The sequence below is a fragment of the Lissotriton vulgaris genome, chromosome 8 (genome assembly GCF_964263255.1).
Source record: "Lissotriton vulgaris chromosome 8, aLisVul1.2, whole genome shotgun sequence".
NCBI classification, from domain to species: Eukaryota; Metazoa; Chordata; class Amphibia; order Caudata; family Salamandridae; genus Lissotriton; species Lissotriton vulgaris.
The window spans coordinates 222603527-223756959 of record NC_141696.1 but is presented as its reverse complement, the minus strand read 5'-3'; the positions used below and the strand labels follow the sequence as shown (position 1 = coordinate 223756959).

Below are 1153433 nucleotides of genomic sequence, written 5' to 3'. Positions count from 1 at the left end.
ACGACTGATCAAAGCCCCCACCCCATGAGATCCGATCAAAGCCGCATGCATTCCGGGAATCGGCGGAATGCCCAGCTGCGCGACAATCATCACCTGTTGTGACCGGGGTGGGGACTTCTACTGTAAATGTGTGTGGGAATGGGCTTGAAGCGGGGATTCTGAGGATGTCTTTCCGTACATCAAAGTGTTGACAAAGATGTGTTTCTTGCAATAAAGCCATAAAACTGTGTATAAGAGGCCATGCCTCAGAGATGCGGTTAGAGCACCTCGAGAAGATACCCTGTTGTCTGATTTGATGTGTTCTGCTCCGTCGGAATAAACTCCTGTTTCCTGCCTTCCAGTCTCCAGCCCCTGCCTCTTTGTTTGATAGATTCGAGTGGTATGGGAGGCGGTTAGCGCCGGGCAATACTTAAAAGGTTCTTGGTCGACATCGGCCCTACCCTTTTTCTACAGACACCCCGGGTGATGGGGGGCCGAGGACCTTCTTAATGCTCCTGAAGAGGGAGCACGCACCTCCTCCCTTTATTTAATTACTCTGCTCCCAGCATTTTTACGCTCAGGGAGGGGGGCCTCACAATTGCCCTTCCCTTTTTAATACATTTTAGCCCCAAGGGATGGAATCCGTTGGCCTAATTAGGATCCAAGAGGATGGCTGCATGGCCCCCTCTCTTTTTTAACCTCAGTCCCTCGGGATGGGGGTCCCTGGGGCCTCAGCGAGGGAAGCCATATACCACCCTCCCCAAACAAATAACCTACCTTTGCCCCCTGGTCCCTCCTTTGTTACCTCCCCTACCGGGGGGGGGGGTTAAAAAGAAACACAATAGCCTGTGCTTATTTTTGTTTTTGCAAATTTTGCTGAGAATTTGCAGATCCTCAGCTAATTTGTGGCAAAACTGTTAAAAGAAAAACGTTTATGGCCCATGGCAAGGTCCCTCTGGGACCCCACCAGCAGGCCTAGTGGGTCTGCGTATCACTCCTGCCCCCTCCCATGTCTGTTTTTGCATTTTTTCCTAGGACTTGGGCTGAGTCCTGAGTCCTAAGATGGCTCTCACCACATTCGGGTTGATGTGATGACAGTCATTCAGATCTTAGCTTAGGATCTGTTGACTAGAGGGAGCCTCTGCGTCCCTGCATATACAATTTTTGGAGCATTAATTGTTCAAAAACTACTGAACGGATTTGAACCAAAACAGAAATAGTGCTATTTTTCCGACCAAGATCTAGCTTTCTGCCAAATTTGCTGTAAATCCGTTCAGCACTTTGGGCAGTAGCTGTGTCTGAATTTCATATGAAAAAATGAACACGTTTTGGGACCCACATCCCCTTTTTCTTGGCCTCTGCTCGCGGATCACCCCAAAACTTTCCATGTTCAAACAAGTAGTCGTACTTTTTGTGAAAGTTTCGTGGAGATTCGTCAAATGGCACCAACAACATTAAAAAAACAGTACCTGTCCTGGGTCAATAAATCCATGACCCCAGGAGAGTTTACTGTCTTTTTTAAGCAGTTTTAGTTGGAGCTTTATGCTCTTCATCTGGAGTGCAGAGTCGACTTGTGATGGGTTTCATGGCTGCATTTTGTAGTTAGGAAAATGGTAAAAAAGCCTCAATCACATGTTGATGATTTTTTTAAATAAAACTTTATTATGCTATTTAATGACAAGCATTGCACTGTATGCATTAATGAAAATAATATTTCCATGTAAATATTGGTCCTTTTTTGACCAAGAAAATAAATATGATTTAAATATGTTGATATCCTGAACCCAGGGGCAGAGACAGCACAAGACGCGGAACCTCCCCACGTGTTACTCGGGACCAGTGAGTCCCATTGCCACCTGTTGAAGCCTCAGCTTTCCGAATTGAGAAATCATGTACAAGCATAAAACGTAAAAACAAACATGTTTTTTTTAATTACTACACAAGTTGTGTAAGTAAATTATTTGTTGTGTGTGATGTTTGTCCTGACGAATGCTCCGTAGACCCGGCTGGGCAGTATGGAGCAGAAACATGTTGACTTTGTTAAATCTAAGGTATAAGGAGATCCAATAACTTGCCCTCAAGCGATACCGACAATATTTTAATTAAATATAACCTCACCTTTTCTATTAAATTCTATCACTGGTGAAGTTATTGTTTTTTATCTTTTACTCTGGGGTGCCTCTCTATATTGTTTATCTCTGGACACTACTACCATAACCAGGGGTTACCTCTGGATGAGGCTGGCATATAGCACGTTTTTGGAGCATCCAATGATAATGCCGTAACGCGAGTGTGGGGCGGATGAAAGATGTATACCGCACTATAGACACTGCGTTTATGAGGGTGTTCCATCTTAACCTAAGGTTAAGTAGTTACAAGTGTCCATTCTCCTCTTCGATGATTGTTAGATATCCTGAACCCTTCATAAACCCAATAGGCGCACTTGTTTTTATTTTGACCACTTGACAAAGTCAGTAGGTCCGCCTTACTTAAAATGACATACAGGTTCTGTGCCCAACCCCGCTATGCATGGCTAATGTTCAGGGTGGGGTTGGCCACAGGGCCTGCCCGGCATAACCCCGTGACAGGCAGGGGCTGAAGGCCAAAGGCCAAAGGCTGTGCACAGCATGGGGTTGGCGTTACATTTAGTAATAACTTACTAGTAAAAAACTAGAAAGTCACTGAAAAAACAATGTTTTTTTGGGAGAGGATGTAACCTTATGGCTAGAGCGGTCAACCCCGAAGCTGGGGAACCTGGTTTGAGTTTCGGCAACGACACTTAACATCCTGTGATTCTGAGCAAATCACTCAATTTCTCTGTGCCTAACAAAAAAAATAAAAAATTAATGTGTCCTCGTGTAACAAAACTGGGGCTCATGTAAAGCGCTCTGATAGCCGATGTCTCTGGCCTAGTTTGCACTATATAAATCCCTAAAAAAAAAACAGTTGGAATTATGTTCTAGCTAGGAATGATAATGATATCTTACTTTGCATTAAAAAAAAATCGAAATTCAGTGGAAACACCAACGGTTAAAAAGGGCATTATAGTTAGATAAAAATGTCAGTAAAGGCATACCCTTTTAACCAAACAAAACCACTGAAATTCACCAACTATAGTTATCTCAAGTAACTATAACTCGTGCCCTAAGATAACGATAACTAGCGCACTTTGCCATGCACAGCTAATTACTCCACATATGACATCACACGTAACATGTTCTATGCCATCGTTGATAATATCACTGCAACATTATCAGTGACATCATTGGTGACAACATTGTGCGTGGGGGCGAGTTATAGTTTACTCGGGGCTTTTAACTGGTACATTTCAATAGTTTTAGTTGTTGAAAACGGTATGTGTTAACTGACATTTTCGCCTGACTATAATGTCCCATTAACTTTGTTTTTTCCAGTTAAATAAATATGCTTATGTCCAGAAAGTAAATAGGACAGATGAACCAGCCTGAGACTTGTAGTGCTTCAACTACCCCCTGTCCTAGTTTCTTGGTAGTCCTGACAGCAAGGCCGAACAGCTCTATTAGTTTGAGCCTATGTGGATTGGTTTAATTCCAAAGAATTTTCACAGATAATATTAAAATACTACAGTTCTACATGCATGTCTCAATATGTGATGAATTGCATGATATTCCTAATCTTGGTGAACAAATTACAGAGCTGCTGGTACTCTAGCAGTGAGGAGTTCTTTTGCACTGGACACAGATACTGTAAAAGTAGGGTCCCAACTGGCCCACAGTCGATTGGGGGAGTGTCTTTCTAGTAAATGTATGGCACTGACCAGGGGTCACAGGTTTTGGTGAGCTGAATCACGGGAACTGTCAGGTTGCAGTCAAAAATTTGGTGGGTGACACATCCAGCGGACCGGGGGCGCTCGCACTCTCTGAATGCACATAATCTACTAATAGGAACTGAAATTTGGTGTCAGTGGCTGACTCCGGGGCTTCGGATCACTGACAGAATATCGACGGACAAAATATCGAGTTGGCAAAATATCTACTTCCTATCTACAACATTGTAAGAACAAAAATATTGTTGTAAAAAATATTGATGTAAAAAATATTGTTATAAAAGATATTGTTATTTTAAAATGTTTAAAAGTTAATTAAAACATATATATAATTAAAGTAAACATAGTTAAAAATATTAAAAAGTATTTAAAAATATTAATTAACACATAAACAGTAAAAATAAATTAAACATATATATTTAAAATATAATGTATATAGTTAGTCCATAAAAAGCAACAACAGGGAAAGCGTTGGATAGCCTAGGGGTAAAAATTACTATTGCCACTCCAGTGAGTGCAACAGTAGGGAAAGCGTTTGATAGCTTAGGGGTAAAAAATACTATTCCCACTCCAGTGAGTGCAACAGTAGGGAAAGCGTTGGATAGGGTAGGGGTAAAAAATAATATTCCCACTTCAGTGAGTGCAACAGTAGGGAAAGCATTTAATTGCGTAACTTTTAAAATGACTATTCCCACTCCAAAGAGTTCAACAGTAGGGAAAGCGTTGGATAGCGTAGGGGTTAAAATTACTATTCCCACTCCAGAGAGTGCAACAGTAGGGAAAACGTTGGATAGCGTAGGGATTAAAAATAACATATTTATAAATTAAATATTTTTTTAATTTAATAATAATTGATTAATTAACTAGCAATAAATTAATTAAAAATACCAATAAATTAAAAATATAAATTACCTTAACAACATTAAATTACTTCCCACCCTATGTCCAAATAAAAACACAACTCACTCCGCATACAATTTTAAACAATTACAATATTTATCAACTAATAATTTACTGAAAATGAATTACCAATTAATAATTAATAAACAATACATGCATTACCTACACCAATAAATTATAATTAATAATTACAAATAAATTACTTCCACCCTATTCCCCTATAAACCGACATCCCCTCCAAAAACTAAATGCAATTAACATAATTACCAATTAATTAAAATTAATAACCAATCATTAATTCATAATCAATTAATTATTAATATCAATAAACTAAAAATAATAATTAATTAATGACTTAATTACAATTACATTACTTCCTACCCTATTCCCCTATAAACCCACACCACCCCCCAAAAATGAAATAATACAACTAACATATGTATCAATTAATAGAAATTAATAACCAATTATTAATTAATTAACAATAAATTAATTATCAATACCAATCAACAAAAAATTATTAATTACTTAATTACAAATAAATTACTTCCCACCATATTCCCCTATAAACCCACAACCCGCTACATAACTAAAATGCCAAATTTCATTTAAAATAATTAATAATCCACAAAAAATATTATTTCATTAACTATAATTAAATCACTTCTCACCATAGTCCCCTATAAACCCACAACCAGCCACGGTACTAAATCACATAATTTACTTTAAAAAAAGTATTATCTTCCAAAAAATGTATACATATATGTAGAAAAATACAATACTTAACAAAAAACATATAATACATACATATAAAATACATAGTAATACACACAGCAATATTATTACCATCGATATTTTTGTATCGATATTAATAACTTCGATATTATGTACTTCCATATTTCTTACCTTGCATTCGATATTCCAATCGATATTCTGTCCCCACGATATTAAAAACTCGATATATTTGTATATCAATAAAAAACTCGATATTATGTTTGTACACTATGTTCATATAGTCAAATAGGGGCGTGTAACCAGTTATGGAGTGTGCTCTTTCTGGGAAGAAGTACATCTCAGTAATGATAACTTATACAGCAGAGCATTCCCTGCATCAAGACGAGACAGGACCAGTCTGTGGGCAACAGTCCTGAAGTCTGCTTAATTTAGGTTGAGCTTGTTGTTTCAGTCACAGGTAATAAGCAAAAATTCAGGTCTGCAGCATGGATGAGTGTGTGTGTGTGTGGATGTGTGTGTGTGTGTGTGTGGATGTATGCACTGTACTTGTTCTGTATGCCAGAAAAGCCTGCATTGCTGTGTTCGAGTTTCATGTTAAATAAATATACAAGGTACTTTCCTCCTATAAAATTTTAAGTGATTTGTTTAATCAATGTGTTTTTTAACCAGTAAGAGAAGACCACTTGATGATATTTCCCATTTTTATTTATTGCACGACTCTATGGTAAGTCACAGAGGCCTGATACACCTTCGTACAATACTATAATAAAGCAGATAAAAAGACCCCGCCTAGGGAATATTGGGACTATTCAGAGGAAAACTGTGAAGGAGGTGATTGGGAACATGGGATGTGCGTGTGTGAATGTGGCCTGAAAGACTCATCAAGGGTCTGATGGACAAGGAAAGCTAAGCAGAGCTCCTGCCAGTAAATGTGAGATGCAAAGATGGCAAGTCAAATGTATCCAAGGATGCTTTTGTGTGAGAGGTGGCTGTTCTCCTAAGGATCTGGTGACTGCCTGAGGGGGCATCATGGACCCCTGCCACACAGGTGAGACTTCAGCCAACAAGCAGTGACCTGCTAAGGAGAAACCTAACCTGTGCTATGTGTTCACAGGTTTTGTGCGGAGAAACATCCTGGGAAGAATCTTCTTGGAAAATAGAGCGAAATTACAATTTGCGTGCCACCGAATATGCAAAGGTATTCCAAATTACGCAAATCAGAATTTTGTAGTATTTGCCAACAAGATTTTTACCATGTTTTAATTTTCAAAAATATTTTGGTAAATAGCAAGGGGTAGGCAAATTGGACATGTGCAAATAGCACATGTGCAGTGCTATATAATTATGAACATCAGCAATATATTATTGCAGTCTGGTGGCAGCTCATTCATCCAATCATTTATCGCTTAAGGAACATGTCAACAATAATAATGTTACTACCGTGATTGATACGCTGCTTGGAATATCATGTAATGAAATAAACTAAAAAATCACTGTTGTGGACTGACCAGTTTTCGTGCTATTGTTTCTGCTACTCCAAATTAATATTTCTTGTGGCTACCCTCCATGCAGAAATTACTAGTTGAGGGTGACAGTTTTAGCTCAAAAAGAGAGGCAACAGAACACATATTTGTGATTCTTGGAAATTAATTGACAAGAATTCCTTTAATAGAGTGAGGAAGGACAGCTTTTGGCTCACAAGATAATTTTCTCATGATGCCAGTTTCATCAACAGATTGCTGTGTATTCTGATTTCCTGAAATTATCTATTCATGTCTAGAAATATATCTGAGCCACCCAAATCTTCGCACCATGAAGTTCTTCCATAACCCTGGAGTGGTACAACTGAACCTTTCATGCACTTGTGCATCACATTTACACGTTTTTGATATCATTAATCTGTGTGCATCGTATTAATCAATTAAAGGATGGGAGTTGGCCTAACAGCTAGGGCGTTCGACCTAGAATCTGTGGAACTGGGTTCGAGTCGCGGCAACAATGTTGAACATCATGTGATTCTGGGCAAATCACTTAATCTCCCGCACCTAACAATAAATAATGTTTCCGCATGTAACGCAACTGGTGCTATGTATAGCGCTCTGATACCTGATACCTTCGTGTCAAGTTTGCGCTATATAAAACTCGGTAAAATAAAAAAAAATAAAGTTAGGTGGCTGCATTTACACGTGTTAAGAGCCACATATATCACTGTATTATAATCATTGAATGCCCGCAGGTAACTGCAATCATGGGTTGCCATCTTTTCTCCCGTGGATGACATGACTTGGGTCTAGGCAGCAGCCACTCAAGTTATTTCTTTAATAAATGCCTTTCAAGTTTCATGTTTTCTCTCCTCTGTAGGTGCCTTATCGAGGATTGCTCGTTAGCAAGAATATAGTCATAGTTTATTGTAGAGAACTGTGAGATTCAGCTTGCCTAATTAAATTTTGGCCCTGGCTATCTAGCAAGTAGGGATGGAAAGGAGCACCCTGTATCAGGCAGACTGAACTGTTGCTAACTTCAAGGGCGCACGCACAGCTGTACATTCTTGGCCGCACAACTGTGCATTCTTTGTTCAACGCTGGGAACGTGTGGAGCCTACCTGCTCCCAGAGAGCCTCTCCATCTCATTGGACAATCCACAACTTCCAGAACTTTCTACATTATTTGGGTTTCTTAGAATAATATAGCAGTTTTTGTCATGACTTTGCTAAGAAAAAGCCTTTTTTATAACTCTGCAAATTCCCCTTGCTGAGGGTGTTGAGTTTCATGCTTGAAGGCCTGTTTCACCCCTGAGAACTTTAATTTCATACTTCAAATGCTGACACTTTCCTCTTTTAACTTTCCCATTTCACTTTCGGAGCTTTATTTAGATTAAAGAAGTTCCTTTTATACACTTTATAGCCTGTGCTTTGTATCCCTTAATATTTTGCATCTTCATCTTTATAATGTACACATTCAGACTGCACAATTATATGGATATATACTGCTTTTGGATACATAGGAATTTTACTAAATGATAGTTGTTGATTGTGGAGCCAAGTTAGTTTCACTTGTATTGAAGGGTATTGCTGATGCTAGCTCCTTTCGTACGCTTTCATTTGACAACCAAAGGTCCATATGACCAGTGAAGGACCATGTACGATGACCATATGACCATATGAGGATATTTAGGTGTAGGAAAATCTGCCCCATCAAGTGGTAGCAGAACAAGCATGGTTTGTCACTGAGATGCAGCAAGCTAGAAAGTCCAGAGAGCTATAGAACTTACACCAGTTCAGCCCATGTCCCTGAAATCCATGGCCCAGTCTGTTTCAGCAGTTTTGAAGGCAGTTACGCTGCCCTAAAGGTGAGTATTAATAGGGTTGTACTTCGCAGATTATGTAAGTCAAGTTTGCAGTGTTGTATTAAAGTTGTACATTTTGTGTTGTAGTGTCTGTTAGACATCTGAGAAGGCTGCAAAGCTAGACAGAAAGCTAATCTGATTTTTTTTATGTAAATTGCTTTCTCACGTAAACTGCTCATGCGTTTGGTGTGGAGTAGTTGAAGTTGTTATCAGACTCACCATAGTCTAAGATCCTGGGATAGATAAAGTATATTGTGGTCTAACTTGTGCACTAAGGTTTGTAGTGCCAGTCTGTAAGGTACCATTAGCTACACAATTAAGATGGGGAATTGTAATTTCTTCTTGTGAATGCACTAATACTGGTTGATGTTGGTTGATCCTATTGCACACAGGAGAAGCTGCACTAGTCAGGGTGAATTCCTGCTGTTCGAGATTTCACTTCAGGAAAGCATTGTTCCCCATATAACCCTCTCAAATGAGTGATAACTATGAATTTCTTTATTGGAGCAGACAAGAGTTATTTGTTATATGTGCTTGCCTGGGGATTTTATAAACGATTCCTTGCACGAAAGGAATTGCGTAGGATGGAGAGCTGCTGCAAGGTACTGAGACTTACATCATCAGCGGTTTCGCTGGTATTGGTCAGTTGGAGTGAATGCTGCATTGGAATTGGTCGCTACATTATCAAGTATTTTGCTGTGACAGGCTCAAGTAGAAGGTGCCGCTCTGAGAGATTGGACATTGAGATTGGTTAAAAATTACAAGTTGATTCAAGTAACAATTGTCTTTCTTGATTGTTATAAGCACTACAATATTGAAATGTTTTAGAACACTGTGAGATTTGATGAGGTGAGATGTGAGGGATTCGGACGAGGAGATGAGGAAGTGCCTCCAGAAGAAAAGCCAGGTCATTACACGGTCATCAATGTTGGACTCTATACATTTGGCTTACACAATGGAATAAGATCACTGAGAAAGAAAGAGCATTACAATTTTCTCAATCCTGTATCTTTAATTTGAATATGATGAAAATTGAAGACAAATATTACATGACAGAAAAACCTCCACCTAGAACAGCACAGAATGAAGCTTTGACTGCTTGGGAATGGACTGCACATGCAAAGAATAAAGACAAATATCAGAGTAAAGCTATGAGAACAGTTCATAGTTGGATAGATGTAGAACAGCAAATGTGGAGAAGAGACATGATTGAGGAAGCTAAAGTACTCCCCGCTAGATTCTCTCCAAAAGAGGTGCCTTAATGAACATTTCATTTGCTCCAGTGGGGTCCGCCAAGGCTGCAATTTAGCCCCTTTTTTATTCACTATCTATATCAATGGAATAGAAGATGCCCTCTTGCCTCTACAGTCTGATTGCCCCAAATCTCTGCCAGTTTAATTATATGCCTATGATGCGGTACTTATGGCTCGCACAACACTGGGTCTCCAGGTCTTAATTGATGGGTTTGTAGCATTTATGGCTAGCCTGGACCTGACTGTCAACTTTTCAAAGTCCTACATTTGGAAGTTGGCTCTTGGGCGCTCTGGTCTAGAACTTATAAAGCGGGAACCCATACCCTTGTGACGGTCCCAGCCTTCTCCTACCTGGGAACCCTTTTTGATGAAAAATTAAACTGGAAAACATTGATGAAGGGAAAGCTGAGCGACTTGAATAAATCTATAGGAGCTATTGCCAGCTACACCCACAGATTGGGATCCTGGCCATCAGTTGTAATTTTAAAGTTGTATCAGTCTATATGCACATCCAAGGCACCTCCAGACTTCACTACCACATATGGTAGTGAAGTCTGGGGGTACACTTATGGTATATGGTAGTGACGTCTGGGGGTACACTTCAGCACACTATATTCAGGTGGCCCAAAATAAGTTTTTGAAAAGAATTGTGAAGGTCCCACAAAGCACTTCCTCCTTCTCCGTGCACAAAGAACTTGGAGTTAACTATTTAGCTGACCAGGTGGTAGTTAAGCCCCTGTGTGTTGGGTGAAGACATGGTCCAGGGAGGATACGAATCTAAACTGCCTGATCATATCAGATGGCCTGTCATTAGATCATGCTCTCAAAATCCCCTGGTTACTGAACGTTAAGGAGTCCATCTTTGCTCTAGGTAGGGCAGACATTTAACTTACAGGTGACCCATTCAGGTCTTAGGACGATAACACAGTAAAAGAATTGTTCTTCAGACACGCTATTGCCCACCATGAAAACATTGAGCTTTGGAAACCAGCAGTGAGGGGGCACACCTTGCTAAAGTCTGTCCAGGGCCTGGAAAATGATCTCTCTATCCTTACAAGTGACAGGTTTTTCGTAACATGTCTTAGGTTCAACCAGCTGCGCCATTTCCTGGCATTCCCATCTGGTTTTGTTCCCCCAAATGTGAGAGGACCCTGTGGCTGATACTTTAGGTCCCAACAGGATACGCTACAGTTCATCCTTTTATATACATATTTTAGATATCCTATGAGGCAGTTTCTTCAGCTCCTTTTAAAATCGATGAAGTTTAGGCAAGCCCGAGTGGCGCTTATGTACCCTCGCTTTTGCCTAATGTTCACATACTTTTTATAATGACAAACTTTTTGCGGGCCGCTTTTTGATCAAGATTCTCTAGACTCATTGGTTATTGAATTACTTTTAGCTCCCTTTGCACTGTTTTTCTTTTTTTTTTTTCTTTTTAACTACTCATGACCATAATTTGGGTTTTATCTCAACCTTTAACTGGACTTGTAATGATGTTTTTTATTATGTGATTGCATCTTTATGGTTGCGACGGCACCCGAATAAAGATGTATTTATTTTTACTCCTCGTATAGACAAATGAGAGGCTCAAGGAAAGAAAAGCACAGGCAGAGGATGATACTGATGCCCAGAAGAAATCCTACACTAATAGTCATTCTAGTGAAAATTTTGGGGAGGATTTACTGTCCACCTGGCCACTTCCCTACAATGCAGTGCAGTCCAATAATGGAAACACCCCAGGTAACAATAACAGTGCCACTGCACTTGTCGATCCCGTCTTAACACAAACAGAAACACCTACCCTGACAGCCCCATTAGTGACTGTCCAGACCCAGACAACACCCTAGTGATAATTCCTATTACTACCCCCCCCAGGTCTGCCGAGTCCAGGCTTGACTACCTGTTATAATGATTCAGACTGTGACTGTCCCTGTAGTGTTGACTCTGATGCCACATCCCAGATCCCTGTGCTCTGAGATGCGGTTGCAGAAGCTGCTAAAGCTCCCACAACTCACAAGTAGCTATTTGGAATTCCAATCCGCTTACGGGAGATGTTGCTCCGAACTGACTTTAGTTTTCACGATACCGCTTGCTCAGGGTGCACTGGATTTTTCGACCTAGGAGCATGGCCCAGAGGCGGGGAGTAACTGTGGGAACTGGTGAAGCAGAAGAGGTGGATGACAGTTCCTTAGCGAGATTGACTTTAAGACCTTTAGATGTTTCCAGATTGATTGTAGAGTTGGACGAGCTTATTAAAGTAAATGTAGATGTGTCCAACCTAGATAACTCTCAAGAAGATGAGCTTCAATATTTTGTTGTGTGTCGATTTAGATACCGTTTGTAGGTTTCCCGATTTATGCCCTTATATAGGCACAATTCTCATTGCCCTTATTTAGGCATAGAAATCCAACCCTTATTTAGGCATTTCTTTATTTATTTATTTATTTATTTATTTTTTAAACTTGTAAGGCGCAAACAGCTACCCAATAAGAATTTCCCGGCGCCAAGACACAGCACAGTAAGGTGGAACGGGTTCACTGGGGTCGTTCAAGATTATTGATCGAACAACCAAGGCATTAACCATGCTAACCAAATACAGGCATGGTCACCTAAATCCGTCCATCCACGTCACAACGAGTTCTTGGAAAACCAGACTCTTAAGCCTTTAGGACTTCCCCTGCTTTGATTATTAATTTCTCCAAGACCTCATTTATTATGCATGAACATCTATTCCTTAGGGGTTCATTCATGACGTTCCTCTGCCTGACTTTTACGTCAATACTGGCATTCCTAAATACCTTCAAGGTATAAATATATCTTCGCTTGCCATGGCAAGGCACTGCTCCGCTGCATACTTGCACGGCTCAGCTACGCAGCTCGCCACAGCAAGTTCGGAAGGAATTCGAGTCCACCGACTGACGCACTGACCAGACACTGTCATCCTCTTTGCAGAGAATCCAGCTCCAGTGTTTCTGACTCCCCTTGCGGGTTATTAGAGATCGAGACCCGGAAAGAGATTCCAAACGCTCTCATTCTAAGGTATGGAGCAAACTAGAACCTAGAGGGACTCTTGGCACTCTTGGCAAAACTCAACTATAGCTAGCTATACTTTAGAAAGCAGTACCTACCTCTTACCTCGTACTACACTTAGGTTAGGTACACTGGGGTAGAACTATTTAGAAGCACCAGATGAGTATTTACATTTTAGCCTGTGTTATTTATGTATGTATTTTTATGAATATATGTCATAGCTACAAACCATGCTATTGCAGTATTATTTTATCTTACTGCTAACACTGTATGTATTATATTTCGCATTCTGTCTTACGATTGTAGCAGCTCATATCTCTTGCACGAGAAATAGGACTGTTCAATAAACCCTTTTTATTGAAACGCCGGTCTAGCTATTTCTGTGTAACTCAGTAGAAATGAAGCATGCACGATTGACTGAGTGAAACTGTTATCTATTGTTTCCACAATTCTGAGAAGTACTGTTCCAATTCTAAGGGAAACAAAGTTGTCATGTTTATGCGGTTGTCAGAGACTAATCCCTTCTTGTTCATTCGAGAAGTTTCTAGTGATCTTTGAGCTAGCTGGCACACACAAGTAAATAAGTTTAATGTACTCGATAGAGACATACTGACCTCAGTCCTATGTCAAAACTATAGTGTATATTATTCCAATGCGCAGAGCCTGTAAGGGATATAGGAACTACACTACAATTTGAGCAAGGAAATTACATGATGTGAGGTTGGCACAATTGACGAATTCACATAATATTGATATATCCAAGAGTCCTGATTTAAAAAGGAGCTTTAGGATTTAATTTGATGAGGAAATAATCACCACTATGAGGACTTCTGGGCTAAAGGTACACATTAGGGAACAGATTGTATACAGAAATGGAGCACTTTGGACGAAATAAGGCGCAGGTGGATCAGACAGGAACATTGGAGAAAGCAAAAGGAGGATACTAGGGGGGCTAAGAAAGTCACTCCCTAAGGGAGTAATGAGACAGGTATGTTTCATCTTAGAGAGGTACCTGGAGGAGGATATGTACATGTGCCCTGGAGTCGAGGTGATCTTACTCTTTTAACAGATCAATTCCCAAAGTTGAAAGAGAATCCCGACTTGCGATTCACACAGGTTGATCATTTTGTAAAAATTTCAAAAGGATCAGTGGGCAGATTATAACATATTTGTTGACATTGTGGCTCTCAGAGATTTGTAGGCTGAATGTAAGGTGTCTATACAGTGGCCAAATGCTGAGCCCCCAAGGATGGCTCCAATGAACGCACCCTCTCCTGAGGTAATGCACAAGTATGAACAGGTGATTTCCTTCTTGAAAAAGAAAGGTTTCACAGAAAGAGATTGACTGGCTGTAGATAAATCTTACAGCCCAGGAAGGTAAAGAATCAGTGCAAGCTTACTGTGAGTGGTTGTTGAAGTTGTTTAGGCAACATAGCAGTGTCAAAAACTCTGAAAAGGGAGATATAAGCAGTTTTGTGTTTCAGTTTATTCTTATGTTGCATCCAGAGATCAGTTTGCACATTCAGCAGAATTTGATTTGTTGGCAATGTAAGCCGCTGTTTGAGATAATTTAAGTGATGTGCAGGAGGTGAAACAGAAAGGGCTGAAGGAGAAATGTATGCTGGAGCAGGATAAGCTTGCCCAGAAAGGATTTCAAAAGGCCCTTATGCGGGAAATGGCATTGGTGGTGGAATGCAAGTAGTTGGATTTCAAGCAGATGACAGATTATAAAGGGTGGAAATGGTGTTCCACAAGGTAGAGGTCATAGTGTTCCTATTGATCCAAATAACAGAATATATGTGGTGACTTTGAAACAGTCTAATCCATTTGATTATTGTAACAAGCTGGGCCACTGGAAGAGAGAGTGCCGACTTAACCCAAATTGAATGTATGGTGACAGGGATTCTAAAATATGATGGCTGTGCTGTTCTATCCCATTTTTAAGATATTTTGGCTGGCATATTTGTATGGGTCTGTATGGGACAGATGAGTTTGTAGTAGCGGAGATCTTTAGATGCTCTAAGAGGCTAACTAATCTGTATATTTTACATCTTTTTACCTGGTAATGTGATCTTTTCGTAGTTCTATTATTAACTTGTTTTTGTGCTTCTAGGATCAATGTCTTAATTGGATTGAATAAAGTGAATTGATGATGATGAATGTCTGGTGATGGTCAAATGTAAAGTGTAAATTCAATGCAGATGCAAAATGTACAGATGCAGAGACAACATAATTCCAATATGTCACAATTCTCTATGATGCAAGTTCCCAAAGCCCAGATAGTCCCACAGCGAACATGAAACCCAACTGTTAGACTTAAAAGCCTTAGGATGGTCTTCCGTCTATTTTTTTACCTACCTCCTTAACTTTTCTCATCTCATTTTTGTTGGTATTAGGACTCTGTGCACTTTACCACTGCTAACCAGTGCTAAAGAGCTTTTGCTCTCTCCCCTAACATGGTAACACAGGTTCACGCGTAATTGGCCTATTTAATTTACATAAAAGTCTGTAGTAAAGAAGTTCCCCCAAGTACCTAGAGCCTGTACAATAAACTCCACAAGGGGGTCTGCAGCGCTGATCGTGCCACCCACTTAAGTTGCCTCTTTTACCATGTCACAGGCCTAACACTGCACAGCCTGTGTGTGCAGTTTACACTGACATTTCAATCTGGCAAAAAGAAACTTTTGCAAGCCCCAAACCTGTGCATACAAGTCACCCCTAAAGTAGACTCTGGACAACCCAGAGGGTAGGGTGCACTGTATTTAAAAGGCAGGACATGTACTTTCAGTTTTACATGTCCTGGTAGTCAAAAACTCCCAAAGTTGCTTTTTACTACTGCAAGGACTATATCTCACAAATGGATAACATTGCGATTACCTTATTACATTTTATAAGCATGATTTCCAAATGGGTAGATATAACTGGATCAAGTTTGGTGTCTCTGAAACCCTAGTTTAAAATCCTAACTTATAGGGAAGTCAGATTTTAAATGACCATTCTGAAAATGCAACTTTTAGAAAGTTGACATTTTCTTATTATAGCCATTTTGTGCTTGCTGTCCGTCTCTGATCACATCTCTGGGGTGGGTGACAGTTAGGCTTTGTGTATTCCTCCTAGACAGCCATACACAATGGGAGTTTAGGTGTGACTTGAAAGGCCATCTGCCAGCATGGGAGGGAGTAGGCAGACCCAGATGCACTTAAACCTGAAAAGGCTGTGCCCTTTTCACACTAAATAGGCTGCATAATCCCATGTAGTGAGTCTAGAACCAAGGCAGGAAGGGCAGGACCTCTGTGCACTTCAAAGGTCTGTCTTTGAAGTATACCCAACTTCATAGGCCCAACTGGGTACAAGTACTGGACCTCTGCTCTGACACCACCATTTCAGAACACTTCTGGAGAAGGCCCAGACTCGGCCAGGAAGAAGGATTGCTGTTCTGCTGAAAGGACTGCTACTCTGCTGGACTACTGATTTGTTGAACTCCTGCCTTGCTGTGCTGACCTGCTGCCCTCTTGCCTAGGTGAGGGGACTAACCTGCATCACTTGAACCCAGAGAGATTGGTTTTAGTCATTTTGCATTATTTTTTAAATTAAGTTTAGGTTTCCTAACCTGGTGTGAAATCCTTGTGTGTGGTGTTTTTGCTGTTATACTGTTCAAAGTGTTACACAAATACTTTACACATTGCCTCTAAAGTTAAGCCTGACTTCTATTTGCCAATCTACCAGGGGTGAGCAAAGGTTAATTTAGGGTTGGCCCCTGAATAGGATTGTGGTTATTGCTTGACCAGGGCTTGACCCACTTCAACCAGTAATCCAATATCTAACACCAACGTTCAGTGCGAACCAGGCACCCAGAGTTAATCCGTATCCTTTTCTGAATCTAGCCAGTTTCCAACGGTTCACAGTTTTGATGCTTCTAGTGAGGATGGGTCAGATGAATCACAATGACGGTGCTTGAGGGGGAGGAAGATTGCATACTTGGCTCAGCCTTGGAGTTAGATCAAAGTGGTCCATTTGTGGAAGGAGAGGTGCATGGCTACCAAGTGTCCTTTTTGATCAACACTGGTGCTACCCATTCCACTGTTAGAACAGTGGAAGTCACAAACCTACCCCTCTCGGAAAAACAGACCCAAGTTGTAGGTGTTGCAAATAAACAGATTATAAATCCTGTGTCAGAGAAAGGTCCAGTTAAAATAGGTTCTTTTGAAGAAGACCATCAATTTATGTTATGTGACTATAGGGCTGTGTCTTGTTGTGTGAGTTAAATTACACCGGAGGGTGTCGAGTTTCAGACACATGATGCAGTTGTCAATTTTTTGGGCTGTTTCCCTTGATAACTATGGATGATTTACCCCTGAATTTGAAAGACACAGTACAACCTGAAGTCTGGGATTTGTCAGGCAAAGATATTGGACTCATTTAAAAGTGTCAAGCCAATCTGAATTACTGTTAAACATAATGCTGAATATACCAGAGTGCCACAATACAATCATTCACCAGAAAAAATTACTGGAATCGCCCAAATGATTGAGTCCATGGTGCAGCAAGGGTTTTTGAAGGAGATTTTGAGAAGGTAATGCAACTCCACTATTATGTGCCTCTAAAGACCTAGCAGCAAGAAACGCATAGTGTAAGATATTAGAAAGATTAATAACCTAGTTGTCCTGAGAGGCCCTGTGGTACCAAATCCGGCTGTGATATTGTTTCACATTCCCTGTGAAGCAGAGTGGTTCAGTTGTCGATTTGTGTCAAGCATTCTTTCCCATCCCGTGGCATGGAGAGGGATTCCAAAATAGAATTTTGACATGGTGCCAAGTTCCACACAATTCCATAAGAATCTGGACACCCTGAAGTTACCATGTAATTCAGTTCTAGTCCAGTACATTGACAATCTGTTGGTGGCATCAATGTCCCAGAAGGCGTGTAGACAAGACACTGCTGCCCTATTGAACCATATAAACCAAATTAAGTCCTGTATCTGGGACATCACATTTAGAAAGAGCAAGGTGTCACAAGAGAGAATCTCTGCCCTTCTTAAAATTAATTCTCTCACCATACAGAGAGAAGTCAGGATGTTTCTGGTAATGGTGGGCTACTGTTGACAGTGGGTACCCAACTTTTCCCTAGTGGCGAAGCTCAATAGGGGCTAACATACATGATGTGTCAGATCCAATAGCATGGGGAAAAAAACATAAATGCCTTCCTAGAATTGAGAAAAAGTCTATGCCAAGCACCTGGCTCTAGGAATGCAAGATTACATTAAAGAGTTTGTACTGTTTTGGAACGAGAGGAAGGGCTGCCTTCTCTCAGTGCTCAGCCAAACCCCTGGTGATTCCCAAAAGACCTGAAGTATATCTTTCAGCCACACTTGACTCTGTAGCCTTAGGACAGCCTGACTGTCTTAAAGTCACTGCTGCAGTCGATGTCAGTATCAAGCAGAGTGAGATATATAGTCACATGATATCCTCTTGCAGTTATGGTTTCTCGCTCTGTGAAGATACTTCTTACTCACACTAAGACTCATCGTCTGACCAGCAGTAGACTGACAAAATATGAACAGCATATACTGGCAGCTGATTGAGGTGTTTGTTGCGCCCTAAAACCCACCATGTTGTTGCCACTGCATGTATTGGAAGCTGATGGGAGAGAGGTTGAGCATGACTGTCTCAATGTCACTGAACTAAACACAAAGCCAAGACCTGATATTAAAATTTAACCACTAGCAGAGGCTGATCATGTTCTGTTTGTAGATGGCTCCTGCTTGCGAGATGATGGGAATAAATGTAAAGGCTGCATATGCTGTTTGCACCTTTGTGGGTTATAGTTGGCGCCTGCTGGCTCCCCAATGTAAGTTCTGCTTAGGAGCTTGATGTTTCTCAGACCAATTGAAGGTTACCATTGTTACTGATAGTCAGTATGGCTTTGGTGTTGTTCATGACTTTGGACAGTTGGGGTCACAGAGGTGGTTTATGACATCCTCTGAGTTCCCTAGTCTGTGATGCAATCATGTTATGCCACTGCAGATGCATCGAGAAATTGCAGGACTTAAATTTGCAGCACACAAGGTGGCAATGACTAAATTACAGCTGGAAATCGGTAAGCTGACGAAGTTGCTCGAAATTGTGCTCATAGGTCCTGTGCATTTAAAGGGTTGCCTAACTGGGTACATACCTCCCCTACCCAGTGAGTGGGATGCCTAGAGGAGCAAATGGTTACATCAAGCACTGAGTCATCGAACCAAACTCCTTAGTGCTCAAAAGGATCAGAGGGGGTAAGGAGAGTACCCAGTCACTCTAGAGTCAACCAGTGATCCAAAATTGTCAGGTGACACTGAGTTGAATTGGTACAAAAGGGGGTGGTAATGGACAGAGCATCTGAACCAATCAAGCACTCACACCCAGTCAAAAGATCTGGGTTTAATCCATCACCGTTCTTTAGCCCACTCTGCCACCCCAGTTCAGACATGGCAATATGCAAATCAGTCTGACCCTGTGCCTCATGGGAACAGTCCAGCCCGAACTGCCAAGCCATGCCTTCCCTGGACCGGAAACAAGCTTCTGAGGACCGGTTTCTGGCATTCCAGCCATCTTCAGCCCGGCTTGCTTGAATCCAGTGGCAAAGTGAGCAAGGGGAATTGAGGCAGGTCCTGAGGTGAGTAAGACAAGAGTAACCACAGTGAACCAGTCTAATGTGAAAGTAAACACCATCTTTGATCCTGTGGAAGGACCGAGCAATGTGTGGGTTAGTCACAGAAGACAAGAGTTGCAAAGAAGTCATGAGAGACAGTGACCGAGCTTATCTGTGGAACACATTACCCAAATTGTCATAGAGGAGACTGAGTTGAGTGGACTGAGCGACAGTGACGATGACCGACCAGTAGTTCAAAAATCTAAGAGAGCTAGAGTACGGAGTTGGAGATATTCGCACCTGAGTGGATATATTACACAGAAAGTGAACCTGATCTAATCTTTTATGATATGAGTGAACAGAGAACAGTGCCTACAAAATCACTGTGAATAAGGGCTACCACAATGAAGGGTTGGACTTTTCTTTCTGTGGCTAATTTCAACCTTAGTAGTTGAGTGGTATCGGACTGTACTTATGAACTGAATTCTGATGAACTCTGAACTTTGTTAAATTCTGAAGATTTCCTAGAGCCAAGGTTATTGTGGAAAATGTAGGGTCGTATTTCTAGAAGAAGTGAGTAGGACTAAGCAGAACTCACAAAGATAACTATATATAATTACCCATATTACCCGTATGAAAACAGCACAGTTTTGCACAAGTAGCCTGAGAAGCCGTAATCATTATTTTGCTTTCGACTATTCTTTTTTTACTGTCTGATTCTAGGTAAACAATGGTTATCCTTTTACAAAATCAGGGTAGAGTAATCATATCTGTATTACTTATGATCATTGTCATTTCGATGTTTGCTTTACTGATAGCATTGAGTTCCCCAACAGATGATAGTCCTATAAAGGCAACCTCCTCCCCCACTGCTATTGAGACTACATCACATCCTGTGGCACTGTATGAATCTAACTTTAAGGTTCAACCTAAAGATGTTTCAGATTGAGATTTCTCTTCAAATGTGTATTTCCAACAGTGGCATGAGTGTTTAAGTTTAATGCAGGTTGAAGACTGCTATGTCTGCACTCATTTACCCACATTGGGAGAAGCAGGAATGACGTACCATCATATTCACCTTACTTGTGGTATCTCGTGAAGTATAATTCTTAGCTTGCTATATCACCAAGAGCATTTTGAGTATTACTTTTCAAATTATGATCTGGACCTGTCAGAAGTGCCCATGTACAAACATTGGAATCTCCATGTAAATGCTAAAGAGATAAACATGGTGTGGCACATCCATCTTTAGTTCCCAATAGAAATTTGACACTGCCTATGACCATTGACAGAACCTGACCTGTTGATAAGCCTGAATGGAAAGAAGTTTATTAATGATTTGGAGGACACGAGAGCAGTTATTGAGGAAAAGACTGTGATGGAAAGAGATATTGGGAAAGATAAATGGGAAAGGAAGAGGACCAATATAGAGATTTGGGAACTCAGCCCAAGCTGACATTAGATTGAAAACAGAAAGGAAAGTTATGCTTCATGAAGAAAGAGGGAAATGTCCCAAATTTCCAAAGAGTTGGATGGAGTGATTGCATCATAGGTTTGAAGTTCTTGGTTACATGGACCACATATTTGCAGGGAACGGTCTAATTATTCCTGGAGTTTATTATGTATGTGGGTGGAATGCTTATTTTAAACTTCCTGCCAACTGGGCGGGAAGCAGTTACTTAGCTTTAGTGTTTTCTAAAACCTATCAAGTAGATAAGTTGGATAGTCAAGCTGTTGGATTTCCCATTAGGTCTATGCGTAGAAGAAGTGCTTCACAAAATCGGGGGAGATACTTTTGGTGTTATGATTCCCTCTGTGGGTGTAGCTTTAAATGTTGTGAAGATTAAAAAACTTTCAACAATAGTGGATAAACATGCTACCAGTACTGCTGGAGCATTGCTAGCAATTGATGCTGAGCTGATAGCCATTAGATCTATGGTCTTGCAGAAGCATCTTGCATCAACATTTTACTCGCAACGGAGGGTGAAGTCTATCAGGTGCTAAAAGTTCAGCAATGCTGCATTTAAATCCCAGACAAGAGCAAAGAGATTAGGTAGAATTTTAAGAATCTTACAGAAGTGTCAACAGAATTGAAGGAGTTAGAAGCTGCAGGTGGTTGGGAAGCGCTTTGGAAGGGATTTTCCGCAGTAGGTTGTTGGCTTAGCAATATTGGTGGTGGACAAAAAGGCTGAAAGGGGGTAAAGAAGTAGGAAGAGAAAGATAGTAACATATTGAACATATTGACAAAGGGAGAATACAGAGATAAAAAAAGAAATTGCAAGAATGAGGTAAAGAGACAGGAAGTGTAGGGTGGTGGAAGAACAAGACATGAAGTGGAATCAAAACTAGTTCACCTTGGTATTTAGCAAACCTGGCACTCTACTGTGCCGGTGATGGTCTCCTAAGAAAATCCTTCAGCCACTGCACTTTTTTATTTTTTATGAAGAAAGAACTCTTGAGACGCCCTTTGGTTTGCCTCTTCCATGTCTACTTAAGAATGCTTGAAGTTCAGAACAGTGTTGATTAACCCACCTGTTCCATGGTATTAGTATATATTTTCCGCAGGTGCAAAGTAAGAAAACATGGCAAATCAATGTAAATCTTTTTTGTTGCTTGTTTGATAGGCAACTAAACAAACAGTATTTGCTCCACAACATAGTTCCACGATCTAAATTGTTCATTTTGCCCTTGTGCAGAAATCTATTTGTAATATGTGAAGAAACGGCCAGTGGGCACACAAGTAGGTATTTTTACAAAGTTCATTCTTATAAAGGAGCAGCCCAAAAAAACTACAGCTTGCAAGTGAGACAACCAGCTTCCAAACTACAACAATTTGAAAGATAACCAGCACCCTGGGCCACATTGTGTTTGCTGTTTCAAAATTTCTTATGGCCATATGGTTGATCAGAAAGAAAAGACTCACTGAAGCACCATGAACTTTGTTCTATGTAATTTTAAATTACCCTTGCTGGGAGAGTGGATTTTATGTAAATGTATTTTATTAATAATATATTTTAATGTCTGTATGTTGCACTGCATCTTTTATGGTCTATATGACCGAAATAAAGAATTTTTGGAATTGGAATTGAAAGATAATATTCTGTGCAAGAACATGTACCAATTGTAGAAAACAGATTTGACTAAAACTGAGAATAGTCCCAAACTTTAAATACAACAAACCTTTGCCCTCTGCAAAAAACAAGAAAAAAACACAAACACGTACAAGCCAACAAATAAATATCACAGTAAAGCAAGAAAACAAAAACAAAACTCAGAATAATGAATACTTTCCTTCCCAAGAAAGTTTCAAAATTGAATAAATTCCCCAAACTTTTCTGGAATACATCTCACATGGGCACCGTGATGATAATTTGATGATGCTAAGTCTGACCTTCCTGAGCCACATCACCAGGCATAGGAGAATTAACAACGGCCCCAGAAACAAACTCCATACATGCTTCTTATACATCACTCCTAGTAACATCTGGCGGAATTTTAATAAAAACATTATCCCAAGAACATCCCAAAACAGGCTCAACCTTCTCCTTATCTGGCTTACCACACACAAACCCTACTCTGGTGCCAAAGTTTACCACCCACGACTCTCACTGTCTTACTGAACACCTCTATGATCCTTACAGGTTCAGATCACTTAGGCAACTCGCTTTACCCCACAAGGCGCAATGTAATTCTGACCCATTCTCCTGGTGAACTAAAGCAAACTTTTCCCTCCTTGGAAGCACACTGAAGAGGCACAAAACACTGATACCTAACCTCCTCCATAGTCCAAGAATACACTCCAGTGGGGAACATTCTGTACATCTTTGCTTGGCAGACTTATCACTCCCTGCTCACAGAAAACACGTATGCACCCATCCATCCACACTCTTGCCTATGCCAGCCACCAATAACATTTTCAAATACGACTCTTCGTATCAGACATTATTATATGACAATGATTCCACAAGTTAGAAATTGTCTTTCTCAAACCAATAGGAGGGACCACTTTATCTCCACACATCAAAATTCCTTGGCACTCCATCAACTTATTCTTAACCTTAACAACACACTCAACTCACCACTTAACTTTCATTTTTCTGGCCCCCCTTTACTCAAGTAGTCCAACACCACATGACAACAGCATCATCTTTCACCATTGTCTTCCAAAAGTCCTTAAATATAGACACACCAAACACTGACAAACTCTATTGTAAATGCAATTTCACACTCTTCATCATTTTCCTCACTAAGATAGCCCAACCAAGTGGCAAATATGACACGCACTCTGTGTGAACATTAGTTTTGCCAGGTACATACGCTACAGAAAATTGCTAAAACTTGCGTTTAGCAGCCAAATTTGCCAACTGACTGTCAAGGATCTGCCACGCCCGGATATAACATGCTAACAAGTGGTCTTTTATCTGTCCTACAAAGAAATCTTGTGCCACACAAGAGCTCCCTGAAATGATCTACCTCCCATGAACATTTGGTTTGAGCCTGGGAAGCTTATATAGGGATCAGGGTCAGTCACATAAAATGTTATAAAAGCTGAATTTCATTTTAGCCTCCCGTATGCATCTGTCATGACCATGGATCAACTCGTGTTAGTCGTCCTCCATATATAGCTTTTCCAGGTGAGGCTGTAAGATCTTTTGAAGACATGTCAAGGTTGTCTATCTTTGTGGTTTCAATTAGAGTTTCCTACAGCCCTAACACCAGTTATTTTTTTTATATGTGGCCCACCTGATCAGGTAGTCATGGTGGGTGGAGCTACCAAGAATGTAGGATTGGTTGCTCAGTTTGCTCGAAAGGCTAGTTTTTAATTGTAGATATTGTAAAAATTAGAAGGATTCCAAATGGAATTCAGCATGTAAATCCTCAAAGGATCATACATTTCCTTCTGAGAGAACATGATCCACCTTGTAGATCCCTCTGTGTACCCACTTCAGCCAATGTAAAAACTTTCAAAAGAGTTGGATGTAGGAGTTGTTCAAGAGTGGACTACTCAGGTGCAAAAAGGGGTGTTGCTCAAGGATTTATGGCTAGCCATCCATTAGAGTCTGAAAAGGTAGCCATTGGATTGCTATACCGAACTGAGGGTCCTGTTTTGATGCCCTGTAGCTGACACCCCAGTGGCACTGAGGTAGGTGTTTCCAGATTAGAGTGAAAGTGATATGTAAGCTGAGAAAGTTGTTGCACCATATGATACACCTCGATGTTCGGGAGTCGTAAACCTCCACTAGTGGTGCAGGCATGCAGTTTATCACTTGACAGCTGGAGGTAGTTCTTGCCAGATATGCTGATCAATAAGGCTATGTGTACTGACAGGGACCTGGGGAGGCAGTATACTGAAAACATAATTATATTGTGAGGCCACCACCATCCTAATGGTCTGGACCCGTCCCCACATCGAAAGCCCCAAATCAGAAAATCCTGATGCATTTGATCAAAAACAGCATCCATATTGGCTCTGACCATTGTGTGTTGATAATTATTCACCAGAACACCAAGGTGCTTCAAGTTAGCTTGCACCCAGAGGAATAGAAGGCCATGTAAGAAGCTAGCAGCCGTGGATGATATCATGGTAAGAGCCACACTCTTTAGCAAGTTGATTAGATATCCTGAAAACACAGAAAAATGGGAGATGGTGTTCATTAGAGCAGGGCTGGAGGAAGTCAGTGTTCTTAAGGTGAGTAAAATATTGTCTGCATGATTTTAAGAATATGAGCCTGGATATCTATGCCAATGACATCTCTTGATTGACATATTCCAACGGGCCATGGTTCTAGGTCAAGCACAAAGAGCAGAGGGGACAAGGGACATTCCTGTCAAACTCCTCTGCAAACTGTATCTGACAAGAAGCTATTGCAGTTGAAGAGGACAGAGGGGCTCCTATATAGATATTGCACCATAGCCATAAATGTTGGGTCCAGCCCCATCCTATCTAGTGTTCAGCATCAAGGGATATGGCCACTTGGTCTTCCTGCACATGGAGGAGCACCACAGCAAGTGTGTTAGGGTGCGTATATGATTGCATGATGAGCAGCTTAGGATAAACTCAACCAGGGTCTGGTGTTTCAATACAGTAATAACCACCTACATCCTTGTTGGCAGGATTTTGGCAAGATTTTAATATCAATATTAATAAGGGATATAGCCTGTAGTTTTCACAGTGGAACGTATCTCTGCCTGCTTGTGGAATTAAAGCAATGTAGACTTTATTAAATTCGGCTTCCAGTACACCATCTTGCAAGACTGATCTGAATAGGTCCCCAGCAGAGGGACTACAAAATGTGCTATGATTTTAGAAAACTCTGCCGGGAGTCCATCTTCAAGGGTATCTTCCCTGTGGGTAGTACTTTGATGGCAGCAGCCACTTCACGATCTGTGATTTCTTGATCCAGCTCCTTTCTATATTCTTGTGTCAGTTTGGGAATTTGTAACCCCTCAAAGAATCAGAGTTCATCCTCTTGGAAAGAGGGTGCTTCTGAGTGGTACAAGTTTTCATAAAAGGAGACATAGGTGACGGTGATATCCATGGGGTTGGTGAGCAAGGTATAATTTTGGCCATAGATAGCTAGAATGCTGGACTTAGTAGCTCTTTGCTTCAATTGGAAGACCAGAAGCCTGCCCGTCTGTCACCATCTTCATAGTGTCGGCTTTTAAGGCATTTTAGAGATTTTCTGCAAAACTGTATGTAGAGTGTTGAATTTGTATTTCTCTAATGTTAAGAATCTCAGAAGCGCGCTTATTGGGGTTAATCTGTATTGTTAAGTGAGGCAGCGATATTTTTATCTATGGCCTTTTTGGTGCTCTTGCTGCCTTTTTAGCAGTAGCAGACTCATGGAAAAGGAGACTCTTCAAGTAGGATTTTCCAGCTTCCCGTATATGGTGAGAGCACCATTTTGTCGCTGTTTTCAACATTAACCCCCTTAGTTCATGCACATCTAGCCAAAGACAAGAATATTATCCAGGAAAACAACTCCACCAGTCACACATTTCAACATTTCTTTCATCAAACGTTAAAAACTGATGCAGCGCTCACCAAACGAAAGGGCATCCTACAAAAATGGAACATTTCCTCTGGGATAACAAAAACTGTCAAGTGTAAAGATTCTCTTTCCAGCTCCACCTGATTATAGGTATTTCACAAAGCAATAGTGGAAAGCACAGTGGCTACTGTAAGTGTGGACAGCAACTCATGTTAATTTGGCAAAGGACGCCTATCTTTCAATATTTCCCTATTGAGACTCTCCTTAAGTTCACACACAATTTTCCTTCCCCTTAGTCTTCAATGAAATCGCCACTGGGGAAACCCATGAAGACTATAATATTGGTTCAATGATCCAATACGAACACATATCTCCCAGCAACTTTTCTCGAGAAGTCATTAGAACATTATGAACTCTACGATGACCGGCAACGCATTATCCTTTAATATGATTTTATGTTTGAAGCCATCAAATTACTCCTTGAAAACACTGGGAAATTTGCATTTAAGTTAGGACACAAATTGGCCACCCTCTGCTTCAATTATGTACACAGGAATTGTGACATTGGGAATTAACTAGAAGCCTATCTTTTACTGGTGAGGCAATCAGATTACAAGGTCACCATCCCATGCCACATATATCTTCTTCCTGGTTCAGTTGACTTTATTTTCCATACAGGCCTTACACATCCTTACAGATGGTGTTGGAACATATTCTTATATGGTTTCATTTTCCCTTTGCACAGTGGAATAGAACTTGTATCTTTCCAACACAGTATTACCTTTTTTGCCAAACCTCAAATTCATTTGTAGCACTGCATACTCAAACACATGAATGTCCAGGGTTCTACAACTGTAGTAGGTTCTTAATTTGTTTAAACCTTCACCACCTAGACAATGTTTTAATGATGACACTTTTCTTTGGGCTGAACAATCCTGCCCCTCAAGTACTTGCACATAAGCCTAGAATATGGGATATCAACGCATCCCTTGCATTGGACGTTTACTTATTCCCTGAAGGAAACATTATGGTGCAGCAATGTTAGCCAAACAATCCGTTAAACCCCAAAATTAATGAAGGTGCAAAAATAACTCTAACAAAATCCAGGAAATATAATCCCAAAGAAGAATACAAGAGACACAAATAATGGTAAAAATTCACCTAAATTGAGGAAGCTTACTTAGGATTTCAAATCAACGAACAACACTAGCGGTTGGTTAAATTTAGAAAGTGTGCCTGGGTTATTTCCTCACAACAACATTACCTTTAATGTCTTTTTTTCCCCTGAAATTTTTAGAAATCACAAATATGCCGCAACCTTAATGGATCATGATGTGTATTCCTAGCTTCACATCAAATCCTAAACTTACTACCATTTTGGTATTCACAGAAGGCACTTACTCATTTTGGTATTAACAGAAGGCACTTACTCATCAATGAGTAAGTGCCTTCTGTGAATAGCAAAATGAGTAAGTGCCTTCTGTGAATACCAAAATGAGTAAGTGCCTTCTGTGAATACCAAAATGGTAGTAGTTTAGGATTTTGTCTTAAGTTAGTTCTGTGAATCGGGACCCATGAGCTCTCTGGATAAAACTGGGTAAAATTGTATCTTCAAAATGGCGGCTATACGCATGCATTGATGACATCACACTATCTCACAGGCTCTCTTATCTTACATTGAATGGCAATACGTATTCCTGAGATGATAAAAAGTTTCTTATGGTTGCCGTTTCCAAGGCTGTCTTTTGTCAGGTTGTCCACCAATCCTCCTCCTCTTAGTATGGATCTTACCTCGGCTGATTAGCTTAGAAGAGCAGGAAGATTAAAAGAGCATCTTAATCCGCTATTGTGCTCCGATCCTTGTTGCCAATGCGAAGAAAAAAACAGCGAACACACAAGTGGGTACATTTCCAAAGTGCATTCTTTTGAATTGTTTTCTTATTTTTACAACAGATTGCATTTAATATGACATAACAGTTAGCTCTGATGAGTTACATCACTAGCAGTGACATCGCAAGATTACAGTAACTACAACACTATTATATAAGCTGCCTCCTCGTACATACCGGGAAACCTTCCTCCGTTATTCCACCATGCCATAAGACATATAACCTTATATGTTGTCCTTCTTCTCTGCACCTTCTCACATAAGTAAGCCTTCCATTTTTCATGGTTGCCGCCACCCCGGTTCGCCTCATATACTGACTGTTTCGTCTTCACTCATCTGGTTGGTGTTAGCTAGCAGGAGAATCTGGTGTGAGTCGCCTCCTGGTATCTCAAGTCAGTCATCGGTTGGGTTGCCTTTACGTAACAGATATTCATAAAGCTGCTCTCAAATGTTTTTGGGTCTCACTGACTAGGGATCAGTATAGTCCACATTGGTCATTGCAACACATCATTGCAATATATAACTTCCTTTATCCATCATTCGGTACGGGGAATAGGTCCTCAGCCCCAGTGCTTTATGACTGATTTTTTAGCCAAGACTAAGGTCAACACTGAAAATGTCCTCGTCTTTTTGGGTTTGTAGTGATGTTGCTTAGTATTGTTACCACAGGGGAGAGTATCAGCTTCAGTATCATCATTTCAGATAGCTCTGTAACTGTATCTCACCAGAATTCCCCCACCCCCAGGGCAATACCAGGCAAGAAGAGGTGTGTTCAATCCTTCCAGCCCAGCACACTGGCTAAGTATACCCCATGCCTTGGCAGTACACCTAACCGGGTAGATATCCACAGTTCTTGAAGTGCAGGTTGTTTAGTATAGCTGTCAATTATCATATCTTGGCGATGTCTGTTTCGACCACCACATGTCATGAAGAGGTTGTTGGGTGGTACCAATAGTGGGCAAAGTGTGCTTACGTCCATACAGAGTATAATTTAAAGTCTTGGAGATCAAGTCCGCCCTCTGCCTACTATTTCACAAGAGTTGCTAATTAGATCCTAGGTTGTTCTCCCACCACAATGGCCTACTCAGCATGGATTGCAATGTTGAAAACAGTTGCCACATTACGTAAATGGGTTTAATATGGAATTGGTAGAGGGATTTTAGGAGCACTACCATTTTTATCAAGGCAGTTTTGAATATCAATGTCAAATGGATCCTAATCTAGCAGTTCACCTTCTCTGCAAGATTTGCCATGGCTTCTCCATAATTGTACTTTAGTATCATTCCGATGACTCGATGAATCCTAACCCCCAAAAATGTTATGGATTCTCATTGCCAGATCAGTGGTGTTCCAGCTGACACCACGGTGCTTCAGGCATTAGATTTCTAAATAAATTGATAAGTGATAGTGCGGTTCTTTTCCCATTGTGGAAAACACCACTACCAATCCTTGTTTTATTCTTAGAGGAAAAAGTAGCGAATTATCCCAGTTGATATGAAGACTACAGCTCCTGCCAAATTGCAGGAGCACCCTGATCAGAGGCAAGATATTAGTTATGTGATCTCTAGTGAAATGCAGGACAATGTCTGCACATAGTTGCATCAGCATCTGATGGAATGTAAAGTTTAGCCCTCTCTGGGAATGTTGCTGACATAGCCTACACGTCAGCAAATCTATTTCAATTGCAACAATTAGTGGTGAAAGAGGTTACTCCTGCCTGATTCCCTAAGATATATCCACCGGACTGGAGGGCACAATATTTACAAGTACTCGGATTGTGGGCTGCGTATACAGCGACCTCAACCAGGAAACAAATTAAGCCCTCAGATCTATTCTTCAAAAACCTTAACATTTAATTCTACTCAAGGAAATTGAATGCTTTAACAATGCCTAGGAATGCCACCACTGTCTACAAATCCAGATCTAACTGATGCAGCATAGCGAACAACGTCCGTAGATTGTATGATGTCTAGAACCTGGGAACAAACCCCAGCTTGCTCCAGAAGCACTATCTGCGGCATCGGTGGCTTTAGGCATTCCACCAATATTTTAGCTAGAATTTTGATGTCCAGGTCTAACAAGGACAGCAGGCATTAGGAAGATCCCACTGAGTCCTTGTCTGGTTTAATGAGTGTTATTAAAAGGGTCTTAAGTATCGTGGTTGACAGGGTTGCTATGGTTTTTGCCTCCTCACAGGTCCACAGGAGGTGCGTCACAAGTATATCACTGTACTTCTAATAGAAATCAGCTGTGAGCTCATTACTTCCAGGTGCCTTACTCCCAGATAGTTCACTTAACATTTGTTTAACATCTCGTTCCACAATCAGTTGTGGCAGGTACTCTCTGCGCAAGCTCTCTAGCTAGCCAAGGGTAACATCTTTTAAACAGTAATTTTTCTCGCTACCAGTGCACGAAGAGTATGAGTTATGTAGGTCAGTATAGACATGTGTTAATTCTTTTAGTATTTCCAGTTTCATATATTTCCCCCCACTTCCATTACAAAGTTCAGCCACCCCCCTTAACGTGGTGCCTTTTCGAACCATCCCTCCCAAGGTGCTACTCTCTCGCTCTCCCTCTCTGTATGTGTGCGCAGTGACATCTATGTGACACCTATGCCCAGGTATCGTATAGCCCTGTCTGCTGTATATTCATATTCGCTTGTAGGATCTGCTATTTGTTTTTGTGGGAGGGCAGCAGGGGTGGCTAGAAATAACGTGTCTTTCTCTTGGGCGGAGGATTCAAATTTGGCTAGGGTAGTTCTGAGTTACTGAAGTATTCCTGCATAATTTGCAATACAGATACCCCTGATATATGCCTTAAAGGCTTCCCACACCAACCCTGGCCCTAGTCCTGATGCAGTGTTTAACCAAAAATATTCCATGATGCCCTCACACACTTCGTCCTCATGTACACGGTCTAGCAGTGCCAATGATGGAAATTGCGGAGGCCTGCACTGCAAGCACATATCTAACAACTGCTGTGTAAAACAAATAGTAACATGATCTGACAATGTGCCGGCTGGATTAAAGCAGCCTGAAATGCACCAATGTAAAATAGCTCCTTTATAAAGTTTACACATATTTAACCTTTGTGTGCACAAATGACTAGCTTTTCTTGAGGAAACATTGACAATATACATTTAAGAATATTTCATGAGAAGGCATCATTGAAAGACACATTTGAAAAAAATGTTTGGGACGGCTAATCTACCTTTTCCCTCTGCAAACACGTGCTGTAACAGTCATCCCACCACCGCCCCAGGAAAGTTTGATTTTCTTCAGGCACTAGCCAGGTTTCTGGATCTGAGGTGCTTGGAGGCCAACAGGCCTAAAGTAGAGCAGTTCAGAAGCTCAGCTCCCGTCCCCTTGATGTACAATAAATGAGAGCTAGAGAGAAAGCCCCTGTCTTCTAGACAGCATTTACACTTCACTTCCAAGCAGGAGAGCTAGCAGTGACAGTCAGTCACCAGGAAAGACTGAGTTCTTATGGGTGAGGCGCTCTGCTTAATTAATTAAATTAATTAATTGTGGGTTTCTAACGCGCTAGAATCGACTCCCGAAGGAGTATCTCTGCACAATAGACCGATGGGGAACCCGTCCTGGCTTTCCCTGTGAGATGGTCCCTACTGGGTATCTCCAAGGTGAAACCAGGCATCCCCGGCGTATGTGGGGCCGTTGTGGAGATGAGGCAAGCTAATGCCCAGAGTTGCCGAGTGTGATCCCTGGTTAGAGTAGGCACCGAGGTGAGAATTATCAAGTCCACTGACCCTGGTCCACAACCCTTCCGCGTCGGGAATTGAACCCTGGTCCCGGGCCGTCCTCTGCTCCCGGGTCTGCCGCCTCTAACCAGTGAGCCACACCACTCCAGTGAGCTTGATCCTAGTGATGGCAGAATGTCACATGACATGAGGGGATAGCCATGGCTGATTATCCCAGACCCTTTTCTCTGTCTATCAATTTCCTTGACGGTCTGTCGGCTCAATCTGGGCCTCACCCAGACCATGCTGTCCAGTAATCTACTGTCCATCAAAGTAGGAGTAGTTCCTCATAGGGCAAGTGATCACAAGTGGCTAGTGATACTGTCTCAGGGAGACAAGAAGGTCAGATCTTAATGCCCTCACACACCTGTTAGGGTGTAATGTTTCATCATTGGGCCCTCCTCGTCTGGCCAGCACTACAAAGCCTGACGGGCCTGGTGGCTTTTTGTCAGAGATCTTTTGATCCAAATACGCTGTTTAGGTGAATGCATGAGAGGGGGCTGTGTGGAAATGTGTCTAGTGAAAAGTGAAGTGTGTCTGACATATACTCTGGTGCCCTAAAAGCAAATTTTTATGGGGTAAGGGTGTCAGGACTAAATAAAAACTGTATTGCTAACTTTGGGTCGCTAGGTACGTAGACAGCGAACAGCAAAATGAGGTAAAAATGTTTAAGCCTTGATTGCCCAATGGGTCAGTCGGCATTTCATCAGGACAAAAATATAGTGATTCACGCTCCCTTAGGGGCATGAGACCACCTTTCTAATAAAGGATGGCCACTCAATATATACAATACTGCACCTGTATGGTTACATTGCAATGATTCCACCCAAAGGTGAGCAGGAGAATACCCTTTAGGCAATTTGGAGGATCCTGGAAAAAGTGTGGGACACTTTGTGTGGTCCGGGACGTTGCCGCTAGACCTACCCTCCTCCAAGATGCCGAGAAAACGTGATCTACTGTGGCAGGCTACTTGGGCTTAGCCACTAAAACTGGACTGATTCATAGTCTTTCCCTCTCTAAATGCATAAGTGGACCTCTGGAATGCCTCTTTTCTTGCCTATTCTAGGGAGGGCTAGTGATCTGGTTGGTGAGATAGGCTCAAGCCCATTTGACTTGCCCATGTCCAATAAGTATGCTGCATGGTGAACATGGGGCAGTTAAAGCCATATGGGCAGTGGGAAAGGTGTAAGTGTGTGGACCTAGCATTTGGTGCATGCTTCGATCTCAAAAAAAACATATCCCCAAATGATCTCATGGCCTTTTGTAGTTTTACTTAGAGAAATATAGAATATTGATACATTATAAAATCGTTGTCATGCTTTAAACAATAAACCTCTTCAAAACAGGCACCACCACATTGTACAGTTTTACAACCATATTGCAAACAGAATTTGCATCCCCATAGGTAAAGAAACCTATAAACAGTATCATCATAGTACTTAAATTCCCCTAAATGTCATCATGTGTGGATCTGACAGGGCACCATTTTTCTTTATATTAAAAAAAGCTTGCAAAGACTTCCAACCTGTGTTATGTTTATTACTGGCGAGCCCTGCTTAGAATATCAGGAAATGAAATTAGACTTAGGAGGATTCGCCATCCTGCTGTTAAAACCACTCATATTTGTTGTGGGTGACTGACAGACCCAGGGACAATGTCTTCTGATACTCAAAGGCGGGAAGCAGTATAGTGTTTAAGCCAATAGGGAGTAATAACGCCAATAGGGAGTAAGAACGCACGGACAGAGAGTTTTAAATGAGTAGGAGGGAACAGGTAGAAGATTACTGGTCGAGGACGATGGCGAGAAAGAAGGGTTTTTAACAACGAGCACAGCAGGTACGCAGGGAAGTGGGTTGCTGAATATGTTCTGCTTCAAAATGAAAAGTACGGGGGAGAGGCAGTGGGATGCCGAGGTTTTAGTGGCATAAGAACAGAGTAAACAGAACGTAGGAAACACGTCAGTATAAACTTTAGCACTTGTGTGGAATAGCCATTTATTTCGAATCAAGATGTTTTTTACCTTTGGACCTTTGAATGTTTAATGAAGTATTTAAGGACGTTGGCGGTGAAGAGAGGGAGGGAGACTGGGACCATCTGGAAAGTGTCTATAATTGAATCAGGACAGAGGGACAAGGCTGTAAAAAAGGAAGAAATAGGAGGGACAAGCATGCATTTTATTAAGCACATAGTGAGAGGGGAAAGATGAGGCGCAATGTGCAGACATGCAATGTCGAAAAACATGAAATGTTAAGAAATTTTGTCGCAATCAGATATGCATTTAATTAGAGTGGTGTTAATAATTATTCTGTTATTATTTATTGTAGTGACCCCCGAAGAAGGGCACCAAGATGCCCGAAATGCATTGGGTTTTTTACATGAAATAAAAACTGCTTGCGATGAATTTTGCATCTTTCGTATTCTTACAAGAGGCCTGGATTGGCACAGTTTGAATGGATGAAAATTGAAAATTGGCATTTGATCCGGTTTGTGGATTTGGACAACAAAGAGAATAAAATGATTCAAGATAAGTTTAAATGTTAGACAAAAGTTGGTATAATTTAAAAAGGGAAGAGAAAAAGTTTTGGTGAAAACATGCACGCCAGGGGCGGCATGAAGCTGTGCGACTGGTTCTTTGGGGCTAAATGTAGTCCCATTTCATACAAGTTCATTTTTGACTGATGGCAGTGGGGTACGCCTAAAAACCGATCTGCACGCAATTGTTACAAAGGAGAGATAAAATTGGAGATATAAAAAGAAATGGCAAAAGGAGGTGTGCATCCCTTCATCAACGTGAAATTCATAACTATAGCCCTACCCAGGGATTGCACCCGTTGGATAAACTAACACACAGAAAGCAAATGAAAGGAGATTTAGGAATTCACAAAAGTCGACAGAAAACCGGAGTTCATCGCAAGTGACAGAGAAGTTGCACAGAGAAATTCACAGATGGACATATTTAAGATAGCGGCATTTTTAATAAACACACACAGTAATGTATTGATGGATTACAGACCTGCATGTTGGGAAATGTAGTTTCGCAAAAAGAAGGCACGCAAGGGCGGGAAGCAGTATAGTGTTTAAGCCAATAGGGAGTAAGAACGCACGGACAGAGAGTTTTAAATGAGTAGGAGGGAACAGGTAGAAGATTACTGGTCGAGGACGATGGCGAGAAAGAAGGGTTTTTAACAACGAGCACAGCAGGTACGCAGGGAAGTGGGTTGCTGAATATGTTCTGCTTCAAAATGAAAAGTACGGGGGAGAGGCAGTGGGATGCCGAGGTTTTAGTGGCATAAGAACAGAGTAAACAGAACGTAGGAAACACGTCAGTATAAACTTTAGCACTTGTGTGGAATAGCCATTTATTTCGAATCAAGATGTTTTTTACCTTTGGACCTTTGAATGTTTAATGAAGTATTTAAGGACGTTGGCGGTGAAGAGAGGGAGGGAGACTGGGACCATCTGGAAAGTGTCTATAATTGAATCAGGACAGAGGGACAAGGCTGTAAAAAAGGAAGAAATAGGAGGGACAAGCGTGCATTTTATTAAGCACATAGTGAGAGGGGAAAGATGAGGCGCAATGTGCAGACATGCAATGTCGAAAAACATGAAATGTTAAGAAATTTTGTCGCAATCAGATATGCATTTAATTAGAGTGGTGTTAATAATTATTCTGTTATTATTTATTGTAGTGACCCCCGAAGAAGGGCACCAAGATGCCCGAAATGCATTGGGTTTTTTACATGAAATAAAAACTGCTTGCGATGAATTTTGCATCTTTCGTATTCTTACAAGAGGCCTGGATTGGCACAGTTTGAATGGATGAAAATTGAAAATTGGCATTTGATCCGGTTTGTGGATTTGGACAACAAAGAGAATAAAATGATTCAAGATAAGTTTAAATGTTAGACAAAAGTTGGTATAATTTAAAAAGGGAAGAGAAAAAGTTTTGGTGAAAACATGCACGCCAGGGGCGGCATGAAGCTGTGCGACTGGTTCTTTGGGGCTAAATGTAGTCCCATTTCATACAAGTTCTGATACTCAAAAGCAGGCTGCCAATTATTCCTTCAATAGTACTGCAAATGGACAGCTATTGGCTCTCAGACGGTTTTTTACACGATGCTGGTTTTACAAAAAAATTGACGTGCATTCTCATTTCCTGAGAATAATTGTCTCACGTCTGGAAATTGAAACGAGCTGGCGTTCTGGGTCATTGAGAACAGCAGGCTCGGCGGAATCAAACTGATGCAGCTATCAAATGCAGTCACGACAGCCTCATTTGCCTTGCGTTGATGAATGGGCCATCAAAATACAACTACAAGGGAGTGAAATACCTGCATGGTCCCACTGCCTCCCAGTCTGTCTAGCATCATTTTATTTATTGAATGGTACACTTAGAAATTGGGCTTCCTGGCACTGTTTTTGCATTAAAACTAAAAATAAAGTTAAAGCAGATCTGAAAAAGGGGCAGCTGGTATTTTTTGAAAATGGGGAGGCGAGCCCCACAGCTTCCCAAAATACAGGTATTAAAAAAAATGCACAAGAAATAAACAATAAATCACGGCATGCATTACAGTAACATTATAAACAAAATAAATGTTACTTAACCGGGCTGCGTCCTCTGCAGTCTCTAGCTCCCTCCAAGTAGGAGTAGATGACCAAATTTCACTAAGCAATCCAGACACTGCTCTCATGCTGCTAATAAGCATGAGAGCAGCCCCAGGATTGGCTGCAGTGGACTAGCTAGACGCTCCTTCAGACCTTGTAGGCCTATGCCTTGGTCTTCACCCAGTTGTTGAATAGAGCTGGGTGGATAGTTACAAAGTGTTCATGTCACTTTGGCCAGCTCAAGGCAGCCGGCCAAAGAGACATTGGCACTTTGGAGTGTCCAGTAAAGTCACTGCTCTAGTCCTCTGCAGAAAATCGACAGCAGAGGACACCGCCCAATTCTCCTAGCTCGGGTCAGGCTGACAGCAGCAGCGCTCCATAGTGAAAATAAAACTGAAATTAAGCCATTATATTGGCATTTTATTTTTCACGTTTAGCGCAGCTCGAAGCGGGCAGGGGGGTGACGCTCCCCCGTCCTCACTAAGATACTGCAGCTGAAATAAGAGAGACATACCTAATGCATCAAACTTAAATGCCAGGCGTATGAACAGTAGGCTAGACAGTCATTGCACTAATTCCTAGTTGCACAGTGCACAGCGGTAAAATCCAATCTGAATTCAAAGTAAGACCCCATGTAATGTGGAATTCGTATGCGCCACCAATTTTCTGGTCACAAACACACAAGGACTCACCTATTCCATATGGATTTACCGACTATATGTACAAAATATCATCTCCGAGCAGGTGGTAAATTATATGTGAGCGCCCTGTGGGTAGAGAGGAGGGTGCGGGAGGGGTTTGGGGAGGTAGGGACCTGTTGTCCCTATTTGTTGTTCACTGAGGGTCCTGTTTTTTGGGGCCAAAGGGGAATAACAATGGTTAAGCTCAAGCAAGTCCTGAACTTGGAAGGGCAAGTTGCCAAGAAATAGGCACCCTAGATGGATATAGTGAAAAGGTGGTGGTTGCAATTGGCAAAGAAATCCTCCTAGCAGAGAAGAGTCTCACAACAGTTCTTTTGCAACCCACCCAGATGCTCATGTCAGCCCTTCGGGCCGGATTGTGAGGACAGAATCCACTGCTCCAAACCTGTCTCCCAGCCTTGGTCCATTTAGACGCCCAATCATCTCCCCCATCGGTAAAGCGGAAAAAGGTCCTGTCCACAAAAAATCCTTCAATACCTGTAAGGGCTCTAAAGTCCCTGCCTCTTTGGACCTGATAACTTCTAGTGTCCTTCTTTGTAAAGAGACTATTGAGGACTTGCTCAGGCAACTGGGAAAATAAATCATGGATGTTATTGATTGTAAAATGCCGGGGTGCTTGATCGTTTGGGGCGAATTGAAGCCAAACTAACTGATATGGACTCCAGGAGGGACAGGAGTAGGGATGAAGGGAACAGAAGGGCTGGATGTGTAAATGTTACTGTTCAGCAGCCACCTGGCTCCACCCATTCTAGTTCTGTCTGAGATTTGCGGACATGGCGATCCTTGTTTGAGGAGAGTGTGTCTAGCAAGGCACCCCAGTCTGTTTCAACTAATTCTCCCCATTTGAGCTCAAGGGAGGACATTTTCTTGAATGCACCAGCACAGAATATACCTGTTCCTGGTGCTTGTGCAGCTGGAAACTCTCCCAACCCAGTCGAGGCAGTATGGTCACTTCATGATAGCACTTCCAGATGTGATCTTCCCACAGCTGCCTGTCCCTTCGTGGCCATATTAGTTGACGTTCCTAAACTGCACCCTGAAGCAAACAAATCCACGCTAGAACTAATAATAATGCAGCCCACTAGATTAAGGGGAACTCTAGGGTCCAAGGTTGTTTACTGCTGGAAATATTCATGACTAGAAGAGTGGGATGGATTGGGAAAATGCAGAAGGAGTTTGAGGGCGACTGAATTATCAATACCTTTTTTCATTTTAAGAAATTTTTATTTTGTTTTAAGAACATACAAGATAATGATAACAAGTCATATATATCAGTCGAAGAAAGTAACAAAGAAGATATAGAATGACTATGAATATTAAATCAATTAGGAGTAAGAGGGGGGAGGGGAGAAAGGAAGTTAGAAAAGAAAGCTAGAATAGAAAGATAGAAGTAGGAAGAGAGGAGAAGGGAAAGAGAGAAAGAAAGAGAAGAAGAGAAGAGGGTATAATAATTAGACGGAGGAAAGAGAAGATAAATAGTTAGATAGGGGAAGCCAGAGAAGATCAGATTTAATTTTCAAGGGTACAGAAGAAGAAGAGGAGGAGGCAATAGCAATTCGATGTTCATCACATATGAAATTCCACCCAAATGCAGTCCCTCATTAATATTCTGAATTAATAAACCTACCTGAGTACTGCCCGCTGAGTCTCCCGTCGTTTCTGTTCTAGAGGCGACTTTCCTGGATATATTCGCGGAGCCACAACGCAATTAAGGAGACCCGCCCTAACGAACCAAGCACCTCTGTGGCAATTTTGGAGGAGAATCGTGGAAGCGGTAGTGTGCTTGGCGAGCTGCGGCCACGGGAGGGCGAAATTCTGGCCTAGATGGGACCGTGACTTCACAGAGAGACACGGAGCACTGGCACGGCATTTCCCAGATACGCCCAAAATGTAGGCTGCAGAAGGCGTAGGGCAGCACAGAACGGTTATTCATCCCCACGAAACTATTTTCAGGACTCTGACAGCCCTTTCCATCATCCGTCACGAAGGATGCTGGAACTTGCAGTTCCTGGGTCACCACCAATGGGGAGGATGCACTTTGAATATTAATGAGGGACTGCATTTGGCGCCAGTTTGGGGGAATGAAGGCATCTGATGAGGAAGACACTACTCCGAAACGCGTCATGCCAACACCATTCTGAATTAATAAACCTACCTGAGTACTGCCCGCTGAGTCTCCCGTCGTTTCTGTTCTAGAGGCGACTTTCCTGGATATATTCGCGGAGCCACAACGCAATTAAGGAGACTCGCCCTAACGAACCAAGCACCTCTGTGGCAATTTTGGAGGAGAATCGTGGAAGCGGTAGTGTGCTTGGCGAGCTGCGGCCACGGGAGGGCGAAATTCTGGCCTAGATCAGTGATGTCATGAGTGATGTCACTGACCATGTCATGAGTGATGTAATATGTGATGTCATCAGCAGTACATTGCAGGCGCGCAAGTTATAGTGAGTCCAACTAACTATAACGTGGGAATTTCAATGGTTTTATGTCAGTAAAATTTCCAGCTAACTATCACTGGTGTGAAACCTATGGTTTTTTCAGTGAATTTAATAGGTTTTTTAAATGCTAATTCCTAACTATAATGGATGTGAAACCTATGGTTTTTTCAGTGAATTTCATAGGTTTTTTAAATGCTAATTCCTAACTATAACTGGTGTGAGACCTATGTTTTTTTCAGTGAATTTCATAGGTTTTTTAAATGCTAATTCCTAACTATATATAAGGCCCCAAACCTATGTTTTTTTCTTTGAATTTCAAAATTTTGTTAATAGCAAATGTCTATAGCTATGAAGTGTAATATTTTTGAAAATGAATGAATCCTATATTTTATTTCTATTTAAAACAATTTTTTATCAATCCGGCTTCATACCGCACAGAAACACGGCCCTTAATCTGCGTCGGCTTCATGGTGTTCTCGCGAGAGCTGCAACTCTCACGGAGCCTGCGGTGGTGGCCTCCCTAGACGCTACGATGGCTTTCGACACCATTGAATGGCCTTATCTTTGGGCGGCCCTCTCCAAGTTTGGCTTTGGCCCTAACTTCATGGCCTGGGTCAGGCTCCTTTATGAACAACCACTGGCTCAGGTCGTGGTAAATGGCAGAAGCTCTGACCCCTTCCCGTTGGGCCGCGGCACCCGTCAGGGATGTCCGCTTTCCCCGCTTCTATTCGTGTTGGCGCTTGAACCCCTTGCGGCGTGGCTCCGGTGGGAACCCTCGATTAAAGGGATCCGGTGGATGCCAGATCTAGAGGATCGCGTCTCACTGTATGCCGACGATATCCTTCTCTATTTCACTTCCCCTCAAAAGTCCTTGAACGTACTCTTCGACGTTCTTACATCCTTCGGTAAGAACTCTGGACTGGTCATCAACTGGACCAAATCCTGTGTTTATGTCATAGCCGGGGCTCTGCCGCCATTGCCTCGCCGGTTTCCAATTTTGGTGGCGGATGACGGTTTCAAATATTTGGGGATTTATGTCTCTACGGTTTCTGCGGTGCGTTATGAGCGAAATCTGTATGCCCCGCTCCACCGACTTAAACAAGATGTAAGACGATGGCGTGAATTGCCCTTGTCTCCATTGGGCCAAGCGGCGCTTTTTAAAATGATGTCGCTCCCCCGATTTCTCTATGCCTTGCAGAATTTCTTTGACCCTGTCCCCGCTCGCTACTTTCGCGAGATCTAGAGTTTACAGCGGCAATTGATCTGGGATGGCCTCGCCCTTATAGCGCTGTCTAAACTCACCCTTTCCTGGTATGATGGTGGTAATGCTTTGCCAGATATCAGACGCTATTACTGGGCTTCGCACTTGAGTGCCATTAATCATGCAACGTACTCATCGGAACCCGCTCCCGCCTTTGCCTTGGATACATTTTTACTGCCCGGTGGCAACTTTAATAGGGCTTTGTACTCGAAGTCGCCAATCCGTCTCCTTACGGGTCCTACGAAGTGTGCAGTGCGGGCCTGGAGGGATGCAACTGTGGCTACGGGCTGGAGTGGCAAGCTGACGCGCATGACCCCATTGTATGATTCTGATCGACTGGGCAACCTTTGGAAGACGAAAGGGTTTGACAGGTGGGACATGATTGGGATCAGTAAGGTGGGTGATCTTTGGGCCAGGGGCGCTGTGAAGTCCTTTTCAGCCCTGAAACTGGAATACCAGCTTGATGACAGGGAGCACTTTCGGTATATGCAGGTTCGACATGCCTTGTCCTCCGTCTTTCCCCCCGGTACTGATATCCCACAATCCTCCCCCATGGAGGATCGTGTCCTAGACGGCCATGTCCCCGATAGCACGATTTCCTTAATATATAAGAAGCTCATTAACAACAGGGCTGACCAGCTGGGGAAACTTCGGGCTTCCTGGACAGCTGACGGGCTTGAACTAGACGATGAGGACTGGCAGTCGGCTGTTTCCTCCCCTAAGGAGGTGGCTATTCCGGCTCGGCTTCGTTTTGTCCAGCTAAAGATCCTCCACCGTGTGCATGTGACTGGTATGCGACTGGTGCGAATGGGGTTTGTGACGGATGGACGGTGTAGGCGTGGGTGTGGTATGGATGGTACTTTTCTCCATGTTCTGTGGGAATGTCCGATTGTCTCGGCCTTCTGGTCTAGGGTGCACGATGTGATGGGACGTGTCACTGGAGTCCCCCTCCTTCCTGAGGCACGACGTTGCTTGCTTAATGTGTGGGAGCCTACGGATTGTACTGCTGCTCAGACGTTCTGGGTCACTCTGGGCAACATGGTTGCAAAAAGGGATATAGCTCAGCTCTGGGGCTCCGCCAGACCACCGCAGCTCAGCGCCTGGAAGGATAACATGGACTGGTGCATGTTTCGAGAAAAGACGGTGTATGAGGCACGGGGGCGTCCCAAGAAATGGTCCAGGCTTTGGGCTCAGTGGAATTTGTACCGTGGTGATATTTGTTCCCCTCCACTTGACTACGAGGTTCCTCTCCCCTCCTCCCCATGATTGACGTTCCGTTTTCTGTTTTTCATATCATATGTGTCCTTTCTTCCTTCATGCTCGCTCCCCCTTGCCAGATGCGTTCCTTTCTATATTTACTCCTTTTTCTATTCCTCCCCCTCCTATGACCCTTGCCAGTATGATACCATGTGTTTGTGTGTTGTTGTTTTTCTTCGACAAAATCATAAAATTAAACCTTCAATATCCTTTTACTACAGTTCCATGCTCCACACTATAATGTACGCTCAGTGATCGTTTTAACAGTGTACTGTCCTTCTTGATTCGTTCAATATATGTCATAGCGGCCGGCCCTGAGGGGTTGTAGGCAGACGCTGTGTAATGTGCATTACGTAAATAAAGGTTTTAAAAAAAAAAAAAAAAAAAAATGTTATGTATATTTTTTTTCTTTTTTTTTTACCCTGGAGCGCTCCCGGCCCGGAAAGCGTAGTCTTTTGAAGCGCCCCAGGGAGCGCTCCTGAGAGCGTCTCGTTAGCGCTATTGCCGCGAACGAAAACATCATCGTGACCTATCGCGTAGCCGCGTCCACGTGATACGCACGGCGTAAGCGCACCCGGAAGCACTCGAGCGAATACGATCGCGCAACATAAACATCTGACGCGCTTACGCGACGCGCCCGGGGGCGCGCCGCGTAAGCGCGGCGGTCATGTGACCTGAAAATAACACTTTTTATTGGTGCAGAACAGTTTTGGTTTCATAATGATGAAATCCCTGGTCTTGTGACCTGAAAATAACACTTATCATTGGTTCAGGCCTTTTTTTCCAAATGATGAAAGACCCCACCTTTTTTCCTTATTCTGACTTTGTCCTTTGACTTAGGAAGACCTGTTTTGAAGTCTTTGAGGTATATTTTGTACTTTGAAATGGCTTCAGTAGCAGCAGCAGCTGGAGCATCTGCACCACCACCACAACCACCAAGAGGACCACCACAAGATTACATTGGTGATCAACAAGAGGAGGAGGAAGAGGAGGAGGAGGAGGAGGAGGGGAGGAGAAGGTGGCTGCAAGAACACAATACCCCATACCAGCCAAGACCACACATTGTATGGGAGTTTTTTTTCGATCCCAGAGGGCAAGAAAAAAGTCAATGCGGCCAAGGTGACTTGCCTAATCTGTGGCATGGAACTTTCAAGGGGAACCCTAATAAAAAATACTCTTTTGGAAACAACACCATGATTCGCCACATGCAGTGCAGGCATCCGATCAACTACTCTGCTGCAGAGATGAGGGAACTGGCCAGTAACCCTCCCCAATCTTCAAGCACCACCTCCAAAAGAAAGCAACCCACTCCATCGGGACCAGAGGCAAGGGAGACGATCCCTTGCATTCAGCCACAGTTTGCGGATTTCCGAATAACATGTATTCATTGTGGTAAGACCATCTCCTATGGTGAACTGAGCATAAAGCTCATCGTTCTTGCTGGGGACAACCACAAATGCCCCACAAAACCCTAATTTTTTCTTTTTTTTTTTTTGCTCCAGTTGAGCCATTTTCAATTCCCTGTTTTTGCGTTTCTCCCCATAAAAATAACAAAAAATATATAAAATAGTTCATAAAAGCCAAAAAAAGTATAAAATGTTCCAAAAACACTAAAAAAATATAAAACAACAAAAAGAAGAAAAAAAACAGTTCTTTTTAGAACTACCTCCAATTTATAAAAAAAGGCTACATTTTTTTCAAACTCTGTCATTCTTCTTTCCCCATGGGCCGCTCCCAGGTCCGCTCCCCGGTGCGCCTACCGGGCGCTCCCCCGCGCAAATCAAATTTTTTTATTTTTATTTTGCACTGCGGGGCCCTTTTATAGCCCCCACATCAAACCTAGTGGGTCAGGGGGGCCTACCCCGCCCCCTTATGGTCATTTCCCCCTTTTTTTTTCCACCTCTTGTGTCTCTATCCTACCGAGACACAAGATGGCGGCTGGTCCAGACTGTTTTGAATGTTTACAGACACCCGAGAGCCAATCAGCTTTCTGTGCGCACCTCGCGTGTCGCGCCCGCTGCTCTCCCCGGTGCGCGTACTGGGGCGCGGCCATAGATATATATATTTTTTTGAACCTAAATTACTCAAAATCCACTGGAGCACTTATCTTGAGACATAGCAAAGGCACATCGGGCTACCAGTCCCTACAATTTTGCCAAGTTTGGTGGAAATCCATTCAGCTGTTCGGGCTAAAAGTGAGTTCGACCGCCTTATGGAAATTAACATGGAGATAACACGTTTTGGGACCCCCCTTTTATCTCGGCCCCCACTTGACGAATCCCCCCCAAACTTTCAAGGAAGGATCGGAGCTCCGCGAGGCAAATTTGAGGAAATTTTCAGGCAGATTCGTCAACCGGTGCCAAAGTTATTCACAATAGAATTTTGAGATTTTGCATTGAAAAAAATCCTAACTATAATTACCTACTGGCGACTGCCAGTAGGTAATATATATATATATATATATATATATTGCGTAGATCGTCACCTATCAAACAGAAGACATCTGCTGGATCCAGAAATGACGAGGAGTCGACCCAAAAAGTGCTGGTGCAACGGTGTTTTATTTAGATAGAGCCAGCGCTGCCGCCATGACGCGTTTCGCCTTCGAGAAGGCTTGATCACATGACAAACTGCTCGTCAAGGAGCAAGGCTTTTAAAGTGACAGTGCATAGCAATTTATGAAGGACATAGAAAACATACTGATATACAATTAAGCAGCGTTATATACGTACAGATGGCAAAATACCAAATGTTATTTTTGAACCAACAAAAAACAAAGCTGCCTTAAAACATGTGACTATGTTTGAAGGATCACAAATTTTTGTTTAAAATGTTACCGGTAACTTGTCATTTCAAACAATATCAACGTATTTCATTATCTGATAGTACACGACAAATAAATGTGTCTATGTAACATCTCAAAGAAAACATTTTAAACTGATATTGAGTCACCGCGTTATTGTGCTTTGTAGAATGGTTCAATATTTAACCCTACTAACGTTACACGCTGCAAGTTGGATTATTACTGAATATAAAATATTATATCCATCCTTGTCCTTAGTCAAACACAATGACAATTATTCAAAATAGAGCCCAAGTGGGCCTGCCACAATGCCTGCTGAATCATATTTAGTGCAAGATAGGTAGTGAAAAATATATTACAATATAAAGTGCAAGTGAAAAACAGCCAATTATATGTGCAAAGGTTTCTTGTTTAAAAACAATTTTTTCTTCTCTTTTTCATAAGTTGTTAAAAAGATCTAATCAGATAGAACACCACATTTCACAAACATGATATCAAAATTCATCTAACTCAAGATTGAAGTTATAAGTAACTAACCGGGCAGGAGTACAGGGGCATACTCGGAAAATCCTTCAAATACAAGTGTAAAGATCTTCCCTATCATTCAACCCGTTGGGATTCTTTGTATTGAGCTCCAGTATATATCTAGTTTCAAGAAGACGGAGTTTGGCCTCACGGTCACCTCCTCTTCTTGAAACCTCTACTGCATCAATTAGAAAATACCGGAGCTGGTCAGGTATGCCTTGGTGTTTATCCTGGAAATGCAAAACAGAGGTCAGGAGTCTAGGAGTGTGGCTGGAGACAGACCTCACCTTCCGGACTCAGGCGAGGAAAACTGCAGGCATCTGCTATGGGCTGTTGAGATCATGTAGGAAGGTACTCCCCCTACTTCCATTCCAGTCTCGTCTCTTGCTAATCCAAGGTCTAGTGCTAGCAAGACTAGACTATAGCAACGCTATCTACCTCGGCGCGCCGGAAACCACCTACCAGATCCTACAAAAAACCCAAAATGCCGCAGCCCGCTTGCTCACAAACACCCCTTCAAGAACATCGGCCAAACCAGCATTGAGAAAACTGCATTGGCTCCCAGTGAGGGAAAGAGTTGCGTTCAAGGCCCTCTGCCTAGCCCACAAAACCCTACACAACGCTGGCCCCCCCATTTTGAGCTCGTGGATCACCCCTTACAGACCATCGAGAGCGCTCCGGTCTGAACAGGGCAACCTCATCGCGGTTCCCAGGGTGAAGAAAGCCCGCTTCGGCGGTCGCAGATTCTCTGTAAACACGGCCAAAAAATGGAACGCTCTTCCCCCGAACCTTAGAGCGGAACCTAACCTCCTAAAATTTAGGAAGTCCCTCAAAACCCTCCTTTTTCCCTGATCTACTTGAAGTCTCCTTCGCCCCTCCCCTGTAGGAGCACAAGGTTCAGCGCTGGGATACTCGAGGGTGACTACGCGCTTTACAAAAATCTAAAAATAAATAAAAATAAATAAATAAACCGGATAGTTTTGGTCGTGGCCCGAGATTGCACGTATGTGTTGGAGTATCCGTTTGTGGGCAGGCAGTTTAGTACTGCCTACATACTGTAGGCCACATGGGCACTCCAACACATAAATGACAAATTCAGATTTGCAGGTCAACCACTTGGAGATAGCTGTGGGGCGTTCACGGAAGGGACTTTTAAAATGGGTCCTGTTGCTGCCAAAGCGGCAGGCTTTGCATTGTGGGCAGGTCTTAAAGCCCTTCCTGAGTGCCCCCCACGTGGTGGAGGTTGTGGGCTCCAGGGTATAGCTGACTAATGCCCTTGCCATGGACGGAGATCTGCGGAAGGTAAGTTCTGGTTTACTGTTGAGTTTGTGTCCAATTACTGGATCACTTTGAACCAGATTCCAGTTCTTATACAGTATTTTCCTCAATGCCCCATGCTGACGGTTAAAAGTTAAAATAACTCGTGGGCAAGAGGTTGCATGCTCTCCTCCTGGCTGGCTATCTGTAATGATGTTTCTCACCCTGGGGACAAGGGCCTCCTGCCTGCTTATAGAATTTGATCGTTGGATGGCTTTGACTAGACTAGCATTGGAATAGCCTCTATCAAGGAAACGTAACCTGCAGGCTTCCTGTGCAGTCGCACATTCGACATCTGTAATGCAGATCCTCTTGATTCGGAGCATTTCCCCGAAGGGAATACTCCGAATCAGGTGTGCAGGGTGCTGGCTATTAGAATGTAGTATTGTATTGCCCGCACTTGGTTTCCTGTATAGTCTAGTGCCTAAGATGTTATTGGCTACAAAAACTTCTACATCCAGAAAACAAATGGAAACAGAACTTATACTCAAAGTAAAGTTAAGGTTAACAGAATTTACATTGATTAACTCAACAAAAGCCCTGGCACTTTCAATGTCCCCCCTCCAAATCAAAAAAATACCATCAATGTAACGCAGGTAAAGAACAATATTGTTGGAAACAATGTTTTGGTGCTGGCCGACAAGGAGCTGTTCCTCCCATAGCCCAACGTGTAAACACGCGTAGCTTGGTGAGAAACAGGCCCCCATCGCCACACCCCTTACTTGATGATAAATAGCGCCATTGAAGATGAAAAAGTTTTGTTCAAGGCACATTCTGGTCATGTCCACCAGCATCTTATTATGTGCCACTGAATGAGGAGGGCATCTGTTCAGGTAGTATTCCAGGGCTTTCAATCCGTCATGATGTTTTATAGAAGTATAAAGGGAAGAGACATCCAAAGTCATTAAAAGCATATCCTCCTCCCAAGCAAAACGCTCAATCTTGCTGAGGAAATCAAAAGAGTCTTTGACATACGAGTTAAGAGCCTTCACGTGTCCTTGAAGAAAAAAGTCAATGTACTTAGAAACATGTTCCAAGGAACTGTCGATTGCCGAAATAATGGGTCGGCCCGGGGGTTGTACAGGGTCCTTGTGAATCTTAGGGAGTAAATAAAATGAGGGAATAACTGGATGGTCTTTCTTTAGATATCTGAACTCCTCATGTGAAAGGAGTCCTGTGCTTCTCCAGGCTTGTAGCTTTGTTTGTTGGTCCACCCATGTGGATTTAACAGTTTGTATGTTACTTCTTCGGTAACATGCAGTGTCATTTAACTGTGATTCCGCCTCCCTGATGTACATATCCTTGGGCCACAGGACCACATTGCCGCCTTTATCGGCCTGTTTCACGATTATATTGTGATCCCTTTGTAGTTTCGCGATAAGTTGTTTGTAGCACCAGTTCTGTTTGGATATGTAAAATTTCTTCCTATTAGTAGTAGTATACAGTTCTTTGATGTCTTGAACTACTATTTCTTGGAAGGTATCCAAGTTATCATGGGTCATGAGGGGCTGAAAGGTGGATTTCGCCTTAAATGGAGTGGTCAATTGTCTGTTAGAAGCAAGAGGAATATCCAATCCATTGTCTGACATAGCCTCATTTTGCAACTCCCAAATGTTCTCAAAAGTAGTCTGTATATATATAAATATATATATATATATATATATATATCCAGTGGACAATCAGGGACAATCAGGGATAAAAGGACACACAGCCCTGGGTTCAGGGCTCCGCTAGCCGGTTCATCTCGCATTCCTTATGTGTGCAAGGAACTCACTCCTCATTCACTTGCAGCGGTGTTATGTAAACCAAGCCACTCCTGTGATAGATAAATCACATTATTTCGCCGACCATGGAATTTCTTTTGTCCTAGATATACTGACTTGGTGGGAGCTCAACTCTGTAAAGATTGGAGGTCAAGCCTGGAAAAAAACAACTGAACTTGGCAACCTAAAAAAGAAACTGAAAACAGTCTTCTACAAAGACCTCTATCCCAAGCACCCAAGAAAGGACAGGGTCCCCTCAACATGCAGTTTGGAAACAGACAATCCTTTATTAGATAATTCATTAAAAGCATCAAAATTAGAATAGAAACACATAATAGATAAATTGCTTTAAAAAAAGAACTGTATAGCTAATTGAACAAAATATTGCAATGAATATTCATGGCACCAAATAATACAAAAGCCTTCAGACAATGCTAGATCTAAAAAAATGGAGACAGACGCACAAGTTAGTCACAACTATGAGTGATCTTTGGATATACGTGACCGGACCTTTAAGTATACTGGTAACATGAGCTAATCTAATGTATACTTTTAAGCTAGTCAAGTTACTTCAAGAGATCTGCTCCTAATGCAGTCAACAGTGACACATATCTGGGTTCTGTGACTGTATTGTGGCATACTTGTGGCATACTTGTATAGCGCGACCTGTCACCACCAAGGGCATCCTGGCGCTTTGACCCATAATCCAGCGAAAACAGTAGCTCAGCCTATCCTGGGAAAAAGGTGAGTTTTCAGAGCCTTTCTAAAAGCTAGGAGATCTTCAAGGCTTCTCAAGGAAATTGGCAGAGAGTTCCAGAGTTTGGCTGCCGCTACTCTGAACGAGCGGCCACCCATCCTCACTCTCTGGAATCGCGGGACTACCAGTAGCCTGGACGACGAGGAGCGTAGAGCTCGAGATGGACGATACCAGGCAAACATTCGCCGCAAAGGGATGGGGCCCGGGCCATGAATAGCCCTGAACACAATACATGCTGCTTTGTAGCGCACCCGCAGATGGACCGGCAGCCAATTAAGTTCTCGCAGCGCTGCCGTAGAAGAGCTATGGTAGGGGCGAGAGAGGGCAAGTTTGGCAGCAATATTTTGCACCCTTTGCAACTTGCCCAGAAGTGTTACCGGGGCCTCCAGAAGTAGTGCGTTACAATAGTCAAGTCGACTTAGGATGGTACAACGCACTACTTCTGGTCTGGCTTGCTCAGGGAGGAGAGGTAGAACCTTACGCAGCATACGGATCAGCATCATACATGTGGAGGTGGTCTTGTTTACATGTAGATCCAGCTGCAAGTTGGGCCCAAAAGTAACGCCTAGATTGCGCGCTGATTGTGCAGCTGACACCGTCTCTGAGAAGGACGGAGGCCAGAAATCAGCTGGGAGATCTCGAGGAACTCGGTCGGTAGAGCAGTGCAAGACCTCTGTCTTTGTTCCGTTGAACTGTAACGAGTTCAGACGGAGCCATTCCGCTGTCGCCTGCATGCACCGGTGAAAAGTCTCCAATGTGACTGCATCCTGTCCCTCCAGGGAGAAGACCAGCTGGGTATCATCCGCATAATTAAATGCGGAGATACCAAAGGATTTAATGAGCTGGACTAGAGGGCGGAGGTAGATATTAAAGAGTATAGGGCTGATGGCTGAGCCCTGAGGTACTCCTTGTCCCACTCTCTGCTCCTCTGAACTGAAGGGGGGTAACGAAACCCGTTGTTGACGGCAGTCCAAATAGGAGATTAACCAATCCCTGGCCTTGTCTTTGACCCCGCATTCTTCCAGCCTAGAGATCAAGGTGGGATGGCTGACCGTGTCGAACGCGGCCGACATGTCGAGCAGCACCAAGAATGCTGCCCGACCACTGTCGACTCGCGCCCGTAGATTGTCTAGCACGGTCACCAGCGCGGATTCCGTCCCATGCGCTGGGCGAAAGCCGAATTGCGTCTCATCCAACCAGGTGTTCCCTTCTAAGAAGCCGGACAGAGCGCGGGTGACCAATTTTTCCATGGTTTTAACCGGAAAAGGAAGCAGGGAGATTGGCCGGTAATTAGAAAGACATGCAGGGTCGAGCGTAGGTTTTTTTAAAAGCGGAGATACCACTGCCTTCTTCCAGCAACTTGGTACAATAGCTGTCTCAAATGACTGGCAGCAGATGGCATGCAGAGGCTGGAAGAGATCCTCTTGAAACACCTTCCATAGTTTTGGAGGAAGAGGATCCAGAGGCGAACCAGATGAAATCGTAAGGGCTAAATCGCCGAACTCCTTCAGAGAGGGAAGGGGAAAACTACTCAGCTGGGGTCGACTGGCCTCACTCGCCGGAGCTCCCAAACTGAGAGCCGGCTCCAGAGAAGAAGGAAGAGGACTGCTCTGTTGGGGTCGACTGGCTGCAATCGCCGGAGCTCCCAAGCAGAGAGCCTGATCCAGAATGGGAGAGGGGGAGCTACTCAGCTGGGGTCGAATGGCCTCACTCGCCGGAGCTCCCAAGCTGAGAGCTGGCTCCACAGAAGAAGGAAGAGGACTACTCTGCTGGGGTCGACTGGCCACAATCGCCGGAGCTCCAAGGCAAAAAGCCGGATCCACAGAGGGAGAAGAAGAGCTACTCAGCTGGGGTCGACTGGCTACAATCGCCGGAGCTCCCAAGCAGAGAGCTGAATCCAGGGCTGAAAGAGAAGAGCTACTCAGCTGGGGTCGACTGGCCACAGTCGCCGGAGCTCCCAAGCTGAGGGCCTGATCTAAAAGAAGAGAAGGAGAGCTACTCAGCTGGGGTCGACTGGCTTCCGCTGCCAGGGCTCCCAAGCTGGGGGGCTGCTCATCTGGTCTGGGTCGACTAGAGGGCGTAGCCGGAGCTTCCTGACAGAGGTGAGTGACCCTCTGCAGGGGTCGACTGGCCGCCTCCTCCGGAGCTCCCTCCTCAGTGGTGGAATTCCGTGGGTCCTGCAGACCTGTTAAGATTTTACGGATTTTTTCCTCAAAGGCGTCCGCAAGAGAATCACAAAGAGCTTGCGATGAGGGGACTTCACTAGCCACACACGTGGGGTGAGCAAGGTCCTTAACAATTTTAAAGAGGGCCTGTGCCTTGTTTGGGGCCTGATTCAAAGTGAGTTCAAGAAAGGTCGCTTTCGCTATCTTAATTTGAGCTTTGTATTTATGCATAGCAGACCTAAATGCAATTTTCTCAGAGTCTAGGTACTGTTTCCTCCAGACCCTTTCTGCGCGTTTACAGTCAAGTTTAAGCTGGCGTAGTTCGCTCGTGTACCAAGGACTGGCTCGGTTCACCCTCCCTCGTGACTTCCGAAGGGGTGCCAACTTATCCAACGAGCTCGATATGGACTGGCAGAAGAGAGTGTAACTTTCTTCGACTGTGTTGCCAAGCTTAAAGTCCTCACCTAAAATGTTCGGCAAAGGAGCGATTTTAAGGATTCGGGACCAAGGTCTCTCTAGCTTAGCTAGAGGTAGTACAGCCTTTCGCGAAGTAGGGTCCTCTAAACAAAGGAAAAACCTAATCAGGGAGTGGTCCGTCCAGTATTGGCACTTGATGTCAACTAATGATACCCATTGAGGGTCCGCAAACACCAGGTCCAGAGTATGGCCTTTCCGATGCGTGGAAGCGTTCACCAGCTGTACTAAGTTGATATCTATACAAGCTTGGCTGAGAGAGAAAAATGCATTGTCCAGCGAGCTGCCTGGCCACAGATTAAAATCTCCAAGAACCAATAGCTTGGAGTGGGAGCTAGCAAGTTCATAAATCAGGTCAATGAGAAGAGGTATGGATGGTGCCGGTCCCGGGGGTCGGTAGCAGAGGACACCCGAACAGCAGATCGACTCCTGCTGTTTGACTGTAAAACCCATCAGTTCAAATCCCGGTACCTCTCGAATCTTTAACTGGGAGAGGGTAAGCGACTCTCTATAAATGTATCCGATTCCCCCTCCTCGATTAAGTGGGCGCGGTGAGTGGCTGATTTTGTAACCTGAGGGGCAGGCTAGGCCCAGCTCGACCTCACAGTCCTCCCGAGTCCACGTTTCTGTAAGAAAGAGGACATCGAGCTGTTCAGAATCAATGAGGAAGGCTATTTCCATGTGGTGCTTGCAGAGGGATCTGACATTAAGCAAACCACAGGAAATTGGCCTAGAGGTTGGAGGCCTGACCGGGTCCTGACCAGGTCTGAGTCTGAGTAGCTCAGCCCGAGTATAAGCTATACGGTTTGGACCGGAGGGGCCAGAGGTAGCGGTTCTAAGCGCGTCCGTTGCGCGAATGGGCGCAAACGGGCTTACCTCTGGCGCACCTCCGGCGCCCCTACGGCGCCCCCGCTGCGCACCGTCGCTGCGCACTTGTCTAGCGGCCATCTTAAATGGCCGGCAGGGTGTCGCGTGGGTCCTGGCAGGGCGAGTGTCTCTCCCTCACCCAAGATGGCGCTCAGAGTGTAAGGACTTCTCCCCACTCCAAAATGGCGCTCGAAACCGGCGCGATGATGCTGCAATGCCCCCGAGTCCCTTCTGTCCCACAAATGTGGGTATGTGGCGTTTATAGTGCAGGTATGAACTCCCTTATTTCCCCCTAAGCGGTACAAATGATGGTTAAAAGCGCGAAGCGCTCAGCGCAAATTACATAAAAACAAAGCAAGTAGTATTTAAAATTTTACAGGCAATGAGGAGCGATATGCACGCAGCGCTAGAGCAGCGTTAGCAACTAAATCAAGGTCAGACTGAACGAGGTAGGAGGTCCTACTAATATTACCTCCTCCTCCAATGCGTGGGTCCTGGCAGGGCGAGTGTCTCTCCCTGACCCAAGATGGCGCTCAGAGTGGAAGGACTTCTCCCCACTCCAAAATGGCGCTCGAAACCGGCGCGATGATGCTGCAATGCCCCCGAGTCCCTTCTGTCCCACAAATGTGGGTATGTGGCGTTTATAGTGCAGGTATGAACTCCCTTATTTCCCCCTAAGCGGTACAAATGATGGTTAAAAGCGCGAAGCGCTCGGCGCAAATTACATAAAAACGAAGCAAGTAGTATTTAAAATTTTACAGGCAATGAGGAGCGATATGCACGCAGCGCTAGAGCAGCGTTAGCAACTAAATCAAGGTCAGACTGAACGAGGTAGGAGGTCCTACTAATATTACCTCCTCCTCCAATGCGTGGGTCCTGGCAGGGCGAGTGTCTCTCCCTCACCCAAGATGGCGCTCAGAGTGGAAGGACTTCTCCCCACTCCAAAATGGCGCTCGAAACCGGCGCGATGATGCTGCAATGCCCCCGAGTCCCTTCTGTCCCACAAATGTGGGTATGTGGCGTTTATAGTGCAGGTATGAACTCCCTTATTTCCCCCTAAGCGGTACAAATGATGGTTAAAAGCGCGAAGCGCTCGGGCAAATTACATAAAAACGAAGCAAGTAGTATTTAAAATTTTACAGGCAATGAGGAGCGATATGCACGCAGCGCTAGAGCAGCGTTAGCAACTAAATCAAGGTCTGATGTCATGAACATCACAGAAGCAGCCAATAGCTACTCAATCTTTAAAATTGACACAGTTTTCAATAACCTCCATGCATGTTCTCACAGCAACTACTTGAAAGGATGGCTTTAAAAGTAGTCCTTGTTTACTGCACAATGCCGGGCAGAGACAGAGAAAGTGAAACAGTTTATTTGACTTTGAGTTCCACAATGTGCATTTTGCCAAGATGGCCTCATTTTTTCCAGCTCTAGACAGTTTCATTATCAATCAATCAATCAATCAATCAAAGCATTTGTATAGCGCGCTACTCACCCGGAGGGTCTTAAGGCGCTCTCCGCTACTGCTCGAACAGCCAGGTCTTGAGTTGCTTCCTGAAGGAGAGGTGGTCTTGGGTCAGGCGGAGGTGGATGGGGAGGGAGTTCCACGTCTTGGCCACCAGGTAGGAGAAGGATCTTCCTCCCGCTGTGGCTCTTCGGATGCGGGGAACGGCGGCGAGGGCGTGGCTGGTCGATCGTAGCTGGCGGGTGGCAGTGTAGAAGGTTAGGCGGTCGTTGAGGTATCTGGGGCCTTGGTTGTGGCGGCTTTGTGTGCGTGGGTGAGGAGTCAGAACGTGATTCTCTTGCTGATGGGGAGCCAGTGCAGGTCTCTCAGGTGTCCGGAGATGTGGCTGTGTCGGGGGAAGTCCAGGATGAGTCGTGCTGAGGCGTTCTGAATGCGCTGGAGTCTTTTCTGAAGTTTGGCTGTGGTTCCTGCGTAGAGGGAGTTACCGTAGTCCAGTCGGCTGGTGACGAGCGCCTGGGTGACCGTCTTCCTGGTTTCGGTGGGGATCCACCGGAAGATCTTCCGTACATGCGTAGGATGTTGAATCATGACGAGGAGACGGCGTTGACTTGTCTGGTCTTCGAGAGGGAGGAGTCCAGGATGAAGCCCAGGGTGCGTGCGTGGTCCGTTGGTTTGGGTGCGCTGCCCAGGGCAGGGGGCCACCAGGAGTCGTCCCAGGCGGAGGGTGATGATCCCAGGATGAGGACGTCCGTCTTATCTGAGTTCAGTTTCAGGCGGCTGTTCATCATCCACTCGGCTACGTCTTTCATCCCTTCGTGTAGGTTGGTTCTGGCGGTTGCGGGGTCGTTGGTGAGGGAGAGGATCAGCTGGGTGTTGTCGGCGTAGGTGATGATGTTGAGGTTGCGTTGGCGTGCGATGGCCGCGAGGGGGCTCATGTAGATGTTGAACAGCGTGGGGCTGAGCGATGATCCTTGTGGTACGCCGCAGATGACTTCGGTGGCCTCTGATCTGAACGGGGGGAGGGGGACTCTCTGGGTTCTTCCGGCGAGGAAGGAGATCATCCACTCCAGTGCCTTCTCCTGGATTCCGATGTTGCTGAGGCGCTGCACTAGGGTGCGGTGGGAGACCGTGTTGAACGCTGCGGAGAGGTCCAGGAGGATGAGTGCCGCTGTTTCACCGTTGTCAAGCAGGGCTCGAATGTCGTCGGTGGCTGCGATGAGGGCGGTCTCGGTGATGTGGTTGGCTCTGAAACCGGACTGCGAGTGGTCGAGGGATCCATTTGTCTCGAGGAAGGCGGCCAGCTGTCTGTTGACGGTCTTCTCGATGACTTTGGCAGGAAAAGGAAGGAGCGAGATGGGGCGGTAGTTCTTGAGGTCGGTGGGGTCCGCTGATGGTTTCTTCAGTAGGGCACTGAGTTTGGCGTGCTTCCAGCTCTCTGGGAAGGTGGCGATGTTGAAGGAGGTGTTGATGATGTGCCGGAGATAGGGTGCGATGATGGAGTCGGCCTTGTTGAAGACATGGTGAGGGCAGGGGTCGGTTGGTGATCCGGAGTGGATGGAGTTCATCGTGCGGATGGTGTCTTCAGTGTTGATCGGGGTCCAGGCGCGGAGGGTGGTGGTGGGGGGCATTGGTGCGGTCATAGGGTGCGTTGGCTGTGTGCTGAAACTGTTGTGTATATCTGGGATCTTGCTGTGGAAGAACGAGGCGAGCAAGTTGCAGAGATCTTGCGATGGGATGATGTTGTTGTTTCCGGCACTAGGGTTCGAGAGCTCTTTGACGACGTTGAAGAGTTCCTTGCTGTTGTGGGCGTTGTTGTCTAGTCGTTCCTTGAATGCGGTTTTCTTGGTGGTGTGGATCAGCTGGTGGTGTTTTCGGGTGGCATGTTTGAGGGTGGTCATGATGTCTGTTGTCGGGTCTCTGTGCCAGGCTTTCTCGAGGGCTCGGCTGTTCTTCTTAGAGCTCTTGAGTTTGTCGGTGAACCAGGATGCTTTCTTGTTGCCGGGTCTGACGGGGGGGGTCTTCAGTGGAGCGAGGTCATCTGCGCAGTTGCTGATCCACCTTGTGAAGTTGTTGGTGGCTTGGTTGGGGTTCGCTGAGCTGGCAGGAGGGTTCTGGCTCAGGGATGGGGCGAGCTGGTCGGTGGTGATCTTGTTCCAGCTTCTGCGGGGAACCTGTTGCGGGTGATGGTGAAGCGTGGTCCTACTGAAGCTGAAGTGGACGCAGCTGTGGTCTGGCCAGTGGAGTCCGGTGGCGTGGCTGAAGGAGAAGTCCTTGCTGGAGGAGAAGACGGGGTCAAGCTTGTGGCCGGCGTAGTGGGTGGGGGTGGTCACCAGTTGCTTGAGTCCGAGGTTGGCGAGGTTGTCCAGCAGGGTGGTGGTGTTGCGGTCGTTGTTGTTCTCCAGTTGGAAGTTAAGGTCCCCTAGGAGGATGTAGTCAGCGGAGGGGAGGGCGTGCGGGCTGATGAAGTCGGCGATGTCTTCACTGAATTGTGTGCATGGTCCCGGGGGTCTGTAGATGAGGGTGCCTCTGAGAGTGGTCTTGGGGTCGGTGTGTATCTGGAAGTGCATGTGTTCGTCGTTTGTGAGGGTGTCGTCGGAGTTGTTCGTGATGCGGATGGTGTTCTTGTGGACGATGGCGATGCCTCCTCCTGTCTGGTTGACGTAGTCCCTCCGGGTGATCTTGTATCCGTCCGGGATGGCGATGGCGATGTCGGGCGCTGAGGAGGCGTTCATCCAGGTTTCCGTGAGGAAGGCGACGTCTGCAGATGAGGAGGTTCCAGAGTTCGACGGCGTGTCTGTGGACGGAGCGGGTGTTGAGCAGGGTGCACTTCAGGTGGTTGCTGCTGGTGCTCGGCTTGGCAGGTGCGGTGCAAGTTCGGATGCAGGAGAACTTGCAGGATTGGCAGGTGAAGGGTCCGTGGGTGCATCCTGGGGTGGCTCGGTGGCAGCCGGGGATCCGGCCGGTGTTGAGTGCGTTGAGGGTGGCTGTGTCGTAGGTCCGGCGGGTGGGCTGGCATCTGCGGGGGCCAGGGGGTCTGGCGCTGGGCGCGGTCCAGGCGCGGATGGGCGCAGACGGGCTTACCTTCGGCGCACAATCGGCACGCCCGCTGCGCTTCAACGCTGCGTGTACGCATGCATAAATGGAGAGTGGGGGGGTGGGGCGAGGGAGGAGCAGCTGGGAGGCTGGAGCGGGGTGGCGAGTGGGGGGGAGCGTGCGGAGATGCTGGAGGGAGCGGGGGTGGGGCCGCCAGGAGCAGCGGCAGGGAGTGGAGTGGGGCAGGCAACAACTGGAGCAATGGACAATGGAACAAACACTTACAGAGCCAAATACGAGAAAACGGCAGCGATACCAAAACTGCTTAACAACGAGAGAAACAAGCAGGCACAGAGGGACAGTCAGGGACAGGGGCCAAACCAAGACAGGGGCAGAGGTCTTAACTCGGCAGTGGCGGCGGCAGCGAGAGGAGATCGGGCACACTTGGGGTGGGTCACGCGGCAGGAGGAGCGTCCGGACGGACCAGGTCAGGTCAGGTCTCCATTGAAGCTGAACAATTCAAATCCGATTGGTAGAAAGTCAATTTTTTGGATACTTTTATTGCATATACAACATATGATTTCATACCTGGACTCTACCAGGCTAAACATGTTTCTACACCTTCACATAGGATCTATATCTCACCTCTTTTTTTTATTCTTTTAAAAAGGACATAGGATTAACCCACAGTCCAGGATAGCACCTTTCCAAGCTCCTTTGTAGGATTTTCAAAGCCAGGCACCTGATACTGCATTTGTCTCTATGACTGTTCAGCTCTTCCCACAGAATAGTATTAGAATTCCTGGGCTGGTGATTTTGTTCCTGTTCCAGGATCTTATTTGTGAGGCTTTCCCACACAATCGCTGCTTTAGCAGGCCAGACTTCAGCCTTGTCTGGGTCTGTTGAGTAGGGAAGGCTAAATAATCGGCATTGCATTGAGCCGGATTTAGCTGGGTGGAAAACCTGCCTAGAAACGTCTCTTTTCCCTAGCTAACAGCTGGAAAGTATTTAGCTTGTATAATTTTAAAAATGGGCTCCAGAGAGGTCAAATCTCTGACCGGATATGATTGCATAGAAAAAAGTAATACCACTTATTGGGCCCGATGTAGGTAATTTTATTTGACCACTTCTTAAATACCGAATGATACCGAATCGGTATTTAAGAAGTGGTAAAATAGAGGGGGGGGGCGGATGTAGGTAATACAGAATCGGTAAATACCGAATCGTTAAGATTCGGTATTAACCGATTCTGTTAATAACGATTCGGTAATGCCCATTGATTCCAATGGGCATTGAAACCCACAGGAATCAATGGGCATTACCGAATCGGTATTTACCGATTCGGTAAATACCGATTCCAGCAAGGGTTCAGGGGGTGTCACTTTGACACCCTCTAGCACCCCAAATACAGGCATGTGTGCCATGTGGCACACAGACAGGGCATGTCTGTCTGTCACGTGGCATAGGTGTGCATGCACACATGTGCATGCACACCTGGATTCGGTATTTTACCACCCAATTGGATTGGGTGGTAAAATACCGAATCTGAAAGGCCTGTAGCACTGGAAACAGTGCTACCTACATCAGGAATTTTCAGAATCGGTAAAATTACCGATTCGGTATTTTACAGAATCGGTAAATTTACCTAATCGGTAAATTTACCGATTCTGTAAAATATAGCCCCCTACATCTCAATCACCAAATACCGGTTGGTAACGGCCGAATTCGGCCGTTACTGACCGGTATTTGGTGACCTACATCGGGCCCATTGTATTGTATTGTATTGTAATTGCATTTATATAGCACTTACTGCCCCTGACGAGGCGTCGAAGCGCTTTTTCGGCGAGTAGCACGCTACTCCGGGACCCATAGACGATTAGTGTTGAATTAGTATAGTGAAACATGCAAGTACATTTTAAGTGGTGGATAGGTTAGTCAGTTATTTGGATTTGGAATGATAGCAGAAGGATAGAGGAGGACAAAGGTTTGTATTCATATAGCGCTTGTTGACGCACGCTATTCAGGAAGCCTACAAAGGATTAGTGGTGAATTAATATGGTGAATTATGAAGTAATTTCAGTGGTGGATATTAGTTAGTTACTTGGAGTGAGAAGGATAGCGGAGGGATAATAGGGGAAGAAAGATTTGCATTCACATAGCACTTGTTACCCCTGATGGGTGTTGAATCGCTTTTCTTGTGAGTAGCACGCCACTCCGGAACCCATAAAGGATTACTGTTGAAAATTAGTATAGTGAAAGAAATATGAAGTAATTTGAGTAGTGGATATGTTATTCAGTTATTTGGGTAGTATATTAGAATAGTTTAATATGGAATTTGAGAAGTGAACATTTCAGTCTGTTAATTTCGATTGAAAAGGATAGTGGAGGGATAAAAGAGTGAAAGTTTTTTTAGAAAAATTTTTTTTTAGGTCTTAGCAATCGGAGGAGGCTTTTGGATGAGTAAAAAGGAGTTTGGGAGGGGAGGACTCAGAGGAAAGAGTTTAGAAAGGTTTGTTTTAGGGGATCGGTATAGTAAAAGAGGTGTCAGATGATGCAAGGAGGGGTAGGGGGTAGAGTAGGAAAGAGACTAGAAAGTGTTATTTTGGCATCATAGTAGTGGAATGGGGGTTGGGATAAATGAGAGAGTGGATGTAGAGGATATATTGGTAGATGTATAGGATGAGAGATAGGGTAGTGCATTGGAAGGAGTAGTAGAAGAAGTTTGAGATGAGTCAGAAGGTTGGGCTAAAAGATATATTGAGCGAAGTATAGGCTGAGAAATAGGGTCATGTATTGGAAATGCTAAATTAGAAGAAAGTGATAAATATATAGATCCATAATAACATTAAAAGTATATAGATACATAAAGGAGGTAAGTATATGTAGATTAAAGATATTGATAGAGGCACAGGATGAGAAATAGGGTAGTGCATTGGATATGCTTTTTCAGGAGAAAAGTAACAGACACACAGATCCAAGTACATGAAAGGTACACATAGATGCACAATGGAAGTATGTACATGTAGACCAAAGATGATTTTTATTTATTTATTAATATTATTTTTTCTCTCAACAACATATTTATTTTACATGTTTATACAAAGTGATACACAAAGATAGGTACATATCTATAGTGGAAAAAAAATGCTTGGAAACCGGGGGGTATGCTGTACATTTCTGTTTGCCAATGGTGCTTATGTGGGGAAGAGCAAAAACTTTAGTAGTTTTCTGAAGATAAGGTGGTTGTTGGTGGACCTTATGTTGGGGTGTAAAGAGTTCCATAGTTTGGCTGCTTGAACAGAGAAGGATGTGCCACCCATGGTTTTTTCTTGTATGGTGGGATTTTGAGGCAAGATGATTCTTTAGAGCGGAGGTTCCTTTGTTGAATGTGTTTGGTGATTTTATTCATGATGAAGAGTGGTCCCATTCCATGTATTGCTTCGTGGTTGATACAAAGCAGCTTGAACGTGGATCTTCTGGCAACCGGCAACCAATGCAGGGCTTTCAAGGCAGGGGAGATGTGGTCTCGCGGTTTGATATGCAAGAGTAGTCTGGCAGCCGAGTTCTGAATCCGTTGTAGTCTTTTCATGGTCGTTAAAGGTGATCCGAGGTAGAGGCTATTGGCATAATCGAGTTTGGACAGAACAAGGGAGATGGTAGCTTGGACCTTGTGTGGAAATCCCAAATGAGGGAAAATTCGTTGCAGCGTTTTTATAGTAGAAAAACTTGATCTGGCTAGTTTATCCACTTGGGCACTCATCGAAAGCTTGGAGTCGCAGTTCATCAGGCCATGCAGCAAGCGGGTTGTAATGTTTCCAATCGCCACACGTGAGTATTTCAGTTTGTGAAGCATTCAATTTGAGATGGCTCCAGGTCATCCACTGATCCACGGCTCTGAGACAGCTGAAAACTGGTGATTTTCCAATGTCTTTGGGGCATTCCAGTTGAAGCAGTTTTTGCGTGTCATCTGCATAGTTATAGCACGTGAGGGGAAATGTATTGATCAGTACTGGTAGTGACTTCATGTAGATGTTGAAAAGCATGGGCGAGATGATAGAACCTTGAGAGACCCCTGCTTTTGTGGAGTATAGTTTGGACGAGAAAGGTGGGGTATGGATGACATTAGTTTTGTTTCGAAGGTAGGACGCTATCCATTCTAAAACAGTGTCATGGTCAACCATGTCAAAGGCAGCTGAGAGGTCCAAGACGAGTAGTGCAGCAACTCATTGCGGTCAACTGTATTCTTCAGTTCATCCTAGATGGCAAGGAGGGCAGATTCAGTGCCTCTTCCTGGACGGAATCCTGTTTGAAAGTCTGAAAGTATTTATTTATTTATTTATTTATTTATTGCATTTGTATGGCGCTCAGCTACCCAACAAGGGTTTCCCGGCGCCTATGACATTCAGATGGTTAAAGGAAAATGCTGATTAGGTAGTTTAGCACAATTGTTTCTGAAACAGCCAGGTTTTTACGTATTTTCGGAATTTAGTGTAGCTGTCCTCCTTCCGGATGTGAAAGGGGAGTGAATTCCATAAAATTGGTCCTCTGACAGAAAAGGATTTCCCTCCAGTTCTTTGTAGTTTAAATCTGGGGACGGCGAAGTTCGAGGCCGTTTGAGAGCGAAGGCTTCTTGTTGGCAGGTAGGGAAAGGCTAAGGATTGTAGGTAGGAGGGAGCTGTTTTGTTTTTTATCTTAAACATGTAGCTCAGTGTTTTAAAGCTGATCCGATGTTCAACCCTGAGCCAATGTAATTCGTTCAGGTGTTTTGATACTCTTTCGGACTTTTGAATTCTACACAAGAGTCTTGCCAAAGTATGTCATTCTCTTCAATGAATAGTGACATCTGGGCAAACGCTGCTCTTTCTATCAGTTTGCCCAAGAACGGTCCATTTGTAATGGGTCTGTAGTTGTCAGGGTTCAGCGGGTCCAAGTTTGTTTTTTTTCAGTAAAGGGCGTATGTATGACTTTTTGAGTTCTTCTGGAAATATTCCAGTAGTTAAGGAATCGTTGATGATTCTTCTTACTGGAGTGGCAGCAGAGGTGTGAGATGTGTTGGAAGGAACGGAGAGGCTTGATTAGAGCATTCTTAGATTGTTGTTTTGTACAAGGGTTAGTGCTTTGTTTCTGTTTTCAGTACGATTCCAATGTGTCTGCTTTGTCCGTGTAATGATTTGCCACTTTGTCTGTGAAATCTTGAGTAACAGGATGAGTTCATTCTAGGCAATGTGGTTTGCGAAATTCATTGAGTATTTTATAGAATTCTTTATTTGCACATTTAGCGTTTTGAATTTTGTCTGAATAACACCTTTTTTTTAGCTTTTTTGATAGCCGACTTGTATAATCTGTTAATTTTCTGTAGGTGAAGTTTGTCTTGTTTGGCGTTTGTTTTGAGCCAGGTACGTTGCAGACTTCTAATTTGTTGTTTTATGTCTTTTATTTCTCTGTTTCTCCAAGGCACTTTTTTTCGTTTGTTCTGTTGTGTGGTTTTGAGTGGTATCAGGATGTCAAAAGCTTCCTGTAGCCACTCATATAGATTTTGAACAGAATTTATGCTTTTCAAAAAAAAAAATCTTTTACTAGGTCCTATTAATTTCCTTACATTCCTCCATTTCTTGCCATCTCGTGACAAAACCCTGCCTACAGCCTCCATTTCTGCTGACGCAAAAAAAAACTATCACATACCCAAGCCCCCTGTTCTTTGAAGTTAACCAATTCATCAACAGAGAGCCATGAGACACCTACGCCCTGTGTAAACAAGCTTGTTTTTTCATCTTCTGCTCCCTGCTTGGTAAACATCCTTGACGCCGTGATCAGGTCATCGGGACAATGGTCTGACTGACCGAGCCTTGATCAAGCTGATTGAACAATGGTCTGAATGCCGGGTCTTGATAGAGTCATCAACTACAAACACCGCCTTGATCAGGTCATCAACTAAAAACACCGCCCTGATTGAACAATGGGCTGAATGCCAAAAGAGTGGAATAAAATGCATATAAGGCTTGTTCGCTGTGGAGTAAAGCAGCAGCCTCCTGGGTTTTGTCTCTGACTAGCTTGGGACTCTGTTCCATAGCCCGGACTATTGTAATAAAGGTGGTTCCAGGGGTGGGGGAATCGTATCGCCCAACACCCGAACCAAGTTGTTTTTATCGGTGGGCAAGAAGATTTAATGTCTATTTCGTCCGACGGACAAGTAGACATTAAATCACATAAATAAGACAGGCTGGGGGCACTCTGGGGCTCACAGCCAATCAGATAAGCGTGCCAGAAGCCTTTGGAGGCTTCTGATTGGCTAGCAGCCCATAACTGGGCTCTAGACAGTGATTGGATTAGAGTGAAAACGTCACTCAGTCTCAGCAAGCAGGAGTTTGTGACCACCGCGAGGCAATACATTAAGGTAAAATAAGCACTGCCGTAATGCCCGCCATAGCACTTGCAGAGTGTTCAAAAGGGTTATATTGTGCTCAGCTTGCAGATTGCTCTGTAATTAGAATAGAACTGGTGCGCAGTCCTGCTGTGAGAGACCGTGTATAATGCGTGTCCTTATGGTTCCAGAAAGCGCGGGCTCTCATCGCTGCTATTGGAGGGTGAGACAGCATAAAACGTGGGGGTGCTGAAGCAGAGGGCCCAGTAAAGCGGCGCCGCAGTACGGGGGATCCGAAATAAGAGGTAACTTGACCCGGACTGATTATAAGGACCTGTCTGTGGGCCTCGGAGAGACTGCCGATCGATAGGGCCGGAGACAACAGAGTATTGAAGACAAGCTGCAGACCGAATTAGCTGGGAGCCGTATCGCCCTGTCCAAGAGAGCAGTCACTGTCCCTTTACCACAGCCACGCTAACTTCAACTTACTCCACACACGGTGGCACTATCAAGCGTCCCTAACCATCCAAGGGATCCGAAAATCAGAAGACATTCTGCCCACCTCCCACTCTTCTTTACACGAGGCCCCGTTATGACGCAAGACCCTGCCGCCGCCACTACCTAGTCCTGCTGTCCCATGGGCACCGAGAGATCAGTGCTGCCGGCTTCCTATCCTCGTTGCTTCGGGGTGAGTGAGCGAGAGCAGACTGCGGGGTTTTGAAGGGGCGGTGGGCGAGGCGCTAGCAGAACACTAGAAACATGATCACTGGTTTCCACTTCCAGAGAAGCCCGCCAAAGGATCCGGGTACTGCTGCATTTGCATCAAACACAGTAAGGTGGGGGAGTCTGATCGGCCTTACGAGCCATCAGCTCTTCACGCTGCTGCCTCTGTTTTGGTTCGGGTAGGACGGTTCCAATTGTCCGCCTCCCACCATTCAAGTCAGAGGCCACTGAAGTCATTTGCGGCGTGCCACAAGGATCTTCACTCAGCCCCAACCTCTTCAACGTATACATGAGCCCCCTTGCGGCCATCGCACGCCAACACAACCTCAACATCATCTCCTACGCTGATGACACTCAACTGATCCTCTCACTCACCAAAGACCCTAACACCGCCAAAACCAACCTTCATGAAGGAATGAAAGAAGTAGACGAGTGGATGAAGCACAGCCGTCTGAAACTGAACTCAGACAAAACAGAAGTCCTTATCTTAGGTACCTCCCCCTCCGCCTGGGACGACTCTTGGTGGCCAGAGGCCCTTGGAAAAGCACCCATCCCGACGGACCACACACGGAACCTGGGCGTCATCCTGGACTCCTCACTCTCGATGACCAGACAAGTCAACGCCGTCTCATCATCTTGTTTCAACATTCTTCGCATGCTCAAAAAAACATTTCGCTGGATCCCCACCGAAACCAGAAAAACGGTCACCCACGCACTGGTTACAAGCCGCCTGGACTACGGAAACACCCTATACGCCGGCACCACCGCAAAACTTCAGAAAAAACTGCAACGCATCCAGAACGCATCAGCCAGACTCATACTAGACATCCCGCGTAAAGACCACATTTCTGGTCACCTGAAAAACCTCCACTGGCTCCTTGTTAATAAGAGGATAACATTCCGCCTCCTAACCCACGCACACAAAGCACTTTACGAACTTGGACCCGAATGCCTCAACACACGACTTTCCTTCTACACCCCCTCCCGCCAACTACGCTCTTCCAACCAAGCCCTTGCTGCTGTACCTCGCATCAACAAAACCACCATGGGAGGAAGATCCTTCTCCTACCTGGCAGCTAAAACCTGGAACTCACTTCCCACTCACCTTCGCCTCACTCAGAACCACCTAGCATTCAGAAAGCAACTTAAAACCTGGATATTCGACAAGTAATCCCCCACCCTTCTTCAAGCGCCTTGAGACCCTCTGGGTATGTAGCGCGCTATATAAATTAATTGACTTGACTTGACTTTGAGGCAGCAGCCCTACCCCCTGTCCCAATTCCACCTACCTTACCGCCACTGCCGACCTGTAAGATGATGATGATGGGGTGCACGAGCATGTCCAAAAGCTACATGTAGACTGCAGCTAGCTAACGCCTCCATGGTTGTATGCACGCCAGGGGTGAAGTGGGGCCGTCACCTACATTCTAAAGAGCAATTCACTGAAATAGAGCAACAACTATAAGCAAGCGGGGAGGGGGGGAGCGGGATTGTGTATACCCTAAAGCTAAATGAACCTGATGCGTTTGGTTAATGTAAGGGAGGGGGCGAGGTAGCAGGGTGGATATTGCTCTTCAAAGATTAAAAGATTACCGGGTTTCAAGCCTGGCCTGATCAAGAACCCACTGAGTCCTTATTATCGGGGCCCAGTCACTGCCCATTTACTACGGCTTGTGACCTTTTACCAAATCCTCCCAGCACAACGCTGCCTCTTTGTGGGGTTTTGAATATTCATATATATCACTTTGGGCCTTGCATTTCAAATTCACTGTGCCCCCCTCCACCCCCCCCCCCCCCCCCGTTTTGTTCTGTTGACAACATATCAGGAACGAGTGTCTTTGTTGCCCATGATGTTCGGTGTAAGTGCTCTAGCTCCGGGTGCCCCAGAATTCAGTTAACTTCACACCTTAAGTACCAACAGATGTTACCAACCGCTGCTATTGGAGCCGTGCTTTAAGTCGTGCCAACTGCGCACGTTTCCATTGCTGTGCAGAGAGCAGATTAGAACTCCCTTTCACACTAGATGTGTGACACAGAATTGGTATATTGGGCAATTCCCTTCACAAATGGGCGATATCTTTCCCATTCGTGTGAGAAAATGCTCAATTGGCCAGTGCCTTGTATTTTAGTGGGTATAATTCAGCCCGTTGTGAGCATTTCTTTTAAGCTGCCACAGCGCTACAGTTTCTTTCTTGAGCTGCCAGGCTTGCTTAATTGCTAACTAAAGGACACTGGATAATTAGGTAAAGAGGTTGTCCAGATTACACCACGTTGGTAAAGTGAGGACATGAGCTTGGATTAGAAGGTGCATTTTGGGACTCTACAACCTAAATGTCCCCTCTGCATAACACATTTGATTTCCTGTGCAACTGTGCCAATGTATTAATGCAGCGAAAAAAATGAATGTGTCCTTCGGTAAATGTAACTGGCGCTCCTGTAAAGCGCTCCAATACCTTCAGGTCGAGTTCGCGGTATATAAAACCGCAAAAAAAAAATGCCATTCTTTTATTAGCACTGAAAGTCAAATGCTAGCATATTCATGCCACATTAAAATTCACATCGATCCATACCGTGTAGAAAAAGAATGTCCAGCTTTTTTTTTTAAAGCACCAAACGCCACTTTAAAGTGCGTGCGCACTACCTACAGGGCAAGTGGCTGTGGGCACAGGCCATCTGCTCGGAGCCTGGATCCCCCTTGAGAAGCAAGACATTCTTTCCCTCCTTTATTGTGCCCCAAGGTGAGACAACCGCACTGGGGGTCTGCATGAGGGACATTTCTGCAAGCCTCACCGCCCACGGGTATTTCCTCAATATCCTGCACACAGCAGCAGAAAAGGCAAAGCTTGACCCGGGCGAGAACAGGCAGCGCAATGGCTCTATTTCCATTTCAAAAGGTTGAAGCTGTTTTTTCCCCACCTTCTCATCTGTTACTCAGTGGTGTGGTGAACCTCCCACCTCCGCCTCCCCCTCGCTCTGTCAGCTGGAAGAGGGAGTGAGGGCTGCTACTGGGCCCCACCCAGCCTGTCATCCTCAAAATAAAGAGCAATGAATTCTACAGTGTGTGAAGTGTAGCACTGTAATAAGTGTTGCTTGTGTGCCCCAAATAATTGATATGTATGGGGGGCCCAAGTTAGCTTCTAAGGGTAGACCAGAACTACATAGTGGAGCAGGAACTCAGTGCTACCTGTTTGCTACTTCTCACTCTAGCCGAGACCTGACTTGCTGCCTGAGGCATTCTCATTGTTCAGACATCTTTGACTTGTGTTTGATTAAAAATAATCATTAAAACTGCTCTATTCATCAGAATAAACTATCCCCGTCCAGTATACTAGTTAAGTCTTAAAATGACTTGACTAGTGAAATGGTGGTGAGGTATGAAGGGTGCCATTAAAGAAGAGAACATGATGATTTCACTTGGCAGCAGTACAAAAATCTGGTGGTTTGTTCAGTTGGTATGTGCTAGTTTATACATATGCAGAGCTCTGCCAATGAAAACAACTAGAACACTCGGACAGTGCTTGTGTGAAACCAGGGGGCCTCCATTTAAATACTCATAGTTTGTGAAAGAGAACCTGGCTAGTTGAAAATTGGCTTCCATGCTTAAATGGTGTGATCTTCGGCAAATATTTTAATTCACCAAAACTAACTTTTACTAAATAATCAAGGGAAGCACTTTCAAATGCATACGTTCAGAATATGAGCTGTACAAAAACCCGTTTTTGAATTAATATGGACTACAATGTTGCTGTATGTTCTGGTCACATACAGTGTTCACTTCTGCCGTGCCTCTTGGTTCACTAATGGCACTGTCATCAGTGTGGTACATCGTCCATTCTTCAAGAATGTCAAGACTGATGGCGCGGGCAAACCGATCATGACGGTTCCGTTTTCTCCTTGGCAGGGCATGAAACATGCTTCTGTCTGTCTGTCTGTAGGCAAGCCAACGGGTGTTCATTTTTAATCAGTAAATAAATATTTTCAAAACATTTAGCCCCTCATTCCATAGGTGAATGCATTTATGGTGATGCATACACTTGTTTCTCCGTCAGCCCTTATGTTTGATGTATGGACGGGAGAAGGTGGGACAAGTGGATTTTACGGGACATGTAGATCTCAGTGGCATTTTGTCCCTTGGACAAGTAGATTATTTTGAAAATTCCACACCCCTGTGGTTCTCTGTGCAGATGAAGGTTTCCAGGTCCACTTTAATATATAAGGAGGGTAAGAGTAGACTCTGGTAATTCCCGCACCGCCAAACCCCCACTCCTCCTAGAGGTGGGCTTTATTTGGTTCTACACTTTCCAGATTTGTACTGGGTGTTAGTTGTGTTTCCAAGTGTTCCAAATTGAGTTTGTTCCACGGCCGATAGGTGGATGGATGTAAGGTAGTTGTAGGTGAGTCGCTTAGCGTTGGTTTATGTTGGAAGGCAAGCAAGTGGTGGTCTGACCATGTGACTGGAGTTATAGTTTGAAAGGTAACTAGTTCAGTATTAGCAAAAATGACTTCTAGGATATGTCCAGCGGTTGTGTCGGGTTGTGGACAATCTGATGCAGGTTCAATGCATCTAGGCCGGTTGGTGGCAGTCTCACTGCCATCGTGTGCAGGTTTTCCGCCCGTCATATATTAATGGCGGGTGGAAGGATGGCGGTCGGAAAGCACATCGGACAGGCACAAGGAGCCCGTCAGTGGCAGCCACAATCCCTACAATAGTGGAAGTGCCTGTCAGGTACCGTTGTAGGAATTATGATGTCCCTCCCGGCCAGCCGTTTCATGGTGGTTTACCCGCCATTAAAAGGCTGGTGGAAAGGGACATTGGGGGCCCGTAGCTGTCTCCCCCTTCCCCTGGCCCTTGGATGTTGATGTGCCCCCTACATATCCCTGCACCATGTGACAGTCACCGCATGATGCCTTCCACTTTGCAAGGATATGTTTCCTGTCTATTTTTTGTACTGCGGCGTGTGCTGCAGCACGCAGCACCCACCGCAAATCAGAAGATAGACAGTGCGACCACCTTGGAGTTGGTCGCATTGTAATTACACTGATGGGACCGCCGACAACAAGTTGGGCGGTCCTGTTCTCTGATAGAGTGGCGGGCGGACCTAAGTCAGTTGCTAAATTTCACAATTTGACTTTGGGCTTGTGTGTAAGCTTGGCAAGCCGACAATTGCCTTGCTTAACATCACAGTGACATCCATATATATAAGTATAGGTCCTGCACAACCACCAAATCTAAGAGGAAATGACCTATCATTCATAAGGGAAGCCCCCAAATTTGCTACGTACACATTAAAAGGAGGGTGGTCTAAAATACAACCCTGCTTCAGACCCATGTTCGTTTTATTTTGCCTGAGATGAAATTGCTTTTCCCTATTTCGTTTCGGCACAAGCCCAGGCATTATGACACAATCGCTGAACAGTGCGAAGCAATATGGAAGGGACTCCCCTAGCGAGGAAACTGACAGCAAAGCACATTTCTGTTTATGCAGTCAAATGCTGTTTGGAAGCCTACAAATCAGGCATTTGAAAGCGAGCTGCCAGGAGTGGTGTGAGTTTCAATCAGAACTGACAAGGCTAAGATATTATCAATCATTTCCCTTTTTTCATCAAAACCTGTCTCATCCTCAGAACAAGAGTTGATTTTCATTAACCCAGCTCCTTAAAGACAACCATAAAATGTCATATCTCCATCAATCAAAGCTATTGCTCTATAGCTCTGAGAGTCAGCACAGAAACCCATCTTAAATAGTGCAACACAGAACCACAACAGGAATCGGGTATGTCTGCAGTTCTGTAACAGCAGTAAAACAGAGAGCTTAGGGAAAGTCAGCAAAAAGAAGCCTTTTCTTTCACAAGTGCAGACAGTAGGCTATTTGGACAATGATAGCTACTTGGCCTCCTGTTTTTTTTACAATCCTTAAGACCCTATCACTGTGAGATTCTTAATATGAATGGCAGAAAAACAATGGTACAAAATATCGAAGTAAGGATATCATAGGTAACAGTATACTAACGAGTGGAATATCTTTGATCAGTATTTTGTTTATTTTATTTGTAACATTAATATTGAAGCTGGAAATATCTAAAACATTAATATTGTTGTGTATAATATCATTTGTGATGCTTTTTCATGTATTGTGCAAATTTAGTTTTTATCATTTTTTTAAAACGTGTTTTAATATTAGGTCAAATGTTCTTTTTATATTGTTTTTGATATGCTCGTTTTTATTTTAGTGTTGTTTATGTTTTTAATTGATTATGTATTGCTTTTTAGAAAAATTTGAATTGTATAATATTTTACTTGGGATATTTGGTACTATATGGGAATATGGTGAGTAGTGTGTGAACATTTTATGATGTTATTTAATTATATGTTTTTCAATGTTTTGGAAATTTTCAGTGATTATAATTTTTATTGGGGAGTGGGTTGTGTATAAATGAATATATGTTAAAAAAATGGCACAAATTATAACATCCATACTTCTTTTTAAATTTATAATTTTAGTGTGGCTTGTTAGGGATTAAGAGGTTTTGAGTGGGTAATGTTTTCAGATGGGTACTGTGTTTGAATTACTTTATTTGAAATAGTATTTAAATGTGTAAATATATAATTGTTAATTCATCATAAAATATATTTTAATTCTTAAAGTATTAAATGTAATAAAAAACGTTTGTAATTTCAATGTATCAACAATAGAATTATTTAAATGAAAAAATTAAGTCCACTTAAATATTTAAAAAATGTTTAATTTTATATTTCATGATTTTTTGTACTTCTTTCTTTTAGGTGTTTGTTTAATTAAAATGTTTTAAAATATTCATATTTTAAATGCTGATTAAATATTCACAACATGCTTAAATGAACAAATATTAGATAGGTATTTTTTACTTTTCCAACTTTTTAAATATAAAGGTAGATAAAATAAGTTTTGAAAATGTTTCTTTTTGTTATAATTGTACTCTCATAAAACGTAAATAAATGTTTTAAACTAAATAAATAGATTTAGAAATATACAATTACTTTATCATAAGAATGCTATGATAAATTAAAATATTTAAATATATTTGTCTTTGATAAAAAATGTATCTAATTGAATAACGTAATGAGTATTATTATTTAATGTTGTATAATCTATATTTACATAATTTATAATTTGTCTTTCTTTAAAAAATAATACCTTTTTTTTTAAAGATCATAAGATAAAAGATTTGTAGTGTGAGTGTTTTAATTGAATGCTCTAGAGTGTCACCCTTTCCCTTTGTGGAGGGAATAGTAAAGTTGAACCCATCCAGAGTCCAACACTGTCCCCACTATGGCTAAGTTTGGAGCAGAAATAGAAAATCTGAACTCTTCCTCCCCCTCAGCCCACACAGTGCAACACTTTCTCTAATGTAGCTAGAGTTGAATTGGGAACAGTAAATCTACACCCCACCCAGAGTACAACACTTTCCCCGTTCTGACGTACATGTAGTTTTTTACCGTTAATATGCATGTAAATGTTTAATATTATGTTTTTTGGTTATCATATTAAGTGCTACAGATATCAGCTCTCATCACCAGGGGATGCTGGTGCTGGTCTCCCAAGAAGAAATACAAACGTGGCACTCCATAGCAGCAAAACTGTGTTTTTTCATGGTGTGGTCATGCACAACGCATTTTGGCTATAACAGTCTTTGTCAAGTGTGAGCCCAATGCCTGTGGGAAACAATATATGGCCCAATTACGATGTCCATCAGAAAGCATTCTGATCGGATTGGTTTCAAATGGTTTACAACCGGCTCATGTTCGGGGAGTCTGACCAACCGATTACGATGGTTCCGAACACGGTTCGGTCGGACTCCCATTGACTTCAATGGGAGCCTGTGTGCCGACCAAATACACAGATTGCCATTGAAAAAACGGGTGGTTGCAGAAAGCCTTGCACCCTGTGGCGGGTACCCCATGGTGCCTACCACACAGTGCATGGTTGGAAAGGGGGGTCCCACGTGCCCCAACCGGAAGCCTCAGGGTAAAGGCCCCCCAAGTCAGATTCCGACAGCCGATCTGTGTTGGACAGATTGATTCGGAAACGCTGTCCGAATCCGACATCATAACCGCTCGGTCGGAAGGGCGGCATGTAGAGATGTACGAGTCGGCTGCGACCGACTCGGTGTCTTTGAATGCCGTTCAGAAGCGAGTTGGAACTGAGTCAGACAATCCAAACGGTTGCCGACCATCATAATGGGTTGGTCGGACATGTTCCTGTGTCAGTCGGAAACAAGGCTTCGAACGAACCGAATGCCATTAGGATTCTTTCCGACCACCATCGTAATCAGCCCCATAATGTCAGAATGTGAAACTGTTAAACAGACCACAGGCAACCACAAATTTTATACACAGCTCGCTGTCACAATGTATCAACAATTCCTATATTACCATCAATATTGAGAATATGTACATTACTACTCTCTGAATCGGTATTGATTCAAGTCCAAAAATATAGAGCATTTCATCTTGCTACGTGTGGAACACCTGGTTTTAATGAATAGGATTTACCGATTCGGTAAATACCGAATCGGTAAATTCAAATTCGGTATCTTCCGATTCGGTAAATTACAGACTCGTATTTACCAAATCGGTCTGTTATGGGCTCCTCCATCTCAATAGCCCTATACCGGTCGGTAACGGCCGAAATTCGGTATTTTTGGCCGTTACCGACCGGTATTTGGCTACCTACATCTGGCCCCAATCATGTAAACGAGTGCACTCCAATCACTTGGAATTTGCATTTCCTACTACAATCCCCAGTTTTCTTTTATAGTACGATTTATTCTATAGTGTCTAGGTAGCCTATGGCTGTAAGTCCTGTGCATAGATTAACTTTTTTGCATAGTATTTCCTGCATATCTTGTATTTGTTTGGCTACATTAAGGGGCTCATTAGGATTGCGGTTTTTCCGCATCCTCGGGGCCGGCGGAAGCCACCGCCGGCCCAGAGGATGCGGAAAAACCACAGCGGACTGACCAAAGACCCACCGCCACATTAGGATGGCTGGTGGGTCCTGGTTTCCGTCCGCAGCTTTTTCCTCCGTGGTTGGCTTACAACCGCGGCGGAAAAGCTCTAATCTGGTGACGGTGTCTCTCAGACACCGTCAGGCAGATTAGGATGGGATGTAAAACATGCTTTTCCGCGGCGGCTTTTCCGCCGTGGAAAAGCATGTGTAACTTCACTGCGGGGGCCCGTTGCGGGCCCCCTAGGTGAATGGGGAGTGCACATGGGGGGGTACCTATGGTACCCCCCTGCATTTGTATGCAGAAAGCGGCAGGCACTGCGAGGTGCCTGCCTCTTTCTGCATGCAAATGCAATGACTGCATTTTTAACATTGCCGCGGGTGCAGCTTGAAGCCGCACCCGCCGCAATGTTAAAAATAGAGGATGTGAACGTCCGGGTTGGTGATGGCATCATAATCGCACTGGAGGGGACTCCACAGCCCATGCGGACGTCCCCTCCTCCTAAGTGATTGCGGACGGACGCAAGTCCGTCCGCGATCATAATCGGCCCCTAAGTGTTAGGGTTTGGGATAGGGATTGTTGGATTAATTTTTCTTGGTAACTGTGCAATGTTTGGATGCGTTTAATAAATTGGTAGTGTTGAATGCTATCTGCATACTGTGCTACAAATGATTTGTGTCAGCTTTCTGCTACATTGTTGGTTTTGAATTGTTTGTTTAGGTCACTTTCACATACCTTCCACACTCAGGGCCTAAGTACGATGGCCACGTCCAACCTCCATCGTTTCGGAGCAGGAACCCGCCCGCCAATGAGTCAGCGGTTCCACACTCCCTATTAGGTTACAATCGCTGTGCGATAAAATGCATTTTTCTAGGGCGGCTTGTGCTACAGCCAGGAAAAGGGCTGCAGCACAAGTCACACTTGAAAAATGCATTTTGTGCACATCCCTGCACCGTGTGTCAGACATTATGTGGTGCCAGTCACATGGTGCATTGATGTGTGGGGAGGGCACTACATGTGCCACCTTGGCCCCATAGCAGAGGCCCACAAGGAGTCCCTTTTCACCTGCCTTTACATGGCAGTCGGATTGCCATGTAAAAGCAGAGGAAAAGGGGCATCGTAATACCTATGGCAGTACCTCCACAGGCACCACCCCCATTGTAAGGATTACAGATGGACCGGCATTCTGACAAGCTCCTTGAGCCTGTCAGAGGCTTTGGTTTATCCCTCCACCCACTGCGCTCTGACCGACTGCATCATTATGCGGTAGTCGGACCGCAGGCTCAGATGTCGGACAGATCGCCACCGATCCACCCAATATCATATTTGGGCCCTCAGTGTGAAACACTGCTTGGCATATATGTCCTAAGCAGTGCAGACCACCATCCCTGGCATTCTAAAAGTAGTTTTGGGGTGGCCCTAATTTTCCTTTATTTTCTTTGCAAAATATAGAGTCAATTAATAGGTCATAATATCTTGTTACTTTCTTGGGTGGCACAAAATATAGTGAGAATATTTGTTATTATGAACTGGAGTGTGATGTTTCTAGAATATTCTATGCTTACGGTGGATTTTTAGAGGTAGTGTCATATATATCTGTTGTAGAAGAAATAACATACTTGCATTTGGCTGTTTATAGTTGGTTCTGCTAACTATACCTCGCGCACCCGCAATCCACTGCTGATGATGTCACATATTACATCATTCATGACATGGTCAGTGACATCACTGATTACATCACTGATGACATCTCACATGACATCACTGTTGACATCACTGATGACATCATTCATGTGACAATCTGATACACCTCATCATACACTAGTATAACCTTTCATCACTCACTGTAAAATAAAGAGTACCATATTTGCTCAAGCTTGCTATGCCACAGCAGGAACCTCGACTCCCGCCCTGCCATAGCAAACAGCAGTGTCCTGGGGTAGACACCCCGAGACACAGCAGGAGCCAGTCCTGGGGGGTGTTGTTCCCCAAGGCTTTCGACTGCTCTAGAATGGAGTCCACAATGCCCCCCTCCCAAAATATAAAAATCCCCGGAGGGTGGTAATCCCTGGGACTTAGATGGACCTTTGAGCTCCCTCACCCAGTTATTTTGTAGCACCAAAGAATGGCAGTCCCCTGGCTACAGGGCGCCCCTCTAGACCCCCATCAAATGTAATATTTTAGACCCCGAGATTTGACCATCCCAGGCAGCTAATTTTTTAACAACCACAGGAGCCCACGCTTAATTTTTTTTTTAACGGCACATGCATGAACCCAGCGCACATTTCTTCATTTAAAAAAAAAATACTATTTTTTGGGCCCTAGCGGTCCTTGTGGGACCCCCTAAGCAGTTCTAGAGGGTCAAAATATTTCTTACCTGCCCCCTTTATACGTTTTAAACACTTGTACCACTAATGTCTAGATCATCGCTTCTACCGAGGCACAAAATGGCTGCCATCACTTCCTGGTTTCGAATGTTGACAACCACTTGACAGCCAATCAGCATTCAGTGCATGATCGGGACAGTGCGCTTATAATCCGTGCATCTACCAAGGCCATAGATATATATGTACTTTTAATTGTAATTTTCTCAGGAACTACTGAACAGATTTACACCATATAAGCAAAAGGCACAAGTCTGAACCAAGGACTACAACTTTGCCAAATTTGGTGTAATTCCGTTCAGCCGTTCGGGCTGTAGCTGCGATGAACTGTACCTATGGAAAATTGCATGGGAAAAACACGTTTTGGGACCCACCTTTTTTCTCAGCCCCCACTTTATGAATCACCCTAAGACTTTCAGGATAGGAGCGGACTAGAGCGCCCCACCAGTTTTGAAAAATTCGCGAAGATTCGTCAACCGGCGCCAAAGTTATTCCAAATAGAATGTTGCAGATTTCCTATGGATAATAGGTCCTAACTATAACTACCTACTAGCGACCGCCAGTAGGTAATGTTCTGGGATGTCTATCTCTTCAAAGGCTTTTGGTGCAGGTTTTACTACACTTTTTAGTCTTCTATTTCTTGATATTGTTCTTTTTAAGTTATTACAGAGGGTAACTAGGGTATACAGTCTATAGGTATTCTGTAGGCATAGGGGCCCATTAGGATGTTGGGCGGATCGCCACCACCATGCGGGCGGTGGCGATCCGCCCGACATCCTTGCCCGCCCGTCAGCCGCCCGCCACCCTTCCCCCCGCCATATTACTATGGCGGTGGGGGACCGCGGCGGACGGAAAGACCGTCCGCCGATTTCCCCCCCAACAAAGGCGACCGGGCGGAAAAGGTTTAATATGGTGGCGGTGTTTATCCATATTAGTATGGGCTTTGGGAGATGCCTTACCGTGGCTGCAATGCCGCCACGGAAAGGCAGGCTGTCTTCACTTTGGGGCCCCCCTTTCGGGACCCCATGGTGAAGGTGAGGTGGGGGTGCACATGGGGGGTACCTGTGGTACCCCCCTTCATTTGCATGCACAATGCGGCAGGCACCGTGTGGTGCCTGACGCTTTGTGTATGCAAATGCATTACATGCATTTTTAGCATTGTGGCGGGCGGTGCTGAGAGCACCGCCCGCCACAATGTTAAAAATGCAGGATGCGCCCGCCACTGTGGGGGGTGCATCCTAAAACCCCCCACGGGACCCCCGCCCTTATGACGGGCGGTACCGTAATCCGATAGGATGGCGGGTGGACTAAATCCGCCCGTCTTGAGGCTTATTTTAAGTTCCGATTTATGTTTCTGACTATGATTTCAGCCACATGTGGCAGGTTGAAATGCTTAATTGTGTTTTCAACTTTGCCATTCACAATTAAGGCTCTTCGAGCAACCCTTTGAATAATATTTTGTTCCCTTCCAGTGGCAAGTTTCTTTGGTGCTACATTCTTTACTGTAGATGTTACATATATTTGTGAGGAGGGCTTTTCCCTTCTGTGACTCTGTGAAACTGGCTTCATTGGACATGTTGATATCTGTGTTTAATTCAAACTATAAAAGAGACATTACATTTTTGGTTCTACGTCAGTATTAATTCACTACTATTTAATATTTAGCATTTTCATTAGTAATTGGTTACTTACATCTTACAGTTGCAGTCTTTTTTGTGTTTGGTAGCTTTGTAATTTGAGTCATTTGTTTTTAGTTTAGCTTTGTTTAAACTTATTTTCCTACTTTTCCTTTTACATATTTAACTACTGACTTACTTTTTGTATGAGTTTTCTGTATTTATTTGGACAGCATGGCAGACATGTGCTTTATTGGGTGAGTATAGGCACCAAAAGGGAGAGTTTTTTCAGTTTGTCTATAGTGGTTTTTGAAATATGATTTGTTCTGATGGATTTAAGGTTTTTGGTTAGATTTTCAATGGTCATTTTGTTTGTCGTGTCCCTTATTTGGAAAATGGTAATTGAGTTGCATGTATGGATTTGGTAGTGTTTATTTTATTTTGTAAGAATTGTGTCAATAATTACTAATTATTTTATATTTTTGCTAAAAATTTGTCAATATAGTCATTTTACAATATTTGTGTGCGTATTAATTTTGGAGCTAAGATTATCAGTATTGTGTATTTCTATATTTTACCTATCAATACTGTGTTATTTGTGATATTATAATACCCAATATTATGTCTTTCGAAATGTTAATATTTTAGATAGGGTTAGTAGAAATTGCATAATGTATTATATGATATTTATGACTCAATATCGTTATACCACAATATTTTTATAGACAATATTGTTCTTAATTTTGAGTGGTTTGAGTTCCTCCTCTCTTGTGACATAAATTTTTTTTGTAATTTTACCATTGGTCCACAGAGACATTATTAGTTCAAGCTTCTGACTGATCTGGCTAATTGTCATACTACCAATTTCTTTTGTCACTTTCAGTTACTATTAAATGTAGGTCTATTAATGTTTTTCATTTGCCTGTTTCTTGCATGCAGTGTGATTCTAGTCAAGGTCCTAAACTAAGCTACCAGATTTTTTGGACTTGAAAGAAAGTGGACGATTATTATCCTTTCCCTTTACTTGCAGCTTTATCGAAATGTCTCACAAGCCAGCACTAACCAAAACTCATAAATAAATCTATACTACTATAATAAAGGAAGAACTTTCAGCCTTTGAGGCGGGTAAACTCGGGAACCACAGTGCCAATCCACACACCCGATACACCGTTGGAATCGTCAAGGTGTGTAGATGGTTATAGGCTATATACATTTTTTTTAAAAACGTTATTTAAAAAATTTACAGTAAATCAAAAAAGTAGTCCCTCCGAAGTAGCGCCGGCCTCGACGTGCATGCTCACGTCAGGAGCGCGGGGAGGAGCGGCGTCCAGGAGCGCGACGAGGAGCGGTGGACATGGCGCGAGGGAGGAGCGGTGACGTGAGGAGCAGCGGACAGGCCAGCGGCGGTCCGAGCTGCGGACAGGCTGGAGGAGCGGCGGCTGAGGTAAGGGAGTGGTGGACATGGCGCGGGGGAAGAGCGGTGATGTGAGGAGCAGCGGACAGGCCAGTGGCGGTGCGAGCAGCGGACAGGCTGGAGGAGCGGCGGCTGAGGTAAGGGGACCCATGTCGGGGCAGGCGGGGGTTGGGGCAGGCGGGGGTCGGGGCAGGCAGGGGTCGGGGCAGGCAGGGGACGGGGGCCCGGGCTGCTGGACAATGTCGGGGCGGGTGGGGGTTGGGGAAGCCTGTTGCTCCCGGACAAGGTCAGGACGGGCTGCTAATATATATATATGTAGCTATCGAGCAGGCTGCTGCATAATAAACGCCTGTCTTCCTTTACCCCCGCGAGTGTGGCGTGTTTTGTCAAACACAGGAGCTTCAATATTTTAACGGTCCGCCACCGTTTCTGCACCCGCCTCAAGAGTGCATGGACATTTATGGCGGAAAAAGGAGCGTTGTAGAGACCCTGCATATGTCGAGCACCGCCAAAGTACCAGCCGGAGTTGGAGCCTAAATTGGGAATCATACAGATTAAAGGAGACCGGCTATCCACCACTCCTTCTCCATGCTCAGCTGTTATCGTGGCAGGCGAGGGGGCACGGAGCGGGCGATTATTAACAGCAGTACAGGATCACACAGAGGACTGCGAAATAAGCACAAATAATCAAGACAGCCTACCTGTTCCAGCAGACACCGCGGCATCAGCCCAGCCCGCCAATAGGGGCGCGTCATATATTTAACTGGACTCGTACCTGAAACACCACACGTGATGTTCGTCATTTCCCTGAGGAAGAAGGAAACAGAACCTTCGAAACGCGTCGGAATTTGCAAGACGAACCCTCGGCTTCTGAATCTTCAGAGGCTTTCCATGGACCCTGTAGCTATCGAGCAGGCTGCTGCATAATAAACGCCTGTCTTCCTTTACCCCCGCGAGTGTGGCGTGTTTTGTCAAACACAGGAGCTTCAATATTTTAACGGTCCGCCACCGTTTCTGCACCCGCCTCAAGAGTGCATGGACATTTATGGCGGAAAAAGGAGCGTTGTAGAGACCCTGCATATGTCGAGCACCGCCAAAGTACCAGCCGGAGTTGGAGCCTAAATTGGGAATCATACAGATTAAAGGAGACCGGCTATCCACCACTCCTTCTCCATGCTCAGCTGTTATCGTGGCAGGCGAGGGGGCACGGAGCGGGCGATTATTAACAGCAGTACAGGATCACACAGAGGACTGCGAAATAAGCACAAATAATCAAGACAGCCTACCTGTTCCAGCAGACACCGCGGCATCAGCCCAGCCCGCCAATAGGGGCGCGTCATATATTTAACTGGACTCGTACCTGAAACACCACACGTGATGTTCGTCATTTCCCTGAGGAAGAAGGAAACAGAACCTTCGAAACGCGTCGGAATTTGCAAGACGAACCCTCGGCTTCTGAATCTTCAGAGGCTTTCCATGGACCCTGTAGCTATCGAGCAGGCTGCTGCATAATAAACGCCTGTCTTCCTTTACCCCCGCGAGTGTGGCGTGTTTTGTCAAACACAGGAGCTTCAATATATATATATATATATATATATATATATATATATATATATATATATATATATATATATATATATATATATATAAAGAAAGCAGTCCTTGTTCCGTCTGTAAACGGCGGAACTTAGTAGGTCTGGACCTCCAAAGCCTCACGCAGTGCAGCAAAATGTAGCCAGGAAACAATCACTCCTCAAATGAGTTAGCAGGAAGACGGTTTATTAAATAAGAGATGACGCGTTTCACTCCACTAGGGAGCTTGTTCACATAGCGCGCCCAAAACACTGAGAAACTTATATAGTAGCAATAAAGGTGGGACAATACAAAAAAGTGTAAACGCCTTCTCTGCATTTCATCATGAAAATAGTGAAAAGACTAACTAACATGCAAGTGCACAAAATCATAGAGGTCAGACTAGTATTTACAAAGTCGATTGGCATTTCATATGCAGATGATGTGATCACAAAAATCTATGACATATCAAACATAGAATATAAAGTGCATTTGAGAAGAATATTAAATATAATAATGAGCAGGTATGACTTATTTACATAAATGTTATTAATCCTCCCAATTCATTATGAAAAAACAAAGATAACCTTCCAAAAGAATAACGACATCGTGCCATAGAATGAAAAGAATCATGAATATTCACAGTGATTAGATGGAAAAACACAACCCATGTTGTGACAACATGTCAATAGTCAAATATCACGAGTGATCACATTATGATAGTAACAGTGATAAGTACTGTCTGCACAGCAAAAATAATGACGTAAGAAAAGAGAAGGAACTGTGGTGTCAAAATATAGAAAAAGAAAAGTGCACAAATAAACAATAAAAATTGTTAAATATGTACCAAAAGGCCACAGCCGAAAATATGACAGAATGAATCAGTTTAGTCTCACACTATAAATCAGCAGTCTGGGAATGACAGTACCTAACACAATAATGCCTATTAGTATATACTGTAGGTAATCACCAGACAGGACTAGATCAAGAAAATGTTACAGCCAAGCGGCCAACCAAGAGGTGAAAACAATATAATAGAAAACAAACATGAAGAAAATCTAAAGGATTAGCAAGGACTAGAGAACATCATGGGAATTGATAAGGACCAAGTATATTGAAATGAGTAGAACAATTCATAAAAAGTTGCTCAGGTCTTCTGTTAAATTCAGCCCATTCGGGGCCTTAGTATCTAAGGACAGTATGAGATGTGATTCCTTCTGCCTTAGTAGCTTCATGCGGTCCCCACCCCGGCCGGGTTGAGGTACCGAACACAGAACAGTGTATTCGAAGTCTTTGAGATTTTTGTCATGTACTGAGATGAAATGTCTTGCAACAGGGTAACTGTTGTCACTATTCACAATCGCACGAATGTGCTGCAGAATACGTTGGTGTACAGGAAGCTTAGTACTTCCAATGTACTCAAGATTACAAGTACATTTCAATTTATATACAACGAACTCGGACCTGCAAGTGAGATATTCACGAATGGGAATCGGTGTTGTACTGAATGCTGTGACATAATATGTGCTGTTCTTGGCAAAAGTGCAAGCACGACAGGAGGTGCATTTAATATATATATATATATTTTAAAGCACAGTCCACTGAAATCGTGTCAACTGACAAACAGGAGCACACCGTGTGTTTGGACCATCTACCAAAAAGTGAAATAGGGGGAGACTGAGTTAGGAAATTACGTGCCCTAGAACCTCGTTACAATATTGAATTAGGCACTATGTCACTACACGGTCTAATTAATGATGAAGAACTTTGGTCCCATCTTGAATAACTATAAGAAAGATAAAAATGTGCAGGATGTTTTAACTTATCCTTTTTCTTTGCTATTCTCCTTTATGACTTTGCACATATGGATATGTGTACATTTTGGGAAGCATTTAGATACCTTTATGAACTCGGAACCGTTCTCTGATACTGATCTTCTTTCATTCATTCATTTTTGATTTATTTTTTTAATATGTCCTATAGAATTAAATGTTTCTTCTTGAGAATAGGATATTATCAAATTGGATGTATCTATTTATTTGTAATATGATCCTTTTTGTTAGCTATGTGCCTCTTTTCTTGGATGCTAAATGCGACATTAGGAATAATATGCCTCCACATGACATATAGGTAACTCAAGCCCATTCAGGGCATGATGATTCTCGCATTCAACCTGCGTTCTCTTATTCTTATTTCAAAATGAAAATGATGAGGATTCACTATTGTTTGACATATCACTTCTGTCATTATATTTATCATGGCAGTAGACTGAGGGATGATTCATAGGGAGGTTGCTTGGTACAATGTTATTCGAGCTATGTGACTAAATATAATTCACATGCTTTCTGTTATAAATATAACTTTTGGTTTGTGTTCCATATGTTGTTTGACGGAGGATTAAATGCACTGGACATGGCTCTTATACTGAAATTGTGCTACATGTTAAGATGGCCGACTTAGTAACAATGAATTGTAACATTCATAAGCCTTCTTTCATGTTTACTATGGTTTTAAACTTTCACGTGGACTTTACTTTATATTGGTGGAACTTTATCAAAGTCATTGACCTTGACAAAGCCAGAGTGGCGAAATGCGCCTGTCAAACGCTTGGAGGGGAATTTCATTTATGGAATAAACACATTTTTGTATGGACTTGCGGTTTGCTTTTGTTTGTCAGCTGACACGATTTCAGTGGTCTGTGCTTTAAAGTTTACATGGCTCACCAACGCGTTTTGGAGGCACCCGAGGTGTGCGGAGCGACGGCGGTGAAGTAAATTCTTGGAGATAGATATATATACATATATATATACATATATATATCCCAACACCTCGTCACACATCCAACTCTTCGGAAAAAACTAGCGTGGACCCAGATGAGTGCTGCAATTATTTTACAATTGTCTGCCATTACGTGTTTCAGCCGAACAAGCGGCCTTGATCACATGACAATGCTCAGATTTTTCTCCCGCTATTTAAAGTGCTAGTGCTCACAAAAATCATGGACATAAAAAGTGGACAATTACCTCACTGAAATTCGTGCATGAATGCTCATTAGACACCAGAAAACATGAAATTGTCAAAACAATACTTAGAGTAAAATGCTGTGATTTTAGTAAAATACTCATATATGTATATATATATATATATATTCCAAAAACTTTCTCCGTTTTACTGGGGGCCACCAACTCTGCAGGGTGGGCTCTGTGAGGCAGGAGCGGAGAATCCTGTTTGAATTGAACAACAAAGAATCAGAGCCCCACTCCGGCTTCCATGCAAGAAAAGACTTTATTCGTCTGAAGCGGCAGCATCAAAAACCACTCATTTAACCTTACGCGTTTCAGCGTCATCACGCCTTGTTCACAGGTGAGTGTAATAATATCCATTGTGGTTACGAGGCCAGAGGGTTCAACTACAGGCCCCAGAATGCACCAAATTTAAACAGTCCAAAGTTGGCCTCACAGAGCCCACCCTGCAGAGTTGGTGGCCCCCAGTAAAACGGAGAACGTTTTTGGTGTACTTTTGATAAATATACAAATATATTTTTAAAAACGTTAAGGAAGCTAACAAGAATGCGTTCTTAAATTTTAATATTAAAAGTACCTTACCTTATATTTACGTACTAAATATAGCAAGGCTTTCAGCTTTCCAATTCACCGAAGTGTCTCCGTTGGAGCAAATGTTTGCAAATGCTTGCTTGTGTGTGCTTAAGTAGAGGAGCGGGAAAGGGAGGCAGACAGAGGGAGAGCGAGGGAGGGAGGGAGGGAAAGGGAGGGAGAGGGATGGAGGGAAATGGAGGCAACAGAGGGAGAGCGAGGGAGGGAGGGAAAGGGAGGGAGAGGGAGGGAGAGAAAGGGAGGCAGACAGAGGGAGAGCGAGGGAGGAAGGGAAAGGAAGGAGGGAAAGGAAGGCAGACAGAGGGAGAGCGAGGGAGAGAAGGAAAGGAGGGAGGGAATGGGAGGCAGACAGAGTGAGAGCGAGGGAGGTAGGAAAGGGGGGAGGGAGAGGGGGGCAGACAGAGGGAGAGCGAGGGAGGGAGGGAAAGGGAGACAGAGAAAGGGAGACAGAAAGAGGGAGACAAAGAGAGGGGGAGGGAGGGAGACAGAGGGAGACAAAGAGAGGGAGAGGGAGGGAAAGAGAGGGAGGGAAACAGGGAAACAGACAGAGGGAGACAAAGAGAGGGAGAGGGAGGGAGACAGAAAAAGGGAGACAGACAGAAGGAGACAAGGAGAGGGAGGGAGACAGAGAAAGGGAGAGGGAGACAGAGAAAGAGAGAGAGAGGGAGACGGAGGGTGACAGAGGGAGGGAGGGGGAGGGCGACGGAGTGAGGAGGGCGACAGAGTGAGGAGGGTAGGAGAGAGAGCGAGACAGAGAGGGATAGGGAAGGAGAGAGAGGGAGACAGAGAGAGAGAGAGGGAGACAGAGAGAGAGGGAGACACAGACAGAGAGAGAGATGGAGTGAGACAGTCAGAGTGAGTGAGACAGGGAGGGAGAGAGAGGGAGTGAGAGGGAGTGAGACATTCTGAGTGAGACAGAGGGAGAGAGGGAGAGAGATGGAGAGAGAGAGAGAGAGTGAGAGAGAGAGAGTGAGAGAGAGATGTGTGTATGCCTGGCCTGGTGGCTCAGTGAACGAAGGCTTCTGCTGCAGGGACCTCTGTTCAACCTCAGTTTTTTTGTTTTCTCTAGCCCCGTCCCCTCCCCCACTTACCCTGCCCCCACCGGTGCGGCCCTCGGACACAAACCACACTGTAAATTTGGCCCCCAAGAGAAAGTTTGTGACTGCCTATGGTTTAACACGTTTGAAACCCTACTCTGCCCTCAATAACATTCTGAGTTACTTCAAGTGTCTTGGAATGCACCTTGCATTCAGACAACTCGCTTCTCATTCTCAAAAATCCATCCACAGATTGAGCGTCTGTGACGAAAAACGGGCACACCCGTAACATTTATGTTGGTGGTGTTATCAATCAATGTCATGTGTAAAACAAAGCATCCTAGTAAAAACAATTTGCGCACATTTTATCTAGGCAAATGGTGGTTTGAGCTATGTAATAATCTGTCATTTCAGCACCCCCACTCACAAACCTGCACTTAACTAAACACTCTTATTATGTTGGACATTATATGCTGGAGATGGCCCGGGTTTGGCGCGGCGGTAAATTATGTAGTGTACCAGATTCCAGAAATTTCTGTCAGGTTTTGGGGGGGGGGGGGGGGCCCAACAGCTGAAAAAAGTGAGCTGGGGGGGCTCAACCTACAAAAGTTTGAAGACCTCTGCGTTAGATTGAGAAAGGCTGTTGATCAGCCGAAACACGTCTCTTTGCAGAGTTGCCTGAGGCATTAAACAAGTGGATCTTTTCTGTGTTGCATGATGCAATAAACAAGTGGACTGCTTCCCGTCTCTGAGTGCAAGTATCTTTTATTTTGAGAGGTTTTTGTGGCAGTTACAAGGCGCTAGTAAGTAAATAAAGTGACAAAATAAAGTTAGAGATATTATTGATGAGATCCTGAGTTATCCCTATCATTAGGTAGGATCATTTGTTTAATAATTTGAGATTCATGTTTTATGTATTAATTGCGAGACATTCTGGATGCGGCTGATGGTGCTGTATGTTTGACAACTAGTATTATTTTTAAGTAAATACGGTCTAATTTATAGTTTGGCGAAGCATATTCCCATTGTGAATATGTGGGGTTCCAACTCGACCATACTTGTGGCTCTATCATCTCCTTTATAGTTGTGAGAAATGCCTGGATCCCAGCACCTGAGCCTTAGCCAGCATCTCCATCCCACACCTCAAATTGACAGCACATGCACCAAATTACCATAGTTCAGGGGTTCCCAACCTGCGGTGTGAGATGGCATTTCAGGGGGTTCGACAAAGAGGGAAAGTATGCACTGTATCCGGGGAGACTTTTGTAGGGGGTGCGAACATTAAGCAAACATTTCCTAGGGATGCAGTGCATAGAAAAAGGTTGGGAACCCCTGCCACAGTTCAACATATGTCAAAAGGTCCGTCATTTTTAGGGAAGTATTTCAGCGCTCATTTTTCCTTTTCAAGATGGTTCCAAACAGGAAATAATACAAATATGCCCCACACACTTTGAGAAAACTTCCAGGTGTAGAGAAGCCTTTTTTTTATTTTTATTAAAACAACCCCTGCTTCAAGGAATTGTTTCTGAAAAACAAGTTTGTCGATCTGGGCAAATCAACATGGCATCAGCTCAGCTTATGTCTCTGACTTCTTCACAGCCACAGTGCTGGCGGATGCATAAAAAGCAGTGATATCTTCATCAGGAATGTAAGGATCTCATAATAGGGTGGCCAACCTTCCACCTGAGGAGCAGAGGCCAGGGAATCCGCTGAGATATGAGGTCAATGGTCTAACAAAAAATAGGTACTTAATATGAACTGTAATAAGGGAATTACAGTCAGTTCATAGTTACGGATAGCCACAGAAAGATAAAGTATTTTTTTAATCTCCCCTATTCCTTTAACATATTCCTACATTCATAAGAACTATTTTAATCTATATATTGAGCCTGTTGCTAAGGAAAGTGATGAATTCGGAAGATGTTTCATCCATCAGAATGAATCCCAGTGTTGGCACATTGCGATTGCTAGGTTAGCACTCTATTCATTTTTAGAACTTATGATTTTTACAGACAGCTGTTATGTAAATGAGGCACAGCATTATGTGGGTTTTGCCTGCAAAACTTGTCTCCGCTTTTCCCTGCAGTGGTCCTTGGCAAATATTACCTGGCCTGGAGAAAATCAAAACACAGCTTTCCAATGTAATAATCTTTTTTTTTTTTTAAACTTTATTTTTGTCGCGGACAATGATAGCATATAACAGTTGCGCCGACAGCTTCAATACAGTGACGACTTTACGTCAAATAACATACTTCTGTGCACACGGCCCATCAGCCCACAACCCGAAGGCCGGGCGGCGGTAGGTGGTAGCATGTAAACCAGGCCATGAACCTAGCAATGTAACTGTGCGGCAGGAGATTCTGATCCGCTTTTATTTTTCTTTTATACAGGTTACCCCCCAAATCCCCAACGGAACCCCCCCCCAAAACTTCGGCATTAATGACTAAGACATGTGTATACAGTTTGTTCACCTCATTATGGCACTCCTAGCGGCAGAGAAGACAGCAATCGTTACTTAGATTAGGAATGAAACCTTCAGATACCAAAAACACAATTCCTCCCAATTGGATCCCACACGTGCGTGTACGGTCAGGCACTCCCCCAACTCACTGCCCTCCCTCTCCCTCCCCTCCACCCTCATCCTCAGACCCTGTATCCCCAGGGGTGAACAACTCCGCCCTCGTGCCATCCGAATCCTCGGCTGCCTCTCCCACTACTCGCATCATTCTCCACGCAAGCAGGTCGTCTTGTAGCTTTACATCCCTACGCACGGTTTGCATGAAGGTTTCCTCCGCCAGGGACCATTCCCCCACATCCCTAAGCCACTGCACCATCTCTGGGGCCCTCTGTCCCATCCATGTGATTGCTACCCTCCTCCTTGCCAGTAGTAAAAGTAGTTGTAACATTTTGTAGGACAAATTACACTTCCTGGGCCTGGGGACCAAAGCTAATAAACAATGAAGGGGGTCAGCTCCATCCGGAGTTCAGTAACCGTGCGAATGTGTTCCAATGTAATAATTAAGATGAAGGTTTATCCCTTGTTGGAATAGATAATATTTGTGCAAAAATGGCTGTTGTGTTTAAGGCTAACAAAATCAGAAGGATGGAAGCAGCAGCATCTGTCACGGTTGCAGAGCAAATTCAGGTATATTAGAACGAGGGTCCCTTATGAGATAGCCCAATAGACAGATGATTTATTTACCTCTGACGTAGACAACAAGACCATGTACACTCATGACAGTATGAGGTTTAAGGCGAAGTGTATGAAAGGAAATTCATGGAGGAACTCCAGGAAAAGTTAACTACAGGAATTGAATAAATGACTGAGTTGGCCATCCGACTGGTCTTATTTTAACACAAATAAGGCATAACTGATTGTGCGAATAGTTCTTTCAACATCCTCGGCTGGTGGCCATTATGGCTGGTTTTAGTACACATCAAACCCCAACTTAGGGCATATTACACACGCACAAGAATGAAGCTAATGTGGAAATTAGACATAGACACCTGCTTACAGGACTGGGATGGTATTTTCTTTCACACCATAACGCTATGTCCTCAATTAAGTAGATTCTAGAACAGTGTAAAAAGTTGTCTCAAATCAATAAAGGTTTAATATATACTCCTGCAGAGTTATTCATATAAGTGATGTTTACTTGTGAATACATTTACATGTGCAATTTACTCTTACACTTTTGAGCAACTTTACTGCTTCCGGATATTCACAAAATCTGAGTGCAAAGGTACTCAAAAAGTGAAGCTTACATGTCTCCACCCTCTGAAAAAAGGGAGTGGGAAGCCTAATTTACTACTACTATTTTTTTAAACAAACTTTATTGGGTTTTTTAGTCTTTCACCAGATATGAAACATAGTGTATGCATACATTGTATGACAATATACATTTCCTTCCTGCAGGATCTTCATACAAGGAGCATTATATCCATCAATGTAAGTGATAAGAGAAAAAAGGAAAAGGAAAAGTTTTGCATAGCCTACTTTACCATGTGAGAGAGTACAGATCAGTTACACATACAATAATGTTCACCTATTACCCATGAACACCCCCCTCCTCTCTGTCTATATCCCACCCTCCACCCCGGAATCTGGCTACAGATTGCAAAATCCTGCATAAACGTCTCACTCCAAACAAATTTCTTTGGTTACATTAGCTTGTCATATTGCTTCGTCCATAACCGTCACTGAGTGGCTATAGAAAAAAACACAATGCTCCCTTGTTGTGCATGCAGAACGTCAGAGGTGTCTTCGGCATCGGCACTCTTATGTGCTTCTACCATTATGTCCCAATCCAGGGATATTGGAGTCTTCCTTAGACCACAGGTCTCCTCCCTACGCAGTGCCGCGCTTTCAGCCCCCGCCCATCTGGACAGTTCGCTGTGCCACATGTGAAACAAGGGAGCTTTGGCTGACTTCCAACGCATAGTGATAGTCCTCTTAGCAACTATGAGCGCCAAGTCCAAAAAGCGTAGCTGAACCTTATGTGTTTTTTTCGTCTACGGATGCCTAATAAGCACTCCAGTGCTGCGCCCCATAAGGAGAGGTGAGTAGTCCCCTCTATCAATCTCGTAACCCCTCCCCAAAAATCCGCAAGGCAAGGGCACGCTCATAGCATGTGAAGTAGATCTGCAGGTAATTTGCACCAGGGGCATTGATGGGCAGTGGCCGGGTACATTCCCTGCAGCCTTTGTTGGGTCAAATAAGCTCTACGTAATATCATGCATTGAATAAACTTGAACTTGGCGTTGCGAGGTATTTTCTGTGGGTACTCGAATACATCTTTCCATTCCCTGTCTGTAGCTCTCCTCCCATATCTATTGCCCACTGCGCTCGAATGCGTTCGGATGCGAATGTATAACCACTTAATAAGATGACTACCGTGTACCATATAGTAAAGAGACTTTACTAACTTGTTCGCTTGGGGTTCCCCCATTGTGGAGACCACTGTCTTAATATAGTGCAGTAGCCTAAGTTACTACTTAAGAAAACAGTAGTAAGTCAAGCACCATACACGGTCTAAACCTGGTAGTGAAAACCCCCTCATTGAAAATAAAGGGTTAGGGACTTAAAATAAAGCCACATAGGAAATAATTGTAAATTAAAAAACTAATATATTAATAAGTATAATTTAATTTTAAAAATAATTAATAAAAATAGTATATATTTTTTATCATAATTATAACATATATTAATACTTTTTTGTATTAAAATTAATATAACAATACATTTGGTTAAAATATAGTTACATTACATTTAATAAATTCTACATATCACTTTCATAATTAATAATACATAATAAAACATTATTTTTTTCCTTCAGTGGAAATGTATTTTTTACTTTAAACATCAGAAATGTTTTTCATATTTACATTAGTTGAAAGGTTTAGTTAAAACATGCTAGTGTTGTAGCATTATTTCCCTTCTATATTTAAATGAAATATATACAATAAATTTACATTAATATTTATCATTAAATATTTTTTTATATTTGTTTCCAGTTTATTGAACATGTTTAATTTTTCTATTCTTTACCATGCAGCGATCTCCAGGACTGGCTATCCATTGTGCTATTACCAGAAGTAATATTGATATTACTATTATTAATATGATATTATATTAAAGGGTAATGTAGATATCACTCAGACGGTCAGCAGACCGTCTTGGCATACCCATCGATGGCACGACTCACCTAATTTCCATTTATGCAGACAACATCCTCTTATATTTATGTGATGTGACGGCGGATAATACTCCCCTTCTCGATATTTTTGCCACTTTTGAACATATCTAGGGCCTGGCTATAAACCAGAGAAAGTCTACTTTTTTCCGAAAACACCATATCCAAACGATCTACGGTTCGGCGAGTATGCCTTGCCAGTGGCCCCCACAACCTTTAAATACATTAGGCATCCAAGTTTACAGAACGCAGGTCAATCAAATTGAAGGTAACATAGTGAGGACCATAACAGCCCTCCGACCAAGTGTGGCCTTTTGGTCCTCTCTGCCGTTATCGGTAATGGGGTGTATCGCCATCTCGAAGATGGTGATGCTCCCTCGTCTACTGTACTATTTTGTGAACTCACCTGTCGTAGTTCCATAGTCTATTTTCAATACCCTGAATGCTATGTTAGTGGATCTCATCTGGGGAACGGGCCGCAGAACAGTGAGCCTATGGAAACTCCAACTGGAGTGCGGGAAGAAATTTACAGGAAACTGGCTATACGCCTAGGGACCTGGACCGGGGCACACTGCACTCCCTGCTATTGCCTAAGGCTAAAATCTCCGTGAACAGCCCGCCCCCCCTATTGAGGACTGCTCTGCAGTGCTGGAGGAAGGCGTTGTTTTATACCTCCTCAGCAACTCCCTACACGATGAACATTCCCCTATTGGGTATGCCTACACCGCAGGGCAGGTTTACGAAGGCCAGAACACATGACTGGGTGGAGGCGGGAGTGAAGGATGTCGGGGCATTCTTCGGAGATGGTAGTTTGTTTGATCACGATTCCTTTCTTCAGCGTACAGGTGCACCAACACGTTTATATCTATTACAGGCTGCAGTCTCCCATTACATTAAGAACACATGGGCCCCACAAGGTAGTGAACCCCCACAGCATAATTCGGTCCATCTCTTATACTATATGGGGAATGGGGGACACCTGGTCAGATGGCTGTACACGGGTATACGAGCACACGCCGCAACAACACTTACATCACTTAGAACACAATGGTCCGCTGATTCTACTACAGAAATCACAGATAAGGCCTGGAAATGCATGCTTGAACACCCTAAAAGAGTGTCCTGTAACGCAAAACTAAAATTCTTTCAGACGATGGTCTTTCATAGGTCATATCTCTCCTCACAGAGGATTCATCATATGTTCCCAGACGCTCAACATTGCTGCCCCCGCTGTAAAAGGGACGAGGCAGGCATCCTTCATATGCCGTGGTCCTGCCCCCGCCTCCAGGATTACTGGAGAGGAGTTTGTCAGTCCCTAGCGAAGTCACACACATTCCTTTCTCGAACGACGCCCTAGGCTGCCTCATGGGCCTTCGTAGACGTACAAGTGTACAGAAGGTACAACTGAGATTTTTAGATTTGGCCCTCATACTGGCAATAAGAGCCCTTACCATGAGGTGGAAATCCCCCAGGTGAGCAACGTTATCCAGCTGGTAAGACAACATGATACAGTGGGGAAAAGCTGAGGGCACAGCTCTTCGGAGGGAAGAAGAGAAGGGACTACGAAAGCAACCCATCTCAGTGGAGTGGGATATCATGCTACATGAATTCGAAACACTTCACTTGCTACCCCCACAAGGTACCCCACCCCCATGACTTACGGTGCCGCTCTGTGACTAACTAGCTTAAGGTTCCAAATCTCTGATCCACACATTATAATCTATGGGCACTGTAGACCCCTTAGAGATACCCTGTTAGGCCCCCTTGTGGTTACTATTGGCATTAACATTGACAGACCAGGAGTTTGGGTTGGGAGGGTTAGTGAGGGAGGGGACATGGTTGAGATTGTTATTTTCATTGATGGGAAATTATATACTTTTTGCTATAACTTTATATGACACAGCTGCAATGATCTTGAAGCTTTCTCTTTGGTATCAGGAAGCATTTGCTGTTCATTTTCTGTCAAACTGTACGAAGACTGTGTGGTAGATTCATGCAATGTATATCTTGTACCTAACCTAAGAACAAAAGACTGTCTTTCTGAATTAATCTTTGCATTGGATGCGATGTCAAGGTCCTCAATAAAGTATGTTAAAAAAAAATAGGTAATGTTGATATTATACTACTGTCCACTTTGCAGTTTCAGTGCTGATGCATTTGAGAGAGAAGCAGAGAAAGGCATGGAACATTGAACGGGTATAGAGTGCACATAGAGTCTGTGTCACAGAGATCTTTACATTGTTTTATAACGCCCCACCAATGTTATTTGGATGTAAGCAGTGCCACCAGTACCAATCGGTCTGTGTTGTAAAATGGTGAAACCTGAGGAATGGGCCATCAGACCCACCCACCATGCAAGCAGCACTTTATACCTCGTACATATGTTGCCTACATATGTCAAATTATCCAGTGGCGTAACGAAACTTGGGGGCCCCCCTTCTAGAGATCAATCAAGCCAGGGTACTGTGCTGAGGGGGGGCATGCATTAATAAAGAAAGGCAAACTGATAAGTGCCTTAGCTGTTCATATATACCGATGGAATTCGGCCCAATATTAGGAATGTAAGTAATATATGCTTGTTTACTTTCAAGTTTTGCCCCGAGTGTCTAGTAAACGAACTTGTTTCAATAAAGTATGTTGATTAAATAAAAAAGAGGGTAAAAGGAATGCGGCCAATAGACTATGAACGAAAACAGACTATCGATGCGTCTGCATCATTTTCTCGCGGGATTTCAAGCTTGAGGAAATACGGAAAAGACGTTGTCAGGTAACGATATGGTTGATCCACTAATGCAGTAGAGGTGCAAGCGGAGCAGGGAGGCCGGTCTCTGTTCAGCAGGTAAGAAACGATGGGGAATATATACGCCATGTGGTTAAATACTCTTTAATAAAATAGACCCCTAGGAAGTTCTATAACTTTAGATTTAATCTTAAGAATGTATATAATATGCTGTAGGTCGCTAGTAAATTGAATACGCCACTAAAATATTTTATTGTTAATAAATTACGTAGTAGGTCTTTAGTAAAAGTAGTGCGCCGCAAATAGAGAGTCAAAAACACGCGCCTAATAACGTTCAACTGAATAAGTCTCGCGTTCGGTAGCAATAACTATTGCACTGCAAAAAAGAGAGTTAGAAACAGGCGCTTAACAACATGCAACTAAAGCAGCTTGGCGTTTGATTATCTCTTAACACAATATGATCCCAGTGAAACTGCCAGCTAACCGTTTAGGTAAAATGATGGCATTTAAAGTATTAATATACCCAATACAGAGGGCCGCTAGCAAAAATAATGTGTCACCTAGAGAGAGTTATAGATATCTAACGGAACTCACAATATGTTTAAAAATAGCAGCATAAAGACACGACAAGGCAACTCGATTTGTTAATATTCGCCGAAGTAAGTCCTTTTTTTATAAAAAAAACAGCATGGCCCCTAAATAGGTTTAAAGCCAGCGTTCTAGACAGTGCCGGGCAAGGAAACCAACAGTGGTTTAATTTCCTCCAGCTGTTAATGGAACCATTAAATATAGAACTAATAATATCTTTTATCTTAGATGATAAAAATAAAGAATAGACACGGTAAATAGAACATGAGAAATATCCAAATTAGGACCTCTTGAGTAACATGATCAAGCAGGCTCGAGACAGGAAAAAGTACAGACTTAGATAAATTTGACATATAAAATAAAACAGGAAATGAGATGATATTCTTGCTCTTTGTAGATGGTTAAATGAAAAACCAAAAAAGGAGGACACCCCCTGAGAAGAGCGCTGTCATATCAACAAACAATCGTATGCGCAACCAAGGCCTTGTAAAATTTATACTAGGTAAGTTGACTTAAGTAAACCTTGGGTATAATCAAGAAACTAGAGACATTAGGTCATCACTAATTAAAATGATTGTATATTCACTTTTTTCAGTATCCTTTGAAACAAACACAGACCTCGGTGGCTCCCTTGTACATACATACATCGAGCAAACCGGAAAGCCTTAAGGTAATATGTTTGGCTTAATTTGGGGTAGATACCAAACAAGATAAAACCATTATAGTAAGTGGGTTTCCTTATTTATCCCTAAAGGTTTTTTAATCAAGAGGACATTAATTCCATTTAATTGATGAAACAAAGTTCATGGAACGAGAGAAGAGAGCTTCAAATTAACGTGGAGCCTTGAATAATAAAAAATCAATTGATGCGAGGTACGCAATTAGTTTCCCCTTGGAGACATGTATAGGCCTTTTTTTAAAATAAATTTTCGAGAACCTGTCATTATCGATATGAGTTGCAATGCTATTTGATTATTTATATTAGAAATGTTGCTCCACAAACCTGTAACCAGGATCCACTAGTTTGTCTTTGATCAGTGTCCTAAAGTACCAATACTTTGTTTTGATCAATTGAAAATGGTTGTATCTAGAGCATAGATAAAGTGATTATTATATAAATGCTTTTAGTTTATAAAAGAGTGATGAAGAAGTACGCTAACTGTATGTTTCTTTTATTAAATAGAAAATTGTCCTGATGAAGGTGTAAAACAAAATACCGAAACGCTGAGTCGACAACTTGTTTTTTCCTGTTTTTATATGTCTATGTGAATTGACACGTTTTTAATTATCGTCTTATGGTACTTCTGTACAGAACAATGTATTGTATTAAAACCATTTTGCATTTTTTAATGATCTTTCTCTACTGATCAATATATTATTGTATTCATTGGCTATGACTATGTAATATTATTTGTGGCACTAGTGGTTACTTGTGTGGTCAGTGGATGCTAAATTTTCGCTCTTGTGTTTGAAACCATAATTGGTTGGTAAAACTGTTGGGACTCCTTTGTTTACAATATCTTTCTCCTTGTCCCTTATTGGATCTCATAGGAGACCTCCCTTTTTTTCTCTTATTTTGATACAAGTACAATAAACATAAACATTCTAACTAGATGCATTCTCTACAAAGTAAGAGGCACTGCTCAGAAAAACAAATAAGAATGACAGGTGTCAGGAGGAGCTACGAGAGCGTCCAAAATGGTCACTTGAGTCCCGGGCTCCCGAGAACCCCGCCGCCAGGGGTGTATCCTGTACTAAATCCTGGGAGCGGACCGTCAAAATCGGTCGCGGAAGGGAAGCGATGCCGGGAACTGCAACCGGCGTCCCAATCGGCCCTTGAGAACCGGAGAAACAGAAAGTCGAAAATCGAGGCATGTAGGCCCTGAAGCCGGGGCCTCAGGTTGGAGGCAGACCACAATCTAAGTGCATCAACATCGGGGCCGAAACCGGAAGTCCTCGGCTCGGCCCCGTGAAACCCTGTCCGCGCTTCCAGCATATACCGGACTGCTCCCTTCCCCCCCTCCCCACCCCCCCCCCCCCGCCGCCACCAGCAGTGCTTTATGAACGGGCTCACAGGCGAAGACGTGAGTGCCGTGGGGGGGTGTGGATCATTGTGGCCCACCTCGGAGGCCCGGGCGGTATGGCAGCTGCAAAGCAGGTTCCCAAAAATCACGCTGCATTGGGCTATGGAGTTGCTGGGTGAGCCAGGAGACCAAGACTGTAAGTTGGTGAGCCTGTGACAATCTGGAGGGCCCCAACATGATGTGTGTTGACAAGGTGTGGTAGCTGCGGCGCAGAAGACGGAGGGAAGAAAACGGCTGTGGTCGGTATTGGAAGTGTGGCGAATGTCCCACTATGAGGACCATGAACACTCAGTGAAAGGCCGTCACGACGAAAAGGCACCCTGCTGAGTGGCCAGTACGTTGGATATTGCAGGTCGATGAGTTGTACTGGGTGATTGGTGCGTCTTGGTTGGTTACCACCCCTCCCCCCTCCCCCCCCCCCCCCCCCACTGGAGAACAGGCTCACGCGGCGGATGAAGGACTGCGCTGACTGAGCAGGAGTGCATACAGTGTGGTTAGTGTAGCTGTGCACAGTATCTAGAGACTCATCGTGGGCTCCCCATCGCTCCTTGCTTTGCTCACCTCTGTTTCTCAAAATGGCGATAAAACCTGAAACCGAAAAATAACAATCCAAGACGGCTAGAGGAGCTAGATACACCCAAGTTAACAAATTGGATCGTTACACGCAACCCAGAGGGTCGCCAACTGGGTTCGGGGGATCACAAAAGGGGAGTGCGGGAGATTCGGCGGCTACAGCAGAGCCTACGCTACAGGATGTGATGGCCACGATCGAATGGGGTGAAAACCTCCCTTGGCAAGAAGATGGAGTCCCTAGATCATAAGCTTGATGCGGTCACAATAGAGGTTAATCTAATCCGAGCGGATCTCACAAAGACTAGTTAAAAGGTAAAATCACTAGACATCAAAACATCCAGTCTTACAGACAATGTGGCTCTGTTACAACAGGAATTTTAAGATTTCAAAACCTCAAGTGAAGTCGCGAGTCGCAAGTTGGATGAATATGAAGGGAGGGCCCGTAGAAATAATGTGCGTATTATTGGAGTGCCTTAAAAGGCGGAGGGACAGGCCGCTGACCTTTTTGTTAAAGACATAATTCTCAATCACTTGAAACCCAGGGGTCTGGGAACATTTTTTACAATTGAAAGAGTGCACAGGATACCGGGAGGTGACCGCGACCTAGAGCGCCGCCCCGACCGATGATTGCGAGGGTGCTTAATTTCAGGGACAGAGACGCTATCCTGCAAGCATCCAGGACCGGGGGCCCTCTGCAGTACAAGAACTCCACCCTAGGTTTTTTCCCAGACTTTACGCAGGCGGTACAGAAACAACAGCAAACCTTCATGGGTGTTAAAAGGAAACTTTGAGATAAAGGGCTGAAGTATGGCATGATGTACCCCGCTAAGTTGAGAGTTGAACATGCGGGCAGGGCGATATTCTTTGACAATCCCGAAATTGCTTTGGACTGGTTGGAGACTCAGAATGGCCAGCGGCGAAGGAGTGGAGATGAAGAAGACGGCGCGCAAGAGCAAGAATAAGGACTAACATTATTGCGGGTGGTGTCGGATCAAGTAGGGGGGTGGAATCTGACTGAAAAGAATTCGTAGACAAGTCAGATGTAGAAATTGTTTGAACGGGTCTGATGGAACGTATAGGGTTTGGCGGGGTATCGGGGTCGTACTCCTCCTCAGAGTTACTTTTTGATAGTTTAGTAGTTAGAGTATGGGGCGACAGGCACACTGCGAGTAGGGGGCGGATGAACACCCTGAGCAGGGGTCCAGGGAGGGGGGTGGTGAACAGGGTTTGTTTGGGGGTGGTATTTTTTGTTACTTTTTTGTATTGTTTGTTATAGGCATTGCATTTCAAGGCTTCGTACAGAATAATAGCATGTTCAAGGTGCAGGAGTTGGAGGGGAGACTGACCCATTTCATGTTTTATGATGGGGGTAGGGGGCTGAATGTGTTAAGTTGGAATGTAAATGGGTTGGGGGACAAAATTAAACGTAGTGTGGTTCTTCAGTTTCTTAAACGCTACGCCCCTGATGTGGTCCTGCTTCAAGAGACGCATTTAGTGGGGAACTCATGCAAGGCGATGCACAGAATGGGGTACCGATTGGTGGCGCATGCGGGATTCACTTCAGGGTCCATGGGGGTGGGGGTTCTGATTAGAAAGACGCTCCCGATTGTGATTGACTCCATTATTGAGGATGATAGGGGCAGATATATTGGGGTGTCTGGTCGTTGGGAGTGGCACACCCTCTCCTTGTTGTCGGTTTACATCCCCCCAGGTTTGCAGGCAACCACTTTCGTAGATTTGGGGAAAGTCCTCCTGGACCTCCCGAGAGGTCTACTGATCTTGAGAGGCGACTTTAATGCTGTGGTCTCCGGCACTATAGATAGGCATCCACCTAGAGATACGGGGCGGGCGCAAAGATGGCTTCCTGAGTTTATGGATGCATTAGTTTGGTCGATGGTTGCTGACTGCTTCATCCGGACCAACGACAGTACACCTTCCACTCTGGTGCTCATGGTAGTCTTTCACGTATTGATCACTGTTTGGTGCCGGCGACCCAAGCATATTCCATCACAGAGGCTTCACATCTGGCAAGGGGCATATCGGATCATTCGCCACTCTGGTTCCAATTCGATACAACTTCGGGGTCAGGTGGTAGGATAGCCCCCATTAATCCCTGGTACATGCGCAATCTTAAAATCCGTAAAGACCTGCTGAGGACATTGGAGCATTATTTTCAAGTTCAAGTTCAGTAATTTGTATAGCGCACTACTCACCCAGAGGGTCTCAAGGCGCTTGGGGAGGGTGGGTGGATTACTTATCGAGTAGCCAGGTTTTTAGCTGCTTTCTAAAGGAGAGGTGGTTCTGTGTAAGGCGGAGGTGAGTGGGGATGGAATTCCAGGTCTTGGCCGCTAAGTAGGAGAAAGATCTTCCTCCCATGGTGGATCTATTAATGCATGGAATTGCGGCGAGGGCTTGATTAGATGAGCGTAGTTGGCGGGTGGGTGTGTAGAAGGACAGTCGTTTGTTGAGGCATTCTGGTCCTAGGTCGTAGAGGGCCTTGTGTGCGTGGGTGAGGAGACGGAACATTACTCTCTTGTTGACAGGAAGCCAGTGGAGGTCTTTTAGGAGGTGACTGGAAATGTGGGCTTGTCGGGGGATGTCCAGTATGAGTCTGGCTGAGGCGTTTTGGATGCGTTGGAGTTTTTTCTGTAGTTTGGCTGTGGTTCCGGCATAAAGGGTGTTTCCATAATCTAGTCGGCTAGTGACTAGTGCGTGGGTGACAGTTTTTCTTGTTTCGGTGGGGATCCAGCGGAAGATTTTTTTGAGCATGCGTAGGATGTTGAAGCATGATGATGAGACGGCGTTGACTTGTCTGGTCATCGAGAGGGAGGAGTCTAGGATGAAGCCCAGGTTACGTGCGTGGTCCGTTGGTATGGGTGCTGTGCCCAGGGCCGATGGCCACCATGAGTCATCCCATGCAGAGGGGGACTGTCCTAAGATGAGGACTTCCGTTTTGTCAGAATTTAGTTTTAAACGGCTGTTCTTCATCCATTCGGCTACTTCTTTCATTCCTTCGTGTAGATTGTTTTTTGCGGTGTTGGGGTCTTTGGTGAGGGAGAGGATTAGTTGGGTGTCGTCTGGGTAGGAGATGATGTTGAGGTCGTGTTGTCGCGCGATGGTTGCGAGGGGACTCATGTACACGTTGAAGAGGGTGGGACTGAGTGATGATCCTTGTGGTACACCGCAGATGACTTCGTGGCTCTGATTTGAATGGGGGGAGGCGGACTCTCTGAGTTCTTCCGGCGAGGAACGAGATGATCCAGTCCAATGCTTTTCCTTGTATTCCGACGTTGCTAAGGCGTTGTATGAGGGTGTTATGACAGACTGTGTCGAAGGCGGCGGAGAGGTCAAGTAGGATGAGGGCAACTGATTCTCCACAGTCCAGTAGCGTTCGGATGTCATCCGTAGCAGCGATGAGTGCGGTCTTGTTGCTGTGTTTGGCTCAGAAGCCGGACTGTGAGGGGTCGAGTGAATTGTTGGATTCAAGGAAGGCGGCGAGCTGGCTATTGACGGCTTTCTCAATGACTTTGGCCGGGAAGGGGAGGAGAGAGATGGGGCGGTAGTTCTTAAGCTCAGAGGGGTCCGCTGTGGGTTTCTTCAGAAGGGCGCTGAGTTCGGCATGTTTCCAGCTGTCTGGGAAGGTAGCGGAATTGAGGGAACAGTTGATGACATCGCGGAGATGGGGTGCGATGATGGAGTTTGCTTTGTTGAAGATGTGGTGGGGGCATGGGTCAGTTGGTGATCCTCTGTGGATGGAGTTCACCAGTCGGATGGTGTCTTCAGTGGTGATTGGGTTCCAGGCGCAAAGGTTGTGAGAGTGCTGTTTTAGTTCTGAGGAGGGTGGAGTGGGTTGTTCTTCTGACTGGTTTTTAAAGCTGTTATGGATGTCGGCGATTTTGTTGTGGAAGAAAGAGGATAGAGAGTCGCAGAGGTCTTGGGAGGGAGTGATGTCGTTGGTGCCGGCGGTGGGGTTGGTGAATTCTTTGACGATGTTGAATAGTTCCTTGCTGTTTTGGGCGTTGTTGTCGAGACGATCTTTGAATGCTGATTTCTTGGTGCATCGGATCGATTGGTGGTGTTTGCGGATTGCGTCTTTGAAGGTGGTCAGGTTGTCAGTGGTTGGGTTTTTTCTCCAGGTATTCTCGAGGGTGCGACATAACTTCTTGGATTTTTTTAAGGTCATCGTTGAACCAGGGGGCCTTTTTGTTACCTTGTTTGATCAGGTGTTTTTTCAAGGGTGCTAATTCGTCAGCGCTCTGGGTGATCCATTGTGTGAATTTAATGGCAGCTTGGTTTGGGTCCGATGATAAGGTGGGGGTGTTTTGGTTAGGCGAGGTGAGGAGCTGCTCGGTGGTGATTTTGTTCCAGTTTCTTCGAGGAATAGGTTGTGGTGGGATGTGGGTCGTGGTCTTTTTGTAGCTGAAGTGAATGCAGCTGTGGTCAGTCCAATGGAGAGCTGTGGTGTGATCAAAGGAGATGAATTTGCTGGATGTGAAGATAGGGTCGAGCGTGTGTCCGGCTAAGTGGGTAGGGGTGTCGACAAGTTGTTTGAGTCCGAGATTGGCAATGTTGTCCAGAAGGGTGGTGGTGTTGCTGTCGTTATTCTTTTCCAGGTGGAAGTTGAGGTCTATAATAATAATAATAATAATAAGCATTTATTAAGCGCCTGGCTGCACAAAACTGTGTGTCCCCGCGCTGACTGCAAATGCTAACCATCAAGAAGACCAAGGGTCAGGCGAACGGAATTAAGTTTTAGGAAATAAATGAGTTTTAAGTCTAGCTCTGAACCTTGTTTCGGATGGCTCCATCCGCAACTGGATTGGCAAGGCATTCCAGAGCTTGGTGGCTAAATAGCGGAAGGATTTTCCTCCCATTTTAGCTTTAGAGATGCGGGGGATTTTAAATAGCATTGTGCCTGCTGATCTAAGATCTTTAATCGGCCTATGGATGGTGATGAGGCTTCTCAGATAGCTAGGGCCTTTATTTTGGGCAATGCGATGTGCGTAGCAGAGAGTTTTAAATATAATTCTCTCTTTTACAGGGAGCCAGTGAAGCTTGGCAAGCGCATTTTTCGTGGATGCTCTCCGAGGGAGACCGAGCACCAGTCTTGCTGCAGAGTTCTGTATGCATTGTAACTGATGCAGACTCTTTTGATTAAGGCCAAGTAGGAGAGCATTACCATAGTCCAGGTGGGGAGATATTAGGGCATGGACTATGGTCTTTCTTGCTTCTGTCGGAAGAAGGTCTAAAACTTTACGCAGTATTTTTAGGGTGCTGTAGCATTTGCTTGTCACTTTGTTTACCTGGGCTCTACCTGAGAGATCGGCGTCAAGCATGACTCCGAGGTTCTTCACCTTCTCTACAGGCACAGGTAGTTCACCCAACTCACTAGGCCACCATGCATGTGACCAGACAGAAGTATTCTTCCCCACTATCAGAACCTCTGTTTTATCTCCGTTTAGACGGAGGCAGTTGGCATTCATCCACGTCGCTATGCTTAGCATACAGTTGGAGAAGTTGGAGGCTAGGTCTCTACTGTCTGGCGTTATTTTGAACACCAACTGGGTGTCGTCAGCATAGCTGACAATGCCCACCCCAAATTCCTCCACAATGTGTGCCAGGGGTTCCATGTAGATGTTGAATAAAGTAGGGCTCAGACTAGAGCCCTGTGGAACCCCATGGCTAACACTGCGAGGAGATGACTTGAAGGGTGGGCAATGAAGTTGGAAAGTTCTGTCAGTGAGGTATGACTGAAACCAGGTGAGAGCAGAGTCTTTTACTCCCATGTCTGAGAGTCGAGACAGCAGCGTAGAGTGCAGCACGGTATCAAATGCTGCACTTAGGTCCAATAGGACCAGTGCTGCTGTCTCTCCTTCATCCACCATTTTCCGTATCTGTTCGGTGGAATACAGAACGGCTGATTCTGTAGAATGGCCTGATCTAAACCCTGATTGGGAAGGGTGGAGGAGTGATTCTTTCTCCAGAAACTCCATGAGTTGGAGATTGGCCACCTTTTCTATGATCTTAGCACAGAAAGGGAGAAGAGAGATTGGCCGCAGATTTTGGAGCTGAGTAATTGGAATGTTCGGTTTCTTTTTTAGTGGTATTACCTGGGCAGATTTCCAGTTTCTCAGGACATTGCCTTCCCGGAAAGAAGTTGTGATCATGTTGCTTATGTGATCCAATAATAAGCTTTCCATGACCGCTTTGTACTGTTCCGGTGGGCAGGCATCCATAGGGGAGCCTGAAGAAATACTGTTTATAATTTTAGCTAGTTCCTGTTTATTGGGGGTCCTAAGGTTGGTTAACTGGGGTTTATTGGGACAGGAGGCTAGGCTCTCTACCTTATTATTATCTGGCCTGGAACCGCTGGAAAACGTAGCATGAATTTTTTCTACCTTCTCCACAAAGAAGTCGGCTATCTGGTCGCATATCTCTGTGGAGTAGGTATCTTTAGTATCCAGGCGAGATAGTGTGGTAATTTCTCTATAGATACCGAAAAGTTCTTTGGTAGGGTTTTTGGCTTCCACAATTCTGCTTTTGTAGTATAGACTCTTCTCTAATCGTACCAATTTTTGGTAGTTTTTCAGCTCTGTTTTATAGTTTTCTTTGAGTTCTGGAGTATAATTTTTCCTCCACTTTCGTTCGATGGATTTACATATGGCTTTAGCCTTTTTCAGTTTTTCAGAGAACCAGGGGGCGTTTTTAGTTAGTCGGGCTGGGGGTTTGGTCGTCCAAGGAGCAATCTTGTCTAACGCTTTAATTAGCCATGATTCAAAATTATCCCATACCTCCTGTAGAGAATCGCCTGTAGCCATGGGATGTGCGGTAAGTTCTTGCAGCAGCAATTCAGGGGTGCACTTTTTAAAATTACGACGTCTGTAGGGAAGAGTTCTTGGATGTGACTTGGTGATACTGTTTTTGGCTATTCTAAATAACACCATACTATGGTCAGACCATATTAGTGGAACAGGAGGTAAGGTTCTCACGCCTTCCCAGTTCGTAAATATGGGATCTAATAGATGCCCATGTTGATGCGTGGGCAGGGTGGATAGAAGTTTGAGATCGATCGCATTGAGAGCATTTAGAAGGAGTTGCGCTTCCTTGGAGTGGCTATCCTCTAGATGGATGTTAAGGTCGCCAAGTATGATCATATTTTTGTGTCTAATTGCTAGCTGAGTAGCCAGTTCAATGAGTTGGCTACAGAAGGGTAGGGCTGCTCCAGGAGGTCTGTATATTAGTAATCCCGTGATTGTATTGGTGGTATCTAATTTGATGGTAAATCTACCGCACTCACTATCCGTAATTTTTTGTTCGATTAAAGTGCACTCAAGATCATTTTTGAAGATCATTGCCAGTCCTCCCCCCCGTTGTTTCTGACGGTCTATTCTCAGGATGCAATAATTGCTCGGTATCGCCTCTAAGATCTCCGGGGAGGAGGCTTCATCTAACCATGTTTCGGTTAGAAACATGATGTCCAGATCTCCATTGATCAGCAGGTCGTGAATTTCAATTTTATGCTTAGGCATAGACCTACAGTTAAGTAATGTCATGTTAAAGTTTAGCGTTTTATCCGAAATTGAATTACTGTTGGGGAGTAATTGATGGCATATATTACACTGTGCAGGTAAAGATAACGGGTCTGTAACATGCAGACAGTGAGATGAAAGTGGCTTACCAAGTTTCATCAGATTAGCTTTGTTGTAATAATAGCGAGGACTCTGATTGATATGTGGCTTCGAAGGTGATGGGGAACCGGATCTGTGGAGTCCTGCCCCGAGCCCCGTCCGGTCGCGGACGGGCGCAGACGGGCAGGACTCTGGCTTGACTCCGGCGCGCGATCGGCGCGCCCGCAATGCGCGTCCGCTGCGCGGAGCCATGGACGTATGTATTTATGACGTCGTCCGCGCGTCTCCCAGTAAAATGTAGTTCTCGGAGGTGAGGGCATGTGGGCTGATGAAGTCAGTGATGTCTTCGTTGAATTGTGTGCGGGTACCTGGTGGTCTGTAGATGAGGGTGCCTCTAAGTGTGGTCCTGGGGTCGGTGTGGATCTGGAAGTGAAGGTGTTCGGCGGTCGCGAGGTCATCGTCGGAGTTGGTCGAGATTCGGATGGTGTTCTTGTGGACGATGGCAATGCCTCCTCCTGTTTGGTTGATGCGGTCTTTTCGGATGATCTTGTAGGTGTCCGGGATGGCTATGGCGATGTCGGGCGCTGATGAGGTGTTCATCCAGGTTTCTGTAAGGAAGGCGACGTCCGGAGATGTAGTGTTGAGTAGGTCCCAGAGTTCAGTGGCATGTTTGTGGATCGATCTGGTGTTCAGCAGGATACACTTCAGGTGGTTGGAGTCGGAGTTGTGTTTGGAGGGGGAGGATTTGGCATGGGTCCTGATGCAGGCGAACTTGCAGGAGTGGCAGGCGAATGGTCCGTGGGTGTGTCCTGGGGTAGCTACGCAGCATTGTGAGGTGCGTCCGGGGTTAAGGGCAAGGAGAGTAGCGGCGTCATATGCTATGCTGGTGGAGTGGGATTTGTGAGGACCAGGGGGTCTGGCGCTGGGCGTGGTCCAGGCGCGGACGGGCGTAGACGGGCTTACCTTTGGCGCACCTTCGGCGCGCATGGGGCGCGTCCCCAGCGTGTGGAACGCGGCACGTAAAGGCATCTGTCATATGTGGCTAGTGGAAGGGGAGGGGCGTGGGAGGGGCAGATGGGAGGCAGGAGTGGGGTGGGGAGGACGGGCTCCGAAGGCACAACAAACAAAATGGAAGCAAAGCAAAGGCGAGTGAGGCTGGGGCACAGAGTGAGGTAACGCACCGGCAACAATCAGGCACAGAGAATATTAGGTAACAGGCAATGCGAGCGCCACGGGACCAGCAGAGCAAAAGAGCAATTGCACAATTTCCCCACACAGCGCAAATAAGTCAAGGCAGCATAAGAGGCACTAAAGTGCTTTGAAATCAGGCGGCGCTAATGGGCAAATAGAGCGCTATGAGCGCTAGGAGATCCTAGCAGGCACCGAGTTTAAAGGGCACAGAGCAATGCAAACGAAGTCAGTAACGATACCACAAGGAGGCTAGGGAGCGTGGGAGCGACCGCTTCTGAAGGAGTCAGGACGGTCAGGAGAATGAGGGATCAGTGTCATCTCCGCTTTCGCTTTGGGAGGCTTTTAAGGCAGTCATAAGAGGCCAGGCATTATCACTGATCGCGGGATCGGAACAAAGAAATTGTAAAAGTAGAATCTGAGATAACTCGTATTGAGGCGGCATTGGAGCAGGAGGTGACCCGTGCGAAACTGCATGTCCTGAGTCTCAAGCAGTTTGAGTACAGAGCGTTAGTCACTAATAGCGCCAGAGCCCTAAGTAGAGAACAGCAGGGCCGGTTATATGATGTCGGGAAGCTTATCGCCTCGTTAGAAATGAAAGATAGAGCAGATCGTGTGGTACCGGAACTAGAGACGGCTGAGGGAGTGCGAATAACAGACCCCCAGGGTATCGTGGATAGTTTTGCGGAATATTTTCAAATAGTGTACACCTCGGTCGCGGGGCGGCCGAAGGAGGATTCTCACTTGCTTTTGGGAGATATCCGACTCCCATGCCTGACTAAGGAAGACCGTGATTTTATGGACAGTGCCCTAACTGCGGATGAAGTGGCCCTGGCAGTGCGCTCTTTAAACTCTGGTAAGGCACTGGGCCATAACGGACTCCCGATCGAGTTGTATAAGCTTAGGCCTGATAAGATTGCCCCCTATCTTAGGGGTATGTTTGTTGCAGCACGAGAACAGGGAGTATTACCGTATGATCAGAGAGTGGCGTCGATCGTAGTTATCCATAAGGAGGGGAAATCAAAAACCAACTGTGCCTCGTATAGGCCTATTTCTTTACTGAATGCGGAGCCTAAGATTCTTGCCAAACTATTGTCTAACAGGCTTGTTAAGGTGATTAGCGGACTGAAATATGCGGATCAATCGGGCTTCATTCCCCATAGAAATACGGCTTTAAATCTTTGCAGGTTACACGGCGTGTTGGCCGGAGCTCATACCCTGAAGGAACAGGCTATAATAGCATCGTTCGACGCAACAATGCCTTTGACACGGTAGAGTGGACGTATTTGTGGGCAGTCTTAGCTAAGTTTGGTTTTGGACCGGAGTTTATTCGTTGGGTACATCTGTTGTATTCTGAACGTCTTGCGCAGGTGGTAGTAAATAACTGAGTTTCTGAAACATTTTGTCTTGGGCAAGGCACCAGACAGGGATGTCCGCTCTCTCCCCTTCTATTTTCACTGGCACTTGAGCCTTTGGCAGCCTGGATCCGCTGGGAGCCCTCAATTCGGAGTATTCGATGGTCCCCTCATTTAGAGGACCTGATCTCTTTATATGCGGACGACATCCTGCTCTATTTGACCTCACCCAGAAAGTCCGTAATTGTCGTCTGTGATGTTTTGGCTTCCTACGGTAGGCTTGTTAAGGTGAATAGCGGACTGAGATATGCGGATCAATCTGGCTTCATTCTCCATAGAAATACGGCTTTAAATCTTTGCAGGTTACACGGAGTGTTGGCCGGGGCTCATATCCTGAAGGAACAGGCTATAATAGCATCGCTCAACGCAACAATTGCCTTTGACACAGTAGAGTGGCCGTATTTGTGGGCAGTCTTAGCTAAGTTTGGTTTTGGACCGGAGTTTATTCGTTGGGTGCGTCTGTTGTATTCTGAACATCTTGTGCAGGTGATAGTAAATAACCGAGTTTCGGAAACATTTTGCCTTGGGCGAGGCACCAGACAGGGATGTCCGCTCTCTCCCCTTCTATTTTCACTGGCACTTGAGCCTTTGGAGTCCTGGATTCGCTGAGAGCCCTCCATTCGGAGTATTCAATGGTCCCCTCAGTTAGAGGACCAGATCTCTTTATATGCGGACAACATCCTGCTCTATTTGACCTCACCCAGAAAGTCCCTAATTGTCATCTGCAATGTTTTGGCTTCCTACTGATGGGTTTAAATATCTGGGGATCTTTATTTCAATGGATCCCACAGTCCGATACGAGGGAAACCTCCTTCCCCCTTTGGTTAGATTAAGAAGCGACGCAAACAGCTGGATGAAGCTGCCTCTCTCCCTTTTGGGGCGGGCGGCCCTCTTTAAGATGATGTCCCTGCCTCGTTTTCTCTACGCCCTCCAGAATACATTAGATATAGTCCCGGCTAGTTATTTCCGAGAGGTGGAGAGGGTGCAGCGTAGCCTGTTATCAGAGGGTAGACCGCATATTGCCTTGGCTAGATTGACGTTGCCGTGGTATGACAGTGGTATTGCCCTCCCTGACATCAGAAGATACTATTGAGCTTCTCAATTGGCTGCCATAAACCAGGGTACTTATGGGCCGGGTTCAGACCCCGGATATACGATGGATAGGTGGCTGCGCCCTGGTGGAAATTATAATCGAGCTTTATATGCCAAGTCGGCGGGGAAAAATTTGACAGGACCAACGAAAGTAGCGGTGCGGATATGGCACAACGCCACTAGCTCTTTGGGATGGAAAGGCCGACTTACGCTGGCCACCCCACTGTTTGGCTAGGAGAGACTGCGCAAGCTTTGGAACACGAAGGGCTTCGATAAGTGGGACTTGATAGGGATTGCTACTATTGGTGATATCTAGGTCAAGGGCAGGATTAAGACATTTGCTGAATTACAAACCGAATTTGAGTTCAATGGAACGGAGTATTTCCGCTATGCGCAAGTTCAGCATGCGCTAAAATCGGCGGTAACGGCGGAAGAAGAGATACCCGAAGCCTCGCCACTGGAGGATAGAATATTGGATGGGTATTTGCCTGATAGAACTATTTCCCTGATTTATAGGAAATTGATCAACCACAGAGCAGACCTCCTTGTAGAGTTGAGGGATAAATGGACGAGGGACGGTATTGAACTAGATGATGAGGACTGGCAATCGGCCGTGTCCTCCCCGAGGGAGGTAGCAATCCCAGCGCGATTGAGGCTAGTTCAGTTGAAAATACTGCATAGGGTTTACTTCACAGGTCCACGTTTGGTCCGGATGGGACTATCTGAAGAAGGTTTGTGCAGGCGAAGATGTGGTCGGGTGGGCATGTTCTCCATATCCTCTGGGAATGTCAATATATAGTGGAGTATTGGAGTGCGATACATGATGTTATGCGAGAGGTACTGGGGGTGACGGTGCTACCAGAGGCGAGGAGATGTCTCCTTAACCCCTTCGCTGCTGATGACGAGCTGAGCTCGTCATCAGCCACAGTGGTCGTGTGCGGATGACGAGCTGAGCTCGTCATGTAACGCGGCTGGGGGTGACGGTGCTACCAGAGGCGAGGAGATGTCTCCTTAACCCCTTCGCTGCTGATGACGAGCTCAGCTCGTCATCAGCCACGGTGGTCGTGTGCGGATGACGAGCTGAGCTCGTCATGTAACGCGGCTTTTTAAAAATTGCCGCACACAGCGGGAAAAGCCTCCGCAGCGATGCGGTTAATATCTGGGAACCTACAGATTTAAACACAGCACAGACCAGGTGGGCCACTCTAGGGGCAATGATAGCTAAACGAAATATAGCACAACAGTGGGGATCCCGGAGACCGCCCACGCTTGAGGAATGGAAATAGAGCATGGACTGGTGTATGTTCCGGGAGAAGACTGTCTATCTGCCAAGAGACCGACCACATAAATGGGTAACTGTTTGGGGGTCGTGGAATCGATACAGGGGGGAGATTTGTGTACCACCAGTTGACTCTAGTTTGGATATACCTGTATCCCCGTGACCCTTGCATGTAAAAGTATTTTGCCCCCCCTTTCTTTTCCCATCCCCCCAAATATTATTGATATGATGTAATGCTATGGGGGAATGTTTACCCTCTGTACTATGCACTCAGTTTGATGCCTTGGTTTAATAAAAAGAAATATTAAAAAAAAAAAAAAGAATGAGAGGTGTCCCTGGCGACCGCCCATATTGCAGACTGGTTCCATTGTAGATCTTGTGGTCTCATAGCCTAAGGCATTGATTTTTGACACTATACATTATGTATTATTTCAAATCATTAAAATATGTGTGCGCCAGGGCCAATCAGAGTCTGCATTACCTTCTTAAAAAGGTAGGGAGCCATTAGGGCATACCCAGATGTGTCAAGCTACCTAGCAGCACAGACGAGAGGTACATTCTAGAAATCCCATGATCTAGTAGTAAGTATTGCTATGCAAATGTATTAAATCATTAAATTGACTGTTTGTTCCCTGCCATATCGTGTAAAGATGCCCCTCTGGGAAGTACTGGTACTGTCTCCTTAAACGGCCTTAATAAATAGTGCTGCAATGCTGCGTTAAAAGTGCTGTTAAAAAATTGAGGCATACTTCATCTAAATGAAACTATCTTGCTGAGAAGAGCCAGTACTGACACAATAGAAGTACAGCAGGCCTGATGAAACTGTCGCATTAAATGTAAAGCAGACAAGCTTGGAAGTGCTAGTACTATTTATTAAAAGCATTATTACCTTGTTGAAAAGTAACCATACAGTCACCTTAAAAGTATATCAGACATCCTAAAAAGTCATTAGAACTGATAAGCTACTTCTCCTTCTCTCACTCGATGCATATAAGGCTTTTGACCGCGTGGACTAGTCGTTTCTAAACAAACCACTGGACAAAGCCTGGCTTTTTGGGCCCCGAATGAAATCATTCACATTAGCAAATTGTGTCAGACTTTTTGCAAAACAGCAAATACACTGCCGTCTCTTCGAGACCATTCGCTTGAGTAGAGCACGCGGTAGGGGTGCCCTCTCTCTTTCCCTCACTATGGTACCTTTGTTCCACCAGGTGATGGCTGGCCTGTTTGTCACAGGCTTTGAAACCAAAGAAGAGGTGAAATTGGAATGTTTACGTATGACGTTCCCTTTTAGCACTCCAGACAGAACATGAATACTTTTGCCTGGTGGCCAGATTCAAGGTTAACGGCCAGGTAGCCACAGCAATGGTGGTAGGGTAGGATCTTAAGACCAGTGAGTCAGTGGCAGCGAGGCATGGACTACAGTTAGCCTCAGAGGGATCAAGTTCTTGGGACTCACATGACCTTTATGTTTCCAAGCAATATCTAACTCCTCCTATACATTCTATTCCAAGATCCTTACCAATGGGTAAGGCTTGAAATTTCCTGGGTTGGTAGGATAAACTGCATGAAGGTGAACTTCTAGCCCAGATTGCTATACCTATTTTGCTCCCTCCGGTTTGAGCCAACCAAGACACCCTAACAAATCTAACCAAGAAGATGTGAACTTTTAGAGGGGATGGCAGGTCACCACGGATACCAATAATCAAAAAAAGTGAACCACAATATCTGTGTACCAAAGGTTCATAGAGGACTATCTTGGAAAACTTCTTCCAAGTATTCTCAACCAACAGTTTATGTTCTCTCCATTGGATGATGTCGTGGATAGCACCATCATGGGGTCTAGTTCACTTGAGTGTCCCATTCTCCAAGTAAAAACGGCCCTCCTTCCAAGACAAGAACTGTCCAAGTGCTGGCACGTGGTTATTAAAATTATATCCTATACTGAAGATGGTAGTCATTAGAAAACTTGTTTAAAATGATAGGGATAAGGTTAAAGGAAAAGGCGATGTGAGGATAAATTACTGGTCCTACACATCTGGTGACAAAGTCTTTCGGTCCTGACAAAAGCCTTAGACCCACAGGGGCAGTATGCAGCTGTAACATGTCGACTTAGTCACCAGATGTGTGTTTACCTCTACCCACCCTTGAAGTTGCTTCCTCACCTCCCTTTCCCTCTACCCACCCATGGACCACAAGTCACCCTCACCTCCCTTATGTCTACCCACCCATGACTCCTCAAGTCTTCCTTACCTCCCTTTCTCTCTACCCACCCATGAACCCTCAAACCTACAAGTCACCCTCACTTCCCTTCACCTCTACCAACCCTTGAACCCACAAGTCACCCTCATCTCCCTTATGTCTACCCACCCATGACTCCTCAAGTCTTCCTTACCTCGCTTTCTCTCTACCCACCCATGAACCCTCAAACCTACAAGTCACCCTCACTTCCCTTTACCTCTAACCACCCCTCAAGTCACTCTCACCTCTCTTATGTCTACCCACCCATGACTCCTCAAGTCACCCTCACCTCCCTTATGTATACCCGCCCATGACTCCTCAAGTCACCCTCCCCTACCTTAAGTATACCCACCCATGACTCCTCAAGTAACCCTCACCAACCGTATGTATACCCACCCATGACTCCTCAAGTCACCCTCACCTACCTTATCTAAACCCGCCCATGACTCCTCAAGTCACCCTCACCTACCTTATGTATACCCGCCCATGACTCCTCAAGTCACCCTCACCTACCTTATGTATACCCGCCCATGACTCCTCAAGTCACCCTCACCTACCTCATGTATACCCGCCCATGACTCCTAATGTCACTCTCACCTCCCTTTATCTATACAAACTCCTCAACCTTTATGTCACTCTCACCAGTCATCTTCATTTCCCTATACCTCTGCTCACCGCAAAACCCTCAAGTTACACTCACATCCCTTACCTCTACCCACCCCCGAAACCCTCAAGTTACCCTCACCTCCCTTTACTTCTATCCATTCCTGAACCCTCAAGTCACCCTCACCTCCTGTTTCCTCGGCTCACTCTGAGCCCTCAAGTCAACCACCCCTCCCTTTTGCTTTACCCTTCCCTCAACCCTCAAGTCACCCCTACCTCCCTTTACATCTACCCACATCTCAAAACTCAAGTCATCCTCACCTCCCCCTTCCCCCTTCCCTCTACCCACAACATAACCTTCATGTCTACCTCACCTCCCTTTCTCTCTACACACCCCTAAACCGGCTAACCCTCAAACCTTCAAGTCACTTTGACCTCCCTTTATCTCTACCATCCGAACACTCAAGTCTCCCTCACCTCCCTTTACCTCTACCCACCCGAACCCACGTCACAGCACTTGATTTTCTAGCTTTCATCCATGCTGTACAGCAGCTACGCTAAGACTATGCACCTGATGGTATGGAAGGTTCATGGTATATATACCGAACACCGTAAGTAAGTAGAAAAAGATAACAATCTATCTCTGTAGTGATATCTCAACCATAGTCCACCACTGCTTTAAAAGCTAATTGACCTAATGACCTAATTTACATAATGATCCATAAATAATAATGTTATTAGGTTAAGCAGGGGCGTCATGAACCCCAGCTTTACCAGCTACAGCAGAGTTGAGTTCATTAGGTGCCTCTTCTGCCTGCAACTCCGCAGGCAAAAGCTCACAATTAAACGTAAAGAAAGACGGGTCGACAGAAAAGGGAAAGAGGGATGCAGTGTTAAAAGGGAGGATGAGGTAAAGGATGGATGGGTGAAAGGCCGCTAGGATGGGTGAAAGGGTGGATAGGTGAAGGAATTTGTGGGTGGGGAAAGCACGGATGGGTGTATGGGTGGAAGGGTGAAAGGATGCATGTGGGGGTGAAAGGGCAGATAGTTGAAAAGATGCATTGGTGGGTGAAAGGATCTGTGAATGTGAAAGGATGTGTAGATGGGTAAAATAATAAAAGGGTGGATGGGTAAAATAATGTATGGGTGATTAAAAGGATAAGTGAATGGTGCATGAGTGAGTGAAAGGATGGGTGAGTGGGTGAAAGGATGGATGAGTGGGTGATAAAATGTGGGGTGAGTGAAAGGGTCGATGGGTGTAAGGATGAATCAGTGTGTAAAAAATGCATGAGTGTTGAATGAGGTGAAAGGATGCATGGGCAGGTGAATGGGTGGATGGTGAAAGGATGAGTGGGCGTTTGAAAGAAGGATGCGTGGGTGTTTGAAAGAATGGATCGGTGAAAGGAGAGGTGAAAAGGTGGATGGGAAGACTAAATGATGGATGAAAGAAAGAATGGATGAGAGAATGTAAAAGTGAAACAGTGGATATCAGTAAGTGGCTATATGAGTGAAACGGTGAAAGGATAGATGCTATCATGTTATGGTAGATGCTAGGATAGAAGAGACCAGGAAGCTCTTCTGAGGCAGGTCGAGCTCACTTGCTTCGCTTGCTTGGTGCCATCAAAGCTTTGGCTCAAAGTGAGGGGTATTTTAATGTTATGGTCACTTCCTTGGGTCCAAATCTAGGCAGTTCAGAGTGTACACTATTTCCAAAAGCTTCTAGCTCATAAAAATGTAAATGAGGGAGTCTGTCATCATCAGATTGTCTTAGTACATAGATAATTACATTCTGCTTCTTATTCCTTCAAATGTTACTTGAATTCCCGCTGGTAAAATAGTGGTGATTATATTAATAGTTCAATGTTTCATTGTTAACTTTTTAAGGCTTAACAAGGATTCCTGCAAAGATGATGGTGGATGGAGGTGTTTATTCTGAAATAGGTAGGAATAATTTAGATGTACTCTTAAAACAAGCTGAGTTATTCCATTTAGTTCTCTATTAAATAAACAATTGACTTCACTTCTTCTGAGAGTGGAGGGGAATTTGAATTCTCAAAATTACGTTTGTATGCAGGACGTGGTCAGGAAATTCTTACTGTGCTTTTAACTTCAATTGCAGCAAACAGCAAAGTGCTGTAAAGAGTGGCTGAATTATTCACAAATACTGGCAATCACTTGTGCCGCATTCCAGTCCATTGTTTTTCACCCACTATGCCACTCCAGACAGAGACCAGCCAAATGCAAGGCAGTCATTATCTTGCTCTATTAGAAACTGCTCGAAATGAAAGGTAAAGTGCCCTCCGGGTGGGAACACAAGCAGCTCCAGGCTGGTTTTGGATGATATAAGACTCATCAGCGAGGTGTAGATTGAGTCCTATGAGACAACAAAATGGGATCCACGTCTAGGAAAACTTGTGGCACTTAAATCCTATACATTTACAAACCAAAAAGGTAATGCGAAAACATGTTTTAAGTAAACTCAGCCACTGCCGATCACTCAGGGCTGTGTTCCAATGCATCACTTTTTACCCACTGTGCCACGCTAGACAGAAACCAGCCATATGCAAATGATTCATGGTCCGGCACCGATTGAAACAGTTCAGCACAATTTGTAAGACCAGTTCCCCTTCAGAGAGGAACACAAGCAACTCCTGATCAGTTTTACCCTGCTTAGGCCTCGTCGGTGAGGTGTAGCTTCAGTCCTGTGGCACAGGGACCACGGGACCCATATCTGCATAACCCTTGCACTTTGGGCCTCTACTATCACAAGAAACAAAGTAATAGAACAAATGATTAAATGAACCTCAGCCACTGGCAATTGTTTGGGCAGTGGCTCAGTCCATTGTCTTTCCAGCACTGTGCCTCTCTGGACGAAGCCATATGGAAATCAACCGTGGTCCAACATCTATATGGCATGTCCAGTCCAAACTGCCGGGACAGTTACGCTCCAACAGAAACACAAGCAACCCCACACAGCTCTGGGGCCGTATTATATAATGTGGTGGGTTTTCCTTGTTAGCACCAGGCACACCTTTTAATAGGTGAGCTCGGCGCTTACAAAAAGAGGGCACGTATTGATTTATTGAATTGATTGATTGAAGGCTTTATTCGATAAAAACATATCTTATAGCAATTTACAACACAATTAAAAATACGTTTTTTTACAATAGCCTATTAAAACATTAATGCTCAGTAAAAACAGACGTTAAAATTCGATTTAAAAACAGCCATTTAAATAGATGAAAAAAGAGGGCACGTATTAGATTGAATGCGCTGCCCCAGGGGCAGCAGCAGACTCATGCTGCCCTGGGGGCAGTGCATTCAAGTGAAATACAGAGCGGCTTTGAAACAGACACTCCATGTTTCCCTGTGCAGACGGCAATCCACCTGCAATTTTAAGAGGGGGGGGGGGGGGGGATCCCCTTGCAGGCAGGCACAGTGTTTTACTGTACCCGCCTGCAAGTGGGTGTCTGGGAGGCCATAGGGCCCCCTAAGTCCCCTCCTGATTGCTGCATTTGGGAGGCGTCTCCTGATGGGTTCTTTGCCTTTGCGCCCACGTCTATAATACGGCGGGCTGCAGCGGCAAAGAGATTCCATCATTGGCATGGGCCATGCTCCATGAAAATGAGAACAGCCTTAGATGTTAGCAATGGTGCTACATGTGCGCCAGCGCTCTCTGTATTACAGACGGGGCAGCACAAGTGTCTGTAGCCCCTTCTGTAATACCAAAGTGCCCCGGTGGCGCTCAAAGTGGGAGGGAACACCCATTGCGCCCACCCGGGGCACTTTGTGTAATATGGCCCCATGTCTACTAATTGTGACCAAACTTCACTTATTTACTTGTAGAAGTAAAGTGAATATTCACAGCACACTGGGTAGGTTGCATACTAAAACAATGTGCAAGTGTATAAGCGATAGCAACTTCAAGCTGTAAAATGTACTAACTACAGAAGGATATGAATTTTTCAATGCAGAATTCGGATGCAGAGGCACAAATATCAAAATTATATGTGCTGAGATAACATAGTATGCTCGATATTTATGGGGTTTTACGGGGTCTCTTAGTTCCCTGCAAATCTATCTCAATCTTTGGCTTCTAGGCTAACGTGTCTCCAGTGGCAGCCGACACAGAAAAATACCAGCAGGACGAGTGGAAGGGGCACTGGTGGGAAAGAGGCGGCCAGCAGGAAGCACGTCGGGGGGCGCACGAGAGGGGGGTAAATGATAAAAATAAGAATAAACCACTTACCTGGTGCTGCCAGCAGCCTTGCACTCCTCTGCTGCTGTTCCTGTCCCAGGATTTTCTGGGACAGCATCACAACTCCCATCTAATCCCCGCCCTGCTCTCAAGCATGAGAGCTGCACGGGGATTGGCCTGTGCGAGCTGGTTTGATGCTCCGCTCAGGACTGGGAGTCTGTGCTGATTCTCCAACCAAACTGTTCAATACAGAAGCCTAATTGTGCATGTGTGCACTTAGAAGTGCACATACCAGTCATCCTCCCCCCTCCCGGACCCACTCGTCCCTACACACGCTGGCTCAGAGCCAGCAGCTAAAAAAATAAAACAATAGTAAGATAGCATTTTATTTTTCAGCTGCTGGCTCTGATCCAGTGGGGTGAAGGTCCTCCGCCATTGTGTAGGAGCCGCCACTGCGTGTCTCTTCTTTTTGGGAGGTCGGCGATCCTGGACTTTCGTCCAGGGGTGTAACACAGACCCCAGCTGCCTCCATCTCCGCCTAAGACCTTTGACTATCTGTGAGATACAGGAGTCTCAGGGGCCCTTATAGCATTCTGAAGTGGGGCCCATCATTTTAGGTTCTGCCACTGCCTTCACCTGCATCATTCTGGGGGAGCAAACACTTGAGCTGCCTCTTGGTTTCCCGCAGCATGTGCAGACTACTCGTGTTTCCTTCCAAATAACACTGATGGCTCACCTGGCCCCTATGATAGACTGGAGCAAGAATCCTCTAATCACAGCTACCGACTGAGAACTGATTCAATTGGTCTTTGTATTGGTCTGATCTATTAAACACATTGAGTAACAGCACACTGGCGATTACTTCCTACCCACCCATGGCACAATACTGACCTGTGAAACATTGTGGTGGAGAACAGCAAGCATGGCCGGCCTCTAGGTGCACACCTGTCCTAACAGGAGAGGCAGGTTGTTTCTTCGTCATTATCTGTGTTAAGGCCACTGCGGAGGTAACCGAGCACTTCATACACAGAACACAATGCAGCCTCCCATTTACCATTCTATTCTAGGTACATGCATGAGTAACAGGCCTGCACGGCTGCAAGCATAGGCTGCTGTTACAGGAACTGCTAGCACCTACTCCTGGAAAGCAGTGTCAAAGGGAACAACACACTGGCTAAAACTCTCCCTTCTGCTGCAATCCAGCTGGAATTCATCAGAAACGCTCTCTTCCTTTGCAACACAGACTCACAAAGGACTGAATGTACCTTCTCGACTTATTCCTGTTCCAAAACCATGGCAACTAATCAGAAGGATGTGCCCTGCAATGCTCTGCTGCACACTGAGCTCTTCCCACGTCATTTTGTTACAGGCAATGTTATACTCTTTCTACATGTTATGCTGTTAAATATTACGTTATGCTATGCTATTCGTTTTATGTTGTGCATTATGTTATGCAATATATTTTATGAGCCATTGAGTTGTGCTGTGATGAGCTGAGCTACGCTATTTGTAATGTCATGCTGTGTTATATGTTATGTTTGTTTTATCTTATCTCTTGCGGAAGGATATGCTAGGATAAGTCATGTTATGTTATCTGTTGTGTATTTTGTTCTGCTATGCTCTGTTATTGGATTTATGTTGTGCTTTGCATGTTATGGTAGGTAAGGGATGATATTGTATGCTGCATTAGATTTTATTGTATTGTGTTGAGCTGAGCTCTGCTATGAAAAGATTAAGTTAGACAATGTCAAGTTTTTATGATATGCTATGCAATGTTATTGTGGACTTTGTTATGTTATGTTGTGTGTGTTATCTAATAAGCTATCCTTTATGCTATCTGTTAAGTTATGTTATGTTATTTTAGTCTGTGTCATCTAATATATTATCCGTTATGTTATGTAATATGTTATGCTATCTGTTATGTTAAGTTATGTTATCGAATATGTTTTCCGTTATGCTATCTGTTATGTTATGGTATGCTATCTAATATGTTATCAGTTATGCTATCTGATATGTTATGTTATGTTATTTTATCTAATAAGTTATCCATTATGCTATCTTTTATGTTATGTTATCAAATGTGTTATCAATTATGCTATCTGTTATGTTATCTAATATTTTATCTGTTATGCTATCTATTATGTTCTGCTATCTAATATGTTATCCGTTATCCTATATGTTATATTATGTCATCAAATAAATTATCTATTATGCTATCTGTTATGTTATGTTAGATAATATATTATCTGTTATGCGATCTGTTATGTTATTTAATATGTTATCTGTTTGCTATCCATTATGTTATCTGTTATGCTATCCGTTATGTTATCCGTTATGCTATCTGTTATACTATGCTATTCGTTATTCTATCTGCTATGTTATCTGTTATGTTATCCGGTTTGCTATCTGTTATGTTATGTTATCTAATATGTTATCTGTTATGCTATCTATTATGATATGTTATCAGATATGTTATCTGTTTTGTTATGTTATCTAATATGTTATATATTGTCCGTTATCCTCTTTTTTATCTTATCCGTTATGGTATCCATTATGCCATCTGTTATGTTATGCGTTATGTTATCCGTTATGCTATCTGTTATGTTGTGCTATTCGTTATGTTATCCATTATGTTATCTGTTATATTATGTTATCTAATATGTTATCCATTATTCTATGTGTTTTCCCATCTGCTATGTTATGTTCTCTAATGTGCTATCAGTTATGCTATCAGTTATGCTATCTATTATGTTATGGTATGTTATCTAATATGTTATCCATTATGCTATCTGTTATGTTAAGCTGTCTGTTATGTTATGTTTTCTGTTATGTTATGTTAACTAATATGTTATCCCATATGTTATCTGTTATGTTATGTTATCTAATTTGTTATCCGTTATGCTGTTATGTCATGTTATCCGTTATGCTATCTGTTATGTTATCTAATATGTTATCCGTTATGCCATCCATTATCTTATCTGTTATGCCATCCGTAATTCTATCCGTTATGTTATCCGTTATGTTATCCGTTGTGCTATCCGTTATGCTATCTGATATGTTATGCTATCTGTTATGTTGTGTTAGCTAATATGTTATCCGTTATGCTATCTGTTATGTTATCTAATATGTTATTCATTATGCTGTTATGTTATGCTATCTGTTATGTTAGCGGTTATGCTATCCGTTATGCTATCTAATATTTTATCCGTTATGCTATCTGTTATGTTATCCGTTATGCTATATAATATGTTATCCGTTATGCTATAAGTTATGTTATCCGGTATGTTATCCATTATAGTATCCGTTATGTTATATGTTATATGTTATGTTATATGTTATGGCATGGCATGGTATTGTTTGGTATGTATTATCCAGTACGGTGATATTGCTATATACTATGTTTGGTTATCAATCAATCAACACCATTTGTAAAGCGAGACACTGTCTCCGTCAAAGAGCAAGGTCTTGAGCCTCTGTTTGAAGTCTGATAGCAAGAGAGCTGTACGGAGCTGGAGTGTAAGGTCATTCCAGGATTTGGCAGCGATGTGTGGATGTGTACGAGGGCAAATGAGGAGGAGCACAGGTGTCTAGAGGATTGACGAAAGTTCAGTCGATGGTTGATGTAGGCCAGTCCTAGGCCGTGAAGGGATATGAAGGCCTGTGTGAGGAACTTGAACTCCCATCTCTTCTGGATAGGGAGCCAGTGGTGGTCTCTCAAGTGGGAGGCGATGTAGATTTATTTGGGGAGGTCCCGGATAAGTCTGGCTGCGGTGTTCTGTATGGTCTGGAGTTTTCTGAGTGGGCTGGGTGGAGATGCTGGTGTGGAGGGTGTTGCTTAGTCAAGGCGGCTGGTGACGAGGGCCTGAGTGACGGTCTTTCTGGTGGTGGTTGGGATCCATCTGAAGATCGGGCGGAGCATGCGGAGTGTGTGGAAGGAGGAAGAGGCGACTGCGTTGACCTGCCGTTTCATAGACAGTTGGCTGTCGAGGATGATGCTGAGGTTGCACTTATGGTCAGTCCGTGAGCGTGTAGGTCTGAGTTCTGCAGGTCACCAGCTGTGGTCCCATGCTGGGATGTTCTTCCATGTTCATGGTATGATATGCTATGTTATGTAATCTAATATATATCCAGTTATGCTATCTATTATGGTATGCCGTGATGTACTGTATTATGATATATTATGTTATGTTAGCATCCCTGAATTAGGCTTCTTAGATGAAATGTGTCCTAAACGTATGTATCCTCCCCTGTGATATTTGAACACTGAACATTTCAATTACGGGTATGTGACACAGAATTTGGGGGGAGCTCCTTCTGCAGTTGTCAGTATGTGCCATATGTTTTCACTAGCATATGATATTCGGAGTGGCAGAGGCAGTAACAGGCATATTTAGACAACCATTTTGGCTTTGCAGGCGCTGTACATGAATGAATGGCCATGGTTAAGCATCACCCTCTGTTTTGGATTGGTAGTTATCAGTCAGTTTTGTGCTTCCGCCAGATTCTGTAGACATCAGTACAAACAAGGATTTGACAGTGACATTTGAAGCAAGCAGCGCACAGAAGTGTGAGGGCAGGCTGAGGTGACTCAACTGTGGGAAGATGTCGTTTTCTTACAACTCTGTCAGGAGCTCTGCTAAGGCGGAGGAGCGTCGACCCACTGCGAATTCAGCAGTGCACAAAAGGAAAAATAAACTGATAATAACATAATGTTATTATCATTTAATTTTCCATGCGGAGCTCGGAGCCAGCTGAGGGCGGGGCTAGGTTCTGTGACGCCAAGCAGAGGGAGGAGTGGTCTGCAAGCCTCTAAGTGCAAATGACGGTTTGGCCAGCCCTTTAGGGCCCAAAAACTATTATGCTCACTTGGCATGTTCTATATTGGACTGTGTTGCACAGCCCCGTGGAGAACATGCTCACCCTCCCCAGGCACTGCCTGAGCATTCAAACAGGACGCTCAGACCAATAACGGCGCGGCTCCTGAAGCGTCGTGATTGGCTTGGAGAATCCGGAAGCCTGGGTGCTTCCGGTGCTTCTTGCAGATGGAGGAAGATGATGGAGGAGAGACGTGTAGCGGCGAAGAAAAAGGTAAGTTCATTCATTTATTATTTTTTTGTAAACCATTCCCCCCTGAGCGCCCCCACCACCCCTGTTCTGAGGCAGCCACCACTGGAGCTCTGTCAATGAACGTTAGTTTAGACAGGCAATGGTACAGATGCAAAACAACTCTAAAAAAATACCATTATGGGACTCATAAAGCGAAAGCTGTTTTTTTTCTTTTAACAAATGTTTTCAAATTCTAATGCCCCTCGAGAGGTATTCAAAATCATCCAATCCTTTCTCGCCCCTGGTGGCCTGCAATCATATGATTACTCAACAGCCGATTTGAGTGAGAACCTGTCTCTATTCTTTCAAAATAAATCTGACAAATCTATGCAGAATTTAAGTCCACAGCAGTCAGTAAAGGACACACATAATTTACCCAGCTCACTACCTCCATAGCAGGTCCCTCCCTGGCAAACTTTACTGATATCCCTCTGGATGAACCTGCACAGGCAATTGTTAATTTAGTTTAACACTAGACTCGAAGACAAACTAGATCTCATCTTGAAGGAAGTGCGCGACTCCAGGAAGGCGATTAAACAACAGATCGGAACCCTGACCACGGGACTGAACCTGCTGAGGGCAGATCACGCGAAGACGGCATACAAGGTGAGAGACTAAGAGAAGACCGTAGCAGAGGTACTACCACAACAAAAACTGACTGAAACAGATGTAAAACTACTACAAACACAGGTGGCTACCTTAATGGATCGCATGGAGGATGCGGAAGGGAGAGCGAGACGAAACAACATAAGGGTGATCGGCCTGCCGGAGAAAAGTGAAGGGCAAGATGCGCCTAGCTACATGGAACAGTGGTTCAGGGACCACGTCACGATGGAGGGACTTTCGTCTAAATTCTGTATCGAGCGCGCACACAGGATACCCACTGGTAGACCAAAGCCGGGTGCCCCGCCGAGGCCCCTTATAGTGAAACTACTAAACTTCTGAGACAGGGACACTCTATTACAAAAAGCTAGAGAGGCAGCGCCAATAACATTTGAAAACGCAAGGGTATCCCTATATCCAGACTATACGATGCTGGTCCAGCGACAGCGATCCTCCTTTGTGATGGTGAAGAGACGCCTGAGAGACCTGAACATAAAATATGCGCTATTGTTCCCGGCACGTCTTAAAATACTGCATGAACAGAAAACTTATTTCTTCGAGAGCCCCGGTGATGTTGAAGACTGGCTTGAGGTGATGGAATTGACTAGTGCTACAGAAAACGCCACATGTATGAACAGAAGGCGAGGGTCCCAGGAGAATACATCCATGATCCGCAGAGGAGACAGAACACGGAGACCTACTGCGACTGGGAGAGTCAAATCACAACAAATGAAACAATCTAAGAAACAGGCGATCATCGCAACAGCAACTTTCACGAATACCCCACGACTAGAGGCTAAATCCTCTACTGAGGATGAGACGTCACAAGGATCGGACTCAGAGGGTAGCGTGGCCCTATTCCCCTCTGCCACACCACAGCTGATTACAGACCTGTTTGGCTGATGACATTGTGCAAGTAGATCAAGTGATTATTTGTATTTTAACTGTAAGTTGTAGTGTGCCTGATTACACCCTAGATACCGTTAAATACGCAACGTAAGGCAAACAATGTTTGGGCCCGGGTACCGTAGTCTAGAAGACTGTAATAACGAATATCCACATGCAAAGTGCAGGCGCCGCCCCCCACATGGCGAAGGCCCTTGGTATGTTCTTTATGTTACATTGTACTCAATGTTATGTTATGGTCTGGGATGGTTTTGTTTCCAGACCGAGTATTGGGGAAGTTGAGGGGTGGGATGGTCATTCTTTCAATGTCCCTTTAGTCACATTGTTTTTCTTGCGAATCATGTTAGCACCGGTAAGACCTCAGAACCTAGACCGATGCATGTGTTGGATAAATACACCGTAATTACCTGGAATATACGAGGTATCGGCACGATACATAAAAGACATAGGATTCACGCACACCTGTTACGCCGCAATGCACAAATAGCCTTTCTACAGGAATCACACATGGTGGAAAGCGAGTTGATAAAACTTAAAAAGAAATGGAGGGATCAGATTTACTCTACCTCTTACTCGAACTACGCAAGGGGTTCCACGATTTGGGTGCGACATGGGTTCCATTTGTAACACAGGAGCAGAAAATTGATAAATGTGGCAGATATGACTTTGTGAGGGGGACCTTAGATGGGCAATTGGTGGTCCTGGGATCCATATATGCCCCTAATGTTTACCAGGACAAATACTGGGACACAATAAGTGGAGCACCAGCGGGATGGGATACATGCCCGTGGATCAATGGAGGGGACTGCTATGCGGTTATGGATGTGTCTTTGGACAGGTCACATCCGCCAATACGAGGTGCGGGGGTGTTCAAACAAACTGAGGCATTGATAAGATGGACTACAGGGTGGAAATTGTGTGATGTGTGGAGGATGCAACACCCCGGACACCGAGAATACTCATTCTACTCGGCAGTCCACGACCTGCACACTAGAATAGACAGAATCCTCTGCTCCGATAGCATAGCAATGCAGGTCCTCCAGTCTACATATCTACCCAAAACTTTTTCAGATCACAATCCACAAGAGATAAGCATTACATGGGGTAAAATACTCACCCCAGTCCCGACATGACGACTGTGGCCACTATTATTAGAAGACTCCGTTCTACGTACTGACCTCTCACTCACCATAGATTGCTATTTTGCGGAAAACAGTAACACAGCAACAAGTAGGTTAGTCAAATGGAACGCCTTCAAGGCAGTGATTAGGGGGAAGGCAATAAGTGTAACGGTGGGTGCCAGACAGGAACTCCATAGATCACTATCGGACACTGAAACTCAAATGGGCAGGCTAGAACAATTGGCTGCGACTGATGACACCCACAAAGGTCCTCTTCAGGAGATAAGGATTAAGCACGCTGAACTCCTGGAATCCCTTAGGGTGATAGATTACCAGGAATACACACGGGGTACGCATGTGGAAGCGGACAAGGCTGGGACTCTACTAGCTAGATTACTCCGCGATACCCCTCCCACAATAGTGATTAATGAAATCAGGTCAGAAGGAGGTACAAGGGTCTCCACACAGGGTGATATTAATGAGGCATTCAGGACATATTACGCTTCGCTATATAGCGCACCCATGGGAGTACCCACAGAGCAGACGGAAGCCTTCCTGTCTGCCTTGACATTCCCAGTGTTGGCGCCTTCGGCTCAAAAGGACCTGTCAGGACCCATAACACCACAAGAAATAAAGAGTGCTATGAAGGGACTCTCCCGGAATAAGACCCCCGGTATGGATGGTCTTTCCATCGAATTTTACGCTACTTACGCAGACACATTAGTGCCCAGATTAACGGACCTGTATAAGGCAATATGGGAGGAGGGTTCTCTACCTCTTACCACTGCTCAGGCGATGGTAATATCACTGCCTAAGCCTGGCAGAGACCATACGGATATGGCTAATTATCGTCCACTATCGCTGCTGCCCACTGAGTACAAAATACTAAGTAAAGTATTGGCCAGCAGACTGCTGCCATACTTGTCGCGCTTGGTACATATGGACCAGACCGGATTCCTACCTGCGCGTAGTACTTCCCTAAACATCAGGAAGTTACACTATTTAATGACGGAAGCACCCAAGCGGTTCCCCCATGCGGGCTGTCTCTCTTTAGACCTCAGGCAAGCGTTTGACTCGATCAATTGGGAGTATATGTTCCAGGCGCTACCGCACTTTGGGATACCGGAAGGTTACATGGCATGGCTACGGCTGTTGTACAAAACCCCAACTGCGCGCACGAGAACAGGCAGACACATATTGGGTGAATATCAGATCCATAGAGTGACACGACAGGGATGTCCACTATCGCCCCTGATCTTTATTCTGGCACTAGAACCACTGGCGATAGCAATGAGACAGAACCTCTTGGATCTAGGTATACCGATAGGATACGCCACCCATCTCTTCTCGGCATATGCGGATGATATCATTATATATCTGCTGGAGCTTCGCCAACCCTTAAGACCACTCCATGATTTGTATGAGCGATTTGAAATTATATCAGGCCTCGCTGTCAACACCGCAAAATCGCATGCCTTTTTCTTTAGGGACCAGGCTGAGGACGAAAACGTAAGTTTCGGGGACACACTACTCCAGGTGGCACCAACTACGTTTAAATACCTGGGTATCCAGATTTATAAAGCACACACAGACATGTTGGAGGGTAACGTGATAGAACAATACAGTCTTTACGATCCAGTGTTGCTTTTTGGACCTCTTTGCCTCTGTCAGTTATGGGGAGAGTTGCAATAGCCAAAATGGTGGTCTTGCCACGCCTGTTATATTATTTCACTAACCTGCCATTAATAGTGCCATTATCCACCTTCAAAACACTGAATACCCTACTAATAGATCTTATCTGGGGTGCGGGACGAAGACGCATCAGTTTGAAAAAGCTTCAAGTGGGCACTCATGCCGGGGGACTGCGAGTCCCAGATTTTCGTGCGTATTATTACGCCTGCCAGTTGCAATGGTTATCATACTGGACGACAGGTCGTAATCTCCAGGAAATAGGATACACTGGTGTAGACATTAGCAATGGCGCCCTACACGCCTTATTGTTGCCAGGACAAAAAACCCCGAGAGATCTGCCCCCATTACTGAGTACCGTGATCGCGTGCTGGAAGGCGGCGCTACGTTATGCAGGCGCGACCACCACATATGCTGGCTACATACCATTGCTGGGTATCCCACTGACTGTTGGCACACTCACCAAACGCACACTAACGCCCTGGACCGAGGTCGGTGTCAGCACGGTAGCCGACCTTTTCGGTCATGAGACGCTATTGGACCATGACACCTTTATCAACGAGACGGGTGCCCCGGCACACCTATATATTACGCATGCTGCATTGTTACACTATATTAAAAAACACTGGGCACCACAAAGGCGAGAACCTGAACAAAATGAATTGGTCAAGATGGTACACTATATAGGGAGGGGAAGACACTTGGTCCTCTGGATATATACTGGGATCAGTACACACACTCGTGATCCCCTAGACATGCTGAAAGCTATTTGAATCGAAGAGATAGGCAGAGACCTGACGGATAAGGAATGGGCAATAATATTGGAACATCCCAGGAAGGTGTCGAGGAACTCGAAATTTAAGTTCATCCAAACTATGATACTGCACCGGGCCTACTTGACTTCAGGTAGGCTGGACAAAATGTTCCCGCAAACACAACACTCATGCCCTAGATGCAAAGTGGAGGGTGCGGGTCTTTTACATATGCTGTGGTCATGCCCATTAATAATAGCATATTGGACTGCGGTTCGAGAGGTTATCGGCGAGGCAGCACAACACATGGACCCTACGGGTAAGTAGGGCGCTATATAAATTCCTATACATACTATACTATACATACAGACACAGTGGAAGAATGTTTGCTAGGTCTACATAAAAATAGGTCTAAACACAAGGTACAATTTCGGTTCATAGATCTGCCCATAATACTGGCAATCAGGAATATTACTATGCGATGGAAATCACACAAACCTCCTAGGGTGTACAGCAGGCACGCGGAAAAGTTGAGATGGGGCAGCGCAGAGGGCGCAGCACTGCGCAGAGAGGAGGCGAGAGGCCTGCGCAAGACACCGATAGCAATGGAGTTGGAAGTTATGCTGGAGGGGTTGAAATCAACGGAATTTAATCTGGATGTTTAAGTATGCCTAATATGTGATAGTGATATATGCTGCCTATGCCCTTGCATTCACTGAACTGTTAAGATACGGTGTACTCCGACGTGAATACTTTGAATGGAGTTAAGGTGCACGTGGTTCGGTATTATTGATATGCAAGAAAAGATGACCAAGTGAGACGGGGAGGGGGGATATAGTTAAAGGGAGTTGTTTAGTTAACTGTTCTTTAAGATGAATAATGTGCAACACACTATACATGTGATACCTGCAACTGACGACTCTATGCATGGCATGACGATGGCTCGGATGGTAGCTTTGGACTCATATTTAAGGATGTCAGACACAAACCAACCAGTATGGGTACATGCTGGCTTATGATCAAACATGCATGATGTATTAATGGCACCACGATATGTAACTGACAATGTGCGAATGCGAATGTATATGAACCTTTGAAAGTTGAAAATCAATAAAAATATGTTTTTTAAAAAAACACTAGACTCTTGTCCTCCTCATATTTTAGTTAAATCTCTGCCAGTAGTTAACACATTTTTGAATAAATTGTTCACTCAATCTCTTAGCTCAGCCATGGTACCAAAAATCTGGAAACATGCTCGGGTATATCCTTTATTAAAAATGCTGTCTGCGGATCCAATGATAATGGAAAATTGTAAGGCAATCTCCTTACTGCCTGCTGCTTCCTAAATGCTGGAGAAAATGACTAGTGTTGAATGCGCCCACAATCTGGAAACCCATGATTTCCTTGATTGTACCCAATCGGGTTTTAGACCTAGCAATAGGACAGAAACAGCACTTCTTAAGGTGTCTGAATTTATTAGAATGAGTCTAGATCAAGGCCATTCTGCTGAAATAGTTGTGTTAGATCTTTCTGCAGCCTTTGAAACTGTGTCTCCAGTACTTAATCTTTCAAAAGTATAAATGCCAGGGCCCGCCCTTGTTAGCAGGCCACTGCAGCTTGTACCCCCGATTGTCACTGCTGCTAATGACAGTACCAATAAAACTACCAACATCACACGACTCCAAGAGTGACAATTCAGACTATTCCAAGCCCCCAAATTTATAAGAATGGCTCAGGAGGAACACATTCATAATTTTTAAGGTCTAGTGAATTAGCAAACAACTGTTGTTGTTGTACTCATCTCTAAATTAGACAAACAGCGCCACCATGTGGCGGACTATCATAAATGTCAGTGTTGACAATTAAGTCAGGTGCCGAGCACTGGAAACCACCGGCTCAAATTAAGCACTGCTTCTATTGGAACGCTTAGCCAATAGTTCAAGTTCAAGTTTAACCCCTTCGCTGCTCATGACGAGCTCAGCTCCTCATGCAGTACACTGGTCGTGTGCTCATGACGAGCTGAGCTCGTCATGAACAATGGGAATGCTGGAGTAACAGCACTGCAGGGGAATTCCCTTAGCACTGATGTGGTTAACATTTGTATAGCGCACTACTCACCCAGAGGGTCTCAAGGCGCTTGAGGGAGGGGGGTACTTTACTTATCGAATATCCAAGTTTTTAGTTGTTTTCTGAAGGAGAGGTGGTTCTGTGTAAGGCGGAGGTGAGTGGGGAGAGAATTCCAGGTTTTGGCCGCTAAGTAGGAGAAGGATCTTCCCCCCATGGTGGATCTATGGATGCGTGGAATTGCGGCGAGGGCTTGATTGGATGATCGTAGTTGGCGGGTGGGGGTGTAAAAGGACAGGCGCGTGTTGAGGCATTCGGGTCCAAGGTCGTAGAGGGCTTTGTGTGCGTGGGTGAGGAGACGGAACGTTATTCTCTTGTTGACGGGGAGCCAGTGGAGGCCTTTCAGGTGACCGGAAATGTGAGCTTGGCAGGGGATGTCTAGTATGAGTCTGGCTGAGGCGTTTTGTATGCGTTGGAGTTTTTTCTGAAGTTTGGCTGTGGTTCCAGCGTAAAGGGTGTTTCCGTAGTCCAGTCAGCTTGTGACCAGTGCGTGGGTGACCGTCTTTCTTGTTTCGGTGGGGATCCAACGGAAGATTTTTTTGACCATACGTAGGATGTTGAAGCAAGATGATGAGACAGAGTTGACTTGTCTGGTCATCGAGAGGGAAGAGTCCAGGATGAATCCCAGGTTACGTGCGTGGTCCGTAGGTATGGGTGCATTTCCCAGGGCCGGTGGCCATCATGAGTCGTCCCAGGCGGAGGGGGATGATCCTAAGATGAGGACTTCCGTTTTGTCCGAGTTCAGTTTTAAACGGCTGTTCTTCATCCACTCGGCTACTTCTTTCATCCCTTCGTGTAGGTTGGTTTTGGCGGTGTTTGGGTCTTTGGTGAGGGAGAGGATCAGCTGGGTGTCGTCTGCGTAGGATATGATGTTGGATGCGAGGGGACTCATGTATACGTTGAAGAGGGTGGGACTGAGTGATGATCCTTGTGGTACACCGCAGATGACTTCGGTGGCCTCTGATCTAAAAGGGGGGAGGCGGACTCTCTGGGTTCTTCCGGCGAGGAACGAGATGATCCAGTCCAATGCTTTTCCTTGTATTCCGGCGTTGCTGAGGGGTTGTATAAGGGTGCTATGACAGACTGTGTCGAAGGCTGCGGAGAGGTCAAGTAGGATGAGGGCAGCTGTTTCTCCGTTGTCCAGTAGAGTACGAATGTCGTCTGTTGCTGCGATGAGGGCGGTCTCTGTGCTGTGTTTGGCTCGGAAGCCGGACTGTGAAGAGTCGAGGGATTTGTTGGATTCGAGGAAGGCGGCGAGCTGATTGTTGACGGCTTTCTCAATGACTTTGGCAGGGAATGGGAGGAGCAAGATGGGGCGATAGTTCTTAAGTTCAGTGGGGTCTGCTGTAGGTTTCTTCAGGAGGGCTCTGAGTTCGGCATGTTTCCAGCTTTCCGGGAAGGTAGCGGAGTTGAGGGAGCAGTTGATGACGTCTCGGAGATGGAGTGCGATAATGGAGTCTGCTTTATTGAAAATGTGGTGGGGACATGGGTTGGTTGGCGATCCTGAGTGGATGGAGTTCATCAGGCGGATGGTGTCTTCAGTGGTGATTGGGTTCCAAGCGCAAAGGTTGTTGGAGGGGGGTTTTAGTTCGGAGGTGGGTGGGGTGGACTGGTCTCCGGACTGGTTTTCAAAGCTGTTTTGTATGTCAGCGATTTTGTTGTGGAAGAATGAGGCTAAGGAGTCGCAGAGGTCTTGGGAGGGAGTGATGTCGTCGGTGCCGGCGGTGGGGTTGGTAAATTCTTTGACGATGTTGAATAGTTCCTTGCTGTTGTGGGCGTTGTTGTCGAGTCGATCCTTGAATGCTGATTTCTTGGTGATTTCTTGGTGGATCTGATCAGTTGGTGGTGTTTGCGGGTGGCGTTCTTGAAGGTGGCCAGGTTGTCAGTGGTTGGGTTTTTTCTCCAGGCTTTCTCGAGGGAGCGACAGATCTTCTTGGATTTCTTAAGGTCATCGTTGAACCAGGGGGCTTTTTTGCTGCCTTGCTTGATTTGATGTTTTTTCAAGGGTGCTAATTCGTCAGCGCTGTGGGTGATCCATTGTGTGAGGTTGGTGGCTGCAAGGTTTGGGTCCGATGATTTTGCAGGAGGGTTTTGGTGAAGCGATGTGAAGAGCTGGTCGGTGGTAATTTTGTTCCAGTTTCTGCGGGGAATTGGTTGTGGGTGGTTGTGGGTCGTAGTGTTTTTGTAGTTGAAGTGAACGCAGCTGTGGTCTGTCCAATGGAGAGCTGTGGTGTGATTGAAGGAGATGTGCTTGCTGGAGGTGAAGATTAGGTCGAGCGTGTGCCCGGCATAGTGGGTGGGGGTGTTAACAAGTTGTTTGAGTCCGAGATTGGCGAGGTTGTCCAGAAGGGTGGTGGTGTTGCTGTCGTTGTTCTTTTCCAGGTGGAAGTTGAGGTCTCCCAGAAGAATGTAGTCCTCGGAGGGGAGGGCATGTGGGTTGATGAAGTCAGTGATGTCTTCGCTGAATTGTGTGCGGGGTCCTGGTGGCCTGTAGATGAGGGTGCCTCTGAGTGTGGTCTTGGGCTCGGTGTGGATCTGGAAGTGAAGGTGTTCGACGGCTGCGAGGTGATCGTCGGAATTGGTCGTGATGCGGATGGTGTTCTTATGAACAATGGCGATGCCTCCTCCTGTTTGGTTGATGCGGTCTTAACGGATAATTTTATGGCCGTCAGGGATGGCTATGGCGATGTGGGGTGTTGATGAGGCGTTCATCCAGGTTTCTGTAAGAAAGGCGACGTCCGGCGATGTGGTGTCGAGTAGGTTCCAGAGTTCAATGGCGTGACTGTGGACCGAGCGGGTGTTGAGCAGGATGCACTTCAGGTGATTAGTGTTGGAGCTCTTTTTGGAGTTTGTGGATTTGGTGTGGGTCTTGATGCAGTCGAACTTGCAGGAGTGGCAGGTGAAGGGTCCATGGGTGTTTCCTGGGACGGCTTGGTAGCAGTTTGGTGGTCGCCGGGGTTAAGGGCTAAGAGGGTTGCGGCGGCGTACGTTATGCGGGTGGAGAGGGTTTTGCGGGGACCAGGGGGGCTGAGCGCGGTCCAGGCGCGGACGGGCGTAGACGGGCTTACCTTTGGCGCACCTTCGGCGCGCATGGGGCGCGTCCGCTGCGCGTGGATGCTGCGCGTCAGCTGTTCTGACATATGTAGATAGTGGAGGGGGCCGGAGCGAGGGAGGGTCAGCTGGGAGGCGGGAGCGGGGTGGAGACGCGGTCTGGGACGGCACAACAACAAGATGGCAGTGAAAACGAAAGCAAACAGGACGAAATTGGGGTCGGCAGAGGCGCAGGCACAATCAGGCACAGAATAAATGATTAAACAATGCGACCTGCAAGCGCTACGATGACCAATATGCACACAATCCAATATGCGCGATGAGGGCTATATAAAATAGCGTTACGCTAAAATCAGGCAAAGCTGCAATTTTAAATATTCAAAATGGAGCACACTGAGTAATGGGAGCAAATGGCCAAGCAGAGCACAAGCAATTGCGGTGAAGCGCTACGATACCAGCTGGAGCCAGGGAGCGTCATTACTATCTGACAGCTGCCAGACAGTCCACCTTCTGCATTTTTCATCCTCTATTGAGACACGGTGTCCCTTAGGGACTTGCGCTAAGTCAGATGTTCCTCACTGTGTATATGGACCCCCTTTCTGATATCATCCAGCCATTTGTCATCAAGGTACGGTCCTATGCAGATGATATGCGACTTATGGTCTTTTTTCAAGAATGCAATGTTGAGCTTCAGGAAGCCTTGAAGCCCTGCCGCACTAGAGTAGCAGAGTGGATGAAGGATAGTTCTCTGAAGCTAAATTCGGATCACCCAAAATGTTGTTCTTCAGTAGCTTGCTGTCCATACAGTCTAGTACCTAGTGGTTAATTGAGTTAGGAGCCCCCGCAGATTCAGAAAAGTACCTAGGAGCAAAATATAATAAGGATCTTTACTTTCATCCTCAGGTGATGATGGTGACCAGCGCTTGTTTTCTACTTCCTAGGTCTCTAACGAAAATCCATCAAATGGTGCCTGATAACACCCATAAGACCATTGTCCATTCACTGATTACCTTGCGCTTGGAATACGTGAATGCCCTGTACCCTGGTTTGCCTGCCTACCTGGGCCGTCAGCTCCAAGTGGTGCAAAATGCTGCTTCTAGGCTACTCCTGAATCTTCTCCTGCAGCAACCTATCATCCTTCATTTAAGAAAGGCTACACTGGCTGCCCGGTCACACGCGGGTTTGTTTCAAATGTTTGATGCTGACGTTCAGAGCCTTTCATAATAAAAGACCTTAAGTAGCTGATGGATAGGCTCAGTCTTCACCTTCCTCCAAGACCCCTTAGATCTTCTCATTTGCTCCTACCAAAAATTCCAAAAGCCCAACCCTACAGGTAAGGAGCATTTTCATTTTCTTCTCTTGCTTTTAAATTGTGGAATGAACTTCCTCTCGCTCCGTGCCATTCCTTCTGAACATTGTTTCAAAAAACAGGCTATTGTGTGCCATCTAACTGCTGCAGCTTCTCTTTGCTCAATGTTCACAGCGCCAGGACCCCCTGCTGAGCAGCTTTCTCACTATACACATTTTTCATTCATTCATTTATGGTGATTTATGGACTAGTAGTCAGTTTACCAGAGTGAAGGAGGTGCTTCTCCTGGTCAGAGCTGACGGAGGTGACTAGTGTCAGTTCATCCATCGCTGGCTCTGGCTGACCAGCGCTCAAACCTGTGGAAACCAGAACTTCAGGCTTCTGCGGAAAAAGAGCGGCTGAGTGTTGGACTGTCGGTGTGCGTGTCACAGTCACAACACAACACAATAAAATAGGGTTTATAAAGCGAACTGCTACTTCCGAAGAAGCGTCCCGGCGCTAGCAGCAATGGAGCCGGAGACATTAACAAGCACCCAGGCCCATGGACAACAGACCAATGCATTAAAAAGATATGTCTTCAGGCTTCTCCTAAAAACTGATTCAGAAAGGGCAAAACAGAGTCCCATCGGTAGCAAGTTCCAAAGTTTTGCTGTTAAAAACACAAAAGATCTTCCTCCTCTTCATGCTACACACACTCGCCCTTTGCATCTCCGACCCCCCATACTGCTGCGATGCCTCTGATGAGCATGCACTCCTCAATCCTGCATCGGGTGTGTCCTCCTGCAGAGGCTCACCAAATACTCCCTCAACCATTCCACCTTATGCCACTCATTACCTCCGCCCCAGGAGGATGTGCAGCAGTGGTCAGAGCTGCCTACTCTGGCGCTGCGGGTCCAAGGTTGCGTCTCGGCGCGGGCTCATCATTCTGTGATTCTGGGCAAATCACTTAATCTCCCTGTGCCCATGGTACGCGTGTGAGTACACTTACAGGTGATAAGCCACGCTATATAAATCTGCAAATTTAAAGTATATTTAATTTTAATGTGGCCCCCTCAACCTGACCAGCATTCCACCGCTAAGCGGGTAGGTTTGTGGTAAGGAATCCCCACATTCATGCAGCACTGCCCACGCCTGCCATGCTCCTGGCTCTGTGCCATACCAAGAGTTCCAGGGACCATAATACAAGTAAAGAAAATGGCTGCTCCTGCACTCTGCTAGGATAGCACAGGAGCTGTATATTTTGGGGCAGTGAGCCAGTTTCATCCACAGTGGAATGGGGACATGTTGTTTTCCTAAGGTGGGAAGGGAAATGGGAACAAAAGGAAACTCACAAGTACTGAAGAAGGCGAGGGTGTGGAAATGAGTAGTTCACATCACACATTTTGGGGATCTCTCTGAGTTCCCCTGGTTCATTCCAAACGCATTTAAAGTGTAGGCACTAATATTAAACAGCCCACATATAATTAGACCAGTTCCATTTACGCAGTTTGAGATGCAACTACTTCTGAGCTACTTGTGAGCACTTTTTGAAGCGGCAGATCCTCTGCTATGGCGGATGAGCATTGACCCCCATGCCAGCAGCCCAAAAAATGAAAAATTAAACGACAATAAACCTATGTTTATTATCATTTCATTTTTCTCCAATGCGTCATGTCTAAGGGGCGGGCCATTGGGATGACAGGCAGAGGAGGAGTCATAGGTGCACTGTTGTCAGTGCCCATGATGGTTTGGCCGGCCGTCTCAGGAGGGTCAATCCATTATGCTCCCTGAAGCTCTCTCCAACCCAAGCTCCGTCACCGGGTTGGAGACAGCAGGCACAGGCTCCCAAATTCAGAGCACTCCAGCCAATCCTGACACTGCTCTCAGGGTGAGACCTGCTTAAGGATTGGCAGAAGGGGATTCTGGGAGCCTGTATCTGCAGTGCATGGAGCCTGAGAGGAGCATCGGAGGGACAAGTAAGTTCTTTTTTAGTATTTTTATGTTTGGTTGTCTGACGTCCCGGGGTCCCTCCTCACCCATCCCGCCATTTTACAAGGACACCCGCCGCTTCTGACTTTGTGTGCTCATCCTTATCCACTTCAGGGTGGCTGTTACAATTCTCTGTACCAGATACGATTTGCCCTTGTTTGTAATCTAGCACCCGCCAGGATCTGAGTGTCGATGGCTCTTCGTCCTGTTTTTGCTGGTGGTAGTTGCATATACAAACCACAGCATCAGGATACAAATAGACTCAAATAGACACAAATAGACTCAAATGCCTTTTATGCACAGCATTCCTCATAATGTTTTTACACAGATGTTAATTGGGCACAAAACCACCTACACCTGGTGCAAATTTTAGTCCAGTTCACAAAAAAGGGACAAATTACCAACTGTAGAATAAGAGATTTTTAAGCTGCAATAAGAGAGAGAGAGAGGTGCAGATGAGAAACATTATAACAGACACACCCAGATTATGTTCTAAAATTGGGTACTGAAACAGGGAGGGAGAGAGAAGGTAATTTGAGAATGATAGTGAGTGGCTCCACATTCTTAAAGTGAGAACAAGCACTGGAGTCTTGAAGAAAGGCGGCATCTGTCTTAGAAGAATAAAAAATAAGGTTCAATGATGGCTAAACTTCTTTTCCAATATTTCCAAAATGGCTTCCACTTTGCATCTGCCTGCAATGTGATAACCAACTTGAAAGCATAGAAAACACCATTCCAACACCATAGTATTGGAGAAACCGAGAGCATAGAGCAGCGGGCGGCAGCCAGAAAGAGAAAGGCAGGGGAAGGAAGAAAGAGACATTCGAACCAGAGCAGTGTTCATCGTCTAAGGGAGAGTGAGAAAGGAATAAGAAGGTAGGGGGGCAGAAGCGGGGTAACGGAGGATGACTGGAATTTGGACAGATAGACACAGGCGAGCCAAGGAAAGGGCATGAGAACATGAGCAAAACAGAAATAACACAAGAGATAGTGTGAAGAAGAGGACACTCCTATAAAATGCTAAATCACAAAGCTAAAAACAAAAATAAAACTAGTTCCCTGATGTCAGCAGTGGAAGAATACACTGAACCAGTCAAAAATCAGGGTGGAACCTTAATGGTCCAGAGGCGCAATAAACACAAGAATAAGGAGCCATTCAATCATGTGTGCGGTGTTAAAACAGACAAGAAAGCTATCTGATGATATGCAAGGGACAGATGATAAGCTAACTCGAAGTATATCATAAATATTGATTGAAGTGCTATCTGGACAGACAGCTAAAGCTGCCTGTAGCAAGACTGAACAAGCATTTACAATGCAATGGTTTCGCCTTTGGAAAAGTTTGAGCTATTGGCATTGTAAATGACAAAATTTGTATTTATGTGTTGGTTTTGAAACAGATAAATAAATGGCATTGTCATTTACATTGCCATTAGCTTAATCTCTCGCAAATGTGAGACCTATTGTACCCTACAGACGAGCTCAGCAGACAGCAATTACTACCACACATACACACCCAGAGCCAGCCACACACACACACCCAGAGCCACACACACACACCCCCAGAGCCACACACACACACACCCAGAGCCACACACACACACACACACCCAGAGCCACACACACACACAGAGCCACACACACACAAAGAGCCACACACACACCCAGAGCCACACACACACACCCAGAGCCACACACACACATTCAGAGCCACACACACACACACACACACACCCCCATAGCCACACACACCCCCACAGCCACACACACACCCAGAGCCAAACACACACCCAGAGCCACACACGCACACACCCAGAGCCACACACACACACACCCAGAGCCACACACACCCAGAGCCACCCAGAGCCACACACACACACTCCGGGGGCAGGGAAAAAAGCACGGCGAGGGGGCAGGGAAGCGAGCACAGCGAGGGGTTTTAGGCTATGTATGATACACTATAAGGTAGCTTTTCCTCAACACAGTATCTAGAAACATGACTTGCCCCTGTGTCACTGTGATGAAGTTTCCACACAAAGCACAAGTCACTTTATACTGTTTTGCCCCTTATAGACTGATTAGAGGCAAGATTATTTAATTTCTGTTTCAAAGAATTCTAATTCAAGAATGCATAAAGAGGACTTGACCTTCTTTATAGAAACTTTCTACCCATAAGATATACTAAATTTGATAAGAAACGTCCCTGAACTAAGGAAATATATGAAATGCTGGGATTATGAGTAACATTGGTAATTAAGAATTTTTAACCTTGGTATAGTGCTGGTGATGTAATCGGTTTGAGTTTGAGTTTTAGAAAATAACAAAATATTGTCGAATTGGTGCATTATGAGACCCAGTCCATTTTTTAGTAAAATGTGAACGAATTTATGTGCTTAATAAACAAGCAGCAGGCAACAGAGGCAGACGCAAATCCGGAGCACAAGCAGCAGGCAACAGAAGCAGACGCAAAACCGGAGCACAAGCAGCAGGCAACAGAGGCAGACGCAAAACCGGAGCAAAAGCAGCAGGCAACAGAGGCACACCGAAAACGGGATATAGTTTCCGTGATGACCTGGAGTGAGGTGGTCACCCTATATAGGACTGTGGGGGTGACCAGTAAGATCACGAGGCCTAACGGAAGGTTGCAGCTGCATGCGAGAGAGAAACCGAGGAGAAACAGTGAAAGACAGAAGAGAGCTATTTAAAAAACATGCAGACTAAGCTACACAAAGAGAAGAAATAAGAAAGACGAGATGGGTAGAGAGAGGAGAGATAAGGAGACAGGGAGAGAGAAAAAGAGACAGTTTAGTATAGTGTGAGAGAGAGGATCTATGGAAAGAGAGAAGGATAGGGGAGATAGATCGAGAGAGAGATGGGCTCTAGCACAAATATGCCCCCACGAGTTCCGTGGCTCTGAAGACGAGTGCCTCCTGTCGTGGGAGTCCCTTGTGGGGGACTCGAAAGAAATGCCCCCACTTTGGAAGAGCCTTGTGGGCTCTGAAAACAAAATGCCCCTGAAGCTGCTAAGACGCCTGCACTCACCGGGAGCTTCTTGCGGACACAGCGCTCTTCTGCCTGTATGCTCCGTGGCTCTTCCTTGCTCCAGGCGGGACGGGCTCACTGACAGCGGGAGGGGGGGCAGGCTCACGGACAGCGGGAGGGGGGACGGGCACATGGACAGCGGGAGGGGGGACGGGCACACGGACAGCCTATGCTGGTCTAGACGCAGAGCCGCTGTCAGTGCGCCACACTGCTCGGAGTGCACAGTATTAATGTGCTGTGTTGCGATAGACATGCAGTGCCAAAGTTGATGAAAAATGCTGCACTGCGTGTACATTGCTCGAGTCATGTCCGGCGAAACAGCCAGTACTTCTTCCTGAAATCCGTGCAACAGGTGGGTCACTGGCAAGGACTCGGGGCAGTCCAAGGACACCTCCAGAAATCCACCTCGGATTAACTGTTTCAAGTAGAGAGAGTTACACAATTGAAAAAAATCTTCGTTAGTAGCAAGTCGATCTACTGACTAACTTTAATATAAAATAAGTATCCAGACTTTTTAGCACAGTGTTTTAAATACTATTAGCTATTGCGTCGATTTTCGGAGCTCCAGGCATATTATATATTGCTGTTTGTGTGCTTCCTTTCTTCTAGCAGCGAGGGCATTGTTTGCCCATCTCTTGGAATACAGCGCTCTTTCGTAGCAGTGCTACAGGGCATATCTAATTCTACCACCATCTTTGCATTTAACTTTGAAATAAAGTTGACTTTATGCAAATGACCATCATATGATCACATATCTAGAAGTTGGGTTAGGTTATAGGCATTTGTATAGCGTAGTGTGTCTGGTGTGAAGTATTCTTATGTACTTTGGCAAGGTTTGAGCTGTGTAAACCGGCCAAAAATGTTATGGGGATTCTGCCTGTCACCCAAAATGAAATGTGGATTCTGCCGGTCTCCCATGCTCTAATCTCATCCTTAAAGAATTAAAGGCAAAGCATTAATCTTTCATGTGAGATAGATATCCCTATATAGAGGCTGAATCCAGGCTACATGACAACTGACTTGCTTCTGAGCTCACTGATAACATTGCCATCAGGTTGGGGGCTGGAATATTGATTAATGTTTACAAACTCTGACTTTTAATAAATGCTTTTAGATGTACAGACATAATCTGGTGTACTAAGGCGAAACTCTTCTGATGGTTAAACAAATACACGTTTTGAATTCTAAAGACATCTTATCATATTCTAACATGATGTTTGTGGAATGATTTGCGTGCCACCTATTTTCAAACCTCGGCTCGTTCCAGGGCTCTTCGAGACAGAGCCGAGCCTGGGCTCGACTCTCCCTAATAATTTGTTGCCCCGTAGACCCCAATCTGTACGAATATATAAAAGATGAGCATGTTCCACATTGACTCCAAGTCGCGTTGTTGGAATCGACGACCCCCTATAGAGATTCTGTAATGTCACGCTGTCCCTTTACCCCAGTCTCCGTCCTATGCGCATGCCTCCGTGCTCCCCGCAGGGCCTCTCCCTGCCCTTGACTCTGCCCGGCTCTTACCTGCCTCGGGCCGGGCGCAGCAGCACTGCCCGGCGGCGGCGCCCCGGAGCTGTATCCTGCCCATCGGCTCTCCCGCAGCAGGACTGGAGCTGGTGTCGGCTTCCATCCTGGAGTGAGGGCGGGATCAGGGGCTCAGACAGTGCCCCCTTCCTCCACACTCCGGCCATCCCAACTCCTCAGCGCTGCCTGGGAATCAGCATTGCAGTGGACCCGCCGACGGGAGCGCCCTGGAGAGGGGGGTCTGGAGAGGGGCAGAGACTGGCGCGGGGGGCAGAGAAAGGGGGGAGTGGGTCGAAGAGGAGAAGCACAGGCTCTTGAACAATTGGGGCACAGTGATCGCACCGTGCGAGCAGGAGGGTATAAAGAGAGGAGGCGCGGCATGCAGAGGTAAAGGAGCGCCATAGAGGGGTGACAGCAGCGCCACTTGAGGTGAAAGCAGAGGTCAATGTGGGGGGCTATTATAGAAAAGCAGGAAGGGGGAGGACGGGGTGTTGGGTATAGAGCAGGAAAAGGCAGGTAGGGTAAGAGAAAGGTAAGCGGAGGAGGGAACTGCTCGAGGTAGTGGCAAGGTCAAAGTTCATGGAGAGTTGGGAGAAAAGGAGGGAAGGCAGAAAGTGTGGAAGGGAATGGGGAGTTTGGGGGGGTATTTTTATTTAGGGAAAGGACATGAAGAGGAAAGTAAAACGAGATTGTAATTCAAGGTGTGTCACAGAAAAGCAGCATTTCGAGAGGTGGAGGTGAGCAGGGAGGTATGGGGGGCGTGAAAGACACCTTGAAAGAGGAGAGGTACAGTACAGGAAGGAGGTGAGGAAACGGGGAGCGTAAATCAGTGGGAAGAAATCGCGGCAGAAGAGGAGGGAATGTAACAGAAAATACTGGAGAGTAGAGGCAAGGAGGGAGGTGGAGGGGACACAGTACGCAGCAGAAATTGAGAGAAACGGAGCGGAGAAGGAGGCAGGAGCAGGAAAATACATGGATGGAATAAAATAGGACAAGACGAGAGGGCAGTGTAGGGACATTGGCACACTCACGAAAGATAAAAGATAACGCAAAGGTAGTAGGCCAAAGGCGGTGTGTTTTATGCGTTTCTATGGAAACGAGAACCGCGGAGTGACTGTGGCCCACTGGAGGGCGCTGGCACGCGAGCTCCTTCGCGCCGGCCGCTCTGGTCCCCCCTTGTCTCTTGGCATCATCCTGTGGCATCGATGCAGCTTTGCTTCACTGGTACAGTCTGTTCCCAGCGCCGCTGCAGAGCCCGCAGGCGCCCCGCACAGTAACTCGAGTGGTGGCTGCAGTTCTGGGGACGCTCCTCAAGGTGACTGACTGCCAGGGATGGAGAGGGGGGTTCTTACCAACTCTTCACCGCTTTCCTTAGCGGGAGGGGGGGCAGATGAACAGGCTCACAGACAGCGGGAGGGGGGCGGACAGTGGGAGGGTTAACCGGGCTCACGGACAGCGGGAGGAGGGGCGGGCGGGCACACAGACAGCGGGAGGGGGGACGGAGGTTTTGCCTTTAGAATTTGGCCGTTCGGGCTATTGCAGGGTCTTAAAACTCAAACAGATGGTCGGTCACGGACAGCGGGAGGGGGGGGCGGAGCACTGACAGCGGGAGGGGGGCGGCGGGAACGGCCAGCACTCACCTGGACCTGGACTTCCTCCGGCGGCGGTCGCCCGCGGAATGGGAAAAACAAACAAATTTTTAAAAAAACGAAACTAAGCCCACCGCCGTGATGACGACATCGCAGAGGAGGAGGGGGAAAAAATGGCGGGAACGCCCACAAATCTGGTCCGACCATGACGGACAGATCTCTGTTCCAATGGCTAGCCTCCATTTATGGAGCTAGCCAATGGAACAGAGGGCGTAATCCCAAGCCCACTCTGTTGTAACATAAGATTTCGCCTGCGCCGAAAAGCTGCGCAGAGCGCAGCCTTCGGCCAGTCGAATCCTAAAAAGGGCAGCATGGCGGTTGGTCCTTTAGTGACAGAGGCCATTGATATCTAAACTATAATCGAAAGGGACAGTGCATTATGGAGTTCCAGAAAAGTCTCCCTACAGATGAAAAGGGACAGTTCTGAATGTAAATATGAAAAAGAGACAGAAGTAATTCCTGACCAGAGGGAAAGACCCAAATATGCTTAAAATCAGAGAGTCTGGTAATAATGGCAGCGACTTCCTTCTGACATTGACATTGGCTCAATTTGAACAACAAAAATAGGGCAAAGAAAAGGCCAGAACCATTAAGATAACTCAGCTGGTTGAGTTTCCTTTTCGGAGACCCATATTCCAAGAGCTGTACTCAGTCTGTTAACCCCTTAAATGAAGTGGCGTACGTTAAGTTGGGTGATAATAACAGCTGTTTAATGTGCTAGGGACAAATCAGTTTGCGGTATGCCCTGTACAGACCATCAATATTTTCAAAAAGAGAGAATATAAAATTAAACAAGCATTGGCATAGTCAATAGGTCTCGCCTTTGGGACATTATAAGTGTTTAGCCATGCAACAGTTGATGTTGTACCAAGGATATTGTGCTGCATAATTAAATACTTATAAGGTCCCAAAGGCGAGACCTATTGGCTATGCCTATGCTTGTTAGGATTGTTAGAGGCTTTAAGGCCGAAGAGAAAAGAGCATGTGAAAACAGGGCAATACTGTGTCCCATGTGATAGCTGGGTGAAGAATCAGTATTTTATACACCACCCTTGCCACAATTTTAGCATTAAGGCGCTTTACAGAGAACAATGATGCACTTACAGGTATAATAATGCACAGAACATATGCCGCTTGACCAGAAGCAATGAAGAAAAATCACGCACATAACAGCATAGTGGTGTAACTGGGAATGAAGGGAGGAAAGAGGAGAAATTGGGGCGTGTGGAGGCAAGAGGAAGAGGGCGCAGTAAGAAGGGGAAACATACTGTTAAATACCATGACTTTAGTCGAAAATCTGCATTGCTTTGGCCCAACGTTACTTGCGGGGGGTAGGTTGAGTGACACCAGCAATACTTGCGGGGGCGTTAATTGGATGTTGAGTGACACCAGCGATACTTGCTGGGAGGGGGGGTGTTGGAGTTTGAGTGGCACCAGCAGTACTGGTGTGTGTGGGGGGGGGGTTGTTGGAGATTGAGTGACGCAGGCGGTAGTTGGTGTGTGTGTGTGTGTGCAGGGGTTGGAGGTTGAGTGATGCCAGCCGTACTTTCGGGGTGGGGGATTAAAGGAAAGGTTGGAGGTTTAGTGGCATTCGGGGTACTTGCTGGGTGGGGGGGTTGTTAGTTGAGTGACGCCAGGGGTACTTGCATGAACGGCAGGCACGCAGCAGATTCTCATTGTTCCCTGCATGATGTACCTGGTGGGTGGCCTGCGTCCCTCCAGCCTGCACAGTCGCCAGCCTGTCCTAGAAGCGAGAGATGGGGTTGTCGTGCTTGATGCCCTTCTTGGCGCAGCACTGCTTGTAGATCTCCACCAGGGACAGCGATGAGGGGTTGTCCTTAACCAGGCGCATTTGTAGGGAGACAGCCACTACTGGGGCAATGCAGTTTAGAGAGAGGGATATGAGTTAACTCCTGCAGGCTGAAAGTGCTAAACATAAGTATACTTGTTGAAGGGATTGAGGCGGTACTTCAGTATTTACCATCACAATTAACATTCGGAAACACTCAGTACATGGGGAGCTTCCACACTGGCGTCCGTTCTCCTAATCATGTTTATGAACCATCACAGAATAAACAGCCAGTTTCTAAAGCACACCTTTACCACTGGCGGAGCATCTTTGCACTCATCTCATATATTTATTGCACTCAATGCAAAGAAGCTCATATTATCACCTTCGAATGATAAAATACTAAGAGAACCTGCAATTAAACACTGGCCCAAGAAGTGGACAGAACATATGTCGCTTGACCAGAAGCGATGCAGACAAGCACAAGCGTGCGCACCTCGTGAGGCAGCGAGGGGAGAGGGCAGGGGGCCTGCGCGATTCCCTTGCAGGAGCGAGCAGCAAGGCGTGATAATTGATAACACATGGTGCAACTGCTCGCTCCCGCAAGGGAATCCCCAAATGTGCACGCGTTGCCATTGAAAGCAATGCAACGCGTGCACGTTTTTGGGCAAAAAAGGGAACCAACGGTCTTTTTCCTACGCAGCACATGCGCGTTGCGGACGCGAGACCTAAAAAGGGATAACAATGCACTCTACCAGTAAACGGTAGTCGAAAGATAGTGAGATGTTAGAACACTACTGCGTCAGTGCATAGGAGCATATTACATTGATCTGGAAAAAATGTCAAATTAAGCTTCTGCAACTGAAACTGTGTGCAAAACGTATAAATAGTCAAGTAAAAAACCTGCATCAACAGGATTGGTGATATGAACTATGCTATCACTTCAGCACCCCTCCCCCACTCACTGAACACGCACACATATACCTAGAAATTACATTTAAGCAAAAGAAACTAAATAAGGCACTGCATTTCAGGCTAGCACCAAGGATCGTTTTACTGCCTTACAATAAGAAATCCTTAAGAGGCCCTGCATTCTCAGTACAAGCTGCCCAGCTCTGGAACTCATTGCCGGTACCAATTCAAAACATTCAGGGGCATTTAGAGTTCAAAAGAGAGGTCAGGATGTTTGTTACTGAGGTACTTACATCAACTGTTGATCAAGAGAAAATACCCGGAATCATTATTCTGCCAATCAGTATATATATGGTTGAGCTATGGAGCTGTGCCAATCAGCACACCACAATAAAAATACAGATGCAGGCACCCTACCCAAACTGGAGGCATCCACCGTACACAGCCTCACAATGACCTTGACATAAGAATGGAATATAATATCTATCCCAATGCCAAGTTATGCGTTTCCATTCAATATTGGAAGAACCCGCTGTCATTCAGCACATTAAGACCTGCATCCTGACTAATGAAATAGAGGATTCTAACCATAACAACAATGGCGGCTCCTCCGTAATCGCGAAGGAGCATCGCCACCGTGCAGATAAAAAATAAAATGATAATAAAATTTTTGTATTAACGTTTAATTTTTCTCTGACAGCGGATGCTGCCGAGTCTAGGGAGGGGCGGGTCTGGGCTGTCCTCTATGGACAGACAGCAGAACCATAAGAGCGCATGCCGGTTTGGCCGGTTGTCTGAGGACGGTCAAACTGACATGCGCACTTAGATTCTCCGACCCAGCTGCATTGCACAGCCGGGTAAAGAAACGGCACAGGCTCTAAGTCCCTTAGTGAGCGCCTAACCACGCAGCTCAGACCAATCTTGACACTGATCTCATAGCATGAGAGCAGCGTCTGGATTGGCTGGGGAGTCTGGGAGCCTGTGCTGCCCCTTGGACGCCATCTGGGGAGAGAGGAGCACTGAGGTGGCTGGCAGCGGGAGTGGCAGGTAAGTGCTTTTTAAAATTGTTATTTGCCCCCCCGCCCCACCACTTTATTTGGCAGTAGTCGCCCCTGCATAAACCCCGCACACACACAACACACACATGGCAGACAAAAGCTTCCCTATCTCCTACCTCTAACCACAAGAAGATAGTAATGCAAGTCTTTATAAACGTCCTCCCGGACCATGTCTCAATCTGATATAATCTGGGAGTCCATTAGATATCATTTAGCAATTCACTACCTGATCCCTCATCGTCAACAGCAGGAAATGTCCAGGTGACCCTCGCTGATAACTGGAGGGCATAGACACAGGCTGAACTAGCCTGTTAAACTAACCATTCGGGAATAACTAGCGAAGAACAGCGAGGTCTGCCCACGCTGCTGGTCACCGGAGGAGTCCAGCATTGTCCATCCTGCAAGTCCTGAATAGTCACACGCTCTGAGCACTGACATCCTGGGATGACAACAGAATGAGTATAATGCGGATGTATGATGGTACAACGCGGTAGAAAACACTGCAGTACCATCACAACGCAGGTTTTACAACGCAAGTCGTTACCACGACTTGCGCTGTAGGGTGCTGGACTTAGGAATAGTAAAATTTACTATTCCAACATCAGCTTACGTACAGTAAGGAAGGTGTTTGAATAGTAAATCTTCTATTCCTTAGTCTAGAGCGCCCTCCAGCGCAAGTCGTGGTTACGACCTGCGTTTTAAAACCCGCGTTGTAATGGCACTGCGGTGTCATTACCGCGTCGTAATGGGTGTTTACCGTATAATGCAGCACATCTTGGCAAATCCTCTTACTTGAGGTCTGAGATTGGCAATCCTATGAAGGAGGACTGCTAGGCTCATCTCTGATCCCCCCTCACTCTTTCTCCACACTTGTACCTTCCACAGAAAATAAAATACAAAAATAGAAAAGCTCATCAGAGCTGCCAGCATACCACAAACTATAAAAATGCACATCTTTCTGTAACAACTTTCTCACTCATTACAAAGACAAGCACTGCAACTATAACACAATATCCACACCCCACTAGTCAGCACACACAAAATGGGAAAGTTTCCCATTTAGGCTAAAATCAAATACCACTAGCTTCCAACCACACCCCCACAGGACACAGTGTACTATCCATAGGGGTAAGTGCTTCAGCGCACCGCACTGGGGCAGTAAGTGATGTGCTAAGTCTATAATACACCACATGGACGCACACACTGTCACTCTTACTCTCCCTTGTAGAAAGCAATTCCTGTTTCTGAATCACAGCTACAAGCAGGGAATACTTTCATCTCCGCCCATCAACTACTCCCTATCCACGAAGGCATACTCTTCCTACTCCAATAGTTTGTCTGTTCATGCGGAAGATTTATTCCAGTTACCCAGATCTAAAAAAAAAAAATATCTAAAAAGAGCATAATGTAGCATCGGATGTCAAACGTGTTAAGACTGCCACCTGGTGGTTGTTTTATGTATTTTATATCAGGTACAGAATTTGCGACCTTATTTTATTTTTTAAATGTATAGCTTTTATGGGGTGTACATCCGTGATTTACCTACCAAACCAGAGGCCGGGCTTGGACGTCATTTAAGGGTCGCCCCTGCCTTGACCCTTCCTACCCTGGCACTATTCTTAGACCCCTGGCCTCAGATTTGGCAAAATCAGTGCCTGAAACACAGGTGCAGCTCTTCCTAATGGACGCTGGTTGGAGTCCACTTGCCTAGTTTCTGTTATTTTTTTAAATTATACAAATAGTACATTGGCTCGAATATCATCCCATCTGGAAACTAGGGTAGGTAAAATAAATGCTGTTAAATGTATGTTGTATGCATGCTTGCGGGTGAGAGTGTTTATGTGCACAAGAGTGAATGTGTTAGTAAGTTTAAGCCTGTGTGTGTGTGTGAGAGTCAAAGTAAAGGTCAAATGACATGCAATGTCACTTCCGCTACCTCAGGCATTTTGGTGAATTGGTGTCCATGAGGGCGGGGTCTGATTACAGGGAGTGGATGACGCTAGTGCAAGATAATGGGTCATTTTAACTCCCTGTACTCTAAGTTTAGGGAGACACCCAGTGCTTGAAATGGAAATACAAAATCGGAGTTACCCTCTTTCTCAGAGTACCTCTTTGTTACTGAGAAGTGCAGACATTCTCCCACTAAAAGTATTGTATCACTGCTGAGAAGTGCAGGCACTTTCCTGTGGAGTAACCCAAATTGATGGGGCCCCTTGCAGAATGCGATAAAGAGTCCTAGATACTCCCAAATCTCTGAGTTCTCAATAAGCTTTAGACTGATGGGGACCTCTGAAGGCGGCCCTATCTATCACGTTTCTCTGGTCCATTCGTCTTGGTTTATTAAAGTTCTGTGGCCAAAGAAGCTTAACTAGAAATCCTTTCCAAGAGGCGTAGCTTAAGTAAATAAAAGTGTGATTAAGGAAATGTGAGCTGGAATACAATGCTCGACAGAGGCCTGCTGCCAGACCAGCATCTGGGTGACTCTATGTGAGCTTGCTATTATTGCATCAATACATACCACACAATAAACATATGCCTAAAGCAAGCTAGACAGCTAGACATATTGTCTCTGCGTTAGCTTATTCCCATTCCGTGCTCGCGTTGCCCAACAGCCGACGCGAGCACTACTTTCTGGGTGCTGCGCACGACCGTTGGCCAAAGCAGCCCCGCCCACTCTGTAGAACGCCCGCACCACGGTGAAATGTCCGCCGCGGTAAACGGGTTAAATGATTGTTGGACAGGCCCCAGAAACGGGCTCGCTCCCTCCCCGCATGACAGAGCCAGGGCACCGACCCTCCAGAAGCTACCCACAGAAGTCACCCGTGACCCGTCCCGCACGGGACACCTACCCCCGAACATCTCTGTATCACTGGCCCGGGCCACCGCCAGCACCCTTGCCCGGGCCCAGCCACCATCTTGGACACTGCACCACGAGGCCGCGTGGCCTCAGCTCGACCCTAACCCTGGGCCTGGCCAGGCCCCGACATCCCGGCATCACCATCCACCCAGGAGGTGAACGGACCACTTGGCAGGTCAATGGGAGAGAGGAGCGTTGATGGCTCTCCCCCGCCAGGTGCCGATCGCCCCCAGCCTCCCCGGGCGCTGGCTCCACCCCCCTGCTGGGTGTCTGGACTCCCTCATCCCGGACCTCCCGACCTCCAAGTGCGAGGGTCCGGACATCAAAGGGCGCCAGACCTATAACTGGGGCAGCTCCAGAGCAGGAAGGCAGTTGTATCCTGGAGTCGAGAGACACTGTGAAGAACTCATCCTTGACGGACTGCTGGCGCTGCCGCAGCCCTGCTTTGTGAACTGTCGTCCTGCCTGCTGGCGCTGCCGCGGCCTTCTGCAACCTCCATCCTCGTTCGGGACCTGCTGGCGCTGCCGCGGCCCGTTGCAACCACCATCTTCGTCGGGACCTGCTGGCGCTGCCGCGGCCCGGTACCATCTACGATCTCCTCGGGACCTGCTGGCGCTGCCGCGGCCCGACCTCCTAGAACGCCGAGCTCGAGGATTGTGAGCTACCATCATTTCATCCACTACCAGTTGGTAACAAGACTGTCCCGCTACCCCCTTTTCCTTCCAAGAGACTAGAACCGAGGGGACCCCTGTGTCCAGACCTCCTTGTACCATACTACCGTACTTCAAGATTTGCTTATAAAGAACGTGAAACCTTATCTTTGTGTGGTGTCCATCTGTGGGGGGGAAGTTACTTGTCTGTACGATCGCTGGAGACGGCTGTCCCCGGAGACCTCTCCCCCTGTCCTCGGCCGACCCTCCAGGTCCCGTCTAACATTGGTGGCCAGCGGCGCGATCCGAACCAACGCGTACCGTACAGAGAGTAACTCACCCCACGACTAAACCACAATGTCAACCAAAGAGAGCGGATCCACAGAGAAATTCCAGATGGAGAAATTAGAAGAGTACAGCCATCGAGAGCTAAAACAATTTTGCATGGAACTAGGCATCGCTACCACCGGTCTGAGCACGAAAGACGATTTCAAACACGCCCTAGAATCTTGGGCAGAAACCGGTGCCGTCAGACCCCAGGACCAAGACGTCGAAGCGCCAGAGACAAACACCACTTCTCCCGAAGAAAGGAGAGTGGGTCTCTCCCGGGAAGAGATCCAAGAACGAGAAAAAAACAGACTCCACGAATTAGAGTTGGCACGGCTCAAGTTGGACGGAGAGCTGAGACTAGCAGAACAAAAACTGAACTTAGAACACTTACGGCTCCGAGAAGAGCGGGAAGAAAAGCAAAGACAAAGAGAACTCGAAGAGAAAAGACTGGCATACGAACACGAGCGCAAGCTAGCTGAAATCGAACTGCGAAAACAAAACAAAGAACTAGGGGTGCCCGAGCAACCGCGCACCCCGGGCGCTACAGAACCTAAAGTCCACATCCCTAAAGATGTCGTCCGAGAATATTATAGGAACGACGACATACAACAGTGGTTCAAGGCCTATGAGATCGCCATGACCTCCCACCGAATCGATCGAAGTGACTGGGGAGCCGGCCTGTGGGGGAGGTTCGTCAATGAAGGCCGCGATGCCCTTCTACAGCTCCCGGACCATCAGATGACGTCCTGTGATCACATGAAGGCCGCCCTCCTCACTCGTTATGGGCTCACGCCCGAGATGTACCGCCAGAGGTTCCGCGACTGCACCCGGATCCCGGGTACAACTTGGGTGGAATATGTGAACTATTTCAGCCGAGCCTTCGAGGGATGGATCAAGGGTAGCCGCGTAACCACATACGAGCAACTCTTCAACCTCATTGTATGGGAGCACCTCTCCAACAACTGCTTCGTCGAGCTCAGGCAGCACCTCCTCGCCAGTAAATTGACTGACCCTCGGCAGCTCGCCGCTGAGGCTGACCGTTGGGAGAGCACCCGAGTGGCCCGGAGTGGGCCACACGAGCAGAACCGAAACAAGCAAGGTCACCATCGTCCCCGAGGAGGAGGAGGCCAGGGCCGGGGCAGAGATGCCATCCCGGCAGCTCCCGCCAACAACACCCCGCCCCTGGCTGGGCGGGGGAACCCTCCGATGCGCCCAGGGTTCCGAGCCAATGTCACTTGCCATCGGTGCCAGCGGGTCGGCCACTATGCCAGCGACCCGAACTGCCCAAAGAACCAGACTCCCGGGCCCCGCCAGGTCGCGGCCACATCCCTAGGAGAAGAACAAACGTCCGAAGAGCATGAAGAATACGAGCAAGAGCAGCCCGAGTGGGAACCTGCCGCCATGGTCCTGGCTTGCCTAGAGGGAAGAGACATGATCCCGCGGGTCCCCCTACCCGCGAACACCAGAAAATACAGCCAGTGGGTGAACATAAATGGACGCAAGGCCGAAGCCCTGCGTGACACCGGGGCCAGCGTGACGGCCGTCCGCTGTCACCTGGTGACCCCAGAACAAATCCTGCCAAACGTCCTTTGCCCCGTCCGATCGGCCGACAACTCTGAGAGCCTGTGTCGGATGGCCTGTGTCCCCTTAGAATGGGGAGGAGTGTCCGGCATGCTAAAAGTGACTGTCCGCGACGATGCCCCCGTGGACTGCCTTTTGGGAAACGACCTCGAGAGTTCCCCGTGTGCGGCCGTTGAGAGAAGAGAACACCTGGGGATGTTGGGCCTCCCGGACTGGGCATGCGTAACAACCCGGTCCATGGCCGCCCGTGCCATCCCCAGACCCGAAGAACCCGAATGGCCAGCACCTCCTCCCCCGATCACTCCAGAGGGAGACACCGTCCATACTGACCCCCCAGAACAAACCCAGGAGGAGCCCGCTCAGCCCCAGGACCTTCCAGACCTGGCTCAGTGGCGTCAAGAGGGGGGGCCCGGGGGGGCCCACCCAAGAACAATTCCAGCAGGAACAAAAGACCTGTCCCTCCCTCGAGGGACTCCGACAGCAAGCCCTCGCCCAGAGCGCGGGAGACACCGCAGGGGCGCACTGGATCTACTGGGACAATGACTTACTGTACAGCGAGCAGAGAATCGCAGAATTGGGGGCCAGTCGGGTGCTGGTGGTGCCCCTCCGCTTCAGAGACTTCCTTTTGAACTTGGCACATGATGTCCCCCTGGCTGGGCACCTGGGGCAAGACAAAACATACAACCGTCTGGTGACCCACTTTTACTGGCCCAAGATGCGAAATGACGTTTCCAACCACTGCCGGGCCTGCCCCACCTGCCAGGCCAGCGGAAAGAGCGGCCGAAAACTCAAGGCACCCCTGCAGCCATTCCCCGTCGTCACCACCCCGTTCGAACGGGTGGGAATAGACATTGTGGGGCCCCTGGACCCCCGAACAGCACAAGGACACCGATTCATCTTGGTCCTGGTGAACCACGCCACCCGCTATCCCGAGGCCATTCCCCTTCGAACAGTGACAGCACCAGTGGTAGGCCGAGCCTTGATGGGAATCTTCTCGCGAGTGGGCTTCCCCCGGGAGGTCGTCAGTGACCGGGGAACGAACTTTATTTCGAAATATATGAAATCCCTCTGGCAGCAGTGCGGAGTCACCTACCGATTCACAACCCCCTATCACCCCCAAGGAAACGGACTGGTCGAGCGGTTCAACCGCACCCTCAAGGGGATGATTATGGGGCTAGAGGAACCCCTACGCCGCCAGTGGGACGTGCTCCTCCCGTGCCTCCTCTTCGCCTACCGAGAAGTCCCCCAGAAGTCCCTCGGTTTCAGCCCCTTCGAGCTCCTGTACGGGCACCCTGTCCGAGGGCCTCTCAGCCTAGTTAAAGAAGAATGGGAGATGGCCCCCCTGAAAACCCCTCCAGACGTCTATAAGTACCTCCTGACCCTCCGCAACCAGACCAGGCGATTCAGGGAGATCGCTAAAGCCAATCTTGAGGCCAATCAGGAGGACATGAAGAAATGGTACGATCAACATGCCTCCTCCATTGAGTTCGAACCTGGTCAGCAGGTGTGGGTGATGTCCCCCACCGAACCTTGTGCCTTGCAAGATAAATGGACAGGACCCTTCAAGGTGGTCGAACGCAAGGGCCCTGTCACCTATCTCATCGACATGGAGTCCCCCCGAAACCCCCTCCGGGTCCTCCACGCCAACAGACTCAAACCGCACTTCGTGCGCTCGGAGCTCAGCCTACTGATGGCTACAGACAGTGGGGCAGAAGAAGACTCCGAGCCCCTCCCTGACCTACTGAGGACCCGGGAAAAAGATGGTTCCGTGGACGGGGTCCGACTCTCCGATGCCCTAACCCCGGAACAGCAGCGGGACTGTCGGACCCTCCTGCTGCGATTTGCGAACTTGTTTTCCCTCACCCCCGGGGTCACCCCCTGGTGCCTTCACGACGTGGACACTGGAGACAGTCCTCCTATCCGACACCGGGCATACCGAGTCCCAGACCGGGTGCGCACCTGCATCCAAGAAGAGGTCGCCAGAATGCTCACACTCGGAGTCATCGAGCCCTCAGACAGCCCCTGGGCCAGCCCAGTCGTACTGGTACCCAAAGCGGCTGCCCCGGGCACCACCCCGAGCTCCGGTTCTGCGTCGACTATCGGGGTGGGTCTGAACGCTGTCACCCGAACCGACGCCCATCCTATCCCCCGAGCAGATGAACTAGTCGACCGCATGGGGGCTGCCCGCTACCTGAGCATCTTCGATCTGACAGCGGGCTACTGGCAGATCGGCCTCACCCCCAGGGCCCAAGAACGATCCGCTTTCTCCACCTCGGATGGGCACTACCAGTTCACAGTAATGCCCTTCGGTATGAAAAACGCTCCAGCCACTTTTCAACGACTTGTGAACCAGGTATTGGCGGGCCTCGAAGACTTCAGCGCCGCCTACCTGGACGATATCGCAGTCTACAGCCGCCACTGGTCAGACCACCTCTGCCACCTCCAAGAGGTCCTGCAGGCCCTTCAACGAGCCGGCCTCACCATCAAGGCCAGCAAATGCCAAATCGGCCAAGGGTCCGTGACCTACCTCGGACACCAAGTGGGGAGCGGTCTGGTGGCCCCTCTCCAACTCAAGATCGCTGCCATCCAGTCCTGGCAGCCCCCCGTCACCCAAACCGAGGTACGAGCCTTCTTGGGGCTCACCGGATACTACCGGCGGTTTGTGAAAGACTATGGCAGCATTGTGGGGCCCCTCACGGAACTCACATCCAAGAAGCATCCCAAAACGGTCAATTGGACCCCAGACTGTCAAGCGGCCTTCGAGAAGCTGAAGGCCGCCATGTGCACCGCCCCGGTGCTCCAGGCCCCCGACTACAGCCGTGAGTTCATCGTCCAGACTGATGCCTCAGACCATGGCATTGGGGCCGTCCTCTCCCAACTGAACCCCGAGGGAGTCGACCAACCAGTGGCCTTCATCAGCCGCCGCCTACTGGCCAGAGAACAGCGCTGGAGTACTATCGAGCGGGAGGCCTTCGCAGTGGTGTGGGCCCTCAAGAAGCTCCGATCCTACCTCTTCGGTACCCACTTTCGGGTACAAACAGATCATCGCCCCCTGCAATGGTTAATGCAGATGCGGGGGGAGAATCCCAAGCTGTTGCGATGGTCCATCTCCCTGCAGGGGATGCACTTCACTGTGGAGCATCGCCCTGGCCAAGACCACGCCAATGCGGATGGCCTGTCACGCTTTTTCCGCCTCGACGAGGAAAGTCCCCAAGACGATGGGTGACTCTCCCCGCCTTCAGCTGGGGGGGACGCATGTTGGACAGGCCCCAGAAACGGGCTCGCTCCCTCCCCGCATGACAGAGCCAGGGCACCGACCTTCCAGAAGCTACCCACAGAAGTCACCCGTGACCCGTCCCGCACGGGACACCTACCCCCAAACATCTCTGTATCACTGGCCCGGGCCACCGCCAGCACCCTTGCCCGGGCCCAGCCGCCATCTTGGACACTGCACCACGAGGCCGCGTGGCCTCAGCTCGACCCTAACCCTGGGCCTGGCCAGCCCCGACATCCCGGCACCACCATCCACCCAGGAGGTGAACGGACCACTTGGCAGGTCAATGGGAGAGAGGAGCGTTGATGGCTCTCCCCCGCCAGGTGCCGATCGCCCCCAGCCTCCCCGGGCGCTGGCTCCACCCCCCTGCTGGGTGTCTGGACTCCCTCATCCCGGACCTCCCGACCTCCAAGTGCGAGGGTCCGGACATCAAAGGGCGCCAGACCTATAACTGGGGCAGCTCCAGAGCAGGAAGGCAGTTGTATCCTGGAGTCGAGAGACACTGTGAAGAACTCATCCTTGACGGACTGCTGGCGCTGCCGCAGCCCTGCTTTGTGAACTGTCGTCCTGCCTGCTGGCGCTGCCGCGGCCTTCTGCAACCTTCATCCTCGTTCGGGACCTGCTGGCGCTGCCGCGGCCCGTTGCAACCACCATCTTCGTCGGGACCTGCTGGCGCTGCCGCGGCCCGTTACCATCTACGATCTTCGTCGGGACCTGCTGGCGCTGCCGCGGCCCGGTACCATCTACGATCTCCTCGGGACCTGCTGGCGCTGCCGCGGCCCGACCTCCTAGAACGCCGAGCTCGAGGATTGTGAGCTACCATCATTTCATCCACTACCAGTTGGTAACAAGACTGTCCCGCTACCCCCTTTTCCTTCCAAGAGACAAGAACCGAGGGGACCCCTGTGTCCAGACCTCCTTGTACCATACTACCGTACTTCAAGATTTGCTTATAAAGAACGTGAAACCTTATCTTTGTGTGGTGTCCATCTGTGGGGGGGAAGTTACTTGTCTGTACGATCGCTGGAGACGGCTCTCCCCGGAGACCTCTCTCCCTGTCCTCGGCCGACCCTCCAGGGCCCGTCTAACAATGATTAAATATCAACTATATTGTTGTGAATATTTAGAATTGAAAATGTTTCAATTCTGAAAATGTGAGACTGTGAATTAAACATTACTAAGGTCTGAGGAAGGAGGAGTGGTCTTTGAAGTGTCTCAATTACTCCCGTTCTCCCTTTCACACTATTTTTCTCTGGAACGTCTTACTCTGTTTAAAAAAAAAAAAACCTTACTCTGTTAGATACTTACACCCTTTTTCTCCCCACTTCTGAAAACCATCATCTCCTTCCTCTTTCTCTCTGCTGTCTTTTCACTCTGTTCTGCCTCTACTTCCTTCGTACCCCTACCTTTTCCATCCTTTTCCTTATTTACACTCTCTCTCTTCTCCTGTAAAGACAGTATTTTCTTTTGCTTTAGCACTGTCAACAGCTGTGTAAATCTCCTTCACATAAAATGGCAATTGAAATTGGTATATATTAGACCACCGCTCTGTGCAACTTGGCTCCCTTCCTACACTTTACTTTACTTTAGACTCATTTATATGGCGCACGAATCATCCCCGTAAGGGTGCAGTTTTTGCTAGTAAACTTAAAGTTGAGGGCCACGTTAACAACATCACTTCCACCTCTTTCTTCACGCTAAAACATTTTAGAAAGATCTTCCCCTTTATTCCTCATAATCCACAAAAAATATGACCTCAGCCCTCATACTCTCCAAAGCTGACCATTGTAATGCCTTTTTCCTGAATATGAGGAAAACGTGTATGACCAAAGTCCAGATTGTACAGAATGCAGCTGAGTGCTTGCTTCTGGGCATTCCTGAGCACCAATCTGCCTTCTCAGCGCTCAGTCGCCTGCACTGGCTGCCAGTCAGGAAGCGCATTGATTTCAGAGTTTTGTGCATGGCCTTCAAGGCACTCCATGGCACAGGCCCGGAGTACCTTAAGCACAGATTTCAGTGGTATACCCCACCTAGACTGCTGCAGTCTGCTTCAGCGTGCAATCTTGTAGCGCCCAAATACAAAAAATCTGGCTGGGGCAGTAGAAGCTTTATTGTGGCCACAACCAGACTCTGGAATTACCATCCACGGGAACTGAAAAGGAAAAATGACTGTTAGCCTTTAGGAAAGCACTTGAAACGTGGCTTTTTAACTAATAAGGCTATCCTCTCACTGCAGTTGCCTCTCTGAGTTAGCGCCTAGACACCCTTGGGTATTAGATACGCTTTACACATTTTATTTTCATTTCACCCCACAAAGAGGCCAAGGACTGAGGCACCTCGCAGTCCAAACATTTTTATGACTCATGGACAGACACGGTGAGAAATTCCCACTGCCTCCAGCATCAACTCCAGGCGCCATCTTGGGCGCCCACCCACAACTTCCACCCACCCAGACACTTGTCCAGTATTTATCAGACCTGAGAAAACTCCTGCTCCACTGGATTTGGATGTATCGGGTGTAATAAACAAAACACAAATAAGAGCTGATCCTACAAAAAAAATGGGAAAGACATGGGGGGAGGAGGGGTTGATCTTAACACACCCAAATCCGCATGTCCTGATAATTATCAGACATTTTTCACCAGATACATTTTGACAGGCTGCACCTGTCTAAATGTATCAGGCAAAAACTGTGGGAATGCGGAGTTAGCCGCCAAACTCCAAACCGCGACACGTGTGATGAAAGGAGTTACTGCACATGAGTTCCACAATAATGCAATTAACTCAGTCACTCGTAGGGAGGGATCTAAAGGCGACTGAGTCCATCAAGAGCCATATGTTTCATGAAAGAAAACAACAGAAAAATCAACATCCAGAAAAATAAAATACCCTTAAGAAATGCAAGATGAAATAAAACATGTGAGTTGAAGACAAGGACTGCATCACTGACATGGAATACCTTCAGGGTTTTTACTGTGGTTGTTGTGAAATCGACCAGTGTTTTGGTAGTACAGTTAAGAACATGAGTATAGGGCCTGGGAGTAACCCGTTTCTTTTTTTTTTATTATTATTTTTTATTTTTTTTGGTATTTGCGTATATACATACAGTTAACAGGGTGGCTTCATTGTGGTAAACCAAAGGCAGTTTCTAATCGGTCAGGGTGTGCATTGGCACCACCAAGCTCTAAATGATTGAATGTTTTTATTAGGCGTTAATTGTCACCTTTCGGTTTCTTCAGAGCACTGAAGAAAATGTCGAGGAGTTTAGGTTGAAATAGAGAAGAGGACATTAAATCCCAATTTACAAGAATTAAACGGAGAGCGCTCATTCCTTTACTGTCTTCCTTCCAGAAACACATAGTCACACCTTACCCCAATAGTGTGTCTGTCCACAGGACAGTTTTATGTCTCCTTCCTCTGGTGTGAAACAAAATACTATGAACACAAACACCCATAAACTTGTAAAGACTGCCATGTGGGATGCCACAGTGTTATCTTATGCTATACTGATAACAAGGGGAGTTGGGCCCGGTGGGCCAGGTTCTGACTGGGCCGTATATAACTGTTGGACAGGCCTCGTGGAAGGCCCGCTCCCTCCCCGCATGGCGGGGACCAAACCCCTGCTCTCCCTGTATCCCCGACAAGAACCGTCCCGGCAACCCGATGGGGCAACCCACGACCCGTCTACTACAGAGCTCCAGCCCCCAACACCCCAGTACCGGCTGGCCCGGGCACCCCGTCAACACCACTGCCCTGGTCCAGCCGCCATCTTTGGACACTACCTGGCAAGGCCGCGTGGCCTCGACTCGACCCCAACCCTGGGCCTGGCCAGGCCCCGACATTGAGGCACCACCATCCACCCAGGGGGTGAAGAGACCACTTGGCGGGTCAATGGGAGAAGGAGTGTCAATGGCTCCCCTCCGCCAGGTGTCGATCGCCCCCGGCCTCCCCGGGCGCTGGCTCCACCCCCCTGCTGGGTGTCTGGACTCCCTCATCCCGGACCTCCCGACCTCCAAGCGCGAGGGTCCGGACATCAAAGGGCACCAGACCTATAACCGGGGCAGCTCCAGAACAGGAAGGCAGTTGTATCTTGGAGTCGAGAGACACCGTGAGGAACTCATCCTTGAAGGCCTGCTGGCGCTGCCGCGGCCCTTTCCTGTGAACCATCATCGTAGCCTGCTGGCGCTGCCACGGCCCTTTCCTGTGAACCAACGACCTAGCCTGCTGGCGCTGCCGCGGCCCTTCTTGCTGTGAACCATCGACCTAGCCTGCTGGCGCTGCCGCGGCCCTCCTTGCTGTGAACCATCATCGTAGCCTGCTGGCGCTGCCGCGGCCCTTTACTGTGAACCAACGACCTAGCCTGCTGGCACTGCCGCGGCCCTTCTTGCTGTGAAACGTCGACCTAGCCTGCTGGCGCTGCCGCGGCCCTTCTTGCTGTGAACCATCGACCTAGCCTGCTGGCGCTGCCGCGGCCCTCCTTGCTGTGAACCATCAACGTAGCCTGCTGGCGCTGCCGCGGCCCTCCTCGCTGTGAACATTCGACCTAGCCTGCTGGCACTGCCGCGGCCCATCTCGACGGATCCCCAAGGTCGAGGATTGTGAGCTTCCCTCTTGCCGCCCCTGTACCGGACCGGTACTAAGACTGTCCCGCTACCCCTTTCCCCGGTAGAGACTAGAATTGAGAGGACCCTCATGTCCTGACCCCACTGTACCGTACCACCTTGCTTCAAGATTCGTATATAAAGTGTGTTGAACTCATCCTGGTGTGGTGTCCATCTGTGGGGGGGAAGTTACTAGTCTGTACGATTGCTGGGGACGGTCCTCACCGGAGGCCTCTCCCCCCGTGCTCGGCTGACCCTCCGGGTCTCCTTCTAACAATAACTGTGAAGCAGGGGAGAAGGCCAGAACCTGTATTTTTTGTGCATCTTTAAATTAGCACTAGACCAAACTTTTTTAGTTCATTTGATCTGGTACTTTATTTATATACCTTTTAATGCAACCGTATCTACACTTATTTTTGAATTCACACGTAGCCTCCGCCTCCGACCGCAGTTGACTCCACGATATCGTGGAGTCAACTGCGGTCGGAGTCAACTGCGGTCGGAGGCTTATCAATAAATGTGGCGTCCCCTCCACATGACATATGAAGAGTAAGCCCAATCTAGAGATTTGGAAAAAGTCGTCCTCGGCCTCTCAACCTGGTTTTGTATAATTGATTTTGTTTTTAGAATACATGAATTTGAGTAACCAATGATATATATTGATGGCTCCAGTGTGTTGAAAGAATCTCTACTGGAGTTTCCTTGAATAATGCATATCTTATAACTGTTGTATTTAAAAAAAAATGATATAAAGAAATGAAAAAAGTTTTTTACAGAAAAATGAAATAAAATGAGTAAAATTCAAAAATAAGTGTAGATAGAGTTTGTGTATGCCTTGTGGTTGAGAGGTAACTCCGGTGATAAAAGTATCTATAGGTCAAGAAGGAGTTTTTCAGTTGTTTTGGTATCTCTTTTCCCCTCTACTCCCTGACCTGAAATTATCTTGGGAGGGGGTCCCCATTCTATTCTATTTAAGCTCCTCAGTACTGCCTTTAGCAGCTGCCTCTCCCTGACCGCGACCCCAGCAGTTGTCGGTGTGCAGGCGGTGTCAACGGTTCAGCCGCAGTCTTTGGAAACGCAATCCACCCATCTCATAATACTATGGTCAGACCGCCACCACCGGTATGGGAGTTCACGGACTGCCAAAGTCTTAATAAGGCCCGAAGACTTAATACTACTGAGAAAAATCAAAAAGCAAATTAAAAGGGCAGAAATTTCAGTTTCGGACAGTCAGTACATAAGCTATGAATACCAAGATCCCAGGAACAACTGTCCCTAACAAAAACATAAGGCTTCAAGTCATTTCCTAAACAATACAAATTCAGTAGTATTTTTTGAGATAGTATGGGATAGAGTTCCAACATTTAGGACCCACCATTCACAATGCTTCACCTCCAGTTCTAGGTTTATGGAGTCTGGATATTTTGAAATATTTAGAGTTCTCAGATCTTAAAGTTCTACTCAGAGTGTTCTTTAAAAAACACCTGATGTAGCGATGGACAGTGTAAATGTACTGCATAAACCATGTAACGCTGAGTGTGACGTTTGATGATGCAATGTATGAAAGTGGTGCATTAGTTTTTGTGCCATTTTGTGGCAGGGTGTAGTATGCAGAGAGGTGGTGGTGTACGATCGTAAAAAAGGCTTAAGGCTGTGTCATGGGTGTACCTGAGACTACTGCTGTGCAGTCTGTGTTTTTTGGACTACATGTTAGGAATAATTTACCCACTGTAGGTAAACCCTGGAGTCTCGGTGCTCATCAGCAGTTGCTCTTGGCTAGAATCAGTACTTTAGAGAGGTACAAGGCACGGTTGCCCGACAGCAGGGGAATATACAATTTGGCCTACCCATTGCTATTTTAATTTAAGCAATTCAACATCATTACAATGTGTTTCCTGCAAAAAAGTAACATTTAAGCAAATCTAGAGAAATGCGAAAGTACCTTCTGTCTTTTAACAGGATGACCCAGACCAAGAGCAGTCCACAAGACAATATTAAACATATGGGGGAGTGGACGGAAGGACACAGGAACACAGGTGACTAGCCGCAAAGATACTGTGGGAAACAGAACAATACCAGTGGTTAATGAATATATCAAATGAACCCAATTTAAATATAAAGACAGAAAACATGAAGATGCTCATCAAATGAAATGAATAAAGAAAAGAAAAAAAAGAAGAAAAGAGAAAGTGATATTTGGGGAAAGAGATAGATCAAGGAGAAAAATCCTGATCTACAAGGAAAAGCAGAGGAAATTAGCAGGGGACGTACCAGCACCTAGAGTAAGACAAGCAGTAGGGAGATAAATATGAATAAAGACGAGATAACAGCCCGATATAAAAGTTATTGAGTGAGAAAGAGGGAAATAAAGGATATGCAAAAGTACAGAGAGTTAGTTAGGAGCGCAGGGCAGAGGTTACCATGGCATTAGGTGGAGTGCTTTGGAGAAAAGATTTGAGCTTGACGGGATCATTAGAAGAACTTTCACAAGTAATTTTACATATGTAAGGATGCAAAATGCCATAACAAATGTGTAATCGTCTAATTTGTGAGCGCAAATGAAGAAATTATTTTCTTCTGGCATTGGTTGCGTTGGAGAGATCTTGAGATATAAAATATTACGACTAGACCACATAAGACGAAGTTTTTCTTTTGCCACCTTTAACACGCAAAGCAAGTCCGTAAATTCCAAGAACAACATTATAATTCATCTAGGTCTGGGAGAGTGAGGTTGAAAGCGGCTAAGGGGTTGTGCGCGTTGAATGTTCATGGTTGGTTCTTGTTGAAAGCCCAAAAGCTCCGGCAGAAACTTTTTCAAGAAACCAAGGAGGTTAGGGCCCTCCAAATTTTCTGGAAGGCCGTATAAATGTAGGTTATTACATCTTTTTCTATTTTCATGGTCCTCTGTATAGAGTTTGAGCTTTTGGATTTCCTGTTCCAGAAGAGGAATCCTGGTACTGGTATCATGTAGATCACTGATGTGATGGTCCATGTCAAACATCTTATCTTCCATAGCCATCTATCCTAAATTTGTTGGAGCTTTTCATTACTGGCAGTTGTGACGGGCTTTAGATTCCTCACCTCATCAAGTATAGTGTCAAGCACAGGATTGTAAGATGATAAAATGGGTGAGAGGGATAGTTTTGCCCGTTTAGGTTCGGTGCCAGATGAAGAAGGCTTGACAGTAGCTAGAATATCACTGGCCATTTTGGCGTAATGAAGAGGACGGTGTGTTGACTTTTGTAGAGACTTACGTCTGCCCATATAATACTAAAACAGCATGCAAAAGTATCATGTAGCTTTCAGAAATAATTTTTTTTTAATGCAAAGGAAAAGCAACAATACCGTAAATGGGCAAAAATACGGTGTTGGGAAGCTAAAAGGCATAATAGTTCACTAAAAAATGCAGTAAAAGTCAAACAACATGAAGACACCTGAGGCCATATGTGTTGAAGTCGAGGAGAAAACAGAATGCCAGAAGAATTATATAAATATATAGTTACATGTCATTGTAAAATGTCCATTTAGAGATTGAGGAGAAAAAGAAAAAAGAAATAAAGCACGAAGAAATGTTGCTAAGTATTTTGTTGATTACAACGCCGGTTACATCAGCAGGGACCCATGAAATGTATGCGAGTGTGCATGCACACTAAATGGCGGCCGCTCGCAGCTGAAGAGGGAATCACTGCAACAGCTCCAGGTAAGCAAGGGCACGTCAGCAGCTGTAAACTCAGTCAACAGATAATACCAGTTAAAGAAGGCATTACAGATCAAGAGCAAGCGCTCCAAATGTGCAGAAAACGGCTGAAGAAAAGCGAACAGCACCGCACTCGAAGCAGAGCTCAGGGAAATGCCCCCATCTTGCTTGGAGCTCGAACCACGCTGCCCCACCTCCACTATTTTTTTCCCCAAACAATAATACTAGATAATTGGTGTGCTTGGGTCCGACTGGACATTTTGTAACCCCACAGTCGAAGCACAGAAGCACTTTTAAGGGCACATTTGAGACATTTCCACCTCGTTAGCAGTAAAGGGGTAAGTGGTAGGCAGACCCCCACCTCCGGGGCTTTTCCCAGAGGTAAAGAGGATGCTGTGGGGGAGGGAGGGATAGGGTGAATAAAAAACACAGTGAGGCCACGTTGCAAGAACAAGCGAGTCTGCGCGTGCCTTGGTGCTCGGTCACAATAAACCGCAAGGTATCCAACCCACCCCACCCCACCCTCTAGGGAAACAGTCTGAGGGACTATGTCTTCTCTCTATAAATAGTGAGGGGACGCCATCTACTTGCACCTACCCTCACCTCTTGCCATATTTGAATAATCTCTCGAATATGCTTTTTCAAAATCTTTTTTTTAAGTTCTTGTCAAGGGAAATGGTCACACATTTTCAATGGCTGATTAAAAACTGACTGACAAATGATTATTTTATGCTCCACAAAGTCTACATCAATGGTTTGGGAACTAACTAAAGGCTACTTTTCTTTGATGATACAGGAATAAAGAATTAACAAACCAGGTGTAGCTTAATTTCCCCCAGAACTCCTTGGCTAACCTGTTGAAGCCACAAGATGGAGAGTTTCTGGATGCTGGACCCTTTAGTAAACCTGGCGAGGAAGGCAAGGGGTTATTTGATGCAGGGAAAGGGACTTTGTTATTGGGAACAGAAAGAAATCAAAAGGCTGCTCATGATGTTTTATTGCTAGGTTTTGAGCAGATCTATAACTTTTTGGAGATTCATAGAGGTTTTCGTGAGTACAACAAACATTTGTGACAGTCAATGCTTTAAATGGGATGGTACTCACAGAAAGGCTTACGATCACACAGTGTTGAGTCAAGGACACACATTAATGGCCAAAGATTACACACTGTGAGTCAAGGTCACACAGTAGTGAACCAGATGGGAGAGTGCGGTGAGTAGTGCGGAGAGGAGTTGGCCAAACGGCTAGGGCGGCTGACCTCGAATCTGGGGAACCGGGTTTGAGTCTCGGCAATGACGCTGAAGATCCTGTGATTTGGGGCAAATTACGTAATCTCCCGTGCCTAACAAAAATGAATGAGTCCTCATGTAACGTAACTGGTGTGTAAAGCGCCCTGATACCCGATACCGGGTCAAGTTTGGGCTATATAAAACTCTGTTAAAAAAACAATATCAGACACTGCTTGGACAAAATCAGCTAGTCGCTGGCTGAAGATCAGGCAATGCTGGATCAACATCAGATAGAGCTTAGCCAAGATCACCCTCTGCTGGTCAAAAGAACAGTCAGCATCATGCATGACTGAGTCAAGGTCTCTGAGCACTGAATCAAGGCAACATCACGCTGGCTCAGTTTTGCCTGTTTCTGACCCATTCTTACTCAACACAAACACAAGATTATACATCTCTAGCTTAACAACTCACAAAACTGTCGCAGAATAAAACAGTGCGGATCCCTGATCAGACAGCCAGGGCTCCAGATCAAACAGTACTTAGCCACAGTCACGGCAGCCTTAAGATCACACTGTGCAGATCATTATACCTGATAAATTTATACTGAAAATCCTGTGGCGTAGAAAGCATAGTTCAAACATAACATTACAATGACTTGCGCTGGATGGCGCTCTAAGCTAAGGAACAATATGATTTACTATTCCAACACCTTCCCTACAGTAACGTAGGCTGGAGTTGGAATAGTAAATCATACTATTCCTAAGTCCAGCGCCCACCAGCGCAAGTCGTTTTAATGACTTGCGTTGTAATGCCTGCATTGTAAAGGTATCGTGGTGTGAACACTGCGATCTAATGTCGTACAGTCGTTTGAATGCAATGCGCTGCTTACACATTTGAGAGGGTCATAGTAAGAGGCACGCAATTAATTGTCTAGATATGCCTTGTGCCACATTTGCAGAGGGAATTTGTACATACATCAAATTTGAGCCAATTAAGACGGGTGACGCAAGGGCAAAATGAATACTTGGCAGATGGCAGAAGTGTCTTTATATAAACATGCCCCCAGCCCCCAGCCCTGATCCATGCCTAGCTCCTGTGCTCAATCCCATTTAAAGCATTGATGACACTCCAAGCTTTCCTGGAGTAATACAGTGCGTGATCTTTTGTCGATGAGAATGTCCACCAGGTGGAATACTTTGCATGTGTAAATTTGATGCAAATATGTATTTGCACAGGTATCCATCGGGCTGTTTTCCCTACTGTATATAGACGTTTGTTTGAAGAATTTGCAGCAGGTGTGTTACAAGCCTCGGAGTAGCTGTTGGAATGCAGCTCAGGAGGAGCCTAAGCAATCAATCACTGTGCAGCAGGAACACTTCGGGACATATTACCACCAAGTAGCGATATTTATCGCTAAATAGGCTTAGAGACAATTTTTTTATCGCTGCCTTTCGCTGGATATGTTAGCGGAGAAAACATGCTATTAGCAACGTTTTTCTCCATTGTGCTAAAATATCCAGCGATAGCGGCGAAATGCGTGAACATCGCTGAAAATACAGCGATATTCATGCATTAGCGACAAAATGCTCTTAGCCATGTTATCCACCTCCCATTGGATAACATGGCTAAGAACTGGTCTGGCAGGTGTTATTATTTGGAGATATTCGCGCTTAGCGCAAATATCTCCAACGCTATGCCTGCCTTGCTAATAGGCGATAGCAACGTTAGCGACTGCTTTCAGTTGCTAACTGGTTGGGTACGCCCACTTTGCATGTCATTAGTGATAAACATCGCTGACATGCAAAACGGGCCACAAACCGCTCGCTATCGCCTAAAAGCTGTTGCTAACATCAGTTAGCGACAGCTTGCTAATAGGGCGATCGAATTATCGCCGCTTAGCGGCCGAAAACGACCGCTAAATCAGAGATAATTGACTATCGCCCCCCTTGGTAATATGCCCCTTGGTATCCACATTTGGCTGTAAAGATATTGACTGTGCCTGCAGGAGGCTGATTGGCTGTGTCCCTCAGTTCTGAAGCATCTGTGTGTGAGTGATCTGATAGATTCCAGAGAGCAGCGTGTGGTCTTTGAAGATCAAGGAACCTGCAGATTAGAGGTCACATTACAAAACATTTTTACTGTGTTATTTCATGCCATTGGTGTTAATTTAAGCAATGCTTGTTTCAAACACCGCATACCACCATATTATGTAAGGAGGATTGTGGTGGTGATAATGTGTGACAAAAATATGTATGCATATTTGTTGTGTTGCATGTTAATGTGCTTGTGATGTGGTCAGTTGGCTTTTGTACTGTGCCTCTGTGTTTTTATGATGCATTTGTGCAATGTGTGACGTTGTTGTGTTGTACTGTGGTTGTTGTGTTGCGTTCTGATTTGAAAGTTTTGTTGTGTTATGTCCTGTTGTTTTGCATACGCAATTGCCTTTGTTCCGTTCTGTTTACTGCAGATATATCAACAAATACTGCCACATTTCAAGCCATACAGAGCACATGCCTTCCAGCAACACGAAACCATTTAGAACTGTTGAAGGTGGTTAAAAAGTCCTGCTCTTTTAACAATTTAAGACACCTGTCAACACAAAACTGTGGCAGAGACTGTATCATGAAGTAGCAATTGTTGTGCTCACTCATAAGATGCAACTTATGAAGTCTGAAGGACAGCACTGTGGGACATTGGCTCTCCTCCCCTAGCATGACGGCGAAGGGAAAGAAGATCTACTTTGCAGGTGAATGATCCTGAATGGGGCCTTTGTAGAGTGAAGAACGACCCAAGGTGTGGACAAAGTAACTCAAGCTCTGCTCCAACACACTGGCAGGCAAATTCATCAGTCCTCGGCACATCTATAGAGGCACGAGGCCCAAGAAATGTGGGCCCAAGAGATGGAAACAGTAACCCAGGTCTGATGGCTTCTTTGAAACCAATAAGTGTTTTGGTATGTTATGTTATGTTTTGTTAAAGGTTTTTGTAAAGCTTGCATACACCAGTCGGTTTCATGGTGCTAAGTGGATGATGCATTGTGAACCAACCCTATTCTGTTAAATGGGTGGCTAGGGTATCAGCACTGCAAGTTTGGGGGTGGTCCATCCCTGAGCCTTATGGGCCTATTTATACAGCAGAGAATGATCCTTACTCAGTTAGGGCGACAGAGTAAACTACTCCATCATCCTGCAGGTGAACCATCATCTGACTCTAGAGATGCTTACCAGCCCAGTGGTCATCTCTTACATAGGCAGGAACCACAGTCATTGTGGGTCCTGTCAATGTATTAAAACGTTGACTGACAGATCTGGCAACGTGATCATACCGTCCTTCAAACTTTTAACAGTTTTTTTTATTTTCAAAAACCCAAAACAGTATTTTGTTTACAAAAGTAAAAAAACGAATGACCCCCCTACACCATAGAAGTAATCTTTCATGATACTGGGGTTATTTTGCAGTTTTCAATGTCCCTTTCTGCCAGGTTTTACCTAGTGGTGACGGCAAGTGAAAAATGGCTGTTTGACCGGTCAGTTAAATTGCCACACCTCAGCCGGGCCATCATAGGTTTACGTCAGCCGCAGAGGCAGAGTCTCCATCACTGACATACTGAAGTTCCGCCCGACTCTAAGTAAGGCAGGCCGGGGTTCAGTTTGGCGGGTAGAGTGCTCTATCACGTTTACGGTGGAGTACCCATCTCACCAAACTCTAAACTGGGGCCTCGGCTAGTTAAATGGTAGTCTAGACTGATGGGACCACATTTGCAACCCAACACAGGTTGGACCCTTAAAAGACTAAGCTCAATGTGCCCTCACATTGATTCACAGAGCCTGTGCTGGCTCCCTGCTGACTATCTACAACCCCCAGGGCAGGTGATGGACACATCTAGGTTTGACCATTAGGAAGGTTGGAGGGGCCTCAGGTCTAGTGATGAAGAGTAGGATAAAGTGAGATAACTAATTAGCTGGTGAGGGTGAGTGTACCGCTAGGGCCAGCTTGAGTGTAAGCTCATACCTAATACATTCCCAGGGTAAGATCCGTGTTTACATATGAAGGTGCTATTTCAGATGGCTGCTGGAAGGTACTTTATAGGTGTACATTATAAATACACTTCAGGGTTGGCTAAGGACACAGATGAGTCGGTTTTGTTTTGCTCAAAACTATTAGTGGAACGGTTTCCAGGACCTTAAGGCAAGAGGCTCTCAGAAATATGAAATGACAATAGGCCTGATTTTTTACATACATGTACATACATACATACATTGGCGGATGTTTTACATACATGCCAACAAATCTGATTCCCGATTTTTAAAGCCAAATATAGATTTACTTTAGCTGTCTCCCAACTAAAATTGCCTTGGTTTCAATGTAAGTCAATGGGGAAAATAAGGTTCCCGGATTTTTTACAAAATCTCCCTGTTTCAGCATGTTGGCATGTACGGGGCACTCCACCACAAATGTGTGTATCCTGTCCGAGGCACTTGTAAACGGCAGGTGGGATGTCCATTTCGTTTGTGAGGGAGTAGCTTGTCTACCTACCTCTAAATCACGCCAAATGTCTGGGAATGGGCATGACCATCACATACTTCGCACATCAGATCACAAGGCGAACCCACTCTCGAACAGGTCAGAACGACAGGCCAAAAACGAGGGAACTTGTGTCACAGATACACGAAACCGGGGCGAATCCACTTGTTTTTATCCACAGGCATGTTTCACAGTGAAGAAACCTGCTCCGCACACCTTCATTAAATAAGCCCGCTCCTTTAATGGGAGAAAATATGCACGTGTTTCCAGCGTGAAAATGTGCCTGCAACAGGTATACAAATGTGTAGTGTCCGGAGACACGTGGGGCAAGGGATACCTAGGCCGCAGAGTGGGGCCTAACTATGACACTTAAATAATCACGCACACACTGTCTGGTAGTTAGGGCCAAAGACCACGAGCGGTCTTCCGGCCGTTTATTTATACCCAGGGGCTACCCCGCCCCTGAGGCATATGCGTGCGTGTGTGCGTACGTGTGCGGGCCGGGTGGCTCCGTTACTACATCCCTCCAAACTTACAGATCAATAGTCCCGGCCATGAGTTGTCTTTAATCAGTTCATGGTCCATGCATAGTCCTTTAGCCTTTGGCTGGGGGTTGGATTGGGTCGCAGGTGGTATCTTTGGCTTCGGCGACATTCCAAACCTTCCAACTCCACTCCGCTCCGGACGATGTTGGATGTCACTCGAGGTACCTTCGGGACTGATGGTGTGGCCCGGCTCGAGTCTCGGTGGAGTCGGTCCTTCCTCTTCTCGTGGGGCTGTGGGTGACTCCTCATGCACCGGCTCCTGGTCTCCGTCCTCGGCACCCTCAGATGCAGAGTCGGCGTTTCCACTTTCACGAGAGACACGCTTGAACCATGACACATTCCTAGTCACGGCTCGTGTGCCCCTGGCTGCGGATACCATGGTGCCGTGTACATTCACGACCTCCCACACTTCCGATTCAAAGGCTGGGTCGTATTTTGAATGTCTGTGTCTATTCTTGAGGACCACTTTGTCGCCGACTACCAATGATCTGGTCTGGGCTCTTCTGGCCCGGCTGGCTTTGTCGTTCGTGCGCTTCCGTCGTTCTTGAGTGGCTTCCTGGTCCATCTCTGGAGGACACCAGGTAGGTGTAGCTGGCACGCAGTCTCTTGGTACCTTCTTGAACACCAGGTGTGCCGGAGCGCAGCGTGTGGTCGAGTGTGGCGTTTGTCGGTATGCGCTGAGGAATTGTGACAGGCATTCTTCTGCGTCTTCCCTTCTTTCCACTCCAATTTGCAGCGCGCGGTTCAGGGTCCTCATGAACCTCTCGACTTCCCCGTTTGCCTGGGGCCATTGCGGAGTGATATTTCTGTGGTGGATGCCCCGGGCGGCTAGGTATGCCTGGAAATCTCGTCCCTGAAAGGGAGGACCATTGTCTGATCTCATCTCTTCTGGCAAGCCCACCATGGCGAATACTTTCTCCAGGGCTTTCTTCACGTGAGGGAACGCAGTGGATGGCACGATTTCCACGATAGGAAAACGGGAGTAAGAGTCAATCAAGACGAGGGTATGCCGCCCATCCGGGAAAGATCCGAAGTCCACACTAACTTTTGACCATGGCTCTTGACAGGGGTCTTCGGTGATCACCGGGTGGGGAGCGGGTTCTCGGCCCGTGATGGTGCACGAGTGACAGTTGCCAACTTCTTTCTCCACTGCTGCATCCATGCCGGGGAACCATACCTTGCTGCGCAGGCGTCCTTTGGTCTTTGACACACCTTGGTGTCCTTGGTGTGCGAGACGCACGACCTCCTCCTGTAGCCTTGCAGGTATCACGATCGCTGTCCCACGTAGGATCACGCCATGGGGTCCGACACTCAGTTCACTCTGCGCCCTCCAAAGTTGTTGTCTTGCCAGCTGCTCCTGTGGTGTAAGGGCACTGACCCCATCCAGGAAGTGCTTCCAGCTCCTATTTGACAGTGTGGCTTTCACTTTGAGGAGACACTCGTCTTCATCTGTGGCTTTTCCGATATCTTCCAGCGTCAAGGCAACTGGGCAGGCATCCCGAGAGATCATCTGCACGTATTCCTCGACGTCTTCTACGTCGCCCGTCGCTTGGGCTGCGTTGGCGGTGCCGGGGTGTCTTGACAGGAAGTCCGCGGGATTGTCGGCTCCAGGCCGGTAGATGACTTCGAAGCGGTATGTTTGGAGTTGGACGGCCCATCTCTCGATCCTGGGTGGAGCAAGCCTGGCTGTTCCGGCAAAAAGAGGCACAAGGGGTTTGTGGTCGGATACTACTTTGAACTCGTGTCCATATAGGTAGAGGTGAAAATGCTGGCAAGCCCATTTGATGGCCAGTGCTTCGCGTTCAATTTGGGCATACCGCATTTCCGTCGCAGTCAGTGCTCTGCTGGCGTAGGCTGTCGGTACCCATTCGTGCGCTTCAGTCTCTTGCATAAGGACAGCCCCCAGACCAACAGGGCTTGCGTCCACAACCACTTCCGTGCGCCGGTGAGGTCTGAAGTAGGCCATGACCTTGTCGTCGATTAGAGCAGCTTTGATTGCCAAGAAGGCTTCGTCTTCCTTGGCGGACCACGTCCACGGTTGGCCCGATTTGGTGAGGGTACGTAGAGGCTCGGATAGGGATGCCAATCCAGGGATGAAAAGGCCGCAATAAGTGGCCATCCCCAGGAAGCTTCTGACTTCGGTGGCTGACGTGGGTTTGGGGGCAGTTCGGATGGCTTCCGCTTTCTTCGGGTCGACCTGAAGTCCCTCCCTGGAAAAGATATAGCCGAAGAAATCCACGGATTCCTTGTAGAAGGAACACTTTTCCCTATGGAGGGTGAGCCCGTGGTCGGCGAGGCGTTGCAATGTGGCTCGGAGGTGGACGTGGTGTTCTTCCAAGGTTTTGGAGAAGACAAGGATGTCATCGCTTAGGTTTATGACTCCTGTTAGACCTGAGAGTGTCTCCCTGATGGCGTTTTGGAAGACTTCGGCAGCCGATGACACCCCGAAGCTCAGCCGTTTATACCTCCGGAGCCCGACATGGGTGGAGAACGTCGTGATGTTGCGACTATCCGGGTGAAGCTCAAGCTGGTGATATCCGGCGTTGAGGTCCAGTTTGGAGAACCAGCGAGCGCCGTTGAGGTCTGCTACGATGTCGTCCATGGTTGGCGTCAGGTGCCTTTCCCTTTTCACTGCTTTGTTCGGAAGACGCATGTCCACACACAGGCGTATAGCGCCCGGTTGCTTCGGTTTTGGGGCGATCACCAGCGGCGACACCCATGGTGTCGGGCCCGACACCTTTTCGATTACTCCCAGTTCCTCGAGTTTGCGCAGCTCTTCCTCCACTTGCGGCCGCAGGTGAAATGGCACTCGTCTGTGTCTGAGGGCAGTGGGTCGGATCGTTGGGTCCACATGTAGCTTGAACGTTTTTCCTTTTAGGCATCCGAGTCCTTTGAACAGGGTCGGGAAGTCCCGCAAAATGGCTTCCGCGTGCAGTTCATGCACTTGTCGCGCGAAGAAGACTAGTTGCAAATCCTCCGCCGTGTGGCAGCTCAGAAGCGTGCCACGCTTGCCTCCGGTAACATGGAACTTGGTCTTGACTTGTTGGTCATTGCAAGCGGCTGTCACCTCGATCACCCCTCTCAGGGGAAGCGGGTCGTCGCTGTCGTAGGTGTAGATCCTGGCGTTTGAAGGTGACAGTGGTGGGCGGAGTGACAGTAGTTCGTATTGTGCGCTGTCCATCACATTCACTGAAGCCCCGGTGTCGATGAGTGCTTGCACGGGAGAGCCGGCGATAGAGATTTCGCACATCGGGGGTGGTCTTCTTCTGGAGCCTTCTCTCCCCACGAAGGAGACGAAGAAAACGTCATCGTCATCGTCATCAATGCGGAATGCTGATCTGGAGGCATCGCTGCACGGGCCCGGATCGTCCAAAGAGAGTTGCCGTACAGCCTGTGCAGGGCTTTTCCCGCTCGAACTGAGGCGGCGGTTACCGCTGCTGCGGCACACTTTCGCGAAGTGGTTCATTTTTCCGCAGTTGGAGCAGACCTTCCCTCTCGCAAAACATCTTCCTCCAGCAGGATGTTCCATGCCGCAGTTCCCACAGGAGTTCCGGGAAGAAACTTGAGATGCCCCCCTCTGGGTTTGAGGCCGGCGCCTAATGGCGTCCACGTGCTCCTCCTTGATATGAGGGATCTTTACGGGTGTGCCGGGTCGGTCGAGAGCAGCCTGCATTTCATCAGCTCTGGCGTTAAGAGAGCTCATGCGAGCGTGCAAGGACGAGGATTTCATCCAGAGAGATCCGTGGCTGTCGAAGGATAAGGCGTCTGAGTTGCACCGACCGGCACCCCTGGATGAGTTGCGCTCGAATCTCTAGGCGCTGGTCCGGGAGTTCGCAGGCGATAGCTAGCTTCCGCAGTCGGGCATAGAAAGAGTCAATGGGCTCCGTCTCGCCTTGCCTGGCCTGGCGCAGCTTAAACCACTCGTAGTCAGGGTTCACCCTGGGGTCGAAGTATAGGTTCAATGCTCTTACCGCGGCGTCGTAGTCCTGATCGCCACCCCGATCTGGCAGCGTCTCGAAGAGTTCATACAGCTCATCGCCGCCATAACACATGAGCAAGGAGCGTTTGACCTTGCCATCAGTCTCACGGACGCCGACAAAGTAGTGCTCCAACCTTCCGATCCACAGGCGCCACCTTGCCGCAGCCGTAGGGGGATCCGCAAGTTCGCTGAACGGAGGGAGCGGTGCCGCAAGGCCATGCCCGGGGGGGGTCGGTGCGGCAGCCGCTGCAGCGCCAGGAGCGGGACCAGCACCTGGGGGCGGCACCGTGGCCGGAGGACCAGTCGGAGCAGGTGGCTGGATCTGAGCAGTAGGCGCAGCTGTGGCATCACCATCGGCCTGCTGCAGGCTCATGGTTGCAGAAGCAGGGGCAGCACGTAGAGCGAGGCCAGGACAGGCTGAGATGTGCTGGTATGGTGTAAGGCCAGGACAGGCTGAGGTGTGCAGGTACGGTGGGGAGCGGGTCCCACGTGGCAGAAGAGGCAGCGCTGAGGGCCCAGTCCGTGTGAAGCGAGCAGGAGCAGGCCCCAAAGGATCAAGAAGGCCAGGGCCGGGTCCGGTGATTGAGGCAGCAGATGTGGCCTTAGGTGCGCAGGGATCGCAGCCGAAGTGAGGGCCGATCACACCCCCCGAGAGGAGAACGCCGTCCGCCCAATGCGTGAGGAGACGCAGGGCTCTTCACACCGGTCGGCAGCCTGATGCGTGAGCTGAGTCAGGGCTTACGCGAACCGGTGCGGTGTGCGCATGCGCGAGCTTGAAGCTACCAGCGCGGCCGCCGAGGACTGGGCGCGAGGGCCGAGGATTGCCCCCCGAAGCGCCGGCGACAAACGGAGGAGCGCACACCGGGGTAGCAGGCGATTGCACGCCGAGCAGGCGGGTGAGTGCAGGCGTGAGCGCTGGCGGGCCGCTGGAGAGCGGGCAGGGTAGCGGGCCGTAGGCCGCGGCCTCGGAGAGGCGCGAGCTCACCTGGTGCACCACGGCCTGGTGCAGTATACACGTGGCGGTGCCGATGCCGGGGCTCGTCTGAGCAGGGCCCGGGTGTACACGGGGGTACAGGATGACCGGCACCGCTGTGTGGCGAGGCGCGGGTGACAGATCCCACCCTCGTCGCCAGTGTAGTGTCCGGAGACACGTGGGGCAAGGGATACCTAGGCCGCAGAGTGGGGCCTAACTATGACACTTAAATAATCACGCACACACTGTCTGGTAGTTAGGGCCAAAGACCACGAGCGGTCTTCCGGCCGTTTATTTATACCCAGGGGCTACCCCGCCCCTGAGGCGTATGCGTGCGTGTGTGCGTACGTGTGCGGGCCGGGTGGCTCCGTTACTACAAAATGCACACAAAATGATGAGTTTGTAAGTGTTCATTTACGTTTGGCGATGGCCTACACAGGACCGTCCAAAATCCTGTCAAAAATAAGCTAAAGCTACACATCTAGCAGCCGGTGGAAATTAATTATGTATTAATGCATTGAGGCATTAATAAAGGAGTTTGTAAATATCTTACTACCACCGAGAGGCATACATACCCTTTTTCAGCAATTACATTTGTTTTTTTCCTGCGTGTTGTTTAATTTTCATCGGTGGGCTCTTCTTGGATGCTTCCCGGAAAACATATTAGGGGAAAACCGTACATTGAACGCCTGCGCTAGCCTATTTTTGCCGGCAGGTGGAGCCAAACACCAAGAATTCCACCACGAGGCCTTTTGAAGTGGGGAGAGACATTTATTGTTCACGTTTTAAAATTACTAGTTACATTTGACTTTTTACCTTGTAGTGAATTATAGATGGAGTGGCGATTTATCAAGTGAAACTATTTTAAGTTGTGGAAATTTCTTGAAAAATACTTCTGCAGGAATGAGATAAGGGGGCAGGGAGTGGCAGGTGGTAGAAGAGAGATGCGTGAGGTGGAATCAAGACTGCGCTGTCTAGCTGTTCGGCAATGTTGACATTCATCAGAGTCGACCGTGGGCCTTTGAGAAAAATGTGGGCACTGGCATGTATTATTTTACAAATTAAGCAGAAAAAATCTGTTCGCGCTGAAGATGTGAGTGTAGAGCGAGGCTTTGTTGTCAGGAAGTATTCCCCAAATCAGTGCTAAATTTGTAAAAAAAAAACAAACGTGCCAGGGCTCTCATCAGGAGACCACTGCAGCTTGCAAGACACATTCCCCCTGCCAAGCTACCAATGATACCACAACACTAGTACTAACCTTCAGGCTCCTACAGTGTGACAATTCGGACTATTTCTGGCCCCCTAAGCTATAAGAATGGCTTGAGCGACAGTTATAGTAATTTTTAATGTATATATTACATTAATAACTACAATTTGGTGTGGTCAACTCTAAATTGTCCAGATAGTGCCACCTTGTGGCAGACTGTCACAAGCACCGGTGTGGACAATTAAGTGCTTGGAGCCGAGCACCTGAAACCACAGGCAAAAATTAAGTACTGCACCAAATGCACCCTTCTTTGTTAGAAGAGACTGCTGTCCTCACCCTGGACTGGCAAATACTGGTATCATTGGAAGAAGATAACAGTAGTGGGTGCAGGACTGTTTCTTACACAAAGTGAGCGCCATAACCTTCTCTCAGACTGGAAGAAGGGCTCTGTCAGTCCTTTCGTACAGGTTCTTCACTTCAAGAATGAAAGGTATAAATCGGATAGGCACGTATGTCTGGCCGTGATTGTGTGTCAGAGCTAGCATGGAGAGCGGGTGTATGCATGTGACAGCAGGTACAAAGGAATCCATCTTGAATCTCCTGTGTAAGAGTGATACACAGGTTGGAGGCGGGTCAGAGCATGCTAGGCAGGGATGCAGATTGTAGGTAACAATTGGAACATTTTTGAAGGCCTCTGAAGAGCATCAAGCAGAGAGAGATGACCTGATCATTTACTGCCTTTTGTCTTGCAAACCCCTGTCAGGGAACACCTGGTTCTACGCAAGACGGCGACTGAGTTGATGGGTGTGAGGTGAAACCCTGACAGATCAGGCTGGGGAACACATCATTTTAATCTCATATCCCAATATAAACAGGGAGGGGAGGGAATCCCAAGATCAGTGTTCCTGGATTAGCTCACCGACCTTGCCAGGCGGTCCACAGCAGTAGACTGTGGAAGATTTCTGAGACACAGGGTATGTGCCTCAGGCAGCATCAACCCTCCAAGATAAGGAATAAACTTGAAGTTCTGCTCAGCCCTGTTTGAAAAGCTGATTTGGAAGATGCTTGTAGGAAGGAGGTATCACTGAGTACAAAGGAGATACTGGACGTACATCCACCGCGAGGATCTGCCTGGAAGAGCAAACCCCCAGGCAAGTTTACAAACTAGGGAACAGTGCAGGAAGCACTGGAAGCCCCACAGCACGCACTGAGCAAGTAGCCAGGGGGGGAACAGTCAGCCTGGAGCTGTGGTGAGGGACTGTCACCTTTGCCCTCCTGCTAGTGCCCCGGCTTGGCCCATGCCATCTCACTAGGCTGGTAGCTTACCTTGGGGAGACCAGAATCCAGGAGGAGAATCACTTTTTTCTGAGAACCCGGTGGTGGTGCACTCCACCCACCAGGCTGCACACAGTGTGCGGCCATATTGTATACGTCAGCTATCACCACGAGCGACTGAGTCACGCTCTCCGCTCTGATCCCTTCAGACCTGCTTGTCCAGTTAACAGGCTGCCCGGGTCACGTGTGCGCTATATGTTAGTCTTCCATTGGACTCTAGTAAATTAAACCCCAAATGATCCATGGCTGAGACACAAATCGACACAACCTCAGTGGGCTCTTCTGCCCCTTTGGGTGGGGGTTGTGATGGGCCTGAGAGCTTTAACTGAGGAGGTGCACAAGACATTGGCACAGCTCCCTAGTCAAGAGACTGCAACTGGCATTCTCCAAACTCCAATGCAGGATCTGCTCCATCCACCACTGCCGGCCAGCGCGGGCTACTACTAAAAGGGAACCGCAACCTGTGCGCATGCGCCTGAATGCAGGGGTGGAGCTAGCCCAAATGAGCGCCAAGGAGGAAACTGAACGGTGAGATTAAAACACTATACCACAAACTGCCACTGGATCTGAATACATTGAACATGCTCTGCAATGATTACTGACCTTCTACGGGAGGTAGGTCGCAACTTACAAGAAGTAAGAATGCCTGGACTAAAAGTCCCAGAATGCACCAGAGGTCTGTTACACGGAGGAAGGGGCATTGGTAAAACACCACAGCCACAACCTTCTGATTACCCCCATTAAATCGTGACGGTACCTGATAGGTAGCATTCGATGCATTGTATTGAGCTATTAGTAGAAAATATGTCTATCTGTATATGGCATCAGTATAGCAGCAACCTGGCCAGAAGGCAATAGAGCAATAAACAGCATGCAAGGCAAAGATACAGATAATGAGTGACTGGAGGGGAAGCTAGATTCTGAAAGCAGAAGTGGACTCTACTTCATTGTGATGATGTGCTCTTTAACTCCTTGGCTGCGGCAGTAATTCCGCCATGGCGCTGGGGGGAGGGGGCCGCGCGGCGCTCCCATGCTCGTGACGGAACCGCTCCGTCACGAGCCTCGGGCGCGCTGTGCTTGTGACGGAGCGGTTCCATCACGGCCCGCCCTCTCAATGGAACTCCTAGCGCAGGCGTGAAATCAGCGCCACGCAGGCGCACCGAGCGGGCCGTGACGGAACCGCTCCGTCACCAGCACAGCGCGACCGAGGCTGGTGATGGAGCGGTTCCGTCACCAGCATGGAAGGGGTGAAGAGGTTAAAATTCAGCTCTTTCTTGAACTGGAGCATGGTTGGCATGGGCCTGATGGATAAAGTAATGCTGATCCATATCATGGGCTTATAAATGGGAAAGGCCTGTAGACTTCATTTTTTTCACTTCTTTATCTCCAGTCTGATGGTGTCCTGCCTGCGAGTGTGCAGGGAGCCACCAGAAGGACTGAGTTAGTGAGCCAGACAGGCAGGGGTGGCGGTTGTGATGTTTTTTGTACAAAATTGAGCACTATTGGCCATTTATTTAATGTGTTAAATGTAAGTAAGTCACATAGCAAAGGCAACCTTCATCTATAGTTTTCACTGAAGAGGGGGTCAGCATAAATAAATACAGGCAGTTGTCCACAAAAACAAAGAGCTTCAGATGCGTCCTAAACATCTTCTCTCTCTCCTATCCACTCTGCTCTCCTGCAGGATGCTCAATATAAACATGCACAGTCCACAAGAGAGCAAGCAGCACGAGCCAGAGAACACTGAGCCAGGACCAACATTCCAAGTTTCAACACACCTCTCTTCTTTTCCGGCCAGCAACCACATAGTAAGAAAAATCTAAGGACAAATATGAAATAAAAAAAACATACAAAATAATAATAAAACAAGCATAAATATTCTACCTGGAAATAACAATGATGATACCTATGTAAAAATCATACTTCTGTTACAAAAAGCTCACCACCCAAAAGCATAGCCAAACATTAGAAAAAGACCATGCTCAAGAGAGACCAACATTTCTCAATCTTTAAAGAACTTAAAACCTGGCTATTCGACAGATAACAAACTCCTTCCCCAAGCGCCTTGAGACCCTCTGGGTGAGTAGTGCGCTATACAAATTCCCGAACTTGAACTTGAACTTGAACATTTACTTTTCCTTCGTGAACAGGTTACATTTGTTTGACTAGTTAGCCTTACTTTGTTCACCCTCAGGCCTCCTCACTTTGCCTCCAAATCATAAACTGCTAATACCCAAAGCTGACTGTCTTTCCCGTTTGCCGATATCTGGACAGGAGAATAAAGAGGTAGTTAACGAACATAAGATGTGGAGTGTTAGGTCGCAAATGTACTTTGGTTGGACACCAAATGTGTCAGTGAGGAACAATGGAGGTGTGCCCTTAATCAGGACTTGTTGTTGAATACAGTTTTGGAGTAGGTCAGGAAGGGTTGGCCAAAAGAAGGCAACCTTCCTGTGGGACTTCAAACGTATGGTTAAGTGCAATCAGAGTTTTCAGTTGAATCTGGATTGTTATTCCTCTGATATCACTAGAGAAAGACTGCTGAATATAAGTCATTTGGGCATTACTATGACAAAAAGAAGATTGAGACGAACTTATTGGTGGCCTGGGAGGGACAGAGAAGTGGAGAAATGGATTGAATAATGATAAAGGTCTGACATGTGTCACTACACCCATGATTGTTCCGGAGAGTCTTCAAAGGTTGGAGGTAATTTTGAGTATAGATTTTTTTAGGCCATTTCATGTTTTACCCAGTATTCAATTTTTTGCTATTGTTTTGAGTGATCACTTTTCTAAATTGCTAGAAGGGAAGTTTATTCGGGAGCCTAATACTAAAAGTGTGGTTACTTATCTCAATGTCTTTTCCAGGGAAAATGTTCCCTCTGAATTGATTTGACACTGGTGTGCAGAGGTGAAAGAATTTTTGAGTGGAGCAAAGATTAAACACAAGAGGGGAGAGGATGTAGCCTTATGGCTAGAGCGGTTGACCTCGAAGCTGGGGAACCGGGTTTGAGTTTCTGCAGCTACCCTCAACATCCTGTGATTTTGGGCAAATCCCTTAATCTCCCTGTACCTAACAAACATTATTGTGTCCATTTGTAACAAAACTGATGCTCATGTAAAGCGCTCTGATACCCGATTTCTCGGGTCTAGTTTGCGCTACATAAAACTCTAAAAAAAAGAGATGTAGTATTTATTCGGCTCAAGTCTCGCAAATCAGGAACTGGAAAAAACTTGATATCACCATTTGGAATACTTATCTAAATTCTCACCTTCCCTGTTCCAAACAATTAGTTCACTTTTGGTCTACCTCACTGCATAAATGGCTTCTTACATTGATAGACCCTTGTCTACTACTCTAAAAAAATAGAGTAAACAACCACTGGCCCCCAGCACCTTGGTTCACTGAACCGTTGAAAGCAGAAAATGCGGACTGCAAAGCTTTGGAATGCAGGAGGAGAAAAAACGATACACCCGAATCTAAAACTGCCTACAAACCACGTTAAAAAAATATCTTAATCTTTGCAGAAAAGCCAGAGAGGATTATGTCTCCTCCACCATCTCCGATGCCCTTAACTGCTCCAAAACGCTATTTAATATGGTCAAGGAGCTTGTGGGCTCAAAAACTCTAGCAATGCCCCCTGCACTAAATAAACAGAAATGTGAGACACTGGCCACCTTTTTTATACAAAAAGCTGAACAAATCTACCAAGACATCATGCTTGCGCAAGATAAGGATCTCCTTTCCTCGTCCAAATCACCTGTTCCACTCTTCTCTGACAATACCTGTTGCAACCATATGGAGTCTCCAGGCACTTCTGATTACCTTCTTGACTCCTGGCCCCGGCTAAATGCAGACACTCTAATAAAATTCCTTAATAACATTAAATCTGGATCTCCCGAAGATCCTTTGCCTATCTCTGTACTTAAGCAACTGGACCCTTCTTCAATGCTTGTTATCACAGATCTCCTAAATGCTTCCCTTCAGGAAGCTACTGTCCCACCTGATTAGAAACATGCCATGATACACCCAACCCTGACAAAAGCAGGCACTGACCCTGACCAACCCGCAAACCATCGGCCCATTTCTCTGTTGCCGGTTTTCTGTAAAATTTTAGAGAAGTATGTTCATTCGCATCTCGCTCAGTTCGTGACCACCCAAAACCTTTTGCATCCCACCCAGTCTGGCTTTAGAACAGGTTTCTCCACAGAAAACACTTTGTTAGGAGTTACAGAAAACATACGCTGCCACCTGGATACTGGAGACACCGTGGCTCTTATCCTATTGGATTTAAGCGCTGCATTTGATACGGTGTCTCATACTGTTTTAATCAACACTCTTAGTTCTTTGGACATCCGTGGCTCAGCTCTAAACTGGCTCACCTCATTCCTGACTAATCGCACCTTTCAAGTTTTTTCCCGTACAGCCTGATCAGAAACCCATTCTTTCGCCCTTGGGGTGCCACAGGGCTCCATACTTAGTCCCCTACTTTTTAATTTGTATGTAAGACCCTAGCTGAAGTGGTAGAGGAATCTGGGCTGTCCTTACATTCATATGCCGATGAGTCCCAAATTATTTTTTCTCTCTCCTCAAAGAACACTAAGGACTCTTCCCCCCTACAAATGGGTCTAGTCAAAATAGCATCATGGATGCAACAAAACTATCTCAAATTAAATGGAGAAAAATCCGAGGTGCTCATATTTGGGAAATCAAAGATCTGTGGGGTCCTCAACTCTGGCCGGGTGAAATGGGCGCTCTTCCCACACCTTCACCCCAAGTTCGTAACAGAGCCATCATCATTGATGACTCGCTTAGCATGCACTACTAAGCGGTAAAAGTAACAGCTACATGTTTGGCCATTCTCAATTGGCTAAAAAAAATCTGCTGTATGTTACCAGAGTCCACTCAGAAAACCGTGGTCAATGCTCTGATTACGTCAAGGCTGGACTACGGAAATGTGCTCTACTTGGGCTCAAACAAAGTCCTAACACGCAGGCAGCAGATGGTACAGAATTCTGCAGCCAGGCTACTGTGCAGAGTCCCAAGAGCCACATCCATTTCTCCACATCTACGAAACTTGCATTGGCTCAGAGTAGAAATCCGAGTCAAATTCAAAGCCCTGATCTTCATGCATAAAATCAAAGCAGGTAATATCAAACCACAATATCTTCAATCCTTGGTCTGTCCCTATTTCCCCTCTCGTAAATTCCGTTCCGCCACGCAAGGAAAATTCATCTTTCCTAAAATCAAACTCTCCTGGATGGGCGGAAGGTCGTTTTCCTATCTGGGCCCCTCACTGTGGAATGCATTGCCTACAGCACTACTCAACAAGACTGACTATATTCAAATTCGCAAATCCTTGAAGACATGGCTTTTCAACAATTAACCGGCTACTAAGGTTCCATCCACACCTCGGATCTGCGGTTGCGCCGGGAAACCCTTTTTGTGCAGCTGCTGCACATTATAAATTTAAATAATAAATAAAAATAAATAAATATCATCCCCAGAGCAACGGTAAGTAAGTGTATAAGAGGAGCTGTAATTGATGGTGAGGATGTGGGGGATGTTCTTCGTGCCATGCTGTGGTCCTACTGCAACACGCCTCACAGTGCGACTGGTAATTCACCATTTATGGCTTTAAGAGGAAGGGCTACACAGGTGATGCTATGAGTTATCTTTCGGAAATGCTATCTGATGATACTGTGTTATTAAAGTTGCCACATCGTTGTTCCTTAGAGCAGACTTGGGCCCACCACTGATGTATAGGCTGTCTCTGTCCCTCCACTGCAATCTCTCTTGCTATCTATGCCACTGCAATTTCTGGCAGTCCTACCCTGAGAGATGCATGTGCAGTCAGCTGTTCCACCACACCCATGCATTTATTGTCTTCTGGATGTGTTTTACTCTACTGACTTGCATTCAAAATCACTAAACTATGGTTCTTCTCTTGCAGCTCCCTCACTACTCTTTCATTGAAAGTTCCCATTGAGCTCACTGGTTGGGGACTCTGAATTTGACATCTCAACAGAATCCTGAACTATGAATAGGCAATGGCTTGCTGGAATGAGTATGTGGTAACACATTAGAATTCTAAAAGAGACTCCACTGGGCAGCAGGAGGATTTCATTCTTGCCATTACACCCAAAGCTGAGACCATGGCCTATTGAGCTGGAGACCCTCCTGAAACTACTGTGCTGGCTTTTCTTATTGCCATGATGGTTGCTATGGTTGTTGCTGTGGCCCCTTGTGTGTTTGGTTTTCTTTTGGCCATGATGGTAGCAATGATTGTTGCTATGGTCTCCCCTGTGGTTGCAGGTATGGCCACAGCCATGGATGCAGGAAGAGTAAGATTATAAAAGCATGGAGTATAATTGAGGCTATGTTTTGCATAACACTGTAGTGTACTGTAGTGTACTCTATTGATTTTCCTGAACATACTTCTCACGGCCTAATAGGGTTGCTGTTATCATTTGTTGATCCACTATGTTATTTGACTGCTACCACACTTTCCTGTCATTGTAATGTGTATTGTCTCTGCGGTGATAAAAATGCAAATAAAGATTATTGGGAAAAATGGGGTATGCTGGAGAGAATGACGCAAAACACATGCAGCCGGCCCGGTAAGTCAGAACATGTATTCCTCCCACCAGCCAAAGGCAGAAGCTTGGGAGTGTCTTCACTGTGCAACTGCCACACACTGAAAGTAAAATATTCTTTAGAACCAAAAGCATGAAGCATGTGTTCTTAGACACAGATGACCATGTAGCTAGGTCAGAACATGCCTTCTCCTGTTTACCTGAAATGTTCTACCTAAACAGAAGAAACACACTAGGTTGCAGAAATCTAAACACACATGACCAAAATACATCTAGTAATCGCAAGACATTAACACACCCGGGAAGTTAAACAGGCAAACAAAGCCAACATGAAACACAGACAATTCGTATTCCCTTATATGAAGTTCTTGCAATAGACTAGATTTGACATCTCGCAAACACGCCCACTTCTGTAAATTATAGATCCTCACTGCATCCCTGAATGGTCAGAAACTTGCTTGCACTACATCTCTAGTGGTTGCAACCATCAAAACAAAAAAACAAAAAAGTGCACTGATCCTTCTAATTAAAACAAAGCATGCAACACACAGTAAGCTGACATCACCTAATCTCTTGGGCCATCATTCCATATAATGATGACATAGAAGAGATATGCAAGGATAGATAAAATTCACAAACAGCATCAGCATCATCTTACCACACACATTGCACACACTTGCTCTACTGCTCTTTCGGTTCTGATGCATCTTCTTGTGCTCTTACTCTGTCAGCTTTAGTCTTGACAGCCCTAACGCAATGATGCTTTCGGGTGGCAGTTTGTGCCTCACTAATAAATACATAAATACTTGCTCAAACACAGGGCTCTGTAAGGTATGGTGCATGTACAGGGACACATTGCTGAACAAAATGCCTGCTCTTCATCATAAAGCCGGGTCAGGCCTTTCATGAAATAAACTTTCCTCCCCCACAGTGCAGAAATCAACCTTCATCAAAATGGTGACAGCCCAGATGGAGTCTAGAACATCCAGCTGATGTGATCCAGTAAGCATCAATAGTCTGAAAACTCCTTGGAGGACCAGAAGAGACTGGCTTAAGAATGGTTGCAGTGACCTTGGGTGATGTCACATAGGCAGTCTTGACATATTTCCTTTGATGTATAAGGAGCAGATCCTAAGCTAGTCACCAACATTGACTGAAGCATGCCAGAATGAAGTGGGATCTAGGCAGGAGGTTAGTCTAAAGCGTCATTCATGATTGACCCATTCCAGCAGGAAGCAGTAGATATCCTGATTCTCCACCAAGCAAATGTCAATCAAACCCAACATTCCTTGTAGCAGGATGTGTAAGCTGTATGCAAGAGGGGTTTGTCATTAGGCAGCCAGGTCACTGCAAGTAGCTGGTCTGATGCAAGCAGAGCTGTCCTTGGCCTGAAGTCTGCAGTCAAGTCTAGCTGAGACAGAGCACCAACTCAAGGATACACCAGACCAGCAGCCAGGAACTCCTTGCAAAATATAAACTGGCCTCCTGGAGTGCAACCCTAACTCTTAAGACAAGCAATTTATAACTGGCTCCCCGTCGAAAAAAGAATAACCTTCAAACTGCTCACACATGCCTGCAAAGCCCTCCATAACAGCGGACCCCAATACCTCAATGAACAAATCTCCTTCCACGCTCCCAAGAGAATCCTCTGCTCTGCTGACCTAGCCATAGCCACCGTCCCCTGATCCACAGGGCCAGAGCGGGTGGCATATCCTTCTCCTATGTCACAGCCAAGACCTGGAACGAACTCCCCCTCCACAGCAAACGAAGCCTGACAGTGCACCTATTCAGAAAGAATCTCAAGACCTGGCACTTCGGATGACCACAGAGCTGCTCGAACCCCCGCCGGAAGGCCTTGAGACCCTCACGGGTGAGTAGTGTGCTTCAAATATCCCTGATTGATTGATCAAACTTTTAGCAGCAATTTGCACACCACAATAGAAGGCATGCTAAGTCTTCTACATCAGCTTGCCTTATGGAAGTGTCGGCTTTTACAGGGTTGGGAAATTACCATCCTGCAGCAAAATCCAATGCACCCCTAGGTGATCAGTGATTCCACCTCACAAGTTTGCTCAGCCTGTTAACTTTTGACTACTAGAAAGTGGTAGGTTCCTGAGGCAGTTTGCTTATTGTGTTTGGCCTGAGGGACGCAATCCCTCAACTCTACCTCATCCTCCTTACATTAAGTGAAAACCCCTTGCTGATGTCCTTAGTGCTTCATTCGAGACGGTGTATGATGGTGGGGACCACCAGCACTCATTTTTGGGGACTGGCACTTATTTTTCCTCATCAGACAATTCCCAGAATAAAAGAGGGATAAACAAAGGGGAAAGAAGGAGGACGAGAAAGATGGAAAAACAGTCACAAAGGGAGAAAGCAGTAACCTCCAGGAATGAGATAAAGCGCCAGGGAGTGTGTGTGGTAGTGGATGAAAGAGGCATGGGATAGATTCAAGACTACACAGCCTTGGTATTCTGTGTGTGACATTTAATTGCACTGGCCATGGGCCTCTGAGCAGAGCTTTGGGCACTGGCACTCTTTCTCTCACAAATCAGGCACTGGGCATCCAAGTGTAAGTATATCAGTCATATTCTTGCACAAAATCTGCGCTTTTGCCCACGACGTCTGCTGTGCCACCAAGTGCATAGCTTTGCTTGAGTCCAACTCTGAACTATTTTTAACCAAATGCCCAGAAGTTAATGTTCCAGAGTTAACTGGAATAAAATTTGGCCCTATTCTGACACTGAGCTAAGATTACCTGTATCCCTGGTTGGTGCACCCTCTGTGAACTAGTGCCTCTAGAAATGGAAATCGTGATCAGAAATTGTGATACAAGTGCCTGTAATTTACCCACACTCTATAAAATCCATATCCTATTATCGCTTAGTGCCTAACCTAAAACCCATTGTGCAACCTGCTTTACTCCCTGCCCTCCTTATGCGTGCCCCTAACTTGCGCTTTGATACCTGCCTATGTGTGTCAGTGAACAGAGAAACTATTTCACTATGTAAAAGTTAAAAAAGCAAGTATTGTCTTTGCCAATGTTTAGTTCTTGTCTCTTAGTTCCAATATTTTTTAAACCCCATGTCCCCATTCCCCCTAAGTGGTCTCCTTGAAAGGAACAGCTATACTTTGCCTAAGCCCTGTGTAATGCAAGGCAATTATTGCAAACCACAATGCCAATATTTATTCACTGGGTTTAATAAAGTGTGGGACTCCAAGAAGGCACTCTAGTTAATAAAATATCTTTATATACATATTTTGTAAATTGCTGGAGAAAGAAATTGGGTTATTAGTTGAGAGGGGTGGAAGTCCCACTCAAATAATAAGCCTAATCCTTGTGAGGGTGAAACTCAAAAGTCACTACATTTTTTTTTATATTTCTTTTTATTGAAAAAGAAAAACAAATCAAGGCATCTTTAAAATACAAAAGTGCATAGACTGTACGAGGGCAGTGCGTCATTTCAGTAGACATTACAATAAGATGCACACTTATAGGGGAAGGGGGAGGAGAAGAGGGCGCAGCAGTAACATGAAAGCAATCAAGAACAATAAGGGTTCAGGGGAAAAGCGGGGCATCAAGGACTGCAGTCGCTGTTGGTACACATATGTCGCCTCTATATCGATTCCAGGGACCCCAAACCTTATGACATTTTCGGGGGCGACCCCGAGCCAGGTATACAGTTTTTTCCCTGAACATGCACCAATCCATGTTTTCCATCCACACCTCAAGAGTAGGAGGCCTCTGGGACCCCCACAACTGTGCAATGTTCCGTTTGGCAATCATGGCCTCTAGGGTCACCCACTGGGTCTGTGCCACATTATGATCCCTGGGCTCCCAAACATTTAACAGGCAGCGCCTGGCCTCTGGCAAGAGAGCCACACCTGTGACCTCCTGCATCACCTCATGTATCCTACTCCAGTAGTGAGTGACTTCCCGACACTCCCAGATGATGTGGAGGAACGTCCCCAGCTGTCCACAACCCCGTTGACACAGACCCTCCTCGGAAAAACCCATCCGGACCAAACGGGGACCCGTGACATAGACCCTATGCAATATCTTGAGCTGAACTAATCTAAGTCGTGCCGGAACCGCGACCTCCTTCGGTGAGGAGATCGCCGATTGTCAGTCCTCATCATCAAGCTCGAGGCCGTCACGGGTCCACTGATCTCGTAATTGCGACAGAAGGTCTGCCCTGTGGTTAATCAGTTTTTTATACACCAGGGAGATGGTACTAACTGGCATATGGCCATCCAACACACGGTCCTCCAACGGGGTAGATTCCGGTATTTCCTCCCCTTCCGGGAAGACTGACATCAGTGCATGACAGACCTGTGCATAACGGAATTACTCCGTCCCTCCCAGTTCAAACTCAGTCTGCAAGGCCGCTAACGTTTTCACTTGTCCCTTAACCCAGAGGTCTTCCACCTTGGAGATGCCAATGAGATCACACTTGTCGAACCCCTTAGTGTTCCACAATTTACCAAACCTATCAGAGCCGAAAAGCGGGGTCGCCAAGGTCAAACGATCCTTCCACTCTAACGAACTAGTAGCATCCTGCCAGATCCGTACGGCCGTTCTCCTCGGCCCCGTCAGAGACTTTACCACAGATTTAGAATATAACGCTCTGTAATAATTGCCGCCGTGAAGTAGCCACCTATCCATGGCGAAACCAGGATTTAACTCAGGGCCATACACACCGTGGTTGATGGCACCTAACTGCGACGCCCAATAATATCTTTTAATGTCGGGGAGAGCAATGCCCCCATCATACCACGGGAGCGTTAACTTAGCAAGCGCAATACGAGGTCTGCCATCCCACAACAATTTCCTTTGCAGACACTCAACTACACAAATGTAACTAGCTGGAACAATATCAAGTGTGTTCTGAAGGGCATATAGAAAACGAGGGAGAGACATCATCTTGAAAAGAGTCGCTCGCCCGAGCAGTGACAGTGGGAGCTTCCGCCAGCCCGCAACATCTCGCTTCAACCGACTCAAAGGAGGGAGAAGGTTCTTTTCATATCGAACCACGGGGTCCATCGAAACATAGATGCCGAGATATTTGAACCCCTCTTGCGCTATCTGGATGGGGCAGTTAGGCGGTACGATCGGAGCATCACCACAAAGAACATAAAGATAGGATTTCGCCCAGTTGATAACCAAGCCACAGTTTCTACCGAAGGAAGCCAAAACATCACATAGTACTATCAAAGGTTTCCTGGGAGAAGTCAAGTAAAGCAAGATGTTGTCCGCATATAATGAGATGCGATCTTCGAACTGCGGAGACCAATGAATACCCCTCATTGAGGGCTCCCAACGGATCCAAGCTGCGAGAGGCTCTAGGGCCAATGCGAAAAAAAGAGGAGACAGCGGGCAACCCGGATGTATGACGTTACAACGCAGGCTATTACAATGCCTGCCTTTACAACGCGGTTTTTACATCCCATACCTTTACAACGCATAGCGCTTAGAGGTGCTGGATAGTGAAAATTTTAATTTTCTATTCCAACTCCAGTCCCCGTGGACACTAGGGAAGGTGTTGGATAGAAAATTAAACTTATTCCCTATCCTAGAGCGCCCCCCAGCGCAATGCGTTGTAATGGTTTGCGTTGTAATGACCGCGTTGTAACGGTAGTGCGTTGTAAAAGTTTCGTTGTAAAGGGTGTTTACCGGGCAACCCTAGCGAGTACCCCGCCTGAGACAAAATGTCGCCAAGATGCGTCCATTAACCACTATCTGAGCGAGAGGGTCCGCATAGAGAAGCCACACCCAGCCAATGAAATCCGACCCGAAGCCAAATTTAGCCAACACCGCCCACAAATACGGCCATTCCACCGTATTGAACGCCATAGTGGCATATAACGACGCCAAAATGGCCAGCTCCCACAGCGTCGCAGCCCTCGCGAGAGCCCTGTGCAAACGCCTAAGGTTCAACACCGTGTTCCTGTGCGGGATAAAACCAGACTGATCCGGATGAACTAGCTCACTAATAACCTTGATCAGTCTATTAGCCAGCAGCTTGGCCAGAATTTTAGGTTCGGCATTTAACAGTGAAATCAGTCGATACGAAGCACACTTATTCCTTGGTTTCCCTTCCTTATGTATTACCACTATCGATGCCAACCACTAATCGCGGGGGAGGAGACCACGATCACGGGACTCCAGGAACATGTCTCTTAAATATGGAGCAATCTTGTCAGGACGAAGTTTGGAAAGCTCAATCGGGAGACCGTTGGGACCCATCGCTTTACCCGAGTGTAGGGAAAGCATAGCTAAAGCTACCTCATCCGCAGTGATTTTACAGTCCATGAGGTCTCGGTCCGCCTCAGAAAGGCTCGGGAGTGCAATATCTCGCAACAGCAAGCAAGAGTTCTCCTCTGGCCTATCCGACACGGAAGAGTACACAGTGTGAAAATGATCGGCGAAACATGCCGGGGTCAGTGATCAGAACCCCACTCTCCAGTTCAATTTCAGGCACCACGCGACTAGCTCTATCTTTTCTATCCAGCCATGCAATTAATTTGCCCGCCTTGTCCCCAACATCATAGAGACGCCCCTGCTGTTCCCGACTAAGGGCCTTCACACCATCCGTTACCAACGTTCTATATTCCAGCTGCTTCAATTGCAGGACATGTAGTCTAGAGAGGGTCACCTCTTGTTCTAATTCCAGTTCCAAGTAATTTATCTCCATCTCTACCCTTACAACATCCTCCTCCTTCTGCTTCTTAACTCCAGTAATTAACGAGAGAGCTTGACCCCTAAGGACAGTCTTGAAGGCCTCCACAGCGATATCGAGAAAGAAACCGAACCCTCATTCTCCCGGAAATAATGATCAAAAGCCTTTACAAGCTCACTGCGAGTCTTAGTATTTCGAAGATACCAAGGGTTGATAAGGGCTATCCTTCCCCCAGAGCCCGGCGCCAATTCAAACCGAAGCCACAGCGGGGAGTGATCAGAGATACCCCGAGCCATATGTCTGACCTCCGCAACATAGGACGCTTTTGCAGCCGGCACCAAAACATAATCAATTCTGGAGAGACTATCATGGGTGCCCGAATGAAACGTATACTGCCGCTGAGTAGAGTGAAGCAGCCTCCAGCAGTCCACTAGGCCTATTGTGTCAATGAAGTCAGGCAGTCAGCCATGTGCCCCCCTGAGATCCCTAGGTGGATGTCTATCCAGCATTCCGGAAACCACCTCATTAAAATCACCACCTAGAATCAAAAACTCCCCAGGGAGATCGAGTAGAACCCGTCCCAGGTCAGCGAAGGTTGTAGACTGCAGGCCAGGAGGAACATAAATAGACACCAGGGAAAGTGCACGGCCCTCCCACCGTCCCAACACAGCCACAAAGCGCCCCCTTTCATCAAGGACCGTAGAGTCCACCTCAAGCGAGAGAGAGTTCTTAATAAGGATTCCAACCCCCGGGACCCGGAAGAGAACCCGGCGTGTACCACAAGACGATATCACTTCCTGTTCATGGCATGACATGTATTTCCTACCAAGTGGATTTCCTGAAGTAGAACAACATCAGGGGAATGTCGTTTTAAAAGTTGCAATACCACCCCGCGTTTAATCTTGTCCCCCAACCCGTTAACATTCCAGCTCATCAACCTCAACCCCCTACCCCCATCATGAAAGAGAAAGAAGACCCAACCCCTGTCTGAGTCCAGCATGTCAATAAAAATGTCTTGCAATAGAGCGCCTTGCGAAAACAGTAACCTGAAAACCAACACCCCCCCAACCCTCCCAAACAACCCGTTGCAATACCCCCACCCTGCACCCCTGCTTACGACTATAGAGCCACTCCAACTCGCAGTGTGCCTGTCGCCACCACATCTAAACTAAGCTACAAGAAGTAAAGCTGAGGAGGAGAGAGACCCTCTGATAGCCCCGCAACCCCCAATTCCATCTGCAATTAACCGTACATCAAAACTCGAATCACCACAATAGTAAACCCCCCAGTGTCCCCAGAAACCAGACAGTTGGTGTTCATTCCTGCTCCATAGTTCCTCCCTCCGCTCCACCAGATTGACTCTCTGGCTCTTGTCGAACCGGCAGAGTGTCCAACCAGTCGGCCACCACCTCGGGCTTATCAAAGAAGTAGACCCGTTCGTCATACTCGATCCTCAACTTGGCCGGGAAAAGCATAGCGTATTTGAGATCCATATCACCAAGTCTCGTCTTCACCCCCAGAAAACTCAGCCTCTGTTTTTGGACCGTCTGTGTAAAATCCGGGTAGAAACTGATTGATGAGTTCTCGAATTTCAAGGGCTCACTCGCTCGAGAGGCCTGGAGGATAGCGTCCCTGTCCCGAAAGTTGAATATCCGCGCTATCATAGGCCTCGGCTGGGCACCCACCTTCGGTCTGCCGCCCGGGATCCTGTGCGCTCGCTCCACGGTAAAGAACTTGCTCAGTCCCTTGGGCACTAGGCGGTTGACGATAAGGTCCTCAACAAAGAGGTCAGCCTCTTGATCTTCCGCCTTTTCTGGAACTCCAATGATACGGACATTATTCCGCCGGGCCCTCCCTTCGAAATCCTCCAGGCGATGGACAACAATGTCATTCGAGGCCTTCAGGTTACGGACCTCGGTCTGTAGGTCAACGACATCATCCGTTAAACTCGATGTCTTTATATCCAACGATTTGACTTTTTCATTAGTCTATGTAAGGTCCGTGCGAATCAAATTCACATTGATCGCCACTGTATCCTGTTTATGGGCAAGGGTCTCCATTTGCTTCCCGAGGGAAGACCTGAAACCATTGATGGCGGCCATCATGTCCTGTAAAGTTGGTTCAGTAACCGGAGCCGATGAGTCCCTCGCCTCCTCCAGTGACCTACCCGGTCCACTGGGCGGCCCCTTAACTTGGGCATAACGGTCCATGACATTGGTTTGAGTATATCCACTCCGTCTGGTGGTTTTCGACTTCTGCTTGTCCCCCTCCGGTTTGCTCGCCATTTCAAGAAAATCCCTAGTTGCTGTCCAAATCAAGAGCGGGGGGGGAAACAAGTGTCCAGTCCAGCAAGTAGTAGACCTAACTGCTAGGGAAGTCGACCAATGTGACTTATCCACTCAGAGTCCAGAAAGCGAAAGTACAAAATGGCTCTCGGGCAAGGCACGGGAATTAGCTAAAAAAGACGGCTCACACTCTAGGCCAAATTCCGACACCTCGTGTGTTGGTTAGTACGCTCAAGCACCAACAGGGGTACGAGCTCCTCTTCAATGAGGTGTCCCCAGGCCCGGGATCCGAACCCAGTGCCAAAAACGAAAGTACAAGTGAATCCGGACCGGCCGCCTCCGCGATCTTAGGCCGTTGTTTTTCGATTACACCCCGAGGACCATGCCAACCCAAGCGCCGGGCATCCAAGAGACGAAGGCCGCAAACTTTCCCGCACCACAACTCCGGCATCCGGGGTCCGATCGGGATACAAATTTCAGCTGTCACTTCTCCCGTGGTTCCTCTGCACGAAGATGTCGCCAGCAAACAGGATAAATGACAGGATATATTCGGGAGGTTACAAGGGTCTCGGGAGCCCTGTGCTCACGTGGCTATATTGGTTGCGCGCGAAGCTCCTCCCAAAAGTCACTACATTAACGTGCTCAACATTTGGTAACTCGGCACAAAATCAGTCAGGCTTAGCTTAGAGGCAATGTGCAAATTATTTATGCAGCACTCAGACAGTAATGAAGTGAACACAACACAAGAAAAATTCCAAACCAATTTTATAAAATAGAGTACATTTTAATAAATATAATGACATCAAGACAACAAAAAATCCAGTTATTAGAACCTGGGATTTGAGTTTTCAAAGTTTTCTGTGAACTTAGCAGCAAGAAGCACAAAATGCAACTCACAGTTATCTGGTTGCACTAGACTGGGGGAAAGTCACAATTGTAGGCTACATGGGTCAGATACAGGAGTAAGGTTAGTCCTGCTGAAGAGTTATCTTCTCAAGTCTGACCCAAAGGGTGACGTTGTAGTTGGCGGTGGGAGCGAAGAGGAGGCAGTCGGCGTGAGGAGCAGGTCTAGCCTTGTGGATGGTTGTTGTTGTAACATAAAGAGCCAGTTGTCGATGGAACTTCATATTGGCAAACATTGTGTGTTGTTTCTTTTGGGGCGAATTGCAGACCGTGCTTTGCCAGTCGACACGTGCTGTCACTGTAAGCACGAAGAGCAGGTCCTGCTGGAGCTTTGCGCTGGCAGCCATCGCGGGCGGGCGATTCTCAGCTTGAAGAGGTCACTATACGAACACAGGAGCCCAAGCTTCTGTATCTTCACCGTTTTTCCAGAAGTTCACACTGATGCAACCAAGGGAGAGGCATCCTTTGGGGAGCAGAACTCACTCCAGCAGAGACCAGGAGCAGGGCTCAGGCAGGTCCTGGCTGGTCAGCTTTGGAGTGGCAGGGACGTCTCAGGAAGCTGGTTGTGTCCCTGGAGCTCACACTGGAGGTCACCCAACTCAACCTTGGAATCAGTGAGCCTGAGTTCAAGGCAAGAGGCCCAGTTGTCCTTCTTCAATCAGCAGGGCAGTCCCTCTTCTAAATCTTCTACTGGTCTGGCAGTGCTCTGATGAGAGGTTTTGAAGGTCTCACTTTTTTACCTGGTGCCAACCTTTGTGTGGAGGGAACTCCCTGATCTACCCCAAAGCTGGCTCTGGTAAGTTCTTCCACTGGTCCTGGCTCCAAACCATCTAAAAGGAAGTTCATAGGAAACCCTCCCCTAGCACTGAGGGAACTAGTGGCCAGCGGTACTAAGCATTTTAACTGTAGCAAATGCTCCAATTTGGTGTTTGTTACCAGTAATATACAAATGGATAGTGAGTGATGCCAATTCAGTATCTGCAAGAGGGGTGTTGTAGGAGATTATTGGTGCCACCTTGTGAATGTCGATCAGCCTTATCCGGCAGCCAGACATTTCAATGACACGCATGAAAAAACCCAAACATGCTGTCTTTCTTAGGAACTGATAGGATCACAGAATGCAGATGAAGAGGGGACAGAGTTACCTTGCTATGGAACGTTGAGTCGCATTACATTATACTAGGATGAAGAGTTGAGATCACATTTGGAGGATTAAGCAAAGTGAAGCACACCTGGTGTCTAGTTACCATGTTCAATGTTTCTTAGGGACATGTTCCGTTATGCACATGAATAATCTCTGGAATGACAGACAGACGCACTTAGCATTTAATGGTTGCAAATGTTTTAATTCGCCATTTGAGACCATTAATATGATTTTTCAAGTACTAATGCCTCTTTATGAGTCGGAAAAGTTTCCTAAGTACAGAAGAGTGTTAGTTACATAGCTGTAAACATATTTGGTCGTTTGCTGCATGCAAGCACCACCATGAGAACCCTTGCTCAGGTCAGACACACACCTTCCAACTTCTTTAGAAGGGGTTTGACAGCCCATGCACCTGGCAGTCCCTGGCAGGATGTTACACCTGTTTATCTTGCCGAAACCACCACTCACTATTAACTCATAGCAACCAAGATCCAAACTTACTTTAAAAAAGTGCAAGTCATGTGTGATAAACGAGCTTCCTCATTTCTCCATACTAAAGGTCGCAGTTCTGAGCTTCTTCCTGTCTGTGGTTACAGTCAGGACTCTGGCCACACACCAGCCAAATGTTCAGACACAAATGTGCAAACCGGTTACTACACCTGACCTCTGCCCATAAGGCAGAGAGGTTTTAGTGAGAAGTAATTAAGCAAAGTAGACCAAGGAGGTGTCTACTGCAGCTCAAACTGCACACATTCACATGGACTATAATCATAATATGGCCCTTCTGTTGTCTAATAAGGAGCTTTGTTGCTTTAAGAGGGTTTACATTTTAGATGCAGATGAGACTACCAAAAAATGTTCTGTCAGTTGTGTACAACAGTCATTAGTCCAAGGTGGATCTTTCAGGAGCAGATAGAAATAAAGAGAAAAAAATAATTTCAAACGGATTTAGTATTAAGTGACCAGAGCTATCACTGTTGTCCACAATTCAAATATTTTTATAATTTGTGTTCCATTAATACTGATTTTAGGTGTTTTCTTTCTCCCTTTATTTATATTTAATCGACTACTCTTGGGTAAAATAAACTCACCTCTTGCAACCAGAAGCATCTGCATCAACAATAAACATTTTTAGGTTCAGGTCTATAGCCTAAAATAAACATCCACATTCTACAAATGGGTCTCTTTAACAAGCAGAACCTATGATCACCCACATTATGGCTCACCATTGTACTCAGTTCCTCTCAGAGCCAAAAAAAAAGATGAAAAAACTTTTATGCAACACATAGTGAAAAATAATTAGAGGAAACATTGGTTACACCACGTTTTAAGCTTCGTATAAACATTTTGAATGGCTTCTGAAGGCCCCTTATGTGATCTGATAGCCAAGGATTTATAATGGATCGGATGGAAATTTTGAGTTTATAAGACTAGTTACCTTGAATAGTGAGGAACTTAAATTTCACTTAAATTACACTAGTACGGGTTTGGTTGCAACTCTTTATATCAGTTGAAGAAAAGCGTGAAAGTAGGTGTTGGGTTTCAGAGCTTCCAGGGTCACCTGATGTATTGCACGAGGTTTAAACTTTTGCAACTCATTTGCCGGACTGACACTCAATTTTTTTCCCAGTTCTCCATTTCCACAGTGTTATCTGTTGGCCAATTTAGAGGCAACCAACCTTATGTAAGAACACATTTTACCGTAGACACAGAATGGGCAAAACGCTTTGATACACCCGGCCCTACGTTTTAGGCATTTTACTTCAATTTGAAATCAGCCTGCCTTCCACAGGAATCTGGATGAGCTGGGGAGTGGCGTACCATGGGCCCCAATAGAATAACGGAAAATGAGCCCCTTACTCCTGATTTGGTAGTGAAAAACATCTACAATTGAGGTGCAAAAGGTTCCTTGATCCCATGGGTACTGGTGCCACTGCACCTGCTGCTCGATTTATAGCTCCGATCCTGGAGCTAGGAGACAAGGGATAAATAGTGACCCCTTTCAAAAAAAGGGGGGCTGGACCTACCCCATCCTTTAACTATAAATATATATATGTATGGCCTTTCTTTATCCTGCTCTACCTGTCCGTTTGTTAGCGCATGTTTCGATTTTTAATACGTTTTTAGGTTTCGCCTGGCGTCCACTGCGCAGCAGTGTTCACGCAGGCGAAATCTTTTGAGCTTCAGTAGGGGGCTTTAACCCGCCTCTTTAACCCGCCTCTCTCTTCCATTGGCTAGCTCCATAAATGGAGGCTAGCCATTGGAAGAGATGGTTGTCAATCACTCTTTCCCCGTCACGACGCGATTCGTGGGCGTTTCTGGGTCTTTTTTTAAGTCCCGCCCCTTTTAACTCCGTCATTGGAGGTAGGCGTTTACTCATTTCCCCCGACCGCCGCCTGCCGGAAGAAATCGTCCAGAAATCGTCCTCGGGAGAGTGCTTGTTTAGAGGTTGATCTCACTCGGTTGCACTCGTGTCTATTGTCTCTTTGGCAGATCTGCCTCTGCCTCTGCTGCGTTTTTCCTGGGACGTGTTTTTTCAATTATTCCTTGTTTATTTTCTGCACTGTTTCTCTGTTAGCAGTAAGCTCCGGCACATAACTTAATAGATTTGAATATATTTTCAGGTCCACACCTTGAACTCCAAATATGCTCGAAACAGAAAGATTTTAATACCACTGTTGCATTTGTCTTTCTCATCGTAACACGTAAACGTAGCAGCCATCTTGATTAGGGAAACCTGTTGTGTATTGGGAAAGATTTATACCATGAAGGTGGCCCGCCCCATTTAAAATGACGTCAGTATGCTCTTTTTATGTCTAATACAAAGTTTATATCGGGACTCTGGCTTCGCCCCATCTATGATCACAATTAGGACCGGTAGAAACATTAAATGGTTATCAATATGTGCGTGTGTTCTGCTGTCCAAGTCAGCTTAACGCGAAGGATGAGGACAGGAGGCAGTAGCTGTTTATCTATATTTACTCGGAAGCGGAAGATATGCTGTTTTGCTAGCCGAAGCAACTTCCGGTGTCTGAGTGACGGTTAGCTGAAGGAAGATGGCTGCACCGGAGGAGCTGGATCTGACCCAGGAACAGACCGAGCGGCTGTTGCAGTTCCAGGTAAGGGGACCGGTGTTTACAGGCGGGAGAGTTTGAGAAGAAGGGAAGATTGTAAAATGGTTTCGTGTTGAAGAAGAGTCTTACAGTGACGGGTTAAAGATGGACTGTCAATGACAGGCTAAAGATTGGGCTCCCGCAGTCCCAGGCTTCTTCCTTTTGAACCAAGGGTTGTCCTCAAAGTCTGCTTTCAAGAGTGTGGTGGCTTTTGTGTCCTATTCTATGGTCTCTTTCGCTTAGGAGGTGTCGTTTTCTGGTGTCGTTTTCTGATGGTGCTGCTCTTTCTCTTCGACTGGCACATATGCCAATGGAAATGGGTTGGCAAAACTGCCTAAGGAAATACAACCTACACTCTGTACCCCTGCTTTGAGGCACGGACCTCTTCCGTTTGGATGACGGGGAAGAGGGCCCTGTTTTGAAATGGATCGACTTTGACAATGTGTCAGGATCTGTCTCCATAAATAGCTGGTCTCTCTCTATCTCTGAGGATAAGGCGAGCAAGGGGGTACTCTGAGAATACGGCGAGTCTGACCTTTCCCTGAGGGGAAAGGGTTCTACTCCGAGGATAAATAGCAAGTTCCCACATACCTCTGAGGATAGGGAATCGCAAATCTTCCTTGAGGAAGGATACTGGAGCCTGTCTGGGGACGCTGTAGCTTAAATATTTAAGGAGGGAAGGATGGCGGTTTTGCTCTTATGCTTGTTCTCTATGCTAGCCTCCTTTATGTAAACTGTCTAGCATGTCCCAGGATAGAGACATGGCGCAGGCACTTTTCGGTTTTCTTTGTCACAATGAGTCTTAAGTACATGTAACTCATTAACAACTTGTTCTTTATATATAACTTTACCTTCATTTTGTCATTTCAAAGGCTATACATAACGGGGACACAATTGCTTGGCTTATGTAGTACTTGCTTTACCCACACCAGAAGGTGTAAGGATTATTCGGAATTCGAATTCGTGACCTACATATAATGTTATGCTTCAGCGACGCACATTCTACTATCTGAGCCAACAAGAGAACTTTGGGTACCTTTTTACACTCTATTCCAATTTCTAACTCATCTACTTTGCAGTGTATTTAACAGTTGCACAAGCAGTTGAGAATAGGTTGCACAGGAATCCCAGCACCCCAAAATGTGCAATTTGAAATGAATATTGGTGGAACAGGACTCTGTGCTATGTTGCACTCAACAATAGGGTCCAGAATCTACTGCCTCTGTATCTTTGATTTCTTCTTACTCTCTCCCGTTTTCCCTCACACTCCTCCTGCCTCTTACCCTCAAACACATCCCCGTTTTTTCTGCCTTTCCCAGACTCTTTGTTCTCTTTTGTGCCGTACTGCAATCTTATCCGCATTCTTTACTGCTGCGTTAATTCTCCTTTCTATCCTATAAACACTCTCCAATTTGTCGTGTTTTTATTTTCGGCACTGTTTCTCTGTTAGCAGTATGCTCAGGCACATAACTTAATAGATTTGAATATATTTTCAGGTCCACACCTTGAAGTCCAAATATGCTTGAAACAGAAAGATTTTAATACCACTGTTGCATTTGTCTTTGTCATCGTAACACGTAAACGTAGCAGCCATCTTGATTAGGAAAACCTGTTGTGTATCAGGAAAGATTTATACCATGAAGGTGACCCGCCCCATTTAAAATGACGTCAGTAAGCTCTTTTTATGTCTAATGCAAAGTTTATGATCACAATTAGGACCGGTGGAAACATTAAATGGTTATCGATATGTGTGTGTGTTCTGCTGTCCAAGTCAGTTTACCGCGAAGGATGAGTACAGAGGCAGTAGCTGTTAATCTATATTGTGTGGCTCTGTGTTTGGCTCTGTGTGTGTGTGTGGCTCTGTGTGTGTGGCTCTCTGTGTGTGGGTGTGGTGCAAATGCAATAGGTCTCGTATTTGCGATAGATTAAGCTATTGGGATTGTAAATGACAATGCCATTTATTTATCTGTTTTCAAAACCAACACATAAATAAAAAGTTTGTCATTTACAATGCCAATAGCTCTAACTTTTCAGAAGGCAAGACCGTTGCATTGTAAATGCTTGTTTAAGTCTATAATTACATGGGGTAGTTGGGTATCATTGTCCATTTTTATTCTTCGTGCCACCTGACCTCTGTGTAAGTATAGGTTTGATTTAACATATGTTCATCTGTTTTCATAAACAGTGTTTTGATGATGATGATGATGATGATGTTGTGATCAGACTTCTTTAGGCTGAGGAGGAGTCTGGCTGCTTTGCTTTGTAGACTTCTATTTGCAAACTCTTTTCTCGGAACAATGCAACAGGTCCGTGGTCAGCTTTGTTGCTTGGAAGATTGAACGGAAGTTGGTGTTTTTAACCACTATGGTGATTTAGTGACTATAGTGTGGCAGAACGAAAGAAGATAAGCCTTATTTACGAAGTCAGTAATTAAACAATTGTTCACACCTCTGTGGTGCACTATTGGGCACCTGTTTGACTCACCAAACGGATCTATGCGGAATCTAAAGACCTCGTTCGAGGAAGATATGCTTGTGCCGGTATCAACCTATCCGGGCCCATATTACAGATAGGGATCACCTTCCATGTTTGCGCCACAGCGCACGTTAGAGCAGGTGCGCCAGGTGCGACCATTGAAAGTGCGCCCTATCAGGATGAATGCACTGGCCTCGGGGAGCCGAAATCTTGTACTGCCCCCAGGACAGCTCATTGAAGAGAAATATGGAGCAGTTGTTTTAAAGCTTCTCCATGTTTCTTTGCACTTTTAAAAGCGATTAGATATCCCCTTGCAGGAGGTTGCAGTGAGTGATTGCACCCGCCTGCAAGGGGATGTCTGAGGGGGTCCATGGGACCCCCTTTCATTCCTTTAGAATGCTGCATTTAGAAGATGCACTGAAAGTGCGCCACCTTTGTGTGTCGCACTGAAAATGCGCCTTCTGAATGCATGTTTACCTCTGCACCCTGGTCGGTAATAAGATGCGGGCGCAGAGGCAAAGTGATTCCCCACATTTGCATGGGGCCACACCCCATGTTTGTTTAAAAGCTGCTCTGTGTTTCTCTGTGCAGGCAGCAACCCGCCTGCACTTTTAAAAGGAATTAGAGATCCCCATGCAGGCAGGTGCGTGAGTGACTACACCCACATGCAAAGGGATGTCCCCATCATCGCTTTAGAGGGCTGCATTTAGAAGGCGCACTGAAAGTGCACCACCTTTTTTGCATCACACTTTCAGCGTACCTTTTAAAGGCATGTTTCCCTCTGCGCCTACATCGGTAATACGGCGCGGTCGCAGAGGCAAAGTGATTCCCTCATTTTCAGGGGGACACGCCCCCAAGCAAATGAGGGAACGCTCTTCAATGATAGCACTGACGCCCTATGTGCGCCAACACTATCTGTAATACCAAAGTGCCTAGGGCGCATAAAGTAGGTGCAAATACCCGTTGCGCCCCCAGAGCACTTATGTAATACGGCCCCTGGTGTGTTCTTCCCAACCCGAAATTTAACAATACTACCTCCGAGGTCTTTTACTCCGTCATTTACGGCCAGTATTTCACGTTTATGACCTGACAACAGTGTTAATATCACACGCAGAAAAACTCAACCCATCAAACTCTCTACTCAAGAACTCAGAGCCTATTTTAATCTGCCCACTGGCACGTTCATGGGCAGAGATGATATCTAGTTTCTCCCTTCCAGCAGCACACCGTGCAGCATCGGCAGGCAGAGAGAATGTTTTCTGAGCCAGGCCCTGCCAGGATTAGAAATGTTTACAGTGACTGGGGATGACTCACACAATCACAGCTCTGGGTGAGTCACACCGGGCTGGGCAATATTAAATAAACAATGTCTTTACATTATAATCAGTGCTGATCGAAGGATGAACCGCTCAAGGCGCCAGATGGAAATATGTTTGGCTTTGTGATTTCCAAATAGTGAATTTTTGCGATTTACTAATCGCAAACATTCATGTACTAATGTGTTTTTGACACATTTTGCGATTGCCTGCAGGTTGCAAATAGACCTACCTCATTAATATTCATGAGCTAGGACTCGGTTTGCGACCCATAGGAATCACCAGAATCACAGGGATGGTGGCCTGCTGGGGTCAGCAGACCACCAGTTATGTGATTGCTTTTAAATAAAGATTTTTTTTTTAAATGCAGTCGGTTTTCTTTAAAGGAAAACGGGATGCGTTTCAAAAAGAAAAATGAAACGTTTTCTTTTTATTTTTTAAAGAGTAGGCAATGATCCGTGGGACCACTGCCTGCTCTTGAAAAACATTATTACAAACACTCACAAAGAGGAAGGGGTCCCTAGGGTAACTTTGCCATTTGCGAATGGGTTACCACCTACTTGAAGTAGGCGGTAAAATGTGAATATTTTGCAACCGCATTTCGCTTGCAAAACATTCACACATACCATTACGATTCGATATTAGGAAGAGACGCCCTTAACCCACCCCTTCCTAATACTGAATCGCAAACCCATTTTACAATTCGATAATAGGTTACCGAATAGTAAAATAAGGCTTTGTACCTAGAAAAAATAGTTTTTTTACGGTCGCAAACGGCCCAAATCACCAATTCTGTGAATCGGGCCGTTAGCGACCTCAAAAATGCTACGTATATCTGGCCCAAGGTTACAGGGAAGTCCAGATATACTACAGCCCTACTTCATGACATTGACAAATACCTGGCTGCAGGGCCCTGCTAGGAACTATACATATGGGGAGGGAAGAGAACTGCCACTGCCAGGGCCACATTGCCTGCATTTAAACAAACATTGCAGATCTAATAGTTGTCACCTTTGGTAAATACTGGTGTTTCTAATTGCTTTTAGCTGTGCTTTAAATCATTGAGATGCTGTGCAGCATCATCAAAATTAAAAACGGTGCGGTGGTAGTCATGTCATTTCACCAGCGCGTGCACGCATCTAGTGGATGTGCACGTCAGCACAATGACACGGTTCCCATTTGCATTCACCTTTTATCTACTGATTTAAGATGGTGGATGTCATTTGTAACAGTAAATAAGAAAATTAAGAATGTTTTGCACAAAAGTACCAATTACAAAAAAAGGGTCCGGTCTGGCAATCTCTCCCTTCACCCCTATTCCAATAACTTGGCCCAGTCCATCATCCAATTGAACAGCATTCTTGCATCCAAATTCTCTTTCACTACCACCATCTTCCATAGAAACTAAAACCTTTCTCCACTGCCTTCTGCAAAACTCAAGAGAAAAAAAAAACTACATGCCATCACCACTCAAGATGCTCCTGATGACTTCCTGCCTTGTTTTCTGAAAACGTCACCTGAGGGGTGGAGACATGACACATAACCCCTACCTACGGTGTGCTTTAGAAGTGAAAATAAGTTGGACAGCATATCTATTCCCACTCCTTAAGGGTCTGCATGTCTCTGGAGATTCATCTGCCAGACCCACTGTCCTGATCCATTTTACAATAGAAATACCTTAGTGAGGCTCCACATTTACCAAACCCTGCATTGAAGATGGCTGAGGGCCCTTGGCCAGAAGAGAAACACAAACATGTCAGTGGGAGATAACATGGATTTTACATAATGACTGCTGTGAAATCCTCCAATCATTTACTTTAGTTTTAGCTAATCATGTTCTGCCTAAACCTGTTAGGTGTAGCCATCAAATATAGCTATGAATATTATGCATGGGCTCCAAGTAGATACCAGCATCAATTGTAAAGTGCTCTGCACTGTCCACAAAGGCTGAAGGGGCCTCAAACGTTCCAAAACACAGACTTCAATCATTATTTATGTCCATGTGGACTCTCCACTGAAATGCCCTAGCAGTAGAATGTTTCTGATCACCTAAATTCTGAATAGTATAGATAGATTTACTGAAACAAAACATATCTATTCTTGAACGCACTGAGGCCCGCTCAAGAACTTGCCATTGCCAGAAGCTTGGGTTATCCTCAAATATAACTCAAGTGCGGCCAGTTGAGGCTCACTCAGCTAACGTATAGAGGACTATCTAAAACAGAATAATTTATTTAGGGGGGGTGTAGCACCCAAAACACCCCCCTTGAAGCTACACCCCTGACAGAGGAGTGAGTCATGGGTAGGGAAACATGAATGAACAGCAATCACACCTTTAAGGCTCATGCTAGTCTCTTCATAGTGAATACAACCAGTGAAAGCTTTGGCTCTCTCTCAGGAGTGCTGGAAGGTTGATTTGACCGCATCCAATTAGAATGGTGCCCATTTATGGATCCAAGTCAGGAATTGAGATTCTGCAGACAAACTTTACGTCATAGGCCCACACAAGTCTTGGACCTCATTTGGGTTTCTGCCAATGCAGGGCTTTGTTTGCAAGACCATGTGTCGGTGCTCTCCTGGAGATCCTGGCACTTCTGTAATGCGTGCATTGGTGAATTGTGCATTAGTCTTGCATCACTAATGTTTGAAGTCCTGAGTTATCAATCCAGGTCTCAGAGACTTTTCCCTTCAGGATACAGGCTTTGACTATTCATACATTCCCCCCTTTCTGTCTACTGGAGACACACCCCTTGCCTCCAGGTAACTCTCCGAACAGGACTCTATTGCGCAAAAAGAGTTTAAAAGGCCTGACGACACATTCAGTGTGGGGTAGCAGAGTCACAAGCAGTCACTGGCTGTAGCTGTCCACAATAAACCATAGGTGGCTAGTACAAGGCCAATTTTAATAGCATTTGTGCTGGAATCAAAACCTTGGTGTTGGAATCGGGTGCAGAAGTTTTGAGTATGTGCTTGTCTCAGTGGTGTATGAGTTGGCTACTTGGCACTAAGGTTGTTTTAATCCTGTTTTCAAAAGCCAAGTTAGCACCGAGAATTCTTTGTCTGTGATCTCCATCAGTCTGCAGTTTTGCTGTCTGCCGTGGGTGGACTCAGTGCATTTAGTGCAGTGGCACCAGAACTCAGTGTGTGAGGGGCCCGCTTCATTTGAATTACAGATGCATTTTGCTATCACTTAAGGGGCCCCTATTTTTGTCTTGCTTGCATTAGGGATCATAGTGACTTTGCTATGCCACTGAGTGGCATCTGAAGGAGTTGCCAAATGCAGCTTTGCTTCAAAGGGGCACTGTATCTTCTGTGTAATATGCTCTGGTCTGTAATGTTTCAAAGAGCCAGCCCCAGACATTTCCAACAGACATGCTATCATTTTAATGCAGGAGTAACAGAAATGCTCAGCAAGACTACAATAATTTCAGCGGGGCAGTATTGGAAATTCTCAGCACGGCTGCTGTAGTTTTAATTGGCAGACCCAGACGCTCTCAGCAGGGTGCAATAAATTCAATGATGCTGCTAGGAAATCTCCAGCAGGATTGCTACATTTGTGATAGTGCATTACCGGAAATTCTCAGCATGTAGCTCCAATTTTAATAAAATGTCACAGGCATGGCTCTACATCACTGCTATGTTTTAATAAGAAAAGAGCTGTTCTTGCTCACAGACCATTTGCCAAACAAATTGACAGGGCTCCGCCTGTGACCCTCTGAAATAAATGCTACTTGGTACGATTATGATTTGACCCTCATTTCGATGAGGATCACAGTTTTGAAAATTCAGCATTACATTTCGAGAATGATGCTTTGCGGGGTGTGCAGCCAATGCCTGCAGTTCATGTCCCTTTATTGTAAAATAAACACTGTTGCAAGACTCCCGGATAACTGAAAGGAATGTCGGTAAAACGGATATAAAGTTGCTTTTTTGTTTTGAAAACCTATTTTCAAAGACTTATCTAGGAAAGTTAGTTGTCAAACACAAACTACCTATAGATGCAGAACAACCTTTTCCAATTAGCTACTGATCTCTTTACTAGTCTGACTGTCTGACAGCAAAATAGGGCTTTGGGAGGGGCAGCTGACCAGCGGGAGGCTTGCGCCTCCCGGGGGCTTTTGGGCCGGGGGGGGGGAGGGGGGGGGGGGCAGGGGGGAGGGCAGCCAGCACCTCAGTTGGGCTAGTTGGGCTCCTTTTGGACTGGGTGGGCTGGTCTTGGGCTAGTTTTGGGCTAGGGGCATATTTAACCGGACATTTTGAGAAACTACCCACCATTTTGGTGGTAGTGACCCAGCAGCCGGTTGGGGACAGGGGGGAAAGGTGCTCGGTGCAGCAGGAGCTAGAGTTGCTGGTGTGGAGCGAAAGGGAAGAGGAGGGGGGAGCGCGGGGGTCGGGGCGGGGATGGCAGGGAATTGGCGGGGCGGGGGTGTGGCAAGACACCCCAGCGTGACGGGGGGCCATTTAGCGGGGAGGGGTGCCAGGGCTGTGGAGTAACGAAAAGTGAGGGGGCCTCCCTGCACAATACTTAGGAGGGCCCCCTCCGGCTCAAATAGGAGCTCTCCCGGCCAGAGTTTAGTGCCGAGGGTGCCCCTTGGAGCTAGGGGCCCCCCGCACCGGGTGGGCTGTGGGGGCCTGTGCTACGCCTCTGTGCCAGGGGGTGTGGGCGGACGCGGGTGGCTCTGGGGGGATGTGGTGGCCGTTTAACCCCGGCATGCTGGACTCCACCTATTTTTCTCAACAGGAACGCGTTGCGAGGTGCTCGGGAGAGCAGCATGCGGCTTCAACCCGCCGAGAGGATGGGCCGGCTCTGCTTTATGTGGGCGGTCGTGCTCCCATGAGGGGCCTGATGGTAGAGTCCTACGGGAGGTTGGGGCGGTAGGTCCCCACCAGCCCCACCCCGAAGGGTTGAAACGGCGGCCAGGAGACGGGGCTGAGGTCTGTCAGTACTGATCGGGACCCTGTGATGGAGCTGGATGAGCGGAGAAGGGAGAGTGTGGATTTGGGTGAACTGTTGCGCAACTGCAGGGAAAAGGCAGGGCTTAGTAGGCTGGAGCCCATGGAGGGCGGCCGGTGGCACAACATGGATATGGAAGGGCATCAGCTGGATTATGATGAGGACAGTACGGAGGAAGGAGAGATTCGGGAGGGGCGGGGGAAGGAGTAATATTGTCTCTAGTGTTTTGCAGGCCCCAGGGAGAAGCGGATCAGAGAGAGTGGCGGCACCCACTGCTCCACTGGTTAGGCGGCGGGATCCGGTGCGGATGCCGACCTTGACGCCAGGTAAGGAAAGTGGGGGAGCGGGTCGGGCGGGGCTCACCGGGGTACGGTGTCCGTGGCACTGATGCAAAGGGAGGAGAAGAAGGGGTGCGGCTTAGTAAAGGGATGTATGTGAGGGACACGGGGTGGGCCCGGACGCGGCGAGCGGCGGTGGGGCAGGGGAGGCTAAGACGGACGGGGGTGAAAAGGGGGGTGACGGTGGGAAGGAGAGCCACAATTTACCGGTGTCAAAGCTGCCATATATGGGCGTCACTAAACCCCTGGGGGCGCACTTGTCCTTGGCCACCAAGGAGAAGATTTGGAAAGGGGATTATGTGGACATCTTGAAGGTCTTACATCGTGAGCTGATGGCGAAGGAGGGCTCGAAAGAAGAAGAGCAGGAACTGGCAAAGCGGCCGAAGCTGCCTCTGACCATAGAAAACTGGTCGGCAGGGTTTTTTTTTATTTACGCTAGCGTGTACTGTGAGAAGTACCCGGAGCGGGCGGTCGCGCTTTTCAAATACATGGATGTGATCCAAAGGGCACAGGTCATGTATGGAGGTTACGCGTGGTCACACTATGACGAGGATAAGCATGGGCGAATTTTGCGGATCTCGCGTTCGCGAATTTTGCGGATTTGCGGATTCGCAATCCGCAAAATCCGCGAATTCCCGCGAATTTGCGGATTTTTTTTTTTTTTGTGTTTCTGCCAGTTCGCGAGGGTTTTTACAATTTCGCAATTTGCGAACTTACCTGTCGGGTCGCAAGTTTTGCGAACTTGTTGTTTCTACATGTCCAGCCTGTTTGGGACACTCTTCTTCATCACTGCCACTCTCTGTCAACACTGCCACTCTCTGACTACTCATGCCACCCTCTGGCCCACCCATGCCACCCTCTGTTTCATCACCACACCCTCTGGTTGTCCAGTGTACATTATTTTCGGCAAAGCAAAGCACACCTTCCCTGCCTCAAGTGACCTGAATTAATTTGGGGCTGATTAATGTGTCACAGAATATTTTTTTAGCTGGCACCTGCTTCCTTAGTGCGCCCTGATTAGTGATCTTTTGCACTTGCTAAGTGCTTTCATTGTTGCAAAATTAGTTACAACACCTGCCCTGCCCCAACTGACAATAATGAATTAGGGGCTAATTAATGTGTCACTGAAAGAATTTAAAGTTCCAGCCTGGCACCTGCTTGTCTGCTCCTTTAGCTGTAAATCAGGACCTTTGTGGCATACAGTTAAGGTCAGAGCAGGGTCACACAATAGTTGCAAGCAGGCAACCGAATTCTGGAGGGCCCCCTCAGGAAGCAATACAAAGAATCGTTACAAATCATGAGGTTGACCTTTTGCACCTGCTCATTGCTTTTGCTTTTGCTGAAATCGTTTTGCGGTTTTTTTCGCGCTATTCGCGGGGCGGGCGTCGTGCGAAACCGACCGCGGAAGCCGCCAATTCGTGCGAATGAGCATTTTATTTTTTTGCGGCTTGTTGTTTCGCGAGTTTTTTTGCAGTATTCGCGAGCCGCTTGCAGCGCAACACGCGAATTTACCCCAAGGTCGAGTACGGGCGCGGCCATTTTGTTTGCGTGACGTATTTCCGTTTCCGCCCGCTATGTATAATCTCGCGCAGTAAGCGCATTGCGAGTAGAGGTTCGCACGAGATCGCGCGGGAAATCTAGAGGTTCGCACGAGATCGCGAGGAAAATCTCGCGCGAACTGACTTTCGCGCTCGGAAACGGGCGCCGGCCATCTTGTTTTTCATTCATTTCCTGTGTCTGGGCATGGTGTTTAATCCTCTTGATATCTTTCCCATCCTTTGCTTGTTTTCAGTTTTTTTTTTACGATTTTGCTTCTTATCTATCCCTCTCTTTTCCTAGCTGTATATTTTTGTCTTTTCTGCTATTTTTCTTTACTTTTAAACTACTTTTGTAAACTCTTTTCTTTTCTTCTTCCCTATCCTATTCTTTCTTAATTTTCTACTTCTTCCTACCTTACCTGCCCAGACCATGGTCAAGCCAGGCGCCGTGAAGCTGCCCAGGCACTTGAGGGCCGCAGCGGCGGCGGGGAGTAGTGCTGGACCCAGTGGCAGGACAGCAGGCGTGAGATCGAGGGGGGAGCAGGTGACGCGCCGGGAGATATTCAGCCCGGAGGAAGTGGGCGCGCTGGTCTACTTCGTCCAGCGCCGCCTGCCCAGGACCATCGCGGGAGGCGGCAGGATCGCGGCCGGCGGCTACAACATGCGGGAGCGCCGGAAGCGGTGGGAGAAGGTGTGCTGGGCCATATCCCACCTCTACGGGGTCCAGCGCACCTACAGCCAGGTCACCCATCGCTGGACGGACCTCCTGGACCGCGAGCGCGACCTGCTGGACCAGCTCGGCTTGGAGATCCCCGGGCTTGGTGAGTAGTAGTAGCCATTGGCATTTAATCACTCACTACTATGATGTTTTCTCCTGCTCTGTGTTGTTGTATTGCAAATATTTGTTTTTTACATGGAGCAAGCCAATAATGCCGCTGATGACGATTACATTGTAGTTAAATTATATTTCAAAATCTTCTGTGCATTTCAGGTGCACTGCTCTCCTTCTCAGTGGGGTTGCTACTATGCTTATTTGTTTTCTATTTCGTGGTCTCATTGGCCTGAGTAACTATTATGTATGAGTGTACTTAACAGAACTGCGTAATGCTAGACACTAGGGGGCAGATTACATTTACAAGCCCCTTGCGCCACGTTTACGTTGCCTTGCGTGACGCAACAGCGGCGTAAACGTGCCGCATCCCTGCAAGTCATTTACAGCATGACGCATCTAGGGAGATGCGTCACGTTATAAAGCCATGGGCCTGCACCACAATGGGTGCGTTCCTAGTACGCAGGGTGGGCGGTCCAGCGGCTGTGCGCCTCGCAAAATTGCCTGCGTGAAATCTACAAGATTTAACGCAGGCACTTCTGCGACGCTGCTACGTCAATTCAATTCCTTATGTCTGCTCGAAGCAGGCGAAAGGACTGACACAGCATGTAAAGTATTGGGTGGCCCTGAGCATTACTGGAGTTGCATTGCGTTGGCGACGTGACTCCAGCGATGCGCCGCTCTTACGTGACGAGATGCGTCACGCAAGTGCCTACCCTTGCGCCAGGGTGCGCCGCATTGTAAATGAGGCACATCTGCCGTGTCGCAAGGGTAGTTTTGCGTGACGCATTTGATCTGGCGCATCTCTGGAGATGCGCCAGAACGCGTAAGTAAGTATGCCCCTAAGGGGCAGAATTGCAATTACCGTCGCATCCCTGCAAAGTAGCAGGGATGCGCCATTAATTGTGCGGCCCGCTACCACCACCAAACATGGTGCGCCGTATTTGCAATGCGGCGCCCCATGGGCCCAAAACGTCACCGAAGCTTTACTGCTGGAGTTGCGTCGCAACGATGGCGCAGCTCCATCAATGCTCTGGGGTACCCTATCTCCCCAATGCTGGGTCAAGCCGTACGTCTGCTTCAAGCAGGTGCAGGGTTTGTGTGACGCATCATTGTCCTAAAGGTGACTGATTGATATTTTGTAGATTTCCCTCAGCCACTATTAGGATGTGTTCCAGCGCAGGAATGCCCTCCCTTGCGCCGGAACGCCCCCTGATGGCGCAGGGCTTTATAACGGGATGCATCTCCCAAATGCGTCACGTTGTTATAATATTATACGCCGCACCATGGCGCCCTTTTTTGTTTAGCTGCTGCGTCACAAAAGTCACGCAAGAACGGCGCAAAAGAGCCGCAAGGGCTTAAATCTGCCCCTTCCTTTGTAACCCTGACAATAAGAAAAATAGTGGCGGTGGATTGATAGTTTGACTATTTAAATGACTGGTAATGTAGCAGGCAACTGTTAGTGTTGTCACTGATCTGACTGAAATCACAATGGAGTTTGTCTGTCACTTTGCGTCTTGCCTGCGGACTGCTGCCTGCCAGTCCTAGGTGAACGTTTCAGTACTTTGTTTAGTGAGTTACGTGACTTTCGAAGTCACAGGTCCGCAAATAAATAAAAAGTAACCATAATCAATATAATTTCGCAGAAATATTTTGTTATTGTTCTTTTGAAATGTTTGATTTGGTTGACATTGACAAGCAACAATCATCCATGTTTTCTGTTCTTTCTTTCATGTTGTACGTCAGCTCCCCCCAGGGGCGAGAGGAGGACACAGGAGCAGCAGGCGGCGGATGCTGTTCAACAGGGCCAGGATCGGGCAGGCGAGGGCTCCTCTGCTGGCCCCAGTAAGTTTTCATTTTAGACTAGTACCTATTTTTCCTAGCGTTCCTCATTTGAATTTTTTCAAAATTGTCTTTGCTCTTCTTGTAGACTGTATCTAAATTCTTATCCTGCCTCTACTATGACTCCCTGTGGTATTACTAGATTATTCTTATTAGTCTGTCTGTGTAGCTAACTAAGATTGCACGGTTGGCGAAACTCCCATGATTCTAGTCAGCAATAGCTCTATCAACTTAGTGCAGTCCTCTGGGATTGTCCATAATGTCTTTTGAAGTGTTCTATCTGGACTCATGCTTGCAAAAATTGCAAAACCTTTCGCTCAGTCACTCTAGTCTGGAGGACCAAAAAACACAGATTGTATTTAAATTTAAAAGCTTTATTAAAAGTAAACACATTTATTAAAATGAAGTCATAATAAAACTAAACGTTTAACTGATAATGGAAAAGTGGTTAGTGCTGACGATTAATTGAAGACATTTCTTGTGGTCGAGCCGAGCTCTCACCTGGTTTCAACTTGATCTTGTTGTTAGAAGTCCATCTTCTGTCTGTGTGGAGAAAAATGGTGCGTGTTAAAAAATCAGCCTTCATCAGTTGTGCCAAAAAGTGCAGCAAGACAACCTTCCCTGGAAAAAGGGACATTTTTTTTAACTTTAACGTAGACAGTCACAAATTACATTGTTTTCACATGTCTTCATTCCTAGACCAAATACTAGTGACTAGTGAGTGCTTTATTCTAAGATTCTTAAATGTACTTTGTAGGTGGAACATCTGGTGGCGGGGCCAGTGTGGTGGTGGTGCTCGACACGGAGGCGGAGGGCAATTCATCAGGGGAGGAGGCGGCGGCGGCGGCTGTGAGAGTTGAGACGGTGGTGGCGGCCAGAGGTAAGCTCTTATATATTCCTTACTTATTGAGATTGAAGACTAGCTGGGAAGGCAAGAATATGAGATGCATGGCTGGGTGAATGATGAAGCAATGATGGGTGGAAGGACAACAGCCTGGGTGGGTGACACAGAAACTGTATGTGTCCATATACCTGGATCATGCTACTATCTGACTCTTAGATAGCATATGTGTATCTAGAGCAGGGGTACTCATAGTACGGCCCGCGGGCCGGTGGTGGCCCGGCAAGCCTTCCTTGGCGGTGCGCAGACCTTGCAGACAATCACTGCTCCCCCGGCCCCCACAGAGCAGAGGCTTTTTTGTATTTCACCTGTTAGCGCCCCTGCATCTCCACTCTGACAATCACTGCTCCCCCGGCCCCCACAGAGCAGAGTGGAGATGCAAGGCCACAAAGAGGTGAAATAGAACAAAGCCTCTGCTCTGTGGGGCCGGGCAAGCAGTGATTGTCAGGGTGGAGAAGCAGGGGCGCTAAAACAAACAAAGCCTCAATAATATGTTAATGGTCTTTTAAAGACCTGTTAAGTACTTTGGTGTTGTTGTCTGTGTGTGCGCGTTGAGGAAGCGGTCTCAACCCGGGCTGAAGGCTGACACAGATAGACACACACACAGTGAGATGACAGAGGGAGAGGGAGGGCAGGAGGGAGAGAGAGATGGAGGGAGGGCAGGAGGGACAGCAGGAGGGAGAGAGATGTATGTAAATGCTGGGTCTGGTGGCTCAGTGGATGAGGGCATCTGCTGCAGGGACCTGTGTGCAACCTCATGGTCACAAGTTATCGTTTTGCTTTAGCCCCGCCCCCTCTGACTCCGCCCCCACCAGTGCGGCCCTCGGCCACAAACTACACTGTAAATGTAGCCCCTGAGAGAAAGTTTGTGAGTACCCATGATCTAGAGAGAGTAGATGGTCAGTGGATGAACTAAGTGTAACTTTGAAGAGCATGTAACACTGCACCCGCACGTCCGTTCCAGTGTAGGAAAGGCAAGGAAAAGAACTTTTAATTTTGTCCAAATACTACCATAAGTAGTAGCAGTAGTTTGTATTGCAAGCACTGCATAGATCCGGTTATTATGGTGGCCACTCCCTACCTCTCTTAATAAGTTTAGTAGTACTCAGTCATTCATGTGTGGATGTATCACTGCCTGTCACTCAATAAAAAGCAAAGCACCTAAAGTCATCCCATATATAAGCAAAAACATCCCATGTGAAGTGATAGATAATCAGATTATTTATCTTCTTCAATTTTCCATTTCTAGTACTCATTTCCACTGTAGGGTGAAAGTTAAATTAATTAAGCAGTAGCCCTTGAGTTGTAACAGAGTATTCTCAGTGCCACCCGTAATAGAAAAGTAAGAGATTCACCACCTGCATGTACTGGACGGGTACAGTAACGCAACGGCAACGCAAGTCTAGGTCACTCCTCATGGCGTGCGTCTCTTTTTCTCGGGTGCAAGTTTACCGCGCTGGCATTATGCCGGCTTGCAGAAAATAACGTACCAATTTTCCAAAACAAGAGACAAGAAGAAGAATAAGACTGGTGTACTTTCATAGTCGACTCCAATGGAAGTCCACAGTGCTCATAGAATTTGTTCCTTAAACTCCCACTAATGTTAGAGCAAGGATGAAGAAGTGTGAGGTTAGATAGATACTGGCCTCAATAGTTATGTAATGCGCTTGCAAGTTGCTAGTTGTACTGCAGCACACATTTCTGCTGAATGATTGAGTTAATCTTAAAGAGCATTGGTTACAGACTATGTCTTTCTTTCTTCATATAGGTTCTCCTTCCAAACGAACAAGGAGGAAGGAGCTGGCTAGAGCGGCCCGGCAACGGAGAATCGAGGCCACTGTTGCGGAATATCGGCGGCTGGTGGCCCTGGAGGACGAGGAAAGTGTGCGGTCGACAACAACGACAACGTCGTCTGCATCGGCCTCCGTGGCCTCACCGGCTGCCACCCAGCACAGTGGTCCACCGAGACTGAGCCGGGCTGCCAAAGGCAAACGCCACCGCCGAGCAGCAAGGCCAACAGCTGCTTCTCACAGGCCTTGCACCTGCAAGGCAGTGAAGGCACGCCTGCGCCGCACTACCCTGATGGTGTCCCGCCTTCAGCAGGAGCTCGCCTTGCTCCGCGAGGAGCATGATGCCCTGGCCCAAAAAGTTAACAGCATCCACCCATAGTGTCCCTTGCCCCTTTTTTAGAGACTTTTGGGGGGTGGGAATTGGGAGTTGGGTTTTTGGGGACTTTTGAAGGACAATCGTTGGGGTTAGGGAGGGTCTTGCGGGAGATTATTTTGTTAGGGATATAAATATACTTTTTCAAACTTTATCTGAGCATACCTGTTTTTTACTGCTTGCCTGGTGGGTGGGGGTTTAACGTTGACTGTTTTCCTGAAAGTTTAGTTCCATTTTCTTCCTTTAAGTGTAAATGCCCAAATGTTTTCAACACTAAGTGCCTCTCACAGACTAAGTGAAGTGAATCCAAGAGTCCTAGGACTTTAGTAGTACTACCTTCAGTCTCTCGTCTCTCGTACTAATACTCCATTATACCCCCAAACCACCAAACGCTTATCTTACCTGTAATTTGTGTTTGAAAGTAGGGCTAGGCCCAGGGCTGGCTCCACGGGAAACACCGAATAACGTTGGCAATCTTGGTCGGATAAAATTTCCTCATAGCGGTGGTACTAGTGGTGTGACACAGTGGCAGTTGCATGCCTATGAAAAAAAAGAAAATGAAATCTGGTTTGTCCTCCTGAGCAATTCAACGGTACAACTGAGAATATAGCAGGTGACAGAAGTACAGTAGAGCAGTGCCACATTGTAGCCTAACAAATGGTAAAGTATAACTACTAATTCGGTTGAAGTTCTTTCACATTAGCAATGGTTCTTTGTCAAGCAGAGTAAGAATATATCATCGACAACTGTGGAAAGAAAGAATGCGACAGTACAGGGCCTGTGTGGAATTATTGATAACTATATTCAACATAAGGTCTCTGTAGCCAGATACCCGAGAGCCTTGCTGGTCACTATAAATCCATTCACAACAACACTCAATGGGGTTGGTCTGGAAGGTGTCACGTTTACTCCCCGTGATCCAGTCGATGCAAATATGGTTCCACCTCCAAATGTCACCAACACCCAGAAGTGTAAACACAGGGTGTTCGAGGCATTAGGCGAGGGAGAAAAATAACAAACTAAAATAAAAAATGTGGGATGGGTAAAGGTAGGGTCAGCAGGGAAAGGATACCTGTAAGAGAAGACAAGACAGGCATCAGTGAAGTGATGTCCTAACATACAAGGGTACTCTCATATAGTCTCACTAAATAGTCTGCAAGTCTCCCGCCTACTCATGGGAAATGTAGTTTCATAGTACGGTAGGCGCTTAGGGGCTGCGTAACCTGACAGAAGGTATAGTAGATAGAAAAGGAGAAATTGCTTTTTTTCTAGGTGTCCCCTCACTCACCAGGGTTGCCCCTTGGTGACATGCTTCATCATTGGGGCCATCCCAGTCCTCTACGGCCTGGGGCGTGCTGCGACTTGCGAATTACGTAGGAGCACTTACAAATGACTATGTGTGGTGCAGATAGTGGAGTGGACTAAGTGATGTGTTAAGGGATCAATGTAGAAGCCGAGAGAGAGCAAAGAAATGCAGTCACAGTCAGAGAAAAAGGCAAGGGATACTGTATCTATGTGGTTGTAGTGGTCCTGTTGGAAGTGGTAAGTAAGTTGCCCGCAGAAAAAAAATCCTCCTATTAGCGGCACTCCTCCATTGCAGCCGACGCTTCGTCCACCGATGTTGGTCACCAGAAGACACCCTGTCCACTGCCTGCCTGATGCTGAATTGTGGCTCGCTACTGTGAAGCCTGACTCCATCCTTTTTTCCCCATTGCAGAGACTGAAACCCGGCCTGTAATTATTCAACGAAAAACAGGAAGTGATATAATATTACAACACCACTGATAAATAAATATAAGGTATGTAGGCTGTGGAGTGCAAAAAGTCACAATTTGTTTTTCCTAGTAGACAGACAGTACAATGTTTTTGAAAGTGCGTACTCTGAGTCACCTTTTGAAGGATAAATAAGTATGGGCAAATTAATGTAGCGGATCTTGCCCCTCAAGCTAGGTGTACTGTAAACTGTGTTTTAGAACAAAAATAGATCTTCCTAGCAGTGCTCCCACCCAAAAAACGAGGCCTAGCAGAAAACTGGAGACAAAACTTACTTTGAAAGTAAAAGTAGGCCGAAGTACCCTAATTACCCATTACCCCCCGTGGATTGTATTCAAACCACTTGCAAGCAACCAAGCAAAAGTAGCCATAGCCAGCATCGCTCCAAGACTCGAAATCCCCCCCACTCAAACACATGCAATAGAAATACTGCTAACCCTAACGAACCCTAAGTTAAGAATAGTGGCAAAGGCTTTCTTTAACTATGCCAAATCCCCCCTTTCCCACCATGGATTTTCTTCAAATGACTTGCAACCAAAATTACACATTCTCACGAGTGCTCTAAGACCCCAGAACTCAGTTTGAAAAATCTAGAACACCCCGATACACATGCAATCCTGCTGCTAGGGCTAACCCTAACGAACCCTAAGTTACAAAAAGTGCCAAAACTAAAGGCTTTTCCGCGCGGATTTTGTCCCAACCACTTCTACCCGGTATTAGACCTTCCCAGGAATGCCCCAAGACCCGGCAACCCACCCGCCAAGAAGCATAACACCCCCAAACAGGCCAAAAGCAAAATCTCATACTTGCAATATTTCTGGGCCTTCGGTCCAAACGCGCTGCGTAGCTAGGCCATAAGTCGGGGTTGGCACGACGGATTTCCTGAAAAGCAAATGCAATCAAGATTAGAGTGTCCCAGCAGTGCTCCCAGACCACGAAACTCACCCACAAACACCAGGAAGCCCCCCAAACAGGCCCCCGAAAACGCTACATAGAGCAAAATGTCAGAAATAGCCCAAAAAAAAAATCGGCCTGGATTTTGTCCCAACCACTTCTACCCGGTATTAGACCTTCCCAGGAATGCCCCAAGACCCGGCAACCCACCCGCCAAGAAGCATAACACCCCCAAACAGGCCAAAAGCAAAATCTCATACTTGCAATATTTCTGGGCCTTCGGTCCAAACGCGCTGCGTAGCTAGGCCATAAGTCGGGGTTGGCACGGCGGATTTCCTGAAAAGCAAATGCAATCAAGATTAGAGTGTCCCAGCAGTGCTCCCAGACCACGAAACTCACCCACAAACACCAGGAAGCCCCCCAAACAGGCCCCCGAAAACGCTACATAGAGCAAAATGTCAGAAATAGCCCAAAAAAAAAATCGGCCTGGATTTTGTCCCAACCACTTCTACCCGGTATTAGACCTTCCCAGGAATGCCCCAAGACCCGGCAACCCACCCGCCAAGAAGCATAACACCCCCAAACAGGCCAAAAGCAAAATCTCATACTTGCAATATTTCTGGGCCTTCGGTCCAAACGCGCTGCGTAGCTAGGCCATAAGTCGGGGTTGGCACGACGGATTTCCTGAAAAGCAAATGCAATCAAGATTAGAGTGTCCCAGCAGTGCTCCCAGACCACGAAACTCACCCACAAACACCAGGAAGCCCCCCAAACAGGCCCCCGAAAACGCTACATAGAGCAAAATGTCAGAAATAGCCCAAAAAAAAAATCGGCCTGGATTTTGTCCCAACCACTTCTACCCGGTATTAGACCTTCCCAGGAATGCCCCAAGACCCGGCAACCCACCCGCCAAGAAGCATAACACCCCCAAACAGGCCAAAAGCAAAATCTCATACTTGCAATATTTCTGGGCCTTCGGTCCAAACGCGCTGCGTAGCTAGGCCATAAGTCGGGGTTGGCACGACGGATTTCCTGAAAAGCAAATGCAATCAAGATTAGAGTGTCCCAGCAGTGCTCCCAGACCACGAAACTCACCCACAAACACCAGGAAGCCCCCCAAACAGGCCCCCGAAAACGCTACATAGAGCAAAATGTCAGAAATAGCCCAAAAAAAAAATCGGCCTGGATTTTGTCCCAACCACTTCTACCCGGTATTAGACCTTCCCAGGAATGCCCCAAGACCCGGCAACCCACCCGCCAAGAAGCATAACACCCCCAAACAGGCCAAAAGCAAAATCTCATACTTGCAATATTTCTGGGCCTTCGGTCCAAACGCGCTGCGTAGCTAGGCCATAAGTCGGGGTTGACACGACGGATTTCCTGAAAAGCAAATGCAATCAAGATTAGAGTGTCCCAGCAGTGCTCCCAGACCACGAAACTCACCCACAAACACCAGGAAGCCCCCCAAACAGGCCCCCGAAAACGCTACATAGAGCAAAATGTCAGAAATAGCCCAAAAAAAAAATCGGCCTGGATTTTGTCCCAACCACTTCTACCCGGTATTAGACCTTCCCAGGAATGCCCCAAGACCCGGCAACCCACCCGCCAAGAAGCATAACACCCCCAAACAGGCCAAAAGCAAAATCTCATACTTGCAATATTTCTGGGCCTTCGGTCCAAACGCGCTGCGTAGCTAGGCCATAAGTCGGGGTTGGCACGACGGATTTCCTGAAAAGCAAATGCAATCAAGATTAGAGTGTCCCAGCAGTGCTCCCAGACCACGAAACTCACCCACAAACACCAGGAAGCCCCCCAAACAGGCCCCCGAAAACGCTACATAGAGCAAAATGTCAGAAATAGCCCAAAAAAAAAATCGGCCTGGATTTTGTCCCAACCACTTCTACCCGGTATTAGACCTTCCCAGGAATGCCCCAAGACCCGGCAACCCACCCGCCAAGAAGCATAACACCCCCAAACAGGCCAAAAGCAAAATCTCATACTTGCAATATTTCTGGGCCTTCGGTCCAAACGCGCTGCGTAGCTAGGCCATAAGTCGGGGTTGGCACGACGGATTTCCTGAAAAGCAAATGCAATCAAGATTAGAGTGTCCCAGCAGTGCTCCCAGACCACGAAACTCACCCACAAACACCAGGAAGCCCCCCTAAGAGCACCTCAAAGGCAAGCAAGTCATCAAAAACACAAAAAATGTTCCGCCTCGGATTTGGCACAAACCACTTTTAGTGCTTCCCAGCAATGGCCCCAGACCCGTCAACTCACCTGCAAAGAGGTAGAACAACACCCCCACAAGTGCTGAGTCTTTCTTCATTGGGCGTAAACCAGCCCTCTGCTTTGATGGAAATAGGAGTCTGGAGGAGGAGGATAGAGGAGCATGTTCTTCTGAACTTGTGAACCTGAGGAATGCAGACTGCGGCACCTTCAAATAAATTAGCAAACAAGTGAAGACAGTTCTGCTGATGGGCTTGTCTTTGTGATTATCTGATTAAAGTTTGAATTATATTAACTGTGCACAACAAAGAAAGACAGACACACAGGAATAAAAGTGAATAAGGATGAAAAAGAAAGTTATTGATTCGTTGTCTCATTTTCAGGGCTCGAAGTCGGTATCACGGTCCAGGAATAAGAATAAGGCTTCGTCATCATACTCTGCGAATTCAGCCCGGGTGAGGTCAGTGCCACCTGACAGAGTAGAAATTCCCTCATCTATGGTGCTGGCCACCTCCTCTTCATCCGGCACGCTCTCTCGTACTCTTATATCTGGTGGTATGAGGTGCTGATTCATCTTGATCATTGTTAACCTCTCCACATTTTTGGGCGAGAGGCGGCTCCGTTTGGGAGTTACAATCCCACCAGCCGCACTGAAAACCCGTTCAGAAGACACACTTGCGAGTGGGCAAGACAAGTAGTTTAAAGCCAGGTTGGTGAGCTGTGGCCACAATTCTTTTTTCCCATGCCAATACGCCAATGGGTCAGAATTAACATAGACCTCTGTGGAGTCATTCAGATAGTCCTTCACCATCGACTCAAGGTCCTCCTCCAAGGTTCCTCCACTTTGCGTAGCTCTTGCTGTGCCTCTGACCTTTTGAGAAGCAAACCCACGCAGAGCTAGCCAATCCTCTTCAGCCTCCAATGTTTCTGTTGTCTTTCGTGCAGATGATCCGGTTGCCGGTGTCTTTAACGGCTGAGAGGTCACTTGTGCCACAGCCACAGGTGCAGAAGTGGATTGTTTTGACTGGGGATGGCCTGCTGATGTACTGCCATTTCCTTCAATTTCCAGCCGTTCTGTTTCAAACTTCTTGGCTGACAAGGCTAGCCAACGTTTGTACTTTGTAACATCTTCATCAGCAAAAGGAAAGAATGCTCTGCCTGCCAGCGCCTTTTTGTAGCGTGGATCCAGAATAGTAGCACAAATGTAATGCTGTTCTGAGTGGATCTTTTGAAGACGTTCATCACCTTGTAGGAGGTCTAATAATTGCTCAGCCAGAAGCAAAGAGTCTTTCTTTTTGTCATCTTTTCGAAACACAGAACACACCTCCTTCAGTTGGTCCTCCAGCATGTACAACAATGGGATAGCTTTTCCCAAATTAGAGTCCTCCTTGCTGACTGCACGTGTGAAGACCTCAAAAGGACGAAGCATGCGTGTTAGGCTTTCAACTATGTTCCATTGCGGCCCACCCATCCTCAGCTCCTCTATACCCTCTTTCAAGAAATATTGATCGAGTTGCGTATACTGCTCATACAGACGCTCAAGCATGTAGAAGGTTGAGTTCCAACGTGTTACCACCTCCTGGATGAGTGCTTTCACTGGCATTTGACATTGATATAGCATGCTCCTCAGCTGCTTGCGGGCCTTAAAAGAATGCCTGAAATGCTTGCAAATTTTTCGGCAGTTCTCCAATACACTGTACGCTGCACTGCGTTTATTACCCAAGAATTTTTGGACAACCAGGTTTATACAGTGCGCCAAACACGGCACTCTGAAATAGTAACCGTCCCTCATGGCCTTAACTATATTGGAGCCATTGTCCGTGGAAACATAACCAACCTTGCGTTTTAGTGGGGACAGACAGTTAAGGACCTTTGTGTTAAAGACATCCAAAATGTTTTCTGCTGTGTGACGTTTCTCCAAACCAAACATGGCTAGTGTTGCATGTTTCCGAGCACCTTTAAAAACAATGTTAGTGTCAACACCTGAGTTTAGCTTTGCTTTAGCCCCTGAAAAAGAGACCCAGTGTGCAGTGATGCACATGTAATCAGCGCCTGCGCCACTGGTCCACATGTCTGTTGTCAGATGTATAGTGTGAACAGCACTCTTCTGCAAAGCTGCCCCAATCACCTTCAGAACATCTTCATGTAGTGCTGGAACCGCAACTCGGGCAAAATAGAACCGGCTAGGAACCTTCCATTTAGGGCAGAGCGCTGTCACTAATTCTAGAAAACCAACCCCTTCTACAAAAGAAAAAGGGAGAAGGTCCAGAGCTAGCATTTTAGCCAGCTTAGTGTTATACAGACGGGTCATTGGGTGGTTGCGTTCATATTGCGCTTCTGTAAACAACATCTTTTTAATGTTGCCCTGGACCAATGATTTACGGGATGATGATGATCTCTTCGACCCAGTTACGCTCGCTGATGAACTTTTCCGCATTGATGTCTCACTCTCTCCCACACTCTTAGTGTGGCTCCCATGGGGTGTGCTGCTGACATGGGAACTGGGTGTAAGTGAAGTGTTTGAATCGTCTTCTTCTACCTCCTCGTCATCAGCAGATGACAAATCAACGTTTTCATTACGTGCAATTCCGGCTTTCTTGATCGCCTCTAGGTGCGGAAACCATTGGACAGGGTGCCTTCTCTCAAGATGACCTCTCTGGCCTCCGGTACCATAGTTAGAACCAAGCTTACCACGACTAAATCGAAGCTTACAAAGGCTACAAATGGCTACGTTTTCCTTTTTTGGGCAAACACTAAAGAAGTCCCAAACTGGAGACTTGAAATGCCTTCGGGGGCCGGAGGAGGCGGCGATACTGGTGGTGGTGGTCCTGCTGCTAATGACAGATGAAGTGGAGGATGTGGATTGCCGAACTTCAGTACGTTTTGCACTTTCACCACCACGAATTGAGGTCGAGGACGAGGTGGGTACCTTCTTGCGAAGAAATATGGAAGCGGTAGGTTTTGGTGTACTACTTAACTCCAAATCTAATGATTCCATTTCCATTGCCTCCTCGCCGACATCATCATCACGCTCAGCAGCTTCTCGGGATAGGGTCAAAATGTCTCTTTGCTGCATGCCCGGTGGGGCTGCAGTGACCTTTGTGATGACTGGCTCGTCGTCATCGTGAGAGGCTTCATCACCAGCAGTATCTGTCACTTCTTGTTGAGCCTCATCACACTCCATAGGTTTGAGTTTTTGGACGACCTTCCTTTTACGCTTAGGTGCCGGTGTCAGATCATGGTGTGCCTCTGCCTCACTGTCAGACCGCAGTTGTGGTTCCCAAGACAGATCACTTGCACCAGAACGAGGTGGGCTTGAAGAAGATGTAGACACCCCCCTTGATCTTTTCCTTGCTAGGGATGTGGAAGACAATGAATGATCATCAGGAGGAGTGGCTTCCAATGATACCTCAGCTTCAATGTCGATTTCCAAATGTGCCCCTACTTCGGGAGGAACAACTATTGTGGGCACTTGTGAACCTCCATGCACCTTTGCTTGCGCATCTCCTTTTGCTGCCTCTCCTTCCACATGTACTTGGGCGTGTACTTGCACATGGTGTTGTTGCGGCTGTGGTTGTTCAACACTTGTCAGATGAGTTACAACAACCTGTGTTGATTCAGGGACATTGCTGCTACTTTCTTGCGATGAGCCAACATCACTGGTCGATGGTGATTGGAGAAGTACACTGACTGCCTCTGAAGCACTCAAGGGCTTTGACTTAAGTTGGCGTGGTGGTGGAGGCACTGAACCCAATGGAGCAGGGGTGCTGCTCTCAGCTTGGTCCCCAGCAGATCCTGCTGCTGCAGGCGTACTTTTTTTTTTGCTCCCAAAAAAAGTGGCGGGTGGCACACCAGCCTCCTTGGTAACTTGCTTCTTCTGCTCCTTACTAGCAACTTTCTTGCTAGAGGAGCTACGGAGAACTTTCTTTGGGGCCATCTTCTTCAGAGCAGGTCAGACAGCAGGCCGCAGTTGCACGAATTGTAGAGTTGTCTGAGGCCAGACGTGACGTCGCGTGACGTTATGCTGCACACACACACCGCTGCAGGACTTCTTCCTGGCACTGGTTGTTCTCTTGAGTCTTGTGCACCTAAAAAAAATGGAAGACAGAGGAACATCAGTTCAGTTATAGAGCACAAAAAAATCGAAAAACACTGCAAAATCAGCACAATCCCAATCCATCCATGCCCTCCATAATGTTTAAATTCAAGACAACCCACAGAAAGACTAGGCCCATGCAAGACTCACTACCCCTGGGCATAAATAAAGGTTGAAAAGTAGGCAAAATGGTTGGAGGCCTAACAACAAAGCCTGCATTTAAAATGGCCACTTGCCTGCCAGCACATGGCCAGTGCCTGTAGCTGCACTCAAAATGGCCACCGGCCACATGGCATGTCCCTCCCCATGAACAACCCCAAAAATCGAAAAACACTGCAAAATCAGCACAATCCCATTCCATCCATGGCCTCCATGATGTTTAGATTCAAGACAGCCCACAGAAAGACTAGGCCCATGCTAGACTCAAATACCCCTGGTGAAAAGGCCACAAGTACAGGCCCAAAAATCGAAAAACACTGCAAAATCAGCACAATGCCATTCCATCCATGGCCTCCATGATGTTTAAATTCAAGACAGCCCACAGAAAGACTAGGCCCATGCTAGACTCAAATACCCCTGGTGAAAAGGCCACAAGTACAGGCCCAAAAATCGAAAAACACTGCAAAATCAGCACAATCCCATTCCATCCATGGCCTCTCCATGATGTTTAAATTCAAGACAGCCCACAGAAAGACTAGGCCCATGCTAGACTCAAATACCCCTGGTGAAAAGGCCACAAGTACAGGCCCAAAAATCGAAAAACACTGCAAAATCATCACAATCCCATTCAATCCATGGCCTCCATGATGTTTAAATTCAAGACAACCCACAGAAATACTAGGCCCATGCAAGACTCACTACCCCTGGCATAAATAAAGGTTGAAAAGTAGGCAAAATGGTTGGAGGCCTAACAACAAAGCCTGCATTCAAAATGGCCACTTGCCTGCCAGCACATGGCCAGTGCCTGTAGCTGCACTCAAAATGGCCACCAGCCACATGGCATGTCCCTCCCCATGAACACCCCCAAAAATCGAAAAACACTGCAAAATCAGCACAATCCCATTCCATCCATGGCCTCCATGATGTTTAAATTCAAGACAGCCCACAGAAAGACTAGGCCCATGCTAGACTCAAATACCCCTGGTGAAAAGGCCACAAGTACAGGCCCAAAAATCGAAAAACACTGCAAAATCAGCACAATCCCATTCCATCCATGGCCTCTCCATGATGTTTAAATTCAAGACAGCCCACAGAAAGACTAGGCCCATGCTAGACTCAAATACCCCTGGTGAAAAGGCCACAAGTACAGGCCCAAAAATCGAAAAACACTGCAAAATCAGCACAATCCCATTCCATCCATGGCCTCCATGATGTTTAAATTCAAGACAGCCCACAGAAAGACTAGGCCCATGCTAGACTCAAATACCCCTGGTGAAAAGGCCACAAGTACAGGCCCAAAAATCGAAAAACACTGCAAAATCAGCACAATCCCATTCCATCCATGGCCTCTCCATGATGTTTAAATTCAAGACAGCCCACAGAAAGACTAGGCCCATGCTAGACTCAAATACCCCTGGTGAAAAGGCCACAAGTACAGGCCCAAAAATCGAAAAACACTGCAAAATCATCACAATCCCATTCAATCCATGGCCTCCATGATGTTTAAATTCAAGACAACCCACAGAAATACTAGGCCCATGCAAGACTCACTACCCCTGGCATAAATAAAGGTTGAAAAGTAGGCAAAATGGTTGGAGGCCTAACAACAAAGCCTGCATTCAAAATGGCCACTTGCCTGCCAGCACATGGCCAGTGCCTGTAGCTGCACTCAAAATGGCCACCAGCCACATGGCATGTCCCTCCCCATGAACACCCCCAAAAATCGAAAAACACTGCAAAATCAGCACAATCCCATTCCATCCATGGCCTCCATGATGTTTAAATTCAAGACAGCCCACAGAAAGACTAGGCCCATGCTAGACTCAAATACCCCTGGTGAAAAGGCCACAAGTACAGGCCCAAAAATCGAAAAACACTGCAAAATCAGCACAATCCCATTCCATCCATGGCCTCTCCATGATGTTTAAATTCAAGACAGCCCACAGAAAGACTAGGCCCATGCTAGACTCAAATACCCCTGGTGAAAAGGCCACAAGTACAGGCCCAAAAATCGAAAAACACTGCAAAATCAGCACAATCCCATTCCATCCATGGCCTCCATGATGTTTAAATTCAAGACAGCCCACAGAAAGACTAGGCCCATGCTAGACTCAAATACCCCTGGTGAAAAGGCCACAAGTACAGGCCCAAAAATCGAAAAACACTGCAAAATCAGCACAATCCCATTCCATCCATGGCCTCTCCATGATGTTTAAATTCAAGACAGCCCACAGAAAGACTAGGCCCATGCTAGACTCAAATACCCCTGGTGAAAAGGCCACAAGTACAGGCCCAAAAATCGAAAAACACTGCAAAATCAGCAAATCCCATTCCATCCATGGCCTCCATGATGTTTAAATTCAAGACAGCCCACAGAAAGACTAGGCCCATGCTAGACTCAAATACCCCTGGTGAAAAGGCCACAAGTACAGGCCCAAAAATCGAAAAACACTGCAAAATCAGCACAATCCCATTCCATCCATGGCCTCTCCATGATGTTTAAATTCAAGACAGCCCACAGAAAGACTAGGCCCATGCTAGACTCAAATACCCCTGGTGAAAAGGCCACAAGTACAGGCCCAAAAATCGAAAAACACTGCAAAATCATCACAATCCCATTCAATCCATGGCCTCCATGATGTTTAAATTCAAGACAACCCACAGAAATACTAGGCCCATGCAAGACTCACTACCCCTGGCATAAATAAAGGTTGAAAAGTAGGCAAAATGGTTGGAGGCCTAACAACAAAGCCTGCATTCAAAATGGCCACTTGCCTGCCAGCACATGGCCAGTGCCTGTAGCTGCACTCAAAATGGCCACCAGCCACATGGCATGTCCCTCCCCATGAACACCCCCAAAAATCGAAAAACACTGCAAAATCAGCACAATCCCATTCCATCCATGGCCTCCATGATGTTTAAATTCAAGACAGCCCACAGAAAGACTAGGCCCATGCTAGACTCAAATACCCCTGGTGAAAAGGCCACAAGTACAGGCCCAAAAATCGAAAAACACTGCAAAATCAGCACAATCCCATTCCATCCATGGCCTCTCCATGATGTTTAAATTCAAGACAGCCCACAGAAAGACTAGGCCCATGCTAGACTCAAATACCCCTGGTGAAAAGGCCACAAGTACAGGCCCAAAAATCGAAAAACACTGCAAAATCAGCACAATCCCATTCCATCCATGGCCTCCATGATGTTTAAATTCAAGACAGCCCACAGAAAGACTAGGCCCATGCTAGACTCAAATACCCCTGGTGAAAAGGCCACAAGTACAGGCCCAAAAATCGAAAAACACTGCAAAATCAGCACAATCCCATTCCATCCATGGCCTCTCCATGATGTTTAAATTCAAGACAGCCCACAGAAAGACTAGGCCCATGCTAGACTCAAATACCCCTGGTGAAAAGGCCACAAGTACAGGCCCAAAAATCGAAAAACACTGCAAAATCAGCACAATCCCATTCCATCCATGGCCTCCATGATGTTTAAATTCAAGACAGCCCACAGAAAGACTAGGCCCATGCTAGACTCAAATACCCCTGGTGAAAAGGCCACAAGTACAGGCCCAAAAATCGAAAAACACTGCAAAATCAGCACAATCCCATTCCATCCATGGCCTCTCCATGATGTTTAAATTCAAGACAGCCCACAGAAAGACTAGGCCCATGCTAGACTCAAATACCCCTGGTGAAAAGGCCACAAGTACAGGCCCAAAAATCGAAAAACACTGCAAAATCATCACAATCCCATTCAATCCATGGCCTCCATGATGTTTAAATTCAAGACAACCCACAGAAATACTAGGCCCATGCAAGACTCACTACCCCTGGCATAAATAAAGGTTGAAAAGTAGGCAAAATGGTTGGAGGCCTAACAACAAAGCCTGCATTCAAAATGGCCACTTGCCTGCCAGCACATGGCCAGTGCCTGTAGCTGCACTCAAAATGGCCACCAGCCACATGGCATGTCCCTCCCCATGAACACCCCCAAAAATCGAAAAACACTGCAAAATCAGCACAATCCCATTCCATCCATGGCCTCCATGATGTTTAAATTCAAGACAGCCCACAGAAAGACTAGGCCCATGCTAGACTCAAATACCCCTGGTGAAAAGGCCACAAGTACAGGCCCAAAAATCGAAAAACACTGCAAAATCAGCACAATCCCATTCCATCCATGGCCTCTCCATGATGTTTAAATTCAAGACAGCCCACAGAAAGACTAGGCCCATGCTAGACTCAAATACCCCTGGTGAAAAGGCCACAAGTACAGGCCCAAAAAATGAAAAACACTGCAAAATCAGCACAATCCCATTCCATCCATGGCCTCCATGATGTTTAAATTCAAGACAGCCCACAGAAAGACTAGGCCCATGCTAGACTCAAATACCCCTGGTGAAAAGGCCACAAGTACAGGCCCAAAAATCGAAAAACACTGCAAAATCAGCACAATCCCATTCCATCCATGGCCTCTCCATGATGTTTAAATTCAAGACAGCCCACAGAAAGACTAGGCCCATGCTAGACTCAAATACCCCTGGTGAAAAGGCCACAAGTACAGGCCCAAAAATCGAAAAACACTGCAAAATCAGCACAATCCCATTCCATCCATGGCCTCCATGATGTTTAAATTCAAGACAGCCCACAGAAAGACTAGGCCCATGCTAGACTCAAATACCCCTGGTGAAAAGGCCACAAGTACAGGCCCAAAAATCGAAAAACACTGCAAAATCAGCACAATCCCATTCCATCCATGGCCTCTCCATGATGTTTAAATTCAAGACAGCCCACAGAAAGACTAGGCCCATGCTAGACTCAAATACCCCTGGTGAAAAGGCCACAAGTACAGGCCCAAAAATCGAAAAACACTGCAAAATCATCACAATCCCATTCAATCCATGGCCTCCATGATGTTTAAATTCAAGACAACCCACAGAAATACTAGGCCCATGCAAGACTCACTACCCCTGGCATAAATAAAGGTTGAAAAGTAGGCAAAATGGTTGGAGGCCTAACAACAAAGCCTGCATTCAAAATGGCCACTTGCCTGCCAGCACATGGCCAGTGCCTGTAGCTGCACTCAAAATGGCCACCAGCCACATGGCATGTCCCTCCCCATGAACACCCCCAAAAATCGAAAAACACTGCAAAATCAGCACAATCCCATTCCATCCATGGCCTCCATGATGTTTAAATTCAAGACAGCCCACAGAAAGACTAGGCCCATGCTAGACTCAAATACCCCTGGTGAAAAGGCCACAAGTACAGGCCCAAAAATCGAAAAACACTGCAAAATCAGCACAATCCCATTCCATCCATGGCCTCTCCATGATGTTTAAATTCAAGACAGCCCACAGAAAGACTAGGCCCATGCTAGACTCAAATACCCCTGGTGAAAAGGCCACAAGTACAGGCCCAAAAATCGAAAAACACTGCAAAATCAGCACAATCCCATTCCATCCATGGCCTCCATGATGTTTAAATTCAAGACAGCCCACAGAAAGACTAGGCCCATGCTAGACTCAAATACCCCTGGTGAAAAGGCCACAAGTACAGGCCCAAAAATCGAAAAACACTGCAAAATCAGCACAATCCCATTCCATCCATGGCCTCTCCATGATGTTTAAATTCAAGACAGCCCACAGAAAGACTAGGCCCATGCTAGACTCAAATACCCCTGGTGAAAAGGCCACAAGTACAGGCCCAAAAATCGAAAAACACTGCAAAATCATCACAATCCCATTCAATCCATGGCCTCCATGATGTTTAAATTCAAGACAACCCACAGAAATACTAGGCCCATGCAAGACTCACTACCCCTGGCATAAATAAAGGTTGAAAAGTAGGCAAAATGGTTGGAGGCCTAACAACAAAGCCTGCATTCAAAATGGCCACTTGCCTGCCAGCACATGGCCAGTGCCTGTAGCTGCACTCAAAATGGCCACCAGCCACATGGCATGTCCCTCCCCATGAACACCCCCAAAAATCGAAAAACACTGCAAAATCAGCACAATCCCATTCCATCCATGGCCTCCATGATGTTTAAATTCAAGACAGCCCACAGAAAGACTAGGCCCATGCTAGACTCAAATACCCCTGGTGAAAAGGCCACAAGTACAGGCCCAAAAATCGAAAAACACTGCAAAATCAGCACAATCCCATTCCATCCATGGCCTCTCCATGATGTTTAAATTCAAGACAGCCCACAGAAAGACTAGGCCCATGCTAGACTCAAATACCCCTGGTGAAAAGGCCACAAGTACAGGCCCAAAAATCGAAAAACACTGCAAAATCAGCACAATCCCATTCCATCCATGGCCTCCATGATGTTTAAATTCAAGACAGCCCACAGAAAGACTAGGCCCATGCTAGACTCAAATACCCCTGGTGAAAAGGCCACAAGTACAGGCCCAAAAATCGAAAAACACTGCAAAATCAGCACAATCCCATTCCATCCATGGCCTCTCCATGATGTTTAAATTCAAGACAGCCCACAGAAAGACTAGGCCCATGCTAGACTCAAATACCCCTGGTGAAAAGGCCACAAGTACAGGCCCAAAAATCGAAAAACACTGCAAAATCAGCACAATCCCATTCCATCCATGGCCTCCATGATGTTTAAATTCAAGACAGCCCACAGAAAGACTAGGCCCATGCTAGACTCAAATACCCCTGGTGAAAAGGCCACAAGTACAGGCCCAAAAATCGAAAAACACTGCAAAATCAGCACAATCCCATTCCATCCATGGCCTCTCCATGATGTTTAAATTCAAGACAGCCCACAGAAAGACTAGGCCCATGCTAGACTCAAATACCCCTGGTGAAAAGGCCACAAGTACAGGCCCAAAAATCGAAAAACACTGCAAAATCATCACAATCCCATTCAATCCATGGCCTCCATGATGTTTAAATTCAAGACAACCCACAGAAATACTAGGCCCATGCAAGACTCACTACCCCTGGCATAAATAAAGGTTGAAAAGTAGGCAAAATGGTTGGAGGCCTAACAACAAAGCCTGCATTCAAAATGGCCACTTGCCTGCCAGCACATGGCCAGTGCCTGTAGCTGCACTCAAAATGGCCACCAGCCACATGGCATGTCCCTCCCCATGAACACCCCCAAAAATCGAAAAACACTGCAAAATCAGCACAATCCCATTCCATCCATGGCCTCCATGATGTTTAAATTCAAGACAGCCCACACCTCCATGATGTTTAAATTCAAGACAGCCCACAGAAAGACTAGGCCCATGCTAGACTCAAATACCCCTGGTGAAAAGGCCACAAGTACAGGCCCAAAAATCGAAAAACACTGCAAAATCAGCACAATCCCATTCCATCCATGGCCTCTCCATGATGTTTAAATTCAAGACAGCCCACAGAAAGACTAGGCCCATGCTAGACTCAAATACCCCTGGTGAAAAGGCCACAAGTACAGGCCCAAAAATCGAAAAACACTGCAAAATCAGCACAATCCCATTCCATCCATGGCCTCCATGATGTTTAAATTCAAGACAGCCCACAGAAAGACTAGGCCCATGCTAGACTCAAATACCCCTGGTGAAAAGGCCACAAGTACAGGCCCAAAAATCGAAAAACACTGCAAAATCAGCACAATCCCATTCCATCCATGGCCTCTCCATGATGTTTAAATTCAAGACAGCCCACAGAAAGACTAGGCCCATGCTAGACTCAAATACCCCTGGTGAAAAGGCCACAAGTACAGGCCCAAAAATCGAAAAACACTGCAAAATCAGCACAATCCCATTCCATCCATGGCCTCCATGATGTTTAAATTCAAGACAGCCCACAGAAAGACTAGGCCCATGCTAGACTCAAATACCCCTGGTGAAAAGGCCACAAGTACAGGCCCAAAAATCGAAAAACACTGCAAAATCAGCACAATCCCATTCCATCCATGGCCTCTCCATGATGTTTAAATTCAAGACAGCCCACAGAAAGACTAGGCCCATGCTAGACTCAAATACCCCTGGTGAAAAGGCCACAAGTACAGGCCCAAAAATCGAAAAACACTGCAAAATCATCACAATCCCATTCAATCCATGGCCTCCATGATGTTTAAATTCAAGACAACCCACAGAAATACTAGGCCCATGCAAGACTCACTACCCCTGGCATAAATAAAGGTTGAAAAGTAGGCAAAATGGTTGGAGGCCTAACAACAAAGCCTGCATTCAAAATGGCCACTTGCCTGCCAGCACATGGCCAGTGCCTGTAGCTGCACTCAAAATGGCCACCAGCCACATGGCATGTCCCTCCCCATGAACACCCCCAAAAATCGAAAAACACTGCAAAATCAGCACAATCCCATTCCATCCATGGCCTCCATGATGTTTAAATTCAAGACAGCCCACAGAAAGACTAGGCCCATGCTAGACTCAAATACCCCTGGTCAAGGCCCCAACAACAGGTCAAAAATCGAAAAACACAAAATTTTACAAAAAAAAAAAATCGAAAAACACAGAAAAATCAGCACAATCCCAATTCATCTATGGCCTCCATGATGTTTAAGTTCAAGACAACCCACAGAAAGAATCAGTCCACCCACCACTGAGTACCCCTGGGAAAAGGCCCCAAAACAGCCCAAAAATCGAAAATCCCAAAATTTTAGTTGCAGCAACTGTAATGCCCCAAACAAACTTACTTGTAAAATTTCTAATCCAACAGTGATCCAAAGAAAGTCAAAAAGGCCTCAAATCCAAAGATCCAGCAGCATCCACAAAAGGTAATCCTTCCAGGTCCACATCCGAATGAAAAGTGACCAGGAGATGGACAAAGCACTGGGAGGAGCCTGCTGAACAGGAACAGGAAGTTGAAGACTATGGGGCACTTCCTTCCTCCCACCCCCCTGCCCCCCTCCCCAAAATGGACTCCTCGCTAAAAAAGTGCAGGCAAATGTCAAACTAAGGAGTTATTCACATAAAAATCATCATTTCTAGAAGGTTTATGCTGCTTGCTGGTGGATTTCTTGTGCAGAATTGCAAATTTATATTTTCGCGCGCCGCATCTCAAATCTCGCAATTGCGAAGTACCGCGAGACGTGATCTCGTCGTACTCGCGTTGACAAACTATCGCTGGCAAGCCGCGATGACGTAATCGCGCTCGCCAATTCCCGCGGGATCACACAGCAAGATCCAAAATGGCGCAGCACTCGCAAACTATCGAAAAAAACAACTCGGCAAACGATGATAAACGCCGCGCGCCGCAAAAATTGTATCACCAACGCCGCGCGCCGCCAAAAAAATCCGCTGCATGCGAATTTGCGGATTTTGCGGGAAATCCGCAAATCTCGCGGATTGCGGATTTCCCGAAAATCCGCAAAATCCGCGAGCGGAACGGATTTTCCGCCCACGCTTAGACGAGGAGTTCCGGGCATGATTGGCAGGGGACCCGGACGCGAAGTGGGGTGAAATCGATACAGACCTGTAACACCAGACAATGGGGGGAGCGAAGTTTGGTAAGACAATTTACACAGCCAGCAGCTTGCCGCTGGTGCCTCGTACCTTTCAGGCTCGCCCCACCCATGGGGGGGGCAAGGAGGGGCTGCCACAAACGCCGCGGTCAGGGTGTGTTGGGATTACAACAAGGGCGCGTATAACAGACAGTATTGTCACTTTCGGCACGAATGCTCCAAGTGCGGGAAGCGCCACCCGGTGGTACAGTGCTGGGGGGTTGGGGGCAGTCCGCAGGGTCAGCAGCCCACGACAGCAGGGACACAGCCTGGGGGTAGGGGAGGAACAGGGGGTCAGGGGCACTGGCGAAAGTCTCATACGCTGGTTAGGCTGAAGCAGCTGGAGACCCTCCTCGCGTCTTATCCATGGACTGAAGACGCAGGCGTGTTGCACCGGGGGTTCTGGGAGGGTTTTCGTTTGGGGTATGAGGGGTCTCGGATTGCTCGGTGGGCAGAGAATTTGAAATCGGTCAGCGCACACAAGGCGGTGGTGCAGGACAAGTTGTTCAAGGAGGTGCAGGCGGATGGCGGGCCCCTTTTGGGAAGAGCCCATCCAGGATTTGATTATTTCCCCTATCGGCGTGGTGCCGAAGAAGGACCCGGGGCAATTTCGCCTGATTCAGTATCTGTCGTGGCCGGAAGGGAGGTCGGTGAACGGTTACATATCGACGGAGCTGTCCTCGGTGTCATACTCGTCCATGGATGTGGCACGGCGGCTGATGGTATCGGTGGGAAGGGGAGCCCTCATGGCGAAATGCGACATTAAGTCGGCATTTAGGCTGCTGCGGGTGCATCCGGAAGATCACCAGCTGTTGGGGATCCAGTTCGAAGAGGACATATTTGTGGATAAGGCATTGCCCGTGGGGAGTTCGATCTTGTGCGCCTTGTTTGAGCACTTCAGTACCTTCTTGCAGTGGGCATTTTCCTGGCACACTGGTAAGGACTTGGTGGTACGGCCTGGTTCGGCGGACTGCCAACAGCAGCTGAACGGTTTTACGGAACTCATGGGTTAAATGGGTGTGCCCCTGGCGCCAGAGAAGATGCAGGGTCCCCGGACAGTCCTGTCATTTCTGGATATAGAGCTCGACTCTGTGGCCATGGATGCACGCCTGCCAGAGGACAAGAAGGTGCGGTATGCAGCGTTTAGAACGCAAGCATTACCACGGAATACCTTTACAACGCGGGCGTAACAACGAAAGTTGTTACCACGCATTGCACTGGGGGGCGCTCAAGGATAGTAAATGATTTAATTTACTATCCCAACACCTTCCCTACTATCCACGGGGACTGGTGTTGGAATAGTAAATTAAATTAATCCATTTTGCGCCCCCCAGCGCAATGCGTGGTACCAACTTTCGTTGTTACGAACGCGTTGTAAAGGTACGCGTTGTCAATGTATGCGTTCTAACGTCATACATCCGAAGGTGCATATGGTGGCATTGGTGGACGGCATGTTGAGGAAACAGAAGGTGACGGTGCGGGAGGTCCAGGTTCTGCTGAGGCATTTGAATTTTGCGTGACGCGTCGTGTGGGCGGGCCGTATATTTTGCAGGCGGCTGGGTCTGGCTTTGTCCGGTCTCATGTTGCCGCATCACCACCTCCGATTGTCAGCAGGGACGAAAGAAGACCTGCGCATGTGGCGGGCTTTTCTGGAGCGCTTCAATAGTATGCCTATGGTGCTCCCTGAAGGATTGGAAATGGGATGTAACCATCTCGTCGGATGCGGCGGGAGTGGGCGGTTTCGGTTTGTACTGGCAGGGGTGGTGGTGTGCGGAGGAATGGCCACCACATTGGCAAAGTGGGGGACGGAGCATTGCTTTCTTGGAGCTCTTCCTGCTGATCGTGGCAGTGACGATGTGGGTGCAAGCGTTGGCGCACAAGCAGGTGATTTTTAAAGTAGACAACATGGCGTGCTGCAGGTCTTTAACAGACAGTCCGCCAGGGACCCGCAGGTGCTCAAGTTGATGAGGGTGTTTATTTTGAGGTGTTTGGAGCATGATAGTTTGTTTCAAGCTTGGCATGTTTCCGCAGTGGACAATGACATTGTGGATGCTTTGTCTCGTTCGCAGTGGCAGAGTTTCCATGGGCTAGCCACGGAGGCGGACAAACACAAGACGCCGCTGCCGCTGGGGATGTGGTCCGTGGGAGAGACCGGGTCGTACAGCTGGTAGGAGCGTCGGTGGCGGTTTCCACCTGGAGAGCGTATGAACAAGCATGGCGGGAAGTTCGGGAACGTGGGGCGGTGCTGCAGGACGATCGCTGGCTGCGGTGCAAGCAGGTGGTGCAGTTTATGCTGCGAATGATGGACAAAGAGATGTCGAAGGTGACGATTGCCAGCAAATTGGCGGCTATTGCCTTCATGGGGAAGTTGTTGTGGGGGTATGCGCCGTCGGCAGGGGAACCGGGTGCGCGTTTGTTGGAAGGTTGGGCATGGAACAAGGATGCCAGAGTGAATTGGCGCCGGCCCATCACTGCGGGTATGCTCGTCAATTTGATTCGGCTTTTGCCGTCAATTTGTCACAACCGGGAGCTCATGTCGTGGCTGTATTTTGGGGCGTTTCGAGTCTCGGAGCTGGTGGGGATCAGGGGGGGACCTGGAGTCTTATGGGGGACGTAGACCTGAGGACCCGGGAAGTGGCGGTGAGGTTACAACGTTCTAAGATCAATCAACGGGGTGTGGGGAAGTGGGTCGTGATGGGTCCAGTGGAGTCCGATGCAGTATGCCCGGCGGGTTGGGGTAGGCTGTTGGCATCCGCACGGCAAGGGGGTACGGGGGAAGTCTTCTGTCGGGACGACCATAGCAGGGTGACAGCAGCTCAGTTGTTGGGGGTTCTGCGGCACGCCCTACGCTCCATTTGTGAGGACCCAAGGGTTTTTGGGACACACTCGTTCTGCATTGGGGCGACGACGGACGCGGCAAGACAGGGTTGGGGAGGGAGTAACGCTTAGGGTGTTGGAAGTCGAACTGCTACAAGATATATATTAGGCTGAGGGGAGTGGGGTTGGAGAACCGCGCGTGATGGCGTTTTTTCCTGTGGCTCACATATGTGTATTTACAGGTGCAGTGGCAGGACCGGTGGCGGCTGTCCTGGCTATCTTCATTGTGGGTCATTCCTTCGTGAAACAGGCGGACCGTGCAGAGTGGGGAAAGAACCAGAGTTTGAATCTAGGATTGGATCCAGGGTTGTTTGTTTGTCAATGGCAGGGGAAAGGGGGTATGCAGTGGCATGAGCTGTTGCCAGCATTAGATGGTCAGGAGGGGAGTGTGTCGGGAAGTGCTTATTATCCACCTAGGTGAGAATGATTTAGTGCAGTGCAAGGGTTTGGCTTTAGTCAAGCAGATGAAGAGGGATTTGTTGGAAATACGGCGCCAGTGGTCAGGCTGCCATGTTCTATGGTCATAATTTATACCGAGTCAGATATGGAGAGGAGCGGAATGGCCGGCGGTGATAGCTAGGGCGCGCAGGAAGATTAACAGGGAGATGAGATGTTTTGCAAGAAGGAAGGTTTGGGTAGGATGGAATTACGCTACGAGGCAGTGTACTTTTTTCGGGAAGATGGAGTACGCCTATCCCGGTATGGGATGGAGTTGTACATTGTGCAATTAAAGGAGGCGCTAGATAAGGCCGTAGGAGTTTGCCAATATCCTAGGAGAATGGAGGCCTAGGGGGGGGTCGAAAGCCGTCAGGACGAATTTCGAGTGGCGTTTTTTCCTAAAAGTGCAGGGGGGAGTTTATGAGGTCTGTGTTTACAGTTGGGTAGATATAAGAAGTTATATAGTTAGGTAGGTAGGAAAGTTGGAAATTGCAATTTGGTTTATAATTGTTGCAGGGGGGATCCAATTTTAGGGGTGGGGGAGCGGGGTATGTTAGGAAGTATATATTTAGTGAGGTTTAGTTTTGTTCGGCACAGGCCAAGGTTATTGTATTTGTAAGGTGCACCTGTTTCCAATAAAGCGGCCTTTTACACACCAACAAGCTGGTCTCTGATTTGTGCTGCCCCCCCACCCCATTATGGGCCGAATAGGGCTTTGAGAGGGGCGGCCGACCAGCGGGAGGCTTGCCCCTCCTGGGGGGTTTTGGCCTATGCAGCCAGCACCTCAGTTGGGCTGGTTGGGCTTGTCCGGCCCCTTTTGGGCTGGGTGGGCTGGTGTTAGGGCTAGCAAGACTTATAAAGGTCGGAAGTACCAAATTAATGTCATAAACTACAAAAGAACAAGGCAAGAAGGAAAGATACTAGGCAAACTGAAGGTAAAACAGAAATCCAAGATGGCCGCCGAGTGCGCCAAGAAAAGATTGCAAATGGACGCACTAGTGTTTAGAGGCAATCGAGGAGAACCAGGTGTTGAGTGCGCGCTGCTGCGCACTTCACCTGGGTTTTGAGGAGAAACGGTTGCAGCAGAATTACGTCGCAAACTTAGTTAGGGAAAAGCGTCGTGAATTTTGGCAGAATTTGAATTTTACGGACAGGTACAATTAGTGCTGTATTCAAGTAAGAACTTTCCAATTTGTTATTTTCCGGAAATAAAGACTTGGAGCATGCGCAGTACTTAAAACTGTATAGCGGCAATAATCAGACATGCGCAAGGAGTAGTGTGCTCGTGTGAGGCAAACTCTAGCTATCTCAAGTGCAGAGCTAGGAGTAAGTCTGAGTCAGAACAAGGCAAGAAATAATAGCGAGTGAGGCATATCAAGTTGTACATTACCTGAGCTGAAGAGTTGAAAGACAACGATAATAATTCTCATACAAATAATACAAAAGGTGAGTGGGGTAACTCTAGCATAACAGGTCAGCAAGAGAAGGAAATGAGAAAGAGGGTTACAGAAGAAACCAGAGAGAGAGAGAAAGAGCGAAATTGTAAATAGTTTCTTACCATACAGAACCCAGTTAAGGGCAGCAACAGTGCAGATAACAGCTGAGAAGGGAGTCTGTAAAACAAGAAAACAAGAATTTGAGATTAAGGCATACTAAAGATTACTAAATCATATATTTAGTTTTCAGCACTGAAGGCAACTATACATTAGAAGAGAAACAAAGGTCACAACTGCATTGGGTAGGTGAATATAAGGTGCACTAGTGAACAGTAATAAGAGTGTGGTGAGATATATGCTAATAGTAAATTCCTTTACAGCTGACTACAAGCCAAGTCCTAGAAGGTAGAAAAACACACGAAGACTGAAGCTGAAGAAAGAGTCAGACGAGGTGTGACGCAGTGGGGCAGTCTCTTCTCTGTCCCATTCCCTTTTCCCCTCTCAGGTCTTGTTAGCATTCAAGCAAAGTTGTTTGTTGCTGGAAGGCTTAGAAGGGGCACTGGGAACTTGCGACATTCTGCTCCTGTGCGTTGGAAGAAGAGCATCAACTCTGACTAACCTTGACAGCTGGTATTGGGCTAGTTTTGGGCTAGGGGCATAGTTAACCGGACATTTTGGGAAACTACCCACCATTTTGGTGGTAGTGACCCAGCAGCCGGTTGTAGGTGACCTGGTGTTCTCTGTTTTTCCTTCCGCCCGCCTCTGTTTTATTTTCGCTGGGGGGGATGCTACTGGATTGTAGGGTTGGTGCGGGATGCGGTCGTTCGAGGTGGCTTGTTGGGACCGGGTGCATCGGGGGGTTATATTGTATGGGGTTTTCGTCGCTGGAGCAGGTGCTGGTGTGTTTCTGTAGGCCTTGTGGTGGCATTTTTTCCTAAAAGTGCAGGGGGTAGTTTATGAGGTCTGGGTTTACAGTTGGGTAGATATAAGAAGTTATATAGTTAGATAGGTAGGAAAGTTGGAAATTGCAATTTGGTTTATAATTGTTGCAGGGGGGATCCAATTTTAGGGGTGGGGGAGCGGGTATATTAGGAAGTATATATTTAGTGAGGTTTAGTTTTGTTTGGCACAGGCCAAGGTTATTGTATTTGTAAGATGCACCTGTTTCCAATAAAGCGGCCTTTTACACACTAACAAGCTGGTTTGTGCTGCCCCCCCCACCCCATTATGGGCCCAATGTGAGCATGATTTATTTTCTTCTATGAAGCTGATAGCACTCTGGCTGGGGCATAGGGGAAGACAAGGGAGAAAGTTATGGCAAAGGCTTCTTAAAACACAAAGAGGTGAAAACCATCAGCTTCTTCTTTTATAACTCTAAGCTCATTCAGGAAAGAACTCAAATAATTCCTCTTCACTAAATCCCTACATCCTTCCACCACAAACTTCGATTACCCTCTTTAGTAAATCAGATCACCAAATCACCTCCGAAAAGTACTATATGATTTGTATATTTATAGTTTTGTACTTTATATTCTACATTCTATAAACTTCGATCACCCTCTTGGATGAAGGAGACCTCTGAATATCCTAAGAAAAGAACTATCTGATTTCTATATTTATCATTTTGTATTTAAAATGTTATATTCTATATTTTGCGCTCAATGATTTACCAACTAAGCTTTGTAGGATGCAGCTGGACTAGCTGGACTTCGGGCAAACGCTCCTGCGTCTCTCCTGACCTTATCTTCCCCCTCTCTCTTCCCCCAACCCTCTCCCCTCTCCGCTCCTACTCTTTCCAGCTTCTGTCCTCTGCCAACACCTGCCCCTGCCCCTTGACCCCACCCTGTTTCTCTGTGAACCTCTTCCCTCGACACTTGAAACCGAACTATTTTGTCTGATGCCGATGGAGCTACCTGGTTTAGCTATAGGGGAGATGGGCCATGGCTCCTTGGTCGTCACCTACCCAGTCGGTCTTCAAACAGACTTCCTTTCATCTCTACGGTTGTCTCTTCCCTTATCCTCACTTTCTTACCTCCCCTATACCCCACTACGTTTCTCTCTCCTTTCTCTCCTCTCCTAATGTATTGCTGATTGTCTGATGTAATTTGTAATTGTAGATCTTTTTCTGTTATATTGTTGAACCACATTGTTGCACTTCCCTTCATCTCTCCTGTTGTCTCCTCCCGCATCCTCCCTCTAGTTATGTCTCTCCTTCTCTCCTCTCTCAATGTATTGAGACTGATCTATTTTTTCTGATGCCCGATGGAGCTACCTGGTTCAGCTATAGGGGAGATGGGCCGTGGATTCCCTCCTTGGTCGTCACCTACCCAGTAGGTCATCAGACAGACTTCTATTCGTCTCTCCTTATTGTCTCTTCCCTTATCCTCACTTTCTCACCTCCCCTAGCCCCCCCCTACTTTTCTCTCTCCTTTCTCTCCTCTCCTAATGTATTGCTGATTGTTTGATGTAATGTGTAATTGTTGATCTTTTTCTGTTATATTGTTGAACCACATTGTTCCACTTCCTTTCGCCTCTCCTGTCCTCTCCTCCCGCCTCCTCCCTCTATTTTATGTCTCGCCTTCTCTCCTCTCTCAATGTATTGAGACTGAACTATTTTGTCTGATCCCCGATGGAGCTACCTGGTTTAGCTATAGGGGAGATGGGCAGTGGATCCCCACCTTGGTCGTCACCTACCCAGTCGGTCTTTAGACAGACTTCTTTTCGTCTCTCCTTATTGTCTCTTCCCTTATCATCACTTTCTCACCTCCCCTACCCCCCCACTACCTTTCTCTCTCCTTTCTCTCCTCTCCCAATGTATTGCTGACTGTTACATTCTTCCACTTCCTTTCGTCTCTCCTGTCCTCTCCTCCCGTATCCTCCCTCTATTTTATGTCTCTCCTTCTCTCCTCTCTCAATGTATTGAGACTGAACTATTTTGTCTGACGCCTAATGGAGCTACCTGGTTTAGCTATAGAGGAGATGGGCCGTGGATTCCCTCCTTGGTCGTCACCTACCCAGTCGATCTTTAGACAGACTTCTTTTCGTCTCTCCTTATTGTCTCTTCCCTTATCCTCCCTTTCTCACCTCCCCTGTCCCCTCCTCTACTTCTCTCTCTCCTTTCTCTCCCCTCCTAATTGTATTGCTTATTTTTTGATGTATTGTGTAATTTGTTGAACTGGTTCTGTTACATTGTTGATTCTCATGTAAAGCGCTCTGATACCTTCGGGTCTAGCCAGCGCTATATAAAACTCTTTAAATAAAATAAATAAATAAATTGTCTTTTTCAGTAGACGTTGGCACAATTGCATATCAACACAGCGGTGCATTTCGTGGCATCCCATCATGTGTCCTCATAGCAAGTCAAGCACATGAATAATTTGCTTTATGTAATCTGTGATATATATAACCCTACTTTCTTTATTTAAATATTTTTTAAGCACCAGATTGTGACTGACGCCACTTCTTTGTTTGCATATTCATGATATTAAATCAGGCATTAAGAGATTTTGAAGTCTGCACAACATGCACATGGTCACCATGCATCACCCTAACACTTAAATTATGAATTGGTGTAACAGAACACTCCTTGGCCTTCCATTGCAATGAGAGTACTGTGCTATGCATAGGGTACCTGAAACAAAGTGCCGAAGCAACTCAATACCGATTTAGGTATACCTTATTTGAACAATATCTGTCTCCAAGCTTACAATTAGGAGAAATTCAGGGAACTACTTGTACAACTATACTATTGAATAGGAATATCAATCCCACAAATATTACGTAATTACAGGTTCCCAATCGTCTTGCATATAAATGATTGGTATTGCAACCAACTAGCACATATTTGTGACTTGTAGGTGACAATGCTTCTACGCAAGTTTTGCAGATGTCAATTACATTTCTGTGATCAGCAGATCACTGATTGGATCCCTGCCAGGCCTATTCAGCCTTTTATCCCTCTGACGTCAATAACCTGAGAAGTAATGCATTCAGTAATAGTTGCTCTTGGTATTTGTCATGCTTAGAATTGGGAAAAATGCAATATTACGAGCTATATTAAACAGTTCGTTTTATTAAATGCTAAGTTTTTAACTTGTAGGCTGACTGGGGCACAGAGGAAGTTTGTATGCATTGGTAAGGGACCGGCTCAGTTCAGTCCTTCTTTCCAGTGTAGCGGGTCTTCCATTGTCCAATATAATTCCCCCGGCATATCCAAACATGAAATCTGGTCAGGGTGCAATGATGCAGGATTGGTGAGGTTCCTCTACTTAAACACTTATTGTGGTTGTGATTAATCAGCATAACTTATCATGGGTTTCTGCCTTTAATAAGTCTCTTTGTAGTCAATAGTAGTTCTTGCATCTATTATTTCATTTTTTAATTTGTACTTTGCCGCAAAAAAAGAATCACTTTTCAATACGGTAATCTCATTTAATTTAAACTGATAGTACAGTTCAATCTTACTATGGTCTTTACAAAACAAATATAATGAGAATCATCTGGCCCATTAGTCCAGCCAATCCCACAATGAACCAGGCCACAAACTAAAAACAAGCATTGGAAATGCAATAGGTCTCGCATTAGAAAAGTTGGAGCTATTGGTCTTGTAAATGACAAATATTTTATTTATTTGTTGGTTTTTAAAATAGCTAAATTGATAGCTTTGTCATTTACAATGCCAATAGTTATAACTTTTGCGAATGTGACACCTATAGCATTTGGAATGCAACATTGCTAGCCATAAGTGAAGGACTCTAAAGGAGTGCAAGAGTAAGGGACCGTGAGAGAGGCTTACCGGTGGAATGAAGCTGAGAGGAGTTCAGCGCTGTATGCAAAGTATAAGAAGTGTCTAAGGGGAAAGGAATTACAACTTTACAAAAGGCCCCTACCCAGCAAACAAACAAGGAAAGAGACGGACCGCATTCTACTAGCCAGACCCAGGCCAGACGAGTGACTCACGTGGCAGCGTGCAGAACAGCAGAGAAGTCGCATAAGGACACGTTAGTCAGCGGCCAGCCCCCGGAATGCATGCAGCGTGGCCTACAGGCGCCAAGGACACAATGTCACTAGAGCTTCCAGTGACACACACGCATGCAAAGGAAACGCGTCGCTTTGTTGTTTGAAAGACTTCTTCCTCTTTCACGCAAGAGCCAGTGTGCAGGGGGTGGAGCGGGGAGAGGTGCGACACGGCAGGCAGAGTAGGAGGAGGGGGGAGGAGAGTAGGGGAGGCACGGCCTAGCGGCCGTGCAATCAAGAAGTGAGGGGGCGGAGCTGGGGAGGGGAGCTGGGGATGAGAAATGCGACGTCTACCTCGTAGCAATAAACACTTTCAGCAGGAGACAGCTAATCTGCAGGAATTCTTGCCTTAAATGACGTTCCAAAATTACCCGTCATTACTGTCGGGTTTTGATTGATCGTGTCTTCGAGGGGCCTACCTGCGCTTTCAAGTCAGCCAGACTGTGTCGGACAGAATGTTATTGTTTTTTACGTTGGCAATGCAAAAAAAATCCACAGAAAAGAACGCGAAATTGCGCAAAAATTCATGTAAGCCAACTTTACAAAAGGCCCCTACCCAGCAAACAAACAAGGAAAGAGACAGACCGCATTCTACTAGCCAGACCCAGGCCAGACGAGTGACTCACGTGGCAGCGTGCAGAACAGCAGAGAAGTCGCATAAGGACACGCTAGTCAGCGGCCAGCCCCCGGAATGCATGCAGCGTGGCCTACAGGCGCCAAGGACACAATGTCACTAGAGCTTCCAGTGACACACACGCATGCAAAGGAAACGCGTCGCTTTGTTGTATGAAAGACTTCTTCCTCTTTCACGCAAGAGCCAGTGTGCAGGGGGTGGAGCGGGGAGAGGTGCGACACGGCAGGCAGAGTAGGAGGAGGGGGGAGGAGAGTAGGGGAGGCACGGCCTAGCGGCCGTGCAATCAAAAAGTGAGGGGGCGGAGCTGGGGATGAGAAATGCGACGTGCGGATAAGGGAACTGATGTGCACGCGCTTTTAAGCTCAATGCGCATGCGCATTGAGCTTAAAAGTCACGGGCACTGCAAGGAATCGCCACGATTCCTTGCAAGTTGGATAAAGAGTGGATAAGCCCCCATAGTCTCGCTTGCTCGATGCGCATGCGCATCGACAGGCGAGACCTAATAACCTCTGAAAATCTGCACAGAACAGGAATTTAATTTCTAGTGTACGGTTTTGCCAAATAAATCTAAATCTGAGAAGGTCTAGATATTCTCAAAAACAGAACCTGTAGCTCTGGGAGAATGCAACATTGCTAGCCATAAGTGAAGGACTCTAAAGGAGTGCAAGAGTAAGGGACCGTGAGAGAGGCTTACCGGTGGAATGAAGCTGAGAGGAGTTCAGCGCTGTATGCAAAGTATAAGAAGTGTCTAAGGGGAAAGGAATTACAACTTTACAAAAGGCCCCTACCCAGCAAACAAACAAGGAAAGAGACGGACCGCATTCTACTAGCCAGACCCAGGCCAGACGAGTGACTCACGTGGCAGCGTGCAGAACAGCAGAGAAGTCGCATAAGGACACGTTAGTCAGCGGCCAGCCCCCGGAATGCATGCAGCGTGGCCTACAGGCGCCAAGGACACAATGTCACTAGAGCTTCCAGTGACACACACGCATGCAAAGGAAACGCGTCGCTTTGTTGTTTGAAAGACTTCTTCCTCTTTCACGCAAGAGCCAGTGTGCAGGGGGTGGAGCGGGGAGAGGTGCGACACGGCAGGCAGAGTAGGAGGAGGGGGGAGGAGAGTAGGGGAGGCACGGCCTAGCGGCCGTGCAATCAAAAAGTGAGGGGGCGGAGCTGGGGATGAGAAATGCGACGTGCGGATAAGGGAACTGATGTGCACGCGCTTTTAAGCTCAATGCGCATGCGCATTGAGCTTAAAAGTCACGGGCACTGCAAGGAATCGCCACGATTCCTTGCAAGTTGGATAAAGAGTGGATAAGCCCCCATAGTCTCGCTTGCTCGATGCGCATGCGCATCGACAGGCGAGACCTAATAACCTCTGAAAATCTGCACAGAACAGGAATTTAATTTCTAGTGTACGGTTTTGCCAAATAAATCTAAATCTGAGAAGGTCTAGATATTCTCAAAAACAAAACCTGTAGCTCTGGGAGATGACACTATAGAGCTGTGCACTGTCAAGAGCTATTCTGGGTATTATCAAAAACAGGGTTCCAACTTAGTTCATCTGCATGGTATCATAAGCAAAGCTGAGATCTGTAGGAGGTTTAGTAATCAAGAGTAGAGCTTAGAATGAGTTGGGATATCATAAAGAATGGAGCTCCGAGTGAAAATGTCATTTTTAGGAAACGTCTAAGAGGCTCTACGTTTCAGGTTTGTGATTTGTGGAGCAAGAGTATGCAATGGTATTAAAATAATAGCTGAAAAGATTGTTAAGGAGAGGTAGTTATCTGAAGTAAGTGGGGATGTTACGTTGCAAGAATTTTGGAAAGTGCAGTAAGAGTTTACAGTAGAATCTTATGTGCGTTTGAAGGAGTACACTTCGTTGCCCTAGTGATTGTTAGGAAAGTCTGGGCTTGACGTGTTGATAGGAGGCATTCTGGGTAGAAATATTCCAAAAAAGACATTGAGAGAAGAGTGGAGTGAGACTTATAGTAGTAGGTGGTCATATAGAATGTGGATATTATGAAAATATGGTTAGTTGCATGCACTGCCACAATGACCAGCATTGTTGAGGTTAAACTAATGTGTCAGGAAAACCAGGTCAAGACCTTATTGGCCTATGTATGAGTTGCCAAGTGACAGAAGGATTGCAGTGTTCAAAGCCGATTATCTTGGATGGTATGGCTAAGGTATTAAGGAGACATCCCTGCAACAAGCAGCATTCCGTTTTTGATTGAGGTTTTCAGTCTCAGTTTCCAGCAGAAACAATAGCAGGTAATTCTGTCCATTTCTTAACTGAGGAGATGAAGGATTCTATCAAAGTACATGGGCAGCACATTGGATACGGCAAAGCAAGACATCACCATATCAACAAAAGTCAAATGGCTAAGTAAAATGAATGACTGTATCCAAACACATAGGTATCACACAGGATACGGCAATGCAAGACACCACTATATGAACATCAGTTAAATGACTATGGTGAAACTAAGAGTTGTATTAAAACACATTATATAGCACAGGGTATATGGCAAAGCAAGACACCACCATATCAACAGCAGTCAAATGGATAAGGGGGAACCAAGAGGTGTATCAGAGTACAAGAGAAGCACATGAGATACAGCACAGTCAGGCACCATCACATTATCATCATGTCAATTGTTTAAGTAGAAATTAAATCTTTCATGACAGCACATCAGATATGGCCAGCAAGAAAACACCATACATCTCAACAAATGACTGAGTAGAACAAACGAGCAGGCTGATAAAAGGGCAGTACACAGGGAGGATAAAGTGTGCTTGTAAGAGTTCAATGCATGAGTCAATGTGCTGCTTTCCATTTGCACCGAGAGGATGGGAACGTATACAAAATATGAATCTGTGCTTGCTGGATGTGGATTGTAGAGGAAAGAGGTACACGAGGAAGGACCGTGAATGAATCATGGATTAAAATGAGAAACATTGAGAGTTACAATGTAAGGAAAACGGTGAAAACTTTTTTTCGTAACATTGATTCAGAGAGAGTTGTTATGATATGTTATGTTAAATGAGTTTTGTAGAGCGCTCAGCTACTCAAAAGAGTGTCCCGGCGCTATAGACCCAAAGGAAGCACAATGCAGAAGAAGATGGCAAGTTTACTGAACAAAAAGCCATGTCTTAAGATCTTTCCTGAAGGCTAGAAAATTATCATTCTTCCGCAAAGACAAAGGCAGGGAATTCCACAGTTGAGGTGCCAAACCTTTGAAGGAGCGACCTCCAATACGGGCTCGTCTGATTGCCGGGACAGTGCCCAAGGCCAGAGAGGAGGACCTTAGTGATCGAGAAGGTAAATAGAAGTTCAATCTTTTCCTGATAGTTGTCAAGGATTTATTACAAATGGTTGACACAGTCGGTCTATTTGAACTAGACCCTACTTGTTAGTTATTGGTCATTGTATTCTTTTTCAGAATAGACATAGAAGGAATATCAATAAAGCGTTCCATCAAAAGAAGAATGGCAGACAGCAAAGTCAACAAGTATTTGTTCAGAATGATGGCTGCTGGTAATTCCAGTAGGAGAACTGGATGTCGATAGGGCAGCAAAACAAGAGTGATGGAGGCAGTGGGGTTGAGCACAATATCATTACTGAGTCAAGAGCAGAGCTGCATGTAAGGGGCATTGAAAGAAGCAGGCCACTGGTGTATTGGAAAGCTCAGGTATACTATCAATACCTGGGCTGTGCACAATGACATTCTTTCATTGGGGATCGTTGGGGTTCATGTGGGGTCTGATTCATTTATATTAGTGTTTGTCAAGTTTGTCTCTGGTTCATGTCTGTTGGTGTGTGCCAAGTATATTTTGCTATAAGTGGAGGTGTATGCTGCCATGGTTTAATGTAAAATAGCATCATTGTAATGTGTTTGTGAGAAGAGAGCATAAGGGGATATATAATGTTAGGGTTGTCATCGTGGCATGTGGAGAGTGGGATTTCCTGTAGAGCAGTGGGTCTTTTCGGTTGGTGGAGTTAATTGCTTTGTTATGTGTGTTGAACCTCAATAATGACTCCCCCCTGCCACTTGAGAGGAGTATCTTTATAATATACACTTCTCTATTAATACTGCTATCCAATGGGACTAATCACCAGGAGACCTACTGGCGTATAGGACCATAAAGAAGCAGGCAAAAGTTTCCGCCTTGTAACAAATATACTAGTGAAACAACTACCAATAGAAAACACTTTGTCCAAATCTAATATTTTTGCCAGAAGCAAATCATCATTAACAAAACAGCACCACTTCTGCTTGTGATGTGTTCTGAACAACCACATGATAATTCTACGAACCAGTTAGCAACATTGATGTCTACCACGCTAGTACATTGCACGTAGGCTCACAGACATTCCTTTAACACAAAGGAGTCAGTCATTGCCATGTAGAAGATGGGTGGAGGTTCAGTCTACATTTATTCTTGAGTTTCCGCCTTTCTTGCTTGGTTTATTGCCAAAGCCATCACTTTAGCTAACTAAGAACAAGTACAACTTTGTAGTCTTGATGTACATAGTGTATTTGCTATGAAAAATGCCTTTCCATTGTAATGTGAATTACTTTGTACGTCTTACAAACAGTTAAGACAATATGTTGCTTGTTTAATATTGTACCCGTATTTCAACAAACTATCCTTCCAGTGGTCTTGGTTGTACTTAAGGAAAACAATAAGTTTTCTTAAAATACCCCTCACCCACCAAAAGGTCCCTTGGTGGCATGCTTCATAATCGGGTTCTTACCGCCCTGCTGAGGGATGGGGCATGCTACAACTGACGGATACGTGGGAGCACTGTGTAAGGCTTGGGCTGTAAAGTGATGTGAGAGTGGAAGGGTCAAAAACTTGTGAATTAAAAAATACCTGGCTACGTGGAACCTAAACTTTATTGAATCCAGTAACTGGTATTGTTAAAAAGGGGGACTGGGAGAAACACACTGTGATAGATGTGTGTCTCCAAGTCTACATGTTTCAAGCCTATTCCCTTGGCTTTTCTTCAGGACCAACCTAAATGATCCCTTGTACCACTCCTAAAAAACCTTATTGGTCTTCTTAATTAATATTAAGGTGAAATAAAGATATTTTCATGCAAATACAATACCTAGTAGGTATATTTCTTGAATAAGATCCGGAAAGATAGGATATTATGACATTGTTAACTTGTTAATAAAGTTACATTGAGTTACATCACCAACTTGTGGAACAAAAGGGATATATTTTTCACTCATGCACGACAAATTCTTGTCATCAAACTGTTAGTGTTGTGTTGCCCTTTTAGAAAAACAAACAGAACAATACAAGACATGAAACATAGATCACACACTATATGAGGTAGTCTTCTATATGCTAATGGAGAAGCTAGAGTAGCAGTTCCTTGTATATGTGTATCAGTATATCTGACTGGTAGTGAGTAGATTGTCGATTTACATAAATAGCGAGCCTGTGAAAAAAATACTTTATGTATCTGTTTAAGATACATGTTTTATGCCTAATTTTGGCACCAGGAGCTCTGCACGGGAGGGGAGGGGCGCTTGTAGTCACACAATCATCAAAGCTGCACCCTCGCCCTGCATACTCTGCCTGCCTGCGTCTCCGAAAATGAATAAACCAAGCAGAGTCTGTCCAGTTAAATGTCAGGCAGTCTCTTTCTTGCATCCTCGTGTCAGAGGTGACTAGACCGCTAACTCAACAAAATGGCCAGCAATTAGTGGCACAACTTCCTGTTTTCTGGGTGGGAACACAACCCAATGAAAAACAGCATCACTATGTTTAGAGGTACTGTCGATGAATGGAGGGAATATGGCTTTTAGGAAAGGATATTGGAATCATCATGAGCAGGATCCTCCTCTCTTAAGTGTAACTGCTGAAATAATAATTGTTTATGTTTGTGTAATAATTCACCCACTTTTACTATTTGCACTATTGTATTTCCAGGTACCCTCTTTGGTCTCTTCCTCTCTCTCTCTGCCCCCTTTCCTCATTCTACCCGTTGGAATGTTTCTACAGTTGAGCCAGAGGCTGCCTTGGAAAATTGACAAGTGCAGCCTCACTGGCAGAGTTCGTGGGCTGTGCCTTGACAGCGACGTGTGAGAGGTTCCAGAGTGGATGGAGGCCGTAATAAAGAGTTACTTGAACTTCACCTGCCTGTTCCAGTGGTCTTTATAACACTGGCGACGAGGATGGAATTACATTTCTCTTCTTCCACTTGATTATTCGCCTACCAGCCACATTCACACTGACAGGCACAGCTTTCACCAAGGGGGTTTCATCTTCCTTGCTCTTCCAGTGCTGGATGTGTAGTCTACATGAGTTTCTTCGCCAGTTTGCTGACTGGCACAGCTCTCATCTTGGCTCTTTACTTCTTTTATTTTGCTCAGCTGCCATCCTGTTATTCACTTCACCTGTGACGCGCACACCATTTTGCGTGTCTAAAGTTCTTCAGTGACACACTCAATTTATCTCCTTATCTCTTACTACAGACTGCCTTTTCACCTGTGTGCCACTTCTTCCACAGTGATTCACACATTCTTGCTCCTCCCTTATGCTAACCTTACTCCAGTGATACGCACACTTAATTATATTTTTTGCGTGTCATCTCCTGGGTCGCTCCCCTACATATCTGGTACAACCATTTCAGGTGATACGCACACCTACCCTTTATGTACAAATTATTTTACATTGCATCGTACATCGTCTCTTTCAGCTTCTTTAATTAGAACCTTCCAGTTTACCCCAGCTGTCATATTTTTACCTCCCCGGGGGTTCCCTCTCGGTGTTTGATTTCCCAAAAATGGCGGCTGCTAACATGACCCAGCCCCCACCTTTTCTAATTGAATGTGGGTAACCCAACCTTCCTTGGAAATAATGGGTCAATCAATCAATCAATTAATTTGTAAAGCGCACTACATACCCGCAAGGGTTTCAAGGCACTGAAGGGAGGGGACGAAGGGGGCGCTGTTGCTACTGGTCGAACAGCCAGGTCTTGAGTTGTCTCCTGAAGGTTAGAAGGTCTTCGGTTTTTCGTAGGATGAGGGGGAGGGTGTTCCAGGTCTTGGCGGGCGGTGGGAGAAGGATTTGCCTCCGGCTGTGGTTTTACAGATGCGTGGGATGGTAGCCAAGGAGAGGTCTGCGGAGCAGAGTTTCCTGTTGGGTACGTAGAAGGAGAGCCGGCTGTTGAGATAGGCTGGGCCGGTCTTGTGGAGTGCCTTGTGTGCGTGGATCAGGAGCTTGAAGGAGATTCTTTTGTCGACAGGGAGCCAGTGCAGGTTCCTCTGGTGGGGCGTGATGTGGTCGCGGAGCGGGACATCGAGGATCAGGCGTGCAGAGGTATTCTGGATTCTTTGCAGTCTGTTGAGGAGCTTGGTCGGGGCTCCGGCGTAGAGGGCGTTTCCATAGTCGAGTCTGCTGCTGACTAGGGCCTGGGTGACTGTTTTCCTTTTGTCTGTCGGGATCCATCTGTAGATCTTGCAGAGCATACGGAGGGTGTTGAAGCAGGTGGAGGAGACAGCGTTGACTTGTTTGGTCATAGTGAGTTTCGAGTCGAGGATGACTCCCAGGTTGTGTGCATGTGTGGTGGGTGCGGGGGGTGTCCCCAGTGATGCGGGCCACCAGGAGTCGTCCCATGCTGAGGTGTTGGCCCGAGGAAGAGGATCTCCGTTTTGTCTGTGTTCAGTTTGAAGCGGCTATGCTCCATCCATTCGGCGACAGCCTTAATTCCCTGGTGGAGGTTGGATTTGGCGGTGAGGGGGTCCTTGGTGAGGGAGAGGATCAGTTGCGTGTCGTCGGCATAAAAGATTATGTTGAGGTCGTGCTGTTGGGCAATGCGTGCGAGAGGCGTCATGTAGACGTTGAACAGCGTCTGGCTGAGGGAGGATCCCTGCAGGACGCCACAAATGATCTCGGAGGCTTCGGATCGGAACGGGGGAGGCGGACTCTCTGGGTTCTGCCAGAGAGGAAGGAGGAGGTCCAGTCCAGGGCCTTGTCTCGGATCCCTGCGTCATGGAGTCGTGTGCGTAGTGTGCGGTGGCAGACGGTGTCGAAGGCAGCGGAGAGGTCCAGAAGGATGAGGGCCGCCGCCTCGCCGTTGTCCAACAGGATCCTGATGTCGTCTGTGGCGGCGATGAGGGCGGTCTCGGTGCTGTGGTTGCGGCGGAAACCTGACTGGGAGGGGTCCAAGATAATGTTGTCTTCAAGTTAGCGGGTGAGCTGGATGTTGACTATCTTCTCGATTACCTTACCTGGGAACGGAAGCAGGGAGATGGGCCGGTAGTTTTTTTCAGTTCGCTCGGGTCCGCCTTGGGTTTCTTCAGTAGGGCGTTGATCTTGGCGTGTTTCCAGCTCTCAGGGAAGTTCGCGGTCTCGAAGGAGAGGTTGATGATGTTGCGTAGGTGGGGTGCGATGGAGCTGCTGACTTTGTTGAAGATGTGGTGTGGAAAAGGGTCAGACGGTGAGCCGGAGTGGATTGTGCCCATGGTCTTGATTGTGTCTTCGATGCTCACGTTGGCCCAGATTGTCAGGGGCTCATAGTCAGTGGGGTGCGGTGGTTCCTGCATGTTGGGGCCTGTAGAGGTCGTCCAGGGGTTGAAGCTATTGTGGATGTTGGCGATCCTGCGGTGGAAGAAGGTGGCGAGGGAGTCGCACAGGGCTTGCGACGGCGGGATGTCGTTGGCGTTGGAGCTGGGGTTGGAGAGTTCCTTCACGACGTTGAAGAGCTCCTTGCTGTTGTGTGCATTTTTGTTGAGGCGGTCTTTGAAGGAGGTCCTCTTGGCAGTCCTGATGAGGTGGTGGTGGTTGCGGATGGCGCCTTTGCGGGCTGCGCAGCTGCCAAGCGACTTCTCGCTGTGCCATATGTTCTCCAACTTCCGGCAGGTGCGCTTTGGCGCTAGAAGTTCCGGGGTGAACCAGTTGGCTCTTGCTGGTGTCTTAAAGGGTTTGTTTTTTCAGCGGGGCTAAGATGTTGGTGCAGTCGTCCATCCATCGTCTGAGGGTGCGCTCGCCATCGTCAGGGTTGGAGGGGTTGGTCGGTGGGTTGAGTGCGAGGTTTGTCTGTAGTTCTACTTCGGTGATTTTGCCCCAGCAGCAACGGGGGATCTGTAGGGTGCGGTGATGTGCAACTGGTTTCCGGAAGGTGAAGTGGATGCAGTGGTGGTCAGTCCAGGTGGGTTCGGAGACGTGGCTGAAGGAGACGTGTGGGTTTGAGGAAAACCCGCGTGTGTCCGGCGATGTGGTTCAGCGTCGTGACGAGCTGTTTCAGTCCGAGGTTGGCAAGGTTGTCTATCAGGGTGGAAGAGTTGCTGTCGTTGTTGTTCTCCAGATGGAAGTTCAGGTCTCCGAGGAGGATGTAGTTGGTGGAGGTCAGTGCATGCGTGCTGATGAAGTCGGCAATGGTATCGCAGAATTGTGTTCGGGGTCCGGGTGGTCTGTAGACGAGGGTGCCTCTTAGGGTGGTCTTGGGGTCCTTGTGGATCTGGAAGTGCATATGTTTGGCGGTGCTGAGAGTGTCGTCGGTGTTTGTTGAGACCCTGATGGTCTTCTTGTGGACGATGGCGATTCCTCCTCCGACTCCGTTGGTGCGGTCTCTGTGGGCGATCTTGTATCTGTTGAGGATGGCTATTGCGATATCTGGGGAGGAGGCTTCGTTCATCCAGGTCTCGGTCAGGAAAGGCGACGTCTGGAGATGCGGTGTCGAGTAGGTCCCAAAGCTCAACGGCGTGTTTGCGTGCGGAGCGGGTGTTAATCAGAATGCATCAGAGCTGGTTGTGTTTTGTCGTGGCGGGTACTCTGCGTCTTCGATGCAGGAGAAGCTGCAGTTCTGGCAGGCGAAGGGACTGTGGGTGCGCATCGGGGTGGCCCTGCAGCAGGTGGGGGTTCGTCCTGGGTTGAGAGCGATGAGGGTGCTGGTGTCGTATCGGAGGCGGTCTTCATGGCTGGTTCGGGGCCCAGGGGTTCTGGTGCTTTTTTAAGGGGAGGTGGGAGGGAGGAGTAGCTGGGAGGCGGGAGGCGGGTGACAGGGGTCAGCGAATGGGGGCAGGTGGCTGGGCCGCAGGGGCAGCAGCGGCGGGAACTGCGAGCGAGATGGGCACGGAGGAGCGAGGAACAGAAGGAAAAATGGGCACACAAGGAACAAGCTAAATGGGCACACAATGAGACAGAGGGAAAAGAATGGGCACACAGGAAACAGAAGCAAAACTGGGCACAGCATATACCGGGCACAGGGGCACTCAAGCACTGGTGGAGCTGGAGCGGGGGGGAGCGACCTACCTGGAAAGGTCAAGATCTTTGAGTCATACTTGATTGTCATTGAGGTAGGGAAATTCAGTGTTTAAGAAGCCACATATACTCCTTCACAATCTGGGTACCCATGGGAGGAAAGTCTTTGATACTCTACCAGAACCTGACCTAGAAGAAGATGAAAATGCTTACGAATCATCTTTAATAAAATTGGAAATTCACTTTGGAGACAAAGTCAACATTGTGCTGGAACGCCACAAGTTCTTCTGCAGGGTCCAAGGAAAACTTAAAAGCATCTCCAGCTACGTAGCTGTGCTGAGAGGCCTAAGTGAGCTATGCCAATTTGAAGACCTCAACGACTCCCTTATTAGGGATCAGATGGTGAGGTGCACAAATAACAGTAGAATCCAAGAAAAACTGCTGCAAAAACAACCTAATTTACAAGAAGCAATCGAGTTGGCTAAATCTATTGAACATACCACCCTATGCATGAAAGAGATTAGACCTAATCCTGTGCTACCCGAACACTCCCACTCAGTCCAGAGCCAGGATGTCAGAAATGGCTGAATCAGAGAATGCTGACGCTATCAATGAAAACAATATTGGCAAAATTAAAAATGCTAAAACCCCCAGTTCTACTCGTGACAACAACCCTAACAAACTTAAATGTTACCGGTGCGGTTGTAGCAACCACCTTGCCAACAATTCACCAATTGCCAAGCCATATCAGCTATCTACAAGAAATGCAATGAGAAAGGCCATCTAGCTAGAGTTGCCACAGTAAACAGGTCAGTGTGGCAGTCACTCCTGAGGATAAAATTCAGTCAGTGAAGAAGATTGTCTTCCAAGTTCACGACTCCAGCACTGTCAATCAAATAAACTACCCACAATGCGAAGTAGAGTTGGATGGCAAGAAAATCAACATGTTTGCGGATTCTTGTTCCCCCTTCACCTTTGTGAACATTACTGACTTAAAAAATATGAATCTCTGTAAAGAAAGTGAATTAACTAAACCTGGCATTTCTCCAAATAGCTACACTAGAGAATCTATCCCATTGAAGGGCATGGTTAAAACCCTCATTTCATTCAAAGACCATGTCACCCTTGGTAAAGTCTACATAGTTGAGGAGGGGTCAAATCTCCTGGGTTGGCAACACCAAAAAGAGTTAGGCAAAAAACTGGACCCTAACAACCCATAGCAAGTTTTGACCATTGATTTTTCCACCCAGGGTAAAACCTTTGTCATAGAGTTCCCTGAGGTTTTCACTTCTGATCTAGGACTCCTTAAGAATTTACAACATAAAATAAAATTGAAACCCAATGACAAACCTATTGCACACAAAACGAGGCACATACCTCACCTTATAAGGGAACCCCTAAACAACTGAACTGGCCAGACTACAGTCCCTTGTTGTTATACAACCAGTGGACTGCACCGCATGGGTTGCATCTTTGGTCATCGACAAGAAAGCTCACGGGAATGACATTAAATTATGCATTGACCTCAGAGACCTTAATGATAACATGATCAGTGAAAGACACCCACTTCCACGTATCCACGAGGTTTTAAGTACCATGGGGGAGGTCACCTGCTTCAATGTACTAGACCTTTCAAGTGTCTACCACCAGGTAGAATTGCATCCCGACTACAGAGAATTAACGGCTTTTACCACTCCACTGGGGTCATACATGTTCTCAGAATGCCGTTTGGACTCGCTTCAGCGGCAGCAATGTTTCAAAAAATAATGCAGCACATACTTGACGGGGTTCCCAAAACCATGTGCTTCCAAGACGACGTCTTGATCTACAGAGCAACCCCTGATGAACATGACTTCTCTCTCAGGACAGTCCTCGAGAGATTCAAGGAGGCGGGTCTTACCCTTAAAGCGGAAAAATGTCAAATCAGGATGGAAGCTGTTGATTACCTTGGGCACACCATATCTAGGGATAGATTTAAACCTAAATTAAGCCTCCTTGATGCTGGCTAAAAAGCTAATGCACCCATCTCCAATCAAGAACTATTATCCTTCCTGGGTCTTGCAGAATACATGGCCAAATATGTCAAGAACTTTTCTGATATTTCAAACGATCTTAGGGAGCTCACCAAAATTATACTCCTTTCAAATGGCTAGAGGTGCAATAGGCAGCCTTTAACAAAATTAAAAGAAACATTTTAAATGCCCCTCACTTGTGCACTTTTGACCCTTCCAGGAAAACCATTCTAAGCACCGACACCAGCAATAAAGGCTTAGGAGCAACCCTCTCTCAAGTCATCGGTGGGAGAGAACGCATTGTCGCTTTCTCTTCCCGCACCCTTAACAACTCAGAAAGGAACTATTCCGTCGTAGAGAAGGAAGCGCTGGCCTGCTTTTGGGCGATTAAACATTTTAAATTCTACCTGTGGGGAATGACGTTTACTGTAAAGTTCTAAAGGCACAGCCAACAGTACACCCGGGGTAGCTAGAGGGGTATTAGGCCTTGAGAGTTTCCTTTTTAAACTTGAATATGTTGCGGGCGACCTCAACACCACAGCTGACTTCCTTTCGAGGGCACCATTAGATCTTTCAGAAAACTTTAAAACATCTCAATTTCCCATTTTACTGGTCCGCTCCTCCACAATAAAGTAAGAGGAATGGTTCTCGTGCATGACCCAAGATGATACAATTTTCTGTCTTGAAAAGTATACAATTCAAGGTTGGCCAGCTTCGTGTAAAAGTGTCCGCCAAGACCATGACAAATTCTGGGAAGACATGAAATCAACATGAATAATGGTTGCATATGGAAAAACAACAAAATCATCCCCACAGAAGGTTTGAAAGACAAAATAATAGTCTTGAGGACCACCCAGGGAGAAGCCTTACAAAAAAATAGACTCAGAGAGCACTATTGGTTCCCCAACAGGGATTCTATGATTGAGACTAAAGTCAAGAACTGCACCATATGCGCCAACAGTGACAAAACTAAACACACCCAGGTGGCACCTCTTTCCCCAGTTTCCATTCCAGACAAACCATGGGAAAAACTGGAACTGGACATTATCGGCCCTATCAATAAGAAAGGTGTCACCAAAAGATTTGCGTTTGCTCTGATGGATTTTCACTCAGTGTTTGTAAGGCCTGTTCAGCATCTGGAGGCCAATGAAATAGTACTCTTTTTTCCAATAAATGTGTAATGGGTGTTATGACTTGGAAAAGTGATCAATGAATCTTCTATAGAAATAGTTGAGTCACAAAAAACACTATGCGTCTCGTATATTCGTTGTAGTTGGCCAATCCTTAACTGCCATACTCATGCCAGAAGGAGAAAAACTGACCACCAGGAATTTAAGCTCTGTAACATGGAACTAACATTGTATTAACTTACTATACAGATTTTGTTTTCTCAAGACACTGCTAAATGGTGTACGTGTGTGTTAATTTGGAGAATATATCAGTATGTCATCGATGTAAACTACAGCAAAATTATCTAAGTAGTCCCTGAGCGCATCACTGATAAAATATTGGAAAGCTGCTGGGGCATTACATAACCTGAACAGCATTTCAAGATACTCAAATAAACCAAATTGGGTTCTTGCAGCAGTATTCAATTTATCCCCTCTGCGGACCCTTGCCAAATGATAAGTCCCTCTCCTGTGGGAGCCTTTTACTTGATCTAGTTAAACTGGGATAAGTGGCAGGGGAAATGTATTATTTACAGTGATCTTCTTCAAGGTACAGTAGTCAATACAAGTTCTTGTTTCGCCACTAGTCTTGGGTACAAACACAAATGGGTCGGCTGCAGGAGATCTAGATGGTTGAATGAAACCATTGGCCAGCTATTTGTCAAGGTAGTCTCTGAGATGTTGGGTTTCAGTCTCAGTAAGAGCATGTATTCTACAGTTGGGGACTTCAATTTCTGGCACTGTCTATTTGACATTAAGATTGCCCATGAGGGAGCAATTGTTCTGCTCATTTCTTATTGAAGACATCAGAAAAAATGTATACCAGTTGGGAACTTTAGTATCTTTTTCTGCGAATGTGGCAACCACAAGGGAAGGTATAAGAGATTGTAATGGAGAATCAAAATGAATCCTCTTAGTAGTTCAATGGCTGTAGACACTGGTCACGACAATAAACAGATGGAAACTCTACCATGCAGGAGTGCCAGTATATCAGAGGATTGTGGAGAACCAGCCATGGCATTCTGAAAATTAATCCATATTGTGGTGCATCAATAACATTGAAACTAATGAGTTCCTCATGTATACCATTAGCACCAACATATCTTAACTGTGCTTGTTCTGTGTAGTCATGATAGGACCCAATGTCAAAGGTTTTTCCGTCTGCAGCAAACACAAACTTTGGATCGTTCTTTTTATGTAGTTTAACCTGAAGAACTTGGACCCTAGTGGAATCAATAACGTTCCCGGTGGTGCCAGAGTCAATCATGACAATCACGGGCAGGGAATTTACGAAACATTAACGACATGGATAGTATGAGGTGTTTTGCAGGTCCTTTTAAAAATTCGGAAGTTAATATAGGGATTCTCCATATTGCCCTCAAAAGGTCCCCTTCTGTACCCTTTGAGCATTGTAGTTTTCCTTAGGCTATTCTTGAATTGAGTTTACTGATTTGGTCTTAAATTCCCTTCTAGGTTTATTCGGGCATTATGTCACAAAGAGCCCTTTTTTGCCATGAAAGACCAATTCAAACTCTTTCCTCTTCACATAACGGAGCCCAAATGGTTCCAATATCCGTAAACTCAAGTAAGCATTGGGTATAGGGTCCAGTTGAGGATTTAAACACCCAATGGACTTTACCAATATTCCTACACCGATCACCTTTTTGCTAATTGATTCGATGATCAAGTCTGAGGGAAAGATTAATAAGAGCAATGTAATCCTTGGGTTCGTTTCCACCTGTGCTAACACATCCTTAAGATCATCTTTTAAGCTCTGGTAAAATATTGCTGCCCTTTTTTCTTCTGGCCAGACTGTCTCTGTGATTAAAATGGGTGAGATATGCATTGAGGTCTGAACTCCCTTGTTTTAATTCTAAGAGTTCCCTGTCAGCTCTTCTATCAATTCTGCCTTGAAACTAGACTAGTTATATAAGATCTGGCCATTTTAATTTACTAAAGGAACTTCACACAGAGCTGCGCCCCCACCTAGATAAGAAAGGCGATTCAACATTGAGCATCAGGAAAAGATAATGGCCAACACATACAATGCAACTGGTTTTGAGTCAGGAATATCTATATTTTGTTCGGATCACCCACAAACCTCTCAGGTGTTGCAAAGGGAATTGATGGAGGCATCATCACAGAAAAGTTTTGGGGAGATGAGGGTTCTAGGGAACCAGTGTCTCCACCGGTAGGAAGAAGGATGATAGTGGATTGAACCCTAGCTATTTTATTTGTAAAAATTGTCTCAGTTAGCTATGATAATGTCTCATGATTGTTTTCTCACAAAAGGATAAGCTCTCCTCAGCGTTATAAAAATAGTTATAACTTAAATTCTTTTCACAACCACTTAAATTCATAGTCTCTTTGAAAACTCAGAACAACTGCGCTATTCCTCAGTGCTTTGACACTTCATTTATAGTTCACTTGGTTTGCGCTTGATAACTAATTAATATTTTTAACTTTGTTTGTATTTGCCCTTGAAACTAAATAACTTTCTGAGATTGCCTTAGTTAAAAAATTAAACCTTGCACTTTTTAGAAGCCACTGAACAAGCAAGTCTGAGATTTCTCAAAAGAGTTAATGGTTGTTGCAAAGTCTTTTACACATTTGAAACAGAAAGCAGTTAATAGGATTCGCTGTCGAACATGACAAATCCACATTCTTCAAGCTCTTTGGTAAACAAGAGGAAAATTATTTATTTTCGAACTAGTTAATTTGAAAGAAAAAGTATTTTAACTTTTGAAGTACAATGCAGTTAACAGAGTTCACTATCAAACATGCGGAATGCACTTTCCTCAAGCTTCTTGATAACAAAGTGAGTCTTTGTTTTCTCTAAATAGGTGTTTGCAGAAAGTCTTTTAACTTTTGTAACGGAATGCAGTTAACAACCATTACTGCCAAGGAAGACAAATGCAATCCTGACGTACTCAAACAGAAACTGAAAAGCAGATATTTCTAAGTTAAAACTTTGGTTTTTCCAAAACAAACGCGCTTCCACAGCAGTGCTTACGGCACGTAACAAAGGGTCACAGAAGCTGCATACACTCTGCAGATTTATGAGCGACCACAAGGATTCTAAATGCTGCACACTTACAACTCTTCTTCCAAGATTCCACAACATACAACAACTGCAAGCCAAAGAGAGCCTTGCTCCTCCCTGTCCTGCAAAGGTGAATTTTAATCATAAGTGTGGTAACTGAGTGTGGCTACCTTAGATACAGGAGATGCCCAGCCAAGTCAAGGCAAAGGATCATGGTACTCAAAGTCCAGTAAACTCAAGATTTTCACTTCATTGTTTATTTGCCTTCTCCATGGGAATATACATGAAACGGTCATCTCATTTCCTAATTATGACAATATATATCTAGAGTCGATGAAATGTAGGTCACCAGACCCCTTTGGGTCTGCCTTTTGATTTTGATTTTTGTGTCATGGTGATGAATTCTATGTACCCAATCAGTGGAATTGAGATCAAGCCCCAGGTTTTCTACAGGTTGATTACATTAAATAATTGCCAGTATGCTATCATTTGGGCGTCACTTGCTATGTACTCAGACCCCCCACATTCCAAGAGCACACCTTTTGGTCAGTAAAGGTATTAGATGACAATCTGATAGATAGTCAGTTTCCACATTGGTTAATTAGAACAGTTGGCAGTCAAGACCAAGCCGCCTCTTTATTGCTACAGTGGTCGAATATAGTTCGCTTGCCTGAGAAACCTTGATGCTTTGCAAGGACGGCCTGTTTACAACAGGCATGATCTGAATGCAGCTACCTGTTCCATTTTTCAAGATTAAAAACAACTTTTTGGTGGGTCTATTGGAGTAATTATCCTTTTGTTAATGACATAGCTGCACTGGGTATGTGCCAGTTAGGAATATTGTGATGTTTATGCCCCAGTTTCTAAAGGATACTTTTTCCAACTACACTAAATGTGCTTGGTCTGCTGGGAACCATGTTAACAACGTTGGCTAATTTAGCTGTGTGCCTCGGGGGAGGAGGAACTTTATGCCTTTTATGTCAACACTGGATAGGTGCGCCAGAGGTGTGTGACTCTTTAATAGCTACAATTATGTTTCCATTATTTAGATATTCATGGGGCCCTCTCGAAACATAGTTCGGGTAACAGCGTAGCTTACTATCTTTTACAGCTCTGACATGAGTGTTTTGATCAGTGTTAATGTTCTGATTTGAGTCAGTGTTTGCAGAGCATTGGGCCAATTGTGTGGTCTGCTTGCTTTACTACAGTAACTGAGCTCTCCCAATGATGAGGCGGTTTTGTCTGTTGGATTTTCGAGTAACAGCGTAGCTTACTATCTTTTACAGCTCTGCCATGAGTGTTTTGATCAGTGTTAATGTTCTGATTTGAGTCAGTGTTTGCAGAGCATTGGGCCAATTGCGTGGCTGCTTGCCTTACTACAGTAACTGAGCTCTCCCAATGATGAGGCGGAATGGTCTGTTGGATTTTCGACTATGCGAGTAGATTATTCATTACTGTGAACCTCATGCCTCCAAAACCTTTAGAAGTGTGTTACCCCGATGCTTGGGTGGTTTGACACATCAGATTTTCAGCTGTATGGATGGCTAGTTATTTTGTGGGCTTCATGGCTTCATGAACTGCTCGTTCAACTCTGCCACCTTTCCAGATAGCTGGAAACACGCCGAACTCAGCGCCCTTCTGAAGAAACCCACAGCAGACCCTTCGGAACTTAAAAACTACCGACCCATATCCCTACTCCCATTCCCGGCCAAAGTCATTGAGAAAGCTGTCAATTGCCAACTCGCCGCCTTCCTTGAATCCAACAACTCCCTCGATCCATCTCAATCCGGGTTTCGAGCCAAACACAGCACCGAAACCGCCCTCATCGCAGCGACTAACGACATCCGAACACTACTAGACAACGGAGAAACTGTGGCCTTCATTCTACTCGACCTCTCCGTCGCTTTCGGTACAGTCTGCCACATCACCCTTATACAACGCCTCAGCAACATTGGCATACAAGGAAAAGCCTTGGACTGGATCATCTCATTCCTCGCTGGGAGAACTCAAAGAGTTCGACTTCCCCCATTCAACTCAGAGGCCACTGAAGTCATCTGTGGCGTACCACAAGGATCTTCACTCAGTCCCACCCTCTTCAACGTTTACATGAGCCCTCTCGCCTCCATCACGCGTCAACACAACCTCAACATCATCTCGTACGCCGACGACACCCAGTTAATCCTTTCCCTCACCAAAGACCCCAACATCGCCAAAACCAATCTTCACGAAGGCATGAAAGAAGTAGCCGAATGGATGAAACATAGCCGCCTAAAACTCAACTCAGACAAAACCGAGGTGCTCATCCTAGGATCTTCCCCCTCTGCCTGGGACGACTCTTGGTGGCCCTCCGCTCTGGGCACAGCACCCACTCCCACAGACCATGCACGTAACCTTGGCTTCATCCTAGACTCCTGTCTCTCGATGTCCAGACAAGTCAACGCAGTCTCATCCTCCTGCTTCAACGTACTTCGCATTCTCAAAAAGATCTTCCGCTGGATCCCCCTCGAGACAAGAAAGACTGTCACCCACGCACTGGTCACGAGTCGACTGGATTATGGAAACACCCTCAACGCCGGAATCACAGCAAAATTACAGAAAAAACTCCAACGCATCCAAAACGCATCAGCGAGACTCATATTAGACATCCCTCGCCAAGATCACATCACCGGCCACCTAAAAGACCTCCACTGGCTTCCCGTCAACAAAAGAATTACTTTCTGCCTTCTCACCCACGCACACAAAGCCCTCTACAATCTAGGACCCGATTGCCTCAACACTCGACTGTCCTTCTACAAACCCACCCACCAACTAAGATCGTCCAATCAAGCCCTCGCCGCAGTCCCGCGCATCCGAAAATCCACCATGGGTGGCAGATCATTCTCCTTCCTTGCTGCCAAGACCTGGAACTCACTCCCCACTCACCACCGCCTTACTCAAAACCACATCTCCTTCAGAAAAGAACTTAAAACCTGGCTATTCGACAAATAATGAACCCTTCCCCAAGCGCCTTGAGACCCTCTGGGTGAGTAGTGCGCTATACAAATGCCCGAACTTGAACTTGAACTTGGACGCAACAGGACAATAATTTTTTATCAATGATGATTCTGCTATCTCCTTTTCATTTAATCTTTCCTTTTAACTCGAAATACGAGTTGTCACTTCGTTTTCTGTCTCATGTTCTGTGTTCTCTCTTTTCCTGCAATGATACCAGAGGGTACATTTCAACTTGTCAGAGCTCTAGTGTTCGCATCACTTGTCCTTCCAAATGGTGGGAGGACACCATGATTTTTGCTTATACTGGCAGCTGCAGATGAGGGAATTTCAGTGTGCTCTCCCTTCTTTTTTTCATAGATTGGGTACATTTTCTTTCTCGAGGCACACGTCAGGGATGTCCATTATCGCCCCTTTTATTTATTCTTGCCATGGACCCTTTAATTAGATATTTCCAGGAGAGGCACCTGCAAAGGGGTTTACAATTTAACACCGGACACCTCCTGGTTTCCCTGTATGCTGATGACACTATTTTATATATCAGTGTGCCACAGCTCAACCTAGAGCTGCTCATCCGTGAAATTCTTTGTTTTGGTCAACATTCAGGTCTAGGTATTAATTGGCACAAATCTGTTATCTTTCCCTTAACTCCCAGCACGCTTCCCTGGCCCTGCGACTTCCCTCTTGAATGGTGCTCAGACTCGGTGAAGTATCTGGGCATTCTCATCCACATTGACACGGAACAGATTATCCGTTTTAATTATGGGCAAACTGTGGGGGCCCGTGAACTGCAGGTAGAGAAATGGCTGTGCCTCCCATTGTCTCTTGCGAGAAGAGTTGCCATTATTAAAATGATTGTCCTTCCCAAATTGTTGTACTTGTTTAATAATATCCCCATCCCTCTCCCAAACAGTTTCTTTCTAAAAATTCGGTCGCATCTCATTAAGTTGGTCTGGGGTGGCACGCAGGCACGCGTTCGCTGGCAGGTTCTCACTTTACCATATGACAGGGGCGGATTTGGGGTTCCAGACTTCCACTTATATTATCCCGTAGCTCAATGTAGCTACGCTTTTGCGTGGCACCATCCCGATGCCAGGATCCCGTTTCTGCGCCCAGAGGCGGATTGTGTTTTCCCTGACCGACTAGACACTGCTCTGTCCAGAGGAGTGCCTTGGGACCCTACTGATATACAAACTGTATCGACTACTAGCTGGGCCTGGGATAAACCTACACAATATATAGGCGCACAGATGCTATTCTATTCCGCTCTCCCTCTCTCGAACGCCCGCTGGCTTCCTATTACAGGCGAAAAACTTGTGCAAAGCACAATGGCTAAATTCTCTAGTGCTACATTGGGCGACTTATACCCCGGCGGTCACATTTTCTTGGCAACGGAAGAAGCGCGCTTCCATGATGCTACATTCATGGATGGCTGCATTAGAGACTGGGAAACTAATGACCAATGGGCCAAATGCTGTAAAGTAATGAAAGATATCTCATTAAATAGCCGGAATAAATTGCTACATTTTACATTTTTGTGCAGAATATACATCACTCCTGTTAAAATTCATAGGCTGGATCCTAGTAGACCACACACTTGCCGGAAATGTTGTGCCCCACATGCTGACTTTGCCCATCTCACATGGACCTGCCCCATTATTCATTCCTTCTGGGAGACGGTTCACAAAATGCTAGATGACATGATTAAACTCTCCCTCATCCCCACACCCAAAGTGGCGCTCTTGGGAGATACAATACATTTTCCAAAGACTACCTGCAAGTTTGCATCCCTCGGCCTGCTCTTGGCCAAGCGAGAAATTGCAAACCACTGGGGTCGGGCAACTGTTCCTACTTTGCAGGGCTGGTTAAACAGTCTTGCCTATTGCAACACAAATAGCAAAGTTTACTCCAGCACCATGCCTAGCTCCTCTAGTCCCAAACACATCTGGGGCCCCTATAAGTCATATATGATTTCCCTCCAAAACTCTTCTGACTCCCAGGTGGGCTCAGGTATAGTCCCTTCAGGAATAGGGTAGACATTTTAGGCCACACATTAACAATGCCATATTCCCAATGTTATACCCTGTGGTGATGTGATCAGCCTCCCTTGTACACTGTGCATGCTGTGGATAAGATGGGGTGGATGAAGTCCTCTACTGTTAAGAGACAGCTCAGGGGGCATGGAGTGTCAAGGACACCTTGGACATTGTACAAATCATCACAATATTATTTATTTGGCCCTATCTTTTCTACTTTTAATGTCGAGCTGGGACAGATTGTTTATTGTACTTCAAAGATATGTTCCTATTTTGAAAATTGCAATATCTAGATGTGAGCATGTACAACTGTATCACATACATTGTCTTGATTGGGTACATTTTTATTGGTTCTTAGATTTACAGTGGTTGGTTGCCTGATGATGATTTTTCTTACCTTTCTCAGTCTGTTACGCTTTGAAGGGTACTTCCTCGACGGTTGGCGGGGCGCACAATGGCAGACTTGAGTTGCTCTCCACTGGGCAGGCTGTATTGTAAATCTGACTGGGGCCTCTCCACATCATGCATTTATTTTTGTATCCTTACCAAGGGATTTAAAATATTTGTATAAAGGTCTTTCAAACACCCTTGGGCTGGTTTCATGTGAGTTTCAGCTACGCACACTGTTGACGCAGTTGGAAGGACATTGTATGGGGCCTGTTTTCAAAGGGTCCTTTTGAGTGTTTGAGCTGATTAGGTCCTTGCAAAACCCATGTCAGCTTCGTGTGACCTTCAGGTATACACGTTGACTGTAGACCAGACGTAGTTGGTGAGTCATTGCATGGGCCCATTTTCGAGGGCTCCTCGGTTTTTGTCAGCATATTGCCAGAATAGATCTGTGGTGCTCCTTCATTAGAGCTTCCAATCAGGGGAGATGCCATTACTTGTTTTTTTAGGTCTGTGATGATGGGTGATAGGACATGCGGCAGTGTAGAGTTTGTCTATTATTGGAGAACAGGCACAAGGGCCAGGCCTGACACTGTCTGTAATGGCACTGATTGTGAGGGTTTCTTGAACCCGCAGAATCAAGTTGTTAAATGCTTTAAGCCTGGCATCAATTCCAAAAACATACACAGCTAAGGTATTTAATAGATCAACTTGGACCTCTAACTTTTCACAGTGAAATTTAAGAGATTGAACAATGCTGTGTAATGTACACAACAACATCCGCCAACATTCAACTGTTTTAGAATTTGAAGACTACTATATCTTGTTCTCCGTACTTATGCTACATAATTTCCTCTTTGTTAGTTCCATAAGGGGAAATGGATCTGTGTCTGGTTCTGCATGGCCGTACTCTGCCTGGACCTGGTTCAGCAGTTGCGGGGCTGGTTCGAGGCCTGTGCTCTGGGTTGCATCCAGGTATCTCCGATTCCATGCTTACACTTGAAGTTTGTAGTTGGCGTACAGCTGTGCCACTTGTCTGGTGATTTCTTGGGGTTCGAACTGACATTCGCTGCTCATGGTAAGTTGATTCACTTAAATACCTATCTATTGAACCGCTCCTCTTGGAGGCTGTATGATCTCTCAGCCCTGCTTGCGCCACCTGATCGACCTTGGATTTTTGTCTGATTCCATTCATGCCTTTACTGAGGGTAAGCACCTGCTAATTTTCGTTAGGCTTCTCTTTCCTGTTTTAAGGCAAGTGGGCTATTTGCTCAACACTATGTTTGGACTAGTACTCTCTACTGATATCCCTTATGGCAGTACCTGAGGTGTACTATAGATCATCGCTATCCAACTAGAGCCCCCTGAGGAACTCATCACAATAAATAAAAGGGATATCCGTTGGCCATAATCATTTGGCTGATTTATTGATATGATCATCCAGCCATAATATTATCCTGATGTAAATAACAGAGGTCTTCTGGCCTCCATGTTTGCTCACATTGATACGGACGGACGTTTATCTGTGTGACTTTCTGCCCAGATACACTATTAGCGATGCCTTACAACAGTCAATAACTTATTTTTAATAAAATTATCGCAATCGCTAATCACCATAGTATCATTGAACAGTTGGGGTCAGTCTTCTAAATCACCGTCCTGCCATATCATTTTATTCATTGTCTGCTGTGCAAGCTGCTATATCGCGCTACCTGCTGAGCAAGTTGCTATATACTGAATTTCAGTGCAATAGACAGTCTCCTGATAAAGGCAGTAATGCCGAAACGCATGTAGCTTCCATCTACCGCATTGCGTCCATCAACTCCATATCTATTGAAAAGTTACTGTCAATCTTGGAAATGTGTTCTCAACAGGATGAATCATTTTATTTAAAAATCTATTTTTGTACACTGATGTGTTAAAGTTACTTTATAAGAATTGATTTGAACTAAACTATAAAAAAGGAGAAAATATGAAATTTATATAATAAACAAAAATATATATTTTTATGATAATATCTGTGTATTATTTGATCACAGGATAGATCACAATGAGTGGTTACGAGTAGTGCATTATACCTAGATCACATTGTCATTTGTTAATTTAACTTGCTATAGTCCTTTACCTATTGTGTTCTTTTCCCCTGCGTATAGCTAGTTCATTAGATATGTAGGGGTCCCCTTCATTCCAAAGAATCACACCAACCCTGTGCATTGCCATTTTGCATAACTCTATTTGAATATCCCTTATTACTCCACAGGAGCCATTGTTCCCTCACTAAGGTCCTATAGAATGGCAGCCACAAGATGGCATAAATTCTCAGTACTCCACATAATGCCCGCCCAGAAGAGACACCTGCAACCTCAGAAAACCACTCTAACATGCACCATAACCTCCTGAGGCTAGAACACACCTTTTGACAGCTGGCAGAAATACACTGAGGTCGAGGATTGAAACAACAGTCTTTCACTTGTCCAATGCTCATGTGTTTAGCTGAGGTAATTTCGTTTCGACTTCATTTTGTATTCCGTCACCATTTTGTGTTGCCCTCACTCAGGCAGCTTGGCAAACCAAGTGTTTTTGCCCTTTGTACTGCTACGTGTCAAATAACCCCCCCCCCCCCTTCCTTGTTGTGAAGCCAATTCCAGGAACTAGCCAAATTAACTAATCATTGTCTAGACTGACTAATCCTTGTCCCAACTATCTGTTGGCTTCAGTATTCTTTCCCTGCCTTATCTTATTTGTTGGCCTTTGGTATTCTTTCCCTGCCTTATCTTATCTGTTGGCCTCGGTATTCTTACTCTGCATTATCCTATTTCTCAAGTTGTCCTTTGAAGCACACAAACACGTCCTACCATTACTGATTGACCTATAGGTGCTGTCATTGATTGACTTATGGGGTTGGGCAAGAACATGACTCAAGGGGGACGTTCTGGTTACATAGTGCCTTGTTTTGAATGTTTTCCTATTGGCTAATATTTGGTGCATGGGGAGTGTTTTTCTGTAGGTGTATATGGTTATAAAAGACTGTGAGCCGCGGAGTGAAGGGGCAGTCTCCTGAGAACCTACTATTGGTGTACTTCTGGGACAACTTTGCATAACAGCAGCTAATAAATTCGTTTTTCTCCGTGTCTCTGTACAACAAGGCAGGTGAACTCGGAGATTTCAGGCGTGCCCTGCGCTGCCAGGCCCTTCTAGGCCGGGTTCTTCCACTGGCGCCCAACGTGGGGCGGCTATAGAGGTAGCGGTCGAGCCCGAGTGTCGTGAGGAGCTCCACAGAGAAATTCTGGAGGAAGCGCACCACATGATTGACCCCTGCATGTCGAAAGTGGACCGAAGGTCTTTGCAGCGCGGCTTCTCCTTTCCAACGGCTGCTGGTGACTGCTGGCCTGACTGCCGCCCTACCTTGGTCCCTTTGGTGATGACTGGTATTGCGAGACGTTAGACGGACCTCTGTTGGCGTGAGAGAACATTTGGTTAAGTAGTAGTGGGTAGCTCCCACTTCTTTGTTTTTGATTTTTGATTCGGCTCTTGCAAAAGCCGAAGCCGAGGGGTGAGTACATTTGTGCTGTGTTGATTGATTAACCCCTTGATGTTTGTAAAGAGGCCAGTGAAATAACGATGCTTAGTTTCAGTAAGTTCAGAAGATGGTGTTGTTGTTGTTGTGATAGGGATTCCCGACTGGAGGACTCTTGTCCCATTCCTCCGGCTGGAACTCCCACCTATGAGCTCTATTCTAAACATGGTGTAGGCCCCATCACCTTTAATGAAGTGTGGGTCCGCTATACGAAAAAAGATGGTGTTTTCCAGTGGCCACAGAATGATAGTTTTGAGCCTGATATATTAGATAATTTGTAAGCTACATTGTTTAAGAGAAAAGCCCGGCCGGCTATGTTTGACTCTTTTCGTCTTTGGCGCAAGGAAGCCAAAAAGAAAGAAATTAAACAAGCAAAAAGAGATAGGAAGGAAAAGGGCATGACTGTTATACAGGCTGCCCAGCAGTTTAAAGACAATGAGACTGATTATGCGATTGAGGTTTCAGATAGACAACATCGTATGGCAGTAGATAAGTGTTATCCGTTGTTGCCGACTTCCCCTCCAGACAAGGATGTTGACCCCGAAAAGGATCCTTTAATGTCCCACCTGTTGAGATTGCCCCCGCCTTATGCACAGGGTGCCAATGCACCCCTACTATTGCTACCCGCTCAGCCACCTGTTGTTCCCCAACCGGTCCCTGCAACTCTGCCACTGCCCCTTCCGGTAATGCAAATACCGCCACCTCCTTTGCCTCAGACTCCTTTGCCTCAGACTCCCTTTATACCTGTCACCCCCTCTTCTACCCCCTCTCCTGCCCCGCCTAATACCTTGTCCCCTGTCCTTATGTCAAATTCCCCCTCAGCTCGTAAGCGGAAGGTTGACACAGTTTCTGGCCTTTTGTCCCCTTTCTTTGGGTCGTTAAACATGACTCCTGTTCTTCCTCGTAGGCAGACCTGTAGTCAGCTCCCAGGTCCCGAAGAGCGAGATGCGTTAGATCTCCTTGCCCGCAAGTGGATCATGAATGGTCCCCAGTATGGTATACAAGATATCATGGACACTTTCCAGCAGTGGGATGCGCCAACGTAAAGACATGTTTTTGATACCATGTGTGTCATTCTTGGACAAGAGAGGGAGGACATGGGATTAGGATTAGCTCCCCAGGGTCTGCTAGATGTTCAGGCTGACTTTAACAAAGGGATAATTGTGGGTGCTGAGGTTGAGGATGCTGTAAGGACACTTGTCACCTTTAGAACAATGTTCACCTACCGGTCTCTGCCTGAACCCGATCCTTCTGTTAAAAGGAAACTGAAACACTATCCTATGAGAGAGGTTCCCCCAGTGTGGAGAGAAGCGGTTGCACCCCAGGGCGCTAATCTTGGTATACCTGCTCACTTTCAACGTGTATGGGTACATGTTCCTTGGAAAAGGTCTGAGGTTCTGGCCCTTAAACAATCCTTACCAGACCCCCGTAAAAATCCTGCTGGTTATTATAAAGAGCTGTCCCAGACTGTTGATGCATGCATTATGAATTTAGCCGATATAGACATGCTGATGGGAAATGTGGTCCCACAACCATTATGGGCTAGGATTCGGAAAGAGGACCATGTCCAAGAATTGGGAGGTGATTGGGCTGCTATACTTGCCGCAGATGGACTCCAAGTGGGTGGTGCTAAACCTGATGCTTTAATTGCAGACCTTCCCGCTAGGATCATTGCCTTGATGAAAACTATGATGCCCGCTTTGCGAGTTAATTGGGATAAGCAAGCTGCCTGTAAGCAAAAGAAAGATGAAAGCGTTTCCGACTTTTTTACTCGATTTGAGGAGACGTTTCTTGATCACAATGGTCAGGATATGAGCACGGAAGGTGGCCAAAGATTATTTGTAGATACATTTGTGTTAATTTGCTCCCCTAACTTTCTAATAAACTGAAGGATTCCGAAAGTTCATGGTCTGTTTCTTCTTCTGCTCAGATATTGGCTACTGCTCAGTATTATGAAAATAGGGATAAAGAGGAAAAGGACAACCTTGATAAGAAGACTAAGGAATTAAAAACGAAAGTTCTTTTGCAACAGGCTTATCCCCCTCGCCCTGCTCAGCTCCAGTTTCAGCCACCTCCCCAATTCCAGAAGCTGTTGCACAAACCTGAGCCCTTTGTTCCCCGGCCCCCACTGGGTCCAAATCAATGCGCTTATTGTAAGGAGGAAGGTCACTTCAAGAATAGTTGCCCGGTTTTATTGCAGAGTGCTGGTGGTATGCCTGGGCTGCGAGGCCGAGGTGGCTACCAGCCAACACCCAGGGGTAGGGGGCGAGGTACATCATCTCAAAACCAGCGTTCCTTTCCCCCTCAAAACTCCATGAATTATTTTGATCAGCAGAACGCTCAGTCTGCTCATTATTACAATGATGAATATTATACCGAGGATGAGAGTCAAGGTTTTCATACTAGCTAGGACAGCCATAGACAAAGTGAGGGAGTCATATCAGTTCCAGTGGACCACAATGGGCCTTATGTTGAAGTCGTTGCACTAGGTGTTTCAGAGCCTTTTCTATTGGACACTGGTGCAACGAAGAGTTCTATCATCCACTCTAAACTCCCTAGAGCACCTTTGTCTGGCTTAACAAATGTTTCTGTAGGATTTTCTGGCGCCCCAGTTCATAACCCAGTTTCTTGTCCTCTTCCCATCTCAATAGGTCCTTATGATTTGGAGGCTCCGCTTATTTTAACAACTGGTTGTGGTGAAAATGTGTTAGGTTTGGACTTATTAAAAAGACTGTACGCAACGTTGCATTACTCCCCTTCTGGTGTACACCTCACTTTAGGTAAGAAATTGATTTCCCCGGAGTATTTGTCTAAAGACCAACTTCCCCCTGAATTGCGCTCTCTTCCTGCCACCCTCTGGGCTACAGGTCCCAATGATGTTGGTCTTCTGCGGATTCCGCCCTACATCGTCACCCTCAAATCCAATGTTAAGTTACCCCGCATTCCCCAGTACAAGATTTCCAGTGATGGTGAAAGAGCTCTCTTGGCTATTATTTATGATTTGATTCAGAAAGGTGTGGTTGAAGAGACTAGGGGAAATGTATGCAATAGTCCTGTTTTACCTGTTCTTAAACGTACTGACTCTTCCCAGCCACCCGTTTAACGTTTTGTGATCGACCTCCGGGAAGTCAACAAGATTGTTGTACCCCAATTCCCTGTCGTCCCAGATATCACTGCCCTATTGACAATGATACCTGCTTCAGCTGCTTGGTTTTCTGTCATCGATCTTAAGAATGCTTTCTTCAGCATTCCCATTGCTGAGGAAAGTAGGGATATTTTCGGCTTCTTTTTAGGAGGCCAAAGCTTCCGGTTCAAGCGTGCACCTCAAGGCTATTGTGAGAGTCCCTCCATTTATAGTCAAGCTTTGAAAACTTAGCTTGATGCTTTCTCTTTGCCCCCAGGTGCCACCCTTATTCAATACGTAGAGGACCTGTTGGTTGCAGCTGATTCTGAGGACATTTGTAAATAGGTTACTATTTCACCGTTACGTCACTTGTCTGACCTTCATCACAAGGTTTCACCCTCTAAATTGCAATATTGTCGCCAAGAGGTTACCTATCTAGGTCATCTCTTGTCAAAGGAGGGACGGCGATTGACCCCAGAACGTATCCAAGCAATTGCTCAATTGTCTGTACCATGTGCACAAAGGGAGGTGCGTGCCTTTTTGGGCATTACCTCTTATTGTAGGCAGTGGATTTCAAATTTTTCTTTGCAAGTGAAACCTCTGTTGGCACTCACTCTCAAAGATACACCCCAACCTCTTCCTTGGACTGCGGAATGTCAGAAAAGTTTTACTGATTTACGTACTTCCTTGTGCTCTGCTCCTATGTTAGGTACTCCTGATTACAGTAAGCCTTTCACACTCTACGTTCATGAGAGAGAAGGTTGCGCATTGTCAGTTTTAACACAACAATTTGGGGACAAGCAACGCCCATGTGCCTATTTTTCGGCCACACTAGACCCAGTGGCCAAGGCGTTGCCCAGTTGTCTGAAAGCCACAGCAGCAGCAGCAGTTTCCATTCGCCAGTCTGCTGGATTGGTACTGGACAATACTCTTATTGTCATGGTGCCGCATGCAATAGATACCCTCCTAAATAGAACAAAGACTCAGCACCTTACGAGCGCCCGCTTGTCAGGGTACGAGCTGACGCTCTTGGCCAGCCATGTACACATTAAACTATGCAATACCCTAAACCCAGCCGCACTGTTACCGATCCCAGTAGAAAAAGGTACTCAGGAGCAGCATGATTGTTTCCTCCGCACAGAGGAGGAGACAAAAGGTAGGGTGGATCTAAAGGACACTCCACTCCTGGACCCGGATGGGATCCTATGGGTGGATGGTTCTTGTTTCAAGCTCCCCAATGGTGAGACGACTTCGGCCTATGCAGTCACTACTTTGTACACAATTGTGGAAACAGCACGCATTAGGCACAATTCAGCACAGGCAGCTGAATTGATAGCCCTGACTAGAGCTTGTGTATTGGCTGAAGGGAAAAGAGTGAATATGCCAGTATGCGTTTGGAGTGGCACACAGTTTTGGCCGTCTGTGGAGGGAAAGAGGGTTTTTCACCTCCCACGGCACTAAGATACAGCACGGCCAGTTGGTAAATGACCTTCTAGAATCACTTACCTTGCCCACTCAGATAGCAATTGTTAAATGTAGTGCGCTTAGAGGATCACTGATGATGTGGGTCGAGGAAAGGCTTTTGCGGATCAGATAGCGAAAGAGACAGCCAGAGATGTTACAAGCTGCATGTATGTTGCGGGTCCTGCTAGATGGGTCAGACAAGGAGGGATGTGTGAGGACACAATAGAAAGTGTAAAAATGATCCATGTAGAGGCTACAGAGAAAGAACTGTGTAAGTGGAGAGAGGGTACAGGGATGTTGGACGCGACAGGGTGTTGGACAGAATTGTCGGAACATCAGCGCTGGCTGTTACCAGATGCCTATATGCTTCCAGTAGTTACTATAGCACATGGTCCAGCCCAAATTAGCACGAAGGGGATATGCAAACTTCTGGCCCCTGTATGGCAGAATGTGGGGATCCCTAAATGCGCAGATAATCTGGTTAAGCACTGTATTGTTTGCTTGATGCACAATCCTGGGAAGGGAACACCAACCCCAACAGGTCATTTTGCTCCTCCAAAGTATCCTTTTGAGGTGTTGCAAATAGACTACATTCACATGGAGCGATGTAATAATCTGAAGTATGTCATTGTGGTGGTGTGTGCCTTTTCTAGATGGATAGAGGCCTACCCCCTAAAGGATAATACTGCTCTGTCTACGGCTAAAGTCCTTTTGAAGGAGTTTTTGCCGAGGTTTGGTTTACCTCGAATTGTTTGGAGTGACAACGGAAGGGAATTTGTAGGTCAGATAATGCAGAAAGTGTGTGCAGGTCTTGGTATCAGACAGAAATTCCATGCGGCAAACCACCCTCAATCAGCAGGTTTGGTGGAATGCTATAATGGTAATCTTAATCTCAAGCTCGCGAAGATACAGGCCAGCACGAGTCTTGCCTGGCCCGATGCTTTACCCATGGCCCTTTTGTCTATTCCAACAACTGTCCATTCCCGTATGGGACTCAGTCCCTACGAGGTTGTGTTTGGACGCCCAGCAAATGTCTGGGGAGTCCCAAGGCTAAAGAAGTATTCCGAGATAGAGCATCCATTGTTGATTGATTATTTGCATGACCTCACCACTAAATTGCGTGTCCTTCATCAACAGGTACAAGACGCCTTGCCTCAGGCTTCCACTGATCCTGGCCATACCATACAACCAGGTGATTGGTTTTGCATTAAGAATTTCCAGAGATCAAAGAATTTGGAACCTCGCTGGAGAGAGCCTCGTCAAGTATTGTTGACAACACGCACAGCTGTGAAGGTGGTCGGAAAGAAAAATTGGATCCACGGTGTGCATTGTAAGAAGGTACCTTTGCCTTTGCCTTACGACCAGTGGGTCCGTGAAGGTATTGGCGATTTTGAAGGTGAAAGGGTCCCCCGATTCGTACCTTTTAGCAATGCACACCTAGATTGGATTCGATCTGAGAAAGAGGATGAAGACGTTTTACAGGAAGCTGTACCACCACATCTCAGGTTGAACACGACCAATCCAGAGACACTTTTTCAGGACCAGACTGTGCCAAATAAGACGAGATATAATTTGAGGCCTAGAGTGGCTAGAGACAATTGAGACTTTTTCTTTTGATTGCACTTTTCAGTGACACTAACCATCCAATTAGGTTGCAGGGTCGTGGTAAGAGTCTTAGTTTGTGACCTGAGTAGTGGCAATAGGCCTGCGGGACTTGCAGTGTCATAGGACGGCTGATAATCATAGCTGAGTGAAGAAGGAAGACTGCCACGAGCAACATTTAGAGGATGGATTCTGCTATACTAAAGAGAAATGATAAGAAGGATAAAATGAAGAAGAAATATTGCAAATTTCGTTTGCCATGACAGGGCCTATACATGGTTACCAACTAATTTCTCAGGGTCATGTTACGTGGCTTTTCTCCTTCTTCCGACATATACCGCCCCTTCAGGACATCACAGAAATAGGTACAGTAGAGGCGTCATTGTGTCAGAAGATACAGCAGGACAGGAGGGAGGCGACTTTTTCAAAGGATCCTCCCATTTTGGGGCCCTATGGCCAATAGCAGAAAGATAAGGCACCTCATTCGAGTTGTTGAGGCAACGATAGATGAAACTGTAGGGGCACTGAGCAACCTCACAGCCGAGCTTCAGGTGGACCGCCTTATGACATTACAAAACAGGATGGTTTTAGATATCATTCTTGCGGACTGTGGTGGAGTATGTAAATTGATTGGATCCAGCTGTTGCATTTACATACCTGACAACGCCCCTACAGTATACCAGGCCATCTCTAAATTGCACCTGATCGCTGAGTCCATCCAGCAGGACGAATGAAACTGGTCTTTGACAGGATGGTTCTGGGGATTACTGTCCACATGGGGATGGAAGGTACTGACTTTCATTGGAGTATCTTTTCATGTTGCCTCTGTCTACAATGTGGTCCCAAGGCCTGTCTCACAGAAAGCAGAAAATATGAAAATTATGTTGCAGCAACAGCTTGACGACCTCATGGCTATTGACATTGACTCAGATTAATGTGAGTCTGTGTTTTGCCTGCGTAATGGCAAAAGGAGGGTCTGAGGTAATTCAGTTTCGACTCCATTTTGTATTCCGTCGCCATTTTGTGTTGCCCTCACTCAGGCAGCGTGGCAAACCAAGTGTTTTTGCCCTTTGTACTGCTATGTGTCAAATAACCCCCCTTCCTTGTTGTGAAGCCAATTCCAGGAACTAGCCAAATGAACTAATCCTTGTCTAGACTGACTAATCCTTGTCCCAACTATCTGTTGGCCTTCAGTATTCTTTCCCTGCCTTACCTTATCTGTTGGCCTTCGGTATACTTTCCTTGCCTTAACTTATCTGTTGGCCTTCGGTATTCTTTCCCTGCATTATCCTATTTCTCAAGTTGTCCTTTGAAGCACACAAACACGTCCTACCATTACTGATTAACCTATAGGTGATGTCATTGATTGACTTATGGGGTTGGGCAAGAACACGACTCAAGGGGGACGTTCTGGTTACATGGTGCCTTGTTTTGAATGTTTTCCTATTGGCTCATATACCTTGTGCATGGGGAGTGATTTTCTGTGGGTGTATATGGTTATAAAAGACTGTGAGCCACATAGTGAAGGGGCAGTCTCCTGAGAACCTACTATTGGTGTACTTCTGGGACAACTGTGCATAGCTGCAGCTAATAAATTCGGTTTTCTACGCTAACAGAGTATTCCGTGTCTCTGTACAACAAGGCAGGTGAACTCGGAGATTTCAGGCCTGCCCTGCACCGCCGGGCCCTTCTAGGCCCGGTTCTTCATAGCCCACAAAACTATGGCTATGTGGCATTCTGCTGTGCCTAGGGTCCCTTGTGAAGCTATGGAATGCGATTTTCTCTGTCGTTCTGTGGCTCTGTGGTCGTAGTGTTTGAGGCATAAGACCTGGGCTGAACATTTACTAAAACCTTCTCCTAGTCAGACCCCCCCCAGGATATTGCAGCATAGATATGAACATTTAGCGGCAAAAAATGGAAATTTTGCAGCACAAAAATGGAAATTTTGCTGCATTATTGCGGCACTTTATTTTACTTGTAATCATTCCTTTTCAGCCTTAAATCATGCAAACTGTTTTAGCAGAGTATTCCAATTTGAAATAGACATGTTTAACATGTCTGAGAGTGTTTTTTGCCTTATTCTCCTTTGTGGTAACATTCTGGATCATAGGTTAAGCCAAGCACAATACCCCAGGGTTGCTAGTCATCCTGTTTTCGGTGGCATTGTGCTGACGTGGGGCTAGCGGTTCCAAGCCCCAGAGGGAAAGAGGTGTCCTGTGGACGCTTGTTGCATGTAGAGCACGTCTACAGACTCCTTGGAGGGAAGCCTGGCATCAGGCGTAGGTGACAGAGGGTGGAAGTGTTCACACACAAGTAACACACAAGTAACTTTTATTGTTTAGGTTAATTAAAACCATTTAAAAAAATACATTAAAACAATCTCCACAAGTAGAATTGAAAAGGAAAATGTAAAAGCAAGAAATTTTTGTTTAAAAGTAACATTACTAAAATCAATAAACGTGAGTGGCAAATTGTTCATAGCAGCTGGTCACAGCCCGAAATGTCCTCTTTAGCCGACTGCCTGGCATTGTAATTTTCGTTCTGCTAGTATCAGAAATTTCACCAGCTTCCCATTTAGGGGTGGAAGACCAGGATCAAAACAAGCAAGAACTGCTTGTCTGCGTGAGCGGATACTTAGTTTGTTAAAGGCTGTTTTTAACAGGGCTGCTCTCTCCTCGTTCAGCCCCGAGCAAGTGCATAGCAAATGTTCTAAGTCTTCGACTCCTATTGTGCACAGCCGGCATCTAGTCCCATAGTTCGTTCTCAGCCACGGTGGTAGATATGGTGGGAGTGGGGAATATGGAAGGGGCCCTGGACTTGGAAATGAAGGGCCGGCCTATGGACGACTGCTGCATGCAGAACACATGTAAATGCTCCTCAGAAGGCTGCCTGGCGTCGGGCATGGGTGATTGAGGGTGGACGTGCATGATTATCAAGTCTCATTTAAAAATGGGATGCCCAAAAACAAATACAATAGAACTGTTTAAATCTTTTTATTAGGGTTTTACATTTCAGATTCCCATGTGGTGCATCATATCGATCATACGTCAGTCATTACACACGAAAAAGGTTAAATAATATCTACAAACATAATTCATCTTCAACATTTGGGTTCCGTTCCGTCAGATGGGATTATACATCATCGCTTATGGATTTGCTGGTAGATTAGCTTATTGTACGATGTTACGTCTCGCTGTAGCTTGTCCCTTTGGCTATGTGATGGTGGATAATTAACAAGGTAAGAGAGTTAAGGGATTATATCCACTGCTGTGGATGGAAGGGTACTCCCAGTCCCCTAGGCAAGTAGCTATACAACAATATGAAGGAGTACTCCTTCATATTGTTGTATAGCTATGTGATGGTGGAGGCAGGTGTGAGTACCTCCCCCGTATTTGCATATATGACCCCTTAATATGTAGTCAATTATTAATATTCGATATGTGAGTCAGTATCTAAACCGTCAACTGAAACTGAACAACAAATACAATAGAACGTCCAACAAAGATTGGCAGCCACCTTTGGAAAAAGTCTAATAACCCTATTGAACAGGATTAATATTACAATTTAAGTAAATGTTACCCTTCAAACAGCTATTTACAAACTGCTAATTTATCACACACAACCCTACACATCAACAGAATATATAGGACAATAGCAAGCAAAATAATATAACCACCATAGTCAATCTTGAATTGTGGCAAAATTACAATTACTGTGCTGGTCTGTACACAATTGAAGAAGCCATGCACTCGCTCAAATTTGAAATGCAAATACTGCCCTGGGAAACGCAAACTCTTAAAATTCCAAAATAGAAAGATGGACTTCTACGCCGATGAGAGATAAACCACTTAAACTGGAAAGGTGATATTTTGATTAAAGCCTTGCTTGCTCCTTTCTAAAATCACGGAACACAATTTTCCCACTTCTGCCCCAAAATCTCCCTCCTAAAAGTGTACCCATCCATCCTTCAGTCCCACAGCTTCATCTCTAGTCGACCTAAAGCTCTCAGCTAAAATGACTTAAAGTCTGCCCATGAACCAATTGAAACTCAGTTGTATTATCGCCCTTGGAAGAATGAAAGATTGAGTTGGAACAGCTCTTAGTAAAATCTGGCCACAGACAGACCTGTTTCTCCTGTACTGGCCGAACCTGCGACCTGCTCAGCCCCAGTATACACATCAGAAGGCGAGAGCAAGGTCAGGCTGCCTCGATCCAAGAAGAAGCAGTTCCGATTATACTCCGTTTTACACGTTTTGCAAAGGTGTTTGTGCAGACTTTGAAAACATGATTGCGTGCAGAAGAGAAGCTTCATTGGATGCCGGTCGGATTGTTGGTGTGATGCACTTGTTTCAGCTAAGCTAGCTGTGAGTTTTTTTACAACCATCATAGTATGTCAGGAGAGTGATGGACGCCCCTAAGTGCAGAAATACTTACATAATTCTGGAGCACGAGGACCTCATTGAAATCGAAATGAGTGGATTTACAAGGGAGTCACACTTTGCACCAAAGGTAGATTCACCTTCCACAGAGATGTGTGCAGGCTGCTGCAATCGATCTTTGTGTCTGACTCGCCTTTTTTCTTTTCTAATGGGTGTGTTAAATACAGCGCCTCATTGCTGTAAAACTGACGTGAGTGGTAATCTGATAGCACATTGTTGGTTGTGATTGCTGTAATGCAGCAATACAAAAGTGCGTGCTATGAGCCCTGGGCCTCAACTCGCAAGATTGGTGTTTAGTCCTGCCCGCAACGGACGAACTGGATGGAACGTGTTTGCGCTCTCAGACATGGTGTCAGGAGCCCCCTTCATCAATGCGCCCACTCACAGGTGACAGTCTTGCTGGAGCCATGAGCTGTCCTGGCCTCTCTAATCCACAAGTTGTGTACAATTACTCCCCACATCTAAATTAGCTAGTACGGCACGACGTAGTGACGTGTGCCCGTACAGCCAATCAGAGGTCACCATGCAGTTTGCTGTCTGCCAAGTGCTTTTTATGCGGCCAAAAACATAAATATCGCAGTCATTGTGCTATTTAGCTGATTTCACGATTATATTGCGAATCACGAAATACTGGAAGGTCTGCCCAGTGAAGTCTAAGACACAAGTTATACCTCATAACGCATACATAATAGACCTACAACTCTACCAGGATTTTAACGGTTTATGTCACTTCAGTTCAGACTTATTAACTTGTTACCTTCACTTAAACCTCCCCGCAAGTTACATCCTACTACAGGGGCCGCTGACCCTACAATGACACAGTTATCTTCCATTCCAATTTTCGCTCTCTGTATGAATGTCAAACCCACAGACTCCCTGCTGAACCACATGAAACCTATCAGAGCACAAGTCCTAAAAAAAGAAGTGTGGGGACTAACCAGGTTATGCAGTATACAAGTGAAATCTTGATGCGTGCCATCACAGCGCATGATGTCATGACGCGTGGCTTTGCACGTGACATAAAGAAAAGTGACCTCACAAGAAGTGACATCAGACATTAAGACCTCACACATATGTTTATCAGGAATATCATGAGAACATTTAAGCATATTATGAGATTTAACAAATGTTATGTTATCAGGGCTCTACAAATGTACTCGCCCGCTCGCAAATGCGAGTGAATTTCTTGAAGGTCGAGTCAGTTTCAAGGCCTACTTGACCGGCCTGGCGAGTGCTATCTGGCACTGCAGTATCAGGCAAAGGCTCTAGGGGGCAGCATTACAATGGCAGCAACGACGTCATTAAAGAATCAAGTGCACGCGGTGCGCAGTGAAGGCTCTAGGGGGCAGCATGCACGCACCACCTAACTTAGTGGTGGTGGTGTGGTGCGCTGCCTATTGTTTCTGTGGGTCCCAGGGCCGTCAATCTGGTAGCGCGCGAAAGCTCTACCAATGATGGCCCTGGCCTACCTCCGCGCGCTGTGCTGCTTAAAGTGTAACAGTGACGCAGCATGCCACCACGCGCTTTCTTCGGCGGAGTCGGGACGGACTGCAGGGCGATTTGGAGGTGAGTGTTTTTTTTATACATGGTTTAATGTAGGCCTGCTCGGTGTCGTCTAAAATCACACATCCGTGTTAGGCCTAATGTACAAGGTGTATAAGGAGTAAAAAGGAGATACCTGACGTTCTGCCCTCACCAAATGTTTGCATTCTGCATGGAAACATTAAGGATTGCAATACTTATTATGTTGCGCTAGATTCGAGTTTTAATTCGAGGGAGTTGAGTCATATCAAAAAGTGGGTCACACAACACAGCTTACCGAGTCCTCCGACCTGAGCAGACGAGGAAATTAATGAAAAGAGATGCAGGAAAAAAGAAACGTAAGAGAATTCAAACAACTGAAAACACATTGTTGTGAGAAAGTGGCGATGTAAATGTCGAAAGGAACAACCACAAACACTGCGGATGTTTGTAGTGTCAGGTGCTCTCGAGTTAATCATGCACTTGCTTGGTGTTCAGCTGTGTTAAGATTAAAGGAGGTAAATGAGTAACATACTTGTTCGGAGTGTTATAATTGCTTGGGTTTGCTATACATCATTTGGAGGAAGTTGGTTTCTGTGATTTTGAAGATGTTGTGATTCAATTGTGATTTTAGAAAACATGAGTTACATTTCCTGTGATTGTCCAAAGTGTAGAATAGTTTGTCCATTTTCGCAGTGATCCCTTTGGAGGTAATCTCGTGGAAGCGTTTCTTCCATTTCATTGCATGTGATCAACTTTTGCCCCCCCTTCACTGATGTTTTTATTGAACCCGCTCTATGACAAGTATCAGACGAATTATGTCTATATCTGGTTCTTAGATACTTTGCACGGCATCTTGAGGAAGGCTTTGTGAACGAGTATAAAGAGATACTGAGACAGCTTTACTGTTCATAAAATATAATTGTCGAACCTTTCATGTAAGTGGGTGCACCAATTGCACCAGAAAATAGGATGTCAAAATAGGATGTCATGCATGCCACGTGAGTGGGTGAGGGAGAGGGACTGTCATTTTATTTTGTCTTTATTTCCACAATAATACTGGGTAGATTATATTTTGCTATGGGATCTTGTGCTGAAATGAGGTTTTGGTTGGGGTAACTAAATGTATTTTATCTGATGCACATCATTTCTGAATCGTTCACAGGGCATGCTTAATAATGATTGTTGCATTAGTCTGTGCAATTTGTTTACAGTGCGTGCTGCGCCCATATAAACTGTTTAAAAAAGGTTTGCTTGCCTTTTCCCGGATGAAGCGTCAGCATAGTTTGATTTGGCCGTTTGTGTTGCAGCGTAGGGTTTCTATACTTGCACTTTAAACGTCCTGACTTTGTCATTGCGAGCCTTCAAATAAAGTTGAGGACCATAAAAGGTTTGCCATGAGTCCCTGCCTGATCATGGCTTTGGCAGCACTGTCGATTGATGGGTATGGAGTTATTATATTGGACCAGTGCATGCAGTCAGTATGTTAAATTTGTCAGGGCTCAACCGTCCTAAGATGTCCAGGTTGCATTCTGTGTTGAAAACGTAAATGCAGGGTCAGGGACTGTGAGTTAGCCGAAACGAAACTGAAGTGGGCTGTTCAAGTCATTTGAATTCAAGCCTTTCAAGAGTGTTTTTTTTCTTTTTATAAGTGTGGTTCAAGGGAGGCGATAAAAAGTTGAAAGAACAAATCAGCTGCTATGTAAATGTATTTATGTAATATGTAAATGTATTTAGCGCAAACGTTGCCTGAAGAGGTTGGAGCACTTCACAAAAAAATGCATTTGAAAATCTGTCAGCATTAGCGTGATGTATCCTTTCATGTGCCACCATAACACAGAATAACATTCATTCTGCGCCTATAACCTCCGTCGTGCAATTTTGAAGCGGCCTAATTACTGGAGTCGTACTTTTTGGCAACTTCAAGTGACAGCAATGTAATACTACCACTCACTGGCCGTAGCTAATTCTGGGACCTTAATGAGAGCCCCTTTCACTTGAATCTGTCAGGAGAATCGGTTATCTGAAGGTACAAAGGAAATAAATTAAATGTCTTCCCAGAGCTTAATACTGCTTATGCAAGTTGCAGTAGAACATTGTGCGGTGAATGTACTATGCTGTAATTTGTGAATAATTGTATGTTTCCCTCACCTTAATTGCTTGATTTTGCTTGCAAGAAAGTGTCACTCATAAGGTGCGGATTGTGCCGATTGTGTGACCGCTAATTACCACACCCACAGTTTCCCCCCAAAAATGAAGTTTAGGCCCAGAGAGTTAGGCTTTGGGAGGGGGGAGTGAGCTTCAGAGACCTGATCGTAGATGTTTCCGTAAAAAGATGGTGCAATTAATTGCAGGGAACACAGCCTCAGCTGTGCTGCTAGAATCCACAGGGTAGACCCCGAATGTCACATTAAGAGTATTGGTTTTGCCAGTGCCTATTTCTGAATGGCAGGAGTACGTTTTGGGCATGATTAAGGTTGTGTCCAGATCAGAGAGATCTGGAAGCTTTTATTTTTGCTGCATGCTGGTTATAAGCAGGATTTTCCATTATGTGACAGTACTGTGCCTGACCGGAGACTTTTTAACTGCTATGTGCGTGCCTGCCTGGCTTGGCAGTGTTGCAGCTGGCCCGCTGGTGGTTGTTGGCGCTGCAAATGCTTTGAAATAAAATTCATATGCGATCAGTTTGTGGGTCGAGTGCATTGCTGTTAGGTCGAGTAGAAAAGTCTACTCACTCGACCCGCAGGTCTAGTAAGATTTTTTAGATTTGTCGAGCCCTGGTTATGTTATTTTGGTTTTTTATATAGCGCACGGCTACTCCATGGAGTGTCCCGGCGCTTTTATTAACGAACCAGTAACAAAAGAAAAAGACACAACACAGTAAAATAACAGACCAGGCAGAAAGAGGAAAGAGCGACCTAAAGGGCGAAAAGCCAAGTTTTAAGGCCCTTCCTGAAGTTCAACAGATTGGAGGTACAACGTAATGCTCTGGGGCAGAGTATTCCAAAGCTGTGGCGCCAACAGCTTGAAAGAGCGACCTCCAATCCGGGCCCTTTTTACTCGTGGCACCACAGCGAGGAACAATGCTTCAGACCTCAAAGATCTGGCCGGATGGTAAAAGGCAAGCCTCTTCTGGAGATATTTGGCTCCCGAGGCATAAAGCGCCTTATGGCCAGGGTCAAAGCCTTGAAAGCTATCCGCTTACGGATAGGCAGCCAATGCAGCGACTGCAGAAGACCAGAAGCTTTGGCTCGCCTGTGCAGACCAAAAATGGCCCTTGCGGCCGAGTTCTGGACCACCTGCAGCCGCTGTAAGAGATATTCCGGCAGGCCAAGATACAGGACGTTGGAATAATCCAGTCTTGAGCCTATTAAGGCCTGCACTGTCATCTTCCTGTGCTCCTCAGAGAGCAGCGGAAGGAACTTACGGAGCATCCTGAGGAGGCCAAAGCATGTTCCCGTAAGACCAAGGATCTGAGATCTTAACGCCAGACCATTGTCAATCTTAAACCCCAAGTTCTTTGCCAGCTGGGACGAGCCCGCTGGAGGGAACATGTTGACCAGCCACCATTCCTGGCAATCTGGATCAGATATACAACCGAAGAAGAGTACCTCAGATTCATCTGAGTTGCACTTGAGGCAGTTAAGCTGGAACCATTCAAAAACAGCCCCAAGGCACTCACGGATACTCTCTCCATCAAAATCTTCTCCTTTGCTGCACGTAAAGAGGAGCTGGGTATCGTCGGCGTAGGAAACGATCCGGACCCCGAAAGACTCAGCCAGTGCCGCCAGAGGGGTCATAAAGATGTTAAAAAGAGTCGGGCTCAACACAGAGCCCTGCGGAACTCCGACTCCCAAAGGCGGCATTATGGCAGAGCTAGGTGGGACCCAGACCGTTTGTCGACGGTCAGCCAAAAAAGATTTAAACCAGCTGAGCACCGTCCCCCTCAGACCGATCTCATGAAGTCTGGCGAGGAGACCCTCATGGGGGACGGTGTCAAACGCCGCCGATAGGTCTAGCATTACAAGCATAACCTTGCCTCCCGAGTCCAGTGCCTCTTTAATGGCTTCAGACACCTCCAAGAGCGCCGTCTCGGTGCTTAAATTGGGGCGGAAGCCAGATTGAGTGGGGTGCAGCAGATTGTACGATTCCAGAAAATTGGAGAACACGGTGAATGAGATTTTACATTGGGGTTGTGCCAAAAAAGCGGGGAGATCCAGGCGCAAAATCTCGGTCTCAACTAATATATTTATTTTTGTAAACCCTGTCACAAAGAAATTGGCAAGGTGAAGCATGGCAGTAGATCTGTTCTGCTTAATTGGTTGCAAAGTCTGCATTTTAAAATATTTTATGGGTTATGGCATCTGCTGTAAGAGGTTCTCAGGGAATAATAATAATGGTGGGATAACTCTGGATGTGAACGCATTTGTTGGAGGGATCTGTATTTTTTAAGTCCCAGATTTCAAATTCAAATTTGAATAAGTCCCAGATTTGAATCAAAGTAGTATAGTGGGTTAATGTGTCTCCTGCAAAGTGCATCAAGTAACATGAAAATTACTGCTTTAAACACAGAGATCCTTTTCTTACCTTCAGGTCATAAATTGTAATCCCTGTAATATATCACAGTGAACTATGAAGGATGTGTGACTACTACACATTGTAACCCTGTTTCATGTAACTCATCTTGTACATTGCTTTCCACATGTACATGATTTGTCAATGTCTAATGTGCATGGTACGTAAAGAGCTCCGACACCATCGCTTTGGGCTGCTTAGCGCTAAAAAAAGAAATAAAATAGTATTATTGAAATTGTTGTTTAAATACTGGGACAGACCAACACACTTGACATTCTTACAGTGCATGCATCTCTTATATTCAAGGACTGAACAAAGGCAAGAGCATGCCTCTTTTAGTACCTGTGAAGAGATAACAAGCATTGTGCCTTTGTATCCCGTACGTGGCATTTACATTAAAGTGTGAGGTTCCAGACCACCTTCAGTCAGGATATTAAAACAAAAGGAAGCCCCTTAACTTTGGCCCAGCTGGAGGTGAACATAAAAAAGCTCCCTCACTGCCTGCACGTTGCTCCTGGGAATGGAAAGCAGACAACGTACAGGTGCTGCTGAACGTGTCTCAGTGTCTGAAAATTACACCAGGTTAAGTTCAGCATATTTCTGAGAGGCCCAACTTCTTATCAGGGGGACAGCGTCCACCCTGTTTAAATAGTGGTTGGGCGCCCTGTACCTGCGTGTACCCCCGACTTGTGCCCTGAAACCTATAAGCTTACCCCGGCCCCAACAATGTAATTTGGCCCCTCATTGCAACTCAAAGACTAGTGCACGGGTCACACACGCCTCTGCCACTCCTTCTGCAACTCGAAGTCTGGCTCAGGTTCCTTGAACTCCACATGCCACAAGCTAATTGAACTGACATCAACAAAATGCTGTCTCTTGAGCCCTAGTGTGAACTCAGAGCTAAGCCCGTCCCATTCTACCGACCAACAATCCCGCATTCGGTTTCCGCTAATTGTGCTCTTGTCTTTCCTCCAACTCCCTAAGAGCTCGAAGGGCGCCCATGTCCGACTACACGCATTTTACCCAATAGAAAGCAATGACCGCAAATAATCATAACTTCCAGCCTGCAATGGCGGCTCGCGCACAGCTGAGCATTGCTGGATAAGTCTCTTCCGGGTCGGACCGGCCTAGAGAGCGTTTTTTCCGGGGTGGGTGGGCCGTCTTTTCCGGGGGCGGGTAATTGTTTTTCTCCCAGCCAATCATAGGAGCTGTGGGTCTGGAGGGCCGACCGGGCCCTTGTAGTACTGCCCCTTATGCTGTCAATCAAAATAAACCAGCTTTCCTATTGCCTCCCGTGCCTTCTCTTATTGAAATCTGACAGAGCCCTTCAGGTATTGAAGGCGGCTCAAAACCATAAGCGAAAAACGTCGGAATTCGGGTCCTGTTTCGGGAAGCAGGAGGTAAGGCCTGGGATATCCCCCTCCTTTTTATCTGGATAGTTGTTGGGAAGGGCGGTCGAGTGATGCGGACCCTGGGGTGGCAGTGCTGCACAGGTAACCCCGGCCAGCCGGCTTCCACCTTTGAGGTCTGAGCAGAGATGTAGGAGCCCCACTGTGTGTGTGACAGGTGCTGTCAGCTGCCCTGGAGTGTGAGGCAGAGGCAGCGGCACTCCCGAGGAGATGAAACCAAAGCCATATCCTACATTGAGATGAAGAGCCGGTTGCAGCGGAGACAGTAGCTGCAGCCTTGAGAACAGAGCCGCAAGCAGAGCCAACAGTCATCTCCGCTGATAATGCCTTAAGTAGTAACCGCAGAGTTCCTTGTCCTTGCGTAACGTACCCGCTAGGAACAAATAACCACAAGCAGGGAGTGTCCTCTTTCCAAGAGATATGCCTGCAAGGGACAAATATTAGCTGCACTGAATCCATCCCTAATGCCCCTTCTTCTTGAGCCAAATGGCAGAGCCTTTTCCACATGCCTTCTTCACAGACACAGGTGTAAGTAATTACCTGCCGAAAGAGAGGGCTAACCTCAAAGAAATATGAGCTACAAGGGGCTCGTGACTGCTGAAAGAGGCCCCAACAAATGCTCTACAGGGACAGAATAGATAAAGAGGGTGACGCCTTTCCCACAGAAAATAGACTACTTAGGTGGCTCATCTAGTCTGAGGAAATAAGCCCTGTCCATATTGATGTGTTGAATGTGTTTTGAATGCGTATTCAGCCAAACAGCTATAAAGCCAGTCTGTCACAGTCGGTTAGCCTTTGCCCATAGTTGTTCAATACTCGAGGTGGTATGTGCCTGAAACTCACCCACCCACGTACTTCATCTGCGGTTAGTCTTGGAACCTCATGTTATTTTCGGATTTAGATATTTTGGGCCCGTCTTGGGATGTGTTTGTTTATTGGAAGACTTGTGATAAGTGTTTTATGCTTGCAACCAAATTCCTATTAGATAAAAAATATAACCATATAATTTGTTAGTGCATTGAAGCTATGCTCATATACTACATTCTCAGTCAGTTCCATTTTGAACATGATGAAGGGTCAGTCTCCCTTTGATCATGAGTTTCTTCGATTCTTGTTTTGGTGCATTGGCAATATCTTTGTTTTAGCCAACAAAGAACACACTTTACTTTGTAGCAATGATTAATCTTGATGTACATGGTTCATTTGCTTTGAGCAGTGGCTGTTGTATAGTGGTGTGAATGACCTTGTCAAATTTCTTGCAACCTGCTTAGCCCTTGCTGTGTTACTAAATTGATATTTTAAATATTGCACTAAAGTCTTGCCAGGGCGTTTGTGCCTTTTCATTAAAAACAACTTCTCTCAGGAATTCCCTTCCACTTGAGATATAAATCTTTACCTGCTATACCATGTTCAGGAAGACATTTAAAACCTACAGCTTCTTGCTCTAAATGTCTTCTCACAATCTCCTGACTTTGAGTCGAGCGTCCAGACACCCTAAGGCACCTGCATGCTTAATGAAAGCAGAAATATGTTGCAGTAATTTGTTCAAAACATCACCACACACTACCCAATGCAAATGAATACACCTACGTCTAGAGGTGGTTAAAGAATAAGCACATATGTTAAGAACTAGACTTTGTCTCTGACTGGACTTTTGTATTGATTGTCCTGTTGTATATATTTTCACTGTTATTGAAACTGCTATTTTCAGTGCACCTCTCTATGTTAATAATATGATGGTCTCTTTCAGAGTGACTTTTGACAGGAGCCACCATGGCTTTCAGTAAAGGATATCGGATTTACCACAAGCTTGACCCTCCTCCCTTCAGCGTAATTGTGGAAACAAGAAACCGCGAAGAATGCCTCTTGTTTGAGTCTGGAGCTGTAGCAGTTTTGTGTGAGTTGATGCAGCCCTGTCATTATTTTTATCCTTAAAACACTATAATGTGGCATTTTGAGTAGAATTGTATTTCTCTTGACAAGCCAGTATGACAGATTTTGTTAGATTTGTTCTTTTGAGCACTGTATTCTATTGCAAAAGTACACCAGGCCTTTATTTAGGCTTTCGTATGAAGGTAGTGTTTAAATAATGGTGAGGGATATGGTAGCCTTTCTGTTTAGTATCCACACCAAACATTATAATTCCAAACAAAGAGTTATAGCTAGATCACTAGTAGGCAACATGGGTTATTTCCTAAGTTGTATACTGTTCAGCCAAGAGCTTCGAATTTTGTCCCCAAGTATAGGTCAATATCTTAATTTCTCAGAGATATATTGTCCTTATGTTCTAAAATTGTCAATAAAAAGAATCATGTCTGCCCTGGTATTAATTGCTGTATGAAAATGGGAAAAACTCAACTTGTGTGTGCTATTGCTAGAACTTTGAGTAGCAAAATATTCTGGATTTTGAGATCAGGCTTCCAAAGTTGTATTTTTTTCAGTGGTATGTCACTTAGATGCTAAGCTCCACTGCCAGTGCCGCTTGAGCCCTAGATCATTGCAGTCTTATTATGTGCTCAAATACAGCTGTGCACCTTTTTCACTAGCTTCCGTTCTTGTTTGTGGAAGTCTTTCCCCTTAAAGTCCTACGCTCTAACTCGTGGATCTCACCAAAGTGTTTTTATTTCCCTCTCCGCTCCCCCACCCCACCCCACCTTTCTTGTGGGCTTTGTTTCCACAAATCTTTTTCTCTTGTCTAGTTTGTCTCTTCCTGATGCATAACCCCCTCCAAGTGGATCTCCTCTCATTCTTTCTCAGCTATGTCCACTGTTTTTGCAGGCGTATTCTCGCTCTGTGTGGTGCTAGCTATTGCAGTTCTTCATGAGGGTCTTGTCTCTCTCCTTTTGCAGATTCAGCACAGACAGTCCCCTCAAATTTGAACATTCACTGCCATTCTAAACTACTAAACATATAACTGGCCTAGTTTTCCCTTCCTTGGCTGCAACCCTTTTCAAGGGTTTTGCCAGCTGCGGCCTGTGCAGGTAAGAGCAGTGAGGCAGGGTGGAGGGGGATTCCGCCAGATGACGACAAGGGAAAATTAATTATTGTTTTACATTTCCCTCGTCGTCGTCTGTCGAAATCCCCCCCCCCCCCCCCCCACCCAGCACTACCTCTTTTCCTGTCTCCCTGTTTTTTTCAACAAGCGAAAAGAACGCACCAGCCTCTACGGAGATAGTTTCAGTTGTCCTAAACATGTTTATTTATTAAAGAAGTAGCACATTTTAAATTGCACTTTTCAAATATTTTGTCTAAAACAATATGTTTAGCGGGTTGTTCTTAAACATATCTTAAAATTTCATTGAGTACTTCAGGGTTTTCAGCCAAATTCCAGAGGCATATTTTCCCACAGATACAGCAACGTTCATACGTAATAGCAAAGGTGTCAGCCAAAATAACTGGCATAAGAAAAATACCACCTTTATTAAATAACATCCTAAACATCTTTTAGATGTCATTATCAGTGGATTAGCTAGACCTAATGAAACCTATTCAAAGAGCTCATCAGGAGCTTGATGCTTACCAAAGAAATATTTGGCTTAAAGCATCCTGTTTCATATTTCACAATATACAGTTTAGGAAAAGAAATGCAAAGCCTGAAAAAGCTGAAGCTTGGATTACTTTTAAAGGTAATTTCCTGATACCTTTGTATATCCACAGCGCCACTGGTAGGTCCTGCAGTCATAGATATGTCACTTTCAGAAGATTTGCATTACAGCATATTTACAATATATTGTGTATCAAAATTGTAAGAAACTATGAAGAAGGGAATTGGAGGAAGATATGGTGACATTTTCATGTTAAAACTCCGTAAGAACAGTTTGATTCTCAGTCAGACAGGAATGCTGCTTCAGTATGGAAGAGACAATAAAAATGAAAAAACATGCTGCGTTAGTCGTTCAACGTAGCATTTATTGCTCACATGTCTTCTGTATTTCTTAAGTGCTATTTACCTCTTAAGGATAAAAGAAAGTAAATTCCACCTTATTTGTTAGTGTGCAATCTTCTCCTTTTCAGTATTGAGTAATGGTTTGAGGGATATTGCATGGGTTAGCATGATAATACAAAGGTATGTTGTCGATTGAATCTTTTGCAGGAGAACATTTTTAAAGAGGTTTCTCTGTGAATATGTAGCATCGTCCCACATAGCTAAAAAAAAAAATACTCATTTGGGCAAAAGAGTAACATATTAGCAGAAGGTCCAGTTGCACTCTGGTTCTAGCAAGAGGACGTATTGCATAGGCCAGCTTTCTATATAGTCTTTCAGAGTGCCACTTTGTCCTATGAGCAACAAAGAACTGGGATTAAGTGTAATTAGCTGATCTGAATGCTTTGAGTAGTTTCAAGGAACCTTTCTCCCATAGTTCATTTCGCAGAGAAATCTCAAGTATTTTTGTAGGTTAGATTTGGTAATGGCTTTATTGTTAAAGCATGCTGTTAAATCCATACAATAATACAGGGTTTCGGCTATCCTTGAAGTTAATTTCATTTAAAAATCAAAACCGCGGATACTTTCTTGTTTTATCAGAATTGTAGAGGTCGTATTTATTTAACACTAAGTTTTATTTCAGGTCTCCGATATTATAGTCTGACAAGAATTTTTGGTTGTTGAGTTTGGGAAATTATTTCCCTTGGCGTTGCTGTTTAGATGTACAGTATTTCAGATACTATGCATTTGCCAACTAGGCCAAGTGTGTGTTACTTTATTTTTACATTATCATTACATAGACAGGTGAAGTTGAAAAGTCAGTTGTTGAAAGTCACTAGACATTTCCTAAAGTTGTGTTCATATATTGTTTTTGTGTCTCTGATAGTTAAAATATTGAGTGAGAAGTAATCCATTCTTTTTGTGGAAGTGAGATTATGTGGATGTATGTAATGCTATATTAACAATACCGTATATAATAGCTCAAGTTCTTGTTGGAGCTAGGAATGTTATGGAAAGTGAATGTGCTGAATTTAAGGCCACCAGGTATCATTAGGTTGAGCGCTGTGAGCGCCCATGCGCTGTCTGCAAGAACTGCTGTAATCGATAAAACCACTCTATTCCTGCCTCCTGCTTACAATTGGTTCATCTATACGTCGCTCTTGTTGCCTCCTGTCTCGTTCAGGCAGCCCATAGCTTCCTTCTTTTGAAAGCTCAGGAGCACCGGTAAAGTACAGTGTACTTACGCTTGCCTTCGTTATCTCCTGTGTGTTGGAACTTTTTTTAATCTTTATTGATGCTTTTGGCCGGTCGCTGATTCTGGCTGTTTTGCTTCCCCTTCTGCTTCACGTTATAAGCCCTCCCTCCGAGCGCACATAGCCCCTGCACCAGTCGTCTTTTAGCCGTTAACCCCTTCCGTGCTGATGACGAGCCTAGGCTCGTCATGCAGCACGGTGCTCGTGTGCTGGTGACGAGCCTAGGCTCGTCATGAGCCGTGGAACGCTCACACGCAGGGCTAATTTCCCCGCTGTGCTGAGCGTTCCATTGCGCGGGCGTGGTCATGACGAGCCCAGGCTCGTCACCAGCACACGAGCACCGTGCTGCATGACAAGCCTGGGCTCGTCATGAGCACAGCGGCGCCGTGCGCGGCCCCCCTCCCCCCCGCGCTGTGGGGAAATTAGCCCCGCAGCGAAGGGGTTAAAGCTTGTTGTTTTTGTTTTTTGCCCGCATCGCAACGCCACACCTATTGTTTGGACGGCATTTGCCAACAAGTGTGTTAACAAACTTTGTAAGTAATGCAGCTGCAGCGCAGACACCGCCTCCTTCTTTCCGACCCCCTCCTTTTTTAGGTCTCGCCTAAGCAGCATGCATGCGTTGCATTGGAGAAAGACCTTTAGCCATCAATGCGCCTTTTCATGCAAAAACATGCACGTGTTCTATAGCCTTCAATGGCAATGCATGCACGTGTGGCGATTCCCTTGCAGGAGCGAGCTTTGGACACCGTATGTTTGTAATTAACTTGCAAACATATGGGGCCCCTGCTCGTTCCCACAAGAGAAACAGGCGCACGTCCCCTCCTGTCTTCCCTCCCTCTGCTGCCTCCTTCTTTAGCACGACTCGCGCGCATGTTTTTTCTTTTTTCTTCTTTAATGGCGGTGAAAAAAAGCTGAAATGTCTTCAGCTTTTACAGTTCTTTGCGCGCCTGTTTGTGAAATAAACCTGAAGTGTCTTCAGCTTCTACAGTTCTTTGCGCGCGTGTTTGTTTTCTTTAACCCCTTCGATGCTGATGACGGCTGGGAGCCGTCATGGCACACAGTGCTTGTGTGCTGATGACGGCTCCCAGCCGTCATGACCACGCCCGCGATCGGAATGTGCCGCAGAGGAGCGGAATTCCGGCCGCGGGCAAGGGGTTAATGGGCACAGTTATTCCGGGGCTTGTTGCTCCTTGTCACCGCCGGATGGACAGGTCTGAGCCGCCTGTTCTGTAGATGCATCCTGGTTTCAAAGAGCTACAGGGCCTGTTTTATTTGAGCTTCAAGGAGCTGCAGCGAGCGCCTGGTGTTCTGTAGGCAGGCAGTGCTGGCTTCCAGCAGCTGCAGCAAGCGCCTTGCATACTGCTTAAGGAGCTGCAGCCAGCGCCTTGTGTTCTGCAGGCAGTGCTGGCTTCAAGGAGCTGCAGCGAGTGCCTTGTGTTCTGTAGGCAGGCAGTGCCGGCTTCAAGCAGCTGCAGCTCTTTCCAATATATTTTTCGTTTGTGTGGCGCACTCTTTTTTTGCATAACATTTTTTACACCTTATTTCTTACAGCTGCTTGGTTGGGCAGCAAACAGCAGTCATTGGAGGCGTGTGGGGAGAACAGGGCAGCTTTGTCAGCACACACCGGCCGAGCTCGGGAGTGCTGCTGTCTTCAGCGAATGTTTGGCCCATCTCCCCTTACACGCCGGCCTCCTCCCTCTGTTCTGCTGTGATTCCTCGCAGCAGCTACCCTTGCCATGGCCAGTAAAGGACACCAGTGGCAGCAGCAAAGCTCCACCTTATTAAAGGGGCATTTGCAGTAAGTCCTGTGGAGGCGCTGTCTTTCCTTTTTTTTGTGTTTCGAGTCACGCTGGGGAAACTTAAGCCTTCCAGCTGGAGGTGGGAAGGAGGTTGTCTGCACATCAGTCTGTTTCACAACATAACTCACTGTTTGTTGCATGTCTCATGCTATATAAGGGGCGGGCGGTGAGAGGTTTCCAAGCCTTCTCTGCAGAGGGAACATTACTTGTTCAGGTTCGCCACCCGCCCATGACCCACAGAAGGAACCAGGGCAGTGGTGTCAGATTTCTGGCAGCAGACTAATTTGGGTCTCCAGAGCCCTCGTGTGACCCACTTTCCAAGCGCCAGTAAATCTCAGGTGCCAATAGTATGCTTTGGGTGCTTTATACTCCCGACCCCGGCCCCTTCCCCTATCACCACCACCATTACTCATGTTTCCAAACTCCCCAGATGTGCATTGATATGTGAGGATGATAATCTTCTGCCTTTCATGTAGATTATATTGATTCCGATCATACAATGCTTACGTCCTAGTTTAATGTGTGGCAGGCTGCACCGTTTTTTACTCTAGGAAGTTGATATAAAGAAAGACTATCTGTTGTCTATATCATGTACTTTAAAACGTAATAAACTTTTGCAACATACCTCTCTCGGTTCCCAAGTTTAGGCTCAAATGAATGGTTCTTCGTAAGCGCTACATGCACCGAGGACATGGCTCCTTCGAGGCGAATGACTTTTGCTTTTTAAAAAGCCCTTGGGTTCTTAAAATCGGTCCGGTTTAGTTTTCAAGGCTTCCTCCCTGAGAGCAAAGTGCACTTGAAGGGTCGGGTATAGAGCTTCTCTGGGGGGCACATTATACCTGAAAAGCACGGCCTGCTGGTGTGTGTGCCCTCGGTTTCAGTCTTCGCATCAGCGCCCCAGCTCCACCAGGGGTGTCTGCACAGCTGCTCCCTAAGTGATTAACACCTTGGCTGCTAAGGGATTTTCCCCTCCTGTCCTGCAAATGTTTGAATACTATAGAATCATGACAAGGTCAACTCGTCATAAGCACAGCGCGGGTAACACCCATGATGAGTTGACCTTGTCATGAGCATGGAAGGGGTTAATTGACTGGGACTGGGAAGCTGCGCCCTGCTCCCGCCACAGGCCCAGATTTTTGTTCTACGCCTTTTACCTGCTCGCTTTACTTTGCAGGCAGAAAGCTAATCCCTAGGGGTAACCTGGACAGCGGTGTTCGAAGTCCAGAACAAGAAAATCAATGCCGTATTTTTTATTTTTAAGCATTTCGGCAATTATACTATTTACCCTTGCCTCGTGAGTTCTTTTTGGATCACAATATTTTACCTGATTGTAGGAAGCAATGAGTTGGGCATAAGCATTTGTAAAGTTACCCCCTCCCGCTGCAAACGCCACCTCCGAGGGTTATTTTTCTTAGCTCGAAGCCCAGCTGTGAAGAAGGTTTTCTTAGGGGTTAGGTTCCAGGAATAAGTTGACACATCTGCAAAAGCTGTTTAAAAGGCGCTTCTTGTGTACAGAGTAGGGGCTGGTAAAAACCAATTGGTAACAGTATTAATGTTTAAATACTGTGCAGGAACCATATGTTTTAATTTTTTTCCCACCAAAAAAGTGTTGTAAGCCTGCAAATGTGTCATGGCACAAATATTAAGCATTCACTATCATCTAAAGAGAGTGTTTTAAGTCCTTGCATTCTCTTTCACTTGAATGAAAAATTAATTGAACCGGACATACAAGGTTTATCTCCACTTGTCAACTGGAGTTTCCACCAGATAGAATTTAGAACGACTGAACCCTAGCACACGACGGTGAAGCTGAGGGTGAAAAATCTCAGACTTGCTTTTTAAGTCACAATGTTTGCTTTGATACTGGAAAAATAATGCAAGCTTAAACCCTGTGCCCGTTTCCACTAAAACTTCTGCTTGGTGGTCCTATGAGTGGGGTTCTGCCAGCAGGCGATTTATTATCCCAGCTCACCAGTTGTCCACTGCCTGCTTTTTAGCAAGCAGTTTACGTTGCATACAGGGTCTCAGTTTTGGAAACTTCGCAATCTTAGGTTAATAAAGGGAGGGGTGTGCGTGGCTGCCAACTTTTGAAGTGGGACAAGTGTCCTGACGTAGATGTAACATCATGTGATTATGCGCAAATCACTTAATCTTCCAGTTTATGTATATAATGAAAACAACTGTACCAGATCATGCGCATGTATTCCGGCGCTCATGTAGCACTGTAATGCCGGTGGTTGGAAACAAACAACTAGCACAGTACTTGAAAGCACACTACAGTTTTTGGTCAATGTGCAAGCTTGAAGTTGAGGTGTGCCTGTTTTCAGACAAGAGATCCTCCGCATTTACAACATTGCGTTGTTACTCTCCAGCCCATTCTGGTACTTGCACGTCTTTCAAATCACAACCTGTCAAATTTATCTTTCAATTTTAAGTCACGTTACAACAAGTGCCAAAGCTTGAACCAGAAGCCCGGACTCTCGGTCCAGGGTCACGCAGTAGTCACCAGGCACGCCAACATACCATTAGAGAAACATCCTACATATGTATGGGAATGCCCACTCCTTCTCCACTACAAATAGGACCTCTAGTCAGGACACAATTGCAACGCTACATGGACCTACATTTTTATTGGCTTTTTTACATTGCCCAAACTTGACCCAACGACACACCTTGGTTCTGTAACCAGGTTTTTGCCGGGACATCCACATTTCAAGTGCATCTGTGGTTTCTACAGGGAACTCAGACTAGCGTGATTATCCCCCACCTACCCTTTACTCCTCCCAAACCTCCTCCTTCTACTGCTATGAACTCCCCAAAAACACTTTCTAGACCCTTCTCTCGCTCCACTATCCTTTTCTATCAAAATAAAAGACCCACATGCCCACCGCTCAAATTAATTTCATATTTCTTTGTACTATTTCCCCACTAATCCTGCTTGGGTTCCGGAGTAGTGTGCTACCTACCAAAAAGCACTTCATCACCTCATCGGGGGTAGCAAGTTCCATATAAATAAAAAAAGCTTTCCTCTTCTATTCCTCCAATATCCTTTTTCAATCCTAATATTTAACTCACATATCCACCACTCAAATTTATTTCATATTTCCCTATTCTAATTCACCACTAATCCTTTTTCGGTTCCAGAGTACCGTCCTACTCGCCGAAAAGCTGTTTCACGCCTCGTCAAACGTAGTAAGCGCTATTTAAATGCAATTACAACAACGCTACACGGTCCAGTGAAAGCGGCTCCATGCAGGGGTTTTTTGGGCAACTGGAATTATGAGGCCAGAAAGGGCCAAATTACGCAGCAGGATTGAGTACATTATACATTAAGAAAGGCAAATTATGCAGCATAAGGCAGCACATTTTGTAATAGCATTACTTCATTATTTATTCAGGTCTAAAACTAAGGACTCTATCTTAAATGTGTTAACGTTTAAATAACACCTTTAGGAACAGGCAAGGACATCTCCTTAATAATCTTTTATAAATTCCCAAAGGCGAGACCTATTGGCTATGCCAATGCTTGTCCTCCAGAGCAGCGACTGCTGTGTACTGTGAAGTCGCCATAGAGCCTGCCTCGCCTACCTTGGCTTCTGGGAGAGCCTAGCCGCATCCAGAGACCATGCCATTCGCATACACACATCAGCCAAACATAATGAGTGCAGCCATTAAGATGCATGTTTCAGGTGTTGCAGAGGAAAGACAGTGTACCCTTAAGTACGTTGATGGTTCGCTTTTAAAATGATGTGTTTTAAGTGCTCCAAATAATTTCCTCCTCTCTGTTTCCACTGCCCCTACAGCCCCCCTCATGTTGTGCTTCTCACAGAATATCCCAGCGTCCGCTTTTTAGTTCGAAACCGCATTAAATGGTTTAGTTTTATTTAGTTTTAGTAAAGGAGAAAATGTCATGTCCATATTAATACATGTCCTAACTCCTTACTGATTTATTTCTCGGAAACGTAACTTGGGTAAAAATATCTACCTGGAGAATTAAGGCTTTTTATTAATGTTTTGGATACAAATGCTGACATCTAAATCGCTTCCAAAGGTGCTTCCTAGCAACTTCGGAGCTCTGGCATTAGATACAATGAATTCCTGGAACTTCAGTACTGTCAATTTATATCAAACTGTGATGGGGAAACAACAGGGCGTTGTTGGCTGTAGTTCTGGCAGACGTGCCTAAAGAGTCTCTTGGAAGTGCATGCTGGGTGGCTTTGCTTAATTGCATGTGGTATGGGTAAAAGGGGGAGTTCACTGCAGTTGTCTTTAAGGGCACATTGCATGTTGCAAAAGGCAATGATTCCATGCATCTAGGTTAAGTCGTTCTGACGTCCCTGTTCAAGAAGCAGCCATATGAACCGGTCCCTAAGAGGCCTCTTTTCGGTACTGCTAACATCTGTAGATTTTCTGGACTGCAATCAACATCCATTAACAGAAATTCACATTGCTTTTGAATGCCCCTACAGTACGACCTCGTGTTGTGCTTCTCCTAAATTGTGCTTTAACAAAATATCCCAGCGTCACTGTTGGGAAATCTGAAGCCCTCCACCCTCCCACCCCCAATACTTGTTGACTAAGCTACGTCCGTGATTCTATCTTGTCTCTTAAGGCAATATATCACTCATATATAAATCACTTGAAGGCATGGGACTGTAAAATAGGGTGCACCAGGCAAGGCTTTACTTCCCTCACAACTGCTCCTCACTGAGGAAACAGGCTAAACAGGCTTTGGAGACTGAACGCATCGCAGGGATGTCAATGAAAGTGCCATACAACCACCTTCAGTAATGCGAGGAAACCCTTGTTTCTAGTTCTACCTGAGCATTTCAGACCACTTTGCCTGAGCAAGCAGCTTAAAACATTGAGGCCACCCAACAGGAAAGCTGCAGAGTAAAGTATTTTTAACAATAAATTAAAGTGCATAATAGTTTGTAGTTCTATGTCCGCATGGTAAAACATAATCACACTACACGTAATTGCACTCTACTCTATACAACATAAATACACCCCACATAAATGCACTCTATGCCAAATACCAGCAATCCACATAAATGCACACCATAACTCATAATTTCAATAAGCACAATTTTGGTCAGCGCCACACAGTTCCACGTCACAAAATTAAACTCCACACATTTCCAAAACACACCACATAATTTCTCACCAAACCACTTATTTCAAATACACAAAACAATTCCACAACACACCACATACCTCCAATACACACCACAGATTTACCCATCATACCACAACTAACAATTCCAATCCAACCCACATAATTCCACACACATCTTCTACACTCCAAACCAAAACACATAAGTAAAACACATTATCATTTACAATGCGAGACCTATTGCATTGCAAATGCTTGTTTTTTTAGTAGTTACTATAACCAAGCGGTACAGGAGGAACAACACAGGTGTAATTAGACAACCTTGAGCCACTAAATACACTGCAAACCCCACATAGGGAGAGGGTCCCCACACCAGCCTGGTGCACAATCAGTCCTTGCTCCGTGCAGAGGCAAATTGCAAGGAGATGTAGGGATGGGGCGCCAGGCCCGACTGGCATTCCACCAGTCACCTACAAGTAGGATCTACTATTCTGGGCAGTTGAACTTGCCCCGGTTTTTAATGCAGCTATTCAGCTCCATAGTATTCCTTCCTCTTGGATGGGCTCTATTCTTATCCAAATACATTATGGAGTGGATAAGGGCGACCCTGGAAATTACAGTTTAATAGCTTTAATTGATAGTGATGCATAGTATTATGCTTGAGTTCTATTGGAGGATTACAACTTTGGGCCAAGGCACACTCCATTATTACCGCAAATCTAACCGGCTTTTCCTAAACGAGCAGGAACCATAGCAAACATTATGGCTCTTTGGTTGCTGACCGAACCTGCAAAAATTAATAAACAGCCAGTCCACCTGGATTTCATTGGTTTTAAATCAGCTTTTGATATGCTGGATAGGAGGAAAGCTCTGGAAGAAATTGGCAAACTCAAACATCCCAAATTGGTTGCTAAAAACCCTGGAACTACTGTACACAGACACCTGGGTTATGATCAAGGTAAGGGACGGTTCCCATTTAGCAAGGAAAATTAAAACTACACAAGGGCTGAAACAGGGATATGTCTTGGCCCCAACTTTGTTTAACCTGTTCCTTGCAGAAGTGAATTCTCATTTGCCCAAACTGTTTTTTTTTCCAGCTATCTAACCTATTTTATTTGGACGATTTAGTCCTTTTAAGTAGAACCAAGGTCGGTTGACAGTGCTTGTTTAACGCAACCCCCTCCTACTCTAGAAAAAAACGGACTGACCATAATAGGAAAAAAGCAAAATATTAGTGCAAACAAAAACAGCACAGAAGCTTACTTGGCTCCTGGGGGATTAAAGAATTGATTCAGTAAAAAGCTTCAAGTATCTTGGAGTGTACCTCAACAGGAATGGAAGTTATGGTGACCATCTGGAGAAAATTGGAAGAAGGGCAACGTGTTGAGTTTCGGTTTGAGGTCCCTAAATACCAAACATAAAGGCCCCACACTCACACCCATCTTACAGGTAGGACAAGATAAGATCCTTCCAACTCTGACATACGGGAAGCGAGGCTCCCAGGTGAAGGGACTGTGCCATTCTCGACAGAATTGTTCTCAAAATGTACAGGCCAGAATACATCGCCTGCACAAATAAGGCTGGAATTTGGTATTCCCAAACAGTCTTTGTCTTGGATGGTGGCCTTTGGGTCCTGCTGTCATAGACTTAGGTCGTCTTCAGAGGTTTCCTGGGTTGGCCACTTTTGGCAGGAACTGAAACTCAGGCCGAGCTCCATGGCATGTGTCTTTCTAAACCAGACTTTGAACTCACTCGCCTTAACAAACCCTTGGGACTTATCGGTTGGCCACCGGGAACTCAAAAAACGAACCAAATCCAGTGCACAGTTACTATCAATGCTTAAGGATAAAGACACACTGCCCAAACGTAGTCATGGGTGGATGACACTTCAAAATTATACCAGGCTAAAACCACAGAGCTACCTAAGCGAAACCTATGGCAATCGGGCCATGGTGCTCTTCCTGAAGTATTGGTTGGGACTTTTACCTTTATTAAAGCACTTCACCCCCATGGAGGAGACGGCCAGGGCAAGACATTTGTCAGTTATGCATGCAGGAACCTGAGAACATTGTCCTCGTCTGATGCCTGTTTTGCTCCGGTATGGGGTCCGACTTGAGCTTCTATGCAGGAAGTGGAGAATCCGGAGTATAAGGTCATGCAGGGAGGCTTTGCTGGCCTGTTTTGATCTTACGGACATCATTCTGAACTGTGCCATAATTAAATACCTACATAGATTTGAAAAGAAGACAGCAAATAAGAATTCAGCGCAGGGGGAGAGGCGGGATTTGCTTCAGAAGTTACTACATGAGTATTTATTTCCTTAAACTCTCGCAACTGCCCGCAATTGTGCCCAAACCATTTGCCTAATCCCCGATGGAGGGATGAATTGCACCTTTACTCTGAACTGTACCACCTTGACTGCATTGATGACCACGCTTCTGGCTTGGCAAGGCTTCTAAGCCCAGTAATTAATATTTGTCCCAGCAGATAGTAAAATGGATCTTCTAAATAAACACCAAGCACTTTAATGCTCTTATTGTTTATTAATGCCTGCAACGTTCTCAGATATTACATTTTATTCTTTAAAAGTAACAGAAATGCATTTTAAATGGATTTTAATTGACCTTATTGTGATGAAATGGGTCATTTTATGTGTTTTATCATGTACTATATTGCAGAGGTTTTTATTAATTATGCAATTAAGACTTAGTCAAGTTGTAGCAGCTGTGCAGTATTTATGTTAGAAGATGAACATACTGATATTATAGTGTGGTAGCAAACTCTTAATCCTTATGTCTGCATGTGGTATTTGTATTGTGCGACCCTAGCCAAAACAGAGCAGAGCTCTGCACAAGGTCAAAGGCAAGTATGCAGTCAACAAATGATTCGATAAGTAACACATTCTGGTAGCAGAAGTATACTATTACTGCATTTTGATGCACTGTTCTTAAGAGGTGCTTCTTCAACTCTTTTCTAAATTGGAACAATGTTGGGGCGGTGCTGATGTACATGAGATGTTGTTAAAAGGCCTTCTACCATGTTTTTACATGTTTACATACAATCTCCAGGAGGATGGTGTCCTCACTCTGGGTGTGCTAAGAGCCACCAGAGATGCTGAGCTTGTCTGCAAAATAGGCAAGGGTGATGGCTTTGTAAATGATGTAGCTAGTTTTGAAGATGGCGAGGGCTGCTAAGGAGAGCCAGTGGAGTTCCATCATGCTGAAAGTGATGTTATCATATTTATTTAGGCCTTGGATGTTTTATGCTGTGGTGTGTAGTATGCCCTTAAGAGGTGCCCATGTGGAATCGGAGAGGCATGGAGCAGGGGGTTACCACTATCCAAATGTAAGAGAATAAGGGTTTGAATAACAGTTCAGAAGTCCCTTACTGGAAGAAACAGTTTCACTTCCTTAAGAAGTGAGAACTGGTACCAGGCTGACCTTATGTTTTTAGGCAGTGTGTTACTTGAGTATGAGGTTGATGCCAAGGGTGAATCCAAGTGACTTGGCATTTAGTGAAAATTGTTTTTTGCAGCCCTCAAGTTTCTTGTCATTGTGCCAAGTTTGTACTATGGCAGATAACAGAGATTCTATCTTGGGCTGTTGAGCTTCAGATAGGTGATGGACATCCAAGTCTGGATGAAGTCAATCAATCGATCAAAGCATTTGTAAATCGCACTACTCATCCATGAGGGTCTCAAGGTGCTGGGGGTAGGAGGTGCTGCTACTGCTTGAAAAGCCAGGTCTTGAGGAGTCTTTTGAAGGACAGCAGGTCTTGGGTCTGCCGTAGGTGGATGGGAAGGGTGTTCCAGGTCTTGGCGGCGAGGTGGGAGAACAATCTGCCGTCGGAGGTCGCTCTTCATATGAGGGGTACTGCGCCAAGGGCGAGGTCGGCAGAGCGGAGCTGGTGGGTGGGGTGTAGAAGCGGAGTCGTCTGTTGAGGTACACTGGTCCGGTGTTGTGGAGTGCCTTGTGTGTGTGGGTGAGGAGCTTGAAGGTGTTGCTCTTGTTGACGGGGAGCCAGTGCAGGTCTCTCAGGTGGGGTGTGATGTGGCTGCGGCTAGGGATGTTGAGGATCAGGCGGGCAGAGGCGTTCTGGATGCGTTGAAGCCGTTTCAGGAGTTTGGCCGAGGCTCCTGCGTAGAGGGCGTTTCCATAGTCCAACCTGCTGCTGACGAGGGCCTGGGTGACTGTTCTTCTTGTTTCGGTGGGGATCCACTTGTAGATCTTGCGGAGCATGTGGAGGGTGTTGAAGCAGGAGGAGGAGACGGCGTTGACCTGCTTAGTCATGGATAGGGTGGAGTCAAGGATGACTCCTAGGTTGCGTGCGTGGTCGGTGGGTGTTGAAGCTGTTCACAGTGTAGTTGGCCACCAGGAGTCATCCCAGGCCGAAAGGGTGGGTCCGAAGATGAGGACCTCCGTCTTGTCCAAGTTCAGTTTCAGTCGGCTGTTTCTCATCCATTCGGCGACTGCCTTCATTCCTTTGTGGAGGTTGGTTTTGGTGGTGTGGGGGTCCTTGGTGAGGGAAAGGATCAGCTGGGTGTCATCGGCGTAAGAGATCATGTTGAGGTCGTGCAGTCGAGCGACGTGGGCGACTGGTGCCATGTAAATGTTGAACAGCGTTGGGCTGAGGGATGAGCCCTGGGGTACGCTGCAGATGATCTCGGTGGCTTCGAAGCGGAAGGGGGAGGCGGATGCTCTGTGTTCTGTCGGAGAGGAAGGAAGTGGTCCAGTCCAGGGCCTGCTCTTGGATCCCGGCGTTGTGGAGGCGTGTGCAGTGGCAGACCGTGTCGAAGGCAGCTTACAGGTCCAGGAGGATGAGGGCCGCAGTTTCTCTGTTGTCTAGCAGGGTCCTGATGTCATCGGCAGCGGCGATTAGGGCAGTTTTGGTGCTGTTGTTGCTGCGGAACCCAGACTGGGACGGGTCCAGGATGCTGTTCTTCTCAAGGTAACGGGTCAGTTGTTTGTTGACAGTCTTATCAATGACCTTCACCGGGAACTGGAGCAGGGAGATGGGCCGGAAGTTCTTGAGGTCCTTGGGGTCCACCTTAAGTTTCTTGAGTAAGGCGTTGATCTCGGCATGCTTCCAGCTCTCCGGGAAGGTAGCTGTCTCGAAGGAAATGTTGATGGCTTTCCGGAGATGGGGTACGATGGTGGTGCTGGCTTTGTTGAAGACTTGGTGAGGGCATGGATCCGACGGAGATGCGGAGTGGATGGTGTTCATGATCTTGATGGTGTCGCCGTCGTTAATGTTGGTCCAGGAGAGCAGGCGGTTGGTGCGGATGGTGGTCGTGGGGGTGGAGGTCTAAGTGGTTGTCGGGGAAGGTCGTGGTGTTCAAGCTGTCGTGGATGTCTGCGACCTTGCGATGGAAGAAGGTGGCCAGTGAGTCAAACAGGTCCTGCGAAGGTGGGATGTCGTTGGTGTTGGAGCTGGGGTTGGAGAGTTCCTTCATGATGTTGAAGAGCTCTTTGCTGTTGTGTGCGTTGTTGTCTAGGCGGGCTTTGAAGGAGGCTCTTTTGGCGCCTCTGATGAAGTGATGGTTTCTGCGGGTGGCGTTCTTGTGGGCTGCGTAGCTGTCCGGTGTTCGTTCCCAGAGCCAGTTCTTCTCTAGCTTCCGGCAGGTTAGCTTAGAGGCCTGGAGGTCTTCGGTGAACCAGCTGGCTTTCTTGCTGGTTTGGCTGTTGGAGGGTTTCTTGAACGGGGCAAGGGTGTTGGCACAGTCATCGATCCACTGTCTGAAGTTGCGGGCGGCAGTGTCGGGGTTGGTGGGTCTGCTCTGGACGAGGGTGGTGGTGAGCTGGTCTTCGGTGACTTTGCTCCAGCAGCGGCGAGGCATCTGTTGGGTGCGGTGGTGTGTGGTGGGTTTCCGGAAGGTGAAGTGCTTGCAACGATGATCAGTCCAGTGGAGTTCAGTGGTGTGGTTGAAGGAGACGTGGGGACTTGCGGAGAAGATTGGGTCGAGCGTGTGGCTGGCGGAGTGGGTGGGTGCTGTGACGAGTTGTCTGAGTCCAAGGGTGGCTAGGTTGTCGATTAGAATAGTGGCGTTGGTGTCGTTGTTGTGCTCGAGATGGAAGTTCAGGTCCCCGAGTGGGATGTAGTCTGTGGAGTTGAGGGCGTGTGTGCTGACTAAGTCGGCGATGGGGTCGCTGAACTGTAGTCTGGGTCCGGGGGGTGTGTAGAGGAGGGTTCCTCTGAGGGTGGTGGTGGGGTCGGTAGGGATCTGAAAGTGCAGGTGTTCGGCGGTGCTGAGTGTGTCGTCGGTGTTTGTCAAGACTCTGAAGGTATTCCTGTGGCGATTCCTCCTCCTACTCCGTTGGTGCGATCCCTGCGAGTGATCTTGTAGCTTTCCGGGTTGGCTATGGCGATGTCTGGTGCCGAGGAGGGGCTCAGCCAGGTCTCCATCAGCAAGGCGACGTCTGGTGTGGTTGAGTTGAGTAAGTCCCAGAGTTCAACGGCGTGTTTGTGGGCGGAGCGGGTGTTGAGAAGAATGCACCTGAGGTAGTTTGGTTCCTCTTTCCTGCTCGGTGGGTTGGCGGGCCGGAGGCTGGCAGGAAAAGGGTCCTTAGGTGCGCTTTGGGCTGCCAGGAAGCAGGTGTGTGATTGTCCGGCGTTGAGTGCATGGAGGGTGCTGGCTTCCTAGCGGATGTTGTGTTGTTTGTGGGGGCCAGGGGGTCTGGCACTGGGCACGGTCCAGGCGAGGACGGGCGCACACGGGCTTGCCTTAGGCGCGCCAGCAGCGCGGCTTCCATATGAGGGGATGTGGGTGGGGGTAGCAGCTGGGAGGCTGGAGCGGGATGGCGAATGGGAAAGCAGGGGGTGGGCCGCAGTGACGCAGCGGCGGGAAAGAAGCAGGTGAGGGATGGCGGGGGAAGCTAAGGGAAAACGGGCACAAGAGATGCAGAAGGAAAACACGAATTAGGCAACAGGGCACAAGAAATGCAGAAGGGAAACACGAATTAGGCAACAGGGCACAAGAAATGCAGAAGGGAAACACGAATTAGGCAACAGGGCACAAGAAATGCGGAAGAAAAACACGAATTAAGCAACAGGGCACAAGAAATGCGGAAGAAAAACACGAATTAGGCAACAGGACTCAAGAAATGCAGAAAGGAAACACAAATTTGGCGACAGGGCACAGTAAATGCGGACGGAAAACACGAATTACGCAGCCGGGCACAAGAAATGCAGAATGGAAACACGAATTGGGCAACAGTGCACAAGAAATGTGGAAGGAAAACAAAAATAGGCAAAGAAGGAAAAGTCTGGCTAAAGCAACTCAGCAGCGTGGGGAGCGACCTGCCTGCGAGCAGGGTCCGAGGTCGCTCCTTTTACCGCTGCGCGGCCTCCATATGAGGGGATGCGGGAGGGAGGAGCAGCTGGGAGGCGGGAGCGGGGTGGCGAATGGGAGAGCAGTGGGTCAAACTGTTTTTGAGGCATTAGAAGTCTAGAGCAGATTAGAGTTGTGTATTGTTGTCCTTTTGGTGACTTTCTATGTTTTTATATGTAGATATATCCCTAAAAGGCTTCATCTAGAGGTTGAAGATGACAGGATGCAATATGGAGCCTCCCTAGGGGACTCTAATAGGGATCTTTTGAAATCTGGTGGTGCCAATGTGATCGAAACAGGTTTGGTTGCAAAGGTTAGAGGAGAACCAGGGAAGGACACTACCAGTGAATCCCATTTAAAATTGCAGATATTAAACCATTTCTCGTTATTAGAACATTGAAATGTTGGGAGCTCCATTGAAAACCATGGCGGGCCACTGGCTTCTAACCCCGGAGCTCCAACATCCCAATTTTTGTTCACTGCTGTTGCTGTGAAAAAAGGCCTCACGGAGCCCGGGGGGATTCCAATCTCTTCTGGCTCTGTGAGGGCTTTGTTTTTGCAAATGAGAACATTTTGACCTTTAGGGATGGAATGTTCTAATAGCCTTAGAGCCCTCCATAGTGGGTTCTACCAGCCATTAAAGACCCGCTCCCTTGTTAAAGGCCCACACCTTCGGCTCGGACCTTTATAGTTGGAGGGGGCCTTTAATGGCCTATAGAGCCAGCTATATCGGCCTCTTAGGCTATATTAGAGACTCTTTTACTTCACAGCGCTCATTCTTTAAGTTTGTTTAAATTTCATATATTTTTTTAAAAATATTTTTATTAAAGAAAGTGACAGACAACTCACTGTTGTGCAAATAATCCCATAGTGCAGGGTACAGTTAGTATCATATTAGCAATTAAATTCAATCAGACATACAGATTACATAGTTTGCTCCCTATCCCTATTTCTCAGCAATTCTAACTCCACCACAGGTGACACATATCACTCCTCTGTACAAATTCCATTTGGACCACTTCCTGTCTCATTTCTTTGGGCACCCTCTTGCGATAAACACTTCTTTCTCAGCTATCATACACTTATCGAGCTCTCTCTTCCATACCTCTACTTCAGGTGGCCTGACATCACCCCACCCCCTAGCAATTTCTCTTTTAAATAGCGTGAAGCCCAGCCTTGCAAAGTGTTGTTCCGTCTCTGTAAGATCTGTCGCCTCCCATAATTTAGCCGGCCCTGTTGTGGCGTCAAGGTAAGTGTCTTTCCCAGGGCAGAATGCATATGTGTTGTAATTCTATCCCATCGGCTTTGCACCATTGGGCACTCCCATATCATATGTTAAAAGTTGGCTGACTGTCTGCAGCCCTTAAGGCAGAGATCGTCTGGCATAGACCCAATCCTTGCTAGAGTAATCCCAGTCAGATATGAACGGTGGAAGATACGGAGTTGAATAAGGCGGAATCTAAGTGTGATGGCAGCCCCTCTGGGAGACATTAGCGCTTGCCTCCAATCCTCATCCTCAATTACCCCTAGGTCCCTTTCCCATTTCTCCTTGAGCTGTCCGAAAGAGTCTGGCATATTGTTGCTAAGTTTCCTATAGGTGAGGGAGACTGCCTTGGTGTACAGCTGTCCATCTAACAAAACGGTCCTCCAAAGGAGAGGACTCCGGTATGTCTACACAGCTAGGAAACGCCGCCATCAAAGCATGTCTTATTTGCTGATAGCGAAAGACCTCACTGGGCGCCAATCAGTAAGTCTTCTGTAGCTCTTCAAACTGAAGAATCCTACCCTTCTTTATCAGATCGCCCACCGTCGAAATACCAATCATGTCCCATTTATCGAATCCCGGATGGTGGCAGTGCGTACCCAGCTTTTGTGAATACCACAACGGCGTCATTTTAGTGAGCCTGTCTGTCCAACCCAGACGGGGTTGGCCAGTCTCCATATCAGCAGCGTGTGTTGAGTGGGGCCTACAAACCGCTATCTCCGTGGACCAGAATAAAGTGCCCCAAGATAGCCAGCTCTATCCATCTGATATCTATCTAAAGCACATGCTGGATCATCCGGTGGGGTGTATCTCCACCTATTTACAGTCACCAATTGCGAGGCCCAGTAGTACAACCGTATATCAGGTAACGTGATGCCTCCATCATACCATCCCTTCATCAGTTTTTGAAGTGCTATCCTCGGGGCCTTTCCATCCCATAGCAGAGTTCGCACCACCCCCTCTACCCCATTAAAGTAGGCATCTGGAACTCTGTGTTAAATTTCATATTTGCTGGTCCTTGTATGATAATAAGCAAGTTCAGGCCCTCTTTCTCCCTGGAATTAGTCTTTCCTCAAGCTGATATGTCAGTTTGATGTAAAAAGTACTGATGGTAGCTCTAATGTAACGTTTTTTTTTTTCATTACGGATAGCATTCACTCATTCTTTTTGTGTCAAACTGTAAGAAAAAACGTAGAACTACAGAATCTTTATTTGTATAGTTTTAATGAAATCTGATTCCTGACTTATAGATGAGACCTGTTTCGCTCACAAAAGAAATATCCCATGAACTGTTTGAAGGATGTAATACTTTCTCTTGGTTATGTCTATTTTTTTCTTTGCATCATTTCATTCTGCAACATTGTCCTATTTGTTTCTCATTTACAGCTGAGTGTGCCCAGAGCAGAGTGGTACCTGTTTGATTGAAGTGTTCTTGTTAGCTCTACACTCTGATGCTAGTGATTTCCCTATTTGGATCCCATTCTTGCCAGTGATTTGCTTCGCTTATGAAGTGCTAGTCTTAGCCTTATGGATGGGCCCCTGGTGGGGGATGCTAGGTCTTTAGCATTTGTGTAGCACAGTCAACCAATGATCATAATTTTGACATTTGTCTTTGGTGCGGTCCATGCATTCCAGCGTTGCCATCCCAGAGCAGATTGTGACAGACTAGGGTTTTCTGGTCCATCTATAACGGTGGCTATTTTTGCACACGCACTTCTGAACAGAAAATACTCACTTTACAGATGGTTCGGCACATTTTCATATATTGTACTGCACATTATCTTGGCAGGAAATTGCGTTAGCGTTGACCATGTGCTGACGGCATGTCCTACCTAGTAAGCAAGAGAGATGGATGTATCGTACGAGCATCTTGCCTTTTTTTTAAAAGACCGTAGCAGTCTCATAGGAGTACCAACAAACCCATCAAATCTGGTTGTTGTACTGTAGATAGGACTTATATCGTAAAGTTACTAATCATGGCTGGCTGTTGGGTCTGAATCTGTGCACTCTGAAATATTTCTCTTTGCACATAAGATAGCTGAACCCGTTTTGCAATGCCAATAACTCGACCTTTTCTGATTTAATCTACTCAAGGAATGTCTCTTACTCCAAACAAGAACGACACGCTGTATGAAATGTATTGCCTCTTTGCACAAACAACTGCAGAATTGTTATAGTTTGCGCCAATAAACCTACTAAGTCTGTTTCTTTGCATTGAGAGTTGCTCTCACCTCCTCAGCAAGACTGACCTGTGGCTAGGCCCTCCTGCATACAGGATGGTTGAAACATTGTTTGTCAGGGCTAACCTCTGGGACTGACATTGAGTGTTTTTAGAAATGTTTTAATATTTGTATTCTTGAAAGTAGAACGCTCCTTGCTCCTACAACAAAAATGCTTTTTGGGGATTTTTTGGTACTGTGGAAATAGTTCTAGGCTAACAGAATTTTATAGTGTGGTTTTAATGTTGCAAAGGGTTTAATTAACCTTGAAAATAAATAAAGTTGGTCCATCTGTAAGTCTGCTGCGCACTGTGGTTTATTCAGAGGTACATCTTGGATCATCTGTGATCGTTTGGAGGTGATTGGGAAGGAATGGACTGTGGATCTATATAAATTAGCATCCAAGAAAGTATTGTCGAAGAGGCTTACTAGTTTGACTTTGGGGAAATTTGGCAGGTGAGTAACATAGCCTTTACCGGGTAGTTAGAGATTATAAGAGCTAAATATTTCAACATTCATTGTGTGAGAAAACAAGTATTGTTGATTACACCGTCTATGTCCTTCCTGAGATGTTGGATATATGTGAGCTGTTGTGCTAATGTGTTCTGTTGGATGTTTTTGTGTGACATGCATTATTGTAGTATGCTCAATCTTGGCATGTTTTGCTTCCAGTTCATGTTGGGTGCTTTGACAGGCAACTGTATGGAAGATCTGTACTGTGATTGATGTATTTGTAGCAATGCGTGTAATGTGTTTTGTTGGATATTTCTGTTGCGTATCTTGGTGGCAATTACTGTTGAGAGCTATGTGATAGCCATATATAAATAACTGTTGGGTGTTTGTGGATTATTCTCTCTAATGTGCTCTGCTGCATATTGGTATTTTCCGTGGGAGCAGTGCAAACCGTTGCCGGGTGATTTGCAATATGATACTTCTCATTACCTCCTCGTTAGTCTTCCTCGCCACATGACTTAACATAGTGAGCTTCAGCTCCACGACAGAACCCTCCAAAGTAAAAAAAGCCTCCCATCCCCTCCCAACATGGCCGACCAGTCACCCCTGACCTCTATAAGAGGCGGGCCGGCCCAACCAACAGTCTGTTTTTTTTGTTCTGCGCGATTCTCTCCAGAGGCGCTGTACAGGTAGGTTGTGCCTGCTCTAGCTGGTACATGGGTTTTGGGTTGGAGGTCCTGCCTTAGCGGACCCTGGGACCTGGGACTCCAATTCCTCCCCCCTCTTCCTTCCCCCGGTCCTGTGGGGCCGGTTAAGTGCTGCTTTAGCACACCTTGGGTGTACAGGGGGTGGGGGGGGGGGGGGGCGGCCGGGGATGTGGTGTGTATTTTCCTTGGTTCCCGGTCGTTTTTTTCATATGGGCCCTCGCCCTTTTCGGGCTCTGGTGTCCTGCGCTGGTGCCCCTGATGTTACAGGGCTCCAGTGTCCTTGCATGGGGCGGCCGCCTTTTCAGTATATTTATTGAAGCGGGTCCGCCCTCCTCGTTTTACCCGTCTTTGCGCCGGGATGCCTTGAATGAACAGACGCGTGTCCCTGCCGGCCGCGTCTGTTTGTTTATATTGCGCATTCGGTGTGCAGCCCTCGGTGCTGCGAGGAAGTTATGCTAAGTGAACTTTCTCCCGGGCGGGAGCCGTTGTTGGGTCGGGTCTGGCTCTACTACTTCTCGGCTTTCCTGATATGTGCGCGTGGGCAGCTGTTCTGCCCGGTCTCAAACCGGGTTCCTTCTCGTGCACGGCGGACATGGTTTTCCCTTACATGGGGCTTACCGTCTGCCGTCTGCCGTCTGCCGTCTGCCGGTCCTGTGTTTGTTTCACGGCGCTGGACGCTGCCGTCTGCTCCGGGGTTTTCTGTGCTTCCTCCAGCGATGACGCGCTGGGATTGGCCCCGGGCGCCTCCCGCCCCTTGTGGGCGGGGTTTCGCGCCAGGTGCTGCTGGTTCAGTGCTTTTCTTCATGGGCTATTTATTCGCCGGCGTCCTGGGTGTCCCTGTGTTTCCCATTGCCCCCGTGGGGTGGTGTTTTACAACTGTGAATTGGTAGTCTGAGATGGATCAGGATGCTGTCTCTGTGGACTCGGTGGCTGACCCCTTGTCTGCGATGCCTTTTTCTGCTCAGTCCCTGCAGTTGATGATTCAGTCTGCTGTGGCTGATGCCCTTGCGCAGCGTGATGCCCGAGGCCCTTCCTCGCCAAAACGTCCTCGCAGGGACCCCTCTCCTGTGTCTGATGCGGAGGGGGAGGAGGAGGACCTCCATGGCCGTTACATCCAGGGTCAGGACCTTCATGACATTCTTTCCCACATTAAGGATAACTTGGCTTTCCCTCCTCCTGCGGCGGAGGATGTTTCGGAGGATTTCTTTGTACAGTATCAGCGAAGGGCTCTGGATTCCCTTCCTCTTCATGCGTCCATCAAGAAGGTCATTGAGGGGGAGTGGTTGGATGTGGATAAGCAGTCCTTCCCGCGTTATCTGTCTAAACGTTACGCTATTGACGAGTTCACTAAGGACTTTCCTCCGGCGGTGAAAGTGGACTCTCTGGTGGTGGGGCTGTCTTCCCAGGGGTCGATCATTTCGGAGGACGCCTCCCCCTCTGACCCTGTGGACAAGCGCGTGGAAGCTGCTGCTAAACGTTCCTATGCTGCGGCTAATTTTTCCATCAGGGCATCGGCGTATTTGTCTTGCACGGTGCAGTCTTTGTTGAAAGACTTCCAGTCCCTGGGTGAGCTCCTGGATCAGGGGGCTGATATCGTCCCAACCCTTGCCTTGATGGAACAGCAGACTCGCCTTTTGTCGGACATCTCCTTTGACACTCTGGGTGCGGCGGCTGCCGCTGGGGGTGCTGCGATACAGGCTCGGCGTCAGATCTGGCTGCGCAATTGGTAGTCTGAGGCTGCCCAGAAGGCTTTGCTCATGAAGATACCGTTTTCTGGGGCTAAGTTGTTTGGTCCTCCTCTGGAGGTTATGATTAAGAAATCTGCTGAAGACCGCAAGTTGCTGGCTCCCATCAAGTCATCTGGGGCCCGCTTCCCTGGTCGCGGCCGTGTTTTTTCCTCATCTTCCAGGGGTAAGGGCAGCGCGCCCTTTCGAGGGAGGGGTCGCGGCCGGGGCGCCCCATTCTTCCACAAATCCCGGTCTCAGCCTGCAGCTGCCGCTTCCTCTTCCACCCCTAAATCCTGACTTTCGGCCGTCTCCCTCCGGGGTGTTCCCTGTGGGGGGCCGTCTCCGCCACTTCGTCCCAGCCTGGGAGGAGTCTGTCACGGATCTTTGGGCTCTTCGGATTGTGAGGGAGGGATTTTCCATCACCTTCTCATCCCCTCCTCCGGACTTTTTCCTCACTACACCCCTGCCTTCCTCCCTGGTCAAGAGACAGGCCTTGCTGGCCGGAGTTCAGGACTTGCTTGCCAAACGGGCCATCCGCCCGGTCCCGCCCTCTCAGAGGGGTTCGGGCGTCTACTCCATCCTTTTTCTGGTAAGGAAGGTTTCTGGGGATTTTCGGCCAGTTTTGGATTTGAAGTGGTTGAATTCTTATATTCCGCATACTAAATTCAAGATGATCTCTCTGCAGGAAATTCTGCCTCTTCTGGTTCAAGGCGAGGTGGTGGCTTCTCTGGATCTCCTCGATGCCTACCTCCATGTTCCGGTCCATCCGGCTTCACAGTCCTTCCTCCGATTCTGCGTTGGGGGTTCCCATTATCAATTCCAGGTACTTCCGTTTGGCTTGTCATCTGCCCCGAGGGTGTTTACTAAAGTCCTGGCTCCCCTGGTGGGTATTCTTCACCGGGAGGGGATCAGGGTTTTTCCCTACCTGGACGATTGGTTAATCTCTGCCTCTTCTTTTTCCAAGGGGATTCTGCACGTCGGACAGGTCTGCGAGGTTCTCTCCTCCCACGGCTTCCTGATCAACGAACGGAAGTCCCATCTGTTGCCCACTCAGGACTTGGCCTTCATTGGGGGTCGGCTGGACATGGTGCTGGGGAAGGTGTTCTTGCCTCTGGGTCGCCGGGACACTTTGTGGCGGGATCTGGGGTCCCTTCTGGCTCGGGGATCCGCTCCTGTTCGCCTCTGGCTAAGGGTTCAGGGCCTGATGTTGGCGACCATCAATGTTCTCCCCTGGGCTCGCCTCCACCTTTATCCCTTGGTCAACCATCTGCTTTCCTTCTGGGATCCCCGCTCAGAGGATTACGAGTTCCTGGTCCCGGTCTCCCCTCAGCTTCGTTCGGAGTTGGGTTGGTGGTTGGTGGTTGGTGGGGTCTCACCTCTCCGAGGGTCTTCCCTTCTTGGTTTCCCCTTCCCGGGTGGTCACGACCGATGCCAGTCTCCTCGGCTGGGGGGCGACCTTGGGCTCAGGGTCGGTCCAGGGTCGTTGGGATCTCCTCCAGTCACGCTGCTCCTCGAACTATCGGGAGTTGAAGGCGGTCCTCCTGGCCTGCCTTCATTTTGCTCCCTCTCTCCGGGGTCACCATGTCTTGATCAGGACGGACAACCAGGTTGTGAGGAGCTATGTCAACCATCAGGGGGGGTGCAGGGTTCGCTCCCTTTGGTTGCTGACTCAGGAGTTGTTGTCTTGGGCGGAGTCGTCGGTCCTGTCCCTTCGGGCTGTCTATCTCCCGGGGTCCGACAATGTGGAGGCAGATCGGCTGAGTCGGATCTTTCCGTCTTTGTCCTCTCTCTCCCTGTCTCCGGTGGTGTTTCGCCGCCTGGTGTCTCGCTTCGGTCTGCCTCTGGTGGATCTGTTCGCGGACGAGGAGTCGACCCTCCTGCCCAGGTTCTGCTCTCTCCTCCCGGTTCCGGGGGTATGGCGTGTGGATGCCCTGTCGTTCCCTTGGCCCTCCGGTCTCCTGTACGCCTTTCCCCCCATCCCCCTGATCCCTCGGGTCCTCTGCAAAATTCGCTTGGACAGGGCCAGGGTGCTTCTGGTGGTTCCCGGCTGGGTTCGCCGCCCCTGGTACCCTCTCCTTTGCGAACTGGCGGTTCAGGCCTGCTGGCCGATCCCGGATCTTCCTTTTCCTTTGAGGGGCCCCCCGCTCCCGGGGTCGGTGTTGCGCCGGCTCCATCTGCAGGCCTGGCTCTTGAGCGGGTGACGTTGCTTTCCCGTGGTTGCTCTTCAGGGGTGGTGGATTTGCTGCAGGGCTCCCGCAGGTCTTCCACCTTGTCCTCCTATGCCCGGCACTGGTCTTCCTTCTCACGTTGGTGCGGTCTGCAGGGTGTTGAGCCCGCCTCCGTGGATCCCTTGCGGGTCTTGGATTTTCTTGCTGAGGGGTTTTCCTTGGGTTTGGCGCCTTCGTCCCTGAGGGCCCAGTGGGCGGCCTTGCGGGCCTTCCGCAGTCCGGATTTTGACGGGCTGGATTCCCTGGTGGCTCGTTTGCTCCGGAGTTGTTTTCTCCGTCGCCCTCGGACGCTCTGCCTGTCTCCCCCTTGGGATCTCCCCCTAGTTCTGCGGGCCCTTCAGGGTCCCCCTTTTGAGCCCCTGGCCTCGGTGGCTCTGAGGTTTCTCACTTTTAAAGTGGTTTTCCTGGTGGCCATTGTGTCTGCAGGTCGGATGGGCGAGCTGGGTTCGTTCCTTCGCTCTCCTCCCTTCTTGCGGGTTTTGCCTGACAGACTGGTTCTCCGTCATGACCCCCGTTTTCTTCCCAAGGTTCCTTCCTTGGTGAACCGGTCTCGGGAGGTGTCATTGCCTTCTTTCCCTCCCGACTCGGAGCTTTCCCTGTCCTTGCTGGATGTTCGGCGTGCTGTTTTGATTTACCTTGAGCGCACGTCTTCCCTTTCCCAGTGTGATAGCCTGTTCGTTACATTTGGTCCCGTTCACTCTGGCCACAAGCCCTCTCTTTCCACCTTGAGTCGCTGGCTTAAGCAGGCTATCCTCCTTTCCTATGCTTCACTGGGTTCGGTTGTGCCGGTGGGGGTCCAGGGTCGTTCCACTAGGAGTGTGTCTGTCTCCTGGGCCTCCTTCAAGGGTGTCTCCACTGAGGAGATTTGTCGGGCGGCGACGTGGTCGTCCCCCCATATGTTCATGGAACATTATTGTATTGTCTTGGGTGGTTCTGTTCCTGAGTGCTTCGCTGGGGCCGTTCTGAGTGCTGGAGCTGTGGCTCCTTGATGGCCTTTTGTTTTTTGTCTTGATTCAGGTTTCCTGTTATTCCTGTTTTCTTTTCTTTTGTACTGAATAAACCTTGTGTTGGTTTTCTACTTCACCGTGTGGTGTTGTTTTTTCTTGTGGTCAATGAATCCTTTTGGCTTGGGTATTTGCTCACTATGTTAAGTCATGTGGCGAGGAAGACTAACGAGGAGGTAATGCCCCGGTTACTTGCCGGTAATCTTCATTACTCCGAGTATAGTCTTCCTCGCCACATGAGTTCCCTCCCCCCCTCCCTGTCTGGCTATCGGCTTCATTTTTTGCTTGGTGGTTCAGACTGTTGGTTGGGCCGGCCCGCCTCTTATAGAGGTCAGGGGTGACTGGTCGGCCATGTTGGGAGGGGATGGGAGGCTTTTTTTTACTTTGGAGGGTTCTGTCGTGGAGCTGAAGCTCACTATGTTAAGTCATGTGGCGAGGAAGACTATACTCGGAGTAATGAAGATTACCGGTAAGTAACCGGGGCATTACTTTTTGTTGTTGTATTTATTTTTTATTAAATTGTCATCAAATTAAGCAAGCAGTGAAGCCAGGTAGAGCAGAGAATAAATATAATATGTTTTTGCAATTAAAAAGTAGTTTGGGGCAGGGGAGTGTTAAATATCTACGTAAGGCTAGGAGTATAGAATTGGCCAGAAGTGCGTGGAAGTGGATTATGAAGAAAAAAAAGGATATGTGCTAAATCGCTTAATATCTATGAAAGGATATTGGAAGCTGGGTGTGAAATGCCATAATAACCATAGCAAAGTAATAGCATTTAGCTGGGTTTATTCGTGCAGTTTGAGGTCTTCCTTGTCGAGAAGGCGGCACTCTTATTTCATTTGTATTCTCTTGTTTACATTTTTTTCTTGGCCAAGTGTCTTTTGAAGCAGTAATGAGATGAGATCAGGCCAGCTTTGTGGAGTTAATAGATCTCATTACTGGTTTAAAATGCAGAGTGTCTTTAAAGGAAAGAAAAATGGTAAACTTTTAGTGGCATTCATACTCTACTGGATATGGACACGAGATTATTTAGATTGGACAATTATAATTGTATTACGACATTTAGTTGTGAGTAGCATTGATTAAAGCTAGTTAATATGCTATCAACAATTTCACTTGAAAAAAGAGCACATTGATTGGGGACTGGCATCAGGTCAGTCCCATGGTTGTGGGTATGCTGTCATGGAATCTGACGTTTGACTGATATTGGTCCAGATGCACTTGGGGTCAAAAATACAATAACTGTCTATGATGTAGTAGGTGTGGAAAGGTAAATAAATTGCGCCCTGTGTAACATTCCTAGGAAGAATACACCTCTGTAGTGCACATTTCTCAGCCCAGTTACGTTTCTTGGGCAAATCTTTAAAATTGTTGAAGCACCCATCAACCTTAACAGAAATTGCACGGTCGCACCTGCCTCTCGGAAACAGGCAATGAGTTGTCTGATTTCTTTTCAGCAACGTTCTAAATTTCAGAGCTGGTCACGTCGACGTGATGGGTCTACAGTAGAACTAACTTCTTCCATTCTCCCTTCCCAGTTGCTTGATTCTTTCACTCCACTTATCAACCCCTCTGTACTGGCGAAGCTAAGCTCAATTATATCAGGTTACCACTTGACCCATACTCTATGGAAAGTTCCAGATGTCTGTCATTTCATTGCCCAAGTACTCACAGAACTCTATAACTGATCATAAAAGATCACTTGGCTGTGCCACAGTCCCTTCGTCCTGGAAAAAGTCTGTTGTCACCCTTTCCTTAAGAAGGTGATCTATTGCCATACTAAATATTCAAACTACTGCCCAGTCTCCATCATTCCATTCTTACCTAGAGTTATTTAATTTGTGATTATGCAGGAATCTTTTCTACATCTTGAACTGTACTTCTGTCTCTGCATCTAATAAGCATGTTTGCTCCTATCCCACCCCATTGAGTCCATCTTGTTGACTGCTATGGATGACTGTCAAACGACCGACAGTCGTCCTTGTGTTTTTAACATCTCTGGTGTCTTTGCTACTGTTTCTCACTCCTTATTGATAATGGGAAGCTGGGTGGATGGGGGACTGCTATTGACTGGATACAGTCTTTCTTCCTCTGAAAGTTTCATGCAGTGACTATCTCTCCTTTGCAGTTCACATTTAGAGTTTCCCCCTGCAGAGTTGCACAGGCTACCTCCTTATGCCCAACATTGATTGCAATGTGTAGCCCAAAAGGCTTCCATTTCTTAACAGGATGCTCATTTAGTATAGCAAAGGCTGTTGTGCCATTTCTGTCACCTGCTTCTTACCCACGTGTCTCCATGTAGAACTCTCTTCTGCCTTTAATGTTTCTACAAACATGGCCTGGTAGCCGATCTCCTGGATATCAGGTTCCATGAATCCTGGTATTAGTGGCATATTGCTATTTTGTGTGAAATTCTAACCAATTTCTTTATAGCTGTAGATAACAGTGGAATATTTCACAACCCGACTTAGTTGTCCTGTGAACAAAGAAAGTAGCACATATTGAAGTATTTCAGGCTGCATAGGTCATCATCAGCAGAAGAGAGAAAGTTACATGTTCACAAAAAGTTTTTCAGGGTGTAGGAGGGACCGAGATTGGAAAACGTTTCCCTCTGTGCCAAATAATGAGACCTATCATGAACACTCTTAGGACGGAGATCAGGGTTCTAAGTCTAGTGACTTAATTATTTATTGTCGTTGTAGAGCTCATCTTCGTGTGTCTCAAGCGCCGTATGTTTTCTCAAATATCACCCACAGCCTGGGCTTTGATTAGTGATTCAGGAAAGAGGGTTATCTGCACCGCAAATAGGTGGTCTATGTCAAGCATGTCCATTGTCCAAGGCGGCTGTACACATGACAGATTTTCAGATAAACAGCTTCTGGCTGTTCCTTGTTTCTGTTTTTAGCTTATGCAGAGAGTTCAGTGCAGCTCTCTTTAGAAAAGTTTACCTTCTAGAAGGCCTTCTTGGTTGGCTTAATTTCCCTTTCAGGGCTTAAAACTGCCTCAATTCTGGTACTTGAGGCACCTCCCACAGTTGTTTAGTTCTTTTGCCAATGGCCATTCCCTCCTTGTGGGAATCAATCAATCAGCATTTGTAAAGCACACGCTGTCACCCCTAGGGGTATCTGGGTGCAGTGTCTTTCGAAGAGCCAGGTCTTGAGTCTCTCTCTGCAGTCTGCCAGCGAGGGGGGTGTATGGAGCTGGAGGGCGAGGTTGTTCCAGGTCTTGGCTACGATGGAAGAGGAGCAGCCTCTGCTGCTGGTGCGGCGGATGCGGGGGATTTGTAGGTGTGCATGAGCGTCTTGAACTGGCATCTTTCCTGGATGGAGAGCCAGTGGATGTCTGCATACGTTGAATTTGTTTGATCTACTCAAAGGTAATTAAACTCATGATTTATAAGCATTTTCTCTAGTAGGGAGGCGTGGCGGCAAGATGGCTGACCCGCAGCCCTAGTGAGAGGCTCCTGGCTTGCAAAAGACATTCACAATCCTACTGCTCCGCGGTGACGGCAAAACCTGTAGTGAACGCCACTGTGGGCAGACTCCAACATGGCATGGACTGCCTGCTCCGGGGGTCAATTTGACAGCCAGGGCGCTGTGATCGCGAAGCCTCTGTGCACGGTGCATTAGGAGACCTTGTGGCCTGCGCATTAGACGCTCGAGGCTTGTTCTCCGGGGCTCATGTGAGTTGGGTGCCTGAACCCGGAGAGCTAAGGAGAAGAGCTGGAAGTGAGGGAGCCCCCTCACCCCCCCTGTGCCTGAGTACTGCTGTCGATGGCAGTGGAAGACGGAGTGAGGCAATGGGAGCCCCTTCGCTAAGTCGGGCACGCATGTGGCCTGGATTTGCTCCGCTGAAGAAGCCAGAGACGCAAATGTGCTGTGACGGGGAGTTGAGCCTCGAGAGAATCTGCACTGAGGAGAGCTTGCAGCGGGGCTCCCACAAGATGGCTTGGACCCCTCCTCCTGCTTCTAAGGCTCAGGTGGCCTGACACTTGCGACGCTGCCCAGGGGATGCCCGAAGCCGGCGGGGGTGGTGGGGGGGGCTGGCGTGCACCGAGCTTGGGGTCTTAACAGTTGGTGGCCTAAGAGTTGCGGCATAGTTAGAGTTTTACCCAGGCAGTCAAAGTAGGTGGACTGTGATGCTCTGGACCCCTGGGGGAGGTACTGTTACATGCCCTAGAGGGGATAGTTGCCCCTGAGGTAATCTTGCACCTGAACACCCAAACTGATAGCACTACCTGAATACTGGATGCCCTTATGATACCTGACCCTGCGTGTTCGCAGTGATACCCCTGACATTTCCCCCTGATCGGGGCAGTTTAAGGTGGCGATGGGGCCAGGTTAGAGGGCCTGAGGAGAGCTTCTGGGATGGTAGAAACTGTCTCTCTAGATGTAAACTAAGGGTGGACCTACACAAGGTTGCTCAGAGGACCTTGGCAACAGAGCAGCAAGTTAATAAGCTGCAGGAAAATATGACTTCCCTTAAGACTACTGTTGCCACCTTCATGACGCAGATGCAGAAATTGTAAATGCCACAGAAGATGCGGAAGGTCACTTCTGGAGATGTAATTTGCCCTTTGTGAGATTCCCAGAGGGCGTAGAAGGTACTGTACCAGTACTCTTCCTGGAACGGTGGCTTAGGTCAAAGATACCAGAGGCTGGTTTGTCACCTGTCTTTGTGGTGGAACGCGCTGCCGAAGTGGATGAGGGGTTGGGAGGAACCTGCCGTGGGCCATAATTGCGAAGATCCTTCATTACAAGGAAAGAGACTGTCTTGCAGGTGGTCCAGAGAATGGGGGATCCTTCTGTTGAAGACTGCGTTATTCGTATTTTCCGTGATTATACAAAGCAAGTCCAACAAATGTGGCAAACATTTGGGGGCTTCAAACAGAAACTGAAAGCCATGGGCCTAAAATGCATGTTACTATACCCTGCAAAACTGAGGGTGGTGCATGCGGTAGATCTAATTTTTTTCTATAAAGCTGACTGAGGTATGGGATTGGCTGGAGATTTGAGGGGATAGAGGTCACCAGCCGGTGGAGACCATGTCTGGTCTCCGTGAACACATTGGAATGGTTCGGCGGGGAGGCGAAGAGGCAGAAACAGGAGGAGGTTGGCGTTGGACATTCGTGGGGTGGTGGTGCAACGAGATGGAACGCTATGTGAAATGTAAGATGCAGGAAATGGATGAGGCAGGAGCCCTGGTGGAGACTGTCACGTCTTCAACCTCCACTGAGAGAGTGGCTCAGACATGGTGGAGGATACGCCAGACCTTGCTACCATGTAGGCCTCACAATTGGCGCCTAGAGGTGGTTAGAGGCGCTTGACTGTCGATTTGGTATGAGCCTGAGGGACAATGTGTGTACGGACCTTGAAAAATCTACTCACCCTCTCGCTATGGCGAGTCAGATTTTATCCTGCAAGCTATTTTTAGTATCTACTCATCCGTCCATTCTGGCCAGTGAACTTAAGCTGGAAAGAACAGGTATTCTGTTCGGTGGCAGCCCATGCAGGTAAGCGCAGTGGCGGGTGAAAGTGACAAACATTGGAATAGAGATAATAAATAATTAAATAAAACTCAATGCAGCGAATGCAAGACAAGTGGTTCTCTTTATTTTATATTTTATATTCTGTCATTTGTCAAATGAGCCCACCCCGCCCCACCACGCTTACCTGCACGGGCAGCGCCTGAATCTGTTCATCCAGAAAGTGATACCTTTAAATCTTGGTTTTATCTTGACACATTTTGCGGTCTGTTCAAGGACAGAGGTCAAATGTTAGTTTGCCTTTTTACTTAATTGTTTCTTATCTTATCCTGGAAAATGGTGTTTACTTTTCGTACACTTGTTACAGTTAGAGATTGTTGCTAAGTGCGCTGTATGACAATTGTGAAACTGTAAGATGTCAGTTCATTTAAACAGCTTGTAAATGAATAGTAAAAGTATTCCGATATATAACTGGAATTACGATTTTTTTTTTTTGTAGTAGCAATTCAAAAGTGTGATGCAAACAAAGATTTAAATACGAGCAAATCAAATCAGAACACTTTACTTAGTCTAAGGTAGGTGTAGGACATTGCCCTCTACGCCGGCATCTCCCCCGGCTCCTTGGAAGCCTTCAGACCATTCAGTACGCTGCAGCCAGACTCATTCTTGTCCTCCCCAAACGAACCCACATCGCTACCCACCGAGGGACATCCACTGGCTTCCCAGGGAGGGAGTTTAGCGCGAGTGGTGCAAAGTGACTTCCTGTTGAGGGGTATGTGTGGCGGCTGTGGAGGAGGGAAGTCAGGGGTCAGAGTGTATCTTGGGCTGATCATTTGTGATCACTCCTGAGGTATTACTCGCCCCCCCAAGATACATTTTAGTTAGGAGCGGGGGACAGGCTTTGGGTTCCGCCACACGCTGTAGGTGTCTCGCTTCTATAGAGATTCAGTTGGGAGAGTGTGGCTAGTGAGTGTTTACATGGGAGTGGGGGAAAGGCGTGGTTGTTTGATGGGTTTTTCATTTCGCAGTACAAAGTATTCCTACTTCCCCACAATGGGGGTGCAAGGGTGATGCAGTGGACAGTGGGCCTGGGGACTGGGGCGTGTCTGGGCCGGCAGGCCCAACCACGACTGAAAGAACATACTGTTGGGAACTATATGCATGGTCACCTGTAATCTTAGGGGACTGAATTTGTTTGTCACATGTTACAGAGTGAATGCCTACCTCAGATGACTGGGAGTACATATTGTAATCATTCAGGAAACACATTTGATGGAGGTGAGGTGCATAAGTTGCAGAGAAATAGAGGGGACAGCTTTACTCCCCTACTTATTCCAGTTTTGCTGGAGGTAGGGTGGGAGGGATCTCCATCTGGATGGCACCTAATGTCCCATTCCAATTGCGCAGTTGCATGACGGATATAGAGGGGAGATATGTTTTGGTGTACCTTGTATTGGGTGCGGTGGAAATGTACTTTCTTAATGTCTATGCACCGAATGGGGATGATATGGAGACCTTCAGTACACTGGAGGAGAAGATGCTACCGTATGTAGATATGCCCATTATTTGGGCAGGTAATTTTAATTGTGTGCTTGACAGCCTGGTAAACACACACCCCTCCCCAGACTTGGAACAAAATGAAACATGACTGCTAAATTGTGCTAAACAATCGGCTGCTTGCACTGTGAGGACATATGGAGGGAGCTCCATCCGAATGCTGGGGAGTTCTCCTGTTTTATGCACCCCCATGGGGTGCACAGTGGATTGGACCGTTTTTTTGTATCAGACGGTGGAGTGCTTGATATACAGGGGGCTAGGTATTAAGTAAGTTTTTATTGAAGTATGACTTGGGGGACAGCGCCCTAGTATCCCTTTGCGGCACCTCAGGCCGGAGGCACTGGGGGACCCCCCTTTACAAAGAAGATATCAGGTCGGTCCTACAGGGGTACTTTGATACTATTTGGAATTCTGCAAAGATCAGGGTTACGAAATGGGGGGCATTGAAGGTGGTGTTGAGGGGTGAGAGCCTCAGGCAGGTCTAGGGTACTAGATGGAGCATGGAACAGGACTTGGTTGATGAGAAGATTTTGACCCGACTTCAAAGACGGGGGAGACCGGAGGGCAGCTGAAGAAACACTCCTCGCGGCATAACGTAGGGTAGCGAATCTGTGAGAGAGACTGGACTGCTACTTCCAACGCGATTATAGACTGCAGCTCCATAGAGAAGGAGACAAGTCAGGGCTATTATTGGCGTGGCTGCTCAAAAGAGAGAGGCCTCCCCAATGATACTATCTCTGGTCCGTGCAGATTGCACTCCCATAGCGGACTAGCTAGCAATAAACCTGTTGTTGTGCGACCATTGTGTATGGGAAGTCTACTGAGGACGAAGGAGATGGAATGAAAACCTTGCTGGAGCGAGTGGAGATGCCCCGAATTACACAAGCACAGAGGGAAGCTCTGGGGTAGGAGATCCGGACGGAAGACCTACATGCGGCCCTCCGGGAAATGGCTCATGGCAAGTGCCTGGCTCCTGATGGCCTTCTAGTGAAGTATTATCAAATGTACTCCGATGTACTGGTCCCCAAGCTCCTGGAGACTCTCTTGGAGGCTATGCGCCAAGGCGTTCTGCCCTTGGCCATGCAAGAGGCCCTTATCATGATGCTCCCTAAGCCGGACCAGGACCATGAAAAGGAAACCAATGTGGGATCACACTGCTTCACCCCCAGCAGGTTCGCCCCTAAGCATTATGGTGAATGCAGTTCGCCAAGCGTGTGTACTTGCAAAAGTTTATCGAGTATTTCACCAGGTTGGTGCAGATTAGTACTTGCCGTCTCTATACACGTGTTTCTAGATTCTTATCCGTCGTCAGTGGAGATTAGGCATTTGAAATATTTGGGGTTGATGAGCAGGCTGCCAAAGTATTCTCGGGTCATAGTACCTCTCAAGGCGTGCAGGTGCCTCTCCTCAAGCTCGTCAGCTCAAGCGGCTCGAGGGAGCCTTTTAAACAGGAAACCAATGTGGGATCCCACTGCTTCAGGACCATGAAGAGATTCTGGATCATACAGGTCGCTGTCCATGCTGAATATGGACACTGAGATACTTGTAGAAGTGCTCGCAATGAGATTGTGTTGCTTGGTCACGAGCCTTGTGGGTGATGACCAGTGCAACTTTATGCTGGGTCGGGGTACACATATGAATCTCCGGCACACATCACATGTGCTGCTCGCGACTCAAGGGTCACACATGGAGGCAGCACTGGTGGCTTTAGATATCGAGAAGACCTTTGACAACCTGGGATGGGAATACCTGTGGGAGGTGTTGCGGCGTATGGGAATAGGGTCGGCTTCTTGTTCTGGGTGCAATTGCTATACACAGCGCCAATGGCAAGGGTACGAATGGGAAACATAGTGTTGGGTGTTCTTTCTATAGAACTGGGTATGAGGCAGGGCAACCCCTTGTCCCCGCTCCTTTCCGCACTGACCATGGAGCTGTTGGCCTTATGGCTGAGACAAGATCTGAAGGAGTGGGGAGGTGAGGGTGAGGGTCAGGGTCACCATATTATTGTTTTAATGTATGCAGACAATACCTTCATATGCCTGAATAGGCTAGAGGGTTTGCTACCATTACTAATGAGGATAGTGGAGGATTTTGGACTTTACGTCTGGGCTACATGTCAATTAGCATAAGACAGTCCTCTTTTCCTTGGAGGCCATGGAGACCCAACGGAAGACTGACCTCCTGAGGTGGGGCTACCGTGGGAAACAGAGAAGTTCTGATATTTGGGTTTACAAGTGGCGCATGCATGGCAGTATGATCTTAATTTCAGCCGAGTAGTCAACAGTCTGGGCGCTTCCATATGGTTTTGGAACACTCTGCCGCTCTACGTCATGAGTAGGGCTACTTTGAGTAAAATGGTGATGCTACCTCGGTGTCTGTATGTAATGCAGAACTCCCTCGGTGTCCTGCTGAAACTCTGTTTTCAGGAAACTCAACAGCCTCCTAGTGTCCTTGGTGTGGGCGGGTAAGAGGATCAGACTCCGACTCTATGTTCTCAAATTAGACCCTGAAGATGGCGGGTTGCGCTCCTGGACAGTTGTATCATATGGCAGGGTTTTTGCAAGTGTGCGGCACTGTGGTGTGCACACTGTACCAACTGCGAGAAGAGGCTCCTGGCCTGTCTGGTGCAGAAGGGTGCACTTCCCAAAATATTGATGTACTGCCTTGAGGTACCGACCGACATGTCTTATATAGTACAACAAGTAGCAACAGTCTGGGAACAGGCGGTAACGCGCGTTTTGGCTAGAGCACTGTATACTATGCTTCTTCCTCTCTGGTAGCAATGGTATTTTCTGTACATTCAGTCACTGATAGATGTGTCACAACTGACGGCGGGTGTGTAAAATAGTTGATTATTATGGTAAATAAAGATTGATGTCAAGACGTAGGTTCCGGAGCAATTTAATAGCCTCATCCACGAACAGCCAAAGTATAACTGACAAAACATATCATTCTCCATTCTAAGAATGATCAAACAAGAGGAATCTACATTCTATGAGGAAGCAAGTGTTAGTGAGCAAAGTAAGACATTACACATCTCCCTCTTGTACAATAACAATAAAAATAATAAAAGAAATAAGAAGAAAAGAGAAGAATGGCAAGAAAAAACAAGTCACGCTTAACAGTGGAAACAAAAGAATCTACATTCTATGAGGAAGCAAGTGTTAGTGAGCAAAGTAAGACATTACAGGGTGGTTGCCAGAGGGCGGGGGACCTTAACCTGAACAGCACTTTTGTGACACTGGAAGAGGTTGGGCCCCTGTTTGAGTTGGTCCGGGACGGCTTCTACAATACGAAAAAATCTCAAGTACAACTCGAGAGATCTGGGCAACGTCTCCGGTGGAGCCGGACGAATCACCTGTCTTGAATGTCATGCTGGACCCGGGCTCGAGTAGGGGTCTCATATACCGGCAGTAGCGGCTCTGAAAGGCGACAGGTGCATATGGCATTTGTTTCTGATAGCTGGACTGTGAATCCGGATAACCCGATTACGGATGGAAAGTGGAAACGGGCTCGAGCCCAAGTGATGGACAGCACTAGCAAGGTGCGTTGTAAGCTCACACAATTTTATTATCTGCACTGGGCTTACCTATTGCTGCAGCATTTTCACAGAATATGCCTGGACATTCTGAAGGTTGCACCAGGTGCATGAGGACCCCTGCAGTCTTCTTTCATGTAACATGGCAATGCTACAGACTTAGGACCTATTGGGGTGGAGTAGCGCAAGCACTACGGGGGGAGTCACTGGTGCTTGGCTGGAACTGACAGCTCGCCATTGCCTCCTAGGCTTACTGCCGCTCCCCAACACTGGGAGAAAGATGGGGCACCGATTGCTCAATTGGAACTGGTATTGGCCAAGCGATGTATTGCAATACCCTGGGTCAATGCATGCAGCCCCAAAGATTGCCCCTGGCACAAGTGGTTAACAGACATGCAGGAGTGAGCAATGGATGAGTAATGCAGGTTGAGAAGGTTACGGACGAATGAAAATGCAGAACGTGATTTAGCCTGGGGAATGTGGAGTGGGAGGATGGTGATTCTCCCATTTGGTATTCCCTGGAATGCTGGGAGTTATTGGTAGATAGCTGCACCCCCCCACACCCTCACACCCCAACACCCCACAAGGTGGGTGTTGAAATGCCCCATATAAGCCACGTGTGAGGCCTAGATCTGTCCCTGTATGCTCTATTCATTTATAAAGAGATTTGGAGATCGGTACCCAGCGGTACGACCCAGGCTGAATTAATCTTGCATTGTGTATCGCCGACTTGCGTATATTGGGAGACGGACAGTGCTGCAAGGTAGATATGGCGCCATGTTGTTTGGTTTTGTTCTGTTTTTCTTTTTATGTAAAGATTGTAATAAAGACAAAAAACAACAACATTTTCTCTAGTGTCACAAATGAAGAAAATAACTCGTCTACTGTAATTATACTTAGTTTCTTGTCGAGCAGTGTGAGCGCCATGTGAAGTTATCTTGAGCTGTGGGAGAAGTAAATAGAAACATTGTAAACCCAGTTTATTTTGTACTTTAATACACATTATCAATGCTTGTGTTAGTGGCAAAACGAGGACAAGTCAGAATACAGTGCACTCAATTAAAGACGAACTTTTCAGAGGCAGGCTACAAGCAGAGAGGGTTGGGGCTGTCATTCATTGTCACGTCAGGAAGAATCCGATCTCTTGCTGTCTCCCCCCAGCCCTACCTGTCGTTCAGACACTTTCGATTGTTTCTGCTCTGAAATGTCTCGACAGTCCTGAAAATACGAAAGAAAGTGTCTAATGCATTCTTCAGAAAGTGCTCTGAAGTAGCTAGCTAGACGAAACACGGAGCTATACAAATATCACAAAACCGATCTCTCTGGAAAGCTGCCCAAGAACAATTGTTGTAATAATAATTTCACTCATCCTGCAACAAACCCATCCCCATCCTTCAACCTCTGTTATTGAACCCACTGCCATATACCCTCTATTCATCTATACAAACAGCCATCAACCCATCCATGCATCTGCATGTGTATGTATATGTCTTGTCTTGCTGCACGTATGCTGCCTAATTACATAGGACAAATTCTGTATTGCTTCCATGTTTTTCCAGTTTTAGCACCTAAACACACCACACAACGACAATCAACCATTCCAACGAAATACAGCCACACCTAAAATGATCCAAACTTGTTGGCTTTGCCAGTGCTTAATGGCCGATTCTGTTTCTTTGTCGAACTGTTTTTGGAGCTTTGTCTTTAGCTCCTTAACTTTGCTTTCAAGTCAGCCTGTATCTCCACCGTTTTATGCTGCATAGATTATTGAGAAGATGTTGTAAACAGCCCTTGTTGTAGTTGTTCCACTGGAGAGGACTCCATTTGTCAATGGAGCTAGACATTCTAATACTTGTGTGGAGCTTCATCTGTATTTAAGGATCATCTGAGCTGTGCTTCGCTCACTATATATTGAATACACTCCGCTTGACTGCGGCCCTCGTCTGCTGATAGAGGTTCTGCAGTTTGCAACTTATTTCCCTCATGAGCATGTGGTCTGCGTCACCAAGACATGGCATGGGTAATGGAAGGACCTGCTACCAAAGATTCGCATTACAGTGACGTGTGAAACCTTGTAACTTGAGAAATCTATTGTGTAGATGTACGGTTGAAACTGAAGACGTGTCCCCTGTAGAGGTAGTCACATGGCCAGCCTGGAGAGTGGTGTACAAATAGATCTTGGTTTATGTTCCCTTTGTGCTGCAGATCCCACTGTGGGATTTGGACACGCAGAGTCTGGCATTGCAGACTTTGATATGTGGCTTTGGAAAGCCAGAGGATGCAGCTAAATAGGTGGAAGCAGCAGATTCCTGACATTTGCAGAAGCCTAAGTACGCCTGTGCTTGGCAAGCCACCAATTCTTGCAAATTTGGATAGTCTCGAAGGCAGATACGGTCGCGCGTGGGCTGTGGTTCTTGGTCTGCTCAAATAACAAAAGGCATATCACACAAAAGTCGTGGTTTTATAGTAGTACTGGGACTAACTCTAGGGGGTTGGCCAATCATGCTTGTACTGGCTAACTCTGCCTGGCCACACTAAAGGGCACTTTCATGCCCATGTCTCAAAGACTCCATCACACACCGGAGACTGCTTTTCTATTTGAGTAGGATCATTGGTAGTATGGCTGTGGTTACTATTACATATGTGTTTGATTGTAGTGTGTTTTGTTGTGTGTAGTCGGAGACCATTACCAATTCAAGTATGTGTAATCTGAAGGGCTGGCGTGTGCATTGCTGGACTTGATTAATGTGATGATGTTAAGTAATTGAGACTGATGTCATGTTCGGTCCACAATACCCCTTTAAATCTACACATAGAACACCTGAGCACACCAGTATCATTATTTCCAAAGTCAGTTATGTGACTAGTTTACGAGGCAATCAATAATGTCTCAGCGCCTTTTAAGTTTTTGATCCAGAGGTTTTCAGAGAAAAAAAGTAAATAGTCCAAACAAATCTTCTTGGATTGAGGTCTGGTTTTAATTTCCACAGTTTCACATGAAGAAAACAGCAGCCGACGCGCGTTTTGCCCTCAGGGCTTTCTCAAGGCTCATTATTTGTTTATCCAACCATCTGTAATACTGAAAATTCCCTTGGATTTATAACTTTTACTCGGATGGAAAGTGTCCCGGATATTTCAGAAGAATTTTATGCAAATTGTTGTTGCAAGTTTGCGCTCCTATTTTTCACTCATCAATATGATAGTTGTGGCCCCAATATGTGAATATTTGTCCTCATTCGAGTTTCATATTAAATCCTAGGGTCCAGTTCCATCCATTAAATAGTTTTAGGTTCCATAAGCATCTTGATAAATCCAAAAATTCGCTATTTGATTCTTCCGGGCACTCAGCGTAGCGCTCACTCGTGCTCCATTTAATATGAAACTCGAATGAGGACAAATATTCACATATTGGGGCCACAACTATCATATTGATGAGTGAAAAATAGGAGCTCAAACTTGCAACAACAATTTGCATAAAATTCTTCTGAAATATCCGGGACACTTTCCATCCGAGTAAAAGTTATAAATCCAAGGGAATTTTCAGTATTACAGATGGTTGGATAAACAAATAGCGAGTCTTGAGAAAGCCCTGAGGGCGAAACGCGCTTTGGCTGCTGTTTTCTTCATGTGAAACTGTGAAAATTAAAACCAGACCTCAATCCAAGAAGATTTGTTTGGACTATTTACTTTTTTTCTCTGAAAACCTCTGGATCAAAAACTTAAAAGGCGCTGAGACCTTATTGATTGCCTCGTAAACTAGTCACATAACTGACTTTGGAAATAATGATACTGGTGTGCTCAGGTGTTCTATGTGTATATGTATGACCTGGACTCATCTGAATCCTGGTACTTATTGACACTTTGGTGGGTAGGTGTCATACACCTTATGAGCACCCTAGCCATAGTTGCTTTCTGATCTAATACTTGATGTTTTTTATAAAATTGGCCTAACTTTGTGATGTGCGGCTCAAGATAAGCAAACCCATTCAATCTATTTGCACCCCTTTAAATCTGTCGAGCTGTGGGGTGTTTGGTCGGTTATGGTTTAGTGTTGTCTTGACAGGGGAATATTGTTTTATGACAGATCGGGGAAAGTCCAACTACAGTAGTGCCTTTCAGTTGTAAGGGACTTATGAGTGTTGGTTTGACTATGCGTCCTGTAGTACTTTGTGATTGTTAACTTTTATTGCTGGTACTGTTGTGAGCTTGAAGATAACCAATTGTGGGAAATATGTGAGCTGTGTTGTTTGTGAGCTTGGGGGTTTGTCTGTGTTCTGTTGAACGTTGGCCGTTATCATGTAGAAAGCATAATTGGGTGCACTGGCACTCCCAAAGAACAAACGCATCCTCCTGTCTCTGGGCTCCCAAATGCAGCTGCTGAAAGTAGGCACAGTTGTGTTTTTTATGTTTCTTATTGTATGTGCTGATGTGAATTCTGATGCACAACTCTATAAAAGTCCGCTTCTTAAAGCACTGACTGGCTGATCAGTCACTTTGTGTACTATGCACTGTCTCATGCTGTATCTGAGTCTCTAACCCTTCAAGAGAACCTTGAATTAGTTGCCTTACAGCGAAAGCTGCGAGGAGTCCAGTGAGCTGGGCTGTGGATGAACTCTATTACTTGCGACCGAGCACATTTTCTGATGGTAACGTTGATCGTGAAATCCAGAATCACCATATGAAACAATGGATAGAAAACTCCCTCTCTTAACATTGGGTGTGATAGAAGTTATCAAAACGGTTATACTGCCAAAACCTCTAAATGTATTTGCCAATTAATTCTACTTGGTCCAAAACGGGGGCCCTTGACTCTACGTTCCGGAGTCATATTTGGTGAGGCAGCACACCATGAGTTAAGTGCCCTGTGATGCGGATGGCATATAAACAGCACTGTCTCTTGATCAGCAATATGGTGCACTATATATGGCCAGCCCAGCTGCAGCAAAGGGCAGGATGATTTAAATGGCTCTTGGAGTGCCTATCAGTAACAAATGGAGAGCAGAGGCATGGATAAGACCATACTGACAGATACGCCATTTAAAGAGTATAAGCAGGAAGTGCTAAGGTTAATGACCAACATAAGCAACTGTAAATCTGTAGACGATGTTAAGGGTTTAACAGATGCTAAATTCCCCTTTGCAATATTTGATGTTGCTAGACTGTTTCCACTATCTGTCAGCACATTTCAGGGGAAGAGTGATGCCCTTGTTCTGTGTGTAGATGGGGTAAACAAGATAAGAAACATCTCTGATTTAAGGTACGCACTGGTGGCTGAACACTCCATTGAGAAGGGACTGCCCTACAAATTTATAACAGTTGACCCTCCTTATGACTCCCAGTCTTGAGGGGTTCCCAAACCTACCCCCTGAGAACATGCTATGACACACCCTTGTTATTATTGTTCCAAAGCTGTGCAGTTGTGCATAAAACAAAGAGGGACATTCTTTCCAAGCTAGACACAGGTGCATGTAACTATTGGACTTCAGATTCATGTTTCACCCTGTCCGTTGGACGGTGGAGTAAATGCTGTGAGCTTGCAACGGTGGTATACCTCAATGCAAAAAACAAACCAGTCCTCATCAAATATTTGTATGCGGTGTATACCACCCGGTTCATCAAACTATATTTTACCTGAGCTGCTAAGTGACTTCCTTTGATGTCTGTGGCAGGCGTACTTGGGACACTGGTCTATATGTCATATGGACGTGCCGTCTGGTGGCGAACACGTGTTGACACGTTTGCAGGAAAATTACTGTGAAACAGATTATTGAATCCTTACTGACTCCTGGGATTGCTCCCAAAGAATGATAAGACAGATTAATCTTGAACATTTTATACACACTGAGCACAGGGGTTTGGGGCTATAGAAAATTGCACTTATCCACTAGTGTCAAGTTTATATCTGAAAATTTTAGGTGCTAGGGACTGGAGATCCAAAACCCCTCGATCTCCCTAAGACTAACAAGTCTCAAACAATCATAATTTAAAAAATGTCCAGCACTCTTTAACAAAGTGAAAGTGATCTATTACTATACAACACAATCATAACAATTTATAATGAACAATGTTATATCACAGTATTCCATTCAGTGAGTCTCGGTAAATGATGAGTCTTCAGTGGACGAGTAATAAATTCTTTATTTGATTAAAAAAAAAAAAAAAAAAGGAATTCTTTCTTCATAAAAACAAAACTGTAGCCAGTGCCTACGCGTTTCGTCCAACAAGGACTTCTTCAGGGCTACAAACGACATATATATACATTATTCACACACTATACATATATACATATTTTATAATCAACACATAGCATCAATTTTTAAAAAAGAAACATACACAATATTTACAAACTTTGTACATAATTTGCGATTATTTTATAATTATTTTGAACCATTGACAATTCCACTGAAGCCTTTTCTTTCTGAACCTTGTCTTTATATATATGCATTGAATATTGGACTATATATATTTTTTGACAGAACAGGACTAGCTATAATATACTTTCAAGGTCTGGTGGGTTAGCATTCTTTCTCTAAGGCAAGATAGAAGAAGTTGGTAAGAATGAGCAGTTTAAAAGATTTTTTCAAATTTTCTTTCAAAAAGTGGCGCACTCTAAGGGAAAGGGATCAGAGCCCTATTATTATTTCTATAGATCCTATATTCTATTTTTTTGCTAAGAGCTATTGAAATTTTCATCTATATCCGAACTATTGTGGAAAAAGGGCATATATATATGATGTTTCTTACCGGATAAATCGCTGTCTGGATTTCTCGGTATATTTGAACGAGGATTTTACTGGTTCTTCTTATGATAACTATTTACATAAGTCACTTCCTTGGTGCATTTGGTGTAATTCTGTGTCACTACTGTGCTATAAGAAAGGGGAAGTTTGTTCAGTTTATATAGATATCTCCCCTCTGCAAGATCTCAAATGCCAAAAACGAAAAAAGTATCACTTATATTATTTATTAAAAACATAAATGGCCATTTGATAGTACACAGCTTTTTGCCTACCTTGTAAATTTTGGAATAGAGTCTCTCCTGATATATATCTCATAATCTTTCGATGGTGAGTACTCTGTAGTGCGCTGGATTTTTATAAGTCCAACATACTGCAAGGGTAAATGAATTGGTGTTTTATTCATAATATATATTGAGTTAATATTTATTTAAAAAAAAGAATTCCTTTTTTTGAATCAAATAAAGAATTTATTACTTGTCCACTGAAGACTCATCATTTACCGGGACTCACTGAATGGAATACTGTGATATAACATTGTTCATTATAAATTGTTATGATTGTGTTGTATAGTAATAGATCACTTTCACTTTGTTAAAGAGTGCTGGACATTTTTTTAATTATATAATCTTGAACATTTGTACAAATGGCCCTTTTATTACCTAAGAGCTGATTTGTATTAGAGGGGATACTTAACCCTTTCCATGCTCATGACGAGCTCAGCTCGTCATGATGCACGGTTGAGCTGTGCTGATGACGAGCTGAGCTCGTCATGAAACACTGACATCCTGCATTCTTCAGCACAGGAGGGGAAAACACCTAGCAGCGAAGGTGTTAAGGAGGCACTGTTGATCCCACTTTGTCTCAGAGACTTGGTTGAGGTATCGAGCTATTGAGAGCCATATCCAGTTGAATACTGTAGTTGATGGCTGAAGAGATGTAGGCTATCTGGCATAAATATTTGCCTGACTTTGCTTGCGGCAACCATCTGATCGTTCTTATTGAGCATACTGCTAAAACTGAAGCTTACCGTTTGATTAATGCTATCAGTTTGGCCTGTGTGGCTTTTGGTTGTAGGGAGCAAAAGAGTACCCTGAAATTGAGAGTCCCCAACATTTACCTCAATCAGATTTCCCACGTCCACTGGATTGGAGACAATGTTAACCTCAATTTCATGAGTAAATGTGTTCCCTCTTAAGGCACCTCCCAAAACTCCAAAGATCAATGGAAAGAAGGACAATACATTGGAATGGAATGAGCCCAATCAACACCTGGGTTCTAAGTCAATGAAAAGTTAAAGGGGTTTATTACAAAATTCAAAATAAGTGGTACAGAGTCAATGCAAGGAAGTATTTGAAATGCAGAGTTACACACAATATGTAAAAAACTGAAAATATTTTAAGTCTCAATGGGCAGTAAAATCAGGAAAGAATCGGGCATCATCCCTAGTGGAGTAGGAAAAGCTTCTGGCTCGATCCCAGAATCGACGATTTCTACATAGACTTCTTGCATAGAAAAGAAGAGTTTTTGTAGAATCATAGAGGTGTGCGTTAATGTTACCTTTCTTCAGCAAAACAGAGCACAATAAAAATAGATACCGCAACAGCACGTACCCACTACAAGAATAATTATTCAGCACCCTCTATGCTGATGTCATCTGGAGATGTGCGAACAGAACAAGATACAATGAGCCATTATGTGAATGAATAGGTCTCAGTGAAAGATGGAAAACATGGTGACATAAAGCTTCATCCAAACTAGGGAATTTCATCATGAACAGAACAAGAATAACAGTGGAAATCCTAATATATTTCCACGTAACTGTGTACCAGGGAGCCTGTGGGGGGTAGAGGATGGGGGCAGAGGGGATGCATACAGTGTGAGTGACAGATTACTTCCTTCTTGGTTAAGATGGTGTTTTGCACTGAAATGTGGCCTAATTAATATACATTAAAAATCTCACGTCTACTCATTACAGAAAACTCGTTTCAAAGACAATCATATTAAATCAGTCTGTACATGTGAAATCAAGTGTGAAATTGCCATCTGCTCATGGTGAATATTGCGCAAAAATATAAATACATAAAATTGTCTCACAGTTGTGTTCATCAAAATAAAATTAAAAAGTGCCATCAATGTATATTTTTTTAATGATTTTTTCGCAGTGGCATAGTGCAGAGAGGAAAAAACTATTGGTTTGATATTACAGGCATTTGGATAAAAGGCAGCAAGTAGCCTGGGGCCATAGCCTGCTGTCTGAAAACGGCTCCTATTATTTTAAGCTTGGGACACTAAGCATCCTTAAATGCAGATTGATGCCTCCCTGTAAGAAGGGTGTTCAAGTCACTTTATTCCTCCCGCCATCACACGCACTTGTTTCACAGCTCTGACCTATAACCTATGCCTGTCTGCAGACACCTGTTGTGTGTTAGGAAAACTTGCTGTTCTGCTGCCCCTGTTGAACGTCTTCTGGGTATGAGGAAGTTTAGCCTTCTGTTGATTATTCAATACCTGTTTTATGTATGAGGGAGTTTGCACATCTGCTTTCTGTGCTACTGCAAGAGTGTGTATGTGTGTTTGTGGCTGCAGTGCAGCTGCTTGTGTTGCACCCTTCCTTTTGTAATTATGTGATCTCTGCAGTACTACCACTGCATGTGAAGTACCTGCTCTGCATATGAGTGATCTTTCTACTACTGTTGCAAGGAGTGTCTGTTCTATGTACGAGTGGAGCTTGACCTGCACAACCTGTGCCCTACCTGTTCTCTTTTAAGGAAATATGCACTGCTGCTCTCCTTGCTCTGCCTGTTCTGTGATGGAGTGAAGCTTCTGCTGCTGCTTACGTTGTATTTGTTAACTTTGTGAACCTAATCGTCTTTGGGGGATGCTGACATTACTGCTTCTTACTGCCCACTTACTCTTCCGAAGGACCATAGACTGCTGTCGCTTGTGCTGTATTTGTTAACTGTGTGTAAACATGACCGTCTTTGGGGAATGCTGACATTAATGCTTCTTACTGCCCACGTACTCTTTCAAAGGACCATAGACTGCTGCTGCTTGTGCTGTATTTGTTAACTGTGTGTAAACATGACCGTCTTTGGGGGATGCTGACATTACTGCTTCTTACTGCCCATGTACTCTTTCGAAGGAGCATAGACTGGGGGATGCTGACATTACTGCTTCCTACTGCCCACGTACTCTTTCGAAGGACCATAGACTGCTGCTGCTTGTGCTGTATTTGTTAACTGTGTGTAAACCTGACCGTCTTTGGGGAATGCTGACATTAATGCTTCTTACTGCCCACGTACTCTTTCGAAGGAGCATAGACTGGGGGATGCTGACATTACTGCTTCTTACTGCCCACTTACTCTTCCGAAGGACCATAGACTGCTGTCGCTTGTGCTGTATTTGTTAACTGTGTGTAAACCTGACCGTCTTTGGGGGATGCTGACATTACTGCTTCTTACTGCCCATGTACTCTTTCGAAGGACCATAGACTGGGGGATGCTGAAATTACTGCTTCCTACTGCCCACGTACTCTTTCGAAGGACCATAGACTGGTGCTGCTTGTGCTGTATTTGTTAACTGTGTGTAAACCTGACCGTCTTTGGGGATGCTGACATTACTGCTTCTTACTGCCCATGTACTCCTTCGAAGGAGAATAGACTCCTTTCGCTTAGGCTGTGCTTTGTGAATGTGTGTAACTTACGCGGCGGCTGCCTAGGCAATACCTCTTTTGCGGGAAAATTGTAGTGCTGCTGGCCATGCTGTACCTTCCATATGTGGCATGGCAGCTTGCAATGCATTGCTGCACCCCGTGCTGTACTAGTTGTGTTTATTCATGGAGTTTAAGCTGTTGCTAGCCATGCTCTGTTCTGTCTGTCTTCAAAATCATGTTCACTATGCAAAATCTCTCACTGATTGGTTTAGGTTTCTAGTGTGATACAGCTCTTGCTGATCAATCTAGCTGTCGCGGATAAAACCTCAGTTTTTGTAACACACAATATCTCAGATTGTGCTTTGAATGTACTGTGCCCTCATGTTTTGGGTACCATAATGGCAGCACCTTGGTTTAAGCCCTGACTGCTCACTGAGCTATACTGAAGATCAGGAGTACAAGGAAGGTGGTGTACTAGATTATCCAAATGGAGAGCAGTAGTAACCAAGGCCAATTAGCCAACCGTGGTGCAGAAGAGGACTCTAATAACCCCAGACTGTCCCAGAACTTGGAGGAAGGGTCTCGCCATCCTCTGACTTGAATATGGTCAAAATCCTGCTTTTTGAATACTTTATACTTTCAGTTTATTTCTTTTATCAACAAAAAAAAGAAAGTGATTAAACATTGATGTTCAGGATTTTATTTGCAAATTTACCCAGTTGTTAAAAAATTAGATTTTCCGTCCAAACTGCTCCAAGACATATTTATTCTTTTAGCCCTGGCATGCAGTTCTAGGAGAGTTAACAAGTTAGCACCTACTGTACTGGGCAAGCTAAACGAAAGAGGGTTTTTATGTAAACTTGACTGCACACGTAATTTACATTTTTGTGGCTCTCCCTGATCCTTTGGCTGGGCATACCCACAACACGCTCTTACTTCCAAATCCATTTAGTGTGTGGCTTTTCCAAAGAGCGGCTACAGGCAGCAGTAAGACACGGTGAATAATTACCAGCGCAAGTGAAAATCAGATTAGTGTGTTAAACCTTTTAGCTGCAGGATGCATTGATTTGTTTGGGGCTGTGCATGTACTGACAGTGCATTGTTGTGAAAGGGATTGAGCGGTGTCAGGGTATTACAATAGTCAGTTGTCTTAGGAATGTGTCCATTGTGTCTCACTGCGCAAAAACATTTTCAGAATGGTACTTTATGCTGAAGTCAAGCTTATGTTGGTTAACTCCACAACTCACTAACCGCATCAGCGATTGGTCTGCAACAGAATCCTCAAAACCAGGATGAGAAGGTACCAAACGCTCTTGGCGCTGGAAAGCCAAACCAACATGCCCTATGGAACATTGTGTGTTGAGTTACAATGCACGTGTTTATATGGTGAGCATTCTACAGCGTCAATACAATTCGATACATTATCGCCCTTGGTGTGAGAACTCCATCACAGACCGGCTTTTCTTGGGGTTTTCTGGTACTAAACGCAGCTGGTGTCTTACCTTTATCACTGTGTCTTTTGACTTTGTGGTGCCACTTCGTTAGTTATAAAAGGAAAGTAATGAGGTACTTTACCAAGGGGACAGACAGTAATTTCAGGGAGGTTGTATGCAGTTGGCAATGTCTACTTGAGTAATTAGGAGTCACTTTAGTATTAAAATATAACCATTTAGAAGCAAAAAGAAGGCAAAGAAAGAGAACGAGTGATTCCATGTCTACGGATGTGTTGCCGTCTTATTGCAGTGCTTGTAAATCTGGAGAGTGCGCTAAACATTGCACGACAAAAGGCATCAACATCCTAGTGATGGAACGGAGCATTCCATTGCAGTTATATTTATTTACAAAGTTTTATCTGATAATATTTAAGGCTATTAACGGAGTGCATCTATTTCTCCTTTTTCTCAAAATCTTTTGTTCGGCACTTGAGCCGTTGGGCTATTTGATCATTGGAATCCTTTCCCAATTTCCGGTTTTTTTTTTGTTTAAAAAAAAAAAAAATCTTTTATTGTTTCAAAACACAAACAGGACATAAAAAGGGACCATCACAATTACAAAGGGCCCCACATTCCGCATTGATATCCGGCTCGACAAACATTCAGCAATGTATAAGCATATAATCCCAGTTCCAAATTGGCGCTGTACTGTCCAGCCCTTCCAAACAGCATAATGTCGCGTTTGAGCTCAAGGCTCAAAATCCTCGATCAATGCCCTATGTGTGGCCCCCCTCAATGTCAATCAACTCCCAGCCCCCCCACCTGTGCCGCTGGTACTGTTATTTAAAGAAGAAATATTGTCAATGTACTACCCTCGTGTGTGACGTATTCATAGGTCATCGTATCCACTCTACGAAGAGTCATCATAACTTCCCATGCTTCAGGGACCTCCCTCTGTGCAAGTCTCCCCAAGTCCATAAGGAGCCGCCTGTGCCTGTTCCTTCCCCACCGATGATCCGGATTCCGAGTCATTATCCACTTCCAGCATCCGGAGCTCCGCCGCCAGGGCCTCCCACGCCCGCGTCGCCTCAAGCGCCCAATCACTATGGGATATATGGGCTTGTTGCATTCTAATCAAACGTTTGCTGCCCACCCACATAAGTAGCGCTGCCTTCCATCTAACGAAGCTAGGGCCAGCTGTTGTTTTCCAGTGTGACGTTATTTCTCTTTTAGCCTGGATGAGACCCAAGTCCATAAACTTGCTAGTTATCTTGTTTTTATTAGTGTGCGGGAACCAGTGCAATAGGCACGCCCCTTTATCCATATCAACTTGCTCCGCAGTTACCCCACAGAGTAACCTGGCTACCTTCTCCCAGTATGTGCCCAACAGACGGTAGTCCCACAACATATGGTTCAGGGAAACCGGCATCGGGGGCAGGTTGCAGTATCGATTCGAAAGTATTGATTGATTTTAGCTGGCGTGAGATATGCCCTATGCAACACGAAGAATTGGATTAATTGGAACCTGGCGTTCCTGGTACTCTTGCATGCCCGTATAAGTATCTGCGACCAGGCCGCATCCGGGATAGCTTTGTCTAAGTCCGTCGCCCATTGCTCCGGCAACTTCTGTAACGGGTTAAGCCCGTCCCCTAACGTTCGTTTATAGAGACAGGTAATCGCCTTATACATTCCCACTGCCATCGCCATGTATTGACATGCTCCACTTATGGGTGGTTCAGACAGGCCAGCACCACAATGTTTTTGTAGAGCCACAATCAAGGCCGCGTGCATCAGGAAGTGACCTCGTGGAAGACCTAAGGTCTCCTGCAACGCGCTATAGGGCAGTAGTACGCCGTCGGCATATAGGTCACCCACCATCTGTAGGCCCAGCTCCTACCATTCCACTAGGCCGGACCAATCGCCACCATGTGGCAATGCCGTGCACATGCCCAAGGGTATCTCGAGTGCATAAGGACGCTGCACCCCAATTCTGCAGTGGAATTGTTTCCAACAGTGTCTTAGGGTGCCCTCCACCATCGAGAAACCCGCAGTCCTCAATCGCTGCTACAGAATCACAAACAGCACATGTCTCGGCACATCCGACACAGTCCCCCTCTCTGGGCCCCTGAACTCCAGCGCCACTGCCTGGGTGAGAACCTGAAATTGCGTAGCCTGATGGTATAATTCAAAATCTGGAGCAGCAAGGCCTCCCTCAGCCCGTGGTCGCATCAGTGTATCCAACGCTACTCTGCGCCGTCCCACACCCCATATGAAACTACCCACCGCTGAGCGGAGTTGTCTGAAAAATGCAACTGGTATTCGTATCGGTAAGGTCCGGAAGAAATATAGAAGGCGAGGAAGCGCCACCATCTTCAGGAGCGCGACGCGGCCCGCCACTGACAATGGCAGTCTCGCCCAAAACCGCATGCTACCCCTCAGGCCCCTCATCGCTCTCCCAATGTTACCCTCGAGGAGATCCTCCTGTGTATGATATACCTGCGTCCCTAAGTAAGGAAGGCATCTCGGCTCCCACGCCAGATCGGACGGCAACACTGGCGGATCGCATGTACCAGACACTGGGAATACACAGGTCTTAGCCCAGTTAACCCGCAAGCCAGAGATGTCCCCGAAATGGTCAAGGAGAGCGCGCGCCCCATCCAAGGCATCCCCCGCATTTGCCATAAACATTAGGAGGTCGTCCGCGTAGAGCGAGATATAATGCTCGCGACCCCTGAGTTGGAGGCCTCGGTACGCCCCTCCCGTTCTAGCGCGCGCCGCCAGTGGCTCCATCGCAAGGGCAAATAGCAGCGGAGACAGTGGGCAGCCCTGCCTAGTCCCCCGTCCCACTTGGTAAGAAGAGGAAACAGCCCTTCCTACGCGGACTCTAGCCATTGCCGATGAGTACAAGTTCTCAGTCCAACGGACATATCCGGCGCCAAGCCCAAATGCCGTCATTCCAGGCTGTCAACCGCCTTAGCGATGTCGACTGAAAGTACCATTGCTTGTCCCGACTGTCCACAGCCTCCACCCAAGACGCCTATCAATCTGCGTAGCGGTATTGCGCGTTGGAATAAAGCCAGCTTGGTCAGGATGCACCAGCCGCGTCATGAAAGGAAGGAGCCTGGTGGCAAGCACCAGGCTCAATATTTTATAGTCCGTAGTAAGCATAGAGAGAGGCCTATATGCAGCTGGGTCAGTCGGCGGCTTCCCCGGCTTGAGGAGCGGCACAATGATGGCCTCCCTAGTGGAAGCCGGCAATATTCCCGTTTTCCGAGCCTCCTGGTACATAACCAACAATCTGGGAGCCAGGAGGTCAATATACGTCAGATAGAATTCGATTGGCAAACCATCGCTGCCATGCGTTTTGTTACGCGCCAATTGCTTGATGGCGCAGCGAATCTCGGCCAACGTAATATCGTGTCCTAGAGCCTCTGCCTCCTCCTCCTCAAGTGCTGGTAAGTCCAAGCCCTCCAAAAATGCTTGAGTATCCACCTCGCCAGCCTGCAGCTTGGCTGGTGTAGAGACGCGCGTAAAAGGATCGAAAGTGCTCATTGATGCGGTGCTGCTCATAGTCCAGCCTTCCCGAGGGGGAGGCCAGCGCCAGGGTAGGCACGCACCTAGGGGCAGGATCAGCAAGCCAGGCCAATAATGTGCCCACCTTGTCCTGCTCCGCATGCGCGCAACCCATGAAAGCCTTGTATTCGAAGCACCGTAACCACTACACCACCGCCTCTTTCCGGGACAGGACCTAGTCACGCGTCCCAGCACCATCCGCGTGAGCCCTTTCAGCCTCGCGTAAGGCCAGCTCAGCCGTCTCGATTTCCCGGAGAAGCAGCTTCCTGACTCCCACCCACTTGGCGATACAGATCCCGCGGACCACCACTTTGAAGGCGTCCCATTCTATGGCCACCGTCGTAGCACTACCCGCATTCTCCGCAAAGTAGTGTTCCACCCCATCGCTCAGCTCCGCACGAAAGACCTGGTCCTCCAGCATCTCGGGCGCAACCTCCAGTTAGGGATTCTGGGGTGCTCTACCGCCCAACAGAAGTTCACCAACAGCGGATTGTGGTCCGAAATGGTGCGTGTTAAATACTCACTATTAACCACCAGGGAAGCCAGACCGGAGCTACACAAAATGACGTCTAATCAAACATGGAGGTCATGCAAGGCCTAATATTAGGAATAATCCCTATCAGTCGGGTGCCGCGCACGCCAGATGTCGAAGTCCCCAATTTTCCAGCCAGTGGGCCCGGACCCCTGCCAACTTATTAATCAGGGCCATCAGTAGTGGAGGATGGGACCTGTCCATGACTACATCAGCAACTGCGTTAAAGTCTCCCCCCCCCCCCCCCCCCCATCAATACCGGTATTGTGAAATAATCAGCGAGGGCAGATGACAGTCTCCAAGAAGGACGCCTGCTCTACATTAGGAGCATAGACACTACAGAGGGTCACCTCACGTCCATAAAGGCGGCCCCGAATCGCAACATAACGGCCCTCAGGAACTATCAGTTGAGCTATCAGTTGAAATGGGACCCCCGCTCTAATCCAGATCAGTGCCTCCCGCGCAAATGCTGAGTAAGTGGTGTAATAAAGCTGTCCGCGCCACCTACGCTGCAAAGTAAGCCACTCAGATTTAGTCAAATGTGTCTCCTGTAGGAAAGCCACCTGCGCGCACCTTCGGACCAGATAGGAATGTACCTTATACCTACGCTGCATGGAGTGCATTTCCCGAACATTCCAGGTTATACATTTCACATCTGGTGACGAACCCATGACAGTGATGCAAAAACCGCCTGAGGCAAACCCCCCCCCCCCCCGCCCCCCTCCTGCTGCCAGGCAGTGTCACCAGTCAACAAAGACACAACACTCAGTAGTACCGTTTCAGCAATTAAGCACATCATCAGGCAATTCCCCCCCAACCAAACCAGATCCAACCCCAAACTTCCCCGTCCCTCCCAATGCAACACCCAACCCCCCAAGAACAGGCACCAACATAGTGAATCCCATCAAAACTACCCCAAATACACACCCTATGCAAAGTTAAGGCAAACTGAATAATACCATCCGGTGGGGGTTGGATAGAGCCTAGGACGCGATCTGCAGCAAATTCGATAACACCACCCCTGACCGCTCCCCAGATCCCCCAAGATGCAATGCCTCCCAGGTCCCCGCGGATCCCCTCGCAAACCCCGCAGCCACTCCAACCCCAGTCACTCTCAATGCAGGCTCCCAGCACCCCTCATCGCCAAGTCACCACTACAACCCCCAGTCAAACCAAGACAATCGTCACAGCTCTACATTCCAGGGCAGAACCCCATCCCCTCAGACAGCCCAACATCTACTCATCCAACAGCCCATCTGCCGTTCCAGGGGTGACCGTAGGCAGTTTCTGATCGTCAGACACCAGGGACTCCCCCTCCGATTGGCCCTTATCACGGCCAATTTCAGATGCTTCCGGAGTAGTCTGCAGCAGCTCGCCGGAGATCGCTGACGCCGCTTCCAGTGCTCCCTTGCGCTCCATGGCCGTCTGCGAGGTCAATGGTTTCCGCAGGCCTCGCCTGTGGCGCCGCAGACGCTGCGCCCTGCGAGGCTGAGAGTCCCCGGACCGCTCCCGTGCCTCTGTTTCCAGGCCATCCTTTCCCGTTCTATAAGTCTCCAGCCAAGCCTCCGGCGTATCGTGAAAATGGGTCTTTCCGTCTAGTACTATGCGCAACTTGGCTGGGAAGAATAGGGAATACTGGATCCCTTCTGCTCGCAATTCTTTCTTCACAGTTTGGAAGGACGTTCAGCGCCGCTACATGTCAAACGAATAGTCCGGAAAGAGAGTGACATTACTGTTGTCCACTTGATAGGGACCATCGCTACGAGCCCGCCTCAGAAGCAAGTCGCGGTCCTGAAAGTGCAGCCACCGCCGGTCGTGGAGGGCGCCCCTGCAACGCCGGCCCAGCCGGGACCCGATGTGCCCGCTCCAGGGTTTAAAAGTTTGATAGCCCTTCAGGGGCCACAACGGTTCGAAGCCAAGTCTCTAAATAGGCCACCATGTCCGTTCCCTCAATTTTCTCTTGCAGACCCACGCGGATGTTATTGCGTCTATTCCTGCCTTCCGCATCTTCAGCTCGCCGCTCTAGTACCGCAAGACGATCCAGGACACCCGCCATTGACGCAGTTAGCGCGGTCTGTGCTGAGCCAATTTCTTGAATCGTAGTTTCAGTCTGTTTCACCCGGTCAGCGAGTTTCGAGTGGTCTGCTCGCAGCAGACCCAATCCCGTTGCAACCTGCGCAATGTCCTGCTAGAGGGCAGCTCGAGTGTCCGCTATGGCCGTCAGTATCTTGTCTAGTTGTAGTTTAATTCCCGAGTCCTGTGGTAGTCCCTGCTCACCCCTATTCTACGGCGGGGACTCAGCATCCGATGGCACCGGGTCACCTTCCTTTCGTGCCTTAGGCTTGCCCATGACTGCGACTGGCGGTGCGCTCCAACCCCACGCGGCGGTTCCCCCTCGCCCTCCGCTCAGCGGTACCGGGCCGCACCACTCGCTCTGCCAGCTCGGCCCCTGGGTACAACGGCACGCCTCTGTGGCTCGTCAGCTCGCACTCACTCCCCTGACGCCTGCCATCCAATACTCCTGCTTCCAGATGTCTCTCAATGGCAAGGCCCAGGCGTTCACTCTGCTTCCTCCTGGGGCATATGCCAGTATTCCAATACCACCAGGGGGCTCCACTTCCTCCAGTGGGTCACCGCACTGCCCCCCGAGGTCACTACACTTGTTGCTCCCACTGCGCTCTCCCTGTCCGCTTTAGCCCCCCAGCTCACCCACCGCACAGCGGGGCGGGTGTTGGCTCAGGTTGCCTTCCGTTCTCCCCCCCCCCCCCCCCTCACCCGCGGCAGCCTCACTCCGCTCCTGTGCCACTCAATGTGGGGGTGGATCGCAGGGGACCGTTACCGGACATACCACGCGGCCATTCACTTGTACGGCAGATGCGGGGCGGACTCCCGCTGGGGCACCTATCAGTCGGGCGGGTAGCACAGCCCAGCAAAGTACACTCACCCTGCCGCCTCAGCAGCCACAAACACACACTGCGCGGCAGGGGTCGCCGGCATTAGGCCGTGGGTGGGCCCCGCGGGCCTTGTCTCGCTCCTCCGCAGGGGGGGGGCAGCACCCAGCTCCAGCACAAGTGAAGAGCCGGTGGGACAAACTTTATAAGCCTCAGCGAGTGGGCTCCGCTGTAGGCACGTCCGCAATCCCCTCAGCCACCTCGCCACCACTGCTCAGAGTCCCAAGGCGTTCTCGCTCTCAGCCCCTGGTGCAGAGCGGGGACCAGGAGGGTCCCCCAGGGGAAGCGAGCAACAGCCTCCATCGGTCCGACGTCCAGGGCGTCCAGGGCGGGGGCCTCTCAATAAAAGTCCCGCAGCGGTGCGTGGGCAGTCGGCGGTCACCCTCAATAAGTGTCAGAGGGCTCCGCTCGATTTCAGGCCCAGGCCCCCCTTCCTCCAGCTCCGATCTCTCCCCGGTGCCTTCCTGGTCTCGGAGGTCCGAGGTGCAGGTCCCGGTACTCCCGCAGCCGCAGTGTCCTCCCGGGCCTCTCGTCGCGGTCCAAGGCGCTGCTCCACCCGGTAACAGCACTGGAGCCTCCCCCAGGGCGTCGCGCTGTTGGTCAAAGCGACCGCCACTCCGCAGCCGCTACCTCCGCTCACTGCCGTCTGCGCTCATTCCAGCTCCTGGGAAGACCAAGGGGCTTGGCGCCATATTGGAGCCTCCAGAGGTCGGCCTCGCTCCAACAATCTGCTGCTGTCCTATGCGCCCCAAGCCCGGTCGCGGGCCAATTCCAGCGGCGACGGCCACTAGATCGCCCCCCTCTCAAGTGGCTCTGCTTGGGGGCCCGGGAGACGCCTAAATCAGGAGAATATAGGGTGATCGGGCACGGAGCTCAGTGCTCACGCAGCCTGCCCCATCGGCTCCCAAGCCACGCCCCCAATTTCGGTTTGTCATGTAATTGGGCACAGTTTACACATTGAGGACCACAGGGCAGGGAGTTATGCAAGACTGTTGACTAATAGTAAGGTACATTAGAATAGCCTTTTCAGTTTCTTTTGTATAGTGTCCACTGGAGGTGGTGCCACAATCAGTAACGCACCCATGTGTTCTAAATTTCCACCACATACTCGGTACCTTGAGGTGTGAAGCCAGGAAAGATTAAGTAATCCAAGTATTGCTTGTGTCGCCGGTAAGCATGTGAGCTACAGATCTAGATATGAAAGCTCAGCAGCAGACATTCAAAAGTTCCAAGTTATAGAGTGGGCACAGATAATAATGATTCAAGGAACTGAAGTCAAGCCATGCATAATAATGTCTACTAGGTGGGGAAAGATGATGGTGGAGTTATGAATGCATTATTTGTGTTTTTTAAGATGGAATCCATATTACCTGGCGGCCCTGGAAACCACAAGTACATTAAGACACAGTTTGCACTAGTCCTGAATGAAACATTGTTGAGGCTGTAATTGTGCTATCCTCCACTTGCAGACCACGGCGATTCCTTTATTGTTTTTAAAAAAAAAATGTTTTATTGAGTTTATTGGCATTTTTTAACCTAAAACACAAACCACCAAGAAAATAGAATGCGCAACCAAGACTCACATTCCAAAAAGGGTGAATTTTGAATTTGTTACTGTATTTCTTAACCCGCTTTATCACATTGACAGTAAGTATCCACCCATCTGTACAGATCTATTTGACAGTGTCCCATTTGTATACACTCTGGGAAACCTTTTGTTGGGGGAGGAGGGCTTCCATAATTTTTGCAAACATCTCTTCACAGACAGCTAGATCTCCTGTAACTCTCTCATCCCTGTGGGCTATTTTCATGTGTTGCTCATCTGCAACCGCCCCACCAGCAAATCTTTTTCCACACCATGACCTGAGGAGCTCATGAAGCCACCCAATGTATGACTATCCTGTGCTTTACCTGCACTATATACAGTGCTACTATGAAAGTTTGCATTTTATCGCGCTTTTGCTTCCTGAGTATACCAAGTAAGAACAGTTTCAAGGACCCTTCTGGTATAAGTGTTGTGGTGTGCAACAGTATTTCTACCGCTTCTCCCCCAAAAACCCACTATCTGTGGAAAAGCCTACGTCATATGCAGGAAGTCAGCTGAAGGCATTTCACATCTCCCACACACCCGGGCCTAACCGGGTAAATCATCGTAAACTTTCGAGGTATGTTCTATTTCTAATAGGGGTTCCCAAACTTTTTAGAACCATGACCCACTTTTTAGAACAACAAACCTTAGTGACCCACCTACCTTTAATGGACATGGGGAAAGGCGATTTTTGAATGTAATTAAAGCATTGTGTGGGAGCGCATTGTCATTACAGACAGCACATTTCACATTGAAATGGCCAAAAACGTTGCACAGACACACAGGTTAACTGATAAAACTATATAGCACACAAATGATTGTGTGGAAATATTGTTTCTGTGAATATTTATAATTTGCGCATCACCAAGTGTCTTGATTTGTTTCGATCCTATTCAAATCTTTAGAATTACAAAGAAATATGTTTCTGTTTCTTTGCTTTTCCTAACTGCTGAATGCATACAGTTAATTTACAGGTACTTACATTTTGCTGTGTTGCAAAAAAAACGACAGCCTTTACTTTCACACTCCCTGCACTCCAGCATGATTGTCACATAATTCACTTTAAAAACTCCTCATTTTTTTTTTCTCCACTGCAAACACCTCTCACAGGCAAATGGATTTCAACTCTCGAGACGCCCACTTCTCCACAAAAGCCCCCTCATTGGCCCCCTCAGCCTGTTTTGGAAATCCAAGAAAGCTTAGGTTTTTCCACCATGATTGATTTTTAGCGTCTTCAACCCTTTCCTACAGGATGGTGGTCACCGTTGCTAGTTTTGTCATCTGCGCTTTCAGTACTTTCACTTCACCTTGCAACTCACACTATACCCTTGACTGTGTGGGCCGTCTTGTGATCCATACACAGGTCAGCTCACTGCAAGTTGACATCCACCAATACTATCTCTTTTTCTCTCCAGGGCCGTGGGAGCCCTGTATGGCCACTAATAGTTCTGGGTTACTCTTGTTGTGCCTCCTTCTTCTGTGTTCTCTGCAATTCTGCCAATTGCGTATTTCTCGGTAGCAGGGCCTGGTGCGTTGTGTGTTGCATGATGGTGTTGCACTGTTGCGCCTTAGACACCTTGTTGTTCACCATTGTACCAAGCATGCTCCAGTATCTTCTGGGTAGATTTGGGTAGAGCCAATGGCCAAGAAACAGGGTAATTGCATCTGCCATGTAGGCAGACGCCACTAGGACACCGCAGCCACTACTCAGCTCCCAGGACAATCAAAGGGTCAATGCTGGCACTGCCTCTCCCAAGTAGAGTGCACCGCAACCACCAATTCCAGGGGTCTTCCCACTCGCACAACAAGGTCTCCCTTCCAATACCGCCATAGTGCTCGGGCGAGATATCTCCAGGTGCTCCCCACTGTCACTATTCACATTCCAGGGTACTTTCTCTGTCTACAAGAAAGGAAGACTGTATCAGGACTGTCACTCACCTCGCCCCACACTACATCAGTACTGTCCGTGCACCGTTACCAGCCTTGTCTTGCAGTTAAACATTACCACACTCCTCCCCAGGGGCTAGCATCAAATCTGGGAACTCAATAACAGGGTCCGTGTCCCAGCCGATGAACAGTAAGAATGTCACAGCATGGACTTTTTGTTGGCCTATAAAGGAGGCGCTGCAAACATTTGATGTCCAAAGTTTTCCCCCTGTCAAGAACACCATTAACGACCGCTCTCAGGATTATCTGTCTGAGAGAGAATCAGATGGTGGTGTCCTATATTTTGCTTTATATGTATTTTAAGAGTCTCCTGTATTCTGCATTTGTTCATTTGGTTAGCCATGTAAGTCAGTATTAATTTGCATAAGCGGATACATTTAGTTTATAATATGCATTGTATGCAAACCATTTATAGTGTGTTTGGATAGTACACTTTTAAATCATTATAGTAATGGGATAGTTGAGGACGATGCGTGGCTCGGGTAGTCACATAAACCTCAACACAGACAATAAGTTTGCTGACTGTAAATGTGATGTATATATCAATAAGTGAAGACACCTTAGGTACTCGTCCTTCTGAACTGCAGCTTTAATCTAAGGCTGAGACTTAAGGAAGCACAAAATCGATGCCTTTTGCTGGGAAAAGAAGCAAAAAGCTAAACAGAAATACGACTGGATCTCTGCTAAGGTAGAAGTTCGGAGGGAGCAGTTATTATTCGAGACACGTGATAAAATAGGAAAGTCCTATCTGAATACTGATAGACATTTTTCACTTTCTACGCAGGACTCTAGAGAGTAGGCATTTAACGAAATAGTCTTCTGACGAAAAGAGTGGCCAAACACAGTATTTTAGAATACGTGAGAAAGCTGAGAAGAGCCCCAGTCTCTGGATACAGAGAACAGCGTGAAGAAGGAGGAGTACGTTTTAGATTCAATAGAGCATTATAGAAAGGCTTGACCATTAAAAAGAAGAAACAAATCAAGGGAGGGACGAGGAGTGGTTTAGATAGGGTCCAGCACCAATTCTCCTAAACAGAAAGTAAAGCATAAAGATGGATGCAGTTCCTCGTCACTCGCAGGTGGATCAGATGAAATGACCAGAGGGGTCCTGAAGGGAATCTGAGCGATCAGATCTGAATGCCCTCACACACCCAAAGTTTTCCTGCTTCATCATAGCCCGTTCCTTGTTGGGCCGCTTGTACAATGCCAGACAAGCCCCTCAGTGGGGGTTCTTTAGAAGAAATCTTTTATCTTTGCAATATGATGAGTACAGGTGAGAGAGTGTATGGGTAGTGTGGTGGACAAGTGATTACAAGAGTCTAAAGGGTAACAAAAAAGGGATTAATTGAACAGTGGTCCCCTTGACATAGTAAAACAAGCATTGGCATAGCCAATAGGTCTCGCTAAGTGTTTAGCCATGCAACAGTTGATGTTTGGATGCAAGGCGGAGGGGGAGAAGGGTGCAAGGCGGAGGGGGAGAAGGGTGCAAGGCGGAGGGGGAGAAGGGTGCAAGGCGGAGGGGGAGAAGGGTGCAAGGCGGAGTGGGAGAAGGGTGCAAGGCGGAGTGGGAGAAGGGTGCAAGGCGGAGGGGTAGAAGGGTGCAAGGCGGAGGGGTAGAAGGGTGCAAGGCGGAGGGGGAGAAGGGTGCCTGGCGGAGGGGGAGAAGGGTAGAAGGCGGAGAGGGAGAAGTGTGTAAGGGGGAGGGCGAGGTAGGGGAGAAGGGTGCAAGGCAGAGAGGGAGATGGGTTCAAGGTGGAGAAGGGTGCAAGGCGGAAGGGGAGAAGGGTGCAAGGCGGAAGGGGAGAAGGGTGCAAGGCGGAAGGGGAGAAGGGTGCAAGGCGGAAGGGGAGAAGGGTGCAAGGCGGAAGGGGAGAAGGGTGCAAGGCGGAAAGAGAGAAGGGTGCAAGGCGGAAAGGGAGAAGGGTACAAAGCGGAGGAGAAGGGTGCAAGGTAGAGTAGTGTGCAGGTTGGAGGCAGAGAAGGGTGCAAGGCGGAGGGGAGAAGGGTGCAAGGCGGAGAAGGGTGCAAGGCGGAGAAGGGTGCAAGGCGGAGAAGGGTGCAAGGCAGATGTGGAGAAGGGTGCAAGGCAGATGTGGAGAAGGGTGCAAGGCAGATGTGGAGAAGGGTGCAAGGTGGAGAAGGTTGCAAGGCGGAGGGGGAGAAGGGTGCAAGGTGGAGAAGGGTGCAAGGCGGAGGTGGAGAAGGGTGCAAGGCGGAGGTGGAGATGGGTGCAAGGCGGAGGTGGAGATGGGTGCAAGGCGGAGGTGGAGATGGGTGCAAGGCGGAGGTGGAGAAGGGTGCAAGACGGAGGGGTAGAAGGGTGCATGGCAGAGGGGTAGAAGGGTGCAAAGCAGAGCATGAGGAGCGTCTAGTACAGGGGTCTCCAACCTTTTGTGTAGTGAGAGCTACTTCTGGTCAGTGAAAATCGTCGTGAACTACTAAACCCCAAGCTACTCGCGCATTTTTCCGAGCGACCCCCCCCACCCAGTTTAATTGACGTTAAGTCTATTTCTTCAGAGCCCATGGGCCCCATACTGTAGTTTCAACACAATAACACTCAAAGAAATGACTTTTTTCCCTTTTCACATGTGCACTGCCTTCTGCAGCACAGTGAGACAAAAAGCTAAAGCACAAGCCGCAACAGTGACACAACAAAAGCACAAGCCGTGCAAGCAGAGGCCAATGCTTGTCGGAATGGGAAAGAAAAGAGGCTATGGCACCAAATTAAAAGCAGCCCCATAAGCCGGGTCTGGTGGCTCACTGCACTAAATCAGCCACTGGTCACAGATTTAAATCCCAGCAGGTCCACTCATCCTTTCATCCATTTGAGGTCGATATAATGAATAGCATTGAGTTGGGTAACAATAAACATCTGTTATTCAGCCCCAGGACACCTTTGGGTAATCGTGCGCTTTGCAACTAGACCTGTTATGTTATTAAATATAGGGCAGGCAAATCAAAGAGCTAAACAAAGTGGGCCACATTTGCAAAATAAGTAAAACTTATTAAAACTAATTAAAACTTAGACATGTTGTAGGACGGTGTTTTTCAAGGTATGGAAGACTACTTGGATATTTGTGCTACTATTAGAAAAATTAACAATAAAAATCAGCCCACCAGCCAATAAAATCGGCACACAAATAGCCAAAAACCCACAGACAAGCATTGGCACAGACCACCAACCAATAAAATCGTCACACAAACAGACCACAAAACAACCATACATAACATCCTGAGTGGCCACACGACACCATGGAACAATCAAGGCCTCACCGTGGAGAGGCCAGAGGTGGGAAGCCAGAGCTGCCTGTGTCCCTGAAGAGCGCACAGAGGCCAGTGAAAAGGCACATTGTGGTCCAGCCCACCTCTGGTTCAGTCAGCACATGCTCAGAATGGACCAGCTTGAGAGGTAGAAGCTTAAATGGGGCATGGCAGGGGAGGTTGGTGACAACTATTGGAAGTTATATTGAAGTGAAGGCAGAAGTCAGAAAGCTAGCATCAGTGTAACAACAACCTTTTTTTGTCAAAGGCCTCCTGCACCTCTATCTGACTTGTTCCCACACACAGCTGTGTTGCACAGGTCCATCAATCGAGCCTCTTTGCTAAGGGCGAACAGGGAGTCTTCAGTCAGAGGGGTCTCGACATTCAGAGCAGTCTTTCATATCCTCAGAGTAGTTCTCAATGTGGAATCTGGATTGTCGTGGTGTGGAAGTTAAATTTGCTGTGTAACTGGGTGCTGGCTTCTTTGAGCAATACCTGGGCATCAGCATCTTCATACAACTTGCACATTATTCCCCAAGTCCCCCCAAGCCCTACTTCATTGACCAGGGATAAAGAGATACCCATTTAGTGTCTGCATGCATAATGCAAAACCAGAGAGCCTGGTATTAGTACTGGCTTCCCTCTTCAACAAATTGCGTGCTCTTGACCTCTGTAGTTACCAGCTAAGAAGACTACTATCATAACAAATCATACCGACCTGCAGTGCTGTTCAAACTGGTCAGCATACTAAAAACCATAAACCGCACATCTGTGTCTCACAGCTTTTTATTTTATGCGCCACACTACTATGTTCCATAACTCTTTAATTGCACGTTGGTGGTGATCATGCACACCATGGAAAGACTTCCCACATAGAAACTCAAAATAAAAAAAAACACAGTTCCAGCCAATCAGGATTAGCTTGCTGACCATGTAAGTGCTTCAGTGCACCACATAAGGGTTGTAAGCACTATAAGTGATATGTTAAGCCATATGTTCATTGTACCATAAAATGAACACTTCATTTGAAATTTCTCCCATGATATCAGAAAATGAAAAGCATAGTTTTACAGATATTTATTTTTCAAATAAAGCACCTTTTGGAAGTTTTCTCTGGGCACCATCCGGAGCCAGGAACTTAATTTTACAATTCTCACATTATTTCATTAAACAGTAATGAAAAAAGATGCAAAATTATGTTCTTTTGTGGCCAGGAACAACGTGCAAGGTACATTATTTAAAAGTAAAAGATGCCTGTGCAGCTCTGCTTTAATTTATTGAATAAATTAAAACAGTGTTTCAATGGATTTAAAAAAAAAAAAAAACACTATTCTCGTTTTAGATGCCTTGAATAACGCCATGCACAGACATCTTATAAAAAATATCCTCTTGACCACAATTCTGATGCTTGTATGGTTGTGCCTAAGGTGGCAAGCGCTGCATCTCCTGTGCTGTGGGATGTAGAGCCAATTGTGCATTCAAGGCTGTGGCTCCAGCGTGCCAAATCACGCATTCTCATAGCCATAGCTGCCAAGGTTCCAGTTTGTTTATGGGTGATATTTATAGGTTTTATGTGTGACATTTCAAAGTATTATTTCTGACACTGAGTTTGGAATGTCAGAAATTATCCATTTTTCCAAAAAATATTCGTGTTCTTTTAATTGTGGGAAGAAATGAAACACAAACAATTACAAAAAGGTTTGCACTTTTAAACTCAAGATTATCAGGATTATTCTGTTCACTGCTCCCTTACTCTTCATATCCCTTACTCTTTAAAATGTATATTCTTCACATAATGTTTACCAACATATGTGGTGTCTTATTTTAATGTAAAGCGATATCGGCAAGAGAAATGAATGAAGGAAAAATATGTTGTTTACAGAATATTTGACTTTTAAATATGTTAATGAAGAAACACCATTGTGAAAGGGAAATATGTGTCTTTCCAAATAATGTCTGTGCACCTCGTAACAAAGCTCGCAGTTTTATAAAAGTTTATTATTAAAGCTCTGTATTTGAGCACGTGTTTTATAAGCACATTGACAACAGGAGGAGTAAAGTGACGAGCGAACTTCCTACCTGTAGGGCTTTATGATTACTTCAGCGGCTGCTCCTATATAGTTCTGTGCCGAGACTTTCAGCTTCAGGGGATTTGCCCTGGAGCTTTAAATCACCAAAAATTAGTATTTAGCCGCCCAGGACAGGACTTCAGCATTCCTGTCTAGATAAAAGCCAGAGGTCAGGTTCCTTCAGTCTGTTGTTTGGGGCAGTCTTGTGGAGCTTGTTCCATGCCTCTCCTCGGTGCTTTCTTGCTTCAGGACGATCAGAGCCACTTCTGGGGAAGGCAACATAGAGTTTGCACAGCGCACGTGGGTGACAACAAATGACTTTTTTGCAAGCAAAGGGGGGTTGCTGGCCCAGTGCTCTCCAGTGGTCAGAGAGTCTGTCGGATTCATCCCAGCCGTAAGAAAAAGACCTCAGCCTGCCACTTGCAGGCGGCAGAAGAATAAAGGACTTTACCGGGAGAGTTTTATTTACTCAGGTTAGCCCTGCCAAGTGCCGCACACATGCTTGATATTGTCCAGTGACTCAGTCCTTGCAGGGATGTGCATATATCACTAATATGCGTGAGACGGTTAGAGGTTACACTAACAAGTTGTTTGGCATGTGGCATGGCTGTCATAGCGCGATTCCGGGCAGCAGAAGGCAGGCTTCGTGGTTCTCCGCGGGCAGGTTCAGGTGTCTCATGCTGGCCCAACGTCTGCCTCTTGGCCCCGCCCCGGATAGGCTCATATAGACAGTGGGAGCGGCTGGTTCGTTTGGCGGCAGAGAAGCATAGACAAGAGGCCTCAAAATCAAACAAAACGAGGACGATAGGGTACAAAAGTTAAACTTGGACCGCGAGCTACTAACAGGGTGTGAGAGAGCTACCGGTAGCTCGCGATCGACCGGTTGGCGACCCCTGGTCTAGTAGAACCAGGCCTGTCAGCAGTTTTTATGGACCCCTATACAAAGAAATAAGCAGGGCCCCAAGTCGCATGCACCTGTTTCGAAGTTTAAAAATAAAGTGTTACTGGAAAGAGAAAACACAGTAGCTCCAGTCTCCGCCACCAACTAATGATTTCAAATGCATCAGCTGAAATGAAAAAACACAAAATGCTAGCTTCCAAACCTATGCATAGATTTTATAGCACAAGCACCGGTGCTGTCAAAGCGCAAGGTCTGAGGAAAAGAGTCCCTTTGGCAGTCCTTTAGTGTCTTTATCAAGGTGTGACTGCATCAGTGCTCCCTTTACATGCGGTATCTCAATCAGCGGCTGTCTACTCCCGCGTGTGGCGGTGTCTGGGGCCTCAGAATATATTATGATGGTGCCAAGGCCTCTAAACAGCAGCATGCTCGGTATTAACGAGAACATGCTCTGCTTACAGCATGGACCCGTTCTCATCAGAGCCGCGCGGGCCAGACACGGCTGGGGCTGGAAGCTTCTCATCACAGCCAGCGTGTTTACCAAGGAGACGTGTCCTTGGCAACCACTGGCCCCACATTTATTCTCTGCAGGTCTCACCAGGGAAGTAGCAGACGCCGAGCTGGCGGGGGCCCGAGGGGCGGCCGCACAGGGCTAAAGTCAGAGGGGTCCTTATGAGGGCAGCAACTTCTGCTGATAGCGAGAGGAGGGGGGGTGTACAGCGAGGGATACACGTGAGAGGGGGAGTGTGTGGAGGGATAGAAGGGACAGAAGGTGAGAAGGGGGTGAGAGTGGGCGCAAAAGGAGCGCGGGCGCAGTGAGATTCAAAAGGGGGCTCTGATAAAAAGGGGCAAGCAGAAGGGTTTCAAGGTGGGGAGGGGTGAATGTAGCAGAGCGAGGAAGAGAAACAGGAGACAGGTGTGACAGGGGGAAGGCGGCACAGGGAGGGATACAGGTGAGAAGGGTGTAAAGGAGTGGGGATGGGAGGTAGCAAAACTAAGTATAGAGAGGAGCCAGGTGAGTAAGAGAGATGTAAATATATTAGAAAAAGAAGGCATTAGGGAGCGAGAGAGGGAGAGACAGGGAACCGATGCAGACAGGGAGTGAGACAGTGAGCAGGTGGGTAAATGAGGTATGGGGAAGGAGAAAGTGGTTGAGCGAAAGGCCTTGGAGAGATATCGAGGAACGAGGAAAAAGAGAGGCCAGAGGTAGCATATGTGACTGGAATGAAGAGGTCCTGGTTTGCAGAGAGGCCGCGAGAAGCGGGTGCAGGGCGAGATGAAAGTGCATCAGCAGCAGGGAAAGAGGTAGGGGCGAAGGAGAACAGGAATATATAGAGGCGGACAAGGGGAGGCCGACAAGCAGGAGAGAAGGGGGGAGATCAGAGGGGTGAAGAGGTAAAGTGAGTGGGTGAAGTGGGGAGAAGGTGGAAGCAGTGAAAAGGAGAATAGGTGGGAAAAAAAGGAGCTCAAGGAAATCTGATGCTGGAGGGGAAAGAACATATGCAGAGAAGCGCGGGTGAGATGGGGTTGAAAGGAAGACAGGGATCAATAGGAAAGAGGTGTGTGGCAAGAGGAGGTGGACAAAAATGAGGGAAGAAGGGATCACAACGGAGCCATGAAAGAAAAGTGAGATAAGTGTAAAAAAGAGGTAAAGGGGAAGAGGGGAAGGTTCACAAAGCACCGGAGAGACACTAAAATGTTATGAAAGACGGTGTGCAGTAAGAACGTGCAATGGGGTGGGATAAAGGTGAGAGAGATGGAAGATCGCAGGTTAGGAGAGATACAGAGAACCAAAGAGGACGGAGAATAGAAAGACCAGAAGAAACGGGGTGGCGCTCGAGCCAGGGATAACAGGAGGAGAAGGACAGATAACACGAGGAGAAGGAGCACAGCCGTAAAAGTAACGGAGCCACAAAAATACTGGCTCACTGAGAACATCAAAGCAGCCGCAAAAGTGAAAGTGATCATGATCAAGCGCGGCCTGTGATGCGCTTAATGAGCATGACTGGAAAAGCCATATGGCGCCTCTGCTCGTAAGCACGCAAGCTGTAGGCCGGCCATGGTCGCATTTTTTGAAGCCCTTACTAAAAGTCTCGCCAGCCCAGCGCATGCGCTGGGTCAGGCGAGACCTAAACAGCGGAGCTATCTTTAGTAATAATTTACAATGACAGCCTCAGCGAGAGTTCAATAATCAGTGCCTGGAGGGTCAGTGGCATTTCGTCCGTACCATGCTTATATTGCCTACCCTACAGAGGAGTGAACCCTGGGTGGTAGTGAAGGGTTTCCAATTTGAATTAATTATACTGCACCTGCTGTGGTGCAAGAAGGGAGATCCAACCTGTAAGGAAAAATTAGGGAGACTGCCATAAGGGAGTTGCTGCCAGAAGCGTGCCTGGCAGGCTCTCGGAACATGTTGTAGGGAGAACAACATAATATGCAGTACTGGCAACTAGCTGCCCACTGGTACAGCAAAAGCCAGGAATAGCTGGTTTGCACTCAATGCTAGAGTATAAAGTCAAAACACACACATTGAAAACATATTGGACTGTTAATCAGTGACCAGAAATACGTGTAAAGGTTAAAAAGACAGCAGCAGCAGTAGTGAAAAGTGCCCATGCCACTCATACCGCTAATGTGAAAAATCACCAACTAAGTTCACAGGTATAAGACTGGGTAATAATAAAATAGAGGTTAGACTCACCCTAAAGTTGAGTTAGTGGTGCCCCTAAGGTAATGCAGAGGACCGTGCTTAGCTGCGGGAACAGAACTGATACAAAAGGCATGTACTCATAAATGATGTGCACAGGCCTCATAGAAATCAAAAGTTCTGCCCAAAGCACAGGTAAATTAAAGTCAAATTCCCAATTGAACGTTGAGGTTATTAACTGGGACCTACCCTCCTCCACCGACCTGTAGGTCTAGAGTGGAGAGCTGGTTGCACTTCTAAGGAGGCGTGTAATGGAGTTAATTGGACTCTGGTGCAATTAACCAGGAGCCAGTGTGTAGGGAATAATTGTGGTCAGCTGAGAAGTTCAGTTCTGATTTTGATGGGTATGGTGGTCATGCCTATATAGCAGAGCCTGCAAGGGCAATGAATGAGGTATACACAGTTTTTAATATGACAGTTTGTCTGACTTTTCTGGGTCCAGGTATGTGTATCGTCCAATGCAATTTCTTTGGATATTTCCATGAGGTGGCAAATTCCATATGAGCCACAGGGAAAGTGACCCGCGACTGGTGGAAGATTCCATAGCGTTTGTTGTTCGGATCTATGAGTGACCCACTATAGCGCAATAAATTGATGCATTGGCTTTCTGTTTTTATTGTGTGGTGGTTGGGGTGACATGTGCTGGTACCTGTGTGGGGGTGGGTTGGTTAGAATGAAGTGCTCTCTTCAGTTGCTTTCATGGTCCCTGCACGTCAGGCCACACAGCACTGTATCCAAGTTTGACCGGTCTGTTCTTAAGGAAGAGATTCTGATGTACCTAAATAGTGCAGCATTTGTCGGTGTGGTGGCACTCGCAACAGGCTCACTCGCCGGGGCGTATGTGTTTTGCATTGGCGTTTCCATCCGTACCCTTAACACTTTCTTTTACACACTCCTATGTTTCATCCACTCACAATGATGATGTCTGCATCTGTGCGCATTTCCACTTTCTCTGCCATGATTGTGCCATTTCACCCAAATGTTACGAATGTGATCCTAGTGGTCCGCATCACAACCAATTGGGATGTCTAACTAGATCCATTACGTTTCTACAAATACACGTTTGTCACCAGATGTTTTCAATTTTTGAGCATGTGTTTGTGCTCGGAGGTTGGAAGCCCTTCAAAATTCTTCAGGTAGTCACAGACGTTTTTTCAAGTTTATACGCTAAGCTTCTTTAACTGTAGCCAATTGTAAATAAAGTGTGTAATAGCTGTTCATATGCTGTACCACTGTAATACCCGCATATTATATGTGTAGCTTCTTTGTGAATACCTGCCAGCTAGTATCTTATTACCCCTGCATTACTGTGCCTTTACGCAATGCAGAAGTTTCATGTTTCAGTTCTTTGTGAAGCTGGGCGAAGGTAGGGGGAAGGGAAGTGTAGGGTGACCTAGCAGAGATGAGATGTGCAATGGTTTCTGCCTGCCTCTTCTAAGAGTATTAGCTTGTGATTAATTGAGGAGTTTGCATACATACTATATAATTAAATATGCTCATATCTTTGTTAAATTCTCCAGGATGAGGGCATGTATTGTTGAAACATATTGTTTTCCGTCATTGTATTTTTATTGTATGTACTGGAGTATACACTTATGATAGGGATTGAGTTCATGTGAATTCCATATATAAACACTGTTAGAAATACTAACGGACATCTTATTGCTTCTAAAGCACTTATCTGTATGTTTTATGAAATAAAAACATTAAAATGTTAACAAACCGTTCTCCTGCTTTAAAAATATCTAACAAAATTCCACTTACTGAATTAATTTCCTTTTTTTGTAGCATCCGCAGAAAAAGAAGCCATCAAGAACATGTATACAAAGGTGGTGGATGCTTATGGACTGTTAGGAGTTTTACGCCTGAACCTTGGTGAGCAAGAAATGTGCATATTGAAAGCAAGTGCTATGATAATGTTTTTTTAATGTACTTGTAGATGTTGCTTGTGGAGACTCGTGAATCGACCACGGGCATTCACAACAGGTGAGGTTTCTCATGGGGGAACTTGCGCTCCAAAACCTGCAAAAATGGAGCATGAAAGCCCTTAAGATCTTAAAAAAGAATAACTTGATATCACTTAATATGCAAATCACTCTGTTTATGATGGTAGTGAAACTGAACACGTCTACCATGCTGAATTTGTTTAATTTCTATATCCATATAATATGTGAATGTTCATACCTTGAACATGTACTTGGGCAACTTTGACCTTTTTCTTTTTTTATATATCTGATTTTTCTTTTTAAGTATATGGATTGCAGAAGTCTGAAGGTAGCGTACCTTAAAGGCCTGAATTAAACCTTCCAACCACCTTTCCCACTAGTGCTTTTTTATGATGAGCAGCTTTCCGAATTAAGCCGCTCTGCAGCATTGATTGTCATAAAGATGGTCCTAAATTGAAGGATTTTCCAATGGTGTTTCTCAAATATACATCATGCACATAGAAACATTAAGATTACTGATTTCCTAATTGCGATTCTGTCTGAATCGCAATTAGGAAAACGGTATTACTTTTGTATGAAAGTCTTTTGACTTTCATTATCGATTCCTAGTGGGTCGCAAATAAACCTACCGCATGCATATTAATGAGGTAGGTCGCAATTTACGACCCATTAGGAATCGCAGCCACCGCAGGGATGTGGACTGCTGAGGTCAGCAGACCACCATGTCTGCAATTGCTTTTTAATAAGGCAATCTTTTTTCTTTTTAAATGCATCCCGTTTTCCGTAAAATAAAAGGGGATACATTTAAAAAGAAAAAAAACGTTTAAGTTTCATTTTTCTAGAGTAGAAAGTGGTCCATGGGACCACTACCTGCTCTTAAAAAAGACTATTTTTTACATTCTCAAAGGTGAAGGGATCCCTTGGGCACTCCAGCGTGTTTGTCAGTGGGTTACCACCAGTTTTAAATTGGTGGTAAAATATTACTGTTTTGCAACCGAAATTCGGTCGCAAAATAGTATTACATATCATACTAATTTGGTATTTGGAAGAGACTCTTTAAACATTCCCCTTTCAAATCCCAATTCTCAAATGCAAAGCGCGATTCAGTAATTCTTTACTGAATCGAATTTTGCACTTTGAACATCAGGAAAAGCATTTCTCTGGTCGCAAACGGCCCGATTCTATGAATCGTGCCCTTTCCTACCAGAAAAATGCTTTGCACATCTGGCCCTTGGTTCGTTTTCCTTTGTAAGGTAATATCTGTAGTGCTGAAAATTGTTATGCACTCATCTGATTAAATAATCCCCTTGGTGGAAACGACATCAGTTTTACTTTTCTGGTCTGATGGAATAGCATACGTTTTTCTGCTTGTTTAAAGTAATATGTGTAGTGCAGAAAATATGTTTGGGATGAAGCCCATCTAGTCTACACATTTCATTACCAAATTCATTGAATTCTTTTTTTGAGCACCAAAATATTTCCTAGGAAGCATTTGTATGCATTTTGCACGTTTCTCGAAATATTGTGTGTATTTCTTAATAGTAGTAGGAGGTGCTTGCCCTAATCGGGTCTGGAGCCCTTGATGAAAAATGGCTCTAACCACAAGTTGAGAAGCTAAAAATATTCTTGCTCTTAGACTGTACCATTTTAGAAATCCTCTTTACACAACTCACTCTGTAAATGAATCCTCTTGTGCTGAGCTTTCATTGCGCTTGCTTGCACACTATCAATTGAGGGTGGCTACCTTGCAATAAGGGGACTATGTGTAGCGGTAGCATGATGCAGTCCAGCGGTAGAAGCCTTTCTGCCTATACCTCTGTGGTGAAACTGCACTTTGTCTCTCTCTGCTAAAGAGAAGATCAGTCAGCCATAATTGGGGTCACTTTTTTGTGAAACATGTGAGTAGTGAGTAAGCTGCGCGCACAGGTGTTTAACAACAACAGTGTTCATGGGGACACTGTGCACAAGACAGTGATGTCCATGCAGGCTATACTTCGAGTTCACGTATATCCACAATGTCCTGGCTCTTAACAGTCAAAGTCTAACATAGCATGACATTCTGCCCAATTACTGCAAGAAAAGCATTTCATAGAACAGGCTTCAAGAGAGAAAAAGATGGAAGCAAAGGATTTCAGCATCACAGTATGAGAGTATTGAACTATAGCCGATCGGTTGCAATGGAAGGGAGCCAGAGTACTTCAAGTACAATGCTTGTTGGGTGTGTCTGGCTTTTCTGGCATGAATCTGGTGCCAAAACAACTGCCTGACAGTAGGAGATGCCTAACATGCTCTGTATCCTAACTTCTGAATTATGTAAGATTGTAAGGTGGTTGTGTTGGAACACAGGGCACCAAAGTAAAGAGCTTTGCAGAAGTTGATGATGGGAACAACTAGGGTGGATATCACTAATAGACGGCTTGACTTAAACCTCAGATTTTGAGGTGCCTAAAACAGGGGTCTCCAAACTTTTGTGTACTAAAAGATACTTATGTTCATTGAAAATCATTGCAAGCTGCTAATATTAGTGGTTTAGTAGTGCCCACATTGGAAAGGATTACATTAATGAGCACCATATGCAAGATTACCAGTAGTGAGCGGCTCAGTGCATTAGGCAGGGTTGCTAGCAGTAATGTAAAAAATTATTTGGCAATCTGGAATGCCTCTCGTTAGTTAGTACATGCCAGCCACAGCTGCAGTGGCCCTTGCACAAAAGTAATTATATTAGTAATACATTTCCCCTCATGATTTATCACTCACAAATACGCTTTAAATATATTTTGGAAATTGTTCTCCAAATATCAACTACAGAGTTCTGGAAATACACACATTTTTTGTCTTGAATAGACAACTTGGCATACATATATTAGTTCAACCAAGCAAAAGGTTCTACTTTAGTAGGCTGGAATGCACACAGGAGAGCTACTTCTAGGTAGCTGGAGAGCTACCAGTAGCTCATAAGCTACTCCTTGGAGAATCCAGCCTTAAAGGGAGTAACTCCATTTGCTGTGCAGTAGTATCGGTGGGCGTTGGACATCAGTAAAAGCACAGAATGCATACCCACTGAACACATAGGCCATAGTGCGAAGTAAAGGCCTCCTAAAATATGCTCTTTTTTGGTATTTTCCATTGGCAACTAAACAACTCCTGGCAATCTGTCTTTTCTGTGTGGTCATCCTGACTTTTTCACCTTTTGCTGGGTCGTATATTTTTGCTAGCTTTAGAAATCTGTGCACTTTACCCTGCTAACCAGTAGTAACAAGCCGGTGCTTCCCCTTTTAACATGGCTGAATGGGCATACTATTAATTGGTCTATTTAATTTACCTATAAGTTCTTAGTATATGGTACTTAATCTACCCATAGCCTGGAAGTTAAATGCCACTTGTATACTACATGCTTATTGTGCCACCTATTAAAGCGATAGTGCAACCATGGCTTCAGACCTGCCATTGTAGTCTGACTGTAGTAGTGAAGAAAACTACAATTCAACCTGTCTGATTAAAACCATATGACAGGTGAAAAACTACATTTTAACTATCAATAAGTATTTCCTACGTAGTCCTTTTAGTCCACAAGACAGGGTGCATAGTATTTAAAAGTAGGACAAGTAAACATTTAATATGAACATGTCCTTACAGGGACTAGCACTTACATTTCCATTGTGGCAGACCTAGCTAGCTAATAATACTGTTTCTCTGGAATGGGACAAGCTAGAAAAATAATAAGCTATCATTGTAAATAGTTTTTTATAAACATTTTTATTGGTTTTCGCTAGATTAAAGAACATCACACCATGACAGTGCATACACAATTTCTGAATATTATCTTGCTGAAGAACTAGTCCCCAGCTCCCCCTCACCGTCTTGTGCTACTCATATAACCCTGGTTCCATATTGTCCGACTGGGCAATCATCATAGTCAAGAGTGACAAACAAAGCATTTGTTGTATCCCTTAAATTGGCAGTAGTTCTGCAATCTGTTCTTGTAGTGAAATATCCTGGGCATCCCCTCCCCTTACAGCTTCTTTTACCTTCGATTAGTCTGGGAGAAGTTGGACTGGGGTTCAGGACAATCACTTCCTCTCTCCATTTGCCCTGCTGCCTACTGTTACGTCCTCTGCTGCCACCCCCGCCCACCGCTACTATATTCGCATTCATATGTGTCAGTGCATGCAGTTCAGTCCGTATCAGCGCCCCTGCTGCCAGGTCAACTTCCAATTTCTCATCCTTCTGTAACTTCTTCTGCCACTGCCCTCTCTAACATATTGCAGAGCCAGTCTGCATAACCGGGGGTCAAAGCATTCATCCATTTCATGGCAATACATCTCTCAGCAAGCAGTAGGCCTATTAAAAGAAATTTGTGACTACATTCCTATTTTTCGGCATTGGGATCAAGCTCAGTATATTAGCACGTGGTGTAACCGTATCTCGCTGCTAGTAGATTTGTTCAAGTTGTCTGTCCCCTCCTTCCAGAAGTGTGTTATTGCCGAGCATTACCAAACCACTTGTATAAAATCTTCTCCAGCAGTGCCGCTTCGGGCACATTGATCTGGCCAGGTGGGGTAGATGTGTGTAAGGTTTTGGATGAGAAATCACCCGGTGAGAGTAATTGTATCAGTTTGAAGCGTGCATTGGAACTCACTGTCCGCACCCCTGCATGGTTCCTGTACCAGTCTCGGGTGGATAGGATTTCCCCATAGGGAGCCTCCCATGTTGTGTGTGCTCTAGGGTTTATTTCCGGGGGATCTTCTGCACGGTATAGGTGCAAGATAAGCTTACGGCCCCCTTCCATTGCAAGGAGTGTCGTCCAAGTCTGTGAAGGCAATGACACCTCTGGGAAGCAGGACAATTGCCTTCGCAGATTTTTTACGACACTCTTTGCAATGGAGGGGGCAATAAGCTAATCTTACCTCTGGGAAGCGGGGCTTGTGCTTTTGCGGACATCTTTGCATATTACAGGTATTGTCCACTGCCCAGTACGAAGGAGTCTATTACATCCTCCAGTGTGATAAATTGGTCTTCGAATTACAAGTCCCCCAAAAATTCTCAACCCCCATCTTTCCCTTTCTGTACAGACATTACCGCAGCAATTTTGATAAATGGTCCTAGTTCCCACAGTGGCATGTCACGTGTGTATGGGGCGGTCTCAACACTTTCATGGCTGCGCAGTCCCATATCAGGCATTCCTGTCTTATGAGGAAAGGCATGTCTGATGGCACACGCCCCACACATGAGCATGGCTGGAAGCATTCAGCTGCCGTAGGATCCCTTCAAGAGACTTTTCTCCCAGTTATCCACTGTGTCTAGCCAGTGGAACTGTGTGTTGGAGGTATGCCACCATATAGCAGAGTTCTATGTTGGAAATCTCAATTCTGCCCCTTTCTCAGGTCTTTTTAAGCATATGTAATCCTATCCATTTCCTTTTGTTGCCCTAAAGTAAGTCCATGATCAAGCTATCGAGCTCAACGAAGTAAAGGTAGGGGATTTTGTAAAGTGTGCCTTGCAGCGCATAAAGACAAAGGAGGAGCACCACCATTTTGACTACTGCCCCTCTGCTCGTCAAAGACAGTGGGAAATCTCTCAAGAAGTGGACCCTCCAACACCCTACCCATGTTGAGGTGTAGGAATTACTGTTCGGTATAGGCCATCCTGATGCCCAGATATCAGACTTCTTCGGATCCCCATGGGAACCCCTCCAGTGGGAGTGCCTCTACCTTGACCCCAGCCAGAGTATCCATCTAAAACAGTTGGGATTTAATAATGTTCACGAAGAGACCCAACACTTCTCTGAAGGCCCTCAGGGTGTTCCGAAGCATGGGGATAAAGTGTTCCAGGCTCAGTAAATACACCAGAGTATCTTCGGCATACAATGACACCAAGTGGGTTGTCTCGCCTACCCGAACTCCAACCCCCCTCCCTCCTACTCCACCCACCCCCACCCTGGGTTCCAGTGCCTGAGGGAGCAGGACCGCCATGGGCCCCATGGCCAGTGCGACAGAAGAGGTAAAAGTGGACACCCTTGTCAAGTGCCCACCTGTAGTTGAAACATGTCTGATATTAACCGTACACACTCACGCTCCTAGGTCTGTATATAATGATTTCACCAAGGCTATATATTTTGGGCTGAGGCCTAATCTCTGTAGCACTCGTCAGAGGTATTACCATTTAACATAGCATCATGTTTATTTGTAAAGCACACTTTCAAGGGTATCTTAACCCCGAATAACAGATGTTTATTGTTACCCAACTCAATGGTGCTCATTTTATCGACCTCCGCTAAAAAGCTGTGTGGACCTGACTGGATTTGAACCTGTAACCATGAGGTCGAACACAGCCCCCTACAGTGGACGCATTGGTCTACTAAACCACCAAACCCAGCTTGTGTCGAACGTCTGTTCGATAACCAGTAACACAAGAGCATATGCTGGTACCTGGTAGGCATGGGATAAGCATCAAAGATTATACATGGTGCTCCTATGTGGTATAAATCCACACTGGTCAGCGTGTATCAGTGTCCATAAGTGTAGGAGCAATCTCACTGCCCGGATACCACTAAGTATCTTCACGAAAACATTTAAAAGTGAAATCCGCCTATAGTAAGAGGGTTCAACTGGGTCTTAATCGTTTTTAATAGTTTAATAAAAATCCAATTCAAAAGTGAAGTTGTATTTTTAATAAACGTTAAGGAAAAGTAAAGTTTATAATGTTACCTTTTCTCTGCCTGAGGTTCCTGGAGGCTTATTTGTATTGGCTCTCCAACTTCTTTCAGCCAGTAATTAGCCTTGAATAGATGTAAAATGCTTCCCAGGAGCAAACAGTCGACTTACCTGACGAGGCAGTGATGAAGTCAGGAAAATGGAGACCTATAATAGATCGAGGCATCTGAACAAAATCCTCAGTCATTTCTCATGGTACCTTTCAAGAAATACTTCTACTGCTTCAGGGGGAGATGATATGATATTGCTGTATCTTAAGGATGCATATTTTCACTACCACAGCACAGAAAGTACCTACAGTTTCGGGTAGCCAGTTGCCACTACCAATTCAGTGTCCTTCTCATTGGCCTGAAATCCCCACCATGCATTTTTAGGAAGTGCTAAGTACCAGTGTCAGCACAGATCAGAAGATGGGGTTAACATGATGTGGACCTGTGTGAATGCCCATATCTCGATGAATGGTTTATCAAATGCTGCAATAAAAAAACAAGCAACAGTGTCTACTTTTGTGGGCCTATGCCTTTTCAACTGTCTAGGTTTTACCATCAATGCATGAACATCTTCCATAACACCGAACCCAGGATTCAATTTTTAGAAGCTCCCTCAGTGAGCAAACGGGGAAAGCTTATCCTTTGGAAGAATGTGCAATCTACAAATACCTGGAAAGCATTTCCAGCATTTTCAGAATGACACTCAGCAAGTACAAGCCCATGCTTGAGAAGCTATTATCCTGCATTCCTCTAATATCCAATTGTTATCTATTTTTGAGACCAAATCAATGGAAAATGGACTCGCAGTGGATCCAGTCTCAGTCATTTACTGAGTAAAGTAGATTTGTTGTTGGACAAACAAAAGGAACACATATCTAGGCCTTGGCTACCTTCCACTTCCATTCATCTTCATGACAACCATGGACTTGACGCCTTTGTGAAAGGATGTTTAGTGCATCTGCAGCATGTGACCCCTGTGCCAAGAATAGGAACTCAACCAGATGGCACTGTCCGTAGCTGATGGAGACATCCAGCTGCAGATTCCTTACCTTTGAACTTCCAGGCATCAGGCTGAAACCAGATGATTTTTGATAGCAGTACCCCTGCGTGCCGATCGACTCCCTGCGATGTCGTAGGCATCTGCTTTGTCATAGTCATGACCTCCACATCATCTATATAGGCGCCACCCTGGCACGCGGACATCAGTTCTTTTCTTTCTGTGCCAGCCAGCACAGAGCCATCAAAGAGAGCTACGCTACCCCTGTCACTTTTTGACAGACTTTTTTCTACATTTTTTTTGGAGTCCTTATGGTGTGTAGGTATGTCCAGCTAAAAGACTTTCGGGTTCAATCCGTGCGGCCCCTGTCACTGCGCCATGCCAGTCATGGACTCCCATCTAGTGTGTCTATAGTGCCTGGAGCGCGACCATGACCCGAAGTCGTGCTCTGACAGCCGGGCCAGGGTACCAAAGGCTTTGAGGGCTTGGTCCCTAAAGCTAATTGCGGCTCTGCGTACGGCACCATGGAGGTCGCCTCGCCGATTCCATTCCCGGTCGAGAGGAAAGTCCGAGCACCGCTCCGTAGGGTCATTGCTGTCCTGTAAGAAGCGCCATGAGAAGCACAAGAACTTGAAGCGTGCCTCAACTTCACCCCGTCGGTCACGAGACAAGACTGAGGAGTCTCAACGTTCGAGGCCCCGCTATGCGGAGCGGGTGCCTTTGTTGGCTCCGCATTGCCGGGAGCGGCCCCCGCCCAACTAAAAGAATTCAATGCTGCCATTTGTGCCATATTTGGGTGGCCTGACCCTGCCGGCGCTCCTTGCTGCCTTTTTAACGAGGCCTTGACCAAGGCTCTACTGGGCAACTTGTCCAGGAGCAGCACAGGGGCTCCTATGAATAGAACTATTGCCGGCCGCCACCGTCCTGCACCAGTCAACCCGGCATTCCTCCCCACCCATCCCACCCCACAGAGCTTGGTGGTCGCAGCCTCCACTTCCTGTGGTATGTTCCCTTCTACACCCCTGGACAGGCAATCCAAAAGGCTGGACCACTTTGGTAAGAAAATCTTTTCTTCCACCAGCCTAGCATTGAGGTCGTAAACACCGCATGCCTCTTGGGCTGCTACTCCCATTCGCTATTGTATATGGTTGCGCAAATGCTGCCAAGAGTCTCTGTGGAGGATCAGGCTCTTCTCTCCCAAGCAGTTGCACATGGGAGAGATGTAGCGAAGTTTGCCATACGATGTGGCTTAGACCCAACAGACACACCAGGCAGAGCTATTTCCTGGACCGGACGGTGGCCATTAGGTGCCATGCCTGGCTGAGGAAGTCTGGCTTTTCGGGGATGTCCAAGCTAACCTCATGGTCATGCCCTTTGACAGCTTTCATCTCTTCGGAGACCAGGCAGATGCAGCGCTTGAGCATTTCAAGGACTTGAGAGCTGCGGCCAATTCCCTGAGCCTCACCACTTCATCTCGGCCTGTGTCTGCCTTTCGCCCCCCACATGGGCATCTCTGCCTGGATAGCTAGGTCCACAGGGAGGGCTTTTTTTGGCCATTCTGTTCTGCTGAACTTTTTTATTTGAAGCTTCGCCGTAGTCCCTCCTCTGGGGATGGTGTTGCTTGGGCATCTGGTCAAAGGCAAGGAATCTGCGGCTAGATGCCTCTATCACATGGATAAGTTATTTACCTTCAGTAATGCCTTATCTGGTAGAGACATGATCTAGCTGCAGATTCATTACCGACCAAACCTTCCTCCCCGCACTGTGGATTAATTTTCGTGTCAGGGCTGTTTCCCCTTCAGGGCCCCAGTTATTTTTAACTCGCCATGGTCAGTCACTTCATGGCTCTGCCCTTCTGGCATCAAAAGTTGTGAAAAGTACTGACGTCAGTGCACTGGGGTGGGACCTACATAGACTATGGGATGTCATGACAATAACTAACGAGATGCCTACGACGTCACGTTGAGTTGATGCTTTGTCTCGCTGCCAAAGCCTGGATCACCCTCTCCCTCCACCTCTCCACTTTTCCCTTGCTGACCAATGAAGGAAGGGGTTCGAGCTGGCTCTTCGAATAAGACCTGCATCAAGATACCTTCGCGGGTAACCAGCCATGCTCTACAAATAATGTTTGATTGAATCGAGGCAGAATCTGAGCAATTGGTGTCAAGTTAAGGGGAGGGGCAGGTATGATGGTTGTTATAAGACACATTTCAGTTTGACTTCACATAATACAGCAGCACTTTGTTCATCCACCAATTAATAGAATAGATAATCTTGTTAAATCAATTTGGTGGACAGCAGTGCCAATTGCTTTTAATAAGTACAGCGGTGTGAGCGCTGTAAAGAGTTTCGAATTTCAGATTTAGCAAGATGTCATATGTGAGAAGATTACATTACGTACTTTGGTGGAGGTGGAAGCTAGTTTTTGATAAGCTAGATAGCAATGATAATGTAGTTCACAAAAGTTTTGTTTCACTTGGGAGTGCAGAAACAAAAATTTGCATGCCTAATTCCAACATCCTGGTACACGGAATGAAGACTAAAGGAATTTTGAGATAAAGTGCATTTACACATGCACAAATTCTGTCTGTATGATGGTTGTTCCGAATTTGTACTCGAACGGTTAGGAGAGGTGTGTACTGCAAAATCAAGTGAAACCAAGCAAAAACTCACATTTTTGTGGGTATTCACCAACATTTAGTAGGTAGTTTCCCATCTGGGAAACACAAATATATCTAATCTTGTCAAATGCACAAGTACGTGCCTTCACAGGGGAAGGGCAATGAACACCTCTAAGATCCCATTTACAAGAGAAAATGTTAATCCCGTTCCGGAATATACTGCAGTTTTGTGTTAAATGTATACTGCACATTTTTCTTCCCAGTTGACCTTTTTCACTCTGTTTGTCATCCTTATTGTGCCATCTCACACCTTTAAACTCTTTTTTAAATGTATATATTACTTTTATTTCAGTGTTGCTGATCTGTAACTCAGTGAGGCCTTCAGGTCGCCACTGTTAATGTTTGCATATGTGATGTCTTTAAATAGATCAGATTTGGCTTTGTCAGCTGCCCTTTTAACATTCAGTATTTTATTAGGTGCCTTGAGAAACCGCCCTGTTCAACAGATCCTCTGATACATGTTTTATAAATCTGGCCTTTATGGAACTTTGATGAAGCATTTTTTTGAGTCTAATTATGTTTGTTTTTTAAATTACTTACCTTTTAATACTGTTTAGGTCTTGTCTGCAACTGACCCTGCGCTGTCGCTTCTGACATCTTTGGTTTACATTTTTTGTAAAAAAAATTAAAAGGGCTTTGAGCCCGCCTTTTTTTTACCATTGGTTGGCGTCCTCGTAACTCACAATTCCTTACCTTCCCATTGGTAAACATGTGTCGGTTTCACTTTCTTCTTTGGTGTTTGCCCCTTTGGTGGAGAATGGACTAAGTACAGCTTCCTGTTAGCAGCCGGCGTCCTTCTACTGGTTCGCCATCGTTGCATGCCCTGTACTTCCCCTAACCCAGTTGTGCTTGTTTTTAGAATCGCAAGTGTTTGAAAGAATTGAAATAAGCCTCAATCCATACAATCAAGAACAAGTCCACCCCTTCACACGCAACTATTTTCTAAAGCTTCTGCTACATTCCTGAAGGGGAGAGTAAAATGCATATCTTCAAATATAAAAGCACAGTTGGAAAGTTTCTTAGGAGTGACATGTTGGTACCAAAACAATATTGAAGATCATAAACCACATCCAGATATCTAAACATTCATTATACATAACTGGTTGCTGGAAAACTCAGATGTTCTTCTACTAGACCCTTTGGGTTTATTGTGGGTTCAGTGGCTGCTTCACATTGGATTTTAGTGTTGTATGTGAGAGGACACTAGGATTACCATGGTACATTCCCCCCCTTCCCTTCCATTCCCTCCCCTCCCCTCCCCACACACACAAACACACACCCAGTCCTTAGAGCCCAAGTGTAGTGTGGCCGAAGACTTTTGCCATCTTGAAAATGACCAAACTGGGTTGCCTTGACCCTGGAAACGTTTACCTCCTTGTTTAAGGTGTGCACAGGAGTTATTCCCACCCACTATCTGGTGCCAGGCTTAAATACAGCACCTCCAGGTGCCCACTTTGGAACAGTACTGGACCTGAGGAAAAACAGAAGAGGACTGGATCTGCTGTCTGTGATCTGAGAGGAACCCAGAAGGACTGGACAATCTTAAACCCAGGACAAAGAATTTGATTCCAAGGGTATCTGTGAAAGCTACAAGGAGCAACAAGCCACAGGAGGCCTTTCCCCGCACCTGCCCAGCTGAGCAGTGGCAACTGGACCTAGGCTAAAGCCTGCTTTCAGTCTCGACCTGACACAATGTGAGTCTCCAAGGGCCTCTCCTGGATTCTTGTGGTGTATCCGACCAGAGCTCAATCATGGTCAGCGTCCAGTTGCGCCTAGGTCCTGGTCTACCATGACGATTGACTATTATTGGCACTTTGTGCTTCTAATTCTATTCCTACTTAAAAGTTTAAAAAATCATATCTTCAATTCCCGTTATTAGATTTTGGTCATGTTGGTATCGTATTTATTTCATTTTACTCTGTTTTTGTAATTCAGTTTGGGATTTTTATTATGTTGCAATTCAACTTTATTACAGTTTTGGTACTGCATAAAGAGTTTCCACATTTTTCCAAGTTAAGCCGGTCTGCTCCGTGCCGCAGTTACCAGGAACTTGAGCTCAGGTTAATTTATTGATTTTAAGATTTAATTCTCACAAGGGTTGTGATTATTCCTTCAGCTGGGTAGTCTCATACCTCGAATAATCAGTTGCTCACAAGCAGTTATTGAAACTGCCTTTGCCGACTGGAGAGGAGCCTTGCTGTCCGCTGTTTACTGAGAGTAACTTGTTAAAAAACCCACATCTCGCCGTTTGAACCCCGATGGAGTGTTTCCCACCTGTGCATCGGTTGCTGTGTGTGCCGCGGGGGCGAGTGGGACAGAAAGAAGATCGCGCTGAACGCCAGCAGGGACTCTATCTACCAGGAGTCCCTGCTTGACCTGCAACACCTGGTCCCGCGTTCGCCTGCCAGCCCTGCCCACAGGACACCGCACGTGACATATATTTGACTCGGGCGCCCGCTGCGCGGGAGCGCCCCGGGACAAGCCCGGGACAAGAGTGGGGCCGTCTGCGGCCGTCCTAGGCTGGAAGAGGCCGGGCTGGGCTACCCCCCTAACATCTGGACCCTTCCCCTGGCCTGTGAAGTAATACAAAAGGTACTTTAAAAAAGAAAAGGAAAAAAGGGGGCGTTGTGACATGTAATTGACTGTAGAACTGTTCCTTTTTTTTGTTCTACTTTGCTTACAATTCTCTGTTGGGGTGGCTAGGGAACATTGTTTATCGTGAGATTTGTTCTTCGAGATTAACCAACTAACGATATTGGCTGAAATGGGTAAAAATAATAAATCTTATCCGATGACTAGGCACCATGCTGCCACGACTCAACCTCTTCAGAGTCTAACAGCCATCGATAAGATGCTCCAGAAAACAATAGGGGTAGTGGCAACAGCAATAGAAAATACGGAGAGGCGTTTATCAATCACCCCAGCTGGCCCCCCACCACAGCCAGTGGGGGATTTTTCTGTAGCTACAGTAAATATTCCCGACTGTAGTTTTTTCCTCACGTCTTCTTTTGCTGATTTACCCTGTGCCCAGACTGCTATTGGTATCATCGATAGCCCGCCTCCTGCTTAATCCCCTCCACAAGTTCCAGTGAAAAAAGTACCTAAACCCCGCCCGAGAAGTAAGAAATGTAAATCCCCCAAAAAACCAACTAAAAAATCCATGTCCCCTCTTGAACCTTTACCGGTTGCTGCTGGTCCTTCACCAGCTCCTGCAGGAACCCCTGTTTGGGTTACTCACCTATTTCTTGATTTCCAGACCCATATTGAACAGACCATTGGCTCACTTATTAAACCATTGGCATCTAAGTTGGACAGATTAGTTGCCACAATTAACAACATAGGTTTAGGGAAGGTTCATCCTGCGAGTCTAACGATAAAAGAAGCTAACAGACTGAATCTTAGTATTGCCAACCCTACCACCCGAGCTGATAATGGTGTAGATGGGAATCTTGCCATCGGGCCGACTCCTGACATCAATAATCTTATTCTTGGTGCCAGGGTCTCGTCTGACAGTAATAACATTGTAGCTGTAACCTCTCAGGCAATATTTAACCCAATCCCTGGTTTGGCTTTGCCTCCGCCTAGTGAGAGGAAAGCGGTGGGCGGTGCAAACATAGTGCCGAGGGGGGGGGGGTCTAAACTGGGGACAAGCAATACGGACCGACAAGCCCTAGTTAATAGAAATAGCCCAGCAAAGGGTTTTTCAATAAAGCTGCCCACCATTGACTTATCCCCAGAGTCCTTGCCATATGTAGTGGTGCTTACTGGGGTTCCTCCTTTGGCACATGGGAAAAGTGAGGATCATAGTGATCTTAAAAATAAATGCATACAATGGCTTAATACCAACAGGCCTTCTCCCCCTAGCTCCTCAGGTGAAATATTATCTGTCAGAAGAGTAGACTGTATTGGGTCTGGACCTAAAACTATGGCAGGAAATTGTGTGATTATAAACTTTAGGCATACATGTGCTGTAGAACATATTTGTAATGGGTTGCCATTCTGGTCAAATACTCAAATTCTTCCCCTCCATCTATCATATTTCTATCCCATTCCCCAGAGGAGAACTGGCCGGGGCGTAAATCCCCAGCACCAGGGGGCCTATAATAAATTCCCGTATAGAACCTATCAGGGGATTACATCTTGGGAGGGCACCTATCCACACACTCCCCTACTCTCCCTATTCCCTCAAAAAAATAGGTTTAGTTCCCTGGAGTTGGTGGACTGACGCCTTGTGGGCCAGAACTCTACACCATCTATGGTTAGTGGTATAGGTAAGCCAGATGATAAATTGGAGGGTAATGGCGTTTGCATTGTCCTAATGAATATAAGCGCAGATTACCATCAAATCCCTGAGGATAGGACTCAATGGGGGGAAATCGAACAACACCTGGAGCCCAGTGACCCTAATGATGCATTATCTTGTGGTGTGTTAAGGGAAAGGACACTTGAGTCTAGAATCCCAATTGTTGACACTGGGACTAATATAGGCATGGACAGAGCATTAATCTGCCTTGGGAGAACTGATGGATGCATACAAATTTTGTCCTGGAATGTTGCTGGGCTGAAAAATAAACTGCCCTTGCCTGAGTGGTGTTCCTTCATGGCACTGCACGATATTTGTTTGATGCAGGAAACCTGGGCACTAGAGGAGAGTGCAATGCCTTTGATATCCTGGCAACAACAGGGGTAGGGGGAGACCATCGGGCGGGCTCACAATATGGGTGGGCCCGCACTTGGGTGTCGGGGCTGTACAAATGTCAACTAACTCCCCAGACGTTCAGTGTGTACTCCTAACCCCTCAAAATATGCCACAGGTGGCTATATTAAATATTTATTCAAGACCAACCAAGAGTGGGCGGGAGTCTGATGCAATAGATGCACTAAAAAAATATGTACAGTCACTTGATACGTCAACTGTCTTGGTCATTGGAGGAGATTTTAATTGCCTGTTTGAGCCCCTTGTGAGTCCAGAGCAGGGTGAACAGGACGATGAAAACCAGCTCTGGCATATTCCCGATCCACAGATGCCCTCTGTCAGGGCGTGGTCTCCATTGGTCCTGCAAATACAATCATTTTCACTCACAGTGTCTATGCGGGCGTGCAATGGGCGGGTGGAGCTCGACAGACCTGGGTCCGTTACGTTTAACAGGTTATACCAAACTTCCATCATTAATTATATAATGATGGAAGTTAAATACTGGGACAGGCTGTTGGAATTTAGGGTTCACCCAAGACAAGATAGGGACCACAACGACCTTGTACTAACATTGAAACCTGGAAGTTTTGCGCTGACTAACCCGGCGCCCGAAGCAACCACTGTAATCTTGCCTCTTACAATAGCTAACAATAGGCGAAGGGTAAAATGGCCTCACTTACAGGATTCCCCCACTAAACTGGCCGAAATATATAAGATAGCTATTCCACTGATCTCTGAAATGGGGGACGTTGCCTCCCAGGGTAGAGCTGTGAAAATTCACAAGCAGTTGGCAGTCGAGCTAGCGGGTGTGTTTTGCCCTGCGAGTGTGGTAAACCCACCGCGGGCCAAGACACACCCCTGGTATGATGCCCCTTGTCGGAAGGCAAAAAAAGATCTGCTGGCTGCCATTAAAGCCCAAGATAGAGTAGGTATAAAGAAATCCCAACTGCTTTATAAAAAGGCAATTATGGGGGGTAAGAAGGATTGGGAGGAAAAGACGTGGGAGGAGCTTGGATCCGCACTTTAACGCAGGGACCCTAAGTCATTTTGGGTCATTCTTGCAACGGTAATGAACGGGGGCGGCCTGGCATGTGCCTCAAAAATAGCATCATCAGTGTGGGAGACTCATTTTGAAGCACTATACGCTAGTGTCGAGCCAGAGACCATAACCTATCCAAGTTGCAAACTATTCCAGGAGCCGGAATTGCTGGGGTTGGTTGACCTGGTTCAGGGGGAATTTGGGGTGCCTCCCCTGCCGGCTTCCCTGGGCTCCCACCATGAGCATCGACTGGTGGGGACCCTGGGCGACCGGCAGAGCCAGGATTCCACTGATGCTGGGGATGTGTGCCATCTAAGGAAAACCAAAGGTGATGATGGACGGAGCGTTGACAATACAAACACTCACCCCCAGTCAACTGATCTGGGTTTAATCCATCACCGTTCTTTAGCTCACTCCGCCACCCCAGTTCAGACATGGCCATATGCAAATCAGTCTGACCCTGTGCCTCATGGGAACAGTCCAGCCCTAACTGCCAAGCCATGTTTTCCCTGGCCCGGAATCAAGCTTCCCAGGACCGGTTTCTGGCATTACAGCCGCCTTCAGCCGGGCTTGCTTGAATCCAGTGGCAAAGTGAGCAAGGGACTCACGTCTGAGCATACCCTGCCAACTTAGGGCGAACAAAGAAAAACCAAAGGTGATGATGGACGGAGCGTTGACAATACAAACACTCACCCCCAGTCAACTGATCTGGGTTTAATCCATCACCGTTCTTTAGCTCACTCCGCCACCCCAGTTCAGACATGGCCATATGCAAATCAGTCTGACCTTGTGCCTCATGGGAACAGTCCAGCCCGAACTGCCAAGCCATGTCTTCCCTGGACCGGAATCAAGCTTCCCAGGACCGGTTTCTGACATTACAGCCGTCTTCAGCCGGGCTTGCTTGAATCCTTTGGTTTTTCGATGTGTGCCATCTAGCATAGCACGAGGTTATCACGCTAAAGGAGGTAGCGTCAGCAATAGGAAGGTTACCCCCTAATAAGGCCCCTGGTCTGGACAAATTGCCTGGGGATTTATTTCGCTCCCAGCCCAAAATATGGGCTCCATATTTTGTTGTCCCATTTAATGAGATCCTATCGGGGACTAATCTGCCAGGGACTTGGCTCGGAGCCGAGATCATTCCCATTTATAAGAAAGTTTGCCCGTTAACCCCATCCAACTATAGGCCCATTAGTCTTATAGATACAACGCAAAAACGAATGGGCTGGATCATTCTGGATAGGATCCTGGGGTGGATGGACAAAAATGAAGAACTGACCACACTCCAGGCTGGATTTAGGTCGGGCATTTCTACTCTGGACCAAATATTCCGCCTGCAGATTTTATTTTGGAAAACGGCAAGTGTGGAGGGTGGCAGCCTCTACCTTGTCTTTGTCGACCTGCGGGCTGCCTTCGACCTTGTGCCTAGGGATAAACTGTGGAAGGTCCTGGAAGATTTGTGTCTCCCGTCCTACCTATTGGCCATACTAACCAGATTACACACTGGCAATTATGCCCAGGTTAGGTGCGGGAGGCACGGGACCTATCAAAACGCTGTCCCGTTCTGAAGGGAGTACGCCAGTGGTGCATTTTGGCCCCAACGTTATTTAGTCTTTACATCAACGGACTTGTAGACAATTTATCTGGTGTAATAGACAATGACGCCCCTAGATTAGTGACTGGGAGAGTACCCGCTCTGATGTTTGCGGATGACACTCTGTTGTTATCCAAAACATCATCGGGCATTCAGCGTATTGTGGACGGCTTTGCAGCGTTTTATGCTTCGCGGGGATTGGAGATAAACTTGGATAAAACCAAGTTTATGATCTTCAATCCCCCGAAGCAGACACGCCCAAACCCTATCCTTAATGGTATTCCCCTGGAGAGGGTCAAGACCTTTGTTTATCTTGGCATTACCATAACGGAGAACTTTGATTGGGGCTTCCAAATTTCCAAATCTGCTCTTAAGCTATCCCAAGTAACAGGGGGTATTAGCAAAGTCCATAGAATATCTGACCTCAAACCGGCAGCTCCGGCTCTTGAAATTTATCGACTCCAAGCCAGAACGGCCACAATTTATGGTGCTGAACTTTGGGGCCACAAAAATAGATTAACCTCTTGAGGGTGGAGCAAATTTTTATGAGGAATCTTGTAGGTTTACCACCAAGTACACCACTTATTCCTCTGCGATATGATTTGGGGTTGGAGTCAATAAAGGAGCTTGTAGCTGCACGGCCCTTGCTTTATTGGAAGAGGCTGTGGTCAGTTCTCGAACTGGCCTCCTATAGAGCAGAGTTCTTGGAGGTTTGGCCTTTTCTAAAAAGTAAAAATATCCCATGGTTGCTTCATATTAGGGCTCTTAGCACACGGATAGGCTTGCCACAGCTCTGGGAGACACCTGAGCTGTGTTGCCCGGGGATGTCTAAGCTGAGCTCGGTAACCCTGGGTAGGCTGTCTGCTGAGTTCCTCTAGTAAAAACGGAATCTCGATTCGATAATTCTTAGACGCAATACAACCACCCCTAGCGAGGAAATTGTATCTCCAGCTAAGGCATGGCTGCCTAACACTCAGGACATTTACCTGCAAAGGGACAAAATCAGATAGGGAAGCCTGTCCTGAATGTAATTTATAAAAGAGAAGACATCCCCCATGTTATGTTTTTCTGTCCTGCGTACGCAATAATAAGGAAATGTTGGTTAACCCCGTTATGTAGGAACCTTGGATTTCGACATTTTGCGCAGGCCTGTCAGGTTTTAATTTTTGATACCCATCCCCCTATTGTTTTCGCTGTATCCCTCTTTCTATTTGGTATGTGGCGTAGAAGGCAAATCTTTATATAATATGTGTGATTGACTATGAATTTTATATTGTTGTTTCATGATAACCCTTGAGTTTAATTCATTTTTATCAATCTGCTGCTAGGTATTGTCTTAAACCACTTGTGCCTTGTATGTATTTTATCTGCACTTCTATGGTCTTTGACCGAAATAAAGTTATCAAATGAATGTTATTGAAACATCAAAGCACAGACACATGTGGCAAACCTGCACACAGACTAGCAATCACAGAGAAGCCTATGCACACAGTGATGTGTTCTTTAGTGCTGTAGAGGGGGATGTGCAGCAGAGACTACTCCGGCATGATGTACAATGAGGACACTGGTAGATGCGCAGTAGATAAGCAGTGGATTATATATAGTGAATGTCTGGATTATGGCTCAGTAGACTAATCACCCACTGCAGAGATCTCTGCTTCATTTAATGAGCATGTGTTGGAATACCTGTGGGTTATTCTTCCAAGGTTGATAAAGTAAGTTGGGAAACAGTAAACATGTTACCTGTCAGTAGCACCAAGAGTTCCTGTCATATGTTATGTTGAGGCTAGGTGAAGTAGATAAGAGCAGGATGATATGCTGTAATTGGGAACAGCGCTTGGTTTTTCCTATTGTTAGTTCATTCAGTCATATTTTTTGCTACTTGTAGTATTCTTCCTGTTAAAAGTGTGGACTAAAGATCCCACAGTGGTTCAAGTCTGTATGCTTTAGTTGCACAACACAATGATATTAAATCAAATAAAGCCCAGCAAAAGGACGACACTCACTTGTGACTGTACAATTGGTTTTGTCCTTTTTATTTGTTGTGCTACAATAAAATCATAAACTCCAATAAAATAAAAAAGCACATAGTGTGAATAAACTACTCATGCCTAGCACGGGAGATGATGAGAACAGTAGGAACATTATCAAAGACAAATGAACACATTATCATTGGCATTGGAGTGTGTAGAAACCTATTTGCTTATGGATATCTTGTTTAAAGTGACTTTCCTCCAGATGCATCAACAACCCAATTTGCGATTCCTTAGTAGCGAAAAATACCGATTCGTTATTAGGGAATTGCAAAATGGAATGCATCAAGAAATCACTTAAAAAATAGTGATTTCTTAGAATTCCTTAATTGCGACTCTCAAATTGTGAGTCGCAATTAAGGAATACCTCCCCATTCATTCCTATGGGCCTAGAGGCCCATAGGAATGAATGGGAAGACCATCTCAATTTGCGAATCGCAATTAGCGATTCGCAAATTGAGATTGCGATTTCAAGAGTGCAGGGGTGTCCATAGGACACCCTGTTGCACCCCTGAAATTGATGTGTGCACATATGTTGCGCACACACATGCCCTTAGGGCATGTGTGTTCGCAACATGACACTTTGAAAAATGCACTTTAGTGCATTGTTCAAAGTTCTTGCAAATTACCATGAAGTTGTACTTCATGGTAATTTGCGTGCCCTATCAGCGAATTCGCTATTTTAAAAACGTTCATGCATTGCATTTAAGGAATCTCAAATTGAGATTCCTTAAATGCAAATAATCGCAATTTAGCGATTTCTAAAATTGTGATTTTTGCATTTGGGATGATGCATCCCAAATGCAAAAATACCGCTCGCAAAGGGCCAGATTCTCAGAATCTGGCCCTTTGCGAGCGGATTTTTGTTTGATTAATCTGGCCCTTTGTGTCTAAATTCTCTGGCAGATACACTAACAGCAGGGGTGTGGAATTTATTAAAATATCTACTTGTCCATGGGGCAGGATGCTTCGTGAATCTACTTGTCCTGTAACAAAATCCACTTGTCCCTTTGGTACCATCTTGTGCGGCGACAAATTATGGCAGCAATCTCATTATATAAGAGCTCTTATATAGCCTCTCTGATTATGCCAGGGCTCATACCATAGCAGTGTTCGAATACTAGCAATCCCTTTATGTTGCTATGTTTCCGTAGATCTACATACTGGGACTGAAGGTAGAGGTAAACAATAGTTCCAGGGTTGGAATGTCCTTTTGAGTCTGTGCAAACCTACTAACTTGCATGTTTTAAGAGTTTTCAACAACTCTTTTCTAATCTTTTCCAATACTGAGAAATGTTGGAAATTTACTCCTGACAATGGCAGATGTAAACCTTCTTCCAGAGTTGGGAAAAAAGTGGTTGGAGGGAAAATAAACTTGCAAACACTCAGGTGTTCGCATGAGCAAACCTACACATGCATATTTGCTCATGCTAAAATGCAGTTCACAAATATTTTCTAGGAGTACTATTTCTTGCCCTACTACTGTAAATTCTTGTGAATTCACGAAAGCCATATAGCTGCCCTTAATGCAAGGACATATATCAAGGGTGCGTGCACTTTTGAGACTTTCTTTAATAATTGGGCCCCTCATTTGGTCTGGAGTTAATTTGGTCTGGAGTTAACCATGACCTTTTGTGTTTATTAAAATTCTCTCTCTGTATCGGCTGGCTTCCCTGTGAGTGAAGCATTCTGCTCTTTCACAAGGAGCATATCAGCATACAAAGTAGTTTTGTTCAGTGCCAGTAACTAATGTGGCAGTGTGTGCTTTTTTGAGACCAAAAACAATTTTTGCTTTTGCCAATGTTTGTTATATTGGTGAGGGTCCGGCAGCTCTCACATCAATAAGGTTTTACAAAAACCATGTCAAAACAAGTCACGCATTGCCAAAACTAAAAAGAGGACTACCATTTCAGACCTACTGGCTTTGCCAATGGTTGTTTATTTTTGTTTCCCAAAATCTTATTGAAACTGGTTACACTGATTTTCTAATATGAATGTTTTGGGGAAATACTAGCATGCATCAACACATTTTATAAAATGATGCTGAAAAGAAATGGTAACTGAAATTTTACAGTAGCTTAGCACAAAAAAAATGTCCTACTTTCATTTTTTGGGAACATTTTATATTGAAAGTAAAGAATCATTAATCTTGCTTTCAAGCTTCTGGGAATATTTGCATTTAAACAGAGAGCATTCTGGGAGCATTATGCATAGACTCATATTGCTCAACTTTGAAACCGTGTGTCCACATTTTTATACTAGAACCACTGTCAGTAGTGCAGTCCGAACTTACATTTACTGAGACCGCTCAGCCTAATAATAAATGCTCTCAATGAATGAACCATAATTACAAGTTTGAACAGCATTAACATATGCACACAAATATTAACTCAACTGCAGGCAGTGCCCTTCCCTGATCCTTAATGTGGTACTGCAAACTGGCAACCAAATGGTTTGCGCTGCAGGGGGTTGGGCCTGCTTGTCCCAAGGACAAAATGCATATTAAAACTTGTTGCCCTTGACCCCAAACAATATGTCCTGGGCGTCGGGCTATAGGAATTCCACATCCCTGTAACAGTGTTGTCAAACTAGTTTGTAGCAGAATTTCTTGTCTTTTTTACTTGGCATATACCCCCAACTACATTTTATTATTGGTTTAGGAAGGGCTAAGTAATTTTACTGCTGCCTATTAAAAACTCGCCCAACCCCAGGAAAAAAAACTACGGTTTCAAAATTGCCTGACTCTTCCTTCAGTTTTACTTTTTCTCTCCCTTAAATATGCCCTCTTTCCTATATTACCAGTATAATCTAACTCCTATATGATGAAGAACCTACTTGGATTGACAGGAATGGGACAATGAAAATTAAAAAGGATCTCAGTCTCTGGCTTCACATATCGGATGTCTCCTTCAAGTTAGACTGGACTTTGATCTTAAACGCTTAGCTAACAGAGATACTACTCTTAAGGGACAGGGACATTAAACATTCAGACACCACTAGTCTTTCGTGCTCAGGCCTCAGACAGCAGTTGCAATGATAATGTCACAAGAGCTAATAATATAGGTGCTCTGCTGCCATCAGGTGAGTCATGATGCATCCAGGCATAGCAGCAAATGCTGCCGTCCACAAAGCAAATAGCAAGTCAGTACAATGTTCCTAAACCGGGAACTCATGAAAAGTGATTTGTGTTGAAAAAATGTACACTATTGCACAATACACAAATCCCCAAACTTAATTTAAAATATTTAGAGTAATTTATTTTAGGAAGTGTTTGTATATAGAGGGGAAACGTATCTATTACAATAATTACATTTAATGAGGCAGTGAAGTCGAGGTGAATAAGAGAGTGAAAGGTTCCCTCCAATAAAAGTTATTCAAAACAACAAGATTCCAAACATTTTATTATTATAAAATAAATACAAGGTATAGCCAGGCTTTTTTGTAGTAAATACAAATAATCATGCTTACTTACTATAAGGCTTATTGAGCTTACAATGATTACTAAAACCATAATAATGTTTACTTATTTTATCTAAAATATTGTATGTAATACCACTTTTGAAATCTACTGATTCTAATCCATGCCGCACAGATGTAGGCAGACACTGAAGTGCCAATAGCCATTCTTACTACATTGTAACTTGCACATTCTACACAAGAGGTACTCCTTTATTAGGTCTCGCTACGACGAACGCGCTAAGCGCGTTCTCGCAGCGAGAACTATAGTTGGCGTCTCAGCCGAAAAACGACGAGGGGATACAAGAGCTGGCCGCTCGTCCAGCATTCCCCATGGCGGCGTCGGATTCCGAAGCGCGCCTTCGGATCGGGTCGCGCGCGTGAGCTTCTACCGTAGACAGCTCACGTGGCGTCGCGCGGCCCAATCCGAAGGCGTGCGTCGGAATCGGCTCTCGCAGTCCCGCCCCTTCTCGCCGGACCGGCACTCGCCCTGCACGTCTTGTTCTTGGTACATGGGCAAAAACATGAGTAATTCATTGTATATGCATGCTGTATAAAAAGTCTGCAAAAGCCTTCAGTGTGCATCATAGTGGCTGGTTTAACCTGAGATATTCCTATCCCGCATTTGTCCGAGACAAGCCTGAAATAAATTCTCTTTCCGGCTCAAATGAAACTGTACATTAGGTCTGGCTTCTCCCATGCCCTATAAACATGTCAGCTGTGCAATGAAAACAATGTTATCCTGCAGGAAGCCGCTTCGTATAGGCAATTTCTCATCAGCTCGCCGCCCACAGTTAACCAATAATCCCTTTTATTGTTTGCGTTATTGCAGACATCCCTCTGGCTCGAAATCCCAGCAGTGATCACGTCTGCCGCTTTCATTGTTGGCCTCGGGGAAGCCAGGCTGTGCAGTCCAGGTCCCCAGGGCTCTGTGAAATGTGTTTTACACGTGAACTGCATCCAGTAATAAATTGACACAGTAATGTGATCGTTCTTTCAATGTAGTAGCTGATGCTTATTTGACTCGTGTTGAATGTTGCATGTCTGAGCAGCCCCTGTATGCTTGGATGCTCCAAGAACAGCCTTTCTTTCCCCAGCTACTTTTGGAGAAATAGTGTATGGATATAAAATCCGAACTCTTTGCTGCTGTCTATTGTTACCTTAGTCAGTGGTACTCTTGCCATATGAACAGTCTGCCAGATTTTGTTGGAATGTGATAATGATTTGGTATTAATTGTTCCTTTGACTCGAATGTGTATGTAATGCAAGTGAGATTTATAGAGCAACTAATGCTCAAAAGAGCTTCTAGGAGCTATGCCATCCAAGGTAGATGAGAATAAAAGCCTCTTCCTTCATTGCGGTCCATACATTTATTCCCCAGAGGTAAGTAACACTTACCTAGGGATTGTGTACTCACTTTACATTATTTTAAATGAACTGGGGTTGCATTTATGTGCATGTATTTGACCATTCTACTTCCCTCAAATGTAGCCTGGAAGCAACAGAGTGCTTTATTAAGTAATGGGGAAGGGAATGTGTCAGGTTTTCACTCATAGTTGGACGGGATAGAGCTCCGTTCATGATGCCTCCTAAGAAGGGCAGGTTGAGATGATGAATCACATTGAAGACAGATGAGCTACTTCCGGCGCCTTTTCGAAAATACAGGCAAGACGAAGCAAGTTTAATCTGTGATAAAATGTTAATATTGTGATAAATTGTTAAAATTGTTATAAATTGATAAATTGTTAATATTGTGGTATTTTCCTTTTTGCACCTCTAGATTCCTATGTGCTGGCTTTTTGTGGCACCGCTTCCCGAGGGGGTGATGGTATTTGTTGCCACTACCTCGTATGACCATTTAGCAGACGTTGAAGATGCAAGCCACTGTAATTCTGCTAGGGTTAGGGTGGGGTGATATAGTCTAACTTCTGTAGGTGTTTGAGGTAGCAGCATACAGTGTGTTTTTCAGTGGAGCTAGGTTGCTGGTCAGGATTGCCGACGAGCAGTCATCTGCTACATCCTCCAATTGGCAAAGGATTCAGACTTGCGCAGTGGTTCTAAGGGCCGACTACAGCAGTGTTTTTTATTATTTTTAGGTCTCGTGGTGTTTACCGCGCGAAGCGCGGTCTCGCCAGAACCTATAGTCACCAGCTCAGCTGGTACAGGTAGACTTTTTTTTATTTATTTATTAATTTTCACTTTTATATAGCGCAAACTTTACCCGCACGTATCGGAGCGCTTTAAATCAGCATGCTTATAACAAGCAATACTAGCACTCTACATTACTGCCAACTTTGCTTCGCATAAGCAACAGCTAACCATTCACAAACAATGTTTATATACCAATTGCAAATTATAAAAAAAATTAATGCAAAGCATTGTCATTTACAATGCCAGTAACTCAAACTTTAATGCTGCGAGACCTATTGCATTGTAAATGCTTGTTAATAAAGGGTGTGTGTTAATAAATGGCACCAAAACTAAAAAAAATGAAATTTTAGAATTGTTCTTCTGCAGGACAAATTTTCAAATATCCTTGCAAGTGCTGAAATACAGACTCTGTTACAAATCCATCAATGCATAACATTGAATATCATATTCATCCAGTTGAAGCTTTGAATTTTGTTAACACTGATCTTGAGAAAAGTGTTATCATTTGTCCCTGGTCGGAGCTAATGAGTTACCTCAGCTACACTGAAGGCTTCGGCGTTGACCAAGCACCGTTGATGACGCAAACAATCCTTAAGTTGAGTCCTCTGCTTTCCTAACTCAGTTTACTTTGACTCAGGCAAGTGAGCTGACCCGAGCCTCATTTGCAAAGGATTCTATGTGCAAGGCCCTCTCCACATTTGCAGTTGAAGGCTATTTTCAGCTTCGATCTCAAGCCTAGTAGATGCCCTCTATGCTGCCTTATGTTGAAAATGATGATAGAGCGGTTGCTAAGCTTCCTGTCCTCCTCATTCTGCGTTTTCCTCAAGCGAGGTGGCATTTCATCTGCTCGGGGAAAGCTATTCAAATCCTCACTGACAACACCACTATCATGTGTATGCCAGCTAGCATGTTGGCATAGGGTCTTGTGCTTTCTTTATAGTGGTGCCGGAGTGTAACTCGTATTGTTTTAGTCTCTGAGAGTCATCTGTTGGGCTCTGTCAAGGTAAAGTAAGGTTAGATGAGCTGAACAGATGTTATCTTACCAATCACAGTTGGTGCAGCCAATCTTTGCTATTGGGGTGTGCTATATTTGTATGTGTTTACCATGTTGGAGAATGCTCAATGTCCATTTTTCTGTGCCCTGTGGTTTCTACTGCAAGGGCCTTGGGTATGCGTCTTCATACATTGGGATTTTGATCTGCCTTACACATCCCCAATTATTCTGTGCATTTACATTTCTCAACTTCTGAGGAAGGCAAAAAATGACAGAAAACAGGTTATCATGATTGCTCTGGATTGAACAAGGAGGGTAGGGCACTAAGAGTTGCTGTGTCTCATTACCATCTCTCCCCTTCAGCTCTGGGAGGACCTATTGTTTCAACAGGGTGGTACGGCCCTCTATTAGACTCTTCCTAGGCTGTTCCTTCATGCATGGAGCTTGAGAGGCTCAATTTTAGCACTACTGAGAGGCTTTCGACATCATTCTTGCTGCACGCCACTTCTTCCAGATCTATTTGAGTCAGGCGCGGGTCAAATTTTTTACCTTCGTGTGCCTAGGATACAGTCGATGTGCGGTATCTGATTCTTTTTTTGTGGATTGTGCTTTTTGGTAAGGCTTTGCTCTGAGCCTGGTTAAAGGCTGTTAGTTTTTTTGTGTTTGCCTGGTCAGCCATTGTCATAGAAATTATTTTGGTGATGAGGTTTTTGTAAGGGATGTATCATATCTTTAATCCTTAGTAATTTCTTTTGAATTTCATCCATACTTTTTTGATCTGGTCACCTTTTAAGCATAGTTGTTCTCTGAGACTCCTTACTTTGCAGACTGTCTTCACTATCACCTTCACCTCTGCTCAGTGGGTGAGCAAACTGATGCTTTTTCTGTCATCTATTCACCCGTTTCTATCCAGGCAGGTTTGTGCTTGCGCCACAGGCCTCTTTCCTGATAAAAGTGGTCTTGCTGCTTCATGTGGGTCACTTCACCCCCCTACTGGCATTCTTCTCTCCTCCACATCTTCTCTGGAGGAGGGACTACATTTCCTGAAACCACAAAGGCAATGAAAGATCTTTCAGCCACATGGTGGTCCCTTGTCCTGTCATTGTAAAAGCTGAAAGAACCTGGGAAGACAATGTGGCTGACCAACTGTTTGTTGGTGTTGTGGTACACATGAATAACAATTCAGTCCAGAAGAAGACAATTTCATGTTTGATTGTTCTCTGCATAATATGTTGCTATGTCCAGGCCTAGAGGAACTGCATGAATGTCCAGAGCACACTCAATCAGAGCGAACGCCACATCTTCCGTGTTGTCCAGGAGTCTTCCTGTTTTTGGCATCTGTCAGCTCCTCTATGGGTTTGAGTCCACATCTTTACAAAGCTCTGCTACCTTGACTTCCAAGTCCACAGGGAAGATCATTTTGCAAGTCTGTGCTGCAAGACTTTTTAGTTTAATTCTCTCTCTGTGACCCATCGCTGTGTGGCACTATTTCAGTATTGATTCATAAGTTGTAGATTTTGTAGGGAAAAGTATGCATCAGAAGAACAAATTGCTGATGTTCAATAACAATCTTTTTGGTGGAAAGTCCATCTGCCCATAAATTCCTCGCTGCACAGACGATTCCCTTTCTGAAAAAGGGGTGTTGCTGTGTGTTTTAATAAGGTTCCAAGGTAGTTCTTCTACTGGGTGCATTGCTATTTGGCCATCATTAAGTCGGTCTCATCTTCACCTGCAAGGGTGAGGTACAGAGGATGGAGAACTGTCATCAGCCTGTATGGTGACATTTTATATGTATCCAGGGGAGGGATGAAATCTGCCACCAGAGTCATGTGGTGCCACCTCACAGTACCTGGAAGCTTTCTTTTGAAGCAGCTCCAGATTCAGACTGTCACTTGGGGAGATTCTAAATGAGCCGAATCTGATCGTAGAGTATCCACTAGAAAAATTGTTACGAAAGTTAAGGTGATCGTTCCATTTGGACATGCATCTGTTGTCCATCCGTGCCATCTAGTGAACATCCCTAGCATCTGGAGTCCAACTCTGGCATGTGGTGTGTGTCGATGTCTAGAATAGTGACACAGGGCATGTGAGGCAATATCTGCCCATGTTGAAAAGTAGTAATGGAGAGTATTGGATGAAAAGTTGATATTTGGGGGCCAAGTACTGTGTTTATCAAAATGATATGCAATATGCTTAGTTTATTTAGCAAGAATGATAATCTGGTGTTTGCATTTTTTAGACCACAACAAGTTAATATTTGTGGAAAATTTTTTAATTTATCAAAAACGAGCTTATCCGTCGCGCGTTGCTGTGATCTCAGAAGAAAGGAAATTCAAGGAAACTCGTTATGATAACATTACATTTACATTGTGTCATTCTTATTGAAACTTATTCATTTTATTTTTTTAAACATTTCTAAGTGTGGCTTGAGTAGTGGGTACTCGATCGGCTTCCAATCTTGATTCTCGTTGCTCGTTCATTTGAGAATTACGGGCTTGAGCAGTTTGTATTCAAACAGCTTCTAATCTTGCTTCCCGTTGCTCGTCTGTTTATGAAGCTCGTAATGCCTTTTTCTTTCGTGCTTCTGATGAAGATTGACCAATCAATTTACGTTTGGGGGTCATAACTGTTGACGATGCTCGCAAATTCACTATCTATTTCAGTATTCGAAAGATTGGGGGCCCTTGGGGGCCGATTTAAAAAAAAAAAAAAAAAAAAAAAAAAAAAAAAAGAATTGGGGGACAGAAACTTTCGCGGGAGTGTACTCAACAACTTCCCAAAGTTTCATGGCGATCGGATGAATGGTGTAGTAATGCATAAAGGACAAACAGACAGACAGACATAGTTTCGTTTTTATATATATATATAGACTAGCTTACGCGTTGCAGCGATCTCCGAAGAAAGGAAATTTAAGGAAACTTGTTATAATAACATTCAATTTACATAGTGTCATTTTTATTGAAACTTATTCATTTTAATATATAAAACATTTTAAAGTGTTGTTTTAATTCTGTTTATTTATTCGAGTGCTTGTGGATACACGGTATTTTTAGTTTTTCCGTCTGGTGCGTACACGAATAAATCAGAAGGTTTTCCGACGCGTAAGCTGGCCACATACAGTTGTCCATGTGAGAAGCACGATTCTCCAAATCTAGTCCAAGCACTTGAAGCGATTGTCCTGGTGCTGTTTTGATGGTCATTGCAAAAGCGAGTCGCACCCTAAACTGTAAACGTTCAGTATTGGAAAGATTATGAGGGCCCTGGGGGGGCCGGAGGGCCGATATTTAACAATTGTTTTTTTTTTTTTGCCAGAAACCTTCGCTGGAGTGTACTCAATAACTTTTAACAATTTTTTTTACATTTATTTAAAAAAACATTTTTTTTTTTGCCAGAAACCTTCGCGGGACTGTACTTAACAACTTCCCAAAGTTTCATGGTGATCGGATGAATGGTTTAGTAATGTATAAAGGACAAACAGACATATTTTCGTTTTTATATATATAGATAGATAAAAAAAAACTGCTGAAAGTGTGTGTGGTGCAAATTGCATACCAAGATTATTTCAGCTAGCTGTAAAAGAAGTGGCTCCTTTGTTAATAGTTTGATGAGACCAGTGCTAAAAAATGCTCTGCTTGACAAAATGTTTATCTTTTTGGGAGAGGCAAACCACCTAAGCACTCCTCGGACTTACCTCGCACATCATGAACATCTTGGACTATTTCATAGGTGCCTATGAAATCTATCATTTTCTGTCTAATTCCTTTAAATTTGGTTCAGTAAAATGAACCTTTGATCTCATGCTTTTAAAATGTTCTTGTTAAGGCAATGGAGAACAATGGGAGACCCCCTCCATGAAACAACCTTTTATTGCGTTTAGTTTAGTTGTGTAGAGCAGATCAGGGCAGTGAGTTGGACCAAACGATTTGTCCATTGGCTACCACCTTATTAGGTCAGCTACCACAAAGGATACTTTTTTGTTTCTGAGACTGCTCGAAGATGTCTCTGCATTTTAAACCTTCATGATTATTGGTTAAGAGTACTGCAAATGTTTCAAAGCATTATTTTATCATGGCCAAATTTAAGCTGTAGCAGATCAGGGATTTATACTGGCTTAGCGCTTCAGAAATTGTTACAGCTTTCTAGAGGTACATGTATATTATTCATATCCATCAAACATATACTTTTTTGAAAAACAAGAAATCTCAGTGTTGTCCTTCTGTCTAGTTTTGAACCAGTATACATAGTTAGTAGTTTTAAGAAGAGACTGAAATGTTAATTTTCATGGCAATGTAATTGATAAACCTTCTTAATTTTATATTTGATAGTGTATTGGTATTCTTTTTTAACTGTACCTTTGCTTTTGCAGGAGATACAATGTTGTACTATCTGGTGCTAGTCACAGGATGCATGTCTGTGGGGAAGATTCAAGAGTCGGAAGTTTTTCGAGTTACATCAACTGATTTTATTTCATTGAGAATTGATCCTTCAGATGAGGATCGTATATCAGATGTCCGCAAGGTTTTGAATTCCGGCAATTTTTATTTTGCATGGTCAGCCTCTGGGATCAGTTTAGACCTCAGTCTTAACGCTCATCGCAATATGGAAGAACAAACAACAGATAACAGATTTTTCTGGTAAGTTGGTAGTTTTGATCATGTCTTAAACGAGTATAGTGTATTTTAGTTTGTCTTGTTATGTGACTTGTTTTCCATTGTCTATGTTTTTATGTGTACTTCAGCAATTGCATGTTGTTTAAGCAAGAGTGTTCTAGCATGCCACGTCTGGTGGGAAAGGCCCTTTTATCAAAAAAAGAACCGATTCATAATCTTGATTGATGTACCTACTCAGAAGGAACTTTTTATTATTGATCTTCAGGAACGCATGATTTTCATAAAACCTCCTTTGTTTTTTATCTTCATAGTTACATAATATTCTTTAAAAAAGTCAGCATATTTTGTTTCTCCTTAGGGCTAAGAAGAACAGTGTCTCTTAATCAACTCCACCTCGAGCGTCATAAATGCAACGGGGATTCAGACTTGATCTCCCATTTGACTTATGAAGTACTAAAATCTCAGAAAAACAATTCCAGTATGTGCTAACTTTCTTTTAAAGTACATGGTCATTTGGAGTGCATAGTCTTTGTGGATATTCTTCGTAACTAGCAATTAGACCAAACTGAATTTGTCTGATTATTATTATTTTAATTTGGTGACTGGTTCCTTAGGCCGAGGCAACGGCCAGGGTCATGGCTTCAAAAGTGAGAGGGGCATTGAGAAATTTGAAAGAGTGCTTTTGGACTCCAGTATAAAATATATCCAAGGGTGTGGTTCTACCCGTTAAATCTTCTCTATCGTGTAGTAGCTTTATTTTCACTTCAATTTTGCCAACTAATTTTTCCGGGACAAGTTCTTTAAAACTTTGGGAGATTTCAAGTTGCTTGCTTCTTTATTTTGGAATGCCATCCACAGATAGGTACTCACTCACATAATGTACTCAAATGGGCACTGACTGTGCTTATTATCAATTTAATGCTCCTTCACTTTACTACCCCAACTCTCCGTTTATCCCGCAAAAACGAATCTCACCACCCCAAATCCTGCATACAGAAATATATGAATGTAATAATTGTTGGGAAATATCAATGATAACTAGCTGTAGGGTGGAAGCTAGGTGTCCAAGTCTGAGAGAAAAACACATTTGTTTGTTATGAAGATCCTCACCCACCAAGCTAGCTGGTGGCATGCTTCATCATCGGTTCCCACCCAAGGCGCCGAGTGCACCTCAGGTGTGCTTCGACGCCTGACTACAGCGGAGCAGGTTTTGTGCAGTGAAGTGAAAGGAAAGAGTGTAAGTTAAAAACTGTCCAATATGTCTCAACAATTGGAGGAATTTAATAATCGGCCCTTGGCAGTATTAAAAAACAGAAAGGCAGGAATGTGTGGAAGTAAGGTATGTCTCCTATATCCTGTGAGGTCTACATGTTTCAGCCAGACTACAAAGTGTGCTGGCTTTCGTCAGGACCTATGTGCATAGAAAAATAGTGATGGTCAAATGTTGTTTATTAGACCAGTATGTGTCACACACGTGAAGGTGGGTTAATTGAGAGAGGAGGTATTCATCTGATTGCTCAATACAATGACACTTTCAGAGTGAGCATCCTGAATCCCGCAGGGGGCTTGGGGGGACACACATTAGTCAAGATCGCCATACCTACTCCGGTCTGCTTCCGGGATTCAGATGGAAGCAGACCGCAATAGGTATGGAGTGTGTGCCAGAGATCTTGATGAATGTGCAACTACAGGTCGCCCCCCCCAACGGGATTCATGGTACGCACTCTGAAAGTTTACTGCACACTTAATTTACATTATGTGAGACAGCAGTGTTTATATTACGTACAGATGCTTGAGACACAACTGACTGTTCATGGACAATTTGCCATAGTGGCAGTAGACCTGTAGGCTACAGGCTAAGGGGCTGCCTTCAAAGGAGGTTGAGTATGTATGTTTGTGTATTGTTTCGCGGTTCAAATTATCGAAATGCCTGGGCCGGGGTCCCAAGCTTCCAGTAATGACTCTGTGGTCCCTGGATTCCCGTTCTGATTAAATAGGGGCCCATGGAAGTTAAAAGTTTAAGGATCACTGTTCTAGCTAGTGCTTTCAGGTTACCTAGTCATAGTGTTTGATGGACAGAGTGATAATGTTGGTCCTATCAGCTTCATTATTGCAAAGAACTAATGCGCTTTTTAAACACAGGTGGCAGCTGGGTTGACATTGGTTGAGGGCTGGCTGTAACAAGGCTTCTAAAACCAAATAGGTAATATTTCTTGCCCCTATTTGTACTGATCCCTTCCTGCGAGGCGTTTAAGTAAATTATGCTGTTATTGAAAGACCCTGGATTTTGAGGCAGAGGACCTGTTATTCTGATTTTCCATTTTAAGAATTCCATTCTACACGTTTACGCAGTGGCGGCTGCTACAGCATGCCACCAGAGTCAAGCTAGCCTGGTCGATGAGGGGTGATACGGTCCCAGGATGCTTGTTTCTGGTCCAGGGAGAACCTGGCCTGGCAGTTTGGGCTGGACTGTTCCCATGAGGCGCAGGGTCAAGACTGATTTGCATTTGGCTGGGTCCAAACAGGGGTGGGATAGTGAGCAAAAGAATAATGGATTAAACCCAGATCTCTTGACTGAGGTGAGCGGTTGAAAAAGCAAGATAAAGTTGTTTGGTTTGGAAACTGTAGTACAGTTGTTCCATAGGCGCTTGAATAATGTTAATATGTTCTATGACGGATGGCTGTGAAGTGGTCTGTGGTTATGGATAGTGAGTATGGGAACTTGATTTATGCTGGGTTAAGAGCAGAGCTAGAAAACCATACTGGAAGAGATACGATTATGTGGTGAAGGACAGGTTTTTCCTAGGTAATCAGACTCAGATTATTATCTGAGATTCTTATTGATAGTTCTTAGTTTAACTGTTTAACTGATGTATGACAGTTGTTGCATTTGTCAATTGAACAAGATATATCTAAACTAATTGTGTAAACATATATGTTATCTGGTCAGATTGAGACAGAGTGGTTGTGGGCACTGAGATGGCTGTAGAGCAGGCTTCTCCAACAAGTAGCTCGTGAGCTACTGGTAGCTCTCCACCTACCTGTGAGTAGCTCTCCTACGTGCAGCTTAGCCTACTAAATTAAATGCTTTTGCTTGATTGCATTATTATATGTATACCAAAATTGTGTGTATGCATTTGAGATGAAAATGGTTGCAGTTTCAGAACTTACTAGCTGATGTTTCGAGAAAAATGTCTCAATTTTCAAAACATATTTAAAGCTTATATTTAAGTCATAAATCATGTGGCTTTGGAAAGGCTTATTACTAATGTCACAAACCTTGATGCCAGGGGCATTTCTGCTATCTCTGCTATGTAACACCCATATTGAAACATTTTAAATTGATAAACATCTTACGTTACGATACGTTACGTTACGTTACGTTACGAGGGGTTTGACCTCCTGGCTCAACAGGTTAAATCAGGGTCCCCCGCTGATCCGCTCAGACCGGCTGTTTTCAGAGATCAGGCGTTCGTGGGCCGGACTGCGGTACATTCCTTGATTAATATCTCGCTGGAGTCAGGCATGGTACCTGCTAGTTGGAAGCGGGCGGGGGTTTCTCCCATCTTAAAGAAACCCTCCCTGGATCCTGAGAAACCCGAAAATTATCGGCCCATCTCCCTGCTCCCGTGGCTGACCAAGGTGTTGGAGGCCCACGTTAACAAAGTTCTTTCAGCCCACCTCATCCATGCTAACATCTTGGATCCCACCCAGAACGGGTTCGGAGACCGCCCTTCTCTCCATGGCCGAACACCTTCGCATGGTGATGGATGCGGGGCAGACAGCGGCGCTTGTTTTATTAGATCTGAGCGCCGCGTTTGATACTGTCTCGCATCCCATCCTATTGCATCGCCTGGAGGAGATTGGTCTGAGTGGTTTGGCTCTCCAATGGTTCCGGTCCTTCTTAGACGATCGTTTCTTTAGCGTTGCCATCCCACCGTTCCAGTCCCAATTCCATCCTTTGAAACAGGGGGTGCCGCAAGGCTCCTCGCTGAGTCCCACGTTGTTTAATCTTTACGTGAGACCGCTGGCTGAGGTCGTCAAGCAATGGGGCATGACTATGGTCTCATATGCCGACGACACTCAGCTAGCGGTTACGATCAGCGGGGATGCGGACCGGGATGCCCCCAGGTTTCAGAGCGGACTCAGGGCGGTGGCGAGCTGGATGAAGAACAACTGTCTCCAGCTCAACGCAAAGAAAACGGAGATCATGATCGTCGGTAGGAGGCCGGAACTCTGGGGGGACAGATGGTGGCCAGTGGAGCTGGGCCCAGCCCCCATTCCGGTTACAGAACTGAAGAACCTTGGAGTATGGATGGATCCCTCCCTTAGCTTTGTGGGCCATACAAAGAAAACCGCTGCCTGTTGCTTTGGCATACTACGGTCGCTGCGCCCTGTTTTGAAATTTTTTGACCATCACCCTAGGCAGCTGATAGTCCAGGCTACAGTGCTATCTCGCCTGGACTATGCCAGCTCGCTCCTGGTAGGGGCTAACGTGGCGGAGGTCACTCGCCTCCAACGCGTTCAGAATGCCGCGGCGAGAGCCATTGTTGGCCTACCTCGAGCCTGTTCCGTCTCCAGCACATTGAGATCCCTGCACTGGTTGCCCATCAGGGCAAGAATCCAGTTCAAAGTGCTGTGTCTGGCGTTCAAGATTCTGAGGGGTGGGAGCCCTCAAATTCTTGTGAATCTTCTGACTTGGTATGTGCCTACCCGGTCCTTGAGATCCCTGGGCCAAGCTCTTACGGTGATTCCCCGATACAGGCTGTGTCGGGTTGGCGGCCGCTCTTTCAGGGTTAGAGCGGCCGAGCTTTGGAATTCTCTTCCTGTTGAGATGCGGTTGCTCGTTGATCTTTTAGCCTTCCGCAAAGCTTTAAAAACTTTTCTGTTTAAATAATTTTGCCTCCGTTCCTTTCCCTGTTATGTTCCCTGTAGGTGTTGCTTTTTTCTTGCCATGCGCCAGGACGCCCCTTAGCTGGGGCAGCTGTGCGCAATACAAAAGCCTATAACATAACATAACATAACGTTACTGTTGGCAATACTGCCTGAGATACTGAGGTGATCGCTACTAGTAATCTTGCATGTGGTAGTCACTAATGTAATTGTGTCTGGTTTCGTCACTATAATAACACTAATATTATTAGTTCTCTGGATGATTTACAATGAGCATAAGTAGCGTTTGTTAGAGAAAAGGCTGCTATAGAGCTTGTCTTAGTGTGAGATTAATTGGTCAGTCTGTCCGGTTTGCAGTTCAAGTCTGACTAGCGAGCTGGTTGGGATGAAGGGAGTGACTTCTTTCGTGAGGGTGGGCAGAATAATAGTCTAAGTTATAATTTAAGTTCAAGATATATCACTCCTGCTGAAGATGGGCTTAGTAATGAACATGTTCACTTAAGGTCATGTTCAGGTTGCATTGAATTATTAAATTAAGAAGGTAAAGAGGAGCTAAAAGGAGGAGCAGAGAAGAGCATGGAAAATAAAGTAGGGGAAGGTTTTATGGTCTGGACAGAATATATTTAGGGGTTGGGAAGTGAAGAAATGAGGATTGCGTGTGGGTATTCAGGAGTGAGTTAATGTCTGGTTGGAGAGAAACTGAGGGAGGTGACTGTCAAGTCTAGTCAGGTGGATAGGGCAAGAGGGACTTTCACGAGAGATTGAAGAATGAAGGTGGTTTTCAAAACTGAGGGAAGAGAGAGTGATGATTTTGTTAACCGCATGCAGTCTTCTTATGGGTAGGTATGATGAGGCCACCAACAACCAAGAGGTGAGTGAGGAGGTGAAAAAAAGTGCAAGAGTGGCAATCACGGGAGATAAGAACCAGCAGTGAGGAATGTTCTAGGTTGGGGTGGAATTGGAGCAGGCAAGGTATTAAAACAATATGGACTCCGATGTAAATGGAGGCGGTCAAACAAAGGTAGCTTTTTGTCCTACAGCTGGATGGATAATTTTCCAACCATTGTTAAAGATGGAAAGACTGTCATTCCGACTTGTACCGAGAGATACTGTCAGCTTTGACCCATTTGGTATATTAGCAATAGAAGAGATGTTCAAAATCTTGCAAAGTGTATCCACCCACCGGGCTGTGTTCAACATGAAGAGTAGTAGGTCTGTTTTTAGGTTTCCTTTGCAGGCATGATGATATTGATCAAAATCATAGTTTCAGGGAATTCTCTTCAGATCTTGGGTTTAATGTTTTTTGTTGCATATTTAGAAAGTTTTAGAGTATTATAGATTTTAAAGGTATTCGGTCCCGATTTTGGTCAAGTTTTAGGAAAGCGAGGTAACAGAGTGGGACATCTTTGAAATGGAGTACAAAAGTTGTGTAAATGAGAGAGTTGCAATTGTTAGGAAATAATGAATGAATTAATTTTAAAAAGCAGCATCAGAGAATGTAATGGATGTTAGAGAATCATATTAGAATGGTGATCGGTATAAAAAACTCATTTGCAAGTCTTGGGGCATACAACAATTAAGTTAGGCTCTTGGTAAATCCCTTTTGCCACTTCTCTCCCCGCAAACTCATAGAATATCCCTTACTCCACTTCAGAACCATCACTCCCTACAACTGCTCTTCAAACCTTACTTACTGCACAACTTCTCCTTCCTAACTACTCACCCATTCTGTTGCACTTGTATCTCTTGGCTCTCTGAGCCTTTGTTTTTCACTGGACACATAATCTTTCCCACCCTAATGGGTTCAGTTTCCCCTACCTATTTTCCCATTACGTTTCCCTTGTTTCTCATTGCTCCACCTACTCACTGCCTTCAGACTGGTAGTGCTGGATGCCTCGCATAGGAGTTCAGTTCATAGGTTCACTGGGTGCAGACCATCGTATGATAAATTTATTGTAGGGCACCACATTGTTTTTCCATATTAAATATGTACTTACATGTCAGCCATTCTGACGTAGTGACTGTTTCACTTTATTGCCATACGTGGGATGTTGGTCCCAAAGCATCTTCTAAGTTCCATGACCAATGAAGTACTTGAAAAGGTCCCAATATTAAAAGCTGGTTTCCAGTTGTAAATCAAGTTAGGACTCTAGTCTAAGGAGTTTAGTCTTTATATGAAGAGTATGATGTCAACTGGCAGAGAAGGAGTGACCAAGAAACGGAGTAATTGAAGTAAAACCTTGTAGAGCCTGGAGGATGATCCGTACTGTCCTATCTGTAGACGTGTGTAAGTGCAGGATGAGTGGTGTTCATGTGTGACTGCATGGAGCGGAATGTACCTGTGTGAGTGTAGGGTGCACCTGTAAGTGTGCAAGGTGAAGTGAGGCTCTGTGTGAGTGCAGGATGATGGATGTAATCTCAGTGGTGGCTTCTTCTCTAAGAGTAGCGTTGCCCCACTGCTATTTGAGCAGTGAAAAGTTGCAGAGCCCGATGGAGAACATGTCCAGACTCCCACGCACTGCCTGAACGGCTAAACAGGCCGCTCATACCAACCAGGCGCTGCTCATACAGTGTTGTGATTGGCTGGGAGAGTCCAGGAGCCTGGGTGCTTCTGGCACTGTCCACAGAGTGAGGACGGAGCAGATGCTTGCGGCAGTGAAAGCAAGTTTATTTATTTATGATTTTTTGTATCCATTCCCCACCCCCATTCTGAAGCAGCCGCCGCTCTGTGATCTGTGTGCATGCAGGATGACCGCTGCAACACAGAGAGTTGGGTGCCTGAGTGAATGCAGGATGAACCTGGTATATTTTCGGTGCAGGGTGACTGGTTTGCCTGTACAGAGTGCTTGTGTGAGTAAAAGGGTAAGCAGAGTGCCTCTGTGAGTGCAAGGTCAACATTGTGTCTGTGTGAGAGCAAGGCGAGAGGAGTACTGGACCTGAATCCAGGACGACTTGTGTGTCTTGAGTACAGAACCTGTCCAATTACAAGGTAAGTGGAGTGCTTGGGTGAGTACAAAGTAAATATTGGGTATAGAGTGTGTGGGGTGATTGATTGCCTGTGAGGGGTGCATGTGTGAGTAGGGTGAGTGATGTGCCTTTATGAGTGAAGGGTGAGGAGAGTGCCTGCAATTGCAATAGGAATGCTGTGACCGAATGCTGTGCCCGTGAAAGTGCAATGTGAAGGGGTACCTGTAGGAGTGCCGGGTGTGCATGGAGGGTGAGCAGTTTGAATGCACGGCGAGAAGTACCAGTGTCAGTGCAATATGTGCGGTGTGCTATAAGAAAGGTTATTTACTGAGAAATATCATTTGGTAAATAAACCTGCATGAACAATTTTGTTTTCGAAAATATATATATATATTTAACGGGCGACAGATTGTTTTGTTACATCCCAATTTTTCTTCAGGTGTGCCAAACCTGTTGAAAAGGCTTTGCTAGTTTGGCTGATTCATTTAAATTTGAAACATGCTGTTATGCTTTTCTGCTCTCGTGACTTGTTGCAAATGAAAATTCTCAAAAATAGAACAAGGTGTCAAAAATGTTATTGGTCTATTGTAAAATGCCAGCTGGCCTGGTGTTCGGATGATGCAAGTTAGTATTTGCACGTCGTGGTTGAGAAATGGGTGGAACACCAGTAATACTTATAACCACATTGATTGTCAGATATATGTTATCGTTTTTAGCAGAATAAGCTTTACTTGCTTTTGATGGCCTTTTATAGACTGCATGGCCGATCGACTAGTGTGATTAGATTTGTTACCCTAAAAGGTTTCCAAATGAGGCTTTATCTGTGGTCGCTAAACATTTCTGAGAAGCACAGTGGCATTACCATCTGCATGTTATTTCTAAGTTACTAGAAAGGTGCATGTACCCCGTGTTCTTTCAATAGTTCTCTATTCTCTGATCTCAATTAAGTGTTATTTGAATGCTGCATGTAGTCTTAGTGAACACCTCCTTTACAGACCATACTACGACTCAATCCCTCTTCAGCCAAGCAGACTGAACCAATGACCAGATACTTGATGCAGGTTGAAACGCTTTGCATCCTTGTCGGGGGTATCAAGCGCTGTGGAAATGCTGCCATACAATACATTTTCTTATTTTTTTTATTGTGTTAGAAATAACAAAAGTACTTGATTTCTGGAAGTTTTTCTTAAATTAGCTGCACCTACTTAGTGCTTTGGGTGAAGTATTTAATGTTAATCCCTTAGTGATATTGAAGACCTAAACTAATTGTCAGCTAGTTCCTAAGCCACTGCATATCATTCTTAACAATACCATGGACAGTGGGTCGGTTCCCTCCTGCTGAAAGGCGGCCTTTGTACTACCTCTTTTGAAGAACCCTTGAGATGTGACTGACCCGGCCACCATTAGACTCATTTTGAAACTTTTATACCTTCTGAAGGTACTGAAGATACTCTTGACTATGAAGCTAAAACTATTTATTGACCATAATAAGATCCTGCATTCCATTTAACTACGGACGGAATCTGTCACTGTCCCATTATCTAATAATATGTGGTAGATTTGATAAATTCAAATACTCTGATGCTGTGTAAACATAATGTGGCCTTAAGCACAGATGACCATGCCATCCTAATCTGTAGTGTTACAGGGATTGTGATTGGAGCATTTTACTCCAACTGATGCAGGCTGTTTGTCATATCACCTTCAGCAGCAGTACCATCTATCTCTTCCAATCAATTTGCCCCAATTACTTCTGAAGTAACCTATCTCTCTGGTGCTGTATCGGACTCAAGATCCCATTAAAAACTTAGAAACATAGGCGTGGGGGGTATAGCCTTAGAGTGGATGACCAACTTTCTAGCGGAAAGGACACACACAGTCAACCTAGGCCATTTCAGATCACAAACTACCATGGTCACCAAGGGGTCCCCCAGGACTCCTGCCTGAGCCCCACCCTGTTTAATATATATGTCACTCCACTCACCAACTTAATAAGAAACCTAGGGTTTATCCCAATTTCCTACGCCGATGACACACAACTGCTACTCTCATTTGACCAAAAACTGCACCAACGTTCAGAACACTTTCTCTGAGGGAATGAGGTCCATCAACGAATGGATGAGCGATAATTTTCTCCAGCTGAATGCTGAGAAAACGGAAATAATGCTCTTCAGAGATGCAGTAACAAGTTGGTCTCCAAACTGGTGGCCGGGAGACTTGGGCCCAACTCCCTCCCCCCAAACGGTGGTAAAAAACCTAGGGGTGAAAATTGACCAGAAACTTACCCTCGAGGAACACGCCACCAGAACCGCCAAGTCCTGCTTTCACGTGCTCAGTCTGCTTCGCAGAGTTTTCCCCCTACTCCCTATATCCACCAGGAAAACTTTGACTCAAGCACTGGTCAGTAGTCCTCTGGACTACTGCAATGCTCTGTTAATTTCCGCCGAAGAATCATCCCTTAACAGACTGCAAGTGGTCTAGAACACAGCGGCTTGACTAGTGACTAATGGTCCCCCCAGAACCCCCTCACTCACTCTACTCCGAAAACTCCACTGGTTACCAATTCGGAAACGGTTCAAGTTCAAGATCTGCTGTATGGTATACAAAGCCTTAAATAAACTAGGACCCAACTACATCGCAGACAAACTGTTATGGTACAACCCCTCGAGGACCCTTCGCTCTGGGGCTAAAGAGCTCCTCTGAGTACCTCGTATATAACAAACCCGACAGGGGGGAGCAGCATTTTCCTATGTTTCAACTTCTCTCTGGAATCCGCTTCCCAGACACATTCCTCTCTCCCCCTGCTACATGTCCTTCAGAAAGCAACTAAAAACCTTGCTGTTCTAAATTACTGGGCTGCAGTGGCCTACAGCCGCCCTAGCGTGGAGATACCCCGTCTGGGGTGATTCATGCGCTCTAGAAATGACATAAATAAATAAACAAATAAACAAATAAATTAAACGAATTACCTCCTTGGATTCACCCTTTGGAAATACATGGGTGAAAAAACATGACTCCTTGTTTGTCTCTCTCCTTTTCCACAATCAGATTCAGGTCAACTTTGTTTTTTTATATGTATTATCAATTCCTGGATGCCAACCAAAAGACAACATGTTAACCTGGCCTTGGCAGAACATCTGGCCCGGACTAAAGCCTTAGATCCTACGCAGAACGGCTTTCGTGCTGGGCACAGCACGGAAACGGCCCTTCTTGCCATGGTAGAGCACCTGCGTAGGGTGCTGGATGCTGGTCAAACGGCGGCGCTGATACTATTAGATCTCAGCGCCGCCTTCGACACTGTCTCCCATAGCATCCTGTTACATCGGCTAGAGGAGATTGGTGTCGGGGGACAGGCCTTACGGTGGTTCCGCTCCTTCCTTGACAATCGCTCATTCTGTGTGGCTATCCCTCCCTTCAAGTCCAAATCTCATCCTCTGGCAATGGGGGTTCCGCAGGGATCCTCGCTGAGCCCCACGTTATTCAATCTGTACGTGAGGCCGCTGGCTGAGGTCGCCAGGCAGTGGGGCCTGACTTTGGTCTCATATGCCGATGACACTCAGCTGGCGGTTACTCTCAGCGGGGATGCGGAGCAAGACGCCCCCAGGTTTCAGAATGGACTGAAGGCGGTGGCCAACTGGCTGACGGCGAATTGCCTTCAACTTAATGCCACTAAGACAGAGATCATGATTGTCGGGAAGAAAGTGGAGCTTTGGGGTGACAGGTGGTGGCCCTCAGAACTGGGTCCAGTCCCGACTCCGGTTTCGGAATTAAGAAACCTGGGAGTCTGGCTGGATGCTGGCCTTACTTTTGTCGGCCATACTAAGAAAACAGCAGCTTGTTGTTTTGGCGTGCTTCGAGGTTTAAGACCTGTGCTTAGATTTTTTGATGCCCCAACTAGGCAGCTGGTAATTCAGGCTACGGTTATCTCTCGCCTGGATTATGCCAGCTCTCTTCTGGTGGGAGCCAATCAGGCAGAGATTACCCGCTTACAGCGGGTACAAAACGCCGCAGCCAGAGCGATAGTCGGTCTGCCTAGATTCTGTCCTGTCTCCAATGTCCTTCGTTCCTTGCATTGGCTTCCTGTGAGGAAGAGAATTGATTTTAAGGTCCTTTATTTGACTTTTAAAATTCTGAAGGGCATAGGGCCCCAGATCTTGTCCAATTTTTTGTCCTTCTATGTTCCGACACGCGCTCTGCGTTCCTCTGGCCAGGCTCTTGCCGTGGTCCCACGTTTCAGGCTCTGTCGTGCAGATGGACGTTCCTTCTGTGTCAAAGCTGCAACTACGTGGAACTCCCTCCGGTGGAAATTCGTCTGCTGGAGGATCTCATGCTTTTTCGGAAAGCTATTAAGACATTTCTGTTTTAGTATCTCCTTTTAGCTCCTTTTCTGTTTCCAGCTGCTTGTTGTGTTGTGTTTTACCTTGTTGGTGGCGCCAGGACGCTCCTTTGCTGGAGCAGCTGCGCGCAAAATAAATACCTATAACATAACATAACATAACATAACTGTACTTGAAACCTTCATAAATGTGGGTTCTCCTCCACCTCACCTACTACAGTCCCTTCCCAAAGGATATAGTAGAGTTTCTAAGTTGCAGAAAATAGAGTAAATCTGCTATGAGGTGGTGTTGCCTTCACAATCTTCAATTTAGTGGCTCGTTTAGATTGAGGAATCTGATACATTCCTAGGAGATTGTCCTAGTATCTTGGTGCTGCCTCTGGTTACTCGTTGACAAGGAATACATTTCTATGTAGTATTTAAGAGGCTACAAGGCCTAAAACGAAAAAGCTACAAGTAGTGCAAACAATTTCTGGTGCTAAGGTCTAAGTGTTCTGATGTTCACTCTGTCAAATGGTCGTTTCTTAATGATAATCTACCTCTTTCAGAGTGACAAAAGCCATGTTTTGGAAGGTTTGGGGCTTACCCTGGTCCGGGGTGAGCATGGGCAAATGCCATTGACCAGTTCATAGTGACTCTTGAATATGATGTGGTCTGCAATGTTTCCTGTGCACACCTGAGAAGATGAGTGGGTTAGAGAGCACCTCGGGCTCTTGTCTGTGAAGGAAGTACAGATGATTTAATGATAGACTTAGCCCATCAGGTTGTTATGATCCACAAGATCATAGCTCAACAAGCATTTCAACCTAGCCTTAAACTAAGAATCTGAGCCGTAGCCATTGAAGAGACACTTCTTCAACCTGTAGACCTTTCTGCTCCCAGACTCTTTGTACTTATGGCTGCTGAGGTACTTTAACAAAATGTTGTGTTTCCACTGCCGTAAATGGCTTGGTATCGTAGTAAGCCTTACTTTGTTGTTGTTAGACTTTTGATAATTCCGCTGTTAAACTGCCTCTTTTCATCTCTGCTGCAGTACTCGTCATGACCGCTCTTGGAAAACCATCTTACATAGAATATGATACATTTCTAGATTCCAACTGACATCAGTTTGTTCACATGGGCACCTCCAGGACCCAGAAGGACCTAGAGTCCCCCAGAGTTCAGCGCTGTCCCTTTTTATCTTATACATTTACATGAAGCCCATTGGCACTCTAGTCGCAGAAAGCGGCAATAAAATCCCCTAGCATGCAATGATCCATATCTCTGCATTAAAGTCTCTTCTACTGCAGATATTCAATGCCCCAAACACTGCTGCACCTCTTCCAGATCTGGAAATGAACCCCACCAAAATAGAATTCCTTTTTTGTGCCAAGAACAACAAGCACAAGATAGATCAAAGCTAGCTAAGTTCCATCAACCTTGAAAGCATCTAACTCCAACTTTCTCTCAATGTCAAGTTACTTGGAGTCACCCTGGAAACCAATCCTGCCCTCAGTGGATAAGTTGCCAATAAAGCAAAGATGGCCTTGTACCAGCTCTCTCTTCTGAAGAAAGGGAAACTGTTCTTTCAGAAAATGTTTTCAAACTGCTGTTAAAGCCCTTTTACTCTTGCTGATCTCTGTAGAAGATGGAAATGCCCTTCCCTAAGGCCTTAATGATCCACACTGGTCCTCATTGAGAGGATCCTACATACCTCAGCACTCCTCCTTCAGAGCCTGAAGAAATATGATCACTTTACTCTTATCCTATTGCCACTCCATTGGTTCCTCTTGGAAGCCCGCACAAGTTTCAAAACCAATTCCATCATTTACAAAGCAATCACTCGTCACACTCACAGAACGGAAATCAAGAAGTGTTTTTAAAAAATACGTGGGGGCAAGACAACAGATCTTTCCGAACAAAGCGTCCAGGGTCTAGAATAACACCTTCTTAGCCCTCAACCTCCCAGCCATTCTCCAGTTCAGGAAAGTGTTGCAGATTCTCCTGTTTAAAGAATGCTACATCACTATGCAGTAATATTCCACAAATCTGCTACCTCCCAAAACAATTGTTGACTGGATACTTGCCTTTTACTGTATACAGCACTCTGTTGTGTAAGGGTAGGTTCATGCTATACGAATAGCACATATACATATACATATCTTTTTCTTCATCACTTCACTGGCATATCTTTCCCTGAATGCTGGATCACAGTTATTGGTAGGTGTTTAGTGGCTACACTTTTTTCTTAGGTGGGGTTTACTCATTCTATTTCTGAGTTTAACACACACTTCTACAGGTTTATTTGGAGTAGTTTGGTAGGATGAAATCTTTCTCTGATCATGTACCCCATTTGACTAACATCAACAAATTATTAAACTACTAGACCCTTTTCTTGTATTGCTACCTTGGTGCTTCTAGTGTCAAACCCAGCTCTCCTCCTATTCACATAATCTTGCCTAATTGACATTCACAGTTCAGCTCACTCCAGCCCAGGGTGCTCATCCCTGTGTACAAAAGTGCCCAGGATCAACCCTCAATGCTTGGTAGGCAGTTCATCTGTTAGTGTCTGAAATAAAGATAACACTTGTCTACTTCGTATTTCTCAATTCTGATATAGAAATGGATGAAAATACACTGTACCTCCCTTGCTATGTTATTCAGAGCCATGAATACTGGCTCTTCTCTCTTTGGTCCAGAGTCTACTTCCTTAAGTCACCTATTGCGATTTCAAAAGATCACAAAGTTAATATACCCCACTTGGCCACTGCAGCCAGAGAAGTGAGATGGAAACTGTTATTGCAGAAAGGACTCCTAACATGACACCAAAATAAGAAGTATAACTCAGGACGAAATTAGAACAGCCCTTAAGAATAGTGCTAGTGGCAAGGCGTCTGGCCCCGACGGGGTCCCAATTGATGTATTTAAATATGATATGGATCTTTGGGTACCCGTCTTGCACAATTTTTTAATGCAACGGATACCGGCCACCTGGGCGGAGAATCTGATAGTCCCAGTTTTCAAAAAAGGGAATAGGGGAAGTGCTAGTTGCTATCGCCCAATATCTTTGCTTAACTCAACCTCTAAAGTTATGGGTAGAATGTTGTTGGCCAGGCTGGAGCAATGTGTAGTAGAAAATAATATTTTATCTGTAGCTCAGTACGGCTTTAGACGAGGCGTTGGAACAATTGAAGAATGTTTGAATTTAGAAGTAAGTATAGGAAAATATACTTTTGCAAGGGAGGGCTGCCTTCACCTCTGCTTTGTTGATTTGTCAAGCACTTTTGACTTGGTAAATCATTCAAAGCTTTGGGAGACGTTGAGAGGAATGGGCGCCACCGAGGACATTATTAGTTTCTTATCTCAAATCTACGCTTGTCTGTCTGCAAAGATACGTTATGGGAAATATGGTGAATGTACGAAGAATTTTAATATTACACGTGGGATAAGACCGGGTTGTACTCTTGCACCTCTCTTGTTTTCACTGTATATAAATGTTTGTCGATGGTGTTGATGTTTTATTACAGAATTTGGGGGTAGATGTGCCAAAGGTCTGCAATCGACCGACGCCCCTCTTATTGTATGCCTATGATGCTGTCCTAATCTCGAGGATAGCAAACGGCCTACAAACCTTGAAGGATAATTTTACAAGTTTTATGACAGAAAAATCCTTAAAAATTAATTTGACCAAGACTTTGGTTATGTCCTGTGGTAAAAGTGATATTAAAACAAAAACACATTATATTAACGGGACATTAATAGAGAGAACAGCCACATTCTCATATCTAGGGATTCTTTTTAACAGTAAGGGTACCTGGAATAAACAGATAACTCTATGCAAGTTGAAATTTGTGAAAGTAGTAGAGGTTATTTTCAGATTCTCCCATAGAATTGGTAAAAAAAAACCTGTACGGGAGATTCTGAAGTTATACGGAACGAAGTGCATTACAGAGACTTGTTATGGGGGAGCCCTAGGGGGCCAGACTGATACCACCCAGATACAAACCCGTGGAAATAATTTTTTAAGACGCTTACTAGCCGTACCTACCTCAACCCCTTCTATTATCTTGCATAGAGAAACCAGCTCTTCTCACATACATGATTTGATTAGTATGGCCGCTTTAAATTTGTGGCACCGCGTCTGGGATACGGAAGAACCCCATTTTACGAGGGACATCATTTTAGACTGTCTGTCCCAAGACTGTTGTAAGAAAATACCTTGGTTAAGTTATATCAGTGGTCTTTTAGACAAATGCAATTTGGCCCTGAACTGGATTCAAACGGAGGATATACAAAAAATTAGCAAGGTTGAATTAAAAAAGAGCCTCTTGAATGTTAGGATTGCATCAAGAGAAGAGGTCCAGAGTAGCAAGATGACTGTTGTATCATATCTTGAAGGGCCAGTTGCTATGGGCATACAGCCATACCTCGTTTTTATAACTAACGTTCAGTATAGATTCTACCTAACCAGACTGCGGATGAACACATTACATTTTCTCTTTGCCTTCCCTAGGAGGGGCAAGTGGTGTGCTAATCTTCCAAATTGTCCATGTGATAGAAGGTCCAAAAAAAGTACCCTTCATTTTTTACTTTTTTGTAATTTCTATAAGGAAATTAGAAAACATTTCCTTTGTCCTGTTTTTAAAACTGAGTGCCTGTACTCCCATAAAGGTGGTTTTAACTATTTAAGAAACTTGGACACAATATCAGTCTGTAATGCAGTACTTGGTTATATAACGTCAGCAATTAAACTAAGGAATGAACTCGTTAACTTAGAAAATTTGAATTATGAAATATTATAAAGTGTATTTTCCTTATGATCTTTTTAATTGTATAATGACTTTGTGTATTTAATTATGTCGAGATGTCTTTTCTGTTTCATTTTCTTTTTTTGTTTACATATGGATTTTATTGTATTTTATAGTATGCTTTTATGGACATTCTAGAATCTATATGATCCGAATAAAGCTTGATTTGACTTGACTCCTAACACTTCAATATAAGTGCTATGGTTGTATGGTGGAAGGTGCACCGTGTAAATTTTTGCTGTTTAGGTTTAAATGCGTTTATTTCAAACAAGATACAATACAAGAACTGCCTACCTACATCCGCATTTCAAACACACAAGAGCAACCCACATGTCCATGTGAACTGGGTAATGGCTATGAAACAAACAATTGTTCACAAGGAACTCATTTTAAGAAAATGTTTATCATTGTTGCAAGTATCTTGACTTTTTTACAAGGACTCTCTCATGAGCTTGAAAAGAATAATAATATAATCTAATGTCTAACATTTAAAGTGTTTACCTAATACACTTAAAGAAGTAGCCCAAAATGTTATGCAATTAATAACTTCAGCCGAAATGAGTGATATATTTATTTATAAATGCAAAATCCTTATTAAAAACACATATTCGTAATGCATATGAAGAATAGAAACAAGTGACATTTGTGACCTCTGAGAAGTGACCATAACCAACTTAAATTTAAAACATGAAGGGACTATATTGAGTTATAGGACAGGTTATTCGAATACAAAGGATGTCTTCTGATTCAGTGTTTTCAGATCGAGGACCAGGGTCTTTTCTAGTGCTCTCAAAACTATCCTAATATTATCATAATGGTTACCAACAACGTTTCGGCCCTATTATGGATATGGGGGTCTCTTCAGGACAGAGAATTCTGGGGACTGTAAAGATAAATATTGCGTTAATGAGATGTGAATAGTGTGAGGGCTACTTGACGAATATAAAAAGGGTAGGTGCTTACCTCTGGGCACTCAAGCACCTGTCATAAGCGCCAATTTCTAGATGCATTAGTCTTCCAATTCACAATAAATAGACACCTTGTATCAAATGAATCCGCAGGCAGGTGGGACAATGAAATAAAAGTCTAAAACAGCCAGCTTTGACAGGGAAAAGAAAGGAGGGGGAGAAATAAGAGAGGGGACATGTACTTGACAGGACCTAACAGATACCATAAAAGTGCTGTTGTGTATGTGGAAGAGGTCATAAGACAGAGTTTGACATGTCAATCGGCAATGTGGGTCAGTTGTTAGGTGGCGTTGGCGGAGATAAACTGGTCAAGTCAGCTCCCTAAATTCGCCAGCTAGAAGATCCCCATGTCTTATCAAACCGTGGTAGCATGTGGGTTACTGTTGCTGCCTGTTTTTCCATTCCAAGAGTTCTCATAGTTTGTGGAGCCAATCCAGTTTTGTCGGTACAGCATCGGTGTCCCAACGGGACGACAGCACCTGCTTATCTGCACCAAGCGTTAATCTGATGGTTCGCCCAATATGCGATTTCAGGGGGTAACTCAACACAGTCTTTTTTTTTAAGTGTAATATTTTATTGCCATTTTCAAGATACAATCCCAACATCTGTTAAACGTTTCATACCATATTTCTGTTGCGTAGTTATGCCCAAATATCAACCTCTACCCCCTACCCCATAAAGGCTCAGCCGCAGTGTATGCACGGTCCATATCAATATTAAAATTTACCAGTATTCAATAACAGCGGAGCAAAGAAAATTAAGATAATAGAAAGAAAAAATAAATCTTGAGTGTAAACATTTTCAAGATATGCACATTATGACACAGGTGACCCTCCTCCAATGGCCCCCTGCCGGTTTGCTTCCTTCTCTATAGCTGGGTCTGGCGGAGATAGTAGCTTTGACAACATTGCTGCCAATGACCTCTTGTCATCATCTAATGTGTTATCTTTACTTGTCTTTCTAATGTGGCAACCCTCCGCATTTATCCATTCAGCCATATCTTTCAGCCAGTCTTCAACTTTTAACTCATCACATTCTTGAGGCCCAGTGATATATAACTAGGGAACCAAGGTAACTCTGTGTCATGAATTTCATCAAGATCAGTTAAGACCTCTGTCCAGAAGTGTTGTATTTTAGGGCAATGCCAAAGTAAACGTGTGAGGGTGCCTATTTGGTCACATTGTCTCCAGAAATGAGGATTCCCACCCGGTTTCCACTGACCTGTTCCAACTGGAATTGGATTGCTGTTTAAATCACTGACATAGACTGAGTTCTACCGCAGCAGGGGGTCAGTGTGATGGGAGTGGGAACCATACATTTTGTATTCTTCTTGTCCCAAATACCTGAAGTTCTGTCTTTGTATTAGGACGTTTTCTCCCATCCAATCTGGACTTTTGGAATCACACGCGCAATATGCAAGAATCCCAAATATGCTAATATATTAGAGGGTGTGATGCGCAAATTGTGATACTAGCTACCTTTAATATCATTCCTCTAGTCTAAGGTGATCGGAATGACAACTGAAATGTATTGCTGTAGGTAGACGTTTTAGTGTTGCTTGTCCAAGGCCCATTTGGACAAGTACAAATCATAGGAGACTGCCCATTAGAGCAGAAGTGGTTCAATAGTTTGGTGCTGGAAACCACGTGCTAAGAGTGGCACAAAGGACAGTGGCAGTGCCTTGATCTTAGTTCCAGTACCTTTTTCTCTCTTCCTTACAGAGAAGCCAAAGGATCTGAGCAGAGCTTATTAGTCTATAGGGTGTCTCCTCCATTGGAGGGGAGGAGCGTTGTCTCCTTTAAAACCTCCTCTCCCCCCTCCCAAAAAACCCCAGAGATGAAAAATAAAATGGTAATTTTTTTAACCATTTTATTTTTCATGTCTCGTCTCGAACAGAGCGTCAGGACAGGCCTCTGCTGAGTAACAGCAGCATGTCTCTCAGCAGGGAGGTGGGTGGACTGGCAAAGCACTGTTTAAAGCGTGCCTGTCTTTTTGGCCTGCTGTCTTTCGACGGCCAGCCACATATGCGCATTTTAAACAGCTCTAACCCAGCTGTTTTATGAAAGCTGGATTACAGTAAGCCAAAGCCTCCAGAGCGCGGTGGAACGCCGAGTGAGTCTGCTCCCACCAGTCCTAGGGCTGCTCTCATGCTGGTGAGAGCAGCCCTAGGATTGGTCAAGGGAGTTGTTGCTTCTGGTTCCAGTTCCAAAGAAGGGTTCCGTACTGGAGGATGTCGTGTTCATGTACGGTAAGTTTATTTCTTATGTTATTTGCGCGCGTGTGTGTGTGTGTGTGTAGTCTAGGGAGCCATACGCTTAAATCTTGGCTGATTTTAATCACTTTTCACTTTTGCTAGTGTTCTACTGTCTGCCTGCATCGTTTTTGAGAAACTGCAAGCTCATGACCCATACCTGCCAGTTGCTGTAGGTGGTGGCCCCGGACCTTCATTTTGGGGACCAGTACATATTTTTTATCATTAGCCTTTGACCCAGACAGAAAAGTCAGAAAAATGAGATACGAAGAGAAAGAGAAAGATAGGAAACTTTGACAAATATCGAAAGCTGGTATTACCAGGAACCTGCAAGAGGGAGGGGAAGTGTAGATCGGTGAAAGGAAGAGGCCTGCGGGGGGTGGAAGGCAGACTGGGTGGAATCAGCAACCACGCCCTCATGAAGCACCCGCTGCGAGCTCCTAAGAAGTGTCTGTCCCTGCACTTCGCATTTGTGTAAAAGCACTGACGATTTACAAGTCTCTTAGTTTAATATATACGTTGTCAATTCCCTCACGATTACATTACACTTTGAGCATTGTGTGGTATTAAGACAAACTTGTTACCAGTCTGTTTCAGATCTGCAAGCTGCAATACAAAATGGATCATGTTCCTAATATTCTTATCCTATTTAATAAGTCTCTACATATTATGTAGCACTGGAGATGTTTGTGGCATTGTTAGGTTTTATAGAGTTTGTTTAAATAGTGTTCGAATAGCCTTCTCCATTTATTCCACACTGAATTGTACCACGACCACAAGCGTACATTTGTTTACTGATTTGTTGATGAATGAAGTTAGTCTAATATACACATGTGGTTGAAACAAATATTTGCTATTAATGTTTAATATACCACATCGGGCTTTATTTGTGCTACTGAGTATTGTGCTTTGAGCTGTCTGTGTTAAATAAGGTATCGAGAAGTTGTCCTGGAAAAATTACTGTTCTGAAGCACTAATTAATCTCTGCCACTCCTTCTTCCACAGGAATCAATCACTGCACTTGCATTTGAAGCACTACGGTGTGAACTGTGATGATTGGTTGCTGCGCCTCATGTGTGGTGGAGTGGAGATCCGGACTATTTATGCTGGTCACCAACAGGCCAAGGCCTGCATTATATCCCGCCTCAGCTGCGAAAGGGCAGGCACCAGGTTTAATGTGCGGGGAACCAACGATGATGGTCAAGCTGCCAACTTTGTGGAGACCGAGCAGGTACTGAAACACTTCTATTTCAAATGCATATTATATGTCGAACCTCCTCATACACAAAATAGCTGGATTAGAACTGTATCCTCCTTAAAGGTATTTTTTCATTTTTTTATTGCTTGACCATTGTTACTGGTTATCTCCCTCCCATTCTGTTTTTGTGCGATCCTCTTCCCTCGACACTTGAGACCGAACTACTTTGTCTGAGGCCATATGGAGCTACCTGGTTTAGCTATAGGGGAGATGGACCGTGGATTCCCTCCTTGGTCGTCACCTACCCAGTCTGTCTTTAGACAGACTTCCTCTCGTCTCTACGGTTGTCTCTTCCCTTATCCTCACGTTCTCAGCTCACCTACCCCCCACTTCCTTTCTCTCGCCTTTCTCTCCTCTCCTAATGTATTGCTGATTGTCTGATGTAATGTTGTAATTGTTTATCTTTTTCTGTTACACTGTTAAACCAAATTGTTGCACTTCCTTTCGTCCCTCCTGTCGTCTCCTCCTGCATCCTCCCTCTATTTATGTATCTCCTTCTCCCCTCTCTCAAAGTATTGAGACAGAACTTTTTTGTCTGATGATCCTGGTTTAGCTATAGGTGAGATGGGCTGTGAATTCCCTCCAGGGTCCTCACCTACCCAGTCGGACTTTAGTCGATCTTTAGACAGACTTTCTTTTTGTCTCTCCTTATTGTCTCTTCCCTTATCCTCCCTTTCTCACCTCCCCTGCCCCCTCTACTACTTTTCTCTCTCCTCTCCTAATTGTATTGTCTATTTTTCTGGGATTTAATGTTGAATTGTTGAACTTTTTCTGTTACATTGTTGATTCTCATGTAAAGCGCTCTGATACCTCCGGGTCTAGCCAGCGCTATATAAAACTCTTTAAATAACTAAATAACTAAATAAGAAAACGCTTTTTATTTGAGCCTGCATTCTGTAGATTGTCTTAGTTTAGTTGTATGGTGCACTTCGGCTTTTGAAGTACTGTTAGATCCACTTGTTGCATATGGGGGTGTACTTTTTTCTCGTGCTTGTCCTGAAGATAGTTCTTTTGAATGGCATTGTTAGCTTGATGTATGGCTAGGAGGTGAGTGTAGGAGTGAGCTTCAAATAGTTGCCTTCATCCATCTGACTGACTTGCTCATCGGTTGGGGTAGTATGTGCCTTTCTTTTGTCTGATGTCAGTGTAGTGCCTTCCACATAAGATGTTTTTTACACCCACACACCTGATTTTGGTCACTTGTGCTCTCTGTCAGTTTGAGCATCTACTCCATAGCTTCTAGTCTCATCCGAATACTGTGCAGCTTGGTGCTCTAATGTAAGATGTAATCTATTTTAACATTTCATGTACACTGCTGTCATTTTATTGGCCCAAACTCTTTAGCTTTAGCTGATGCTACACATATTATTATTTCTCGATTTTAAATTTTTTATTGTAGCTCTAATGATGCTGCAGTGCAATCACTTCAGATTACTTAATAATTATAGCAGCATCTTAGGTGAGTTTACAAGGAACTGTGTGCCTGGCTGTGGGGCACTGATCTTGTAGGCTTGCCTTCAGCTCCTTGAAAGTGACCAGTGATGGATTAGGGGAAACTTGTATTATAAGAGCGAATAATAAGTACCACATGCTAAGTGCAGTCAAAGACCGGTCTAGATATTATGTGTGACTTCTATCTGGTGTTACTTTATCATCTCTGCACAACCAGACAGCAATCAGATACTTTTTTGAACAGTTATTTTTTCCTCCTCGGCCTCGGCTGCTGCAGTCTGTGTTTCTGAATATAAGTTCTTTGTTGGTGACAGTAGGTGACCTCTTTCAGCGTGTACCCTTGAGGTTCTGCTACAGCAGCTTTGTTTGTTGAATGTAAGCCTTATCTCCACCTGATGCCAATGGACTGATTTTAAGACGGACTTTGCATGCTCTATCTTTTTCATGTTAAAAGTCAAGCTATTTGATTTTGTAATTGTTCCAGACTAGCTTCGGTTTTTGAAAAGGCCATTGTTAATAACATTGTAGCAGCCAAGATAAGCACCACTTGCAGATACGTTTGTAGGAATGGACAGTTATTTTGGAGCATGTTCATTTAGAAGTTGTTGATCTTTCCCATTTTGTAGATTAAGCTAAAGTTCTTTCCTTTCTTTGTGAGAGTAATAGCAGTTCCTGCAGTTGTGAGCTTCAGTACAAAAAAATGCATTTCCCACTTCCAGAATCTTTGTTGTGGTGTGTATGTCAGGCAAAGATACATTTCCTTCATCCAGTAGTAAACATATCTCAGGCAATTTGCATTGTTGAGCCTTCCCAATTAAATTCCCAGGGAGAGGTGGATCTGATTGTTATTGCATATCTAGCAAAGGAAGCAGTATTATTCAATTAAGTGGTATTGGGTACTTACAAACTAGGACGAAAAGGACGAACCTGGGTCATGTTGCATGAAATTTAATTATGAGAGGCCTGGTCTGTATGAATCTCGTCTGTTTTGCAAACACTTCTATCCAACTTATGTACTTTCTTGAGATTCTTTTCAATCGGTCAGTCCTTTGAACATAAAGGGTTCCACTACAGTGTTGTAAACTCCTCAGAGATGAAGTTCTAATGTATACTAATTACTATACATTCCTTCTTGGCACCTTTACCTAGGTCCAGACTGAACTGTGAATTTTTCCCCCCTATAGTAGTACTAATAGCTGACATCAGGAGTCACTGTGCGGTTTCGGCTGCATATGCACAAGACTCCACCATTAGTGACGTTGTAGGGCCATTATTAAGACTACTTGAGCACCTGTGATTTTGACTCCTTTTTCCTCAGGCCTTAGAGACGCTAGACACTCTAAAAATGCTCTGTGTCCCATACTAATATGGTCAATAATCAATAAAGAAATGTTATGGGGGGAGGGGCAGTGTACTTTTACAAATTTCCTGCTTTTAACGCATGGACTGAATGTTGCAAACAGTTGTCGGTCGGTGTTAGACTCATTCTGACCTTATTTGATGTTTTTGAAAATAACAAGATTCAAGTGCATGTGAACTCTGTTCTCTCATAAAGCCATCGGAAAAAGGGAAGGGAAGCGTGTTCTTAACTTTAGGTAAGGTGACACAAAATTCAGGTCTTTGACTTCTACCTGGCGCAAGTCTTTATGGAGAAGAAAATATCACAAAAGGTGTTCCTTTTCCCTGAAGCCTCATTAGCAGAAAGACATTCCGAGTTAACTCTTACTCCTTGTTAGAGCCCATTCCAATGCTGGGGAAATTTGAGCCAAAACGTCTGAATTTTTCATTGTGTGGTGTATCATCTAACCACATGCAAGCTTCATAATAAGCCATGTTAAAATATTTGCAACTCTTGAACTTTCTTGTGGGCCATCTCTGGGAGTTATGTTTCACGTAGTGTCTTCAGCATCAGCCACCTTATTGTGATGCCGGCAGCTTAGATCCCAGTCTTCCTGGCCAGAGTCTCTGCTGACTTCATTGGCACCGATCTTTAGGAAAAGTAACCTGTACCTTTGTGAGAGATCAACAGATTAACTTGCATTGCAGGTGATTCAACAGGCACAGAAAATCACGGTTACCAAGGCATCACTTTTTTGGCACCCGTTCAGATCCAACTCAAAGCCTTATTCTGTTAATGATGACAGTGATGTAATTGAGTCTCAAAATCTGTTACTTCGTCAGAGTGGAGAAGTGTGGCTCAATGGTTAGAGCGGCAGACCCTGATGCAGAGGTCTAGCCCGGGACCAGGGTTCAATTCCCCGCCTCGGCAGGTCTTGGGCTCAAAAAATTCCACTGACCTGATAATTCTCGCTTCGGTGCCTATTCTAATCATAGAGTGCAACTCTGGGAAATAGCTTGCTTAATCTCCACAACGGCCCCCACAACGCTAAGGATGCCTGGCCTCCACCCTGGGGGTGCCCAGGAGTGGACGCCTCACAGGGAAAGCCAGGACGGGTTCCACAGCGGTATTCGTACAAGCGCCTTGAGACCCTTGCGGGTGAGTAGTGCGCTATACAAGTATCAATTTACATTTTACTTGGAAAGCCATGTAGATGCGGAATGTATTTACCTTAGTGACACTTGGTAGCTAAGCCAGTGACATTTTGAGCAATGGTTAAGGAAGCTTGATAGAGCACTTTTTTTCGGAGCAATCACTCAAACCGCTTAACAGAAATTTTAACAGAGAAGCAATTTTTTAAACCAGTGTTATCGTTCAGTGAAGCACCGAGTGACATCATAAAGCTGATTTAGGGAGAAATACAGACTTTATCAGCGATAGCTCGAAATGCTGCTATAAAATGTAGAGCATCTGCAAGTCGCCCATTATATTTGCACCTTCTGCCAGAAAGCTCAGGGGCACAGGCATCTTCTGCCAAGTTGTCAAAATGCTATCCAGGCTGTTACATTGGATAGGGAGTGCGAACATATGGACTCATCAGTAAGAAACATTGTTGCATCAGGAAGTCTGCCTTTTAGGGCATGTAATTCTAATTGTGTCATCGCCTGGTATTGGTATGCATTGTGGGTGATCGTTTCTTCAGCACCATGAGTTCTATTGACAGAACTGAAATCCCCCCCTCTCAAATCTATAGAAGGGCTGCCTGGATGCAGCAAAGCGGCATGCTGAAAGGACTACATATTATAATCAGAATGGCAAGGTTAGAATCTGGAGTGGTTTTGCACAAAAATTCAAGGATGGGGCCCAAATGCTTTTCTAGAGAGGTTAAAGCACAGCTGTTAGATTTTCCCTTTACTGGGCAGAGGTGAAGTATTCCATTGAAAAATGTAATCAAATGAAGGTCAGTGCTCATGCTTTTGGTCTGGTCTCGCTGGCATTTAAGTCTCATCAGCAGTACTGGAAACAGACGCCATCCCTGCAATTCATTGGCTTTTCAAAGGTATAGGCTCCTAATGAGATAGACCATGAACTCCCCCATCTTCCTCCACTAGTCCCATAAACTCTTTAGGTTGTTGAACCAGAACTCACACCACTCTTCAGTTTTGTGTTGACTATTGCTGTTTCACCTGAAATTTAATTATTAGAGAGAATAGTTTTAGTCTCCCTTTTTATAATGAAAACTTCACCTGTTATTCCTTTCTCTCCCATTACAAACACATTGAAGATAGAGGTAGTGCTTCTTTTACATTAACCCCTTCCGTGCTCATGACAAGCTCAGCTCATCATGAGGCACGGTGCTCGTGTGCTCACCCATTTCTATTGACCCTCAGCACAGCAGAAGTGGATCCCAAGCAGCGATGGCGTTAAAATGTGTTAGTAAAAGTGTCATTGAAAGAAACGGACAAAGGACTCTATTTGAGATACTTTCTTATCACCAAAAAGGAGGGGGCTTGAGACCAATTTTAGACTGGAAATTTCTCAACAAGCTCTTCAAGAAATAAGTTGAAGATGCTGAAATTGCAGACGGCACTCCAAGTTCATCAAGATCCGCAGAATGCGTATTTACCCTCTTTGGTTAGAGAATGTCGCAGAAAGTGTCAGAGTTTTGTGGTAAACTGGAAACATCATCAACTTGAAGAGATTCAGGTTGGCGTTTCTGCAGCTGCAAAGTCTTTATGAAAAGATGTTGTGGCGGTCCAGCCGCCCTTGAAGTTGGGTTATTACTTACTTTCTGTGAATTTACTGAAATACCACAGATTAGAGACAGGCTATTAGCTCCTCGGCATTAGGATTGGTACTGAAATTCTGCGAGAGGCGTGAATGATCGTTCTTCTTGTAGCAAACAAGAAGGTGTGTTGGTGAAAAAGGAATTGTTGACAAACTCTATGGTGTCACGCCAAACATTAGAAGTAACCCCACATGCATGATTCTCAGCCCAACTTTGCCTGCATGTGGGTGGCTTTGATCTTTTGCTGGATTTACCCCTTAATCCACCCAGATGGGTTTGGCAGAAGCTGATGTTGACTGGAAGTTGAGTCTGGGTGTAGGCTGGGAGGTGTTTGGAGGCAATCATGGACATTCAGTATAGGGCTTTGGTTTTCACAGTGCTGGGGATGAAGGTTGCCAGTAGGTTGGCATGTTTTGAGAACTGTACAAAGCATTGTTTTAAGGGCTCGTATGTTAATAGAAAATGTTCACTGTTTTTAAATGGTTGGTTGCTTTATTGAGAATCGTATGGCCTGTGTCCTGTTTTACTACTTTGAAATATTGCATTGCTTACTGTGTATTTTGGACACCATTTTATAGAATGTTTAATCTGGTACAATGTGTATGCTGGAAATTGTAAAGCATCCTGAATGTAAACAAAATAAATCCTGTGATATACATAACATAATAGAAAAATGTCGGCACATAGGTGATCATTTTTGCAAGCATTGGTAAAGCCAATAGGTATGCTCTTTAGTATATGCTTTGGTGTAGGTGTTATCGTAAGAGAGTGTAATGTGTGTGAACGTCTGTGGGGAAAAGCAGGCAGGAGTTCTCTTTAGTGTGGTCTTTTACTGTAACGGGAACTAAAAACAGTCTGAAATGGATCTACGGTTTGCGAAGCAATAGAATAGGCATGAGAAAGAATAAAATGAGAAGTTGTTAGGATAAATTCTGTTAACAGAAGCACCATACTGCGAAAATTTTGCAATTCAAACATCTAGAGAGCCAACGAACGTTCATGGTTTAGGAGAAATACCTCACAAAGGCCTCTTAGTCTCTTCCTTTCACTCCCCCAGTATTGTTCCAGGGTGCAGTGAATGAGCGCAGTGTGTCAGTGCAGCAGCAGCCCTAGGTCTGAGGCTAGGGATCCCCTTCTGGATCTGAAAATCACCATTGCAAAAACACTTGTCAGTTCTCAGGCAGCACCTGTTTTCCTAAAGCAGATTTCACAGATAACCTTTCTCTGCCATCTTAGTCACAAGTATGTTAGTTTTTAGGATGCTCTTTTACCTCTGAGCTGCTGAGTTTGAAACTTTAAAGAACCAAGTTTGAATCCTGGTGATTCTGGGCAAATCAGTTAATCTGCCTAAAAGGAAATAAACCTGACTTGTGTACTATAACTGGTGTTAATAAAAAGTGCTTCTGTGCCCTTGGGCCGAGTTCAAGCTATATAAAACTAAAAAAAAAACAACAACAAAAAATGACGTTGTTTATCAAGAGCCTTATGTGGGCGTAGTGGAATATAGCATGCCAGTAGTGTAAACATTGCTTCGAAAATGAAAATCTTCAAATTAAGGGAACCTTGGTTTCACTGTCGAATGTTATTAAAGAAGATCCCTTTAAAGCAAAAAACACTCCTTCGTGCCAATGCACAATCGTTTTATTGCCGCATGTGTTGAAAATGAAACGTTAAGATGGTGTGCATATTAACTGTGTCTGCATATCTTGTACATACGTAAAGGGGAAGGCGTTTTTAGCACCATCCAAACAAATAAAAATCTATTGCAGGAAGCGCTGCATTTTATGCAGTAGTCAAAGTGCATTAATAAAAAGTATGGCAACTGTGATGCTGTGCGCAACGGGATCAGGCGAGTGAGCATGGGCACGGGGTTAAAGGTGCGACTCAAAAAATAAATATGTATTTCGTAACTGTTTTTGGTCTTTCACCTTACATGTAAAAATAAAGCACAGCTGAAATGAAAGAAAAAGCAAGTAAAGTTAATCAGTTGGAAATGCACTATTGTGCATTATGAAACTTCTATTAGTTAAAGCTGCATAAGTGCATGTCTGTAACCAGAGAGTCCCAGAATTGAATCCTGGTTGAGGCAGGGAAGAATAGAGACTTGTTTTTATCATGTACCGCTAGGACATATTTAATATTCATTGTATTTGTTACATATTTTCTTTTATTGTACTTTTATGATCTATTTATTGAGATCGAGTAAAGTTTATTCTGTTTCTAGTGACTTGTGTATGTTTAGTGCTACGAAATCCCAGTCTGTGACTGAAAGCACATATGACATTATTTTAAACTTGCTTTACACACAGTATTAAATAAGCTGCTTCAAAGTGCACAGAAAGTTTTTAGATAAAGTGCTTCCTAAATATAGATTTTTGTAACTGTACATAGTGCATTTTTTTATTTAACTGTCCATTAAAAGCACACACTTCACAGCTCAGCTGGTAACTCCCGTGCACTGCCACACAAAAAGAATAAAACTGCGTCATCAAGAAGCTTCAGGTAAATTAATCAATTAAACCCAATACTGGCTTCCAAGCACCCTTTACATGTGAAGATTAACCAAATGTGCGCATTTATTATTCTTTGAGGCAAGCAGGCACCCTGGCAGGAAGGTTTGTTTAGCTCTCTGCCTCTTCCTCATGTTCACAGCACAGGAGACTCCCTGCCTTACATTTAAACTCTCGAAATTAACCGTCCCAGGACAGTTCTTCTTTCACTAAAAGTAGGGAACAGTTTTTCTTAATTTAGAGAAGTATGGGCACGTCGTGCACTTCAGATCCTGACCACTGATTTTATGCGAACTAGCTTTTAGAAACCTCTAAAAAGACATTAGCAACATTTAAGTAACAGGAACGTCTGGATTTTCATAGTATGTAGTGCAGCTGATACAAGCACTGGTGCACGCATCGTTTTTCTAAGCTATATTTAGTTGTATTGTTTTATTATTGTGCACCAAACATGCTTGCATTCAATTAAATGCAAATAAACACCACTGGGTATGGGCTCCCAAGCAGCAAGGGCAAGCCACAGCCTTATGTATTATACAATAGAAAGATGGCAATGCTGCCTATCTTGATTCGCTATCTATTTAACATCTCACCTCGGACTAAAACATGAAGTGAGGGGACCTTAGTTTCTTGAATCAATCTTGAGTTTTATTTTGTTTCACTTCATTAGGATCTTTTGATCATTTTTTTATCAAATTTTAAATAAAAAAAAACACATAATATACAATAAATGCAAAACACTCTGTACAATAAAACATTCCCCTCAAAACAATCACACCCACTGTCACTTTTTAAATCTCACTCAAGCACTCTCATACACACTTTCACTCATCCCTTTGCTATTTACAATCATTGATACATCATTTTTTAGACAAAGCAAACTTTTTTTGATATATATTGCCATAGTTTGTGATTGGAACCTAATTTTATATTTCACAAAATCCCATTCATTAATTGATGTTCTTATGGCATTGATAAACACAAAGTCTACGCGTTTCGAACTCTTCTTGATGTCGAGTTCTCATCAGAACCACACACTGTAAATGAAAAAGGGGGGAAACCTATATTAGGTATATATCTCCAACCATATTTGAAATCACTAGGTGGCTCAACATCCACCTCTACGCCTCTTACCTCTAACTTTTGAAACAAATTAATTGTAGAGATCCTCAAGCCCACGGCGCAGGACAACCTAAACAACATTGAGACATAAAACTCAGCCAAGCTGTCCCAGAAACGTATGACTTAACACTTATATTCTCTGAGGACAAATGTTACTCACCGGTGTGTCTTGGTGTTCAAACACACTCTACCCTGTAATATGACATAAGGGACTGAATTAAGGGAAATCTCTTTCTAAGATCCACTATTTTTTGAGTAATTTAAAGTTACATCAGCCATTTAACCGCATTGTATCTCGGTTCTTACCTACTAGCTTTATTTGGTCAGTGGGTGTAGGTAGAGAGGATTGTGTTTTTCGATAGTGTCCCTGTAATAAACAGACGTTTGTGTCACTCGGGTCGGATTGTCGGATAGTTTGTACATTTCCGAAATTTCATTTAGTCCTTCTATTGCTGAATTAAATTTCACAATCATCATAGCCTCATATCGTGACAGTTTTGCCTCCAGATCTCCTCCTCTCTTGTCCTGCTCCACTTTGGCTATCACCGTCCATCTTAATTCAGTTTCTGTGTGATTTTTGAGTTGCCAATGGTGGACCAAGGGTGCATTGGGAACCTTCAGTTTTATTCGTGATTTGTGCTGTTGGATTCTTGTTTTTATTTCCTGGTTGGTTTTGCCAATATACAGCAAATTGCACGGGCATGTCACTCCATAAATCACATAGCGTGACTTAGTTAGTGAACGCTTCGTGTTTCCATGAGATTGCCTTGTGTTTAAAGTATGAGAGTGCTTGAGTGAGATTTAAAAAGTAACAGTGAGTGTGATTGTTTGGAGGGGAATGTTTTATTGTACAGAATGTTTTGCATTATTGTATATTATGTGTTTTTTTGAAATGTAAAATTTAATAAAAAATGATCAAAAAATCCTAATGAAGTGAAACTAAATAAAACTCAAGATTGATTCAAGAAACTAAGGTCCCCTCACTTCATGTTTCAGTCCGAGGTGAGATGATAAATAGATAGCGAATCAAGATAGGCAGCATTGGCATCTTTCTATTGTATAATGCATTCAATTAAGGCCTGCTTTTACCAACAAAATAAGCATTATTAAACACAGCCATTCAATTGTGTCCACACATCAATCCTACAATAGCAGCGTCGGATAAATCAAACATTATATAGAGCCCCACCACCCCCCTCCCGCAATGCCTTTTAACCTACCATCCATGAGCTGCTTTGCAAAGTGTCTGCTATGGTGACTCGGTGAATTAAGCGCCTGGTGCACAACTCAGTATGCAACATGAACTAAACTGGAAACAAGGAACAGATGTTCTACGAAAAGTATGTTCACTATTGTGGCTCAGTGGGTGGATCGACTGATGCACAAGAAAGTGAGCAAACGTTAAAATACAGAACAAGGATCCAGTAGGGCTTCCTCCTTCGTTACAATAGTTAAAATTAAAAAAGAAATAACACAGCCAAATATTTCTGCAAAAACGAATAAACAAAGAAACGCGCATACCACAAAATTTAGACAAGCGCACGCATGACTCGGTACATTTTTAAAATAATTTGCACGAGAGTCTGCTACAACAGATTGGTGAGCTGACAGCCTGCTACGCAGCTCTCTGTGCAATGTCAACCAAACTAAAAGTAAATACAAGGTGCTTCACTAAGAGAGTGTCTGCTACAATAGGTTGATGAGTTGAGCGTCTGCTTCGCAGCTCGCAGCTCTGTGTGCAATGTGAACAAAATTGGAAGTAAAGCAAGGTGCTATAAGATGATTGAGTCTGCTACTTCCAGTTGGTGGGTTGAGCGCCTGCTTGGCAGCTCTGTTTGCAGTGTGAACCAAAGTGGAAACAAATACAAGGCGCTTTACGAAAAGTGTGTCTGCTACAGTGAGTTGGTGGGTTGAGCGTCTGTTGCGAGCTCAGTGCACAATATGATTCAATGGACCAGCACAGGCTTTCTTATCAGTTCGGAAGCAGCACTGATTTGCCTAAAGTGGATTTCACAGTTAACCTATGACTGGAAGCAACTCATTACTGAAGGCACAATTTCCATCATAAACGCCATCCACTCCAGATCCCCCTCAAACCCCCCTCACCCTCCTCACCCTCCCAACAAGGGCCCCTGCCTGCACCACATCTACAACCTAGGAAGGGAAGTTATCGGCCAACCTCCTCACTGTAATCCTCAACCCATCCATCACCACAGCCACTGTTTCCGTTGCCTGGAAGCAAGTGGAAGTCAAGCCCCTCTTGAAGAAACCCTCCCCCAACAGCCACATACTAAAAAATTACAGCCTCATCTCGCTACTCCCCTACTCTGCCAAGGTCTTGGAAAAACCCATCAACCTCCCTGCTTACAGACTACCTCAAAGAAAAAAACCTGCTGGACCCTTCCTAATTTGGCTTCCGGCCCAACCACACCACTGAGACTTCCCTGATTGAAGCAATGGACAACGTCAGACATCTCCTTGACATAGGTGAACCAGCAGCCCTTATCCTCCTTGACCTCTTGGCAGCCTTCCACACCGTCTCCCATCACATCCTCTTCCCCGGACTCCACCACATTGGAATCCAAGGTAATGCACTAAACTGGATCGATCTCCTCCTTCCTCTTTGGCCTTAGACAAAGGATCCATCTACCTTCCTTCTGGTCCACACACAAAGATGACATGTGGGCGCACCCCAGGGCTCCTCCCTCAGCCCCACCCTCTTCAAAACCTACATGACACCTCTTGCTGATAGCACCTGCACCCACGGTCTCAACATAATCTCGTACGCTGACAAAACTCAGCTCGTCCTCTCCCTCACAGAAGAAGCTGAGACCACCAAGACCAACTTCCGTAACACCATGACCGACATCACCACCTGGACGAAGGCCAACTGCCTAAAGCTCAACTCTGACGAAACAGAGATCCTCATCTTCAGAAACTAGCTCTCCCCTTCGGGTGACACTTTGTGGCCCACAGCACTCTGCCCCTCACCCACCCCCACTGGCCACGCACGCAACCTCGAAATTGTCCCGGACAGCCAATTGAGCATGAAGCAGCAGATCAATGTCGTCTCCTCTGCCTGCTTCTACACCCTTTGCATGCTCTGCAAGATCTTCAGATGGATCCCTTTCTCAATCAAGAAGACAGTCACCCAGGTCCTCATCTCCAGCTGACTCGACTGCGGCAAAGCACTCTGTCGGAACTACCAAACTGCTCCTGAGCCTTTAGACCATTCAGACCTCAGTACCTAGACTTATCCTCGACCTCCCCAGGAGAACAAGCACCTCCCCTCACCTCAGAGCCCTCCACTGGCTGCCTGTCCGGAAAAGAAGCCTCTTCAAATTCCTCACTCACACCTACAAAGCCCTTCACAATTCCAGACCTGTCTACATCAACAACCGCCTGACGTTCCACCAGCCGTCCAGGGAGTTCCACTCCTCCACTCTTGCACTGCATCCATCAAAGCTGCTGCGGAGGTCATTCCTTCTTCTATGTCGCCGCCGAGTCTTGGAATGATCTCCACCTACGCACCTCCCCTACACTGGAAGCCTTCAGGAAGAAGCACACTACCTGGTTGTTTAACCACCACAGCCATCCGACCGAGGGTGGCTGTGGTGGAACCCCAGCACCTTGAGAACCCCTGGGATGACACGTTGAGCTATACAAGACCTTATGATTGATTGGAGTTACCTTTGTCATGTTAACCACAAATACGTTCATTTTGAGCATGTGGATTTACAGCCTGGGATGCTGACTTTTGAACTGCAAGCACCAGGATCGAATACCAGCATCAGCTCAACATCCTGTGATTCTGGGCAAATCAATTAATCTTCCTTTGCCTACAAGAAAATAAATCTGACCGAACTACACACACTATTAATAAATGCTGCACACACAAACAAAATTATAATGTGCCAGCTTGATGTGATAGTGAGTGTGAGCGGGTCATAGGGACGCCATGAGAAAAGTGCCAGAGAGGAGAAAGCCTGCAGATGCTCTATTATGTGGTGCTAGAACCTAAATGAAATAAGAAGTACCTTCAGAACTGCGTAGCCAGTGGAAGGATACTGGCCATTGAATGGAAACTATACTTTGGCCCTGCTCCAAGGCATGGACCGAGAAGCGAAAACAGATTAAAGCACAGGAAATCAATACATGCTGGCCAATTGGAAGCAAGGAAATTAGAGCGATGTTAATGCCAATGGATGGTAAGTAGTGGTGGGCTAAAAGCCCCTTTTTAGATTCTTTTTCAAGGACAATAGATTGTCGCAAGGGACAGCCTACATGCACTACCTGCAGGTTCTACCAAATGACATTCAGCTGTGCCAGTGGGCTAGAGTTCAGTACATTGTGCCGGCGGAGCAGACCCTCGATCAACCCCCCACATTGGCCATTCCCACATCACGATCTGTTAACTGTCTCAACTACTTTGTATAAATGGTTCCTTCATAGTAATCAACACATAAGCCCTGTACAGCTCAGTACCCCACTTTCAACACTTCGGTAGAACAGTACAACGAATGATGAAGCTGCTGAGAACAGCCAAGAGGGGTAGAGGAGTGAATGACACTGATATTTGGTACAGGAGTTAAAAAAGGAACACCGTGCCTTGAATTGTATCCAGTGCTATGCAAAAAAAATGATGGACGGAATGCTGAATGAACTATACATTCACCCCCAGTCAGGAGAATTGGATTAAATCCAACGTTCTTTTGCTCACCAAGACACCCCAGTTTAGACCCAGCCATATGCAAATCAGTCTTGAGTCTGTGCTTCATGGGAACAGTCCAGACCGAACTGCCAAGCCAGGTCCTTCCTGGACCGGAAACAAACATCCTAGGACCGGTTTCAGGGTATGTCCTTCTTCAGCCAGGCTAGCTTGAATCCAGTGGCACAGTGAGCAAGGGACCCACGTCGGGGCATACCCATCCCACATAGAGCAAAAAGTGCTACGCAACCAAATGATGGGCGGAATGCTGAATGAATCATACATTCCAGTCCGAACTGCCAGACCAAGTCCTCCCTGGACTGGAAACCAGCATCCTAGGACCGGTTTCGGGCTTTCAGCCCTCCTCAGCCAGGATAGCTTGACTCCAGTGCTCACTACACCACTGGATTCAAGCTAGCCTGGCTGATGAAGGGTGATAACCTGAAACTGGTCCCAGGATGCTTGTTTCAGGTCCAGGGAGGAAATGGCTTGGCAGGTTGGGCTGGACTATTCCCACAAGGAACTGGGCCAAGACTGATTTGCATATGGCTAGGTCAAAACTGGGGTGGTGTAGTGAGCAAAAGAATGATGGATTAAACCCAGATCTTTGTGACTGGAGGTGACTGGGGGTGAAGGTTTGCCTTGTCCAGCATTCCGTCCATCAATTGTTTCTTTTGCATATGTTGACCTAAGTGGGAAGGGTATGCCCAGACGTGGGCCCTGTGCTCACTACACCACTGGATTTAAGCCAGCTTGGTTGATGAAGGGTTATGCCCTGAAACCGGTCACAGGATGCTTGTTTCGGGTCCAGTGAGGACCTGGCCTGGCAGTTTGGTCTGGACTATTGCCATGGGGCACATGGTAAAGACTGATTTGCATATGGCTGGGTCCAAACTGGGGTGGCGTAGTGGGCAGGGCCGGACTGAGAACCAAAACCGGCCCTGGCAAAGTGCTCGACCGGCCCCCTGGGGGTGCGACGAGCTCTTTGTTGGGCCGGTTTTCGGCCGATTTTGTTACAGGGCCGCTTTTGCAGCTATACTGCAAAAACGGCCCTGTAACAAAAACGGCCCCCTGGGCCCAAAACCGGCCCCCACCCTTGTGGCGCACCGGGGTATTGCCCGGTGCCCGCAACGGCCAGTCCGGGCCTGGTAGTGGGCAAAAGAACGATGGATTTAACCCAGATCTTTTGAATGGGGGAGAATGTTTCCATTGTCAGCCTTCCGTCCATCATTTGTTTGCTGTAACACTTGTATTGTATCCAATCATAGATAGGCTAATTCAAATATATCCGTTTCTGACTTGTGAACTCATTCAGACAACCTGGAGCATGGTTTAAAGTCTGTATTCCCGCAGGGCACACCTTGCTAGCAGCACATCAAGGGAGGTCTCACGAAGAAAGAAGAGGCCAGTCCCCCTTTCTAGGTCACGACAGCAGATAATCTGCTATGAATGCAAGTACAGTCAAACATTTCTCGGGAGTAAAGGCCGCCTAAAACTTGTAAGCCAGCTGCTTTCGTTTTTTTTTTTCTAAAAGATAATTTTTTTAAGAGTAGTACAGTATTTTGATTTAAATACTAAAGGGTTGGGGGGCGTGGCCAAGATGGCGGGGTAGAAGGACGTAGTCGACTAGAGCTCCCGACCCCATCGGAGGCCCGAGCCCTTAATTCGGCAGCGTGTTCCCCCCGGAGCTGCGCAGACCTGCTCCGCTGAGAGAGGAACGAGCGACGGCCGGATTGCCGCTTCCAGCGCACGATTTGGTGCTCAATCTACCGTGTTCCCGGTGCCGTGCCCGGGATCGGCAAGAACCGAGGTTCCATCAGTGCCCGGCCCGGACGGAACAGCAAGGCGTCGGACAACCCAGAGGCGCGGTGCGGACTTGCCGCCGACGCGGGGGAGGCTCCCTGGCTCCGACAGGCTGCATAGCTGGGCGTCGGGGAGCGGAGCGGTGAGGTGTCCGGGAAGAGTCCGCTGCCCCCCGGCGCCCTGAGATGGCGGCGAGCGACAACGACGGACCCCTGCCCAGGCTCGCTGGTGAGCCTCAAACTGCACAGTGAGCCGGCTGCCCGGGGCGGGCCACCCACGCTGTCCGGCGGACACCACCGTCAGTCCGGTAAGCGGAACGCCTGACCCAGCCACTTTCCCAGTCGGGACCTGGAGGTCTCTGTGCCCCGAGGTGCTGAGGGGACCGGGGAAGGAACTACGCGAGCGCCCGGCTTGGAGGCCTAGCTGGGCAGCGGGAGAATCCGTGCACGGCACTTAGCGGCGCAGCCCCCTAGTGGAAGCGGGCTGCAGCGGAAGATCCATAATCACCCCCCAGGCACGCAGCGCCCCAGGACCACCGGCAACCCTCCGCCCGGGCGTTATAGCACCCTCGAGGCTCATGGTGCTTGGCCTGCGGGCCGGGAAGCACGCTGTTGGCGGTGGAGCGGCCCAGAGGAGTGGTGGATCGCGTAGAGCGCCTGACGCGGTTGCATCGCCGGCTGGATCCTGGAGTACACCGCACGCCGTGGTACTGGCTGGACAGTGAAGGGGGCCTCAGATAGGTCCTAAGGCAGTGCCCGACGGGGTTGCTCCCTAGCTGAGGTGGTCTGCCACCGACTGGACACGGTCACCCCCCCAGATGAGCGGCACCCCCGTTACCTCAGCTAACTCTCACACGAACTACGGAGCACCCAACGGGCACGGGGGGCTCGGGCTGGGTTGCCCCTGGAGGATCCATGGGCTGCACGGACACCTAGAACAGCCAGAGGTGGATTGGAGTGGGCGACCGGAACCCACAGTATCAACGGACGTAACGACTGGGGTCGAGAACGGCTACTCCTGGGCCGGAGCGGCAGCTACGGGACCTCCGTGGGGAAGACCACGGCACCCCCCCTCTTCAGCCTGAGGAGGAGCTTCTGACCGGGACCGGTGGGGTCCTTTTGAGCGGACGCGCATCGCCGCCGGCACCGAGCAGGGACCAGGCTCCCTGAGGCCCGGAACCCACGTGCAGGACGGCACAGACGGGAGAGGAGGCCTGATCATGGCGGGCCAGAGAGGAGGGAAACGCAATGATCGCACCGACCGCACACTCCCTGAGATGCTCAACAGACAGCAGACCAAGGGGGACAAAGCTTCTTCCTCGCCTGGAGCGGCTGGGAGCTCGCAGTCTGGTGCAGCGGCAGAACCCCCGGTAACTAGATCCTTTTTGGAATCTCTCTTTGGAACGCTGAGGGAAGACTTCCAAGCCCTCAAACAAGAAGTAGCGGGTGAGGTGCGTGAGGTCCGAAGGGAGGTGGAGGGCCTAGGCGAGAGAGTGGAAACTGTGGAGACCTCCACGCACAGGCAAGCCGAAGAGATCACTCTTCTCCAGCAGGAAGTTCTGACCCTTCGAGAACAACACCTAGACCTACAATTGCACAACGAAGACCTAGAAAACAGGTCACGAAGAAATAACATTAGAGTCCGGGGTGTGCCATCCTCGGAAGAGAACCCAGACATTGTTCGATACCTGCAGGAACTCTTCCGCATGGTCTTGGGAGAGGGGGATGACTTCCCCATTAGAATTGACAGAGCGCACAGGGTGGGTCCCACCAGACGAGCTAATGGCCCCCCTCCAGACATCCTAGCGTTCCTCCCGGATTTCCCGCTGAAAGAGAAGATCATGGCGGAGGCTCGAAAGGTACGCTCTCTCACTTTCCGGGATCACCCAGTCGCCTTATACCAAGACCTGTCCACGATCACGCTGCAGAAGCGCAAGTCGTTCAAGATCGTGACAGACTTTCTTAAACAGCATGAGACTCCCTACTCATGGGGGCACCCCTTTCGTATTATCTTTAAGTGGCAGGGAGAGACGCACCATGTACGGAACCTCCAGGACGCCTGCGAAATCTTGAGCATCACCACAGAGGAGGAGGACTCCCAGACGCCTAGACGGAGGCGCTCGACTGACGATGGCTGGCGTCGAGCCACGAGCAGGAGAAGGAGGACGGCGGAACCAGCACGGAGGCCAGGGTCTCCTACGATTAGGGCGGGACAAGAAGCTGCGGTCCGGACGGCGTCCACGGTGCTAGAAGGTCCATCAGAGGTGGCACTGACCGCTTAACTACGTTCCGGGGGGAACTCACAGTAGCAGTATTTCCATAGCGGGCTTTGATTGATGGGGGGGGAGTGGAGGTTTGACTACGTGTGGCTGGACGTCCACTAAGGTAACATTCCACGGACTGGTCCGTTTGGGCTTGTCTGGGACTATTTCAAGTGGTTTTGGGTGCACTGGTGCGGGGGGCAGCATGACCCGGGGGATGCTGCTGAGGGTGGTGAGAAGGGATCTGGGGGAGTTATGGTGGGTGTTGAGAGTAATGGGAGGGAAGGTTTGTTTAAAGTTGGGGATGGGGAAAGTTGGGGAGGGAGAGTTAGAAGTTACCTTGTCCAGTGCTTTTACGGTATTTGTGAATGCTAGTGTAGATATTCGTATGTGCTTAGAGGTCGTCCTGTTCTCACACACTCTGGTTCGCACACATAAGCAGATTAATCCACTCCTTCCATGGCAGAACTGAAGATACTGACCCTGAATGTCAAGGGGTTAAACAACCCCACGAAAAGAAGGGCCATCCTATCTTTATTAGAAAACTCTCGGGCGGACATCTGTCTGCTCCAGGAGACCCACTTGTTAGCTAATGATTGTCACAGAATGAGGTCCCTTCATTTCCCTACACAGTTCTTTTCCTCCAATACGACTAAAACTGCAGGGGTGGCTATTCTTCTGTCCAAATCGTTTAAAGGTGAGGTGCTGCACAAATTTGTAGAACAAAAAGGTAGACTTCTTGCCTACAGACTTAAAGTGGGTACTCTCACGTTCACTGTAGGCACCGTTTACGCCCCGAATGAACAGCAAGATAGATTTCTACGCGGGGCTCTAGAGGAGGTCACGGCTTCACCGGACACGCACATAATGCTAGGGGGGGACATTAATTTGGTTTTTGACTCCGCGAAAGATAGATCGGCGCAGCGATCCCCACAGGCTGGGGAACTCTCACAAGCACTCAAGGCCCAGTTAGTTGAATCCGATCTGCATGATCTCTGGCGCGAACTCCACCCTACTGACACTGATTTCTCCTACTACTCGCATGCACACAAAACTTATGCCAGACTTGATTATCTACTGGTCTCTGGCCCTGTTCGTGGCCTTGCCACGGCCTCAGAAATGGGTGTTATATCTCTGTCGGATCATGCACCGGTCTCGGGGACCCTACATCTCCACCCGTGCTCAGCCCGGAGGGGGGTTTGGAGGCTTCGGGACACCCTCCTACATAGGAGAGATGTGGTGCAAAGCATTACGGATTCGATCAAGGACTATCAGCTGCACAACTCCAACGCTGATACATCCCTGTCGACTCAGTGGGGGGCTCTCAAGGCAGTACTACGGGGAGAATTTATTGCGATCTCAGCGGCAGATAACCGGGAGAGGAAACGGAAACGGGACGAACTCACCCAGAAAGTCAAGGAATTAGAGACCGTGCACCGCCGCACTGGGGCTCCCAGAGTCTGGAAACAGCTGAAAGCAACGAGGAAACTCTTGTCCTCATTGGATCTTGATAGGGCGGAATATGCAGCATTGCGCCTCAAACACGCATATTATACTGGGGGGGACCGATGCGGCCGCCTGCTGGCAGCCAAACTGAGAGTGGCCCATCAGAGTCGCCAGGTGAAGGAACTGGCAGGGATGGCGGGACAGGGGATCACGGGTGACGCCGAAATTGCCGAGACCTTTCGCCGCTTCTATGCTGAGCTATATAGAGCGGACGCCACCAATATGGAGGACGCGGAGGATTACCTAGACTCGGTGACCCTACCGTCACTGACCCAAGAGCAGGCAGCTTATCTAGAGAGAGAGATTAAGATCGAGGAGGTGATTGCGGCGATCTCTAGGCTCAAACTAGGGAAGGCCCCTGGCCCGGATGGCTATACAGCCCTCTTTTATAGAACGTTCTGCGGGACGCTAAGCCCTATCTTGACCACACTATTCAACTCCTTCTCTGACCCTGGAACTATCGCTCCAGATCTGCTACGGGCGACAGTGTCTGTCATTCCCAAACCAGGGAAGGACAGGAAGCAGTGCGGCTCGTACAGGCCAATCTCCTTGCTAAATTTAGACCTGAAACTCTACACCGGAATTCTTGCGGCGAGACTGGCGCAGCACCTCCCTGGCCTCATTGAACCGGATCAGGCCGGTTTCGTGCCTGGACGGCAGACTGTGGACAACACTAAACGTATTGTTCACGTCTTGGAAAAGGCCTCACGTATCCCAGGGGAACGTATGCTCCTCTCAGTCGATGCGGAAAAGGCATTCGACCGGGTGCACTGGCCCTACCTCGAACGAGTCATGGCGAAGCTGGGGATGGGGGAAAAATTCCGAACCATGGTCTTTAATTGCTACAAATCCCCCTCTGCTGCAGTGCGCGTGAATGGCTGTGGCTCGCGATGGTTTGATATCGAACGCGGCACGAGACAGGGTTGTCCCCTCTCCCCCCTTCTCTTTGCGCTCTACATGGAGCCCTTTGCCCAGCGAGTGCGGCAAAACGTGGCCGTGACCGGAGTACGAATGGGGGGTTTCACCCATGTAATAAGCCTTTACGCAGACGACGTTATTTTCGCGCTGGAAAGCCCGAGGCAGGCCCTACCCGCCTGTATGGCGGAACTCAAAGCTTTTGAGAAGGTAGCCGGCTTTCGGATGAATGTGGAGAAATCCACGGCCCTGGACCTCTCCCTGACTCTGTCAACGAGGAACGACCTACAAAGGCTCTTTCCATTGCGGTGGTCGAAGGATCAGGTGCAATATCTAGGGATTACGTTAGCTCCCACGTTGCAGACCATGGTTTCCCTTAACTATGAGGCGGTTGGCAAAAAGGTGAGAGATGAACTAGGGAGATGGAACAAAGGCACGCTTTCCTGGCTTGGTAGAGTGGCGGCGATCAAAATGACCGTCTTACCCCAAATTCTGTATCTATTCCGGGCACTGCCCCTGCAACCACCTAAGGGCTGGATTCCACAAATGCAAACTGACGTGTCCCGATTTGTGTGGCAAGGCCGGAAACCCCGAATGCGCCGCACTCTCACGACATTGACACCGGAAACTGGAGGACTGGGAGTTCCCGACCTCCGCAAATATTTCCAGGCGGCCCAATTAAGATATCTGGTGGAATGGAGCAGGTGGGAGTCCGATAAACACTGGCTCTTCCAGGATCAGGCGGTGGCCGGACGCCCTTTACAAGAAATACCCTTTCTCCGCCGCCCACACCGCCCCCGAATCTCTATGCTTCTTACATAACACGGGTCCCGTTGAAAGTATGGGACGCCACGAATCGCACATTTGACCTCACCACGTTTCCCTCGCCTTTCACACCGATTGTAGACAATCCCGACTTCACACCGGGGATGGAACAAGGGGCCTTCTCACATTGGAGGGACAGGGGCTGTAGGGCACTCTTCCACATGTACGCGGCGGATGGAGTTATCCCCTTTCACAGCTTCAAAGATTCCCATCAGTTAACCGAATCTGACCGCATGAGATACTGGCAGGTACGACACTGGGCCTTGCAGCCGAGTGTGAGGGAATCTGCAGACAGGAGGCTCCTCCCATATGAACGATGGCTAATTACCCGCACCTCGGACTCCAAACTTATCACTGACCTATACAAACTGCTTCAGCTCCCGTCATCCCACTTCTACATTCCCGGTAGAGAGCGATGGAATAGAGAACTGGGGAGAACGCTTAGCCTTAAAGAATGGGAACGTATTTCATACAGAGCACGACACTCGGCCTACCACGTAGGCCTCACAGAAACCTTCACAAAAATATCCACCTACTGGTATCACACCCCAGAAAGACTACACGAAATGAACAGGCTTCTTAGCGACAGGTGCTGGCGAGAGTGCGGGCAGGTTGGCACACTGACACACATCCTCTGGGACTGCCCAGTGCTGCAGGCCTACTGGTCGACAGTGATAGATGAGATTGATAAATGCTTCGAGATTGAACTGCCCCGTTTTCCAGCGTATACCCTACTGGGTCTACCAAATGACTTAATGTATCCACTGAAATCTAAGAGGGGGAGGCAGATTGCCATTATGCTGGGTTCTGCGGTACAAAACATACTGATTCATTGGCGCACAACTAACATTCCCTCACGCACGGGTTGGCTGCACAGGTTGTGGCATGTTCTGGGGATGGAAAAAATGTCTCTCACGCTAGCAGGAGATGTGACTGGTTTTGAAGAACTGTGGCAACCCTTTCACTCACTGCTGGCTTCAGAATTCACCGAAATCACATGCCCGAGGTACCTCAGGTTACTGAGGCTTACACCCCCTTTGTGAAGCATGGTTTCATTTGGGAAGAGACTGCCAGGGACTCACGGGCGTATGCGGGGTGGGTGAGAAGACGGATGATTGATTGCTTTCATGCTACACGGCACTGGACGGGGTGGGTGGGGAGGGGGAAGTTGGTTGGGGCATGTTGTTCTATTAATAGAGGTACAAGCCCATAGGGCAATGCTTTTTTCTTGTTTTCCTTTTTCTTATCTTGCCTTGTATAAACCTCTGTGCGAAGAGCAGGACATTGAAACGGCCCTGAGGCTGGGTCATTAGCATTTCTGATCTTGAGCTGCCTCTTTCGGCACCCATTGCATGTTTGTAAACTGCTTTCTATATGAGCTGTACCTTTCTAATAAAATGCTTTAAACATAAATACTAAAGGGTTTACCTTGGATGTTGGCGAAGTTTAGAAATAATAGTAAGTGTAGGCTGTCCCGTCTGGCAGCAGATGATAAGGAAGTACGGGCCTGGCTACCCATGGGCGGGTCAGGCAGACCTTCCACGTTCTGAAACTTGAAGCAAGAACGCTTGATTTACAGGCCTGCGGGCAGTTCTACGTGCTAAAACGTTACTGTTAACATTTTGGAGGAGTTTGGATCGTGGCAAGGCAAACACTTTCCGTCTGAAGTTGGCCAAGTAAATGAATACATTTCATTAGATTGGGTGGTAGAATCACCTGTTTTATAAAGAGCTTAGAAACAGTGGCAATGGCATTTAAAAAAGAATTAGTAATAACTAAAAGGGAGTTGGTTTTGGACTAATTCTCCTGAGGTCAGACCGGAGCATAGTCTCATATTTATTTGGAAAGTTGAATTATTCTGTGGAGATGTTTAGACATTGTCTATTTTGCATCTTGTTACCAGTGTGTTAAGGTAAGTTTGATGCACAGTGTGCCTTTTATTTTTTAATTTTAGTTATCACTACGCCAAAGTGATGTGCCGTATGAGTGTAATGGGTGGTCCCAAAGCTCTGAGCTGTAGGGCGGAGGCGCAGCGAAGTGACGCAGTGATAAAGGCGGCTATAGAAGGCCAGATGAGCAGGAGAGATTAGGCGGGAAGAGCCAACGGCAGCCTCAAGACATGACCGAGCTATCATGACCAAACTCAAGGTCCCCAGCATAGAATGCATCTCTTCCCCCTTTCCCCCCGCCCCCTCCGCCAGAGCAACAGGCATTCCAATGCACTGGCCTACAGCGTGTATGCTATGTTTTTGCCTATTTGTGGACTGTGTTATTGTCAGGTAGGCCTTGTTTTTACAGCTGAATTCCCTGATATCAATACAAACATTGCTTGGAGGAAGCTCAAACGCATGCAGTGTCCCATACCTTGCAAAAAAACTTAAACGTGTCTTTTTACCAGTTCAAAACTGCCTCAATTTACAAACATGGGCCACCTTTTTAAGCCATCTAATTCACCAAGTGCTACTTTTATTTTGGTGTATGACCTATTTTCTGTCCTGGTAAGTTTCTGTATGCATTGAATACCACTGCACCAGAAATACAAAGTTTTTTTTGTTCGGTGCATGTGTGAAGAGAAACGCAACTTTTAACATTTTCTTTCACTGTGACAGTCTCCTAAAAAGTAAAGAAAAAGCAAGTTTAATTTTGATATGCATTGGAAAAGCAACTGCATTAACTGGAACTTTATTAAACTGGAACACATTAAGCAAACAAATATAAACGGAAATATTTTTAAAAAAGTATCACTATTTTCAACGTTTACTTTATGAACAACATTTAGTTAGCTATTGTAAGAAATTGGGTTACTATTTCGGGTGGGTGGCTTCCCTCCTCAAAGTACAGTCCCAACCCTTATCAGGGTGAACCCTCAAAGTCACTAAATTAACCTGAGCTCACCCCTTGGTAGCCATGGCAAAGAGCAGACTGGCTTAACTTAGGGCAATGTGATAATTAATTATTGGTTACCAAAACCGTAATAAAATCGAAATGCAAAACAATAAAAAACCCTTCTCCTATGAGAAAAATAGAGTAAACTAATAAATGAGAAAAAATTATATAAAAATTACAACTGTCCAATAAGGGGAACCAGAGATATTAATTTTTACATAGGAATAGGGCCAAGAAGCATAAAGTGTCAATGATCGTCAGTGGTCATGGGAATACCTAGGTTGACGCTGACCACGAAGGAGCGCGAGTCAGATACAACATCCAGGGTCATCCTGTTCAAACATTTTACCTTCTGACGTTAGTCCTTTAAAGCCCAATCCAACACAGGAGTTAATATCTAAAGCACCCTAGGACATCAGGGGGGCACTTAAAACTCACAGGGTGTCAGGTAGGGTCCAGTTACCCCAGATCAGCTGGGAAGTTGCAGGAAAGGCCTCTTGCAGCTTGTAGTATTCCTGTACCATGAACAGGATGTCAGCCTTATGACCCCCTACTTCTTTGCCCTGGGTACAAAAGGGCGCAGGTCCGGCCCGTTAGGGCTCCTTTCGTGTCACAGACCACAGGTTCAGGCCTCTTCTGATCTTCCTCAGGTCCAGGAGTGATCTGAAGTGGGTACCACGTTCATGGCTGGCATGTGCTAGTGGGTGGGAAATAACTCCTGGGCTCTCCCTAACCAACAGGGTAAAAGTTCCCAGGGTCAACCCTACCCAGTTTGGGCATTTTCAAGATGTTCAAAGTCCTTGTGTTGGGGTGAGCCTCAGCAAGGCCTACCAGTGCTAGGGGTTCGACCTTCTCTGCACAGAGTCCTCAGACCAATAGGATAGAAGTTGGCACAGAAACTGCAATAGGAAATACAGAGTTTATTAAACCTCATAAGGTGGAACTACATTCACACAGCACCCTTCGGTAATGTATGAAGTAGCACACTGAATGGAAGGAGCTTGGTCGTTTTATACCCACACAGGGGCTCACATGAAGGCGGTACAAGTACAAAATGCTGGTTTTAGGTACATAAAAGGTCATACAGAAAATGCACAGTCAACAAGTGGGAGGAGAAACAGTTGCTAATTCTGGTGAACACATCTGACAGTTACAGACTAACAGCAGCTTCATGGTCAGCTGTCAGCTCAACTGAACATGTGCGAAGGTGGAAGATGCAAAATATAGTTCGTCTCTAGGCAGATTTCAAGAGCAGTTAAGAGAAAGGTAGGACAGAGCACATGGCGAGCACATGGCAAACAAAATGGCTGACAGAAATACAAAATGGATTCCACAAAACGGACAAGATAGTCTCTAAATGCAGCATGGCTTCTGCTAATGGCCATACTAAACCTGGACTCTGAGGGCCTGGGATGTGTGTGAGGAGTATAATATGGTAATCCTAGTACCCTCCTACATCTAACAGTAAACTCCAGTTTGGGGCAATCACTGTACCCCCAATAAACCCAGAGACAGATGTCTGGTAGAACAAAACCGGGTTCATCAGCAACCATATAGTGATACACAAGAATTACAGTTGAACTCCTGAAAGGGAGTTCACAGCGGGTGGTGGCTGATAACATAGTGTTTGAAATCAAAGGCAACAGTCCTAGGCTTATATGGAAAAATGGAAACACACTCAGCATATTTTATCCTTACACTATCCGTCTTTGTTTATTGACTGTTTATCCATTGATGCAACCTCCAAGTCTATGATCAGGAGTTTTGTGAAGTATAATAATTTTATTAGGGCCCACCTTTCAAAGACTAAAGAATACTTGATTACATATTGCTTTGCAAGAGAACTTCACAAATAGATCCTTCACCGTCAATTGCATAAGAGAGCTTAGACTTGGCTAGAGGAAGAAGATATTGGACTTGCAGAAAGTTATCTGGGATAAGTTGGTTAGCTCCTGTAATGCCAAAAATAGCAGGTTGTTCTGGGACATAGTTAATAACAACAAGCCCCCCACTGCCCTACCAATAGGCAGGCCACGAATATAGCGCCTTAACACTGGGTGGCTCACTTTCTGCAAATAGCGGACACTGCACAGGTAACCTATGAGCAGGTCTTGCTAAGTTTCCCCTTGACATTGTGTTTTCTCTGGAAGAAGTGATTGGGGCCATTCAAGATAGCCTGTCGGGTAAGGCGCCTGGGCCTCATGGGGTACCAATAGATCTATATAAACCTAATCAGGAACTGTGGATCCCACTATTGACACATTGTATCAATCACACTTCTAGACCTGCTTTTTCTTCGTCTTGGAGGACCGCAGTCATTGTCCCTGTGTTTCAGGAGGGAAGTTGCCATGACCCTGGGTGTTATCACCCAATCTCCCTTCTAGATAATACAGTGAAGATTCTATGCAGGGTCATCTTAGATCATTCTGACTTTGGGTTCTGGATACTGGAATTTTTTCAGGCTTACTGTATGGATTCAGGGTCATGCTGGGGACGATTGAACAATGCCTGAATTTCCATCTTCTGGTAGGCAAATATACTGTGGCTCCATCTACCTAGCCTTTATGGACCTGCCATGTGCCTTTGACAGTGTGATTAATTCGAACCTCTTGTCCTTGCTGGAGACCATGGGGGTGGAGAAGGGCCTTGTAAATTTTCTCTGGGCTCTTCAATATGATCTTGCTGCCTCAGTCAGATATGGTACCAATGGAGAAAGTACAAAGTCATTTGGTCTAGGTCGAAGGGATCAGCAGGGATGCGTTCTTTCCCCAATTCTATTTTTATTATACATTGCCCCTTGCATACTGCCGCAATTCCGCTCCTGTGCGGCAAAATCTCGAGTGGGCGGGTTTATGACGGCCCCCAGCTGTCATCAGCACACGAGCGCCGTAGTGCATGACGGATGGGGGCCGTCATCAGCATGCAAAGGGTTAATGGGCTTGATGCTGTTCTAGTCACCAAAGGTCCTGATATGCCTGTTGTCAAAAATAGACCTGTCTATGTACTGTTGGGCACAGATGATGCCTTTCTACTAAAACTTGTTGGATACTTTCAGTGAATTTATTGGTTTGCTGAAGCTTGTTACTAGTGTCACTAAAACATTTATCACTGCCTGCACAACCCTAGAATTTAAAACCTTGTTTGCACTTAAGGGCATAATTATTGGTAGAACTAAGGAGGACCCGTATATTGGAGTAATTTTTGACTCACAGGGAATGTGAACTCCTTGTTTCATGAGAAATAGACAATGTTTCTCAAACATTGTTGGTTTTATTTTTAATTTGGCATCCTCAGTAGGCAAGAGACACATAGGCCTCTTCTAGAAATTTATAAAAGGAAATGTTTGCTGGTTTCAACATACGGTTCTGTCCTGTGGGGTTATAAAAAGGCTGTTGTCCTACGAGTAGAGTTAAACAGATTGGATGCTTGGCCTTCCACCGAGCAGCCCTACATAAATGGTACATCAGGATTTGGGCCTGGAGTATGTGGAAGACCTAATTAACCTGGCTCCTGTGCAGCTGAAGTGTTCAGTATGAGTATATCTGAACGCCTCATTCAATAATTTTTTTATCAATGATTGGCTAGTTTGTGACCTGGGCTTGCAGATCTTGTGTCTCAGTTATGTTAATGACGTGTAAAATTCTTAATTCTTTATTTTCTAAGCCACAAGCACCAACTAAATCTGATAGATTCTGGTTGATGAAGCCTTTTTTTAGACCACAATCAGAGTGAAAGGGAGGTGATTGAGTTAACCAGACCTCAAGTTAATGAATGTTTTGATTCAGACCACAGGTGGCCTGGAGCCAAACCTTAACTGGTTGTGGAATACATGAGACCGAATGCTTTTGACTAGGTTCAGAATGGGCTTTGTTAGATCATGTTTGTTTCCCCCTGGGTCAATATGACTCTAGTTCCTTTCTTCTCTGCCCCTATGATAAGGTGTCCCCACAGAATTTCATAAATGTTATGTTTTTTCAAATGTTATTCTCAATTTACTAGCAAACTTTTAATTCCAATCCTTAGGGGAAGCAGTATTAGAAGATGTAGAACATCACCAGTGTTGATATTTTAAATTATTACTTAATTCCCAGGAGGTCTGTTATAGGGTCAAACTAAGTTGTAGAAAATGTCAGTTTTTTTTGTTTTGGAGGGTTAGCCAGGTCATTTAATCGTATGTGTATTTTAATGTGTTTTGTGACTTTTAAATATTGAACTGGAATTTATTTATTGCTATTTGATTTTAGCGGTTTGTTGCAGCACATGATGACCTGGTATGTGAATAATTGGTATATGTTTTTTGTAATTGGGTTTTTAAGCATATATACTTTTATGATTATTTTTAAAGATCAAATAAAGTCCTATATCTATCGATCTATTGATCTATTGCTCTATCGATCTATATATCTCAAGAATTGTCTGGCAATCCTGTTCTGTCCTTTTGACATGTAAACCCAGTAGACTTGTCAATCAAACAGCATGTGTAAAGCGCAGCACTGTCATCCCTACGGGTATCTGGGTGCTATGTCTGTTGAAGAGCCAGGTGTTAAGTCTCTTTCTGAAGTTTGCCAGCGAGAGGGCTGTACAGAGATGAAGGGGAAGGTCGTTCCACGTCGTGTCAACAATGTGAGAGAAGGACCGGCTGCAATTGGTGCAGGGTGTGTGAAGAGGAACGCAGGTGTCTAGAGGGTTGGTGAAGGTTCAGTCAAGGACTGATTTAAGCAGGTCCTAGGTTGTGGAGGGCTTTGTATGTGTACGTGAGGATCTTGATGGGGAGCCAGTTGAGGTCCCTCAGGTGGGGGGTAATGTCTGTTCGTTTTGGGAGTTCCAGGATGAGTCTGGCTGCAGCGTTCTTATGGTTTGGAGTCTTCTGTGGAGTTAGGTGGAGATGACTGCTTAGAGGGCGTTGCCATAGTCGAGGCAGATGGTGACAAGGGCCTGAGTGATGGTCTTTCCTGGTGTTGGTTGGGATCCATCTGAAGATTCTTTGAAGCATGCAAAGTGTTTGGAAGCAGGAGGAGGCGACTGCATTGACTTGATCAGTTGGTTGTCGAGGATGAAGCAGAGGTTCCATGCATGGTTTGTTGGTGTAGGTCCGAGTTCTGCAGGCCACCAGCTTTGGTTCAATGCGGAGGTGTTCTTCCTGAAGATCAGTACTTCGGTTTTGTTGGAATAGAGTTGACGGTACTAGTCTCTCATCCATTTGGCTGCGTTGGGCATAGTGTCGCAGAAATTGGATTTGGCACTGGAGGGGTCCTCTGTGAGCGAGTTGAGTATTGTCTGCATAGGAGATTATGTTAAGTCTGCGGGATCTGACGACATCTGCGAGGGGGTGTCATGTAGATGTTGAACACGGTGGGGCTGAGGAATGGTCCTTGTGGTACACCGCACATGATGTCTTTGGGTGTCAAGGTGAAGGGAGGCAGTCTGATGCTCTGGGTGCATCCTGTAAGGAAGTAGGCAATCCACTTGAGGGTGTATTGCTGTATGCCTGTGTTGTAGAGTCTGTTGAGGCGGGTTTTGTGGGAGACAGTGTTGAACTCCTCCGAGAGGTCGAGGAGGATCAGGGCCTCAGTTTCTCCATGGTCGAGGACTGTTCTGATGTGGTCTGTGGTTGTGATCAGTGCCGTTTTAGTGCTGTGGTTGCCATGGAATCATGATTGTGAGGCGTCTAATAGGGGGTTTTAATCCAAGAATTCGGTGAGCTGCTGGTTGATTGCTTTCTCAAGTACTTTGGCCGGTTAAGGGAGCAGGGAGATGGGACGATTATTTTTTTAATCGCTGGAGGCGGCAGAGGCTTTCTTGAGGAGGGGTCTGTATGTTTCCATCTGACTTGTCAAGCAGGAATTGACACTGTAATGTCAAAAAGGATGCTCACAGCCCCCACCCTTCATGTTCTGTGAGGTTAAGAGGAGTCACCTACTGTTGGCTATTGGGAGGCTTTTCACACCCTTTTCATGCATAGCCAAATGGCAGTCCCTGGAAGTTTGAGAGTAAATGCAAATTAGAATCCAGGAATTTCAGGCAGGGAGAAGGTAACTTTCAAAAAGTTAAGTTTCCTTAATAATGATTTTTAAAAATCTATTTAGTCGCATTCCCCAGATGAAGTATTAGGGTTTTCATCTGTTCTCTGGTTTTCTTCATAGGACAGCTAGGCCTGCCATAGTGAAAAGCAGCTTTTGGGTGCTATTCTCTATAAGGATGTGAAGAAATGTAATGTTAACATGTCTTAGTTCTAAATATCATGCACCCTGCCTTGTGGACTACAAGGCCTGCATATGGGTGACTTATTTATATTTTAAAAAGGAGGTTCGGAGCGTTCAAAAGGGTTTATTTTGACAAATTTTAATTGCAGTTTTTACACTGCTACAGTCCGGCTTCACTGGCAGGCCTGAAGCTACTGTGGTAAGTAGAGTCTTCAGATCATGGGGTTAAGCATTAACATCTTTAATGCAGAGTACAGCAAAACACAGACTCAACGCCTGCTGACCAGTTCTCCAACTGACACAAGAGAACCTCTGGATCAGCAAACAGGCATAACAGTTCTAGAATGAAAGCAGGCCATAGAGTGAGAACAGATATCATAGAGAAGACAGAAAGCAGATGCAAACAGATAATAACGATGCAATAAGTTTACAACCGCTACGTATGCACGGACACTATAGTAGATAGCACAATAGGTAATGCAGTCCAGAAGGGAAATTTTTTTTAAATTTCTTTTTATTGACTTTTTAGATACAAATACAGACAGAGAGAAGCAAAGGCATTGCATTACATTGTAAATAAATTGTTCAGTAGAGTTGAGATATGACGATATTGCTGAAGCCAATTGCAGCACCATGCCAAAGTTCACTCCCAACAAGAACAGGGGATTCACAACAAGAGAAGGGAGGAGGTAAGGGGCGGGGGAACAAGGCCACTCCTCCAGCGTGGCCAACCTGGATCCCACAAGTGTGATTCCAGCAGTGCCCCCAGAAGTGTCCTAGCAATGTGCAACACGTAGTAGCCCTGAGCGACAACCAATCGAGGGAGCGCAGACCTCAGACCCAACTCTGTTTATCAGTTGCCTGTGCAGCAGAAGCAACGTCATATCTGTCCCTTCCAGTCCATGCACCCAGGTATGACTCCAGGGGATACCAAATGTCCCTGGGTGGTGGAATCTCACTGGCATAATCTCCCAGAATGCAGTTAGATTGTCTTGACAGTGCGCTGCATCATTGACGAGGTATCTTTTTGCTGAAAAAGACAGCATCCCCCAATTCATCGCCTCTTGGTTAGCAATAGCAGGAACGCAGTCAGTTTTCACCACTTTAAGTGTATCTCCTGTACATAGCCCAGCAGTGCAACTCTGGTGTCTGCTTTAGCTGCAGGTCTATAATCTCGTTCATAGTATCGAAAAAAGTGTGCCAGAACCTCCCCACACCAAGACAGTCCAAGGCTGAATGTAGAAAATCGGCACATAGTGCTGAGCATCGACTGCAGTTTACGTCATCCAGTAGGCCCATCTTGTGTAGTCTTTCTGGGGTGCAATACAGCATATGTAAATATTAAAAGTGGACTAGGCGCTATTGGTAGTTGGGTGAAAGTACTTTAGCTTGAGCTCAACAGAAGCACCACTGCTCATCTGAGTTGGGGGTGGCAATGGCATCCGACCATGCCTGTTGAGCTCCAGGTGTACGCACTGGCGATGTTAATTGCATATCCGCTTATATTCTAGTGATAAGCCTGCACAGGGAAGGATTCACCCAGGAAGGCCTCAAGGGCTCAGAAAGTGGAGGGTACCGCAAGGAATGAGCTATTAAGCCCACAAAACGCAGCTCTCAACTGGAAGTATTTGAACGAGTCTAACATAGAGGTGGCTTTACCCTGTAGAACCTGCTGTGGTGTATTATAAGAGCCCTCTGTCTAAATGTCGCCCATGGTTGTGAGGTTCAGCTTGCGCAGTCTATTGTCTGTGCCAGCACCATGTGTGATGGGTAATGCGGGGTGAGCTATCAGCGGAATGGAAGGGTAAAAAAGGACATCCATTCGGGCTCTCTTCCTCAACTCTTCCCACGCCCATACCGTGCATCTCAGTGTCAAGCTTGACCTTGGGGCGTCTTGGGGTCTAGTACAATGCCAATGTTAAAGGGACATGGAGTTGCATGGTCCTGTTCGGGCACTGTATGAGCATGGAATTAGATAGGGTACAGCCAGTAGTGCACAAATTGCGCTTGCACACTGTAGTAGCACAGGTCCATATCTGGCACTGCCAGCCCACCCTCAAAAGGAAGTGCAACAACCTCTCAAGCAACTCTGAATTGCTTCCTGGCCCACGCAAGCGCTACCAGGAGTGAGCGGAGATGGGGCCTAAAGCATAGTGGCAGCGGGAGCGTAAGATTAATGAACATGCAGAGGAATTTAAGTAATACCACTATCTTTTTCAGTGACAGTCTGCTGGCCACAGAGAATGGAAGTTTCCTTCAGACATCTTAATGCTCCTCCAGCCAGTCAATCACGTGGCCATAGTTAGAGCACCATAGAGTGTCCAAATCTTGACTCCGACAAACACAGATACTTAACCGGCTCAGTCACCCACCATAGCTGAAACTCAGAGGTCCCCTCCTGGGTTGCCGTTATGAAGGGGAAATCACTGGCTGTGCCCAACTTATGGAAATTCCGGATAGCCCACCAAATCAGGTAAATTCCTTAATCAGGGTGTCCGAGTTATCATGGGAATGTTTGACGTACTGGGTGACGTCATCTGCGTACATGGAGACCAGTATGACTCTGGGCTTAAATGCTAGTTCATGGGGGAGTGGTGCTGTCGAAGTCGAGCCGCAAGTCGTTTCATCCCAATGGCAAAAAAGATTGTGACAAGGGACATTCCTTCTGTCTGCCGTGGGAGACTGGATAATCAGGGGTAATTAGGCCATTAATTTGAATGTGGGCCATAGGTTGTGCGTAGAGGAGACAAATACGTTTAATAAAAAAGGACTGACCCCGAGTTGAGCCAGCAAAGCGAAGTGAATTGAAGGCCTTAGGCCTCGAAGAAAATCGCAGTGTCACCAAGGTTGGGCTAAATAGTGTGGAGTAGTGCTAAAAAGTTCCAAAGATTATGTGACGTGGATTGCCCAGGGACGAATCCGGACTGATCAGGTCTGCTGGCCAGAAGCGGTAGCAGTGGGAGTAACCAGCAGGGGGATCAGCTTGGCGAGGATATTATTATCCATGTTAATCATGGACAACGGTCTGTAGGACTCAGATTATTGTGGCTCCTTTTCAGTTTTTAAAATGGTAACAATGAGCGTCTCACGTAGGGAGGGTGGCAGTACACCCCTTGTCAGGGACTCCTTGTACATGGTGAGAAGGTGCAGAGCCAGAAGCGGGGCAAACTCTATAAAACGTGGCAGTAAGTCCGTCCAGGCCCAGGGCTCTGTCGTCTGGCAGTGCACTTATAACCTGCACAACTTCCTCTACCGTAAATGGCTCATCCAGGAACCTGCGGTGTCCATCATCCAGTCATAGCAGTTGTAGCGAATCAAAAATGGAGGCTTGATCTGGGGGAGCAGCCTCCTGAGTGGTCTGATACAGAGAGCAGTAAAAATTGGTAATTTTTTTTCTGCACTCCTTCCATCCCTGCAATCATTTAATTTCCTTGTGGTCTCAGCTCCACAATATAATCATTAGCCTACATGGCATGTTCTCAATAGTCTTGCCTGCCTGGTCGCCTTCACTGTAGAGCTAGGCATGGGCCTCCCTGCTAAGTAATGCGTTACCCTCTGCGCAGCTTCCTCAAAGTCGTTACCTTTGCTTTGGATAGCAGCGAGCGTGGAATCACTTATTTCTGGAAAGAACTGGAGCTCTACAGCGCCTAGCTTTGTCTCATGGCATGATCGGTCTCCCCGCAGTGCACGCAGCACCCTAGCCTGCTTAGCCATGCACACCCCACAAATTACAGTCTTGAACACCTCCAATAGAATGGAGCTAAAGTCAGCTATGCCCAGGCATTGTGTGAAATTTTCCAAGATCGCTGCCCGGACCTCTTCCCGTAATGCCTGATCCCGCAGTGTCCTAGATGGAACGTGCCATGTAAAGGTGTAAGACTTTAAGTCTTGAGGGGAGAACCCAAGCAACACTGGGGCATGGTTTTACAAAGTGTTTGGCATGTGGAGGACCTCGTTGGTCCACGCAGCAATATATGGCGAAGCCAGCCAGAAATCAATACGCGAACAAGCGAGCTGAGCAGCCGTTCTACACGTACCCTCTTTACTGTCTTAATGACGGACCCTCCACAGGTCAGTGAGGTCATGATCTGCCATAAGCGATTGCAGCAGGGCGGCCACATTCGGATAGGGCTATCTAGAAGCACTAGATCTATCTGCCAAAAGGTCATGAACTACATTAAAATCCTCTCCCAACAGTGTTGCCCAGGGTCCAACAGTGCTCACCAGCTGCCAGACTTTGGCAAAAAAGCCAAGGTTGTTCACATTGGGGCTGTATATAGAGATAAGTTTAAGCGGGTGACCCTGCATCATTCCTAAATTTATCACGTGTCAACCGTGCTCATCACAAAGGGTGTGACGTGTGTGCCAAGCAAATCCATTCGGATAAGCAGGGCAACCCCTCCCGCATAGTTGGAGTAGTTTATAATGCATTTCTCCCTAATCTATCCCACTCGCAGGTGCCCCCGTGTGTTTTCTGTTAGGAGTTCTTGTAAGAAGCAGATATCTGTGCCATGCTGCTGCAGATGCGCCAGCACAATGCGAGCCTTGTGCCTATCATTCAATCTACAGACATTCCTTGTCAGTGGTGCGCTAGCAGAATTGTTTTGCTCATTGCTAGCAGGATCAGTGTTCCAATACCAGGGGGGTAGGAGGGAGGGGGAATACTGTGCCACTGGAGTAGTAGTTGTTCACTGAGTGGGGGGGAAGGGAGTAGGGAGGGAAAAAGGAGTTAAAAGAAGAGTGCAAAGCAGTCAAACAATAACCCAAAATTTGTCCCACCCACCTCCCATTTCCTCCCCCTAACCGGTACCAATGCACCCTACCCAACCAAAGCCACTAGTGCAAGAAGGAGTAAACAACCAGGTAGTCATCACAGACAGGCAGGCCAGAGTCCCGGCACACTCCCAACTTCGAAGAAGCTTGGTGTCTGGAGGGTAATTAGAGTGACAATCTATGCTCGCTAGCCCTCAGGCTAACTGTAAATGATCAAACCACAGCCCCAACAGCCCCAGAGCTGCTAACTGTATGAGATATTTCAAGGTATTATCAGCGGGCCAGGCCAGTGCATCGGTAGCATACGATCAGGCAATGAACAGCGTGCATCGATTGTGGTGAAAGTAATCATTCTATAATTCATGTCACGTAATTCATGTCCTATCTCAGCATTATTAGATTCTGCCTGTGTCCTGGTCGCCGTCAGTGGGATACCTTTAACAAACTTAGCAGCCGCCTTAGGGTCAGTGAAGTATGTGGTCTTTCCAGCGTGAAAGATGCATAGTTTGGCTGGGTACAGCAGGGAGTATTTGGTGTCTGTCTTTGGAAGGGAGCGTTTAATGGGCATGAAGTCTCTCCTGGCACAGCCACCGTAAAGTCCGGGTAGAAGGAGAGAGTTGAACCTTGATTAGTGAGAGTTTGTTGATCTCTTCGAAGTCTCAGTACTGTGGTGGGGGCACGGGCCTAGCGATCTGTGTGCCCTTTCTACTGTCAACATGGCAGAGAATAAATCCCAAAAGAGTGTGTGCTGCATGGATTAGATGTTATCTTACATGCTTCCCATCACAAGGGATTCAGGTACTCCAGGTACTCCAATGATCCTCAGATTATTCTGTTGTGAGCACGCTTCGAAATCTTCACTTTTACTATGGATGACCTCTTCAGTCCTTTTCAATCTGCAGTATTTTCTCTGCAGTATTTTCTCGCTCACAGTTGATCCATCGTCTGCTGTTGTTGATGTGTGTCTTTCAAGTGGAGTATTGCGCTCTCCGTGGCCATCGACTCACTACCTTAAGCCGGTCAAACCGGTCAGTCAGTAGATCGGTCTTGGTGTTGATGGCAGTTAGGTTATGTTTGAGGTCTAAGAACATTGCCTGAATGTCTGACTCCTGATTGGTGCCATCTCTGCTTCCCAGGCATGATTGACAATCCTCCATTGACTATTCCGTCATGCTTGTCAGCCAGCTCTGGTCAAAGGTGAGCTTTGACTGCTTTGCGTCTGTTTTCCCTATCATCTAGACAGTGAGGGTCTGCTGAGGAGTTATGGCTACAGGAATGTTGATTATGAGCTGAGGGGCGCTCTGTATTCTGTAGCACGGGCAGGTGCCGCCACACCCCTAAGAGGCCGATCCACGGGGGCATGAGCAGACCACACAGCTCTGAAATGATCCACGCTGCAAATGTGCACCCAGTCTGCCAGGAGATGGCACTTTGTTATTCACTTTGCAGGGGTCGATCCCTCAGAGCAACATGAAGCAGGCCCACCACTCCCCGTTAGCCCTGTTAGTGGGACACAAGCAGGCCAGCAGTCAGACACTCAGAGGGTGATAGCATTCAGTGTTGTAGGCGCTGTGAGTGCTTGGGGGAGCAAGTTAGTGCACCTACTTCTTGGTGGGTACCTGACACTATCTCATCAAGGAACAAGATCAAGTATTGCCTCAGCTATTGGGTTTGGCATTAGATGAGAGCAACAATTGGGGCAAGCGTTGCATACATATAGTCTCAATTTAGGCTTCAATTTTGGCCCCAATGCATGTGCAGTGCAGCTCCTCTGCATGTCATCAGGTTGCGATCCCTGCCACCAACAAAGTGTTTAAGAACATGGAAGATGTGAGGATGGGCGCTCCCATTACGCCCGGGTTCGTGCGGGTCTCCACGACACACACAAGATGCAGGCTTAAACTCCAGCTCCCGGTTCCCAAAAAGCCCTCGTACTACCTGCTGGTTGGGGTGGGTTTGCCACGCCGCGGCCATCAGCATATGTGGGTGCAGTGGCTGTCTTAAACCGACTCTGCCTTAGACACCCACACTGTGGGTTAGGCAGCTGCCTAGCCGCAAAAGCCCTCAGCGCTCCAGCGCTCTTCTCAGGAGGCACGCACGTATCCCGCTCAGTCTCAACGATTATCTCGCAAGCCGGCTGCTAAGAATGGCTGGTCAGCATGCCGGTGGAAAATATTTGCGGGGTCTCTTGCGTTCCTCGTCTCCTTACCACTGTTCACAGGGCTTTGCACATAGCCAGGCGCAGTCAGCGGCGTAGAGGGTCTTATCCTCAAATCTCACTAAGCTTCCAGGCCCCACACCGCCAGTTCCTCATTAGGTTGCACAGAACAACTTGGCTGTCGCCATCAATTCTCTCTGCCTGCTCATTCAAAAAGCAGCTCCCATAAGGCAGCAGGATTGAATACACATATTCAGCACTCTAGTGCCGCCCCATCCAGTAGGGGCATTTAACTTCCTGGCCCTGGGTGCATTTTGTTCCGTATAGTAGGGTTTAAAGGTCAGGCAAATATACCAATTAAGAATAGTTCTGTTTAAAGAGTGAGTGAGCACAAACACTCACTACTGGTTATCAGGGGTAAAGTTCATAGGGTTCTAAACCCTGCAAACATATTGAGGTCCAGCCATAGATGAAAAATCCAGCGTGATCATGCAAAAAAAGGTGGATTTCCAAACAGGTGCTATTGCGGTGTACAGTGCAAATGTGCAGTTCACAATACAGTTTTTTTATCTCCATTGTAAAGTAGATGAAAACTCAATATACCATTAAGATATGATCAGAAAAAGAGTTGAAGAATAGTAATAGCTTGCTCCTATAAAACACCAGTAGTTCGAGCAGTAGATTCGCAGTCCAGTTAGTCTCCGATCTTGCACCACAATAGTGGAGAACAAAACTTCATTTGGACTATTGTAACATCACAAAGAAGCATTCTCCCCCTTAGCCCCCCCCACCCCCCAATCTTGGTCTTGTTTTTTCAGTTACTAGTGTCACTGAGGGGAAGAGTGGATTACAGTCCACCATTTCATTGACACTCTTCCTCCTCTCTACCACCTTTGCACACCTGGGGATAGACAGAGAAGGCATGTGGCACTGCAAACCACCATCACCCTTTCAGCCCAGGGCTGCAGCTTCAGTTTGCACTGACGAGCGCTTATGGAGAACTGCTAGTAGCATGATACAGTTTCTCCTCAGAGCACAACTGTTTAGTTATTCACAAATTATGAGTGTCATTTTACTAGTAAATTCACATCCTGCCAGGGATGGCCAAATGCCCTTCACAAATGCCCTTCATATCAAGAGATTGTCTCAATCTTTCTGCCACATACGTGGCAACCTTGTCTGCAGGGGATGCAAGAGGTCCTCCGGGTCAAGCATGCCTGAGTCTAACCATGGCAAGATCTTGTCCCATCGGACAGCTTTGGTTCAGAAGAGGAATGCCAAGGCATGTCTGTCTCTGTCTCCATCCGAGGCAGGGGAGTAATCGCCATCCTGAGTGAGGGAGGCAGGTGATTTTGCCGGGCTTAAGGTGGGTTTTTGAGGAACAGTTAGGGAGGGAATGACCACTGGTTTGGGGAGGGTACTGAGACCCCAAAAGACTTGCTTCAGCTTGTCGAAGGCATCCAAGTCAAACCCTGTGTCATGGGTGTGTTTCTTTTTTTGGGTCTGGGGGTGGGGGGGGTCTCAAGCTGGCCCGTTGGCGCAAGGGTGGATGACCCTCTGAGTTCTTCCCTTGGATTGAGGGGTGGTAGGCACTGCACTGCTAAGGTGAGTTTTTGCTCCAGGGGTGCCATAGCTTCCGAAACCGCCCTCTGCGTGGAGGCACCCAGGACCTCACAAAAATCGTCATTTGGGAGGTAAGTAATCGATTCTCCCTTCATGTAGGAATCATGCATGTTCTATTTGTTAAGGCCACTTGTAAGCTGGGTGAACCAAGTAATCAAAGGAGCCCTTGAAGGCAAAATCAGGTAATAATGGACATCAACGCCCTTATATTTACTGGGCTAAAGACAGGGATTTAAGTGCGATTGCACTCGTTTTTCTTGCGTTCTGCTCCCCTGATTGTACTCGTTTTTCTTGCCTCTACGACACTCGTTTCCCCCTGTTTTGTGTGACCTTTCTGTCCTTTCTTGGGACCTATGTGCCTCTGTGCCACTCGTTTCCCCCCGTTTTTTGTGACTTTTTCTGCCCCTTCTTGTGACCTTTATGCCTCTGTGCCACTCATTTCCCCCCGTTTTTTGTGAGCTTTCTGTCCTTACTTGTGACCTTTCTGCCACTGTGCCACCCGTTTCCCCCCGTTTTCTGTGACCTTTTCTGCCCTTTCTTGTGACCTTTCTGCCTCTGTGCCACTGGTTTTCCCCCGTTTTTTGTGACCTTTCTGCCCTTTCTTGTGACCTTTCTGCCTCTGTGCCACTCGTTTCCCCCCGTTTTTTGTGACCTTTCTGCAGTTTTTTGTGACCCTTGACCCTGCTTGCAGGCAGGTCGCCCCCACGCCGCTGCTCGTCTCCTGACTGCCTGGGTCCTGCCTCCTTGCTGCCTCCTTGTTTCCTGGGTTTTTCCCTCCCCTCTGCCCTGTGCACCAGTTCTCCCCGCCACCCCCCTGCCGCTCCCGATGCGACCCTTTCCCGCCGCTGCATCCCTGCGGCCCGCCCCCCCGCACACCCCTTCGCCTCCCCACTCCCGCCTCGCAGCTGCTTCTCCCTCCCAAGCCACCTCATATGCATGCCGAGAAGCAGCCGTGCACCGGATGCGCCGCGCAGCGCGCCACGCCCATCCGGGCCTGGACCACGCTCAGCGCCAGAACCCTTGGACCCCGCGAACGCCACGACACCAGAATCCACTACGACGCCAGCACCTTCCACGCACTCAACGCCGGCCGAAACCACACCTGCTTCCAGGCCGCCCCGAAATGGACCCACGGACCCTTCTCCTTCCACACCTGCAGCTTCACCTGCGACAGAACCACCAAACCTCCAAGGACTAGACCCAACCACCTCTGCTGCATACTCCTCAACACCCGCTCCACACGCCAACACGCCGTCGAGCTCTGGGATCTGCTCGACACCTTCGCCCCAGACGTGGCCTTCCTGACGAGACCTGGTGGAACGACTCCTCGGCGCCCGACATCGTCATAGCCATCCAGGACGGCTACAAGATCACCCGCAGGGATTGCGCCAACGGAAACGGAGGAGGAATAGCCATCGTCCACAAGTCCACCCTCAAGGTCGCCACCCAGGCAGACAACACCCTCGACACCGCCGAACACCTGCACTTCTGGATCCACACCGACCCCAACACCACCCCCAGAGGAACACTCATCTACAGACACCTCCGGACCCCGGGCTCAGTTCAGAGACTCCATCGCCGACCTCGCCAGCACCCACGCACTCGCCTCCACGGACTACATCCTCCTCGGCGACATGAACTTCCACCTCGAGAACAACAACAACGCCAACTCCGCCACCCTGATTGACAACCTCGCCAACCTGGGCCTCAGACAACTAGTCACCGCACCCACCCATGCCGCCGGCCACACGCTGGATCCCGTCTTCTCCACAGGCTCCCACGTCGCCTTCGACCACACCACCGAAATCCACTGGACCGACCACTGCTGCATCCATTTCACCTTCAAAAAACCAACCACCCACCACCGCACCCAACAGCTGCCGTGCCGCTGCTGGAGCAAAGTCACCAAAGACCAGCTGATCACCTCCCTCGCCAAGAACCCACCCACCGACCCCCACCAACCCAGACGCTGCAGCCCGAAACCTCAGACAGTGAATCGACAACTGTGCCAACACCCTCGCCCTGCTCAAGAAACCCTCCAACAGCCACGCCAACAAGAGAGCCACCTGGTTCACCGACTAGCTCCAGACCTCTAAACACGTATGCCGGAAACTAGAGAAGACATGGCTCCACGAACGCACACCGGACAACCATGCAGCCCACAAGGACGCCACCCGCAGACACCACCACCTCATCAGATTAGCCAAGAGATCCTCCTTCAAAGGTCGCTTGGATAACAACGCACACTACAGCAAAGAGCTCTTCAGCTTCGTAAAGGAACTCTCCAATCCCAGCACCAACACCAACGACATCCCGCCCTCACAAGAACTGTGTGACTCACTAGCCATCTTCTTCCACCGCAAGATGGCTGACATCCACGACGGCTTCAACACTGCGACCGCCCCGACTACGCCAGACTCCACCTCCCCTTTGAACACCACCAGCGCCAACCGCCTGACCTCCTGGTCCAACGTCAACGACGACGAAACAAGCAAGGTCATGAACTCCATTCACTCAGGATCTCCGTCTGACCCGTGCCCATACCACGTATTCAACAAAGCAGACGCAGCCATCGCCCCCCTACTACGGAAGGTCATCAACATCTCCTTCGAAACAGCAACATTCCCAGGAAGCTGGAAGCACGCCGAAATCAACGCCCTCCTCAAGAAGCCCAAAGCGGACCCCAAGGACCTCAAGAACATCCGACCTGCTCCCGTTCCTGGCAAAGGTCATTGAGAAAATTGTAAACATGCAACTGGCCTGCCACCTTGAAGACAACATCTTGGACCCGTCCCAGTCCAGATTCAGACGAAACCACAGCACTGAGACAGCTCTCATCGCCGCCACAGATGACATCAGGCGCCAACTAGACAATGGCGAAACATCAGCCCTCATCCTCCTGGACCTGTCAACCGCCTTCGACGCCGTCTGCCATCGCACTAAAAAAAGACACGCCTCCTAGAAGCCGGAATCCAAGAGAAGGCTCTTGACTGGACCACCTCCTTCCTCTCCGGCAGACCGCAGAGGCTCCGCCTCCCACCCTTCTGATCCGAAGCCACCATCATCATCTGCGGCGTCCCCCAGGGCTCATCACTCAGCCCAATGCTGTTCAACGTCTACATGGCCCCCCTCGCACAAGTGGCCCGCCATCACGACCTCAACATCATCTCCCACGCTGACGACACCCAGCTCATCCTCTCCCTCACCAAGGACCCACACACCGCCAAAACCAACCTCCACAAGGGAAAGAAGGCCGTCGCCGATTGGATGAGGAGCATCCGTCTGAAGCTGAACTCGGACAAGACGGAGGTCCTCATCCTCGGGCCCACCCCCTCAGCCTGGGACAAATCCTGGTGGCCGACCACACTGGGAACAGCACCAACACCCACGACCATGCACACAATATAGGATTCATCCTCGACTCCTCCCTCTCCATGTCTAAGCAGGTCAATGCCGTCTCCTCCTCCTGCTACAACACCCTCCGCATGCTCCGCACGATCTACAAGTGGATCCCAGCCGAAAGAAGAACGGTGACACAGGCCCTCGTCAGCAGCAGACTGGACTACTGCAACGCACTCTACGCAGGAATCCCAGCCAAACACCTACGACGACTACAACTCATCCAAACCGCCTCCACCCGACTGATCATCAACATCCCCCGCCGCAGCCACATCACCCCTCACCTGAGAGACCTACACTGGCTCCCCGTTGGCAAGAGGATCACCATCAAGCTCCTCACCCACGCATACAAAGCACTCCACAGCGCTGGACCAGCCTACATGAACAGCAGACAGCAGACTCCGCTTCCACACCCCCACCCGCCAGCTCCACCCCGCCAGCCTTGCCCTCGCTGCTGTCCCCCGCATCCAACGAACGACCTCCGGCGGCAGAACCTTCTCCTACCTCGCTCCAAGACCTGGAGCACCCTCCCTAACCACATACGGCAGACCCAAGACCTACTCGCCTTTAGAAGACTCCTCAAGACCTGGATCTTCGAGCAGTAGCAGCACCCCCCCTCCCCTCAGAGCATTGGGACCCTCACGGGTAAGTACTGTGCTTTACAAGTACTCTGATTGATTGATTGGGATGAAAAAACTGGTGAGGTCTCTCAAAGGGGTGTGGCCAATGTAATTAAGGGCTTGGCTTAAAAACACCTACGTTTAAAATCTGTTCTTCGAATAGTGTGTCGCCCGACTTTTATTTTGCTGTTCCTGTCATTGCATTCAGATATGACACAATAAGTAACATCATACCTACAAAAAGTCAGGACTATTGCCTTTGTCAACGGCTGGTTGTATATAATCTTGAAAACGCTTCCACTTAAAGCCCTGGTTACACCACTACAATGTTGCTTTTCCTAAGTTTTCAAAAATAGAAGGGAAATCCAGAGAAAAAATGACTCTCTTTAAAGCGTCTCCCTTCCCCTACAATGCTCCCCTGGCATGACGTCATGCTGTACCTTCTCCACTAGTGAGAAGTGAGCAGTGTGAGCACGCGCACATCGGTGTGCCTGCTGTTGCTGCAGGCCGGGAATAAACGGACCGCCTGTGCCAGGGCACAAAACAGAGCCCGATAGAGACCCGTTTCGAGGCCCCCTTTAAAAACTGCTGGTGCTCAGACCCAGTGAGACCCAGCCCCCTTAAAGCCCGGGCTAAAGATTAAACCGTTATTGTGCAGTGTGAAGTTAGTTATAACCTTCACGGAATGAGGAGGCAGGCTCGGGAGGTAGAGGAAAGGGTTTCTTTTATTAATTATCATGAATCGAGGGAGAGCGCTGAGCGTCTTCTTTTCTCGGCGCTCGCGGTCATTCTGCGCATGCCCCCTCGCTCGGGACAGGGCGTCTTTGCGCGTTGCGTCATCACGCAACGTGCAAAGATTGGAGCGCAACTCTACATATCTCCCCTTTTTATACATACACAAAAGAGTCCTCTGAGTCCACAGGGGTTTAACATCCCCTCAGTTCAAAGTCTCTGAAGTGATTAGATCTGACCACCACTCTACCTGCGCGTGTGCGTCTTACCGGTGTGGAGACTTCTCGAGTGCAGTTCTCAGCATGGCTCACCCTACTATCTCTCTGAGGGCTCTGCTCTGCTTTTTTCGGAGTCACCATCTTCTCTCTCTGCGTTTCCTCTACCGCAGGCCTCTCTAGATCTCTCCCATCCTTACAAGATCCCTCTTTTCCTCGGCTTTCTTCACCTGCTGCAGTGACTCCTTCACTTCCTTCAGCTCCTTGATCTTGTAGGGCTCTCCCTTCCTCCATAGGCCACTGTAGGATCTTGTTGATTTGGGACCACACATTCCCGTCGCTGAGTAACGCCGCTCTGTCGTATACTTCTTCCACTTGCAGAGGCGAGCTATACTTGCTCTCTCCTTTCTTTTTCAGCTCTGCCAGTTTGACTCTCACCCACTCCCCTCTTTCAAGGGCTGCCTCTTTCACATTTCTTCTCCGATTGTAATGTTCAGTATATACTTTCTGAGCCTTCTCCAGGTTGTGTTGAACCACTGCCGGAATGCCCAGATCATACTCGTGATCTCCTTTTCCCAGTCCATGCCCTTCATCATGGCCGCTTGGATGGACCCCATGATGACCTTGTTGAATCTTTCTACCTGTCCGTTGCTCGAAGGGTGGTATATGGAAGTGTGCTTGGTTTTGATTCCATTCCTTTCCGTATACTTGTACCACTTCTCAGAGGTGAATTGCGGGCCGTTGTCACTCAGGATTGTTCTCGGGATCCCTTCTCTCAGAAAAACCGTGGTGAGAAACTTTCACCGTTTCAGAGTCCATTTCTTCTTGGATGTGAACCTCAGGCCACTTGGAATATTTGTCCACCAAGACACATACATATTTCGGCATTCCTTGGTTGTCCAAAACAGGTCCCAAAATGTCGACCGAGACATCCTCCCAAGGATTGCGAGGTTGGTCGAATTTGCCCTAAGCTGGCCTTAGGGGTTTCAGAATTTTGTCAGCTCCTTGGCACTGATCGCAGTCTCTCACGTGCCTCTCCACTTGTATATCCAGCCGTGGCCACCAGTACATTTGCTTCACTCTCATTTTGGTTTTCACTATGCCGAGGTGTCCCTCGTGTAGCTGGGCCAACAGGTGTTGGATCAATCTCTTAGGAGGCACCACTTTGTCTCCTCGGTACAGGAAGATTCCAGAGTCACTCACTGACAGCTCCTCTCGGACTTCATAAAACTTCCGTAGTACCTCCTGTAACCTTTTCTTTTCGGGCCAACCTCTGATTACGTACTCCTTGACCTCACAGATTTCAGCGTCTCCGTCATACGCTTGGGCCCATTCTTGCTTGCTAATCGCCCTTTCTGAGTCTTCAATTACCGCTATCATTTCTTCATTCTCTACTGCGGGGCTAGGAGCTTCTTCCATGGCTGAGGCCCTGCTTAGGTAATCAGCTACTTTGTTGCGTCTCCCCGGAATATATTCCACATCATATCGGTACTCCAGTAGCTTCAATGTCATTTTGGCTATGCATGGTCGCATGTCCACTTGAGGTAAGAACTTTGACAAGGGGTTTGTGGTCTGTCTGCAGTCGAAATCTCTTGCCCCACAGGAATTGCCTGAATTTCCCCATGGCCCATACCGCCACCAGCATTTCCTTCTCAATAACGCAAAATTTCTGTTCTGTGGGAGATCAAGCTCTGGATGCAAAACTGAGGGTCTCTACTGTTCCATCTGCTCTCTCCTGCGCTAGGACTGCTCCCAGTCCTTTCTCACTAGCGTCCGTCGTCAGTATGGTCTGTCCCAGGGGATCATACCCTCGTAGTGGTACCGTCTGACTTATGTCAATTGCTTGATGTTTCCCTCTGAGGCGGAAGCCGGAGATCTGTTTTGCTCCCTTGCACTATTTGCCACAGAAAACGATTGAAAAACGAATTGTTTTTAAAAACTTGTAATATATTTTATTAGGTGCGCTTTTACATTCCTGCCATACCCTAAGGCGAGATTAATTCGCCGTGGCTCGAACACTTCCCTTCCCACAGCGCCGCTGTATTCAGGCGCAGGGAAGCTTTCTGCATCACTTTGGCCGCCATCTTCAATTGGGAAGGCTGGCCGGATAGCTCTGCGCCCCTCCCGCCCTCCCAGGGTATTTAATGGGCGTTACTTGTCATCGCCAGTAATTGCTTGATGTTTCCCTCTGAGGCGGAAGCCGGAGGTCTGTTTTGCTCCCTTGCTTTATTTGCCACAGAAAACGATTGAAAACCGAATTGTTTTTAAAAACTTGTAATATATTTTATTAGGTGCGCTTTTACATTCCTGCCATACCCTAAGGCGAGATTACTTCGCCGTGGCTCGAACACTTCCCTTCCCACAGCGCCGCTGTATTCAGGCGCAGGGAAGCTTTCTGCATCACTTTGGCCGCCATCTTCAATTGGGAAGGCTGGCCGGATAGCTCTGCGCCCCTCCCGCCCTCCCATGGTATTTAATGGGCGTTACTTGTCATCGCCAGTAATTGCTTGATGTTTCCCTCTGAGGCGGAAGCCGGAGGTCTGTTTTGCTCCCTTGCACTATTTGCCACAGAAAACGATTGAAAAACGAATTGTTTTTAAAAACTTGTAATATATTTTATTAGGTGCGCTTTTACATTCCTGCCATACCCTAAGGCGAGATTACTTCGCCGTGGCTCGAACACTTCCCTTCCCACAGCGCCGCTGTATTCAGGCGCAGGGAAGCTTTCTGCATCACTTTGGCCGCCATCTTCAATTGGGAAGGCTGGCCGGATAGCTCTGCGCCCCTCCCGCCCTCCCATGGTATTTAATGGGCGTTACTTGTCATCGCCAGTAATTGCTTGATGTTTCCCTCTGAGGCGGAAGCCGGAGGTCTGTTTTGCTCCCTTGCACTATTTGCCACAGAAAACGATTGAAAAACGAATTGTTTTTAAAAACTTGTAATATATTTTATTAGGTGCGCTTTTACATTCCTGCCATACCCTAAGGCGAGATTACTTCGCCGTGGCTCGAACACTTCCCTTCCCACAGCGCCGCTGTATTCAGGCGCAGGGAAGCTTTCTGCATCACTTTGGCCGCCATCTTCAATTGGGAAGGCTGGCCGGATAGCTCTGCGCCCCTCCCACCCTCCTCCCGTCCCGCCCAAATCATGTACATTAACAACAGTATCGCCCGTCCGCGCAGCGGGCGGGCACAGCGGGCGCGCCGGTGGCGCGCCAAAGGCAAGCCAGTCTGCGCCCGTCCGCGCCGGGACCGGGCCTAGGGCCACAACCCCTGTCCCTCCTCTTTCGTACAATCGCAGTACGCTTCTGGAGATCTGTCCCTCCTACGCCCCTCTCTGCACCAAATACGATCTATCACTTATGCCTTCGGAGAAACAAACACAATGCCCACATTGCAACATCGCGCCCACGTTTGTTAACCCTACTATCGTTGCTAAAACTTCAGTTTCAGAGAAAGATACGCACGTGACCATGGCACTCATTAATGCGCGCTCCCTGAGCAAACATTGCCAGGAAATAGCCGATCTCATCAGCGACCTTAACTTAGATGTTCTCTACATCAGAGACATGGACCGATGAGGCATCTGCCCCTGACTATGTAACGCCAGTTCCTCCAGGCTATAATGCCTATCGGCAGGATAGGCCCAAAGGGAAAGGAGGTGGGCTAGCCATCATAGCAAGAGACCAATTTGAGGTCCGCTTCTCGCCTATTCCCATCACTTCATGCGAAGCTATGCATTTTAATATAAAATTTTCTTCTACTTATAACTTCAAGGGAGTACTCCTTTACAGACCCCCTGGGACCAGATCTGCGTTCCTTGCTAATCTAAGTAATATCACTGAGTCCATAGTTACAGAAGAGTCCACCACAATTATGGGCGACTTCAATTTCTATCTGGAGCAAATCAGTGATAGGGATACTACTGCCCTTATATCAGACTTAGAAATAATGGGCCTCAGACAATTGGTCATGACTCCTACCCATCAGGCAGGCCACACGCTGGATGGAATTTTTACAAATGTGGAAGGTCTGTGCATAACCTCAGTTCTCCCCATGACATGGACAGACCACTCAGTCATTCTTAGCAGCCTCACTATTAAAGGCTCGCTGAGGAAAAAGGCTGTTCACTCGAAAACTGGTACGTTCAAAGCATGGAAGGACATTAACCCTAATGACCTAACGTTGCTTTTAAACAACACCAGCCCGGAACTATCCACTGATCCCAATATTGCAACCAACCAATTCCAGAAATGGCTGGGTGATGCCACGACTCAGTTGGCACCTATTAAACCCCTCTCAAGAAATAGAAGTTTGCCAAAAGCCCAGTGGTATACAGAAGAATTAAAAATCCAAAAACAATTAACTAGGAACAGGGAAAGGCATTGGCGAAGAACCTACGACAGCGAAAATAAGGAAAAATATAAAAAAGCTCTTGCTTCTTATAAAGCAATGATAATAGCAGCAAAAAACATTTTTTCACACTTCATATAGAGACTGCGAAAAACTCTAGTAAACAGCTATATAACATCGCCAAAACTCTTTCTGGAAATACCCCGGACCTTAATCCGCCCCCATCACAAGCATTATGTGATGCTTTATCTAAGTTTTTCTTCGCGAAGGTAAATGACATTTACCAAGCCTTTAACTCAGACCCTGGCAGCAGTAGTGCTACCACCCCCATGATCACTCTAAAAAATACCATGACCAGTTTTAAACCCCTTACCACTGACCAAATCAAGGGCATAGTTAAATCGATTAAAGCTGGGTCAGCCCTGGATCCATGTCCAACTTCTGTGATCGCGACGGTGCCAGACACAGTCATCCCTATCATCACTCATGTCTGTAACACAATACTGACATCTGGAACTTATCCTGACTCTTTAAAAAATACGCTGATCAAACCCCTGCTCAAAAAGCCCGGTCTAGATAAAGGTGAACTAAAAAACTATCGCCCCATAGCGAGCCTCCCTTTTCTAGCTAAAGTTACCGAAAAGGCTATGAATCAGCAGTTGTCGGAATACATAGAAAGTCACAACTCGCTGGATGACACTCAGTTCGGTTTCCGTAAACACCATGGTACGGAAACCGCTCTCATCAAAGCAGCTGATGACATATGAGTCATCCGGGATCAAGGAGGAACAGCTTTGCTTGTCCTTCTTGATCTCTCAGCAGCCTTCGACACGGTTGACCACAAGATCTTAGTCGACCGTGTCGAAAGGATGGGTATTCAGCTCACTGCTAGGGACCTACTTGCTTCCTTCCTAGCCAACAGAACCCAGGCGGTTACACTGGGCCCTTTTCAATCAGCTGATCTATCGTTACCATGTGGGGTTCCCCAAGGCTCATCCCTAAGTCCGACACTATTTAACATATATGTGTCGGACCTTGCTAGTGTCATCAAAGCATATGGGATGAGCCTAACCTCATACGCCGACGACACTCAACTGGTGCTGGCCATAAAAGGTGATGGGCAGGAGGTGGCAGAGAGATTCCAAAGCGGGATGATTGCTATCGGTGAGTGGATGGCAAAAAATTGCCTGAAGCTCAATTCCGATAAAACGGAGGTGGTTATCTTTGGTAACCTTTTGCCAGTCTGGTCTGTAGCATGGTGGCCATCGGCTCTAGGTACTCCTCCCTGCCCCACCGTTAAGATCAGAAACCTAGGAGTAACATTCGATGACCAGCTTAACTTCATGGCTCACGCAAATAAGGTGGCAGCTAACGCCCATTTTAAGCTCAGAATGATAAGGAAAATTATACCTTATCTACCAGACTCGGCAGCCAAGACGTTAGTCACCTCCCTGGTCCTGACATCTTTAGACTACTGTAACGGTCTTTTGCTTAATGCACAAAACAGAGTCACCAAAAAACTACAGACCGTGCAGAACGCAGCGGCATGCGTGCTGTCCAAAAAACCTAAATTTGCACCCATCTCGGACACTCTGAAAAGCTACCACTGGTTAACCATCCAAAACAGGGTAAAATTCAAATCATTGTGCACAGTCTATAAAACACTGCAGGACCAAGGACCGCGTTTCCTCAAAGAGCAACTAATTCCCTATAATCCGCCCAGAAAACTTCGATCCACCTCACTTAACCAACTAGTGGTTCAACGCAGCAGAACAGTTTCTTGGGGTGACCGCTGCTTTTCAATTGCGGCCCCTAAAATCTGGAATACCCTACCAAACCATATAAAAACAAGCCCCTCACTCCTTCAGTTTAGGAAAAAACTGAAAACATGGTTATTTAATCAGTAAATCAAGCTTCTGAGTCAACTGATCAGGGAGAGACATTATCGCATATTAGCGCCGAGACGCCCACGGGTAATTGTACGCGCTCTATAAATGTCATCAAATAAATAAATAAATAAATAAATGTCCCTTTTTAACTCTTCAAATTCCTTCTGTGCTACTTCATTCCACTTGACCGCTGTCTTGTCTCTTATTAGCTGCCTCAGTTGATGTGTTTTGGCGGCAAAGTGCTGGACGAACTTACTGTAATACTCGGCCATCCCCAGGAAGGATCTCACTTCTTCTTTGCTATTGGGAGCCCTGGCAACGCAGATCGCCTTCACGTTCTCTCTTTTTGGCGTGATTCCGCATCCTCCTATCTCGTGCCCAAGGTATGTGGCTGATGTCATTCCCAGCCGACATTTCTCCCATTCTGCTGTCAAGCCATTCTTTTGTAGTACACTCAGCACCTTATTTAATTTCTTGTCATGGTCTTCCTGGTCCATCCTCATCACCAAAATGTCATGCTGAAAGTACTGGATGCCCTAATGTCCTTGAACAGGCGGTGCATTGGCTTTTGGAACACTGCTGCGGCCGAGGCGAGACCAAAGGGCATCCTGCGAAATTGATAGCATCCAAACGGCGTTATGAAGGATGTTAGCTTCCGACTCGTTGGGTGCAGGTCAATTTAGTGATGGGCGGATGTGAGGTCAATGGTGGAGAACCACTTCACTCCTCTTGTTTTTGCCAGGCAGTGGGAATTTCTCCACAATCAGGCACTTATTCAGTTCTCCAAGGTCCACACACAGACGCACCCTGCCATTGGGTTTTCTTGCCACGACTAGTGGCGCTAGCCACTCCGAACTGTCTATGGGTTCGATTATTCCTTGATCTTCCAGCCTGCGCAGTTCCTGTGGCACCGCTTCCTTTACTGCTAGGGGAACATTCCTCACCTTGTGAGACACTGGATTGGAGTTTTCCTTGAGCAGGATTTTGTGTGTGAACTTCTCCAGTTTGCCGACCTTCCCTCCGAACACCTTCGGGAAGTCCTTTTTCCTCTTCTCCAGGTCCGGCCAGCACTCCTGGTCTGCCATCAACACTTGTATGTCTCCTCCCGGGTCCAGTTTTATTCCCAGGTCACATTGATCCATCCATCCTAACACTGACGGACCCTTCTCCGCTACGTACAGCTTGCACTCCGCTGTTCTTCCTCTGAATTCGAACTTTAGAGTCCTATACCACACCATGGGGATGGGCGTGCTTGTGTACGACACCGGCCTTATGTACGGAGGTTCTAGTCTGGGTCCTAGGCTAGGCTCAAACTCTTCCTCCCACACAGATCTTTGGACTATAGTGTACGGGAATCCTGAGTCAATTACAATCTTGATCTTCACTCCTCCTATTAGCATGTCGCATTGTGGTTTACGGGAACGCTTGCTGTCTATTCCCAACACTTGCTCTTCTATGCACAACACTAGGTCATCTTCCTCCAGTTCATCCTCTTCTCCTTCTGGTTGGTCTTGTGCTACATACTTCACCACAGGTCTCTTTACCTTCCTGCGACACACCTTTTCATAGTGACCTATTAGGCCACAGAACATGCATTTCGCCCTGAACGCAGGGCAGCGTTTATCTTGAGCTGAGTGCATCGGGCTTCCGCACCTGTAGCACGCGATCTTGCTTTCTGTTGCCTTTTTTCCTGTCTGTCCAGGTTTTCCTGCCCATCTGTTCGCTCCTTTGCTTTCTCCGGGCGCCGTTCTGTTTCTTCCTGAGGGTTCCGAGTCCTCTACTCTGTTCACCATGGTCCTCTGGGCGGTCTCTCTTTTTGCTGCTTCGGTACATCGTTTCGACAACTCTGCTTTCTTTACCATCGCTATGACCTCCTCCAGCGTCGCTTCCCCGTGTGCCCACAATTTATCTTGTACCGTCTTATTGGTCGTGTGCATAACAATTTGATCTTTTATGAAGTCGTCCTGGAGGGCCCCGTACTTGCACGTGATCGCCAACCTTCTCAAAGTTGCGACGTAGTCGTCTATGGACTCACCCGCTTCTTGCTTCCTTTGCTGGAAGTTGTATCGATCAATGGAGACACACACCGCTGGACGGTAGTGATTGTCCAGGTCTTCTATGGCATGCTTAAAGACGTCCACGTCCGCTTGTAGTCTGGCCGTGGGCACTAAGTTGGTGAATACTCCTATCCCTTCTGGGCCTAGGTTGTGCAAGAGTATCCTCTTCCTCCTCGCACTGGGGAAGGGCTCCCCATTTTCATCTTCCAGGGCCTCGAGGTAGTTTTTGAAATATTCCCTCCAGTCTTCCCGTTTCATCTGAGGTTCACCTGGTTTGGGCAAGAACGGGATCGGCACTGTGAGTGATGACGCCTGTGTGCTCATTCTGGCCTGCTCTTCCGGTTCCGCTCCCTGGCCTCTTGGGCTTCCTGGCGCACTAGCGCTCCCGCTTGCTGCCGGATTCGGTCGGGGTTCTCCTGCTCCCCCTTCCCTGTGGTCATCTAGTTCCGCCAGGGCCTCTGTCGGGCAATATCAACCCCCTTCTGTGCTTCTCTGCCTGGTCGCCGCAGCTTCCAGCCCCGGTGCACGTGGTGGGTGCTCTTGCTTGTTCGCGCTTCTGCCGCGCTCTCCCTGCGACTTTCCAGCCTTCCTGGACGTACTTTTTTTTTCCCAGAGCTGTCCCCCTTCCAATAGGGCCTATGTGGAGTTGTTCCCCTTGGCTTGTGCTGCTCCTCCGTTTTCTTCCGTTTTTTTTTTTGATGTAGTGCCTGTGGTTAATCCCACACCTCGTCGCCATTGTGATGTTAGTTATAACCTTCACGGAATGAGGAGGCAGACTCAGGAGGTAGAGGAAAGGGTTTCTTTTATTAATTATCATGAATCGCGGGAGAGCGCCAAACGTCTTCTTTTCTCGGCGCTCGCGGTCATTCTGCGCATGCGCGCTCGCTCGGGACAGGGCGTCTTTGCGCGTTGCGTCATCACGCAATGTGCAAAGACTGGAGCGCAACTCTACATACAGTAACAGTTGGTAAACTTTAAAAACTGTAGATTCGGTATATAGTTGCCTGGACGAATGGTCCTAGCTCCCTCTGTGGGAGCTGGTGTGTATCCAAGCGTGGAGCGCTCGATGCGCAATGTAATTAGAAAGGCTCGCTGACCTGGACTACAGACCCCAGTTAGGGGCGTGAACAGGCACACTGTTGCGGGGTAGAGAAAATCCGCTTGAAGGTGAAATACAGACCAGTCTTAGGGGCGCCTCACTCCAAGAACACGGGGCTTTGTGAAGAGGCGGTCGGCCAGCCTTGCTGAGCCAATCTCTGCCTTTTGAACGCGATCAGAGCAGCTTGATTAGCTCGTGCGCGCCAAGAGAGAAGCCTCAGAAGAGGCATGTGAGTGCCTCTAGCTGTCGTAAGACTGCGGCACTCAGCCCGGCATACGTTTGACAGGAGAGTGCCCCTGCGGGGCCTCACACCGCGTAGAAATGAGGGAGCGCTTCCACAGTGACCTGGAGATTACCTTAAGGCAACATTAGCAGTAAAGATGCATAACAACATAAATAAATACAATAAACAACACTAAATAACAGAAAAGTACGGCACACTGGCCCTTCACTTCATTGACAACTGCGAGGAGCAGCGAAGAAAGAGGAGGAGGCATCATGTACAGAGGACTATAAAAGGGATGAATGCACCCTGATTGAATGAACTGTGATAAACTTTTCTCCCAAAGTGTTCATGGGATTGGTACCCTGATAATGTTTCACATAGCTTCTGTTAAAATAAAGCCAAGAAAGAAAAGCATAATCCTCGCCTCTGGTCCTGACGTAGAATTAAAAAAAATAGTAAAGTTACCACAACAAGTTACCCAGAAGTCTAAGTTTACCCTTTGTGGATTAGGCCCTACATCTTAGAATCCATTTTCTTGTTTCAGATTTGATTTGACTAACTTTATGCACTTTTTTAAAGATTTCTACATTATTGTGGTGCCTGTGATTACAAAATAGGATGTCATTCACTAATTTTCATATTTGTGTATACAATATGTTTATAGACCTATAAAATGCATGGTTTCAGGGCAAGCTTGTTGGATACATATTGATGTAAAATATTGTATCCAATACCACACGAAGAAGATCTGACCCACTGTAATGATCATCTAGGTCCACTATGTTGATTTCCGTTTAGAACGGAAATTAAGGTGATATCTTGACCTCTTACTCGCTGGAATTTTCATTTCTCCAAGACTGAGCCTTCCTCTTCACCATTCTCCTTTTGTAATTTCCCATCGTCACTCCCCTCAGCAGCCATGGGGACATCCATCGTTCCATTTGATTTGAGGCCAGGCATCATATAGAAGTCTAGGTGATACACAGTCAAGAGGGTTGGACTAATTTTTTTTTTAAGAAATAGTATGTGCTTGGTAGATGAGCGAATAATTAATTTGATAGGTGTTTCCTGTCTTGGGTGAGAATGCACCTGATTGTGTAAGAACAGTGATGAGAACCAATGTAGTGGTAATAAAAGTATTTTAGATTCATCTCTTTAGGTTTTCCTTACTTGTGCATCTTTTCATGTAACAGCACATGCGCATCATGACAAGCAAAATGTGCATCTAACAAACACCCTATGTTTCAGTATTTCTGCTTTATAAGTAACTGTTTCTTTTTCTTTCTAGGTGATTTATTTGGAAGACGCTGTGTCTTCATTCATACAAATTCGTGGCTCTATCCCTTTGTTTTGGGAGCAGCCAGGCTTGCAAGTAAGTAAACGATTACTTTGCCTTTTGTTAGAAGTGAAATTGGTGTGTGTTTATTTGATCAATAATGTGAAAGACGGTCACCCTCACTGCACGTGGCCCAAATCCCATTTTTCTCAATCTCTTTCCTTGGTTGAAAGCTTGGTCTATATTAACGCATGTGTGAATCGTGTTGTGCTTTATAAGCTGCACACAGTAGAGCAATTTCACAAGATACCCAAACATATTAATGTCACAAGCTCTGCCTCTACACACTTACCTAGATCAGAAAGCATAAAGCAAATGTTGATAGGAGTATATATGGGTCATTTTGAACAGTCTATTAGTGAGAACCAATGACGCACACTAATCTTTCCCTACTGATTCTTCTTCTTCCCGTGAAAATCATCCAATGGACACTTCAAACCTGATTTAGAGTTTGGCTTATGTGGACATCAGCCAAAAGTAAGCTGATTTGTGTTCCATCCTTTTTAGAGCAAATAGATATCAAAGCACTCTAAATATGGGGGACAGGAAGGACATCAGCTGATTTTCAGCGAGTCAACGAAGCCTTTAATTTGCTGCCAAGTCCCTCGTACCCATCACTCTTACCTGTCATGGTCGGATTTGCCACACAGTCCAACAACTTTGAATGTACTCTCCCTTACTTAAATGTGACCTTGTACATTCATTGGAGATAATTACATTTTAATAATTTAAATCTGATGTTCCTAGACATTTAAATGATGATTTAATTTTCTTCAGTGTCCATTAGGGGCATTGCAGCTGAGGAGGAAAAATAACCAGTCCTGTACTCCTGGACCAGTAAAAAAATAGAATTTTAGACTCTTGCACCATTTGTAGTATTTACTTCTGATATTCATGACCATTATTATTCAAAGTATGAGAGGTACAGTAGAGCAACATATGATCTCTTGAATTTGCACACTAAAAACGACGAACCTTCCAAAAATTAGCAGATTTAGAGTGCTGGTTCAGAAATAGAACATGCTGATTAAACTGTGGAAAAAATGCTGAAAGAATGCTGCCCCTTGTTGCAAGATTATGGAAAAATGCATAGGCACGTAAACTGTTTTCATTTAGGAACCAGGAGCGAATGTAGCTTGACTAGAATATGCAATACCAAATTGTGGCGTTTTAGATCTAAAATTAGTTGTGCAGCTGCATTCTGTCTGCTTTGCGGCCTACTGAAAACATATTGAGGAAAACCAATGGTGTGAATTTCCAGATTACAGGCGGGAAGTAATTGCAGCCTAGACAATGATTTTATGATAGTCTTGCAATGAAAAAAGTTGTATTTTCTTGCATGCTTACAGAACAATGAAACGTGATTAAGTAAGCTTATTTTTTGAGTTTTCATTGAAAGATTATTAACAGAAATAAACTTGTGTCCTGACTATTCTCGGGAATTGATTTCTCACGTGTTTTAAATGTGCAATCAGCAGCTGAGCAATATAAAGTTAGAAGCTCCTACAACAAAAACGTTGGTCTTATGTTTATTTTCTTCATTGAAGCACGTATCCATTCCCAAATATTATAGATCCCCTCCATACACAGTACCTGGACCCATTATCCCTGAACCTATGACGTTTCCGCGTTCTCGTAAGCCGTAAGGCCCTCTCTAGGATATACATACTTTCTCCACTACATGAGATATTCACTCTTCTGAATGGCTGATAGAGCTTTCGCTGATGGTGGGCTACAACATTCTTTCACAGTCTGTATAAGTCTTCTATATTGCAGGAACTGAGTCCCGGTGATTGGCCGGTCTCTAAACAAGTTTCCCACTCTAATGAACTCTTCTCTTTTGTATTGTGAGGTGCCCGTTTCCTTCAAGGCCGTAAGGAAGTGGCAATGCACCTACGGTGATGCGTTATCTATGTATGTGCAGCCATCTTCCAACATCTATTGTGCACTTTTCCAGGCATGGGTGATGGTTATTTCCTTGGCCAATTTTGGGTCTCTTTGTGGCCCCTTACCCATCCAATGATTAATAGAGATAGGTGCCATTCTGTCAGCTGCTAAGACCTTCTAAAAGTACCCTGAGATGGGCCCCATTGTTCAACATATTGTAGGCACTTAGCCTAGTAATAATATTTATAATCCAACATTATCCCCTTGTTACAGTGATTTTCCAGCCCATTAAGAGGTGATAACAGTTTTCATTCAGAACAAGATGTTCTTCTGGCACCAGGCTTCACTTTTTCAATTTACTCCCCATGCATCCCTGCTGCCCACACTGTATGTCCCTTTTATTCTCATCTTGTGGATAGTAATAATTTACCAACGGGTGTAAGTAATGCCCACTCTACAGCCAGCATTTGTTGAATACAGTGCTTCATATTTGATTAGAAGACTAAACACCTCATGGTAGACTAGAGTTACGCATAGTGGACTAGAGTTATCTACTGAAGGTTAATTTAGGACTAAATGATGCTAGCTTATTTATGAATCACTCATGCCCCTAGCATTTGCCCCTCCATTTTCTCCTACCATTTATTGCATTGCTCAAGATTGCTGCAGCCCATATTAACTGATCGGCTATAAGTTGGACAACAACTCTTGGAGCTGCTGCATCTCCTCAATAATTAGGACATTTTCTTTCCATGGTACTCTTATCTTGCAAATTGCAATAATTTATACCTCGGACCCAGATAATTTTAGCTCCAGAATGAGCTTCCACATATTCCTTAGTTGCCGAGGAGACTTAAACCATAAATGCTGAAAAATCCTAGTTACAGAATGACTGGTGGTGTAGTATAACTGATTTTCTCATTGCATGCTCTTGTATTCTGTAGTCCTAAAAGAAGGACAAAATAGGATGACGGTGAGACACCAGCATGTGGTTTCTGGAATGGGTTGCAGCAAGATTAGGCAAGAGTAGTTAATCTTCTTTAATAAGATTGTGTCTTATTCACAGGATTTTATGTATTTTATAACCATATGCCTTTTTAGACTATTTATGTAAGTTTTTTTTCTTTTTATGTATAATTCCAAACCTCAACTGTGGTGTTCTAAGTGTGTTCTATATATTTTCCTTGTCCATGGATTGTATGCATGTTTTATGTATATTTTATGGCTCGATTGAGCCGAAATAAAGATTAATTGAATTGAATAAGGTTGTGTAAGTTACTTCATTCAGGAACATAACCAGTTATAGTTACTGCCTCTGATAGACTTGGAAAATGTTTCAAGGTCAGCCACAACTGTAGAAACTAGAACAAGTTGGAATTACATTCAGCAAATAATTTGGTATTGGTTCTAGGTCACAAGCTCACTTGCCCATTTTCCATCATTTAGATGTCCTATTTAATGAGGGACTGTCAGAGGAACCACTATTCCAGCAATGCTAAAGACTGGCTTTATCTGTTGTCAGTATGGTCAGTGGAACATCTCCATATTTGATGTGTTCACTGTGAGTGGGAGCTGTGGTTTATTTGATGCTCTTCCTATTGTATTGTGCCAGAGGGCTCCATCTAGGCTTTCAGCAGCTTCCTGTCAGCCATTTTCTAAATTTACAAGATGGTGCTGCTCAACTGCATCATGTGTAGGGCTTTTTAGGATCATTGTACATTTGACTTTGAAATATGCTGATTCTTTACTATCCATATGTTGGTACATTCTCCTAGAACATCCCTATTGACTGTTCGAAGATTTTAAAATATGTGCTGGAAGATGATCTTTTTTCTGTTTTCTCGATAAAAAGTCATGGAGCACTCTTCCTCATATTGAGGCTTATGGAGGATAATCTCCCATTCAAAAGGGAACTTAAGTATTTCCTATCTCCAACATTCCTATACTGTCCACAGCATGTAAAGTAAGATAACCACCTTCTAGTGCTATGGGACCCGATGAATAGCTGATGAGTAGAAGCTATGCTTTTTAAATGTAATTAACATAACCCGAGGGGGATTATCTGTACCAACAAAGATTGGTCGATTGGCAAAAATTGTTTGCCTCTATGGGCGTCTGTGCCAGTGTAACAAACTCAATGCTCTTTCTTTATCATCCACACATTGTATCATATAAATGTGACATCCAGTTAATCCATTTTCTTATTCATATTCTGTATTGTTGCTGTCTGGGTAGCCTAGGCTACCTAAAATGTGCTGTACAAAGCCCACATCTCTTTTGAATGACTGTTCGGCCTTTTCACTAACCTCTAACTCTCCTTCAAAGGATAAATACATTTCATTATTATACCTGTCGTAGTCACAATTTGAATCCTCATTAGAAACCAGAGAAGATTTCTTTATCAAGGGTAAAATCTATATTGCGCACTTCCTGCTAGAACTGGTAAAAGGTAATCAGTCCAATTGTCTGTCTTTATTTAATCTTTCTGACGGATACTTCTAACTGCTGATTCCTCATCTCATGAATATCCCAAGGTACCAGAAAGGACTGAGAGAATTTTCTCAGGAATGCTCCTCTGCGGCAGCATTTGGGGCCATGTGGCTTCCAGTGACTCCATAACACCCAGGAAATGTAGAGCAGGGCCACATGTAAGCCCCGCCCCTATGCACTGACGTCAGTTTCTTTTTTCCTTGGCCCTCCGAAGCGGATCCAGAGTTCTGCTCCCAAAATTGTCAGTTTTCTGCAGATATAAAAAATGTAACGCTCAGATGGTGTGCCAGGGATGATGTCTCACCGTAAAATGACCGAATTCAAGCTGCTTCGAGACTGCAGATAGCAGGTGCCTGTTACGGATCAACATAATATGTACCTTTGGTACTCGTGCTTCTGTCACAACTTGAAGTCTTTTGATAAATCACCCTCAAGCTCCCGAAGGTGATCTAGAAGCAAACCTATGTCATAAAATGTAAGAAGAGATCACAGTCGTAAATAGATTCATCTCCTGCTCCAAATCTCTAGGACGTTTTTAATCATTTTCATGAAGTCCTGACCTTGTGTGAAGTCCTGTTCCCTCTCAAAGTCTTCCTATAAGTTGGAGTCGAATATGTACCATAAGTGCAAGAAGGCCAAGCATGACTGCACTCCCATCCTGCCACTCAAAATTAGGTGAAACGGTGTGTGGGTGTCAATCAAAGCATCATACTCCACAACAGTCTTCTGACTCCAGTACTGCAGTTGATCCTGGTGCACTCTTAATTCCTTGGGCCGTTGTTGACTCCACAGCAACCTGCAGCCTTCAAGGAGACCATGCTGCAGATTTGTCATTCCCTTTCAGCTCCCTTTTTTAGTGTCTTTAATCTCCACAGAGCTCTGAGGTACTCCTGTTGGATTTTCAGGCCCTCTCAGTGCCAACTGACACCATGGGACACTTGCATTCCAATGCCAGTTCATGCTTTTATTTCAGCTTTAAGGTCCACGCTAGACCCTTCTATCCTGGAATGCTGCCAATGGCCCAGTACCTGATTGTGCCATTGATATCTGCCCCTGTGCCATCATCGGCTCACTCCAGGCCTAGGTCACGCTATGAGATCACAAAGACTTAACTTGCTATCATACTCTAATCCTCAATTTCTGCCTTAGCGACAGTACTATCTGAGGCTGTAGGCCTTATTTGGATTTGACTGACATAGTACGAGTTATGCAAAATGTTTCCTATGACATTTGAAATGACGTAGAGGTCGGCAATCTACTCACTCCTCGCTGTACTGATGATGGACACTACCTTGATGAACTATATGTCAGTGGCTAGATATATCCCCAGATACTAGGCTAGACAGTCCATCTGAACAACAAATGGAAGAAAGGACCTCTTTTGTAGTATTTGTTCAAGGGGCAGCTGAAGTGCTTGTTTTATAGTTGCAACTGTGAAAACTAAGGCAAACTTGTAAACTGACCCTTCCACCAGGCCGAACTTCTGAGCCTCAAATGCCTTTCGACAAAGCTCTTAATGGCAAACTCATAGCTACTTCATTCAAGTTGTGCACAAGTACTCTGGTCAGTTGGCCTGTTGCCAGGCAACGTAGGTCTGCCCCCGGTGACTCTGACTGTCTGACAAGGCAGCCTATGCCTGAAAAGCCTGATGGTACAAGCGTTTGAGTAAAGTCACTCCTAATGTCTTTCCTACCATTCCTCCGGATTGAGCGTCGAAACGTATTGATGCCTTCTAAAAGAGATTGTTCTCCTCAGTCCGTTTGGCCTCATGATCCTTTAATACTGTGTGCCTTCTGAGCAGGTGCACGTATGCTTTATTGGACATGGCCTCTAGACTACTCTACTAGCAGAAGTGTCTGGATGGTAAAATTTTTCTTAAGCATGTACCACAAAAGCAAATTGGATTTTATCTTTGTTTTAGAGCTGTCGTCCTTTCCTACCTATACAAATGAATCGGCCCTTTTTAGGCAGCTTTGCTTTGACTGTGACTTTTAGTCCATCATTTCTTCCAGAAGTGGTTTAAACTCTGCATCTGTTGCTGATGTAAAACTGTTATTTTTCAGGGAGCCACTAGTTGCAAAGTAATTTTAAAGCATTTTGTTCAGTTGTCTAAGGTGGGGAAGAGTTATTCTCCATAAGCATGATCCTCCTGTATCAATAAAATTTTTGTTAGCATCCAGGAAGTCCAGTGGTGCCATGTGATACCTCCACTTATGCGGATCATATGCCTTTCTGCCATTCAGGAGATCTTTCCTTGATAAATATACGGATAGCTCAGGCATCTGCTTTCCCTGTTGCAAGCCTTCCAACAATTTTAATCTTGTCTTCAAAAATGTGTCATTTTATCACAAATCCTGGATTGAAACACTATGAAGTCAATTGAAGGTGGACAAGTTCAGCATTGACTTCTGGTACTATTTATCGTCATTGTGCTACTTTTGTGGCTTGGTCTGGGGGCCTGTTATAGAGGAGACAATCTAAAAGGTAAGAGATGAACCACGGAGATGGAGAAGGACCTCATGAAGTCCTGTACAAAAAAGTAAAAGGAGTTTATGGCAGGAAGACCTGCGCAGCTCCAGGATATCTTCGCAGTACAGTGCAATTTACAAATTAACCTAACATGTAGCACATATAGCGCACAACATAACCTAAAACAACATGACGTAATGTAACATCTGTGCCAAATATCCATTGACGGGACATTCAGGCGAGGACAAGCTATTAACATTGGACATGTTAACAGAAGGTAATTTAAAGTCAGTATTACACAGGATGTGACACTTGTACCCTTGGATCCAGCAACTCTGAAGGTGATAACAGTCAAAGGCGATAGCCACAATACACAAAGAACACGAACATAGTCTACAGCAGAAGTTAAGGGAACACTTTGTCAAACACAAGCATGCAAACAATGCACACAATGGTTGGAGCTAAGGGCATAGGCACCAGTTAACCACTGTGAATAGAGAATCCACTGCAAGCAATGAAAGCTCGAGAAGCAGTGTTCACCCTTGTAACCAGTAAAGGATCGGGAAAGTTAAATGGACAACAGTGCTGGGTTCTGAAGCAGTGGTTCCACATCTATACAGTGCTCCCTAAAAGAAGAATATTTGGAGCAAAGACACGCTTTCTATTGTAAATTCCACGATTAGTTCTGTAATGAAAGGCAAGTCGTTACTATTGTGCACTAGGCAAGAGATCGGTCTGTGGATGTGCCAAGAATTCAGGGAGCAAAGTGAAACCTTGAAAAGATCCCAAGTTATGCCAAGCTCGCAGAAGGTAAATCCTGGCCAGGGTTGCCTCTGCTGCTGAAGGTGTAAATAGTAAGCATTGTTTAGCTAAATGGTCAACATTTCTTTCCTCAATAGCCCTTCTTTGTTGAAGTCCGCTCTGCAGCGGGATTTGAAAGAGTCTAGTTCTTGAGGCCCATACGGTGTTCGGAAACCAGAGGTTGGGAAGATGTGCTGTCTAATTGCAATTGCTGTCACTCGAACATATTTGTTGTATACATTACATGTCTTGTTGACTTCATCTTTAACTGTTACATCATTTTGAACGGCTACATTTTTTTTTCTTGCATCAGAAACTTTGTGCAAGAAAAAACACTCTTAATGTATTTAAAAGAGCACATATCAATATTTATTTGATTGAATGATGTGTAGGATGCCTGGAGCATTCATGTACATAACAGACGTTGCTGACTAAGTCACTACTCAGCTCAGTTTTCCCATTTGAAGGTTTTCTTATCACTAATGGCCATTGTCTTCTTTGACACCTTAGATCTTCGCACACATATTAAAGCAGAATATTCAAATGACTTCCATCTCTACTCTTTGATTTTTGAGGCGTCCTGTTCTCATAGCACAGTGCTTGTGATGTTGATAATCGGTCTCCTTGCAAAGGCCTTCATTGATTCCTGAAATGTTTCCCCAATATATTGCTCAACATGCATATCTGTGGTCGTCCGAGTGTCGAATTGTTGCACAGTGAACGCTCTGCTCTATAATATCGTAATGACACCATGAAGAAGCAAATATGAGACCAGACTAAATGAGCACCCGCGCATCATGTGCATTGGTTTTGACAAGGTGCGTACTTCTGTATGGTATTGGGGTAACATCCACACTTAATATATGCTAGTTGTGATATAGATTACTGTTTTCTGGTTAACTGCTAACGCATCAAACCCTGTACAAATGTACACTATATTAAATTATTAACCAGTTTATACAATTAAATCCAGTGACCTCAATTTGCCTTTTATCTATACGTGCGATGGGGCAGGTTTTTTATTTTTTATTTATTTTTTTAAGCTGACTAGATACTGGAACAGGACCGTGTCCACAGGATCTGATGAGACTTTAAAAATATATATTTTCTTTTTATTATTTTGCGGGGCAGATAGTTATTCATAGGAATGTTTTAGTAGTGCACAGCAATGTTTGTTTCTAACGCGTAGTAAGTAGTCCGGGCTGCTGCATAGCTTATCTGTCTCAAGGGGGAAACAACCTTTACAACGCAGTCATTACTTTGCACTACCTTTACAACACAGTCATTACAACGCAACACACTTTACATCGCATGCCATTACAACGCAGCCATTGCATCGCATGTCACTACAATGCATTTCATTACAACGCATGTCTGTACAACTCAATATAAGGGGGGATAGTAATTTTTACCCCTCCCTTATCCAACACCTACCCTACTGTTGCACTCACTGGAGTGGGAATAGTAATTTTTTCCCCTACACTATCCAACACCTACCCTACTGTTGCACTCATTGGAGTGGGAATAGTTATTTTTATCCTTACACTATCCAACACTTACCCTACTGTCGCTCTAAAAGTATTATGCGTTGAAATGGTACGCGTTGTAATGGAATACGTTGTGAGTGTAGTTTCTAAAAATGCGTTGTGATGGCATTATATATTAACCAATTCTTTCCTTATGGTCGCTGATCCCACTTGCCCGCTGATGTGGTCAGACCACTTTATGATTCCTATTTGGATGAACAGATGCCTCAAACACTTAGTGATGGGACGTCCCCTGAATACTCTTCAAAGGCGCTGGCGTAAAGTCACGCTTGATTCTTGTAGCAAAATATACGTCCCTCCACACTTTAATGAATGTGTGGATGTCGCTATGAAACTTAGTGCCTTTAATGGTACCTTAAGTGAGGTTGTAGATAGGTTGGCTCCTGTGACATACCAGCTTAATAACTCGCGGAAAAAAAGTGAAGACTGGTACACTGTTGACTTACGCAGTAAAAATTCTCGTTGCAAACGCCTAGAATAATATTGGCGTAAATCTCAATCGGAAAGTGAAAGAGTTAAATTTAAACTGACCCTCTCCACCTATCAGAAGAATTTAAAAAAGGCAACCAAAGTTCATTGTATAACTAAACCTAATCATGGCAGGAAATTCATCAAAGGATCTTTATAAAGTTCTGGACTCCTTCACCAACCCTATTGCATGCGCCAAACAGACCATCCCCTCGCAGGAACTGTACGATAATATAGCTGGGTACTTCGATGACAAAATCAATCTAATTTACAAGCAACTTCCCCAAAATATTGATCATGCGCTGCCTTTTCATCCTGGATCTGTACCAATTGAAAGCTTAGGTGAACGGCTGAATCAATTTAATCTTATTCAGGTCTTGCAGGTGGAAGCCATGCTAAAAACTGCTAAATCCGGATCTCCTCTGGATATTCTGCCCGCTCATAAATATGCTCTCCTTGCCCCTCTCCTGGCTGTCCCTATTGCTGAGATCTTGAATATCTCTTTAAGTGAAGGGAACTTGCCTCTGGATTGGAAGGTTGCCCAAGTGCTTCCTATTAAAAAGAAAGATCAGATGCCGGCCGAAGTACTCCCCAATTATCAACCCATCTCGCTCCTTCCACTCATGAGCAAGGTGGCGGAGAGTTATGTTCATACCCAATTAATGAACTATCTTGATGGCAACAGCATTCTTGATCCCTCGCAGTCTGAGTTCAGATCCAGCCATTCCACAGAGACAACTCATCGGGGTCACTGATTTCATCAAATTGGCCTTAGATGATAATAAAGCAGTGCTGTTGGTCTTGTTGGATCTGAGAGCAGCCTTTGACACGATCTCATCAGAAACTGATATTGCGACTGAGAGAGGCCAGTCTGCAGGGACAAGTTCTTGAGTGGTTTTGTAAGCTTCTTAGATCAGTGCTCTCAGACCATCGATCTGGACCCTTTCAGATCCCAAACAAGTTAACCAGTGCTTCGCTAGGGGACTGTTAGCCATATCAGAGTAAATGACGGGACATATCTTACAGCTAAATAAGACAAAACTGAAATTTTGCTGTTTGGTGCTGCACAAACCGCCTGGTCCCCTGAGTGGTGGCCAACAGTAATGGGCCTTGCCCCCTCTCCAACCTCTGTGGCAAAAAACGTACCTATAGATTCATCAAGCATCCATTCTGCGATTCCTTATTAGCGAAAAATAAGGATTCGCTAATAAGGAATAGCAAAAGGCTATGCATGAAGAACTCGCAAAAAAAATTGCGATTTCCTAAAATTCCTTAATTGCGACTCGCAAATTGCGACTCACAATTAAGGAATGCCTCCCCATTCATTCCTATGGGCCTACAGGCCCATAGGAATGAATGGGAAGACGTTCTCAATTTGCGATTCTCAATTAGAGAATCGCAAATTGAGATTGCACACACTGTTGCACCCCTGAAATCTGCATATGGGTACATCTTGCACAAGTTTGTGTGTAAAATGGAACTTTGAAAAATGCACTTTAGTGCATTTTTCAAAGTTTTTTGCAAATTACCATGAAGTTCAACTTAATGGTAATTTGCTCCCCTATTAGCAAAATCGCTATTTTTTTTACTTTAATGCATTGCATTTAAGAAATCTCAATTTGAGATTCCTTAGATGCAATCACAATTTAAGTAATCGCAATTTTGCGATTTCCTAAATTGCGATTTTTGCATTCGGGATGATGCATCCTAAATGCAAAAATACAGGTCGCAAAGGGGCAGATTCTGAGAATCTGCCCGTTTGCGACCGGTTTTTAGCTTCATGCATCTATGCCTTAGGGGTCCGGCTGGATGCACAGTTATCTATGAAGGACCAAATTCTGACCACCGTAGGGACCTGCTACCATAGGCTGAGCCTTCTGCGTAGAGTGTTCCCATGGCTGCCCCTTTTTGGTTGCAGAACCTTAATTCAGGTTCTGATTATTGGTCGCCTGGACTATTGCAATGCCTTATTTGCAGCCGCAAATGAATCACTTCATAGCAGATTACAAATTGTCCACAATGTGGCCGCACGCCTGGCCCTTAAGAAACCACCTCGTACTTCCCCCGAACCACTGTTGAAACTTCTCCATTGGCTTCCCATACGCCAGATAATTAAATTTAAGCTATGTTGTCTCGCCCATAAAGCTTTATATAGTGTGAGCCCAAGCTATCTGGCAGACAAGTTTAAATTTTACTGCCCAAATCGGCAACTCAAGTCAGAAGGCAAGGGGCTGTTAGTGGTCCCTCGCTTTAGGAAAATTTGATCAGGATGTAGAACTGTGCCTTATCTGGCTCCGAAGTACTGGAATACTCTGCCGGAGGACCTACGTAAATGCCCAAGCCACATCCGCTTCAGAAAACTCCTCAAGACTAAATTATTCAAAGTTTAAGCTGTGGTAGTTTCTGCCTGTTTGACTCTTGCTCTCCGGCAGCGTGGAGATACCCCTTCGGGATTGATTCCTGCTCTTTATAAATCAGCTACATACATACATACATGCGATGTAAAAACATGCGTTGTAAAGGATGTTACGGTGTAAAAACTGCGTTGTAAAAGCATGTGTTGTAAATGTTTGTGTTGTATCGTCATACATTCGTCTCAAAGGTGTTCCCTCCTGCGTCACACAATCATCACGGTGCACAAAAGAATGGATGGATACAACCAAAAATATAAAACGGGCCTGGCTCGTTTTTCCCCAGTCACCCAACAGTGCCAGAAACTATATTGTACTAACAGCACTTCTCCCCCGCCAGCTAGAGTCTATGTTCTCCCCAACCATTGAGGATAGTGATGCCAGTGCTCGCCTTTCCCCCTACATGATGCCTTCTAGGCCTATAGGGTAGTCCTGTTCAGAGAGAACAATTAGACAAGTTCTTCTCATTGGTCTTCAATAGGGTGTGCAGTGTCTCAATCTTTCTTCCATGCTGAGGGCGATACTCTCCGCCACAGGACTTTCCTTGCCTCCTCTTCCCACTGACACCTGACAGGCCTTCAGGAGATCTCCAATGCACAGCTGTGACTCGTCTAGCAAGCACTAAGGACAATGCCACAAACATTGAGCCAACCCTGCCAGGTTTCAGCGGGGCATGCAGTCCCAGGAGGCATATCTCCATACGCAGAGGCTCACTCAAATCACACAGTTTCCAGCATCGAGGAGACCACCTGCCAAAAGACTGCAGTCACTGGGCATGCCCCTGTCATGTGTAGGAAATCTGAATCCCTTAGGTTGCATCTAGGGCAGTTCTTGTCATCAGTGCTGCCGATAACATTCAGTCTGTGAGGTGTTGAATATGTGGTATGTAGGTAGTTGAAGTGCATGTATTTGAACTCAGTATTTCTGGAGACTAGTCTGGAGAGCTCAGGGCTGGGGCCATTCGGTACCCCTGAGGTCCCCCTCACCGCCCCTCCTCATTGCAGTCCCCCAAAATGCCCTCAGCCTCGTACGTGCGGGGTAGCATCATAGCCAGTCGGGTCCTATATAACCAGGAGACCAGGCTATGACCCCACCCCCTAAACGTGGTTAGCATCTGCAAGGTTTTATGGTATGGTGGTTCAGTGTGCTCGTCCTCCCACATTGTCCCCATTAGGTGTCTCAGAGCCAGAGTATACCAGGAACTGCGAATTCAGAAGCCTGTCGTAACTTACCATGTAGTCAAACTCCTAAAATGCCCTATCATGATGGCAGTCACTCGTCATCTGCCGTCCCACTTCTGTCTATGCCGACAGCCTCTGTGAAGAACCCCTCCTGTACTTTTGGCATACCCACTAGTGGGAGTTCAGATGCATATAGTGGGCGATGAGTGGTTTTGTATATGGCCCTCTTTCAATTGCCTAGCACGATTTTAAGCAGTCATGAGTGTCTGTGAGCCTGGAGGTTGACGCCCAGCAGCCAAGCTACCAAGGTCCCCTTCTGGTCACTGTCCTCTGCAGCTCCCAGTTCTGACAGTCCCTGGCCATCCAACTACTTGGCCACCCACTGGAGGTTAGCCTCTGCAGCTCCCAGTTCTGACAGTCCCTGGCCATCCAACCACTTGGCCACCCACTGGAGGTTAGCCGCCAGGTAGTACGCTTGTAAGTTGGGAACGCGCTTTCCCATATAGGCCTTCTCACTACCTCCATTGAGACCCTACAGCACCCACTGTCCAATACTAGCTCCCTCAGTAATGTGTATAGCACCATGCACTAGGAGCAGAGGATCCAGACTGGCAGGTTCTTGAAGTGGTATAGAATGCACAGTAGCATCATTATCTTAGACAATGTCTACTGAGCTATCATGAGCAACTTCAAAGAGTGCCGGAAGTCTATATATTTTTTGGGCACCCAGAGGATTTCCCTTAGGTTCTGTTTTCAGAGATCTGTCACTATGAAGTACTTTAACCACAAGGTATCGGAACGTTTTGTGTTCCCATTTAAAGCCCAGCTACTGCACTGCTCCAAGAGCCCGCTGCCGGACAGGGGATGCAGGAAATACACATGTTTGAGACCAGTTTGTGCATAGGCAAACAGTCTATTTAGGTTGTCAAGGAGGTGCATATTCAAGGCAAAGCCCATTCCCGCATCCCGTAAGTACAACAGCATGTCATCAGCATACAGAGAGATGATATGCAGTCCGTCATGTAGTTTTATGCTGGGCCCTCGGCCCTCCAACTGCACAACACTAGCATGAACAACATAGGAGATCGTGAGCACCCCTGCCTCAGCCCCCTGGAGATTGATGGGGCACCCGATATACAGACCTCATTTGAACTCCCGGCTGAGCATAGGAGCATGACCCATCTGAGCCAGCCCTCTCCCAGAGCCACCTGCCTCATCACCGCCTGCAAAACTTTCCATTGGACCGTATCTCCTCGCGAACGCGCAATAGGTGTCTGATGTTTAGGGACATTTCATTGTGGTATGAAACTGCTTTGGCCTCCACGCACTAACATCAACATATGTAGACGTAAGCAGTCCACCAAAATCTTGCTAAGTATCTTGTAGTCGAGAGTAAGCATAGAGAGGGGCTGCCAGCTGATACCTCTGGTGGAGCCTTCCACTCCTTCTGAGTTGAGACAGCAAGCTCTTCTCTGGTGGTTGGCGGGACAATTCCCTTGTACAACGTCTCTTTATTCTGCTATTCCAGATGTAATGTGAGGGTCTCTGCATATTTCTGGTAACATTAAGTGTTTTATTTCTCACCAGGTCTTTGATACGTAGTTTGATCCCTCTCATGGTTATCGCCCCACTCAGCTCCTCTCTCTTAGCCTGGGAAAGGCCCTGGAGCGTTGCCACTGCCAAAAATGCCTCAATTTCCCCTTCTGTTGCCTGATCCCGCGACCTGTTTAGTGTTTTGCAATTTTGTGGGAATTCTGCTTGAATGTCTACCTGCGTGTGCAATTCTGCCCCAGATTGGTTAAGCAATTGTGTTGTGGTTGTGTCCCTACCCTCTGAGTGCACTAACAAGACAAGCAGCCTGCCTGCTCTGGCCCCCTCAGTGTGGTCCTGCTGTAGTTATTCGCGGTGCATGAGTGTACGGAAGCATGCTACAACCTCGGCTTGTCTGTCTCGGGCCTCTTGAAGTGACTCCTCATCTGCTCCGCCGGTGTGCATTCTGCGCTCATGCCTACAAATAGTACTTTCCAGAGAGGTGAGCTCAGACTCTAGTCCACCGATCCCACACAACTTGGGCAAGACACTGTCCCCTTTACCACCACATTGAAACTCTCGCTCTTGGTGCTCACCTATTCCTTAGTGTGATGATTAACCTGAAAGTATTTTCATATATTTTCCCCCAGTGGGTCTGTGAATGTGGGCTCTTGCAAAAACTGCACTATGTGTATCCACTTGAGGATCGGGGACACCTGCTCGCCCAACTGTATCTTTAGCTGAGGGTTATAATCCGCAAGGGTGCAGCTTAGATACTCTGCGTTAGTGACCGCACCAGCAAGTCTATGAGAGCAGAATATCATGTCCATCGACTTGTCAGACAATATAGAGGACGGGCAAGAGGTCAGGGCTGCTGATCCTCGTATCAAGCCTCTTCCCCCTCCCCTACCTTACCTACACCACCAAGGAATGAAAATCTAGTTCACTCCCCTAAACGCACAAGGATCCTTTGGGAGGGTGTATGTCATCCTTTCTACTGATCTGGAAGACCATTACTTCAGACCAGCGAGTCCTTCAAATTGTGGAAAGAGGTACACCCTTCCCTTTCTTCAGGCTCCACCCCATCTCACCCTAGTATTTCTCTGCTTCCCCTCCGGATCTATCCTGCAACAAGAAGTGACAAGACTCCTACGTACAGAACAGGAAATAGGACATGGATGGCACTCCTGATAATCCTTGTTTGCAAGAAGGACTGTGGTCTGTGTCAGATCCTGGACCCAAAGGAATTGAAATTCTTCCTCAGAAAGGAGAAGTTCAAGATGCTGACTAGCTCAGATTTTACTGGTGCTGCAAGTGGGAGATTGGATGGTGTCACTCGACCTGCAGGATGCGTATTTTCACATCCCAGTCCTGCAGTCTCTTCTGAAGTATTTGCACTGTGTGATGGTTCTGCGCCCTACCAATTTGCAGTACTCCCATTTGACTTGACTTCAGCACCACAAAGGTGATTGCAGTGGACGTAGCCCATCTTAGAAAATCGAGGCATACCAGTCTTCCCGTACTTGGACAACTGGCTGGCTCACCGAAGGTCATACCGTACAATCTTGAGTCAATGGTCTCGCTGTTGTTCAACCTAGGCTTTTCAGTCATCAAGCCCAAATTTCACCTGAAGCCATCCCAATGACTCCTGTTCATATCGTCAGTTTTTGACACCACCCTTCTCTGTGCCTTTCCTCCTCCTCGGAGGAATGCAGACATCCAGGAAATGGCCCCTTTCTTTCAACAGAGTGCGAGAGTCCCAGTCCTGAAAGTCCTCTGACTGCTAGGTCTGCTGGCGTCCTGCATTCTCATAATCATGTATGCATGTTGGCACTTGGGGGTTCTGCAGTGGTGTCTCCACAAGTAGTGGATCTAATATGGAGGGGGGGGGGATCTGTCTTACTTCAATGTAATCTCTCAAAGTGCTGCAGCAGAAGTGGATGACCTTCACTCTCCCGACCATGGCTACTTGAATGATGGATGCCTCCACTTTTTGGTGGGCAGCTCATCTGGGTATCAGATCTCTGGTCTCCAGAAGAGCAGGTTTTTCACATCAACCTTCAAGGGATCTGGTTGATCACGAACCACCTAGTGGGGTCTCTAAATGTCAAAGCAGAGCACCTGAATTGGCGTTGTTCTGCCTACCATGATTGTCAACTTCCACTGACACTGCTCAGGTGGGCTTGTTTGCCTCCTCAGAATATGCTCGATGCCAGAAATTCTATGCTCTCCAATATACTTTGATGGGAGCCTTGGGGGGCGTATTTCAGTTGAAGTGGAACTTTCAGTTGACCTAAAAATTTCCCCAATAACCTTGATTGTCTGGTTCAGAAGATTTTCTAAGACTGTGCCCTAGTCTTTCTAAGACTGTGCCCTAGTCTTTCTAAGACTGTGCCCTAGTCTTTCTAAGACTGTGCCCTAGTCTTTCTAAGACTGTGGCCTAGTCTTTCTAAGACTGTGGCCTAGTCTTTCTCATTGCATGAGATTAGCCAGTGAGGGTGTGGTATGCAGACCTTTTGAGTTTCTCCCAAAGTCCCCCGCTCAGGCTGCCATTCAGACCAGACATTCTCTCCCAGTTGAAGGAATGGATCTGCATCCCAATCTCTGATGCCTCCACCTTAATGTTTGAAGATTGACCGGGGAAATCATACCTCCTTCCAGCTGCAGCCTCTTGTCAGCTCATTGTCCCTCCACTAAATCAGCTTGTTCTAAGAAAAGGAACAAGTTCGTTTCATTGTGCACTGACACTGTAGATCCCTTGTAGGCTAAGTTGTCCCAGGTCTTGCAGTTCGCACTTTCACTGGCACCAAGGATGTATGCGATTGGCACTATAAAAGGGTATTTGGCTCCAGTTTCGGCATTCCTCTGTCGTCCAGACCAGCCTTCTTTATTCAAATCTCCTATTGTGATGTGTTTTTTGAAGGGGTGGACTAATCTCTATTCACCAACTCCTTTTGTTGTGCTCCAGGGGATCTTAACTTCTTGTCAGTTATAAATGTTGATTCTAAAAACTGTATTTTTAGTAACTATCACTTTGGTTAGACCAGTCACTGAGTTGCAAATCTTGAGCTCTTGTCCGCTGTTAACCTCTTTTTGTCATCTGACAAAGTAGTGTTGACTCCCCGTTTGATATGTGTGTTATAGGAAAAGTTTAATTAGATTACAAGTAGGTTTTAAAAAAAGTTTTTTTTTAAAGCGCACAATCACCCGTAAGGGTCTCTAGGCGCTGGGGGGCTGTCGGTAGGATTAAGCAAGCTTTTGCCCACAGTCACATGGTGCTGGGCTAATCTGCCACCGGTGATCGAACTTTTTAGTACTAAACTACTCTATATAGTTTTAGTTCATATGTTCACTTCAAAGGCCTTGAAAACATAGATGACATTGACAACGTTGCGCAGGGGTAGGCACTATATGCCCATGGTGACATCACCGGACGCCAATTCCGGCGTTCTGCAGGCAGAGTGCCCTACTGGCGACGTGACAGCTTTGAAGTTGGTGGATCCAGTCTGGTGCCCAGGATTAACCTGCAGGTGAGGAATCTGCAGGTAGACAGAGTAACCACCAGGAGGATCTTTTACCACTGGTAACCTTTTATTTCCACACAGTAAATGCCGGAGTTTTATATAGTGTAATATAATCACACATATTAAATCATGGCCTAATGGAGGAGTGCAGATTGTTAAACATTAAACCAAAATTTCAAGATTTTCTATGTATTTTGTGTTTGATGCTCTCATTAAAGGAATAACTTTAAGTATGGTTCTCTTGGGGCAGGTTGGATCCCATCGAGTAAGGATGTCTAGGGGATTTGAAGCCAATGCACCAGCATTTGACAGGTACAATTGTTTTAATTCATTTTTACATATTTTAAATACTTTAACGGTGTGATACATTATACTCTAGTTGTATACACAAGTAATTTGCTTTGTTAATTGAGTAAATATTCACTTTTCATGAGGTAATCAGCCCAGAAACTTTGAGAAACTCCCCTTGTGCAATACTGCAGTATTTTGAAAACTTGCTTTAAAGCTTCAAATTAAATTTCATAGAACATAATTACAACTCTAAAGCCATCACCTTACATTCTAGCTTTCCCTCATTATTAGCTCCTTAATTTTCTACATTCAAATCAGTGGAAGAAGAAGGTGAGGAAAAAAAAGAAAAGATCCAAGCATCAAAACTACTAGGGAAGTGAATTCTTCATAACATATATCCTTATATCTTGAAACCTTTCAATGTGTCCGTGCACAGGAGGGACACTGCAAAATGGTTTAAAGAATGTGATTGGCAATTCAGCATTAAAGTGAACAGCTGGCACAACTATAACCTCAATGTCAAATCTCTACCGTCGCTAGAATCCTCAAAAAAGGATTTAACTAGAACAACTGCAGAAACTTGTGGAACATCACATCTATTTTTTGACTACTAAAAACGATTCAAATTAATGAAGCTGACAAAAAACAAAGTAACTGGTATCAGAGTCCGCATTATAATGGGCCTTGATAAAGTCTACCAGACAGTATTCATTTGTCTAGACATTTATTTTGCATTCATCATGGTAGACCACGGTACCTTACTTCAAAGACTGTGTATGGATGTGAATCATAGCCACAGCTTTGGATATGGATTTTAATTGATTGATTCTCTGCATGCACAGGCAGCAAATAAAGATATGGTTTGTCGAACAAAGTTTTTTTATATATATGTGTGTGTGTGACTTTAGTTGCACTTTTGCAGATCGCCCATTGTGCCCATTATGAGGCATTCTGAGTTTGTAGTTTATCTACCATTGCTTAAAAACGCCACTTCATTGAAATTATGTGCATACAATATACTAATGATAATGTGAGCCTTATATGTGTAGTTGATCATGTATATATGTACACTGCCATTGAGAATGAATGTTTATGTACACATAATTCGATTGGCAGTTTGCCAGCAGTTTCTATCAGTGATGGCTTTGTGTCATTATTTCCTACTGACTTAATTGATATATATACATACAATTCACTTGCAAACCGGCTGAGTGCCATAGACAATATATCAAGCGAGTCCATTTGTACATCCAAATCATAATTTTCAACCCTATAATAGTTCCATTCCTGCAAACAGGACTCATTATATTCTCATTAGAATGCAGTGTCCATACAACCAGCAAGTATGACTCTATAACCCACTTATAGTTATCAACCCATATCTTTCGTAAACTGGCTCAGTGCCATGAGTCATGGAAAATTTCCTTAGAGGTACGATATGAAATAGAAAAATTCCTACATTTGATTATACCTGCCATCATTTCTAATCATTTGGCGCAGAAGGCACCCACTATTTTAATTCTAGTCCCAATGGATGCCTGGATGAACTTATGTCTGTGTGGTTGCCAGTCCATGGAAGTTTTTTAAGAGCTGCCTTTTCATTTTTGTGGCCTTCTAATGACTTTAAAGATGAGCAAATAGCTCCTCGTCGGCGCTTAGACCTTGTGGATGCTTGGTTCTGAAGTATATTATCATATGAGACTCCAGCCGTCTTAGTTTCTGTGTCCTGTCTCCACCTCTTTTTTTTGGCGGGGAACATGTGCAATCCCAAAATATCTCATGTTTTACATGTATATCCAGGGTGGATGTCTAGGTGTTTAGCTGTAGCATAGTTGGTGTCCTTATTTTGTACAACTCAGACATGCTTTAGTATCCTCTTCTTTAAGGGACAGATGGTGCTGCCTATGTATCTTAGACCACAATCGCATTTGATCATGTATATGACATAGCTGGTTTCACGTGTGTTTTTGTGGCTGATAATAAAGGATTTTCCTCTAAAGTCCATCAATTGTTTCATATTTCTTCCGATGGCTGATATTGAATGTCAAAAAGGCTTTCAGTTGGTGACCATCAATGTGATCTCACTATACACTTGTATAAGCCATGAGATGGGTCTGAAAGCAACAAGATATTTCCTGTCACAAAGAAATATTGAATTCCTAAAGCATTCGGAATTACTGCTAGAAATGATGGAATTATGCCTAAGAAATAAACTTGTAGACATTTTCATTCTTAAGGCTGCGAGCTGGTGCAGGAGTAAAGGCTTGTGTGAAGAGCAGAGCATGTGCAGGGCTAGTGGTAGAGTGAAATGCTTTTGTAAGGAGGAGGACTTATGCTGAGTACTGTAATGATACACAGTTGAAAGTGATTTCTTTGCTGTCATGCTATACTTGTGGGTTCCCTGGTGCCAAGCCCAGTGGTTTAGGCAGTGGGAATGGGTAGCTAGATAGGGCATCAGCCGGCCCTTGGGAGGGGCAGGTGTTTGGGACTGGTAGTTTCTTATTATTTCTTTTTTTTAAAATTGTTTTTATCACAATACAAAAAACATACAACACAAAAGAAAAGTGGGACTGGCAGTTTTGTATTGGATGAGAAGGTAACCCCCCTTAAAGCCTTGTCAACTCCCTGGAGATATTTTACTGTTTGAGAGATTGCTTGTGGGTCTCCGGAGTTTAGGCAGGCTAGTATGGCTTGTTTACAGAAATACACCCTAGTCTGAATCCAAAAAGGCTGCAGCCAACAACCGCGAAGGCTTACCATGGACCTGCAAAGGCAGATTATATGGGATTTGTCCTCAGTGTAGTAACCGCACAGCCTACAGGCGACCTTTTCTTTTTTCCTTAACCATTGGGCCACATTGGTGTGTGAAGGAGGTGTTTCAAAAAGTTGCCTTTTTTTCTACAGCTGAATGCCTCGACCAGGTATTGCTGCGGCTTTAACGTGGTCTAGCTGTTTAGCAGCATCCAAGCATGAGCATGCTTCTCAAGTGATGCCCAGTCTTCTAGGGATGATGCCCTTTGTTGACAACATTTTTGAAGACTTCAAGGCTGGGTAAGGAGGAAGACAGCTGTGCTAGTACAAGTGAGTCCATTGATCTTTAGAAGTAGTCTCTGGCTCTGGAGTGAGATTTGTTGGTTATTTCTAGCCAGACATGATAGTTTATGGTGTTTTCATTGGCGGAGCTGAGCCTATAGCATATATTGATGAAGACAGTTTAACTAGTCCAAATTTCAGCCTGATTTGAGAAGGTGAAGTGTGTCTGGCCAGTTGAGAATTTCCCTGTAGATTCTTACAGTGGTACTGTCTGGGATTTTTGAGTCCCTGCCCCAAAGGGCTCCCCTTCCGTATGACTGGGTGGGCCTCACCTATGCCCTTGCTGTTTCTAAGATGGGGCTGTATGACAGTCCATTCAGATTTCTGAATAAAACCCTTAACCCTGCTGCCTGTGCAAGCCCTTTTCTTTTTGTCTCCTCTTTTTGTGGCTTGAAGCTCCGCTTGTTGTCAAATGTAAGCCAGAGGTGCTTGTAGTCGCTGACTTCGTCAACCTTGGTGGAGACTAGAAACCACCTTAGTTTTTCTTGAGCAGTTCATGATTATAGTTTACTTTGACAACTGAACTCAACAGACTCCTCAACATCACCGACTCCAACAAAATGTCACTAACCACATAGAGGCCACTCACGGCGCAGACAACTTTCACCATAATGAGCTCCATCCACTCGGGAGCACCAACGGATCCGTGCTACCACCGCATGTTTAACCTGGGGAACAGTACCATCAGCAAGGTACAAGGTCCGCAAAGGGAGGAGGCAAAGGAGGTCCTGTAGGCCCCCTTTGTTTACTCTCCTCAAAGGTTTACATGGAGGACGAACCGCCATGTAAACCCGGGAGGAGAGGAAACTTGTAATATGCTGGGCGGGACCAAGGCGGTAACGCCAAGCATATTGCGGCCTCTGACTACCATGCCACCTCCAGGCAACAGAGGTTTCCCGACGGCAGTGGCGGTCCCAGGGCGGTCCGACCACCCAACTCGTAATGGGGTGGTTGGATTACCGGTGCTTCGGTGGCTGGACTGCCACCACCGTGCTACCACGAGTCTGGCGGTCCTCTGAGTTCCAGATTCGTAATCAGGCTCAAAGTGCCCTCCTCCCAACTTACACCTTGTACCCCCCAAAACGTCATCTGCAGCATCACACAAGGATCCTCACTAAGTCCAACCCTAGTCAACACATACCTGGCCCACCTGTCCACCCTGGTCAGATCCTACTGCATCAACTCATCTCCTATATGGACGACACTCCGCTCATCCTCTCCATATCCGCAGACCCCACTAACACCAAATCTAACTTCCACAGGTGCATGACGAGGGTCATACGCTTAAAGCAGAACAGAGTCCTCAAACTAAACAAGGACCAAACAGAAGTACTCCTCTTCAGGCGCAGCAACTCCCAATGAGATGACTCCTGGTGACCAAACGAAACTCAGCTTCTTACCCACACCCACAGAGCACTCAAACCTTGAGATCATATTCAATAGCAGGTTCACGATGAGGAAGTAGATAAATGCTGGTTTGTCCTCCTGCTTTCCCACCTTGCGCATTCTCAGGAAAATGTTCAAGTGGCTCCCCACCAGCATCCGATGCACTGTCATCCATGCCCTCATCACCAGCCGTTTGGACTATGGCAACTCGCTATATGTAAGAATCCCCTCACAACTACTAAACAGACTTCAGACCATCCAGAACACTGCAGTCAGGCTCATCCGCGACCTCCCGAGATGGAAACACATTATACCCCACCTCTTGGTGAACTTCCACCAACCCACCCAAAAACTATGCTCTGCATCCCTCTGCTTGGCCCATATGCTCTGCATTCACAGGAGCAGCGGCTGTGCCTTCTTGCACCTGGCAGTCAAGTCCTGGAATGACTTCCTCCTCCAACTGGGAATAGCCCCCACCCTACAGGAATTCAGGAAAGGCCTAAAAACCTGGCTTTTTCACTAAACCATCTGAGCAGATATGCAGTGCGACTGTTATGAGTTACAACACAAGCGAGTTCTAGCTCCTGAGGGTGCTGTTCTCTCTGGTCTTTCACCTGTTTCGAAGGATCGGAATAGCTGTAGTAGAGGTAAATGTGTACTCCATCAAGGAGTTTTTTTGGAAATACTGAAAGAACATAGCTGGAGGAATGTTGCCTTGGTAGCGACCATTGAGGGCCCTAAAGCCCAGATGTTCCATTTAACTTAGCTAATTGAGACCCTCCTCCCTGCCTCGATTGTTGCTTATGTTGGGATGTCCCACTAGCGCTCCTGTGCCTCAGTGATTTTGTTCTTTGGTGAGTGGCCTTGCAAGTTCGTGTTGAAGTCGCCTGTTACTATTATGGTCCTGAACTTCGGGTGGGACACCTCTACTTTGATGAGATTTTCATACAGATTTTTTAGAATCTGTGTGGTGATTATGACTGGGTGGCACATAAATGTCTATTAAAGTCAGTGTGGTGGCTGTGCCCCCACTTCCATTCTTAAGTGCAGTATTTGGAGGTTGTCCGAGTTCGTTTACTGCACCTTGCTTTGATTGTAGTTGAACGGCAGATTGCAGGACCCCCCTGCTGTGACAAAATGTTGCCTTCTTAGTTGCCGGGACGACGTTGTGTGAAAAGACCGGGATTGCAACTGGATCCTGTGCCCATGTCTCCTAATAGGCAGGCACTGCGAAGGATTCGAACATGCTTAGAAGATCCTGGTCATCAATCTTGCTTGCCAGGCCTAGTTCCAGGAGCAGAGTGGTGGGGGTGGATGGTCAGGATTTTTGGTGTCTGCTTGTGCTTCTATGGGTCCCATTACAGACTTAGGCATGTTTAGTGACCTTCGCCTATGATGAATCATGTAGTGGAGTAGGGGGACTGGTTCAGTTGCGTTTTCATTGTTCGATGGGGTTTCCCCTTTTGCATTTTTTGAGATTAAGTGGGGCTGCGGTGGTGGCCTCAATTTCCTTTTCTGAGAGCCTGGAGCCCTCCTCAGTGCGTACAGGTGCCTGGGTTCTTAATATTTTTCTACAATTATGCACCAGGCCACAAAGTATTTGCTTTTGCTCTGTACCGTGTCGGCCATATCCAATGAGCCCCATGTGGCCTTTGTTAAATTTCTCTGGTACCCTTGATCCGTGTTTAGCAATTGGATGAATTTGATGTCATAGGAGGTTGCCCCGTCAAGCGCTGGAATCTTATTCAGCAATATTATGATGTTGCCTCCGTTGAGGATGTCGTCCGCTCCTGTTGAGTGGTAAAGCGGATGAAACAGAGGAACACTTTGTCCCCATTTTAGGGAGCGCTCAAATAGAGCCGGTGTTCGATGTTCTCATGTCTGGTGCCAGGAGCCGTTCTGATCTGTTTTGAATAGTTCTTTTTAACACTAGGTCCCTGTTGCAGGGCTGGTCCCCGGAAGGGTTACTGCACATCTTCAGTAATGGGATTAACATGCCACTGGTCTCCCCATCCAGGCTCTCTTCAGCCATGATGACTAATGGGTGGCTGTGGGTATTAGGTGACCCTTTCCTTAGATTCTGGGCCTACAAGGCGGGGGGAGGTTGGGGGGAGGTACCAGTCTCAGGGTGCATTGTATGGAATATGATCTGCACGTGGCGGCGTGGCTTCTTGAACCTCTAGATCAGGCCCACTTTGTGAGGGGATGGTTTATCCTTAATGGTGTTATCTGTTGTTGCCTTGTTCCTCAGGGAGTGTCTTCCCTTTGCCGTTTTGGTGTCAAAGCTGTGTTTCCAAAGATGACCGTTTCCTTAGCCAGTTTGTTTTAGGGAAGTTCTTGTCTGTTGATTTCCTTTTCTGGCACCGTTTTGGTCTTGCTCCCACTCCGGATGTGGTTGTGGCAGCTGGTAGAATGTTTTGGGGAGGTTCATTTAAGTTGTGTTGGCATGACCTAGTTAGTAGTGCCAATATTTTCTTTTTTTTCTGTATTGTTCAGCTACCTCTGGCCCAATTGCTGTGGTCACTTATGGAGCGCCGGGGGTTGATTGCGAGCAGAGTGAAGTGGGGCCATTCGCGGGGAGCTGGGTGGAACGGTGTTGGCCTTTAACTCTGGCTGTTTTAGTGCTTGTCCGACTCCGTTTTGCAGGGAATGGCCCGGTGGGAGAGGATTCTCGTTGGTTGTTTGAGGCTTGAGGACATCCTTCAGGTCGTTGCAGAGGGTACCTAAGGTGCAGAGTAATGTTCTAAGTTTCTCCAGAGTGGAGGAGCAAGTGCACCTGAGGGTTAGCTCCCTTGAGTCCTTTTGAGCCCTTTTAATGAGGCTGTTTAGGTCGGCGATGTTGCCATCCATCAGTCCCTGCCACATGCTTTGACAGGGTATTCAGTATCTCTGTTTGGATATCCTTGTTTGCTGAATGGTAAGCCATGGCGTCGGCCATGACTTGAATAGTCTTGACCATGGAGGGCTGGTCTCCTTTGTCTGGGGAATTGTGACTTTCTGCAGCCGACCCTGATTCAGGGGTTTTGGCCAGGGGTTAGGTTTTCACTGGTGTAGCTTCATGGTCGTCTTCTGTGGCGTTTGAGGCCAACATCTCATCCCACTCTTCCTGAGTTAAGTAGGAGAGTTCCATATGCTCCATGGCCTACAGAAGCATTGCCTAGATTCTACCTTTTAACCCCGTCGTTTTTCTGCTTGGTAAGTTGTTCGCTTACTCAACTTGAGAGAAGTAGTCCTCTGTGTCTGGGCCGTTGGTTCATTTAATGCTGCTGATGCTGCTTATCTAGGTTGGTATTGACTTGGCGTGAGGCTTGGAGTAGAACATTGTTCTCCTCCACTAGTTTTCTAGCATCCTTGGGGTCTCTGCTAGATTCATTCCAACCCGAGCTGTTTGGATTGGAGGTTTAGTCGATGATCTCCTCCTGTACCAAGTGCCTGCTAGCTAGACTTGTTGGGCTCACTGAGCATCTCCTGTCTGCCTTGTCCATGTCGCAGTGACAGTCCAAGCATGGGATGTGGAGGTTAGAGGTTAGGTCGATGATCTCTTCCATCACGAATGCCCTAATATCAGGAATTGCTGGACTTACTCGGTGTCTGTGTTGCTGTGATGGTCTTAGTGTGGAATATTGTAGTTGGAGGACTCATCATGAGTGTGAATGGATGTGGAGACCATGTCCATGGCTAACATTTGGGGGGGGGGGCCTGGTGCGAGTGACTATGGCTGGTGTTAGGGGGGCTGGTAGACCCATGCAGTAAGTTGTATTAGAGAAAACAGCTAAGTTTGCTTCCTTCTGGACCTGACCTTTTTAGGACATTTTTGGCTGGTTGATTTATCCCTAGGAAGCAGAAGTCCTGGGTGTGAGCTTTCTCTGTTTGACCCCCTGCAGGATAAAGCGTCTGGCCTTCCCTGACCTCATAGTACAGGTGGAGTTGGTTGTATGTGTGGTGTTGGAGCTACTCCCACTAGGTCAAGGCGCATTAGAACGGATGTTTGGCAGACCAGGTGCTAGTAAGAGGAAGGACTTTTCTTCTGGTTGCTATCCTTTTCAGCTGGTCCAGTTTTGGCCTCTGGGCCTGCCCCCTGCAGGTCTGCTGCTTCCAAGCGCATTTCTAGGCTTTGTTTGGGCCACCCGCTCCAGTCCAGCCCCTGTCTCCACATTTGAGCAATGCCTCACCTCCCCTTAGTGATGGGCACCTGCAGGTTGTAAGGGAGAGGGGCGAACACGCTCTATCTAAATTCCCAGTGTCTTTTGGATTGTGGCAGGGTGTATTGTCGTCATAGGGTCTTAAGGGGATCTTTAAGTTGTCTTAGGGGTGTAGTGGTTCTCCTTAAGGTTTTAGTTGTTACTGTAGTTGTGGTTAGTTACTTTGGCAGCTTTAGTTAGTTCAGTTAGGTTGTTATATCAAGCTGCACTGTGCAGGGTAGGGCAGCAGGAGGCACTGAATGGTGCTGGGAGGCACTGGGTGCTGAAGAGCACGAGGCAGAGTGCAGAGGCATGGGGGGGGGCACGCCTAGGACGCAAACTCCCCCGACCTAGGCGGGCCTGGCCCAGTGTGCCCACTGCAGATGGTTCTGCATGGTTGCCATTTTGTCTTTATTGGCTATGGTTTTGTTGTTGTTTTCCCACCTTGCCAGCTCCCTTCTTTGGTGTAGGTTAGAGGGGGGCACGAGGGGAGTGAGCGAGCTTGCCAAAGCATATACCCCTACCTTCGCGATTGTGTCCGTTGGAGCACTCAGATCTGCTCCCTCTGTCTTCACAACATCACCCCCCAGTCTCCCGTCTTCACAGGGCAGCCATGGTGTGGGTTTAGTGTGCAAGGTGCCGGCATCGGAGTGCGTGATTTCCCACAGCTGAGGCTCCCGTTCACTAACGGCTCCTCCGGGTTGCGCTAGTTGTGGCTGCCGGCTACTTGTTTCTTTCTCCTCTTCCCAAGTGGAAACTTCCCAGTCAGCCGGGAACTCCAGCATCCTATCTACAGTAAGACTTCTTCATACAGTAACAAGTGTGCATAGCAGAGTGTATTCAAACATCAACTACCCCTTCCTACTTATCAAGGTCTTGCAAGATTGTAATATTTTAAAAACAAAAACTTTAACCTTCTGATCATCACAGTACTTCTCTCTTGCAGACGTCCTAAAAAAAAAAAGGCCACAATATGCATTCCTACTAGTACTGTACTGAGAACTCATCTACTCCTTTTTAATATTCACGATCCCGCGAGAGTCCAGCGAGATCGTAAAAATTAGTCAAAAACAATATACATTTATTATTGTCATGATAGTTATGCCTTAGACACCTCCTCTCTAAATCTAGCGGGACAGAATGACTTTCTGCTGACCCCTTGTATAGCTTTTTTACTTAATTTCCATCACACCTCCAATTTTTCACAGTAAACAATAATGGCAGCCATTTAATTTCTAACATTCCAACAGCTAGCCAATCAGTGTGCTTGTGAGAATCGGAGGCACCTCTCTCCCGTGAGAGTATGAAGGCTCAATGGAAAATTGGCCTCTCGACCAATCACAGGGCAACATGTATGATGTCATGCTCTCACGGGACTCCCGCGAGCCCAAATATGCAATTATTTTTGATACTTAATACCTCGGACAGGTAGTTTTTTTTTCTTCTGTGAGGTCCACCCGTTTACCTAATCATTTGTATCATATTAATATCCATCAACCATACTCTGTACATGAATATACGTGGTGGATCATGCCTATGGGCAATTGCTAAAAACCCACACAGCGGGTAATCACCAAACAACCTCATTCCCTGTGAAAGGTACAAAAACAATAGTATGTTTGTTTTACAAGCAGACCTGCCGATTATACTTTTGATGAAAAGGGGGACTCTTCAACAATGCTACCGTACTTATGTGCTAAATGCCACACCTCTAATAATCTCTTCTGGACATTTGGGTCTGGTGGCTTAGTGCACTGAAGTGTCCACTGTAAGGGCCTGTGTTTGACCTCATGGTCACAGGTTCAAGTCCTGGCGGGTTCACTCAGCTTTTCATCCTTCTGAGGTGGATAAAATGAGTGCCATTGAGTTGGGTAACCATAAACATCTGTTATTCAGCACCAAGATGCCGACGGGTGAACATGCACCTTTACAAATACACGTTATTTTGTGTTTTTTTGTTGAGAATCTGCACATTACAGCTGCAAAACTATAAAATTCACAAGCAGTCTCAAAATGAGGTCTAGTTGAATTGGGGGAGCGGGAGGGAGGCACAAAGAAAACGCCAGCTTAATCATATGCAAAGACGCCATTATTGACTCCTGAGAAAGACTTGCATCAGTCAGTCACCACTAGTTCGTGAAGCTAATCAGCAGTACGTTAGACTATTAACCACATTGTCTCTCAGTGGCTTGCTAGTTTCACTAGCAGTAGAGAAATATTAGAGTCTGCTCACAGTGTCTGGCATATAAGCAGCGGCAGTCTTCTTAACCAGTTAAGCAGCCGGGTCAGACTTTTCATAGCTTAGCTTTAGAGGGCACGGTGCTTGCCCGGGCCTAAGGCACCACCAAGTCAAAAAACCCCAAAGGGCCTTGACTCTTAACTCAGCAGGCTGAGTCCAACCAAAACTATGTAACAAAACAAACACCAATGCTGAGAGGTTCAATTTACCCACCGATAATTTACGAGAATCGTTGTTTTGAATAGAGCAAAAACAACCTGCTTGAAGTATAGCAATATACGAGATTTATTCTCTTTTAGTTTTTTTAATTTTTCACTTATTATAACACTTTTTTAGTGCATGGAAATACAAACAGATTTATATACAATATGTACATGAAAAAAACGTAAATCACAGTAAAACATTAACACGCTTCATACATGTTTGGCCATTCAGTCATACAAAACACATTCACACAAAATGACCTAAATGAAACAAAACAAACACAATGGGTCCACGTATTGGTTATAAATCAATGGAAGCAATCCTTTCGTGATTTCCAATTTTTAGAGTCTCAACAGATCAAAAGTTCAAAGAGAGTATCCACATCTCTTGTATATAGTTGAAGAGTCTATGTGAAACACCAGTTGTAAACCAGATACGGGACTGGGTCGGTCGACGCGTTTCGAACCCCTATTTAATGGTGGGGTTCTCCTCAGGACCAAAGGGTTCTAAAAGAATAACAGAAAAACTACTTAAGAATAGTGCAATCAAGAGACTGACTCCAGTGTGAAACAACTGCAGCTCCCTACCTTAAACCACCTGGCTACTCAACAAAACGTGAAAAGTAGATTGCAGGCACCAAGTCACCAAGTATTTCCAAAGAATGGAGTGCTCACGGGGGCTGCTAATGGAACAGACAAAAAAGCAAAAACGCGCGTTACATAAATACGTACATACTTGCAATCATTCACTCAGGCTGCCCTAGTTTGCGGGGTGAGGCTTACCCGCTAAACTGTTAGCTTCTGGTTCGCTGACAATTTCGATTCTCTCCTTGTTGTAAGAGAGGGGCTGTTCCGCCGCTGAAATGTGAACGGAAGAAAGTCGTGAGTATATCGGTGTAGCAGAGCCAACGATGAAAGCTGTGGCGCAAGTAGAACTAATAAGAGAACGCACCGGCAAAGGGAAGGCATCCGTCCTTCTCTCGGGTGTGTAGAATGATTCGCCTTAGCTAGCTGTGAAAGCGTAGCTGGTACTTCCTGGGTACAGAGTGTCCCGGGTGGTTATGGGACTTGTAGTTTGGTGTACAGGCGGGCTTAGTAAAACAGCAACAGTAAACGATAGAATGGATCTCTGGATGGGCGTGAACTGTAAAAGACGATTGCGTGAAGGTTCAAACAATGGGCTTATAAATCTCAGAGATTTCATTTAAGCCCCTTATTGCTGTATTAAATTTCATAATCAACAGCGCCTCACGCTGAGATAATTTGGCTTCCAGATCACCACCTCGTGGATCTCTTTCGATTTTCGACAGAACTGTCCATTTTAAGTCAGTTAGCTCATGTTTTAAGTTGGTCCAATGACTGACTAATGGGGCATTTTCAACCCTCCTCCGGATTTGCGATTTATGTTGCGTTATCCGATTTCTGATTTCTTGCGTAGTCTTTCCGATATAAGCCAAAGGACATGGGCAGATAATGGCGTACACCACGTTTTTGGTTTTACAATTCGTGAAAGTGTGATGCTTCCAATGAATGTTGTCAAAAGTGAATACAGATTCTTCCATGGTTTCATTACAGCAGGTACACGTCCCGCATTTATGATGTCCTTTGGTTGGGGGTAGTCCAAATAAACTTTGCAGTGTTGGAGCTTTTACAATCGGAAGGGCAGCTCTTACGATGTGGTTGGCCCCGCTCTTCTCTTTTCTATACGCAAATAGTGGGGGTACGGAAAAGTCTTCATGGAGATTTTTCAGTAAATGCCAATTGGACATTATAGGTTTTTTGTGTTGGTTTACTGCTGGACAGAAAGTGGTGACACATACCATCCTTTTAAGATCCTGTTTGGTTTTCTTTTCAAGTAAAGTCTCTCGTGGGGTCCACCAAGCTCGTTTGAGGGAGTTTTTTAGTAGTTTTTTAGGATAACCTCTTTGGATGAGACGGTTTTTTAGAAGGTCTGCATGTTTGAAATACTCTTGCTTTCCTGAACAATTCCGGCGGATCCTGAGAAATTGTCCGTACGGTTGATTTTGTCTTAAACTGCGTGGGTGATTGCTGGTGAAGTGCAGCGCTTTGTTCCTATCTGAAGGCTTACGGAATAAGGTTGTGCTTAGGCCCTCTTCATGGGGTTCCACTTTGACGTCCAAGAACGTGATAGATTCATTGGATGCTGTGACAGAGAACTTAATGTCACCTGTTCTTGAATTCAGCCAACAGACAAATTGGTTCAAGTCTTCTTGTCCTCCTGTCCAGATGAGGAACACGTCATCAATGTAACGCATGTAGTTGGAAATGCAGTTACTATAAGGGTTGTCATTGTATATAAATTTCTCTTCGAATAGTCCCATGAACATTATGGCTAGCTCTGGGGCAAAGGGGCACCCCATCGCTACTCCCTTGATCTGGTAAAAGAACTCTGCATCAAAGGTGAAAAAGTTTTTCTGTAGTGCAAAGCGGGCCAAGTCCAGGATGAAATCAGTCGGGACCCTCATCGGTTTTTCCCTCTTTTCCAGAAACACCGTCAGTGTTTCCAGAGCTTGTTCCTGCGGAATTTGGGTGTACAGAGACACCACGTCTAATGTGACAAGAAGCTGTCTCTTGTTGTCAAAGTTGATGGTAGCTATTCGGTTCAGAAAGGCAGTCGTGTCTTGTAGATGGGCTGGGATGGTATGGATAAAAGGTTTCAGAAAGAAGTCGATATATTTAGCTACTGGCTCAAAAAGTGACTCACACCCAGAAATTATGGGGCGGCCTGGTGGATTGATTTCATCTTTGTGCATTTTCGGGAGCACATAAAATACTGGGGTTCTAGGATTTTTATTTTGTAAGAACACTAGTTCTTTGGGTCCTACAAACCCTAGATCGAAGCCCTTTTGAATCATTCCAAACATTTGATTTTTTATTTCTGAAGTGGTGTCTTTTCCAATGCGTCTGTAACAATTTTGGTCATTTAGCTGGCGGTGGACTTCCTGTTTATACTTAGCAATATCCCAGATCACAATCGCTCCGCCCTTATCGGCCTAAATCACTACAATGGTGTTGTCATTTTTTACAGTTAATAGGGCATCCTTCTCAGCTTTTGATAAATTATATTTAACAAAGGTTCTCTTTTTTTCGATTGAGGATATTCCAGATAGAACAGTCCGTTCAAACGTGGTCACTTCCTTAGGAATTTTGGGTCCTTACACCAGCAGAAACATCTATTTTGACTAAAGGACTTAACTTCGTTCCGTCTAGACCAACGGATTTTGTAAAGATGAAACTGGAGACATTAGAATTTTGTCGGAAGATCCGGTTAAAAACATTCTTTCAGGAATCAAACGAAGACCAACAAGAGGAAGTGACAGAAAGTCGTCCTTTTGTCCTAAAGGACCCAAAATTCCTAAGGATATTGCTAAGTATAAACAGGAAGTCCACCGCCAGCTAAATGACCAAAATTGTTACAGACGCATTGGAAAAGACCCCTCTTCAGAAATAAAAAATCAAATGTTTGGAGTGATTCAAAAGGGCTTCGATCTAGGGTTTGTAGGACCCAAAGAACTAGTGTTCTTACAAAATAAAAATCCTAGAACCCTAGTATTCTATGTGCTCCCGAAAATGCACAAAGATGAAATCAATCCACCAGGCCGCCCCATAATTTCTGGGTGTGAGTCACTTTTTGAGCCAGTAGCTAAATATATCGACTTCTTTCTGAAACCTTGTATCCATACCATCCCAGCCCATCTACAAGACACGACTGCCTTTCTGAACCGAATAGCTACCATCAACTTTGACAACAAGAGACAACATCTTGTCACATTAGACGTGGTGTCTCTGTACACCCAAATTCTGCAGGAACAAGCTCTGGAAACACTGACGGTGTTTCTGGAAAAGAGGGAAAAACCGATTAGGGTCCCGACTGATTTCATCCTGGACTTGGCCCGCTTTGCACTACAGAAAAACTTTTTCACCTTTGATGCAGAGTTCTTTTACCAGATCAAGGGAGTAGCGATGGGGTGCCCCTTTGCCCCAGAGCTAGCCATAATGTTCATGGGACTATTCGAAGAGAAATTTATATACAATGACAACCCTTATAGTAACTGCATTTCCAACTACATACGTTACATTGATGACGTGTTCCTCATCTGGACAGGAGGACATGAAGACTTGAACCAATTTGTCTGTTGGCTGAATTCAAGAACAGGTGACATTAAGTTCTCTGTCACAGCATCCAATGAATCTATCACTTTCTTGGACGTCAAAGTGGAACCCCAAGAAGAGGGCCTAAGCACAACCTTATTCCGTAAGCCTTCAGATAGGAACAAAGCGCTGCACTTCACCAGTATTCACCCACGCAGTTTAAGACAAAATCTACCGTACGGACAATTTCTCAGGATCCGCCGGAATTGTTCAGGAAAGGAAGAGTATTTCAAACATGCAGACCTTCTAAAAAACCGTCTCATCCAAAGAGGTTATCCTAAAAAACTACTAAAAAACTCCCTCAAACGAGCTTGGTGGACCCCACGAGAGACTTTACTTGAAAAGAAAACCAAACAGGATCTTAAAAGGATGGTATGTGTCACCACTTTCTGTCCAGCAGTAAACCAACACAAAAAACTTATAATGTCCAATTGGCATTTACTGAAAAATCTCCATGAAGACTTTTCCGTACCCCCACTATTTGCGTATAGAAAAGAGAAGAGCGTGGCCAACCACATCGTAAGAGCTGCCCTTCCGATTGTAAAAGCTCCAACACTGCAAAGTTTATTTGGACTACCCCCAACCAAAGGACATCATAAATGCGGGACGTGTACCTGCTGTAATGAAACCATGGAAGAATCTGTATTCACTTTTGACAACATTCATTGGAAGCATGACACTTTCACGAATTGTAAAACCAAAAACGTGGTGTACGCCATTATCTGCCCATGTCCTTTGGCTTATATCGGAAAGACTACGCAAGAAATCAGAAATCGGATAACGCAACATAAATCGCGAATCCGGAGGAGGGTTGAAAATGCCCCATTAGTCAGTCATTGGACCAACTTAAAACATGAGCTAACTGACTTAAAATGGACAGTTCTGTCGAAAATCGAAAGAGATCCACGAGGTGGTGATCTGGAAGCCAAATTATCTCAGCGTGAGGCGCTGTTGATTATGAAATGTAATACAGCAATAAGGGGCTTAAATGAAATCTCTAAGATTTATAAGCCCATTGTTTGAACCTTCACGCAATCGTCTTTTACAGTTCACGCCCATCCAGAGATCCATTCTATCGTTTACTGTTGCCGTTTTACTAAGCCCGCCTGTACACCAAACTACAAGTCCCATAACCACCCGGGACACTCTGTAACCAGGAAGTACCAGCTACGCTTTCACAGCTAGCTAAGGCGAATCATTCTACACATCCGAGAGAAGGACGGATGCCTTCCCTTTGCCGGTGCGTTCTCTTATTAGTTCTACTTGCGCCACAGCTTTCATCGTTGGCTCTGCTACACCGATATACTCACGACTTTCTTCCGTTCACATTTCAGCGGCGGAACAGCCCCTCTCTTACAACAAGGAGAGAATCGAAATTGTCAGCGAACCAGAAGCTAACAGTTTAGCGGGTAAGCCTCACCCCGCAAACTAGGGCAGCCTGAGTGAATGATTGCAAGTATGTACGTATTTATGTAACGCGCGTTTTTGCTTTTTTGTCTGTTCCATCTGCAGCCCCCGTGAGCACTCCATTCTTTGGAAATACTTGGTGACTTGGTGCCTGCAATCTACTTTTCACGTTTTGTTGAGTAGCCAGGTGGTTTAAGGTAGGGAGCTGCAGTTTTCACACTGGAGTCAGTCTCTTGATTGCACTATTCTTAAGTAGTTTTTCTGTTATTCTTTTAGAACCCTTTGGTCCTGAGGAGAACCCCACCATTAAATAGGGGTTCGAAACGCGTCAACCGACCCAGTCCCGTATCTGGTTTACAACTGGTGTTTCACATAGACTCTTCAACTATATACAAGAGATGTGGATACTCTCTTTGAACTTTTGATCTGTTGAGACTCTAAAAATTGGAAATCACGAAAGGATTGCTTCCATTGATTTATAACCAATACGTGGACCCATTGTGTTTGTTTTGTTTCATTTAGGTCATTTTGTGTGAATGTGTTTTGTATGACTGAATGGCCAAACATGTATGAAGCGTGTTAATGTTTTACTGTGATTTACGTTTTTTTCATGTACATATTGTATATAAATCTGTTTGTATTTCCATGCACTAAAAAAGTGTTATAATAAGTGAAAAATTCAAAAAACTAAAAGAGAATAAATCTCGTATATTGCTATACTTCAAGCAGGTTGTTTTTGCTCTATTCAAAACAACGATTCTCGTAAATTATCGGTGAGTAAATTGAACCTCTCAGCATTGGTGTAAGGCACCACCAAGGGCAGCAGTCTAACACTTCCTCCTCTCCCACTGAAATTAATTCCAAGCTGTGTTTTTCCTCTTGCAGGAAAAAGTACAGCCGATAGAAGGCAGGATTTAATGTTTCTTACCTGGCTGAAAATCCAATACTTTGCATCATTGGGTGTTGCAAATTGTTCAAAAACGATATTCCCCACCATTCATTTCATCCCCACTTGTATACTGTCCGTTCCTTCTCAATTGCTGGCAGATCATGCCACCATCCTTTTTCAAGAAGTAAAGTCACTTTTGGCCAAAGGAGCCATCAAGAGGGTACCTGACTCGGTAATTCGCAAGGATTGTTAATCCTGCTACTTCCTGGCGCCCAAAAAGGATGGAGGGCTCAGGCTGATTTTGGATCATTGGAATCTGGATACCTTCCTACAGACTTGTAGGATATGTTCTATCCTTTGCCAGTCCTTTAGTCTCATGTACACTAAAGTCTGTTCATGGTGGATTTAGAGACTATTCAGTTACGCATTTTACCCTTCTGTCTCTACCCTGCTCCTCATGTTTCACAAAGTTGATAGCCGTGGTCACGGCCCTTCTTTGCAGTTGGGGTATACCTGTATTCCCATGTCTCGATGACTGGCTGCTCCAGGTGGGTTTGCTGGAGTCAGGTGTAGACTAGCCTCGAATGATGATTGCCCTCTTTCATCTATGGGGTTTTCCGTAGGCAAACCGAAGTCCAATCTGACTGGACAATCAAGTCAGCTAGCCTCATTTATCCTCCTGGTGTGTTGTGCTCATTAGCACTTGTGGGACTTGTAGGTTAGGTTAAACAAAAGTTTATTGGGACACTTGTACATTAAACATACTAAATCAATGGCGTAAATATACAATATGAAAACATCTATCACCCCAAATCCCCCATAACAGCATATCCTATTCAGACCCATTCTTAAAATTCAGTTTGATAGCTAATATAAAACGTGAAATTCGAACTTCCACATCGAAGTAACATTTGTCATACAACAGCCTCAACGCTTCCATCCTTTGAAATGTTTGGTATTTTTAAAAAAAAGTGTCTTAAAACTTTAATACGAGCAGAAATCTCAAAATATCAGTCCAAGTATGTAGACAAAGAGTATTTTACATCCATGGAGCATTAACAGAACCCATTACAGTCCCAACATCACTACCCCTTTTCTTCGACGAGAAAACTGGGCTACACCCTACTATCACTTTTAAAATGTAGTTCCGTAATCTGAAGTTGGGCGTCTGGGCCCAATGGGTGAAAAGTCAAGACCACTGCTTGCTGGAATTCCCAGCAGAAGAATGCCTTGTTATACATTCCATCTGCAGTGGAGCACAGGGCCCCTGCACACGTTTCTTCACGTTCTGAGGAATGTCGGGATAGACCTGGCCCATGTTTTGATGATGTGTTTTATCTAGGAACCCGATCAATATTGTGACCTTATGCCCCTATACGGCTATAATGAATAAATATCCCTATAATGGCATAATAATCAGAGCCATATTTCAGTAACTCGCCTCTGCAGTCCATGACACAGCAGAAGCTACTTCCTTAGATTCCTAGAGAGCACACGAGTTCTTTCGACAAACCAAACCCCCAGCAACCTGGGAAAGCCCTGCTTGCTTTGTTTTGATTAGTAATAGAACTCCCGCGAGCACTGTAAGAACGACCAGTTCTTAGTGACATCTTTATTGACGTCTTATGTCCAAAACTTACGTCAAACTCGGCACCTTTCAGGTATAAATATACCAACGTTGCCTTAAGCAAACACACGGTGGTGAATACTGGAGCAGAACAGCTGTCCCCTTGCAGAGAGCCCAGCAGATGCGAGAAGCCCACTGACGCTGCCCCTCCTCTTTGACGCGCTGAGAAAGACGCTGTCTTTTCTCCTGCAGAGAAAATCCAGCTCTGGCGTTTCCAGCCTACCCTTGCGGGTGACTGGGATATTGGGTCCTGAGAGGGAGATACCAGACCTCCTACATTCTATTCCAGAGGTACGGTGCTGACTAAACCCTTAGAGAGAATTCTTGAATCCTACTCTTGGCAAAACCAACTTAACTTAAACTGCTACTTACTTACTCCCTCCCATGTATTAGGCTTAGGTCAGGTACACCGGGATAGGCGTAGTTAGAAGCACCAGTTGAGGTCGTTAGCCAATGTATATTTGAATGTATATATTGTATATATTATATTCATTTTAACTATCTTATGGCTAAGAAACCATATCAATGCTTTTACAGTATTATTTCGTAATACTCCGTTTACTGTACGCACTTTTCGTTATAACAAGTCTTGCAATTGTGGCAATTCATTTCTCTTGCATGAGAAGGAAAACTGCTCAATAAATATCTTTTATTGAAAACGCCCGTCTCTCTATTCTCTGCACCCTGGTGAAATTAAATCTGCACAACCGACTGAGTGAAATAGCTGTCTATTGTTTCACACGACTCTAGAGATTGACTCTTATTCTGGGGAGCAAAGTTGTCATGTTTATGCGGTTGTCGGAAGCTGAATCCCTTCTTGTCTGAGCCAGGGAAGCTGATCACTTCCTATTCAGTCAAGAAAGTTTCCAGTGACCTCTGAGCTAGCTGGCGCAAACCTAAATTAAGTCTAACATAGTCAGTAGAGACCTTGAAGACCATAGTCCTACGTCTACACTGCTGTTTATGTTATTCCAATGCGCAGGGCCTATAGGGAAAATAGGAACTACACTACATGGCGCCCAACGTTTGGTAAGGCGATAAAACTAACGCAAGACGTTAGAGTAACTCAGTCGTGCTTTTTCACACAGACCCTTTCTCCCGTAAATACTCCAATAGACGTCTGGAGTGGGTGAAAGGTTAAAATCCGCCGGAACTTAGTATTTATTTATTTATTTATTTATTTATTTTATTCGATTTATATAGCGCGTTATAACCCAGGGGTCTCTAAGCGCTTTGTCAGGTACGCACAGCAGAAATTCCTAAAAAGCCCTAGGGCAGTCCTAAATAAAGCGTATTGCCATAGTCCAACCTTGATAATATCATTGCGGATATCGCCCGTCTCAAGGTGGAGATGGACAATAATGGCGCAATTTTCCTAAGTTGTCGGAGAAGACCGACACAGGTTCCTACCACCGTGGTGACTTGCTTCCGCATAGATAGTTTATCATCCACATGGATGCCTAGGCTTTTTACCACCGCTGCAGGTTCTGGGGGTGGCCCAAGTTCTCTTGGCCAAAACCCGTCGTGCCATGGGTTACCAGCAATGGTGATTGGTAAAACCTCCGTCTTGTCAGGGTTGATTTTTAAGGAGTTCAAAGACATCCAGTTGGCTGTATGCTTGAGGATATTTTGCAGCCTTGCAAACGCCCCAGGAGCATCATCCATTTGGATGATGATTTGGGTGTCGTCAGCGTAATTATACACCTGACAATCCATTTGATTGAGGAGTGAAATCAACGTTTGTAGATATATATTAAATAAAAGGGGCGACAGAGCAGACCCCTGCGGCACTCCACATGAAATTGGTGTTGCAGTGGAGAGCAATTCTCCCAGCTGTACTCTTTGCATCCTCCCTTGTAGGAAAGAGGCAAACCAGGCATGAGCTGTGCCCTGAATGCCGAAATCCCTCAACCGCGACAGAAGTTGTTTATGACACATGGTGTCAAACTCCGCGGAGAGGTCTAACAACACCAGGGCACCAGGTATCTTCCTATCTGCCCTATTCCTGAGCTTATCTAAGATAGACAGCATGACCAGCTCCGTGCTGTGATTCGCACGGAACCACGATTGATTTGGTTCCAACAAACCATTCCTTTCCAGATGATCGGAGAGGTCGGACAAAACATGCTGTTCTAGCACTTTGGCCAGGAAAGGAATCTGGGAGATAGGCCTGAAATTTTTCAGGCATTTCACGTCTGCCTCTGTTTTTTTTTGCAAAGGGATCAGTCGTGCTTCCTTGAAGGCTAACGGAACCTTGCCTAATACTAAGGATAAATTCAGGAGAGCCAAGACCTCTTCCTCTATTCCTGGCATAGCCAGTTTGAATACTTCAGGAGGGCAAGGATCGGCCTGAAAGCCAGACTTAACTCGCCCCATAAGCAATGACAGTCCATCCTTTGCAATCAAGGGTAGAGTGTCCAAAGGACTGTCCACCAGCTTCTTAGCCGGGGTGGTCTGTAGGGGGCAGGCATGCATGGGAGTACGAGCAATTTCAGAAATGAGGTCTGTAATTTTGCTGGTGAAAAAGTCCTGAAATCTCTGACAGTCCTCTAGAGTGAACTCCGGCCTCTGTTCTTTTGTTTTCCTGAGTTCATTTAGGACTCTAAAGATTTCTTTTTGTGGATCTATAGCTGTAGTGATCCTTTCCTCATAGAACTCGGCCTTCCTGGCTGTTATTGCCCGTTTATAGGTCGCTAGTTCTAGCATATAGAGACTTCGCGCATTAGTGTCATAGGCTCTGCGCCAAGCTCTCTCCGCCTTGCGTAAAGCCCTCTTCTTCTCCCTAGGAGAGTCGTTATACCAAGGGGATCCCGAGCCTCTATTTACTAAGTTGACCCTTCGTGCTGGCGCCACGTAATCGGTCGCCCTTCGAAGTCTATCATCCAAATTACTGCAAAGAGCATCTGGATTCTCATCCAGAAAATTCTGGGGTGGATTCGCTAGGAGATGTGCTACCATTTTGTCTCCATTAATATTTTTCCATTGCCTCACCACCCTCTGCCCTTCTACAGGTTTCATTTTTTGTATGTTCATCAGGAGATCTCCGTTCACCAGATGGTGATCCGACCAGACACAAGGCAACGTAATCGTCAATCCCTGTACCGGAAGTGACGTCCACACCAGATCAAGCGTGTGACCTTTCACATGTGTCGGCCCCTTCACTTGTTGGACTAGCCCTAGTGATGATAGAGCCTCATCAATCTGGCTAGCCTGCCCTTCTTTCGGGGTAGTTTCCCAGTGGTAGTTAAAGTCTCCCAATATAACCATATTATCATACCTCGAGCGCAAATCCTGCACTAGCTTCAAAAACAGGTCTGGAAACTCCGGCATGGCCCATGGAGGACGATACACCACCAGGACTGTCAGGCAGTCTATCCCCAACCTCAGTTTAACACCAAGCACCTCCGTCCCTCCCACATTTTCTGCCAAGATTGTTTCTCCTCGCATACAATCTGCAAAGAAAAGTGCCACCCCTCCGCTTCTCTTCTCACCCGCTCTATTACAATATAGAACCGAAAAATTTGCCGGTAGAGCAGCCACAAGATCCGGCAGCGAGGAGTCCTCCAGCCACGTCTCTGTGACTCCTAACACGTCGAGCTCCCCGTCCTCCAGCAATGAAAACACCCCTCCATTGTGTTTTTGAAGGGAACGGGTGTAGTAGGAAGAGATTCCTATGTAGAGTTTCTGGTTTAGTCAACGTTGAAGGATACAGTGTTCCAAAATATTGTGCACCTAATCTTTTGTCTCCTTGAAAACTGCTCTGCAAACTTTCCTTAAAACAATGTCAGAAAATGTCGATAACAGGGAAACCAATGAAACCGCAGTAGATGCGAATCAAAGGGGTTTCGATGTTACAGGGATTAATGAACCGGGTGCAATTATCATTCCGGCAAACATAAGAAAAACTATAACTTTAAAACTTATAGACAACGGACTGTCATCACGAGGCGGTATAGTCATTTTCGTTCTAGAGGCACACGAATATCGGCAGACAGAGGTATTCTATTCATGGATAAACTTTCCAGCGGCAAACGCTACGACACACAAGTTCCATTATTACAAAATAGAGGAACCTCCGGAAGAATACGCTCCTTTCTAGGAGATTGAAATTCCATTAAAATACCAAAAGCACCTGCTCTGGTTTAAAGGCGCCCTAAAACATAATGATCACATTACCAGGCTCGGTCCACTAGGTAGACCAGGAGCAACGTGGCCGGTTCTAGCCAGCTACACACCACATCCAGACATTGATAAAATGTCGAGAGAAGAACTTTTAGCACAGCTAAAATTATTAATTAAAATACACAGACAGTTAGTCCAATATGTAATGCGGACTGCAACAGTCCAAACAGCTGTTAATATTCCACAGCTGACCCCTCATCAGGGGAACACAAATAAAATTACACCACAGAACATACAATCATGTCTTGGAAAAACACCAGCAAAACGGGAACAAATTCCATTCTGGCTAGCACAGAAAATAACTCAAGTAGAGGCAGTATTCCCGAATACTACCCCTATTGAGAAACACAGAATTCTGACTATCTGCCTTCCAATGGGGGTCGCACCACATGTGGAGGACTGTGACACTTGGGGCACAGTCTTTGCTTCCATTTACACAAAAACACATGGTGTTCCGTCCATGGTGGTAATACCAGATGTGCTGAAACAAATTCAGAATTAATACGGTCCAGAACCTGCTTTAACTCTTGGTATGAAATTACTGAAAGACTTCAAGCAGGTCTCGGCTATATTATTAGCCAATATAAAGGGAGAAGCAGCATCTGTGGCGATCCGCCAGAAATTGAAAGAAACAGATATAACAGATCAACCAATTGAACTTGCCAGAATCATAGAAAAATGCTATGAAGAATTAGGTAGAGATAGTTTGGGTGGGAAACCGGTAAAACCCCAACTACTTGAAAATCCTGAAAAATTATTTATTAAAAATAATCTAAACACTCCTAAAAAGAGCTGGGATGGAAATAAACAATCCACTCCCAAAGAAAAAGTTTTCCAGTCCAGAGGAAGGTCTCCTCGGCGGAGGGAAAGAACTCCGAACCGAGAACACCAGTCTCCCCAGAGGGAGCCCTCTGAGAAAAGATATAACCTTAGAAATAGGGATAACTTGAAAAAGCCTGATAGATATCAAAGTAATGATACACGTCCCTCTTGATCTTTTTCGCAGAAATCGGAAAGAAGAGGACGGTCAGAACCAAGGGAAGAGCACACCAAGTCCAAAGACAAGGAACCTGCTCAAAGTAAAAAATTACAATTTCCAAGAAAGAAGGTAGCCAGTATTAGAGTAATCGAACATGCAGAGAATATTGAGGACACAGCTGAAAAACGGAGAGTGGGCACAGACAATGCTAGACAGCGCAGCAGAAATCAGTGTAGATCGCAAGATCCTGATGAATCATCTGGAGACAGTGGACACAAATGAATACATTCAAGTAGAAACTGCAGATACCAGAGTTAGCGAACCTCATAAGATATACGAAATAACACTGCGTATAGAGGGAGATAAGACTAGGAAAATAAGGGGTCTGTTTTGGGATAACCTCTCAAAAGGCTATGACATCCTGTTAGCCGAGAAAGATTGGCCCCCAGAGTTTGTCAGGGAGTGCCCTCATGGCGAAGAAATGATTATGCCTGCCTTCTCAAATCATATTCCAATTCACACTAAATATATATATGCAAGGAAATGGGCAGTAGCCCAAGCACCTGCACTATATAAGAATCATGTAGGATGGGATGAGGACTCTCCTCCTCACAAAATCCAGTTAAAATGTCACCCAACTGCACAAAGGCAGTACCCAATTAGGCAAGAAGCTAAAAAACAGGTCAGGGAGATTTTAGATCAACTTGAATATCAAGGGGTGATTGAAACATGCACCTCTCAAATGAACAATCCTTTGTTTCCTGTCTCCAAACCAGACGATTCGTATCGTCTAGTCTTGGACTACAGACACCTTAACTCATGTTGCAAAACATTTGCTGTACAAAATTCGCACAGTGCGGCACTAATGAATAACATAGTTCGCAAAAAATACAAAACAACATTAGACATATCTAATGGGTTCTTTTGTCAAAATATTGCACCAGAAATCAGGTACTTGACCGCTTTCTCAATAATGGGGTCAAAGAAAAATTTCTGCAGACTCCCACAGGGATTCAAGAACAGCCCAGGACTATTCTCAGCCAGAGTAACAGAGTTACTACAAATGTATGATGATGAGGCATTATCTTATGTCGATGACATCTATCTCACAGACGACGACTTGGATACTCACTTGAAAAGAGTGAACACCATAATACTTGGGTTCGCAGCAGAGGGTTACAAATTCAACTTTAAAAAGTCACGAATTGCCCATCTAACTGTCCTATTTTTAGGTTACGAATTATCAAGTGAAGGCAAAAGCCTAGCAGACAACTTCTTAGAGAAGTGCGCTGTACTCCAAGCACCGAAAATGCTGAAGAACTTACAATCGATTCTAGGCTTCCTGAATTTCGGAAGAACTTACATTCTAAACTATGCAGATAGGGTTAAACCTCTCTACGAATTAATAAAACCTGGTTTTAAACCAATCAACTGGACTCAAAAACACACAGAAATTTTGAGATCACTGCAAACAGACATGTTAGCTAATACAAAACTAGAAAAACGTGACAATACACTCAATCTTGTAATCCGGGTCATCCCAGGAAGATGCGGATTCACGTACCTGACCTCTAATGCGGGAGAAACTGTACCAATAGCATACAAATCACATTTGTACACACAAGCAGAAAAAACATTCAGTCTTGCAGAAAACACTGTAAAGGCAGTTCAAACTGCTGTAGCAAGAGAACGAGCCCTAGCCCAAGGCAAAAGAATAACTGTTTTCACAGCAGAATCAGCCTTCGAGGCGCTATTCAGCCCAGTAAATCTAAAAACAGTGGCACTAGATCCGAAATGGATAGAGTGGGAGAATTCTATTGCTGCAGAAGACGTGACATACTATTTTGTCCCGAACATGAAAAAACGGAATGATTTAAAATATGAAAAAGAATATCCTCTGCCAATCGAAATTCTGCCTCTAGAACAGTACTCTTGTATAATCTATACAGACAGATTTGTACAGCATTACAATGTAGATGATAAATCCTACAATGCAGCCTGCGCGATTGTTAAAGGTCGCTGGCCCTGCGGTAAATTCAGACCGAAAATAACAAAAACTGAATCACTGAGAAAATGTTCGGCTCAGTGAGCTGAAATCAGATCTTTAAAGATAGCGCTTGAAAATGCCGAACGTGAATTCCCGACACTAATCGTGTGCGATTCGCATTTTTGCGTCAAATCTTACAATAATGATTTGCAGAACTGGGTTCAAAATGATTACAAAGATGACACCGGTGCCACAAACAAGCATAAAATGCTTTGGAAACAAGTACTTCTTTTACAGAAGGAACTACAAAAGAGTCACGTGATACACACTCTGAGTCATCAATGTGATGGCGTTCACGTTGCAGGGAATTCATTGGCTAATACAGGCACAGCGGAAGCAACTAAACCGGCTTCCGTAGCCACAAAAAAGCGTTCAGAAAAATACAAAGACGGGGAAACCATGCTGGTGGTAAAAACGTCTTCAAAAGGCAACTGTGCAGCACTACCCGTGAACTATTCACTCAATATACATACATATTTGATGCAAACTCCGTTCCTTTTGCTCGAATCCCTGGAGTGGGGAATAGGGTAATTCCAAACACGAATCGGAGATTCTTATTAATAGCAGACGCACACATGGGTGAGGGTCCAAGGCACAAACAGATGAAGGAATCCCTTACAGAATTACAGTCAGAATACTGGTGGCCGGGGATGAGCCTGCAACATTATAAATTTGCCAAGAGCTGTCCAGACTGCAACAGAGACCGCAGTAACGAGTCAACCGGAGTAATGCCATGGCCATGAAATCCAGCGTTCTATTAATTTCTTTTTTAAGACTATATTCACTTAAAAATGTGGCCCCAGCGCTTGGCTGATGCCAGAACGGTTATAAAAGATTTGCGAGTCTTTATCGGCACATACGCAATTGTCATGCTTCATTCTGACTAGGGTCCTGCTTTTAGCTCTCGAGCTTATAAGGAGGCCATGACCAGCATGGGCATTGGGTTGCGGTTCTCTTGTCCCTTCCATCCTGAGGGAAACGGGGTTGTGGAAAGAATAAACCGAGACATAAAGCAATCTATAACGGCAAAGGTATTAGGTTCGGGTGATGGGTGGGTCCAGCATTTAACAAGTGTCCAACGTAGTCTTAACAACTTGCCAAGAAATTCTCTAAAAGGTTTCAGCCCATACGAACTATTGTTCGGAACTAGAATGTATGTTCAGGACTTAGATAGTCATGCTTCAGTGGTAGAAGATAAGAAAAAATGCTTTGACATCAAAGATCGTTTGGCTGTTTTACAGGACTTAAATGAAACAAGAAAAGCCCTGAGCAACATAAAGTTAAAACAACAGCCAACAACCACTGAAGATACACCACCTGTCCCAGCAAGACCTGTCTGGATTACAAAGATTGGGGATCTGGTCAGAGAGAAAATAGCGGTGAAGAAGGAATTTGGGCCTTCTTACAGAAAAGCAGTACCTGTCTTAGCAATCAACGGAACAAGATCAGTAGTACTACCGCCCCTTGCTGGTAAAAAGGAGAACCGAGTTGTATCCATCGACCTGGTAAAACCACAATCATGTGGCCTATAATAAATAGTAGGCCCAGTGGACTCCCAAGAAATAACAGAATACCCAAATTTGCTAGTATCCAAGAGGTTTAAACTGAAAGACTAATCACATTTGATAAACCTGCAGTGAATAAAAAAGGACTATGCAGAAATGCCATGGAACTTGTGCCTCTTGAAACCCAAATTGAAACAGTTCGTCATGAAACACCAGTCTACAATGATGTAGCATCAGAATGTGCTAATGAAAGGCAAATTGAAAAAACAATTCCAACAATTGACAGAACTGCATCTGGCTACTTCATCAATTTCGACAACTTTTCTGAAGATCAAAGCGAGCCTGAAGTGACGCCAGCAACAAAGACTTTTAAAGACAAAGCAACAGAACTCTTTCATCAACTCAAAGAAACCTATCTTATTTCTCCATGGTTAGAATTTTGGATTGTGCTAGGTGTATTTTTCCTCCTGCTTTGGCTCATCATGGTACCTTGTTTGGGAAAATTCATTGAGGGAAAATACAGTACAATGGACACAGCAAGTCAGAACATCAACTTAGTTCTGAAGCCTCGCAAGTCATCTCACATCGAGAAAAGAGAACTATCATCAGTGAATGTCACAGCCATTCCAATACCCGGTGGGGTAGTTTGGGACAAAACAGATTACGAAATATATGGACCGGTCGAACTCTTGAAATATCCTCATCAGTTTAAGGTTTCATTAAGTGACTTCATAAATCCAAGTACATTCTCTGATGATTGGGACTTTGAAAGTATAAATAATATGATGTCGGATTTAGTTTTATCTTTTTAAGAAAACAACGGTCCTTAGGATAAACACAATGAACCATGCAATGACAAATATAGACTAGAATCAGTACTATATCAAGTAGTTTCAGTACCCAGCCGGGCCTGAAGGACTTTATTCAAGTATATATATGAGTAAGGAAGACCACCGGAGGGGTCCAATTCACTATCTGATAGGGTACAAGCCTGTATCTATCCAAAAGTCACTCAAAAGAGATTCAAGAGTGAAAGATAGAAAAATAGAAAAAGAAAGAGACAAGAAATATCAGGCAAGAAAGACGTGGGAGCCAACTGTCCCTTGCATTTACATCAATCATAAGCAAGTTCGGACAAACAATTACTGTAATAGGATAAACACAATGGAAAACATTACAGAATTGCTAAAAATGTCGACGGCGTTTCGATCCCTGGCCCCTAGTGAACTGGGATCATCATCAGGACTTTGTGTTAAGTTGCCTGTTTTGCTATTGAAGCGCCTGACAGTTTCTATTCCAAATCGATAGTCACGGGTGGTGGTGGTGCGGGCGCTATCCGAGTTAAAGGTGATTTCCTCAAAACTGCAGTGGACAAGGAGTAGGGACCTCAGGCAATTGGCTGTAGGGTACTCGACTTGGTTTGGGAGGAATTAATGTTCCAGTTAGTGGCGTGGGCTGAAATTAATCCGCACGCTCTGTTTCACAATCGTGTCAATAATGCTCCTGGATCGAGCAGTGAGAAGTCGGCAGGCTCAATGGCAGTGTCTCGACTAAACCGAGAGTCCGGAAGTGGATTCAGTTTTATCAGCAAAATATACAGAACATGATTATTTGCAAGGTTCATCGAATTATGAACAGATGTACTGTTTTACCCGTTATGCAGACCACTATTTGCATAAATCTGCTCAACCGAGAAATATTTTTAAATATAACCAATGGGAACATTGTGCTACTCCACCTAAAAGCAGTTCAAAAACATTCTATGAGAAATTCCAATACTTCTCAGGGTTTAACACAAGTGATGCAGAAACATTTTATTATAAACTGTTAGATAAAACAGGGACAAAAACCATGCTGATAAATACTAAATTGATATATTCAGAAGCATTTTATGAAAAAATGATTACATTTGGTTTTGATTTCTGGAAAAACAACATTGAAACAAAAACCATCTGGGGTACAAAAGATTGGCAGGTACAAGGCCTAGAAGCATTATTTCGAGCCTGCATGATCCCAGAACAAATAATGTTCTTGAATGACACAATTCAACAAACGACCTGTCTTGGCCTAGCCAAGATTAAAGACCTTAACAAACCGTCTATTCCAAAGCCAATACCTGATAATGCAACTACAGATATTGAGGTAGACGTATTCCAAGTTTTACATGAAAACAGAACACATCCTGATTGGAAAAAGTGGTTAATCTGGCCTACAGACACAAATAACTGTCAAGACAGATTCCTGAACAAAACACAGGGGTTAACAATGACCAGACCAGACCCTAGATACTCCCAGAGACAACATCCAGGGATAGTAACAACATACAGTGTAGGGAAACTATGCCTTGAATGGCTACAAACATCCACACTGGCAGAAATTAAGCAACACTTATCTTTACTTAAAGATGGTGCTGACTTGCGCGATTTCATAATGAAACCACGCAAACAGCGTCAAAAATGTTTCATAGCGGCCAGTATATACGCTGCTTACAACGAGGCATGGAAAGTGACTCAAATTGAGACAGCAGAGAAAATACGAGAAATTGATCGTATTAATTTGGAAAAATCACTTTCTGTTGTGGACAATGGGTTAATGACTCTGTCCTCCAGAATATATTCACTGGACAGTATTGTATCATCTGCTATCGATATAATAGACCAGGACTTGCTAATGCTACAACATGGCCAGCCCCAATTACGTTCTATTGTACAGCTAGTCTGGACATTGCAAAACCTGCGTTCAGGCTATGTGCCATGGCGTTTAATCAACACAACGTCATTGTTCTCTATCTTTAACCTTACTGATCAACAAATCAGTTTGGCACAGAAAGGAGCAGACTATACAATCCTGAGCATTGAAAAACTTGAGAGATTACCATTGACAATGTCAGAAAGACCTGTCATTGAATGGATAATACACGGAATAATCACAATTCCGATAACAACTTTCCAATTTAAAAATTGCCAAGAGTATATACACCAGCAGACCAGTATGAAAGGTTGGGTAAAGGATACATTAATTCAACATGGAAATTACCTTATGCACACACATGTCATAGTGACAAAACCCAGAATGTATTTCTTAGTGGTAATAATTGTAAACATTCACTAAGCGGTATACTTCTGTGTCAGGGTATTAATTTACATGGGGTCTGTGAGGGGACTTCAAATAACCTTTCATGCCACCAGCACGGCACACCTGCAACACAGATAGAGCCATTCTTTAGACAACTTTCTAACGGGAGTTACGTTCTAATAACGGACCACAGCTGTTGTGGCTTGGTGCCAGGGAAAGCATATCTCTTAAGCGTCAGTACCATGGTCACTTGCTGTATGCAAGCATTGTATCCGAATGGCCCTGGAGGCTCAGTGGGTCCGATTTGGCCTCTGTTGAATATCTCTTCTATACGAATTGATACTTTAAGCCGAATGAAGTCTGTGCTTTTACAGACAACAGTGCCCATCGCGTCATCAAAAGAGACGTATGATCTCCAAGTTGCAAGGACAACTGCAGAGATGCATACACTTTTATCAACAAATTGCCCCGTGCATTTCGTAGAAATGTTGAGCCAAATCCTAAATATGTCAGATTCCAGTGGTATCTCGTATGTATTTAAGACAATTTTTTCGGGACTGTTAACACCCTTTGAAGCAATCCTGGGCATCTTTCCCAATTTTGTCCATTCGGTCTTTGGCGGCCTACCACTACTTTTGGGACTCGTAGCAGGGATTTTATTTTTGACCCTTCTGCTCCGATATGGCAAACCAAAACGCAGACATGTCTCTGGCAAGGATGGAAGAAACGATCCTAGCAATACGCTACCGGGACCGCATAACTAAAGTCCTTGGACTAGCCCGGCTAAGAGATCTGAATATGACCTGGTTTCTTTCATTCAGACCTATATGGCAGACCTGCATCTTACCTGTGCTTCAATGTATGCTATGCGGAGAGGAATGCGTGTTAGACACCTGTCTTGCACTACAATCAGCAGTACCAATGGATATCGATACTTTGCTAAGTCCAGTAACGGCTCATGCATCGTGTTGTCCCCAGCGGTTACCAATCCTGATAACGACATTTGTTGAGACTCATGCGCTACGATTAGGTGGTGGCAGTGAAGCAAGAAATGAAAGCAACATCACCCAGGTACGACCCTCTGTGAGCATTGCTGATCCTGAAATCGATGATAGCAATCATTCTCACAACTGCCAAGTTACCGCATTATCAAACTTGGTCGAACTGTCACCTGAATATGTAGACCAATTTTTTGCGAGTCTGTCTGAAATGATGTTCTCCCCTGAACAGAAACAATAACTTTTTGGAAAACGATCCGGCACACAGCGTTCCCATGAACTCTGAATTCGGCCTTCGGCTTTGATAAACAAGAGCTACTGAAAAACGTTTGGAACTATTTTTTCCCTCGCTCATCATGAAATTATTTTTTCCAAAATGCCAAAATATTTACCTTTTTTCTGGCACACGTACTTTGCTTAAAGTAGAACTATTCATAAAGAACAGAGCTTCTATTTTTAGTAAATCTAGAGACAAAATATTACCTCAGCCTCTAGCACATTTTACAGCAATTATATTCATATGTGATGAAATAGTCTCGCCCTTCTTTTCTGTATTAAGAGACATTTCATGTGTAATTTTTCGCAAATCGTTCAGTTGATATACATAAGCAATTTTTCTGAATGACTATACTGCTTAAAGCGTACAGTACCTATTATCATTTTCATGTATTTCGTATACACCATTTCAAATGCAAAATGTATTTTGGGGTGGGTTGGAATACACATGCATCTTTATTGCTTACGTTTTTAGTAATTGATGGACATAAAACCGTGGAGTTGGTGATGTGTTTTATCTAGGAACCCGATCAATATTGTGAACTTATGCCCCTATACGTCTATAATCAATAAATATCCCTATAATGGCATAATAATCAAAACCATATTTCAGTAACTCGCCTCTGCAGTCCATGACACAGCAGAAGCTACTTCCTTAGATTCCTAGAGAGCACACCGAGTTCTTTCGACACACCAAACCCCCAGCAACCTGGGAAAGCCCTACTTGCTTTGTTTTGATTAGTAATAGAACTCCTGCGAGCACTGTAAGAACGACCAGTTCTTAGTGACCTCTTTATTGACGTCTTATGTCCAAAACTTACGTCAAACTCGGCACCTTTCAGGTATAAATATACCAACGTTGCCTTAAGCAAACACATGGTGGTGAATACTGGAGCAGAACAGCTGTCCCCTTGCAGAGAGCCTAGCAGATGCGAGAAGCCCACGGACGCTGCCCCTCCTCTTTGACGCGCTGAGAAAGACGCTGTCTTTTCTCCTGCCGAGAAAATCCAGCTCTGGCGTTTCCAGCCTACCCTTGCGGGTGACTGGGATATCGGGTCCTGAGAGGGAGATACCAGACCTCCTACATTCTATTCCAGAGGTACGGTGCTGACTAAACCCTCAGAGAGAATTCTTGAATCATACTCTTGGCAAAACCAACTTAACTTTAACTGCTACTTACTTACTCCCTCCCATGTATTAGGCTTAGGTCAGGTACACCGGGGTAGGCGTAGTTAGAAGCACCAGTTGAGGTTGTTAGCCAATGTATATTTGAATGTATATATTGTATATATTTTATTCATTTTAATTATCTTATGGCTAAGAAACCATATCAATGCTTTTACAGTATTATTTCGTAATACTCCTTTTACTGTACGTTCTTTTCGTTATAACAAGTCTTGCAATTGTGGCAATTCATTTCTCTTGCATGAGAAGGAAGACTGCTCAATAAATATCTTTTATTGAAAACGCCTGTCTCTCTATTCACTGTACCCTGGTGAAATTAAATCTGCACAACTGACTGAGTGAAATAGCTGTTTCACACGACTCTAGAGATTGACTCTTATTCTGGGGAGCAAAGTTGTCATGTTTATGCGGTTGTCGGAAGCTGAATCCCTTCTTGTCTGAGCCAGGGAAGCTGATCACTTCCTATTCAGTCAAGAAAGTTTCCAGTGACCTCTGAGCTAGCTGGCGCAAACCTAAATTAAGTCTAACATAGTCAGTAGAGACCTAGAAGACCACAGTCCTACGTCTACACTGCTGTTTAAGTTATTCCAATGCGCAGGGCCTATATGGAAAATAGGAACTACACTACCGAATCGGGCCAGACGATGTGTGACACTGACCTGTTCAGACTTACTATTTTCTCTGCAGTCCGTCTACCTCTTCAGGAGGACCTCCTGTTTCCGCAACAGGACTGGTCAGTCCATCACCCTCCTTGCCTTTTTCTCTCCAAGACGTCCATCGAAAGAGGAGGAGAGGCTCTACTGCTTTGACCGGAAGAGAGCCCTCAGTTCAATAGAGCACATGAAGGAGTGTCATCTAGATGATCAGCTGTTTGTTGGCTTTGCCAGTGCCAAGAAAGGGAAGACTGTCCATATGAATCACCCTGTTTATCAAGCCATGGCCAAGAGGGAACCCCCTGAGGTCCTTCAGGCTCCCTCCACTCAAGGTAACGATGCCTTGACGACTTTGGTGAGTGCCGTCCCCACCCTGGACATCTGTCTGTCTGCAACATTGGTGTCCTCGCACACATTCACCAAGCAGTTCTGTTTCGACATTCAAATCTGTAGAGAGTGACATTTTGCCCGCTCAGTTCTGATGGATTTTTTGGTTTGGGTCCACTCCTCAGACACTCCACCTTTCCAGTGGTACTCTTTGCGTATCCATTCTAAAGGTGAACAATCTGCAGTTTGAAGTGTCCATCAGAAGAACAGGTTACTTACGTTCGGTAAGACTCTTTCTGGTGGATACTCTAATCGCAGATTTCTCACCGTACTCCTTACTTTCATGTTGGTTTTTTTCCATTTTTTTTTCAAATAGCGTGAACTTGTCCCGAAGGAATTGAAGCACTCCGCATGAGCACCCGTTACATGACACAAGGGCACATTCATTTTTTTTTGTAGCTATGGGGATATTACGTGATTTGCCCACAATTACTGGATGTTGAGCCAACTCCAAGACTCGAACCTGGTTCTCAGTTCCAAAGTGGGCAGCTCTGGTTGTTACACAACCTCCTCTATGGAGTAGACTCATGGGTTTGTTGAAAATGTCCCAAGTTGCCTTTATATCAAGTCCACAAAGTCACTTTTGGGGCGCCAGGATGCCGTTGCAGAGTCCACCGGCACCACCTTCTAGTACAGGGGAACAGTTCCTCTATAAAAATTCGGATCCAATCTGGTTCCCGAGATAACTCTAGAGGTGAGGAACCTGCGGTAGGGGGTGTTAGTGAAGGTAAGTAACTTGTTCTTCAAATTCTGTTTTGCAAATAAAACCTCTTTCTGAGGGGGAGGAGCTTAGCGCGCATCCAAGATGGTCGCGTGAGCAAAGGGCTCCCGAGACCCTCGCCACCTCCCGCATCTATCCTGTCACTGATCCTGATATAGACGACGGGTTCTTATGGATATGACCCTGCTGACATAGAAGCTCTTTTCAGAAATCGATTTGGATGCCGGGAACCGGACTTACTCCACTCCGAAAGTTTGCGGCCTACACCGAGGAGCGGCCCGGGACTCGAGTCCCCGAGATACCCAGGTGGCAATTGAACAACAACGGCCAGTGGCAGTCGACTGGTGCCCCTGAAGTACTTTCGGTTTCGTTTTTGGTCCTCTTCTGTTGCAACCTGCCGCCATTAGACTCTGTTGGCCCATGGCTTAACTTTGGGTGAGCGCTTGCCCGCTGCATCTCGTCTCTAGACTTTACAAGTCAGATCTTTGAGGAGCCATTCAAACCAGGTCCCAAAGGCCCCTCCGGGGCGCGTCGCTCAATATGGCGAGCAAGCCGGAAAGCGAGAAACGGACCACCAAAGTCACGCACCGAGGGGGTGCCATCCAATCCAATATCATGGATCGCTACACTCGTCCAAAAGAATCCCCCAGTGGTGTTGGTAAAGCTTTGGAAGAGACCGGAGATGGCTCCTTAGCGACAGAAGACTTGACCCTACGAGACGTCATGGGCGCCATTGCAAGCATAAAGACATCCATGGGCCAGCAAAACGAAACATTGGCTTTAAAGATTGACACGGTGGCTATCGAGGTCACCTTGATCAGGACTGATCTGGCAAAGACCAATGAACGGGTCAAGTCTTTGGATATAAAGACCGCTAGTCTTACGACCGACATGTCCAATCTCCAAACAGAAGTTTGCAATTTGCGGTCCTCTAATGATTTGTTTGCCCGTCGGCTGGATGACTTTGAAAGTCGAGCTAGGCGCAACAATGTGCTTATCGGGCTTCCGGAGAAGTCCACTGAATTAACGACGGATATCCTTGTAGAGGACCTGATATTGAACCATCTGGCCCCTAAGGGCCTCAGTAACTTTTTTGCGGTTGAGCGTGCCCACAGAGTCCCGGGTGGGAAACATAAACCGGGCGCCTCTCCACGGCCCATAATAGCCAGAATATTCAACTTCAGGGACAGGGACGCTATCCTTCAGGCGTCGTGGGCCAACGGCCCCACGAAATTTGAGAATGTGACTTGGTTTCTACCCGGACTTCACACAGTCTGTACAAAAGCAGAGGATGGGATTCATAGTGGTGAGACGGAGACTTAGAGAGATGGGCTTGAAATACGCTATGCTCTTCCCTGCTCGACTACGCATCGAACACAATGAACAGGCGCTCTTTTTTGATCGGCCCGAGGTCGTTAGCGACTGGCTTGACACTTTACCAACGCATCGAGACCGCCCGGAGCACTCGGGGGCGCTGATGGTGGCCCATTGGAACAGGAGGAGTGACGACCGGCATGCGCGCTATATGAACTTCGCAGCAGTGGTTTGATGACTTTTTGAGTTTGTATATATATTCGTAAATACCCTGAGGCGGTAGGGGAACCAGGACTCTTCCTCCTCCAGGGGTTTTGTTCTCTTTTTGTAGATTAGTTTCATGTTAGGGCGACAGGCACACTGCAAGTTGGAATGGCTTTTTGGTCTAACGCAGGGTGGGGGGGGGGGGTGTTCAGAGAATTTCTTTGGGGTGGTGGGGGGAACTTTGTTTTGTAGTGGTTTGTTTTGAGGCTACGTATTATTGCATATTTTGACTTCGGTGTCCGTTTCGTTGTGGGAGGGAGTCTGTCTTCGTCTCTGGGATGGGGTGTAGGGGGCTGAGGGTACTAAGTTGGAATGTTAACGGTCTGGGGGACAGGATAAAACGGGGGATAGTATTGCAGTTTTTGAAACGTCTTTCCCCTGATGTAGTGTTGCTACAGGAAACACATCTGATAGGGAACACATGCCATGCAATGAATAGGCGGGGTTATCGTCTGGTTGCGCACTCAGGCTTCACTACTGGGTCGGTCGAGGGGGGCTGGTGTTCTTGTCAGAAACTCCCTCCCCCTGGAAATAGATGATACTATACTAGACGATAGGGGACGATATGCTGCTATTATCGGCAGAAGGGAGGGGAAGACGATCTCCATACTCTCGGTGTATGTCCCGCCAGGGTTACAAACTACTATATTTTCTGATTTGGGAAGGGTGGCGTTGGGGTTCCCCGAAGGTATCTTTGTTGTGGGTGGAGACTTTAATTCTGTTGTCTGTGGTAGAGATGATCGCAGCCCCCCCAGGGATCTTGCGAGATCACAATCTTGGCTGGGTAACTTCCTGGAGACACTGGGTCTGGTGGATTGTTGGAGGCTGATGCACCCCGGACAGGCACAATACACCTTTCACTCATGAGCACACGGGAGCCTTGCTAGGCTTGATTACGTTCTTGTGCCGGCGGCGCAGGCCGTCTCGGTGAGAGAAGTTAGACACCTAGCCAGGGGTATTTCGGACCACTCCCCACTGTGGCTCTGTATTGATATACAGCTGGGAGCGGAGGGTCGAGTGGCTCCGATTAATCCCTTGCATCTTCGTAATCCCAGAACCAGGGCGGGTGTGGTTAAGTCTATTGATCATTATTTCGCTGAAAATGTGGGATCGGTGTCTTCCTTCATTTCATTATGGGAGGCCTTTAAGACGGTAATCTGTAGCCAAACTCTGTCGTGGATTGCTTGTGCGAAGAAAAGTAAGAATGAGGAGGTTGTACGACTGGAAACTGAAATTACAGACTTGGAAGAAGAGCTGCAGTCTGGTGCCACACAGGATAAACTACATGCTTTGTCCCTCAAACAGTTTGACTACAGAGCTTTGGTGACTGATGCGGCCAAGGCTATGAGTCGTGAGCAACAGGGGCGACTGTATGATGTTGGAGATAAAGCGGGGAAACTGATTGCCTGATTGGATAAATAGGAAAGATTGAATCGTGTTGTGCCTGTTATAGAGAGTGCTGATGGAGTGCGAGTTGTGGATCCTGTTGAGATAGTGGAGGGTTTCGCACATCATTTCCAAAAGGTGTATGCGTCAGTCTCAGACAGACCGGAGAAGGACTCGCACTTGTTGCTTAGAGATATCGCATTGCCTTGCTTGTCTGATTCTGACAAAGAGCTTATGGAGGCGGAATTTTCTACTGACGAAATAGCGCTCGCTATCCGCTCCATCCGCTCGGGAAAAGCTACGGGCCCAAATGGCATCCCCATCGAATTGTATAAGTTGTGTCCTGACAAAATGGCGTCGTACCTCCGTCAAATGTTTCTAGAATCGCGAAATGTCGGGTCCCTTCCCCGAGACCAGAGACTGGCGTCCATTGTTATTCATAAAGAAGGGAAACCCTGGGACCTATGTGCGTCTTACAGACCGATATCACTCTTGAATGCCGAACCTAAGATCTTGGCAAAACTTCTGCAAACCGTCTGATAAAGGTGATCGGCGACCTGATACACCCGGATCAATCCGGGTTTATTCCTCACCGCAACACCGCGCTTAACCTGCGTCGTCTCCATGGCGTACTGGCGAGAGCGGAGTCGTTGCGTGAGCCGGCCATTTTGGTCTCCTTGGATGCCACGATGGCCTTCGATACTGTGGAATGGCCATATTTGTGGGCGGCCCTCGTGAAATGTAGTTTTGGCCCTGGGTTTATCGGTTGGGTTAAACTCCTGTACGAGGAACCGCTGGCCCAGGTGGTGGTTAACGGCAGAGTCTCGGAATCCTTTGTTCTTGGGAGGGGTACGCGACAGGGGTGCCCTTTATCTCCATTGCTCTTTGCGCTTGCTTTAGAACCCCTTGCTGCTTGGCTTCGGTGGGAACCGTCGCTTAAAGGCATTAGGTGATCCCCTTCCTTTGAAGACCGCATATCGCTATACGCAGACGACATTCTGTTATATCTTACTTCCCCCTCGGAAGTCACTGGGGGTACTGTTTGATGCACTTAGTTTGTTCGGGAAGAACTCTGGTCTAGTCATCAATTGGGCTAAATCTTGTATTTATTCACTCACCGGAGTGATATCCCCCTTGCCACGTATCTGCCCGATACCGATCTCACAGGCCGGTTTTAAATATCTGGGGATCTTTATATCACTAGACCCCGCGGTTCGGTACGAACGGAACCTGCTTCCTCCGCTTATTCAGCTTAAATCCGACGTGACGGCTTGGTGCGGCCTGCCGCTGTCCCCGGTCGGGAGGGCAGCTCTGTTCAAGATGATGTCCCTACCCCGATTTCTATATGCCCTCCAGAATACGCTTGATCTGGTACCGGCCAGTTGCTTTCGCGAGATAGAGAGCCTACAGAGGAAGTTTATCTTGGGCGGGCGTTCCCGCATTGCTCTAGCGAAGTTGACTTTGCCCTGGTACGATGGGGGCATCGCGCTGCCAGACATTAAACGTTATTACTGGGCATCCCAATTGAGTGCAATTAATCATGCCATGTACGGCCCTGTTCCAAATCCTGCATTCGAAATGGACAAATGGCAGCTGCCGGGAGGGAACTAGAACAGGGTGTTGTATTCTAAACCGACCAGTAGGAAATTGACTGGACCCACCGGGGTCACGGTGCGGGTGTGGTGTTGCGCAAACGCAGCTACGGGGTGGTCGGGCAGATTGACTAGAGCGACCCCGCTTTACGCTGCGGAAAGATTGGGTAGTCTTTGGACTACGAAGGGCTTCGAGAAGTGGGACCTCATCGGTATTAGTAGGGTCGGAGATCTCTGGGTCAAGAATAGAGTCAAGACTTTTGATGAGCTTAAATCGGAATATGCGCTTAGTGATACGGAACATTTCCGTTATATGCAGATCTGCCACGCGCTTGGTTCGGTTTTCCCAGCCGGGACCGTTATCCCGGAATCTTCTCCTCTCGAGGACAGAGTGCTTGACGGGCACGTCCCGGATAGCACTATTTCCCTAATATACAAGAAACGTATTAACTATCGATCGGATTTGCTTTTGCAGCTTCGGGGTGCTTGGACCGGCGATGGACTGGAGTTGGATGACGAAGATTGGCAAGCTGCGATATAGTCTCCGAAAGAGGTCGCGATTCCGGCCCGTCTCTGGCTGGTGCAATTAAAAATCCTACATCGTATCTATATAACAGGTCCCCGGCTGCTGCGTATGGGTTATTCTGTGGATGGGTTGTGCAAGCGTGGGTGTGGTTCGATTGCTACCTTCCTCCATATCATATGGGAGTGCCCTGATGTGGTGGTTTTTTGGAATCGTGTGCATGCTGTCATGGAGGAGGTTACGGGAGTTTCGTTGTTGCCGGAGGCCCGGCGCTTTTTACTGAATGTGTGGGAACCAAACGATTATAATGTGGCACAGCTGCAATGACATAGCTCAACTATGGGGGTCCCCAAGAGCGCCTACGATTTCAGCTTGGTCAGAAAACATGGACTGGTGCATGTTTCGGGAGAAAACCGTATATGTTGCACGGGGTAGACCTAAGAAGTGGGGAGAATATGGAATCAATGGAACCTATACCGCGGGGAGGTCTGTACTCCTCCTCTTGTAGAGGTCCCGGAAATACCGCTGTCCCCGTAGCCGAGCATTCATTGTTTAGTGTATATTCTTGCTGATGCTGTGATCACTCGCTCCCAGTCCCCCCCTTCCCAAGATCTCATCTACCTACATTGCAAATATCATTTTCTGATACAGCTTTCCCCCCCCTGGGACGGACACTCACTGTATAGTCTCTTTGCCTCCTTTGTTTTTTCAGTTTAATTTTCATTGTTATTTATACATATTAAAATGTGAAACCTTCAATTTATCCTGCTTACCACCACAGGACTCATAAGAATAATATGTTGAATCGCTGCCGGGCCCCCGGGCTGTCTGCTGAAGAGCTGTGTAACAATGCAATTTTGAGTTTCCGTTTTGTTTTAGCGATGGCCGGCCCCTGTGGTTGTAGGCCTGCAAATGTTTTTCTTTTATTGAAATAAAGGTTTTCAAAAAAAAAAATTCTTTTTGCTGTCTCCATCTGTTGTCTGAAATCAAGGCATTTTAGATTATATACCATCACCATAAATATGCAAATGAAGTGGTTTGACCTTCATTGCTTCTTAGCTGATGCTGTAAATTATATCTATCTTACTTGGTTCTGAATCCTTCTTCTGCAAGATGCCCCTCTGTACATTCGTAAGCATGAAGCACTCTTTTTGTTTGCTTGTATGAATTATTGATGTAGTTCCTCCTTTCTCTTTTAGGAAAGCTATGCACACTTTTAAAACTATAGTCAGCTAAGCACCGTTACACTTTTTGGAAATCGGTGCAGCCTCCTTTCCTTTTTTGTGTAATATATAGTGTGATTGTGACACGAAATTCAAGCATCCGAGGAATTACAAAAAGTGAGCTGTTAGCTTGTAACCCAGTTCAACCACTTCCTGGGTCCTTTGATATTGTCCCAATGTGAAGATTTATCATTGGTCCTTTATCTCTTTATGCATAAATGAGCAATGGGCTCCAGGTCCCAGAGCAGCTAGCAAACGCTGCCTCTCCAATTTATTAATTGCCCTCTAAGGATCAGGATCAAATCTTCCTCCAGACCGCAGCCCCTCTTTCGGATCTCCTGTACCATTGTGAGTTACTTGTTCCACTAACCCCCACAAGCCAGGTATGAATCTCTGCAAGCATGTTTGCCTCACCCCATCAATCTGCCTCACTCCTACTGTCCTCTCCCCAGACTGAGTCTCTGGCTTTAGTAACACCATGCTTTCACCCGGTGGCCTGATGTCACTTACACCACTTTCAGTAGAAATATGACACAGAGGCCTGTTGTGTATTAATTCTCCTGCACTACCTCTAATGCCACAGCAGGGCATTACAGACCCACGGACTTGCAAAATGCTGTATTGAAAATTGAAACATCTCAGCATAGACTGTACTGTGGTCCCAATACGCGTAGCCCAAATAATCAGCCAGGTCATCCGATTGTACAAACATATATTAATCCTTCATTAAATATTTTATAACATCGCATTTAGAAATGCACAGTGTATTAGCAGGCCTAGAAACATATTTGCTGATGGTTTAACCTAGATGCAAACGTAAATATTCAAGGTACTACCTGTTTGGCTCTGTAGACTTAATGGTGCTATACAGACTACACCACCTCTGACATGTCACCCATATCTAGACATAAACAGACCCCCCAGGATATAGCGGCATTGATTAGCAAATTTAGCGGCACAAAAATGGAAATTTAGCGGCACAAATATGGAAATTTAGCGGCAATTTAGCGGCATTTTATTTAGCGGTTTTTCCTACAACAAACACAGATATCTTCATTTTTTTAGTTGTTTAACAACATGAAACCACGTATATTTGGTTTATTTACAATGTAGACGCTTTGTTTGGCTTCAAGGCTGCATATAGGACACAAAAATGTTAATGAATAATAATGCACACGATTTCAGTTTTTTGTCTTCACTTGTGCCATTGTGGAGGCGCCTTCATGATTGGTTCACATACAGCAGGCCCTGAACCTCGTCACCACTTCATTCCCCCCCCCCCCCAAATTTAAAATTGTTTAATGTAGCATCATACTCATCTGGCTCCTTATCTCCATTATCATCATCTTCGTGAATAGATGGAAGTTATTTCAGTGGAGTTAACTGTCTAAACCCAAGCCACGGGAAAGCCGCTCTCCTCTAACATTAGTAACCAAGAGGCCATTGTTTAGCCCTCCTGACAGGTTCCACACCCACCTGTGTTTTACGGCATATTTCAAACAAGCATTACAAAACAGCTGAGCAAAACATCCTCACATGCACGCAATAAAAACACAGGCTGAAAAAAGTCTAATAGCGTTTGGGAAATATGTGTCAAAAAAATATGAACGTTCTCCATATTGCGAAACAAAAATCCGACAATTGCTCTTTAACTCGTCATATTCTTAGTTTTCTCTTGATTTAAACATCTAAATTTCATGAACATATTTCATACTTGACACTGTATGCTTTCTTCACATTCCTTTTAGATGAAATCATAAGAGTACTGGAGAGAGGTGGGCGAGGGAGAGATGGGCTGCTGTTAGACGAGGGTAGAGAAGTTTCTGAGAAATGAAAAGGGACGAGGTGGAGGGTGAGGTTTGGAGGGGTAGGTGGGCGAGGGTGGGGAGACGTTGGTGTCTGGTGAAAATAGAGGATGCTGCCAAAGCACGGGGAGGCCTCGGCTGTCGCCGGTCTCCTCTGGGGCACACGTGTTGCTAGGTGCGCGGGCTTTGTCTTCTGCCTCAGTCCTGAGCCCTGAAGTTGGTCCGTGGTGAGCAGGGGGTTCAGTTCCCGATAGCGCTGTTTTCTCTCAGCGCGCTGCACCAGATTGAAAGCGCACCAGCCGATCGCGATTCCCGGCTGCCTCCGAGCAGGGAAGCTCCAGCAGCAGGCTCTGTCCTCAGCAGCACCGCGGCCGAGAAGACAGGGCAGAGAAAGGGACGAGCAGAGCCCCTCCCCCGCCGCCCAGCAGAGGCGGCGAGACTCAGCCCCGAGAGCCCACGAGAGAGAGAAAGAGGGGTGAATAACAAAGCCTCATTAACAGGTGAATGGGTCTTTCAAAGACCTGTGAAGAGCTCCGTGTGGCTCTGTGTGTGCTCGGAAGCTGCCTCGGGCCCCGGCTGACACACCTGAAGGGAGGGGCGCACAGCCAATTAAAGGGCATTGTTTGTTATGCTGTCTCCAAGTAGAGAAACTTTATTGTAAATATCGCGGCCAATATTGTTATTATCGCGGCCATCGCGGTAGTCTGCCGATTTCGCGATTTTTTCGTGAATCGCGAACTCGCGAAATGCTGGAGGGTCTGCGTAATGGTTCCATCCATGTGAACAGTAGGTAATGTCTGCCCTTCAACGGACAATTGGCGTATAAGGGCCCCATTAAAGTCTCTGAAAGCATGTTGCCTGTGGTATCGACAATAAACCTGTCCGTGAACACAGATAACTTACATTTAGTATGACAAAATATATAAATTATTGGAGAGCAATATGACACGCACAGCTGTGTTCTAGACTTAATTAGAAAGGCAGACGTCATCCAGTAATAAGAGTAGTGTAAATATGGTATCCATGCTGTTAATGGATATATTTCTTTCTAGTACATAAAGATTGATAATCACTATTATCTCTCCTCCAAGGAGAGAAATAACTCTGAGCAGTTCAAATAACTCTAAATTGCAACAGAAAAAACACATTAGTAACAGGGTTGACAGGATAAGCCATGCAGAAATATATATGAACAGAAAACCCAACATATCTTTTCTATTTGAAATACCCATTTTTTCCACGCTATTTCCTTTGCATGAATACTCAAACTATGCAAGGATTGATTTTGAAAAGTGAACAGCATCGAAATATTCTGGTTTCCTAGTAACTCTTTTCAATCTCCAACAATCCGTACGCTTGCCTTTACTTTCCATAGCGACGTATTTGTCATCATACAGCTTGTTGTGTAGGGATCCTTGTTTCTTACACATATATGTGAGTTTACTCTGCAGCACGACAGCGTTTTGTTTGGATAAGAGAAACATGAGGAACCTTTACGGTTGAAGTGACCCCTCCTAACGGTTACTACATCCCCTACTCTGTACTTTAGATTACAAGTTCCAATATTTGACCGATATCTATGTTGAACTGCTTGACTAACTTCCACCACCTTACTTAAGTTTTTCTAAATCAATCTTGTTTCTGTTCATCCATACTTCATTCAACCCAATATCAGGCACTCTACTTTCTACAAAACAAAAGGAGAAACGCCTGTGCTGATATGGGGAGTAGTACACAATACAAAAAGGGATTTCTATGAAGTTCCTCGCTTAAAAAACTGTAGCGGTTTGGAGAAGCCAAGTGGTAGGATCTAACTATTCCCTAGAGAGGGTAGTAGTGGAGATCCATTTGTTGGATCATAATGCCCTCACACACCCTTTCAGGTGTCATGCTTCATCAAATGGGCTGCTCCTCATTGGGGCGGCGGTGCAATCCCCAACGGGCTCCCTAAAAAGGGGCTCTTTGTCGGAGATCTTCTATCCAACTGCCGTATGGTGAAGTGCGGGTGTGGGGTCTAGTGTTGTAGAAGCTATGATGTGAGATGAAATAAGGCTGGGAGTACCTAGAACGGACAAACTTTATTCTGGGGGTCTCCTGTCCTAATTAAAAGCAATGTAACAAGGCGTTGTCATGTCCACTGTGCGCGTCTACATGCTCTTGTTAATGTGTGTTGGTCAACATGTTTCTCGCTAATGGTGTACTAACCCTGTGATTCTTCATGCTATTTAAATTCTGGTGTGTTCGCTCACTGGTGGACGAGGGAACAAATAAGGTTAAAAAACATTAAAAACAGGTGACCTTCCACTGTGAACTAGGGTGGATCATGTCCCTGTGGAAAGATAAGAACAGAAAAAACAATTCGTTGCACAGAAGACTCACCCACTCTTTGTGGTCCCCAGGCTTCAATAGTGCCTGGTGGCGTCTAACACATGGCTCTAGCTCCTATGTAAGTGAGATGGCAGTGTGGGGAAGAACATTTTTAATGTTTGTTAACTTTATTTGTTCCTTTGTTCGCCAGTGAGCGAACACACCAGAATTTAAATAGCATGCTTTAGAGTCACCATTGGACAAATGTTGGCGTTGGTAAACAAATTGTTTTCTCCCTTAAATGCCTTTTTCTCTCCCACAGGTAGATCCAGGCAGGTCGAGAAGACTTAGGGTATAAGTACTATCCTTGACTTACCAAAACCCTTTTTTCGTTTTTGTTTACTAGTTATAATTTATTGTAGATAGCTCACATTTCTAGGTCCTGAAGAATCGCAGGGTTAGTACACCTTTAGCGAGAAACATGTTGACCAACACACGTTAACAAGAGCATGTAGACACGCCCAATGGACGTGACAACGCCTTGTTACATTGCTTTTAATTAGGGCAGGAGACCCCCAGAATAAAGTTTGTCCGTTCTAGGTACTCCCAGCCCTATTTTATCTCACATCATAGCTTCTACACCACTAGACCCCACACCCGCACTTCATCATACGGCAGTTGGATACAAGATCTCCGACAAAGAGCCCCTTTTTAGGGAGCCCATTGGGGATTGCACCGCTGCCCCAACGAGGAGCAGCCCATATGATGAAGCATGACACCTGAAAAGGTGTGTGAGGGCATTATGATCCAACAAATGGATCTCCACTACTACCCTCTCTAGGGAATAGTGAGATCCTACCACTTGGCTTCTCCAAACCGCTACAGTTTTTTAAGCGAGAAACTTCATAGAAATCCCTTTTTGTATTGCTCACTGAGGCAACCTCTATGTTGGACCTCCCCACTCCACGTGTAGTGGGAAAACGCCTCTAGTCCCTTCCTTTTGTCGTGAGTAGTACACAATGCCACAGTAAATCCCTTCTCTCCATCTTCCACTCCAACCGATTGACAAGAGCCAACTTAATTCTCTCTTTGACCACTCTATTCAGACGTTCCACCAAACCATCACTCCTTTGTCAATGTAATAAAAATCTTACATATTTTATTCCGCTTTTCCGTAAAAAGTTGTCATACTCCTATGAGACAAACTGGGAACCATTGTCGGGTATTAACTCTCAGCGATAGATACCCTTTCTATTGAATTCATCTACCATAAACTCAATCACTTTCTTAGAATTTAGCTTTTCAACAAACTTCAGGCAACTTTGTAGCATAATCTAACATGACCAGGGTTTATTTAGCTGTGCAATTTAACACCACAAATGAACCTGAAATATCCAATGCTAATTTGGGCCATGGTAACATTGGCACGCATGTAGCCCTAATGGAATATTTGGGGAAGATATTGATTCTTGACACAATGCACACAAACTAAAATCCCTGACTAAGTAATCTGTCTCTGTCCATCCCCGGCCACCAAAAATCCTCTTGTACACCACCTTTCATGCCCTGATGCAGTGTGACCGGTGTGCCAATTGAGCAATGTTTTCATGAAATCCTGCCGGCACAAATAACAAAACAATTATCCTCATCAAACTGTTTTCAAATGATAACTCATTAGCTATATCTCAGCAAATAGATTCTTGGGAGCTGGCCAACCTTTCCAAACATAATCCATAATCAATTTCAAATTATTATCCATATTCAATTGTTCCATTTATACAGCTTCCTTCAACGCTCCCTCAAATAAATCACTCACCGGTCTGGTCTTCAGTGTCTATACATATCTCTTCTGTATCATCTTCTTCCACATGTTCATCATTCATTAGGGGGCAAACAAGATGACCCATATGCTGCAAAGTTGTTTGCACCGCGTCCATTCTCCTAGCCACTGTAAAGATGGTATCCATGTTGTAGATGGATATTTGTATCTTTATTTCTTGGGTATAAAAACAATGATAATTATTTCTGCAACTTCTTTTCCAAGACTCCCCAGAGAAATTTAGACAGTAAAATAAATCTAAATTTCAACAAATGGTACCCATATTAGGTTTTCAAAATCCAACCATTCCTAATTTTGTGAGTTAGGAATGGAGTTTTGTGCATTTGAATTTAGATGATCGAAAGGCTATGTGAGGCGGTCCCAGTATTACCAAAACTGATTCAGTTCAGGTATGGGACTGAGTTAAATTAGTTATATGTTTCTTCTAAACTTGTGTTTGTCCTGACCATAATATTGTTCAGACCTCTTGGTGAACTGTCCTTTCTCTAATATAGCCAATCACAAACTTTTTCAAGAATGGTATATTTTTCAAGATGCACCCAAGGTTTTATTTCGAAGGTACATGTTCTCCCGATTTTTAAACACCATGTACCAGGGGTGGCTTCCTATTTACATATTCTTGTTGCAAAACAATTTCTATTCGTCTTCGACTGAGCATGTGTTCATGCATCAGTTGTGATTTTGCCTATAAAGCTAGGGAACTTCTTAAAATTGCTATGTCAGTTTCATATCCGTGCCTAGATGTGCTGTGATTTCACAGCTGGAAAAGTAGTTATTCAATCAAGATACAGTACATGGAAATGTAGGTTGGGCATTTATAAGTAGGCCATGAACTTCCTGCCTTGTTTGTGGATTGCAGGTGTAATGGTAGAACTCAAACCACTACTAGAGGAGAGTTTTTGTGACACAAAACTTGACAGACACTTCTTTTGGACTTTTTACTTCACATTTTGGTGTTACATTTTGACTTTGGTGTTTTATTGTCTTTGGAAAGGATCATTTTGTTGTGATTTGTTTATCTAATGTCTGATTCTCTGATCTGCTCTCTGTAATACACAAGGGAACAGGAGCATCCACTGTATCGAAGATGTCGCAGAGCATAGATGTGAAGCTATTGTCAAACAGAGCAGATCTTTGGAGTACATGGACCTGAAGAATTACAGTCAGTTGCCCCTTTGGCTTCTCCTACAAAATCATTCTGGGCATTTATTGGTGGATTGTAAGGGGTACTCAAGTTGAATAATAGTAGACCTTTTCTTCGTCTGTATATAACCAATCATATTGTATCCGTTGTCACTCTGTCACTCTATGGAAGAACTTGCAGGCTTATACAACACGTGGGTCCTGTATTTTCATTTTCCAGTTTTCTGACCTCTTAATTTACGTAACAGCTGATGAAAATGTGCTTGGTATGTTTGCTGTACAGTTGTTTCAATTAAGTCTAGTGTGTGAAAAAATTGTTTGCCTCCTAAAAGATAGTAATATTACTGCAGCAGTAATGTTATGTTACAGTGATTTGTACAGGGCACAGCTACTCAGTGTGTCCCAGCGCTCAGACTAAGAGCAACCAACCTCACTACCTAGACTGACGGCATAAAAAGCCACGTTTTCAGTTTCTTCTTGAAAGAAGTGAGCTCGCTGACTAGATGGAGGTACCTCTAGAGTTTGTTCGAAGTGAGTGGCCTTAGATAAGAGAAGGCTCTACCGCCCACTCTGAGATAGTGGATCCGAGGCACTCTTGCCAAGTGAGTAGAGGAAGATGGCAAAGTCTGCGCTGGGGTATATTCCTACATCCTCTCTCTGAGGTAGTTGGGGTCCGAGTCGTGCAAGGTCTTATACCTTAAAACCATGGCATGAAATGGCACCATCTTTTAAACAGGGAGCCATTGAAGAGCCTTCAGATGGGTAGACATGTGACTCCTAGGTGGGAGTTTAAGTAGAAGTCTAGCTGCCAAATTCTGCACCTTCTGGAGTCTATTGAGAAGGTACTCGGGAGTCAGAGATAGAGGGCATTACCATAATCCAGTCTCATCATAATCAGAGCCTGGATAACCTTTTTGTGGCCGACTTAAACAGGAGTGGTAAAAAACAAAAATGAGCATACATAGAGTGCCAAAGCAGGAGCCAGTTAAAGCATGTATCTGTGATTGGAAGGAAAGGTGCTATCAATTATAATGCCTAGATTATTGACTTAGTTTTTAAGGGCGCCTGGCTGCGACACATAGTTTTGCCAGCAAGCTCTCAGTAGATTAGGGGGGGCGCCTCCGAAGATCACAGTCTGCTTCTTGTCCGGGTTGTATTTCCGTTGGTGCAGGGCCAACCACTGACAAACACTGGCGAGACATTTTGAGATAAGCGATCCACCCAGCTCCTCTCCCTTACCACAAAAGAAGAGGAGCTGCGTGTCATCAGCATACAAGATAACTTGACCCACAAATGACTCTGCCAGTATAGCCAGATGTGTAAGGTAAATGTTAAACAGGTTGGGGCTTAGGGTCAATCCCTAGGGTACACTCACAGTTAGAGTTCTGGCTTGTGAGGGATAAGGGTGCAGCCATATTTCTTGAGTTCAATTGCTCAAGAATGAGGTCAGCCATTTCAAGGCAGTGTTCTGAACCCTATTGCTTGAAGGTGCTCAAGTAGTTTAGAGTGGGGCAAAGTGTCAAAGGCTGCAGTCTGATCCAACAGGATCAGAATGGCCTTGCCTCCCTTTTAAAGAGTGCATCTAAAATACCCCACTACTTCCAGAAGCGCGCCTCCATGCTAAAGAGGGGTCGAAAACTTGATTGGCTGGGGTGTAATAGTTTGTTGTCCTCCAAGTAATGGGACAATTGATGGTTAACTTCCTTATCCAAAATTTTGGAGAAAGCAGGGAGGAGAGAAATAGGCATATGGTTTGCCACTTGCATAGGGTCATCTGAAGGTTTTTTCAACAGAGGAATCACTTTCACCCTTTTTCAGCTTGCTGGGTGCAGGCCCGGGTGTTAAATATATTATTTACTAAAGGATTGATGGTCTGGGCAGCGGTCGTTAGCAAGAAGCTAGGACGGGGGTCTAACAGGAAGCCAGACTTCTAGCATTTGAGGGCAGATAGTGACATTTCATGAGGGGGGCAAAGTCATCTAGGGAGGAGGACGTGGTAGGGGGTTGTGGATACCCAGGGAATGTACATACGTCGGGTCAAGTTGCGCATTGTTAAGAAGATTAGCCTGGATAGTCTTGATCTTTTCATAAAAGAATGAATCTAACTTCTTACACTACTCATCAGTTGATTTACGATCTCTAGATATTACTTTGGGGTCTGGAAAAGAATTGACAATTTAAAAAATCTCCTTAGACTTGTCTGCCTCCTCGATCCTTGTTTCAAAGAAGGTCTTTTTAGCTTTAAACAGCTTCCCATGGTAACTTTTTATTGCAAGCTTATAAGTAACTTTATCTTCTGACTTAAAGTTACGTCTTCATACCCTTTCGACATGTTATCACTGTTTTTTGCTTGCTCTGAGCTCAACATTAAACGAGGGAGCCAATGGTTTTATCTTCGATTGGATACGTTTCATAATAGGGGTTAATCCATTGACGGTCTTAATGTGTGCTTGCAAGAATACCGAGAAAGAGCTCTCTGATCTCAAAAGGAGGGTTTTAGGTTGAGGGCCCAGTGGCTTAGGTAAGCCTAGTGTTCAGGCACTCGCCATGGCTAGACCCCAATCGGCCCTGCCACCCACTTCTGCTGCAGCCTGATAACCAAGTTCTCCTAATCCTACTGGCCCTCTCCGCTGCCTTCGACACAGTCCCACATCATACCCTATGCCACAGACTCCACGACGCAGGAATCCGGAACAAGGCCCTCGACTGGATCCGCTCATTCATCTCCGGCAGAACGCAGTGGGTCAGACTCCCCCATTATCCAGTATTGGGGTATCTTTCATAGATTCACATGCCTGAATCATTCCCCGTCGTCGAGGCGGGAGTCCCACGGTAAATAAAAAAGCAGTGCCAAAAGCACTTTGTAGTAGTAGGCCCTAGAAAAGGCCTGAGGCCTATATTATAGTAGCCTATCTACATCATTATGCTAAAAGGACCAAAGTCTTTGCTCCAACCAATCAGCTCACAGCACCCTCTAGAACCTTCCCTGCAGAGCCAGCTCTCCTCAGATTTTCACCGCACGTCGTGTGGAAGGGAGTCTCCCTGAGTCTTGACTCAGTTTTTTCTTCAGAGCTTCAAGATGTCTGACAAGAAGGCCTTGTTTAGACCTTGCAGAACCTGCGAGAAGAAGAGGGTCCATGTGGATGACCAGCATAAGGACTGCATTTATTGCCTGTATCCCAAGCATGAGGCAAAAAGCTGTAAGATCTGCCTTACCTTCCCTTCCAAGACCTTAAGGGATAGGGAGGCCAGAGTCCTTTTGTGGCTTAAATCCTCTTCCACGGATGATGACGACAGAGCCTCTACCTCTAGCAAGAGGGCGAGGTCTCAAGAGGATAAGACAAGTGAGGGGAGAAAGCATGCTAAGACCTCCCACTCTACTTCAGGCTCTTCACAGAGATCCAAACATTCTGTCTCTGGAGCCTCAGCCACCAACGATCCGGCAAAGAAAACTGTGAGTAAGACTTCTACTGTCTCTTCTCCAGTGACCACTGTCTCTACTTCAACCTCTTCTTCTATGGATATGATATCCACTACATCTGTTACTGCTCCGATTGTGTCTACAAAGATTTGTATTGTGACAAAAAGAACTCTCGTGGACGACTCGTCGACGAAGACGCCATCATCATCGAAAAATTCGTCATCCAAGAAGAGCCCGTCGACGAAGTCGTCGAGGCCGCCGTCGACGACTGTCTCGTCGACGAAGAAAGCATCGACGTCTATCCCGTCGACGACGAGCCCGTCTTCGGTTACCCCGTCGACGACCGTCCCGTCGACGGTGGCTCCATCGACGTCGAGTCCATCGACGACTGTCCCGTCTACGTCGAGCCCATCGACGACTGTCCCGTCGACGATGCCCTCGTCGTCAATCTCGTCGACGATAAACCCGTCGATGACTGCATCTTTTCAGCAGGTGGATGCACCTTGGTCACTGGGGCCATCAAGATCGATGGGATCAGCTTTACTAAGACCTACCATTGGGAATCAGGCCTTTTGTACGCCAATAGCGACAAAAAACTTTCAACTCGTGTCTTATAAGAGACAACAAGGTTCATATATATCACCACTTATGCCTTCTCATCTTCTAGAATCTTATGCTGATGATGAAGAAGATGACTTTGAAGACGATGATGATGAGGGTGCTTTTGGTGTGGCACGTCACCCATCCGAGCTTGTTATCAAGTGCCAAGATGATGATGAAGACGATTCCTACGCTGAACACTACTACCAGGAGGATATCATAGTGCCTCATACATTGGAACATCAGAGACGGCCTAGGGTCCCGGAAGTCACTCAGTTGCCGCCTAATTTGATACAAGACTTACAGGCTATGCTGGCGGATTACAAGCAGCGTTTTCCACCGCAAGTACCTCAATCTGATACTGCAGTTCCTCCTCAGCAACATCCACCGGTTTCTCCAGTTGTGGCAACTCCGCAACCGGTCTTGCCTCCACAAACTCCGGATACGTCATCGGAAGAGGAGGTAGAAGATGGAGAGTTGCCTAACGTACCTTCATCAGACCCATGGGATGAATACGTTATACCCATGCCATCCCCTCCAACTCCACAACCTTCAGATTCACCGCCTGAAGATGTAGGTGGTTTTCACAACCTGATGCAGAGAGCATCAACCAGGTTTAAGCTCCCGGTTACAGTGGAGCAAACGGAGTGTTTTCTCCATGACTTTAAAGAGGAAACAAGAAAGATATCTAGAGCCATTCCCATTATTGAGTATATTTGGAAGGAAGGCATAAAAATAATGAAAAACCCTGCATCCGTGCCTGCTGTGTTGCCAAGAATAGAAAAGAAATATTGTGTTCCGTTCTCTAGTCCGGCGTGCCTTATTGGTCATCCACGCCCGGATTCGGTAATCTCTCAGGCGGCACAACAAAGGTCAAAGAACCCAGCTACCCCTATTTCTACTCCACCAGATAAAGAGGGGCGACGATTAGACCTTATTGGGAAGAAGTTTTCCACTATGGCTGCAGCATCCATCAGGATAGCAAATTCAATGGCGATTATTGGGCGCTACGATCGCCAAATGTGGTCAGAGATGGCTAGCTTCATAGAGCTGTTGCCAGAGGACAAAAGACAAGAAGCCAGGAAAATTCTAATGGAAGGAGAGCGGGCAGCGGAAGAATCCATCGACTGAGCTCTAGATATGGCAAATACGAATTTCAGACAGTTGGCTGGGGCAGCTGTCCTGAGACGTCAAGGGTGGTTAAAAGCCACTACATTTCGTCCGGAAGTTCAATTGAAAATACTGGACATGGCATATGACGGAGAGTCCCTCTTTGGGAAGCATGTCGATGAGGCTCTCCAAACGATTAAAACTGACACAGATACTGCAAAGTCACTAGGATCATTGCAATATAAAAGAGGATCATTCAGAGGAGCTAGAGGACGAGGTTATTCGTCCAGAGGAAGTTATTACCAGCAAGGCAGGCAATATCAACAACAATACCTCCAAAACTATCAGTCCTCTTATAGACAATCTGGATCGGCTGGTTTCTCTCGCCAAGGAGGAAGAAGGCGCGCAAACAACCAAGGACGAGACAGTCACAAGAAACAGTGAGAGCAATTGGGCGCCACCTCCAATCCCTTACCTTCCAGTGGGCGCGAAGATATCTGCATTCCAACAGCAATGGCAGAATATAACAACGGATCGGTGGGTGTTAGACTTGATCCAACATGGTCACACCCTAGAGTTCATCACCAAACCTCCAACAACTCCGCCCAGGGGTCCCCCTCCCCCTCGTCTTCACTTATTGTTCAAGGAAGTGCAAGCTATGCTTCTCAAAAACGCAATAGAGAAAGTTCCAAATCATCAGAGAGGGGATGGTTTTTAGTCCCGTTTTTTCCTCATAAAAAAGAAAACAGGGGAATGGCGACCGATCCTAGACCTACGCAATCTGAACAAATATCTCAAGAAGCAGGGATTTCGAATGGTCACCCTCTCGGACATTCTCAGTTGCCTCAACGAGGGAGATTACATGGCTTCCTTGGACATGGAAGATGCATACTTCCACATCCCAATCCACCCAAACCATCGGAAGTACCTCCGTTTCACGGTGGCCGGCGCCCATTATCAATTCAAAGTTCTCCCATTTGGCCTCAAGTCGGCCCCAAGGATTTTCACGAAGTGCCTGGCCCCTGTGGCAGCAGCTCTTCGGGCAGCAAAAGTGCAGGTCTTCCCGTATTTGGACGACTGGCTAGTCAAAGGTCCATCAGAGGCCAAAGTAAGATCCGACATTACAGTATGGCGCAATCTCTTCGCATCGCTAGGCCTCACAATCAACAAAACCAAATCTCAAATGGATCCAAAACAAAACCTGTTGTTCCTAGGAGCTTGCTTGGACACAGTGGAATGCAAGGCATTCTAATCTCGAGAGAGACAGCTCTGACTGCAGGCGTTGGCCAAAAAACTGGCAAGAAGGTCACTTTCAGTTCGCCTATTTGCATCACTTCTGGGGATGTGTTCTTCAGCCATCAACCTCATTCCATTGGCGCGTCTAAAGATGCGGCCACTGCAAGAGGAGCTAAACTGTCAATGGCATCAAGCGACAGGTTCATTCGAGGACACCATCACAATCACCAACAGGATGGTGCATGCACTCCAATGGTGGCCCCAGATCAGCAATCTGGAACAGGGGCTCTCATTCTTGCAGAATCCTCCGGATTTTATTCTGACGACGGATGCGTCCATGGAGGGCTGGGGTGGTCATCTCCAGGACCTGCAAGTGCAAGGAAAATGGTCTCCGCAACACAAGAAATGCCACATCAACAGTCTAGAGTTGAAAGCCATTTGCCTGTCTCTTCAAGCATTCCTCCCCAGGATAGTAGGATCCTCGGTTCTGGTCAGAACGGACAACACCACAAGCATGTTTTATATCAACAAGCAGGGAGGAACGAGATCAGCAACATTATCCAAACAAGCCCAAGAGTTATGGAAATGGTTAACAGTTCACAACATAACTCTCAAGGTGGAGCACGTCAGAGGCCTCTACAACACCTTGGCAGACAAACTGAGCAGAACCGTGTCAGATTGCCACGAGTGGGAACTGGACAACGACCAGTTGAACTATGTGTTTCAGAGATGGGGCAAGCCCAAGTTGGACCTATTTGCAACCCAACAGAACAAGAAATGCCGGTACTACGCCAGCAGATACCCTCAACAGGGGTCAAGGGGGAATGCCCTTTCGATGCAATGGTCAGGGACCTATGCATACGCTTTTCCTCCGATCCCTCTGATTCCACGAGTGGTGCGCAAAATGAAAATGGAGAGTTGTCGCCTTCTCCTCATTGCTCCCAAGTGGCCTCGCCAGTATTGGTTTCAGGAACTCATGCTACTTTCTCGGGAACCACCGATCAAACTGCGTGTAACTCCGAAGTTACTGTCACGCAACGAGGGTCAGGTACTACACCCAGATCCTCAATCGCTGAAATTGCACGCATGGCTCCTAACTTCCTAGAATTCGAACATCTCCAAATTCCTCAGGACTGCCAAGACATTTTAGAGAAAGCAAGAGCCAAGAGTACATTAAAAACGTATCGTCTCAAGTGGAAGCGTTTTTGCGCATGGTGCATCTCTAGTGCTTTACACCCTATAGAGACGCCGGCAGAAAAGATATTACCCTATTTATTGCATTTAGCGCAATCTGGTCTTTCTTTTTCGTCAATAAAGGTCCACTTAGCGGCCTTATCCAGGTACAGAAAGATGACTAACACTCAATCACTCTGCTCTTCATCGCTAATCAAGCAATTTATGAGGGGTCTGTTCCGGGCTTATCCCCCAGTGAAGCCCTCACCACCGGAATGGGAGCTCAACACGGTTCTATCACAGCTGATGAAGCATCCGTTCGAGCCTATCCATAGAGCCGACCTAAAGTTCTTGACGTGGAAGATTGCTTTATTACTGGCGCTAACTTCCGCAAGAAGAGTGGGAGAAATTCAAGCTTTCACCATAAAGGAGCCCTTTTTACATTTCTCCCAGGACTATGTCACTTTGCGAACGAATCCAACGTTCATACCGAAAGTGCCTTCCCAGTTTCATCTAAATGAACCTGTCAAGCTGAAAGTTTTCTTTCCAAACCCGTCAACCCCAGCGGAAAAAACATTGCATTCTTTGGACATCAAACGATGCTTAAAATTCTATCTTCAGAGTACCAAGGCTTTGAGAAAGTCAGATCAACTGTTTGTAGCTTATGGCCAGACTACATTGGGGAAAGCGGTTACTAAAGCCACGATTTCAAGATGGATCGCATCCGCTATTCAATTCTGCCACGTCAAGGCTAATAGACCATTGACAAGATCTGTTCGATCTCACTCCACAAGAGCTGTGGCAGCGTCTGCGGCTTTGTTTGCAGGAGTGACGCTTGCGAACATTTGCCGTGCTGCGACATGGAAGAATGTCCACACGTTTACAAGACATTACTGCCTGCAATCAGCAAATCAGGATCATGCGGCAGTGGGCCAAGCTGTTTTACGTCACCTGTTTCCATAAGGAGTATGTTCAGGTACTGATGTTCACTTATTTCATATAAAGTACATGCAATTCAATAGATTGTTTTAAATATGCAGACATATGCTAACATGTTGTGTATTTTTGTATGATGCTTAAGATTTCTTTCCAGAAGGAAAATGCACAATTTCAATGTTGAACTTGAACATGATTTATTAATAGATCAATCTCTAGGCGTTTGTTGGTTGTTGACGATGCATTCATGGGGGTGCACTGCAATAAGTCTCCCACCATCCGCAACCGACTTTGCCTGGCTTACTGCTTGCTATTCTGATTCAGGCATGTGAATCTATGAAAGATACCCCAATACTGGATAAGAAAACAAGTTACTTACCTGTAACTTCAGTTATCCAGTATTGGTATCTTTCATAGATTCACATGCACCCACCCTCCTCCCCGGCGAGTCAGTTCTCTGAGTTGGGGATACTTGTTCCCACTTGTGCTACGAAAATCTGAGGAGAGCTGGCTCTGCAGGGAAGGTTCTAGAGGGTGCTGTGAGCTGATTGGTTGGAGCAAAGACTTTGGTCCTTTTAGCATAATGATGTAGATAGGCTACTATAATATAGGCCTCAGGCCTTTTCTAGGGCCTACTACTACAAAGTGCTTTTGGCACTGCTTTTTTATTTACCGTGGGACTCCCGCCTCGACAACGGGGAATGATTCAGGCATGTGAATCTATGAAAGATACCAATACTGGATAACTGAAGTTACAGGTAAGTAACTTGTTTTCTTCCCTCTCAGAACCCGCACCGGCCACCTGCGAAGTCCCTCAAGGCTCCTCCATCAGCCCCACCCTGTTCAACGTCTACATGGCCCCGCTCACATCCATCGACGGATCACACGGACTCAACATCATAGCGTACGAAGACGACATCCAACTCATCTTCTTCCTACCCAACGAACCGAACAGCTCCAAACACAACTTTCAAGAAGGAATGGAAGCAGTTGCTAGGTGGATGAAGAAGAGCTGGCTTCATCTCAACAGGGACAAAACTGAAGTACTCATCATGGGTCCACACCCCGATGCCCGGAACGATACCTGGTGGCCCCCCGCCCTCGGGAACCCTCCTTTCCCCCACGAACCACACATCAACCTCAGAATCATCCTGGACTCCAAACTCAAAATGGACCGCCAGATCAACGATGTCACCTTTTCCTGCTACCACGCCCTCTGCCTCCTCTGAAACTCCCTCAACTGGATCCCCGTCTAACATAGGAAAACCATCACCCACGCCCTCATCAGCAGCAGATTGTACTACGGCAGCGTACTCTATGCCAGGATCAACAAGAACCTCACCCGCAAACTCCAGCATGACGCCGCCAGACTAGTCCTCAACCTACTGCCCCATGCCACATCAGTCAATACCTACAGACACTACACTGGTTCCCCCTTGGAAAGAGAATCACCTTCAAGCTACTCACCCATGCCCACAAGGCCCTTCACAACACTGGACCCTCCTACATGAACCACCGCCTCTCATTCAATGCACCCCAAGGATCCCTCAGCTCAACTCAGCTCTCCCTTGTGATGGTGCAGCGCATCAAGAAGACCAGAACAGGAGGATGCACCTTCTTCCTCCTAGCGGCCAAAGCAAGGAACTTCCTCCCTCGGTCTCCGAACAGACCCCAACACTCTCCAAGTTCTTGAAGGAACTCAAGACCTGGCTCTTCGATGAATCACCTTAAGCATCCAGGAGTTGCGCCCCCTCCCTCCCCCCTGTACCTTGAGACCCTTTCGGGCGAGTAGCTGCGCTTCACAAACCCCTGATTGAATGATTGAAGTTCTCCTTTGCCAAAGTGCATCTTTTCTGGCTAAAGGCTACCAGTGCATCCTTGATTCATCTTAAATGACAGTACTAAAAAGTCCTGGCTCAATAAAGTGAATTATTTGTCCATGTGACAAAGTGGGAGTGGATGACTGCATACTTGTAGCATGCATTCTGGAGCCAAAGTGTGAAATGCTCCCTAAAATGCCAAGTGGCTTTGCATCACACGTGTGCACACTGCTTTTGAGTTCGCCTTTGTGGTTATGGAGGCATTTGTAGCACAGCCACGCCAGTTCATGCACATTCCTCATAAATTTAGAAATGTTTTGAGTATATTTTTTTTTTAGAGATTTGGAGCTGAAAATTTTAAAATCCTTAGAAAAGTCCTATCTTCAAAACTCTTGTCAGCCTAAGGATGTGGTGTACTTTTTCTCATCAATTGTCCGTATGTAGCAAGAGTTGTATGAACGTGATACAGACAAGATTGTACGTAGTTTTATTACCAGGTAATTTTTAAATGGAGATTAAACTGAATACTATAAATGCTTATTTTTGCCTACTTACATTCAAATCGTAGTAAATGTTTGTGGGTTTTGTTTTTAACCAAAAGATTTTTTCTCTTTCTGTATGATGTTAACAGACACTTTCGAACGCTGAAAAGATTATATGGCAGGCAAGTAATAATAAATCTACTTGGGGGAAAAGAAGGAGAAACCATGCTGAGCAAAGCTTTCCAGGTATGTATGTAGTAATACAATTGAATAATATTGGTGTTTTGCATTAATTTCAGTGTAATAATAAATAGTTCTAAAAAAAAAAGTGAAGTTATTCCACAAGCACTTTCACATTTGAGCTGCATTTATTTTGGATATAACTTGGACTCATTTCAGAGAAGTACATTTGTTTTACTTCCTATCCCAGATTCAGCCTTCTCTCCCATCCAATGTGTTTCTAATACAATTTGCCCTAAATCTGCCTACAAATATATTTACATCACCCTAAACACAGACCAGCAGCAGGAAATACTTCAATGTGCCACCACACACGGCAGAGAGGGAGGCGACACTTTAACCTCTTTGACATTACACCCCACAATGACTAGCTCATATGAAGTGGGCAAGAAGTGCGGGTACTGGAGAGTCTGCGGTGAGGAGGCAACACTTACTCACATCAAGGGGTCCTACTCAAATCTTGGTCTATTCTGCGGGGCAGTCCTTTCAAAGATCCTCCAGAATCACTGGCTCGGAGCGGACACAGTGCCTGGAGGTCATACTATTTGAGCCGACCAGATGACGATAGCTACCTGATGGGAGGCAGGAAAGGGCGCCTTATAACCCTTCTGTTACTGGCTGCCAAGCAGACAATACTATCGGTGTGGGGTCAAGCCATTATACCCTCTGTGAATAAATGGATAGAACGTTTGTGGTGGAGTGGGGATGGATAAACTTGCTAAAGGGGCAAGTGGGGAATGGAAGCACCTGAGCAAACAATGGGGGCCCATATTAAACTCCTTTCATTCAGACTTTAGAGAACTTAGATGCGTAAAACGATTGTGGGCCTTACTAATTCTGGATCACACAAAGACAACTAAGGATCACTGAGAATCCCAAAAGACCAACACAGCTCGCGAGACATTGCGGACTAGTGCCACCCCATCCGCTGTTGACATATCTTGTACAACGTAGAGCAGAGATCGGAGGAGCGGGGCAGAGGAGGCAGGGGGTTCAGAGACTGCAGGGGTGGCTGGGGGGAGATTTGGGGGATGGTTCACGGCTAGTTGGAAAACAAAAAGAAATATTCAACCTAAAAATATATTTAGGGGATGATTTATATGTTGGCTGTATGCAGTAGTGAGTATACATTCCGCCAACATGAAGGTCCACCCGCCTGATTTAACTGTAAGCGGACCTTCAGTTTGATCATGGCGGAGACTACTCTGTTTGCGCCATGACCAAACTTGTCCGACGGCCCAGGGGAGTAATGGCCATTAGAGAAATGCCTACATGTCCGCCTGCCCAATTTAAATGGGCGGACACGTAGTCATTTTTTACGGTTTCTTATCGCCAGGTAAAGCCTGGTGGTAAGGAACAGTAAAAATATTCTAAATCTCCCCAAGCCATGGGTGAGGGAGCGTTAGATTTTTTCTGTACAAAAACAAAATCCCATTTCAGGATTTCCTTTGTGTAAAGAAAAAAATTGACACTGTGCTACAGGGCCGCGTCCTGGTGATGCAGCCCCATAGCACAGAGTAATCCATTGCCAGGAACTGCCGTGGTGGCGGTTTCTGGCAATGTTTTTTATAAATGACCACCTGCTCAGCGTTCATTTACAAATTAGGCCGGCAGCCGCTCCACCATAGGGATGGAGTAATTTACTTTGCTCCCCATGGCTGAACGATGGAACGTCCTCCAAGAAATAAAACACCCCCTTAGGTCTTAATGGTAGTTACTCGTGATCTACCTTTGTTCTTGACAAACAAATGAATGATTGCCTAAACCATTGTTGTACCATCAGATATGGCAAATGTACATTAATAATGGAGAACAACTTATCTTATATTGACTAAATTAGTGTCTGTCAAACAGAGACTACATCCCTAAAATGAAAATTGAGAACCATCGTCAGTCTGGCTGGGGGCAAGGGGCTTGGTTACATTTAAAAGCTAAGCAGGGGATATATATGCCTCGTACACATGGCAAACAATATTTATGCATTGACTTCTATTTCTGAAACCAAATGTGTAAGGTTTGGAATAATAAAAGAACTGTCCGTTTCTGTGAGCTCATACTGATAGTTTACTGCTTGTTGGAGTTCGTTGAAGAGAAAATAAAACTATTTGCAAAAGGTAGAAGAATGATTGTGACTCTTCTGCAACCACATGCCTCCCCCCTCACCCCCCAGCCCTGCCAATCCCTACCATACTTTCCATCCTGTCCTTCTCTAGCTCTTCTTATTTTGTTCCCACTATACCTGAAGAGGTGTCTAAGTTAATATTTTTTTGTGAATTCCTTATAAAGCCCATCAGTGTAACCCTCTTGATTTAAGCAGCGTTTAAATCTATTATTCCCTCTATTTCTCTATTTTGTATTTGATATTTGTAGAGTGCAACATTATCTTATGACTGCTTGGCGCTATTTGACTTTTAGTAGAGGTGTAGAAATGGAATGACTGGGTTTTAAGGGTTAATCAGGTGTTAAGAAATTTCCTAAACTGGGACTGAGATAATTGGCTTCAGATATTCAAGGGAAGAAGGACTTGATGGCCTAGTGTCCTCTAATGCAGATGACGTATTGTGCAACTAATACCTTAACAATGAGTTCTATATTACTTTGTGTTTTTGATGCATTTTAAATGAATCATTGACAGCTGGAAGGTAAGCCTTAAAAATTACATTTTTAAAAACCACCATATGGAAATTATTGAAAGGTTAAATTATAATTCTCTAAGTCCATACAACTACTTGAAGAATCGGTATTTTAACTGAGATGTGTTATACACAAAAAAGGTCCCAATATTTTAATCACACAAATGCTTTAGATGCCTTACATGCCATACAAATAACATTTTGATTAATCTGCTGGCAGCATGTTATGAAATTGAACAGTTTTGGTTAATTTTTTTTGACTGTCGGCAGTTGCACAAATGTTTACGGAAATGTGTGGTGGAAAGTACTATTGTGGGGTAGTTAAAAGATATTCCACAATTCTCTCCCTTGTGTATTATTGGTAGTGGAGCTATTAGCTGTGTGGAAATTGATAAATATACCTAATTTTAGTGAATGGCAGATTGAACCATAATGGACCCTGCCTTTTGAGATATGTAAACAAAGCATACAATGGGCTGACTATTGGAGTTATACCACATCACTAAGGTGTCATACGACTATAAAAGAAGAAACCCCAAAGGAGGGGCAATGCAACACTATTATTTTTCTTTCTATGGAACACACATCTACTCAATACCATACCTTTTTTCCTTTTGATGCATCGCATGGGTTTTATCTTTCTCTTACTTTGGGAGAGAAAGGAACTCTTTTCCTATGATTTTATAATCACCCTTTAAATTTCTATCTTGACTGCTTTTTTGTTGATGCTGCTGCTTTTATGCAGTTGACCTGGAATCGTTCTATGCCAAACACATTGATTTTTGCTTTATTTCCTCTTATTGCCGATGCTCATGGACTCGCCCTGAATGGACTTTAAAATTGATTCCTTTACTCCTTTGCTTTAAATCTGTAGATGATTTTAAATAGAATCAAACAATCTTTCTGCCTTTAGTGATGGTAGGAATCTGTAACCTAGTTTCTCATGTTTGTTTAAAACCATCCTCTTTGGATTCGAACCTCTGATATACATGCTTTAATATTCTGTTTTTAAATGTATTTTTATTGTTTTTATGCGGAAAGCATACAAAAAGAACACTTGCCATTCATTGAGAGTAGTGTATTTGAACCTTATTTCAAACTTGTGAGTTAGTCACCAATTAATGGTCCTCATTGGGTGACTAACCTTGTGTTTTTGAACCTCCTAATTCCCACCCCTCTTACCGGCAGAGAAGGATCCATCAAATGACCATTCACTTCTGTGGTAATGGTAATGCTGTGATCGGTCTAGCTGTAGGGGGCCCGAACAGTTAGAGAGATAAATGAGTAAGTAGTGATTTGAAAATTAAACCTAAAATTATTTATACCTCTTCTGCTGGATCACAAGCAATGCACTGTACAAATCATTGCTCCACGATGATCGATGATGGCATTTTATTCTCTGCACACTTGGACGTCGAAGCTCACTTTCAATCCCTGCTATAATATTAAACACTATTAACCAGGGAAGATGGGCAATAGTGGGGCTATAATGAGGTACCAAAAGTCGAGCAGCATTATTGCTGATGTAGTTAAACATGGATATGTCAGCTGCCAGTATGTTGCAAAATTAAATCAGCCAGTGCTACAAGGAAAAATTGTGCAACATTTCTAAAACTGGTGCCATAATGAGGTTGTGAACCTCGTATCATCTTATCGTACTCCTGACCCGCCCCCTTTTACCTCCCAATCTTCACTCTCCAGTATATTTTTTGTATGTTTATCTATGTCCATCAGCCTAAGCAAGTGTAAGAAAGTAGGCTTCGGAGCCTTCATTGTTCGCTTTGCCAATAATAAAACACAACCTCTCGCACATCAGTACATTAGTATCATTTTAGTAGGAGGTATGGTGCAGAGCTCTGAGGTGGATTTAGAACTCTTTTGCTCTGCAGTAAAAGATTTTTTAAACTCCTTTTTATTGGCATTTACTAAAGCATAGATATAAATTCAATCTTTTCTATCTCCTGCTGTTGCAAGTTGCTTTCTACATATACATTATTAATTGCTTGTTCTGTTGCACCATACCGTTTATAATGTATGAGAAATTAGGTGGGTGTCACATACACGAACCACAAGTCTGTAACCGAAAACAATACATCTAAACCACATTCAAAACAACATTTGCTGAAAAGGGGACCACTGCTTAATTTATCCATTTAATCAGACCAATATGTTCTTCTGTTGGGGAGTGGTGGGGTTTGGAACAAGCTATAATATCATGTAAGGTACAGAGTTTGGCGGGTGCAGGGAGATGTAATTGAAGGTAGGTCTTCGTTGGGAGACCTGGAGCCTATGAGGTTGGAGAAGCCTTTCTTAAGGCACGTGTGTTCCCTCCCCTAATTCCTAACCCTTAATCTGTTATGGGGGTGTTATGTCGGGGGTCCTGCCTTGCTCTACTGTGTATTCAGTTTCATTGAATGGTGTATCCTGCATGTATGTGCTGTTCGCCAGTGCTCATAGTTGGAGCCTTTAAAGCTGAATGGCATTCTATCCCTTGCTCACCCTGATCCAAATGAGGTGAGCAGTTCATGCCATTCGGCTACGATGGGTTTTTCCTAATTTTCCAACCGTCCTGTCAGTAAGGACAGGCTCTCAGCTTCTGCCCATTTTTTCACCCAGCTCATCCAGTGACGTAAAGGCGAGATGCATCAGTGGACTTGCATGACATGGACACATCTCTTTTAGCTAACAGTAGAGCCAGATCTAAAAAGCTAGACTTAGCCCTCCCCTCTTTGGGGCTCAAAGATGCCCCAGTATGCGACCTTCAGGAGTGTCTAGTCCTGTTCTGTCAGCTGTTATCTTAATTTAGTTGTCAACATCTACCCCGTACTGTTTTAATGATAGGCCTCCCCATACCATGTGGAAAAAGCCAGAATCCTCTTGCCAAGCACCTTTGCCTTTTGGAAGAGTATACACTTTCAGATATGTTATGTAGTTTATGTATTATGTAGGTGTAAGGTATGTTCTTTGTAGGTTATTATATGGGTTTGTGATGGGTACATACGGCCCATATTTCTCGCCTTGGAATACTCCCTAGGTGCTAGACTGGATCCGGAAAGCTTTCACTAGCAATGCTACTGCTCGCTGCTAGGTGGTGCAGTGCCACTCTTTATTGACACCGCATTGACCACCCCAGAAGTGGCTGACCGGAGGCACATGTACTGACCACCTAAGCAGGCTATTGTCATTCAATTTTTTCCATGCCTTAGGACGTGAAACTTGAGCTCTGCTCCAAGTTTTGTCGGCCTTTCAGAGACTTGCAAAAAAACAAAAATCCAGTGTGCCAGGAAGGGATATCCCCTCCTAGGGCTGCAGATTTTAAACCATGTAGTAACTGTATAAAAAACTAATGTTGGTCATGAACCTGCAGGAGATGTGCCTCTAGGGTTTAGGCTGGGGGTATGACTGGAAGTTGTGCAACAAGTATGCCCTCATGCTGTCAAAGGTGATCTCAAGACCGAGACATGAAGCTGTATGTCTCTGAACACAAGAAGTTGTGGGCCTCATGCAAAGCCCGCTTTAGGTCGAGAGCGTGGACTCGCTCCTGAGGTCGCTCTTAAAAAAGGTTAACTTTGTGGTCTAATTCCAATTCCTCTGGCAAGCTTAGGTCCTACCATAAACACAACAAAGGGAAGCAGAACTCAACCCCATCCCTCCACTCTCTATCTATATAGAAGGTAAAAGGGCATCACAATGTCAGTCAGCCTCCCTGAACATCGTGCTCTCAACCCCGGCCGCTGATGCTACACCTCACCACACAACATGTAAGAAGCGTTCACATGTGCCTCTTGCAAGTTCTCATGCAATTTCCACTCCCTCAACACACATCTCACCCACCAACAGTACATCCATTAGCCCATTTGCTCACACATCCCAGCCACCCATTCACGCTCACATAGACCAAACACCACAATAACAAGATTCCATACTTGCGTACATGCTCTTCAACACCCACTCGCTCACCAAACATGCCACTGAGATATGGGGCCTACTGCACAGCCACGTCCTGTTGGCTCATATACTATACAAAGAAAATTTTGGATACAATTCCTGCTCCCCATGTAATACTAGTGGGAGATTTTAATTGTCATGTCTCAAACCTAAGTTTGGAACTTTTTCGAAACAAATTGAAAGAGGAATCCCTCCATATCCCCCGGGCCGTTTTTCCGGATAAGATTAAAACAAATAAAAGAGGGAAACAGTTTTTAAATGAACTTGTTGAGATGGAAGGGATCATAGTAAACGGCAGATTTTCCTCTGATTTTCCAGCTAATTGTACCCACAGATCCATTCATGGTGGGTCTATCTTAGATTATGTGGCTATAGATATGAATAGTTTTTATATTCTAAACAACCTATCAATTTCGCAGACTACACTGAGTGATCATAATGTGTTATCGGTATCAGTGTTGATAAACCCGCCTATCACTGACTCCTGGACTCTTAGCGGTGACTTTGTCAATTTTGCTAATAATACTGGACGTTGTTTTTGGAATTCCACGGCAATTATGGGCCTAGAACCTATTATAGAGAATAAATTAAATGTTTTACAAAGGGAGGACAGCTCGTCTATACCCCTCTTTGAAGATTTTTTGAAGGTGGTAACGTCTGTTGCTAGAAAACCCTCTCGACAAAAAAGGAAGAAAATGATTCCTGGTTCTATATTGTGTCTCAATAGGGAAATAAATAAACTAGTTAGGGAACAATATCTTTGCAGATCCCCCGATAGAAACAATAAAATAACCCTTCTGAGAAGGAGGCATAGGGTTAAAATGAAAATAAAAAAGGATAAAGAGGACACAATATGGGTTAACTTGCGTGAGGCCGCAGTGCGCGGGCAAGCAAGGTTGTTCTGGTCCTTAATTAGTGAGGGCTGCGGAACAAGGTCTTTTCCTTCTCCAATTCCCATTGCTGAAGCCATTTGGACTAGTTTTATTTCTAACCTTTACGCGAGCAACGGCTGTTTAAATGTCTATGAGGATTGTAAAGAAGATAGCTCCCTTATAGATCCTCCCTCTGACAGGGTTATCGAACGGGCTATAATAGAATTGCGCTTCTCTGGTGCAATGGGCCCAGATGAGCTACCTGTTTTGGTTCTAAAGCAGGATCCCAGCTCTTGGAGCAAGATTTTGTTTCCAATATTTAGGTACTGCTTTATGAGCAAAACAGTTCTGCCATCTTGGAAGGGTAGCATTTGGTGCCGCTGTTCAAGAAGGGCGATAGGAATGTTCCTCAAAACTATCGCCTAATCGCCCTTCTTGATGCAATTGGTAAGGTCTTTTCCAAATGCCTACTATACTCAATAAATGAGTGGGTAGCTAATAGTAATATATTGCCCCTCGAACAGACAGGCTTTCGTAAGAGTCATGGTACTCTTGATAATCTTACGGCGTTACAGATAATTACAGACAAATATGTGAGGGTCCGCGGCGGTAAAGTGTACGCAGCGTTCATTGATTTCTCAACAGCGTTTGACAAGGTAGATCGTCCGCTGTTATGGAGGAAGCTGTCTGCGCTGGGTATGCCTCTTATTTTGTTAGAGCTGGTGCGCGCACTTCACACAGATACTTGGTGTAAGGTCCTTTTGGGGGGAGAAAGAGGGCTATCTAAGGTCATTTACTCTGTTAATGGCCTCAAGCAGGGTTGTTTGTTAGCCCCTATTCTTTTTTCTTTATATATCTCGAATCTCCCTATGACTCTGGCTGCCTGTGAAGGAATAGCGCCCATGCTGGGAGGTGTCGGGATTTCTAGTTTACTCTACGCCGATGATATTTTATTGTTGGATTTAACGCCTAAAGGCTTAAACAACCGCCTGCATGCCCTTTATTTATTTGCTGAAACTCACTTTCTCAAAATAAATATTTCCAAAAGCAAAATAATGTGTATCGCTGGCAATAAAAAATCTAAATCTGTGAAATTTGGATGGACAGTTGGGGGACTTGGGGGACTTAAGTTGGAAGTTGTGAATAGCTATGTTTTCTTGGGGAAAGTAATAACTAATAACTCCAGTGAGAAACCCCATATCGATAATAACATGCGGAAAGCAGCGGCCCAAGGGAAAAGTTTACAAGCCCTTTATTCAGCCACAGGGAGGCGCCATTTCTCCTTCCTGTTAGAAGTATTTCGTGCCAAGATTCCGTCCACTTTGCTATATGGACTTGAAATAGTGGATTTGGGGCAATGGGGTTTTTTGCAGTTGGCAGAGGGGAAGATTTTTCGGAATCTAACCTCTACTAATAATTCATGTACAGCTGCAGCTTTTAGACTGGAGTTTGGAGCCCGTAGTAGTTGGGCCCAGGGCCTAGCGGGGTTGGTGCGCTGGGTTGCCTGTTTGGCGAAGGGGGAAGTGGGGACACTAAGACGCTTAATGGAAGACAAATTATTGGGGTCTTTCAATGAATTCTCCCTTCTTGTAAAAAATTTCAGAAGGGCAGTGACACTTCTGAAATTAGATGAGACCTCCCTTTTCTCCCTCTCCCAGGGCCAATTAAAACTAGTTTTGAAACGGGCCTCATGGGCGCTTAGTAGATAGGGAGTATATTGTAACTAGGAAGGGAGTCACTCCATTTATCTCATCTTGTGTAATCAAATATAGGCAACCTTACATATCCTGGAATTTATCCCATGGTGTCCGACGATTTTGGTTTCTGTTAAGACAAGATCTCCTGCCCTTAAATATACTTCTGTCCAAGTGGTATGGTACTCCCGCAGCTTGCAACTTTTGCAACTGCCCCAAACAAGATCTGAGTCACGTTATATTTATATGTCCTCCCCTGCTCCCTTTCCGTCGCAAATGGCTACGCCACATTTGCTTGAAATTGAGTATTCTTACTGCTAATGCTTTTGTACATGCTTTAAATAACCCTCCTAATGAGATGTTTTGTTTTAATGTTTTCAACTTTTTTAAATGCTTTTTAGATATTTATTGAGGGGCTTCTTCTCTTAGAATAGTATGCATTATTGATTCTTGTAACCCGTATTGGCCTTTTGTACAGAAATTGTAACTTTGTAATATGCTTTGTTCTTTTTTCTGTAAAAATTGGTTTTGTATGTTGCATTCATTGTTTTATTTTTGTGGATCTCTTCGGAGTTCCGAATCAAATAAAATAAACTTGGTGTTGGCTCATATCTCCTACCCATTGTTACTGGCTTACCCTTTTCAGACTAAGCACTTTGCACTTTAAATGTGCCTCTCCCGCATCGGGTGCCTGGATTCAAGACCTACCCTGTTGCAGGTGTGACAATAGCTCAATTCAAAGCATTAGCCACTTATTTTTGTTCTGCCACTTGTACCAGGAGCCAAGACGCTGCTTCCTGGCACCTCATCTACGCAGGGCCAATATTAGACAGTACAAGGAAAGGCTATTGTTTTGCTGTACTCCATTTTATAGAATCAGCATTTCACATTAAGTAGGCTTATAAAACTTAAAAGCTGTTTTTTGGTCGTTCTGTCTGAATTTGTAACTGGCAATGCATTTTAATCTCATGAAATGTTATGAATTGATCCTTCTTGATTTTATTTGGATAAGCGATAGGCGTTTTATATGTTTTTATTTTAAAAATCTGTGGACTGGTTTTGTGTGCTTTTATGTGGCCTCGGTGGGTGGGGTGAGAGAGGGAGAGACTCAAAGTCTCCTTGTTATCCAATCATTTGGACGTGTGTCAACCTTTCATGTTTGCAGTGTACAGAATGTAAAGAAATCAATAAAAAAAATCTGTGCTTTGCGACCTTTGACATCCTTCTCTAAAACAGTACTCAATAACCAGTGAGTCGGTCACTATTTTGTGACCTGCATTAGTGTCAGTGTAGACCCCAAGTGGGTAACTTTTCAGGAAGTTAAACTAAATATTGAGCAATTTTTGTTAAAAAGGAATAAAAAACACCTTTTGATCTATGTAGCTCCAGTAGTTCTATAAACAAATGATTCTACCAAAATGTTTGCCACTTATACTTTACATCTTGTTTATTTCTTTCTCCTTCTCAGAATCACTTAAAAGCCTCTGAGCATGTTAATGATGTTCAAATGGTGAACTTTGACTACCATCAAATGGTTAGAGGAGGCAAAGCAGAAAAATTACAAACTGTGCTAAAACCCAAAGTTCAGAAATTCCTGGAAGAGTGTGGATTTTATTTTTTTGACAAGGATGGAGTTCAGAGGTTAGTTTGATTTACAGTTTCTTTATTATGTCTTACTAGATCTACTACTAATAACGTTTTAATGTTTACAGAGTCGTCATACATTGAAACATTCTTGCACTTTTCAAATGTTTGCTAGAAAAGTCAAATCATTCACTTCTCATTCTTTCTATTTTCTTTACCCTCCCACTTCGTTTTTTTTTGTTCCTATCCTTTACGTATGCTTTCTTTGTGTTCCTTTTCATTCTTTTTTTCTGGTTTTTACTTGTGTTTCCTCATCTACTGTGTTTTCTGTTTCTCAATATTTTTAGATCTAGTTTAACAGGGCAGCTGGGTGTAAACCGTATAGGTTACGATAGCCAAAGTGCAGGCTTGTTTGGATCAGCCCTCCTTCATTGGTTTGAGACTTTTCAATGTATTGTATTTCGTTTATTCATTGTGTCAGCAATGTGTTCTGTTATGGTATGCATGTTTTAGGTGTTTTGCCACACTGTTTTTGTACACTCAATTTGCCAAATACCTTTAAGCGGTCATGTAGGCCATTGCTAACCATTCTATCACCTTCTGTCTGGCCTGTGTTAATGCATTCAGTCAGTTTGTGTCAAAGGTACAAGTGGACAGTGAGTACCACTGGATGATGCTCTGGAAAATGAGATGGAGGAAGAGGCTAATGAAAGGGATACACTGGTGGTTCCTTTTGCTTTGTCTTCTATTCATGTGCAGAGATGATTTGATAACCATCGTAGGACACATTTGTCTGCATGACATGGTGGTCCTAATAGGAAGTTCCTTGAATGGGGTCTTGCTGTCTTCTACCAAGTCATAGTGCAATGCATGGGTAATATGGTTGTACACAGTTCACCTATGTTCTGACCCATGTATGCTTGTTTATATCCTGTTCATGATGGAGGCAGCTTCACTGGTAGCTAATCATGCCCTACATGTGGTGACCTGATCATGCTTTTTAGATTTAACAGAGCTTGTGCTGCAGGATTTTGAATACTTTGCCAATGCTGTGTAATCTTTTTCTAAAGTCTAAGTAAATAGCATTACCAAAATCCAGCTTGGATTGTTTAAAATAATAGAGGAGTCCTGTGAGAGAAGGACAAAATAGGAAACCTTTAGAGTAATCACAACAGGGGCTAGCAGCAACATTTGGATACTGCTAGAAATTTCTGATTGAAAGCAAGGTACCTATGTTCCTGATCCCTTTCTACAATGGTGGGGCAGGTCCTAGAGACCTGGACCAGAGGTGCTTGCTTCAGTTGGATTTATATTCTAACCTGATGCAACCCTGTAATGTCAAGAACCTGGGTTTAATATGCAGTAAAGACAACGATGGTTCCTTCGGAGTAACTTGTAAAAATTCCACATTACTGATCTGGAGATCAAGCACTGATGCTGCAGCCTAGAGCTTCAAATTATTACTGACTGCACTACGAGTGCTAGAGCCATGGAGATTCTTTAACCCCATGTTAATTTACTACAAATTTGAGTTGCTTCTCAATCCTGCTTCTTCTGTCCAGGTGGCATTTATTGTATAAAGAAAGAGGGTTCATCCGCTATGTCCTGATGAAGATCCTGTGTTAAAGTATGTGTGGGGTCAGAACATCACCAAATCTTAGTTTTGGACTGGATTTTAAATGTTCGTTACAGATGGGCAATTATGATTAATAATAAACTTGCCCTGCCTATCAATGAACATCCTGGCCAAGAACTGTTATATTCAGCGTTTTGTTTGGAGTTTGTGTTTGATGCATTATTTTTTTTACAAATACTGAATAATACTACTGAAACTCTTGACCGTGAGTTGTCCTTATTTTGTGAGTAATTGTTCCTTTAGGAATATCTTTGATTGCCTTCAAAATATTGAATTTGTATTGAATTACTCCAAAGGAACCATTTGTGTTGTTGCTACTCTAGTTGTATTGCTCTTTTTTACAAATAGTGTTTTTGTTATTCATACATTAAGATTAAAACTAAAAAAAAATCTGCCAGCCTACAACAAGGGGTAGCTCTAACGTCCGCAGGCAGAACAGAGGATTTAGTTGAAGAGTGTCCATGCAGCATGAAAGCTTCCTTGTTTGGTAAACCTACATACAAATGTGAATTACACAGGAAGGGAGAGAGTGACCGAGCCCCGTGGGTAAGCCCCGTCTTAAACTTCTGTCTTCAGACTTTATAAAAAGACTTGTACTGTGTTGTGTCACTGAGGAAAGAAATCAGACAATCCTGATCTGTTCCTGAGATTCCAGGGTTTTTCAGCCTGGGGATGAGCACCAAATGGTTGATGGCGTTGAACACTGTGGAGGGATCTAATGGAATGACCATACTAGTCCGTCCTCCATCAGCAATAATACAGAGATCATCCCTCCACAACACATTCTGGGCCCACTCCTAGTCAGAAGTCATCCTGTCAGTCATTAATAAAGAGTTGGCCTCAACAAACTTTTGTAAATGGACAGTAGCCATGCATGTTTTTCATCAATATTGCAAAGATTTGGCAGCAGTAAAATGGGTCTAGAAGTTGAAATGTTTTCAGCACTCAGCGTAGCATTTTGTAACTGTAAAGTCTGAGCTAAAAGGGAGCCATCCCGAACATAGAAACCTGCTTGTTACATCGATTGTAGTAAGTTTCATAATCCCCCGCCCCCCAAGTGATTTCTCGTTAGTTCCATGGAGAAAGTGTAAAAGTAAGCCAGTAGCTTTACATGCACACAAGTTTAGAACATCCATGAATAGTCAGTAGCTCAAACCTATTAAAACTCTTGATCACTGGAATAGGGGTTGAACTAAGAACATTTATACTATTTGGGTCATTTGAATTTGAATAGGCATTTATAGACGCTACTGTTAGGTGGACATTCTTTGAACCAACACACTTCTTTCTGATTTTGCTAACTTTATCTTCAAAATATAATAACATACACTCGTTTTACGCAAAGACAGTTTCAAGTTTCCTCAAGATGTTTATTTCTTAAGTTTAGATGTAAACCATTTACAACTTAAAAACTTGATTTCCATGAACTTATTTTTCTGCCGTGCTGTCAACTAGCACTGATTTTCATTAATTATTACATTTATTCAGTTTAACAGTCTTTTTTGTTGCCTCTACCATCGAGTCATACACATTTGTGGCTATCCTCGGTTCATTAGTTATGTTTGTAGAATTGATTTTCAGTTATGGATCTTACAAGATACATTGTTATTCAAAGATGTTGAGCTGATTGATTGGTCAAATTTGCATACTGATCATAACACAAATTTGATCAGGCAAGCATCCAATATAGAGCGGGACCTGCACAATATGTGGGTAGTTGACCAGTTGGACTAGCCCCCCCTCCCCCCCACTTCCGCAAATGTATTGTTGATAGCACATTATTTACTAGGTTAATATCTTTGGTTTCTGACAAAATGTTAAACTCACCCAGTACTAAAATGCCCTTGTATAATGCAAGGATACATACTTCCAGCTCATCCAGCTAGGTAAAGTCATAATTAGAGGAGACTGGCGGTTAGTGCGATAAGGAATAGATTTTGTTAGTGTTATTTCTACTAATTTATCGTAATACAGTTTCTGCCACATTGCGCACAACATAATTTTCAAAGAATATAGCAAAGATTAGCCGCACCTCTTTTAGCGGGACAGGCACAACATAATTATATAAGCACTGTGGAAATGGTCTCCAAATATAGTTTCAATGCTTCCATGTTTCAGTCAAAACCTTGAATTTCTACTAGCACTGTACTTTGAATCTGATTGCATACTACAGATCAGCGTTAATCAAAAATGTGGAATTCACCTTATGCAGCGGAATAGAGAGTAGTAAATTATCTGTTTAAAGAGAAATCTTTGGGGTGTGGCCAAGATGAGACGTGCCAGCCGAGCATCTGCAGCGGATAGCGCCTTCCCTTGAGTTCCTAGCACAAGGGAGATACACCAGACCCCTGGGTGAGTCTGCCCTCCCCCCTGCAAACATGAGCCCACTGATGCTGAGAGTGCCGTCCCTGGGGCCAGAGACAGGCTTGTGGACCATGTGGCTAGCCGGCGTCTGCGGCGGAAGTGTGCGACCACCAAAAGTGTGGAATCGCCCGGCTGACTGCTGGGATAGTGGTGAGGTGCTGCACTGCAGAGGAAGAGGAGAGGAGCCCTGTACCGGGGCCCTCCAGAGCGCAGGTAGCGGCAGAGCTGAGGGACCTGCCGACCACCCGCGACCAGTCCGGCATTTGCATTGGAGGTGCAGATCGTGGACGGAGGTATGCCACTCATCAGCAGTACCTGCACAGCCATGGGTCGGTGAGTTTGGGTCGAGAGGTGGAGAGGCCTTCCCCTCCCTTGTTTCTGGATTGTCCGAAGCTGACCACTGAAGTGTGGGACTCCGAGCAACTGCCCCCTATCTTACCCGCAAGGAGAGTGAAGAGGCAGACTCTGCGGTGCTCGCTGGCCTGGGTGGCTCCCGCCAGGGGCATCCCAACAGGAGCCCCGGAGCAGAGGCTGCGGCCCACATGGTCGACCAACGGTGGCTGGCAGTGGAGCTGAGAGGGGCCGCCGGCCGCCTGCGAACGGGGCTGGCTGACGCGTTGAAGGTACCCAATGTGGATGGAGGTAGGCCGCCCATCACCAGTACATGCACACACAGCTGTGGGGGGTGTGAGTGAGGGTCGGGAGGTGGAGAGCCCTGCCCCCTCCCTTGTTTCTGGAGGTACCAAAGTCGAACCACTGAAGTGAGGGACTCAGAGCAGCTGTCCCCTACCTTGCCTGCAAGGAGAACGGAGAGGCGGACTCTGCAGGGCCAGCTGGCGTAGGCCACTCACGCCGGAGACATCCTGACAGGAGACCTGGAGCAGAGGCCACGTGGCTGACCGGCAGTGATGGCTGGGAGAGTGAGGCCTCAAGGAGCATACTAGAGCACAGTTGAGCCGGAGAGCGACGCGACCGTGTGTGGCACTGCGGGTTGCGGAGGCGGCCCTGAACGGTTGTGGATGCGCAGTGCTGCGAGGCAGAAGAGTCCGGTTCCAGGACCCAACGTGTCTAAGTCACAGCTACACAGTGAGTAGTCATCAGATGCCGGAGGACAGAAGAGCGGCATCCAGGGCAGGGTGAAATGCTGGGTGTGCTGACCATGGTTCCAGGAGTGCCAGAGAAAAGCTGAGTGACAGGGACACCGTCACCGCCTAAGGGAGGCCCCCTTGTTTCTGAAGGATTTGCAGCCGGCCAGAGGTGCATAGGACCTTGGGTGGGACCGGGCGGTACCTCGCCTGAGTTGGCTGGATTCCAATGGAGAATAGCTGGACAACCAGAGGGAGGCCCTACTTAGGGTGCTCGTCTGTGGCGGAGTGCCTCTGTAAGGGTCCACGCAGCACTGCCCTGCTCCCTCCTGGGGTCCACAAGAGGACCTAAGTCATGCCTGCCGTGCGTTCCCAAAATGATCGGTCTCTGAAAGACGGCCGTGGGGACACCGTCTCGACCCCCGCCAAGCGACGCTGTGCACCAGGAGAGTACAGAGGACACGGATGGTCCAGCCATGAAGGTATTCATGGCTTTGCTTTTCTCCTCCCTCCGAGAGGACCAACAAGCTATACACACACGCAGCTCTCAGTGGATTTGAAAGCAGTACGAAGGGACCCGCAGGAGGTAGGAGACCGGGTCGCTGTACTGGTGGATTGCAAATCCAGACGGGAGGAAGAGATAAAGCAGATGCAGCAGGACATTTTTCGGCTTTGGAAGCAACATATAGAGCTACAAGCACATGCAAATCTGTCCTGGCTAAATAACGTACGAATCAGAGGAATACCGGCTCAGGTGGAGGGAGAGGATTTGTGGGGTTATGTCTTAGCATTGTTTTATCACATCCTGCGCCTGTGTACATGATTTTCAAATCAAAGAACCACTTATCCGCCGGGGGAGGGAGACTCACCCGGTTCAGTTTAGAGATCATACTCCAATGGTGTACCAGGATTTGTCAGTGACTACTCTCCACAAGCGTAGGGAATTCCACCCTATCACGACACATCTCAGGGAGAAAGGAATAGTGTACTGCTGGGGACACCCCTTTTGCATCATCTTCCACTATCTGGTCATGCTGCGACAACTGAGTTTCCTAAATGAGGCCCTAGAGGTCATGGGCCTTCAGGAGGATACGGCAGGAGAGATGAGGCCTGATTCCCCAGAGGATCAATGTCACCAGCAACACTGCTGACGTAAAGCGGGGAAATCCTCCGAGAGACACAAACCAGACACAGCTACGGCAGCTAAGGAATGGTAGGCGGTACTCACTACGTTATCTGGCTCACTGGGGTCGCAGGATCCCACCTGAATTGTAACGATGGGCCTGGTGGGAAGCTCAGGATGGCGGACTCTGGGAGATTAACTTCTTCTGCAATCGTTCCTTCGCTTCATCTGCTTCTGGGAGACAGTTCCCAAGGTGGAGGAGTTAGTGACACAACTTCCTCACAGGATCTCCCCCTTGAACGGAGTGAGGTCATGGTTTGTTTCAAGGATTGTTGTCATTAGTTGTTTATCCTGGGGTTCAGGGTTTTTTTTTCTGTTTCTCTTCTTTTCACTCCTCCACACCAGTTTCGTATAGAGGACTACAGCAGAGGTGGGTATGTCTGCCCCACGGTTCAGACAGCTTTCCTCCCCTCCCCGTCGCTTACAGCTAGAGTTGGTGATGTGTACAATGCAGATATTCACCACGCCAGACGAACCGCTCACCACATGAGCCAGGCAATGGGCCCTGAAAGTCTTCAGCCTCAATGTTCTGGTCCTCAATCACCCAGTGAAGCTCACAGTAGTTCTGTCTCTTTTAGAGCAACTGGGTTGGGATTTATGCTTACTGCAAGTCTCACCTGGTCCCCAAGACACTGCCCGCATGTCCCTCACTGGTTCCCCCGTCAGCTATTGTCTTTTGGACCCGCAAAAAAGAATGGGGTAGCTAGTCTGTTGGCCCAGAAGTTTAATGGCAAAATAATTTCTACAATAGCTGAAACAAAGTGGCATCTTTTGGCAGTGAGGATACAGTGGGGCTTAGTTTCCTTTACCCTGGCAAAAATGTATGCCCCAAACGAACAACAGGAACCCTTTATTCTTAATGCACTAGCAGCGGTTCTTACAATCCCAGACTCAGCAGTGCTAGTAGGGAGGGACTTTAACTGGGTCATGGATCCCGCCTTCAACCCCTCCTGTCAGCGCTCCACGCAAGTGGGGGCCTTTACCCCCAACAGACTACGCTGGCTGGCGGAGTGATGCCTATGCGACATCTGGTGCCATTGGCATCTCGTAACGCGGGACTACACCTTTTATTCGGCAGCACATAAATCAGATACGCATATTGACCATTTCCTCACCTCCCCGTCGCTTACAGCTAGAGTTGGTGATGTAAGCATCAAACCTAGTACCTCTTGGACCATGCCATGATTGCGCTGACGCTCAGAGTGGGCAACATTTGGCCTAGGGCCTTCCGATGGCGATTGCATGATGGACTGCTGCAGTCCTCTGCTACGCTGTCAGCAGTTCATGCGGTGCTGGCAGAGTATCTCCACACCAACGACTTGGGGGGCACCCCACTTGCATCTGTGTGGGAAGCACTGAAGCTAGTGGTAAGTGGTGAATGTATTGCAATATCTGCAGCCGAGAGCCAAGTGCGACAAGAAAAGCGTCTGCAGCTAGAGCAAGCGGTCTCGGAGATAGAAGCCATCCATAATCGTACCTGGGCTCCCAGAGTCTGGTGAGAGCTGGAACGAAAGAGACTTTTGTTAAAGCGTCTGGACCTGAACAGTGCGGAATAAGGTGACCTTCGGCTCCGACATAAATTCTACCTGTGGTACAAAAGGGGGTGGTGATGGACGGAGCATCTGAATCAATCAAACACTCACACTCAGTCAAAAGATCTGGGTTTAATCCATCACCGTTCTTTAGCCCACTCTGCCACCCCATATAGCCATGTCTGAACTGGGGTGGCAGAGTGGGCTAAAGAACGGTGATGGATTAAACCCAGATCTTTTGACTGGGTGTGAGTGTTGTATTCAGATGCTCCGTCCATCACCACCCCCTTTTATAAATTCTACCTGAGCAGTAACCGCTCCGTGCCACAACCGTGTCTGCCTCCATTGGCTCTATCAGGCAGGCTTCGAGGCAGGAATTACACTCAAGTGAGGACATCGTAGCAGTTTTTAAGGAGTTCTATCAGACCCTGTACTCCAATTTGGACGGCTCCCCCAGTGACCCGAGTTCTTACCTGCAAGGGATCCCTGTGACTCGCTTACCGGCTGCACTCACATCCCAACTAGATCAGTCAATAAAGGTTGAGGAAGTGGTTGCGGCTAAAGCGCCTGGTCCGGACGGCTTCACAGCTCAATTTGATAAATCCTTTTGTCAGGACCTATTCCCCCCTCCTTGCCTGACTCTTTAATTGCTTTCTTGAGACGGGTTCGCTGACTAACTCTATTGGTGATCCTCAAACCATCGTAGGACCCCAGGGACTGTGGGTCATATAGACCCATCTCCCTACTAAATATCGACGCCAAGCTCTTTGCTAAAATCCTGGCTTCCTGCCTGAACCCGCTCATGCCTGCCTAGTCGACCCTGACAAGGCCGACTTTATCCCGACGAGACAGGGGGGACAATACCAACAGGCACTTGCATCTAATGGATATCACTCAGAGGTCCCACAAAGAGGTGCTCTTCCTTTTCATTGCAGCCAAAAAGGCATTTGATCACGTTTACTGGGCCTACCTGTTTGAAACGCTATGCCACTTTAGTTTTGGGGAAACATTCATCACAGGGATAGGCTGTATCTATACCACCCCTATAAGCTCTGTCCGGGTCAATGGAACATCATAGGCTACGTTCCCAATAACTCTGGGCACTCGCCAGGGCTGACCGCTCTCCCCACTTCTCTTTGCACTTCTTTTGGAGCCAATGGCGCAGCTTATTCAGGACAATCCGCAGATCTCGGGCCTCCAGTTTGGTGCTAATGCTCCTACTATTAGCTTAAATATGGATGATGTCATCCTTTCTCTTGCGAACCCGATGACTTCCTTGCCGGCCCTACTGTATGAAATGCGTATATTCAGATAGGTCTCAGGATTCAAGGTTAATCTCACTAAATCTCAGATCCAGAAAGCTGTTGGAGGCCCGGCAATCAGCTCCGCGCCATTCCCGGTGCTGCTCGAGACCGGTCCCAGAGCCATCACACCTAATCGCACTCCAAGTCTTCGGGTAACTCGAAGCACAAGAAGAAGGCGAAGAAGCACTGCCGCTCTTCACCTTCACCCCATCGGTCGCCTGACTCAGCATGAGACCAGAACTGTCATCGCTCTAAGGCACCATCTTCGGTGCCTGCTACTGGGATGACTCTGCGCCGCCCTCACTTTCCGGGAGCCGGTGCGTCCCCTGCCCAGCTTCATGCATTTTACGAAGCTCTCCACTCCATCTTTGGGCAGTCCGACTCCGCCGGCGTGCCTTTGGGCACCGTAGAGCTGATTGGGGGCCCTGGGCCTTTGATGCCAGCGGCTCTGGCCCCAGCCCCTTGGGACCCCCATGGATCCAGGTTGACGCCTGTCTACCTTATTTGACCTTCTCCGGCACCTGTTCTTGTGACGACGCCCCTGGCCGTCCCTCCAGACGACGTCGTCCCCATCTTAACCCCTGAGAGGGACCAGAACTTTTGTTCCCCTGTTCAACCCTGGTGTTCCCTATCCCCTAGAAGGTGGTGATGAGGATTGGGAGGGGTCTTCTGACCCTTAAGCAGACTAGCTGGATAAGCCAGACTGGAGAGAGGACCTGGGTGACACCAGTGGTCTGGACACCTCTCCTGACTTTGGCATGCTTTCTTCCCCTCCCGTGGCTATGTAGGAGGGAGCGACTTATGCTTTGGTGGTGAGGAGGGCAGCTGAGGCCTTGGGCCTGCAGCTCCCTTCGGTGGCAGACAGCACTAATCTCCTGACAGAGGTGCTTCAATCGGCTGCAACTTCATCTGAACCCCTTTGGCCGTTCAACAAGGCCCTGACTGATGTCCTGGGCACCTGGTCCAAGCCCAGCACAGGGGCTCCTGTGGAACGGACGATCGTCTGCTGCCACTGCCTGGCTCTGGGCGACCCAGTTTTCCTCGCCAACACCCTTCCCGAGACAGCATGGACATCCAAGCCTCTTCCTCTAAGGGCGCATTCACTTCTGCTCCCCCAGATAGGGAACCCAAGAAGCTGGATCACCTTGGGAAGAGCATGTTCTCTTCCTCCAGCTTGGCATTGCGGTCCGTAAATACTGCATGCATCTTGGGCTGATACTCCCATTCCATCTGTGCAGGTGCTGCCTCAGTGCCCAGAGGAGGCCCGGGCCGTTCTCTCCCAGGCAGTGGTGGATTGGAGAGATGCAGCCAAATTCACGATTCGATGTGGACTGGATACAACTGACTCGATAGGCAGAATGACTGCCAAGCCAGTAGCCCTTCCACACTATGACTGGTTGCGGACGTTTGGCTTTTCGGAGGATGTCCAGGCAACCTTGCAGGACATTGCCTTTGATGGCCGTTGCCTTTTTGGTGACAAGGCAGGCTGGTGGATCATGCCAGATGGCATATGCAGGACCTGAACTACCAGTGGGCGCAGCATCAGGGCAATCTTTCCGACTACATCCAGATCTCGGGGGGTCTGCACAAAAACTGCAGTGGTGGCTGACAAAACAAGCTTGGGTCAGAGGTAGATCCCTCTCCCTTCCCAAACTGACCTCACAGTGGTGACAGATGTGTCACCCCTGGGATGCGGCAGCTGAGGCTGAGATCAGAGGCTTCTGGTCTCCTGCGGAATCTGGGCTCCATGTTAACCTGCTGGAGCTCCGGGCGATTCGTCTGGCACTGAAAGGATTCCTTTCCTCTCTCAAAGGGAAAGTGGTGCAGGTGTTCACAGACAACACCACCGCCATGTGGTACTTCAACAAATGGGGCGGGCTGGGGTCGTGGACCCTAGGTCAAGAGGCTCTTCGTCTCTGGACATAGCTGGAACATCAGGGCATGACCCTGGTAGTTCAACACCTGGCCGGTTCTCTGAACGCCAGGGCGGACAAACTCAGACGCTGGTGCCTGGTGGATCACGAATGGCATCTTCACTCTGTGGTGGTGCAAGGTCTCTTTCAGCGGTAGGGAGATCCTTGGTTAGATCTGTTTGCCACCGAAGAGAACGCGCAATGTCACCAATTCTGCGCGTTTCGAGTTTCCAAGACGGCACTCGCTCGGCGATGCTTTTCGTCATGCGTGGAACTGCGACCTCCTGTGCGTCTTTCCGCCTGTACCACTTCTGCCCAGAGTGCTGAAGATCAAGCGCGACCGGGCCCGAGTCATTTTGTGTCTCTGGACTGGGCACAAAGAGTCTGGTGCCCACAGCTCCTGAGCATTGCCATCAATCCTGTACTCAGACTGCCCCTTCCAGAGGATCTTCTGTCGCAGCAGCAGGGGATGGTTTGTCACCCGAACCTGTCCAGCCTCCACCTCCTTGCATGGAGGTTGAGCGGCGACAGTTGACAGCTTTTGACCTTCCTCCTGAAGCCTGTAATGTTATCTTGGCAGCCATGCGTCCCTCCACTAAGTCTGTATACACCTGTCGAGGGAACAAGTTTGCAGCATGGTGCACAGCACAGGCTTTGGATCCCCTTTCTTCCCCTCTTTCAGAGGTCCTGCTGTATATACTTTCTTTGGCCCAGCAGGGCTCTGCCCTGGGCGCTCCTAAAGGCTATCTTTTAGCAATCTCTGCTTTCCTTCAGCTTTCAGATCAGCCATCTTTGTTCAAGTCTCCTTTTGTACAGAGATTCTTCAAGGGCATCATTCATCTCTTTCCTCCTTCTCCCTTCGTAATGCCCCAGTGGGACTTGAACCTGGTCTCAATCTACCTTTTGTGCGCTCCCTTTGAGCCTCTTCACAACTGTCCTCTCAGGCTCCTCACTCTGAAGACCGCTTTCCTTGTTGCCATCACCTCTGCTCGTAGTGAGTGAGCTCCAAGCTCTTTCTTCTAAGCCCCCTTTCTTCTCTGTGCATCCGGACAAAGTTGTGCTTGGGACAAGATCTTTGTTTCTTCCCAAAGTGGTAATGCCCTTTCACATTGGACAGACCATTACTTTGCCCACCTTTTTCTCACCTCTGCACCCTTCCAAGGAGGAGGAGAGACTACACTATCTGGACTCCAAGCATGCACGGTCTTTCTACTTTGACCAAACTAAAGATTTCCGGGTGGATGATCAACTCTTTGTTGGCTATGTAGGTGCCAAGAAAGTTAAGGCTGTTCAAAAGCGTACCATTTCTGGATGGGTTGTCCTTTGTATCAAAATCTGTTACGCTTTTGTGAAAAAGGAATCTCCAGTGGGGCTCCATGCTCATTCGACCAGAGCTACGGCGGCCACCTCTGATCTTGCTTGCGGAGTTCCCCTCCTTGACATCTGTCGGGCAGCCATGTGGGCATCCTTGCACACATTTACCAGACATTATTGCCTGGACAGCCAAGCCCAGTGGGACAACTATTTTGCCCGTTTTGTCCTCCAGGACTTTCTGGTGTAAACTTAGTTTGCAGACCCTCCTCTGGGATTGGTATTGTTGGGGTATCTATTCTAAGGTAAGGAATCTATAACTAACAGTCTCTTTCAGGTGAACAAGTTCCTTACCTGATGTAAAAATGTATCTGTAAGAGACCCATGTTAGTTATAGATTCCTTATCGCCCCACCCATCCTCCCTGCTCTGCGAACTAACTTCTAGATACAGGGACACCCCAGTAGGGCCCTAGGTCAGCGCACCAGTGGTCAGTGTATTGCATGGCTCTGGGCTTCAGGCGTGGAAAGTCATGTCGGAACTGATGTCAGCATGCATGGGTGGCGTCTATATAATCACTGTGACAGCATCCCGGCGAACCCGATGATGGACGTGGAGTCGACCAACGCCACCTACCGACGTGCAGGGGTACTGCTAAAGAAAGATCTCTGGATCCAGTCTGATGCCTGGGGGTGATTCTAAAGGTAAGAAAACTATAACTACATATGTCTCCTACAGTTACATCGTTACCGTAGGTAAGTAACTTGTTCTTCAGTACCATGGATTGCATGGCCAAGTGTTGTTTGTGAGGCCAAAAATATTTTAGCTTTTAGCTGTTTGCCTTTTATATTGACGAGGGTCTGATAGGAACTTAAAAATTGTTTTACAAAAACTATGACAAAACAAGCATTGACAAGGCCAAAAAACTGACAAACAGCCACTGCCAAACCTGTAGGCTTTTCTAATGCTTGTTTAAAGTGTCAGCCATGCATTTTCAGTGACTCCAGTCACCTTCAGCGGAAGTGTATTTACACGTTGGTGCTTTTATTCATATTTAAGCAATCAATCAATCACTGCATTTCTAAAGCGCGCTACATACCCGTGAGGGTCTCAAGGTGCTGGGAGTGGGGGGGGGGGGGCTGCTACTGATCGAAGAGCCAGGTCTTGAGAAGTCTTCTGAAGGCCAGCAGGTCCTGGGTCTGTCGTAGGCTGGTAGGGAGAGCGTTCCAGGTCTTGGCGGCGAGGCAGGAGAAGGATCTGCCGCCGGCGGTGGTCTTCCGGATACGTGGAACTGAGGCGAGGGCGAGGCTGGCCGAGCGGAGGCTGCGGGTGGGGGTGTGGAAGCTGAGTCTGTCGTTGAGGTATGCGGGTCCGGTGTTGTGTAGCACTTTGTGTGCGTGGATGAGGAGTTTGAAGGTGATCCTCTTGTTAACGGGGAGCCAGTGTAGGCCTCTCAGGTGGGGTGTGATGTGGCTGCGTCAGGGGACGTCGAGGATCAGTCGTGCCGAGGCGTTCTGGATTTGTTGTAGTCGTCTCAGTAGCTTGGTTGTTGTTCCTGAGTAAAGGACGTTCCCGTAGTCGAGTCTGCTGGTGACGAGGGCCTGGGTGACGGTTTTTCTCGTGTCGGGGGGGGGGGGGGGATCCATTTGAAGATCCTGCAGAGCATTCGGAGGGTGTTGAAGCAGGACGCGGAGACGGCGTTGACTTGCTTGGTCATGGAGAGAGCGTAGTCGAGGATGACCACCAGGTTGCTTGCGTGGTCGGTGGGTTAAGGGCAGTGCCTAGCGATGTGGGCCACTAGGAGTCGTCCCAGGCTGATGGGGTGGGTCCGAGGATGAGGACCTCCGTCTTGAGTTCAGCTTCAGTCTGCTGTCCTTCATCCAGTCGGCAACGGCCTTCATTCCTCTGTGGAGGTTGGCTTTGGCTGTGTGGGGGTCTTCGGTGAGGGAGATGATCAGCTGGGTGTCATCGGCGTAGGAGATGATGTTGAGGCTATGTTGTCGTGCGACGTGGGTGAGTGGTGCCATGTAGACATTGAACAGCGTCGGGCTGCGGGAGGATCCCCGAGGGACGCCGCATATGATCTCGGTGGTTTTTGAGCGGAAGGGTGGGAGGCGGACGCTCTGGCTTCTGCCGGAGAGGAAGGATGTGGTCCAGGCCAGGGCCTTCTCTTGGATGCCGGCGTCATGGAGGCGTGCTGATAAGGTGCGGTGGCAGACTGTGTCGAAGGCTGCTGATAGGTCTAGGAGGATGAGGGCGGCTGTTTCTCCCTTGTCCATCAGGATCCTGATGTCGTCCGTGGCGGCGATGAGGGTGGTCTCGGTGTTGTGGTTGCTGCGAAAACCGGATTGGGAAGGATCCAGGATGTTGTTGTCTTTGAGGTATCTGGTTAGCTGTTTGTTGACAATCTTCTCTGTCACTTTGCCGGGAAAGGGAGCAGGGAGATGGGCCGGAAGTTCTTGAGGTACTTGGGGTCCTCCTTGGGTTTTTTCAGTAAGGCGTTGATCTCGGCGTGCTTCCAGCTTTCCTGGAAGGTTGCTGTCTCAAAGGAAATGTTGATTGTTTTCCGGAGGTGGGGTGCAATGGTTGTGCTGGCTTTGTTGAACACGTGGTGAGGGCAGGGGTCGGATGGGGATCTGGAGTGGATGGAGTTCATGGTTTTGATGGTGTATACGTCGCTGACAGAGGTCCAGGCGGCTGGTGCGGGTGGGGGTCGTGGGGGTGATAGTCTCGGTGGTGGGTGCGGGGGTGTCGCAGTTGAAGCTGTTGTGGATGTCGGTGATCTTGCGGTGAAAGAAGGTGGCCAGGGAGTCGCACAGGACCTGAGATAGAGGAATGTCGTTGGTGTTGGAATTGGGGTTGGAGAGTTCTTTCACGATGCTGAAGAGCTCTTTGGTGTTGTGTGCGTTGTTGTCTAGGCGGTCCTTGAAGGCGGTCCTCTTGGTGGTCCTGATGAGTTGGTGGTGTCTGCGGGTGGCGTTCTTGTAGGCTGTGTGGCTGTCTGGAGTTCGGTCGTGGAGCCATTTCTTCTCCTGCTTCTGGCAGGTGTGCTTGGATGTCCGGAGGTCTTCGGTGAACCAGGCGGCTTTCTTGTTGGTGTGTTTGGATGTGGAAGCCTTGAGAGGGGCGAGGGCATTGGCGCAGTCGTTGATCCACTGTTTGAGGTTTGTCGCAGCGGTGTCGGGGTCGATGGGGTCGGCGGGTGGTTTTTGGGCGAGGGTGGCTGTCAGTTGGTCCTTGGTGACCTTGCCCCAGCCGCGGCGTGGCAACTGTTGGGTGCGGTGGTGTGTGGTGGGTTTCCTGAAGGTGAAGTGGACGCATCTGTGGTCAGTCCAATGGGGTTCGGTGGTGTGGTTGAAGGAGATGTAGGGGCTTGTGGAGAAGATGGGGTCCAGCGTTTGTCCGGCGGCGTTGTTGGGGGTAGTCACAAGCTGTTTAAGTTCGAGGTTGGCGAGACTGTCGATCAGGGCGGAGGAGTTGGCGTTGTCGTTGTTCTCGAGGTGGAAGTGAAGGTCCCCGAGGAGGATGAAGTCCGTGGAGGCGAGGGTGTGCGTGCTGATGAGGTCGGCGATGGTGTCGTTGAACTATGGTTGTGGTCTGGGTGGTCTGTAGACGAGTGTTCCTCTGAGGGTCGTGTTGGGGTTGGTGTGGATCTGGAAGTCTATGTGTTCGGCAGTGGTGAGGGTGTCGTCGGTGTTGGTCGAGACTCTTAGGGTGTCCTTGTGGACGATGGCGATTCCCCCTCCAATTCCGTTGGCGCGGTCTCTACGGGAGATCTTGTAGCCGTGTCTGGTGCTGAGGTGGCGTTCAGCCCGGTATACATCAGGAAGGTGGCGTCGGGGCGGTAGAGTCTAGGAGGTCCCAAAGTTCGATGGCGTGCTTGTTAGCGGAGCGGGTGTTGAGGAGGATGCATCTGAGGTGGTTGGGTTCTCTGATTGGTGGTTTGGCGGGATGGATGCTGGTGTATCTGCAGTTCCGGCAGGTGAAAGGCCCTTGGGTGTGCTTCGGGATGGCCTGGTAGCAGAGATGGTGTCATCCGGTTTTGAGTGCGTGTAAGGTGCTTGAGTCGTAGTGCAGTCTGGCGTTGTGGCGTGTGCGGGGTCCAGGGGTTCTGGCGTTGAATGCGGTCCAGGCGCGGACGGGCGCAGACGGGCTTGCCTTTGGCGCGCCCGCTGCGCGTGTCTGCCGCGCTTCCGCGCGGCGCCCTCCATAAGAGGCAAAGTGGGAGGGAGGAGCAGCTGGGGAGTGGGGCGGCCAATGGGGACGGGACACTGGAGAAGGGGCGGGCCGCAGGGGGGCAGCGGCGGGGAGCGAGGAGGGCACAGAGGGCAAGGGACACAGAAGGGAAAAGGCAAAAGGGATAGAAATGAGTGAAAAAGAATAAAGACCCCGAAATACAGGAGAGAAATGCAGGTAATACAGGTGCAAGGAAGGAAGCTACGACGTCACCTAGATCGCGAGAGCGCACCAGCGGCGAGCTCCTGGTAGCGGCAGCGGTGGGGGAGAGTCGGAGGTGCACTGGAGGAGCCGTGTGGCGTGGGGAGCGACCTGACCCGAGATCAGGGTCAAGGGTCGCCTTGAATCAAGTTCCAAATGTGACTTGAGACTGTGGTCACCTCTTTTGACAGTGGTTAGTTATGTTATGTTAGGGTGAGTTTTATATAGCGCTCATCTACTCCGAGGAGTGTCCCGGCGCTTCAGACCTAAGAACGGAAAAGGGGAGGCAATGGGTGACAGGACTACTGAACAAACAGCCAGGATTTAAGGTCCTTCCTGAAGGCTAACAGATTAACATTCTTTCTCAAAGACACTGGTAAGGTGTTCCACAACTGTGGCGCCAGGCGTCTGAAAGAACGGGCTCCAATGCGTGCTTTCCTGATACCAGGGACAGATGCCAAGGCCAGCAAAGCTGACCTAAGTGATCTGGAAGGCTGGTTAAAAAGCCAGCCGCCTTCTGATATATTTAGCGCCAGTGTCATGCAGGGCTTTGAAGGTAAGTGTGAGCACCTTGAAAATAATTTGTTTCTGAATTGGGAGCCAGTGAAGAGTTTTCAAAAGATCTGAGGCTCTAGCTCTTCGATGGAGGCCAAAGATGGCTCGGGCGGCCGTTTTTTGGACTATTTGCAAGCGTGTTAAAAGATATTCCGGAAGTCCGAGGTAAAGCACGTTGGCATAGTCCAAGCGAGAGCCTGTAAGTGCCTACACAGTAATTTTTCTATGGACCTGAGAGAGAAAAGGAAGAAATTTCCTGAGCAATTTGAGGAGGCCAAAGCATTTACCTGCTAGGCCGAGAATCTGGGGCTTCAGAGAGAGACCGTTGTCGATCTTTACTCCGAGGTTCTTGGCCATGGATGATGCAGCCGAGGGAGGGAACATGGCCGATGTCCACCAGGACTGCCACCTAGGGTCAGAAGGGCAGCCAAAGAAGAGTACCTCTGATTTATCAGTGGTTGTAATTTAATAACATTTAAAGTGAGAATTCATATTACAGTTCGGTGCCTGGTGGTTACTAAGAGATAATAGGCCTCTCCTAATTGCTTTCCTGATGTTTCATCGTGTTGTTTTCTTACAGATCTCAAAGCGGCACAATCCGGTCAAACTGCTTGGACTGCCTGGACAGAACCAACAGTGTACAGGCTTTCTTTGGCCTTGAGGTAGGAACTGCGATGAAAACTTGCCTTTAGTTCTGTGGTTGAAGTAGTGAGTGCTGTGCCCTGTTCGGAAGCTATAACACCTTCATGCCCAAGGGCGTTCTATAGATTTAGGTAACCTGTTGAAAGCAAAGCATTATTAGCCGCACCAGATATTACAGATTATATCTCTATTATTGAATATGCACCTCCTGCGCAAAGGACAGTGAGAGGATTTTGTCCTGCAGGTGGTGCAGCTTCATATACCATAATGGACTGCAAGGTCAATTCTGAAGTAATGAATGCACAGTTTCCTAACCAGTGTTCAAAGGGAGCGCTGCCTCCATTTTGAATCTCCCTATGTTTATATTCCAGGAGCTTGCACAGAGGTACGTCGTTCCTCAGTAGGCACCTTAAATGACTGCCAGCAGTGAGGAGCTGGACATTTAGAAAGCTCTGCTGGACCTTCCCAGGTCATTTAGCTCCATGGGGGTGGATGCTCTCACAGACTGCTTAGAGATGTCCTTTGCCTTCTTCCGTATTATGCAGGGCCAAATGGATTTGTACATGTGCAGCACTGACTGTGATTTAAGACTTGAAGGAAAATGCACAGGTGAGGTACACTATGACTAAGGCATACCATCACAGAAAGGCAGATAAGCTCACCACTATAAGTTAGTGCGATGCACCAACTATCAGTTTGCGTTTTCATGGGAGACAGTGCTGCGCAATGGTTCATGCCAGTGCAATCTGATTTACTTGAGCATAAACTCGATATGTGCATACAGCATAACTTATCAATCTATACACCATGCTCTTCTAAATAGTGCTTCTAGTGTCCTTTGGTAATATCCTGTAGATTAGTGATGCACAGAGGAATGGGTGTCCAACATGTATAATGAATACAAAAAGGTGAAGGCACAGTTTTAATATGTATCAGATGTTTTTACTAACAGATGAGTGGGTAGAAACTATGCGTTTTGGCTAATAGAAATGTTTCTGTTTATTTGTTTAGATTTTAATAAAACAACTCGAGCTTCTGGGTTTAGCTGAGAAGCCACAGTTGGCCACTCGCTTCCAAGAAGTGTTCCGAACAATGTGGTCTCTGAACGGTGATTCTATCAGTAAGATATATGCTGGAACAGGAGCACTAGAGGGTAAAGCTAAGGTATTGCTTTTTTAAATTAATGTTTACTGATTGTCTCTAACCTGCTTACCACATTCTCCTGGTACCAGCATTTTAGTCCTGCACACAATACTTCAAACACAATTCCTCAGATTATGTGCGCTCCACTGTGTGGTTTGAGTCTTTTCCCCCTACCCACAATCTCTTTTCTCTGCTGCAGATTGTGGAGGGATCATCATCATCTTTGTACTTATGTGAACTACTGTTTCTTAAGCACTTCAACAAAGCGAAATTTTTTGACACCAATTGTTCGCCAGCATTGGGTTTCTCATACTTTCAGATGTTGTTGTTGAAATGGAAGTCCCTTTGTAACTTTAATATAGCAGTACAAGGCACTGACAGCTTAGCAAGGTCATAGACACTTCCCTCTTTGTCAGCACTTCACCTCATTTTTAATGGAACCAAACTTCAGCCATTGAGATGAAAGTGCTCTATGCCTTACCTCTCCTATAGGTCTTCACACCTCCGATTTCCTCCGCACATTGTGTAGAAGAGAGTCCCAGAGCTCTGCTTCAAGTCAGATAAACTTAGAAGCCTTTTTCTTGGGCTTTAGATGCACATTTGAACACTACTGTTTCTGGAAAGGGCAACAGGGAAACATTCAAGAGAAGTTTTCAAGTGAAGTCTTGTTAAAGCAAGTGATTCTTGTGGTAAAATTAAGGTTTTCTCTAATGACCCTCACAAGAGATGTATTTGTTTGCTATACCCAGCCAGATCACGAAGTCAAGACTGGAACATCTGCAGACCTTTCCCTGTCAAGACCCTCGATATGTTTTAACAGCAATTGTATTTTGATTTGTTGATTTCTTTCTATTACATCACATGGTTTGCCATCATAAACAGTAGATCTAAGTTTAATTCACTGATACAGTTGGCATTTGTGTCATTAGGCTTGCTTGCAGGACTTAAATAAAAATGTCTTCTAATAAGAAATGACTGTTGAGGTTTCAATGCCATGTGGTGGTCAACGTGTATGCAACATTGTAAATGAACATCACTCAATGAGTAAAGTCAATATTTGATCAAACGTCGAGCCGACTTCTAGTGCTGTTAACACCATCTAAGATGCTGAGGGGAGACTTCTGCAATGGATTCAGCAAAATAATCCTGCTGAACACCCCTCTTCAGGAAATAAATCTGAAGCCAGATCCTATAAATCTGTTGAGAGAAAAGGAGAAAATAGAAAGCTTCATACAGCTGAATCCTCAAAAAAAAAGGCAGACAGAATCTTTCTCTGGTGAACCTGCAGAAAAGAGAAACAAACCAGGTTGAACCAAGTCAGCAGGCACACATTCTCCAGAGAAGGAGGGTGAAAAAAGAAATTCTTGTTCATCTATGCCACCACGATCCTCTCTGCTGACTAAAGAATTTAAGATTAACCTTCCATCGATGGTAAGCCCATCGACTGCAGCAATAGCTGCCTAAAAGCCTGCTTCAATGCCAGTAAAGGTGAGGAAACAACTAACAGGCACATGTAGGTCTCAGTCTGAAAAACTTCACCAACACTACAATCGACAACAGAAATATTGATGCCAAAAAATATTGACTGAAGAAAACACCAACAAGTCGATGTCCGACCCATCTACATCAAATCCATCGAACTCTATACCGTGAACAATTCTATTGTGAGCGGTTTCTTTCCTCTGCGACTGGAACATACTCCTACATGTAATATTACACCTCTGCCATCAAGTAAGCTACTGGACAGTGAAGCGAAAGATGACTGATCCAGATGACCACTTTGGCACTGCCCTATAGTCCGAGGCAGGTGAAGATTAAATATCAAGGCGCTGAAGAACAGTTGACATGTTTGCCTGAGTGATAGCCTTGAGCCTTCCATCCAAATTTCCCACAACAACACCGGAAGTAAGAGAGTTCTATGATCTGTTCTATATTCCAATGAGTCAGTGTATTAAAACTATTAACGGCTTCTTATGATGGAGATACAGGTAGATCTTATAAAAAACTTATGACGCATGATCTTGATGGAGCCGGGTTTCTTGAATTTTAATCTGCGGGAATAATGGTCATATAAACCCCACCACTAAATGTCTGGACCTTTGTTTGTTGACGTGAAGAGGTAACTAGGACCTAGCATTCGCATTTATTATCATAAACATTTAAACCATTAGGCTCCACAAGAAATGGAAAGGAGAATTTAAAAATATATTCAAAAGGGTTTTATTAACAAAATTTTGATTAAAGCAATTGCATTAATCCATTAAGAATTCTAGTTCAAGCATCATTAGTTACAAATTTAAATAGTCCAAAAGTCATATTTCAGGACACAGAAAAATAGAACGTTAGCCAGAATTACATAAAGAATCCACAAAAATGGGTTTCTTCAATGGAAATTCCTAATCTAAAATAAGAGCAAGTCGAATGCATTTGGTTAGGCAAATAAGGCAAGGTGTCCGCTTCAGAAAACAAAATAAAGGTTCTGAATGAGAGGGCCTTTCCACTCAATTGAGGAGATCTGCAGAGGTGAAAAGGGTCTTCTTAGTCGAAGTCAGCAAGCATCTCTCCTTAGCACACAAGAGTATGAGAGAGTAAAGGAATATGGGAGTCGAGGAATGTAGCTGGTCTAAAGAACTTGCACTAATATATTTTGACAAAGTCACTAATTGTAACGTTCCGGCTTCCTCCCATTCTCAATAATCAATGTATTCTCCCAGACGGGTATGCTCCCAGTTTTCTCCTGTCTAAACAGTGATCCACGCATGACTATGTCCTTGAATTGTTACACCAGACAAACTGTTGGCTAACAGTCAGTTCTTCCGATCAGTCTAATATCATGCATATTCTTCTCTTCCCAATGGGAACCTCACTATCAGTCGTCTAATACATAACAAAACAACTATTCACTACTAATAGAAGGCTTCTGAAAAAACACAACATCTGCAGTGGAAAGAAAAAAACATAACAAGCAGCCACAAAGTATATGTGTGCAGGCCTCTTTGCCTAAAACGTGTAAAAGTTCACATTCAAAATGGTATTTGTATTAGGCTGACTTAAACTATATAAACATGTTAATTCTGGTGCTCCTTATAATGGCTGAATGCGGTCACCTACTAAAAAATTATGTGATTAATATGCACACATTTAGCAATGTAAATTGCATTTTACTTAGAAATGCATCAATTATGCAAATGAAAAGTTTCGCTCTCTCAGTGGTATTCTAAATGATTACCTTCAGGCTCTCAACAGGTTCCGGCTTTACCTGCACAAACGGTATCAACATGACTTTGCTAAAAAAATCCCCCTTCAACTTCATGCCAACCTGTACAACCTTTCATAGATGTGCTTCAAGCTCTGATGCAAACTGACACATCAGATGACTAATGTGGCAATGTAGAAGGTGACGCAATACCACCAAAAGATAAACCAAGGAAGGAAGAGTGGGATTAATACATTAGCCTTCACGAGCCCGCCAACACCTCTACATATAGATTCACCACCAGGTGATATCAGCAAGTTCCATACTCTAGTGAATAAGGCAGCAGAGACTCTACTTGTCCATTGCCATCAAAGATACTGGCTGTTTCCTTTATGATTTTAAGGAACGAGCTAGGAAATCAGTTAAGGTGATTTCTTTAGTGGGTCTCATTTTGCAAGAAAGAATAAAGCTGATGCAAACACCAGCTACAGTAGCAACGGTGGTACCCTGAATAGATGGTAAATACAGGATTCCTGAGTATTCTCAGATTTGTCTCCCGGGTTATGCCAAGGCAGACTCCGTGATAATGCTGGTGGCACAGTGGCATTCTAGGAATGGTGGCCTCAGAATGGACATGGCAGACAAAATGTGGTGGCTGTGCCTATCAGAGCTACTAATGCCATGCCAATAATAGACAGCTATAACTGGCAGATGTGGTCGGATATAGTCCCAGATCAGGACCTGTAGCCAGAGGGCAAAAAAACACGAGGTGAAAGCTATTCTTCATAAAGGAGAAAAGGCATCGACTGCACTCATAGACTCAGCATTGTTGGCAATTTGCTTTAAGCAGTTGGTTGTCGCTTCTTTCTTATGCAGACAAGGATGGCTAAGAAATACTTTCTTTAGGCCAGAAGTCCAGAGTAAAATCATGAGCTTGGCATTTGATGGAGAACGACTTTTTGGAAAACATATGGATGGCACTTTCAGAGAATTAATGCATGCACAGCTGGATTCTTGGGAACTCTGCAGCAAAGAAAGCCTCACTCCTTTAGAGGATTACAGCTTCTCAAAGGTCTATACAAGCATATAGGTAACCAGTGCCTTAACTGTATCACCAAGAATATGGACCCCCATCAGCAGTAGCAATATTCTTACAGACCAGCACAGCTTCAGTCCGATGCAAGGTAACTACAAAATCACAAGGGCCGACAAATAGGGACCGGACTCTAGATATCACTAACAATTTCAAGACACTGCATATCAATATAGAGATGCCAACGGAGCCTGTGGCGAGCAGAATTTCTACCTGCTACAACAAACCATCACTGCAGACAAATGGGTATTAGACATGATGCATTATGGTCATACACTGGAGTTTATACATGATCAACCAACAACTCTGTCAAGAATAAAACAAATACACCCACACCTGTTGAAGGCAGACATTTTCAACTTGCTATAAAAAGGAACAATAGAAGTGGTTCCACACAATCATCAATATGTCCGTTTTTATTTCCTCATAAAGAAGAAAACATTGAGTGTGAGGTTATTTTTAGATCGATGCCAACACAAGCTTTCTAAGAAAAATTCATTCTGAATTTGGTGTGAAATCCAGGAGATTTTAGTGCTTCTAATGAAGAACGAATACATAGCATCTGTACATCTCTAAGATGCATATTTCCACATTCCAATTCACAGAAAACATAACAAATTTTGCAGATTGGAGGTGGCAGTTTGCAATTACCATATTCAAATGCTTTCCTTTGGCCTTCAGTCTACAGCTAGATCTTCACCAAATGCATAGCTCTATTTGCTGCCCACCTTTGGTGTTAAGGACATAAAGCTTACCCTTACCAAGATGAGCAGATGCTCAGAGGCTTGTTAATACACTCTACAAACAACTCACTAGCAGCCTGAATTAAACACTTGAAGTCACTAGGATTCCATCTCAACAGAAGCAAATCTTTAATAACACCTTCAGGAAAGATTCTCATCTTAGGACTAATAACAGACACAGTGAAATCAAACGTTTATCCATTGATAGAAAGATAAATGGCTGAAGCTCCACCAGCTGCTCACAAACAAATATTGAAACAGGAAGAAGTAATAGTACCACTACTGAAATGACTTGTGGTGTTATGCATAGGGCGTATACCATTTTTTTCAGATTACTCAAGATTTACCCAGGAGGAATTTGACAAGTAGTGGACTCAAATTTCCAGCTCCTTCATAGACAGGGTTGCTGCAACTACAAAAACGAAGCAAGCGCTAGCCTGGTGAACATCATGAGACAGTGCAAGATCAGGACTTGCATTTTGTGTGCCACAGTTTCACTTTGTCATCACCTCAGATTCCTCCATGGAGGGAGGGATAGCTCACCTACACGAGTTTTCTGTTAGAGGACTTTATCTCCACATGAAAAACATTTACACATAAATGTGCTCGAGCTCAGTGTTCAGAAGAGCTCTACAATCCGTTCTCCCTTGAAATCACAGATCTGAGGTGTTAGTCCGAATGAACACCACCACCACCACGATGTTCGATAGAGACAAGCAAGGTGGAACACACTCTTGAATCCTGTCAAAAGATTAGGAAAATGTGGCACTGGGCAATTTACAGTAGAAACAATGAACAGGAGCAAAAAACGATTGGGCAGATTACCTCAGCATGACCCCAGAAGACTGTCATTAGTGGAAGTTGAAGAACAGCGACTTGTAGGGAATATTCCAAGTCTGGGGGAAACGAAAAATAGTTATTTGCGATGAGCAACATCAAGAAATGCTACTAGTATACAAGCACAACCAAAATCTTGGGGGAATCCTTTTTTTTTTTTTGTGTCCTCATACACCATGATGGGCATTCTTGACGGGAAGTAACAGCCTCTCTCCGCCAGCCCGCCTATTCCAACCCTAGTATTCAAGCCCGTGCAGAGAGAGGAATGTCACCCATACCGCCACCACCAATACCACCACCACCGCCACCACCAATACCACCACCACCAATGCCGTCACCACCACCATTAATACTACCAACACCACCACCAATACCACCACCTCGGCGCCTCTTGCTCACTAGAAATAGCAGGGGCACCGTACGAGTCCGGAGCTGCAGCAGAGACCATCCTTTTTCATCACCTCAAGTGCTGCATAATGTTATGACACTCTTTCCTAATCCAAACCTGATCATTGCCCATTATAAATCAACAGGCTGATACCCCCTCATCTAGTCCTGATGAAGACCCGCCTTGACCCTCTAGTGGTGCAGACCAAGGGTTGAAACGTCGACAGCATGAACAATTAGACCAGCTATTAAGATTTCTGCGACAAGGCTTATTCATTCAGTCCGCAGATTTACTGGATAAACTTCTTGCTTCCCTCTCCATAATCATCCTCCCCAATTTCCCTAGTATATATTACACCTTCACATTATCACTGAGCACAAAAGGTCACCTTTCTCACTTATTCTGTGTCACTATATACCTTTGTTAACAGCCTTACAAATATTGAAATGAGGGTATCCATAAATTATGCAAATTAATAAAAGTTCTTTGAAATACCCCATATGGTTTGTGTTTGGATTTCTTGCGAATAATGTCACTGTGTGTAAATAACTGTTTTTGAATAATCAAAAAAACCTAAAGAAATAGTAAGCACCTGATAGAACCAATTGTTAATTTTTTCATTACTGCCTGTAATCCTGGGTTACCCCATTGTATAAGATTGTGTGTTTGGGGGTTGGCCTGCAGTGGTTGCTTCATTGCCAAAGAAAGGAGAAAAGGACAGACTGTGTTTTTTATCAACTTGAAGAAGAATCTCTCCAAGGGCTTGAACTAGAGCTTGCCTGCTGCCTGAAGTCTCAGGGATACAAGACTTCACCAACCAGCTCCCCCCTGAATTCCCTTGCTGGGAATTGAAGTGCCTGCTGTTCTGCTGGGCCTTCTGAGAGACTGTGTGTCGCTAGGAGCTGGAAGCGCGATGCAATGACGAGATGCGTATCGCTGCCGTCTCAGCAGCTGTCGTTGCATCGCCAAAGAAGCGAGCCGCCGCTGTCATCATCGCATCGCCGAAGCGCGATGCATCAACGGAGAAGCGTGCCGCCGCCGCAGAGGTCGCCGTTACATTACCGGAGAAGCGCGCTGCAGGGCCTGTCGCGGCTCCAAAGATCGAGTCCCCGCAGAGCCGTTGGGCGTGCATGCATCGCATCAACTTTGTGGCATCGTAATCAAGACGCCATTTTGTTGCATCATTCTAGAGAGCAGTAAGAAACCGACACATCACCTCTCCACACAGTAAGGAAGCGAGCATCAACTCCCCTGCGCAGCAGTAAGGAACTAACGCATCCACTCCCCTGAGTGTAAGGAACCTATGCATCACCTTCTCTGCGACCCTTTTGTTTTCTTTGTGTTACGCATTCAAGGTACATTGAGAGTAAAGTGTTGCATTTACAACTTAAGAGAACTGAGCTACTTTATAACATTTTAAAGTCTATTTTTAAGTACAGTATTGTGGATTTTTGTCGTTTAGTCTTGTGTTAAGTGTATATAAAAATACTTATTTTTATAATACAACCTGTGTGGTGTCCATCTGTAGTGTTGTCACTGCATTACTGTATGTGCTCACAAATGCTTTACACACTGCCTCTGAGATAAGCCTGCCTGCTCCTGCCAAACTACCAAGAGGGTGAGCAGGGGTTATTTTAGGAGTGTAGCCCCTTACCCTGACTAGCGGCAAGGGTCCCTATTTGGTCAAAGGTACATACCTCTGCCAACTAGACACCCCCAAATCTCTCAAGGCCATAGATAGCAATGACTTTACGCAATGCCACACTGCACACTCAAATCACAGAGAGGGCAGGAAATAGCCTCCCTCTTCCACTCTTCCTCTTGATCCACAACCGTGTAGTCACAGAGCGAAAGATGTAGGAGCGCTTTGTTAGTGTTTATAGCTCGGATCATATGTAACTTTCACTTCACACTTTGTGTCTGTGTAATATACAACACTTGCAAATCTTCTTCACTGCACTATTTATCACTACTTTGAAGACGTTGAAGGTCGGTCTCTTCCTCTAATATTTACAATCTAACAAGTGGTCGAGAAGGCCCTGTATTGCAATGCATTACGTTTAAGCTATTAGTATTTTAAATGACAATGCCTTTTATTTATGTTTTAAAACCTAAAACATAAAAAAATGGCAATGTCATTTACAATGCCAATAGCTCAAACTTGCGTGAATGAGATACGTATTGCATTGCAAATGCTTGTTTGTTTCGGCTTTCCCTTAAAGACTCTTGGAAAAGGTAGTTTGTTAATAAGGCTACTGTTTAATTGAACGTGAAGAAAGAAGATCATAATGTGAGCATCCAGTCCTGACATAGAATCACAGTTGCATGTAAGTAACTCATTTCTTCATAAACCAAGCAAAATACCGTCTAGTTCACTCACGTAGCCTCAAAGTAGACTGAGGCATTAAGCCTATGTGTTTACCATAGCATAGCAGAATGAATATTGACCATAACAAAAATTGGAAAAATTGTAATTTCTTTTAGCAGGAAAACAAAGTTACTGCCTGGTGGTTTCAAATGTTGAGACTTTTTGATAGTTCGACACATTCAATTGACAGGATTGAAAATTAGTGCAATTTAGTTTCACCTTTTGTGCCAATGTAATTCATCAGCAGAGTCTCAGTCAATGTTTCCAATCCATCTCTTCTGTTTTCCGCTTTGACTTGTTGAACCGAAGAGCATAATCTTCTTTCATCTTGTCTTTTCTAGCAACTGACACTTGAAACTCTGGCCCTGGACTCTTCAGAGATTCAGTAGGCTGCTCATTTTCTTCTTGTGCTAGCACACAATCCTAATCTGTGACACAGCAAAAATGTAAATGTATTCTAGTGCTTAAAGCTATTGTCCATTCGCACCCTCTGATGACGTTGTTTGATATTGCATAGACAATCATTCTAAAGTTTTACCTAAAGAAACAAAAAAAAAACAGGGTGGTTCTTGCTCTCCTGCTCTCTTTTAGCTGTTCATCACTGCACTTCCATTGCAGCATTCTGCCTTCGAGGGCAATGCAATGTACATGTAGACCAACTTAGCCCTTTGTTTTGCCTCTGTAAGTGGATAAATCCCACCCACTTTCCCAAATGGTTTAGCCGGCTATGTATGATTCCACAGATTGACTCCTTTGCAGTTCGAGGCAGACATAGCTAAATGCAATTTTGTCTATGGCTGGGAAAGGATGCAAAACTCACTGTGGTATAATCATGTGTTGACCTTCAATACCTACACAAATGTGATATATATATATATTCACTAAAAAAACCATAGGTTTGACACCAGTTATAGTTAGGAATTAGCATTTAAAAAACCTATTAAATTCACTAAAAAAACCATAGCTTTGACACCAGTTATAGTTAGCTGGAAATTTTACTGACATAAAACCATTGAAATTCCCACGTTATAGTTAGTTGGACTCACTATAACTTGCGCGCCTGCAATACACTGCTGATGACGTCACATATTACATCACTCATGACATGGTCAGTGACATCACTCATGACATCACTGATGACACCATCCAGTGAATGTGTGTCTTTCTGAAAAATAAATATGCTTTATATATGTATATGTAAAGGTTGATGGAAGAAAAAATGTTTAAATAAGTGTCTTAATGGATGTTTTTAAAAAATTGATTGGTTAACTGGCTTATTAAGTGTATCTTAGTGAATACATATATTAGCGAGTATTGTTTAAATATTTAAATGTTTGTATCAGTGTTTCACTTTGTGTATAAGTGGCTGCATGGGTTGGTGAGTAGCTACATGTGTGTGTATATGGGTTATTAGATGTTTTTTTAGTATCAGTATGAGTGTCTGTATGGTTTGGTGGGGTGTTACTTAGCACATAGATGCATCATTGACTGACTCACTGTATGTGTTTTGAAGACCGCATATGTGCAGGACTGTATGGGTGGATGAGTGTTTATATGTGTGTGTTAGTGAGTGAATGACTGTCTCACTAGTGTCTTTATCAGTAACTACATATGTTTTAATCTAGTATATGTGAGTATTGATGTATCTAAGTGAGTATATGTGAGAGTGAGAGATTGAAAGAGTTCTTGTTTAAATAAGTATGTGTTTCTATAAGTGATTGTTTAAGAGAGTAAGTATGTGTACGTTTCCTTAGAAGTAAGGTGGTAGTGTGTGTATAGCTGTATATGCAAATAAATGGATGTTCAATAGTTTATTTGCATGTGTGAGTATGTGTGTGAGTAACTTTTGGATGACTGTCGGTGTGTAACAGGATGTATAGGTGTATCACTACATAAGATGAGTGAGTATATGTATGAGTGACTATTTAGAACTGTTGGTGAATGAGTGGATGTGTATATAGATGGTGGAATTACTGAATTGGTTGTTGAAATTGGTATGGGTATCTCCATTTTTTTGAAAATGTTAGTTTCTGTTTTTGAATATGTGTTTCAAGGGTTACATTACACTGAAAGGAGGTCTGTCACTCTGTCACAAGGATGGTGTCATCAGTGATGTCATGAGTGATGTCGCTGACCATGTCATGAGTGATTTAATATGTGACGTCATCAGCAGTGCATTGCAGGCACGCAAGTTCTAGTGAGTCCAACTAACTATAACGTGGGAATTTCAATGGTTTTATGTCAGTAAAATTTCCAGCTAACTATAACTGGTGTCAAACCTATGGTTTTTTCAGTGAATTTAATAGGTTTTTTAAATGCTAATTCCTAACTATAACTGGTGTGAAACCTGTGTTTTTTTCAGTGAATTTCATAGGTTTTTTAAATGCTAATTCCTAACTATATATAGGGCCTCAAACCTATGTTTTTTTCAGTGAATTTCAAAGGTTTTTTAATAGCAAATTTCTATTGCTATCAAATATATTTTTTATAATGAATCCTTTATTGTATATTTATGTAATACTATTTTTTATATGTATATATACATATATTTTTTTTGCCCTGGAGCGCTCCCAGTGCGCGTACCGGTGTGCGCACCGGAAAGCGCAGTATTGCGGCGCGCCCCGGTGCGCGTACCGGTGAGCGTCCCGTTTGCGCTCTTGCCGCGAACGAAAACATCATCGTGACGTATTGCGTAGCCGCGTCCACGTGATACGCACGGCGTAAGCGAACCCGGAAGCACCCGAGCGCATACGATCGCGCTACGTAAGCGACCCGGGGCGCGTAGCGTAAGCGCGTCGGGTCATTTGACATGAAAATAACACATTTCATAGGTTCAGGACAGTTTTGTTTTCCAAATGATGAAAGCCCCCACCTTTGTACTTTGACTGACGAAGACCTGTTTGCAGACCTATTTGTACCTATTTGTACTGAGAAATGGCTACAGTAGCAGCAGCAGCAGGAGCATCTCAACCACCACCACCACAAGGACCACCACAACACCACAGTGGTGGAGAAGAAGAAGAAGAAGAGGAGGAGGAGGAGGAGGAGGAGAGGCGGTTCCTGCCTGAAGATACTACCCCCTATAAGCCAAAGGAGCACATTGTCTGGGAGTTTTTTAAAATCCCAAAGGACCTCAAGAAAGTTAATGCGCCAAAGGTTACTTGTCTGATCTGTGGCACTGTACTTTCCAGGGGGAACCCTGCCAAAAAGTATTCTTTTGGCAACAACACTATGATTCGCCACATGCAACGCCGGCACCCAAACAACTATGCTACGGCAGAGGTCAGAGAACTGACCAGAAACCCTCCCCAATCTTCTCCCAGCACCTCCCAAAGTAAACAACCCACTCCATCGGGTCCAGAGACAAGAGAGATGGTCCCAAACATCCAACCCCAGTTTGGAGATTTTAAAATAGTTTGTAAATTTTGCGGGACTACAATTTGCTATGGAGAGCAAAGTATTAAACTCATCAACCGTGCCGGAGACAACCACAACGGTAAAAAGAAACCTTAATTTTTTCCTGGGTTTTTTTGCTCCAGTTGAGCCGTTTACAATTCCCTGTTTTTTGTTTGTCCCCATAAAAATTACAAAAAAATATAAAATTGTTCATAAAAGTAAAAAAAAATCCAAAAAAAATAAAAAAAAGTAAAACAACAAAAAGAATACAAAAAACAGTTCTTTTTAGAACTACCTCCAATTTATAAAAAAATGCTACATTTTTAAAAAACTCTGTCATTCCTTTTTCCCCATGGTACGCTCCCCGGTACGCTCCGCGGTGCGCGTACCGGGCGCTCCCCTTGCGCAAATTGAGATTTATTTTTTTTTGCCCCGCGGGGCCCTTTTATGGCCCCCACATCAAACCTAGGGAGTCAGGGGGGGTCTACCCTGCCCCCTTTTGGTCATTTCCCCCTTTGTTTTTGCCACCTCTTGTGTCTCGATCCTACCGAGACACAAGATGGCGGCCGCTCCGGACTGTTTGGAATGTTGACAGACACCCGAGAGCCAATCAGCTTTCCGCTCGCGAACTCGCGTAGCGCGCTGGAGCGCGCCCTGGTGCACGTACCGGGGCGCACTTATAGATATATATAGTTTTTTTTAACCTAAATTACTCAAAAATCCACTGGAGCACATATATTGAGACATAGCAAAGGCACATCGGGCTACCAGTCCCTACAACTTTGCCAAGTTTGGTGGAAATCCATTCAGCCGTTCGGGCTAAAAGTGAGTCCAACTGCCCTATGGAAATTAACATGGGGAAAACACGTTTTGGGACCCCCCTTTTATCTCGGCTCCCGCTTGACGAATCCCCCCCAAACTTTCAGGGAAGGAGCGGAGCGCAGCGAGGCAAATTTAAGGAAAAGTACAGGCAGATCCCTCAATCGACGCCAAAGTTATTCCCAATAGAATGTTGCGGATTTCCTATAGAAAACAATCCTAACTATAACTACCTACTGGCGACCGCCAATAGGTAATATATATATATATATATATATATATATATATATATATATATATATATATATATATATATATATATATACACATATATACATTACAATCCCAAGGATTAGTCCTTAATCTTTTCCTCCATAACAATGCTAAACATTGTGGTTTGGATCCTGAATCCTAGCCTATATATTTGTGTATTCCTTACAATGTTTTTTTACTTGCGACAGCATAAAAGTAAATGGCTTAGCATCTACTGTTTTGAAAACAGGAATATATTTTTGTTTAACATCTGTTGATGGGATTTCCTTTGTTTTTACCTTTTGAGTACCAACTATGAGGTAATTCAATTTTGCAGGCTCTCTCTGTTCACTTCAGTCTGTTTTGTCAGGCAGAATCACATGTTCTCATTTGAAAGGAGGCTTTCCAACCGGCAATGTCAGTTTCAATTCCGACCATCTAATTAGAATCTAGGATTCGGGATTTGAAACCGGCCGGTCATTCCGCTGGCTTCCAACGGGTTCAAGGAGCCCATCGGCCAGTCGGAGACTGGCCCGTAATCCCAATAGGATGGCGTTTCCGCCGTCGGTATTATAATGTCTGTTTCTGACAGCCTTTCCAAGCCAGACTACAAACTTTCCGAGCCGGCCTTTCCGACATGGAAAGGATGTCAGAAAGCAACTTTGTGGGCCTCTAGCAGGGCCCCCTTGCATCTGCGGCTATGGTTGTGGCCCTCCCCCTTGTAAATCCCTGCACCGTGTGTCAGGCACCTTGAGGTGTCTGCCACAGGTTGCAGGAATTTACACAAACTCTCATTTCTCTATGGGAGCTTGTGCTCAGGCCGGTTTACGGCCAAAGCACAAGTTCCCATAGAGCAATGGGAGTATGCGACTGCACAGTGCGTGGTCGCCTCTTAATCATGTGTTCGGTACCACCGTCCGGAGGTGTCGGTCGGAGGCAACTCCGACCAACATCGTAATCGGCCCCTAAGTTGGTAAAAGACTCCTTAACAGAACTTCATTTGGATTTTTGATGTGCAAGTTTAAACCTTGAATTCCTGTGTTCTGGGTCTATGATCCTGAGCACAGTGATTAGTGAATAGCAATCTCTTTTCATGTACCCATGTATTTTTCCATATCTGAAACTCATCTTTAAAACATTGCTTGAAGATGTGAGTTGGTGACTCAGAAACCTAGCGGACATATTCAAGTAGAGCAGAGAAGTTTATCTGAAGAGATCAATTAGGAACCAATATATTTGTTTTTATTTGCCTAGTATTTTAGGAAGTTTATGCTCAAGTTCTCAATAAATAGTTCCGCCTGAAGATAACCTCACAAGTGAGCTTCTTGGAACCTTGACTAGTTGCTCTTCTAGCGGACCCCTATGCAGATTTTGTCACATATGACAGTGCATAGTAGCATCTGATCTGCTCAATGCAGTTTTAACTAAACATTTCAACAGAATTAACTCTGATTGTATGGTGTATGGTTTTCTGTCCCGATGGTACCAATCCATTTATTAAAGTATACACTGGGCTTATTCTCTGTAAAGATGATAGTAGAGGGTCTTAGTTAGACTGGGCTAAACATCATCTGGAGAGCCTGCATCTTAGTACTTGCCATCTAACTGCCTTATGTCAAGAATTTGTTGGTGCAGGCAGTTTGCCCTCCAGCCATGTCCTTTTAGGGATATGCATGCCTTAAAAGGCGTCCTTGTGCAGGTATTGACCCCCATTAGCCTCCACAAAGAAGTACTGGATTTCTTGCTGTCTGTGGTAAAATAGAAATTCCTGCTCTGATAGTTGATTCTGCATTTTAAGAAACCGCCTCAAAAGAATGCGTATCTTAGATTGCAGGTGGCTAAAAGTTTTATCAAACAAAATTCAAATTACATTTGGTTTTGAAAAAGACCTTACCGTAAACTTTTTAGGAGACTACACAAGCTTTCTGATTTGGACTGCATTCTGAAGCATACCCTGCAACTAGCCAGAACATTTTTTCTTCTTCTTAGATTTTAACACAAACAATGCTAATTGCACTATTTTCACACAACACTTTTTTCTTCTGATTAATTGAGTGTAAGTTACACCCCACCAGCATCCGTGTGCTTAAAACCGAAAAACAAATTACCTCTGAAGATCACAAACCAACCTAAAGCAGTTGGGTTATACTGTTTGTGCAGTATAACCCAGCTCCTATTATGCTTCAGAAACTGTACAATCAAGTATCTGTAAGTGTAAACTTTCCACACTGTTAAAGTGGTGCTTTTCCTGTTTATATTGTTTTTCACATCTGTAGTCTCTTTTGCTTGTTCAGAAATCATCTTGTTTAGTGTGTTAGAAGTGCATTGTTGAGTGAGGGGTGAAATGGGACTATCTGGTCCCACCAGAATCTACCTTAAACTACATCTTTTTAATTCACTCTTTTTAATTAACTTTCCTATTAATCCCAACACTGTGTGGTAATGTTTTTAATGCACTCTTTAATTGGTACTGCCTTTAAAACGGTGTCGTTTGCTTTTTGTTGGACATGTTAGGTTTACAGGAGGAGGTTTCTCTTCATCATTTAAACGTTTGAAGATAATAACCCCATATTTGTTTAGGAAGTAAGCATTTTATTTACTTCCGATTGTGTATCGTAAGATCTTCATTGGTAATCATAAACATTAGAATTTGTACCTGAACACTTCTGGGATCTGCTGAGATCGGACCTCTTCTTTAACCAAATATACGTATACCTTAAAGGAATACATGTTAAAAATAATTGCCCTCCAAGTGACAAAAGGAGATAGAACTGTCACATACAATCAAGCCATTTTGCAAACTTTCAAATGTTTTACCATTTCATTAAAAAATATATATAATTATTCAAAACAAAAAATGGAGAAAATTAATGTTTGCAGCATATTCCAACTTGCTGCCTCTAAATAACACTGGAAACATATCTGAAGTGAAAATGTATCCAGATTGGCAGTGGTCTTGTAGAATTATAAATACAGAAGGGCTCTTTAAGATCCCAGCAGTTTTACTAATCCCATCGTGCTGTGTGCTGCTGGAAAGCTTTGGTTCTTTCTTGCTCATACGGAGAGGATCTTAGAACTCATATGGATTTTTTAAATCCTTTTTTTCACAGAAATCTATTTCAGGACTTAATTTGCAATACCTTAATGTCTTATAAAGAGTTTCCTGACAGGAATTTTGCTTTTTTGACAATATTTCTCTTCTCCCTTTTGACAAGCAAGCAATTTGTCAAATATCCTAGCTATGGAATAAAAAACAACTAGTGACCCACATGCATTTTGTCACTCTATCCAGTTCCCACACAGTTGCCCATTTTGTCAAAAAATGTCCCAGAAACCCCTACACAACTGGGAGGACATTCACCTCAGAAGTAGGTTGTAGGATGACTTTAATGTGCAGAAGATGAGTGGAATATCAACAAATAGCAACTCAAGGGGCTCATTCAATAGAAACTCACTACTTTACCCCCAAGGATTTCACCAAGGTGTGATGCAGGGAGAAGAGTGGGGATAAGAACATTGCCACTTGCAAACACAGGCATCTGGCCCATGTGGCATCGAGGATTGGTTTAGTTACTGATTCCTTGCCATCAAATACTGACTCAATGCCTATCTCAAATCGAAAGAGCCGCAAGATTATGCCTATAGACTGCTTTGGCATCACTGAATGGGTCATTCCCCCGCACGCCATCCAAGCATTTGCAATCCAGTCATTTCAGCTTCGAACACACTTTGCATTCAAGGCACTCTACGTCATCTCATAGGTCTTTGACGTCGAGGGCCGGAGACTACAGGAGAATTTGAATTTACACTTCTTCTAAGTCTCCCCAGAGGGATCCTCCCTTTCTCCAGCATTAGATCTTTCTTAGATTCCCATGCTTGAATTGTTTCTGACAGTACATAATGTTGGCTTCCAAAAAATAATCCATCCCTCTTGCTGCTGCTGCCGACCATCAGACTTCTTCTGTGCCAAGGAAAATAGTGAAAAAATGATCAGCGTCAACCGCCTCATCGTCTACGGACCCATTGTCATCGATGAGCCCTTCCATCATCGATGGCTGAATTCTCGTTGACATCACCTTATTGCTTGTTCCAACTTCTTCAGCAGACATCATGACTTCTGTCTTTGCAATGATGCTACAGAAGGTACTGTCAAACCTATGTACATCTTGCAGACTGTGGATTTTGCTGAATTTTTACATAAATTTTACTCTGCACCTGTTGTCACTTAAGGTACCGGAACACATGATGGAACGTGTGGAGGAATATGATGTAGAGGAAATCATTTCAGATATTGGATAATTCCGGACAGCCTAAAATCTGCATTAGTTGAATGTCCATTATATGCCAGTTTATGACGCAGACCCAGCATCATCTTTATCTCCACCTCAACCAACAACAGCTCTACAGCTGCCCGCGCTTTCTCAGTAACCTCAAGCTACGGCTCCTCAGCACTGCAGCTTGTTGTCAGTCCAGTTTACGCCAGATGATGTAGGCTAACAAACTAATGATCCAAGAGAGGATAAAAAATGTGAAAATAAGGAGGGACAGGTGGAAGACCATATTGATTGAGCAGGTAGTGAAGATGATGTTGATTCACTGTGAATTTTGTGGAAATGTACTAAGAATACTAAACACCAGTGTATGCCTTTGAAGTTAAGGTCTGTGCTGCGCAGGTAGGCTGAGATACTGGCCTGGTTACATGTGAACATGTAAGCACACGTGTGTGTAGGTAGGCACGCTTAGCGTTTGAGACTGCGTCTAGTTCAGCCCAAAAAAATGCAACTGGGGCTGTTCCCTGATGATACAAAACCTGGCAAGATGGCTTTCAGTCTGAAATTGTGTTCACCCACAGAAAGGCTAACAGACCCCTAGAAAGAACACTTACAGCACACTTCACCTTCAGTGGTTCTTTAACTCCTGCTTTATATGCTGGTGTAGCTCTTCATGCCCTTCGTCGAACTGTCAGAACAGGCACACATTCACCAAACACTACGGCCTGGATATGGGTGCAGCAGCAGATTCTGCAGTGAATCAAGCAGTTTTACGCAATTCTTTCAATAGTCTGAGCCTGTTTCCAGCTTTATTTCTGTTCTGCAACTGCCTTCTAGTCTAAATAAATCTATGAAAGATTCAATGAGGGAGAAGAAAGTAGTTGTAGCTACAGTTCTCCAGTGTCAGTATGTTTCTTAGATTCAACCATGATCAACCCGTCTCCCTGGTCAGAGGTAGGGAAGAAAATGGTCCCAGTGGAACATAATTGAAGGAAATAATTCTTTATATAGCATCATGCATTAAAATTACTTGCAATAAGAGATTCTGCTCAATATTGTTTAATCCTATTGAACACACATAAAAATGTTCAAAATCCAGCCAACATCTGGAAAGTATATGCAAAAGTGCCCCAAACAGGAACAAATGGAAGGTGAAAATTGTGTGCAAAAGTGAAGGTTCTGTGGGAAAAGAAAGGTAGTGACAATATATACATTCACAAAATTATATACAGAAAATCCTGTCCAGCCTGACATATGGCTAAAAAAAACTAATATTCAGCCATTGTGTTAAATTTGGCGTAGTGAAAAAGCACTGCTGTCCACACGGGCAATCGAAAAGAAAAAGTCGACGTTTTGACCCCAGGGAAATTGTAGGTTAACCTTGATCCTTACAGAGGGGTCTTCCTCAGGACTGAAGCGAGGCACCGTGAAAACACCAATGACTTTGGTGGTCAAAATGATCATAGTGGGCCCGTGGGCTCCGGTAGCAGGGAGTGGACGGATGGAAATTTCTATTTTGCTTAATTAGATATGTCAAATTCATCCAAAAAACGGGCCAAGATTAATCAAAAGGTTCTGTGTTTCCTGAGATGTCTGCATCCGTTCGCCGCATCGTTAGTATCTTTTTATGGTTTGCGTTAGAAAGAGACCTGATACTCCGGGCAGAATAATGTGTAGCACCGCGGATAGGACATTGAAAATAGTCAGGGCAACAGCACTCCTTGGCCGGTATGAAAGATCCTTATGGGAATCTTTTAAAATGTTTTCTACTGTCTTCCCTGAGGAAAGAAAGGTTTTTTAAAAATGTATTTATGTCAATTCCTTTTTTTTTTAATTGTCAGTGAGGGCATTCTAGTCAATACCAGACCAAAAGTCAATACTTGGATTTGGCAGGCCTAGCTTTCTCTGAATACTTCGATAGTGTTGCAGGTCTTCCTGGTGGATTTTCTTTGGTTCTCACACAAATGCAAAGAACGAAGACAGAAACAGAAACTGTGATGGCTGTGAGCCTGAAAGAGCAGAAAAGAGAGTTCAAGTCACAATACAAACAAACTCCGTTCCTCCGTTCCCATCAGCCTCAGAGAGTTCATTGGCAGCATCAGAGCCAACAACAGTACCACCCTCAATAACCTCTGCTAAAGAGGAGATGAAGAGGCAGCGGTGTATAACCGCAAAAGTATTCAGGTTCAAAATCTCATAATAATCAGCAGTGACTGGCCCATTCCCATTCAGTGTACATCATTATGGTGCTGGGGAAGAATTGCAAACCATCTGAAAGAGTGGTGAGCAAAGCAGAGTGGGTGCCGAATATTCTGTAAAGTAGTTGTGCTTTTGCTTTCAAGGCATATCTTTTGTCTATACCTCTGAGAAAAATGTTTCGGTTAAAGAGAGATACAGGCAGGCAGGTATTATGGGTAAAATAGCCATAGAAACAGCCCCACCAGCACAGAAAGTGAGAGACGTCTACTTGAGATACTTCCTCATTCAAAGAAAAGGTCCCAAGAAAGGGTGCATACTAATCTTGGAGCTAAAGAAAACCAAGAAGTGGATGAAAATGGAGAAATTAAGCATGCTGACCATTCATCAGGTTTACCCATAACTAGAGGTATAAAACTGGATGTGTTCAGTGGATACACAAATTGCATATTTCCAGATTTCAGCCTTCTAGGGGGAGAGGACCTTTCTGAGGGAAAACTTGCATTATAATTTCTTCCATGTGGCTGAAAACCTGCCCACAGGACATTTTCCAAGTGCATGACTATGGTACTAGAGTACTTCAGACAACAACAACAAAATCTACCCTTATCTGGGCAATTGAGAAATCAACGTCAGCAGCCTGCACACTGTTCTGAAAGACATTTACTCTCGAATCATTTGGTCTTCATGTGATTTTTCAAACATTAATCTCTAGTGCAGATTCTGAATTTACCTACAAGTCTCAATAAATACCAACATAAAGGACAGAGTGGTGTCATTGTTAACAAATGTCTGATCCTTCTGAAAAATTGGAGTCCTACGGCGAGGCAGATATTGTCCCATCTGGGTTCTATTGCTTTTGTATATTTATTGTACCAAATACTAGGCTATGCATGAGGCCTCTTCAATTGTGCTTAGAGGGTCAGAGTCATGGGAGATGGAAGGACAAGCTTCCTCTGTCACAGGAAGCAGTTCAGGCTCTTTAATGTTGGCATAATCCGTCCAGTCTCTTAGTGTATACCTTTCAGTCTACATAGTCCAACTCACTGCCATAAGGGATGCATCCCTTATGGGCTAATGAGCACACCCAGAGAATCTAAGCATTCTGGAAACATGGACGGAAAAGGAAAGATTTTTCCATATCACCATGCTGGAACTCTGGGAAGTTCGCCTAGGCCAACAGCTTTCCTTTTATCTCTGATGACTGAGAGGATAGTGACCAAAGTAGACTGTAGTAAGGCTTTGTGTTATCTTAACACACAGTGAAGCACCAGTTTCAGTGGGTGAAACCAGTTCCAAGTGGATTATTGTGAGGGGCATGGTAATCACTGCAGAACATCTGACGGTGGTACATAACTACCATGCAGATGCACACAGTAGTAGCTGCAAAGAAACTCAAATAGGTTTGGGATAGCAAGGTAGTAAAAAACATTTTCAAAGAATCAGGGCATCCCTGAATAGATTTGTTTGCTATAAAAGGAAACATGAAGTATACAAACTATGTCTCCAGTTACCCTGATCGAAAATCTATGGGGATGCCCTTTTGATGAACTGGTTCAATAATCTTCTATATTTTTATTCTGATTCCTCTGATCCCATAGGTGCTAATCAAACTAAAACAGTTAAAAAAAACAGAATTAGTCTCGTTCCCCTGGACAGGCAAAGACAGTGGTAGTATTCATATCTTTTTCATCTGTGCTTCACAGGTGGCTTCCATGCAAGCCAAATCTTTTCAACCAGTTCCAGGGCCAGGTGTTCCATCCAGGTTCAACATTGTTGATCTTAAGTTTACGGAATGTGTGTGTTTGAGCTTGCCAACGGATTGCATTGACATTATTAAAAGAGGCAAAGAAGCAGAGTATGAGAGCAGCATATTCCTTCAAATAGAAGAGTTTATTATCATGATAACAGAAGGATGTGGACCCATATCGGTCATTAAGGTTAAGGTCTAAAAAGGATTTCTACTCTTGTTTGTAAATAATCTCCCCATTACCTTAAAATGTGGTTCTTGTGAAGGTAACTGACCCACCTTAACTACACACAAAACCTCTTTGCAGCATATTTTGTGTAAGATTGCTTTTCTTATTGGGATACGTTTATTTATAGGGTTAGCAAGATTCAAGCATTACACATTCAGGAACCTTACAGGGTCTTTCATTCAAACAGGATAGTTTTGAGAATCCATTCATCATTGCTTCCAAAAGTGGTTTCACAGTTTCATGTAAACTTTTCTATTTCCCTACGAAAATGTTTTTAATACCCTCGTTCTGCAGTAGATAATGTGCTTCATACTTCAAGTATTTGTAGAATTTTAAAGTTTTATTTAGACAAAACCAAAGTCTTCAAAAAATCTTTGCACTTTTTTTGTTAACAACGGTTCATTGAGGCTATCCAGCTTCTAGGCGGTTCATTTCCTGGTAGATTGTTTCATTACCTGCTTATGTACTAGTAGATAACAAATTGCGTCCGGGGAGGTGCAAGGTCCACTCAGCCAGAGGTAAAGTGGCTACATGGTTGAGAAATGTGCCATTGCTTGTCATTGTCATGTGCTGCAACGTGTGTGTGTCTCCATAATTTAAAAAACAAATACCGTTTGGACTCAGACGCCAAGACAGATGCAGTAGTGGGCAAAACTACTTTAAAAATCTGTTTGTGTAGGATATCCTTATTTCATTTCATGGATTCCTTTGCTGTCCGGTTTTATGTCATTCAAGATACACTTTTAGGGGATGAGCTTGCTCTTTTAGAATAATGTTTGTGAGTTTCACTGAATATGCTATGATGCAGAGGAGGAAGTTGCTTACTTGTAATGCTAGTTCTGCATCACAAACATTTTCTTTGAAGTCTTAAACAACACTCTGGCTACCTCTCTTGAAATACAGGTACAATGGTTTAAATGTACTTGAAGTTCTATCTTGTAGTATTTCCAGAAGAATTGTTGGTCTTCATCTACTGACAGTACAATGTATGATGAGATTTGCAAAGTTGCTGGATTCTTAAAGGGAACATCACTTTTGACTTCTGCAAGACAGTGGCCTATCTGGCTACATTTTCACTTTATTTTAGAACTATTGAGCAATGTGATTTAGAGGCAGGGACTTTGAATATGATATAGTTTGTTGTCCTTTGTATTATAATTTGTAGTATTCTTTTACTTTTTTAAAATGGAGTCATTATTTTTACCATGTATTTCTATCTGGTATACGTAGCTATGGTAAAAGTGTTCTGGGATCTTGTGCATTTGGGGCAGAGTATTCTAATGTTTGACTTCAGTGAAGATGCATACAGGGCAAATCTAGGATGACAAGTAAGTAACTTTAATCTCTTTAAATTGCTTTTGATTTTTTGAGGTTTATTGTCAGTGCTGTGTTTCAAGAATGCCTCCTGGCAGATTCTTCTCTTTCACTAACTTTCATGTGCCTCTTCTTCGTAGTCTGTGCCTGGATGGCCAAATAAGTCTTCTTTAGTTTAGTGTTTTAATGCAGAATCCTCAAAAACATTGTGTAGCACTTAACAAGGTGAAACATCAGAATGCTGTGCTTTTTTAAGTTGTTATGAAGTTGCTTTTATAGCCTAGGTGGACCACCAATTTGTGAATCAATTATTATTTTCACCAGTTTCTGCAGTATCTGTGGTATTAATATTGCTCATAAATAGGTTGATAAAACAACTTAATTAAAACGCCTTCCATTCTGATGACGGCCCCCGGCCGTCATGCATCACGGTTGGCGTTTGCTGATGGCTGGGGGCCGTCATGACCACGCCCGCGATCAGAATGTGCCGCACAGGCGCAGAATTCCAGCAGCAGTGGAGGGGTTAAGTTGCTGTTAGATTAAAACAGTAAACAGCAATTGTTCTGCTTCTCCTTTGGCATAAAGGATCTAACCTCTACTAGTTTGCATAACCAATATTATTCCTACCGCGCCACATGCCACAAATTTCATTTCATTTGATGGCCGTGCATGTTATAGTTTCATTGGATTACCTTCTATGTGCTTGATAGTTTCATATAATCACCTTCTATTTCTGATTTTCGTTTGATCATCTTCCAAGTTTGTGATAGTTTAATTTAATCACATCTGGGTGTGTGTTAATTTCGTTTGATCTCCTGTGCATGCTAGTTTCATTTGATCACTTTTCGTGCTAGTGGTGGTTTTACTCAATTGCCTTCCATGTTAAAGTTTTGTTTAATCAACTTGTGTGTTGGTTTGATCTGATCATCTCCCACGTGTATAACAGTTTAATTTAATAACCTTCCAACTGTGTGATAGTTTTATTGTATCACCTTCTGTGTGATGGTTTGTTTTGATCACCTTCCATGTCACAGTTTCATTTGACCACCTTTGCCTGCAGAATACTTTAATTTGATCCCTATCAGAGTATAATTAAATCACTTTCCATATGCATGCTAGTTTCATTTGAAAACCTTCAGTTTGTGACCGTTTCATTTAATCACTCCACATGTATTAGATTTCCTTTGACTTGCACTCAACTTGTTTTTGTTTAACCTTATGTTTAAACTGCATGGTGGTGCACTCAGCATTTTAACATTTCTTGAATTTTCGTATAATACTCATTTATTGAAGTTTGCAAATTGACTTACTATTTTGTGTTTAAAGTTTGAGTTAAACGACTGAACGCATTTAACCCAGAGTAATAGGCAGGGATGTTAGAATTGAACATAGAAACAAGCCATCCTTACTTCACAGGCGAATGTTTACAAGTTTACATTTCGATACTAACAGTATTTTCACTAATTCCTTGACTAATTCTTTTTCGCTTTCACTGGATTCATTCGATGCATTGCCTCATATGTTTATGGTGAGTCGGTCTTTTAATCCCTTGCGTTAATATATACCCTGAGAACATTTTGGTGTTTGTTTTAGACTTGGCTGCTAGCACATGAAACTCTGGAAATCATTTGGAATCACTAACCCCAGAATAGAAATATGAAACGAATAGTGATATTCTGCTTTCCTGCCCTATATTGACTGCTTTGGTCTGTTGCATGCTGAGATACAGCTTTACAGATTAGGTCAGAATTAACGCTTTTTCTTAAAATAATAACAGCTCATGAATTATCTCTATTGTGAAAATGTTTTTTTAAAGCGACCTGGCTATATTGACGGACTTAAAACAGTTTATTTTACAAAGTTAATAATATTAAAAATATATTTTCGAAACATATTTTTGTATATTTCAAGGTCAATCCAAAATGCACTCGTATCTGTTTTTATCAATTATGGCAAAATAAAAAATCAAACTAGACATTTTAAAGCATTTTTTTAACATTGTTATTATTTTCCAATGCAATTAATACAATGGAGCGAGTTTCAACACCTGGTACTTTAAGTATCACAAATCAGATTTTGCATTTCTTTATTTGCCCAGCACAACAGTACATCCACAAAATCTCCTGCCATGTGCCCTACCCATTTGAATCGTTTTCAGTACAAACTCCCTGTCCCTCTACCTGCATTACAACCAGTCTCTCCTACATATCCCTCCAGTCTGAAATCTTCCTTCACTTTCTTATCTGTACAAACACTTTTCATACGCATTTCCTCAGCCAGTATCCATTAGTTCGACTTTTGTACCACCCATAAAACGATGGGGCACTGCTTTGCCTCAACTGTATATATGTGCCTCTTTGCAAGGAACATGGTAAAGGAAACAATTGTATATCTCATTTTCCTTTTTTAGGTCTTGACTACAGATTGCTTTTGCTGTCTATTGTCCAGACCTATTTTTTTCCAGTAAATATAGGGAGATCTTGCGGACGGCCCATGCTCATGGCTTGTTGCATACCCCACTTCCCTGCTTCTGACTCAATGGCTTTTCTCCGTATTCTTCTGTTTGTCTCGCCCCGGAGAATTTTGCTCTTGGGATATTCTAACTGGATTCGTTTTATCTTTCCAGAGCTGACGTCAGGAAACAGTTTTCCCTTTTTAATGGTCGGGTGGCTTTTGATGTTTAGCGCTCCAAAGGAGTACATAGGCTTGTTTTCCTCTTGTGTGTCCAGTTGCTCCCTCCCCCTCGCCCATTTTCACAATGTGTGTCAGTTCCACGTTGCTCCACTGGGCTCAGCCCAATTTCCTTTTCTGTCTCATGACTTCCCTCTCTCCCTCTCTCCCTCTCCCTCTCCCTCCCCCTCTCCCTCTCCCCCTCTCTCTCTCTCTCGTTCTCGCTCTCTCTTTCTGCTTTTTTCTTCATTACTCACCACCCATTGCCCCCTTCCTCCTCTTCTTGCCACCCTGCCTCCCAGCTTACCTCTCCCCCGTCATCCCCATCCAGCTCAATAGGCTATCATATAAATATAAGTACCAGTTGCTGGGTACTCCTGTAATTAAAGTGCCAGCGCATGGTGTTTTACATTCTGCTTTTACCCATGACATTTTATGGCCATGTGATGTTTTCTTGGAGTGTGGTCAAGCACTGGCCAGCCCCTGCGTGGGATGGGAAACCAGGGGCAACTGGGATATTGCATACTAAATTTATAGAAAGAGAATTGCTCAGCTCATTTACAATGCAGTAGCCTTGCAGGTAGCCTCTGCTCTTCCCAAGTCCACCAGCTTTTTCTGCGGATATTTGCAGGGTAAGTGAGGTAGCAGCACAGGGCCATGAAAAGCCATACATGAAAGCAGAGCTTTGGGCACCTAGCAGTACAGCTGGCTCTTAAGTCACCGTATCTCAGTGCCACAGCTTTAGGACGTTGAGCAGGGGGTTTACAATGAACAAATAAAGAAATAAAGCAAGCTAGGCCTTACTTTGTTTTTGTGCACTAAAGGCCATACTCTACGTAAGGCGCACAGTCACTGTTAGTGTTCCAAAGCACTTTTAATGAGCTGCGCCCAGTGCAGACTGGGTAAGTGCACCCTATTACATGAAATGCCCGCCATCATAGGACAGTAGCAGTGCATTATACTTTGTTTACCAAGAATCTCAGTCTAACTGGTATAAGTTTCAAATTAGTCACATTGCATTACAGTCAATAGAAGTTACTGTAGGGTTCATCTAAAATATTTTGGAATTCATATTCATTACTATTTTTTATTTCACAGCAATAACTATCTCATGCCTATAGCCGCAATATAATCTTATTGAGTCAAATGTATGATAGTTTTCATAACATGGATTGAAAAAGGCAGTTTGCATTAAAATGACTGTTTTGCCTCGATTGATACGGTCCTGCTCTATTAATTCAAATGTTGAGTATAGGTCAGAATCTTCAAATTGTGCAATTGTGTCTTGTTAGAGAGTGTTCTTCGAGTATGAGTGTGTCGATGAGCTAATAGCTGCAAATTTTCCTGACACTGAAAACTATTTTGTAATCTTCCAAATTTAAATTCCCAGATGCACGGAATACGGAACCATGGATGACCAGTGGTATCGTAAAGAAATTGTATAGCAGGCAAGCCTTTACAATGCATCCCAAGCATTCCTAGAAAAGCACCAATGTAAAACCTTTTGTTAATCCTATTATAATGCTCACTTACCATTATGCAACAAACAAGCCTATAATTGTAGACTTACTGGCCCCTCTGCTTAATATTTTAAATGTATTGTCTGAGGCGGCAGATCAGATGTAATACATTGATCCCAATAAAAAGGGTGATACCATTAAACCAAACAATAGTAAAAAACACAAATATACTGTAAACAGCAAATTAAATGATGTAAGTGAATGTGTTCAGACATCATTCTTAGAAAGCTTTAACTTCAGCACATTAGAAGAGATGCATTTCGCTGAAGGGTTGAAAATGTAGATTAAATAATTGCACAACATAGTAATTCATCCTTTTCTGGATTTTGTCCCTGATGGCTATTATTGACAGGAACAAATAGCATTACTTGTTCAATTTACCCTGTCAAAGTAACAAATGTAGTCCTCAAATATGATCAGATTTTTGGCCAGTTAGCAAATATATTTATACAGAGTGAGCTCAATGAAGGCACCCTATACAGCCAGAAGTTTGGGTAAGCCACTTGGAGATCTTGTATGGTATTGCGTACTAATCATACATTTTCTTGTGGTGTTGCAATTTGTATTTTGTAGCAGTAGTGACCTTATGCAAAAAAAATGTGCACTCTTAATCTCAAGCAGTGTTGATTATCACTGGGTAAATGTTTTGAAAATACAGATAAATATTTTATGGAGATGCATGTTTCTAAAAGAGCTACATTAACAGATGCAGTTCAGTGGGTCAAGCTAGTCCTTGTTTCCACTGTTGGGCACTCAGAATCATAATTGCAAAGAAAGTATAATGATCCCTTTAAACATCTCATGATGGTGAAATGTTCCAAAGAATAATTCTAGACCTTAATATGTTTCACTTGTCAAAATGCAAGGCCACGCCATCAGAGATTTAATATGTTCAAATGACCCCAACTTGCTATGGCCTGGGTCAAGAAAAATATAGTTTCACAATACTCACTCATCTGTGTAAGTGAGGCAAGTTCTCTGTGTACTCCTTAACCCATGGCTGCACACTGGCGACTACAGATACGAGAAGGTAGAGTTTCAAAAGTAAAGTCTAGGAGTCCCAGCAATCACACCTTAGAGTTCGTGTTTTACCACCCATTAATAAGTTGGTTTAATCACTTCTTGATTGCCCTTTCACTCCAAATTGCTTGATTTTATGCCGATCTTCTAATATTGCTAACTCAGACAACTGTTTTTCGCCTACCACTTTGACAAATGTACCCATTTCAATGGTTTTTCAAATTGCCACTACATCCCTGTAAGCCCTGGCTTCAGGAACTATAGTCATCAGTATTTGATCACTGTAAAAATATACTGTCTTCAGCAGTATTGCTATTGCTCATATTAACCATTAAACAAAATAAATGCAAAATGTTATCTGTCTGGTTTATCAAGGAGCTGAACACCTAAAAATGATTACTTCAGTCTGGTCAAAGCATGTTTCTAGGACTACTACAATTTCTAAACCCTCAAACAAAGCACAAATTGAATGCTTGCTACATCATCCAATGTCAAGCATTCTGTGCTCCTTCCACCAATTAGAAATTGTAGATAAGTCATTGGGCAGCATTGATCACACCCAAAACCATAAACACATTTCATGTGATGCAACCTATGATATCTTATTATAGTCACAGGATGTGTGTTTCAGGGTTCTTTTTCTAACAGACATGTCTAGTTTTTCATTATAACTCTTATTCTTTTTTTAAGTTTATGCTGCAATAGGTCTTCTATACACAAAGCAAAGAAAAACTATTGGTACATATAACAAAAATCAACATTCTAATGCAAAAGAAAGGCTAGTTAGTGTAAAATCAAATGGGAATGTTCCAACAACCTGCGCCTTAAAATATAAAGTTAGATTATTGATGAAATGTATGATGAAAGAATGGTGTGCATTGTGTAGGGGAATATTTCTCCTAACTAATTATTGTACCTATCTCTCTCTCTCTCTCTCTCTCAGGGTGGAAAGCTGAAAGACGGGGCTCGTTCTGTTACACGAACCATTCAGAATAACTTTTTTGATAGTTCCAAGCAGGAGGCCATTGACGTTTTACTATTGGGCAATACCCTAAATAGCGATTTAGCAGACAAAGCACGGGCTCTCTTAACAACAGGCTGTTTACATGGTACGTGTTTTGTTTGTTTCTGTATACTTGGGAATAATTGTGCTGAAGTAGAAGGCAGAGAACTGATTATCGGTTGAGCTAACAAAAAGCCAAGTCATAAAGCAGTATTACTTCTGGTGTAACCCAAAGATTCCAGTCCTTCGGAATAACTTTCAACCTATAAAAGTTGTAAAACCTGTATATACATGTTGTCTAGAACAAGTTGCCTTCTGGTGGAAACAATTATTATTGAAAAATCACATATTTACTTTATGCATCTAATTTAATATTAAGCTGGTTTATAGACAAGGTTAATGACTCCTGATTTTGAGGCAAGCATGTTATGTTTACTTTACGATCCCCCCAAATAAATTACATATTCATGTTTACTTTGGTTACAAAACATTATGGCATCCCAATGGTCTACTTCCTCTCTATACCCGAAATGATACCCATCTACTTTCATGTCCTAGTTGCTCCTCATTCTGCTTCAATTTTTAATTGTTTACAGCTGCAGCTTTAAATATTGACAGAGATGAGATCTTGTGCTATTAAATGTTCTGAGCTTTAGTATAGTTCTTTAAGAACTTAGAGGATATAAATACATGCATGCAAACTGAATTGCATCCTGAACAAGATAGTTCCAATGTATCAGACTGTCATGTGACACTAGGGTAGAATGTTCTTGCTTGTGATGGTTTCTTTTATTCATGTTGATGTCTGTGACTGTTACAAGAGCCAAGCTTTTCTAAATGTAGAGAAAGTGAAAACGAAAGAAACTAATGGGATTGTGAAACGAATATTTTCTAACAAACAACTTTTAACAAAGCATGAATTGCATACTATTTATTTGTGGAAAGTGTTTTGCAGGTATTTTAAAATAACTAAACTGTGCTTTGTTTAATTACTAATTATAATTATTTCATAGTATTAATATACAAGGCCAGATCTGTCCTGATGTTAAAAGTATTTGTAAGTCTCCCTGTCCCAGGTTTAAAACATTCAGACAGATTTACATCAGACAACATGCACCATACATTTTGAAAGTGGAAATATGCTTTTTAGGCAGTATTATTTGTTTTGTGACTGTTTGGAAATCCAGGTGAAATATTTAGAATCTCTTGGAGTCCCCCTCATGGCAACTCTTCTGTGCCCAATTTCCTTTGTGTCCTGAGTTTGTGGTATTTGATTACATCACACAAATCTCTTCTCGTCTTTCTTTGTCCCGATGCCCAGGTCTCTTCCTTCCTATGAAACCTCACCCCATGTGCACGTTTCTGCCTTGCCACAGTGTAGGAAGGCTTCTCCTATGTTGGCTGAGTTCAACTTCTGGAAAATTTCTGAGGCAGTAACTCATTTGAGCTATGATAACAATAAATGTGTCCCACTGTCTGTGCCAGCCATGTTGATGGACCATCTGTTTATCGCTTGGGCTATAATCATTAGTATGTTTCCAAAGAACATTTCATGAAACCTATCAGAGCTTCAACGACTTAAATACCAACAAATTGTATTTATCTTTTTTTCCTGTCTTAAGACATGCTATTACCATAGTAAAATGAAGATCCTATTTTCATATCTTAGAATATCTATGCTGCTCTTGTTTAGGCGATAGAGGGTGGGAATACTGTGTTCCTCTCTGGAAATGCAGTCAGGCTGTGGATTTCCTGCTCATACTATTTCTCCCTACCTGTGGGTCCAAACATGTATCAATTTTCTCTATACGTCCACCTTGACTTGTGTGGATATATAGGACTAAGGTTGTGAAAACAGAAATTTTAAACCATCAAAAAGGAAATTAATATCCTGAGCATGAAAATATCTATTTGACACCTTGCTCCCTCCAAATGGTTTTGGATTGCAGGCAGTAGATACCTCTACTCACTAAGCCTGATTCACAAAATGCACTTTGTAGCACATTTTGGAATACTACAAAACGTACTACCAATTGCAATTCACAAGCTAAATGTGGAATTTTACACCTCTACATTACCTCTACTTATGTGCGCTGAGTGCTTAACCTCAACTGCGGAGTCTCTGTACACTTTAGTACACATTTTAGTAGGGAATGTGGGTGGGACTGGGGGAAATGGGTGGAAAAGGGGCAGACTTAATACAAAAGGGTATTGAATTAAGGAGTAAGTGGGGTTTAGATAGGGACAGGAAGGAGTTTAGGGTGGGACGTCACCCACCCACCCACAACTAAGCCAATTGCATTACTCTAGGGGTGGAGACATGTAACTTACACTTTTGTGGTAAGTTTACACTCTGGGTGTGTGAGTACAAAAAGTAGTAATCTTACTCCAAAGTCTAAGTTACTTTTGTGTTAATCAGGTCTACTGAAAATAAGTATGGATCTCCATGAGCGGAACTTGAATACTTGATCCTTTCTTGGCTCTTATGTTTCCATGCTTCAGGTATTTCACAAGTACTAAATTGTGTTCTGTTGGGTACTTCTACTGCCTCACCTCTTGAACTCTTCTATGTGCCATACTTGATCTGAAAACTTTTCCTGCAATAGATTCTGCAACCCGGCAGGTGGCACCACAGGTCTGTGTTGCAGGGTCATCCCACCTCTGGAAGTGGGTGCCACCCTGTGCAACAATGTTGGTTTTGTTTTTTTCGTGCCCTTAATGAAGATGTGGAGCTCTACTCCCAAACCTTTGGGTCGTGTTTGACTCTCTAAAACCTACTTTGACACAGCATACAAAAAATGTCCCCTCTGAAGACTGCAAGCTTTAAACATTCCCGGACCTGGCAAAAACAAATGTTGATTAGGGATCCTGCACAATTTTTGTTTTCATGCTTAGGTTTAAAGCATGACTTGAAGTTCTGCAACAAGTGCTCCTTCATGCACGCTAACGCTATCTGGGAGAGTGAAGCAAAGCTCTGTGTTACCAACCTCAAGAAGCTACGTCTGTCATGTTGGAAGTCCCGAGCTTGCTCAAGGTCTAATATCTCAGCCCCGGTGGCCGTCCTCAGTAAGTCCACTGTGACGTAGAAAGACTAACATCTTGATGCAAGCACAAAAGATATAAGTGAAAATCCATATCTCCCTACTGCACCTGTTTCAGGGAGAGGTTGCACAATAGGTGTTCTAAAGATCTGACTCCATCACCATCATCCAACTCTGTTCCCATCATTGGAGTTGATGTGCCATGAATTTCCCAGGCCATCATCAACAATGCCGCAGGTAGTTGCCTTCAAAGAGGCAATGCTGCAGTTTTTCCAAATTATTGTGTGTGTCCCTAGAGCGTTTCTGGGCCCAATTGATTTGCCCGAGCCTCCAATTTGGGGGGCCTGTAGGGCCTGATGGACCCTGTTAGGCCTCTGCCCGGCCAAGATGCACTAGGCTGCACCTCCACCACTTTGCCAAAGACCACACCAGTTTCAGCTGAACTTGATTCAAGAGTCACCAGTTCCAGATTTAATGCTAACACTAATTTCAGATCTCAAGTGTAGTTTATATACATCTTGACAAATGTCTTGGAATTAATTAACCAAGCCCAGCCCCTAGTCTGGGAAGACTCCTCTAAAATGTTCTCGCCTCAGTGCCGGTATTGCAGACGCTTTAAACCTATTTGTGGATCTGATTCTGACTCTGTACCAGACATTCCCCCATAATAAAGGCCACAAAAAGGAGGCTGACAATTTGACACCCCGACGTTACATTGATGCTGGTCTGTACTTAGCCTAACAAAATGCAAGTGGCCTTGACATGTCTCATAAGACTGAGTTAAACTTAGCATTTGATCTCCCTACCGAGGAGAGAGCCTCTTTCTCGGTGGCAGCTTGCAGAGGTGCTAGAGTTGCAGGTGTCTACTATAGAGGTTAAGGTAAATTTGCTCACACATGTTTTACAGCAGTGTCCCTCAGCTTCCAAATTACTGCGGTCCTTCAATGAGGCCTTGATGGAGGCTTTGATGGCAGCCTGGTCAAAGCCTTGCTCCGTGCCACTAGTGAGATTATAATGTTTCCTGGGGTCTTAGGCCTGCCCTGGGGGATCCATCCTTTCAACCAGTAAGGCAAACCATACTACTTTCTGTAGTGTCGTGTAAATTAGCAATGACTGAACCCTTTTGGCTCTTGATGGACTCTGTAGAACTGTGACGTGCATGTTAGAACATAGTGAAGTGAATGCAGGTTTAGAATGTTGTGTTCGCAGTTACACTCAGACGAATAAAGACGTGGTATACTAAGCTCCGTGTGTAGCATAGTGACTAGTGTGTACCCAGGCTCGGGAGGACACTACAACTGGTGAGTAGTATGGGATAAGTAACCCAAAGATTGACCGTTCTCTCCCAGTTTGGTCCAGTACACTGCCTGTGTGTGCACCATATGTGCCTCAGTCGAAGTGCCAAATTGGTGTTTGGCGTATGTATAGTCAAAGAACATTTCCAGCAAGTGTTACGCGTTCAAAGATAATGAAAACCTCACTGAGAAGTCTACACATAGTTGGTCAAGAACCTGCTGGGAAGGCTGTAAAGTGATAGTTACTACACAACCTGAAGCTATACATCATATGGAGAGATAACGCTGCCATCAGAAGGGATGCGATGCAGGGGGCAAACCAGGTGTCAGATAGTACAAAGTGACGCCTAAATGCAAAGTGAATTTGATGCAAGAAATTATCATCTGCTTCCAAAACTGAGTAAAGAGGGTCATCATACCACAGAGTTGTGGTAAGTGGCCCCAGAAGAAGTGCCCGCAGTTGTGTTTACGTCCAACGCAAAGCTGCACATCATCAAAGCTGCTGAGTGGGGCTCAGAACAACTCCATCACAACGGTGACAGATATCCTATCCTGTCTGCTGAAACATAAATCCTATAGGATATAATGTGATTTATATTTTGGCAGATAGGATATCACTGTTGTGACAGAGTTACCTGTATGCCGAGATCAAAATCAGACCCTAAGTTTCAGTGTGTCATCAGCTGCAGAGCTTTTTCACGATGTCGTTCAACGTATCATACAGCCGGGCATGAATGCTTTTAACTACAGTGATGACACATTGGTTTTCGGAGCTAACAGACGGAGCATTATAAAGCTCTCACGCAAATGTTTTGTTTACTTGTTGACGCAGGTTTAACTTTGAATGCCAATAAATATGAGTTCCATAGGACAAAATGAACTTTCTTTGGCCATATCTTTTCTGATGGGGGTATGACACCCAATCCAGCTAAAGTGTAAGTGACGGGCTATCAGAATTAGTAAGCTTGCATCTTTCCTAAGAAACGGAATAGGCTCAGCATTCCTTATAAGCAGAGTCCTATCCTCATTCTTGACTAATGGCCCTCTTCGATTTTCAGGCAAGCAAAGATATATTACCGCCTACATTATTTCAAACCACTGTGCAAATGCTGGAAAGACACTGAGTGGTCTGCGTACTAGAGAGAGAGAGAGAGAGAGCAAAGAAAGGGTGACGTGATAGTAAATGCAACAGGATTTCCAAGTAGCTGTTGCATTCATGCTGCAATGAAATGTTCATGTCACCTCCAAGTGTCTGAAGGAAGGACTTCTATAAGACTAAGGTTACAAGAGTCCATATTAGAGCTACTTGTGTGTTTTTCATGCTTTTTGTTCTTTATGGCTGAAAAGTACTCTGCATTCTTTAGGTAGCCTCGTTTAGAGAAGTGCAGAATGCAGCAAATGCATCCTTCTGAATATTAGAAATATTATGCATGCTTTAAATACTGCAGTCTCAAAGCCCACCGTCTTCCCATGATGTTTAAATGATGGCTACTCCTTCTCATGCCGCTCAGAGGCCTCACATTCACTTTACATGTGTACAGCATGCCAGTCTAAATCTAAGTCTTATGGCGACCTAGGGATTGCCACCTCTGTGATGGAAGGCTTGCGTCATGTAGGGTTAGGGTTTAGGGCATAAAGATCGAAAATTACCAGAAACAGAGTGGACATCCTGCTGCAAAGACGGTATGACATTTTATTATCTTCCTCCCTCCATCATCTTTGCTACCCACACAGGGACTGCAGCTCCTCTTGATATCAAGTGGATAATAAACGTGTATCTTTTCCTCAATAATACCGTTCAGACCCCTCTAAACATGTTTTACGCTTAATGCTTTCTCTTCATACAGACGCATTGGCATCTTGTGCACACCAATAATCCGCAAATTGCAAGTATTAGAAGAGGCCATGATCCTCCCATCTTGAAGCTTTTGCAGACACCTGTTGTGGGTCGGAATCAACTTCAAGGTTTTAAAATTCAAAATACCACTGGCAAATGCCTCACCAGGAAACAAAATCCTCTCCACGCCCTAGACAAAGGCCTTTGTTGTGGCAACAACTTCTCTGAATCTCGATATGAGAATCCAGAAACACTTTACAGTCGAAACACCAAAACTATAACCCAACAGCTAATGCATGATCGGGTCCTGCATTTTTAAGTGCAAGACAAATCCCATTAGAAACAGCAATTTTAACTCGGCACCACATTTTAATGACCTGCTTTTTGTATGATTTAGTTTACTGCTCATGCATAACAAGTTACATTAATAAGTCGTTCAGTCCTCCATGTTCTAGGAATTATACCACTGGAGAGTTACAGTCCCGCTACTGGTTCCCATCAGGCAGACTGCTGAGATGGAACATGTTCCAGGGACCTGTTTCATCCAAATTTGAACAAAACCATTTGCGTATTTTATTGTGAGGCCACCAAAACACCTTCTTCCCTTGATAACCAAAGTTTGTTGTTCCGTATTGTAATAGAGATGTCTAGTGAGAAGCAGAATCCATCTCCCACCACTTTAGGCCCTCTTGAAAAACACCAATCTGTTCTTTAAACTTTTTAGGCAAGAGGGGTTGAACTTTGTTGTATACTGCTGTCAGTGATTTTCACAATTAACTGTTTCTTGTATAATGGTTTACCTGGCCTAAAAACAGAAGAATGTCTTTGTCTGAAATGGCCTAAGAATAAAGTCTAATTTCAAATTCAACGCTCTTCTTCTAAATTGAATTAGTTGTTTTCAATGGATTTGGAAGGCATTCATAACCTTTTTTGAACAGCTTGTTAAGAGTAATATTGTTTTATTTATTTTGGGTAAATGCCAATAGTGTGATTCACTAATTTCCAGTGTCTCGTCCACACTACCCAGTTAATTGTGCTGTGGCTTCCGTCTTCAGAAGTTCGGAAATGCAGGTTTTAATGTATTGCCCAACCTCCCTTACTAGCTGAGATCGTTAACAACAGTATGCCATTCAAACTGAAGCAAAGAAAATCCTCTAACTAATGGTACTCAAAAGTCTTGCACGAGGAGATGAAATCTCTTGGGTCCAATGAATGCATCTGGCATCAGTGCACCTCTCAGTAAAGTCTCAAATTATTTTGCACTGCTCATAAATAGTACAAGAACTTTATCTTCGGGGCAAAGTCAAACATCTTGAAACCTGATATAATTTCCTTCCTATAATCCTCCGCCTTACTTTACCATTCCTCCCCTCCTCCCAATCCCTCACCCCCAGGTTGGGACAAGCTGATCAACTTCCTCACAATATGGGAGGTTACAGAATACTTACCCGTTTGATTAAGTCACCCCAAAAAAGCTGGGTGCAGAACCAAAGGATCTAAAGACCGTCTGCCCTTAACTAACCTAGCAAAACCATAAATAGTTGTGTAGCATCCCATCTTGAGAACTTCATCACCACATATTACCTTCTTGACAAGTCACTCGTGATACGTTTAGAGCGTGCTGCAACACAGAGAATGCAGTTCTCTAAATTGTAAACAATCATCATGGACAAAGGTGACTCCTGTCTTTTATTTCCCCTTAACCTCTTGGTTGCTCATGACGAGCTGAGCTCGTCATGAGCCACGGTGCTCCGGTGCTCATGACGAGCTCAGCTCGTCATGAGCATGCGGACGCTGTGCCCGCCCCCCTCACCCCCCCCCCCCCCCCCCCCCCAGCACAGCGGGGGATTAACCCCGCAGCGAAGGGGTTAATCTTTTTAGCAGCCCTTGACATGGTCAGTCATGTTTCTCTCTAAAAACTGTGAAAGAACAGATGGGCCTGAGTGGAACAGTTCTGATGTGGTTCTCAACCTATTATAGCAACTGTTCGCAGCTAATAAAAATATAAAACTTTTTTCCCTTTCCACCCCTCTTCCCGAAGGATTTCCTCAAGGCTATGTCCTATTTTCCACTCTCTTTAACATCTACATTGAACCAATGGGCATACTCCTAAGAAGTTCCAACATCTCTTACCATGTGTGCCCTATTGATACCCTGGGGCCGTATTATGCATAGGTCGCACAGTCCTGGTCTGTGCCACGGCGCACTTTTAAATGGGTTTGCCGGCCACAGAACTGGTCAGTGTGCTCATTTCCAAAGAATGCGCTTCCCTGAGGACAATGAATTCGTGAAAGGCAAACTGGCTGTATTAAACAGCAGATACATCTTTCAAAGTGCAGACGGAAACTGGCCCACTTTTGAAAGTGGGGCAGAAATACCTCCGCAGGTGGGTGCAGTGTCTGACCGCACCCACCTGCAGGGGAATGTCTTCGGGGCAGGGGGTGTCCATGGGTCCTCTTTTTCACCTTCATGGTGGTTCCCATCTGGGGCTCAGTGACTCTGCACCACCTCCTTGTGGAATGCAGTCAGTGCGTGTCCCGACTGTCTCTTTGCCTCTGCACCCGCGTCATTAATACGGCTTGGGTGTAGAAGTAAAGTGTTTCCCTCTGATGGGTATGTACCACCCAGTATTAAATCCCACAAAAATTGAGTTCCTCCTGATTGCACCTTCTCACTGCTGCATTCCAGTCCAAACAACTGAAAACCCTCCACACCGGTGACTGGAAACCATCCATAGTTGAATGTGCCATATCTCTGAGGTTTATTCTGGGTACAAATCTGAACCTCCAGGCTCACATGAACTCCTTAGCTAAAACTGCGAGAACTAATACATTTGCTTCAGGGAATTAGACCTTTAATTGCAGAGGCTGACTTCAAATCCTTGATTCAGTGTATGGTTGACTATGTATGGTTGACTCCGGTAACTCACAAGCCTGCTATGTCTATGCTGATGTCTTAGACCTTCCTATCGAAGCCAGCAATCTGTAGCCTGATGACGTTTGCATTTACTTTCACTGCTAATGTACTTTGTATACTATTCTCTTGCTGCTACATATTGTGTCTGACCGATATAGTCTTTGTGTTCCATATATTTATTGTTATTACTTTTTCACCCTCAAATTAAAGAACTTTGATGAACGTGGCTTATTTTCCTAACAATCTTTTCTTTCCTTTTTGCTGCGTGGTTAGTGTCAGAACTGACTTTGCAATCAGGTATGGTAAAATGTACCAGAATTAAGCATCTGACATTAATATTTGTGGGTTGTTGCATAGTAGCCAGAACATATTTTGTTCTTGTTTACAATTGAATATTCTGTAAACATTTATCATTACTGAGACCAAATTTAAAATCACATTCATTAAATTGTACACGTGCATGATTTTTATTTGATTTAAATAAAGTTTAATCATGTCCACAAAATTATTCAAGATAAATGAAAGACATTCCCCCTCATAACTTCATGTTTTTGTGAATGTTTCTATTCATCCATGTTATTGTGGATGGTTCTCTGTATCTCTGGAGCACAGCAGAAGTAATTGCATTCAGGAGGATATCATTCCTGAATGAATCCGTTACCGGTGACGCCAGCAGTAACAATTGAGATCGGCAAATATATTAGCTTTACAGTAGGTTTATTTGTAGTAGAGCAGTTCAGGCTTTAAAGGCAACGTGGAGTATAGAACATTCACAGTTGCAACTGAAGTTACAATAAAACCTTTAGAATTTTCACACTTAAGACAAAATTAAAGATCACTTTCCACTATTAATAATGAGTTGGAAAATTGGAAAATGCGTGTGTGAGAGAGTTGAATTAGGCATAGAGAGTCGTAGCTCGGCCACAGTGCAGCATGCAGTAGTGCGGTAATGTGTCTAGTTACCTGCTACAGTAGGGTGTCGGAAGTGGCACAGTGTTCTCTCCACTGATGCATCTCACTTTTAGGTTTAAAGTATTTTATTGAAGCAGGGTAAGGAAGGAAACAACAGGGCAAGAAAAAGAAAAAACCACAGGCGCCCCCCAATCAAAGCGTACGGTACATTAGATACATCAAAGCAATTCTGACCCCTCAGTAGGCACCATCCGGCATGGAAACACAGCTTGCGCGCCCGTGGTTAAAACAAAAAGAAGGGGGGGGAGGGGGAGAGGGAAGGGGGGGGGGGGGAAAAGGGGAAAAAAAGGGGGGGAAAAGAGGTGGGGAAACAACCCTGCTCCATAACCTACCCAACCAACAAAACCCCCCAACTACTGCACCCCAACCCACCCCCTGTACTGTGCCAAAGACCATCCGCGCTCCCCTCATTGCAACCCTCCGGTTGACTCCGCTACCCAACACCAACTCCGACCAATCAAACAGGCGGATCCGGTGGCGGTGTCAGCCGTAACAGCCTGAGATACCTAGGGCAGGTGATCTCCCTGAACTCAGAACACAACAGGCCATGGAAAGGCGCCCACAGCTCCTCAAAAGCATCCGTATCCCCCAGTGCCACTAAGGACATTTTTTCCATGCCAAGGACATGCCACAATCTATGCAGCCAGCCGACAACAGTGGGGAGCGTGGTAGAGCGCCAGTGTATGAGAATGTTTTGCACCGCTGACCCTAGAGCTATCGCTATCTGTCTACCCCTTCTAGACCTGAGGGGGTACATCAGCCCGTTCGGCAACCCCAGTAAGACATAGGCAGGGAACCGTGGCAGCTCTATCTCAAAACATTTATCCACCTCGCTAAGAACCTCCTCCCAGTAAGAAGCCAAAAGGGGACAATCCCACAGTATGTGTGTAAGCGTGCCAGCTTGACCACAGTTACGCCAGCACGTACCCGGTAGTGACCTATCCATCTCATGTAATTTCTCAGGGGTGCGGTACAAATAGGTCGAAATTTTGGTGAAGGTCTCCGTGAGCCCCGTGTGATAGGCAGAGTGGCGTGAGCGGTAAGAGATATGGTCCCATTCTGTGTGACTCAACACCCGTCCGAGCTCCCGTTCCCAGCGCTCCCGATTGTGAATGTGAAAGGGGGGGGGGGCTGCAACATCTTGTACAAATCGGAGATAAGTTTAGCGTCCGACGTGCGAGTGATTAACCAGCGCTCGTACACCGTGATCTCCCGGTCCGCCGTTTCGCGCACTTGGGGTTGTAGCGCCCAGTGGCGCGCCTGCATATACCTCATGCGCTCCGTCTCAGGGAAGCCGTAGTCCCGCCGTAGGTCCTGGAAGGGGATGACACCCTCTGGGCCATACAGGTGATACAAAGTGCAACAGCGGGCCGCCCGCCAGCGATCGTAAGCGCCAGGCTCAGTTCCCGGGCCGAAGTCCGGATTGCCAATTAGCGGCGTGAAGGGAGAGGGAAAGGTAGTGAATTCATGCCTAATGGCAACCGAGTCCCACGCCCGAAGTGGGACACGCGTCACAAGAGATGCGTAGAGGTTAGGGGGTCGATGAGCCCGCCTCAAGAATGGCACCTCCTGTAGCGTTCTGCCCACAACCGCCTGGTCCTGGAACAGCCAGTGTTTGTCTGACTCCCACCGGCTCCATTCCACCAGATAGCGAAGTTGGGCGGCCTGGAAGTATTTCCGTAAATCTGGTATCCCTAGCCCCCCAGATTCAGGCGCCAGCATAGCGATGTTCCTTTTGATCCGTGGTCTACGGCCCTGCCACACAAACCGTGCAATGGCCGATTGAGTCTCCGCGAGCCACCCTGTGGGGGGCTGGAGCGGCAATGCCCTAAACAGGTATAGCACCTGAGGCAGGAGGGTCATCTTCACTGCGGCCACCCTGCCTAGCAGCGACAACGTGCTCTTATCCCACCGACCCAGTTCCTCTCTAATTTTCGTGCTCAGAGCCGCATAATTGGCCGTGACCATCGCTGGGAGGGAGGGTGCCAACAGGATCCCCAGATACGGAATCCGGTCCCTGGACCAACTCAGAGGGTAAAGCCTCTGCAAATCCACCCTGGTGGCGCTGGCGAGCGAAATGTCGAGGGCAGCTGATTTCCCGAGGTTCACCTTAAAGCCCGCCACCGCGGCGAAGAGGTCCAATTCCGCTATGCAGGCCGGCAGCGACCTCCGTGGGTCATCGAGCGTCAAAATGACGTCATCTGCATATAGGCTAATTGCGTGATGAAATTCGCCCATCTTGACTCCGATGATATCGGGGTTCTGCCGAACCCTTTGAGCAAACGGCTCCATATAAAGAGCAAAGAGCAGCGGGGACAGTGGACATCCTTGTTGTGTACCCCGTTCTATGGGAAAGGGTCGGGAACTACCCCCGTTCACTCGGTCCACCGCGGACGGAAATCGGTAGCAGTTGAAGATCAGGTGTCGGAACTTCTCGCCTATCCCGAACTTGCCCAAGACCTTCTCCAGGTAGGGCCAGTGCACCCTGTCAAAAGCCTTCTCCGCGTCTATGGAAAGGAGCATTCTTTCCCCGGCGATCCTGGAAGCCTTCTCAAGAATATGAGTCACCCTCTTTGTGTTGTCCACCGTCTGCCTGCCGGGCACAAAACCTGCCTGATCCGAGTCGACCATGCCCGGCAGATGTAGTGCCAGGCGCGCTGCCAATATGCTGGTGAACACTTTCAAGTCCGTGTTCAGCTGCGAGATAGGACGGTAGAACCCACAGGCAGTCCGGTCCTTGCCCGGTTTCGGGATCACGGAGACCGTGGCCTGAAGAAATTCGGGGGGAATGGCACCCGGCTCCGAGAATGTGTTGAAGAGGCGGGTCAACAGAGGTGCCAGCTCCTGACAGAAGGTCTTATAAAAGAGAGGGATGAAGCCATCCGGGCCCGGGGCCTTGCCCGGTTTGAGCCGGGAGATCGCCGTGACCACCTCCTCGATACGGATCTCCCGTTCCAAATACTGGGCCTGATCCGGCGTTAACGACGGGAGCGGCACTGACTCCAGATATTCCGCCTCCGCCCGGGTGGAAGGGGGCTCGCCAGTGTAGAGGTCTGCGTAAAAACCACGGAAAACGTCCGCAATTTGCTCGTCTTCCGTGACAGAACCTCCGGCCGGGTTAACCAGCTCCTTCACTCGGTGCTGTTGGTGTTGCACCCTGAGCTTGTTGGCCAGGAGTCGTCCGCATCTGTCGCCACCGGTATAGTACTTGTGCTTCAGACGAAGCATCGCGTACTCCGCCCGGTCCATGTCCAGGGCAGACAAGAGTTTCCTGGCGGCTTTCAGCTGCCTCCAGATTCTGGGGGCTCCCTTCCTAAAATGAACCTGCTCCAGTTCCCGCACCTTCCGGGTAAGCTCGTCCCTTTTAAGCTGTCGATCCCTATTCTCCGCCGAGGAGATAGCGATAAATTCGCCCCGGAGCACAGCCTTGAGGGCCGCCCATTGCGTCGCGCGGGAGGTGTCACCATTATCGTTTACGCGCTGGAAGTCCGCAATGGCCGCGCGAATCTGTTCCACCGTCGACCGTCTGTGCAATAGTGTGTCCCGGAGTCGCCAGACCCCTCTCGGCCGAGCCACCGGGGGTAGATTGAAGGCACCCTCCACCGGCGCATGATCGGAAAGAGAGAGGACCCCCATATCAGCATTCGAGGCTAAAACGAGCATTGGGCCCGACACAAGCAGATGGTCCAGCCGCGCATAGGACTTGTGTGAGTAGTAAGAGTACGCGCGGGTAGTAGGGTGGAGGTGGCGCCACATGTCATGCAAGTCCAGCTCCTCAAGCCGGGTGCGAACCGAGCCCGAAAGCTCTCCCAACTGGTGGCGCCGTTGCACAGACCTGTCTAGAGCCGCGTCGAATACCCGATTCAGATCTCCCCCCAACACTATGTGCCTATCAGAGGTGGATGCCACGTCCTCCAGTGCCCTGTGCAAGAATTGATCCTGACGGTCATTGGGGCCGTAGATAGAGCCGACACTCAGCACCAAGCCTCCCACTCTAATCCTGTATGCCAAAAGCCTCCCTTTCTGTTCCGCCACCTTATGTAAAATCTCCCCCCTGAACTCCTTGGAGAACAGAAGTGCCACCCCTGCCGTTTTGGAAGCGCTGGAGGAGAAAAGCTGCGTGGGGAACTTGGGGGTACGTATTCTGGGACAGTCTTTGGCCAGCAGATGGGTCTCTTGTAGCAAGCAGATATCAGCCTGGGAGTTCTCCAGCAGAATGGTTGGTGGCACCTAGGGTAGATGCCAACTCTCAGCGCACAACCTCTGTTGAAACAAACAAGTTTCTTTGATAGATTCTTTCAAGTGTCATCAAAAAATTAAATCAAGTTCATCATCATGTTCTCCATGTTTAATTCCACTAATTTCTCTTCAGAATCAATGAAATTTCACATCATAGATATATCCAAAATCAAAGTGTATGGATGGGCATCATTTCCCAATGCATTTCGGATACTAGATCCTTCATCAGGGGAATCCTAAAACATAATGAAATAAACTAAGTATGATCCACGACGGCAGAAAAGTATCTACATGAATTACCACTATAGTGAATATCTATTCTAAATAAAGTGCGCAAAATATAAAATGACCCGAATGCACCCGAGGAAAACGTGTTTACCCGTGTTTGAGTGAGAAAATAAAGTTGTAGAATACAAGCAGAATGCCAAATGGTGCGGGGTGAGTTAAACGCTAAAAGAAAGTGACAGCTCGCATACTTATTCGTGCTTCGTGTAAACAAAAGTAAGGTCCGTTATCTCCCCAAGTTTAGACATCAATCACACATGAAAATCAACGTTAAACGGAGTCTGAAACGCACTTACGGTAGACTAGAAGCAAGAACAAGCGTCCTGCTGCATGCGCCCTTCGCTATCAGATTGGGAACCAAGCGTTCCGTGTACGCGGAAGTATAACGAAAGTGGCGAGAAAAATAGAAGAGGGACTATAAGTGTGGCGGCCATATTAGAGTGGTGAATAGAAGTGTGGTGCCCAGTCAATGTATGAAAGGGTGAAAGATGTGAACCGGGTGACATCAAGACGTGATCAACACACTCCCTGTATTTCCAGCTTATAGCTAAACAAAATATAAGTGAAAAATAACATATTAAAAAATGTTCAATGGTGAATACATGATAAATAACACATCAGTTAAAGTAGTTGCTCTACAGATAACATTGAAACTCCATCCGATCGTTGAGACCAGATGGTTTCATGGTTTGAAGGAATTTAATCCAGTGGTTTTCACGCTGCAGTAAAAAATTGTTGTTGTCTCTGTCGTCTCGCTTGTTAACCACTTCTACAGCAGCGAACCTCAGCTGACTGATGTTGTGTCTACTTTCCTTGAAATGTAGTGCCAGGTTCGATTTGATGTTGGCTGTTCTTATATTGCTCTTGTGTTCATTTATTCTCACTTTCAATTTACGTGTGGTTTTGCCAGTGTACATCAGCCCACAAGGGCATTTGATGATGTATATAACATTTTCAGTGTCACAAGTAGCATTCAATTTTAATTTCACGTCTGTGCCCTTCATGGGGTGTTTTAACACGGGGCCTTTGATCATATTGTTGCAGTTCTGACAATTCAAACAAGGTTGATTTCCTTTGTAGTTGATGTTTGGTGTAGATTTGGGGTTTTTTATAAGCTCCTTTAGATTATTTCCTCTTTTGTAGGCGAATAAGGGTTGTTCACTAAAGATTCCATTGAAGTCCTGTTCTCGGCTGATGATTGGCCAGTGTTTCAAGATAGCTGTTTTGTAAGCCCTAGAGGCCTCAGAGTATTTAGATACGACTACAGGTCTTCTCTTTTCACTTTTTTGTTGTGTTGCTAGTGCGTCATCCCGTTTGATCCTGTCGCAACGTTCTTTGGCGTGGGCCAAGATGGTTTGAGGATACCCCCTTTTGGCAAAGCGTATCAACATGTTGGAAGCTTGTTCCTCGTATTTGTTGGTGTCAGATGCAATCCGTTTAACACGGAGAAGTTGTGAAAATGGGAGATGATTTTTGAGTGATTTTTGATGGTAAGAATTGTAGTGAAGGGTGTTGTTCTTGTCTGTGTGTTTCCTGTAAAGATCAGTCTCCAAGTGATCTAGAACCCTTGTCACTCGCACATCAAGAAATGTGATGTAATTTTGATTGATTTCATAAGTGAATTGTATACGGTCATTGATGTGATTCAAATCCGTTACTGCTTTGACCAGAGATTCATGATCTCCTTTCCATAACACGAAAATGTCATCAATGTATCGCAAGAATGCCATGGCATGTGTGGTCCAAGGTGTCTGATTCAAGATATGGTTCTCCTCAAAATAAATCATGAATGCGTTGGCATAGACAGGAGCAGCACAATTGCCCATGGAAGTCCCGGAAAACTGTGCATAGCATTGGTCGTTCCAAGAAAAATAACTCTGGTACAGAGTGAAATGCATCAGTTGCATCAAAAAAATTTGGAAGCCATTAGAAAGATCAGAGTGTAGTAGGATGTTTTCCACTGCTTCCATACCAAGATCATGAGGGATGCTCGTGTATAAGGATTTAACGTCAATGGAACACAGATAGATGGTATCGTCTTCATCAAATCGGATGTCAATGATCTTCTGTAAGAAGTGTGTAGTGTCCCTTATGTAGGTCCGAGATTGCTGGATTAGAGGTTGGAGATATCGATCAATGAATTTGCCTGTGTTCTCATGGATGCTGCCACGCGTAGACACGATAGGTCTAAACGGGGGTTGAGTGATGTTTTTATGAACCTTCGGCAGCATATACATGCTTGGAGTACTAGAGTTGACAGGAGTTAGAAATTTTTTAGTTTTGGTGTCTATGGTTCCATTTTCCTCAGCTATGGTGAGGATATTGATCAAGACTTCTCCATATTGTCTAGTTGGGTTGAAGTGGATGGGACCATATGTGTTCGGGAATCATTGAAACGCGCGTGTAGGCGGACAAGGCCCAGCAAGCGAACATGGAGGCCACCTCACAAAACCTCAACGCACAGCAGACGCAGACATCCCTATGGCACAGTACAGTCCCCAGAAAGTGGTACAAAAGGGGGTGGTGATGGACGGTGATGATGTACCGCTTTTGGCCGCCATAAGTGTGGAAGGGTATGCTCAGACGTGAGTCCCTTGCTCACTTTGCCACTGGATTCAATCAAGCCGTGCTGAAGGCGGCTGAAATGCCAGAAACGGTCCTCGGAAGCTTGTTTCCGGTCCAGGGTAGACATGGCTTGGCACTTCATTATTGGCCATATTCTACTGGTTATGTTATTCCACATGGTTTTCTATTGCCTTTTCCCAGATCCTTTTCTGGTTTAGTTGATCTGTTGCATACTGGGGGGTGGGGTTTTGAATGTAATATGCTAGGCTTAGTAATTGTCCTTATGAGGAGGCAAGGCACATTTTGGGCAGAATATACAGAACATTTTTTTATCAAATGTATATCTAATGTTGAAACAAAATGTCAGCTTCCAGCATAGTCCCATTATCCGCATTGAAGGAAGCGAAACAAAGTAATTGCAAACTCAAAATACTAAATGTATATTTTATTTTGTATTGCATGAAATGTTTGCTGTATTGGTAGGGGGTGCGTTTGGTATTTTTAAGTTACTGCTCTCTTAACTTATATGAATATTTGTGTTTGTGTGTGTTGCCACTTGATAAATGTTCTCCCATTCCGTTGTTTTCATGAGCCGATTTGTTGCTTTGTATATGATAGCTTAACTGTCTGTGTTTGTCAATCTGTGTAAATACACCTCCATGCTTGGCTATACAAAACTGAAACCTGTTGGGATTGTCATTCACTGGTTCCTTTTTTTCGTGGTCACTGACCATTTCTTTAGTCTATAGTTGAATGGAAAAGGAATACATTTGTAACTAGTGAGTGACTGTTTTCATTGCCCAATACTCTCATTCTATTGTAAAGCAGTTACTTGCCATTTACTTACGAGGACACACTCGCACTTTTTATTAAATAATACATCTTTTATGTTTATGGCCAATGTGTCAAATGAAGTGTTATTTCATAAAGTAAGACGCAAATTAATATTGTCATATAGTTCTTTCTGCCGTTGCCCTTGCCTTAGGCTAGAAACCATGTCATAGATTATTTGGGTGCCAAAGGGATGATAAAAAGGGAAAACGTTGCTACATGGTAAAGAATTATGGAATTGGAAACTGCAGAGGTGATTGGAATCATGTTAAGCTCAGCTGTTTACTGTAAAAAAAATATATAAAATGCAATCTCTAAAGCTTAATGCACTGTTTGCATGTACAGTGATGCGTTCTTTATAAATTATTCCATGGTTGAAATGACAGGTGCATATATTGAGACATTACTTTTCTTTCATAGCATCTCCAAGAGTATTGAAAAGTATGTGTGAGAATTACTCAAAGTATTCCAAACCCAAAAAACTTCGGGTCTGTGCTGGGACCTGGAATGTCAATGGTGGCAAACAGTTCAGAAGTATTGCATTTAGAAATCAGACACTTACAGACTGGCTACTGGATGCCCCCAAGATAGCTGGAATCCAAGAATTCCAAGGTGAGTTGTTTGAATCAATTTAATTCAATAGAATCTTCAGAAGTCTGAGTGCATAAAAGTATAATGCTGTTTTGTTCTGCTCTCCCTGCTTCCCAACTTTTTGAGAATTCTACTGTTCTTCTAGTCAGTACGGCAAGTGCTCCTGTTCATTTTGTTGTTTATGTATCGAAAGCACTGCTACACAACATTCAGAATCAATTAAGTCAAGTCAAAGTCAAAAAGATCTTTATTTCGGCAAAATGCCATAAAAGCACAAATATATAAAAACATACACAACGCCGAATAACAATTGCACATTGCTTTGGTTGTGTTGAAACTGACTCCGATATAATTAAGGACTACAGAGCTGTTAATAGCAGATATACAATATGCATTCTAACCGAAAAAGCGGATATATCACAGTAATAGATAGCATTAAGTTCAAAGCAGAAACTGGGCATATATACACATAATTAAAATCAATTAAAAAGCCATAGGAATAAATAGTGTTAAAAACAATAAGAACATTAAAAAGTCTAATAATAAGGAGCGACTTTCCATTCCTGTTTTCTTCATGGGAGATGTACAAATTTAAAATTAGCAGCTAACTTATTGCGTGGGGGTCGGCCATCTTTAAGATGGTGGCTCTCCCTCGTCTGCTTTACCAACTGCAGAACCACCCCTATCCTATCACGCCGCAATGGTTCCGCCAGGTTAACTCTGCGCTGGGCCTCTTTCTCTGTTCAGGGGGGGCTGTACACGTGGCCCTTCGCACCTGTTTCCTTTCAACGTACTGTGGTGGCCTAGCATCCTCGGACATCCTATCCTACTATCAAGCGTCCCATTTACTAATACTCAACGAATGGTGGTATGGGGATCGGGGCGACCCGGCGTACGCCCTGGAGCGCTATTTAATGGAGCCAGATACTTTGCACACGATATTGTATTCGGCGGGAAAGAGGAGGAGGCTCCCAGTGGTCACGCAGGTGGTGTTCCAGGTTTGGCGTCGGGCCCTCAGGCGTATGGGATGGTGGAATAGGCTGACCGGGGAGACCCCGCTGTGGCAGAATGGCCGCCTGCCGGCCCTGTCGATTTTGCAGGGATTTCGCGGCTGGGACGCGATAGGGATCTCAGCGCTGGGGCATGTCATGAGGGGCACAACCCTTAAATCCTTTCAGGAACTGAGAGATGAATACGATATGCCGCATACCCAGTTCTTCCGATACCTGCTATTCCGCCACGCTATCTCCCCTGCCCTGGAGGGACTGGACTCCCTGCCAGAGTTCAGTCCGTTAGAAGCCAAGATATTTATGGGAGAATTGATAGAAAAGAAAATATCCTGCATCTACCAGTCACTGGTTACCCACTGTTCCTCCTCCCCAGACGGCTTGCGGTCTACCTGGGAGCGGGATGTTGTAGAAATCGACATGGAGGGAGGCCCTCGCGGCCCCGAGGGAGGCGGCCATAGCCGTACCGCTGCGCTTTATCCCCTTTAAATACCTGCACAGGGCTTACTACACGAGAGAGAGGCTGTGGCGAGCCGGATTGATTGCCTCCCCCGAATGTCTGAGGTGTGGCAGGGAAGTGGGCACGTTCTTTCATACAGTGTGGTCTTGTGGGGCACTGGAGAGGTACTGGAGGCGTGTATGGCACTGCCTGGATGAGGTACTGGGTTGGCGGCTCCCGCTTACGTCGCAGCTGGTCCTCCTGCATGTCCTGGAACAGGTGGGTGGTAACATATACAAAAGACACATATTACTCCTGGATCTTACGGTGGCCAAGAGAGATGTGGCCCACGCCTGGAAGGACCCTAGGGCTCCCCCGATAGAGGTATGGAAACGGGGATTGGACTACTACATGGGGCTGGAGAGTCCAGTGTTTGAAGCCCGCAGCTGCCCTAGAAAGCACTATAAAATCTGGAAGAGGTGGGCGGACTACAGGGGGCTGTGGCTGGAGCCGCCGCCGCGACAGGATGCAACTGAAGACATATTGTCCTGAGAACCAGGGTGAGGGCGCGAGTGTACTATAACGCTTGCATTAACTAATTAGCTTGGATCAAGCTGACCGCCGTGAACAGGGCTAGGGTGGGACCCGGGAGGGGGTGGCGTTCCAGGGTTGGGGGGATATGGGTAGTTTAAAGTAAAACGCTGATCCTGCTTACTGTATTGATTGCTATGTTTTTCTTTCTTATTTTATGCTCACAGCCCCTCCGGTGTTCGGAGTACTGTGGATATCTTGCAATCATATTTGACTTATCAATAAAAATTGGTTCTGAAAAAAAAAAACTTATTGCGTGGGCGCACTTGGAGTTAACCCCGAGCTTTGTTTCTCTATAATAGCTCTATGCCTATGCCACGTTGCAAGCAAGAATCTTGAAGTTGCAAAAACAAACAGTGGGTGTAACTCATATTTTAGTAACCTATAAGCCTCAGTGTGATCTCTTATTCCCATTTTTCTACACAACCTGAGTCCCCATTTAGACCTTGAACTTCTATAAGCAGGGCAAAAAAGAAGAACATGAAGATCGGACTCTTCTGTCAGCATACACCCTGGACAATCCAAATTTAGGCTACCCTTCCATTTATTTGTGAAGGCTCGAAGGGAAGTACACCATGTCTAAATTGCAAAAACAATTTCTTAACTAGAAGTGGTTGGATCATATCGAGCACTGGTTCAAGCTTATATTGCAGTTTGACATCCAGAAACCTAGAGGTCAAAGTGCAAGAGTTAGTGCTCTGCAAGAGCTGTACTAAAGTATATTCTTTAATGGCGAACTGAAGGGATTTTTTTTAAATAGAGCAGCAAGTCTCCTCAGGCATTAACCACATGTGTGGCCTTCCCATTGCATAAAATGTATTGCGAATGGAGGCCAACCAAGGGATATTCCCTGCTCCCAAGATAGACATTCCATCCTTCAGTTCCTCCCTATAGGGTAATAGCTCGGGCGTACTCCACAAGCGGCACCAAAATAAAAGCGGACAGGAGGCAGTTACATCACTAATGGGGCTAATCCCCATATCCATCCTCAATGGGGTTAGTGGTGTACTTTTGGGTAAATTTAAGAGTTGGCGTAAAAAGCTGTTCTCAGTTAAGGATAGAACTTTTGAGGGGAAAAAGCCCCAAAGCTCAGCACCATAAAGTGAGGCTCCCCTAGCCTAGATTTTGTAAATTTCTGCAGGAGGCCCTACCACTTTTTGGGTGCATTTTTTTGTATACTTTTAAAATAGCCCCAATCGATTGTGTGAGTTTCAGATTTGCTTTGTTTACCTGGGTCCTCCACTCCATCTTGTCATTAAGAGTAAGACCCAGGTATTCAAAGGTGGACACCCTTTCTAGCGGCTTCCCTTCCATTTGGGTCTGTGGGCAGTTGTTGGTAATTGCGTGAAAAAACATATATTTCGTTTTTTGAAGGTTAACCTCCAAGTTCCTGTTCTTACAGAATTTACTGAACTCCTCCAACACCCTCTGCATACGCATTGGGGTCCTGGAGAGTAGCAGCGCATCATCTGCAAACATTAATGCAGGAATTTTACAGTTCGCCAACCTTGGCGAGTCTATATATTTTCTAGCCAGCAGAGTCTCAATTAGACCATTTAAAAAGAGGGAGAACAGGGTCGGTGCAAGCACACAGCCCTGTCTCACCCCTTTCTCTACTGGAAAGGGGGCTGTCAATTCCCCTTTCTTAACCAAATCGTATTCTTCCATACGTATCCTGGTGCAAACGCTTCATCTCCTGGCATAAATACACTGGAACTCCCATATTGTGGAGAATGTCCCATAGCTGGTGGCGCTGCACCATATCGAATGCAGATTTAAGATCCACAAAGGTTAGATTTAAGCTGCCACCCTCCAAGATCACTGTTTTCCAATGGATCATTTGCATTCTGTAAATCCCGTCAATAGTTGAGATTTTACTTCTAAAACCAGCTTGTAAAGGTGTTAAGATGTTGTTTTTATCAATCATGACTGCAAGCGACCCAGGAGAACATTTTAAAATAGCTTTAGGGTATCATCGATTAAACTTATAGGGCGATAATTCACCAGATTTAGTGGGGAGCCCTTTTTATAAATTGGAAGGATTTCTGCACCTGCCCAGGTCATTAGTAAAGTCATCCCTTGTAGGATGGCATTAAATAATACGCAAAAATAGGGTGCCCACACAGACTCCTCATTTTTAAATAAGTCACCAGGGATTTTATCCAGACCTGGCGCTTTCGCTGGAAGCATTTTAGTGAGTACTGCATTAACCTCCTTTATAGTACAAGGAGGGGGGTCTAGTATCCTGGGAAGTATTATAAGATATTAAATCCTTAACTGATATAACTTCTTCTACAGATGTGGAGTATAAAGTTTGAAAATGTAACGCCAGACTTCCTCCCCCAAATTCGGTTCAATTGCTGAGTTGCCTTCGGACTTCCCAGTTCTCACTAGGTTCCAAAAGCCTCTCTGGTCTCTGTTATCTAGTGCCAATTTTATTGCTTCCCATTTCTCCGACTCCCATGCTAGCTTTGCTTCACCTACAGTTTTTTTTGTATACAACCCTAGTTTCTTTGGTACGTTGAATATCCTTATCTTAAACCGCTTTCACTAGTGCGCTCTTAGCTGCCCTACATGTTTTATCATACCAGGAATGACTACTTTTAGGGTTTGGCCGAAAAATGGATTCTCCATTGTAAAAAAACTCGCCAAGTTTAGAGATGATTTCCTGATGATTCTTACTTAGTTCCTGATAAGAGTCTATGTCTTGGTCATTTGCTGACGTTCCAAAGGCAAATTCCAAATAAGGAATAATTTGTTTGTATAGGGCAGCTACTTTTTCCGGTGACTGCACAAATGTTCCCCACCGTACTCTTCTTCCTCCTTCTGTTGCTACCAAGTCTGGGGGAGATTGTGCAATTAGATTCTGATTTTGCCCCGACTGTGGCAGTGGTATTTCTAAGACTAGTGGGTTATGGTCCCTTTCACAGCGAGAATTAACTGCAAAATCTACCGATCTATGCCAAACCGACCATTACATGCCTTAGCTAATTGGTAAGAATAAGTGAGTTCATTTGCAAGACTAAGGGTGTCCAGCCTCTTACCTGATAAGTATTACATTCAGGGATTGACCAGGCCGAATCCTCCTCACTAGTGATAGTAGTACTCAAACCGTTTAACGGTTCAAAGTGGCAGTTGAAATCGCCCCCAATAATTCTGTATGGTGATTCGGGCAAAGCCTGTAAGAATATTGCAAGGCAGTCTAAAGTCTGCAATGTCAGCCCCTGTTTCACTGGGCGTGAATTAACATTGATAATAGCAATTTTTAGATTATTGGAAAATGTGAGAAGAATGCACTAAATATCTGGGGATGATGTATCCAACACTTTAATATTACAGCTTAAATAGATATCACCCCAGATACAAAGACCACCAGAGGGTCTCCCCCTAGGGCCCTGAACAGCTGGAATGTGGCATGCAACATAGCCCACTCTCTTAAAGCCTTCCTGGACCATGTCTCCTGAAAAAGGCACAACTCGTGGGCATTTATATAGGCTCCCCAGTCTGGAAGATCCATTTTTGAGTTGAGCCCTGCTATATTCTAGGATAAGATCTTAAGATTCTGTGCTGAACGCCCGACTTGGTGCCCTGCCTGGTAGGATATTTGCTCGTGTCGCCCTACCTCAACCTGTGTAGTAGAATCTATATTACCTGGAAGGGTGGCAAGTTCTCCAACGACAACTTCCGAGAAATTAGTCTCCAAGGGATTTTCATGAATTTGGTCTCTAATTTTGGGTCCTTCTGGGGAATGGGAATTTTAAAAAAAATTGTTTACCAAATTCAAATTTTTATTCATCGGTGGTAGTCAATCGACCAGGTCCAAGGGACTATATAGGTTGCTTACTGGGATATTGAATTGTGCTCTTTGGCCCCGATCGTGACTTATATGTGACAGAAACCTACTCTGTGCACGCAGTTCCCATTTGTTGTAAACACTACCCACTCTATCAAGTAGAAGACTCTGTGGATAGAAATAGCCCAAGGGTACGGTCTGAATACCCCCAACCGATGTTGAAGAGCCCCATTTAAAAATGTGTTCAACCACCCTTCTATCTCTAAAATTGATCAGAACACAATCCCCTGGAATGTCTTTAGGTCTATGCCCAAGCCAACTGACTCTCCGGCTGAATAGAGTTTCAGTGTGTACTGAGATGGGGAGTGGGCTATTTTATTCAGCCAGTAGGTGATTTTATTTTTTAAATCAACATGTTTCCTCGCGACCAGATTCTAGTGGTGGCACGGCAGCTAGTATTACCACATAGGGTGTTGAAGCCGGAGGCAAGTCAATGCAAGGATGAACAGTCATTGACTGTCTTAAATTCGGTATAATTTGGTTCCTATCCTTATTTAACTCTATTACGGGTATCTGGAGATCATCTGGTATTACTGTGATAGACTCTGCAGCCCTGGATTTCTGCAAATTGACAGGGGAAAGGGGATGGAGACTTTGTTATTAGAGCTACGTGATGGTTGACTCGTATCAGAGAAACAATTATTCTTCATATGCACATTCGTTTTGGGTTCGTTCTTTGGACCCTCAAGTAAAGGATACTGCACAGAGGAGGACGGGGTAACCTGTGTTTTTGTATGTTTAATAGTGTCAATAGAATTCAGAGCAGCACCAATTTTAGTTCCCCGTGCCTCCATGCAGAGCTTTAATTTGGTAATACTTTTCATTGCATCTCTAATTTCTAATTTAATAAGCTGTTCCATATGAGATTTAAGCTCTAATATCAATGGCGATACCCAGCCCGGGGGCTCAGAGGATTTGTTACTGCTTTCAACCAAAACTTCACTCCCTAGTGTATTACTTTGGATTAGCTCTGGATGATGCTCTGCGTGTTTTGCGCCCTTAAGGGTGCCTGTTTTCCACCTGTCCCTTTCATTTTCGCCTTCCCTATCTTCCCCAACTTGCCTTTTCTCTGTGGGGCTATATTCGCTTGAGCTGGAGGCAAATCTGTGGCAGTGGACAGAACTGGTGAGTTGGACATGACAGGGGTATCTGTATCCATAATTGAGATACTTGGCAAACTCAGTGTTAATGAAAGGCGCCACTCTGTGTGTTCTATTTCGCATGTGACTTGTTGCAGCATTCTATCGCAGTCGGCTGAATAATTGGGGTTTGAATAGTGTGTTTCTGTCTGGTGTTGGGCCTTGTACGAGGAGGGGGAGTTTTCCCCATGGTCCTATCCTAACCAAACAATAAATATTTATAAACACTTCATTATTATAAAACAACCCCCAATTACTTTCAATTTGCTTATATATAGTAAAATGATTGATCCCCGATACCCCCAGTGTCTCAACCCAGATCAGTGAAGTTCAGCTGACACAAATAATCACACTATAGTACTCCCAGAATGCAAAATGAAATGGAAATGGCCCAGCTCAGTCTCAAACTGTCTCAGATGGGCTCAGACGGGCCCACCCTGGTCCGGGCTTTGTCCGGGCTGCGTCCCACGCCGCGGGTTGAGAGGCTGCGCTATAAGCGCGTTAGCCCTGCCTCCCCCTCACTCGCGGCAGCTGCTGGCTGGTGCGAAGCACTCTGGGGACAGTAGTCCTCCCCAGAGTGTGCGTGGTGGCAGTAAAATCGCTGCACTGGATTGTTGAGCCCCCGCGTTGCTCCTGGGACCCTCGTCCCACCAGGAGTTGGAAAGGTGGCAAATGCGCCGTGTCAGGTGCTGGCAAGTAGAGCTCGGAGCACAACCGGCGTTTGATTCAGGTAATCGGCAAGGTCCCAATCAATTAAATATTGAAGTTCTTCCATGTTGGATATGTGATGGAGAGGAATGTCGTGTAAGAATTATTGCAAAACCTGAGGACCGTTTAGCTTATTTGAAACATTTTTGCAAAAAAAATCCTTCAATCTTTTGTTATCTTGTAATGAGAAAGGTACCTTGGTCCTTAGTTTTGTACATATCATTTATAACCATGCAATAACTATACATCAAATGCCCTGGGTATTTCTCTACAGGTTACCCATTATCATCTGGAGTATCAGGATGTTTCTTGTCTATTTAGTGCTGGAATTGCACTGAATTGCCTCAAACGGTGTTGCTACATCTGTGCTTCAGTCACTGCTGCTTACCAAAAGCATCCGCATCCATTTAAATCAATTTAACACAGCAGAGGACCTTGACTTCAATCTTCTATGTTGTAAGAAGCTAAAAACCTATAAAAGAATGTATTTGCTGCTTGCATTTCCTATTTTCATGATCTCATATTCCTTGTACCTAATACGTCTGAGGCTGTCTTCGATAGACAGAGAACTTGGGAAGGTATTGTGTGTGAAACCACAGTCTCACCCTCTCTTGATCTGCATGACTATGTAGCCCACTTCATTTCTGAACAAATTTATAACATACAAAACCCTTTACTTCTATCCTAACTACACTTCTGCACTTCATTTGTGTAGACACCAGTACATTTACTATAGCTCCTATTCCACTCTTTTATTTTTGTACCTCTTCCAATCATTTAAGTTATCATTAATGTCTTCGTCTTCACCAACAAATTGGGTTGGCCTCTGGATACTTCTCCCACAAGTCAACTTAGGTAATGCGACTAAGTCATCACCACATCTTCTGTCTCAGTCTCTTTTACTCTCAGGGAGATGTTCCTCTATATCTTAGTCATGTCAATGTGGTTCCACTATTAAAAAAATAACTCTTCACAGATCCCTACATTTTCTCTCATCCCTTTTACCAATAGGCTGAGTCTTCAAAGAGCTGTGAATCTTCAAGTTTCTGAACACTTGGAGACTGCTTCTGTTCTGAACCCTGCACATTCTGGGTTCCACCACAACCACTAAACTGAAACCCTTGTTGCTGCTGCACCTGATGATACCCACTTACATTTTAATTAGGGAAGTTTTGCAGCTCTGATTCGGTTGAAAATTTCCAAGCGAATTCTTAGGCACCACAAATGGAGGGCCACATTGCCATAGGGCCATATGCTGAAGTGTGTGAAATCCTTTCTCAACGACAGAGCCCAGGAATTGGCATTACCACCCTATTGCTTTTCTTATTGAGCTCTCAATTGTTACATCCTAAAAGATACTTCTTTCAGCCCCGCATTTTTCAGTGCTGATGTTTTTCTACAGGCGGCCCCGATACAGTCCTTTGGTTACATCTTTAATGCTTACACAGACAGAATGTAAATTATATGGCTCCTTGATACCACACAGAACAATATAGCCAACTTCTGTAACTGATTAATTGCAGTAGCTGCCTGGATGTCTAACAACATCCTAAAATTAAATGTCAGTTTTAGATGCACTTTTTAAAAGGTTTGATGCTTATGACCCTCCATTTGGAACTCTCTATTCGGAGTCTTACGATTTAGGATGTAGTTATACGTAGAGTAACATAGTTCTATTTGATCAGTCTATATAGTTTGTCATGTATGCTGTTAAGGTGGCCTTCACCAATGTCCTTCTGCTTAAGACTCTAAAAAAAAGTATTTCTCTTCTTTCAAACTTAGGGTGGCAACTTAGGGTGCACTCACTGCATGTCTGTATTACTGCAATGGCAATAGGTAGGGCTCCCAATTTCCTGATTTCCTACCTAAATATGACCTAAAATCTGACTGCCTGTGTCCTGCTTGGACTACCTCTGTGTACCCCCACTTGTCTAGACTACCACTGCTTTTGGAAAAATTGTTTTTACATCCCTAAGTATAGTTCACTCTTCATGTCCCCTTTACCTTGCTATTATATTTCAGCCTTATGTTTCATCCCACACTTTATGTTCCTCATCAGTTTCGTTCCTTATTGTATCTTTTTTCCGCTGTGCCTGTCTTCCTCTCATCCTCCGCAAAAGCCACCTTCCTTTTGAGTGCTTTGCTTGTGACCCTTTGTTCTATGGCTAGTAATTTAAAATTTTGCAAGAGTCTTAGCACTCATATTTTCCCTGCCCATTTGTTGTCTGTAGATCAGCTGAATCTAGTTATGTGCTCTAAATGACTGAATCAATCAGTCTATTAGGATGCAACGCAATACAATTCAGGTAAAAGGCTTTCCCACTTCTTTAGCACTTATGTTATGGATTCCATTATACTCAATGCAATGTTGAAGAGAATATGCCCTGGTTCAAATCCAGCCGGTACATTCCAGCTACAGTTTCCCTTTTTCCACATTTCAATAGTAAAACAATAAACACGTTTCCCATAAAATAAGAAATACTTCTTAAGATTCCCAATTAAAACGTTTTCCATATCAAACAATCCCCCAAGGCTCTCTTAATAAATCTGAGTTAAATGGTGAAGGAATCTGTTTTCAGAAGGGATGTGTACTTTATGAGGTTGCTACATGTGTTTTGACATGTGCGATTTATAAAACCTTGCTGACGCTTATGTCTGCTGCTTCTCAGGAGGGTGCCTGTGTTGATTTGAGGGAAAACAGAACAGGTTGGCTGGACAGGAAAAATTAACAATAAAATTCTACAGGCACGCAGTCAATATGTACCACGTGACCACTGGATTTATATTCCAAACAAATTTATTTTCTTTTTACTGAGATTGTCAAAGTTTCAAAAACACAGGCACAAACAAAAAACCATCAGAACAGTGAGTTCATGTATACAGTATCTACAAATATACAAATTTACAAATGTACAGTACTTACAACGAGTCAAACGAAGCAAATAATGACACACCAAAGAACAGTAAAACATACAGTGATCCAAGTAAATTGCAGTTATATACAGTGCAAAATTAGTGCATGAAACAGAAGAGAAAACCAGTCCTTAGAACTATGAAACCAGGGGACAGGCGGGATAGATGGAAAGGAGTGCCTGCCTGTCTACCAAAACCTGTGGTCAAGTATTTATATGGGGTTGCACTGCTAGGGTCCGAAGAAATAAGATGAATTATATCCTAGCGGCACCCTTTGAGATTGCCACAGGGTGGGAGTGTCGACGCGTTTCGAACCTAGATGTTGTAGGTTCTCTTCAGGACAGGGACTGGGGACGGTAAATCTGTAAATATATACGGAGTTGGTGTCAGAATTGTATATCATAGTACTATAACGGTCTACTCTGACTCCAAAAGAAAGAAAAAATGATTACCTGCACAGCGGCACAGAAGTTGCCGTAGTGTGGGTAAATCTCAGTGAGCAGTCAATTCTGAAAGAACATACAAGAAGTACTCAGCACGATGACAAACCGGGGTGTCTGGGATGTTTGGAGCAACAGTAGAATAGCGCAAGGCCTTAGAGAATGTGAATCATACCTGTAATTCACACAGTGATGGACTGAAGACGTGATGCCCGCCAAGCGGTGCACTCGAGGTGGTGAACGGCTCACATTTTGCAGCGCAGGTGTTGTTGGCTGAGTGAGTAACCACAAGAGAAGGATTCCCAAGGTTAGCAAAAATACCAAGTGTTGAGACCAAGTTTTACCAACCAGTCACAGGCATGGAGCAAGGGAAAAAAATTCCTACCTGAATGCAAAATAGCGATAATGGGGGCGCCTGGTCACTGAACCAAATTCAAGCCGGCAGGCGGTATCGATTTAACCGGGGCCCGCTACAAAAGGAATGGAAACGATTAAGTGTAAATCTTGTGGTCTGATAGCCGGAAAAGCTAACAGCACGGAGGAACGCAAACGGTTTGCGCGAGACACTTACTCGTGTAGAAGGAATCAATCAGTCGTTTCCAAAAAGAAGTTCAGTCTGTGGATAGGGCGCGGCGCCTTAAAGGAGTATTTAAAACAACCGGGTCATGAGGCTAGTGGGTGTGTCCAATGGGGGACTACTATGGAATGCTGGTAGATGTAGTTTGAAAATACCACGCTGGCAGTGAAACAAGGGAACAGTCTGAAAACATCTAACATTTTCCATGAGGGTCAGAATTCATCATGATCAGCACAACAAACCGCAAATAAGAAATTACGGTCTCATTGTATAGTCACACAGTCTCAACAATAACATAGCTGATTCATCACAAAAGCACATCGTGAGCGTATTCACAACACCAGTCTAAAGCCTAGAGATGGCACATATTCACGGGTTATAAACAAGACTCTATAATCCCATGACCAGTTTGATCATCGTGTCGGAAATTGACTGTTAGAAACCAAACAACCGTTTGGAATTAGTGAGAAAGGAAGAGACAAAACAGTAAAGGAGTGCAGCACAGCCAAGCTCAACAGCATAGATCGAGAGAAGTTCATAAACTGGCAATTTCGGACATTTCATTCAGACCGGAGTTGGATGCGTCGAATTTTAGTATGAGGTACGCCTCTTTTTGGCAAAGGCGAAGATCAGGGTCACCACTGCCACCCCTGATAACGGCTAGAACAGTCCATCTTATGTCATGACAGGAGTGTTTTTGTTGCAGGAAATGAGAGACCAAAGGTGCTGTCATATTTTTGTTGTTAATTCTTGAGCGGTGTTGGATAATTCTTTGGCGGACCTCCTGCGTGGTTTTGCCGATGTACAGCTTCTTGCACGGGCATTGTATGGCATACACAGTATACTTGGTTTTACAGTTCGTGTGTTCATTGTGACGCCAAAACTTGTTACCATCCGTGAATAGTGAGCCTTCTATTGTGAGGTCGCAGACGGAACACGTCCCGCATTTACGATGCCCATTGACTGGATTTGCTCCGAAAATTGTACTTTGAGAGTCCCTTTTTGGAGGTGGTCTGGTAGATGTAAGCATTTCACCAATACTCCTGTTTTTTTTGAGAGCAAAGAGAGGGGCACCTATGTCTGGAAGGATTTCCTGCACCAAATGCCAACTTCTTTTGATGATTTTTTGGAGTTGGTTGGTGTGGGGGCCAAAGGTGGATACACATACCATCCTCTCAGTCGCTGGTCTGGGTCTCTTCTCAAGAAGATGTTCCCTGGGTGTCCATCTCGCTCTCTTCATAGAGTGCTTCAAGAGTTTATGAGGGTAACCTCTTTCTTGTAGCTTGAAGGTCAGTCCTTTCCACCATCCAGCTCGAACTGCTGGATGGTGGAGCAGTTTCGTCTCACCCGGAGGTATTGGCCATAGGGGAGGTTATCCCTTAAACTCCGCGGGTGGTAGCTCTTATAATGAAGGGCATTATTCTTGTCTGTTTTTTTCTGATATAGTGAACATGACAGCACATCGTCTCTGACTGATATTTCGACATCCAGGAATGGAAGAGATCTTTCATGATAGCTCAAGCTGAACTTTATGTCCGGGCTCCTATCGTTCAACCATACATGGAATTCTTCCAGTTGTGTCGACGTTCCGTTCCACACACACCACACGTCATCTATATATCGGAGCCATTGTCCAATATAGCCTCTGTAGGGGTTGTTATTCAGAACATATTTCTCCTCAAATTGGCCCATATACAAAATGGCCATTTCGGGGGCAAATGGACAGCCCATTGCGGAGCCTTTGATTTGTAAGAACATCTCGTCCGCAAAGGTGAAAAAGTTCTTCTTGAGAGCCACAGTTGCAAAGGAGATTATAAGTTCGGTGGGAACCCTGTGTGGACGTGGTCGACTGTCCAAGTAAAGTTCCATGACATCCAGGCCATCTTGCTGGGGAATCTGTGTATATAAAGATGACACATCCATAGAAGCTAGCAGTTGACAAGAAGGATCGAACGGCAAGCCTTCGACCTTATTTATAAAATCCATGGTGTCCCTCAGGTAGGATGGCACCTGAACCACAAGGGGTTTCAAAAATACGTCCACGAATTTAGAAATAGGTTCAAAAACAGAGTCGCAACCGGACACGATTGGACGTCCTGGAGGTATTTTGGGGTCTTTATGTACTTTGGGGAGGAAGTACAGATGCGGGGTCCGTGGGTGTTTCTTGACGAGATATTCCGATTCTTTTGGTCCAAGTATCCCTGCCTCCTTGGCAGCGTTGACAAGTCTTCTTACTTCATCCTGAATGTGGGCAGTTGGATCATGGGTGATACGACGGTACCACTCCTGATTGTACACATGATTCCGCCCCTCAGTGCAATATAAGTCCTTGGACCAGAGGACCACCGCGCCCCCTTTGTCAGCTTGCCTGATGACAGCTTCCTGTTGAGTCTTAAGTTCTTGAATAGCTTCTCTGTGTTTTTTCGTGATGTTTCTGGGAACGAAGGGACGTTTCTTCTCCAACATATTCAAAGACGACATTACTGAGCGTTCAAAGGCTAAGATATTTTTGGAGACGTTGTGGTTAGGGGGACAGAAGGAGGATTTATTCCTCAAGCCTGAGGCCTCGGTAGAAACTTGGTCGGTCGCGTCCTTGAAAAACCATCTCAAACGAACCTTTCGGAAGAATTCCATGACTTCCAGTTTGATTTTAGTGAAATCCATGGCGACCCCAGGTACAAAAGAAAGGCCCATTTTCAGAACTTCTTGCTCAGCTCTTGACAAGATCTTTTCAGAGATGTTAATAATGGCAGATGGTTTCACGAGTTGTAGTGTTTCTTGCGTGTGGTCATCTCCCATTGGGGTTTGAATCTCGTCCGCTTCTGCTGTTGGCCCTGGCCTAAAAAAGGCCTCTTGGGAGTGTTTCTGTTCTGCTGGTTTCTATTCGAGGTGCCCTCTCCTGCATCGGAGTCCTCCATTGATTCAGAAGAAGATGTCTCAGAGAATGTAGTGAATCTTCTCTTGGATCTCCCCTGGTTGGAATTCCGGTACCTAATGGAATCAGATCTACTGTAGAATTCATCTTTCAAGTAGGGATACACAATCTCGATGTTAAAGTTTTTTTGATCTTGCAAGAAGCTGTACATCGGCAAAACCACGCAGGAGGTCCGCCAAAGAATTATCCAACACCGCTCAAGAATTAACAACAAAAATATGACAGCACCTTTGGTCTCTCATTTCCTGCAACAAAAACACTCCTGTCATGACATAAGATGGACTGTTCTAGCCGTTATCAGGGGTGGCAGTGGTGACCCTGATCTTCGCCTTTGCCAAAAAGAGGCGTACCTCATACTAAAATTCGACACATCCAACTCCGGTCTGAATGAAATGTCCGAAATTGCCAGTTTATGAACTTCTCTCGATCTATGCTGTTGAGCTTGGCTGTGCTGCACTCCTTTACTGTTTTGTCTCTTCCTTTCTCACTAATTCCAAACGGTTGTTTGGTTTCTAACAGTCAATTTCCGACACGATGATCAAACTGGTCATGGGATTATAGAGTCTTGTTTATAACCCGTGAATATGTGCCATCTCTAGGCTTTAGACTGGTGTTGTGAATACGCTCACGATGTGCTTTTGTGATGAATCAGCTATGTTATTGTTGAGACTGTGTGACTATACAATGAGACCGTAATTTCTTATTTGCGGTTTGTTGTGCTGATCATGATGAATTCTGACCCTCATGGAAAATGTTAGATGTTTTCAGACTGTTCCCTTGTTTCACTGCGAGCGTGGTATTTTCAAACTACATCTACCAGCATTCCATAGTAGTCCCCCATTGGACACACCCACTAGCCTCATGACCCGGTTGTTTTAAATACTCCTTTAAGGCGCCGCGCCCTATACACAGACTGAACTTCTTTTTGGAAACGACTGATTGATTCCTTTTACACGAGTAAGTGTCTCGCGCAAACCGTTTGCATTCCTCCGTGCTGTTAGCTTTTCCGGCTATCAGACCACGAGATTTACACTTAATCGTTTCCATTCCTTTTGTAGCGGGCCCCGGTTAAATCGATACCGCCTGCCGGCTTGAATTTGGTTCAGTGACCAGGCGCCCCCATTATCGCTATTTTGCATTCAGGTAGGAATTTTTTTCCCTTGCTCCATGCCTGTGACTGGTTGGTAAAACTTGGTCTCAACACTTGGTATTTTTGCTAACCTTGGGAATCCTTCTCTTGTGGTTACTCACTCAGCCAACAACATCTGCGCTGCAAAATGTGAGCCGTTCACCACCTCGAGTGCACCGCTTGGCGGGCATCACGTCTTCAGTCCATCACTGTGTGAATTACAGGTATGATTCACATTCTCTAAGGCCTTGCGCTATTCTACTGTTGCTCCAAACATCCCAGACACCCCGGTTTGTCATCGTGCTGAGTACTTCTTGTATGTTCTTTCAGAATTGACTGCTCACTGAGATTTACCCACACTACGGCAACTTCTGTGCCCCTGTGCAGGTAATCATTGATTCTTTCTTTTGGAGTCAGAGTAGACCGTTATAGTACTATGATATACAATTCTGACACCAACTCCGTATATATTTACAGATTTACCGTCCCCAGTCCCTGTCCTGAAGAGAACCTACAACATCTAGGTTCGAAACGCGTCGACACTCCCACCCTGTGGCAATCTCAAAGGGTGCCGCTAGGATATAATTCATCTTATTTCTTTGGACCCTAGCAGTGCAACCCCATATAAATACTTGACCACAGGTTTTGGTAGACAGGCAGGCACTCCTTTCCATCTATCCCGCCTGTCCCCTGGTTTCATAGTTCTAAGGACTGGTTTTCTCTTCTGTTTCATGCACTAATTTTGCACTGTATATAACTGCAATTTACTTGGATCACTGTATGTTTTACTGTTCTTTGGTGTGTCATTATTTGCTTCGTTTGACTCGTTGTAAGTACTGTACATTTGTAAATTTGTATATTTGTAGATACTGTATACATGAACTCACTGTTCTGATGGTTTTTTGTTTGTGCCTGTGTTTTTGAAACTTTGACAATCTCAGTAAAAAGAAAATAAATTTGTTTGGAATATAAATCCAGTGGTCACGTGGTACATATTGACTGCGTGCCTGTAGAATTTTATTGTTAATTTTTCCTGTCCAGCCAACCTGTTCTGTTTTCCCTGTTGTTGAGATCCGGGCTGGGCAGATGTAGGATCCAAAACCTTCACTGTTCCACAGTCTGTGTTGATTTGAGGCACCATGTGTTGGAAGGCTGGGAGCTGGCGGCGTTTATTCTCCGCTCTGCTCTGGACCTCTTGGAGGTGCTTGGTCCTGCCGTGGTCCTCGCGCCTGCGGACTCGGCCATTCATAGGTTCTTGGCGTGGCTTCGGCCTCCTCCTCATCCCCCTCAGTGACCTGTGAGTTGCTCTGGTTTTTGGGAGGTGTTGTTCCGTTGGAGCGGGTCGCCCCAGATGTGCGATCTGTGTGCTTCATGTGCATTTGAGTAGTCCTTGTTGAGACTGTGGTTCTGTTGGCTGCTGGCTGGCCCTTCTTGACTGTGTGTTTTGCTTTGGGTTTCTACACCATGCTGGCCCTGAGACTTGACCACCTGTTTTTTCTCTTTGGCTGCTTGACAAGCCTTCTGCGGGTTTTTCCACAGGTCTTTTCTGTTGTCCTCTGCTGCTGAAGTTGTTTCCTAAGATGTTCCCATGGCTTGGGACGTAACATCCCCTATGTGGGGTGGTGGTAGCTGTTATATAGCTCTGTCATGTGCTGGGGAACTGTGGTCTCCTTCGGGCCTCTGCTCTCCGTGGCGTTACGGTATGTTGCAGATGCAATCCTCTTGCTGATGGCTTGGAATGGCTTGAGTTGCGCACCGGGAAGTCCTTTTCCGGGGTTGCTGAACTATTCGCCTGGTCTGGCCCGCTGTCTGTGGCGTGGCGTCATGGCTCTGTCTGGTTCCACTTCTTTTTGGACCGTGTGTGTGGACTCCTCCCTGGAGTGTGTGCGTACCCTTCTTCGCCCTCCTGCTCTCTGTCTTCGTCTGGCTGCCTCGTTTCGTGGTGTTCTCAGCATCTGGCTGTGCTTGCCGGTGCTGACCTTTTGTCTTTCTGCACCATTGTGCCTTTTTGGCGCTTTAGTGGGACAGTCATTCTTGCCTTGTCCGCTTCTTCCAGTGGGCCCTGCATTCAGTTTTATCTCTCCTCCTTGGGGGATGAGATGGTTCTTGTGTTTCTTGTCCCTCTTTCGGGCGCAGTCTGTCCCTTCGGAGCGTTGGATGGGTATTCCTAGGTGACCTCAGGCTCCCTTGTCGGCTTCTGCCTGCTTGTTGCTGGCGGCGCCGTTCTGTCTGGTCTATTGCCTTCTGGCTGTGCTGGGCTCAGCTGCCCTCTTCACTGGGTGTTTCCCCAGTGGGGGCTTGTCTTCGCTCTTCCTCTTCTCGTTAGAGTCTCTAGGTTGCTCTTCTCCCTCGGTGCTCCTCTTCATTGTTGTTGCCTTGAGTGGCGGTTCTGGGACCTTGTATGGGCATGGGGTGCTTTGGCCTCCTTTCGCCTTGCCCTTGTTTCCTCTGCTGAGTGAGGACGGGCTACCTCTTTTGTTGGCTTCCTGCATCCCCTCTGGGGTCGGTGGTCTTCTAAGTGTGGGGGTTCCCCTTGCCTGGGGGGACAGGGCTCTTCACCCTGGATATGGCTAGGGTATCTATTCTACGTTAAGGATTCTGCGGCTAGTAGTCTCTATCAGATGTACGAGTTACTTACGTTCGGTAACGATGTATCTGGTAGACACGATTCTAGCCGCAGATTACTTTACTGCCCGCCCTTCCTCCCCGTTCTGCGAGGACCTTTGGCTTGGTCTTCTGCACTTGCCTCCCTATGGGTGGTTGTGTCTTCTATGAGTACATTCTTTCCCTCTTTCTGGCCGGATGTTCGTCCTGTCTGTGTTCCTTTTCCTCCCCTTTTGGCACATTGGAGGATAGGTTTATAGGTACTTCTGTGCCCTTATGCTCTGGTTGCTCCAGGTTGGGGCCTACCTTCCACCCCACCCCTCCTCCCCTCTTTATTACTGGGGTTCTGAGCCCTCTGCTATCCTCTAGGTTGGGGTCTTTTGGCTGTGCCTCTGCCCTTTGTTCCTTATGGGGGTTGTCACACCCTGTGATGTGGCTGTCTTAGAGTTTTGTTGTTCCTTGTTTGTCCCGGACTGGTTCCTCTTCAATGTTTTTGGTTGGGGTTGTAGTCATTCTACGTGTTATCATGACACTTTTACAAATGTTCTTGTCTCTGGGGTTGGGGGGCTATCTCCGTACTGGCAGGGTTGCTGCTCAGGGATGGGCCCCGTTCTTTATTCTATTCCCTGCCTTTGGGTACTGCAGTGCCTGGCACTGCTCTTTATGGTGTTGTTCCTCACCATTCCTTCTTCCAATTTTTCTGCTCTTTCGCACACTGTTCCTATACTCTCACAGTTTTGTCTGATGGCTCTGTGTTGTGACGTGGAAAAGTTCTCCGAAGAAAACTGACGAATGTGCGCCGGGGTGGGACTTATGTGACCGTGACCTCACTGAAGTCACGTACGCGGACAACACCTGGGCAGAGTCGCGCGATGCCGTCTCCCCGGCGCGCAGGGATGCTGTGGCAAAAAAAATCCAGATCCAATCTCATGCCTGGGGATAATTCTATGTTAAGTAATCTGCGGCTAGAATCGTCTCTACAAGATACATCGTTACCGAAAGTAAGTAACTTGTACATTTATATCGGGTGCAGAGATGAATTCCATCCAATAACATTTCAATCTAAGAGTAGGTATGATAATATTGTAAAGTCTTTATACAACTTGTCTTGTAACGAGGCGTGTGGGAGTTGTGCATACATGTCTGTCTTCTAGAAAGCAGCAGTACTTTTAAGCAGCAGTACTTTTCCCTTTAGCAGATCTATAATTGATGTCCTTAACTGGTGTTCTTTTATAGCTGGAAATATTAAAAAGAAACCGGAATTACTGCAGAGGCCCATTATGGTGGCTGTGTTGTCCTCTGTGTGCTCTGGTACCTATCCTCTCCTCAGTTCCCCATCTAGGAGTAGCTAAAAGCCATAACTGTTATGTGTCCACTTGTTCACAGGAGGTGGATGTCTTGTAAGATCATGGGTAGCAAACAGACGTCTCACAAAATTTGAGCTAGATTTCTTAAAAATTTGCCACTTCCTATAAGAAGATGAATAGCATATTCCTGACATACTTTGGCTTTTTTGGCCTGCTGCAGTTCGCGGCTGGTGTCTGTCAGTCCGTTCTGCTGAGCTGAATTGAGAAACAATCAGATGGTAACGCCTCCCTTCATCATCTGCCTGTACCTATAATGATTCAGGTTACCCATTGCTCACATCAACATGACCCAGTTTTCCCCAGTGAAAATCTGAATTTCCCTTGTGATTGTATGTACATCATGTAATAATATCCAATTTGCATTGAAGAACTCTGAAGCCAAGCTTTTATTCCACTCTCAACTCCCCGCATTAACATCTAATCCAACCCTGCCCACTGCAAGGGGGTTCTAACATCTCATGCCAACACTGTTCCATATTGCCCTGCTGAGGAGCCGAGTTGCTGTGTTTTGCATTTTCCTCTCATGTCAACACTGTCCCAGATTGTCCTACGGAGGAGCCGAGTCGCTGAGTTTTGCAATGTAGAAAATGTTCCTTCAATGCTTCAGGTCAGTTGAAAGGGGTTCACCCAAAGAATACTGTATATTTTAGGAAAAAGGCGAGTTTAACAACTTTGATGTCAAAACGCAGACCTTAAATGAAGATACTAGAGTAATTGCCATAAAATGTTGATCCCAATGCAAGGATTGTTTTTAATGGACTCCTATATGTTTTGGTACAAAACTATTCTTTGGGAAAAAGATCATTTTGTTAGCAATCTTTCCTTTATTGTTTTTTTTTACCTGAAAGCACACATCCTTATTGTCAGCAGGATATATGCTACTTATTGACATGTGCCCACATTCCAGTTCCTAATGGTTCAAATGTTGCTTGATAGTTCAGCAGTGGATAAAGCACCTTCCCTGAGGTTACCAGAAAATCATCAGTGCTCCTGTTTGAGCTTCGGCCCATGCCAGGTGGCTATAACATCCTTGCTGTGCTGCCGCAGCATCAGCACAACAGAAGCCTGTGCAAAACACACATTTAGTGTTGCTTTCCTGCAATTTGAGACAGGGCATAATGCAAGTAATTGTATTGATCAAAAGCATCAGTATCTGCCGATAACCAGTTCCTTCCTATGACTAGGTGGAGCAGTGGAAACAAAGAAGGGGGGGCATATTCGCTGTAGTAACAGTGGAATAAAATGTATCGCTGAAGACCCAAGTACCACAATTCTTCAAAAAACTGACGCGTTGGAGCACAAGGTCTCAGATCTTGGCCATCCACAGTATAAGAGATAACAGTATTCAGCTTTCTGCTCCTTTATATTGATTTTTAAAATGTACCCTTCTGTAGCTAGTCCAGTACAAGCAGAGTTAAAATGTGCATTTTGTTCTGTTAAGTGAATTGAAGCAAGGTGTATGAAGGAAAATATGCATTCTCTTCTTAACACCACTTTACCACTACAGAGTTATCTAGGGGAGAGCTATGTCCAACTGTAAAACTTTGTGATTGTAGCGCTGCATGGAATCATCTACACATTAACCATACCAAAGAGCACAACAGCCACATTTTTCACTAGCCAAGGATTGACTTGAATTTCTTTGAAACAAGTTTTGGAAGTTTAGCTAGAGGGTTTAGCTGTTCTCATAAATGCCATAGCCCCCCCGTTTCCTTTGCAAGCGTTTACAATGAATGGCTATTTCTGTGATCATTCTCAGTGTAGAACCATAATTCCCTTGAATCTGGTACTCGTCTCATTGGTAGTGCTGCGGGATTCAAACTACATATCTAAACCTGCAGCATTGCTAGAGAGATTGACTTTGAAAGGTGTAGGCAGTAGCAAGGTGGCATGCATAAAAAGTTTCAACCCCCCAAAAAAACTATTGGGCACATCATACACACAATCCAATGACATTAGGCACTTGGCAAGTGAGAGTCAGAAAGAACTGGTTTTCCAGGGAAGCATAAAGAATAGTTCACAGAAGCCTCCCACAGTCTTTATAGATAATAATACATCGACTTTCTAAGGCAATACAGAAGCCTTACCTCTGAGGGACCACAAAATAACTTGAAATTTGGGTTAAGAAGCCGTGAGGCCACTGGGGAAAGTGGATGTTGCCTATCAATTTGCTGGTGTGTGTCCAACATGAAACTCTAGGGAAGCAAAAATGCCACCAAAATAATCTCAGGTATACAAAAAGTAATGGACAGAATGCTTGAATTAATCTCAGCCACTGGTTATTACTCTAGGCCGCATCCCAATCCATCATTATTTTGCACCCATCCATATGCAAATCAGTCTGTTTGTCGTTGTAATGAAACACGTTGGCTGGATTTTTTTTCAAATTGTTGGATTGAAATAAATAAACAAATTTGGAATCAACAAACTGAATATATCTTGGATTTTTTGCTGGTGCACCTATCCACGTTTGTGTTATATGACAATCAGTCTTGACCCTGCTCCAGTGAGAGTTCCATTTCGAACTGCCGAGTTGGATCCTCCCTGAGCCGGATCACAAGCAATCCAGGACTGGTTCACCCCTGTTATGGGCTTATCAGCCGGGTATAGCTTGGTTCCAGTGACAGTGTGCAGGGGACCCACATTTGGGTATCCGTCCCACTTAGGGTCTTAACATGCTTTAACATGCCTGGCCATAGCACAAGAAGACTTAAAATTGGTGGAGTATAGTCACTCCCGCGGTTACCTCCAGGCCCACCATCCCCAAACACCCCCGCGGCACTCACCTCCTGGAAACCCGTGAAATGTTGTAAGCCTATCCCCACATAAAATTAATGATGGCTTGACAAGGGTTGTCCTTGTAACATTTCTGATGTCATGTGAGTATGCTCTTTTTGTACTTTTATAGATAACATGGCAATAAAAAGATTTCTTTTAAAGGACTGCTTTGCATATATCTTGGTCCAAAGTTAGGTGCTAAAGTGGGCAAAAACAGTGGTTTGGGATGCGGCCCGACCGATTGTCAATGGCTGAGATTAAGTCAAGCATCCTATCCATTGTCTTGTTTTTGCACCAAAAGAATGCCAGTGACTCCTAGCTCTTGGTTTGCATTTGGTCCTCGACCACACTTTTGTGTGAAAAATACTGCTACACTTATGCAATTAACAGCACTGTAACAAGCATACATTAATCTAGTTTTTAGTGCTAGATAGATATCAAGAAAATCTTGCTAACCACTTAATGATCCAACCATCTTTGAGTTGTATATCCTATGCAAAGCCTTTAAGTGCAGAGATTTGCAAGATGCAATTCCCTATACCCATCAGTATCCTGGGATAGGACTATACTGCTTCCCTGTCTGGAATTGTATACGCCATAAAGATAACATTCTCTGTAAACACCAGAATGTTGATCACAAAAACCTTTCTCAAAAAAAGTATCTATTTTTCTAAAGCAAAGAGTATACCTCACAAAAGTGAACTTCACATGAACAGTCACTTTAACTCTTTCAAATTTTGACACACAATACCACGAGCACTCGGGGATTGAGGTGAAACGGCTGACCCACTTTCTCCAGCTGAATTGAAGTGCCAGTCAATCGACTCCTCTACCACGCTTCTGGAGGAAAGCCGGTTTGGCATCCAGCGGCTCGACGGGCTACGTGGTGGCATGAAGGAGCCGTCTCTCACAAAACATCCTCCATTTAGTACAATCAAAAATAATCAGATAATAACTATCATTAGCAAAACAAGAAAGGAGAAGAAAAGCTAATTCCCCAGATGCACTGCTAGTTCTTCCCCACTATTTAATCCTCCAGGGGATTTAGTCTGTAAGTCTACTATATACCTGGATTCCAGCCTTCTTAGCTTTAACATTCTATCTCCCCCTCTTGGGCTGTGTGGTACACAGTCCAGACAGAAGTATTCCAACAGATCCCTGTTACTTCTGTGTTTGATGGAAAAATGTCGTGCCACCGGATAAGAAAAATCTTTTTTCACTATGGCACGCATGTGTTCTTGAATTCTTGGTTTTACACAATTGATGGTGCTCCCTATATACTTAAGTCCACATGGACACTTTAAGCAATAAACTACGAGGGTAGTTTGGCAGGTCAGAAATTTGTTTATTCTCCTCCCTCCTTTTATACCGTTCACTTCATATGAGAGGGTTCTCTTACTGAAGGCGCAAGCCTTACATTTTCCACAAGGGAAAAACCCTCTCATTTCTTGTAATGTGCCCCGTCTGACCGGTATTGGGTCCAAATGACTATGTACCAAGTCGTCCCTAAGGGATCGTGCCTTCCTGAAAGTGATCGATGGAGCTACTGGAATGTCTGCGCCAATTATGGTGTCAGTTTTAATTACGTGCCAGTGTTTTTTCATAATTTTCCTAAGGCTGTCCGCATCTTGTGAAAAAGTGGTTATCAGCCGAAACCTACCATCATTGCCTTTTTTCGCTTGTTTAGGTTTAAAAAGATCATCTCTGGCTATGGATTCCACTCTTTTCAGAGTGCTTTCCAAAAACCTCATACTATAGCCCCTTGCTGCAAATCTATTGATGCTGTCCGCGGCTGCTGGTTCAAAATCACTTTTGTTGGTGCAGTTGTGTTTTAATCTCAAAAACTCCCCATAGGGGATACTATTTTTGAGGTTCTCTGGATGGCTGCTAGAGGCATATAGAGTACAATTACCGGCAGTTTGTTTCCGAAAAAGTGCAGTACTTATATGTATGTATATTACCTACTGGCGGTCGCCAGTAGGTAGTTATAGTTAGGATTATTTTCAATGAAAAATCTCAACATTCTATTGTGAATAACTTTGGCGCCGGTTGAGGAATCTGCCTGAAAATTTCCTCAAATTTGCCTCGTGGCGCCCCGGTCCTTCCCTGAAAGTTTGGGGGGGATTTGTCAAGCGGGGCCGAGATAAAAGGGGGGTCCCAAAACGTGATTTTCCCCATGTTAATTTCCATAGGGCGGTCAACCTCACTTTTAGCTCGAACGGCTGAATGGATTTACACAAAACTTGGCAAAATTGTAGAGACTGGTAGCCCGATGTGCCTTTGCTATGTCTCAAGATATGTGCTCCAGTGGATTTTGAGTAATATAGGTTCAAAAAATATATATATCTATGGCCGGTACGCACACCGGGGAGCGCTCCGGGTGCGCTACGCGACTTGCGCGCGGAAAGCTGATTGGCTCTCGGGTGTCTGTAAACATTCCAAACAGTCCGGAGCGGCCGCCATCTTGTGTCTCGGTAGGATCGAGACACAAGAGGTGGCAAAAACAAAGGAGAAAATGAGCAAAAGGGGGCAGGGTAGACCCCCGACCCCCTAGGTTTGATGTGGGGGCTTTAAAAGGACCCCGCGGGACCAAAAAAATATATATATCTTTTTCGATTTGCGCTGGGGATCGCCCGGTACGCGCACCGGGGAGCGTACCATGGAGAAAAAAGAATGACATTTTTTTTTTAAATGTTTTTTTTTTAAATTAGAGGTAGTTCTAAAAATAACTGTTTTTTTTCTTCTTTTTGTTGTTTTATATTTTTTTATTGTTTTTTGAACATTTTTTACTTTTTTTGGCTTTTCTGAACAGTTTTATATTTTTTTTGTATTTTTTATAGGGAGAAACAAAAAATAGGGATTTGTAAACTGCTCAACTGGAGCAAAAAAAAACCAGGAAAAAATTAAGGCTTTTTTGTGCATTTGTGGTTATCACCAGCAAGCATGATGAGTGTAATGTTCTGCTCACCATAAGTAATTAATTTCCCACAATGTACACAAACCATTTTGTATCCCCCAAACTTTGGTTGTATACTTGAAATCAACTGACTTGCTTCTGGACCCGATGAAGTGGGCTCTTTGGTTGTTGAGGTTGTGCCAGATGATTGGGGTAGGTTTTTGCAGAGTTCTCTCACCTCTGCTGCAGAATCGTTAATAGGGTGCAAACGCTGCATGTGCCGAATCATTGTATGATTCCCAAAGGAATATTTTTTTGCAGGGTTCCCCCTGGATAGCATAGCACCACAGATGAGACAGGTCACCTTTGCAGCGTTTACTTTTTTGAAACCAGTTGGGATTTTATAAAACTCCCATATGAAGCGCTCCCTAGGTTTGTATGGTGGAGTGTCTTCAGGCAGGAACTGCCTTGTCCCTTCCTCCTCTTCCTCCTCCTCCTCCTGTTCTTCTTGACCACCAATGTGATGTTTTGGTGGTCCTTGTGGTGGTGGTGGTGGTGGTGGTGGTGGTGGGACAGATGCTCCAGCTGCTGATAGTACTGTAGCCATATCTGTAAGAAAAAAGCAGGTCTTCCTCACTCAAAGTGAGAATGAGGAAAAAAGGTGGGGGCTTTCATCATTTGGAAACCAAAACTGATCTGAACCAATGAAAAGTGTTATTTTCCCCCCTCCTTGTTCTCTGTAGGTCACGGTTATCCTAGCGCTTGGACGCCTTCGGGCAACAACTGCGCTCTATAAATCCCCAAGTTTACAAGTTTATTTTCAGGTCACATGACCCGACGCGATTACGCTACGCGCCCCGGTGCGTGCCCCGGGGCGCGCCCCGGTGCGCGCCCCGCGGCGCTTACGTAGCGCGTTCGTATGCGCGTGGGTGCTTCCGGGCGCGCTTACGCCGTGCGTATCACGCGGACTCGGCTACGCGATACGTCACGATAATGTTTTCGTTCGCGGCAATAGGGCTAACGGGACGCTCCCCTGTACGCGCCCCGGGGCGCGCGGCAAAATTGCGCTGACCGGGGCGCTCCCCGGTACGCGCCCCGGGAGCGCACCAGGGAAAAAAAATAAAAAAAATAATAAAATAGTATTATATAAATATACAATATAGGATTCATTATAAAACATATTACATTTCATAGGTTTGAGGCCCTATATATAGTTAGGAATTAGCATTTAAAAAAACCTATGAAATTCACTGAAAAAACCATAGGTTCCACACCAGTTATAGCTAGGAATTGGCATTTAAAAAACCTGTGAAATTCACTGAAAAAACCATAGGTTTCACACCAGTTATAGTTAGGAATTAGCATTTAAAAAACCTATTAAATTCACTGAAAAAACCATAGGTTTCACACCAGTTATAGTTAGCTGGAAATTTTACTGACATAAAACCATTGAAATTCCAACGTTATAGTTAGTTGGACTCACTATAACTTGCGCGCCTGCAATGCACTGCTGATGACGTCACATATTACATCACTCATGAGTTCTATTGTTTCTATCTGTCACTTGTTTTAGGTCTGGCTTTCTTTAGGCCTATACGTTTCTATGTTCATGTATTTTGGTGCACGAAGTAATCATGTGTTAAACTATTTACTTACAGATAGAAGGTACAAGCCTATTGATATTTTTGCAATTGGATTTGAAGAAATGGTGGAATTAAACGCAGGCAACATTGTGAATGCAAGGCAAGTAGTACAGATGTATATTTCTACACTATAAAACTTTTTTTAATTTAATTTATTGAACTGTTTTTATTGCAACCTGTTCATCACAAACATATTTGAGGGCTAGACCGATGTATCTGGTGGAAGGTTTAGGAGTTTAGTGCGGCCTGCTTGCCCTCCCTTTGGGTGAGGGTCAGTGTGAGGAACTTGACTATCCACTCACCTTACTGATCAAAGTAATAATCTTGCTATGATCCTGCAATAGTTCGCCATTTCCTCTTGCTCAGTTCTTTGTCAGCGTTATAGTCACTTGCTTCCTGGAAAGAAAATGAGGTGCAGAAACAGTCTGTGTGAAACTTTTGGTGCAAGTTGTCTCTTACTAATGTAAATTATACTTGGTCTTTCCTATTAAAAACTGTATACATCTTTTTTATGTCTGTTTAGTACACATTTTTGTTGTTTTGGGTGTCGTTCATAGAGGAGATACAGGGGAGCAGGATTTTCAGTCTGTGCATTCAGTGCAACAGCCCAGGTGCAGGGTAAATGGCTTTGCTTTATGTTGCTTCGATAACTTGATGTATCAATCTACCGTGCGTGCGACCGAGTTACCTTTAAGGAGTATAGTAGAGGAAAAAACAAGATTATTTAATGACCTTTTCTCTGCGGCTGGTAAAGTATTCAAGCAGCTGTTCAAGATTGAGGCAAATTGAATAATCGGATGGCAATGCAATCCTCTTTCGTTCCTTTCCAGGTACTGTACCACAATTTCACTGAATGCCAAGTGTCTAGCATGCTTCCTAGGACAGTTGGCTCAAGCTGAGGTGAAAGCTTTCACAACTGTATTTAATTACACTTTAAAAACTGCTGTTGTGCCAGCAGAGTGGAAACGGACTAAGCCTCTCTTTCTAAAAAGAAAGGTTAGATCCTAAGGATTTTAACAACTTTTCTCCCAACTCCATTTTGCCTTACACAGCCAAATTACTGGGACAGTATTTGATGTTACAGCTAAAGGGATTTGTGAAGGAGAACAACCAACAGCACTATCAAGAAAAAGGATTCAGACTTGGAAGAAGTACTCTGCGTGCAACCTCTGTCTGTCCCCGGAACACGACGAGAAAGACTGTGACGCGTGCCGAACGTTCCGATTGAAAAAGACTCTTCGTGATCGTCGGACTCAATTTCACGAGATACAACAGCAAAGCGGTTTTGCACTGGACATCTTCGGTGAAGAGTCCAACTCCGAACATCATGCCCAAGGAGTCGAAGAAGAAGAACATTTCTCCATGTCTGAGGGCGACGCAGACATTGAAGAAGAGGAGCACGTTACTCCGAGTCAGCGTACCATGAGTAAAGACAACCCCTTGCCCCCTATCTCCTCCCAACAACCTAAGACAAAGGCTCCAGTCCCTCCTCTGCCTTCGGGCCAAGGTTGACACCGACAAAAAGTTTCCGACGCCCTGCCTTCGGGCCCGGGGCTGAAACATAAAGAAAAGCCTTCCGGTTCGGACTCGAACCGTGCCCATCTTGGTGCCAACCCAACACATTCGGCACGAAACACAAGTCCAAGCCAACACCACTGGCGCCAAAAAGCTTGGAGCCGAAACATTTGGCGCTGAAATAGGCAACCAAGGATAAAGGCACTACGTTGAAAGAGCCTCGGTCCGATCACTCCATTTCGGATCCGAAACAGAAAAAGTTGGTGATTCACCCTGATACAGCAAAAAGAACAATTGATGGACAGAATGCAGAACAATGTCATACATTCACCCCAATACAGAGATCTGGGCCTTAAATCCATCGTTGTTTTGCTCACGTGCTATTCCAGTTTGGACCCAGCCATATGCAAATCAGTTTTGACCCTGCGCCCAATGGGAACAGTCCATCCCGAACTGCCAGGCCAGGTCCTACCTGGACTGGAAACAAGCATCCTAAGGCCGGTTTCAGGCTTTCAGCCCTCATCAGCCAGGATAGCTTCACTCCAGTTGCATGGAGAGCACGGGACCCACGTCTGGGCATACGCGTCCCAGTCGGAGTGACAAATGCGACAAGAACAATTGATGGACAGAACACAAAACAATGTCATACATTCACCACAGTATAGAGATCTGGGCCTAAATCCATCGTTTTTTGCTCACTATGCCATTCCAGTTTGGACCCAGCCATGCTCTCCATGCCACTGGAGTCAGGCTATCCTGGCTGATGCAAAAGCATATGACTCTACACCTCTATATGCCAAGAATAGATGCATACTGGGTAAGTAGCATTTTCCTTTTTTGTCTTATAAAAGTGTGATGTAACATTTGTAATTACACGATAAGCCTGCAAGCAACTCATTAAATCATCTTGCATAATTGCATCACTGTTTCAACTTTTTTCAGCATTGCATCATTTGATTATTTGAAATATTCTGATTTATTGTGTTCATTATGAAGCTGTGCGTGTTGTCTCTAAACTTAGGTGATCTAGCTTTTCCCAATTTGTTCCACAGGCTTAGACAGGGCTTATTACAGCAGTGCATGCTAAGTTTGTTTCTAATGTTGAAACTGTTGTATAATTTGGTACCATATGTGTAATTGAGTGCATTTCAACCACTGGACCTGCCAGCAGCCTTGAATGTCCTTTTGGAGAGCCTCAGTAACATCAGCTGCCATGTCCGAGTTCTTGACTTTAACTTCTGTCTTACATAGCGATTCATATGGCTTCATATTTTCCCTGTCTCTAGGCAGGCACTTGCAAGCCTTCTTATTGCTATAGGAAGTTGTTTGTATATGTATGTGGAGGATCCAAAGCTGATGGTCGATCCAATTAAAGAGGGAAAATTGTCAGTGTAAAATGTTAATCCCTCCGACTTAATCCATGTTTTATGATGGTAAGAAGTTTGGTGTCAAAACTTTTCCTTTTCAAAACCAAGGTATTGCTGTCACGCCTGGATACTGCATGTGGGCATCTCTTACATAGACCACCAGCATGAGCAATTGGCTTCAACCAGCTTAATCAGTCCATTATCTTGGCCTGCATTTAGATTTCAGGAACTCAGGCTTCCTCCATTTTCCCCATTTGGTCTTTCTCTTGACAGGACTATGGAGATTTGTTTCCATTTCAATATTCATGTGGTAAATGCCATTATTCAGTTGGGAAACTGTATTTATTTACAAATACCAGAAAAGCAGTGAACGTCTGCAGTAGATTCAGAATGCCACTTTGTGGCTGCTTTTCATTTCTGAATAACTGGGATCATGTCTCCAATACTCTCCAGTTGTAAAACTCGCTACATGTGTGGAACAAGGTGCAGTTTTAGGCACCAAAGGTAGTGTATAATGTACTCTGTCAAAGTAAGATGGTGTTCCTGGGTGCTAGATTTATTTACAACTGTAAGAATGAGTGACAGTTTTTCTATTTGTGACTGTGAATCCATGGAACACTCTACCCCCTTCTCCATCACATGGAACCTTTGCTACCTAAATGTAGGCAACTACTCAAAATTTGGCTATTTTCCCCACTATACTCAGTGAAGTATTATGATGCGTTTTGTTGGTTGGTTGTCCACCACTAGTAATAATGTCGCTGTGGGGGTCTAGGGCAGGTCCAATTGACACTGATCAACTTGGCTGTTCCAGTAAAGAGGGCTTCTTGGAGGTTTTGTCTCCCTGTAGCTTGTCAGGAGGTCAGCCAAGTGACCCTTGGAGTCCATTCATAGTCTTAGGTACAAGTGGGAGCATGTCCAGCCCTTGTGGTTCTCCTCACAGGTTCAGCAGCAGGTGCAGTCCTTCTTCTGTCTTACACAGGTCTAGCAGTGTTCGGAAGAGGGTGCCCAGGAGTGTGACATGTATGCCTGGTCCTGGTCTATGGAGTGGGGGTGACTCCTGGCTTCTTCCTAGCCAAAAGGGAAAAAGTTCCAAGGGGTAAGCCTAGCGACATTTGCAGACGTTCATGTGTGCCGTGCTGCAGACAGTCACACAGTAACCTTCTCTACTTAAATACAACACAGTAGAATTTTTCATCCAGTGGGTAGACCTTTTGTGCCCAACCTAGAGGTGTGGCCAGGGAAATGAGCAACCCCTTCTCTGTGGTTACTCAAAATCGGATCTAGGGGCAGCTCCTTTCCCACATGGATAGGTACATGACTGGCTAAAGGGACAAAGAGAGGGCACACCCGTGTGTTTACTAAATCTGGCTGTGACCAGGTTAGGCCTCTTTGAAGGTAATTATGTTCTTGGGCACTGCTGAGAGGGTCATTCTCTCAGAGAACCATGGCCTTTGTCTCAGCTCTGGGAGAAACCTCACCTAGGAGCTATTCAGCTCCTGGGAAACCGTTGGATCTCATGTAAATGGGATATTAAGGTTGTAGAGCAGGTTAAAGGTGTCTTTTTAAAGTGCCTTTTGTAAAATATTTTGCACAATACAGACTATGCCAAAGAACTAACTTTTTAGCTGGTCCCTAGGCGGAGATAGTATTTTAAAATATGAATAGTAACTCCCAATGCTTTCCTATGGAACAGCTGCCCTGCTATAGTAAAAATAGGTTTGGGGGTCTTGTCACAGTAAAGATATGTTTTGCATTAAACTTTTACCTTCACTACATTTAAATGCCATGCACCGTCCATTATTGGGCATTATGGCCTTCTTAGGGGTGACATATTAATATTTAAAACGAGGGTTTAGGTCCGTCAAAGGTGGTTATTTTGGCAGGTCGAATTTGCAGTTTAAATCTGCACAACCAGGTTACTAGTGGCAGGCCTGCAGTCATGCTGTGCACTGTCACTCTAGTGGTGGCACAATCTATCCTGCTATCTGCTGGTGACAAGTAGCGGCCCTGGGTACACTTTATAAGGTAAGTTAAGTATGCCAATTAGGGGTATAGCTAATTAGTACCTGTTCTAAGGGTCCGAGCACATGCACAGGTGCCTGGTTAGCCAAGTCCAGTGCCCAGAGTCAAAAATCCAGTGGCATCAGCCCAAAAAGCTATGGGCTTGATCTTGCAAAAAGAGGCATTTTCCTCTATTTTAGTATTCTTTAAAGCTATGTATCTTCATTAAAGTAATGGATCTTAGCCGTTTAGTAATTTGAAGCAGGTTTACTCATTTGGAGCAGGGTTGAGGCAGCTCTGAAGGACACCGATATACTGTTTCAGTTCCTGGGTGAAAGCCTGTTGATTTGCTCTTATTTGCATTTCATAGGGCCAGATGTAGGTAAATTCAATTTTGTGAATCCTTGATAGCGATTTTTACTGAATCGCTATTAAGGACTTGCAAAATTGAATGTAGGTAGGAATCGCAAAAACATTTGCGATTCCTTAATATTCCTTGAATGCGAATCGCAAATTGAGATTCGCAATCAAGGAATACCATCCCTTTCATTCCTATTGGGCAAAGAAGCCCATAGGAATGAATAGGATTTGCGCCCGCAATTTACGAGTAACCAAGAGGCACTCGCAAATTTTGAGCCCAATTTCAAGGGTGCAAGGGTTCCAAAAGGACACCCTGTTGCACCCCTAAAATGTGCATGTGTGCACATGTGACGCACATACATGCCCTAAGGGCATGAATGTGTGCCACATGGCACTTTTAAAAAAGCAAACAAAGTGCTCCTTTTTTTAAGGAAAACGCTAATTACCGCCAACTTAAAGCTCTGGAAGAAAGGGCCGAACTCGACGAAGTGGTCCTCAACTGGTTCTCCTCATTCTTGCACAACCGCTCCCAAAGAATCAAAATCAGAAGCTTTGAATCCGACCTCCACCCAGTCAAGAGGGGAGTACCCGAAGGTTCATTGCTCTCCCCCCAACTCTTCAACATGGAACCCCTCACCACCCTACTCAGAAAAGCTAACATGCCCTTTCACCTCTACGCTGATGATACACAACTCTACTTGGAAATCTCCTCTTCCAAAGACATCCATAGACTCAATGAAACACTAAAGGATGTCCAACGTTGGCTATCAAGCAACCATTTAAAGCTTAACTCGGACAAAACCCAACTACTCCTCATATCGAACAAAGAACAGAACCCACAAATGACCGAATGGTTAAAAGATATTGATGCGCTCAATTGGAACCTCACCTTGGTTGACTCCGTTAAATCAGTAGGCATCACGCTAGACTCCAAACTTGACTTGACCAAACACAATAAGATCTCGGCAAAGAGTGCCTTCCTTAACTTGAAACTACTAAACAAAATCAAACCTTTCATTCCATCCAAAGATCTCAAACAAGCCACCCAAGCATTGGTGTTGTCACAACTGGACTATGGAAATGCAATCCCTTTCAGGAATAGCCAAAGCTCACCTTGCTCCTCTGAAAACAACCCTCAACGCGGCCGCCAGAAGGGTCACTGGAATAAAGAAATTTGATCACATCTCTCCGGCACTAAAAGAACTCAAGTGGCTACCAATAGAAATGCGGGCTAACTTTAGAACAGCCTGCCTCACACACAAAGCCCTTCACACAGGCAAACCCGAATATCTAGCGTCCAAACTGAGAAAAGCGGTTCAGAACAGGACTCTCAGAAGCTCGAACACCCTACTTCTCATCCCGCTAAAAGCACAAAAACAAAAAACTATGGCCAGGTCCTTTGCCGGGAAAGCTCCCAAAATATGGAACTCTATTTCTCCCCCCCCCCCCCCCCTCCCCACATCAGAACTATTCCTTCCTTCCCTAAATTCAAAAGCCAGCTCAAAATCCTTTTCCTCGACCGCTCCCTATCGAACAGATAGGTACAGCTCGGAGTGTTTAAAAACGCCACTGCTCTCCTCTCCGATGCGATTTGTCAAGACCTTGGTTTTTTTTTCTTGTTGTTTTTTTTTTGAGAACTGATCAGCAGCCTCTCTACTACGACTCGTACCCTGAATGTCTTGCTGACTGTATTATGTTTGCTTTCTTTTGCACTGCTCTGTAATTGTTGTGAAGCGCTCCGATACCTTCCGGTCAGGTTAGCGCTATATAAAACTTCTTAAATAAAAATAAAAAATAAATTCCTTATTTTGCGAGTAGGTTTAATCTTACCTACATTGCTCAAAGCCAAATTGCGATCGCAAAGCCTGAAATTCTGCGAAGTCAGATGGTGCCCTGGCTGCGGGTGTGCGGAGAGCTACTGGAGGCAATGAGCTTGACAGCCAAATTGGGCAGGGTGCCAGTCATGATGAATTTGTAAATGAAGGTGCAGCTGACAAGAGTCCATTGAAGTTCAATCAGAGTGGGGGAGATGTTCTACTCTTCAGTACCTTGAAGAGGAGTGCTGCAAGAGTGTAGGGTGTGCTTTAGGAAGCCCAATGTGGAATCTGGTAGCCTTCGAACAGGGCATTGCCACTTTTTAGAGTGAGATTATAGAATTTCTGAGTTCACCATTCTGGGATGAATGGTTTCTGTAAGAAGAGAGAGGTGCTCTTTTTGGTGATGTGTTCCTTGAGAGTGAGATCTATGTACAGGATGAATTCAAGGTACTTGGCATAGGGAAAAAGTTGGGGTTCAAATGTGTCCAGGTTCAGGTAATTGAGCTAAGTTTATGCTAGTTGTTGATTAGTAGGAATTGTGTTACTGTATGTTTGGTATTCAGGTAGGTGCTGGACATCAAGCTCTGGATTGGGTGCAGGCAGTGTTTTAAGTGTTGGATGTTTAGAGGGAGGGCTTTGTTTTGCCAAAGTTACATCTCTAAGTCTAATGCTGCATTAGTAAATGAGGATTATGAGGTCATTATTAAGAGGGGCTTACTCTACAAATATATTACATAGGAAAAAAGTCTCTTTATGCCTCCCTCAAAAAGTCTGCTCTGATTCAGAGTTGGTTGGAATTTTCCATTCCCTATGCGGAATTCAGAGACTGGTAGTATTTACAGCACCCTTTAATTAATGCGTAAAATATCTCACTCTTCATTAACTTTTCCAGGTCAAACCTGCCAGAAGTTAACAGGGCAAAAGCCATATGCCATTTATTGTGACATGCCGATTTTGGTGCAGTAAGCACCAACCTTCTCACACTGTTCCCCAGATACTCAGGATATATGCTGTTTATCGCACCTGATAAGTTCCGAACTCTCGCAGTAAGTAGCACTTACTCCTCTCACCAATGCACAAATCCGGATCTAAATCATTTTATTTCCATTTGATGTCATGCAGAAGTGTGATTTGAAGTGTTAAGGCGAACACTGAAAGCACCAGACCGCCAATGCATTTCATTTATAAATGTGGGTTTAGAAGTAAATGCTGAATAGTGGAGTATAAGGTGTATTTTGGATGGTAATCTTGGTATTAATTTACTACTAATGTTTACTTTGGGATGTGGAAGAAAGGGAGGCCTTACATTTTACTTAGTGTTTAGAGATAGGCATTGCAACATTAAAGGTTTGTGATATGTACTCTAATTCCCAGTTAAGTGTGTTGCTTCATTTTGTATGGCTTGTCGTCTGTTTAGGAGGTAGGCGATTATTTCAAATTCTACTGCATTCCCATAACCCAACCTGGAATAAGTAGTTTCTGTGATCTCAGAAATGAGAGCTTGTCCTCCGTTTCAGGAGATAAATAAACACGCCCTCATTGCACATTCACCTGAAGCACAAGATAAAGGTTGGAGTCTGTTATAAACTCTGTTTTTTAACAGAGTTACTTCTGGCCAGAAGGGGGGCTATCTATTTGTTGATGCTCTTGATAATCACTTCTTCTATTTTGTCTGTTTTTAGTTTAAGCCAGTGTTTGGCTATCCACTCATTGATCACAAACTAGATTTTCCTTACGCTTATGCTTTCTAAGGACTAACAATTGAATCTTATGTCAAAGCTGTAAATGCAACACATTTAAGGGAGACCTAGAACAACTCATCTTTCTGTGCCCGACACTCAAGGGGTTTTGGGGGAACGTGTTTGACTTCAGATACATATCGCTCAACTGTAAAATAATAAGAGACTTCACTTTGCTCACCACAGCATTCATCCAAACCGACCTCCCTCCAGAAGGGGAACGAGAGCTAATGGACCTACTACTAACTGCTGCAGTCAAGTTAGTACTTACGAACTGGAAAGATACCTCTAAAACGTCATACAGAGGGTGGCTTAGCTGGATCACCTACCTAAGAGGAGCGGACACCCTAGCACTAAGATACTCGCCCTGGAAAGCCTCCTCTAAGAACCTATGGGAACCCTTGGACAAGAACTTGACCCCATATGACCCACCATAGAACCGTAATGACTGAATGAACTTTGTTCCAATGAACAATATGCAACCTTCATCATGTTTGATAGGTATTATCGGATTTGCCTCTGTAGTATCCTTCTTCTACACTTATTCACACTTATTCACACTTATTCACACTTTCCTCTTCTCCTCTTCTGTCCTTATCCTACCACCATCGTATAACCAACAAAGGGGTAACCAACCGAGATGTTTACCATGAACTACTTACCCTGTATGCTCACAGGCTGGTAACCCATATAACGATTCCCGTTTGTATTGTATGTATATGTACAAATACCATAAATAAATATATAAAAAAGCAGGGTCTGCAACTTCTATGTAAAGGAATCGAACTGAAAGCGATAGGAGTTGATCAGCCCAACTTAAGGCCAAACATTCAAGCTCACTTTCATTGGTGTCTTTGAGGTGCTCTGAGGAACACTGTACAGATAGAGATTAGAGGGAAATGGTAGGTAAACCAATTTGGAATGGTCTCTCAAGGAGGAGCCAACCTACATGAGTTCAAACTTGTTTAGTGGACTACACCATCCACTGTTTCAGGTCATGGTCTGTCAATCAATAAAGTGAGTACCATTGAATTGGTCAACAATAAACATCTGTTATAAGTACCGAAATACTCCAAAGATTGAAATTGTGCTTTACAAATACACATTATATTATGTTATGTTGCAAACCCATATGGAATAATATTGAATTAAATAATTTAAATAGTTAAACATATAAATAAATATAAATTAAAGTAGCAACAAATATATAAAAATTGTACATATTTCTAAATTTAACATTATCTCCTCTACGATTTTCTTTTAAGTTCCTACCTCCATTGTTTTCTATGGGGGGTGTTGCAGTTCCAGTGGTTGGCCATGTGTAGTACTGGACTTACTACAGAAGTGTAAGGGCCGGATTCTCAAAGGTAAACTTACACTTTATAGGAAGTTTACTAATTTTCGGTATTCACACACTTTGTGTTGTTTTAAGAATCCACATTCTCTATACATGTGTTACTAAATTACTGCAAAAGTGCCAGTTACTGCAAACTGTCAGTTTGTGATTACTGAAAAGTAGTAAAAATATTTAAAAGTTTGCATTTACTCAAAAGAGCTGTTTGTGAATCAAGCCCTTAGTTCTGGATGGAGGTGGTCAGCTAAACAATTGTTATAGGCTTTCCTCACTTCATCAGTCTGCTTCTGCCTATATGAGTCATCTGCAGAAGGGCTGTATGAAGAATGAGTTCAGCAATGGAAGATACCAGACATTAGTTATGAGTTGACCCCGTATTTGCATTTCAACTCTCTAAAGTGCTGTTCTCAAGCAGCAAATTGGGGGGGAAATGGTGATCAACACATTATGATTTTCCTGTTAAGTAGGCAAACCTCCTCACAAAAATAATTTGTATGTTAACTGAGGATACAAGGAAGTGAAAGCTTTGAGGTAAGCTGTTGGGACGGGCAAGTCTTCTGCATGGTAATAGACGTGCACCCCTGCCCTAAGTGCTACAAATGTACTGATGTCTAGATCTCTAAAACTGATTTTTATATTCTTGGCAAAAACGAAAAATGTGTGTGTGTGCCATGACATAGGCCTGTCTCAGGGATTGCGAATTTTGTTAGACCGGAAGGGGTGACCAAAGCAATACGCTCATAGTGGTGTGAAGGTACTGCCTTCACCAAGAGTTAAGCAGCATGAGAGCAGTGGAGGCAGCATACCATGTAGTGATTAGTAGGAGTGAACAGGTCCTTTTTAACCTGTGTCACTAGAGCGAGGTCAGTGTTTCTGCTTGTGCCTAACCTACCCTTGGCCTACATCGGTTTGATGTGTAGTGCTGCACACCGCAGGAGATTGGTGTATCTTGGCTGGGAAGATGTGTCCCTGGGAAGGGTTTAATACTGGGATAATGCAGTACTGTACAGTGCGTGCAGAGTGATTGCATGCCACTGGTGTATGTGTTCATATGAGTGGTACAATACATGGAGGATATAGTGCTGTGCAGTGCGTGCAGGTTAAATGTATGTGCTGGATGTATATGTGCCTGGTACAGAACATGAAGGGTACATTGCTATGCAGTGTGTGTAGGTTGTGTAGATGCACTGGGTGTTTGTGTGCCTGTGAATGGTGCAATACATGGAAGGCCCTGGGTTCCGTTTCGGGAGACCCAGACCTGCATGGTAAAACGTGGAGAGGAAGTAGAGAAATCCCCCAGACATATTTGTGTATGGCTGCATTCCTATAAGCTGTGAGGGACACACTCTGGAGAGGGGAGGGCCAGGCTTCTCCGGTACGCTTCATTGGGTGCTCTTTGATTCAGTGAGATGTCACAAAGAAGGGTCATGGGCACATCTTAGGATGGAGAGGGGGTTGCTAAGAGAACTCTAAAGAGTATTGCTTTAGCTTGGACTAACATTTTGATATACATATCACTATGTCTGCTATCAAGTTGTGTGAATGCTAGTCACTCCCATAGCCTGTGTTGTAAGGCGAACAGTTTGAAATATCATCTGTGTTGATGCACTGCTTTCAAGGGGAAAAAGAAGGCAGAGTAGTTGGCACTTCAAAATTAGCAGGCCCCCAACATAAACTTCAAAGATTCAGATCCTAAATCACTTTTGGTGTCTGGAAACGAATTATAAGAAAGGGATTTTGAGACCCCAAACATTTTCATCTGCCAGACAGACTGTGTTTGGAGGAAAAGCTCTGCAAGACTTCTGCCTCTTACCGGGACTGGGGGCCAAGGTATGGTGGTCTCCCAGCTGTGTCAGGGGACATTATTCAAGGAATCCAAGACCAACTTCCATCGAGCCTGGAGCACCAGCTCCTCCCTGCTTCCCACGAACAGTGTGCCCTGTAAGGAAAAGGAGAGCATTGGAGGGGATTGAGGTCCAGTAGGGAGCACTGTTGAGTGGACACCCTGTGCGAGGTGTGAGTAAACTGCTGCTGCACTGATTGGGTTGTTGCCTGTGTGCATAACGAAGTCAGTGACCCTCGTAGGCCAGAGGAAGGCTGCCGTGAATTGAGCCAGGTGCCTCACTGAGCTGACTGGACCGGAGCCTGTGCGTAGTGTGGGGGCCTAACCTTATGTTAGGTGGGGCCAACTTGAGAAGACTACTGTGCGGTGAGAGCTATAGCCCGAGTGCGGTAGTGGGCCGTGATCCCATATGCCAGGAGGGGCCGCTGTTGAGGACTTCACTGTGCCAATCAAGCCTGAGCCTATGTACCTTAAGGATACATGGACCCTGTATGCCACACGAGGTCACTGGGACCAGGAAATTGTGTGACCTGGTCAGAGTCATCACAGAGAGGAGTGAGGCTGCCTGGGATGAAGACTTTATACCAGGAGCTTCATTTCAACACCCTCACAACCTCCTTTCCTCTACCTGCACCTCCTACCCTCCCCACACCCCCATCGTGGGAGGAACCAGAGAATAACATTGCAGAAAGGAGCCCCGAGAATTCTGGTTGCTGTGGAGGCTTGACCTCTTCTGAGGACTGTCCGCTAGCTGAGTGCATCCACCTTGACCGAGTGCAGCAAACTCACCTAAATCAGCCACTGCCACTTCAGCACCCTTAGAAGGGGTGCACGGTGGAACTCCGGCTGCTCGTATCTTGCTGCAAGACTGATTTCCGGCCAGTGGGAAACTTACTGTTAATTAGCGCCGCTGCCTTGGAAGACTATTGACTTTAAAATACTCCTAGTAATCTCTTGAGATTTAGACTACTAGGGGGGTTACCCTGGATGTTGCCTATAGTCTATAGTAAATGGGGAATAACTAGAAGCGAGGAGGGATGGAGTGAGTGTGGGACCCAGGGAACCGCCTAACGAAACACTAGAGCTCTAACCTCAGGGGGGGCTGTGTAGTTGTTTGTAAATGTAATAGTTTTCCTTTGTATGGGTAGCCGTAGAAATAAAATATTTTTCTTTTTTCATAAACGTGAGTAATTGGCTGGACAACGATTTATTGCTGCTGCGCACATATTAAATTGTGAGCTTGTGTTCACTCCCCAGAACGAGTACTTGACCAAGTTGATAAGAATCCATAGTAAGTCGGGCTCTGGGACATCAAGATTAAAAGGCCTTAAATCCTGCAGTTTGGACCAATAACCCCCGCTTTCCCCGTGGCCTCTGAAAGTGTTTTTTTTTTTCTTAAGCCATTCCAGATTAAATTTACTCGAATGGATCACTGTAGCCTTGTGTTCTCGTGTATTTGATCATAGCAGCAGTGTGTTATACGAAATTCTTGAAATAATAATTGAATGTAAACCTGGAAATTCAGTACAAAGTTACCATGTGCATTCAACCCAAATGTATAACATTTTTATTACTACTTCACAGCACCACCAACCAAAAACTTTGGGCTGCTGAGCTACAGAAAACTATCTCAAGAGACAACAAGTATGTGCTTTTGGCATCGGAGCAGCTGGTGGGAGTCTGTCTCTTTGTGTTTATCAGACCTCAGCATGCCCCTTTCATCAGGTCAGTATGTAACAAGCAAAATTTGTAAAAATATTAACCTGCCATGTCCTTGTTTAAGCTTGTTTTCAGTGTGAGGCACCTTAATCATTATTCACGTTTTCTTCTCAGTTCACAATGCTCCAATACTTTATTTAAACAAATTGTATTTTTCAGCCCTACATGTTCACTTCTATAACATTAAAAGTGGTTTCCACAAACAAACAGATTGTTTTAAACTGCAAGTGATTTGAGAAATAACAAGCATTTACAATGCAATGGTTTCGCCTTTGGAAAAGTTAGAGCTATTGGCATTGTAAATGACAAAATTTGTATTTATGTGTTGGTTTTGAAAACAGATAAATAAATGGCATTGTCATTTACATTGCCATTAGCTTAATCTCTCGCAAATGTGAGACCTATTGTACCCTACGGACGAGCTCAGCAGACAGCAATTACTACCACACACACACACACACACACACACACCCACACCCAGAGCCAGCCACACACACCCAACCACACACCCAGAGCTACACACACACACACACACCCAGAGCCACACACACACCCAGAGCCCCCCACACACACCCAGAGCCCCACACACACACACCCAGAGCCCCACACACACACACCCAGAGCCCCACACACACACACACCCAGAGCCCCACACACACACACCCAGAGCCCCACACACACACACCCAGAGCCCCACACACACACACCCAGAGCCCCACACACACACACCCAGAGCCCCACACACACACACCCAGAGCCCCACACACACACCCAGAGCCCCACACACACACCCAGAGCCCCACACACACACACAGAGCCCCACACACACACCCAGAGCCACACACACACACACACACCCAGAGCCACACACACCCAGAGCCACACACACCCAGAGCCATACACACACACACTCAGAGCCACACACACACACACACACCCAGAGCCACCCACCCAGAGCCACACACACACACACACCCAGAGCCACACACACTCACCCAGAGCCACACACACCGACCCAGAGCCACACACACCCACCCAGAGCCACACACACCCACCCAGAGCCACACACCCACCCAGAGCCACGCACATCCACCCAGAGCCACACACACACACACCCCCTCAGGAGAGCAAGCACAGCGAGGGGCAGGGAAGCAAGCACAACGAGAGGGCAGGGAACTAAAAGTAAAATACTACAAATAAAATATTCCATGTCGCAAATAAAGTTACCATCTCCCAGTAACTGGTTAATGACTGTAAAAACATCATCCATCACCTATGTACCGAAGGGAGGAGTAAAGAACCTCAAGATGCCCTTCAGTGTAAAAGTCTTCATTGGCTTAGGGTGCAAGTGGGCCTTACTTGTGTTTGAGCAAATGATTTGAAATCTGTAACTAATATAAATATCTGATTGGAAGATCGGAACAGCAATTGTTAGGTTTCCTAAGAAGATGTCATCTTCCAATATTTACATCTTCTGTAATTAAGTTTGTTGTGAGTAAAATGGTTAACACTCTGAAAGTTGAAGCCTGGTTGAGCGGTGATAGTCCCAAAAAATTTAAATGTTTCTTTTTCCCTTCCCCTTTTTAAATGTCTACAATTCTATCAACTCAAAATGCATTTTTCCCTAACGTTTGGATACGTTTGTTCTGTTTGAGAAAAGCTAACCAGCGGAAAGGAATAAATAAGCTCAACCTAACTCAGGTTATACAGATCTTACAAGTTCCGGCAGCTGCCTCAAACTTTTCCTCGTGCTATAGAGAGCAAAGCTGACCTTCAGGGGAAAAGATCTTTCATCCTTTCAACAGCAAGCATGTGCACAGATCTCACAGGCATGACAGGTGGCAACCAAGTTCAAATAAGGCCCTAAGAACTAAAACAAGGCTGTTATTTGAATTGAGCATAGGTTAGTTTTCAATGTTGAATGGATAGTGCCAGAGCAGGCCTCTCCCACACACAGAACAGGCAAAAGACAGGAAACAGCAAATGGCAGCTCATCTTTTCTCACCACAAACTGAACAAACAGCACAGGCAGCCCAAGTGCAAGTTTCTTCATAGAACAAGGGCAGCGCATGGCGGCATCAGAGAAAGCTTCTCCAACACACCAAAGGGCAGCAAGAGAGCCAGCTTCCCTCACATGCAAACAGACAGCACCTAACGTCTAACTCAAACAGGCACTGTGCAGGCAGCAGCAGCAGTACAGGCTTCCATCCGACACACTGCAAGTTTCTCACACAGGCTGCAGCAGTACCAGGGTCCCGACGACACACTACAGTCTTGAAGAACATTAGTAAACAAGGTTATGCACTGCAGGCTTTGTGAGTGCGTAAAAGCGTTGTACATGAGGCCCGGTGTACTCGTGGTTCCTCCCAGACTTGAGTAGGTATGCGTCCTTATGACTTCCACCCTTCCACCCAAGAGCTATAGAAGTGTAGAGTGAGCACCCATGACCTCAATCAAATACATAGGCAATGCAATTGTTTAACATGCTGCCACCTATAGAGTAAATCAACTACGAAGAGAGGGCCAACCATTGGAATTGTATCAGCACCTGAGTGTTCAAACAAGCTGAACTGCTCAAAGACGCAGCACACATTTTTGCACTTACCTGATGACAAAAGATCAGCGAGAAGGCATCGGACTGGGAGGGGGGTGGAAGGAACGGGGAGAAATGCAGTGGCTGCGTGTCCTCGGCTCTGGCAGGGCAGGGAGATGCTGCAGGAGGTTCCTGACGAGAAAGGAGCATTACGTGAACCCACCCGCTCGCCATAGCTCCTAGAAAAAAATGGCGGCCGCAAACATCCTGGGGAAAAAAAAATAAGACAACACCCACCGCCGCAAAGAAGGCAACAAAGGGGCGGAGAGCGAAAAAATCGCCGGAACGCCCACGAATCTGCTCCGCCAATGACGGACAGATCTATCTTCCAATGGCTAGCCTCCATTTATGGAGCTAGCCAATGGAAGAGCAGACGGGACAAAGCCTCCGTACTGTTGTAACATAAGATTCAGCCTGCGCGAACGCTGCTGCGCAGCGGACGCCAGGCAAAACCTAAAAATGATGCTAGAGATCTATGCAAGCAGTGCCATGCTGTCTGAGATGTGTAAACCCTGTGCACAAAGAAAGTCTGTATATGTTCAAATGAAAATAATGGAATGTAAAAACAAAAACAAATATTTGTTGCTGCACATTCACTTTACAATCATTTACAAAAGCTCTATCAGGTATATACTTGTAATAGTTGGATATAGAAATACAAAGGTGGGCAGCAGATTTATCAACTGTCCTGAAAACCTCAAGTTGCTTAAGCGCGCAGCAGTTTCATTTCATCAGTTCTTTACTCGACCAACACCATTTCTTTCTAAGTTGCTGAATTAATTCTCACTCCCTCCCTCTTACGTTTATCACACTATCCCACGGACCCTCTCAACACTATTCCCTGCTCTCAACACTACTCCCTGCTCTCAACACTACTCCCTGTTAGTGTTCAATTCACAATGTCTACTACTTATTTTGATTACTCGTGACCTCTCACTGACAGCTCATCTTTGCCCGATCACTGACACTGTTCACCAAGACATTAACAGCGTCATTCCCAGCTTTCACCTTTACCGTCTCAAAACAGCCTTAAAGTATAGCCACTTAAACACAGCCACTCCCTCCACCAATCACCCAGTCACTGTCAATAGCACTCATTGTCTTTCATCCTCAAAACAATTGGTAACTTTCAGCATCATTGTCAGAAATTGGGTTAATTTGGGGGGTTACCAATGCCAACTTATTGAACACGGTCTGGATAGGCCACAGCACATGTCTGAGAGAATCTCTGCTAAACCCCAGTAGCGATGTGACATAGGCAGTTCTTCAGAAAATGTTTTTTATAAGTTCAAGCAGTACCAAACAGCATTAATGTTAAGAACACAATGCCACAATTTCCCAACCTAATAGAGAAATATCAAGAAATATTTATAGGCTAAAAGAAACAAAAATGGATAGAGTTGTATAATTTTTTTTTTTTTTTCCAAAACCTTTATTGCACTTTGCATAGCACACAGCCGAATGCCTACAACCCTGAGGGCCGGCCGGTATCGGAGGATCATTGCAAATAAAGATCTTCAGCAAAAAGGACAATCATAACACAGTAACAGTAAAGTTCTTGACATAGAGTGCTGAATAGATAAAAGTGCCAGTTGAGCAATTGTTCAATGCAAGAATTGAGGTTTTGATGGAGTTTTTGTTTCGTTTTTTGAAAAATAACAAACTCATAACAACAACAGTTAGGAATGACAGTGTGGTCAGACACGAATCAGTGCTTTTTAAGTCTCTAGTGTCTCTTTGGAGCATGGGAGCCCGAACGTCCTACCCATTATGTACATGCCTCTATTCTCCCCAACCGCCCCTATCCCCTTTGACTCCTCTGTCTAAGCTCTAAGAGGCGACCTCCTCCAGCAGCCCAGGCCCTCCCCACACTCCCTCCCCCCCCCCCGCCCAGGTTTAGCCCTCCTCGCTCTCCTCGTCAGATTCATCCAAATCATCCTCTCGCAAGGGTTCGCAGATGTCCCCCCTGTACTCATTCCACTTCAGCCATATCCTATTCCATTTCCCGGGGCAGGCTCGGTTGATGTACACTGCTCGCTCGGTCAACATCACTCGATCCATGTTCAAGCACCACTGGGACTTGGTTGGGAGTTCCGCTGCCCCCCAGCGCTGTGCTATGTCGCGTTTCGCTACCATTAGCCCCACCGTGACCCATAGTTGCTCGTATCGGGTCAAGTCAGTAGGTTCCCATATATTTAGCAAGCACCTCCGTGGGTCAGGTAGTATGGAGTGATCTAATGCCTGTGAGAGTGTGCGGAGTACTTGCCTCCAGTATTCTTGGATCTTAGGGCAGTCCCATATGGTATGGAAAAACGTGCCCTCCTCCCCACACCCGCGCAGACAATAGGGATGGGGCGCCCTTTGTATACGATGCAACATCGTCCTCGTATAGTAAACCCTGTGCAGGATCTTAAATTGCACCAGTCGCATGCGTGCCGAGATGCCTATTTCTTTAGGAGACCCAAGAGCTGCGTTCCATTCATGTTCATCCATGTCGTTAACCTCCCCTTCCCATTTCTCCTTCAGGTGTGATGTTGGTTCAGGGCTGTTGTTGAGGAGCTTACGGTAAGTGAGGGATGTTGCCCGTTCTAACATGCAATCTGTGAGTAGGCGATCTTCTAAGGGTGAGGACTCTGGGAGTAGTGTGTCTGCTGGAATGGCTGCAAGCAGTGCGTGGCGTACCTGAATGTACCTATAGAGCTCCCTATCGTTGAGCTCATAGAGTTCTTTTAGCCGGGCAAAGGGGATCACTTCATTCCTCTCCCATAGGTCCCCCACCACGGAGATGCCTATTGTGTCCCATTGTGTGAATCCTCTGGTGTTCCTCAGGTTGCCCAGTGCGCGAGAGTCCCACAGCGGAGTCATCCCTGTTATTCTCCCCTTCCAGCCCAGAGCCGCCGTAGCTGCGTGCCATATCTGCACCGTTAACTTGGTGGGGACGACCAGCGTACGCACCTTGCGGTGATCATATAGTGGACCTAACAGACTATCAGCTCCCAGCTGTTCCCTATCTGAGTGAAATGCTGGCTCGGTGTATGGTGCGTGTACCCATTGATTAATATGCCTCAATTGTGCAGCCCAATAATACAATTTCAGATTCGGTAGCGCGATGCCCCCACTATACCAGTCTCTGTGTAGCTTGGCTTGTGCCACTCGCGCCGGGAGGTTGCCCCACAGTAGGTTAGAAACTAGAGCCGCTACTTTCTGGAAGAATTTGGGTGGCACAGGATAGGGCGAGTTGTCGAGGACGTACAAGAATCGTGGTAGCGCCATCATCTTGTAAAGCGCCGCCCTGCCGAGGAGTGTTAACGGCAGGCCGGACCAAAACTCCACATCCCGCTTGAGTCTATCCAGGGGCGGTTTCAGATTCTTATCCATGAATTCGACCGGGTCCTTAGTGACGTGTATGCCTAAATATTTGAAGGATGATTCCGCCAGACGTAGCGGGCAAGTATCGTCGAGGTCTGGGGCCGGACCCCGGAGGACATATATCTCTGATTTGGACCAATTTAGCGTGTAGCCGGAAATCCTGCCGTATGTGTCGCAAATGCTTAACAAGGCCGGTATTCCCTCCTCGGGGTCTGTTAGATATAGCAGCATGTCGTCTGCGTAGAGGGACAGACGGTCTTCCCAACCCCCGGTCCCTGGAATGCCCTTGAGGAGGGGGGAGGCTCGTATAAGAGTCGCAAGTGGTTCCAAGGAGATGGCAAACAACAGGGGCGACAAAGGGCACCCCTGCCGCGTACCCCGGCCCAGCGGGAAAGTGCGGGAAATGTGGCCGTTCGCCACCACATGAGCCATCGGGGCTGCGTATAGCAGTTTAACCCACGCTAGAAAGCGAGGTCCGAACCCCATATGCGTCAGTGTTTCGAACAGGTACTCCCACTCCACCAGGTCAAATGCCATTTTGGCGTCAAGCGCCAGGACTACTGCCGGCGTGGTGATGGTGTCAGCTCTGGCCAGGATACCATGCAGTCGCCGCAAGTTCAGAGCTGTGTTCCTGTGCGGCATGAATCCGGACTGATCCGGGTGTATAATCGAGGACAGATGGGGCAGGATCCTCTGTGCCAAAAGCTTGGCCAAGATTTTTACTTCCGCGTTCAGTAGTGAAATTGGCCGGTAGGAGGAGCAGTCCTCCGGGGGTTTACCCGGCTTAGGGATTGGTATTATAGTGGCCTCACGCTGGTCTAGTGGAAGTGATCCCTTCTCAAGGCAGTCCTTGTACATCCCCAGCAGATGCGTGCTAAGGGTGTCCGGCATCACTTGATACCATTCTACGGGTATCCCATTTGGTCCCAATGCCTTGCCCGGGTTCAGTGCTTTAATGGCCAGCTGGATTTCGTCGGCTGTGATGTCTGCCTCCAGTTCGGTCGATGCCTCCGGTGAGAGGGTCCGAACCTCAATCGGTGCCAAGAGTGCCCTGGCACTCTCCGGTGCAATTGTACGAGCCGGGGTGTACACTTGCTCAAAGTGGGACGCAAGTAGTTCTGTTATGTGCCTGGGATCGGTGTGTGTCACTCCCTGTTCATCTCTCAAACGTTGGACCCCCCTGGAGCTACCCTCACGTCTATCGAGCCACGCCAGCATTTTCCCCGCTTTGTCCCCCACTTCATAGATCCTGTTCTGAGTGTCGGTTAAAAGACCCTTGACCACCAACCGTAGGTGATCATTGTATAGCTGTTGCTGGAGAGTGAGTGCGTGTAGGGCAGCTGGAGAAGGGTGAGACTCATGCGCCGCCGTTCGCTCCCGCAACGTAATCTCCAGGCCGGCTAGTTCCTGAGATTGTTGTTTCTTATGTCCGGTTATGGTGTTAATGGCTTGTCCCCGCAGAACTGTTTTATAGGCCTCCCAGAGCGTTGCCGGAGAGCGTACTGAATGGGTATTTTCGAGAAAGTAGTGTTGCGTGGCGCGTTTGAGTGCTTTACGAACCTGTGGGATTTTAAAATATGATGCGTGCATGGGGTAAATGCGCTTACGTGCTCTTGTCTGTAGGGAGAGCGTCAGTGTGAGCGGTGAGTGGTCCGAAATACCACGAGGGTGAATCTCTAGAGCCGGGGTCTCCAACCGGTCGATCGCGAGCTACCGGTAGCTCGCGGAGACCCCGGGAGTAGCTCGCCTGGCCCTTGCTCTGATTGGAGGAGATCTGTGGATGGGGCGGGCCGGGCGAAGCGGATGACCCGATGACGCTCCTCCGATGACGCTCCTCTCCGGGAGCTGCAGACTCCTCTCGTGAGAGTCTGACGTCATCACCAATTGAAAACGCGCGCTGGCATCGCACTCTCTGCCACTGTGCTACGGGTGCCAGCGCGGAGCTGTAGAGTGACTTCCACCGCCAGAAGCCGCCACTGCTGCAGGTAAGCTCGTTCTTTTCGTGCCTCTTCCCCCCCTCCTCACATCTGGTGCCCCTCTGACCCCCGCCCGCTGAACACGCTCCGGCTGCTCTCCTGCCTCGCTCCCTCTCTTCCCAGCAGATAGACCCCCTCCCTCTGACCCCCGCTCGGGCTGCTACCCTGCCTCGCCAGACCCCCTCCCGCTGACCCCCGCTCGGGCTGCTCTCCTGCCTCGCCAGACTCCCTCCCCCTGACCCCCGCTCAGGTCTCCTGCCTCGCCAGACCCCCTCCCCGTGACCCCCGCTCAGGTCTCCTGCCTCGCCAGACCCCCTCCCGCTGACCCCCGCTCAGGTCTCCTGCCTCGCCAGACCCCCTCCCCCTGACCCCCGCTCAGGTCTCCTGCCTCGCCAGACCCCCTCCCCCTGACCCCCGCTCAGGTCTCCTGCCTCGCCAGACCCCCTCCCGCTGACCCCCGCTCAGGTCTCCTGCCTCGCCAGACCCCCTCCCCCTGACCCCCGCTCAGGTCTCCTGCCTCGCCAGACCCCCTCCCGCTGACCCCCGCTCAGGTCTCCTGCCTCGCCAGACCCCCTCCCCCTGACCCCCGCTCAGGTCTCCTGCCTCGCCAGACCCCCTCCCCCTGACCCCGCTCAGGTCTCCTGCCTCGCCAGACCCCCTCCCGCTGACCCCCGCTCAGGTCTCCTGCCTCGCCAGACCCCCTCCCCCTGACCCCCGCTCAGGTCTCCTGCCTCGCCAGACCCCCTCCCCCTGACCCCCGCTCAGGTCTCCTGCCTCGCCAGACCCCCTCCCCGTGACCCCCGCTCGTAGTAAAATAGTAAAAAAAAAAAAAAAAAAAAGATCCCCTTGGGCTGCAAATTCCTTGGGTGAACTCCGAATGGGAGGTCCACTATTACAATCCCCAGCCCAGAGCCAGATAACCCCCCAAAAAGATTCTCTTTTGCCTCTCTGCAAGCCTGTTATATTGTCTCGTATCCAACTTGGGAACACGTACCTGTGGAAAGAATGATATCCAAGAGATGTACTTCCAAAATGATGCATGGTTTGAGGCACACGCTGTGAACAGTGGCTGAAAAATGTAAACCTGCTTTAGGTGGAAGGTAGTGGATTTCTGTTCATTGTGATAAAAAAATGTTTAACATTCATTGTACAAACAGCAAGCAAGCATGTTTCATCGGAATAGCGCTTGTTGGACTAGTCATCACAATATGAGACTGAAGGGGCGACTGGAGAATTATTAATTCATGTGTTCTCATAGGAACACATAGGACACGTGCTAATGCAACTTCCAGGATAATTGATAGACAAAACATTTAATGAAGTCGAACATGCCAAGTACATACAAAGGGGAATGATAGTAATTGAAATGTAAGTAGTAAAGCTGAAGATTCTGTGGGCGCTTGAAGGAGTTGTTAAAATTAAGGGCGTAGGATGAGCACTGTGGTTGAAATCTCTTGCATTGTCTTCTTTCTAATTTGTTTTGTTCGTACACGTGCAAGTAAAGTGAAATTCCTGTTCACCCTTTCTACGGCATTCATTTGCAAAACATCCACCCTTCTCAGGCGTTAGCGGGTACTGGAATAAACACTGAAAAAGATGATTCTCGTCCCACCCTCTCCCAGCACCAGCAAATATCCTAGATCTGTGGATAGTGAGACACATTGGAAATGGCATCTTCTCTATGGGTTGGGCATTACACGGTGAACGTTTGCAAGATAGCAGATGCTGTTCTAGCTTTCTTCCAAATTCCCAGTGGCATCTCTGTGGCCAGCATAGGCTTGGAGAAATAACGCTGTTTTTGCATCATTTGGCTGAGGTTCCTTTTACGAGAGCCTCTGTGCTGTTACTATCCGTCTCAAGGCGTGCCTAATGGGTAGACCCCCTCCCGCTGACCCCCGCTCGGGCTGCTCTCCTGCCTCGCCAGACTCCCTCCCCCTGACCCCCGCTCAGGTCTCCTGCCTCGCCAGACCCCCTCCCCGTGACCCCCGCTCGGGCTGCTCTCCTGCCTCGCCAGACCCCCTCCCGCTGACCCCCGCTCGGGCTGCTCTCCTGCCTCGCTCCCTGTCTTCCCAGCAGCCAGACCCCCTCTCGGGCTGCTCTCCTAGGTTACAGGTGAGCGAAGAGGAAAGAGCTAAACCTCCTTCACCAATGTCAAATCAATACCCACCCCACCCCAGAGAGCAGTATTTGTGATTGAAATGGGAAGTGATCTCTATGGGGCTGGGGCAGGGTGCCGTGGTTATAAATAATCAGCCTTGTTATACATGCTTTTAAACACCTTTAAAGCCTTAACATTCCTCCCGCTGACCCTGCTCGGGCTGCTCTCCTGCCATGCCCCGCTCCCTCTCTTCCCAGTAGCCAGGGCCCCCTCACTCTGCCCCAGCCCAGGCTGCTGTTTTGGCCTCCTCCTTGCCTCCACTCCTCTTCCCTTCCCGGGCTGCTGTTCCCTCACCTTATAGTCACATTGTACACAGAGCCGTCTGTAAAGTAAACTAGTGTGCTTTTGTATCATTTATTGGGCTTCATTTGCATGTTTTTCATATTACGTACCCCTAATGAGGAAGGCTTGAGTGAAATGTATTTTTGTTTGCGAGGCGTATTGTTACTTTATTGTACTGCGCATTTATTAATTACTTTGCAAGTTGGTGCCATAAAGTTCTCCTGCTTTGTAATGCATGCACTCGATTGCACAGTTTATATCGAACTAGTGAGTGGTATAACCTTGGTAAGGCTTCTGAGCATTGGGTAGTTTGTGGTTAGTTGTATGTTTGCCGTGTTCAAAGTAGCATGTGCATGTAGGTATGTTACTTACACACGCAAGCTATCAACCAAATGAATTACTTTCACTACAGCAGACACCGCACCTGGGGCAGGCAATCCATTATTGGATGGCCAGAAATGTGGGCTTGGGAGTCCCAGCATGAGCTGTCCTGCGGGCTATAGAGCGAAGATTTGATAAAGGTGTACTTTGACTAATCAGGGTTGACCGAGATGCAGCTGGGATGAGGACGGACTAAAAAGAAGTGGGCTGAGAGATGAAAAGCAAGGACATGTAGGAAAGGAATAGGGCAGCAGAGGCACAGAAGAAAAAATATCAGTGAAAAAGTTGGCGCCTGAGAAAAGTAGATGAAGAAACAAAATGGAAACATAATAGGGAGTGACATGTTATATGCAGAGTGGGGAAATGGGGTAAGAGGAGAGAGAGAGAGAGAGAGGGAAAGGGAGAGTGGGAAGAAGTAAGAAATGGAAAGGGCGGGAGCAAAGGGGAGTGCAAAGAGTCACAATGAGAGGAGAGTGACAGGGATGGAGATGAGAGAGAAGTCCACAGAGGAGAAAGCGACAGATGGGAGGGGAACGAGTGGCAATGAGAGGGTGTGACAGAGATGCAGATGAGAGAGGGTGGCGGAGATGGTGAAGGGTGTAAGACACAAAGACACTGAAACACAGAAATGAGTGGGATGCAGAGAAAGGAAGGTGGTCATTTTTTAACAGAAGTAGACACTCGACTTGCTGGGACAAGCACTCAGTATTTCCTCATCCAGCCCAGTGAGTCTCGTGGAAGCTCCCAGAAAGGGGAAGGTGTGACCAGGGGGGTGCTTGTGAGGTGGCACAGGGCGCAGTATGTCTGGCTTCGGGTTTTGTGTTTGTCACTATGTGAGCAAATCGAGTATTTCAACGTCTGCTTGCAACTGCAGAAGCCTCTGTGTACTTTTTTGAGTACAGGTCTTTAAGCCTAAACAAATGTTCTTGAATCTTGCTTTATGTGTGTACTTGATAGTGTTTAAGTGTGTTTGTACTTGTGTTGGGGTGAAGTTGATGGATATAAAGATGTTGTTACAGATCCTGTTATAACACTTTCGCAAGTGCTTTATCAATCTTCCTGCTTCCTCAAATTTGCTTGAAACTCTTTTTTTTTGCCTCAGTGCAATACCACAATCACTTACGCCTCATCACTTTCAAATGTCACCAGCCGCCCCTGATTACAGCATTATTAAAACTGTCCATGTGGTATTCTTGCCTTTTGTGGATTGAATGTGGACTTCATCAACATTTTTACTCTTGCTACAGAATCAACAGCCAATGATGGGTCAAGAGCCAGGTCCCTCCAAAAGGCCGAAGACTTACCACTTCCATCAAGAGTGGGAGAACGAATTTTTATTTACACAAATCAAAGACAACTGTGTGTGTTTAATCTGTGGAGCAAAAGTTGCAGTGGGGAAAAAGGGCAATGTTGAGAGGCATTTTACAACAAAGCACATGCATTTTGAGAGGAAGTTCCCTAAGGGAAGCAGCCTGAGGTCACAAAAAGTAAATGAACTGAAATCTGCATTGCAGACACAGCAATCTTTTTTCACAAAGCCAACGAAGAAAGCCACTGCAGCAACTGAAGCATCCTTGGTAGTTACTCATCACTTGATCAAGCACAAAGCAACATTTTCAGATGGAGCAATTATGAAGGAAGCAATGCTTCTAATGGCCCACTCTTTATTCAAAGACTTTAAATTTAGCCCTGAAGTTATGTCTGGCATTTCAGATGTGCAGTTGGGGGCAAACACTATGGTACGAAGGGTATCTGCATTATCGGGCAACGTGACAGAGCAGTTGGAGCGGGATTTAAAGACATGTAAATATTTTTCTCTGCAATGTGATGAATCTGTTGATGCAAGCGATATTGCACAGTTGGCTATCTTTGTTAGAATGGTTTTTGAAGATTTCACGTATAAAGAAGAATTTTTAACTCTGTTGCCTCTGAAAACCACAACCAGAGGATCTGACATCCACAATGAGGTGAAAAATTATTTTGCGAAACAAAATGTTCCATTGAAAAAGTTAGTGGCGATAACAACTGATGGTGCACCCGCAATGATAGGGCGTCATTCTGGCTTCATTGCCAATTGTAAAGCAGATCCAGATTTCCCTCCGTTATTAAACTACCATTGCATTATACATCAACAGGCAATATGTGCAAAGGTAATAGGGTTTGATCATGTGATGACTCCTGTTGTTAAAATTATTAATTCAATTCGTGCAAAGGCCAAGCAGCACCGAACCTTCAAATTGTTCCTTGAAGAACTTTCAGCTGAGTATGGGGACCTTTTACTGCACACTCAAATCCGATGGCTTAGCAGAGGAAGAATACTGCGAAGATTCCTTTCCCTATTGCCAGAAGTCAAAGCTTTCATGGAGTCTAGAAATGAAGATACCACACAGCTGTCAAACACTGAATGGTTGCTCGATTTAGCTTTTTTGACAGATGTCACAGAGAAATTAAATTTATTGAACTACGAGTTGCAAGGCAAAAACAAGACAATAGCCAATATGATTAGTTCTGTGAAAACATTCAAAACAAAACTTAATCTTTTCATACAGCATGTACAGAAAAGAAAGTTTCAGCACTTTCCCTCAGTGCTCCAAATCCTGTCAGAAAACAACATTGAGGCTGGGATCCTTGACATACAAAAATACAGTAACCTCCTCGTGAGGCTTAATCAAGAGTTCAGTGACCGGTTTAGTGATTTTGAGCAACTGGAGCCCTGTGTGATGTTCACTTCAAACCCCTTCATGGAAGTGGATCTTAGTGACATTTCAGAGAAAATTAGTGTTCTTCTGAACCTTGACTCTGACACCATGGAAATGGAGATGGTCTCACTTCAAAATGACATTGAATTGAAATCAAGGCAATCTGACATTAATTTCTGGAGTCTTGTGGATGCAGAAAAGTTTAAGAACATCCACACAGCTGCATTGAAACTTTTTTCCCTGTTTGGCTCTACCTATCTTTGTGAATCTGCATTTTCCGATATGAACTTCATAAAATCTAAGTTTCGCACACGTCTGACTGATGAACATTTAAATGACTCCATAAGAGTTGCCCTCTCAAACTACACCCCAGATTACAAGGCATTACTGGACACCATGCAGTGTCAAGTCTCTCACTGAAATTATTTGTATGTAGTCGTAATCAATACTTGTTCAGTCGCACTTCCTGGGGAAATGACAAATCTGTTTAATTATTAAAACCAAGATTAAAGTCGCTGCAGAGAAGAATCTTCAGCCTCCTGCAAAGCTTTTTTAGTATTTGAACAAGAACAATGCAATGTGTACTGCAGGCCTGTATTACAAACACAATAAAACTTAGCTGGAGAGAAGAATCTTGAGCACGTTTCCAAATGATTATTTGCAGCATAAAAACGAATCAGTTCCACATTGAAGTTAAGATCGCTTTCCATGTATGTTTGTTAATTGAGCCGCATTACAATGATTATTTCAATGACCACTATTACTGGAAGGTCTTACTTTTGGACCTTAATTTTGGACCTGTTAATTGAAATGACTTGAAGCGTCACAAATCCAAAGTCATTCCTTTTGGTGTTCTAGGCCTGTCTTGGGTATTTTGTTCAAACCACAGTATGGGCTCTGATGAAATTAGGATTAAAGGCAATGAAACGAGGCGTGGGGGGGTCTCGCGGAAAAATGCACAAGTTGATTCGGGTTCGGTAGCTCACGACTATGTTCACTGGTCAGAAGTAGCTCTCACTACACAAAAGGTTGGAGACCCCTGCTCTAGAGTATCTACATGACAAAGGGCCTCCCCCAGTGACAGGAAATAATCGATGCGGGACAGGCTGCCATGCACCGCGGAGTGAAATGTGTATCGTTTTGTGCCCGGGTGCAGGTGTCTCCAAACGTCTGTCATGCCCATGGCCGTGGTAAATCGCCTAAAGTATGTTTCCCCCCCTGTCTGGTTGGGTGAGGGGTGTTTATCCAGTTGGGGGTCTATGACCGCGTTAAAGTCCCCCCCTAGTATGGTCTCACCCTCGGGGAGAGTTAAAAGGAAATCCCCTAGCCTTGGGAGGTGGACCGAGTGTAAAGCAGGTGGCACATACACCGATACCAGATTAAAGAGTTTCCCCTCCCACTGTCCCTGCACGGCCGCAAAGCAGCCCTGATCATCCGTTTTAATTGATAGGGGCATGAAGCGTGAGTTCTTCTGTATTAGAATACCCGACCCCCTAGAGCCGGACGTGAAAGCAGAGTGGGCCCACATTTTGTAGCCTCGCCTATCCAAGGCCTTCGTGGCCCCCCCCACCAGGTGTGTCTCTTGCAACAGGGCCACAGTAGGTCGCAAGCGCTTAATAGCCGTCAATACCAATCCCCGCTTAACCTTGTCCCCCAAACCTCTCACATTCCAGGACAGCAAGGTCATCGGTGGGCATTGTGCGTCAGAGTGGGCCACCCCCTCTGCTGGTACGGGATTGTTCGCCATTGGGCGGGACTATGGACATGGTGCAGTGCCCCAGAGACGTAACCGGGTTAGCGGCCGCGTCGTTGCGCAGCAAAGCGTTTAGAGGCATCATGGGGGCATAATGTCACTGTTCATTCCAATCAGTGTGTTCCGATCCCCATACGTACTGAAACATTGTCTTCGACCCATAATGCACTTTCCTAACATTAACAATCCAGAACAAACCCCCCTCCCTGCCCCCCTGCTTAACGGACCTCCAACTGCCCGCCACCCCAACTTAGCAGAGTGCTTTACCCATCCCAAAACCAGAGTACTTGCTTGTAGGGGGGAGAGTGTCTCCCCAGGCAGGCGGCTTCCCTGAAGGCGTTTGGGGCAGCCATGCCGGCGTCTACGTGTAGCTGTGGAAAGTATAGGTTAGTTCGGCGTTCGGCGATTGCTCAGTGTCCAGAGTCCAAGGTCGGGTTCATTCTTTCTCGCCTCCTCCTTCAAACCCATGGGATGGTGAGTGGTCCGGTCCCTCCGCTCGACCCGATGTTTGCGAGTCCGCTCCGCTACCTCCTCCACGGTCTCGATCCGGTCTGTGTGTTTTGCGCTGTCGTCCAACGGTGTGCCAACCCTCCAGCCAGTCCCGGGCTGCTCCAGGGGAGTCGAAGATCCACACTTTCTTGTCTGCTACCACCCGTAGTTTAGCCGGGAAGATCATTGAGTACGGCAGTTCCTTATCTCTCAAGGACTTTTTGACTTCCAAGAACGTTTTCCTTCTCCTAGATACCTCAGCCGTATAGTCCGGGAAGAAAGCAATCTTCGAGTTCTGGATCTGGATGGTCGGTGCCACCCTAGCGGCCTGGAGAATGGCATCCCGATCCCGGAAATTAAACAACCGAGCCAGTATCGGTCGCGGTGTGGCCCCCGACTTGGGCTTGCCTCCTGGAACGCGGTGCGCCCTTTCGACGGAGAAGAAGTTGGAGAGTCCCTTGGGCTTAAGCCGAGTCTTGACCAAGTCCTCCACGTAGAGGTCCATAGCCCCCGTGTCCTCTGATTCTGGCACACCTAAAATTCGGACATTATTGCGCCGGGAGCGCCCTTCCTGGTCGTCCAGTTTGTCCCTCAGCAGTCTGTTATCGGTTTGCAGCCGTTCCACTGCTATTTGCAATTCGGATACATCCTCAACCAGCGACTTAGTGACCACCTCGACTTGCTTGACCCTCTCGTTCATTTTTTGGAGATCCGCCCTTATCAAGGTGACTTCCGTTGCTGTGGCACCCACCGTCGTTTGAACTTGGGCCAGCGCTGCTAGGACGTCATCAAGTGTGGCCTTCTTCGCCCCCTCGGTTTCAGCCGCTTTTCCGGCGGCCTTGCGTTGATCTTGGGGCGGTGATTGCCTCTCAAATGCGAATTTGTCCAGCTTGGCCTGGGTTGAGTTGTTTCTAGGGCCCCTATGGGACATGGCGCTGCCGTGAATCAAACTGCTTGGTGGAGAAAATGACCGTGTGTGGGTTGCACAGGGCCTCTTCCTTGCGCTCCGGCGGTAGTTTGCGTCCAGTTAGAAGGTCACCGTAGTGGGGGGTGGCGTCTCCTCTCTGGCACGCAGTGGTGCAACGCTCTCCTAGTGAATGTGCACAGGCCAGGCGCTGAGCCTCCTCCTAGCGCTGGATTGAAAGGGAAGTGTGGCGGTGCGCTGTAAGTTGCGTCTCCCACCGCTGCGTTATGGATCTCTTCAGTGCCCCCTTGATGTGGGTGTTGCCCAGACTCTTGCCCCACTGGTGGCCCCTGGTGATTTCGGTGAGAGGGCTGCAGTGTCTTTAACCCTCGCCCGCTGTGGCCGCCGTGTAGCGCTGCCGGTGACTAAGTGGTTTTGGCGGCCGCGGCCGGGGTCCAGCGTCTTCAGCCGTTCCGGCCGGGTAATGGCGGCACTGGGTTGGCCCTGCGCAGCTCCCGTCTCGCTGCTGGAAGCTGCGTGCGAGACCGGGGAGCGCAGCCGGGTTGTCACGGTGGGCGTCTGTGCACCTGGGTGGACGGGAGGGTAGCTTTGCGGTGCTGTCGGGGTGACGCGCTCGGGAGGCCGGCGCTTCCTGCCACTCACCCCCGCTTGCTGGACACTTCCGGCCGGATCCGATGGCACTGGTAGTCCGCGGCTCCTCTGCTGCAGCCAGGCCCAGCTCCTCCGCCTCTCGAGGGTATGATTTTGCCCGTTCGGGCCGCCGCCGCTCTCATGGACTTCCGCGCTGCTCGCCACACGGACACCGGGTCCGGTCCGCCCCTGTCCGCCAGTTAAGGTCAGGATATTGCTACGGATTAACGCGGAAAGCCGCCTCTGCCTAGGAGCCTCCCTAAGCTGCGGCCGCCATCGGTGGTTGCTAGCCACGCCCGAGTTGTATAATTTTTAATACAAAAAGCGGAAAGGAATTACAGATTTAACACTGAATTATCTGCCCCGGGTGAAACCCAAATATAAATGCTACAAAACATGGTTATAAATATTTGCTTCCATTTTATATCTGTATCTATTCTATATATCTATAATACCTACTGCCAGTCCTCATTAGGTAATTATAGTTAGTTCTTCTTTCCCATAGCCGGAGCTTTTTTCTGTTTGCGAATAACGTTGCCCCTTTTTGACGAATTGTCACAAAACTTGCCCCCACAAACGCTTGTCTACCCCAGTTCTTTCCTGGAAAGTTTCAGGGTGACCTGTTGAGCTTTGGCTGAGAAAAAAAGGGGGAGTCCCAAAACATAAAATCTCCATGCATTTTCCATAGACTTCTGTAAAAGAGATTATAGCAATAACTGTGAACGGAATGAAACCATATTCAGCATGAAGCTAGATCTTGGTCTGCAGAGTGTGCTTTTTCTGATTTGGTGTAAATCCGTTCAGTAGTTTTTTAGATATTATGGGTAAGAAATTATTGTATATTTTGGCAGTTGGGCTCACGAGAGTCCCACAAGAACTTGAAATCAAAAAGGGAGGCCTGTGATTGGTTGAGAGGCCAATTTTTCCTGTGAGCCTCACACTCCAGCGAGTCTTGTGAGCGCTCTTATTGGCTGGCTTTTGTAATGTTAAAAATGAAATGGCCCTCATTACTGTTAACTGTGAAAAATTTGAGGTGTTATGGACATGAAGTAAAAAGGGTACATAGGGGGCAGCAAAAAGGCATGCTGTACCCTAGATTTAGAGAGGAGGTGTTTAAGGGATAACCACTGGGAAGATAATAAATGTTTACTAATTTGTATGACCTCACAGGATTATGGATTGTAAAAAGGAGTAGATGAGTTCTCAATACACTCTATTACTAGGAACGCATATTGTGGTCCTTGTTTTAGGGAGGAAGTGTGTTAGAGATGAGTACTGTGGAGACTAGGTTTAATGTTACAATCTTACGAGATACTTGCAGGATCATGAAAAGTAGGAAGCAGTAGGTGATGTTTGAGTACACTCTGCTGTGCACACTTTTTTACTGTAGGAAGGAGTGTTACTGGAGATAGTGTTAATGAGATTCACCTATTAATTCTCATTGGTTTGAGAAGAGTTGCAAGTAGAGTTAAGGCCCATCCAAATACCCTACTACGCACACCCATCTGAGATAGAGGTCTGAAAGGAGAGCCCCGTCCCTCCCCAACCCCTACTGCGCACATCTATCATTACAGAGCGAGGTCTCAGCAGAGAGGGCAGTCCCCCCACACACCCTACTACGCACACTCTTCATTGGGAGAGTAATGGCATCTGAAAAAAAGATTGCTGGTGACATGTTTTGATATTAGAGTAACAATTACTGAGCAAATAAAACAATGCTTTTTAATATTTATTTGTTTAATACGCACACCAATTTTACAAAGATTTTTCAAACAGTGAACCATATCCTATTATGTCAGACCACATATATTATGAAGTCATTCTGTAATACATACACTCACAAAAAGAATTAATTTACTTGGAAAAAATAAAAACTAGAAATACACTGAAAATACCAAAGGTTAAAGTAACATTAGCCTTAAGTGTAATAAAAATATCTGTTTTTGTTTTAAAAAAATGTTTTAAAAAAAATTGAAACTCACTGAAAAACTAAAGGTTAAAGTAACGTTATAGGTGAGTGAATTGGTCAGTGTGAACATTATTGTTTTGAGCTAAAAAAAAAAAAGTCACCAGTTAGTTAGCAGCACTAACTATAACTTATGCCCCCGCCATGTACTGCTTATGACCTCAAATATGACATCACTCATGACCTGTTTTAGAACATAATTTGACATCATTGAAGACATCACTGATATCACCCAAACTTCTTTTTCCCTCATATTTCTGCATAAATTGCTATAGATTTGCATGCTGCATACTTCACATTAGCAACCAAACACAGATATATGGGAAACCTCAATGAGTATGGTGTTAAATCTGTTTACAACTGTACAGAGAAAGTCAAAATAGTGAATACCAATTCTAAAACAAATGCTCTACTATGGACAGCTTTTATCTTTATCAAACCCCTGACACACACTGAACCTATATTAAGAAATCAAGTAGAGAACTGAGTACTGTAAACTGTGCTTACTCTATGGAGAGAGTTTACTTTATTCCACACTATCTACTAAGGACAGTGCACACTCTTTGCAACAGCTGTCAAAAAATACACTATTCCCTAAAATTAACCATGATCTGAAGGTGCTAAACATTATACTACCTGCACCGTTCCTACTATAATGAAAACTTAGATAGCCCATCTTCTGAAGCAAAACAAGCCCCTTTACATATGTTAGTACCTGGTGCATACAGTCTTTTATGATAAGTAGAAATTGTCATGCTAAGACTATTCTCTTCAATAACTCCAGGCTGCTTACAATATTTAGTATGTAGTACGTAGAATCTTTGCCCTGCTGGAGACTTTTTCCACAGTACCGAAATACTTATGTAGGACGTAATGAACATAAGTCTACTGTCACCTGTACACAGTTACTTTTGAATACAATGATTTTTAACATGTTCAATATCTCTACACAGCTATGTCGCATTAGGAGGACATGTATTTTCTAAATACACCCATTAGCTGGACCCAAATTCTACAAAAGTAAGTGGAAAAGTAACATGGTAGTTATCCGCCCCCAATCTAAACTATAAAACAAATGAGCACTCTCATTAGATGTCATCAGCGATGTCATGATTGATGTCATCAGTGATGTCATAAATGATATCATAGAACATGTCCTGGGTGATTTCATAAGCAGTGTATGGCAAGGCGCAAGTTAAAGTTAGCACTGCTAACTATAACTGGTGAATTTCATTTTTTTTGTTGCTCAGAACATTAATGTTCATACTGACAAATTCACCTAACTGTAACATTACTTTCACCTTTGTTTTTTTCAGTGAAAAAATATATGCATGTTTGTGTATTTGTGTGTGTGTGTGTGTATATATATATATATATCTGCTCCATTTCTTTCCAATCATAAAGAAATACCGCACTCACAAGGGAGAGACCGGGCTAACAGCAAAAAAGACCGTTTATTTTGTGAAAACGGGCAAAAAAAACATTTCAGCACAAGGCTTCCTCAGTGTTTACACTTCATTACACAAGGCACGTTTATAAAGCATTGTCAATTCAAAACTCAAAGGCACACGTTTTTTTCAGGCATTGAGATCGAGAAGGGACACCTTCACTCCCAGCAGCAATAAGCGCCATATTGGAGTGTCAAAACACCCTTCATTTTTACTATAGATATTAGTCGTCATATTCTAGGGTGCGGTATACGGCAGGTGAAAAAAAATACTTCAATTCATGCAAATTTTAACCTGAACACTTACAGATACATTTGATACTCAGTATCGCAATTATTATGTTGTTAATCACTGTGCCTCCTATTTGTTATCTCGCCGTGGATCGGCAAATGTCCCTTCATATATCCCACACATCATGCCCCCTTAGTGTGCCTTGCTTTCTCTGAGTTTACTTTAAAAAATCTCTCCTCGCAAATACCTCTTAGGCATGTTATTACCTTAAATTATTTAAGTTCGTTCTTTTTTTAAGTCAACTACAAATTTTCTCCCCCTTACCTCTTGCTATCGTTATGGGTCATTTCGTAGACTTAAAAACATGATTTACACATCAAAATATACAACTCCCAATCAGTCTACTGCCTTTCCAGAATTCTCATCGTTATCAAGACCTTGGATTCTAAACCTATTTATTTGCCCAAATGTACCCCCAGTTCTTCACCGCAGTTCAGGCCTCTTGGGGACTTTGTGAGGAGGTCAATGATATATCTTGATTGTGAGCGTCTCAGACTTCGCAATCTGTCGCCTCCCCGTGGATTTAACGGGACAGTGTCTAGGCCATAGTACCGTATTTTATTCCTGTCACTGTTGTGAAACTCGCCAAAATGGCGAGAGACAGGATATGCTTGGTCAGCTTTGTCTATGGCCCCAAGATGTTCGAGAATTCGTATTTTCAATTGATGGATGGTACTTCCTATATACTGTAGCCCGCAAGGTCAAACTAAACAGTATACTGCGTATGTGGTACTACAGGTGAAGAATTTCTTGATCTCCTTAATCTCGCCTGTGTCAGGTAATGTGTTGGTAAGAACCCTTCTACTTTTTATGCAAGCCTTGCATTTACTGCAAGGAAAGAATCCTTTCATGTCTTTTAGTGTGTTAGATCGTGGCTGCACAATATCTAAGTGGCTCTTGACCAACATGTTTCTTAGAGATTTCGCCTTGCTGAACGTAACTAGGGGGTGATTCGGAATATCGTCTTTAATGATGATGTCTGTTTTAAGGATATGCCAATTTTTTCTGAGCAATTTCTTTAGAAAATTTGCTTCAGAAGAATATGGAGTAATCATTCTAAATTTTCCTTTGTTCTCATTCAGTTCCCTGGTTCTCCTGTTATCTTCAAGCAGAAAAGATTCTCTTGGAATACGCCTTACCTTACATAAGGCCTTTTCCAGTGTGGTGTGATCATACCCTCTGACACTAAACCTCGCCTTGCTCTCCGAGGCAGCCGCTTTACAGAGTCTCATGAATGATAAAACAAGACTAATAAAACCCTCGGATAAAGGAGGCAATGCTGTTGTTCAAACAAGAGTCCAATATTGAAAGGAAGCACAGCGGCAACTTTCAGATGCAAGATCATGTGAGAAAACAACAAAAGAAATATATCAGAAAAGTATAAATTCATATGACGACCTGATAGGGAAATGGTACGCAAAGTCCATGTTGGGGACAGAAGAACATCTCTTTTTGAGAAATAATCATCCGATAGTCCCCACCTTTTACCATATTCCTATACTCCATAAAGACAGTGTGAATCCTACCGTGAGGCCAATAATAACATAAATTGGAAGCCTAACTGAACATTTATCCAGATTCATCGATCATTTTTTATATCCCTTGGTTGCACAGCTGGACTCGTATACCAGAGACACTAAACATTTTTTGACAAAACTCTCTACTCTAAAGTGGCATTCCAGTTACCTGTTGATGGTGTTAGATATTACAAGCCAATACACTTGTGTAGATCACCACCAGGGTTTAAGAGCAGTGCAGTTTTATCTGAAAAACGTCAACTTCGTTACGCTTTGCATAATGAAATGCTTCTGGAATGTGTTGAGTTCTGTCTGAGAAACAATATTTTCTTGTTCGAAGACCAGTTCTTCAAACAAACCTCAGGGACGGCGATGGGCACCTGTTTCGGCCCCAGTTATGCAAACATGTACGTGGGTTGGTGGGAGGACTGGGTGCCCAGGTCGCTGGAGGGTGGACATCAGGGAAGAGTGGTGCAATGGCACAGATATATAGACGATTTATTTATCGTCTGACAAGGAAGTATAGAAACAGCTTATCAATATATCAGTGTCCTTAATGATAACAACTTAAACTTGCACTTTTCAGGTTCAGTTAGTCCAGTGGCAGTAGACTATCTGGACCTGAAAGTGTATGTGGAGAATAACAACATACACACCACACTGTTCTGGAAAAACACGGCTGGGAATTCAGTCTTATTTGCCAGCAGTAACCACCCTAAAGCCCTCATACAGAGTGTGAGAAGTTGGCCTGATATGTGATGTCCACTATTCTAGTGGGCTCCCTGTATCAGTCCAAACAACCCTTATGGTGATGGTTGTAAAGTCAACCTTATAGACCAGCTATCCTAGAGGTAGCATGGACAAAGCAATCTTAGGCTAAAATTTCAGAGGGCATGTAAAGCCAGCTGTTTTACCATATGCAATCCCTTGAATACCAAATGAAAGGACACCACACAGGATATATATAAAATATATATGTATTTATTTCTAAACAACCCCTCTGAGCTCTTTATGATATCAGAGGCACAAGCACATAACAAGTTACTTAATTATCATACAATAAGTTGCACAATATACAGTAGCACCCTTGGGGCACATCAAACCATATACTAAAATAGTGGTATAAGAACCACGTCACGAACAAAGGATAGGGCTAGGGCCTATGGAATCGCTGGGGCTACACTGTACTACCAAAGGATATGAAGTAGGAGGCCCAAGGGAGGCATGTGCAGTGTCTTTACACACACGCACGTTACCATAGAGTTAGAATGGGAACGAAAGGATTGGAAACTAGTTCTTTTAGGTCACTTCCGGATGTACTAGGGGAAAGCTACTTGAAAGTTAGACACTAGGATAGTTAATACCCACAGGAGCACCTGAGTACTCATGTTACCTCACCCACAGGAAGCGGGTGCATAGGTGTCAAAGTGTGTCGGGTTTCGTCGCTGAATCCTATGGAGCCTTGGAGAAAGATGCTGCAGGCGACCAGGAGAGAAGTGTCCGGTTGGATCCAATGGTGGATCGAGGATGAAGAGTACCTGAAATCAGAGGGGACAGTCTGGGTCACTAGCCAGTGACCAGGAAGGAACCAGGCGATGTTGCGAAGCAATCAGGTGATGTCGTGAAGCTTGTCTCTGCAGCCACGTGGACCAGGAGGCGTCGACGACGACCAGGAGTCAGGCACGGACTGTCCCACGAAGGCTCTCGCTGTCGGCGGTGTCTGCTTCCGGATTGGAGTCAACAAGCCTTGGCTAAGGCAACCCATGCAGGAATCGAAGATGGTTCTTAATCAGACCAGCAAGGTCTGATGGGCTGCTCCTTTTCAGGGGAGTGAGGGCCAGTCTGGAGCAACCAGACCAGTGGTGTAGATTCAAGGTTTCGTCGTCACAGAGGCCACTAGCCAACGGGCAAGTGACCGGACAGACGCGTCAAGCAGGAAAATGCAAAAAGGCCCCACGCAGCACTGGTGGAGTGTGGAGGGATGATCTTTGGTGCAGATGATGCTCGGGGCTGGGACTTCTCAATCCCCAATGCACAACTTCGAGGGTGCCTCAGAAGTTGCACGGAAAGCAATTCGCTGGCTTTCCAAGATGGCCGGTCCCACGACTCACGTCGCCTCCACGACTGTGTCTGGTGATCGAGCTGAAGGAAGTCTGGGTCTGGTCAGGCTCTGTGTTCGGGCTCTGGCGGGAGCGACGACAAAGCAAACCGTTGATCGCTTGATGGTGTCTGCTTGTGCAGGGTGGTCACTCCTTGACCACAAGGGAGATTCTTCAGTCTTCTATCTTCAAGTAGAACGTCGAAGGTCCAGAGTTTTGCTTCAAGTTTCAGTCAGGATTAATCTAAAGTCTTGGGACTCAGCTCCTACCTATATACCAAATCAGGGGCTGGATTACCTGCTAGGTCCCTCCTATGGGTGGGACCAGGGAAGGGGGTGATTACACCCCTTTCCCTTTGTCCAGTTTCGCGCCAGAGGTGGGGCTGGAGTGCCCCAGCACCGGTTTGAACTGGACTATGCATGGGACACCTTGTGTGCCCCAGGCAGTGTCTAGTTTCATTCAGCCCTCCCTGCCCCAATACACTATAGCCTGTCTGGGGTGGTGCTAGCACCTCCCAAGAAAGGAAACCTATTGTCCAAGCCTCCCTTGCTGGAAGGACTCCCAGCAGCAAGAGGTCAGACTTGTGTCTATGGCAGCAGCATCCATTTTGTGATGCTGAGGCTCTGGTTAACTTTAACCGAGATGTGTAGGAACAACATGTCTTCTCCCTCTAGAAGGGTGGAATGCTACCCCCGTCGCCAGAACTGCTGAGGGGGTAGTATTCCAAAGCGTATGACACCTTACACGACATGTTTTGATAAAGCCAAACCAGGGTTAGCATTTAACCGCGAGTTTCATAATGCACTTAAGAGTATATGGTATGGCTATATCCTAGTACAGCTATAAGGACATGGTTCCGAAAGCTGCAGACAGGCTCAGCTAATGCTAGAGCCTCATCTCACATAAAACCAAGCACTCTGCCTCCAGGATTGTTAAGGCCTGCCAAAGGAGTGTCTTATAGGAGTATGTGTCTAGATATAAGGTTAGATATAGGAATACTATATCTAAGCAAGGGGTGATTACACAACCTTTCCCCAACTGAGTTGTCAGCCAGTTGTGTCAGTTTGGATGGCCAGAGCGGGGTGTGCAAAAGATATGCTACAGCCCCTGGTAGGCCTTGGATGCACCTATGCCCTGGGTACCTATAGTGCACTGTACAGGGGCTCATAAGGTGACCCAATTCCCAATTGGAGATGTACCTAAAGTACATGGAGTCCATTTTACAGTGAGAGCAGATAGCCTGGGGCCCTGATTAGCAGGATCCCTGGCCAACAAATTCGAAAACCAGCTAAACACTAGGCAAAAAATCTGGGGTAACCATAGTCAGGTATCCACCTTCCTACACAGAGCATCCCCTATGGGGAGTTTCTTAGACTAAAGCGCAACTGCACTAAAGGTCAAGACTTCGAGGCGGCTGCCTCGGAGAGCAAGGCGAGGTTTAGTGTCAGAGGGTATGATCACACCACACTGGAAAAGGCCTTATGTAAGGTAAGGTGTATTCCAAGAGAATCTCTTCTGCTCGAAGATAACAGGAAAACCAGGGAACTGAATGAGAACAAAGGAAAATTTAGAATGATTACTCCATATTCTTTTGAAGCAAATTTTCTAAAGAAATTTCTCAGAATAAATTGGCATATATTTAAAACAGACAACATCATTAAGGACGATATTCCGAATCAGCCCCTAGTTACGTTCAGCAAGGCGAGATCTCTAAGAAACATGTTGGCCAAGAGCCATTTAGATATTGTGCAGCCACGATCTAACACACTAAAAGACATGAAAGGATTATTTCCTTGCATAAATGCAAGGCTTGCATAAAAAGTAGAAGGGTTCTTACCTACACATTACCTGACACAGGCGAGATTAAGGAGATCAAGAAATTCTTAACCTGTAGTACCACATACGCAGTATACTGTTTAGTTTGCCCTTGCGGACTACAGTATATAGGAAGTACCATCCATCAATTGAAAATACGAATTCTGGGACATCTTAGGGCCATAGACAAAGCTGACCAAGCATATCCTGTCGCTCGCCATTTTGCTGAGTTTCACAACAGTGACAGGAATAAAATACGGTAGTATGGCCTAGACACCGTCCCGTCAAATCCACAGGGAGGCGACAGATTGCGAAGTCTGAGACGGTTAGAATCAAGATATGTCATTGACCTCCTCACAAAGTCCCCAAGAGGCCTGAACTGCGGTGAAGAATTGGGGGCACCTTTAGGCAAATAAATAGGTTTAGAATCCAAGGTCTTGATAACAGTGAGAATTCTGGAAAGGCAGTAGACTGATTGAGAGATGTGTAAATCATGTTTTTTAAGTCTACGAAATGACCCATAACAATAGCAAGAGGTAAGGGGGAGAAAATGTGTAGTTGACTTAAGAAAGAACAAACTTAAATAATTTAGGGTAATAGCATGCCTAAGAGGTATTTGCAAGGAGAGATTTTTTAAAGTAAATTCAGAGAAAGCAAGAAACACTAAGGGGGCATGATGTGTGGGACATATGAAGGGACATTTGCCGATCCACGGCGAGATCACAAATAGGAGGCACGGTGATTAAAAACATAATAATTGCAACACTGAGTAACAAATGTATCTGTACATGTTAAGGTTAAAATTTGTATGAATTGAAGTATATTTTTTTCACCTGCCGTATTCCGCACCCTAGAATATGATGACGAATATCTATAGTACAAATGAAGGGTGTTTTGACACTCCAATATGGGGCTTATTGCTGCTGGGAGTGAAGGTGTCCCTTCTCGACAATGCTTTATAAACGTGCCTTGTGTAATGAAGTGTAAACACTGAGGAAAGCCTTGTGCTGAAACGTTTGTTTGCCCGTTTGCACAAAAAAAACTGTCTTTTTTGCTGTTAGCCCGGTTTCTCCCTTGTGAGTGCGGTTTTTCTTTATGATTGGAAAGAAATGGAGCAGTGATTAAAGCGGATTGCCACGACCGCAACCGGCACCCGCCTGCAAGTGCACTGAAAGTACTACGTGGCACGGAGAGTGTGGATATATATATATATATATATATATATATATATATATATATATATATATATATATATATATATATATATATACTCAAAACTTTCTCCCTGCTGGGAAAAACGGGTCGCACAGCCAACTTCGGATTTTAAACAGCAATCCTTTTTATTTTGCTCATTTCAAAGGGCAACAGGCACAGAGATCTACGCGTTTCGGTGTCACTTCACCTTGCTCACGATCACTGGGTATGCCCAACCCACAAACATTTAACCACAACAATTTTTTCAAAAAACCAGTGTTTCCTGTCACATGGTGTGCTAAGGATTGTGGTCCTTGTAGTTTTTACGAATTTTTGACAAAACCAATCTATGTAAAAGTTCATCCAAATTATAAATTATTTTAAACTTAACAAAATTAACTGCATTTTCGTCCTGTGCCTTCCAATAGGCTTCAATTATCAATGTTTGGTTTGCCTTCCAATAGGCTGACTCATAGTTGATATAGAGACTTGTCTTTGCAAATTAGATTCATTTTTGTCTGTTCAAAGGTGCACATACAACTCCTCCGACTGATTCATCCCATTAGGGTGCAGGGTCCTCAGATTAATGATGAATTTCGACTCAGCTTGTCGCAGTCTTTTCGCTCGATCACCCCCCCGCTCACCTTTCAGAATTGTTTGAATGCCATAAAATTTCAGTTTTTGCCAATCACCCTGGTGTGCTGATTCCATATGTTTGGCTATGGCATTAGAGCGGTCCTTATGTATTGTGGCCCTCATATGTTGCAAGATTCGGTTCTTCAATTCCACGGTTGTGCTTCCAACATATTGCATGGGGCAAGGGCACTCCACAACATATACAGTGAATGGTGTTTTGCACGTGATACATTGTCTTATTTTCCATTTCTTTTTGTTGGCCAAAGTAATTTCTTTAGTTGGCTTGGCTATCTGGCACATTTTGCACCCATGGCATTTCATGAACCCTTTAGTTTTTAGCCAATCATCCTGTCTTTTTTTCTGGAAGTGGCTGCGTATCAGATGGTCCTTAAGGTTTTTGGCACGCCTGTAGGTTATTATGGGATGTGTTCCAACGATTTCTTTGACAGTGTTGTCTAGTTGTAACAACTTCCAATTTCTTCGGAGAATTTTGCCAATCTTTTCACTTTCTTGTGAGTAGTCTGTTATTAGACGGATTTTGTTTGCCTCGGGATCAACTCCTTTGTTTTTTCTCTTCAAACACTCCTCGCGTGTTTTTGTACTGCTTTTTGCGAGGCTGTCTTTCACTGTTTGTTGTGGGTATTTCCTTTGGATGAATCTTTCCATTGTACGTTTACTGTTCCTCTTCCACTCATCTTCTTCACTACATATCCTCCGGATTCTTAAAAATTCACCGTAAGGGATACTGTTTAGTAGGGACTTTTGGTGGAAACTGGTAGCTTCTAACGTGGCATTTGTAGATGTTTCTTTTCGATGGAGAGTTGTGTGAATTTGCTGATTTTTTATGTAGATTTCTGTGTCCAAGAATATTATTCTCTCCTTGCTCATATTATATGTGAATTTCAAATTTTTCACGCTGGTGTTCATTGTCTGAAAGTATTCTTGGAATTCTGTTTCTGTTCCATCCCAGATTATGAATAGATCATCGATGAATCGCTTCCAACTCACCACTTTATTCACCAACCATTCATTTTTTGAGTTCCACGCTATTTCCTGTTCCCACCACCCCATTGTGAGGCATGCGTACGATGGACTAAAGGAAAAGCCCATGGCTGTCCCGCTCCGTTGTTTGTAGATATCACCAGCAAAGGTGAAAATATTTTGTTCCAGGCAAATTGTTAACATTTCTTCCAACATTTTATTATGGTTGTTGAACTCCAAAGTTCTTTCTTTTAAGAAGAAATTGCAAGCTTTCACACCCATGTCATTGTCAATATTGGTGTACAAACCAATCACATCCATTGAAATAAGCCAGTACGATTCCTGCCATGGTGTGTCTACCAGGCTCCTTAGTAGATCACTTGTATCCTGTATGTAGGAGTTTAATTTGAATACTGATGGTTTTAGGAAGTGATCGACATATTCCGCCATTGGCTCTAGTAGTGAGCCCTTCGCGGAAATTATTGGTCTTCCAGGTGGGTTTTTTTGGTCCTTGTGAATTTTTGGCAAGAAATAAATAGTTGCCAAAATAGGGTGAGCCACAGTTAGAAATTTCAATTCCATGTCATCAATTAATCCAGTGTCTTTCCAACAATTTAGTTTTGCATCAATTGACTTTTTTAGTTCCATTGTTGGATTGGTTTTCAATTTTTCGGCAGTTGTCGGCAACTTTTATTTCTATTTTGTCATCCTCCGTTAGCTGTTTGAGAGCCAATCGTTCCTCTCAAACAGCTAACGGAGGATGACAAAATAGAAATAAAAGTTGCCGACAAAGGCGGCAACGTGAGAATTCAGGATCGGAGTGCATATGAAAGGGAAGCAAATCGACAACTGAGAAACCCTATGCATTATGAAAAATTGAAAACCAATCCAACAATGGAACTAAAAAAGTCAATTGATGCAAAACTAAATTGTTGGAAAGACACTGGATTAATTGATGACATGGAATTGAAATTTCTAACTGTGGCTCACCCTATTTTGGCAACTATTTATTTCTTGCCAAAAATTCACAAGGACCAAAAAAAACCCACCTGGAAGACCAATAATTTCCGCGAAGGGCTCACTACTAGAGCCAATGGCGGAATATGTCGATCACTTCCTAAAACCATCAGTATTCAAATTAAACTCCTACATACAGGATACAAGTGATCTACTAAGGAGCCTGGTAGACACACCATGGCAGGAATCGTACTGGCTTATTTCAATGGATGTGATTGGTTTGTACACCAATATTGACAATGACATGGGTGTGAAAGCTTGCAATTTCTTCTTAAAAGAAAGAACTTTGGAGTTCAACAACCATAATAAAATGTTGGAAGAAATGTTAACAATTTGCCTGGAACAAAATATTTTCACCTTTGCTGGTGATATCTACAAACAACGGAGCGGGACAGCCATGGGCTTTTCCTTTAGTCCATCGTACGCATGCCTCACAATGGGGTGGTGGGAACAGGAAATAGCGTGGAACTCAAAAAATGAATGGTTGGTGAATAAAGTGGTGAGTTGGAAGCGATTCATCGATGATCTATTCATAATCTGGGATGGAACAGAAACAGAATTCCAAGAATACTTTCAGACAATGAACACCAGCGTGAAAAATTTGAAATTCACATATAATATGAGCAAGGAGAGAATAATATTCTTGGACACAGAAATCTACATAAAAAATCAGCAAATTCACACAACTCTCCATCGAAAAGAAACATCTACAAATGCCACGTTAGAAGCTACCAGTTTCCACCAAAAGTCCCTACTAAACAATATCCCTTACGGTAAATTTTTAAGAATCCGGAGGATATGTAGTGAAGAAGATGAGTGGAAGAGGAACAGTAAACGTACAATGGAAAGATTCATCCAAAGGAAATACCCACAACAAACAGTGAAAGACAGCCTCGCAAAAAGCAGTACAAAAACACGCGAGGAGTGTTTGAAGAGAAAAAACAAAGGAGTTGATCCCGAGGCAAACAAAATCCGTCTAATAACAGACTACTCACAAGAAAGTGAAAAGATTGGCAAAATTCTCCGAAGAAATTGGAAGTTGTTACAACTAGACAACACTGTCAAAGAAATCGTTGGAACACATCCCATAATAACCTACAGGCGTGCCAAAAACCTTAAGGACCATCTGATACGCAGCCACTTCCAGAAAAAAAGACAGGATGATTGGCTAAAAACTAAAGGGTTCATGAAATGCCATGGGTGCAAAATGTGCCAGATAGCCAAGCCAACTAAAGAAATTACTTTGGCCAACAAAAAGAAATGGAAAATAAGACAATGTATCACGTGCAAAACACCATTCACTGTATATGTTGTGGAGTGCCCTTGCCCCATGCAATATGTTGGAAGCACAACCGTGGAATTGAAGAACCGAATCTTGCAACATATGAGGGCCACAATACATAAGGACCGCTCTAATGCCATAGCCAAACATATGGAATCAGCACACCAGGGTGATTGGCAAAAACTGAAATTTTATGGCATTCAAACAATTCTGAAAGGTGAGCGGGGGGGTGATCGAGCGAAAAGACTGCGACAAGCTGAGTCGAAATTCATCATTAATCTGAGGACCCTGCACCCTAATGGGATGAATCAGTCGGAGGAGTTGTATGTGCACCTTTGAACAGACAAAAATGAATCTAATTTGCAAAGACAAGTCTCTATATCAAGTATGAGTCAGCCTATTGGAAGGCAAACCAAACATTGATAATTGAAGCCTATTGGAAGGCACAGGACGAAAATGCAGTTAATTTTGTTAAGTTTAAAATAATTTATAATTTGGATGAACTTTTACATAGATTGGTTTTGTCAAAAATTCGTAAAAACTACAAGGACCACAATCCTTAGCACACCATGTGACAGGAAACACTGGTTTTTTGAAAAAATTGTTGTGGTTAAATGTTTGTGGGTTGGGCATACCCAGTGATCGTGAGCAAGGTGAAGTGACACCGAAACGCGTAGATCTCTGTGCCTGTTGCCCTTTGAAATGAGCAAAATAAAAAGGATTGCTGTTTAAAATCCGAAGTTGGCTGTGCGACCCGTTTTTCCCAGCAGGGAGAAAGTTTTGAGGATAATAGCGGCTTGGTTCTGCCGCAGGATACCGCACATGCGTGAGCGCTGCAGAATCTCCCGCAAAGGAACTGCTTTGGAGATATATATATATACATACACACAATATCCTGCTAATTCAGCCCTCGACGCTGCAATTTACCACAGGTACAGATCTCTCAGACACTCAGATTTGTGAAATGAAGTGGTTTATTCTCTCCTCTCCACCAGCATGACGCGTTTCGGCTGTTTCACAACAGCCTTGATCACATGGCATCAAAATACCAATGGGGGTGCTTAAATACTGTGTTAATTAAGATTGACATCAAGCACATGAACACCTGACATAGAGAAACTGACATAGAAAAAATACAATACTATATACAAGGTCTTGAGAGGGGAAAACAACGAGAATTAAATGATGTTAAAATACCCACATGAAAATGACATAGTTAATAAATGTAACCTAATAATAATGGGTTCCAACTTTCAAATTACAGACTGTTAATCGTAGAATTAATCAATGCTGAATATAATATGAATGCTCGCATCTACTACATAGACAGACATGTAAAACTCGTGCCCTCTTTCTTGCGATGACATAAATGTCAACCTTATTTACAATCTGTCAGTTAAAAACAGATAATAGCCCGTGCTTGATGTCAAATTGAAGTGCAAGTGCAGTAGAACAATTAAAGTGCATAGTGATTGCGCAATATTTACAGATTTACAATAAAAAGTAAATACAACCAATCATCATAAAATTCTCTATCATGGTAAAATTTGCGCTAAAATTTCATATATATACACAGATGTAAACACTGAAGCACAGAAGCTGATTATGAGAACCTTACTTAAGCCTTAGTGACTGTAAATACCTATGTTCTATTCAAATTGAAAGAAATTTTCAAGGTAAAGTTTATAACCGGCTTAAGAGAACCTATACATACTGTCTGATTATAAGCATTTCCTCAAATTATAATCAAAAGGCCTCATATTTACAAAATCAGGAAAAACTACACCACTGAAACAAGAGAACATAGTACCTGTTCTACTATGATGGATCCTAAGTATGAAATGGCACCAATAGAAATCATAAATAACAAAAGGGAGAGTTAGGGAATAAATTATGTGAGTTGGGAACTCCTGGTCCCCGAGATAAGTTACAAAAACAATGGAGGAGTTACCCCTCAAAAAACGGAGAAAAAAGTTCTCTCACAGCGGGTTTAAAGTGCTCAATTCAGCACAGTATGTCCCAACCTGTTAGTGGATAATGCATATCCTTATAGAAGACCCCTCACTCACCAACCTGGTTGGTGACATGCTTCATCATCGGGGTCCCACCCCATAGGCCGAGTGCCTATAGGGTGTGCTGCGACACCTGATTACAGTGGAGCTGGTTTTTTCTTTTATGTGTTCAAGGCGATCAAAATAAATGAATTTAAAAAGGGCCAACACTACTCACTGCAAGTTTTTATTCTTGAGTGCTTGAACCCTGGTTAAAAAATGTGTAACACCTATGCCTAATTAGGTAGACTTCGGTGTTTATAAGAAGTGTTATTAAAAATAGCTAAGTGTGCTATGTGAAGTGTGATAAATGCTATTGGTTAAAAAGGTCTACATGTTTCAACCATTGTATTTATTCATTGGTTTTCGTCAGGACCGTGAATTTGAACTGGGTGGTCCGCACACGCTAAGGTGCGTCCTGCCCTAGTCCAAGGTGGAGTGCACAAATTGTGAACTCGTGTAAAATTGGTGCATTTTCTTTGTTCAAAGAAAAAACCTGTAAAAACAGGTTTTTAGTCAGACAGTAGAATCCATCTTGTTGCGTGACAGTACTTCGACTTCGACTTCAAGTTCGGGGACTTCACGACTGCTCACAATTCTCTGCAGCCGTCCACCTCGCAACACTAGTATGATCACTGGCCCATAGTACGCCGCCCTTATTTTCACTAGTCATTCTCAGATGCCAAAACCAAATCGCCACCACTCCTTTGGCACTGATCCATGGCCCATTAGTCACAGTCCGGTAAAAGCACTGAAGTACTGTCACGCAACAAGATGGATTCTACTGTCTGACTAAAAACATGGGCACAATCCCATGTATTGACTCATGAAAATACTGGCTATATATGTTGAATGTAGTACATATGTGTAGTCAACCCCTGTATGTGACCCCTTCCTGTCTTTTTGCTTTTCCCTGTTTTTACAGGTTTTTTCTTTGAACAAAGAAAATGCACCAATTTTACACGAGTTCACAATTTGTGCACTCCACCTTGGACTAGGGCAGGACGCACCTTAGCGTGTGCGGACCACCCAGTTCAAATTCACGGTCCTGACGAAAACCAATGAATAAATACAATGGTTGAAACATGTAGACCTTTTTAACCAATAGCATTTATCACACTTCACATAGCACACTTAGCTATTTTTAATAACACTTCTTATAAACACCGAAGTCTACCTAATTAGGCATAGGTGTTACACATTTTTTAACCAGGGTTCAAGCACTCAAGAATAAAAACTTGCAGTGAGTAGTGTTGGCCCTTTTTAAATTCATTTATTTTGATCGCCTTGAACACATAAAAGAAAAAACCAGCTCCACTGTAATCAGGTGTCGCAGCACACCCTATAGGCACTCGGCCTATGGGGTGGGACCCCGATGATGAAGCATGTCACCAACCAGGTTGGTGAGTGAGGGGTCTTCTATAAGGATATGCATTATCCACTAACAGGTTGGGACATACTGTGCTGAATTGAGCACTTTAAACCCGCTGTGAGAGAACTTTTTTCTCCGTTTTTTGAGGGGTAACTCCTCCATTGTTTTTGTAACCAATAGAAATCACCCAGATTCAGAGTTAATAGACGGTGGAACATATATTCAGAGCAAAAAGTGCATGATATTACAGAGGGGTGAAAGGCAAATCCCTAGAGAAAGACCTGAAGGTCCTCCCCCCTATTTAATCCATTAGGGATTCGAGTATCTAGGAGCACGATGTACTTGCTTTCCAATTGCCTTAAGTGGTTTTCCCGATCCCCTCCCCGTATATTTCTAGGCACAGCGTCGATGACAAAATATTTTAGGTGATTCAGGTTTTTAGCATGGACCAATTCAAAATGACGGGCGACTGGGTATGTGACATCCGAATTAACAATCGCTCTCAGATGTTGCAGAATTCAATTGAAAAGCTGTAATTTGGTGCTACCCACGTATTTTAACCCGCAAGAGCATTCTAATACATATACCGCAAAATCAGTGCGGCATGTGTATAACTCCTTTATCGGTGTGGGTGTGGGGTTAAAGGGTGAACAAAATTCCGCGGTGTTAACCCCGAACTTGCAAGCCCTACATGAGATGCACTTATGGAAGCCTTTTTTGTTTGAGACCCATATCTTGCTGCTCGTAACTTCTGGACTAGTTTTAACCAGAGAGTCCCTCATGGAAGGTGCCCTCCTAAAAACAAGGGAAGGTTCTGCCGCAAGTATGGGCGCTAAACTAATATCGGTCTTTAGTATGGGCCAATGTTTCTTTCAAATGCCCCTTATCTTGCGTTCCTCTGTATTGAAGGTGGTTATCAAGCTGATTTTCCTTTCCTCCTTGACCACTATATCGGTGCAGTATGTATCGCCACCTTCATCCAGATTAACCAGATATTCCGCTCTGCTTTTACTGTTGGCTCTCTCTTTGGCTGCTGTGAGTTCTTTAATTGAGTAGCCACGTTTCAAGAATCTTTTGAAAGCCTCATTCTGGCATACTTCTAAATCTGGCTCAGAACTACAGATTCTGCGCATCCGTGTAAATTCCCCGTAGGGGATGCTGTTTATTAAATGACCCGGATGGGCACTAGTGGCGTGCAAAATGGAATTGCCCGCTGTGCTCTTCCTGTGTAGTCTAGTTTCAAGTGCAATATCCTTAACATAGATCTCTACATCTAAAAATGGTATGTTGGTGGTACTTATTTGGGAGGTGAATTTAAGGTTCAAAGTATTATCATTTATAGCTTTCACAAAGTCCCTGGCTGAACTTTCTGTCCCTTTCCACACCATACAGATAAGATATCATCTATGAACCTCCAGTAATGAATGATGTTGTTGGCAAAACTAGGAGTGTGCCTGAGGACATGCTCCTCCCACCACCCAACGTGTAAACACGCATAGGTTGGGGAAAAGCATGCCCCCATGGCCACTCCCCTTTGCTGCTGATAAATTTCATTGTTGAACAGAAAATAATTGTTCATCAAGCATAACTGTATCATTCTCATCAGCATGTCATTATGATTTTTAAAACTCATATTACGTTGGTTCAAGAAATGCCTAACTGCATTAAGGCCATCTGTATGTTCTATGCTGGTGTATAGGGTACATATATCAAGAGCCATTAGAATATACTCGGATTCCCACTTAACCTCCTTCAATTTCATGAGGAAATGTCCTGTGTCCTTGATGTAGGAAGGAAGTTCAACAACAAAGTTCTGGAGGAAATAATCCACATATTTGGAAATGGCCTCCAGGAGACTGCTTTGAGCTGAGATGATGGGTCGCCCCGCTACAGGAGATATGAGTTTATGTATTTTTGGAATGAGATAAAAAGTTGGGGTCAACGGAAAGTCCTTCTTCAAAAATGCCAGTTCTTGTTTTGTTAGTAATCCCTCTCTTTTCCATTGATTTAATTCCTTATGTACTGACTCTTTGAGGTTATGGATCTCATTGAAATTTCCTTTCCTGTAGCAAGATGTATCTGCCAGGTGCCAATGAGCTTCTTTCATATACTGGGTTCTGGGCCAGATGACAATGTTGCCTCCTTTATCGGCTTTATAGATTATCAAGTTAGAATTGCTTCTCAATTTTTTCATCAATATGGAATACTGTCTCTCCATATATTTGGTTTTTTTCACCTTTCTCGATGTTTTTATCTGCAATCCTTTCAGATCCTCTGTAACCATCTCATTGAAAGTGTCAATAGCATCCTTAGGCATAAGGGATGTAAAGGTGGATTGTGCCTTAAATGGTGTTTCGCAGGATGTATTGATGTTGACCCCTATTCTGTCGCACCTGACTTGAGTCGAACTGGCACCAAGATCCTCCTCTAATGCCAATTCATGAGCAATTTGTAAGGCTCCAATGTCAGAAACTTGGAATTTGGATGAGGGTTGAGACTCACTGATGATGTTTTTGGCTCTATCCTGTGCATTAGTTAATTTGAAATGTTTCTTCAACTTTAACTTCCGAATTAATTTAAAAACACCTATTCTGGTCTGTACATAGTTGTAAGAATTTTTAGGACAAAAAGAGAGACCAAGCGATGGCAACTGTGTTTCAGCTTTGGAGAGGACAACATCCGAGACATTTACAACTGTATCAATTTCATCATTAGCAGAGATGGTATTTACTTCAGGTGTATTATCAGTGCCTGGTATCATTCCATCAGAAATAACTTGCTGAATTTCTACCATTTCTTGCTTTTGCCTCTTTGCGAAGCCTCTCCTTCCGGTGTTTCCTCCTCTCGTTGCATTTATGATTTTTGTATTTTCGTTTTTGTTCCGCTGTTGATGGGTTTTTGGTCGCAATGTTTTCAACCTATCCTCGATTTAAAAAACCCAATTCCTCAGATGGCGCAAAGTGAGTTGGCACCTGTGCACGTGTAGATACCCCTGCTTGCTCGTCATCCGAACACACACTGCTAGCATTTGAACTTATTTCCGCCTCTGAAAGACCTACTTCAGGTCCTTCACTTGGTGCTTGCATGGCGGTTTTAGGAATGAGCGCTTGTCTTTTCATTGTGTCGTACTTTCGAGCAAAAGAAAAAAATCCTGCCCGTCTCGTAGTCCTGTTTATCTCGGGCGAATTTATATTGTTTGCGTAGGCTAATCGTTTCTTGGTGTTTGGCCAATCTGGTATCTATGTCGTCTCTGTATTTTTTGATATATTCTTTATCCTTGTGTGTGTCCAATTCACTATTTAATGCCTCAATTTTTTCAAAATCTCATTCCTGTCAATCTCCGCATATTTAATCAGTATACAAATCATGTTCCTGGAAGCCTCCAGATTATTGGTTGTCCATTCCTTCAACATGAGGGGATTGGGGTTCTCGAAAGATGGCGCTATGAGAACCCTCAATCCCCTCGGGACTCTGCGCACTTCTAAATATTTTTCGAGCGAGCGTTTCTCCCACCATTTAGTGGTTTCAGTTTTCAATAGTTTTTCCAATTTTTTTAATTTGCCCTTTAAATCAGTACTGAAGTTACTATCCTCTGTAGTTTCCTTATCCGTTCTCACCGCCGGAAGGTTCACAAACATAGCGTCAGCCAGTGCCTCCTTGTTTTTCAAAGCCCCCGCTGATGTGAACATTTTATTTAGGAGAAAATAAACGATACACAGCTCCTAGCCGTAGTCTATTCACGGAGATAGGGGCTTGTTTTAACAGTGTCTATATCCTTCCTCCCGCACAATAGGATGTTCACACGTGTGTGTGTCAGCGCGCTCTCTCCAGCATACCGCAGATGCCTCATAGTCCCTCGGGGTCCTCCAACTCCTATGAGGTGCTGCTTCGGAAAACTGCGTTCTCGCTGCGAGTGCTTGCCGATTCTTCCTTCCCGTGCGGGGAGCTGCCGACTTGATTACCCCTTCTGGGTCAAATGCAAGGTCCGCCTCCGCTGTGTCGGCCGTTTCAGCCCGGCAGCTCGGATCCGTAAAGGCAGAAACAGCCGAATTCTGCCCGAATTGTATGAAAACAATATCCTGCTAATTCAGTCCTCAACGCTGCAATTTACCACAGGTACAGATCTCTCAGACACTCAGATTCGTGAAATGAAGTGGTTTATTCTCTCCTCTCCACCAGCATGACGCGTTTCGGCTGTTTCACAACAGCCTTGATCCCGTGGCATCAAAATACCAATAGGGGTGCTTAAATACTGTGTTAATTTAGATTGACATCAAGCGGATGAACACCTGACATAGAGAAAATGACATAGAAAAAATAAAATACTATATACAAGTTCTTGAGAGGGAAAAACAACGAGAATTAAATGATGTTAAAATACCCACATGAAAATGACATAGTTAATAATTGTAACCTAATAATAATGGGTTCCAACTTTCAAATTACAGACTGTTAATCGTAGAATTAATCAATGCTGAATATAATATGAATGCTTGTATCTACTACATAGACAGACATGTAAAACTCGTGCCCTCTTTCTTGTGATGACATAAATGTCAACCTTATTTACAAACGATTTCAGTTAAAAACCGTTCTCTTCCAGGGGATCCTCATCAATAGGCATAAGCATTAGAATATTCCCGCCCATGCGCGGGACCCCAGAAACACTATATTATATGTGCCCCACATATATATATATATATATATATATATATATATATATATATATAAATAATATATATATAAAAACAAGCAATAGCAGCCAAATCACATTAGAGCTGAAATATGCTGTGAAGAATTTCCACCATACATGTATAATAAGCATTAGAAACACGAGAAACAACACCAAAGATTGTTTAGAAATTGTTTTAATGCTCAGAAAGCAGTAGAAATTCTCATAACTCACTGGAAGCATAGGAAGCTCCCAGGCTGCATTGCAAACACACAGTCTAAAAAGACTGAAAAGCTAACCTGTAGCTGAATAGCAATAAACTGACACCGTGCCTTTAAGGCACTCATGACCCCCAGTATCCCATCATGCCCCAGGGGTGACAGTTAGGTCAGTTGTTCTTTCCGGCTCCTTCAGTGAAGGACCCTGGTTACACAGCTCCACTATTTTTCTGGTTTTTGACAGAAAAATACTTCTTTTTTGACAACTTTTGCTCTTACTTCGACATTTAACATCTAGTCAAGTAAGATACTGCTTGTTTTCAGCGGTTTAGTGAACATTTTCCTCTGAGAATGCCTTCACTCTTTGATAAATGTCCTTCTTGTGGCAACAAGAAGGCAAAATCAGACAACCACGACGTCTGTATCCTTTGTCTGCCTGAAGACCATGATCCAGGCACCTGTCCACATTGTGAGAACCTGTCAGGAAGAACTCTCAAGGACAGGGAAAGGATTCGAATTTATGGCCTGGCTCACAGGGCTTCAAGAGGAAGATCTCCAGTGAAGAAGGGCTCCAAGAAGACTCATACATCTTCAAGAAAGAAGTCTTCATACCCTTCAACTTCAGCGCCGGGCTTGGCGCTGAAAGAAAAACCACAGGAGAAGTTTTCCTCTTCAAAACTACCGTCGACGGCGGGCTCGCCGTCGAGGAGAAGACCAGGTACGTCGACGACGTCGAAAGATCCAGCTCCGTCGTCGAAATCCCCTCCGCCGTCGTCAACCAGGCGACGATCGGCGTCGAGGAAGGCTACTCCGCCACTGTCAACCGGGCGACGGTCGGCGTCGAGATCCATTACCCCTCCGCCGTCGTCAACCAGGCGACGACCGGCGTCAAGGGAGGTCACTTCGCCGTCATCAACCAGGCGACGACCGGCGTCGAGAAGTGTGACCCCTCCGCCGTCGTCCAAGAAGCGGCGATCGGCCTCGAGGACCAAGACCCCTCCGCCGTCGACAGTAGTTTGTCGATCGGCGTCGAGGACGCAGTCTCCGTCAGTGCAGCATCAGCGCTCGGCGTCAAGGGTGCCCAATACCCCTCCGCCGTCGTCGCACAGGCATTCGACGTCGAGGCAGAGATCTCCGTCGACGGCCGACCATCGCCGTTCGACGTCGAGGCAGAAGGCTCCGTCGACGACAGGACAGCGTCGTTCGACACCGAGAGAGAAGCTTCCGTCGACGACAGGACATCGTCGTTCGACGTCGAGGCAGAGAGCTCCGTCGACGGCAGGTCATCGCCGTTCGACGTCGAGGCAGAGGGCTCCGTCGACGGCTGGTCATCGCCGTTCGACGTCAAGGCAGAGGGCTCCGTCGACGGCTACTCATCGCCGCTCGACGTCGAGAGACTACAGATCCTCTCATGGACATTCGGGGTCGAGATTGTTTGATCCTCCGACTCCCCGAAGGCGTTCGACGACGAGAAAAGAACGCTCGACGTCGAGGCATTCAGATGCAATCGTGGTGACGGAATCTGCGTCTCATCATTCATCTTATCGGTCCTCTGGCTCCTCAACTGAACATTCGAGGTCCAGAAGCCCTATACACAGAACTCCTGAGCGTCAACCATCTCCATCGGCCGAACGAATCAGGCTGTCACCTAGATGGTACAGATCTTTGGACCATTGGCGAGATGCTGGCGCTACCAAGCATATGCAGGAATATGCCAGCCCACACCACAGGTCTCCTCTCCAAGATCTGGTGGAGGAGATGGACAGGCGTAGCCCTCCCAGGCGCAAATCCCCTGTGAGACTACCCACCAAAGCGCCCAGAAGATCCCGATCTCCTAGAGGGGAACATCGAATGGAAGGTCGGATAAGGTCTCGCTCTCCTAGGGGCAAATCGCCCGGGAGATCACCAGCCAGATCTCCCAGAACATCCCGATCTCCTAGAAAGGAACCTCGGACGGAAGATCGGATCAGATCTCGCTCCCCTAGACGGGAGGAGCGTTCAAGAAGGTCACGGGAGCGGAGACTCAGTGCTCACCGTAGACGTCGACGTACTCCGTCTACTTCTTCAACCTCTTCTACCAGATCGTCAAAGAGGGACTACTCCCCGACATTGACGGACAGTCCTGCGTCCAGGTCCTCCCCAGTGGATGACATTGGCACGTATCTGGATGTGCTGCAAAGAGGTGCGCTTAAACTGAACATCGAGATGTCTGTCCCTCAAGTAACGACGACAGTCATTTTTGAAACTTTACACAAAAAGGCCATCTCCAGACCTCTGCTGCCTTTAGTCCCGGGGATTATGGACCCTGTCAAGGAGGTTTTCCTAACCCCAGCAGCAATCAGAGCAGTACCGGCCCGCATTCAGAAGAAGTACAAACCGGCGGCCTCTGACCCGGTGTTTGTAAAATCTGACCCTCCAGCAGACTCTGTGATTGTGGCAGCGGCGAGAAAGACGCATGCGGTTGCTGGTTCCTCTTCAGTCCCGCCAGATAAGGACAGCAAAACTCAAGACTCCTGGGGTCGAAAGGTTTGCAACTCTGCTGCTTCCACTCTTAAGGTCGCTAGTGCAGCTGCGCTTCTGGGACGATATGACAGAGCCTTATGGGACTCGATGGAAAGATTCAAAGCCAAGCTGCCAAAAGAGGACCAGCAGGACTTTGAAGAAACTGTTACAGAGGGGTGTCTGGTGGCGAATCAGATGATAAGCACGGCCGCGGATGGGGCGGTGCTTTCGGCTCACTCCTATTCCCATGGAGTTTGTGCCAGAAGATCGGCCTGGTTGCGCCTTACAGGTCTGAAACCGGATGCTCAGCATCGGATTCTGAATCTTCCCTTTTCGGGTTCCGCTCTCTTCGGAGAACATGCGGACGAAGAGATGACCCGAATGAAGACTGAGCTGGATACGGTGAAGGCGGTGGGCTTGGAGAAGAAAAAGGAATTCAAGCGCCGCTTCAAGACCAACAGGGGGAGAGGGGCTCAACAGAGGGTTCAAACCCCTCAGTGGTCCCAAAACAAAACTCAAGGAAAACCCCAGTTCCGTGGCAAGCCCAGCAGAGGTAGAGGAGGTCACCAACAGTCATCCAACACCCAAGAGGAGGAAAGGCCTGAACAGAGGCTTCCTCTGACGCCGTTGCCCACTCCAGTGGGAGGAAGTGCTTCACAACACCTGGCAGAGTGGGTCAGCATCACAAAAGATCAGTGGGTGCTGAGTATACTGCGCAATGGATACAGGATACGTTTCCGTGCTCTTCCAAAGAGCATCCCTCCAAAGAGCTCTTGCCCTCACCAGCTAAACTTGCTCCGACGAGAGGCGAAAATCCTGCTGCAAAAAAGAGCGATAGAAGAGGTTCCTCTCGCTCTAAGAGGAAAAGGAGTTTACTCCAGATATTTCCTTGTCCCCAAAAAAGATCAGGAGGACAAGTTCAGACCAATACTCGACCTACGACTATTAAACAAAGTCATTGTCAAGGAAAAGTTCCGCATGTTAGCGCTTCACCAAATGTGTCCACATCTTCAAGCCGGAGATTGGATGTGTTCGGTGAATCTGCAAGATGCGTACTTTCACATCCCGATTGCGCAACAACATCGCAAGTACCTACGGTTTGTTGTAGGGAACAAACACTACCAGTACAAGGTGTTACCCTTTGGTCTCAAGTCCGCACCACGAGTCTTCACCAAATGTATGGCAGTGGTGGCGGCTTTTCTTCACAACCCATACCTGGACGACTGGCTCCTAAAAGGTCCATCTCCGGTACAAGTAACGCACAATCTGCAACTGTGCCTGCACCAGCTACACAGCTACACAGACTCGGCCTCCATGTGAACCTGGAGAAGTCAGTCCAGCGGCCTACACAGTCCATCCACTACCTAGGCTCCGTTCTGGACACAAGCTTGGGAAAAGCGTTTCCTTCGGAGGAGAGACTTTTTTCCATGAAACAGAAATGTGGAATTCTGCTAGAGTCTTGGCTTCCAACAGCCCGACAAGTAGCATCTCTACTGGGTTCCATGGCGTCCTGCATTTTTCTCATCCCGAACGCCAGGCTGAGAATGCGTCCCCTACAACAGGCTCTGGAGGATCAGTGGGACCAAGCGACAGGACGCTGGGAAGATCTAATCAATCTTTCCCAGGCGACAAAAGAGACCATCAGATGGTGGACTCGGAGAAAGAATGTGATGGTGGGGGTTCCGTTTCACCAACCCATTCCTTCCCAGTCTATAGTGACGGATGCCTCCCTGCAAGGCTGGGGAGCGCACATGGGTCCGCTTCAGATTCAAGGCCAGTGGTCTGCGCAGGAGCAGACATACCACATCAACATGCTGGAACTCAGAGCGGTTTTCCTGGCTCTCAAAGCTTTCCTGCCAGCGATCACATCCAACTCAGTCCTGGTTCAGACGGACAATACGACCACCATGTTCTATCTGAACAAACAAGGAGGCACAAGATCTCGCCCACTATCTCGAGAGGCTCAGGCAATCTGGCATTGACTCCTCTCTCGAGGTCTCACAGTAGTGGCAGTGCACCTTCCAGGCGAGTTGAACGTCAAGGCAGATGCACTCAGCAGGCACCTCGAAGATCAGCCAGACTGGGTGCTAAGCGACGAAGTAGTAGAAGAGCTTTTTCGTTGCTGGGGTCGTCCATCCATAGACTTGTTTGCAGACGACAAAAACACCAAATGCCACGCCTTCGCGTCCAGGTTCCACAGGCCAGGGACGCAGGGGAACGCTCTACTGTTGGATTGGGCAGGGATGTACGCATACGCGTTTCCTACCCTAGCGCTGATTCCGAGAGTAGTTTCCAAGCTCCTCAGGTCGAACATGGAAATGATCCTGATTGCTCCGGATTGGCCTCGGCAGTGGTGGTATCCGGACCTTCTACATCTGTCTGTGTGTCCACACAAACGGCTCCCTTGCAGGCCGGACCTGTTGAGCAAGATGAACGGGAGGATAATGCATCCCAACCTCCCATCATTGAACCTAACAGCATGGCTCCTGAGGTCCTGCAATATGGACATTTGAACTTGCCTCCCGAATGCATGAACATTTTAAAGGAGGCTAAGAGACCGTCCACGAGAGCGTCCTATGCTTTCAAGTGGAAAAGGTTTTACTTGTGGTGTAGAGATCATCATTTGGATCCGACTAAGGGGCAGGAGGACGTCATCTTACCATACCTCCTTTCCCTCGCAGCATCTGGTTTAAAGTACGCTTCAATTAGAGTGCATTTGTCAGCTATTGTAGCATACAGAAAATCACCTGATCAGATGTCTTTCTGTCAGGTTCCAGTGGTCAAGGACTTCCTCCAGGGGTTGAAGAAAGTGTATCCCCCTGTGCGAAATCCTTCTCCCCCGTGGGAATTGAACCTAGTTCTATCAAGGTTAATGTCTCCACCTTTCGAGCCCATCCACAAGGCTTCCTTACAACATCTCTCTTGGAAGGCAGCTTTTTTGGTGGCGATTACCTCTGCGCGCAGAGTAAGTGAGATACAAGCGCTCTGTGCGAAGGAACCATATACTATATTCCACCACAACAGAGTAATCCTAAGGGCTCACCCATCTTTCTTGCCTAAGGTCATCTCTGATTTTCATATAAATCAGTCTATTTCCCTCCCTTCCTTTTTTCCAAATCCGACGACCCCAGCCGAGCGGTCACTTCACTCCTTAGATCTTAAGAGAGTACTTAAGTTTTATTTGGAAAAGACTAAAGGGATTAGGAAGACGGACCAACTGTTTGTGAACTATGGCTCAATTAGAACAGGTTTTCCAGCGGCCAAGAGGTTCATCTCCAGATGGATTGTCTCTTGCATTAAGTTGGCCTATCAGCTAGCAGGCAAACCTTTGTTGATGTCTCCAAAAGCGCATTCCACTAGAGGGAAGGCTGCTACAGTGGCTTTCTTGCATTACATCCCAATGTCAGAAATATGCAAGGCGGCAACCTGGAAATCAGTTCATACCTTTACGAGGCATTACTGTCTCGAATCTGATTCCAGGGCCGATACTCAAGTAGGGCAAGCCTCCTTGAGGAATCTGTTTGGGTAGTCTATTGTCTACTCAGACTTATTGATGAGATTACTGTCTTATCATTCCTTTGCCCGCAGGGATGAGGAGAGGCTCGCTACTCTATTCTAATGCTTATGACTATTGATGAGGATCCCCTGGAAGAGAAGGATTAGTTACTTACCTGTAATCCTAGTTCTCTTCCAGGGGTATCCTCATCAAAGTCATAAGCAACCCTCCCGCCTCCCCGGGCAAAGGATACTCTTTAATAAGGAGATATTGTTAACCTATGTGTTATTGGGTTTGTTTTTAGTCTCCGAAAAGAACAACTGACCTAACTGTCACCCCTGGAGCATGATGGGATACTGGGGGTCATGAGTGCCTTAAAGGCACGGTGTCAGTTTATTGCTATTCAGCTACAGGTTAGCTTTTCAGTCTTTTTAGACTGTGTGTTTGCAATGCAGCCTGGGAGCTTCCTATGCTTCCAGTGAGTTATGAGAATTTCTACTGCTTTCTGAGCATTAAAACAATTTCTAAACAATCTTTGGTGTTGTTTCTCATGTTTCTAATGCTTATTATACATGTATGGTGGAAATTCTTCACAGCATATTTCAGCTCTGTGATTTGGCTGCTATTGCTTGTTTTTATATATATATTATTTATATATATATATGTATATATATATGTGGGGCACATATAATAGTGTTTCCGGGGTCCCGCGCATGGGCGGGAATATTCTAATGCTTATTACTTTGATGAGGATACCCCTGGAAGAGAACTAGGATTACAGGTAAGTAACTAATCCATAATAGCCCGTGCTTGATTTCAAATTGAAGTGCAAGTGCATTAGAACAATTAAAGTGCATAGTGATTGCGCAATATTTACAGATTTACAATAAAAAGTAAATACAACCAATCATCATAAAATGATCTATCATGGTAAAATTTGCGCTAAAATTTCATATATATACACAGATGTAAACACTGAAGCACAGAAGCTGATTATGAACACAATAAACTGTCTTTTTTGCTGTCCTTTGGGGACGCCGTGATGCACATTTCCATCATGTTTCTGGCTGTCTCTGGGCACCTTTGGGCCCCAAGGATTTGTAAGGGTCTCTAGTCTGATTACCCCCAGATAGTTCATCCTCTGTATAAGCTGTGCCTCTCAAACCCACCTCAAGTTCTGTACTGGTTTTGTGCTGGCTTTGGTCCAGCGCCACACACTGGGTCGATTCCTTCTATGTAGACGCCAGTGCCACCGTGGAGGAGGAGGATCCATAGAGGTGGTTTCAACTGGGAGCCGAACTTGCTATGGCCATGCTCCTAACCCCATAGAAACACACCCCTTTGACAATCCTTGACAATCCTTCTAACACCGCCACACTAGGCACACTAACATTACCCTGCAGATGCGTAGGTACACTGCATCAACTTTTTGGCTCAAACTCTGATCAAAGCCAGAACTATGGTGATGATGGGGACAAATGTGCCCCACAATATGAAAACAATTGGTTTGAGAAATAATAGGTTTCCAGTGGCTCAGACACCTCTCCAGACACTGGATCTGTCTCTCCCCTGGTCCTGCCACTGAGGAGAGCGCATCTTTTGATGTTTTCCTTATTATGGAGGTTAACACCGATGTCCTAAATGAGATTCTTCAGCCTGGCCAGACTCCTACTGAACCTCTCCTGCCACCACAGAATTTCTAACAGATATGCTCATGGGCACTTGGGCAAAACCGTGTTCTGGTACTCCGGTCAGCAGGCAAATTGTTCGTAGCCACAGACCAGTTCCAGGCGAACCTGGATTTCTCACGCAGCATCGAAGACCAGAGGGCTAGGTGGTTCAGGTGTACACCTATAAAATAAACTGTAATACCTTTGGTAAGTGCAACATTTTCTCTGCCAGTCTTGCCCAGAATCAGGAAATGCCAGCGGTCTCCTTAGTTGCTATGTCCCTGTGTTCTCGGACCTGGTCGGTATAATTTAACCAGCAGCTCCAGACAACCTAAAGGTGTCTTTAGTACAAACCATTCCAGGTGGCTAGGATGCAGCAAAATGTGTTATCCTGTCTGGCCTGGACATGACTGTATTCAGTCCTAGATCTGTTTAAGGAGAGTCATTCCACAGCTCACTACTTGGCTCTCTCCACACCTACCAGACAGTTATCTTAACCATTTTGCCCATGCCTGTGTTACGCTAGGACCTTGGTGTACAGTCAACATGAGATTCTGATGCTGGCACAACAAACTTCCTAGCCCTTCAATGTCAAGGCCACGTTTCCAAGAGAGAACGCTCAGGATATCAGGGACAACGTATAGCTCAGTCACCTGCCTCTACTGCAACCACAACTTAGAAACTGCTTTAGTGTGCCCTTACTGACACACAGCCTCCAACTAAGAGTTGTGTAATGTAATATTCTCAATGGGTGGCAAGACATTACATCCAACAGATGGGTCCTCTATATTATCCAACAGGACTACGCCCTCCCATTTCTTCCACCCCCATCAGTTAGGCTGACAAATAATTATATGTCCCTTTGGAGCAGGAAGTAAAGGTCCTTTTTGCTAAAGGGGCCATAGCAAAGGTACCAGCTTCAGAAACAACAACTGGGTGCTATTCCCTCTATTTCCTTGTGCCGAAGAAGGATGGGGGCTCTGTCCTGTTTCAGAAATCTACCCTCTCAGGGTCTTTCTGCACAAGGGCAATTTTAAGATGCTCACAGTAGCCGGGGTTCTGTCTGCCCTGAATCCTGGAGACTGGGTGTTAGCGTTGGACATGCAGAACGCTTATTTCCATATTCCCTACTTGCAGACCTATAGGAGCTATCTTCATTTCACAGTGCACCAGGTGTATTTTTAATGTGTGGTGTTCCCTTTTGGCCTCATCAATGCCTCTCAGTTGCTCACGAAGGTGGTGGCGGAGGTTGTAGCAGTTGGTGGTTACCTCGACGACTGAGAAGGCGATTTGGGAGAGGTGGCGATCAGAGGAACTCTGGTCTCCAGTTGAAACCTGACTCTACATCGGTCTGTTGGAGTTGCAGGCGATCTGCTTGGCGTTGAAGGCCTTCCTGCCAGTCATCCTAGGGAGGCTGGTGAAGGCTCTCTCAAATAATATCATGACATGTGGTACTGCAAAAGGCATGCTGGGTAGGGTGTTTGATCCTGTGACAAGAAGCTCTACACCATTACAAGTGGCTAAATTGCCAGGGCATTTTACTGGTTGAGAACCACCTGACTGGTTCTTTAAATGCCAAGGCTAATTAAATCGGCTGCCAACGCTCAAGGGATCATGAATGGCAGTTACACATAGAGATGGGGCAGGGTGCCTTTCAGCAATGGGGAAGAACCTGGCTCGATCTTTTTTACTACAGCTGAGAACACTCAATGTCAACACTTTTGCATGCTGGAGTCCACAAGAAGGCTTTCTCTATGCTGAAGCACTCCACCTAAAGTGTTTTGCTCGGGTCTCCTGTAAGAGTTTCCACCCTTGCCTCTTCTGGCTTGAGTTCTGAAAAAGATCAGGAACGAAAGGGCCTGAGTCATTTTAGTGTCTTCAAATCGGGTCAGGGGAGTATGCTACCCAGAAGTGCTGGGCATGAACATCTGTCCTTTGATCAAGGTACCTCTTCGGGAGGATCTTCTGTTACAGCAGCAGGGCGGAGTCTTGCACCCGGAACTTGCCTCCATCCATGTAGATTGAACGGCAGCAGTTGATTCCTTTTGATCTCCCTTCTAAGGTTGTTGATGTTACCTTTGAAGCTAGGCACTCTACCACCAAGTCTTTGTATGCCAGGCACTGGGACAAGTTGTGGCTTAGTACAGCAACCGCCAAATAGGCCCATTGCAGGCAAAATTGTCAGACATTTTGTTGTTTGTGTTATTTATGGCCCTGTCGTAGGGACGGTCGGAAGCAGAAGCAAGGAGGCCGTATGTGGTCAATAGTGAGAGGTTTATAAGGGATAAGTGTACAGTTTGGGGGTAAAAAAGGACAGTCTGTATAGTCAAAGAAGCAGCTGGTTGGCTCCACGGGAGACTTTCTCCGTTTCTTAGCCGCACCTGACGACAGTCCGTTCTTCACCGTGGTCAGGAAACCTATTACGGGTTTCTAATGGTCTCAGGGTCCATCAAACCTATTACAGGTTTCTGATGGTCTCAGTGTCCAGGAAACCTATTACGGGTTTCTGATGGTCTCAGGGTCCAGGAAACCTATTACGGGTTTCTGATGGTCTTAGGGTCCAGGAAACCTAATACAGGTTTCTGATGGTCTCAGGGTCCCAGAGCAGCTCAAAGTAAGCAAAAGAAAAATCAGTAGGAACAGAGTCATATACAAACAGGGCATCGTCACCAAACCATGTGAGGGGGTGGGATTGTAGTACAGTGAGGGCCGTTTTAGGTTTTGTGGGTACTTCAGAGGCGTGAGGGTACTTGGGAGGGTCCAGGTTCATGGGTGTTTTTATAGAGGAGGTGCGCAGGACATTAAGATGTGGACACGTGCTTGGAGATCTCTTTAAGCCACCCGTTCTGCCCGACTACTCCCCCACCGTCCGTAACACCTTCCCTCCCCCTCCCTAAGCCCCTTTTCCCATCACGTACCGCTAAGAGCCACAACTCTCCTGAGTTGTGGCGGATCATACGTCCTCCGGGATCCACCAGTCTTCTGTCCACATCTCTGGACCCTCGTCTTCAAGTTCTTCTGCTCTGGCGTCCTTGTTACTCTTCGGGAATCCCTCCGTCTCGGCTGCTCTGACGTCCACGTTGCTCCTCGGCAAGTCCTCGCTGTCTCGGCAATCCTCTTCTGGGTTCTCCCCTGCTGAAGTACCATCAGGCACGTCTTCTTCCTTTTTCTGCCGACCGTGATCTCCCACTATGGCTCCTGATTGGTCGGTGAAGTTTTCCGGCCGCCTTCCAAGTGACTGACTGTTTCTGGGTGATATCCGGTGTTCTGCGGGAAGAGGGAAGATTCACCCGTTAGCTGTGTTGGTCCGTAGGTGTTTTCGTCCTTGTACTGTTAAGGAGTCCATGTTATATTTTGCGAGATGCTACCCGCTCTGCTGGGAATGTACCCGGGGACACCCCAACATTCCCCTTCCCTAACTTTCTTGTTTACAAGAAAAGGCTTGGAGGGATACCTAGACATGAAATCTGCATTTGCATGTTCTTTCCCTTTTCGGTGGTATACTGTATATCTAAAAGGTTGAAGGGCAAGAAACCATCAAAGGATTCTCTGATTCTGTCCTATGTTCCAAGACAGCCACTCAAGGGGAGCATGGTCAGTATATAGAAGAAATTCTCTCCCGTCTAAATAATATCGGAGAGCTTCTACAGCCCACTTAATGGCTAAGGCCTCTTTTTCAATGACTGTGTATTGTCTCTCTCGTGGAAATAGCTTTCTGCTAATAAAGAGAATGGGGTGTTCCTGTCCTGCACCATCTTTTTGGGATAACACTGCACCGATACCATGGGCTGAGGCGCCTGTTTGTAGTATGAAGGGTTTCTCATAGTTGGGGTTGGCAGGAAAGGGTTTGGAGGTGATGATGTGCTTTAATCTTTGAAATTCGTCTCACTCTAAAGGGGAGGGATATCTCAAACACCTCTCAGTTGGACTGGTTTTCCTTAATAGGTTTGTTAATGGAGCGGCAATATCGGGAAAGCAAGGGATGAACTGCTGGTAATAGCCAAGTAGGCCTAAAAAAGCCCTGAGGTCTCTCTTGTTCTTGGGAAAGAGAAATTGCGCTATTGCTGTGACTTTTTCTTCTTGTGGTCTTATATAACCCCCTCCCAGGAGGAATCCTAAGTACTTCACTGATTTGGGAGCCAGGCGACTTTTGGCTGGGTTGATGGTCAATCCTGCCTCTTTCAAGGATTGGATAACCTGGGTTAAGTGACGAAGGTGTTCTTCCCAGGAATTACTATAAATGATGATGTCATCCAAGTAAGCTGTGGTGTAATCTTGGTGAGGTTGTAAGATCTTATTCATAAGTCGCTGGAACGTTGCGGGGGCGCCATGTAATCCAAAGAGCAAAACCTTAAAATGGTACAGTCCTTTGGTCCTGATGCCTCAATGGTACTTGCCAGTAACCCTTACATAAATCTAGGGTACTGATGTACTTGGCTTTTCCAAGTCTTTCTACCATTTCATCGACTCTAGGAAGGGGATAAGCATCAAACTGTGATATCTTATTTACCTCCCTAAAGTCGATACAGAAACATATAGACCCATCTGGTTTGGGTACTAATACCACCGGCGAACACCATTCGCTTTTGGAGGGTTCTATAATGCCCATCTGTAACATTTGATGGATCTCATGGTCAATGGCTTCTCTTCTGGCTTCAGGGATACAGTAGGGTTTTAACCGTACCGTTTTACCAGGTGGGGTGTGAATATCATGTTCTACTAGGTGGTTTTGCCAGGTGCCAGAGAGAACACTTCTTGTAGTGGAACTAAGGTTTCCCTTAGTTCTTGCTTTAGTTTTTCCGACAGTTCCGAGTTTATGCTTTGTTCTGTCAATGGTCTCTGAGGACATGTCATTAACACAGGGGTAGGTCCTTCCCACTTTTTTAACAGATTTATATGAAAAATCTGAGTGGCATTCCCCTGGTGATCTTATTCTAACTTATAGGTAACTGGGTTACTCCTCTCTAACACCTTAAAGGGACCCTGCCACTGACTGAGTAGTTTATGCTCAGAGGAGGGACGTAACAATAGGACCTGGTCCCCAACATCTAAAGTTCCCTCCTTAGTGGATTTGTCGTACTGTTTCTTTTGGGCTATTTGTGAGTTCTCTAGGTTGGTGCGTACAATCTCGTATCTGATTCAAATGTGTTTTCAGACCAACCATATATTCTAATAAGGATTTAGAGGTATCGGTTTCCTCAGCCCACTCCTCTCTGGCCATATCCATAAGCGTACGTGGAGGCCTTCCATATAATATTTCAAAAGGGGAATACCCCAGACTTTTTTGTTGGCTACACCTGATAGCAAAAAGGGCTAGAGGAAGCATGTCCTCCCATTTACGGACTTAGAGATTCAACAGCTTCTTTAGGGTGGTTTTTAGGGTGGAGTTGTAACGTTCCACCAACCCGTCAGTCTGAGGGTGATAGGCCGCTGTGCGAATCTGTTTAATGTGTAACTGTTGACATACCTGCCTCATGAGTCTGGAGGTAAAGGGAGTGCCTTGATCAGTTAATATTTCTTTTGGAAACCCTACTCGGGCAAAGATATTTATCTTGGCCTCTGCGACCTGGGTACTATTGGGTTGTCTCAAAGCCACGGCCTCTGGGAAACTTGTGGCATAATCTACAAGCACAAGTACATAGTGACACCCACTACGGGAGGGTAGAAGGGGGCCGATGATATCCATGCCTACCCTTGAGAAGGCAACATCAATCACTTGTAGTGGTCTTAGGGGTACACAGGGTGGAATAGACTGACTGGTCTTTTGACATACTGCACACTATCTACAGTATTTCCTGACTTGGTGGTAGATCCCTGGTCAATAAAATCTTTCTAGTATAGCCTTTTCGGTTTTCTCCCCACCAAAATGACCTCCTAGTAAATGGCTATGTGCCAGGTAAAGGACCTTCTCTCGGAAGGCACTGGGACTAGCAGTTGGGAGGGGAGTGTCTTCCGACCTTTGCGGTATAATAACCCTTTATATGTGAAAAACTGGGGACCTACTTGGTGTGGGTCTTCCTGCTCACTGGCTTGCTTCCAGGCGTCTTGCAAAGTATTATCCTCCCTTTGAGCGGAGCGAAAGTTTCTCTCGTGTTCCCACAGTGCGGGGTCGGGGTTTGTGAGAAGGACAGGTTTCCCTTTCTTTTTTTCTCGTCGTCTTTGTTGCTTACTTTTCCTATTTTTTCCAGGTTTCCAATCGGGATGGGGTTCTGAATAAAAAGGTGCCTCTTCTCTCCACTCTTTCTTTTTTTGTTTCTGTGTCTATCAACAGGTGCTGACGCACCACCAGGCGCGTCTTCTTCCTTTTTCTGCCGACCGTGACCTCCCACTCCTGATTGGTCAGTGAAGTTTTCCGGCCTGCCTTCCAAGTGACTGACTGTTTCCGGGTGATTTCCGGTGTTCTGCGGGAGGAGGGAAGATTTACCCGTTAGCTGTGTTGGTCCGTAGGTGTTTTTGTCTTCGTACTGGTAAGGAGTCCATGTTATACTTTGCGAAACGTTACCCGCTCTTCTGGGAATGTACCCGGGGACACCCTCAACTGCCCAGCATGGGCCATAAATAACACAGGGCATTATCAAAGGCTATTTGGATTATTCGAATCCACATTTTGAGCCAATGCACAACTGCCCTCTATGCCTACTTACACTAAAAACAATCTATCTGATCACAATAACTCTGACTCATTGCTTAATTGAGCTGCAGGCACTTTCGGTCTAGCCAACATATAAATGTGTTTTCCAGAAAAACTGGTGTTGAATACTTGAGCTGCATTCCTACTGAAAGTAGTGACACCTTTTCATGTCGGTCAAGCTATGACCCTTCTGACCTTGCACCTCCTCACCCTTCAAAAGAGAAGGAGAGACTCCATTGTTTGGATTGCAAGAAAGCACTACGTTTCTATATTGATCATAGCAGAGACCATTGGGAGGGCCACCGCCCTTTGTGGGCTTTTCAGGAAGACAGAAAGTCAAGATCGTGCAGAAAAGAACCTTTTCTAGGTGGATAGTCCTCTGCATTCAAATGTGTTGTGTGACCGCTAAGATGCAGCCATCTCAAGAATTGAGGGCTCATTCCACTCGAGCCAAGACTGCTACTCTGGCACTGGGACACTGAGTGCCTATCCTCGATTGCTTTCAGGCTGCTACTTGGGCATCAGTGCACGCATCCACAAAACACTATTGCCGTGATAGTAAGTCAAGTCTATTGGGATAGGCTTTTTGTCTGATCTGGCCTGCAAGACTTTTTTAATCTGTGCCATTCCATGGACCCACCACCTGGGGATGTACATGTGTTGTATATATTCACATGGTAAGGAATCTGCAGTAAGAAGTATCTATCCAAAGAACGAGTTGCTTACTTTCAGTAATGCTGTTTCAAGTTTGAATTCTTTGCAAGGTGTCAGACTTGGTCAGAAAAATCTACAGCGGTATCCCTGCACCCTGGCTGGTGGCTCTGGCGGCTTCTCTTCGATGTTGTTCCACACCAGATGTGGCGTTCATGGTCCTATACAGGCACCCTCAAGTGCCCTGAATTCCTCAGCTCCTATGTTTGTGCACAGACAGACACGTATCCGGACCTACCCCTCATACCATTGAGGACCTTTAATTCTTCTAAATGTTTGGGTGTGCAAGGGAAAATGTCAAATCCCAAATCTATAGGTTCCAAACCCTGTGGGGAGTATTGCAAACAAATGTCTGCGACTGACTCGTGTGTGATTTGCCTGTGGTGCCTAGGTTCAGATCATGACTCCAAGGCCTGCAGTGATTGCACCTTCTTGCACCACAAAGTCTTTTAAAACTGAATTTGAAGCTGTTTGTAGTAAGGCCCCACAAGACCTCACTTGGATAGGTCAGTGTCTGAAGGTAGATCCAGAAATAGTTACCACACCTTATCTTCTTTGCGGTCTATATCCTGTGGAAAATCAAAGAAGCTTAAGTACATTCAAGACCCAGCACAGTTCTGTGGTTCTTGGTCTCCTGAGCAGGCGCTAGGGGTTCCTTGTGTCTCCAGGTCGTGCACCTGAAGTTGGTCTACTTTGGAGTCAATTGCTACCCTGGTGCCATGGCAACTGGAATTTCTGGGCACGTTGGCAACGCCGCAACAAATCGATGACTTCGACAAAACCATGCTGAGCCTTTTTAGCATGTTATTGGCTCTCCAGTACGTTGGTGGGCCTCAAGGCTTCATCCAGCAGATCTTCTGTCTCAATCCATTTAAGGCTCCGGACCGGCTCTGATACGATGCAAATGCCAGCGCCATTGACTCTGAACAACGACTGTCAAATATAGTGCTGTCTGAGGTGGCGCAACCTGAACCTAGGCCACACGCTCCTATAGGAGTAGCTTCCTCTGTCCCATCCTCGTGGGTCCAATACAGTGCATCTGCCTTCCAGAAGAGCTCATGTTCTTCATGAGTTATTCGGCATAGATTCCTATAATAAGGGGTATGACTCTGGGGATTGCCCAACCTTACCAAGAGGAATACTGGTATGAGGTTCTCAAGGATGCCAGTGGTCTAGATACTGATCCAGTTTCTCTCCCTGGGCATGCCATGTAATATAGTGCCTCTTTCACTATGGTCATGCCAAGTGTAAAGGAGGTCCTTGTTCTTCACCTTCTAACTCAGGTTAAAAACTGTGTTGCAGCCTCTTCAATTTAGTTCTAAGCCTCTGCTCCTGTTCAATGAAGTTCTTACGGATGCTCTCCTGGGTATATGAGCCAAACTCTGTTCAGGTCCAATGGTACATCATCAGATCGCCAGAGGCCACCTTCCAGCTCTGGTCGACACAGCTGTCCTTACTCAGTACCCCACTCCTGAAACCCTTGTGGTGCAGGCTTCGACCAGCAGAGTGAACCCAAACTAATTTCCCACTATTCACAGGAAATCAAAGAGGATAGAGACCTTTGGTAAGAGGGTTTTCTCCTTTACCAGGTTGGCCCTTCGCTCAGTAAATGGCAGCTGCCTTTTAGGCTGTTGTTCTGATGCCTTGTGAGATCCCGTAGCCCAAGTTTTGTCTGTAGTTCCTGGAAGAAGCCCAGGCCTTTCTTTCTCAAGCCATGCAGAACGGTTGTGATGTGGCCAAGTTCCTCATCCACTGCAGAATAGATTCTACTAACTACCTTGGCAAGGCTATTGGCGCTAGTGTGGCCATTCACAGGCACACGTGGATGTGTTCCACCGACTTTTCAGGGTTCATTCAGGCCAGTCTTATGGACCTTTGTCAAACATCCGCCGAACATTCCACCGTCCTCCGAATGGCTGATAGAAGACCATCTGTTTTTATTGCAAGAGGATGTGCAGGCTCTTTTGGCCAAAGGAGCCACAGAGAGGGTCCCGGTGCCAGAAGTTGGTCATGGTTGGTTTTCTGCTACCTCCTGGTGCCATAAAAGGACAGGGCCACTGTTCTATATTAGACCTTCGCACTCTCAATGCCTTTCTGTAAAAAGACAATTTTTAAGATGCGGACCCTGGCCCTGGTCTTCTCCTTCTCTGTCCTTGACACTGCAGACTGGATGGTAGCGCTGGACCTGCAGGTTATTTTCACAACCCCGTCCTGCACCACGTAGGGCGAGTGGTTCCCAAACTTTTTCAACCCGTGGCTCCCTTGACCCATTGGCCATTGCCCATGGCTCCCCACTGTTACTTTTTTTGGAGGGTGGGGGGATTTAAAACCGGCCTCGGGAGTCTTGCATTTTTCTCCCAGAAAATAATTGGGATGAAACTGATGAAGGTATTCTAATCATATATGCAGGGTGTTTCGTATTACTAAGGTGGCCCCGTTAATTAAATATTTCTAGTTACACTTCTTTGCCCATGCCTTTTTTAGTGTACCCTCTCAAACTTTTTTAGCCCACTTACACTACTAGATAGCACCCCTATGCATTTAGGCCCCATTGCCAAAATGTTTCTGCGCTTGAAGAATATTTGCATGCACTTCCCTTTCTATCCATTTCATACGTGGCAACACACCTGTCTCAGCAGGGGGACTCACAATTTTTTAAACCACATATAGGTTTATTTTTGCTGTCTCCTCCCTAAAACTGCCTCCAAATCAATGCAAGCCCCAAAAATTCTTCAGATTTCTTTTTTTAAACGTCCCTCTCTCTTGCTTTCAAATGCTGGTTTAGTGCCGTATATGGTGTTTTATTTCCCTGTGCTCAAGGAGAGAGCAGGCCTGTCTTGAAATGTGTGTGTACTGAAAGAAATGTGTCCTGGAAGTACCTATGGTTCAAGTACCAATGTCAATACTTAATAATACTTAGTGTGTTTAATAGACAGGACAGCTGTACTTTCCTGATAACTTGCATTGGTGGAAAATGCATTTGGAAAAAAAGAAAACTATAAACGAGTCTAACAAAATAAATCTGGCATCTTCTACTTATGTTGGGAGTGTTGGAAGGTGGGGATCCAGTAAAATATGGAGGTTATCTCCCTCGACATGCCATCAATTAAGCACTACGTTTACAGCTTTAGACATGTCACTTACAAATCATCTGCATCACACGTTTAGGTCTAATTAGTTTAACTGAAGCCAACAGACCCTTCAAAATTAAATGTATTAGAGTGCTTGCTGCGCGGCTCCCCGCTCTGGGTGTCAAAGCTCCCCAGGGAGCCATGGTGAACAGTTTGGGTTACCTGGGATTCAAGATAGGCCACAAGCATTTTCAGTTTGCTTTGCACCCCTGTGGCCATACTAGCACTCCTTAGGTGTTCACAAAAGTGATAGCTGTGGTTTCAGCACATTTTCAAGGTCAGAGGTGCCAGTCTTTCCATACCTGAATAACTGGCTGTTGAAGTCAAGCTCACCCCATGCAGCAGTCATCCAGCTCCAGACTACGGCGAATGGCGTAACATCTTTGGGGTTCGCTGTCAGTGTGTTAAAGTCACAGCTGACTTCTTTGCAAACGCTACATTTCTTTGGATCTATTCTGGACACGGTGTGGTATCACACCTATCCCCCGGAGAAGAGAGTCCAGGAAGTTCTGGCTATTTTCCTAACGTTTTACCTTCTCAACTGGATTTCAGTGAGGATGATTCTGAGGGGACTGGGACTGAGTACCTCCTACTTGCATTTGCGGGCTCTGCGGTGGGATCAGAAATCCCAGTGGACACAGCCTCAGAGGGATCTTTCTGATAATGTCCAGATTTCAGAGGTGCAGTGGTGGCTGCCGGCCTGCGATTGTATCAGCAGCAGCAGACCCCTCTCTTACCCCACCCAGAGCTCGTAGTAGTGACCGATGCATTGCTTCTGGCTTCGGGAGGCCATTTGGGAGAGGTAGAGATCAAAGGCATTTGGTCTCCGACCCGGTTCCATATCAACCTGCTGGAGCTGGGAGCCATCCGCTTAGCATTGAAAGCCTTCCTGCCCTGAATCACAGACAACACCACAGCTATTTGGTACTGCAATAAGGTGGGCGGAGTGAAGTTGTGAACCCAGTGCCAAGAGGCTTTGTGCCTCTGAGGGTGGCCAAGGAATTTTGCTCGTGACACACCATCTGGCTGGTTCCCTGAACACCAGAGCATACGAACTAAGGCATCAACGCCTTGTGGATCTGGCATGGCAGTTACATTCAGAGGTGTTGGGATGTCTTTTCTGTGAGTGGGGAGAAACCTGGCTTCATCTTTTTTCCACCACTGATAAAGCTCAATATCAGCACTTTTGCATGTTGGTGTTTCCAAGGAGTCCCTCACTCTGAGATGCATTCCATGTAGAATGAAACTCTGGACTCCTGTTTGCCTTTCTGTCAATATCTTTTCTGCTCCGAGTTCTGAAGAAGATCAGGACTGACCAAGCCCAAGTCATCCTAGTGACCCTGGATTGGTCACAGAGTATATGGTATCCCAAACTCATGGGTATGAGCCTCTGTCCTCCGATCAGGTTGCCCGTTCAGGATGATCTCCTGTTGCAGCAGGAGGGTGGGGTCCTGCATTCAAATCTGCACAACCTACACCTCCATGCTTGGAGATTGAGCAGCAACAGTTGAGTACCTTCGACCTTCCTTCTTAGGTTGGTTGTCCTCTTGGCAGCCAGGCGTCCCTCAGCCAATTATGTATATGTGCTGTTTGGATATATCTGTGGCCTGTGCACTCCAACAGATTGACCCACTCACTGACTCGCTGTCCAAAGTTTTGTTGTTTGTGCTATCTCTAGCACAGAAAAGCCTTCCTTTAGGCACTGTTAATGGGTAACTGATCTGATACGCGTCGGCTAAAAAGCAGCGTCCAGAGGGCTTGAGTGTTCTTTTCATGAGAGCCAAAGCTGCTACCACTGTGTTGGCTCATGAGGTGCAGTTTCTCGACATTTGTCAGGCTCCTACGTGGGCATCACTCCATAGGCACTAATGTCTGGAGAAGGGCACTTTACCTGCTTGGGCCTTCAGTCAGTTCATGGACCCACCATGTAAGAGGTATTGTTTGGGTATCTATTCAGAAGGTGAGCAATCCGTGGTTAGAAGTGTATCAGAAAGACAAGTTATTTATCTTTGATAACTCTCTATTACTTAACTTCAGCTATGCTCTTTCTGGTAGAGATTCCATCTAACCACAGGTTCTTCACTGGCACTCCAACCTCCCTGTTCAGTGTACTTGTCTATTCATATAAAAAAGATCCCAATCTAAGAATCTGCACACTGGTAACCACCAATCTCATTTTCTCTGCAACTGCAGTAGAAGTGTCAGAAAAAGCAACTTATGTACGTATGAATGGGTAGCACCTCTATATGTCTGTGCCTGTCGCGTCTGGCGTGTATCATTGTCGATACTGACACAGTCTGACGCATGGGGATCTATTCAAAAGGTGAGTAGTCTACAGTTAAATGGAATCTCTACAAGAAAGAGCATTACTGAAGGAAAGTAACTTATTCTTCCATGACACTGGTGCATTTTCTGTGCCAACGTACTTAGCCTTACTGGAAAGTTAAATAACAATTTTGATGGAAACAATTTAACATTACACTTCTGATGGAGAGATATAACAGCCACCAGAAGGTGCATTTCTGAAGGTAAATCGGTTGTTCATTTAAACAAAAGCACTTGTATTGGGGTGCTAATGGCAATGTCACAGTACACACAGTCATAATACCAGCAGAAACAGGCTCCATCAACGTAGGAGAAGATTATGCATAAAAGGCCAATGTCCTGCAATCACCAACCTGTACCTCTCACATCACAGATCATCCACGCCCATTCATAGGCACTAGCAACACCATACACCCGTAAGCACTCACACAACTACTTATACTACTCAACACCACCATCTTGAACTTGCATAATTTCACAACAGTCACCCTCTACACCAAACTGCAAATGATTCACAATCGACTCACCACCATTGTTTCACAACTTATTAACCTTAACTCTTTTATTTAAAATTGCTTACTTTGACCCACTTACCCATAGTCTTGGAATAGGTCACCCTATCCCGAATTTCAAACCAACACTCCTAAATTACCCACAGCCCAACTCCCTCAACAGCAGTCACTAAATAAAATGGTAACCTTCTTTAATAGACCTTAATTGAAATAAAAGACGGGGGACTCCATATCAACTGTGTTCTAAATTAAGTATTAAATCAAAGTTAACATATATACTTAAGATTTTGATAGCTGTATTAAATGAGGAAACGCCTTCTTGACCATTAATGCAATTAATGTTGAACTTTACTCTTCTGTAGAGTAAAATCTGTGATTACCATTTTTTTGTGTTTGTCTGTCTCTGTCTGTATGTGTGTGTAAATCCATTTTGTGGCTGATATTTTCTTTTTCTAAATACAAAAAGCTAAAATTAACCAGATTAATAATGTCAATTGGAACTTGTATAAAGTTAAAAAAAAATCTTTAAGTTTCTTTTATGCTGAACACAAATGCCACCAGATGCCTCAAATGTTTTTCCATAAGCATGCTTCTTCACAGTCAGGTCTATTAATACTGCTCCACCTCACGCTTAATAACTCATCTCAACAGTTACCAACTTCTTTGTGCAAGCTTTGAATACATCCATCGCTGCTTTGTGATTCTCGTATCGGTACGACATTGGAGTTACTTTGCAGCTGAATAAGTTGAATATTGCCTTCCTATTGACCTATTTGGGCTTTGATGGGAAGTGGAAGAAGGGACCAAGGAAAGGAATGAATACAAGTAGAGATGGAGGGAGGCAGACCAACCAGATATAATTGTGGAGAGTGCTACAAGTGATGCACTTGGCCACACCTATCAAGTGCTGTGTGCTGTCTCATGATGTTTGAAAAGAATATACACATTGCTTACAGATACTGATTTATTTTGCAATAGTTGCAATTTAAAGATTTTGTTCTTGTGTTTTAGGGATGTTGCAGTTGATACCGTGAAAACTGGGATGGGAGGTGCTACAGGTAACAAAGGAGCAGTAGCTATCCGACTACAGATTCATACAACAAGCTTATGTTTTGTCTGCAGTCACTTTGCAGCTGGTCAGTCGCAAGTAAAAGAAAGAAATGAGGATTACTTGGAAATAGCTCGCAAACTAAGTTTCCCAATGGTAAGCAGATATTCTAATACTTTTTGTATTCTGTCTATTGTTGTATTCAGTGATTATGCAAAACACATTAGAGTCACTGATGGTCTAGTGGTGAATATGCAAAACACAGTTCTGATTCATTTTACCACTTGAGTGCTTTGGTTCCTTTGGCCCTTGAAATACTTCTTTGTGTTCCAATGCTGTTCCTTGGTGTATTTCTTGACAAGCAATTACATTTTGATTTACTTTCAGACAGTGGACTTGTTTGTGTGGCACTTTATGTGAGCAGCATGCACAGCCATTGATGTTAGTGATCCTTAAACTGAAGCACTAGAACATTAAAGTAACAGTGTCTCTATGAAGTTTAGGCATATACGGTGGTTCCTAACTCCGTAGTTGAGCGCCTAAATGAGTGCATCTTAACACACAAACCTTGCTATTCACTGGGTTCCACCAGTATGGGGTAATGTACCCCTTTTTTGCCTGTTGTAGGACCAGAAGTATGTATTACCTACTATTCAAACATGTCCCTCAGTGACTTTCCAGACATTATATATATAACAAAGGAGAGAGTTAGGGAAATTGCACAGACTAGGTGAGGTGGGAACTCCTGGTCCCTGGGGTTAAATGTAGCAACAATGGAGGAGTACCCCCTGGAGGAAAAAGCAGAAAATATTTTTTTCTGCTTCTAGAGCAAGAAGCTCAGGTTAGCACAGTGTGCCCCAACCCGTTACCGGACAGTGCATGTCCTTGAAGAAGACCCCTCACTCACCAACATAGTTGGTGACATGCTTCATCATCGGGGTCCCACCCCATAGGCCGAGTGCCCATAGGGTGTGCTGCGACACCTGACTACAGTGGAGCGGGTGTCTTTTTCTTTTATATGTGCAAAAAATTACAGTGATAAGTGTGATAAAAAAGGGCCAAAACTACTCACTTCAAGACTTTATTCTTGAGTGCTTGAACCCTTATAAAACCAGTGTGGCACCTGTGCCTAACTAGGAAGGCTTTGGTGTCTCAAGAAGTGTAATAAGTTAAAAAATAGTGAAGTGTGCTATGTGAATAAGAAAAAATTAGGTCTACATGTTTCAACCATTTGGTTTTCGTCAGGACCGTGAATATTGGACGGGGTGGTCCGCACACGCTAAGGTGCGACCTGCCCTCGTTCAATTAAAGACCACAAATTGTGATCTGGTGTAAAAAGGTGTCTTTTCCTGGTTCAGGAGAAAACACTTGATGCGGTGACTACCGCTTCATGGGCATCGGAGTATCCAAGACGGCAAGTATCCGTCACTTGCGGCTTCTGCTCGTCTTGCGGTAAACCTCCAAGGGGCATCCTTGTTTTTGTTATTTTTTAAATAAACCCTGGCATCTAGTCTTGTTTTGTGTGTGCACCACAGGGATTCCCTGCTTGTAGCGTGGGCGCATAACGTGCACGTTCTCCGTGGAAGTTTGGATAATGGTAACATCATGGATACTTCACTCAAGTGGTTAACATAATGTGCTTGTTTCTGTGGTACAGTGAGCAGTGGAGCACCTTGATAATTGGTGTGTCTCTCAGCCGCACATAGGTTAGCCTTTAAGACAAATATATCATTCTGTTGTTCCACTGAATAAAATTATATCATACACATTAACAGTGGGTGTATCACGTTTTAATTGTTATTGTATTTTATTTTTAGGGGAGGATGATGTTTTCCCATGACTATGTCTTTTGGTGTGGAGACTTCAATTATCGCATTGACATTCCTAATGAAGAAGTTAAAGAGCTAATCCGGCAGCAAAATTGGGATGCCCTGAATGCAGGTGATCAACTCATTAACCAGAAAAATAATGGACAGGTATGCAAACAAAAATATTTTTAATTGCCAATTGCTTTCCCAAGTGGTGCTTGTTCTGCCAAACTCACTTCGCAGCTACTGCAGTCCTTGAGTTACTTGGTCAAACACAAGAAAATGTTTTTCTGCAGCACTGTAAATCCTGTTTGCACACTGGTTTGAAATGTTGGTCTCTTTTCTTGTCAGTAGTAGTCCTCAAGGCCTAGCCACGCCACCCCGCCCCTCAAAAAACATAGACTATTGTGGTCATTTTGTCTCTCATAGGAGGCTAGTGTTTTTGATCTAGAGTGCCTACAGATTTTTTGAAAATGTACTTTTGCACAGTATTTTGGGAGTCTTCAACATTTTATGGTTTCAAATAACAGGTGTAATACTTTTCCCCTTGTTAGCTATATTTTTGTAATTTAATAGCCACACTTTTTCCCTCTTTTTTTGCATGGTTGCTTTGAACCTTTATTGTTTCAATGTTTTTTGTGACTATTCTTTGTCTGATAAATCATGAGTCTTATTTCTGAGAATAGCAGTCAGTGATGAGCATGATGCAACAGCTGTGAACAGTTTATACAACAATGAAGAAATGTTATGATTGGAGTCTCAACTTAGTCTGTCATGAAAGAACTGAGAAGTTTAACTGAGAGATCAAGGCAATCTAAGCCAGTTTGCTCATAAAACCTTGCAGTGCGAGGCCATTTTCTAGTTTGAATACACATTTCTTAGAGATGGAATCCCCTGGGCTGTCAACTCCGCAGCAGAGAGAGGACTCCAGGTCTCTAGTCCCTACTGTGCCAGCATTGATGCCGACTCTACCAGTGCCAATATTAGACCCTGTACAGACTCTGGTCTCATACTCCAAACCAATATCACCCCGCACAAGTCCTAAATCACGCTACAAAAACACAAAGGTGCAGCCAACCATGACTGAACCTGACTACCATCCTCTCCAATGCAGGCAACATTACTGGAGGCTAGAAAGCCTGTTTGGTACTAATTCTGATGCAGTCCACTGCTTACAGCATTCCCCACAAAGGTGACTACGAGGAAGAGGACAAATTCCCCCCCCCCCTTACAATACTGATAAAGGGCTTTATTTGGACCTGATGATTAAAAGTGAGTTTGACACATCTGAGGCTGAGCTTGACTTGCCAGATGGTCCCCCACCAGATGAAAGTTGTTTCTTTTACAATTTTAGCACACAGAGCAGCGGAAATCCTCATCCTACAGTTGCGTACTGTGGACACTGATTTGAATTTTCTGATGAAAATCCTCCAGCCAGGTATTGTCTCCACTACTGATGCCCTGTTGCCCTTGAGGCACTCACTAATACTTTTACAACTACCTAAACGGAACCATGCTCAATACCTCCAGTCAGTAGCCTGTCACAAGATGAAACGGATTTAGCCCCTTGTGACACAGTATTCCTCACTCATCACTGACAAGCCTAGTGGGATAAGTGTTGGCCTGTAAAGTGAATCCTAATGCTTTTCCTACCAACTCTTCTGATGGAGAAATTATAGTGATATCTCTGGTCATGGATATTTCTCGACCGTTTCGCGAATACACGCGCCACGGGGAATGCTCTGATTGGCTGGATGGAACCTGAAAAGAATGTTGGGGCCACCATTTTATTGATCTGAAACAGTTCCCAGGGCTGAAAATTTCTGAAAAAGCTAACATAAGGGGTCAGAGTAGAGGTACTCTGACCCTATATTTGAGAAATGGGAGTGTTGGTGACACACATTATGTGCCCCACATTTTTTTTTATCACACAAGATATTTGAGACGACAAAGCGACCGCCAGTGCGACCCGCCGTGTACCTTGGCGGGGACATCATGAAGTCATCACGAATATTAGAGGAAATCTAAAACAAAATATATATATATATATATACATTTGTACCCGCTTGCCGGTCATCATCACAGACTCATGTATGCACTCACAAACTCACTCAGAGACTTATATACCCACTCACACACTGATCTATTCAGTCACATACCCTCTCAGATACTGATGTACCCACTGTCATACCCATTCAGGTACTCATGCACGCACTTATAGACTCACTTGGAGTGTTACGCACCCATGTACAGACCACTCAGACACTCATCCACCCACTTACAGACCCAGTGTGAGACTTTTGCTTCCTCTGAGACACTCACTGATAGACAGACCCACTCAGACACTTATGCACCAACTCATAGATCCGGTCACAGGCTCATGTACCAATTGACGTATGCCCTCAGAGACTTATACACCCACTCACAGACCTCATGCACCCACTCAGAGACCCATTCAGACACTCACACACCCAGTCAGAGACTCACTCAGACATTCATGCATCGACTCACAGGCCCACTGAGAGACTTATTATGCCACTTACACACCCACTGGGACAATGATTGACTCAGTCACAGATCCAGTCTGACAATTATGTACTGACACACAGACCCACTGTGAGACATATACTTCCACTCATACATTCACTGATAAAGAGATACACTCAGAGACTTATGCAGCCAGTGACACACTTAGTGGACGACTCATGAGTCAAGACTGATATCCACTCATAGACTTATATATGCAGTGATAGACCCACTCAGAGACGTATCCATGTACTCACATAACTGAGTAAATCATGAATACAGACTGTTATAGAGATATTGAGAAATGTTTTTATAGAGTTAATTAGAAGTGGAAATTCAAAATAACAAGTTTTAAGTTGTTTTCTTTAAAAGTGGAAAGAAAAGCAGAACTTTTAGCTCTATAATATTGAACAGATATACTGAAATTTGTTCAAAATACCACTATATATGTTTCAGAGTTGTTGAAAAACACTCTGTATCGGCAATTACCAACATTGCGGCTACCGCTGTCTTTCGGAAAACAGAAAATAATGTTTGAAGACGTTTTTTCTGGAAACTCACTACAAAAATATGAGTTTGAAAAGTACACTAATAAAGCTCTACTGTTAAATACACTGTAAAATATGACTATATATATGTTTTACACTTTGTACAAAACACATGCCGTTCGCAACTAACTTCACCGCAACGTCGACGGTAGTCGTGAATATGAATTTATTTTGTAACGTTGTTTTCTCCTAAAATTATCACAGAAAGAAAAGTGGGGTTTTTTTTGTTTTTGTTTTTTTTAAACTTTATTTTCCAGTTTTTGCAGAGAAAAAGACATGACTTAATAAATACAATGCAGTGGAATGCTTCATCAATTGGAGAAAATAAAAAGGTAATACATATCTGAAAGAGCAGAAAAATACAAAACATATCACCAACTAATATTGTGTCGTGGGCAAAACGGAGAGTTCGTGAGATGAACATCACACAATAAGACTGGTAATGGTCAAACTGCAGCAAAGTAGAACGTCTGAGACACCTTAAGTTATGGAGCCACTGAGGATGACAAACCAAAAGGCAGCATGGTCCACGGCAAGAACAGAAGTCCATCACGAGGGATGCATCCTACTTCAAGGCAGTCTGCTTTCAGCCAGGTGAAGAAAGCAGTGGAAATTTCCGAAGGACTGAAGAGGAAACTGAACCAAACTGAACTATGGGAGAGGAGGATTGTACAACAACTTCACACACTGAGGTGACAATACGATCAGGACACAGTAACCTGACCACAACAACTGATTGAAGGAATGTGAATTGGACAAGAGCAACCCCAAAGGAAAGGTGGGGGCTCTCAGCTTTCTGTTTAACAAGGGAGTTGGTGTGGGATGGGAAGTGATGAGTACAGGCCAGTTGGGAAGAAGCTGTATGTGGACAGGATCAAATAAAGAGCAGCCTGTACCATATCCAGTGTCCATGTCTCATTCCTTGGCTCCGGGCAAGATAGAACACCCATTAAGCCTTCTTCTGTTACCTTAAACGCCATCCCATACACAGAAATACACCTGAAAGGTGGCATGCATGGTACTAAAGAGACTAGAGGCACAAACAATCTTCCCCTAGCCTCTTAACTGAAAAGTCCGTTTGTAGTCCAGCAACAGATGTCCCAAACAGTTATCTATGGTAGTGTTTAAGAATTGCATTGCAATAGGTGAGAACTTTTCCTTAACTTTTGTTACTCATGCTTGCTATCTTATTTCAGTTCCTTGATTTAAAAAGGAAACAAAACCCACTATATTTCTTTGCTGCAGATCTTTCGAGGTTTTTTGGAAGGAAAAGTCAATTTTGCTCCGACCTATAAATATGACTTGTTTTCTGATGACTATGATACTAGTGAGAAATGTCGAACCCCAGCCTGGACAGATCGCGTTCTTTGGAGAAGAAGAAAATGGCCTTTCGAAAAATCAGGTGAGACTGCTTGTCTAGAGATGATAATTTTATGAACTAACAAAGTCACATAGAACAAAGCATATCAAGTGCCTTATCCTCTCATAAGCGGAAGAGAAGACTTCAGAGAAACGTTTTAGATTTTGGTTGAGCTAACTTGCATTCTCTCCTCACCGCTAATAGGCTGCCAACAGGCATTGTCCTGCTATTCTGTAAGCGGTTCAGTTCCAGGCTTTGTGAAGTAATTGTAATGTAAAAGAATTTGTAGAGGGTGGACTAGTCACCCATGAGGGTCTCTAGGCGCTGAGAAGGTGTTTTGAGGTCCGGAGAATCAGTCGAAGACCCAGGTCTTCTGATTTTTTAGCAATGTTGTGAGCTTGGTGGCTGTTCTGATATCCAGGTCTTTGCTGCTAGATAGGCGAATGAGCTGCCTCCTGCCCTGCTTATGTGAATGTATGGAATGTGTGGGAGTGACAGCGAAGCAGATTGGAGGGTGTGGGTAGGCTGGTGGAAGTGAAGACGACAGTTGAGTTAGGCGGATCCTTTCTGATGCAGCACTTTGAAGTCAAGGGTGAGTATCTTGAAGTGGCAGCTTGTATGGATGGCAAACAAGTGGAGTTCTCAGAGGTGAGGTGTGTTGTGGTTGCGGTGGGGTAGATTGAGAACCACTCTTGCTGCAGCATTTTTCAATTGTTTGGAAATTGTGTGTGGTAGAGGGCATTGCCGTAATCTAACCTGCTCAACATCAAAGCCTAGGTGACGGTCTTTCTGGTGTCCAGAGGGAGCCATTTGAAGATCTTTCTATGCATGCAGAAGATGTTGAAGCAGGCGGATGTAACGGCATTGATTTGAGGTCTCATGGAGAGTTCATGTCCAGCATGAGTCCCAGGTTTCGAGCCTGGTCGGTGGGAGTCAGAGTGGGTCCCAATTTGGTGGGCCACCAGGTGGTGTCCCAGGCGGCGTTGTTGGGTCTGAAAATCAGGACCTCTGTTTTCTCAGCATTGGGTTACAGGCAGTTAAGGCACATCCAGGTGATGACTTTATTTGTGCAGCATTTGAAGTTGTTGATGGATCTTCAGAGAGAGACAGGATGAGTTGCTTGTGGCCCCGGCATACGAGATGATGCAGAGTCTGTGGGAGTGGGTGAACTTCTCAAGGGGCACAAGGTAAATGTTGAAGAGGGTGGGGCTGAGGGATGACCCCCGTGGGACACTAGGAGATGACATCTTTGGGTTCTTCTTTCTTCATCTTGGCACTATTCTACCTCAGACTTCAGAAAGAACCAACAGTGCCCCCTTCCAGCTAATATAGAGAGCTATTCCCATGTTAGATTAATTAATGGAGTAATTTGAGGTGCAATCTCTTCAATCTTCCAAACCACTTCGCAGATTTTTTGTCAGATTCTGTCTGCTGACTTGGGCTTGGGTCCCACTTACCCTCCTGATCTTCACATGGGCACTTTTGGATACGCCAATTGAGCCTCCAGTGGCCCCAAAGACATCGCACATACTCTTTTTGTAACTGGCTCAGCCAAGGCTTTGTCATTGTGCTTGATATCTTCCAAGGAAAAGCGATTGGCATTTGTTATCCATATTTCTCACTTCATTGTGCTAAAAGTGGTCAGCAGGCCCTAGGTAAGTCCTTCTCTATTTTTGACAAACAACCATAGGAGTTGCTGCAAGTCCCTGATGTTTGTAAGGAAAAAGAGGATGAGAATGAGGAAGATGAGAAGAATGTGTGGAGTACATTTGTTGCCTTCTCCTCAGATGATGGTTTGTCCTTAGACCTGCAAAATATTTGTTAGTCAAAGACTTACTTGTGCTTGAATTCCCCACTACAAATATGGGGCTCTCAGGTACTTTTTCTTTACTGATAGTGGCCCTGTACACAACTGGGTATGTCTTACATATGCCATAATTAACCTTCATGAACAATTACGTTTAAAGGCATCTATCTATTGTATTGTATTGTATGTTGGATTTATATAGCGCTTATAACCCAGGGGTCTCTAAGCGCTTGCCTTGGGAACCCGTCCTGGCTTTTCCCTGTGAGATAGCCCCTACAGGGCATCCCCAAGGTGAAAGCCAGGCATCCCGCCGCGGGGGGCCGTTGTGGAGATTAAGCAAGCTTAATTATTTATTTTATTTATTTATAGCATTTGTAAAGCGCATCTGCAACCCTACGGGCATCCTGGCGCTTAATGCCCAGAGTTGCAGAGTGTGAACCCATGATTAGGCCAGGCACCGAAGCGAGAATTATCGAGTCCGTGGACATTTGAGCTCAAGACCCTGCCGCGTCGGGAATTGTACCCTGGTCCCAGGTCTGACCTCTGCTTCAGGGTCTGCCTGCTCTAACCAGTGAGCCACACTTCTCCATGTGTGTGTTGCAGTCACATCTCTCTCCAAAATGAAATGCAGCGTGTCCGATTTGGTACAGATTGGCCAAAAGGCTCAAAGGTTATTTGTCATCACAGATATTGGCACCTAAAGATTTGACATGACTTTTCCCAAAGTAAATTTCCACCATCACGCTTTGAATGAATAGCAAGCACTCTTTTCTTGGTTTGATTTTGGATGTGGGAGGCAGAATGTGAACATGTGATGCGCGTAAACCTGTGCTTTATGTTATATTCATCATAGTCTTCAGTTGGTCATAATCTTCAGATAAAAAGGTGAACACATCAGTGCTGTTTGTCTTCTGGGTCTCTACAAATACCCTTTAGGAATTGGCCAGTGAAATCTTGCCTATTGTCCCAGAAGACAGTAAGGCCTGCTTGGCCCATATGATCCATGATGGACAGATCACAGCCACACAGGTCTGGATAGTACAGAGTGCCTGAGAAGGCCAGTACCATTGTTGTTCTTTGTGGACTCTCCTTGATGTAATCCACAGGATTCTTTGGTAATGTGCAGGCCATCCTCATAGATATTCCTTTTGATGGATCCCGCCTTTTTGGAGAGAAGCTGAGCTCTGCGATAGAACACTTAAAAGATAGCCGGGCATGAGTGTGCTCTATAGGGCTATTTTACCCAACCAAACAATTTTCTTATACGTTTTTGAAAGATTAGAGGCAATTCCAGAGAGCTTGCTTATGGACCGAGTCGACCAGTGATACAGGAAACACCCTAGTCCTTTGGAGCCCATGGATGCAAGACTGGCAAACAGCATATGGTTCAGCAGGTACATCAACCCTCCAATTCCTCTACCCCTGCTACAATGGCTACCAAAAAGTTTAAACTTAGTGGTGCATGCTTAACCAATGAAGGGCAGGGTCCATGCTACATGTTCCCCCAGGTTGCAATCCATCATGTCTGACATGGCAAAATGGTTATGCCCTGCCTTTTCTCACTGTCCTGCACCCTATTCCTCCCACACATGCCCATTTCAGACACTCACCTATCCATTCAAGAGGATGCTGGGTTCAGAAAAAGGAGGGCGTTGCTACTTGCTATTTTCCTCTTTCTGAATTAAGAACGGGGACCTCAGGCCTATTTTGGACCTTAGGCCTTTGAAGGAAAAGTTCAAAATGTCTGTGTTTTCCCAGATCCTGTCTGCTCTGAAACCGGGAGACTGGATAGTGGCATTGGACCAACAGGATGCATATTTTCATGTACCCATCCAACAGTCCCATAGACATTAACTGAGGTTCAAGATAGGCCAGCAGCATGTTCCGTTTGCTGTATTTCCCTTCGGCCCTGCCAGCTGGTGTTCAATGAAAGTGATGAAAGAGATAATGCAACACATTTGGAGGTTAGTGATTCCAGCTTTCCCCTACCTTGACAACTGGCTGGGTGAAGGTGGACTTGCCACAATCAGTCGTAGGCCACTTCCAGAAGATGACAAACCTTTTGACAATGGTAGGGTTCACAAGCAACATGCTGAAGTAGCAAACCTGATCACTTTGCATTCATTGGAGAATTTCTGGATTCGTTACAGTTCTGATACATTTTTCTAGCCCCAGATTCCTCATTTTAGAATTATCCCCAGGTATCAGACTGGATCTGGAAATCTTTCATGAGCAGTACTCCTGAGCACCAGTAGGTGGTGTTGTCCAGCTCTACGCTGGAAGTGACGTGCGTGGCGCCTATATAGGCGCCACGCCAGCACTCTGACATTAGTTATCTTCTTTCCAAGCCAGTTAGCGCAGGTCCCGGTAGAGCTACCGCTAGTCAGTTTTTTGAGTGACCCTTTTTTTACTTTTTGTCAAACATTTTGGGGAATTCTTCTCCTGGTGTGGTCAGGATGTCCACTAGAATATCTGACTTCAAGCCCTACGATGCCTGTCACTGACATATGTCAGTGACAGACCTGCATCTTGTTTGCTGCTGGTGTCTTAGGTACGACCACAAGAAGAAGCCTCGCACTATGCACCCCCAAGACCTTGAGGGAGCTCTCCCTCAAGCTCCTTGCTGTTTTCCATGTGACACCGCAATAGTCTCAAATCCTGTGCAAGAGGAAGGACCCAGGATTGGTAACGGAGCCCAAGATCTTAGTCACACTCAAAGTCGTCTTCCAGGAAGTCCTACGAGAAGAAAAAGAGCAAGCAGTCGAAGAGGTCTTCAACTTCACCCTCTCTGTTTGTCATTCGATGATATGAGGAAGCAGCGTCATTCGAGGCCTGGCTCCACGATAGAGCTTGCATCTGAGCCAGCTCTGTGCCTCCCTGAGTTTTTGGGAGCCGGAACGACCCCCGCCCAACCTCACAAATGTTATGAGGCCATGCAACTTAGTCGGGTGGCCCATCCCAGTTAGCACGCCTTTAGACGCCGGGGTTCAGGTGGGGCCCCTACTGCTTCTCAGATAGTACCCCCTGCCCCCACCCCCCAGGTCCAGTTCGGCCCCTTGGATCCACAAAAGAATCCGGACCAGTGCCGGTCATACCACTTCAACCTTCCCTGGCACCTGTCCCAATGCTGACTCTCCCCATGCTGTCCCCATTCTCATCTCCAACACAGAGCCATAGGGGTGTTCTGCGACTCTGACTTTGGCGCTGCCCGGATCCATGCCTTCCATGCCCGAACACCCAATTTCATGGACTGAGACTTGGGGAGGATTGTGAGGGGCCACTGGACCCTGACGATTACCAGCCCGTAGACCCCAACATGGACTGGTGTGAGGAATTTGTAGACGCCAGTGGACTGGGAAACTCCCCTGATACTGGCATGGTCTCTCCTACCTGGGCTACAGAGGAGTGAGAGTTTTTTGCTTTGGTGTTGAGAAAAGCAGCCAGGTCCTGGCCTTAGCCTGCCCTCAGTGACAGCCAAGACTAATGTCTTGACAGAAGTGCTTCAGCCGGAAGGGACCCCTCAGAACCATTTCTTCCATTTAATAAAGCCCTTACGGATGTCCTTATTGCGACCTAGTACAAACCCTGCACAGGAGCTCCTGTGAGCAGGACAATTGCCTGTTGCATCTACCCCTCCCCAGGGGCCCCGGTTTCCTCACGCAACACTCTACCCGGTAGAGCTTGGTGATTCAAACCTCTACTTTTCAGGTAAAATCCTGGCGCATACCCAACCACCTCACCATATAGAGAATCCAAGAGCATTCGATTTTTGGAGTGGAATTTCATGTTTACGATGCAGATGGGGAATCGCTGCATGCATTAGTGGCTTTGCAATACTCCAGTGCAATTGCCCAGATGAGGCTAAGTGGCTTTATCTCCGCTCTCCTTAAGATATCTCGGGGCACCAGGTAGTGAAGTCTGTTCTCACCCATCCTTTTCACTGTGGCGCTACAAGCCTTAACATTAATATTACATGAGCATTGCTTCCATTAAGGCATTCTATCTATGCAGCACACATTAGTATTGCTGTTATATGTGGACAATAGTTTGCTTCATGTTCGCGACACAGACGTGGGCTTGGCCATGTTATGAGTGATATCAAGTTTGGTGGCATGGCTGCCTTCTACAATAATTGTAATATTCATGTTTCATTCCAATCCTTGAGGGTGCAAATATGGAGTGTGGTTGTGAATCACTATGTCCCATCTGTGGAGTGGCTAAACGACTCAAGTGGCTAGATAGGTGGTTGCCTTTGTCAGTGGTGGTGGTAAACTCAATCCTCACCATACAAGCGGGGACAGTCATCCCCTAATAAAATGGGAGTATTACGTTTTTAGTATGAGGGCGGCATGGAAGTGCCAGATCTAAAACTGTACTGCTGTGCATCTTAGGCCCATTTTACCTCCTAGTGGTACCACCCACCTCGGTTCATAGTGGATCACGGAATTTGAGCGATTGTGCCAGTCCTATTTAGTTACGTGCTGGACTCTCTCCTTAATCCATACAGTGCCCTGCACTATCTTGGGTGATTATTAACAGTATATGGTAACCATAAATCCCCCAGGAAGCTCGGTCACAGAACGTATAGAGTGCTCCCAGAGGAAACATTTGGTACCAGTTTACTCTTATTTTAGAAAAACAGTTGGGTAGGTGCAATTACCACCCTCCATGCACCTAACTGGTATTAATATAATATGTTACAAAGTAACGAGTCAATGCATACAATTTTCTTGTGAGCACATGATTTATCGCAGTAACCAACAATAAACACTCAATTAACCTCTAACTATGGATTCCAGATTAGCGTGCTACTTGCCATAATGCGCCTCAAAAAGCCTCGTATAGGGCAGTAAGCGCTACATAAATACAATTTCAATTAGAAAAACAGGTATTGTTCAAAAACGAACATTTGGAATTATTATTGCAAAACATCTCAATACATTTTATTGTGCTCAATTTTATGCCATATATTCACAATTAAAAATCTTTTGACACATATCCAAAGTAGAGCAAGAAACGGGGAATAGAGCTAGCATGTATATGTTGAAAGTAACAAAATCGCATTACATTACATATCCATTCACAAAGTTCAGTGCAGTTATATGTGAGTTGCCTGCTATCCAAGTTCTGTATCCAAGCACTATCAAAATTCCTTTCTTTTTTTTGCATTCTTTAAATAGTCGATAGCTGTTGACTTTATAGTCTTTCTACATCAGGAGTACATGAATCCATGCTCAGCACAATCTAACATTTCCAATCAATTATGTCCACATAGCTACACATTAAGCAACATTATTTTAATTGAAGATACCACAAATTCTTCTGGATTGAATTGAAACAACAAGTTGCAGGCTAGAATAGCGGTCATCCTGGCACAACTTTGTCCGTTGATCTGGAGCTCACTGTCTCCTGAGAGTTGTGATTTTTACTCACAGAAAATCCTTTAAGTGCAGAATAAATGTCTCAGACGAAGCACTCTGGCTTCAAGCCTTGTAAGGATTGTGAGGGACAGATGTCTTTTACTGACCTCCATTCCATCTGCCTTTGGTGCCTAGGGTAGGACTATTACTCTTGCTACTGTGAATCCTGCCTCAGGATGCTCCCAAAGGCTTTCAGGAAAGTTACCTATGTGCTGAAGGGTACGTTAATAAGGTTCCAACTCAAGTTTATTCCTGTGCTACTTAATGTTGATGCCAGTCCATTCATTCACCTCAAAGGCTTTGGAAAAATAGAAAGAAAATGATGTTGTTGAACCAGAGTGAGTGCTATGTGGATTTGACATCATCTGACGTAACTTCCGGCGCTAGCGCGCTGACTGGCCGGTCGGCCGGCTGTGAACGTTTCTAAATCCAGGCTGGCGCCATGGATTATTCAGACGAGCGATCTGCTGGTACAGTATCCTCTAGAAAGTTAGTTACCACAGGTAAGTAGCTTTTTCATATAAACTCAAATCATTAAAAAACTATATATAATAATATATGGTGAAACAATCGAGTCGATCACAATTCACCTTCAAAACATTTCTCTAACAAAATATTTATTTATTTATTTATTTTTGACATTTGTACAGCGCTCTGTTCCCCTAGGTGTCCTGGCGCTAAGTGTTACTCCTGAGATAGAGGCAGATCGGGAATCAGTTGGTAAACAGCCATGTCTTTAAAGCTCTTCTAAAGGCCATTAGGTCCGTCATTTTTCTGAGGGCGTGAGGCAAGGTATTCCAAGCTTTGGCTGCGCCCAGCACAAAGCTTCAGCCTCCCCAGCGCGCTCTCCTAATACGGGGCTCAGAGATCAACCCCAGGTCCGCTGATTAAAGATTTCTAGTCGGGCGATACCAATGAAAGTACTGCCGAAAGAGTAAGGGTCCCTTGCCTTGTAAGGACTTAAATACTAGTCATAGTGCTTTGAAAAGAATTCTCTTTCGCATTGGGAGCCAATGGAGCTTAGTCAACTCCTGGGACACAGGGACACATTTTGGGATCCCCAATATGAGCCTAGCAGCCGCATTTTGTAGTACCTGCAGTTTAAGTACCCCGTGTTGGGCGCCAAGAAATAAACTATTGCAGTAATCCAGCCTTGCCATGATCAGCGTTGTGACCACTGTTTTTCTGTCACTGCCTGGAATGAATGGAAGGATCTTACGGATGGATTTGAGCAAGTAGGCCACAGAGGAAGATAGTGCATTGACCTGGGGACGAAAGGTGAGTTGATCATCGATCAACACCCCCAGGTTTTTCACCTTGGCCACTGGGGTGGGGGCCATTCCCATCTGGTCTGGCCACCAGTTTGGGCTCCAGAAGTTAGTGTTAGACCCAAACACTATAACTTCGGTTTTAGCCGAATTTAATTTGAGGCAGTTAACTGCCCTCCAGTTTCCCACCGCCAGCATACAGTCCTTGAAATTCCTTGCTACTCCTTCTTCCATCCCTGGTAGTAATGACACCACAATCTGGGTGTCGTCAGCATATGAAGTAAGATCAAAACCATATGCCCGGATTACTGGTGCCAATGAACTAACATACATGTTAAATAACGTAGGGCTCAGGGATGAGCCCTGGGGAACTCCACTGGGCAGGATGAAAGGATTTAACTCATATTCTCCTAAGGCCACACTCTGGACTCTGCCGGTCAGGAAGGCTTTAAGTATGTTGAGCGCCTTCCCTTGTACTCCGCGGTCGAGTAGGATCCCATGGTGTACCGTATCGAAGGCCGCGGAGAGGTCCAGCTGCACCAAAGCAGCACTCCCTCCCGCATCGGTCACCTCTCTGTTCTCCTCAGTTGTTTTAATGAGGGCGGATTCCGTGCTATGGTAAGGTCTAAAACCATGTTGAGAGGGGTCCAGAGTTTGAGTGGCCGCAAGAAAAGAGCTTAATTGGGAATTCAGGGCCTTTTCTTAATTTAGCTGGTAGAGGGAGCCTTGCTATTGGACGGTAGTTATTTAGGTCCCTGCTATCCAGGTTAGGCTTTTTCAGTAAGAGCAAAATCGAGGCGTGTTTCCAACACGCTGGGAAACCTCCTGTCGCAAGCATTTTGTTAAAAACGGTCACCAGCGATATAACTATCGGTTCTGGGGCCCTTTTTATCACAGCCACCGGGCAAGGATCTGACTGGGCGCCTGATTTTGCCGCTAACCGTATTTACTGCCGAAAAACAGTCCAAATTTTGTCTTAAGGTTGGCTCCATTACGTTTTTTGAAGAAACCGCCTGGCTATTCATCCTCTCCTGACTAGAGAAGGCTTTGAAAATGATCTCCACCTTACCTAAAAAGAATTTGGCAAGATCTTCGCATAATTCAGAACTCGCGGGGATGACCGCGGGGGCCGGGTCAGCCAAAAGCAGACACTGTTGTGAACAGATCCTTCGCAGAGTTCTTAGCAAGATTTATGCGATTAGTATAGTACTCTTGTTTTGCCTTCCCCATCGTTTTTTCATATGCTAAAAGGCTTTGTTTAAGAAGCATTCTGTCACTTTCCCTGTATTCCTTCCGCCAGACCCTTTCTAGTTTTTTACATTCCAACTTGTGATTTCTTAGTTCCTCAGAAAACCATGGTGCTGGGCTCTGGCCAGGAGACGCAGTTTAAGTGGGGCGAGGATGTTGCAGGCTTTATCAATCCAACTAGTATGGGCGAGAGCCGCCGCCTCCACCTCTAATGGAAGGGGCTCCTTGGAGGAGAGCAAATGATCTTCCAGAGCTCTACCCTCAACTTTGCTCCAGGCCCTGCATATCCTGGCTACTTTAGGCAGACACCCCCCACCTTGGGATTTTGGCACGGAGATGACAAATAGCAGCGCCCTGTGGTCGGTCCAAATGACCGGTATAGCTTTATTAAAGAACAGAGTGGGGTGGTTCGAAAAAACCCCATCTAGGGTATGACCAGCCTTATGCGTAGGAGCCCTAACCAGTTGTTTAAGCTCGGCGCCATCCATCAGATCAATAAGTACGTTGGTGTCCGTGTCCAGGGGGTTTTCTAAATGGAAATTCAAGTCTCCCAAGACCGTAAAGTCCTTAGAGCAGAGTCCCTCCTCCAGTATGCTTCCCACAGAGCTCAGAAAGATATTTTTAGAACCAGGGGGTCCATATACTAAACAGCCATTAAATGAATGATGATTGCCTAATGTAAAATTAAATGCTACCGCTTCACATCCATCCACAGTTAAAGGGTGAAAGAAGGCGTTGAGGGAGTTATGATATATAACTGCCAAACCCCCACCTTTTCTCAGTGGCCGATCACTCGTGAAACAGAGGTAACCAGGGGAAGTGGTATTAACTAAGTCCGGGCCTGAGGCCACATCCGTCCATGATTCGGTCACAAAAGCAATTTTGATATTTTCTTCCTGTATTAGCAAAGCGCATTCCAGGCTGTGCTTTACCAACGACCTAGCATTCAAAAGGAGGCAGTCATAGTTACATCCTTCAGCTTTATGTTTTCCTCGATATTTTCTGGATAAGGCCTTGATGGGAGGCATTAGTACGGCTGGGATTGCACTCATGCAGCCTAAACAGGCACACGGGCTTGATAATTGGTCCTTATCCAGATTTAGGACTAAGCAGTTGGGTTTTCTCCCTGGCCCAATCAGGTTTTTCATTGTATCTGCGCTGTATGTCACCCTACGAAGTCCCCCCCTAATGTAATCGACAGGGTTCGTGGCACTAGGCACGGGCCAGGCGCGGACGGGCGCTGACGGGGTTGCCTTTGGCGCGCCACTGGCGCGGTCGCGTCATCGCGACCTTTATGCAGCAGGGGAGGAAAAAGACTAGACTGCTCGACCTTGGCACACCACAAAATGGCGGCCGTCCAGGCGAGTGTCCGGTCGCAGTTCCTCCCTCCCTGTCTCCGACCTCTTACCAGGCTAAGGGCACAGAAACTCGTAGATCAGCCTGCCCCTCCTGCCACTGATTCGGAAATGAATTTAGGAGTAAGTTAGTGAAATATCTCCGTTAAAAGGGAGCAGCGCACAGGACCCGGTAAAAACACAGTAATACACAATATAAAGCTAAGACACATTAAAATCAGTATGTCCTTGCTAGCTCCCGGCTCACGCCTCAGGAGCATTAGTTCCTAATAAATGCAATGAAACATGTTCGAGCCTAGCAATAGAATGCAAGTGTAAAAGTGATTAAATCATTCATACATGGAGACCACTCGCTCCAGGGTACTCAAGAAGACGATAAAATGTAATGATCAGAAGAGAAATTTGAGACTATATTAAAAGAATGTTAGCACGTATTCTGATTCGATAACTAAAACACTAGGAACTTGCATATCACTAATTCATGATCTTTCCACAAGCAAAATAGTGCACTGCTCTAAAAACAAGATAATAAATAAAAACAGAGAACAGCTCATCTAAATCTATCCAAGAATATCAATCTGTCCTACCCAAAAATAAATATAGTGGTCCTATCAAAACATCAACTTATAGGCTGTCTAATGTTAAACAATCAGAAATTATATTAAACTTACAAACATTAAGTAAGTTGCACCCACAAAAAATAGATTGTGTAACTCCTTATTCCTGTGATTCTAATAGATATTTCTAACTACATATGTCTCACCTTTTACAGATTCCCTGGCCATCAGACTGGATTTTGAAATTTACGTTCCACTTCGAAAATTACATGCAGAACCGCATAGAGGCACCACTCGCACGCAAAATCTTTTCAGGGACAGTCACAAGCAAATGCCTGTGACAGACCCACATCATGCTTTTAAATAAAAATCTTTCAGGGACAGTCACAAGCAAATGCCTGTGACAGACCCACATCATGCTTTTAAATAAAAAGTGACTTTGGATATCACTCTGCTGCGGATCATTTACTATGGACTATGTGTACTGAATAAGCAAATATGTTTGTCAATCCCAGCCATGTACTTTACACGGAAGATGTTTTTAACATAAATGATGTGGTGTTAGCTTTTGATGCAGTAACAGGCGGGAGAGCGCCTGGCCCTGATGGCATATATGGGATTAGAATCACAAACTTGGATGTCTTTGTGGATAGTGCGTAATGCATCCAGGATAAGAGTAACTTACCTTTGGTGTGCTCTGGTGTCTTTGTGGTAATATTGTAATTGGACTATTTTTGTGGGTCCAGTAATTTGATACTCAAGGTGGGTGGGTATCTGACACCTAGGGAGCAACCAAGACAAAATAAAAGCGAATTTTGGTTATTTGTATCAATAACACATACTTGTAGAGGTGCAGGTCAAAAAAGCATACCCATCATTTGATTTATGAAGGTTTCCTTATGGTGCCTGGGGCCATAACATGACAGCAAGGCCTGCAGCGACTTCACTTTGATGAATCCCATGGACATACTGTACTGTGAGGCTAAATTCTAGGTTGCCAAACACCGAAAGACTCCGTGCCATGACCCGTCTCAGAGAAGGTCCTGTTTCCGTGGCCGATCATCTTTGTGGTCGAAGTCTTTGGGATAAGTCGAATAAAAAGTGAATGCGGGACTCAGCCTCTTGGCACCACTCTCAAACTCCAGGGAACGAGCAAGGGTGCCAGCATGCCCCCGGTTGCGCTCCCAAAGCCGTTCCCCTTTGGAGCAGATTCTGACACTTGTCTTGGGACAACCTCGATTTCCAGGGCCATCTGCGACACTCCAGCAAATCAGATATTTCTGTTAAGTCACTTTCTTTATCACTTTACAAGCTATCTCTGGCATGCCTTTGGGTCCCAAGACACTTCGAGGGCCTCCAACTGGGACTCCTCTGGAAGGTCTGCCCTTGCTACCAGCTGGTCCCGCTACAAGCTTCACACTGGCTTCATTGCTGACTCCGATCCTGGCACCAAGACCCACCCCGACCCTGGATCATCAATGCCGATGTCAACACTAGATGACGAAGCACAACTTATTGTTCTCTCCAACTGCAAGTTGGTGCCACTTGGACCACGGCTGCATCACAATCCCCTAGTGCTGCAGCCTTTGGGCAACCCGTCTGAATCCCATGCTCCACCCCTGCCTCAAAGAAGGGTTTAACTCCTTCATACTATACTTGGAACAGGCTCTGACAGCAATGCATGGTACTGGGGATATATTTTCCCAACCATACAGGGATGACTTTTGTAACTAGGACCTTCAGGGTGCCAGTGGTGTTGACACATTACCAGACACTGAGCTAGTTTTGCCTCTGGGCACTGCCACAGAAAAATGTCCTCTTGCAGGATTAAGTGCAGGCTCTTGGGGCAAAATCACCCATAGAGATGGTACTGGCATCAGAAATAAGCTGTAGTGGTTACAAGTTCAAGATGCTCACCCTGGCTCAGGACTTGCCTGTCCTCGACCCTGGAGACTGGATGGCACAGTTGTACCTGTAGGATGCTTATTTCCACATCCTCTTCCTCCAGGCCCAAAGATGCTATGTGCTGTTCACAGTGGGGCAGGAGCACTTTCAGTTTGCTATGATCCCCTCTGTCCTCACCAGTGCCCCTCAAGTGTTCATAAAAGTGATGGTGGTGGTTGCAGCACACGTTCGGAGGCCAGGGGTTTCCAGTCTTCGTTCTAGCTGGAGGACTGGCTGTTGAAGACTAACGTGTTACTGGGAGTCGTCAACCTCCTCTAGACTACTGCAAACCACCTCACTTCATTGGGGTTCACTATCAATCATGCTGAAGTCACATCTGTACAGACACTTCTCTTCTTTGGAACCATTCTAGACACAGTGCAGTTATTTGCTTTTTCACGCCCCCCACCCTCCCACCTCCCTGGAGTGGAAAGTCCCAATGTTTCATCCTCTGTCCTTGATCTCAGTCAGGATTACTCTGAGGCTACTGGACTGATGGCCTTCTGCATCCATCCCAGTTCCATTTCTCTGCCAGTAATAACTGTCTCCAGAGATCAAGTAGGGACCTTATGTGGTCGAGTGTTAGCACGTGATAGGGTGCCAATAAACAATGCTGCTTCAGGCTGTGGTTTATTAACACACTTTCAAAATCAATACTGGCCAGGCATCCCGTATCTTTATTGGATTTGCAACCTTCCGTTTTATTAATAACTGCCATACTATTGCTGGCTTAAGCTTTCATAATTGAACAAATGGATTTATACAGCTCGCCACATATTGTGATAAGGGTTGCAGTATTAATTGGCATTCTACAACAATTAGTATACATTGTACTTTATCTGTGTTTTGATGAATCTTCCAGTAAGACGTAAAATGCATATATCTTCGAATTAGATTTATTGAGAAATAAATACTCTTTTTCACACAGCCATTCGTCTTCAAATGCATGTTTTGAAACTGCATGAATTAAGGATCTTATAGATACGTTACGTAGGGGTACTTGCAAGTATTTTATAATGTTCCTGATTAATCATTTGCCTTAACACTTCAGCATCACATCTGGCAAATATTTCAAAGACTTTAATGCTTCAGACTAATAGTTTGTCAAATTATATTTCATACATCCTGTTGCTAAATCTAATTCTGGGAGGATCACATTTTTAAAAGTAATTATCTCCTTACTCGTTAGGCTCGTATGTGATAAGAAACTTGAAGGCAGATTTAACCCTGTAGCATCCTGTGTTGGCTCAGGCTCGTGATTTAAAAGAAAAAAAGTATTTCAGACAGACTAATCAGAAAGAAATGATAGAACCCCAGCTTGGTAGTGACATTTTTCAGAGTGTAAGCACAAAGGACACATCTTAACTAGTAACATTCACATGTAGCTCAGTCAGGATGTAGAAGATAGACATTTGATAGAATAGAGTGTGGTAGTTGCTTTCTACTACTTGTAAAATTGGTTCCGAATTTTGTCAGTGTCCTGGTCCATACTGGTTTTGATACAAAATCTGGTGTGTCCTGCCTCCTTTTTTCTTGTGGTTCTTTACTTGGGCTTTGGTATAAACTAGATTGATTTGAAGATGATCTCTAAAACCTAAAGTCATGTTCCCTTGACAATTTTCATCTGTCTCGTAACTTCTGAACCAGTATCCGGTTAGGAATCCACTTTGGGAACTACTAGTCCCATTCATTACCTACACGTTTCGGTTGGTTGCTATTTACTTAGATACTGTAAAATTCACAACATTCAGTAAGACAATTATGTGCTGGGGGCCAGCTTGTTATGGTTTTGGAAGAACAAATAAGTATTTCTTTTTAAAAAGCCAAACCTGTAAAAAGATATTTCATATGGCTACTGTGTAGAATTTAGGAGCCAGATGTACAACCCTTTTTTGCTGCCGCAAACGGAAGATCGGCCCGTTTGCGACCGCAAAAAAGATTCCAGGCATGTACAAATGCAATTTTGGGAGCCACTGACTCGCAGAATTGCATTTGCGAGTTTGCGACTCTCTCTATTAGGAAGGGATGTCCCTTCCTAATAGCGAGTCACCATGCCATGTACTGTTGTTTTGCGATGGCATTTCCGGCCGCAAAACACTCGCAGTTAACCACCTACTTGAACACTTGCAAAAGGGAAGGGGTCCCCAGGCGACCCCTTCCCCTTTGTGAATGGAGGGGCCACTGCCTGCCCTTAAAAAAATGAAATTGAAAAGGTTCATTTTTCTTTTTAAAATGCATCCCGTTTTCCTTTAAGGAAAATGGGAGCTACATATATATATATATATATATATATATATATATATATATATATATATATATATATATATATATATATATATATATATATATATATATCCCAAACATCCATCCGACTCCAGAGAGTAAATGGCACGTACTCATGATCAGTAGGAATAGGGCAAATTTATTGATTCAGGTCTCCCACGACCCCGCAAAGACAGAGAGACGCGTTTCGCCTGCGCAGCAGGCTTTGTCAATCCCATTTGGCACCTAAATTTTAAAAGTATATATAGCCCTCCCCTGTGATGCAGGCACTGATAAACATGGAAAACAGACTACATAGGTAAATTCCTGTTTGGAGAAACATACCAAGCATGTTAGATAGGTAAAGTGCATAATGCAAGTTATAAAATAATACAAAAGCCGCATAATGCAAAGCCATCCTATTATGTAAGTTTTTTCCTATAATGTAAATTGTGTCAGTGCATTATCGGACTTGGAGAGTGACATATAAAAAAAATAACATTCCTAAATGAGTGGGTAAATTCATACAAATACGGCACCAAAAAGCTCTCAAAAATGCAGCCCATCCAATATATCTATAAAATTAAAGCAACTTTAAAAGGCGTGCTCGTTGTTGCTATAATGAAGGTCGGAAACATACATCTGGTCAACTGATTGAAAGGAACACATTTCCCTAGATAACAGAAACGGCGAATATGGCAGGAAACTAATATCAACACTGTTGACATGAACCATCTGAACCATCTGGAACACATTTGGGAGATAATGGTGTAGTGATAAGTACATGGGGCTCAAATTGCACCAACTGCGTGCATTTGCGACCTAAATGTCAGCCTCCAGGCAGTCTCTACTGCTATATATATATATATATATATATATATATATATATATATATATATAATTTTTTTTTTTTTTTTTTTTTTATTCGCTTTAGTATAAAGCAATGCCAGACATGGTGGTCTGCGGCCACCATCCCAGGGAGTGCTAGCCATTCCCAGTGGGGTCGCAAATTGCAACAGCCTCATTAATATTCATGAAGCATGCAATTTGCAACCCCATTGGGAATCGCAAACTGTGTCTGAGAGACTGTTGTACATTAAGTGTAGCGAGTCGCACATTGCTAGTCGCAATGTGCGACTTGCTAAACGTAATGGTCGTACATCTAGTTCTAGGTGTTAAATAAAATGACATGAACATTTTCGATGTCCACCCTTAATCGTTTAAATCTGTGCATGGTTTCACCCTGCATGTTCTTTGCTAGATTCTTTGGAATGCTTTGCGTGAGGGGTACAGGTCTGGCTAACATTCAATCATTTTCCATTTAAGGGAGGTAGCTAGTTGATAAGATTACATTGCAGTGTATGTGCTGCTATCACAGATTTTCTTTGTATTTTTTAATTCAAAGATAGTCACTGTGGTAAAAGCTGCCCCCGTTTAGAAAGGAATTTACAGAAAATAGGTATACTGGGCATATCCATATTCATGCAAGCCGTATGTGATTTCAAAGATTGAGTTTTTCTTATTGCCTGCTTTCTGTTTTCGAGGTATTTATCAAAACGTTCCTCCTAATTTTACAAATATATATTTTTTTGTTTTTGCCTCTTTTAGCTGAAGAGATGGATCTTTTGAATGCTAGCTTGCAAGAAGGAAGCGATTTGCCATATGCATGGAACCCTGGTACATTGTTGCATTATGGAAGAGCAGAGCTGAAAACATCTGATCATAGGTTAAATATGAACCTGTGTCAAATACTGAATATTTTTAATAATTATTTGTTAAACGCCAAATCAAAGTTTTAATGTTTGTTTGTATGTTTATTTTTAAGGCCGGTTGTTGCACTTATTGATGTAGATATATTTGAAGTTGAACCAGAGGAGCGACAGAAGATTTACAAGGAAATGATTGGAATTCAGGGGCCACCTGATGGAACTATAATGGTATCACTCCACAGTTCCACTCCAGAAGATAACTATTTTGATGATGCTTTAATTGATGAACTTCTCCAACAATTTGCCGATTATGGAGAGGTTATTCTTATAAGGTATGTCTCTGGTATTCTTGATTTCTGGTCATCAGAACTCTCACGCTTCATAGAATCAACAGAAAAAATAGAACAGATTGCTTTTTACCTGAAATTTATTAATTCTGAATATTTATACAACTTGGTTAATGCATCCTGTATAGGTTTAAAAAAAGGATTTTCAAGTGTTTTAACAGGAAAAAAACGGATCGGCTAGCTAGCCCACTTATTGTAAATATGTGAAATACGGTTGTCATCTTGAAAACCTGTTAGCCAACCAAACCATATTTTCACATAATTATGGACATCCCAGTTCATATTTGTAAACACTAAATTCGGAAAACAAAGGCATCACTAATCATCAGCCTTCTTTGTTTGTCAAAATATTTTTGCTTCTTTTGCCGAAAACCACAACATCAAACGCATTAGAAAATGAAACATTACAATTCTCTTTGTATTGTGAATGTTCATATATACTACTACAGACTATCTCTGTTTACAGCCCAGTGACTTACCTATTCTTTAGTCGGAGGCAAAGGACAACATACTTTATTCCCATCCATCTTTCTGTACACAAATATATTTTAAGGCAACTTGACATTGATACACTCAGCCAGGAAAGTTTCACTGCCAGTTTGTTTATACAGCTGACCGTAACCAGGTCCATTGTTAATTCGAAATCCGTGATCATTTGTATCCTATCTCTGATCATCAAGATAGTTGTGTTCAGTAGTTTTACCAAAATTTACCTGACATTAGTTTCATTCAAGATCATCACACAATTACTAGCTATTCACCAGACTAGTCATCACCCATTTTGAATAGCATGTACTGCAGTCAGTCATTTGGTGTTCTGAAAGCTGTGAAACATACCAAAATGCTTAAGCTTTATTTGGTTGGGCATTTCTGGTATTACTTAAGGCTTGTGACTAAATACAGTTTGATCAGCTGCACACCCCAAGCCATTCCTCTTTCTGCAGGTTCTCATGCAAACCAGGAGTATGCATCACCTTAAAGCCATGTAGTAAGAGACAGACTATGAGGATTATTGGCAATGCACCTGTGCAAAAATCTATTAGATTTTTTTTAACCCAGATTCCTCACCTTAGAATATCCTCCAAGCATCAGACTGGTTCCAGAAAAATGTGTTTCAGTGCTTCCATGTGCTGGTAGGTGGCATCGTTTGGCACTGTGCTGACTCCATATCACCCCGGAAGTGACGGAGTAGAGCCCCACCCATGAGTTTCTTTTATTTTTTACTTTTCTATGCAGATCGGAAGCGCTGCTACTGAATTTGTCAGCCCCACAACCTTTCCACTGTATGCTAGGGAACGATTCAAGCTGTGCCACAACTACAGAAAGCAGATGGCGGTCATGGACCCACATAAAATTTGTATGCCACAATGAACCGCTACCAATCTTAAGTATTGCTAATGAAAGTGAATTGTTATATCTTGGTTTGATAGAGGGCGGGCATGCACCTGACGACAGGGATGCACTTCTAAACTAAGTGGGGGCCCAAAGAAAAATATATAGTGAGTTAAAATGCCATTTTGGGTGTCAGCTTCGTTTTAATAGTGCAGACATCCATATGGTAGTTAAAATAAAGTGATTGGTATCATGGGGATATTAGTCCCCCCACGGAGCCCGTTCTATTAAGGTCCTGATGAAGGCCGCGGACCCAGTTGGGCCTACAGGCAGAAACATGTTGACCTCACATACAGCGGTGGGGGGACACTAATATCCCCATGACACCCCATGACACGATCACCTTATTTTAACTACCATATGGATGTCTTTCTTGGTTCTTTCTGATACATTTGAGTCTTCTCTAAATGGCTGTGAGGAAAACTGCAATTTGCATTATGTCATTTCTGATATATCTTTGCTTTTATCCATCTGGTCATTGCTGCTTGGTCAAATTCCACCATTTCACACTTCTTGGACAAACTACAGAGTTTGGTCTCCCTCCTCTCAACAATGCAAAATGGTGCTGACATGTTACAAAATGTTGTGTGATCCGGTAGCTCCAAAGTATAGTTCCTCATGAAAGAAATTTCTTGTAGCCCAAAAAGCTGTTTCATGATGTGAGGTATGGCTCTACCTGCTCCCTCCCCTTTCTGTCAAAACCCCTGACATGCCTCCCACTCAACAACACCTCCCGTAGGACCACTTGTCTATGCTGCAAGAGGAAGATCAAGTTCTCTTGGCCAAGGGAGCCATAGGGAGGGCACTAACATCAAAGATTGGTACAAGTTGTTATTCCCATTAATTTCTAGTAGCATGGAAGCCTTCTTCCTATCCTATATCTTCACCCTCTGAACTTTTCCCTCTGAAAGGACAAGTTCAGAATGCTCACCATGGCTCGAGTTCTGTCTTCCCTGGATCCAAACTGGATTGTGGCATTGGATTTTAAGAAAGCTTTTTCCCATTCTGCAGTACCACAGACTCTACCTACGGTCTCTGGTAGGTCTCAAGCACTTTCAGTTCTCTGTGCTTGGTTTTGGCCTTACCAGTGTATCTCGGATGTCCACAAAGTTGAGTGGGGGTCGCTGACTTTCTAGAGAGGTTGTGAATACCAGCCCTCCCGTACCCTCAATGACTAGCTGCTGAAGGAGGGCTTTCCTCAAACAGTCGTAAACCACCTCCAGACGACGGCCAACATGAGGATATAGCTGGACTTTTCCATCAACATGCCAAAGTCACACATAACCCCTTCATTGGAGCCATGCTGGACACTGTGCTCTTCCAAGCCTTCCCTCCGCCTCAACGAGTCCAGGACATTCAGGTTATGATCCTGATGTTTCTTGATTTGGGTGTCTGTGACAGCTGCTCGGAGGCTACATTCCTTCTTGCTTCCTGTTGGTGAACCGCACCAAGTGGCACTTGCAGGCTTTGTAGTGGTATTTGGAGCGTAGTAGGCTCTGCACCAGGAAGCCTTTTGGATTCCAAACCGGTGTCGCAGGAGACTGTGGAAGTATTGCAGTTATGGTTGCTTGACTGCAGTTGGACCAGTGGCAGACCCTCTCCCTGTTGCATCCATATCGAACGGTCATGAGTGATGCATCGTTGCTAGGTTGGGGAAGGCATCTGAGGTAGATCGAGATCAGAGGACTTTGGTCTATGGCAGAAGCTCGCCTCCACATCAACTTGCTGGAGTTGTGGGTGATTTGTTTGACACTGAAAGCGTTCCCCCCAATCAACAAGGGGAACAGGTACAGGTTATTAGAGAGAACCCTACAGCAATGTGGTACTGCAAGGGCGGAGTGGAGTTGCGGGATTCTGTTCCAGGAAGACCTGCACCGTTGAAAGTATTGAATAGCCAGGCTTCTCCCTGGCCACGCAGCATCTGGCAGCATCTTTAAATGTCAGGGCAGACAAACTCAGCAGACTGCGCCTAGCAGATCGTGAATGAAGGCTGCACTTCCGAGGAGGCAAAGGGCATCTTACAAAAACAGGGAGAAACCTGGATTGACCTTTTTCGCCACCACAGAGTATTCAGTATCCAAATGTTTGTGCATAGGAATTCCCAAGTAAGTTCTCACTGGAGACGCCTTTCTCGGGATGATAGACATTTCTTGTATGGTGTTCCTCTCGCATCACAAAGCCTTTACAGGCACAGTTACATGAAATACTGTTATTCTGTCTTTTGTTGGCCCTGCAAGATCTTGCTGTTGTGACAGTTAAGGGTTACTTGTGGGCCCTTTTGAAGTTGTCACATCTTCCTGATCCGATAACCTGTTGTAAAGCATTTCTTGAATGGGCTGAATCATATGTTCCCTCCAACACCTTTTGTGATGTCTCCGTGGGACCTAAATTTGACTTGCACTTACCTCATCATGTGTGTCCTATTTGAACCAATGCACAGCTGTTCTGTCTGCCTCCTCACTCTAAAGACCAACTTTCTCATAGTAATCGTGTCAGCTCGTCATGTGAGTGATTTACAAGCACTGTCTGTTCAGCTGTTGTATACCACCTTCTTCACAGATAAGCTTGTAGACAAAAACAAGCATTCATACAAAGGTTGCCACACCCTTCCACATAGCATAGTCTATCAGCCTACTAGCATTCTTCGCCCCACCTCACCCATCTAACGAGTAAGAAAGACTCCATCGCATTGATCCCAAGAAAGCTTCTACATTGAATGCACCAAGGAACATCAGGTGGATGATCAGCTTTTTGTGATTTTCCTTATGCAGAAAAAGGTAAAACTGTGAAAAAGAAAACCTTCTCCAGAAGGATTGTCTTCAACATTAAGATCTGTTATGGGCTGGCCAAGAAACAGTCTCCAGAAGGTCTTCAGGCTATTTAAAACAGAGAAAAGGCTGTTACCACTGCACTGTCATAAGGAGTGCCAGTTTTAGATGTCTGACGTATGGCAGGCAGCTACATGGGCATCAGTTCACATACTGATGCTTTAGGTGCACAACAGCAAGGGAGAGACTCTTCACCTGCTGAGTGCAGCTGCCTGGGCCACCTGCAGCTTACTCTACTAGTCTCAGCTTCTGCCGCTGCGAGCGTTCGTGGGCGGGGTCCACTCAGGAACTCCGAATGCTTCACACCTGCTGGGCCAGGTAAGACTTTTTTGGGGCGTTTGACCGTGGGGGAACTTCCTGCTAAATTAACTAGGTGGGGCTGGAACATAATTGACTTTAAGTTAGAGTCATAGTGGACTGCTGAGACCCTGTCTGCTATTGGGGCATACCCTGGATGTTTCCAGTAGTGAATGGGTAATAGCGGCGAACGCTAACCGAGGGGTGAGTGGGACAGGGAACCATCAACGAAACACTTGAGACCCGGCATTAGGGGAGAACTGTGTGATTGCTTGTGCATGCAGTATTTATCCTTAAAATACTTTTCTTTTTTCATAAAGTAAGTATTTGGCTGGACAATTATTTATTGCTGCTGCTTGAGTTGTAAGTATGTGTTTACTATCTGCATCCACCCTATACCTCTCCCCCGCAGAAGCTTTGGACTGCTTGGAAACTGCAATCTTGAGAGTAGAGTGCAGAAGAGATACTTAGCCCAGTTACTCAGGATATATAATAGGTTGAACCCCATATTATTAGGAATAGAAGCCCTCAACCCCATGGTTGGGCCCAGTAGCCCCTGCGTGCCCCGTGGCCCTTTGAAAGGGGTTCTGACACACCCTCCTCCCCTTTTTGTTGAATGGACTCAACTAGCCTATGTTAATAAGATTCCAATCCATTCGGCACATAGGTGCAATCTGATTTCCAGTAGCTTCATGTCTGACAATGTGGGCAAAGATAAGAAACAAACTGATCTCAGCACACAGAGGTAGCGGTTATTTAGGGGCTGCAGTGTCACATTAAGGCTCAGATGGACCCGACCTCTAACTGCATGACACCACCAAGAAAATCGCAGAGAAAGTTCTCTGAATCCAGTCTGGTGGCTTTTCACAAGGTGAGGAATCTGCAGTTAGTGTATCTACCAGAAATAGCTTTACCAAAGGAAGTCGCTTTTTCATCTTTACCACATACCAAATATCTTGGAAGACAGTAACACAAACTATCCCATTTAGCACTTTGTGTATGACACCTGGAAACACTTTTGAAGCAAACGTCAAACTAAAATGTACTTAAACATACCTACACATGATACAAATAAAGTCCGATGACTACTGTCAGGATGTAGCATAATTTGCTGATAGGTGTTGGATACTTTTATTATTAAAAAAAACCTCTCCCTTTCTCTAACATACTCAACAACTTGTTGATGTACGTGTCTGTCAACCAATTGCAGTGAATGAGGTCACGTAAATCTAAGCACATTTGATCTTTACAACTGAATTGTTGCACTGAAACTTTAGCGACTCTATCAGTTCAATTACTCCTTCATTACATAATGTTTACAGTTAGCTCTTGATACTCCCTTAATGCCTCGCGACAGAGCTTGACTCTCCACATAGGCTACTAGTGGAAGAAAGTGCTTAATTTGTAGTGCTGTTTCAGAGGGCAGCCAAGGTAGTAGAATTACAGCTACCCTCAACGGACACTAAAACAAATGTTTTGACAGATATTCCACAGCCTGGGATAGCAACATCAGAGCCCTTTGTCCTATTTATTGATGTGCTCATAGATACTCTGATGAATACCTGGTGGAAACAATATTCTTGGCCATCTATTAGTCGGCGCATGGACAGAGATTTACCAGTGCCGAGTGATCTGGATTTTCTCACCAAGCACCCTATTCCGGAGAATCTTATTGTTAGACCTGGCATCTTTTGGTGTGTTTCCCCTGTCTTTTTGCTTTCGTACCTCCTGGTTTTGACTCTGTTTTTGCTGGTTTAGTGTCTCACACATTTTCTCACTGCTGTCCAGTGTTAAAGTGCAAGTGCTCCTATTGTAAATTGGATTATGGATTGGTGTTTCCATGATTGACATATTTGATTTACTGGCAAGTCCCCAGTGAAGTGCACTAAGAGTGCCAGGGCCTGTAAATCAAATGCTGCTAGTGGGATTGCGGTACAAAAGGGGGTGGTGATGGACGCAGAATCTGAACCAATCAAACACTCACACCCAGTCAAAAGATCTGGGTTTGATCCATCACCGTTCTTTAGCCCACTCTGCCACCCCAGTTCAGACATGTCTATATGCAAATCAGTCTGACCCTGTGCCTCATGGGAACAGTCCAGCCCGAACTGCCAAGCCATGCCTTCCCTGGACCGGAAACAAGCTTCCGAGGACCGGTTTCTGGCATTCCAGCCGTCTTCAGCCCGGCTTGCTTGAATCCAGTGGCAAAGTGAGCAAGGGACTCACGTCTGAGCATACCCTGCTACACTTATGGCGGCCAAAAGCGGTACAAAAGGCAGTGGTGATGGACGGAGCATCTGAACCAATCAAACACTCACACCGAGTCAAAAGATCTGGGTTTGATCCATCACCGTTCTTTAGCCCACTCTGCCACCCCAGTTCAGACATGGCTATATGCAAATCAGTCTGACCCTGTGCCTCATGGGAACAGTCCACCCAGAACTGCCAAGCCATGCCTTCCCTGGACCGGAAACAAGCTTCCGAGGACCGGTTTCTGGCATTCCAGCCGTCTTCAGCCCGGCTTGCTTGAATCCAGTGGCAAAGTGAGCAAGGGACTCACGTCTGAGCATACCCTGCCACACTTATGGCGGCCAAAAGCGGTACAAAAGGGGTGGTGATAGCCAGAAACCGGTCCTTGGATTCTTGATTCCGGTCTAGGAAAGACATGGCTTGGTAGTTCGGCCTGGACTGTTCCCATGAGGCACAGGGTCAAGGCTGATTTGCATATAGCCATTGTCTGACCTAGGGTGGTGTGGAGTGCAAAAAAACTATGTATTTAGGCCCAGATCTTTGTACTGGGGTGAATGTAAGACATTGTTCTGCATTCTGTCCATCAACTGTGTTTTTTGCAATTTTCACCCCGAGTGGGCTGGGTATGCTCAGACGTGAGTCCCAGGCTCTCCACATCATTGGAGTGAAGCTATCCAGGCTGAAAAAGGCTGATAGCCAGAAACCGGTCCTTGGATGCTTCATTCCGGTCTAGGAAAGACATGGCTTGGTAGTTCGGGCTGGACTGTTCCCATGAGGCACAGGGTCAAGGCTGATTTGCATATAGCCATTGTCTGACCTAGGGTGGTGTGGAGTGCAAAAAAAACGATGGATTTAGGCCCAGATCTTTGTACTGGGGTGAATGTAAGACATTGTTCTGCATTCTGTCCATCAACTGTGTTTTTTGCTAGTGGGATTGCAGCACTGATTGTGCCATCCAAACGAGCAGCCATTTAAAGGGTTCTCAGGCCTGCAACTTCAGTGTCTGCGCTCAGTTTGTACTGCCCTGTGGACTTGGTAAGTGCACCCACTTGCCAAGCCCTAACCTTTTCTTTTACTACATGTGAGTCACCCCTAAGGTAGACCCAAGGTACCCCTTTGGGCAGGGTGCAGTGTATGGGAAAGGTAGGACATGTCCTGATGCTGAACCACAGTGTAATTTGTTTTTCACTGTTGAAAGGCTATCTTTCTCATAGGATAGAATGAGGAATACTTGGTAACATTTTGCAAGTATATCTTCCCATTGGGACAAGATAGAGAATTGGAGTTTAGCATGCTTGAACTCAGAATGTAGAAATGCATCTTTTAGTAAAGATGATTTTTATATTCTGTGTTTGAAAATACCACTTTTAGAAAGGAGGTATTTTCTTGCTTAGCCATCCTTTGTGCCTTTGCTGGGTTGTGGATTTACTGTCCGGCTTTCGAGTGACGGACACTCTCTGCCCTGGAGAACAAAAAGAAATGCAGTATAAATATTGAGGTCCAGACCCCAGAACTTTAGATCTTGCTTGTATCAAGGAACCTGACAAGAAGAGCTGGGAGAACTGCCAGGAGGAGTACTACTCCTTCAATCAATCAATCAAGAAATTTATATAGCGCGCTACTCACCCGGAGGGTCTCAAGGCGCTTGGGGGAGGGGGTTCTGCTACTGCTCGAACAGCCGGGTCTTGAGTTGCTTCCTGAAGGAGAGGTGGTCTTGGGTCTGACGGAGGTGGATTGGGAGGGAGTTCCATGTCTTGGCTGCTAGGTAGGAGAAGGACCTTCCTCCCATGGTGGCTCTTCGGATGCGTGGAACGGCGGCGAGGGCGTGGCTGGTCGATCGAAGCTGGCGGTGGGAGTGTAGAAGGTCAGGCAGTTGTTGAGGTACCTGGGGCCCAGGTCGTGGAGAGTCTTGTGTGCGTGGGTGAGGAGTCGGAACGTGATTCTCTTGTTGACGGGGAGCCAGTGCAGGTCTCTCAGGTGTCCGGAGATGTGGCGGGTACGGGGGATGTCCAGGATGAGTCGTGCGGAGGTGTTCTGGATGCGTTGGAGTCTCTTCTGTAGTTTGGCTGTGGTTCCGGTGTAGAGAGTGTTTCCGTAGTCCAGTCGGCTGGTGACGAGTGCCTGGGTGACAGTCTTCCTGGTTTTGGTGGGGATCCATCGGAAGATCTTACGGGGCATGCGTAGGATATCTGACAGAGACACGTTAGTGATAGATTCCTTACCTTAGAATATCCCCAGGCGTCAGACTGGATCCGGAAATTTTTTGCGTAGCAATACCCCTGCGCGTCGGTACGCGTCGTCTGCGGCTCCGCGTCCGTCGTCGGCGCCGTGAGCGCCAGAATGACGTCGTCGGAGTACTTAGACGCCACCCATGCGCGCTGACGTCAGTTCTTCTTTTTTCCGCGCCAGCTAGCGCAGATCCGGAAGAAGCTCTACCCCCAGTCATTTTTTGACTGAACTTTTTGGTGTTTTGATCACTCTTTTTTGTCGAAGTCTTTGACTCTATCGGTGCCAGGGATGCCCGGGTTCAAGCCTTGCTCGAAGTGCGATCGACTCATGTCGGTCACGGACCCCCATCGCCGGTGCCTGAAGTGCTTAGGCCTCGACCATGACGATCGAACCTGCTCCAACTGCCGGGTCCTGACGTCGAAGGCTAGGCGGGAGCAGTCCCGCAAGCGACTCGAGCTGAGGCAGTCGGCCCGCGCCGCTCCAGGTCCCGGTCCCACGGGAGGTCGAGGGACAGGTTGCGAGGTCTGAGTCATTGAAGCTCCGGGAGTGCACACCGATCGTCTGGTTCCAAGTCCTCAGGTAAGAGGCATGAGATGTCGGAGCGACGTCATCGATCCTCCGACCCACCCCGACGCTCGCACGATGCAGCCGGGGGCTCGGGCGACACCGCCCACGCGGCTCCGCGGGAGTCGCTAGCGTCACCACCTGCACCACACCTTCGGGTCCCTGGGCACGGCACGGCGCGACGCCGGAGGAGGTCGAGAGGTACCTCATGGCCATGAGGGCCCTCCCTCCTCAGTCGGTTCCTGTGGCACCTTCGTGCCCAACGGTTCCGTCTGGAGGTCCTAACTGGTCGGGCGCTTCGGCCCGACGCCGTCGGTTGCTTCGGCCCCGGCGCCGCCGGCGACTTCGGTCTCGGCGCCGCAGGACCTCGCCGGATCCGGCTCCGGATCCGGGACGTCGCCGGTCGACCTTATGACCTCACCGGCGCCGTCCCCACGGGTGTCGCCCCCGGCGCCTACTGTGGTTGCCGCCCCGAATGTTTCCTGCGGTCCGACTCAGGCGCCAGAAGGGCGCCGCTGGGCGCCGATACAGTCGGCCTTTCGGGATTTTTATCTCCACGAGGAGACCCTGTCTGCTAATCCTGGTTTACAGGACACAGGTGACGAGGAAGATTGGGAGGGGTCCGAGGACCCTCTGGCACTAGATTGCCAGTCTCAACAGGACTGGACATACGAGCTTGGGGAGGCCAGTGGTCTTGACACTTCGCCAGACACTGGATTTAGCTCACCTCCGACTGTGGCTTCGGAGGCGGGCTCTACATATAGTGTAGTGTTGACGAAGGCAGCTAAGGCCTTAAACCTTAAGCTCCCCGTCGCGGCCGTGAGGACTAACCTCCTCACAGAGGTTCTCAAACCGCAGTCAAGCTCCAGTGAGCCCCTGCTGCCGTTCAATGAGGCCTTGTGTGACGTTCTTGTGGGCACTTGGTCCAAGCCCGCCACAGGTCCGCCTATGGATAGGAACGTGGCCAGACGCTACCGCCCGGCCCCGGGCGACCCATGCTTTTTGTCCACCCACCCCACCCCGAGAGTCTGGTCATACAGGCCTCAAACTCCCAGACCACATTCCCGTCGGCCCCGCCCGACAGGGAATCCAAGAGATACGAACAGTTCGGGAAGAAGGTTTTTTCGTCTGTTAGCTTAGGGCTGCGGTCTGTGAATACCGCCTGTCTCTTGGGCCGCTACACCCACACTCTGTGGGACACGGTTGCGGAGGTGCTGCCACAATGCCCGGAGGAGGTCCAGGCTAAACTCTGCCAAGCCCTTGCGGAAGGCCGAGATGCAGCACGCTTTTCTATCCGGTGTGGGCTGGATACAACGTACTCACTGGGTAGGGCGATGGCAACGACAGTGGCGGTTCGACGCCACGCCTGGTTGAGGTCCGCCAACTTCTCTGCCGATGTCCAGGCCACACTCCTGGACATGCCGTTTGATGGTCGTCGCCTCTTCGGCGACAAGGCAGGCCATGCACTGGAACGTTTCACGGACTCCAGGGCTACGGCCAAGTCCTTGGGCCTCACGGCCCCACGCCAGCAATCGGGTGCCTTTCGCTCCTTTCGTGGCCACGGAAGGGGCGCCCCCCCACGTACTGCCAGCCACGCGCCGCAGAATGTCCAACAGCGCGGTGGCGGACGTGGAAACCGCCGTGGCGGCGGTCGGGGACCACGGCGTGGCCAGTCCACACCTCCCTCAGCAGCACCTGCCTCAAAACCTTCCGAGTTTTCAGGCCCATGTGACGCCTGTGGGAGGCAGGGTTCGCCATCACCTCTCCCACTGGCGCACAGTCACTTCGGACAGGTGGGTGCTGCAGATTGTCCGAAGGGGCTACTCCCTCCCCTTCGAGGCATCCCCTCCATCCATGCCACCGCAATGCCACTGCGTGTCGGGGGATCACTTGCAACTTCTGCAAGAGGAAGTCACGGCCCTCTTGGCCAAGATGGCCATCGAGCGCGTTCCTGGGCCAGAAGTAGGGTGTGGATGTTACTCCCACTACTTTCTGGTGCCCAAGAAGGGCAAAGGGGGCCTACGCCCGATCTTGGATCTGCGGAACGTCAACGGCTTCCTCCGGAAGGAGAAGTTCAAGATGCTGACTTTGGCTCAGGTCCTGGCTGCCCTGGACCCGGAAGACTGGATGGTAGCGTTAGACCTGCAGGACGCTTATTTCCACATCCCCGTCCTTCCAGCCCACCGGCGTTACCTTCGGTTCACGGTAGGCCAGGAGCACTTTCAGTTTACCGTGCTTCCCTTCGGCCTTACCAGCGCCCCACGGGTGTTCACGAAGGTGATGGCGGTGGTCGCAGCTCATCTGCGCAGGCAGGGGGTATCAGTCTTCCCCTACCTCGACGACTGGTTGTTGAAGGCGGGCTCGCCCCAGGTAGTCGTCACCCACTTCCAGACTACGGCCGACCGCCTGCACTTGCTGGGGTTCTCCATCAATGTGCCGAAGTCACACCTGTGCCCCTCTCAGAAGCTCCTCTTCATCGGAGTGGTTCTCGACTCGGCGCAGTTTCGGGTTTACCCACCCGAACAGCGGGTTCGGGATATTCAGGCTTTGATTCCCATCTTCCAGCCGTTATCCCGAGTCTCGGTCAGGTTGACGCTGCGGCTTCTGGGGCTGATGGCCTCCTGCATCCTTCTGGTGCATCACGCCAGGTGGCGGATGCGGGCTCTGCAGTGGGACCTGAAGTTTCAGTGGGCCCAGCATCAGGGCAACCTGTCCGATCATGTCTTGATCTCGGAGGGCACTGCGAAACAACTGCAGTGGTGGCTCACGGACCGCAACTGGGTCAGTGGCAGATCCCTCTCCCTACCCCACCCGGAGCACGTAGTTGTGACGGACGCGTCCCTCCAGGGCTGGGGAGGCCATATGGGAGAGGCGGAGATCAGAAGCCTCTGGTCTCCGGCGGAGTCCCGGCTCCATATCAACATGTTGGAGCTGCGGGCGATTCGTCTAGCACTGAAGGCATTCCTCCCCTCCGTTCGGGGGAGTGTGGTGCAAGTGTTCACCGACAACACCACCGCCATGTGGTACTGCAATAAGCAAGGCGGAGTGGGGTCGTGGACCCTATGCCAGGAGGCTCTGCGCCTATGGCAATGGCTGGAACATCAGGGCGTGACCCTGGTGGTTCAACACCTGGCAGGCTCTCTGAATGCCAGGGCAGACGAACTCAGCCGTCGGTGCATTATGGATCACGAATGGCGTCTGAACTCGGACGTGGCGCAAGGTCTCTATCAGCAATGGGGAGAGCCTTGGTTAGATCTATTCGCCACAGAAGAGAACGCGCAATGTCATCAGTTCTGCGCGTTGGAATCAGTTCTCCACTCGCTCGGAGACGCTTTTCGTCGCGAGTGGAGTTGCGGTCTATTGTAAGCCTTTCCGCCTATACCACTTCTGCCCAGAGTGCTGAAGAAGATCAGGCGCGACCGGGTCCAGGTTATCCTTGTGGCTCCGGACTGGGCACGAAGATACTGGTATCCCGAGCTACTCAGCATGTCAATCGATCCCCCGATTCGTCTGCCTCTTCGGGAGGACCTTCTGTCGCAGCAGCAGGGGACGGTGCTGCACCCGAACCTGTCCAGTCTCCACCTACAAGCTTGGAGATTGAGCGGCGACAGTGGAGGCCATTTGACTTGCCTCCTGAAGTCTGTGATATCATTCTGTCAGCCAGGCGTCCCTCCACAAAGTCGGTATACGCCTGCAGGTGGAACAGATTTGTGGCATGGTGCACAGAAAAGGCTGTGGATCCTCTCTCTGCACCCCTTTGCGGAAGTGCTGCTCTTTCTTCTTTCCCTTGCCCAGCAGGTCTCTGCTCTGGGCACTCTTAAAGGGTACCTTTCTGCTCTTTCCGCTTTCTTAAGGCTACCTGATCAGCCTTCTTTATTCAAGTCCCCCATTGTAAATAGATTTCTGAAGGGCATCACACACATGTTCCCTCCTGTTCTCTTTGTGATGCCCCAGTGGGACTTGAATCTTGTTCTCACTTATCTGATGTGTGCTCCCTTTGAGCCGCTCCATAACTGTCCTCTCCCTCTTTTCACTTCGAAGACTGCTTTCCTGGTCGCCATCACCTCTGCCAGGAGGGTGAGTGAGCTCCAGGCTCTTTCTTCTACTCCACCTTTCCTATCTGTTCATCCTGACAAGGTGGTGTTGTGTACATGACCTTCCTTTCTGCCCAACGGTTGTCATGGCCTTCCACATCGGGCAGTCCATTACTTTGCCCACCTTCTTTCCGCCTCCGCATCCCTCGAAAGAGGAAGAGAGGCTCCACCGGCTGGATCCAAAACGTGCGCTCTCCTATTACCTAGATCGCACACGCCAATTCCGGGTGGATGACCAACTCTTTGTTGGTTACGTGGACGCGAAGAAGGGAAAGGCGGTACACAAGAGGACCATTTCGCGGTGGATCTTCTTGTGTATCCAGGCATGTTACTCCATGGCAAAAAAGGAGCCACCTGCTGGATTGCGGGCTCATTCCACTCGTGCCACGGCAACAACAACTGCCCTGGGCCGAGGAGTCCCTTTACAGGACATTTGCCAGGCAGCGACGTGGGCCTCGCTGCACACGTTCGTAGGACACTACTGCCTGGACAGTCCAGTCCGGAGGGATGGCTTCTTTGGCCGTTCCGTCCTCCAGGACTTTCTGGTGTGATATTGGTTCGTAGACCCACCACCGGGGTTGGTATTGCTGGGGTATCTATTCTAAGGTAAGGAATCTATCACTAACGTGTCTCTTTCAGATGCACAAGTTACTACTTGTGTAACGATATATCTGTAAGAGACATTAGTTAGTGATAGATTCCTTACCAACCCACCCATCCTCCCCGTTCTGAGAACCGATATCTAGGGTTAAGGTCATCCCCTTTCAGGGCCCTAGTTTCATGGCACCAGTGTTGGTTCTATCATAGCTCTGCGTATCTGGCGCGGAAAAGCTGTGTATCAGAACTGACGTCAGCGCGCATGGGCGGCGTCTAAGTACTCAGACGACGTCATTCCGGCGCTCACGACGCCGACGACGGACGCGGAGCCGCAGACGACGCCTACCGACGCGCAGGGGTATTACTATGCAAAAAATTTCCGGATCCAGTCTGACGCCTGGGGATATTCTAAGGTAAGGAATCTATCACTAACTAATGTCTCTTACAGATATATCGTTACACAAGTAGTAACTTGTGCGTTGAAGCATGAAGATGAGACGGCGTTGACTTGTCTGGTCATCGAGAGGGAGGAGTCCAGGATGAAGCCCAGGTTGCGTGCGTGGTCCGTTGGTTTGGGTGCGCTGCCCAGGGCGGGGGGCCACCAGGAGTCTTCCCAGGCGGAGGAAGATGGTCCCAGGATGAGGACTTCCGTCTTGTCTGAGTTCAGTTTCAGGCGGCTGTTCTTCATCCACTCGGCTACGTCTTTCATCCCTTCATGTAGGTTGGTCCTGGCGGTGGCTGGGTCGTTGGTGAGGGAGAGGATCAGCTGAGTGTCGTCGGCGTAGGAGATGATGTTAAGGTTGTGTTGGTGTGCGATGGCCGCGAGGGGACTCATGTAGATGTTGAAGAAGGTGGGGCTGAGCGACGATCCTTGTGGTACGCCGCAGATGACTTTGGTGGCCTCAGATCTGAACTGGGGGAGGCGGACTCTCTGAGTTCTTCCGGCGAGGAACGAGATGATCCACTGCAGAGCCTTCTCTTGGATTCCAATGTTCCAATGTTGCTGAGGCGTTGACAGTGTCGAACAGGCTTGCTGGGATGGTTTTTCAGGGGTGCGAGGTCGTCTGTGCAGTTGGTGATCCACTGGTTGAGGCTGTCGGCTGCTTGGTTTGGGTTCGTTGATCTGGCGGGAGGATTCAGGTTCAGGGATGTGGAGAGCTGGTCGGAGGGGATCTTGTTCCAGCTCCTACGGGGAACCTGTTGCGGGTGGCGGTGTGCCGTGGTCCTTCTGAAGCTGAAGTGGACGCAGCTGTGGTCTGTCCAGTGGAGTCCGGTGGAGTGGCTGAAGGCGATGTCCTTGCTGAAGGAGAAGACGGGGTCAAGCGTTTGGCCGGCGAAGTGGGTGGGGGTGTTCACCAGTTGCTTGAGTCCGAGTTGGCGAGGTTGTCCAGCAGGGTGGTGGTGTTGCTGTCATTGTTGTTCTCCAGGTGGAAGTTGAGGTCCCCTAGGAGGATGTAGTCAGCGGAGGAGAGGGCGTGCGGGCTGATGAAGTCTGCGATGTCTTCGCTGAATTGTGCGAGAGGTCCCGGGGGTCTGTAGATGAGGGTGCCTCTGAGGGTGGTCTTGGGGTTGGTGTGTATCTGGAAGTGAAGATGTTCGGCGGCTGTGAGGGTGTCGTCGGAGTTGGTCGTGATGCGGATGGTGTTCTTGTGGACGATGGCGATGCCTCCTCCAGTCTGGTTAACGCGGTCCCTCCGGGTGATCTTGTATCCGTCCGGGATGGCGATGGCGATGTCGGGCGCTGAAGAGGCGTTCATCCAGGTTTCCGTGAGGAAGGCGATGTCTGGAGATGTGGTGTCGAGCTGGTTCCAGAGTTCCACGGTATGTCTGTGTACGGAGCGGGTGTTGAGCAGGATGCACTTCAGGTGGTTGCTGCTGGTGCTCGGCTTGGCGGGTGCGGTGCAGGTCTGGATGCAGGAGAACTTGCAGGAATGGCAGGTGAAGGGTCCATGGGTGCATCTCTGGGTGGCACGGTAGCATCCGGCCTGTGTTGAGTGTGGCGGCGTCGTAAGTCTGGCGGGTGGGTAGGCGTCTGCGGGGGCCAGGGGTTCTGGCGCTGGGCGCGGTCCAGGCGCGGACGGGCTTGCCTTTGGCGCGCCCGCTGCACGGGCGCGTCATAAGTAGGGCGCCAGGAGGACGGGTCAGCTGGGTGGCGGGAGCGGGGCGGCGAAGGGGCTGGCGGGGGCAGGGCCGCAGGGAGGCAGCGGCGGGAAAGTCTGGTGCGGGCGGGCGGCTCAGCGGCGGCTGGGTCGCCCGATGCAGGACAGGATCGAAGCGAAGCGGCAATCAGCGGAGGCAAAGGGGAGCAGGCAGCAGGAGGAGCGTGGGGGCGACCAGGCCTGGGCACAGGCACAGCGGTCGCTCCCGAAATGGTGGGCGCGGTCCCCTTAAGTAGGGAGCCGGGAGGGAGGGTCAGCTGGGTGGCGGGAGCGGGGCGGCGAATGGGCTGGCGGGGGCGGGGCCGCAGGGAGGCAGCGGCGGGAAAGTCTGGTGCGGGCGGGCGGCTCAGCAGCGGCTGGGTCGCCCGAGGAAGGACAGGATCGAAGCGAAGCGGCAATCAGCGGAGGCAGAGGGGAGCAGGCAGCAGGAGTAAAGTGGGGGCGACCAGGCCTGGGCACAGGCACAGCGGTCACTCCCGAAATAGTGGACGCGGTCCCCTTAAGTAGGGAGCCGGGAGGGAGGGTCAGCTGGGTGGCGGGAGCAGGGCGGCGAATGGGCTGCCGGGGGGCGGGGCCGCAGGGAGGCAGCAGCGGGAAAGTCTGGTGCGGGCGGGCGGCTCAGCGGCAGCTGAGTCACCCGAGGCAAGACAGGATCGAAGCGAAGCGGCAATCAGCGGAGGCAAAGGGGAGCAGGCAGCAGGAGGAGCGTGGGGGCGACCAGGCCTGGGCACAGGCACAGCGGTCGCTCCTTTGCTCTGTTGTTGCTTTACTGGGTTGGCCTGCAGTTGCTGCTTCTGCCTTGGGCTGTGAAAGGACTGGACTGAACTTTCTTCACTTGTCGCTGAGTATCTCCAAGTAAAAGACACTCAATTGATGGACAGAATGTAGAATAAACCAAAACATTCACCCCCAGTCTAGAGATCTGGGTTAAATCCATCATTCTTTTGCTCACCATGCCACCCCAGTTTGGACCAGGTCATATGGAAATCAGTTGTGACCCTGTGCCTTATGGGAACAGTCCAGGCCGAACTGCCAAGCCAGGTCCTCCCTGGACCTGAAACAAGCATTTTAGGACCAGTTTCGGGGTGTCATCCCTCATCAGCCAGGATCGCTAAAATCTAGTGGCACAGTGAGCCCGGGACCCACATCTGGGCATACCCCCGGAGCACTTAGGGTGAGGAAGCAAAAGACACACAATTGATGGACGGAATGCAGAACAAATCAAAACATTCACCCCCAGTCAAGCGATCTGGGTTCAATCCATTATTCTTTTGCTCACCATGCCACCCCAGTTTAGGCCTGGCCTTATGCAAATCAGTCTTGACCCTGTGCCTCATGGGAACAGTCTAGCCAGAACTGCCAAGCCAGATCTCCAAGTGCTTGAGATAGAGCTTGCCTCCTGTTCACAAAGTGTCAGGCCCTGCAAAGACTTCTCTTTCCTCTAGGTACTGCCTCTGGGACCGCGTGTCTTCGTGGCCACAGAGGGGAACCTCAACCGGACGCTGCCAAAAAGACCGCCAGCGGTTCCGTTACCTGAAGGCAATGCAGAGGGCACTGACGAACTTCGCACCGCAACCCTGGTCTCACCAACGACGACTACGCCGCCGCCACCGAGCCACTCCTTGCAACAAGGCCTGGGGTGCACCGCATCCGCACCTCCTTGCTTCACTCCGCCACACTGGTCCCACCGACGACACCGTTGCCAGCTGACATCACCCCCGTGGTCTGGAGGCACCGCTCGTAAGCTATACGTAACACCGCTCGGTCGCACGCCACGTTCCACTGACGCCAGCCCTATCGACCGCCAATCCGAGACAGCTGATGAAGCTTGCACCGTGATGGTCAGCACCGCTTGGGGAATCTCCGCACTTCGCACCGCCAACCTGGTCTCGCTGACAACCACCACTGAGCTGCTGCTTTCAGTGCGACCTATGGGCGCTGCACTCCAACGCTTCACTTCACACCGCAGACTTGATGACCACCGGCGCCAGAGCACTCCGCCATGGTCGGCTGGAACAAAAATGATATTATTTACAAGTATGAGAACAGACGCCGGTCCGCCTCGACATGGTCAACGGACCCTGGTGGATTTGGTTGTTTTCAGCACCACTGTAGTACCGGATGGAGCTACTGCCTTTTAGGAAAGGCATTTATAAGGTTATTCCAGCAAAATACAGTTTCTGAATAATGTATGTTGGTCTTTTATCATTTTGGTCTTGTTTGCACAGATCAATTTTGTTTATTTTTAGTGCTTTCACTCTATTACTGTTGGTTATGTGCAAATGCTTCACTCACTGCCTCTGAGATAAGCCTGACTGCTCTTGCCAAGCTACCAAGGGGGTGAGCAGCTGTTATTTCAGTGGTGTATCGCCCTTATCCAGACTGGAAGGAAGGGTCCATATTTCGACAAAGGTGCAAACTATTGCCAACTAGAGACCCCCATTTCTAAGAGTGTTTGTCAGCAGTGAGGATAGGATTTGCATTTACACTTGACCTACAGTGATAGGTGTACACTACTACCATATCTCAGACCACTACGTACCACATACGGTTTCTTGTTGGTCTATTTTTGTTTTGAACCTTTTTTTTTTTCCAACTTGAACTTCTTACTGTATCATGCCTGGTACAGCAGCAGCATCAATTGCATCTCTAGAAGTGGCCTTTGAGGTGGTAAGGTTGGAAACTTACAACGTCAAAGAATTGAAGGGTATTAATAAAAACCTAAAGGTCCAAGTCAAAGGCCTTACCAGGAAGGAGGAGCTACACAAGGGGCTTAGGGCCTGGGTAGCAGCCAGACATGTCAGTGGACAGTCTGGAGCTCTTAGTGTGGAGGTGGAGGAGCCCATTCCTAGGGGAGATGTGCTTTTTGGAGGGGGGGCCTCCAGGCAAGGCAGCAGTGGTTTGTGCCCAGGGGAGCTGGAGGCCAGAAGGGAAGCAAGGAGAAATCAGATAGAGCTTGAGAGGCTCAAGATGGAGTCACAGAAGATGGTTTATAATGTTTTAATTTAGACCATGAGCTTGGGCTCAAGGAGCTGGAGTTAAAGATAAAATCCAGTACTGCTGGTGTCAGCAATTCCTCACTGCACTCAGTCATGATGGTGCACATTCCCTGGATTGTAGGCAAGGAATTAAAAAAGGGTGATGACATGCAAAGGTGGATTCTGGGCTATGATGCAGCTATACACATGAACCCCTGAAAAGCATTAGGGGCCAGAATTGTGGCCTTGTTTCTCAGAAGACAGAAGGGACACTTTGTTGGCTTTGGTTAAAGGATACAACCTCACCTACACTGACCTGAAGGAGGCCCTTCTCACTAGGTATGGCCTCACTCTTGATAAATAACGGGATCAGTTTAGGTCCAGAAAGTAAACTGATTCCCAGACATGGTTGGAACAGACTTTCATGGGCTCTACAATCTGATTGTTTGGGAGCACTTGTCTAGTCTGTTTTGCAGAGCTGCGCCAGCACTTCGCTGGTAGTAAGCGGACTGACCCCAGGAAGCTTGCTATGAAGGCGGACCTCTGGGTGAGTACCTGGGTCCACAAGAAGGTGTATGGCGGAGACTTAGCCAAAGGTGGACATGGTACCCAGCAGAAGAGTAGGGAGGCACGGGTAACGCACAGGAGTTCTCTAAAGGGCCCAAACTAATACCCACGGTAAAGGTTCCCATTTCCCAGGAGATAAGAAACAAGGGGTCTCTACAGGGAAACCAGCAGACACTGGCCCTCGCAAGTGCTATGCCTGTGAAGAGGTGGGTCACATGAAGGGGAACCCCAAGTGTCCCGAGAGGGCACAGCCACCCACCAGTGAGCAGTCCAAGGTGTTGGCTAGTGTAGCGCTTAGGGAGGAGGGGTACCCACAGGAGGATCCCGCAGAGATGACCCTCGTCTCCCTAGGGGAGGGTGAGATGGTCCCAGGAAACTGTGTGCCTGCTAACACTAAAACATACAGTGTCTGAGTGACCATCAATGGGAGAAGGATAAAGGCTCTCGGATATAGTGGAGGCAGTGTGACCTCGGTTCGGTGTCACCTGGTATCTGAGGAGCATGTAGTCCCCTGAGCATTCCACCAAGTAGTTGCTGTGGACAACTCGGAGCACCAGTGTATGGTGGCGCAGGTTCCCTTGAAATGCCCGGGGGAGGTCTCAGGTCCTTTAAGGGTGTTTGCGAGCCCTTCCATGCCTGTAGATTGCCTGCTAGGTTACGACCTTGAGCAGTCCTTGTGGAAGTATGTTGAGCTCAGGTCACACTTGGAGATGCTTGGGTTGCCAGGCTGGGCCTGCGTGATCACTCCGTCAATAGCAGCCGGGAAGGGTGACCAGTAGGACCTGGAACGTGAAGCCATGTCCCAAGCTCCTGGCAAGAGAAAGGGCAGGGGGCGTGGGAAACCCTTACCCGAGGTTCCCATGGTCCAGGAGACGGCTGACCTACAGGGGAGCAGGTAACTGAACTGAGGGACTAATCTGAGCTTACCCATTGGCAGCAAGAAGCTGGTCCCACCAGGAAAGAATTCTGCAGGGAGCAAAAGGAAGGCCCCTCTCTGGAGGGTTTGCAGCAGCAGGCTGCAAACATGCAGCTGGTGATCAGTCTGGATCACACTTGATTTACTGGGAGAATCGTCTCCTAAACAGTGAACCTAAAATCGCTGCACCTGGGTTAGCCCATATTCTGGTGGTACCCCAGCGCTTCAAGACCTTCCTACTGTGTCTGGCTCACAAAGTACCTTTGGCAGGACATTTGGGGCAGGCAAGAACACGATTGTCACCCGCTTCTTTTGACCCCAAATGGGAAGGTAGTCAGATGCGCATTGTAGGTCTTGCCAGACTTGCCACGCAAGTGGTTAGAGTGGAAGGAAGTGTAAGGCTCCTTGCCAACCGTTTCCAGGTGTAGGAACCCCTTTTGAAAGGGTGGGGATGGACATTGTGGAGCCACTGGATCCCAAAACAGCCATGGGCAACAGGTACATCCTGGTCTTGGTGGACTATGCAAACCGGTACCCGGAGGCTTCTCCCTCTTAGAACAACGACGGTGCCAGTGGTGACCGGGCGCTAATGGGGATCTTTTCCCGTGTGACTTTCCCCAGAGCGGTGGTATCTGACCATGTGACCAATTTCGTATCCAAGTATATGACATCTCTGTGGGAGGAGTGGGGTGTAACCTGCAAGTTCAACCACTCCTTACCACCCAAAAGGAAATGGTTTGATGGAGAGATTCAACCAAACCTTGAAGGGCATGATCGAGGGTCTAACAGAACCCCTAAGGCATAAGTGGGACTTCCTCTTACCATGCCTTCTCTTTGCATACAGGGAGGTACCACAGAATTCCTTGGGGTTCGGTCCCTTTGAGCTTCTGTATGGGCACCCTTTGAGAGGACCTCTCGGTTTGGCCAAAGAAGGCTGGGAGACGGCTCCCAGGAAAACTCCACAGGGTGTATTTAGCTACATGCTGGCCTTCAGAAACCAAACTTCCTGCTTCAGAAAACTTGCAAAGGTGAACCTGGAAGCACCAAATAACAACGGAAGTGTGGCTACTTGAAACAGCTAATATAGAAGGGACACACACAAGTTTGTTTTAAGGACCCTCACTCACCAACCTGGTGGTGACATGCTTCATCATGGGGTCCCCACCATGGAAGCCGAGTGCTTCCCTCGTGTGCCACAACACCTGCAGCTGCAGCAGAGCTGGTTGTTTGTGTATTTGGGGGGGGGGGTTCCAGTGTGGATTTAAAAAGTCGCCAAATACTACCTATAAAATAATTCATTCCAGGCGATTTGGTTACTATTAAAAACTGGTGACTGATCTGTACTCGCTAATAAGTGTAGCCAGGAGGATCATATAAATTAAGAACGTGGAAAACGGTCAACATGTTTCTGCTTATACATGCACTTTCTGCAAAGCTTTCATCACGACCAACTAGAGAGAGACCATGGCGGTATACGCGCGCTAAGGCGTATCCTAACCTCTGGTCTTCAGTGATGGCAAAACTCACGGGTCGCCACTTCGATCTTCAGGAATTTCCTAGATCGGGGTAGTCTGAAAAATAAATAACAGCAAACCACAAGTATATACATTTGAACTAATTTTTGTGGTCGTGTCTTCCCAAATGAGTGACTTTATGAACAACATAGTGTGTTCCCTTGTGAATTTATTAAAAGGAACAAACAACACCTGGCATTCGATTGTGAGCAGGCGTCCTACCACAACCACACCATGCTTTTAAGTGTGGGAGGGAAATCACTCAATTTACTTTCATGCATACTGAAGACACCCTGGAAACTATTGGCGTCCTGTGCAATCACCCTCCTCTCGAGGGTAGAGAGAGATTCGAGTTACGATCGCTATTTGGAATGCTTTCCCAGCGTGTGATGTAACAATACACACAGTGTATTCTAAAAGCCCCTTTAACCATGGCTTTGATCGTGTAAGCGCACATGGAACAGCACGAAGTTATCGTGCAAGGTGTAAAAATTCACAGCGGCATGTAGGAGAACGGCTTACTTTAAAAACAGATGCAACTTCCATCATGGGTCCAAGGCGGGGGAGCTGCCAGGAAATTCTAAATAAAAGGGAAACATAATCAACTATTGGTGCAACAACATGGCCAGGGACATAACGTCCCACTGTTGCCAACCGCTAGCCAACTTACTTCCAGGTTAGCAGAATCCCGCCGTCCATCTAATGAGACACGCCTTGGCCCGAATGTTAGGGAATCTAATGTTTCTCCCGTACTAGAAGCAAGCCTGGAAGAGAGGAAATGCTGGTATGACCAGAATGCCTTCCTGGTAGAGTTTCAGCCTGGCCAGAGTGTGGGTCATGGATCCAGTTGAAGCTGTGCCTTGCAGGACAAATGGACTGGGCCTTTTGTGTTGGTGGAGTGCAAAAGTAATGTCACCTACCTGGTGAATTTGCAGCTCCTAGGAACCCTTTAATGGTCCTACATGTGAACCGCCTCAGGCCTCACTTTGAGAGGTCCGAGGTGAGCATGCTCCTAGTGACAGATGGTTGGGTGGAAGAGAAGAGTGAACCTCTCCCTGATCTCCTGTCTACCAAGGAGCATGGTGGGTCATTGAAAGGTGTGATCCTCCCCCCTACACTGACCGCAGAGCAGCAGAGTGACTGTCACCATTTATTCTCGCTCACTGGTGTACCCATGATGGGGACACTGGTGACAGCCCTCCTGTGAAACACAGGAGTTTACAGGTTGACTGACGAGGTCAGAACCAGCATCAAAGAGGAGGTCATTAAGATGCTGGTGTTAGGGATTATCAAGTCCTCCAACAGTCCTTGGGCCAGCCCGGTGGTCTTGGACCCAAAGACTGCTGCACCTGGTGCCACTCCTGAACTGCGGTTTTGTGTGGACTACTGTGAGCTCAATGCCGCCACCAGGACAGACGCGCACCCCTTCCCCAGAACTGATGAGCTCATTGATCGGTTGAGAGCTGCCGGTTGAGAGTTGAGAGCTGCCAAGTTCCTCAGCACTAGCCTGATGTCTGGGTACTAGCAGATTGCCTTAACTGAGGGGACCAAGGAGAGGTCAGCATTTCCAAACCTAGAGAGGCACAACCAGTTTCGGGTGAGCTTTTGGGGTTGAAGAATGCCCCTGCCACCTTTCAGAGGTTGGTCAACCAGGTGATGGCTGGGCTAGAGGATTTCAGTGGTGCATACCTGGACGACATTGCAGTGTTCAGTTCCAGCTGGGAAGAACACTTCAGCACCTCTGGGGGCACCGCACTCGCACCGCCTTGCTTCACTCCGCCACACTGGTCTCAGCGACAATGCAGTTGCCAGCTGAAATCGCCGCTGTGGTCTGCACTGTTGTCTGGGGGCACCGCTCGTAAGCTACACACAGCACCGACCGGACCCACACCCCAGCCGCGGCTTACCAACTCCAGCCCAATTGACTGCTGATCCGCGACGGACGGCGACGACCGCCACCGAGCCGCTGCTTGGGCACTGCACTCCGCATTGCTCTTCTTCACACCACAGCCTTGACGACTGCTGCTGCCGGAGTATAGCGCTGCGGTCGGTTGGAGCAAAAAGATGTTTACAAGTCTTCGAACACTGATGCCGGTCCGCACCAAGGCGGTCGACCTGCCTTGGTGGATTTGGTTGTTTTTAGCACTGCAGTATAAGTTTTAAGCTTATTCTTGCAAAGTACAGATTCTGATTACTGTATGTTTGTCTTTTATCGTTTTTTTCTTGTTTGCACTGATAAATATTGGTTATTTTTCTAAAACTGGTGTGGTGTTCTTTTGTAATGTTTTCGCTGTATTACTTTTGGTTAAGTGCAAATGCTTCACACACTACCTCTGAGATAGGCCTGATTGCTCGTGCCAAGCTTCCAAGGGGGGTGAACAGTGGTTACTTCAGTAATGTATCCCCCTTATCCTGACTAGAAGGAAGGGTCCCTATTTGGACAAAGGTGCAAACCATTGCCAACTATAGACCATCATTTCTAACACTTACTGTACGGGCCTCGATCAGTAGGATGAACCCTAACTCATTGCCAATCAGTCTTCAAGATGGAGAATCCAAAAGGATTGATGCTTTTGGAAAGCGTATGCTTTCCTTTGCCAGACTGGCATGGCGATGCATAAACCTTGTTTGCATATTTGGCCAATACATACATGCCCGTTAGGACTTGTCCAGCAAGATTTTGCAGGCAGCCCTGAAGACTCATATGGCCTGTCTAGCTCAGACAACTCATGGCGGGCAGAACCTAGTCAAGTATGTTGTCCTGAAGGAATTGAAATTTTACAAGGCCGGGCTATACTTACCAATAGCCCATATACACTATAAAGGAATAATAAGGCAGTCGGCAATGGAGAAGGTCGAATCGTTTATTCAATCAAATACAAGCCCTGTCAGGGGAGCCTCGGTCTACACGACCCATGGAGGTGCGCAGAGGAGACTGACGAAGTACAAGTGATACAAAGCATATATACGTTTTCACACATTCAGGTTAACACCCTACAAGGAAAAACACAAGTTGTCAGTAAGCCAGCAGGAAGACCCATATAAGGCACCATTAACTGCTAGTAGCTAAGCCGGAGCTATTCCGGGGGCAGGTCGGTGAGGTGCCCTCTTGTCTATCTAAAGCCCAGGGAGTACAGGAACGGGCTCTGCTAGAATGCACGCATCCCACAAGAGGGGCAGGTGCGACCTTGGGTTTCCCTGAGCTATACAGAAAAGATCAGAGAAGCAGGCTAAGTGATTCAACATGGTTTCGTACCAAGAACTAACCCATGTGACTTCTGGGAAACAGTACATGAACAAGGGGAAACTAAACAAGGTGGCCCTAGTTATATCAATAGGTCTAAATGGGCCTACATGAATCTATCGTAAAGCTTACATATATGTGGTTATTCATATGCATATACAGTTATATGGTACATAGTGGGCCAATCATGAATATATATAATTGTATATCCCAACAGTCCTTCCCAGTTTAGATACATTGGCCTACCTTAGCAGGCTGGTTGGTACCAGTGTTGTCCTTTGTATATTTATGAGGTCCACTGGTTTCTTCCTTAATGTGCAGGCTTCTCTAATGGAAATGCCCTTTAATGTGTCTCACCTCTTTGGAGCGAAAGCAGACTCCACTTTAGAACACTTTAAAAACAGCACTGCTACAGTATGTGCCTTGTGGCTTATGACCCCTGCCAAACAATTTTCAGTGAAAGAAATTTAGGGGTTATTCCAGAGGACTGGAATATAGGCAGAGACCGCCTTATCAGCCAGCTATGCATCAGACAACCCACTTTCAGTGGTGTATGCCCAGCAGATGTACCAGGGTTCAATTAACTTCCAGGTTGGCTATCCATCACATCTGACAGATAGATCTTATAAATTATTTAAAATGTGTATACCTTGCCTTTTCTCTCTTTTTTCACCCTCATAAGGGATTTTAGATGAGCACCTATACGTCCTGTTACTATTCAAAGGTGCCATTGAGAGGGTACTGGACTCTGAAAAAGGCTGTCTGTTACTCTTGTTATTTCCTCCGCTCGAAAAAAGACAGGCTCCTTAGCCTATCTTGGGTCTTCACCCCTCTGAATGCCCTCCTGTGGTGAGACACTTTCAGGATGCTGGCACTGGCCCAGATCCTATCTGCTTTGGACCTGGGCAACAGGATGGTGTCCTTAGGTTTGCAGAACACTTATTTTCATATACCCGTCCTGCTATCCCGCAGGCATTACCTGTGGGTTTTGATGCAATAGGAGCATTTTCAGTTTACTGTGATCCCCTTTGGCTTCCCCGGCACAACTCAAGTGTTCTTGAAAGTGATCGCAATGGCTGTTACCCAATTTTGTAGGTTGGGAGTTCCTGTATTCCCATACCATGATGACAAGCTGTTGATGACTGGCTCGCCACAGTCGATCATGGACCACCTGTAGACAGCCGAATTCTTGACATTGTTGGAGTTCAGCAATGAATGCAGGACATTCAAACTATGATCTTAATGTTTCAGACTCAGTCCTGAATCTTGGTGAAATAGACTCCTAGGCTTCATGGCCTATTTGCTTTTTGATTCCTCCTCGTTACCTAGGCCAGGTGGCATATACATTCTTGCAATGAAACCTGGAGTTGCAGTAGGCCCAGCATCAAGGCAATCTTGCTAACACCATCCAGGTCTTGGAGGAGGTAACCCCAGTTTTGGCATTTGTCCAGTGGCATGCCATTCTCCATTCCCCACCGGGAAGTGACTGGGTGTCAACGCTGGGTTTTTGAAGTCATTTGGAGGAGTTGGTGATCAGAGGACACTGGTCTCTGGTGGAGGGTCAACCCTACATCTGTCGGTTAGAGCTGTGGGCCAGCCGTCTGTCGCCGAAGACTTTCCCGCTGTCCATCAAGGGGAAACTGGTGCAGGTTCTCGTGTACAACTGCACCAATACGTGATACTGCAAATGATATTGTGGGGTGGGGTCATGGTGCCTTTGTGAGGTGGCTTTGCATCTCTGGGGCTGGTTGGAGTGCCAGGACACCTTCCTGATTGGAATTCACTTGGCCTGGCCCCTAACTGCCAGAACAGACTAACTGAACAGACAGAGTCTTGCAGACCTGAAGGGGCACCTGTATCCTGAGGTGGTACAGTCAGTCTTTCAACAGTGGGGAGAACTTTGGCTAGATCTTTTTCGCCACCTTCTAGTAAGTGCAATGTCAAGACTTTCTACGTTGGAGATTCCGCTAGAACACAAATTATGAGATTCATCCCAGCTGAAATGGAACAAGGAACATCTGAACGCCTTCCCGCTGCTTCCTGTTCAGTCCCAAATTCTGAAGACCACAAACGACTAAGTCATCTTGGTGGCTCCAGATTAGGTCAGAAGATTTTGGTATGAAGAACTTCTGCGCATGAGCATCTGTCCTCCGATCAGACGGCTTCTTTCTGAGGTTGTCCTTTCTCAACAACAGGACAGGGACCTCCACCTATGCAATCTACTCCTATGTGCATGGACAGTTGACTGTATTTGCCTTCTGAAATGGTTGATGTCCTCCTTGTTGTCTTGCACTCAACCTCAAAATCGATCTTAGTTGGGCCCTGGGACAAATGTGTTACCTATTGTGGTGTTGGTAACAGTGATGCTTTATAGGCAATGCTATTGACCATCCTTTTGTCTGTCCTGTCTTCAGTTCATCAAGGACTTGCAGTGGGCATGGAGAAAGGTTATTGTTGCACCTTTCAGCCTTTGTACGTTTGCGGGACCAACTGCCCATGTTCAAATCATAAGTTGTGATTAGGTTTATAAAAGGTTTAACACACGTTTCCTACCATGCTGATTAGGTTTATAAGAGGTTTAACACCCCATGCTGTTTGTGATGCCACAATGAAATCTTTGTCTTGACATTCTGCATTTGTTGGCCATTCGAGCAGATTCATAGCAGCTCTTGGCATCTTCTGACCTTGAAGACTGTCTTCTTCATTAATGTTACATTACCTTATAATGTGAGTGAACTACATTGCAACAGCCTTTTTCCTAGCCAAATTGGTGCAGAGGACTCCTGGACTGCCTAAAAGTCGTGGCTTCCTTTCACGTTAGGCAAGCCATCATTTACCAGCTTTCCTTGCTCCTGATCACCTCTCCAAAGGGGAGGAGAGGCGCCATTGTTTACTACCTAAAAGGGCTTAAAGCTTTTCATTGAGCGTACCAAGGGCAATACATTGAGTGAATGATTCGCTTTTTGTGGCGTTCTCAAGGGCAAAGAGGGGGAATGGTGTTAAAAAAGCACACATTGTTGTGGCTAGTCCTGTGCCTTATTATCTGCTATGTACTGGAGAAGAAACTGCCTCTGGAAGGCCTGAGAACCCATGCCACAAGCAACCAGTGTGTATATTGTTTCGCAGAGTGCTTGTACTTGACATCTGCAAGGCCAAAACATGGGTGTTATTGCATACATTGAGGAAGCACTACTGTTTTTACAAGCAAGTCCGGCAGGCGAGACATTTCACCTATTCGGTCCTGAAAGGCGCTTTAGCCTGAGTCCACTTCACTGACCCACAACTTTGGATAGGCACTGCTTTGGTATTTGTTCTAAAGTGAGGAATCTATGGTTAGAAGTATCCCTCAGAAGTTACTTACCTTCAGTAACGCTCTATCTGGTGGACACTGCATCTAACCACAGATTCCTCAGTGCTCTTCCACCTCCTTGTTCTACGGAGTCACCTCTTGTTAACATCTAAAAGCGGTCTCCAGTTAGTACTTTACTTAATACACTGTAACCAGCAATTGCCCACACTACGAGTCTGAGGATGTAGAAAGGGTAGGATAAAAAACTGAAGTCAGAATGCGGGGGATAGGGCTTAAGTACAGATTGCGGGAGGACTGCTGTGAAAAGTTTCTGTTTCCAGTCCGGGCCTAGGGAATATTTTAAGGGTAGGAATCTACAGTTAGAGTATCTACCAGAAAGATTGTAATTCGAAGGTAGGTAACTTGTTCAAGCTGGATGTTTCTTGCAGAAAGATAATAATTTCTAAAATAAGTCATTACTACACAAAACATCCGTCAGTGTTTTACGCATTGTTTTTGTTTGGTAATGTTATAACATTTTTATTTTCATTGATCATTCCATGGGACAGGCGCCAGACTATTCAATCTGGTATGAGTTCATCTTCATCTCCACGACTATCCATTTCACCATGAATATGCAGGCTGCTAAGTCATGCTAGTAATTTAGCAAATGTTTTTCAAAAGTAATTGACATATTGGATCATATTTACCTTGTTCTAGCTTTTAGTGAAATCCATTTCATAAATGTGTATATTTCATGGCTGTTGTAAAGATTTCATGAAGGCCAATCAGCGCCCTTCACTATGAACCCACAGAGGCACATGCCACTTGTTCTTATATATGTTCATAAGAGTTCCTTGCAGACAGAAGTCAATAACTGACTTCAGATCTTTGAAAGAATATCCAACATTGGCTCTTTTATATATTCACATACTTGAATTATTCCCAGTCGTCCGACTGGGAATCCCTGCTACATTAAAAGTGAGGCAATACAAGTCCCTAATAAGTATGATGGCATCATGTATAGGTGTCATTCCGTTTAAATTACGGATTGTCACGAGCGGGAATTGGAACGGAAACAGGTGGATCGGCCGGTTTTCGGCCGATTTTGGTACAGGGCCGATTTTGCAGCTATGCTGCAAAAACGGCCCAGTAATAAAAACGGCCCCCAGGGGCCCAAAACCGTCCCCCACCCGTGTGGCGCACCGGGGGATTGCCCGGTGCCCGTTCTGGCCAGTCCGGCCCTGCCGGTGAGCCTGCTTCCCGCTTTGTTGTATTTCATAATATGTACTGCTTGCTGTTCAGATTCAAGAATGTCAATATATAAAAGATACTACGTTTGAGAAGAAATTATTATTTACCTGTAACTCCAGTTCCCCATCGTGTATCTTTTATATATTCACATTACCCTCCCACATCCTCGGTCGGTGGCTCCTTATATTTTATTCCAGACTTGTGCTTTGAAATCTGAGCAATGTTGGCCTCTCGGGGGAGTAAGGGTGCTTAAACATCCACCTCATTGGTCGAAGTTTGGGGTCTTTCAAATAAGGTGATGTATTAGTAAACATACTATGTTTCAGGTCTACGGCTGTTTTGCAATACGTACATGTTTTTTTTTACACTGTATACTGATATTTTAATGTATGGGGTGTTCCCAGCCTGACGATGGGGAATGATTCAAGCATGTGAATATGTAAAATATACCAATTTAGGAGAACTTGAGTTACAGATAAACACAAATTTCGTGTACACTGATCCCAGTTCAGCGGAAATGGAATATATTGTCCAACAGTTAATAGCACATACCCATTCATTCATACTAGTTTAAGATTTATTAGCCCTACTTCTCTACTTCTACTGCAGGCCCTTGCACGGTTTTCAGGCCAGGAAAGTTCATCTGTAGATGGGCAAAAACATTTTATTTTAGGAATATGCACTTTTCAACTTAAACACTGTCACTTTAAATATGATATTGTCATTCAGTCAAAGAAGAACTTCACAGTTGTATGAAATATTTGGCATGCTTTCATAGCAATAAGGTTTATAAAGACCTGCCATTCAAATTGTGTTACACATTTACTCTTTCAAGTCTTTGATAGTCTGTCTGACTTTCATGGCCCTCAAATAGTGCAGCACATTTGTATAATTGCCCTTGTCGCCTTGTGTGCACTTCTGATTTATGGACCTGTTTCAGTTCATGTACTTTTATCTGATATTTCTTTTAGTTCTGTTTAAGTCTACATTGACAGCTCAGCTGTCGCCCAACCGTATGCGGTCAACAGAAAAAGAGCTTCCAGAAATGCCACTGAGGGCTTAGGCTCTGTTGTATATTTATCTTTCCTCTATTTCCATGCTCTACCATAGTTCTTACCTGTGTCACTCATTCCAGAATGTAGATGGCTCTGCCTCCTCCTAGTGTTCTAGGTGGTGACAGTTTGTGCCTGGCCAGCTTGTGTTGAGGTTGCTTTACGCTGTTCTCCTGCAATAAACCTCTCGTGGTACATCTGTGGTCTCCAGCTATTTACTACAATTTTGGCGACGTTATTTGCTGGCCAGTACCTTTGAAGACCTCATCTTGATGCCTGATTCCTTCAAGATTTTGTACCAGAAAGCGGATTTCAGCGGAGCACCCTCAACAAGAAACGAACCTGCAGCGTGTTGGCTTCGTCAATTTCTCCTTGGTCCGCTTCAATCCCGAAGGAAGACGCCCATCTGGGGTAATTGTGAGTAATTTGGGATTGGATCGGGGAGCGGAGCTCGAGCGCAACCAGCGCTGACGTCATTGTTGACTGATCGGCGAGCGAAGCACGAGCGCAATTGTTGCCTAGGAGACGTCTCTGGCTCGCTCTGACAACGCTGTTGTCTGCCGTTACCTGGAGACGCTTCCTCTCTTTGTTTTGACTACGCACACTCCCCTGTGCGTTCCAAGCCTCGTTTGGGTGTATTCCTAGCCTCGTTTTCAGCGGCGGCCATTTTTAACTTCAAGTGTTTGCTTTCCAAGCCTCGACTTCGATCGGCGGCCATCTTAAGTCACTCTAACGCGGATTTAACGCGGATTTTCCTCGTTTCAAATCTAAACTCCTGCCTATTCCTGTCACAGCGCTCAAACATCGTTTTGGACATTTTTTTGAATGAAAAGAGGTATGTTACTACTGTAATTTAACATTTAACCAGTTGTGCAAAATCTTTGCTTTCCTTTACTTTTGACTCTGCCAAATTGGTAAATATGGCACAACAATTTGTAGTTACTTTACCTCCTCAGTTCTTACCCGAACCTGGGGTTCCTGACATACCTTGGGAGGACTGGTATATAATGTTTGACAATTACCTGGAAGCGCTGGATGGACAGGAATTTTCAGCCAAAAGGAAAAAGGCTATCCTTTTGAGCACTCTGGGCAAGGAAGGGCAGAGGGTTTTTAGATTCCTACCGATCACACTTGGAGCTAGTGGACAAGACATTGATGAATTTAAAGAAGCGGTTGATCGTTTGGAGATCAGATTCACAAAGGAGGAGAATCTGATTATGAACCGCTATAAATTCTATACACAACGCCAAAAAGATTCAGAAACAATAGATGATTTCGTGGCCAGACTTAGAGAGCTGTCTATAAAGTGCAAGTTCGGTCCTATGAACGACGAGCTCATAAGAGACCAATTAGTTGTCCAGTGCTCAAGTAAAAAAATCCAAGAGAGGCTATGGCTGCTAAGAACCCGACCTTGAAAGATGCTATTGATCTGGCCAAAGTAATTGAGGAGTCTAGTAAATGCATGAAGGTCCTAGATTCACACAAATCTTCTCCTCATCAAGAAGTCTCTGTGGTTTCTGACAAAGGTGGTGTTGCGGAGTGTGAACACTGCTCTGGAGACAATGTTGCTGTAGTGAAAAACAGACCCAGACCTTCTGCCAAGAAAACCTCAGTGAGCAAAGTCTGTAACAGGTGTGGCAGTAGTAGTCACTCTTCCGACGCGAGGTTTTGCTTTGCCTCTAACAAAGAGTGTTTGAAGTGCGGGAGAGTTGGACACTTCTCCAAAATGTGCAAGGCCAAAGCCAGACAGAGAGTGAATATTGTTGATGACTACGTTGATGATTCTGGAGTTGAGCCCGATAGACTTCTGGTCATTGATGATGTGGATGTCATCTGTGATGATCCAAGACAAACCAGACCCAAAGCCATTTTCAAGATTGACTCCCACGAGGTGTTGTTGATGGTTGACACTGGTTCTCGTCATACCATTATACCTAAGTCTACCTTTGATGCCTTTTGGGAGGGGGTGAATTTACATCGAAGTGATATTTCCCCTAAGGGTTTCAATGGCCAGAAAATTGAAATCCTTGGGTTCTTTGAATCTGAGATTACCTTTGAGAAGAGGTCTATCTTTGGGAAGGTTTATGTTTCTATTGATGGTCCTCCCATCCTAGGGTGGGTACATCAATATGACCTTTACATTGTTATCAATCCTAGGGCAAAGAATCAAATAATGGTGGTAGATGATGACTCTATTGAGTTTATTCTTTCTGAATTTGGGTCTGTGTTCAGGGAGGAGTTGGGTGAGCTTCGGGGGTATGCCCATCTTATAAAATTAAAGAAAGATAGTTTGCCTGTGCAACATCGTGTAAGGAGGATTCCCATTTCTATCCGCAATGAGGTGAAACTCCTAATTGAAGAGATGCTCCAATCCGGGGTAATTGAACCCACAGAAGCATCAGCATGGGTTTCGCCCGTCGTGATTTCTAAAAAATCAGACGGAAAATTGAGATTCTGTGAGGACCTCAGGTCCCTAAACAAGTGTGTCGTTGCAGACACCTTTCCCTTACCCAACATTACGGAGATGGTTTCCACTCTTCAGGGGGCGAGATATTTTTCCAAACTCGACCTGAAGAGTGCCTACCATCAGGTTAAGCTCCATGAATCCTCGAAGCATCTTACGGCCTTTATCACCCCGGAGGGGATTTTCCAATTTACTCGTCTCCCCTTTGGGTTGATTTCGGCAGCGAGTGTCTTCCAAAGGTTGGTCAGCGAAATTTTCAAGGGGCTCAAAAACGTGGTGTTCTTTCAAGATGACATCTTGGTCTTTGGAGACTCCGTGGCAGATCATAACCTCGTTCTTAGGAATGTCTTACACAGAATCTGGGACACTGGCCTTACATTACGTAAGGAGAAGTGTTCTTTTCTTGTGGAGAACATTGAGTACTTGGGACATGAAATCTCAGTCAATGGAGTCAGACCAAAGAAGAATCTTCTTGATGCAATACGCCTAGCCCCTTGCCCGTCTGACAAGGACCAGTTGCGGTCATTCATGGGCTTAATCGAATACTACTCCAAGTTTGTGGAGAAATTCTCAGAGAAGACCTTGCCTTTGAGGGCTTTGTTGAAGAAGGGTTGCAAATTTTCCTGGGGCCCTGAACTGGAAGTGTGTTTCAATGGGATCAAGGAAGCCATCTGCAATGCTAAGGTGCTGGCACCCTTTGATACTGCCAAATCCTCCACTCTGTTGGTAGATGCCAGGGCCCATGGTCTTGGTGCAGTTTTGCTTCAGTCTCACAAGGACGGCGACAGGCCGGTTGCTTTTGCCTCACGCACTCTTTCCAAATGTGAACAGAATTATTCTGTTATTGAGAAAGAGGCTTTGGCTGCTGCGTGGGGTGCTCACCACTTTCGACCTTATCTATGGGGCATTTGATTCAATCTTAGGACTGACCACAAACCCCTTATCCGCATTCTTTCTCCCGGGGGTGGGGCATTTGGTTCTCCAAGGTTGGCAAGGTTGGCCTCCAAACTCCAGGAATACCATTTTGACATTTCCCACATCTCTGGGTGGAGAAATTTCCAGACTGACTGCCTGTCTAGGTTGCCTGTTCCGTCTGGTGCTGATGTTGGATTCAGTCTAGAGGGTTTTGATGAGAATGTTGCCTTGATTGATGATGTTCTTCTACTAACTGAGGGCTCTTTTTCTCGGTCTGAGTGGGTCGAAGCTATGTCCAGGGACAACGTCTTACAGGAAGTCATCCAGTTGATAAAGTTGGGTTCTCGCAGGGAGAGTTGTCTCCATGTTTCTGTTCGCCCTTTCCTTAAGGTCATTGATGATTTGTCTGTTTGCAATGACAACGTTATAATGCGTGGCAACAAATTTGTGCCTCCTGTTGATTTGAGACCCAAACTCATTTCTTTAGCCCATGAGGGTCATCTTGGCCAAACCCTGACGCAACAGCGTCTCAAGTTGAACTTCTGGTGGCCCGGTATGGACTCCATGGTTTCCTCTTGGGTTGAGGACTGTTATACTTGCAAGGTGGGTGAGAAGAGACTTAAGGTTTCTGTGGGATCTGAGATGGGTGTGCTGCAGTTCCCTGAAATTCCGTGGCACACCATCTGTTTAGATTTAATAGGTCCCATGGCTGAGCTACCTCTTTCCCAGAGGTTTGCTGTCGTCATTGTGGATTGCCATTCCAAGTGGTTGTCTGTGGAGTTTCTTAAGGATATCACTACGGTCACTACTATTAAACATCTTAGTTCTGTGTTTTTTAGGGAAGGTTTTCCTAGCGTTCTTATAACTGACAATGGTACACAGTTGGTCTCGCATGAAATGCAAGCCTTTTTGTCTGATTGTGGTATTTCTCACCATAGGACTTCCCTCTACAACCCCCAGGGGAATGGTCTTTGTGAACGCCTTAATAGATTGGTGAAAGGTACCGTTCAAATGGCCCTCTCCAGTGGTTCTTCTGTCTCTTCCCTTGTTAGTGAAATGGTCTATGCGTATTGTACCACCCTTCACGGCTCTCACCTCAGATCCCCTTTTGAGATGATGAGGGGTAGGGTTCCCAGCACCAAACTCATTCCCTCTTGGCTCAAGGACTTGGTCTGTCAGTCTCTCTTGGGTGATGTGTCCAGAGTGGTCCCTAAGTCTCCTTGTAAGAGTCCTGTGGCTTTGCCTGCTAAGTGTGCTTCAAGTAAGAGTTCTGTGAGTCTGCCCTCTAAGGGTCTTTCACGCAAACCTGTTGTAGGCGATAAGTCTTCTGCTAAAGTTGTTTCTTGTAAACTCGCAAAAGGTGACCTTGTCAAGGTAAAGTCTGGTCGTGTTTCAGGTGGTTTGTCCAAATTCCGTGGTCCTTTTCTTGTAAAAATGGTCTATCCTCACTATGTTGTCCTCTCAAATGGGGAAAAATGGAATTTAAGGAGGGTTGCCCTCTATCAGAAAGCTGGTGTCTGTCCTGGTCCTGCTCCCCCTCCGTCCGTCCCTGCCCAGGATCTCTCCTCTTCAGGGTTCATGTTTATTCCCTCTCAGGATCCGGATCCGGCTCTTGTGGTGCCTGCTCCTGTAAATGCCTTGGTGAGGGGCGATGGTGGAGGGGATGCTCCTGATCCCGTTGTTACTGTTCCCAACCCAATTGCTGATCCCAGTTCCTCTTTGCCTGCCTCCAGACCTCAGAGGTGCCATAGACCTCCTTCTTATTTGAATGATTTCTGTTGCGATTAGGTCTTTTAGAGGGGTGACGTGTGTCCCTTTCAACGCCTAATTTTATTTATTACAACTAATGTTTGCAACTTTTATCATTATTTCCGCTAATCTTCTTTAGTCTTGAGTTAAGTTTTCTTTCCATGACATTTTTACCTTTTTGTGTTAAGTTTTCTTTCATCTTATGTTTTCTTTTATTCTACGAGAGGAGATGTGTTGTATATTTATCTTTCCTCTATTTCCATGCTCTACCATAGTTCTTACCTGTGTCACTCATTCCAGAATGTAGATGGCTCTGCCTCCTCCTAGTGTTCTAGGTGGTGACAGGTTGTGCCTGGCCAGCTTGTGTTGAGGTTGCTTTACGCTGTTCTCCTGCAATAAACCTCTCGTGGTACATCTGTGGTCTCCAGCTATTTACTACAGGCTCCAGCCACATGTTGATTACCTTGATCGATTATAGCATTTGATTGGTTAGGTGTTCTGTGCTTCTACAGAAAAAGAGTGCTGGATTTACAGTTTTTGCTTTATGGGAAAGTTTATGCTCATTACACATCAACTGAGTTAGTTATGGCGGCAAGTCTTTTATCGAAGGGTATAGGCCTAATTCCTTTCATATAGAAAGTTAGGATAAAGGCTATCGGTTTGAGTATTTATTATTAAAAGCATGTGTTTGCCAATAGGCATTTAAGGGTAGATCGCAGAGTTATTTTGTGGCATGGAATCTCACAGCTAACCGTAAAAGGAAAGGCTTTTGGTGTTGGAGGCCCCTCTAAAAAATCATGAGGATTGAAGATTTGTGCTTTCGTTATCACAGTTAGACCCTCTTAGGAGAGTTAATGGTTTTGCTTTGACAACTCTAATTTTGTATAATATTTTGAAATGTCGTGACTGTATGCCTAGTGGTTGCCTTGAGGGACATCTTGCTCTCAAAACAGTAGGCCTGAGTTGATTATGGTGACATGCCAATTATAAAGGCTACAGGCCTGATTTGGTTCTCTGCGAAACGTTAAGTCCGATGCAGATGCAAAGGTGTATGCCTGGCTTACTTATTGTGAAAAGCCTGTTTTTAAGGCCCTGGACCTTAAACTGTGGATTGTTATTACACAGTGTTATAGGTTGCAGATAGGTACTTTGTTACATACAGTCTCACAGATTACTTTTATAATCCGTGGTTTTGGGATTGGACACCCCCTTTGACAAAACTTCAGTCTAGATTTTCACTGCAGTAATCTTTGTCAAGCCCTTTTGAGAGGGGTTGTGTATTGTTTTGCCAATTGTAATCTTGTAAATATTTGTAATTTTATAACTATGTGCTTGATTGTTGTGTACTTGCCACACTTCAGTAAGCCTGTGCTGGTTATGGTGTTAGCCATTAGAAAAGGTTATAGGGCTTAATGATTCGGTGAAAAACAATATGTCAGATCCTGTATGTTTTATCTTTTTATTATGAAAAGTTAGAAGAAAGTCAATAAAAGTGATGTATTTATTGTGGAAAACATTGGTTAAAGTCATCTGGGATTTAAGTGGATTTTTATAAACTGTGCCAAAGCCTGTAGGCAGATGTGTTGTTAAATGTAATCTCACAGATTTCCATAGATGTCAAGGATTCTAGTGATGGACTCGAACAAACCATGGGGGATCGAAGATGTGCATTTTAATAATCCGTAGTAGGTCTTCGTGGGAGGGATTTTGTATTGTTTTGGCTACTGTGATTTTGAACAAAGGTAATCTCATTACCGTTATAACTGATAGTTGCCTCATAGGAAAACTTTTTATTTTTATAAATTCATTTTATTGATTACATCAGCATGCAAAATAACTGTAGAACTCAGGACATTACAGTATTACATTTCCTCTTTTGACTGTGGTGAAAGCCTAACCTTATAAGTGCCTCGTGGGAGAGCTTATGCTCTAAACAGTAGATCAGAGTTGGTTAAGGAGACATTCCACTGGGAAAGGCTTTAGGCCTGATTGGCTCATTGGAGAAAGTTACTTTCGATGCCATTGGTGTGAAGTGAAGTTGCGACAAAGACAGTAGGCCTGATTTATTTATTATGAAACACATATGTTGACCTCAATAGCCCGTTAAGACTGAAATGTTGCTGCACAGAGTTGTAGCCTGCAGACATGTATTTTGTTACTTGAAATCTCACAGATTTCCTTTTAGGCCAGGGCTTAAGTGCTGATTAACTCATTTCACAAACCGTAGGGGTAGAAGAGTTGCACTGTAATAATTCTTGCAAAATTTTTATTTAGACACGTCAAATTGCATTATTTAAACTTGCACAGTCATGCTAATACAACAAGTGGCCTGAAGTCGTTCGTGATAATGAACTTTACCTTAAATGCCCAAAGTAAATGTTGTACCATCTATTAGCTACTTGCATGTAAGGTAAATATAACGAATTAGAAATCTGGCAATTTGACCATGTTTAAAGGGGAGCAAAGGCAAATTACCACTGGTTAGCGTCGTTAAAGTGTACAGAGGTCTAATGTCAGCAAATATATAGTGTCCAGCAAAACGGTGAAAACACGGATTTCCTACACCAACTTATTTTTCGGTTCCTATACATTTTATTGTTTCCGCATAGTTAAATAAGCTAGGGAAGTCTTCTGGTCCATGATCCCCATTTTATATCCTAAATAAGTGATCTTTAAAAGATGTCAGTGTTAATCCACGTTGTTCTTAGATAGGGAGGAAATTGCTGTTATCCTGAGGAAGAATAAACAAATCCGATAACTGAAAATTTGATTTTAAAATAACTGCTTTATTCATGAAATTATTTTCTTACTCTTGATGATCTTTCTGTTTTCAGATGATAACACAGTGATAATACATAATCCTAATCTTCAATCAAATATTTACATTGTTAATAATCCTACTCGTGTTTGAGACTGTTGCATATTATGTTAAGCATTCATATGTGTTGCAGTTCACTGATTGACAGTTATTTTCATTAACAATTGGTCAAAGGAACAAATGCTAAAGATGTTTAAGGTGTATGATTTGAAATTTTTTGCAGGTTTGTGGAAGACAAAATGTGGGTCACTTTCTTAGAAGGAAGTTCTGCTTTGAAGGTTCTCCGCTTAAGTGGACATGAGGTAATTTAAAAATGTCTAAAATTACCTGTTCTCTGGGCTTTTTAATTAATAGTGGCTCTCTAAGGGATGTGGCCTCGGAGTACTACATTGTTTAATGCCTGTTTGTGTAAATGGCCAATCTAATAATATACTGTACTTTAGATAACCATAATTGCATTTGGTCATTTTTAAGGAGATATTTCTAGCAGAATTGAGTTCACCGGGTCATCAGATATCACCAAAACCATTTAGCAGCTCTTCAGCTGAACCCTTATTTAATATCTGATTTTTTTGAGAACGGTCAAGCAGCAACTCCAAAGAGGCAACAGAACTTTTGAGATAACAAAGTCCATCACTCAATAACCATTATATATTTAAAAGTGATGCATATGCCACTAATAAACGTCTTAAACATGTCTCATATCAAGCTACAAAACCTACCTAGGAAGGAATTAATTTGAAAAATCTGTTATTAGTTCTTTGCACTGGAACTTAAAATACTGCATCCAGAAGTGCATGTACAGCAAGCAGGTAAATCGATTGCCAGCACTTTTGGGGAACGATCACTGTTCCTACATCCACTCAGAAAAGTCTGTACATCACCCGCAGCCTGTCCAGCGTGCTTTTTTCTGCTTCACCAGGTTTTTTATCAGTCATTCGAAGTATACCTTTGTATAGACAATTTGTCCAACGCCCCTGGACAGGAGCCACTTTAATGCATTCCTAGAAGGCTTGTTTGGTCTTGTACTAAGGTGCAGCCTTGTTGGTCCTGATGCAGCAGTGCTTCTGGTAAATACACAATATAGACTACACTTGCTCCTGCCACCCAAAAAATGCTCAGCGCATAGGTGTCTTTGTTATGTGCTCAGCTTCCTCACTGTATTGTCATTAATACAGCTTGCAGAGACTGACAGTCCATATGTGAGCATTCCAGCCGCCTTAGGGAAGTTTCTCCACCTCGGTTATCATGACTGACTGCCCCTCCCATCAATTTCATAGGGACTCCAGACCTAGGAACAAAAACAAAAACTCATCTCATTAATTGGGCCATTCCAGCACCACTAAAATTGTTAGTGCATCTTAGAGGGTGATGGGCTACAACGCTGCAGCTAGAGGTCCTATTTATGGCAGAAATGATGGCTTTATCATTGTCACTTTGCTCCCTTTATGTCAATCTTTTTGATTTATGTATCTTACCTCCCATTTTGACCTTAACCCCTTAACTGCCCCACCCCCTCCCCCCTCAATGCTGAGCCCTTGTTTGGCTATTTGGGGTAGTTCGGGCTTAGGCCCCTGTAACCTTTCGTCCATATAAGGTATCCACGTCAAATTTGCGTCCTTTTCTTCCAACATCCTGAGTATTCTAAAGGTACCCAGGTTTTGAGATTCCCCTGGAGGGGACCCAGACTTTAGCCAAAATAGAGCTACATTTTGGGTTTTTGATGAAAAATTTAAAAAAGGGTTGAAGAAGAAAGCGTCTGTTTTTTCCCCTGCATATGGTATCAATAAAGCATTTGCGGTGATATTCCAGCTTTCAGGGACAGGCAGACTATTGTTAGAAAACCAACATTTTCCACACAGTTTTTGCCTGTTTGTTTTATTTGTTGTGCTTTCAATCTCCTTTCAGTTGGTGCTGGAAATTGATGTAAAACCAATAATGGGTCCCAGAAAGCTATATATTTCTAAAAGGTAGACACAATTCTGAATTTAGCAAGGGGTCATTAGTGTAGATCCTTCAAGGCTTTCTTATAGAAAGTAACAGTTCAAATTAAAACAAATTGAAAACGAGTTGAAAGAAACAGCCATTTGTGTCTGCCCTTTCATCTGTAACTTCTAAGTATGGCAGATTTTTACAAGAAATATACTGTTATGTCCACTGGAGCCTTATGATTGCAGGCGTATAGAGGACCTGTGGGTTTACCAAGAACTCGAAGTGCCCATAGCCAGTACCTGAGCTGCGCATTGCTATATGTTTTCATTGTGTACTGGGTGTACAGCAATTCACTTGGTAAAATATAATAAGTGAAAAATAGGTAACAAGGAAAACTATGTATTGCCATAATGGGAACATCATATGGCGTTTAGAAGCAGTGGTTATTTTCACAACTCTTTATATGTGGGTACCTTTACCAGCATGTGAATTAGAGGGCATTTTTGTAAATGAATTCTTTTTTACACACTATCTTACATTTGGAAGGGATGAATACATAAAAAGTCAATGGGCAGTAACACTTGATCTATTATTCTGTGTTCCTCTAAGTCTCCCGATAGAAATGGTACCTCATTTGTGTGGATAGGCATAGTGCCCGCTACAGGACACAGCCCAAAACACAATGTGGGCACATTATTTTTTTCCAATGAAAACTGACCCTTTTTTTGCAGTGTGCCTAACTGTGGTTTTTGGACCCTAGCTCAGCTGGCACCTAGGGAAACGTAGCAAACCTGTAAATGTTTTTAAACTAGACACCCAGAGGAATCCAGGATGGGGTGACTTGTGTGGCTCTCACCAGGTTCTGTTATCCAGATTCTCATGCAAACCTCAAACTTTATTAAAAAAAAAAAAAAAAAAAAGTTCCTCGCATTTCTGTGATGGAAAGTTCTGGAATCTTTGTGGATCCACGAATTTCTAGCCACCCTGCATTCTTCAAAGTCTCTGAATAAAAACGCTACCTCACTTGTATGGGTAAGCCTAGTGCCTGTGACAGGAAACATCCCACAACGCAATGTGGACACATCACATTTTTCAAGTGAAAACCGACCTTTTTTTTGCAAATTGTCTAGCTGTGGATTTTGACCATAGTTCATCCGGTACCTAGGGAAACCTAGCAAACCGATATATTTTTTTCAACTAGACAGCCATGGGAACCCAGGATGGGTGACTTGTGTGGGTCTCACCATGTTCTGTTACCCAGAATCCCTTGCAAACCTCAAACTTTCTTTTTTTATTAAAAAAGCACATTTTCCTTACATTTCTGTGATGGAAAATTCTGGAATCTGCGTGGATCCACAACTTTCCATCCACCCCACATTACCAAAAGTCTCTCTGTTTAAAACTGGTACCTTACTTGTGTGGGTAGGCCTTGTACCTGTGACAGGAAACAGCCCACAATGGAACGTGGACACATCACATTTTTCCTGTGAAAACTGACCTTTTTTTTGCAAATTGTCTAGCTGTGGATTTTGCACTAGAACTCACCCGGCACCTAAGGAAACCTAGCAAACCTATACTTTTTTGAAAACTAGACACCCAGAGGAATCCAGGATGGGGTGACTTGTGTGGCTCTCACCAAGTTCTGTTACCCAGAATCTCTTGCAGAACTCAAACTTTGTAAAAAATAAAATAAAAATAATTTCCTTTCTGGAATCTGTATGGATCTACAAAGTTCCGCTCACCCCGCATTCTCCAAAGTCTCCCGATAAAAATGGTACCTCACTTGTGTGGGTGGGCCAAGTGCCCGCGACAGGCAAGAACCCAAAACGTATTGAGGAGACATTAAAATTACCTATAACTAAACATCCTGGTTTTGCAAGGGGGGGCACCTGTTTTTTTGGCCCCGGGGTTGGCACCCATCTAGGGAAACCTACCAAGCCCACACATTTCTGAAAGCTAGTCCAGAGAGGTATGGCTTGCGTGCCCCTTCCCCCGCCCCTCCCCCAACATTTTCTTTCCCAGAATCCACGCAAACCTCAAATTTAGCTGAAAAAAACAAATTTTCCACATATTTCTGAGTGGGATTACCATGCCGGCACAAATGTCCTACCACACAGCAATCCCCTCAGTCCCCCGAGTAAAATGATACCTCACTTTTGTGGGTGTCCAATGCAGAATTGGCTAAAAACTAATTTTCAAAAAAAATGTGTCGCTGAGAATTCACTGTGCTATACCCTTAGTCCCTATGTTTTTGGCCCTTCCCAGTCACAGGCCCATGCCCCACCCACACAAGTGAGGTATCATTTCACTCCGGAGACCAAGGGGAATGCTGTGTGGTAGGACATTTGTGCCGGCACGGTGATCCCACTCAGAAATATGTGGAAAATGTGATTTTTATTTTCGGCTAAATTTAATGTCTGTAGTAGTAAAACGTTTTTAGGAGGGCACGCAAGCCATACCTCCCTGGACTCCACCAGGTGCCTAGCTTTCAGCAGTGTGTGGGTTTAGTAGGTTTCCAGAGAAGGCTGCTAAGTGGTAGACATTTTGGGTCACCCCGGTGATTTCACAACTTTCCCACACAGAAATTTGATAAAAATTGTTTTTTTTTTTCAGCTAAATATGAGGTTTGCAGGGGATTCTGAGTTGAAAAATGTTGAGGTCCACGCAAGCCTTGCCTCTCTGGACTTCCTCTTGCAAAACCAGGTTGTTTTGTGATGGGTAATTTTTTATCTCCACATCACGTTTTGGGCCCTTTTTATGTTATGTTAAAATATTTGTAGAACGCATGACTGTCCCAGCAACAGGGTGTCCCAACAATGACTGTGTGATAGAGTGGAAAGGAGAAGCAGCTTAGTGATTGGAGAATAGCCAATTCTTCACAGCCCTTCTAAAATCCCAATGGTCAGAGATGCACCGTCGCAGGCACTTGGGCCACCCATACAAGTGAGGTACAAATGCTAGGTGAATGGAAGTTTGTAGGTCGCAGTAGATTCCTGAACTTTCCATCACCTAAATTTGAGGTTTGCAGGATATGCTGGGTGGAAAAAAAACTTGTGAGAACCACTCAAGTCATTCACCCCTGTACTACCCTCGTTGTCTACTACTCAAAAGTGTGAAGGTTTGCCTAGGTGACGACTGAGCTAGGGCACAAAATCCCCAGCTACCCATATTGACAAAAAATATGTCTTACCTGTGATCCCTAGCGTGGGAGGGCAACCTACAGGGTTTAGAGTTGTGTCCTTCCCTGTATACACACTCAAGCTGTACCCATAGCCAATCAAGCTCTGACACAGCATGTACAGCTTTATGCCATAGCAAGCACATTTGCTCAGAATATACTGCCTGAACAGCAGCCACCCTTTATACAAGATCAAGGACTAATTGATGGCTACATTATTTCCAGGAGTACAAACCTCTGGAAACCTGGCAGACAAATGTTCCACAACAGGCTGAATTTTGAACAACCTGTCATGGTTTGGATGGTTTCAGGGCAATGCAGCAGAATTGGCAAAAAACGATCTCTGCTCATGTATGGTGCAAAGATGGGGGTTAACCAAACCGTGCGAGTAGACCAGTAGTACAGCAGGGTTGTCTTATGCCCTACCTCCATTTTTAGCGTGAGGCCCAAAAATATCTTCAACTCCCCTAATGAAGTGGGACTCCACTTATGTGCCCTAGAATAAGGCCCAGGAGTGCCTCCATGCTCCCTCAGAAATTGTTTGGCACGCAAATGTGTTTGCTGCACAATTTCATCAAGGAGTTTAACATCCAAAAAGAGATGGGCGTAGTCAATTGGTAAAAAGTTAACCATTTCGACTTTACATCCAGTGTCCCCAGTGAAAGGCGGAATTTGGGGCTAAACTAATTGGGAGGTTGCCAAGAGAGGGCTCAGTCTGTGCTTGCGGCCGCACGTGCCTGCTCTCTGGCTTGCTCTAAACAGCTACTGATTTCCCGCTGCACAGACTGTGCTTGCAAAGTGTCAGCACGACTGACATCGTCACCTTCAGAATCACTGGAAGATGAGTCGTCGGATGGAACTGCGCCAACTGAAAAATTACTCCCAGATTTTGCTCTGTTGTCCTCTCCCTCAGATGCTGTCTCAGTATCTGCTGTCTCAGTCTCTGATCCTGGCTCAGAGCTGGACTCCAGAACCAGATTCAGGGCCTGGACACCATTCATCCAACAATACGCCATCTCCGCTACTGCCTAAAACCTTCCTTTTAAAACACTTTCCTACGTAGAAGACAGATAGGTTGTTGATTTCAAAGTGTTGGTTGGTGTGTGTGTGTGTGTGTGTGTGAATGATGTGTGCAACAGTCAGGAATGATTAAGTCACCTTACCTTGCCGTTCCACTATCAGCAGGCTCTCCAAAAAGACTAAAAGACAGAAGACAACACATTATTACTTCACCTTGCCACGTACCCATCATTGCAGCCTTTAGCGCTTGTGCCAGCCAGTGCAACAATCATTTGCCCCCCAACCCCATGACCGCCAATAAACATCTGTTATTCAGCGCCAACGGGTGAACGTGTGCATTAAAAAATGCACACTATGAGTCTTCTTGGATTCCCTCACTACCATCCCACAAACACTAACCTCATCTCTTCATCTCTCACATAGATTTCATTTGCTTCAAAGCGTTTCTAATGCCTGGCTTTACTAATCCACTTAGCTATCCACATAATACAGATCTGTTCTTTCCAGCATGCCCTCTGCGTTACTTTATGGTGTCAAAACTGCAACTAGACAAAAGTCAGTTATTTCTTTCTCCAGCAGGAAAACAAATCTTAACTCTACAGCAGTACTACACTTTACTACCTTTCATGTAACCTCAGAGACTCATTATAGTTCTTTCACAGTCTCATCACTTCAAAACTGTAGCATTTCCAGTATGCTATACAACAAAGTCCTAGTTGTGGCGTATTTATATTATGCATCTAACAAGTACTGACAAAGCCAATAGTACTGGCTTGTAGGTGTCAAGAGCCCACCCGAGAGATCCCTGGTGTCTAGTGGGGTTTCCTGGCCATGGATCGCAGGGAAGTGTCTCCCCTTTAGAACAAGGCCTTCCTGAAAGCTGGGGAGGCCACTTCGGCCCGTTTTCCCGACCGGAGTCAAGAGCGGCTGTACCTGCAGCTGTCCTGGCTCTGGTGGAGGAGACTGTGATTTCAGAGCGCCTCGCTGCACTCTGGTGTCACAGATGGGCGGGAGGGGGTGGCGGAAAGAGACACAGAAAGCCTTCTGCGTCTCCCCCAGGGGAGAAAAACAAGACCAATTGCTTTGCAGATGCTTGTTTAATGTCACGCTTCATACTGAAGACTACCTAGCTTTCTAGCTTCCCACGTTTTAGCAGGTAGGGGGCTGAGATTCAGGGAAAATAAAAATAAGGTGCTGTTTCCATGGTCACACAATGTGACCACTAGGAAAGCTAGGCCCTGAACCTAAGTTTGCAGGTTTTAAAGCAAGCCACATAATCTCTAGAATATGTTTAGCAAAAGGCATATTGACCGGCCAGGGAGAAATTTGCATTATGCTGGCATAATTAGCTTAATTTTAAATAATTTTGCGTTAGTAGTTACACAGAACTCCAGAAATTATGCTATTATGCTACATCGCATGATTATTGGCTATTTGTGGTAACAAAAAAACTATAGCGAATGTGCTGTATTTGGTGAAAAAATACCATGAGTGCAGGGTAACAACGTGAATGACAGAGTTCAAACAGCTGTTGCTCAAGTAGCTTTTGTTTTTGTTGCACTGTTTTTTATTTAGCACCAAAAGCATTCTCGTGCCCAAAGTGGATGTGAGGGCGCATTTTGTGCTAAAATACAGTGCTGGGTATCTGTTTACAATTTAGCGTAATTTCACCCAACTGTGCAAAATAGCAAATCACACGATTTTTGCGTACCTACCCCTAAAACTGATCCTGTATCGCAACTGTAAATTGATGTAGTGGTTTCTCCCTAATGGGGTGTACGATCAGTCGTCCACGTATTCAGTTATCCTCTTACACCTGTGTGATCTTGGATAAATGCCTAGAAGAGACTGTAAACCTTTATTTCCGCAACACTTTTTAGAGTACTTTGGGAGGAGGTGGAATAGGTTGTGTGTGTGTGTGTGTGTGTGTGTGTGTGTCTGTCTGTCTGTGTGCATGTCTGCCTGTATGTGTCTGCGTGCATGTGTGTATGTATGTATGTGCGTGTGTGCAATATTCTGCTTTAATGCACTGCTTACCTATCTGTGTGCTTCGCCTGTTTTATTAGGAAAAGTTGAAAAGCAGCAAGCACTGTTTAAACCTCTTTCTTATTAATAATTCAATTAAAAGGGCCGAAAAGTCCGCAACGATAAGGATCTTTGTGACAAACAATGTTGTGGCTGTTAGGATTATGTCTGGAAAAACAGTGGTGAAGATGCTGGTCTGGGAACTAGGAGCCCAACGTCCAATCCCAGCTTCACCATTTCCTCAAAATGTGTAATCTTGGGAGAACCAAGTTATCTTGCTGTGCACTCGTTCTCTTATCCGCCAAAAATTGGGAACGCTTAGAAACGCAAGTATTTAAATACCAATAGATTTAAATGTTCAACCCTAAGGGGTGACTATCTCTTACCACAGCATGTGATTGATTACAGCTCTCTGGTAATTTGTCCCTGTCTCCAACGGAGTGACGACATCAATACTCATCGGCGAGATGGAAAACCAGGGGTGTAATCAGGACAATCCCATTATAAAGGAAGTAATGCTACACACTCGTTCAACTCAAAGAATGTTTATTTGGAAAATTAAAAAAAAAAGCATGTCCCACCTGACGGTGGATTGCTCGCTGAGCGTCACTTCTCTCTCTCTCTCTCCTCTCTCTCTCGAGCGCACACTCTCTCTCTCATGGCATCTCATAAATCTCCGGCACAGCTATGTGACATTGTGATTTTGTAGCACTTTGATGCACGTGCTCTGAAAGAAAAATCTGCTTCGGTGGGGCTGGGGAGTGCTGCAGGGCTGGCGGGCGGATCTGCTTGGCGGGGTCTGGCTTTGGCAATCAATCATACTGCAAGCGCCGGCTGATCGTGAAGGCGCGGAAGGTGGGTGCGTGGGGTGGTGTACTCCCCGTTCCTTCTGCCCAGTGATGATCACCAAGATGTAGTCCCGGAAAGAGCCAAAATAAATAGCTCAGTGGGTTCCGCGGGGGCATGGTGACATTGCTAACCGCTTCCGTGTCATTCTGCATGCGACCGACAAAGTAGCAGCCGGCGTAAACGAAAACCAATTAATAATGAAAAGGGTATTTTTTAATTCAGAGCTTACATACCAATGTGACGTCCTTCACGTTCATTTTGAATCTCACGCAGCCAACTCAGTTGGACACTTCTAACAACAAGCATGTAGCCACTCTGGGAAGCTTAATTGAACTCTCCCTTAAAGTAGCCCAATTCACACCTTCAACTATTGGGGTTGCACTCGGACCAGAACTGTAGCAGGGTTTCCGTTCTCCCACAGAACTGCACAGAGATCTAGAACCTGGGTGAGTTAGGGTGACCCAAAACTCACCTTAGTATCAGAAATCCCCTTACCTAGCTAGCTACAGTGTCTCATTGGTTATTACAAACTCCCAATGACTTAGACAATCCAGAACATGAACTTAGGGTACCTCAGGTATCGTGGAACACATGAACACTCTTTCGTTAGATAATCATTTCAAACAAAAACTGGGAGTCAAAGAACACACGTGCAAGTTTGAAATATTTATTTCTCAATGCAATGTTCTCAAACGCAGTATCTTATATACTATCAACATACATATTATAAAAACTAGAGTTAACATCATAGTCACTAATCCATAGTAAGCGAATGGTGATAGCATATTATAATGCAAAATCTATATAAAGTTTGTATCACCTATATTTCGCGCACCCTATTTAGCATATTATATTATATCTAAGAAGGTCTCATTTGGGTTTTTAGCAGGGCGGGCCCATACCTCTAATGGTCAGTAGGAGCAGATCACATCAACAGCTACCAGCTCTCTGCATGCGAAGCATCAAGTGTGTTGATTCATTCCCTGTAACTCTATCATAAACCCGCGTAGAGCCCAATGTTGGCAGCAACATTATTTGTGTTATGTCTAATGTGGTGCGAGGATCCGGCTTTCAGCAACCTTGTGTTAGGTTATTCTTAGAGGGTGCAGTTCTCAGTGTGCAGACAGTTGTACCAAGCACAACTGATATCAGAGCAATAACATATTATTCTCAAATAAATCACATCTTTCGTCTAGGTTGAAAGCTACAATAACAATTAGGTGTCGTGTGCAAGCTGAAGGAAAATATGTTGTTTAAACATTTAATAAACTCATGCTAACTTAACACAATATATAGAAACGCAGTAACCATATGACACGCCCCCAATGATCCGAGGACGGTTAAAAAAGGGAGAAAATATAAGCCAATACTATATGAGAGGCAAAACATGAAAGCAGAGTTCAACAATATTGAGCCAAGCTAAATGTATGTAAATGTATATAAGTTTTTAATAACAAAAAATATGTATGAATGCCTATAGTGGCCACACAAAAATATAAAAATTCGAACTTAAGGCCAACTACGAGTCCATAGGCCTAGAACATATAAAAGTCGAATGTTCGTAATAAAAAAGGCACCATTCAGAATTACTAAAAAGTCACGTGCCATAATAATGAAAGTCTTCAAAGTCACTCATGGGTCGATTGAATATGCAAAATAGGTAGCTACAGCTTCCAACATGAAATCACTGTCATCATCCGAAAACAGTTCAGCCATCCAATTAAGCAATGGGAAAGAACATACGTGCTCCTCCAGCACCGAATCCTCTAGCAACATCAGAGGACAGCTCAGTGGGTTCTCGAGAACGCTATGTGCCAGAAAGTCATGTGCCGCTGCGGATATGTCCCACTGACCCATTAGTCCATGCATCGCTGCCACGGCCATAACCCTTTCGCCAGAACAAACCAACTCGTGAGCAACTACGGGGCTCATCAGCTGATCAAAATCGACGTCAGGAGAAGTCGTCAAGCAGAGACACAAATCAATGGCCCAGTCGAAATCACAGCTCAGGCAATGAAACACAGGCTGGACACATGTGAAATAGGAAAACCGAAACGATAATCCAAAAGCTGTGCTCAAAGTCGCAAGGGGTAAGGTGCCATAGTATTCAAGCATCCGGTTGCGAAATAGTGTTAGAAGGGGCTGAACGGCTCCTTATGCAGGATGGGCATCCATGTTTTATAAAGCAAAATATCACCAAAACGCCTGCAGCCAAAGCCAGCAACACAGGGAATCCGCCAAACAAACTTGCGAATATAGAATGAAAAAACGTAGGGATAATACCAAACACTTTTTCAAACGTAGTCACAAGACCACTGCTAACCACTTTAAAAAAATGTGCGATCCCAGACGTGGAGGAGGCATTAAAGATCTGATGAACCAGCTCGCAGAAATGAAACGGCAAGTCAGTATTTAAAAGTGCCTGCACCTCTGTGCGTGTGTTAGCTATGTGAAGGACATAAGTTTCACGGGCCGAGCTCAGGGCCACTTCTTTCTGAGACAAAAGAGCCCTTATGCGGCTCAAACCGTTGAACTCCGCTCTCAAGGTTGGGATTCGCGGCCAAATGGAAACATCTGAATTCCCATGCGTGGGTGGATATAACACGTTCTTGCAACACACCACACGTTCTGATACAGTAACCACATAGGCGATACCGACCATTAACCCACAACACATTTCGTTATTCAAAAGTAAATAACTACCGTTAGACAATAAAGTGAAGGTGGGAACTATTGCAGGAACCGGTGTGCCTTTTAAAACACAGGCTAAATTAGGCTTGTCCTGATTACAAGAACCATGCAACTGGATGTGTCTGCATATTAGTGAGCGGTCAGGCGACTGTGTACATTCTTCACCATTCAGATTCACTTCATTCCCCTCCTTTAGACATCTGTATGTGTATGGTAAAGACCATGTCTCATGGAGGAAAGCACTGCCTAATGGTTCATATCGCCCTATAGCAATATATCGCATACAATTTGTAAATTTATACAGAGCAAATGGTAAAGTAATAATTCCATGGATAAGCCATGTAGCAGCAGTTACCTCAGCCACAGAAAAGGGCAAGGACTCTAATTTTTCAATATGTAACATAGAAAATGATGCATCTAGCATGGAAAGCATGCGCTGCTTGTCAATCAAATTAAAAGGGGCAAATAGTGATGTGACGTTCATATAACTCAAAGGCACTCGACCAGCCTTCAGAGTCTGTAGTGTCCAAGCAAACTGCATTACAGAACGCAATTGATTTTGACCATGATACAATACGGACACTTCATCATGTACAATGTCAACAACAGAAGACACAATATTGTTCAACGTGTAAATTCTGGAAGAAAGCGAGTTAATACTGTTATCGACAACTGCAAGCACTTTTTCTAAATTTGCTTGATCAATTGCCCTTAGGCGCTTAGCAGCCTCGATTTGAGAAACTTTCCAAATTTCATTGTATACCGCATAAATCCATCGTTTAGATCTACCTTTAGCTGGGCCTTTTAGAAAATCGTTCAAATCCACATTTTCAGTTAATTGAGACAGATGTAGTTTAACTGCAGCTAGTGTGGAATGTTGTAACCAATTCTGACACAGCTTCCCCACAGAATAAGTTGTGACAGTATAATCATCTTCAAAACGGGGATCAGGTCTGTCATCTGTGAACCCTTCAGCCAAACCCAGAAAACGACGTTGGCAAGAATCAGCACTCCTATGCCACATCAGCCAACCCTTGGAATCCAAACTGGAAACGTTAAAGGATGAATTGTGCAACAGAGCTTGCAACTCATGAATGGACAATTCAGTATAATTACCCCAACCTGAATATTCCTCTAAATCTGGGATGATTGGTGTATTTAATTTTTTAGAAGTAGCCAATCCAAAGCATGTTGTTTGGAAAATGGATGAATTTAGAAACAACATGTGATTCGGGATGAGACATGCACGGTGCAAAGCCTCAGTGCCTTGTACCTGCCAATCTTTGGTACCCCAAACCGATTTAAGGTCAATTGTTCCTTTCCAAAACTCATAGCCATTTACAGCTAATCTGTCTAGAAAGGACTTCGAATACAGCAATTTTGTATCGGTAAGTCTAACTTTGGACATGGACTTTTGTGTCATTTTGAAATAAAATGACTCAGGATTTGATTGATTAAAATCTGTGAAATAAGTGTATTTTTTCAGAAACGTATTGGAGGTGCCTCCCAATGGAGCAGGGCAATGTTCCCATTGTGTATAATTTACAGCAACCCTCCTGGAATTTGTCTTATGCAAAAAATGATTACCATAATGCTGAAAACAAAACAAATCACCATAATTAATAGAATCTAAATACAGATCCTCCGCATCGAAGGCAGCATAATATTTCAAATCAGAGAATAATGCTTCTACGGCCTGAATATCCCAATCATCAGAACGTATATTTTGTTTAATCACATCTCCCATGTTTACTCTAAGCACATTCGGAACATTAATCACTTCAGTGGGCCCATGTATTTGAAATCTAACTGCATCCCACACAATACCATCAAGGACAGGCCAAGCAGTAATGTTGACTGTATTCAAGTTTCGTTTCAGTCTGTGTGCTGAATGTGAAGAGGAAAAAGGGGCCAATGTTCCATTAAGGTACCGAATTCCTGTTCTTTCTTTAACGTAGTGACCATCAATCAGGCGGAAAAAATAAAACACAAAACCAATTGACATAAAAAGGTAAAATGAAAATAGGATCAACCAAATGTATGTCCAAGGGGGAATTAAAAAATGTTTTTTAAACAACGTGGCATATTTCGCAATAGTTGAGGGTTTCTTTGAAAGTTCCGAAACAGAGTCAAAAGAGAATCTGGACTGGTTGGCCAAACGAGTCTGCAAATCAGGCATCGATAAATCGGCAGGATAGGTGTAGTTCAGCTCATCAATGTTAGTAACAGGAATAGTATTTAATAAAGGACTGGATATGGCAGGCATCTCGAGGGACACCTCCTGTTCTGCACCAGAAGTAATAGCCAGCACAGAGTGCCTCACCATGGAAGGACAGGAAACAGCCGGTGTCATGCTATGAAGAATCGGCCACCCTGTGTGTTTTGACATTGTCAATAGAAATAAATCTGTTTTCCTTACGACCTGGAAGTGGTGGTAAAATGACTGTTCTTGTGCCCTTCACTCCAAGAACTCGAACCGGTGCACGATATGAGGGACCAAACTCTTTCTTGTTATCGATCTTCTCTCGAACCAGTTCTCCAACTTTGGGTAGCCAGCCAACTACCGGGATCTGCAACGCATCATCCGATGTGGAGGGAAAATGTTCCTTTGCTAGACTGTCTCTGGTCTTTTGTAGATCCTGTAAAACATTGCAATGTTCATCTACATCAAAGGCCGTGGCCTGGGCCTTGCAGTCTAGACCATCGAGGTCAGGGACGTACATCTTGATACCAAAGAGCATTTCGTACGGGGTCCGCCCACCCAGAGACCTTCTAGGGAGATTATTAAGCGCACGCTGCACGCCATTGAGGTGGGCTAACCAGTTTCTGCCAGTGCCTATAACTCGGGCTGTCAAAGATTGCTTTAAGTCACGGTTCATTCGTTCCACTACACTGTTACCCTCGGGTCTGTACGGACTTGAAAACTTGACTTGGACCCCCAACGAAACCATAGCATCCTTATACGCCTTAGAGGCGAAAGCCGGACCCTGATCCGAATGGAAGGTACCACAGGCAAAAATCTCTATAAAGACTCGCAAATCCTTGATGACAGTCCGTGAATCAGCGCTCCGATGTGGCTATACCCACACAAAGCGTGTGCATGAATCAACTGCTACCAAGATGTACTTGTATGCAGTATCAGAAGAAAATGGACCGCAGTGATCCAAATAAACGCATCCAAGCGGTTTATTAGAGATGTACAACTGTGTCTGAGGCGGACGCGCAGCAGTTGAAGGTTTAATCTGCTGGCAAATGTCACATTGAAGGACATAATCGCGCGTCTGTTTGTACAGTCCCCGCCACCAGAACCTTTTGTTGTAGCTGAGTTACAGTGGCTGAGACGCCCGCATGCGCAGACGCCACACCTTCATGAGCCGCTGTAATCAAAGCCGCCCTGCGATCCGAGTTGGGAACTAGACGTTCGCCAACATCAGGAATTTTCACATAAGGAACCTTATCGGAACTTAAGTGGTATGTGTATTTAGAAGGGAATACCGCAGGATATTTACCTCCCTTCTCGGTTGCAGCAACAGCTGCCAAGATGTCATCATCTATTTTGCTTTTGGACCTCGTGACTGCTGCAACTAAGTATTTCGGTACCGCTGATTTCGCTGCTTCATCAGCAAGCGAATTACCAACAGCGTGGACCCCCACGCGCTGATGGCCGAGAGTATGAATCACAAACACGAGTGGCAACTTCTCTTTAAGTTCTGCCACTCGGACCCAGATCATTTTATGTTTTATTGTGCTACCTTTGGAATCACGAAATTCATTCTGAATCCAAAAGAACAAGTTTTCATTGTAAGACTGGACACAGTAGTATGAATCACTTACGATCAAAGTCGTCACACTTGGATCTGCGTACTCCAATGCAAGCATCAGAGCACGAAGCTCTGCTAATTGTGCGGTGCAGTCCCCAAGCGTGTGCGTGTGCACGACACTGGACTTGAACTCATCGTTCACCATGGCACCGACCACAATGGCGCATGCAGAAACGTAGGCATGTTTCGAGCCATGCGCAACCTGCGCCGAACTATCAGTGTAAATGATGCAATGGAAATCCTCCAACGGCCGCATTGCTAAAGGAGCAGGATGAACAAATTCATACTGTAAATACTCCTGCGACCGTAACGTGGCGTCAAAAATAAACGTGACATCCTGGGACGTCAAGGATGCAGCCCACTGAATCCACCTAGGGTGCAAAGCTTTGGAATTAGGTACACTGGCTTTCGTAACTGCCTCCAAGGCAGGACACGGGGTAACAACCAACATGCGTTTTCCTTGTGACAGGGCACGTTCCTTAAGAATTGCCATCTGTACAGCCGTTAAAACTTTCTCCACAGTGGAAAAACGCAGCTCAGCCGAAGTGTACAAGTGTGACTTGTAAGCAATAGGTACTGTATCTCCTTCATTAAAAGTCAGGTACGTGAAACCCACCGCCCCAGGGATAATTCTTATCACCAGGTTGGTCTGGTAATCACGAGTCTGTAAATATTCAGAAGCGAGCAAATCAGCCTGCAAAGACTGCAGAACGGCTGAATGCTCAGGCAGCCAGCATGATTTGGAAAAAGATGGTTGTATCAAAGCATACAAAGGCTTGATACGCTGGGCATATTCCGGAATGTAAGTTCTCCCGAAATTCAAAAAACCCAACAAAGATTGTAATTTTTTCAGTGTTGTTGGAGAGCGCAACTGTGCGCATTTCTCCAGGAAGTGAGGTGCCAACCCTTTTCCCTCGTTGTTTAGCTCGTAGCCGAGAAACAACACTGTGTACTCTGCAATGTGCGACTTTGCAAAGTTAAACTTGTAACCTATGTCTGCAAAGTTACAAATTATGCTATTCACTCGACACAGATGCTCCCAAAGATCGTCGTCAGTGAGATAAATGTCATCCACATACGAACAAGCAACTGGGTCGAAGCTCTCCAAAAGAGAGACTATGCGGGCGGAGAATACTCCAGGACTATTCTTATAGCCCATTGGGAGACGCCGAAACATTTTTTGCACACCGCCGCATGTGAAGCTGGTCCATTGGGAACTTAGACCGTCTAATCTATGGGCATAAAAACCATTGGAAATGTCAAGCGTGGTTTTGAACCGTTTACGCTCAAGACTATTCACTAAAGCAGAGCCATGAGTATTCTGTACTGCGCAGTTACGGCAATGCGAGTTTAAATGCCCATAATCCAAAACCAAACGATATGAGCCGTCCGGCTTGTTTACAGTAAAAAGGGGGTTATTCATCGGTGACACACACTTTTCAATTACACCTTGATATCCCAATTGTTCAAGGATAGCTGCGACTGAAGCTTTGGCTTCACGCCGTATGGGATATTGAGGTTGAGGCTGCGGCTGAGACCGTAACGGAATCTCATGGCTTGGAGACAATTTATCCCAGCCACACTGATTGCGGTACACAGCCGGCGCAAGCGCCAGAGCCCACTCTTCTGCAAAATGCAGCGCCTCCACTCTCGATACAGTGTGCGCGAAACGGGGGAGGATCACCTCCTCCCCTCGCGGAGCTGCGAGAACAAAAGGTGGGGGCCAGTCAGCCTCCGAAAGCAAAATGCCATACGTAGACGAAAGATTTTCCCAAAATACCCCTTTTACAGTTCGCTGCATGTCACCTTCTATTAACAGGACAATTTCAAAAAGTCTCTCAGGGGGAGCAACATGCGTGTCAGCAGTTTCAATTACAACATAAGTGTCAGTCGCTGTCACCTTCAACAGTGGACGGAGGGCCTCTCTCACTATGGTAATCTCTGCCGCGCTGTCCAGCAAGGTCAGAGCCCACGTCAGATTCCGAAGCCGCGTTCTCACTATCTGGGGCATATCGATGCGCTGTTAGGGCGGCGACTTTTTTCGTGGCAAACTGTGGTCTCTTGGGCGTAGCGCCTTCCTGCTGATCTCCACCGTTACGCGGGCGGGGCTGACCACGTTCTTGCTGGCCACCCCGGCCCCTGCCGCCCCCTCCACCACCGGTTGACGGAGCCGATGAGTCCTGAAAGGAACGAGGAGAGCGTTGGTCAGAAGCCTGAAACCTTTCAGGTGACTTAATCATCGCGTGATCGCGCAAATCATAAACCCGATCTGACTGCGCAGGCAACGGAGACGCAGGAGCAGAAATCTGTGTTTGTTGTTGTTGCTTAGCCTGAGTCTGCTTTTTTGGCCAATTTTGTTTCTTGGACTTTTGTTGACCACTAGTTTCCGAAGACTGACCCTGGGGCTGCTTTTTCTCTTTGTCAGTAAAAGCTTTAAGTCCCTTCGCATTGCGGCCAACCATTTTATAAGCCGCCACAATTATCCTTGCCAACTGACGGGGTTTCTCGGCCTCGGGAATTAACGCCAAAGCGTTAGCAACCTGAAAGTTCACTGCATCCCCCTTGACATTCGCAAGGATCAGATCGCAAACTACATCAAAGGTGCCACACAGGCGCATACCCAACTCAACCGCCGACTCCGGTCCGTGTTCATCTTGAACACGTTTAAGGACCGCACCCAGATTGGTCACAGACGGGGTTCCATAGCACCTCGAATAGACCGCTGCAAAAGTCTTACCCCAGGTCTCACAGTCAACAAGTTCAGGTGCCAAATCTTTCGGTAAACTTAGTGTAAGAATCCGGTGCTTATCACCGGGATTCGTATTAGGAAACACAGCTTCTAGCTGGCCGAATTTCTCTGCAAGCCAGAACGGAAAATCATCCTTGTCCTGGGGCTTTTTGCCCATCACGGAATTCACCATGACAGGATTGATTTTCAAACCAGCCTGTTCTTCACGAAGCTGCGCACCCCTAGGGGCTACGTCTTGAACATTACGGCTAGTGTAATGAACAAGCGCTCTAATCACAGACACTGCGACTTCATGAAGTTGCCGCAGATCAGCCACGCCACAAGTGGCGCGATTAGGGTGAGGAGTGAATCCAGCCAAAGCGGGCCAAGGTGTGCCCGGAATGGACAAAGGACCCAACCTCGGAGCGGTTAAAGCGTGTGGTAGGGCGCCACCAAACCAAACTCCATGCTGCCAAGCATCAATAGGAACCTCCAGTGCTCTGTACGGAGCATACACAGCCGGTACAGCCGTAGCAGTGTAGGAATGGAAAACACCAGAATTAGCGTTCACCGCCGGAAATGTCACCCACGAATAAAATAGTTCGTACGGGTAAGCATGTTCCGCACTCACCACCAGAACAACAGCCAAGCCTTCCACAGGGACATTATAAGCCCGCAAGTGGTCACGCACCGCAATGTGACTATGCTGCGGGATGTCCACGGCTTGTGCCATGATAGCACAGGAAGTTGAAAAAACAAAGATTACTTTGTAGCACAACTGGGTAGTAATTCAAAGAAACCGTTTTAGATAAATTCAAGCTTGAAAAGACCTATTTCAAAAATAGGTAGGTTTTTCCGACACCACCGTTTTCCGGAAACTGGAATGAAGGGGTTAAGGTTTGAATGATATACTACTCGAGTGTCATGATATAAGGCCAACAACGTATGGGGGCCATGTAGCAGGGTTTCCATTCTCCCACAGAACTGTGCACAGAGATCTAGAACCTGGGTGAGTTAGGGTGATCCAAAACTCACCTTAGTATCAGAAATCCCCTTACCTAGCTAGCGACAGTGTCTCATTGGTTATAACAAACTCCCAATGACTTAGACAATCCAGAACATGAACTTAGGGTACCTCAGGTATCGTGGAACACATGAACACTCTTTCGTTATATAATCATTTCAAACAAAAACTGGGAGTCAAAGAACACACGTGCAAGTTTGAAATATTTATTTCTCAATGCAATGTTCTCAAACGCAGTATCTTATATAATATAAACATACATATTATAAAAACTAGAGTTAACAGCATAGTCACTAATCCATAGTAAGGGAATGGTGATAGCATATTATAATGCAAAATCTATATAAAGTTTGTATCACCTATATTTCGCGCACCCTATTTAGCATATTATATTATATCTAAGAAGGTCTCATTTGGGTTTTTAGCAGGGCGGGCCCATACCTCCAATGGCCAGTAGGAGCAGATCACATCAACAGCTACCAGCTCTCTGCATGCGAAGCATCAAGTGTGTTGATTCATTCCCTGTAACTCTATCATAAACCCGTGTAGAGCCCAATGTTGGCAGCAACATTATTTGTGTTATGTCTAATGTGGTGCGAGGATCAGGCTTTCAGCAACCTTGTGTTAGGTTATTCTTAGAGGGTGCAGTTCTCAGTGTGCAGACAGTTGTACCAAGCACGACTGATATCAGAGCAATAACATATTATTCTCAAATAAATCACATCTTTCGTCTAGGTTGAAAGCTACAATAACAATTAGGTGTCGTGTGCAAACTGAAGCTGAAGGAAAATATGTCGTTTAAACATTTAATAAACTCATGCTATCTTAACACAATATATAGAAACGCAGTAACCATATGACAGAACAAGCTGCAAAGACTGACATTCAAAAAGCCGTAAGTAAACAGAAACGGAGCTACATTTCCACTTACTGGCATTTTAGTATGAAATGGCCTTGGGTTCTGGGAAAAAGGAGCGGGTAAATGGAGAGATGGCACGAATAATGAAATACAAGCCTGAAAAAAGGATCTATTCATTAATATACATTAGGTAAACTGAATGGCATACAACGTGTACTGTACTGAGAACAGCTAAAGTTTCTGTCAGGAACTAAACAAAATGTGTGAAAAGCGTCGGAAACGTGCAGACAGTTCCAATGATGGGCGCGCCCCGCTTCCTGAGCCCCCAGGACTCCTCCATTGTTTCCTTCTAGTGCGACTGGGCCTGGTCTTGTGTTTAGCCTTTGTATTCGTGGGGCCGGAGGCCGCCAGTCTGCAGGCCCCAGCCACAAGCTAAAGAAGGAGACAGCCATGTATTTAACTGCTATCTGCACTTCAAGCCCAAATCCGGTCACTGTCGCTTCACACTTTTCTGATCGCCTCTTAAAACAAATCACAATAGGCCGGCATACATCACAGTAGTAGGGTTTAAAACTCAATTTACTTAGTACAGCAGATTATCTACTAATGGGTGGATTTTTGCTTCTCACTTCTTTGATCCCCTCTTCACTTTTGTTCGTGCATCCTGTGATTTTGTTTCAACATTCGTTCACGGCAACTCAAGTGAAAAGCACTAGTACACGTGTTGCTTTGATGTACATTGACTGAAAAGTACCCCGCTCCTAAACTATTTACAGCGGTGAATGGAAAATCAGCAAGTGGTGGGATATAGTGAAAACAAGCACCACAAGCACACGGGGGCGGGGGGGGGCCGGGAACGGCGCACGGACAGCGGGGGGGCGGGAACGGCGCACGGACAGCGGGAGGGGCGGGAACGGGCACAGGACAAAATACAAATAAGTAAACTTACAAAGTGAAAACATATTTATAAACAAAATGCTCTTTACCTGATCTTCTCGTGGGAACTCGAATCTTGCAGCTAACTCCAACAACAAACACTTGTAAAAAGACAAATACAGGCTGACTAAAAAAAAAAAAATAACACACACCCACCGCCGCGATGACGACATCGCAGAGGCGGAGAGCGAAAAAATCACGGGAACGGCCCCGAATCTGGTCCGGCCTTGACGGACAGATCGGGCTCCCAATGGCTAGCCTCCATTTATGGAGCTAGCCAATGGGAGCCGGGGGACGTTCCTGAAGTCCTTATTGTAATCAATTGATTTCGCCTGCGCCGAAAAGCTGCGCAGAGCGCAGCCTTCGGCAGGCGAAACCCAAAAAGAAACCTCTGGTGCTTTGCACCAGGGGATTAAAGGGGGCCCTCCCTGGTGTCGTCCAATGGACATGCGCCGCACCAGAGGGATAGTGCCTACGTCGGCCAAGCCCCAAAAGGCTTAAATTTAAAAAGAGCAGCGTAGCATACCTAATCTTAACCTCATGCTGCTGATTCTTTCCCAGTTTTAATTTTGAGGATAGCCTGCCACCTAGCTGCAGGGCTGAAAACATCTACAATACATCATATGTACAATTGTCATGTTTAAATAAGATGCCTTCATACATCAGTGCCAGTCAACCCCCCTCCCATGTACATATGCATGTCCTTGTCGGTTCCATTTGCTTCTGCTGAACAGTGTGTGAGTACTATCTTTGATACCATTTTACTGTTTCTTCCCATCCCCACCATTCGTCCTCCAGCTCAGGTAGCCTATGCCTCTACAATCTGACTTTTTGAAGCAGTTGGCCGGAATAGCTTCTGGTGCACACCTACTCTCTTTGGGTTACTTTCATGGCAAACACCAACTGGAACTGCCAGACCTGCATGCAGGGTAAGGGTGCACTCATAAAACAGGAGGCTGTATATTTCAGAAAGAAGTACCAGGGTATTGGTTACCAGACAGTGGAAAGGTAAATACAGGGCTATGGGGACTTATTCTTTCGTAGCAGAATCTGTTTGAGACAGATACATTTGTCTTAGGTCTGGGAGGAATGTTAAGCACTCTGCAGGCCAGAACCCTCTGGAAACAACATACTTTTCTAACCTGCAGACCCCTTTACACCATTGATTTGTGCCAGTTTTCTCTTCTGGGTATGGGGATGTATCAAGTCACAGTTGTACTGTTGGATCAAGCCATTCTCTCCTTATAGGTGCAGTTCTAGAGGCTTTTTGCAGTGAAAGGTCAAGCAAGTATCATTGTCTGTGCAGGTCAAAGGACCTTAACTCCGTTTGCACTGCTGCTCGGTGGCCGGTCCTTCCATCTTGAATCGCAAACTTAAGATGCTGGGCTCTTGCTCCTAATCATATTTGGCTAACCATTCAACATGCCCAATTCCTTGTGAGATGGATTTGAATTGTCCCTTCACAATAACTTTTCGCAGCTAAAGGTAGTCTTTGTAGCATTGAAACCCTTCCTGCTAGTGATGATACATAGAGTGTTGGTGAGCCACGCAGGCAACACTTGTTTTTATTGATTCCGGTTTTCCTAATTGCACTATTTAACTGCATTGCCTTTAACTGTTTGGCATGCTCCCGTTCCTAGTCTGGAATTTAAACTCTGTGTTTGGACTGCCATCATTTTGTGGTTTGGCTGTGCAGTGCTACGTTTTAATCAAAACCTTAAAGGCATCACAATTTGTAGAAGCAAAAAGCTCTCTTGTTAAATGCATTTTGGCAACCACTGTAATGTTCAATGCACAGTGGATCTAGTTGTTGAACATGAGTCACACGCAAGATTTGTTGTTAATTGCACTAAATATTTCTCAAATGTAGATACGAGTGAGGCATGATTAATAAACTTTTCAAATGTTATTAAAGGGGTATGGAGCTTGCAGTGCATCATGATGGCTGCCTTTTTGCAGCCTTCCAGCAAGGCTACCTCTTATGGGCAACATAGAGCTGCTGGGAGCAATCTCAGATCCAGCGGGTGGAGCAGGTGCATGCTTGAGTTGGAGCGCGTTAAAGCTGTGGCCCGTATGACACATGGGATGAGTACCTGCACCCCTTTGAAGACTGCAATGTTGCGTTTTACAACGGAGCCATGAGTGGAGCGCTCTCTACAAGCACCCAGGGGGCATATTAATTACCCCAGTATTGGAACTTTCATAGATTCCCATGCTTTGTATCATTCCCCGTCGTCGGAATGGGAGTCTCGGTAACAAAAATACCATAGCTGTAGGTACAAAAGACAATGGAAAAAGGCCTAGGCCTCATTACCTTTTGTAGCATATCACCCTCTTTGTGTAAAAGAGACCAAACTTTTGGCCTCAGCCAATCAGAAGTGCCTCACCACTTAGAACCTTCCTGAAGGAACCTCAGAGCCTCAGATTTTCTACCGCACGTTGTGCTAGGGAGTCTCCATTGAGCTCTGCTCAACTTCTACTCTTCTACAGGATTTCATCAGGTTTTTTCAACAGTTTTTCTTCAGGATCTTTAGGATTCTTCTCAGGATTGTTGCTGCCTGACAGTATGTCGGAGATTGAGAAGAAAAAAGCGCTTTTCAAGCCTTGTTCCTCCTGTGGCAAGAAAAGGCTGTTTGTGGAGGATAAGCATGAGGACTGCATCTACTGCCTTTATCCTGACCACCAGGTAGCTAAATGTGCAATCTGTTGCTCCTTTTCTGCCAAAACCCTCCGGGACCGTGAGGGTAGGCTCCTGACATGGCTGCAAAGGCTTAAATCTAGGAAGGATACTGTCTCCAGTGACAGTGAAGATGCTGGATCGATGGCTTCTACTAGAAGGTCAGTGAAAAGGGGTAGGGGTTCCCCTTCTTCTTCTGTAAGTCGATCTTCTAAGGCCTCAAAAAAGACCCCCAGTGAGTCTGAGAGCCAAGGTCCCAGCAAATCTCCTCACGGAAGTGTAAAGGAGAGGGATGGACCTTCTACGCAGTCTACTGGCGCGAAGACTTCCACAGCCTTCAAAACGCCTCAAAGCCAGTCTTCTGAGAGGACTTCTAGGTCCTCGACGACGAAGACGTCGACAGCGGGAGTCCCGTCGACTAAATCATCTAAGGCTCCGTCTACTGGAGGTTCGTCGACGACGAGACCGTCGACGGCGGAGAAGGCGCCGACGACGAAGGTACCGGCTTCACAAGTGTCGACGAAGGAGCCGTCGACGAAGGAGCCGTCGACGAGAGCCCCGTCGACGCCCAAGATCCAGTCGACGACGAAGGACCCGTCGACGACGAAGACTCAGTCGACGACGAAGGCCCCGTCGACGACGAAGGCCCCGTCGACGAAAGCCTCGTCGACGACGATACCAACGAGGGCGGTGACGACAGTGTCGACGACGAGAGTCCCGTCGACGACAATGACGACGGTGTCGTCGACGACGGTCTCGTCGACGAGGGCGTCGACGACGACTACGATGACTATGACGACGGCTGGTGTGTCCACAGTCTCGTCGACGACAACGTCCACGACGCCTATCTCGACGGCGTATGTACAACCGTCGACGACGGAACCCACGATCTTGGCCACAGAAAAGCGTATCACCATTTCTGTGACGCGGATCACACCTGAGATGACTTCTCCAAGGGCAGTGTCCCCTCTGCTACCAACAATGCTCTTGCAAGAGGGTCAATCAGAGGAAGATGACCAAGATGCATATAGTTATGCCGATAGTCCTTCGCAACTATTTGTCAAATGCCAGGACACCGACTCAGAGGGCGAATACACCCACGAGGAACATGATCATGGTCAACATCAACAACAGCACTCTGACCAGGGAATGGTTTCAGTGCCAACATCTTTCCTACAGGATCTACATAGGATGCTACAGGACTATAAGTCTAAGGCCAGTAGACCTTTGCCAAATACGTCAACACCTGCTACGCCTTCCACGACTCAGGCGTCATTGGTGCCTCCTACGCTCTCGGCTCCAACCTCTCCACAGCCTCAAACGGCCGTCCCTCAGGATTCCTTTGGGGTACCAAGATCACATGATGTTGATGAATCCTCGGATGAGGATCAACATTCGGATCACGTCTCTATTCCCGACACGGAATATGATGAGTACATTATTGACAATCCCGCATCGCCAAATCCGGACCCGGCGGACTCCCCGCCAGTGGATATTGGAGGTTTCCATCAGCTAATGGAGAGGGCGGCGGCAAGATTTAAGTTAGCAATGCCTAAAGTCACCACGGATTGCTTCTTATATGACTTTAAAGAACCTTTCCAGAAAAATGCCAGGTCTATTCCGATTGTGGATCATTTATGGAAAGAGGGCCTAAAGACCATGACATACCCGGCGACGGTGGTGCCGGTGCTACCGCGTCTGGAAAAGAAATATAGGGCAACCGATGATGCCCCAGCGGCCTTGACAGGTCATCCGAAACCAGACTCTGTAATCTCGCAGGCAGCGCAGAGGAAATCGCGCAATCCTTCAGCACCGCTGACAACTCCTCCGGACAAGGAAGGACGGAGGTTAGATAATGTGGGGAAAAGATTCTCAGCGATGGCGAGTTTGCTGGTGCGAGCAGCTAATGCCTTAGCCATCCTGGGTAGGTACGACCGTCAACTCTGGTGCGATGTCTCCCCGTACCTTGACCAGCTACCTCCTGAATCTATGTCGGAGGCAAAGAAAGTTTTGAAAGAGGGAGAAGCGACGTCGATGGAGATAATCGATTGTGCAATGGACATTGCGACTACGGCATTTCGTTCACTAGCTGGAGCGGCAGTGCTCCGTCGCCAAGGGTGGCTTAAAGCTACTTGGTTCCGACCAGAGGTCCAGAACAAAGTGTTGGATCTTCCCTTTATTGGTGAGGCTCTATTCGGCAAACTTATTGACGACACCCTGCAAGATATTAAAAAAGACACAGAGACCGCTAGGTCTTTAGGAACACTTCAGTACAGGAAGTCCCCCTTCAAGGGAGCCAGAGGCAGGGGTGGTACGTATAGAGGATCCTTCCAACAACAACGGTATTCCACCACAGGATCCGGTTCCCAACAGCACCGCCAATCTTACCAACAGCGGCAAGGCCAGTCTACCAACTACTCCAGGCCTTACAGTAAAGGAAAGCAGGGTGCGCGAGGACGAGATTCGTCCAAGCGCCAATAGCGGCCTCCTGGCTCTTCCTACTGGACCCTCCTCCAGGAAATCATCAGTTGGAGGCAGGGTCAACAAATACCTTCACAACTGGTCCCTAATAACATCGGACCGTTGGGTGCTCAACATCATTCGGAAAGGGCATACCTTAGAGTTCACTCAAGTTCCGCCACCCAAGCCCCCGGCAGCCACTCCTTCAAAACACCAGCGTCTCCTTCGGCTCGAGGTTCAACAAATGCTCCGAAAAGGGGCAATAGAGCCAGTTCCATCGAACCAAAGAAACCAGGGATTTTATTCCAGGTTCTTCCTGGTGAGGAAAACGCTCGACAAGTGGCGTCCCATTTTAGACCTCAGGGGGCTAAACACCTATCTCATCTCTCTGTCCTTCAGGATGGTGTCCCTCCAGGACATCTTGAAACTAATCAACCCGGGAGATTACATGGCCACACTCGATCTCGAAGATGCCTATTTTCATGTTCCGATTCACCCAGCGCACAGAAGGTTTCTGCGATTCACAGTAGCCAAGAGCCATTACCAATTCAGGGTTTTACCCTTTGGACTCCGTTCAGCCCCAAGGATATTCACGAAAGTGCTAGCTCCAGTAGCGGCTTTCCTGCGGAGGCACAAGTTTCAAGTCTTCCCCTATCTGGACGACTGGCTGCTGAAGGCTCCGTCCAGAGAGGCAGCGCTACAGGCGGTTCAAGCGTGTACCAATTTATTCCGAAACCTGGGTCTCACTCTAAACGACGAGAAATCTTGCCAGATCCCGTCCAGAAGAGCCCGGTTTCTGGGAGCCATCTTGGACTCAAAGCTTTCACGAGCATTTCCTACTCTGGAAAGGAGGCACAAGTTACAGACGATGGCCCAAGACTTACAAACAAAAAAGTCTTTCAGTTCGCCGCTACAAGTCTCTGCTGGGAGTAATATCGTCGTGCATTCCACTGATTCCCCATTGCAGACTGAGGATGCGTCCCTTGCAGGAACAACTGGACAATCAATGGCGGCAAGTCCACGGTTCCTTCGACGACACAGTGGCGATCACTCCGGAAATGAAGAATGCGGCCCTATGGTGGACAGACCTAGACAACTTGTCCCAAGGCCTATCCTTCGCAAGCGACCCGTCTCCACAAGTGATAACGACGGATGCGTCGTTGGAAGGCTGGGGAGCAGTGCTGCAGGACCTTCATGTCAGTGGGCATTGGTCACCCCAGGAGAAATGCCTCCACATCAACCTGTTAGAACTCAGGGCGATACGTCTGGCTCTGCAATCGTTTCTACCTCTCCTGGAGGGTTCACTAGTGCTTATCAGGACGGACAACACCACGGCCATGCACTATGTGAACAAGGAAGGAGGGACCAGATCGCGCCCATTGTCACAAGAAGCCCAGCAGATTTGGGAATGGGCTATCCGACACAACATGTCTCTGATGGCGGAACACTTGCCAGGCGTCCTCAACGAAAACGCCGACAAACTGAGCAGGTCATCCTCGGTCACCCACGAATGGGAGTTGAATCAGGACATTTTGGAACAAATCTTCAGCCGGTGGGGAAGACCGGACATCGACCTGTTTGCCACCCCGACCAACAACAAATGCCGGTCTTACACAAGCAGGCTTCCCCATCCAAATTCTCTGGGAAATGCCCTTTTGATACCCTGGTCGAAGACATTTGTCTACGCTTTTCCTCCCATTCCTCTAATACCACGACTAATCAAGAAATTCAAGATGGAACCGTGCAGGATGATCCTGATAGCCCCGGCTTGGCCGAGGCAGTTCTGGTTCACGGAGCTCCATCTGCTGTCGATCGCTCCTCCTTTACCTCTCCAAATTCTGCCGGACCTTCTCACGATGTCCAAAGGACAGATTCTACATCCAGACCCTCAGTCGTTACACCTGACTGCATGGCTCCTGAGCAGCGAGAATTTATGAACCTGCCATTGTCTAAGGAAGTTAGGGAGGTTTTGTCCCAAGCAAGGGCCCCTTCCACTAACAAAACTTACCGCCTTAAGTGGAAAAGATTCTGTTGTTGGTGTCGACAGCAACACATTGATCCATTCAATTCCAAACCTCATCAGGTCCTCCCATACCTACTGTCCTTGGCCAAGTCTGGTCTGGCCCACTCATCAATTAAAGTCCATTTGGCTGCTTTGTCACGATTCAGGAGGACGGAATCTGGACCTTCATTATGGTCTTCAAGGATAATCAAACAGTTTCTTAAAGGTCTGTTCAGGGTCTATCCACCGGTGAGACCACCTCCACCAACGTGGCATTTGAATCTGGTCCTTTCTCAACTCATGAAGGGCCCATTCGAACCAGTCCATCGTTCTGACATCAAATACCTTTCGTGGAAATTGGCTCTTCTCCTCGCTCTCACGTCGGCTCGGCGTGTAGGGGAGTTACAGGCCTTGACCATTCAGGAACCTTTCCTTCAATTCAAAAGGAACACTGTCATCATGAGGACTAACCCTAGGTTCATGCCAAAGGTCCCCTCGGACTTCCATTTGAATGAACCGGTCATTCTGAAAACGTTTTTTCCTCAGCCTTCCACACCGGCGGAAAAAGCCTTGCATTCACTGGATGTACAGCGATGCTTGAAGTTTTACTTACAGCGTACTAAGGATTTTCGAAAATCTACCCAACTGTTTGTAGCCTTCGGGGGACCAAGTAAAGGCCTTCCACTCTCCAAACAGGGTGTTTCAAGGTGGATCACAAGTGCTATATTGCATTGTCACAGGGCTGCTGGTAAGCCTCTGACTGGAAAGATACGAGCGCATTCCACAAGATCTGTGGCTTCCTCCACAGCACTCTTCGCAGGGGTGCAAATTAAGGACATCTGCAGAGCTGCAACCTGGAGCAGCGTCCACACTTTTACCAAGCACTACTGCTTGGAATCTCTGCAGCAGGAGGATGCAGCAGTTGGACAGGCTGTCCTGAGGAACCTCTTCCACTAATGGTGAGCTTTCCTATCTTCCCACCTTCCATTTTTTCACATTTTGTATCTAATGTCATGTTGTCTACTGCTATTATTTACGATGCAAAATGTGATTATCTTGCTACTGCTTACTACTCTGATACAAAGCATGGGAATCTATGAAAGTTCCAATACTGGGGTAAGAAAACAAGTTACTTACCTGTAACTTTAGTTCCCCAGTATTGGTAACTTTCATAGATTCCCATGCGCCCACCCACCTCCCCGGGGAAAGCTCAGCCTACAGCACAGATGGTGTCTCAGTACACAACGGCTACGAAAATCTGAGGCTCTGAGGTTCCTTCAGGAAGGTTCTAAGTGGTGAGGCACTTCTGATTGGCTGAGGCCAAAAGTTTGGTCTCTTTTACACAAAGAGGGTGATATGCTACAAAAGGTAATGAGGCCTAGGCCTTTTTCCATTGTCTTTTGTACCTACAGCTATGGTATTTTTGTTACCGAGACTCCCATTCCGACGACGGGGAATGATACAAAGCATGGGAATCTATGAAAGTTACCAATACTGGGGAACTAAAGTTACAGGTAAGTAACTTGTTTTCTTCTTGCGCGAGCCCGACAGCGATCCTGAATGCATTGGGGTTACCAGAGTGCCCTGTTTGACCCAAGGGACTGTTCCGGTGAGGCAAGGAGGGTGGGTGGGTGCAGTGTAGTCAAGGTAGCTGTTGGGTTGGACGGATGGCACCCTGGATTGGTCCCATGGTTGAGTGCCCCCATTGGGGCCCTTTAGACTTTCTGTACATTAGCTGCTATACGATTCCCGTGGGTTTAATGCCTGTTTTAAACAATGGTCTATGGCTTGTCTCTGGGGTTAACATGCCCCCGTAGAGAGAAGGCCAAAGCCATCAAGAGATCATAAAGGCTTTTGTGAGGCTAGATTGACACATTAACAGTTACAAAGGAAAGTGGATAAAGCAGACCATCAGATAGTCAGTATGACTTGGAGTTACGTAGAACCATGGAGGATGGTCACTGCAAGCATATGACAACTGAAGAAGCTGTGGTGTAGATTAGCAAGAGGATGGAAAAACAAAACAGGAGGTGCTTGGTTTAAGGCATTGAAATAATGGAATTGGACATAAAAATCCAGGCACGTGAATTGGAGAACCAGCAGTCATTCAGAATCGTTGACATTACATCTGTGATCCAACATTTGGATTACATAATAGGGACAACCAGAAGCCGAGCTTTGGTGATCCATTCTTTCCAGGAAGATATACATGCATGATGCCTTTTGCATGGTATAGATGTCTTTGTGGGTGCTAGGATCACACAGCGTGATATCCAAAATCCAGCTCTAATCCCCACAAGGGTCTCTAGGAAAACCCAGTTTAGATCTCATACTATTATACAGTTTGGGCTTGCTGCGGCAAAGAGAGGAACTAGCGAGAGCAACAACTGAAAACAAAAACTAGTGCCTGAGAGGAACTAAATGTATATGTTTCCAGGTTTAAGAATGGTCACTCAGGTGAGGATGCAGGGGCCTCAACTTGCCAAGAAAGAGCTCAATGCACCACTTCCCAAGAAATAGTTTAAAGCACAAAGCTTGGAAGTCTCACTGTGGCGCCCTGCCAAATTGCAAATGGTGAGTATGGTCTTGTGTGACTTTTCAATCAGTCAGCCTGATGCTACTTTTAGTTTTCTAAAAACTACCAAGTGAGACTGCTGCCAGCAATCAAAATTATACTACTTGAATTTGTTTCAGAATGAGAGGGAGGGGTTAGCTGTTGGTACGCAGCAGAGGGTAGAAGGGTACAAGCAGTTCCAGATGTCATGATCTACCCGAGGGAGACCCTGTGTAATTTTCTAAACCATGTTGCAAGCTATAGAGTATTATGTATGTGACTCCCTTTTAAAACCTGTTCTATATTACCTCTCCACTTAAATGACCATATGGTGTATTTTACCCCTGCTGTGTCATAAATGTCAGGTAGGTCAAAGAGGGGAATGATTAACTGGGTGGATACTTGGGAGAAGCTGGCTTGGTATATGATGCACACTTATGTAAGTGGGCTCCTTACACCAATCCAGACAGCCCTTATGGTGATTTTAGTGGTCTTAGACAACCTTAGAAAGCTCTCTAGGTGGTAGCTGTGGAGAGCACCCTTCAGGCTTAGTCCAGAAGGAGTGTAAAGCAGCTTGTTTTACCAGAGCATAATCTTGTAGGTATAGAGTAAGTGAAAAAGAACCACACAGTATATTTATAAAAATATGTAATTATTATAAGATACTCACTATCACATTCAGGTATCTCCTAGCCAGATATATAGACAATCTACACAGTACTTTGCAATAGAAACAGGTACGTAGCACACAATACTCAGTGGTCACCAGGGGGAGACCAAACCATATACTAAAATAGTGCTATGCAAACCACGACTCAAGTCAAGACTAATGGAATCTTTTGTTTCTTATATCACATTATCTCCGCAGTCTAAATTGAACATTATACACACCTAAACAACTGTTAACCTATATGGATTTTGCACAATTTGTCTATCTGAACCCACTTTCAGTGGTGGCATTTTAAAATGTGCGTCAATTTGAGATTTTCTTTGCAGATATTGGGTAAAGTTGTCACTATTCAATTGAAAAACCCAGACTGGATCACTCAGCTGGAAGAAGAAATGAGTTTGGAATCAATTGATATTGCAATGCCTTCTTCTACAAGCTCTGCATTGCTTGGTGAAGATGCAGATGTTGCTACAGAATTTGAGATAGAAGGTATGTACTCCTCGAGAAAGACAGTTACTATTACATAGGAAATTCTGTATACCTGTGTTATGTAAATGTACCACCTAGGATATAGGCAACATACATGTTTGTATAAATTTGTTTGCCTAATTCCACATAAAGGGGAATATTATGCCTATTTATACAATGTTTAATGCTCCTCTGAGGGTTTAAACCCCTGTTGAACATGTTTTGGTACTGGGCCCTATCGTCCTTCAGCTTTCAGGCCCATGATGTATTCTTGCCTTGGTGCAAAATGATAGGGCATGTTTATGGCCAAGAATCAAACAGTGTCATTTTGAAGAGGTGTAATTTTGAACACAGTGCTGCACGAAATCCTAAATTATAGCACATTTCATCACTGATGGCAATCAATGTTCTGACCAACTGGTATGACTGGAGAATTAGTCATAAACATGTGATTGTTAATACATTTCCGATTGGTACAATGGTTTGGAGAGCACAGTTGTATGCTATTACTTATGAATGTGTGAAGATTCACTTATTACATGTAGGTGGTGGTCATTATATACAGGTACAAGTGTGAATCAATATTTTATGGTTGTATTTTATGGTTGTTGCCTTGATGGGCAAAAAACAGCTGGATGGAAAACATAAGAGAACACACTTATACACTTCAGCCAGATTATACAAGCTTCACAACATTACAAATCTTTTGAGAATTCCGATCAGCCACCCTGTGTTTAGTGTGGACGAGGTGTGCTTACTCATGTTGCAGTAAGATGTTAATCCCCCTCAATATTCTCTAGCCACTATCTCTACTTCACCACTACTTCAAACTGTAAAGGAATTCGGTCCGTCATTCTCTACATTACCAAAGCACTAACTATTCATTGATCATCTACTCTCCAACTATTTAATAACAGTATCTGAACTACATACACTACTTCCGCTAATCATGTTCTCTCCCTACAACTTCTAATAATCAGTGTCTGACCTTCTTACACAGTCATCTAATCGTCTAATGACATGCTTTGGGATTACTTCCCTACACTTGCTAGCCACGTTCTCTTTAATGCTGGAGTTTTTTCACCATTATGCTGTTGTGGCCTATATGCTGCCTGTGGACCCCCCCCCCAAAACACCAGAACATTTTGGGAAGTATGGATGCAGTACTGTGGCACTGGTGGTGTTGCTGTCGTTGTTTTTCTCCAGGTGGAAGTTCAGGTCCCCTAGGAGGATGTACTCTGGAGAGGCTAGGGCGTGCGGGCTGATGAAGTCGGCGATGGTCTCGCTGAATTGTGTTCGTGGGCCCGGGGGTCGGAAGATGAGGGTTCCTCTGAGGGTGGTCTGGGGGTCGGTGTGGATCTGGAAGTGTAGGTGTTCGGCGGCGGTGAGTGTGTCTTCAGCATTGGTCGTGACGCTGATGGTGTTCCTGTAGATGATGGCGACTCCTCCTCCGGTTTTGTTGACTCTGTCCTTCCGGGTGATTTTGTAGCCGTCCGGGATGGCTATGGCGATGTCGGGGGCCGAGGAGGCGTTCATGCAGGTTTCCGTGAGGAAGGCGACGTCTGGAGCTGTTGTGTCGAGGAGTTCCTAGAGTTCTACGGCGTGTTTGTGGACGGGAGCGGGTGTTGAGCAGAATGCACTTGAGGTGGTTGTTGATGTCGTTGCTGTGTTTGGTGGGTGGGGTGCAGGTACGGGGGCAGGTGAATTTGCAGGCTTGGCAGGTGAAGGGTCCATGGGTGCGCTTCGGGGTGGCTAGGTAGTAGGCGGGTGGTCGTCCGGTGTTGAGTGCGTTGAGGGCGGCGGAGTCGTATCTCAGTCGGGCAGCTTGGCTTCGGTGGATGCCAGGGGTTCTGGCGCTGGACACGGTCCAGGTGCGGACAGGTGCTGACGGACTTGCCTTTGGCATGCCAGCGGCGCGCCCGCTGCGCAGCCGTGCAGTGGCATCCATTAAGAAGGGGCGAGGGAGGGAGGAGCAGGTGGGAGGGGGAGCAGGGGTCCAATCAGGCACGGGGGGCGGGGACGCAGGGGAGGCAGCGGCGGGAATCAGGAGAAAAAACGGCGGGAAAGTAGAGGCAGCAAGGGTGGTGCTGACGCGGTGGGGGAGCGACCTGGCCTGTGACCAGGGTCGAGGGTCGAGACACAGGACAATCAGTGCCTGACCTGATGGCATGGCCAGATTTGAGCGCACCAGAAGCACCTTACCGATTACCCACAGAGGAACGAAGGACTGCCCAGGTGTGCCACCCTTCGTCTCCTGAGCAATGAGGCAGAGGACGTGCTCCTTCAGTCCCGGCTGCGACCCGACAACTCAGCACGGAACACACCTGCTCTGCCACCTACTGCCCCACACCCGTACTAGCGCCACGGCCCAAGGGAACGGAGGATTGAGGCAAGAGGGAAAACGAGCACAGCCACCATTAGCGGGTGGCCGCTAAGAGTGGGACGCCACAGCTGGCTGAGGCGGCCCGGCTAGGACTGGGTGCGGCCTGCAGGTGTGCTGCAGTTCCCCCGCTTGTTTACCCAATATCGCCTGGCACTTTATTGCAGAGCCCGTCAAGACCCCCTCATCAATGTAGGTTTCGGCCCATCAACACTCTGCGCTCCAAGCTGGGCCCTAATATCGGAATCTGAGCCAAACAGGTACTGGGGAGCAGAGCCAGTGGAGCTGAGAGCGACAGGAGAGGGGCGCTGAGGAAGACGACAGGAGTGAGTGATGGTGCAGGCGCAGAAAACGGACTATCTCTTGATCTCTACACACCTGGGCCCAAGCCGACGGAGCTGGTAGGCCTGACCAGAGGCTAGATCTGGCATAGCTCAGACAGTGGTGCCTTGGCAGAACAGTCCACAATATACGGCTTGCAGCCTGGGCGTGCGGACCTGCGGTGAAACCATAGCAAAGGAGAAGACCCCCAGTCCGGACGACAAGTCAGTTTACGCAGAAACGAACATGGCTCATACTGGCACAATAAGGTGAGGAGCTAGAGGTGAGCCAGGCAAGGGCCTATCACCGGGGGACATTAACTTCATGCAGCAAGGGCAATAGCTGCGTTGGAGGCTTCATCTCGCAGGTGCCCACGGGTCCCACCCGGACGACACTTCCTTGAGTCACTGTTCAAGACATGCAAACAGTTAAACGCGATCACACGTCAGAAATCCAAGATGTAGGAGGGATGAGGACAACATCGAGGAGCAGGTGGCCCCGCTGGAAGGTAAAGGAGATGGCAGAGACACTGAACTAAGCTTTGCAGCAAGAGGTAATCCGTCTCCATGACCAGCACATAGATCTACAGGCCCATCTCGAGGACCTTGAAAACCGCGCCTGCTGGCATAACATACGGATCAGCGGGGTGAAAACCATTGCGGAAGCAGTGACATTTTCGCTTGCGCGAGAGACTTGGTCAACCATATACTAGGCAACCCACCCAACACAGATCTTAAGCTGGACAGAGCTCACAGGGTGGTCCCACCCGACCAGACAAAGCACCGACAGTGGACATATTATTCTGCGTACAAGACTTTAGGACCAAAGAAGAAATCCTCAGCAAAGTCATATCCATGCACCCCATCACCTTCAGAGAGCAGACCCCGACATTGTACCAAGACCTAGCTCTACTTACCCTCCAGAAACGAAGGAACTTTCAGCCAATTACTGCACACCTGCATCAACAAGGCATCTCATATTCCTGGGGTAACCCATTACGACTCATCTTTCGCCTGGATGGTAAGCTTCTCCAACTAAGATTACTTTTGGAAGCGAGTCGACTGCTGGGTGTTGAGCTTCCTGGAGAGGATGAAGAGAGACGGAGCCACACCCCTGGATCCCGCGACTCACCCTCGGGTTGGACGCGCCAAGGCCGCAGGTGACGACTGAAAAGACTTGACCAAGCGGAGATCACGAAGGAAGCCCTAGCTAAGACACACACTTAGTGAGACAGGCATGGGATGCTTCGCTCCCTTTTCTTTTATTGCATTGCGGCAGGCGGGAGGGGGGAGCAGTATTTGGCCACACTATGGACCCAGTGGAGACTCCCTGCCGGTCATCCTTGGATGTCGGACTAATTTTTGATTTCTTATCATTCACCTATACACATGTTCTGTTTGTTCATAAGAGTCTTCCATTCTATTTTGGGGTCCCTAGTTCACTTCCTCCCACCACAAAGGTGTCGTGTGGCACTCCACTTGCACCTCCTGGAGCCCATGCTCATGACCATACACACCGATTTAGCCCTAGCTGCAATCCTTGTCCTCAGATCCCTAGATGCCCCTCACTAAACTCAAGATTCTCACATTGAATGTGAGGGGTCTTAATAACCTGATCAAGCGCAGGGCGATTCTATCATATCTGGAGAACTCCGAAGCTGATATATGCCTCCTACAGGAGACACATCTATTCACGCGCGACTCACATCCTGTATGTTCCCAATGCAATTATTCTCATCCGGCCCCTCTAAAACAGTGGTGGTGGCAATATTGGTCTCCTGGTCCTTCCAGGGAAGGGTAGTCCAGAAAGTGGCAGTAATCATAGGGAAATTGCTCACTTACCAGTTTGTAATTGGGGGTCAAATGTTAGTCATCGGGTCCCTATATGCACCTAATGAGAGCCAAGAGAGATTTCTCCACGAAGCTCTGATGGAGGCAACAGGGACGGGTGAATGCAAGATACTTATAGGGGTTGATCTTAACCTAGTGTTGGACAATTCCCTAGACAGGTCTGGACAGAGCTCCGACCAGACAGGTGCGCTTTCAAAGAAAGGGCTAGATAGACTCCAAGAGTAAGGCCTAATAGATCTCTGGAGATTTCATCATTGCCATCTCAGAGAATACTCTTTTTTCTAACGCTCACAAAACCTATGCCAGGCTTGACTATTTGATAGGCTCTGAGGCCCTCCCCGACCTCACCTCCGATGTCGAAATTCTAGTAGCCTCTCTATCGGACTATGCTCCAGTTGTGGCCACACTAACACTCCCTCCAGTTCAGCAGCCAGCACAGCAGTGGCACCTCAGGGACACCCTCTTACAGTGCCCGGACGTAGTTGCGCAAATACAGCGTGCCATAGATGACTATTTATTGCACAATAATAATCCAGTCACGCTAATGTCGACATCGTGGGAGGCACTCAAGGTGGTAATTAGAGGGGAGCTAATAGCTGTCTCGACTGCTGACAACGCTGAGCATAGGAAGAAAAGGGATGAAGTCACACAGAGAACAAAGGAGCTGGAGAAAATGCACCAGAGGACTGGGGAGCCTAGAATCTGGTGCCAACTACGCGCAGTGCGTACACAATTAGCAGCTATTGACCAGGACAGGCAGAATACGCAGTTTTATGACTATGTCACTCGTATTATACCGGGCAGACAGATGCAGTTGCCTGCTAGCACACCAGCTGCCCGAGACTAGACAAATGCAAGGAGTCCAGGAGATATGCGACCCAACGGGAAGACTAGTGACTGGCGACGCTGGGATTACGTAGACTTTCCAAGACTTTTACACCCGGTTATACTCTGGACAGCAACTGAATAGCGCAGACAGAGATGCCTTCTTGGCAGAAGCACATCGCCCGACACTAACACCGGAACAAGCGGAACACTTACAGAGGGACATATGAGTGGAAGAGGTCATAGCAGCTATCGCACGACTTAAACTGGCCAAATCGACTGGGCCAGACAGATACACAGGGGCCTTTTACAAGCCGTTCTGCCTCATGCTAGCCCCGCTACTAACTAGACTCTTTAACACCTTTGTACCCCCGGGGCGATACCAGAGACCATGCTTGAGGCTGCTTTTGTGGTCATCCCTAAACCAGGGAAAGGCAAAACCAGCTGCGGAGCATACCACACCATATCCCTCCTTAATATTGATCTGAAACTATACACAGGGATTCTAGCAAACAGATTGGCCATATACATGCCAGGATTGGATGACCCCGACCAGGCGGGATTTATCACCCAACACAGACTAGGGACACTACTAAGAGGGTCCTCCATATTATAGAGAAAGTCTAAGGACACAGGGAAACTACATGCTTCTCACTATCGATGCAGAGAAGGCCTTTGATAGGGTCCACTGGCCATATCTTGAGCAGGTACTGTCACATGTCGGGCTGGGTGAGAAATTGAAGAGACAAATTCTGAATCGCTACCGCCTCCCCATGGCGTCAGTCAGAGTCAATGGGTACACGTCGACCTGCTTCCCCAAAGGCAGAGCCACAAGACAGGGGTGCCCTCTTTCACCCCTGCTCTTTATGCAACCTCACATCACTGGGGTTAGATTTGGAGGAGATATCCACACCATAAGCTTGTACGTGGACGACGTCCTGGTAACACTGAAAGAGTCAGTTTCGGCCTTGGGGGCCTTCTTGTCAGAGCTAGATTCCTTTGTGAAGGCCTCTGGGTTCAAGGTTAACATCAAGAAATCGGTTACCATTAATCTTTCTCTGTCACCACAAACACTGGCAAGCCTACAGAATCAGCACCCCATACAATGGACAGGGGACACAGTCCCTTACCTAGGAATCCAATTAGCGCCCACTCTACAGACAGTAGTTTCGGTCAACTATGACAAGTTACATGCACAGGTCCGCACAGAACTGCGACGCTGTAAGCATTATCCGATCACAAGGCTAGGGAGGGTGGCTGCCATCAAATATTGCCCAAAATACTATTTTTATTTCAGACACTCCCTCTGCAATCTCCAGCCTGGTGGATATATCTGGTACAGACCGAGATCTCTCACTTTGTCTGGCACGGCCTCAAACCATGAATGAAAAAAACTATTAGCACTCTACCACCTGGTGAGGGCGGGCTGGGGATCCCCCACCTTCAGCTTTACTACTATGCTGCACAGTTGCGACATCTAGTTTAGTGGAGCGCACTGAGTCGGGGAAACATTGGTTGTCTCAGGACCGAGCGGTAGCAGGCATGTCCCTGCAGAAGATTCCCTTTCTTAAAAACCACAACGACCCCCTAACCTATACGTTTTCCAAATCACACACGCAACACTGGAGGCGTGGGACCAGACTAACACCAAACTCACACTGACCACCTTCCCCTCCCCCCTCATCCCACTCTATGACAACCCTGATTTTAGTCTGGGGATGGGCGAGACTGGTTTTACACATTGGCACTCCTCAGAATGCCGTGCTTTGGGACACCTCTTTGACGTAGGAGTTCTCTCCTTCACACAAGTTAGATCTGACTGTGGGATCCCCGAATCTGATAGGTTACACTACCTGCAGCTTCGACTTTGGGTGCTACACCCGAACTACAGACCACATGCGCAGAGGCACCTCACACCTTATGAAAGATGGCTTATAACGAGGACGTCAGATAAGAAGCTCATCTCCAATCTTTAAAAGAAGTTACTCACCCGACACATGTAATGCAGGCTGCACGCGCTGGGAAAGAGACCTAGGTCGAGAAATTAGGAGCAAAGAGTAAGAGAGTGTGTATTACAGGGTACGGCACATGGCAAGTAACATGGGACTGACGGAAACGCTAACAAAAATTGGTACTACATGCCAGAACTCATCCACAGAGCAGACCCCAAACAAAGCGCTGAATGCTGGTGAGGGTGTGGAAAACAGGAAACATTGGTTCATCTCCTACGAAAATCTGACCATATACAACAGTACTGGTCCCAGATATTCGACAAGGTGGACAAGTATCTAGATACCCAACTACTGAGATTACCAGCCTATGTACTTTTAGGAGTACCAAACCCTTTAACGTATCCACTTAAGTCCAAAAGAGGTCGCCAGATAGCAATAGCCTTAGGGTCAGCAGCTCAAAACATTCTGACCCACTGGAGAACCTCCTGAATACCCAACTTTACAGGTTGACTCCAGCGCTTGTGGCATGATTTGGGGATGGAGAAGATGACCCTTACACTGGCAGGGAAGGGCTCGACCTTTGGGGATATTTGGCAACCATTCCTGGCTCTCCTTACACCAGAGTTCCGCCAGCTAACCTGTCCTAGGAACCTGCACCTCCCCGATACACATACCGAGGCTAGCCAGGACACGAATCCACAAGATACAACATAGGCCTACCACAAGACTATAGAAGGAGCAGTGAACGAGGGAAGGGGAGAGGGGCGGACGGGGTTGTAGTATACGTTTCTTTTTTCTGTTTTCACCTGTAAATTGTTTGTTCCATCAGTAAGCCAACTGCATAGGGCTTTGCATAGCACATGGTAATGCGTATACTCCATAGTGATGGTTTGTTTGTTGATAAGTCTCAATAAAAAGATTTAAACCTAAAAAATGCCATTCCCTTTCATTTCTTCATTGCTTCTTCTGAACCCTCAAATTAGTTACTGTACCCCTTGTTTACTCCATCCTCTAATAACATTTCTGTAAGAACTTCACTACATCTACTTATCCTTTCCTCTACATTCTTCAGATATCTGATCTTATAATTGTATTAATTCATGCCTGAAACACCTTACCAACACAGTGCTTTGTTCTTTTTGTTTTTTTCTGGTATAAGAATATGTCTTTCCTTCACCTCCACCTCCACTGTCTTTTACTGTATCATCTAATTTTCCTTGTGAGTTCCGTTTTACTGTATCAATCTCTTCCTGATCACATGGATGCCGTTCTTGCTATCCGAGAGGGCTCAAATAGCAGCTCACTAATGATGCCCAACATGTCCTACCCCTTTGGACAGTTTATTTGTGGAGAGGCAACAGGGCAATGGACTGGAATGCAGCCTGAGTGATTCCCAGAGTCAGAGAAGTGTACTAACCTCAACCAACTACAGCTGTGAGAGAGAGAGAGTTAGTGAGTCGGCCTCATTTAGGGCATTCGCCAGGTTGATAACTGCTTTTACGCTTCGCCTGCACAGCAATTGTGAAATCTCTTGCATTTTAGAACAAAAAATCTTAAAGGGGGCGCAGAAGCCACAAATTACTCACCTTTATTTACCATTGACTGGCTTGCATGTGGTTCTCACGTCACCTTACATACCATTGGTTGGCTCCCACATGGCTCCAACGTCACTCTCGTTTGCTTGCTTCCTATTGGTCAGCGTCTCCTCCTTTTCGCCTCTGTCTTCCTCCTGGCTTCAGAGTCTTTGCATCTTCCTCTGAGGAGCTGACCAATTACTGCTTCTGGCGGCCAGTACATATCCACTGCAGGCCCCTGCAGTGATCGTACTCTTTTTTAAAAAATGTTTTTATTTTTTATTTTACAGATCTCACTGTCTGCAGTCCCTCTCCTTCACCCTACCCACTCCCACATTCTGTGCTGTTTTACCCACCTATAACCCTCCTTGTCCCACTGTCTTGTTTTTCACCACCCCACTGGCTTTCTGAAACTGTGCCATTAAGATGCGACCAAATTGCCCAAGACACAGTTGTGTGCTGTACTGAGCATGGGAAATAACATGTCCTCAGCCTGCTGGTCTTCGGCTTGCTCTTCCGGCAGCCCCTGCCCTGTAGTGCTATGGACAGCAGACCACGTCCACTTGCCCACTGCACTGGTTTTTTAGGGTCGAGTACATGCATCTCGCTTGTGAGATATTATTGTATACAAAAAGGGCTTGGAGTCCGCCTATTGCTTTACCATTTGCTGGCTTCATGTCACTCTTCTTTGCAGCCATCTTAATTGGCCATTATGTGTTTTTAGGCCGTCTCTCCTTCTCCCCGCACTTCGTTACTTATACCTGGCACCCCACCCCTGTTGTTTCTTCCACTGTTCTTTCTGCCCACCTCCCTCATCCGTATTGTACTTTATTTTTCTTTCATTTTACTAGTAGCTCTCCATAAGAATGCATGTATGTGTTTTCAAGACATCTCCCCTCTTGCCCCGCCCGCGTCGTTACTTGCACCCAGCACTCCATTAGGGTGCATGTGTGTCACTGCAGGCCATCTCCCACCAGCCCCCACCCCTCTTTGTTACTTGTACTGAACCCTCCTCTACCATTGTTGCTTCCTCAGTTCTCCTCACACTGCTCCCCTGTCATTGTTCTTCTTTTTTATTTACCTAGTAGCACTCCATAAAAGTGTGAGTGCATGTTTGCAGGATGTCCGTCCCCCCCACCCTACGTTGTTACTTGCACTTTGTTTCAGTTGTTGTTTCCGCCACTCTCTGCGCACAACTACCCCTGTCCTACAGTGTTGTGAAGTTTGTATACATAAAAATTCTTCAAATGGATGCATGGCTTGGATTCCAGGCATAAAACAAGCATTGTCAAAGCCAATATGTCTCGCCACGAGATGAGATCTATTGGCTTTGTCAATGTCTAGCCATGTTGTAGAGCAGCGCATATGCTGTGCAACATTACTAAAAGTAATTTTTTTAAAGCACTATAACTTTTTTCAAAAATTACTTTTAACTTTCAGCTATGCACAGCAGCTACACTGCTGTACCACATAGCTAAAAAACTTTTGGCAAATCCATTGGATCTCACATAGGCTAGACCTGTTGGCTTTGCTAATGCTTGTATTGGAGTAACAGCTTAAAGTCCAGAAGGGACGAAGGTGGTGCATTTATTGTTGTATGTGTTTGTGCGCATCATGTGTTATGTTATTTTTTTGGCAATATGGCTCAGTGACTGGTAAAAGAGATCTGCTCCACAGAGATCCAGTCTGGATAGGCAGTTTGCAGCCATTTCTTCAGCAGTGGCTGGTATGTATTCTTTGCTCTAGGTGGCCATATTGGTGAATAAGGCACGATGGCATCTGCTTACGCTAAGACAACTTCATTGTAGTGTGGTCACTTTCTGCACAGCACCCACCACCTCCGGGCTCTCTCCTGAAGTCACGTTGCTTGCTCTATACTTTGGTGCCTCTCGTGTTTGGTGAGCAGCAGGGCTACACAAATGCTTAGAGCATGTTCTACAAATTGCTCGCCTGGCGTACTGCTTGCTCCTCATTTTCTAGTTAAGGTCCTCTGTTTTTCAGCCTTTGGAGTGTGGGGGCACAGAGTACTGTATATATCCTAACTTGTGATGGGTGTCTTTCAGTCTTCTTCCCAGCCAGGCCCTCAATGCTCATCGTTTTGTAGTGGGTTCTATGGCTCAATAAGGACAAAGACACCATTTACTGCTTTGCTAACTTGACATGCCTTCTTTTTATTTAATCCCCGACGTCGGGGTGCCAGATTATACCATTGCCTGGACACGTGCTGGGAAAACAAACTCACTCCCACCTCTAGAGCCTCACTGGTGGGCGGTTTCTCTGACACCACGACATTACATCGCTCCATCATTCAGGAGGAAGAACACGAATCAGCATGAACCGCAAAGAAAAACTATTTAACAACATAATTTCGGTTAATCAGAATTGGCAGGGTGATTACTGCTAGTCTGACACAAATTATCTGTATCTGTGTGTCGGGCTGGATTGACTCCTTAGGTGGTACCGCTATGCACCCCCTCGTTGGGTCAATGTCTTTAACAAGGTGCTAGCTTCTGGGTGGATCCTTGACTGGGTACTCTGCTCCTTGGGCTGAGGGGTCTGACTTCCGGCGCTGGGAAAGTAATCAAATTTGTTACAACACACTGTTTCCCTTCAGCCCCCTCCAGTGATATGTCGATCTCATCTGTAAGGCTATTCTCTGTGGAATCCTGGTGAGATGGGTAACAACCATGGTTTGTCTGTACCTTTCTGAAATGGGAGATGTTCTGAGTGACTATTTCTGCCCCTCTCTTGGCAGTTATGATGGTCCCTTTCACTAATGTGACAGTCCATGGGGCCGCTCCAAATGACCGGAGGAATTTGCCTCCAGGGTGTCAATCCTGCACAAGCACTTGATCTCCTGGTGGGACATGTAGCTGATTGTGTACCTCCATTTGTTGTTGCTTGCACTCCAAGAGACGGAGGCAATTTGGGGGATCATGGTGCACGGCCCTCCGGAGATAATGGTGTCTTGGATTGCTCGTCCTATGCTCATCCGGTTGGGGCTATACCTGTGGTGGAGCGTGGGATAACTCAAAACTCCTGCAGAAACGTGTAGATGGCATTTTCAACATTCTTTCTTTCAGATGCTGCTATTCAAAAGACTTTGGTCAGAGTTCTTACTAACTGTTCCAGTTCACCGTTGGCCTGGGGCCACCTTGGCATGATGCATCTGTGTTGCGTTCCATTGTCTGTGCAGATTTCACCAATCAGTCCGTGAGTGACCATGACCTTTTCAATGATATGACTTCGAATTTTTAGGTAGAGGTCACAATTTCTACTTTGGAGATCCGACAGAAGTCATCTATGATTTTTAGCCTATGTGTTCCATTGGGGAGGTTGCCGAAATCCGCACTGGAGCAGTGCCATGGGCTGGTTGGGCCCTTCTTCGTGATGACCAAAAGCTGGAGGCTCAGGTTGACTACTCGCTTGGCAGGCGGGACAGTCCCTAACAGTTTGTTCCGCCCACTGATCCAGGACAGGAAACCAGACTTTACTTTGGAGACTGCTCTTAGTCTTCATCACCCCTTGGTGGGCTCTTTGGGCTACCTGAATCACTTGCTCTTGAGCCTGCTGGGTAGGACCAGGCGGGCTCCTGGCATGAAGCATCCTTCTGCCGTCGCAGAGAGCTCTTGCCGTACCTGGTACAAACCTGGTAGCGTCAGTCTTGCATCTTCAGTGCGGTGCACTAAGTGGCAGCGTAAGGCCTTCCAGTCACTGGCCCTGACTGCCTTGATGGCTATCTGCAGACAATCAACCTGCTCTGTGGCAGCCACGATGTCAGACGGGGACAATGGTAACATTTTGGACCTTTCCACTAGTCTGACATATTCCTCTGTGTCTTGGGCTTCACTTATTTCCTCCAAGGGGAGGCCGGCCGAGTGTGCCTCAACAAAAAGTCTGCTGATTTGCGTGTGCCTGGTCTGTACTCAGCGGTGAAGTTGAATTCCTGTAGCTTCAGGATCCCTTTCTTATTCTGTGGGGAGGGGGATTAGTGGCTTGTGATCTGTATAAATTGAAAGGATGACCGTGCAGGTACATGCAGAAATGGTGAAACCCCAATGGATCACAATGACTTCCCTCTCCATCTGTGAATATCGCTGTTCAGTGGGTGTCTGGGTCCTGCTCGTGTAGGTGACCACACTAATTTTCAACAGGTTTGACGTTGGGACAGTACTGCTCCCAATCACATGCGCCTGGCATCCACTGCCAGATCTAACTCGTTCTGCGGGTCGTAGTATGCAAGGTTGTTCTGGCCGACAGCGCTTCTTTGGAATTGCAGAAAGCTTGTTCTTGCTTGTCACCCCAACCCAAGGGATGTTTTTGTGAGCTCACGGAGAGGAGCAGTGAGGTCACACAGGTTCTGCATGAACCGGTCGCAATATGTCACCATGCTCAGAAATCTCTGGACTTCTGATTCTGAGTTGGGAGCTGGAGCTTCTTGAATGTATTGTACCCTCTCCCGGTCGGGCCCGATGCCATGTCCAGAGAACTGGTAGCTGAAGAAACTGGTGCATCTTTGTAGGAATTCATACTTTTCCCAGTGCAACGTTGGCCCCTATCTCTGAGCCTTGTGAATACAGCGTGCAGCCGTATGAGGCGACTGCCGAGGATCTGCGTGGGGACCAGTGTATTGTTGCTCACATTAATGACACCAGAGAGCCCAATTAACTCCTCTTTTATGATGAGCTGGAAAATGTCTGTAGCACTCAATATGCTGAAATTCTGCTGTGCCGGTGGAAAGCATGAGTTTAGAAGGTGATCATTGGGCACAAGTCTGGGTATGTGGGTATCTGGTGGTACCCTTACCTGAGGTCCATCTCAGAAACAATAATATCAACAAGAGAGATAGGGCGCAAGTAAACACTCCTGTACCCCAACAAGTATATCATAAACAACTAAGGAGTGACTCAGTGAAACGTAAAGTACGTGTGATAAAAAAGAAAATAAGTGTGTCAGGTTATTCAGAAGCCCCTACCTGATTAGAGTAACTGTAGGATTGGGAAATTCCAATCTTAATAACCAGGAGGTAGCAACCCAGTGAACCGGAGTGATTGCATCCAGCTGAGAAGGGCAAGTAAACCTCTTGTTAAAAGGACCCTCACTCACCACTAGTTGGTGACATGCTTCATCATCGGGTCCCCGCTGGGGTGGCCGAATGCCCCCCCCCAGCGTGCTACAATGCCTGATTTACAGCGGAGCGGGTTGGTGGTGGGTGTAATGGTGATTTAACTCAAAAAATGTGCAGAATAAGTGAGTGCAGAATTAAAAAATACACGGTTGAATCCCAGACAAAATATTTAATGTGGGCCAACCTGTATTAAGGTTAAAAACGTGGAAGGCGGACAATACTAGGTTCTGTATTAGGAAACCTGTGTCCTTAACCCCTTAAGTGCTGCTGACGGCCAATGATCGTCAGCAGCGCTACCTCCCCAGTGCTGCGCACGACCATTGAACGTCCATTCAGCACTAGTTCTAATGGACAGCGCAGCACTGGGGAGAAATGTTTACACGCAGCTAAGGTGTTAATTTAGATATAAAGTCAACATGTTTCTGCTGTGAAAAAGCAGGATCGCACAGCATTCGTCAGGACCACAGACAAATTGCACTCCGGTGGTATGTACGCGCTAAGGTACACCCTCCCGTGAGGCCCTTAGTGTGAAAAATAGAAAAAATTAATTAAAGTGAAATTAATCACGGATATTACCCGTGCCGGAGCACGTCTGCCTCCAATTATTTTTTTTTATAAAACTTTTTATTGAACAAAACATAAACATAAACAAATACAACATCAGGTGAGCGAATCTTGATGACATGAGAAGGGCATTACTGTTGATCATGCAATTAATAATTACAGTGTATATATAGTAGTTGGGAATCTGGTGCTGCTTCATCCCTCAGTGCCCTTGGGGGCACACATATGCCGCCCCGGTCACTATTCCAGGCCCCATTTCTCGGGACAGCCCCTGGCCATATATACCGCCCTCTCCCGAAAAATGCACCAGTCCAGATCTTGAACCCACTTGACAGGCTGCGGTGGCTGACTAGCTCCCCACAACTGAGCGATGTTACATTTCGCCACCATGCACGCCAAAGTCACCCATTGTTTCTGATAACCGTTTAAATCAGTGGGTTCCCACACATTTAAAATACATCTACGGGCTTCCGGTTGAAGTTCCATCCCCAGCACTTATCTCATAATATCATGTACCTTCATCAAGTATGTTTGTCCCTCACCACAATGCCATAAAATGTTTGTGAACGTGCCCACTTCACCACACCCTCTCCTGCAATCCCCGCTAGTCACTCTTCCCATCTTAACCAGCCTTGGCCCAGTAACGTAAGATCTGTGTACTTCCTCCAATTTTAAGGTTTGTGATTCCTTGGGGCTCCGTTTTGATAGGCAGCTGCCAGTCCGTTTCCATGTCGGCAGCCCTTGCCTTTGACAGTTCCTTGGACAGCTCTTGGACGAGTATGTCGTGTTGGGCACCTGCAGGATCTATTCTCTGAGCGTCACAGAGGTGCACATTTGGATAAACTGTGCCCTGACATCTTCTTTTTCATTGGGCAGAGTGCAAGTGCTAGTCAGTTTTTCCAAGTGGGCCTGAAATTCATCAAAGGATTAGTCCGCTTTTGGCGTACCTGCCAGAGGAGGAAGCGTTCGTAGTCGGTGTTTGAGAACTGTTCGAAGTAGGGGGTGATTGTGTATTTTTAGAGTCATGTAGGTGCGTGGTGACATATCATCAAGTACTGTTTTGGAGATCTTGTGCACATCGCCCCCACCCAAGTGAAGGAGTAATGGCTGTTTTCTCCTGTCGTCAATGTTCAGAGCTTCAAAGTAGGTCTCTGGGCACTCCACCCAAGCTTTCCATTTCATGGCTTGCGTCGGTGGAGGGATAGTCGCCCTGAATTGTTCCAGGGCAGGGATGAACGCTGTTTTTTATGGGCTGCTGTCCCTGAGATAAAACCGGAGTGCCTGAGCGAGGGTTGTAGCAGGAGCTTGTGGTACCTGTGGGGCGTGGCCCTGGTTGCCGGAGGTGCAGACGCTGATGTTGGTGTGGGCCATGGTGATGCGCCAGAGGTGGTGTTGAGTTGGAGTGGGTGAGAGGTAGAATTGCTCGAGCCTCACTCACCAGCTGATGAGACTGGCTGCCCGGTGTTTGAAAGTGGCAGGTGTCCAGCGGTAGAGGCGGCTGCTGGCTAGTTCCAAGGCTTGAAGAAGGCCACTGCTGGTGGGAAAGGAAAGCACTGGTTGCTGGCCGAAGATTTGCTGCGTGGTGGGGCTCTTCTTCCCCCTCATGAGCCTCACGGATGGGCGAGTCCTCGTGTCCCCGACACTACACTGCTAAGATTCACTGATCTTTTCGCAACTTAACAGCACAAGATGTCAAGGGAGCAGTCCAAATCTTTTGGATCAACACTATCAATCTAGCAGTATCATTCGTTGTCTCCAGTATACTTCACTCACTGCCAACCCACACATGAAAGGAGTCATAAAAATACACATGGCCATACACAAAATGCATGGGTTAAAATGGACTGAGGTGAAATGCGGACATTTTTTATTTTTAAAGAAACTAGGTAATCCAGTATGCTGCTTTGCTGTTTCTCATCAGCATACCCGTCACACTGCAGTCCATGAGTGTGATCTGCAAGCATGGCAGAGAATCAGACTGAACAAGCACAGGCACAGCCAATAGGGTATGCCTATTTTTTTACATTGGCTTTGTCAATGCTTGTTTTCATTAAAAGCCTGCTGCTGCTGTATTTGGAGAATGAACTGGTCAAAACACCTTTAGTGAAATGGCGATTAATTGATGCGGAAACTGCTGCAAGACTAGTACCTTATCTGTGTGCAAAAGTGGGTAGCTGAGCTGGCAGAGTCTCTCAAGTGCCATGGGTGGGTTTGGTTTGCATTGAATTTATCTGAGCCCATGCACCCACAATAATTCAAGTTAGACTGAAACTGATACCAGCATAGGAGCCCTGAAGCTTCACTAATGTACATTACAAGACCTCCTAGTTTTCCCACTGCTGCTTGTGACAATGACTTCCGTGCCATCCGTTGCAACACCCTCACCTCTCTGTAGTAGAGTGTAGAGGGTACACACACAATAAGAGCAGGTTTTGTGTTATTGAAAAGGAGCATTATTGCCAGGACTGCCCTGAGCTGCTGGTCTCATTCCTGCCCACCTCCAACTCCTGCCTCCCACATCACAATAACACCCGTGCTCTGTATTCCATATTCCTTTTGCAGAACGCTGGTTCAGCTTTCATGAATACATAAGCACATCTTTCTCAAAGCCTCAAACATAACTCTCCCACTGAGCAGATACAGCCATCCAAATCTCTGTGGTGGGCACTTTTACTCAGTGCACTTTGTTGTGAAATTCTAAGCAGTCAGTGTCTGGGTTCATAAATCCCAGCATACCCATGATCTCTAAGGTTATCTTCGCTGAGTGGCTTAAGGAATTGTCTGCCAGAGGAAAAAGCGAGATCTTCTGTGAAGGAATCCTCCTGGTTACAGTCTGATTGGTTTCAATCCAGTTACCAGTTGGCAGGCTGTGGCAATGAGCTCTTCTTCTTTGGCTGTACACACCTTAAATACGCAATCAAGTTTTTAAGTGAAGACCGATCCTCGTCCCATAGAAGAAATCTTAGACTTGATAGAAGAAAAGGCTGGCCATATTGTGCTTTATGTATGTGTGTTCTTATATAGCGTAAACTCCATACAGATGGATCTCAGAGTCCTGTGATCCAGCGGGACACCAACCTGCGGACAAGTGTCACTAAAAATACACACATTCGGGCCCATAAACCACACTCACTTACAATATCCGGTGAAACCTCGCTGGATATCAATTTTAGGGCTATTTCTATATGTCTGGGTTTGTGTTGACATTCACGAGACCACACATCATAACAGTTTGCTTCTCAGTCTTGAGCCTATTTAATTCTAAGCCCTTACTTTAGAATTTTGGTAATTTATGAACATAATACATTTACCTGTTTATTTCATTAAATAACCACAGACTCCAGTATGTTTTAAAAGTTTATCTGAGTTTTACCATAAAAATCAAAGACAAATTACAGTGTTAACTACATCATTCTGAAGAGGTCAGATTCAGTTACCTAAATTAGACTATAATTTTAATGACGAGTACCTCAGGAAAAGAGGATAGAGAGAAAAGGCACATTGACAAAACACACAGATTATAATTACCTAGGATGATGCAAGATCAGACCCCTCTGGTCAAGAGTTTTTGCCCCTCAGAAAGTAACAGGTGACAGGTTCAGGACAGGATAGGACAGGGCAGGTAACTTCTTCTGGCTTTAACACCAGCGTCAAACCCCTCTCTGATGCTAGTTTCCTCTTCAATGCTTCCGCAAAGCTCCTTCCTAGATCTATTGCCTCCTCGATTCTTCCGCAAAGCTCCTTCCTAATTTCATCTATTTAAATTCCAAGTATGCTTTCTGGTATTTCGATCAGCATTCGGACAGCATCTCCATCTCTCAGCTTTCTGGCAGCAATCAGTTTTCCTCATCTAACTAACTTCCCCAATTATACCTTTTGACGACATGTTCCCCCCCCCCAAATGTTCAAACTTGTGAACACTCCTAATTCTGATTGGACAAGCCAAGGGGATGATCATCACACCATGCTAAATGTATTTCGTTTTTTTAGGAGCATTGTCTTATGTTCCCGCCCATTAATTTGTTTCTCCCAAGCTTTATTTCCCACCCGTTTTTATAATAACTTTATTACATGGTATAACATGTATACATCTATCCATTGAGTCTTCAGGATGTTCCGTTGTCTCTCAGGACATGGGAAAGGCTTGTTCTTGATCGGGTTTCAAGACTTGAGATCCTGACTCCAGAGTTGTTTCCAATGCACCTGTGTGCACGGACCACGTGGTTTAGCCTCATCTCTCTTTTAGGCCCAATTACGAACTAACAGAGAAGTCAAAAAGACAAGATGTTAGATTCAAAGAAAATGGTTTCACTGTATACCACTTATCTCTACTCTAATTCCATTTAATAAAATAATTCTTTATGCATTAGCACTTAGTATAAAACACAGTTTAGTTTCTAAGCAGAGCAGATGCTTAGCATGCGCGTTTTGAAGCGGACATATTTAGTGTTACTGCGCAGAAGCAAAGCTTTCCCTCCAAACATTATGATGTCATGCAGTTGGTGCGTGTGCAGTTTATTTCCCGCGTTTCAGTGTCCATTTTAGTTCCATTGGGGTTACTTGTTAGTAGACACATAGGCAAGCTTCCCCTTGTTCTAATATGTGTACGAAATTCGTGTAAAATTAGTACCACAAACAATTATTAGTAATTTATTATTATTTTATGAGAGGATTTATCCAGCAAGTTGCTTACATGCAAATCCTTGCTCCATCACCTGGACAGTACATGTCTAAACAGCACAAATTTTAGTCATGCTTTAGTTGTGGTAGCATAGCAGATACATTCTTGTGACATCATCAGAGTCTCAACAAGCATTGGCAACGCTAATAAGTTGTGCCTATGCAAAATCTATTGGCTTTGTCAATGTTTTTTCAAACATATTACACAACAGCACAGGCTGCTGTGCAACTTAAACTATTATTTTTTTTAAAATCCCTATGAAGCGCTCAATGTTGGCCACATTATTTCGTTTTTTTTTCTTGACTTTAAACCATGGTGTGTAGCAGCCGCGCTGCTGGGCAATATGTCTTAAACACTGACAAAACCAATATCTCTTGCTTCGGTGAACCCTATTAGCTTTGCCAGTGTTTGTTTCACTCGTGATAGTTCTGGCTTCTATTCTGGTGGCTGTAATGAGTAAAACAATCTGCTTGGTGGCAGTACCCTCACGCATGTCACTTTCCTTTTTCCTAACTTCGTTGCTACTTCTTTTCCCCATGAGCCACACTCTATTACTTCCCTCACTCCTGTCACTCCCTGTAACTTACTCCTTTTCCCATGACCAAGCCCATCTAGTCTTCTTGGTCCTGACCATGCAGCTCTAAGGTAGTCGTACATTACCAGGACCCACGTGTGAAATGTGCCTGACATGCCTGGAGTTGTTTCCTAATACACAAGATATTGTCCGTTAATTGCGTGTAAGACTACTCATGGAAGTCTCTAACAGATGTGAGTAGGCGTGGACAGGTTTTCAGCAGATGTCTGTTACCACCCACCTCTACTGAGATCGTTATTAAATCCTGGGATCAGGAAGTTATGTACTGAGGCTGCTGAAAACATTTCTGTGGTGAATTGCATCAGTGGTCACGGTCTGTTTTCTAGAGTTACATAACATTCTCATTGATGTCATGTTGCTTGGTAACGTATTTCATAATGCCCATGCTGCAACCTTACCACTGTTACTAAGAATGTTGTAGTTTGAATATGTAACTGGTTAGTCCTGATGTATCCTCTACTCAGCCTGGATGGGATCTTCTTCTGATACAATAAACCTGAACTTGTACTTTAAGACTGGCTTGCGTGATCCTTCCTTTCGGATTCCAGGATCCTACATTTGCGTAGTCGGCAGCTCACTAAGCGGAAAGAAGATCCCAACTAGCATTTACACCTACGATCGTGGTAAATTTACATCCACACCTACGAGCGGGGTAATTCCACTTGGCTCCTAACCCAAGGTACTGTTCATTTTATTATATTTGGGTGGAGCCTGGAGTGTATACCACTACCTACTCATTTGCAACCTTACTGCAAAGGAACACTTTAAAAATGTTGGGCCTAGTTCTTTATGGATGCTTTGTGTGTTCTATGCCAAGAATTCGTTTCCCAGTGTGAAAGACCTAACTCTTCACATTATATATTTTTTGGGCTTATTTAAACCAGGGAAATTGTTTTGGAACTCACGTGCTCCTTGTGCTTGTACTAGAGTGGGCGTTGATGTTTTTCTTCAAGCGGAGTCTCGCATTCGGCACTCGCGCCTCCTCGCTCATTGTCCCATGGATCTTCCCGTTCACAAGAGTGTGATGTCATAACGGTGTGCGTGACCTCCGGCGGCCATCTTGTGGTTGGCGCTCTTCATTGTTCATGGTGGTTGCTTAGCAACGATTCGTCAAGATCTTTGTCTACACCGTTATACCTCTATGGCGCATTGCTTCTGTGATGCGCACACACTGTCAAATCTTCTTGGCTGCTTTGATTGTGCATTACGGCTGTGATGCACACACAAATTGAAGAAATTTAATGTTTTCTGTGATGTGCACACATTACCGTGGAGCACGGCTGTCATGATTGTGCATTACATCTGTGGTGCGCACACACTGTCGGATCTTCTTGGGTGCATTGATTGTGCATTACGGCTGTGATGCACACACAATTTGAAAACGCTTATTGTCTTCTGTGATGCGCACACATTTCCATGGAGCACACACGTTGAGTGTCTTTGTGGCACTTACCTGCTGTGACGTGCTCACATTTAGTGGAGCTATTATATAATTTTATTGTTTATTATGCGCACTGCTTCGGTGATGCGCACACATTATTGATACTTTCACTGCATCTCTTTTATGTGGTCTACACTTCCTGTGGAGTCTCACACTTCAACCATGGAATGCTGATAGCACATCTTCTGTGTAAACGCTGATACACACCCTGTTCACACTGTGTTTTAGTACTTTCATTTTACTCATTCATTTCACCATTTACTCTTCTGTTTACATTTGTTTTATCGTTTTCTTGCATACAATGCAGAACGTCACAGCTCCTTCTTTCTTCTTGGTGTCACCCGGAGACCATCCCATTGAGTGGGAAAAATGGAAGAAAGTCTTTGAACGGTATGCCAAGGTGTGTGGTACCTCCCTCAGTGCCGAAAGAAGATCATCATTGCTACTGCACTGTCTTGATAGTGAGGACCAAGATGTTTATGACAATCTTCCAGAGTTAAATGACTCAGAAGCTAGGGACCTTAATGAATTTGAAATATGTATTAAGAAATTAGACAAACATTTTCTATCCAAAGTCAGCACGATATTGGAAAGATACCACTTTGCCAAGAGATTACAAGATGGAGAGAGTATTGAGACTTAAATCACACACTTGAGAAAACTTGCGTCCTCCTGCAAATTTTGCAATCTTCTGGATGAGAGAATTCGGGACCAATTCATGGTTGGATGCAATATAGAAAGAGTCGGAGATAAATTATGGATGTAAGATGAAACTTCTCTTGATGAAGTACTGCAGGTTGCAAAGAGAATCGAACACTCTTTGAAATGCGTTGAGACCTTCAGGAAAGATAAACAACCTGTAGTGCAAGTCATTAAAGCTGACGCAAAGAAATCTTCCGATAGGGCAGAGTGTAGTGAAGTGAAGCCTAAATCTACTGCGGGAAAATGTTACAGGTGTGACAGAGTGGGACATTGGGCCAACGATAAAAATTGTCCGGCATTGAAAAATGTATGCTCTAAATGCAAGAAGAAGGGACATTTCCCAATTGTGTGTAGAACCAGAATAACTTCATCTGCAAAGGTTAAGAGTGTTAATAAAGTGATGGGTCTGAAGAGGATTTTGTATGGGTGCAAATGGTTCTTGAAGTGGAAAACTCGCTGCACAAGCCAAGGTCCTCTCCTGTTGACATTATTCTCGTAGAAGGAGAGCCTACAAAAGTTCTTTTGATTCCGGTGCAAAGATTACCATTATTGCCAAGTCTTTCTTTAAGAATAACCTTGCATACAAAATTAAGTTATACAAACCTGACATCAGGTCTTTAACATATGGTGGGGAACCAATACCCTTGCAAGGTTATTTTACTGGTCTTATTAAGTATGGACAGTGCTACGTTTCAGGTAAAATATATGTGTCTGAGAAGGGTGACCGTATTATTAGCTGGTTTCACCAAGGAGATTTAGGGGTTATGCTTGACCCTTCTGTTAAGAATCCCATTATTTTCAAGGAAATGGAAGAAAGGGGTCAAGAACCTTCTTCCCTCAATACTGTTACCATTGATCATATAAAGGAGAAGTTCCCAAGAGTCTTCAGGGAAGAGCTTGGGTGTCCGCTGAACTTTAAACTTAAAATACGTCTCTGTGATGGTGCCCAACCATCCTGTAGCAAAGTAAGGAGTGTGCCTTTTAGTATCAGGGAAAAATTACAAAATGAATTACAAAAACTCAAATGTGGTGGAATCATAGAAGAGGTAGAGGGCAAAGAGTGGCTAGCCCCAATGGTTGCCACCCGTAAGCCCAATGGATCTCTTCGGCTCTGTGTTGATTTGAGGCAACTTAATAAGAATGTCACAGTAGATCACTATCCGTTGCCAAACATTTCTGAGCTGTTGGTGTTGCTGGACGGTGCTAGAGTATTCAGCACCATTGATCTCACGTCGGCATAACACCAGATTCAGCAAGATGAGTATTCTAGGGACCTTACTGCGTTTGTAACCCCTTTTGGCACCTTCAGATTTTTAGGATGCCGTTCAGACTTGTTTCGGTGGCATCCATCTTTCAGCGGGTTATGCAAAAACTGCTTAAAGGTTGCAAAGGGGTTTGCATCTACCAAGGTAACATTTTAGGGTTTGGTAAAGATGATGAACAACATGCTGATCGTCTTGGTGTCATCGGAAAGGTTAGATAAGTCAAACTTGACTATTAAGTCTGAAAAAGTTCAGTTTGGTGTCCCCTCCATTAACTATTTAGGTCACAAGATCTCAGGTCAAGGTGTACTACCTAAATCTGACTTATTTGACACCATCACCCGCATGTGTGCTCCGGTTGCGAGCGAAGAACTCATTAAATTCCTTGGTATGATTGAATACTATAATAAGTTCATAGAAAACTTTTCTGAGTTTGTCATCAGAACCGACCATAAACCGCTCTGTGGGGGGTTCACAAAAAAGGGATGAATTCCATCTCCAGGAGAATTACGAAGTGGGTTGTCGCACTGTAAGATTTTGCATTTGACATAAGGTATATACCAGGAGTAGAGAATGGAATAGCAGATACCTTGTTTAGACTGGTAAGTGCGAGTGAACCCACTGACGAGATGGATGATGATGATGACACTCGGGTATGCTTCATTGACGAAGGAATAATCTCAGAGAATGAATGGCGCATTGAAATGGCCTCTGATCATACACTTGATGAAGTTAAATCCCTTATAAATGTGGGGTAGCAATCTAAGAGGCAAGCCTCTGAACAAGCTCAAAGGTTTTGGGGTGTTAAAGAGGAGTTGAGTGGGTCGAGTGATCTTCTTTATCGTGGTACTAGAGTTATTCCCCCACTAACCCTACGCACCAGATTAGTTAACCTAGCTCATCTGTCACACCTTGGAATGTCCAAAACCAAAGAAAGGCTTAGAACATCTTATTAGTGGCCAGGCATGGACGTACAGGTTAAGAGGCTGGTAAGAGATTGCATGCAATGTACTGTGAGTGATAACTCCAAGATGGTGAGGGTACAACCCATGACAATAAGAAAGTTACCTACAGGTCCATGGAAAGAAATAGCTATAGACATATTAGGACCTGTCCATGGAAATGGGCAACAGGTGTGTTTTAGTGGCGATTGACATGTTTTCTAGGTGGCCGGAAGTGTGTCTCACCAGTAATATAGAGACTAACAATGTGATAAATTTTTGGGAAACTCTTTTTTCTTGAGAAGGTCTTCCAAGTACTATTTTAACAGACAATGGTGTGCAGTTAGTCTCTCGTGAGATGGAGACATTCTTAGCTAAACGAGGAACTGCACACAAGAAATGTTCTTTGTATCCTCCATAGACCAATGGCATGATTGAGCGGTTTAACCGCGTCTTGAAGGAAACTATTTCTCTGGGTAAACAATCAGGACTGTATTGGAAAAGAGAAGTCCTCTAGAAGGTTCAAATGTATTGGTTGACACCTCACAGTACCACAGGCACGAGCCCTTTTGTATTGCTTAGGGGAATGCCTCTGTGTACTCAGGTAGAACCCTGTTGGGTATGAGACTTGGAGAGAAAGCTTGTGGGCGATGTCACGGTTGATTTGGAGCAAGAGAGATTGGAAAAGTCTTAGGAAGGAAGTCCAATTTTGATGTGAGAAAAGATGTTAAAAAACGGTAGTCAATGTCGGAGATACAGTGCTTATTAAACAACCTGGGTTGTCTGAGAAGTTTTCAAAACCTATTTAAGTACGTAAACTGTTCAATTATTCTGTCAAAACACAAGATCGCAGAATTTGGAACCTTTTGGGTTGTTCCATTTAAGCGATCCTCGGAGCCCCATTTAGCTAACAAGTCTACTGATCACAAGGTGGATGATCACAACCTTGGGGTTGATCCGGACTCAACTGTGGGGATTCCCAGGTTGTCTTTTAGGAAAAAATGTAAGCCTTCATACTTGAAGGATTTTGTTCAGTAAATTTGTTTGTCTGTTTTCTTTTCTGAGTTATTTTCTTTTATTATTTCAAGGAGGGAAGGTGTGTGGTATTTGCTTTGGGACTTCAACGTTCTCATTGATGTCATGCTGCTAGGTACAGTATGTCATAATGCCCATGCTGCAACCTTACCACTGTTACTAAGAATGTTGTGGTTTGAATATGTAACTGGTTAGTCCCGATGTATCCTCTGCCCAGCTTGGATGGGATCTTCTTCTGATACAATAAACCTTAACTTGTACTTCAAGACTGGCTTGCGTGATTCTTCCTTCCGGATTCCAGGATCCTACATACACATAACAGATTTATAAATGAATTGCATCTTACAAACTGTAAATAGTTAAGGCCGGAGGACCATCCACTCCATTTAGAGGCCCTGCCTGCCTGGTTAGGATCTCTGTGCTGTAAGGGGAGCTGCCAATTCAACAATGAAGGTTTGCTGATCGGGCAGTAGCCACGAGTCTGGTGAGGCAGTAGCACTGCTGCTTTACAGCGATTCTTCAGCCCCGCCAAACTCTAAATGAAGCCCTTAATTGTGTTTACCGATTACAGCAATTATACAGCTTTGTGTTTTTTTAGATGCCCAAAATTCCTGCATTTTTACACACACGCACACACACTCTACAGTTTGATTAGATTAGAATACTCATATTTATTCAATGATTAAAAATGCATTAAAAAGACAAGCAATCACGAAACTGCCCCTGTGCCATGTTTTTTCATTATAATTGCCGTAAAAGTGCTATTTAAAAATGGTTCTTAAAATTCTTTGTAATTTATGTAGATTTACCCTGAAAGTCAACGTCCTAATAGAGAAATTATACCACTCTTGCCTGTTTGCATCATAGATTACTGAATGTTTATGATGACACCAACAATGCTGAGTAAAGTTCTGATCTGCAAAGTCCGTTCACCATCATGTTCAATGCTTTTTTTGCAGGTGAGGTTGACGATTATAGTGCTGAAATAGAAGAATATCTTCCTCAACATTTACAACCTTCCGCATGTTCGGCATATGGATCTTCCCCTAGCTCATCACCCCGTTCCAGCCCTTGCCCATCTCCCACAATGCCAGATGTTCCGCCACCTTCGCTTCCAATAAGGCCTAGTAGAGCAGCAGCAAAAACTCCAGGACCACCTTCGTCCCAAGGTTTGTGATGTTTTATCATTGTATTTGTTACTTTCAATTGTGGACTTTCAACTTTCAAAAAATATGAAGCACATTCAAATCCTCATTTTGTTTCTCTAACTATAAATAAATAAAATAAATTTGACATCTTTATGTCAGAAATATAATTCTTTCTATTTTTGCATGCCTGCTCTTCTTTTTATCAGGATGTCAAAATATTTATAAATATTGTCTGTTAGCATATTGTCAGCTCTAATTTAAATCAGCCTGAATAAAAATTCATCCAATTAATATATATTTATCTTTTCCACACATCTATGATCAAATTTTTCATAAACACAAACGGACACTATTTTTGTTAAGATAAATTCCTTATCAGAAATTGTGGTACAATTTTTAAAAGAAACATAACTGCTAGCAATCTTAGATTATAGTTTTTCCCACTGTTTAAATCTAGCATTAGTGTCTTTCCAATGCTGCACACATAATTTTGTGATTGACTCAATAGAGCAACAAATTTTGCTTCTCTACAGCAATGCTTTTCACTTTTCTGTGTTTACTTGACCGATGAGTTTACAAACCTTAGTTTGACCTGTTTACCACTTCACCACATTGTTAGTTATCACTGCTTGCAGAGGTATTTAAGTAGCCTTCACTTGCTCTTAAATTTAAATAAATACATTGATTTAATTTAGTTGTGGAGGGAGCGTGGCCAGGCAAAATGGCCGATTGGACGCTTTCTTAGGAAGCTTTACTGCCCCACGCAAAGATCCTTCATAATCCTGTCCACAATAAAGACATCTATGGCTAGAGTCTCTCTGTAATCCCCCTGTGCCATAACTGAATGGTATTGCTTTGGTGGGGACATGGAGTGACCAATGGGTACTGCCTCGGTGACGGTGCTGGTGGTGAGTCCTATGTGGTGTGGCCTGCCATGAGGTGGATCGTCAGCAGTACTCCTGGAAATGTCCATGTGGATGCAGGCCTCTAACTGCAGGTCACTGTACCTCCGCTGCCCTGGGCAAAGAGTTGAAGATTGTTGGGTACCCAGGCTATTTTGACCCGGGTGGGTCCTGGGGGGCTGGATCTGTTTGGGGGTTGCACACTGGTGATTACAGTGGAAATGGGTTGCATACTGACATTGATGACCTTCAGAGTGGTGTGAAGTGATTTATTTAATTATTTATTTAATTTATTTAAAACATTTGTATAGCGCAGCTGTCACCTTGCAGGTATCCTGGCGCTGTAGAAATAACTCCTAAGGTGGAAGGCATTGGGGGCAACCGGGCGAGGTACCAGTCTTAAAGTTTGGGGAAAAGCCAGGTTTTGATCCGCTTTCTGAAAGGAAGAAGTTCGGTTGTTTGGCGAATGTCGAGGGGCAGGCTGTTCCACAGTTTTGCGGCTGCAACTCTGAAGGATCTTCCTCCGGTCCTGACTTTGTTGAATCTTGGTACTGTGACAAGGCGAGCTGTGGATGAACGGAGGGCTCTGGTTGGGAAGTACCAGGTGAACATAGATTGCAGGGAGCTGGGTCCGACTCCGTGCAATGCTTTAAAAACGAGACAGAGTGATTTAAAAGCCACTCGCTGTTTCATAGGGAGCCAGTGCAGCTCGGCCAATGCCGCTGTGGCCGAGGATCTCCTATTCCAGCCGAGGGCCAGTTTGGCAGCGGCTGTTTGAACTCTCTGGAGACGATCTAGTAATACAGCTGGGGCCTCGAGCAGCATCGCATTGCAATAGTCAAGGCGACTGAGAATGGTGCACCTGACTATTAATGCCCGTGCCTGAGAGGGGAGAAGTGGCATGATCTTGCGCAAGGAGCGCAGAAGGGCCCAGCAGGTAGACACTGTTTTCGCGACCTGCGTCTCCATGCTAAGTTTGTTGTCCATCATGACACCGAGGTTGCGGACGGAGGTGACCGGTTGTGGATTATCCGGGGTTTCCGGGGGGCAAAATTCGGCTGGGAACAGGCGGGGGATCCGACTTCCGGCACAGAACAAGACCTCGGTTTTGGAGGAGTTAAATTGCAGGGAGTTATCGTGCAGCCAACCCGCTGTATCTCTCAGACAATCGTGAAATGATTCCAGAGGGATTGATTCTTCACCCTCCCACAAGAGGATGAGCTGAGTGTCATCAGCGTAGTTTATGGCTTTTAGCCAGTGGGATTTTATTAACGTAATCAAAGGTGTGAGGTAAACGTTAAATAAAATAGGGCTGATGGACAAGCCTTGGGGCACCCCATGGGATACCGGGGAGAAGGCAGATTGAAACGGGGGAAGGGAGACGGCCTGCTTCCTGTCCCGTAGGAAGGAGTGAAACCAGAGCAGTGCAGTGCCGTCCACCCCCGCCTCCCTTAGTCTCCTCAGCAGAATCACGTGATTGACCGTATCGAATGCGGCAGACAGGTCCAGCAGGATCAGGGCTACTGCCTGGCCCCTGTCTGCACGCATACGGAGATCCTCCATGGCAGTGAGAACCGCTGTTTCAGTGCCATGGGCCGGACGAAAACCAAATTGTATTTCGTCCAGGATGTGATTCTGCTCCAGGTGTTTGGAGAGACAGGAGCTCACCCAGCGTTCGGCGATTTTCGCCGGGAAAGGCAACAGGGAGATTGGCCAATAGTTCTGTAGGCACTCTGGGTTCAAGGAGGGTTTCTTCAGTAGTGGGGTAATGAGAGCCTGTTTCCAGGGAGCCGGAACAAGTCCGCAGCGCAGGGATTGATTGCAGATCCTGCAAAGGGTGCAGAAGAGTTCCTCTCGGAAAGCCTTCCAGGTTTTTGGGGGTAAAGGGTCGAGCGCGGAACCCGAGAAGATTCCGCGAGCCAAGCTGTCGAAATCCGGCTCAGAAATGGGGGGAATACCCGCAAGCGGTTCATGGGATGGCACCCTGGGCTGGCCGTGTCATAGTTGGTAGTATCGGACCTGGGGCCGTTGAGACTGCCCAGTGAGGGGGAGGTGCTCAAGTTTTGGATAATGGCCTCAATTTTGTCCTTATAAAACAGTGCGAGATTGTCGCAGAGTGCTTGTGTGGGGGGGATAGTTTTTTTGGCACAGTCAGGGTGGGTGAGGTTGTTAAGGATCTGGAAAATACTTCTGGAGCTGTTGGCGGCTGAAACTATAGTAGAGCAGAAGTAGGTGGATTTGCATTTAATAATTGCTGATTTATATTCCAGGAGTTTGTTTTTCCAAATTAGTTTGTTGGTATTGGAGTACCCTTGCCTCCATTTCCTCTCCGCCTGTTTGCAGGCTAGTTTAAGGGCCTTCAGGGAATCGTCGTACCAAGGGGCTGATGCTCTACCCTTAGGCTTGCAACTTTTTAAGGGAACATGGGAGTTTGTAGTTGAGGATATCCTAGTGCAGAGGGCCTCATAGTTATCCTCTACTGGATTATAGGGAGAGAAGCTGTCCTCCACTTGGAAAACGGCACCAGTAGTTATCAGTTTTTCCAGAGCTTTCCAATCTCTGTACATGAATTCCGAGGGGGTGCTGTGAGCCTGCCTTCTGTCCCCCTTACTAGTGATATAGAATTTAAGAAGGGAGTGATCAGTCCAGCCCATAGGCAGGATATCACTCAGGTGTACTAGCTGAGGAGTAGAGAAGATGAGGTCGAGTCGATGCCCTGCTTTATGAGTGGGTTCCTTGACTAGTTGTTGGAGGCCCACACTCTCACAAGAGAGCAGTAAATTGTTCAGTCCGGTGTCTAAAATGCCATTTGGCCAGAGGTTAAAGTCACCTAATATAATCAGCTTGTTGTGGGAGGTCGCCATGTTGGTGATGGAGGTAAGAAGCGAGTGTTGTTGTTGGGAGTTAAAGGTCCCCGGAGGGCGGTAACAGATAATTACCGTGAAGGTAGCTCCAGTGTGACTTTTTATAGAGAGGCCAAGGTGCTCGGTCCCAACGACCGGATCCATGCCTAGGCTGGTGATTAGCCATGAGGCTCTATATATAATACCTACTCCACCACCGCGGCCTTTGGGTCTAGGGAGATGTAGGATTTTGAAATCCGGTGGACAAGCCCAGTCTAGTTCGATTTCACAATCGGCGTGGGTCCACGTCTCAGTTAGAAAAAGAACATCTAATTGATGGGTGTCAATCAATAGTTGAATTTCGTCGGCATGCTTTGGTAGTGATCTGACGTTTAGAAGTCCTCCCAAGATCAGACCCCTAATAGCGAAGTCATGTAGTTGGAATGCGGTTTCAGTGAAAGTGAGAAGACCTTCATGCGCATACTCTCTCAAGTTGAGCAGGGTCTCACGAGTGTAAAGTGGGGCGGGGGCACAGGGCCTTGTGGGAGCTGGAGCAGAGTGGCCCGCGCCCGTCGCATCCCGGTCGCGGACGGGCGCAGACAGGCTTGCCTTAGGCGCGCCTTCGGCACGCAGACGGCGCACCCGCTGCGCTCGTCCGCTGCGCTTCCGAGTGGGGCAAAGCTGGGACATTGCTGCAAGGTTGGACAAAGATAGATATGCCACACCTCTACAGACCAACACCACCACCCATTACACCCAGGGTATGACCCTCAGGCCCACCCGAGCCATGACCTGCAGTAATAAGGGCAAATGCTCACTGAGCAAGCGCACAGAATGTCTGGATAACAAAGATGTTGGAGGACAGAGTAGAGGACGCTGAGGGCCCCTTGAGGTGCAACAGCCTAACACTGCTGGGATTCCAGGAGGGAGCTGAATGCTCTGCATCAGAAAAATTGACCAAGGACTGGATTAAAACATCATTAAGGCTACAGCACCTGTTACCAGTGTTTGTTCTGGAGCTTGTGCACAAGGCCTTGAAGGCCTCCGGGGGCTCCAACCAATGGCAATCTGAGCGAGGATATTGTACTACAATCACAGGGACACAATCCTGAAGGTGGCCAGAGAGGCAGAACATGTACGCAGGGGCAGCACCTCCGCTAAGGTGGAGGAGCGTCGCCCCACTGAGCAGGTCAAAAAGAAAATGATAATAACTCATTGTTATTATAATTTTATTTTTCCATCCTTGCTCAGCTGGGTAGGGGCGGGGCTGCTCTGCTCACAGATCAGGTCACGGAAGGAGTGGTCTGTCCACTCCAAGTGTGCACGAGGCTTTGGCCGGCTGTCTGTGGCCGGCCAAACCGTCATGCACACATTGCATGTTCCCCACCCAGTCTGCATTACAGCCTGGGTGGAGAACATGCCAGGGCTCCCATTTCCTGGTTGAGCGCCGAACCACGGTGCTCAGACAAAACGCTGCATTACAGCGTTGTGATTGGCTATCGGGAGCCTGGGAGCCGGGTGCTTTCTGCCCTGGAGTCCTGGAAGCTGGCGAAGAGGACCGAGAGACAGCGGCGGCGGGACACTGGGAAGTGTTTCATTTTATTTTTTCATTCCCTTCCCCAACCCACGGCCGATCAAATACCAGCCACCACTGCATGTACGCTACGATAACCATGGAATTGCAATCTACCCGGACGATACTAGGAAGATCAAAACAAAAATAAAAACTTTTATAGATGTTACAAAACCTGCAAGCCTGAATTTTTGCCTTATATGCTGCTCTACCCGGCATGCCTCTGTGTCATGGCACATAATAAAACATACTTCTGGAACTCTGTGATCTGGTGCAGCGGGACCAGGGACTTCCCCCAGTTGGCACTCATGGTGAAAAAAAGAGGACGTGGGTAGCAGGGGCCCCGTAGGACACCCATGATGACGACCATGGGGGATCCTTGGACCTGTAGGGTGCTGGTGCAAGAATACAGCACCCTGATGGCAGAGGAGTACACGACTTCCATGGGAACCTGGTACCTGTTGGCTGGTTACCCCTCTGGTGAGGTGAAGGACATAGCAAAGGAATGAAAGGGATGCTACTGTGCCATTACGCCATGCATGATGCTGAGCTGGGAACAGGGATGAGGATGATATCTACAGAGTTACGCATGTCACCTAGAACTATGTAACCTTTTTTGAACAATTTAAAGCTGTACGGCTTTGGGGGTGGGGGTGCAGGTGGGGGGGGGGGGAGTCTCCTCATCTGATGGCAAGGAATGTCTGGGTTTTGTTGACATTATGCTTTTTTTATCTAGTTATCCTTGACAATGGGACACTCAATTCAAGGGACACTGCATGGCAGCTTCAGATGGTCTTGGCTGATAGACTTAAGATCCATGTGAAGAAGGGTTTTACTGATTTCAATTGTATATTGGATGGGGCAATGGATAGGCACCCTCTAACCTTATATGACCTCCAGTCTTAAAGCAGTGATGCAGAATACCGGGGGGAGGTGGGGAGGGTAGATAGACCACCTGGCACCAGAAAGTTTGCCTTTGGGGCAAAAGAAAGTGGTGTGGGTGTTGTACTCTGGTATTGGCCGCACCCATTCCCGAAAAGATACAAATCAGTCTTTTTGCGCACCTCTCTCCCAAGGAGCAGAGAGAAGGCATGCCCCAATTTGCCCTTTGGGGGCCAGAAAACCCACGGTATGGCAGGAATATCTTTTTTTAAATAAAATAATGGGGTGGGTGGCCCATCCTAACTTCTGCCCCATCCTCACCCCTAACGCCGTTGTTGTTTTGCTCCCCTGCCGACTAAGAAATCCCATCCCAATGGCAAGCAAGAGGACATTTTATTCCTTTGGGTGTTAATTTTACATGTGGACCAGAAGAGTGTGGCTACCTTACAATATCATCCCATTTGCAATTGTGAATGCCTGCACTTTATGGCCATGGGTAGGCTTCCAGGTGGGAAAACCAGACCCAGACAGTTCTGAAAGCTAGACACGTGGGGTAGTCCAGGATACTGTGCTTTGGGAGGTTCCCACAATATTTATGTACTCACAATGCCCTGCAACATTTGAATAAAAGCCCCCACTTTCTTCACATGACTAAAAGGTCCGGAATCTGCAGGGAGACATAAATTTCCTACCAACCAGCATTTCCCCAAGTCTCCCGATAACAATGGTACCTCACTTGTGTGGGTGAGACAAGAGACCTTGACACAAAAGGCCCTAAAGCGGTATGTAGAGAGATCAGCAATAGGGGTAGCTGCATAATTTGGGGCTGTGCTTGGCTGCCACCCATGGAAACTTACCGGCCACCGGCATTTTTGAAAACTAGACAACAAGGGGATTCCACGATAGTGTGACTTGTGTAGTTCCCATGAAAGTTTTTCTTACCCACAGTGCCGTGCAAGCCTCAAACTATGCTTGAAATCATACATTTTCCTTACATTTCTGTGATAGAAACTTCCGAACTCCATAGGAATCCACGAAAATCCTACCTCCCTGTATTACCGCACTTGTGCTGATAAAAACTCTTTTGTGGCAGGGACTAGTTCACACAACCGGAACAGATAAAACAGAGGTCAGTAGGAGTCCCCCTTGCAAGGGCTTTATCTTTGGGCCCAGCGCATCCACATCCATTCTGAGACCTGACGAATCCTAGCTCAGCCTCCTTCCAAGAGGAAATTAACTTTGAGGAAGCACAGAATCCACCTTCGGAGCTATCACACAAGAAGCCTCATCATACAGGTCTATCATAGAGACACCTCTTTATCGCCTTTGCCTGGTCTCTCTCTCTATCTCTCTCGATCTCATTCTCTCTCTCTCTCTCTCTCTCTCTCTCTCCCTCTCTCTCCATCTCTCTCTCTCCATCTCTCTCTGTCTCTCTCTCTCTCTCTCTCTCTCTCTCTCTCTCTCTCCTCTCTCTCTCCCCCCATCTCTCTCTCTCTCCTCTCTCTCTCTCTCTTCCCCCATCTCGCTCTCTCTCCCCCATCTCGCTCTCTCTCGCTCTCCCCCATCTCTCTCTCTCGCTCTCTCTCCCCATCTCTCTCTCTCTCCTCTCTCCCATCTCTCTCTCTCTCTCTCTCTCTGTCTCTCTGTCTCTCTTTCTCTCCCTCTGTCTCTCTCCCCCCATCTCTCTCTCTCTGTCTCTCTCTCCCCATCTCTCTCTCTCTCTCTCTCTCTCTCTCCCCATCTCTCTTTCTCTCTCTCTCTCTCTCTCGCTCTCTCTCTCTCCCCCATCTCTCTCTCTCTCCCCCTTCTCTCTCCCTCATCTCTCTACATCACCTTTCTCCTCCTATATCTTTGTCTTTTCTCTACCTCCTCCTCACAATTACCACCTGATAATCCTCAGGGATCCCCACATTCTGGTTTCAGGGGAGACAGCCCTAGGTCTACATATGACCCATATGACATGCTCTTGGACCCACACCAACAGGACGAATATGATGTCAGACCCCGGGGGATACTGACCTTTATCCGGCAAGCCATCCCCACTGGATGATACTACCTTATATCATGAAGTCTTACAGAGGGAAGGTGGAAATACAACTACAGCAGGAGGATGACCACATATGGAAACCCCCTTCTCCAATCAAAGATCCATTCAATATCTACCAATGAGGAAGGGGATGCTTAAGCCTTGTCCTGATATCAATGAAGAGCAGGTAAAGGACTGAATGATCACTCCTGGGGTCGACAGGAAATGCAAACCATCTTCTTTTGAACCTCCTTAAGTTAGGGCCCCACTGCCGCCTTTCTCCCTGGTGCTACACACCACCCGAAGCATGCTGACTCCCGGGGTACGAGTGATGCGCCGCCTCCCAGCAGAGAGAGTAAAAAGGTAGACTCTGCAGGACAACTTGTTGTAACCCAGTCTGCTACGAATTGGCAGATCACCAAGTCTGTAGGTTTAGTCTCCTGGAAGGGGACACTGAGATGAAATGGAGGTGTTGCTTCAACAACTCCTGGACCAGTACAGAAAGAGGGATCAAGAGCTTGTGGCAAAGTGTATATATCCAAAGTGATTATATCCAACGCCAACATTTGGTGTGCCCTTGATGCGGCAGACACCACATCCCGGGGCATTCACACTAGTATCCTTCTTAGCCGACATGCCTAGTGTTTCTGGCTTTCAGTGCAGCAGCATCTGGTCAACTTGTTCTTTAATTGGGATCACCTGTTTAGCACACAATTTGACCAGATGCTGGAAAAGCACTGAGACTGCTAAGGCCATTGGGGCACTACAGAGACCATCTGCCTGCGGCTCCTTTTGCAGCTCACCGAATCGGGTAGAGGCTAAAACCACCACCCAGAGGCATCCAGGTCCTTCTCCATGAAATAACTGCAACAGTCACCCTATCCGGACTATTTCAGGGGCGGGTACAAGTGTACAACAATGGTAGAAGCAAGGACAGAGGTGGAACCCTCAAAGGGGCTACACCTGCAAAACAGTGACTCGCTTAACCTGCCCCGACCTATGAACATCTGTCAGGGGAAAATTGCAAGGGTTTCTGTCCTGCTGGACAGAGATCACCTAGGACCAGTGGGTTCTCCAGACAGGAGATGAAAGCAATACTCGGCAAGAACCTTTGCCACCACAACACTGCAGCCAAGGGGTATACTCCCTATATTAAGGCCCATCCTCAACCCCAGGATCCTCAGCAAATACGACCTGCCAGAACACTTCATGGTCACCCCCAACCTGAAGGACGCACAATTCCACATTCCCCTCCACCCAGCACATCACTGGTTCCTCAGGTTTGTGGTAAGTGGTCAGCATTATCAATTCAAATTGCAGTCCTTAGGGGTGACCACAGCTACCAGTGTGTTCACAAAGTGTCTTGCTGTGGTAGCTGTTCACTTCAGAAGGGCCAGTGTCCACATCTTCCCTTAGATGGCGGGCTGATCAAGACTGAGTCGAAATAGCAGTGCCTAGAGCACACACAAGTCCCCATACATCTCTTACACAGACTAGGCTTTACCATCAATACCGCAAAATCTAATCTCCAACCCCTTCAGGTCCACCCTTTCCTAGGGCCCATACTCAACTCTATCACAGGGAAAGCATACCCTGGCCCACCAATGGTCCAAGCTTTCCAAACGCTGTTCTCTCTTTCAGTCAAATCGTCTGGTAAAGGTCAGAAATGTCATGCGCCTCCTTCGCAAGATGGGCTCCTGCATTGCTATAGTCCTACATGTCGGGTTACGCATGCGTCCATTGCAGGAGTGCCTAGCAGCATGGTGTTCACAAGTAGAGGGTAATTGAATGAATTAACAAATTAGAGGATTTATTGAGGGCGAAACAAATGCCCGGAGGCGTCTTGGTGCTAGTTTCATAAAAAGGAAGGTGGATATAGATCTCCTATTTCAGATAAAAGGTCACAGAAAGGTGTTTTAAACTACTACTATTTCTGGTTAAAAAGACAGGTTTTTAGGGATTTTCTGACCGTGGCAAGGGATGGAGTTGTTTTGAGATCTATTGGCATGAAATGAGAAATGAAATGGAAAAAAACATCTATATAGCGCAATAGCTACCCTGAGGCATCCCAGCGCTGCAGACGAACCTGGGCAACAGAGAAAGCAATTGTTAAAGAGCAGTGTTTTTAAGAGTTTACGAAAGGGAAGCAGATTAGGATCCGCCCGTATGCGCGGGAGAGGGCGTTCCATAACTTAGTGGAGTTATAGGAAAAAGGGCGCCCACCACATCTAACTCTCTTTATTCTTGGGAGTATGGCGAGGGAGGACGACGCCGAGCAGAGATTTCCGCTAGGTTGATAAGGAATTATAATAGATTGGCTGATTGCTGGGCCATTCCTCCAGAAGGTCTTATGGGCAATACACATGGCTTTGAATTGGATTCTCTCCCTAACAGGCAGCCAGTGAAGGCTCCTCTGTGCCGGTTTTGCGGATTGCCGGCACGGGGTCCGAAGGAGCAGGAGGGCTGCGCAGTTTTGAATGATCTGGAGCTTGTGTGTAGTGGATTGAGGGGCTCCTAGATAAAGGGCGTTCCCATAGTCCAGGCGGGATAAAATGAGAACCTGGACCATGATTATTGTGCGTAGCATCCTCTGCAGGCCATAGCAAGTGCCCGATAGTTTTGCCGCCTGTTTGTCGAAGCTAAGGCAGCGATGCCGAGGCTTTTAATCCCGTCTGTAGGGTCTGGAGCAGGGCCAAGGCATTTAGGCCAAAGTAGCTCAGGATTAAAAGAAGGAGAATTACAGAGCAGCATAAGCTTGGTTTTGTCCCCATTGAGTTTTTAGCAAGAGTTCCATCTATTTGACTACCTCCTCTAGGCAACTTGCTAGGTCGCTTGGTGATTCCTCTGGGTGGTTTAATGCCACCACGAGATGAGTGTCATCAGCATAGGTAATGATTTTTATGCCAAATGGGCAGACGGTCTCTGCCAAAGGACTCCTATATACATTGAACAGCGTGGGGCTCAGGGAGGAGCCCTGAGGCACACCACAGCTGAGGGGCATAAGTTTGGATACACCATCTCCTTCAAAGACCTGGAAAGATCGTTCTCCTAGGAAAGACTGTAACCAGGTGATGGCACTGCCTGTCACTCCCAGACTCCTGAGTCTAAGGATCAGTATGTCGTGGTTGACCGTATCAAATGCCGCACTGAGGTCAAGAAGAATGATTGCTGCAGTGCCACCTTGATCCAAAATCTTCCTGGACTCCTGGAAGAAGGGCGGTTTCGGTCCCATGTTGGGGACGGAAGCCGGTCTGTGAAGGATAAAGTAGTTTGTTGGATTCTAGAAACTCTACCAGGACCAAGTTGATGTGCTTTTCCAAAATCTTTCTCTACCTTGGAAGGAGGAAGATAGGACGGTAGTTCCCTAAGTTGTCCTGGTCAAGGTTGGGTTTCTTTAAGAGAGCCTTTACCATTGCTCATTTCCATGTAGGGGGGACCACTCCAGAGGAAATGGAGGTGTTGAGCAGGTCAAGGACTACTGGAAGGATGTTACCTGTGACTGGGGTCAAAGCACGAGGAGGCGCAGGGTCTGAGGTGGAGCCTGATTTTACCCGGGCCAAATTAGAATCTAGTGTTACTAGGTCCAAAGGGGGAGGAGCTCCAGTACAGCCTGACTTCCATATACTGGTACAGTAGTGGGTTTGTTGGTTCTGAGTGGACGGGAAAGTTGAGTATATATTTTGTATTTTCTGGTGAAAAAACTCAGCCAGGTTGTTACAGCGGGTATGGGCATCCATGATTGCTTGTTTCTGGAGCAGTAAAGGGTTTTGGCAATCCAGAAGATTTCCTTAGGGGAGTTAGAGACTGAATACATTTTTTCCTCGTAGGATGCTTGGGCGATTTTGATTAGTAAGTTCTTATATAAGTTCTTATTGCCTCACTATATTCAGATTTGCTGGATTCTGCCTAGTTCTGTCTCTGCTTCCTCTTTAACCTTTTGCAGCGTTGTTTGAGTTCCGTAACTTTGGGGAGTACCATGGAGAGAACTTCGACCTACATTTTTTTGTGGGTAGGTCTCTTGGAGAGTACGTCATCTAAGGAGCCCTGAATCCAGTGGTTACATTTCTCAAGCTTAGACCAGTTATGTTCCAATCGGGGAGCTAAGTTGGAGGAGAAGGTTGGGCCAGGGATTTCCCAGGACAAGGGAATTAGGACGTGATCAGACGAGGGGAGCGGGGACGATGCTCCTACTGTGAGTTCATTCCAGTTACAGAAGACGGAATAGAGTATGTGGCCTTTAATGTTCAAGTACTCTCCGTTTTAGCTGAAGTGCGGAGAGGTTCACGATCAGTTATTTTGCGATATTATCGGAGGTGTTGTCTAGGTGTATATTAAGATCAACCAGTACTGTGCAGTTGGACGGCGAGCAGGCTACATTGGCCATAGTTACTGGGAGGGTGTTGAGGAATTGTCCTTGGGCCCAGGGTGGGCGCCATATCAGTAGCCCAGAAAAGGTGATAGTGGGGGAGAAACTATGGAGAAAGATAGGATCTCGCAGTCCGGTAAATGGTCTGCAGAGACGCGACTCTTGAATTGATCTTTAAAAACAATTGCTATGCCACCCCCCCCCCCCCTCTGCCATTCTTGCAGTCCGCCCGTTGTATAAGGTAGCGTGAGGGAGGGTTTGAGTGAGGACTGGGTCGGACTCATTGTTGAGCCAGGTTTCTGTCAGGAAGAGGGCGTCCGGTTTTAGTTCCTCCAGTAACATGGCGATATCAGTGGAATGTTTGGGGAATGATCTGCAATTCAGCAAGAACATCTTTAGTATAGAAAGCTTTCCAAGTTGGGTCCGGCCTTGATGGCCCGATGAAGATTAAAACCACTGTGAGGACAATTGAAGTGCCCTTCTGCGATGTTCAAGGAGTGTAGACAGTTGCCAGTTGCCTTTCCTCTTAAATTGTGGAGGGATTGCGGGCTATAAAATCTGGTATTTGTCGGGGAATGGACAGGGGTTATGGCCCCCCGGCTGGACGCAAACGTGCTTGCCTTTGGTGCGCCACCACACGGAGAATCTGGCATGTGTCCTAAGTAGGGTGATGAGGCTCCGCCCCCTCCGGTCTCCTGCCCAGAAGTGAGGGAGAGTTTGGGGCCGGATACTCCCTCCACGCAAGCGGGGATATCCGTGGTGGGCCGGGGAGCAGTGCGGTTTGTGTTGAGGTCAGGAAAACACAGGTGAGTAAACAAAGTCTAAAGTGCAGAGCGCAATCTCTTTTAAAGAAAGATAATGTTAGTCGCTATTAAAATAGGTAATTAAAACACTAAGAGGACTTAACAAACTCAGGCTTGCCTTTCTGCCTGCGCGCATCCGTGTGCGCATGCTGTTCCACAAACGAGCTGTGGATCCGAAGAAGCTTTTACCACCCTATGGGGTCTTCTGAAAAGCTGGTACCACCAAGTTTTTAGTGAAGCCAGAATAAAGTGTCCTGTTGGGGGTGTACCATCTCAGCTGTTCCTTAAAATAGATAGGGCCATGACCATGAATAGTCTTATAGTTCATACAGAGAGACTTAAAGGCAATACGTTGTCTGACCAGTAGCCAGTGTAGTTTCTTGATAACCTCTTTAGCTGACTGGAATTTAGCGATTTTTAACAGAAAACATGCTGCAGCATTTGCTGCGTCTGAAGTTTCTTCATTAAGCTGCACGGAAGATTGGGAGAACCAAGTGTTGATCTTTGGCCATACTCATTGCTCTCTGCAATGAAGTAATGGCCACAATCTGTTGCACGGTCGACCTTTTCTTGGCCCAGTGCCTCAGATGAGCTTCACAATGGACTTCTCCCTCACTGGCTGGGCGGGGCACACTTACACGAACTGATCATTCAAGGCATGTGGACTCCACCGCCTAACCCTCAAGGTGTTCCTCTCTCTCATCCAATACAAGATAGGACTCGTTCACGGAGATAACACAACTGCCATGTTGTACCTACAGAAACAGGGTGGCACTTCGTTTCTTCCGTTTTCCGCTGTAGTCCAGAACATTTGACGGTGAGCAATCTATTAGATATTGCTAGCCACAGATTCCTTACCCTAGAATTATTCAGACTGTATCTGTAAATTTTTTTGTGAGCATTTCCCCTGTGCGCCGGTAGGTGGAGTCTGCTCTGCGTGGCATCATCCGTGCCAGAACTGATGTGTGCGGTGCCTATATAAGCACCACCCCAGAGCTCTAGTGTTAGGTTTTTTCTTTCCACGCCAGTCAGCACAGATCTGGAGAGATCTACCCCAAGTCATTTTCTTTGCTGTTCTTTTTCAACTTTTTGTCGAGGTTTTTTGAGACATGTCTCATGCTGTGATAGGGATGTCTAGTAGGAAGGCTGGTTTTAAGCTCTGCGGCCCGTCACCGGACATTGTCCGTGACGTACCTGCTCCTCATCTGTCTGTGGTGTCTTGAGCACAACCAAGACTTGCATCGTTTATCGTGCCATGCACCCCAAACCCTAAGGGAGCAATCCCTCAAACTCCTTGACGCCACGGCGGTCTTGATTCCGACAGAGGAAGGTCCCGGGATCAGATGCAGAGCCATCAGTCTTAGTCGCAGTCGAAGTTGTCCCACTCCAGTCAGTCCCACAAAAAGAAGAAGATTAAGAAGTTGAAGTTGTCTTCGCATTCACCTGTCTGTCAAAGTCATCCAATGAGACAAGGGACCCTCGTCACTCGAGGTCTCGCTTCACAGTTGAGCCTGTGCCTGGGACATCCCTGCATCTCTCAGAGTTTCTGGGAGCTGATGCGCCCCCGCCCAACTCCAAGCATTTTTTGAGACTGTGTACCTCATATTTGGGTGGCCGGTCCCCGCCATAGCACCGTTGGGCCCTGTGTGTTCGGGAGAGGCCCCTACTGGTTCCCCACTGCCGGGTCTGCCCCCAATGCTAGTTGGGCCCCTTGGATCCACAGTTTAATCTGGACTGGCCCCTGTCAAGCCACCTCGACCTTCCACATCGCTGGTCCCGTTGTTGACGCTCCTGGCGGCACCGTCCCCCTTCTGGACACAGAGCTGGAAGGGTGTTGTTGACGCCAACTGCGGAGCACAGACTGGAACCATTTCCTCCAGACTGGACCCTGAGCCCTATTCTTTTGGGCTAGAACTTGGGGAAGATTGGCAGGGATCACATGGCCCTGAAGAATACCAGTCCCTAGACCTCAATATGGGCTGGTGTGAGGGTTTGGCGGATGCCAGTGGACTAGACACCTCCCCAGATACTGGCTTGGCCTCTCCTCCTACCGTTGTTAAAGAGAAGGGAGACTCCTTTGCAATGGTGGGGAAATGGGAAGCTGAGGTCCTGGGCCTTCAGCTGCCCGCTGTGTAGCAGTTAAGACAAACGTCTTGACAGTGCTGCTTCAGCCGGGTGTTACCCCCTTAAAACCGCTTCTAACATTTAATGAAGCCTTTACAGACGTCCTACTCGGGGCCTGGGCAAAGCACTCTGCAGGGGCTCCTATAAACAGGACAATTTCCCCCCGCCATCTTCCCACCCCAGGGGACCCCTCTTTCCTCACCCACCACCCCACCCCAAAGAGCTTTGGATCTAAGATTCCACTTCAAGAATAAATCCTGGTGCATTCACTACCACCCTACCAGATAGGAAATCCAAAAGTCTGGACACTTTGGGTAATAAAACGTTTTATTCTGCCAGCGTGGTATTGCTGTCTGTGAACACTGCGTGCTTTTTGGGCCATTTTTCCCATTCACTTTGGGATTCGGTTGTGCAGGTGCTGCCCATAGTTCCGAAGGAGGCCCAGGCCTTACTCTCCCAAGCCATTGCTGATGGGAGAGATACAGCTAAGTTTATCATACAATGCGGTCTGGACACAGCCGACAGACTAGGCAGGGAGGAATCTTCATTGCTGGCCTTAAGGAGCCAAGCCTGACTCAGAACAACTGGTATCTTAGGGGATGTGTAAACCTCGCTTGTGGACATGCCCTCTTTGATGGCTCTCATCATTTTGGAGAAAAGACGGACTCATGGCTGGAGGGCTTTAAGGACAGCAGAGATACGGCCAAGTCCTTGGGCTTGTCTATGCCCCCCATTATACCCAGTCCAACTTCTAGCCCTTTCGTAGCCACGTAAGTGGTAGTGCATCCATACCATGCAGTCAACACGGGCAGCAAATTTTGCAATCTTTTTTAATTTGAGGACACGGTTACCACAGGCCATGTTAGCCAGAAGTTGGGCCAGTCCAACACACCCCAGTAGCTGCAGCCACCACAGAGAGCAGCCTTTTCATGGCTGAGGACATGGGTCCCATAAATCATGTGGAACAGGTAGCGAGAGGTCTGACCAGTCCACCACCACCTCTGGCAGCCAAAATCTCCAAAGTCCGTAGGTTCTCAATTCGACCATCATGGACATCCGGTGGGAGGCAGGATATGCCATCACTGCACCACTGGCGGTCCGTAACATTCAACTGGTGGATTTTGCAAATAGTCCAAAAGAGCTACTCTGTCCCCTTTGTGACTTCCCCTCCACCCATGACATTTACTTAAAACCAGCTGATGAAAGGCCACCTCTCTTTGCTCCATTAGAAAGTGCAGACTCTTTTGGCCTAGGAGCCATTGAGAAGTATCAGCAGCAGAAGGTTGTGGTTGCTATTTCCGCTACTTTCTGGTGCACAAGGGGGATGAAGGCCTTCACTGTATCCTAGACCTGTGCATTCTCAATTTCTTCTTGAAGAAAAGCGAAATTCAAGATACTCGCACAAGTTCCATCTGCCCTGGACCTGGGAGACTGGATGGTACCTTTGGATCTGCAGGACGCATATTTCCACTCCCCCATCCTGCCTGCCCAATACATTAGCTGCGATTCACTGTGGACCAAGAGCCCTTTGTTTACCATGCTCCCTTTCGGCCTTACTAGCGCCCCGCAGGTGTTCACGAAAGGGATGGCAGTGGTTGCAGCTCATCTGTGGATGTTGGAGGTTCCAGTCTTTCTCTACCTTAATGACAATCTCACCCCAGGCAGTCGTCTCCCATCTCCAGATTAAGGTGAACCTTCTGCACTTGCTGGGGTTCACTATCAGCGTGCCGAAGTCACACCGGACTTCCTCTCAGATGCACTCTTTCATCAGAACTGTTCTAGACACTGTGCAATTTCAGGTGTTTCCTTCAGAGCTGTGAGTCCGGTGCATTCAGGCTATGATACTGATGTTGCAGCTTCTATTCTGGATTTCGGTGAGAAACACTTAGGTTGTTGGGCCTCATAGCCTACTGCATCCTGCTTGTGGCGCATAACCGTTGGCATATATTGGCTGTGCAGTGGGACCAGAAGTCCCATTGGGGCAGCATCAGGGGAATCTCTCCAGCATGGTCCAGATCTCCAAGGGTACTGCGAAAGATCTTTAGTGATGACTGATGAGCTGTGATTGCGAAAGTGGCAGTCTCCGCTCCTTTCCCCAACCAGAACTGACTGTGGTGAAAGATGTGTCACTTTGGGGATGGGGCGCCCATCTAGGAGAGGTTGAGATCAGAGGACTCTGGTCTCCACCAGAGTCCAGGCTCCACATCAACCTATTGGAGCTTCTGGTGATTCGCTTGGCATTGGAAGCCTTTTTTCTTTGATCAAGGGAAGGCTGGTGCAGGTGTTTACGGACAAACCACTGCCCTGTGGTACTTCAACAAACAAGGCGCAGCAGGGTCCTGGACCCTTTGTCAAGATGCTCTGCATCTCTGGGCATAGCTGGAACTCCAAGGCGTTTCCCTGGTGGTTCAACACCTGGCAGGCTTTCTGAAGGCCAGGGTGGACCGATTTAGCTGTGGATGCCTAGCGAATCACTAGTGGGGCCTCCATCCAGAGGTGGTGGAAGGAATCTTTTAGCAGTGGGGAAAGCCTTGGTTAGATCTCTTCACCACTGCTGTGAACGTGCAGAGTCAGCAGTTTCGCACGCTGGAGTTTCCAAGGTGACTCTCGCTCTGAGACACTTTTCATAAGTGGAGCTCTGGCCTTCTGTACCCCTTTCCACCAATTCCACTCCTGCGCAGAGTTCTCAAGAAGATCAGGAACAACCGGGCCCAAGTTGTTCTTGTGGCTCCCGATTGGGCTTGAAGAGTCTGGTATCCCAGGCTGTTGAGCATGACAATCGGTCCTCTGATCAGACTGCCCCTTCGAGAGGATCTGTTGCAGCAGCAGGGGAGGGTTCTGCACCCAAATTTTCTCCCCTTCATGCCTGGAGATTTGAGCCTCAACATTTTACATCTTTCAACCTTCTTCCAGAAGTCTGTGATGTTATTCTGTCAGCCAGACGTCCCTCCACCAAGTCGATATACACCTGCCGCTGTACTGGGGTGAATGTATGACATTGTTCTGCATTCTGTCCATCAATTGTTCTTTTTGCATTTGTCACCCCGAGTGGGACAGGTGTGCCCAGACCTGGGTCCTGTGCTCTCCATGCCACTGGAGTCAAGCTATCCAGGCTGATGAGGGATGAAAGCCCGAAACCGGTCCCAGGGTGCTTGTTTCAAGCCCAGGGAGGACCTGGATTGGCAGTTCAGGCTGGACAGTTCCTACTGGGTCCAGGGTCTTGACTGATTTGCAAATGGCTGGGTCCAAACTGGAATGGCATGGTGAGCAAAAAAAAATGGATTTAGGCCCAGATCTCTGTACTGGGGTGAATGTATGACATTGCTCTGCATTCTGTCCTTCAATCGGTATTTTTGCATTTGTCACCCATGCCACTGGAGTCAAGCTATCCTGCAACATCTGGATCTAAAAAGAGCTTTGTTGTTCTACCTAGACTGTACAAGACTTACAGGTGGACGATCAACACTTTGTGGGCTACGTAGGAGCAAAGAAGGGGAATGTTAATCAGAAATGGACAGTCTCTAGATGGATAGTGTTCTGCATCACCATCTGCTACACATTGGCCAAGAATCAACTCCCTGAGGGTTTAGGTGCTCATTGCACTAGAGCCAAGGCTGCGGGCACTGCATTCACCTGAGGAGTTCCTGTCCAGAATATCTGTCAGGCGCCAACGTGGGCATCCTTGCACATGTTTGCCAAACACTAAAGCCGAAACAGTCCGCTCTATCACGACGGGTACTTCGCCTGCTCTGTTCTACAGTACTTTTAGAATTTAGAATTGGCTCTGCAGACCCACATCCAGGGAAGGCATTTCTTGGGTATCTATTGTCCGGTAAGGAATCTGCGACTAGAAATCTCTATCAGATGAACAAGTTACTTACCTTCGGTAATGCCTAATCTGGTGGGCATTCTATCTAGCCGCAAATTCCTTACCGCCCCCCCCACCCCCACCCCCCTTCTTTGTGGGCCAATTATAGTATCAGGGACACCCTTCTCAGGGCCTTAGGTTTTTTCACACCAGTGGTCAGTTCTCATCGTGGCTCCATGCTCCTGGTGTGGAAAGTTGCTAAAGTAAGTGACTTAGGTGCTCTGGGGTGGCGCTTATATGGGTACTGCGCATGTCATTGCAGAGGTGGAACTGAAGGATGCCTCTTACAGGTGCACAAGGTTACTGCTCAAAAAATCTCCTTGATTCAGTCTGGTGCCTGGGGTGCCTAAGGTATGGAATCTGCAGCTAGGTAATTTCTACCAGATAAGGCATTACCGAAGAAAAGTAATTTGTTTTTGTTTCTGCTTTCCACATAGCCGCCAGGTTCACTAAACTTCAATATCTCTTCTGCACAGAAGAATTATTTGGGCCTTTTACCACAAATGCATCATATCCATTCTTTCTAAACAAGTTTGTGTTCCCTAAAAAGATTCCGGGAATATAATTGGACCAAAAATCACTGTACTAGATGAGAAGTCTCTTGTATCAGGGAAGAAGACTCCATAGATCTCCATTGATGAAAGAAATTTCAATGATGGAAATGTCTGTAATAGCGCCAGTAACTTTACCTTATTTAAAGGCCCAGCATCCCATGGAAAGAGGGAACAAAAATCAGTTGTGCATGTAGTTTTTCCCGTCCTTTGATTGATTCTTACTCTGTTTGGAACCTATTTAGAGAAGGAGATTGGCAAAGCCCTTTCTGTACAGTCTGACCAGTTGAGACCTCCGGTACTAGATCAGATCTAAAAGGTACTTCTAAAGGGTTCAAATTATCGCCAATTAATCTTACCATTAGCTCTGTATTTTCAAGTTCTTTTAGCCTTGTAGGAGCTACCATCTCTGTTACTGTGGTACAGGGAGCCTTCAAATGAGATTGGTTATCGGAGGCTCAATATAGAGTATATCTTTCACCCGTAGGAAACCTAAAATGCCTCCATTGTTTTTTCAAGGTCTCCCACGTACTCCGCTTTTTCTTCTTTTAATATTTCTCAGCGGGGAGGTCAGCTATGCTTTGTTTCTGGGCTGAAACCTGATCAGTTATTGCCTTTTCTTAATTCGTTTCAGAATCTGAACATCCTGTGTTTTTCTTTACAGCAAATACTGGAAAAAGAGTGATTTGTAATGGTGACAGTGAAGAGTTCGAAGACAAGGTTGTCTCAACTTCTTGATCATCGATAACGGTAGTCATAGGAGAAAAAAAGTCCCTGAGAGAATACATTTGATTGTCAAATAGCATTTTTTTTTATTTTTTATAACACATTTAGAGAGAGAAAGTATTCCTGCTTGAACATCTTTGTGGTTCTCACTTTGGCCTTTGCTCTCAAAAAAGGTTAGCAAATGACTCCTAGAGAGGCCAACGCTAGAGAAGGTGCCTCTAGGTAACCTACCTTATCAGTATTGTTGGATATTGCCAAGATAATTTCAAATAAAGATTCCAATATGTGATCTGAGGTTAGGTTTTTTTTTTTTCGAGTAAGATAGATTCCAAGATACTGTGAGATTCCAAGATACTTTGAAAAGTATGTAGGGCTACTGAAACTTGAACATAGTCCCCATGGTAAGTGATTGCTCTCATTTAAAAGCTTACACTTATGTGAATGGTAGACTATATCGATATCTGGGAGTGTATAGAGTGTATTGATCTAGAGAGGAAGCTTCCCCATTTTGGTCGTGCTCGATTTCGATTTTGCTCTTATAATCTTCCTTGCTACTCGAAGGGGAAAGCCATAATGGAGAGCTCTGATGACTCTCAGGCATTTACTATAGAATTCTGCTGGCAAATAATATTTTCCGAATCGGGAACTAACTCCCAAATGCGAGAGAAATGACGGGATTTGGGATAGTCTATCCGATCCTCCAATATGAGATGCTATTCTACAAGCCTGTTTGGAAATGTTAAGGCCTATTGAAGTTTTTGCAGGTCGAAGAATTATATTTCTGTTGTGTAGTTTTCTAACGGTCATCTTGATGGCAAAATGTTTATGAAATCGCTTAACAACACGACTAAGTGATTACTTGATTGAATGCTATTAACAACTATTGCCCTAAGAGGTCTGTCTATTGGGACAACAAGACCTTGTGGTTTTCCCCTTAGTTAGGTCCAATAGATGTGGATCTACTTCTGTTTCTCTAAATTACAAATTTTTCTGGGCGACCTAGCTTAACTCCCAATCCTGCTCCAAATTCTCCATTGTTGGCTCAACTGTACCCCCAGAGGTCCGCAAGCAACACCGGCAGCTGCCATAGATGACATTTAGGGGTCGCAAATGCGACCCCTGGCTTGTCCATTGCGACCCTTGGCACTGTTCTTCCGACACCTAGAATGAGAGGGGGAAAAGCAGAGCCAAGAACAGAAGGGAACAGGACCCCGTTTACTTTATGCAACTCAAAAAGTCAATAAACACACATGCTTTCTGTTTTCAACAAATGCTGTCTTGCAGCACATGCTCCAGTTAAGGAAAAACAATTTTTTTCAAAGCTGGTCACAGCGAAGCCCTGCTGAAGGTATTGCTGAGCGAACTGGGCATGACCTCTCAGTGGGGAGAGTAATCCTACTTGCAGGAAGAGTGCGTTTCAGAGAGATGCATTGTTGTTCAAGTGTCATTTCATTTGAGGTCTAGTGAAAAAATAAGGCAATTCTAGAGGCCACCTTAGCTCTCTAAACACCACAGCGCCTTCTGCAAACTGTCTGTTATTCTATTAGTTAACCTGGCAGAGAGGGTGCCATAGAAACAACTTTTCTTAGTGACGGCGCATCTCAATGAACAATCAGCAAAATAATGATGATCATCATTGAAATACAAGGGCCAGATTGATGAGATTCTTGTATGGAGAGCTTTGAAGACTTCTGCTGCTGTCTTCTGCGTTCAAAACATGAATTTTAAGGATAGTGTAAAATGCACTTCATGTTCTAATATATTTTTCAATATCGAGCTCCTGTTGTATCGTAGGCGACCCTTATGTCGAAAGTTACTTTAGTATGTGAGGGCAGCCATTTTGTCATAGTTGCCACCCTCCCATAAGCCAGGTTGTCCACATTGCAGTTGGTTTAAGTCATCCTACCATCGATGAAATACAAACAAGATGAACCAACCTTCTTTCCCGAAGCAAAGTAAAGGTTGCAAGACGACGGACTGATCTCCAGGTACAGGTGTAGGCCCTTCTGGCTAGCCACCAACATCTGTCATGGTGGAATGAATTACCCTACAACTTGAGTCTACAGCTGTAGAGAGCACCATTGATACCTCTTTATCACCTCCTACAAGCTAGTTTCCAATTAAATATATATATATATATATATATATATATATATATATATATATATATATATATATATATATATATACTTGATACATTCCCCAAAAATGTAAAGCACCAAGTATTATATTAGTTCTAATCTACCACACTTATTAATATAGCTGTGTATATCTGTAAGATGTGGTGTATATATTTTAATCATATTTATTCTAAGCCGTAAGCAGTGCTTTTTGCTATAGACATCCATACGCAACAAGATGTTAAAGCAGAAGAGGAGAAACAAGAAATTGGAGAGCCTGGTGAACCCACGCCTAGAACAATTCCTGCACCACAAGATTCCAGCACATGGTCAAAGCATGTCAGAAGACAAGTCTTGTTACTTTTCTGCAGAATCACTTTGACTCCAACAGGCACAGACTCTTTTGAGAGCAGCTCAATGGAGAGTCAGATTAATAAGTAAATGTTGTATTGCAGCAAGGCAACTACCCACTACTGATCCTGAAAGAGTAGGGGCTGTTGCTACTACATCCAGTTCAGGGTGATAGAAACCTATTTATGGGGTGTACACAGCCAGCAGTCGGACATTATGAGGGATAAGTAGGGGATTTTGTGGGATTGGCAATGAAATTAAGGAAGGCTACCAGGCAGTGTGACAGTCAATTAACGAGGGCTTCAGTAGTTTCTCAAGAAACATTTCGGACTTAACTCGCTGAAGCTGTTACGTCACTGTGTACTGCGCTAAAGGAGGAAAGGAGCAGCCAGTGGCATAGACAGATGTCTTTAGCAGGTCAATGAACCAACTGACCACACCTGCTACTCTGGTTACCAGCCGCATTGTAAGCTTCCAGGTGGACATGGGACATTTTAGTGGTGATGTGTCCAGGCGGTTAGTACATGTTCCATATGCTTTGAGCAAGTTGTTGCTGAGGGAAGCAGGGAGGATTCTAATCTTAGTAGTGTTCCTGTACAAACAATAATGACTGGTACAACCACTACTGAGAGGGAGGAGGAGACATCAAAGTAAATACTGTTGTTTGTTAAGAAAATAGTATGATTTCGAAAATTTTATTTGATTGTATTCTGATTTGTTTTCGTTACTGAGTACATGCCAGGACTGGTATTAGTTTCCTTTATTCTAATGTGCCCCTGTGAATAAGCAGGATACTTTTTGATAAAGATAAATATTTTCATAAGATTTTATGTTATTGTGCATTACAAAATGACCTGTTAGGTAGTTATTTGTGATTCCTGTATAACACGCCCTTCATGCTGAAGCCCTGACTGCATCCTGATCTGGGTTTTGAGGGGTTACCTAGGTTGAAACTCTTCATCATCCAAGTTGTCAGCCACAGGCACATAAGGAGAGGCCTGTTCTAGTTGCTGTGGTGTGTAACATTGCTCTGCATGCAGTCATTTAACGTGAGGTCCTTGGAGTATCCTAAAGTGCACTGTTACTTTTGTGTAGACATGTGGTACTTCCTTTGGAAAGGCCAAATGTTTGCTCTATAACCGAGGGCATTTAGGTGCACTGTTATATATTTTTTCACTCTGACTGCATGCATTAAGGTATGGTGTAGTTATCCAGGGATGGTGAGCCTAGGCTCTGGTATCTGTAACGAAAAATATATACACTTATTGTTTTGAAATGTGCTGTATATCATGTTTTAAAGAAATATATGTAACGTCTGATTTACCTAGCTGGCAACTATCACTAAGTTCCCTGGCTGGGCTGGTTTGCAGGTTACCCTGAGCATTCGCCAATGGTTAGATTTCTTGCAAACATTCCTCCCATCCCCTTTTGTGTATTTGATGTACTATCCTAAGTGGCAAGGGTATGCCCAGACATGGATCGCGTGCTCACAGTGCCCCAGGAACCAAGCTACACCTGACTGACAAGCCCAAATCAGAGTGAAACCAGTCTGGGTGACTTGTGTTTCGGCCTAGAGAAGACCTGGACTGGCAGATCAGGCTGGACTGTTCCTACTGGAGCAGTGTCCAGACTGATTTGCATATGACTATGTCCAAGCTGGTGGCCTGGTGGGCAAAAGAACAATGGGATTGGAATGTTAACCCAAGTGATTGCCAGTGGTTAGACTGCAATCATTCCTCCGATTACCTTTTATGTGTTGGATAACTACTCAAGCAAGGTTTTGTTAGCATAGGGCTTACAATATGTATGTAGAGCCTGGCTTCTGTGTGTCTGTTCTTAGCAATGGATCAAGCCCTTGTATGAATTTAAGTAGAATCTGATTGATAAGATCAGATGTATTTTACAAAAAGTCCCTTCCTCACGGATCCTCTCTCTCTTCTTCCATCTCCTCTGCTGTGCCACCGCACAAATCCTCAATATACTCCCCAGTGCATACAAAGACGCCATGTTGAAAAATCTGGGTACCCATTAAAACCTTGCGCCTGGTTAACACCTTGATTCGACTCAATAATAATTTTGAAACGTAAAATTTATTTTTGCAACTTCATAAATTGTGAATATTTATTTCATCTTATTTGTGATACTTTATTTGATAATCACAAATAAGAAATGTTTTTTAAAAAAAAGGTTTCGCATTTTCATCTGTTTTGGGCCTTAGTGCATTGTATCATGCTCTTTTAGCATTAGCAAACTAGTTGTAAAATGTTTGTTACCTGGGCCTGTGGGCTATTGATGGTTTATTGATGTCGGGTTTTATTACAAGGACAGCTTTAGAAATGCATTTTAAAAAATCCCATCTGGTACTATGGTAAACAAGCATTTACAATGCAACGGTTTCGCCTTCGGAAAAGTTAGAGCTATTGGCATTGTAAATGACAAACTTTTTATTTATGTGTTGGTTTTGAAAACAGATAAATATATGGCATTGTCATTTACAATGCCAATAGCTTACTCTGTCGCAAATGCGAGACGTATTGCATTTGCACACACACACACCCACACAAGAGCCCCACACACACACAAGAGCCCCCCACACACACACAAGGCCCACACACACACCACACAAGAGCCCCCTACACAGACCACACAAGAGCCCCCCCACACACCACACAAGAGCCCCCCCACACACACACGCAAGAGCCCCCCCCCCCACACACACACACAAGAGCCCCCCACACACACGCAAGAGCCCCCCACACACACGCAAGAGCCCCCCACACATGCAATAGACCCCCACACACGCAAAAGCCCCCACACACGCAAGAGCCCCCCACAGACACAAGAGCCCCCCACGCACACGCAAGATTCCCCCACACGCAAGAGCCCCCCACACACACGCAAGAGCCCCCCACACACACAAGAGCCCCCCACACACACAAGAGCCCCCCACACACAAGAGCCCCCCACACACAAGAGCCCCCCACACACAAGAGCCCCCCACACACAAGAGCCCCCCACACACACGCAAAGAGCTCCCCAAACACACGCACAGAGCCCTCCGCTCCATTTGCATCAGGTGTGAGGCTCCTGACTGCTGACAGCCAGGAGACTCCAATAAAAGGAGGCTTATGACCTGCTATAGGCATTGTAAATGACAATGCCATTTATTTATGTTTTAAAAACAAAAGCATAAATAAAAATAATGTCATGAGCAATGCCAATAGCTCTAACTTTAAGAATGCCGAGACCATTGCATTGTAAATGCTTGTTCCCTTTTGGCGGCATCTATGTAATTGGTACACAAGCTCCTCCCGCTGCCAGTATTAGAATAAACCCTGTGGATTGAATGGGCATGAAGTCTCATCTCTCCTTTCACCTACCTGACCTTGTGTGATTTGAGTGTAGGGGCGCTGTATTGTACAACGCTTAAAACCCCAATATTCCTAATCTGGCGCTTTTCAAAACCACCAGACACAATGAACGCACCTGAACGCCTTGAAGTGAACCACTTTGCAGGATGAGCTATGAAGGAACTTGATCCCGTCACCGGGAGGAGGATGTATGGTCAGTCGGGATGCCCTATGGTCCAGGTTTGGCACGTTCCAGGATGGAAGTCCATCACTACAGTGCTGTCATCAGGGACATTTTAAGGATTTTGGGGGCTCTGGGCCAAACGTATTTTTGGGGACCCTGTTTGGAACATCTTGGATTTATGATCCAGTTTCAGGTAGTTCGTGCCCTCTTTGGCCAGATCACTGACAGTGCACAGGGGCACTCGTCCAAATTCAAAATGTGTGTTTATATGTAATATTCGGAGACAGTGAGGTGTATTTAGAATATCGTAACATAGCAGCAGCTCACACATAAGAGGGTGCAGTGGGTTCGGTTTCACATCTCAGGGGGTTCAGTGGTACTGATCCCCCACGAGCTCCAAGGAATTGTGGGTCCCAGGCTTCCTTAAGTAGTCTTCAGGCTTATGGACCGATAGCATGAGGGAGTCTCCGAGACACAGAGGGTGAAAGCGAATGAGAGCAAAAGAGTGAGGAAGAGAGGTAGGGAGAGAGGGGGTACGGAGAGTGTGAGGGAAGAAGAGAGGAAGGGAGGGGGGCAGGGGAGAGAGGGAGGGGCGGAGGGAGAGAGGGAGAGATGGAGAGAGGGGGAGAGGGGGAGAGAGAGAGAGGGAGGGAGAGAGGGAGAGCGAGAGGGAGAGAGGGGGTACAGAGAGGGGGGTACGGAGAGTGTGAGGGAGGAAGAGAGGAAGGGAGGCAGGGGGGAGAGAGGCAGGGAGAGAGGGAGGGAGAGAGGGAGGGAGGGACGGAAGGGGGGAGGTAGAGGGAGAGATGGAGGGAGGGAGAGAGAGACGAGGGAGGGAGAGAGAGAGGGACGGGGGAGAGAGGAAGGCAGCGAGGGGGAGAGAGGGAGGCAGCGAGGGAGAGAGAGGGAGGGACAGAGAGGGAGGGGGCGGGACAGAGAGGGAGGGAGAGAGGAAGGCAGGGAGGGAGAGAGGGATGGACGGAGGAAGGTAGAGAGACGAAGGGTGGTAGAGAGAGGGACGGACGGAGAGAGGGAGGGATGGAGAGAGGTAGTGAGGGAGAGAGGGAGTGAGGTGGGGTGGGAGGTGGAGAGGGAGGGAGGTGTTGAGAGAGGGGGACTGGAGAGAGGAATGGAAGAAAAGAGGGACGGAGGGAGGAAAGGAGGGAGGGAGGGGAGGGAGAGGGAGGGAGGAAGAAAGGGAGGGAGGAAGAAAGGGAGCGAGAGAGGAAAGGAGGGAGGGATGATGAGTAGGAGGGACAAAGAGAGGCAGGGAGGGAGGCTGGGAGGGAGAGAGGAAGGAGGGAGGGAGAGAGAGGGGGAGACGAAGGGAGGGAAGAAAAGAGTTAGGGAGGGAGAGGAAGGGATGGAGAGAGAGTAAGAAAAAGAAAGAAGGAGAAATAGCAATGAAGTGAGAGGGGGGCTCTACACACAAGGGAAATGAAGAGACGGTCTCATGGTAGCCAAGAACAGTGGCCGCTAGCTGAGGAGTGAAGAGTCCGGATGCAGATACAGAGGTAGGAGAGAGGTGATCTGTCCCCTAGCCAAGTCCGATGCAGTACATCTAGGATCAGCTCCAATGAATGGAGCCCCGCGGCAGGCAAGCTGCGGCAGGAACCAGGCGGCATTCCGACCCGAAGGCTCGTATTGGAGACCTGCGAAGAGGCAACTATGGCGGGACTGTGCCGCTGCCGTGTGATCCATGGAGGCTGCGGCCGACAAAGAGTGTCGTTAGCCCTGAGGATGCCGAGACCGACGACTCAAGGCCCCCTCTAAAGCAACTCGAGGCAGGGGTAGTCTGTTGTGGTAGACGCTGCTGTCAGGCAGAGGTAACCAAAGGCGGCCTGACGACGGAGTTGGGAGGCCCCAGGACAAATCAATAAACCCCAGAGGTGATGAGAAGCACTGCGGCAAAAAGAGGGGTGCTCAACTGATGTCGGAGAGCGGAGCACACCGCAATGGAGCAGGAGCGGAGGGTGAGGAGGCGGAGACAGTGCGGAGGCGGATGACAACGGGGAGAAGGCCGCAAGTATCGAGAACGTCCTCGAGTGAGCTGCGGTGAAGCATGCAGACTCTGCAGCAAGGAAGAGTGGAGAAGAGCGCAGGAGGGACACTTACCTGAAGTGGGGGCGAGGTCCCACAGCAAAGTGGGGGTTGAAAGCAGGGATGAGGCAGAGGCGGAATTCTGGCAGCAGGGGAGGTGAAACGACTATGAAGCAGAAGCCTACTGAGACAGAGAATTAGGCCATAACACTCAAGCTGCTCTAGGGGGTAGAACCTGGTAGGCTAAAACCAAAGGGCAGCTGGGAATTTGAGGTGACTCCCTGGGTGGTGCAAAGCGGGTCGTGGCAGAAGACCTGAACAATAATACCTCGCAGGCACGGCCCCCGTCGCAGCTCCCACTGGCCTCCGCTGACGTCGAGGGTTCCCCCGGAGTCAGCCACTCACAGCGCGGCTCCCGGGGCAGATCCTGATGGCGAGGCTCCAACCAACGGCGGCGCAGCTCACGGGGACAGGCCCACTGCAGCGGCCAATCAGAGCGCGCCTCTGTCGACGAGCCACCAATGCGGTCGCAGCCCCTTCGTGCCTCGGCCAAGGTGCCGAGCAGCTGACGGGCGGCAGCACCTACGAGGACACGGGGGGCGGGAGAGGAACGGACGGCGGGAGGGGGCGGGAGAGGACACAGGGGGCGTGAGGCACGAAAATTGGCACAAGTGCGGCGTGGGCAGCCGCGGATTAAAAAAAAAAAAAAAAAAATGGCGGCAGCACCTACGAGGACACGGGGGGGGCGGGAGAGGAACGGACGGCGGGAGGGGGCGGGAGAAGACACAGGGGGCGGGAGGGGGGCGGGAAAGGACACGAGAGGAACGGACGGCGGGAGGGAGGCGGGAAACGGCGGGAGGAGGGACACAAGGCAGGACAGCAGCAAACACGGCCGGACCAGACACGGGGGCGTTCCCGGCGTCGCGTGACGTCGGCAAAAGCCAAAGAATCTCGGGAACGCCCCCGTGTCTGGTCCGGCATTGACGGACGCCTCTCTGTTCCAATGGCTAGCCTCCATTTATGGAGCTAGCCAATGAAGCAGAGAGGCGTGTTCAAGTCACCCATACTAGAAACTACAGATTTCTCTGGAGGAGGAGCCTAACGGCTCCGCCCCCCAGCGAAACCTAAAAAGGCCTCCACCGCTTTGTCCAGAGCCAACTGAGTAGCTTAGATATGTAGTGAAATTTAATATCACAGATCGCTTCTTTCAAACAGCAGAGCTAGCTGGAACATGCTTTCTTTAAACAAAAGTGGTGAGAAGGCTGACTTCTCAGGCGCCTATTTTGCTGTGTCATTGACAGAAATAATCCTGGTTTTATTTGTTGGGATCTTTTTGTCACAAAAATATAATAATCAGGGTTATAAAGAATCTCAAAGTGGTTCGCTTTTTTCAGTATTATTACTTTTCTTTATATTAGAACCACCTCAAAGTATTTTGAATGTTTCTAATATTCCATGGGACAGACGTCTGTTGAAAGTTAGAGAAAATGTTAATGCACCTTCATAAGTATTAATACTTGCCATTCATTTTCATAGGATCTACAGCTGACTTTCAACCAATTGCACTACAGAGGGAGTCTCTCCAACTTGCCTTGGAACCTAAACGTGCTCCACCTCCACGTCCAGGTGCTCCACCAGCTCGATCAGCCCCGCCACAAAGACCTCCACCTCCATCAGGTACAATAAGCATGGAAATGGGTGTTTGATATTATTACATTTTGTTATTCTACTCTGCTCTGCCTCTCACCCATCTCGCGCCAGGATACTATTTTCTTAGTAACAGAGCGCGCTACAAAAGCCTCTATAATAATATAATAATATTCCTGTTAAGTTACTGTAAGGGAGATTTCTAATATGTAAGAAGGCAGGCTAACAGAGTATATGTATGCTACTACAACATAATTATGGGAAAGCATAGGTTAGGCTCTTCTATACACTAATGTATTTTTCTTCTGTACTGTTGTGTAACTTAATACTCTCGGAAATCTTTACGTTGGGAGTAGGAGATTCACACTCCAATGAAGAGGAAATGACTGGATAAGGCTGCATTTTGGAAAAGAAGAGGGCTCATAGCATTTTCTAACCTTATTTCCAATTTCCCATACTGTCCTACAAAGACTTCAAGCCTTCTTATTATTCCTTTGTGATTTTGAAAATGTACAGAATAATTATATATTTTTTCAGCCTGGTGTCTTCTGCAATGTTTTTTTGTTGTATAGAACAGTTCTGACATTTTTGTGCCTTTTGTTCTGGCTTCTTCAACCTCCAAGACGTCAAAATGAATGTTGGATCTATATTAGGGCATTCCAACTGCATTTGGTAAACTGTAACCTTTTCGCACATTTCCAAATAAATGTTTCTGAATTCCCTTGTTTACTCATGGACCAAAAACATCATCACTGCATGGATTTGGATGCAGTGTGTGCCAATTGTGCTCAATATTTTACAAAATCCACAGGCTTGGATCTCGTTTTCTTCCCCTTCCCTAATCTTTCTCAAAAATCTTTTAGTGACTTTTTTACTTGAAAGTGACTGTTTCGTCAGTGTCCTAGGACAAAAGCATGTTGAATAGTTACAAGTGCTGAACATGGTCCTAGAGCAATTTTGACACTTTATTAAAACAAATTAAAACTTTGAGTGATGATTGTCAATTAAGCTTGTATCTTGACTCGTCTGTGGTGGCCTTGTCAATTATTTAGATATTGTAGATCATTAAAAACTATTCCATCAATCCAGACTTCATGCCCAAAGCTTGGTCCATGCTCCTTCCAGAGGGCAAAGCCAGGTACATCAGAGAATCGATATATAATATTTGTCCAGTCAAGAACAATTTGAGTTAGCAGTGTTGCTATGTCATTAGTATTAGAATCTGTCAAAGATGCTTCCCTAAGAGACAAAAGAGTTTATTCAGATGAGTTGTTAGTGAGTGCTTTTTTCAGCTGGTGGAAATTCGTTTGGCAGACAAGAACAAGATTGTGTTTATAAATTGTTATAATTCCATGCAGGGGGGGGGGCGGCCCTAATTTTGTTTTAGAAGGTTTATCTGCCTTTTTAATCAATTATATGTCAAAACAAACCACTTTTGTTCAGTTAATAATGATGGGTGATTTTAATGTTCATTTGTGTGAGTCTCACTGCCAGATTGTAGATGATACCGGTCCAGATCACACATCGTTGCCTCATTTTGAACATAGCCCTAAGGGTGTGGCAATGGAAAATCTGTTATCATCTAATGATTTATATGAACCAGGGTTTTCAGACCCAACAAACCGTGTGGTCACGTACAACGCGAGGGGCAGTGAATCGATTACTTTTTTATGTCCCCGGGGCTCCTACGTTATGTATTGTTCTATAATGCAATTGTAAGTGGGTTCAGTGACCACAACCCGGTGCTGCTGGTTCTGGACGCTCTCTCTGGTTTGTGTAAAGGGGAACTAAGGGCCACCTCTACAAGAGATGTAAGGAGCAGAGACCAGGGAAGGCGCCTTAAATGGTGTAAAGTCTGTCCAGAGGACTTTCATGGCCTAATTGAGCAACATATGGCAGTTGAAATTGAGAAATGTAGGGATGGAGAGAGGAGGGGGGGGGAGGTTGTGAGTGCCTTTGAAGCTATTTGTGCCAGAGTAGAAAAAGAACCTACAGCAAAACCAAGGAGGGGTCTTGCCCCAGTGTTTAGGTGGTTTGACCGCACTTGCTCGAAGGCACACTCGGCTTTGTTGAAAGCCCTTAAACAATCCCCTAGAGACAGGTCTTTGGTGGCACAGCTGAGAAGAGAATATGTTTTGGCGGTGAAATTACGAAAAAAAGCCATCAAAGATGAGGCATGGGATTCTTTAATGGATTCCACAACCCTTAAACAAAGCTCCAAATTTTGGGCCATAATAAATAATCCTTTATTTGCTCATACTAATAACATGGATCTTGAAATAAATATCCCTGAGGCAGACTGGATTAATCATTTTTCCAATATATATGGCTCAAATGAAATAGTTGAGGAGTTTGCAATACCCTACTCCCCATCCTCTCCTACTAAGCTAAATTTCAGTAAATCAGAAGTAGAGCTGGCAATTTTAGGCTCTGCTGCTAATAAAGCCCCAGGCCCAGATGGGGTACCCCTGGACCTCTACAAACTTAACCCTGAGTTGTGGGCTGAGATTTTAGCCAATGTTTTTAATTGTGTGCATGAGGGGGGTTTCCCAAAAACCTGGGCATGTTCAATTATAGTACCCATTTTTAAAAAGGGCCAAAGAAGTGACCCCAAGTGTTTTCGACCAATTTCTTTATTGGATTCTTCTATGAAGATTTTGGGCAAAGTCTTGCTAGCTAGAATTAACACCTGGTCCCTAGACAATGATATTCTAGCAGATGCCCAGTATGGGTTTCGAGCAGGCAGAGGGACAGAGGACCAATGCTTAAATCTCCATTTGATAATCTCGAAATACACTACTGCTAAAAAGGGGTCAATTTTTGTTGCTTTTATGGACCTGTCCACGACCTTTGATTTGGTTAATAGAGCCCGGCTGTGGACCATGTTGTTAAAATTGGGTCTTGATCCTCCCCTTGTATATTTTTTGGCAGAACTACACAAGGATTTAAAAGCTTCCATTAGAATGGACCAAGAAGGTAATCGTACAGCTTGGTTCAAATCGAGTAGGGGCGTGCGGCAGGGCTGCATTCTTGCTCCCATGCTGTTCACTCTTTATATAAATTCACTTGAGAAGACTCTTTTAACTGCGACCTTGGACACTCCGCGTGCAGGGGATAGTCGTATTCCTGTTCTCCTGTATGCGGATGACGCAGCTCTGATAGCTCGGACCCCCATAGGTTTGCAAAGACTTTTAAATGCTTTTAATGATTTTATGTCTTCACTTGACTTAGTGATAAACAACTCCAAATCTCACGTCATGGCTTTTGGGGCCGTCAAAAATAATTCTAAACAGTTCTACTGCAATGGCGACGTGATCACTAACGTCAAAATTTTTACCTACCTGGGTGTAATCTTTGACACCACGGGGAGCTGGGCTCCCCAAATTATAGCTAAAACCAAAGCAGTTAGGAGCTCGGCTAATGCTATTTTAAGTTTTTCCAGGAGACTGGGTGGGAAGCCAACTGGTGCTTTACTAAATTTGTATAGGGCGAAATCTGTGGCAATAGCCAGGTATGGCTCAGGTCTGTGGGGTTATGTGAATGGCGAATCTGTTCAAAGGGAAGAAAACAAGTTCCTTCTATCCATTTTAGGGCTTCCCCAATCTACAGCCACGTTCTCAGTTCACCAGGAACTTGGTCTAGGGTATATTTCTGACACCCTTCTAATGGCTCCCATCTTGCTATGGATAAGGACCTGGACCAATAACAATCTAGGTCTGAATCATAAAATACTGGTGGACTGTTTAAAATTGGACAATTCTAAAAATATTGCTTGGCTAGCATACATTCAAAAGTGTTCTTCGGACCTGGGACGCCCCGATATTTTTTCGGTCCCTCAAGGTCTAAAGAAATCTGATCTAGATTGGGTTAAGCTCAACTTTATCAAATTGAAAAATGTGGAGAGGGAGGAACGCCAACTGACTAAATCCACGGTCAGAGCCCACTACCTGACCATTACCCGCCTTACTATACAACCGTACCTTACCATTGTCAACATCCCCTTTCACAGGTGGCTTCTGGTTAAACTTCGGTTTAATCAGATTTATACGGTCCTTTGTGATAGTCAAGGCTGGTATAAGGAGGAGGACGCCCCTGTCTGTAATTGCGACAACTTTTCAACGCAAGATAATATGCACTTTATGTTGTTTTGTCATTTTTTTACCGTGCCCAGACAGAAATACCTGGTTCCATTATTGAAGGATAAAGCCTTCCATCAGGCAAAACCTGCCCTCCTGTATCTCCAATTATTGGACTCTGCTTTGGCTATGTTTAGCGCGGCCAACTATCTTGTTGCTGCTGTTAGGATCATGAGGAGAAGACTTAAAATGTAACATAAGGGTTTTGCACGGAAGGATGAAATGGATAATGTTTTTTGTATTTGTAAAAAAAAATTTTGCTAATTATTTACTCCTTTTTAGCTGTATTTTTTAAATTGTGAATATATTAATTACTATTGATGTTTTTTAATCACTTTTAATATTGTGAATATGTAAATATTATTGATCTATTGATCTTTGTAATTTCTCATGAATTTGTATTGCCCCCTTTTTCCTTGTGATTGTAGAATGCTTTTATGATTTTTAACTAAATCGAATAAAGTGGTTTTGAATTGAATTGATAGTGAGTGCTAGGTAATCCCCTGATCAGGCTCAGATATTCATCAATATAGTCATCTCACCTGATGAAACAGTAGAAAGGCAGGCATATTTTGCAAACAGGATGGCTCAGTGAGTTACGCACTCAGTGATGACACCTTCTGCAGCCTGCAGGTTACAATTTTTAATCCTGGCATGGCCAGATTTTGTTCTATCGAAGTTCCCCAGTAATATTTCCTAGGGATGGAATGAATTTAGCCGGTAACTCAACTAGGCAAGACACTTGCATAAGAACATGATCTTCATTGTGTCTGACAGGGCATGTGGCTGCTCACTCAAATGAACTGAAGTTCCAAGTTTGGTTAGCAGGAGATTAAGATGCATAAGGCCCCATTGCAAGTTTAGCAATGCAGGGGACCAGAGTTTCAAGTGGCAGAATTACTGATTGCCGATGAAAATTCCTCACCGGCATAGACTGTTTTCAAGTTAAACTGGCCAGAATGGGGAATAACTATGCTGCCCCTTTTAGATGGGGGCAAATTCTGCATCATTATCCTGATAATGGACTGTTTAACGCTCCACTTACCACCTTCTATCAGCCGGTGGCCAATGAGAGCAGGGGGCATGAAAGGCTGAAAGCCAGGTGTCGGGTAGAATCCAGAAGGCTACCCAGTTTTCGTGGACGGTGGAGTGCATTTAGTCTGTGGCGAAGAGCGTCATTCCCATTGACTGCAAGATGGCTCTGCATTGTTATCCCAGTAACAGCACGTGTGTGGGGAAACATGTTTGATCTCCACATTACAGCTCAAGAAGTAGCTTTTCTGTAGGGGGTCCTTTATTCTTATTCGTGATATACACACATATAGCCTCGGAGGGGCCACAGGGAATGACCGCTTTGCTGCAGCCCCCTTACATAAATACAAACACTCGACACCCCAGGATAGAGCCATGAAGACTTTGTACAGCCTTGAAAAACTCAAGCTAAATAAAAGGGCAAAAGGCTTTAGCTGTTCATACCATTAAACATTGAAACAAATTAAGTAAACTTAATAGAGCAAGAATTTATAAACAATACAATCTAGCATTGCACAATAGCCTTAACATGCATTTGTTCCCCAAATCCTGAAACACCTTACAATTAATCGCTATATTATTGATGCCAACTACAGGGATTCTGGTCTTCAACCTATTGATCTATACATACATGAATGTTAGGGTTAAGAGTCACCCAATTGACCCTAATAGCACCGCCCGAAACTCAAATTAACTCAGAAGAAATACGAATTAGAATCTAGTTGTATGTCTCCACTTCAGAAATTCTTAATTTAGATCTCACTCTGGAAGTTTTATTTATAGCAGAGCAAAGGTTTACTGCAGATTGTTCAAGGGAAGGCCGGACCAAGTATATTTTCTTTAACTTAACTGCAATTGTTTAGAGGAATGAATACCAAGTGGAACTAAAACATGGCATGAATTTAACTAAATAGGCTCCCTTTGACCCTATAGTTTTTGTATCCATGGGAAACAGCAGGAACATGACATCTTTAATTGCTCACTTTCCGCAGTCGAGAAGGTTTGCTATACATTGTTTTTATTAAAGGCCATGAGCCACTCAAGATGAATCGTTCTTTCCTCTGCAAATAAATATTGCAGCTAAGGCCTTGACATCGGTCTGAAGCAACAGATAATTCTTCTTCAGCTATTGAGGTTTTTCTACTCACGAGTTACTTAATTTCAAGAACCTTATTATCATGCTTGAGATGTGCAGGGAACTATTTCAAACGCGTGTCCCCAAATTAATTACGAGTCAATCTGCGGGGGATTTGCAGGTATCAACCTGTAACTCTGCACATACTTTGCCCATACACTAAGATTGACTTTGGTGCTCACACAAAGGATGCTTAGAGCAGATTTCTAGTGTAGAATTTGTCAGTTCATTTGCCTGTGGTCTCAAATCAAAATCTCTAGACTCTGTAATGAACTTCTTTCAAAATATAGCTGTACAGAAATGAATTCTAAGACCATTCATTGCCTTGACCATGTCTGCCATGCAAGGTATGTGTGGTATCTGGTTCTCCTCCTTTGGTCTAGTGCTGCTGACATAATGGAATGTAGACACTGGAATCTTGCCATCTCATCAAGGGGTTTAGAATGTATTGGGATGAAATACTGACAGTTTATTCAGGACGCTCTGGGCTGTGGATGGGATATTCTCCACAGAATAAACTACAACCTGCATCTCCATCTACCTTGAGTACTGCTTTGTTTCTTGCCGCGTTTACTAGAGTATGGCAGATCCAGGCAGGAATCGAAGAAAATTGTCACTCCCTGGGAAAAAATAGTTTCTAAACTAGTAGGAAAATAAAATCCACAATGTCTATGGCATGATGCAATGCCGAGAATGCATTTTCACTGAAAATTTTCCTTCCCTGTCAGTGGGAACACTTTCAACAAAAATACCCCATCAGGGCACGCTGATGTCCTGATACAGATGGGCCCCCTGTCCTGGCTGTTGCTCTGCACTCTAGCGGTTTGATAGTGCTATTGCCAGCCAGGCTGTGAATTAACCTCTGTACCTTTATCATTTCATGTCCTAGCGTTAAACATACCTGTCAGAACTTTGTGGCCACATAATTCACATGTTGGTTTTTCTTCTACTGATGGTGGAATCCACAGAATCTCTAGTACTGCCACACAACTACCCCTAGTACATGAAATATTACCGAGTTCAGTCAGTCTTTAGAGATAACTTTAAAACCTGCATAATCTGCAGGAAGGAATGAGTTTCTATTAGAATTGTGTGGTTACCAAGACAGGTGTAACTTTAGAGCCTGCTGTATTTGCCAAAGAATATTCTATTAAAAAATTCCATATTATAGAATTAATCTTCCCGGACTCACAAAAAAAGTAGATACAAAGTAACCTTGCTTTGCGTTATTAGATACAGGTATTTTAAACTCTCCAAAAGAGTTCTTTTAAAAAAGTAGTCTATAAATATTATTCGAATTTTGACCACATAGCTGCCAGTAACACTTTTTAAAAACAATTTTGTTACAGTGGTTTGTTGTGCTCTAGTATTTGTACACCAGGTTTTGGGACTGTGTAAATGAACAATTGGGCTCCATGAATGACTCTTGAAAACTGTAATCAATGTGAGATCTGTATAGCACAGTAAATGGGGACTTTCATGAAATATATCCCAATCCTCTCCCCCAACCTGAAATATAACTATGGGCCTGATTTAGATCTCGGCGGACGGGTTACTCCGTCACAACAGTGACTGATATCCCATCCGTTGATATTTAAATCCCATTGTTTCCTATGGGATTTATATTTCGGCGGTGGGGATATCCGTCACCATTGTGACGGAGTAACCTGTTCGTCGAGATCTAAAAATGGCCCCAAGTCTTTAACCAGCATGCTGCCTTGAACCATTGCCTTTATACTTTGGTGTTCGTGGTGCAGGTGTATATGGTAGAATTTACTAATGACCTCCGTCTACAGACTGCAATATTGTGCCTATCGGCCCCCTATAATGTCATCTTTAGCGGGTGTTTGTCAGCATGCTCCCATCCTGTCTTTAGACCTGGACTGTGTGGGGCAAGTGACTGAGACTGCCTTTTAAGGAAATAGGAGGGAGGACCTGAGGAGTACAACAGGATGGCTTGTTGCTGATGTTGTGGTTGGTTTCTTGGGTGTGTGCCTCCTCTCCAACACCTCACAGATGTAAAAGAATATCTCATTGACAACAAGAGAATGAAGTCTTCTTTTTGATAGCAATTCCCGTTTGATTACTTGAAACTGAACAGTTTGATGGATTGGATAACTTACCACGTATTTCAGATGTCGGTTACTTCATGTATAACAGAAATACAATTCTTGGTCTTTGTAGCTGTCCGATCTACTTTACTTTTTATTCTTGTTGCTGACTGTCCCATTATACTTTCATCTCCTCTGCATACTTTATTTGTGTGAAAAAGGGGCTAGAAGTCCAGCTGCAGCTAGGAAAGAAACCGAAGGTAAACATTTATGTTTTCAAATTTGTGCTTGAATAGTGCATGTTCTGGCTATGATATTGAGTAGTGCATGAGCCTGTTAAGAGATTATAGAGCAATTTCGATAGTTTGTCTTCCTCTTTGTTCTAAGGTCTCTACATGTCTTCTTTTAAAATGCAGCTTATACACTTGGTGTCCAGGAATTCACTCTAATGTGAGAAATTGGACACTGTTTTCCAGTTTTGCACATTTACACGATTGCCACTTTATTTTCCTATTGGTTTTGAGAGGCACTAGTGAGCTGATAGTGTCCAGGAAAATCAAATCCAATCTCTCTGAAATTGATAAGTGACGTACTCCAGTTATCTGTTTGCTTACCAGCAATGAGCTAAAGTTAATCTGTTGTATCCTTCCAGCCTGGTACTTTTGTGTCCATCTGGCTTCTATTACTAGCTATATTGAGGAGGAACAAGGGAAGTCCGTTTCTTTTTTTCATTATTTGCAAGAAACATAAGTGTTTTTAGGATGCAAAATGTTTAAGCACTGTCATAAAAGAAAGAAAGGAGTTCAGTCGCACACACACATTCTTTAAATTATCTTAGTGGAGATAGTTTGGCTTTAAAGGAGAGTACACGGTGGCTGCATAACTGAAGAAATTGTCGCAACTTGGTTGATATACTATCTGACATATATGATAATTGTAAATGCATGAAACATAGCTAGGATTGTGAACGTATTTGTCTAAAATGCTAATGGCATGCAATAGTAAATAAAGTTTAAAAACACTTAGTGGGTATATTGGTAATTAATAAAGTGCACGCTTTCATTGTGTCTTGAATTGTCTATTGGTAACTTGCATGTGCATTTCAATAGAAGAGTACCATTTATTCAAGTAAAAGGAGAATAGTGAAAATGGAAGTTGGTGCATTTTTCTTAGAAATAACTGCACATGTAGGTAATACCTGTTCTACAACAACTTTAAGACATTTCTACCCACAAATTGTGTTTGTCCAGGAAATAAAGTGTGTGAAATATAGCAGACACGGCTACTGTGGGATAGTTGTATCGATGGAGATATATAGGCATGGCCACATGTATTATAGAGTGGTGCTGTGAAAAACCCGGGCTTTTTGCAGTTTCTTCCCACTTCTTGCCCTCATTCTGACTACTAGATGCTGGTTTTCTGACTATGGTCGTGCCTGGGCCTCTACTTGCCAGACCTAGGGCCTGTGTTCTGTGTGAAAGGTACATGGTAATTGGGTATAATTACAATTAGTACTGACAACCTACCTGTAAGTCCCTACTATATGCTAGGGCATGTCGGTTTAGAGGCCCGGTAGATTTAATGCACTTAAGTGTGCACTACTGTGTTGCCTGCTGTCACTTTAAAAGCCAGCCCAGATTTGCAGGCTGCTTTTAAAATAAAACATAGTCGTAAATCGACTGGGGAATTAAAGGTATTTCTAAAAAGTCTTAAACTAACTTATTTGTACATCTAAGTGACCCCCAAGGTCTACCCAAGGGTAGGGTACTATGTTAAAATAAGCAGGGACATTATAAAATATTTTTCCAAGCCCTGGTGAGGGGAAATCTGGCAATTTTGTTTTTCCCCATTGTAGTGCATTAGCTTCATAGGCTAACATGTGAAGGATTTATTAAACTTGTATAAAGTCCAACTGTTGACAGGTAATATATGCAAGTCACCCCTACAGCAGGCCTTGTAGTCCTAAGGCAGGGTGCATCATATTACATGTGAGAGCATACCGAGGCCAGGGACTTTAAAACCCCTGCCACCTTTGATATGCGACCCAGGCTTCCCCCAGACCTGGGCAGATGCCACACCTTGCCCTGAGGCCCATTTGGCTCCTGGACAGGCGGGATATCAGCTATGCTAGGGGGCATGGTGCACTAACAGGCCAGTCACACCCCTAAGGTGGGCTGCCTGATGTGCTCCATGAAAAAAAAATCAACAACTTAGATTTTGCTGGAAATAGGAATTTTGGAAAATTTAATGACCACTTCCCACGGGAAGTGGTCATATAGGGGGTGTAGTGACCCCAAGGATAGGTAGCCCATTAACCGCTACCCTTCCCTCCCCTTAATGCCCCTAAATTGAGTATTTAGGTGGCCCCCTAACACCAGGAACATAGATGTTTCTGAATTAAGAAAGAAGAGGACCGAGAAGAGTCGAAGAAATGAGAACTGGGGACTTCTGGGAAAGGTTGGCGTCAAACCCTTCCTGCCTACCTTCTCCTGTCCTGTCAGTGGTGGGCATCTGACTCGTCCTGCAGCTGTGCAGCCTCAAAAAGCCATGAAGGGCATCCAGCCCTTCACAAAGCTGTCAGCATCTCCCCTGATGTAGACGAGCCACTTGCCTGCAGGCACCGACCTCAACGTCTGGTTTACCATTCTACTGGCCACCGGGTACACTGACGCCACAGCTGCCCAGTAGGAGGTCACTGTGCTCCAAGAGGTCAGATCCGTCTCCCCACCAAGTGAGAAGTCTCCAAGACCAACCGGAGCCACCCTGCACCAATACCCATGGTACCCGACCCTTTGCAGCTACAAAGCTTGTTTGAGTCCTATCTGGATTTCAATGCTACAAAGACCTAGCAGCCGATAAGGGACATCAGCACCACAGACGCAGCACCAAGAGTGGCCCAGCTGTCCTGTCCCACTTTTCAGGTCTGACCGAGAACCGTGAGTGGCTTTGACACACTGGCATTAGCAGACCAAAACAGTCTGCAAAATACCTGTTGTTATATTTTTTTACGAGTTTCTTTGAGTGTGTGTGTCTCATTTATTGACTCTGTGTGTTCAACAAAGGCATTAACACTACCCTAAACTGCTCGGCCACAATACTACAAAAGAGAGCATTTTGCATTATTAATTTAAACACTGTAAGCAAATAAGGGCTGTCTGGACTTAGTATACCTCGGTTTGGTATACTACATAAAAAGCCAGTGTCTGCTGTATTTGCCATAAGAAGATTTCTATTAAAACATTACACAATTAATATTCTCATATTCTCAGAATAATAAAAAATTAAGTTAGTATGTTTAGCATTAGTAGATTTGGTTATTTGAAACTCTTCATAAGAGATCAATTGAAAGTAGTCTTGAAATATTACTAGAATTATGACCATGTGGAACATAGTTGCCAGTAATACTTTTTAAAAACAAATATAATAATTTGTTGCGCTCTAGATAAGTTTGAACCTGGTTTTGGGTAAGTGTATATGGATATTTGGTGTGAATTAATGAGTCTTATAAAGTGTAGAATTTAAAAGATATGTAATGTGAGATTTGTATGGCAGATTACAGGGGAACTTTCATGATTATATATCCCAATCCTCACCCCAACCTGAAATATAACTGGCACACTGCCTTGAACCATTACCTTTTACACTTTGGTGTTCGTGGTGCAGGTGTATATGGTAGAATTTGCTAATGACCTCGGACTACAGCCTGCAGTATTGTGCCCATCGGTCCGCTATAATGTCGTCTTTAGCGGGTGTTTGTCAGTATTTTCCCATCCTGCTTTTAGATCTGGACTGTGTGGGGCAAGTGACTGAGACTGCCTTTTAAGGAAATAGGAGGGAGGATCTGAGGAGTACAACAGAATGGCTTTTTTGCCGGTGTTGTAGTTGGTTTCTTGGGTCTGTGTCTCCTCCCCAACGCCTCCAAAATAAAAATAAAAATCTCCTGGAGTAGATGGGAATGAAGTCTTCTGTTCTCTTTTTTTTATAGCAATTCCTGTTTAATTACTTGAAAATTAACAGTTCTGTTGGATGGTATAATCTAACACCGTATTTCCGATGCCAGTTACTACATGTATAACAAGTACAATTCTTGGTCTTTGTAGCTGTCCCATCTACTTTGCTTTTTATTCTTGTTGCTGACTGTCCTCTTATACTTTCATCTCTTCTGCATCTGTTATTTGTGTGAAAAAAGGGGCTAGAAGTCCAGCTGCAGCTAGGAAAGAAACCGAAGGTAAACATTTATGTTTTCAAATTTGTGCTTGAATAGTGCATGTGCTGGCTATGATATTGAGTAGTGCATGAGCCTGTTAAGATATTGTAGAGCAATTTCGATCGTTTGTCTTCCTCTTTGTTCTAATGTCTCCAAATGTCTCCTTCTAATGTACAGCATATGCATTTGGCGTCCAGTAATTATCTCGCATGTGAGAAATTGGACACTGTTTTCCAATTTTGCACAATGGTCTGGTTGACACACCTTTTGATATTTGCTTTTGATAGGCACTAGTGAGCTGATAGTGTCCAACAAACCAAATCACATCTCTCAGATTGAAAAGTTAGGTACTTCAGTTATCTATGCTTGCTTACCAGCGACGAGTTAAAGCTAATATGTTGATGTATCTTCCCCGCCTTGTATTCATACTCCTCTCCTCCTAATTTCTATTTCTAACCAAATTCAAAAGGAACTGGGGTCGTCATTTCTTTTTTCCCCCTTATTTGCAAGTAAACATCTGAGTTTTAAGGTTTGGAAAATGTTTAAGCACTGTTATACATATACAGAAAAGAATACAGTCACACACAAATAATTCACCTTCAATTAGTGGATATATTGCTGATTGTCATAGTTTACCTTCCCATTGCATCCTACTTTTTATCTATTGGTAACTTACATGTACATTTGAATGAAAGAGTACTTTTTTATAAAAATAAAAGGAGAAAACTTAAAACGGAAGTTGGTGCATTTTTCCTAAAAAAATATAACTGCACGTGTAACTAATGCCTGATATAGGTTACAAACCTTAAGCGATTCCAAACAAGATATTGTGTCTATCCAGACAAAGCTCAGGTTCACCATTGCATCTGGTCCTTTGTCAAGTAGTAGTCCATAATTACCTTGGTCTTTGGCTAGGAGTGCGAAAGAGTTGATTCTTAGCTGTGTTTTGCCATGGCAAAATACCATTATTCTGATAGAGACTACTAGCTGCAGATTCCTTACTTTAGAATATTTCCCAGGCATCAGACTGGATCCTGAATCTTTTGGTGAGCAGAACCCCTGTGCGCCGGTGGGTGACACAGTTTGGCTCTGTGAGGCGTTGTCAGTATCATCTGCGCCAGAAGTGACGCGTGCTGTTCCTATATAGGCGCCACCCCAGAGAACTAACATCAGTTCTTTACTGTCCATGCCAGTCAGTGCAGGTCCAGAGAGATCTAGTCTCCAGTAACATTTTGACTGACCAGTATTATACCTAACTTTTACTCTGGTGTTTTGAGTGAGATCACAATGCCAAGACATGTGAGGATTGCTACGCCAGGCATCCCAAAGTGCTGAGGGAGCAATCCCTGAGGTTCCACGCCACCGGACATTTAACTTCTCGGCGACACTCCAGATCTCGGTTGTGAGGAAGGTCCTGAGACCATTCACAAAGTCATGCCCGGCGATCGCTGTTCCATTCCAAGTAATCGGGCAAGTCCCAAAAAAAGAGGCCGTTGTCACAGAGGTCTTCGACTTTGCTGCACGAGTCTTCGGGTGAGTCGCAAGGCCATCCGTACTCGAGACCTCCTCTGTGGTGGAGCCTGGGTTGTGTGCGTAACGCCTGAATTCCCAGGATTCGGAGTGACCCCTGCCCAACTTAGAGTTCTACAAGGCCATGCACCTCATCTTTGGGCGACCCAACCCCTCTATAGCGCCCATGGGTCCGGGAAGGGCCCTTACTAGTCTTCCACCAACAAGTTCGCCCTCTGCGCCAGTCTTGGCCTTCGAATCGATGGATGGATATGGAGCGGCGCTGGTCGAGCGACCTCTATCTTCCCCGGCATGAGCTCCACTGCTGACGTTGCAGACTCCAGCATCATTCCCGACTCCAGTATGGACCGGGACAAGCATCATCCGACGCCAGCTACAGTGCCGACTGGGGGCAGACTCCCTGTATTGGAGCCAGTGCCTTATTACGACGACAGGCCTGGAATGAGTGATAAATGGAAGGCGGTCTGTGGATCGTTATGGTTAGAAAACATTAGTATATTCTGAGGACACCTGTTTGAGGATCTGGTGGATGCCAGTGGAGCGGACACGTCCCCAGACATTGGTCTAGTCTCTCCCCCTACCATCGCAATGGAGGAGGATGCCTTATTTGCAATGGTGGGACAGAGGGTGGCTGAGGTCCTGGACCTAATACTGCCATCAATGGCAGTCTAGACTAACTACTTAACAGAGGTACTTCAGCTGGGAGTTGCCCCCATAGTACCATTACTCCCATTTAATGAAGCCCTTCGCGAAATCGTTTCCTCACTTGGCACCCCACCCCGGAGAGTTTAGTAGTCCAGGCCTCCACTTCTAAAATTAACCCCAGTGCATTCCCTACCATTCCACCGTAAAGGGAATCCAAATATTGGATACTTTCAGGAAGAGGATGTTCTCTTCTGGTAGCCTGGCACTGCGGTCAGTGGACATCAGGTGCCTCTTGGGCCAATGCCCCCATACAATCTGGGACTCGGTTGCACAAGTGCTGTCTATGGTCTTGGAAGAGGCCAGGGCCATACTCTCTCAAGCAATTGTTGATGGGAGAGATTCAGCCAAGTTCACCATCAGGTGTGGGCTGGACACAACATACTTTCTGGGTAGAGCAGTTTCATCATCAGTGGCTCTTAGGTGCCACGCCTGGTTGAGAACCACTGGCTTTTTGATGGTTGTTCCGGCTTCACTCATGGACATGCTTTTTAGTGGCTTCAGTTTGTTTGGTGAGAAAGCAGACTCAGCGCTGAAGCGCTTTAAGGACAGTAGGGCTATGACCAGGTCCTTGGGCCTTTCTATGGCTCCTCGCCAACCCCAGTCTGCCTTTTGCCACTTTCGTGGCCACGGAAGGCGTTTCCAGCTGCGACTCTACCCTGCAGCCACCACGGGCAGCAAGTTTGACAATCTTTTTGTGGTTGAGGATACTGTTACTACAGACCACATGGGACAGGTAGCCAGAAGTTGGGCTAGTCCACCACCACCCCCCAGCAGCTGTAGCCTCCAAATCCCTTTAGTTTGCCCTCCGACTAGCATGGGCATCCAGTGTGGGGCAGGATATGCCATCACCTGCACCATTGGAGCTCGATAACATCCGATCGTTGGGTTTTGCAGCTCATCCAAAGGCACTACTCTCTTCCCTTTGTGCCCACCCCTCCTCCCTTTGTGACCACCCCTCCTCCTGTGCCTCTCACTCACAACAAGGTGACAGTACCACCTCTCTTCGCTCCATCAGGAAGTTTTAGCTCTCTTGGCCAAGGGAGCTATAGATTAGGTGCCAGCATCTGAAGTAGGTCGTGGTTGCTATTCCCGCTACTTTCTGGTGTCCAAGAAGAATAGAGGCCTTTGTCATATTCTGGATCTGCACCTTTTCAACCTTTTCCTGAAAAAGCAGAACTTCAAAATGGTCATACCTGCACAATTCCTGCCTGCCCAGGACCCAGGAGAGACTAGATGGTAGCGTTGGACCTGTAGTACGCATATTTCCACCTCCGCGTCCTCCATACCCACAGACTTTACCTGCAGTTCCCGTGGGCCAAGAGGACTTTGTTTGCAGTACTCCCATTTGGCCTTACCAGTGCCCCCGGGGTGTTCACAATGGTGATGGCGGTGGTTGCAGTGTTCCTCTGAAGGTCAGGGTTCCCAGTCTTCACCCACCTCAGTGATTGGCTTTTGAAGGCGGGCTCACCACAGGCAGTCGTCACCCACCTCCATAATAAGGCGAACCATCTGTATTTGCTGGAGTTCACTATCGAGTGTCAAAGTCACACCTGCCTCCCTCTCATTTGCTCCCTTTCATCTGAGCTGTTCCGGACCACCTTAACTGTCTGCACTCATTATTAAACCAGCCATTGGTTTTGCAGAACAACTGTTTCTTAGTAGAGGGAGATATTAAAAAAAGAGCAGCTAATTCCTAAAAACATTCTGTATGCACAACACTTCAATCCAACAAGGCCCCCTCCTTTGCCTCGGTCTTTAAGATCTTTAACAGTGTTGCTTTTAAAGTTTCCCTGGTCTTTGAGAGAATATCTAGATGAGCGACAGCCTGCTGATATTTAACGCGATGCCTATCTGACGTGTGACCCACATCACCAGTACTAACTAAAGTTTGAGGGTCAGCTAGGAACTTATCAAAGAGAAAATGTAGAGTGAGACACCAGGGGTTGTGGCCGCTCTCCACTCTGTCCTGAACTACCATATCCATCACTCTGTGCCACAATCTGAGATTGACCATGATGTAATCAATTCGACTCTAAGCCTTTTGGTTTATGTCTTCCCCCATCAAGGGGCTCGAAGGTGGTATTAAAATCCCCATCTGTGATCAAGTTGGCGCCAGATCTGAACTTGTCCGAGTATATTTTAAAAAAATGGAATGTCTCTGAGGCTCTACCCCCTTTTATCCCTCGATCGTAGATGTTCAAGAAAAGCACATTGATACCTCCCTCCAGAGGACAGATTTTATCATTTAAAGACGACCTGACCCATAGTAAAGTGTCTTCCATAGGCCTCCCACACTTACTAGATTTGGCTGGAGTATGATAGAATAATTACCTCACTTTATACAAGAGTTCACAAAGCCAGGTTTCTTGGAACATGCATATGTAATATTGATCGATAAAGTCACCTCAAGGGATTGGCGACAACTTGGCTTTATGGCCAGCCACATTTCAAGAAACCACTGTAGTAGTTACAGACAAATTAGTATATGGGATCATAGCCTGTTCAATGCAGATATCTATAAAGCCAGTAGTAACACAACTAGTTGCTTTTAACGGACAGGGGTTGCACTCTGAGTTAGCGGGCCATGGGTCAACATGGACGGAGTGGCCAAGTTAAAATACGGCTTATCACGCCTGTCAGGGCTAGCTACCTTGAAAGGCATTCCCCTACTGGGAGAGAAAGAACTGACAGCAACTGAATATTCACCTGTGGGGCTGGAAATTAATCAGGGACAATCCTTTCTAGCTGCAAACTGGCCCATAGGAAGCAGCAAATGAACCTGAAAAGACTAGAAGGTGAATTTACAGGACACCAACTACCCATGATGATATTGGAACCTCTGCCTCCATTTCCTTGTCAACAAATATCCTCCAGCCCTGCTAGAACCTTGAACCTATTCCCCGACAATATATGAGCTGAACTCTGCGATTGGCCAAAGAGTTGGGGGTTACCCAGGTTTTTAGTTCCAGGGGCCAAGTGCCTACAGAAATAACCCAACTGAACAGCTGTGACATGCCCAGAGTAAGCTGGAACTTGATTAGCTAACTAGAGTATTTCCCCAGCAACCAAGGGCCTTTGAAAAATGTATGATGACTGAGATTTGCTTTCCCCCCCCCCCACTTAAAAAAATAATTTCAGCATGCAGATTGTACCCAACCCCTCAATCTTATGTTGCTAGTGGATGTCTTTATTTTTAAATTCAATGGTTGTTTCTCAACTCCCAGGAGATAAGCTTGGAACATTAACTAAGACGACCACGTTTATGCTTTGGACGGACTCTATATAAATAGGACTGCTTGGATACTGTGTGTGCGCTTCCCTCAGGTGATCTGCATGATGATGATGCCCAGGTTGCGTGGGTGGGGACAGTGGTAACCTCAAAGTCTATGAGGGAGTGTGTCCCAAAGGCAAGATTCAAAACAGAATCGCAAAATACAGCCAGTAAGGAAACACTGACTCAAAAAGGGAGCTCGAGATCAGAAATTAGAGAGAACCATAAAGGTTTATTACACTTTAAATTGCAATACAGAAGTAATCTCGTTGAATCAATTGAAGTACATAGCCACAAAGGCTCCGAAATAGTACACTAATCAAAAATCAGTTAATTAATTTAAGTCTCAAATGTGCAGCAAGTCAAAGAAAATCAGGCAGTATCCCAAGTAGAGACCCAAAATACCTGGTTCACCCCCAAATTCAAGAATTTATATTGCCATTTTCAGCATAGGGAAACAATAAAACTGCATAGTAAGCATAGTGCGAGCATTATTACAACAAATTATTATATTTAAAAAACAGTCTCATAGCCCTACCATCTAAGCACTAACCCTCTACATGAATATTGATTCAGCCCTTCTGACCTAAAGCCATTTTGCGGTATCAGACTAAACTAGTTACATAAACAACAGAAAACAATTGTGAATGAATGCAGAACAGTGTGCTAGCAGGAAAAGCCATGAAAGAAACAAAAATACTTCCTCCAGCAAGTTCTTCTGAAAGACCATATCATATAAAAAAAGACAGTGCACATCTTGCTGCGTGTGGTATATTTAGAAATTATAGTTCAGCTGCCATTTTAACAAAGATGAAGACATTTCATAACTGATGCTTAGTTAGACTAATCCAGAAAAACACACTAAACCACATCATAATGATTTAATTTCAATATTAAATGCTCTGTGTCATTAGACGTGTAAATTTGATGTATAGAATGAAAAGTATTATTGCACAAATACAATTTATTATGGAAAACATCCACAGTACTAGGTGATTTTAAGTTTCGGTGTTCAGGTACTTTATTCAAAGCTGTGTTGATGCTGCATAACAGCTGCTAAAATACCAAGTCACAAAATACACACAGGCATTTGGCAAAAAAAGTAATTCATGATTTTGTTTCAGTCCGCAGTCAACCTTCACCTGTTGGGCCACCAAGCACAATACCTTATAGTCAAAGTACAGCAAGACCGGTAAGTTAAATCATTAATTAGATGAAATACTTGTTAAATTGTATGAGAAAGCTGTATTTTTTTAAAAAAAACTATAACTCAATTAATTTGATGGGCTGCATCCTTCTCAACTTTACACCATCCTAGGTGTACCTCCAATGGAAAAAAATATCTATATTCCCAATACAAACTGTTGTGTAAAATGACTCGCCAGTCACCACTAGAAACATAGTGAGTCTTGGTACACACTTACATACAGCGTCATGTTGTATTTGAGTTCTTTCTACCACCTCCTAGAGTATTGTCTTGACACCTTAACCTTGCTACCTTTGCAGGCTAGTGGACAAAGACAATAACATTGTTATATAATTTAAGTGCAATAACCTGGCTGTCCCCAAGTCTATATTGGTATCAGTACTCATTTCTGTCAGTCTCCGAGTATTGAAATGCACCACACACTTAGTCAACCAATAACCCGCCTCACAACGAGGTAGCACACCTCGATAGAACGCTCCTCCAGGTGATCTCCTGATATCTGCAATGACCCAAAATGAGCTGAACAGCTCACTCTCTTTGCCTCCCTTAATGATTGAATGCCGCTTTCATGAGCACGATTAGATCACCTGAGGCTAATAGAATTGCTACTTACCTTTCATTGGGACTGCTGTGTTCCAATGGCACTTGCATTTCCTGTCTTTTAGTAAGTACTGCATGTGAGCATGTCATACATTGTTCAAGGACCCTGTTCACTATGGTCCAGACCTCTGAAATTATTTGATTTTTGATACCACATTGTATTTCTGCATAGTTATGGATTTGCCGCATTTGCCATATAATCCTTCATCTGCTGCATAATCTTCATATTTTGATAAATTTATAGCTCAAACAGATCAGAAGTTACTAAAAATGTAGCTACACTTGCTACGAATTGGAAGACCTTCACATAGGCTGACTGGTCACCATTCTGTTGCTTATTTCTGTATTTGGGTATTAAAGTGGTGCTAATTAGGTGAAATTGTTGTCAAGACATTGTTAGCAAGTGTAAAAATTATTAAATAATACTATAATAAGATATGCTGCATTACGCCGCATAATTTAGTCACGCCTGCCGCATAATTTGGTACACCACTGCCTCATAATTCCAGTGGCCCTGACTATGGTTAGTTGCTGCTTAATCCCAGTTGCTCGTAATCCCAGTTCATACCCAGGAGTCCCAATGAGAGATAAGTACCAATTATGGAAGGTTCAGGTGATCTAGTCATTCTACCAAGAACAGCATTGCCACCTTAAGGTAGGCAGAGAGTGAGCTGTACCGTTCATCTTTGGGTGATTACAGACATCAAGAGACACCCCAGTTGAGCGCTCAATGGCACCACCATCTTAGCCATGTGCTGCATGCCTGGAATCAATACTTGATCACAATACTAAATTAAAGAGGGACAAAGAGTGGGACACTTTTCTCCAACCTGGAACCAACTATAGCTAATCATAAGACCTGTCTTCTTTCCAGTCTACGAGCACAATGAGACCTTAGGATGGTCATGCATTTAAACAATTTTAAACACACTAAATTTATTTTATGTTCTAGTTCTCTCTAAGAATTTTTACAACGTTTTTCCTCGCCTCAATGTAATACATAAAATAAAAATGCAGTCTTTGTTATTTCAGGTGAAGGTTTCTTTCCAAGAGGTGATTTTATTTTTTCAAACCTTCATTACGGAGTTGATTATTCTATAAACAATGTATTATATTCTTTTTTGGGGGGGAGGGAGTTTTATATACCGCAAACTCGACCTGAAGGTATCAGAGCGCTTTACATGTGCATCAGTTTAGTTACAGACTGACACATTCATTTTGTTAGGCACGGGCAGATTAAGTGATTTGACCAAAATCATAGGGGGTTGAGAGTCCCTGCCGAGACTCGAACCTGGTTCCCCCGCTTCGAGGTCGACTGCCCTAGTCGTTAGGCCACATCTTCTCCCCATTTTTTAGTAGTGCTATGGTCAATACACAGGACTTGTCTACTTTAAGTTGACTGGGTTGCCCTTGTTAAATGGAAGCAAAGCATTCAATCTTAATGATGTGTTTTGAGAGTTAAAACAAAGGGTTGATTAGGTTACACATAGGTACATGGATTTGGATGGTTTATTAAGTAAAATATCATAAAGAAGACTTACAATTGAGGCATTTAATATATTTGACTTGTGGTCTCTTGCCAGCTGGCTGCACCAATAAAGAGAAACATACCTAATGTCTGCTCTGTGTGATATCTGATAAGGACCCTTGTACGTCCCTGTTGGACATTGACTGAACCCAGTCAATCAGGGGAAAGTAGTTTTAGTGCCAAACCAACATGGCACCTTAGTCGAGAGCTCCTTTTGAGTCCGGCACTCTGGGCAATATCCTGTCATTCCGACCGGCCTAGTCCCCAAGAAAATAGCTGAGTGCAGAGGAACAGATGTTTGAAACAGGAACAGCAGTTTGGAACCACTTTACAGCACTGAAACAGGCTTGCTTACCCTAAGATTAGAGACACTCTTCTCTGGAGTAAAGACAGCTGGTAGAGTGTGGACGCTGTGCACCAAACAAAGCATCTGGGGTGCAGGAATTAGAAGGGCGCCACTGGTAGAGGAAAAGAACCAGCCCAGTCTCACTCTTGAGGCCCAGCAGTGGCATAGTACGTTCCAGTCCTGCCAAAATACTGGAGGCGGGAGCACAGGTGGTCTTGGGGTGGAGTGCTTGTGAGTCCAAGACCAGCGTTGTAAGGTTGCTCCCCGAGAGGAGGCAATATAACAGAAAACAGCTGCATCGACATTGAGGGTAACTGATGCCCCCACTCCTTGCGGTGACATGACTCCCACCAGGATCTAGTCAACTAAATCAGGCACGACCACTGCACAGAACTAGAATCCCCAAGTGGGAAGACGCTGTGCCTGCTGCACCCCCAAACAGGGTACGTTTAGTGACGGGGGAGAGTAATTTGCTGAGAAGACGATTTCCAAAGTGAATGTTAAACAACCATAACAACCCAGTAATTTGGCCTGTCACCCAGAGGGCTTGAATTGGAAAGGGACAGCCGCTCATGCAGTAATCAACAGATTGGTCCCACTTGCAGCAGATTATATGAACGGGCCCTCCCCTGACAACAATGGTGCAAGGCAGGAGTCCCTACACTGGTGAGGCTTGATAAGTATGCCTTCTGAAGGGACATGAGCAGAACCAATGCACCGCTGACCTCTGATCCCATCAGCAAAGGAGACCACAACTCCTCCTTTTTTTAGGTTTGAGAGATCCACTCTAGAAGGCAAAATTGACACAGTGGTTCTAGATAATCCCCCTGATACATGCTACCTACAAAAAGATCTCTGCCAGGGCGACAGCACAGAACAACTCCTGATGAAGCGCTCTGATTCATTGAAAACCCTGCACAAAGAGATGCTGTTCCTCCAAATTACAACTCAAAGACTGTACGCTAGAGCTCAGGATGTTGAGGGAAGGACTCTGTGCAATAACATCCATCTGGTGGGCGTGTTGGAGCACTATTACGAAGGGAGGGACCCAAAACACTTCCTGTATGACTTTATTAAGAACATGGTGTGACCAGAGTATTTCTATCCATTTTGTAGTCCAGTGAGCGAACAGGGTGCCCGGAGCAGTGCCTAGAGCTGGAACCAGGCCTAGGCCCTAATAGCTAATAGTGGTGCTGCAATGACAGCAAAAGAGCTGAAGATGTTGTAACGGAACTGATGTGACACTACCCTAACCAGAGAATGCACGTATGAGGGACACGTTGCTCTCTGGCATGCCGACACAGCCCCACCCTCATCCCACGGATTGGAGTACACACAGTGACTTCTGGTTGGTACAATCAAAGTTTTAGGTTTGTTGAGGTTCACGGGGGGGTGGCAGATGCCTTGGGCATTGGGGTTGTGAACAGTTATAAGGCTGCGGCATGAGGCAGAAGAGTTGGGGGAATAGGGAGTTCTGGCATCACTGGGTTTACATAGCAGCTATTCAGAGAGAAGGGCGTGGAGAGGAAGGCATGGGTTTCTATTCTATTAAGAATAACAAGGATTATTGGATCACACAGGCTTAGGCTCAAAATACTCATGTGGAAAGAAAATTGCCTGGGATGAAAGCTGAAGAGAGAAATAGTGACCAAGTTCCTCTCAAGACATGACCGTGACGTAGTCCTCCTGGAGACCGACCCTGGTGGGGACTAAGTGTGGATTTCTCGCCATGTGTTGATACACGGTTCTGGTCCATTCAGTGTTCATGTCTGCTCATGGGGTACCTGCATTCTGGTACCGAGGTATCTCCAACTAGTGGTGACTTCAGATTGGGTAGATCCAGGAGGCTGCTATTCAGGGATCATTTGGGAGTAAAATGGAAAAAAAGTTGTACTAATGTCGGTATTCTTCCTTCCCCCAGGCCTGCAGTCCTTGGAACTAGGAATAGCAGGGGAATTGGATAGGACAGATCCTAGATTAAATAATGGTCATAAGTAGGTGCCTACATCTTAATCTACATGCCAACATGGATAGGATCACTGCCACAATTCTACCGGGAAGGATGACAATAGACTGCAATTTCACAAAGGCTCTGGGTCTGTTGATCTTTGGAGAGAATAAAACACGACAGCACGCCAATACTATTATGTCACCGGCGATTACATGCTCTCTTAAGATTATTTTCTGATCCCAAGGACGCAGGATAGGAGATTTTGGAGATACACATTACTTACCACGTGGCATCTCTGTCCACTCCCCGCTCAGCACTGTCTAGTACAGCTGTGGGGTCAGAGCCCATAGTGGAGACTTGATCTGTGGTATCTCTGTGACTTTGAGGTCAAAAATCAGATAACACATACCACTGACATATTTAAAGGAGAACATGGGTTTGGTGGACCTAGAAAAAAACAATATAAAAAGCCTATAAAACAGTAGTAAGAAGCCAATGCTTTGCATTTGCTCTGGACATCGTAAGTAAAAGAGTCAGAAATTACAAGACTTGGAGGAACGATTGATTTGGAAAGAGGCAGACTAAAAACAGAATTCGAGGATGGACACGATACACAAAATAAAGCTAATTGGAGAGGAATGTAGACAGACTTTGGAGGGAGAGACGTGGGCCTTGTTTCAAGCCAAACAATGGAGGCTATATGAAGTGGGCAGTAGGGTGTACAAACTACTCGCCTGGTTGGCTCAGAGAGATAAGAGCCAGAGATGCGTTAGGGGAGTCATAGACTAACAAGGGGTTATAGTGAACACCACTGTGGATATAGCGCAATGCTTTGTAACATATCTTGAGCAACTTTACAGGTTCATGGTAGATCGCCCCAGAGAAGACCTTAAAGAATCTGTCTGCAATATCCCCACACCGAAGTTATCCTGCGAGGCTGACATGCAACTGGACAAGACATTGGAGGTGGGAGAAATATTGTACGGCTAAGCAATTAAACAGATGCATGGTGGGAGGATGGCATTCCAATGGCCTCTCCATTGATTTTTTCAAATGCCTAGCGGGTGGCTAGGGGACCCACTCATACATATATTTCTGGAAGCGAAGAAGAGAGGTTTGCTGTCCTGAGATCGGAGAACTGCCAGTGTTGTACTTATTCACAAGCAGGGCAAGCACCTGGAAACCTGTTCTTCCTATAGACCGATATCTCTGCTTAATGTTGAGGTACAAATATTGGCTCAGGTCTTGGCCAATTGTGCCTACCAGGTGATAGACCAGCTGATCCACCAGGATTAATCCAGCCACTAAGATCCACCCACCACAATCTCCGCTGCCTACATGATGTTATGACATGGTTGGGAGCCGTTCAGGAGCAAGTGGTTTTAATTTCACTGGAGGCCACAATGGGTTTGATCCCCTTAAATGGCCTTACTTAATGGCAGTACTCCTTAAAATGGGGTTTGGCCATGAATTTAGAGATTGGATCTGCCTTCTCTATAATGAACGGGTGGCAAGGGTAAAGGTGAATGGAGTCCATTCCAGAGAACTCCCCCTGGAATGGAGGACAAGGCAGTTGTGTGTGCCCTTTGTCCCCACTGCTGTGTGCACTGGCGATGGAGCCTCTGGTGGGGTGGGTTTGGTATCATGCCTGGTGCGCGGAATTCAATGAGAACCAAATTGGTAGATATTATATAATTGTATGCCTTATGCCTTATAGCATTATATGCCAATGATGTACTACTCTATTTCTCACAAGTCGGTGGCCTTCCAGCTCACTTCAAGAACCCCAGGGAGAGTAGGGAAATACACTGCAATAGGCTAAAGAGGGTTTCCTCAATTTAGGAGTATATATTATGAGAGATCTTAATTATTTTACAAGTAAAAACCTGGGAAAGATATTATACGATTAGATATCGGGTATGGAATACTGAAGGAAACTCCCATTGTCGCTTATTGGGAGGGCCGCCATGTTCAAAATTATCAAGTTGCCTACATTTTTATGTCTTGCAAAATATGCCCTGTAAGGTCCTGAACCGTTTTTTTGCCAGAAGGTCGACAATGCCACCCATCTGCTATTTTGTGATGAGGAATGGCCTAGAATTGCCCTACGCACACTAACAAGGGGCCTTAGAGGAGGGTATCAGCATTCCAATTGCACATAATTGGAAGCCACACCACCGAACTCCCATGGACCGACCATCGTTGCGTCCACTTCACCTTCAGAACACCCACCATCCACAGACACCAGCACCTGCTTCCACAAAGAAACTGGACCAAAATCACTGATGACCAGCTCACCTCCTCACTCAACAACTCCACCCCAACCATCACGGAAAACGACGACCCCAACACCGCAGCCCGAACCCTGCATAGATGGATCTCGGACAGCACCAACACCATAGCCCCCCTCAAGAAAAACAACAATACCCGTGCCAAGAAAGCCAGATGGTTTACCACCGACCTTCGAGAGTCCAGGCGCACATGCCACCGCCTCGAAAAGGCCTGGAGAAACACCAAATCCACAGAAGCCCACAACAACTTCAGAGCCGCCACCAACGCCCACCATCAACTCATCAGAGAAACGAGGAAAAAAGCGATTGAAGACAGAATCTCCACCCACGCACACAACAGCAAGGAACTCTTCAGCATCATCAAGGAGTTCGCCCAACCCACCAGCGAGTCTACCGACATCCCTCCCTCACAAGACCTCTGCGACAAACTCAGCATCTTTTTCCACCACAAAATCAAGAGCATCTACGACAACTTCGAAGAAGACAACCAACACACTGAACCCTCACCAACCACCCCCGACACCCGGAAACCAGCGATTGATGACTGGACAGCCCGCACCACCGAAGACACACTGAAGACAATGAAGTCAATCCACTCAGGGGCCCCCACGGACCCCTGCCCCCACCACATCTTCAAACAGAGCCGCCAACACCATCGCACCCATGCTCCGCCAAACCTTCAACCGCTCCCTGGCGACCGCCTCGTTCCCCGACGACTGGAAACACGCCGAGGTCAACCCCCTCCTAAAGAAACCCTCAGCAGACCCCACCGACCTCAAAAACTACATACCCATCTCCCTGCTCCCGTTCCCAGCGAAAGTCATTGAGAAAGCCATCAACAGCCAACTCGCCACATTCATTGAAGAACACAACATCCTCGACTCCTCCCAATCCGGCTTCAGAAAAAAACACAGTACGGAAACCGCCCTCCTCGCCGCAACAGACGACATCCGCACCTTACTGGACAAAGGAGAAACAGTAGCCCTCATCCTCCTTGACCTATCAGCGGCGTTCGACACAGTCTCCCACCGCACCCTAATACGCAGACTCTACGATGCAGGAATCCAGGACAAGGCCCTCGACAGGATCTGCTCCTTCCTCTCCGGCAGGACGCAGCGGGTCAGACTCCCCCCTTTCCTCTCGGACCCCACACCTTCCACCTGCGGAGTCCCCCAGCGCTCCTCCCTCAGCCCGACGCTCTTCAATGTCTACATGGCTCCACTTGCCCCCATCGTCAGAACCTACGGACTCAACATCGTGTCATATGCAGACGACACCCAGCTCATCCTCTCCCTATCCAACGACCCCAACACCGCCAGACGCAACTTTCGAGAAGGCATGGAAGCCGTCGCCAAATGGATGAAAAACAGCTGCCTGCAACTAAACACCAACAAAACAGAAGTACTCATCATGGGCCCAAACCCCGACGCCTGGAGCGACACCTGGTGGCCCACTGCCCTCGGAAACTGGCCAACCCCCACAGACCACGCACGCAACCTGGGAATCATCCTGGACTCCGAGCTCAAAATGGACCGCCAGATCAACTCTGTCTCATCTTCCTGCTTCCACACCCTCCGCCTCCTTCGTAAGACCTTCAAATGGATCGAACACCGAAAGACACTCACTCACGCCCTGGTCACCAGCAGACTCGACTACGGCAACGCACTCTACGCCGGAATAAACAGAAACCTCATCCGCAAGCTACAGAACATCCAGAACGCCGCCGCAAGACTGGTCCTCAACCTGCCAAAACACTGCCACATCTCCCAGCACCTGCGCACACTCCACTGGCTCCCCTTCGAGGCGAGAATCACTTTTAAGATGCTCACCCACGCACACAAGGCCCTCCACGGCACCGGACCAGCATACCTGAACAGCCGACTCAAATTCCACACACCCCAAAGGACCCTACGATCAGCCCAGCTTTCCTACGCCGTGGTCCCCCGCACCAGAAAGACCAGATCGGGAGGCCTCTCCTTCTCCTTCCTCGCTGCCAAAGCATGGAACGCCCTTACGCTCCACCTCAGACAGACAACATCGCTCACCATCTTCACAAGAAACCTCAAAACCTGGCTCTTCGACAGACCCCCTCCTTGATGGAATGGAACCTGCACCCCCCCACCCTCCCCACCCCTAGCGCCTTGAGACCCTTACGGGTGAGTAGTTGCGCTTCAACAAACTCCTGATTGATTGATTGACATAATTCATGAATCAGCATTTGCAGACCAGCTCGAGCCATCCACCATTATGGCCGACAGATGGACCATGTTGAGCAGAGGGTACCTTAGTGGCCTCTCACGATGGAGACAGTTATCAGAACATGGAGGAGGGCCACTGGTGGGATAGGCTCACACTCTAGACACCTTTTTCCTGGGAGACTTACAAAGGCTGAAAGGATTCCAGAAATGGAATCTTGCTAGGCCCTAGAAATGAGGTGCCTGCTGGTACCATAGTCCTTCTTGGATACAGTACGAAATGTCTACTATACAAGACTTCCGGTACGCCCAACTGACACATGCTATGATACAAGACTCATCTTGATAAATTGGAGGATGAGTCTCCACTGGAGTCAATATTCCTCTTTGCCCCATTGCATAAGCATGCTATTTCGCAGATCTTCAGAACATTATTAAATACTAAACGAGAATCATTAACTGCCCTTAGGGAAGGATTTGAAAAGGTTCTTTGGGGTTCTGGACGACGACGACTAGTGCCCAGCATGTAAATATACACGGGAGACCGTGATTACAATAGACTCCCATCTAGTACAACTCAAAATTCTGCACAAAGCCTACTTTACTAGAACCAGATTACATAAGATTGGACGGATTGCTACTAATAGGTGTCTAAGGAATTGTGCCCAAACGGGATCTCTGATTATGGGACTGCCCGGGATTAAGGCCGTTTTGGGAGGGTGTGGGAAAACACCTCTCATGACCATTGGAAACTGTAATAGAGATAACACCACAGGTGGTACTACTGGGGCTATGGATATAGCAGACTTTATCCAAATACAGTCTCCTATTTTGTAACACCACCCTGATAGTGACTAATGAGATGTAGATAGCCTGTGGAATAGTGAAGCCCACCGAGTGTGGCCAAATGGTCCCAGACTTCGACTGGTGCATGCAGGCAGAGGAAGCAATTTACAAAGCAAGAGGATACCCTCGGAAATTCAGTAAGATTTGGGACCAATAGCAGGACCACAGGGTGCTGACCTGAGACCTAGCAAGGGCACAAAGGATTCAGGGTGGGGAGATAGGAAATTACGGAGCAGGGAGAGATACATGCACGGATGTATGGGAACCATTAAGATATTCAGTTATGCAGACTACTGTCTCCTACCGTCAAATGCAAGATTGAAACGTCTTGCCTAATTCTCATTGTATGTATATGTAAAATTGTTATACAGTTTCTATCAAGTTTTTATATTGAATATAAAAATGCAATAAAAGAGATGTTTAAAAAAATAGACCATCAGGTTGTAACATTCTGCCATGCCTGCTGGGCCAGTTTAAGATGAGGACTAACTCATCCTGTATTAGTAATGTCCTGATTGTGAAGTGTTTAGGGCAAAAAGTAAACAGTCAAACATGAATAATCCTCTTTGGACAAATACAAATGGTTGAATATGGATTACAGACCCATACCAAATAAAATCATTGTTCTTCATGTATTTTGGAATTAAAGCCGCACTATAGCATCGTTCTTTGAAGTCACATCTATTAATAATTATTGTTTTCAGAGGAAGATAGGAAGAGATCAAAGAATCTTGGCTTGTGGATAGTGTTATTGAGAAACAGCTGATGGGTCTCATACAGGTGTTTGATGTTTGGTAGCACATCAAGAACTTGTTATCATTCTTTTCTGATTTGTGTAGACCAATGTATTTGCGGTGGTATGCTTTTTTAGTTGAGTGTGCTGTTTGCAGATTTATTGAGTTAATGTATCTCCCACTTTAGAAACTTTTTGAAATTTATAAAAGGTTCCGGTGCAGTCAGTGATTCATCCGGCTTGTCACTAATTTGCCCTTCATGGGGCAGTGGTCAGATTTACAACAGTCTCAGTGTATTGGTTTCCTGTATACTCCTAAGGTTGAATAGTTTCTGCATAGCTTTGATGAAACATACACATTATCATATTACAAGCCGATGGCTAATATCCCAACATGTCACAATAATAGACTTGTTAAGGAGATTACAATTTCAAAGCATTTTAATTCTGCTCCTTTAGTTTCTTGCATGTTTTATCTAAAAGATATGATATCTATTCTCTAGATCTAGTGAGCTCCCTTCTGCTGCAACTCTATTAGATGGATTGTAAATTCCTTAACTTTGGTGCACAGTGTATTACTATTGGGCTGAGAAATATTTTTGCTAAATTGGAATCTATTCATATCATCTTCTAATCTTCAAAAGATCTTCACAGAGCTGTGTGGTCTATATTTCTATTGAAGTTAGAACTCAGGACATATGGCAAGGGACTGTGCTCTTAGTTCTTTTATATACTTGATAGTTCCTGGGATACCATATCCAGGTGCATTCTTAGTCTCTTGAAACACTGCAGCTTTCAGACTAGGTACACCAGAACCCTTATCTATAAGTCCAGATATGAATGTTGGGGCATTATAGTGGGCAGTTTCCGTTGCTCTTTGTGGGTCACACTGGCCACAGCTTCATTGTTTGATTAGAGTTGCAGAACAATAATATGTAAAATTCAAAGACCTGGAAATGATGGTTGTATAGAAATGCTGCCAAATGCTGGGTCCAAACTGGGGTGGCGTAGTGAGCAAAAGAACAATGGATTTAATCTCTTGACTGGGGGTAAATGTTTGAATTTTTCAGCATTCCGTCCAACATTTGTTCTTGCAGCTCTTTCCACCCTAAGTGAGATGCATATGCCCAGACGTGGGTACTTTGCTCGCTGTGCCACTGGATTCAAGCTAGCCGGGCTGAAATGGGGTTATGCCCCAAAAACGGACCCAGGATGCTTGTTTCCGGTCCAGGGAGGACCCAGTATCCGGTGGCAGTCCGGGACGGGCTGTTCCCATGAGGAGCAGGGTCAAGACTGATTTACAAATGGCCATAGATTCCTTTGGTCAAGAAGAAACACATATGTTGCTAGTGTGGCTAAATGTAAGTATCTTGTGCTCATATCATGTACCCACACTCACAAGCCCTGGACTCTCCTACCAATTTCCCATTTCACCTGTTCCCAATAAAAGTACAATGAACACAGAGAAAAAATTACTCTTGAAATCAATATCTGCCTCAACTCTATTTCACTTATCACATATATGGTATCCTTTACAGGGGTTTCCTCCGGTGCACAAAACCTAATCCAAGCTCTCCAGTCATGCCATGGCGCATACTAGTCAAAATAGTGTCTCTTGTATTTATGCAAAGGAAGCTTACACAAAGTTTTATTCATTCCCAATCATGCATGCCATATTGTACACAAAGGATCTTCATAACACCACTTTACATCACAGATAATGGACAAGCTTGGCACAAACCCTCACTCACGTATAAGGGGGCCCTAAGGATACTCGGTGTACATAGTGCTGTGCTGTATTAGAATTTGGGCTATCAGAACCATTGGTCTGAGGGCCATCACCGGAAGTCAAGCTGGCTGTCTAACTTATGAGGCTTAGTTTAGGCCTGGAGGCCTAGACCAGAGGCCACTCTAATGTCCTCCTACCTACAGTAGTCTGACTAAAACTAGTTGTGTTCACAGCCTAATGCCCTCATTCTGGATTCCTCCAATGCTGCAGCAGCAGCATCCAACGGCTTGGGCCACATGTGTAGTGTGAAGTGGTGGGGATAAGTTCTACATAGAACCTGACCACCAGTGTTTGAGATCAGCACTTTCTAAATCTTCAAGTTCCCTCGAACCTGCTCAAGTCAAGTAAAGAGACAGAGCTAGCAAGGTATGATGGGAAGTGCTGAGATCTCATGCCCTCCAAGCCCAATATATCCTTTGCTGATAAGCTAAATTGATTCTATAGTAATTTCGAAAATCCTCCTGATCGGTCAGACACTACTTACCTAGCATACTCACATAAATGCATACACAATTGAGTGTAACCTATTGTCAAGAGCAGGTCACGATGATTCAACGTTAATCCTGGAGGTCTTGACCCCGATATAAAGGCAGTTTATTTCAGTAGCCAATGTACCATTTGGTAATGGGTTAGCAGCATTCCATAAGACTACCCAAAAAGAAATCATTTCTGAAGGAGGAAGATGCCTTTGGTATAAAAAAAATATCCAGAAAAAGCAGGGCAGAAGAGTGAGGAGGAACAAAGAGGATCAGTGGCCACAAGCATCTGGGATAGTGAAGAAAATAATCCAAACTTGGTAGCAGAGCAAAACAAGCTGGGAAGAAAATAACCCAAGCAAGCATTTTAGAAGAAAGAAATATTAGCAAGCAGCGGGTAAGAAATCTGCTGGCAAAAAGGGAACCAACAGTGATGTGATGCACTTTTCCTTTGATCAGAGATATTTTAGTATTAGAGGCGACCCTGGAAAGTAATCCTGCCATCTTAGGTTGGGCTACAATGCTAATGTGCTGAGTAGAAAGAACTGTCTTTCATTGAGCAGAATGACTGTCCTGTCTCCAATATTGCACCAGTCTAACCACAGGTGTGTCCTCTGACACCTGTAGTGGATACCAACCCTCTTGGTCCCAGCCTCATTCCTGCCTTCCAGAAAGAGGCCACAAAGCAAACCCTGCCACAGGGTCAACCATGCTTACCCTGCCTGATGTAGAATTCCATAGACCACGACCATTCCTGCAGGAGGCCCGCACGGTTAGTCTGTCCACCTCAAGTAAGTGGAACACACAAAGATGGTCCCACAACCCATGCCCAGCCCTTTTTCTAAGAGCTCTTGCTCAATATAATGAAGTGTGGGTTGCAAGGATCTTAACATGTAGAACCCTTTTGTCACACAGTCCTTCATGGACTCCCTCCTCCCCAGAACTTTTCCTTTATCCACCTAGACAGGGAGGATTAGACAAGGGTGGTGTTGTAATATTTCACAGAAACAAGGTAAGATGCAGGCAGATTTGAAATGAATTGTTCCCCTCAAGTTTACTGTAGCTGAATTAAACACCTTTCCTTCAAAATTGTTATTATCTATCACCCTAAAGGGAAGGCCCTAAGGCAAGCCCGTCTGCGCCCGTCCACGCCTGGCCGACGCCAGACGGCAGGTACCCTGTTCATTTTTGTTTTGCTCCTCTAACCCCCCTTGGGCTCCTCGACTACCTATGGGCATTATTCGATACACCAGTCAGGAGCTCTACTCCCTAAATATAGCCTCTCTACCCAGGATAATGCCACTCCCCAACAGCTCAGCACCTGTATCCGGGGTAGTGTAAAAATTGCCAACAGCATAAAACACAACAAATGCAAGCAACCTTGGTCCCCAACCCCGGACAAATTTACTTTGCATGTACTGCAATGCTCGGTCCCTCTCCAAGCACGCCCTAGAAATATGGTCGTTATTTGATACTGAAAATTCAGATTTACTATTAGTTACTGAAATCTGGCTGAAAGAGTCCTTCACCCCGACATCTTTATAGCCTTACCCCACGAGTATAAAATTCATAGACTCTATCGATCTGGCAAAAAAGGAGGGGACACTGCAATTATCTATAAATCATTTATCAAGCTCCATATCAATGACTCTTACTTAGAGAATTGGGGTGAAATGTGCATCTCTACCATGACCGTTGGGAATAAGGAGTCATGGAAGGTTGCCCTCATTTATAGTCTCCCTGGTGCAAAAACCCACTTTGTAAATAAACTCGTGGAAGCGATAGCTCCTCATGCCCTGGCCTCAGGTAACTTTCTTCTTCTAGGGGATTTTAATTATCATATGGAACAAATCCTTGACCCCCATACCAGTGATCTCATCACCAATATTAACTCCTTAGGACTAAGCATACTACCTACAGGCCCTACTCATACTGCTGGACATTCATTGGATCTACTGTGCTCAAACTCCTCTAAAGTAGAAATCAGTCAAATACTTCCAGCACTCTGGACAGATCACTATGTTATCACATTTCACATTGCTGGTACCTATATAAAACCCCAAAAACGCAATCAAGCAAAACTGAGCAGACCTTGGAATATGATAAACATGGACTCCTTTGCCGCCCACTTCTCCCCCCTGCCATCACTAATACCACCGATCCTAATAAAGCAGATATCGATCTTGAACTCGCGATCTCCTCGACCTTAGGTCTAATTGCCCCAGCAAGAGCATCTAGGCCTCCCACCAAAATCTCCCTGTGGTTCACTCCGAACCTGGAAAAGATCAAACTTTCTGTCAGGACAGCAGAAAGGAAATGGCGACATACCAAAGCCCAAACTGACAGACAACATTTTAAAACAGCACATAGGTCCTATATGAAGGAAATTGCTATGGCTAAAAAAGTGTACTTAGGCAACAGGATAATCCAGGCAGCAAACTCATAGAGAGAGCTATATAAAATTGTTAAAAAATTCACAAACCCCCCTGCCTGTCAGCATTCATCCAATGAATCACAAGAGTGGTTTAACTCTGTATCATCGTATTTCCACGAAAAAAATAATGACATCCACAAACTTTTTCCCCAACCAACTCTTTCCTTTCAGACCACACCTCCGCTTAATAAAAGCGACAGTGACCCCAAAAACCAAATCAATGTACTCAGAGAATTTTCTCCTTTCTCTGAAACAGAAGTAGAATCAACTTTGCACAAAATCAAGTCAGGATCCGCTGGGGACCCAGCCTCCTCTCACATCCTAGTAAAAATCGCCCCTGCCCTGATCTCTGATCTAACTAAGACCCTCAATCTCTCTCTATCTCACCCTTCTGTTTCCCTGCACTGGAAGGAGGCCACAATAAGACCAAATTTAAAGAAACCTTCAGCCGACTCTAAACAACTCTCAAACTATTGGCCTATCTCTCTTCTGCCCCTATTTGGAAAAGTCATGGAATCACTGATAAACAAACAACTTGTAACTTACTTAGAGACAAATATGTGCTTCAGGGCATCCCATAGCACCGAGACTGCCTTGCTCGAAATTGTTGATAATGTTAGAATGACTCTAGACTCAGGACAGTCTGCCATATTGATCCTGCTTGACTTGTCCGCGGCCTTCGACGCCATCTCGCATCTCATTCTCCTAGAACGTCTTGCAGAGATTGGTGTCGAGGGCCCTGCGCTACTCTGGATTAAAAGCTATCTAACAAACAGACGTTCAAAGGTTCAAGTAGGAACATATTCCTCCAGCTATCTGGATAATGATAAGGGTGTACCTCAGGGGTCAATATTGAGCCCTACGCTCTTTAACTTATATGTATCTCCCCTGGCTAAAGTGATCAGGGCCCACAGTTTTGGAACCATGTCCTACGCCAACGATACACAATTACTGATCACTGTCGACCAGGATCCAGACGAAACCAAACTGAGGTTCAAAAATTGTATGGTTGAAATCCATAACTGGATGACCAACAACTTCCTGATGCTAAATGCTAGCAAAACCGAGATCGTGCTTTTTGGAAAGGCCAACAAGATTTGGACAAAAGAATGGTGGCCAACAACACTGGGACCCTGTTCCTCTCCCAAATACTCAGTTAGGAATCTTGGGGTAATAGTCGACAACAGGTTGTCCATGACTGAGCATGTCAACAAAGTAGTGTACACCAGCTTCGGCCTCATGCGCAGTCTTAAGAAAATTTTCAAATGGATTCCCCTTACGTCGCGCATGCCTTTAGTACAAGCTCTCATTATCAGCCGGATAGATTACGGGATTGCCTTGCTATCCTCCATTAATGAAAATCTTCTGGCCCGACTACAGGTACTACAAAACACTGCCGCAAGGCTTGTGCTCAACCTTCCCCCCCCCTGCACTCCATCACTGCCCTGTCTCAAAACTTTGCACTGGCTCCCAATAAAGAAGTGCATGAAATTCAAACTATGCTGCTTAGTCCATAAAACCATCTATGGACATGGACCGATTTACCTGGAAAAAAAGGTCAAATTCCATAACTCGGCTAGAACACTCCGGTCTACCAGCAAACTACTTCTAACTGTTCCTATGGTCCGCACGGTTAGAAATGGTGATAGGGCATTGAGTAAAACAGCTCCTGAAGCCTGGAACACCCTGCCCCTCCAGATCAGGACAGAACACAGCCATCTGAGATTCCGGAAGAACCTTAAAACCTGGCTCTTTTAGCCACCGGCCCACTGTTCTTGTCTTGTGGATCTGTGATGAAGGATCTGCTAGCGCTCTGAGACCTTCGGGTGATTTATGCGCTATATAAATGCATTTTACATTACATTACATTACAAGGAGCAATTAACTGGCCACACAACCATCAAAGTTAATTATAAGAAATTATTTTCCTACCGTAAGTGAGCCTCCACTTTAGTGATAACACTGAAGCTCCAGTCATTACTTTAAGCCCTTTCCAAGTGAAAAACTCCTCAATCGGCATTGCAGTAAATAAGCATATAACAATGGCTTTATTCTTACCCTTATTATTTCCAGGCCTTGTTCTCTAGAAGCTGAAGACCCTGTTAGAGTGCAATGGCCAAAGCCACTTGGGCCCTTTTATAATCACCACTGTGAACCTCAAATACACAGTTCAACAGAGGAGAAAGTAAATCTGCTACAGAAACCTCAGACACCTGATCAACTTTGACTAGTGTGTATTATTTAAAATTCTCTCATGCTTGACCCAGTGAAAGACAATATTGATGAACAATACCCGGTTACTTGGAAAAGTGAGAAGCTTAAGCAATCAACCCCTTGGTACGTTACAGGCCAGCAATGAAAGAAAATAATTTTCACTGCAAACCCTCTTGCAGAGCAACTTTACGTTGCATGACACCCCCACCCCCCGTCCCTTCGTGCTTCACAGAACTGGGATGGTGCCGGAAGTCATATTGTGGAACCCTTTGATTGAACGACTATCACCCTCAGCCCTCTTCTGCTCCACATCCCGAGGGTGAACTTAACCTCCATTTGTCCACTGCCTCTTAATTAGCCCTAACTGTGGCTCTGGCCGCAACCAGCCTTGTATCAAGAGGAGGATTGTTTATCATCAAATCATGGGCGTAGAGTAGTCTGGGTTAGCTGAAAGGTGGAGGAGGGCTTGGGCCACTGGGCCTGCATTTGTTTAATCAACTGACTTGCCGGATATCAGTGGCACCGCATTATAGTGTGATGTGTGTGAATATGCTCCATAGGGACCTGCCTGATATTCATGGCACTGCGTGTCGGTGCTGAATAAGTGTGTGGGAGTGACTGCCTGAGGATCGCCTGTTATTAAATACACCGCACAGCGGTGTTACTCTACACTTTGATTCCTTGCCAAAAAGAATACTACGTTTGACCTTGGTTTTTACCCATATGGCCTTGGCCCACGGTGCTGTTTAAAAGTGTTGTAATTATCTGTGTGTACACATTTTTGATATCGTTGTGATCTGCGGTGCACCCTATAACTGTGTGGTATTGAACTGTAATAATTGTAGGGTGGGCCTATTTCTGACAACGTTTCGCACCGCATTAGGGTGTGGGGTGGCTGGTAAAATAGGATTTTTCCCAGGCGTGCATACTACTTATGTCATTGTAACACGGTTGAGCCTAGTACTGCTAGTAATATTTCCAAATGGGATTTATGCCCAGAAATACTTTATTGATATACACCACGTCTGAAGTTTCTTTTGTGATGCTCTCTGTATGTATTGTGAGAGAGTGCTTTGCCAAAGCTTTACACATTACCCCTGTGATACACTTGACTTCTCAGTGCCAAGCTACCCAAGGATGAGTGCAGGTTATATGAGTATAATCACCCAGCCATGACGGGAGTGGTAGGTACTGCCTGGCTATGGCACTGCCTCAGCCAACCAAAAAGTGCCAGTTCCTACACCCTGCTTCCCAGCTTCGAAATTACCATGTTTAGAGGAAAGGCAACGCCCAGGTGTCAGAAACATAATTACACAGACAGATTGTTTTTTTTGTTTTTTTTTGTTCCACACTTAATGCATGAAGGTGTGCCTTCACTTTACACTCTACGCTTATCTTCTTGACGGACAAATGATCCGAGAGGATTAGCGATCTTCATTGAGATGAGACAATGTGGTGTAATGGGTAGAGCTACTGACTTTAGAGCTGGGGGACCCGGTTCGAATCTCTGCGTCATCTCAACATCCTGTGACTTTCGGCAAATCCCTTATTTCCCCATACTTATAAACAAAAAATGAATGTGTCCTGGTGTTATTTAATTTTTGCTCATGTAAAGTGCTCCATTGCCTTTGGTCTGTGTTCACGCTATTAAAAACTGCAAAAAAGAAAAAATAATCCAATTCAAGCAGGTACTGCGAGGCACTCCTGTGCAAGTCACGCACGTGCTCATATGAACAAAAAAATCTGTTTACACTTAACTAGATTTTAGTGAAGATAGCTGGACTTTATTTTCCGGGGCACCACCATTCATTCGATAAGGGGTTAGTCTAGAAGAATCTAGAACAAGGGAAAACAGTAAGTGTAAGTGAGAAAATATTACTGAAAACTAGCCTATGTCAAAGTCACTATAGTCTATGGTGTGTTTTGCCAGGCTTCACATTGAGAATCTTGACAAGAGAGACAATTTAAAATTGCTGAACACAAAGTCATTCAGTTCTGCTAGGTATTGGCTCTCGGCTTACTGATGGGCACACACCTCTTCAGAGGGTGCTCAAGGAGTTATAAGGAATACTTACAATTTTGTTGCCAAAATATTTAACACCTCCTTCTCTCGTCCCTCCTAAAAATTCACTATTCTATTGTTACTTATAGTGATTGATGGGGCCTTGATATATCGATCAGTGTTATTTTAGGCATGTTGCACAGCAGCCTGTGCTGCAACATGCCTTAAAGTTAACAAAAAAGCGATATGACGTGGTGAACGCCTGCCGTGCCATAGCGCTTTGTTTTTATTTACTTTAAGCTATGTTGCACAGCAGTCTGCACTGCTCTGCAACATCTTGAAAAAACATTGACTACGCCAATAGGTCTTAAATAGGCAAAACCTATTGGCTCTGCCACTGCTTGTTGTAGAAGCTGCAGGTATTGGCTAGTGTATAACATGAGCCATAGTGATATTGTATATTTAGCAAACGTTAAACACCCCCATCTACGCTACATTGCTTTGCATCATGTATTAAACACTAAATAATAATATAAACAGCACAGAGCTAAAGAGAACAAATTAATTGCACGTTTCATTAATTCATTTTATTAAACCAATTATATAAAAAAATATTGACATACCTTACAGAAGTCTTACAAATACAATTTACATCACTGTTTCTGAATACAGTTCTGATTTGATTATCAGATTTATAGAGAGCACGAATGCCGGGGGCGTCTTGGCGCTAGAAATGACTGTGACTGTCTGAGCGGGAAGGCGTTGTGCGTACACCAAAGCCAGAGCTAAGCAGAAAAGAGCCAGGTCTTTAGGTTCTTTCTGAAAGCTAGCAAAGCTGGGCTGTTTTTTATTTCTGCTGGAAGTTTATTCCAAGTTATCGCTGTGTGCAGTAGGAAACTTCTCCGCCCCCATCAAAGTTGTTTAAATCTGGGAGTCCTGAGGAGATTAGCACTGCTGGACCTTAGCGTCCTAGGTGGTTCATACTGTACCATGTTGGTTTTTAAAAAAAATGCAGGTCTGACCCATGCAAAGCTTTGTATGCCAGGCAGGCTGACTTAAATTTAATTATTTTCTCAACCGGTAGCCAGTGAAGACTTCTGTGTCTGGAGGCCACCGGCTCGAAACTGGGAATGTTCAGTATCAGCCTGGCAGCAGCGTTCTGTACATGCTGAAGTTTTAGAAGTAGCTGTTTCTGAAGCCCTGCATATAAAGCGTTCCCATAATCCATTTTGGACAGGGCCAGCATAGTTACCAGTGTTTTACATGTGTCAGGTGGGATATATGGCAATAGTTCTCGAATCAACTTCAACGTGAACCAGACGGAGGAGGCGAGTTTATTAATTTGGGCCTTAAACGTGAGTTTAGAGTCAAACTTGAAACCGAGGTTCCTTACGCTGTCCACTGGTGACGGGCAGCTGCCTTAACTGTCAGGCCACCAATTTGGTGACCAGATGTTGGATTCGGCCCCCAGCAGCATGACCTCAGACTTATCTCCGTTTAATTTCAGGCAGTTTACTTGCATCCAGAGACTAACCTGATTCATGCAGTGCCGGAATTTATCGGCCGTCTCTGAAGTATTGTTGGATATGGCCACCACTATTTGTGTGTTGTCAGCGTAGGATATTGCAAGGAAACCGTGTTTCCTGATAATGTTTGCTAAAGGGGCAGTGTAAATATTGAAAAGTGTGGGGCTTAGAGAGAAGCCCTGGGGGACCCCCCAGGGGGATATGAATGATTTGAAGAGAATTCCCCAAGCTGCACCATGAAGGATCTTTCTCCCAGAAAAGAAGCCAAAAGTGCAGTCGCGGATGCGTGCAGCCCTATTTCTTCTAGATGGGACAAGAGTATCTCGTGATTGACGGTGTCGAAGGCTGCCGACAGATCTAACAGAATCAGGGCAGCCTTCCCACCTGCGTCCAAGATCCTCCTGACCTCCTCCGCCGCCATAATCCGAGCGGTTTCGGTCCCATGTTCCTCCAGGAAACCGTATTGTGATGTGTCGAGCGCCTGGGAGTCCTTAATAAATCTTGACAGTTGGGAGTTCAAGTGTTTTTCTAGAATTTTTGCCGGGAAGGGAATTCTCGAGATCGGTCTGTAATTGGCTGGGATTGAAGGGTCACGGTTAGGCTTTTTGAGGAGTGGGAGAACGGAGGCGGCTTTCCAAACCTTAGGAAAACAGGTGGTCTCAATTATCCTAGTGAAGAGCAGCCGAAGTTGCTTACTGAGCAAATTTGGGAACATGTGTAGAACTTTGGGAGGACACAGGTCCATGGGGCCGCCTGACTTAGTGGTTAGTATGAGTTGGAAAACCTGTTCCGCTGAAGGGCTGAAAACTGAAAATCTGATTTCACTGGCTCTGCGTGTTTTCCTGTATCGGGCTTGGAGTCTCCTAATGTCTGTGTGTCATAGTTGGGGATAGAAATCGAATCGTAGATGAGCTTTACTTTATCAGTGAAAAGTTCTGAGAAAAGTAAATACAAAAATAAATAGTTCTGGAAAATAACCCAGTTGGAGGTTTGGAAAGGTCTATAGCCAGTGAATTTACTAAATAAACCTAACTAGATAAATACAACTCTAATTTATGGTCCACTGCACAAAGACTTTTTACCAACTACGTGAATAGGTTTTTCAGTTTTATTATTCAAAGATATATTTTATTTATATATATATAGCAGTTTTTTTTTATTAAATATAAGCTCTATAGATACAGTTTGATATATTTCTTAATTTTTCAATATTGTTGTGACATTATTATCAAGAATTCATAAAAAACATATAACAAACACACAATGAGCATAAGACAAGAAAGACGATGGAGGCAAAGCGGTAGATAAACACACTATGCGCGTTTCGGCTTGGCAGCCTTCATCAGGTGACACGTCTTTTGCACTACAATTTAAAAACATAGGTGAAAGTCAGACACACAGAGAAAGGAAATTACTAAAGTGGGCATATACGGGTCACCTGATGAAGGCTGCCAAGCCGTAACGCGCGTAGTGTGTTTATCTACCGCTTTGCCTCCATTCTCTTTCTTGTCTTATGCTCATTGTGTGTTTGTTTTTTATGAATTTTTGATAATAATGTCACAAAAATATTGAATTATTAAGAAATATATCAAACTGGATCTATAGAGCTTATATTTATTTTTTTTTTAAACTGCTATATATATAAAAAATATATATATCTTTGAATAATAAAACTGAAAAACCTATTCACGTAGTTGGTGAAAAGTCTTTGTGTAGTGGGCCATAAATTAGAGTTTTATTTATCTAGTTAGGTTTATTTAGTAAATTCACTGGCTATAGACCTTGCCAAACAAGTAATTCTTCCCTATGTATAGCTCGTGCATTCTTATATAGGGGACCCCTACTTCCAAAACAAAATAAACCAGTTAGACTCTTTGATATGAAAATTAGTCTCAGCTTCCATAGGACAGTGCAGCCCCAACTTCCAGGTCAGTTACTCTGCAAACCGAAACACAGACAACCCAAGACCGGTTTCGGCCTGATTGGGGCTCTTCAGTCATGTGTAGCTTGGTTCCAGTGGCACCGTGAGCATGAGACCCACTTCTGGGCATACTCTTGGCCACTTAGGGTGTTAAACACACAAAACGCTGGGCTCAACCTGAGGTGGTATGGTGGGCTAAAGAACGATGGGTTGAAATACTATACTGAATAATTGCCAGTGGTTCGACTTATTGCAAGCATTCCTCCCATCACCTTTTGTGTGTTCGATGTTAATAACGACCTACAAATATGTTGCATCCACTACATGTCCTACCACTTTATCATCAAAGTTAATATTTACTTAATATTCTTAGCACCACATCTATATGCATAGTGGGCGTTTAAGTCAATGTTATGAATACATTGTTTTTGCATGTGATATAATACATTCAGAACAGTGAGGACGATCCAGTAAAATGTTTCCTGGACCCTCATCAATGGGTATTGCGAATTGCAGACAATCTGCAAGTGTATTAATCGTGTAAAACATTTTCACTGTTAGATGGCCATGCAGCACTAGCCTTGCTACTCTGTTCCTTGCCTCCTAGGCCAGGTCCAGCCTCTTAAGCTGCCCTGAATGCCCGGTAAGTGGCAACAAAGAACTTGGTGAGTAGTGATGCCTCCGATTTCATGTTTGCGCCCCCTGGATGCCATGCTGGGTGGTTGCGCGGGATCGGCTTGAGGAGCTACCTGCGCAATGTGGTTGCTGAAAGCATGGACCGAAGCCTTATGTGAACTATCTAAGAGAAATTTGCTCACAGTCACCTCAATAAACACTCCCTCAAGTATAGTGTGGTGCCTGGACCTCCTCCTCAGCTGAAAGGAACTCTTTAAAGTAAGTGGAGTGCCAAGTGACAGTGTGAAAGGGGCATGAAGAGTGGAGCAGGAGGCTCTGGTAAACATAGCCTGGGTCAAGGAAGGCTCCGGTGCAGTAGAAGAGTTGCCATTGAACACTGAGAAGCACAAACGGCCAGCGAGCCCCAAGGTGGGATCACTTAAAGAGACAAGAAGGTGGTGAGGGCTGGACGATGGTCTCAATAAAAACTCATGGCTGGGAAAGCCTGAATGGAGGTATCGGGGGACGAATAGCAGTCTTCTGCATGAGGCCAGTAGTCCTGTGACTTGAGAGCATGGAATATGCACCATTATTGAGGAGAGACTTGGACTAGTCCAGGGGTGATACAATGGCAGTTACAAAAAAGGCCCTAGTATATGCCTCAATAAATACAACTAGTGCCTGTAGGCCTAAGACGACTCAGCGTTACTGTGGACTAAAGGGTCTGTGACTGGGTCACACATGCCGAAGGCAAGCAAGCAGACTAAACAATGAACATCAATAAGTATTTCAACACTTCTAGAGTGGGTCCATTACCCGAATCTGACAACGCCTCTCAACCCTGCCCGGTATTCACAAGAGAGAATCTTACATCTTGCCTGTCTGAAATGTGAAATGAATTGGAATAAAGTCTATCAATGAAAAGCTGTCCACCTTAAGAATGGAGATGGGGAAAAATCCTGCGGCTATTCGAAAATATGCAATCTCTCTGTCAGACACTGGAAGCAGCCAGGAGCCAGATGGAGTCGATTGTGGCCAACAAATTCAGGCAGATTGTGTTAAAAAAATGGCATCTTCTGGAAAACTTGGAATGCCCATTTCCCCGTCCTCTCTTTGCGTATAAGAAAAATAGAAACATCGGCCAACAAATTGTGCGCGCCGACATAGCCTTGACCAAACCAAAAAGTGACTTATTGTCACAATGGGGGTGAAACCCATTGAAGGACACCACAAGTGTGGGAACTGTGTGTCCTGTGCAAGCACGATTGAAGGCAAAGAATTCCAACATAATAACGTGAAGTAGAAAAATGTCGGTTTCTCAAACTGTCAAACACGCAATGTTGTGACTGCGGTTATGTGCCCTTGTCCAAAAATGTATATTTGCAAAACTAACCAGCAAGTCAATATACGAATAACTCAGCATAGATCACGCATTAAGAATAAAGTCTTAACTGCACCGATGGTTGAACATTTCATCGATAAACAACATGGAGAAAATGACTTTAGATGGTCGGTACTTTTTAGCATCAATCAACCACAAAGTCCTGCCGACTTTGAAAAAACCTTGTTACAGAAAGAAGCGTACTTAATTTTAAAATTCAATAGTGCACTGACTGGGCTCAACATGCTGTCTGAAGTATCAAGATTATAAAGACATAATGAGCAGTAAGATTTTGCCCTAAATCTGGTAGCAAAAGAGTGTCTGTCATACAATGCAACCATCAAGTTCACACATCATTATACATTAAAAGATGGCTGCCACGTACCATGCCTAAACCCAGCACTTAGTTGACACGCATAAAAATACACCTAAAGATGGCCGCCACACCCAGAGACTGAAGTATTAGTCACCGGACTGTCGGACGCACAGGGAAGATGAGAGGAATCACTGGGGACTAAACAAGCCGAAGCACTAGATCCCCGTTTAAAACTGCAACTTATTTGTGTACAGGGAATGAGAAGCATGATGGCCCCATGTCGAGGAAGTTGTCTGAGTAATTAGAAGAAGCGTGCGAAGCACACAGCGCCAAAACGCGCACACAGATAAAACAGGTATGCCTTTTTTCGTGTGAACGTGAGCAGGACCGAATGTAGATAATAGACTGAAAATAAAAATGTCTTTGTGGCTTGCAGGCAGTGATCGGCCACTCGCAGATATAACGACCAGAGTGTGAACACAAAAAACAGAGATAGAGAGAAGTGTCCACATAGAGATGAAGACGCATGCAGATACGTCTAAGAAGGGCTCGAGCATTTTGACTACCCAGCTTATCGCACCTACAAATGGTGATGTTATGTCCCACTTGCATTGTAGGTAGCATTACAGAAGAATCATAGAATAATAAATGACCCTGTGGACCGGCGACAAGCTGGAGAACAGGTAAAAATGAGCGACAATAAGAAACTAAGGGAGAGCTACTAGGGAGGATAGAGAACTAAAACAAAGTTGTTTTTATGTATATTTCACAGACAAACACAAAAGACAGAGCCCTGAAGAGAACCTGAAAACTGATGTCATTGGGTTTGAAACGCGTCGGCATATTAAGGAAAACTGACACTAAATGTCTAGTAGACCAACAAATTCATTTGTGGTTTATTGTACTTTTTTCACATTTTTTTTCACATTAATTTGCTGTTTGGTAAATCTTTAGTTAACGTGACATTGCCCTGTTGTGGTGTTATTGAAAAACACCCCACGAAGATCAGTTGTTTGTTGGTAAAAATTGGATGTGAATTGTATATTGTATATAGATGTATTGTGGAATTGTATTGTATTTAAGTGTAAAGTGTATAATGTTCCGTGTTTTTCTCACACATGAAAATACTAAAATGATGAAATAACAAAACAAAAAGGTATGAATAAAGGATGCCTAAGAAACTAAAAAGTAATACTAGTTTGTTTTCCTCAATTTTGAGGATAAAAAGAAATGTGTAGTTGGTAATCCTTTATATTATTGAGAATTTGATAGTCCAACTAACTACATGTCCCAGGACCTAACTCCTTAATCTAATAAAACAACAAACAACTCCAGCATACTATAGTGGCACTTCCGGAAGATCGGGCACAACAACTTCAAGAAAAATGTGAAGATTTGGAAAATCAGTTTAGAAGGGACAGCTTATGCTTTTGAAACCTCAAGAAAGGTGTAAAAGGAGATAATGTGGTTGTGTATCTAGAAAATATCTTTAGGCCTATAGTGAAGCAAGTGCTTGACTGTCGCATCCATTTTTTTCTGGCCCATCGAGTGGGGAAAAGATCTAATTATGTTGATTCTTAATCGGAGACCTAGTGGCAAAAATTGTGAATTACATACCTAATGAAGACACGACAAGAAAAGTCAGCAATCTGATCATATTTTCTACAAAGACTCCAAGATCTTCTTATTTCAGGACTTAGTCGCCTCAAATTTCCAATGGAGGAAGGACCTAAAACCCAACATACAGTCCCTCAATGACAAACAAATAATATATTGTTTGATTCATCCGACAACACTGCAATTTATGTGGAATGCAAGTAAAGGACAATAAGGGCGGTCAAAACAGGGATTGCCTTGCAGAATTCAGAGAAACATCCACACAGGAGCATCCCTAGGTGGTTGCCTAGTGGTGAGGGAATTGTACGTTCACAGGGAATGCCTAGGAAGGGGAGGCTCTCCCAGGAGCCAGTATATAAAATCTTTTAAAGATAAATGCTCCCAGCTTAAAGTGTTAACGTCAAAGGAAGACTTTAGGCACAGGAAGACTTTATGGCACATTAATGTTAGCTATGTGGCTATCCAGCTGGTATTATAGGGGGAGGGTAAAGAGAAATAAGGGAATTCAGTGATGCTGGACTTTGCTTCAAGGCCCCAAAAGAGGTAAATTACTCTTGAGAATAAGATTGAGGCCTGTTGGTGGAAGGGATATAAAAAGGCGGGAAATCCATTACGACCCAATTACAGACGTTCTACCTGTTTTTGTGATACTTGGTTTTTTTCCTTTCTTGAAAATAGTAGAGGGGGCATACTATTTGCCATCATAGTTGGTATTAAATATATCTAAGCTGTTATTTTTTTCTGATCTGGGGGGATATTCTTTTACAACATGGATTGCTTCGAAGAAGAGGTGTGCATAGAGTTGAGCAAGTATTTTGCTTCTGTCAGCCACTACTAACATTCAAGGTAATCGCACTTAATGTGGGAGTTTTAAACAAATCCAAAAAGAGGCATAAAATTGGCACTACATGATCAGACTTGATCTTGTTATAGTGTTCTTCCAAGAGACCCATCTTCTACAGATGGATCTCTTTAGGATATTACGTAAGGTATATCTGAACCAATTTTGTGTCTCAGCACACGGAAAAACGGCAGGAATTGGCACAGTATCAGATTGAAAAGGAGATAATGGGGGTATCGGGGAATACCGAGGGCAAGTATAAAAAACTGCACCTACAGATAGGGCATTCCTCAATCACCTTCATAAACCTTTATGCACCTAATAATGTCCAAGGCAAGTTTATGCAGGCTAACCTCAATAAGCTGCTGGAGAGGATGGATGAGTAGGTACTCTTGGGTGCTTAATTCTTTTTGGTGTGGGTGCTACTCTAGATATGGCCACAAAGGGATCATCAAACACTGCAGTGGGCTTCTAAAAATCTCTGAAAGATAGTGCAGGGTTGGGACATCGGAGACTGGTAGAGATGTTTCCGCCCGGGGGAACAAGGGTATTCCTTTTTATCCTATATCGCATATACCCTCATCAATTATATCTTTATGTCCTGATTGCTAATACGAAATTTGCAATTACCAGCTATGTCAGATATTTCTATATTGGAACATGCTGTGTTAAAAGTTTCATGGCCTGGTGAGACAAGCAGATCCACAGGGTTGTGATGGCATGCAGACCATGAACTATACAGAAATCCGGTTATAAAATGAGGATTTAGAAGGGGATACATTATTGGTGACCCAATGGGACATCTTTCAGGTGACCCTCAGGAGACATTAAAGCCATCATTGATGACAGAATGAGGGAAAAGTGAACCCATTGAAGGGAAAGTATTCAATGAACTGAGGGACTTGGGAAAAAATAGATAAACAAACAAGCATTGGAAATGCAATAGGTCTCGCACCATTAGAGTTAGTGCTTTTAGAATTGTTTATGGGTTTTTTTTGTAAATGTTTAGCATTTTTATTTCCTGTAGCCAATTCTAAAGAATTACAAATAAAAAAAGCCATAAACATTTCTAAAAGCTCTAACTGAAATGGTCTGAGACCTGTTGCACTGTGTGAGGGTGAGGGGTTGAGGGTGAGGGTGAGGGTGGGTGAGGGTGAGGGTGAGTGAGGGTGATGGGTTGAGGGTGAGGGTGAGTGAGGGTGAGGGTGAGGGGTTGAGGGTGGTGAGGGTGAGGGTGGTGAGGGTGAGGGTGAGTGAGGGTGAGGGTGAGTGAGGGTGAGGTGTTGAGGGTGAGTGAGGGTGAGGAGTTGAGGGTGAGTGAGGGTGAGGGTGAGTGAGGGGTTGAGGTTGAGTGAGGGTGAGGGTGAGTTAGGGTGAGGTGTTGAGGGTGAGTGAGGGTGAGGGTGAGTGAGGGTGAGGGTGAGTGAGGGTGAGGTGTTGAGGGTGAGTGAGGGTGAGGAGTTGAGGGTGAGTGAGGGTGAGGGTGAGTGAGGGGTTGAGGTTGAGTGAGGGTGAGGGTGAGTTAGGGTGAGGTGTTGAGGGTGAGTGAGGGTGAGGGTGAGGGGTTGAGGGTGGTGAGGGTGAGTGAGGGTGAGGTGTTGAGGGTGAGCATTAGTGTTTGTTTTTTAGTACGCGGTCTGAAATAAAATAAACATTAGACAGTAAATAAAAGTATAGACATCTGCCGCCATGTAAACAAAAGCATCTCATCTCATGGTAGTGTTGTCTGGGGCATGATAGACATGCGGCGCTATGTAAATACAAGCAATACGTCTTTTGTCGGTAGACTTAGACCTCCCAGGATCCACAAAATGTGGGATTATTTCATAACCACTAGCGTTATGAAGCTTTTACATTTTTTTAAATACATGCTACTTTGAAGTAAACACCATTAACGTTACAGAGCCAGATTGCCAGTTAAAATGGATGCTTAAAGCGCAAAAACAGGCAACTAAGGTATAGAGACGCGGCGGTATATAAACAAAAGCAATCTGTCTCATTGCAGTGTTCTTTGTGTTTGCGTTTGGCCGTTGCCCATGATAAACACAAGGGCATAAGTTTGTAACTTTTACTTTAAGTTGTAAATATTAAATAACCGCAATGAGCATTGCTAACAATTATACCATTGTTTTTTTAGTACGCAGTATGAAATAAAATAAACATTACACAGGAAATAAAAGTATAGACATACGTCGCCATCTAAACAAAAGCATCTCCTCTAATGGTAGTGTTCTGTGCATGTGCGTTTGGCTGCCGGGCATGATAGACACGCGGCTCCATGTAAACTAAAGCAACACGTCTTAGGGTGGTACACTTAGATATTACAGAATCCACAAAATGCGTGATTATTTCACAACTACTAGCGTTAGGAAGGTTTTACTTTTTTTAAGGACATGCTACTTCGAAGTACACACCATCAACGTTACAGAGCCAGAGTGCCAGTCAAAATGGATGCTTAAAGCGCAAAAACAGGAAACGAAGGTATAGACACGCTGTGCTTTATAAACAAAAGCATTCTCTCTGATTGCAGTGTTCTCTGTGTTTGCGTTTGGCCGTTGGCCATGATAGACACACGGGCATAAGTTTGTAACTTTCACTTTAAGTTGTAAATATTAAATAACGGGAATGAGCATTCCTAACAATTATGCTATTGTTTTTTTAGTACGCAGTATGAAATAAAATAAACATTAGACAGGAAATAAAAGTATAGACATGCGCCGGCATGTAAACAAAAGCATCTCCTTTCATGGTAGTGTTCTGTGCGTGTTCGTTTGGCTGCCGGGCATAATAGACACGTGGCGCCATGTAAACAAAAGCAACACGTCTTATGGTGGTAGACTTAGACATTACAGAATCCACAAAATGCGTGCTTATTTCACAACCACTAGCGTTAGGAAGGTTTTACTTTTTATTAAAGTACATGCTACTTCGAAGTACACACCATCAACGTTACAGAGCCAGAGTGCCAGTCAAAATGGATGCTTAAAGCCCAAAAAAAGAGTAAATGGATGCTTAAACCGCAAAGAAGTCTATTTTAAAAAGGAAAACTACATCCTGGCAAGTATACAAATGTATGTTCATTTTTATCATTTGCCAGTGACCAATTTCAGCAGTCTAAAAAGCAATGAAATAACATTTAGTACATTAGATGCGTAAATTCAGTACAAGGAGCCACGAGATCTCTGAGGGTGCATGGGGAGGGGGGAGGAGGGAGGAGAAATGCGTCTCGGCCGGAGCAGGGGGCGGAGCAGGGAGAGCGGGCTTTGAAATGCACTTCACACGGCCGGCCGGTCGTGAAACTGAAAGCATGGCCGGCCGGCCGTGAAAGCCTTTGATGCCGCAGGGGGTGGAGCGGCACCAGCTGGGAGAGTAGGCAAGGCAGGCAGCTGGGGGCATGTGCACGCGCTTTTAAGCTCAATGCGCATGCGCATTGAGCTTAAATTTCTCGTGCACTGCAAGGAATCGCCACGATTCCTTGCAAGTTGGATAAAGAGTGGATAAGCCACCATAGTCTCGCTTGCTCGATGCGCATCGACAGGCGAGACCTAAAAACGTCTCTCTCAAATAGAGTGAAGCTAGCGACCGTGACAAGACAGTTCAATGTCCAAAGGACTAATAGGGCAGAGAAAATGATGCTGAAGCTGGGGTAGGTATTCCACAGAAGAACAAGATAGGAACACTCCTGGCTAGGTCATTAATAGCGTAATAATGTAGTCCGATAACCGCATAAAAATAATCAGATTAGCAGAGATCAGCTGGGTGGTGAATGGAATAGACAAGCTATCGGTTTTGAGCCCCTTCTTCTCACAGTGGTATACACATAGCCGTGAAGTTGTCACAGATATAGAAACCTTTGTTAGGAATTTGTGAATCCCTAAGCTCCTGCAATACTGGAATGAATTAGAACAGCCAATTAAACTTTTGGAGATCCAAAAGTATTGAAAGGTGTGCCTACAAATATGGTACCCAGGACTGACGACTGTCCCGTATAAGACTCTTCTGCCTCATCCTGGTTAACAGTAACTCCTCAGTACTAAGGATAAGGGGAAAGTTGGTTATCTTTGATTTGGCTCTTTATTGTGATCATATTTTGTTCTGTGTTCTTTGATCCAACTAAAACGAATTGAGCAAAACATAGCTAACTTTAGAAGAAAGCAAGAACCCCCATCCCCCCCGCCCCCCCCGTGCAAGTGCATTCGGTGGACCGTAAACCGATCAGAGGTGTTCTGTGACCGCTTCACTGGAAATGTGATTCCCGCACCTACACAGCGCAGAAGAGAGGGCCAACACATGCCTTCGTTAAATGGAGCAGTTAGACTCGAATTCAAATTGTCGCAAGGGAAAAAATTAAAGATTTGGTGTCTTTGGAAAATTAAGTGCTAAAGAATAAATGTTTGTTACGGAAGTGCTTTCTTTTGGTGACAATAGAGTAAAACACTGGAGAGAACATTTTAGGAAACAATGTTTTGAGGAGTGCATGGCTTTGTCTGTTTACGGTATGTGTTTGCTGTGTGTTAACAATCTGTAAACTACTAGCACAGAGTTCTCAGTTGTCTCTAGGGTACCAATCACCTGCGGGCTGTATGTAATTGGTTAGCATTATAATTGCTTTATCGCATAAGGTAATTAATGATGCGGTTTTCTTGGTAATCGGATGTTGTTCTATGCCTCTTGTCCTTTCAGACGATTCCTCCTCGAGCTGGAGTTATTAGTGTACCACAGAGTACCCCTCGTCCGTCGCTGGTGAGATTGGCACCTGAATCTGAAAATAAAGCAGCTGAACCCACAAAAGGTACTGCATGACTAATCAATAACGTACAATGGAACCTCACTTGTTTAAAGTAACCCTGGGAGTGTTGTTTCTTCCAGTAGCGGACTACAGAGTAGGTTGGGCTGAAAGCCGTTAACATGTGGCAGTGGTTGTTCGGTGTCTTGTAGTTGTAAGTGTTGGCAAATTATGAATTGCATTCTGACTCTCCGCGTGCATCCCTAAGATAAACACTGTGCATCCTTGCAGCACCCTGGTACTCTGTTGTGTTCTCGTCTTATACTTCTGTCATTTCCAGAGTATTTCCTAGTGGTTAAGGGTGGGAATGAATTCAGTTTAAAGGTGGCTTCTACAGCAGTACAGGTGATGTCACTCCTCGGAAACAGGATAGTAAAATGCTCAAATTGAAGATTTTCGGTAGAGATGAGTGTACCTGTGTTATTCACAGGGTTATAACAAACTGCAGTTTAGCTGATCTGCATGTGAGAGATTTACTTTCAATAGAAATCTTCAGTTGAATATTATTTTCGACTATCCAAAACCTATACTTCATTTTTTTAATTTATTTTTTTAGCTTATGAGTTTCCTCCTCTACCACAACCCCATTGTATATTGGACCGTTCCAACCTTGGAGAGACACTTTCACCTGCGTTTAATATGAGTAAATTTGTTTGTGTTTCTAATGTGGGTAACACCAAGAAGACATAAAAAAAAATTCGAGTTACTGTTTGATCCTCCCTCCAGGCAGAGGGGACAACCGGTATTTCTGACCGTACCGGTCAGAAATGGTGGAAGTTCCTCATGGGGTACCGCAGGGGTCGTCAATTATCCCTATTTTGTTTAATGCGTATATGCAACCCCTGTTGGGCATCATTAAGGCATATAACATTAGCGTGATTAATTATGCTGTTGATACGCAGCTTTTGATATCCTTGGAGGGGGACCAGGCGGAATCCTTGGATTGTTTCCATGCTTGCATGCATGAAATGACAAAGTGGCTGAAGGCAAACTCTCTCCAGTTTAACAGTGGGAAAACGGAGGTCCTACAGTGTAGGACGGGGGGATTGCTCGAAGCCTGCCAATCGATTTCTGCCCCTAACCTCAGGTGGCACACTGACCCCAGTGAACGGTACATAACCTGGGGGTCAGTTTTCATGAGAATTTTAATCTGGAGACCCATGTTAATAAACTAGTGGGAACTTGTTTCTCCATAATCCGAGGTCTTTGTAAGGTGCTGCCGCTGCTGCCTATTCAGGTTAGAGTGACGGTGGTTAGGAGTACCATTCTTAGCAGCCTGGATTATTGCAATGCGTTGCTTTTGGAATCCCCGGGGTACCTGATTACCAGACTACAAAGCATCCAGGCGGCAGCAGCGAAGTTAGCACTCTCCTGACCTCGGGGCTCCTCAACAACGCAAGCACTGGCGGACCTACATTGGCTGCCAGTAGCCCAACGGATCCGTTTAAAATCTCTGTGCATTGTGTACGAAGCACTTTATGAACAAGGCCCTAAGCCACTTCAGGATAGGTTTCAGTGGTACAAGCCTACCCGGAATCTCCGCTCTGCTACTACCAACTGCGTAAGAGTGCCCAAAATAAGGAGGGTGACCCTGGGAGCAAGAGCCTTCAGCGTGGCAGCGGCTCGCCTTTGGAACAACCTCCCCTTAGAAATCAGGAGAACACAAGGCTTGCTGCTGTTCCGTAAGAAAATGAAGACCTGGTTATTCCAAAGGATATAATATGCCTCTCCGTGGGGGGTAGAAGTAGACTTTCTGGATAACATGCCGCTCTTTTATTGTGTAGCTGACAGCCCTCGTGCTGGATGGTTCTTCTAGCGCCAGGATGCCCGTAGGGTTACAGTGCGCTCTACAAGTGTTTATAATAATAATGTCCACATTAACGTAAAACTTCCAGATATGTCAGATCTGCCATTCTACTTGATTTTCTGCATTCTAAATTGCCATTAATAAACATAAAGTTTAGAAATGATGTTTTTTCACCGATTAATGGCACTCGCCTTCTATTCTATGCAGCTGCAACACCAAGGATGGTGGGTTTTTCCCACCATCCTTGGTGATCTTAGCTGAGCTTCACCTGCAGATGTGATGATAATAAACTAAATTGATCACATTTCAAAAGTAGAGTGTGTTGTAAACTGGAGCAAACAAACTTGCTATGATATATACGAAATAATGTCCCCTGAACTGCACATTATATGGATATTGCTAGTCACTAAGGAGTAGCATGTCCGCGTACTGACATGAATTCACAGCCCTGTGACTTTATAAGGACATGCAACACCTAGGTGGGCTTCCATATCCTTCAATTTGACCTTATTGGTGGTAGAGCATTCCTGTCTGCTTCTGCTTAGAGATCTTGAGACTGGTCGTCCTCGAGGATACGAGGCTTAGGTAAGTCCAGGAAACCTAAAAATCCAAGACGCATATAAAATTCAAATACAGGGCCCCTTCATTAAGCAGCATCAACCACTGTGTTTTGTAACTCTCCATGCACCTCAAGGCCACAAAGTCGATCTCTGCACTAGGAAATGACACGTCCCCTGGCCCAGACTTATCACAATCCACAATGGACAGCAATGACACAACAGCTCCACGAGCTTCGCTTGCCCATGGACAAAATGTCTGGTGCCTCACCGGGTCCCTCTGGAGCACCTTCTGGCCCCATGGAATCGAAGTGGATGCCAGTTGGGGTTCAACTGGTGGATGTGACCGTGGCGCAAACCCCTTTACTTGCCTTCGACCGAACGTAAATCCCTCTAGCAGATCCAGCTCCACAATCAGCTGGGAAATTACCTTTGGCACCCACTGTACTGCCTCCGAGGCCAGCACATGTCCGATTCAACTTACAGCACTGACACAGACGCCTCTGTGTAATATCCGAACACCAGTCCCACCATCACCGAAGCCAGACACGTATCCGATAGCTTTATCAGACTGTAAAATTAATTCCTTTCCTGGACACCACGCTGACTCCGACTGTACACCATATGCTGATGACAATGAGTATTATCTGGGTGCTACTTATCATGATTGCGACATTTTTGAAGACTTACAGAATGCCAATGGTATGGATACCTCCTCAGACATTGCCTGTCATCGCCTAGCAACACAGGGCTCCTCCTCATTCTCGACAGTGATTAGAAGGGCGGCAGAGATCTAAGACCTAATCCTTAAAACTGCAAAGGTCAGAACTAATGTGCTCACTTAAGTCCGACCTCAACCACACACAAATCAGTCAGAAACCTCTTCTGCCCTTTAAAGAGGCATTGACTGATCTGCTGGTAGGCACCTGGGCAAAGCCAGGATCTTGCCCACCAGTCAGTAGGATGGTGGCAATGCTGCATAGACCTGCTCCTGGGGACACAGACGTCTTACTACAACATCCCACCTCAAAGACTTTGATAGTGCAGGCATCCACCAGCCAACTGAACCCGAATGGCTATTGCACAGCCCCCCTGGATTGTTGGGTAGGAAGTTAAAGCCAATGGAAATATTCAGAACATGCATATTTTCATTTGCCAGCCTTGCTCTTAGATCATTGAATACCTGTGGTCTCCTGGGCAGGTATTCATACGTGCTGTGGAACAAAATGGCTTCCTCACACACCCACCAACCTGTCCCCGTTCTGTGGAATGGACTCCTACTGTCTATTAATAAACCATCTATTGAAATATTTGCTCACAGTCACATCTCGAATTCTGTGGACCCTGTAAGTACAGACAGTTCAGAAAGTAACAGACAGCGTGCATATGTGACTCATATATAGGGGCCCCAACCCATATCCATTGAGGGCCGGATATGTTGCGGAGCAGTACGGCACCACCTACCGACTCGTGAAGGAATTGCTACAAACATTTAAAGTTTCAGTCTGATGCCTGGGGAAATTCACTAGCTGAAAAATCCGTAGTTGGGCAGTCTGTACGAGAAAAGCCGTTACTGAAGGGAAGTAATTTGTTCTTTTAGAAGTCTAATTCTGCATAAATGCAATATCTTTAAGATATCATGTTGTGTTTTTGTGAAAAAGTTTTATTTAAAATGTGTGCATCTTTGTCTTTTTTAGTGTCTCCTTCACTCCCGGAGCCTCTTAAGCCGCAGCTTGCAACTCCTATTCAACCCATTCCTCCGCCACTTTCACAAAAATTACAAGAGCCTATGTTGCCTATAATTTCAAATTCCACTTCTCCAACAATTCCTGCACAAACCCTAGACGCACCACCTCAACCTCCTCCTCGCAGCAGATCAGCCCAAAACCTGCCTTCGGAAGCTGTTTCCTCTCAACAGCAAGTAAGTAAATGATGTTAATTCCTAATACTTATTTACTTGTTAGTTTGCATATTCCACTATTTGCATGTACAACGCTCTATTAATCGTGAAAGGGGATGGCACCACGAATACCACTGATTTTGATTGATGAAAGTACATAGTTTGAGGTATGTGAAGAGCTTCGCAATGACACCTCACAGAGTCTCGGTTTGCAGTTTTCAGCCAGCACCAGAGCAGAATTTTAAAACTTTACTAACACAAACCAAATTTCAATAAACTTCAAAAGTATTTTCATTGTTGATCAGATGATAGAACCACATAACATACATCTGGGGGAGCTGAATCCGATGTTGCCTTGTTAGTATTACCCATCACAATCTTTGAGATTAGGATTTGTTTTAGATCTCTCAAGATTTTGATGGCACACGTTGTCTTGCTGCAGCAGATGCTAACTTTATCAGAGAAATATGTTGACTAGGTCTCCTTTTGACCCCATGCATTTGGTTTACAGACTTAACTTGGTGTCTTCTCTGGAAATATTTTGTCTGTTGCTTACAGCTTTAATGGAAACAGAAAGGGTTCCGCACATTTGTCCAATAGTCCATACAGTGTATCGCGTGACAATAATATGGTATCCACTACATCGACCTACCACTACATTGTAAGATAATTATATAATTACTATTCTTAAATCCACTGAGACTCACATTCCAAGGTAAGTATATGCAGTGAAGATAAGAATAGTAAATATATACTTACAGTATGGAGAACCCAATATGAATGTAGGTCAGTATTAACGACCATATGGTACTATCATACAACCTTGTCTCTAATATAAATACGACATCGACAAATCCATCTTTCTACCTTGTTAAAAGGATGTCCCAACTTCTGCCAAAAGTGAATTTTGTGTTCCAGACACACTTTAATTATTACAGTTTGCAGTTGAAAGGATTTTTTTGCTATATGTAATTCAGTTTTAGATTTCTCCAGCATACTCAAAATAAGTAATGTATTTATTTTTTATGTCTTGCGTAAGCCAAGACCTTTTGATTTTACTAAAATTAGAGATATAATATGCTTATTGGGGCTTGCAACCAGCCCTCTTAATCTGTTGGTCTGTTTTCACATTCACTTTCTTCGTCTTCCCACTTCAGCATATAGCGTGGGGTTATTAGTCAGCCCACTTCAGTCATTGTTACATTTACTGTGAGTGACGGCTTTCTGCACATCCCCACTTTCATTCCAGGGGCAGGGACTACTATCTTAGTATATGCTTTTTGAGAACAAATATATATTAGTGCCTTAAGTCCTTGTTTGTATTTTATATTATGAGGGCCAGCAACTCCTCCAACATACAACTTTACCAAAAAAATGACAACACAAGTTTTTGGAGAGCCAAAAGGCTGGCAGAAGACGCAATACCCAGTGCTTGTTAAAAAAAGGGTATCTCACTTTCATTTTCTCAGTTGTAATGTCCTTTTCACAACTTCTTTTGTGTCAACATAATAGGATCGCCACCCAACTAACTTGGGGCTTTGACACTGTAATCACACATTCAGGAATGAGGTCTAAACGAGACAGGCATTATAAAACGAATACACTACATAAGCACCTTAACATGCATGAACGTACTTCACAGCCAAGTTGCACGGGTGAAAGGCTATGTTACAGAACCATGCGAATGCAGAAGTTAAATGCTGCAACATCATTACATTAATGTAAAGTTACAGTACTGTCAGCTGATATTCCTATGCTGGCGGAGTACTTGCCCTTTTCGCCTGCTCTATGGAAGCCACTTTGAAACAAGACGCAGGCGCACTAGTAAACACCTTCCTCTTCGAGTGCAGGAGCGTCTTTATAGCGGCTGCTGGATGCATGCGCAATATAGCCATCTGGACAGGTGAGGCAAAATATAGTGCAAACTCACCCAGCCAATCCCAGAAGAAAACAAGCATTTACAAATGCAATAGGACTCGTATTTACATGAGACCCTATTGCATTGTAAACAAAAGTGCGGGCGTCCAAGAATGTACGAACGGGAGTGGGGGGGTGGTGGTGGTGGGCAGAGAAGTTACAAACTGCAGGAGGGAACGGGGGAGGCAGGGGAACAAAAGAGTTTTTACAGTAAAGGGGCCGATAGCCATGGAAGGAGAAAAATGACGACATGGCTGTCATTAGGAGGGACTAACAAGCTGAAAACTAATGAGCATGCAGCATTTACAATTTAAGCCAATAAAAAAGATGCTCGGAAAGTGGGCGGAGCTTCCCCCTACTATACTGTATACTGCATGCCTGGCAAAGCTAGCATGCGAGACCTAAAAAGGGCATCACACTTTCATTTTCTCAGTTGTAATGTCCTTTTCACAACTTCTTTTGTGTCACTTCGAGGCCATCTACATACGATTTTCTAAAGCTTAGAATCCCATAGTGGTCAACAAATACTAGCGTAAATACTAATTAAAAAACCATAAAGCGACGTTCAATTAAAAATCTGACAATTGAAAGGAATACAATGTGGCAGACAAACCCAAAAGGCTGTATCATAAGATTATGTATGGAAGGCAGGGGAGACTTGAATCCTCTCAAGTAAAGTGAGAAGGATTGGAGCAGGAGAAGTCACACGCATAAAACTAAGTCTGTATTCTCAATTGAGAGGAGGTATTTCTTGATCAAGAAAATTCATGTAAACCCCTAAATTCGGTTGAAAATAACAGTGGTGGATCCGGAGCCAGAGTCAACAGGGACAAAAGGGAAAGTGTACCTACTTTCACATCACCTCACCCAGTGCACTAAACAAGAGGCACAAGAAGAAATAGAACACCACCACTGGTCCTCTACTTGTTCCTCCTAATTTTCAAGGCACAAGGGTAAGAGGTACTGCTTTGAGCGTTATAGATGCCTAGAGGAAAGTGACCTAAGATTGGTGGCTCTGAGGATAACCCTATGTAGTTTCTCTCTTCCCTTCCTCAGAAAGCAGTCACGTGTCTCCCACTGCTTTTTCTCCATTCCAGCTTCGAATTTCTCTCTGCTCCTGCAAAGTGTGATCAAGGTGTTGAGAAAAGACGCAAGGAAAGCTCTTCACCCCATCTTGGACCTGCACTTCGTAAAATAAAAACTGGATACATTAAGAATAGGGTCCGTGACACAAACATTTAATAAAGATATCATAAGTGAATCCAGATTTAATTTAAAGTTCTGGAAAATAACCCTCATATTTTTTTTAGATCAAAGTGTTCAATCAATTGATCAGTGAAGGGATCAGCTTGGTTAAATAGCATGCAGTACGGATTCTTGTAAGGAATTGTTTTCTGAAGAACATATTAGAATTAGATTTCAATTAAGAGTATCTTACAATGCAATTTTCTGAACTCTTTGACCTTTACTTATCATTATTGTCGGGACATGCATGTACACAAATTTGAACATGAAAAGGTAAGATGTGTTTAATGCAAATCATTAATTTTCAATTAAAAGTGTATTACTGTTTTCAAAATTATGATTAAGTATGGAAGGCCGTAGTATAAATAATAAGTGATGTTATGTTCATGTATCATACTATTTTCAATGACTGCATGATTTTAATACAAGTTTAACTGATAGCATATGAGCCATTTCAAATGAATGTATTTTTCTGCAGTACTCCTGTCTTTGTTCAACAGGAATGTCAGACCTGGGTATATGTGTCTGTAATATAAGTCGTCCTGTCACAACCACTGTTCAACTGAAAAATAGACCATTTATTATTCGACAAGATTTTTTTATGAAGATAGCTCTAGGTGCATTTCAATATTTCTCCTAATTCTTCCTTTTGATGTCTGTCTTTCTCACAAGCAGGAACAACCTTCAGGGTAACAGGTACCTGAATATTTAATAGCGTTCTCTTTCATCGCCATTACCTTATTTTGATTGATGAGATGTATGAATCCTCTGGTTTGATACATCTGCCATCTCACTCGTAATTTGATCCCCGTCCCCCTGTTCTTTTATAGACCAGCATGCCTAGGGCTGTCATTTTGTCATTCACAAGAGATCACCCAAGAATGCAAGAGCTGTCCAGGTGCTTGCTTATTTCAAACGAGCAAGTTTGCAAATTATATTTAAATTGACAAATTGTAGTATATTGCAAATGCTTTAAAGCAGATACATTGTGTTGGCACAGACAAACGCACAGCCCTAACCATGTCTTAGCCTACTTGTATATTTTTACTTTTTTTGTAGCATTTTGAACTTTCACAAGTTTTTGATATTGTATGTTTATCATTATTAAAATGTTAAATCATTACTGTCCTATTTGTAAATGTCGTGTTAGTCATAAAAAGGCCTCGTTTCTACGCAGTAGGTAACCCAAAGCAGGGTGCTAAGGGGTCAAAATAACTCTAGGAAACTAACTCATCATTACCAGGCATGGGTCGTGAAAGATTCAGTAAATTTCCGTATTTGGATACAGATTTTCGAAAAGATTATTTTTCCGCAACGGACTTTCCCTTTCAGCTGGCTTTTTTTTCCAATTTAATGTTAAATATACACTTGCACCACAGGGTGTGACACAAGTCATTTTAAGTGAAATGTAATTGACATACTTGATTTCAGTAACTCTGGACAAAACATTAGTTTGAGACAATCAAGTCTTCTGTTTGCACTGCAGTTAGTAGTGAGATTCAATGCGTTTGACTACAAATGTGTGTACTAATGAGCAGGGTTTATTGACAGATTGTCTAGGACAAATACAATAGACTAAGGGCCAAATCTAGAGTTTGGTGGATGCAGGACATCCACCAAAAAATGTTGGAGGTCTCTCCAACCGTGTTACATGTTCAATGGTGTAAAAATGTGACGGACAAGACATCTGCCACTTTTTGCCGGATATCCAGGTCTGCTCATTTCTAAGGCCCTATTGACATATAGACTGAGCTGAAATAAGCCACTAATCCATGTAGTTAAACTTCTTAGAACAACAACTTCACCGTATTTTTGGGAAACCAGTATTGCATCAGCTATTTGGGATACTCTTCATAAAGCGTATGGGATATCGAACGCCTCTTCTCATAGAGCAAACACTCTGATATAGACAACTACTGGACTCCCACATTTTCAACCAGTACATGTATCTGAATTTTGTCAACCACTGCTTTGCATTTACCTGTGCTTCGGCGCTACCTCGGTTGCATGTAGTACACCATAATGAAACAATGTAATGGAAACTTACCCTTGTCTTACTCCAGGATATGGAGATATTCATCATCCTTTCTAAAGGATACTGTTCGGGATCCCGGATGTCATGCTCTATTTCAAAGCCACACAATTGCGGCACCTGGTCGAATGGAGCCGCACTGAATCGGAGAAGCACTGGCTATTCCAGGACCGAGCAGTGGCTGGCACCTCCCTTATGAAAATCCCCTTCCTTAAGAAATCGCAGAGACCACCCAATCTTTACGCTTCACACATCACCCGCACCACATTAACAACATGGGACCACACCAGTAGGAGACACAGTCTGACTACCTTCCCCTCCCCCTTACACCACTTTTATACAATCCTTACTTCTGCCCTGGGGTAGGCAAGACGTCTTGTATACATTGAAGAGCCACAGAATGCCGTGCACAGGGTCACTTATTTGATGTAGAAAGCGTAATCCACTTCACTCAGCTTAGATTCGACTAGGGTCTTCCCGAATCCGAAAGGCTGCGCTATCTGCAGTCGTGACATTGAGCACTACACCCTGACAACAGGTCGCAGGCGCAAAGACATCTTACCCCTTACGAACGGTGGCTTGTCATATGGTCATCAGATAAGTAAGTGATTTCCGACATATATAAAATGCTACTCACTCGATACAGGCGTGTATATAATGTAGGCCGTGCTCGCTGGGAGAGAGACCTCGGCCGCAAACTCAGCAGCCAAGAATGGGAAGGGGTATACTATAGGGCGCAACACATCGCGAGTCATATGGGCCTCACAGAAACAGTAACCAAATTAACATCCTACTGGTATTACAACCCCGACCGGCTACAACAGGCTGATCCCACACACAGTGCTGACTGTTGGAGAGGGTGTGGGAAGAAAGGAACGTTGGTCCATCTCCTATGGAAATGCGAGCTCCAACAACAATATTGACCTCAAATCCTGGACGAAATTGACAAACACCTCAACACAGAACTTCCTAGGTTTCCAGCTTATGTCCTCTTAGGAGTCTCGAACCCTCTCACATATCCCCTAAAGTCCAGAAGAGGGCGACAGATCGTGATAGCATTTGGTACAGCCACTCAAAGTATATTAATACATTGGAGGACTCCTCGGATTCCCACATACACAGGTTGGCTTCAGCTGCTGTGGCACATACTAGGATGGAGAAGATTTCACTCACGTTGGCAGGGAAAGGCTCGACATTTAGCGAGCTCTGGCAGCCATTCCTGACTCTCTTAGCTCAAGAGTTCCGGGAACTAACATGCCCCAGATACCTCCTCCTACAACTTAACTCACTAGACATGATTACCCAGCAGAATCCGCCCTGGCAGCAACACTTTACACCGCGACACGATACCCAATGTGCAGTGGACGGGTAAGCGGTGGGGGGATCTTGAAAGGGGGGCGGGATCGTTATGGTTAATTTTTATGTTCAACCTTCTCTGCTACTGTCTGCGCTAGATTCCCCTGCTTCTGAAATATCTGTACGTTACAGTCTGCTCCCCATACATTTATACTATTATTTGACATTAGGTGGCATCACACAGAGCTGTCTGAGCATCATCTAATGTAGTTCAGTGCTACCAGTCCTGATGTCAATGATTTTAGTTTGTTTTATCTATGTCCACAGATGCCACGATCTAGAGCATTTGCTCTGTTTTTGTGTATCTTTTTTGTAACTTTGTTTTGGTGATGTTTCTCAGTTTGTTTTACTTTGATTGGCGCTTTAGCCCAGATTAAGCCTGATTAAATATAAAGTGAAGGAACTGGAATTTAGTGATAGATCCCCTTAGTAGGCTTGCTTTACATGTTAACAGATTTAGCCTACGTTTCTGAGAGGAGGTGTTGTCAATCTTCTGACTGCAGAATATAGGTCTTATGGTCCTAGTGTCTTGGGAAGGCAGAAGACATGAGATTCTCAACTTTCATATAACTCTTCTCCTGAAAGGCATAAGAAAATAAAGGAATCTCCAAACTGTGTCCTCATCTCTTCCTCCTAGTCCTCCAAGCACAAGGAGAAGTGGAACTACTTGCCAGTATGACATCAAAATGCCTCATTATTATTTAAAAGAACTTCCCAGTTTAGTTCACAAATGTTTTCACTCATCAGATCACAAGCAGTGATTGTTGTTGTCTGCCCCTTTCTATGAATGCCATGGCCTCTTTTCTAAGTTAAATTCAAGCCCCTTTCACCACTGAAAGTCAAGCAAGAAGTTGCAAAGTCAGGACTCCATGGACCCATCTCTCCAGCTTCTAACAACTCTGAGCCTGCTCCACAATTGTTTCAGGCATGCCCTGAGCTCACTATGCCTGCTTTGACCTCACTGAATAGAAACCTTTATAGAATCTATGCTGCAGATTTTTAAGTCTCTGACAGCTCCCTCTGGAGTGCCTTCGCCTCTCCAGCCACAAGTGGTGTGGCTCATTAGCCCCTGCCTGCGCTGTTTCCTCCTGAGTTGTTTATTTCATCCCCCTGCCAAATCATTCTGATAGATACATCTGCCGTGTGGATTCCTCACCTTGTGAATATCCCCCTTGCGCCAGCAACATTCGGAAATTCTTTTGCGTAGCCTCGCGCCGACGTGGATAGGACGTCACAGAGACACGGCTCCGCTCGCGACTCCGCTGACGTCACCGACGCCTATAATAGGCCCACGCAGGCGTGATGACATCAGTTCCCTTTTTTCCGCGTCGTCGACGCTAACGGTTATTGGGAATCTCTGTAGCCTACTGGTACATTGTTGCCGTTTTGTTGCTTAATTCTGCTTCTCTGTATCCTGTCTCTTCGAAGATGTCATCCAAGAAGACTGGCTTCAAGCCCTGCAGGGAGTGCGGTAAAACGATGTCCATTACCGACCCCCATGAAGACTGCATCTGGTGTTTAAGTTCCGACCATGATGTGGAGGATTGTTCTTCATGTCAGAAGATGAATCCGAAGGCCCTGAGGGAGAGAGAAGCCAAACTTCTGGTTGCTAAGGTGAAAGCTGGAAAGGAGAAGTCGTCGAGGTCTCGTTCTCGAAGGGCGAGGTCGAAGTCCAGGGTGAGGTCGAGAAGTTGCTTCTCGAGAGAGGTCGTCTTCGAAGTCGGCGTCGGATCATGTTTCGAAGTCGAAGAAGAAGCACAGGAAGAGGAGACATGAGTCCCGACGTCGGTCTGGTAAGGAGTCGGGCTCGAGGTCGAGGTCACCGAAGAAGGTACGTTCGAAGGTGGTTACCCTCGAAGTCTCTGAGCATGAAGGTGAGGCCTCGCCATCTGAGTCGCGTGGGCGATCTCCATCTCCGGCTCCGAATGCTTCTCCGAATGCTTCTCCGGTTCCGAATCTGTCTCCGGCGCCGTCCCCGGCCCGAGAAGAGGAAGAGGCCCGGGAGGATGTGGATTCCGCGCCTGTCGAAGAGCCGAATCCGATCCCTCTTCCGGACCGGCCTGATGGTTTTCAGCCGCCCTTTCCTGCTCCAGGCCAGGACCCTTCAGCGTTTCTTAACGCAATGTATGGTGTCTTCTCAAGGGCGTGGTACCCCTCTGGTGCACCTTCGGGTCCCATGGGTCCTTTGGCATTCAGCCTGGGAGTTCCTCACTCCTATCCTCCGGCTCCGTTTATGCCTTACATGCCGGCTCCGACGCCGCATTGGCAATTCCCGGCTCCGCCGAAGTCGTCGACGCCGATTCCGGCGTCGCCTGCTCCTGATCATCCTCGAGGGCATTCTTCTGTGCCGTCGGATTCGATACCGGCGCCGGCCCCGAATCCGTCGAAGCCGCAGGTGGATATGGCTGCGAGGCGTGTGAAGGAGAGGTCCAGAAGGGAAGCTCAACGCCTTTTGGAGGAGCAGAGATACATGAACTCACAGTCTGATGTTGAAGAAGGTGAACTAGAGGAGAGCTGTTTTGAGGAATTGGCGGATTCAGGAACTCTTGATTTCTCTCCAGAGTGGGAGTTGCCCTCAGGCTCGGGTGCTCCCTCTAAGGATATCCAGCCTTACCATCTGGTTATGAGGAAGGCTGCTGAACTTCTTCAATTGACTCTGCCTACAGTGGAGTTCAAGTCTAATATCCTCACAGAAGTCTTGCATTCTCCGAATTCTGTGGTTGAGCCTTTACTTCCATTCAATGATGCCTTGACTGATCCTATTATGGAAGTGTGGAAGAAACCTTTGTCGGCTCCTGCGGTTTCGAAGAGTGTTGCGAGGAGGTACAGGGCTGCTCCTGAGGACCCGGCTTTTCTGTCTTCACATCCTTCGCCAGAGAGCCTGGTCATTCAGGCTGCCTGTTCAAAGAAGAGTCTTAGTGCCTTTCCTCAGGTTCCTTGTGAGAAGGAAGCAAAGAAACAGGACCAGGTGGCAAAAAAGACCTTTTCATCGGCTATCATGGCGTTGAAGTCAACTAATGCCACTTGTCTAATGGGAAGGTATGTCCATGCCTTAATGGACTCCTTGCGTATCCTGGCTCCAAAAATTCCTGACGCCAACCGAAAGGATTTTGAGGAGGTGATTTCTGACACTCAGGCGGCAGCCCGCACGGTTATTCAAAGTGGTCTGGACACTGCTGACTCTGTGGCTCGTATTATGGGCACCGCTGTTGCCACTAGGAGGTCAGCCTGGTTGAAGTCATCGGACTTTTTGGCTGATGTTCAGGCGACTCTGCTTGATCTTCCTTTTGATGGCTCAGGTCTCTTTGGGAAGAAGGCGGATGCTGCTCTTGAGAGATTCAAGGATTGCAGAGCAACAGCGAAGTCTTTGGGCCTCCCGATCAAGGGCACTTCTTCCAGCAGAAGGTTCAGGGGCTTTGGTCGCTCCTTTCGGAATTTCCGGCAAGGCCAACAGCAGCAGCAGCAACAGCAGCAGCAGCAGAATTCAGTGTACAGATCGTACAGGGGAAAGCAAAGAGCGCGTCCTCGTGGACGTCTGCCCTCCTCTTCCTTCACCTCTTCCAACCCCCCTGCCGCAGAAAAGCAGCCCTAGATCCGCCATTCATGATCATGTGGGTCCGGTTGGGGGTCGGCTTACCCATTTTCTACAGGATTGGGAATCGGTTACAACAGATCTTTGGGTTCTCAATCTTGTAGAAAATGGGTATGCCCTTCCCTTTCGGGAATTTCCCCCTGTTTACCCTCCTTGTCAAGGTTTTTGCTCCGAGGAACATCTGTCTCTTCTGCAGGAGGAGGTTCTAACTCTGTTATGAAAGGGTGCGATAGAGGTGGTCCCAGAGCAGGAAAGGGGTCAGGGATGCTACTCCCGGTATTTCCTGATCCCCAAAAAGAATGGCAGGCTTCGTCCAATCCTGGATCTCAGGATCTTGAATCTCTATCTGAAGCAGGAGAAATTCAAGATGCTCACCCTTGTTCAGGTTCTTCAAGCGTTGATGGAAGGAGACTGGATGGTGTCGCTCGACTTGCAGGACGCGTATTTCCATATACCCATCCTGAAGTCGCACAGGAAGTATCTCCGTTTCACGGTTGGGTCGCAGCACTACCAGTTTGCGGTCCTTCCGTTTGGTCTTACTACTGCGCCTCGAGTCTTCACCAAGGTGATGGCGGTGGTGGCAGCTCATCTCAGGAGGTCGGGGATACCTGTGTTCCCTTATTTGGACGACTGGCTGATCAAAGCAGAGTCGTCAGAGAAGGTGCTCCATCATCTGCAAGAGACAACTCAGTTGTTGTTCAGGTTGGGTTTTTCGATAAATGTACCCAAGTCTCACCTGGTGCCCTCCCAGCGCAACCTGTTCATAGGTGCCGCACTGGACACTACTGTTTGTCGTGCATTCCCTCCACCTCAAAGGATTCGCGACATACAGGAAATGATTCCTTTGTTTTACCCTGGAGCGGTCGTTCCAGTCCTGAAGGTCCTTTGCCTGCTCGGTCTGATGGCTTCTTGCATTCTCCTGGTCAACCATGCACGCTGGCACATGAGGGCACTCCAGTGGTGTCTCCGCAGGCAGTGGTATCAGCACAATGGAGATCTCGGGGAGTCGGTGAAGATCTCCAGAGAAACTGCAGCGGATCTGTCTTGGTGGAGCGTGGAAGGCAACCTGTCGCAAGGGAAGCCTTTCCATCTACCTCCATCGGTGGCCACGGTGATAACGGATGCATCCACTCTAGGGTGGGGTGCTCATCTGGGGGATCTGGAGGTCAAGGGTCTTTGGTCTCCAGAGGAAAGGTTGCTTCACATCAACCTTCTAGAGTTGCGGGCGATACGTTTGGCGCTCAAGGTCTTCCTCCCTTCCCTTCGCGGTCAGTCGATCCAAGTCCTGACGGACAACATGACCGCGATGTGGTACATCAACAAGCAGGGAGGAGTGGGGTCGCAGTGTCTCTGCAGGGAGGCTCTGCGTCTCTGGTCCTGGGTTCAGGACCACCAGATTTGTCTGATGGCAAATCATCTGGCCGGAGTTCTGAACGTGTGTGCCGACAGTCTCAGCCGGCAGTTCTCTTCCGACCACGAGTGGAGGCTTCATCCGGAGGTGGTTCGTCACGTCTTTCGGACGTGGGGGACTCCTCGGGTGGACCTGTTTGCCACTCGCGAGAATGCTCACTGCCCGTCATTCTGCAGTCTCCAGTATCCGATGCAAGGAGCCTTGGGGGACGCGTTTCAGTTGAGTTGGGGAAATCAACTCCTTTACGCGTTTCTTCCCATACCCTTGATTCCTCGGGTTCTGAGGAAAATTCGCCAAGACCGGGCCCAAGTTATATTGGTCGCCCCGGATTGGCCAAGAAGGGTGTGGTATACAGATCTACTCCACCTCTCCTCTCACACGCCGCTCCGTCTCCCTCTCAGGGCAGACCTCCTCTCTCAGATGGAGGGGCAGGTTCTACACCCCCACCTCCAGACATTGCACCTTCATGCCTGGAGATTGAACGGGGCAACCTGATTTCCTATTCTCTCACACCTGATGTGGTGGATGTCATTTTGTCTGCCAGACGTGACTCCACTAAGACTGTCTATTCTTATAGATGGTCTAGGTTTGTTATTTGGTGTGGTGAGAATGATATTGACCCGTTGAGAGCACATTTATCAGATGTGCTCCGGTTTGCTCTTTCTTTGGCGCAACAGGGGCTGGCGGTTGCCACAGTTAAGGGCTATCTTTCGGCGCTGTCGGCTTTTATTTGTTTGCCCGATCAGCCCTCTCTTTTTAAGTCTCCTGTAGTCTTGAGGTTTTTGAAGGGTCTTGTAAACAAGTTTCCTCCTACTCCTTTTATTGTACCTCAGTGGGACTTGAATCTTGTTCTGACTTTTCTGATGGGCTCTCCCTTTGAGCCTCTTCATAAATGTCCTTTGAGGCTTTTAACCTTTAAGGCAGTTTTCCTAGTTGCAATTACCCCGGCAAGGAGGGTGAGTGAGCTTCAAGCTCTTAGTTCCAAGCCCCCGTTCCTGACTATACATGCTGATCGGATGGTTCTAAGGACCAGGGCTGCTTTTCTTCCTAAGGTGGTGACTCCTTTCCACCTTGGTCAATCCATTACCCTCCCTACCTTTTATCCTCCCCCACACCCTTCCAAGGAGGAGGAGAGGTTGCACCGTCTGGACCCTAAGAGGGCGGTGTCTTTTTATTTGGACAGAACTAAAGACTGTCGCTTGGACGATCAACTCTTCATTGGCTTTGCTGGCTGCAAGAAGAGAAGAGCGGTCCATAAAAGAACTTTATCAAGATGATCGTTTTGTGTATAAAGATCTGCTACTCTTTGGCCGGTAAGGAACCTCCAGAGGGTATTAGGGCTCATTCCACTAGAGCTAAGTCGACTACCTCTGCTTTGGCTAGAGGTGTTCCTGTGGAGGACATTTGTAGGGCGGCAACCTGGTCTTCCCTCCACACTTTCGCGAAGCATTACTGCTTGGATACCGAAGTCAGGAGGGACGGCCACTTTGCGCGCTCTGTCCTTCAGGATTTCCTGGTTTAGAAGAGTGGACACCCTCCTCCGGGAGTGGGGACTGCTGTGGGACTCTATTCACAAGGTGAGGAATCCACACGGCAGATGTATCTATCAGAAGAACAAGTTACTTACCTTCGGTAACGCTTTTTCTGGTAGATACTATATCTGCCTGTGGATTCCTCACTGACCCACCCGCCTCCCCGTTGTCCACTCTTCTATGCCGGAGTTATTGTAATGTAATGTATATTTATTTTGATGTCAAGGAAATGTTTCATTTGCTTTCTTGCACTTGCTTTGCACTGTGTGCTTTGCCTTGATTATTGTGTACTGTGTATACTTTGTATATATCTACTGTCATTGGTCCGTCCGTGTGCCTCGATGGCACGGAAAAAAGGCGGAACTGATGTCATCACGCCGGTGTGGGCCTATTATAGGCATCGGTGACGTCAGCGGAGTCGCGAGCGGAGCCGTGTCTCTGTGACGTCCTATCCACGTCGGCGCGAGGCTACGAAAAAGAATTTCCGAATGTTGCTGGCGCAAGGGGGATATTCACAAGGTGAGGAATCCACAGGCAGATATAGTATCTACCAGAAAAAGCGTTACCGAAGGTAAGTAACTTGTTCGTTGGGTTCTATCATTCCTCGTGGAGACTCTGCTTAAGCTTATATATTCCAGCAATGTAAAACTCCTCTCAGAAAAATTGTGTTGTTATTAAGCATCACATTTGATAGACCCTTCTAGCTGCAGATTCCTTACCTTTTCAATTATCTCCAGACGTTAGACTGGATCCCAATATTCTTTCTCGAGTAGTACCCCTGCACGCCGGTAGGTACTGTAGTTCAGTTCCACGTGGTGGTGGCGCCCACATCGGAAGTGGCGTGTGTTGTGCCACCCCAGCATACTGACAACGGTTATTTTCTTTCCATGTCAGTCACCGCAGACTGGAGAAGAGCTATTCCTTAGTCCATTTTTCACTAAATCTTTACGACATTTTGTTGAGTCTTTTTGAGGTTTTCCTCCTGGTGAGGCAGGGTTGTCCTCTTGGAAGGCAGGATTCAAGCCCTGCTGTGCCTGTCATGGCTCGATGTCGGTGACGGACCCACATCGTGTATGCCTTTGGTGCGCCGAATGAGACCACCATTCGTAGGCCTGCTCCGATTGCTGCACCATAAACCTAAGGGCCTTAAGGGACCCATCCCTCAAGCTCCTGGTGGCTCGACGTCTCAACAATCCAGATCATGGTTTAGAGGAAGGTCCCGATAGGGTTCGCAGAGTCCGAGATCCGCAATGCACTCAGAGTCGTCGGGCCATTGGGTAAGTCCACCCCAAGAAGAAGCAGTTGTAGAGATCTTCGACTTTGCCTCGTCCGACTAGACGAGGAAGCGTCGACATTCGAGGTCTGGCTCGGCAGTAGTACCAGCGCCTGGGCCATCTCCATGCCTCCCCTCGTTTCTGGGAGCCGGAGCAACCTCCACCGAATTAAGAGATTTTTTGGTTCCATCATATGGATGAGGATCGTCATTGGTCATACCACTTTGACCTTCCTCCACGCCTATGCAGATGACCCCATCACCACTGGCTTCTTCCCCTTTCTGATACTTGACTTCAGCACAGAGCCGACTGGAGCTATGTCTTCCAGGCCTGAGCCTGAGACTTACTCCTATGGGCTAGGACTTGGGGAGGAGTGGGAGGAGTCAATGGACCCTGAAGAATACTAGCCTTCTAATGCAAACATGGTCTGTTGTGAGGATTTGGCAAACGCCAGCAGACTGGATACCTATCCAGATACTGGCATGTTTTCTCTCACTACCATGGATACGGAGGAGAGAGTGTAATTTGCAGTGGTGGTGAGGAGGGCGGCAGGGGTCCTGAACATTAACTTGCCCTTGATGGCCATCAAGACAAATGCCTTGACAGAAGTGCTTCAACCAGGAGTGCCCCCCCCCCCTTAGAACCACTTTTCCCATTTAATTAAGTTTTTATTGACGTCGTACTTGGGGCTTAGTCCAAGCCCAACAAAGGGGCTCCTGTGAACTTGACGATTACCCACCGCCTCACCCCAAGGGACCCCAACAGCCTCACACAACACTGTACCCCAGAGAGTTTGGTGGTCCAAGCCTCCACTTCCCACATAAATGCGGGTGCAGTCCCAACCACACCACCAGATTGGGAACCCGAGAGACTGGAGAACATAGGCAAGCAGATGTTTTCTTCCACCGGCCTGGCACTGGGGTTTGTGAACACTGCTTGCCTTATGGGCCGCTATTCCGTCTCTGTGGGATACGGTTGCGCGGGTGCTGCCAATAGACCTGGAGGAGGCCCAGGCGATTCTCTCCCAGGCCTATGGTGACAGAAGAGACACAGCTAAGTTCACCATTCGATGTGGACTGGACACCACCGACTTACTCGGCAGAGCAGTTTCATCGACAGTGACTTTGCGGCGCCATGCCTGGTTGAGGATGACTGTCTTTTCTGGGGATGTCCAAACATCGCTTTTCATGCCAGCTCCTCCTGCTACTATTCTTCTGTCAAGCTCGCCCACAGTCCCCTACACTCTGCTGCCTATCTACCTACTGCCCTCGGTTTGGGCCTCCTCTGCTTGTTTGTTGCTCTGTTTTGCTTTTTCTGCTCGTTTTTCTGCCCTCTGTTCTGCCTTTTTCTGCTCGTTTCTTTCCGCTGTTTCCTCCAGACCTGGCTTTTTCCCGAAAACCTCACACCCCAGCGCCCAGATGCCCTCAGGGGTGACAGTGCTGTGCTGAACAAATGCTGATTGATTGATGGCACCTGTCTCTTCGGAGATGAGGCGGATTCATCGCTGGAGCGCTTTAAGGACAGCAGGGCTATGGCTAGGTTCTTGGGCATTTCCATGGCCCTTCATCATCTCCAATCTACTTCTCGCTGCATCCATGGGCACTGAATAGGTTCCAGCCACGTCTGTACCCTCTGAGCCACCACAGCGCACAAGCTTCCCAGCCTCTCCGTCTATTCGAGGACACTGTGCCCACAGACCAGGTCGGGCAGCCAGAGGTCGGGTCAGTAATCCCCCATATAGTCTGCCCTCTTACCATCATCCAGAAAAGGGGGTGGTGATGAACAGAGTGTCTGAATTAAGCAGACCACTCTTACCCAGTCCAAAGATCAGGGCTTGATCCATCACCGTTTTTTAGCTCACTGCACCATCCCAGCTCAGAACCTGGCTACATGCAAATTAGTCTGTTCCTGTCCCAGTGCATGATGGGAACAGGGCAAACCAAACTACCAAGCCAATTCTTATACTGGGAAGGGAGGCAGGCCTTCACCCGGGCCCCAGCAGCAGCACGCCCCTGGTAGGACTCCCTGGACCCCTGAAGGACTTTGCTGGACTGTTGGCTGCTCTGGGAACTTGGGGGCCCTGGATTCCTTCACGAAGCGCCTGGAAGCGCTTGTTCTTTGCCCAAGCCCTGGGGAGCGCTGTATCTGGCCATTAGCGCTTGGGTCCTCGGAAGCTTGTTTCCGGTCCAGGGAAGACATGGCTTGGCAGTTCGGGCTGGACTGTTCCCATGAGGCACAGGGTCAGACTGATTTGCATATAGCCATGTCTGAACTGGGGTGGCAGAGTGGGCTAAAGAACGGTGATGGATTAAACCCAGATCTTTTGACTGGGTGTGAGTGTTTGATTGATTCAGATGCTCCGTCCATCACCACCCCCTTTTGTACCGCTTTTGGCCGCCATAAGTGTGGCAGGGTATACTCAGACGCGAGTCCCTTGCTCACTTTGTGTATGTATGTAAATGTATTTGAGCTTATATAGCGCACAGCTACCCACAAAGGGTTTCCCGGCGCTTGCTTAGGGAACCCGTCCTGGTATTCCCCTGTGAGATAACCCCGGCAGGGTATCCACAATGTGAAAGCCAGGCATCCCGCCGCGAGGGGCCGGTGTGGAGATTAAGCAAGCTATTGCCCAGAGTCGCAGAGTGTGAACCCGTGAGTTGAGAAGGCACCGGAGCGAGAATTATCAAGTCCGTGGAATTTTTGAGCCCAAGACCCGCCGAGGCGGGGAATTGAACCCTGGTCCAGGGCCGATCTCAACTTCCAGGTCTGCCGCCTCTAACCCCTGAGCCACACTTCTCCACTTTGCCACTGGATTCAAGCAAGCCGGGCTGAAGACGGCTGGAATGCCATAAACCGGTCCTCGTAAGCTTGTTTCCGGTCCAGGGAAGACATGGCTTGGCAGTTCGGGCTGGACTGTTCCCATGAGGCACAGGGTCAGACTGATTTGCATATAGCCATGTCTGAACTGGGGTGGCAGAGTGGGCTAAAGAACGGTGATGGATTAAACCCAGATCTTTTGACTGGGTGTGAGTGTTTGATTGATTCAAAAGCTCCGTCCATCACCACCCCCTTTTGTACCGCATTAGCGCTTGGGAGCGCTGATTTATTGCCCTTCTAGCGCTTTGGAACGCTTTATTTCCTACTAGCGCTGAGGAAGCGCTTTATGTCCACAGCCGGTGCCCACCCGGCGTTTGCCCCGTTTTTTATTGCTGATTTTTGGGCCCCGAAGTGAGTGCCCACCTCGCTGCATATTTAAAATTACGGAGCTCACCGCTGCTGGCCCGGGACCCCGCGTGACATCCTCCCCGGGCCGCGCCGTGATTGGCTGCCGGCCCGAGGAGATCTAAAAGTCCCGCCCCCGCCTCTGAGCAGGACGGAGGCAGGAAGTGGTGCGAGCGTTGCGGGGCTCCAGTGACCAGGAGGGAGCCCGGGATACTGATTTGCCTAGAAGCCACGAAGGCTCCACATCGAGTCCCTGTCCAGAGATGGGCACCCGGGTGAAGAGCGAAGCGGGCGCCATGTGAAGACGGGGCTCCCATGAGGTGGGAGAGCCCCGTCAAGCGCTACCGCCGCCCGAAGAAGAGACAGCCTTCCCCCGCCGAAGAGCTGGTAAGTTAAGATTGCTGGGGCGGGGGGAAGGCCTCACGAGTCACAGGGGCCGCAGTGGCAGCATCCGAGCGGCCCCGTTTGGCAGCGGGCTGCTCCCCTGTGACCGCAGCATTGCTTTCCTTGTCTTCAAGTTCCCCAGAGAGGGACTCCAGCATTTGGGGTCCGGGTGTTCAGAGCCCACGAGGCTTCCCGCCAGCATTAGTGTTTCTGGTGCCCAGAGGCTCTGGGGGCATTGTTCGTATTTCGAGTCCCCCGAGGGGGCTCCAACGATGGCTTTGTGGTATGATTGAGCCCACGAGGCTCCCGGAGGCATTATTGTATTTTTAGCCACGAGTGCCCCAGGGGCCACATGCTGATTTTCGGAGCCTAGAGGGCTCCAATGAGGGGGCAGTTATTTCTACGGAGCCAGAGTGCTCCCATGCACACCATTATTTCCAGAGCCAGATGGCTCCCAAGTGTGGCACATGTTGTTTCAGGGCTACTGAGAGCCCATGCCCCACTTAAATGATTCCCAGCTGCCTAGCAAGTAGTGGGCAGCTTCACCGTTTAGGTTTCTTCCTTTAAGGGACATGCTTTGGACTTAGGAGTGAGTCGCACTCCTTCATCCCTACCCTGGCCTTCCCCAGCTGCAGCGTTTAGGCCCTGTTCTGTTCCTGTCTCCAGCTGCCCAGCAAGCAGTGGGCAGCTGCTACGTTTAGGTTTTGGCGCAGTGGCGCAACCTGGACCCTGGACTTTGATGTAAGTTCTGTGCTAATGTGATTTCTGCGAATTGTTCTTTGCTGCACCTCTGAATGTGTTTTTAATGCGTCATGTGCCTTGTTCTTACACCTCTGAATGTGTTGTTTATGCATCATGTGTTCTCCTCTCCTGCACCTCTGAATGTGTTTTGATGTGTCATGTGCCTTGTTCCTTACACCTCTGAATGTGTGTTTATGCATCGTGTTCTCCTGTGCTGCACCTCTGAATGTGTTGTAGATGCATCATGTGCCTTGTTCCTTGCACCTCTGAATGTGTTGTAGATGCACCATGTGCCTTGTTCCTTACACCTCTGAATGTGTGTTTATGCATCATGTGTTTCTCCTGCACCTCTGAATGTGTTTTGATGCGTCATGTGCCTTGTTCCTTACACCGCTGAATGTATGTTTATACATCATGTGTCTTTCCTACACCTCTGAATGTTCTATGCATCATGTGTGAAGCTTCTGATTGTTAAATGTTCTAAGTGCTACTTCTACTATGTGCATATTCCTGACTGCGGTGCCTGTGGCCCTGTCCTGTACATAATCCCCTGTAAATTCTGCCCGTGCCTGTTGGCACATTGTAAAGTGTGTGTTCCTATCTAATGTGTTTTTCAATACAAAGGCTATTTTTACATATACCTTGTGTGGAGTTCCTTTTGTGGGGGGCCTTGGATGTTGTTGCTGGTGGGTGCGTGTGCAAATGCTTTACACATCGCCTCCGAGATAAGCCTGACTGCTCGTGCCAAGCTACCAAGAGGGTGAGCAGGAGTTGTCTTGGCGGGTGACTTCCTTACCCTACCTTAGGAATGGTGGTTTCTGCCTGGCTTTGGCGCAAGCCCTAGCCAACCAGAAATCCCATTTCTAACAGGTAGGAAAAGCATACATTTTGAGAACAAGTACTTACCTTCTGTAACAGTTTTTCTAATGTGCATATCTTAGCCCAACTGATTCAGTTTCACCCACTCTTCTCAACCTAGAGTGCTAATTGTTGAGTCTTTCATACATTGTTTTCCAAATTGGATTTACAACTTAGATCTCTCAATCCTCCCTGCATCTGTGGAGTGAGGAATTAACGGGCGAGAGAGACATCAGATGGGGGCCTTTTGTCACATTTGGGGACACCCTTCCAGCTCCATGAGCAGATTCAATCTGACACAATCCAGTTTTAAAAACCTGGAGCTCATGGTAGCACATTAATCCCTATTAATCTCTCTTTGTCGGACTGCTCAAACCCATTTTTTGTCTTGAAATTTAGAAGAAGGTGGTGAGGGCAATTCTTGTTCCTCTGTACTGTGTTGCATCCAAAGTGTTTTGTTCTCTGCAGACCTTATCGTGTCTGACAAGATATCTTCATATTTTTATTGTTAAATGAATTCAAGGTGTTTGGCCTTTTTCCCTCAGATATTTATTGTTGCTTAGAAAACTCCAAACTAAAGATATTTGTTTTCTAACACATAGCGTATTCATCATATACACACTTGAAGACTAAACTTTTGAAACAGCAAACTATCACACCTACATTTCTTTTTGTTTTTACATACAGATTTACATTCACTGAAGATATACATTGTCCCTTATTTAAGTAATTCTTGTGTTAAAAGCTAAATTATCAAAAATAAAAAAATCAAGCTTTCTCGTCCACTAAGATGAAATAAATGCTGTAATACTTACAGCTCCAACCACTAGACAGGACTAACAATTTCTGACCGAAAACCCCACTTGATAGCCATAGTATCCATCAAACACACCCCTGCACTTATTTCTTCTTTAACAAAAATATTATTAATTCTTAAGAGACTCACTGGTTTCGCGCAATGGTCTATGGAACAGACTCGACTCCCTCATATCACAACTACATTTCATGTATTGGTAAAAAATACTTACACATTATTGTTTCAATATTTTACTTTTCACTGTTTGAATTTAAAAAGTTGTACTAGATAGCTCACATAGCTTATCTATACATATCTAAAAGCTACTAAGGAATGTTACATTCCCTTCAAGTAAGTGGTGCCAGACTCCCCATACACCGATCATGAGAGGAAGTCTATTGACTTTGAGAACATGGACTAATGCAAATATTTTTTTTCTTCCATGGCACTTCCTATTCAAAGTACAGGGAATCACTGCTCAGGGAGATAGTGATTTGATGAAATAAGGTTTGAAATATTGATCTTCTGGATTGTACACCAATTCATTAACCACTAAATTAAACCACTTCTCTAACACATAACTGCTCACAAATGTCTGTCTTGTAGAGTATTGCATTGTTATTTGTGGTATGAAATAGGAGATGTGCTATCAATTTCTTGTCACAATGTTTTCATGCATTCTAATGATTTACCATTCTGCAGCTGTGAAATCCCAGTGTTCTCATAACATTGTTGGTATTGTGTATCCATCAATTACTACTTTTCTGGATCAATACTTACTCCGGTGAGAATGATAGTAGTTCTGGAGGTATTGTACCAGCTGTTGTAGACTAGACTCTTTCCTGTGGACCATCGCTAATTTTTTAATTCCTGTGAATTAAAGCATGTATTTATTTACTCACCATGTTATTGCACTACATTTAGATAAACAAATGTAATGTGTCGTAAGATAGATTATATATCAGCAACTTCTGTATCTTTTCATTTCAGATCAAAGAAAATGATAGTTTTAATGGTGTTAATCCTGAAGCAAGATTTAGAAGCTCTCCATTTGAAGATCCATCCTTTAACTTGCTTCCTGCATCGCGGAATGAGGCTTCTCTGCGCTGCTCACCTGTTCCGCTTTCTAAAGAGTTGGAGCTATCTGCATTTACTTTAACAACACAAAACAATGTCAAGACATTGAATGCTACAGGTGTTGTGCCAACAAAGCCGCTTACTGTAAATCACAGTAGATCACAGGAAAATATACACATCTTTCAGAACCCATTTGTTGGCGAAACAAACTTTGAAGTTGGTTGCGCAAACCCTTTTGCAGGATCTGTGTGTTCTGGAAACCCATTTAAAACCCAGGATTTCAAAGTAGCTACTGAACCATCTATAGATGTAGCCATATCTGATAAACTCCTTATCTCTACAATACCTCCGGCTTCAAAGGACCCACCTAAGGACTCATTTAATTTGCTAAACAAAACATCTGTGTTTGAAAGTACAAAACCAAAAGGATGGGTAACATTTGACGATGAGGATATCAATTCCAATATAAAAACCACTGTCAACAATGCTGATAAGTTCAGTAAACTTTTTCCCACAAAGCTAGAGGGGTCAACAGAATTCTCAAACATGCACATCAATGTGTTTCCTGAATCAGACTTTAGCTTTGGCAATGACTGGAACAGAAGTTTCGCCTCTAAGACATTGCCAACCCGAAGGCCTCCTGCACCTCCTCCCATTCCATCAAGATCAACAACCAGCGCTAGGTTCCCTACAAAGTCTTCCAATTCATTTGGACCCAAATGTTCACCTACACAAGAGTTTACTGATAGATAGAATGGAAAAGGAAACCCACACAAATGTTTGAAGGTGTGTCACTTTTGAAAGAATGGCTAGGCATTGGAATTATACTGTGTGCGATGCTTTCTAATCGTCAAATGCACTGATCCTTATGATGTTTCATGCACAAGCAAATTCATTATATTTATTAACAAACTATAAAATGTGTATATATCTTGGTCAGAAATATTCATCCAGAAGATGTCCAAAGTTATTGAAATACAAACATATATTTATCTTGAATTAAAATAGATTAAAATAAGGGATCCTAAATTATTACACTGTTAAATATTTTCTTTCTGGGGGTGGGATTTTAAACACAAGCAAGGTATAACGAAACGTTGAGTAAGTATGTATTTTCTAGGTAAATGTCAGAGTATTTAAAGTGATATTTACAAACTATTTTACAGGGTTTTACAGACAAATGTTAGCAGAAAAGGACTTGTTGGCTGAGATAGTGACCTTCTACCACGCTTTTTCATACAAACCCTGCATTTATATTAGATATATAAAATATCAAAGTGTGTGTAAGTACACACACTGAGAGTTGTAAACTATTCTTAACAGCTTCTCAGCCACACCTATCCCTCTTTGATAATTCTTTTAGAAAGGGAGGTTACCAAAGCTCTATTTATTTATTTAAGGACAACGTGCAAAAAAGTGATATCTCAGCCTTAAAAACATTTGGGAAAAATGTAATGAAACTGCATGAACCATAAGGGTGTGATCTCTTTTTGTTTATGCCACAGAAGGGCAAGCGTCCTACATCCGTTTCCTTTTTCTGTTGATGACCAAGGGTCCTCTCAGTGAGACTGTCAGTTTTTTCCGTTTTGCAAGTTTACCATTTACTGTGTTGTGCTGTACTTATGTATATCTTCGTTTTGCGTCTTCATCAGATTTTTGCATTTTTCAAGAGACTCATTTAAAAGGCATCTAGTTACCCCCTTATATGTTGAGTTTGTAATGCTCTCTATCCACATAAGATAAGAGACTGTGCTATCTTTTTATGGAAGCCAAGCATGAAGACATCACTTCCCCAAAAATGCCTTGCCTGTGGAAGCCTTCTTCCTTTTCACTCAAACATTTTAGTTCAGACTTCAGACAGGTACATCTTTTTTGTCTTTGTCCTTCTTAGGGTTTCAGAAAGTTTACTATATCCAAGAAAAAAAGAAATAACAAAGGACTTGAAAAATTCCTCATTTAAGAACCTTAAATGGAGAAGTTGCCCCTTATGTCTTTGCCTTTAAAAGTCCATTGTTCACAAGCATGGCAGATATGACTTTTAAGACTTTAAAAATTAATTCTGCATTAATAAGAATTAAGAGATCAGTCCCCAAATTACCAAAGAAGAATTTGGAAAAGCATCTCTCCCATCAAAGATTTTGCAATTGTATCGACCGTAAGCAGCAGGTTCAATGAAGCTTGACCATTGCACTACTTTGAGGCATCTAATTGTTGGTAACATCCTTCTCATTAAAGATCTGAGCTTCAGAGTGGCATTGATCGAAAGCAGATACACAACAATTAAAAAAAATTAAACCATTCCTTTCAATAATATAGATTTTATACTTCAAAGATCTTTCGATTGGCGAGGTTATCACTTTCAACTTTAAAATGTCAAATGTTGGCAGTGACCAATTGCTTTCCACAAACAATCTGCCTAAAATCTTCTTTTTTTTTTTTTTTTTTTAATTGATAGTTAGTGGTATACCCGAAGTCAGTCTGCTGCGGATGCATCAAAGAAGGATGAATTTCTTTTGCATAAAATGTCAGTCTTAGCAATGTGGAGGTGACTTCTGATGATCAAATGTATTTCTCTTGAGTCTGATCCAGAGAAGTCCCAACAGGTGTGGGCTACTGGGGTCTTTGGTATATGTAATCCAAATTTCAGTATCTTAGGTGCATGGCGATAAGGAGTTGTGGAGAAGCATCATTAGAAAAGCAGGATTTTTTTCATGGTGACCATAGTTTTTTATAACGGCATTGACCAGTATCTGTGCAACCAGAAGATGTAATGAAATTCACTGAATGAAAGTGACGAAGAAATTCATTTGATCAAGGTAACACACATGGCCAGTTGCACTAGGCCTTGAGCTCTGGTATTTTGACTCTATACCTTCAGTGGAACAGTGTAGAAACCAGTTTTGGAGTATGATTTGGGGATTGACGGGAGAGTGGCAGTTTAATAGCACAATTTTAGACTTACCTTTGATGAGATGCCCACCCTAGTGGAGACTGTATATGTTCGACACACATGAGCACTGTTCTTGCCAGAAAATCTCTTTGTTTTAGTCAAAGTTGAGATATAAATTGAGTTGGCTTAAGAAGACGTTTTTGAAGCCTGTCTGAGCTGATGTTGACCGCTACCTCCACAAATTTAATTCCAATTTTAGAGTTACTTTTCGCAAACCTTTAGGCAGTACATTTGTTTGGTTACAGTATTAGGTTAGGTGTCACGCTACATCCTCTAAACGTCTGAAGAAATCATAAATACTACAAAAGGGAAGGAGTAAGACTTGGAAGCGGCTGTATTTCTAGAAGAATCACATCATAATGATTTGTGTAAGGAGTGATTAAATAATAGTGCAGAGTATCAGCCAATGAATTCCATCAGCAGTTAAGGAAATTAGAGGCCAGGCTTTGGTAAATAACGTACACTTCAATATTTATTACGCCGGGGCACTTGCTTCATGAACTTGCCGACAGAGAAATAACTAACAAATTAATCTGAATCCAGACATTGGAATTTGTCTAACTTCTAATGCTTGCGTCAAATATGCTGATAGGAAATTTTATAGCGGCAAAGGTCTTCTCTTTCCATGTCTTAATATGGATTTTGTAAAGGCTGAGGCGTGTTGTACTAGGAACATACAGTGTCAGGATTCGTGTATGCTTAGCAATCTTGGTTTAATGCTTACTACATTTCACATTAAGGTGTCATAAGGTTTAGCATTCTGGATCACTGACCACCATTCAGTTGTGGGGTGTTTTCACTGAGGTCACTAGAACTATGGACGCTCTAACCCAGAACAGTATAGCTTAGACTGTGCCTAATAGTTCAGGGTGTCAATTTTATATGTCAGGTTCATAGTTTTAAGTTCTTACCTCTCTGTGTATACCTGCCATGGCCTATGCTGTAAGTACTGATCAAGCCCTGCAGCTCCACATAGGTTTTGAAGAGGGTAGTGTCGGATCAAAACTGTACCTGATTTCTCCTACTATATTAAGCACCCAGGGTGTTTTGAAGAAGTAGCCGCACAGATAGTGACCATTTACAAAGTCTTCTTGCACAAAGGATTGCTGTAACTATTTGTCTTGGGAGCCCATCTCTCAAGAGTTTGTGGAAAGCAAACGTTCTAAAGTGAGTCTTTAAATGGCTCTCCGAGGGCAAAGGCTGCCTGCTGAATTCCATTCTGGGTATTCGAGGACTGAATCCTGCACCGTCGTCTTGAAAAAAGCACTTACAGAAGGCCCTTTGTTCCCCATGGGCTTGATGTAGAAGAAACCTTTTTTTGGCCACTGACCTCATTCATGTAAGAGCCATACACAACAAACATCACAGTGTTATTGTCAAGGAATACCAGCTTTAATTTAATGATCTAGATACATAAAGACTCCCTGCCTATTTTCAGGAGCTGTTTGTTTTTACTTAATGGGATATTGTAAGCTTTTTTTCTGGAGCAATCCATTCTGTACAACATATGGCATATTGAAGCTGTCACAAGCACCTTGTGTATGTGTTATTACCACACAGATGCATCCCTCTGTTCCTTCATGGTTGGTGGCTTCTTCCAAACTGTTGGGGTAAAAACCATGAGTTGTGATATTAAGGTTTAAACATTTCTTCAATGGCATCAAAGAACCATGTTGTAATTAAATACACAAGTTTTGATAATAACTTTTATTTATGGCAAGAACTGCAGTTACAAAGACAACAACAGCAAGAGGCGCTTCAGTTGTGCTCTTATTTTATTTCTGCTTCAAAAGCCGAGGTTCATGGGAGAACGCTGCTTCAAAGTGTGAAATAACCTGTCCAGTCTTTGGCGATCTATTGTGAATAGTGTGTTAAGTATATAGTCTATATGAGAAACAAACCGAATCTCTCTGTTTAGTATAACCTGTCAGCACAGATTGCAGGTTTGTGATCAATAGGTTGACTACCTGTGGTATATTTATTGCGACCAAAAACGGTCTTGAATGTATGTGATGTATAGCTTACCAACACTGTTTACAGGACGGCGGAGTTGTAAAAACCTAATGCAATGTGTTCAAAATCATATCGCATATTCAAAGGGCACTGCAAACTCTTAGAAGCCAAGCAGTTAAATGTATGCTATTGCTGAAAATGGACCACTGCTCCAAGTAATCTGTGTATCCTGCATTTAAACATTTTATGTTCGCTGTGGTAAAGTGCTATGTATACATGTCTAAGTTACTTATCGCTGTACTATCGACTGTACAGAACTGCAGTACTGTATCACCACCTGCACATATCCTGTGAAACATAGTGCGATTGAAATAAACTTAACTGTCTACAAGTACTCGGGCCTTTATTTTCAAAAATTATAATCGACAAATGTACTTTTAGGATTGCAGCAAAGATTTTAAAACCTTAGCACCCACCCCCACAAAAATGGACATGATATTCTATCAAAGGACATAACAGTGCATTTCTTCTTGTCGTCAGTATACTCACAAAATAGTGTGAAACAATAAAAAAAATTGAGTATATGTCTCAGCAGCAAGAAACCAATACAATATACATTCCGTAGTTACAGAAACGTTTATTTACAGTGCATGTTTTGCTCAAAGAACATGACAATTTAAAGTACCCAACTATGCTGTTGATTTTTTCTATATATCGCAGGATGGAATGATACTGCAAGCATTTTTGTACACAACTCAAGATTGGCAATAAAATATCCCGAACGTACACAGACAGATGCACGGAGTGTAATATGCTATTTACTATCAATGTTAAGTATGCGGAGGGAGCCTTGATTCACGAGAGGCGTAGCCTTAAGTAAGTAACGATCCACCCTCCCCTGCCTAACAATGTTAACAAATAGCACACTACTTTGTGAGCGTAAGTAGTTTAAGCCATGCTGCCTTCTCATCTGAAATAGGTAAAAAACGTAAGTATTTAGCAAGAACCGAATATAAAGGGTAACACATATAGATAAAATTACACTTATTAGGTCTTGAGGTTGTTAGCAGAGTATTTTTTTCATCTTTCCATGCATTCTGTTAGGTCATAAGCAGTATTTCTCTTTTCAGTTATGGTGTATTGTGGTAATAAAATTGAATTTCACCTTCGCACTCTGCCGTAAATCAAAATGCGTAAGGACCATCAGGTAAGTTTCTATATTATATTTTAATGTTGCTGACAGAAGTTGTGACTACCTTCCATGCTGGCCAGGGATACTGCCAGACATGGAACAATAGCTTCAAACAATGGTGCCGTAAATCAAAATGTGTAAGGACCATCAGGTAAGTTTCTATATTATATTTTAATGTTGCTGACAGAAGTTGTGACTACCTTCCATGCTGGCCAGGGATACTGCAAAACATGGAACAATAGCTTCAAACAATGGGTGGAATTCCACACGCACGTGAAATTCCACTGCACAATTAAAGCCTCATTACAATGTTCATATAACAGTATATTACACATCCCCTTTCTTTCCCAACAAAATTAATTCAAAGGGAACAAGGAAGAAAGAAAAGAAAATATAGGAACTTTAAGAAAATCATAAACATGTTGCATTATAACAACGTTGCACACAATCAAATAACTGACTGTACATAATCTTTGAGAAAGGTAGGTGGCCTGTGTTCCTTTACAGACCTTTTCTTAATAGCAACATGTTGAGCAGCCGAAGGCTCAGGGTGAGCACTTACACAAGCCAATGTCCCACGTTCTCTTACAAACCTGTTCTCCCCAGCAACACTTTGAACCGCCGAAGACACAGTATGAGAGCCAGCACAATCACCATCACTCATTAACATAAATCCACTTTCTCTGTCGTCGTTCCGAACACAACACGCACCCCCTTTCTGATTCAAAGCCACTCTCCGACGATTCCACTTTTCACCATTCTCAAGTAACACATTAAAATTATATACCTGTTTAATTTTGTATGGACCTCGACATTTTGATAAACCCTCCACATACCTCCCCGCCTGGATCTTAACCCAATCATCAATCTTCAAATTATGACTCACACCATCAGCAGTCGGGACAATTGCCTCCTTGTCCTGTTTACTAGGCTCCACCTCCTCTTTCAACCAGGCTGGTACCATTTTTGAGCTGGTCAATCTACACCTCATGACCTCAAATGGGGATTTGGAAATTGCCTCTTGCACAGTGGTGTGGTATGCCCAGACCATCACCTCTACTTGCTTTTCCACACTATCTTCACTCTCTACAGCCATTTGAATAACTCCATTCACCAATGTATTGGCCCTTTCTACAATGCCATTATCCTGTGGATGATAGAAAGAAGTACGGTGTTGACACATACCACACCTTCTTAAAAATCTCACCTCTCATCAGAAATAAGTTGTGTGCCATTGTCCCTAATGATTATGGACAAAACACCTTCCTCCAAGAAAAAAATATTCAAACATTGAATGGTTCTGTAGGTGGTGATTTATTTCATGAATTGCACACAAATCCATCTTGAAAACATATCATCTAATACCAACTCACACCTCAATTCACTATGCAGCTCATTCATTGGTCCAATGAAATCCTCACAAACTGTGTGCTGAGCTGTATCTGGAACATCAATGTGCCCCACTCTGGATTGTACACCAACTCTCAGCGTTTTTGTCACCTTCTTTGCATACAGGACAGTTCATAACCCACTCAGATACTTGCCTATCGATTCCAATGCAGCAAAATTGAAATTTGAACCTTTTTTGCATCATGGTTTGGCCTAAGTGTCCTTCATGGGCCATGTTTATCAATTTGGATCTCAACCCAAAAGGTGATATGAACCTGTCACCCCTAATTAGTAAGTCCTGCCCACACACGCTCAACTCATCAATCAACTTGATGAAGGGACACATAGGTAACTTTCCCTCTTAACTTTCTATTTTTACTACATTCATCACTTCTTTTAACACTTGGTCCTTTTGCGTTTCAAAGCTCCACTCCTGAGCTGAAAAAGCACTATCTGCAGTCTCAACTGCATCTAAAATAGATGCAGAATCTTCCTGATGATCACTCACATCCTTCTCCAGTGGCAACCTAGACAGGCAAACCACTTGAATATTTTTCCAACCTGGAATATACTCAACAACATATCTATATTCTTGAACTCTTCCTGACAGTCTGGCTGGCCTCACAGATCCTTTGCCTGCCCCATCAGGGAGGAGTGCTTTAATGAGGGGTTTGTGATCTGACCTCAGCGTGAGTTCAACACCCCATACATATGTGCGAAAGTACTCAACTGCTCATGCAGCAGCCAACATCTCCCTTTCGATAACGGGACTGCCCCCAAACCCCTAGCCCTGGTGTCAACAGTCACAATAAATCTGAGTGTTATGTCAATATGAGATAAAATACCTGCCTCACATATGTCTCTTTATCCTCATAAAACTCTCTTCCTGGACATGTTCCCACTTAAAATGATGTATTTTCCTCAATAGGACTTTCAAGCTCTCGGTCTTGTCAGCAAACCCTCTCACAAACTTGGAATAGTACTCAACAAGGACTGTTCCCATGGGGCACAGGATCAAGACTGATTTGCATACGGCTGGGTCCAAACTGGGGTGGCGTAGTGGGCAAAAGAACGAAGGATTTAACCCAGATCTTTTGACTGGGGGAGAATGTTTGCATTGTCAGCATTCCGTCCATCATTTGTTTGCTGCAATACAGCCATGGCATATATAGTATATCCTCAGATTTGCAGTGTAATGTGCCATTAATTACCATTGTTGGCTACGAGTCACGAGGGCTATGCTGCCACTCTACTCTCTGATGAACGGTAATGAACGGCATATTACACAAATGGTTTACCCCATGCTGATTTCTCATGAGAAAAAGGTATGAAAACATTTTCTGAACACAAGGGGTTAAAGCCATGCAGTGAGATAAGTGGCACTAACTAAGTTTTGTATGTATTACCACGATTTTCTTTTCTCAATTTTGCTAATGTAGCCCTAACTGCCTCCTTAATGGACTTCTGAGGTGGGGGATCCTTCCAACCACCTTAATCGCCTTTTTTTTTTTGCTGGCTCTGGTGCTGCCTCCATCCTCTCCACCTTCTGGAGAATCCATATGAACAACTCCAATTAAACTAACAAATCCCACAACTTAGAGTACCCCCTTGAGAACACCCCTCCAACAGACAGCCACTTTCTCTTCCTGCCTCCATCCCAGCAGTCTACCTACCAAGGGCCTCTGATACTCCTCTCCAGATAAGTCCCACTCTGGGGGAAAACGCTAGCCCCAGCTCAATCTATCGCTAATGAACAGTCAGCCTTAGTTTTTATATAATCCCCTTCACTCCTCCAATCCCATTTATCTCCAGCCAGGCATGCAAGCCTACATGGCTCTCCAGCACCATCCACGCTGAATAACTACACCCTCCCAACAGCTTCTCAATTGGATGGGATTACGGTGCCACTGACCCACTCAAATTGAAAACCGCTTATGCAAGTCTATCTCTGCCAGAACCCAAAACGGACTTTCAGCTTCAACGCGGCTTTGATATCAACTGGATCGATGTTGAATTAATTCAACTGCTGCCAAGTTCAATCTCCCTTCATACTCCAAACCTGTCCGCCATACACACCATCTTTGAGTCCTGCTTCATCCTATACTGACCTGCTCTGGCCAGTCTACCCTAACATCGATCTAAGCTTGGGCCACTTATCTGTACATACTCTTTGATAACTGCTCACCACAAGTTATGGACCTCAACTCACACTAAGGATAATAACAAGCTAGCATGTTGCCATTGCGGAATCTCCTACAAAGGTAGTGTCAGCTTTGTCTCTGACTCCTTGGTGCATTCCACCATATCAGAAAGCTCACTATACCTCTCACAACCCTCATCCATGGATCCTGTCTAGATTCATACCTTACCTACAATCATACTCCACCATTAGATACACACAACACATACTCTACTTATTCTCTGGGCCCCTGTGTTACTTCTCTTCCCCATCCTACCAATTTCAGGGAGCTCCAACTTAGTTAGAACCCTCTCTGGAAAACACCAAAGGCTGAATGGTAATAAATGTGATTATTATTTGGCATGTGTTACTACCCACCTGAAGGAATATTCACAACCCTATCAGGGTGAATGCTTAAAGTCACTATATAATAAACCTGAGCTCAACCCCTGGTAGACCTGTCACAGAGCAGACAGACTAATGTCAAACTTACATCATATTAAAAATCCCCCAAATTTAAGAAAAATAGGAGAGCCGGAGTTATGAATGTTTAAAGTTTTAAGTAGGAATAGCACCAAGGAGCATAAAGTGCCAATGATAGTCCATGGTCACGGTAGACCGGAACCTTAGGTGCAATTTGACTCAGAGCGTTATGGAGCACTGGCTGATTAAACCAACCAGGGTGGTTCTGGTCAAAGATTTTATCGTTTTAGTTCTTTAAGTCTCAGTCCACCACAACAGTACACTTCTAAAGCCCCTAGGTCCTCAGAAGAAACTCACAATTTGGCAAGCAGAGGCTGTACGTTCAATAAACTGAGAGACGGAAGTTTGGTAGAACAAAGCATTTTTTCCAACAACCACAGAGTGAATGCACAATAATTGTTTTGACTTCCTGGTTCGTGTCCTTTTAAGTGTGCCCCAAGTATTATATGTAAATCCCAGTAGACCTGTAAAGCAGGATCTGACACTAATGTCAAAAAGAGGTCTACTGTGATTGCAGCATGCCTGGCAAGGGGTACAAAGGAAGAACCCCGCCCAGGTGCCTGCTAACGTTTGCCTGCGACAGGAGAGGGATCTTTGCAATTAATCAAATTCCTGGGCCCACCCCACTGGTCATCATGTCAAGGGAACAACAATACCTCCCCACACCCAGGCCTTTGTTCTCTGCTCTGGGGGCAGTTTTCACACCTCTTCAAATGCTAATTAATGGCTTGCAGAGGTGGGAGAGCAAATGCAAATTTAGCCTCCATGAACTTCAGGCAAGGAAAAGGTAACTTTCAAAAAAGTAATATTTATCAAAAATCCAACTTATCCATCAAATCGATTTTTATCAGCAACTAAAAACAGTTGTCTAATTATTGTTCTAGTTAGTCCCATTCCCGAGATACAGTATGTATATCTGTACTCTGTTTTTCCACAAGGTAGAGCTAAGTCTGGCACAATGGTAAGCCCCATTTCTGATAGATACATCTGCCGTGTGGATTCCTCACCTTGTGAATATCCCCCTTGCGCCAGCAACATTCGGAAATTCTTTTTCGTAGCCTCGCGCCGACGTGGATAGGACGTCACAGAGACACGGCTCCGCTCGCGACTCCGCTGACGTCACCGACGCCTATAACAGGCCCACGCCGGCGTGATGACATCAGTTCCCTTTTTTCCGCGTCGTCGACGCTAACGGTTATCGGGAATCTCTGTAGCCTTTTGGTACTTTGTTGCCATTTTGTTGGTTATTTCTGCTTCTCTGTATCCAGTTTCTTCGAAAATGTCATCTAAGAAGACCGGCTTCAAGCCCTGCAGGGAGTGCGGTAAAATGATGTCCATTACCGACCCCCATGAAGACTGCATCTGGTGCTTAAGTTCCGACCATGATGTGGAGGATTGTTCTTCATGTCGGAAGATGAATCCGAAGGCCCTGAGGGAGAGAGAAGCCAAACTTCTGGTTGCGAAGGTGAAAGCTGGAAAGGAGAAGTCGTCGAGGTCTCGTTCTCGAAGGGCGAGGTCGAAGTCCAGGGCGAGGTCGAGATCTGCTTCTCGAGAGAGGTCGTCTTCGAAGTCGGCGTCGGATCATGTTTCGAAGTCGAAGAAAAAGCACAAGAAGAGGAGACATGAGTCCCGACGCCGGTCTGGTAAGGAGTCGGACTCGAGGTCGAGGTCACCGAAGAAGGTACGTTCGAAGGTGGTTACCCTCGAAGTCTCCGAGCATGAAGGTGAGGCCTCGCCATCTGAGTCGCGTGGGCGATCTCCATCTCCGGCTCCGAAAGCTTCTCCGGTTCCGAGTCCGTCTCCGGCGCCGTCCCCGGCCCGTGATGAGGAAGAGGCCCGGGAGGATGTGGATTCCGCGCCTGTCGTAGAGCCGAATCCGATCCCTCTTCAGGACCGGCCTGATGGTTTTCAGCCGCCCTTTCCTGCTCCAGGCCAGGACCCTTCTGCGTTTCTTAACGCAATGTATGGTGTCTTCTCAAGGGCATGGTACCCCTCTGGTGCGCCTTCGGGCCCCACGGGTCCATTGGCATTCAGCCTGGGAGTTCCTCACTCCTATCCTCCGGCTCCGTTTATGCCCTACATGCCGGCTCCGGCGCCGCATTGGCATTTCCCGGCTCCGCCGAAGTCGTCGACGCCGATTCCGGCTTCGCCTGCTCCTGATCATCCTCGAGGGCATTCTTCTGTGCCGTCGGATTCGATACCGGCGCCGGCCCCGAATCCGTCGAAGCCGCTGGTGGATCCGGTTGCGAGGCGTGTTAAGGAGAGATCCAGAAGAGAAGCACAGCGCCTTCTGGAGGAGCAGAGTTATATGGGCTCTCAGTCTGACGTTGAAGAAGGTGAGCTAGAGGAGAGCTGTTTTGAGGAATTGGCGGATTCCGGGACCCTTGATTTCTCTCCAGAGTGGGAGTTGCCCTCAGGCTCAGGTGCTCCATCTAAGGATATTCAGCCTTACCATCTAGTAATGAGAAAAGCTGCTGAGCTTCTTCAATTGACTCTGCCTACAGTGGAGTTCAAGTCTAACCTCCTCACAGAAGTCTTGCATTCTCCTAATTCGGTGGTTGAGCCTTTACTTCCATTCAATGATGCCTTGACTGATCCTATTATGGAAGTCTGGAAGAAACCCTTGTCTGCTCCTGCGGTTTCTAAGAGTGTTGCAAGGAGGTACAGGGCCGCTCCTGAGGACCCGGCTTTTCTCTCTTCACATCCTTCGCCGGAGAGCCTGGTCATTCAGGCTGCCTGTTCGAAGAAGAGTCTTAGTGCCTTTCCGCAGGTTCCTTGTGAGAAGGAGGCTAAGAAACAGGACCAGGTGGCAAAGAAGACCTTTTCATCGGCTAGTATGGCCTTAAAGTCTACTAATGCCACATGCCTAATGGGGAGGTATGTTCATGCCCTGATGGACTCCTTACGTATCCTGGCCCCTAAAATTCCTGAAGCAAACCGAAAGGATTTTGAGGAGGTGATCAATGACACTCAGGCGGCTGCCCGCCAGGTAATTCAAAGTGGTCTGGACACTGCTGACTCTGTGGCTCGAATTATGGGCACCGCTGTTGCGACAAGGAGATCTGCCTGGTTGAAGTCATCGGACTTTTCGGCTGATGTTCAGGCGACTCTGCTTGATCTCCCCTTTGATGGCTCAGGTCTCTTTGGGAAAAAGGCGGATGCTGCTCTTGAGCGGTTCAAGGATTGCAGGGCAACAGCGAAGTCTTTGGGCCTCCAGATCAGGGGCGCTTCTTCCGGCAGAAGGTTCAGGGGCTTTGGTCGCTCCTTTCGGAATTTCCGGCAAGGCCAACAGCAGCAGCAGCAACAGCAGCAGCAGCAAAATTCAATGTACAGATCGTACAGGGGAAAGCAAAGAGCGCGTCCTCGTGGACGTCAGCCCTCCTCTTCCTCCACCTCTTCCAACCCCCCTGCCGCAGAAAAGCAGCCCTAGATCCGCTATTCAGGATCATGTGGGTCCGGTTGGGGGTCGGCTTACCCATTTTCTACAGGATTGGGAATCGGTTACGTCAGATCTTTGGGTTCTCAATCTTGTAGAAAATGGGTATGCCCTTCCCTTTTGGGAATTCCCCCCTGTTTACCCTCCTTGTCAAGGTTTTTGCACCCAGGAACATCTGTCTCTTCTGCAGGAGGAGGTTCTAACTCTGTTACGAAAGGGTGCGATAGAGGTGGTCCCAGAGCAGGAAAGGGGTCAGGGATGCTACTCCCGGTATTTCCTGATCCCCAAGAAGGATGGCAGGCTTCGTCCTATCCTGGACCTCAGGATCTTGAATCTCTATCTGAAGCAGGAGAAATTCAAGATGCTCACCCTTGTTCAGGTTCTTCAAGCGTTGATGGAAGGAGACTGGATGGTGTCGCTCGACTTGCAGGATGCGTATTTCCACATCCCAATCCTGAAGTCGCACAGGAAGTATCTCCGTTTCACGGTTGGGTCACAGCACTACCAGTTTGCGGTCCTTCCGTTTGGTCTTACTACTGCGCCTCGAGTCTTCACCAAGGTGATGGCGGTGGTGGCAGCGCATCTCAGGAGATCGGGGATACCTGTGTTTCCGTATCTAGACGACTGGCTGATCAAAGCGGAGTCGTCAGAGAAGGTGCTCCATCATCTGCAAGAGACAACTCAGTTGTTGTTCAGGTTGGGTTTTTCGATAAATGTACCCAAGTCTCACCTGGTGCCCTCCCAGCGCAACCTGTTCATAGGTGCCGTACTGGACACTACTGTTTGTCGTGCATTCCCTCCTCCTCAAAGGATTCGCGACATACAGGAAATGATTCCTTTGTTTTACCCTGGAGCGGTCGTTCCAGTCCTGAAGGTCCTTCGCCTGCTCGGTCTGATGGCTTCTTGCATTCTCCTGGTCAACCATGCACGCTGGCACATGAGGGCACTCCAGTGGTGTCTCCGCAGGCAGTGGTATCAGCACAACGGAGATCTCGGGGAGTCGGTGAAGATCTCCAGAGAAACTGCAGCGGATCTGTCTTGGTGGAGCGTGGAAGGCAACCTGTCGCAAGGGAAGCCTTTCCATCTACCTCCATCGGTGGCCACGGTGATTACGGATGCATCCACTCTAGGGTGGGGTGCTCATCTGGGGGATCTGGAGGTCAAGGGTCTTTGGTCTCCAGAGGAAAGGTTGCTTCACATCAACCTTCTAGAGTTGCGGGCGATACGTTTGGCGCTCAAGGCCTTCCTCCCTTCCCTTCGCGGTCAGTCGATCCAAGTCCTGACGGACAACACGACCGCGATGTGGTACATCAACAAGCAGGGAGGAGTGGGGTCGCAGTGTCTCTGCAGAGAGGCTCTGCGTCTCTGGTCCTGGGTTCAGGACCACCAGATTTGCCTGATGGCAAATCATCTGGCCGGAGTTCTGAACGTACGTGCGGACAGTCTCAGCCGGCAGTTCTCTGCCGACCACGAGTGGAGGCTTCATCCACAGGTGGTTCGACACGTTTTTCGGACGTGGGGGACCCCTCGGGTGGACCTGTTTGCCACTCGCGAGAATGCTCACTGCCCGTCATTCTGCAGTCTCCAGTATCCGATGCAAGGAGCCTTGGGGGACGCGTTTCAGTTGTGTTGAGGAAGTCAACTCCTTTACGCGTTTCCTCCCATACCCTTGATTCCTCGGGTTCTGCGGAAAATTCGCCAAGACCGGGCCCAAGTTATATTGGTCGCCCCGGATTGGCCAAGAAGGGTGTGGTATACAGATCTACTCCACCTCTCCTCTCACCCGCCGCTCCGTCTCCCTCTCAGGGCAGACCTCCTCTCTCAGATGGAGGGGCAGGTTCTACACCCCCACCTCCAGACATTGCACCTTCATGCCTGGAGATTGAACGGGGCAACCTGATTTCCTATTCTCTCACACCTGATGTGGTGGATGTCATTTTGTCTGCTAGACGTGACTCCACTAAGACTGTCTATTCTTATAGATGGTCTAGGTTTGTTGTTTGGTGTGGTGAGAATGATATTGACCCGTTGAGAGCCCATTTATCAGATGTGCTCCGGTTTGCTCTCTCTTTGGCTCAACAGGGGCTGGCAGTTGCCACAGTTAAGGGCTATCTTTCGGCACTGTCAGCTTTTATTTGTTTGCCTGATCAGCCCTCTCTTTTTAAGTCACCTGTTGTCTTGAGATTTTTGAAGGGTCTTGTAAATAAGTTTCCTCCTACCCCTTTTATTGTACCTCAGTGGGACTTGAATCTTGTTCTGACTTTTTTGATGGGCTCTCCCTTTGAGCCTCTTCATAAATGTCCTATGAGGCTTTTAACCTTTAAGGCAGTTTTCCTAGTTGCAATTACCTCGGCAAGGAGGGTGAGTGAGCTTCAAGCTCTTAGTTCCAAGCCCCCGTTCCTGACCATACATGCTGATCGGATGGTTCTAAGGACCAGGGCTGCTTTTCTTCCTAAGGTGGTGACTCCTTTCCACCTTGGTCAATCCATTACCCTCCCTACCTTTTATCCTCCCCCACACCCTTCCAAGGAGGAGGAGAGGTTGCACCGTCTGGACCCTAAGAGGGCGGTGTCTTTTTATTTGGACAGAACTAGAGACTGTCGCTTGGACGATCAACTCTTCATTGGCTTTGCTGGCTGCAAGAAGGGAAGAGCGGTCCATAAAAGGACTTTATCAAGATGGATCGTTCTGTGCATAAAGATCTGCTACTCTTTGGCCGGTAAGGAGCCTCCGGAGGGTATTAGAGCTCATTCCACTAGAGCTAAGTCATCTACCTCTGCTTTAGCTAGAGGTGTTCCTGTGGAGGACATTTGTAGGGCGGCAACCTGGTCTTCCCTCCATACTTTCGCGAAGCATTACTGCTTGGATACGGAAGTCAGGAGGGACGGCCACTTTGCGCGCTCTGTCCTTCAGGATTTCCTGGTTTAGAAGAGTGGACACCCTCCTCCGGGAGTGGGGACTGCTGTGGGACTCTATTCACAAGGTGAGGAATCCACACGGCAGATGTATCTATCAGAAGAACAAGTTACTTACCTTCGGTAACGCTTTTTCTGGTAGATACTATATCTGCCTGTGGATTCCTCACTGACCCACCCGCCTCCCCGTTGTCCACTCTTCTATGCCAGAGTTATTGTACTGTAATGTATATTTGTTTTGATGTCAAGGAAATGTTTCATTTGCTTCCTGCATTTGCTTTACACTGTGTGTTTTGCCTTGACTATTGCATACTGTACATATTGCTTTGTATATATCTACTGTCATTTGTCCGTCCGTGTGCCTCGATGGCACGGAAAAAAGGCGGAACTGATGTCATCACGCCGGCGTGGGCCTGTTATAGGCGTCGGTGACGTCAGCGGAGTCGCGAGCGGAGCCGTGTCTCTGTGACGTCCTATCCACGTCGGCGCGAGGCTACGAAAAAGAATTTCCGAATGTTGCTGGCGCAAGGGGGATATTCACAAGGTGAGGCAGATATAGTATCTACCAGAAAAAGCGTTACCGAAGGTAAGTAACTTGTTCTTTTCACCTCCAATTCTTGTAGGCCTCTGGACCCGAGCAGTGTGGACATGGAGGAATAGAAACACTAACAGTGTTTGGCCTTGCAAATCGGGAGTCACACGCCAATGCAATACAGTCCATAGCCACATGGGAGTGTAGGTAGTTAATCATCAAGAACATTCCAGGTACTTACCCGAAGGTCATGCAAGATTTGTTATTTTGGCACCGTTTTGCATCAGCACCCATAAAAGGCCACACCAACTACCACGCCTTGCTCCCCAATTGCGCGTTTAACAAGACAGCCAGCAGCATCTAAAAAACATAGCGGTAGCAGCATTTCCTCGATTCCAGAGCCAGAGATTCCCACTCGTCATCCTGACCCGGCTCCTCTCCCAGGTGCCATCAGTCGACACAGCCCAGGAGCTATATAAAAGAAAAAAAAAGACAATTCAGCTAAGTACACAATACCTTCTGGCGCTTACTACAAAAAAAAATGCTTAGTATACAAAGTAAAGACTTTAATTAATACTGTCTCTAGCAGTGTTCTAAAGTGGTGCATATACTTTTCAGCACGCAAACCATGAAAAGACTTCAAGTAAAGCGACATGTATAGCAGTGCACAAAAGTGCATGAGCCACACAATACTGGGTACAAAGGATGCTTGTATGGAACAGTGGCATTTACAAAAAGTATGTATGAGTATGACCTAATCCACAGTCAATTTAGCACTTTTTAACAAAGACAGAATTTGACTGTGCTAATCAATAATCCTTGCATTTATTATACTTCTCATCAGACAAGACTCAGGTGACGAAACCAAGACTCTTGGGCTTGTTTGGATTCATTTCTTGGTGTTTGCTCCTTCAGACCTTTTTTTTAGCTATATCGCACATAATTCTAGGTACTATTTACATTACACTTCTCATAAAACCAGCCAGTGAAACGGAGGCAATTGCAAGCTCTTGTTCACACTTAACATGAGATGTTTCTGTTTCTTTCCATTAGGTAGTTCTTAACCTCAGAGGGTGGTTGGAGTATGAAAAATCCCCAGAAACCAGACACTCTAGAGACCAGACATCTCAAAGATTAGATACTCTGAGGCAGATCAGAAGTAACCATCCGGTACAGAATCTCTTTCCCTTCTTTCCTTGTTATCTTCCCCCCTTTCCCCTCAGTAATTTCTCCTTGTCGGTTTTTTTAAAAGCTCACATGGGTCAGTATAGTTGGGAATTGGTGGATTACGCATCTTAAACATCGGTCCTGCTGGGTACATCAGTCTAAGGTTGGTGCATCTGTTGTCTCATTATTTGAGTTCCTCTTACATATTGCCAAGCCCATGTTTTCAAACCAGCCTGAGTGGTGGACACTGCTAAAGTCCTAGAGTTCATTCTAGACACAATCACAGCCCAACACGAGGAGGTCCAAGCATTAAGACTGTAGAATAAGGAATTACGTAAGGAGTTGGGTTCAGTCCGTAGGGAGGTGCCTGGGTTAGGTCGAAAAGGTAAAGGAGAGGCCAGTAAAGGCAACTCCCTGCTAGGGCCATGGACCTTAACACCACCACCACTTGTCTGGTAGTTCAACAAATCACTCTCCAAAGTCAGCTGTCTCGTCTATCTCTGGTGGCACACCAGCTCCCATACATCCACCTTTCACCATCCAAGTCCTACAACCTGCTCCGATTACTTTAGCCTCACAGAAGCATAATTATGGGGATCCCAAGAAATATGCTAATACCTTTCATCTGGAAGTCGTTTGCCTTCCCTAATGAGCAGTTTCAAACAGTTTTCGAGTTGTCCTACTTAGGTGGTGATGCTGCAACTTGGTCTAGCCCTTTGATTGAGAAAATTATCCCATATTGCACAATTTTGGTATCTTTTGCACAGAAATGCAGAAGCTCTTTGATAGGAAGGCACATTCATTGTCATTAGATAAGATCGATTAACCTTGAGACAAGGTTCACAACCTGATGCACCACATCACCAAGCTTCCCCCAGCCTGAGTCAAAGTGGGCCAAAGATAACCGAGTGGTTCCCAAGTCCTCAAGAGGCAGAGTCCACTTTAGTTTCAACCCTTGTGAACTCCCCGACGCTGCCTGCAGCCTCTGTGTGCAGGCGTCCTTTGCCGCGATTGTTCCCGGACGAAGAAACCCAACAACTCAAAGACACTCTGCACCCAGCCACCCCGGCCTGAGGAGTAGAGAACCACCTGTGTCCCCACATCTCCTAGCACTGCAAGACTTGAGCGCTTTGTTTGGTTCAATCTGACTGGCCTCCCAGTACAAACCTGCAGCCTCTTTTCCCCTCAGACCAATCCCCATTGACTAACATTGGGAACCTGACGCTGTATTGCACCAGTGCACCCGACCCCCTTGTGCTGCTGGAGGTCACTTGGTGGTGCTGGCTTGGTCCTTGCCACATACTCCGCCCTAAGGCCCTGAGATTGGTCTCGTACGTTGATGTACTGTACCTGAATGCTCTACTTGTTTTTCCTCCCATAGGATAACTTTACAGCTTCTGAAAAACGCAGTGTTGACTTTTTAAATGTAAAAGTATTTCTCTTGCAAAACGTACTTACCTGATCGTATTAATTCTGGTGCCTAAACATATACAAAGATACATGTTATTTTTAGGCCTCGTAGCGAAAACACAGCGCGTCAGCGCTGTGTCTCGCCAGAGATCGTTTGTTGCTGACTCTGCTTCCCAGGAGACAGTGCCCGCCGCGCGCATCGCCTTGGAGGCGATTTGAAACTGGAACGCGCGCTGTGGCCAGGCGCTGTCTCCTGGGAAGCTCAAGCACCACACACGCATGCGCATACACACAGACACACACACAAGCGCCCATGCACGCACGCACATACATACATACAGAGACACCCCCCTCACACATATACACACGCGCGCACACACAAGTGCACGAGGCCCCCCTCCCCCGCCGTCACCGTCGCACACATACATACACACACGAGCATACACACACACACAAGTGCACCAAGCCCCCCCAGCCTTTTGGAACTTACCTGGCCAATGTCGGGGACTCTGCTCTCAGCACGCGGCGCCCAACCTCCTGCTGGCGCGGCCCCGGGGCTCTACACCGCTCACAGGAACCCCGGGCCGCGAGACGCATTGACTCCGCCTGCCTCCTCTTCCGGTCTGGACGTGGCCCCGCCCCCGTCACAGGCGACCATGCCTGACTTCCGGGGCGGCCGCGGCGGGATTCCGGGGGCATTTTAATAGCAGTCATTGTTGGCACGTTCTGTTCCGGGACAGCACGGTTTTTTGTCGCTGTGATGCATACAATTACTTTCTACCCTGCTGATGACCGCCCGAAAGTCGGATGACACTTGGGAGTAGTAGTTAGACGCGGATAGTAGCCAAATAGGGGCGATGGGTTCGAGGCGGGCTCCCCGTTGAAGGAGGGGCCTGGCTGGGGCCGGCCAGTTAGATGGTGGCAAGAGGAAGGGGGCCGGTCAGGGCGGGGCCGGTGGGGTATGGGATGGTCGGGGGCAGGGCCAGTCTGAAGCAAAGGGAGTGTGAGAGGGGCGTCGCGGGCGGGAGGGCCGATCGTCGGTGAGATGAGTGGGAGGGCCGGATCGAAGGGGAGGGCCGGTAGCATGGAAGCGGTGTGGTTGCATGGGGGTGGAGCCATGCCAACACGTCTCTCCTCCCACCGGTGAGGCCGCAAAAAACTTTCCTGAGTTCGGACCGAGGACCCGGAGCGGCCATCCAGTACCACCCCTAAGGACCCTCCCCGCCCCCGGGACCAGCCGCGAGCCCCCACCGGAGACCCTCCAAGGACGGAGCCGCACTCAGCCCGCACAGCCGCCCCCCGAGCCCGCGCAGACTGGGGGGAGGAGCGGGGGCCGGAGCAGGTAGGACCGAGAATGAAGGGGTGAGGTGGGTGGGAGGGAGCAGGGTGCGCTGACCCCTCAACGTGTCTGCGCCCAGCAAACATAGCGCCTCCTAGTACTAACGCACCGTACACCCCGGAGCGCTGAGTCCCCTTAATTTCCACCTACACTTCTACCAAAACAACATTTCCACTTAGAACAAACACCTTCTCCCCAATCGCATCACCCTTCAGCCCTGTAACCCGTCACGCAGTGACACAACCTCTTCCTATACAACTGCCCCCCCCCCCGACCTGCAGTAAGCCCGCAGAGCCCAGCCAAGACACTCCTATATAAACTATACACAGTACTTAACTGGCGTGCCTTGCCGGACAAAGTGAATACATGGGGTGCAAGAAGCACCCTCTTTGATGCAGACAGCCGCCCTGTCCGCCTCTGGCAGCAGTCTCTTGCAGACAGCGACTGTCCATAGATAGACCGTCCCACAGCACAGACACCACCACCAGGACCCCAAACAAACAGCAGCCTCCGCTCTCAGACAACAAATCTCTTCCAAAGATAGCAGCACTCCGCAGCACCAATGTACCTGCACGGGTATTGTCCCAACTGACAGCTGCCGCACCACAGAGATGTCCCCGAACACCTTCGCAGACTGCAAATCACTCCTGTGTCACCAAAGATACCCAGACGCATCACTCCTGCCACACCGGACCCCGTCCCTCACTACAGACCTCGCCTCACGTGTACCCTCACCGACATCCCTGCTCACAGGGAGATGGCACCTGCTCACAGACAGAGCCCCTTCCACAGCCGGCAACCACCCTCTGACAGACAGACTTCCACCCCACAGACCTGTCCTAGAGACCGACAGCACCAACCTTAATGAACCTTACCCATAGTTAATGGTTATCTCAAAGACATAACATTCCTACCTACGGCCCCTAGCAGCTTCCAGCTGTACCCCGGTTAACTTGCGTTGTTGCTTCCACGTCTCAATTTAAAGTTTTGGTCTGCCCTTCCTTTGGAGAAGATTTCATTCAAATGTTAGTCCTCATCCCCCACAGACTCGTACTGTGTCACCCAACTCTAGGAGTTAGGCGTCATCTGCTGTGGTTGCACACTCGTCCTATCTTTTCTTTCAGTGTGTATGTTTTGAATGGCCTCCTGGCGCTTGGCAGGTTTAATTTCACATGTGGGGGGCTATTTGAAGTGTTGAAACAGTTCGCCAAGTGGCTTCCTCTGAGAGCTTGTCTCCAGCTCAAATTATAGAAGATGCAAACGTGTAAACACATCCCTAAGGATGGTATACTCCTTCAGAAGTAAACGGATGTTGGACTTGCTTCGACGTGCTGTATGTGTACTGTCTCCACAATGTATCTGTTTTCTGTAGGGTCCATAATGCAAACCTTATCAGATGTGGTCACTGTGCTGAAGTCAGTGCTGCAGTCCAAACATACAGAACTGACACGGACACCACCACTGCCATGCACACACGGACACCACCACTGCCATGCACCACATCACTCAGGGGCACCGCCACATCATTCAGGGGCACCGCCACATCACTCAGGGGCACCGCCACATCACTCAGGGGCACCGCCACATCACTCAGGGGCACCGCCACATCACTCAGGGGCACCGCCACATCACTCTGGGGGCACCACCACATCACTCTGGGGACACCACCACATCACTCTGGGGGCACCACCACATCACTCTAGGGGCACCACCACATCACTCTGGGGACACCTCCACATCACTCTGGGGACACTCCACATCACTCTGGGGACACCACCACATCACTCGGGGACACCACCACATCACTCTGGGGACACCACCACATCACTCTGGGGACACCGCCACATCACTCGGGAACACCGCCACATCACTTGGGGACACCACCACTTCACTCGGGGACACCACCACACCACTCTGGGTCACCACCACACCACTCTGGGTCACCACCACACCACTCTGGGTCACCACCACATCACTCAGGGGCACCACTCGTCACTCGGGGACACCACCACATCACTCGGGGACACCACCACATCACTCGGGACCCCACCACATCACTCGGGGACATGACCCACTTCACCCTTCCACCAACTCAATTACAATAACTTTTATTTAAGTATTAAAAAAATGAAAATCCATTGTTATCCAGTATTTGGGTGTCTTTCATAGATTCACATGCCTGAATCATTCCCCGTCGTCGAGACGGGAGCCTCCGGTATATAAAAAAGTAATGTCCTAAGACATACATAAAGAGAATAGGTCTAAGGGTCTCACCTTAGTGACCTATCTAGGTCCTTATACAGGAAGGACCAAATAGAGTAGGCTCCAGGGTCCCACCTTGGTAGCCTATCTGTGTCCTTTTGTAAAAAAGGACCAAAGTAAAAGGAACAACCAATCAGCTACTACCTCCCTCTAGAACCTTCCTGTGAGGAGCCTCAGTCTCTCAGATTTTGTACCGCACTTTGTGCTAGGGAGTCTCCACCTGAGTTCTCCTCAGGAATCTTGAATTTTCGTCTAAATTCGATAGTTTTCGACTTTATTTGCTATGGCTGATAACAAAAAGAAAGGACTTTTTCGAGCCTGTGCCTCCTGTGGCAAAATGAGGCTTCACGTGGACGACGAACATGAGACCTGTCTCTACTGTCTCTATCCTCACCACCAGGCCATAGACTGCAGGATATGCCGTAAATTCTCCCATAAAACCCAGAAGGACCGGGAAGGGAGACTTCTAATATGGCTGAACAGACTTAAAGACCGACCAGAAGGCGACTTAGTCTCTGAAGGTGAGAGCATGTCTGGCGCCTCACAGTTTTCCTTGAAGAGGCCTAGGGTTTCCTCGCCTGGCCCCTCAGACACCCCTCCTAAGAAGGCCAAAAAGTCTTCAGAGGGCAAGCCTACCGTGTCTGGCAAGGACCTTCCTGTCCCTAGGAAGCAGCCACTGATTACCACGGCGACGACGACGTCGACGACCTCTTCAGCGCTGAAAACAGTCTCTACGTCGACGACGACGGCCTCGTCGGCGTCTTCATCGTCGACGAGAATGACATCATCGTCGACGGGTAGGCCTCTTTCATCCACCGCTCCATCGGCGTCTAGGAGTGCGCCGTCGACGACACGACCGACGACGAAGACACCGACGTCGACACCGTCGACGAAAGCCGCGACGTCGATGAAGCCCCCATCGTCAACGAGGAGCACCCCGTCGACGACGGCGACGGCGACGACCACGAAACAGTCGACGACGGAAAAGTTACCGAAGGCGAAGTCACCGCCGACGAGGGCGTCGACGACGGATATACCGTCGACGAGACCTAAAATCCAACCGACGACGGAAAGCTCCTTGATGAAACCATCGTCTCAGGCATTGATGACAACTGGTGCCTGGAAGGAGTCTGAGCTCCTCTCACATGCTATGGAAGCCCAAACATCCCATGTTACAATCAGAATTACCAAAAAAACGATTACACCGGAGATGACGTCACCTAGCAAGGTGCAGCAACTAACACCATCCTGCTTCTTACAGGACCAAGAAATGGAGGAGGAAACGTTTACCCAGGCCACCAGCCCTTCAGACCTGGTAGTCAAGTGCCAGAGTACAGACGAAGAGCAGGAGGTTGAGGAACCTGTGACTCCAGCTGTCAATACTCAGGTTCACACTTCAGTGACACCAATGGTGTGCCTGCCAGCATCCTTAGTTTCGGACTTGCGTTTCCTCATTCAAGACTACAAGGAGCGGTTTCCAGAAAAGGCCACTCCTGCTGTTCCTCCAACCCCGCAGGCAACTGTGCCCGTTCCTGCGCCTGTGCCACGACATAAGCCACCTCCGCTGGTACTTCCTAGGACGCAAGACCCAGCACAAGACCCCATCTCGTCCGATGACGATGAAAGGGAACATGAAGAAGGGGAAGTTCGCGACGATGACACAGACGCGTACGCCGACCAAGACTATGTCACTCACTCTCCAGCCTCTCCGGAGCCACAATCTTCGGAGTCTCCGCCCACAGACATTGGAGGTTTTCATAACCTCATGGAAAGGGCAGCCAAAAGGTTCCATATGTCCATGGAAACACAGGAGACTGACTGTTTCCTCTATGATTTTAAGGAACCAACGAAGAAAACAACAAGATCGATCCCGATCATTAATTACCTTCTGAAACAGGGCAAACAACTCATGCAGTCTCCAGCTTCCCTACAGGTAGTAGTGCCCAGACTGGACAAAAAATATAAAGCTACATCATCGGCTCCAGCGTGCCTCACGGGCCACTCCAAGGCGGACTCCGTGGTCACTCAGGCGGCGTAGAAGAATTCGCGCAACCCTGCATCCCCTTTATCAACTCCACCTGATAAAGAAGGCAGGAAGCTGGATGCCGTCGGAAAACGCTTTTCCACTACATCTGCGACGACGGTGAAGATCGCCAACTCCATTGCTCTTCTCGGACGCTACAACCGTCAACTCTGGGCGGACATCGCGCCCTACCTCGCTGACCTTCCAGAGGATTTGAAAGCGGAGGCACACTCGCTTCTCCTCGAAGGCCAAACTTCGGCTTCCGAATTGATCGACTGTGCCATCGACGTGGCCATGACTGGCTTCCGGCAGTTGGCAGGCGCCGCCGTTCTAAGACGTCAAGGTTGGCTTAAGGCCACCTCTTTCAGACAGGAGGTCCAAACCAAAATAATTGACATGCCTTATGACGGCGATTATCTTTTCGGCGAAAAGATCGATGAAGCCCTCACTGCAATCAAGAAGGACACCGATACAGCCAGAGCTCTGGGTACTCTACAGTCTCGTAATCAGTCCTTTCGTACCAACAGAGGAAGAGGACAATCCTCCTACAGGGGTTCCTACCAAAACAAGTCCTCCTACTCGTACTCACAGGGCAAGACGCAGTTTCAACAGCGCCAAAAACCAGTCGGGACGTCAAACCTCCTTCAACAAATCGTCCTACAGAGGAAAAGGACAGAAGAGACCCGCAGGCAATCGCCAATGACTCTATCACTTGGCCAGCCCCTCCACCATCACATTCTTTACGGCTTGGAGGGAAACTCTCTTTTTACCTACAAAATTGGCGACAAATAACAACGGACCGGTGGGTTCTACAACTTCTTCAATTCGGCCACTCACTGGAATTCCTCTCGAATCCCCCACCGACACCACCTGTCAAGCGCCCTCACAGACACCTAAGGCTGCTTCTCCAAGAAATAGCTTCCATGCTTCAAAAGGGCGCAATAGAAAAAGTTCCACACGCCCAACAGGGGGAGGGGTTCTATTCCCACTTCTTCCTAATTCACAAAAAGGGCAAGAAATGGAGACCGATCCTCGACCTGAGGGCACTCAATGTGTTCTTAAAGAAACAGTTGTATCGTATGGTCACGCTACAAGAGATCCTGGGACTTCTGGAAAAAGGCGACTACATGACATCACTAGATCTCCAGGACGCCTATTATCACATCCCTATCCTCAAAGGACACAGAAAGTACCTCAGATTCGCAGTCGCAGGAGTCCACTACCAATTCCGTGTCCTCCCGTTCGGCCTCAAATCTGCCCCACGGATCTTTACGAAATGCCTCTCTCCTGTCGCAGCCTTTCTTCGCCAGCAGGGACACCAGGTCTTCCCATACCTGGACGACTGGCTGGTAAAGGCTCCGTCGAGAGAAGCCGCAGCCGCATCTTCCAGCGCCTGTCTGCATCTTTTCCGTCGATTAGGCCTGACCCTCAACAAGGAAAAGTCATCGCTGACCCCAACCAAAGTCATCACCTTCCTTGGGGCGACCCTGGACACGGAACGCGCAAGAGCCTTCCCATCACAGGAGAGAAAATCGAAACTTATCTCCTTAGCCAAGTTAGTGGCATCCAAAAAGACTCTGACTGTCCGTATCTTCAAATCGCTCCTCGGCATGATGTCGTCATGCATTCTGCTCATCCCGCACTGCCGCCTAAAAATGCGTCCCCTTCAGGAAGAACTAACAAGCCAGTGGACGCAGGCTACGGGATCCTTCGAAGACCGCATACGAGTCACCCAACCTATGGTCAACAATTTACAATGGTGGAGGTCGACCAAGCACCTGTCGCAAGGACTGCCGTTCCTGCTTCCGGCGCAACCACATATAGTCACCACGGACGCATCCTTGGAAGGCTGGGGTGCAGTCCTGCAAGAACTACAGACCAACGGCAAATGGACGCCACAGGAATCCAAACTCCACATCAACATTCTGGAGCTAAGGGCAGTTTTCCTTGCGCTCCAATCGTTCCTCCCACGCATCCGAAACTCCCCAGTGCTCGTCAGGACAGACAACACCACAACGATGCACTACCTGAACAAACAGGGAGGGACGCGTTCTCTCTCTCTCTCTTGAGAATCTCAGAGAGTTTGGAACTGGCTCCTCCAACATGGCATAACACTCAAAGCCGAATACGTTCCGGGCAAGGACAATGTCCTAGCGGACGCCCTGAGCAGAGAACAATCTCTATCCCACGAATGGGAGCTGGATGCGGGAGCAATGGACTACATCTTCGCAAAGTGGGGAACACCACAGATAGACCTCTTTGCCACCAGGGAGAACGCCAAATGCCAAAGCTTCGCAAGCAGGCTTCCCCAACCAGGAACACTAGGGAATGCATTTTCCATAGCTTGGCGGAACGTGTTTGCTTACGCCTTTCCGCCATTCCCACTGATACCCAGAGTAATCAGGAAGATGAAATCGGAGCCCTGCACCCTGATCCTCATCGCCCCATCCTGGCCGAGACAGCACTGGTACACGGAACTTCATCGTCTGTCTATCCAACCACCTCTTCGCCTACACAGTCATCTGACCCTGCTCACAATGTCTCAAGGACAGGTTCTCCACCCGAACCTGGGCCCTCTGAAATTGTCAGCCTGGCTCCTGAATACTGCGAATTCAGCCACCTGAACATTCCGCAGGAGTGTAGAGATGTCCTGGCTAACGCTAGAGCTGACCGCACTAAAAAGACCTATTCTCTCAAATGGAAACGCTTCTGTGTCTGGTGTGCGAAGGAAGGTCTACACCCTTTCCAGGTCACCCCACAGCAACTACTGCCATATCTACTACACCTGGCGCACTCAGGACTTGCCCATGCGTCCATCAAGGTTCACCTGGCAGCAATTTCTAGGTTCACTCGAACTTCAGAGGGCCCTTCCCTGTGGGCGGACAGACTCATCAAACAATTCCTGAAGGGCCTTTTCAGGTCCTTTCCTAGACCAAAACCTGTCCCTCCGTCATGGCAACTCAACGTGGTCCTTCACCAATTGATGAAGCATCCCTTCGAGCCTATCCACAAATCGGATATCAAATTCCTGTCGTGGAAGACAGCCCTCCTACTGGCACTAACCTCAGCCAGAAGGGTCGGTGAATTGCAAGCCCTCTCCATCCAAGACCCTTTCTTACAATTTAAAGAGGACAGAGTCATCCTGCGTACTAACCCACGGTTCATACCCAAAGTCCCATCGGACTTCCATCTAAACGAGCCCGTGGTTCTCAAATCGTTCTTTCCGAACCCATCTACTTCGGCTGAGAGAACGCTGCATTCTTTAGACCTTAAGAGATGCCTCAAATTCTATCTTGACAGAACAAGACAATTCAGGAAATCATTCCAACTCTTTGTCGCAGTCGGAAGACCAAGGAAGGGCATGCCCTTAACAAAACAAAGTATATCAAGGTGGATCTCTTCAGCGATAACTCTCTGCCATGACAAAGCTGGGCGACCTCTGGACTCACGAGCCAAAGCCCATTCCACCAGAGCCATGTCCACGTCTGCGGCACTGTTTGCTGGGGTGCCACTCCTGGACATCTGTAGAGCGGCGACCTGGAAGTCCCTGCATACCTTCACCAGGCACAACTGCTTGGATGCTGAGCTGACGAAAGACGCAGCAGTGGGCAGAGCAGTGCTTCGCCATCTATTCCAGTGAGGTGAGCCCTCCTACTTCCCACCATCCTTGACTGGTATGCACATTTCTTTATTACTGGATTCTGCATGACATTGTATGCTGTTGGTTTACAGTCACAAATGTTCCTTATCTGCAGTTTTATGTTTACTGTAACAACACAGAATGTGCATATTGTATTGCATGCTACTCTGATTCAGGCATGTGAATCTATGAAAGACACCCAAATACTGGATAAGAAATGCGTTACTTACCTGTAACTGCAGTTATCCAGTATTAGTGTCTTTCATAGATTCACATGCACCCTCCCGCCTCCCCTGGAAGGACTCACCTCTTTCTAACAGGTTTACACCTAACCAACTTGGTGCGTACGAAAATCTGAGAGACTGAGGCTCCTCACAGGAAGGTTCTAGAGGGAGGTAGTAGCTGATTGGTTGTTCCTTTTACTTTGGTCCTTTTTTACAAAAGGACACAGATAGGCTACCAAGGTGGGACCCTGGAGCCTACTCTATTTGGTCCTTCCTGCATAAGGACCTAGATAGGTCACTAAGGTGAGACCCTTAGACCTATTCTCTTTATGTATGTCTTAGGACATTTCTTTTTTATATACCGGAGGCTCCCGTCTCGACGACGGGGAATGATTCAGGCATGTGAATCTATGAAAGACACTAATACTGGATAACTGCAGTTACAGGTAAGTAACGCATTTCTTATTTGTAATATCAATACATCTTAGTCATGTAAATACAACTCATATTGCATTACAAATGCTATAGGTGTCACATTTGCAAATGTTATAGCTATTGGCATTGTCATACACAATGCCAATAACTCAAACTTTAATGCTGCGAGACCTATTGCATTGTAAATGCTTGTTAGAAATTGGTGTGGATCTCCTTCTTGAATCATGTACATCATTTATTGACTATTGTATTTGTAGATGTCTAACACTCCTTTCTGAAAAGCATAAGGCTGCATGACCACAATACCCCCCTAGCAGAGCACCTTGGGATTGCTAGAGCAAGCCCCTGTCCATTCGAAAGGGAATACCTGGACTCTTTGCGCGGTATACCTCATTTTGATTTATCATAAAGAGCCAGCTTCCTACACTAGTTACTACCCTGAAACTGACGGCATGTGCGAGCCCCTAAATCAAACACTACACCAATATCTATGAAACGTAAAACTACAACACTGAAATGACTGGTCATAATAACTGTGGATGGCTGAATTTGTGTACAATATTACTGAACATGCCACACTGGGTTGCCCTGCTTTCTATTGTCGCTGGTGCGTTCATCCTAATATCTTACCTTTCGATCTACTAGGGTTATCTCTGTTGCCTTCGGTAGAACAACATCCTAAAAACACTTATGCACCATTATGCAGGTAGCTAAAAACATCTAGAAGAAGCCCAGAAAACCGCAAAGAAAAATCCATGGGTATGCATGCAAAACATGGTCATTTCCTGCACATATAATGACAACAGGCTTCAAAAACCTTGCCCTACCTCCTGCAAGCTCGTCTGTCCTCCAACCTGTGGCTTAGATTAATTCAAGCATTCCATCCTTCACTTTCTGATGGATACATCTGCCTGTGGATTCCTCACCTTATGAATATCCCCTGCGCCAGCATTCCGCAGTTTTTTTCAACGTCGCACAACTCTAAGAAAAAGAAGAGACATGCTTCTCCGATGCCGATCTTCGAAGTCTGTTGTGTTGAGATCGCCTTCTCCTGCTCCTCGACGTTGTGAAAAGGACTTTGTTACTCCTTCACCTTCAGTGTCTCCTCAAGTGACTCCAGCTCATTCTCCTTCCTATAAGGGGACTCTAGAGCAGGCAACGACGCTGAGATTCTCACTGTTGAATCCGACTGATGATGAGGTTCCTTCGGCTCCAGCTGTTCCACCTGTGGCTCCAGCGGCTCCGACTCCAGAGGTACCTCGATCGGATCTGGCTTCTTACCCTCAGTTTCCGATGCCGGGTTCTGATCCATCACATTTTTTAAATGCGATATATGGTGTTTTCACCAGGGCCTCGACCCCTCTGGAGCATCTTCGGGTCCCATGGGTCCTTTGGCATATAATTTGAGTGTGCCTCACCAGTATCCTCAGGCACTCTTTATGCCGTTCATGCCAGAGACGTCGTCCTGGTCTTTTCCGGCTCCGAGGATGTCGACGCCGTATGGACAGTCTCCGGCTCCATCCAGTGAAGCTTCTCGGATTCGATCAGCGCTGATTATGGATCCACCTTCGACGCCGCTTCCGGAGCCGTCGATGCCGCGTGTGGGGCCGCCGCAACCAAAGATGCGTTTGAGGAGAGAGGCGCAGAGGTTATTGGAAGAGGAGCAGTACCAGGCTGAAGAGAGGGAGGAAGGAGAGGTGTATGACAAAGATGTGTTTGAAGGCTTATGTGAAGCAAGTGGGCTTGACACTTGTCCGGAGTGGGACTTTGTTTCTCAAAAGGCTCCTCCCTCCAAGGATGTTGCTCCATATCATACAGTTTTTAGGAAGGCTGCAGAACTATTGAACTTGCAGCTTCCTGTGGCGGAGTATAAGCCTAATCTTCTCACTGAAGTGCTTCATTCTCCTTCTTCGGTGGTTGAGCCACTTTTGCCATTTAATGATGCTCTTACTGGGCCAATACTTGATGTGTGGGGCAATCCTCTTTCGGCTCCTGCAGTTCAAGGTCAATCTCAAGAAGGTATAGACCTGCTCCTGGAGATCCGGTTTTCCTTTCCTCTCACCCCTCTCCTGAAAGTCTAGTGATGCAGGCTTCTTGCTCGAAGCAGTTATCAAGGGCGTTTTCGCAGGCACTGGCAGACCGGGATTCTAAGACATTGGAGCAGTCTGCGCAAAAGGTCTTTTCTTCGGGCAGTATGACATTAAAGTCTACCAACACCACTTGTATCTTGGGCAGGTACATTCATGCTTTAATGGACTCTGCAAAACAGCTTCTCCCTAAGTTATCTGAGGAGGACAAGGGGAATCTGAGTGAGGTGTTGGTGGATGCTCAAGTGGCTCCTCGCCAGGCTATCCAATCTGATCTGGACAAGCGGATTCTGTTGCCAGAGTCATGGGCTAGTCTATTGTGACAAGGAGGCACCCATGGTTAAAATCTTCAGGGTTCTCTCCTGACGTGCAGGCTGCTCTTATTGATTTGCCATTTGATGGTTCGAAGCTTTTTGGTGAAAAAGCGGACTCTGCCCTGCAGAGATTTAAGGACAGTAAGGCAACTGCAAGGTCTTTGGGTCTGCAGACTCAATCAAGAGGCTATGGATATAAAAGATACCGTGGCTTTGGGAAGTCTTCCTTTCGTGGGTTTAGACAGCCTCAGCAACAGCAGCAAAACCCCTTGTATAAGAGCTACAAGGGTAAAGGCAGAGGTTGCCTTTGTGGAGCCGGGCGTCAACCCTCTTCCTCCTCTACCTCCACAACCCCTCCTGGTAATGCAGGAAAGGAGCCCTAGATCCGCCATCTTGGATCATGTAGGTCCCGTGGGAGCCCGGCTTACCCATTTTCTACAAGATTGGAAAATAATCAATTCGGAGCTTTGGGTTTTAGATCTTGTAGAAAATGGGTACGCCCTTCCCTTCAGGGAATTCCCTTCTCCTTACCCTCCTTGCCAGGGGTTTTGCACTGAGGAATATTTACTTCTCCTTCAGAAGGAGGTTCTTACCTTATTACAGAAAGGTGCGTTAGAGGTGGTTCCAGAGCAGGGAAGGGGTCAGGGATGCTACTCCCGATATTTCCTGATTTCCAAGAAGGATGACCGGTTACGTCCTATCCGGGACCTCAGAATCTTGAATCTGTTTCTCAAGCAGGAGAGGTTCAAGATGCTCACCGTAGCGCAGGTTCTTCAGGCGCTGCAACTAGAGGACTAGATGGTGTCCATCGACTTAGATGATGCGTATTTTCATATCCCAATCCTGAAGTCGTACAGGAAGTATCTCCGTTTTACGGTTGGGTCGCAACATTACCAATTTGCGGTCCTTCCGTTTGGTCTTACTACCGCACCACGAGTCTTCACCAAGGTGATGGCAGTGGTGGCTGGCCATCTCAGGAGTTCGGGGATTCCTGTTTTTCCCTACCTGGACGATTGGCTATTGAAAGCAGAGTCGCCAGAGATGGTGCGTCATCATCTGCAGGTTACAACCCAGCTGTTGTACAAATTGGGTTTTTCGATAAATGTACCCAAGTTTCACCTGGTGCCCTCACAGTGCAACCTGTTCATAGGGGCAGTACTGGATACGACTGTGTGTCGAGCTTTCCCACCTCCGCAAAGGAGTCTCCACATTCAGGAAAGGATTCCTCTGTTTTACAATGGAGCGGATGTTCCTTTGACTGCTCGGTATGTTCGCTGCGGGAATCCTGTTGGTCAACCATACACGCTGGCACATGAGGGCGCTCCAGTGGTGTCTCTGCAGGCAGTGATATCAGCACAACGGAGAACTCAGGGAGTATGTAAGGATCTCCAGAGAAGCCACAGTGGATCTGTCTTGGTGGAGCATGGAGGGAAATCTGTCTCAAGGAAGCCTTTCCATCTTCCCCCATCGGTGGCCACAGTGATAACGGATGTCTCTGCCCTAGGGTGGGGTGCTAATCTGGGGGATCTGGAGATCAATGGACTTTGGTCTCCAGAGGAAAGGTTGCTTCACATCAACCTTCTGGAATTGCAGGCGATACGTTTGGCGCTCAAGGCCTTTCTCCCTTCCCTTCGCGATCAGTCGGTTTAAGTCCTGACGGACAACACTGCCACGATGTGGTACATCAAAAAGCAGGGAGGAGTAGGGTCGTACCGTCTCTGTAGAGAGGTGTTGCGGCTCTAGTCCTGGGTTCAAGACCAGCTGATTTGCTTGATGGCAAATCATCTGGCCAAGGTGCTGAACGTGCATGCGACAGTCTCAGTCGACAGTTCTCCACCGACCACGGGTGGAGGCTTCATTCGGAGGTATTCGACACATCTTCCAGACGTGGGGGAACTCCTCGAGTGGACCCGTTTACCACTCTCGAACGCGCAGTGCCTGTCATTCTACAGTCTCCAGTTTCCGATGCAGGTAGCTTTGGGGGACGTGTTTCAATTGAGTTGGAGCTCACAAGTCCTTTACCCGTTTCCTCCCATACCCTTGATTCCTCGGGTTCTGAGGAAGATTTGCCAAGACAGGGGCCCAAGTTATATTGATCGCCCCGGATTGGTCATGAAGGGTGTTGTATACGGACCTGCTTTGCCTCTCATCGCACCCTTCACTCCGTCTCCCTCTCAGGGCAGACTTCCTCTCTCAGATGGAGGGGCAGGTTCTACACCCCCAGCTCCAGAGCCTGCACCTTCATGCCTGGAGATTGAACGGGGCAACCTGAATTCTTTTTCTCTCCCACCTGACGTGGTGGATGTTATTTTATCGGCCAGGCAACACTCCACAAAGTATATCTATTCCTACAGGTGGTCGAAATTTGTTAGATGGTGTGGAGAGAAATCTATTGATCTTTTGAAAGCACATCTTTCTGATGTTCTTTGTTTTTCACTTCATTTGGCTCAGGAGGGTTGTACTGTGGCTACTGTTAAAGGATATTTGTCGGCTTTGTCTGCATTTCTTTGTTTGCCAGATCAGCCTTCTCTTTTTAAGTCTCCAATAGTCTTAAGGTTCATTAAGGGGCTTACTAACATGTTTCCGCCCACTCCTTTTATTATGCCCCAGTGGGATTTAAATCTGGTGTTAACTTTTTTAATGGGTTCCACGTTTGAACCTATGCATAGTTGTCCTTTGAGGCTACTGACATTTAAAACGGTCTTTCTAGTGGCTATCACTTTGGCTAGGAGGGTAGTGAGCTCCAGGCTTTGAGTTCAAAGCCCCCTTTTCTGATCATACATGCTGAAAAGATGGTTCTCAGGACCAGGGCTGCTTTTTTGCCTAATGTGGTAACTCCCTTCCATCTAGGACAGTACATTACCTGCTTTACTACTTATCCTCCTCCAAAGAGGAGGAGAGACTTCATTGTTTGGATCCAAAGAGGGGGCGATTAGCTCCTATATGGATAGAACAAAGGGCTTCCGTCAAGATGATCAGCTCTTTGTTGAATATGCTGGTCGTATGAAGGGCAAGGCGGTGCACAAGCGCACTTTATCCAGATGGATCATCTTGTGCATCAAGATATGCTACTCCCTGGCTGGTAAGGAGCCGTCTGTAGGTATTAGAGCTCATTCCACCAGGGCTAAATAGTCTACTTCTGCTTTGTCCAGAGGTGTTCCTGTTTTGCACATCTGTAAAGAAACAACTTGGGCCTCCCTCCACACTTTCGCGAAGCATTACTGCTTAGATTCTGAGGTGAGGAGGGACAGCCATTTTGCGCGCTCTGTTTTACAATACTTTTTTGGTACAGAAGGGTGGACACCCTCCTCCGGGGGTTGGGCTGCTGTGGGATTCTATTTATAAGGTGAGGAAGCCACAGGCAGATGTATCCATCAGAAGAACAAGTTACTTACCTTTGGTAACGCTTTTTCTGGTGGATAAAGTATCTGCCTGTGGATTCCTCACTGACCCACTCTCCTCCCCGTTGTGCACCCTTTTATACCTTAAAAGATGCGGTATTGGTTATTTGATGCTTTTGTGTACTCGAGACTTTATTACCTCTATTTGTCTATTGTTCACTTATTTGAAATGTAAGCTTTCTTATGTCAATATACACTGAGTGTATTTGTATGAATTCTGTATACAATGTATGCATTGTCTCTATGGTCGGTCTCCCCGATTTGCCTCGGTGGCACGGAAAAAATGGATGGAACTGACGTCATCACGCCGACGTGGTCTTCTTATGGCTCCGGTGACGTCATGCGAAGCCGCGTGCAGAGCCATGACGCTAGGACGACCTCGTTGGCGCGGGGAGCTAGGAAAAATTTCTGCGGAATGCTGGCGCAGGGGATATTCATAAGGTGAGGCATCCACAGGCAGATACTGTATCCATCAGAGAAAGCGTTACCAAAGGTAAGTAACTTGTTCTTTAGTATACTTTAGTGTGTCGTCCTAAGTAAGACAGGTATGCCCCGACGTGGGTCCAGTGCACACTGTGACACAGGAACCAATTTGTTCCCGGCTGATGAGCCCATAACTGGTCCTAGTTTGCTTGTGTTCTGGTTCAGGGAGTACCTGGCTTGGAGGTTCGGACTAGACTGTTCTGATTGGAGCAGGGTCAAGACTGATTTGCATATAGCTGGATACAAGCTGAGATGGCATGGTGTGCAAAATAACGATGGATTGGGATGCATCCCGTGTAATTACCAGAGACTGGGATTAATTCAAGCATTCCATCCATCACCTATTTGTACACCTTAGTGTGTCGTCCTAAAACAGACTCAATTGCACCCTCAAAACCATTGACTGTACCAAATCACTTGGAATCTCTTTAGACAAACATATGAACATGATTACTCACATTAATTCCACTACCAAGTCCACCTTATGCCAACTCAGGATATTTTAAAAAAAATCTAACTTTTATCCCTCTGCATGACCTTCAGAATGTTGTAAAAGCTCTTGTAATCTCAAGGCTCAGCTATGGAAATGCAGTTCCACCTGGCACAATTAAATCTCATTTTGCTCCACCAAAGGTCAAACCGAGTGCAGCTACCAGACTAGTCTTGAGAGTGAATCACTTTGAACATATCACTCCCTCGCGGATCACTCTTAAGTGGATCCATATTAAAGCACACTGCATTTTAAGGGTAGCCGGAATAACTCGCAAAGCTCTTCACTATGGAACTCGGTTTGGTTCATAAATTTTATTCGGCTAGTTAAAAACAGCCATAAAAGTACATTTACGTAAAATAGTCCCAATAAAAATTACATCACACTAAAATAGATCCAATAAACCCTACAAAAGACAGTTTAAGATCAAGGGCTAGCTAATACAAAAGGCTTATCCTTACATGAAAAGCTTTCAGGATAAAAAGGGACAAACTAACAGACAAAGGGTTCGCATAGTGCAATCAAATATTTCATAGCTTTATATGATCTGATATTACATCTAACAAATATTGTTTTTAGATAAAAACTTCTAAAATAGTTGTCAAATTAACAAAACAATAGAAACTATGGGACTCCTACATATTTGGCCCAGAAACTCACCATCTCCAGTGGCTGGCGCTCCCTGAGATGCTCAAACTCTCCACTCCTATAGTGCCAAGATTCAAGAAAGAAAGATCCTACTCCTTTACTGGAAGTGCACCTAGGAACTGAAACTTTACCACCAGATATGAGCAGAAACCCCTCTATTCTGACTTTTACGAAGAATGTGACGTCTTCTGTTAAAATGATACTTAATGCACTGACTGGACATGATTATATAACGAGAACAGCTACAGAGTACTCTCCCATAGCAATATTAGCAATATTGGAGCTGCCTTACCCCTACAACTGTTGTAACAGACTTACATTGTACGGTGGTAATAAAGAGGAATTTAACCTTTGCACTGTAGCAATAAATGAGTGAAAGTGTGTGTGCTAGTACACCTGTCCCTAATAAAATGTATTTTAACTATATATACTAGCATATATATTTGACCTAACGGCGGTCGCCTGTAGGTAGTTACAATTAGGACCATGTTTTCATATGAAAAGCAAGTTTTTGACTTGCCTATGTTTTGGTACCATTTGATGAATCTTAATGAAATGAAAGTGTGCCATGATCCTTGTTGTGCATAGAAAGTTTTGGGGTGATCCATCAAGAGGGGGCCGAGAAAATGGGTTTTAAAAAAAGTGTGTTTTCCCATGTTAATTCACATAGGACCTTTGAACGGGTCTACATCCGAAGCGCTGGATGAAATTACACCAAATTTGGCAGAAAGATAGATTTGGTTATGCCGGTTGTGCTTTTTGTTATTTGGTGTAAATCCGTTCAATAGTTATTGAGAAATTTTAGAGAATATAGTTAGTGATTTCTGTGGCCCGACAACTTTGCGAAAAATAGGAGCTCATGTAGGGAAATGCAGAGCTCTGATTGGCTGCCAAGAATTTATCCAGGAAGAGTTGGCAGCCATCTTGGTACTTGGCCAAAACCCAGAATAAAACTTTTTGTAAAAAAAAGAAAAGGGGGCAGGTTAGGAATACCCTGGCCCCGAAGCCTTGGTCTAGTGGTCCCCCTGGGTTCCCACAAAGCCAAAAAAGCATTACAAAAAAATGTATTGCAGTGAAATCGCAATATTCATGAATTTGCAGAAAAAAAAATAAAAAAAATAAGCGTGTGCGCCAGCAAATGACCCCAGGTTGGGCCAGGTCACGGAGACATGACTTAAAAATAGCCCCCATCCTCTGGCTTATAAAATAATGGAGACTGCCACCTCCCCGGGGCAGGGCTTTTCATTTACGCAGTGGGTGACAGTGCAGCCGCCCTGCAGCCCTGGGGACCACCATGTCCCCGGGGCATTTAAAATTATGCATGAGAGCGGGCCCCCTGGGCCAGCCCTTGCCCCGGGGACCGCCACCTCCCTAAGGCTAAACATCAAATAAATGCAGGGGGCGCGGGGTACCTCCGCAGCCCCAGAGACTGCCATCTCCCTGGGCCAATTCACTCAAATTAAGGTGGGGCACGCAGCCTACCTCCCTGAGGCTAAGTACTGCAATGGAGGGAGAGGGGCAGCATGGCACCCCTTCTGGAGCCATAGATGGCCTTGGGTATCACCTGCTATGTCCCGGGGGGACCACCCTCGGGACATAGCTGTTTGCTGTGGCTTGGCAGGAGCTTTAACCGCTCCCGCCAAGTCACAATAAACACTCTGCTTTCAGCAAGCGAGAGCTGTGAAAATGTTCGTGCTTGCTGGAAGGAGCTTTCATCAGTTTCCTTGCCTGCTCTCAAGCGAGTAGGGAAACAGACAAATTGCTTTCACATACAGGGGGCTGCATGTTTAGCTGCTCCCTGTATGTGAAAGCAATGCTGGATTCCGCAGGAGGTGGGGAACTGGTTAGGACTGTGGGAGCCTTGAGACTCCACCCCACAGTCCCAAGTAAGAGCAGAAAGAGGCTAAATAAAGGTCAGAAACGAGCAGAAAGAGGAAGAGTAAAAGCCAGAAAGAGGCACGAGCAGAAGGATGGTGGATAAAGATGAGAAACGAGCAGAAAGAGGCATAAAATAGGTGAGAGACTAGCAGAAAGAGGAAAAATAAAAGTCAGAAAGGAGCTGAAATAAGCAAAATAAAGTCAGAAATGAGCTTGTTGAGAATTGCTGAGACCTCTTCCAAGGCCTTGCGCCCTTTCTCAACCACTCTCACAGGAGCCTCCTGGCGCACTACTGGTTGGGGGAAGAAGTCCCCTTGGATGCTGAGGGTCATTGGGAGTCAAGAAACCTTTTTGTTCCCAGAAGTCCCCCACTGCTGGATTGCAGAGGCTTGGTTGAATACCCCGTCCCCTTTCTCAACCACTCTGCACAGGGGCATCCTGGCGAACTACTGGTTGGGGGATGAAGTCCTCTTGGCTGCTGAGGGTACGTACTACACAGCCGGATAGCTGAGACATTGTCGGAAGCCCCTCCCCCTTTCTCAACCACTTTGCGGAGGGGACTGCTGGCACACTACTGGTTGGGGGATGAACTCCCCTTGGTTTGCTGAGGGTCGTTGTGGGCCAAGAACCCCTATTGTTGCCACAAGTAAGTCCCTCACAGCTGGATTGCTGAGACATCATCGGAGGCCCTGCCCCTTTTCTCAACTACTCTATAAAGTACCTGGGCCTCCTGGAGCACTACAGGTTGCAACCACGGTCGCTCGCACTCACATACGGCACAAAAAAATCTGTTCCATTGTGAAGTTTATCGTTAACTCCACGTTCTCTGCGGATCCTGGAGATGCCAAATTCCTGAAACTCTCAAGCGAAGCGGAATATAATGCCCAATCCTAGTTACCACTCAAACATCCACTAACCTACCCATACAGTCACTAACACACCCACTCGCAAAGCTAAGAAATAAAATAAACAAAAAACGTGAAAATTCACTGAAAAAAAACAAAGGGTACAGGGATGTTGTAGTTAGGAAATAGAATTCATAAAAACTTAGAAACTCACTGAAAAAAACAAAGGTTACAGGTACGTTAAAGTTAGGAAAAAGAATTTAAAAAACCTGACAAATTTACTGAAAAAGACATAGGTTACCGGGACGTTATAGTTAGGCTCACATTCCACTCTTACAAAACCAGAGAAATTCAGCAGTTATAGTTACCTGATCTAACTATAACTTATGCTCCCGCAACGCACTGTTTATGACCTCACATGTTACATCACTCACGGTCAGTGACATCACTGATGATATCAGTGAGTGTTTGTGTGTGTTATGCATGATTATGGATTAGCCACATAATCTATCATCTGTTGCATAATCTGCAGATTTCAGCAAAAAAAATGGTGTTAGCTCAAATGGGTCAAAAGATACTAAAATTTGGAAACAATATGCTGCAGCACAGTGAAAGGCCCATACAAAGTTTGACCGGTAACCCTTCTGTTGCTTATTTCTGTATTTGGGTCTCAAAGTGGTACTAATAAGGTTAAACCTTTGCCCAGAAAGAGTTAACGTGTACAAATGCAACATACTGAGGTAATACTAATGCAAAATGTGCTGCATTACACAGCAGAATTTGCCTATTCTTGCCACATAATTTAGTCAGCCATGCCGCATCATTTGGTCTTTCTCTGATGCATAATTCCAGTGACTCTCACTATTACTGGTAAATTTCAATGCAATGGCTTTTTGAGTTTAAAATGTAACGTTTTAACATTTCACCCAACTATAACGTCACTTTTGTATTTTTTTCTTCAGTGAAATTCAATTTTGTTTAATGTAGAGTAAGATTTTATTACCATACGTAACTATGCCACCCCCCCTGCTGTGACCAGCCTTCAGCCAGGCCCTGTACCCACCTCCTCACAGGTGGCCATTCCCCAACCGCCAGAGACTTGGGGACCTTGGGACTCAGGAGAGTTTCTTGCTGTATTATTTGAAGTTACATCATATGCCCGCTGGGCTCCCGTGTACCTAGCCGTCCATATATCTCTACATTTTGAACCTTAATTTTTCAAAAACTACAAAACTTATTTACAACAAATAAGAAAAAGCACTCTTTCTGCGCAATGATCTAGCTTTCTGCTAAATTTTGCATAGTTCTGTTTAGCCCTTTAGGCTGCAGCACTGTTCAAAATTCCCTATTGAAACTGATTGAAGCCCTCTATTTCTCTGCCCTGTTCAGCCCATCACTCCAAAAGATTCCAGAAAGGAGCTGAGGTGGATAAACTTTTTTTTGTGCGTTTCTTGAATGTTCTTCAAACGGGCCAAAGTAATTTAGCACAAAATACATTTCCTATGGCAACTAGGACCTAACTATATATATTTTTCCTCCAACACAGACCCACGATGGACAGCATATTGGTACAGTGTCAGCCTCTTAGTGGGACCACTCCTGTTTCATCCCAATCCCAAAAATAGGCAGCACACTAGGATGCAGCGTTTTCAACACTTTTCGATTGGGGTCTTGGTTACATCAAAAGTAATTTATTACTTTCAATTAAATTAAAGTCCTTCTACTTTTACTGATGTCATACCGTGTGGGAGTTGTAGTTCAACAAAATTAATTCTATGACCCCCCCCCTATTTGTTTGCTTAAATATATTGTTCATCCATGTTTGGCAGATGAAAATTCAATTAATTAAATCATAATCTTTTTAGCAAATGACACAAAATAGAAAGTCTCTATTTCATTGAAAGTAATGAAGGACTTTGTGAAGATATACCATTTGATGGTGTGTTAATGGACATCGATGATGTAATGGAATGGGAAATATTGGGAGTTCTAGTAGAAGACGGTTGGCTGGGAGTAAGCTGGAGGTTACTGTAGTGTTGAGAAGTTGTTCCTGTAATTAAGGAAGATAAAACCACAAACCACAATGAGTGTAGTTACTGCAGATTTTGGCGACGAGTGACTGTGCGGGTGAGGGCAGAGAAAGAGTAAAGCAGAGCAACCTCCACCCCTGGTAAAGAAGTTTGAGCAATACTATTGAACTTCCATACGAAAATCGTGAGTTTCAAAACCTGTGCATGGTTGATGAAAACTGCAAGTCTGAAAGCTTAGTGAAGCACCTTTATAACGGGAAAGCTTGATTTGTTTCTCGTGGGCTATAACATTTAAATACGTTCTTTAAATACATGAATTTCCAAGGACCTACACAATCCTTTGAATCTTTTCAGATAACCTTGAGACTGGCTCGACTCAGCCATCTACGCCGCGAGGTGAGCGCATATCGTACTAGCGCATTGGGGCACACCAGTAGATGAGGGGGGGGAAGCACTGACACGGACAACCAAATTGTGTGAAAAAGGCCGCGCTTATTGGAATCAGGTGCACTTATAACATTTCCTACCTGGCCTGTGCCGAACAAAACTACTGCTCACTAAATAACAACTGCCTGACAACCCCGCACCCCCACCCCTAAAGTTTAACCCCAACATTGCACTGTAATACCACACGTCCGCTCAGCAACCTACCCCTCTACTGACTGCCACAGTGACCTCCATGACCTCACCCCCGTCTACCATACAGTCCCAGGCCTCCCGCAAAACCACCCTATCTCCTTAGGAAAGCGCCACTCGAAAGTCGCCTACGAGTTTCGACCCCCCCCTAGGACTCCTGCCTCCTGGGATACCTGAGCACCCCCAAAGCCCCATCCAACGCCTCCTTCAGCTAAATTATGTACAGCTCCATGCCATACCTGGACAGGTGAACCCCATCCTCCCGGAAAAAATAAATTGCGCCAAAGTGCAACTCCGGGTGCTCCATCCTCCCCACTCCCTCCCTGGCACAGAATTCCCGCATCTCCCGATTGATCTTCCTCCGTGCCCTATCTATGGCTCCTGGGCGCTCCGCCCCCCTCCACACCCGCCTGGGAATAAACTCAGACCAGATAATATGGCAGCCCGCCCATTGCTTCTTAATTTCCCTCAGGTCCCTCTTCATCTGCTTGAGCAGCGCCAACCCCTTGCACTGCACCAAATCGTTCTCACCCAGATGAATCACCACCACATCCGGGCACACTCCCCCTCTCACCACTGTGTTCAACAAGGGCAATAACTCATGCCAACACCTACCCCCTTTTCCCCTCCAATGACAACGGTACAACCCCGCATCCAATCCCAAATTGAGTGTCCGATGCCTGTCCCACTCCGCCTGTTCTGCCCTCTTGATGAATGAATGTCCCACAATATATACATTCAGAACAGCCACTTCCGGCCTCGCCCAGCACCTTTAAAGACACGCATATCAGAATCGGGCAACACAGTTATAACAGCAACCCCTCAGCCTCCCTCAACCGCACATACGTCCGGTAACAATCCGACTTCCACCGCCCCAGCCTCTGTATCTCTTCCTTACCCCAACCCCTCCGTGCTGCCTCCGTTGCCGCCCCGATCCGAAAGGAATGCGTCCCGAAAGCCATAGGGTCCTCACCCATATACCGCAGGGCGTGCCACAGAACCCACAAAGCCTGAGACGCCGTCACTCCGTCACCCCCACCCTGTCCAAAAACCTCCCCCTCCTTCTCGCCACCGCCTGCCATCAACCTCCTGCCCCACGCCGCCGGGCACACCCCCTCCCGTCCGCCCGGTCCCAGTACCACCCAGGTCCCGACCCCTCGCTGGTCCGTCTTCAAGCGTCGCAAACGCACCGCCACCTCCCGAGCTCGCACCTCCACGTCCCCCCACAACACCCCCTGCCTCCCCTTTGCACCCAGCAATTCCGACACTCGAAAAGCCCCAAAGAAAAGCCAGGATATCAAGGTAGAAAACCGTACCACCTCGCCTTCATCCCTGCACACCCTCGGAAGCGCGCCCATTACGCCTTCCAGCAATTCCACTGTGATTGGACGGCGCAGCCGCACCTTCGCACCCTTTTCTCTCGCCTACCCTTCCAGCAGCCGGGTCCCCAGTTCACCCGCCGACGGGGGGTACCCCCACCACATCTTGCCCATGAACGCCACCGCCGACAACTTGCCCGCAATCGACACCCGCGACAGACCTCTATCCATGAGCGCCAGCATGAACCTTACCACCTGATCCTCGCGCCGCCACCGGTCCCCTTGCCTCACCGCACCTGACTGCAGGAATTCCTCCCAAGCTAGCTCGTAAGCCTTCCATGTAGACACAGCTACCGACGCCTTCACCAACTGAAAGACCCGGCCTCGCCCACCGACCACAGGTCCTCCGGCACCAGCGTCCTGACTTCCTCCGCTGTCGCGGCTAGCCCATGGAACCTCTCCCACTGTGAACGAGACAAAGCATCGGCAATGTCATTGTCCACACCCGGGACATGGCGCGCCTGAAACAGTATGTCATTCTCCAAGCAGCGCAACACAAACACCCTCATCAATTTCAGCACCTGCGGGTCCCGGGCCGACTGCCTGTTCACCACCTGCACGACAGCCATGTTGTCCACTCAAAACAACAAGCGCTTGTGCGCCAACGCCCCTGCCCACACCATAACTGCCACCACCAACGGGAACAACTCCAAGAATGCAATGCTCCTCCCTCCCGCCAATGCTCCGGCCACTGCTCTGCACACCATTTTCCGTCCCAATACAGACCGAATCCGCCGCCGCCCGCCGCATCCGAGTATATGGTGACGTCCCACTCCCAGTCCTCCGCCGGCGCCATAGGTACACCATTGAACCGTTCCAGGAACGCCCGCCCCATGCGCAGATCCTCCTTCATTCCCACGGAAAGGCGCACATGGTGATGAGGCAAAGGCAATCCGGACAATGCCAAACCCAGCCGCCGGCAAAACGTTCGGCCCGCCCGCACCAAGCGGCAGGCAAAATTGAAATGCCCTAACAACACCTGCACCTCCCGGACCGTCACTTTCCTCCTAGACAACACTCCATCCACTAAAACCAGCATTGCAGACCTCTTGTCTTCCGGTAGGCGTGCTTCCATGGCGACCAAGTCGAGCTCGATACAGAGAAAGGACAACACTGTACTGGGACCGCACGTCTTCTCTGGCGCCAGGGGAACCCCAAATTCCCCCATCAACCCAGCCAAACCATCCAGCTGCCGCTGACAGTCCTCCGCACCAGGCCGCCCCACCAGGAAAAAGTCATCCAGATAGTGCGTCACTGACTCCGAGGCTGTGCGCCTGGAAAAAACCCACTGTAGGAATGAGCTGAAAAGCTCAAACAGTGCGCATGAAATGGAGCACCCCATCGGTAGCGCCTTATCCACAAAGATGAGACCTTGGAACTGGATCCCCAGGAACTGGTGATCCGCCGGGTGCACCGGAAGGAGTCGGAAAGCCAACTTGATATCACATTTCGCCATCAGCGCGCCCTGACCCGCCGCCGCGACGAGCTGCCGCGCCACGTCCACCAACGAGTAGGTCACCGACGCCAAATCTGCCGCAATGTAGGCATTGACCAACTCCCCCTCCGGCCAAGACAAGTGCTGTATCAGTCGGAACTGCCCCTCCTCCTTCTTGGGCACCACCCCGATGGGGGAAATGATGAAGCCCGGCAACGGCGGCGCCGAGAAAGGGCCCGCCATCCTACCTTCTCTGACCTCTTTGAAAAGCTTCTCACGCACATTGCCCTTGTGCGCGTTCACCGACTTCAGATTGTCCGCCCAGCGAGCAATCCGAGGGCCCTCGTACCGCAGCCTGAATCCCTCCCGGAAACCCTGACGCAACACTGCAGCATCCTCCGCCCGCGGATACGCCGCCAACCAGGGCTCCATCCGCTCGATCCTAACCGGCGTACGAGCCTTTTCCCAGGGCCCCGGCTCCCCCCCTCTGCCCCCTCCCCTTCCCCCGCCCGGTCCCCCTCTGGCCGGGGTCCCTCCCTGCACGGACTGCTGCCCCGGCGGGCCCCCGGGCCCTCAGCAACGCAGCACTGGATGCCTTCGTCCGCACGACGAGCACTCGTGCCGTAAACGGCATGCCGCCCTCCCGCAGGCTCCTCTATTGAAGTCCCAGCAGGCCCCGACTGCCGCCTGGCTATCAGAGTCTCCCTGTCCCACCCCCCCACGGGTGGGGCGGGCCGCAAAGGGGGCGACACCAGTGGCAAACCGCTCGCCGTGTAAATAGTGCGGCCAAACTTGGCCCCCCCCCATCGTTTGCTGGTACAGGTCTGAATCCAGCTCCCCCCATTGCGCTTCCGGGTCCGCCGCCATGCGCGCCCGGAATTCCTCATCGTAGTGTGACCACGCGTACCCGCCGTAGGTCACCTGTGCCCTCCTTACCACATCCATGTATTTGAACAGCGCGACGCACTGGTCCGGGAACTTCTCGCAATACACGCTCGCATATATGAGGAAAGCCGCTGACCAGTTGTCTAGCGTCAAGAGAACCTTTGGGCGCCTAGCTAACTCTTGCTCCTCTTCCTTTGACCCTTCCTTGGACGTCAACTCCCGGTGCAGAAGCTTCAGGATGTCAACGTATTCCCCTTTCCAGATCTTTTCCTCCGTCGCCGCCGAAAGGTGGGCCCCAGCGGCTTGGTCAGCCCCATGTACGGTAATTTCCTCACTGGAACTACACAACTCTCCTTCCCCCCTCCCCGCCGTCTCCTTCTCACCCGCCGCCGTTGCCCCAACGCCTGCGCTCGACCCGTCCCCGCTCTGCGCCGCGCCGTCCGTGCCAACGACCGCGTCCTGCACGTACCGACACCGCACCAGCCGCCACCCATCCTCCCCTTCACCCCCGTCCCCACTGAAACCTGCACACAACGGCGTTTGCCACTCCCCGCGCCATCATCTGTCTTACCTGGCGTCAAGGTCGGCGTCCTTGCTGGATCCCACCGCCTAACCAGTGGAGCTGAGGGGGCCGTCGCCCTGGGCGCTTCTTGCCTTGCTGGCACCTGAAATACACTGTCAACAACATTACAAGCCCCCCCATCCTCCCGAAGCTCTCCTTCCTCCTCCGACTCTCCAATAGCCGGCTCCACACCACCCCGGCCCCCCACTTGGGGTTCCAGCCGGCTCAAACCCGCTCTTTCCCGACACACCCGCATCAAATCCATCAAGTCCACACTCGCCCTCCCATCCTCCGCACTCGCATTCAGATCAGAAATGTTCACATCCATCCTCACTCCCCTACCCCCGGCGGCCGTAAAGACCCTTCGGGGAGGGGCCGGCGGAGACGCATCCCGCCTCCATTCGCCGTGTTCAGGTTTTGTAGGTCCCTCACTGGAGCTCGGCCGCCCGCACCAAACAGAGCCAGCCCATCCACTCGGTGGGTGGGAGCCGCATGCTGCTCCCCCGAGAGCCTCGCAAACAGCTCCTGCCAAGGAAAAAAGGTGGAGTCCAGCATGCCAGGGTAAAAACCACTCCCTTCCCCCCCACGCGCGCCCCCTCCCCCACTCCCCCACCCTATAGCCGCTCCCCTCCCCCAACCTGCCGAATGACCACCGCGCCGCGAAGGGATCCCTCCGCCCCCCAGGTCCCAACCCCCCTCCCCGGTCCAGCCCCCCGGCCCACCCCATTCCCCGTAACCCCAACTCGGCCCGCACCTCCCCCGTGTCCTCAACCCCATGCCCCCCCATGCCGCACCCCCGCTCCCCCCTCACTGAAACCTACCCACTGCCCGCCACTTCCCCCCGCCCCTTTGCTGCCCCCGCCACACCTCCACTACCCCCACCGACTCCCCCCCGGAAACCCGACCCACCCCTCCCACCCGTCGCACCGCCACCTCTGCGCACCTCCCCCAACGCCTCAGTTCCGCCACGCCCCTCCGCCTGGCCCCTCCCTCCACCCCTCCCCCGCCACCCCGGTGACTCCAAACCGCCCCGGTCCCCCACGCCCCCCCTCCTCCACTGAAGACGAACTCCAGTCCAGCTCCGTGTCCGCCCCCCCTCCTCCCCCCCATCTCTTCCTCCACATCGATCTCCTCGATCAGTAGAGGGGAAACCACCCCCCCGTCCCCCCCTTCCGGCTGCCCCCCGAGCTCCACGCGTCTCGGTCCCCCTCCACCCCCTGCACCGCCTCCCCCCATCACCTCAGGCCCCTCTCCACCCTCGGCCCCCCGCCCTCCCTCTCCACTGCCCCCACCCTCCCCCGGCAGCTCTGCATGGGCCCCTCCACCAACCCCCCACCCCCTCCCCCTGCCCCCTCTGCTCCGACACTGCCTCGCGGGCCGCCCCCGTCCCCCCCCCCCACCTCCTCCACAAACTCCAAGGCCTGTTTCCTCCCCTTCCGCCCTGCCCGCTTGGTGCCACTCTTCTTCTTGCCACGAGGCGCCGCCTCGGTGAGCCGTCCACCGCCCTTCGCGCCACCGCCCCCCCTCCCTCCCCGCGGAGCCGGCCGCAGCGGATCACAGGCCGCCACAGCCGCAGCGGCGCCGTCGGCAGTGCTCCGCTGTGGCCTTACCATGAGGCCGGGCCGCAATATGTCCATGCGGCCCGCCTCACGCAACAGCCGCAGAGCCTCCGCCACGCGTGGATCATCACCCTCCGCCATCACGCCACAATATACCGCTGCAACAAAGCGCACGACACGCTCACCGCACTTCCCTCCGCACCGCAGCAACCGCCTCTGCACTCGCCAGGGAATCACCGAAGGCCGCAAACCGCCTCGTAATCCCGCTACCACCACCCAAACCACCACAAAAAACTGTCGCGACCCTGGCTGCTGTGTCACTGCACCACAAACAGTGTGCAGTGACACAAAATGGCCGGTTAAGTACCTGGCCAGCCCAAAAGCAGCCCAAATAACCCCAACCAGCCCAAAAACGCCAGCTACGGCGAGCCCCGGGTGACATGCTTCCTACCCCCCCTCCCTTGGTGCCCCAAACTTCCGGGGGGGGGGGGGGCCAGCCTCCCGCTGGTCGGCCACCCCCCCCAAAATCCCCATTTTGCCTAAAGATGACTGCCTACATGAATGCGAGCCGCAAGCACATCCCAAGCGGCTGCCATCCATGTTATTGTCCTGCCTGTGCACCGATCTAGCAGCGGCTTACAGGCTATTGTGCACGATCTCTAGCTCCAGGATGGGGCACACGTTGAAGACTTAACAAAGTCTTCCGACTACCAGCTAACTACACGCATTTCCTGCTAATAGAAATCACTCGCATAGAAAGAGGACTTCTGTACAGAGTGGACAAAAAAGGAGGAAGGATAGAGGAAAGCAATAGTGGAAATACTTACTACAATTCTAAGAGAGACTATATCCACTCAAGGGATATTGAAAATGCTTACTACAATTGAAGGTGCGAACATGTTGTTATTTTAAATAGGTATTTTAATTTATTGTTTTACTTTTTTATTTCAACTTATTATATTAGTTTGTTGCTTTAGCAAATTGTGGTTGTGTGTTATTTTCACGTTTTGTTGCAGGTATGGCGGAACAAAGTATGGCTGCTCCACCCAATTTTTAAGCTATACCATTAGAGCTAATTATTCCTTGGAAGAGGACGTAAATTACTGTTATGCTTGTAGTAACAGCAACAGGAGCAGGGTGGTTCGCCAATCCCCTTTAGGGTGCATAAGGGTTCCTGATCAACCCTGGGAGAAGTTAGCAATGGATTTATTGGGTCTTATAGAAGATTGCGATTGATGAATTGGTTTTTAGTAGTTCTGGTGAATTACCATAGCAAATGGTTTATAGTCCAGTCCATGGAGGTAATAGAGTTCTTTAAGAAGGTATTTTTGGAAGAGGGCATACCTACGTTTTCCCCCACGGACAATGGTGTGCAATTGGTTTTCACTGCCATGGCTGGGGATCAGACACAATAGGGTGGCATTGTTAAGATCGCAGGGGAATGGACTAGTTGAGAGAGTCAATCAAATTGTTATGGCAAATATTCAGCTATCGTTATGTTATGGGTTGGCATGGGAGGAAGAATTTAACAGAATTATGTGGACCCGCAGGATTTCACCTTCTATTATTGGGGTATCTCCATATGTTGCTCTTAAAGGCAGAGAACCTGCAACGGAAATCTCCCTTGTGGTTGCAGAAGAAATATCAAGTTTGGGTGGATCGTGAATGCATAGCTGTGAGAGTGAGAGAGTCTCAGAAGCATATTAAAACGAATTATGATAAAAGGAGAGGAGTGAAAATTGTGGGAGTGAGATGTGGTGACTGGGTAGCAGCGAGGAGAATAGAACATGTAAAGAAAGGAGAAAGCAAGTTCTTCCAGCCACATAGAGTGGTTACAGTAATGAAATCTGTTGTCAGACTTGCTGATGGGAGAGAATGGAGTATGGGAAATCTGTGTAAAGTTAAGGCACTGGATATGGTCGAGTGGGTTGCAGTGATATTTCGTCATATCCTTATCTCTAGTGTCCGTACCATATTCAGGTATTTTCAAGTATAATGTTTAGTAGACATTCTTAGAATAGGTTTGTCTATATTTGTTTGTTATATGGGGAATATGATGTCAATTTCTGATGCCAATTTCTGCATAGGGATTGTGTTGTTTATGGAAGGGGGAGATGTGCGGAGATCTACCACTTATGGTGTGTTACTGGAACTCGATGATGTAAAGGAATGGGAAATATTAGGAGTTCTAGTAGAAGACTGTTGGCTGGGAGTAAACTGGAGGTTACTGTGGTGTTGATAAGCTGTACCAGATAAAACCACACACCACTGTGAGGTTACTACAGACTTCCTACATCACCAAGACCCCAGGCGAAACGCGTTCTTTGTGTGCAGTACCTGGAAAAGTAGAAGCGTTAAAATTCTGCATCCTGGTGGCCGCTTATTTGCTATATTTTTTTCCTCAAATGCCTTACGGTTAAGATGCTGTGCTTACCTGGGCTACATATCAACCTCTGAATGCTGACCAATCAGTAAATGCTGCTGTTTGCAGCTAAGGCACCTGTGGAGCAGCTTCAGTTGCTCTCCTGCGACCTAGACTTTGTGTGTGTTTCTTTACTAGGAAGTTAATGAAGGCCTTGTCTAGATATTGGCCATAGTACAAGAGTGGTGTAATAGTTTCTCTTTAGAGGGTATTCCAATTTTTTTAGTCTGTGCCTCCAGCAGAAACCAGTGCTGCATTACTCAGTTTTGCAGGGTTAAATGAATAATGGGTTAGCCATCCCGCTTTCTTGAGGCACGCGCACGCCACTTTGCATTATTTGAAGTCTGGGACTCTGCAGGATGGCCAAAGCAGAGTAGATGAAGTGAATGAAGTACTGTCTCTTATACCTTGAGATACATGAGGGTCTGCTCTCTTTTGAGAGGGGTCATAGAGATGTATCCAGACACCAATGAAGGCTACTTTTCATTTGGATTTTGTAAAGCCATAAATGAGCTAGAAATTCCAAGCCTTCCCTCTTAACCTGGCAGACATAAATCTGCAGTTTTTCATCAGGCATTTGTTTTGAGAATTCAAGAGCTTGACAGGTTTACTTTGAGGTGATCTTTCCCCTCAAAGATTAAGACGTTTTATGGTTTTTATGGTACAGTGTTCACTGAACAATAGTCAAGACCTTGACCATGATTTGAGACCTAACTAGCAGTCCCACACACACAATGGAGCACTGATCTTTCTGGGAAGCCAAAACAAATATGAGGTCTGTCATTATACTCCACTGTTAGTCAAAGGATGATGTGTTGTAGCACTCCAGCTTTCCTAGAAAAGTGCCCCTCATTTACTCTGCGGCAAGGGGTGGTCTAATAGTGCCTCAATCGTTTCAATAATAACTTGTTGTGCTGATGATATCAATCGTGAATGATGATACTGACAAGATATATTTAGATAAACTTACAAGGTTTTAACCTTTGAGATTTTTGGAATTACCATTTCTTAAATAGTGTCAGAAGGTTATAATGTCCAAGTTTGTAGTTGCTATAAGGGTATACAATCAGATATGTACAAACCACATACTAAAGGAAATATATAGGGTGTGGCATGGATTAAAAGAAGTTCACCAAGGGGATACATGTAGGGCCCAATTCACAGAATGAACTTAAGACTCAATCCTAAACTTACTATTGTTTTGGTATTCACAGTTTGCACTTACTACTTTTGGTATTCACAGAATGAACTTACTACTTTTGGCATTCACAGAATGCACTTACTACTTTTGGTATTCACAGAATGCACTTACTACTTTTGGTATTCACAGAATGAACTTACTCATTTCGGTATACACAGAAGTTAGGACTCCTAACTTTAGGACTCCTAAATGCCTTCTGTGAATACCGAAAATCTTAAAATTAGGATTTTTCTCAATTTAGTAGTAGTAAAGTTAGGACTCCTAACTTTAGGACTCCTAAATGCCTTCTGTGAATACCGAAAGTCCTAAAATTATGATTTTTCTCAATTTAGTAGGAGTAAAGTTAGGACTACTAACTTTAGGACGCCTAAATGCCTTCTGTGAATACCAAAAGTCCTAAAATTACGATTTTTCTCAATTTAGTAGTAGTAAAGTTAGGACTACTAACTTTAGGACGCCTAAAGGCCTTCTGTGAATACCGAAAGCCTTAAAATTAGGATATTTCTCAATTTAGTAGTAGTAAAGTTAGGAGTCCTACCTTTACTACTACTAAATTGAGAAAAATTCTAATTTTAAGACTTTCGGTATTCACAGAAGGCATTTAGGAGTCCTAAAGTTAGTAGTACTAACTTCTGTGAATACCGAAATGAGTAAGTTAATTCTGTGAATACCAAAAGTAGTAAGTGCATTCTGTGAATGCCAAAAGTAGTAAGTTCATTCTGTGAATACCAAAAGTAGTAAGTGCAATCTGTGAATACTAAAACAGTAGTAAGTTTAGGATTGAGTTTTAAGTTCATTCTGTGAATCGGGCCCCCAGTGTTTGAATAGATTGTGGTAGCAAACAAGAGTTCTGTCAATCCTGGTCTCCTGTGAGACTGGATTCCCTGCTTAGGATGTGCTCAAATGTTTGTGTAAACCTACTTGATCCAGCAGGCTGTTGAAGAAGGAGTACACCTGTTGAAGAGTATCCACAGTGTGGCTACTTCCAGGCCTCATGACTTTGTGCAGCACAGCAAACATGCTCAGAGGGTCAAAGTAGACAGATCATGTTCAATGAGATCATAAAGTGCTTATTGGGGGAGTATGATAGCTCGTACTACTGTGCACAAGACCCACACTATTATAGATCTATTGGGGCAACCTTACAACACTCCACCTCCATCCTGTGCTCACCTGACCTCTTTAAAAGGTCCAGTTCATATTTGCAGGCTCTGTGGGGCATGCATAAAGTTGAACTTTATTATAAAATGCATTGTCTGCAAAGTCTGCAACTGTGTATTGCAAGAAGGCCATAGCCCTATCCGTCTTGTACTTGAGAGTCAAAGGGTGGTCCAGATTTACCGTCTTGTGTGCATCTCAAGCAATCCATGATTTCCTATCTAGTTTACTAGTTTACTGTCCCAGGTTAAGGGAGTGGGAGAGGATTCACAGGCTATGCTTTTGTTCAGGTGCAGCAGTCACTTAAACTGATGGCCTGTACAATTTTTGGAAGACCAAGAATATATTTATTTTAGCTACTGCTTGTAATGAGGTACATTGTGTAGTTTTGCTTTTACAGCAGAAGAAACTCTGTAGACGTAGAAATACAAAATAGATAGAAGCGCGCATGGAAAGGGATGCCAGCCAGCTCATTCAAGTATGGCCTTTACGCATGCAAGGCTCCATTTTAAAACATATATCCTCAAGCCCTAGGAAATGCTATATGTTCCAGGTAGGCAGACCTGTCTGAAGTCAACGGATCCAGGGAGATACAACTCAGGTGAACGATGAGGAAGATCTGCCACTCTTTCTAACTTATGGATGGGGATTTGGTGGTCAAAGGAGCTAGCGTGGACCAGCAGACTCAATAATACCAGAATGAGTGCCTCCTAGATCTCAAATTAGCTACTCTGAACAATGGCCATGCCTATCTCATTTCTTCACTGAGTGGAAATCTGATTTTAAGGGGACTTTATAGGTCTGTAAGAGAAGAGTATCCATACTTTCTATTGTTTTGAGGGGGACAGTGACTAACAGTGATAAGTACAGGGTTCTTTCGAGGTTTTTTTGATCACAGGGCCATTTAGTATTTGCTAGCCACACATTGGTAGGTTCACTTCAATAAGGTTTATTAACTATGTAGAAGCTAGCCTATCAGAGTTTCATAGAGTTTCATAGAAATACACACACACACATATACATATATTATTACCTACTGGCGGTCAAGTTAGTTCAAGTTAGGACCAAGTTTCCATAGGAAAATCATTTTTTGACTTGCCTATATCTTTGGCGCCATCTGACCACTCTTCATTAAATTTTCTTTAGAAAGTGTCAAGTTGGGTCTTGTTCTGCATGGAAAGTTTTTTGGGTGATCCGTCAAGCAGGGGCAGAGAAAACGGGGGGGGGGGGTCAGAAAAAGTTTCCCCTGTTAATTTCCATAGAGATTTTAGACATACCTACAGCCGTACTGCTGGACGGAATTGCACCGAATTCAGCAAAAAGGTAGCTTTTGCTCCAGAAAGCGCACTTTTTGTTATTTGGTGTAAATCCGTTCAGATGTTTGAGATATTAAAGGAAATCCAAATTTGAATATCTAGGGTCGCAAGCCTTTGCGAATAATGACGAGCTGTGCAGAGATCGGCAGCGCTCTGATGGGCTGCCAACACTTCAACCAGGAAGTGTTGGCAGCCATTTTTGGACTCTTATTCAGCAGAGTCCCAAAATAAAATACAAAAAAAGAAACAAAAGGGGGCAGGGTATGAATACCCGAAACCTCTAGCCTTGGTCTTGTGGTCCCCTTGGGACTCTGGCAGGGCTAAAAATCATTTATTTTACATTCACTGCGCTTTTCGCAAATATTTGCAAATTTCGCAGTGAATTTAAAAAAAACAAGCACAGTCTCCCATGCTTGTTTCTAATGAAGCGCCCAGGTGGGCCAGGTCCCAGGGGCATGCATATTTTCATAAACATAATGAAGGGGCGCACGTGGCCCCTGTCCAAGGCAATTTTTAGGCCCCGGGGACCACTACTTCCCTGGGGCTACTTATACATATAGGGCGGCTGTGTGGACTGCCCTGGGGACCACTATCTCCCCAGGGCTTTTGTAAAAAAGGAGGGGGCCACACAGACCCGCCCCTCATATGAATTTTAGAAACCCCATGGATCACCACCTCTCCAGGGGTACATTTTTTTTTCTTCTATGTGACCTCTTATTTCTTTCCAGTATTGCTGAATTCAGGCAAGACTGTATTATATAGAAGAAGGTGCCTATATCCCTGTAACCATTTACCCACTGGTCTGTGTCACTTCGTCCCATTCGGTGCAGCAGTGTCCTTGAAGGGTATGAACTGTGTAATATACACAAATGTATGAAAAAAAATCTCACTTTAATTGCCACCTCTCTTGAACTCTGTATTGCTTCTGTCCAGTCATCGTCATTGAGTGCACCCAATTCGGCAGTCCAGGGTTCTCAGAGAGCCCCTAGGGGATCCGGAGAGTTGTTCATTATCTTTTTGTATACTAGAGAAGTAGCTTTATCTTCCTTGGGGTCTATAAGTATTCTTTCTTCAAGTGGTGTGTATTCCGCTAATTGTTCACCATCTGGAATGTGTCGCCTCAGGGTATGTTTTGGCTGTATATATCGAAAAAGTTCAGAGTCAGCCATCTGGTACTCCAATTTTAGGTCCTCAAAATCTATCAGCTTTTGTCCCCACTATATATCCCCCAAATATTTGATCCCTCTAACTCCCCATTTATGAAATCCCTTTAGTTGGCCAACCTCTAGTAGGCGATCACTGTCCCACAGCAGAGTCCTTCCCATCAGTTTCCCTTTCCAGCCTAAAAATAGTGTTGCTTCCTTCCATATACTCATAGTTGTTTGTGTGTGTGAAGGTGGTCTCGAGGGATAAATCAAACAATATGGAGGGGGCCAGCGCAGTCCCCAAGCCCCGGGGACTAAAAATTCCCCGGGGCCAAATCCAATATTTAAACGCAAGCAAGAGCAACATAATTCTGCTTCAAGCAAGCAGGAGCTGACAAACTGCTCCAGCTTGCCTGAAGCAGAGTGTTCACCTCTTTCCCTGCCCGTTGTCATATGGGCAGGGAAAAAGATAAGAGTGCTCCCAATTGCAGGGAGCTGCATTTTTAGCAGCTCTCTTTGTGCGTGATCAATGCTGTCAAAGGATGGAGGCGGGTAGCTGGCTGCGACCGTGGGTACCTTGAGGCTCCCCCCCGCGGTCCCCATCATTGCATACTGTGTGCCCTGGGTGGACCCCAGGCTAAGGGGTCCCCAGGGCCAAATTTGCCCAGTGAGGGGGACATCCCTCTCCCAATAAATTTTGACCTTGTCCTGCGGGATGGGGAGGGGGGCCGCTCGCAGGGGCCTAACACAGGCCCCCGCAGTGCAGGATTAAATCCGAAGCAGGGGCCCCTCTGTGTCCTTTGCAGGGGGTCCCCTCAACTTTCATTACGCCACTGGCCGCTCGACCCACCTCCCCTTCAGTAAATGTGTGCAAGTGTGTTTCCCCTCGTTTTCCAGGTTATAAAAATTATCTGAAATCCTTAATTGAGGTGACTGCATTGTTAATCTAATGGAGCGCAGTCTGAAATGGGGTTACTGATTTCTTTATCGTCATCTCCTGGTGAGAGCAGAGTCCATGATTCTCCCTTTTTATTACGCTGAGTATTCCAATTCCCAAAATCGTCTCCGAGCTCAACCCGTTTGGCCCCGCCCCATGTTCCTTAGCAGTATGCAACGGTCTTCCCGCCTTTTCCCACGCTGATGGACAGCTTAGCAAAAGGCTCTCAAGCGCGTTTACCCCCGATTTTTGTTACGCATTATTGATGCAGAGGAATACAAGGACATCTCTACCAAACAAAGAAGCACGTACATCATTTAGTTAAGGGGAAGCACCCCTGTTTGACGGAGATTCACCTATTTGTAGTTTCATCATCTTCTCTTGACGAGGATTCACGTTATCCGCTTCCGTGCTTCGGACGGCCCCCGGCAGTCTGACGTCACTATGGGCGTGTGCGGGGGACGGCCGGGGGACGTCCGAACCGCACACACGTCGAATTCTTCTAACAGATTTGCGTATGAAAACGCTCGAGGAACAATCACATTGCTGAAATTTCATGGATACAAGGTCACTGGAGACATTACCCGGTGGACCTTTACCACAGCTGTTGTGTAGTATATGCACCAGATATGTACAAAACGAGGTAGCACTTACTAATTAACCAGGTGAAGGTACTCCATTTGGGAAGATGTTTTCAGCATAACTGGGGACTCTTCTTGGGTAAAAAAAGGTGTGATTCTGGCCAGATGCTGATTTCACAAAAATTCAACCTCAAAGGGAAACACTTACAAATATAAACACAGCAGATGCCCAAGTCTAAGCGCCACTTCAGTAAAACACAAACAATCCTAACTGCTTGGTAAAGGCAAAAGAACTATGAGATCCTTAATGGGGGTGAAATCATTGTTGATCTGTTGGAGCACAATCTGAAGTGTAGTGACTGTGATGAGTGGTTTCTTTCTTGTCGTCTCCTGATGAGAGCAGAGTCCATGGTTCTCCCTTTTGAATACCCTAAGTATACAAATGCCCAAAATGCATAGCACCACTCACACACCCACTCACATGCATACAGAGGCACTCCCCATCACAGACCCATACAGGCACTCACAGGCCCACTCAGATACTCTTACAGGCACTCATAAACACACACAGGCACTTACACACCCACTCACAGACCCACATAGACACACACTGAAAGACCCACTCACAGACCCACTCTCAAAGGTGACAGGTTACAGGTAGGATTAAAAAGTTTTAAAAACGTAGAAATTCACTGAATAAAACAAAGGCTACAGGGACGTTATAGTTAGAAAATAGATTTTTTTTTTAAACCTTAGAAATTCACGGAAAAAACAAAGGTATCTGATAGAGACATCTAGCCGCAGATTCCTTACTTTAGAATCCTCCCACAGCACCAGACTGGATCCGTAAATGTTTTTTCCCCCACAGTACGTCCATGCACCTGCAAAGGGAGCAGAGCTACTTCGCAGCCACGTCGTCCCCAGACGCGACGTCAGTGGAATCCATATAACCCCTCTGCCGAAGCGCTGCCATCAGTTCTTTCTTTTCCACGCTTACAATGCAGATCCGGACCGTAATTCAGGCTGTGATTGGGCTCTTCTTCTTTCTTCATTATTAAACAGTGTGCCAACATGTCTTCTGGGTTTAAACCCTGTCGTTCTTGTGAGTGGCAGATGTTGATCGTGGATCCATCTAATGTCTGGGTGAACAGCACAACTCTGCCGACTGCTGTTCCTGTCAGCGTCTCGAGCCGAAGACGTTGAAGAAGTGCTGTATGAAACTCCTCTTGGCGCAGATGTCAGATGAATCACTGCGTCATTCGTCTCCCCTGAGGCTGTGAGAAAGGTCGAGGCGCCGATGACCGAGCGTTCCAAACGTAAGTTGGACGTCGTCCTGCACCCTTCGGTTGCAGAGCCATCACATGCGACCCGGCGCCTCCCTGAATACCCTGTCCGGGGCAAGCTTAGAGTAGATGAAAGAGTATTTTCTTTCACTTCAGCTGGTCTTTGACCCACCAACTTCCTCTAGTGCGGTTAGTTTCCAACCCCGAAGAGGTAGAGAGTACCCCAGCTGTCTCTTTGCCAGTGACTTCAACCTCGGCCACAGGGGGCCCCCTGCATTCGTTAGTGGATTCGACAAGGTGCTAGTGCACAGCCCTCTGGGGTTCATACATTCAGCGTCGGTGCCTCTTCAGACTGCGATGTTGGCGGGGTCGCTCAATGCTGACCCAATCCGCCATTTCCGATGTCGAGTAGACGCCGCAATGGCACCGGGTGGTGTCGAATATGGTGTCAGCGGCGCCACTCATTGTAGATCCGTCTACCTCGGATCTTACTCAATCTCTAACGGAGTTCCCTGTGGGAAATCCCCATTTTGCAGGTGGAGAGGAGGATCTAGGGCATACTCTCCTTGGTGGTCTTGCCCTACCACCCTTGGAAGAGAACTGGCTGACAGATCTGGGGGTGCTAGCAGCCTGCAGTTGTCCCCAGCCTCAGACTTGCTCTCTCCTCTGGGCATTGCAACAGAGGATTGTTCCTCATTGTCGGAGATTCTGAGAAGAGCAGCTGCAATTTTTCATTGCCAATTTCCTTCGGTGCATCTAACCACAGATCCTATGATGCAGGTTCTCCACCAGGGTGAGACGGAAGTGGTCCTGTTACTCCCCTATAAAGAGTATCTCTTCGACATATATTGGGGACTTGGACACAACCAGTCACGGGAAAGCCCATTGACTGGGAGGTGGGCCACAGGCATCGCCCTGCCCCCTCGTATCCCCCCTACCTCTTACATCATCCCACCACTGGAGGATTTGCGATACAGATGGCTACTGCGTCGGCAGACACTTCTGTCCTCCCAGTGGCTCCCACTGGCTAGGACTCCTGATGTTTGGATAATTGAGGTTGTGGTCTCTTCTCCTCTTCCAGTGCAGCCATGCGATCATTAAATACTGCCTACGTCTTAGGCAGAATGTCTCACGCTTATGGGACTCGGTCTCAAAGCGCTTGCCCTCGGTGTCGGAGGAAGATATACAAGAGCTGCTCCAAGTAGTACAGGATGGCCGGAAAGCCGTCCAAATTTGTAATTAAGTGTAGTATGGACACCACCAACACTGTCGGTAGAGGTATGGCTCAGGCTGTGGTGCTGAGCGGGCATGCGCGGCTGTGGCAGTCGGGATGTTCGGAGCCTGTCAAAGACGCTCTTCAAAATATGCCATTTGATGGTATTCATCTCTTTGGAGAGCAGGCTGATACAGCCCTGCCTCGGTTCAAAATAACTGACCTGATAAATCAACCTCATAGGTTCGTAGTTATATTTGATATTCGTCCTCAGAGAGGTATGCTACAAATCTGAGTTCAGACTGTGTTTGTTAGGTGCCACCAGCACCATTTTGAGGTAAGAGAATGATTCTGTTTATGTTAACCTGCACTCCTTTTAGAAAGTCCCTCTCCCTCCCCCACTTGCAAGTTTCAAACAGTTGGTGCATGATTAATGCTGTATTTTCTTTCTCTGTTAGGTGCAGAATTGCCTCCTAAGTTGTCCGCAGCGGGTTCAGTTGCTTTATTTGTAAGGGTTTTCACACGCCTTGTTGAGTTGTACTATATCCTATGTGGGGTATCTCTAGTGCGCTGCTTTCGTCCAGCTTTTCTGTTTATATTCATATGCTTTTTAGGTCTCGCCTGTCGATGCGCATGCGCATCGAGCAAGCGAGACTATGGGGGCTTATCCACTCTTTATCCAACTTGCAAGGAATCGTGGCGATTCCTTGCAGTGCCCGTGACTTTTAAGCTCAATGCGCATGCGCATTGAGCTTAAAAGCGCGTGCACATCAGTTCCGTCAGCCGCACTTCGCATTTCTCCTCCCCCCTCCCCTTATCTGCCTTCGTTCCGTATGTTCCCTCTCCCCGCTCCGCCCCCTCCCCTGCCCGCCGTGTCGCATTTCTCCTCCCCCCTCCCCTTCTCTCTCTTCCCTCCGTCTTCTTTAGACTCGTCTGCAGCTCCCGTGTACCGGAAACGCGGTTCCCACAGCTCAGTGAGGCATTTAAAAATGTAAAAAAAGGAAAAAAAAACATGATTCGCACCCTGTCTTCAGATTAACTAAGGTTTCCACGGGTATTAATTTGAGTGATGTACAGGTGCTAAAACGACAGAAGAAATCGACTTTCCAGTTTCCTGCTTTAAAGGTTTTTACCGCTGAAATCGACAAGCCTCAGCCGCACTCCAGGCCCCCGCTCCGCCCCCTCCCCTGCCCGCCGTGTCGCATTTCTCCTCCCCCCTCCCCTTATCTGCCTTCCCTCCGTCTGTTCCCTCTCCCCGCTCCGCCCCCTCCCCTGCCCGCCGTGTCGCATTTCTCCTCCCCCCTCCCCTTCTCTCTCTTCCCTCCGTCTTCTTTAGACTCGTCTGCAGCTCCCGTGTACCGAAAACGCGGTTCCCACAGCTCAGTGAGGCATTTAAAAATGTAAAAAAAGGAAAAAAAACATGATTCGCACCCTGTCTTCAGATTAACTAAGGTTTCCACGGGTATTAATTTGAGTGATGTACAAGTGCTAAAACGACAGAAGAAATCGACTTTCCAGTTTCCTGCTTTAAAGGTTTTTACCGCTGAAATCGACAAGCAGCATCAAAATCAGTTCACTCCATTTCTCATTAATGTATTCTCTGGAGGGTGGCCTGGCTGGTGCCAAGCGCTCTTGGATTTGACGCAAAGCCAAATCAAATAATATAGCATGACCTGGCTTTGCTTCAAATCCTTCTGCCACGTGAAACCAGGCGAAAACAAGGGTGGAAGCTGTATTTCGCTTCCTATACCTATAGCTGAAGTGTGATTTATGACATCACTCATCTTACAGGCCTTACCCTATGGTGGGTGTCTGTACTTCAGAGTTTCTCGTGTAGGGTTTACCTTGAGGACCAATTCCCGACTATACATGACAGTCGCACCTTTGCACAATGGAGCAAGGCTGAGCATCATCAAAACTCTGTGCATGTAGATCAATGAAGACATCATGGATGGTCCACCCTCAACCCCTCACCCTCACTCACCCTCAACCCCTCACCCTCACTCACCCTCAACCCCTCACCCTCACTCACCCTCACTCACCCTCAACCCCTCACCCTCAACCCCCCTCACCCTCACCCTCAACCCCTCACCCTCACTCACCCTCAACCCCTCACCCTCACTCACACTCAACCCCTCACCCTCACTCACCCTCAACCCCTCACCCTCACTCACCCTCAACCCCTCACCCTCACCCTCACTCACCCTCACTTACCCTCAACCCTTCACCCTCAACCCCTCACTCACCCTCACTCTCACTCACCCTCAACCCCTCAGCATCACCCTCACTCACCCTCTCCCTCACTCACCCTCAACCCCTCACCTACCCTCACCCTCACTCACCCTCAACTCCTCACCCTCACTCACCCTCAACACCTCACCCTCACTCACCCTCAACGCCTCACCCTCACTCACCCTCAACCCCTCACCCTCAACCCCTCACCCTCACTCACCCTCACTCACCCTCACCCTCACTCACCTTCAACGCCTCACCCTCACTCACCCTCAACTCCTCACCCTCAACCCCTCACCCTCACCGTCACACCCTCAACCCTCAACCCCTCACTCACCCTCACCCTCACTCACCCTCACTCACCCTCAACCCCTCACACTCACTCACCCTCACCCTCACTCCCTCACCCTCACTCACCCTCACTCACCCTCACCCTCACTCACCCTCACCCACACTCACCCTCACTCACCCTCAACCCCTCACCCTCACTCACCCTCAACCCCTCACCCTCACCTTCAACCCTTCACCCTCAACCCCTCACTCACCCTCACTCTCACTCACCCTCACTCACCCTCAACCCCTCCCCCTCACTCACCCTCAACACCTCACCCTCACTAACCCTTAACCCCTCACCCTCACACCCTCAACCCTTCACCCTCAACCCCTCACTCACCCTCACTCACCCTCACTCACCCTCAACACCTCAGCCTCACCCTCACTCACCCTCACCCTCACTCACCCTCAACCCCTCACACTCACTCACCCTCACCCTCACCCTCACTCACCCTCAACACCTCACCGTCACCCTCACTCACCCTCACTCACCCTCACCCACACTCACCATCACCCACACTCACCCTCACTCACCCTCAACCCCTCACCCTCACTCACCCTCAACCCCTCACCCTCACTCACCCTCAACCCTTCACCCTCAACCCCTCACTCACCCTCACTCTCACTCACCCTCACTCACCCTCAACGCCTCACCCTCACTCACCCTCAACACCTCACCCTCACTCACCCTCACCCTTACTCACCCTCAACACCTCACCCTCACTCACCCTCACTCACCCTCAACCCCTCACCCCCTCACCCTCACTCACCCTCACTCACCCTCAACCCCTCACCCCCTCACCCTCACTCAGCCTCACTCACCCTCAACGCCTCACCCTCAACGCCTCACCCTCAACCCCTCACCCTCAACACCTCACCCTCACTCACCCTCACAACACATATTGTGTTACAATAGGTGTCACATTTGCGAAAGATAAAACGATTGGCATTGTAAATAACGAAGCTATTATTTCGCTATTTTAAAAACAAGCACATACACCCTCACTCACCCTCAACCCCTCACACTCACTCACCCTCACCCTCACTCACCCTCAACCCCTCACCCTCACTCACCCTCACTCACCCTCACCCACACTCACCCTCACTCACCCTCAACCCCTCACCCTCACTCACCCTCAACCCCTCACCCTCACCCTCAACCCTTCACCCTCAACCCCTCACTCACCCTCACTCTCACTCACCCTCACTCCCCCTCAACCCCTCCCCCTCACCCTCACTCATCCTCAACACCTCACCCTCACTAACCCTCAACCCCTCACCCTCACCCTCACACCCTCAACCCTTCACCCTCAACCCCTCACTCACCCTCACTCACCCTCAACACCTCAGCCTCACCCTCACTCACCCTCACTCACCCTCAACCCCTCACCCTCACTCACCCTCACCCTCACTCACCCTCAACACCTCACCCTCACCCTCACTCACCCTCACTCCCCCTCACTCACCCTCACCCACACTCACCATCACCCACACTCACCCTCACTCACCCTCACCCTCACTCACCCTCAACCCCTCACCCTCACTCACCCTCAACCCCTCACCCTCACTCACCCTCAACCCTTCACCCTCATCCCCTCACTCACCCTCACTCTCACTCACCCTCACTCACCCTCAACGCCTCACCCTCACTCACCCTCAACACCTCACCCTCACTCACCCTCACCCTCACTCACCCTCAACACCTCACCCTCACTCACCCTCACCCACCCTCAACCCCTCACCCCCTCACCCTCACTCACCCTCAACCCCTCACCCCCTCACCCTCACTCACCCTCACTCACCCTCACTCACCCTCAACGCCTCACCCTCAACCCCTCACCCTCAACACCTCACCCTCACTCACCCTCACAACACATATTGTGTTACAATAGGTGTCACATTTGCGAAAGATAAAACGATTGGCATTGTAAATAACAAAGCTATTATTTCGCTATTTTAAAAACAAGCACATACATAAAAAATGTGTCCTTTACAATACCAATAGCTCAAACTTTCCTAATACGAGACATATTGCATTGCTGTGCTTCTCTCCCCTGCTGCACTCTCCTTCTCTCTAGAGATGTAGCATAACGACGAGAGCTGCCATATAAGTCACGTAAATACAAAACATGTTGCATTCCAAATGCTATAGGTGTCACATTCGCAAAAGTTATAATTATTGGCGTTGTAAATGACAAAGCTATCAATTTAGCTATTTTAAAAACCAACAAATAAATAAAATATTTGTCATTTACAAAACCAATAGCTCCAACTTTTCTAATGCGAGACCTATTGCATTTCCAATGCTTGTTGTACATTCGTGTATATTCCCTGCAGCCCTCCATGTGAACATGGGTTATTCGCCTTGTGTAGGCATGGTGCATGTTGTATACTCTGCTTTTTAGATGTATATTACATATAGGTATGGATATTGTTAGTAATTATATTTTATGAATATCTGTCCTTCGCTTGACATATTTGAATATATCATCATGTAATTAGCCCTGTGGGTTTCCTGATTTGATGTTTTTAGGTTCATTCGTCCCGCTCCTTCCATACGACTGTTGTCGTACCTCTGTTGGGTACGGCCTTTTTTCTAGCCATATGGCCTTATGAGGTCCTCTACCCTATATGTATATTTAGCATACCTGAATGCATTCTGCACATTTTTGTACTCCGGCAGATATATATATATTAACCCAGTAGAAGGAAATTCGCCAAAACACGTCGGTCCGATCTTGCAGACGAAAGTGACTGTGTATATTTGCCAAGAAAGAAGCAAAATAAAAAATAAAAAAACATTTCATAACTGACCCTGAAAGTAGTGGAGTTGCAATTTGTTGACCGGGTGCCGCCGAACTCGATGTTTGGAAGAAGAACGCCAAAGGGAAGCATATACAAACTGCAGCTGCACATTGACACTGTCTAGCCGTCAGTAGATCTGCTGGGCCCCCTGTAGGAGGCATGTTTGCCTCCTATAGATGTCATGTGAAACTGCTGTGTATAAGGGCATGTAAGGCCCTAGTGACCCTTTGAGCTTCCGAGGTTTCCAAGTTATGAACTGGATTACTGGAGTACACTTTCGTTCTGTTTTTTCGTCCCCTTATCTTGATTTACACATGGCTTACCTTACACTGCGTTTGCATCCTCTTTGCCCTTGGAGTGATATAATGCTATGCAATACACCTTCGGCTCCATTTTCAGGAGCAATGATTACACTAGTGGCATTCTATATAGCTATGCTGGTTTCTTTACCATTACCCCGTCAGGTGACTTCTTTTTGGATGCTTTCTCTTTGGAGTGGTGTAACGCTTTGTGTTACTATTCTTATCCTCCCTTTCGTGAGCATTAATTCCTCTATTAGAACAACAATTCTGGCTGTGATGGTGTCCATAACCACTGTCCGTCAGCAGTAGAGGCGCTAGCCTTCCGGTTTTTGCTACTGGTTACTTCCTCTTCTTCTTCTTCTCTTCTCTCATTCAGGTTCTTGTCCCTCTTGGGATGGTCTCTTTCTTTTTTTGCCTCTACTGCAGATAGTTGGGACTCTATTTTCTCATTATGGTTCATGTTTGCCTCTATGTGGCATGATAATATTTCTCTATTGGCAGCCTGGTATTTTACATGCCTACAAGTTCCTTCCTTATGGATTAATTGCTAAGAAATCCATCTTCTAGTCCTTCTGCGGGCTGGAGACATTGTCCTACGTCATCTGGTCACTTCTATCCGCAACATTTGTGCGTTGTTTTTTCATAACAAAGTAGTGGCCATTCATTGTCAATTAGATCCCGATTTATCCCTTATAGATATTCCACTAATTGACATTTGCCTAACTGACTGGCCGACTCACTCTCCCACGCCCCCTCGTTTGATGAGACTCAACAAATTAGGGTCTTGCGCCCGTTCGACTTGATCACCTTTCAACATCTATTGGCAACCATTAAGTATGGCTTCCTTCTTGATCCTCTTCCATCCATCTGAGCTCAAACTTCTGGATGAGTGGATCGGTAGCGTGATTCTTAATTTTCTTAACACCTCTTTACGCTCTGGGCAGATTCTGCAGAACTAGAAGCACGCTTTGGTGCTACGCCTACTAAAAAAGACCGGCCTGGATCATCTCTGCTGGGCTAACTATCGGTCTATATCCCTTCTCTCCATCTTCTCGAAGGTCTTGGAAAATCATATCAACTCTCAACTTTCCTTTAATGTGACTACTCATAATCTACTTCATCCCTAACACAGTCCGGCTTTCGATCTGGCTACAGCACCAAATCTGCTCTGTTTGAGGTCACTGAAATTCTCAGAAAGCAGCTGGATTGCAGTAGCACGGCAGCCCTTATTTTACTGGACTTGAGTGCGGCTTTTGACACAGTTGACACAGTCTCACATTCTATCCTGGTTGATCGTCTTGAAGCCTCAGGAAATGGCAATGTGGCCTTTGAGTGGCATATCTCCTTCTTAAGAGATCGTTCTTTCCAAGTCTTTTCACACACCGTAAAATCTAATCATGTAGCCTTAAATTCTGGAGTGCCACAGGGACACATTTTGAGCCCCTTGCTCTTTAATCTTTATATCCGTCCTTTGGCGGATATTGTGAAGAAGTCAGGACTGACTATTTTTTCCTACTCAGATCATCTTTTCTCGTTCAGCAGCACAGCATCAGGGCACCTCCCTGCTCCAGCTTGGACTGAGTAAGATATCTCTGTGGATGTCTAGTAACACCTTGAGGCTGAACGGTTCAAAAACATTTTGGGAAACAATCCAGAACTCTGGGGAATTATCCATTGGCCTGACTCTCTGGCACCTCTACCTGTTCCGGGCTCTAAAGTCAAAAATCTGGGCTTCACCATCGATAACAAACTTTCCCTTAAAGCACAGATGTCTGTGGTCACTGCAACCTGCTTTGCTTTCCTTAGGTGGCTACAAAAATTCCTCTGGTTAATTCCTGCAGCTGCTCAAAGTATGGTAATGCAGGCTCTGGTAATATCTAGGCTTGATTATGGCAATCTCCTATACTTGGGTGCTGATAAATCTTTCGTCCATCGTTTATAGCTTATACAAAACAGTGCGGCCCGGCCCGTCTTCTTTTTAGGTTTCCTCGCCACGCCTTAACCTCACCTTTGCTCCATCAACTCCATTGGCTTAGGGTGAACAAACGTATCGAGTTTAAGGCCTTATGTTATATGTTTAGTGCCAAACATGGCTTGTTGCTCCCCGACAAAGAAAGTCTGGTTAACCCATATGTGCTCCATCAACAGCTGAGATCAGAAAGCCTCTCTCTGTTTCCAGACTCCGTGTTACCCATATGAGCGGGCACTCTTTCGCCTATCTTGGCCCCAGACAGTGGAATTCTCTCCCTTTGGAACTTAGGTCGTCTCACTCACTCCTAGCCTTCCGCAAAAAACTAAAGACTTTCCCTTATAATCAAGTTTAACTTCCCTCGGCTCCCTCTGCAACTGGTGGCTTACGTCATGTCCTGCTTAGTTTGAAACCCTATCGGGTAGCTGTGCGCTTTATAAATCTTTATAAATAAATAAAATAAGTACAACTGCACTTAGGGTCCGGTACTGCATTGTGCCCTGAGGGGAGAGGGGAGGGGGAAGAGGGTTCCTTTGATTATACCGCTTTTTCCTTATGTTACCTTCCTTTTTTGGTGGTTTTCATGTACCTTTCTCTACCCTTCATGGTAGACATAAGGTTGTTTTCTATGTACTGTACTATTCCATTCTGCTATGTTGTCATATCGGTGCTTTGTATTGTTATTAATGTCATTCCTCCATTTTATTAGTATTCTTTCCCTTGGGGTAGCACAAGCTTTCTCTTATGCTCTTCCCTTTTTTCCAAGGGGCTATAAGTGTATATCTAGATACCCCTTGTGTATCTTAATAAGATTTCTTTGTCTGTATACTTCCATATATTCTAGAGATCTTTCTTTATCTATAGCTCTTTATTCCGTTTAAGGCCGCTTCTTGCGGATAGTTATTGCGATTGTTTCTGCTTTTCTAGCATGATTAATCTGAGATATTAGGAGTTTGAGTTTTCTCAGAGGTTTTTCGGAGGTTCTGTGTTCCACATGAACTATTCAATGTCCTATATTCGCTCTATGATCACTAAGGCCTTCTTGTGTCAATTACTGGCCATTTATCTTGCCATGACTAATTTCTCTTCACACTGTGGCTCTTATCTTGTCTACCCTGTGGTTGTTTCAGTTGTGATCACTGTGAGAAGTTGGCCTGATATGTGATGTCCACTATTCTAGTGGGCACCCTGTATCAGTCCAAACAACCCTTATGGTGATGGTTGTAAAGTCAACCTTATAGACCAGCTATCCTAGAGGTAGCATGGACAAAGCAGTCTTAGGCTAATACTTCAGAGAGCATGTGAAGCTGATTGTTTTACCAATAATAACCCCTTGAATACCAAATGAAAGGACACCACACAAGGTATATATCAAATATATATGTATTTATTACTAACACAACCCCTCTGCACTCTTTATGAGGTCAGAGTTCGGGATACAGTACAAGTTACTCAAGAAGCATACTATAAGTTGCACAAATACAATTCTGCCCTAGGGGTCTCACGAACCATATACTAAGTAAGTGGTATAAGAACCACATCAGGACAAGTGAATAGGCCTAGGGAATCTCTGGGGCTACACTGAGTAACCAAAGGTTAGAAAGCAGGAGCCCTATAGGATGCGTGTGCAGTGTCTTTACACACACGCGAGTTCTCATAGACTTAGAATGGGAACGTAAAAGTTAGAAACTAGTTGATTTCGGACACTTCCGGAGTGACTACGGGAATACCCAGTTAAAGTAGGACACTTGGATAGTTAATACCCACGGGAGCACCGGAGTACTCGAGTTACCTCACCCAGGGAAGCCGGGTGCATAGGTGCGAAGTCGTGTCGGGTTTCGTCGTCGGATTCTATGGAGTGCTGCAAGACGATGCTTCAGGCGACCAGGAGGAAGATGTCCGGGTGGATCCAAGAGTGGATCGAGGAAGTGAAGAACCTGAAAGCAAAGGGGACAGAGTCTGTCTCACTAGCCAGTTACCAGGAAGGAGCCAGGCGATGTTGGGCTGCAAACAGGTGAAGAAGTGAAGCTTGTCTCTGCAGCCACGTGCGGACTGTCCCACGAAGGATCTCGCTGTTGGCGGTATTGGCTTCCAGATTGGAGTCAACAAGCCTTGGCAAAGGCAACCCACAGAGGAAGTGAAGATCGGCTTCTTGTACAGACCAGCAAGGTCTGTGGAGCTTCCCTTTTACAGGAAAGCAGGAGCAAGCCCAGAGCAACCAGGCAAGCAGCATTGTTTCAAAATGGTGTCTTCAAGATGGCCACTAGCCAACGGGTTAGCAACCGCAAAGACGCGTCGAGGAGAAATACAAGAGCGGGCCCCACGCGGCTTCGATGCACTTACGGCTCGGGGTTGGGACTTCTCAATCCCTAATGCACAACTTCAAGGACGCCTCAGAAGCTGCACAGTTTAGCAAAGAGCAAAATGGCCAGGTGTCCGGTCCCACGTCTCTCGTGTCCGCCACAGGTCTCAGCTTTGCTGGAGGTGTGGGTCGGGGTCCGAGAAGTCTGGAAGTCCAGGCCTGTGAAGCAGAGTCACTGGGATCCTTCAGGAGCGTCGACAAAGCAAACCGGCAATTCGCTAGGTGGTGCCTGTTTGCACAGGGTGGTCACTCCTTGACCATAAGGGAGATTCTTCAGTCTTCTAGTTGCAGCAGAATGTCGAAGGTCCAGAGTTTTGTTTCAGAGTTTCAGTTCAGGATAATCTAAAGTCTCTAGTCTCAGTTCCTAGCTTTATACGAATTAAAGGGGCTGGATTACCTGCTAGGTCCCTCCTGTGGGTGGAACCTGGGAAGGGTGTGGTTACACCCCTTTCCCTTTGTCCAGTTTCATGCCAGAGCTGGGGCTGGAGTGCCCCAGCAACTGTTTTGAACCAGGCTGTGCATGGAGCACCTTGTGTGCCCCAGGCAGTGTCTCATTTCATTCAACCCACACTGCCCCAATACACTATAGCCTGTCTGGGGAGGTGCTAGCACCTCCCAAGGCAAGAAACCTATTGTCCATGCCTCCCTCGCTGGAAGGGCTCCCAGCTGCAGGAGGTCAGACTTGTGTCTGTGGCAGCAGCATCCATTTTGTGATGCTGAGGCTCTGTTTAACTTTAACCGGGTAAAGCTACAACTACATGTCTTCTCCCTCTAGAAGGGTGGAATGCTACCCCCGCCGCCTGGACTGGTGTGGGGGGGGTAGTATTCCAAAGCGTATGACACCTTACACAACATGTTTTGACAAAGCCAAACCAAAGTTAGCATTAACCGCGAGGATTATAATGCACTTAAGAGTATATGGTATGGCTATATCATAGAACAGCTATAAGGACATGGTTCCGAAAGCTGCAGACAGGCTCAGCTCATGCTAGAGCACCATCTCACATAAAACCAAGCACTCTGCTTTCAGGATTGTTAAGGTCTGCCATAGGAGTGACTTATAGGTATATATGTGTCTATATGTATCAGTAGGTATAGGGATACTATAGCTAAGCAAGGGGTCATTACACGACCTAGCCCCAGCTGAGTGATCAGCCAGTTGTGTCAATGTGGATGGCCAGCCAGGGGTGGCATAATACATGCTCCAGCCCCTGGTAGGCCTCGGATGCACCTATGCCCTGGGTACCTATGGTGCACTATACAGGGGCTCACAAGGTAACCCAATATCCAATTAGGTATGTACCTAAAGTACATGGAGTCCATTTACAGAGAGAGCAGATAGCCTGGGGCCCTGATTAGCAGGATCCCAGGCCAACTAAGTTGAAAACCAGCTAAACACTAGGCAAAAAGTTAGGGTAACCATATAGTCAGATATCCACCTTCCTACAATCACCTTATATACCTGGGTCAGATGCTGTCGAGATTGAAACGTCTTGTTTCTCCTGTTGTATTTCTTTTGACTTGCTGTGCAGTTCAACTGGCATTCTTCACCCATGGTTTTCAGTGTACAATTCTTTGATACCTAGTCCCTTATGCAGGACTTTTTGTGACTAAATTATTATATGCTGGACTTGTGGGACTGAATGTGATATTCTCCTCAGTTGTCCCATTCCCTCGGTCTCTTGTTTTATGAGCGAGTTCATAGTACTTGTGCATTCTTTGTAGTACCAGTTCGCAGACCCTCCTCCGGGAATGGTATGGCTTGGGTACCTGATTCTAAAGTAAGGAATCTGCGGTTAGATGTCTATATGAGATGAACAAGTTACTTACCTAAGGTAATAATGTATCTGGTAGAGACAGGATCTAGCCACAGATTCCTTACGCTCTCCCATCCTCCCCATTCTGCAAACAATTTTTCATTCTTCTTCCTTCATTTGAGCTTGTGTTGGGATTTCCTGCTGGCAGACATTCTTGTTGTATTGTAGGGCCATGGAATATACTTTCTAGGGATATCTTGGGTGTGTTGAAGGTTCATTCCTTCTTCCTGTCTGCATACTCCTCCGTTCAGTAAGGTAGAACCTTTGGTGGTTATGTCCATCTCTTGGAGGGTCAGAAGAACATTGCTGTTCCTGTTGTCTGTCCTGAGTCTTCTTGACACATTTGCATTCTTAACTGCTATCCCTTTTTCTTTAGCATTCAACAGATGGTGTCTACTGTCTTGGCACACTGTTTCGTTATGTGGTGCCACTTTGTGAGCACGGATTATAGTCACGAACGAACTGACGTCAGCGGAGGGGTTATATGGACTCTGCTGATGTTACATCTGGGGACGATGTCACTGCAGAATCGCTTGGCGCCCTCTGCCGGTGCATGGACGTACTGTGGGGGAAAATAACATTCCAGATCCAGTCTGGTGCCTGGGGTAGATTCTAAAGTAAGGAATCAGTGGCTAGGTCCTGCCTCTACCAGATGCATTGTTACCAAACATAAGTAACTTGTTCTACAGGGACATTATAGTTAGGCTCAGATTTCCCTTGTACAAACCATTGAATTTCAGCAGTTATAGTTACCTGAGCTAAATATAACGTATGCCCCCGCAATGCACTCCTTATGACCTCACATATTGGATCACTCATGATGTGGCTTTCCTGCAATTGTTTTTCCAACCAACCTTGGACAGCGGAGGGGGGTGGCTTTGCACTTTTGATGTCTCAAACATCTGGTTGAATATAGAAGAAAGATTGGTGTTGGTCAGATTATGCATTTTTGTTTACAGTGACCTATTTTCATGGAGCAAATACTGATGATTCCACAGCTCTTCGGAGTTTTAGTTTAGCAGTATATACTTTTGCCATGCCCAATCTTGTACATTTAATTTAATGTGTTTATTATTTTCAATTTTAAGTGTTAACACATATTCTTGCCTATAGTCAAAGCCCTGCAGAGAAACAATCCATTATCCCAACATGGGACTCCATCAAACCCCATTACCAGCAGTGGAGGCAGCTGTGTAAAAAAAAATGCCTCTACTGAGTGATTGATATTATGACCCGCTTTGCACTCTTTATTGTGTAAACCCCCACCCCTCCCCGCTGCCCCCCCTTAAGCTCCCACCTCATTCCTTTTAGTAAGTCTTGGATATCTTGGGCACGTAATCTCCACAAATTCCAACACAAGTATAGCCGGAACATAGCTCAGTCTGATTTATTGCCCCTGTGATGGTGTAGGACATTTTGTTCTTGCTTAACAGTTTCTAAAATGTATCTAACCAATCACTAAGTTCTGGAGCGCATTCCTTGCCACATATGAGATGATCACCTGTTTTGCCGAATCTATCACCTCTGCCATTTGCCTAACTCGGCCTGAGTATAGTAGTGTTGGCTAAACCTAGTATGATGATAGTCAGCAGTCTCTGTATGGACGTCAGGAACCTTTACGTATGACCCTGAGGACTTCTCACCAATAAGTTGTAAAGTGCAGGCAGTCCCAAATGAAATATAATAAGGTGTCTTTATCCATGCAGGCCCCTTACACCTTTGTTTAGCACATTCCCACAGTCTCAATTGTGTGTGATACAAGTATGTTGATATCTTAACTAAGACTTCTCTTGCTTTGGAACATTTTGCCATTCTGTGGGCTCCAATATGTTCTTCCCTCCACTCTGCATCTAAGTATTGATGATGGTGGAGCATGGGACATAAATAAATAATTGGTTTATGATTCAGAATTTGTGCCTTAGCATACCTGGAAATAAAGTTCCTACTCTTACTGTGCCCTATGGCTATGGATCTTTGCAGTAGGAAAAGAATTAATGAGAAGCTGCAAATCAACGTTCAAATCCCAGATAGCCATTAATTGTTGGGTATCAATCATGAGATTTTGGTATGAGTTTAAAGGGTTTTATTAAAATCATTTAGTAAATATTTCTTTATTAGTCATCAATAGGTAATTGATTAATCAGTAAATCAATATAGAACAATTGCATAAAGTGTGTTACATATAAACAGAGTCTCTATTCTAAATATTTAGATGAGAAAAAAGGATCTTGAACCCATAATGAGTTCGACATCGAAAGGTGAAAGAATAAAGTTTTAAGCAATTCACTTAATATTTCTCATGAGGAAAAGTTCAGTAATTCAGTGGAATCTCAGAAAAATATAGCGTAATTCTGGCAAGGGAAATTAATAAAGGTCGACTCAGAGCACAGAGAGTCTGAGAAGTTCTCCCAAGTATGGAGAGTGGTAAACTGCATTTGCCAAAGAAGCTGTCTCTAGTCTAGGAACACGCACTAATATAACATTGAGATATCTAAAACTTATGCACTTTGATGCAGTATTCCAGCTTCATCCACCAATGATATTGCAATGTCTTCATAGGAACGGAAATCTTCCACCATCTACGCTGTCTTGAAACAAAGACTTACAATATTAAGTGTTACATGTACATTACTAACAACATTGTACGAGTCGTCTTTTGGTTCCCACTCGCCTTTCTTCTAAAAGACAAACAGTTCACGGTTAGGTCTGTCATTCCACAAATGCAATCATCTCTTTTTCGAATATTCTACCTTACAAATCGTATTCATGAAGGAACATTTAAGAAAGATTGTTCTGCAGTATTTAATAACCTATTGTATTTCATGGGTAATATCTCTATCTTTTTTATTACATTATGTTGCTTCAACACATTTTATTATTGACCTCTTCACTTAGTCACATTACCAAGAATGTTTAACTAAGGCCAGTTAAAAAAAAAAAGGAAAATTGTATCCTAAAGCATTACTAACTTGAAATGCCATGATATGGAATTCTAGTGCTCCCATTTGCCATTTTAAAATGTGACTGGTCGTTTTAGGCCTACACGTAATTTCTACACGTTAATTGCACACATTTGCATGTATTAAAAATGCTCTATTTATGACACACCTCTCTCTCCCATCTTTCTGCCAAGGGGCCCTATGGTTCCATCTTGTTGCCATCAAGAGGCCATAAGTTTCAGAAATTAGCTTTTTATTGCTATCTTTGGCAAGGAGCCACCACTCAAACTTTGCAATGGATGCCTGGCCATTAACTTTACTGTGGAGAACATCCCCCAATGTCATCTTGGGCGTATTGTAATGACTCTGACTCAGTTAGACCGATGTTCTACATCATACACTTCTTTGTCCAACAAACAACCTATCCATCTACAACCCTTGCCTGCCATGCCTTAAATCGGTCCTGTTATAATACTGAGATAAACTTAGGATTACACACCTTCCTAGGTACCACTCTGTCCCATCCCGCCAAGTGGGCCCAAGTGAAGGGTTGTGTTTCCATGGAAGCTCTGAAACCTCTCCAATGTTTGCGCCCGCTATGAAGCATCATTAACTGGGACCATTACATCATCAGCATACATTGCAAACTTGTGCTTTCCCCTACCCACCTTTACTCATTGTTCCTATAAATCATTTCTGTCAGCGGTTCGACTGCCCAATTCAGCAAGCATTGGCAAAGCCAATAGGTCTCGCCTATATGAGAGCTATTGGATTTGTCAATGTTGTTTAGCTATGTTGTAGAGCAGCATGGGTGTTGTGCAGCATGGCTAAAAGTTATTTAAAAAAGGGCTATAAAGGTATTTAAAGTAGTGCTATGAAGCGGGAATGCTAAAAAAAGAGGTCTTATAGTGTTTTGAAAATTATTTTTATAACTTGCTAAAAGATATTGGCAAAGCCAACCGCTCTCATGTAGGCAAGACCTATGGCTTTTCCAATGCTTGTTTTCCTCCTTTCTCTGTTTTCACTCTTCTTTACTCTTCTCTCTCACTGGCCCCTTTATATGGGCTGGTTAGTTTCTGGGTGTGAAGATGTCCAATGTGCAAGGTTTAATTACAACTACTGGTATCTTTGTTTCCTGACAATCTGGTGGGGGTGGGATCAATGGAAGTGTTTATGCTCGTCTGATGATTACTGAACCCTACCCTATTGTCTAATTGGCAGATTTAAACGTACACATGGACAACAGGTTCATCTATATCAAATCAGTCTTAAGAAAAGCTATCACAAATCTTACATTTAAGCACTATCTAGAACAAAACAAATCTACTTATTGACCCTTAAGAAAACTGCAAAACTATTCTGTGTGTAGGGTTACAGAAGCAACTGTCTATAGGGCTGGAGTAGAGCGCTAATGACCTACAGATAGCCTGAGCTAGAAAAACGTAAAATCCCAACAATGCAGAAAATATGGGCCATCAGAATCCAGATAAAAATTTGCAGCAGTATGCCAAGTGCCTGAAAAGGGCCTGCCAAGGCTGCATTTTATAACATATAACATAGATATATTTAAGTTTAAACAGAAACCGCAGGCTCTACCTTGAGTAGCAGATGTTTTACTAAAAGTTTATATTCGTTCCATCTGCTTTTATTCAATTCATCCAGCTGATTTTGCATTATGTGGAAGGTGCCTGCAATGTGTCGGTTTTGCTGTTGTCATTGTTCAACACACAACACAACTGTTAATGCATTTTGACAGTCTTGCGTAACATTCTAAAATGTTTAGACCAATGCAGTTTAGGCCTCGATGCAATAATAGTGAGTAGATGATGTTCCTGAAATCTCTGTTTAATATTTAATGAGGTTGAGTGCTGGCTCGATGTGCTGCACAGAAAGAGAATGTGGTTAAAAAAACATACCACTATTTTATTTCTTTTATAGCTCTACTAATCCCAGTGCAGGGTGTTGGAGCACTGTACATAACATACATATTACCTATCTAGCTAAAATAAAAATCTGTCATCCGCATCTTATATGAGGTGCTATTTAAGGGTTATGTTACAGCCTCGTAAGTGGAGCACAGGAGGGACAAAGAGTAATCTGCATTCTTTTTTCCTATAAATGCTCTCACTTTGAAGTCAGCCAAAAGCTAAACAACATGCTCCCTTGCAGACACAGCTTCATATTTGACCTCTGTCTTAGAATGCACAGCAAATTTGACAAGATAAGAACAAGATTTAAAGGCCTGTTTACAGAAACGAGTTCCTGCAAGAATACAGTAAACATGGTTTAGGCAACGGGAGGAATAAACTGAACCTGGACAGCCTAAAGCAAATAAAGCCAACAAAGAGAAAGCCAGAAAAGCTGAGTTTCAACCCACAAAGCCAATGGTAATTAAGGGGCGGAATGCATTCATATGTCAACTTTTTGAAAGTCCCCAAGATGCCGTAAGCAAACCAGACAGCTGTCTGGTAGGCTGCGACCTAAAAAGCACTGGGGAGATGCGGCAGCCATGCCTCGTTTCCCTCCCCACTGTACACTACACTGAGAAGTAATTGTTCACCATGACTGATGTTCTTATAGCTGGTGAATACCCATTCTCTGGGGCCAACGCCGAAGACTGCCAGGGTGCAATCCAGAACGTGCCAGTGGACCAAGTTGAATGCCTTCTTGGCATCAAGTGAGACTATCACCACTTACTTACGAGTTTTCTGCATGTTATCAATCAAATGTGTTATCTTTTTAGTGTTCCTGCAACCCCTACGCAGCCTGACTGACCCGGATGCATCAGTCCCAGTAGAGCGACACCAAGCCTGTTTGTAGGAATACCTGTAAAGATTTTGACGTCAACACTCAGCAAGAAGATTGGCCTATGGGAGCTACATGGGGCCAGATGTATAACCATTCTGTGTCTATGGGGAAATGTGTTCGTACATATGGCCCATAGTATTTTATTTTTCCCTGGCTTGGGGATACTGAAATCATGACTTGTGACACTGAGTGTTCTGTGCCAGTCATCCCAAAAAAGGAGCAAAACAACCATGTTAGTAAAGGAGCTAGTCCTGGCAAAACATTTGAGAGTGGTGAAGCCAACCGGCCCAAGAGATGTATTCACCTGAAGTCTGGAGATACCAGTAATGACCTCAACTAGTTGTACAGGCTTTTTCAGCCTTTCTGCTAACCTGATGTGGAGTATTTTTGTGGAGTTTTCACTGTTTTATTGTATGTAGTATTGCACAAATACTTTACAGATTGCCTTTTGATTTAAGCCTGACTGCTCTGTGACAAGCTACCAGAGGGTGAGCACAAGATCAATTTTAGGTTTTTTGAGACTTACACTGACTAGGATTGGGGTTACTATGCAAATCAGAAACCCAATTTCTAACATTACTGATATGCACCTACCTTCTCAATGTTTTGGTTCTCAATATTTTTGCGGCAGTATTTTGGCCCCACAATAGTTTTGCGCTTAATATTATGATTTTCAACAAATCTTGTGTGACATGGTCACCATTAAAAAAAAACTGTAATATTAGCAGCACAGGATGATTTTCATTGAACATATTTAGCTCCTATTACAGAAAAGGTTGGAGCCCCTTGTTGTAATACAGAAGACCTTTTGTGGTTAGAACAAAACTTCTTTATTGACCACCTGCACATTGCAGCCAATGATCAAATTACAACCAGCAGTCCAAACAGGTAACTCCTCCAATAGAATTCAGAACCCCTCCTTGAAAACATTACTGTATAAACCAATGCAAACATGCAGAACTACACACACACACAATATTTGACTAATGCAGGAACAGTAACTAGGTAACCTAACACCTTACTGATATTTTTTCAATCTCCTTAATGCCTCTTAGACTCAGTCTCTTAGGAAGACCTAAATAAAGTGTATTGGCGTAATCAATTTGTGACAAAAAAAGCGCAATTACGATCTAGACAATGGCCTCAAAAGAGAAGAATTTCCTATTTATTATGTATTTTACGCAGCTAGAAAAAGTAAGAAGAGGTCAAAGCTCCACCATGAGGTTTCCTTGACAGATCCTCGTCGACTAGAAACCTGAGGCTTTTGACCACATTTTTTGGGATGGGGTGGTTGGGCACCCTACTCCTGTGGCTAATCGGAAGGGCTCCAAAAATGCAGCTTATTTTTGACCATCACCAACTCAGTTATATCCAAGTTCAGTTTCAGTTGATGGCAGTTCCTCCAGTCCTGAATAAATATCATGGTGTTCTGTAAGAATTCAGTAGATTCTGGAGTATCATCGAAATTAAATAACAGCTGCATGTAAATGGTATAACTATATATCTTTACATTTTGCCTCTGAAAGGTATGTACCAGTGGGCGGATATACCTATTAAACAGCAGGGGTGACAAAGAGGAGCCCTGAGGTACTCCAAAGTTAAGTTTAACCTTAGAGGATCAGAAAGGAGAGAGACAAACCAATTGAGTTTGGTCAGAAAGAAAGGAATTCTCCCAATCTAGATCACTTACCTGCAAGCCAGCGACTTCAACACAGTTTACTAGAGTGTCATGGTACACTCCATCAAAGGCCGCCGATAGGTCTAATAAAACTAATGCCTGCACCTGTCCCTTGTCAGCTTCCTCTCCAGCTTCTGATGCACTGGTTCCAAGGGCAATGCGACAGGTCCGCTATATGCAACAACGAGGATGCACTGGTTCTGACCCACACAAAGGCGGGGATGTACCGGTTCTGATGAGGATGTGTGGGTTCTGGATGTAGAGCTCCTTAATCCTTACTTCCAAGGGTTCAGGACTGAGGTGGCACCACTTGGCAGGGCAGAATCGCAGCTTGCAGGGTCCAGGTGCAGGTGGTTCAAGTCTTTGATATCCCTGAGACTTAAGAACAGGAGGCAAGTCCTTGCAGTCACTCTGGGTTCAAGGGATGCGGGTCCAGCCCTTCTCACCCAGTCAGGAAAACAGCAGACAGCAGGGCAGCTCAGCAAGGCAAGAACACAGCAAAGCAGCAGTCAGGCAGAGTGGCAGTCCTTTCAGCAGAACAGCAGCTCTTCTACTGGCAGGGTAGTCACAGGTCCAGAGGTGTCTGATTTGGTAGCACCAGAGTTCCAGTACTTCTACTCAGTGGTGCCTTTGAAGTGGAGGAAACTTCAAAGAAAGCTTTGAAGTGCACAGAGGTTCAATCATTTGCCTGGGGAGGGGGGTAATCAATCCTTTGCCTGGGGACAGGACACAACCTTTTCAGGTGTATGTGTCAGCCCATCCCTCCCATTCTGCTCAGGATGGCTCAGCTGCATGCAGATGACCACTCAGTACCACCTACCCTTCCTTTGTGTTTGCCTGTCAAGAGGGAATGCAAGAAGCCAGCTGTCACCCACCACAGATGTATAATCTAGAGACAGGCAGAAAGTGCCAAATGGCTAAAGTAAGTAAATGCCAACTTTCTAAAAGTATGATTCCAAAGGGCACCTTGCTCGCGCACCCACCTGTTGCACTGCAAAATATATTCCTTCTCAATGAAACATGTCTTCCTGAATTTTTCCATTTAAACCACTGGATACCAATATTTTTATGATTCTTTTTACACCATCAATCCTTGTATTTATAATCACTGCGGAGACAGCTTAATTGACCATCATTATTTATTCAACTTAGTTCATATGCCTCCTGAATGCCCATCCAGGCGTAGTCAGTGACACATCAAGGTCAATCATGCAACGGAGCAGGCACATTAGAAAATACCCAATGCATTTCAAGCCATAAGGCTCTTCTTCAGGGGTCTCTAAAACAAATGCAATAAAAGAAACAGCTCAGCTGACTACTCCTGTGAGGACCTTCATTATACAAAATACAAAAAAATGTTACAACACCCTATGCCTATAGCCTCACCACCCTCGATGCCCCCCCCCCCCACTCTTATCTCAAAACCTAAAAAACATTGACCATTGCTGAAACCACCATTCCCCGATTCAGTCCTCCCTGATTCACAATGCTGCCAAAATTAACATCAACTCTTGTGTATCACCCATCTACTGATTTTCTATCTATTTCACTCCCCACCAAAACCACCTTCCACGTGCCTCTTTACAATTCAATGAATTACCTTGAAAAGCTGTAACCGGCAGCCTAATCTCCTCATGTGTTACACTCCCTTATCGCTCGACCAGCTGTCTGTCTCCCTGCCGTTCATCCTATTATTTAAACTATGCTCGCACCTGTGTTCCCAATCAATTATGCTCTCTTCCAGATTAACTCTGACCCCATGATCACCTTCAGTGATTATAACAGAAACTCAATCTCCCAAATTGCACCACCCATTGCCTGAAAAGAAACAAACTGAATTTTACGCTCGTACTCCACCCTTCAAATAAACCCATGTGTAAAATGAACAAAAACAATATTGACTCTAAAAAATGAATGACAGATAAAATTACAAATAAAAGTTCTTCTCTGTGCCCGACACTTACATGCAACTGCAAAATAAAAATAAAATACATTTGTACTTATGAAGGCAACCAACAAAGCATTCGAAGTGCAACTGTCTCTTAAATCAGCAGCTGTTATTCACGCTGTATGTTTGTTCATCCTTTATTGTCTTAAACACAACTCCTGTATTCAACTGTCTCCGAAGTTATGAAATGTTCTCCTTCCGTATTTAAAATTCAACTTCATCCATGGGGTGCAAGCTTCTTGGGACGATCAATTGCAAAGCAGGAAAGTACTGTTCAGGTTGCACTCCTTCCCTTAATCAAATTTCATTTTTCATATTCATGCACGGAAAAGTAGTAGTCTGTAAATGCGTGCGATCAGCTACTGCGTTCCATCTCAGATGTATAGTAAAAGGTCATCTACATATAATTTAATCATATGCACTGACCCATCCAAAATGATTCCATGGCCCCTCACGTCTGAGGCGTTCTGCAAGAGGTTCCATGGCCAGAGCAAAGAGCAGTGGCAACAGAGGGCAGCCCTGTTGAGTCCCTCTGTATATGGAATAATGTGAGGACGCCACTCCGCCTGTGCGCACCCTATCCGTGGGGTCCGAGTATAATAAATGAACCCATCACAGCCACTCATCACCTAGCCCCATTTTTCGCATCACCTGCAGCAAGAAGTACCATCGTAGTGAATCGAAGGCCTTTTTCCAGGTCGACTGCCATCACCACTGCATCTGGGTACTTCGTCAGGCTTTTGTGAAATAATATGTGGTACAGCCTTCTCAGGTTGTTAGAGGTCGACCTGGTCGGGAAGAACCCGTTTTGGCCCGTATGGACCAGTAGCTGCATTTGTGGCAGAAGCCTACTGCCAGCACCTTGCTGAGCAATTTAACGTCGAGATTCAGCATTGACAGCGGACGAAAGTCTGCTGTACCTGCCGAATCCAACTTATTTTTAGGCAGCGGAACCAACAACGCCTCTCTGGTTGAAACTCGGAGGCTGCCCGCCTGTAACGCAGAGGCGTACATTTACTCAAGATGGGGGGCCACAAGCGTTATGTAAGTATAATAAAATTCTTCCTGGAGACTGTCCAGCCCTGGTGTCTTCCCTCTGGCCATTTCCTTAATCACTGAACTAATTTACTGCCTAGTGATCGCGGTCTCTAGGCATTTCCGTGAGGCCGGTCCACCCCTTGTAATTCCAAGTCCTCCAGGTAAGTCACCATTTTTTCCTCCTGTACTTCCCCTGGCCTCCCTTGTATTTTAACATAATAGTCTCTGAAAGTATCATTAATAATTTTGGGGGTGAAGATTGTCTGCCCCTCTGGTGTTAGAATGCTGGGGATCGAGGAGTCCCTGCCTTCAGGCCGAATCAACCATGCAAGCAATTTCCCAGCCTTCCCACCTTCTACATGCTGCTCTCAACCGTTTCCAGGTTTCATTATATTTGCTTTTTACATCTGACATTCATTTCATGGCCTCTTCATCTTTCCTGGTGTCCCTAACCAGTGTCTTTATTTGGGCTTTCAATGTCTGGAGCTCCTGATAATCTCTTTTCTAGCACCCACCATCTGGCCCATGCATTGCCCCCCTCACCACCACCTTAAAGGAATCCTAATCCATCAAGGAAGTGCTTGTGGTGCCTCGGTTTTGTTCTAAATAAGGCAAAATGACAGCAAATAACCGCTGCCTGAAACAGTCTTTTTCGAGTAGGTTGGGGTCTAATCTCCATAATGGGATAGGGGCCCTCTCTGGGGTCGGGCGAATCTCAAAAGGAGTGGGCTATGGTCCGGTATGGAACGCCCTAAGTACTCTGCCCAAACCAGAGTAGATGCCAATTGCCTAGAACAGAGAAACATGTCTAATCTGGTATGGAGACCATAAAGAGGTGAATAAAAGGATTATTCCCTGAGTCGTTTGTTTTGTAGCCTCCAAACATCTAAAAGCTCCCACCAGACATCCATTCCCGTAAGCCCTTATCTATCCATATCCATGTCAGCTATACAATTATAGAGCCCCCCCCCCCCCCAGAATCAGGTTGCATGATGCCATTTCCGAAATTGGTTTAGAGAGCTGTAGTAGGAATTGAATTTGATCTTGATTCAGGGCATGGATGCTCCCCATTGTTATTTCTCGCCCCTTCAGTCTGCCCTTACTAGTACATATCGCCATTCTGGATCAATGATTTTATGTGCTGCATGAAAGGGGGTGCCAGGCTTGACCACACAAGGGCTCCTCTAGCATATGCTGAATAAGTCGTCGGGAACAGCTGGCCTCGCCATCTGCGCTTGAGGCTGGCGACTTCTGCCGTCGTCAGGTGGGTTTCCTTAAATATCACTATCTATGTGTCTCTACGTCTTATGGAATTTAGAATGATATAACGTTTGGAAGGAGAGCCCATGCCCCGGATGTTCCAGGATATCAGTTTGTTGTATACTACGTATTTGGGGGATAGCCATGACATGCACTAGATGCCCCCCAACAACAGGCTCCGATCTGTGTTATGTGGGGCGGACCCCAGTGTATCAAACAACAAACCCAACATTACATCTTTATCAGCGAGGATCTCTCCCTGAAAAAACAGGTTGGAGCAGTTGTGTCTTCCAGCTTTTTTCAGTTGAAGAAAATAAAAAAAATTGCCTGCTTCTTCTCCTTAGCTGCCCTCACTCAGATCGTCATCTCCCTGGTTTTGTCCAGATTGGACTTTTCCAACAGTCTATACCTTGGGCTCCAAACTGGAGAGCTTAAACGCCTCCAGCTGGTTCAAAACCAGGCAGCCAGACTTCTTTTGAACATCCCCAGGAGGCAATCAGTCAGACCTGGCCTGAAACAGCTTCACTGGCTGCTGGTTGAGCAACGCGTGGCCTTCAAAGCTGGGTGCATCCTATTCAAGTCTTTACATGACACTGGTCCCCTATTCATTAGAGACTTATTTAAAAGATACAGCCCCTCCCGCAACCTCCGGTCCACCCATAAATCCCTCCTGACTGTTCCTCCGTATAAGAAGAAGCGTCTCGGAGGCAGCTGCTTTGACCACCTTGCAGCTGCCTTCTGGAACTCTCTTCCCCCTCATCTAAAACTTAGTGACAATATCCTCAGCTTTAGACACTCCCTGAAGACCTGGCTCTTCTCTCAGGCACATCACTGAGCTGCTTCATCTCCACCAATTGACTGTCGCGCCTTGTTCCTTCCTACAGCGCCATGAAGCCCCCGGGCGTACGAGCGCTTAATAAATGCCAAATAACATTAACATTAACATTAACATTAACAACTCCCCATCCCAAGGGTGGACCGGCAATGGCCAGATGCTCAAACCTGCAAACAAACATCACTTCAGTCAGAACGCTGCCTTCAGCTCCTCTGGTGGTACACTCTGGTGGGGGCTGGGAAAGTCAAAGAAATTTGAAAGGGCGTTGATTCCGTCCCGGTTCTACAGACTGTGGGAGGGTTGACCAGCACTCACCCCTGGGAATCATAGTCTGTGAAGTCTCTGGGTCTAAGATACATATGAAAGCAAAGTCTTCCAGATATCTGTTTCATTAAATAATTTCATCCGCCGAGCGAGGGGTAACTTTCGGTAAGTCTGATTCATTGCCTGTGATGTCCCCCGAGTCAGTTGATTGTGCTAGTTGTTCTGAGGATGAGTCTATTGGTTTCTCTGACTTTTGAGGTAATATAAACAGAGCTACCACTTGCAGAGCAGCTATCCTGTCCTGTTGCGTCTGGGAGGTTGTGGGCTTCTGCAATGCACCCGATTTCTTAGGGCGATGTTGTCGGTTGCGGTTTGGGCAGTGGTGAGCCTTTTCCATTAGCCTTGAGCCAAGTTAATGTCTCCTCTGGTGAGTTGCAGAAATGCATGGTGCCATCCAGGATGATCCTGAGCTTTGCTGGGAAGACCAGAGAGTACTGCAAGCCTGCCTCTGGGAGGGCCTTCTTGGCCTCGATGAAGAATGTTCGCTGCGCCTGCACTCGGGCTGTGAAATCTGGGAACTTCAATACTTTGCTGTTGTATAGGGGGTGTGGGGACTGTGAGCTTGTGCTTTTTGTGGGATTGAATCCCTATCCCTGTCGTGTAAGAGTTTGGCCACCACCGGTCGGGGGTGGAATCTTCCCGGGGCAAGAGCACACCCAGGGACTCCTCAGTGCACTCTCTCTAGAGTGAAGAACCTGGAGAGGGTGTCAGGGGGCATCTCTAAACTCAGCCATTTCACTAGGAACATCAGCATGTCCGTGCCCTTGGTAGCCTCCGGAATGACCACTATCCTGATATTGTTTCTTCTATTCCGCCCTTCGGTGTCCTTGATGCAGCGCTCTTCCGGGAATAATTTCTAAATCCATGTCACCTTTCCCTGAAGTACAACTTCTAACATATTCTCAGACAGTGGGGCCCATAACACTGCAAATCATCCATAAACACTTACACTCTACTTCATGGATCGGTGAAATTCAAAGGAAAAGCTGCTGTATCATATTGGAGTTAAGTATCTAAAACTAAAATTGAATATTTATACTATTTACACCTGCAGTTTAAATAAGTTTACCATGGTTTTCATTAAATATGACATTTTATTTAGACACACCACCATTGAGATCAATGGATCTGCTAGTAAAAAATTAGGCGTAGGAAAACTCAAGACCAGCTAAATTCTCCATTTATCTAATTTTTCTTAAGAGCAAATTCAGCATGTCTAAGATTATTCACTTTATTTATTTCTTTATTTCAAAAAGACGACATTTAAAATAAGGTTTAAATTCAGGACAGCTAGATTAATTTATTTAAGAAAACTCAGAGATAGACATTTTCCTGTTGTTTTTATATCCAGTATAAGCAAAAGACAGATAGTTCCCAAATAATCATCTATTCTCCTAACATCCCTAACTAAACTCTCAAATAAAGTACATCTCCCTGTGAAAAGAAATAAGAATTATGCAGAGTCTTACATATCAGGAAAATCAGCATTCCAGCAGCATCTCTGGTAGCAATCGAAGAGAAGGGGTACTTCTTCAGTAAAAACAGCACTTTTTATACCTTTTTCACTAGCTCTATCTATCTAAAGGTGTAACTTTCAACCTAAATTCGAGTTCTGATTGGACAATTTTGGGGTGGCTGAGCATCATCTCGTCATCACAAATTACTTTTTCCTTCCGTCTGCAATTTTCAAATGGGTCAATTGTTTAGCCAAAGTCTGGCCTAGTCCTGTTACCTACTTGCAACTTTAGCATGTATTCCCACGTTCTGTACCATTGTGCTCATCATTTTGGCAGCCATCTGCACTTCCAGGCTAACATGTCCTTGAACCGTAGTCACTCCAGGCACAAGCAGCTCGCATTCAGACTTGCGCATGCGTACTTCTTTTGTGGCCACAATATTCAAGTGACTCCATTTTCTTTTAGGCCTCAAGAGTCAAAATGGGAATTATCACAGAAACAAACACAAAGAAACGTTAATTTTAAGTGATTTAATCCTTCTGTTTACCTCCCCCCTTACTAAGGTTTTCCCTATTAGTAGTTACCTAGCAAATAGCCACATTTAACCGCGATATACTCACTTTATCCTCGCGTTTTGCCACAATAACAGATAAACAAAAGTACATTTATGCCGCATTCCATTATCTTAGAGCTGCTCATTAGTTTGGAACATGACAAAATCACATAATTAGTTAATTATGATTGCAACATAAGCAAAATTAGTTTCCCGCGTGTATTCGCATAGGTGCTTTTCTCATTCTATGTTGGTTATTCACGCCTAGCATTCCATTAGTACAAATTATAGTTATTGAAGTGTGAAATCGCAAGGGGTACGCAAAATTTTGCAATTCCACCTCGCTCCATCATCCTCAGCCCACCGTTCCAGGTCAGCCAGTCTTGAGGCGTGGTCGTCCAGGCACGAGGCCCCTTGTTTTTGGTCTGGTAGGAGTTCAGCAACTGTACCTTTAACTTCTTTGACCATGTCGGACAGCTTACTGTACACGGCCTACAATAGTCCCAGCCCCACCGACACTGCCCCTATATCTTATTGCATGCCGCCTTAGTGTCTGCTATCGCTGTTAGTACTTTGTCCAAGTGAGGTTTCAGTGTCCGCGTGTTCTCCGCCATCTTTTTTGGTGGGGAGGGTTTGCGTTTGTTTTGCTGAGTATGCCTGGCTTTGCCCTTCAGTCTCGTCATCTTGGCACCCTCTATTTAGGGTATAGTTGGGGGAGGAAAGTCCAAGTTCTTGCTAGCCCTCTGTACCTTTCTGTATTGTCTCCGGTTAGATGATTTCTAGGCTCTTGTATCGTTGGTGTTGCTTGTGATTGGGTGGCCCTTAGTGGTCCACTCATCCAGTAACAGGGGTCCGTGTTAGCCTGCATGTGTCTCCCTCTTCACATTCATTTCAGAATCGCTAGTGCCTCTCCCAGTGTCTCAGGCCTATGGTGCCCCTCCAGCACTGGCCTTTTCTTTCTAGCTACTAGCTCTGCTCCCAGGGGGGCCTATTCTCCTTTATGGGGCTGCTTAATCGCCCAATAATGGTGAAATAAAGGATATTTTCATGCCCGGGACGGAGCTTCTCGATTATGCGACCGCCATGTTGGTGCTCCTGGCAACCTACTAGGGATTATGCATTATGTAATATTCTTTGTTCTTTCTCTGCTACTTCGTAAATAAAAACTTCTTTTTTTTAAAAACACTAAAATAACTTCATCACTAGAAGACAGGGCAACCCTAGAAAAAACTCCCACACCTGGTCAATATTAAACAGTTGCAAAGTCCCGAGACCACAGCAATATCTGGGTGAAGTTTTAAAGCGTAGGACAAAAAGTAAATATTTGAACTACTGTCATGGGATCTTGCCATCTTACATGCATAGCAGGCCCTGGCTAAGGGCAGAAGGGGAAATGACTTGTCTACTATGAATGAAAACCTGGTGCACACCAATTGCCTCTGAAATTCCACCTTAGGCATTCGTTGACAAAGGCTAGACCTTCTTTGGAATCAGTCAGGGGTGCTCTCCTGTAGACAAGCCATTTTGGCCTGCCTCTACTCAGCAGACCAGAAAATAATCTACCAGATTGTAAAATACCTCCAACATGCATGCCAACCCCATTCAGACGTGAGATTACCGATTTCAAGGCTAGTCTCCCGCCTCCCAATTCCTGCATGCAAAAACAAGATTCCTCTGCTGGCTTAGGCTGAAAGGGCCTGGTCTTGTGTGACTGGGAGTATGCAATGCCAGTGGCCTGCCTCTGCAGGCCAGTGCAACACATTTTTGTCACGCTCTCTGTCTCCCATAGCGCTTTCTCCATGCTCCTGACAGGTAAGAGAAAAAAACATATATGTAAACTTAGTCCCATACATGACAATAGATCCGATTCAGACTTCAATGGAAATCAATGGGAGATATACATTCTCCCGATTACTATATTTTTTAATCCCCTACTGTATTCTTCTAAAATGTTGGCATGTATGCTCCAAGGAGTAGAGAGGGCCCTGAAGAAGGCAAAAGCCACCAAACTGCCACTCAAACATAAAACACATCCCTTCTCTTGCAATACCATTCTGGAGACACTAAACATTTTAGCTGTACTGTGGTACATATGTATTTCTTCTATCTTTATTGTAGTACTAGAATATTTTATGTCACTGAGTATTCTAATGTCATTTGGAATTGGTTTACATCATTTTAGAACATCAACATGTAATGTAGAATTTACTGCTGTGGGGTATAGGTTTGAAAGCCAGAGAAGCGGTTGGAGCTGATCTGACAGGACGCCTGAGCTTGTGCACCAGTGGGTCATTTCTGGCATTTAAATAAATTAAGTTTTTACTTTATTAAGACTCCTTCGCTTTTAACAATGGCGATGAGGTGCTTTTGATTGTTTTGCCGACCCACTGTGCCAAGTATTTTTTTTCTTTCATCTTTAATGAAGATTTGAGGGAGATTTTGATCTGCACTTACTTCGTTGAGGTTTCCTGATTTTATTCTCCACTCCGCGTTATTCTTTGCGGCGTTCTTAATGAAGATTTTGAGGTACTGCTTATATTTATTCTAATTGGGAAAATGAAGCCGTTCTTCTCTGTGAGCCTGCTCGCGCATCGAGTTATCTCGCACTCTGAGCGGCTCGTGCAAAGCAATCGTGACGTTGCTTTCCCAGCTACAGTTGCTAAGGAGTTCTTGGAACGCATCGGAGTGCTTGGAATGCATCGCTCTCTGCTTTCCTGATTGCCTCAGACGTTCGCGCGAACACGCAACATCGCTGACTAATTTGCGAACTGATTTAAAGTGAAGCTGATTTACGAGGTCACTTATTTGCCTCATTGTGTATTGATGTCTTTGGATTTAGCTAATTCAGTGATTCGCACACTCTTTTTCATTTCATAATATCTACAGCAGATCTTTTATTAAAATTAAAGAAGATTATCTACACCATTGAGCTTTCATTCTCTACTACAGTGATATGCACACTCATTCACCTTAAAGTGCATGTTACCTTGCTTCAATTTTCTACAAATACCAACTACAGTGATATGCACACTTGTTTATTTTGAGTGAATGTTATTTCTTTTCAATACATCATTGAGCTTTTATTCTCTACTATAGTGATATGCACACTCATTCACCTTAAAGTGCATGTTACCTTGCTTCAATTTTCTACAATTACCAACTACAGTGATACACACTTGTTTATTTTGAGTGCATGTTACTTCTTTCCAACAACTGTGATATGCACACTAGTATATTTTAATACTACTTATTTTTTTAAATAAAAATATTTACTAGATAATATATACATACATAATCACCTTATAGTCATTTTTGTAATGGCATCTTCTCAAATTTGTAATCAACCCACTATATTTTTGCAAATACCTGGAAAACCCAAGTTGAGAAGGAAAAATGGTTTGAAACCTTTGAGAACAATATTGTAGCCATTGATGGTACAACATTTTCAACAGAAAGGAAAAAAGCGATTCTTTTTAGTTACCTAGGTACAGCTGCAATTGAAATTAAGGATCTTGTGCCTATAGCGCCACCAAGTGATGGAGGTGATGGATGGAATGTTTTTAAAGAAGCAGTAGCAAGGCTTGAGAAGCAATTCGAGGATGAACCAAATGTAATGATTTAGAGACATGCCTTTCATAAAAGAAAACAGCTATCTGATGAAACTGTTGAAGAATATGTGGCAGCCTTGAGGGTTTTAGCTGGCAACTGCGAATTTGGAGCTTATGTTGATCTGTCAATTAGAGATCAATTTGTATTTAATTGCGGATCAAAAAAGATACAAGAAAGACTTCTTGCATGTCCTAATCCTACTTTAGCTGAAGTCATAGATTTAGCTAAAGGCATTGAGAGGTCTATTGAGTCTTCAAAAATTATTGCTGCTGAAGATATAAAAAGTACTAATAATTCTTCTGTTTGTTCTGTTCCGTTTGGTCTTTACAGGTTTCTGAGAATGCCATTTGGACTGGCATGAGCGGCCAGTGTTTTCAAAAGGTTATTGAGAGTTTATTCCATGGTTTAAAAGGAGTACAGTCTTTTCAAGACGACATTCTAATTTATGCTAAAACTAGTGAACAGCATAATTCCATTTTTGAGAAAGTTTTACAAATTTTAGATAGCAAAGGCATGACAGTGAGCAAAGACAAGTGTAAGTTTCTAGTTAATGAAATCAATTATTTAGGTCACAGAATAACTCCGGATGGGATTTTTCCTAAAGATGATATCATCACTACTTTAGAAAGAGCAAGTAAACCACATGATAAAGATTCTTTACGCTCCTTTCTTGGTTTAAGTGAGTATTATGCCAAGTTTGTCAAGGGTTATGCTCTTGTTGTTGAGCCTCTTAGGCAACTTCTTAAAAAGGGTTCGCAGTTTGTATGGACTAACGTCCATGATGAAGCTTTCAGTAATGTTGTGAAACTCATTGCCAAAGCACCTGGCCTTAACACTTTTGATCCTCAAGGAAAGTCTTATGTTACAGTAAGGTTTAGGTGCTGTTTTCAAACAGATGGTTGAGGAAAAAGAGAGTCATTTCATTTATTTAAAGAGGCATCAGAGGTGCAGAAGTTCATTATAGTACTATTGAAAAGGAAGCTCTGGCTTGTGTGAGGGCTGTAGAAAAGTTCAAGAATTGTTTGTGGGGAAGACCTTTTGTTCTGTTTACGGACCATAAACCTCTTGTTTATATGATGGATGGGATCAGGAGTGGAAAAGCTTCCTCTAGACTTGTCAGGCTAATTGCTAGATTACAGGAATTTAATTTTGAGATCCAACTCATTTCTGGTGGCATTTTTTTTACTGCGGACTGTCTATCTAGACTGCCACCAGTAAATGAATCAAGTGATAAGGTTATTGATCAACATGAATGTGTTATTGCTTCAAAAGATGCAGTTGATTCATGTAACTTTGTTATTTCAGAAAAGGAGTGGAATGATTATGCTACTAAAGATAATATTTTATCTAAAGTTAAGCAGTTTGTAACCAATGGATGGCCTTCAAGTAAAAATTTGGAATTGCCCCTCAGAAGTTTTGCACAAGTTGCTGATGAACTTAGCATTGAAAATGATATATTGTTAAGGCAAGATTTATTTGTACCACCAGTTGGTATCAGAGACAGACTCATCCATTTAGCTCATTCATGACATCCCGGAATGTCTGGGACAAAACAATTACTTAAAAATCATTACTGGTAGCCTGGCATGGATGAATCTGTAGAAAGATTTGTGGATAATTGTTCAGTTTGTATTGAATCTGATAAACACAGGAAAGTTTCTACTGAACCATTGTCAATCCGAGATGCTCCTATGGGTCCTTGGGAAATACTTTCTATTGATTTTTCTGAGCCTTTTGAATGTTTAGGCAGAGAGAAAAGATTTTTAATTGTCCTCATTGATGATTTTTCGAAATGGTTGTATTACTCTTTTGTTGAACATCCTACAACGGATGAAGTTATACTTTTCCTGTATAACATATTTAGGATTGAAGGGGCACCCATTTCCATTATGTCTGACAATGGAGTACAATTTATTTCAAGTAAGATGCAAACATTTTTGAAGAAGTTTAATGTTTGTACTAAAAGAGCTCCACTTTATAGTCCTCGTTATAATGGCCAGATTGAGAGAGCAAATAGATTCTTTAAAGAAGGTTTTCAAGCTGCCTTAGAAAGCAATCTTGATGTGTTTGAATTTCTTAAAGAGAAAATTTGGAGTTACCATTTAACTCCTACCACTTGTACGGATGTTTCTCCTTATTTTTGTATGAGAGGCAGACAAGCCAGATCTGTGTTTGTGCCTTTCTTAAATAAGGAAAATATTCAGAGAGACACTTTTGAAGCTTCTATCATTAAAGCTAGGAACAACATAACTGCTTCTCGTACTTCTGGAAAAATGTACCATGACAATTCTCACCATTGTAAGAATAAAAGTATAAAGGTTGGTGATTGGGTACAGATTATTAAGCCTACTTTAACACCTAAAGGAACATCTAAATTTACTGTACATTTTAAAGTTGAGGACGTCACTGATTCCACTGTTTTACTGGAAGACAAAGGATGGTGGAGCAAAAGTTCTGTCGTCATTCTGAAACCAGGTCAAGAACGTTTTTTGCGAAAAATGGAAGATGGTGATAATATTTGGTTGGATGAATCTTGTGAATCATTTTCTGAATCTTGTGAATCATTTTCCGAGTTATGCTCTGAAGAGTCCTCTCCTTCACACAATGATTCGAATTTTGATCATCTTCATTCAGACTGTAATATTGGTATAGATTCTTCTGTACAGGATTCGCCTGTTTTGCATGAGAGAAGCATAAGATTGCCTAAAAAGTTAGATGATTACATTTTAGAGTCATTTTGTTTTTTGTTGTGAAAAGATACATGTGGTTAATATGTATTTCTTCTATCTTTATTGTAGTACTAGAATATTTTATATCACTGAGTATTCTAATGTCATTTGGAATTGGTTTACATCATTTTAGAACATCAACATGTAATGTAGAACTTACTGGTGTGGGATTTAGGTTTGAATGCCAGAGAAGCGGTTGGAGCTGATCTGACAGGACGCCTGAGCTTGTGCACCAGTGGGTCATTTATGGCATTTACATAAATTAAGTTTTTACTTTATTAAGACGTCTTTGCTTTTTACATGTACTCCAAAGTATTTCAGATCATGTAAAAATACTTTTTAGGTCTCAGCCTGCGATGGCTGCGGACATGCGCAGTCTCGCTGGCGAGATTTAATGAGATAGAGAGAATATCACTAGCGAGGTTTAGCCCCGCACCTCTTCTCCATTGGCTGGCCTCCTAAAAGGTGGCCAGCCATTGGAGAAGAGGTCCTAGCGATGTTCTTCTTTCTCTTTAAACCCCGTCCTTTTCAGATTGGGTTCCTTGACCTACTGCTGAAGTAAAAGGTTTCTTATCTTCTTTATGGGTCCAGATGGCCCCATAAAGAAAATAAGGAACCTTTTATGCCAGTAGGAAGTCCGCGCGCCCAGTCTGAAAAGGACGGGCCTTAGAGACAAATGGCGAGCGCTTGTTAGGACTTGCGCCCTGCAAGGGTTAGCGACTGCCCCGTCCCCATGGGGGCATTGGTGACCCCTGAGCAGCGTGACATTGCCAGAGAAATAGATATTACTTTGGTAGCATTGATATTTGAAGGATTATTTTAAAATTACCTATTTGTTTTTTCCATCCATGTCGCTGCCTTTCTACTGTTGCCCCCGTCTTTGTGGCCATCCTGCGGGCACATCTTCCCTGCTGCCTGCTGCTGGCACCTCTTCTTCCCCCGCAAATGCCACTTCCTCCCCTGCCCCTCTTCTGGTGTCCTCAGTGTGTGATCTTGGCGTGTGAAGAATGTGTTTCTCTTTGTCTTCCAAGATCTGGTGTTATTGGCATGGACATTTCTCATTAGTGAGGTGAGAGCAGGACCTGGTACCTTTTCGACCCACCCCCACCTGAGGGAGCGCCCCCCCAGCACCTCGCCCTCTGCTCAATTACAGACTTGCCCTCCCTCTTTTCAGGGTGGACGAGGTCTCAGCCCCTGCGCCGTCCGTGCTCAGGAGACGGGATGTGAGATATCGCTTAATCTATTGTATCCATTGTGATGCGCTACACAAACTGTTCTGTTTGACGGCTGCCTCTAGGCACTGGCCGCTCGGGGCGCAGCTCACGGAGGTGGTGCGGGTGGAGGATTGAAGGCGGGCTTCGTGTTGCTGAATCTGCGGGAATGTGGCCTTGGCACTCGGACAGGAGGTGGGATGGAGTGGGGCGCACGACCCAACGGCGCCCAAGACCAAAGTCAGCGGGAAGTGCACATGTAGCGCCAACATTTACAACGCCAAGACAAAGGAGTGCCGAGAAGCGAGGACGCGAGGCGCCCAAACGGCAAGGGGCTTATTTACAAGCCCTCTGGGCGGCCAGGGCGTCTCTTTTAACATGGGAAGAAGTGAGGTATCGACAGCGCAAGGGGCTTGCAAATAAGGCCCCAACAGCCTTTGAATTGTAGAATGTGTATGTTTCCAGGTCCCAAAAATAGTAACGCAAATGCCCCAAAGCCGAGCGTGGGCCTGTCCCAGCGCGGCGCCTGTCCATGGGACGAGCCCCTAAGCGCTCTCATGGAGATGTATTTGCTTTATTTTACGTGCTTATAAAGCACCGTGTGAATGCGAGGAGTGTTAACACAACACTTTGAGAGTATCTCTATTAAAATAAAACACTATTAACTGAGGAAATAAACGAAAGACCTTGCAACCTTGGGGACAACATCGACAATTTGAAGATCAGATTCTGCAAGCCGAGCTGCCGTCTGTGCCTTTCAAGGACCTCGAATCTGAAGGGCCCTGAGAGCATGAAAGACCGAGTTAGCCCTGCGATCAGCAGCTTACACACACACATCTCGGCAGCAGGCACGTGAACCCACAGAATTCACGAAGATAAAATCTCGCTGCACAAGTGTTCCTTTAAAATAGCCCCATCTGTTTCACGTGTAATGGGAAAGGCTACATTCGGGGTTTATTTCTTGTGTAAGGTTGCAAAAAACTATTTACGCACCAAACCCACCTCAGCTGTTGGCAAGAAAATAAGAAAACAAATAGCTATACATTGTGTACTAGCCACAAAGAGTGTGAGGATTTGCCAAATGCCCGTGGAGCTGCCCTTGAACAGCGATGCGGGGGGCACTCTTGCTTTGGGGAAGGGGGGCGGGGAGGCCTGCGGCAGGTGCCGGTCAGCCAGCTGTGTCGTCCTGGCTCCGTTCCCGAGAGTCCAGTGCTGGGATTTGTGCGCAGCCCGCTGCTCGGTGTGTTTGAATGTGGAGACTGGTTGTGGCGGTAGATTATTGTGTCCACGTTATGCTCTGGCTCCGCACATTCTGCAGCCACCTGTAAACACTCACTCGCCAGCTTGGAGTTTGGTTTTACCAACACATCAGAGGCGGGTCATCCGATGAAGGCTGAAGGCAAGGAAGGTTAGGGACTGGGGGAGGGGTTGTCACCGGGTCTGGAGCTTGACGGACACAGTGCTGGACGCTGTCAGTGAAGGGGAGGACGGGGTTGCGCACCCTACTTTAGAGACACCAGCTTTCTGCAGTGTGTTCCTGGAATGTTAGACAGAACTTGCTGCGGGGACTGCTTTTTAATAAAATAGCGCCTTTTCCCCTCAAGTTATTCAAACTGCACTGAATTGGGTGGCCACTGGTTAGTTTCTCTTTGCCTCGTCTTTTGTTTGGGATGGAGGCGAGTAGCATCTTTGAGTTTGCTTAGGACTCCCCTCCATACTTTTAAACCCAGTCTTCCTACTTAAGTGCGACATTTCTACTTTCAGTGAATGCTTACCACTTTTCCCTCTTGCCTCACAAAATGCCCCTCAAATTAATGCAACGGAAGTCAATTAAGAAACGCACGAATTTCTCTGCCATTTTATAGCCATCTCGCCCGCTTCCCCCCCGATGTTTTATTTCTACTGGTGAATTCCCTCTGACACCTGTCTGGTGCTGAAGATATATTCAAATATGGAGCTGGTCACGTGCAACGGAGTTCATAACTCAGAAACAGGTGGCAGAGAGAAGCGTGCCCTCTGCCTGCACCTTTACCAGCCCGTCTCCCCCTCCTTGGAGTCTCGGACGGCCCTTTGTGTCTCTGGCTCTCGTCGTGTGACCTCTCTCCTCACAGCCAGACAGCAGCCCTCCCCCGGCCCTCCAGAGTTGTTTGCAGTGGGGTGGGTAACTCCAACCAGAGCCGAACACACATTTCCCAACATCTCAAGGCGCTTGTTTCATTGAACCTACAGACACATGCGCCCTTCTTCGGACTTTATCGTCTCTGCCAAGGCGAACACGCTTTTGTTTCTCTCTGTATGGGTTGCCCGGATTAAACCGCTCCTATTTTTTTGTTTTTTTTTGTTGTTGCTATCTTTCCTACTCCTGCCTGGTGTTACTCTTTCATAACAATGCATTTTCAGCTCTGTGCGCGACAAATATTGTGTCCTCTTAGATTTTCTTGAAATAACTCTCATGGGAAAGAATTAACTACTTGTGATTGCTAAACACACAGTGTTAATGTTCACTTTTGGGGTTTGACTAGGAATCCAATTACTTGGCTCGCTCTTTTATTAGTATTTGGCAGGGAAATGCAGCTATCAACCATGTGTTGGTCCTGCCAGGGCTTTTAGTGTTTTTTAAAGTAGTTATTTCTTTGTTTATTTCTCACATCACCACAATATTTAAGTACACTTTATCCTATGGTATTCCCCTATTCTCATTCCAGAGCTGTTTGGGCATCATATACAACATTAGCGGTGTCCACGCCTCATCAGAATATGACCGATAACAAACTATGCATACACTTTTCAATAAAGGAACCCCTTTTTTGGATACAGTATCCTATGTTGTCGTCTTTCGTAACTGTTGTTCACCAGCCGGTTCCTGTATACTACAGTATAGTGTTTTGCACAGCCAGCAACAGCACATCAATTCAATGTGGAGCGGCGAAAGGGACCCCGAGGGCGTCTGTCTGCTGAAACCAGGCATCTCTGCACGCTGTAGTGAGTTGTTTTGAAACTAGCGAGTGAGCGGATGCTTCAGACAGGCGTGCATGTGATTTATCAGCAGTAAATTCCTGTTGTGCCCGCGCGCCTCGCCTTCTTTTGCAACCACTTCACTGCCTTGCAGAGAGATAATGGGCCAGACTTAAACAAGCGTGTGGGGCTCTGTTGTGTGTGTGAGGCTCTGTGTGTGGCTCTGTGTGTTTGTGTGTGGCTCTGTGTGTGTCTGTGGCTCTCTGTGTGTGTGGTTCTGTGTGTGTGTGGTTCTGTGTGTGTGTGGTTCTGTGTGTGTGTGGCTCTGTGTGTGTGTGTGGCTCTGTGTGTGTGGGGGGCTCTGTGTGTGTATGGGGCTGTGTGTGTGTGGGGCTGTGTATGGGGCTGTGTGTGTGTGGGGCTGTGTGTGTGGGGGGGTCTGTGTGTGTGTGGCTCTGTGTGTGGGGGGGTGCTCTGTGTGTGTGTCTGTGTGTGGGGTCTGTGTGTGTGTGTGGGGCTCTGTGTGTGTGGGGCTCTGTGTGTGTGTGGCTCTGTGTGTGTGTGGGGCTCTGTGTGTGTGTGTGTGTGTGTGTGTTGGGGGGCTCTGTGTTTGTGTGTGGCATTTGCGAGAGATTAAGCTATTGGCATTGTAAATGACAATGCCATTGATTTGTCTGTTTTCAAAACCAACACATAAATAAAAATGTTATCATTTAAAATAACTCAAACTTTTGCAAAGGTGAGACCGTTGCATTGTAAATGCTTGTTAATGTTCTTTTCAGAAAGCTCGTGATGGAGCGAGGTGGTAAAGCAAAATTTTATACACCCCTCTCGAAATCAATGTTCCATAAGGTTAATATTCAATAATGGCATGTTATTATGAATTAATCAACCATAGTATGAGATGCATACATTTCTTTACACATGGGAGTACTAATCTTACTTGCATGGTGCAATAAAAATAACTAATATGTGTTGTAATTGTGATGTGAATTAATGCATAGCTTAATATAAATATATGCGGCTTAAATATGCTTATTGTACATGTAAACACAAAACACCTAAGCACACCAATATCATTATTTCCAAAAGGAGGGCGCATAGGTATTTCTTCAGGTAATCCAACAGTATCTCAACGCCCTGTATCCTGAATCCGATGTAAACAAGACGATACAAATAATGAGCCAGGGTTAACAAGCCGGAATGGAAAATGGCGAAATACTTCACCTATTGATGCTACGACAATTGTTTTGATGAATGCCATTAGGAGTATGATCGGTCACTATTGAACGACGAGTGTGTTTTTATGCTTCCATACAATTGAGTTATCTCTTATCCGCAAGAGAAACAGAGTTTATGAAAATTCCACAAATCCAGGTCTTGGAGTTATCACGAAAAGCCTTGAGAAAGCCCTGTGGGCGAAACGCGAGTCGGCTGCTATGGTGCTTCTTGTGAACTGTGGAAATTAAAAACAGACCTCAAGACAGAAGATCTGACTGGTCTACTTGATTTCCTTGTTTAGTTCTTTTGAGATATTATGGATCTATAGGATACAGGGTGTTGAGATACTGTTGGATTACCTGAAGAAATACCTATGCGTCCTCCTTTTGAAAAAATAATATTATTGGTGTGCTTAGGTGTTTTGCGTTTACATGTGTGACCTGGATTCGGCTGAATCCGAGGACTGATTGACACTTTAGTGGGTAGGTGTCATATACCTTTAGAGCATCCCGGCCATAGTCGCCGTTGATATTAACAGACTTTCTTTCAAAACTGGCATTACATTAAGATGTGCGGCTCGACCTAAGCAAACCCATAATCTGTATATGTATATGCTTATTGTACATGTTTTTGTGCCATAAAGTCCTCGGATATGTAAGTATGAAACGCATTTATGTGGCTTATTTGCTAGGTAACAACTAATGGGGAAACATTAGTATGGTGGGAGGTAAACAGAAGGGCTTTAGTTCCATACTTAACATGAATTTGTGTTTGTTTCTACAATAGTTCCAAAAGTGGCCTTTGACGCCTACTAAGAAAATGGCTGTTCTGATGAACCGCGAGTGAATATTAGACTGCGCATGTGCATCCAAAGCCTGCAAGCGCGAGTGAGCTGACTGCTCGGATGGGAGGTTCAAGGCCATCTTGCCCCGGAACCTAGGATGGGTGCCAAACATGGACGATGTAATGTTCTGATCATGGGAATATATCCCCAAGTTACGAATCAAGGAAGCGCCTAGGCCACAGACTGTCCTAAACAAATACGCTTTATTTTTCTGCTGATACATTGTGAAAAACATGCTGTAATGATGAGGAGACGCTCATCTACCCCACATTTGTCCAATCAGAACTCGAATTGGTGATGTTAGATACTTTTTAGATAGATTAAGTTAGGAAATTAGTGTATAAAAACCCCTGATTTTGCTTAGAGGCATAGCTCTTTTTGATTTCCTCTGGAGATGCTGCCGGACTGAAGTTCGATTTCTGGATGTAAGAATTTCTTAATGACTGTTTATTTTTCTTTGCAGGACTGTTGGGATAAGATGAGGGTGTTAGCTAGGGATGTTAGAAGAGAGTGAACTTGGAACTATCTATTCTTTGCTAAACTTCTTACTGAACTTTTAAATAAATGTCTATTTCTAAGCTTTTAAATAAATGATCATTTTTGAAATAAAGTTAAAAGATTCTTACTGAATAAAGAATTAATAAATGCCTAAATATCGGACATACTAAAAGTTGGATTTTAATAAAATTAGATAAATGGAGAAGTAAAAGATGGTCTTTGATTTTTCCTACGCCTAGTTTTCGTTCTAGCAGATCCATTGCCATTATGGTGGTGTGTCTGAAATAAAATGGTTTTTAAATGAAACCATGGTAAATTGCTTTAAATTGCAGGTGTAAATAATAAAGAGTTAAATAGGTTTAGACACTCCGCCAATGTTATAGTAGGACTCCTGGTTTGTTGGCCAAATCTTTGAAGCCGAATTAAACGAATAGAGTAAGTGTGCAGTGTAATGGGCCCCACTGTCGAATGAATGTGTGTTCTAAGGATTAGGGGAAATGGCCATGTTGAATTAGAATTTATTTTTGGAGTCCCGCTGTAGCAGTAATATCTTGGTAGCAGAGTAGTGGTTGCTAAGGAAATTAGCTAGGATTATGTATAAAGTACTATAAGGAGTTTAATGTACAGAGTTATGAACTAACATCTGTTGAGTTTGTATTATGTTATATGTAGTTCAAAAAAAGCTTCCAAGTGTTGCGTGAAGCTAGTGCCTCTGTCTGCAGGCAGAGGAAGTGTGGCAAGTAAAGTCGCACAGTGCATTGGTCTGTTTCAAAGAAGTAGTATCGTCGTATACTGCGGTGGTATTGTCGCATATCACTGTTTAGGGACACTAGGTGTGAAAGGATAAATGCATAGTGCGGGCAGTCTATGAAATCTTGGCTTTCAAGTATAGAGATCATTGCGTATTTTGACTAAAACTTATCGCTGAAGAGAGTAGTAGGACTTAACCTGAGCTTGATAGAAGGGTAAAGGAGTGGCGTCTCCTTTACTAACAATAGAAGAATTCTCTGGTGGGCTAGAGGTAAGTGCTGCCTACTGGTGATACAGAGTTCATGTAAATCTGGGAAGGGATTTCTGTATGAACGTGTATAAATGAAATTGCAATATGCGTTCAAGTGAAACTCTGGGATTGTCTCTAAGGAGGTGAAAAAGATCTCTGTATGTGCTTTTCTGGAGAAACGAGTTTGTTATTGCCTGATAGAAGGGTAAGGCCCGTAGTGTTGCTTTATCGACGAGTTCGAAAATTCTGAGGAGATAAGCGTTGTCTACTCCAGTTACAGAATTCTTGTGTGATTGAAAATTCAATCACTTTATTAGCGAAACAGGCAAATGGTATTGTTTTGTGTGTTACTAATGAATGTTGTAAAATATCTTGTAAATACGGCTTCTTGAAAAAACCCTGTAAAGGAGGGGTCAGTCGGCGCAGCAGAAACCGGAGCGCTGGTGACGTCAAAAGTGTCGCGCTGGGATTGGTCCTCGTGACCAAGACAGAGTAGGAGCTGATAGGTTCATCACGGAAAAGCAGCAAAGTGATTGGTTAAGCATGAAGAAGACGTATCTTGTTCTAATTGGTGCGTTAGAGTGAACCGCGCTGCAATAGGTTGGTGTACGGAACAGTAAACAGGGAAGTGCGCGATCTTTTGTAGGACAGAGAAATACCGGAAAAATGTCTTACTATTACGAAGAAGAAAAGAAGAAACCTTCATGATTTAAGAAATTAAAGAATGTATTTTCAAAAGACAAAGAAATTGTGACTAGAGAGGGAAAATTACTACCTCCGCCGAAAACGCCCGCTTCTTATATGTCATCAAAATATGGTTACCATACATGCATTTGGTTAGAGAATTGGGCAAAGTATACTCAGGATGATGGTGTGTTAGCTTTTCCTAAAGAAGGATCATTTGATTTGGCAGTTTTGAGAAATTTAAGAGACAAGATGATGAAACTTGAGCCGAGGCCTAGACCGACACAGTTTGAGGCTTTAGTTGAATGGGAGGATGAGATGCATGATCAAGAGAGTGAAAGACTATGTATGCATATCAGATCAAAATGCAGAGGTCGAGATTTATGGGGAGAAACACATGAGAGTAGAATGCGTCGATGGAGAAATGGTAATATGTTTGATGGTATGTATCCAGTTAGGTTAGTGGATGAGTATGAGGGTCGGAAATGTACAGAAAAGAAAAAGAATATAGAAACAGCGAACCAAAGTTATGGTGATAGTGAATCAGAAGATGCTGTGTTAAAAGAAATATTAAATAGGAGACTGCCACCATATCAGCCAAGTTCTTTATGGACTACTCCGAATGCCCCGGTAATAGATGAAAGAAATAATGAAACCCCAAGACAATATTCAAGTTTGAAAGATGTGCCAGACAGAGTAGAAGTTAGATATATTCCAAATACACCTGTTGTGGAAGCCAGAATTACAGGTACTCCTGTACAAATGAATGATTCACACAAACGTTTGCGAAGTAGTGAAAATAGAAGTGATGTGCAACCAAACATTTCTGATTATGAACGTTCTGCACATGAACTGATTCAGACCCTTACTAAAAACATGGAAGCAGTAACTGTCCCTGTAACGATAGGGCCGGTAATACCAGTATTTGAAAACCAGAGGATAAAAGAACCAAGCTTGACAATCCCGTTACAACAAGGTTTGCAGAAAGTAAGAGAAAATATTTATCCTGATTTGTCAGAAATAAAACTGACTGTTAATGTGAATCCACCTGAATTGACTTTTAACCAAAGTTCATTATACAAATACCCGATTGGTGCAGAATCTGACTCTGCAACACAAGAGAAAAGTCTAGAAAAAATGGATTTAATATAAACTCTTGTAGGACCGTCAGATAAGGAATTGAGTGACTGGACTAAAACTCTAAAATTAAAAGAAAATGAACCAAAAGTATTGGATGTAGCAAAACTAAAAGTAGATATGGAAGAATTAATTATTGGAACAATTGGAACAGATAGACTAAAAACGTATTAGGATGATGAACTTATGTTTATGTGTAAAAGCATTACATGGAAATCAAAAACAGTGTATGATCAATTAGAGGATTTAGCAAGTGACTTAGGAGTAGAATTTTCAAAAATTAAATCATTGCAGAAATCATATAGAGTGTATTTTGCAGAGAAAGACATTGAAAATATGAATACTGCTGGGAGAATATCACATATAAAAGAGTTGATTGTGCTGCTGCGAAGATGGGGAGATGTGAGCAAGTGGAGACTTAAATGGGCAAAGAAGAGAGAAGAAAATAGTGATAAATCCACTTTAGCTTTACCAATTAGGGAAAAAGAAGCAGTGGTAACTGAGTTCCCCATGAGAGAGATACCTGGAGGAGGATATGTACATGTTCCTTGGAGCAGACAGGACATATTGTCGTTTACTAATGATTTCCCGAGATTGAGAGAGAAACCAGTAGAATGGTATCGACAAGTAGACAGATTTGTGAAAGTGTCAAAAGTTTTATGGATTGATCTGGATGGATTGTTTGGCATAGTAGTGCCAGCAGATTTATGGACAAAATGTAAAATAGCTATAGATTGGCCAAGAGAAGAATTTGCTACAGACAAAGTTACAGGAGCTCCGTCACCAGATGTAATGCGGAAATATGAACAAGTAATAGTATGGTTGAAAAATAAAATACCTCCAAAGGAAACTGATTGGGTAAAAATAGACAGGACCACGCAAGAGCCGAAAGAATCTGTACATGCATTTTATGAAAGATTGTTGTTAGTCTTTAAACAGTATAGTGGTTATGAGGAACTAAATGAGAAAGATATGAGTCACTTCATATACAGATTTGTGTATGGGTTAAGACCAGAGATTGGAGACATGATTCGACACAACATGATAGGTTGGCAGTCAGGTACTGTGGATGAAGGTTTGAGGAAAGCGAAATTTTGCAGTGAAGAAATTGATGCAAAACAGAAAAAGCTAAAAGAGAAAGCCATGTGGGCACAAGTAAAAGTAGCGGAACAGCAAGTGGCGCAAACGGAAAGTAAGAATGCAGGGAATCAAGGAAACTTTAAGGGTAAACCAAGGTTAGTGGGAAACATAGATGAATTAAAGAAGAAGCTCCCTTGTTTTAATTGCGGCAAGTTAGGGCATTGGAAGAAAGAGTGTAAATGTCCGCCAAGAGTTAATGTAGAAAATAATTCATTGAATTCGCAGGTGCAGTTTGAGGTAAATCCGCAACAACAGCAGATAGCAAATCAGCAAAGTCAGGTGCCACAACCGCCACTGCCAAACAGTGTAAACCAGCAGAGCTACAGTGCAGAGACAGGATTCAGCGGAGGTGAACAGGTAAAAAGACCGCAAAGAGTGAATGCGTGTCCTCAGTATTGGTTACAAGAAGAAGGTGGCAGTGAGTCGGATGAAAGTTTATGACGGTGCCTGAGAGAGGGAGAAGAGTGTGTGCTTGGAGCCACTCTTGAGGTAGATCAGTCTGGTCCATTTGTGAACGGAAAGGTGAATGATATGGGAATAACTTTCCTAGTGGACACTGGTGCTACCCGTTCTACTGTTAGATCAGTGGAAATTCAAAATCTTCCTCTCATCCAAGTTGTAGTTGTAGCTAATAGGCAGATACAAACTCCTTTGACAGAACCAGTTGAAATAGAAATTGGGAATTGCAAAGATATGCATCGATTTGTGGTGTGTGATAGTAGTCCTGTTAATTTGTAAGGCAGGGATATTCTGTGCAAAATGAACTGTGCCATATATTGTTCACCAGATGGCATAGAATTGCAAACCTCAGATGAAGACAGTTTGTATAAAATGACTATGCTCATGATTAATGCAGAGCAGAGCAAGTTATTTCCTGTTTTTAATTGAGAAAAGATTCCTGTTAAATTGAAAGAAGTAGTGAAAGAGGAAGTATGGTATTTTACTGGAAAGGATAAGATTGATGAAAGGTGTTGATCCTGTAAGAGTTACAGTAAAGGAAGGTGTAAACTACCCAAATATACCTCAGTATAAGATGACTGCAGAAATAATTAAAGGAATCACTCCAGTGATTGACAAAGTGATTGAGCAGGGAATTCTGAGAGAAATAGAAAGCAGCCCTTGTAATTCACCAATCATGGGATTGAAAAAGCCTAACGGAACATTTAGAATTGTACAGGACCTTAGAAAGGTTAATAAAATTGTTGTCCCATGTTGCCCGATTGTTCCGAATCCAGCAGTAATTTTTTTTGTACCAAATTCCCCATGATGCAGAGTGGTACACTGTGATTGACCTGTGCAATGCGTTCTTTACTGTTCCATTGCATTCAGAAACTCAGCCAATTTTTGCATTCCGATTCCAGAATCGTATTCTAGCATGGTGTAGAATTCCACTAGGGTACACTGAGAGTCCATCGATTTTTAATCAGTTGCTAAAGAAATCATTATAAAGCTTGAACATGCCTGGAGAGTCTGTATTAGTACAATACATAGATGATCGTTTGATTGAATCAAAAACAAAAGATGCATGTGTAACTGACACAGTAGCATTGTTGAATCATTTGGCAGAAGAGGGACCTAAAGTGTCTCCATCTAAATTGCAGTTTTGTCAGAAAGAAGTACAATACTTAGGTCACAAGATTGCAAAAGCAATCAGACAAGTCACAATAGAAAGAATCAGAATGATACAAGGAATGCAGCCACCTAAAACTCAAAGACAAGTAAGAATGTTCTTGGGAATGGTAGTTTATTGTAGACAGTGGATTGGTGGATTTTCATTGATTGCAAAACCATTGCAGAGATTGACAAAAGCAGATATTAGAGACCCAATAGTTTTGACCAAAACTGAAATGCAAGCATTTGAACATCTGAAAACAAAACTGTGTGAAGCACCAGCATTGGGAATGCCCGATTATGAAAAAGAGTTTGAATTGTACTGCAGCGAGCGTATTTCTCAGCTGTTTTGGATCCTGTTGCAAAGGCTTTGCCAGGATGTCTGAAAGCAGTAGCAGCAACCAGTGTAAGTTTGGAGCAAAGTGAAGGAATTGTGATGGGATTTCCTGTGAGGGTGTATGTACCTCATTCAGTGGAGATTCTCCTCACAAGAGCAAAAACACAATACATGACCAACAGCAGAATGACCCGATATGAAAAAGTAATTTTGGGAGCTGAAATTGTGACAATTGCCAGATGTGTGAATGTTAATCCTTCTACACTATTACCTGACATTATTGAAGCAGAAGTGAAAGGTGAGCTTGATCACAAATGTCTGGATGTTCTTGAGTATTGCACAAAACCTAGGCCAGATATTAGGGACTAACCATTACCTGAATCAGATTTTGTGATGTTTGTGGATGGATCATGACTGAGGACAGAGAGTGGCATTTTGAGCGCTGCTTATGGCATTTGTACAGTAGCAGAAGTGTTGGAAGCATCTTGTTTGAAAGGAATTCATTCTGCTCAAGTAGCGGAGTTGATTGCTTTGATACGAACATGTGAACTGGGAAAAGAGGTGAAAGTAACCATTGTGACTGACAGTCAATATGGCTATGGAGTTGTTCATGATTATGGACAATTCTGGTCTCAAAGATGTTATTTGACTTCTGCGGGAACACCTATTCGGAATGCTGAATTCGTGAAGACACTGATAGATGTAATTCAGCTTCCTGAAAGAATAGCTGTAGTGAAGTGTTCAGCGCACAAAAAGAGTGAGGATTACATTTCTAAAGGAAATAATTATGTGGATGCCATTGCAAAGCATTGTGCGAAAAATTAAATTTCAATCAATAGAGAAAAGTTAAAAGAACATGTTCCGAGTCCTTTAATGCTAACTACTGTAGCTACTCCACCCTGATCTGCTCCTCGGGGAAGGTGTGTTCATATCCCCCATATATCTCAGACCCCTCCATCCAGTCCATGATAGCGCCTCCACTTGACCCAAACCCTGCCAAATTTGTCTTATATGTCACCCTCTCTGCGGCCATGTAGAGGTCCACCCCCCTTCTCCATTCTTCTAGTTGAGGAGTATCTGGCGCCCCCATTTCCGTGCCACGTCTCTTTTGGCCACCACTAGGGCCAGCGCCAGGATAATCAGTAATGGTCTAGCCAGATCTACATCAATTGTCATTCACAGTAGTGCGATCTTGGGGTCTACCGGTATGGTGGTCTCCAGTACTTCCCCCAGGTCCGTCAGTACCACCCCCCAGAACAATTGGATATTTGGGCAGGACCATATGGTATGGTAAAAGTCCCCTATGCCAGTGCCACATCTCAAGCACGATGGGTCCGTTATTTTCCCAATCCTGTGTAGGCGTGCTCTATCATAATTGGTTCTATGGAGGGGATGTATGACATCACAACGCATGCTTTTACATCGCAACTTTTACAATGCATGCCTTTACAACGCATAGTGTTGAGGGGTGCTGGATAGTGAATAGTTTAATTTACTATTCCAACTCCAGTCCCCGTGGATAGTAGGGAAGGTGTTGGATAGTAAATTAAATCTATTCCCTATCCTAGAGCGCCCCCCAGCGCAATGCGTTGTAATGGTTTGCGTTGTAAAAGTTGCGATGTAAAAGCACTGCGTGGTAAAAGTTGTGTTGTAAAGGATGTTTCGCCTATGGGGGACATTAAGTTGTATCAACCGGAGGCGGGATTTAACTGCCACCTCCCTTGGGTGCATCAGGACCACACCCCAGTCAACTTCATCCATGTCGCCCACCTCTCGCTCCCACATTGTCCTTAGTTTCCCCAGTCGGTCTGGCCTGTTATTCATTATAAGGGATACTGCCTTACCAATAATCCTTTCTTGTAGGAGGCGGCCCTCTAGCGAGGCGTATTCTGGAAGCGCCTCTGCCAAAGCCCCCTCTGCCTTCCAGGCGTGTCGTAATTGCATGTATTTAAAATATAGTGTGTGTTGTAGCCCATATTCCTTGCGCAGTGAGGGAAATGACTGCAGCACCCCTCGTTTCATTACATCCCCAGGGTCGACATGCCAATGGTGTCCCAACTCTTAAATCCCTTTAATTTATTAATTTCCGTTAGCCAGGCGCATTTCCATAGTGGGGTTTGTTTTGTTAGTCTACGTTCCCATCCTATTGCTTTCTTGGCCTTCGTCCATATCCCTAGCGTACGTCTCGTAGCCGGCAGCAGTCTGGCCCTCCCCTTACCCCCGTATAGATAGTGTAGGCAGGTATGGGCTTCCATGGTATGCCTCTCTAGTGTGAATGTGGGGTGGGCTGCTGCGGCGTGCAGCCATTCATTTATAGCAACTAGGTGTTCTGCTCAATAGTGGGCCTCCAGATCTGGTAGGGAGATACCCCCATTATATTGGTGTCTTTGCAGCGTCAATAACGCCACCCTGGGTCGCTTTCCCAACCATAAGAAGGTCCGGAGCTCCGCGTGTATGTCTGTGAATACATTAGCTTGCATCGGAAAGTATTCATTTTGGAAGGCGTAGAGGAATCGTGGAAGCGTAATCATTTTAAACATTGCCGCCCGGCCCAGGAAGGTCAGGGGCAGCAGCTTCCATCGTGCCGCGTCTTCCGTAAAGTTGCGTAGCACCCGTTGAATATTCCTCTCAAAGGAGAATACCTTATCTGTCGTTATAAACACCCCGAGGTACGGAAATCCCTCCCTGGTCGTTTGAAGCCTGTCTGGGAGCGTAGGTTCCTCATTCTGGCTCTGGGGATCATACAGGACCGGTTTCTGCCAGTTGATCTGGTAGCTCGCATGCGCCCCTTAGCACTCAAGTTCCGAGAAGAGTGCCGGTACTGTTGTCTCTGGTGCAGTTATATACAGTAGGACATCATCCACGTATAGGGAAAGTTTTTCCGTGGATGCGTCCGACGTCCCTATTCCAAACCCCAGATTTTCTCATTTTGCCGGAACGTGCACGCCATTATCTCTATAGAGAGGGCGAACAGCAGTGGAGACAGGGGGCATCCCTGCCTGGTGCCCCTCCGTATAGGAAAGTCTCCAGACAATGTACCATTGACTCGCACTCTCGCCCTAGGGTCGGTGTATAGCAGGCTAGCCTTATTCCTGAACTTTGGACCAAATCCGAAGCGTTCCAACACACCTTCCAGGAAGGGCCAATTTACCGCGTCGAAAGCCTTCTCGGCATCGAGGGAGAGGAACCAGTGTGGACTCTCTCTTTTGCTCACCTTCATGAGCCAATTATGTGTTCTCCTCAGGTCCTGAGATCACCCGCTGAAGGCGGAGGGCCAGTATCGTAGCAAAGAGTTTTGCCTCTACATTAAGGAGGGAAATGGGGCGATATGAGGAACACTCATCGTGTGGTTTCCCTTCTTTAAAGATCGGGCTGATCGTAGCCTGGCGGAGGTTTAGTGGGAAGGTTCCCTCAGTCTCAGCGTCCACAACCAGGCCTAATAAATGGCAGGTCAGAAGATCCGCAGTTTTTTAAAAGAATTCCGCTGGGAAGCCATTAGGGCCTGACTCCTTCCCCGCCCGGAGTTTGGTAATAGCCTTCCTAACCTCTTCTAAGGAGATGTCCGCCTCTAGGTCCCATTGCTCATCATTTCCTAAGACCAGAAGGTCGATATGTGCCATATATTGCATGCCATCGTCCTTTGATCCTAATGGCCTGGCCTCGTAAAAGGCCCCATAATAGTCAGCAGACGCTTTGGCTATCTAGTCATCTGTTCTGGCCCACCCTCCTTGGCCATCTCTCACTGTCTCAACCCATTGCGCATCCCTCTCTTTCTTGCTCAGCCATGCCAAAAGTCACCCTGACTTATCACCCACGTCATATAGGCGGTGCAGGGTTGCCAGGGCCTGACCTTTTGCCTCCCCCGTTACCAGGTATTTGTATTGGACCCGTACGTCTGACAGTCGTCTGAGCGTTCTTAGGTCTCTAGTGATCAAGTGCTCCTGCTCTAAATCAAGGATCTGGGCTTCCAAGGCCTGTACCTATGCATGCACCTTTCTCCTATCTTTCGCCAACCGAGCTTGTGCCCTAACTCGCATAACGACTTTGAGTGCCTCCCATAGCGTCACTCTGGATTCCACTATCCCTTCATTTTCTGCTACATATACCTTCAAGTCGGCACGTAAGCCTCTCAGTATGTCGACGTTTTGAAGGTCTCATGCCGCCAGTCGTAGGACCCTGTGTCGGTCCGTTCTCCGTCCTCCCACCTTGAGTAGTAGGAGTGAGTGGTCCGAGATGCCCCGCGCCTGGTATTCCACCGCATCTGTGACGCATAACGCCTGTCTGGCCATGAATATATTGTCAAGGCGAGAGTATACTACATGCGCCCTGGAGTAAAAGGAATATTCCTTGCCGTCTGGGTGCAACCACCGCCATGTGTCAACCAAACCTACGGTTTCCGTCGTGGCAGCCAACAGAGTCTGACCACCAGTCCTGTCTCTAGCCCCTGTCCTGTCTATACCTGAGTCCGTCACGTCATTAAAGTCCCCACCTAATACTTGGATCGTGTCTGACGTGTTGAGAAGTATTTCCCCTACTCCCTTAAGTGTAGCTGTCAGGAGTTTGGGGGGGGCATAGGCTGATATGAATGTGTATTCCTTCCTATTCCAATGGCCCCGCACCCCCACGTATGTCACTAGTGGGTCTACCCAGGTCTGTGCTATACTGATGGGTGGATACTTTTTAATTAGGATCGCGACTGCTCGCGAGCCGGATGTGAAACCTGCATGCGCCAATACTTTATATTGCCCTTTTGCCAAAAAATGTGCAGTTCGTGCCCCGTAGATGCGTCTCCTGCAGCAGTATAACCTCAGCCCCCGATCTCTTCACGTAGGAATTTACTAATCCTCGCTTGACCTTGCAGCCCAGGCCATTGACATTCCAGGTAAGTACCCAAAGCTCGCTTGGCGCCCTACTCTCCCCTGTTCGGTTATCTCTTGCCATGTCGTGCATTATGAGTCAATCGAGGCCATTGTCCTGCACTCAGGGTGGATGGGCCGTGTGTGTGGATGCTCAACATGTCTGGCTTAACAAATCCCCCTTCCCACAACACCCCCCCCCCCTCGTCCCACCCGCCACAGTTACCCAAAACCCCACAACCATAGAACTGCAAAAAATCCCCTCTCCACCCCCAGCCCTACCTCCCCCTCCCGCCAGCCCCTCATCCATTACCAACATTTTCCTGTACTCTTGGGTAGAGGAGGTCTATCGCCCACCCTAATGAAGTCCCTAGTCCCTTATCACCCGGACAGTAGTCCGAGAGCAATCAAAATTCCCTTCCACCCAAAAGGGGTTGTAGAAATGCAAAATACATCACACAACTTGCACCAAAAAAGTTTGTAAAGGGGGTGTATCAACTTGCGTGTTTTCCAGCCGAGCCAGAAATTGTATGTCCATATTGCCCCACAGTCACGAATGAGAGTCTTGGGTAGCGTCCTGTGAGGTCCCGTCCCCTCTGGTCGGATCTTGTTCCATCCCATGGATCTCTGCGACTAATGGATGCATGGACTGCGGATCATTGCCTTCATCCTCAGAGGTGTTTCCAACTGCGCCCTCGTCTTCGTCTGAGCGGGCAGACCTTTCCAGGCAGCGAAACCTGGAGCCATCATTTCCCCTGGCCTCTGGAGAAGGTGAGTGTCTCCGCAAGCGGGTTGTCTGAGTCAACTTCTTATACGGGGTTGCCATTAGCCTCTTACGTCCTCTCGCGCCCCTCGACCTCTGTGATTTCGGTAGTTCCCATGTGGTCTCCGCGAACCGTGGCTTATCCGGCATCCCCCGCCTTTCTGCCAACTGTACTTGTCACGCTGGGCCGCTCCACTAGCCATTGCCATGCGTCGTTGGGGTGTGCAAAGAAGTATGACTTTTCCTTGTAAATAACTTTTAGCTTTGCTGGGAAGAGCAACATATATTGTAATTTAAGTCTCTCAGTTTTGCCTTCACCCTGTCGAAGGAGCGCCTCTGTTTCTGGACTTCTTGACTGTAATCCGGGATTATCATTATTGTCGTGTTCTCAGACCGTATTTCACCCATCTTCCGAGCTTCTCTGAGGATGAGATCTCGATCTGCAAAGTTCAGGAATCGGGCTATGACGGGTCGGGGTCTCGCCCCTTCCGGGGGTTTTGCCAGTAGGGCCCTTACACCCTATCCACGATAAAACAATTGGAGAAACGTGCAGTCGGGAGAGTCTTTTGTAGCCATGCGTGGAGGAAGGCCGGCATGTTGTTCCCTTCGATTCCTTCCCTAAATCCCACGAAGCGTAGGTTGTTGTGGCATGCTCTATTTTCCGCAACATCCACCTTCCATTGGAGCTGCTTGTGGGATGCCTGAAGATTCGCCATGTCTCTTTTTAGTGTGGTGAGTTTATCCTCTGCTTCGCCCAGCCGCGTCTCCGCCGTGGTCACCCGCTCCGTCAGGTTACGGAAATCCTGTCACAGTAGGGTAACTTCCGATCCTACCTCACTGATCTTTACTTCAAGGGCGGCCCTGGATGCCTGTATGTCGTTTTGCGATGCCTGGATGGCACCCATCAGGAGCTCTGTGTCCGAGTGCTGTCCCTGGACCTCAGATTCCGTAGCCGGAGGAGTAGCGGTATAGCGATCCAGTGTAGCCTGTCTTGGAGTCCGAGCGGCCGCCTCCTTCTTCCCCATGATGTACCAACCGTCTGCCGTCAGGTACTGGTGTGGCCTAGGTCGCAGCGGGGGAGGGTGGTTCCGAGTCCCCGGTTTGAATGGGTCTTACCGCGGTTGTAGCACAATGTGCGCCTCCCCAGTGAGTCGCCTCCTGGACGGGGGGCCCGGTGTCCAAGCGTCGTGGTGGTTTTCCCAATGAGAGCCCGACAGATCCCTTGTAGTGATCGGTGTCTTACGGTTCGGATGGGGGCATAGGGATCCTCAGGTGTTGATCACGCCGGTCAGCCCGGTCTCTCACTGGCAATCCTGTAGGCAGTGGTTGAAAAGAAGGGGGGGGGGGGGTCGCCGACAGAGGGAGCCCCGCAAGTCCAATGGTGTCACTGCAGCTCCCACCTCCCCTTATGCCTGATTCGACTAATCTTGCCGCTCACCGTGCCTCCAGTCACGAATCCCAACGTCCGCCTGGCCAGTGGATCTTCCTATGCCACCTGGATGAGCAACACGACGGGTTCCCAGGGGTCTTCCGACCTGATCTAGCCGTCAGCAGTGAGGTGCAACCTTTATGGGGCCTCCGTTATTCACCGCAGTCTTCCAATGGCAGTCTAGGTGCTAGCACCCAAGAGAAGGGGGGGGGGGGGTGCCCCGTAAGCCGGTGAAGTGATCACAGCCTCCAGCCCCCGCCGTCCCTGGATCCGGGTCGGGCTGTCACAGTGTCCATTAGGGCCTTCACACACGGGCCCCCGTGTCCCCCAGGCTGAAGGAACGCCACACGGCACCAGGGAAGCGGCACAGCAGGGCGGGGCTCTGTGGGTCCCCCGGCCGGGCCCCACCATCAATAGCGCGGTTCAACCACCCCCGGTGGCTTCCAGCGGCCGGAGTCAGTGAGGCGCGTCAGAGCAGGTGCCTCCTCTCAAGCACCTCGGCAGGCTGTGGCCCTCCCTCCACCGCTTCCTGGTCCATCTCTCAGCTCCGAGGGGGCAGGCTCCTCCAGTCACCACGCCGGCCTCAGGAATCCCACTCGGGGGATCGCCGGATTTATTCAGGGGGGGTGGGTGGGGGGAGCGCTGCCCTGACGTCTCCGCACCTACCAGCTCCCCTCCCGTTCACCACCCCCGGCGCTCCGATTCCTCCCGGCTCTCCGTCTGCGCCACGTCTCAAGGCGCCGCCATCTTGCGTCCCAGGCCTCAGTGAATGTCGCCCGGAGCCGCGCTCTGGATCACCGCGATCCGTGCCTCCACTCCGATCTTGCTGCAATAGGTGCTCGAGGGTTTCAGGGACACTGGAGATGTTCCGAGTGTTCAAATTCAGGGCTGTGTACGGATTGGAATGACGCATTCATGCTGGCTCAGCGGAGCTCCGTAGAGGCACAACCTATTCGGCCATGTTGCTGGCCATGCCCCAAGTGCTTGTATTGTTGAGTTATGTTTAGGGTGACCAGAATTTGAAAGCCAAAAACCAGGACATTTCACGAAAATAGGAGGACTACAATTTTACTTCAAGCGATGAGCGCGCTCCCCAGCAGAGAATTACACAACAGACAGTAAGAACATACATAAAATGCATGTTTTAAACCCAGTAGCATGGCTGTTAATTAAATTGCTTTCTTGAAACAATGTATTTATTTATTTATTTGATTTGTAGAGCGCATTATAACCCAGGGGTCTCTAAGCGCTTTGTCAGGGTCCACTTAGAGATTCGGAAAAATACAGCTGGTCACGAATTATAGGCAACCCCACGCTTGCTGAAAAGCACAGTTTTTAATTTCTTTCGGAAGGGCAGAAGCTTGGTTTATTTCCGCAGTTCCAGTGGCAGTTTATTCCAGAGGGCTGGGAGTGTGTAAGAAAAAGCTCAGCCTCCCATAGTAGCCAATCTACAGCGTGGTTGAACAAGGAGGGTAGCTTCTGCAGATCTTAGCGCCCTCCCCGGCCTGTAGAGAGTCAGGCGTGATTTCATGTAGCTTGGTGCCCTACCATAAAGGGCTTTATGGACAATGCACAGCCCATTGAACATTAGCCTCTGCTTGACTGGCAGCCAATGTAATTCACGCAGGAGGGGGGATGCATGCGTGTTCCTCGGCTTTTTAAAGATGAGTCTGGCAGCGTCATTCATGACAACCGGCATTTTATTTAGAAGTCTTTGCGGTAGTCCTATATACAACGAGTTGCCATAGTCCAGCCTGGCTAGAATCATAGCAGAGACTGCACTCCTCAAGGTGGAAAAGGACAACAACGAGGAAACTTTCCTGAGTTGTCGGAGGAGGCCGACACAGGTGCCCACTACAGCCGTAACTTGTTTTTTCATGGACAATTTACCGTCCACATGGATGCCCAGGCTTTTGACCACTGCCGCCGATTCCGGGGGCATACCCAGCTCCCTAGGCCAAAATTGATCATTCCATGGGTTGCCAGCGATGGTAATAGGCAACACCTCGGTCTTATCCGGATTGATCTTTAGGGAATTCCTGGACATCCAGTTAGCTGTGCTTCTCAGAATATTTTGCAGTCTTGCGAAGGCATCCTGGCCATCATCCAGTTGGATGATGATTTAGGTGTCGTCCGCATAGTTGTACACCTGGCAGTCCATTTGGTTGAGCATTAGAATCAGAGGCTGTAGATAGATATTGAACAGAAGGGGTGACAGAGCAGACCCTTGCGGTACTCCGCAGGTGATCGATGTTGCGGTGGAAAACAGGTCACCAAGTTGCACTCTCTGCATCCTCCCTTGAAGAAAGGATGTGAACCATGCAAGTGCTGTGCCCTGAATGCCGAATTCCCTCATCCGCGACAATAGTTGTTTATGATACACGGTGTCAAATGCCGAGGAGAGGTCCAACAGCACCAGGGCACCCGGAGTTTTCTTGTCTGCTCTGTTCTTCAATTCATCTACAATCGACAGCATAACAAGCTCCGTACTGTGATTCGCACGAAAACCTGCCTGATTCGGCTCTAACAGGACGTTACTTTCCAGGTGTTCCGACAGAGTGGTGAGAACGTGTTGCTCCAGCACTTTCGCCAGGAACGGTAGCTGGGAAATTGGTCTGAAATTTTTCAGACATTTCACGTCCGCCCCCGTTTTTTTCAGCAGGGGGATCAGCTGGGCTTCCTTGAAGGAGGAAGGCACTTGTCCTACCTGTAGAGATAGATTTAGGAGGCTCAGCACATCTTCCTCTATACCAGGGAGTGCCAGTTTAAACACTTCAGGCGGGCACGGATCAGACCTGGAGCCCGACTTGACCCGCCCCATAAGAGAAGACAGCCTCTCCTTTGTAATCAAGGGTAGGGCAGTTAATGGGGTTATCACTGGCATTCTAGCTGGTATGACCTGCAGCGGGCAGTCTATCTGGGTGGTCGCCGTGATTTCAGTAACAAGGTCTGTAATTTTGTTAGTAAAAAAGTCCTGAAATTTTTGGCAGTCTTCCTGAATAAACTCCGGAGTCTGTTCCTTATTTTTCCTAAGCTCCGTGAGGACTCGGAAGACTTCTTTCTGGGGATTCGTGGCAGTTGCAATCCTCTCTTCAAAAAACTCGGACTTCCTAGCTATGATCGCCTGCTTATAGCTAGTGAGTGCCTGTGTATATCGGCTCCGGGAGTCGGAACTGTGTCCACTAGGTTCATCCTACGGATTGGTGCCACCCGATCCGCGGCCTTCGTTAGTTTGTCCATAAATTCCTTACAAAGGACCTCTGGATTATCTGTCCGGTTATTAGAAGGGGGGTAAGTTCGAAGTAGATCTACCATTTTATCTCCATCGATGTTTTTCCACTTCCTGACCGCCTTCCACCCTCCCCTGGTCGTTGTTGTTTGTTTGTCCACTCGTAGCTCACCTCTCACCAAATGGTGATCGGACCATACGCACGGCTGGGCCGTTACCGCACCTTGCGCAGGGACTGTCATCCAAACCAAGTCAAGGGTGTTGCTAACTATCCCTGCTTTGTAAAACATTAAAAACACCTCCCACCGTTTTCAGTCGACCTTCTTTAACAAGCATTTACAATGCAATGGTTTCGCCTTTTGAAAAGTTTGAGCTATTGGCATTGTAAATCACAACATTTTTATTTATGTGTTTGTTTTGAAAATAAATAAATAAATGGCATTGTCATTTACAATGCCAATAGCTTCAGAAAGCTTAAAAAAAGGCAAGAGTGAACGTCGTGCAGGGCCAAAACACAATTATGCTCAACAAACTCCTAAATAATTTGTTGCATGCAAATAATAATAGGAAAACTAAAACCGAATCATGCTGCACACTTACTAAAAAAAAATCTATATTGGCATTATTAAAACACTAGTTCGATTTCTGAACTCTAAACATTATACATAAACGCAATAACATCAATGCTATACATAAACGCAATAACATCAATGCATCAATGCACCAAAACCTATAAATAAGGCACATAAATCATGCCATGTCTTCTACTATAAAGGCCTATGTTTGGGGTAAGAAACTCAAAGTATACATTATACCAAGGGATAAATATTCATCTAGGGCCCTTACTACAAATTTTAGGTAAAGTCAAGGGGCATATTGAACAATGTGGCGTAATTGCATAACTTCGGAAATTTCATAACAGGTGCAACATGAGTTTATCAAAAGTATGTCAGATTATGCCAGCAGAACAAAAATTTTATCTCTGCATTCTACAAAGCTACCAGTGACTGTGTGAAGGTGAAACAAAAGAGCTAGATGTACATCGGCTCAAAATCAACTTCAAATTTAAAAAGTGCAACACATGTAAAATCAAAAGAGTTGATGTATCATACACATTCTTGATGAATTATGTACACGTTTAATACATTCTATTTTAATATGAGTGAAAAGTCTTCCGCTTTAAAAGCAATCTTCTTTGAAACTTTTGCAACTAAAAAGGTCATACGAACCATGGTTCTTTTGAGGACATTTAAAACAGTTTATGTGTCACACTTAAACAATAATGTGGTAATATATGTTTGAAAGGGGAAAACAATGATATTGTTACACATCTAGCCTTTGATGCATCATTTATGACCGCTTTCTTCTGAAATGGGAAACATACCAAGACTCACAGATCGCTGATGCTAATTAAAACATTGATGAAAGCATGGGGTGTACCGAAGATCAAACCAGAGAACCTATACTGTAAATGTATTTCTGATTGGTGCCGGTAGGAGAGGGGGGTTGGGGGGGGGCAGAGGATCGGGTGCAAGCGACTAAGCGAGCTCCGCACTGCTTGGTGCCGGTAGGAGAGGGGGGTGGGGGGGCAGAGGATCAAGTGCAACCGAGCTCCGCACTGCTTGGTGCCGGTAGGAGAGGTGGGTGGGGCGGGGCAGAGGATCAGGTGCAAGCGAGCTCTGCACTGCTTGGTGCCGGTAGGAGAGGGGGTGGGGGGGCAGAGGATCGGGTGCAAGCGAGCTCCGCACTGCTTGGTGCCGGTAGGAGAGGGGGGTGGGGGGGGCAGAGGATTGGGTGCAAGCGAGCTCCGCACTGCTTGGTGCCGGTAGGAGAGGGGGGGTGGGGGGGCAGAGGGTCGGGTGAAAGCGAGCTCCGCACTGCTTGGTGTCGGTAGGCGAGGGGGGTGGGGGGCAGAGGATCGGGTGCAAGCGAGCTCCGCACTGCTTGGTGCCGGTAGGAGAGAGGGGTGGGGGGGCAGAGGATCGGGTGCAAGCGAGCTCCGCACTGCTTTGTGCCGGTAGGAGAGGGGGGTGGGGGGGCAGAGGATCGGGTGCAAGCGAGCTCCGCACTGCTAGGTGCCGGTAGGAGAGGGGGGTGGGGGGGCAGAGGATCGGATGCAAGCGAGCTCCGCACTGCTTGGTGCCGGTAGGAGAGGGGGGTGGGGGGGCAGAGGATCGGGTGCAAGCGAGCTCCGCACTCCTTGGTGCCGGTAGGAGAGGGGGGTGGGGGGCAGAGGATCGGGTGCAAGCGACTAAGCGAGCTCCGCACTGCTTGGTGCCGGTAGGAGAGGGGGTGCTGGCCAGAGAGGTAGCACTGAAAAGAATATCGCGCGAGAGCATTACAGAGTGAGGAAGGTGTAAAGCAGCAGGGAGCCGGTGGGGCGTCGGGGGTTAAAAGGGTGCGAGAGAGAGTACTTGGAAGTCTGGGAAGATGAGGACATGCTTGTGTATAGAAGGAAAGCAAATGAAAATTACAGGGGTGGGAGAGATAGGAGGGAAGGAGGAAAGTAAAACAAGCATTAGAAATGCAATAGGGCTCGGATTTATTTGAGTTTGAGCTAATGGCATTGTAAATGGCAATGTCTTTTCGCCATGTGTTATGGAGTGTGTGCATGTGGTGTGTAGTGGAATTATGTGGGTTGGATTGGAATTGTAGCAATGGTGGCATGCTGTGCTTTAGATGAATATGTTTAAAAGTAAAGTGTACCATACTGCAATTGCTACAATAGTTAATTGTGGATGCGTTAACAATTGATGCGTGCACTGATGGCTGGTGGTGTGTGTGCCTGCCTGTAGAAATTGTGCACTGATGGCTGGTGGCGTGCATGCTTGGTGGAAGAGTGCACTGCTGGCTGGAGGTGTGTGTGCCTGGTGGAAGGGTGCACTGACGGCTGGTGGGTGTGTGCTTGGTAAAAGCGTGCACAGATGGCTGGTGATGTGTGTGTTTGGTGAAAGCGTGCACTGACGGTTGCTGGTGAGTGCGCCTTGTAAAAGAATGCACTGACGGCTGGTGTTGTACGCCTTGAGGTGTTTGTGCTTGGTGAAAGCGTGCATTGATGGCTGGTGGTGTTTGGGCCTGGTGAAAGCGTGCACTGCCGGCTGGTGGTGTGTTGTTGTGTGTGTGGTTGTGTGTGTAGTGGCCAGTCTGTGGGGGTGAGTGTGTGGTAGTGAGTGTGTTGTGGTGAGTGGTGATGAGTGTGTGGTGGTGAGAGAGTGGTGTGTGGTGTGTGTGTGGTATGTGTGTGTGGTGTGTGTATGGTGTGTGTGTGGTGTGTGTGCGTGTGTGTGGTATGTGTGCGTGGTGTATGTGTGTGTGGTGTGTGCATGGTGTGTGTGTGGTCTTATGTGTGTGGTGGACTTAGTTTGAGTGTTTGTTTCCTGTCCACTCACACACGCTCCTACACATTCACACACTGCTCACTCACACTGTTTACCCTGCACACTCACACACTCACGTCACTGTCACTCTGCAGTCACTGTTACTCTGCAGTCACACTCACTCTGCAGTTGTTGGACAGGCCCCAGAAACGGGCTCGCTCCCTCCCCGCATGACAGAACCAGAGCACCGACCCTCCAGAAGCTACCCCCAGAAGTCACCCGTGACCGTCCCACACGGGACGCCTGCCCCCGAACATCTCTGTATCACTGGCCCGGGCCACCGCCAGCACCATTGCCCGGGCCCAGCCGCCATCTTGGACACTGCACCACGAGGCCGCGTGGCCTCAGCTCGACCCTAACCCTGGGCCTGGCCAGGCCCCGACAACCCGGCACCACCATCCACCCAGGAGGTGAACGGACCACTTGGCAGGTCAATGGGAGAGAGGAGTGTCGATGGCTCTCCCCCGCCAGGTGCCGATCGCCCCCAGCCTCCCCAGGCGCTGGCTCCACCCCCCTGCTGGGTGTCTGGACTCCCTCATCCCGGACCTCCCGACCTCCAAGTGCGAGGGTCCGGACATCAAAGGGCGCCAGACCTATAACTGGGGCAGCTCCAGAGCAGGAAGGCAGTTGTATCCTGGAGTCGAGAGACACCTAGAAGAACTCATCCTTGACGGACTACTGGCGCTGCCACAGCCCTGCCTTGTGAACTGTCGTCCTGCCTGCTGGCGCTGCAGCGGCCTTCTGCAACCTTCATCCTCGTCGAGGCCTGCTGGCGCTGCCGTGGCCCCTTGCAACCTTCATCCTCGTCGGGACCTGCTGGCGCTGCCGCGGCCCCTTGCAACCTTCATCCTTGTCGGGACCTGCTGGCGCTGCCGCGGCCCGTTGCAACCACCATCTTCGTCGGGACCTGCTGGCGCTGCCGCGGCCCGTTACCATCTACGATCTCCTCGGGACCTGCTGGCGCTGCCGCGGCCCGACCTCCTAGAACGCCGAGCTCGAGGATTGTGAGCTACCATCACTTCATCCACTACCAGTCCGGTAACAAGACTGTCCCGCTACCCCCCTTTTCCTTCCAAGAGACTAGAATCGAGGGGACCCCTGTGTCCAGACCTCCTTGTACCATACTACCGTACTTCAAGATTTGCTTATAAAGAACGGTAAACCTTATCTTTGTGTGGTGTCCATCTGTGGGGGGGAAGTTACTTGTCTGCACGATCGCTGGAGACGGCTCTCCCCGGAGACCTCTCCCCCTGTCCTCGGCCGACCCTCCAGGTCCCGTCTAACAGCAGTCAGTGTTCACTCACTGTCACTCTGCACTCACTCTGCACTCACTCTTCACTCAATGTCTCTGCACTCGCTCTGCACTCACTGTCACTCTGCACTCTCACTGTCACTCTCGCACTTACTCTGCACTCACTGTTGATCTCGCACTCACTCTGCACTCACTGTCGCTCTCGCACTCACTCTGCACACACTCACTCTTCACTCAGTCTGCACTCACCGTCACTCGCACTCACTCTGCACTCACTGTCACTCTGCACTCACTCTGCACTCACTGTCACTCTGCACTCACTGTCACTCTGCACTCACTGTCACTCTGCACTCACTCTGCACTCACTGTCTCTGCACTCACTCTGCACTCACTGTCACTCTGCACTCACTGTCACTCTGCACTCACTGTCACTCTGCACTCAGTCTGCACTCACTGTCACTCTGCACTCAGTCTGCATTCACTGTCACTCTGCACTAACTCTGCAATCACTGTCTCTGCACTCACTCTGCACTCACTGTCTCTGCACTCACTCTGCACTCACTCTGCACTTACTGTCAGTCTGCACTCACTCTGCACTCACAGTCACTCTGCACTCACTGTCTCTGCACTCACTCTGCACTCAATGTCACTCTGCACTCACTCCGCACTCACTGTCACTCTGCACTCACTCTGTACTCACTGTCACTCTGCACTCACTCTGCACTCACTCTCACTCTGCACTCACTGTCACTCTGCACTCACTGTCTCTGCACTCACTCTGCACTCACTGTCACTCTGCACTCAGTCTGCACTCACTGTCACTCTGCACTCAGTCTGCACTCACTGTCACTCTGCACTCAGTCTGCACTCACTGTCTCTGCACTCACTCTGCACTCACTGTCTCTGCACTCACTCTGACAGTGACAGTGAGTGCAGAGTGAGAGTGAGTGCAGACTGAGTGCAGAGTGAGAGTGAGTGCAGAGTGACAGTGAGTGCAGAGTGAGTGCAGAGTGACATTGAGTGCAGAGTGAGTGCAGAGACAGTGAGTGCAGAGTGAGTGCAGAGTGACAGTGAGTGCAGAGTGAGTGCAGAGACAGTGAGTGCAGAGTGACAGTGAGTGCAGAGTGAGTACACTCTGCACTCACTCTGCACTCACTGTCACTCTGCACTCACTGTCTCTGCACTCACTCTGCACTCAATGTCACTCTGCACTCACTCTGCACTCACTCTCACTCTGCACTCACTCTCACTCTGCACTCAGTCTGCACTCACTGTCACTCTGCACTCACTGTCTCTGCACTTACTCTGCACTCACTGTCTCTGCACTCACTCTGCACTCACTGTCACTCTGCACTCACTGTCACTCTGCACTCAGTCTGCACTCACTGTCACTCTGCACTCAGTCTGCACTCACTGTCACTCTGCACTCAGTCGGCACTCACTGTCACTCTGCACTCACTCTGCACTCACTGTCTCTGCACTCACTCTGCACTCACTGTCTCTGAAATCACTCTGTACTCACTGTCACTCTGCACTCACTCTGCACTCACTGTCACTCTGCACTCACTCTGCACTCACTGTCTCTGCACTCACTCTGCACTCAATGTCACTCTGCACTCACTCTGCACTCACTGTCACTCTGCACTCACTCTGCACTCAGTCTGTACTCGCTGTCACTCTGCACTCAGTCTGCACTCACTGTCACTCTGCACTCACTCTGCACTCACTGTCACTCTGCACTCACTGTCACTCTGCACTCAGTCTGCACTCACTGTCACTCTGCACTCAGTCTGCACTCACTGTCACTCTGCACTCAGTCTGCACTCACTGTCACTCTGCACTCAGTCTGCACTCACTGTCACTCTGCACTCACTCTGCACTCACTGTGCACTCACTGTCACTCTGCACTCACTCTGCACTCACTCTGCACTCACTCTGCACTCACTGTCACTCTGCACTCACTGTCACTCTGCACTCACTCTGCACTCGCTCTCACTCTGCACTCAGTCTGCACTCGCTGTCACTCTGCACTCAGTCTGCACTCATTGTCACTCTGCACTCACTCTGCACTCACTGTCTCTGCACTCACTGTCAGTCTGCACTCACTCTGCACTCAATGTCACTCTGCACTCACTCTGCACTCACTGTCACTCTGCACTCACTCTGCTCTCACTCTGCACTCAGTCTGCACTCAGTCTGCACTCACTGTCTCTGCACTCACTCTGCACTCACTGTCACTCTGCACTCACTGTCACTCTGCACTCACTGTCACTCTGCACTCACTGTCACTCTGCACTCACTGTCACTCTGCACTCACTCTGCACTCACTGTCTCTGCACTCACTCTGCACTCACTGTCACTCTGCACTCACTTTCACTCTGCACTCACTGGCACTCTGCACTCACTCTGCACTCACTGTCACTCTGCACTCACTGTCACTCTGCACTCACTCTGCACTCACTCTGCACTCACTGCCACTCTGCATTCACTGTCACCATGCACTCACTCTGCACTCACTGTCACTCTGCACTCACTCTGCACTCACTGTCACTCTGCACTCACTCTGCACTCACTGTCACTCTGCACTCAGTCACTCTGCACTCAGTCACTCTGCACTCACTGTCACTCTGCACTCACTGTCACTCTGCACTAACTGTCTCTGCACTCACTCTGCACTCACTGTCACTCTGCACTCACTCTGCACTCACTGTCACTCTGCACTCACTGTCACTCTACACCACACAGCACTATCGAGTTCCCCATTGATTATAAGACAGTAGCACTGTGTGAAATGCAGCGGGGTTTACAACCATACAGATGTCCCAAAAGGCTGCCATGAGCCCGTCCTTACCTCATCTCAGCTGCCACTGCCTTACAGATGTAATGCACCTGAAACCGAATGGGTGACATGCAGGCTAGCACAGAATCGGGCTACAGCCGCCTCACCCTTTGATTTAGTGCCTTAGATACACAGCTGCTCTTGATGTCGTTCCTTCATTGCTATAGTGAACGAACCCACCTGGATACTTTATCCGGGACCTGCACCTGTCTCTTAACACACATGCAGTAAAAGAATGACAGGCGAAAAGCCTATTTACAAAGTAAACAGTGTCAGAACTCCTAAGTTCCTATGCTTTGCAAGAGGGCTCCCATGTAAAGCGCTCCGACACCTTTGGGCAAAGTTCGCGCTATACAAAATTGCATCAAGTAAATGAAAATGAACCGGAGATGCCAAAGATGGAGCCCAGAGCTCCGCAACACCTCTCTCTGTCTGCATCTCCGCCCTGTGTGGCTTCACAACTCATACATTTGCAATTTATAACTCTGATTGTAACCACCACCATGAGCACATCTATTTCAATCATCTCTTATGCCTGTAGGGAGAACCGAACTGGCATCCTTCGCGCCATGCAAAGCCAGCTTTAAACCCACAAGCCAACCACACACAAATAATCATTTGACCCGCCAGATAGACATAAATGGCAGTGACTCACTCTGTGAGCCAGCCTTCCCCCCACTGCCGAATCATTAACCGTGACCGAAAACACCCAGAGTTCCGCACACCTCTCTCTGCCCGTATCTCCTCCTTGTGCGACTCTACAACTTCTACGCCTGCAATCCTGTGCAACAGTCTCTTATGTAAAGCGCTCCGACACCTTCGGGTAAAATCCGCGCTACATAATTTGAATTGACTAAACGAACATAAACCGGAGATGCCGAAGATGGAGCCCAGAGCTCCGCAACACCTCTTTTACAATTCCTAATGCAGTTTGTACCTTTACGTAGCATGTCTAATTCTAAAACCTTATGTTTTGTAACAAACTCTTATGTAAAGTGCTCTTGCACCCTCGGCCAAAGTTCGCGCTATATAAAATGTCACTAATTAACTAAAAGGAACCGAAGATGCCAAAGATGGAGCCCAAAGCTCCGCAACACCTCTACCAGTCCGATTCTCTTCCTTGTGTGACCCCATATGCAACTAGGGAAAGAGGTTGAGGAACAGGTTTAGAGAGGCAGAGACAATCAGAGTGATGGAAAGAGAGAACGCACGAAATTGGGGAGGGAAGACGAGGGAATGCAGCCAACTAAACAATATGCAAAGCCGACCTACGAAAATGACGGCGTGACTTTACAACAACTGACAGGAAAAAATGAGCACCTACGGGCACACGGACAGCGGGAGTGGGGGCGGGAACGGACAGCGGGAGTGGGGGCGGGAACGGACAGCGGGAGGGGTGCGGGAACAGGCACACGGACAGCGGGAGGGGGCAGGAACGGGCACACGGACAGCGGGAGGGGGGGCGGGAACGGGCTCAGGGACAGCGGGAGGGGGGGCGGGAACGGACAGAGGGACATCGCGCAACCCACCCCTGCAAAGGACACTTCCGAAATGGCAAAAACAAAGCTTTGAAGAAGAAGAAAAAAAAACACGCCCACAGCCGCATGACGTGGGCAAAAGCCTAAAATTCTCGGGAACGCCCACGAATCTGCTCCGGCTATGACGGACAGATCTCTGTTCCAATGGCTAGCCTCCATTTATGGAACTAGCCAATGCAACAGAGAGGCGGTGACCAAGCCATATACTGTTCTCATTAGATTTCGCCTGCGCGAAACGCTGCTTGCGCAGCTTTCGACAGGCGAAACCTAAAAACCGGGGACATGAGCTACATTTCTTGAAATTTGCTGGGACAGCTGGCAAAATGGGGACGCCTGGTCACCCTAGTTGTGTTACGTATAATAAAGCGAAACTTCGGTTATTTTGCCCACTACCGCAAATAATGTTGACCGTATTCGTGCTGCAGTTTTCTCTGGTTGTTTAACCCTAAAACCACTAGATAAGTCACTTGACACTAGATAAGGTATTTTCTTAAGAGCCCCGCTCCCAACTCGTGTTGAAAGTGATAGCAGCTAAAGGGAGCTGCGCAACCAACCCATGAAAATAAGTACACTTGGAATGAACATGGCCGATCATTGGCAGAGCATACAGGAAGGCAGTCACCAAAACAAAAGATGCAAGCAACTGCTAAGGGGCGGTTCCTTTTTCGATAAGCGTTGCTTTTAAAGAACCCGGCGATCTTGAATTTCAAAAGAAAGAGCATGACTTAAATCAATTAGAAGTAAAATAATTATTAAATAAATGAAATAAAACTAAAATAGGTTTGAAATTAAGAAAGCAATTAAAAAATTACTTAATGTAAAGAAGAACTTATGTTTGTTCGCCAATGTACTTTTTCAGGTGCATTTAACGTTTTGTGGTTGCCTTCTTATCACACATCCAAGTTATAATTGTGATGTTCCGTAGTTTTTCGTTTGGGCTTCCTTTGGTAGGATTCCTGCTTGTTGTGCGTTTCTTTCCAAAGGGAATAGTTCTTGTTTTTTTTAATCTGGGACCTAGCAGCGCTATCTTTGACGTTGCTTGTTGCGCCCTAATTTAGCTGTCTGTTTCGGTGCATGTTCGCGTTACACTAGTTTTGTTGACCCAGGTAAGAGATGAGTGGGGATCCTCGGAAGGGTATGGAGGCAAAAAGAATTCAGGGCACTTTTCACTGACCTTTAGGCGGGAATGCGAGATCGGATCCCGGGAGCGGTGGTGCGTTACCATGACAACTTGACGCTCCACACGAGCAGCAGGCAGTGCAAGGGAAGCAGTCTTGCACTGGCAGTTGCATAGGGCACCGGAGAAAGACGGTAGATACACCGGCAGGGTTCCAGAGACACGCCAGGTAAGCACTCATGGGCACAGCACTCGTATACCCGAACGTCATTGGTTCCCCCGACACTCTCAAGGAAACATGAGTAGGGCGCTTGATGCACTGTATTAATGCGAATGGGGCACATGAGATGTACATTATTGGAGGGACGTGAGAGTACGATACGCAGTTTTGTATAGAACTGACCAACGTCGAACACTCAAGTTTCAATTTCTTAAATTTAAAAAGCATGGAGCACTCCCATAATTGGGAGGGCTAATTGCCCTAAAAAATGTGCGATGATAACACTTCATCATAGAAAAAGATGTCATCCTTCTCATTCCCTTTACTTTAGTGCCTCTTTGTCTTTTTTCCCTCAAACTTGTTATCAACACGTGTATATCCATCTTTCTGCTACCCTTTGGATTAGGGTGTTGTAAACGCTCTGATATTGTTAAAACTGGGAGCATATTTATTACCCGACGAGGTAGATAACAGCCTCATGGTTACTGACACAATTTACATCATACCTATCATTCCAGAAGAAAGAAGTGTCTTATATAACCACTTTCCTCTCTATTTGCCTAAACCGTATTACGAGTAAGACATATGATACCCTCATATTTGACCCACAAAGGGTAAGTTAGGAACTAACACAAGAGCTAACAGCAAAAACAATGGGAGAGGGAAAGCATAACAAAACCCCAACAACTTTTTTTTTTAAATCTCTATCCACAAATGTAATCCTCTAAATTCTTTGGAGGTCCAGCATTACTTTTGGGGGCACCTTTTGATCTGAACCCCCTAATCAAAGGTTCCACACAACCCCCTTCTTCCTAAATCAAAAGATGTTTCTTCTAATACATTACCTACATGGCTGCGGAATGCTCCTTATGCCAAACGGTGCCTCCTCTTCCCTAACGTGCACTTTCATCCTCATCACCATCAGATAACACATATGATGGGGCCACATTCAACAATTCTTATACTGCATTACTTATTCCATCATCCAACATAAAACAGCGAGCTTCCAGTAACGGCTGCTTAGGGTGCCTAGCATTAGACTAACTGCAGAAGGATGTCCACATCTTCTAAAACTGATCTTCACTAAATTCTTTGCTGGAGCAGGAATCAGTTTAAATAAAATGGTTTAACATCTCTATCTTATTCAGAACAGGGTTGATCCTGCTCGGGGTGGGGGGCCTTCTTCTCTTCGACAAACCTTTGCTGCCATTTATGAGAAGATCAGCAGCTAGGTATCACAAAAATCATAATCACAATTCTATTCCTCAGTTTGAGTTCGTTTTCAAGGCTTTTATTTTCATTAAGAGTTTAGTAAAAATCTTTTTAGTTAGTTAATATCCCAGCAAAATTACAGATTTGATGAAAGGGTATGGTTAGATCAAAATCATACCAGCAATGTATCAAGCAAGTTCCATAAAGGAAAGAATCCCTATTTTAAGAATGGGGTGGAAATGATGCTAGTTGGAACCCATAAAAGGTTCAAGTCCAAGAGGATAGAGTGAGATAAGAGCATGAAGCTTAAACTCCAATCAATATCAACAGAACTTTTTATAAATAGCGGTTCACGAAACTCAGTTGAGTCTTTAGCAAATAAGGCAAAAATTACAATGAAGTAGCAAATCGCAATGAGCAATAATTAAAAAAGGATAGCAAATCAGCATTAAGCATTCATCATCCGTCTTCAATGGCATAAAACGTAAAGCGCCTTAAAAGGTATTGGGGGGGGAAAGCGTGTTAACATGCACTAATATAAACAGTTGAAAAGAAATGTTGCAGTTCATGTTTCATCTTCTCTTGTCCAATCGGCTTCCAGAATCCTTCTGAGCACAGACTCTCCTCTTCCTTTCCCAGTAGTGGCACAATAGACTACAAAAAGTTATGGTGAAGTGGGAAACCGAATTAAAATGGTGTCTGCATATGAGGCCTTTCGATTTCTAGACTGCTTTCCCATGAGCATGACTACATTTCTAACCTACTAAAGCAATTTGTATGTTAGTTTAACAATGAACTATATAAAATAAAGCATCAGCAGCAATGGATATTATTCAGCACCACATCGTATAAAATGAGGAAAATTTGTTTAAAAAGATCAACATTTTTTTTTTAATGCATTACATTCTTGAGAGCTTTAGAAAATATTTCAAAACATTATTATTAATCCGAAACATTTTACAAAGTCAAGTGAAGCTTTCATTAAAGCTATTGTCAGGTTAAGGTCAACTTTGTAAACATTTTATGCACTTTTTAGCACATTGGGTAAGCTACTTGTAAAGCAAAGCTGCTTTAGGCATTTTGAGGCCTAAACTGTGTACTGCATTTTGCACATTTCAAATGTGTTGGTTCAATATCATTAATATTGCACATATGACCTTATTTATTTTTTGGATTTTAATAAAAGTCTTGCTTTTCCAAATCAAGGGATACTGACTTTCCTCCAGACAAGGATCTGCGTAATCTGCCAAAAGATGTGCCAATTAAACAGGGCAGAGAGAGGTTTAGACTCTTTATAATGGAGGGCTTGAAAGACTAAGCAGATAGCTTTATAGAAGATGTGCTTCCTAACAGGGAGCCAATGCAGCCCCTTGATACCTTCTCTAACTGATGCATGGTTCGGGATATCAAGAATGTGTGCAGCCACGTTTTGGGTGACTTGTAGCTTGTACAATGATGAGGACTTGATATTCAAATAAAGGGCATTGCAGTAGTCCAAGCGCTGATAGTGGAAAAAAACTCTGAGGGGGGGGGGAAAGGAGGTAGGAGGGAGAAGGGGGGGTTAGTTTCTAAATAAGAATGTTTTCAGTTCTTTGCGGAAGCTCAGGAGGGTAGGGTTGGACCTTAGTGAAAGGGGAAGAGAGTTCCAGAGTTTGGCAGCATTGAGAGAAAAAGACCTACCTCCTGCTCTGGATTTTTAGGTCTCGCCTTTTCCATTCCGAAGGAATGGGAAATGGCGAGAATTCAAGTGCTCAAAATGCTCGTCTAACCAAGGGCTTTTTGGTGCGGTTTTCTTTGAGTTCCCGTGAATCATGTGACCAAACAAGCACGCGCATCAGCCTCCCTCCATCCCTCCTAATTGCATTTTTTCACGGCCGCCAGCACATCAAAGGGCTTCTCCCAGCGTGCGCTCTGCGGCTTCTCCTCCCCTAATTATTCATGGCTGGCCGGCCGTACTTTCAGTTTCCCGGCCGCTCTTGTTTTATTTGAGTATTTTCGCAGGGCTTTGCCTGCAGACTCATCCCCTCTGCTTAACTCGGTTTTAGATACAAATCCAGCTTGTTAGACAGTGTGCATTTTAATGGAGATATGAGAACAACGTGCCTGTTTATTGAACATTCACTTTCAGCGGAGTTCCTCTCATTTGCAGTGCTTTTATAAAAGCAAAAGCAGCTTTACACAAAATGTCAACACTGTTAGGTATTTCGAAAAAACACATGCAGCTACTTAATGAATGGAAGTGCGGGTTATCGGCTTACCACACTCCAGGAAAATACCACAGGCGAACTCAGCAGCACACACATTCGAATGTTGCATAATGAAGACGCACACCAGCACGCAAGAAATGCTGAAATAACAACAAAAGCGAAAGAAGGTAAAGAAACAAGTGCCTGCCTCGAAACATCGCAGTTGCAGTCCGGGAGGTCGTCGGAATCCACGCTGCCGTCATCGGACCCGCTGCCCGCACCGAAATCTGAAACTGCAGCCGCGACCACCATGGCCATCAACGGCTTGAACATCACACATAAGTTTATTGGAAGCAAATCTTCCGAATATCACAGTCGCATGTTAGGTTTTCCCCTTGTAGACACAGCAGTGTGCCAACAGCACTAGTGAGCTTCTGAAACGCTGCCCCGCGCATATCTTACGTATATTGTTACGCGAGCCTCGGCGCAGACACAAGCTGGTCATGTTTCTAAATAAAAATTTTGCTCCACGACAAGTGCCAGGCTAAGTCCCTTGGAATGCGTGGCACAGGCCCAGAGAGCACAGCCCTCACAGTCACAGTGATCGGGGAAAGATGAGGGCAGCAGCGGCGCAACGCAAGATGGAGGCGTCCCCAGCAATAATGACCGAATGTGCGGTATGAATGAAGAGTGACCCCCAGTCCCGCACCTCAGGGACAGGAGAGGCCTATGCTACACAAGGCAGTTGTACTGCCCTCTGAGGACAAAGTGAAATGCCACTGTTCCACAGAGGAAGAGGTCAGCAAACGGAAATGCATCCACGGCGAAAACATGGCAACAGTCACCGCATGCAAAACTCGATTGCTGTTTAATTTCCTACCCCACCACCATACACGCATACAACCACTCACACATACAACCACTCACACATACAACCACTCACACATACAACCACTCACACAAACAACCACTCACACAAACAACCACTCACACATACAACCACTCACAAGAGGGTATCAGGGGATCGTTCATGTAAGAGAAGTGAGATTTCTACTTTGTGTTTTGGCATAGACCTGCAATTTAGGAATCTTGAACCCATTTCATCTATCCTTTGTTTAGCCCTAATAGGGTTAGATGTTATTCTTTTCACTTTTGTCATCTGGGAAAAAGGGAGATGTTGCTTTAAAGATATCTGGTGGAAACTTGAATAGTGTAACATGTTGTTCCGGTCTGTAGGCTTGCGATATACATCTGTTTCTAGTCCTTTCTCTGTCAAGGTGATTTCCACATCTAAAAAAGTGATTCTCTGTTTAGAAATCTCCCAGGTGTATTGAATACGATCATCTAGAGCATTGAGTTGAATTAAAGCTGTCTCCAGTTTTTCTGTTGAGTTTTTCCAAATGATAAGAATTTCACCAATATATCTGACCAATAATTTGATGTTCTCACACCACTCTGTTTTTGAAAAGATATGTTGTTCTTCATATTCTTTCATGAAGATATTAGCGTACGCCAGCGCAGCGCAATTGCCCATGGATGTACCCACGAGTTGTTGATACCATTCTTCATTATATTTGAAATAACTCTGATAAAGGGTGAAAACATGAGTTCCATAAAGAAAGTCTGCAAAGGTAACTCCAAGTTGGTATTGACTATGGCTTGTTCCACGGCTTCTATTCCTGCAGCATGCAGGATTGAAGTATACAATGACTTGACATCAGCTGTATATAAAATTAGACTCTCCTCTTGTTCCACTGTGATTGATTGTAATTTCAACTAAAAATCAGTTGTGTCCTTGATATATGTTCGCATGTTCTTTTTCTGTGGGTTGCAAATATTTGTCAAGAAACTGACCTATTGGCTCATGTAAGCGCGTGTCAAAACAATGGGTCTCATGGGAGGATCTTTTAAGTTCTTATGAATATTAGGAATCCTGTATAAGACCGGGCTTTTCGGATTCTGTTTTGTAAGGAAATTCTTAGTTCTTTCATTGATTGTCCCAACTTCATAAGCCTTATCGATTATTGATTTCAATGCTTTAGTGTATCTTCCAGTTGGGTTGCTATCCAACTTCATATAGGTATTAGCGTTTTGATAGATGTTCCATGACTTTGGTTTCGTACATGGCTGGATTCATAATCACTAATGCTCCTCCTTTGTCTGCCTTGACGCAGGTTATTTTGTTGTTATTAGCCAGTTTCCTTACTGTGTCAAGATCTTTTTGCGTGATGTTATTTGTGCTTTTGCGCTTGCAGTTTAATTTACCTAGGTCCTGTTTGACCAATTTCTCGAACAAGTCTAACGTTTTGTGGCTCACAGGAGCTTGAAAGGTACTGTGAGGTCTCAATCCCATTAATTGATCAGGTTCACTTCTTTCTTGGCTGGGTATGACGTTATCAAAAATGTCTTTAAAGCAACATCTCCCTTTTTCACAGATGACAAGAGTGAAAAGAATAACATCTAACCCTATTAGGGCTAAACAAAGGATAGATGAAATGGGTTCAAGATTCCTAAACAGAGGTTATCCTCAAAAGATAATTAATGAAGCTAAGGATCGTGTACAGAACAAACCAAGAACAGACTTATTAAAAGAACATACGAAAGTGGACAACAAAAGAGTTGTAATTGTATCCAAATATTCTACTCTCAGCACACGTTTCAAAAAAACAATCGGAAAGCATTGGCCAATCCTCAATCTTGAACCAGACTTTAATTCAATTTTTGAATCACCACCATTATTCGCCCATACTAGGGGAAGGAACATGGGGGAAATCCTCAAGAAAAAATCTGTAACAATAAGTCAATTCAAAGGTACAAGACCTTGTCTTAACTGTGGAAAAAAAAAAAACATAATAAGTGGGAACATGATAACACACCCCATGAAGGGATTTAACATCAAACTCCAAGTTACAGCCACCTGTGACACTTCGAATGTAATCTACTTATTGAAATGCCCATGTGGGAAGGTGTACGTGGGCAAGACTGAAAGGAAAATCAAGACTCGCATCACGGAGCATAAGTCAAACATTCACACCCGTAATATGAAATCATCAGTTGCGAATCACTTTGTTGAAAAGCACCACAACATTTCTCAATTAAAGTTCACTGTATTGGAATACATTGAGAAAAGAGAGGGAAGAGACAATAACACATTTTTGTTACAACGAGAGAATGCTTGGATACAGAGATTGAGTTCTACTAAACCAAATGGTCTCAATGATCGGATAGAATTAGCCTGCTATTTGTAAATATCATTAGATACTTGGCAGGATCCTTGGTTCATTTTGGTGCTGACTGTATCGCTGATCATTCATGTGTATTATTGTTATACCACATTGCATTTTACATTTCTAACACAGACTCAAAGACCTGTTTTTTTAATCCCTTTTTTAGTCCCCCTTCTTTTAATATCTTTTCCACGTTTACAAGTTTCCACTTTAAAATCTATTATCAACACATGTAGAAACATACTCTGCATTTTCTCTCGCCTTTGAACATCTTTTTGTGCATTACTATATCTGTAGTGTACTAGCGTCTTTCTACCGCGTAGTTTGTTTTTATTTTTTCTGCCTCTAACATCACGTGACTGAAGAGGCTCCCTATCATTGACAAGTGAGCTGGCAAACAAGGAAACGCGTACGAGCGTTCCAGTAAGCCTGATTTTAACGCGTCGGAAACGAACGGGCAAACTAGGTGAGTTATATATTTTTTGAACCTCGTAACATGAGGTCGAATTTACTCGCATTTGGTCCTTATTATTTTTCGTTCTGGATTTTTCGTTTCTAGAAACGCGAAATATGGAATGGAAAATACACGTAAGTTTGCTTTTCCCTTCTCACATGGCCGGCACGCCATCGAGCTACGTTGAATTTCACACAACTCACGAGGGCACACAATGAGCATGAGTTAGGCACTTGTACACACGTGTCACATACCTATTGTACTTTTTGGTACAGTTTTTTTTGTGTTTATTGAAAAGTGACAGACTGATGTGGGTTTATGGGTTTATTATGTTTGAATCAACAGTGATGCTCCCTGAGGAAGGGCTATTCATTGCCCGAAATGCATAGGAGTTAGTAAAGCATCGATGTCATGAAGAAATAATGATGTTAAATTTAATGAAATGACAAACAAATTTCATTCATGAACTGTAAACCATTTGAATAAAAAGAAAGTATCATATGAATTGAATAAACAACGTGAAGTCCTTAATTCTTACGAAGGAACCCAAGTTTGTGTGCCTGAAGGGGATGCAACTAATGACTCATTAGGAGCACGTTTTGGTAACATTTTACATGACGTCTGAGACGGAAGACGTCACCGTTGGAGCACCACATAACCAGTTTATTTTTTAATTAAACAATCTTTTGAATAAAAAGAATAAGTAGGCTGTGCACCCGCTTAAAAGTTTTACTCACAAAGTTGAAGGATGCAACAAGCTGTCCTTTTATATGGTAATATGATAAAAAACTTAAAGTAGAAAACTTAAAGGTGATTCTTCTCGTGAATATTTAGCACCTGTGTTCTCTATTGTGATGCATGAGAGAGGGAATTAAGGTTACATATTGCACAACCTAAACACTATGAAAGAGAGGACTGTGGATGTAGTATTATTTATTGGTTGAGCCTGTATTGTTTTTTAATTACATTGTGGTTTTAGGTGTTGATTATTGGTATAAATACCCACAGATCATTCAAATCTTTAAAGTCTCTCTTTGATTGTCAATCTCTTCATGATAACTCAACAACTACAAAGTCATTAGCAATGTCTGGTAAATTTTTCAATCTACCTGTATTTTCTGTTTCCCATTTAGACCCTTTTGTGCAATAATGGTTTTGTTGCACGTGAAATGCAGGGACGAAAGCCAGTTTCTGTTTGAGACAACAGTGGAGGTGTCTCTGGAAGAGCTGACAAAAGAAATTACTTGTATCTATAATGAAAGGTTGAAAGTGGAGAGAATATGTTCCGGTAAGGGATTACTGTACCAAAATGTGTTAAGGCAAGAAAAAATCACACCTAATCTGACAAAGAATAGCATATTCAATTATGTAAAATTAGGAACTGCAAACTAGGGTATTGTAAAGTAATTTACGTAGGACGCAACTGTTTGGTATCTTGTACAATACTAAAAATCACTTCCTTTTTGTATACCATTGCCTTTGTTAAGTGATTTCCCCGACAATCGACTCAGAAGATGTTGAATAAGTTTAAAAACGTGGTTATCAGCATGGTTTACAGTGCATAACAAGCAATATAAAGAAAGAATATGTGCCAAGGCAGGCTGACTGGCCCATACGCCAAATGAAAAATGTTTTTATCAAGTTGGTGGGAAAAGTTGGTGTGTCCTCCTCATAGGTACACACTAAGACTCCTTGCTGTGTTTAAACATCCAAATGGTTTATCTTCATATCCAATCAGTCATGGAAGAATGCATGGACCATTGTATGCTGGACGTAATACCTTGTCATGCTCAACTAACGTTTGGACAGAACGCTTTGCCAGTGCCCTGCTTCTTCTTCAGTACCGAACCCATAAAGAAAATGACAATGTAGATCAGTTGGTTTGATATCGATATATGGAACACTGCTAATGTGTGGCAATTCTGTATATAGGTGGTGAGGGATATAGATTCTTCGCTTGAAAAATCTATTCTACAGAGTGGCTTGAACTATATAAGCGTGCTAAAACGTGCTTCGCAACTCTTTCCAGAAAAACGACTGTCAGTATGGCTAGTCCCTGGTCCCGGGACGTAACAGATGGGCCCTGGTAGCATTAAGTTAACAGGAACTTTTCATGATCATGACACTGTAGACCACACACAGGTATACCAGTTTTAGCTGAGGGGTGAAAATGGACAAGTTATGGCCCACACACTCTCAACTTACCTGGAGAGAATGCGAACTAGATACACAATAAAACATGCAATAGACTGCCAGGCATTTTGATTTAATGTTGCGAGTTGCTGGCGCCTTTTTTGCCCAAGTTTGCACACACAAGAAATCCATACTGTCATTATTAAGTCTTTATTTAAAGGCAATTGGAATGCCAAATACACATAAAAGTATTATTGCAGGACACGAATAGTGAACATGAATGCACAGAATTTAAAAATTATTAACCTCATGCGCGCTAGTAGAATTCCGCTCCCTCGCTGAGATTTTTAAAAACGCACTTTACGTGACGAGCTTGGCTCGTCATCAGCGTGCGAGGAGGCTACGCCATGACGAGCCCAGCTCGTCATCAGCGTGCAAGGGGTTACATCAAGCAGCATAGTACATTTTGAGGATTCCTATGTGTGTAACATTAGCTAATAAACTTATAAGCAATAACGTCTGCCGTTCAATGAGGGTTTAATTGTTGTCATTGCATATCTATTTGAACCTCATTTATTTCCCAGTCCTCACCCTGTCTCCGAGACAAGGCTCATACCTTTCTCTGTGGCCACATTGTTATCAGACAGAGCAGCCTTGGTGCAATTACACAAAGCACTGCCCTGCTCTGCTCCTCTCCTTCTGAAGTACCTCAATCTCTCAATTCATATTGTTTAATGGGGGGGGGTCAGTGTTTTGTTCATGATATAAATCAAGTGGGATGTGAAGTGTAAAGTTCATGTACATATTCACTTTAAAGCTAGAATGACTTCCTCCTAAACATCAACCATTCAAGGGAATATGTGAACCTGAGCTATATTATCAGACTACATCAGGGGTCCCCAAACCGGTCCTGGAGGGTCGGATCCATGCCAGATTTTTGGGATATCCCCATTTAGATACATGTAGTTTTTTGAAAAATCTAGCATGGACCCGGCCCTCCAGGACCGGTTTGGGGACCCCTGGACTACATGAATGTCCGCACAAATTGTTGACATGACAATAAACATGAATATATATGAAGTAGTCCGTGATTGCAAACAAACAATGATAATTGAGTCTAAGGCCACAATGTCCAAGTGAGCAAATGCACAATATGGAAGGCATATAAGGCAAAACCCAGGACACAGGTTTGCCTTAGGAGTGACAACAGCATGCCCACTGTAGATGGCAGCTGCTCCCTTGGCCTTATTTGCCATTTTATGGCCTGTCGCCCTCTGACTCCACCAGTGACAGGAGAAACGGCCCATTGAATGAATTAACTCAACAGACTTGGAGGTCCAGGCACACCTCCATTCAGTGTTAAGTATAGCAAAATAAAAATAACCAGGAAGTGTTCAGACTGAAAACGCAATGCCACAGTTTAAAGGCAGGGAGTTCTTTCTCTCAGCTGGTTGTTAGAATTGTTGTGCCCAGCCAGCTTCCGCAATTATGTGGTTGCTCGCCTCTGACTCCACCAGCGAGAGAAGAAATGAGCAGTGCCTATTATTAGGCAGGAAATGTGAAAAGTGGACCTGGAGAGCTTACTGTAAACCATACACTGTATGTCTTTCTCCCTTCCAAACTGGGGTGGCGTTGTGGGCAAAAGAACGATGGATTTAACCCAGATCTTTTGACTGGGGAGAATGTTTGCATTGTCAGCATTCCGTCCATCATTTGTTTGCTGTAACACTTTTCTCCTGTATATGATCATCCGTTACGCTGCATTCCATAACACGATATCTGCACCTTAGTAGTTATCATGCACAACATAGAAAGACTTCCGACATAGGGTCTAAATAAAGACAATACTCCTCCATCCACACACCATACATAGGCCCACATGCATCATTGTGTCATTTTGCATTTCTTAATTTGCGAAAAATAAGGAATCGCAAATTAAGAAGTGCAAAATGCTATGCATCATTTTTTTCGGTATTTCTTTGTGATTCGGTAAAAATCGCAATTTTTACCGAATCCCAAAGAAATACCGAATTCTTAAGTTAATTTTCGCAATTCCCATTGATTCCTATGGGCCAAAAGGCCCATAGGAGTCAATGCAAATTGCGAGTGGCACTTAGAAAATTTCATGGGTGCAGGGGGGGGTCCAAAGGACCCCCCCATGCACCCCTGAAATGTATTTTTCGCATCATGTTGCACACACACATGTCCTAAGGACATGTGTGTCCGTAACATGAATGTTGAAAAAAAAGCATTTTCAACATTTTAAACACTTTTTCCAAATTTACCGAGTGGTTCAACCACTCGGTAAATTTGGCACCCTATTTGCGAATTTTCACTTTTTAAAATAATGATGCATTGCTTTTAAGAAATCGCACATCTGCGACTTCTTAAAAGCACCCGCAATTTTAGAATTCGCAAACATGTTACGAATTCTAAAATTGCTTCATGCATCCCAAAAAGCACTTTTGCATTCGCAAACGGCCGATTTTAAGGAATCGCACCGTTTGCGAATGAAAAAGTGCTTGATGCATGTGGGCCATAGTGTTACATGCTATCCATGTAAGCAAACGCTTCAGCACCCCACATAGGGTTAGTGAGTGCTGTATAAATGTTGCAATACAATACATCTAAAAAATAATTAAAATAACAGTGAAAATCAGTACAATGGAAGGCCAGGCAGAACCTCGTTCACATGGAAAGAAAACAAATCAACAAAACAGATAAACCCAGAAGTCCAGTCAACTCTTCATTCAGTGTTGTGGGTAAGTACAAGGAAATAAAAACTACTAGGAAGTTTCCAAAACTCTACAGTTTTGTTACGGATAAAAATGGATCTGGTCCTCTGTGCTGGAAAGTCCTTTTTTGTGGAAGAGATCTTAATGACCCTTAATTTGTCAGGTTTACTTAACACATGCCCCAATCATTGTGCAGGGTTGGTTGCGCATGGTGAGTATCAAATGGGAGTCCCACAAAGTGAATTTAAAGATAATTATAACACGAGATATATAGCCCTAGGTAGATTTTGGCACAGAGGATATTTACAGTGGAGCTGTCTGATCGGAATTTCGTTGGTGCAGTTGAGCGCAAGTGTACAGGTATGAGACTGTTTCTCTCATTTTTTACAATACGGGGACTGATGGGTTTGTGCAGATCATTGATGACTGTGTTATATGGTTTAGAGAAGATCAAGGTCGCATTTTTTCAAGTATCCAAGAGTGCTTTCTTCTACATCATTGAAAAGACTCAATAGGTCGGACTACTCTAGAGGTACTTTGATGCTTGGCACTATCTTATTTCAATTTTCGTTACTGTTGTTTTAGGTACCTAGGTTAATTTTTATCATCGTGAGTACCCATATCTGTATAGGGATTGACAGTACGTTTTTTGATTCATGGTGTCTGATGCCACATTCGTGTCTATAAATGTCTAATGGGCATAGTTGTGGTTACCACTCAGGTTTTCAGTGAAAGCTTTCACAGGCATTGTGGTGAATCTGTCACTCGTGATATAACTTGAGGTTTGGTGAGTTGCTGTATTTTTTAGTTGGTCCCTAAAATCATGCAAAAATTACGGAATTGGAAATCTTGCAATTACCGAATTAGATTTTTTCTGTTTTTGAATACTTTGGCCCCCAAACAAAGAACTCTGGGTCCCGAAATGCACAGGGCAATGATCAATCTCTTTTGTGGACCAAACAGATGAAGATGTTAACAGTTTTTTATCAACAAATGATATGTTATGCAAATAACAATGTCAAATTTAATTTCGTTTTTTGATTATTTCAAAATAGCGTTTTATGGTGTTTAGACCTATGTATAAATTTATTAAACAAACTACTGATAAGATCAAATGATGTTGAAAATTTTTTGGAAAAGTTTATATAATGTTGTGTTAAATTGTTTACCTATGAAGTTAAATACACGCATCAGTGCATACAGGCGATTCTGGCAATTGTTTTTCCGGAATTTGCTGTCACAACCATACAAAGAGGACACACACTAAATTTTTATATGTTGGGGGTTTCCCACAAGTGGATTTCTGGGCACTGCAGTTTCCCCTTCAGCAGAGGTATGGATCTTTTAGATGGATTACATTATTCCTAGAACACAGATCTTTACCATGCATTCCCACCGATTCCACTTATCCTGTAGGTGTTTCGAATGGTGAATTGGACAGAGCTCAAGTCATTCACATTGTGCCAGATTGAGCAGCAAGGACTTCGTACCTGGAGGTTCTGGACGGGTGTTTTTCCTTGTTTGCCTCTGGTAGACTGGGGCGAACTACTGTCACAGTTCCACCCCAATCATCAAGGCCACTGTCTGCATGGTTGGAGATTGAACAGGGGAACCAGAGGTTTTTCTAGTTGCCTTAGAAGGAGTCACACTTCATTTTCAAAGCTAAAATCCTATTTACGAAATCGGTTATGTGACGGTCATTGGGGCTAGTTTTCCACTTGCCATTCCTTCCAGAATGTAGACCTAGGTGGTCTAAGCTGTTTAGCTTTTTTATGACACTGATTGCCAGGTCCCCGTGCACAATTCAGTGAGGACATCACGGACTTCATCACCCCACACGCCCTCCCCTCCGAGGATTACATTCTTTTGGGAGATCTCAACTTTCACCTTGAAAAGAACAACAACCGCAACACCACCACCCTTCTGGACAACCTCGCCAACCTCAGACTTAAACAACTTGTCACTACCCCCACCCACATCGCAGGTCACACACTCGACCCTATCTTCACCTCCAGCAAACATGTCTCCTTCAGCCACACCACAGCTCTCCTTTGGACGGACCACAGCTGCGTTCACTTTACCTACAACAATACCACATCCAACAACCATCCTCAACCCACTCTGCGAAGAAACTGGAACAAAATCACAATCGACCAGATCTCCTCATCGCTTCTTCAAAACCCCCCGCCCACTCCTCAAACCCCGACCAAGCAGCCATTAACCTCACCCAATGGCTATCCAACAGCGCCGACATCCTAGCACCGTTGAAAAAACGTCAAATCAAACTAGGCAGCAAGAAGGCCTCCGGGTTCAACGATGATCTGAAGAAATCCAAGAAACTCTGTCGCTCCCTTGAGAAGGTCTGGAAAAAAGACCCAAACACCAGCACCAAGGACGCCTTCAAAAACGCCACCCGTATACACCACCAACTGATCCGGAATGCCAAGAAAGCCGCTTTCAAGGACCGTCTAGATAGCAACGCCCACAACTGCAAGGAATTATTCAACATCGTCATAGAATTTACCAACCCCTCAGCCAACTCCAACGACATCACCCCCTCTCAAGCCCTAAGCGACTCCTTAGCCTCATTCTTCCACAACAAGATTGCAGACATCCACAACAGCTTCGACAACCGACCCGAAGACCAACCCACCCAACCCTCTGCAGGACCCCCACCCCCCTTGAACATCCTCAATGACTGGAACCCAATCTCCACTGAGGACACCATCCGCCTGATGAACTCTATCCACTCAGGATCCCCCACAGACCCATGCCCTCACCACATCTTCAACAAAGCAGACTCCATTATAGCAGCGCACCTCCGAGACGTTATCAACTGCTCCCTCAACTCCGCCACCTTCCTGGAAAGTTGGAAACATGCCAAACTCAGCGCCCTTCTGAAGAAACCCACAGCTGACCCCACCGAACTCAAAAACTACCGCCCCATCTCGCTCCTTCCATTCCGGGCCAAAGTCATCGAGAAAGCTGTCAACAACCAACTCGCCGCCTTCCTCGAAGCCAACAAATCTCTCGACTCCTCACAGTCCGGCTTCTGAGCCAAACACAGCACTGAGACCGCACTCATCGCAGCAACAGACGACATTCGAACTCTGCTAGACAACGGAGACACAGTCGCCCTCATCCTCCTCGACCTCTCCGCAGCCTTTGACACAGTTTGTCATAGCACCTTAATACAACGCCTCAGAAACATCGGAATCCAAGGAAAAGCACTGGAATGGATCACCTCGTTCCTTGCCGGAAGAACTCGGAGAGTCCGCCTTCCTCCATTCAAATCAGAAGCTACCGAAGTCATCTGCGGCGTGCCACAAGGATCCTCACTCAGTCCCACCCTCTTCAACGTATGCATGAGCCCCCTCGCCGCCATCGCACGCCAACACAACCTCAACATCATCTCCTACGCTGATGACACTCAACTGATACTATCACTCACCAAAGACCCTAACACCGCCAAAACCAACCTACATGAAGGAATGAAAGAAGTAGCCGAGTGGATGAAGTACAGCCGTCTAAAACTGAACTCTGACAAAACTGAAGTCCTTATCCTAGGTACCTCCCCCTCCGCCTGGGATGACTCTTGGTGGCCAGAGGCCCTTGGAAAAGCACCCATCCCGACAGACCACGCACGCAACTTAGGTGTCATCCTGGACTCCTCACTCTCTATGAACAAACAAGTCAACGCCGTCTCATCTTCTTGCTTCAATATTCTTTGCATGCTCAAAAAAACATTTCGCTGGATCCCCACCGAAACTAGAAAAACGGTCACCCACGCACTGGTCACGAGCCGCCTGGACTACGGTAACACCCTATACGCCGGTACCACCGCAAAACTCCAGAAAAAACTCCAACGCATCCAGAACGCCTCAGCCAGACTCATACCAGACATCCCGCGTAAAGACCACATCTCTGGACACCTGAAAAACCTCCACTGGCTCCCCGTTAACAAGAGGATTACTTTCCGCCTCCTAACCCACGCACACAAAGCACTCTACGAACTTGGACCCGAATGCCTCAACTCACGACTTTCCTTCTACACCCCCTCCCGCCACCTACGATCCTCCAACCAAGCCCTTGCAACTGTACCTCGCATCAACAAAACCACCATGGGAGGCAGATCCTTCTCCTACCTGGCAGCTAAAACCTGGAACTCACTTCCCACTCACCTTCGCCTCACTCAGAACCACCTTACATTCAGAAAGCAACTTAAAACCTGGATATTCGACAAGTAAGTCCCCACCCTTCCTCAAGCGCCTTGAGACCCTCTGGGTATGTAGCGCGCTATATAAATCACTTGACTTGACTTGACTTAAATCCCTAGAGTTTTGTCTTTTGGATTACCTGTTTTTTGGACGTTTACTGTGAGTGAGTCACAGCGATGGTCTCTCTCACTGTAAACTCTGTTAAAATGGAATGGGAATGCTAGCTACCATTGCCTGCCTTTTTATTAGGTCGAGCCTGTCAATGCGCTTGCGCATTGAGCTTGCGAGAGATAGTGGGGTCGTGAAAAAAGCACGTGCACAATGCACATCAAAGCCACCAGCCTCCCTCCCACAAGCTTCCCCCGGCGTGCGCTCTGCCTTAGGCATTTCTCCTCCCCTAATTTATTCACAGCCCACGGCCGGGCGGCCGTACCTTCACTTTTACGTGTCTTGCGTTTCCACTTCTCTTTCGTACGCGCTCTGGCATTTGTCTATCTTACAGACATCAAAGGTTGCTGCTCCCCGTCCCCCCCCCCCCCAGCAATGCCGAGAGCTTGTTGTTTTGTATTTTCTTTAACTGACTCATGTTTTCGTCACGGTAAATGGAAAATATCTGCCCAGTAACGTTTTCAGTTTAGATTTTGCCTTGTGGGCATCTTGAAATGTACGTGGACATTTTCCTTACGTCCAATTCCAAATTTGCCCACACTCCAGAAATTCGATTTATCTTTGGTAAACACGGCGGACAGCAGGGTTCTGCTCAGCCCTACTATCGGACGGGAAGGGTTCGAAGCTGCAGCAGGACTGTGTCAGAAGTAAACTGTATGTGAATTCACCTCACAGAATGAAACTTTCATTTACATTAATGTCCATCGTGTTTTTACCCTCAAATGTACATACGGAATACTGACACGTTAAGTAACCATGCCATCCTTGCGGCAGTCTGCTTTCCAAGTGTGTCATTTCCTGCTCTGCTCTTGCTACCAAGTATTTCTAATTTAACATTAAAATAAATACTTTGGGGGTTCGCTTTTAATTCACCTTCCTGATAATTCAACACAACCATCATATTTTCCAATGCCCCATGCTTTTAACAAATATTACCTTACACTTCCTTATCCTGTGTTAGGTTACTATGATCTTAACGCGCCGCTGTGCTTTTGTTTGAAATGCTTGTTTATTTTGCTGCAAAATGCTTTCATTTTTGTCAACATTTTTACTACAAATTTTGTTGCGTTTGACGATTATTCCAATATTTATGATTTTGTAAATATTATAGCTTCAGTGAGTTAATTTTAGTAACTTTATTATATGCAGTAGACTTGTGCAAGCAAATAATTTTTTCCCTAAGCGTCGGAGATGGGGAAACACGTGTGTATTTTTTGTCTGCGCAGAATGTTTAGTAAGGCTGAGGAAAGCTGACCGGTTTGAAAATCGTGATTCGCACGCTCTTGGTGCCGGTCTGGCGTTCGTTGCTTCGAATAAATGATTTCCTGGCAGCTTTCCCGCTCCTAGTGCAGCAGGGATCTGTTGTGAGCAGTTAATTGATTTTGTTTCCGGTGACAGCTTCAAATTATCGCTGCTTGTCTTCCTGATAACTGGAAATCAGTGGTAATGATGAACCATGTAGTGTCGGTATAGCGCTAGCCTGCTGTAGGCGCTAGGTTTCTTAGCCTAATTAATCCCAAGTGTTTTTATTAGTACAAAGCTGGCGGCACTCAATTTACCCATTTAAGAAGAATGAAAGGCAGCATCTGCCCTACATTGTGAGTTAATTTTAGTAACTTTATTTTATGCATTAGACTTGTGCAAGCAGATTCTTTTTTCTCCCTAAGCGTCTGAGATGCGGAAACAGGTTTGAAAGTAGTTATAGGCACGCTCTTGGTGCCTGTCTTTCGTTCGTTGCTTCGAATAAATTATTTCCTGGCAGCTTTCCAGCTCCTCGTGCAGCAGGGATTTGTTGTAAGCAGTTAATTGATTTGTTTCAGGTGACAGCTTCAAATAATCGCTTCTTCTCTTCCTGATAACTGGAAATCAGTGGTAATGATGAACCATGTAGTTAGTGTCGGTATAGCGCTAACCTGCTGTCGGCGCTAGGTTTCTTAGCCTAATCAATCCAAAGTGTTTTTATTAGTACGAAGCTGGCGGCACTCATTTTACCCATCTCAGAAGAATGAAAGGCAGCGTCGGCCCTGCAAGTATCTTGAACCTGAGACCTGCAGGATGCACACTTCTCTGCATCATATGCTGATTCCAGCGAGCTATCCTGGGGAAATAAACCACGCCAACAGTTGGCCAACTGCTACTATATGGAACCCCCCACGCCTCGCACTAGACTTCATTGGAATGCGCTCCGTGCATTCTCCCCTCCCTTTCAGCCCTTTTAGCCTCTTTCCCAGCTCCCAGCCGGACCTTCCTTTCTCACCTCCTCTTTCCGTCTTCGTCAACAGAAAAGTCCCAGCAATGGCTCAGTTTTTCACCGTACTCTCACCACTGCCTAATACGCCATGACTGGACAGACTTGCATTTTTTTTTTCATTTCATATAGTTACGAGCAGAAAAGTCCCAGCAATGGCTCAGTTTTTCACCGTACTCACACCACTGCCGAATACGGCATGACTTGACAGACTTGCAAGCAGAAGACCGAATTTTTTTTTTTTATAGTTACGAGCAGAAAAGTCCCAGCAATGGCTCCGTTTTTCACCGTACTCGCACCACTGCCGAATACGCCATGACTTGACAGACTTGCACGCAGAAGACAGCATTATACTGGCCTGGGTTCTCAAGTATTTTACCAGAAAAGTCCCAGCAATGGCTCAGTTTTTCACCCTACTAGTCTCCTCTGTGCACAACCCTCACTCACCCTCACCCTCACTCACCCTCACACCCTCACCCACCCCACTCTCACACACCCTCACCCTCCTTCAACCTCACACCCCCTCACCCTCACCCTCACACCCCCTCACCCTCACACCCCCTCACCCTCACATCCCCTCACCCTTGCATCCCCTCACCCCCCCACACCCCCTCACCATTACCCTCACAACCACTCACCCTTACCCTCACACACCCTCACTCACCCTCTCTCACCCTTACACACTCTCACCCTCACACCCCCTCTCACCCTCACACACTCCCTCACCCTCACACACCCTCGCACCCTCACACACCCTCGCACCCTCACACACCCTCGCACCCTCACACACCCTCGCACCCCTGCCCCTCACCCACCCTCTCACCCTCACGCACCCTCTCACCCTCACGCACCCTCTCACCCTCACGTACCCTCACACACCCTCGCACACCCTCGCACACCCTCGCACACCCTCACACACCCTCTCACCCTCACACACCCTCACCCCCCTCACCCACCCTCACTCACCCGCACACCCTCACTCACCCTCACACCCTCACACCCCCCCCTCTCACTCACCCTCACACCCCCTCAACCTCACACCCGCTCACCCTCACACCCGCTCACCCTCACATACCCTCACACCCCCTCACACACCCCCTCACTCACTCTACCACCCTCACTCACTCTACCGCCCTCACTCACCCGCCCTCACTCACTCTACCGCCCTCACTCCCTCTACCGCCCTCACTCCCTCTACCCCCCTCCCTCTATCACCCTCACTCTATCGCCCTCCCTCTATCTATCGCCCTCCCTCTCTTCCACCCACCTCCTTCTCATACACACACAACCACACACACAACCACACACCCAACCAGACACACACACACAACCACTCCCAACCACACACACACACAAACACACACACACACACAACCACACATACAACCCCACACACACAACCACACACAACCACACACAACCACACACAACCACACACACACACAACCACACATACAACCACACACACACAACCACACACACACAACCACACACACACACAACCACACACACACACACAACCACACACACAACCACAAAAATCTATCTATCGCCCTCACTCTATCGCCCTCACTCTATCTATCTATCACCCTCACTCTATCTATCTATCGCCCTCACTCTATCTATCTATCGCCCTCACTCTATCTATCGCCCTCCCTCTAGCTATCTATCACCATCACTCTATCTATCTATCGCAGCACCACAGCATCAGTCAGGGGCACCACAACATCACTATGCGCTACCACAGCATCACTGAACGCCACAGCATCACTCAACACCACTCAGCACCACCACATTATCACTCAGCACCACCACAGCACCACTTAGCACCACCACCACAGCACCACTTAGCACCACCACCACAGCACCACTCAGCACCACCACAATATCGCTCAGCAGCACCACCACAGCACCACTCAGCAGCACCACCACAGCATCACTCAGCACCACCACAGCACCACTCAGCACCACTCAGCACCACCACAGCATCACTCAGCACCACCACCACAGCACCACTCAGCGCCACCACAGCACCACTCAGCGCCACCACAGCACCACTCGGCACCACCACAGCACCACTCAGCGCCACCACAGCACCACTCGGCACCACCACAGCACCACTCAGCACCACCACCGCATCACTCAGCGTAACCACAGCATCACTCAGCATAACCACAGCATCACTCAGCATAACCACAGCATCACTCAGCGCAACCACAGCATCACTCAGCGCAACCACAGCATCACTCAGCGCAACCACAGCATCACTCAGCGCAACTACAGCATCACTCAGCGCAACCACAGCATCACTCAGCGCAACCACAGCATCACTCAGCGCAACCACAGCATCACTCGCGCAACCACAGCATCACTCAGCGCAACCACAGCATCACTCAGCGCAACCACAGCATCACTCAGCGCAACCACAGCATCACTCAGCGCAACCACAGCATCACTCAGCGCAACCACAGCATCACTCAGCGCAACCACAGCATCACTCAGCGCAACCACAGCATCACTCAGCGCAACCACAGCATCACTCAGCGCAACCACAGCATCACTCAGCGTAACCACAGCCAGAATCACTCAGCGTAACCACAGCCAGAATCACTCAGCGTAACCACAGCCAGAATCACTCAGCGTAACCACAGCCAGAATCACTCAGCGTAACCACAGCCAGAATCACTCAGCGTAACCACAGCCAGAATCATTCCGCGTAACCACAGCATCACTCAGCGTAACCACAGCATCACTCAGCGTAACCACAGCATCACTCAGCGTAACCACAGCATCACTCGGCGTAACCACAGCATCACTCGGCGCAACCACAGCATCACTCGGTGCAACCACAGCATCACTCAGCACCACCACAGCATCACTCGGTGCAACCACAGCATCACTCAGCACCACCACAGCATCACTGGTTCAAATATGTTCTCTCAATGTTTCAAGCTTTATTACAAATGTCACAAAAATATGTTAATATTTCACTTCTGTTCTTGGATTTTCATCACAATAAAATACCCAAAAGTTATTTTCAAAAGTTTAAGCTATTGCCATTATAAATTACATTCACTTTTATTTAAGTATTAATTATTTAAAATAATTAAAAGCCATTGTTATTTGTAATATTAATACATCTAAGTCACGTAAATACAAAACATGTTGCATTACAAATGCTATAGGTGTCACATTCGCGAAAGTTATAACTATTGGCATTGTAAATGACAAAGCTATCAATTTAGCTATTTTAAAAACCAACACATACAAAAAATGATTGTCATTTACAAGACCAATAGCTCAAACTTTCCTATTGCGAGGCCTATTGCATTGCAAATGCTTGTTAAAATGAGGTCTGCTACTCCAGCGTAGCTGGGATAAGAGGCTCTGGGTGGGCTGCTTATGAACATGTGGGCTCACGTATGTTGGCTGAGTGAATGGGCATTTATCCAGCTCAGACTGCTACCTGCTGTGGCGTAACAAAGGCCCCTGCCTTTCAGGAGGGGAAGACCCGAGCTCCAAGGGACCCCTCAGCACAGTACCCTGGCCTGAGAGATCCTGAGTGAGTCCGAAAGGGGCCCCCCCCCTGACTTTGCAGAGGGGCTCCCTCTAGTTTTGTTACGCCACTGGCTACCTGTGTACGTTTAGCCTGTTGAGGAAGGAACTATCAGAGACTAGAGCTGACCTGGCCTTATATTGTGAGTGGGCATTCATGGTGTAAGTCTGTAGTGCTTAACTAGAAAGTGGATGTGCGTGCTGTGTAATACAGCGTGAGCGAAATCTGCTCCAAAGTACAGTTTCAACATTGCTAGACTGACATTAGTGTGACACACCATTACTTTGATAAATATTGTCACTTTTGTCATATCTGCTCTGTTTCTGGCACTTGACCTTCTGGCATGTGTGAGTTGCTTAGCGCCAGGATGCTGCTCTGGGATTGGCAGTGGAGTTTAATTCTTGAGCATTTGTCATATTTCTCTGACTCCGCTCCTAATTAGATCCCAGGTTTGTGTTCCCTCTACTGGACCAAGTTGATTACTCTGCTGGCCTGCTTGAGGATTATTGCCTCCCCACACAATGAAGCCATTTTCCAGTGATTAGGCCTGTTCCTGGTAAAAGAAAGGGAGGGGACGGAATCTGCATATGATAATTACTTTTTACAGTGCACCAGGTTTGTGAAGGCTCATCCCAAGGAGGACACAAGGGAGAAGGACAGACCTCTGGAGCCAGTCATAGAAGGTAATGTCCTTTGAATTTTTGGTTTAAAGGGTCCAGTCGGCTGTGCCAGTTAGGGGCGGTGCTTAGGCTTACAGCGAAGGTCTTTCAAGAGGCAAAGTGAAGGCTCCGCCTTGGAAATTCCCCAAATCTGGACCTGGGGAAAGCAACTCTGGAGGAATGCCCAGGAGTAACAGAGAGTAAATCTGATCCTTACTGCAAGGATGGATTAGTGGACTTCTGACTTCAGTTGCCCCCCCAGGGACTAAGCTTTGTTTTTCTAGGGCTAGAGGCACTAGTCCCCCTACTCCCTCTGAGGGGACCTGCTTGGGCGTGGGGGAGGATTGACCCTTCAATCATTCCCTTGGATCTTCTGTGGACTGGTCCTTTCGCTGTGTGATCTCAAGAAAGAGGGGGCCCAGACCCTTCAGGTGACCCAGGTGCTCTGCAAGTAGCTAAATAACCTGGAGGATGTAGACCGGGTGGACACTGTGCCTTGTGAGCTCTAGGTAGTGCTGAAGACCCCTGGCTCAGGAAAAGTCCAAGGCTCCCAGATAGGTTTGGTGCAAGGAGGGAGTTTATTTAAAATCAAGCTCCCTGAAGAAAAAAAACAATTAGAGGCAAGGAGGCTCAGAATCAATAGTCCCTGTGGCTTGGGCTGGCCACAAGGAGCAAAATGACAACAAAATCAACCAAGAACGGGTCTACAAACCTTATTAATAAGCTAAGCCTTAAGGTAAATGAGTTCACCAGAATCCTCTGTCGCACTAAACCACATGCACATTTTCTGTTTCTATGGTGTCCCAGACAGGGTAGAGCCTCTGTCTAAAGTTGACCTTTTGAAAAAGGACTTGGGCTGAGTGTTGGTCACCAAGGTTTGGAAGAAGAGACGTCAAGAAGTGGTGATAGGAGCTGGTAAAGTGAGAGAGGGGCTCAGGGTGTTGAGCAATGTGAGTTGCGGTCAAGAGAGCCGGTGTTTTCAAGAGGGAAGGGTATTGTCCTGAGGTCTTTACTCTAATATGGCCCATAAATGATCGCAAGATTCTTCTATTGGGTGAGCGCGCAGACCTTTACACTCTTCTGGTTAAAGGGCTTTGTTTTCCGCTTAAGCCCATCTCCTAAATGCAGTTGTCCAATACGCTTTGGGTAGGGTGAATGGAAATTTCCAGTACTTGTTATCACCAGTTTAGTCCTGGGGGTTATATTGATTTCCTTAGGAGAACTTTTCTACAATTTTAAGCTAGAGAGTCAAGTGCTACAATGGAGTACTTTGTTCTCAGTAGATGGAAGATTGCAGACTTTATTGCCTGCGAGTTATACACATCCTTTTCAACTTTACACTTTCGTACAAATTTCGTAAGGTGAACCAGGTTCTAACATTGATAATGACTTCACCATCCGAGCTGTAGTCTTGTTTAAGGAGGTTTCTGACTGAAGATTGTGTTATGCTTGCTGTCTTGTCGGGGCACATGCTCAGTGAATTTCAGGTGCTTTAAGTTTCGCTATTACTGGCATTATTTTCCTGGCTTCCGCCTTTTGGCTCCCCAAGGTTGTGTCATCTGCTCCCTCTGAGGAGTAAGAGAAGAGTTGGTACGGACTGGAATCCAAGTCTTATTTCGCCGATAAACAACCGGCTTAAAAAGTATTCCACACAAACAAATTCTTCAAAAATTTAGCACTGAATATTACAAAAATTAGATAAGATAGATGGACTCTGGTTAAGAACAATTAAAAGGTGAGAGGATAAAAATTACAACATAAAACCAGTCATATCCTAAGAACCATTAATTCATACAAACATACACAGAATTTAAGCACAAAACCCCCTTTGGTTGCATCTAAAAGGTCTGATTAGGGAGTTAATCTCCTCCTATTAAGGGCGGATAAATAAAACCAGGCCAACACGAAGCATACCAAAGGATCCGGTAATGACTAGAGGTAATATAGCGCCAAGCGACATTGTCTAAAATTCAACTTGCTCATTAGAGGAAGAATGTATCTATTTCTTTCATAAATATAAAATTTGCAAAAAAATAAAGTGCAGGTCATTCTGTGAGGATCGCATGTTACAAGGACAAAGAGGACATTTGTCAATCACATATGTTTTAGATGGCCATCCTAAGATTAGTGATATAATTTAAACAAAATCTCAATAATATATATCTATGTTGGAGATTTGTAATAAATGTTAAATATGAAGATTTTAAATTGTTTATACTAGGTGCTATGTGGTATTGTCTGACTGTACACAGATTAAAATTGAACTCAAATCTCTTCTCTGCAGAGTAGGCTAATAGGCAAACCTTTAAATCTTATTTTTTTTTTGGTATAGTTTAATTTTATTAGAAAAGAAACTGAAATACAAGGCAATAATACAATACAGTCGGACATGTGTTCAAGGAGGAAGGAAACTGAAGTACAATATAATACAGACATCATTAATGCCTGGGGGTTGTGAGTGAGGAAACCAGGTCAATGTTCATAAAGGCTACACCAAACTTGGAATGCGAGGTCAGGGGGAAAGGGGAACCTCTCGGGTTTCCACGAATGGAGGCGTGCATATATTTCCACGGAGGGAGTTCCATTGGCTCCAAATTTTATTCCATTTTCTGGGTTTACCCCGTGCCACATACACTGTCTTCTCCCTGAACATACACCAGTCCATATTCTCCTTCCATGCCAAGAACGTGAGAGGCCGCTGGGAACCCCACAGCTGTGCAATGTCTCTTTTAGCAATCATATTACCGAGGGTCGCCCACTGCGTCTGTGCAACATCATAGTCATTCGGTTCCCAGACATTCAACAGACAACGCCTCGCTTCGGGTAACAATGCCACCCCGGTGACTCTTTCCATCACTGCATGCACACTATTCCAGAACGCCGCCACCCTCGGGCACTCCCAAATTATATGGAGGAAGGTTCCAACCAGTCCACAACCACGCTTGCATAACCCATCCACTGAATAACCCATATGAATCAAGCGCGGGCCAGTGACATATATCCGATGTCGAATTTTAAGTTGAACGAGTCGGAGGCGGGCCGGAATGGCAACCTCCTTTAGTGAGGATAGCTCTGACTGCCAGTCCTCATCATCCAACTCCAAACCGTCGCTGGTCCAGACCTCTCTGAGCCGTGACAACAGATCCGTTCGATTATTAATTAATTTTGTGTATATCAAAGATATAGTGCTGTCTGGCACGTGGCCGTTAAGTACCCGATCTTCCAATGGGGAGGATTCGGGGATGTTGATACCCTTAGGAAAAACCGAATTCAGCGCGTGGGTAATCTGTGCTTAGCGGAAGAATTCTCTATCACTCAGCTCATACTCTACCTTCAGTGCATCGAAAGTCTTGAATTTTCCCTTGACTCATAGATCACTCACCCTACTGATACCAATCATATCCCACTTTTCAAATCCTTTTGTTTCCCACAGGCAACCCAGTCTTTCAGACGCATAAAGCAGGGTCGCACGGGTCAGTCGATCCTTCCATCCCGTTCCCGTATTCGCATCATGCCATGCTCGAACCGCTATCTTGGTAGGTCCCGACAGTTCCCTCCCCTCTGCTTTGGAATAAAGGGCTCTGTTATAGTCTCCACCCGGCAACAAGTGCTTATCCATCTCAAATGCGGGGTTGGGGGCTGGTCCATACACTCCATGATTAATCGCTCCCAACTGAGAGGCCCAATAATATTGCTTGATATCCGGAAGTGCGATACCTCTGTCATACCAAGGAAGCGTGAGTTTGGCGAGGTCAATACGCGAGCGTCCATCCAAATCAATCGTCTTTTAATTCTTTTTTTTGTTATTGATGTACATGATTCCTGGTGCCTATAAAGGTTAAATAGGCCAACATCCTGTTAGTTAGTCTCAATATATTTTAACCATTTTATTTTACCTACGCCATCAAGATTCAGGCATTCCTTAACATTGTCTCCAGTTCAGCCCAAAGTTTCTTTTCGTCACACTGCGTGCCACAGAAGAATTGGCACGATGCGGATCTTATCTGTAATGTAGGGGGCACTCTGCTCAAGACGGTAAATATAGTTGGAACAAGATTGTGGGAAGGATACCATATTTTTCAAGAAGCCATCCTCTATACACTTAAGTTTGGAGATGTCCGCTATACCCCAAACAGCTGCCCCATAAGAGGCAACGGATACTGTTTTTGCACCATATATTTTTTAATAACCTCTTATGGTTTGGTTCCAAGTTTCTTTACAAATCTAAAAAGACCTCCAATATTTTTTTTCCATTAGGTTTGCTCTGTTGGCTACCATGTCTCACCAATGCTATTCCTATCAAACATAATCCCTAGATAATTTAAAGAGTCCACAACCTCTAGTTTTATGCCATCAATATGCATTCCAATTTACTTCTGCAGTGTTGGCCCTGCCACCAGAACAAAGGACTTGGTGTGATTAATGTTGAAGTCCAGATTATTCATACATTTTGCGTATTCATACAGTATGGAATCAAACGGAGCCCAAGGAGAGCCGGTTATTGCTAGGTGAATAGAACAAAGAATTTTTGAGTGGATGATCGGGTGTTCATCAGATATGTGGGGCAGAAGAAGTGTCAAGCTGGTACCAAGCCACCCTTTTACATGGATGTTTCTCTTCATTAAACCTTGCAATGTACTTGCTAAGAGTTCCATCCGAAGGTATTCAGGTGATCATTATTGCACACTTTTAACAGGCATACTATCAGGATGTGCAGGCCGAGAGGATTTGTCATTTTGTGAGGTTAGTTTTGCATGACTCTTTGATGTGCCAGAATACCTGCCTTTATCTCATCTCGTGGTTTGTGCAATTTTGTGCATCAAAAGCAGAGTCATCTGTGGGAAAAATATCAATCAGAACAATATGAATTACTTTTGGTAGACCCCTTTTTGGTGGACAACCTGTATTCCTGCTGTTTCCTCACCTCCCTCCACCTGTCTGTTCTGAGGGGGCAGAAAAATGAGAAGTACGTGAAGGCAGCCATAGATAGAGCCTCACAGTGCTTTCTAGCAGTGCTGGGGAGCCATTGCTTTGTGTTTTTACAGAAACAATTAGTAATCGTTGGAAGTATCATTTTTGTTATACATGTGTCAGAAGAATGCTAGAGCCTGCCCGCCAACCATGTAGAATGGAAGAACTTTGCCACTGGCACATATGGTGCCGTGCTGTAGAGGGTTAGGAAGGCACCAAGGGCCAGATGTAGGTAAAATGAAATTTGCGAGTCCTTAATAGTGAATTTTACTGATTCTCTATTAAGGACTCGCAAAATTGAATGTAGGTAAGAATTGCTAAAATATTAGCAATTCCTTAATATTCCTTAATAACGAATCGCAAATTGAGATTCGTTAATAAGGAATACCTACCCATTCATTCCTATGGGCTAGGAGGCCCATAGGAATGAATGGGAAGATATTCACTATTTGCGATTTGTTGTTAAAGAATCGCAAATAGCGGGAGCTATTTCAAGGGTGCCAGGGTGTAAAAAGGACACCCTGTTGCAAACATGAAATGTGCATGTGTGCACATGTGGCGCACATACATGCCCTAAGGGCATGAGTGAGTGTCACATGGCACTTTCAAAAAAGCAAAAAAGTGCTTTTTTTAAAGGAAATCGTAATTACCACCAACTTGATGGTTATTAGCGGTTCCTTAAGCTAAAGTGCACTTTCTTTTGTGCTACTTACATTGCATTTAAGGAATCCAAATTTGCGATTCCTTAAATGCAAGAGCAAAATAAGAAATCCCAATTTTGCGATTCCTTATTTTGCTAGTAGGTTTAAACTCACCTACATTGCTCGCAATCAAATAGCGATCGCAAACACTGAAATTCTGTGAATTTCAGCATTAGCGCTTGGTGCTTGGCCACCTACATCTGGCCCCAAGTCTGCAAATGAATGAGAGCTAATTCCTGTAGAGCTTATTATTCCTTGTACCGCGTACACCAGTAGAGGCACTAAAGGTAAACGTAGAGCTGAAGCCTTGATTTCTATAAAATATGTCTTGTACTGGGCTCGTCTGAGAACAAAGCCAGCCAAGAAAACGTACTTAAAAGAATTTCTTGATGTCTGGACTAATAAAGATTTCCCAAAATTGTGATGGCTTGATCACATCTCCCAAAAGCTAAAATAAATGGGAATGGCTGTATTTTGGGAGAATCCTGGGACAATGAATAAATCAAGCCTTGTAATAAATAAAAGGCGCTATTGGAATCAGACCCTGGCCAAGTGACACGAAATAGCAAATATTCCGTTATAGTTCCTGATCAGCAATGTCCTGTAAAATGTACATGGGCCTTATATTCCCGGAGGCAAACATTAGTTTGTATATAAGATTCAGACTGAGTATTCCCAGCGTTGGCCTGTACAAAGAAGTGGACTATTAAACTGAACCGCTCTGCTCTTTGTAACTGTGTGAAAGAGAGCAAGGAAAACCTACTGCATTTTATGCTTTTATGTGCTGATTCCCATGTCAGCGAGGAGGCAGTATTTTCAACCCCTGTTTAAGAAGCATAACAGTAGGTGCTACATGTAGGCAATTCTACCGAACCACCGAACAGACACAGATGCCATTCTATGCCTGTAGCCTCCAATGTCTTTTTGTCTTGAAACCTAACTAGAATCGGACTACTTTAAGGTCTTAACCATTAAACTCTTGTAATTCGTCTTTTTTAACTTATACTTTTATCTGGCCAATCCACCAAAAGTGATCCCTGCTTTTAAAGGATATGATGAAATAATTTTGAAAGTATATACATATTTTTAATTTAATTATTTGATATGATGTGTTTTATTTGAATGGCTTGTTTGTAACTGCAATAAATAAATGTAGATCTTTGGGAGTATCGACCATGCACCAGAAAGAGCAGTGCCGAAAGTAACCAATTTGTTCTCTTTCGAGGAAATGCTCAGCAATCTACCTTAGTTCCTAGCGTTCCTGGAGGCACAAAAAGGATGCAAACTCCCCCGCTTGCTCCCGCCAAACAGTGACTTTTTGTTGTTCTTGGAGCACTTTAAGGAATTCCTGCTCAACATTTGCAATTTTGATAAATAAAGAACAGTCCCCCAGCGCCCTATCATGTATGAGAATAATGGCATGACAGTTTCCGGTTTTTGTTTTTGGGATAGAACAATAGGACGGAGTAAGAGCAGCAATTGTGGTCCAGTGGCTACATTGTTAACTTTGAAAACTGGAGAGTTGGACTCTACTCCCAGCTTTAGCACTTGACCAAATAACTGATTGACTCGGCAAATCTCTGTGCCTCGTATTGTAACCGTGGTATGATTATGTACAGAACACTGTACCATGGACTATAGCACTATTCACATGTCTTTCTACCATTTCTGATTCTGTTATTCTGTTTCTACTGGACTCCACGTGCCATATTGTTATTGGGCCCTGCGCCATCTAACACCCTAGAACAAAGCATTAAAAGAAAAAATAAGCTTTGAATGTGAGGAGGGAGAGAAGAGCTGTGGCCTCTTGGTTTTAAGTGGACATAAAGAATGGTTGCAGCATCAAAGAAAAGCAGTTTGCACACTTAAGGCTTAAAGTTTGAGGAATAAATATTTATAAGAAAAAGTGTATTCTGTTGTGTGTAATTAGGACCAAACTCAAATCCCTTACCACTGACTTGGCTCTCCTATGCCCCTAATTAGTAGCTACCATAATCCCTTGAATTCCAAAGATGCACCCTTCTCTTACAGTGCCTCCACAGCCTATGATGTCACTCATTCGCATGCTCTATGCCGCTCCCTCCTCTCAGTGCAGCAGCAAATTAATGAAAAATAAGCGTGTTATGTAACTCACTTGAGTGCAGAAAGTAGGGGGACGTTTTAAGAAAGTGTCAGTAAACAGTACTTGGCAATGAGATAACGGCAACCTTTAAGGCAGATGCCACCTCTTCAGTCCTGCTTCGTGAGGCTAACCTAGTGAAAAGCATAAGTGGTTCCTGTGGTTTGAGAGAAGCATATTCACCATGAAGTTCAACACTATATGGCTGGTATAGGGCAAGATGCACACAGTGAGCAGCACAAAAGGGTTACAGTGAACTACATTGGACAAAGGAAATGTTTAGAACAATTAATGAACGCACCAAAATACACCTTAATGTGGATATAGTTTTGTTTCCAGTAGGTGACAATTCAGCACTCAGGTCAATGCAGTGAATTTAATACGAATGGCTGCCCTTGGCATTCCAGAATTACCAACCTGAAGCAGAATATAATATGCTTTAGGAAAATAACTCCTGTTTGTATTTGCACAGGCACCTTCTGCACACACATAAGGGAGGTCTGCGTGTCAAACTTGATATTTGTTTCTTTTAAAGATCAGTGACTGTTCACTTGTTGTTAGACATTTTGTGGCTTGTGTTAGTATCTTGTCCCGTCTGTGATGTTGACATTTTCGTCCTTTCTCTTAAGAAATCCAAGAGTTGGCAGATCACGGTATTACCTTACCTCCTAACATGCAAGGACTGACAGACGAACAAATTGAAGAACTGAAGTTGAAAGATGAATGGTCACAAAAATGTGAGCCAAGTGGAGGAAGTGTCTTCAAAAAAGATGACATTGGAAGACGGAATGGTCATGGTAATCAGAAACCTTCACTTTTTTTTTAATGTTTTCTCCCAAAAATTACAATAACAATATGTGCATATGTAAGTACATACAATGACTTTCAGTTAGGCCTCTTCTTTCATTGGTCTGTTCAAGTGTAATTTACATTTCGTCTCAGTCTACCACAGCATATAGCCTTGGGTCAGTGGTCAGCATGCATAATCCTCTGACTGTCTTGCAGTATGAGTGATGGCATTTTGTCCGAACACATGTGCTCTGCAATCTCAAAAGGAGTTCACTTCCGTGGCAGGGCATGTGTGTTTGAACTGTTGTGCCACTTCTTTATTTTTTTATACTTTTATAATGCTTGCCAACATCTTTTGCATATTGCATAAGTTTGTAAAAAAATTATAATTTTAAAAATTGCAATTTTGCCTGTTGCCTTTGCCAGTGCGTGTTTATAACCGGATGTTGCTAATGAACCTTCAAACAAGTTGATTGCAAAGGAAGTCTTTTGCTCCTTTTAGTTATTTGCTCTACTATGTAAGTACTAGAAATTATACTACGCACATATTATAAATATATATTTGTTGGCTACAAGATTCACTCTTTAGTGTCCTATAATCCAGTTTCTTGGTCCTCTGGAATTGGCTTTTTATATGTCATAGAAATGTTTCATGGTAAATTACACCTAGAGGTTCTTGAAATCTGTCCAATATATGTATAAAAAAAGACATACAAACTCGTATTTTTTTTTACAAAGTACAAGACATTAAGACTTGACAATCCAATTCCAATGAAATATTACACTGAACTATACACCACAATTTATTCTACAAGGACCTATTGGTCAAGTGTCTGATGGGCAGCTGATTGGAACCACATCCATGCCGTACTGAAAGAGATTATATTGATTACCCACCAACAGCCTTGTCTAGATTTGGAACAGGATCACCATTTAAAAGGCCCAATATCATATGAGCATTTTGAAGAATACCAACAACGAGGTCACACCATATCAGAATAATAATGTTTGTGTCACTTCTTATACATGTAATCTACAACCGATAATAAATTGTACTACCTGGTTCTTGCTATTCATAATAATCATTTTATATGACACACAATATTATTATTATTATTATTTTTTTGTCATTACCTAGTTTGCTTATTCTTTCTTACTTTATGGAAAACCACTGTCTATCCTCTACCTAAATGTTTAGTTTTAAATGTAGTTGGTGTATTGGCAATCATATCACAAGAAGAGAGGCCCAGAGGCAGATATGAAATTTTAAGGTCATTTATATATATCTCACAGAATTTACTGTAAAACAATACGAAGCAGCACTGGACTAAAACAACCTTAATGGGATTGATTTCCTATACATAGTTTGTTCTTGGCCTGTCTGTATGTCCCATGTGTGATTTTAGTCCAGTATGTGAAATGATTCTTGTGTTGGTGAAAAGTTCATCTTGGCAATATGGTTTGTACATTGGCTGATGCACAATCAATTGCTTTCTTTTCCTGTGGCTTTTGGTTGTTAGTGTGCATGCCCCTTTTGCAGGTAATCACTGCATCTTCTTATTCTCACTGAACTTATATTTTTTCAAGACACTTGATTATGCTGAATTCTTGATCAAGCACGTATGCTGAATATTGTGTGTGCATTTTGTCTGCATCTGTCACACCTAAAGTCGCTACAGCCAACTAGAAAGGGCAATCAACTTTTTAAATAGGCTGGGGCGAGAAAATTATCCTTTTGAGGTATTTCTCCCCTGGTATGCTACCACTGAAATATGTTTAGTTGCAGACTTGTAAAGATGGTTAATAGTAAACTGTATGATCAGTATAACCTTCTTTCCTTAGCTCCAAATGAAAAAATGAAGGATGTTTTGAAAAAGACCATCGAAGAAGCTAAAGCAATAATATCCAAGGTAAGGGTTTGAAGGTGTATTTAATAAGGTTTGAATTGGATTAGCAAAATACTGTCTTTCACGCTTACACTATTGTACTACGCCTTTTTAGTTAGGACTTGATTATTTATGATTTGATGTTGAGACCCTTGTTTGAAGAGAACACATGAGGCTGAGGAGCATACTGCATGTAACCCCTTAAAACCAACACAAAATAACGCATTTGGAGTATTGTGAATCCATTTATAAGGGATAGTGAGAGATTTGCTCTGTGCCTTCAAAAATATTAGCATTCTAAAAATATTTGCTATAGGGACTCCTTCGTCTGTTACCCTCTTAATCTTTGAAAGCTTTATGAAAACATCTAGGTAATCCTTTTCCTAGGGTGCATTTACCAAGGTGTGTGTGTCTTGACTTTAAGGTTTTGTTTTCCTTCACTAAGGGTTCACCCTGCTCGTGGTTTTGATTATTGTTCTGTTGAGATTTCTTAGATTGCCATCCCTCCCTTGAGTCCCACCTTACAAAATCAAGCTGGGTGAAGAAAGGAGAGCTTTCCAATTATATTACTTTGTGGAATGTGTGTTCTGCCAAAAATGTCTATCAATATCGATATCAAACATCACTTTCCAAATATTAGACATACTGCCAAATAATTCAATGGCCACTCTTGTTGGGCAGCAGCAGTTACTCAACACAATTGACAACTTATAATATTGTCTACATTGATGACATTGTTTCCACTATCCCAGGATAGGATGATAATGTCTTCATCAGAAGTTTTCCCATGAGAATTGATTGCTGTCATGAATTCACAAAGTTCGAAATTCATACAAAAAGAAGCAGTAATTTGTTCTCAAAAGTACTACAAAGACCACATGTTATTCTAAAGTACATATGTTGTCTAACTTAAAAAAGGGAGTCTATCAGAATTAGTTATAACAATTTGCAAGGAAGACATCTGTTTTTCGCCATCCTTGCGTAATTACATAAGGGACTTTCTTTAAAGATATTCACATTTCATACTCGTTTATGAATGAATGTTGCTGTTTATTCCTTCAACAATGTTTATTCCCTTGAGGGCTCAAAAATGGCTCACCTGAAAGTATTTCTTGCTCTGTCATACCCTAACACATGTATTTGTAAAGCGCATTTATCACTCAAGGGTATCAAGGCGCTGAATAACAGATGTTTATTGTTAACCAACTCAATGGTACTCATTTTATCGACCCAAGATGGACAAAAAGTCTGAGTGGACCCGTCAGGATTTGAACCTGTGGCCATGAGGTCGAACACAGGCCCCTATAATGAACGCATAAGTCCACTAAGCCGTCAGACCCGGCTATCAGAATAGTTCAATCATTCCACATATCCATTTATAGCTTGATAGCATATATACCTTCAACAACAAGGTCACATCATATTTTTATGCCACTTAAACATGTAATCTACAACAGAAAATACATTGTACTGCCTAGTTGTTACTCTTCATAATAATAATTTTATATGGCAGACAAAATATATATATATATATATATATATATATATATATATATATATATATATATATATATATATCCAACACAGAGCTCGGCGTGAAGCTCTGATGGACACTTGCAGCGGCGGGCTCGGACGGGATCGCCAATCCCAACGTATTCCACCACACTCGTTCACCTTTGAAAAGAACGATGTCCAGGCCAGCAATTGCGTTCAAAACTGATATTTAATCAGAGCCCTACTCCGAGTAGGGCTGTGAAAAGGACATCGTTCTTTTCAAAGGTGAACGAGTGTGGTGGAATATATATATATATATATATATATATATATATATATATATATATATATAACATGAGGGACCTACAGGCAGCTTGTCATTTCACTCACGGGACGCTTTGGGCGCTGAGGAAGGCAGTTAAGCTGCCGAAATGCATTCGCAAGTAAACCAATAAACAAGCGTCACCTACCTGTTCCTCCTGGGAATCTGTCTCCTTTTTTCGGGAAGGAGGTTTGTGCATATATATATATTACCTACTGGCTATCGCCAGTAGGTATATATAGTTAGGATTAATTCCCTATGGGATTTCTGAAAATTCTATGTCTAATAACTTTTGCGTTTGTGGACGGAATCGGCTGAAATTTTCAGGAAAATGGCACATTTTGTTTCTGAGCAGCCCCTGAAAATTTGGTGGGGTTTCGTCAAGGGGGGGCTGAGAAAAAAGGGGGGTCCCAAAACGCGTTTTTTGCATTGAGTTTTCCATAGGGCGGTTGGACTCACTTTTAGCTCGAACGGCTGAATGGATTTGCACGAAACTTGGCAAAATTGTAGGGACTGTTAGCCCGATGTGCCTTTGCTAGGTCTCAATATATGTGCTTCAGTGGATTTTGAGAAATTAACGTTTAAATCAAGATATATATCTGTAACAGCGCTCCGGGCAGCGATCCGGTCCGCTTACTTTTCGCTTATCGGAACTTTGCGCGCAGAAAGCTGATTGGCTCTCCGGTGTCTGTCAACATTCTAAACAGTCCGGAGCGGCCGCCATCTTGTCTCTCGGTAGGATCGAGAGAGAAGAAGAGGTGAAAAACGAAAGGGGAATTTAATGAAAGGGGGCAAGGTATCCCCCTCTTGACCCCCTAGGAATGTTGTTGGGGTTATTAAAGGGTCCCGTGGGGAAAATAAAAAAAAAATGATTTTTCACGGTAGAAGCGCTTCACGGGCCGCGAACTGGGCCGCAAACTGGTAGCGAAACGGGAATTCGCCATTTTGTGCTTCGTTAATTAAATTATTAGGTATAAGGGGGTGCGGGAGACGTATCCTAATCCCCTATGTTTCCTGAGGGTGGCTGAGGAGGCTGATATATGTTGATACATCTCTTCCAGCGGCTGTGCGTGAGCTTTTTTTTTTTTTGCTGAGTGACAGTCCGGAGCGGCCGCCATCTTGTCTCTCGGTAGGATCGAGAGAGAAGAAGAGGTGAAAAACGAAAGGGGAATTTAATGAAAGGGGGCAAGGTATCCCCCTCTTGACCCCCTAGGAATGTTGTTGGGGTTATTAAAGGGTCCCGTGGGGAAAATAAAAAAAAAATGATTTTTCACGGTAGAAGCGCTTCACGGGCCGCGAACTGGGCCGCAAACTGGTAGCGAAACGGGAATTCGCCATTTTGTGCTTCGTTAATTAAATTATTAGGTATAAGGGGGTGCGGGAGACGTATCCTAATCCCCTATGTTTCCTGAGGGTGGCTGAGGAGGCTGATATATGTTGATACATCTCTTCCAGCGGCTGTGCGTGAGCTTTTTTTTTTTTTGCTGCGTGACAGTCCGGAGCGGCCGCCATCTTGTCTCTCGGTAGGATCGAGAGAGAAGAAGAGGTGAAAAACGAAAGGGGAATTTAATGAAAGGGGGCAAGGTATCCCCCTCTTGACCCCCTAGGAATGTTGTTGGGGTTATTAAAGGGTCCCGTGGGGAAAATAAAAAAAAAATGATTTTTCACGGTAGAAGCGCTTCACGGGCCGCGAACTGGGCCGCAAACTGGTAGCGAAACGGGAATTCGCCATTTTGTGCTTCGTTAATTAAATTACTAGGTATAAGTGGGTGCGGGAGACGTATCCTAATCCCCTATGTTTCCTGAGGGTGGCTGAGGAGGCTGATATATGTTGATACATCTCTTCCAGCGGCTGCGCCATCTTGCCTTTTTTCCAATGCCACAATTTTGTCGTGCACGGCAGCCATTTTAGATGCCAGGCTGGTCCCAGGCTATCACCTACCCCTGCGGATGTAGTTTATGGCCCCAGCTGTAGAGAATTCAGACATGCCAACCCTCCCGATTCAGGCGTGTGACTACTGATTTCAGTGCTAGTCTCCCGCCTCCCGATTTCTGCAAGCAAAAACACGGGGGCATATTACGAACAACTAGCGATAATTTTTGTCTCTAACTTGTTTAGAGACAAAAATTATCGCCGCACATCGGCGATTTTTATCGCAGATAAACCTTGCTATTATCGCAGAAAAGTCAGCGATATTCATGTATTATCGAGCAAATGCTCTTAGCCATGTTATCCACCTCCCATTGGATAACATGGCTAAGAACTGCTCAGGGCAGGTGTTAGATTTTGGAGATATTCGCGCTTAGCGCGAATATCTCCAAAAGTTGGTAATAGAAGGTAGCGATGTTAGGGACTGTTTCCAGTCGCTAACATCTTGGCACGCCACTTAGCATGTCATTAGTGATAAGTATCACTGACATGCAAAGCGGGGCCCAAGATGGTCGCTATCTCCTTTTAGCTGTCACTAACTGGTGTTAGCGACAGCTTGGTAATAGGGAGATAATTTTATCTCCGCTTTCAAGGCTTTTAAAGCCAAAAAAGCGGAGATAAACCCCCTTGATAATATGCCCCACGATTCCTTGGGGGTTTCAGCTGACAGGGCTTGGTATTGTGTTACATGGTAATTTTTCCAGGAAACGTCAGAGGGTCGATGCAGGGGTTCTAGAAGAGGTGATAAACCATTTAAGCCTCATGAACAAGCGCATGGTCTTTTAAAGATTTGTGAAGTACTCGGAGCGGCGGTGTGTGTGTGTGCCCTCTTTCAGGAGCGGGCGGGGGGCACTGCCAGCAACTTGCCAGGTCAGGTAGTGTTCAACACGTGCATCACCCTTTCTCTGCTTGCTATTGCGCTCCATGCTTCGGAAAGGTAAGAAAAAGAACGTGCATTTGAGTTTGAAATGTCCGATCCTGCAGCAGCACACTTCCAAAGCCCACACATGACAATAACCCGATTCAAGGCCCCATTCACCCGTTTTTAAAAAAATAGATAACACTCCAACAAAGTAAGGTTATAAAACTTTATTAACTATTAACTTTAACGAACGGAACAAAAACTAAAAACATTTAAACATTTCTCAACACAAAAAGCAACAATGGTTAGAAGCTGTCTTTTGTGCGAATAGTCCCAAGGCAGCACAACGTGCAGAGTTCTGGACGGCACCCAGGTGATGTCGCCTGGGTGCCGCACTGGTTTAGGGATCCTACAATGCAGCACAGAAAAACAGCGTGGGGCGTCCCGGGTGGTGCGGGGGGAGGCCTCGTCAGTAGCGGTCTGTGTCCAGTGTCACATGGCTGACACAACATGTACGACAGGCACCCAGGTGATGTCCAGTAAACTGCCGCACTGGTTTTGGTATCCTACAATGCTGCTCCGAAAATTGGCGTGCGGCGGCCCGGGGGGGGGCGTGGGGGAGGCGGCGTGAACGGGCCTCCCCAGGTGGCGGCCATCTAGCTGAGTTGCGCCCGCTCTTGCGGCTACAGCGTCTCGCTCACCATGTTGTTGAGTTGCTCCCACTCTTGCAGTGCAGCGATAGGCGGCTGCCACATGGCTCTTAAAATGGCGGACGGCTCCGCGGTTTTAGGCCTGGTCCACTGAAATGGCCCTGGGACACTTTGGAACTCGGACGCTTGCCTGCTAGGGCTGGGGCTCCATTCTCGAAAAGCGTCCCCTCAGCCGTGAAGATTGTACAAAAGTCTTGGGGGCCCCCGACTCCCGCAGGCTTCCGGTGGGGAGCGGCTGCCATGATTGCTCGCGGAATGACCACGACGGAGCCACGAGATGGTGGTGCTCTCATGCTGACGCCAGCTTCAGTCTGAATGATCCAGAAACAAGGTGGGGCTTTCATCGTTTGGGAAAAAAAAATGTTCTAAACCAATGAAAAGTGTTATTTTTAGATCATATGACCAAGCCTTCCATCTTTAGGAAACCAAAAGTAAAATGAACCAATGAAAAGTTTTATAAACAAGTCACACGACCTGTTATGCGGCATAGGGCTACAAAAAGTGTAGAAAATCCGTTGGCACGTGAGGCGGCGTCAGTAGCGGACCGATGTGCGAATAGGCCGAAGGCAGCACAACGGGCCGAGATCCGGATGGTACCGAGGTGGTGTCCAGCAAATTGCCGCACTGGTGTGGCCATCCTACAATGCTGCGCCGAAAGACGGCGTGTCCAGCTGAGTTGCGGTCACTGTTGCGGTACAGTGACTCGAACGCGCCGAGATCCGGATGGCACCGAGGTGGTGTCCAGCAAATTGCCGCACTGGTGTGGCCATCCTACAATGCTGTGCCGAAAGACGGCGTGTCCAGCTGAGTTGCGGTCACTGTTGCGGTACAGTGACTCGAACGCGCCGAGATCCGGATGGCACCGAGGTGGTGTCCAGCAAATTGCCGCACTGGTGTGGCCATCCTACAATGCTGCGCCGAAAGACGGCGTGTCCAGCTGAATTGCGGTCACTGTTGCGGTACAGTGACTCGAACGCGCCGAGATCCGGATGGCACCGAGGTGGTGTCCAGCAAATTGCCGCACTGGTGTGGCCATCCTACAATGCTGCGCCGAAAGACGGCGTGTCCAGCTGAGTTCCGGTCACTCTTGCGGTACAGTGAGTCGAACGCGCCGAGATCTGGATGGCCCCGATGTTGTGTCCAGCAAGTTGCCGCACTGGTGTGGCCATCCTACAATGCTGCGCCGAAAGTCGGCGTGGGGTGCCCCGTTGGCTTATGAGGTGATGTCAGTAGTGGACCGATGTGTGAATAGGTCGGAACCAGCACAAGGCGCCAAGATCCGAATGGCAAGTCCTGGATGTTGAGTGCCTCAGTTGAGAGTTCTGAGCAGTGCTTGTAAGACTGTCTGAAGCTTATTTGCACCTGCTGCAGCTTCATTAGGTCCGGCGGAACTTTTTTCCTTTTCCTTTCTGCTTCTTTTCCTACAATCCGTTTCATCTGAAGACACGACCAGGTCCCTGAATGTGTGCAGGGGGACGCTATTGATTGAATGAAAATGGCGGCTTGACACAAAGCTGACTCAAGCGTTACTGTTGGTGCTATACAGACAAAAATTGGTTTTCAGTTTGTACATTCTTCAGGTTTTTTTTTTCCATCCAAGTCTGATTGAGAGTTTGTAGAAAAATGGCTTCAGATTTTCCACATACTACTCTTCAACATTCTTCCTAAATGTAACAATGTGAAACTCACTAGGAGAACGGCTGTTTCTGTTTCCTTTCAAAATGCTGCCAACAATATTTTCTGAATGGAAGACACCATCTTGTAGCATAAAGGGCCGAAAGGGGTTCTGGTCTGGCCGATGGTTGGTGGAGACATTTTGACTATATCTTGGACCTGCCCGGCCTCGCCCAAAATGGCGCCGGTATAAATGGGACTCGTAACTCCTTGCCCGCAAATGTATATCTAGAAAATGTTATTGTAAGTGGCCCTGTCCTATTTTAATTACAAAGTGTATGTCCACCGATTCCGCAACTGTTAGACACCTTAGTTCTTGCAACCTAATGGCCCGCTCGTTACGTTCCTCTACAGTGTAAATGTCTCCTCATCATATACGATTTCAGTTTGCTCCGTGGCCGGCCCACGTGGTTATAGGCCCGTATTTGTATACTGACATTTTCACAATAAAGGTTTTTAAAACAAAACACGGTAGTAGTATTTACATTGGTAAAGTTTTTACTTTTAGTCACTGTTTTCGAATCAGTAAAAGGCAAGTGAAATAAAGCAGTCCAATTACATGACGGATAAAAGGTATAATATGTAGGAACGCAGTAAAGATAAATGGTCAAGGGCAGTTGTGTTTTTCATGTCTGCAACATAAAGTGATCGATAAGAATCTGATAATCAGGCGTATCGGCGACTAAGACAGCAGGCCGAATCTCTTTTACTCAACGGCTCCGTCATGGAAGGAAGAAACGCCCTTTTTCTCGAAAAAGGAATATATTTTACTTGCAAGACAGTTGTAAATTTTCCGGGAAAGTACATTAGCCTGGAATATTATAACATATGTTTGAAAAAAAAATATTGTTCGAAAACAATAAAAAGCGTAATTTTTAGGTCATATGACCAAGCTTTTCATCATTAAATTAACAAAAGTAAAATGAACCAATGAAAAGTTTTATTAACAAGTCACATGACCTGTTATGCTTACGTTACGCGCTGCGCGCCGCGCCGCGCGCCGCGCCGCGCCTCGGATCACTTCCGGGTGCGCTAACGCGGCGTGTCATAAAACGCATTACGCGACAACGTAGGTCAAGAATATAGTCTAAATGTCTCCACCAACCAGCGTTCAGAACACAACCCCTTTCAGCAGTCCAAAAAGTTCTGTTAAATGACAACAGAGGGGACAGGCAACAAGAACCATCAGTCAAAGAGGGGAGGGCAAGTTCTTCTCTTCCGGGTCATGTTGGGGCGCTACCGGAACTGATCGAATTGGTAGTCTATAGTGTTTCTAGATGTTTCAGACTAAAGCTGGCGTCAGCATGAGACCACTACCATCTCGTAGCTCCGTCGTGGCCATTCCACGAGCAATCATGGCAGTCGCTCCCCACCAGAAGCCTGCGGGAGTCGGAGGCCCCCAAGACTTTTGTAGAATCTTCACGGCTGAGGGGACGCTTTTCGAGAATGGGACCCAAGCCCTATCAGGGAAGCGTCCGAGTTCCAAGGTGTCCCAGGGCCATTTTAGTGGGCCAGGCCCAAAACCGAAGAGCCGGCCGCCATTTTGAGAGTCCTGTGGCAGCCGCCTATCGCTGCACCGCAAGAGCGGGCGCAACTCAACTACATGGTGAGCGAGACGCTGTAGTCGCAAGAGCGGGCGGTAAACAGCTGAATGGCGGAAGAGGCACAGTGTAGCAAAAGCGGGCGGAATGGCAACTAAAACGATAAAGGGGCGCCCCACTACAGCTTGTCTTCAGGTCAAACGGATTGTGGGACAAGGTCCAGAATTGAAGAGTCATCAAAAGGCAAAAAGTTCCGTCGGACCCCGGGAGCCGGCCGCCTATGTCGGGGGCGATCTCAGGCTACACCAGTGCTATAAGACTTGGGGAGGGTGTCGGAGCCAAGCGTCTTCTCCGAGTCCATGGCCATCACACCGCCCCTCAGGGGCCTCCGTCAAGCTGTTTAGGAAGGTAACATATCACATTGTTTTCTAATGCAGTCAGGTCCACAAACGACACTCACTTACTTTGAGAATAGTGAAGCTGCAGTAGGTGGAAATAAGCTTCAGACAGTGTTACAAGCACTGCTCAGAACTCTTAACTATGGCACCCAACATCCAGAACTTATGCTATTTGAGAATGGCAGTGACATCGAAGCATCTCAGGGACCAAAACCATTAACGTACTTTCACGTATGAAAATCTTACTTGGGGAGGGGGCAGGAGCGAAGCGCCCCCTCCCAGTCAGCGCCACCACACCGTATGTTGAAAATCTGAAGCCATCGTTCTACAAAGTCAACCAAACTTGGATTGAAAAATCTAGAAAAATGTACAAACTGAAAACCAGTTTTGGTCTGCATAGCATCAGTAGCAACGCTTGAGTCAGCTTTGTGTCAAGCCGCCATTTTGATTCAACAAAGCACAGGCATTGAAAAAGGCTGAAATTCAGAACTCTAAACTATGGCACCCAACATCCAGGAGCTTGCCATCCGGATCTTGGAGCCTTGTGCTGTTTTCGATCTATTCACACATCGGTCCACTACTGACATCATCTTATAAACCAACGTTATGTAAATAGTTTTTTAATAAAATGTTTTACCCTGTTTCTTTGCTGGTGTGTTGTCTATATTTTTAATATTTGCATAGGGTTTGTCGTTATTTTGGACGGGATGGGTGACGGAGCCGAGCTGTCTTGCAGCCCTCATGGTGTGGAGCTCAGTTCATCTCACTATTTTCGTATTTCTCATGAAGGGTTGTTCCTAATATTTCTATTTTAGCGAGGTCAAAAAGAGATCCAATTAGTGGCCTACTGATTTTGTTCGATTACTTTTATTTTTTTTACACGATTTTTCACTATCTGCAAAGACTAAACAGAGCATTGCGACTTTGTGCTTGTTTGTAAATAGAGAATGATCCAAAGAGAACCAATTCTAAAACAGTAAATGCTTGGACAACAATCAATCAAATGGAGAGACAAGCAGGCACGACGGATTACAACGGGGGCAAAGGCTTGCGTTAACTACCGTTCACTATCTGCAAAGAGAGAGTACTACTAAGACAAAAGAGGGGGGGGGGGGTGCAGCGTTCAAAGCACATCAGCGTGCATAAATACGAAAATGTTTTTATCTATCACGTACTTGACATTTTAAAGCTTTTCATATTTGCTATTAAAAAACCAATGAAATTCACAGAAAAAACCATAGGTTATAGTGGATATATAGTTAGGAATTTGCATTTACAAAACCTTGAAAATTCAATGAAAAAACCATTGGTTTTAGGCCATATATAGTTAGGGATTTGCATTTACAAAACCTTATTTTACTCGCATAAAACCATTGAAATTCCATATATAGTTATAAGCGCTAACTATATATCGCGCACCCGCAATCCACTGCTGATGATGTCACATATTACATCATTCATGACATGGTTAGTGACATCACTGATGACATCACTGATGACATCACTGATGACATCACTGAAAACATCTCATTTGACATGACTGATAACATCACTGATGATATCATTCATGTGATAATACGATGAACCTCTTCAGACTCTAATATAACCTTAGATACAATCAGTGTAAACAGACACTCACAGACTGTCACTCATCCATGGAGTTACTCACACACCTAGTCAGTCATGCAAAGAATCAATCACACCTCCATTTCCTCAACTATACAGTTATACAAACTTTACTTATTCAAACATATACTAACACATATTTACTCTATTATACAATCCCTGATACAAGTTCACAATGATCCATACAGCCACTCACACATTCACTGGCTCTTATGCACAGTTATTTATATATGTCAACTCTCACATGTACTGTGTTTTACATATGTACTTACTTTGACATGTAGCACTGAGATATCCATTCACTCACCAATACACTCATGCACACAGTCAACCGCCCATACAGCTGTTTGCACATGCACTTTTGAATCTATACATATAGTGAATTAACTACTCACACATCTATGTACAGAGTCACACACCTCCCAGCCACCCATACACACACACTCAGTCTCCCATACAAATACTTGGACAACCAATCAATAACCCATACAGTTACTCATATAGCTACGAATCAACATATGCAGCAGTTTGTAGAACAACAGATATAATGATGCACAAATTAAAACAGTTTAGTCACTAACCCATGCACTCAGTGAGACACATTTAATCACTCACTCAATCAGTCAGTCATGCACCTAGTAAATCCTTCATCCAGACACTTATACATCCACTCATTCTTCAATATGTAAAACATATTTTAACTTTACAGAAACATACAGTCACTGGATGTTGTCATCAGTGATGTCATCAGTGATGTCATTTGAGATGTCATCAGTGATGTCATCAGTGATGTCACTAACCATGTCATGAATGATGTAATATGTGACATCATCAGCAGTGGATTGCGGGTGCGCGATATATAGTTAGCGCTTATAACTATATATGGAATTTCAATGGTTTTATGCGAGTAAAATAAGGTTTTGTAAATGCAAATCCCTAACTATATATGGCCTAAAACCAATGGTTTTTTCATTGAATATATATATATATATATATATATATATATATATATATAAAAGAATGTGCAAACGTAGTAATGCATTCCATATGTAAATATATATATTTACATATGGAATGCATTACTATGTTTGCACATTCTTTCTTACTTTAGAGGTGAAATTTCCTAATTCATCCACCATGGTGTTATATTCTTGGAAATAAGGACAACAGCATCCACCATTTGTATGGGATGGGTGGGGAATTTTTCTTTATTTCTCCCTTCGGACTTTATGCAAAAAAGGTATTTAATATTTTTAAATGCTGTTGGGGACAAAATTCTTTTTATGGCAATATAACCACTTTTTAGACGTAGTTTCATCTTCATTTCTCATTTCTTAAACAAATAAGAAAGTCACACACATTTTAATTCAGTGTTAAGACTGTGGAACATGTTCTTTCTTCAGCTGTATGTCCTCTTAATTGTTATCTTCCACTGTTAAAAGCATTTCTTTTCATTCAAATTATCTAACTAGTTTGAGAAAAAATAAGTGACAGTTCGTTTATATAGCCTATGCATTATTTATATGTTTCAAGATTTTGCTGCTACTTCAGTATAAATAATGGAGTGATTAAAGGAATTCTGTTATCTAATGCTGATTTTTAGAAAAACAGGGGACCCCTACTAAAGAATGCGTTCGCTACAGATGCTGATTTTCCATAAGGTTGTCTTACCCTCTACAAGTTGTTCTGAAGTTTTTGACTATTGCACCTTTCGAAAGGTCACAGAGGGGTGGTACCCATTGGAGAAGTAATTTGTCTGACCCGGAAAACTATCTCCGGTTTTAGGGACACATACAACCTGAATACAGCCCTTGTGAGATTGAGTCCAATACATGGCGGACATCTAACAAAATAATTTATACTTCATATTTGGAGCTTTGCATGATTTTGTTTTTGCAGAAACTCTGCGATTCACAAATAAGAGAACTACAAAATCAGGAGTCGTAATCTAGTAAATGTACTTTTTGAATTACAAATATGCCTTTCACCATTCTGAATCAAAAAGCGCATGAACAAGCCATTTCCTCACCCCCTTTGCGATTTGAGATGCCATTTTATTATGTTATGCCAGACCCGACTTGGGGTGGTATCTGATTTTCGAAATGGAAGTAGTCTTACTAGAACGGCGTTTGCTTTGTGTGTATTCTCTTTCTGATTTGCTTGTAGAGTATGTGAGCCACTAGAATCATTTGAATCACTATTTGTAACAGTTGCTTCCTTACTTGAAAAAGTTACAACTTTCTTGTGTCTCTTACAATGTAAAGTTCCCAGAAAACGTATCCAAACCTATTATTTTGTACTGGTACAGTGGTTGTGATATGTTAGTTGACATGATTCTAGTTAAAGGGTACAGATTGTAAAATGAGTGTTTAGAGCTTTATCACATGTTGTCTTTACACTTTTATATATGAACTTTTCAATTCTAGAAACAAGTTCAAGCGAATATATGTGTTACAATGAACATGGTGAAAGATGCACTTGATCAACTCAGAGGAGCAGTCACGATTGTTTATCCAATGGGATTGCCTCCCCATGATCCAATCAGAATGGAATTCGAAAATGAAGAAGATCTATCTGGAACTCAGGTATGTAAATAATGTTTTATTTCTTACTTGTGGGTGAGCTTCTGTAAACTATGTGTGTCACTCCTTGAAATGTTAGAAATAGCCATTTAAACAAGTTACCTTAAAACCAAGACTCTGCAGAAGCTTTTACTATGCCTATTTTTATATTTCTAGCCCAGTTCAATGAAAATCGTCCCAAGCTACAAATGTTGTTAGTGTTGTAACAATGACCCCACCAGGTAAGATTGGTGGCCACCATGTGCAGCATTACCAGCAGAGATCACATCAATAACTTTGAAAAAGTTTTGTCAGAGTAGAATGCCTCTAAGTGGTTAATACATAACAATCATAGCTACAATGCCCTTAGTACCAAGGTAATATTAGTCATACGTTTCGCTAAAGCTGCATGATTGACTACTCAATTTTAACTTTAATCCTATTTTGGAAATTCAGCCATTTGTCTTCAAAAACCAGCTTATGTATTGTGAAAATATACACATTTTTGTCTCATACATGCTTTTAATTTTTGGTATACTTCTATTAATTCAATCGAGCAAAAAAACTCTAATTTAGTTGGCTGGGCTGCACAAAGTAGAGCTACTTGCAGGTAACTGGAGAGCTACCAGTAGATCACAAGCTGCTTGTCGGAAAAACCTGTTCTTGATGTTTGTCCATTGTAGATTATATTGCATGGTCATAGAATCCCACAAATCACCCAGTATGTATTGCAGTTGGGTAGGTCTTTAGCATCCAGTCTAGTCACACAGTTTCCAGAAGGAAAATGTTAATTTATTTTAGAGAGCCCATTGCTTTCTGTTAATTTGAGTGGTGGTGTAGTTCGCCATCTGAACATCTGGATTTAATACTATTATTATTTATTTTGATTCATGTGTGCTCATGTCACACTGTGTCCTGGAGTAGCTGCAGAGGGTTAGCCAGGTTTAACCTTCAAGTGACACCAAGAAGGTGTAAAAGCTTATGTGTTCATTGTGCTGGGTTTCGGAACACAAAGACTGAGGAATGCAGTGAGACTACTTGTAGACACATTTTCCTGTTCTTGCTTAAGAAGTCGGACAGTGACTTGAAGGCATAGCAGTCTGTGTCAATGTGTGTCATTTTGTGTTCATGTAAGTAAAATATGAACTCACAATTGCACACAAGCCGTTTTGACTATACCCGAGCAACCATTTTGACATCTTGGTTGTTACCAGTATAAATATGTAGCCTGTTGCAACAGAAGCATACACATGTGGTACAGAAATTTGCTGAAACTCTTTGGAAAAGTTAGTAAAGCAAGTACGATATTTGGCTAAAGTTTTACAGGCCAGTATTGCTCTAGCCACAAAATATTCTGGCTCTGTTGTTGCATGAATAATCTGAACTTTTTTTTCTAATTGTTTTAATACAGGCAGCACAGCAGGTCATAGAAAAGTCTGAGGCGCAGTTGTGGTGGGCTGGAAAAGAGTTACTAAGGAAACAAAAACTTAAAGATTTTGTTGGCAAAAATGAGAAAACGAAAATCATTGTCAAGATACAAAAGGTAAATGTTGTCCCTTAGAAAATGTAATATCATTATTTTTGTCACCATAATACTTGAGGACGGTCTGGCTTAAAGCCCCTTCTCAATAAATTAATAGTATTGGCTAAAGATTTGTTGACAATGGAACAAACATTATTTTTTATTTAACCAGATTACTTCCTCCTGGGAAAAGAGAACTTTTTTGTGCGGGGTGGGGGTTGTTTGAGTTTAACCTGGCTAAGTGTAATTAAGTACCTAAAATTGATTATTGTAACGCTCTCTATTTGGGAGCAAAAAAGAGAACTATACCCAAACTGCAAACATTACAAAATGCAGCTGCGCGTTTGCTGCTTAAGATTCCTAAATTCAGTCCAATAAGCCAAGGCATTCGAGACCTGCATCTGGCTCTCAGTCCATGCAAGGAACATATTCATATCCATGTGCATTCTACATAAGACACTGAACAGAGCTGGGCCTGCCTATCTCAGTCAGCATATCATACAGCATATCCCACAGCGAAACGTCAGGTCATCATCGGCCTCTTTACTCGTGGTTCCCAGGGTAAGGACGGTAAAATGGGGTTGCAGAAGTTTTCCCAATCTGGCCCCTAAACTATGGAACACATTGCCTATTAGTCTTAGAAATCAAACCAATTTATAACCGTTTAGGAAAGCACTAAAAACATGGCTATTTGTCCCAAAACCATAGCTGCTTTCTTTCTCTCTTGTATAGATCAATGACAGCTAGCGCTAAGACCCCTCTGCAAACACGTGCTTTACAAAGCCTTCATTTGATTTGATTTCAAGTAAGGTCTTCATCCTTCATGCGACTTGAGAATCCCTCAAACAAATTGCATAACAATGGAAAGCCTCTTTAAGACATTCCTCTATTTTTAGCAGTGTAGATTTGTCAGACACTTTTATGTCTTAGAACTAATATTTTTGGTGCCTCAAGTTGATGGGATATTTTAGAGAGCAGAACACGTGTGCTCTAGCTACCACCTCTTGTGGAGCATACGAACATAGGGCTTACTAACCTCTTAAGAAATGTATCAACCTTAAAATAATATCCTTAAATAATTAGAGCGGAAGCCAAGTTCTCGCCCCACCTAAATATTAACTCACCGCTGTAAGAAACTGTGCTAGTTAGTTAAGGGGTGATGACCCACCTTAAGTAATAAACACAATCTTTGTCAGGGCAAACTCTCAAAGTCACTAAATTAACCAGAACTCTAGGCCCAGTCAGCTATGACACAGAGCAGAAAGGCCTAACTAACAGGCAATGTGTAAAGCATTTATATAGTACCAAAATGGTAATAAAGTCAAAATGCAGAACAATAAAAATCCCCCCATAAATTGGAAACTCTGAGTAAAATTCAATAAACAAAATGACACCAAAGTGACAAAATCCAATAATGATTTAAAAAATGTTTTAAGTTGAAATAGTTCCAAAAAGCACTAGGCACCAATGATTGCCACTGGTCGTGGTACACTGGTACCTAGGCGCAATTTGAGGAGGACTGCGATGGATTACAGGTCAGACACAACAACCAGGTTTGTCCTAGTCAAAGATTTTACCTTCTGACTTAGATCTTTAAGTCCCAATCTACCATAAGGATACACTTCTAAAGCCCCTTACAACCTTTTTGGGAAGGCAGAGGCAAAGGTCTAGTTGCCACTGACCAACTGGGAAGTTGCAGGAAGGGCTTTGTATAGCTTGTTGTATCTTTGTGGTTTGGAGGTCAGCCATATGGAGCTTGGAGTATATTGCCTTGACCTGAGTACACGAGAGAGCAGGTCTATTCCTTCGGGCTCCTCACAGGTCCAATCCTCTTGTGTTCTTCCTCAGGTCCTCAGTGTTCTGAAGTAGGTGCCTGGAAGGGCCACAGTTATGCCTGGCAGTAGCTAGTGTGTGGGAATGGCTCATAGACATGCCCTAATCAATGGGGTAAAATTACTAGGGCCAACCCTAGATCGAAAGTGATTTTCTTTTAGCAACTAGACAGTGGTTACACAATAATTGTCTTGGCATCCTGTTTCCTTGCTTTTAAGTGCACCCCAAGTGTTATATTTAAACCCCAGAGACCGGAGTCTGGTAAGACTAAAGCAGGGTACCACACAGTAGAATTGTCTTGGCATTCTGTTCTCTCCCTTTCAAGTGTTACATGTGGCTCAGCAAATCTGTCAAGAAGGACCTGGCACTGCAGTATGAAAAAGGATGCCCCAGTCCCACCCTGCATATTCTATGAGGTTTAGAGGCATCATCTCCCCCAGCCAGGTCACCCTGTTGTTTGTTTCTGGGAGGCATTTCATGCCTATTCAAGGCTATTTTTTGCCTGGAAGGCAATGCAAATCAACTTCCAAGAACTTCAGGCAGGGAAAAGATAACTTTCTAAGAAGTGATTGTTTCTTAATATTTATTAAACAACTGACTTCACAGTTGAATTGGATTTTTAATAACTATTAAAATGGTTGTATAGTTATGTTTCTACTTGGTCCCATCCTGGGATTCAGTATTAGTATTTTAATCTGGTTTCATTCTAGTTTTCTACATAGGACAGCTAATCTTTCTACATTGAAAATAGATTTTGGGTACTAGTCAATGCAAAGACATGTTAATATTACATTTCTACATGTCCTTCTTTTAAATTTCGTGCACCCTGCCTTGTGGGTTACATGACCTACATTGAGGTGACTCATTAAAATTTAAAAGGATAGTTTTGATCAGTCAGAAGGGTTTATTTTTACAAGCTGAATTGCAGGTTTTACGTTTCTGCAGTCAGGCTACAATGGTAGGCCTTAAGCCTTGTTTGCATTGCCACCTTAGTGGATTGCACAACAGGTGCTGCATTACACTAGTGGCATTTAACTTCCAGGCCTGAGTATGCTTTGCACCATATACTATGTACTTCTAGGCAAGTTAAGTAGGCCAATTAGGAGAATGCCAATTCAACCATGCTAAAGGGGGGAAGCATAGGCAATGTACTACTGGATAGTAGGGATAAAGTGCAGAGTTCCAAAGCCAGCAAAACTATACAGCCCAGCAAAAGACGAAAAATACGGGGCGACTGTGCAGAAAAGGCAGATTTTGTATAGTGTACCCCTCCAGCCAAGAGGTCCCTATGACCTCTTAGGTTTCCCAGAGTAGGGGCTGCAACCTTAGGTTGCAGACACCTTCCTTTCACTCTGCAGGGACTGAACATGTGCCTGTTGGTCCAGGGCTTGCAGGATGAACACGTAGTCCCCATCAATGTAAAGATTAGGCCTGGTACAGGTCTCCCGTCTGCTGTCTCTGAGACAGAGGTAGCTTTATCAGAGTCAGTCTCAGGGTGCTGTGCCCTCCGAGCAGAAAACCTCTGGTCCTCCCACTACGTATGAAATCCAACTTTCCCTTCCTCCCTATCTGAGCCTCGGTATCATCCGTTTAGGGACAAACCCCATAGAAATCTGTCGGTTTGGACCGCCCCGGGCGTCTGCCCTGCCTGGCTCTTTTCTCACTGCTGCAGTCCAACAGTGGCATTTAACTTCCAGACCCTGGTATACTTTGTACCAGGGGACCTATACACAAGTTAAATATGACAATTAGGAGTATTCCAATTTGACCATGCTAAAAGCGGGAGCACAGGCACTTTACACCTGCATAGAAGGACAAGGGGTAACATGCACAGAGTTCTGAAGCCAGCAGAAATATAGGTGAAAAGTCCAGGGTGACCACTCCGAAAAGGCAGATTTCCTATAACCGCCCTCTCAGGAATTACAGCGGAGGTTGAACTGGCAGAACCTCTGTAAGGAAAAAGGGTACTTCACCCAATTAGGACAGTCAGAAGAGAGCTTGACTCTCCCCTGCCATCCCATAACTGTTGGGGGAAGAACATAACTGGTCGGGGGAAGAATTTCCCTTTACGCTCTTGCTTGAAAGTCCAGAATATCAGACAGCTGGGTGTTTCAAATAGCACCTTCGTCATGCACTCTTGAATTTATACAAAAACACCAAATCATCCACTCAAGAAGACACATAATTTACACTTGTGGGAGCTGCAACAGGAGGTTCTCCCCCTCCTCCTGAAAAGAACAATAGAGGCTGCCCCGAAATCCCAAAGATGCCAAGGAATCTACTCCAGGTTCTATTTAATACAGAAGGAATGGGTCACTGTAGATCAATGCTGGACATCAGAGAGTTGAACAGGTTCCTGAAAAAACAGTGCTTTACCCTGGAGGAAGTCCATTTGATGCACAGGAATTAGAATGCTTTACTTCTCTGGATCTTTAAGATGCATATTTCACATCTGCCTACATCAAAACCACTGGAAAGACCTCTGTTTTTTCAGTGGTGGGGCAGGACTGCCAATTCAGGGCACTCCTTTTTGGATTCATAGCTGCACCCTAGGTTTTCACAAAGAGCTTACTTCTCTTACTGCCCCCTGCAACCAGGAATACCCCTACTTGGAGGATTGGCTTGTCAAAGCTCCATAAAGGGAGAGAGATGTGGATGTACAACTGCCTACTGTGACGGACCCACAGGTTGGGTCTGACTCTGAACAGTGAGAAATCTTCCATCTACCTGTTGAAAAGACGCCAGGTTTTAGGAGCCATCTTGGACACAGTGCTAGGGTAGGCATTTTCTTCAACAGAAAGGATGGTGACACTTCAAGTGATTGCAAAAACATTTTTCCTCCAAACAAGCAGTTCCGGTCAGACTGTCCAAATCCCCTGTGAGTCTTATGTCATGCTGCATAGGGCTAATACCCTTTTGAAGACTCAACGTGAGATCAATACAGCAGGAAGTGGACCACCAGTGTTGTCAAATAAATGGGATGACACTATCCAGATGTCAAGAAGGATCAAACAGGCTTAGCTATGGTATAAATTCCCACCAACCCTTAGTGTTGTCCTCCCATTCCAATCTTCAACAGACAGGATGGTAATGACACTGGAGGCATCTATGGAGAGCTAGGGAGCCCACATGCTGAAGTGGATGGCTAGAGGTCTCTGGTTGGGCTCTTAGAAGATGTTCCTTATCAATATCCTGGAGCTGCTGACCATTCAGCTGGGCATGTAGTCATTCCTCCCAAGTGTTGCCGGTCAAGCTGTGCTGATTAGAATGGACAACGCAACATCCATGTATTACACTGCAAAACCAGCAGAAACGAGGTCCCATTCTTTATCTGAAGAAGCACAGAAGCTGTGGGATTGGGCAATCTCCAAGATAGAATTGTAGTGGAGCATTTCCCAGGATGCCAGAACGACCCGGCATATGTGCTTAGCTGAGTTCACTCAGACTGCCACGAATGAGAGCTCCACCAAGACCATCAGGATTAGATGTCCCACAGCAGGGACTTGCCCACATTAGACCTGTTTTCCACTCTGCAGAACAAAGAATTTGCACTGCTGCCCCAGCAGGTTCTGGCAGCCAACATCCAATGGATATGCCTTTTGACTGAGCAGGTCGAATGTCTTTGCAGATGCCTTTCCTCCGTTTCTCTTGAGTTCCAGTGTACTGAGGAAAGTGAATACAGATCCCGGTTTCCACATCCTCATTTCCCTGGTTTAGCCGTACCAGTACTGGTACAGCGATCTCCTGAGGATGTCCGTATATCCGGTAGTACTGCTAAAGACTCATCCCAGGATGCTCCCCAGACACTAGAGACCAGTTATGGAATCTGACAGCCTAGTATTTGGCCATTTAAACATTCCACTAGACTTTAGGAACATTTCTGGCACAGGCGTGCACACCAGCGACTACACTTACAAGGCTAATGTTAGCATTTCTGTACATGTGACAAAGACGGGGACTTTAACCCAGTCTCCATACAACTCCACCAAGTGCATCCATACTTGCTGAATCCAGATAAGAGTGGTCTTAAATATTCTTCAATGATAATCTGTCTCGCAGCAATTTCCAGAGCCAGGAGAACAGAGGACGCTGCCTCATTTTTTCCCATAATAGATCCTAAAACAATTTAACGGCTTTTAGAGCTTTCCTGGCGGGTTGAAGAAATCTGTCCTGAGACCTGAACTCAGTTTTGAGTTAGTTCATGATGCCTCCATTCGAACCGATCCATAAGTCGCACCAAAAATGTATCTTGTGGAAGACAGGGCTATTACTTTTCCTCACATCAACAAGGAGAGTGTTGGAGGTGCAATTTCTTTACCATCAAAGAGCTTTTTCTTTAATTTACCAAAGACAGTCACCCTATGGACCAACCTGTAGTTTATGCCTAAAGTTCCTACAACTTTAATTTGGAATAAACTTTGTTTCCTTTTTCCCTAATCCATCATTGTCTACTTGAAAATCTTTGTACTTGCTGAAAGTCTGCAGATGCATTATATTTTAGATGGACAAGGCAAAAAGGCTGCAGACCTGGCTGAGTAGATTTTCTTCACAGGAGACGGAAAAGTGCAGGGTGGGAAGTAGATGTGTAAGTTTCATCTTTGCTGTACAGGGATTCCTAGCATGACGACTGGGAAAGATTACAAAGTGTGAATATATACCAATGCTATATGTGAGTAAGTAATTTCTTCCCACATTTCTCCCATCCTTCCCAGCATCGTTATGGTCTAGATTAAATGTACCTCTGAGGGAGCCAGATTTATGTCAAAGACCGTTTGATATTTAAATTGTATAATTATTTTTCATTTAACACCTTCTATTCTGAAAAGAGTATCCATAAAAGGCAACAGATCCTCGCATTCCTAAAGAAAACCAGACATTTCTGCTTGCTTAAGCATTACAGAGTTAGCCAAAGTGAAATATGCAAATGATTATGACATGAAGAATATTATAACCAGTTTATTAGTAAATACCTAAAACCATGCACCATTTTAAAAAAATGGGTATGGAGTTCAGATGTTATGAATGGAAAAAATAGAAACAAAGATGTAGAAGAGTATTAAATAAATTAAAGAATAATATAAGAGAAAAAAACGATAGGATTGTTAGTAGAGAGGGTATGTGTCATAAAAATGAAATGGAACGGAGTCGAAGCCAAGCCATACTGGTTGAGTATTTAGAAGTAGGAATAAAAGACAGTTCAAACTCTCATATAGGCAGATGCTATTGCATTCTAGGTAAGCAGCTATGTGACTGTCGGGTGTCAGTAGTGATTAGGAACACCAAGGGCTAATTGTCATACATCTGCATGATGAATTAATAGAATCTGGAGTTTCTTTCACATCTTGACTGCAGTACATATTATTCACAAATATACTAACTTATTATACATGGTATATTTTTAGTTACTACATTTAGATCAAAACACCTGTGAAACAAAAATCAGTGCGCAGAAATGTGGTCCTGCAACCAAACATTTTGCTGGTGTGGAATTTGAGATACTCCAAGGGCTAAATGAGTTGCTACGTCTGCTGCTTGATTAGCATAGATTTTTAATAGTAATTGAACACCTTAAGCTGACGATACTTTAAAAACGATATGTTCTTCTGCCACCATCTACCAGAAGGGACAAGGCGCCCCAGCACGTGAGCCTGTGGTCAGCGGTGAAGAGCAAAAACAGATGATGATGTATTACTACAAAAAGCAAGAAGAACTCAAGGTATGAACAGCTCCTTTCACATTATGTTTTACATAGCATTGTCTGCTTGATTTAGGAAAGTAAAACAAATGTTAATAACCGCACCTTTCTATGATGCCGGCCTTTCACAGAGAATTTGATGCAACGCTGGCTGAATATTGTGGAGCTACTCTTGGACCACTGCATAGTCAAAGTTCTTTCATTGTTAATGGTCACTATTCCGAATCATACCATTTTTATTCTCAAGGGGTCTCATTCCGAATTCCCTGTTATCTCTGCTGGGATACCAGGGCCAGATTTAAAAGATATTTCTGGCCCTCAGACACCAGAAAACTTGTAGGTGTGCAACTTGTAATGTGGGTGAAATGGCAGGTGCAGGGAGTTACCTCGACCTGCCAGATTGTATTTCAAAACAAAATATTGTAAAACTCTTTTTGGCCTTTCTTTTTCAACCATTTAGACCTCTCCTGGCTGGTAACAGTCTGTTGGCCACCCCAATCTCGCTCACTATCTGCCAGTAAACAAACCAGTTTCTCTACACCATTTTAGTGCATATAAAAGGAGGTGTGTGGTCAAGGATAAGAATTCCAATGGACTGTGGATTTAAATGCTATTCCAAACATCTACTTGATAGTTGCCAAATGAATGTTTTGAAACTGCTTTGTACATTGAGTCATGGCCCTGTTGTTTTTACTTTCTTTGTGAATGCTGGGGATGGGTCCATTTCCCTACTAATGATCTAAAAAAAGGAAATAAGTGGGTGTAAACCAAGTGGTGGGTAATATGATTTATTTCTGTCACAAATAATTTTTACTGGTTTAAGTAAAGTCTGAAAAACAGGGTTGGAATAGACATTTAAACAAAAGTTTAGCCTGTCTTCCTCATTATGAGTAGCTGCTAAATACTTCACCTCTATACGTTTTCGGCTAAATCAGTATTGCATGCCCCACTGTATTTAAATTTGTTTCTGGGACAAATTCTCCAGGTCAAACCTGTATGTAGCCTCTAAAAAGAAAATTAGAAAAGAAGACAGGTGGTATATAGGTGAACCTGTATCTTTAAACTGGAGTAATCAATTCTAATCTTTATTTCGGTACATAAAGTGCCATAAAAGATACATAAAATACATTATCATTACTTTACAATTGCCCAATATACATTAAATAAATCACAAGATCACATAGCATGAAATATGATTTGTAAGCAGTTCATTTAAATCCTGAACTACAAATCCGGGTGAAAGAAAAAGAACACATTAAAATATTTAAATAATTAGAAGAGCTAAAAAGCTAAAAAGGCATGCATGTAAAACCATGATTAAGATCTGCGTGTCCAACAGTAACACAATTAATGAGACATATATTGATATTTAAATATTCTGCCTGATATGCAACAGTATAACTAAAAAGATTGCACTTAGAGATAGGTTCTGTAGTTTCCAGCCAGGAAGAATCTACTGATACCAAAAACTATAACCTGAGTAGTGTCAGTTTTTAGGATTCTTCCAGCCTCTTTGTGGGATCTGGAACCTATGTTCCGACAAAGGGGCAAAATCCACCTTTTTCTTGGTGCTGCATAAGTTGGAAAAAAAACAAAATGTGTGCCTCATCTTTCTTTGTCTGGTTCGCACATAAAGTACACAGGTTACTACTACTATTAGACCACCTCAGTTCGCAAACATTTGTCCTAAGCGTATCATATCTGAATTTCATGTAGAGTGTCTTGGCTAACGGGGGGTGAATCTCATCTAAAAAATATTCAAAAGATGCTACTTCTTTGAACAATATAAAAAATTATTTGTCAGAGACCCATAAATATTTAGGTTCACTACCTCATGACTCACATATGACCAGAAAGATAACTTTAGAATTTTCTTTGAGGACTAATTCAGTAATGCTGGTTCATTCCAAAAGTGTGATAGACCTAATTTTACCAACCAGGATCTTACATGTTTGAGCCATTGGACTTTATTACAGCAATCTAGATCCATTACCTCCTTTAGACCTCTTTTATAGTCTATCAGCTCTGGGGTCGTCCATAATCGGACCCAGAGCATCAACGGCCTCAAGATAGCATGGTGGTCTATGCGTTTCCTAAAAGAAGGGGAATCAACGGGTTGCTGACTGGTAGTTTTTTTTTTTTTAAATCTTTTTATTTTGTTGGAAAAACCAGAATAAATGGCAGTCATCACTGTTTAGACAGATCAATCACATGTGCATATAGGGCAATCGCAGTACATACAGTGCAATTTAATACAAAAACATTCAGATTAATGCATCACAGTGTCATTAAAGTGCAAGTGGTTCGTCATTTGGGTAGTCAGGGGGGGTTCGCAAATGTTGCTCCTGTACTCATTCCATCTGGACCATACTTCTATCCATTTCCGTGGGCATCCACGGGCCACATCATCGTTTTTTCCTGAAGCATGCACAAATCAATATCTGTCTTCCAGGGACCCAGTTTAGGAGTAGTAGTCGCCCCCATTGCCTAGCTATATTATGTTTGGCGATGGCAAATCCCAGTGTTGCCCAAAGCCTCCCTCGGGCGCCAGATCTGTTGGCTCCCAGATGTTTAAGAGGCACCTCTTAGCTTCCACTCGGAGCTCCACCCCCCACACCTCCTGCATACAGTGGGTCACTCTGACCCAGTAGTTCCTAATCAGCGGGCATTCCCACAGTATATGGAAATATGTCCCCACCTCCCGCATCCCCTCCGACAAAGCCCATCCTCACTTCGTCCCATGCTTTGCAGTCCAGTTACTGAGAAGTATGCCCGATGTAGGATTTTCAGCTGAATTAACCGGAGCCTTGCCGATATAGCCACCTCCTTGGCGGAGGCCAGAGCATTCCCCCATTCTTCCTCATCTATATCCAGGCCGTCAGCTTCCCATTTCCCTTTAACACCTTGGCTGCTAAGGGGTTTTCCCGCTGGGTGCTGCAGTCCCAGATTTATCATTGTTCATGACAAGGTTAACTCGTCATAAGCACAGGGCAGGTAAAACCCATGACGAGTTGACCTTGTCATTAGCATGGAAGTGGTTAAGGGGGAGCAGGAGGTCAGGAGAGTTGTTAATGATTCTTTTGTATGTAAGCGAGATGGCATGTTCGAGGAGGTGACCATCTAGGAGTCTGTCTTCCAGGGGGGAGTAGTCAAGGAGTTGTGTACCCGCAGGGATATTTTTCTGGAGGGAGTGCCTGATCTGTAAGTACCTGAAGTATTCTGTATTCGCCAGCTCATAGGTGCTCTGGAGTGAGGCAAAGGACACCACCCCCTTCGGGCCCCACAGGTCCCGAATTCGGGAGATGCCTATGAGGTCCCAGCTTCGGAACCCTTTGGTGCGGTTCAGCGTCCCCAACCTCTCCGAGACCCACAGGGGAGTGGCCTTTGTAAGGGTGTCGGCCCATCCCAACTTCCTTTGTACAATATGCCACACCTGCACCGAGTGCTGCATAGGCCCAGTAAGTTGGTATCTACCAGGCTTAGAGTAAAGCGCCGCCTCGGAATTTCCTCCGGGCAGGAGCCAGCGGTCCATGCCATATCCCGGGTCGTCACCAGCACAATACGTACCCTGGTTGATGGCCGCCAGGTGGGCATCCCAGTAGTACTTGCGGATGTCTGGGAGCGCTATGCCTCCGTCATACCACCCCAAGGTCAGTTTCTGGAGGGATATGCGAGGTGTCCCATACCACAACAGTTCTCTCTGTGTGGCTTCAATAGCCTTAAAATACGAGTGCGGAACTAAGTCCGGGTGGTTCTGTAGTGCATATAAGAATCTTGGCAACGTCATCATTTTAAAGAGCGCCGCCCGCCCGAGAAGGGACAATGGGAGCCGTCCCCAGGAGGCAGAGTCCTTTTTGAATAGTTGCAGGGGCGGCAGGAGATTCCTCTCGTATCTGGTGGTCTTATCCTTGGATATAAAGATCCCAAGGTATCGGAACCCCTCAGTGGTCATTGCGATTGGGCAATTTCGTGGTGTGGTTGGGATGTTACCCTGTAGGGTGTATAGTATGGATTTATCCCAGTTAATCCTGTATCCTGAGTTCTTCCCGAAACTGGCAAAGATGTCCATGGCCACCATAAGGGACTTACGAGGCCTTGTGAGATAGAGGAGGATGTTGTCCGCTTATAACGAGATCCTGTCTTCCCACCCGTCAGTCCAGCGTATTCCTTTCAGGGAGAGGTCCTGCCTAATCCAGGCTGCAAGCGGCTCCAAAGAGAGCGCAAATAACAGAAGTGAGAGGGGGCATCCCTGCCGTGTCCCTCTTTCAAGCGCAAACGCTGCAGAGATTTTATTATTGACAGAGACCTGAGCCAGGGGTTTAGAGCAGAGTAGACGCACCCACCCTATGAAGTTGGGGCCAAAGCCCAGTTTTCGGAGGACAGCCATCATATATGGCCATTCTAGCGTGTCGAATGCCATTGCGGCATCTAGGGATACCACAACCGCATCTTCCCGGAGAGTGTGACAACGTCCCCGCACCCCGTGTAGCCGACGGAGGTTGAGCGCAGTGTTACGGTGAGGCATGAACCCAGACTGTTCCGGGTGGACTAGGGCTGGGAGAACAGGTTTGAGTCGATTCGCGAGTACTTTGGCCAGGATTTTTGGTTCTGCATTTAGTAATGAAATGGGCCTGTATGAGGCACAGGAATCCCTTGGTTTCCGCTGACTGGTAGTTTTAACAAAGCCCTGTAAAACTTGTTTTCTCCAGTTTCAAAGGAGTTTTTGCACATGGGTCCCCATAATTCTGCCCCGTATAGTACCATACTTTAAATTGTACTTTAAATTTAAAAATCTCCAATGCCGGGGTGATTGCTTTATTCAGGCTATTACCATGTCTTTTCATTGTAGGTAATGAGTTTTGTTTAAACACTATTTTGCTGTTTTCTATCTGGCTTCTCCATGTTAGTTTTGAATCCAGGGAAACACCCAGATAGGTAAAATTCTGGACACATTCCAGTTTGTGTCCATTTAACGTCCAGTTTCCCTTAAACTTTTTGTGGACGTTTAGGGCCATGTATTTAGTTTTCTTTGTATTGATCTCTAGACCCTTTGTGCTGCAGTATACCTGGAACCTATTCAATAAGTTCTGTAGGCCCCGGGGTATTTGGGAAATAAGAATAGTATCATCCGCAAAAAGGAGGGACGTAACACGTTCGCCCCCCAATTTTGGGGAATCATTGTTACAATCCTCCATGCAAAACGGGATGTCGTTGACAAACAGGGAAAAAAGTGTCGGGGCCAGCACACATCCCTGGCGAACTCCCCTCTTTATTGGTATTGGTTGGGATAACTCCCCATTTGGGCCTCACCGAACTTTTGCATAGTTGTTCTCGTGTAATTTTGTGATCAGCTTCAATAAATCAGCTGATAGCCCCTGACGTTTAAGAGTCTCCCATAACAGTTCTTGGGGGATTAAATCAAACGCCGCCCGAAGGTCGACGAATGCTACATACAGATGACCCTTTCTCAAGGTAATATATTTCCAGCACAAACAACAAAATCTTAGTACCTGGTCAATGGTACTTATTTTGGCTCTAAACCCAGCTTGATATTTTGTGAGCACTAACTCTTTGCCCATCCACAAATTAATATGATTTAAAACATGCCTAGAATAAATTTTTTGTACTAGGACCTCTTCCAAGGGGAGTGACAAGGGGAGTGCTAACCTTCTCTCCTGTCATACAACAATAAAATAAAAAAACACAACTTAATTTCGGATGTCTGTTAGCAAATCTGTATGCCTCATTTGCTAGCTAGACCAAGTTCCTTAATTACAAATTAGCGATAATCAATACAGGGATTAGGTTTTGTGCATTCTTCACCTGTAAAATGTGCTTTAGCACAGTATTAAGAAAGTTTTGCTTGGCATTCCTGATCTGATAACTGCATTTCAGAAATACATCAAGACATGATGAATATATGTAAAACATTTGCAATCCAATGAGGACGCACCTCCTCACTTTAAGACAAAGCAGGAGTTAATTTAGCCTTTATGATCTTGAATATGGGTTCCCAAGAGGGACTATGTAATTTTGTATGTAGCCTCTAAAAAGAAAATTAGAAAAGAAGACCAGTGGTATATAGGTTAACCTGTATCTTTAAACTGGAGTATAATTTAATCTTGTTAAATCTAGATACCAGAATTTTCTTGGGGTTTTATTGGTTTTTGTGGTCTACTGAATAACATGACCTGTGTTTTGGTGTACTTGGCAAAGTTCTCCCAGAAGAATCCTTGCGTAAACCTTCGCCTCGATATCTAACAGGGCAATTAATTGATAATTGCCAGGATCGTTCCTGTCACTCCTTTGTATAAAGGAGATAAAGTATGGAGCCTGTACTCGCTTAGGGCAACTGAGAGCTCTGAACGAAGACCATAACTAACGGATAAGGGAATTTTGTCCTTTGATCAACATCTGTTATGTATGTTATGTTATCTGGTATTTATAGAGTGCGCTGCAACTTCCAAGAGTGTCCCGGCGCTAAGAGAAAAACACATAATAGCATACAGAACATCCACCCACAGCAGAATCCGGCAGTCCTAATGCTGGAAAAGCCATGTTTTCAGGTTCCTCCTAAAAGTAAGGAGGTCCGGTATCTGTCTAAGAGGGAGAAGTAGGCCATTCCATAGCCGAGATGCAACTGCTTGAAACGATCTTCCCCCTACCCAGGAGAGCAGGACCTTCGGAGTCGAGATCAAGAGCCGAGCAAAGGACCTTAAGGTACGCTGCAGTGTATAAGGGTGAAATCTTTCCCTTAGGTAGTGGGCTCCAATCTTATGAAAAGCTTTGAAGACGAAGACTAGAGCTTTAAAATGAATTATTTTCCACACCGCAAGCCAATGTAGGGAAGACAGAAGATAAGACGTGTGAGTCCTAGGTCCTGTTAAAAAGATGGGCCTGGAAGCCACGTTCTGGATTACCTGTAGTGGGCCGAGTAAGTACTCCGGTAAGCCCAAATACAAGGAGTTAACGTAGTCCAGTCTCAACACCACGAGGGCCTGGACTACTGTTTTCTTTGGGAGACCGGAAGCAGGGGAAGAAAGTTCCTCAACATTCTCAACTCCCCAGACAGGCCCCAGCCACCGATTGGACTTGCCCCTTCATGAAAAGGGCGGCATCCAATTTAACCCCCAGGTTTTTCATGATTTCTGACTGCAGTCGAGGGGGGGGGGACATGTCCTGCGGCTACCAAGTATGCCATGCTTCATATGGATGCGAACCGAAGAAAATAATCTCTGACTTTTCAGAGTTATACTTCAATTGATTTCGTCTGAGCCAGGAGAAAACCTCAGAGAGGAAGGGGTTAATCCTGTTGCCATTGAATTCAGTACCCTTCTCACACGTGAACACACTATTTTGGCACCGTGTTTCTCGGCGAGAATGGCTAGAGGGGCCATATACAAATGGAACAATCTAGGGCTCAAAATTGAGCCCTTTGGAACTCCAACGTATACGGGAGGAATTTCTGCGGTGAAAGGTGGTGAGTGGTTACTTAAAAAGGACATGAACCATCTCAATACTGAGCCTCCGATCCCGCCCTTCTTGAGACTTTGCAATAATCTATTGTGGGGCACTGTATCGAAGGCAGCAGATGGGTCAAACAACACCAAGACCGTGTTACCTCCTCTATATAACGTGGTTCTTTATTGTCTCAGCAACTACTAGCAAGGCAGTTTCCTAGCTGAAGTTGGCTCTGAAACCTGACTGGCTCGGGTGCAGGAGATGATTGGCCTCCACGCCTGGTGACTTCATTAACATATTTCTCCAAAACCTTGGAGAAGAAAGGCAGGAGGGATATAGGCCTGTAATTACTGGCAACCTCAAGGTCTGCCCTAGGTTTCTTTAAGAGCGGGTGAATTTTGCATGTTTCCAAGTATGGGCATGTGCCCCTCCCGCAGTGCAGTGCTCAGAATCAGACTAACTACAGGGTTGATCGCTTCAGTACTTTTGCTGGACATGGATCTGAAGGTGAGCCAGACTTAAGAGTTTTCATAAGTGCCAGGGATTGCTCAGGGGTAATCACAGGGAACTGCATGAAGGAGAGATCCATGTTGCAGCAAGCGTCAGGGGGTGGACTGATAGCTGCCTCATGTTCTGGCGGCTGAATTTCGAAAGAGACCTGGATGTTTAAAATGTTCGCATAGAAAAAACAGGCCATACGCCTGGTCCAGTCGCTCGTGGGAACAAAGGGGCAACTAATAGATGCAGGGAAAGAAAAACTCTTTACAATATTAAAAGGTTATCTACTTTTGTTGGCCGCCTGGTCAATTTTTGTAGAGAAGAAAAGTTTCTTTCCCTCGCGAACTTTCCTATAGTGTTCTTTCAGTGCTGAATTATAGGTGGATTTGTCAATGGGTCTATAATTCCTCCCTCAGACTCTTGCAAAGTGTTTACACAGACCTTTGCTTTTTTTTAGTGCTTCCGTAAACCATGGGGCAGAAACTGGTAAATTTGGCTGCCTTTTTGGTGTTCTGTGTTGAACAACATGCCTGGTAAGCCATTTGGGCCTAGGGCAGCACTACATCTACACTACTTCAATGCCCCTTCAGTTCTGAAAGAATTGATGTTTTCTCAACTATATCTCGGCTTATCCTTTAAGGACTGAGTATGTCTTTTTGGCCGAACGTTGAATACTGAGCAATTGCTTTTTCTGTGCCTTGAGTAGAATAAGTTTTACTTGTATAGATTTCCTATTAAAAGAGACCTGCACAGTTCTCTGTTGTTGGGCCATTAATTTCGACCAATTTGTTAATAAATTGACAAACTTTACTCTGGTCTCTGAGCCGTGACTGTTTGCAAGCACGTTGCCATTGAGTAGCAGAAATATTTCATTTTGCTTCTTTGCTGGCATAAAATAGTTTACATTTATGTTCTCAGTCATAAGATCAAAACTTTTCCTTTTTAAACTAGCCAGTCTGAAAGGGATTTCTAGTTTGATATCCCTTATTGGTCCTATTTTACCTTTCACAACATGCTAAATACTGATTAAGCGATTGAATGATTTTTGGCCAGGGAATTAAAATGTTTGAGGGATCTGTATCATTAATCTTAAATTTAATGAAGTATTTAGTGCACTCAAGTGACAGCCGAGTTTTCAGTATATTTATAAAGTGAACTCCACAACTGATCATATTAAGGTGTTGGAGAGCTTCAATGTGCCCTATAAGCTCAATATATTCAGTGACTGCAGAGGTACTACTAAAAGATGTTACAATAGGAATATGATCACTTTCCCTCCTGAGTATTACTTTAAAGGCGGAATACAGTGATAACAAGTGGAGTGAAAGAAAAGTATAAACAATACCACCCATGTCCTGTAAGATAATGTGTGTAACTGTAGGACGGATTGAACTTTGTTTGGCCATTCAGCGGTCTAAGTCATAAACCTCATGAACGCTTTTACTATGAACGCACTCATTGTATCACGTCTCTGATGTATATGACATGCACGATCAGTATCAGATTAAGGACACAGTGAATCATTGGCATGGCTATGCCATATCAAGTTTAAATTTAAAACAACTGTGATAATTACATGGGTGTCAAGATGGGTGCACCATAAATTGTCAACCTATTTACAAGTGTTTTCCGTAAATAACTTTCGATCACTTGAATGAGTATTCATGTCAACATTATTTGCTTAAATAGAGGTAACCTGAATTCTACCAACTACTTGCCTAACCGTACCACCTGAATAGGTTAGTGGTAGAATAATTGTGTTAGCATTGAGGTCGAGGAAACTTCTATTGATAGCCTCCAGTGCGTCGCCATGATCACTGTTTCTTTGTTGCCAGGATGAAACATTCCTGGTATCCACTCATGGCTAAGGGTGATTGGTGCCAGGTTTCTTGTAAACTAAGGATATTCCATTTCGAAAAGAATGAAATAGTGCCACTATCCTTTAATAACGTATCCAAACCTGCAACATTCCAACACAATCATGTTCTGGTTAGATTGTGCAAGTTTGATGTCCCAGGTTCAGCTTGCAGCATGGCCACCCTCGTGTTTATCATTTTCAGTTCAGTAAAACGGGCGCCACTGAATTGGATGTTAGAAAACACCGGGGGGGGGGGGAATTGAAGAGAGTGGATTTGAGAAGTGTGACTCTGAGAACGCAAACTCCGAGAACTTAGAGATCATTCTGTCTACACTCTAGATGTTAGAACACTGCACATTTGTTACATTGACAGTGTGTCTATAGCATTTCCACATCCATACTAAGTGAGGGCGACTTTTGAAGCTGCCATGGCCAGATGCTTGTACACTACATACATGTCCGTTATGCTTGTTCTCATAGTACTCTTCATGATGTGCGCCTTTCACATTCTCCATACAAGTAAGTGGCCACACAGGCTTCCTACGTGTTCATGCCTATAGCTAACATTTGTGAAGCAGCTGCATAGTTTTAAGAAACCTTATTGTGTCAATGTGAATGCAAATTAAAGGCCCTAGATGACCAAATAGTTTTGAAACCCTTGAATACTTCCTCGCCTGTGCATCTCGCCTACCACCACCTCCACCTCAAGGTAGGTGATGGGAATGTTTTGTAGTGTATGTATGCATGCATAACATATCGGTCTGGAAAATGTTGCCTACTACCTAACTACCAATGCTCTGCACATTATGTTGCAGATTCACGTGACCTTCCTAGTTCGTTGCTAGCACAGAGACACGTGCACATAACACAGTGGGGACAAATCATTAATCAGAAGAGCTGTAATGGTAAGCTTTAGGGATGTGACCGGGATTTCTTCCACACATGCCTGAAGACGTTAATAAAAACTTTAAAAGAATCTTTGTAGTGTGGACCCAGCACTAGACCAGAACTGCATATCATGCGAATCTGCAAAACAACAAACCAGTTTTATTTTTTGTTCACCCTAAGTCCTCCTTCCTCTGTTTATTGTACTGTGACTAGCTCATCCACATTGTAGCCTCTTTTCTTTTTGTTACCCCCACTGTCCCCCTTTTCTTGCCTTCTGTTATCCCTCGCCAGTTCCCGCAGCTGTGTCCTCGCCCTCCTCTTCACCCATTGGTCTCCCCGCTCCCGCTTCCCAGCTGCACCTCCCTCTCACCTCCCCATTTATGGCGGCCGCTTCTCAGCGGGCACGCCGCTGGCGCGCCGAAGGTGCGCCTAAGGCAAGCCCGCCTGCACCCGTCCAGCCTGGACCGTGCCAACGCCAGAATCCCTGGCCCCCATGAACGCCACGACGCCCGACACCGCTACGATGCCAACACACTCCACGCATTCAACCCCAAACAGAGACACACCTGCTACCGGGCCACCCCGAAGTGCACCCAAGGACCCTCCACCTGCAGGACCTGCAGCTTCACCAGCATCCGGCCCACCAAACCTCCAACAAAGGAACCAAACCACCTCAGATTCATCCTCCTCAACACCCGCTCCGCCCGCAGACACGCCATCGAACTCTGGGACCTCATCGACTCAACCTCCCCAGACGTCGCCTTTCTGACGGAAACCTGGCTGAACCCCTCCTCGGCACCCGACATCGCCATAGCCATTCCGGAAGGCTACAAGATCACCCGCAGGGACCGCCCCAACCGTGTAGGAGGAGATATCGCCATCGTCCACAGAACCACCATCAGAGTCTCGACCAACACCGAAGAAACCCTCAGCACCGCCGAACACATGCACTTCCAGATCCACACCGACCCCAACATCACCATCAGAGGAACCCTCGTCTACAGGCCCCCGGGCCCCGGCCGCAGTTCAGCGACTCCATCGCCGACTTCATCAGCATACACGCCCTCGCCTCTATGGACTACATCCTCCTGGGGGACCTGAACTTCCACCTCGAGAATAACAACGACACCAACTCCACCACCCTGATCGACAACCTCGCCAACCTCGGACTCAGACAGCTTGTGACAACACCAACCCACGCCGTCGGCCACACGCTCGATCCCATCTTCAGTGCAAGGCCCCACGTCTCCTTCAACCACACCACCGAACCCCACTGGACCGACCACCACTGCATCCACTTCACCTTCAGGAAGCCCACCACGCACCTCCGCACCCAACAGATGCCCAGACGCTCTTTCGGGCTGCTGGAACAAGATCACAGACGACCAGCTAACCAAAACCCTCGCCCAGGGCCCACCCACCGACCCCCCCGACCCCAACACCGTCGCCCGCAACCTCAGACAGTGGATCAACGACTGCGCCAACACCCTCGCCCCGTTCAAGACACTCTTCAAGAGCCACACCAGCAAGAAAGTCAGCTGGTTCACCGAGGACCTCCAGGCCTCCCAACAAACATGCCGAAAACTGGAGAAGAACTGGCTCCGTGAACGAACACCGGACAGCTACGCAGCCCGAAAGAGCGCCACCCGCAGACACCATCAACTCATCAGACCCTCCAAAAGGGCCTCATTCAAAGACCGCCTGGATAACAACGCACACAACAGCAAAGAGCTCTTCAACATCGTGAAGGAACTCTCTCCAACCCCAGCTCCAACACCAATGACATCCTGCCTTTGCAAGACCTGTGCAACCCGCTGGCCACCTTCTTCCACCGCAAGATCGCCAACATCCATGACAGCTTCAATGCCATGACCACCCTGACAACCACCGCCTCCATGACCACCATCTGTACCAACCGCCTGCTCTCCTGGTCCAGCATCAGCGACAATGGCACCAGCGAGAGCATGAACACCATCCACTCCGGATCACCGCTTGACCCATGCCCCCACCACATCTTCAACAAAGCTCGCACAGCCATCGCACCCCATCTCCGGACGGTAATCAACATCTCCTTCGAGACAGCAACTTTTCCGGAATGCTGGAAGCACGCAGAGATCAACGCCTTACTCAAGAAACCCAAGGCGGACAAGGGAGCTCAAGAACTTCCGACCCATTTCCCTGCTCCCATTCCCGCCGAAGGTCATCGAGAAAATCGTCAACAAACAACTGACCCTCTTCCTTGAGGAGAACAACATCCTGGACCTGTCCCAGTCCGGGTTCCACAGCAACCACAGCACCGAAACCGCCCTCATCGCCGCCACCGATGACATCAGGATCCTGCTTGACAAGGGAGAAACAGCAGCCCTCATCCTCCTGGACCTGTCAGCCGCCTTAGACACGGTTTGCCACCGCACACTATGAACACGCCTACACGACGCCGGGATCCATGAGAAGGCCCTGGACTGGACCACATCCTTCCTCTCCGGCAGAACACAGAGCGTCCGCATCCCTCCCTTCCGCTCCACTGCCACCGAGATCCTCTGTGGCGTACCCCAGGGCTCTTCCCTCAGCCCGACGCTGTTCAACATCTACATGGCACACCTCGCCCACGTCGCCCGTCAGCACGACCTCAAAATCATCTCCTACGCAGACGACACCCAGCTGATCCTCTCCCTCACCAAAGATCCTCACACCGCCAAGACCAACCTCCAGGAAGGAATGAAGGCCGTCGCCGAATGGATGAGGAACAGCCAACTGAAGCTGAACTTGGACAAGACAGAGGTCCTCATCCTCTGCTCCACCCCTTCGGCATGGGACAACTCCTGGAGGCCAACGACACTAGGAGCAGCCCCGACACCCACCGACCACGCACGCAACCTAATAGTCATCCTCGACTCCACCCTCTCCATGACTAAGCAGGTCAACGCCATCTCCTCATCCTGCTTCAACACCCTCCGAATGCTCCGCAGGATCTTCAAGTGGATCCCCAACGAGACACGAAGAACAGTCACCCAGGCCCTCTTCATCAACAGGCTGGACTACGGAAACGCTCTCTATGCAGGCCAAGCTCCTGAGGCGATTGCAACGCATCCAGAACATGTCAGCACGTCTGATCCTCAACATCCCCCGCCGCAGCCACATCACAGCACACCTAAGAGACTTTCACTGGCTCCCCGTCAACAAGAGGCTAACCTTCAAACTCCTCATCCACGCACACAAAGCGCTCCACAAGACCTGTCCAGTATACCTTAACAGACGACTTAACTTCCACACCCCCACCCGCCAGCTCTGCTCCGCCAACCTCGCCGTCGCCACAGTCCCCCGCATCCGAAGAACGACTACCGGCGGCAGATCCTTCTCCCACCTCGAAGCCAAACCCTGGAACACCCTCCCCACCAACCTACGACAGACCCAAGACCTACTGGTCTTCAGAAGACTCCTCAAGACCTGGCTCTTCGATCACTAGCAGAATCCCCCCCCCCCCCCCCCTCCCAACAATACCCCCCCTGTGCCTTGAGACCCTCACGGGTATGTAGTGCGTTTTATAAAGTGTGTGTGTGTGTGTCTCTCTCTCTCAATCTGGCAGGCTTCACTGGGTGTTACATCCTACAGATACAGGTACCTAGTGCCATACATACATTTAAAACTGACACCCGACACTGCAAGGCAAGCATTGGCTTAAGCTTTCAGCATTGTGCTGTACCCACATTAGTCCAAATGTTTCTCATACACTGTCTTTTGTTTCTTTTTAGAAGCTTGCAGAAAATGATGACGATTCGTGCTTAGACTCCGAGTGGGCTGACCCACATGCTCTGAAAAGGCAGTTTCAAGGAGTGAAAGATATCAAGTGGGGGCCAAGATGAAGATTGTCATCCAGCGTTCATTCCCAGCATTAATTGTTCAAAGACTTTTGTGAAAGGGTTTGCGACTCCGTGGAGATACAGAATCGGACGATTTGAGGGGAAGCTGTATTTTCCTTATTTTTTTGGATCTTATTTACGTTTACAGTAACTTATTTAGCAGAAATGGTACATATTTAAAATATACATTTTTATATTGCATAACAATGCCTTTAATTATCAAATTGTGCCATTTTTTAAAATAAAGTGCATTTAATGTTGATAGATTTCATGTTTTATTTTTGTACTCTTTCTAAGGCAACGCAGTTCAGTTTTTTGGGTGCACTCTCCTTTTGTGAATAGCGGGGTTTGGCTAGGCACCAGCTGGCCGCCTCGGTGAACATTTTCCAGCTCGCAGATTTGTGAGTTTGATTGGAATGCTTCTAGATCAATCTCGATATAGTCCTACAACAGAAGCCAGCCATGTGGACCACTGAAGAATGATGCATTGAATTGCAGTGGAAGAAAGCTGTGCATCTGTCTCACCTGCTCAGACATCCGTTGTCCCTACTTGCTTTGTTTTCTATGTCTGCAAAGCAGGTCCTCGTCTCAGAGTCCGAACTATAGGGCTGTTTTCTTTGTCTACAAAGCAGATTCCTGCTCTGTCATTACAGTAGTCATGGTAGGATAGGAGACAAGGCAATCCGTTCTATATCTTTCCAACAGAAGGCGATAGCAATTTAGAGCTTAGAGCTGGTGTATTCAACTACCAGTCTTCGGATTCCCTTTCTGTGAACTCTGCCATTTTCCCGGCTAGATTGGCAAGTAGAAGTTAAATAAGAAGTTCGTGTTAAATTACAAGTCTTTCTCTGTCAGCAACTCTTTATCCCCAAATAGTCCTTGCTGCGATTAGAGTTTTCACTCAAGAGACTATGCGGTCTAAAATCTATGTCAAAGAAGCTTCAACTTTAATAAAATCAAATTATGAATAAAGGATATGGCGCAAAATATGTTGCTCTTACAGTTTATAAAGCCTCCATTCATACAAATTCACCTCAGTATGTCCAATTATGTTCGAAGTAAACTTTTAGAAACTGTAATAACACATTGTAGGTGCAGTAGTCCAGTACGATTTTTGTTATGTTTAAAACAGTCAACACTTACTTGTTCTAAAGTGTTATACTGTAGGCAAGTGCCTCGGAATGTAGCTAGGCAACGCTGACATCTGCACCTTGCATTTGTCATTTTTTCCTCTCTTGTCTTTTCTTTGCCGAGCTTGTGTGATAAGGTATGTTGACATTGTGTTTTTTGGTGAATATATAACGGTTGAAGTTTTTGCTTGCTTTGTTTTGTGTATAGAGGAATTGATGAATAATACTAGAATTAAAATCAGAGCTACAACAGATCTTAGAGCATATTCGATTTAGAAAACATAGGTATCCATGTGCGGTAGTAACAGTGATCATGAATTAGTAGACTGCGGTTCTGACACTACAGTGTAGTGCATATAAGTATTCAAACGTTTAGATATTATTGGCTGTACTAGACAAGACTCACAAAAGCCGCATTCTTCCACAGATCTCCAGTTTCTTGTTGTCTTGCCTGCATTGTGAATGAATCCAACATGAAACCGACTTCTATTTATTTTTCTATAGTAAATTAACAAAACACAAAAGGCATTTGGAGATCTGTCACTTAACTAAACTGATAATTTGAGCCCGGTACCTATAGTTGTGGGAAATTATGAAACAAGTGCCTATTAGGAACTTAAGATTTGCTTACAAATGTTCATTGGATTGTAAGACATAACTGGAGTTGTAATGTGCAGTGCTACGTTTAAAGTTTTATTAAGTTTATCCATTTTCAGGATTGGCCATTTCAGTCATTTGATAATCTGTTCGGTATGCCCAAATTGTCTGCTATAATTACAAAACATTGACTTTTCAGTGAAAAAGTATAAGAAGTTCTTCTACACAACGGAGGCGCTTGGATTTGGTATGCTATTCATGGACTAAAAGATGGAGCAATTCTCTCAATTGAAACTATTTAGAATGCTTAGTTTCACCATTGAAGTGACCTCTTCGCTATTGGATGAACAAAGCCTATTAAGGCATGACATTAAAGAAGTTCACTGGATGGATATAGGTTTTCAAGGCACATTGGTTAACCAAAGGTTTGTCAGTCAGTCTAGTATAGATGGAGCATGCTTTCCAAAGTTTAGTGCTTGCCCCCAGATCTCTCGTCCACTGGTATTGCCTTCTTGAATTTGGGGATCACAATCATCCCTTAGAAAACCAAGCAAACAGATCTCTGAGCCCGGGAAAGCATATATCCCATCTGTAGAACAAGTGAGCTTTCCTTGTGAATTGTTGGTGCACCAAGCGTTGGAGCCAACAGATTCATGTGTTGGCTGTGGAAAATGTAGCTTCAATAGATTTTGTGCTCTTCCCCTGCTATTTCATGGCAACCTTAATAGAAGTGATCTCTTTTTCATTAATGCTTCTGACTCATGGCTTCCAAATTTATAAAAACGTAGTCTCTGTTTTCTATATATAATAGGTAGCAGCATAAGGGCAGCGGTTTATATGGGGTAGATCACTATGTGTAGGAATTGTTATGGAATTAGCCACTCTTATACAATCATTTCTTGTCCTCCCTATGTCTATTTTCATTATCCATTCCCTCAGTACAAACGTTCAAAGTTCCATGTGCTTTAGAGGATTGCCAAATTTACTGCAGTGTCTTATTTCACCATGCAGGTTTACTTGGTTCTCCTATAGTAGAATAGTCCCAAAGAACATCCCCCTAAACAAAGATGTTTTGCTTACTTTTTGAGGTCCCCACATCGAATCCCCTAACAAATGTATTTAGTCCATGGATAGGAGAGCATACCAAAGTGCTATGTGCATTAAGGAGTTTTGGTTGAGGTAACCTTTGCTGTGGCCTGACATTGTGTGAAGATGTTACAATGACCTTGTTGTTCTGAGTTCCTCAAAGAGCTAGTTCTGGCACACCTCAGCCCGCCCAATGCAGAGGGTTTTGCAGACGAAACCTTTCTTTCCTTTCTATCCATCATGTGTTTTACTGTTTCATTTGAATGGCTAATTGGTGCTGGATTTCTTCTTCCAGCTTGGGTAATCAGAGACTCTTTTGTAAGGCCTGTACCCTGACCTGAGAGTAAAAGAATCGTTATTTCATCTTTTCATAGAGTCTTTCATAGATTGTTATAATATGGGCATTAGAGGATGATTTGTACCCCAGAATCCTTGACTTTCACGCTATAAGTGTTCCTGCGTTCTTAATTGTGCTCCATTATTTGAATGCTTTGCTTCCCTTGATGGGTTATTTCATGCCTCCATAAATATGCGCCGTTCCTCCTGTAGTCTCATGGTTTGCATGTAAGATAAGGCATTCCTTTGAGATTTGTCAATGCTTCCTGTGTGCGTGGACATCACAGGCATATTAGATATGATATATGTAGTACTGATCGTTGGTGACGAGGGTCCGGGGGTGAAGTGAAAAATGGCAGATTCTTTATACATTTATTTATTGCACAACATGTCTTCCTTTCAGCAACGGTTAGTTAGAATTTTAGAAAGTCATCCAGCACTTTGGTTGGATTCTAGAGTTGCCTTGTCCTTACAACAAATCTAAGTGAAGGCGTCAAGTAAAATCTATTATGACAGATTCCGGAGATCTTGAAAATTTCCTTACCAACTTGCATCCGGTTCTCTAAAGAAATCCTTACGGATAAGGGAGCTTGCTTTGTGTCAAAGTAATTGCCAATAATTAGGCATAAATAAATTAGGAACATCAGCATATCCTCATCATACTGTAGGCTTAGTTGAACAATATAATACTACCATGTTTGATGAAGAGGGAAAGGATTGTGCCGAATTATACCCTTAGCCTTATCCACATTTCATTGTTGAGTACAGTCATCACCTCACTTTTCAACATTTTAACTGCCATTTTGGCAAAAGCCTACACCATTTCTAGACATAGCCCGGGAACAGTGGGAGGAACAGCCTTACATGGAGAAGTCCCTTTTCGAGTACGTCAATCATTAAAAGTGTGGAATAAATACCATTATTGATGTATGGAGGAAAACATGGGAAAAGCCAAGAACACCAACAGCTTTATTATAATTGTAATGCCAAACTCAAGGTTGGTCCTAAACATATTACTGGCCCTTCATATTAATATATTAACAACA

The 1153433-nt window shown here is 45.6% G+C and overlaps 3 protein-coding genes, 1 long non-coding RNA gene and 1 pseudogene across 9 annotated transcripts; 4 read left to right on the top strand and 1 right to left on the bottom strand.

Annotated features, from left to right (window-relative positions):
- Positions 1-93921: 93921 nt before the first annotated feature.
- Positions 93922-95785, top strand: LOC147696903 (uncharacterized). Of its 2 annotated transcripts, XR_015299123.1 has the most exons (5): positions 93922-93983; positions 94870-94974; positions 95068-95142; positions 95227-95345; positions 95656-95785. It is a non-coding gene; the product is annotated as an uncharacterized LOC147696903 (long non-coding RNA). The 2 variants fall into 2 exon arrangements; XR_015299124.1 differs by lacking the exon at positions 95227-95345 and having other exon boundaries at positions 95656-95731.
- A 189760-nt stretch (positions 95786-285545) lies between these two features.
- SYNJ1 (synaptojanin 1) lies at positions 285546-954514 on the top strand. Of its 4 annotated transcripts, XM_086934000.1 has the most exons (32): positions 285721-285826; positions 287586-287732; positions 358577-358663; positions 389442-389709; positions 410893-411118; positions 465894-465977; positions 484500-484561; positions 544071-544167; positions 554777-554949; positions 572792-572873; positions 573865-574017; positions 603011-603167; positions 612424-612447; positions 621463-621654; positions 648668-648752; positions 662236-662376; positions 724174-724366; positions 726028-726186; positions 730338-730494; positions 747922-748039; positions 748139-748354; positions 787763-787841; positions 819292-819454; positions 845644-845853; positions 876078-876218; positions 884764-884802; positions 888732-888770; positions 895380-895447; positions 927768-927876; positions 931932-932155; positions 935969-935992; positions 953485-953620. In XM_086934000.1, the coding sequence occupies exons 2-31, from the start codon at positions 287609-287611 to the stop codon at positions 935987-935989; spliced, it is 3891 nt and encodes a 1296-aa protein (XP_086790126.1). In that variant the 5' UTR covers positions 285721-285826; positions 287586-287608; the 3' UTR covers positions 935990-935992; positions 953485-953620. The 4 variants fall into 4 exon arrangements, with proteins under 4 accessions (XP_086790125.1, XP_086790126.1, XP_086790124.1 ...); XM_086933998.1 differs by lacking the exon at positions 935969-935992 and having other exon boundaries at positions 953485-954514; XM_086933997.1 differs by lacking the exon at positions 935969-935992 and having other exon boundaries at positions 603002-603167; positions 953485-954514.
- On the top strand, positions 536702-538659 carry LOC147696902 (uncharacterized). Its single transcript, XM_086933255.1, has 2 exons — positions 536702-536884; positions 537057-538659. Exon 2 carries the CDS (start codon positions 537093-537095, stop codon positions 538293-538295), a length of 1203 nt encoding a protein of 400 aa, XP_086789381.1. The 5' UTR covers positions 536702-536884; positions 537057-537092; the 3' UTR covers positions 538296-538659.
- A 124382-nt stretch (positions 954515-1078896) lies between the features above and the next one.
- CFAP298 (cilia and flagella associated protein 298) lies at positions 1078897-1149500 on the top strand. 2 transcript variants are annotated; one of them, XM_086933996.1, is made up of 8 exons: positions 1078897-1079013; positions 1087457-1087611; positions 1110460-1110627; positions 1112462-1112529; positions 1125489-1125647; positions 1127035-1127166; positions 1134599-1134694; positions 1149131-1149500. In XM_086933996.1, the coding sequence occupies exons 2-8, from the start codon at positions 1087473-1087475 to the stop codon at positions 1149239-1149241; spliced, it is 873 nt and encodes a 290-aa protein (XP_086790122.1). In that variant the 5' UTR covers positions 1078897-1079013; positions 1087457-1087472; the 3' UTR covers positions 1149242-1149500. The 2 variants fall into 2 exon arrangements, with proteins under 2 accessions (XP_086790122.1, XP_086790121.1); XM_086933995.1 differs by having other exon boundaries at positions 1078897-1079253.
- Positions 1140257-1140362, bottom strand: LOC147696900 (U6atac minor spliceosomal RNA; annotated as a pseudogene).
- Positions 1149501-1153433: the final 3933 nt, after the last annotated feature.

Bases quoted from the DNA above. Each gene is read 5' to 3' on its own strand.
- SYNJ1 (XM_086933997.1), top strand. From the start codon at position 287,609: ATGGCTTTCAGTAAAGGATATCGGATTTACCACAAGCTTGACCCTCCT. The intron at 612,448-621,462 runs GTATGGTAAAAT...TTTCTTTCATAG, and splicing joins AGAACTGACTTTGCAATCAG to CATCTCCAAGAGTATTGAAA. The intron at 927,877-931,931 runs GTACTGCATGAC...TGTCTTTTTTAG, and splicing joins AGCAGCTGAACCCACAAAAG to TGTCTCCTTCACTCCCGGAG.
- LOC147696902 (XM_086933255.1), top strand. From the start codon at position 537,093: ATGGGATCAGCTTTACTAAGACCTACCATTGGGAATCAGGCCTTTTGT.
- CFAP298 (XM_086933996.1), top strand. From the start codon at position 1,087,473: ATGGTTTTGTTGCACGTGAAATGCAGGGACGAAAGCCAGTTTCTGTTT. The intron at 1,087,612-1,110,459 runs GTAAGGGATTAC...CTTTCTCTTAAG, and splicing joins AGTGGAGAGAATATGTTCCG to AAATCCAAGAGTTGGCAGAT. The intron at 1,125,648-1,127,034 runs GTATGTAAATAA...GTTTTAATACAG, and splicing joins AAGATCTATCTGGAACTCAG to GCAGCACAGCAGGTCATAGA.